Below are 857500 nucleotides of genomic sequence, written 5' to 3'. Positions count from 1 at the left end.
TAATATTTAAAGAAAAAAAAAAATAAATACATCCCAAAGAGGACAAGCACTTGTTACTTACCACAGGTGGAGGTTGCCCACCAGGAACATTTGCTTGATTAAGAGGAACATTAGAACCTTGAACTGTTTGTTGGTTTCCGGATATTATTGGTGGAACTACCGTCGGGCGATGAAGAATTTTCTAGACAAAATAAAAGAATGTTAAAAATAGTTACAAAAGACCGGAAAATACAAAAATTCAATATGTGAAATAATTGAAAAGTACAGTAAACGAGAAAGAAATATACAAGAACAAACTAGCTACATAAAAAAAAAAAAAAAAAAAAAAGAAACAAACTTACAAATAAAATCACTTAAAGTGTAGCTAAAACGTTTGACAAACTTCTGACATGTCACAGTGACATATCAGAAGTTTGAATTGATGGGTGTCCGGGCACTGAGACCCCCACCAAATCGCTAGAACGAAGCAGCTGAAGGGCTCGTGTGAGCGCTCAGCCACTTCGTGGGGTCTGTTCGGCTTTTTCCGGAAAGCCGATGTACCTGAGTACGGGCTCATAGACTTTCTATTGAGTCCGTACACGATACATTTATTTCTGGAAAAAGACGAACAGACACGAAGCGGCTGAGCGCTCACGAGAGCGCTGCTTCATTCTAGCGATTGGTGGGGGTCTCAGTGCCCGGACACCCACCAATCCAAACTTCTGACATGTCAGAAGTTTGTCAAATGTTTTGCTATACTTTAACTGGGTGATTACTAAATAGCATAAATAAAATCAAATTACAAAATCACACTAATCATTTTTTTTTATATATATATATATATATCTTTACTCCTGAAAAGCTCATGGTTCCAGAATAAATAATTAAATAAATGGAACGAAGGTAGTAAAAAGGGCCTGTCCACATCAGCGCTGGCTTCCGTTTAGGATTAAATTTAAGTATACACGTTTCAACGAGTCTTCCTCAGGCCAATAGCCTTATTATGCCTATTGGCCTGAGGAAGACGCTGGGTCAGCGTTGAAATGTGTAGCTTTAAAATAAACTTGTTGCAAAACAGCATCACTACCATTGCCTAATTTATGGTCAGCAGCGCTTTGATGAGGTTCCAATTTTTGACATTTCCTGATTCGGTTTACTAGCGTTGGTACGCTGTGCCAACCGGTCGGAATCCAGTAGTAGCTGACGCACATCTTTGTTTGCTTACACCAGGGTTGTGCCTGCCGTTTGCACAACTAGTTCAAATGAGCACAATTTCAACTGTACCCTTCATCACTCTGCAAGTAGGTGACCTGCACGATGTGGCCCTATAATTAGCTTTTTTAGGTTTTGCTTTCAGTATTTGGTGACCCCCCTTGTGCAAAAGTAACTGCATCTAAACGTTCCCGGTAAAATTGTTGACTAGTCCTGCACATCAGCTTTAAGGAATTTAAGCCCATTTCTCTGTACAAAACAGCTTCAACTAAACTTTAAAGGACAGGACTATGACATTCAAAAATGTTAACGTTATTCTTCTTTAACCATTTTTTAAGAGAACGACTTATGTGTTTAGGGTCGTCATCATGATACAGATACAGTGAAGGAAATAAGTATTTGATCCCTTGCTGATTTTGTAAGTTTGCCCACTGTCAAAGTCATAAACAGTCTAGAATTTTTTAGGCTAGGTTTAATTTTACCAGTGAGAGATAGATTATATATAAAAAAAAAAAAAAAAAAAAAAAAATCACAGTCAAAATTATATATATTTATTTGCATTGTGCACAGGGAAATAAGTATTTGATCCCCTACCAACCATTAAGAGTTCAGCCTCCTCCAGACCAGTTACACGCTCCAAATCAACTTGGTGCCTGCATTAAAGACAGCTCTTACATGGTCACCTGTATAAAAGACTCCTGTCCAGACTCAATTAATCAGTCTGACTCTAACCTCTACAAGATGGGCAAGACCAAAGAGCTTTCTAAGGATGTCGGGGACAAGATCATAGACCTGCACAAGGCTGGAATGGGCTACAAAACCATAAGTAAGACGCTGGGTGAGAAGGAGACAACTGTTGGTGCAATAGTAAGAAAATGGAAGACATACAAAATGACTGTCAATCAACATCGATCTGGGGCTCCATGCAAAATCTCATCTCATTGGGTATCCTTGATCCTGAGGAAGGTGAGAGCTCAGCCGAAAACTACATGGGGGGAACTTGTTAATGATCTCAAGGCAGCTGGGTCCACAGTCACCAAGAAAACCATTGGTAACACATTACGCCATAATGGATTAAAATCCTGCAGTGCCCGCAAGGTCCCCCTGCTCAAGAAGGCACATGTACAGGCCCGTCTGAAGTTTGCAAATGAACATCTGGATGATTCTGAGAGTGATTGGGAGAAGGTGCTGTGGTCAGATGAGACTAAAATTGAGCTCTTTGGCATTAACTCAACTCGCCGTGTTTGGAGGAAGAGAAATGCTGCCTATGACCCAAAGAACACCGTCCCCACTGTCAAGCATGGAGGTGGAAACATTATGTTTTGGGGGTGTTTCTCTGCTAAGGGCACAGGACTACTTCACCGCATCAATGGGAGAATGGATGGAGCCATGTACCGTCAAATCCTGAGTGACAACCTCCTTCCCTCCACCAGGACATTAAAAATGGCTCGTGGCTGGGTCTTCCAGCACGACAATGACCCAAAACATACAGCCAAGGCAACAAAGGAGTGGCTCAAAAAGAGCACATTAAGGTCATGGAGTGGCCTAGCCAGTCTCCAGACCTTAATCCCATCGAAAACTTATGGAGGGAGCTGAAGATCTGAGTTGCCAAGCGACAGCCTCGAAATCTTAATGATTTACAGATGATCTGCAAAGAGGAGTGGGCCAAAATTCCATCTAACATGTGTGCAAACCTCATCATTAAAGAGGCTCTGTCACCAGATTTTGCAACCCCTATCTGCTATTGCAGCAGATAGGCGCTGCAATGTAGATAAGAGTAACGTTTTTATTTTTAAAAAACGAGCATTTTTGGCCAAGTTATGACCATTTTCGTATTTATGCAAATGAGGCTTGCAAAAGTACAACTGGGCGTGTATTATGTGCGTACATCGGGGCGTGTTTACTACTTTTACTAGCTGGGCGTTGTGTATAGAAGTGTCATCCACTTCTCTTCACAACGCCCAGCTTCTGGCAGTGCAGATCTGTGACGTCACTCACAGGTCCTGCATCGTGTCGGCACCAGAGGCTACAGATGATTCTGCAGCAGCATCGGCGTTTGCAGGTAAGTCGATGTAGCTACTTACCTGCAAATGCTGATGCTGCTGCAGAATCAACTGTAGCCTCTGGTGCCGACACGATGCAGGACCTGTGAGTGACGTCACAGATCTGCACTGCCAGAAGCTGGGCGTTGTGAAGAGAAGTGGATGACACTTCTATACACAACGCCCAGCTAGTAAAAGTAGTAAACACGCCCCGATGTACGCACATAATACACGCCCAGATGTACTTTTACTTTTCAACACGCCCAGTTGTACTTTTGCAAGCCTCATTTGCATAAATACGAAAATGGTCATAACTTGGCCAAAAATGCTCGTTTTTTAAAAATAAAAACGTTACTGTAATCTACATTGCAGCGCCTATCTGCTGCAATAGCAGATAGGGGTTGCAAAATCTGGTGACAGAGCCTCTTTAACTACAAAAAACGTATGACTGCTGTGCTTGCCAACAAAGGTTTTGCCACCAAGTATTACATCTTGTTTGCCAAAGGGATCAAAAATACTTATTTCTCTGTGCACAATGCAAATAAATATATATAATTTTGACTGTGATTTTCAGTTTTTTAAAAAAAAATATAATCTCTCTCTCACTGGTAAAATTAACCTAGCCTAAAAATTCTAGACTGTTCAGGTCTTTGACAGTGGGCAAACTTACAAAATCAGCAAGGGATCAAATACTTATTTCCTTCACTGTATGAGGTTTTTATGTGCTGAGTAAATGAATGGAGAGGAGTGCATGATGCTGATTGGTCAGCGTCATACACTCCTCTGTACAACGCCCACTTGGTCTAAAGTAAAAATACGCCCACTTGGGCATTAAGCAACTCATTAGCATAAATCTAAAATCGATAATAAAGTGGTAAAAATAGATCGTTTTTTTAAAATAAAAATCACTGCTGTCACCTACATTATAGTGCCCATCTCCTTATGTAGAAGATAGGCCACTTATAATGTGGTGACAGAGCCTCTTTAAAGGTTACCCTGGGTTCCTTTACGACCTCGAGGACTATTATACGCCTTGCTCCTGGCGGTAACTTTGTTGGTCCACCACTCCTGGGGAGGGTAATAATGGTCTTGAACTGCCACCATTTGTACACAATCTGTCTAACTGTGGATTGGTGGAATCCAAACTCTTTAGAGATGGTGTTGTAGCCTTTTCCAGTCGGATAAGCATCAACAACTCTTCTTCAGAGGTCCTCAGAAATCTCCTTTGTTCGTGCCATGATACACTTCCACAAACGTGTTGTGAAGATCAGACTTTGATAGATCCCTGTTCTTTAACCCCTTCCCGCCGCAGCCCATTTTCATTTTAGTTTTTTCCTCCCCACTTTCCAAAAGCCATAACGTCTTGATTTTTCCATCGATATAGTACTATGAGGGCTTGATTTTTGCGGGACGAGTTGTAGTTTTTGGTAGCACCATTTATTTTGCCAAATAATGTACTAGGAAAGGGGAAAAAAATGTGTGGAGTAGAAAATAAAAAAAAACAGCGATTCCACCATGATTTTTTTGCACGCCGTTTTTACGGAATTCACTATGCAATTAAAACTACAAGTTAACTTTATTCTGTGGGTCAATACGATTACGGCAATACGAAATATATGTAAAAACCTAAAAGTGTAAAAAATAAAATTTATTTTGTGTCGCCATAGCCGCATTAGGTGACCAAAAAAATAGAGATTCTGGCCTTTACAATTTTATTTTTTTTACGGCGTTCACCGTGCGGGTTAAATAATGATATATTGTAATAGTTCTGACTTTTACGGACGCAGCGATACCAATTATGTTTATTTTATTTTTTTACTATGCTCTGGGGGGGGGGGGGGGCGAATGGGAAAAAGTCTTTTTTTGTTTGTTTTTTTACAGAAAAAAAACACCTTAAAATTTGTTAACCTTTTCAAGACCAAGCTCATTTTGACCTTCATGACCAGCCCCATTTTCTCAAATCTGACATGTGTCTCTTTATGTGGTAATAACTCCGGAATGCTTTTGCCTATCCAAGCGATTCTGAGATTGTTTTCTCGTGACATATTGTACTTTATGTTAGTGGAAAAATTTGGTCAATAAATTCACTGCTTATTTGTGAAAAACACCAAAATTTTTAGAAAATTAGCAAAAATTATGATTTTTCTCATTTTAAATGTATCTGCTTGCAAAACAGATAGTAATACCACACAAAATAGTTACTATTTTATATATTCCATATGTCTACTTCATATTTGCATAGTTTTTTGAACATTATTTTATTTTTCTAGGACGTTACAACGTTTAGAACTTTAGCAGCAATTTCTCACATTTTCAAGAAAATTTCAAAAGGCTATTTTTAGAGGGACCAGTTCAGTTCTGAAGCGGCTTTGAGGGCCTTATGTACTAGATAGACCCCATAAATCACCCCATATTAAAAACTGCACCCCTCAAAGTATTCAAAATAGCATTCAGAAAGTTTCTTAACCCATTAGGCGCTTCACAGGAATTAAAGCAAAGTAGAGGTGAAATTTACATTTTTTTTTTTTCCCTGAAATTCATTTGTAATACATTTTTTTCTGTAACACAGAAGGTTTTACCCGAGAAATGCAACTCAATATTTATTGCCCAGATTCTGCAGTTTTTAGAAATATCCCACATGTGGCTCTAGTGAGATAATGGACTGAAATACCGGCCTCAGAAGCAAAGTAGCAACTGGTGGATTTTGAAGCCTCCGTTTTTTAGAATATATTTTAGGCACCATGTCAGGTTTGAAGAGGTCTTGTGGTGCCAAAACAGTGGAAATCCCCCAAAAGTGAGACGGTTTTGGAAACTACACACCTCAAGGAATTTATCTAGGGGTATAGTTAGCATCTTGACCCCACAGGTATTTTGCTATATTTATTGGAGTTTGTCTGTGAAAGTGAAAATCTACTTTTTTTCTGAAAAAATATATAAAAAAAAATAATATTTGCAAGGAATAAAGATTAAAAAGCACCCCAGAACTTGTAAAGCTACTTCTCCAGATTACGCCAATACCCCATATGTGGTACTAAACTGCTGTTTGGACCCACGGCAGAGCTCAGAAGCGAAGGAGCGCCATTTGGATTTTGAAGCGCAGATTTTGCTGGATTGGTTTTCAGTTCCATGTCGCGTTTGCAACGCCCTGGAGTAAGCAAAACTGTGGAATCCCCCCAAAACTGACCCCATTTTGAAGACTACACCCCTCAAGGAATTGTTCTAGGGATGTAGTTAGCATTTTGACCCCACAGTTTTTTTGCTGAATTTAGTGGAATTAGGCCGTGAAAATGAAAATCTACTTTTTTCTGAAAAAACATAGAAATTTTTAATTTGTACAATGAATAAAGGAGAAAAATTACCCCAAAATTTGTAAAGCAATTTGTCCTGATTACAGCAATACGCCATATGTGGTAATAAACTGCTGTTTGGACCCACGGCAGGACTCAGAAGGGAAGGAACAATATTTGGCTTTTGGAGCTCAAATTTAGCTGCAATGGTCTCCGGGTGTTATGTCGCATATGCAAAGCCCCTGAGGTACCAAAACAGTGGAAACCTCCCAAAAGTCCCTTTAGGGGACTGGAACGAGCGATCATTAGGTCGCTGGTACAATACACTGCAATACTAATGTATTGCAGTATAATGTCATTTTACAGGCTCCTGTAACAGTGCGATCCGATAGTCCCGGGTGTCAGCTGTAATACACAGCGGACACCTGCAGAATATGGAGCGTGCACAGCGCATGAGCCCGCTCCATAAATAACCCATCGCACCACGAAATGCTATTAAGTCGTGGTGCGCCAATGCGCAGCGGATGGTGCAAAGTGAAAATTAAAATTTTCCACTGATATGCCATTTTAATGCACAATATATTGTGCCCAGTTTGTGCCACTGAAGACAAATACCTCATACAACGTTGAGCGGGTTCTCCCGGATATAAAATGTCATATGTGGACGTAAGCTGGTGTTTGGGCACGCTGTGGGGCTCAGAAGGGAGGGAACACCATTTGGCTTTTGGAGCGCAGATTTTGCTTGGTAACTGTTCTGTTTGGGGTTTTGCTGGTATTTCAGTTTATAATGTGGGGGTATATGTAATCTGTGCGGAGAACATCAGGGCATAATAAGAGGGTATAATAATGGGGTACATAAATAATAATGCACAGATATGTGGCCAATGTCGCACTGATAAATGGCGCCCGATCTTATCCACTTTTGGAACACTCTGCACATTTTGCATCGCCATATTCTGAGAGCCAGAACTTTATTTTTTCTCCAACGGAGCTGTGTGAGGGCTTATTTGTTGCGGGACAATCTGTACTTTTCATTAGTACCATTTTAGGGTACATGTGATTTTTTTTAATCACATTTTATTAGATTTTTTTGGAAGCAAAGTGACAAAGAAACATAAATTCTGACAATGTTTTTTGTATTTTTTTTTTTTTACAGCGTTCACCGTGCGGTATAAATGACATTTTACTTTATTCTGCGGGTCGGTAGGATTACGGCGATACCATATGTATATAGGTTTTTTATGTTTTGCGGCGATTGCGCAATAAAATCACTTTGATAAAATTATTTATTTTCTGTGTCACCATATTCTGGGAGCCATAACTTTATATTTTTCCGTCAAAAAAGCGGAGTAAGGGCTTGTTTTTTGCGGGACGAGCTGTAGTTTTTATTGGTATTATTTTGGGGTACATGCGACTTTTTGATCACTTTTTCATTCTATATTTTGGGAGGGTTGATGACCAAAAAAAAGTGATTCTGACATTGTTTAATTATTTTTTTTGCGGTGTTCACCGTGCGGGAAAATTATTATTATAGTTTTATAGTTTGGGTCGTTACGAACGCGGTGATACAAAATGTGTACTTTTTTTTAACATTTTCATTTTTTTCCTATAATAAAAGACTTATAAAAGTTACAAAAAAAAAATGCTTTTTTTTCCTATAATAACTTGTTTTTACACTTTTATAAAACTTTATTACTTTATTTTTTACTTTTTACTCGTTTTACTTGAAGCCTGGCAGCACTGATCGCTGCTATAATACATTACACTACCTAGGTAGTGTAACGTATTATAAACTGTCAGTGTGACGCTGAGAGTCACACTGACAGGAAGCTTATGAGAACCAGCATCCGGCTGGTTCTCATAGGCTGCTGTGCATGGCAGACCCGGGGGCCGTTATATGGCCCCCGGTTCTGCCTTATAACCGACTGCAGCACCAGCAATCGGTCCCCGGGAAAGTTTGTTGTAGCAACAAACTTTCCAGTTTGTTATAGCAACAAACTTTCCAGTTCGTTGCTACAACACACTTTCTCTGCGATCACATGACCGGGACCTGAACTAATCCGGTCCCGATCATATCTCCGGGACCAGAGGCAGGTGATAACAGCGCGATCCGGGTGTCAGCGCTACTCTGAGGCACCCGGATCGCGCTTTTAACACCCACCGTGAATTCACGTCTGCACTGCACAGAGCCCAGCAAGTGCCGACGTGAATATACAGTGGGCGGTCGGGAAGCGGTTAAATAAAAAAAAAAATTTGTATTAGTCCCTCTAGGGGACTTCAACCAGTGATCGTTCGATCGCTTGCACGATATACTGAAATACTAATGTATTGCAGTATATCGTGATTCTGATAGGCATCTACTAAGCCCTGCCGGAGGCAGAGCTTAATAGGTGCACAAAGATGGCGGACCAGGGGTGCTTCATTAGGCCCCCAGGCAGACACAGCAACCATCGCCCCCCGCGATTGCATTGCAGGGGGCGCGATGAGCTGTTAGAGGGGGTCGCCCGCTTTCGAACAATTTTAATGCTGCGGTCGCTATTGACCGCAGCATTTAACGAGTTAAACGAGCGGGATCACACTCGAGCACGATGCCGCTTGTTACTTTGAAGTGTCGGCTGTAACAGCAGACACCGGCATCGTATGGAGCGGGTTCACTCCGTGAGCCTGTTCCATACTTCCCCTACCCGACTTTGGCGTATGGATACGTCCAATGTCGGGAATGGGTTCAATAGAACAGGTCGCCTAATCACATCGGATTGTCATCCCATTGATTGAAAACACCGGACTAATTTCACCAAAATTATCTGCTAATCCTAAAGGTTCACATACTTTTAACACTACAAAAAGATATCGGATATTGGATAGTTTTCCTCAATAATCAACCAGATGTTGTATGTCCGGTGTTCCAGCACTTTTGTAAATTACAAGCTAGCCCTAATAGATCTAGATATGCGTGGTATATACACATTTTGAACACTTGCACTGTGTATTTTCTGTGTAAGCCACTGCTTGTATGTTCGTTTTAGTCACAAATGGAAAAAGTAATGCATTTTCTTTTCCCCAAGATTGATATTGGTCACAAAGCTGCAAGATGGTAATCATGACTGTCAATTTCTAGGTATGAATTTCCCATTATTCAGGCTTTCAAGAAATATATAAGTGGAGGTTGTAACGTCCGTGGTCGCTGACCACGAACACCCTTCTCTCCAGAGATGTCTGCACATGTGTCTGTCCTGTTCTACAGTGACCACCAGAGAGAGCAGTCCAGACAAGGAGCCAGGTCGCACACAGGTGGGAGATTGAGCTGATTGCTCCCAGTGCACCCTGGACTACAAGAAGGGCTGTGCCCCTCCCTGGAATGCCTGAGCCTTGTTGTCGTTATCCTAGTCTGCCTATGCAAATGGTCTCCTAAGTGTTTTCCAGTTCCCAGTGTTTCCTGTTCCTGCTACCTGTAACCCGCGCTATCCTGGTCACGTGACGTGTTGACCTGAAGTCGTGCTGTGTTCCGCGGCTGGCACCTGCTTGCTGCCTAGTCCCAGCCGAGCTTGCTACTGTCTGTGCTACCACAGGTACACTATGAGAACTATAGACTGACCTGTTGGCCAGCTGCCATACCGTCAAGGCGGTACGGCCCAGTGGGTCCACATACTAAACGTGACAGAGGTGAATTTTTTTTTTTTTAAAACTGTATTTGAGGCTTTCCCAAATGTTTTTTTTAGCAAACCATCAATTCATCAACACAGATACAAATTTTATGTAAAGGTTGCACGTCCCGAGCTCCAATACACCAGCCAAAATAGTCTGCCGGGATGTGGCCAAATATTAAAGTGGGTGTAGACCTTAAGAAACACGAAATGGAAACCTGTCATGGCAAGGCCCTGAAAGCTAAAGATGGTGGCACGGGTAACCAGAGGTCCAGACAGTATTCAGAAACAGTGACCCAACACATCAGGCAACGGTTATATTGCGTTATAGTATGGAGTTCGACAAACCACCCAATAAACAGGGGAGAATAGCCCTAGAGTCCAAGGTTGGCACTGTATTGTATATGAAATGGTTTAGGCCAGGGGTCAGCCTGTACTTCACACACTTCAGGTACCATGTAGTATGTTTAAATTAATCTTTGACTTTATTCTGATTGTGGGAAGGGAGAATGTCTTAGGAATAGTAAATTATATGACCCAACTTAGATCATGGCAACTAGGGTTTTAGCGTACTATGGGAGTTGCTTACAATCCTCAATGGTAACAAGACCATTCAATGCAATAAAGCACATTGCAACTTTTGCTTTCTTTGCAAAATCTTTGTTTCTCTATCAAAAAGTAGTAATTTGACAGCAAATACATGAAAGTTATTCATATTGTAACATTACCTGTAGCGCCTGAAAGTCCTCAATATTATCTCCAGCGAGGTTATGGTTTCTGTGTGGAGACTCCATAATGAGGAGAGATCGGGTTATGTTACATCGTGAATGACTCATGTATTTGCTGTCAATTTAATATTTTTCTTTGCAAAAGACAAAAAGTTGCAATCTGCTTTAATGCATTAAAGTTAGGTCTTCCCATATCTGAATTGTTTTGTACCCAAAGTTATTTTTGAATGGTCGCCTCAACCCAGTCCATCTTGAACAAAAATCTGAGCTTGTCTAAGAACTATTGCTGTGCTGTGGTGGGGCATGTGGGTCTATCCATATTTGCAGAATAGCCTTTCATGCTGCTGCAGAAGTCATATGAAGCTACTTCCTGGTCCCCGGGTCACAACAGCATTGTTTAGTATCTTCACTAACCCCGAAGTGTATTAAAAAAAAAAGGTAAGGTGCGTTTGGGTAAAGTCACTAACCTTAGACCAGAAAGGCTCAACGACCTTGTAAAACTATAGACAATGAGCAATATCTGCTTGTGGAGATTCACAGCGCAGACAGAGGATTTATGTTGGGTATATAGCTCTCAGACTCTTAACAAGTGAGATGTAGGATCTGTGAAAGGTTTGTAGGACCATTTTCATGTATTCGACTGATTGAAGTGTTTTTAGCGAGCATGCCATTATGTTTAAGAGGTCTGGAAGGTCTAACTCAGGAAAGGTAAGAAGCCATGCCACCAACCCAGTGGAACAGGTACGGTAATCTATTGTGGAGTGTAAATATCTATATAATGCAGGGATGACTGAACTAGATGGATTGCCGAGTCCCATTCAGCATCAGAAAGTTAGTGTGTATTTAACAAGGAAGCACATGGTTTGAATATATGACAACAAAGGGAAGTCAGCAGAGACCAAGTTTAAGGCCCCATGCACACGACCGTAAAAAAAACCTCCGTTTTTGCAGACCGCAATTGCGGTCCGCAAAAATGGACCCATTCACTTTCATTGAATGCGGACACCTTTCCGTAGCACTACGGAAGGGTGTCCGTGCCGTGGAAATGTTCCGGGAATTATGGAACATGTCCGTTCTTTTGCATTTTGCGGGCCGTGCTCCCATACTTTGTACGGGAGCACGGCCCGAAAATGCGGCTGTCAGTCTGCGGGCGGCCGTGCCCGCAATCACGGGCCGTGACTGCGGGCACGGTCGTGTGCATGGGGCCTTAACCAGGAGTAAAAAATGTGCCGGCCATTATATAAAAATGGGTTGCCTATAAATGTAACCTGACAGGATTTTGGGAGGCTTAAATGTTTTATTTGACAAATTTTGCACCAGGTCTTACATACGGATATTAAGAGGGGGGTTATCTTTTGCCAGAGGTGGAATGTCTCTATGCTTCGCATGTAGGAAATTGAGAAGTGAAGTCTCTGGGAGTAAGGTTTGACCAAATGCAGTGTGTGAAATTAGGTGCATTGTGTCCAATCTCGTATGATTATCGATTGGGTCGATAGCAAAAGTGATCTCATGTCGGGGAAGTTTAGGCCACGACTGGATTTTGTTTGTTAACCCCTTAGTGTCTAAGCCTGTTTTGGCCTTCAGGACCAGCCCCATTTTTGCAAATCTGACATGTCACTTTATGTGGTAATAACTCCAGAATGCTTTTACCTATCCAAGCGATTCTGGGATTGTTTTCTCGTGACATGTTGTACTTTATGATACTGAAAAAATTGTCATTAAATTCAATATTTATTTGTAAGAAACGCCAAGATTTAGAGAAAATTAGCAAAAATTAGCATTTTTCTACATTTTAATGTATTTACTTGTAAAACAGATAGTAATACCACACAAAATCCATACTAGTTTATATTTCCCATATGTCTACTTTATGTTTGCGTCATTTTTTGAACATTCTTTTATTTTTCTAGGACGTTACAACGCTTAGAACTTTAGCAGCAATTTCTCATATTTTCAAGAAAATTTCAAAAGGCTATTTTTTCAGGGACCAGTTCAGTTCTGAAATGGCTTTGAGGGCCTTATATATTAGAAAGTCACCATAAATCACCCCATTTTGAAAACTGCACCCATCAAAGTATTCAAAACAGCATTCACAAAGTATTTTAGCCCTTTAGGCGTTTCACAGGAATTAAAGCAAAGTAGAGGTGAAATTTACAAATTTCATTTTTTTTCTTCAAAAATTCATTTGTAATAAATTTTTTCTGTACCACAGAAGGTTTTACCCAAGAAATGCAACTCAATATTTATTGCCCAGATTCTGCAGTTTTTAGAAATACCCCACATGTGGCCCTAGCGCGGTCATGGACTGAAACACAGGCCTCAGAAGCAAAGGAGCACCTAGTGGATTTTGGGCCTCTATTTTATTAGAATATATTTTAGGTACCATGTCAGGTGTGAGGAGGCCTTGTGCTGCCAAAACAGTGGAAACACCCCAAAAGTGACCCCATTTTGGAAACTATACCCCTCAAGGAATTTATCTATGGGTATAGTTAGCATTTTGAACCCACAGTTTTTTTGCTAAATTTATTTGAATTAGTATGTGAAGGTGAAAATCTACTTTTTTTGTGAAAAAATTAGGAAATTTTAAATTTTTACAAGGAATAAAGTAGAAAAAAACACCCCAACATATGTAAAGCAATGTCTTCCGATTATAGCAATACCCCATATGTGGTAATAAATTGCTGTTTGGACCCACAGCAGGCCTCAGAAGAGAAGGAGCACCATTTGGATTTTGGATTTCTGATTTTGCTGGAATAGTTTTCAGTGCCGTGTCGCGTTTGCAATGCACTGGAGGGAAGAAAACCGTGGAAACCCCCCAATAGTGACCCCATTTTGGAAACTATACCCCTCAAGGAATTTATCTATGGGTATAGTTAGCATTTTGAACCCACAGTTTTTTTGCTAAATTTAATTTGAATTAGTATGTGAAGATGAAAATCTACTTTTTTTCTGAAAAAAGGTAGCCATTTTTAATTTTTACAAGGAATAAAGGAGAAAAAGCGCCCCAACATTTGTAAAACAATTTCTCCTGATTACGTAAATACCCCATATGTGGCTTAGAAGGGAAGGAGCGCTATTTGGCTTTTGGAGCTCAAATTTAGCTGGAATGTTTTTGGGTGTCATGTCGAATTTGCAAAGCCCCTGAGAGACCGAAACAGTTGAAGCCCCCCAAAAGTAACCCCATTTGGGAAACTACACCACTTAAGGAATCTATCTAGGGGTATAGTGAGCATTTAGGCCCCACACGTCTTTTGCAGAATTTATTAGAATTAGGCCGTGAAAATTAATATCAACATTATTTCCACTAAAATGTTGAATTTTTTCAATTTCACAAAGGATAAACGAGAAAATGCACCCCAACGTTTGTAAAGCAATTTCTCCCGAGTATGGCAATACCCCACATGTGGTCATAAATGTTTTTCCATTAGAAAGTAATTAACCCTTTACGAACTGATTCATGTTTTGCTTTTTAGTTTTTCCTCCCCGCTTTCCAAGAGCCACTACTTTTTTATTTTTCTGTCAATAGAGCGGTGTGGGGGCTTATTTTTTGCGGGACGAGCTGTCGTTTTTATTGGTACCATTTTTTGGTACGATGCCATATCGGTGGACATAAACGGCTGTTTGGGCACGCTGTAGGGCTCAGAAGGGAGGGACGCCATTTGGCTTTTGGAGCGCATATTTTGCTTGGTAGTAGCTCTGGCGTTTTGCTGGTATTTCAGTTTATAATGTTGGGGCACATGTAGGCTGGGCAAAGTACATCAGGGGCATAATAAGAGGGTATAATAATGGTTGTAAATAAATAATAACCCACAGATATGTGGCCAGTGTTGCACTGATAAATGGTGCCCGATCTTATCCACTTTTGGAACACTCTGTACATTTTGCATCGCCATAATCTGGGAGCCGGAACTTTTTTTATTTTTTCACCATCGGAGCCGTGTGAGGGCTTATTTGTTGCGGGACAATCTGTAATTTTCATTGGTACCATTTTGGGGTACATGCGATTTTGTTGATCACTTTTTATTCAGTTTTTCGGCAAGCCAGGTGACCAAAAACCATCAATTCTGACAATGATTTTTATTTATTTTTGACGGCGTTTACCCTGGGCTATAAATGACCATTATACTTTATTCTGCAGGTCGGTACGATTACGGCGATACCATATGTATATAGGGTTTTTTATGTTTTGCAGCGTTTGAGCAATAAAATAACTTATTTAGAAAATAAATGTATTTTCTGTGTCACCATATTCTGAGAGCCATAACTTTTTTATTTTTCAGTCAAAAAAGCTGTGTAATGGCTTGTTTTTTGCGGGACGGGTTGTAGTTTGTATGGGTACTATTTTGGCGTACATGCGACTTTTTGATCACTTTTTATGACATATTTTGTGAGGGGTGGTGACCAAAAAATAGTGATTCTGGCATTGTTTTTCGTTTTTTTTTTTTTGCGTGGTTCACTGTGCGGGAAAAATAATATTATAGTTTTATAGTTGGGGTCGTTACGAACGCGGTGATACCAAATATGTGTACTTTTTTTTTACGTGTTCATTTTTTTTCCTATAATGAAAGACTTATTATAGGAAAAAAAGCAGTTCTTGTTTATATCACTTATAACTTTTATTTTTACACTTTTTTTAAAACATTTTTATTCTTTTTTTTACTTTTTTCACTTGTCCCACTAGGGGACACTTAGACTTGCAGCTCTGATCGCTGCTGGAATACATTACACTACACACGTAGTGTAAGGCATTTCAACTGTCATTGTGACGTGACAGTTACACTGACAGGAAGCCTACGACGACCACCCTTAGGGTGGTCCTCATAGGCTTCTGTACATGGCAACCCGGAAGCCATTGTCTGGCGTCCGGTTGCCATGGGTACCATCGCCAGCCCCCGTGATTTCACATGGGGGCTGCCGATCGGCGCTAAAGACCTTAATTGTGGCGTTCAAAATCGAGCGCCGCAATTAAGGGGTTAACTGCCGATAGCGGCGACAGGCCGCTGATCGGCAACGGGGAGAGCAGGGCAGACACCCTGCACAGTTAACCGCCGCTGCGGTGTAGCGCCGCGCGGCGGTTAACTGTGAAAGAACTGCCGTAACTGTACGTCAAGGTGCGCGAACTTACTGCTCACCATGACGTACAGTTACGTCATGGTGCGTTAAGGGGTTAAAAGGGTTTTCCCGAGATAAAAAAGGACTGTTAATGTTTGTAATTTATTAAATGTAAATACATTTGTAATGTACTTACATTTTCCAAATTGGCCTAGTTTCCAGATGCTACCGTGGGGTACTTGACGGGTGACGTCACTCTCTGGCCGCTGTGTTGATCTTCAGTTCTCTTCCCGGTATATAACACGTCACTTGTGACGTGCAGTGTATGGGCTGTTCTGTTGTTCCGCCCGTAACGTGTAATTACATTAATTACAAGCATTAACTCAGTAATTTTAACTCGGAAAAGTATATGACAAGGAATTCTAGGTCTTGTAGATATAATTACGATAGAGAAAGTTAATTGTCCTCTCATCTCTGGGACGGTTGTAAAATAGTAAAGCTTGCAAAATATACAGCACTTTGGAAACCTCCAACATCTTGAGAAGGTTAGCACTGCCCAAAATGGTCGAGGTGAATCTCTTCCAAGCATTTACCGAGGTCTTTAGGGTTCTGATATATTTTGAAACATTGGCTGAATACAAACTCACAGGAGACCTCGTAATATCCATTCACAAATAAGTGAAGGGAAAAAAAAATTTAAGTATTTAACACGAGCCGGCACATTCTGTCCCCGAAGGGGCTTTGACGGGCCCTTCAATATTTGGGGCTTCACACTTGACCAAGTTCAATGCATATCCCGAGAGAGTTTCTATATTCTTAAGGTCAGTCAGAATGGTTGGTAATGTATTCTTGGGAGCATTATCAAAAACTCATCTGCAAATGCGGTGACAGAGTTCCTAGATTTCCCGCCCCTATCCCCTGGTACAGAGGTAAACCTGTTACATCGTGAAGCAGTGGGTCGATGGATTATATTGACAATGACGGAAGAAAGGGGGCAACCCTGGCATGTACCTCAGAATAGAACAATTGAGAAAGTCTTCTGTAAATGCACTTTTCAAGGCGTCCAATCCTCTTTTCTAAAGAGTTGAATTTTTACATTTACTGCTTAAAACAAATTTTTCACCTGTTCAGTTTTGTGACGATATGTTCATGTAAACCTAGGCATAGACAGTGGCATGCATGGACTCTCAAAATAGAAGTTCAATATGTAGTGTTGTGCATCTAAGGCTTTGCTTGGGTCAGACTTAACCACACACATGAATTTGTATGCATTTTTTTTTTTTTTTAAAAAGGTCATACTTTGATGCAAACAGTGCATGAAGGCTCCCATTGGTGTTAAATGCTCGATGGCATTTTCACAATGTTTGAAACAAAACAATAGTTGGACAAGGAAGAATTTCAGAAGTGTGAGAATTGTTCATAAGCCCCTGCCAACAAGAGGGTTAATATATGCCTGTTACACAAAGTAACTTTGTCACTTATTAAAAAAAAAAATGAGGAGTGACAAACCACAATATCTTACCACAGCAATCTCTGGGTCCACAATCCTCATGACCACCTGAGCCTGAAGAAGGGCATAGGCCAACTGCGGGTTCTGTAACAGCATATTTCGGGCTTCCTGAGGACTGTTTTGCACGCACAGCTAAAGAAGGACAAAAGATCTAAATCAAAACTGGATATTGCAAGCAAGTGCAAATATATTAAATGCATTAAAAAGACCCCCATCCAATTATTTTTAAGAAAGAGCATATAACATGTCCCATCTTTATTTACACAGTGGAAAAAAAATAAATAATCTTTCAACCTCACCTTCCCTTTATTTATCCACCCCAATGTCAAAGATTTTGTACAGGGCTAGGGCAAGACAGATTATACAACTGTATATTTTATGAATGCATAAATGCTCATAACTTAAATTGTGTTTAGAACAAAAAAAGACTCATCTTTGTACCATATTCAAATGCGTTATATAGAGAAATTCCTTTAAAGAGGCTCTGTCACCACATTATAAGTGCCCTATAGCCTACATAAGGAGATAAGCGCTATAATGTAGGTGACAGCAGTGCTTTTTATTTAATAAAACGATCTATTTTCACCACTTTATTAGCGATTTTAGATTTATGCTAATGAGTTGCTTAATGCCCAAATGGGCGTATTTTTACTTTAGACCAAGTGGGCGTTGTACAGCGGAGTGTATGACGCTGACCAATCAGTGTCATACACTCCTCTTCATTCATTTACACAGCGCATAGGGATCCTTTTAGATCGCTATGCGCTGTCTTATACTAACACATTAACGATACTGAAGTGTTTAGACAGTGAATAGACATTCCACGGGATGTCTATTCACAATCTCTGCACTTTGTTACTCTGTCTGTGGTAGTTACAGCAGAGCAAAGCGTAATCTCGCTGTAACCTGTCATTTACCACATAATCTTGCGGGATCACGCTTCGTCGGCTGTAACTACCATAGAAACAGTAACGAAGTGCAGAGATTGTGAATAGACATCCCGTGGAATGTCTATTCACTGTCTGACCACTTCAGTATCGTTAATTACCGTTAATTATCGTTTTATCTCTATCACTGTGGCATCTCCATGGGAGTTTGCATTGGGATTGGCAGCAGCTTTTTCATTACAAATTACATGCCAGTAATTTGCAACCCTTGAGGTGAGCATTTATGTGCATTTTTGCTCATTTACCTATTGATTCCGCTACTTTTGGCGCCGTGTCCTTTTTGCTCTATTTCAGTAAATGGTGGTCCTTTGCTTCTGAGCCCTCCCATGGGCCCAAACCGCAGTTTATCATCACAAATGGGGTATTGCGGCACTCAGAACAAATTGCACAACAGAATGGGGTATTTTGTTTCTTGTGAAAATAAGAAATTTTCAGCCAAAACTAAATATTATTGGAAAAAAATAATTTTGTTTTAATTCCCAGCCCAATTCAAATAAGTTCTGTGAAAAAACTATGGGGTCAAAATGGTCACAATACCCATAAATGAATTCCTTGAGGGGTGTAGTTTCCAAAATGGGGTAATTTCTGGTTGGTTTCCATTGCTCTGATACCTCTGGGGCTCTGCAAATGCGACATGGCACCCGAAAACCAAACCAGCAACATCTGCACTCCAAAGAACACACAGTGCTCCTTCCCTGCTGAGGCCTCCCATGGGCCCAAACACCTTTTCAAACCTGGCATGCTGCCTAAAATACATTTTAATAAAAAAAAAAAAAAAAAAAAAAAAGCCTCAAAATGAACTAGGTGCTTCTTCGCTTCTAGGGCTTGTGTTTTATTCCACGAGCGCAGTAGAGCCACATGTGGGACATTTCTAAAAACTGCAGAATCTGGACAATACATATTTAGTAGTATTTCTCTGGTAAAACCTTCTGCGTTACAGAAAAAAAATTGAATAAAATTGAAATTCAGCAAGAAAAACGAAATTTGCAAATGTCACCTCCATCTTGCTTTAATTCCTGTGAAAGGCCTGAAGGGTTAAAAAACTTTCTAAATGCTGTTTTGAATACTTTGAGGGGTCTAGCTTTTAAAATGGGGTGTTTTATCAGGGTTTCTAATACATAGGCCCCTCAAAGCCACTTCAGAACTGAAGAGTAACTTAAAAAAAAGGCTTTTGACATTTTCTTAAAAATATGAGAAATTGCTGTTTATGTTCTAAGCCTTGTAACGTCCAAGAAAAATAAAAGAACGTTCAAAAAAACGATGCCAATCTAAAGTAGACATATGGGAAATGTGAACTAGTAACTATTTTGGGTGGTATAAACGTCTGTTTTACAAGCAGATGCATTTAAATTCTGAAAAATGCTAGTGTTTCCAAATTTTCTCTAAATGTTGCAATTTTTCACCAATAAACACTGAATATATCGACCAAATGTTACCACGAACATGAAGCCCAATGTGTCACGAGAAAACAATCTCAGAATCGCTTGGATAGGTTTAAGCATTCCGACGTTATTACCACATAAAGAGAAATATGTCAGATTGGGCTCTGAGCCTTAAGGCCCAAACTAGGCTGCGCCCTTAAGGGTATGTTCACACGCACTAATTACGGACGTAATTCGGGCGTTTTTGCCCCGAATCACGTCCGAAAATAGCGCCTCAATAGCGTTGACAAACATCTGCCCATTGAAAGCAATGGGCAGACGTTTGTCTGTTCACACGAGGCGTATATTTACGCGCCGCTGTCAAATGACGGCGCGTAAATAGACGCCCGCGTCAAAGCAGTGACCTGTCACTTCTTTGGCCGTAATTGGAGCCGTTATTCATTGACTCCAATGAATAGCAGCGACAATTACGTCCGTAATGGATGCAGCGTTCAAGCGCCTGCACATGCCGTTACGGCTGAAATTACGGGGATGTTTTCAGGCGGAAACATCCCCGTAATTTCAGCAGTTACGGACGCTGTCGTGTGAACATACCCTAAGGGGTTAAGCCATGAAATGTAAAGTTTGAAATTCATAATCTGTCACTTGTTTGCAGCATTAAACCATAACATGGTCTATCACACCGCAGCAAAAATCTGAGTAGGGAGAATCAATTAGAAAAGTACCATTTTGTGTTTGCATTTTCGTTTTTCTTCCTTCCTATTCTCATTCCTTACTATTAAAAAGTTTTATATAGTTTCTATAAAATGAATGAGAAAAAAACCCAGCACCAATCAAATCTCATTTATCATACAAGGGCATACTTACAAAAGACAATAATTTAAAACGTCTGATAAGTGAGGTTTGCACTTTTCTGCAATCTACTAGATTTTAACTGTATCCCAGTTAGATTAATTTGTCAAGCATGCGCCTCACGCACGATTCGGTTTTCACAGAATAGTCAATTCTATTCTATGAGAAAAAGTCACTGGTAAAAGGCCAGTTCGGCGCTTTAGCAGTGATTAAGGCGGTGCACTGGCTTCATTGCGCTGAAGCAGGCTTGGTCAGAAGAGACCGGGGTCTGCATCGTTGGTGGAGGGGCCGGCGCAGGAACGGGAACAGGTGAGTGGTGCACTACCTACATAGATGGGCATTATCTACAGGGGGCACAGTGTGCGCCACTATCTACCCTGGTTTTTGCGCTACGAGTAGTGGTCAGCACATATCCACTAGCCTAGCCCTTTATATTAGAGCTTGTAATAATAAGTGATCGACTGGTGGATACATGTAAACCAATAATCGTAGCGTAAAAAACCAGTAGCGGGAGCATGGCAAAAACTGGTTTTAAAAAGTATGCGTTTGGAAACGCTCTTTTAAAAATCCTGCATTTTAAATTAATGCAGGATTTAATGAAAAAACACCAGTTTTTTTTAAATTAAACTTACCGTATATGTCGGCGTATAAGACGACTGGGCGTATAAGACGACCCCCAACTTTTACCCTTAAAATATAGAATTTAAGATATACTCACCATTTCGTGCAGGAGCGCTTCACTATAGCCATCGGCGGCAGGACCCAGGACTCTCTGTCTCTTTGAACTCGCGCATGCGCAGATAGGCTGCTTCATCACGCGAGATCTGAGAGGCAGGGAATGTGCAAAAACATTGTTGTCCGCGCCATTACTGAATGTGTGTATTTTATGTATTGAGACTTATTTTAATGTTTATTGTAAAAAAGGTGAAGGTGTATTTTTTTTAACAATTTAACAATACTTTGTTTTTACTTTATTTTTAAACTTTAATGTACTGACATATATCAGATATATGCCAGTACATTAACCTGTGGACGGATAATACACAGGCAGTTGTTAGGACATACTTGGGTATGTCCTAACAACATGAAATATGGTAAGACAGCCCTGGGGTCCGTCAATAGACCCTGGGCTGTCTGCCCATATATGGTATGGCCCTCGGTCGCGTCACAGGAATTCCCTGTGACGCGATCCAGGGGCATCCCCCCTTCTCACTTTCCCCTGAATGCTGCAGTCAGCTGTGATCGCAGCATTCAGTGGAAGAACGGCGGAGATGAGCGGTTTCTCTGATCTCCGCCGTTATAGAGCGGGGCTGCGGCTGTGTAATACAGCCATTGCCCCGCTCCTGACAGGAAGTGCGCGCGCGGTCAGCATGAGGTGATGCGGCCGGCGCTGCACTAATGAGCGGCAGTTCAGGCACTGAAGACAGAACATGGGGGTGTTTTGTAGCGCGCCCGCCATGTTCTGTCTCCAGTGCCGCCGCTCATTAGTGCAGCGCTGGCCGCATTGCATCATCCTGACCCCGCGAACTTATGACTCAGGAGCGGGGCTGTGGCTGAATTACACAGCCGCAGCCGCGCTCCCATACATTCATGTGTATTATACTGAGCTGTGCGGCTGCAATGTGCATCCCTAATGTAGACAATATCCGGCATATAAGACGACCCCACACTTTTGAAATTTTTTTAAGGGTGTAAAAAGTCGTCTTGTACGCCGATATATACGGTACGTGTATTTTTGCTAGTGTTTCTTATTAGTTTCAAAAAGCATTTATTGGTATATCAGGTTAGAAATGGGATATACAAATACGTTAAGAGTGAAGAGGATAATACAGAAGAAAAGAATACAAAACAATCCCCACGCAGGAGGATATAATAAAAAGTGCTTGTATCAAACATTGAGTCACATACAGGGAAACAGGGATGTGGAGGGACAAAGTGCGAATAAATAGAAACTAAACAACTGAGCCATGACATAAAATTGCGCATATCAGTCACAAAAATGTAGAGCGAGCAGAGTATGAGGTGAATGAGGGGAGGAAAGCCATGGGTCCCACACCGCACGATATAGGTGGAGTGAATCAGTTCTCACCGCATCCACTTTTTCAAAAATAGCTATACGATTTACTTTATTAATAACCATAGAGATATCAAGATCAGCTGTACGCCACTTAGAAGCTATATAAATTCGAGCGGCCAGGAATATAAACTGGGCAAGCTTAAATTTAGAGATAGACATTCTAGGAGGAAGAGCCCCCAATAGACACATAGGTAGCCGTTTTGGGACGGTAAACTGGCAGATATTAGAGATTAGAGTACAGACATCTGACCAGAAAGTTGAGACTCGAGGGCAAGACCACCAAATATGATACATAGTACCATCCAGGCTACAACCTCTAAAACATCCGGCCGAAACCGTAGGGTAGATGGTGTGAAGCGTTGCTGGAACATAGTAAGCTCTATGGAGCAGTTTCGTAGACGTCTCAACCAAGGATACCTGCCAGCTACCCTTACTTATTGTGTCACAGCATTGTCTCCACTGCGCAGGCGAGAGCGCGGCACCCATGTCCCCCTCCCACTTCAACATATATGGCAATTTGATGTCGGGATGTGGAGTATTAAAAATACTATATACCATAGACAACAAACCCAGTCGAGAGGGTGAGTAAAGTAAAAAAATTTCCATAGGGGTGTAGGACATATTAATTTGGGCAGGAATTAATTTGTGCAGAAAAGAGAACAGCTGGATAGCCCTGTAGAGATCAGGTGCATGAGCTTCAGTGAATTGCACATATGAGATCAAACGTTCATCCCTAATAAAATCATGAACTTTGGTTAAGTGTTTAGAGTACCACCAGTGAAAATTTGAGCACTGGAGACCCGAGGGAAACCCCGTATTCCCAAACACAGAAATCAGTGGGGAGCATCGGGATAGCAAACCATGTCTAAATCTAACGGAGCGCCATAGGATTGGGGATTGGTAGGAAAGGAGAGAGATATTCTTTAACGTAGCCGGCAGGGGTGATGTCATCCACATCAGTGCGCCCCAAGAATATGGTGCAATCTGAGCCACCTCTAAGGAAACCCACACCGGCGCTCTGATGGGAGATGCGTTAATAATAGTTGGGCCACCCTAGCCGCCTTGTAGTAGTTTAGTAGGTTGGGAACGGAGACACCCAACTCTTTTATGATACATGTCGAGATCCTGGGACGTTTATATTTCCAAATGAATTTAAAAATGTCTTTCTGGAGGAGTTGCAGATCACCTTTCTGAAGGGGGATAGGAAGGGTTCTAAATAAATAAAAAGCAGTCTGGGGAGGGTAACCATTTTGATCGTATTAATTCTACCCACCCATGTGATCGGCAATTTAGTCCATTTTGCCATATCGGCCCTAATTGCCTTGAATAGCGGGGGGTAATTATGTTTATAAAGTGTATCAAGGGAGGGGGTCAGAGCTATGCCCAAATAGGGAAGATAATGCGTTTGGGTGTGAAAGCCAAAATTCAGCTCCACTAGTTTTTGCAGGGGAGGCGGGACGTTACAATAAAGGGCCTCCGACTTGGACTGATTCACACTAAGACCTGAGACTGCGGAGAAGGAGCCAAGAGCCACCTTCAGATTCGGGAAGTCAACGGTTTAGAGAGAGTGAGGATGAGATCATCAGCAAAGAGACTTAATTTTTGTTCCTGGTTACCTACACGATGCCCCGTAATGTCCGGATTGCATCTAATCATTTCCGCTAGGGGCTCCATAGCAAGTGCAAACAAGGCCGGTGAGAGGGGATATCCCTGCCTAGTGCCTCTCCGAATATGTATGGGATGAAGTGTGGTAGCTGGTAGTTTAAGGTGTGCCTCAGGGTTGTTATAAATTGCCTTAACAGCTCAAAGAAAGGGACCCCCGATACCCACCTTTTCCAATACTTTAAATAGGTATTCCCAGGAAAGGCTATCAAAAGCCTTTCCGATGTCTAAAGCGAGAAGGACCATCTGGGATTTAGAAGTATTAGCTGACTGGATAGTATTAAGGATTTTCCTAACATTATCAGGCGCTTCCCGTCCTGGAATTAATCCTACCTGATCCCTATGAATTAATTGAGAGATAAACCTGTTCAATTTTAGCCAGACGGTTGAAGTAAATATTTTAGTATCTAGGTTATGTAGAGAGATCGGTCTATAGTTGCCTGTCATCAGGGGGTCCCTGTTGGGTTTGGGAATAACCGTAATCATTGCGGAGAGGAATTCAGTGGGCATGGGCCGACCCCTCATCAGATCCGTACAAAAATGTACAATATGGGGGACTAACTGTTGGGAGAATTTTTTGTAGTATAAGGCTGTGAATCCATCCGGTCCCGGGGCTTTACCCAGTTTCAACTCTAATTGTGACCTCCACCTCATCGCTCGAAATCTCCGTATTCAAAAAATCAATAGCCGTTTGGGGAAGCTGAGGGAGATGGACAGAAGCTAAAAAGTCTCTCACCACAGTCTCAGATGGGGGGGGGGGGGGGGGAGGAGTTGGCATATAATGATTGGTAAAAAGTAGTAAAGGCAGCATGGACATGATCTGGGTTAGAGGTAGTCCGTCCTGGGCATGACTGGATATGAAACACCTGGTTGATTCGCTGACGAGCCTTAAGCTGTTGGGCCATAAGTTTATCCGGGTTATTAGCCCATTTATAGTATTTTGACTGAGTCCATCTAAGGGCCTTTTCCGTTTTGTGGGTTAATAACATATCAATTTGGAGCTTGGTATCTTTAATAGCACGTATAAGATAAAAGGAAGGACTTCTTTGATTGGTCGCCACTAGGCGGGCAAGTTTAGCTTCAAGAGCATTTTGGGCCAGGGACCGGTTTTTTTTTTACAATGAGAAGCCAACGCCATTATCCTACCCCTTATAAATGCTTTATGGGCAAGCCACACAGTATGTGAGTTAACATCAGGAGTGGCATTATCCTTAAAGTATTGTGAGAGCTCAGTCTGGAGCTGTGACTGAACAGTAGGGTTAGAGAAAAGTGACTAGTTGAGCCTCCAAGAGAAGGGCATGGCGCCTTGTTTGGAAAAGTCAAATGCAGCTAGAACTATATCATGATCCGACAAGGCAGACAGGACATGTCTAGAGTAGGCCAATAAAGGGAGGGAGTTAGTGGAGGTTAGAATCATATCAATACGTGTATATAGACGATGAGGCGGGGAGAGGTATGTATAACCTCGTCTCGCACCATTGTGTTCTCTCCAAGTATCTGCAATGGAGAGCGAGCCCAAAATCTTAGTGATCAAAGCTGCCTGACTACGCGTGCGCCTGCATGGAGCAGGTGAGGAACGGTCTAGGGTAGTGTTTAGTACAAAATTAAAATCCCCATTCCATATTAAATGTTGGTACTGTAGAGAGTGAGTAAGATATCATGTAAGCCCTCAAAAAAGTGAAGCGTCTCATCATTCGGAGCATATGAATTCACAATACATAAGACTTTATCATACAACATGCCGAGTATGATCACAAACCTGCCCTGGGGATCTATTCTAGTTTCAGTGACTTGAATAGGGAAATTATTCTTAATTAAAGTGATCACTCCCCGTGATTTCGAGGAAAGGTAGAGGAGTAAAAGGTAGTGTACCGGGGATGAAAGAATTTAGGATGCGATCTAGGTGTGAAATGGGATTCCTGCAAACCTATAACATCAGGGTTCTGCTTGACATGAGGAATGCTTTTCTGCGGGGAGTTGAATCTCGAACATTATGATTTAGTACTCTACACATAATACAAGTAAAAAAGTGGCATACGTCCAGCAGTTACACAGAGAAGAGAGATACTCGGCATACGATAAAGCAGGTATAAGGGACTTGTACTTTTCAGATATAGGCTCATATATGACGGAGGAAACATAACATAAAACAATGAACAAGTGTCCAAAAAATCTGTAGAGCATTCAGCAAACAGATCGTGCCTCCCGGGGTGCACATCTCGGCTACCTCAATTCTCATAGATAAGGTCAGCATGATGGCCGACAACACTAAGCCTGGTAACAAGACCTATCCGGAAAGTCCCCCAGAACAAGAAATGACATATATGGCTTAGGTGAGGCGTGAGAAACAGAGACAATATAAACCCTTATAGGGCATAATACTCATCTGAGTGCCAAGATAAATAAGAGGATCCTTATGGTATGTGTCTTCCGGGCCCACGAGGGTCGGGCTGCCTATTATGAGTGTTTGAGGTTCTCGGTCCTGGTGGCCAGGTCCTAGCCGGTCATTGAGGTCTGGGCAGGAGGGCTGAAGCAGGTATCCCTGAGATTCCAGCACAACGTAGGGCATCTTGAAATTCTGCCGGCAATTTAACCACATCGGTTCTGTTGTTCACCTGGAAGTTAAGCGAAAAGGGGAATCCCCATCGGTAGCGGACCCGAGCCATCTGTAAAGCTTGGGTGATATCCCGCATATCCCTCCTACGTTGGAGTGTAGCGGGTGCCAAGTCCACATACAAATGGACAGAGGGTGGCATTTCCGGTAGAGGCGAGAGATTACGCGCCGCCATTAGGATTTTCTCTCTAGCCTCCGGATAATGAAATTTCAAGATCACATCACGTGGTAAATCCGGATTGCGTGGTCGTGTCAGGGCTCTGTGGACCCTATCCATCCGAAATAAAGCGATGTCATCCTGGATCACAAAGGTACGAAAAAGTGTGGCGAGATTGGGCTCCAACTCTGTAATGGTCTCTGGCAGGCCTCTGACCCGCATATTCCCTCCCCGGGACCTGTTCTCCAGATCTTCCAGTTTAAATTCTATTGCCTCCAACTGAGCTGCATGGGAATCAATATCCCTGCGGTCTGTCTCCAATGCATCCGCCATGTCGTCTGCTCGAGTCTCCATGTCAGAGACTCGTTGACCCACTTCACGAATTTGGCGGGAAAATTCGGCTACAGCCTGGGATAGTTCCGTTCGGAACAATGCTGCGATATTCTTGAATAAATCATCAGTGTCAGAGTTGTTGCTGCTGGAGGTGAGGGAGGTGGGGAAGTGTCCACCGGTGACGGACTCTCACTGACCTGAGCCGCGGCCGGGTCGGCCATGATGGATTGCCTCATGGTGCGGAAGATCTCCGGGATAGTTTGAGAAGGGGCTGGAGTCGCCGGTCCCCTAGGCTTTGATTTGTTAGTCCGGGTCATACTGCACCGTACCGGACTTTTCGGCTGCGAAGGAGCTGTGAGAAACAGCGCTAATACGGCTTAATTGGTGCTGCCGGAGCGGAGCTCACATCAGGTGCGTCCTGTCCCTTGAGCTTTGCGCACGCGTCTCCCTAGTGTTTGTTATTAGGTGTCATTTTGTACATGCGTCTTTCCTGGCGTTTTTTAGTTTCTATACAGCGAAGGCTATGAAGAAAAACTTCAGACGGCCGGGATCTGAGTTTTTCAGATCCTATCAGTTAGTGCTCGATTACAGTTCTCCAGCAGGTGATCGCACAGGTACAGCTTCTGTTCCCTGCAACATTGCATACATTGGGATGCTGGAAGCTGCTAAATTGGTGCAGTTAAAGGGAATGTGTCGCTAGAATTTTTTATTTTTTTTTTAGTTAAAAACAATTATTTAAGTGATTACACATGGTTTTAATTTTTTTCACAAGTCAGGAAATATTATAAATTAGATTCTAATTTATAACATTTCCATGTGCTGGGCCCTAGAGGAAGCACTTCCCAAAATTGCAGCATGGTCAATGTGGTAAAGCAACCTCATTGCTTTATGCTGCAAATTTGGGGTAGACACACTCTCTAGTGTCCTCACACAATCCCCCCTCCCTTATTCTGGCTAGTGCCAGAAGGAGGGGGTTTGAATCGTCAAACCTCCTACACTGTGTGCCGCCATTTTCTGAGCGACTGCACAGTGTAGGAGGATTAGATACAGGGTTCAGCAGACAGTATAACACAAACATACACAAACGTAAAACACACATCACATACACGAACATAACTTACCTGCTCCTGCTGCCGCCGCCTCCACTCCTATTCCTTGCGCCTTCGCTTCCTTGAACATATGGCCGGAAGTAGTCATCTTACTGTCCGGCCGCGTCTTCCGGTCCACATGAAAATGCGCTGGATTTCGCTCTGCCAAAGACCTTCCTTTTGGTCTGTGTGGGAGCGGCGAATGCGCCGTTCCCACACAAACGGCGTACGCTGCAGTGAATGGAACGACTCCCGTTCGCATTCTCTATGGGGATGTATGTGCCGTATTCCATCTCTGTATGTGTCGTTAATCGACAGAGATGAAAAAAAAAATGGCAGCTCCCATAGAGAAGTAAAAATGTAAAAAAAAATAAAATATGTAAAAAGTAGAACACACAAATAAATAAATTTTAGTTTTTTATCAAACTAAAATCAATATGATAAAAAAAAAAAAATTTCATGACACCTTCCCTTTAAGGGAGGAGTATTTCTGTAAATTATTTTAAAAATTAAGCAAACAGCCAAAAAATGAAGACAATTAATATAAGCCATATGCAATCTAACTTACCTTCATTTGCTTCATAAGTTCAAACATCTGCTCAGGGGGTAGGCTAGCAACAGCTCGACTTATGGACTCCGGAGCATCCTCTGGGGACACTGGATCACCATATGGGGACTCAATAATAGGTGCTCCTGTTCCAAGACCTGCAGTGAGAAAATAATTTTGAGGGGGGGGGGGGGGGGGAGAGAGAAATAAAAATCTGTGTTAACCTCCATTACAACATGTTCAGAATTTGAAACGTACGAAACGAATGTTAAAAAGAAAATCTATCACCAGGTTTATGCTAGCCTAATAGCAGAATGAAGTGGGGGGCAAGAGACCCCGATTCCAGCAGTATATAACTTAATCATTTTTTATAAAAATAAAAAAAAAAGTCCCCTGCAGAAACAGGAGTACTTTAATGAGGTGCTTGCGCTCAAGAGGTCCTAGAAGTTCATGAGCTGCGGCTAGCCCCACCAACAGCCGATTGGCAGCTTTCTCACCATGCACACTATGGGGAGAAAGCTGTCAACGGGGAGAATGCTGGCATCAGGGTCTTTGGCACTACTTCATGCTGCCCTCAGATAGGGAAACGGACGCCAGATTTATGCTGCCCTTTAACCCTTTAGTGACCAGCCAATTTTGGGCCTTAGTGACCAAGCAATAATTTTTTCTTTTTTTTTTATCGTCGCATTTGAGAAGCAGTGACTTGCTTATTTCTCCGTAGAAACGTATATAGCCATATGCCTGTAGTGAAGGAGTTAATGACTGCCATGAAAAAGGCGTATGGGCGGTCATTGGAAAAAAATAAAATAAATAAATGACATGGCCAAATGGTAAATGCTTTTAAGAGAAATGTGCGCTCTCTGAGCAACAATCACCACCTTAGTGAAGTGGATCACCAAAGCCTGAATCAGACGGTAGCTCCTATTTCCCAAAATCTGTTTATTTATACAAGATTCACATGTAAACAAACAGGCTAAGTCGCCAAACTGTCCAACATGAATAAACAAGCATTATACTTCTCAACAGTTCAGACCTAGTTTCAGAGTATGGGAATTGGTTCATTGACTAGCTTTCTAGGGATCAGTTTAAGAGGGAATTAGATTGACTGCACAGAAATGTTGTATAAAACAGCGAAAACCAGCATTAAGAATGGATAAAAGACTTCCCCTGTCTGGAGGGCTTCCCCTCAGGGTTCAGACATAGTGGCTACATATACATACATACATATATATATATATATATATATATATATATATACACATACACATACACACACACACACACACACACTTGACAATTAGCTAGAACATGCAGAGTAGAAAACCTCAAACCACACACACACTCAAACCACACACACAAGTTATATAATGGCCAAAAAAAAAAAGTGTTATTAATTATGTACACATACGGCACCTGATTCTGAAAAGCCACCTGAAAATATAAGTACGGTTTACACTAAACCCTGGTTCTGGGGGGCACTTGTGGGACAGATTCAGAAAAGAGGCAGTGTGATGCTCCTATGGTGGTAGGTTTGAGGATGTGATGTGACAGGTCCTCTTTTAAGCGGCTAATGTTTTTTTTTCTAATTAAAGAGGCTCTGTCACCAGATTATCAAATCCCTATTTCCTATTTAATGTGATCGGCGCTGCAATGTAGATAACAGCAAAGTTGTTTTTTGTTTTGTTTTTTTTAAAACTATCATTTTTGCCCAAGTTATGAGCAATTTTATATTTATGCAAATGAGCTTTTCAATGGACAACTGGGCGGGTATTGTGTTTTTACCAACTGGGCGGGTATTGTGTTTTTACCAACTGGACCTTGTGAACAGAAGTGTATGACGCTGACGAATCAGCATCATACACTTCTCATCGTTCCCACCCAGCTTCTTTCACTGCAGACATACAGCGTGACGTCACCCACAGGTCGTCTGACAAAGAAGATACATCGGCTCCAGGCGTCCAAAAGGTTAATATGCTTGTCTCTAGGGAGTTTGCTATGCTTACCTGCACTGTACCCTCTGACGCCTGAAGCTGATGTGTCTTCTCTCTTCCGACGCCAAGGTTGAAGGACCTGAGGGTGACGTCACGCTGTGTCTCAGCAGTGAAATAACCTGGCTGGGAATGATGACGTCACCCACAGGTCCTTCAACCTTGGCGTCGGAAGAGAGAAGACACATCAGCTCCAGGCGTCAGAGGGTACAGTGCAGGGTATGTGCAGGTAAGCATAGCAAACTCCCTAGAGACGAGCATATTAAACTTTTGGACGCCTGGAGCCGATGCATCTTCTTTGTCCGACGACAATGTTGAAGGACCTGTGGGTGACGTCACGCTGTATGTCTGCAGTGAAAGAAGCTGGGTGGGAACGATGAGAAGTGTATGATGCTGATTAGTCAGCGTCATACGCTTCTATTCACTACGCCCAGTTGGTAAAAAACACAATACACGCCCAGTTGGTAAAACGAGAAAACACGCCAATTTGTCCACTGAAAAGCTCATTTGCATAAATATAAAATTGCTCATAACTTGGGCAAAAATGATAGTTTTAAAAAATAAAAATAAAACTTTGCTGTTATCTACATTGCAGCGCCCATCACATTCAATAGGAAATAGGGATTTGATAATCTGGTGACCGAGCCTCTTTAAATACAAAAAAAAAAAAAAAAAAACAGAAGAAGGTGGTACCCCAAGTGTGCACAAAGGGATTTATTTTTTTTTAACCTCTCCCTGCCAGAAACGTATCTGACACGTCCTTGCTACTAACGGCTCTAATGCAGGCTACATCTAAGGCCCCATTTATATCGCGTTTGCGAAGTGTTTTTTTTTTTTTTATAAACGTGGACCATGTACTCATGTCGGTATACGTGAACGCTGAAAGAAAAAAAACAAAAAGATAGATTTTCTGTATGTAAACTGATATAAACATATAGCATTATGTTTGCATACGTCGTTTATTGAGATCAACACAAAAAAAAGTTACATTGCTTATACTTTTTTTTGAAGTACAAAATAACTTCGCAGACTACGCTTTTTGAACCATTATAGTCTATGTATACGCCAAGCTATACGTTGCAATACTTTAGTGTTTAAAAACGTATACACTCGGCAGATTGCATAAACGCAATGTGAATATGGCCCAATTCATATTTGAAAGTGAAGAACCTTGACTTTCAAAACAAGACCTGGAACGCAGCCCCAGCTCTGATCCAGATGAGCAGTTTGAAGTGGGAGCTGTACATATTGGCAGCTCTCATTTCAGTGAAGGAGAGGGGAGCAGCGGGGACGTCGAGGTAGCATGTTGGGAGAAGAGAAGATTCTCAGATAAAGATATTTATTTGAAAGAAAGCAGCAGCACCTCTAAAAAATACAACAACGCAGTAGGGTGCCAGCAAATGAGCCTGATCCAAGAATCTTCAACTAGCTTGATAAAAATCCCAGTCACGTTGCATTATGTAAGCGGAAATAAAGAAGATTGAATTTCATATCTATCTATATCTCTCTACAGTCCTGGCCAAAAGTTGAGACTGAAGCAGCAAACTTTGTAAAAACCAAAATTTCTGGCAGTTTTAATAATGGTAATTTTATATCTAGATTGTTATGTTGGACTTGATATAACACAGTGGACCAACACCAGCAGATGACATGGCTCCCCAAGCCATCACTGACTGTGGAAACTTCACACTGGATCGCAAGCAACTTGGATTGATGCCTCTCCACTATTCCTCCAGACTCTGGGACCTCGATTTCCAATTGAAATGCACAATTTACTTTCATCTGAAAACAGGACTTTGGACACTGAGCAGCAGTGTTGGTCCACTGTGTTATATCAAGTCCAGAGGCAACGCAGCGTCTGCCAGGAAATTTTAGAGCACTTCATGCTGCCCTCTGCTGACAAGCTTTATGGAGATGCGGATTTCATTTTCCAGCAGGACTTGGCACCTGCCCACACCGCCAAAAGTACCAATACCTGGTGTAATAACCACAGTATCACTGCGCTTGATTGGCCAGCAAACTCGCCTGACCTAAACCCCATAGAAAATCTATAGGGTATTGTCAAGAGGAAGATGAGACACCAGACCCAACAATGCAGATGAGCTGAAGGCCACTATCAAAGCAACCTGGGCTTCCATAACACCTCAGCAGTGCCACAGGCTGATCGCCTCCATGCCACGCCGCATTGATGCAGTAATTCATGCAAAAGTAGCCCCGACCAAGTATTGAGAGCATATACTGTACAAACTTTTCAGTAGGCCAACATTTTGGTATTAAAAATCATTTTTGAAATTGGGCTTACATAATATTCAAATTTTCTAAAACACTAAATTTTGGGTTTTCATTAACGGTTACCATAATCATCAACATTAACCCCTTAAAGAGGCTCTGTCACCAGATTTTGCAACCCCCATCTGCTATTGCAACAGATAGGCGCTGCAATGTAGATTACAGTAACGTTTTTATTTTTAAAAAACGAGCATTTTTGGCCAAGTTATGACCATTTTTGTATTTATGCAAATGAGGCTTGCAAAAGTCCAAGTGGGCGTGTTTAAATGTAAAAGTCCAACTGGGCGTGTATTATGTGCGTACATCGGGGCGTTTTTACTACTTTTACTAGCTGGCCGTTCTGACGAGAAGTATCATCCACTTCTCTTCAGAACGCCCAGCTTCTGGCAGTGCAGACACACAGCGTGTAGTCGAGAGATCACGCTGTGACGTCACTCACTTCCTGCCCCAGGTCCTGCATCGTGTCGGCCACATCGGCACCAGAGGCTACAATTGATTCTGCAGCAGCATCAGCGTTTGCAGGTAAGTAGCTACATCGACTTACCTGCAAACGCTGATGCTGCTGCAGAATCAACTGTAGCCTCTGGTGCCGATGTGTCCTCGCTCGTCCGACACGATGCAGGACCTGGGGCAGGAAGTGAGTGACGTCACAGCGTGATCTCTCGAGAACACGCTGTGTGTCTGCACTGCCAGAAGCTGGGCGTTCTGAAGAGAAGTGGATGATACTTCTCGTCAGAACGCCCAGCTAGTAAAAGAAGTAAACACGCCCAGATGTAACACACATAATACACGCCCACTTGGACTTTTGCAAGCCTCATTTGCATAAATACAAAAATGGTCATAACTTGGCCAAAAATGCTCGTTTTTTAAAAATAAAAACATTACTGTTATCTACACTGCAGCGCCTATCTGCTGCAATAGCAGATAGGCGTTGCAAAATCTGGTGACAGAGCCTCTTTAAGGACGTGAACTAGTTTGCACATTCAGGACGCAGCGCCATTTTTCAAATCTGACATGAGTGAATTTATGTGGTAATAACTTTGGAATGCTTTTACCTATCCAAGTGATTCGGAGATTGTTTTCGCGTGACACATGATACTTTAAGTTAGTGGTAAAATTGTGTCGATACAGTCAGTATTTTATTGTGAAAAACACCAAAATTTAGGGAAAAACTGCAAAAATGTGCATTTTTCTAACTTTAAATGTATCTGCTTGTAAGACAGATCGTAATACCACACAAAATAAATGCGAATTAACATTTCCCACACTTCTACTTTAGATTGGCATAGTTTTTTGTACATCCTTTTATTTTTCTAGGACGTTACAAGGCTTAAAACTTTAGCAGCAATTTCTCATATTTTTAAGAATTTCAAAAGGCTATTTTTGCAGGGACGAGTTCAGTTGTGAGGTGGTTTAGGAGGGCCCATACAATTCCATCCACATAAATCACCCCATTTTAAAAACTGAACCCCTCAAAGTATTCAAAGCAGCATTTCGAAAGTTTATTAACCCTTTAGGCGTTTCACAAGAATTACAGCGATGTAGGGATGAAATTTACAAATTTAATTTTTTTAGGCGGAAATTTATTTTTAATCTTTTTTTCCTGCAACACAGAAGGTTTTACCAGAAAAACGCAGCTCAATATTTATTGCCCAGATTCTGTAGATTTTAGAAATATCCCACATGTGGCCCTAGTGCGCTAATGTCCTGAAGCACCGACCTCCGAAGCAAAGGAGCACCTATTGGATTTTGGGGCCTTCTTTTTATTAGATTATATTTTAGGCACCGTCAGGTTTAAAGAGGTCTTGTGATGCCAAAACAGTGAAAACACCGCCAAAAAGACACCATTTGGCAAACTACACCCCTCAAGGAATTTATCAAGAGGTGTAGTGGGCATTTTTGGCTGAATTTAGTGGAATGAAGCCGTGAAAATGAAAATCTAAATTTTTTCTAATAAAATTAAAACATTTTCTATTTTTACAAGGCATAAAGGAGAAAAAGCATCCGAACATTTTAAAAGCAATTTCTTCCAATTACAGCAATACCCCATATGTGGTAATAAACTGCTGTTTGGACACACAGCAGTGGTCAAAAGGGAAGGATTACCATTTGGAGCTCAAAATTTAGCGGGAATGGTTTTCGAGTGCCATGTCAAATTTTCAAAGTGCCTGCGGGACCAAAACAGTAGGAACCCCCCCCAAAAGTGACCCCATTTGGGAAACTACACCCCTTAAGGAATCCATATAGGGGTATAGTGAGCACTTAGACCCCACTGGTCTTTTGTAGAATTTATTGGAATTAGGCCTCATGCACACGACCGTATTTTTTCCCACCCGTAAATACTGGCGTAAATACGGGTCCGGTGTCACACGTATTCCACCAGTATTTACGAACCCGTGCCCGTAAATATGGGTCCGGTGTCACCCGTATTCCACCCGTATTTACGGGCACGTTTTTGGCGGCAAAATAGCACTGCACTAATCGGCAGCCCCTTCTCTCTCAGTGCAGGATAGAGAGAAGGGACAGCCTTTTCTGTAATAAAAGTTAAAGAAATTCATACTTACCCGGCCGTTGTCTTGGTGACGCGTCCCTCTCTTCACATCCAGCCCGACATCCCTGGATGACGCGGCAGTCCATGTGACCGCTGCAGCCTGTGATTGACCTGTGATTGGCTGCAGCGGTCACATGGCCTGAAACGTCATCCAGGACGTCGGGCCGGATGTCGAGAGGGACGCGTCACCAAGGCAACGGGCGGGAGACCGGACTGGAGGAAGCAGGAAGTTCTCGGTAAGTATGAACGTCTTTTATTTTTTACAGGTTTATACTGATCGGTAGTCACTGTCCAGGGTGCTGAAAGAGTTACTGCCGATCAGTTAACTCTTTCAGCTCCCTGGACAGTGACTATTTACTGACGTCGCTTAGCAACGCTGCCGTAATGACGGGTGCACACATGTAGCCACCCGTCATTACGAGAGCTCCATAGACTTCTATGGACTGTCCGTGCCGTTATTACGGCCTGAAATAGGACATGTTCTATCTTTTTCAACGGCACGGGCACCTTCCCGTGAGAAAACGGGAAGGCACCCGTCGCCAATAGAAGTCTATGAGCCCGTTATTACGGGTCGTAATAACGGGAGTTTTTACGGTCGTGTGCATGAGGCCTTAGGCTGTAAAAATGATTATCAACCTTTTTTCCACTAAAAAGTAGAATTTTCATAGGGATAGAGGGAGAAAAAAAAAATCAAAAAAAAAATCACCCCAACATTTGCAAAGCAATTTCTACAAAGTACAGCAATACCCCACACGTGGTCATAAACTGTTTGGACACACGGCAGGGCTCAGAAAGAGAGCTATTTGGCATGCAGATTTTGCTGGATTGGTTTTTGGGCACCATGTCGCATTTGCAAAACCCTAAAGGTACCAGAGTACAATGGAAGCCCCCAAGAAGTGACCCCATTTCGGAAACTACACCCCTCAAGGCATTTATCATTTGCCTGGACGTATGACAGAGCTCTGCAAAGAGCAACATGCGCATTTGAGGTCAATTTGGGAGATTTTGACAGCATTGGCCCACATTTGCAGGGCTCTGAGGTCAAATAATAAAACAAACCCCAAGTAGTGACCCCTATTTTGGAAGCGACACCCCTTAAGGCATTTTAAAGGGTGTAGTGAGCATTTTGCCCAACAGGTGTTTTTCCATCAGTAATTAATGCGCAGCGGATGGTGCAAAGTGAAAATTGCAATTTTCCGCTGAAATGCCATTTTAGTGCGCAGTATGTTGTGCCCTGTTTGTGCCACCGAAGACACACATCTCGTAAACAGCTAAGCTGGTTCCCCCGGGTATGGCGATGCCATATATGTGGACGTAAACTGCTGTTTGGGCACACTGTAGGGCTCAGAAGGGAGGGAGCACCATTTGGCTTTTGGAGCGCAGATTTTGCTTAGTGCTAGTTTTTCTGTTTGGGGTTTTGCTGGTATTTCAGTTAATAACGTCGGGGCATATGTAAGCTGTGCGGAGAACATCAGGACATAATAAGAGGGTATAATAATGCGGTAAAGAAATTATATTTCAGAGATATGTGGCCAGTGTCGCACTGATAAACGGTGCCCGATCTTATCCGCTTTTGGAACGCTCTGCACATTGTGGGTCACCATATTCTGGGCGCCATAACTTTATTTTTCAGTCTAAAAAAGCTGTGTAAGGGCTTGTTTTTTTGCAGGACGGGTTGTAGTTTTTATTGGTACGATTTTGGGGTACATGCGACTTTATGTGAAGAAAAAAAATAAATAATCCTGACATTGTTTTTTTTTGGTGGTGTTCATCGTGCATGAAAAATAATGTTATACTTTTATAGATTGGGTCGTTACGGACGTGGCGATACCAAATGTATACTTTTTTTTTTTTTTTTTTAACGGTTTAATTTATTTCCAATTGTAAAAGGCTTATTATAGGAAAAAAGGCAGTGTCTGTTTTCATTGACTTGAAACTTTTATTTTTACACTTTAAGGCCTCATGCACACGAACATATTTTTTCCCTCCCGTAAATACTGGCGTAAATATGGGTCCTTGGTCACACGTATTCGACCCGTATTACACCAGTATTTACGGACCCGTGCCCGTTAATACGGATCCGGTGTCACCAGTATTCTACCCGTATTTACGGGCACGTTTTCTCTACAAAATTGCACTGTACTAAATCGGCAGCCCTTCTCTCTATCAGTGCAGGCTAAAGAGAAGGGACAGCGCTTTCCGTAGTACAGGGAGGTACACGTGGCCAATAGAAGTCCATGGGCCCGTAAAAACGTGCCTTATTCAACTTTTTTTTTTGTCCCACTAAGGGGAACGGAGGTCCTGCACCTCTGATCTTTAATGCATTGCACTACCCACGTAGTGCAATGCATTAGAGCGGTCAGTCATTAACTGACAGCAAGCCTATTCGGTCCAAGCTGTGGGTGGTGCCTAATAGGCTATCGTACGTGGCAGACCAGGAGACCAGTATTAGGCCTCTGGTTGCCATAGCAGCGATCGGCATCATCACGATAACATCATGTCGATGCCGATCGCTTTAAACCACTAAGATGCCGTGAGCACGGCATCTGAGGGGGTTATGGCAGGGATCAGAGTTAGCTCCGTTCCCTGCAGTTACAGCACTGTGTCAGCTGTAACATACAGCGGACACCACCGGCTGATGTAGCAGGCTCAGTTTCTGAGCCATCTTGTTACTGCGGCCAGACGCCCTCTGTGCGGGACCTAGCAGGCATCCATTCTAAGCAGACAGGAGGCCAGTGTTAGGCTTCCGGTCTGCCGGAGCAGTCACGGAAACCCCACAATTTTATTGCAGAGTTCCGATCTGCTTGTAAACACCATAGATGCAGCGCTCGGTTTTGAGGGCTGCATCTAAGGGGTTAATTGACCGGATCGGAGGCTAGCTCTGGTCCGGCCTTGAAGCAGTGATAGCGTTAAGCTATCACTGCTTTAAAACGGTGTCTGCAGATGCGTCTGCCAACACAGTACCCAGTTAATGCTGTGACTTAATAGTCTGTCAGTTTGCGTTAACAGGACTACTCCTGTGACTGACTATTACGTCACATAGCGTTAAGGGGTTAAAAGAAAAAAATGCTGGAATGAATCTATATAATATAGGAGTTTCACTTTTTGAATTGAATTACTGAAATAAATTTACTTTAGTATGATATTGTAATTCATTGAGAAAGAACAGTATAATGCATTACACTACCTGGGGAGAGTAATGTATTATAGCAGCGATCAGTGCTGCAAATCTACAAGTCCCCTAGTGGGACACGAAAAAAAAAAAAAAAAAAAAGTTTTAGAAAATTATAAACAAAAAAATAAAAATTATAGGAAAAAATAAATAAAAAGACAAATGTTTAAAAAAAGCCCACATATTTGGTATCACCACGTTCATAATGACTCAAATGATAAAGTTAACACCGCAAGAAAATATATTCCAGAATCACTATTTTTTGGTCACCACCCCTCCTAAAATATAGAAGAAAAAGTGATCAAAAGTCGTATGTACCCCAAAATAGTACTGATAAAAACTACAACCTGTCCCGCAAAAAACACCAGCCACACATCTGCGGATTATTTATTTACCCCATTATTCCCTCTTATTATGAATACCTATAAAGATACAGACCAAACGATAAACACTTATAATAAACGTCCACACATATCAAAAGAGAAATGAAGAATGAATACCCATAACTGTACGTGTGGACAAATCACACATCCAAACAGGAATAAATACAACAAGTACACATATGTACCTTGTAATAATGACAATACTTTATTCAAATGCACATAAAAACATATTGGCCATCAAGACCTAAAATAAGACACACAATTTAAAATGCATAGATATGGAGCACATAAAGGCTATTGTGAGTAGAATATACTCAGTAGATAACATCAAAATATATAGAGGGTAACTCGGGAAGGCATATACAAATGAAAGGATTCAAATACCACAAGTGTGTTACTTACACCCAAGCCTTCACAAGAAATCAATTAAGCCAGGATAAGTATAGACAGGGGAAGGCACACCACACGCTGGTATACGTGTGAGTGTAAAGATATCAACAAAGAGTAGCCATAATGAAGCCTAATCCCCAAAAACTATACCAACCAGTATATGTCATGTTGAGCCTAGATATGAACACCACACTGCAAGCCGCGACGCACGTTTCGCGGTAGCTTTATCAAGGGGTTAAGAGCGAAGAGGTTAATGCGCAGCGGATGGTGCAAAGTGAAAATTGCAATTTTTCTACTGATATTTTAGTGCACAATATTGTGTGCCCGATTTGTGACACTAAAGACTAAGGCGGACTTCCCTCTTATTATGCCCTGATGTTCTCCGCGCAGCTTACATATGCCTCCACATTATAAACTGAAATACCACTAAAACCCCCAACAGCACGAATATCAAGCAAAATTTGCACTCCAAAAGCCAAATGGTGTTCCCTCCCTTCTGAGCCCTACAGCGTACCCAAGCAACAGTTTACATCCACATATATGGCATCGTCGTACCCAGGAGAACCCACTTAACATTTTGTGAGGTATTAGGCCTCATTCACACGACAGGGGTTCCCGGCCGTTCATCGGCAGACAACCGGCTGCATTAGGAATAATAGACCCCTAATCGGGTTTATTCACACAACCGATTTTTTTACGGCCGGGGAAAAAAGGCCGTCAAAAAATGGGACATGCACTATTTTCGGCCGGGTACCCGGCCATCACCGGAATGTGTCCCGAGTGATGGCCGGGTTTTCCGTTGCTTGCGCTCCATTTCCTCCTCCTCGCAGCGCAGAGTGCATGTGAGGAGGAGTTGATGCCATTCGGACGAATGGCTGTACGCTGTACACTGTGTGGCAGGGCCGGGGTGTACAGCAGGTGGAGGGAGCACTGCACTGGCTCCCTTCCCCTGCTTGTTTTAAAAGCGCCCTGGCCCGGCGACACCTTCCATGGCACCGCTAGCAGCTGCTGCTACTGCGGCTGCTACTACTACTGTAGCGACGCCACTATAGCAGAGCAGGGAGGTATCTCCCCGCTCTGCTATGTGCTAGCCCCACTTTAGCTCCTTGAAGGAGCGGAATCCCAGCGTTTTCGGGGATTCCGCTCCTGGACAGAGCGCTTGATGTCTCTGTCCATATCTGGGCAGTGACATCAGGGGAAACTCCTGAAGCGGAATCCCCGAACACATGGGGATTCCCCTTCAGGAGTTGCCGCTGATGTCACTGTCCAGATCTGCCCGGCACGGAACGGATGCAAAACTTTATGCAAACCGGCCGGGCAAAATGGCCGATTTTACCGGCCGACACTCGGGCGGGACCCGGTCGTGTGAACCCAGCCTTAGGCCTCATTCACACGACAGGGTCCGAGTGTCGGCCAGGAAAATCGGCCTTCTTTGCCGATTTTCCCGGCCGGTTTGCATCCGTTCCTGGCCGTGTTGCCGTTTTTACCGGCCGATTTGCATCCGTTTTTTTCCCTTTCCGTTTTAAAATCTAATGAATTTCATTTAAATTTGTTGCCACACACAGCTCTCTGTAGATAATGCCTCACAGCCCCCTGCAGGTAATGCCACCCAGACCCCTGCAGGTAATGCCACCCAGACCCCTGTAGGTGATGCTACACAGCCCCCTGCAGGTTGCACCCATCCCCCCCCCCCCCATTCCAGGAGAAGTCACTGACTTCAATGTCCATATAGGGACAGTGTAGTCACTGACTTCTCCTGGAGAGGAATTCCCTGCCACAGGTCGGGAATTCCGCTTCAGAAGTGAGTGACGTCACTGTGTCCATATATGGACAGTGTAGTCACTCACTTCTCCTGTAGCGGAATCCCCAATCCCCGGGCGGGGATTGGGGATTCAGACTCCTACAGGGAGCAAAAGAAGACCCTACTCCTCCTCCTCACATGCACTCTGCACTGTGAGGAGGAGGAGAGAGAGCGCGAGCGACGGTAGACCCGGCCATCACTCGGGACACATTCCGGTGATGGCCGTGTATTACCCGGCCCCATAGACTTCTATGGGAGCCGGGTACCCGGCCGAAAATAGGGCATGTCCCATTTTTTGACGGCCGGTTTTTCCAGCCGTCAAAAAAAATCGGTCGTGTGAATAGCCCCATCAGGGGTCTATTGTTCCTAATGCAGCCGGGTGGCGGACGATTTATGAACGGCCGGCACCCGGCCGGGAAACCCTGTCGTGTGAATTCCGCCTTAGTCTTCAGTGTCACAAATCGGGCACACGATATTGTGCACTAAAATATCAGTAGAAAAATTGAAATTTTCACTTTGCACCATCCGCTGCGCATTAACCTCTTCGCGCAACACGACGTAATAGCACGTGGTGCGGGGGTGATATATGGAGTGGGCTCACGTGCTGAGCCGGCTTCATATGCTGCGGGTGTCCGCTCTAATACACAGCTAACGGACGGGAACAGGGATGACGCGGTTACATAAACGTGTAAAAATTACAATGTATATTATACCAGTGATCTAACGATCGCGGATTCAAGTCCCCTAGGGGGACTAAAAAGGTGTAAAAAAAAATTAAAACAAATAATGTTATATATATATATATATATATATATATATATATATAACATTAACATGGACGGTGAACGCTGTAAAAAAAGAATTTAAATCGCACGAAAAAAAAAAAGTTGCTGTTTTTTGGTCACCTTAGCTCTAAAACTAATAAAAAGTGGTCAAAAAGTTGTATGTAACAAAGAAATGTATATACAAAAAAAACAAAACACACACTAAATAAGTTTGGGATCACCTTAATTGTATTGAGCCGCAGAATAAAGTTAAGTTGGCGTTTTTACCACACGGTAAAAGCAGTAAAAACAAAAAAACTAAAGAACGAAGGAAGCCATTTTTTTCCATTTTCAGCCCACAAAGATTCTTTTTCTCAGTTTTCCAGTACATTATATGGTACTTTAAAGAGGCTCTGTCACCAGATTTTGCAACCCCTATATCCTATTGCAGAAGATCGGCGCTGCAATGTAGATAAGAGTAACATTTTTCTTTTTTTTTTAAAAACGACCATTTTTATATTTATGTAAATTAGGCTTTCTAAAGTACAACTGGGCGTGTATTATGTGCGTACATCTGGGCGTTTTTACTCCTTTTACTAGCTGGGCGTTGTGAATAGAAGTATCATCCACTTCTCTTCACAACGCCCAGCTTCTGGCAGTGCACATACACAGCGTGTTCTCGAGAGATCACGCTGTGACGTCACTCACTTCCTGCCCCAGGTCCTGCATCGTGTGGGACGAGCGAGGACACATCGGCACCAGAGGCTACAGTTGATTCTGCAGCAGCATCAGCGTTTGCAGGTAAGTAGCTACATCGACTTACCTGCAAACGCCGATGCTGCTGCAGAATCAAATGTAGCCTCTGGTGCCGATGTGTCCTCGCTCGTCCGACACGATGCAGGACCTGGGGCAGGAAGTGACGTCACAGCGTGATCTCTCGAGATCACGCTGTGTCTGTGCACTGCCAGAAGCTGGGTGTTAACGAAGAGAAGTGGATGCTACTGATTCGTCAGCATCATACACTCCCATTCACAACGCCCAGCTAGTGAAAGAAGTAAAAACGCCCAGATGTACGCACATAATACACGCCCAGTTGTACTTTAGAAAGCCTAATTTGCATAAATATAAAAATGGTCATAACTTGGCCAAAAATGCTCGTTTAAAAAAAAATAAAAAAAAAAATAAAAATAGTTACTGTTATCTACATTGCAGCGCCGATCTGCTGCAATAGGAGATAGGGGTTGCAAAATCTGGTGACAGAGCCTCTTTAAATGAGGTCAATAGAAACAATAAGCTCACACCACTAAAGAAAAAAAAAAAAAAAAGTTATGGCTCTGGGAAGGTGGGAAGTGAAAAACAAAAAAGGGATCTGTCCTGAAATGGTTAATTAATTTCTAATAAAAAAAAACATTTATGACTATGTGGCGTATTGCCATACTCGGGAGAGATTTCTTTACAAATGTTGGGATGCTTTTGCTCCTTTATCCTTTGTAAAAAGAAAACAAAATTCAACATTTTAGTGAAAAAAATAAAATATTTTGATATTAATTTTTAAGGCCTACTTCCACTAAATTCAGCAAAAAGCCTATGGAACCTAAATGCTAACTTTACCCCTAGAAAAATTCCTTGAGAGGTGTAGTTTCCAAAATGGGGTCACTTTGGGGGGGGGTTTCCACTGTTTTGTTCCCTCCAGGGATTTGCAAACGTGACATGGCACAAAAAAACATTCCAGCAAAATCTGCGCTCCAAAATCAAAATGGCGCACCTTCGGTTCTGAGCCCTGCCGTGGGACCAAACAGCAGTTTATTGCCACATATGGGGCATTGCTGTAATCGGGACAAATGTTGTGGTGCTTGTAAAATGTATTACAAAATTAATTTCTGCAAAGAAAAAAAAAAAGCAAAATTTGTAAAATGTCACCTCTAATTTACCTTAATTCCTGTGAAACACCGAAGGGATTAAGAAACTTTCTGAATGCGGTTTTGAATACTTTGAGGGGTGCATTTTAAAATGGGGTTATTATGTGGACTTTCTAATATATAAAAGGCACTCAAAGCAACCTCAGAACTCAGGTCCATAAAAAACAAAAAACTTGCACGTTTTCTTGAAAATGTGACAAATTGTTGCTAAAGTTCTAAGCCTTGTAAAGTTCTAGAAAATTGGATGTAAAAAAACAAAAAAAAAAAAAACGATTCAAACAAAATAGACATATATAAAATGTTAACTAGTAACTATTGTGTGTTGTATTACTATGGGGTTTCATAAGCAGACACATTTAAGTTTAGAAAAATGCAAATTTTTGCCATTTGTTTTTCACAATTGGCGTTTTTCACAAATAAATATTGCATTTATTGACCAAATTTTTCCACTAACAAAGTACATTTAAAATGAGTAAAACAATGGCTTTTTTTTACCATGCTTCCCCCCCCCAAAAGGAAAAAAAAAATTTATGTACACCAAAATAGTGCCATTGAAAAATGCAACTCATCCCGCAAAAAACCTCACACAGCTATGTAGAGTAAAAAGTTTAAAAAAAGTTATAGCTCTTAAAAAAAAAAAACTGCTTGGTCGTTCAGGCCTGGATTGCATGCAGGGGAAGGGGTTAAAATAACATTGAGATTACTAACCAACACAGCTATTGGCTATTTAATTAGGCGGGATTCACACGACCGGGTCGCGCCCGAGCCCGAGTGCCGGTCGGTAAAATCGGCCATTCTGCCTGGCCGGTTTGCATAAAGTTTTGCATCCGTGCCGGGCCGGGCAGATCTGGACAGTGACATCAGCGGCAACTCCTGAAGGGGAATCTCCATGTGTTCGGGGATTCCGCTTCAGGAGTTTCCCCTGATGTCACTGCCCAGATATGGACAGAGACATCAAGCGCTCTGTCCAGGAGCGGAATCCCCGAACACAGGAAATAGAGCGCAAGCGCCGGAAAACCCAGCCATCACTCGGGACACATCCCGGTGATGGCCGTGTATTACCCGGCCCCATAGACTTCTATGGGAGCCGGGCGGCCGGGTACCCGGCCGAAGATAAAGCATGTCCTATTTTTTGACGGCCGGTTTTCCCGGCCGTCAAAAAAATCGGTCGTGTGAATAGCCCCATTAGGGGTCTATTATTCCTAATGCAGCCGGGTGCCGGCCGATTTATGAACGGCCGGCACCCGGCCGGGAAACCCTGTCGTGGGAATGAGGCCTTAAGGTTTGCATCCGTTCCGGGCCGTGTTGCCGTTTTTACCGGCCGATTTGCATCAGTTTTTTTCCCTGTCTGTTTTAAAATCGGATGAATTTCATTTAAATTTGATGCCACACACAGCCCTTTGTAGATGATGCCACCCAGCCCCCTGCAGGTGATGCCACCCAGCCCCCTGCAGGTGATGCCACCCAGCCCCCTGCAGGTGATGCCACCCAGCCCCCTGCAGGTGATGCCACCCAGCCCCCTGCAGGTGATGCCACTGACTTCAATGTCCATATAGCGACAGTGTAGTCACTGACTTCTCCTGGAGGGGAATTCCCTGCCACAGGTCGGGAATTCAGAAGTGAGTGACGTCACCGTGTCCATATATGGACAGTGTAGTCACTCACTTCTCCTGTAGCGGCATCCCTGGCCATAGAGTCGGGGATTCCGCTGCAGAAGTGAGTGACTTCGCTGTGTCCATATATGGAGTGTAGTCACTCACTTCTCCTGTAGCGGAATCCCCAATCCCCGGCCGGGGATTGGGGATTCAGACTCCTACAGGGAGCAAAAAAAGACCCTCCTCCTCCCATGCACTCTGCACTGTGAGGAGGAGGAGAGAGCGCGAGCGACGGTAGACCCGGCCATCACTCGGGACACATTCCGGTGATGGCCGTGTATTACCCGGCCCCATAGACTTCTATGGGAGCCGGGCACCCGGCCGAAAATAGGGCATGTCCCATTTTTTGACGGCCGGTTTTCCCGGCCCGTCAAAGAATCGGTCGTGTGAATAGCCCCATTAGGGGTCTATTGTTCCTAATGCAGCCGGGTGCCGGCCGATTTATGAATGGCCGGCACCGGCCGGGAAACCCTGTCGCGTGAATTCCGCCTTAGTTTCATTTCATGAACTACATTTAACCTCCTGGAGAAACCACCAAGTTTTCCAAATCTGACGTGTCACTTTATGTTACCATAATTTTGGAATGGTTTTACTTATCCAAGCGATTCGGAGTTTGTTTTCTTGTGACATATTGTACTTTGTTAAATGGGAAAAAAATAATAATAATTTAGTCGATAAATTCAACGCTTTTTTGTAAAAATACCAACGTTTAGAAAAATGCACATTTTTCTCTAAGTTTAAATTCATCTGCTTGGAAGAAAGACCGTTCGTTATACCTCACAAAATAGTTACTAGTTCACACTTCCCATATGTCTACTTAATGTTGGAATTTTTTTTAACATCCTTTTATTTTTCTAGAACGTCACAAAGCTTATAACTTTAGCAGCAAATTCTCACATTTTCAAAAGGAAACTCCGAAACCAAATTTTTTTTTTTTTTAGGGACCTGTCCAGCTCTGAAGTAACCGAGGGGTCCATACATTAAAATGGATGGATTTATGGGAGTTTCTAAAGACTGCACCCCTCAAAGTATTCAAAACTGCAATCAGAAAGTTTCTTAACCCTTCAGGCATTTCACAGGATTCAAAGCAAAGTGGAGGTATTTTTTATTTATTTTTTTCTGCAGAGATTCAATTATAAAAGTCTATGTACACCTTTGATTGACTTTTTTTTTCATTATTAAAAATAAAGCCCGTGTGATTGGTGCAACTTTAGAATTCGCTTTTATTAAAAAAATTAACTTTTTGCGATCCAGCTGCTCTGTATTCTGTATACGCACCAGCTCGATCATGCACTACATCCGGTACTCATCAGGTCCGTGGGACAGACTGGTTCAGTGTCAGCGGGTCTTGCGTGTCTGAAATAGGACCCACTTTCACTGAACTAGTCAGTCCCACGGACCTGACGGGATCAGGACTTAGCGCACAATACCGCTGCTCTGTATACAGTGAATTATTTATAAAAACTATAAAGTTGCACCAATCACACAGATTTTTTTTGATTTTTTTCAAATGAAAAAAAGGTCAGTGGTCTTTCAAAGGTTTACATAAACTTAACCCCTTTGTGACCAGCCTATTTTAGGCCTTAACGACCAAGCTATTTCTTACGTTTATCCATCGTTTCATTCAAAGAGCTAGGACTTTTTTATTTTTGCGTCAACATAGCTGTATAGCGTCTTGTTTTTTGCAGGACAAGTTGTATTTTTTAATAGCACCGTTTTATGGTACATAAAATGTATTGATTAAACTTTTATTAACTTTTTTTGGGGGGACGGGACAGAAAGAAAACAGCAATTTTTCTGCATTCTAAATTTACGCCGCTTACTGTGTGGTATAAATAATAACTTTATTCAGCGGGTTGTTACGACTGCAGCAATACCAAATTTATATTGTTTTCTTATGTGTTACTACTTTTACACAGTAGACACATTTTTTTTTCAAAATTATTAGTTTTTGTGTCTCCATATTTGAAGAGCCAAAACTTGTAGTTTTTATAGGTTGTTTTTTCCTATAATAAACATTATAACATAATAAATGTTTGTTTGTTTTTTTTAACAAGAAACCTTAATTTTTTTATTAACATTTTTGTTGTCCCACTAGGGGACTTGAAGGCATGAAACCCTGATCGCTATCTATTCTAATACACAGCTGTAATACACTCCACTGTGTAGGCAGTGCAGTCAGTTATACACAGACCGCAAGCCTTTTAGGTCCTGTCTCTGGGCAGGGCCTAATAGGCTTCCGTATTTGGCAGACCACGATTAGGCCCCCAGTTGCCATAGCAACTATCAGCACCACCGCAATTGCAGCATCCAAGGCCCTGTTCACACCGAGTTTTTTTGTAGGCAGAAAATTCTGCCTGGAAAAATCAGCTCCTGTTTTTTGAAGTGGTTCTGCACCACAGGCGTTTGACACATTTTTTGCCGCAAATTTTTCCCTCTTTCTTCAACAGGCAAAAAAACCCACGTGGGTTTGTTTGAAATAAAACGCATCAAAAAACACCGGCTGTTTGTGGCATTTTTTTTCCCGTCTCCCATTAATTTCAATAGGGTTTTTGAGGTGGAAAACACTCGATAGGGCGTGTCGCTTTTTTTGGTGAGTGTTTTTTTTTTCCGTTCGTGGGAAAAAAAACACCTCCATCCACCATTGAAATCAATAGGAGGCAATTTCGCTGCAAAAAAACGTGTATCAAAAAAAAAACAAAAAAAAAACACTGTGTAAACAGGGCCTGAGAGGTTAATCGGTATGATCGGACCTCGGTTCGGTCCCTATTGTTACAGCTGTAGTATACAGCTGACACCTGCTGGTGATGGCCCAAGCTCAGCTTCTGAGCCAGCTCCATTACGGTCAAGTACAGTTACGTGAATGCTCCAAACGCCCTGGCAGCAGCAACATAACTGTACATGAGATGTCGCCAAGGGGCTAAACATTTTCTTTAAAAAGGAATACAGTATTTTTTTTACTAAATAATTCATACTGAAATAACGTGCTTTGCTCTATTTATTCTAGTCTTTTACATGATTTTTGGAACAGCCATCTTGCCTGAGCGGCTGCTCTGCGAACAGCAGTTCAGAGACTTGCTTTACAGAAACTTCATTCAAAGAAGGACAATGACTTCTATGGGAGAGTTGTGTGCATGCTCTGACCTATGCAGAGTTCACTGTGCAAGAAGGGGAAGAGGCAAGCTGCCTCCATTATTTATCACCAACATGATGCTTTGTTATCTGCCTTTAATATTCTATTGTAATGAAAAAACACAAAAACTTTTTGCAATCCCAACTCATATTACAAATTTTAAGGTTAAATCCAATTTTGATATATTTGTTGCCCAGCAGGCCGTGCATAGGCTCTCCATTTTACTTTAAAGAGTAACGGGAACAGCTGGGCAATCTCACTTGGCTGTTTCAGTAACTCCTGTATCTAGCAAAATGGAAAGAGCTGCAAACACATACTGTCAATTAGGTGTTAGGGGGAACCTTATTTTTGCCATGAGGGCAGGGATATACCTACAAACAAGTCTATGTGGCTAGGTGATAAAATAAGGATTATGGGAAAACCACTTTAAAATTTTCCTATTTAAAAAAGGGAAAAAACTTTACATAGCTGTATAACGCCGCTGTCAGTCGAACTGATCAGTGACTTGCAGCTCGGCTGACAGCGGCTCCGGTGAAAGTGAAGACTCCTTTGTAGGGGATCCTTTGTTCCGATACTTAAAGAGGCTGTCACCAGATTTTGCAACCCCTATCTGCTATTGCAGCAGATCGGCGCTGCAATGTAGATTACAGTAACGTTTTTATTTTTAAAAAACAAGCATTTTTGGCCAAGTTATGACCATTTTCGTATTTATGCAAATGAGGCTTGCAAAAGTACAACTGGGCGTGTTGAAAAGTAAAAGTACAACTGGGCGTGTATTATGTGCGTACATCGGGGCGTTTTTACTACTTTTACTAGCTGGGCATTCTGATGAGAAGTATCATCCACTTCTCTTCAGAACGCCCAGCTTCTGGCAGTGCAGATCTGTGACGTCACTCACAGGTCCTGCATCGTGTCGGCCACATCGGCACCAGAGGCTACAGTTGATTCTGCAGCAGCATCAGCATTTGCAGGTAAGTAGCTACATCGACTTACCTGCAAACGCCGATGCTGCTGCAGAATCATCTGTAGCCTCTGGTGCCGACACGATGCAGGACCTGTGAGTGACGTCACAGATCTGCACTGCCAGAAGCTGGGCGTTCTGAAGAGAAGTGGATGATACTTCTCGTCAGAACGCCCAGCTAGTAAAAGAAGTAAAAACGCCCTGATGTACGCACATAATACACGCCCAGTTGTACTTTTACTTTTCAACACGTCCAGTTGTACTTTTGCAAGCCTCATTTGCATAAATACGAAAATGGTCATAACTTGGCCAAAAATGCTCGTTTTTTAAAAATAAAAACGTTACTGTAATCTCCATTGCAGCGCCGATCTGCTGCAATAGCAGATAGGGGTTGCAAAATCTGGTGACAGAGCCTCTTTAAGTCCGGGTTAGCGTCATCGGGTGACCACCATTATTTAGGGTAAGAGATACAGTATGTCTGTTAACGGTATACTTTTTGTGGCTGAGATTATTCGGTTAGAACATACTGCTTATGCACTAAATTACTTATGAACTAGTTTGTCATCTCTCTCGCTAGATTGATATACCATTTATTCAATTGTGTGCGTCTCCTGCTCTGTATATCAATCCCTTTCTCTCTCCCTGTATGTACACACACACCATATTACTTTGTTTTTTATGCACTTACCGAGGGTACTACTATCTATATATATATTTATTTTTTTTTTTTTTTTTGTAGTGTTACCCCATGTTTTACGCATTACTAATTCTTAGGGCCAGTTCAGTTTGTTTTTTTTACGCGGAAACAGTCTCGGAAAATGCTCCGAAAAATGCCTCCGATTGATTTCAATGGGAGGCGTTTTTTTCCTGCGAGCGGAAAAAGAAGCGACATGCCCTATCTTCGGGCGTTTACATCTCTGACCTCCCATTGACATCAATGGGAAGCAGAGAAAGCGTATTTCGCTGCGTTTTTTGCCCACGGCGCTCAATGGCCGCGGGTGAAAAACAACGCAAACTGCGTACAGGCAAATCAAAATCTGCCTCAAACTTTCAAAACAGAATTTTGAGGAAGAATTTCCTGTCTGCAAAAAATTCCATGTGAACATACCCTTAATCATTGACTACTCTAATAAAGTGGAAACATTTTTATTAAAAAAGTCTTGTTAAGTGCCTTTTTGTAGGTTTTGAGCGGCAAAAACTATACAAGATTAATACAACTAGATTAGAACATTGCTTATTATGCCAAAATACATACATAAAAAAATATTTTTTTCTTATAGCCTTTAATAGTGATAAGAAAATACAAACTCTTCAGTTCCTCCTTGTTCTTCTCGCTGGCTGCATTATCAACCCGTAGGGCTCGGCCGCTGAATTCTCTGCCATTCAGGTTGCGCATAGCACTAAGGGCAGTTTCCTGGTCCTGATACTCACAGAAGCCATAACCTTTTGGTTTACCAGTTTCCCTGTCATACACCAATCTGAAATGAGGAATGAAGAAAACTGCATAACTTAATATGTAAAAAAGGACAACAATCAGTTAAAAGGGACACCTCAATTACAAAAATTTAATTTTAAATTTAAAGGCTATGTAAACCATTATATGCCTATTTAAAAAAAATAAAAAAAAAATATTTACTTTGAGATGCAGCTTCTCTGTATTCCCTATAACAAAAGCAGCTGTAGCGTTCGCTAAATCCTGTGTGTGAGAGACCATAACTTAGATGTGATATATTGCAGGTAGGTCCTGTGTAAAAACTAAATTATAAAAAGTTTCACTAAATCACACTGACTGACCTTTTTATTTAAAAAAAAAACAAAAAAAATAAAAACCCCCACACACACACACACACACATTCAAAGGGTTTATATAGCCGTCGAAACAATATCCACAACATTTTTTATTTTTAAAATTGAAAAACGCAATACAAGATATTGGACTTCTCTAGCAGTCACCTGCTACAAAGGGAAGAGTTTATCTTTAAAGGTTACCTTATAATAGTAGTCGGAGTATTGAAATGACAGCTCTATTTTCTCTTGATATGTCTACACGCACATGGCCTAGACAGGGGCAATGGCCATTGCAAAAAGTTTAAATTTAGTATCAGCAAAGCAGGAAACCAAAACAATACAAATCTAGAAGTAGATGACATAGCCGTTGCAGTGCCTTGTGAAATAAATTCCCCCCTTGGCGTATTTCCAGTTTTGTCTCATGAGAACCTGGGGAGGGGGGGGGGGGGGGGGTGTTGTACCATTTGATTTACACAGCATGCTTATCCAAATCAGAGAACTTTAACCCCTTCAGGACTGAGCCTGTTTTGGCCTTCAGGACGAAGCCGATTTTTCAAATCTGACATGTGTCACTTTATGTGGTAATAACTCCGGAATGCTTTTGCCTATCCAAGTGATTCTGAGATTGTTTTCTCGTGACATATTGTACTTTATGTTACGGAAAAAAATTTGGTCGATAAATTCAATATTTATTTGTAAAAAAACACCAAGATTTAGAGAAAATTAGCAAAAATTTGCATTTTTCTAAATTTAAAAGTATCTACTTGTAAAACAGATAGTAATACCACACAAAATACTTACTAGTTTACATTTCCCATATGTCTACTTTATGTTTGCATCGTTTTTTGAACATTCTTTTATTTTTCTAGGATGTTACAAGGCTTAGAACTTTAGTAGCAATTTCTCATATTTTCAAGAAAATTTCAAAAGCCTATTTTAGGTTTGAATAGATCTTGTGGTACCAAAACAGTAAAAATCCCCCAAAAGTGACCCCATTTTGGAAACTACACCCCTCAAGGAATTTATCTATGGGTATAGTTTGCATTTTGAACGCACAGTTTTTTTGCGAAATTTATTTGAATTAGTAGGTGATGAAAATCGTTTTTTCTGAAAAAACAGACATTTTTCATTTTTACAAGGAATAAAGTAGAAAAAAAACACCCCAACATATGTAAAGCAATTTCTTCCGATTATAGCAATACCCCATATGTGGTAATAAACTGCTGTTTGGACCCACAGCAAAACTCAGAAGGGAACTTTTGCTGGAATAGTTTTCAGTGCCGTGTCGCGTTTACAATGCACTGGAGGAACCAAAATAGTGGAAACCCCCCAAAAGCGACCCCATTTTGGAAACTACACCCCTCAAGGAATTTTTTGAGGGGTAAAAGTTAGCATTTTGACCAAGCAGTTGTTTTGCTGAATTCATTGGAATTAGTCTGTAAATGTAAAAATCTACTTTTTTGCTGAAAAAACGTAGACATTTTTAATTTTTACAAGGAATAAAGGAGAAAAAGCACCCCAAAATTGGTAAAACAATTTCTCCTGATTACGTAAATACCCCATATGTGGTAATAAAGTGCTGTTTGGACCCACAGCGGGGCTTAGAAGGCAATTTAGCTGGAATAGATTTTTGGGTGTCATGTCGAATTTGCAAAACCCCCGAGGAACCAAAATAGTGGACGCTCCCCAAATGTAACCCCATTTGGAAAACGACACCACTTAAGGAATCTATGTAGGGGTATAGTGAGCATTTAGACCCCACAGGTCTTCTGCAGAATTAGAATTAGGCCGTGAAAAATTAATATCAACATTTCCACTAAAATGTAGAACTTTCGAAATTTTACGAAGGATAAAGGAGAAAAAGCACCCCAACATTTGTAAAGCAATTTCTCCCGAGTACGGCTATACCCCACATGTGATCATAAATGCTTTTTCATTAGAAAGTAATTAACCCTTTCCGGACTGATCCATGTTTTGCTTTTTCTTTTTAATTTTTCCCTCCCCGCTTTCCGAGAGCCATAACTTTTTTATTTTTCCATCAATAGAGCGGTGTGAGGGCTTATTTTTTGCGGGACGAGTTGTAGTTTTTTTTTTTAAAACATTTCACAAAAAGAAAAATTTGCGATGTCAATGAACAGCTCGCAACTGCGAGTATAACAGAAGCAAATTAAGTACATACATACATGCATGGCATATCGTTTTACATTTGTTTAAACAACCAACGTGACTTCCCCTATTCCTGGTCACGACTTGGGTCATAAAAGAGTAGCTCCTCCCCCTCTATCTCCTACTAGACTGACTGTAGTTGTAAGCCTCCTAAAGTGCCAGCCAGGAGCTGTGTATGATACCACGCTGTGTGTCTAAACGGCGTAACAATTTCCACCACCTCATTCGCTGTGCATTGCGTTTCTATAAATAGCTGCCATTTAGCAAACAGCTTTGTGGTTCCCGTTTATTTCCTTCTTTCTACCTCCACTCGTTCAAGGGCTAACAATTGTTTCAAGTGGGACACGATCATATCGTTCCTCCAGCAACCTCTACCTCTGGCGGTCGCGCCTGATGGAACAACAGCGCTTGGGGCGTCATTGGAAGGTTTGCTTTCCAATAATCTGAAATATAGTTATGTATCATTATCCAGTACCGTTTAGTATGAGCACAACCCCATACTCCGTGCCACAAATTCGTCAGGGGGGTATTGCATTTGGGACAACTCGTGATGCGATCGGGGAAGGACTGTGAGGGCAGAATAATGAAGCCATATATAGCCGTATGCATTAATTTGAAATAGGTTTCCCTCCAGCTCTCATTAATGACCACCTTCCGTACCGTCTCCCATCCCCCCAATATGGTCGCTCCTATTGCCGGATCATGCGTCCACCGGTCCCAGACTTTGAACATTACCCGTTGTTGCGGGCGGGCAAAATATCCCCCGAGTGCTCTATACAACCGCGCGATAGTCGCCCGAAGAGCCACTGGGCCAATGACCTCATCTAACATGAGTGGTGGCCTCCTTATTTAAATCTCTGAGCCTAGAGGTACAGAAGGATCGCACCTGGAGGACTTGTAGGAAATTAGCGCTGTCCTCTGAGGGATTGAGTTTAGCCCTGATTTCCGATCCAGTTAACCATCTCCTTTCCTCTGTATGCATAAGGTCCCCTGCATTGCTAATACCTGCATTCCCCCAAGAGGCAAATCTGTCTCTACTGTCTACTCCCAGTAAAAATTCCGGGTGCCCACACAACGGCATGTGCTTGGATAGCAGATAAGGCAAGTCAAAAATTTTACGGACTACTTTCCAGGCTAGGACTGTATCTCTCAGAACAATGGATGATTTGAGACGGCACGGAAGAGAGGCCACACGACAATGCAACAATGCCTTTAAGCTCCAGGGCGAGGCATACTCCCCCTCTAGCTCGAAGTTGGAGTAATGACTCGTTTCATGAAGCCAGTCCACTACATGTCGAAAGAGGCACACCACATTGTAGCCCCCAATATTGGGAAATTTAAGCCCCCCCTCATGCTTGTCCCTCATGAGCTTAGTGAGCGCAATGCGAGGCCTCTTTCCCGCCCATATGAATTTAGTAAATGCCGAATTCAGCTTGGATACGTCCCCATGTTTCAGTAAGAGTGGGAGTGTTTGAAAGGGGTATAGCAATCTGGGGAAACTGACCATCTTAATCAGGTGGCACCTCCCCAGAAGGGATATCGTTAACTGGCCCCATCTGTTGAGTTCCGCCTGCATTTTTTTTTTCAACAGTGGCGGGTAATTCAAGCCATACAAGGTTTCAGGTGCCTTCCCCATCTTAATTCCCAGATAAGTGATACATTGTTTCACCGGGGATATCCCACATCCCAAGGATTGCCAAAAGATCCCAGGTAATGGTTTGCCCAACTCCAGCAGTTCGCTTTTAGCTACATTTACTTTTTATCCTGAGCATTGCCCAAAGTCGTGCAAAAAGCGAAAGACCGGCATTAAGGTATTCTTGAGGATTTGACATAAACAGAACAACATCATCAGCGAACAAGGCCAGCTTGACCGCCAAAGACCCCACCTGGATACCTTCGAACACTGCAGACTCTTTCAGAAATCTAGCCATTGGTTCGAGTGCTAGATTAAATAAAAGTGGCGACAAGGGACATCCCTGCCTGGTCCCTTTATACAGCTGGAAGGGAGCCGACAGAAATCCTGAAGAATAGACACGCGCTTGGGGATTAGTATAGACCCCCTTCAGAAAGTTCCGAAAGGCTCCCTGGACATTCATCTTGTCTAACACCATCCCCAGCCATTCCCACTGTATGTTATCAAACGCTTTCTCTGCGTCTAGCGCTAAGAGTGCCGGCCAGGTACCTGGCCGGGGATCGTGTCGGACTGTTTCTAATACTGTTAACACCTTACGCAGATTAGTCCCTGCTGCCCTGCCCTTTACAAAGCCCACTTGAGATTTTCCCACCAATGTCGGTAGATACACTGCTAAACGATTGGCTAAGATTTTTGTAAGTATTTTCTGGTCTTGGTCTATCAATGATATTGGTCGATAGGACCCCGGATCCAGAGGGTCCTTCCCCTTTTTGGGCAGCACCTTTATATGTGCGATTTTGGCTTCCCCTGGTAGCGTACCGGTCTGTAATAAAATGTTATAGTATTCCACCAAGATGGGACTAATTTCTTCTCTGAGGGACTTATAAAATTCACCTGTGAACCCATCCGGCCCAGGGGCCTTCCCGTTAGATAAGGTCCTGATGGTATCCGCTATCTCTGCCTCCGTGATTTCTGCGCTCAGCAGCTCGTTCTGCTCCTGCGTGAGTCCAGGCAGCTTTACCTTCTCCAAAAATTCCTTTCCTTTTTGGGTGTCGACTGGCGTGTCAGAGTACAGGGCCTGATAATATGTACGCAGTATAGTGTTTATGGTCTTTGGATCCACTGTGGGAAGCCCTTTGGCGTCTTTAAGGGTTAAGATGTGTGACGGTGTATACCTCCCCTTCGCCAATCGTGCTAGTAATTTGCCCGCCTTATTACCGAAACGCATAAGGTCCGCATCAAATTGAGACCGATAATACTTTCTCTTTTGTCTAGCCATTTATCATACTGTCGCTTGGCTTCCCTCCAAGCCTCCCACAGAGACGCCGATGGAGATTGTAAAAACGCTGTGTATGCGCACCTTAATCGGTCGCTCGCCGTCTTATACCCTTCGGTGGTTTTACGTTTAAGATTGGCCAAAAATTGTATGATTTTCCCGCGAATTACCGCTTGAGCTGTCCGCCAGTATAACGACGGGTCCGTACGGTGTGATGCATTATCCCCGTCAAATTCCGTCCACCAGCCCTTTAGCTTTTGTACAAAGCCCTCATCCGCCACCAGAAAGGAGGGGAACCGCCAAATAAAATCCAGTCCCTTAGCTACCGTGTCTGCCAACGTAATTGTGACTGGGGAGTGGTCAGAGATGACCATATCTTCTATTGCCGCGTCACGTAGCCGGCGGGAGAGAGCGTCGTTCACAAGTAAGTAATCAATGCGCGACCACGACTGATGTACGTGAGAAAAGTGTGTGTACTCCCTCGCATCGGGGTGCAAGCTCCAAGTATCTGTGAGGGCCGTGTGTCTCAAAAATTCTGACAAGATCCTATCCCTCTGTCTCTGCAAAATGGACCCTACACTTCTATCTTCCCTGGTGGACCTTGCGGTATTAAGATCTCCCCCTAGCGCCAACAGCTTAGTGCGATCCTGCTGGAGTTGGGTTTCCAATTTACCAAAGAATTCTGCGTTGGCCGCATTAGGCCCATAAACATTATGGATGCTAATAGTTTCCCCTTCATGCTCCATTACTAGATGTATCCAACGACCCTCATCATCACACTCCTGGTACACCACCGTATACGCCAAATTTTTGTGCACCAATATTATCACTCCCGCCTTACCGTCTCTTGCGGCCGAGCCATAAACTTGACCCACCCAGAACTTTTGTAGATATTTAAATTCAGATTCGGTCAGGTGGGTTTCCTGTAACAGGGCTACATCCGGACGTAATCTCTTCATATGTCGTAAGAGTTTGGTCCGTTTCTGTGGGGATCTAAGCCCCTTAACATTCCATGAAACTATTTTCATGTTATTCGGCTATGTCTAAGATGAGCTAAGGTGTCCAAAAATAGTGACCGAGTCGGGGTGTCAGAGTCATCTTTCCCTAAGTGCCATGCATGAACATTTAAAACTTGGCCAAACCCCGGCCTAGAAAACAAAGCTAAAATCCAACTCAAAGCCTTCAGACTTTGTTCATAAAACCTTGAAAAAATACCTGTGACAAGGGCAGTCATCTTCCTCGTGCACATTGACGTCAGAGACTTCACTTTTTTCTGTTGTGCACCAACACGTACCTCCCTCCCACAGCTGCATAGCAGCAATTTCCAACCAACCTAGCCATGCCGGCCCCTCCTTGCCCAGCACTCTCTAGCCGCCAATACCCGATCCGATAGCAACGGGTCAACCCCCAATTTCCGCTCCATTCGCCATGTATCATTTAGAACTGATCACTGTTCCACTTCAAGGTTTCCCTCAGCAACCCTCCATTTGTCCCTACCAAGACTTCCCCTCGTTTTTGTTTTTTTTAACTCCATTGGTCCTAGCCCCACTCAGAGAGACCCTCCTCGTAAAGATTCCCACTCGAAGAGCCCCACCTACTAACGCGCATGGACTGCATAACCTTGAAAACCAGCTTAAGCTCAAACTCAAGCCCCTAACAGTGTAACTACGTTATTACATCATCCATATTATATATTATAACGGAACTTATAACAGTAAGGCAATATATCAGAATGCATACAGTTTGGCATGAAAACATTTGGCCACATATTGAAATATTGTATTGATAAACAAACTAACGTGTGCAACCATCAAGCCATATCATTCTCTGCTAATATCTGTAATTACTGTAAACTGTAAACTTATCTGCTTAAGATCAGAGCCTGCAATCGGTCTACCGCGTCCTCAGGACCCTCGCCTAACGTATGAGGGGATCAAACAAAAAAAACATTAGTCCTCAATCTTCCTTCTTCAATCCGAGGACGCGGACCTGGAATGATCACGCGAACGTCTCTGCGGCTTCGGAGACGCACCTCTGTTCCTGGCTCTTCCTCCACGTTCTCCGCCAGGTGTGGGCAATAAAGCTTCAGCCCAAGTCCGCTCCATATCCGAACGACTCCCTCCGACTTCTCTTGACTTGTGGCGTGGGCTGTGGTCTGGAATGCGTCGCGCCTCGTGCCGGGGGCAGCTTCCACATAGCTCTGCCAGAGCCTCCTCCGCTTCCTTTGCTGTGGCGAACATCTTGGCCCGCCCGTTTGCCTGGAACACTCGTAAAATAGCCGGATACTGTAGGTTAAAGCGCACTTTCGCTTGAAACAGCTACGTACAGATCTTGCTGAAGGTTCGCCTACGTTTCGCTACCTCCATAGAATAATCCTCAAAAAGTAGCACTTTCATGCCCATTATCTCCAAGGGTCGGGATCTGCTTCGATATGCCTTCATCATTGCCACCTTGTCATTATAATCCAGCAGCTTAAAGATGACTTGTCTGGGGCGAAACGAACTGCTGCTGTTGTCTGCTGGTGGGAGATTTCTTGGGTCCGGTCCCACCCTGTGCGCCCTCTCCACCCGGCATGGACGTGGGAGACCCAATGCTGCCGGCAAAGATCTCTCGCATATACGTTGCAGCTCAGAAGGGACCACCGTTTCCTTCAGGCCCACTATTCGCAGGTTACTCCTCCTGGATCGGTTTTCCAGGTCCTCCACCTTTTCCCCAAACTGCGTAGTACTGGATAGCACAGTTTTAAGCTTGGACTGTAGGCGCTCATTCTCATCCTCCAGCAGTGATACACGTTGCTCCAATTCGTTAGTCCTGGAGGTTACTTGTGCCAGGTCCGCATGCATGCGGTTGAGCGACTCTTGCACCGTTTTTTCCAGCGCTTTCTGCAGGTCGGGGGCTATGCGTTTAGCCACTTCATGAGCTAATGCTATATAATCCACAGGTGCTTGGTTAGAAGCAATTATGGGCTCTGCTGGGCTTGGAATCGGTGACTGGGACTGAGGCCGTAGCTGTTCCTCATCCTGTGATTACAGCAAGGGAGCAGTGGCGGGAAACGCCGCCATCTTACCTCCCCTGTTTACTCCGGCGTCTAGTTCATCCATGGCTGGCTTATGTGTGCTCCTGAGGAGGTATCGGTCCATGCATGCACCCCCGGGTACTTTCCTGTGTGCATGGCCGGTGTCTGTCAGCCGGTTGTCGCCACCGAAGTGGCTTTTGCAGATAAGCAGGCTAGTTGGGAGCGGGAGCTCAGTCACTCGCGTCCTGCATCGCCAGCGCCGGAACCGGAAGTTGAGTTGTAGTTTTTATTGGTACCATTTTTTTGGTACATTACATCTTTCTTAGCACTTATTACATTTTTTGGTAGAGCCAAGGTGACTAAAATACTGCGGATTTGCAGTTTTAAATTATTTTTCACGGCGTTCACAGTGCGAGTTAAATAATGGTATATTGTAATAGTTTGGACTTTTATGGACGCAGCGATACCAATTTGGTGAAAAGTTTATTTTTTTGGACTTTAAATATTTCTTTAATTTATTTTTTCCACTAATAATAACTATTTACTTTTGTTTTTACATATTTTATTAGTCCCACTAGGAGACTTGAACCAGCGATCATTAGATCACTGGTAGAATACACTGCAATACTAATGTATTGCAGTATATTGTCATTTTTACACGCTCCTGTAACAGCGCGTTTCTGTCCGTTAGTCCCGGGTGTCAGCTGTAATACACAGCCGACACTCGCAGCGTATGTCGCGGGCTCAGTGCGTGAGACGCTCCATACATCACCCCCCACACCACGACATGCTATTAAGTCATGGTGCGCAAAAGATTTCATGCGCAGCGGATGGTGCAGAGTGAAAATTAAAATTTTCGACTGATGTGCCATTTTAGTGCACTATATGTTGTGCCCAGTTTTTGCCACAAATAAAATATTAACAGGGTTCTCCCGGGTATGGCGATGCCATATCGGTGGATGTAAACAGCTGTTTGGGCACGCTGTAGGGTTCAGAAGGGAGGGAGCACCATTTGGCTTTTGGAGCACAGATTTAGCTTGGTAGTAGCTCTGGCGTTTTGCTGGTATTTCAGTTTATTATGTAGGGGTACATGTAGGCTGGGCAGAGTACATCAGGGGCATAATAAGAGGGTATAATAATGGGGTAAATAAATAATAATTAGCAGATATGTGGCCGGTGTCGCACTTATAAATGGCGCCCGATCTTATCCGCTTTTGGAACACTGCACATTTTGTATCGCTATATTCTGGGAGACAGAACTTTTTTTATTTTTTCACCACCGGAGCAGCGTGAGGGCTTATTCTTTGCGGGACAATCTGTAGTTTTCATTGGTACCATTTTGGGGTACATGCGATTTTTTTTATCACTTTTTATTCCATTTTTCGTCAAGCAAGGTGACCAAAAACCATCAATTCTGACAATGTTTTTTATTTTTTTTACGGCGTTCACCCTGGGCTATAAATGACCATTATACTTTATTCTGCGGGTCGATACGATTACGGCGATACCATATGTATATTGTTATTTTTACATTTTGCAGCGTTTGCGCAATAAAATAACTTATTTATAAAAAACTATTTTTTGTGTCACCGTATTCTGAGAGCCATAACTTTTTTATTTTTCAGTAAAAAAAGCTGTGTATGGGCTTGTTTTTTGCGGGACAGGTTGTAGTTTGTATTGGTACTATTTTGGCGTACATGCGACTTTTTATTGTATATTTTGGGAGGGGTGGTGACCAAAAAATAGTGATTCTGGCATTGTTTTTCGTTTATTTGCGGTGCTCACCGTGCGGGAAAAATAATATTATAGTTTTATAGTTGGGGTTGTTACAAACGCAGTGATACCAAATATGTGTACATTTTTTCCCTATAATAAAAGACTTATTATAGGAAAAAAAGCAGTTCTTGTTTAGGTCACTTATAACTTTATTTTTACACTTTTTTTAAATATATTTTTATTCTTTTTTTTTTCTTACTTTCTTTACTTGTCCCACTAGGGGACACTTAGACTTGCAGCTCTGATCGCTGCTGGAATACATTACACTACCTACGTAGTGTAATGCATTCCAACTGTCATTGTGACGTGACAGTCACACTGACAGGAAACCTACGACGACCACCCTCCGGGTGGTCCTCGTAGGCTTCTGTACATGGCAGCCCGGAAGCCATTGTCTGGCTTCCGGTTGCCATCGGTACCATCTACAGTCTTTTTTCATAACTATAGCGTAAACCTATCAACCAAAACGTATCACTAACAAAGAACAATGTGTTACGAAAAAAACAATCCTAGAATCTCTTTGATAAGTAAAACCATTCCAGAGTTATTACCACATAAAGTGACATGTCCTGGAGGCCAAAATTAGCTTGGTCCTGAAGGGGTTAAAGACATTCATAGGGTTTGCCAACGTGACTGCATCGCAATCTGCTAAAGCACCCTCATGCCAGAAGGTGGTCACTGCCCTGATTGAATGGGCCCTTTTGGGGGTGGGGGGCTCCTGAGCTTGATAGCAGGAGGATCGTAAGCTTAGCAAAGGTGTTTTGCTTGAAAAACAACCTCTGTTCTTGCCCTGGTATTGGAGATTATCAGATTTCCTGAAGTCCTCAGTTATTTGGGATGGTGTCTAAGAATAATCTATCCTTCAGGATGGCAAGGTAGGGGGGTTTACAGGAAAAAGCTTGTAGTTCGTCCATTCTACTTGATTTGGTTACAGAGTAACAATGTAGTCTTGTTAGTTAGGGTATGTTGACACGGGCTAATTTCAGCCGTTTTTCGCAAAATCTTAAGCAGAACGCCTACAAACATCTGCCCATTGATTTCAATGGGAAATACGGACTCAATAGAAAAACAGCTCCAAAAACGGCCGTAAAAAAAGCCTCAAAAACACTAGTTGTTTAAAAAAAATGGCTGAAAATCAGGAGCAGTTTTCCCTTAAAAACAGTTCCGTATTTCCAGACGTATTTTGTTAAGTGTGTGAGCATATCCTTATTGTCAGGAGCGGGGTAATGGATGTATTAGACAGCCGCAGCCCCGCTCTAACAGCAGAGATCAGAGAAACCGCTTATCTCTGCCGCTATTCCCTTGAATGCTGCAATCAAAGCTGACCGCAGCATTCAAGGGGAGAATGAGAAGGGGTTAGAAATGCCCTTTGGATCGCGTCACAGGGAATCCAAGTGACGCGATCGAGGGACATACCATACATGGGCAGACAGCCCAGGGTCCATAGAAGGACATTGAGGAACATGATGGGGTTAATTACTATTAATGTGAGGCACATGGAGGTTCAAAATTCATTACACCGCATGCCTCACATCAGAAAATGGAAGAACTTTTTTTTATTATTATTGTTGTTGGCAAAGTATCGTTTTGGTATAGAGTATCGCAATACTGCACACGTATCGGTATCGAACTCCGAATTCTGGTATCATGACAACCCTGCATTGAGATTAAGGAACTCTGTCGCAGGATGTTGTGATGGTTGATGCGAGTAGGTCTCCCCCATCTTAATAGAACAATTTATTGTATGTTTGCCAAGAAAGAGAAGGCACCTGCAAACCCGGCTGTGTGAAGAATTATAATAATGCATTTGGGATGTATTGTGTGTCTAATTGGCTGAATTTGAAATATTGCCACATTGCCTCTGATTGGTTAACCTCAAGCGCACACTGCTTTTGAATATTATTATTGTAATTGAGTTTGGCAAACCTGAGAGAAGGATTTGGAGTATACAAAACACGGTCTCTTGAGTCCTCTTATTTCTCACAGATATATATATATATATATCGATTACCTATGATTTGAAACTTGATAAATCACTGGAGGACGGGTATCGGTTGATATACCCAATACAGATTTCAGTCTAATATATTTTGGCCCATGATTGCGTTAACAGTTTGACTTGGACCTTTGTCCTTTTTCAACCTTACCAACTATGTAACTATGTAATGACATGTTAGTGGTTTAGTGCCCTAAAATCCAGTGACCGTTCCCTTTGAAGGGTATGTTTACCCAATTGAACTACTACAGCCTGTCCCGATGCTCCTTTCTGACCTACAAATAGATTAGCAAAGTAACAGGGAAAAGATGGGAGGGACCGCAGGATTAAAACACAAGGCCGGGTTCCCACGTAGCGTAAACCCTGCGGAATTTCCGCAAAGGAATTCTATGCAGAAATTCCACAGCATTTACAATATCAGTAAAGTGGATGAGATTCAGAAAGTCTCACGCCCACGTCGCAGAAAGAAAACGCAGCGTAAACATTAATAAATTGACCTGCTGTGCGGAATTTAATTCCGCATGTCAATTTATGCTGCATTTTTTTTAATTTTCCAGTTTCGGGTTTTCCCCATTGAATCCTACGGGGATGCATAACCTACAACAGAAAGCCAAGTGGAGCGACTTTTGCTGCGTATTCGCAGCGATTGGGCTGCAAGAATCGCAACTACGGAAAATAAAAACAAATCATACTAACCCAGAACAGCCTCATCCTTCCTGCAGTCCGGCCTCCTGGGAAGACGTTGCATAGATGATACGTCATCCAATCACAGGCTGCAGTGGTGGACACATGGGATGATACGTCATCCCATGAGGCCAGCTTGGATGACGTCAGAGGCCGGCCTCCTGGGATGACGTTACATCTAATGTGACCACTGCTGCAGCCAATCACAAGCTGCAGCGTCATCCAGAGTCCAGACGCGTCGTCATAATGACCTACGTATGTTTCACTGCTTTTTACCACCGTTTTCCGCAGTGGAAATTCCATCCTAAAAATTTTCGGACAATGTAATGCGGGTTCCAGGTCGGATACGCTGTGTGGTTTTTACACAGCGTATCCGTTCCGTGGGAACCCAGCCTAAACCGTCTGCATAAGACACAAAACAGCAGGATATGCCATAGATTAGGGTTGTCACGATACAGTCATACTTCCTGTATTATTGCGATTAAATACTAAAGCGATACTTTGCCAACATTCCATTTTCTGATGTGAGGCACATGGTGTTATCAATTTTGAACCTCCATATGGCTCACATTAATAGTAATTATACCAATCAAATACCTCAGTCATAACAAGCAACATTGGATTATTGTGCGAGATATATGATGGGGTTATTACTATTAATGTGAGGCACATGGGTGTACTAAATTCATAACGCCATGTTAATAAGTGACCCCCATAATTCCCCTCACATAACATTAGGGTTAACTCCCTAAGGACACGACCAATTTTGGCCTTGAGGACAGAACAGTTTATTATTGTTTTTCCTGTTTGCATCCCGGGGCTCATAACTTATTTCTTGCTCTATGTAGCCGAGGGACAACCCCCCCCCCTTTTGGTAGGGGTGCTTTGCTTGCTAAAGCGGTTATCAAGTCAGCTTTTCGTTTATGGCGGTTTGGAATGTTGGTTTTAAATCATTAGGTTTTCAGTTTGATGGTTATTATTTTGATAAGGCTTTATGGGTTTTACGTTATGCTTATTTTGATCCTTTACTTCTTTCCTTGAATGGATTGTTAGGCTATGTTCACACGGGGTATTTTGCCGAGTTTGACGCGGAAACCGCGTCGCTAAAACGGCCCGAAAATGCCTCCCATTGATTTCAATGGGAGGCGTCGGCGTCTTTTTCCCGCGAGCAGTAAAACTGCCTCGCGGGAAAAAGAAGCGACATGCCCTATCTTCGGGCGCTTCCGCCTCTGACCTCCCATTGACTTCAATGGGAGGCAGAGAAAGCGTATTTCGCGCTGTTTTATGCCCGCGGCGCTCAACGACCGCAGGCGAAAAACTCCGAAAATCAGCGTGCAGGGAGAGGAAAATCTGCCTCAAACTTCCAAACGGAATTTTGAGGCAGATATTCCTCCTGCAAAATACCACGTGTGAACATAGCCTTAATCAAGATTCTGCAGGTGGCATATTACACTATTTGGATGATTTTCCTTTTCGTTGTGGTTCTGTTGACTGTTGGTTTTACTATAAACGTTTGAAGCTTTATGTCTTATTTTGGTATTCCATTAACTTTGGAGTAAATGGTTTATTCTTGCACTACCTTAGAGTTTTTGGGTTTTACAGTAGATACGGTTTACCCATTTATAAAATTCAGAAAATGTGTGACATGTCATTGCTTATGTTATCTTTATGTAAAGTTTTATTAAAGGACATGCAGTCTCTGTTGAGAAATTTAGTTTTTGCTTCAAGGGTGATCCCAATGGGGCGTATTTTTTCCAGACGCTTACATGTGTCCACTAGGGGTCTGAAGTCCCCTTTTGCTCTGATTAGGCTTACTAGAATTTTGCAGGAGGTTTTAACCAAGTGGTTGCCTTTCCTTCAAAATTTTAATGGTCATTTTTTTGTGGCAAGAAGAGTTTGTTGATTCTGAGGCATTAGGCCTTTACACTGACGCTTCTGGATCTATTGGCTTCGGTGCCTTTTGGAAGGATCATTGGTGTGCTGAACCATGGAATGAAGCCTGGATCTCTCATGGTGTTAAAAAAAAAAAAAAAAAAAAAACATCTGTTTATTGGAATTATTCCCTGTTAGGCTATGTTCACACGGAGTATTTTGCAGGAGGAATATCTGCCTCAAAATTCCGTTTGGAAGTTTGAGGCAGATTTTCCTCTCCCTGCACGCCGATTTTCGCGGAGTTTTTCGCCCGCGGCTATTGAGCGCCGCGGGCATAAAACACAGCGAAATACGCTTATTCTGCCTCCCATTGAAGTCAATCGGAGGTCAGAGGCGGAAGCGCCCGAAGATAGGGCATGTCGCTTCTTTTTCCCACGAGGCAGTTTTACTGCTCGCGGGAAAAAGACGCCGACGCCTCCCATTGAAATCAATGGGAGGCATTTTCGGGCCGTTTTTGACGAGTTTTGCGACGCGGTTTCTGTGTGAACATAGCCTTATGGTCGCCATTGTCATTTAGGGCCAGTTTTCTTTTTAGGAATAAAGGTATTATTTAGAACTTGGATAATATAGGTGTAGTATTTATCATCAATTGCTTATCCTTTATATGTGACACGGTAGTTAAGCTCTTGCGCCATCTAGTGTTATGCTTGAAGTTTAACATATGTTGAAAGCTAGACATTTTAGTGGTATTCACAATGTAATAGCCGATTCTCGCTCACGTTACCAGCTAAAAAAAAAAATGTGTTCCTTGGTCCCCTCAGCCGACATGGAAGGAAGTGTCCAAAGCATCTCTGGGATCAGATATGGGAGTAATTTTTGTTTCTTTACACGGTTTGGTCTCTCATAAAACATGCTCTGGATACACATGCATTGGGCAGCTGGTGCTCTTTCTGCGATGAACATGGATCTAAGGGCAGATACAGACGATCGTTGCGTTTTTGCGCGCGCAAACAACGCAGCGTTTTGCGCGCGCAAAAACCATTTGACAGCTGCGTGTGTCATCCGTGTATGATGCGCGGCTGCGTGATTTTCGCGCAGCCGCCATCATAGAGATGAGGCTAGTCGACGCCCGTCACTGTCCAAGGTGCTGAAAGAGCTAACTCTTTCAGCACCCTCGACAGTGAATGCCGAACACAATATCGAAAAACCTGTTGAAAAAAAAAAAGAAAAAGTTCGTACTTACCGAGAACTTCCCGGCCGTTGCCTTGGTGACGCGTCCTTGGTGACGCGCCTCTCGACATCGGGCCCCACCTCCCTGGATGACGCGCCAGTCCATGTGACCGCTGCAGCCTGTGCTTGGCCTGTGATTGGCTGGAGCTGTCACTTGGACTGAATTGTCATCCCGGGAGGTCAGACTGGAGGATGAAGCCGGGAGTTATAGGTAAGAACTTCGTGTTTTTTTTTCTACAGGTTCATGTATATTGGGATCGGAAGTCACTGTCCATGGTGCTGAAACAGTTTAACTCTTTCAGCACCATGGACAGTGACTATCTCCTGACGTCGCGTACCGATAATTTTTTTGCCGAGTTCGGCCGAACCCGGTGAAGTTCGGTTCGCTTGTCCGGCTTCGCTCATCGCAAAGACACTCCGTTTGGATGTTCGGAAACAGAAAAGCACGTGGTGCTTTTCTGTTTACATTCATCCTTTTGACAGCTGGTGCGCTGTTTCAGTCGGTTCGCACGGAAGTGCTTCCGTGCAAACTGCGTGGTTTTCACGCACCCATTGACTTCAATGGGTGCGTGATGCGCGAAATACGCAAAGTTATTGAACCTGTCGCGCTTTTTGCGCAGCAGACAAACGCTGCGCAAAAAGCACGGACTGTCTGTACTGCCCCATAGACTTGTATTGGTCCATGCGTGCCGCGTGAAAACCACGCGGCCCGCACGGACCGAATACACGCTCGTGTGAATCCCCCCCTATGCATAGGTTTGTGAAGTGGATTTAGCCTTTTCTTTTGTCGGACGTTTGTTCTTGAATCAGTTTTCACGTAGTTATGTTTCCAGTATCCGGTCAGGGGTTTCCTTTTTTCAGTAGTGGTTTAATGGTAGGCCAATTAATGCTCTTATTCAGGTTAAGCAGGTTTTGAAGGGTTATAAGAGGTCTACAGTCATTAGGGATAATAGACGTCCTATTACATTTAAATTGTTGCAGCAATTGGTCCCTTCTTGCGTTTTCGTTTGTTTCTCCTCATATGAAGGTACTAGGTTTAAAGCTTTATTTTTGAACAGCTTTCTTTGGAGCCTTCCGGGTTAGCGAGCTGATGTCTATCAATAGAGCCATCTTGGCTGGTTTATGTTTTGCAGATATACAGGTGGAACGTAGTTCAATCTCACTTTTTGTAAGACGATCAAAAACGGATCAGCGTGGTAAGGGTTCAGTTTTTCGGATTAATGGTCTTACAGATGTCAGGTTTTGTAGTATTAAACAGTTTTTAGCAGTAGGTGTTGTAGTGCGGTTTCTTTATTTTCACACTTCGATGGTTCGCCGGTTTTTGGTTTATCAGTTTAATAGCGTTTTGAAGAAACGTTCATTGGTTTTACACCTTGATGAATTTAAATGCTCTTCTCTTTTCAAAACCTCTCTTTTTAGAATTGGTGCCGCTGCTGAGGCGGCGAGTTTGGGTCTTTCAGACTCCGTCATTAAACGGATTGGTAGATGGCGCTCAGATAGATTTAAATTATATGTCCGGCTCAATTTAATTCTTTCTTGATTATTTTATAGGTTGAAAAAGTCAGTGGTCTGGATTTTAGGCCATTCCTTTATATTCTGGGCCCATAGACGTGCAGTTTCCAGGACATACAATGAGAACCTAACATTTGATTGTAAGACCTGTTAAGTTTATTGGTCAGGTATACGAGGTTTGAAAAGGGAATCAGCTGGAGGATACTTTTCAGGAGAAATGTTTACTTTGGCGACCGCCGGACGATGTTATCATTCAAACAGGGGGTAATGATGTGGGCCGTGTTCGCACGGTCCAATTGTTGGCTGCAAAGAAGAGGTCCTTTTTGTTTTCTGATGGTCTTTTTCCTAATGCAGTATTATGTTTTTTGGAGATAGTTCCTCGTTTGGCTTGGTCATGTGCCGAGTCCTCTTTTCGTATAAAATCTGTGAACGGTGGAATGGAGGCATGCTGGAGTTCATGCCCTTCATTCATGGTATCTCCTTCCGTCACGTGGATCTGAAAGACTATGTTGCTGGTCTGTATAGAGGTGATCGGGTCCATCTCTTGGAGATTGGCCTAGATATTTTAATCTGGGCCTTCAAAGTATTATAGAAGAGGCTGTGGTGTTTTGGGGGGGGGGGGGGCATAGCAGCTTAGGGCTGCTCTGGCTGGTGGGTTGTCGCACAGCTAATGCTAACACTTCGGCTGGGTTCACACGACCTATTTTCAGACGTAAACGAGGCGTTTTATGCCTCGATTTACGTCTGAAAATACGGCTCCAATACGTCAGCAAACATCTGCCCATTCATTTGAATGGGTTTGCCGATGTACTGTGCCGGTGACCTGTCATTTACGAATCGCTGTCAAACGACGACGCGTAAAAAAGACGGCTCATCAAAAGAAGTGCAGGACACTTCTTGAGACGTAATTGGAGCAGTTTTTCATTGATTCCAATAAAGAACAGCTCCAAATTACGGCCGTAATTGACGCCCCGCAAAACGCGAGTACATGCAATTACGTCTGAAATTACGGAGCGGTTTTCTCCTGAAAACAGCTCCGTACTTTCAGACGTAATGGTCGTTATCGTGTGCACATACCCTAATGCTGTGTGGACAAGTGCTTATTTAATTATTCAAGTGGATTATAAAAGATTTATTAATATATTTGTTACCCATAATAAACACCACGGCCTTTTATTTCCAACTATTTGTATGCTTGTCTTTTATAAATGGTATTTCTGGGGGTTGCGTACATTATCCCATGCGGAGTCTGTAGAGTCTTTGTTTTTAGCGGGAAGAGTTGTACTTAATGTAAATGTACCAAAAAAAAAATATAGCACCTACATAATATTATATTAAAAAGTGTAGCTAAACGGTCAAACTTCTGACATGTCATAGTGACATGTCAGAAGTTTGTACTGGTGGGGGTCCGAGCACTGAGACCCCCACCAATCACTAGAACGAAGCAGCTGAAGTGCTCGTGTGAGCGCTCCGCTGCTTCGGGGCTGTTCGGCTATTTCCGGAAATAAATGTATCGGTGTACGGACTTAATAGCAAGCCTATGAGCCCGTACACGATACATTTATTTCCGGAAAAAAACGAACAGAAGCGAAGCAGCTGAGTGCTCACACGAACGCTTCAGCTGCTTCGTTCTAGCGATTGGTGGGGGTCTCCGTGCTCGGACCCCCACCAATACAAAACTTGTGTCAGAAGTAGGGATGTCACGATACCAGAATTTGGACTTCGATACCGATACTTCGTTTAGTTTTACGATTTCGATACCAATTCGATACTTTGCCAACAGTAATAAATAAAAAAAGATCTATTTTCTGATGTGAGGCGCGAGGTGTGATGATGAATTTAACCTCCACGTGCGTCACATTAATAGTAATTAACCCCATCATGTTTCTCAGTCATAATGTGTTAATGTGTGAGGTACATGATGGGGTTAATTACTATTAATGTGAGGTACATGGAGGTTAAATTCATCACACCTCGTGCCCCACAATAAGTGATAGAAAGCAGTTTTTATTTTATTTTTTTACAGCGTACACATCATAAATGATGCAAAGAAATTGTTGTGCAGATTACGGCCGCGCCAATACCGAATATGCATATTTTATGTATTGAGACTTATTTTAATGTTTATTGTAAAAAAGGCGTATGTGTATATATTTTTTTTTTAATTTAACATTACTTTATGTTTTTACTTTATTTTTTAAACTTTAATGTACTGGCATATATCTATATGCCAGTACATTAGCCTGTGGACGAATAGTACACAGGCAGTTGTTGGGACATACCCAAGTATGCCCTAACAACAGGAAATATGGTAAGACAGCCCTGGGATCCTTCAATGGACCCTGGGCTGCCTGCCCATATATGGTATGTCCCTCAATCGCATCACAGGAATTCCCTGTGACGCAATCCAAGGGGCATCCCCCCTTCTCATTTTCCCCCTGAAAGCTGCAGTCCGCTGTGAACGCAGCGTTTCTCTGATCTCCGCCATTATAGAGCGGGGCTTTGTAATACAGACATTGCCCCGCTCCTGACACGAAGTGCGCGCGTGCTCAGCATGAGATGATGCGGCCGGCACTGCACTAATGAGCGGCGGTTCAGGCACTGAAGAACATGGGGGTGTTTTGCAGTGCTCATTAGTGCAGCGCCGGCCGCATCACATCATCCTGACGGCGCGCACATGTCAGGACTCTGGAGCGGAGCAATGACTGTATTACACAGCCGCAACCCCGCTCTCATACATTCATGCGTTACAATACTTAGCTGTGCTGCAGCACAGCTAAGTATCGAAATACATGAAATAACGGTATTGAACCGTTTGGGGATGCACAATATCGAAGTTTCGATGCATCGTGCATCCCTAATCAGAAGTTTGTCGAACATTGAGCTACACTTTAAGTTTATTTTGGCAAAAATCCAGGAAAACACAGTATTCATATATTTTACAGCATACACAATCATAAAAAAATGTTTACATTGTTTTTTTATTAACTTTCCTTCTCCCCCCCCCCTTTCAAATCTTTGCACACAGACATTTATTACGGCATACCTAAGTATGCCCTAACAGCAGGAAATATGGTCAGACACCCATTGGGTCCTTAAAGGGGTTGTCCAATTCCTAAATATTGATGGCCTATCCTCAGGATAGGCCATCAATAGCTGATTGGTCGGGGTTCGACTGCCAGGACCCCCGCCGATCAGCTGCTTTGAAGTGGCCGCAGTGCTCGTACCGTACAAGTGCTGCTTCCTCTTCATTCCTGTCACTGCTTACATTGTTAATCGCTGACACAGCAGTAGCGGCGGTTCACAGTAACATAACCTTCTCCCATTGAGCCGCACATGAACGCCACTCTTATTTAACTTTGAGTTCCAGAACCCTTATGACAGAATGGAGAGCCACACACATGTTCAGCCCTCCCTTCACCAGCCCCCGCCTGGAATCCACAGCCAGTGGTCCTAGAGCTGGGACTCGTAGCCATCAGACAATCATGGCATATCCCATATACATCTAAAATGGGAACACCCTTTAAATGTATTGAAAAAGCTGTTTTTACATACACTGGAGCAATATCATTTAAAGAATAAAGAAAATAGTCGCAAAGACGTCCATTATCATCCTTTACAAAAAAAGCAGCATCTTACCTAAAACTCACAACAGGTCCAACTTCTGAGAATATATCTTTTAGCTGCTCCTCAGTGGCCTCGTAAGGAATGTTCCCAACTACCAAGAAAATAAACATTTAGTAGGCAAAAACAAGATCTACACAAATTTATTTAGAACACATATATACACCCGTATAGTTTTTGTTTTTTTTACAACTAAAGAGTCCATGAAACCCGCTCACTAGCACATAAAGCCGCTCGCGTCTTTCTACAGAGTCACCACATATCGTCTTCTTACCAAAGACTGAACGTAAAGATCTGTCCACCGCAGGATCTCGTACATTCAACCCCGCCATTTTCACCGACCGCCACAATTGTTCAAACCGTTCTTTGCCTCTCTACCTCGGCTTCTGGTACGGCACATTTATTCTTCCGACACGAAATTCCGGCGTGAACTTCTCGCGTGCTTTAGCCTGGTGGCAGCATTGCGCATGCGCATTGTTACTCTTCATGGATATTTGCGGCAGTCTTCTCAATGCTTTGGACTGTGTAAGTTTAGGAATTTTCCTGCGTGTGGGGATAGATTTTAGGACTAGTGTTGTGTCGTTATTAGACGGCCATTTTATTTGTTTCACATCAATCATAGCTGTTTAACAAAATAAGGGAAGGCTCATGCGATAATCGAGGAGCTGTAGAGATCATTAATACTGCGGTTTCCATGTGTTTGTGATCGCTTTTAGATTCGGTGGTTGAAGGCTCATCATGGAGTCAGGGGGAGATCGTATTTCTGGGGTTCCTGCTCTTCTCACAGAATCTGCGTTCTCACAAAGATACAGGTACCAGTCACAATGACCCAGAATGGGGAAGGGATTCAACAACCAGTGAATGTGATGTTGGGACAACATGGAGACTTTGTAGTACAACTTCTCATTTTTGTCTTTCTAGTGCACGTTCGCATCAGAGGCCTCCGTCGCAGATACGACAAAGTTACCGGAAACCGTAGCGCAGCATGCTGCGCTTTTCTTTCCAGTAAAGCCGCGGACACCCAGACGAAAAGCTGACGGTACCCATTAAAGTTAATGGGTTCCGTCGGCCGCGGGTGGTGTCCGTCCGTCGCTTCTGGTTTTCCCTTGTTCTGCCTCTCAGACGGAGAAAGCTCCCTATGTACACGCTAAATGTTACACTCCATTAGCCCAACAGAGTCCAAAAGAGTGTCCTGGTATACATCGGAATACTTTTTTTTTTTGGAGGATGGAATAACCTTGTATACTACGCTATTCTATCCTAAAGGATCCCACCAAAAAAAAAAAAATAGGCTACCATGTAAAGAAAATCCTATGTGTGTTAAACGTATACCTTGGGGAGCTTTCCCAGCGCTGGAATCCCCAGGAAAAGCATCAGGTAGCGCTCAGCCTGCGAATTCCGGGCCTGGTAAAGCCCCTCGCGTCACTGTCCATATATGACCGTGATGTCAGGGGCCTTCAAGTAGGGAATCCTAGTAAGTAATACAGTATTGGAATCAGGGTCTCTGGCACTACTTTATGCTGCCCTGGTATGGGACAGCATAAGCCTGGTGACCGATTCCCTTTAACCCCTTGTAGGCGCAGGCAATTTTCGTTTTTTAATTTTTGTTTTTCCCTTTCCGACCTTCCAAAAGCCATAACTTTTACATTTTTCGACCAACCTAGTGGTATGAGGGCTGTTTTGTTTTTTTGCATGACGAGTTGTAGTTTTAATTACACCATTTAATATACCAAATAATGTATTGGGAAACGAAAAAAATTCTTTGTGGGGAGAAATGGGCAAAAAACATTGATTCTGCCGTTGTTTTTAGTGCTTAGTTTTTAGAGTTTACCTTGCGTTAAATAAGACATGTTCTCTTTATTATATGGGTTGATACAATTACAGCAATACCAAATTTATATAGTGTTTTTTTACCACTTTTTCTAAGAAAAACCTATTTGGGAGCCATAGTTTTTTTATTTTTACGTCGATTGAGCGACGCCATGCTTCTTTTTTGCGGGACGAGCCCTTGTTTTTATTGGTTCCACTTTGGGGTATATAGAACATTTATCAGTTTTTATTTCACTTTTTTGGGAGCTAAGGTGACATTTTTCATTTTTATTTTTTCACAACCTTCACCGTGCGGGTTAAATAATGTTATATTACAATAGTTCAGACTATTTTAGTTCCCCTTGGGGAACTAGTTTATGCTGCCCTCTTGGCAGCATAAGGTAGTGACAGACACGCTAATTTCAGTGATCTGTCACTTATTTATGATTGTTTAGTGATGTTTGTGAACCTACATTTAGAACTCTGCTGTACTGGGAGGAAGGAATCCAGCCTATTCATGAACTGCTGCTCCCCCTGCCCAGCTGGGACTTGGTGGCGGGAGTGGCAGCTCATGACTTCTATGCTGGACTCCTTTCTCCCAGTGCGATGCAAGTGCTGCAATGAACTAAATGTAAGTTAACACACAAGTGACATACTGCTGAAGTTAGCATGTCTAAGGCTATGTTCACACGCTTAACAAAAAATGGCTGAAAATACGGAGCTGTTTTCAAGGGAAAACAGCCCCTGGTTTTCAGCCGTTTTTTAATTAAAGAGGCTCTGTCACCACATTATAAGTGGCCTATCTCCTACATAATGTGATCGGCACTGTGATGTAGATTACAGCAGTGTTTTTTATTTAGAAATACGATCAATTTTGACGGAGTTATGACATATTTTAGATTTATGCTAATGACTTTCTTTATGCCCAACTGGGCGTGTTTTTACTTTTTGACCAAATGGGTGTTGTGGAGAGAAGTGTATGACGCTGACCAATCAGTGTCATACACTTCTCTCCATTCATTTATTCTGCACATCGTGATCTTGCTAGATCATGACGTGCAGTCACATACTCACACATTAAAGTTACTGAAGTGTCTTGAAAGTGAATCGACATCGCTTCCAGCCAGGACGCGATGTCTATTCAGAATCCCGACACTTCGGTAACGTTTTTGTGGGACTTACAGCACAGCAAGCGTAATCTGGCGAGATCAGAGTTGCTGATCTGTTGCTGAGAGAGCCCGAGTTTGCTGAGGAGTAAATGTCAGCTTGCAGCGTGATCTCGCGAGATTACGCTTGCTGTGCTGTAAATCCCGCACAAACGTTACCGAAGAGCCTCTTTAAGCAACTTGCGTTTTTTTGCCGCGTTTTTTACGGCCGTTTTTGGAGCTGTTTATCTATTGACTCAATGAAAAACACCTCCAAAAGCGGCTCAAGAAGTAACATGTACTTCTTTTTTTACGAGGCGTTTTTTACGCGCCATTTATAAAAACGGCTGCGTAAAAAACGCCCCGTGGGAATGGAACGCCGTTTTTCCCATTGTAATCAATGGGCAGATGTTTGTAGGCGTTCAGCCCCCCGCATTTTGAGCCGTTTTTTGGGGCGTTTACGGCCAGAAAAACGGTTGAAAATAGCCCATGTGAACATACCCTGACACTACTTTATACTTCCTTTAGAAAGGGCAGCACAAACAGACTGACTGGTTCCCTTTAAAGGAAGGAAATTTATAAAGAGCTAGAAAAAGTACCCGGCGCTACCCGGGTATAACATGTCGGTGTGTCTGTTTGTGTGTTCATTGCATTTGTTCCAAGGGTGCCCAGGAGGCTAATCCAAGCCCTCGTATTTTCTTGGTTTACGGAGAAACCGCTAATGGCCCTATATACACGGCAGTTACACACGGTTTATTTAAGTTTTAAAGGGGTTTTCCGATCAGAGACATTTATGACATATCCACAGGATATGTCATAAATGTCAGATGCGGGTCCCACCTCTGGGGCCCACACATATTTCTAGAGCGGGGTGCCCTAAATCCCGTTCTAGCTTTGTCTGATCTCGCTTACTCCCTGCCACTTCCTGGTTATATGGTCAGGAGTTACAAAAACAGCATAGCTTGCTGAGCTACGCTGTTTCTGTAACTCCCATAGTAGCTACGCTTTTTACGTAACTCACGACTATATATATCCTTTTTCATGGTCGGAATTCACTTCATTCAGCCGCAACACAGAGCGGCCGAACGGGGTTTAGGGGGCCCCATTCTGGAGATACGTGTGTGTTCGCATCTATCTTATATTTATGACATATCCTGTGGATATGTCATAAATGTCTCTCATGGGAAAACCCCTTTAACTTCCTCAATACAGAAGAGCTAAACTGGTAGGAAATGCAGTCATAAGACTGTGACAGAGCCTGTTTATTAACAACATTGGCAGTTTTCTTACCAATTGGCCCTAGACTATGGTTGGATCATAATTAAAAACCGCATTATGCATGAAATCACTCTCATTAGCACGCTGAACATCATGGTGTGCTCTATCAGCTTACTATCTGGCCTGGGTTCGGGCAGGAGTCTGCGCTTCTGAGAGCCACCTGTCTGATCTGTTGCTGAGAGAGCCCGAGTTTGCTGAGGAGTTTCAGCAGCTCGAGCAGCAGTATGATGCATTTAATCAGCTTGTAGTTGGGCAAGAGGAGTCTCTGCAGCTAGAAAAGCAGCTTTCCTCCTGGCCATCAGTAATCTGATTGGTTGCTATGGGTAACCGCTCCCCTGTACCGTCCTATCTAGGATTATCTTGTAAAGTGCACTACCTGCTACTGCCAGATAAAAACATCTTTACTATAAAAGCGAATGTCTGTATTCGCTTTTATAGTATTGGATCGTGATAATGGCTGATTACAGAGAACAGCAAGGTCGGGACATTTACGAAAACCTTCCTGAACGCCCGATGTACCAATATACCAAATATGGGGTCAAATAGTTCAGGTGTTTGGATGCCTTTAGAAGACGACAAACAGACTTTCGCTATAATGGCTGATAACAGAGAACAGCGGCAAGGTTGGGACATTTATGAAAACCTTCCCGGACACCCGGTGTACCCATGAGACATATTTGGGGTCAAATGGTTCAGGCGTTTGGATGGCCATAAAGGACAGACAAACAGACATTGACTTTTATAATATACAGTAGAATAGCAAAGTTACCCGGCTTCACGCTGGTCCATTTTTTTGATGTTTGTGGTTAAAAACGTTATTTCTACTGATATGAAGCCGACATATCCAACAAAGTCTAAGTGCACGGTTCCTTTTTGGAGGCATGACTGGTCTGAAAGGGGATCAATTTATGAGAATTCTCAAATCCAGAATGGGTACAGTTCGTTTACAGTGAGTAACACGTCGAGTAAAGAAAAATGGCTTGGTTGTTATGGAAACCTCGTCTAAAACTGTGTGTATGTGAGTGAGGCTAAGAATAAAGGACCTGCGAGCTTCTATTGGCTAATACAGGTCATCTTATGCGATATGGAGGAAGATCCTTGATGTGGAAGCCAGTGGTGCCATATTGGGTTTTTGTGAATATGTTGAGAACAGTTGGTCCTAGAGAGCCGAAACCCGTTCGAAACCTTCAGAAGCGCGTGATTTACTTATATGCAAAATTTGGTGCAGATTGATCTAGTCGTTTGGCCGTGCATAAAGAACAGACAACAGAAATTCATATATATATGTGTGTATATATATATATATATATATATATATATATATATATATATATATATATATGCGAGAGAGAGAATTCTCATCAGTCACAGTTTTGTCAAATTTTCTAAACGCAGTGCCCCGTGGGACATCATTGAAGCAGACTAAATTTCTTCCATAGAGTAATAAGCACATCGCTTTGCAATCCCTTGATAATAGCTTGTTAACCGCTTCCCGACCGCCCACTGTATATTCACGTCGGCACTTGCTGGGCTCTGTGCAGTGCCGACGTGAATTCACAGTGGGTGTTAAAAGCGCGATCCGGGTGTCTCAGAGTAGCGCTGACACCCGGATGGCGCTGTTATCCCCTGCCTCTGGTCCTGGAGATATGATCGGGACCTGATTAGTTCAGGTCCCGGTCATGTGATCGCAGGGAAAGTGTGTTGTAGCAACGAACTGGAAAGTTTGTTGCTATAACAAACTGGAAAGTTTGTTGCTACAACAAACTTTCCCGGGGACCGATTGCGGGTGCTGCAGTCGGATATAAGGCAGAACCGGGGGCCATACAACGGCCCCCGGGTCTGCCATGCACAGCAGCCTATGAGAACCAGCCGGAGGCAGGTCCTCATAAGCTTCCTGTCAGTGTGACTCTCAGCGTCACACTGACAGTTTATAATACGTTACACTACCTAGGTAGTGTAATGTATTATAGCAGCGATCAGTGCTGCCAGGCTTCAAGTAAAAAGTAAAAAATAAAGTAATAAAAAAGTTTTATAAAAGTGTAAAAACAAGTTATAAAAGTTACAAAAAAAAATAATGCTTTTTTCCTATAATAAGTCTTTTATTATAGGAAAAAAATGAAAATGTTAAAAAAAAGTACACATATTTGGTATCACCGCGTTCGTAACAACCCAAACTATAAAACTAAAATATTATTTTTCCCGCACGGTGAACACCGCAAAAAAAATAATTAAAAAACAATGTCAGAATCACTTTTTTTTGGTCACCACCCCTCCCAATATATAGAATAAAAAGTGATCAAAAAGTTGCATGTACCCCAGAATAGTACCAATAAAAACTACAACCCGTCCCGCAAAAAACAAGCCCTTACACCGCTTTTTTGACGGAAAAATATAAAATTATGACTCTCAGAATATGGTGACACAAAAAATAAATAATTTTATCAAAGTGATTTTATTGCGCAATCGCCACAAAACATAAAAAACCTATATACATATGGTATCGCCGTAATCGTACCGAACCGCAGAATAAAGTCAAAATGTCACTTATACCGCATGGTGAAAAGTGTAAAAAATCAATACAAAAAACATTGTCAGAATTTATGTTTGCTTCAAAAAAAATCTAATAGAAAGTGATAAAAAAAAATCACATGTACCCTAAAATGGTACTAATGAAATCTACAGATTGTCCCGCAACAAATAAGCCCTCACACAGCTCCGTTGGAGGAAAAATAAAAAAGTTCTGGCTCTCAGAATATGGCGATGCAAAATGTGCAGAGTGTCCAAAAGCGGAAAGGATCGGGCGCCATTTATCAGTGCGACAAAGGCCACATATCTGCGAATTATTATTTATGTACCCCATTATTATACCCTCTTATTATGCCCTGATGTACTCTGCCCAGTTTACACATACCCCCACATTATAAACTGAGATACCAGCAAAACGCCAAACAGAGCAGTTACCAAGCAAAATCTGCGCTCCAAAAGCCAAATGGCGTTCCCTCCCTTCTGAGCCCCACAGCGTGCCCAAACACCAGCTTACGTCCACATATATGACATTTTATATCCGGGAGAACCCGCTCAATATTGTATGAGGTATTTGTCTTCAGTGGCACAAACTGGGCACAACATATTGTGCATTAAAATGGCATATCAGTGGAAAATTTTAATTTTCACTTTGCACCATCCGCTGCGCATTAACGCCTTTGCGCACCACGACTTAATAGCATGTCGTGGTGCGAGGGGTTATATATGGAGCGGGCTCACGCGCTTTGCCCGCTCCATATTCTGCAGGTGTCTGCTGTGTATTACAGCTGACACCCGGGACTAAAGGACAGGAACAGCGATCGCGCTGTTACAGGAGCCTGTAAAATGACATTATACTGCAATACATTAGTATTGCAGTGTATTGTACCAGCGACCTAATGATCGCTCGTTCCAGTCCCCTAAAGGGACTTTTGGGAGGTTTCCACTGTTTTGGTACCTCAGGGGCTTTGCATATGTGACATGACACCCGAAAACCATTCCAGCTAAATTTGAGCTCCAAAAGCCAAATATTGTTCCTTCCCTCCTGAGTCCTGCCGTGGGTCCAAACAGCAGTTTATTACCATATATGGCGTATTGCTGTAATCAGGACAAATTGCTTTACAAATTTTGGGGTAATTTTCTCCTTTATTCATTGTAAAAATTAAACATTTCTATGTTTATTCAGAAAAAAAGTAGATTTTCATTTTCACGGCCTAATTTCACTAAATTCAGCAAAAAACTGTGGGGTCAAAATGCTAACTACCCCTAGAACAATTCCTTGAGGGGTGTAGTCTTCAAAATGGGGTCAGTTTTGGGGGGATTCCACTGTTTTGCTCCCTCCAGGGCGTTGCAAACGCGACATGGCACTGAAAAACAATCCAGCAAAATCTGTGCTTCAAAATCCAAATGGTGCTCCTTCCCTTCTGAGCTCTGCCGTGGGTCCAAACAGCAGTTTAGTACCACATATGGGGTATTGGCGTAATCGGGAGAAGTAGCTTTACAAGTTTTGGGGTGCTTTTTAATCTTTATTCCTTACAAATATTATTTTTTTTTATATTTTTTTAGAAAAGAAGTAGATTTTCACTTTCACAGACAAACTCCAATAAATATAGCAAAATACCTGTGGGGTCAAGATGCTCATTATACCCCTAGATAAATTCCTTGAGGGGTGTAGTTTCCAAAACTGTCTCACTTTTGGGGGATTTCCACTGTTTTGGCACCACAAGACCTCTTCAAACCTGACATGGTGCCTAAAATATATTCTAAAAAAAGGAGGCCCCCAAATCCACTAGGTGCTACTTTGCTTCTGAGGTCAGTGTTTCAGTCCATTATCACACTAGAGCCACGTGTGGGATATTTCTAAAAACTGCAGAATCTGGGCAATAAATATTGAGTTGCATTTCTCGGGTAAAACCTTCTGTGTTACAGAAAAAAATTTATTACAAATTAATTTCAGCAAAAAAAAATAAAATTTGTACATTTCACCTCTACTTTGCTTTAATTCCTGTGAAGCGCCTAATGGGTTAAGAAACTTTCTGAATGCTATTTTGAATACTTTGAGGGGTGCAGTTTTTAATATGGGGTGATTTATGGGGTCTATCTAGTACATAAGGCCCTCAAAGCCACTTCAGAACTGAACTGGTCCCTGTAAAAATAGCCTTTTGAAATTTTCTTGAAAATGTGAGAAATTGCTGCTAAAGTTCTAAACGTTGTAACGTCCTAGAAAAATAAAATAATGTTCAAAAAACTATGCAAATATAAAGTAGACATATGGAATATATAAAATAGTAACTATTTTGTGTGGTATTACTATCTGTTTTACAAGCAGATACATTTAAAATGAGAAAAATCATAATTTTTGCAAATTTTCTCTAAATTTTGGTGTTTTTCACAAATAAGCAATGAATTTATTGACCAAATTTTTCCACTAACATAAAGTACAATATGTCACGAGAAAACAATCTCAGAATCGCTTGGATATGCAAAAGCATTCCAGAGTTATTAACACATAAATTGACACATGTCAGATTTGAGAAAATGGGGCTGGTCATGAAGGTCAAAATGAGCTCGGTCTTGAAAGGGTTAAAACATTGACTACTCTCGACAGAATGCCATTGTAAGTCAGATCTGGCTAGTCTGATGGCTCTGTCTCCAGCAGCTCTTGGATTTGACAGAAAATCGCAGCTTCTATGTGCTGTAATACATAGAAGCTGCAGAAGCCAAACGGTTGGAAATTTTTAATACAACCAAAATCCGAAAATGTTTTTTTTAGCCCAAAATACATGCATTTCTGTCCCAAAGGGGTCCATAACCTTTAAGGCCCCAGGTTATACAGTGACATGGCAGAACTATCACGATGAAACCCCTGTGGTATTGTTTCTTGTTTTTTTTTGTGATTTGGTTTCCTATGGCAAAAGCAATCGGAAGGTTGCAAAAATTCCAACATGGTTGTGCGCATCTGCAAGTCAGCATGTCGTTTGGGCCTACATCAGATTAAATAGCAAAAGTAGCATTGATTAATGGAATTTGGGAAAGCCGCAATTTTTCCTTTATAATGTCTTTATCATGTTTCGGCAGTCTGTTGAAACGTCTTTTTATACCATATAAAAAGGAATGTCAAACGGGGCACGGCTAAGCTGTGCATGAAGGAGGATGTGTTTCTAGGAACTCCTATGGCTGGTGATCCCATCTCCCACCATCCTCATGCCACAAAGCCCCTAACGGTCCCTAAAGCCTGTAATAAGTCCCCAGGGTACCCCCTTTACATTTTGATGGGTTTATTGTCCCGATTGGAGCAGTTTAGCATTTGTGTCCTGGTCCACGTTTTGAAGCCGTAGCCTCGGTTGTACAGAAGGCCGATGCCGCAACCAGCAGCGGCTCTGTTCCTTAGCCTCTTGACAATGATTTGTTGCTACAGGGACTCCGATCTCCACGTGTGACCCATTGAACTCACCCAGAGTGTCCTGTCACCGCAGAGTGGGCTCTGTGTAAGTGAGGCCTAGTTCCAGCTGCAAGCCACGGACTGGAGTACTCTCATTCCCCAGGAAGGTGCTGGAGACTCATCCTTCTACACTCCTAGTATATTCCCTGCTTGGGCCCTGCTACTGGCCATCACAGACTCTTCTATCATCTGCAAATTGCTGTGCCTGTCGTTTTGGATTTCCTTCTTGGATTATTCTTCATTTTATGCTGAACTGGATTTTTCTCATTGCTATTGTGTCTCTGCATCCACAGTGTCTATTTGGATTACAGTCTACAGAGCTATACAGCTATCTCTGTTGTCCTGGGGTCTTCGATCACTATACACTGTGCACAATTATTAGGCAAGTTGCATTTTTGAGGATTAATTTTATTATTGAACCACTACAGTGCTGTCTGTCAATCCAAAATGTTAAGAAACCTCAAACCTGAATAATTAAGAAGTAAAAGTAATATCTGTGTGTGCATATTATTGGGCAACTATTGGTGTGCAAAATGATTATGTAACTAAATGAAAAAGGAAGATTTTCCCATCTCTCATTTATTTTTATCTGTTAACCCCTTAACGACCGGCGTATAGTGTTTTTACATCGGCCGTTCAAGGTAGTTCTTCGGAAGTGTCGAATTTTCACGTCGGCACTTCAGAAGAACTTTTCTGCCATCGTGCGGGGATCTCCTGAAGACCGGGCTGCTGGTAACAGCCTCGAGCTTCAGGGTAACGATCGGAGATCACTAGCACTGTGAAGGATCACCACTATGTATATTTGTGTGCTTGCAAAAATTATTATTATCCTTACATAAAGCTTCTCAGTATATCATATTCTGCTATAATGCTATGTAGTATGATAAAATGGCACAAGATGGCGCCGGAGCATGAGACAACACCCTGGAATGTGAAAAAAGCAACATGAAGTTTTAACCCACAAACTTCTATAAACTTACTGAACAAATAAGAAAAGGGCATGTTTGAACAAGAACCAATTAGCACCTTGGAGGTGTCACAAGATTATATACTGATAATTGACGCCATTTTTGCTATATAAGTTTTGCATTGTTTTAAATAAAGTTGTTGTGCTCCTATCTCATCGAGAGAGGATATTCTAACTGAGCTCTGCTTCTGGTGTAATTCTTCCCGCGCTACTCGGTGAAAACCAGGCTGACTAACTGGGAACGAGGATCTAAAACTTCACAGCAGTGGTCTCCGGTCGAATTTAACCCCTCAGATGCGGCACTCCATAGCAAGCGCCACATCTGAGTGGTTTGCGAGGGAGGGGGCCGCATCGGATCGGTTTTCCCGGTCATCGGGTAATCTGCCTCTGAAGCCAAGGCTGTTACCAATAACAGTGGTCTCCGTTCATGTGATCTCTGTGAGAACCATTCACAGTGATCACAAAATGAAAAACGAAGTGTATCTCCTACCTGTCTCTCTGCCTCCTCCTCACACTTGTTACTTTGTATGAGAAGAGACGGAGAGAGAATTTTACTGTGACACCAAAGACAGAAAATGACAAAAAAAATCTAACATATAAACGTTATATAAACTTCAATTGTATACCTAGGCTAGGATTATCCTTAGGGCACGTTCAGACGTGGCAGAGTTTTTCCGCTGCAAATGTTGGTGCAGATTTGGGGCAATTACGCAACGAATCTGCACCAACATTTGTATATTTGACAGGTAATTCAGATATTGCAGAAAAGACAGCGGACTTGCCACATATTTCAGTTTTTGCATTGCAAAGGCTGAAATCCGCAGTGAAATTCCGCTTCTTCTCCGCAACAGACAGTGCATGCTGCGGAGGGAAAATTCCGCACCGCAGCCTATGGTCCGCAGGGGAGTTTTCCCGCAACGTCTGAACTAACTTTCCTAAACATGGATAGAAACAAATGTAAAAAAACGTCCGCTGGAGGATTCCAGTGCGGACTGTCTGCAGCGGAATTCAACAGCATGTCTGGCCGTGCACTTAGGGTTAGTCTAGGGTTAGCCTAGGGTATTTGTGTAGTGTACGTGTGTGATGTCTGTGTATTATTTTTTTTGGTGTAAAAAAAAATATATGGAAAAAAAAATGTTTTATAGTCTACGTGTTTGTTCGACATCTGTTTTTTTGTAAAGCGTGCTTTTTTGATGTCCGTGTATTTTTGTCCGTGAAAAAAAGTAAAGAATAAAAATAATAACGTTTGTCTGCGTGTGTGTCTGGTTACAGTCATAGGAGGTCCACGGTGGAACAGGCATACACCATGTTAATTTCTGTCTGATGAAAGCCATACAGAAACCGTGTCTGAGGTAGAAATGTTGTCTACCAGTGATAGCGACGACAGTGATACGCTTTCTGCAATTCAAGTGTCGCTGCAGAGTCCACAAGCACAGGGCATGGCGCAGAAGTACCACAAAACATGGCCCACTCTATTCCCCCCGAATATATTGAGTGGGTACCCACAGAGTCATTTTCCCCTAATATCCCAGAATTTATTGCCACACCAGGGATAAATATTAATGTGGAAAATTTTACAGCCCTCGATTTTTTTTAAATATTCATTACAGATGAACTATTGGAGCTGGTTGTTAACCAAACCGATCTGTATGCTCGCCAATTCTTTGCTGAAAAGCCAACGTCCAAAACAGTGGCACCCCACAAATACTGGCCAACTTAAAAAAAAATTGGGCTCATCCTCAACATGGGGTTAGTGAAAAAGCCCTCAATCCGGTCATATTGGGCAACAAGCCCTACACATGCCACACCTGTTTTTCCAGCCGTCTTGACCAGAAGCAGATATGAGGTGCTAATGCGCTTCCTTCATTTTAACGACAATCACAAGCCCCCCCCCCCATGGTGATCCAGACCGTGACCGCTTGCATAAAATAAGGCCCCTGATAAAAATTTTGGAGGAGTCATTAATGCCGGTGTACAACCCCGAAGAAAACTTAGCGGTGGATGAATCGCTGATGATTTACACAGGCAGGCTCTCATTCCGCCAGTACATCCCATCAAAGAGAGCAAAATATGGGGTTAAGATCTACAAGCTCCGTGAGAGCGGTACAGGCTAGACATCTGCCTTTAGAATCTATGAAGGCAAAGACCGTGATATTACCCACATTATTAACTCATTTACTTTCACACTGTTTTTGGGAGAACCAAAAGGGAGGGTTGCTTATTGGATAATGTTTCACTGTAAAAATGCAGCAATACGGTATTTTCTGGAAAACCTATTTTTTTTATTTCTTTCCACCTATTAAAAATACTCACTATACCCCTAGATGAATATTAGCAGGACATTTATACTTGTCAAAATGACCTGCAGTACCACGGCAAATACAGCGTGGTTCCCTAAAATCAGCTCTGGCGTAAAAAGGCCTCCAAAAGCCAAAATGGACTCCCTCTATGATATGCCCTATAACGGGTCCATATAATAGATTAGACACACATATTTGGTATCGCCGTACACGGGAGAAATAGCAGAATGTGGAAAGGTGTCACTTTTACCAATATTTCATACAGTGTTTTGAAATGGCTTAAGAAAAGTGACACTTTTGTAAAAAAAAAATGCAATTTACATTTTTTTGGCCCAAGTTTGGACAAATTCTGTAAAAAGTGTGAAGGGTTAAAACAGAAATTGAACCGCTAGAAATAGACTGTAGGGTGTCTAGTTTGGAGAACACAATATTTTTTTACCATTATTTATTGGACTTCAAGTCCATTACACATACATTAATACCATGGTGTAAAAAACAAAATTAAGACATTTTAGTGTGCTATTGCAAAAAGGGGCACTTGTGTTTTATACTATATTTCTGGTCAAAAAAAATAAACTACACCTCCAAGTCAGGTGTCCTTATGATCAGGATAAATGAAAAAATATATATTTCAATACATTTGTATGATACAATTACTTTTATTTTCAAACTGTTACATTTGAAATGATGAAAAAACAACATTTTTTTCTGTCTTTCCACAGCTATAAAAAAAGTAACAAAAATGTTACCTATACATATATACCACAAAAAGGAAGCACTACATGTCCCAAGAAAACAGTGCAAAATTCACATCGATACAGAAAACACATACAGAGTTATACTGCGTTACATCTGTGAATAGCAAAACTGCGAAAATTGCTCTGGTCACTAAGGTTTAAACCACCTTTGGTATTAAGGGGTTAAATTGAGAATAATAAATAAACAACACAAAATTTACAAATAAACATTTCTGACATTTCCAAAAAAATAATCTGTGACCAATATAGCCACCCTTCTTTTCAATAAGTCATAAGCTTTCCATCCATGGAGTCTGTCCGTTTCTTAACCCCTTCCCGACATTTGCCATATGGATACATCATGGAAACGTAGTGCTTCCCGCATTTTGCCGTATCCATACGACAAATGGTGGACACCGGCTCAGAAGCTGAGTCGGTGCCACCATCGCCGGAGGTCAGCGGTGTCTTACAGCTGACATACGGCTGTAATGGAGGCGGCCGAAATTAGCTTCAATCCCCGCCATTAACCCCTGAAATGCAGCGCTCAAACACGATCGCTGCAATTATAGCTGTTTACGGCTCATCGAGACCCCAGAAATGAAATTGCTGGCGTTCCGGTGGCTGCAATGGCTTCCCGGTCTGCCTAGCACGGAAGCCTTCCAGGATCCGCCTGGCAGGCTTCCGTAGCCCAACGAAAAGATGGCGCCGGCTCAGGAGCTGAGCCGGCATTATCAGCAGTGTATGTCCGCTGTATGCTAGCTCCGATCCCTGCCATTAACCCCTTTGATGCAGCGATTGCAAACGATCGCTGCATCTTAGAGATTGCTAGCAGATCGCCAGCCCTGCCATGCAATCAGGGCTGGTGACTGCTGCTATGGCAACAGGAGACCTAACAATGGCCTCCTTAGCCATTACAGAAGCCGATTAGGCCCCGCCAGGAGGCGAAGCCTAATCGGCTTGCTGTCAGTGAATGACTGACAGATCTAATACATTGCACTACGTAGGTAGCGCAATGTATTAGAAAAAAAAAATCTGACAGTTGGACCTTCAAATCCCCTAGTGGGATTTGAAAAAAAGTTTCAAGTAATAAAATAAAACAAAATCGCCCTGTTCCCTTATCAAGTCTTTTATTATTGAAAAAAAATAATAAACCATACATATTTGGTATCGCCGCATTCGTAACTGCCTGAACTATAGAAATATTATGTTATTTATTCCACACGGTGAACGGCGTAAAAAACTATACCAGAATTTTTGTTTTGTGGTCACTTTGCCCTAAAAATATTGGAATAAAAAGTGATCAAAAAGTCGCATTTATCCAAAAATGGTACCTATATCAACTATTGCTCCTCAACAAGCCCTCACAGCTCCATCGACGAAAAAATTAAAACGTTATGATTCTCACAACTTGGAGACAGAAAAAATACATTCTTTTTACAAAAGTAATTTTATTGTGCAAAAAGTTCTAAAACATCAAGAAGTGCTATAAACTAGGTATCGCCGTAATCAGACTGACTGAATCATAACTACAGCTCATCCCGCAAAAAAAACAGCCCTCATACCGCTAAGTCTATGAAAAAATAAAATTAGTTAAGTCTCCAATAAGTCAGGAAATAAAAAAAATATGCAGTTGTGCAGGCCCGAAGGGAACATTTCTTCTGTTTCAAGAGGCGATTTATCAAGGCCCTAAAATTAGGGAACCAGGAAAAGGGGGGCCAAACATATCTGCTGGAAGCGAGGGCGCAAGTATTATGCCAGGACAACACTTCCCAGCAAAATTCTCCAAACTGCAAAGGTGCGGAGTGTGGACGAGAAGGGGGATAAGGAAGGACATTTATCAGTGCGACACTGGCATGTGCAGAAAGGATTGAGCACAGCGTAACACACATCTATGGATTAGTTAACTTTTTTTTTAACCCAATAATTATACCACCTGACTATACCCCTGATGTACTCTGCCCGGCTTACATGTGCCCCCACATTATAAACGGAAACATCAGCAATACTCAAACCAATATACTACAAAACAAATACACGCTCCAAAAGCCAAATTGTGCTCCCTCCACTCTGAACCCTACAACGTGCCCAAACAGCAGTTTACTTCCACATATATGGCATCGTCATACCCGTGAGAACCCTTTTTAACAATTTTTGGGGTGTTTGTCTCCAGTGGCACAAGCTGGGCACGACATATTTGCCACTGAAATAGCATAATTGAAATTTTTACTTTGCACCATCCGCAGCGCAATAATTTATGGAAAAGACCTGTGGGGTGAAGATGCTCACTACACCTCTTAATAAATGCCTTGAGGGGTGCAGTTTCCAAAATTGGGTCACTTCTCAGGGGTTTCTTTTATTATTTCACATCAGAGCCTCTGCAATTGTGAACCAATGCTTTGTAAATCGCCAAATTAGGCCTCAATTTTCCATGGTACTCTTTCACTCCTGAGCCCTGTCAAATGTCCAGGAAAAAGATTAGGGCCACATGTAGGGTGTTTCTAAAACCGGGAAACCCATCATAATAGAGAGCTGTCTTGTTATGGTGGCATAAGCTGAGCACCACATATTGGCATATCTATGGAAAAAAAAATCCCATTTTCATTCTGCAACATCAAGTGCACACTAATTTCTGCAAAACACCTGTGTGGTTAACATGCCAACTACACCCCTAGGTGAATACTTTGAGGGGTGTAGTTTCCAAAATGTGGTCACTTCTGGGGGATTTCCACTGCTTTGGTCCCACAGGGGCTTTGCAAATGCGACATAGTGATCAGAAACCAATCCAGTAAAATCTGCACTCCAAAAGCCAAATGGCGCTCCTTCCCTTCTGAGCCCTACTGTGTGCCCAAAAAGCAGTTTATTACCACATATGGTGTATTGTCATTCTCGGGAGAAATTGCTTTACAAATGTTGGGGTTCTTTCTTTCCTTTATTTGTTGAGAAAATGAAAAATGTTGAGCTAAAGCTACGTCTTATTGAAGAAAAGGGATTGTTTTTATTTTCACTGCCCAATTCTAATAAATTCTATGAAACACCTGTGGGATCAAAATGCTCACTACATCCCTAGATGAATTCCTCAAGGGGTGTAGTATATGGAGTCACTTTTTGGGTGTTTTCATTGTTTTGTCCCCTCAGGGGCTTTGCAAATGCGACATGGCCTCTGCAAACCATTCCTGCTAAATGTGATCTCCAAAAGCCAAATGGTGTATCTTCTAAGCCGTGCCGTGTGTCCAAACCGCCGTTTATGACCACATGTGGGGTATTGTTTTACTCGGGAGAAATTGCTGTACAAATTTAGCTTTTTTCCCTTTAGTCCTTGTGGAAATGAAAAAAAATTAGCTAAACCTACATTTTCTTTGAAAAAAATGTTGATTTTAATTTCCTTTGTTTTTGAGTCCGGTGCTTAACCACTTCCCGACCACCCACTGTATATTCACGTCGGCACTTGCTGTGCTCTGTGCAGTGCTGACGTGAATTCACGGTGGGTGTTAAAAGCACGATCCGAGTGTATCAGAGTAGCGCTGACACCCGGATCGCGCTGTTATCACCTGCCTCTGGTCCCGGAGATATGATCGGGACCTGATTAGTTCAGGTCCCGGTCATGTGATCGCAGGGAAAGTGTGTTGTAGCAACGAACTGGAAAGTTTGTTGCTATAACAAACTGGAAAGTTTGTTGCTACAACAAACTTTCCCGGGGACCGATTGCGGGTGCTGCAGTCGGTTATAAGGCAGAACCGGGGGCCATACAACGGCCCCCGGGTCTGCCATGCAAGGCAGCCTATGAGAACCAGCCGGAGGCAGGTCCTCATAAGCTTCCTGTCAGTGTGACTCTCAGCATCACACTGACAGTTTATAATACTTTACACTACCTAGTAGGTAGTGTAATGTATTATAGCAGCGATCAGTGCTGCCAGTCTTCAAGTAAAAAGTAAAAAATAAAGTAATAAAAATGTTTTATAAAAGTGTAAAAACAAGTTATAAAAGTTACAAAAACAAAAAATGCTTTTTTTCCTATAATAAGGCCTCATTTACACGAACGTGATATACGTCCGTGCGACTCGCGTGCTTTTCACGCGGGTCGCACGGACCTATACAAGTCTATGGCGGCATGCAGACAGTCCGTGAGTTTTGCTCAGCGTGAGTGCGCTGAAAAAAACTCACGACATGTTCTACATTTCTGCGTTTTTCGCGCATCACGCACCCATTGAAGTCAATGGGTGCGTGAAAACCACGAAGGTCGCACGGAAGCACTTCCGTGCGAACTGCGTGATTCGCGCAAGAGCTGTCAAAGAATGAATGTAAACAGAAAAGCACCACGTGCTTTTCTGTTTACAAACATCCAAACGGAGTGTCTTAGAGATGAGCGAACCGAACTTCACCGGGTTCGGCCGAACTCGTTTTGACCGAACACGGCAAAAAATTTTTCAGTACGCGACGTCAGGAGACAGTCACTGTCCAGGGTGCTGAAAGAGTTAAACTGGTTCAGCACCCTGGACACTGACTTCCGATCACAATATACATGAACGTGTAAAAAAAAAAAAGAAGTTCTGACTTACCGATAACTCCCGGCTTCTTCCTCCAGTCTGACCTCCCGGGATGACAATTCAGTCCAAGTGACAGCTGCAGCCAATCACAGGCCAAGCACAGGCTGCAGCCAATCACAGGCTGCAGCGGTCACATGGACTGCCACGTCATTCAGGGAGGTGGGGCCAGATGTCAAGAGAGGGACGCGTCACCAAGGCAACGGCCGGGAGACCGGGCTGGAGGAAGCAGGAAGTTCTTGGTAAGTATGAACGTCTTTTTTTTATTCACAGGTTGCTGTATATTGTGATCGGAATTCACTGTCGAGGGTGCTGAAAGAGTTACTGCCGATCAGTTAACTCTTTCAGCACCCTGGACAGTGACTGACGTCGACTAGCCTCATCTCTATGATGGCGGCTGCGCGAAAATCACGCAGCCGCGCATCATACACTGATGACACACGGAGCTGTCAAGTGCCTTTTGCGCACGCAAAACGCTGCGTTTTTTTGCGTGCGCAAAACACACACGCTCGTGTAAATGAGGCCTAAGTCTTTTATTATAGGATGAAAATGTTAAAAAAAAGTACACATATTTGGTATCACCGCGTTTATAACGACCCAACCTATAAAACTATAATATTATTTTTCCCGCACGGTGAACACCGCAAAAAAAATTAATTAAAAAACAATGTCAGAATCACAATTTTTTGGTCATCAACCCTCCCAAAATATAGAATAAAAAGTGATCAAAAAGTCGCATGTACCCCAAAATAATACCAATAAAAACTACAACCCGTCCCGCAAAAAACAAGCCCGCTTTTTGGACGGAAAAATAAAAAATTATGGCTCTCAGAATATGGTGACACAAAAAATAAATAATTTTATAGAAAAGTGATTTTATTGCGCAATGGCCACAAAACATAAAAAACCTATATATATATGGTATCGCCGTAATCGTACCGACCCGCAGAATAAAGTAAAATGTCATTTATACCGCACGGTGAACACTGTAAAAAAAAAAAATACAAAAAACATTGTCAGAATTTATGTTTCTTTGTCACTTTGCTTGCCCAAAAAATCTAATAAAAAGTGATTTAAAAAATCACATGTACCCTAAAATGGTACCAATGAAAAGTACAGATTGTCCCGCAACAAATAAGCCCTCACAGAGCTCCGTTGGAGAAAAAATAAAAAAGTTTGGATTATTATTTATGTACCCCATTATTATACCCTCTTATTATGTCCTGATGTTCTCCGCACAGGTTACATATACCCCCACATTATAAATTGAAATACCAGCAAAACCCCAAACAGAACAACTACCAAGCAAAATCTGCGCTCCAAAAGCAAAATGGCGTTCCCTCCCTTCTGAGCCCCACAGCGTGCCCAAGCACCAGCTTACGTCCACATATATGATATTTTATATCCGGGAGAACCCGCTCAACATTGTATGAGGTATTTGTCTTCAGTGGCACAAACTGGGCACAACGTATTGTGCATTAAAATGGCATATCAGTGGAAAATTTTAATTTTCACTTTGCACCATCCGCTGCGCATTAACGCCGTCGCGCACCACGACTAAATAGCATGTCGTGGTGCGAGGGGTTATATATGGAGCGGGCTCACGCGCTGCGCCCGCTCCATATTCTGCAGCTGTCAACTGTGTATTACAGCTGACACCTGGGACTAACGGACAGGAACAGCGATCGCGCTGTTACAGGAGCCTGTAAATTGACATTATACTGCAATACATTAGTATTGCAGTGTATTGTACCAGCGACCTAATGATCGCTCGTTCCAGTCCCCTAATGGGACTTTTGGGAGGTTTCCACTGTTTTGGTACCTCAGGGGCTTTGCATATGCGACATGACACCCGAAAACCATTCCAGCTAAATTTGAGCTCCAAAAGCCAAATATTGTTCCTTCCCTTCTGAGTCCTGCTGTTTTTTCAGAAAAAAGTAGATTTTCATTTTCACGGCCTAATTCCACTAAATTCAGCAAAAAAACTGTGGGGTCAAAATGCTAACTATCCCTAGAAAAATTCCTTGAGTGGTGTAGTCTTCAAAATGGGGTCAGTTTTGGGGGGATTCCACTGTTTTGCTCCCTCCAGGGCGTTCCTCAAACTTCTGGGAGTTAAATGCGGTTTGGACCCTGACAATATCAAGTCATCTGACTGCGGGGTCTCATGTACGAGTCTATTCAGACAACATTACAACTGTAGCTCACTTACTGCACAAAACATCAAAGTCTTTAAGCTTTATCAGCAAAAATATTTTTTAGGCAGAATTGTTCCTACTATTCCTGACAGTCAAGGGCTCGAGCAATATACAGGCCAATTCTCAAAGCAGAAACAATATGGACCCCACCGAATGGAGTTTAAACGATCAAGTCTTCAAGTTAATCACCCAGAAATAGGGGCTTCCTCAGATAGACTTCTTTGCATCCCAAATAAATCACAAAGTCCAATTTTTTTTCCCTCTAAACCCAAAAGATGCCTCAGTAGGAGTGGATGTATTAGCTCACTAATGGGAATACCATATGCCTTTCCTTACATTTCTCTGCTACCCAGGGTCCTAATAATGTGTAGGAAAAAAAATTATTTAATTTTGTTGGCTCCCTTTTGGCCCAAAAAAAAGTTGGTTTACCCTCCTAAACAACCTAAAGCTGGAGGACCCCATATTGTTACCCCTTTCGATTTACTTTCTACATCAGGGGCCTGTTTTACATCCGGACCCTCAAAGGTTTTTATTTTCTGCATGGCATCTGAGAAGTCCATCCTAAAATCTGGAGGCCTGTCTGACTCCGTTATTAAGACACTTCAATCTAGTAGGAAGATAACTAATAGTATATATACAAAAGTTTGGAAAACATTTATTTCTTTTTGTGATGAAAGTCCACCTGACTTGTTCGATCTTAATATCTCTAAGATTCTGGATTTTTTTACAGGTGGGCCTCAATAAAGGGCTAAGAACTAGTACATTAAAAGTGCAGGTCTCAGCTTTGAGCAGTTTTTTTTATTTAGATTTAGCGAGTCACAGGTGGATTAAACACTTTATGAAAGCGGCAGTCGGACTTTCTCCTAAAATCTCAAATTTGCTTCCTTCACGGGATCTAAATATTGTTCTTAAAGTACTATGTCACCTTTTGAACCATTAGAAGATTAAAATATCAGAGACCTATCATGGAAATCAGCTTTTCATATAGCGATTACATTAGCCAGAAGAGTCGGCGTAATTAGCCGAGAGGGCTAATTCCACCATCAAGCAGATTTGTAGAGCTGCAACTTGATCTATCCCTCACACTTTCTCCAAACCCTACCGTTTGGACATATTTTCAACTAGAGATCTCTCCTTTGTGAGAAAAGTACTTCAAGCTGTTGTCCCCTCCCTAGAAGTGATCATTTGGTATTCTCCTGTGGTGCTGTGATGGAGGATGACTGGAGAAAATAGAATTAGCTCTTACCGGTAATTCGGTTTCTAGGAATCCTCCATAACAGCACCTTTATTTCCCTCCCTGCGTTTCTTAGGTGTCTTGCAATGCTTATAGTTATTTGTAAAACACTGGTGGAGTTAGGATGGGGCGGGGCTTTTGACCTCTCTTTGTTTCCTGTGCCTATTAGGGTCTGGAGGGATCCTCCTGTGGTGCTGTCATGGAGGATTCCTAGAAACCGAATTACCGGTAAGAACTAATTCTATTTTTTGCCTATTTCACCTCTCAAACATTTTTTTTTCAGCTTCCCAGTACATTATACAGTACATACAATTGTGCAATCAAAATCTACAACTATTCCCGTAAAAAACAAGCCCCATACTGCTAAGTCGAAGGAAAAACAAAAAGGTTATGGCTTTTTGAATGCGGGAGGGGAAAAAACGAAAATAAAAAAATGGTTACATGTGTTTGCTTGATTTTTTTTTTTTATATTTTGCCCAATTTGAAAGAATTTTACATTTCTCTAGCTATAATAATTATTAATTTCATATTACCATATCATAAGGTACCAGCCTTGGTAACGTTTTTTCTCCATAGTGACGTATATTACAATATTTGTTATTTTTGAATGTGAGTGAGCATTAGGAGTTTGCTTATGCGTGGAAGAAGGTATTGCAATCCCAAACATCTGGAAGTCCAATTTATTTCACTCAATTTTGTTCTTTTATTACAGAGAGTACTTGGAGAAGGCAGGCATTCTTGATGGTCGTTATCGCGCACAGAAGCTTGACGATGGTATGGTAGCTCTTCCAGTACTTGAAGAAAAACTTGATATATCTGTACAAGAAAAACTGTTAGAAAAAATAGCACCTGGTAGCTCTTGCAGGAAAGCTTTGATTACTGTAAGTATTTGCATTTTATTTGTGCTCAGTAGATTAAAAAAAATATGGTGATGAAATATCGGTGGACGTAAACTGCTGTTTGGGCACGCTGTAGTGCTCAGGAGGGAGTGGCATTTGGCTTTAGGGAGCGCAGATTTTGCTTGGTAGTAGTTCTGCTTGGCGTTTTGCTGGTATTTCGGTTTATAATGTGGGGGCATATGTAATCTGTGCAGAGAATATCAGGGCATAATAAGAGGGTATAATAATGGGGTAAATAAATAATAATCCTCAGATAAGTGCCCGGTGTCGCACTGATAAATGGTGCCCAATCTTATCTGCTTTTGGAACACTCTGCACATTTTGCATCGCCATATTCTGAGAGCCAGCACTTCTTTATTTTTTCTTCACCGGAGCTGTGTGAGGGCTTAATTGTTGCGGGACAATCTGTAGTTTTCATTGGTACCATTTTGGGGTATATGCGTTTTTTCTTATCACTTTTTATTCAATTTTTTGGCAATCAAGGTGACCAAAAACTATCAATTCTGACAATGTTTTTTATTCTTTTTTTTTTTTTTATAGCGTTCACCCTGGGCTATAAATGATCATTTTACTTTATTCTGCGGGTCGATATGATTACGGCGATACCATTTGTATATAGTTTTTTTTATGTTTTGCAGCGTTTGCGCAATAAAATCCCTTATTTATCAAATAATTTTTTTTTGTGTCGCCATAACTTTTTTATTTTTCAGTCAAAAGCTGTGGAAGGGCTTGTTTTTTGCAGGACGGGTTGTAGTTTTTATTGGTACCATTTTGGGGTACATGCAACTTTTTGATCACTTTTTATTGTATATTTTGGGAGGGGTGGTGACCTCTTCTCCCTCGCTGGCCGATTCAGTGTCAGAGGCCAGGATGGCGTATGCCTCCTCGGCTGAGTAGACCCTTTGGGATGATTGGGACATTTTGATTAGGGGGGTATGTAGTGCTTCAACACGTGTAATAATTTATTTCTATAGAGTTGGTTGCGTGTGTTGTGCTTTTGCACGTGTAAATTAAATTTATAGAAAAAAAAAAAAAGGAAGAGAAGAAAAAGAAGAAAAGAATAAGAGAATAAGATAAAAATTTAAGAGAAAGAAATTTACTGAACGTTTAATATAAAACTGTAAACATTTCCTGACTACCTGACACTAACAAATTAATAACTGACCCTAACTATAACTCTGTAAATTTACTCTAAAGCTGTCTCTACGTTATCAAAAATTTAGTGAACGAACTTCAGTTAAAAAAACTGAATGTCCGTCACTAACGGACGCTGACTATAAGCTGTAAATTTACTCTAAGTGTAGAAAAAATATATAGCTAAAACTTCTGCTATATATTTTTTTTACAAAGCGAACATCAGTAAACATCCGCTACTCTAACGCCCTAAACGTACTCTTTTTTTTTACAATTATATATAAAAAAAAAAAAGAGGCCCAAAAAAACCCTGCGTCCAAAAATTACCACTGAGGCTGATTATAAACTACGCACTCAGTAGCCGCAAGGCGCACACAAAAGATGGTGCAGTAAAAAAAAGGACAAAAAATTAAAAACCTGTGCCAAAAACGTAGCACAAATGCTGATCAGTGATGGCGGTCACTGATCAGTGCTCATCGGTCGCAGGATGCACACACTAAAATGGTGTGTACAATGGGTACAAAGAAAAAAAAAACTGCGTAAAAACAAATTACCACAGATGCTGATCAGTGATGGCGGTCACTGATTGGCACTCAGTGGCCGCAGGGCGCACACTTGGACAGTGCAGAAAACAGAAAAAAAAGTCCTGTGCCAAAAATTGAGCGCACAGCGCGATCAGTGATGGCGGTCACTGATCCGCACTCAGCAGCCGCAGGACATAAAAAGGGGGAGGGGGAAAGGGTACAGGGATAAGAAGTTTAGGAAAAAAACAAGTGCTGCTGCTAAAAAAAAAAACAGCAGCAGCACAGATGATGACGGTTCACTCTTCAGCAGGAAACAGTCGGATGAAGACGTCACAGCAGGATCGCAGCACAGAAGGCCTCAGAATCAGTAAGTATGGCTTCACAGTGGTAATCATACAGTAAAACACGAACAAACACAGACATAACTTACCTGCTCCTGCCGCCGTCGCTCCCTCCGGTCCGTCCGCTTGTGTTTGCTTCAGAACACATGTCCGGAAGCCGCGACCGGAAGTTGTAATCTTACTGTCCGGCCGCGGCTTCTGGTCCACAAGAAAATGGCGCCGGATGTCGCTCGGCCGAAGACCTTCCATTTGTACTGTGTGGGAGCGGCGGCGCATGCGCCGTTCCCACACAGACGGCGTACACCATAGTGAATGCGAACAGCTCCCGTTCGCATTCTCTATGGGGATGTATGTGCCGTATTCCATGTCTGTATGTGTCGTTAATCGACACATACAGAGATGGAAAAAAATGGCAGCCCCCATAGAGAAGAAAAAGTTAAAAAAAAAAAAAAAAAGTAAAAAACAAACACACAAATAAATAATTTTTTTTAAATAAAACACTAAAAGCAAATTGATATAAAAAATAAAATTTTCGCGACACCCTTCCTTTAAAACGTTCTCATTTTTTACTGTAACCGTTTTCCCGTTTGTCATAAGTATACGACATTTGGCGGGAAGCACTGGTTTTCCATGTCGTATACTTACGACAAATGACGGGAAGGGGTTAACATAAATTGTATTTATTTGTGTTCTACTTTTTACTTTGTACTTACTTTTACTTCTCTATGGGGGCTGCTATTTTTTTTTTCATCTCTGTATGTGTCGATTAATGACACATACAGAGATGGAATACGGCAGATACAACCCCATAAAGAAAGCGAACGGGAGCCGTTCCATTCTCTGCAGCTTACGCCGCTCCCTCACAGTCTTTTCATGTAGACCGGAAGCCGCTGCCGGACAGTAAGATGACGACTTCCGGCCGCGGCTTCCGTCCATATGTTCAAGGAAGCGAAGGCGCAAGGAATAGGAGCGGAGTCGGCAGCAGCGGCAGGAGCAGGTAATTTATGTGTGTATTATGTTCGTGTATGTTCATGTTATACTGTCTGCTCAGCACTGTATCTAATCCTCCTACACTGTGCAGTCACTCAGAAAATGGCGGCACACAGTGTAGGAGGTTTGAAGATTCAAACCCCTTCTTCTCCTGGCACTAGCCAGAATAAGGGAGGGGGGATTGTGTGAGGACACTAGAGAGAGTGTGTCTACCCCAAATTTGCAGCATAAAGCAATGAGGTTGCTTTACCACATTGACCATGCTGCAATTTTGGGAACTGCTCCCTCTAGTGGCCAGCACATGAAAATGTTATAAATTAGAATCTAATTTATAATATTTCCTGACTTGTGAAAAAAATAAAAAAAATGAAAACAATGTGTAATCCCTTAAATAATAATTGTTTAACTAAAAAAAAATAAAAAAATTCTAGCGACACATTCCCTTTAAGACCACCGGGCTGCAGACAAAAGAGTTTGAAAATCCAATAATTCTCTCTCTGTTTAAGTCTGTTAAACCTATAGCTGTATGATGTTGAGATGGATTCAATAGGGGTAATACGAATACTACCAAAATGATTGTTATGTACAGTAGTAAAATGCAGTGAAACACTGTGTTTAAAAAAAAAACATTTGTAATGTTCGATCTGTGTTTATTAATTCTGCATCGTAATTGTTGGGTGGTTCTCCCCACGTATTGTAAATAAGGGCCTGTTCACATCACCGTTCGCTTTCCGTTCCGGGGTTCTGTCAGAGGTTTCAGTCGTGTGAACCCTGCAACGGAAAGTCAAACTGAAACCACAGCTTCCGTTTCCTTCCCTATTGGTATCAATTGTGATGGAAACATTGCTAATGGTTTCCATTCGTCACCATTCCGGCAGGTTTCCGTTTTTCCGACGGAATCAATAGCGCAGTCGACTCCGCTATTGATTCCGTCGTTAAAACGGAAACCTGCCGGAATGGAGACGAACGGAAACAATTAGCAATGTTTCCGTCACCATTGATATCAATGGGGACGGAAACGGAAGCTGTGGTTTCATTTTCACTTTCCGTTGCGGTGTTCACCCGATAGAAACCTCCGGAGACATACACCTCTGGGGCTCTGCAAATGTGACATGGCACCCAAAATCCAATCCAGCAAAATCTGCACTCCAAAGAGCACACAGCGCTCCTTCCCTTCTGAGGCCACCCATGGGCCCAAACAGCAGTTTATCACCACAAATGGGGAATTGCTGCACTCAGGAGAAATTGGGCAACAAAATGGGGTATTTTTTTCCCTGTGAAAATAAGAAATTTTTATCAAAAATGACATCTTATTGGAAAAAATGATTTTTTTTAAATTTCACAGCCCAATTCAAATACGTGCTGTGTAAAAACTGTGGGGCCAAAATGGTAACAACAACCATAAATTAATTCCTTGAGGGGTGTAGTTTCCGAAATGGGGTCACTTTTGTGGGATTCCTACAGTTTTGGCACCTCAACACCTCTTCAAACCTGGCATGCTGCCTAAAATATATTCTAATGAAAAGAGGCCTCAAAATGTACTAGGTCCTTCTTTGCTTCTGGGGCTTGTGTTTTAGTCCACGAGCACACTAGAGCCACATGTGGGACATTTCTAAAAACTGCAGAATCTGGACAATACATATTTAGTAGTGTTTCTCTGGTAAAACCTTCTGTGCTACAGAAAAAAATTGAATACAATTGCAATTCAGCAAGAAAAATTAAATTTGCATATTTCACCTCTACTTTGCTTTAATTTCTGTGAAATGCCTGAAGGGTTAAATAAACTTTCTAAATGCTGTTTTGAATGCTTTGAGGGGTCTAGTTATCAAAATGGGGTGTTTTATGGGGGTTTCTAATACATAGGTCCCTAATAGCCACTTTGGAACTGAACAGGTACCTTAAAAAAAAAAGGCTTTTGAAATTTTCTTAAAAATATGAGAAATTGCTGTTTATGTTCTAAGCCTTGTAACGTCCAAGAAAAATAAAAGAAGGTTCAAAAAACGATGCCAATCTAAAGTAGACATATGGGAAATGTGAACTAGTAACTATTTTGGGTGGTACAACCGTCTGTTTTACAAGCAGATGCATTTAAATTCTGAAAAATGCTATTTTTTTTATACATTTTCTCTAAATTTTGCAATTTTTCACCAATAAACACTGAATATATCGTCCAAATTTTACCACTAACATAAAGCCCAATGTGTCACGAGAAAACAGTCTCAGAATCGCTTGGATAGGTTTAAGCATTCCGACGTTATTACCACATAAAGTGAAATATGTCAGATTTGAAAAATGGGCTCTGAGCCTTAGGCGGGATTCACACGACCGGGTCCCGCCCGAGCCCGTGTATCGGCCGGTAAAATCGGCCATTTTGCCCGGCCGGTTTGCATAAAGTTTTGCATCCGTTCCGGGCCGGGCAGATCTGGACAGTGACATTAGCGGCAACTCCTGAAGGGGAATCCCCATGTGTTCGGGGATTCCGCTTCAGGAGTTTCCCCTGATGTCACTGCCCAGATACCTCCCTGCTCTGCTATAGTGGCGTCGCTACAGTAGTAGCAGCCGCAGCAGCAGCAGCTGCTAGCGGCGCCATCGAAGGTGTCGCCGGGCCAGGGCGCTTTTAAAACAAGCAGGGGAAGGGAGCCAGCGCAGCGCTCCCTTCCACCTGCTGTACACCCCGGCCCTGCCATACAGTGTACAGCCATTCGTCCGAATGGCATCAACTCCTCCTCCTCACATGCGCTTTGAGGAGGAGGAGATAGACGGAAAACCCGGCCATCACTCGGGACACATTCCGGTGATGGCCGTGTATTACCCGGCCCCATAGACTTCTATGGGAGCCGGGCGGCCGGGTACCCGGCCGAAAATAGAGCATGTCCTATTTTTTGACGGCCGGATTTCCCGGCCGTCAAAAAATCGGTCGTGTGAGTAGCCCCATTAGGGGTCTATCATTCCTAATGCAGCCGGGTGCCGGCCGATTTATGAACGGCCGGCACCCGGCCGGGAAACACTGTCATGTGAATGAGGCCTTAAGGCCAAAACAAGGCTGTGTCCTTAAGGGGTTAAGGATATTCATGCATGCAGTACTGCCAGAATTGAATGTGCTGATAAAGTTGTGACTGAGATTTTTATCAGTGCTAGGTTTTATTTCATTACAGTTTAGTGCAGTGCAAGATTCTTGCGTCAATGCAGCGGCTTTGGATATGGCTCCTTGAAGAAGATTGGTGGGGAAATGTTTATCTTTAAAGCTTTTTTTTTTTTTAAAAACAGTGCACTCTAACTTAAATTGCTTAGTGCTCGAATGGTTTTCCCTGATGCGTCTAATTTGACCAAAAGGTATATTTCTGAGCCAAGAAAGGTGATGTGCGCTTTTAAAATCCAGATAACTATTTACCTGTACAGTTTTAAAATGCGTGTTTGTAGTAAAAACGCCTTTATCATCTTTGATAATTGTGAGATCCAGGAAATCAATTGAAGTGGTAGAAAAGTTGTGTGTGAAAGAGAGTCCAAAGTCATATTGATTTAAGAGACTGATAAAATCAGAGGCCTCAGTTTCGTTCCCCTTCCAAATAAAAAATAGGTCAGATCAATATAGCCACGATAAAAGACCATGTTCTCACTAAAAACCCTGGTTATCTAATGTAAAAATCTACTTACAATAGGGAGGTTCTTAGTGCACATTTTGATCAAAAAGTGTTTGCCCACCTGCCACGACAAGGCGTTCTTCATAGGTGGGGACCTACTTAGCACATACACCTAGAACTTGGACTAAGCCTACACATATATCTGGGGATGATAGGAACCAGCATTAAACTAATTAAAATCACTCAGGGCAGAATGGGAGGAGTGCAAGAACAAATTTGACAAGAACAAAACTGATTGGTCAGCGTCATACACTCCTCTGTACAACGCCTAGTTGGTAAAAAGTAAAAACACGCCAAGTTGTCTATTAATAAACTAATTAGCATCAATCTCAAATTGCTCATAACTTGCTCAAATATGATCGTTTTTCAAAATAAAAACCACTGTTAGCTACATTAGAGCGCCGATCAGATTATGTAGGAGATAGGGTACTTATAATCTGGTGACAGAGCCTCTTTAATGCGGTCTCTATGGATAGTAAACCCTTATCATGGGGGATGTTTGTGTAAAGTGCCGATACGTCTGCCATTAAGAATTTATAAGTAGTAGAATGATGAATTTTATTCAGGGTCCCAAGATCCCTGATAAATTGTGTGGAGTCTTTCAGATAGGATGGAAGTTTCAAGACCTTAGGCTGGAGGTGTAGATCTATGAAGTGTGATAAATTACAGGTAAGTGAACCTATGCCGGATATAATGGGATTAGTAGTAGATTTGTGAATCTTGGGAAGGTGAGATAGGAAGGGTAAGCTAGGGTGTGATATGTTTAAAAAGTTTAATTCTTTCTTAGATTGAAAGCCCTCACTCTGACCACGTTCAATTAATTGTTTATACTCGGTAGTGTAGGTCACCAGGGGATTGTTACTTAGTTTTTCATAAAAAGTATCATCTGACAATAGTCTGACAGCTTCATTGATGTAGTCAGTACAGTTCTGTCGGACTATGCCACCTCCTTTGTCCGCAGAACGGATTACAATGGAGTTATTATTGGAAAGTGTTCTTAGAGCTGTTCTCTCTGATTGGGTGAGATTATCCCTAGGGTAGGTGTGATGGTCAAGTGATTTGAATTCAGTATTAAGCAAATTGGTGTGCACCGGGAACCGCGCAGTAACTGTACGTCCTGGTGCGCTAAGACACTGGCCACCCGGACGTACAGTTGCATCGTGGTGCGCCTAGGGGTTAAACTAAAATTTTAGAGGAGTATATCAACTGACACTTGCCCAGGAAAGTTATCCAGATCCAAATCATAGGTGATATCGATATATCGGAGAGAAGTAAGAGACACAGAGACCATGCTTGTATACTCAAAAATCCTTATCTGATTTTATTGACAAATGCAATTACAATAATATCTTTCGAAGAAGGAGTAGTTTGATTCCAGCCAATCGTTTACAATGTGACGTTGATTTTGATTTAGTCAATAGCATACAATGAAAATATATTTGTCCTGAACCAATCATAGGCCTAGAAGACTTTTTAAATGTAAAACCATGATTTCTCAAAATATACCACGTCATCAAGACTAAGGCCTCATGCACACTTCCATCACCGTTTTCACGGCCGTTTTTTCACGGATCCGTGTGTCCATTATGGTATCCATGTGGTTTCTGTGTGTACTCCGTGTCCGTTCTGTGTTTCCGTTTTAAACGGACGTTGTACTTCCGTTTGGCTTCCGTTTCTCACGGATCCGTTAAAAAACTGAAGTTATTAAACTTCATTTTAACTTGTCACATGTCCCAGGAAACACCCATGGTGATCATGCACCATTCTTATGAGTCTGTCAACATCCATCTTCAGGAATGAATGTGTACTGCCGTTCCTAGGGCAACGGATCCGTCAAAAACAGACGGCACACGGAAGCCTTCAGTGAAAAAACCGGATAGCTCCCTGAAAGAAAAAACTGAAGTGGGCATGAGGCCTAGGAGTCAAACTGCCCCATCCCTTACAATAAACAAAACCGTTCATCAAGCCTAAGGCCACATGCCCACTTCAGTTATTTTCTTCAGTGTGCTATCCGTTTTTTTAACTGATGGCACACTGACACATTCGTTTCTATTGGGCCATGCACACTTCCGTTGTTTCAGTGGAACCGTGTGGCAGTTCTGACAAAAATAGGACAGGTCCTACTCCTGTCTGTTTTTGATGGAACAGCCTCGGCCTTTTCATTCATTTGGTCCGTTGAAACAACGGACTGCACCCAGAAGCCATTTGTGTGTGGTCCGTGTTTCACGGAAATGTCATTAGCGGCTGTACCACGGCCACCCGGAGTATGCATGATGCCTAAGAGTCAAACTGCCCCCTCCCTTACAGTAAACAAAACTAGTCCCAAGATAGTAAGGCCAACTTCACACTTGCATTGTAATCGGTTACTCTGATCCGTTTTTAGATTAGTGGATGTTATAAAAATAACGGATGCAAACAGAAAGTAAATTGTCATCTTTTTAAAGGATTAAAAATGGAGAAGAAGCATCAGTTTGCATCCCTTTTTATCATTTTATAACGGATCCAGTTTTTTTTGCACGCTGTTTTGTTGCTAGGCTCTTATCTTAAATTATTTTTCCCTTGGGGCCCATAAATGAGTAGTGTACGTGGGTATGAGTGCATTCATCAAATCACACCATTATGACAAAGCTAAAAAAAAAATTCTCACCAAACTTGATGTAGCTACAGCTCCAAAATGGCATTGGAATGTCTTCTGGTGGTCACTTTGTTTCTTCCTATCACTAGATGTGTTTTCCTGTCAATATAGTTTTAATTGATTTGCAAAATGCTGTCTGCAAATGGGCAAAAACAAAGGCTTCTTTTAATTGATGAAAAAACTAATGCAAACTGATTGCAATCCGTTTGTATCAGTTTTACTTTGGCACCAATGTTAAAAATAACTGATCATTTAAATATCCGTTTTTTTTGAACGGAGAAAAAAGTCCTGTACTCTGCACTTTTATATCCTTTAAAAAAACGGATAACTTAGGGCCTGTTCACATCAGCGTTGCCCTTCCGTTGAGGGGTTCCGTCGAAGGTTTCCGTCTGGTCAACCCCTCAATGGAAAGGCAAACTGAAACCTTTGCTTCCGTTTACCTCACGATTGACCTCAATGGTGACGGAAACTTTGCTAAAGGTTTCCATTTGTCACCGTTGTGACAGGGTTCCTCTGTTTTTGACAGAATCAATAGCGCAGTCGACTGACAAACGGAAACCATTATAAATAAAAACACCGAAAAAGGCCATACTTACAAATGGACACAGCCAGGCCAGAAATGCTGATGAAAGGGCGAGCAGGTGCTTTAAATAATAATAGCCACTCCCACTAGTCTTGAGGGGAGTGGTGTGTGGTGCATGGGATGTGTAGTAAGAAATAATAAATGAATAGTGTGTGTGCAAGTGTAATACTATAAGTGAAATATAGGGGGCAGTAATAAATGAAGTGCCTCAATAGAAATAAATGGATAATGGGGTGCAAGTGAGTGAAACATGGAGGGATAGTGTGTACGTCATGAGGCACAACGTGTATAGCCAGGTAGAAGCCTATTTGTGATGCCTTTATAATTCATAGAGCGGGCTACCCTGCTTGCTATGCCAAACAACAACACACCATGCTCTCCCAGCATTAAAGACCCGGCTGTGTCCAAGAGAAGCGAATATACATAATAATGAAAAATACCTGGGGTATTGGTAATCATTTTGGCCAAAAGGACGCAAGCTCGCAATCCACGACAAGGATCCCCAGACTTGCGAGTCCCTAAATCCTAAACTGGAACAGAACGTTCCTGATGCACAAACAGAACCGATAAAAACACAGGGACATATACAAAAACACCGAAAAAGGCCATACTTACAAATGGACACAGCCAGGCCAGAAATGCTGATGAAAGGGCGAGCAGCTGCTTTAAATAATAATAGCCACTCCCACTAGTCTTGAGGGGAGTGGTGTGTGGTGCATGGGATGTGTAGTAAGAAATAATAAATGAATAGTGTGTGTGCAAGTGTAATACTATAAGTGAAATATAGGGGGCAGTAATAAATGAAGTGCCTCAATAGAAATAAATGGATAATGGGGTGCAAGTGAGTGAAACATGGAGGGATAGTGTGTACGTCATGAGGCACAACGTGTATAGCCAGGTAGAAGCCTATTTGTGACGCCTTGATAATTCATAGAGCGGGCTACCCTGCTTGCTATGCCAAACAACAACACACCATGCTCTCCCAGCATTAAAGACCCGGCTGTGTCCAAGAGAAGCGAATGTGTGTGTGTGTGCCTCATGACGTACACACTATCCCTCCATGTTTCACTCACTTGCACCCCATTATCCATTTATTTCTATTGAGGCACTTCATTTATTACTGCCCCCTATATTTCACTTATAGTATTACACTTGCACACACACTATTCATTTATTATTTCTTACTACACATCCCATGCACCACACACCACTCCCCTCAAGACTAGTGGGAGTGGCTATTATTATTTAAAGCACCTGCTCGCCCTTTCATCAGCATTTCTGGCCTGGCTGTGTCCATTTGTAAGTATGGTCTTTTTCGGTGTTTTTGTTTATGTCCCTGTGTTTTTATCGGTTCTGCCGGAAACCATTATAAATGTTTATGTTACTATTGAGATCAATGGTGATGCAAACGGAAGCTAAGGTTTCCGTTTGCATTTCCGTTGAGGGGTTCCCAAGACCAGAAGCTCTGACGGAACCCCTTAATGGAAGGGCAATGCTGAAGTGAACAGGCCCTTATACAACGAAAGTGTGAACTTAGCCTAAGAGATAGCAGGCTCCTTTTCTCTCAACACAGGTAAATATTTATATTCTCCATAGCAAGAAAGACTAAGGCCTCATGCACACGACCGTTGTGGTGTGCACGGCCGTGATTTTTTTTTTTAATCAAATCTTTGTTTTATTGAAAATATATGACAAGATAAACAAAAAGAAAAACATCCGTACACAGATCACGGGAAATCGCAGATAAATCTTACGGCACGCAGGCCGAAGTTCTGTTCAATAATGACCATGCAGGATGAGAAACAGTAAACAATAAAGTAGAGACGTTAGTAACAATAAACTGGGTACCCATGTCAGAACGTGAGAAAAAATGAGATAAGATATAGATACAGAGAGAGAAAACCGATGTCATGCAAGGTTTGAGAGGGCAGGAGCAGTGTTAGGGTCTCTCCATGTGTAGAAGGCCTGTACAATCCTAAGAGGAACTACACTAGTCACCCCCCCCCCCCCCCCCAGATCCTAAGGGGTAAGGGGAAGCTAGTTTGGGAGGGGATGAGAGGCACGAAAAGTCAGCCACGGAGTCCACACCTTCAGATAGTCCTCATGCTTTCTGAGTTCCCAGCTCAAGAGCTCCTCCATCCTGCTAATAGAGTCCAACTTATCTAACCACTCACGGAAAGTCGGGGGTGCGGACGATTTCCAGTGGAGTGGAATCAGTAGTTTAGCCACTGTAATCATTTGAGTTATCAGATCATTACGCTTCGGGCGGAAATTTTGAGATGGAGCCCATAGGAGAACAAGAGGAGCCCCGAGGGGGAGCGTTTATTTCGTAACTTTCTGAATTGTGTCAGACACTTTATCCCAGAAGGGCTTGATCGAGGGGCAGTCCCACCAGATATGCGATATGCTACCCACGCCAGCATTACACCTCCAACACTGGTTGGATGGAATCAGACTGATTTTGTACAAAAAATCTGGAGTTCTGTACCACCTGGTTGTGGTTTTAAAGGAGTTCTCCTGAATTTTAACGCATCTAGAGAAGCCAAATACGTGCTTTAGAATAAAAGACGTATCTTCCCTACTGAAGGTAACTTCCAGTTCCTTCTCCCAGGCCAGAAGAAAACTAGGTTTGGCAGGAGAGCCATGTAAAACCAGGCCAGAGTATATTTTAGAGACTAGGCCCTTAGGAAGAGCAGGTAGTAGCAAATATGTCTCCAACCAGGAGGGTTCTGAGATATCCGGAAACATCTTCAGGAAGAGGTTGCTTGTTTCTTTGAAACCTAAGGAGTGTAAGAAAGGGATGGGCGGGTGTGCATCTGCAGGCAAAAGGGATTTCAAGGTGGGGACTTGCCCATCTCCAAAAGTATCGACTACAGTATTGTATTGTAAAGGAGACCAGAAGGTATCGGGGTCAGCTGTGCAATTAGTGAGTATCGGGAGCAGGTGGAGGGGTGTAAGCGGCAGTGTTTTTTTCATCGGAGTGCAGTCGCAGAAAAATTTCTGAGATACTAAAACGGTGCCTTTAATTGTAGGGCTTATGGAGTTTGTAAGTCCCGTTTTTAAAAAAGGGCACCATAGTCGAGCTTGTAAACCTGGAGGAAGCAGAGCTCTTTCCGCAGCTAGGGTTGGAGACATGTCTCTGGTCCTGTTCAAGGAATCCCACCTACCAAGGTGTATGGCTTTATAATAGGTTAGAATGTCCGGAAGGCCCATACCCCCGGAGCTGGGTTTGAGAATCAGGTGTCTATGTGCTAGTCACGGCTTTTTAGAGTTCCAGAGAAATTTGGAGAATAGAGATTTGATGGAGTTAAAGAAAGTATTAGGTAGGTAAATGGGCATGGTTTGAAGCACGTATAGGATTTGAGGGAGAATGTAAGTCTTCAGGTAGTTTTTCCTGCCCACCCAGGATAGGAAGGGGATCCGCAGGGAATGTAGCTGGGTTTTAATCTTGTTTAGTAAGGGGACGAAATTGGCAGCATAGAGTTGGGAGGATTTTTTTGTAAGCTGGACCCCCAGGTATTTGATGCTATGTTGCGGCCATTGGAAGGGGGCCAGTTGTTGTACGTCACATATATCCGCCAGCGGCGCTGAAACATTAAGGACTTCTGACTTGGAGTAATTAATTTTGAAGTTTGACACATAGCCGAAGGAGTTAAAAGCTTGCAGTATTAAGGGGAATGCTTGCTTAGGGTTAGTGACCAGCAGCAGGAGGTCATCTGCAAAAGCAGCTGTCTTGTGGATGTGGTTCCCCAGTTGTATGCCTGAGATATCAGTAGTCTGTATGAGTTTCTGAATGAGTGTTTCTAAGGTGAGGATGAATAAGGCTGGGGAGAGGGGGCAGCCCTGCCTTGTTCCGTTATTTATGCTAAAGGAGGGTGAGATTGTGCTGTTCAAGCGTAGATTAGCCTTGGGTGTAGTGTATAGAGAGAAAACTGCAGATATAAACTTGTCAGGAAAACCAAATTTATGTAGAGTGGCAAGCATAAAGGACCACCTGATCCTATCAAAAGCCGTCTCGGCATCGGTCCCTAGTAAGACTAAAGGGATCCCCTTCTGTGTGGCATGATGAATTATGTTAAGAAGTCTGGTGGTGTTATGCTTGCCTTCCCTCTCTGGCACAAACCCCAATTGTTCGGGGTTTATCAAGCGGGTGAGGAGAGGATTGAGTCTGTTGGCCAGAAGTTTTGCCCACCATTTGAGATCCGTGTTAAGGAGGGAGATGGGCTGATAGCTTCCACATTCTGCACTATCTTTACCCTCTTTGTGTAACAGGGTAATGTGTGCTTCCAAAGCCTGCGGAGGTAGAGTAGAGCCCTGCAAAAGACTATTGCATACATTAAGAAATTTGGGTAACAATAACTGTTTAAACTTTTTATAGTAGCTAATGGGGAAGCCATCAGGTCCAGGACTTTTACCATTGGGTATGGATGAGAGAACTTTGGACAGTTCGTCTAATGTAAAGGGCTGAGTGAGAGCGTCTCTATCTACGTCTGTGAGGGAGGGGAGATTTATATGTTGGAGAAATTGTTCAGTGAGAGTGTGCGAGTCCGAAGGTTCGGGCAAGTTGTATAGGGATGTATAGTATTGCAAGAACTCCCTTGTTATATCTCCAATATCAGAAGATAGAGAACCTGAGGGGGTCTTGATCTCTTTGATAAAGGATTGTTCTGTACGTTTTTTAAGAAGTTTGGTCATGACTTTGGAGCCTCTATCCCCGTGCGCATAAAATTTGAAAGAGCTACGCTGATAAATTTTAGCTGACTTAATATTAAGTAAATCCTTCAACTTCTTCCGTAAGTCACTCAACTTCCCCTGTATCTCAAGCGCTTGTGAGCGTTTACCCACTCTCTCAAGAGCAGAAATCTGCGAGAGTATGGAGTTGAGCTCCTTCTCTCTTTATTTTTTTAAATAAGCACCAAGGGCAATGAGCTCCCCTCTGATGAAGGCTTTGTGCGTTTCCCACACAATTGGCGTTGAGATATCAGGAGTTTCGTTTCTCTGAAAGAAGTTGACAAGATGGGCAGACAGGGAGCTTACATTGCGGGGATCATCCAAAAGGGTTTCATTCAAGGACCAAGTCCACGCCCTGGGGGGCAGGTTTTCCATGTTGAGGTTAAGAGAGATGGGGGTGTGGTCAGATAGGGTTATCGAGCCTATGCGGGGGACAGTCGCCATAGGTAGATGTCTACTAGAAATAAAGAGATAATCGATCCTATGGTGGGTCCCATGGGTATGGGAATAAAAGGAATAATCTTTAGTAGTAGGGAAATGAAGTCGCCAGACATCTATCAGGTTCAGGTGTTGGAGGCAGCTTCTAATTCTTTTGAGGGAGGAATGCGCAATGGGTGGCCTGGCGGAGGACGTATCTAGCAGGGGATCTAGTGAAACATTAAAATCTCCCCCCCACCACCAAAAGTCCCTCTGCAAATTCTTTAAATAACTTTAATGTTTTAATTAACCACTGAGGCTGTCCCTGATTAGGAGCATATAAATTAGCAAAGGAGATGGGCGAGCCAGCAAGAGTTCCCTTAATGAAAAGGAATCTGCCTTCTGGGTCAGATTTAGACACTGAGTGGATGTAGGGTACATTCTTCTTAAAAGCTATGCTAACCCCTTTGGAGGAGGAGGAAGAATGAGTGCTATGGAACCATGTTGTGTAATGGTAGTGTGAGAGAGTGGGTAGCTTTTGGGGTTTAAAGTGGGTTTGCTGTAAAAGAATGACATCAGCCCTCTCCTTTTTCAGGAGCGCTAAAATTTGACTCCTTTTCCTGGGGTCATTCAGGCCTTTGGTGTTGAGGGAGGTTACACAAATATCTGAACTAGTCATAGATGAACATAAGTGGTGGAGACAGAGGGATAGCGCCACCAGGTGACCAAGTGACATAGCGGTGAGAAAGAGACAGTTGGAGGACAGCGAATAGAGGCATCACATTCTTATATGGAAGTTTCAGTATCTCAGCGGGTACAAAAAACATCTCGAAATTTGGGAGAGACAGGGTTAAAACTGGTATCACAAAACAAAATGATGTAACAAAACAAAACAAAAGCCTGGAGATAGGCAAAGTATGTACCATAATAACAGTACATTTCAGATCGACAAACCAAAATAGTAGGTTTGAGATAGTGCTATGCAATAATAAAATTCAAAATAACATTAAAGCTAAGTATGTAGTGGTCTAACATTATAAAGCAATCTGGAGAGGGCGTGAACCCGCAGGTTGCATATAACGAGGTTACAAAAAAGTGGCGGTGCGTAACTGCGTATATAAGGAAACAAGAGCTTTAATATGAAAAAGGATATGTGGAGCCGCTGGTGCTCCCGGAGATCCAGGGGTTCAAGTAGTGTCCATGGAGACTCTGCCAGGCACCGATTTCCCAGATCTTTTACGATTTCTGGTCATCTTGTGCGGGTTGGCGGTTTCCCAGGGCGTGTGAGGGGGCAATGGCGGCAGATCGGACAGGTTCTGAACCGCAGCCCAGAACGGAACGTCCAGGTCAGGAATTCTCAAGGCCACCAGTGCGACCTCCAGGTCCGCATGCTTACGAACCATGAATCTTTTACCTTCAATCATGAAGGAGATGCCGAAGGGGAAAAGCCATCTGTATGCAATATTGTTGCGCCGGAGGGACTCCGTGAAGGGTTTCAGAATTTGGCGTTTGGATAACGTGGCTCTTGACAGATCTTGTTAGACGGAAACCCTCGAACCCTCCCACAAGAGGGAATCACAAAGTCTCGAATGCTTCAAGATGTCATCTCGGACCTTTGAGCTAAAAAGGCGGCAGATAACGTCGCGTGGAGGCTCTTGGGGCTTAGGTTTGGCTCGCAGAGCCCTATGAACCCTTTCCATGCTGATTTCGTCTCGGTAGTTATCGCCAAGTATTTAAACGAAAATTTGTTTGATCGAGGTATACAAGGATTAGTCCGGAATTTATTCAGATACGCCCTTCAAGCTCAAGTTATTACGGCGCCCTCTGTTATCTTGGTCTTCCAGCCAGTCCATGACCGAGTTCAGGTGGGTCTGACAGGCGATAAACGAGGACGTGGAAGCTTCAGCGTGATGGATTAGGTGATCTTGTGTAGACTCCAGCTGCTCAACTCTGTTGCCAATCTGACGGACTTCTTGTTTGATGTCACCTAGCTCTTTGACGACCGGTTCTAGTGCCTTGTTCAGGACCCTGCTAATAAAGGATCTGGATACGGGCAAGTCCCTGGTAGGCACGGTATCCTCCATGTCACTGTCAGCATCTGCTACGGGCGCAGCCTGGGCCTTAACAGACATGTCTTTCTCGTGTCTAGTGGTAGTGGAGAGGTGATCCCTGACGTTTGGGGGCTGAGGCTTTTTAACGAAGTTATCCAGGCTGGTGGCTTTAGACTGTACAGTAACGTCTCTTGCTTTTTGTTGCCCAATCTTGACCATCATACAAGCAGCTAGGTCTGCGGGTAAGTAGAATCAGGTAGTTAGACCATGTGTAAGGTTATGAAGGTTTCATTGCTGACGGTAAAGCTTTTGGATGTCGATCCGAGAAGAGTGGCCACGTTAATGCAACATAGATACGGAAGTTTGTCCCCCACTCAAGAGGTGCAAATCTGTGGGCAAGAGGCCTTCCTCAGAAATTAGAGCCAGGCTCGTCCATATAGTAGTATAGTGACAATAACAATATGGTTCAATGTGCTGGGGAACTGCAAGGATATTCCAGTGTAATATAGGTGGAGTAGGATGCAGGTGCGTAAGATGCCCCTTGTGCTTCCCGTTCTGGCCCAGGGATGGTGGTTAAGGGCCTGGTCTGTGTGGGTACGTTGGCTGCAGCAGCTAGCCCCCCCAGCCAGGTGCAGGGTGTAAGTAGGCCGGAAGGATGGTGCTTGGGTTGATTCTGGCCCTCTCTCCCTCTCACCTCCAGGCCAGTTCAGTTCAGCCACCGGTGCTCAGGCTTCCCCCTGCGAGGCCTTCAGCGAGGTGTCCGGTATCTGGGGGCTGGGGAGGTCTCGTCCGCGAGTGGGGAGGCCCAAATCGAGGCCGGGGCTTCTCCTCCTGCTGTAGGCCGCAAGTCCAGAGGCGGGACACGGCTAGAACAAGGGCTGTAGAGCAGCCTTCTCTGCGTCCCCCATACCAGGGCGGAGGGCTGACAGGCAGACCAAGGGGAGCTCCGGGGAGTGCGTCGGGCGAGGGTCTCTGATGCGCGGCCGCCGAGCTTCTAGTACTCGAGGCCACGGCTTCACTCGTGCCGCTAGGCCGCAAGATGTCCGGCGGCCTAGTGAGGCCGGTAAGGTCTCAAATTGAGCGTGGCCGTGCGGGGGGAGAGATGGCAGCGAGCAGTGGAGCGGGATCCCCAGTCTGCACTCGGCGGAGTCAGGAGCTCTGCTGGGATGCGTCCGCTCCGGTCCACGGCAAGCCACGCCCCCCCCGCACGGCCGTGATTTTCAGCTCGGACGGCCGCAGAGTATCACCCGCGGGCCACCCGCAAATCACATGCCGTGCACATGGCCGCGTGCATTCATTTCTATGAGCCTGGACAACGCACGGACTATGGAAAGCACGGTCGTGTGCATGGGCCCATAGAAGTTAATGGGACCGCAATTCACCCACAGATTTGCGGGTGAATTGCGGCTGCAAAAACACTTTCGTATGCATGGGGCCTAAACGTGCAGCTCAGGATCAAAACCATATAATTGTTTCAGATAATGCTTGCATGGATATATTAGCTTTAAAGCAACATGACTTCTTAATCACAAAATGAAGTCTTCAGGCTGCAAGATTTGGACAGTGACGTTAGTGGCTCTCTCTAGGACCGGAATCCCCGGCCAACACTCTGGCTGGGGATTCTGCTACTGAAGAAGCACCTGGTGTCACTATCCATATATGGACAATGACATCAGCGCCTCTCTCTAGGAGCGCAATCCCCGGTGTCAGATCGCTCTGTGTCGGGGATTCCACGACTAGAGAAGCCCCTGGTGTCACTTTCAATACATGGACAATGACGTCAGCGGCTCTCTCTAGGAGCGGAATCTCCGGTGTCAGATCGCTCTTTGCCGGGTATTCTGCTACTGGAGAAGCCCCTGGTGTCCCTATCCATATATGGACAATGAAGTCAGCAGCTCTCTAGGAACGGAATCCACGGTGGCAGATCGCTCTGTGCCGGGGATTCCGCTACTAGAGAAGCCCCTGGTGTGACTATCCATATATGGACAGTGACGTCGGGGGCTACTTGTGGAGCAGAATCCTAGCTCTGTCAGGGGTTTCCTCTTTTAGATTTAACCCCTGACGTCACTGTCCATATATGGACAGAGACATCAGGGGAATCCTATAGGAGTGGAATCTTCAGCCAGAGGGATTTCACTCTTACAGGGAGCTACAGTGGTGTTATTTACAGGAAGGGGGTGCCATTTACGGGGGGTGGCGCTATTTGCAGGGTGGTGTTGCTATGTACAGGGGGTGGCGCTATGTACAGGGGGTGGTGCTATTTACAAGGGGTGGCACTATATACAGGGGGTGTGGTGCTATCTACAGGTGGGTGCTATATACAGGAGGTGTGGCACTATCTACATGGGCACTGTGGCATTATATTCGCACTACCTACAGGGGACACTGGTTGGTGCTATCTACATGGGGACTGTGTGTGGCAATATGTGGACACTGTGGCACTATTTACAGTGAGCACTATCTATGTGGGCAATGGGGAACTATCTACATGGGCACTGTGGTGTTTTCGGGGGGCTGAGACAAAAAAAAAACCCTAATGATTCAAATTCATTAATTGTTTTTAACGTCCATGAAAAACAGATGGCAAATGGAGGTTAAATACGGTCAGATGGCCAGGAAATGGATTCACATTTTGAGACACATTGAAAACAGCCATGAAAAACTGACAGTTGATCCGTTGTTGACTGACATTTTTGTCATGGTCGTGTGTATATAGCCCTCTTCACTGTAAGCTCACAGCGATCCATATATATATATATATATATATAGCAGAAGAAAATTTGCAGCACTCCAACATGAAAAAAATGGTGGTTTATTCAATCCAAACTAACAGCAACGTTTCAATCCTACAATAGGATCTTTATCAAGCCTAGTGACACATCTACTCAGCAAGTTTATATATGTTTGAGACTCTTTTACATAATGGATGCGATCTATGCTCTCTGCTGCGGAGTGATGATTTACTTCCGCCTCGGGGGATTACACTGATGTGTCAAATTTCAATTACCACGAGGGATGCAGCAGAGTGCTGCAACACACTTGAATGGAGTAGTTGAGTCTGAAGTTCTGATTGGTGAGTGAGGATATGCCAATGGATTTTACACCACTGCTGCATAAATGATTATAATGTAATCAGTTGTTTTTAATGTTTTTGTTATTATGTATTGTTATTCACGATGTCACATACACACTTCTGTATTTTCTGTATCATGTCTATGTTTATGATGATACCGTACACAATATATGATGTTTGTTTTCATACACTTTGTATTTGATTGTTTTATAATGAGACTAATTATGTAAAAGAGTCTCAAACATATATAAACTTGCTGAGTAGATGTGTCACTAGGCTTGATAAAGATCCTATTGTAGGATTGAAACGTTGCTGTTAGTTTGGATTGAATAAACCACCATTTTTTTCATGTTGGAGTGCTGCAAATTTTCTTCTGCTATATATTATTATACGTCCTAGGATCGGGACGTTTTGCTGGGCACCTGGTCGATTATTCATTAGTGAGTGCTGCTGTCTTCTTGTGTGCTATATATATATATATATATATATATATATATATATATATATATATACAGTCCAAAAGCAGATGAACACAGCACTCCAACACACCATAAATTAGGCCATGTGCTCGTTTCCAGGGGATGAATCCGTTCCCAAATTTCAATATAAAACAAAGTAACGGCACCAGGACTTCAGAATGGATGAAACATATATATATATATATATATACAGTATATATGTGTATATATACATACACATATATATATATATATACTCAAGCTTGAGAAAGGCAGTTGCATCTACCGAAACGTCACTTACTAATATATATATATATATATATATATATATATATATACCCACAGCACTCCAAAGTAGAAAAGCAAGTGGTTTATTCAGACAACACAAGCTGCAACGTTTCCGTCCTGCTATAGGACCTTATAAAAGGTCCTATAGCAGGACGGAAACGTTGCAGCTTGTGTTGTCTGAATAAACCACTTGCTTTTCTACTTTGGAGTGCTGTGGATTTCTTCTACATTTATCTATAATCTAGTACCAAAAAGAAACCACAGAGTCTATAAGTCAAAAGATAAAACATACATTTTTATTACATAAATTCAAAAAAATCTGTACATGGACTATTAAAAATGAATCTCCACAGATGACAAAAAAGGACCGCCAAGCACAAAATAGTTTTACACGAGAGTTCAAATATCAATCATGTATCCACATATACATTGATATAGCATACAATAAGAAAATGCATAATGCAAAGTAAATATCGGACATTTATGTGTCTGGTTACAGAGATATAATAACTACGCTGTTACCAGCCTCCACAGGAAATCCAATAGAAAACCACTACCACTATTCCAGGGGCAGGTCGCCATTCCTGAGACACAGCAACATGGGTCAGTAGTCCACCATTTATCCCGGGTCCTTCTCATTTTTTGCACTTAGCATTTTTACAATTAATACAAGGAGTTTGATGGAATATACCAATGTATATCAATGTATATGTGGATACATGATTGATATTTGTACTCTCGTGTAAGACTATTTTGTGCTTGGCGGTCCTTTTTTGTCATCTGTGGAGATTCATTTTTAATAGTCTATGTATAGATTTTTTAGAATTTATGAAATAAAAATTTATGTTTTATCTTTTGACTTATAGACTCTGTGGTTTCTCTTTTTGGTACTATAATATATGTAAAGAGTGCAGTTATGTCAAGTTACTATGTAAAATGATACATGCATATGCCCTGTGGATAGGTTCTATTTCTCCATTTTACCATTTCGGAATTATGCATTGAGTCCTGCTTATTTCTGTTTGTGTGTGTGTGTGTGTGTGTGTCAGTGTATGTGTGTGTGTGTGTGTGTGTATATATATATATATATATATACTGTGTATATATTTATATATATATATATATAATATAAAGGTGTTTTTTCACATTTTGAATGACTTGTCTGCTTATATTAAAAACGAAAAACACTGAGTTAATTAAACTAATCTAGAAAATCAAAGCCTCATAAGTCTTGTAGAAAGACAAAGTAAAAATAGTTGTGATATTCAAAGTGTTTCCACAGATATTATCGTTTTAAAGAAGTGCATATCAGAAATGGAAAGTTTGACCTGGACACGGGCATCAATGACCGTTGGTCATGAAAGGGTTAATCTATATACATATATAGAGAAGACAAGAAGGCACATTTTGTAACACTTTCTAGACACAGAAACAGTTGTAAATCCGCCCCAATGTGTTCTATATGTGATGGTTTTTTTATGCCTACCAATGTATTTTTCTCTGTTTGATAGTATTCTTTATGTGTCTATCCTTCAGAATCCCGTCCTCTCTAAAAGAGGTAGAGTTCAATCCCCAGCGCAAAAATTACGTATGGACCTATACAACCTGTTAGAGAGCTATGGAGTAATCTGGACACGGAGTTTGGAACGTGACCTTCCTCACTCCTGGCAGCAGCACGGTGACATGGTCGTTTTGAGTGAAGACTGCTTTTGTAATCCTATATGGAAGCAATTAGGTATATAGTAACATTTGTAGTATGCATGTCAAAACGGCTTATGTTTAGAAATCAGAAATCAACTACTGTTTACACATCTGTAGGTGATGAACTTTGGTCCAGTGTTGCATGCTCTCTTCGGGTTAACCGCCTAGCCAAACAAGGTCGTGTGTTGAATGATGGAGTGAGATCACCTAACGTGACTGTGCTACTTGGGAACAATGGATGGGTAGAACATGTGGACAATGGCATTCGGTAGGTATTGTGGCAACTGAAATTAATTTAAAAATTATGTAACTTGCCTTTATTGTCTCATGACTTTCACATCTGTCTGCAGATACACTTTTGATTTGACCAAGTGCATGTTCTCAGCTGGAAACATAGTAGAAAAACAGAGAGTGGCAAGTCTTAGGTGTTCTGAAGAGATAGTCATTGACCTCTATGCAGGTGAAGTATGCTTTTCTTTAATGCTTAACAAATTGCACAGATTTGTGGAATACAATGTACTCTGTTTTGTTTTGTTTTTAAATTCAGTTACCAAAATGAATGAATTGGCTGTACATTATATGTTATACATGTTAATATGATCACATCTGAGTTTTTTGCTTTTTTTTACAAGCTGAAAAAGCCAAATTTTTCCAGCCCCTCAGTATGGGAGGGCTAACATTCAATTTATGAATCTAGATGCCAGCCTTTGAACCCTCCACAGCTCTAGTATATCCTTTTTACATTTTGAAGCCCAAATCTGAATGCCATTTTTGAGATGTGGTCTTGCAAGGGATTTACACAATACAGGAGCAATCTTACGTTTGACTTTTGGGTTCCTACTTTTTTTTCTTTATATACACTAAAATCTTTATATCGTTGTAGACCCACTGTGCTACTCAACTGGTTTGACTTTGGGACAACTTTTAAGGGCGTTGTCGAAGTAGGCTCCCCGTTATTCACCCTACCTGGACTACGCTGAGGGAAGACTACCAGGTCGCTACTTCCTGAGGTCCTGATATGAGTAGCAGCTGGCCCAATGGACCAGGAGATAACGGTGAATTACACCGTAGGGTTAGGCAATGGGGAACACGGGGTCCGACCGAGGTCAGGGCAAGTCCATGCAGAGACGTAACTGGGCAGAGGATCGAGGCACACAGTACTGGTACGTGAGAAGCAGACAGGCCGGAATGAATACTCGAATGAGCAGAACACAGTAAGGGAACCTTCGCAGGAACAAACTAAAATTGGTCAGATATCCGGTGACCAGTGAGGCTGCCTTAAATATGTACTGATATAAAGAAAAACCCAAAAGCCCTCCAAAGATATTCGACTGTATTAATTTCCAAGGAAGAATTATTTATTTTCATTCATTCCAAAATTGGTAATTTGTCAAAACAGGATTTATGCAGTGCAAGCGATAAGCGTTTTGACGGACGTTTCGGCCCATCCAAGGCCTTTCTCATAATCGCTATGGGAAAAGCAGACAGTATAATAACATATATAGCACTTTCAATAGGACAAAAAATAAACAAATAAATTCAAAGGATTATGACAATGGTATTTCTTAAATCTTGATTTAGAAAACTAATCCCAGCGGGTAGTATCAATGGATATATACGTAAATTTAATAAATATGTATGAAGAACAAAATATGTTTCAATAACATATACATATGGCCATTATGATCATGTATTTATAAATTCACAGGTTAATAATGTTCTAAGCTTCTTACACCAGGATATACAAAGAGAAATATATATTACGGTATATCACAACAATATGTATAGAGTATACATGTAAGTATTAGTAGGAGAGGTATTAACAAAATACCTCTCAGGACCATACCATAAAGTACCGGCTGAGGAAAATGGTGATAATAGAAAGCAGAAAAAAGAGTATTGGTCTGAAATGTAATACTGAAGAGATATATATAAGATGTCCAAGCAGAAACCAACCAAGTTGTATACATAGCGGCAATATCGTACCTGCATGTGGTTTCAAAGAGGTAGACTGAGTAAGTGGCGTCTGCCAGACGCTCCGAGTTGTAAGCGTGCTAACGAGAGCACCCGTTTATGAAATCAGTACCTCATACCGGATATCCGTTATGTGGAGCGCAAAGCTATTCCGGCGCATGCGCAGTCAAAGGAGCGCCGTCGCTCTGTGGAACGCAAGCCGTCCCCATTGCTATGGAGTCTTGTTCTGCACTTGTGAGCTTTACCCTACTATCTACGGCCACCTTAGGTTGAAGGAACGTAGATGTAATGATGTGCAGAGTGTTACAAAAGTGATTGAATCTATGTGGAGCGATGTGGATAGTCTTGTTCCATATATGTTACATATTTATAGAATATTATAGATAATACCAGACTATGTATATAGCGTTGAATACCCCCAATGAACCACTATAAATCTGAACACAAGTATGTAGAGAGAATCGATGCATAACTAATTATTGTATTTATGGTCCATGAATAATATATATATGTATAAGGAGATATGACCTAGGGAATCTTGGAGAGCATATCGCTATTCAATGGAGAGGATAGCAGATAATATTATACAACAGATCAAAATCTAGAGAATGTATCACTATTTGATGGAAAGGACAGCAGATTATATTATAAAGGCAGAGTATGGAACAAAAAGAGATATTGATATAGCAAGAATGGAGGCATGCTAAATAGTATAGGAGAGGGTAGTGGGTGAACCGGTTTTATGGTACCTGTATCTGGTCGCACACTGGATCTTGATTATAAATGTTTTTCTATCATGCCTGAGAAAGAGATAAATGCATAGTATTAGTAACAAAGAACAAGAGAATTAACGATAAATATATTTATTTTCAGCATAGTAGGTCAAATTCCCTGTTTAGGCCTTTAGGTGCCAGGGTCTCCAATGTGTGGATCCAATATGACTCCCTTTGTTTTAGTAGGTGTATATGATTGCCTCCCCTCCTAGGCCTAGAGTGCATCCTTACTATTTCTATTTAAATATGTACTGGGAATGGTTGGGAATTAATTAAATGTGCGTTTTGGCTCTTTAAGAAACAGCAAGGGTGCGTGCCCTATTAAAAACTGTGAGCTGTAAGAGAACTGGGAGAAGGAGTACAGCAGCGAGCAGAGGCACACTTGCATTTGCGCTTGCCGGGGGAGGCATCATGTCGGAGGACATGGAACGCTGACATCATACCAGCGCTAGAGCGGTGGTGGTAGTGGTGTGTAACCCGGAGGCAGGGACCTCCAGAAGTAGGGGCACCCGCCGCTGGCATTACAATCTTATTTGCTTTTGCAGCTTGATATTGATGCTTACTTGTAACCAGTATACCTAAGTCCTTCTCTTGTTCTGTTATCCCCCGTTGTGTTCTAATAATGTATAAGTAGTAATACTATTTCTGCGGCTCAGGTGCATTACTTCACATTTCTCAACATTACATTTCATCTGACTCTTTCTTCCGCTTGCTGCCAGCATATCAAAATCGTTTTTACATATTTCTATATATTTTACAATCGAGCAGCATTTAGAGTATCCTACAAAGTTTTGTGTCATTAGCAAAAGCTGACACTTTACTCCAGGGCCGGTGTCAGCACCCGGCGAATTCGGGCATGGGATCCAGCCGGCTCTTCCAAACTGTCTTTTAAAATTACAGCCAGTTCGCGGAACTGGGAAGAAGAACCGGACCCCCTGCACTGAATAGTTCCGTGCCTATAGGACGCAGATACAATTGAGTAGTCTAGGTCCCTGCCTCGCTATTTGGCGCTTTACCTGTGATGCAGGCCTGCCAGCGTCGTTCCGTTGAAGGAGCCTGGTCAGAAGAGACCGGCCCTGCGATACTGGAGAAAGGTGTGGGAACAAGACAGATGAGTAACATGTTTTGTTTTTTCGGGGAGCAGTGAGTGGCACTATCTACAGGGGGCTCTATGAGTGGCACTATTTACAGGGGGCGTTTTGAATGGCACTATTTATCGGGGGCTCTGTAAGGGATACTATCTACAAAGGGCTCTGAGGGGCACTATCTTCAGGGGGCGTTGTGTATGGTACTTTCTACAGGGGGCTCTGTGGGGCCCTATCTACAGGGGGCTTTATGTGGGGCCCCATCTACAGGGGAAATTATGTGGGGCCCTATCTACAGCGGGCATTGTGAATAGCATTATCTACAGGGGGCTCTATGAAGGCAGTATCTACAAGGGGCATTGTGAATGGCACTTTCTACAGGGGCTCTATGTGTGGAACTTTCCACAGGGGGCATTGTGAGTGTCACAATCTACAGGGGGCATTGTGAGTGGTATTATCTACAGGGGCAATGTGTGTGTGTTGCTTTACAGTATTTGATTCAGGGGCACAGTACATGGTACTGTTATATTCATGGCAGTGGCATAGCCAAAGGCTCATGGGTCCTGGTGCAACAGTTCAGCCTGGGGCCCCCTTGCCTCCACTGCCTTCACACCACTGCAGGCCCTTACTGACTGGTCTTATCCAATATACAAATATAATTGTATAAACAATATAAATTATAGATGTATAATTTATATATATATATATATATATATGATTCACTCCATCCTTTCACTGATGGGCCAGTAAAGGGGGTTAAGCCTTGCATAAAAATGATAAAATACACTATACACATAATGGTTCCATGTGTTGTTCAGATAAGGGTATGTGCACACACACTAATTACGTCCGTAATTGACGGACGTATTTCGGCCGCAAGTAGTGGACCGAACACAGTGCAGGGAGCCGGGCTCCTAGCATCATACTTATGTACGATGCTAGGAGTCCCTGCCTCTCCGTGGAACTAATGTCCCGTACTGAAAACATGATTACAGTACGGGATAGTTGTCCTGCAGCGAGGCAGGGACTCCTAGCATCGTACATAAGTATGATGCTAGGAGCCCGGCTCCCTGCACTGTGTTCAGTCCGGGACTTGCGGCTGAAATACGTCCGTCAATTATGGACGTAATTAGTGTGTGTGCACATACCCTAATAGTGCCATCCACTGCTTAACCCCTTAAAGACGCAGCCTTGTTTTGGCCTTAAGGCTCAGAGCCCATTTTTGAAATCTGACATATTTCACTTTATGTGGTAATAACTTCGGAATGCTTAAACCTATCCAAGCGATTATGAGAATGTTTTCTCGTGAGACATTGGTCTTTATGTTAGTGGTAAAATTTGGTCGATATATTCAGTGTTTATTTGTGAAAAATTGCAACATTTTGAGAAAATTTCGAAAAAATAGCATTTTTCAGAATGTAAATGCATCTGCTTGTAAAACGGATGGTTATACCACCCAAAATAGTTACTAGCTCACATTTCCCATATGTCTACTTTAGATTGGCATTGATTTTTGAACATTCTTTTATTTTTCTTGGACGTTACAAGGCTTAGAACATAAACAGCAATTTCTCATATTTTTAAGAAAATGTCAAAAGCCTTTTTTTAAGGTACCTGTTCAGTTCTGAAGTGCCTTTGAGGGGCTTATATATTAGAAACCCCCATAAACATCCCATTTTAAAAACTAGACCCCTCAAATTATTCAAAACAGAATTTAGAAAGTTTTTTAACCCTTTAGGCATTTCACAGGAATTAAAGCAAAGTGGAGGTGAAATTTGCAAATTTAATTTTTCTTGCTGAATTTCAATTTTATTCAATTTTTTTCTGTAACACAGAAGGTTTTACCAAAGAATAAATATGTATTGTCCAGGTTCTGCAGTTTTTAGAAATGTCCCACATGTGGCTCTAGTGTGCTCGTGGACTAAAACACAAGCCCCGGAAGCAAAGAAGCACCAAGTGCATTTTGGGGCCTCTTTTTTTATTAGAGTATATTTTAGGCAGCATGCCAGGTTTGAAGAGGTGTTGAGGTGCCAAAACAGTAGGAATCCCACAAAAGTGACCCCATTTCGGAAACTACACCCCTCAAGGAATTAATTTATGGTTGTTGTTACCATTTTGACCCCACAGTTTTTACACAGCACGTATTTGAATTGGGCTGTGAAATTAAAAAAATGAAATTTTTTCCAATAAGATGTCATTTTTGATAAAAATTTCTTATTTTCACAGGGAACAAAATACCTCATTTTGTTGCCTAATTTCTCCTGAGTGCAGCAATACTCCATTTGTGGTGGTAAAATGCCACTTGGGCCCATGGGAGGCCTCAGAAGGGAAGGAGCGCTTTGTGTTCTTTGGAGTGCAGGTTTTGCTGGATTGGTTTTCGGATGCTATGTCGCATTTGCAGAGCCCCAGAGGTATCCAAGCAAAGGAAACCCTCCAGAAGTGACCCCATTTTGTAAATTACACCCCTCAAGAAATTCATTGTAGTTTCTATGGGGTGCATGCGACTTTTTGATCAGATATTATTCTATTTTTAAGAGGTGTGGTGACTAAAAAACAGCAATTCTACTGTTGTTTTTTGTTCAATTTTTTTGACAGTGTTCACCGTGTGCTATAAATGACATATTCACTTTATTTTGCGGGTCAATACGATTACGTCGATACCATATGTCTATAGTTTTTTTTTATGTTTTAGGGCGTTTGCACAATAAAATACTTTTTGTAAAAAATTATTTACTTTTTGTATTGCCTTATTCTAAGAGCCATAACTTTTTTATTTTTCCATCAAAAAAGCTATGTGAGGACTTGTTTTTTTGCGTAACGAACTGTAGTTTCGATCAGTGCCAATTTTAGGTACATGCGACTTTTTGATCTCTTTTTATTCCAATTTTTGGGAGGTGAAGTGACCAAACAATTGTGATTCTGGTATGGTTTATTATTTTCTTTTATGGCGTTCACCGCGCGGGATAAATAACGAAACACTTTTGTAGTTCAGGCCGTTACGGACTCAGCGATGCCAATTATGTATAGTTTATTTGTTTATTTTTATTAATAATAAAGGACTGATAAGGGAAAAAGGGCGATTTTTACTTTTATTACTTTTAAAACTTTTATTTTCTTATTTTTACACAACTTTTTTTACATTTTTACACTTTTTTACTTTCTCCCACTAGGGGACTTGAGGGCAGGAAGCCCTGATCGCAATTCTAATACACTGCACTACATGCATAGTGCAGTGTATTAGAGCTGTCCGCTACTCGCTGACAGCAAGCATAGTGGGTCCTGACTTTGTCAGGACCCGCTAGGCTTCCGTAGATTGCATAGTCGGATGCCATTATTAGGCGTCTGGTTGCCATAGCAACCATCGCTGCCCTCTATCATGTAGCGGGCCATCGATGGTGGTTTAACCCCTAAGAAGCCGCGATCGCTATTGAACGTGGCTTCTAAGGGGTTAATCAGCGGGGACACAGCGATCGGTCCCCGCTATAGGAGCTGCAGCAACTGCTGTACGAGACAGTAGCTGTCACAGCTCCTGTATGTGTCAGGAAGACGGCCGAAATGGCCGTTTCTCCCGTGACGTACTATTCGGTCATGGAGTGCGAACGCTACAGTTACCATGACCTAATAATACGTCCAGAAGCAGGAAGGGGTTAAATAATACTGTCAAAATACATCCAGATAATACCGCTATGCATTGCTCAAATAATACCATACACAAATAGTATTGCTGAAATAATACCGCAACAAATAATAGATAAAAAATGTTGCACCAAATGAGACAACTGAACCTGACACATGGAAGGGAGGGAAAACAAATGAAAAATCAAAAGACTGCTGTCCTAAATGTGGTTTAAACCATTCTAAGGCTAAGTACACACCTGCGTTGTGACATTCCGTTGTTCTGCTCCATCAGAGAAGCAGAACAAGGATGCTGGAATCAACGGTTCCATTGCACGTCGGACACCCCCAGCGGCTGGTGGAACCCATTGACTTTAATGGGTTCCTTCGGGTGTCCGTGGTTTCACCGAAGATAATAGCGCAGCATGCTGTGCTATTGCCTACAGTGATCTCGGCCATATGTGTAACCATTCCTCCAACACAGATGGGCACGAGGCCTAAAACTTCTATAGCTACCCAAAATATTATAAATCATAAATTTATACTGTTCTATTAAAATAATATATAAACACACTGCTACGTAATACATTGTTCAAATAATACTGCCCTATAGACAACATGCAGACATATACACAGACGAAAATGCATATATATATATACACACAAACACAAGATCACTATGTTACCTGCTAGTATGTTGGGGCTGGGTATCCTTGCTGCTAGCGCCCATTAAGCCTGGTGTCTGGTGTACATGATGTCTGGAAGCCTCAGGATGATTATTGAGAGTGGACAAGATATTGTGCGTATATCAAGCAGCTGACTTCCTCCTGATTTCAGCCACGCAGTGAACCTTACTGTTCCAGCTGGCAGCAGCCATGGCGGGACATGAACTTCTAATCTGCCGCAGCCGGACTCTACAGGTTATAATTGCTCTCAGCAGTGAGTTCACTCACTGCACAGCCGACACATGGGGGAAGTCGGCAACTTGGTCTAGATCTTGGATCGGATCATAATCCGCCCAACTGTCACCTACTTTGGCATCAATAGTTAAAGTTCAAGTGCAGGATTTGCAATTAAACTTTAAAGTGTGAGACAGTGTGGTCATTCTTCTCTCATCTGCCTTGCATGCCGACGGGTGCACAGCGTGGGATGCAGAGAAGGATGTTTTACATTTATGTGGCAGGGTGCGGAAATGTTGGAAAACTGAGGCGGCGAAAACATCTGAGGGACAAAGTCTGCAGAAATGAGTCATGGCTGGGAGTAGTCGTCATTGAGGTCTAGACCTAATGGAGAAGAAAAGAGAAAAGGAATGACTCGAATCTGAGATGTCACCTGTGAGCCATTAAATGTAAATGTTTAATCTCCCTCTGATCGGTACTGTAGTCAACGGTTTGATTTGCAGCGAGATCATGGGTGGTGCATTCTTTTTTGTGAAATGGCAACTCCCAGTATATCCTTACCATTGTTCAGGCCTTACTGGGAAAGTCACTAAAAAGGTCTAATCTGAGTTTCCAAATTAACTCTGTACTGAGCTGTATTTGTTATAGTATTATATATATGTACTGAGCTTGGTTCTTGTGCTGTATTTATGTACTGGGCTTGGTTCTTGTGCTGTATTTATCTACTGAGCATGGTGCTGTATATATGTACAGAGCTTGGTGCTGGTGCTGTATATATATTATGAGCTTTGTTCTGGTGCTGTATATATCCACTGAGCTTGGTTCTGGTGCTGTATTTATGTACAGAGCTTGGTTCTGGTACTATATAAATGTAATGAACTTTGCTCTGGTGCTGTATATATGTATTTAGCATGGTTCTGGTGCTTTATATATGTACAGAGCTTGGTGCTGTATATATGTACAGAGCTTGGTGCTGTATATATATTATGAGCTTTGTTATGGTGCTGTATATATCCACTGAGCTTTGTTCTGGTGCTGTTTTTATGTTCTGAGCTTGGTTTTGGTACTATATAAATGTAATGAGCTTGATTCTGGTGCTGTACATATGTACTGAGAGTGGTTCTCGTGCTATATTTATGTACAGAATTTGGTTATGGTGCTATATATATCTGCTGTATATATGTTAAAATAGAAGGGATAACATCCATCACTCGATCCAAAGTATAAAAGCAAAAATATTTATTTAATCTGGTTAAAACAAGTAAAACTATCCTTTGAAGAACGCTCATGCATTTCGAACTAAAGGTTCTTAGTCATATCTAGCTTTCCTATTCTATGCTTCCAAATTGAAACCAGGTGAGGGAGAGACACATGTGACCACCTTATAGTATTAACCCTATCACTGCGGAATATGCACAGTATAACAAGGGTAACAAACAATGATATGTAAATCCTTGACATGAATAGCATACATTAATGTATAAGTCATTAAGAGCGTATATAGAATATCATAAATCAACGTAGAGTATGTGAGTAAATTATAACTATAATGGAGTTTTTAGCTACAAATTTACATCCCATTCTTAATATTTCTTTTAAAATGTATTATACTTCCCTTGATTTTTAATTTACTCCAGTTTTATTTACCCTAATTCACTCCACAAAGCTTATGCCCCTCGTCTTTCCCTTTTGAGCCTTGCCGTGTGCACAGCAGATCAGTGCCACATGTAGGGTATTGCCGTACCCAGGAGAACCCACATTACAGTTTATGAGGTGTATGTCTCCGGTGGCACGTGCTGAGCACAATATATCGGTCACTGAAATAGCATATATGTATAGAAAATTGCAAATCTTACCCTGCACCATCTGCTGCGTGTTACCTTTTAAACAAAACCTGTGGGGTCAAAATGCGCACTACACCTCTAGATGAATGCCTATTGGGGTGTCTTTTTGTTTAAATGGGGTTACTTCTCTGGGATTTCAACTGTACTGATACCTCTGGGACTCTGCAAATGCGACATGGCACCGAAATAAAAACATTCCTAAGTTGTTACCACATTAAGTGAAACATGTCAGATTTTAAAAATGGGGTCTGAGCCTTAAAGGTTTTTTATCCATCAGAGCATTTATGACATATCCACAGGATATGTCATAAAGTGAGATAGATGCGGGTCCCACCTCTGGGACCTGCATCAATATCTGGAACGGTACCCCCTAAACCCTGTTCTACTGCTCTATGTTGAGGCTGAAGCGTGTGATATCCGACCATGTATTATGGAAACATCGTAGCTCGCTGAGCTACTCTGTTTCCGTAACACCTATAATAGTGAATGGCAGTTACGGAAGCAGCGTAACATGCGAGCTGCAATGTTTCTGTAACTACCATTCAGTTCTATGGGACTTATGGAAACAGTGTAGCTCTACGGTCGATTGTGCATAAAAGCATCCGCAAGGATATCTGGGCACTGCTGGATGAAGGACATAGACTGGAATCCGATTAACCCATTGCTGCCCATTTTTTATTGCCCCTTTTATTGTACCATATAATGTACTAGAAAACAGAGAAAAAAATGCTGTGGGGTGGAAAATGAGAAAAACAGCAATATTTTCCATTGCTTTTTGCGCTTCGTTTTTTCGACGTTCACTGTACAATTATAATGACATGTTAACTTTATTCTGCGGGTATATGCAATTACACCGATACCAAATTTATATTGTTTTTTTTTAAAATATTTTACTACTTTTACAAGGAAAAAACAAAATGTTAAAAATAAAATTTATTTTTTGTCGCCAAATTCTTTTTTTCTAACTTTTTTTTATTGGTCCACTAGTGGACTTGAACCAGTGATCGTGGGATCGCTTGCACTATATACCGCAATATTAATGCATTACAGTTCTAATGTATTGTATTGTACTAATGTAGGGTGACTAATGCCGGCACGCATAAAACTTGGGAACTAATTTCTCGTCAGTTCTAGTGGTCCTCTATGGTCAAGGATGTTCAGGACTATGTTGCCTCTTGTTCGGTCTGTGCCTGGAACAAGGTCTCCAAAACTAGACCACTACAATTTGGCACGCTTTGTTCCCCTGCCTAGTCTGCCTTCTGCTCCTCATCTTGCCACTCTCATTATACAGCATATAATTCTTCTGTATGGCCTGCCCTATCATATTGTAACGGACCACGGTGTACAGTTCACCTCAATATTTTAGAGAGCTCTGTGAGGCCTACTGGAGGTCAAGCTACACTTTTATTCTGCATGCCACCCACAGTCCAATGGCCAAGTGGAGAGGGTCAACCAGATCCTGGAGAACTTCCTTCCCAATTATGTGTATGCAGAGTATGCAGAAAAGAGGAGATAAAATGTGGCTATCTTCTAATAACATCCACCTGAAGGTACCCTCATATAAATTTATTTCTCGATTCTTGGGTTTATTTGTAGTCCTGAAGAAAATAAAAATCCTGAACTGCACGTTAACATCCTTCAATTCCCCAGTTCTCTTAAAGAAATTCCATTCTAGGGCTCGATCCAAGAAATGGACGTAATGGGGGTTACTGTAATTCAGGCTGCAGATCCCGCTCTTGCCGGAGGGACCCGCCGCCTAGTCTCGCACCTTGTCAGGTGTCCTGTCCCTTCTCCAGGCCGCTGGTATCTGCTTGTGTCTCCTGCCTCGCGGCCGCACTGTTCCTGGTACGCGCATGCTCTGGCTGCCTCTTAAGGGCCAGCAAGCACGAATATCAAAATAATCTCATCTATTACTGTTGCTCCCCAGGACTATTTAAGGCACCTTCACTATCAACCAGGTGTAATATAATGTACTGTCAGCCTGCCATTTTGGTAAATTTGGGTTTCGTAAGGAAGCTCATAAAGAGGGAGATTAGTATTAACCATGGAGATCTATGCCTATAGTGTAGGAACCTTGGGATGGCAGCCCCGCTGCCCAAATAAAGGATTTAATATCCCTATCCTCAGTGGAGGACAACCAGAGGCAACCACATGGGAGTTTTGAAAGAGATAAAGATATCTAGTGAGAGATTTCATCATAAAAAGATTAATACTACCCGTCACTGTAAGAGAAAGGTGTTTCCATCGATCAAAATCAATTTTGAGTCTCTATAACAGGGGCGTTATATTGTCAGGCATAAAAGTATTGACATCAAAGCTAATCACTACTCCCAAGTTTTCCAATTTGTCCACCCAGTGCAAAGGAGAGGGGATTCCCATACATTTGGCCGCATCTAAAGCTAAGACCAGTGATTTGGACCAGTTGACACATAAACCAGAAAAGGAGATTAATGAGTCAAATAGAGCCAATACAGGGCCCAGGATTATTAAAGGGGTTGTCCACTATTGGACAATTGATGACCTATCCACCGGATAGGTCATCAGTACATGATCTGTGGGGGTCGGACACTCGGACCCCGCGCCCTTAAGCCGCTTTGGCTGCCCCCTAGCACTGGACGTACATACCGGAAGCAGTTGGCTCCGGCCACTGAATAGTGGGCGAGCTGCAACTCTGCTCCTATTCAAGTGAGTAGGAGCAGAGCTGCAGTTCGGCAGCATGGCCGTTATGCTATGTACGGAGACAACTGCTACCGGCTTCGTACATTGCATAATGGGCCATAACAACCAGTGACCGGAGGCAGCCGGAGCGGCTTAACGGTACGAGGTCGGGGTGTCGGACCCGCACCGATGGTAAACTGATGATCAGTGAATGACAGACAGCTCTAATGCATTGCACTACGTGGGTAGTGCAATGTATTAGAGTAAAGATCGGATGTGCAAGCCTTCCAGTGGGACAAAAAAAACTTTCATAAAAACGTTGAATAAAAGTGTAAAAAAAATTCAAGCCAATAAAAACATACACTGCCTTTTTTCCCATAATAAGCATTCAAAACTTAAAAAAAAAAAACTTTATACATTTGGTATCATCATAATCGTATCAACCCGCAGAATAAAGTAAAATTTTTATTTATAGCCCATGGTGAACACTGTAAAAAAAAAAAAAATACTCTCAGAATTTATGGTTTTTAGTCACCTTGCTTGCCAAAAAATGGAATAAAAAGTGATAAAAATACATGTCGTGTTCCCCAAAATGGTACCATTCAAAACTACAGACTTTGCCACAACAAATAAACCCTAACACAGCTCCAGTGGAGAAAAAATAAAAAAGTTCTGACAACACAAAATGTGCAGATCATTCCAAAAGCGGATAAGATTGGGCACCGGCCACACACCTGTGGATTATTATTTATTTACTGCATTATTATACCCTCTTATTATGCCCTGATGAACTCTGCCCAGCTTACATATGCCCCCACATAACAAACTGAGATACCAGTAAAACCCCAAACAGAATTACTACCAAGCAAAATCTCCCTTCTAAACCCTACAGCATACCTAAACCGCACTTTACGTCCATACCTGGGAGAACTCGCTTAACATTTTATGAGGTATTTGTATTCAGTGGCACAAACTGGGCACAACGTATTGTGCACTAAAATGGCATATCAGTGGAAAATTGCAATTTTTCCTTTGCACCATACGCTGCGCATTCATTTAATTTCTAATGAAAAAACACGTGGGGTCAAAATGCTCACTACACACCTTAAAATGCCTTAGGGGTTGTAGTTTCCAATGTAGGCGTTACCACTTGGGGGTTTGTTTTACTATTTGACCTCAGAGCCCTGCAATTGTGGGCCAATGCTGTGAAAATAACAAATAGGCCTCACATGCGCATGGTGCTCTTCACTTCTGAGCCCTGTCATATGTTCAGGCAAATGATAAATTCCTTGACGGGTGTAGTTTCTAAAATATGGTCACATCTTGGGCGCTTCCACAGTACTCTGGTACCTTAGGGCTTTGCAAATGCAACATGGCGCCCAAAAACCAATCCAGCAAATCTGCATGCCAAATAGTGCTCCTACCATTCTGAGCCCTGCCATGTGTCCAAACAGCAGTTTATGACCACATGTGGGGTATTACCATACTCGGGAGAAATTGCTTTTCAAATCTTGGTGGGCTTTTTCTCCTTTTATTCATTGAAAAAAATCCATGTTTTATCAGAAAAAAAAATATTTTCAATTTCACAGCATAATTCCACCAAATTCAGCAAAAAGCCTGTAGGGTCAAAATGCTCACTTTACCTCTCGATAAATTCCTTTTATGGGGGTCATTTTTGGGGGGATTCCACTGATTTGGTCCCGCAGGGGTTTTGGCACCCAAAAACCATTCCAGCAAAATCTGCATGCCAAGTAGCGCTTCTGCCTTTCTGAGCCCTGCTGTGTATCCAAACAGCAGTTTATGACCACTTGTGGGGTATTGCTGTACTCGTGAGAGATTGCTTTACAAATGTTGGGGTGCTTTTTCTCCTTTATCCCTCGTGGAAATGAAAAAAATTCAACATTTTAGTTGAAAAAATGTTTATATTCATTTTCACTGCCTAATTCCACTAAATTCTGCAAGAAACCTGTGGGGTCTAAATGCTCACAATACTCCTCGATAAATTCCATCAGGGCTGTAGTTTCCCAAATGAGGTCACTTTTGGGAGGTGTCCACTGTTTTGGTCCCTCAGGGGCTTTGCAAATGCGACATTGCTCCGTAAATCTTTCCAGCAACATTTAGTTCCAAAAGCCAAATGGTGCTCCTTCCCTTCTAAGCCCTGCCATGGGTCCAAACCGCAGTTTATCACCACAAATTGGGTATTACCGTGCACAGAAGAGTTCACGTTACAAATGTTGGTTAGCTTTTTTTCTCCTTTATCTACTGTGAAAATGAAAAAGCTAAAACAACATTTTATTCGAAAAAACCTAGGTTTTCATTTTCACTGCCTAATTCCACTAGATTCAACAAAAGACCTGTGGGGTCAAAACACTCACTATACCCCTCGATAAATTCCTTCAGGGGTGTAGTTTCCCAAATGATTAGAAAAATTAATAGAGACCCTAGCAGCTAGCAGGTATAATTGTAATGAACGAACAGATAAATGTGCAGAGCACAAAGAAGTCCCAAATTTCCCAGCTGCTATAGAATTGTGGCATTAGTTAAAATATAACTTTTATTGTTTAAATTAGAAACAAGTTGAAAGCAAGTTGCAGCAAATAGGGTAAATGGTTGTACAATAGTTTGTTAGATTAAAATTTCTCAGAGCAGGTTAGTCTAATGTTGGAGATCTGGTGTATGTTAGGATCTCAGTGTGTCAGGCATGGACGGCAGCTGCAGACTGCTCGGGCAGCCTCTAATATGACACAGTGGTAGAGTTCATTTGTTAGACCAGCAATGATTTAAAAAAAACGTCTTTGTGCTCTGCACATTTATCTGTTCGTTAGTTTCCCAAATGGGCTCACTTTTGGGGTGTTACCACTGTTTTGGCCCCTCAGGGGCTTTGCAAATGCGACATTGCACCCGAAAACCATTCCAGCAAAACTTAAGCTCTAAAAGCCAAATGGTGCTTCTTCCCTTCTGAGCCTTTCCATGTGTCGAAACAACAGTTTACAGCAAAAATCCTCATGTGGTAATAATCAGGAGAAATTGCTTTTCAAATGTTGGGGTGCTTTTTCTCCCATTTTCCTTGTAAAAATTTAAAATTTCCACATTTTATCAGAAAAACAAAATTCAATTTCACAGCATAATTCCACTAAATTCAGCAAAAAAAACTATGGGGTCAAATGCTCAGTATACCAGTCGATAAATTCCTTCAGGGGTGTACTTTCCCAAATGGGGTCACTTTTGGGTGGTTTCCACTGATTTGGTACCTCAGGGGCTTTGCAAATGTGACATAGCACCCGAAAACCATTCCAGCAAAACTTGAGCGCCAAAAGGTGCTCCTTCCATTCTGAACCCTGCCGTGGGTCCAAACAGCAGTTTGTTACCACATATGGGGTATTGCCGTAATTGGGAGAAATTGCTTTTCAAATGTTGGGGTGCTTTTTCTCCTTTATGCCTTGTAAATATTGAAGATTTCTGCATTTTGTTGGGAACAATTTAGATTTTCATTTTTACATACCTATTTCCACTAAATACAGTAAAAAAAATGGTGGGATTTAAATGCTCACTATCACAGGGAGGGGATACTCAGTTAATATTCCGTCTCTTACATTGGACCAATTAAACAAACTCAATGCAGATATCTCGCTGGAGGAAGTTAGTAGGGTTATAAAAAAAAATCTACATAATGGCAAGTCACCGGGGCCAGATGGGTTCACAAGGGAATTTTACAAGGCTATGATAGATCAGATTGCTCCTCCATTACTGGATTATTATAATGTGGTGCTGAATACTGGAACATTACAGGCATGGTCTAACATAAAAGTCCTGCCCAAAACAGGGAAAGACCTCTTGAATCCAGGCTCATCTCACTTACTGATCAAGAGCTAAATATTCTTACGAAAATTATGGCGAATATGTTGGCGACCTTGATGCCTGCTCTTATAGATTTGTCACAGGTAGGATTCATTAAGGGGAGATCTGCAGTAGTAAACATCCGTAAAGTGTTGACGGTTCTGGATAGGGTACGTCGCTGTCCCCAGCCGGGCGAGTCTTCGGCTTTGCTGACTGTAGACACTGAAAAAGCGTTTGATAATGTAAAGTGGCGCTGGTTGGGGATGGTGATGGACAGGATGAATATAACGGGAACTATTAGGACACTCCTAAGGGGCCTTTACGATTCACCGAAGGCTAAGATACACACTCCTGGTTTTATATCAGAAGCTTTTAAATTGGAGAAGGGAACTCGGCAGGTGTGTCCACTGTCCCCCCTACTCGTTGACCTGGCCTTCGAACCCCTGGTAAGATTCTTAGCATTGGGCGGCGCCTTTCAGGGAATACAGGTGGGGGAACAAGAGTTACGACATACCTAGTTTGCGGAAGATATCCTGATTTTTATGTCAAACCCCAAAGGTCAATTACATTATCTATTAGATAAAATTAACGCTTTTGGAGTATTTTCAGGGTATAAAATTAATATCTCGAAGAGTGACTTACTGGAATGAGGTCACCCCCATTCTAATGAATATTGGTCCAGACTAGGGATTCCCATACAAACAACCGCTCACAATATCAAATACCTGGGCATTAAAATTGGGAGGAGGCCGGACACCCTATACACTCTGAATTACAGCTCCAAGATTTCACTAGAACTGCAAAAATGGCATCACCTCCCGCTTACATTTTTAGGATGATGCCATTTAGTGAAAATGATGAGCTTCTCGAAACTCCTCAATCCATTACAAACTTTCCCTATTTTGTTGAAACACGCAGACATATGGCGGCTGAATGCAGCGTTCTCTCGCTTTATCTGGGAAGGAAAATGCCAGAGAATTGCATATTCTAAACTGATGTATTGCAAGGTGGAGGGGGGGATACATTTTCCAAACATAAGTGGGTATAACCTAGCGTGTCTATTCCTGCCACTTGCTGAACTGGATACATGGCACTAGTCACTTCTCAAATTGAGAACTAGAAAAACAATTGGCGGCTCCATGGAATCCACTGGCATTACTACACACCAGATATTCCAAGCTCCCGAACTATGCGAAACACTCAATCTTACTCAGGGATACCATTATATCATGGAAGATTTTGAGAAAACTATTTGAAGTACCATTTCTATTATCCAAACAGATAGCGCTTTGGGGCCATCCGGAGTTTACGCAGTGTAAACGCAGTGTTCTCTTTAGAGAATGGAGAGAAAAAAATATTATGCTAGCACAACACTTAAAGAGGCTCTGTCACCAGATTTTCAAACCCCTATCTCCTATTGCAGCAGATCGGCGCTGCAATGTAGATAACTGTAACGTTTTGTTTTTTTCAAAAACTTGCATTTTTGGCCAAGTTATAACCATTTTTATATTTATGCAAATGAGCCTTTCTTAAGTACAACTGGGCGTGTTTAAAGTTAAGTCCAAGTGGGCGTGTATTGTGTGTGTGTACATCTGGGTGTGTTTACTTGCTTTACTAGCTGGGCGTTGTGAATGGAAGTGTATGATGCTGACGAATCAACATCATCCACTTCTCTTCGTTAACACCCAGCTTCTGGCAGTTCCCAGACACACAGCGTCCGACGCGATGAAGTTCCTGTGGGAGGAAGTGAGTGACGTCACAGCGTGATCTCGCGAGGACACGCTGTGTGTCTGGCAACTGCCAGAAGCTGGGTGGTAACGAAGAGAAGTGGATGATGCTGATTCGTCAGCATCATACACTTCCATTCACAACGCCCAGCTAGTAAAGCAAGTAAACACACCCAGATGTGCACACACAATACACGCCCACTTGGACTTAACTTTAAACACGCCCAGTTGTACGTAAGAAAGGCTCATTTGCATAAATATAAAACTGGTCATAACTTGGCCAAAAATGCTCGTTTTTGAAAAAACAAAAACGTTACTGTTATCTACATTGCAGCGCCGATCTGCTGCAATAGGAGATAGGGGTTTGAAAATCTGGTGACAGAGCCTCTTTAATGCACATTATGACATTTTGTAAGGATAGATTGCAATGTTTACATAAGGAGTAGGGATGCACGATGCATTGAAACTTCGATACTGCTTCGATACTGTGCATCCCCAAACGGTTCGATACACAGCTTAGCATTGTAACACATGAATGTATGAGAGAGGGGCTGCGGCTGTGTAATACCGCCATCGCCCTGCTCTGGAGTCCTGACAACAAGTGCGCACTGTCAGGATGAGGTTTCCGGCGCTGTACTAATGATTACCGGCAATGAAGACAGAACATGGCGGGCGCACTGCAAAACACCCCCATGTTGTCTCCAGTGCCTGCGCGCCGCTCATTAGTGTAGTGCCGGCCACATCACCTGATGCTGACCGCGCACGCACTTGTTAGGAACGGGGCAATGGTTGTATTACACATCCGCAGCCCCGCTGTATAACGGCGGAGATCAGAAAAATCTCTCATCTCCGCCGCTTTTCCCCTGACTGCAGCATTCAGGGGAAAATGAGAAGGGGGGGCCCCTTGCATCGCTTCACAGGAATCCCTGTGACGCGATTGAGGGACATACCATATATGGGCAGACAGCCCAGGGCTGTCTTACCATATTTCCTGTTGTTCGGGCATACTTAGTACACAGGCAGTTGTTAGGACATACCTATCAGTACACAGGCTAATGTACTGGCATATAGATATATGCCAGTACATTAAAGTTTAAAAATAAAGTAAAAACATAAAGTAATATTAAATGTAAAAAAATACATACACTATTTTTACAATAAACATTAAAATAAGTCTCAATACATAAAATATACACATATTTGGTATTGGCGCGGCCGTAATAATCTGCACAACAATTTTTTGGCGTCATTTATGATGTGTACTCTGTCAAAAAGTAAAATAAAAACTGCTTTCTTTCACTTATTGTGAGGCACGAGGTGTGATGAATTTAACCTCCATGTACCTCACATTAATAGTAATTAATACCATCATGTACCTTACACATTAACCCATTATGACTGAGAAACATGATGGGCGTTAATTACTATTAATGTGAGGCACATTAAAAATTCATCACACCTCGACTCACATCAGAAAATCGAAGAACTTTTTTTTTTTTATTACTGTTGGCAAAGTATCGTTTTGGTAGCGAAGTCACAATACTACACAAAGTATCGGTATCGAAGTCCAAATTCTGGTATCGTGACATCCCTAATAAGGAGGTGCATATACATAACTTTGACGAAATTATAGGTCCCAGAATGGAAAAAGCCACAATTTCTTCATTATACAACATCTGTAGAAATAGTTAGAAAACCTGGGAAAATAGCGACCGGTAATCCAGACCTAGCTGATGTCATACTAAAGGGGTGGGAGATAGTGAGCAAGGAAATCAATCTTATTTCAAACTGATGCACAATGCTATATATGGTTTCAATATTCCAGCTACCATTTCCAACCCCGAAAGGATCACTGCATGCCCTAAATGCCACATGGCCAAATCTGATCTGTACCACGGTATCTGTACCTGTCCACCACCTGAGAGTTTTGGGTGGAAATGAGTCGGTTTGCCTTTTGGTCCCCCCTCCTTAACATTGTTACCACAAAGTATGTTATTTCATCAGGTGAGACCACCTGATGAGGACACCAGTACAATTTTAAGACGGGTACCCGTGATAATTCACATCATCTTAATAGTGGCAAAGAGATGCTTATTACAAAATTGGTTGATCACAGATGTCCCAACGGTAGCAGAGATAATTACACAGCTGAAAATCTTCTGAATATAGATCGCCTTGACACGGAAAGACACAAGGAACAGACAACAGATAATTTTTGGAAAAAGTGGAAGCAATTTATCATTACTCAATTGAATAGACAGGAGATCAAAGACTTGATGTCTCCTTTTAGATACACAGCATGGTATGTGAAAGCGCACCTAAGTGGATCCTTGGGATCGCTAGACATTTCGGGGAGGATATAATTTCGAGAGAGGATCAGATATGGCTAGGTTTAACAAAGGGGTTTTCTGAGGTTCATAAGGGGAAAGCGGATACATATAGATGGTGCATAAAGCTAAGCGGTGACATGTTTATGTTTACTCTGCTATTCATGATGTTAGAAACAAATAGCCTTGGGCTGCGACCCAGGGTTGAATTGTCTAATGTAATTTTATGACCATGATTGCCTAGTATACTGTTAGTTATTGTCCATGTTATGAAACTATATGCATTGTCACTCTTCCGTGTTTTGCACAATTGACAACGATACATTTTGGGAATTGTTCATTTGTTCGATTTTGTTTATTCAAAAATGCAAATAAAAAAGAATGTTATTAAAAAAATGCTCACTATACCCCTTGATAAATTCCTTCAGGGGTGTAGTTTGCCAAATAGTGCCTTTTTGGGGGTGTTTCCACTGTTTTGGCACCACAAGACCTCTTCAAACCTGACATGGTGCCTAAAATATTATAATATGGAGGGCCCAAAATCCACTAGGTGCTCCTTTGACTCTGAGGCCTGTGTTTCAGACCATTAGCATACTAGGGCCACATGTGGGATATTTCTGAAATCTGCAGAATCTGCAATAAATATTGTTGTGTTTCTCTGGTAAAACCTTCTGTGTTACAGAAAAAAAAATATTAAAACAGATTTTCTCCCCAAAAAATTACATTTGTAAATTTCATCTCCACTTTGCTTTAATTCTTGTTAAACACCAAAAGGGTTAAGAAACTTTCTAAATGCTGTTTTGAATACTTTGAGGGGTGCAGTTTTTAAAATGGGGTGATTTATAGGGGGTTTCTAATATATAAGGCCCTCAAAGCCACTTTACAACTGAACTAGCTCCTGTAAAAATAGGCTTTTGAAATTTTCTTGAAAACATGAGAAATTGTTGCTAAAGTTCTAAGCCTTGTAACGTCCTGGAAAAATACTAGAATTTTCAAAAAACGATGCCAACATAAAGTAGATATATGGGATATGTGAACTAGTAAATCATTTTCTGTTGTATTACTATCTGTTTTACAAGTAGATACATTTGAGTTTAGAGAAATGCCAATTTTTGCTAATTTTCTCAGTTTTGGTATTTTTCACAAATAAACACTGAATGTATCGACCAAATTTTACACTAACATAGAGTATAAGCATTCCAAAGTTATTCAAACATAAAGTGACACGTCGGATTTGAAAAAAATTGCCTTGTCCATTAGGCGAAAACAGGCTGTGTCCTTAAGGGGTTAACAACCTCTCCCCATCAGAGCTAAATAATGACATTTTAGGCCACTTCCTGAAGTAGTAGAAGACATTTTCTGCGGATTTGCTGGATTTTGTCTTAAAGGGCATTATTTAGCTCTGATGGGGAGAGGTGATTTAAAGGAACAGTGTCACCACAATTTTTTTTTTAATATGTTAAAGATGTTAGTGCTTTATTAAAAACGTTTGGATTAATTTGTGTTACTTTTTTTTTTTTTGACACTTTTTCTTCCCTATGGGCTGCCATTTTTTTTTCCATTTCTGTATGTGTCGATTAACGACACATACAGACATGGAATACGGCAGCTCCAGTCCCATAGGGACTGCGAACGGGGCCCGTTCCATCCACTCTCATGCGCCGCTCCCACACAGTTCAATTTGAAATGCACGCCGTCCGGCGACATTTTCCTGTGGACCGGAAGTCGCGGCCGGACAGTAATATTACTACTTCCGGTCGCGGCTTCCGGACTTGTGCACATGGAGCAGCGGCAGCAGACGGAGCGGATGGACCGGAGGGAGCGGCGGCGACTGGAGCAGGTAAGGGATTTCTATGTATGTTTCTGTTTTAGTGTGTGTTTACTACTGTATGTAAACCTACTACACTGTGTGTTAGCTCAAAAAATGGCGACACACAGTGTAGGAGGTTAGACCGTTCAAACCCCTCGTTTCTCCCGGCACTAGCCAGGATAAAGGAGGGGGGGATTCTGAGAGCTCACTAGAGCGAGGGATTTTTACCCAATTTTGCAGCATAAAGCAATGTGGTTGCTTTACCACATGCAATGCTGTAATTTTGGGAATGGCTCCATCTAGTGACCAGCAATGGAAAATATTATAAATTAGAATCCAAGTGAATCCAATTTATAATATTTTCTGACTCGTAAAAAAAAAATAAAAAAATTAGAACAATGTTTAATCACCTACACACTAATTGTTTAACTAAAAAAAAACAAACATGTTTTGCTGGCAACACATTCCCTTTAAAGAGGCTCTGTCACCAGATTTTGCAACCCCTATCTGCTATTGCAGCAGATAGGCGCTGCAATGTAGATTACAGTAACGTTTTTATTTTTAAAAAACGAGCATTTTTGGCCAAGTTATGACCATTTTTGTAGTTATGCAAATGAGGCTTGCAAAAGTACAACTGGGCGTGTTTAAAGTAAAAGTCCAACTGGGCGTGTATTATGTGCGTACATCGGGCGTTTTTAATACTTTTACTAGCTGGGTGCTCTGACGAGAAGTATCATCCACTTCTCTTCAGAACGCCCAGCTTCTGCCAGATCACGCTGTGACGTCACTCACAGGTCCTGCATCGTGTCAGCCGAGCGAGGACACATCGGCACCAGAGGCTACAGATGATTCTGCAGCAGCATCGGCGTTAGCAGGTAAGTCGATGTAGCTACTTACCTGCAAACGCTGATGCTGCTGCAGAATCAACTGTAGCCTCTGGTGCCGATGTGTCCGACACGATGCAGGACCTGTGAGTGACGTCACAGATCTGCACTGCCAGAAGCTGGGCGTTGTGAAGAGAAGTGGATGATACTTCTCATCAGAACGCCCAGCTACTAAAAGTATTAAAAACGCCCCGATGTACGCACATAATACACGCCCACTTGGACTTTTACTTTTAAACACACCCACTTGGACTTTTGCAAGCCTCATTTGCATAACTACAAAAATGGTCATAACTTGGCCAAAAATGCTCGTTTTTTAAAAATAAAAACGTTACTGTAATCTACATTGCAGCGCCTATCTGCTGCAATAGCAGATAGGGGTTGCAAAATCTGGTGACAGAGCCTCTTTAAGCATAGGGACTTTCTATAAAAGAACTAGGCAGGAATGTGATCACAGGGGAACTGAATATAATGAAAGCTATGATGATTTTACAGCGGATTCACTGCAGACTTATACCTATATTAAAAGATTAAAATCCGCAGTAAAAATCCATGACTTTTTCACAGCATAATGAAGCATGCTGCTGAGTTGAAAATCCATAGCATGATCATATTGCCATGTGGATTTTTTCTGCTACACGTGGATGGGATTTTGAGAACAACATTTATTGTACTGTACATTGCCGCAGACTATCACTACTATGTAACTATGTATGCATAATTATTTTAGGTATTGGATACTTCACCCTGCCTTTCCTGGTCCATGCAGGTGCAGCTTTTGTTCATGCATGTGAGTGGAATCCTGATGCTATAACAGCTTTGCAGAAAAACCTGGACATTAACAAGGTGTCTCACAAATGCCAAATTCATGAAGGTGACAGCAGTCAGGTAACACAATAAGCAATTATCAGTGTCAGTTAGTTATTGTTTTATTTATTCTATCATGAAATCTATACTACAGGTATCCTCCGGAACAAAGAATAAATAAATAATAAATCTTAACCCTTTGCCGATATTTGACGTACAGTAACATCATAGCCAGGAAGGGTGCGTATGGAGCGGGCTCACAGGCTGTCCCCACTCTATACTCAGCGGGTGTTGGCTGTATGTTACAGCCAACACCTCACTTCACTAGCTGGGATCAGAGATAACTCCAGTTCCGGCCGTTTAACCACTTAGATGCTGTGGTCAATATGGAGACCGCGGCATCTAAGCCGTTAAAAAGGGGGGCCCTACTGAAGACTCCCAGGTTTGCCATCTTTGTCCTCCTATTAAGCCCAGAGGCAGGGCTTAATAGGAGCCAGTAAAAGACACAATCCAACGATTGATTGTTCAAGTCCCCTAGGGGGACTAATAAAAAAAAAAGTAAAAACCATATAAATAAGGTTTTTTTATATACAGAAAAAATATATATATATGAATCGCCTTTGTGACAAGCCATGTACAGTTACGTCGCCAAGGACTTAATCCCTAGGGGCACCACAACGCAACTGTACGTCCAGGTGGCCAGTGTCTTAGCGCACGGTGACGTACAGTTACTGCGCAGTTCCCGGTGCACACTGTCGGCGATAGTGTGCACTGACAACCGGGAGTCCAGCTGTCTCTGACAGCTGACACTCCACTGTATGCCGATCAGCGGCTTATTTACGCTGATTTCGGCAATTAACCCGTTATTGCGGTGATCGATTGCAATCGCCGCATTTTAGGGGTTTCTAGCACACCGGCAGACCTCACAAGTAATGGCCTCCGTGTCTGCCATGTACGGAAGCCTATCCGGACCAGCCTCCTGATAGACTTCCTGTCAGAGTGAGAGGACGTCACTGCCGTTCACGATGCACACTGTCGGTGACAGTGTCTGTGACAGTGTGCATCGGGAACCGGGACGTCAGCTGTCCCTGACAGCTGACACTCCACTGTTGCCGATCAGTAGCTCATTGCCGCTGATTTCGGCAATTAACCCGTTAAATGCGGAGCTCTATTGCAATCTCCGCATGTAGGGGGTTTGTAGCACATGAGCAGCCCCCATGCAATTGTCGGGGCTGCTGATGCTTGTGATGGCACCCGGGGGCCAGACAACGGCCTCCGGGTCTGCCATCTATGCAAGCCTATGAGGACCAAAAATGTTTTACAAAAGTGTAAAAAGAAAAGATGTTTTTTTCCTATAATAAGTCTCTTATTATAGGAAAAAAATTTAAACGTTAAAAAACCTTACACATATTTGGTATCACCGCGTTCGTAACGACCCAATCTATAATACTATAATGTTATTTTTACCGCATGGTGAACGCTGCAAAAAAACAAACTAAAAACAATGCCAGAATCAATATTTTTGTTCACCAATCCTCCCAAAATATAGAATAAAAGGTGATCAAAAAGTCGCATGTACCCCAAAATAGTACCAATAAAAACTACAACCCGTCCCGCAAAAAATAAGCCCTTACACAGCTTTTTTGACGTTACGGCTCTCAGAACATGGTGACACAGAAAATAAATTATTTTATAAAGGAGTGATTTTATTGTGCAAACGCTGCAAAACATAAGAAAACTATATACATATGGTATCGCCGTAATCGTACCGACCCGCAGAATAAAGTACAATTGTCATTTATAGCGCATTATGAACGCCGTTAGAAATAAAGAATTTAAAACGCCAAAATCACTGTTTTTTGGTCACCAAAGCTCTAAATAAAATGTAATAAAAACTGATCAAAAAGTTGTATGTACCAATAAAAACTACAGCTCGTCCTTCCAAAAATAATCCCTCACACCTCTCAATTCATGGAAAAATAAAAAAGTTATGGCGTTTGGAAGGCGTGGAGTGAAAAACTAAAATGGAAAAGCAAAAAAGGATCAGTCCTGCAAAGGTTAATTAATTTCTATTAAAAAAATAAATTATTACCACATGTGGGATATTGTCATACTCGGGAGACATTGCGGTACAAATTTAGGGCGACTTTTTCTCCTTTATCCTTTGTGAAAATGCAAAAATTCAACATTTTAGTGGACAAAAATGTTTATATTAATTTTCACGGCCTAATTCTACTAAATCCTGCAAAAAAACTGTGTGGTATACAGTGAAGGAAATAAGTATTTGATCCCTTGCTGATTTTGTAAGTTTGCCCACTGTCAAAGACATGAACAGTCTAGAATTTTTAGGCTAGGTTAATTTTACCAGTGAGAGATAGATTATATAAAAAAAAAAAAAGAAAATCACATTGTCAAAATTATATATATTTATTAGCATTGTGCACAGAGAAATAAGTATTTGATCCCTTTGGCAAACAAGACTTAATACTTGGTGGCAAAACCCTTGTTGGCAAGCACAGCAGTCAGACGTTTTTTGTAGTTGATGATGAGGTTTGCACACATGTTAGATGGAATTTTGGCCCACTCCTCTTTGCAGATCATCTGTAAATCATTAAGATTTCGAGGCTGTCGCTTGGCAACTCGGATCTTCAGCTCCCTCCATAAGTTTTCGATTGGATTAAGGTCTGGAGACTGGCTAGGCCACTCCATGACCTGAACCTGCTTCTTTTTGAGCCACTCCTTTGTTGCCTTGGCTGTATGTTTCCGGTCATTGTCGTGCTGGAAGACCCAGCCACGAGCCATTTTTAATGTCCTGGTGGAGGGAAGGAGGTTGTCACTCAGGATTTGACGGTACATGGCTCCATCCATTCTCCCATTGATGCGGTGAAGTAGTCCTGTGCCCTTAGCAGAGAAATACACCCAAAACATAATGTTTCCACCTCCATGCTTGACAGTGGGGACGGTGTTCTTTGGGTCATAGGCAGCATTTCTCTTGCTCCAAACACAGCGAGTTGAGTTAATGCCAAAGAGCTATATTTTATTCTCATCTGACCACAGCACTTTCTCCCAATCACTCTCAGAATCATCCAGATGTTCATTTGCAAACTTCAGACGGGCCTGTACATGTGCCTTCTTGAGCAGGGGGACCTTGCGGGCACTGCAGGATTTTAATCCATTACGGCGTAATGTGTTACCAATGGTTTTCTTGGTGACTGTGGTCCCAGCTGCCTTGAGATCATTAACAAGTTCCCCCCGTGTAGTTTTCGGCTGAGCTCTCACCTTCCTCAGGATAAAGGATACCCCACGAGGTGAGATTTTGCATGGAGCCCCAGATCGATGTCGATTGACAGTCATTTTGTATGTCTTCCATTTTCTTACTATTGCACCAACAGTTGTCTCCTTCTCACCCAGCGTCTTACTTATGGTTTTGTAGCCCATTCCAGCCTTGTGCAGGTCTATGATCTTGTCCCTGAGATGCTTAGAAAGCTCTTTGGTCTTGCTCATGTTGTAGAGGTTAGAGTCAGACTGATTAATTGAGTCTGTGGACAGGAGTCTTTTATACAGGTGACCATGTAAGACAGCTGTCTTTAATGCAGGCACCAAGTTGATTTGGAGCGTGTAACTGGTCTGGAGGAGGCTGAACTCTTAATGGTTGGTAGGGGATCAAATACTTATTTCTCTGTGCACAATGCAAATAAATATATATAATTTTGACAATGTGATTTTCTGTATTTTTTTTTAAATATAATCTATCTCTCACTGGTAAAATTAACCTAGCCTAAAAATTCTAGACTGTTCATGTCTTTGACAGTGGGCAAACTTACCAAATCAGCAAGGGATCAAATACTTATTTCCTTCACTGTAAATGCTTACCATACCCCTAGAACAATTCCTTGAGGGGTGTAGTTTCCCAAATGTAGTCACTTTTGGGGTGTTTCCACTGTTTTGGCACCACAAGACCTCCTCAAACCCGACATGGTGCCTAAAATATAATCTAAAAATAAGCAGGCCCCAAAATCCTGTAGGTACTCTTTTGCTTCTGAGGCCAGTGTTTCGGTCCATTAGGACACTAGGGCCACATGTGAGATATTCCTAAAAACTTCAGGACCTGGGCAATAAATATTGAGTTGTGTTTCTCTGGTAAAACCTTCTGTGTTACAGAATTTTTTTTATTACAAATGAATTTCGGAAGAAAAAAAAAAGGAAATTTGTAAATTTCACCTCTACTTTGCTTTATTTCCTGTGAAACGCCTAAAGGGTTAAGAAACTTTCTGAATGCTGTTTTGAATACTTGAGGGGTGTAGTTTTATAAATGTGGTGATTTATTGGGGGATTCTAATATAGAAGGCCCTCAAAACCACTTCAGAACTAAACTGGTACCTATAAAAATAGCCTTTTGAAATTTTCTTGAAAATGTGAGAAATTGCTGCTAAAGTTCCAAGCCTTGTAACGTCCTAGAAAAATAAAAGGATGTTCAAAAAACGATGCAAATATAAAGTAGACATATGGGAAATGGTGACTAGTGACTATTTTGTGTGGTATTACTATCTGTTTTACAAGCAGATACATTTAAATTTAGAAAAATGCACCTTTTTGCAAATTTTCTCTAAATGTTGGTGTTTTTCACAAATAAATATTGAATTTATCGACCAAATTTTTCCACTATCATAAAGTACAATATGTCACAAGAAAACGTTCTCAGAATCGCTTGGATAGGTAAAAGCATTCCCAAGTTATTACCACATAAAGTGACACATGTACGATTTGAAAAAATCGGCTGTGCCACAAGGCCAAAACAGGCTGCGTTCTGAAGGGATTAACGCAATCCAATATACAGTTACGTTGGAGTGTTAAGTGATCACCATATCTAATGACACAGTGAACAAGTAAAGATGACTACTGTTCCTGACAGCAGTTCATCTGCATCGGCGATTACTGCTTACTGGCCAATCACGTCTTTTTATCACTAGGGCACAGTGAAATGGTGGTGATTGGTGCTGTCAAGGAAAGCACCAATCCCTTCCATGTATTCATGGGGCATACATATTCATAATGGCCGTTACGTAATTGATAATTTTAAAAAAAAGACAGGGTCCATCAGGTCCAATCTATAATCCTACTGTGTTGATCCAGAGGTAGGCAAAAACTCCCATGAGGTGGATGCCAATTTTCCTCATTAGGGGAAAATTCTTCCCTGACTCCAAACATAGCAATCAGAATAAATCCCCGGATCAACGTCCCATCTCCAGAATCCAGTACTCATAACCTGTAATATTTTTCAAGAAAGGCATCAAGGCCCTTTTTTGAACTTGCTCAATGATTCAGCCATCACAACTTTCTGTGGCAGAGAGTTCCCTGTCTGAACAGGTTGCATGGTCTGCGGGTAGCATGGCTCAGTGGTTAGCACTATTGCCTCACAGTGCTGGTGTCCTTGGTTCAAATCCAACCAAGTTCAAAATCTGCATGGTGTTTATATGCTCTCCCGGTGTTTGTGTGGGTTTCCTCCAGGTTCCTCCCACACCCCAAAAGCATACCAATAAGGAATATAGATTGTGAGCCCCAATGGGGACAGTAAGTACAGCACTGTGGAATATGTTGGCACTATATAAATAAATAAGTTCATTGTAATTAGATTTTCCCTAAGCTGTTGTTTTTTCTACACTAAATAGCCACAAGTTTGATGACCATTCTTGGTACTGCAATCCACTAATTCCCTTAATTACCTTGGTTCATCTGTACTATCTCCCTTTGAGCCCTATGACCACTGAGTGCTGATTAGTGACCGCCATCGCTGATCTGCATCTGTGTTCATTTTTGTGATGCAGTTTTCCTTTTTATTCCTGGCTTTTATTTTTTTTATCCACACCATTTTCCAGTGTGCATCTTGCGAACGCTAAACACTATTCGGTAACTGCCATTACTGATTGGCATCTGTGGTTATTATTTTGGTGCAGGTTTTATTTTTTGGCCTATTTTTTTTTTTGACTGTACCATCTACTTGTGTGCGCTCTGCAGCCTACTGAGTGCTGAGTCAATAATTTGCATCTTTGGTGATTTGTTGAGGGAGTTTATTTTCCCTTTTTTTAAAGTGTAAAAAAACCCCATAAAAACTCTTAGGTGTAGCCAGTACCTCCATAGATAGGGCGTTAGGGTAGCAGACGTTTAGGTTAGCTGACGTTCATTTTGTAATAAAAAAAATTGATGTAGCGTTTTAGGAAGTTATAGCTATATATTTTTTAGTGTTGCAGAATTAGCGTCAGTTAGGGCCTGTTTCACTTTCCGTTGTGGGGTTCACCCGACGGAAACCTCAGACGGAACCCCGGAACAGTTAGAGAACGCCGATGTGAACAGGCCCTTAGTGACAGATGTTCAGTTTTGTTTTTACTGAAGTTCGTCCTCTAACTGTATTCCATCAGTGTCATACATTTCCCATTGTTCCAGCTCATCTTCTTTCACTGCACACTGTGCTGTGGATCATTCTGGGCTGGAACAATGAGAAGTGTATGGTGCTGATTGGTCAGCGTCATACACTCCTCTGTACAACTCCCAGTTGGTAAAAAGTAAAAACACGCCCAGTTGGTCATTAAGAAATGAATTAGCATAAATCTAAAATTGCTCATAACTTGCTAAAAAATGATCGTTTTTCAAAATAAAAACCACTGCTGTTATCTACATTACAGCGCCGATCAGATTATGTAGGCGATAGGGCATTTATAATCTGGTGACAGAGCCTCTTTAAGGGGTTAAGCAAAGCTTGTTGCAGGAAAGAACGTGAGATAGGTAGGATACTGCTATTCTGAGTTTCAGCATTATCACTTTTTTTTCCCTCAGAATCTTTCCTTGTTCGAGATTGGAATGTTTTAGAAGGTTGAGGTTTACTTATAGTCCCAGCAATAGGAGGAATTTTTTTTTTACAAACTTGTCAATGTCCCCTTTAGTAACTTGTGATTTGGAGCATAGGTTGTTATCTCTAGAGGCACTTCCACCATACTTAACCATTATGGATTATTCACATAGGAGTGATGCATCAGAGTTCTAGGCACAGAAGTTGGTTCACTCCATGAAGAGTAAAATGTAGGATTAAAAATTGGCGAACACTAGGTCACAAGCCTTTGCGCTGACCTAGGCAAAAAGCAATGTAAATTGTAATATCAGCCATGTATGAGACCACTAAAGCCTCTCAGTTGCAACAGGGAAAGCTCCAGGATCTTTCGCAGCTGTCTAAGCTGGCATCAGTGGGATATGTCCCCTCTAATTGTTGGGTAGATGAATGTCAGGTGATTTAGTGGCTTGCAATGAAATTAACATGGCAGCTACTATTTTCTGGCTCATAGCCAGATCTGTAAGTACAGGCCAGAAGATGTATAAGGGAGTAGGGGCTAGAGTCCAGAGGTCAGGAACATTTAGAGGAAAAAGTAAGGATAAAATATAGGGAAAAGTTAAGCAAGGCTAAAATATAACTTTTATTGCTTCAATTTAGATATCTCGTGCTAGAGAAAGAGGGTATATTTAAGAAAGGGCAAAAATATGTGATATTTATCGTCTGCCCAGGGACATAGTGAGCTGGGTGTCCCCTATATTTTGGGCCAGTCTCACTAAGGGCTCATTCAGACCAGTGTGTTCCGCGTCCATGTGCTGTCCGTTTAAATAACTGACAGCACACAGTCCCATGCAAGTCAATAGGGTTATTCAGACATGCGTAATTTTTCACGCAGCGAGTGTCCATTGCGTGAAACTCACTGCATGTCCTATATTTGTGGGGACCTTGTCGCCCATTGAAGTCTATGGGTGTGTGAAAAACACAGACCACACACGAACGACATCGGAAAGCAGCGGCGAGTGTCCATTGCGTGAAACTCACTTCATGTCCTATATTTTTGGGGACCTTGTCGCCCATTCAAGTCTATGGGTGCGTAAAAGAAAATGCTAAAGAAATGCAGAGAAATAAAAAAAAAAAGGAAGTGCTTGCAGAGGAGAATCACAGAGAATCCGCATAGCGAACTGACCTCCCCTTGCAGTACAACCCCCCCCCCCCCCCAGCATCGGCCAATCACTTTTAAATTAGTGGGGGCAGGAGGCTGAGCACAGCAAGCGCCGCTCTTGTCTTTAACAAGGGCCACGCTCAGTCTCGCCCTTACCATATTAATCACCTGCCACTCTTCTCCTTCTGTTTTTACAGGAGAGAGCGTTCGATCTCTCCTCTTGCTTACCTACTCCTCTCTCATGACGTGTGCTTCATGCAGCGTCAGAGAGGAGTCGTGTACTAGCAGGCGTTCGCCTACCTTGGCGCACGTCTGCTAGGTAAAATGCGCCCCCCCGGCCCAGCCCATATGCACAAAATGTCGCCCACCCTCTTAAACTAGGTGCCGCCGCCTGAGGCGGCAGGCTCACCTTGCCTCATGGAAGGTGCGGCCCTGCCAGTTCGGGGTGTGTACTTTGGCAGGCAGACACTGTCGAGGGGAAGGGACCTGCCCCTTTGAAAAGGGGAATGGTAACACCCAGTTGTCAATTTATTAAGAAATTTCTCTAAGGAATAACAAAGGAAGGGTACATCACACAGTTCTCAGAAATGATTCTTCAGTATAGTTATTTCATGAGGAATACAGGTATTTATTAAAACAGACATATCCCGGGAGCTGACAGGTCCTCTTAAAGAAGTCATACTTGTTTCAGGCGTCACAAAACTTGATCCAGCCAGCGGCAGAAAAAGGGTAAGCTCACACATCGCATAAATACTAATTTTCCACAACGGATTTCGTTGCGGAAATTCCACGGCATAATACAGTAGCAGCAGAGTGGATGAGATTTTAACAAATCTCGTCCACACGCAGAATAAATGGTAAGCGGAAAAAACACTCAGAAATTGACCTGCGGTGCGATTTTTTTTTTTAATTCGCACCATGTCAATTGTATTTGCGTAAACGCTGTTCTTTTTTTGCGGGTTTCCCCCATTTCCAACTCAGAATTATTTTTATTTTACTTACCCAGAATCCTGTGATTCTTCGTGCAGGCCGGCCTCCAGGGATGTAGTTTCATCCGATGTGACCCCTGCAGCCAATCACAGGCTGCAGCGGTCACATGGAATGAAATATCATCCCAGGAGGCTGGACTGCAGGATGGCAGAGGGACTTTTTTTACGTGCAGTTTTCCTGCCCATTGTGCAGTTTTCCGACCAATGAGAAGTGTATGATTGGTTGCTGATTGGTCAGCGTCATATACTTCTCTTCACAACGCCCACTTGGTCAAAAGTAAAACACCCCCAGTTGTCTATTAAGAAACTAATTAGCATAAATCTAAAATTGCTCATAACTTGCTCAAAAATGATTGTTTTTCAAAATAAAAAACACTGCTGTTATCTATATTACAGCGCCGATCAGATTATGTAGGAGATAGAGCACTTACAATGTGGTGACAGAGCCTCTTTAACTCTTGTATTTCAGCAAAGTGTGTACCTTTCACAACTACACAATATTTTTAAAGAGGTTATCCCAGTCTATAAAATAAATGACATCTCTTAGCCAATTAAATTAAAGTGACCCTCCGTTCTCAGGTCAAAATTAGAGGGCAAAATTATAAATGTTATATATATAAAATTATAAATGTGATGGGGTATATGAAGTAATATTACCTGGTGCCCACCATTTGTGCCCCTTTTCCATGGATCCTCCGTTTTAGGATCCCCTCTGTTATCTCAAAATGGCCACCTGCTTCTCAGACTGAGTCTAAGACACTCCCTCTGTTCACGGATTGGACAGAACTACTTACGTGAGCAGCTCTGGCCAATCTGGGAACAGTGGAAGTGTCCCAGACTCGTAGTCTAAGGGTAAGGCCAAACGGAGCCGCCCTGACATGGTCGAAGCGCGGCCAACAACCGCGCTGGCAAAAAGTAGGCGCAGCTGTCAAATACCTTGTTAAGGGGTATTCTGGTTACATGCTCATGCGCACTGCCGCTCCATTCATTCTCTATCGGAGTGCCGGAGATAGCCGAGGGCAGTACTTCGCTTTTTCCGGCGCTGCCATTGAAAATGAATAGGGGGTAATTTGTTGTAACCAGCAAAATCGTGCGGCCATAAACGGTGTATTAATTCATGGACGCATGATTTTGCAGTTAAAGGGGCGGTTTACCAGCATTAACGTGCGGCCACTAACAGGCTGTTTGACCATTTTGGGACAGCACAAAGGGGACCCTAAAACAGCGGATCCACGGCATAGGGTGCAGCAGAAGGGCACCAGTTAATATGACTTCATATACCCCATCATATTTAAAATGATGTCTCTGGTTGCTTTAAGTCTTTTTGAAGGAACATAAAATGAGGATGCTGGTACTGTTGTGGATGTGTATAATTGATTCAGTTGCAGGATAATAAATTGGCGGGTTGTCATTAATGTACCATATTCAGATTGGGTTATGGTAACTAGTGGTATACCACTGGGGTCTCTATCTTTATAATATATTAATGACCCTAAGATGAAGAAAATTGGATACTGTTCTTTTGCCTTTCTCTGGATCAACATTGCTGGAGGTAAGCTAGATGGACTATATCTTTTTTTTCAAACTTACTAGGTTATTATGAATGTTATATGAGATGAACCAAGAAGATCTCATGGTTATATAATACATATTTTCTATTCCTTCAGTTGTTGTTGCATGATGTAGCTGATCGAGTGAATTTGGGCCTAATCCCCACATCTGAAGCAGGTTACCTTGTAGCTTGTAGAGTTTTGAAGAAAAACACTGGTGGTATGCTACATATTCACCACAACGTGGACTGTTTTATCAACAAACATGAAGTAAGCAACAAAAACATTCTTGCAGAGGATTCTGTAAATTCACCGAGAATGATGTGGAGAAAGTGGGCGGAGTCGACAGAAATTAAAATCCAGACGTTTTTGCAAGAAGTTCATAACACTCCATGGCAGACGAGTATTGTGCGCATTGAGAAAGTGAAATCATATGCACCACATGTGGACCACGTTGTCTTGGACCTTGATTGTCGACCTTTACCATAAATGCATTAATGTTTTGTGTCTTTTTTGTTTTTCTGCCATAGCATTTTATTTGATTATATAAAAACCAAATAACTATTATTTATTTATTTTATAAATATTTGGTATTAACAGAGTAAATGTTTCTCATTCAGTTATTCAGTTTATGTAAGGCCCCATGCACACGAACGTCTTTTTGCGGCTGCAATTCACCTGCAAATCTGCGGGTGAAATGCGGTCCCATTCATTTCAATGGGCCCATGCACACGACCGTGGTTTCCAAGGTCCGTGCATTGCCCGGGAGCCTGGAACGCAAAAAGATAGGACATGTCTTATTACGGCTGTATTTCGCGGTCCAGGCTCATTGAAATGAATGCACACAGACATGTGCACGGCCCGAGATTGAGTTGATAAGTTAAATCTTGATTTCAATATACACTTAAATGTTCATATTTAAATGCAGAAAGGTTCAAATATAGTTATAGTTTAAGGCAGGGGTCTCAAGCACGCGGGCCGCATGCGGCCCCTGGTGCTGTCATCTGCGGCCCGCAGGACACAGAGCCGCTAGTATCGGCTCTGCTCCGAGACTCTGGAATTCCCTGACATCGCTGTCCACATATGAACAGCGATGTCTGGGGCTTCCCCAGAGCCGGAGTCCCGGGCAGAGCGCTAGTACGGGCTCTGTTCCGGGACTCTGGAATTCCCTGACATCGCTGCCCATATATGGACAGTGTGTCAGGGTCTTCCCCAGAGCGGAGTCCCGGGCAGAGCGCTAGTATAGGCTCTGCTCTGGGGAAGCCTCTGACATCGCTGTCCATACATCGACAATGATGTCAGGGGCTTCCCCAGAGCAGGAGTCCCAGTGATATCAGGAGCACAGCTGGAGCTCCAGGAAGAGCCTACTAGCGCTCTGCCCGGGACTCCAGCTCTGGGGTTGTCCCTGACATCTCTGTCCATATATGGACAGTGATGTCAGGAGCAGAGCTGGAATCCCAGCCTGCACTCACAACTCTACTATTATATCATGTACTTTACTCCAGTCACATCCAGAGCTGCACTCACAACTCTACTGTAACATCATGTACTATACTCCAGAGACATCCACAGCTACACTCACAACTCTACAGCAAGATCAGTAGATGCAGATGCAAACATCTTGTCTTATACTCCAAATAAATCTAGAGCTCCAGTCACAACTCTACTATTATATAATGTGCTATACTCCAGTCACAACTCTACTGTAACATCATGTCTTATACTCCAGCCACATCCAGAGCTGCAGTCATAACTCTACTGTAACATCATGTCCTATACTCCAGTCACATCAAGCGCTGCAGTCACAACTGTACTGTAACATCAGGTCCCATACTCCGAACAAATCCAGAGCTGCAGTCACAAATCTACTGTAGTTCGAGTGCTACAAGCGGCTCTGCTCCGGGACTCCAGCTCTGGGCAAGACCCTGACATCACTGTGGCAGCATCTACAGAGGGCACTGTGGCAGCATCTGCAGAGGGCACTGTGGCAGCATCTACAGAGGGCACTGCGGCAGCATCCACCGAGGGCACTGCGGCAGCATCCACCGAGGGCACTGCGGCACTATCTAAAAAGGGGCTGCCCAATCTTGACATGTGTGTCTGCCAAACGCTGCTAACTGAGCCGCCGGACTGCATTTAGCGACACTTAAACTGGAAAGCTGGATTGTTGAAATAAGCACGTGGAGAATTCTCTCAAATTTTAAACCTAGCGGTATTATTATTATAGTAATGTAGTGTTATTATAGTAATATAGTGTTATTGTAGTTCAAATAACTAATTGATTAATAATAATTTTGTATTGTATCAAATTTGAAAGTAATGCGGCCCGTCAATTTCCCATTTTTTCTATATGCGGCCCACTTACCCGGCCGAGTTTGAGACCCCTGGTTTAAGGCCTACCTCCACTTTCAGTGAAAAATGATTATAGTGAAGGAGTGTGTACTATAATAGTTTTTCTAAATCACTTGTATTACCCATTCTGCTGGCTGCTCATAACTCTGCATTTAGAGACAGTGTCCTGCTAGTCTCCATGTGTCACGGCGCGGGGTGTGGACCCACTGGGCCGAACCGCGTAGCGGGGTAGCAGCTGGCCAACTAGGTACAAAACAATGTCTATAGTTCAAAACGGGTACCTGACGCAATAGTAGACAGTGGCAGGATCACGACTTGGCTTTCACAGCAGGTGACGCCGTGGATGCGGCGGAAGACACGACTTGGTTTTTACAGCAGGTGACGCCGTGGATGCAGCGGGAAGGCACGACTTGGCTTTCACAGCAGGTGACACCGCGGATGCGGCGGAAGACACGACTTAGCTTTTACAGCAGGTAACGATAGTACGGGATACAGGGTACAGGCAGCAGGAACGGGCAACACTGGGAACTGGAAAACACTGGGAGACCTTTAGCAAGACAGACTAGGGTATACAACAATGCTCAGGCAAGGAACCAGTGGGCAGAGCTCATTTTTATAGTCCAGCAGCCATTTGGGCTAATAGCTGATTACTGGCAGCTGGACGCGTACTGGCCCTTTAAGGCCATGCACGCGCGGGCGCGCGCGCCCTGCGGGGAACGGCGCGAGGACCCGGAAGACAGTGCCGGCGCCTGCCAGAGGGAGGAGGACGCCGAGCAGAGAGGTGTCCATGGCCGGGATCGTCAGGGGGTGAGTTAGAACGGCGATCCCCGGCCATGGACGTAACACCATGGCTCCAGTATACAGAACGGGTACCAGCGCTATAGAATCCTTTACACAGTATGTGCTGCTGCTGGAAGCAGAATCGGTAACACAAGTTATTTAGAAAACTATTATAGTGCACACTCCTTCACTATAATAATTTTTTTCACAAAGTGGAGTTGCGCTTTAAAGAAGCACACCAGCAATTATTTTTTTTGCCTATATAGCGCATCATAGACTATTAGGGTATGTTCACACGAGGTCATTACGTCCGTAATTGACCGACGTATTTCGGCCGCAAGTCCCGGACCGAACACAATGCAGGGAGCCGGGCTCCTAGCATCATAGTTATGTACGACGCTAGGAGTCCCTGCCTCGCTGCCGGACAACTGTCCCGTACTGAAAACATGATTACAGTACGGGACAGTTGTCCGGCAGCGAGGCAGGGACTCCTAGCGTCGTACAAAACTATAATGCTAGGAGCCCGGCTCCCTGCACTGTGTTCGGTCCGGTACTTGCGGCCGAAATACGTCCGTAAATTACGGACGTAATGACCTCGTGTGAACATACCCTTAGTAGGGAATAGTATAGAGGCTCTTGTTCATGCCTTGTGTTTACCTGTTTTAGTTAATGTGACATTTATGGATTGTCTGCGGAGGTGGCGAAGTATCATCACACTGCACTTGCTCTGCTCTGAGTCCTATTTTAGTGCAGCAAGCGATACAGTAGATCAGTGACACTGTGGTGTAGCTTTAGCCTTTCTCCTCTGCCTCCTGCTTGTGATAGGTTTCCACATGTCAGCCCTTACAAGCAGGAGACAATGAGGAGCAGCATCTCTTAGAAATACACTGAACTCTTTGCACACAGCACTTATAAACGGTTAGTGTGAGTCAGTGAAGTTTAAGTCAAACGCACAAAATATGCACGTTATCCATTATTTTACTAAGTTTTACTAAAATCAAAATATGTATTGCATAAACTAGCATTACCTGTAAAGGATCTGCCAGACATAGCTTCTGTGTCGACGCCCGTGGGTAATCAGTCTGCACCTGCTCCTATGTCTGTGAGACTGACTCCATCTTCCACTACTCAGGATGGCAGGCTTAGGAGTGGGAGAGCCTATCAGAGCCTGGCCAGACGGAGCTAGCTCCCGCCCACTGTCTATTTATACCTGCCTTTCCTGTTCCTCCTTTGCCTGTGATTCTGCTCTGCTTGTTTCCTGGCTCTGCTGCTGCTGCTTGAACTACTGATCCTCTGCTTGTTATTGACCTTGGCTTTCTGACCACTCTCCTGCTCAGCGTTTTGTACCTCGTGCACTCCTGGTTTGACTCGGCTCGTTCACTACTCTCGTTGCTCACGGTGTCTCCGTGGGCAGCTGCCCCGTTTCCCTAGCTTCTGTGTACCCTTGTCTGTTTGTCGTGCACTTACTGAGCGTAGGGACCGTCGCCCAGTTGTACCCCGTCGCCTAGGACGGGTCGTTGCAAGTAGGCAGGGACTGTGTGGCGGGTAGATTAGGGCTCACCTGTCTATCTCCCTACCCCGTCATTACATAATCACAGGCCCATATACCTAGTCTACCCTGGTCCCTGACACAACTATGGACCCCCTTGAGACTCTGGCTCAGCAAATGCAGGGCCTCTCTCTACAGGTCCAAGCCCTGGCTCAGAGGGACAACCTGCATGATGCTACCCTGGTAGTGCCCCCCACCTCACCTCTTGAACCCCACCTCAAGTTGCCTGACCGGTTCTCAGGGGACCGGAAGACTTTTTTCTCCTTTCGGGAGAGTTGTAGGCTCTATTTTCGCTTAAAGAGGCTCTGTCACCAGATTTTGCAACCCCTATCTGCTAGTGCAGCAGATAGGCGCTGCAATGTAGATTACAGTAACGTTTTTATTTTTTAAAAACGAGCATTTTTGGCCAAGTTATGACCATTTTTGTATTTATGCAAATGAGGCTTGCAAAAGTCCAAGTGGGCGTGTTTAAAGTAAAAGTCCAACTGGGCGTGTATTATGTGCGTACATCGGGGCGTTTTTACTACTTTTACTAGCTGGGCGTTCTGACGAGAAGTATCATCCACTTCTCTTCAGAACGCCCAGCTTCTGGCAGTGCAGATCTGTGACGTCACTCACTTCCTGCCCCAGGTCCTGCATCGTGTCGGCACCAGAGGCTACAGTTGATTCTGCAGCAGCATCAGCGTTTGCAGGTAAGTAGCTACATCGACTTACCTGCAAACGCTAATGCTGCTGCAGAATCAACTATAGCTTCTGGTGCCGATGTGTCCTCGCTCGTCCGACACGATGCAGGACCTGTGAGTGACGTCACAGCGTGATCTGTCGAGAACACGCTGTGTGTCTGCACTGCCAGAAGCTGGGCGTTCTGAAGAGAAGTGGATGATACTTCTCATCAGAACGCCCAGCTAGTAAAAGTAGTAAAAACGCCCCGTTGTACGCACATAATACACGCCCAGTTGGAATTTTACTTTAAACACGCCAACTTGGACTTTTGCAAGCCTCATTTGCATAAATACAAAAATAGTCATAACTTGGCCAAAAATGCTCGTTTTTTAAAAATAAAAACGTTACTGTAATCTACATTGCAGCGCCGATCTGCTGCAATAGCAGATAGGGGTTGCAAAATCTGGTGACAGAGCCTCTTTAAGTGCCATATTAGAAAAAAGTTTGTCCTTCCTATTTAATCTTTCACGTGTCTAAATAAAGCTGCCAAGTTATAGCCCCTAATACTCGGTAGTTGTATTCCTCCTTCCGCCTTTGGGACTGATCCCTGAGGAACCCCGATAGCAAGGGGAAGAGGAGAAGAAGTGGAACCAGCAAATGACACACTGAATGAGCGGTCAGAGAGATAGGAGGAAAACCAAGAGAGAGCCGCGTCCTTGAGGCCAATAGAGTGGAGCATGTTAAGTAGGAGTTTGTGGTCTACAGTGTCAAAGGCTGCAGAGAGATCCAGAAGAATCAGGACAAGATTGGATTTACTATCTAATGGGACAAGTTTGGATTTACTCCAGTTGATGCTAAATCCAGAGGGTTTACCAAATTACTCTATCTACCTGATTGGTTTTAGGCACAGTCTTTGCTAATTCACTCAGACATAGTACTATATCGTCTGCGCATAGCAGAACTTTATCTCCACTTCCTCTTCTGCCGAAGCCCCTTATACTCTTATTTCGCCTTAACCGAACTTCTAGGAGCTCTATAAAAATAGCAAACAGCAGCGGAGAGAGGGGATATTCCTGCCGAGTACCCCGTGATAGGCTGAAAGGGGCTGTAAGCTCCCCATTGCCTTTCTCTTGCACTAGGTCTAACGTACATATTTCTTACTAAGTCGATAAATTCCTGACCCAGACCGAATCTTTCCATTACTTTCCATAAATAGGCCCACTCCATCCTGTCAAAAGCCTTTGTGGCATCCAATGACAGGATGGAGCAGGCCATTCCATTACCGAACAGTATATGCCCAAATAGTCTCCCACGATTATTATTAACATTTCTGTTTGCGATAAACCCGCTTTGGTCAGGGTGTATAATTCATTAGATTACTTTAGCCAACCTCATTACCAATACTTTGGCATGCATTTTTACTTCAATATTAAAGGAGTGAAATTCTTCTTTATGACTCCATTTCTACAGGATCTTTACTCTTTTTTAAAATGAGAGTAATAAAAGCCTCAGACATTGACAATGGGAGGCCCTCATTTTTACCCGATTCTCTTATCGTTTCCAACAGTAGAGGAAGAAGCTCTTCCCTGTATTTTCTATATATTTTAAATGGGAACCCATCCTGGAGATGTGTTTCCAGAGAAGGATCTAACTGCTTCCTTAAGATATTCTACTGTTTTGGGGGCACCCTACATTCTCCTCTGTTCTTCAGACAAGATAGAAAGTTTTATCATATCAAGAAAATGTTTCAGTTCAGTATTATTCACTCTTGACTCTTTTTGGTATAAATGTGAATAAAAATCCCAAAACTCCCCCATTATTTCCCCATGATCCCCGGAGAGACCCCCCAGCCATTTTCTTACACATGTTATATTATTGGGCAACCTTTGGCTAGCTATAATAGTTAATAATTTACCTGGTTTCCCAGATTCGCAAAAATAGTTTTGGCCAACGAAGAATAACTTTTGCTGATCTTTTTCTAGCAATAATTGTTTTAATTCCTTATGTGCCTCAAAGAGCAATTCTTTGTTACATGTGTTGACTTCGGCTGTGAGGTCTCTTTCAGCCCGGGTAACCCTCCTCCTAAGCTCACTCTCCTGTCGCAGAAAATATTTTCGAGTAACAGAAATTTGCCCATAGAAACATGATGCCTTCAGGGAGTCCTACATAGTGAATGTGCGTAGTTCAGGTGTGTCTCCCAAAAGAAGGCTATCTCCCTACCGATCTTCCCCTGCTTATCTGTTAGTGTTAACCAATACAGATTTATTCTAATAAATCCTTTAGTTACCTGGGGCTTTCTCATAGTGTTTAGGTCTATTTTAACTATAGCATGGTCGGATATACCATCAATTTTATAGTCCATTCTTGCTATGCTCTCCACGGACTCCGGATTTGTTAAACCCATTTCGATACGGGACATCGACTTATATTTTGTGCTATAGCATGAGAAGGCCTTTCTGGGGCCATGTTTATTTCTCCATATGTCCACAAATCCGGTCTCATTACAGAACCTAGCAAGAGGGGACGTTCTGACTGGGGATGCATGGTTACCGTCCAATCCTTTAACCATGTCTAATTGTTCCTCCATTACGAAGTTAAAGTCCCCAACAACCAGTACAGGTCCTTCATCAACCTTGTTCAAAAACAGTAATACCTAGTTCAGAACACCTGGTTTATAAGGTGGAGGGATGTATAAGAAAGCGAAAGTGTACCATTAGTGTCATGTCCTGACAGGCGCAGCCATGGGTCTACGAGCGCTGGCCCCAGTCTCCTCCTCAGGAGACGCCAGTGCTCACTTCCACTCACCTCGGCCAGGTCCCGTAGGGTGCGCGCGCACACTCGTGTCCGCTCTTAAAGAGGCAGCGCGTACACCAGACTTTAATGTTTAATCAGCTTATGAGTGCCTTGGTCTATAAGAGGGGCCCAGCCCCTTGCTTCTATGCCTGAGCATTGTTTTTCGTATCCTAGTTTGTCTAAGCAAATGGTCTCCCAGTGTTTTCCAGTTCCCAGTGTTTCCTGTATCCCGTATCCTGTATCCCGTGCTATCCTAGTCAAGTGCCATGCTGTAGTCGTGCTGTGCTGTATTCCACGCCTGACGTCTACCCGCTGCCTAGTCTCAGCTAAGCCTGCCTTGCTACTGTCCGAGCTGCCACAGGTACCCTATACAAACTATAGACTGTGACCTGCGCCCCGTTGGCGAGCTGCCATAGGCGGTACAGCCTAGTGGGTCCACGAACCCTACGTGACAGTAGGCTCAGGCCATGGACCCCACTGGTCGATCCAAGACCAAGATGACGTCACAGGAGATGCGGACGGATATGCTGGACCTCCGGTCTCGACAGGACCAACTCCTCCAGGCCTTGAACATTCTCGCACGTCGGCAGGAAGCACGAGCTGACATTCCTCCTGCTACACCTCCTGGCAGTACTGATCCTCTGACTACACCTCCTGGCAGTGTTGATCCTCGTTTTTCTTTGCCACTTCCTAACCGCTATGATGGAGACACAGGTACCTGTCGTGGATTTTTGAACCAGTGCCAGATCCACTTCAGCCTGTATTTTAGGGCATTTTCGTCTGATGGAGCTTTCATCATCTCTCTTCTCACTGGCAAAGCCCTTGCATGGGAGAATCCTATTTTGAAGAGACAAGGACCAGAGACCCATGACTTCCAGGGGTTCCTCCGGATATTTCGCACAGTGTTTGAGGAGCCTGGACGAGTCCCCTCTGCAGCAGCTTCCATGCTGAACCTACACCAAGGAGACATCTCTGTGGGCGAGTACACCATCCACTTCCGCACCCTTCCGGGAGAACTGTTGTGGAACAATGAGGCCCTGGTAGCTACATTCTGGCATGGACTGTCTCCTAAAATTAACGACGAACTTGCCACTGGAGACCTGCCGTCTACTGGATGACCTCATTCTTCTGGCTGCCCGGATTGATAAAACGCTCCGAGAACGGCTCCAAGAGGTTCGTCGGGAGGGAGGTCTTCCCAGTCCGGTCCCTACCTTGCAGCAACCCCTGCCGTCCTCAGATGCCGATCCTCTTAAGGAGTCTGTGAGGATGAACCAATGTAAGCTATCTACCCAGGAAAGACAAAGCAGACGGACTTCGGGACTCTGTCTTTATTGCGGCCTCGGAGGCCATCTTGTGCGTCTGTGTCCCCAAAAGCCCCAAAGCCTAGGGTTGGTAGGAAAGACAACCTTGGGCAAAGAAGGACTCCCGTCTAAAATTGTCCATACCCGTGACCATAGTGTCCGGTGAGAAAACGCATCAGGTCTCTGCGTATCTGGACTCTGGATCCGCTGCTAACTTCATTTGTAGAGACCTGGTGGACCTTCTTCAATTACCCACTACCCCTCTGGAGAGACCGTTGATGGTTACATCGGTAAATGGACTACCTCCGCCAGACCCAATTATAGCTGTGACCAAGCCGCTAAGTCTCTAAGTAAGGGCTCTCCACTCCGAACTTCTATCGTTCTATGTCCTATCCAAGGCCGTTAACCCCGTGCTGCTGGTCCTGCCTTGGCGCCGACTACATGCCCCAGTCCTGGACTGGAACTCTGGAGAGGTTCTCCAGTGAGGCCCTGAGTGTCACAGCCAATGCCTGGTGCAGATTCGTTTGGCTTATCCTCCTCTGCTTTGGTCACTGGCAGGATTGCCTGGTCATTATGCTGCATTTTCGGACGTCTTCAGCAAAAGGGAGGCGGAGATACTGCACCCACATCGGGCGTATGACTGTCCTATCGAGCTGATCCCTGGTGCATCCCTTCCCCGTGGTAGGTTATTTCCTCTCTCCTTGCCAGAGACTCTGTCCATATCCGCCTATGTTAAAGAGAACTTGGAGAGGGGTTTCAAACGGAAGTCTTTCTCCCCGGCAGGAGCCGGGATCTTCTTTGTCAAAAAGAAGAATGGCTCCCTGCGTCCTTGTATTGACTACCGGAGTCTCAACCAAATCACGGTGAAAAAGAAGTATCCGTTGCCACTGATCTGTGAATTGTTCGATCGTATACGTGATACCAAGATTTTTTCCAAACTAGACCTGTGTGGGGCTTACAACCTAATCCGGATTCGCCGGGGTGATGAATGGAAGACTGCATTTAACACTCGTGATGGACACTATGAGTACATAGTATTGCCCTTTGTCCTGTGTAATGTTCCCTCGGTCTTCCAGGAGTTTGTTAATGACATTTTCCGTGACCTCCTCTATGTTTGTGTTGTGGTCTATCTTAATGACATCTTGATTTTTTTCTCCAGATCCTATGACTCATCAGAGACATGTCCGTCATGTTTTGCTGCGGTTAAGGGAGAATCGTCTGTACTCCAAGCTGGAGAAGTGCGTGTTTGAAAAGGCTGCTCTACCCTTCCTGGGCTACATTGTCTCGAATAGAGGTCTCAAGATGGGTCTTGAAAAGGTAAAGTCCATCCTGGAATGGCCACGCCCTCAAGGCTTGAGGGCCATACAGGCGCTTTCTGGGATTCTCAAATTTTTATAGACAGTTTATTCCAAACTTCTCCTCACTGACATCTCCTATCTCTGACCTCACTAAGAAGGACATGAACGCTAAGGTATCGACTCCTGAAGCAGAGTCCGCATTCAATAGCCTGAAGAGTGCCTTCACGTCAGCCTCTATCCTCCATCATCCAGATGTTTCTCTACAGTTCTCGTTGGGGGTGGACGCATCCTCTGTCGGTGCTGGTGCACTCCTGTTCCAGAGAGGTTCCAAGGGCAAGTCAAGGGTATGTGGATATTTCTCTAAGCTCTTCTCTTCCGCAGAACGCAACTACTCGATTGGGGATCGGGAGTTACTGGCCATCAAATTGGCCCTGGAGGAGTGGAGATGTCTACTAGAGGGCGCAGCTCATCCCATCCTGATTTTTGCGGACCACAAGAACCTCACCTATCTTCAGACGGCCCAACAGCTGAACTCTCGTCAGGCCAGGTGGTCGATGTTTTTTACAAAGTTCCAGTTTGAGCTCCATTATCGCCCGGCCGACAAGAATGTGAGGGCCGATGCCTTGTCCAGGTCTTTCGAGACAGAAGACACCATGGAAAGTCCACAGAACATTATTGATCCGTCTTGCATTGTCTCTGTCAATCCCCTGCAAGTTGGGAACATTCCTCCAGGGAGGACTTTTCTGCACCTGGCTGACCGAGGGAGAATCCTCAGCTGGGGACACTCCTCTAGACTGGCAGGTCATGCGGGGACCCGTAGGACCCGGGATCTGATTGCCCATCATTTCTGGTGGCCACACTGCCCAAGGACATTATGGACTTTGTTTTTTCCTGCTCAGTGTGTGCAGCTAATAAGGTCGCTCACTCCAGAACTGCTGGCCTGCTCCAGCCATTGCCTGTGCCCGATGCTCCCTGGCAGCATATAGCTATGGACTTTATCACTGACCTGCCTCTCTCTGCTGGATGCAGTACTGTCTGGGTGGTGGTGGATCGATTTTCGAAGATGGCCCACTTCGTTCCTCTGACCGGTCTTCCTTCTGCTCCTTAACTAGCCAAGCTGTTCATCCAACACATCTTCCACCTGCACGGCTTGCCGCAGCATGTTATGTCTGATCGGGGGCTTCATTTCACATTGAAGTTCTGGACAGCCCTCTGCGGACTCCTAGGTGTAAAGTTGGACTTTTCCTCGGCCTACCATCCTCAGTCCAATGGTCAGGTTGAGAGGATCAATCAGATCTTGGAGAACTACTTACACCACTTCATCTCCAAGCAGCATGATGAGTGGGTGCAGTTGCTCCCATGGGCTGAATTCTCTTACAATAATCATACTAGCGAGTCCACACAGAAGACACCGTTCTTCATTGTCTACGGCCAACACCCACAAATTAATTTCCCGGTGCCTGATATGTCCGAGGTACCAGCTGCTGACACGGCTTTTAGGGACTTTCTGCAGATCCGGCAGCAGACTCGATCCTCCATCCTCCTGGCGGTCGACTGCATGAAACGGAAGGCGGACACAAGGAGATAAGAACCTCAATGCTCCTACCCTGCTGAAGAAGTTTCTCTCTCGCTCTGGCCCAAAGAAGAGGGGGGATACTGTCATGTCAGTGGCTGCGGGCCGTCAGGTTCACTCTCCTCCTGACGGCCGCAACCATGGTTCTGCGAGCGCTGGCCCCTAGTTTGTCTATGCAAATGGTCTCCCAGTGTTTTCCAGTTCCCAGTGTTTCCTGTATCCTGTATCCCGTGCTATCCTGGTTAAGTGCCTTGCTGTGCTGTAGTCATGCTGTGCTGTATTCCACGACTTTCCTGCTACTCCACGCCTGACATCTACCCGCTGCCTAGTCTCAGCCAAGCCTGCCTTGCTACTGTCCGAGCTGCCATAGTTACCCTATACAAACTATAGACTGTGACCTGTGCACTGTTGGCCAGCTGCCAAACCACCAAGGCAGTACAGCCTAGTGGGTCCATTAACCCTATGTGGCAATTAGTCCCCTCTAATATACTGTGGAGGATAATAAACCTTCATTCCCTATCAATTTGCGATGTTATGATGTCAAATTGAATCTGGTTGTGCACATATACACTCACTTCCCTAGAATATGTTGCATAAACCAAGTAATACTCTTGTCCCAGACATTTTTTCCTAGCCCGATCAATGTTTTCCTCTTTTAAATGCACCTGTCAAACAGATTATTGCATGTCTTTATCCTATCCCCTATTCCCCTGATTTTCCAAGCAACTATTTTAACCATACTTTTGGTATATCGTATTGAGCATCAAGGAGTATCCCATACATAGGGAGATGGGATGAAATCCAAGGACCGAGTGAGAGAAAAAAAAATCCATACACCCTCCAACATTTTTATCTCCCCCTCCTCTCCTATGATTTTACTTAAATCATCTCTAATTATTGTAATCTCCATGCTCATACTTCCTACTTGTGATGATACTTCATTTATACAACACAAAAGTTTGAACAGCACATTCCAACAAAACGATACAAAACGTGTATGCAGGTGCAAGAACACCTGTGACTGCAAATATACAGCAGACAAAAAAATGGCGACAGCACACTGCAAACACTAATGTAACCTAAACCACTAAATATAAATAAATATGCATTACATGCTAAATCTACTTACAATAGGGAGGTACTTAGTGCACATTTTGATTAAAAAGTGTTTGCCCACCTGCCACGACAAGGCGTCTTCCATAGGTGGGGACCTACTCTGCACATACAACCAGAACTGGGACTAAGCCTACATATATATCTGCGGATGGTAGGAACCAGCATTAAACTAATTAAAATCACCCAGGGCAGAATGGGAGGAGTGCAAGAACAAAAAATGGAGGCAGTCACTAACCCCACATATATGAATGACATAAACAACACAAAAGTTTGAACAGCACATTCCAACAAAATGATACAAAACGTGTATGCAGTTGCAAGAACACCTGTGACTGCAAATATACAGCAGACAAAAAATGGCGACAGCACACTGCGAACACTAATGTAACCTAAACCGCTAAATATAAATAAATATGCATTACATGCTAAATCTACTTACAATAGGGAGGTTATAAGTGCACATTTTGATCAAAAAGTGTTTGCGCACCTGCCACAAAAAGGCGTCCTCCATAGGTGGGAACCTACTCTGCATATACACCCAGAACTGGGACTAGAGGAGCCCTTAAAGAGGCTCTGTCACCACATTATAAGTGCCCTATCTCCTACATAAGGAGATCAGCGCTATAATGTAGGTGACAGCAGTGCTTTTTATTTAAAAAAACTATCTGTTTTCACCACTTTATTAGCAATTTTAGATTTATGCTAATGAGTTGCTTAATGCCCAAGTGGGCATGTTTTTACTTTAGACCAAGTGGGCGTTGTACAGAGGAGTGTATGACGCTGACCAATCAGCGTCATGCAATCCTCTCCATTCATTTTCAAAGGGATCCTTTTAGATCAGTATGTGCTGTCTTATACTAACACATTATCGATACTGAAGTGTTTAGACAGTGAATAGACATTCCACGGGATGTCTATTCACAATCTCTGCACTTCATTACTGTGTCTGTGGTATTTACAGCAGAGGAAGCGTAATCTCGTAACCTGTCATCTACAGCGTAATCTCGCGAGATTACGCTTCCTCTGCTGTAACTACCACAGAAACAGTAACGAAGTGCAGAGATTGTGAATAGACATACCGTGGAATGTCTATTCACTGTCTTAACACTTCAGTATTGTTAATGTGTTAGTATAAGACAGCACATAGCGATCTAAAAGATCCCTATGCGCTGACTAAATGAATGGAGAGGAGTGCATGACGCTGATTGGTTAGCGTCATACACTCCTCTGTACAACGCCCGCTTGGTCTAAAGTAAAAACACGCCCACTTGGGCATTAAGCAATGCATTAGCATAAATCTAAAATCGCTAATAAAGTGGTGAAAACAGATCGTTTTTTTAAATAAAAAGTATTACTGTCGCCTACATTATAGCGCCCATCTCCTTATGTAGGAGATAGGGCACTTATAATGTGGGGACAGAGCCTCTTTAAAGGCAATGTGTTGCCAGAAAAACATGTTTGTTTTTTTTTAATTAAACATTTAGTGTGTGGGTGATTAAACATTGTTCAAATTTTTTTTATTTTTTTCACGAGTCAGGAAATATTATAAATTAATTCTAATTTATAGTATTACCCATTTCTGGTCACTAGATGGAGCTATTCCCAAAATTGCAGCATTGCAACATTGGGTGAAAAGCCCTCGCTCTAGTGAGCTCTCAGCATCCCCCCCTCCTTTATCCTGGCTAGTGCCGGGATAAACGAGGGGTTTGAACGGTGTAACCTCCTACACTGTGTGTCGCCATTTTTTGAGCTAACACACAGTGTAGTAGGTTTACATACAGTAGTAAACACACACAAACACGGAACATACATTTAAATCTCTTACCTGCTCCTGCCGCCGCGGCTCCCTCCAGCCCGTCCGCTCCGTCTGCTGCCGCTGGTGCAAGTGCACAAGTCCGGAAGCCGCGACCGGAAGTAGTAATATTACTGTCCGGCCGCGACTTCCGGTCCACAGGAAAATGGCGCCGGACGGCGCCAATTTCAAATTGGACTGTGTGGGAGCGGCGCATGCGCAGTTCCCACACAGACGCCGTACACACAAGTGAATGGGACGGGAGCCGTTCGCAGTCCCTATGGGACTGTGGCTGCCGTATTCCATGTCTGTATGTGTCGTTAATCGACACATACAGAAATGGAACAAAAAATGGCAGCCCCCATAGGGAAGAAAAAGTGTAAAAATAAGAAAAAGTAAAACACAATCACACAAATAAATATAAACGTTTTTAATAAAGCACTAACATCTTTAACATATAAAAAAATAATTTGTGATGACACTGTTCCTTTAAGGTGTGCCAGGTAACAGATAGCTGGTGGCAGTACCATATGCTGGTGTCCAAGGTTCGCCATTTCAGATGAGCGCTACAGCGCTGCGGGATTAAGCTGATATCTCTGATAGAGCGCACACACACAAGCACTCTGCTGTCCTCAGCTGCCCAGACGCGACCGCCAAGCACCACCGGCACTGATGTTACTGCCGGGGACGCTGATGCTCATTCCGGCGTACCTCTCAGGAGCCACATGTCAGGCATCAACTTCTTCAGTGTAGGTGATCGTAGCGGGGGAGCGGGACATGGCGGAACTACTTCACGTTCCTACATGTTTCTACCCCGCACAGACGCTGAGGAAGGAAACAGATTTTACAATTATACATTACATGGTAAAACACTGGGTAAAACTACTTCTGAAAAATATTTAACGTTAGTAACCAGTGCCAGGCAGCTGCTGCCAAGGCAAATAAAATCATGGGATGCATCAAAAGATGCATCAAAAGATGCATACATTCTCATGACAAGAACATCGTTTTGCATCTATACAAATCACTAGTCAGACCACATATGGAATATTGTGTACAATTTTGGGCACCTGTGCATAAAGGTACAAACGTTGTGCCCCCATATAGAAGTTAGGCACCCATTTTGCACCCCCATATATTTAGTGCCCTCTGTAGATAGTGCCACAGTGCCCCCTGTAGATTGTGCCACACAGCCCCCCACCTAGGTAGTGTCACACAGCCCACCCCCTCCCAGGTAGTGCCACACAGCCGCTCTCCTCGGTGGTGCCACACCACCCCCCCTACTTGTAGATAGCGCCATTGGGGCTCCCTCTAGGAGTGGAATGCCCACGCTCTTGCTGGGGATTACTCTCCAGGAGGAGTCCGACGTCATTGTTCATGTATGCGCAGTGACGTCAGGGGCTTCTTCAGGAGCGGAATCCCCGGCCAGAGCGTTGGCAAAGCTCTGGCTGGGAATTCAGCTCCAGGAGGTCCCACTGACTTCACTATATAGAAATGCATAGTTTGTTGTTTTTTTCTATACAGTTGGCCACTGTGTATACTGCACAGTGTACATTTTTTTTAAACATGTGGACCTGTAGATGATGTATACCACCGTATGGATCGGGAGATTTTTCTGGCATATATGGCAAACGTAGACACTAAATATGATGTGTACATATACATATATACACGTGAGTGTGTGTGTGTGTGTGTGTGTGTGTGTTAGTGAGTGCATATGTATTTAATTTATATATATATATATATATATATATTTAAAAGATTGGAAAATAAATAGGTAAATAAATATGTTGATAGATATGTATTTATTTATACTTTTTCTGTTATACTAAACAGTCAGCTCTGGGGTGACTGCTCAGCATGATGGACATACACACAATGAAGGGGTTAATAGCTGCATTACTAGTAGCTACTTTCATACAGCTGGTGTAGGGGTCAGAGAGCAGCAGGAGTAGAAATCCTCAGCAACCATGGGACACTGCTGCTTGTACTGCTGGGGAGGAGCAGACATGCACACGGTGAGTTCTTGCTGTACCCATTCCTTTCCCTCTAGGTCACAAGGAAGAGGGAAACAGCTAGAAGCAGGCTGATTGGCTGGACGGTACAGAGGGGGTGGCCTGCCCAGCAATGTATTAGATTCATATATCGCAGTGCTGCTGCTTCAGCTATGCCATTGTCTGGTGCTCATCCAGGAGCAGAATCACCGACCAGAGTGTCGGCAACGCTCTGGCCGGGGATTCCACTCCTGGAGGAACCATGACTGCAGCATCAGCACCCGGCAGCCAAGTGGGCACCCCCAAGTGTAATGGGCCCGCGTTCGCCGGGTGCTGATGCCGGCCCTGGTCAACGGACACCCTTCATTTACTTGTCCGGATCCAAATTCATTAGTTATATCGATATATCGGAGAGAAGAAAGACACACAGAGACATGCTTTGTATACCCACAATCCTTCTCTGGTTTACTGTTAATATGCAGTTACAATTGTATCCCACAAATGAGGAGTTGGCTTGAGCTGAAGGAATTGGCCTGTGCTCAGCCAATCACCAGTTAAGATAGGCTTCTCACGAGCAGGGCCGGCTTTAGGATAGATGGTGCTCCATGCAAAATTTTCTTTTGTCACACCACCCTATCATAAAAAAATGCCCCATAAAAAAAGTATAACACCTCCCCACAGTATAATGCTCTTTTTAGTGCCCCACACAGTATAATGTGTTTTATAGTGCCCCCAAACAGTATAATGCCCCTTTTAGTGCCCCACACACAGTAAAATGTCCGCTAAGTGCCTCAACACAGTATATTGCCCCACACACAGTATAATGCCCCTTTAGTGCCCCCCACAAAGTATAATGCCCCTTTAGTGCCCAAATACAGTACAATAATATTATTTAGCAATATATCTATTATAGCCCCTTAAGGACACAGTATTGTAATGACAGGGTAGGGAGACAGACAGGTGAGCCCTAATCTACCCGCCACTCAGTCCCTGCCTACTTGCAACGACCCGTCCTAAGCGACGGGGTACAACTGGGCGACGGTCCCTACGCTCAGTAAGTGCAAGACCGACAAACAGGCAAGGGTACACAGAAGCTAGGGAAACGTGGCAGCTGCCCATGTAGACACCGTGAGCAACAAGAGTAGTGAACGAAATGAGTCAAACAATTAGAAAACGAGGTACAAAACGCTAAGCAGGAGAGTAGTCAGAAAGCCAAGGTAAATAACAAGCAGAGGTTCAGTAGTACAAGCAGCAGCAGCAAGCCAGGAAACCAGCATAGAAGAATAACAGGCAAAGGAGGAACAGGAAAGGCAGGTATAAACAGACAGTGGGCGGGAGCTAGCTCCGTCTGGCCAGGCTGTGATAGTCTCTCCCACTCCTAAGCCTGCCACCCTGAGTGGTGGAAGATGGAGTCAGACATAGGAGCAGGTGCAGACTGATTGCCCACGGGCGTCGACACAGAAGCTGTGTCTGGCAAATCCTTTACAGTACCCCCCCTTTTATGAGTGGCCACCGGACCCTTTCTAGGTGGACCTGGTTTATTGGGGAAACGAAGGTGGAACCTCCTGAGCACTACCCCAGCATGAACATCCCGGGCGGGTACCCAAGTCCTCTCCTCAGGCCTGTATCCTCTCCAATGGACCAGGTACTGGAGGGAGCCTTGCACCTTCCTGCTGTCCACAATCTTGGCCACCTCGAATTCTACCCCCTCAGGGGTGAGAACAGGGACCGGAGGTTTCCTCGAGGGAGCCAAGGACGGGGAGCAGCGTTTAAGGAGGGAAGCATGAAACACGTCGTGCACTCGAAAAGACGGGGGCAACTCCAGTCGGAAGGAGACAGGGTTAAGGACTTCAATGACCTTGTACGGCCCTATAAACCGGGGAGCAAACGTCTTGGACGGGACTTTAAGGTGCAAATTTTTAGAAGATAGCCACATCAGATCCCCGACCACAAACAAGGGCTTAGCAGAAAGTTTTCTATCTGCCTGAGTCTTTTGTATGCTCTGGGACGCCTCTAGGTTCTTCTGAACCTGGGCCCAGACTGTGCACAGTTCCTGATGAACGACATCTACCTCGGGATTGTTGGAACTACCAGGTGAAACGGAGGAGAACCGTGGATTAAACCCAAAATTACAGAAAAAGTGGGAGACCCCTGACGAGTTACTGACCCGGTTCTTAAGGGAAAATTTGGCGAGGGGAATGAATGAGACCCAATCATGTTGACAGTCAGAGATAAAACACCTTAAATATTGTTCTAGAGACTGATTAGTCCTCTCCGTTTGGCCATTGGTTTCAGGATGGAAAGTCGAGGAGAAGGACAGATCAATCTCCAACTTTTTACAGAAGGCTCTCCAAAACAATGAAACACATTGTACCCCTCTGTCAGAAACAATATTGACAGGAACCCCATGGAGACGCAGGATGTGTTTGACAAACAAGGTAGCTAACGTCTTAGCATTGGGTAGTTTCTTGAGGGGCACAAAGTGGCACATCTTACTGAAGCGGTCTACTACAACCCACACCACCGACTTGCCTTGAGATGGAGGCAAATCGGTGATAAAGTCCATGGAGATATGGGTCCAAGGTCTCTGGGGAATGGGCAAAGAACATAGTAAGCCCGCTGGTCGGGACCTGGGAGTCTTGGACCTAGCACAAACGTCACAAGCGGCGACGTAGGCCTTAACGTCTTTAAGCAACCCAGGCCACCAGTAGTTTCTGGCAATGAGGTGCTTGGTACCCAGGATGCCTGGATGGCCAGATAGTGCAGAGTCATGATTTTCCCGAAGTACCCTTAGCCGGAGTTGCAGGGGAACAAACATCTTGTTCTCAGGAAGGTTCCCGGGAGCTGAACCTTGATCAGCCGCAATTTCGGAGACTAAATCAGAATCAATAGAGGAAATGATTATACCTGGAGGCAAAATACAAGCAGGATCTTCCTCCGAAGGAGGGCTGGCCATGAAGCTACGCGACAGTGCGTCAGCCTTAGTATTATTAGACCCAGCCCTATAGGTGACCAAAAAGTTGAATCTGGTAAAAAATAACGCCCATCGAGCTTGTCTCGGGTTTAGCCTCCGGGCAGATTCTAAGAAAACCAGATTCTTGTGGTCGGTAAGGACCGTTACCTGGTGCCTAGACCCCTCCAGGAAGTGGCGCCACTCTTCAAATGCCCATTTAATGGCTAAGAGTTCGCGGTTGCCGATATCATAGTTACTCTCAGTGGGCGAAAACTTCCTGGAGAAGTAGGCACAGGGACGTAGATGGGTGAGGGACCTGGTACCCTGGGACAAGACAGCACCCACTCCCACCTCGGAGGCGTCAACCTCCACGATGAATGGCTCCATTTAGTTGGGCTGAACCAGCACTGGGGCCGAGATAAAGCACTTCTTAAGGACCTCAAAAGCCTGGATAACCTCAGGAGGCCAGTGGAGGAGATCAGCACCTTTGCGAGTGAGATCCGTAAGAGGCTTAGCAATAACCGAGAAGTTAGCAATAAATCTCCTGTAATAATTAGCGAAACCTAGGAAGCACTGTAACGCCTTCAGGGAGGCAGGTTGGACCCATTTCGCCACAGCCTGGACCTTGGCGGGGTCCATGCGGAATTCATGAGGAGTGAGGATTTGACCCAAAAATGGTATCTCTTGCACCCCAAACACACATTTTTCGGTCTTAGCAAACAGTTTGTTTTCCCGAAGGACCTGGAGCACCTTCCTGACATGCTCAGTGTGGGAGGACCAGTCCTTGGAAAACACAAGTATGTCATCAAGGTACACTACAAGAAATACCCCCAGGTAGTCTCTTAAAATCTTCATTTATGAAATTCTGGAAGACCGTGGGAGCATTACACAACCCAAAGGGCATGACGAGGTATTCGAAATGACCTTCGGGCGTGTTAAACGCAGTCTTCCACTCATCCCCCTCTTTGATGTGGATAAGGTTATAAGCCCCCCGTAGATCAAACTTAGAGAACCATTGGGCCCCCTGAACCTGATTGAAGAGATCAGGAATCAAAGGAAGGGGGTACTGGTTCCTTACAGTGACCTTATTCAAGTTCCGGTAGTCGATGCACGGCCTAAGACCCCCATCCTTCTTCCCTACGAAGAAGAAGCCAGCACCTACCGGAGAAGTAGAGGGGCGAATGTAACCCTTGGCCAGGCATTCCTGGATATACTCTCTCATGGCTTCACGTTCGGGACAAGAGAGATTGAATATCCTACCCTTAGGGAGCTTAGCTCCTGGTACCAAATCGATTGCGCAATCGTATTCTCTATGAGGAGGTAACACTTCGGAGGCCTCTTTAGAGAAAACATCAGCGAAGTCCTGAACAAACTCAGGTAGAGTGTTCACTTCCTCAGGGAGAGAAATAGAATTAACAGAAAAACATGACGTCATGCATTCATTACCCCATTTGGTAAGATCCCCAGTATTCCAGTCAAACGTGGGATTATGCAACTGCAACCAGGGAAGGCCTAAAACCAAATCGGACGATAATCCCTGCATCACCAGTACAGAGCACTGCTCCAAATGCATGGAGCCAACAAGGAGTTCAAAAACAGGGGTATGCTGTGTAAAATAACCATTAGCAAGAGGAGTAGAGTCGATACCCACTACCGGGACAGGTTTAGGCAAATCAATCAAAGGCATAGCTAGAGACATAGCAAATTCCACAGACATAATATTAGCAGAAGACCCTGAATCCACGAAGGCACTGCCGGTAGCAGACCTACCACCAAAAGAGACCTGAAAGGGAAGCAAGATTTTATTAGGGTTCATCATTACGGGAAATAGCTGTGCGCCCAAGTGACCTCCCCGATTATCACTTAGGCGCGGAAGTTTTCCGGCTGCTTATTCTTACGCCTAGGACAGTTGTTCACTTGATGCTTGTCATCTCCACAGTAGAAGCAGAGACCATTCTTCCTGCGGAACTCTCTGCGTTGTTGGGGGGACACGGAGGCCCCGAGTTGCATAGGTACATCCGAGTCTTCCGTGGAAGAACGAAGCAACGGAACCTCGGGAGGCATCAAGGGGGAGTCAGAGGAGAAGGCACAAAAATGTTTAAGTCGTCGTTCCCTGAGACATCGGTCAAGTCGTACCGCTAAAGCCATAACCTGATCTAGGGAGTCAGCAGAGGGATAGCTAACTAGCAGGTCTTTCATGGAGTTCGACAGACCCAATCTAAACTGGCACCTCAAGGCAGGGTCATTCCACCGAGAAGCTATACACCACTTCCTAAAGTCAGAACAATACTCCTCTACAGGTCTCTTACCCTGACGTAAGGTCACCAGCTGAGTCTCGGCAAAGGCAGTCTTGTCAGTCTCGTCATAAATGAGCCCGAGAGCAGAAAAGAAAAGATCAACGGAGGAAAGTTCAGGGGCGTCAGGAGCCAAGGAGAAGGCCCATTCTTGGGGCCCGTCCTGGAGCCGGGACATAATTATACCCACCCGCTGGCTCTCAGAACCTGAGGAGTGGGGCTTTAAGCGAAAATAGAGCCTACAACTCTCCCGAAAGGAGAAAAAAGTCTTCCGGTCCCCTGAGAACCGGTCAGGCAACTTGAGGTGGGGTTCAAGAGGTGAGGTGGGGGGCACTACCAGGGAAGCATCACGCAGGTTGTCCCTCTGAGCCAGGGCCTGGACCTGAAGGGAGAGGCCCTGCATCTGCTGAGCCAGGGTCTCAAGGGGGTCCATAGATGTGTCAGGGACCAGGGTAGACTAGGTGTCTGGGCCTGTGATTATGTAATGACAGGGTAGGGAGACAGACAGGTGAGCCCTAATCTACCCGCCACTCAGTCCCTGCCTACTTGCAACGACCCGCCCTAGGCGACGGGGTACAATTGGGCGATGGTCCCTACGCTCAGTAAGTGCACGACAGACAAACAGACAAGGGTACACAAAGCAAAGGGAAATGGGGCAGTTGCCCACGGCAACACCGTGAGCAACAAGAGTGGTGAACTAGCCGAGTCAAACCAGGAGTGTACGAGGTACCAAACGCTGAGCAGGAGAGTAGTGAACAAGCCGAGTCAAACCAGGAGTGTACGAGGTACCAAACGCAGAGCAGGAGAGTAGTCAGTAAGCCAGGGTCAGTATGAAGCAGGGTCAAATAGTTCAGAAGCTGCAGCAGGGCCAGGAAACCACATGAGAAGAATCACAAGCAAGGAGGAACATGAAAGGCAGGTATAAATAGACAGAGGGCGGGAGCTAGCTCCGTCTGGCCAGGCTGTGATAGGCTCTCCCACTCCTAAGTGTGCCATCCTGAGTGGTGGAAGATGGAGTCAGTCTCACCGACATAGAAGCAGGTGCAGACTGATTACCTATGGGCATATACACAGAAGCTGTGCCTGGCAGATTCTTTACAGGTATGCTGCGTAAAATAACCATTAGCAAGAGGAGTGGAGTCGATACCCACTACCGGGACAGGTTGAGGCAAGTCAATCAATGGCATAGCTAGAGACATAGCAAATTCCACAGACATAATATTAGCAAAAGACCCTGAATCCACGAAGGCACTGCCGGTAGCAGACCTACCACCAAAAGAGACCTGAAAGGGAAGCAAGATTTTATTAGGTTTCATATTTACGGGAAATACCTGTGCGCCCAAGTGACCTCCCCGATGATCACTTAGGCGCGGATGTTTTCCGGCTGCTTATTCTTACGCCTAGGACAGTTGTTCACTTGATGCTTGTCATCCCCACAGTAGAAGCAGAGACCATTCTTCCTGTGGAACTCTCTACGTTGTTGGGGAGACACGGAGGCCCCGAGTTGCATAGGTTCATCCGAGTTTTCCATGGAAGAGCGAAGCAACGGAACCTCGGGAGCCATCACGGGGGGATCAGAGGAGAAGGCACCAAAACGTTCAAGTCGTCGTTCCCTGAGACGTCGGTCAAGACGTACCGCTAAAGCCATAACCTGATCTAGGGAGTCAGAAGAGGGATAGCTAACTAACAAGTCTTTCAGGGCGTTTGACAGACCCAATCTAAACTGGCACCTCAAGGCAGGGTCATTCCACCGAGAAGCTACACACCACTTCCTAAAATCAGAACAGTACCCATCAACGGGTCTCTTACCCTGATGTAAGGTTACCAGCTGACTTTCGGCAAAGGCAGTGTTGTCAGTCTCGTCATATATGAGCCCGAGAGCAGAAAAAAAAGATCAACAGAGGAAAGTTCAGGGGCGTCAGGAGCCAAGGAGAAGGCCCATTCTTGGGGCCCGTCCTGGAGCCCGGACATAATTATACCCACTCGCTGGCTCTCAGAAACTGAGGAGTAGGGTTTTAGGCGGAAATAGAGCCTACAACTCTCCCGAAAGGAGAAAAAGGTCTTCCGGTCCCCTGAGAACCGGTCAGGCAACTTGAGGTGGGGTTCAAGAGGTGAGGTGGGGGGCACTACCAGGGTAGCATCATGCTGTTTGCCCCTCTGAGCCAGGGCTTGGACCTGTAGGGAGATGCCCTGCATTTGCTGAGCCAGGGTCTCAAGGGGGTCCATAGTTTTGTCAGGTACCAGGGTAGAAAAGGTATATGGGCGTGTGATTATCTAATGACGGGGAAGGGAGACAGACAGGTGAGCCCTAATCTACCCGCCACTCAGTCCCTGCCTACTTGCAACGGCCCGTCCTAGGCGACGGCGTACAACTGGGCGACGGTCCCTACGCTCAATAAGTGCACGACAGACAAACAGACATGGGTACACAGAAGCTAAGGGAAATGGGGCAGTTGCCCACGGCAACACCGTGAGCAACAAGAGAAGTGAACAAGCCGAGTCAAACCAGGAATGTACGAGGTACCAAACGCAGAGCAGCAGAGTAGTGAACGAGCCGAGTCAAACCAGGAGTGTACGAGGTACCAAACGCAGAGCAGGAGAGTAGTCAGTAAGCAAGGGTCAATATGAAGCAGGGACAAATAGTTCAAGCAGCAGCAGAGCCAGGAAACAGAATAATCACCGGCAAAGGAGGAGCAGGAAGTGAAGGTATAAATAGACAGAGGGCGGGAGCTAGCTCCGTCTGGCCAGGCTGTGATAGGCTCTCCCACTCCTCAGCCTCCCAGCCTGATTGGTAGAAGGAGGGGTCACTCGATCAGACTTAGGAGCAGGTGCAGACTGACTAACCACGGGCGTCGACACAGAAGCTGTGTCTGGCAGATCCTTTACACATGGATCTGTGAGCGCTGGTCTCCATGTCCTTCCTAGGAGACACCATAGCTCTCTTCTGTTCCGTTTCGCTTTGTCCCGTAGGGTGCGCGAGCACGCTCGTGCCTGATCTTAAAGGGCCAGCGTGCGCACATGAAAACAATCATCATCATCAACTCACTTGATTTCCTGGACTATAAGAAGGCCTCTGCCCTTCTGATTCTTGCCTGAGTTTTGTTTGTCATATCCTAGTTTGTCTAAGCAAATGGTCCCCTAGTGTTTTCCAGTTCCAGTTTTACCTGTTCCTGTATCCCGTGCTATCCTGGTCAAGTGCCGTGCTGTGCTGTAGTCATGCTGTGCTGTATCTACGCCTGTCCTGCTGCTCCGCACCTGACGTCTACCCGCTGCCTAGTCCAAGCCGAGCCTGCCTTGCTACTGTCCGAGCTGCCACAGGTACCTTATACGAATTGTGGACTGTGACCTGCGCCCTGTTGGCCAGCAGCCATGCCGCCAGTGCGGTACAGCCCAGTGGGTCCACGAACCCAACGTGACACAAGCCAGGAGCAGGGGATATTGGTGAGTGTTTAGAATATGTAAACATATGTTATAATAATTAAGAAATGTTTTGTGAATTGCAAATTGTGGGTTTTGGCCTTAATTTTTTTTGTGCTGACAGCCTGGAACACCTCTGCGGAGCAACCAAAACGTACATACATACACATGCATCTTAGCTGTGTTTTTTTATGCCACATTTGTATTTTTTACCAAATGGACAAATAAAGTGCGACTTGGAGCAAGGGATCGTATTATGTTTGGAATTTGAATTTTTGTGCTTTATTATTTGTCAGAAAAACACCTTCAGAATCGGTGGAAGAGTGGCCGGGACCGCTTCCAGAGGCATCTTAAAAACGCTGAGAGGAGTGGGTCCTCTCCCTCTCAAAGTTCGCAATGTCCGTACCAAGAAAAGCTGCTGTTCCTCCTGCCCAACAGGGCACTCTGCCAGTAAGTTTTTGTAAAACATAATTGGTACTCCAATCTTTTTTTCAGATAACATGCTGTTCATTTGTATGCATACCTTTACATCAATACGTAGTTTGCTCATATATGTCATGTTTATGTTCTTAAAATTAAACCAGTTAAATGTTGACTTTAAAAACCCAAAGACAACTGTTGTTGATCCTTTTGTGATTTCTTCCTGATAGCGAAATAGAACCCGCCTTTTCACAACATGCAATGTGTGTGTTTGTGCATGTGTATATATATATATATATATATATATATATATATACATATATATATATATATATATATATATATATATATATATATCTGTATATATATATATATATATATGTGTGTATTATATATCAAACATGCTCATGTCACCCCCTAAATGGCATGCTCTGGACAACCTATGCATTGACGTGCTTAGAAACTGGAGGTGTTCCCCCTGTAGCGTTGTACCACAACCCTGGCAGCCTCATGAGGAAGCGGAGGTCTTCCTTTTTTTCAACATTCCAACAAATGGTAATTTTTGGCTCTACATTTGTAATGCAAGTTTTCATGCTAGCCAACTAGAATTTGTTTGTTGTTCTCCCCTAGGTGTTTTATTTATGAAAGTCTTTCATTAGTGACCAAGTTACATATCTTATTTATTATTTTGGGATATGGTGGGTGGCACAAAATGTGGTCTTTACAAGAAACATGGCAGGAGCGGGAATGGATGAAAGTGTTAGAAACTCACACAAACCATCTTATTTTTATTAAACATACTCATAGAACCTCTAGAAATGTACCAGAAAGTAGGAGAGAGTGCCCTGCTGAACAAGAGGAACAGCAGCAGAGGGAAAGGGAACCCAGTCCAAGTACCTCTCAGCAAGAACCTCTTGAAGCGGAGGGGGACTATGAAGATCAGATGTCCGGCCCCACCCACCCGGTCACCTTCCACCCGATGGCTGACTCTGAGAACCCTCCGGACAATGGACAGGCAACTTGAGGTAGAGACAGACGCCATGTCCTTTATCCGGAGGGTCGACGGCGATGATGAGTATGATTTCTTTGCCTATGGGACTGCATCCCGCTGCCGCCAGATGCAATCCCAACTAAGTCAGAATTTAATGGCTTATTTTCACACCGCGGTGGCAGCCTTCGAGTTCCCTGACCACCTGCCCGAAATCTGATAAGCAACCTCCAGAAATTCGCTAGCCTTAGGGAGGCTCCTTCACAAATGCCACAACCAGCCAAATGCCTAAACGCCACCACCCAGACAGAGCCAAACAACCCCACACCCTCCCATTCCATTCCTGCTGGCTCCCACTTTGTACAGTGCTTTTACCCTTACCCAAGTTATCCCCAAACTTATCCCCCTGCCTCATACTCTGATTCTCCTCCCTGTTATACCCAAATGTGAAGGATTGTATTTTTGTCTGGGAGGAGGTGATGATGTAAATATGTAAATATTTTGTTTTATTTCATGTCACTTAACCCCTTCCCTACATCCGCCGTATATATACGGCGCTGCCGGGAAGGTGTTCCCGCAAAGCGCAGTACAGTAACGTCACAGTGATTGTGCGGGCTCAGAAGCAGAGTCGGCACCATCACCGCGGGGTGACAACTGTAACTGCCAGGACCGGAGTGATTCTCCGATCCGGCTGATTAACCCCTCAATAGAGCGCAGCATCTGGTTTTAACCCGACCGGCAACCCAGTGACGCAATCGCTGGGTTGCTGTAGCAATCGGACGCCAGAAAATGGCGTCCGAGTCTGCCTTGTACAGTCTGCGGCGCGTCCTCATAGGCTTGCTGTCAGTGAATAACTGACAGCGCTAATACACTGCACTACGTATGTAGTGCAGTGTATTAGTCTAGTGATCGGGGCATCAGGCCCTCAAGTCCCCTAGTAGGACAAGTCCAAAAAGTAAAAAAAAGTTAATAAAAATGTGGTAAAACAATAAAAACACACACATTTCAAATAAAAATAAAGCTAAACTGACTTTTTCCCCATAGTAAGTCTTTTATTATTGGAAAAACCTAAAAATGTAAAAAACTATACATAATTGGTTTGGCCCGTCCGTAACGACCCAAACGACAAAACTATTATGTCATTTATCCCGCACGGTGAACGCCGTAAAAAAACAAACATGAAAAACAACGCCAGAATCTTTGTTTTTAGGTCACATCTCCTTCCAAAAAATGCTATAAAAAGTGATCAAAAAGTCACATTTACTCCAAAATTTACTAATAAAAAAACGACAATCTGTCCAGCAAAAAATAATCTCTGACACCGCTTTGTGCACGCAAAAATTAAAAAGTTATGGGTCTTAGAATATGGCGACACAGAAAACAAATGATTTTATCAAAAAAGTGATTTTATTGTGCAAAAGCTGCAATACATAAAAAAAACGATATAAATTTGGTATCGCCGTAATCGTATCGACTCGCAGAATATAGCTAACCTGTAATTTAGGGTGCACTGTGGATGCCGAAAAAAAAACCAATAAAAAACTATTCCAGAATTGCTTGTTTTTGGTAATTTCCTTTACCAAAAAATGAAATAAAAAGTGATCAAAAAGTCGTATGTGTTCTAAAATGGTACCAATAAAATTTACAGCCCGTCTCGCAAAAAACAAGCCCACACACCGCTCAATCTCAGAGTATCGCTGACACCCGTATCGCGCTGTAATCCCCTGCCTCTAGTCCCGGAGACATGACCGGGACCTAATTGGTTCAGGTCCCGGTCATGTGATCGCAGGGAAAGTTTGTTGTAGCAACGAACTGGAAAGTTTGTTACTACAACAAACTGGAAAGTTTGTTGCTACAACAAACTTCCCGGGGACCGATTGCGGGTGCTCCAGTCGGTTATAAGGCAAAACCGGAGGCCATACAACAGCCCCCGGGTCTGCCATGCACGGCAGCCTATGAGAACCAGCCGGAGGCCGGTCCTCATAAGCTTCCTGTCAGTGTGACTCCCAGCGTCACACTGACAGTTTATAATACGTTACACTACCTAGATAGTGTAATGTATTATAGCAGCTATCAGTGCTGCAGGTGTTCAAGTAAAAAAAGTAAAAAGTAAAGAAAAAAAGTAATAAAAATGTTTTATAAAAGTGTAAAAACAAGTTATAAGTTACAAAAACAAAAAATGCTTTTTTTCCTTTAATAAGTCTTTTATTATAGGAAAAAAATGAAAATGTTAAAATAAAGTACACATATTTGGTATCTCCGCGTTCATAACGACCCAAACTATAAAACTATAATATTATTTTTCCCGCACGGTCAACAGCGCAAAAAAAAATAATTAAAAAACAATGTCAGAATCACTATTTTTTTGGTCATCAACCCTCCAAAAATATAGAATAAAAAGTTATCAAAAAGTCGTATGTACCCCAAAATAGTACCAATAAAAACCACAACCCGTCCTCAGAATATGGTGACACAAAAAATAAATAATTTTATCGAAAAGTGATTTTATTTCGCAAATGCCACAAAACATAAAAAAACGATATACATCTGGTATCGCCGTAATCGTATCGACCCGCAGAATAAAGTAAAATGTCATTTATAGCGCACGGTGAACACTGTAAAAAAAAAAGACGAAAAACATTGTCAGAATTTATGTTTTTTTGTCACTTTGCTTGCCAAAAAAAATCTAATAAAAGTGATAAAAAAATTACATGTACCCTAAAATGGTACCAATGAAAACTACAGATTGTTCCGCAACAAATAAGCCCTCAAACAGCTCCGGTGAAGAAAAAATAAAAAAAGTTCTGTCTCTCAGAATATAGCCACAGAAATTGTGCAGTGTCCAAAAGTGGATAAGATCGGGCGCCATTTATCAGTGCAACATTGGCCACATATCTGCGGATTATTATTTATTTACCGAATTATTATACCCTCTTATTATGTCCTGATGTACTCTGCCCAATTTACACATACCCCCACATTATAAACTGAAATACCAGCAAAACCCCGAACAGAACAGTTACCAAGCAAAATCTGTGCTCCAAAAGCCAAATGGCGCTCCCTCCCTTCTGAGCCCCACAGTGTGCCCAAACACCAGCTTACATCCACATATATGATATTTTATATCCAGGAGAACCCGCTCAACATTGTACGAGGTATTTGTCTTCAGTGACACAAACTGGGCACAACATATTGTGCATTAAAATGGCATATCAGTGGAAAATTTTAATTTTCACTTTGCACCATTCGCTGCGCATTAACGCCTTCGCGCACCACGACTTAATAGCATGTCGTGGTGCGGGGGGTTATATATGGAGCGTGCTTATGCGCTGCACCCGCTCCATATTCTGCAGGTGTCAGCTGTGTATTACAGCTGACACCTGGGACTAATGGACAGGAACAGCGATCACGCTGTTACAGGAGTCCGTAAAAATATTATACTGCAATACATTAGTACTGCAGTGTATTGTACCAGCGACCTAATGATCACTCATTCCAGTCCCCTAAAGGGACTGTTGGGAGGTTTCCACTGTGTTGGTACTGTCAGGTCCGTATTTCACACCGAATAACCACCTCTGTAAATTGAAAGCTGAAGGCATGCCTGGAGAGAAGTACACCACACAAATGTCTGAGGTACAGCTTCAATGTCAGCCAGGAGGAACTGAACTTTATTCAGAACAAAGAAACACACACAGAGAAGACACATGCCCCTCCCTATAAGTTTTCCTATACATTCTTCTGCACACTCCGCTTTGCATTCCAGGGGGCGGTGTCTTCCATAGGTGTGTCCGACATGAACAAAGAACTTGTTATATATATCAGTATATTACACAAAGAACTGAAATGTATATACATATGTGTGAGGATAATATTTTTCAGACAATATACATAGTAATGATCCCTGACAGTACCTCAGGGGCTTAGCAAATACGACTTGACACCCGAAAACCATTCCAGCTAAATTTGAGCTCCAAAAGCCCAATGTTGTTCCTTCCCTTCTGAGTCTTGCCGTGGGTCCAAACTGCAGTTTATTACAACATATGGCGTATTGATGTAATCCGGACAAATTGCGCTCCTTCGCTTCTGAGCTCTGCCATGGGTCCAAACAGTAGTTTAGTAACACATATGGGATATTGCTGTAATAGGGAGAAGTAGCTTTACAAGTTTTTTTTCTTTATTCCTTGCAAATATTATTTTTTTTATATTTTTTCAGAAACAAAAGTATATTTTCACTTTCACAGGCAAACTCCAATAAATATAGCAAAAGACCTGTGGGGTCAAGATGCTAACTATACCCCTAGAAAAATTCCTTGAGGTGTGCAGTTTCCAAAACCATGTCACTTTTGGGGGATTTACACTGTTTTGGCACTACAAGACCTCTTCAAACCTGACATGGTGCCTAAAATATATTCTAAAAAAGGAGGCCACAAAATCCTCTAGGTGCTCCTTTGTTTCTGAGGCCGGTATTTCAGTCCATTATTACACTAGGGCCACATGTGGGATATTTCTAAAAACTGCAGAATCTGGGCAAAAAATATTGAGTTGCATTTCTCTGGTAAAACCTTCTGTGTTACAGAATTTTTTTTATTACAAATGAATTGCAGCAAAAAAAAAATAATTAGTCAATTTCCACTCTACTGCTTTAATTCCTGTGAAATGCCTAAAGGTTTAAGAAACTTTCTGAATGCTGTTTTGAATACTTTGAGGGGTGCAGTTTTTAATATGGGGTGATTTATGGGGTCTATCTAGTACATAAGGCCCTCAAAGCCGCTTTAGAACTGAACTGGTCCCTGTAAAAATAGCCTTTTGAAATTTTCTTGAAAATGTGAGAAATTGCTGCTAAAGTTCTAAGCCTTGTAACGTCCTAGAAAAATAAAATAATGTTCAAAAAACAATGCAAATATAAAGTAGATATATGGAATATGTGAAATAGTAACTATTTTGTGTGGTATTACTATCTGTTTTACAAGCAGATACATTTAAATTTAGAAAAATCATAATTTTTGCAAATTCTCTCTAAATTTTGGTGTTCGGCCTTCCATCCTGAAACTAATGGCCAAACGGAGAGGACTAATCAGTCTCTAGAACAATATTTAAGGTGTTTTATCTCTGACTGTCAATATGATTGGGTCTCCTTCATTCCCCTCGCCGAATTTTCCCTTAATAACCGGGTCAGTAACTCGTCAGGGGTCTCCCCCTTTTTCTGTAAGTTTGGGTTTAATCCACGGTTCTCCTCCGTTTCACCTGGTAGTTCCAACAATCCCGAGGTAGATGTCGTTCATCAGGAACTGTGCACAGTCTGGGCCCAGGTTCAGAAGAACCTAGAGGCGTCCCAGAGCATACAAAAGACTCAGGCAGATAGAAGACGTTCTGCTAACCCCTTGTATGTGGTCGGGGATCTGGTGTGGCTATCTTCTAAAAATTTGCGCCTTAAAGTCCCGTACAAAAATTTGCTCCCTGATATATAGAGCCGTACAAGGTCATTGAAGTCCTTAACCCTGTCTCCTTCCGACTGGAGTTACCCCCATCTTTTCGAGTACACAACGTGTTTCATGCCTCCCTCCTTAAACGCTGCTCCCCGTCCTTGGATCCCTCGAGGAAACCTCCGGTCCCTGTTCTCACCCCTGAAGGGGTAGAATTCGAGGTGGCCAAGATTGTGGACAGCAAGATGGTCCAAGGCTCCCTCCAGTACCTGGTCCATTGGAGAGGATACGGGCCTGAGGAGAGGACTTGGGTACCCGCCCGGGATGTTCACGCTGGGAGGTTCCATCTTCGCTTCCCCAATAAGCCAGGTCCACCTAGAAAGGGTCCAGTGGCCCCTCTTAAAAGGGGGGTACTGTAAAGGATCTGCCAGACACTGCTTCTGTGTCGACGCCCGTGGGTAGTCAGTCCGCACCTGCTCCTAAGTCTGAGAGAGTGACACGATCTTCTACCAGTCAGGATGGGAGGCTGAGGAGTGGGAGAGCCTATCACAGCCTGGCCAGATGGAGCTAGCTCCCGCCCTCTGTCTATTTATACCTGCATTTCCTGCTCCTCCTTTGCCTGTGATTCTTTTCTGTTTCCTGGCTCTGCTGCTCCTGCTATCATTATTGACCTTGCTTCATTTTTGACCCTGGCTTTACTGACTACGCTCCTGCTCTGCGATTTGTACCTCGTACACTCCTGGTTTGACTCGGCTCGTTCACTACTCTTGTTGCTCACTGTGTTGCCGTGGGCAACTGCCCCATTTCCCTTAGCTTCTGTGTACCCTTGACTGTTTGTCTGTCGTGCACTTATTGAGCGTAGGGACCATCGCCCAGTTGTACGCCGTCGCCTAGGATGGGCCGTTGCAAGTAGGCAGGGACTGAGTGGCGGGTAGATTAGGGCTCACCTGTCTGTCTCCCTACCCCGTCATTACAATTTGCTTCCCTAAATCAGACATCAATAGCCACAAACTTGTATGAGGCATCATCCACCGCCATCAGGACCACAGAAAAATACTTCTTGTGGTTGAAGTAATGGGATCCTGAATGCGGTGGCTGCTGCACACGTACGTGCTTACCGTAGACGGCGCCTACACTATTTGGGAAATTTGTCACAGATTGAAAGCCTGGGCTGCAAATACTGCCAGATCACCTGGCATGTGCTCCTGACAATTCCGGAGATGGTTGATTTTCAAACCCGGATTTGCAGGTGCACAGATAAATAACTGTCCCCTGTTGCAAGAAATCTGAAAAGAGAAAAAAAAATAAAAAAATATTTGTATCAACAAATAACAATTAACACCAGCCTAACTTTCACATTAACCCCAGGGCGTAGCTAACGGCTCATGGGCCCCGATGCAAAAGTTCTTATTGGCCCCCCCCACAAACTTCTCATGGCCGACAGCCCACAGCTTTCAGCTGCATCGCTGGGTCTCCTAAGTGACCCAACAATGCTGCACTAGAAGCCAGGGGCGTCACTAAAGACTTAAAATGTAAGGGGATATCGCCCCAATACATATGTGTCCCTCCCCCAAGAAAATGTGTGTGTGTGTGTGTAATGACGGGGGGTAGGGAAACGGACAAGTGAGCCCTAGTCTACCCGCCACTCTGTCCCTGCCTACTTGCAGCGACACGCCCTAGGCGACGGGGTACAACTGGGCGGTGGTCCCTGCGCTCAGTAAGTGCACGACAAACATACAAGGGAATACAAGCAAGGGAAAGGGGCAGTTGCCCACGGCAACACCGTGAGTAACCAGAGTGGTGAACGAGCCGAGTCAAGCCAGGAGTGTGCGAGGTACTAAACGAAGAGCAGAAGAGTAGTCAGTAAGCCAGGGTCTGTATGGAGCAGGATCAAAATAGAAGGAGCTGTAGCTGGGCCAGGAAACCACACGAAAAGAATCACAAGCACCGAGGGACAGGAAGGGCAGGCTTAAATAGACCGAGGGCGGGAGCTAGCTGAGTCTGGCCAGGTTGCGATAGGCTCTCCCACTCCTAAGCCTGCCAGCCTGAGTGGTGGAAGCTGGAGTCAGTCTCAGGGATGTAGATTCAGGTGCTGACTGATTAATTATGGGAGTTAACCTCGAAGCTGTGCCTGGCAGATCCTTTACAGTACCCCCCCTTTTATGAGGGGCCACCGGACCCTTTCTAAGTGGACCTGGCTTACTGGGGAAACGCAGGTGGAACCTCCTGACCAATACCCCAGCGTGAACATCCCGGGCGGGTACCCAAGTCCTCTCCTCGGGCCCGTATCCTCTCCAATGGACCAGGTACTGGAGGGAGCCTTGGACCATCTTGCTGTCCACAATCTTGGCCACCTCGAATTCCACCCCCTCAGGGGTGAGGACGGGAACAGGAGGTCTCCTCGAGGGAGCCAAGGACGGGGAGCAGCGTTTAAGGAGGGAGGCATGAAACACGTCGTGTATACGAAAAGACGGGGGTAACTCCAGCCGGAAGGAGACAGGATTGAGGACCTCAATGACCTTATACGGCCCAATAAACCGGGGAGCAAACTTCTTGGACGGAACCTTGAGACGCAAGTTCCTAGACGACAACCACACCAGATCCCCGACCATAAACAGGGGGTTAGCAGAACGTTTTCTATCAGCCTGAGTTTTTTGTACGCTCGGGGACAGTGCACAGTTCCCGATGAACGACCTCTACCTCGGGATTGTTGGAACTACCAGGTGAAACGGAGGAGAACCGTGGATTAAACCCAAAATTACATAAAAAGGGGGAGACCCCTGACGAGTTACTGACCCGGTTATTAAGGGAAAATTCGGCGAGGGGAATGAATGAGACCCAATCATATTGACAGTCAGAGACAAAACACCTTAAATATTGTTCTAGAGATTTATTAGTCCTCTCAGTTTGGCCATTGGTTTCAGGATGGAAGGCAGAGGAGAAGGACAGATCAATCTCCAACTTCATACAGAAGGCTCTCCAAAACAATGAAACAAATTGTACCCCTCTGTCCGAAACAATATTGACAGGGACCCCATGGAGACGCAGGATGTGTTTGACAAACAAGGTAGCCAACGTCTTGGCATTGGGTAGTTTCTTGAGGGGCACAGAGTGGCACATCTTACTGAAGCGGTCTACTACCACCCACACCACCGACTTGCCTTGGGATGGAGGCAAATCGGTGATAAAATCCATGGAGATATGTGTCCAAGGTCTCTGGGGAATGGGCAACGAACGCAGTAAGCCCGCTGGTCGGGACCTGGGAGTCTTGAACCTAGCACAAACCTCACAAGCGGCGACGTAGGCCTTAACGTCTTTAGGCAACCCAGGCCACCAATAATTTCTGGTAATGAGGTGTTTGGTACCCAGGATGCCTGGATGACCAGATAGTGCGGAGTCATGATTTTCCCTAAGTACCCTTAGCCGGAATTGCAGGGGAACAAACAGCTTGTTCTCAGGAAGGTTCCTGGGAGCTGAACCTTGATCAGCAGCATTTTCAGAGACTAAATCAGAATCGATCGAGGAAATGATTATACCTGGAGGCAAAATACAAGCAGGATCTTCCTCCGAAGGAGGGCTGGCCATGAAGCTACGCGACAGTGCATCAGCCTTAATATTTTTAGACCCAGCCCTATAGGTGACCAAAAAATTGAATCTGGTAAAAAATAACGCCCATCGAGCTTGTCTCGGGTTTAGCCTCCGGGCAGATTCTAGGAAAACCAGATTCTTGTGGTCGGTAAGGACCGTTACCTGGTGCCTAGCCCCCTCCAGGAAGTGGCGCCACTCTTCAAATGCCCATTTAATGGCTAAGAGTTCGCGGTTGCCAATATCATAGTTACTCTCAGTTGGCGAAAACTTCCTGGAGAAGTAGGCACAGGGGCGGAGATGGGTGAGGGACCTAGTACCCTGGGACAAGACAGCCCCCACTCCCACCTCAGATGCGTCAACTTCCACGATAAATGGCTCCATTTGGTTGGGCTGAACCAGCACCGGGGCCGAGATAAAGCACTTCTTAAGGACCTCAAAAGCCTGGACAGCCTCAGGAGGCCAGTGGAGGAGATCAGCTCCTTTGCGAGTGAGGTCCGTAAGAGGCTTAGCGATGACCGAGAAGTTAGCAATAAATCTCCTGTAATAATTAGCGAACCCCAAAAAACACTGTAACGCCTTCAGGGAGGCAGGTTGGACCCATTCCGCCACAGCCTGAACCTTGGCGGGGTCCATGCGGAATTCATGAGGAGTGAGGATTTGACCCAAAAATGGTATTTCCTGTACCCCAAACACACATTTTTCGGTTTTGGCAAACAGTTTGTTTTCCCGAAGGACCTGGAGCACCTTCCTGACATGCTCAATGTGGGAGGACCAGTCCTTGGAAAACACCAGTATGTCATCAAGGTACACTACAAGAAATATCCCCAGGTAATTTCTCAAAATCTCATTTATGAAATTCTGGAAGACCGCAGGGGCATTACACAACCCAAAGGGCATGACGAGGTATTCTAAATGGCCTTCGGGCGTGTTAAACGCAGTCTTCCACTCATCCCCCTCTTTGATGTGGATAAGGTTATACGCCCCCCGTAGATCCAACTTAGAGAACCATTGGGCCCCCTGAACCTGATTGAAGAGATCAGGAATCAAAGGAAGGGGATACTGGTTCCTTACCGTGACCTTATTCAGGCTACGGTAGTCAATGCATGGCCTAAGACCACCATCCTTCTTCCCTACGAAGAAGAAGCCAGCACCTATCGGAGAAGTAGAGGGACGAATGTAACCCTTGGCCAGGCATTCCTGGATATACTCTCTCATGGCTTCACGTTCGGGACAAGAAAGATTAAATATCCTACCCTTAGGAAGCTTAGCTCCTGGTACCAATTCGATTCGTATTCTCTATGAGGAGGTAACACTTCGGAGGCCTCCTTAGAGAAAACATCAGCGAAGTCCTGAACAAACTCGGGTAGCGTGTTCGCCCCCTTAAGGGGGAGAAATAGAGTTAACAGAAAAACATGACGTAAAACATTCATTACCCCATTTGGTTAGCTCCCCAGTATTCCAGTCAAACGTGGGATTATGCAACTGCAACCAGGGAAGGCCTAGAACCAAATCGTACGATAATCCCTGCATCAACAGTACAGAGCACTGCTCCAAATGCATGGAGCCAACAAGGAGTTCAAAAACAGGGGTATGCTGTGTAAAATAACCATTAGCAAGAGGAGTGGAGTCGATACCCACTACCGGGACAGGTTTAGGGAAATCAATCAGAGGCATAGCAAGAGACATAGCAAATTCCACAGACATGATATTAGTAGAGGACCCTGAATCCACGAAGGCACTGCCGGTAGCAGACCTACCACCAAAAGAGACCTGAAAGGGAAGCAAGATCTTAGTACGTTTCCTATTTACGGGAAATACCTGTGCGCCCAAGTGACCTCCCCGATGATCACTTAGGCGCGGAAGTTCTCTGGCTGCATTCTTACGCTTAGGACAGTTGTTCACTTGATGCTTGTCATCCCCACAGTAGAAGCAGAGACCATTCTTCCTGCGGAATTCTCTACGTTGTTGGGGGGACACAGAGGCCCCGAGTTGCATAGGTATCTCTGAGTCTTTTGGGGAGGAACGAAGCAACGGAACTTCGGGAGGCATCATGGGGGAGTCGGAGGAGAAAACACATAAACGTTCACGTTGTCGTTCCCTGAGACGTCGGTCAAGTCATACCGCTAAAGCCATAACCTGGTCTAGGGAGTCAGAGAAGGGATAGCTAGTTAGCAGGTCTTTCAGGGCATTCGACAGACCCAACTTAAACTGGCACCTTAAGGCAGGGTCATTCCACCGAGAAGCTACGCACCACTTCCTAAAGTCAGAACAATACTCCTCAACAGGTCTCTTACCCTGACGTAAGGTCACCAGCTGACTCTCGGCAAAGGCAGTCCTGTCAGTCTCGTCATAAATAAGTCCGTGAGCAGAAAAGAAACAATCAACGGAGGAAAGCTCAGGGGCGTCAGGAGCCAAGGAGAAGGCCCACTCTTGGGGCCCTTCCTGGAGCCGGGACATAATTATACCCACCCGCTGGCTCTCAGAAGAATGAGGCTTTAAACGAAAGTAAAGCCTACAACTCTCCCGAAAGGAGAGAAAAGCTCTCCGGTCCCCTGAGAACCGGTCGGGCAACTTGAGGTGGGGTTCAAGAGGTGAGGTGAGGGGAACTACCAAGGTAGCATCAGGCTGGTTGACCCTCTGAGCCAGGGCCTGGACCTGTAGGGAGAGACCCTGCATTTGCTGAGCCAGGGTCTCACGGGGGTCCATAGTGGTGTCAGGGACCAGGGTAGACTAGGTATGGGCTTGTGATTATGTAATGACGGGGGGTAGGGAAACGAACAAGTGAGCCCTAGTCTACCCGCCACTCTGTCCTTGCCTACTTGCAACGACCCGCCCTAGGCGACGGGGTACAACTGGGCGGCGGTCCCTGCGCTCAGTAAGTGCACGACAAACACGACAAACATACAAGGGAATACAAGCAAGGGAAAGGGGCAGTTGCCCACGGCAACACCGTGAGCAACCAGAGTGGTGAACGAGCCGAGTCAAGCCAGGAGTGTGCGAGGTACCAAACGAAGAGCAGAAGAGTAGTCAGTAAGCCAGGGTCTGTATGGAGCAGGATCAAAATAGAAGGAGCTGTAGCTGGGCCAGGAAACCACACGAAAAGAATCACAAGCACCGAGGGACAGGAAGGGCAGGCTTAAATAGACTGAGGGCGGGAGCTAGCTGAGTCTGGCCAGGTTGCGATAGGCTCTCCCACTCCTAAGGGTATGTTCACACGTAGTCAACCAAAACGTCTGAAAATCCAGAGCTGTTTTCAAGGGAAAACAGACCCTGCTTTTCAGACGTTTTTTTACCAACTCGCATTTTTCGCGGCGTTTTTCGCGCCGTTTTCGCGGCGTTTTTTACGTCCGTTTTTGGAGCTGTTTTCATTGGAGTCTATGAGAAAACAGCTCCAAAAACGTCTGAAAGAAGTGTCCTGCACTTCTTTTGACGAGGCTGTATTTTTACGAGTCGTCGTTTGACAGCTGTCAAACGACGACGCGTAAATAACAGGTCGTCTGCACAGTACGTCGGCAAACCCATTCAAATGAATGGGCAGATGTTTGCCGACGTATTGGAGCCGTATTTTCAGACGTAAAACGAGGCATAATACGCCTCGTATACGTCTGAAATTTGGCCGTGTGAACATACCCTAAGCCTGCCAGCCTGAGTTTTGGAAGCTGGAGTCAGTCTCAGGGATGTAGATTCAGGTGCTGACTGATTAATTATGGGAGTTAACCCCGAAGCTGTGCCTGGCAGATCCTTTACAGTGTGTGTGTGTGTGTATGTGTGTGTATAGGAGACATCATATCTATAGCACTATGACCCTATAAATTATGAATAGGATTAGATACAGTGGCTCAGCAGACAGTATCACACATGATAGGATTAGATACAGTGGCTCAGCAGACAGTATCCCACATGATAGGATTAGATATAGGGCCCAGCAGACTGTGTCACACATGATAGGATTAGATATAGGGCCCAGCAGACAGAATCACACACGATAGGATTAGATACAGTGGCTCTTTGCTTCTTTATGTGTTACTAATTATTCTTGTGTGTTTGTGTTATTTTACAGGTTCCGAAAACAGGCTGAAAACAGTGGCCCTCCCCACCCTGGTAATGCTAGGCTGCTTCTGTGTTGTATCTGGCTGGTTATGAAAATTAGGGGGACCCCACATCGTTCTTTCCAATGATAATTTTTTTTTAAAAATGACTTGGGGCCCCTCCCATTTTTCATAACCAGCCAGATACAATAAAGGAGCAGGCTAGCATTACCAGGGTGGGAAGGGCCGCTGTTTCTGGCCTGTCCCAGCCTTATAATACCAGCCTAAAGCTGCCCCATTACCCATCCATCACTACAGACGGTCGAGTACTGGATCGTACCCGGCTCTTCCCAGCACCTCTGGTGGCGGTGGGTAATGGGGTAATAATCGGGGTTAGTGTTAGCCTCTGCACCGGCCACCCCGCCCCGTAATGGACGCTGTCAATCAGCAGGCGGCTATTACCAAGGCGGTAGTAATATAGTTTTAAAAAAAAACACAAAGACATAGAAAAAATATTTTATTGAAATAAAAAAAAACACAAAACCCTCATTAACCATTTTATTAATAGTAGTCCTCGAATACGTAGTCCAACTACCGAACCTATAAAAAAACACAAACACAAAAAAAAATATTAGTAACACATGTGGTAGGCTTAGATACAGGGCCCATGTGTGATATTTTCTGTCAAGGTAGGCTTAGATAGAGGGTCCAACAGACAGTTTCACATATGGGCCCTGTATCTAAGCTCACCATGTGGTTATGGTAAGATGCTTAGATACAGGGCTCCAGCAGACAGTAATCTTATACAGTATAAGATTACTGTCTGCTGGGGCCATGTATCTAAACTTACCATGTGATTGGCTTAGATACAGGGCCCAGCAGACAGCATCACACAATCTGTGATCCTGTCTCATGGGCCCTCTAAGCCTGCTACATCGTAGGCTTAAAGGGGGTGTCCAGTCCCTAAACATTGATGGCCTATCCTCAGGATAGGCCATCAATAGCTGATGGGTCAGGGTCTGACTCCCGGGACCCCGCCAATCAGCTATTTTGAAGTGGCCGCAGCGCTCGTACGAGAGCTGCTTCCCCTACATTTCCCTCACTCGGTCACACTGTGAATCACCGACACGGATTCACAGTGTGAGCAAGTGACCGGAATAAAGGGGAAGCAGCTCTCGTACGAGCGCTGCGGCCCCTTCAAAACAGCTGATTGGCGGGGTCCCAGAAGTCGGACCCCGCCAATCAGCTTCAGCAGACAGGGATATTAAACTTACCTTCCTCTTCAGCCATAGTGGAGGTCCTGACCTGACTCTATCCAGGATCAGGATGTTGTGCGCGGCACATAGCGTTGTGAAGTCATGCGCTGCACACAGCGCTGTGACGTCAGGACCTCTGCTGTGCTCCGGAAGCAGGAAGGTAAGTACTGTAGTTACTAAAGTAACAGGGGCCCGCGACCCCAGTTACTATAATAACTTTTTATTGATGTGTTGCGGGGGAGGGGGGGAGTTAACCCCGTCAGGACTAAGCCTGTTTTGGCCTTCAGGACGAAGCCGATTATTCAAATCTGACGTGTCACTTTATGTGGTAATAACTTCGGAATGCTTTTACCTATCAAAGTGATTCTGAGATTGTTTTCTCGTGACATATTGTACTTTATGTTAGTGAAAATTTTTTGGCGATAAATGTAATATTTATTTGTAAAAAACAACAAGATTTGAAGAAAATTTTCCAATATTAGCATTTTTCTAAATTGAAATGTATCTGCTTGTAAAACAGATAGTAATACCACACAAAATAGTTACATTTTGACATTTCCCATGTGTCTACTTTATGTTTGCATCGTTGTTTGAACATTTTTTTATTTTTCTAGGACGTTACAACGCTTAGAACTTTAGCAGCAATTTCTCACATTTTCAAGAAAATTTCAAAAGTCTATTTTTACAGGGACCAGTTCAGTTCTGAAGTGGCTTTGAGGGCCTTATATATTAGTAAGTCCCCATAAATCACCCCATTTTGAAAACTGCACCCCTCAAAACAACATTTAGAAAGTGTTTTAACCCTTTAGGCATTTCATAGGAATTAAAGCAAAGTAGAGGTGACATTTACTAATTTCATTTTTTTTTGCCAAAATTCATTTGCAATACGTTTTTTTCTGTACAACAGAAGGTTTTACCTGAGAAATGCAACTCAATATTTATTGCCCAGATTCTGCAGTTTTTAGAAATATCCCACATGTGGCCCTAGTGTGCTAATGGACTGAAACACAGGCCTCAGAAGCAAAGGAGCACCTAGTGGATTTTGGGGCCTCTTTTTTTTAAAATATATTTTAGGCACCATTTTTTATTTTTACAAGGAATAAAGGAGAAAAAACACCCCAACATATGTAAAGCAATTTTTCCCGATTACGAAAATATGCCATATGTGGTAATAAACTGCTGTTTGGACCCACAGCGGGGCTTGGAATGGAAGGAGCGCTATTTGGCTTTTGGAGCTCAAATTTAGCTGAAATGGTTTTCGGGTGTCATGTCGCATTTCCAAAGCCCCTGAGAGGCCAAAACAGTGGAAACAACCCAAAAGTGACCCCATTTGGGAAACGACACCACTTAAGGAATCTATCTAGGGGTATAGTGAGCATTTAGACCCCACAGGTCTTTTGCAGAATTTATTAGAATTAGGCCGTGAAAATGAATATCAACATTATTTCCACAAAAATGTTGCATTTTTTCAATTTCACAAAGGATAAAGGAGAAAAAGCACCCCAACATTTGTAAAGCAATTTCTCCCAAGTATGGCAATACCCCACGTGAGGTCATAAATGTTTTTGCATTAGAAAGTAATTAATCCTTTCCGGAGTGAACCATTTTTTCTTTTTCGTTTTTTCCTCCCTGTTTTCCATGAGCCATAACTTTTTTATTTTTCAATAGGGTGGTGTGAGGGCTTATTTTTTGTGGGACGAGCTGTAAGTTTTTATTGGTACCATTTTTTGGTACGAACAACTTTTTCAGCACTTTTTATTACATTTTTTGGTAGAGCTAAGGTGACCAAAAAACAGCGATTTTGCAGTTTTAAATTCTTTATTTTTCACTGTGCCAGTTATAATGGTACATTGTAATAGTTCTGACTTTTACGGATGTAGCGATACCAATTTTGTGTATTTTTTAAATTTTTGACATTGCTTTAGAGAAAAAATGTGAAAAGGTTTTTTTTTGGACTTAATTTTTTATTTTTTTTCACTATTATTATTTTTTTTCACTAATAATAACTATTGACTTTTTTTTTTACACATTTTATTAGTCCCTCTAGGGGACTTGAACCAGCAATCAGTAGATCGCTGGTACAATATACTGCAATACTAAATGTTGTGAAGGATGGTCTATTTGCTTATATGCTCTGTATGAAATTACATTATGAATTATCAAGCAGGATGCCGAATTACTAAGATATGTATTATGTGAAAGTGATTATAATAATGTTTAAATGATTTTGTTTCGTGCAGCAGCCATCTTGTCTGGAGTTCCCATCTTGGTTCTTTTGTAGTGAATAAGAAAGACATTGTTCCTTTAACACAAGTAATGTTGATTTTGTATGTTTTATCTTTGACCTTGGCTCCCATACGAAGCTTGCAGAGAAGGCACAGGGAGTGAGAAGGGAGGGTGGCAAATATGCTTGTGGGAATGCCTCCCCCATCTTACAGGAACATTCTGCCCAAGAGAGATAAGGCCACCTGCAAACCTGATGTGTGAAGAATTATAATGATGTATCTGGGATGTATCTTATGGTCTGTAATTGGCTGAATAACAAATATTGTCACATTGTCTCTGATTGGTTAACCTCAAGCCTACACCCCTTCTGAATGATAGTATTATAGTTTGAGTTTAGAAATAAACATCCAGAGGAGTATTTTTGAGCATATGAGCAGCGTCTGTGTGTTTTCTTCTCCTCTCTCGATATATATCGGTATGAAATATCCTGGTTAGGATGCTGGATAAAGTGCCTGGACTGAGAGTCTGTTGGACTCTTCTAAATTTCAGTCTAATATATTTTGAGCCATTGACTTCCACGACAATGTATTGCAGTATATTGTAATTTTTACAGGCTCCTGTAACAGCGCGACCGCTGTTCCTGTTCTTTAGTCCTGGGTGTCCGCTGTAATACACAGCTAACACCCTCAGCGTATGGTGTGGGCTCAGCTCAGATATCACCCCCCACTCCACAACATGCTATGGCATGGTGCGTGAAGGGATTAATGCGCAGCGGATGGTGCAGAGTGAAAATGTCAATTTCCACTGATATGCCATTTTAGTGCACATTATGTTGTGCCCAGTTTGTGCCACTGAAGAAAAATACCTCATAAAATATTAACCGGGTTCTCCTGGGGATGGCGATGCCATATCGGTGGACGTAAACCACTGTTTGGGCACACTGCAGGGCTGAGAAGGGAGGAAACGCCATTTGGCTTTTGGAGCGCAGATTTAGCTTGGTAGTAGTTCTGTTTTTGTGTTTATAATGTGAGGGTATATGTAATCTGTGCGGAGAACATCAGGGCACATTAAGAGGGTATAATAATGGGGTAAATAAATAATAATCTGCAGATATGTGTCCGGTGTCGCACTGATGAATGGTGCCCAATCTTATCTGCTTTTGGAACAGTGCACATTTTGCATCGCCAGAACTTCTTTATGTTTTCTTCCCTGGAGCTGTGTGAGGGCTTATTTGTTGAGGGACAATCTGTAGTTTTCATTGGTACAATTTTGGGGTACATGCGACTTTTTTATCACTTTTTATTGTATATTTTTGGAGGAGTGGTGACCAAAAACAGTGATTCTGGCATTGTTTTTTTACTTATTTTTTTTGCGGTGTTCGTCGTGTGGGAAAAATAATATTATAGTTTAATATTTGGGGTTGTTACAACCGCGGTGATACCAAATATGTGTACTTTTTTTAACGTGTTCATTTTATTCCTATAATAAAAGACTTATTATAGGAAAAAAAGCAGTGTTTGTTTATGTAACTTATAACTTTTATTTTTACACTTTTTTTAAAAGATTTTTATTAGCTTTTTTAACTTTTTTTTTACCTGTCCCACTAGGGGACATTTAGACTTGCAGCTCTGATAGCTGCTGGAACACATTACACTACCTACGTAGTGTAATGTGTTCTAACTGTCATTGTGACGTCTCCGGTTGCCGTGACAAGGATCTTCAGCCCCAGCAAATTCATGTGGGGGGGCTGCCGATCTGCTCTAAACCTCTTCAATGCGGCAATCGCAATCGACCGCCGCGTCAAAGGGGTTAATTGCCAATTTCAGCGGCGACGGGTCGCTGATCGGCAAAGGGGAGAGCAGGGCAGACCCCCTGCACAGTTAACCGCCGCTGCGGTGTAGTGCCATGAGGCGGTTAACTGTTAAAGCACGGACGTAACTGCACGCCCAGGTGCGCAAAGTTACTGCTCACCTGGATGTGCATTTACGCCAAGGTGCGGGAAGGGGTTAATAATACAAAGACATGTATGACTTTGTAATAGATTTACTACCACCATACTGTTGAATGGTGAACCAAAGGCTTAAACCAATAAAAACACACCGCAACGTGATCAGCAGCCTCTCCACATGACTAATGGCCCTCCTCATCACTGTATCCTGCCTTCTTAGGTGGGTTGACAGCAGATCAACGAGATTATCAAAGTCACACATTGTCATTCAACAAAAATCATAGAATTTGTCTGGGTGCCTGTATATACAAACACATTAAACACATTAAACAAAAACACACACACACACACACACACACACACACACACACACACACACACACACACACACACACACAGAGACACACACACACACACACACAAAGGAGACATATGTAAACATTTTTTAAATTGGAATATGGCTTCGGAAACAAACTTTACAATAGCAAATTAAAGGTTTAAAAGAGAATAATGAAGTTTAGAAAAAACAATGTTGAAAGCCAAGAAATTAAGGTTCATTTCGTGCACATTTGCCGTTGTAAACTAAAACACTGTCTGATGCAAGAATATAATCCTAATGCAAGAAACATTCTCCAAGAAATTAACCCATTATGTGCTTAGGTAATGAAGAAATTGTGCAGAAAAATCATCAATGTACTTTTGCTTCAACCTCAAAAACAAAAAACCTCACCGTCTCAACTCTTTGTAAAGTTGTCTGATATGTCCCCTTTCGTTACAGAGGAGATTCATTGGGTGAACCCAAAACCGCCGTCGTCTTTCTTGCTCCTGAGAAACAACAAGTGTGCCAAAACGGCCATTATAAAATGTAAATTAAAATAAGCCAAAAACATTAACAACATTCTCAAAAAATTGACAAACATACCAGACGCATTCTTCGCCGTCGCATTACATTAACCACTATTTGCATTAATGCCGCCATATGGCGGCGCCAAACTTTAATCCGTCTTTCGGGCGCATGTTCTCCTTGTTGTTGCTGCTCCTGCTGGGATGCCCCAGGTAAGGTTGGGGAACTAATTTTTTCTCAACAACAAACAAGTGAACTATGTGGTCTGCTCCTCAGTACCCACTGCTAAGCCAAAAACGGGAAGTGGATGATTTTGGGAGGAGTTTTTGTAGGCCTGGGACAGAAGTACAGTAGGGGCTAGATTTTCAAACGCCTCAAAAGACATCTGAAAAAACTGCGACTTTACACGTCAAAAATCAGAGACTGATTTTCACAAAACCGCACTGTAATTTACGGATATTTTTTAGTAAGCTTGTGCACATCCCCTCATACTAACCCCCATTATTACCCCATTACCCACCCCCACTAGTGGTATCGGGAAGAGCCGGGTACGATCCAGTACACGACCATCTGTTTTGAAGGTTGAGCACTGTGGGCGTCCACAGGCTGGTATTATGAGGCTGGAAAGAGCCAAAAACCGTGACTTTTTCCACCCTCGTAATGCTGGACTGCTGCTGCCATGCTATATCTGGCTGGTTATATAAAATGGGAGGGGGGGGACCCCATGTCATTTTTTAATAAAACATTTTTAAAAAAATGATGCGGGGTCCCCCCCATTTTCATAACCAGCCAGATACAACATAGGAGCAGCAGCCCAGCATAACCAGTGTGGGAAAAGTCACGGTTCCTGGCCCTTTCTCAGCCTAATAATACCAGCCTGCTGCGACCCCAGTGCCTGGCCATCACAACAGATGGTCGGGTACTGGATCGTACCCGGCTCGTCCCGATAACCCTGGTGGCGGTGGGTACCGGGGTAATAATGGGGGGTTAGTGCTAGCTTTTTACTGGCTAACATTAAGCCCCGCCTTAGTAATGGACGTCGTCAAACAGACAACTGCCATTACTAAGGCGCTAATAAAGTATTTTAAAAAAACACACAGACATAAGAAAATATTTTTATTGAAATAAAAACTCCCCCACACAATCCTCGCTAAACATCCTCCTACAGACATGCTCTGTATACCCACAACCCTTCTCTGGTTTATTGTTAGTACGCAGTTACAATTGTATCCCACAAATAGGGAGTTGGCTTAAGCTGAGGGAGTTGGCCTGAGCTGAGCCAATCACCAGTTAAGACAGGTTTCTCACGAGGAATCATGAGTTCCCATAAGAATCTTACAGCTGCATGTCACCAGGTCTACATTCTCATAAATGACTTAGATAAGGAAAAGTAAACACATTAGTTCCCAGACAGTAACTAGTAAACACATAAGTTCCCAGGAAGCCTCAGCAGGAGATCCATTTTACAGAGAACAGACATTTCAAACTGGAAAAATTGATTCTTCATACAAGATGGAATCATACATATCATACATCATACAAAATGGAGTCACATAAACACACTTTAGGATCTTATTTTTAATACACAAATATATAATTGCACAGTACAGAAATCATACTAATGATTTTGACATACTTTAACCCCTTCCCCCTGCTGGCATTCTGGGCCCTAATGTCCAAGCCATTTTTTAGATTTTTCCATTGTCACATTCGAAGAGCTGTAACTTTTTTATTTTTGCGTCGGCATAGCTGTATAAGGTCTTGTTTTTTGCGGGACGACTTGCAGTTTTTATTGGTACCATTTTGGAGTAGATGCGACTTTTTGATCACTTTCTATCACATTTTTTTTAAGTCAGGATTAACAGAAAACAGCAATTTTTCCATTGTTTTTTATTTTATTTTTTACGGCGTTCACAGTGCGGGTTAAATGTAACAGCTTTATAGTCGGGGTCGTTACGGACGTGGCAATACCAAATATGTGTAACTTTTTTGCTTTATTGTAGTTTTTTTTAATAGTAAAGCATTTTGTAAGGGGAAAAGCTGGGTTTTTCATTTTTTTTTTTCACTTTTTTTTTAAATTAACTTTATTAAACTTTTTTACTAGTCCCACTAGGGGACTTCCCTATCCTCCGATCGCTATTATAATACACTGCAATACTTTGTTTAAAACGGACAGGCATCTGCTAGGTCATGCCTGCGGCATGATCTAGCAGGCATTCGCTGCAGGCAGACCTGGGGGTCTTTATTAGACCCCCGGCTGCCATAGAAGACACAGACACTCGGCGATTTTATCGCCGGGTGTCAGTGAGATGAGAGGGAGCTCCCTCCCTCTCTCCAAAACCATTCAGATGCGGTGCTCGCTATTGTGCACTGCATCTGAAGGGTTAAACAGGTGAGATCGATACTAATATCGATCTCACCCGGCAGAGCAGGGACGCCCCCAGCCCTCAGCTGCTTCTGGCAGCTGACAGCAGGGAGATTTCACGGCTCCCTGCTCTGTTTACTTTATTCTAATGCAGCGACGTAGTTTGGCGGCGCTCTAGAATAAAGCCCACTAATGACCGCCGTAAAAAGACGTATCGGCGGTCATTAAGGGGTTAATAGTTTTTACACTAGGCCTGTAACAAGGACAAGGGGGCATCCCCTACGTCTAGGGGAGTAAAGGTTTTACCATTGTCACAGATAGGGATTCTTTACTGTGAGAGCAGCGAGACTATGGAACTCTGTTGTGGTGGTTGATTTTTTGAACAAGTTCAAGAAGGGCCTTGATGTAATATTACAGGTTATAGGTACTAGATTCTGGAGATGGGATGTTGATCAGGGATTTATTCTGATTTCCTTATTTGGAGACAGGGAGGAATTTTTACCCTAATGAGACAATAGGCATCAACCTCATGGGGGCTTTGCCTTCCTCTGGATCAACATGGTAGGATTATGTATTGGACTTGATGGACCTGTGTCTTTTTTTCAACCTTATCAACTATGTAAATATGTAAATACAGTATATGTGTGAATATACTAGGGTGTGAATGTATAGTAAAAAAGAAATGTGTATGTATGGAAGTGTCAGAACTGTGTGATAATGTAATAAAAATAAATAATAAATAAATGTGATGAATAGGGGTCAGTGCTGTGAATAGTACATGGGGTGTCAGTACTATGTGTAATACGTGGAGGGATAATGTGCTGGTCGTCAGGCATAGCATATCTTGCCGAATCACAGCCTATTTGTAACGCCGCTGCTGTTAGCTAAAGCGGGCTGCTCTGCATGCCAAACCAAACGCCAGCACATCATGCCCTCCCAGCATATAAGACCTGGCTGCGTCATGAAAAAAAGTATACATAGTAAAAAATATCCATGAAACATGAGGTATTAGTTGTTATTTTGACCAAAATATGCAAAGCTCGCAACCCAACGTCACATTTATTTATTTTTATTACATTATCACACAGTTCTGACACTTCCATACATACACATTTCTTTTTCACTATACATTCACTCCCTAGCACTACACTAACACTGACACTCATTTATCGCACACCTTTGAGCACTTAGTTTGCCACTCCCCTCAAGACTAGTGGGAGTGGCTATCACTATTTAATGCACACTCCTTCTGCAGCATTTTTTGACCTGTCTGCGTCCTGCTGGGAACGGGTTTTCACCCACCCACCTACCTAGTAAGTATGGCCTTTTTTGTGGTTTTGATGTTATCTATGTCCCATTTTTTCTGCTTGTGTTTTTCAATTAGGAACGAAAAGTTCTAGTTAGGGACTCGCAAGGCACTGGGGACTCTTGACGTTGGGTTGCGAGCTTTGCATATTTTGGCCAAAATAACAACTAATACCCCATGTTTCATGGATATTTTTTACTACGTATACTTTTTTTCAGGACGCAGCCAGGTCTTATATGCTGGGAGGGCATGATGTGCTGGCGTTTGGTTTGGCATGCAGAGCAGCCCGCTTTAGCTAACAGTAGCGGCGTTACAAATAGGCTGTGATTCGGCAAGATATGCTATGCCTGACGACCTGCACATTATCCCTCCACGTATTACACATAGTACTGACACCCCATGTACTATTCACAGCACTGACCCCTATTCATCACATTATCACACAGTTCTGACACTTCCATACATACACATTTCTTTTTTACTATACAGTGAAGGAAATAAGTATTTGATCCCTTGCTGATTTTGTAAGTTTGCCCACTGTCAAAGACATGAACAGTCTAGAATTTTTAGGCTAGTTTAATTTTACCAGTGAGAGATAGATTATATATAAAAAAAAAAGAAGAAAATCACATTGTCAAAATTATATATATTTATTTGCATTGTGCACAGAGAAATAAATATTTGATCCCTTTGGCAAACAAGACTTAATACTTGGTGGCAAAACCCTTGTTGGCAAGCACAGCAGTCAGACTTTTTTGTAGTTCATGATGAGGTTTGCACACATGTTAGATGGAATTTTGGCCCACTCCTCTTTGCAGATCATCTGTAAATCATTAAGATTTCGAGGCTGTCGCTTGGCAACTCGAATCTTCAGCTCCCTCCATAAGTTTTCGATGGGATTAAGGTCTGGAGACTGGCTAGGCCACTCCATGACCTTAATGTGCTTCTTTTTGAGCCACTCCTTTGTTGCCTTGGCTGTATGTTTCGGGTCATTGTCTTGCTGGAAGACCCAGCCTCGAGCCATTTTTAATGTCCTGGTGGAGGGAAGGAGGTTGTCACTCAGGATTTGACGGTACATGGCTCCATCCATTCTCCCATTGATGCGGTGAAGTAGTCCTGTGCCCTTAGCAGAGAAACACCCCCAAAACATAATGTTTCCACCTCCATGCTTGACAGTGGGGACGGTGTTCTTTGGGTCATAGGCAGCATTTCTCTTCCTCCAAACACGGCAAGTTGAGTTAATGCCAAAGAGCTCAATTTTAGTCTCATCTGACCACAGCACCTTCTCCCAATCACTCTCAGAATCATCCAGATGTTCATTTGCAAACTTCAGACGGGCCTGTACATGTGCCTTCTTGAGCAGGGGGACCTTGTGGGCACTGCAGGATTTTAATCCATTACGGCGTAATGTGTTACCAATGGTTTTCTTGGTGACTGTGGTCCCAGCTGCCTTGAGATCATTAACAAGTTCCCCCCGTGTAGTTTTCGGCTGAGCTCTCACCTTCCTCAGGATCAAGGATAACCCACGAGGTGAGATTTTGCATGGAGCCCCAGATCGATGTCGATTGACAGTCATTTTGTATGTCTTCCATTTTCTTACTATTGCACCAACAGTTGTCTCCTTCTCACCCAGCGTCTTACTTATGGTTTTGTAGCCCATTCCAGCCTTGTGCAGGTCTATGATCTTGTCCCTGACATCCTTAGAAAGCTCTTTGGTCTTGCCCATGTTGTAGAGGTTAGAGTCAGACTGATTAATTGAGTCTGTGGACAGGAGTCTTTTATACAGGTGACCATGTAAGACAGCTGTCTTTAATGCAGGCACCAAGTTGATTTGGAGCATGTAACTGGTCTGGAGGAGGCTGAACTCTTAATGGTTGGTAGGGGGTCAAATACTTATTTCTCTGTGCACAATGCAAATAAATATATATAATTTTCACAATGTGATTTTCTTTATTTTTTTTTATATAATCTATCTCTCACTGGTAAAATTAACCTAGCCTAAAAATTCTAGACTGTTCATGACTTTGACAGTGGGCAAACTTACAAAATCAGCAAGGGATCAAATACTTATTTCCTCCACTGTACATTCACACCCTAGCACTACACTAACACTGACACTCATTTATCGCACACCGCACACCTTTGAGCACTTAGTTCGCCACTCCCCTCAAGACTATTGGGAGTGGCTATCACTATTTAATGCACACTCCTTCTGCAGCATTTTTTGACCTGTCTGCGTGCTGCTGGGAATGAGTTTTCACCCACCCACCCACCTAGTAAGTATGGCCTTTTTTGTGGTTTTGATGTTATCTATGTCCCATTTTTTCTGCTTGTGTTTTCAAATGTAATATAAACCCTCGATAAATCTCTTGTAAAACCATATCTTGGCCAGGGACGTAGCTGGGGGGGGGGGGGCAGGCGGGGCAATGTGGCGCTATTTACAAGGGGGAGCTGTGTGCCGCTATTTACAAGGGAGGCTGTGTGTGGTGCTATCTACAACGGGGGGCTGTGTGTGGCGCTATCTACAACGTGGGCTGTGTATGGCACTTTCTACAAGAGAGGGGGCTGTGTGTGGCACTATCTACAAGAGAGGGGCTGTGTGTGGCACTATCTATAAGAGGGCTGTGTGTGGCACTATCTACAAGAGAGGGTCTGTGTGTTTCACTATCTACAAGGAGGTGTGTGCGTCACTATCTACGAGGGGGGCTGTGTGTGGCACTATCTACAAGGGGGCTTTGTGTGGCGCTATTTACAAGGTGGGATGTGTGTGGCGCTATCTACAAGGGCGGGGGGGGGGTGGCTGTGTGGCTCTATCTACAAGGGGGGGGCTGTGTGGTGCTATCTACAACAGGGGGGCTGTGTGGCATTAACTACAAGGGGGCTGTGTGTGTGGCGCTATCTACTATGTTAACACCTTATATAACTATATTACTTGTAAAATGTAGAAATGCTTTTATGCTAGAATTACATTAACAAAAATTGTGAAAAAAAACTACACCTCATTGATTGGTAGAGAAAGCAAACATGGTGAGGGGGAAGGAGATGACGGGAAATAAGTTGGGTGGGCCCCAATCTGAATCTTTGCCCCAGGTTCAGGAGAACCTAGCTACGCCTCTGTCTTGGCTTTTTTTTGGGGGGGTTCTATATTGTAAAAAGGATATTGGAGAGATGGAGAGGGTTCATAGGTGGGAAACTAGATTATTAAACAGGAAAAATGGTGCTTGTTCAGCTAGGAAGAAAGTCGCCTTAGAGGTGATCTCATTTACATGTATAAATATATGTGTTGTCAATACAAAGTACTGGCACATGATTTATTCATTCAAGGGGCTTTACTAGCACCGGGCCTTCGGGGCCCAAGCCCCAGGTCTTTGGCCCTCTGCCTGGATCCCTCACTGCCACATTTGGGTTGCAATTGCGACCGGATCGCAGCGGTCGCAACTGTGACTGGGCCGCGGCCGCCCGCACCGCATCTATAGAGTTAGTATAGCAACTGGGGCCTATGTAAATACACGGGCCCCTGTTACTATAGCAACGACACATAATTATCCATCTTCCTTCCCCAGCGCAGCGGAAGTCCTGACGTCTTCTCGCGTCATGATGCCACGACGCTGTGCGCCGCAGATTATGTCACGATACTAGATGGTGCTGGGACATCTGCTGCACTCGGAGCTGAAGAGCAGGGTAAGTGTATCATATGGTGGACATATAGGGGTGGACATATGTTAGTACAAGGATACTTGCTAAGTTTTTTATGTGTGATACTGACTTCTGGGGCACTGTATCTAAGTCTATCATGTGTGATACTGCCTGCTGGGCCATGTATCTAAGCCTATCATGTGTGATACTGTTTGCTGGGGTCATGTATCTAAGCCTATCACATGTGATACTGTCTGCTGAGACAAGGAGGGTATGTGAGACTGCCTATAGGGGACTGCATGGCACTATCTACAAGGGGAATGTATGGCAGGGGGACTGTGTGTGGAACCATACACGGGGTTTGTGACACTATATACAGGGGGCAGGGGCGTAACTAGGAAAGAATGGGCCCCATAGCAAACTCTTGACTGGGGCAGCCCCCCTTATAAATAGTGCCCCCTGTATAATGTGCCATACAGCCACCCTGTACACAGTGCTATATAGCCCCGCCTACAGTGTCACACCCCACTTCAAGATAGAGCCCCCACCTCACCCTTGTACATAGTGCCATACAGCCCCCCTGTAGTTATCGCCATAAAGCCCCCCTGTATATAGCGCTCTACAGCCACCACTGTATATAGTGCCACACAGCCTCCCTCCCTTGTATATAGTGTCACACAGCCCCCCTTAGTAGATAGTGCAGCACAGCCCCCTTAGTAGATAGAGCCACAGCCCTCCCCCTGTAAATAGTGCCATACAGTTCCCCCATGTGCATAGTGCCAGACAGCTCTCCCATGTGTATAGTGCCACACAGCTTCCCCTTGTATATAGTGCTACACAGCAACCCCTTGTGTATAGTGCCACAAGGCAATGGCGCATCCGAGAAAGTTGTATCAGCCAGGGAGATCTCACTCAAACAGGGAAAGGTGGGTTTGGAGGTAGGACTATGTGACTCTTCAGGATAGCGGCACCGCCCCATGACCCTTTAATGAGTAATTAGCATATAGCGTGCGCCGTTTTAAAAGTGGATTTTAAAGATTTTGCTGCATCTGAAAAAAACATACAAGGGAATGTTTGGAATATTGTCAGGTCATGTATTACCGCATGGTGGCGGTTCAAGGGGTTAAAACTACCAGACAGGTTCCCATGAAATATACAATGAATTACGAACAATTCCATCTGCTCTGCAATTTTGTTATTATAAATATATCCTATATAATTACAGATCCAGAACCAAGCTCTGACATATATACAGTACCACAACCAAGCTCAGTACATAAATACAGCACTAGAACCAAGCTCAGTACATATATACAGCACCAGAACAAAGCTCAGTAAATATATACAACACTAGAACCAAGCTCAGTACATAAATACAGCACTAGAACCAAGCCAATACATATATACAGCCCCAGAACCAACCTCAGTACATAAATACAGCACCAGAACCAACCTCAGTACATAAATACAGCACTAGAACCAAGCTCAGTACATATATACAGCACCAGAACAAAGCTCAGTAAATATATACAGCACTAGAATTAAGCTCAGTACGTAAATACAGCACTAGAACCAAGCCCATACATATATACAGCACCAGAACCAACCTCAGTACTTAAATACAGCACCAGAACCAACCTCAGTACATAAATACAGCACTAGAACCAAGCTCAGTACATATATACAATACCAGAACCAAGCTCAGTACATAAATACATCCCCAGAACCAAGTTCAGTACACATATACAATCCCAGAACAAAGCTCATTACATATATAAACCAATCTCACATATATACAGCACCAGAACAAAGCTCAGTACTTACATACAGCATCAGAATCAAGATCAGTACATATATACAACACCAGAACCAAGCTCAGTACTTACATACAGCATTAGAACCAAGATAAGTACATATATACAGCACCAGAACAAATACAGCTCAATTAAGTGCAACCCATGCCGTATAGGTTTGTACGGCGTAAAACTACAGCTCCCAGCATGGCCCGAACAATGGTGAGGATATGCTGGGAGATGCTCTTTCACAAAAAAATCATACCACCCACCATCTCGCTGCAGATCATATAGTGACTACATTACTGATTAAAGGCAGAATAAACATTTATATTAAGTAACTCACCGGTGACGTCTCAGATTCTAGTTCTTTTCTTCTCCCTCTGGTCCAGACATCTATGATGGATTTCTCCCGGCCAAGACCCATTTCTGCAGTTTTCCGCTCAGATGTCTTCTCACTTTTCAAACATTTCTGCACTTATAAACGAAGTTAAAATTCTCAACACATCTAAATATAATAAAGCGCCATACACTGCTTCTCTAACTATAATAGCGCCATACACTGTGTCCCTGTGTCCCGAAGGGTCTGTGGACCCACTGGGCCATACCGCCTTGGCGGTAAGGCAGCTGGCCAACAGTGAGCAGGTGATTGTCTATAGTTCTATAGGTACCTGTGGCAGCTCAGACAGCAGCAGGGCAGGCTCGGCTGGGACTTAGGTAGCAGGCGGACGTCAGGCGAGGTGAAGTAGGTCAGACGTGGATGTAGCGCAGAACGAGTTTGGCACAGCTCCATGCTAGACCAGGAAGGTATGAATTGCTAGGAACAGGAACTGGAAACAAGTATAGGTACAGGGACAGGGACTGGAACAGGAAACACACTAGGAGGCCATCACATAGACAAACTAAAGGGAACACAACATAGAACTAGGGGGCTGGACCCCTCAAATAGTCCAGGGTACTCATGGGTCAAAGTTCGTCCATGAGGTCCGATGCGCGCGCTGCCCCCCTACAAGATCCGGCAGAGGTGAGTGGACGTGAGCGCGGGCGTCTCCTGAGGAGGAGGCTGGGGCCAGCGCTTGCCGACTCGTAGCTGCGGCTGTCAGGGGGTGGTTGGAGCTGACAGCCCACAGGCACGGATATTACAGTATCCCCCCTCTTACGCCCCCTCTTCTTGGGACCAGAGCGAGAGAGATACTTCTTCAGAAGAGTAGGGGTATTGAGGTTCTCCTCTGGTTCTCAGGATCTCTCTTCAGGACCAAACCCCCTCCAATCCACCAAATAAAAAGTCTTTCCTCTCACTCTCTTGGTGTCCAAGATCTCCTTGACCTCAAAGATGTCCGAGGGGCCGCTGGAGGCAACCGCAGGGCTGGGAGTCTTGGAAAAGCGGTTCAGGATCACAGGTTTCAGGAGGGAGATATGGAAGGAGTTGGGAATCCTGAGGGTAGGAGGCAGCCGAAGCTTGTAGGGGATAGGATTCATCTGCTGTAGAATCTCGAATGGTCCAAGGACCCTGGGGGCAAATTTACATGCCGGCACCCTCAGTCGGATATTCCTGGTTGACAGCCAGACCTTAGTGCCAGGAAGAAACCGAGGAGGCTCTCTTCTCCTTGTGTCAGCCTTCCGTTTCATGTGGTCCACTGCCATTAGGATGGAGGATTGAGTCTGCTTACAGATCTTCAAAAAGTCTCTAAACGTGGAGTCAGCTGCAGGTACCTCGGAAGTATCAGGCACCGGGAGAGGAATTCGTGGGTGCTGGCCATGGACAAGAACAGAACAGTGTATTCCTAGTAGTCTCGCAGGTGTTATTATTGTAGGAGAACTCCGCCCACGGGAGCAGCTGCACCCAGTCATCATGCTGCTTGGAGATGAAGTGGCGTAGGTAGTTCTCCAAAATCTTGTTGATCCGCTCGACCTGACCATTAGACTGAGGATGGTAGGCAGAAGAAAAGTCCAACTTCACGCGAAGAAGTCGACAGAGGGCTCTCCAAAACCTCGAGGTGAACTGAACCCCCTGATCAGACACAATATGCTGCGGCAAGCCGTGCAGGCGGAAGATGTGTTGGATAAATAACTTGACCAACAGAGGAGCAGGAGGTAGACCGGTCAGAGAAACGAAGTGGGCCATCTTCGAAAATCGGTCCACCACCACCCAGACAGCACTGCATCCAGCACAGAGAGGCAGGTCCGTGATAAAGTCCATCGCTATATGCTGCCAGGGAGCATTGGGCACAGGAACTGGCTGGAGTAGACCAGCAGGTCTGGAGTGGGTGGCCTTGTTGGCTGCACATACAGCACACGAAGAAACAAAGTCCACAATATCCTTTGGCAGAGTGGGCCACCAGAAATGATGAGCAATCAAATCCTGAGTCTTACGTAACCCCGCGTGACCTGCCAGTCTAGAGGAGTGACCCCAGTGGAGGATTCTTCCACGATCAGCCAGGCGCACAAAAGTCCTCCCTGGGGAGGTCCCCAATTTGCAGGGGATTGACCGAGACAATGCAAGATGGGTCAATAATGTTCTGAGGACTATCAATGGTGTCTTCTGTCTCGAAAGACCTGGACAAGGCATCGGCCCTCACATTCTTGTCGGCCGGGCGATAATGAATCTCAAACTGGAACTTTGCAAAGAACAGTGACCACCTGGCCTGATGAGGGTTCAGCCGTTGTGCCGTCTGGAGGTAGGTCAGATTCTTGTGGTCTGTAAAAATCAAGATCGGATGAGCTGCGCCCTCTAGTAGACGTCTCTACTCCTCGAGAGCCAATTTGATGGCCAGTAACTCCCGATCCCCAATCGAGTAGTTGCGTTCTGTGGAAGAGAAGAGCTTGGAAAAGTATCCACATACCCTTGACTTGCCCTTGGGACCTCTCTTAAACAGGAGTGCACCAGCACCGACAGAGGATGCGTCCACCTCTAACGAGAACTGCAGAGAGACATCCGGATGATGGAGGATAGAGGCTGACATGAAGGCACTCTTCAGGCTATTGAATGCGGACTCTGCGTCGGGAGTCCACACCTTGGTGTTCATACCCTTCTTAGTAAGGTTAGAGATGGGAGAAGTCAGTGAGGAGAAGTTCGTAATAAACTGCCTGTAAAAATGAGCAAATCCCAAAAAGCGCTGTATGGCCCTCAAGCCTTGAGGGCGTGACCACTCCAGGACAGACTTTACCTTTTCAGGGTCCATCTCGAGACCACGATTCGAGACGATGTAGCCCAGGAAGGGTAGAGCATCCTTGTCAAATACGCATTTCTCCAACTTGGCGTACAGACGATTCTTCCTTAACTGTAGCAGAACCTGACGGACATGTCTCTGGTGCGTCATAGGATCTGGGGAGAAAATCAAGGTGTCATCAAGGTAGACTACAACACAAACATAGGGGAGGTCACAGAAAATGTTCTTCACAAACTCCTGGAAGACCGCGGGGGCATTACACAGGCCAAAGGGCATTACTATATACTCATAGTGTCCATAACGGGTGTTAAATGAAGTCTTCCATTCATCACCCTAGCGAATCTGGACTAGGTTGTAAGCCCCACGCAGGTATAGTTTAGAAAAATAAATTGCACCACGTATATGATCAAACAGCTCGGAGATCAGTGGCAACGGATATTTATTCTTCACCGTGATCTGGTTGAGAACACGGTAGTCGATGCAAGGATGAAGAGAGCCATCTTTCTTTTTGACAAAGAAGAACCCGGCTCCTGCCGGGGAGGAAGACTTTCGTATGAAGCCCCTTTTTAAGTTCTTTTTCACATAGGAGGAGATGAGTCTCTGGCAAGGAGAGAGGATACACCCTACCACAGGGAAGGGATGCACCAGGGATCAGTTCAATAGGGCAGTCATACGCCCGATTTGAGGGCAATGTCTCCGCCTCCCTCTTGCTGAAGATGTCCGAAAAGGCATCATAATGACCCGGCAATCCTGCCAATGTCCGAGGCAGAGAAGGCTGAGCCAAATGAATCCACACCAGGCATCGACCTTGACATTCAGGGCCCCACTGGAGAATCTTTCCAGAATTCCAGTCCAGAACTGGGGCATGCAGTCGGAGCCAAGGTAGGCCCAGCAACACAGGGTTAACAGCTTTGGGCAGGACATAGAACATAGAAGTTCGGAGTAAAGGTCTCCCACTTGGAGCCTCAGCGGCTTGGCAATGGCTATAACTGGGTCTGGCAGAGGTAGTCCATTTACTGAAGCAACTGTCAACGGGCTCTCCAGAGGGGTGGTGGGCAATTGCAGAAGGTCCACCAGATCTCTCGCCGGACACTATGGTCACAGGTATGGACAATTTAGACGGAAGTCCATCTTTACTCAAGGTCGTCAGTCCAAGCAGCCCTAGGTTTTTGGATTTTTGGGGGCACAGGCGCACAAGATGACCATCGAGACCGCAATAAAGACAGAGTCCAGATGTGCGTCTGCGTTGTCTCTCTTGAGTAGATAACTCACACTGGTCCGTTATTACCGACTTCTTATGAGGATCGACATTGGGGGACAGCAGGGGTTGCTGCAAAGTAGGACCAGACTTGGAAGGGCTCTCTCCCGTTCAACCTCTTGAAGGCGTTCACGGATCCGTATATCAATCCGGGCAGACAGAAGGATGAGGTTATCCAGGGTAGACGGCAGATCCTGGGCGGCAAGTTCGTCTTTAATTCTAGAAGATAGTCCATGCCAGAATGCAGCCACCAGAGCCTCATTGTTCCATAAGAGCTCTCCTGCCAGGGTGCGGAAGTGGATGGCGTACTCACTCACGGAGGTGTCTCCTTCGCGTAGGTTAATCAAAGAGGCCGCTGCGGATGAGACCCGTCCAGGCTCCTCAAACACCATGCCCCCCTGTAGATAGTGCCCCCATAGCCCCCTGTACCCCATAGAGCCTCTGTAGATAGAGCCCTCATAGCCCCCTGTAGATAGTGACCCCCATAGAGTCTCTGTAGATAGTGCCTTACATAGAAGCCCCTATAGATAGTGTCCCACATACAACCCTCTGTAGATAGTGCCCACATATGGACTCCAGAGCTGCAAGGCAATAGTGCTAACCACTGAGCCACCGTGCTGCCCTACACAGGAGCGTAACTAGGAAAGACTGGGCCCCATAGCAAACTTTTGACTGGAGCCCCCCCTCCCCTGGGTGTCACACAACCCCCCCTTGTAGATAGTGCCATTTTTACAGCCCCCTGTAGATAACGCCATAAAGCCCCCCTGTATATAACGTCATACAGCCCCCTCTGTAGATAGCGCCATACAGCCCCCTCTGTAGATAACGCCATACAGCCCCCACTGTAGAGAATGCCATACAGCCCCCCCTGTAGAGAACACCATACAGACCCCCTGTAGATAACGCCATACAGCCCCCTTTGTAGATATCTACAGAGGGGGCTGTATGGCGTTATATACAAAGGGGGCTGTATGGCGTTATCTACAGGGGGACTCTGTATGGCGTTCTCTACAGTGGGGGCTGTATGGCGTTCTCTACAGTGGGGGCTGTATGGCGTTCTCTACAGTGGGGGCTGTATGGCGTTATCTACAGGGGGGCTGTATGGCGCTATCTACAGAGGGGGCTGTATTGCATTATCTTCAGTGGGGGCTGTATGGTGTTCTCTACAGGGGGGACTCTGTATGGCGTTCTCTACAGTGGGGACTGTATGGCGTTCTCTACAGTGGGGACTGTATGGCGTTCTCTAGAGTGGGGACTGTATGGCGTTCTCTACAGTGGGGTCTGTATGGCGTTATCTACAGGGGGGCTGTATGGCGCTATCTACAGGGGGGCTGTATGGCGCTATCTACAGGGGGGCTGTATGGCGTTATCTACAGGGGGCTGTATGGCGTTACCTACAGGGTGGGCTGTATGGCGTTACCTACAGGGGGCTGTATGGCGTTACCTACAGGGGGCTGTATGGCGTTACCTACAGCGGGCTGTATGGCGTTTCCTACAGGGGGGGCTGTATGGCGTTACCTACAGGGTGGGCTGTATGGCGTTCTCTACAGAGGGGACTGTATGAAGTTATCTACAGTGGGGGCTGTATGGCGTTATCTACAGAGGGGGCTGAATGGAGTTATCTACAGAGGGGGCTGTATGACATTCTCTACAGTGGGGGCTGTATGCCGTTATCTACAGAGGGGGCTGTATGGCGCTAACGCCATACAGCCCCCACTATAGAGAACGCCATACAGCACCCACTGTAGGTAAAGCTATACAGCCCCCCCTGTAGGTAACGCTATACAGCCCCCCTGTAGGTAACGCTATACAGCCCCCCCTGTAGGTAATGCTATACAGTCCCCCCTGTAGGCAGTGGCGGATTATCATATGGGCGATTCGGGCGGCCGCCCGGGGCCCGAGGCTCCCAGGGGGCCCATGGCAGCCCGAACCGCACATCATCTTGCAAAGGTACCTATTCAGCGCGCTAGCGCTGCTAACTAACGAAGATGAGGAGGGGAGGAGCAGGGAATTGGCCGGGAAAGGGGTAGGACACGCCTCCCTGACAAGTGCGGGCCGCCGCCATTGAGTAACAGAACAGCGACAGACGGCTGTTCTGTTACTCCGAATCTGCAAGACAAGAGCCGGGCGGTCGGTCACCGGCGCTGAGGTCAGTACAGCAGGCTTATCCTCCTGCCCAACTGGTTCCCGACCGCTGGCTGTATTTTTACGGCCAGCGGTCAGGGACGGGTCCTTAAAACCCGAGCCATAGACTTTCTACGGCTCGGGTTTTAACCTGCTGCCCGCGCGATCGGGCAGCTGAATGTCGGGTCTCCGGCTGTCAGTGACTGCCGGGGACCCTGAGGAGAAGACAGAAGCAGCTTTCGCTGCTTCTGTCATCTCCGATGTCTTCTTACACAGCGTTCAATGAACGCTGTGTATAGGAATAGAGACAGCAGCAGCGGCGCTGTCTCTATTCCTCCCGGTGATCATGTGACTGGTCACATGATCGCCGGGTGCCGTTACTGACAGGCTGCTGCTGGGTCTAACTAGACCCAGCACAGCCCTATTAGTGACAATCGTCACTATGAGAGGGCTGATTTCCCCTGTAACTGGGGCTGCTGTGCAGCTCCAGTTACAGTGGAAAAACATGGTGTAAAAGAAAGAAAAAATATATATAAAGTTCCCCAAAGGTCTTTTTTGACCTTTGAGGGACAGACCATAGTAATACAAAAATAGGAAAGTAAAGTGCAAAAAAAAATGAAATAATAAATACACATAAAATACCCACCCCAATAAAAACCGTCGTCCCCCCCACCAATCATTGTTGTAACGCTAGCGCTGACCCAATTACCCTAATATAGACATGTAATATATTAAAATTTACGGTAAACAATGACGATTACAAATAAAAGGTCTATTTTAGGGTAAAACTATATTACCAAAAAAAATAGCTGAAACGTAAAAAAGCTTCTTTTTTTACTATTATTTTCAAACTTTATGAATAAAAATTCTAAAATAGCAAAAAAGGTGTGTATAAAAACGATAAAAAAAAAGAAACCTGCATTGTCTACGGAAAAAACGTCGCAAAAATCACGTCGTTTTTATTTATTTTTTATAAAAATGTGTGTTTGGTACAACTTTGTAATTAAGTTTTATTAAAAAATATTTTCACTTTTTGAGATACAGCTGCTTTGTATCCTGTATCCGTCAGGTCAGCAGGACTGACGGGATCAGTCAAACGGGCCCTGCGCTAAATTATAATCTTAGATGTGATAGATTTGAGGTGGATCCTGCGTGTCACTGATCCTGTCAGTCCTGCTGACCTGACGGATACAGGATACAAAGCAGCTGTATCTCAAAAAGTAAAAATATTTTTTAATAAAACGTAATTACAAAGTTGCACCAAACACACATTTTTATAAAAAATAAATAAAAACGACGTGATTTTTGCGACGTTTTTTCCGTAGACAATGCAGGTTTCGTTTTTTATCGTTTTTATACACACCTTTTTTGCTATTTTACAATTTTTATTCATAAAGTTTGAAAATAATAGTAAACAAATAAGCTTTTTTACGTTTCAGCTATTTTTTGGGGTAATAACATAGTTTTACCCTAAAATAGACCTTTTATTTGTAATCGTCATTGTTTACCGTAAATTGTAATATATTACATGTCTATATTAGGGTAATTGGGTAATATATATATATATATATATATATATATATATATATATATATAAAATGATGATATAAAGTTTTTAAATGTGTACATAACCTTGTGGCACTATATACAAGGGGGAGCGCTGTGTGCCACTATATACAAGGGGGAGCGCTGTGTGCCACTATATACAAGGGGGAGCGCTGTGTGGCACTATATACAAGGGGGAGCGCTGTGTGGCACTATATACAAGGGGGAGCGCTGTGTGGCACTATATACAAGGGGGAGCGCTGTGTGGCACTATATACAAGGGGGAGCGCTGTGTGCCACTATATACAAGGGGGAGCGCTGTGTGGCACTATATACAAGGGGAGCGCTGTGTGGCACTATATACAAGGGGGAGCGCTGTGTGGCACTATATACAAGGGGGGGCTGTGTAGTGCTATCCACAGTGATATGTGTGTGGCGCTCTTTATAGGGGGGGCTTTTTGGTGCTATTTACAAGAGGGGGAGGGCTGTGTGGCGCTCTCTACAGGGGGCTGTATGCACTATCTATATGGGGCTGTGTGTAACGCTCTCTACGGGGAGGATGTGTGATATATAGAGGGGGCTGTGTATGGCGATATCTATGGGGGTGTGTAATATCTACAGGGGCTGTGTGTATGTGGTGTTTTACAGTGTGTGGTATTATTATATTCAGGCACGCAGTGTTTGGTGCTATTATATTTAGGGGCACAGTATGTGGCACCATGATAACTTTATTTTCGTTTATAGGTGTGGAAATGTTGGAAAAGTGAGGAGACGTCTGAGTGGCAAATTCTGCAGAAATGAGTCATGGCCGGGAGAAGTCGTCATGAGCGCTGGACCGGATGGAGAAGAAAAGAGGAAAAAAACTACTAGAATCTGAGACGTCGTCACCTGTGAGTCACTAGATTTATAGAGAATCTGTCACCTCTCCTGACATGTTTATTATAGGAATCCTTGTATTTCACAAAAAGTCTTTCTGCAGTCCAGGACTGATAGACAATTCCCCTTGTCAGGAGGTTGTGTCCCTGCACAGTGTGATACTCTCAGTATGTAGGGACACAGCCCTGTGACAAGGGAAATCGTAACACTGTTAATGCTTGCCCAAAAAAGTAGTGTCAAAAATAGTTACGGCGCGGCAGGGCGGCGGTGAGGAAGGGGGGCCCAAGTTTGGGTAACAGCCCAGGGCCCATGGTCTACTTAATCCGCCACTGCCTGTAGGTAACGCTATACAGCCCCCCCTGTAGGTAAAGCCATGCAGCCCCAACCCCCCAAAAAAATCCGACCTACAGTGTGTCCTACAAAAGACATGTATCCCCTATCCACAGGATAGGGGGATACATGTGTGATCGCTGGCAGCGATAGGGAGAACGGGGGACCGAAAGTCCCCCGAAGTTCTACATGACTAACCTCTGACTTCCGGCGTCTGCGCAGCTCAATAAAATTGAAAGGAGCGCTGGTCACGCATGCGCACAAGCGCGACCGGTGCTCCATTCATTTCTACCGAGCTGCCGACACAGACCCCGGAAGTCCGAGGTTTGTGATGGAGAACTTTAGGGGACTTTCAGTCCCCCGTTCTCCCTATCAATGCCAGCAATCACACATGTATCCCCTATCCTGTGGATAGGGGATACATGTCTTTTGTTTAATGGCAGAGCAGGGAGATACCTCCCTGCTCTGCCGTAGTGTTCAGTGGTGTCGCGCTGTAGCAGCCATAGCGGCTGCTAGCAGAGCCTCTGGCCATGGTGGGGGCCCGTGCCGGCGGGCGACATGGGCCCCCTCATGCCGCGGGCCCCGTAGCAGCCGCTACGGCTGCTACGGCGGTTGTTACGCCACTGGCCCTACATATAGCTTCCCCTATAGATAGTGCTCCACGTATAGCCCACCTCTGTAGATAGTGTCTCACATATAGCTCCCCCTGTGTATAGTGTCCCACATATAGCCCACCCCTGTAGACAGTGCCCTACATATAGCCCCCCTGCAGCTAGTGCCCCACAGGTAACCCAACCCTGTATATAGTGTCCCACATATAGCCCACCCCTATAGAAAGTGCCCTAAATATAGCTCACCTATAGATAGTGCTCTACATATAGCCCCCCACTGTATAGTGTCTCACATATAGCTCCCCCTGTATATAGTGCCCCACATATAGACCCCCTGTAGATAGTGCCCACACCCCCACATATAGACACCCCTGTAGATAGTGGCCCACATCCCCACATATAGACCCCCTGTATATCATCCCGACATATAGACTCCCCCTGTAGATAGTGTCCCACATCTCCACATATAGACCACCCTGCATATAGTGGCCCGCATCCCCACATATAGACCCCCCTGTATATAGTGGCCCACATACCCGCATATAGACACCCCCTGTAGATAGTGCCCCACATACAGACCCCCCTATATAGTGGCCCACATATAGACGACCCCCCTTGTAGATAGAGCCCCCACCATTTTGCATCAGTGTGCTTTGCGTGTGGCATGTGTTTTTCACGCTCTCGCAAACAATTTTTTTTCAGTGTACTTGATGCTTGAAACATGCTGTCTGCGGTTGACTTCAATGGGCGACTAGGTGCGTGAAAACGCAATAATATAGGACATGCAGTGAGTTTCACGAAACAGACACTCGCTGTGTGAAAACTCATGCATGTGTAAATAGCCCCATTGAAATCAACAGGTCCGTGTGCTGTGCGTTATTTCAACGCACCGCACACGGACGAGAATCACGCTCGTCTGACTGAGCCCTGTCTATCATGTGTGATACTTCTGCTGGGGCCCTGTATCTAAGTCTATCATGCGTGATATAGTCTGCTGGGGCCCTGTATCTAAGCCTATCATGTATGATACTGTCTGCTGAGACAATGCATCCAACTCTATCCAGCGGTGTAGCTATAGGAGCCTTAGTCTTATAGACAGGGCCGACATCAGGGGGGTATTTGGGGTAGTAGTGTAGGGGGCCCGGCCAAACTTAATTGAAAGGGGGGCCCGGCAACTGCCGCGACTTGCCTTTGGTAGAAAAAAACAGGCCCCTGCAATGGGGCCTGTTTTTTTCACCAAAACAATGTCGTGAGCTGCGGGCCCCCCTCTCGTGAAACACCGCCGTGAGCTGCGGGCCCCCCTCTTATCACCGCCGCGAAACATCGCCCACTTGCAACCGCGCGCGAACGACCGCAAGCGCGCGCGCCCACGACCAGGCGCGCCGCCGAGAAGGAGGCGGTGCGCCCGCAACAAAAGATCTAGGGGGAAGGACAGCCACACTGGACAGCGGTGCAGTCTACTTACCTGCTGGCCTGCCTCCTACTCGTCCTCCTCGTCCTCCTCGTCCGCCTCTGACTCCGCCTCCTCGTCCGACTCCTCGTCCGACTCCTCCTCCTTCTCCAGAGCGTGACTGCGTAAGGAGAGGGGGAGGAGTCTAGTTGTTGCGCGGCGGCAGTTCTACGATCCCCGCCATTTTCTGGAGCCTGGAGGTGAAGGACGACATCTGGACCGAAGACATCGCCTGAAGAGGACTGGAGTGGGAGCAGCTCTTCTGACACGGTGAGTAAAGTGTCTCAAAGTGCTGTTTATGTATGGCCCTGTTCACACAGAGTATTTTGCAGGCCGAAAAAATCTGCCTCAAAATTCCTTAAAGAATTTTGAGGCAGATTTTGACCTGCCCACACTATCTTGCCGCGTTTTTTGCTGCGTTTTTTGCCCGCTGCGATTGAGGACAGCAGACAAAAAACGCAGCGAAAAATGCATTTTCTGCCTCCCATTGATTTCGATGGGAGGTCAGAGGCGGAACCGCGGCAAGAAAGGACGTGCTGCTTTTTCTTTTTTCCGCGCCTGGCTCCCATTGATTTCAGATTAAATCATTGGGATGCGGTTTTGGAAGTTTTTTGGTGCTGATTCTGACGCAGTGTCCGAGTCAATATCAAGGCCCGAAAACTCTGTGAACTGGGCCTTATTGTTAGGGCTTATTCAGACGAACGTGTAATACGTCCGTGCAACGCACGAACCTATGTTACTTTATGGGGCCGTTCAGACTGTCAGTGATTTTCACGCAGCGTGTGTCCGTGTGTCCACTGCGTAAAACTCACGACATGTCCGATATTTGTGCATTGTTCGCGCATCACGCACCCATTGAAGTCAATGGGTGCGTGAAAATCACGCCCAGCACTTCCGCAGCAGTATAAACTATGACTGAAAACAGAAAAGCACCACGTGCTACAAACATACAGTCATAATGATGGCGGCTGCGCGAAAATCACGCAGCCGCGCATCATACGCTGCTGACACACGGAGCGGTTATGACCTTTTGCATGCGCAAAATGCCACGTTTTTGCGCACACAAAAAGCACACGCTTGTGTGAATCCGGCCTTAGGGTAGGAACACACTAGGCATGAACACTGCGGATTTTATGCAACACATTTTATTGTGGAGAATCCGCAGCGTATTACAGTCGCAGCAGAGGGGATGAGATGTGAACAAATCTCATCCACACGCTGCAAAAAAAAATGGACCTGCAGTGTGGCTTTTTAAGCCGCAGCATGTCAATTTATTCTGTGGAATCGCTGCTCCTCTGTTGCGGAAATGCTGCGGTTTTGCCGCAAAAATCACACATGAGGAAAAAAAAAGGTACTTTTTTACATTTATAAAAAAGTTTAGACTTGCCCCGGCCGTAGTCCTGGTGACGCGATCCTCTATTCTTAGCGCAGCCCGGCCTCCTGTCATGTCGTTTCATCCCATGTGACTGCTGCAGCGGTCACATGGTCTACAGCGTCATCCCAGGAGGCGGGGCTACGTTCAGAAGAGAGAGATGCGTCATCTAAACTACGGCCGGGGCAAGTCTAAACTTTTTTTTCCCTGCAGGATTCCCGCAGCGGACATGCCTCACGAAACCTGCGCCACTATTTGGTGCGGTTTTGCTGGCGGAATTCCATGCGGCTACCGGGGCGGATAAGCTGTGTAGTTTTACTCAGCATATCCGCCTAGTGTGTCCCTTATGATGTCGCTCCTGGAGCTGCTGCCGGTCTCTAAATAGGCAATTGGTCCAGTAGAATTTGGAATTATTTTTTTGGGTGAACCAGCTTAAAAAAACACAAAACTTTAGTGTTAGGGCCTGTTCACATCACCGTTCGCTTCCGCTCCGGGGTTCCGTCTGAGGTTTCTGTCGGGTGAACCCCGCAACGGAAAGTGAAAGTGACAGCACAGCTTCCGTTTCAGTCACCATTGATCTCAATGGTGACGGAAACATCGCTAATGGTTTCCGTTCGTCACCATTCCGGCAGGTTTTCAGATGGAATCAATAGCGTAGTCGACTGCGCTAATGGTGACGGAAACGGAAGCTGTCACTTTCACTTTACGTTGTGGGGTTCACCCGACGGAAACCTCAGACGGAACGGAAGCGAACGGTGATGTGAACAGGCCCTAACACAAAAGTTTTGTATTTTTTTAAGCTGGTTCACAAAAAAAAATAATTCCAAATTCTACTGGACCAACTGCCTATTTAGAGACCGGCAGCAGCTCCAGGAGCGACATCATAAGGAACACACTAGGCGGATATGCTGAGTAAAACTACACAGCTTATCCGCCCCCGGTAGCCGCAGGGAATTCCGCCAGCAAAACCGCACCAAATAGTGGCGCAGGTTTCGTAAGGCATGCCCGCTGCGGGAATCCTGCAGGGAAAAAAAAATTTCGACTTGCCCCGGCCGTAGTTTAGGTGACGCATCTCTCTCTTCTGAACGTAGCCCCGCCTCCTGGGATGACGCTGTAGACCATGTGACCTCTGCAGCAGTCACATGGGATGAAACGTCATGACAGGAGGCCGGGCTGCGCTAAGAATAGAGGATCGCGTCACCAGGACTACGGCTGGGGCAAGTCTAAACTTTTTTATAAATTTAAAAAAGTGCCTTTTTTTTTTTTTCTCATGTGTGCTTTTTGCGGCAGAACCGCAGCATTTCCGCAACAGAGGAGCAGCGATTCCACAGAATACATTGACATGCTGCGGCTTAAAAAGCCACACTGCAGGTCCATTTTTTTTGCAGCGTGTGGATGAGATTTGTTCTAATCTCATCCACTCTGCTGCGACTGTAATAGGCTGCGGATTTTCCACAATAAAATGTGTTGCATAAAATCCGCAGTGTTCATGCCTAGTGTGTTCCTACCCTAAGGCTGGATTCACACAAGCGTGTGCTTTTTGTGTGCGCAAAAACTTGGCGTTTTGCGCATGCAAAAGGTCCATAACAGTTCCGTGTGTCAGCAGCGTATTATGCACGGCTGCGTGATTTTCGCGCAGCCGCCATCATTATGGCACTCTGTTTGTATGTTTGTAGCACGTGGTGCTTTTCTGTTTTCATTCATAGTTTATACGGCTGCGGAAGTGCTGGGCGTGATTTTAACCCACCCATTGACTTCAATGGGTGCGTGATGCGCGAACAATGCACAAATATCGGACATGTCGTGAGTTTTACGCAGCGGACACACGGACTCACGCTGCATGAAAATCACTGACAGTCTGAACGGCCCCATAGAGTAACATAGGTCCGTGCGAGGCGCGTGAAAATCACGCGCGTTGCACGGATGTATTACACGTTCGTCTGAATAAGCCCTAACAATAAGGCCCAGTTCACAGAGTTTTTGGCCCTTGATATTGACTCGAACACTGCGTCAGAATCAGCACCAAAAAACTTCCAAAACCGCCTCCCATTGATTTAATCTGAAATCAATGGGAGCCAGTAGTGGAAAAAAGAAAAAGCAGCACATCCTTTCTTGCCGCGGTTCTGCCTCTGACCTACAATCGAAATCAATGGGAGGCAGAAAATGCATTTTTCCGTGCGTTTTTTGACTGCTGTCCTCAATCGCCGCGGGCAAAAAACGCCTCAGGATAGTGTGGGCAGGTCAAAATCTGCCTCAAAATTCGGTGCGCGGTTCCATGCGGTCGCGGGTGCGCATGCGCGGGAGTTTGCGGGTGCGCGCGATCGGTCGCACGGGCGGCAGTGTTTGACGGCCCCCATGACGACCCCCATGCTACCCAGGGCCGCCATCAGGGGGGGTATTATGGGTACTGATGTGAGAGGCCCGGCCAAACCTAATTGAAAGGGGGGCCCGCAGCTCACGACTTTCTTTTGGTGAAAAAAACGGGCCCCATTGCAGGGGCCTGTTTTTTTTCTACCAAAGGCAAGTCGCGGCAGTTGCCGGGCCCCCCTTTGAATTAGGGCCTCTCACATCAGTACCCATAATACCCCCCCTGATGGCGGCCCTGGGTACCATGATATAGTGCTGGACGGAGTACCGTTAACAGGCGGTGCCACGGTAGGGGGGCCCAGAACATTTAGCTGTAGGGGGCCCTGAAATTCCTGATGGCGGCCCTGCTTATAGATATGCTATCTCCGATATATATGTAAATAAATATATATTTTTCGAGAGTGGGGATATATGTCTCAGGGCTTGTGCCCCTAATCTATTAGCAACGCCCCTTCATTCCAAGGACTTTAAAGAGGACCATGGGACATTGTGTGTGGAGGAAAGGTGTTTCAGACATCAGTCAAACGATGGAATTCTCTACCCCAAGACGTAGTGATGGCAGATACTATGTCAGCATTTAAAAAGGGCTAGATGATTATTTACTGACGAATGGTATTGAGGGTTATAATTTATCTGGCATTGAATGGTGTATAATTGATCAAGAAAGGTTTATCTTGATGGATATGTGTATTTTTTCAACCTATGTAACTGTAGATACAGAGTGAGAAATATTATTTTGCTGTTAATGCCGAATGACATTTAACCTCGGGGCATAATATTTTATTTACTTGATTTTAAAAGATAAATTATAAATAGATACAGTATATTAACAAAGGAGACTAAATATTATATAGTAATACACTGTAATAAAATTGTAATGCACTTCAGTCTTGTGTGCAGTAATCAAAACTGAGCCAGCTCCTGATACAGGAAACTGAAAAGAGGAACTGGGAGTATTGTGAAAGATAAAAAACCCAGAAGAATAAAAAGCCTCTCAATCTAGAGTATGTTTTCCTTTATCTACTTCATTAGAGCTGTCTGTTCTACCTTAACACAACAGTGCATCTCTAAAATCGCAGGTAAGGATCCCAAGCCACTCTGTGAGTATAAGTTTACAGTAAAGTATTTATTCGTTCATTATCATTTTATTTCAATCTATAAACAAGATATTTGAAAAACCAAGAGGTAGTCGTACAGATAAAATACCAGCTGTTTGTCAAGAGCAGTTGAAGATGAGTTATGCAGTTAGAATTTACATAGCTGCAAAAATGTAGACCTATTGTGTGCATGTTTATATCGGGCATTAGAAGTTTTCCTGTCCAGTTTCATCTGACTTGATAGAATTTTTTTATATAAATACTTTTGCCCAAATTTTGCAAAAAGCATCATATTGTATTGAAAATACTGTAGATTATGGAAAAATCTGCACAAAAGCAAACAAATGAAATTATTGTGTACATGTGAAGTGGCTTTGTGACTGCTCAATAAAGCGTATTTTCATAGCATCTGCCTTCATTCTAGATGACAACCCCTTCTAGAGATAGTAGGTAATGTCAGTACGATACAGTCCTCACTGACCTGTGTGCAGCTGCATGTAAACATTGCTGACATGGCTGCATATGTCTGCAGCAGGGGGAACACTCTCTGTGCAATGTATGGGTGCCACTTATATGGGTGCCACTGATAAAGCCCTCTTATTCTACATGAATAAGAGGACTAGATAAATAAAATCCCTAACAACTATGTTTAACATATACAAGTGTTTAGCGGCAGCTTATTCCCCTCTTCCCACTGAAATAAAAACGCAGCAAGGATTTGGCCAAAAGCTATCTAATGTGTTTGGTCTGCTTTAGATAGCATTCCTCATCTTCTTTAACCCCTTCCCACTGTGGCCACTTGCTTTTACCTATCCAAGCGATTCTAAGATTGTTTTCTCGTGATACATTGGAATTTATGTTACTGGCAAAATTGACTCTATACATTCAGTATTTAATTGTGGAAAAACACCAAAATTTTGCCAAAAATTTCAAAAATTAGCATTTTTCCAAATTTTAACGTATCTGCTTGTAAGACAGGCAGTTATACCACACAAAATAGTTACTAATTAACACCCCCCCATATGTCTACTTTAGGTTGGCATCAGTTTTTGAAAATCCTTTTATTTTTCTAGGACATTAGAAGGCTTAGAACTTTAACAGCAATTTCTCACATTTTCAAGAAAATTTCAAAAGGCTATTTTTTCCAGGACCAGTTCAGTTGTGAAGTGGCTTTGAGGGCCTTATATATTAGAATCCCCCAATAAGTCATTTTAAAAACTCCACCCATCAAAGTATTCAAAACAGCATTTAGAAAGTTTCTTAACCCTTTAGACGTTTCACCAGAATTAAAGCAAAATAGAGGTGAAATGTACAAATTCCATTTTTTTTGCAGAAATTCATATTTGACCAATTTTTTTTTGTAACACAGAAGGTTTTACCAGAAAAACACAATTTAATATTTATTGCCCAGATCCTGTAACTTTAGAAAATATCCAATATGTGGCCCTAGTGTGCTACTGGACTGAAACACAGGCCTCAGAATCAAAGGAGCTCCTAGTGAATTTTGGGGCCTCCTTTTTATTATAATATATTTTAGGAACCATGTCAGGTTTGAAGAGGTCTTGTGGGGCCAAAACAGTGGAAATCCCCCAAAAGTGATCCCATTTGGGAAACTAAACCCCTCAAGGAATTTATCTAGGACTATAGTGAGCATTTTGACCCCACAGTTTTTTGCAGAAAGTATTGGAAGTAGGCAGTGAAAATGAAAATCGACATTTTTTTCAAAGAAAATGTAGGTTTAGCAATTTTTTTTGCATTTACACAAGGGCTAAAGGAGAAAAAGCACCACAACCCTTGTAAAGCAATTTCTCCTGAGTAAAACAATATCCAATATGTGGTCATAAACGGCTGTTTGAACACAGGGTAGGACTCAGAAGGGAAGGAGCGCCATTTGGATTTTGGAATGGTTTCTGGGCCCCATGTTACATTTGCTGAGCCCCTGTAGTACTAGTTTAGTACTAGTCTAGGGTTGTAGTGAGAATTTTGACCCCATAGGTTTTTTGCTGAATTAATTATAATTAAGCCGTGAAAATGAAAATTTTTATATTTTTCCAATAAGATGTAGTTTTAGATAAACATTTTTCATTTTCACAAGGAATAAAGAAGAAAATATTTGTAAAGTAATTTCTGATATGAAGGTGAGTGTGAAAAATAGTTGGTGAAGATTTTGAGGAGGTTGAAAACTTGTGGGTGGAATTACAGAGGGAAGTAAACACTGAAAAAATTATATTTGGTGTAATCTACAAACCCCCCAATATAACTGAGGCAATGACAGGTCAGATATATAAATAGATGGAGTGGACTGCACAGGCTAGTACTGTAGTGATAATGGGGATTTTAATTACCGGGATATTAATTAGTGTCATGGTTCGGCTACAACTGCGAAGGGGAGACATTCCCTCAACCTGTTGCAGGAAAATGTTATCGCCCAGTGTGTGGAGGACCCGACTAGAGGTGAAGCTATGTTGGATCTGGTCATTTCTAATAATGCAGAGCTTGTTGGCAATGTCACTGTTCAGAAAAACCTGGTAACAGTGATCACAATATAGATGCATTTTATCTACACTATAAAGTACAAACACAGGCTTGGAGGGCAAAAGCATTTAATTTTAAGAAGGCCAATTTCCCCAGGATGAGGGCTGCAATTCAGGATATAGACTGGGAAGTACTAATGTCAAATAATGGTACAAATAAAAGAGAAATCTTAAAATCTACTTTGTATAATTATAGTGCAACATTTATTCCCATAGGCAACAAGCATAAACAACTAAAATTAAACCCCACATGGATTACACATTCTGTAAAAAGGACATTTAAAAAATATAAATCTTAGGGTACAGCTCTAGACTTTGAATATTACAAAGAGCTTAATAAAAATCAGCAAAAATACAAAATGAAAGTCAGGTGGCTCATGATAGGAAAACAAATCCCAAAAATTCTTCAAGTATATAAATTCAAAAAAGCCAAGGTCTGAACATGTAGGACCCCCTAAATAGTGGTAATGGGAAGTTGGTCACAGGGGATCAAGAGAAGGCAGAGTTACTAAATGGGTTCTTTCGTTCTGTGTATATACAACATTAGAAAGACCAGCTAGTGTAGGCAGTACTGGTTTTTTTTTTAAATTAAAGTTTTTCTTTATTATAATGATATTAGTAAAAAGACTAATCGGTAACCATACATGGCAAGACAACATATAATATATCCATTTACTTAAGGAATCTTTAACACCATTTTCTTTCCCCTTATGGTTCATAATAATGGGGAAATGAGTGCAGGTTACAGCTTATCAAGATCCCACAGCATTTGCATCAGGGAACTGAAGGTACTCCTGTTTGCTTCAGAGGTCTGAGAAAGTGACTAGCTGTAACAATTGTCAAGCACACTAACCTCATACATAATGATGATTGTGTTCGTCCGTAAGGACCCATAACTGAATCAGTTGATGAATCAGTCATGTTCTTTGGTATATTATCTGAGCACAGTGTGATATTTTCACGGTGGTGATTGTACCCCTGATTTTAGCGAGTTTTGAATTAAAAGTAAGTTTACTTATTATTCACATTCAGTGCATAGCATCCCATACAATCAATTGTGATGCTGTGTACCTATTAAATGTTAGAAACTGAGCTAACCTAGTTTCAATAGTACCCAGTGAATCAATTATTATAATCCAAAATGGATTGAATCAAAATATTTCCCCCCCTGTGTTATTACCCATTACCCATTGTACTACTAAAGGTGCATCTAAGATCCCCTTAGTTTCATACACAATCTTTTTAATAATTTCCTGTGCACGGCTAATTCCAAAACAATAATCTATTCGTGAAAATACTACATGTGTTTTAGAATAGTATGAATATTCCATCACCACCACCCAAATTCTTCCAAAAGAACCTGGAACTTCCTATTGCCTACGGAGAACTTCCCTACTTTTCCATCCAATCTCGCCCCTATATTATTATTGAAGTCACCAATAATCAGTAATATTGCTTCTTCCTTATCAACCAGGAAATCTAGAAGTTTGTATAACAGCTCCAAATTAAAGGGAGGTGGTATATAAACCACTGCTATCACCCATGTCTTATTTTCTAGTGAACCGTACAGAAAAACTTATCTACCTTCCCTATCAACCAAGGCTGATGTAACCTCAAAGGGGATTTTTTTTATGAATAAGTACAGAAATACCTCTAGCATATCTACTATACCAGGGGTCTCAAACTCGGCCGGGTAAGTGGGCCGCATATAGAAAAATGGGAAGTTGACGGGCTGCATTACTTTCAAATTTGATACAATACAAAATTATTGTTAATCAATTAGTTATTTGAACTACTATAATAATACTACATTACTATAATAATACTAGATTACTATAAGAATACTACATTACTATAACAATACCACATTACTATAATAATACTACACTACTATAATAATACTACGTTACTATAATAATACTGCATTACTATAAGAATACTACATTACTATAACAATACCACATTACTATAATACTACACTACTATAATAATACTACACTACTATAATACTAAGTTACTATAATAATACTACATTACTATAATAATACTACATTACTATAACAATACCACATTAGTATAACAATACTACATTACTACAATAACACTACTACATTACTATAATGCTACATTACTATAATAATACTACATTACTAGAATACTACATTACTCTAATAATATTACATTACTATAACAATACTACATTACTATAACAATACTACATTACTATAATAATAGTGCTATCTTTAAATTTAACGTAAATTTGCGGGATTTCTCCACGTGGTTATGTCAACAATCCAGTTTTACAGTTTAATTATCGCTAAATGCAGTCCGGCTTCTCAGTTGTAAGCGTTTGGCAGACACACAAATGTCAAGACTAGGCAGCCCCTTTTTAGATAGTGCCACAGTGCCCTCTGTAGATAATGCCACAGTGCCCTCTGTAGATAATGCCACAGTGCCCTCTGTAGATAATGCCACAGTGCCCTCTATAGATAATGCCATGGTGCCCTCTGTAGATAATGCCACGGTGTAATCTGTAGATAATGCCATGGTGCACTCTGTAGATAATGCCACACACCCCTAGATAACGCCACAGTGTTCTCTGTAGATACTGCCACACACCCACCCGTAGATAATCCCACAGTGCCCTCTGTAGATTCTGCCACAGTGCCCTCTGTAGATAATGCCACAGTGTCCTCTGTAGATGCTGCCACAGTGCCCTCTATAGATGCTGCCACCGTGCCCTCTATAAATGCTGCCACCGTGCTCTCTGTAGATGCTGCCATCGTGCCCTCTGTAGATGCTGCCATTGTGTCCTCTGTAGATGCTGCCACCATGCCCTCTGTAGATGCTGCCACAGTGCATCCCTCTAGGAGTAGAATCCCCAGCCAGAGCATTGCCGACGCTTTGGCTAGGGATTCTTCTGCTGGAGGAGCCTCTGACGTCACTCTCTATACACAGTGACGTCAGGGGATCTTCTTGGACCGGAATGTGATGTCAGGGGCAACCCCAGAGCCGGTGTCCCAGAGCGGAGCACTAGTATAGGCTTTGCTCCGGAACTCTTGGGAAGCCACTGACATCAGTGTCCATATATGGACAGTGATGTCAGGGGCTTGCCCAGAGCTGGAGTCCCGGAGCAGAGCCGCTTCTAGCACTCTGCCTGGGATTCCAGCTCTGCTCCTAACATCACTGTTCATATATGGACAGAGATGTCAGGGGCAACCCCAGAGCTGGAGTGCCCAGGCAGAGCTCTAGTAGCGCTCCTACTGGGACTCCAGTTGTGCGCCTGACATCACTGTCCAGCTCTGGGGAAGCTCTAGACAGTGCACACAATATAAGCACACTTGGAATAAAAATCAATATACCACTGTTATCAGATCTCTACTTAGTCCACCATAGAGTAGAGAATAAAGCACAATTTAAAACAATTTATCTATCAATTTCAGCCTAAGATCTGAATATGGTTTTTGTATGACAATAGCATTGGACAGTTAACGATTAACAGGCAAATTTTGCTCTTATAGTGCAGGACAAGGGGTCATCTGCACTGCAATTTATTCTGACCTACATTGGACATTTATAAAAATTCATTTTATAATTTTAAAATTAATTAGTCAATAAAGTTCCAGTACAATATATTACAATACTATACTAACACCCACCTACTTAACTAAACATACATAGAAGTTACAGTGCACTCATGTTTCTGTGACCCACCCCTACCTGGCTCTAGCTGTCCCTGTTACTAGAGGGTTAAATACCAGAGGAAATCTGTAGACCTAGGAAGGAAAAAGGTTACCAGGGGAAGTAGGGGTTAGAGAAGGGTAATAGAGATGGAGAGAGAGGGGGAAGATACTTAGTGGTGCAGGGGGTATAAAGAGGTCTGTTGGTGTCAGGTGAATCAGCATGCCTGTTGCCTCTCTTATACCTTGTCCGTGCACGTCTGTATGAAATCACATGCTCATGCACGTGCAAGGGGGGGGGGGGCATGGGACTGTTTATGGCTTCCCTCCATGGAGTGTAAGAGGCAAGGGAAACAATGGAAATCTTTTGGTCCCCCAGAATCTCATTACCTGGCGAGGGGGGCAGGCAATGGGAATGCATAGCATGTGTCCACTGTCTTCTCCCTCCGGAGGGCAGGAATACACACCTATGTCTGAAGGAATATCTACACTCAAATTTACATAGATTTAAATATAGAAAACACTTTTCTTTACAAGCCTGAATACCGTCAATCTTTTAATTTTATCAGCTAATCCCCTAACATTCCAGGAGAAGAGTTTCAACTCATACATGCCCGTTATTATGACTCAAAATTTCCAGGGAGGGACAGCTGATCATTGGGGGGAGAGGAGAGCAAGAAGAGAGCGGAAAAAAAAAGGAAACCCTACTCCTCCCTATATATCTGTTTTTAAACAGATTATACCTAAGCATACCCTATTGGGTGCCAGCCTCAGTCCTCCTAGCAATCAATCCCATCCCTTTCTAACTAGTACCCTATCAGTTATTACATTTATTTTCCATACATTTTGAGGCATCCCTTGGGTATTCAAAGAAAAATGGGGAACTTTCATAAATAACACGTAATTTAGCAGGATAAACCAAAGAATAACTTATGCCTTTAGCTCTCAATCTTTTTTTTCACCTCTATAAAACCTGACCTCTGTTTTGTATGTCAGCAGCATAGTCTGGGAATATCATCACCTTAGCCCCATTATATTATCCTTATTTCTTACTTTTTGAATTAAATCTCTTTTTCCTTAGCAGACAGGAGTTTTACCAATAATGTCCGTGGAGGGAGCCCTGGTTGCCAGGGATTAAAGGGGACTCGATGGGCTCGTTCCACCTGGAACATATCTGACAGGTGTTCTTGCCCCACCACCTGTTTAAACCATTCTGTAAACCATTCTGTAACAAACCTCACAGTATCCTCCCCCTCCACTTTTTCAGACAATCCTACTATCCTCCGATTACTTCTCCTTGATCTGTTTTCCAGGTCAAGTACTTTATCAAACAATTTTTATTCAAAAGCTGGGCCTCTTTTAAATTTTTCGAGAGTTCCTGTGAGGTTCCTTCTATGGTATTAGTTTTAGTTTCTATCTTATCAAGCTTTACTCTAAACCCATTCATATCTGTTCTTATGAAGGCCAAATCTCTCTTGATTCCACCCAATTGTAACAACATAGTGTTCATAGCCTCAAAACATTGCATTATCTGCCCTGATATATCCTTTAGGGATGGATTTCCATTCTGTAGCTTCTCCTCTTCAACCGTCTCCCCCTCGATACCCCAACTCTCCCCTCACCATCATTCCCCTCTAGTTTTTTCTGATGGAGACAGTGAAACATTAAATTCCAAAAAATCAGTGTAAATAGTAAACGTTAATTAATAAATGTATAGTCCTGCCTAGAAAAACGTTAAGAGTAGTTTTATTCGTGTAGTATTAAAAATAGGGCACTAAATGCCAAAAGTACTGAGTGTAGGCGTAGGCACACAGATCCACGGTCCCTGATAAATGTCAGGAAACAGGTGATATTGAAAAACCTTTCAATCGATATGACACAAGACAGGGGTAGCAGTAGTGCTCCTCAATCACTTGCCATAGCGATGCAAAGGTAAACAAGCCTCCTTGAAATGTCCTGTATGCACATAGAAACAGACGTGCCACACTCTGGACATGCACAGGGGACCTAAGCAAATGTAGATGTGGTCTGGTTACCACAGTAAAGCAACGTCCCAAAGCGTTTCTGCAGCACGTCTCAAAGCGTTTCTGCAGCCCTGTAACTACAGGGCAACATCCTCAGGGGTTAAATTCGCTTATAATTAATGAACTGCCGAACAGCACATTTTCTGCTGTTTGTTTTGTATTCTCCAGCATGTACTGAGACACTAATAGCTGGTCTAACCTGTGACAGTGAAACATCTGACTATCTACCCTTCATATTCAGTTTAGTTTTTCTATTAGCCATATTATCAAGAGAATACTTACCGTTTATACACATAGCAGTCACAAGAATCTACATTAAACAAGAGAATACTTCCCCCTTATAAACCTGACATATGAGACATATACCAAGTTTTAACCAAGTGGAAATACAAAAAATTATATGTTAGTGTATTTAAGTCTCGTACAGCACATTTGTATGTGACTTTGCAAGAATATACTCCACTTAGCAATTTATCAAGATAAGCGAGAAATAAAATACAGGAACAAAATAAGATCTGACGAGTTTCCTTCTTTCGTTCTTTTCTTCTTCAGCACAGACTTTTACATAGATATAACATGCGAACAGTCCATGAACTAAGCATAGTCTATTATAATTATTTTTTCAAGTCCTATAATAAAGACACAGCTCCAAACATACAATTGTATAATGGACCAGGCTTGAAAGTTTTGCTACTTTTCTATAGTCCTCAAAAAGAAGATACAGGCCGTCAAAATAACATAAATTAACCAGAGGTGTAGTTAGCAGGATAAACTTGAGGCCTTAGTGTTCAGCACAGCCTTCCACATACTAATCCTTCTCAATGAATTAGAATATCATCAAAAAGTTAATTTATTTCAGTAATACAATTAAAAAAGTGAAACTCCTATATTATATAGATTTATTGCACACAGAGAAATCAATTTCTAGCATTTTTTTTTCTTTTAATGTTGATGATTATGGCTGACAGTTAATGAAAACTAGTGTCTCAGAAAATTAGAATATTATATAAGCCCAATTTCAAAAATTATTTTTAATACCGAAATGTAGGCCTACTGAAAAGTATGTACAGTATATGCACTCAATACTTCTTCGAGGCTCCTTTTGCTTGAATTACTGCATCAATGCGGCGTGGCATGGAGACGATCAGCCTGTGGCACTGCTGAGATGTTATGGAAGCCCAGGTTGCTTTGATAGCGGCCTTCAGCTCGTCTGCATTGTTGGGTCTGGTGTCTCTCATCTTCCTCTTGACAATACCCCATAGATACCCTGTTGGGTTTAAGTCAGGCGAATTTTCTTGCCAATCAAGCACAATGATACTGTGGTTATTAAACCAGGTATTGGTACTTTTGGCAGTGTGGGCAGGTGGCAAGTCCTGCTGGAAAATGAGATCAGCATCTCCATAAAGCTCATCAGCAGAGGGAAGCATGAAGTGCTCTAAAATTTCCTGGTAGACGGCTGCGTTGACTCTGGACTCATTTCCTGGCGTGGACGGCATGATGCAGTGACATCATCGTGCCGGGCAGTTGACGTCATCAGCGTGCTCCAGATCTCTTGTAGGCCTCAGGACTAAACCAGGCTGTGGCCTACACGAGCAAACGGAGGAGCAGGTGTTTCTATTGTGGCAAATTTTTTTTTTTTTTTTACATTTTATGCTGCTAACTTTTATTTGGTAGGTTCCGCTGGACCGTTTGGACTACATCGTAGATTCATTAGACTATTTCAATGATCTACTTTAAAAAAAATATAAAAAAATAAAAAAAATTGTGAAAGAGGGTTGCATGGGGGAGTTTTGATTTCAATAAAAAAAAATTCTTATGTCTGTTTTTTTTAATACTTTATTATGGCCTTAGGGCTGCTGTCTGATTGACAGCATTCAATTACTAAGGCTGGGGCTTAGAATTAGCCAGTAAAAAGGCTATCACTAACCCCTATTATTACCCCGGTTCCCACTGCCGCTAGGGATACCGGGAAGAGTCGAGTGCAATTCAGTACCTGGCCATCTGAAACGACGGTTAGGCCGCAGGCTGGTATTATCAGGCTGTTAAGGGCCAAAAAACGTGGCCCTTCCCACCCTGTTGATGCTAGGCTGCAGCTGCTTTATTGTATCTGGCTAGTTATGAAAAATAGGGGGAACCCCACATAATTTTTAAAAAATAAATTGAAAAAAAAATTACGTGAGATTCCCTCCATTTTTCATAACCAGCCAGATACAATAAAGCAGCAGCAGCCTAGCATGACCAGGGTGGGAAGGGCCATGTTTTTGTCCCTTCCTAGCCAATAGTACCAGCCTGCGGCCACCCCAGTACCCTTCACTTCAGATGGTCGGGTGCTGGATCGTACCCAGCTCTTCCCGGTAATCCTGGTGGCGGTGGGTACCGGGGTAATAATAGGGGTTAGTGATAGCCTTATTACTGGCTAACACTAAGCCCATCCTTAGTAATGGATGCTCTCAATCAGACAGCAGCCATTACTAAGGCGGTGATGAAGTATTAAAAAACAGAGACATAAAGAAATGTATTTTATTGAAATGACAACTCTTCCACACAATCCACTTTAACCATTTTATTAAAAAAGAAAGAAAAAAACCTTACATCAGCGAAGTAGTCCAACGAATCTACGACGTAGTGCAAATGGTCCAGCAAAACAAAAATTAGCAGTATGAAAAATAAAAATAAAGATGGCTGTCCCCACAGACGTACAAACATATGAATAAATAGTTACCTTCGGGAACATATTAAAATAATTAGAAAAATTAGGCCCATAAAATAAAACATATCAAAAAAAAATTATAACACCTTTCTTTTAAAGAGAACCTTTCACCTCCCCATACATGTGCAGCTGAGTGCAGCATGTAATGGGGAGGGCTGCACAAACTCTGGGGCACTTTAAAAAAATTTCCTAGCCTCCTTCGTTATTTAGATATCGGTGCTGTAATATTTGGCACCCGATATTTAAATAAACCCATGAACTGTCAATGGGGAGGTAATTGGCAAGGGGTCGTGTAACATTGTTGTGACACTGTCCAATCAGCTACGGACATCGTTACAGCAAGATCTGGAGAGCGAGCGCGCAGCTCCGCCGCCACTAAGGAACAGAAGAGGAGAAGAAGAGTGTGAATTCTTCTTCTTCTTCTGTTTCATGGCATCGGAGCTGTGCGCGCACGCACGCTCTCACTCTTTAGCTCTCGGCAGACAAGGTCAACAAGACTGATCTCTCGCGAGAGATCACATAGTCTTGTACTTGCCTGCTGAGAGCTGAAGAGTGAGAGCGTGTGCACGCGCACATGCTCTCCTCTCTCCAGCTCTTGCTGTTGACATTGTCCGTAGCGGATTGGACAGTGTCACAGTGATGTTACACGTCCCCTTGCCAATTACCGCCCCATTGGCAGTTCATGGGGTTATTTAAATATCGGGCGCCAAATATTACGGCACCGATATCTAAGTAAGGAAAGAGGGTAGGAAAAAAATTTAAAGTGCCCTAGAGTTTGTGCAGCCCTGACCATTACATGCTGCACTCAAATGCAAATCTATGGGCAGGTGAAAGGTTCTCTTTAAAGTGTAACAAGTTTTTAAAAAACTTTTGACATGTCAGAAGTTTTGATCAGTGGGGTCCGAACACTGAGACCCCCCACTAGTCACTAAAACAAAGCAGCAGAAGTGCTCGGGTGAGCGGTGTGCCGCTTCAATTCTGTTTGGCTTTCCTTGGAGCAGTGTACAGGCTCAATAGAAAGTCTATGAGTCCGTACACCGCTCACTTGGCTGGAAGTCGATCATAAATGAAGCAGGACATCGCTCACCCGAGCACCTCTGCTTCTTCGTTTTAGCCATCGGTGGGGGCCTCAGTGCTCGATCCCCCACCGATGAAAACCTCGGACATGTCACTATGACATGATAAAAGTTTAGTTACAGTTTAAAGGCTATGTACACCTTTAAAAACGTATCTTTTATATATATATATATATATATATATATATATATATATATATATATTTTTATATATATATATATATACATACACATATATATATATATATATATATATATATATATATAAAAAGATATTTATCAATTCGATTGATGCAAGTTTGAATTACTTTTTATTGAAAATTATTGTTACTTTTTGAGATACAGCTGCTTTGTAGCCTGTATACAGAGCAGCTGTATATAGCGCTGAGACCTGAATCCATTAGGTCGCCTATTATCGATCACATCTAAGTTATGAACTTAGCTGTGATCGGTAACAGCTCCATCCTGCAGGACCCGCTGACACTGAATCAGTCAGTCCCGCTGACCTGACAGATACAGGATTCAGCGCTATATACATTATATATATATATATATATATATATATATATATATATATTATTTATTTATTTTTTGAATTAGGAATTAGCGGGGGCAGGTTTATGGGGAAGGATTAGGGCCTGTTCACATCAGCGTTGGCTTTCCGTTCCGGGGTTCTGTCAGAGGTTTCTGTCGGGTGAACCCCGCAACGGAAAGGCAAACTGAAACCATAGCTTCCGTTTCAGTCACCATTGATATCAATGGTGACGGAAACATTTCTAATGGTTTCCATTCATCACAATTCCGGCAGGTTTCCGGTTTTTTTTACTGAATCAATAGCGCAGTCGACTGCGCTAATGGTGACGGAAACGGAAGCTGAGGTTTCAGTTTGAATTTCCGTTGCGGGGTTACCTCCGACGGTACTCTGGAATTGAAAGCCAACGCTGATGTGAACAGGCCTTATACTGCGCTCAGCTTCCTGCCCCTACTAATTTAAAAGGGGTCGGCCAACGCTGGGAGGCCGGGAGTATACTGCAAGGGGGGATCTGGGCGTTTTACTGACAGCAGAGGGCTCTATAGGGGGGAATAATCCCCCCCATAGAGCACTGACTAGTTACCATACTGCAAGGTTAGGGGGGTCTGAGCACCTGACTGACTGCTCTAAAGGGGGGGGGCAGAATCCCCCTCTATAGAGACCTCTGCGGTAAGTCAGACGCTCAGACCAGACCCCCCCACTAATCCATCCATTATAGTGATGTGAGGGCTCTATGGGGTGGATTATTCCAGCCCCATAGAGCCCTTTGCTGTCGGTAAAATGCCCAGACCCCCCCCTTGCAGTATACTCACGGGTCCCGGTCCCAGCAAGGCAGGAACGTATCTCATGCATCTCGTCGCTCGACTGCTCCTCCTGCAGACTTGCTCCTCTCTGACGGCATGTGCTGCGTACAGTGTCAGAGAGGAGGAGGGGTGTGACAGACGTGCCCATCATGCGGCACGTCTGCTATGTGTGTCTGCATGGCCCCTCCCCCGATCCAGAACGTCCCTGGCTGAAAATGCCGCCCCCTGTTTTCGGGTAGGTGGTGCCACCTGAGGCTGTCGGCTCACCTCGCCTCATGGCTGGTGCGGCACTGCATGTGAGATACCCACAGATTGTAGCAAGCAGGGCTCTACACTCTCCCGCCACTTAAATACTTGAGTCCACACAAGATTAATATGGCATTTAAACTTTTAAGTAACCAGATGAAAAAATATATAATTACATAGCAAAGTAACATTTACATCACAGTACAATACAGTTGAAAGAACCTTATATCACAGTTTCGTTTCTTGATTCCACCCTCCAGGTGTGATACCTGTAAGTTTGGCCTTTGACTATGGGCATATGGGCGAAGACAGATCTGTAGAAGGTCAGAACAGTTTCTTCACTGCAATTATGCAATGAATAGTAAGTTAGTCTTATTGTTCTAGGTTATTTTTGTCTGAGCAAAAACGATCCTATCATGATCTGTTTCTGGAAACAAATTATGTACATCTAGCACAGGGGTAGTGATAGTTTCCGCTAATCTTACATGAACTGCAGGGATATTTTTAGCAGCTTGTAATGGTGATTGGCACGGTTCCAAGTCCACTGAATTTAACTTTGGTGGACATGGGACAAATTCAGAGGCATTGGTATTCAACTCAGTATTAGGGTATGTTCACACGGCCTATTTACGGACGTAATTCGGGCGTTTTTGCCCCGAATTACGCCCGAAAATAGCGCCTCAATAGCGCTGACAAACATCTGCCCATTGAAAGCAATGGGCAGACGTTTGTCTGTTCACACGAGGCGTAAATTTACGCGCCGCTGTCAAATGACGGCGCGTAAATAGACGCCCGCGTCAAAGAAGTGACCTGTCACTTCTTTGGCCGTAATTGGAGCCGTTATTCATTGACTCCAATGAATAGCAGCGCTAATTACGGCCGTAATTGACGCGGCGTTCAAGCGCCTGCACATGCCGGTACGGCTGAAATTACGGGGATGTTTTCAGGCTGAAACATCCCCGTAATTTCAGCCGTTACGGACCCCCGCCGTGTGAACATACCCTTACTCTCTGTGTTTGTTGGAAGATTCTGCTACAGTACTGTTTCTGAAAACAAGTAATCTAACTCCCAATCATCATCACTGTCATCGTCCCTTTTTTGGAGGTCAGTTTCTATATAACTGGTTTGTCTTTGTAGTCTCCTTGACCGATGTGACTTGTGCACCTTTTGCCTTTTTTCAGTTTCAGGTCAATGTTCCTGTACACTCTCATCTAATGGTAATTTCTGTGCCAAGTTTTTATTGAACCTTCCTTACCTTCTGGACGGACTTGGTACACTGGAATATCTGGCAATTGGGAGCAGATGATATATGGCTGGGATCCTAAGGCTGGGTTCACACAACCTATTTTCAGACGTAATGAAGGCGTTTTACGCCTCGAATTACGCCTGAAAAAACGCCCCTAATACTCCTACAAGCATCTGCCCATTGCTTGCAATGGGAATTACGATGTTCTGTTCCCATGAGCCTTTATTTTACGCTTCGCTGTAAAAAAACGGAGCGTAAAAAGACGCTCCGTAAAATGAAGTAGCATGTCACTTCTTGAGGCGTTTTTTGGAGCTGATTTTCCATTGAGGGTATGTTCACACGCACTAATTACGGACGTAATTTGGGCGTTTTTGCCCCGAATTACGTCCGAAAATAGCGCCTCAATAGCGCTGACAAACATCTGCCCATTGAAAGCAATGGGCAGACATTTTTCTGTTCACACGAGGCGTAATTTACGCGCCGCTGTCAAATGACGGCGCGTAAATAGACGCCCGCGTCAAAGAAGTGACCTGTCACTTCTTTGGCCGTAATTGGAGCCGTTATTCATTAACTCCAATGAATAGCAGTGCCAATTACGTCCGTAATGGACGCGGCGTTCAAGCGCCTGCACATGCCGTTAAGGCTGAAATTACGGGGATGTTTTCAGGCTGAAACATCACCGTAATTTCAGCCGTTACGGACGCCCTCGTGTGAACATACCCTAAACACTATGAAAAACGCCTCAAAAAATGCCTCAAAAAACGTCTGAAAAGAAGCCTCAAATGAAGCTCCAAATTTCATTCTCAGCTTCAAAAACGCCTGCAAATCAGAGGCTGTTTTCTCTGAAATGAGCTCCATATTTTTCAGACGTTTTTTGTTAAGCGTGTGAACATACCCTAAGTGGTCAGCCAGCTTGTGCTTGCCTGGAATACCAAAATACACAGTCCTCTAGTTGAAAATCATGAAATTTCAACTTCTTGTCATTTCTATTTTTGTTTTATAGATTTTTGCTTCTAGCGGCAATCGGGTCTTTTTCATATGTTTGTTGTAAGTTCTTTTTCAGTCTTTCCCCATAATTCTGATGTGATTTAACAGCTGAAAATCCAAAAGTCATATCAATAAGCAATCTGGGTTCTCGTCCAAACACTAGAAAATATTCAACATTCTTTGTGCTGTTGTATGCATGTACAACAGTATAAATGTAGTAAATCCAGTGAATTTTCTTCTCTTTGCTTAGTGTGCCTAGCATGCCTAGAAGAGTCCTGGTAAATCTTTCAGGCTGAGATTCACCCTGGGGACGACGACAAAGAGGTGTCCTAAATATCTGCACTTCTAACAATGTCAACAGATCTTCCTTTCACAATCTCTGCCCTGATCAGAATGAATTCTTCTGGGCAAACCATAGTGAATGAAGAAACGTTCCACCAAAGCCTTGGCAACAGTGATCATTTGTTGTTCATTAGAGGGAAATGCCTGAGCATATCTTGTATAATGGTCTTTCACCACGACACATTGCTGATGCTACCTTCATCTGGCTAAATTGATAGAAAACCAATGCAAACCAAGCAGAGGCGTAGCTAGGGGTTTAGCACGGCAAAGTGGGAGGGGAAAAACATCTGAGTTGGCCCTCCATACAGTATAATGACCCCTTAGTAGCCACCACACAGAATAATGCCCCTATAGTTGCACCCACAAAGTACAATTCCCCTATAGCTGTCTCCACACTGTATAATACCCCTATAGCTGCCCCCACACAGTATTATGCCCCTATAGCTGCCCCCACACAGTTTAATGCCCCACAGCTGCCCCCACACAGTTTAATGCCTCATAGCTGCCCTATACAGAGTAACGCCCCATAGCCACCCCAACACAGTATAATGTCCCAATAGCTAACCCTACAGTATATTGCCCCATAGCTGCCCCATAAAATATAATGCTCCATAGCTGCCCCACACAGTATAATGCCCCTTACAGTATAATGCCCCAAAATCTGCCCTCATACAGAATATTGCCCATACAGTATAATGCCACCCTAGCTGCCCTCACACAGTATAATGCCTGCATAGCTGCGCCCATACAGTATATTGCCCCATAGCGGTTCCCTACATCCAGTATAATGCTCCCATAGTGTCCAATAAAGTTTTTTTTTAAAAGTACTTATCTATCTACGTCTCCACGACGAGTGGAGGAGATCCGTGTACTTCTCCGGTCTGTGCAGTGTGTGACTCAATGCAGACAGGCGCGATGACGTCACTACATTGCGCCTGTCTGCGCGAGTCGTTTAGGGCTTGTGCATTACATAGTAAATGCTGGAGCAAGCAGCTGTGAACTCCATGATCCAGCATTGGATTCCACTGTTGAAACTGGGAAATGCCACTGCTGGGGGACCAGCCTTGGGTCCCATAATCTCAGTGGGCACGGGGCTACGCCTCTGAAACCAGTTCCAGGGGGCCCTGGCTTTCTATATGTTCTAAAGGAGTGGCCCTTGTAGGCAAAGTCTTTTTCTTTACAGATGTTAAGCAGAAACGGCAATAGTCCTCCACATCTTGCATCATACCGGGCCAGAAGAAATTATCTCTTACAAGACTCAATGTTTTCTCATATCCCAAATGACCATGTTCATTGTCAAGAGCCATAAGAACAGAGTCATTTCCTCTATTGATTCTGATTTAGTCTCTGAAATTGCTGCTGATCAAGGTTCAGCTCCCGGGAACCTTCCTGAGAACAAGCTGTTTGTTCCCCTGCAATTCCGGCTAAGGGTACTTAGGGAAAATCATGACTCCGCACTATCTGGTCATCCAGGCATCCTGGGTACCAAGCACCTCATTGCCAGAAACTATTGGTGGCCTGGGTTGCCTAAAGACGTTAAGGCCTACGTCGCCGCTTGTGAGGTTTGTGCTAGGTCCAAGACTCCCAGGTCCCGACCAGCAGGCTTACTACGTTCTTTTCCCATTCCCCAGAGACCTTGGACCCATATTTCCATGGATTTTATCACCAATTTGCCTCCATCTCAAGGCAAGTCGGTGGTGTGGGTTGTAGTAGACCGCTTCAGTAAGATGTGCCACTTTGTGCCCCTCAAAAAACTACCCAATGCTAAGACGTTAGCTACCTTGTTTGTCAAACACATCCTGCGTCTCCATGGGGTCCCTGTCAAAATTGTTTCTGACAGAGGGGTACAATTTGTTTCTTTGTTTTGGAGAGCCTTCTGTAAAAAGTTGGAGGTTGATCTGTCCTTCTCCTCTGCCTTCCATCCTGAAACTAATGGCCAAACCGAGAGGACTAATCAGTCTCTAGAACAATATTTAAGGTGTTTTATCTCTGACTTTCAATATGATTGGGTCTCATTCATTCCCCTCGCCGAATTTTCCCTTAATAACCGGGTCAGTAACTCGTTAGGGGTCTCCCCCTTTTTCTGTAATTTTGGGTTTAATCCACGGTTCTCCGTTTCACCTGGTAGTTCCAACAATCCCGAGGTAGAGGTCGTTCATCGGGAACTGTGCACAGTCTGGGCCCAGGTTCAGAAGAACCTAGAGGCGTCCAAGAGCATACAAAAAACTCAGGCAGATAGAAGACGTTCTGCTAACCCCTTGTTTATGGTCGGGGATCTGGTGTGGCTATCGTCAAAGAACTTGCGCCTTAAAGTCCCGTCCAAGAAGTTTGCTCCCCGGTTTATAGGGCCGTACAAGGTCATTGAAGTCCTCAATCCTGTCTCCTTCCGACTGGAGTTGCCCACATCTTTTCGAGTATACGACGTGTTTCATGCCTCCCTTCTTAAACGCTGCTCCCCGTCCTTGGCTCCCTCGAGGAAACCTCCTGTCCCCGTTCTCACCCCTGAGGGGGTAGAATTCGAGGTGGCCAAGATTGTGGACAGCAAGATGGTCCAAGGCTCCCTCCAGTACCTGGTCCATTGGAGAGGATACGGGCCTGAGGAGAGGACTTGGGTACCCGCCCTGGATGTTCACGCTGGGGTATTGGTCAGGAGGTTCCACCTTCGTTTCCCCAATAAACCAGGTCCATGTAGAAAGGGTCCGGTGGCCCCTCATAAAAGGGGGGGTACTGTTAAGGATCTGCCAGGCACAGCTTCTGTTTCCACGACCATAGGTAATCAGTCTGCACCTGCTTCTATGTCTGTGAGACTGACTCCGTCTTCCACCACTCAGGATGGCAGGCTTAGGAGTGGGAGAGCCTATCACAGCCTGGCCAGACGGAGCTAGCTCTATTTATACCTGCCTTTCCTGTTCCTCCTTGCTTGTGATTCTTCTCTTTTGGTTTCCTGGCCCTGCTGCAGCTTCTTGAACTACTTGTCCCTGCTTCGTATTGACCCTGGCTTACTGACTACTCTTCTGCTCTGCGTTTGGTACCTCGTACACTCCTGGTTTGACTCGGCTTGTTCACTACTCTCCTGCTCTGCGTTTGGCACCTCGTACTCTCCTGGTTTGACTCGGCTCGTTTAATACTCTTGTTGCTCACGGTGTTGCCGTGGGCAACTGCCCCGTTGCCCTTTGTTCTGTGTTTCCTTGTCTGGTTGTCTGTCGTGCACTTACTGAGTGTAGGGACCATCGCCCAGTTGTACCCCGTCGGCTAGGACGGGTCGTTGCAAGTAGTCAGGGACTGAGTGGCGGGTAGATTAGGGCTCACTTGTCTGTTTCCCTATCCCTGTCATTACACTGACAGTGGCATATTTAAAGGGTCCAGCAATGTATCAAGTATTTGTAACCTTCGTGTTGGTGCACAGACTTCCATGAGAATTGATTATGTACTGTAGGTTTAAATGGCTATTGACCGTGAAGGTACCCAAGACAGCTGCTGCCATCAAATCTAATTCAACTGTTAAACAATGGTGGCAGTTGTCATCCAAACCAGTAAATGAGAACTGGTAACCTGTGGCTGCAAACACTAGTTCAGCTCTAAATCCTGTGTGCTCAGTGGTAATGTCTCCCTCAGTCTTCTGGTGAAGCATGGAATTGTCTGTCCTGTCATGTCTGCTGTGTAATTGTAGTACTAGATACAATGCTGCAGGAAGAAAATGGATGCCATAGTATAATAGAGGTGTTCTGGTGACGCAGTCTCTGGTTTGTATGCTGCCAACTTTGTGGGAACAGTTTGGGGAAGGCCCTTTTTTGTTCTAGCATGACTGTGCCCCAGTGCACAAAGCATGGTCTATAAGGCATGGTTGGGTGAGTTTGGTGTGGAAGAACCTGACTGGCCCGCATAGAGCCCTGACCTCGACCTCATCAAATACCTTTGGGATGAACTTACATTGTTATACAGGCGCAGCAGGGTAAATAGCCAGCTCACCTCCAAACAAAGCACCGATCCACAATTAGCACATGGCAGTATCAGGCATGGATAAGTCCAGAGCGGGACACACACAGGGTTGGAGGGAGAAATTCCAGTGATAGAAATCCACGGCAATGTAGCAAAATCTTTGCTTCTTTATTTGAACATTTTAAAACAACCACACCATTACCAAGGAGCACAGGTTTCGCTTACGCGTTTCGGATAAACATCCTTAGTCGTAGCAAACCTGTGAAGGAAGCTGGAAGCTTTATAAGAGTGTATTAATAAACACCTGTTAAAAACAGCCTGTTTTAGTGTCTCAGGTAATTGCACAGAGAAGTGAGTGCAATGATGGGGTTAACCTTTATAGAATCTCCCAAACATAGTACACATGGAATAACCTATAAATAATCTATAAATAATCAATAGTGATATATTAAATCCTGTCTTTTGTTCATACCCTTGGGATTTCTGGTTTCAAGCATAAAAATCCAGAAAGTTTCCCTACTCAGAAGCTTTTGCCTATGATCTCCACCTCTCACTGGCTTAGTAACCCTCCTTTCAATGCCACGAAAAGAAACCAGAAATCCCAAGGGTATGAACAAAAGACAGGATTTAATATATCACTATTGATTATTTATAGGTTATTCCATGTATACTATGTTTGGGAGTTTCTATAAAGGTTAACCCCATCATTGCACTCATTTCTCTGTGCAATTACCTGAGACACTAAAACAGGTTGTTTTTAAAAGGTGTTCATTAATACACTCTTATAAAGCTTCCAGCTTCCTTCACAGGTTAGCTATGACTAATGATGTTTATCCGAAATGCGTAAGTGAAACCTGTGCTCCTTGGTAATGCCGTGGTTGTTTTAAAATGTTCAAATAAAGAAGCAAAGATTTTACTACATTGCCGTGGATTTGTATCGCTGGAATTTCTCCCTACATTGTTATATAGTTACATAGTTGATAAGGTTGAAAAAAGACACAGGTCCATGAAGTCCAACACATAATCTGCCCAAACCTCCAGTTTCCACAAATCCCTCTGTGGTATTATACTATCCACTTTTGATTACTTTGCAGAGCTAAGTATCCTCTGCAAATACTGAAATTACTGTAAACCCTCTTAAAGGTCATTAATAAACATATTAAAAAGTAGACGGCCCGGGGGCATGGTCGCCTGTGCATTGAGTAGGACGCATGTTCTTACTGCTCTGCACCAGGCTAATTACAGCTCACACTAGCTCCAATTACAGCCGTTATAACTCCTGTCTCCTCCGGAAGCTGAACTGATTCACTGGAGTTATGAGCAGAATCAGAAAGAAGCCGCTAAACTCAGAGATTTTTCCAGCGACAGCCTTAAAATGGTGCCGGAACGCTACCGCTAGTACATCAGCGGGAATCAAGGGCCTCTCTAAGGATCTCAGATGCCTCCTGACAGTTTGCTACGGCGGCTTCACAAGTTTACCTTTGATCCTCTGAAGTTGCTTCAACCCTGCAGCCACTCTTTTCTCCTTCTGGGACCTCTCAGTTTCCCTCAAGGCCTCTATCTTCTCCATCTGTGAGTAATATCAGCTCTCCTGCAGAGCATATTTCGCAGTTAATTTCTGCTATGCTGAATACTAACCTACCTCCTCAACATTCATCTTTACCTCCCTATACTACTGGTTCAGAAAAACCTGTATCAGAAGCTGCGCTCAAACTTATGTTGCACGAGCTTCTACATCTATTCAGCAAACTATTCACTCTGCATTTCATGATCTTCAAAAAGACTTTAATGCTTTGGGTGACAGAACCTCAGACATTGAAGATAAAATGGCTGAGTTTTCTGAGGCACATAATACTCTTGTGGATTTGTGTACAAACTTAGAGGAGCAACTGGAGACGCTTAAAAATAAGATTGCAGATATCGAGGACAGATCACGCCGTGCTTTGTGGAATCCCTGAGGCGTTGAAATCTGACCAGCTGGTGGAATTTCTAACAGATCTCTTTGTGGCTATATTACCGGATACACCGCAAATGGAATTGATGATTTACAGGGCATAGTGTATCCCTAAACCCAAATCTCTCCCTACATCATCCCCACGATATGTGATTGCCCATATACATTTTTACCAATTTAAAGGGGTTGTCCCAAGTTGATAAATGGAGCTATAAAGCTCCCCCATGTAAAAATAAGAAGAATTCTAATTACCTGTCCGTCGTCCAGCGATGTCGTTTTCTTGATATCGTTGATTGAAGTTGCGGTCGGTCCCTCTTTGTATCCTGCTCGTTGCCTAGGTTCCCGGCCACCGCTATTTACCTTTAGCGGTGGCCGCGCATGCGTAATGACATCCTCTGCGTCCGGAGCAGAGGATGTCATTTACTCATGAACGCGCATCTCGGCGCATGCGCAGGAGATGCAAGGAGATGAAGTGGAAGGCACCCGTCGCGAGAAGTCTGCGCTCCGCTAAAGGTAAGTGTGTGTGTGTGTGTGTGTGTGTGTCTGTGTTTGTGTATATATGGGTGTGTTTGTGTATATGTGTGTGTGTTTATGTGTGAGTGTATATATGGGTGTATTTGTGTGTATATGTTTGTGTATATTTTTGTGTTTGTGTATATTTGTGTGTGTGTATATATGGGTGTGTTTGTGTATATGTTTGTGTGTGTGTGTGTGTGTGTGTGTGTTTTTGTATATGTGTGGGTTTGTGTATGTGTTTGTGTATATATGGGTGTGTTTGTGTACATATGTTTGTGTGTATATGTGTATATGTTTGTGTGTATATGTGTGTGTGCTTTTTTGGTGTGTTTATGTGTGTGTGTTTGTGTATATATGGGTGTGTTTGTGTATATGTGTGTATATATGGGTGTGTTTGTGTATATATGTATATGTTTGTGTATATGTGGGTTTGTTTGTGTACATGTGTTTGTGTATATGTTTGTGTGTATATGTGTGTTTGTGTATGTTTGTGTGTGTGTTTGTGTGTTTATGTGTGTGTGTGTTTGTGTATGTGGGTGTGTTTGTGCATATGTTTGTGTGTATATGTTTGTGTGTTTTTGTATATGTATATGTGTGTGTGTATATGTGTGTGTTTGTGTATATATGGGTGTGTTTGTGCATATGTGTATATGTTTGTGTGTATATGTTTGTGTGTGTTTTTGTATACGTGTGTGTTTGTGTATGTGTGTGTGTTTGTGTATATATGTGTGTGTGTGTGTGTGTATATATGTTTGTGTATATATGGGTGTGTTTGTGTACATGTGTTTGTGTATATGTGTGTGTGTATATGTGTGTGTGTATGTTTGTGTGTATATGTTTGTGTGTATATGTTTGTGTGTATATGTTTGTGTGTATATGTGTGTGTGTATATGTTTGTGTGTATATGTGTGTGTGTATATGTGTGTGTGTATATGTGTGTGTGTTTATGTGTGTGTTTGTGTAATATATGGGTGTGTGTTTATATGTGTTTGTGTATATGTTTGTGTGTGGTTGTTTGTGTGTGTGTAGGTGAGTATAAGTATCGGTATTGTTCACATTGCTAACTTTTTTTTAATGTTGTTGCAGATTTTGATGTACCGATTGGACTACGTCTTTCGATTCGTTGGACTACTGCGTAGATCTACGTTTTTTGAAAATTTTAATAAAATGGTTAACGAGGGTTTTGTTGGGGATTTCTTATTTCAATAAAAAAAAATTGTCTTTGTGGTTTTTTTTTCAAACTTTATTAGTGCCTAGATAATGGCAGTTGGCTGATTGACAGCGTCCATTATTAAGGCGGTACTTAGTGTTAGCCGGTGCAGAGGCTAGCACTGACCACCCATTATTACCCCGGTACCCACCACCACCAGGGGTGACGGGAAGAGCGTGGTACGATCCAGTACCCGACCATCTGTTGTGATGATTCAAAAAGAAAAAAACAAAAAATATTTTCCAAAACATACCAGGCACTCTTTGGGATAAGAATAATTTCATATAAATTTTTATTAAATTCCATATAAAAATATATTTTAAAGATTTTTCATATATAAATATATCTCTTTCCTCTTTTATCCATAATACAAAGATTTTTTATAGGAAAAGAAAAGGGTTTGAGCAAACACATTTGTTTCAAACTAGATGTACATAATTAAAAAAATGTCTCCTGGCCAGGATACCAACACAGACTTTTATAACATTACTGCCATTAATTTATCCCCCTCTACACACAATGACATGTCATGATGAGATATCTAGGTAATAGGTGTTCTATACATAAGCCAAAATCAGACCCATATAAGAGATTAGCTATAAGAACCGGTTCTGAAGATTTTTTATCCAGACACCATTGGTCTCCGTTCACACTTGCACTTTTTTCTTTTTACTCCTTCTTTTCTAATTTTGGTCCGAAACCAACAGAAACAGTTCCTCTTGTGTAATAGCAATGCAATTGTATATAAGGAGTTAAATATTTAACTTTAAATCTTCCTATACTCGGGGGCAGCCGAGATTTCACCCAAAGGTGAGCAAATCTAAGCAATGGAGCACGCTCCTACATTGAAGAGTCGGAATCCTGCTATGCTGGTATCCACGTTAAATTTTTATTCAGACACCATTGGTCTCAGTTCACACTTGCAGTTTTTGCTTTTTCCTCCTTCTTTTAGAATTTTGGTCCGAAACCAACAGGAGCAGTTCCTCTTATATAATAGCCATGCAAATATAGATAAAGAGTTGAATACTCATCTTTATGTTGATCTCGCAACTCAAGGTGGACTGAAAGTTCACTCTTTTTCACTACGTTCCTCCTCCTGGAGCAATTGTAGAGTTAAGGCAGATTTTAAAAAAAATTATATATATCAATCGCGTTTTTCACCCCTTCAATCTCATCATTGGCAGATCACAATTCCCACATGGAAGGTTCTCCTTATATCCACTCCATCCACGGTCAATCCTTATGTTGAATAGCTTGGATCTTCCTATGCTCGGGGGCAGCCGAGGTTTCACCCAAGGTGAGCAAATTGTAGCAATGGAACACACTCCTCACTGGAGAGTCGGTATCGTAATATGCTGGTATCCACGTTGGTTTTTTCTGGCAACACTGGAGACTGCAAGACAAGGCAAGGTTGACGTCACTACCTGCCAGGTGTAGACTAATTGATCAGCTGACATGTTTCATCCCGAACCGGGATTTCCTCAGAGCCATTTTGTGAGTTCAGTAAAGTCTGGCATCTTTATAGTGCCAAATTTAAAGGGAACTGGACCCATATGTAAAGATATTACATTAAGTACTCATAGAATCCAATGATTCAAATCCAAAACGTCCAATTATACACATGTTTTGTCCATATTTATAGATTCCCCTCAGTATTTCATCATACATTTCTATCCGGGAATATACATATATATAAAATACCAAAACATATACACACAGTACATTGCAAGTAAATTCCCATTTTTTGGATTAAGAAAAATTCTTTTATCCCTAACAAACCCATTAGTGATCAGCAGTGTCTATAATAAATAAAATATAACAGAAAATTATATAAATAATAAATAAGAAAATAAAATAAAAAAAATTATAATAAATAAAAATAAATAAAAAATCCAAAAAATTAAATAAATGATGAGAGATCCATGTTGCATTTCAGATGGTATAACACTAATTTAACGCTACACCTGTCAACGGACTGTCCATAAAGCATTAAGCCCATAAAGTACCTATTTATTACAGTAATATGATAGTGTCCCGCTAATTTTTATCTGCCGAAAATCAGGCAAGGCATCCTCTGTACCCGGGTGACAGGGAGTGGGTCCAACCCCGAGAATATTTCCGGAGGGACCGAGTCCCCATCACCCAGGGACAGAGAACATCCATAGGACCTATCCATTTATCCAGAGGAAAAAAAGTATTTATAAAAGGAAAATTAGTTCGCTGGTTGGTGCGTGGAAAAATCACGGGACGCTGTTACACAGCCGGCCCTTAAGGATCCACGCAACCCCCACCCAAATGCCAAACCGACAAGATCACTTCCAAAACATAAAGGGATATAAAACAGATTTTCCCAAATTGAGGCAAAAACGCTTCCGGAATCCAAGGATTTTAATGTCTGTCTCCGAAGGGCAGGGAGCGGGTCCACAACAGAAAAAATCTGTAGGGACCCAGTCCCCACCATTCGGAGGCAGAAAATCATAACAGTTAGTTCTTTATTCATCCCATAAGTCTATTCCCTCCTATTTTCAAGGAGTGAAAAGATATATTTACTAAGATTGGGTCGAATTAAGCCATTTGAGAATAGGTCACAAGGTAATCAATCCATTGGAAGTATCCAAAAGACGGGCAATCATATTACACCACAAAAGTGCAACCACCAATAAATAGAAGGGGATTATTAATTCCACATGTCATAAAAACATATTAAATTTTATTTCATTGTTAAGACCTCTAGGGTTGAGGGTTCCCAATGTATAAATCCACATCGTTTCTTTCTGTAAAAGAATACGGTTACGATCCCCACCCCTTCTATCCTCAAAAAGTTGGTAGATTCCCATAAATTTTAAGCCCTTGGTTGATTGTCCATGATGTAATTTAAAATGTGCTGCCAATGGGCTTTTCATTTCGCCCTTTGTAATGTCTGAAAGATGTTCCCTAATTCTTATCTGTAACTCCCGTTTCGTTTTTCCAATATACTGCTTACCACATGGACAAATAATTGAATACACCACCATAGTTGAACGACAGTTGATAAAATTATAAACCTTAAATTCTCTTTTATGTTCGCTGTCAAAAAAGGTATCGGATTTCAAAACATATTTGCAACAATTGCAAGAGCCACACATATACATCCCCTTTGGTCGTTTATTCAACCATGTTTCGTTATCTATGGTCTTTCTTTTAAATTCAGAACTGACTAGAATATCTTTTAAAGTAGGGGCTTTTCTTGGAACCATACTTGGTATCTCACCTACTATTGAACCAATCCTTTTATCCAAAGTTAGGTGAGGCCAATTTTTAATCATTAAATTACGTAGTAAATTCCAATGGGAACCATACCTTGAGATGAACCGTACTCTATTATCATGTTTTTCTTTTTTAACCCTTTCAAGAATTTCCCTCCTATCTTGTCTTATGGCTCTGTTATACCCTTTTTTGATAATTTTTTTAGGATAACCCCTATTTAAAAAGCGCGATGTTAAATCTTGAGCCTCTCCTTTGAAGTCTTCAAATCTAGAGCAGTTACGTCTGATTCGAAGAAACTCACTTATTGGGATTCCCTTAATTTGGGAAGGTAGGTGATGGCTACTTGCTGCCAAAAGGCTATTTCCTGACGTTGGTTTACGGAAAGTCGTAGTCATAAGCTGATTTCCTTCCCTGTGAATATTTAAATCTAGAAAACTGATATTAGTCTCACTTGAGGTAAATGTCAAGAAAAGATTCAAACTATTCGTATTGAGATCTTTAATAAACTCTTCCAGGGTTTCCACCGATCCCTTCCAACATAGGAGCACATCATCCATGTATCTGAGCCAGGTAGCCGCACATCTCCTAAAGAGAGGGTGGGGATATACAATAAATTCTTCCCACCATCCCAAATGTAAACATGCATATGAAGGTGCACAAGAGGACCCCATGGCTGTCCCCTGTACTTGGCGATAATATTTGCCATCAAATGAGAAGCAATTGTGGTTCAGGACAAATTCCAACATCTCTATAATGAATTCGTTTTGATGGGCCCATTCCCCACCTCGTCTCTCCAGGAAATGCGCAGCGGCCCTTAGTCCAGCCTCATGGGGGATGGAGGTATACAACGATTCTACATCCAATCCCACGAGCAGAAAATCACCCTCAATCATAAGTTTTTCCAATTTACTTAGGAGATCTCCTGTGTCTAAGACAAAAGAGGGGAGCGCACCCACAAATGGTTTAAGTTTTTCATCTATGTATTTCCCAAGGTGATCAGTTGGGCCATCACACCCTGAGATAATTGGCCTACCAGGTGGGGTATCTCTATTTTTGTGTACCTTGGGAAGCACATACATGGTAGGTATACGTGGCTCCTTTATCTCCAAGTAATGGAGTTCTTGTTTACTTATCAAGCCCTCATCCACAGCAAACATCAGTTTTCTATTTAGTGTGTGTGTTAAATCTGGAATGGGGTTACCAGTTAGGGGAACATAAGAATTAGTATTTAATTGCCTCTTGATCTCACCGACATAGTATTCCTCCCTGAGGAGGACCACATTCCCACCTTTATCACTTGGTTTGATTATAACATCTTTTAAATTTTTCAACTCTTTTAATGCTTTCCGTTCTTTTTTGGTCAAATTGTCCTCACTCAGGAAGGAAGACCAGTCAATGAGGTCAATGTCCCTGTGCATGGCCTCCAAAAAGGCCTGAGTACATCTATTAGAGCAGACACTGGGCATTACGCTACTCTTTTTTCGCAATCCCGTAAACTCCGGGATAAGATCCTCCGTAAACATCTCTCCATCTCCCATGTCTCCAGATACGTGACTCTCCTTCCATAACTCATCTAGATCTATTAATGCATTCATATCTGTCAATCCAAGATTGGACAGTAAGTTGGATCCCATTCTCTCATCCATGGGGGATATCTCTATATGGCTATCTGGGTTCTTCTCTATTTTTTCTCTCTCCCCATGCCAAAGTCTCAAAATAATTTTCCTCAAAAACAGGTGTAGATCTTTATAGATCTCAAATTTATTTCCGGGGGTAACTGGTGAGAATCCTAAACCACGATTTAATAAAGAGATATGATCATTTGTTAAAACAATTTCTGTTAAATTAATTACATTGTTCACATTATATTCTATCTCCCCCTGCGTTGCCTCGTGTTCGGCCCTCCTTTTTTGTCTACTAATTTTTCCTCTCCGTACCTTCCTCTGTTTCGATCCCCTAAAAAAGAGACTTTACTTTGTGTATCTTCTACTCTAGTATATTTCCCTGTCTCGTTATCACTTGACAGATCACTTGTTGTTTCCCCATCCGTTGATGTGTATGTATTTTTCCTCGTCCATGGTTTACGTCTATTAAGTCCCTCCCTTTTATTTGAAAAAGAGAAAATTTGCTGTTGTTCAAAATCAAAAATATCTCTTTGAAATTTTTTCCTTTTACGGGTAGAGATTTCCCTAAGTTCTAACTCTACTTCTCTCTTGAGATTAGTATTTAATTTCTCAAATTCAAGATGGGAAGAAAACTCATCCAATTTTCTAACACTATCCTCAATTTCCATAGTGAGGGATCTCAACATAACTCTTTCTTCATCTATTAGTAAATCCATTAATTTTTTTGAATGTCTTAGACATTCTTCATCCCATTTTTTTAGGAACTCCTCTCCTTTGAAATGGGAAGCCGGAACGGTGCGTCTACGTAACCCTCTAGGTGTAATATCGGATTTTTTATATGCTTCTAAACTTTGGATATCCCATTTACGTCTTAAATGGTTCAATGTTAATTTTCTATGGTTTTTAAATAGGCCGTATATATCTCGGCTTGAGTCCTCTATACTCCTATTGACCTCACAATTTAATAATGCAGCAATTTGTGCATCGACCTCTACATCTAGGCAATAAGCCATTCTTAAGGGAAAAGGAAAAAAAAAAAAAAAAAAAAAAAAAAAAAAAAATAAATAAATAAATAAATAAATAAAAAGGGGGGGGGGCGGGGAAGGAAGACACCACTGATCACACAAGGCGGAAAGGGATATATTCTCAAGGTAAAGAAAAACAGGAGAGAACACCTCCTTAATTAAATATGAGCTAAACACAAGAAATGGTTATAAACCATACCTAATAGAAATCCCAAAATATGCAATCCATATATAGCACGGTGCCGTTTCGGAGAGCAACAATTCAAAAAGAAAAAAACAAAAAATATTTTCCAAAACATACCAGGCACTCTTTGGGATAAGAATAATTTCATATAAATTTTTATTAAATTCCATATAAAAATATATTTTAAAGATTTTTCATATATAAATATATCTCTTTCCTCTTTTATCCATAATACAAAGATTTTTTATAGGAAAAGAAAAGGGTTTGAGCAAACACATTTGTTTCAAACTAGATGTACATAATTAAAAAAATGTCTCCTGGCCAGGATACCAACACAGACTTTTATAACATTACTGCCATTAATTTATCCCCCTCTACACACAATGACATGTCATGATGAGATATCTAGGTAATAGGTGTTCTATACATAAGCCAAAATCAGACCCATATAAGAGATTAGCTATAAGAACCGGTTCTGAAGATTTTTTATCCAGACACCATTGGTCTCCGTTCACACTTGCACTTTTTTCTTTTTACTCCTTCTTTTCTAATTTTGGTCCGAAACCAACAGAAACAGTTCCTCTTGTGTAATAGCAATGCAATTGTATATAAGGAGTTAAATATTTAACTTTAAATCTTCCTATACTCGGGGGCAGCCGAGATTTCACCCAAAGGTGAGCAAATCTAAGCAATGGAGCACGCTCCTACATTGAAGAGTCGGAATCCTGCTATGCTGGTATCCACGTTAAATTTTTATTCAGACACCATTGGTCTCAGTTCACACTTGCAGTTTTTGCTTTTTCCTCCTTCTTTTAGAATTTTGGTCCGAAACCAACAGGAGCAGTTCCTCTTATATAATAGCCATGCAAATATAGATAAAGAGTTGAATACTCATCTTTATGTTGATCTCGCAACTCAAGGTGGACTGAAAGTTCACTCTTTTTCACTACGTTCCTCCTCCTGGAGCAATTGTAGAGTTAAGGCAGATTTTAAAAAAAATTATATATATCAATCGCGTTTTTCACCCCTTCAATCTCATCATTGGCAGATCACAATTCCCACATGGAAGGTTCTCCTTATATCCACTCCATCCACGGTCAATCCTTATGTTGAATAGCTTGGATCTTCCTATGCTCGGGGGCAGCCGAGGTTTCACCCAAGGTGAGCAAATTGTAGCAATGGAACACACTCCTCACTGGAGAGTCGGTATCGTAATATGCTGGTATCCACGTTGGTTTTTTCTGGCAACACTGGAGACTGCAAGACAAGGCAAGGTTGACGTCACTACCTGCCAGGTGTAGACTAATTGATCAGCTGACATGTTTCATCCCGAACCGGGATTTCCTCAGAGCCATTTTGTGAGTTCAGTAAAGTCTGGCATCTTTATAGTGCCAAATTTAAAGGGAACTGGACCCATATGTAAAGATATTACATTAAGTACTCATAGAATCCAATGATTCAAATCCAAAACGTCCAATTATACACATGTTTTGTCCATATTTATAGATTCCCCTCAGTATTTCATCATACATTTCTATCCGGGAATATACATATATATAAAATACCAAAACATATACACACAGTACATTGCAAGTAAATTCCCATTTTTTGGATTAAGAAAAATTCTTTTATCCCTAACAAACCCATTAGTGATCAGCAGTGTCTATAATAAATAAAATATAACAGAAAATTATATAAATAATAAATAAGAAAATAAAATAAAAAAAATTATAATAAATAAAAATAAATAAAAAATCCAAAAAATTAAATAAATGATGAGAGATCCATGTTGCATTTCAGATGGTATAACACTAATTTAACGCTACACCTGTCAACGGACTGTCCATAAAGCATTAAGCCCATAAAGTACCTATTTATTACAGTAATATGATAGTGTCCCGCTAATTTTTATCTGCCGAAAATCAGGCAAGGCATCCTCTGTACCCGGGTGACAGGGAGTGGGTCCAACCCCGAGAATATTTCCGGAGGGACCGAGTCCCCATCACCCAGGGACAGAGAACATCCATAGGACCTATCCATTTATCCAGAGGAAAAAAAGTATTTATAAAAGGAAAATTAGTTCGCTGGTTGGTGCGTGGAAAAATCACGGGACGCTGTTACACAGCCGGCCCTTAAGGATCCACGCAACCCCCACCCAAATGCCAAACCGACAAGATCACTTCCAAAACATAAAGGGATATAAAACAGATTTTCCCAAATTGAGGCAAAAACGCTTCCGGAATCCAAGGATTTTAATGTCTGTCTCCGAAGGGCAGGGAGCGGGTCCACAACAGATAAAAATCTGTAGGGACCCAGTCCCCACCATTCGGAGGCAGAAAATCATAACAGTTAGTTCTTTATTCATCCCATAAGTCTATTCCCTCCTATTTTCAAGGAGTGAAAAGATATATTTACTAAGATTGGGTCGAATTAAGCCATTTGAGAATAGGTCACAAGGTAATCAATCCATTGGAAGTATCCAAAAGACGGGCAATCATATTACACCACAAAAGTGCAACCACCAATAAATAGAAGGGGATTATTAATTCCACATGTCATAAAAACATATTAAATTTTATTTCATTGTTAAGACCTCTAGGGTTGAGGGTTCCCAATGTATAAATCCACATCGTTTCTTTCTGTAAAAGAATACGGTTACGATCCCCACCCCTTCTATCCTCAAAAAGTTGGTAGATTCCCATAAATTTTAAGCCCTTGGTTGATTGTCCATGATGTAATTTAAAATGTGCTGCCAATGGGCTTTTCATTTCGCCCTTTGTAATGTCTGAAAGATGTTCCCTAATTCTTATCTGTAACTCCCGTTTCGTTTTTCCAATATACTGCTCAAAATCTTCAGAACCGGTTCTTATAGCTAATCTCTTATATGGGTCTGATTTTGGCTTATGTATAGAACACCTATTACCTAGATATCTCATCATGACATGTCATTGTGTGTAGAGGGGGATAAATTAATGGCAGTAATGTTATAAAAGTCTGTGTTGGTATCCTGGCCAGGAGACATTTTTTTAATTATGTACATCTAGTTTGAAACAAATGTGTTTGCTCAAACCCTTTTCTTTTCCTATAAAAAATCTTTGTATTATGGATAAAAGAGGAAAGAGATATATTTATATATGAAAAATCTTTAAAATATATTTTTATATGGAATTTAATAAAAATTTATATGAAATTATTCTTATCCCAAAGAGTGCCTGGTATGTTTTGGAAAATATTTTTTGTTTTTTTCTTTTTGAATTGTTGCTCTCCGAAACGGCACCGTGCTATATATGGATTGCATATTTTGGGATTTCTATTAGGTATGGTTTATAACCATTTCTTGTGTTTAGCTCATATCTGTTGTGATGGTCAGGTACTGGGGCGGCCGTAGGCTGGTATTATGAGGCTGGGAAGGGCCAAAAACAGTGGACCTTCCCACCCTTGTAATGCTAGGCTGCTGCTGCTGTGTTGTATCGGGCTGGTTATAAAAATGGGGGGGACCCCACGTCGTTTTTTTGTAAAATTTAACAGTAGACGTTGGGTCCCCCACATTTTTAATAACCAGCCATATACAAGGCCGCAGCAGCCTGGCATTACACGGGTGGGAGGGGCCACTGGTTTAGTACATTCCCAGGCTAATAACACTGTGTTGTTTGTGGCTGGTTATGATAAATTGGGTGGAACCCCATGTCTTTTTAATAAAAATAATAAATAAATAATTTAAAAAAATGACGTGGGGTCCCCCCCATTTTTATAACCAGCCAGATACAACACAGCAGCAGCAGCCTAGCATTACAAGGGTGGGAAGGTCCACTGTTTTTGGCCCTTCCCAGCCTCATAATACCAGCCTGCGGCCGCCCCAGAGCCCTACCATCACAACAGATGGTCGGGTACTGGATCGTACCAAGCTCTTCCCGGCACCCCTGGTGGTGGTGGGTACCGGGGTAATAATGGTGTTTAGTGTTAGCCTCTGCACCGGCTAACACTAAGCCTCGCCTTAGTAATGGATGTTGTCACTCAGACAGCGGCCATTACTAAAGTGATAGTAATAAAACTTGAAAAGAAAAGACAAAGATATAGATAAAATATTTTATTGAAATAAAGCACCCCCAACACAACCCTCATTAACCATTTTATTGATGAAAAAAAAAGCGTCATCTAAGTAGTCCTCGAAACCGACGTAGTCCAAACACCAAACCTGTAAAAAATCCAAAATATATAAAAAAAAATGAAATAAAACATGTCGTAGGCTTACTTTCACTTTCATGTGTGATACTGACTGTTATACCATGTATAGAAGCCTGCGGCAAAGTTGGCTTAGATACAGGGCGCCAGCAGACAGTATCATACATGGCCATACAGACATATATACAAACAAACATACATACATACATGCAAACATACATGCACGTATACACATACAAACATGACAACATACATACATGAAAACATACATACAAACATACATACATGCAAACATACCTACATGAAAACACATACATGAAAACATACACACATACAAACATGACAACATACATACATGCAAACACATACATGAAAACATACATACATGCAAACATACATGCACATATACACATACAAACATGACAACATACATACATGAAAACACATACATGAAAACATACAAACATGACAACATACATACAAGAAAACATACATACAAGAAAACATACATACATGCAAACAAACATGAAAACATACATACATGCAAACATACATGCACATATACACATACATGCACATACATACAAACATACATACAAGCAAACATACATACAAGCAAACATACATACAAGCAAACATACATACATGCAAACATACATACATGCAAACATACATACATACAAGCAAGCATACATACATACATACATACATACAAGCAAACATACATGCACATATACACATACATGCACATATACACATACAAACATGCAAACATACATACAAGCAAACATACATACAAGCAAACATACAAGCAAACATACATATATGCAAACATACATACATGCAAACATACATACATGAAAACATATACATACATACATACAAGCAAACATACATACCTACAAGCAAACATACATACAAGCAAACATACATACAAGCAAACATACATACAAGCAAACATACATACAAGCAAGCATACATACATACATACAAGCAAACATACATACAAGCAAAAATACATGCACATATACACATACATGCACATATACACATACAAATATGCAAACATACATACAAGCAAACATACATACAAGCAGACATACATATATGCAAACATACATACATACATGCAAACATACATACTTGCAAACATACCTACATGAAAACATACATACATGCAAACATACATACATGCAAACATACATACTTGCAAACATACATACATGAAAACATACATACATGCAAACATACATACTTGCAAACATACATACATGAGAACATACATACATGCAAACATACATGCACATATACACATACATGCACATATACACATACAAACTTGACAACATACATACAAGAAAACATATACATACATACATACATACATAACAACATACATACAAAAATAAACTCACCTAAGACGTTCCCACGAAGAGCTGAACGGTCCCGTCACTTTTCTTCTCCCATTCACAATAACAGAGCGGTGGGCGCAGATGAAGTAATCACGTGGGCCTGATATGATTACGTCATCTGCGCCACAACGCATTGTTACTATGAATGCGAGCGGCGCCAAGAAGAAGGAAGATGGCAAGTGACGGGACCGTTCAGAGCGCCGTTAGAACGTCTTAGGTGATTATTATTTTATTTTATATATTTTTAGTTGTTCGCCGGGTGCTGATGCAGCACCGATGCGGCGGGTACAAAAATGTAGTGACAGGGTGGGGGAGGGAAAAGTGGCTTGCCGAAACAGGGTGAAGGTAGTGTAGTGTAGTGTACAGTACATTCACGGTAAGTTCGTCTCAATCGGGCTTACCATGCCCGCTTGAGACGAACATTCTCCCGATGTTGCTAGAACTACAGTATCTAGCAACATCGGGAGCGCGCACACTGCAGAGCGGAGCGGCTTGATTGACATCGAGCCGCTCACGCCCCTTTTTAGAAAAGATAACCAGCACTTGCTGAGTTATCAAGTGTAAAAAAAAGGCACTTAGGAAATTAATTTTAATTTTTTTTTAACACCAAATGTTTTAAAATTCATTTCCTGCTTAGAATGTATAAAAAAAAAAATTTGAGTCAACTTGGGACAACCCCTTTAAGGACAAACTACTATTTGCAGCAAGAAACGTGGCTACTCTCCCAGGGAGATTTAAGGAAATTAAATTACCTTTCTGCTATTGCATTACTCCGCTGCAGAGAATTCATCTCTATAACTGAAATTCTGCAGAACATCAGATTTCCTACAAGTGGGGATTCCCTGTCACCTATAAAGGAGCTAAACACGTGGTGGACTCTCCATTGAAGGCTCAAGCTCTCCTTAAAGAGTGGAATCTGTGTGCTATATGATCCTCACATTCATCTCCCTCTACATCTAGTAGAGATACTCCACCATCTAAATGCCCTCTTCTTCTAGAAAAAGAGTGGCAATAAGTTCCACTATGCCGGTCATCTGTATTCTGATTGCCTTTTTGCCTTTGACACCTGAACCAGATGAGTGTCGCTTTATTACTTGAAATCTTTGAGTTTGATAAGATTGCATTATGTTTCTATACTTTTATTTCATATATAACTTGTGCTGCCCCCTTTGAATAGCCCGGGCTCAGATCATGTCTGCTGCTTAGAAGCACAGTATTTTCCCCCCTTCATAGCACAGCTTTGTCACCTTGTGCCAATAAGGTTATTCCTCTTTTATTGTTGTTTTTTTTGTTGTTGTTACAATGTTTAATGTGTTTACTATGCTCACTTGCCCTAGATTATCGCTTGTATGCCATATAGTCCAATTCAATGAGGTAGTTGGTGTAATAGCAATCCTCCCTTTATTTTATTGTGGTGCTAAGATTTTCCTCTTTAAATACTAACGGTCTCAATAGCCCGTTTAAGCGTTCAATGTTATGGGCTGAAGCCAAGAGTATGTAGGCATCTGTACTTTGTCTACAGGAGACAGACTTAGGCTACATTCACACGACAGTGAACAATGAAGTTCTATGGGTGTTTTTTAATATCCCCTGAATACCAGCCGTCAAAAAATAGGAGATTTCCTATTTTTGGCCGTTTTCACAGCCGGACGGCTCCCATATAAGTCAATGGATCAGATTTTTACCGGACATTTTTCAGGAATCAATCCTTGTAACGGCCGGTAAAAACTGATCCTGATCCGTGGACTCCCCGCACACAGATCTACTTTGAGCGCTGAGCCCGGGGAAGTCCCTGACAGCGCTGTCCATGTATAGACATTGAAGTCAGGGTTTTCCACTATGGAGTTCCCGGCCAGAGCATCGCAAGATCTCTGGCCGGGGACTCCTGTTTTGGGAAAGCCCTTGACGTCACTGTCCATTTATGGACAGTGGCGTCAGGGGCTCCATCTGACCCCCCTGTAGATATCACCAACTACCCCCCCCCCAATAGATATCATCCCCTGCCTGTAGATACCAACCCCCCCCGGAAAAGAGCGCCGCTGTATCACCCTGTAGGAGCGGATTCCGTACCTGGAGAAGCCCCCGGCATCACTATCCATATATGGACAGTGACGTCAAGGGGTTACTCCTGGAGCGGAATCTCCGGCCAGAGGGCTGTCGATGGCAGAGGATTCTGCTCTTAGAGAAAGCCTCTGATGTCACTGTCCATATATGGACAGGGACATCAGGTGCTCCGTCTATGAGTGGAGTCCTCTGCCAGAGGGATTCTGCTCCTACAGGGAGTTACAGTGGCCATATCGACAGGGGGTTGCTATCTACAAGGGGGGGTGCTATTTACATGGCGGTGGTGCTATCTACAGGGAAGGTGGCGCTATCTACATGGGCACTGTGGCACTATATGAGAGGTGTGGCACTATCTACAAGGGACACTGGCACTATCTACATGGGTACTCTGGCACTATGTAGGCTCTGGCACTTTGTATGTGGGAACTGTGGTAATATGTGAGCACTGTGGCACTATGTGGGCACTGACACTTTATATGTGGGAACTATGGCACTTCACTGTGGCACTATCCACAGTGGCCACTATCTATGTGGGCATGGCACTATCTAAGGTGGGCACTGTGGTACTATGTGGGCCCTGGCACTATGTGGGCATTATCTACAGGTACATTGTGGCACTATCTACATGGGCACTGTGGTGTTTTCAGGGGGTGGGGACAAAAAAAATGTGACAAATGAAATCCATCCTTCTTTTTTAACGGCCATGAAAAACGGATGACAAACGGCCGTTATAAACGGACAGACGGACTGGAAATGGATGAAAATTTGGAGACACACTGATGCAAAATGGCCATGAAAAACTGACAGTTGATCAGTTTTTAACGGGCAATTTTTTAAAATTTTTGTTTAATAAAATCTATGTTTCAAAAAGAAGAGGGCCCAATACTGATCACTGTGGAAACCCACTGGTAACTGCGATCCCCTACTGAGAATGCACGATTAATAACCACTCTCTGATTTCTATCACTGAGCCAGTTCTTTTATGCTGCACAGTATCGAACGCCTTTGAAAAGTCTAGATACACTACATCAACAGCCTTACACATTTTTTTTAAAGGTGGTTTTATTAAGACCTCATATTAACTGGTTGCCGACGCAGGACGACAATACTCGTCCTGAGCAGCGAGTACTTGGCGCATTAGGACGAGTATTGTCATCATGTGTGACAGACAATGTCCACGCGCCGTAATGAGAAGGGCAATGACTGTAACGGCTATAATACACAGCCACAGCCCCGCTCTAACGTCGTAGAGAAGAGAAACCTCTTCTCTCCGCCGTTAACCCCTTAAGTGCCACGATCCAAGCTCATCGCGTCAATCAAATCAATACTGAAAAGGGGGACTCCCCTTTGATCGCGTCACAGGAAATCCCTGTGACGCGATCTATGGCTATAGCTGGTATGGGCAGACAGCCCAGGGTCCATTGAAGGGCCCCAGGGCTGTCTGACCATATTACCTGTTGTTAGGGCATTCTGAGGTATGCCCTAACAATTGCCTGTGTACAATCAGTACACAGGCTAATATTGTGCTGGCATATTGATATATGCCAGTACACTCAAGTTCAAAAATCAAAATGAAAAATCGCTCTATGGGATTCAAAAAAAAGAGTAAAGTTAATAAAATAAAAAGAAATGTTAAATAATTTAAAAAAACAAACAAACAAATACAAATTTTTTACAATAAATAAACTTTTCAAAATATGGGTACCAAAACTTGAAATAATATGCGCATATTTAGTATTGCCACTTCTGTAATAAGCTGTACAATAAATGTATAACATTATTTATGATGATAGGTGTTAGCTGTAAATAACAAAAACAAAAAGAAAACTGCAGCGGAACTGCTTTTTTTTCCTACATTTTTGCCAAAATAAAAATGTATATAAATGAAACAATAACGTAAATGTACCATAAAATTATATAACTACGTTTGACAAAAACAAAGTGACAAAGAAGGAAATATTTAAAAATTGTTCGGTCCTCAAGGCCAAAATTGGCCCAGGTCCTTAACCCCCTCTCCCCGACTGTTGCCGATCAGCGGCTCATTGCTTCTTATTTTTCAATTAACCCCTTAACCCGTTAGTGACCGGCCCATCGTGTTTCTACTTCGGTCACTAACGGGCCTTATTCCGATGCCATAGACTTTTTACGTCGCGGCATCGGAATAAGTTTACAGAGCAGGGAGATGTCAAATCTCCCTGCTCTCAGCTGCTAGAGGCAGCTGAGGGCTGGGAGCGTCCCTGCTCTGCCGTGTGAGATCGATATTAGTATCGATCTCACACGTTTAACCCCTCAGATGCGGTGCTCAATAGTGAGCACCGCATCTGAGTGGTTTTGGAGAGAGGGATGGAGCTCCCTCTCTCCCCCACCGACACCCGGCGATACGATCGCCGAGTGTCTGTGTCTCTAATGGCAGCCGGGGGTCTAATAAAGGCCCCCAGGTCTTTCTGGAGTGAATGCCTGCTAGATCATGCCGCAGGCATGACCTAGCAGATGCCTGTCCGTGTTAAACGGACAGGCAGTAATACACTGCAATACAAAAGTATTGCTTGTAAATATTGTAAATATTACAAATTTCTATGTTTTTTCAGACTTTCATATTTACAGACTAACTCCAATAAATATAGCAAAATACCTGTGGGGTCAAAATGCTAACTATACCCCTAGATAAATTCCAAAATGGGTTCACTTTTGGGGGGTTTCCACTGTTTTGGCACCACACAACCTCTTCATACCTGAAATGGTGCCTAAAATATAATCTAAAAAAAGGCCCCAAAATCCACTAGGTGCTTCTTTGCGTCTGAGGCCTGTGTTTCAGTCCATTAGTGTAATGGATTTGCCAGACACGGGTTCTGTGTCGATGCCAGGGGTTAATCAGCCTTCATCAGCTCCAAGGTCTGCTAGAGTGACGCGATCTGTTACCACTCAGGCTCGCAGGCTGAGGAGAGGGAGAACCTATCACAGCCTGGCCTGACGGTTCTGCTCCTGCCCTTGGTCTATTTACACCCTCACTTGCAGTTGTTCCTTGCCTGTGATTGTCTTGTTTCCTGGCTCTGCGATTCCTGCTATTTACATTATTGACCGCTGTTACTTTTTGACCCTGGCTTGACTGACTCTTCTGCTCTGATTTTGTTACTACGTACTCTCCTGGTTTGACTCGGCTTGCTCACCACTCCTGTTGCTCACAGTGTTCCGTGGGCAACTGCCCCTACTTCCCCCTTTGCTTCTGTGTGCCCTTGTCTTGTGTTGTCTGTCTTTCACTTATTGAGCGTAGGGACCGTCGTCCAGTTGTACTCCGTTACTTAGGACGGGCCGTGCAAGTAGGCAGGGACTGACTTGTGGGTAGATTAGGGCTCACCTGTCCGTCTCCCTACCTCAATTAATTACAATTAGCACACTAGGGCCGCAGGTGGGATATTTCTAAAAACTGCAGAATCTGGGCAATAAATATTGGGTAGTGTTTACCTGGTAAAACCGTCTGTGTAAGGGTATGTTCACATGCAGTGAGCAAAAACGGCTGAAATTACGGAGCTGTTTTCAAGCGAAAACAGTTCCTGATTTTCAGACGTTTTTTAACAACTCGCGTTTTTCGCTGCTTTTTTTACGCCCGTTTTTTTAGCTGTTTTTCAATGGAGTCAATGAAAAACGCCTCAAAAAAACGTCCCAAGAAGTGTCCTGCACTTTTTTTGACGAGTCGTCATTTTACGCGCCGTATTTTGACAGCGACGCGTAAAATAAAGGCTCATGGGAACAGAACATCGTAATTCCTATTGAAAGAAATGGGCAGATGTTTGTAGGCGTATTAGGGGTGTTTATTCAGGAAGTAATTCGAGCCGTAAAATGTCCAGAATTATGTCTGAAACCACTGCGTGTGAACATACCCTTACAGGAATTTTTTTTATTACAAATGAATTTCGGCAAAAATACATTCAATTTATACATTTTCCCTCTACATTGCTTTATTTCCTGTGAAACGCCTTAAGGGTTAAAAAACTTTCTGAATGTTGTTTTGAATACTGGGGTGATTTATTGGGGGATTCTAATATATAAGGCCCTCAAAACCACTTTAGAACTAAACTGGTACCTGTAAAAATAGCCTTTTGAAATTTTCTTGAAAATGTGTGAAATTGCTGTTAAAGTTCTAAACCTTGTAACATCCTAGAAAAATAAAAGGGCGTTAAAAAAATTATGCAGACATAAAGTAGACAAATGGTAAATGTTAACTAGTGACTATTTTGTGTGGTATTACTATCTGTTTTACAAGCAGATCCATTTACATTTAAAAAAAATGCACATTTTTGGAAATTTTTTCTAAATGTTGACGTTTTTCACTAATAAGTATTGAATTTATTGACCAAATTTTTCCACTAACATAAAGTACAATATGTCACGAGAAAACATTCTCAGAATTGCTTGGATAGAAAAGAGCATTCCCAAGTTATTACCACATAAAGTGACACATGTCAGATTTTTAAAAATCGGCTGTGCCACAAGGCCAAAACAGGCTTAGATCTTTAGCAGCAATTTCTCAAGTTTTCAAGAAATTTCCAAAACCTATTTTTTCATGGACCAGTTCAGTTCTGAAGTGGCTTTGAGGGCCTTATATATTAGAAACCCCCATAAATCACCCCATTTAAAAAACTTCACCCCTCAAAGTATTCAAAACAGCATTCAGAAAGTTTCTTAACCCTTTAGGCATTTCACAGGAATTAAAGTAGAGGTGAAATTTACAAATGTAATTTTTTTTGCAGAAATTCATTTGTAATAGAAACATTTCTATAACACAGAAGGTTTTACCAGAGAAAAGCAACTCAAAATTTAATGCCCAGGTTCTGCAGTTTTAGGAAATATCCCATATGTGGCCCTAGTGTCCCAATGGACTGAAACACCGGCCTCAGAAGCAAAGGAGCACCTAGTGGATTTTGAAGCCTCCTTTTTATTACAATATATTTTAGGCTCCATGTCTGGTTTGAAGAGGTCTTGTGGTACCTAAACAGAGGAAACCCCCAAAAAGTGACCCCATTTTGGAAACTACACCCCTCAAGGAATTTATCTAGTTGTATAGTGAGCATTTTAACCCCACAGGTTTTTTGCCGAATTTATTGGCGTTAGTCTGTGAAAACGAAAATCTACATTTCTTCTGAAGAAACATAGACATTTTTAATTTTTGCATGTAATAAAGGAGAAAAAGCACCCCAACATTTGTAAATTAATTTATCCTGATTACGGCAATACCCCATATGTGGTCATAAACTTATGTTTGAACACATTACAGCCCTCACATTCGGTGCCATGTCGCATTTGCAATGCCCTGGAGGGACCAAAACAGCGGAAACCCCCCAAAAGTGACCCCATTCACTATCAGAATCCAAGAGAGCAAATGCCTCTTCAGCGGTATATAACTTGCGTGCCATTTTTTTACGTCTTTTTTTTTTTACTTATTTTTTGTAACAGTTTTAATAAAAGTAACAAAGAAAAAGTCCACTAATCCATTGATCAATAAATTTATGAACAAGCCTAAGGCCCTGTTCACACAGAGTTTTTTTACGAGTTTTTCAGCGCGGAAACCGCTCCGCAAAACCGTCAAATACCGCCCAAAAATGTCTCCCATTGATTTCAATGGTAGTTGGACGAGCTTTTTTACCGTAAACAAAAATAACGCATCGCGGTAAAAAGAAGCGACATGACCTATCTTGAGGTGGTTTCCGCCTCCAAAACCCCATTTCAATCAGTCAGAAGGGTAAAAAAAACACCTCGACGAGTGTTTTGACGAGTTTTTGTCAAACCACTGTACAAAAAACGTCTGGAGCAGTTTTTGCAGGAGGAATTTTCCTACTGCAAAAAACTCTGTGTGAACACAGCTTAACAATGAACCAATGTATTTAGAATTTACAGACGTGTAAAATATATGAAGAGATTTATATAAGTATATGTGTGTATACGTATATATTACATGTACGTATATATCTATATGATATAGATATATAACATCCGTAATTTCAAATATATGTCTATATATAATATATATTGCGTGTGTGTGTATATATATGTATGTGTATATATATATATATATATATATATATATATATACATACACACGTGTGTGTGTGTGTATATATATTTATATATATACACTCACAGTATATAAATATATAAATATATATATCTATATGATTTTATGTATATATATATATATATATATATATATGTATATATACATATACATACACACATTATAAGCCCTAATTGATTATTAATTAACTAATTAATTGTCCTAGTCTGAGTATTATCTACCTAACAGACTACCTAAGCTATAACTAGCTGCCTACACTAAACTATCTATGTGGAGGTGTTTTTGTGTGTTTTTCACGGTTTGTGTGTCTTTATAGAGACACACCGCAGCTGCTCGGCACAGTGTTTCTTCTCCCCCACTGTCTCAGAACGATCTGACAGGGAGGGAGGAGAAACATTGTAACAAACAGCACGAAAGTTTGTTGCTGCAACAAACTTTACTGTGAACACCATGATAGCTTTATCATGGTGATCACGTCATCGGGACCGACACCAATCCGGTCCTGATGTCTTCTCTCAGCACTTAGGCTGCTAGTAGCAGCGTGTGCTGAGAGATTCAGAGCACAGGGAGAGCGCTGTGCACTCTGTTCTGACAGCACGTAGATTAACGGGCTGCAGGACAAAAGCCCAGCACTGCAGCCCGTTAATCTACGTGGGCTGGTCAGGAAGGGGTTAAAGAGAACCTTTCACCTGCCCATACATGTGCAGCTGAGTGCAGCATGTAATAGACAGGGCTTCACAAACACTGTTTCACTTGAAATAATTTTTCTAACTACCTCTGTTATTTACATATCGGTGCCGTTATATATGGCGCCCGATATGTAAATAAGCCCCTGAACTGCCAATGGGGCGTGTCTATGTAACTAAATGGCAAGGGGGCATAATCTCTTTGCTCTGACACTGTCCAATCAGCTATGGACAGTGTCAGGACGGCTTGCGCTGTGTTCCCTCCTGCGAGAACACACACAGACCGGTGGTTCTGCAGAGAGCGCTCTCTCAGTCTGTGTGTGTTCTCGCGGGAGGGAACACAGAGCAAGCTGCCCTGACACTGTCCGTAGCTGATTGGACAGTGTCAGAGCGAAGAGATCACGCCCCCGTGCCATTTAGATAGATAGAAACACCCCATTGACAGTTCAGGGGCTTATTTACATATCGGGCGCCAAATATAACAGCACCGATATGTAAATAACAGAGGAAGTTAGAAAAATTATTTCAAGTGAGACAGTGTTTGTGAAGCCCTGCCTATTACATGCTGCACTCAGCTGCACATGTATGGGCAGGTGAAAGGTACTCTTTAGGGCATGGCCAGACGTAGCGGATTTGCTCTGGAATTCCGCAGCGGACACTCCACAGCGGAAATCCGCAGCGGACCCGTTTCTCCATTGCCTTCCACAGCTTTGTGGTTGGGTTCGTTTGCACGTTGCGGACAATTCCGCTGCGGAGCATAGGCTGTGGTGCGAAATTTGGTGACCGCAGCATACAATGGTTATTGCGGACGTGTGGCGGACTGGTTGCGGACTCATTGCGGAATTTCTCCATTGACTTCAATGGAGATTCAAAATTCCGCAATGAAGTCTGCAGATGTAATGTAGATGTTATGTGTGCTGCGGAGCATATTGGTTTTTTTAACATGACATTTCTTCATTCTGGCTGGACCTATGTGTATTTCTAGGTCTACAGCCAGACTGAGGAAGTCAATGGGGCTCCTGTAATTACGGGTGACTACATGTGTGCACCCATAATTACGGGTGACTACGTGTGTGCACCCATAATTACGGGTGACTACGAATGTGCACCCATAATTACGGGTGACTACGTGTGTGCACCCGTAATTACGGGAGCGTTGCTAGGCGACGTCAGTAAATAGTCACTGTCCAAGGTGCTGAAAGAGTTAAGCGATCGTCAGTAACTGTTTCTGCACCCTGGACAGTGACTACCGATCACAATATACATCAACCTGTAAAAAAAATAGAAGTTCATACTTACTGAGAACTCCCTGTTTCTTCCTCCAGTCCGGCCTCCCAGGATGACGTTTCAGTCTAAGTGACGGCTGCAGCCAATCACAGGCTGCAGCGGTCACATGGAGTGCCGCATCATCCAGGGAGGTCGGGCTGGATGCCGAAAGAGGGACGCGTCACCAAGACAACGGCCAGTAAGTATGAAATTCTTTTACTTTCACTAGGGAAAGTGCTGTCCCTTCTCTCTATCCTGCACTGATAGAGAGAAGGGAAGTACTTTCACCTCAATACGCAGCAGCTAGTCCGCATCAATTTACTGCACATTTTGGGCAGATCCGCAACAGAATCTGCAACGCAGATTCTGTGCGGCATTGATGCGGACAGTTGCGGAAGAAATCCGCCACGTCTGGGCATTCCCTTTAAAGCGTGGCAAAGTAGAATTAACCAACGCATTCCATGCTGGCAATGTATGAACCTTTGGATGTTTTTTTTAGCATGGAACAATAAGAGAGTCATGAGAGATCTTAGGCCTTATACACACGAACGTGCTATACGTCCGTGCTACGCGCATCGCACGGACCTATGTAAGTGAATGGGGCCGTTCAGACTGTCAGTGATTTTCACGCAGCGTATGCGCGCTGTGTAAAACTCACAACATGTCCTATACTTGCCCGTGTTTCACGCAGCACGCACCCATTGAATTGCGTGATTCGCGCAACAGTAGTAAAAAGAATGAATGAAAACAGAAAGGCACCTCGTGCTTTTCTGTTTGTAAACATAAAAACAGAGTGACACTGATGCCGGTTGCGCGAAAATCACGCAGCCACGCACCATATGCTGATGCCACCCGGACCTTTTGCGCACACAAAAAGCAGCGGTTTTTTGCGCACGCAAAACGGACACCTCCGTGTGAATAAGGCCTAACAGCGATAGTAGGTATAATCTCTTCGACCAATTTTAAAAGACACGTTCTGGGATCAACTATACAAGGGAGTCCTGCTTTAAGCTCAAGATATTCTAATACCTCAGCCCAGAAAGTATTAATAATCGGACATTCCCAGAACATGTGTAGGAAGGAGCCCTAAGCTCCATGGCATCGTGGACAGACAGCGGTAGGTATATGTCCCATTCTAAATAATTTGGAAGGGCTGTTGTAAATTTCAATTGCAAAGTCAGTCTCTTGTAGATATCAAGGGGCCTGTTGAAGTGGATAGCTTTTCCTTATGATCGTCTGTAGACACAGAGGAAAGAGGAAAGAGGCTCTATCAAGCTTTTTAGAAGACACAGTTAACAACTGTGTGGATAATGGTTTAGCCAACGTCTCCTGCGTCACCCAATCCTCCATCGGGGATGTACAAAGTCTAACGTTTTATTCTGCAAATTGCGACCAGAGGGCATGTCTAAGCTGGAAATAGCGGAACCGGAAATTAGACGGGATCTGATGTTTGGACCGAAGTTGTACAAAAGTAGCTACTTTATCATCCACTTCTACATCTTACAAGGTCAATGATACCTGGGTTGCCCATTCACTAGGGTTAGGGAGGCCCCTCAACTGTGGCAGAAGCGGGTTATACCAGAATGGTGTCCTAGGTGACCAAGACTCCACTTCTGAATCAAAGAGCAATAAAGATCTTTGCCAGACCTTGAGAGTAGTTTTCATTGGGATTGCAAGTATGTGCCCTGGAGGGGGAGCCTGTCTATATATAGAGTTCACCAGGGCTTTATAGGAGCCAAGAAGTGAAGCTTCCAGATCAGTACAGGGATTAAAGTGTCTATGAGTAAACCACCACCAAACATACACCAGTTGACTGGCAAGAAAGTAAAGGTATATATTCGGGAGGGCCAGTCCACCCTGCTCGGTGGGCAACTGTAGTGTGCCCAAAGCGATTCTAGGAGTACCCCCTGCCAAAATAAAAGATCTAAGATCCTTGTCAATGTTGGAGTACAGGGATAATGGAAGCCACACTGGAAAATTGTGAAAGAGATATAAGAATCTCGGCAAGGACTTCATCTTAAACAAGTTAATTCTGTCTGTAACTGTGAGAGGGAGGTGTTTCCATCTATTAAAGTCTGTTTGAAGACATTGTACCAATGGAGCGACATTATCAGGTATAAAGGTACTAATATCTGAGCTAATCACTATAAGTAATTTTATCTGCCCATTGTAATGGAGAAGGGAGTGCAGTCGCTCTAGCTGCAATGTCTATCGCCATTATCAAGGATTTTTATCAATTCACACGAAGGCCAGAGAAAGTCGTAAATAAATCAAATAAAGACAACATCGCCTGTAGAGATGGACCTGGATCATTCAGGAATAGTAACGTATCATCTGTGTAGAGAGAGACACGTTCCTTCCTTTCACCCATCTCAAAACCCTTTATATCAGGAGAAGCTCTTATAGCTAGTGCTAATGGCTCATTGGCCAATGCAAAAAGAGAAGGGGATAGTGGGAGTATAATAACTGCACCCATCGGATAAACCTGGGTCCGAATCCAAATTTAGACCACAGTCAAGACCACTCTACCGAGTCGAATGTCTTCTCAAGATCCAAAGAGGCCACTATTCTGGAGCCACTTGACCCTACAGTACATGATATGTTAGTGAAGAGCCTACGAATGTTAACGTCTGTGGCCTTCCATGGCATGAAACCAGGTTAATGAATAAAATGAGAAATGTTTCATTGGAGATGCATATTTTGGCCAATATTTTAACATCACAATTGAGGAGTGAAATAGGTCGGTATGAGTCACAATCTGTAGAATCTTTATGGGGTTTAGGGATCAACAGTATAAGAGCCTCTGTATTATTCCCTTAGAAGGATTGAAAAAGATTGAGCAAATGAGATGCATGTAATTAGTTCAACATGTAATTTATACCACTCAATGGGCAAACCATCTAGACCTGGGGTTTTCCTGTTTGGAAAGGATCTAATAGCCTTAGTAATTTCCTCTACAGTCAGCTCAGCTTCCAGCAAATCAACATCCCCCGATCCAGAGTGGGGAATACAATAGTGTCTAAGTACATCTCCAGTTCAGATGGAGTATTTTATTTGTATAAATCAGAGTAAAACTTAGCAAAGGTTTCATTAATGGTCAGAGGGTCACTAACAGGCATCCCAGTACTAGAGGTGACTTTGAAGATGGGGTTAGGGGTGATGTCCTCTCTAGCCAAGTAAGTCAATAAAAGACCATTCTAATCCCATTGTTCAAAAACCCTCTATTGGGAGTACAAAGTTTTATTTCTGGTGAGCTCAGTCAATAAAAGGGTATATTCATGTTGCTTTGCTGAGAGGGCAATATAGGGTGAGGAGTCCCTAGTTCTGAGATATCCATCCTCCGCCACAACCAGCTCAGCCTCTAAGACCATACGGTCCTCCTATGTGAGGATATCGCCCGTATAATCACCCCTATGGTATATGTCTTAAAGGCGTCCCATACTAGATTGCTCTCAGTTGAACCTGAAATAATAGTCTAAAAATCTGCAATATCTCTTTCCAAAGAGGTTGCAACCTCAGCACAGGAGAGCCATAGGGGACTCAATCTCCAGATTTTACGCCTTGCAACTTCAGGTAATCCCAACGTGACCATGAGGGGAGAGTGGTCCGAAATTCCCAGAGAGAGGTATTGTGTGTCTATGATAAATACTAATTGAAGCGTCATTGTCGAACACCAAATCTATTCTGGAAAAGGACCTATAGGCGGGTGAGTGGCATGAATAAGCTATAGACTGAGGGTAGCGAACCCGCCAAATTTATTTTAAATTATATTGTAATGACGGGGTAGGGAGACAGACAGGTGAGCCCTAATCTACCCGCCACTCAGTCCCTGCCTACTTGCAACGACCCGCCCTAGGCGACGGGGTACAACTGGGCGACGGTCCCTACACTCAATAGGTGCACGACAGACAAACAGACAAGGGTACAAAGAAGCCAGGGAAATGGGAAGTTGCCCACGGGAACACCGTGAGCAACAAGCGAGGTGAACGAGCCGAGTCAAACCAGGAGATGAGCGAGGTACAAAAACGCAGAGCAGAAAAGTGGTCAGTAAAGCCAAGGTCAAAAAAAAAAGAGGGTCAGTAGTTCAAGAAGCTGCAGAAGGGCCAGGAAACCAGCAGAGAAGAATCACAAGCAAAGGAGGAACAGGAAAGGCAGGTATAAATAGAGAGAGGGCGGGAGCTAGCTCCGTCTGGCCAGGCTGTGATAGGCTCTCCCACTCCTAAGCCTGCCATCCTGGGTGGTGGAAGATGGAGTCAGTCTCACAGACATAGAAGCAGGTGCAGACTGATTACCTATGGGCGTTGACACAGAAGCTGTGTCTGGCAGATCCTTTACAGATATGTTGCGGCCCAGTTAGCTAAGGGGGTGTCACAGTCCTGGACTTCCCCCAGTTTATCTAATTCAGAGCACAACAAAAGATTAAAATCCCAGAGAAGCAGAAGGGGAGCATGACCAAACTCCGCTACCAGCAGCATTATATCAGAAAGTCATTGGATGGGGGCTGGAGGGGGATTATAGACATTAACTATAATAAGGGACGTAAAATGTAGCTGACATGACAACACAATGAACCTCGCTTTGGGATCAGTTTTTACAGACGTAACATTACATTGCAAAGATTTATGGACCAGCAAAGAGTCCCCGCAGGAGTAATTAGAATAAGAAGCATGATAAATTGGTCTGACCCATGGTCGCGCAAGATCTCGCAATTTAGGACCAAGTTAATAGGTCTCTTGTAAAAGTATAATCTGCGGATTGTATGTGGAGAGAAAATTACAGACTAAGGACCTTTTCAATTTATCATTACGTCCCTGTACATTCCAGGAGACAATTTTAAGATGGTTTAACATCTCCATGGATGGAATTTAGGTAAAAACAGGCCCGGATGGGAACAATACACTGGGGTGAAACATATAGGCTATGTCCCCTTTGGGAATTTCCAACTGCAGCATTCCCAGAGATCAGTTTACCAGTCCACGTGGTCAAAAAATTTAAATATACATAAGTAGATAAGTATAAAAGGCAGAAACAAATAAACCCAACCCAACCCAACCCCACCCTACCCATCCCCCCAAACTTGAGACAGGTTTCCTACATAAATGTAGCATGTAGCAAAAGACAGAAACAAACAAAACTACATGGTATGCTTAAATGGTTAGCAAAAGGGGACAACCCCTTCCCCTAGAATGCAGCAAGCATTCTCAAACAAAGCATTCTCAAACAAAGCCAATAGGCTCAATAAAGTTTCAATATGGAAGACAGGAGTTTGACACTAAAATATCCAAATCCTGGTATATCTCCCAACACCCATCAGGACTGAGGACATCAGCGAGGAAAATCAAAGTTCTCATAGAAGAGCAAAGTTAGTTCCACAGTGTAGAGCAATTTCCTACTAACATAGTCCCACACAGCATAAGAAGATATGATAGCACAGGAGCAATAAATCAGAGACCATGACGTTCCAACCAGGCAAAGACTTCTTCTGGCTTGTCAATGAATACTGCAGATCCATTGTGCACCAATCTGAGTTTGGCAGGGTATACCATAGAATAGTAATTTTTTTTCTCCCTCAAACATTTCTTGGCCTCTGTAAATCGCTCCCTCTGTTTTTGTGCAGATGTAGCCGTATTTACCTTGACTTTAAATAAACAATGGCTAGATCTCTTATCTTGACTTTTTCAATGACTTTTCAATGGCTTTTGTTGTGTGATATCACGCTGCAGCAAGTTATCCGAATCAAGTTAAAGATGGCTACATTTGTACCTCCAAAAAATAGTCTGTAAAGACTCTCACATCCTTGCTGGTGTGTTTCAGAGGCTCCTGTTTCCTTGCAAGTTCCAACAATTTGTCTGGGCCTTTGGAGTTCAAAATCTTGGCGATGAAGGTGCGTGGCGGTGCCCCAGGTGGAGGAGCTATAGTCCGGATCCAATGTGCACGTTCCATACAGAACATAGGGGAAAAGACAGTATCCCCAAACAATGACTTGAGCCAATTTTCCAAGAATGCAGCAGGGTTAGGTTTTACATACCTTCAGGCAGACCAATGAAGCGGATGTTCCACCATCGCAAGTCGTTCTCCATGTCATCAACCTTAGCTCGCCATGTGGACTGTTGCGATTCCAAAGTGTCGACTCTCGATCTCAAGGGGAGTCACCACATCTTACAGGTCAGAAATGCATCTCTCAGATTCAGTTGCTCTTTCGGGTAGCATGTGTATGTCGGTTCTGAGGAGACCAAAATCCGTCTGAAGGGCATCGATTTTCTCAGTTACAACAGTACGGGATTCCGTAATTGCCTACAGCATGTCCAGCATGGACGGTTCAGGAGGGGAGTCTACCGGAGAGGAAGAAGAGGCAGAGGCCTTAGAAGGCCGCGAACCACGAGGCCGGGATGTAAGACCGTTGGATTTATCCATCTTGTCTGTGATTTTAGACTGTTTGGAGTACATAACCATCATGTAGTACATATAATACAAATGCATAGTGTACATAATGGTAAAAATATTAAGAACATTAATAGATAATTATTGGTAAATGTATACATCTGTGGTGGAGGAGGAACAGCCATTCACTCACTAATCCATAGGGAATCATGAAGATCAAGTGTAAAAAAATAGCAATGTTCTCTGCCATCGAATCCTGAAAACTAAACTGAGCATGCTCGGGTATTGTCACGATGCAGAGTGTGGACCCACTGGGCCGTACCGCGTAGTGGGATGGCAGCTGGCCACACAGGTATAGTACAGAGTCTATAGTCCAGAAAGGGTACCTGTGGCAACTCGGACAGTAGCAAGACAGGCTCGGCTGGGATCAGGCATGGAGTAGCAGAACACGACGACAGCTTCAGCACGGTACTTGACCTGGACAGCACGGGATACGGGATACAGGATACAGGAAACACTTGGGAACTGGAAGACACTAGGAGACCATTTGCAAGACAAACTTTGGTAACGAACAACACTCAGGTGAAGAATAAGAGGCCAGAGCCCTTTTTATAGTGCAGTAGCATTCTGGGCTTGATGCAGACTTCCTGCAATTATGCGCGCACTGGCCCTTTAAGACCGTGCACGCGCGGGCGCGTGCGCCCTCCGGAGACAGTCTCGATACCAGGAAGTGAGTGCCGGCGCCTCACAGGGGGGGGGATGCTGCAGGGAACTCACATGTCCATGGCCGTGGCCGTCTAGTGGTAAGTCAGAACGACGGTCCGTGGCAATAGACGTTACAGCTATAGATCCAATTAACATGCTATGCTGTACATCAATCAGCACTCTTGGATGCACAGCCAATAGGCATGATGCTGATGTCATCGTGCACTGCCATAGTAACATGCTATACAAAGCCCTCCTGCTCAGCAAGCTCCTGTTATGGAATTGCTAGGAGAGCGATTCCCCAAAGGCTGCTGGAGACTGCTGGGAGAGAGCGTGCATATAAATTCGCAACCTCAAATCTGCCACAACTTTGATCAACAGAGTCTAAGGCTACTCTATGGTATTCGCCAGAGCCCATTGCAAGGCGGGGTGGTATTTGCTGCATAGAACCCAGGTTGTTTTAGCAGACTTAAATGTTAGGTAAGAGGTGCAATGCAGGCAAACCTAAACAGGATAACCAGACAGCCAGAAGTTAAACAGAAAGTCCAAATCAATAAACAAGTGGATGCCAGGTAAAGCATAGGCCAGAGTCAGCCGGGAGCAGATAATCCAAATCAGTAAACAAGGGGTTAACGAGCGACAAGCCGAGGTCAGTATTCCAAGAAGTCCAAAAGTCAGAGGTATGGGGTTTAGTCAGAAACTTGATCAAGACACCAGAAAGTAAGGAAAATCACAAGCAAAGACTGAGTGGGAGGGACAGGTATAAATTCCAAACCAAATCTGATAGGCAGAAAGAGAAAAGAGATAGGCTCAAGGAAAAAACAGAACCACCCAGAAGCCAGAACAGTAGTCATTTAAATCATTTAAGCAATAGGCGTTTTCTAACAGCTCCTACGGTATACCTAGAGTATCTATACCAATAGGAAGGCATTAACAAAAAGCCAAAAACAGCATAACTTAGCAAAAATACAAAATTTTTTATTATAATTCAAGCTGACAAAGCCCACAATAAAAAGACATTAACACACAAGACAAGATAAAAGGTTACCTAAAGAGGCAGGTGGACATCACACACAGGAAATGTATAATACAATAGTGTATGCGGTTATAACTGATTCAGGTTAATGAATATAATCATTTAGGTGTGCAAGTAGAGTAAATGTCCTGCACATCCAAGCATATAATACATAATTGAAACATATCCAAAATATACAGCCCCTATAGTCATCCATAATGGATGCAGCAGATAGTTATAGCATAATGAGACAGTCGTACTGACCCATAAATGTATAAAGGTGATGTCCTCCCACCTCACCCTTTGACGCACATTTCGCGTTAGCTTCTTCCGGGAGTGGTGAATTGGGAGGTGGGAAAACAGATCTTAAATATGATGGGAAACAAATCATATGAGAGGCATAATTTGATGTAGATGCCATACTTATCGGGCGCATGGACCCCCCACATCCACACACTCCCACGCCAGTACCCCTCCAGCGCGTCACCAGAGTGTGCGATCCAGCGCAGCCCGTGATGCTACTTGGTGGGCGGGTGCGCACGGAGCGATCGGCGCATGGGCGATCCATGCACACAATGCCTACGAAGCCATTTTGGAGAAGGCTATAAACTAGAGGGCACTACAAACAAGCATGCATGCGCACAAGGACCGCAGCCGCACTTATAAAACAATATATATATAAATTCTAGGCATTCCTAGAGTATACAGAGTTTTGAAAAAGATGCCACCAATCCCTAAAATGCTACGAAAAAGCCACAAGCTCAAATGTGGTGTATGTAGGCTTTCTCATATTTTACCATAGACTTTACAGTAACATCTGAAAACAGGCTTATGGTAAAAATAAACGCACATAAAAACAATATTAAAACTGCTGCCAAAAACGTGAGTAAACGGTGTGAATCTAGTCTTTGAAGTGTTTTTAAGTGGCAAAATATCAGTGGTAAAATAGTTAGAAAATTTAGAAAAAGACGATTTGTTTGTTTGGGTACTGCAGGATATTTGAGTTAAATTTCATACATTTTCCTTTATATTCTCAGATACCTTATACACCGAAGGGATCCTATACTTCTGATGCTGATGACAATACGATATGTTCCAAAAGCCTGAGAACAAAAGATCCTAAGAAGTTCAACTTTAATTTTAACAGCAATTTCGGAAAGGCACACTGACTGTATAGTTAAACATCTGAAGTCTTCCTGTCATCCATACATACTATGGCCACAGCTACTGCTAGTATCCTGGAGAGTATTTTTTTAAAGAGGTCGCAACAAAAACGTAAGACATCACCTCTAAACTACAAGAAGAGACTATTTGTACTCACGGAGAGCAAGATCACATACTATGAATATGACTTTGATAGAGGGGTAAGAATATATTTTTTTCTGCTTTATAAATCCAAAACATAGGCCTATAGTGGTTTAGTGGTTACCCCTTTTCTATGCAGCACTGGTGCCCTGAACAACATTCAACATGGTAATTATCTGTATTAAGCTTGTATGTACTCCCTGTATAAGCATTTGATCTAACACTTAGGGTATGTGCACACAGAAAATAAAAAAACTTCTCAAGATACAGAGCTGTTTCCAAGGGAAAACAGATCCTCATTTCCAGACCTTTTTTAATCAAAGTCGCGTTTTTCGCTGTGTTTTTAGAGCTGTTTTTCTATAGTCTATGAAAAACGGCTCCAAAAACAGCTGAAGAAGTGACATGCACTTCTTTTTCGCAGCCATTTTTTTATGTGGCCGTTTTGAAAAACGGGAGAGTTCATCAAGGATTTCTATGATTAAGGCTAGGTCTTTCAAGAAACACAAGTTTTCCATTTTTTTTTTCATTCCCAAGAAGGATTTGTAACTTGCAAAGTGTTTGCACAGGGCTAGATATGCTCTCCATGCTGTTTTGGCAGCGCCAGCGCTGCAAGACGCCCGCTGGGGTCCTAGGATTCTACCTATCTTGAATATCTCCAACTCTAGATCTGCTGCTATGTTACATAGTTACATAGTTAGTACGGCTGAAAAAAAGACACAAGTCCACATGTTATGAAGGTCGAACTGATTTTTGTTAGAAACATGGTAGATGTTGTATATTTTTTCAAAGAAAATGTTAAAGTGATAAACTTGAGATACTAACTTAACTGCATTGTCAAGAGCTGGTTGAACCCTGTGGATTAAACAGTGCCATATCACAATATTAGTAACTTCTTTTAGAATCTTACAAGCAACCCCAGACTTGCCACCAAGCATGGCACTTGCATCATCAGAGCAAAATACAATCCGATTTTCACTTAAATATTGTTTATTTAAACCTCTTTTGCACAAGCAGGTAAAGAGTGCATATATGGCCTGCGCAAGTTGTAGAATCAAGCTCTTTAAGATCCACAAATACATTGAGAGGGTCAGGAGAAGTGGGGAGATCACAACAATTAGAAATAACCAGAACACTCTTTTGTGGCACAGTAGAAGATTAGTCAATTATGACAAAAAAAATTCACCTATAATAACTAACAATTTTAGAAAACAAAGCCTTAGTAATTTCTGAGGATATATATTGAATGATTGTAATGGCAGTTTTTCTGGAATGAAGACCTATTTCAAGCTCCAAATTATTGTTTTATGCAGTTCAATTTCTCGCACTATCATAATGCTAAAATGTATACAATATTAAATACATGAATTATTGAATCTAGTTCCTTCTCATCGGCCATGTCAATTGCAATTTTTAGTGCATCACTCCTGGAGGCATTAAATATTTATTTGCTTTATTATGAGATTTAGATGATCCCATGATCCCTTAGTTTTTGCAAAGAGAAGCTTGTTAGATTTTTTTAGAGTACCACTTGGTTTCACTAAAAAGTTCCTCCACTCCTCAGAAAGGTGACAAAATGTTGTCTTTCCTACTCCTAATGAGCTTTCAAGAGCACACCTAACAACCCAATTTACTATTTTTAACTTTTACCATGGGTACAAATTGGTGAAAGAGTCAATTTGTTTATTGGACCAACACATCTGAAACTGTACTTCTGTCATAAGTGTCATGCACCACATTGCCAGCAGTCTGATGAGGATGTTGTACATGACACTGGTGGTGATGTACAACATCGCTGCCAGTATTATGTAAGACATTCTCATCAGTGTCATGTAAAACATTGCTGTCAATATCATAAAAGACAGTGTCGTGTACAACATTGCTATTAAGATCATTAACACAAGTGTCCTATTCCTGCCTGTTAGGTCTTTTTTTCTATCAGTTAAAGAGTCTCTGTCACCAGATTATAAGTGCCCTGTCTCCTACGTAATCTGATTGGCGCTGTAATGTAGATAACAACAATGGTTTTTAATGTGAAAAATGATCATTTTTGAGCAAGTTATGAGCAATTTTAAATTTATGCTAATTAGTTTCTAAATGACCAACTGGGCGTGTTTTTACTTTTGACCAAGTGGGCATTGTACAGAGGAGTGTATGACGCTGACCAATCAGTGACCAATCAGCGTCATGCACTTCTCATTGTTCCGCAGTGTGATTGTGCAGTGAAAGAAGCTGGGCTGGAACAATGAGAAGTGTATGACGCTGATTGGTCACTGATTGGTCAGCGTCCTACACTCCTCTGTACAACGCCCACTTGGTCAAAAGTAAAAACACGCCCAGTTGGTCATTAAGAAACTAATTGGCATAAATATAAAATTGCTCATAACTTGCTCAAAAATTATCGTTTTTCACATTAAAAACCATTGTTGTTATCTACATTACAGTGCCGATTAGAATATGTAGGAGATAGGGCACTTATAATCTGGTGACAGAGCCTCTTTAACAGTGTTTAGGCAGCCGCACTCAGTTATTAGTAACTCTAAATATATATACAAAAAAAAACAGCATAAGTACTGTTATATATACATAGTACATACAAATAATATTTAGGTATAACTTGGCAAACTATTTTTATTGCTCCGCTTCATCTCCAATAAAAAATAAATAAAATTTTTATCTGCCCTTCTTGTTAACCTGCTGTCTGGTTTAAGAGTGCAGATGTTCAAGGGCAGAGGCTGCACTAAATATTTTCAACAAGAGAAAAAAATATTCTCATTAGCATTCTTAACCCCTTCAGGACCCAGCCTGTTTTGGCCTACAGGACAAAGTCGATTTTTTCAAATCGGACATGTGTTACTTTATGTGGTAATAACATTGGAATGCTTTTACCTATCCAAGCGATTCTGAGAATGTTTTCTTGTGACATATTGTACTTTTTGTTAGTGAAAAAATTTGGTCGATAATTTTGGTATTTAATTCTGAAAAACACTACAATTTACAAAAATTTGCAAAAATTAGCATTTTTCAAAATGTAAACGTATCTGCTTGTAAAACAGATAGTAATACCATGCAAAATAGTTACTAATTAAAATTTCCCATATGTCTACTTTATATTTGCATAGTTTTTTGAACGTCCTTTTATTTTTCTAGGACGTTGCAAGGCTTAGAACTTTAGCAGCAATTTCTCATATTTTAAAGAAAATTTCAAAACACCACTTTTTCAGGGACCAGTTCTGAAGTTGCTTTGAGGTCCTTATATATTAGAAAATCCCCAGAAGTCACCCCATTTTGAAAACTGAACCCCTCAAGGTTTTTTTCGAATCAGCAAAGTGTTTTAACCCTTTGGGGGTTTCACAGGAAGTAAAGAAAAGTAGAGGTGAAATTTACTCATTTTATTTTTTTTGCCGAAATTCATTTCTAATACATTTTTGTTTGTAACACAGAAGGTTATACCCGAGAAATGCAACTAAATATTTTATTGCCCAGATTCTGTAGTTTTTAGAAATATCCCAAATGTGGCCTTAGTGTGCTAATGGACTGAAACACAGTCCTCAGAAGCAAAGGAGCACCCAGTGGATTTTGGTCCTCCTTTTTTTTTTTAGAACATATTTTAGGCACCTTGTCAGGTTTGAAAAGGTCTTGTGGTGCCAAAACAGTGGAAACACCCCAAAATTTACCCCATTTTAGAAACTACACCTCTCAAGGAATTTATCTAGGGGTAAAGTTAGCATTTTGACCACACAGGTTTTTTGCTAAATATATTGGAATTACTTTGTAAAAATGAAAATCTACTTTTTTTCTGGAAAAACATAGAAATTTTTAATATTTACAAGGAATAATGAAGAAAATGCACCCTAACAGTTGTAAAGCAATGTCTCCTGATTACAGAAATATCCCAAATGTGGTAATAAACTGCTGATTGGACCCATGGCAATGCTCAGAAGGGAAGGAGCGCTATTTGGATTTTGGAGTACGGATTTTGCCCGATTGGTTTTCGGTACCATGTCGCATTTGCAATGCCCTGGAGGGAACAAAACTGTGGAAACCCCCAAGATACCCCATTTTGGAAACACCCCTCAAGGAATTTTTCTAGGGGTATAATGAGCATTTAGACCCCGCGGGTCTTTTGCAGAATTTATTAGAATTAGGCCGCGAAAATGAAGATCACAATTTTTTCCACTAAAATGTTGCATTTTCTGATTTTCACAAGGGGTAAAGGAGAAAAAAACAACCAATTTTTGTAAAGCAATTTCTCCCGAGTACAAAAATACCCCACATGTGGTCATACTTTTTTTTTTATTAGAAATTAATTTACCCTTTCAGGACTGATCCATTTCTTGCTTTAGTTTTTCACTCCCCGCCTTCCAAGAGCCATAACTTTTTTATTTTTCCGTCAATAGAGTGGTGTGAGGGCTTATTTCTTGTGGGAGGAGTTGTATTTTCTATTAACACCATTTAAAGTGCCATAAAATGTACTGGGAAACTGCATTTTTTGGTGTTTTCGTTTTTACAGCTTTCGCCGTGCGGTAAAAACGAAAACTTTACTTTAAATCCGTTACGGGGATACCAAACTTATATAGTTTTTTTTATATTATACTACTTTTACAAATAAAAATCTATTAGCTAAAATAAAAATTGTTTTGTTTCACCACATTCTGAGAGCCGTAACATTTTTATTTTTCGGTTGATTGAGCAGTGGGAGGTCTTATTTTTTGTGGGACGAGCTGTAGTTTAAATTGGTACCATTTTTTGGTACATAAAAAGTGATCAAAACGATTTTGGCGGTTTAAATCATTTAATTTTTTTACGGTGTTCATCGTGCGAGTTAAATAATGGTATATTATAATAGTTCGGCCTTTTACGGACATAGCGATACCAATTTAGTTTATTTTTTTTACATTACTTTAGAAGAAAAATGGGAAAAGTTTTTTTTTTTTAACTTTAAACTTTTTTCTTTCTCACTACTAATAACTTTAATTCTTCTACACATTTTATTAGTCCCCTTAGGGGACTTGAACCAGCGATCACTGGATCGCTGGTACAATATACTGCAATACTAATGTATTGCAGTACATTGTTATTTTTACAGACTTCTGTAACCGCACGATCGCTGTTCCTGTCCGTTAGTCCTGGGTGTCAGCTGTAATACACAGCTGACACCCGCAGCGTATGGAGCGGGCTCAGCATGTGAGCCCGCTCCATACATCACCCCCCGCACCATGACATGCTATTAAGTCATAGTGCGCAAAGGGGTTAATGCACAGCAGATGGTGTGAATATTGCAATTTTCCACTGGTATGCCATTTTAGTGCATAATATGTTGTGCGCAGTTTGTGCCACTGAAGACAAATACCTCATAAAACGTTAAGCGGGTTCTCTCTGATATGGGGTCGTTATTAACGCGGGGTCGTTATTAACGCGGTGATACTGGATATGTGTACTTTTTTTTTTAGGTGTTCATTTTTTTCCTATAATGAAAGTCTTATTATAGGAAAAAAAGCAGTGTTTGTTTATATAACTTATAACTTTTATTTTTACACTTTTTTTTAAAACATTTTTATTAATTTTTTTTTACTTGTTCCACTAGGGGACATTTAGACTTGCAGCTTTGATCGCTGCTATAGTACATTACACTACACACATAGTGTAATATATGCTAAGGCCGGATTCACACAAGCGTGTGCGTTTTGGGCACGCAAAAAACGCTGCGTTTTGTGTGCGAAAAAGGCACTTAAGAGCTTCGTGTGGCAGCCCCGTATGATGCGCGGCTGCGTGATTTTCACGCAGCCGCCATCATTATGACACTCCGTTTGGATGTTTGTAAACAGATAAACACGTGGTGCTTTTCTGTTTTCATTCATAGTTTGACAGCTGTTGCATGAAAAACGCCGGTCCCACGGAAGTGCTTCCGTGTGGCATGCGTGCTTTTCACGCACCCATTGACTTCAATGGGTGCGTGATGCGCGACATGTCGTCACTTTTTCGCAGCGGACTCACACTGCGTAAAAATCACGCAACTGTCTACACTGCCCCATAGACTAATATAGGTCCGTGCGACGCGTGTGAAAATCACGCGCGTTGCACGGACGTATAACCCATTCATCTGAATAAGCCCTTACTGTCATTGTGACGTGACAGTTACACTGACAGGAAGCCTCGAAGGACCGGCTGGAGACTGCTCCGAGGCTTCCATACATGGCAACCCGGAGGTCATTGTCTGGCCTCTGATTGCCACGACAAGCATCGGCAGCCCCCACAATCACTTCGTGGGGGCTGCCGATGTGCTTCAAGCTCCTTAAATGCGGCGACCGCAATCGGTCGCAGCTTTTATGGGGTTAATTGCCGAAATCAGCAGCGATGGTCCGCTGACCGGCAAGACTGGAGTGTCAGCTATCTTGGACAGCTGTCCTCCCGGTTCCCGGACACTGTCCATAAGGACAGTGTGCGCCGGGAACCGCTCCGCAACTGTACGTCCTGGTGCGGGAAGCAAGCCCCCTGCAGGACGTACAGTTGCAGCACAGAGCGTGAAGAGGTTAAGGAGTATTTTTAGCCAAGGAGCAAAATATTGGCGGTAATAACAGTACACAGACTGAAAAAATAGGAATTAGTCTTACTGGTAATTCGGTTTCCATGAGTCCACCATGATGGCACACTAGGAGGATGACCCATTGACCTTTGCAGGGCCAGGAATTGAGAGAGATTAAAAGGGCCCACCCTCAGCCTCCCACTATTGTATACCACATCACTACACTGGTAGGAACTGGAACTTGAGTTTTATTCATATGTTAATATCACATACCAAAGAAAGATAGGACGGCAAAATGCATGTCTTCATGGTGGACTCATGAAAACCAAAATACTAGTAAGACTAATTTCTATTTTCCATAATGTCCCCCATGATGACACACTAGGGGAATACTAGATAAGGGCCTGTTCACATCACCGTCTGTGTTCCGTTGAGGCGTTCCATCGTAGGTTTCGTCGGGTTAAAGCAGACGGAAATCTAAGCTTCTGCTTCCCTCACCATTGATATCAATGGTGACGGAAACCTAGCTAATGGTTTCCATATGTCACCATTGTGACAGGTTTCCATCGTTTTGACGGACAATAGCGCAGTCGACTGAGCTATTTGTTCCGTCATGAACAAGGGAACCCTGTCACAACGGTAACCTTTAGCAACATTTCCATCACCATTGAGATCAATGGTGAGGGAAATGCAAACTAAGGTTTGAGCTTGCCCTTCCGTTGAGGGGTTAACAAGACGGAACCCCTCAACGGAAGGGCAACGCTGATGTGAACACATCCTAAAGCATTTAAATGCTGCTTTAATAAGGTCACTTAATTTACCATTTTGATTTCCTTAGGGTAGTTTTAAAACATTGAACAACATATGTATGCAAATACTAAATGTGTGAAAGATAGAATAATCCTTTTAGAAAGTGTAGTGCGAAACAATGTAATAATAGCACTATGTACGACACATTTGTTTTTATATTATTTGCATAGATATAACTTTGAATATGTGACCATATCCTCTTGTGTAGTTATTAACATAATGCAAAAATGTTCTTTCAGTTTGTCTTTACATTACATTAAGTTTTATATGCTGGGCCTTGGTAGTCTGGGCCTTCAGGAAATAAAGGTTATGGGCCTTTGCATAGGGCCTATCTAGCCATAGGCATTACGCTAATGCCCGAATGGTTAGTCCACCCGTGATTAACAAGAAGACTTTTTATTGCAATCTTTATATATGGCGATTGCACTTTTGTAACATATATTAAAAAGTTTGTACAGTATTAGCGCTGCAGCTACTACATATTGTCTTTACGTAGAAGCTGCAGAACGCAGCTGAAAGCCAAATACGTCAATGAGCTGGACTGATGGCTTGACCGACAGCGGCTACTGTAGTGCGTCTGACACAAAATCTAACCATAATGCTGCTCAAATCAGTGAGCAGCTGCTTTTTCTCTCCTGGGAAATAATTTTTGTTGGAGGAATGTAAAATTTGTTTAGAATTTTATTGGTATAATGTAACAGCTACACATTTTGCAACCAGACTAATTCCTTCCTCATGCAATACACAGTATAAGCATTATCATGTGCAGTCCTGGCCAAAAGTTTTGAGACTGACCCAAAATTAGCTGCTTCAGTGTCTTTAGAGCTTTTGGTCAGATGTTCCTATGGTATAATGAAGTACAATTATAAGCTTTTCATAAGTTTTTAAACTTTTTTTGACAAATACATCAAGTTTATGCAAAGACTCAATATTTACAGTGTTGACCCTTTATTTTCAAGACTTCTGCAACTCGTCCTGACATGCTGGATATCAGCTTCTGGGCCAAATCCTGACTGATGGCCACCCATTCTTGCCTAATCAGTGCTTGGAGTTTATCACAATTTACGTGTTTTTCTTTGTCCACCCACTTTTTGAGAATTGATCCAGGTTCTCAATGGGATTGATATCTGGGGAGTTTCCTGGCCCAAAATTGCAATGTTTTGTTCACCGAGCAACTTAGTTATCACTTTTGCCTTGTGACACGATGCTCCATCATGCTGAAAAAAGCATTGTTCATCGCCAAATTGCTCCTGGATTGTTGGGAGAAGTTGCTCTTGGAGGATGTTTAGATACCATTCTTTATTCATGAAAGTGTTTTTAAGCAAAATTGTGAGTGAGCCCACTCCCTTGGATGAAAAGAAACTCCACACATGAATGGTCTCAGGATTCTTTACTGTTGTCATGACACAGAACTCATGGTAGCGCTCACCTCTTCTCTGGCCAATCATTTTTCCAGATGTCCCAAACAGTCTAAAGGGGGCTTCATCAGAGAAAATCACTTTACCCTAGTCCTCTGCAGTCCAATCCCTGTACTTCCTGCAGAATGTCAGAATGTCCTTGATGTATTTCTTGGAGAGAATTGTCTTCTTTGCTGCCCTTCTGACACCAAGACAGACTCCAAAACCCTTCGCCTCGCTGTGCGTGCATATACACTGACACTTGCATGCTGCTATTCCTGAGCAAGTTCTGCACTGGTGTTGAATCGATCCTGTAGGTCAATCCTGGCACTTACTAGAGTTTCTTGGGTACCCTGAAGCCTTCTTCACTGCAATTGAACCTCTCTCCTTGAAGTTCTTGATGATCCGATGAATGGTTGATTTAGGGGCAATCTTACAAGCAACAATGTCCTTGCCTGTGACGCCCTTTTAATGCCAAGCAATGATGACTGCACGTGTTTCTTTGGAGGTAACTATGTTTAACAGAAGAAGACAATGATTTCAAGCACCATCCCCCTTTTGAAGCAACCAGTCCGCTCTTATAATTCAATCAGCATGACAGAGTGATATCAACTGCCCTGTCCTCGTTAACACTTTCTCCTGAGCTAAAACTGAAGCAACAAACTTTGTGAAAACCCAAATTTGTGTTAGTCTCAAAACTTTTGGCCCGGACTGAAATGCAGTGGAGATGGGGTTTTTGTGATTAAGTTAAATTTCATGGCAAAGAATGACTTTGCAATTAATTACAATTCATCTGAACGCTCTTCATAACAATCGAGAGTTAATGCAAGTTGCCACTATAAAACTGAAGCAGCAAACTTTGTGAAAACCAAAATTTGGGTCAGTCTCAAAACTTTTAGCCAGAATTGAACTATTTAAAAAAAAACAAAAAACAAGACAAACCCCCATCAAATTTGGGGTCAAATGGGGGAGGAGCTAGCATTGTTAGGTAAATAAGATACATTATACAACTTGCTTCATGTAACGCATGAATACATAGATCAGTGTTAAAGTGCTGCAACTAAATGGTTGTAACAATATATAGATCCTAAAAATTCAATGTATATATAATAAATGACATGCCACTTAGAGATCTGTAGGAAGCACAAAGACCCCTGGATGAGCAGGAGATGTGTGATAATATGGGACAACTTTGTAGAATGCCAAAATAGGCCAGTCAGTTGCAAAGACCACTTCAAACCATGCATAAAACAGGATTTTTCCTCACCCTTAATTCAAGAGCCGTTTCAACACAATCACGGCACACCAGGAAATTTCTGTAAATCCCTTAATCTTTATATAAATAACATCCTTAAAAATGACTTATTTACTGAGGAGTGTAGCCGACAGAATGCTGCAGAGCAGCAGGGCCAGATAAAAGACTAACAATCCACAAAAAAAGTAGTAGTACGGCACTAAGTATTCTTGACCCCTTGAGGACCAAGCTCATTTTGGCCTTCAGGACCAGACCCATTTTTTAAAATCTGACGTGTCCCTTTATGTGGTAATAACTTGGGAATGCTTATACCTATCAAAGCGATTCTGAGATTGTTTTCTCGTGACTTATTGTACTTTATGATAGTGGCAAATTTTGGTCGATAAATTCAATATATATTTGTGAAAAACACCAAAATTGAGTGAAAAATTTCAAAAATTACCATTTTTCTAAATTTAAATGTATTTGCTTGTAAGACATATAGTTATACCACACAAAATTGTTGCTAATTAACATCCCCCATATGTCTACTTTAGATTGGCATAGTTTTTTTTTAACATCCTTTTATTTTTCTAGGATATTACAAGGCTTAGAACTTTAGCAGCAATTTCTCACACTTTCAAGAAAATTTCAAAAGGCTATTTTTGCAGGGGTCAGTTTAGTTGTGAAGCAGCTTTTAGGGCCTTATATATTAGTTACCACTAGTTAAAAACTTCACCCCTCAAAGTATTCAAAACAGCATTTAGAAAGTTTCTTAACCCTTTAAACGTTTCACAGGAATTAAAGCAAAGTAATTTTTTGCAGAAATTCATTCTTAATCTATTTTTTTTGAAACACAGAAAGTTTTACCAGAGAAATGCTACTCAACATTTATTGCCCAGGTTCTGCAGATTTAGGAAATATCCCACATGTGGTTCTAGTGTGCTAATGTACTGAAGCACAGGCCTCAGAAGCAAAGGAGCACTTAGAGGATTTTGGGGCCTCCTTTTTATTAGAAAATATTTTAGGCACCATGTCAGGTTTGAAGGTGCCAAAACAGTGAAAATCCCCCAAAAGTGACCATATTTTTGAAACTACACCCCTTGAGGAAATTATCTAGTGGTATAGTGAGCATTTTGACCCTGCAAGTTTTTTGCAGAAATTATTGAAAATAGGCAGTGAAAATGAAAATCTACATTCTTCCAATGAAATTTCTCCCAAGTAAAACAATACCCCACATGTGATCATAAACGGCTGTTTGGACACACGGCAGGGCTTAGAAGGGAAAGAGTGCCATTTGGCTTTTGGAGCTCAAATTTAGCAGGAATGGTTTGCGGAGGCCATGTCACATTTGAAAAGCCCCTGAGGGACGAAAACAGTGAAAATGCCAAAAAAGTGACTCCATTTAAGAAACTACACCCCTTGAAGAATTCATCTAGGGGTGTAGTGAGCATTTTGACCCCACAGGTGTTTTATAGATTTTATTAGAATTGGGCAGTGAAAATAAAAAAAATCCTTTGTCTTCAATAAGACGTCGTTTTAGCTCAAAATTTTTCTTTTTTTTTTTAACAAATAAAGGAAAAAAGAACCCCCAACACTTGTAAAGCAATTTCTCACGAGTACGGCAATACCCCACTAGTGGTCATAAACTGCTGTTTGGGCACAGAACAGGGCTCAGAAGGGAAGGAGCGCCATTTGCTTTTGGAGTACGGATTTTGCTGCATTTGGTTTCTGGGCGCTATGTCGCATTTGCAAAGTCCCTGTGGGACCAAAACAGTGTATTCCCCCCAGAAGTGACCCCATTTTGGAAACAACACCCCTCAAGGTATTCACCTAGGGGTGTAGTGAGCATGTTAACCCCGTAGGTGTTTGGCAGAAATTAGTGTGCACTCAATGTTGCAGAGTGAAAATTGGTTTTTTTCCATAGATATGTCAATATATAGTGCCCAGCTTGTGCCACCATAACAAGACAACTCTCTAATTATTATGATGGGTTTCCTGGTTTTAGAAACACCCTACATGTTGCCCTAATCTTTTGCCTGGATATTCGACCAGGCTCAGGAGTGAAAGAGCACCATGTAAAATTGAGGCCTAATTTGGCGACTTACACAGTATTGGTTAACAATTGCAGGGCTCTGATGTGAAATAATAAAAGAAACCCCTGACAAGTGACCCCATTTTGGAACTGCACCCCTCAAGGCATTTATTAAGGGGTGTAGTGAGGATTTTCACCGCACAGGTTTTTTCCATAAATCATTACGCTGAAGAAGGTGCAAAGTAAAAATTACAATTCCTTATTAGGGCTTTAAAGTGTGCTTGCTCTCAAGGCACTGTTATCTCTATGTCTAAATATAAAGATAACAGTGTAGACTTTAGAATCAGCACAGTTTTCATCTCAGCAGCATGTAAATTTAGCTGTAGGGACGAAGGGCTAGTGCTGCCTACGTCTAAAACATCCATGGACAGGGGTGGGGAGAATCCCAGTCAATGGATGTTTTATGAGCTAAAATAATATGATTTTAGCGCAGGATGGCGTGTTGCTGCTTTTTATTTCTCTTTCGTCTTTGGATTGTTGGATAGCTGGATACTTCTTATCTTTTAAGCTGACTACCACCGTGACCTGTTTTATATATATTAACCAGGATAGGTAAGGACGGTGAGTAGTGCCAACCTGTTGACTACTACTGTTTTGTTTATCAATAGTGACATTGCTCAGAATTTGCCAAAGCAGCTGGAGAAAGTGGGAGGGTGAGATTATCCACCCACTAGCTTCCATATTGTTTAAGGACGGGCTCAAAGAAAGAACACATTCCTGAGCTCTGAAGTGCTTGTGTCTGTAGCAATGCATTTATAATTATTACAAGCACTGTGAGATCACAGTTCCAGTGGAGGGATAATTCATAGAGTTGTCAAATGAACAATTTTAGCACACTGTCACAGTGTTAACTCTGCGTCAAGCATAACTTAATGGGCTACCAGATATTAGAAACATCCACATGGCAGAATTCCTTCCTATTTGCTAGATGTTCCTTTCTAGACGCACGCCCAAGATGAAATAAAAAAAAAAGTGTTAAATAGCAATTCAATGTGATTCAGAGTATAAGGCTGGATTCACATGAGCATGTTCGGTCCGTAAAGGACGGAATGTATTTCGGCTGCAAGCCCCGGACCGAACACACTGCAGGGAGCCGGGCTCCTAGCATCAAGTTATGTACGACGCTAGGAGTCCCTGCCTCGCTGCGGGACAACTGTCCCATACTGTAATCATGTTTTCAGTATGTCACAGTAGTTCCACGGAGAGGCAGGGACTCCTAGCGTCGTACATAACTATGATGCTAGGAGCCCGGCTCCCTGCAGTGTGTTCGGTCCGGGACTTGCGGCCGAAATACGTTCCATCATTTACGGACCGAACATTGTCGTGTGAATCCAGCATAAGGGTGAGAACACACTGAGCGTCAGCCGCCTACTGCTGAAAGCACACCAACTTGCCGTGGCAAATGGGCACGCAGTAAATTGTGCGGCGATTCACCCCCACATTAAGGCGTGCAGGGGCGTAGCTAAATGCTCATGGGCACCAGTGCAAAAGTTCAGCTTGGGCCCCGCCAGCCCCCCGCACAACTTGTTTTCATGGCCGATGGCAGAGGCACGCCCGTTATCTTAAGCTACATCTCTGGGTCTCTATAGTGACTAATCGATGCAGAACTAGCAGCTACAGACAATGCTACGGTCTTAAGAGATCAGGGGCACAAGCCCCAAGACATATGTTTTGCCTCCCCCAAAACAAAACAGCTTCGCCACAGGATATGATTAGGTACAGTGGTTTAGGAGGAAGTATCACACATGATAGGATTAGATACAGCAGCTCAACATACAGTATCACATATGAGAGACTTAGTTACAGCGGCTTAGCAGACAGTATCACACATGATAGGATTAGATACAGCGGCTCAGCTGACAGTATTACACGAGACGCTTAGATACAGTGGCTCAGTATATAGTATCACATGAGAGGCTTAGATACAGAGGCTCAGCAGACATTATCCCACGAGAGGCTTAGATACAGTGGCTCAGTAGGCAGTAATCCATGAGAGGTTTAGATACAGTGGCTCATTAGACAGTATTAGATAAGAGGCTTAGATACAGTGACTGAGTAAACCATACTACACTTAGACACAGTGGCACAGCAGACAGTATCCAAATACTTACCCTCCTTACCCCTGTAGGGTCCTCTTCATCTCCGGTGCAGCGCTGGGTTCTGACACCGTTCAGCTTTAGGACGTTATGTGCGCCAAGTATACAATTTACTGACCCTGAACGGCATCAGGACTTAGCACAATGCCTGGAGCCGAAGTGGACCCCATTTAGGAGCGAGGCGGTAATTATATAGCGGAGTTTCTGTAGTTAGGGTATGTGCACACGATAACTGCATTTACGCCTGAAATTACAGAGCTGTTTTCAGGAGAAAACAGCTCCGTAATTTCAGACGTAATTGCATGTACTCGCGTTTTGCGAGGCATCAATTACAGCCGTAATTTGGAGCTGTTCTTCATTGGAATCACAGAAAAACGGCTCAAATTACGTCTCAAGAAGTGTCCTGCACTTCTTTTGACGAGCCGTCTTTTTTACGCGTCGTCGTTTGACAGCGACGCGTAAATGACAGGTCGTCGGCACAGTACGTCGGCAAACACATTCAAATGAATGGGTAGATGTTTGCCGACATATTGGAGCCGTATTTTCAGACGTAAATCGAGGCTTAAAACGCCTCGTTTACGTCTGAAAATAGGTCGTGTGAACCCAGCCTAACAGTGGTTCATGTAGTTTCATCTATTGGAAACTACATAGGTCCCAGTTACTACAGTAACTGTTGACAGACATAGAGCAGGGGGCATGGGCAGGAGATTGTGCTGTGAGTATGTTGTAAATCCGCAACAATTCCCTGCCAAAATCTGGATGTGTCACACGCAATCATTGACACAGATTTGTTGCAAGTGTAAGGCCCCATGCACACACCTATGCCCGTAATCACAGTCCGCAATTGCGGGCACGGCCGGCTGCTGACGGCCGCCCGCATTTCCGGCCCATGCTCTCATACAAAGTATGGGAGCACGACCCGTAAAACATGAAAAAACGGATATGCTCCATAATTCCCGGCACGGACACCCATCCATAGTGATACGGAAAGGTGTCCGCGGTCAATAAAACGGAACGGGCCCGTAATTAGGTACCGTAATTAAGTGGCAATTTTAGGTCGTGTACATGGGGCTTATGCAAAGGGTGAAATCTGCTGTGAAGCTGCAGCAATTCTGCAATATAAAAGACATGTTGTGGATTTATAAATCTGCAGCCTTGGATTTTTTTTTAGAAAAGCTGTGGCAGAAATCTGCTTCAAAGGCCGGGTTCCCATGTAGAGTAAATACTGCGGGATTTCTGCAACGGAATACTGTGCGGAAATTTCGCAGCATTTACAGTAGCAGCAATGTGAATGAGATTTAGAAAATCTTATGCCCACAATGCGGAAAAAAATGCACAAAAGTCGTGCGGAAAGTGTTTTTCAATTCCGCAGAATGTCAATTTATGCCGCGTGTTCTGTGTGGAGATGCTAAGTGTTTGGCCCATAGATTTCAATGGGGAGCAGAAATTCTGCAACAGATGATTTGTGTTGTTGCGGTTTTTACAGTGTTTAGGCTGGGTTCCCTCGTATCGTAAACTCAGAGTTTACAGTATCATCAAAGTGGAAAAGATTTAGAAAATCTCCTGCCCATGCTGCGGAAACTTTAATAACTTTACTAACTTGACCCGCGCTGCGGAATTTAATTCTGCAGCATGTCAATTTATGCTTCATTTTTGTTCATTTTTCGTTGTGGGTTTTCCACATTGAATTCAATGGGGATGCAAAACCCGCAACAGAAAGCCAAGCATTGTGACTTTTGCGGCATAATCACAGCATTTACCCGCAAAAATGGCAACGCCGAAATAAAAAAAAAATCATACTTATCCAGAACGCCCTCCTCCTTCCTGCAGTCCGGCCTCCTGGGATGACGTTGCGTCCCATGTGCAGCCAATCACACGCTGCAGCTTCACATGGCCTGAAAAATCATCCAGGGAGGCCAGTGGGACGTCAGAGGAGGGAGGGGGTAAGTGAGAACGGCTTTCCTCCGCAAAAAATCACACAGTCTGTATCACCGAAGGACATTCTGTCTGAAAAATCGCACCACAATGGGTTTTTTCAAATGGAAATTCCGCTGCGGAGGAAAGCCGTTCATACTTACCCCCTCCCTCCTCTGATGTCCGCTCCGGCCTCCCTGGATGACGTCAGGCGATGTGACACTGCAGCCTGTGATTGTCTGCAACAGTCATGTGGGCTGCAATGTCATCCCACGAGGCCGGACTACAGGAAAAAGGAGGGCGTTCTGGGTAAGTATGTGGGTTTTTTTTCTTCCGGCGTTCAAATTTTTGCGGCGTACACGCTGTGATTACGCCGCAAAAGTCGCTCCACTTGTCTTTCTTTTGCGAATTTTGCATCCACATTGAATTCAATGGGGAAAACCCGCAACGGAAAATGAACAAAAACGCAGCATAAATTGACATGCTGTGGAATTCAATTCCGCACCGCAGATCAAGTTATTAATGTTTACGCTGCATTTTTTTTTCATCAGCATGGGCATGAGATTTTCTAAATCTCATCGACTTTGCTGCTACTGTAAACAATATGGAATTTCCATGCAGAATTCACTTGCGGAAATTCTGCAGCGTTTGCGCTACATGGGAACACAGGCTTAAAATAGGATTTCTACCGCGGATTAACCCTTTTATAATTCAATGAGGCTAAGGGCCTGTTCACATTACGTATACCATCAGGGGAACAGATGAACGGAAAAATAAACAAAGTACTGTTACAGTTTGCATTACCATTGATTTAGATGGTAATTTTTTTGTTTCAGTTTGTTTCAGTTTGCGTCCGTTCTACTAGGTTTCCGTTTCTTTGACGGAAAGAATAGCGCAGCACACTATCGGAATGGAGGCATACTGAAACCAACTGAAACAAAAAAATACAATTGAAATCAATGGTAATGCAAACGGAAACGATACTTTGTTTGTTTTTACGTTCATCTATTCCTCTGTTGGAACAGATGAACGAAAAGACCAAATGGAAGGCAAACGTTATGTAAGCAGGCCCAAAACCGCGGGTTTTTCGGCTTTTGTCCTAAGGCTTTGAATAAGGTAAAAAAAACAATACTGCATTGCTGGTGGAATGTTGGGATATTATGTTTGGATTTATGTGCGAAATCCACACCTAAATCCTGAAAGAATCCCAAGCATGTGAATATGGCCCTAGGATATGTTTACATTCATTTTTTTCCACGATTTTGTGCAAGTCATGTCTGAAATAAATGAGCAAAGATACTGTATTTTCAACCCACAGTTAGGGTAAGTTCACAAGTAGTGTAAATACTGCGAATTTTCAGCAACAGATTTTGTTGTGGAAAATCCACAGCATAATACAGTAGCAGCAGAGTGGATGAGATTTCAATGAATCTCATCCACACGCTGCGTAAAGGCATGGCCAGACGTGGCGGAATTCCGCTGCGGCCAGTCCGCTGCGGAAATCCGCAGCAGACATTTTCTCCATTGGTTTCCACACCTTTTTAGTTAGGTTCATGCACACTTGGCGGAAAACTCTGCTGCGGACCATAGGCTGCAGTGCAGAATTTGGTGTCCGCAGCATACACTGGCTGTTGCGGACGTGTAGCGGACTTGCTTCGGACTTATTGCGGAATTTCTATATTGACTTCAATGGAGATTCAAAATTCCGCAATGAAATCCGCAGATGTTATGTGTGTTGCGTTGCGTATTGGTTTTACGAACAGGATATTTCTTCATTCTGGCTGGACCTATGTGTTTCGAGGTCTATAGCCAGACTGAGATGAAATTTTTAAAAGACAGCAAGAAGTACTCTTCACCTGAATACGTAACAGCTAATCCGCATCAATTTACTGCATATTTTAGGCAAAGGCGCAACGGAATCTGAAACGCAGATTATGTGCAGTATTGTTGCGGACAGTGTCTGTAGAAATACGCCACGTCTGGCCATGCCCTAAATGATAATTGGAAAAAAAAGCTCAGAAATTGACCTGCGGTGCGTTTTCTTTAATCCCCAGCATGTCAATTGTAACTGCGATTCTGCCAGAAAAAACTCAACTCAGATAGAAAAAGAAAAGTCTTAGACTTACCCAGAATTCTGTGCTTCTTTGGCCAGGGCAGCCTCTCTGTATCATCCCATGTGACCGCTGCAGCCAAACACAGGCCGTAGTGGTCATATGGGATAAAACGTCATCCCAGGAGGCCGGTCTGCAGGACATCAGAGGTTAAGTATGTGGTTTTCTTTTTTTTTAAATGTGCAATCTTCCACTGCGGACATTACCATCGAAAAACTGAACCACCATTTGGTGCGTTTTTTCAGCCGGAATTCCCCTCGGCCACCCTGGTGGATACACTGTGTGCTTTTATGCAGCATATCCGCCCTGTGTGAACATACCTTAAGGCCGGGTACGCTGCGTTGTGGGTGCGGTAAAAAGGGGGCGGTTTTTCCGCAATTTTTTGCGAAAATTGCGGGAAACAAAACACAACACAATCGGGAAAACATAACTGATTGGGGGAGCACTTACTGTAGGAGCCCAGTAGTAATGGTCACAGCCCTTTGCAGTCTCTAAGGAATGGTCGCTGATGCCTGCTGATGATCGGACTGCAGGTGCCCGGTAATGTCTAAGTACTAGGTCCTGCCTGGTGGGTGAGATCTCTTCTGCTGGGCAGTAGCAGCTGCTTTTTTTCATGTTCGGCGGCCACCGGTCTTCATTCTGCTTGTGCAGGAGTCTCATTATCCGTATTTTAAAGAGGTGATGTGGGCAACCCCTCGGGCCCTACTGGCTTTGGGGCCTGATCGCAAGTGTGACTGTTGTGACCACAATAGATGTGCCACTGTGGGCGTGGTTTCCACCATATGCGGCTGCCTCTCCGTGTGTTCTTACCCTAAAAGAGACACGTGCATTCACCTGATAGGAATATTCATATAAGCAAAGGTCAATTCCGCAGCAAAGAGTATGAAAAGAATATATCAAAATCAAATGTCTAACACATTTAGAATAAGGAAGCTGGAAGAAACCCTCAGTGGCAAGTGGGATTGTTATTTATCGTCCCATTTCACTTTTGTTGATTGAGACAGCTACTTAGATCATGCTTAACGGCAGCTTGAGCTACTATATTTACACACTAGAGACCATACTCCAACTCAGTGTGGTCTGTATGGGCGAATAAATAGATATGATAATGCAGACGATGGACAAGTTTGTTAGTAATGAAAATGAAAGCAGAATCAAGGATCCTTAGGATAGGCCATTAATGTTTGATCAGTTGGGGTCTAACTGCACTGTGGACGCTTCATACCATTCATACATTGTTGACCTATCTTAAAGGCAATTTCTGCACTGAAATGATTAATGGCAATTTCTGCGTGGAAATTCTTAATTTCTTAATGAAAGCAGTTGGAGCACCATTTTTCTGATACAGAGCTCACAATCTTTTACATATATTTAGATTTAAAACAAAATGGGTCAGATTTAATATTGGTGCTGCTCCAGAATTCTGGCATAAGATGCACATTATTTTTTGGTGCAAATAATTTTAGACACATTTTTCTATTAAATACGTCAAAAAGAACAGAAGTTTGTGACTCGACCTACAAGGGGAGTGGCTTAATGGGAGCCATAAGTGGTTTCAAGTAAGCCAACTAATAGGTGGTATAAAGTTAGACAGAAGTGTTTAAATGTGTACCAAATGTATCATCCACTGTGATAAATTTGGAGCATCTAATCTAACTCTTAGATGACTAAATTTAAGACAGTATTAGTAAATCTGCTCCAATATTCTGGCCGCCTGCAACCACCACTAGGGGGAATAAAGGAGCTTACTGCATGCTAGTTTATTATCGAGTTCAATGTAAAACAGTAGACACCTACACTCCCTCTAGTACAGTCAGCCAAAACGTTGTTTTAAATTAATGTCTATAGGGGAGATTGGGATCTCTACATCAGAACAACTGCCCAATTTAGACGAGCATACATGTTACTTCAATAATGGGAGGGAGAGGAACAGGAACAGCCACCAGACATTGCTCTGTTGGAAAAACAACAGAGAAGTTATAATCAATCTAGTCCAAGCCTTTTTTTCTCTGATGCGAGATGTCCAGGGATAGTCATGTTGTCCGCATTTAAGAATTTCACTCTTCCGACTGGGTCTAATTTTAAGTTTATAGAGTCTTAAATATTCAGTTTAGGAGTAAAAGATAATTCTATTTGAGCCACTGCCCTTCGGGTCGTCCTTTGGAAAATAAGAGATGGAATCTGAATGGTTGCTATGGGCAACTACTCCACTTTTCTTTTACACTACTTTGATAAATATTCCCCATTGTCTTTTAACCTGAATAAGGGGCTGGTACAATAAAAAAAAACAAAAAAAAAAACTTCATACTTTTCCCACAAATAAATAATCTTTAAATCTATCTAACCAGTTGATTGTGTGTACTTGTGATTGACGTGAAGGGCAGCACCACAAGGAGAATTCTCTACTTCTCCTGTACGAAATATTGAAAATTTCAGAGCTACTGTTACTGGACACTTTGCTGACTGCAGCTACTAATCTAAAAACCAGCAGTCTGTTGTGCCCACCAAAAGGTAAAGATTTATTTTCATTTCATGCCCTATGAAGCATCTTCTTTTTGTCTTTTCTCTGAGCTAATTATAAGGTTAGGCACAATCCTGAAAAGAGTGAGTGTATCAAATCTTATATTTCATTAGGACAATAACATTCTACTACAGTTATAAGACATCCATAAACATACATACATAGAAAGCAAATTAATTAAATATAGTAACCAATTATAGGACAATTCACACCTTTGTCTCTACTTCCTTTAAATATGCACTGCACTTTGAACAAACTTTGGATAAATCAATAGTATAAGTAAATATAAGAAACTTTGTAATATATCTTATTAGAGACAAAAGGCCTCTTTCTATACTTAGCATGCTCCTTTGCTCTCCCCCCCCCACTCCCTAACTTTTCCCTCACTCTGAATTTACTGCTTTTTCTGTCTCCTGAAGACAAGACGTACTATTAGCTCCCTGAGGGACAAGGTTTCAGCTGCCCATAGAAGTTTACAGAGAGAGGCTGGGGAAAAGGAAGAAGGAGCAGAGTGAGAGAGAGAATGGGGCAGAGAGACACAAACACAGCCACTGCTGCTCATATGAAGTGTTTGATCTCGCTCTAGTGCTGAATTCACAGCTACATTACTCGTTACTGCAGTATAATACCCTTCATGTTGCTGCTTCTTCAATATATGTGACAGAAAGATATAGGAGAGCAGGATTCTTCTCTTTGTGCAGTGTATAGATAGAAGCTAGGCTCCACCCACTAGCTCAGGGAAAACTGAGAAATACAAATAGCGCAAGCAGAGGGGAATACTACTAAAAAATGGATGTCATATAATGGCCAGAAATAGTGTTATTCCTCATGTACACACATATCCTATTTTAAAAAGTCACCTAAAATGACAAGTATGCTTTAACAGTCTTCTTTCTCTTTAAGTCTTTCCTCTTCAAGTAAGTGCATCCTCGCCTCTGACCTATACTTGGGTTAGGCTTCGTTCACATCTGCGTTGGGACTCCATTCATGGAGCTTTCCATCAGGAATCCAGACTGAAAGAAACGGAAACCATAGGTATCCGTTTGCATCACCATAGATTTCCATCCGGTGAAAATGGTTTCCACTTGCCACTGTTTTTTATCGGTTCCGTCATTTGACAGAATCAATACCATAGTCGACTGCGCTATTCATTCCATCAAAACAACAGAACCCTTAAACAACGGTGACAAACGGAAACAATTTGCATCAGATCCGTCACCATTGAAATCAATGGTGATGCAAACAGAAATCTATGGTTTCCGTTTGGATTCCGTTCATGGGTTCCCCTGACAGAAAGCTCAGACGGAACCCATGAACGGGAGTCCTGATGCAGATATGAATGAAGCCTAATTTATACCCTAATTTATGCCCTTTTGTGGCTACAGCTGTCCTCTCCACCCCTTGTTGGAGACACCCAGCTCACCTTCATGATTAAAATAACTTTTGGGGGTCTTTTTGGGTCTTCTCTCATACAATTTGTAAAAGAAATATGATATTGCAATCTCTTCATTATGAACTTGTTTGCAATTTTATGGCATTTTGAAATTTGTTTTTTTTACAAATTTTAACTGGACTCTGCAAGTAGAGACATGTTCCTCACACACCCAATATTAAGAGTGCATTCAGATGTTGAAGTTGAGCAGCGGTTTTTTTGTCACAGGGCAGAGAACTGCAAGGTTTTACCACAAATTGCCACCTGTGCTAGCTGTGGAATGCTGCAATTTGCTATAACATGGCGTGCGTTTTTTACCATGCCGGTCGGTCTTGGCCGCCTCAACTGCAGCATCTGAATAAACACATATGTTTCTTTCACTCAGCAATATTTAGGTCAGTATTTTGTTTCAGTGTTTGTAAGCCACTACCAGCAGTGGGTCTAAAACATGGAAGATGTGGAAATCTTTCCATTATACTTTTTCTCTGTGTAGGTTCCACTCCTAGTTTTGGCTTACAAATACTGAAGCAAAATACTGACCAAAATACTCCTGTGAAAGTGGCCTAAGGCTATGTTCACACGGGGTATTTTGCCGAGTTTTTTGACGCGGAAACCGCGTCGCAAAACTCGGCAGAAACGGCCCGAGAACGCCTCCCATTGATTTCAATGGGAGGCGTCGGCGTCTTTTTCCCGCGAGCAGTAAAGCTGCCTCGCGGGAAAAAGAAGCGGCATGCCCTATCTTCGGGAGCTTCCGCCTCCGACCTCCCATTGACTTCAATGGGAGGCAGGAGAAAGCGTATATCTCGCTGTTTTATGCCCGCGGCGCTCAATGGCCGCGGGCGAAAAACGGCGCGATAATTGCCGCGAAAATCGGCGTGCAGGGAGAGGAATATCTGCCTCAAAGTTCCAAACGGAATTTTGAGGCAGATATTCCTCCCCCAAAATACTCCGTGTGAACATAGCCTAAGTGTGTGTAATAAATCTGTGACACTCAATTACCTTGTGATTTGGGTATCAGTATAAACAATTAGCATTTTGAATACTAAAGACATACATGGCATTGAGACATTTTTTTGTGGCACTATTAGATATATGCAAAACACTAAGTGACATCATGTCCATGACGTCTGTTTCTGAAGGCAACGACACGATATCTGCACCAGGATTAATATTATTGAAGAAGATTTGTGAATAATGTGATGAAGATTGGTGAATCACAAATTAATTTAAGAATTGTATAGCTTCAACAGCGCTCGCTCACAGCAATTGCTGCCTGTGCCTGCCTAACTAACACGCTGGCACTGACTGACTCCTATCTCTCTCTAAAATCTATCTATCAAATTATTGTAAATCAAAAAATTTTCTTCTCCACACTACGAAACACACCCACTGACACTTATCCACTATCTAGCTGTGTTCTGTGTTTTACTATCTCTCACTCTCTGTCTGACGTTCACTCTCCTATCTGTATCCCCACAAAGCAGCAGCTTTTCCTCTACCCGTATTTTTTCGATTTACTAGAATCAACAGAAACAGTGTGTTGCTAGAGAGTTATATCAACTGTGGGGAACTTATTGTATCGGTCATACTCCAGAATCACCCGTTACAAATGGCATTGAATGCTGTGGCTTTAAGCATATTCAGCACCACATATTATGGACAGTGTCAACAGCAATGCCAGGTATTTCCACAATACATTATATATATTCCTGATTCATTGAAATCTATAGATATGGTGTTTCACCACGGAGATATGTTAAGTAGGGGGCTCACTCTGTAGGCTTCATTCCATGAAATATTCATTATGGGATTGACTTTAGGGCATACAATTTTTATATAGTCCATTCAATTTTTGACCCATATTTACATTTTATTTGGGATGTAGGTATTAAAACATGGATTTTATATCATCTATTTTACATTTCCTAAATAGGTATTGTAGGTTACAGTCTGAAGCGCATTCAGCACCACGTATGTTGGACAGCGCCATCAGCAACGCTAGGTATCTTGCCTTTTTACGGTATACATTTTTGATTCACTAGAACCGGTAACAATGATATTTCCTTGAGGAGGTATATCAACTAGGGGGTCTAATTCCGAAATTAGACTATGGAATTAATTTGGCACGAGATTAGCTATAGGATCAACTATTTTTATGCAGTCTTTCTTACTCCAAACTTGCATGTACCCCAGGCTACAGATACTCACGTACGAAGTTTATCTCATCTAGTATATATATTTTGCCTAATAGAACCTTTAAGGGTCCCTTAAAAGAATATATTTTGGAATAAATGCTTATAATATTCAGCAGGCTTTACTAACTAATCACAACCACGAGAATCGTTTTTGTAATTAACAAACTACAAACGCAAAATATACATAAAAATTCTGAGATCAATATATTTTTTTTTTATATAATCGCATGGAAATTTTTAGAGCCTCATTCAGACCTAACTAACATCGAGGTTTTTTTTTTTTTTTTTCTCCAACCACTCCCAATGAAATACCTACGGCTTAGGATTTAACTTATTAGCATTTAATGATGTATTTAAATGTTTTGATAGTCTATAACTGTCACACATACACATTTTACATAGTGTTCCTTTGGTCATTTTTGTGTATATATATATTTAATCTCTTTTTTTTATTTTAATTATATTTCCGATTTGTTTGCATACTTGTGTCGTATATTATTAACATCTTTCATGCTAATTCAAATATGCAACAATAGAAATCAAGTCAGACTGAAAATTGTGTTATATATGTTGTTTTTAATAAATTTTTTGCCGCGCAAATGTAACATCTGTGATATATCTTGTATGTATCGTGAGGCAATTACTGCCTTGCCTGCTGTGTGATTTATACGACTCAAGGTATTGTATGTAACACCTAGTACCTTGAGTAGTTTTATCCATAGATTTTTTAGTATGTAACACAAACTTCTTTGATTACATATACCTATGCTGTTTCATCCTGCAGGCAAATTTCACCTACAGTATCAGCATCAAGGGTTAATCACTCACCTGAATTTCCCATATTCATTATCTTTGTATATCTAGCAGGCAAGGTAGGAAGTGCTTTCACATTCTCTTTGCCATGAGTAAGAGCACAGCTCGTGCTTGAAACGCGTAGGCCAGGGCAAACCGCCTTCTATCCACACACGTCTTGGGACTGCGTCTCCCTTCAATTTTATTTCAATACCCCAATAAAGGCGGGAATACTGCTTCCTTTTTAAATCCAAAGTACGACTCAGCGCTGGATCATTTCTTCTTTTCTTCCAGCAGCTTTTCCTAGTTGGGCTGTTTATTGTGGCTATGACTCATGACTGTCATCAGTGACTCACACCTATATTCCTCATGATTAGCAGCACTAGAGGGAGGGTGGAGGAAGTCCGCCAGAGCTCCCGCATCCATTTATTGTGATCCTTATTTTCTGTTTCCTTGTCTTTATCCGATCTGTAACATGGCGGCTGCCATTTTGAGCAATTTGTGCTTTTCAAATTTCAAGTTTTCTGTAATGGCAGGAAGGAGGTGAAGGGAACAAGTGAGCCCTAATCTACCCACCGCCCTGTCCCAGCCTACTTGCAACGACCCGCCCTAGGCGACGGGGTACAACTTGGCGGCGGTCCCTACGCTGTCTAAGTGCAAGGGAGTACAAACAGGGAACACGCAAGGGAATACAGTAGCCCACGGAACGCCGCGAGGAAACGGAGCGGTGAATGAGCCAGTCAGGATCAGGAAGTAGTGGAGTATACAAACGGGAGCACGGAGCAGAAGCAAGCCAGGGGCAGAGCAACGCAGGATAAACGGAACTGAAGCAAGGCAGAAGCACGGCAGAAGCAGGCTGGAGCAAGGCAGCAGTGGGGCCAGGAATCCAAGAAGAATAACAAGCAAGGAGGAAGAGAAAACGGCAGGTATAAATGGACAGGGGGCGGAGCTAACTCTGACTGACCAGGCCGCGATAGGCTCTCCCACTCCTGAGCCTGCCACCCTGATTGGTGGGAGCAGGTGTCAGTCTCAGAGGTCTGGCCTCAGGTTTCGACTGATTAATCCTGGGAGTATACCCAGACGTAGTGCCTGGCAGATCCTTTACAGTACTCCCCCTTTTATGAGGGGCCACCGGACCCTTACTAAGAGGACCCGGTTTAGTGGGGAAGAGAAGGTGGAACCTCCTTATCAATACCCCAGCGTGAACATCTCGAGCAGGTACCCAAGTCCTCTCCTCCGGCCCGTATCCTCTCCAATGGTCCAGGTACTGGAGGGAGCCCTGGATCATCCTACTGTCCACAATCTTGGCCACCTCGAATTCCACCCCCTCAGGGGTGAGAACGGGAACAGGAGGTTTCCTCGAGGGGGACCAGGACGGGGAGCAGCGTTTCAGGAGGGAGGCATGGAAGACGTCGTGTATGCGAAAGGATGGGGGCAGCTCCAGACGGAAGGATACAGGGTTGAGGACTTCAATGACCTTATAAGGTCCAATAAATCGGGGAGCAAACTTCCTGGACGGGACCTTAAGGCGCAAGTTCCTCGACGACAACCACACCAGATCCCCGACGACAAACCGGGGGTTAGCAGAACTTCTACAATCAGCCTGAATCTTTTGTACGCTCTGGGACGTCTCTAGGTTCTTCTGAACCTGGGCCCAGACTTTGCACAGTTCCCGATGAACGTCCTCTACCTCGGGATTATTGGAACAACCAGGGGAAACGGAGGAGAACCTAGGATTAAACCCGAAATTACAGAAAAACGGGGAGACCCCTGACGAGTTACTGACCCGGTTATTCAGGGAAAATTCGGCGAGGGGAAGGAATGAGACCCAATCAAATTGACAGTCAGAAATGAAACACCTTAAATATTGTTCCAGGGATTGGTTAGTCCTTTCTGTTTGGCCATTAGTTTCGGGATGGAAGGCGGAGGAGAAGGATAGATCAATCTCCAACTTTTTACAAAAAGCTCTCCAAAATAAGGAAACAAATTGTACCCCTCTGTCTGAAACTATATTGACTGGGGCCCCATGGAGACGCAGAATGTGTTTCACAAACAAATAAGCTAACGTCTTGGCGTTAGGTAGTTTCTTAAGGGGCACAAAGTGGCACATCTTGCTGAAGTGGTCTACTACCACCCACACCACCGACTTGCCCTGAGATGGAGGCAAATCGGTGATAAAATCCATGGAGATATGGGTCCAAGGTCTCTGGGGAATGGGCAAGGAACGTAGTAAGCCTGCAGGTCGGGACCTAGGGGTCTTGGACCTAGCACAGACCTCACAAGCGGCGACGTAAGCCCTAACGTCTTTAGGCAACCCAGGCCACCAATAGTTTCTGGTAATGAGGAGTTTGGTACCCAAGATGCCAGGATGACCAGATAGAGCGGAGTCATGGTTTTCCCTGAGTACCCTTAGCCGGTATTGCAGGGGGACAAACAGTTTGTCCCCAGGGAGGTTCCCGGGAGCTGAACCTTGATCAGCCGCGATGTCAGAGGCTAAGTCAGAATCAGTGGCAGAAACAATTATACCAGGGGGTAAAATACAAGCAGGATCCTTCTCAGAAGGAGGATTAGCCATGAAACTACGTGACAGTGCATCAGCCTTAATATTTTTGGACCCAGCCCTATAGGTAACCAAGAAATTAAATCTGGTAAAGAACAGTGCCCAACGAGCTTGTCTAGGATTAAGCCTCCGGGCAGATTCTAGGAAAACCAGATTCTTGTGGTCAGTAAGGACCGTTACCTGGTGTCTGGCCCCCTCCAAGAAGTGACGCCACTCTTCAAAAGCCCATTTAATGGCTAAAAGTTCGCGGTTGCCAATATCATAGTTACACTCCGTTTGCGAAAACTTCCTAGAGAAGTAAGCACAGGGGCGGAGATGGGTGAGGGAGCTGGTACCCTGGGACAAGACGGCCCCCACTCCCACCTCGGACGCGTCAACCTCCACAATAAATGGCTCCCTTTGGTTGGGCTGAACCAGCACGGGGGCCGAGATAAAGCACTTCTTGAGGGTCTCAAAAGCCTGGACGGCCTCAGGGGGCCAATGGAGGACATCAGCACCCTTGCGAGTGAGGTCCGTAAGAGGCTTAGCGACGACCGAGAAGTTGGCAATAAATCTCCTGTAATAGTTAGCGAACCCCAAAAAACACTGTAGCGCCTTCAGGGAGGCAGGTTGGACCCATTCCGCCACAGCCTGAACCTTGGCAGGGTCCATGCGGAATTCATGAGGAGTGAGGATTTGACCTAAAAATGGTATCTCCTGTACCCCAAACACACATTTTTCGGTCTTCGCAAACAGATTATTTTCCCGAAGGACCTGGAGGACCTTCCTGACATGCTCCACGTGCGAGGACCAGTCCTTGGAAAACACCAGTATGTCATCAAGGTACACTACAAGAAAATTACCCAGGTAATCTCTCAGAATTTCATTAATAAAATTCTGGAAGACGGCAGGGGCATTACACAACCCAAAGGGCATGACTAGGTATTCAAAATGACCTTCGGGCGTGTTGAACGCAGTTTTCCACTCATCCCCCTCTTTGATGCGGATAAGGTTATATGCCCCCCGTAGATCGAACTTAGAGAACCATTGGGCCCCCTGAACCTGATTAAAAAGATCCGGAATCAAAGGAAGGGGATACTGGTTCCTTACTGTGACCTTATTCAAGTTCCGATAATCAATGCACGGCCTAAGACCACCATCCTTCTTACCCACGAAGAAGAAGCCAGCACCTACAGGAGAAGTCGAGGGGTGAATGAAACCCTTGGCCAGGCATTCTTGGATATACTCCCTCATAGCTTTACGTTCAGGACATGAAAGATTAAATATCCTCCCCTTAGGAAGCTTGGCACCAGGCACCAAATCGATGGCGCAATCGTAATCTCTATGAGGGGGCAACACCTCGGAGGCCTCCTTAGAAAACACATCAGCGAAGTCCTGAACAAACTCAGGAAGCGTGTTTACCTCCTCCCGGGGAGAAATAGAGTTAACCGAAAGACATGACATCAGGCAATCACTACCCCATTTGGTGAGATCCCCAGTATTCCAATCAAACGTGGGATTATGCAGCTGCAACCAGGGAAGACCTAATACCAGATCAGACGATAATCCCTGCATCACCAGTACAGAGCACTGCTCCAAATGCATGGAGCCAACACGGAGTTCAAAAACAGGAGTATGCTGAGTAAAATAACCATTAGCAAGAGGAGTGGAGTCGATACCTACTACAGGGACAGGATAAGGCAAATCAATAAAAGGCATTTTTAGAGACATAGCAAATTCCACAGACATGATATTAGCAGATGAGCCCGAATCCACGAAGGCACTGCCAGTGGCAGACCGGCTAGCAAACGAGACCTGAATGGGAAGCAAAATCTTATTGCGTTTAGTATTAACGGGAAATACCTGTGCGCCCAAGTGACCTCCCCGATGATCACTTAGGCGCGGAAGTTTTCCGGCTGCTTATTCTTGCGCCTGGGACAGGTGTTCAGTAGATGCTTGTCGTCCCCACAATAGAAGCAGAGACCATTCTTCCTGCGAAACTCTCTACGTTGTCGAGGGGACATGGAGGCCCCGAGTTGCATAGGTACCTCCAAGTCCTCCGTGGAAGAGCGAGGAGACGGGACCTCGGGGGGAATCGCAGGGCAGTCAGAGGGGAAAACATTGAAACGTTGAAGCTGACGTTCCCTGAGACGTCGGTCAAGTCGTACTGCTAGGGCCATAACCTGGTCTAGGGAGTCAGAAGAGGGGTAGCTAACCAGCAGATCCTTCAGGGCGTCAGATAATCCTAACCTAAACTGGCACTTAAGGGCCGGGTCGTTCCACCGAGAAGCTACGCACCACTTTCTAAAATCAGAACAGTATTCCTCAACCGGTCTCCTACCCTGACGTAAGGTCACCAGCTGACTCTCGGCTAAGGCAGTCCTGTCAGTCTCGTCGTAAATGAGACCGAGGGCAGAGAAAAACCGATCAACGGAGGAAAGTTCAGGGGCGTCAGGAGCCAAGGAGAAGGCCCACTCTTGGGGCCCTTCCTGGAGTCGGGATATAATGATACCCACCCGCTGGTTCTCGGAACCTGAGGAGTGAGGTCTTAGGCGGAAATAAAGTCTGCAACTCTCCCGGAAGGAGAGAAAAGTCCCCTGAGAACCGGTCAGGTAACTTGAGGTTGGGTTCTAAAGGTGAGGTGAGGGGTACTACAAAGGCAGCGTCAGACTGATTGACCCTCTGAGCCAGGGCCTGGACCTGTAGGGAGAGGCCCTGCATCTGCTGGGTCAGGGTCTCAAGGGGGTCCATGATAGCGTCAGCGTAGAAGAAATGGTAGACTAGGTAAGGGCTTGTTATTATGTAATGGCAGGAAGGAGGTGAAGGGAACAAGTGAGCCCTAATCTACCCACCGCCCTGTCCCTGCCTACTTGCATCGACCCGCCCTAGGCGACGGGGTACAACTTGGCGGCGGTCCCTACGCTGTCTAAGTGCAAGGGAGTACAAACAGGGAACACGCAAGGGAATACAGTAGCCCACGGAACGCCGCGAGGAAACGGAGCGGTGAATGAGCCAGTCAGGATCAGGAAGTAGTGGAGTATACAAACGGGAGCACGGAGCAGAAGCAAGCCAGGGGCAGAGCAACGCAGGATAAACGGAACTGAAGCAAGGCAGAAGCACGGCAGAAGCAGGCTGGAGCAAGGCAGCAGTGGGGCCAGGAATCCAAGAAGAATAACAAGCAAGGAGGAAGAGAAAACGGCAGGTATAAATGGACAGGGGGCGGAGCTAACTCTGACTGACCAGGCCGCGATAGGCTCTCCCACTCCTGAGCCTGCCACCCTGATTGGTGGGAGCAGGTGTCAGTCTCAGAGGTCTGGCCTCAGGTTTCGACTGATTAATCCTGGAAGTATACCCAGACGTAGTGCCTGGCAGATCCTTTACATTTTCACTAAAATCCAAAACTTTTGGAAAAAGAGCAGCTGTACCTCAAAAAGTAAAAATATTTTTTCATAAAAATTACTTAGAAAGTTGCACTAAACACACTGATAAACATTTCTACTTAAAAAAAAAGAATTATTTCAAATGCGTACATAGCCTTTAATATAAAAAATTTAATGCAGAATCTTATTTGTATGTTTAATTCACAGCGTCGAGGAAGTAAGAAGGGGTCAGTTGATCTAGAAAAGGTCATTTGTGTGGAGTGTGTCAAGCCTGAAGAAAACCCACCTCCAGAAAGACAAATACCGGTAAGATGGCTATTTTAGAGTAATATGTCTTTCACTTCTTTTTGCCAAAATTTGTTTTCTTTGCATGTATTTTCAGCTTTCTTCTTTTTAACAGGTAATTTTACCAAAATGATAATGACATGTGTCATTTTATGTAGTAATAACTTTTGAATTGCTTCACCTATCCAAGTGATTCTGAGATTTTTTTCTCGTGACGAAGTGTACTTTATGTCCGGGGTAAAATTTGATCGGTAAATTCAATACTTATTTGTGAAAAATACCAAAATTTAGAGAAAATGTGAAAAATTTGCATTTTTCCCAATTTGAATGTATTTGCTTGTAAAACAGATCGTTATACAACACAAAATAGTTACTAATTAAAATTTCCCATATGTCTACTTTATGTTAGCATTGTTTTTTGGACATACTTTTATTTTTCTAGGATGTTACAAGGCTTATAATTTCAGCAACAATTTCTCGCATTTTATATAAAAGTTCAAAAGCCTATTTTAATAGGGTCCAGTTCAGTTCTGAAGTAGCTTTGAGGGGGCTATATTTTAAAAAACTGCACCCCTCAAAGTATTCAATTTAGCATTTAGTAAGTTTCTTAATCCTTTAGGCGTTTCACAGGAATTAAAGCAAAGAGGAGGTGAAATTTACAAATTTCTTATTTTATTTTTTGCAGAAATTTTATTTGAATCCATTTTTTTCTGTAGCATAGCAAGTGTTAACAGAAAAACACAACTCAATATTTATTGCCCAGATTCTGTAGTTTTTATAAATATCCCACTTGTGGCCAGTGGCGTAACTACCACTGTAGCATTCGTAGCGGTTGCTACGGGGTCTGCGGCATGAGGGGGACCGTTCCCTGACGAACCCCCCCCCCCATGCCTGGTGGTGGTGCCTTTATAGGGCCCGCGCCGCCCGGACTCATACATTTATGGGCCAGTGGCACGGGCCCTCTCATGCCCGGTGGCATCGCTAGCACCGGAGTGGGCCTCAGTGCTAGCAACAGCCACCCACTCTTGCAGTAATTGTACCTGCGTCTATAGCACGCAGGTACAAATACATGCATTACCGCTGACTGCTACCCGACCATTCAGCACCTTACAATGTCGCTGATTGGCGGGGCAAAATGACTTACCCTGCCAATCAGTGCCTTTCAACTATGCTAGCGGCACGATTACGTCATCGCGCCGCTTCCACTGTTGAAAGGCGCTGATTAGCGGGGCAAGTCATTCTGCCCTGCCAATCAGCGCTTCCAATGATGCTAGTGGCGCGATGATATCATCGCGCTGCTTGCGTCGTTCAGCCCCAGCAGACAGCATGAGAACGGGATCATGTGAGTATGTAACGTTTTCTTTTTTTTAATAATAAATCTGTGAGTGGCATTATTTAGAGGGGGGCTCTATCTACACGGGGCTCTATATGTGGGGATGTGTAGCACTATATACAGGGGGAGCTATATCAGGGACACTATATACAGGGGTGGGCTATATGTGGAGCACTATCTATAGGGGGAGCTATTTGTAGGGCACTATCTATAGGGGTGGGCTATATGTGGGACACTATATACAGGAGTGCGTTACCTGTGGGGCACTATCTACAGTGGGGCTATATGTAGGGCACTGTCTACAGGGGTGGGCTATATGTGGGACACTGTATACAGGGGGAGCTATATGTGAGGCACTATCTATGGAGGTGGGCTATATGTGGAGCACTATCTATAGAGGGAGCTATATGTAGGGCAGCATGGTTGCTCAGTGGTTAGCACTATTGCCTTGCAGCTCTGGAGTCCATATGTGGGCAATATCTACAGGGGGCTATTTGTGGGGCACTATCTGCAGGGGCTTCTATGTAGGGCACTATCTACAGATGCTCTATGGGAGGGTCACTATCTACAGGGGGGCTATGGGGGCACTATCTACAGGGGGCACAGTGTTTATGAGACACATTGTATGGTACAATTACAATCAGGGACACAGTGTATGGCGCTATTATATTTAGTGGTGTTCAGAATTTTATCTTCGTTTATAGGTGCAGACATTTTTTAAAAGTGAGAAGCTGAAAGAATCTGAGGGGAAAGCTGCAGAAATGGATCGTGGCCGGGAGAAGTCACCATAGAGGTCTGGACAGGATGGAGAAGAAAAGAAAAAAAAGATCTAGAATCTGAAACGTCACTGGTGAGTCACTTAAACCGGGCAAAAGAAATCGCTCATCTGGCCTGGCGTGGAGTCAAACTGTTAAGGATCTGCCAGGCACAGCGTCTGTATCCACGCCCATAGGTAATCAGCCTGCACCTGCTTCTATGTCTGTGAGACTGACTCCATCTTCCACCACTCAGGATGGCAGGCTTAGGAGTTACATAGTTACATAGTTACATAGTTAGTACGGCTGAAAAAAGACACATGTCCATCAAGTTCAACCAAGGGAAGGGAAAAGGGAAGGAAAAATTTCTACACATAGGAGCTAATATTTTTTTGTTCTAGGAAATTATCTAACCCTTTTTTAAAGCCATCTACTGTCCCTGCTGTGACCAGCTCCTGCGGTAGGCTATTCCATAAATTCACAGTTCTCACTGTAAAGAAGCCTTGTCGCCTCTGCAGCTTGAACCTTTTTTTCTCCAGACGGAGGGAGTGCCCCCTTGTTTTTTGAGGGGGTTTTACAAGGAACAGGATTTCACCATATTTTTTGTATGTGCCATTAATATATTTATATAAGTTAATCATGTCCCCCCTTAGTCTTCTTTTTTCAAGGCTAAATAGGTTTAATTCTTTCAATCTTTCCTTATAACTTAAATTCTCCATTCCCCTTATTAGCTTCGTTGCTCTTCTTTGTATTTTTTCCAACTCCAGGGCATCCTTTCTATGAACTGGAGCCCAGAACTGAACTGCATATTCTAGATGAGGCCTCACTAATGCTTTGTAAAGTGGCATTATTACATCCCTGTCCCGCGAGTCCATGCCTCTTTTAATACACGACAATATCCTGCTGGCCTTTGAAGCAGCTGATTGACACTGCATGCTGTTATTGAGTTTATGATTTACAAGAACACCCAGATCCTTCTCAACAAGTGAATCCGCCAGTGTAGCTCCCCCTAGGACATATGATGCATGCAGGTTGTTGGTACCAAGATGCATAACTTTACATTTATCTACATTAAACTTCATTTGCCAAGTGGACGCCCAAACACTTAGTTTGTTTAAATCTGCCTGTAATTCATGAACATCTTCCATAGTCTGAACTATATTACATAGCTTGGTGTCATCTGCAAAAATAGAAATAGTGCTATTAATCCCTTCCTCTATATCATTAATAAATAAGTTGAATAATAGTGGTCCCAGCACTGAACCCTGGGGTACACCACTTATAACCGGGGACCATTCAGAGAAGGAATCATTGACCACAACCCTCTGGATACGGTCCTTGAGCCAATTCTCAATCCAATTACAAACTATATTTTCTAAACCTATAGTCCTTAATTTACCCATTAGGCGTCTATGGGGGACAGTGTCAAATGCCTTTGCAAAGTCCAAAAACACTAAATCCACAGCGGCCCCTCTGTCTAGACTTCTGCTCACCTCTTCATAAAAACAGATTAGGTTAGTTTGACAACTTCTGTCCTTAGTAAAACCGTGCTGGCTGTCACTTATAATGCTATTTATTGTCACATAATCCTGTATATAGTCCCTCAATAGCCCCTCAAACATTTTCCCCACGATGGATGTTAAGCTTACTGGTCTATAATTACCCGGGGAAGACCTAGAGCCCTTTTTGAAAATAGGCACCACATTTGCCCTGCGCCAGTCCCTTGGCACTATACCAGTCACTAGAGATTCTCTGAATATTATGAAAAGGGGGACAGAAATAACTGAACTAAGCTCTTTAAGAATTCTAGGGTGTAACCCATCTGGTCCCGGAGCCTTGTGCACATTTATTTTATTTAATTTAGCTTGGACCATCTCTACATTCATCCAATTCAGTATATCAACTGATATATTAACAGCACTGGCACCGGCTACATCAGCTGCTCTTTCTTCTGTTGTATATACAGAGCTAAAGAACCCATTTAGTAACTCTGCCTTCTCTTGATCCCCTGTGATCAACTCCCCATTACCATTATCTAGGGGTCCTACATGTTCAGACCTTGGCTTTTTTGCATTTATATGCTTGAAGAATTTTTTAGGATTTGTTTTACTATCCTTGGCCACCTGCCTTTCATTTTGTATTTTTGCTAATTTTATTACATTTTTACAGATTTTATTAAGCTCTTTATATTTTACAAAGGCTACAGCTGTACCCTCAGATTTGTATTTTTTAAATGCCCTTTTTTTGTCATGTATTGCCCCTTTCACAGAAGGTGTAAGCCATGTGGGGTTTAATTTGAGTCGTTTATACTTATTACCTGTAGGAATAAATTTTGCACTATAATAACTCAAAGTAGATTTGAAAATCTCCCATTTATCATTTGTTCCATTATTTGACATTAGTTCTTCCCAGTCTATATCCTGAATTGCAGCCCTCATCCTGGGGAAATTGGCTTTCTTAAAATTAAATGTTTTTGCCCTCCCAGCCTGCGTTTGTTTTTTACAGTATAGGTAAAATGTAACTATATTGTGATCACTGTTACCGAGGTTTTCACGAACATTGACATTCCCAACAAGATCTGCATTATTAGAAATGACCAGATCCAACAGAGCTTCACCTCTAGTCGGGTCTTCCACAAACTGGCCCATAAAATTTTCCTGCAACAGGTTGAGGAAATGTCTCCCCTTTGCAGTTGAAGCTGAACCATGACACCAATTAATATCCCGGAAATTAAAATCTCCCATTATCACTACAGTACCCGCCTGTGCAGCCCGCTCCATCTGTTTATATATCTGACCTTCCATCTCCTCAGTTATATTGGGGGGTCTATAGATTACACCAAAAGTAATTTTTTCAGTGTTTACCTCCCTTTCTAGTTCCACCCACAAGGTTTCAACCTCCTCACAGTCTTCACCCACTATTGTCTCTTTCACACTCGCCTTCATATCACTTCTCACATACAGACATACACCACCACCTTTCCTATTTGTCCTGTCTTTACGAAAAAGTGTAAAACCCTGTAGATTTACAGCCCAGTCATGTGAAGAGTCCAGCCATGTTTCAGCAACACCAACTATATCTATATTTTCTTCCAGTATCAAGGCCTCCAGCTCCCCCATTTTGCTTGCTAGACTTCTGGCATTTGTGAACATACACTTTAACTTGCCTGTCAGTTTTTCACTTTTATTATCAGAAATGTGATTTGACATTAATCGGTCCTTTTTATTTACACTGATGTTTTGTAACGAAAGGATCTCCTTATCTTGTTGTCTAGTCCTCTCCCCACATTCTGTTTCTCCCCCCACCAATATAGTCTGACCCCTCTCTAACCTGGCTACCCCTTTTTTTTCTACATTGACCTCCCTCCTCAGCCCTAGTTTAAATACTCCGCCACCCCAGCTAGAATTCTCTCCCCCAGCACAGCGGACCCCCTTCCATTTAGGTGCAAATCATCTGCAGAATACAGTTTGTACCCCAATGAAAAGTCAGCCCAGTGCTCTAGGAACCCAAATCCTTCTCCTCTACACCAAGACTTCAGCCATGCATTTAACTCCCTAAGCTCCCGCTGTCTTTCCTGTGATGCGCATGGCACAGGCAGTATTCCTGAGAATACAACCTTGGAGGTCCTTCCCTTCAGCTTGTAGCCTAGTTCTTTAAAATTATTCTTAAGGCTCCTCCACCTACCATTTATTCTGTCGTTGGTACCGACATGGACCACGACAGCTGGATCATCACCAGCCCCTCCCAGCAATTTGTCCACCCGTTCCACCACATGCCGAACCCTGGCACCAGGGAGACAGCAAACCATTCGGTTGAGGCGGTCATGGCGACAAATTATTCTATCCGTCTTCCTGATTATAGAATCCCCAACAACTATCAATTGTCTTGGCTTGCCTGCATTACCATCCCACCGACTACTAGCTGGGCTGTTCTCCCGGCTGTTAGGGAGATCAGTATCCACTAGGGCTGCCTTTTCTGAGACTGACACCCTCGCATCATCACCCAACCTGGCAATTTTGCTTGGAATGCCAGAAACCGGATCGGCCTTCCTTGTCTTTGACCCCTTTCTACTGCCCCTAACTACATTAACCCAGCTACTTACCTGATCCTGCTCACCCATGTCTTCACCCTCCAGTTCTAACCCACTAACTGCATGCTCCGTGAGCAGCAAGCTCAGCTCAAGATTGTCTATCCTCCTCAGTGTTGCATTCTGCTCCTCCAGATCTCTAATACGAGCTTCCAGGTGAACAACATGCTCACATCTGCCACAGAGATATTCACCCTGGAACTCCGGCTCCAGTCGTGTATACATATGACAAACTGTGCACTGAAGAAAACCTCCAATCTTGCTATCCATTATCCAAGTTACACCAAAACAGCGAACAATTGTCAAAGAAAAAGAAGAGTACTTACTGGGGCTTCAACTCCTCTTTTCAACTCCGGTTTTAGAACTCCACTTAGTTCACAAGCCACTTAAACCACCAAGCTCAGAAAGAGCAAGCTCAAAATGAGGTCTGCTGACTAATTTATACCACCTGTGTCCAGTTAACCCCTTCCCCCTCTTCAGCTGTTCAGCTGGAACGAATCTGCAAGGGAAAAAAAAAAAAAAAAAAAATTTACAAATTTTTTTTTTTTAAATTGTGTGAGTTTCTGCTATCTTCTATTTGCTAGCAATCAAAACAGATTCACAAACACAGAAATACAGCAACACAATACAGAAGTACAGCAACACAATCCGGTTTTAGAACTCCACTTAGTTCACAAGCCACTTAAACCACCAAGCTCAGAAAGAGCAAGCTCAAAATGAGGTCTGCTGACTAATTTATACCACCTGTGTCCAGTTAACCCCTTCCCCCTCTTCAGCTGTTCAGCTGGAACGAATCTGCAAGGGAAAAAAAGTGGGAGAGCGGGAGAGTGGGAGAGCCTATCACAGCCTGGCCAGACGGAGCTAGCTCCCGCCCTCTGTCTATTTATACCTGCCTTTCCTGTTCCTCCTTGCTTGTGATTCTTGTTTTGTTTCCTGGCCCTGCTGCAGCTTCTTTAACCATTTGACCCTGCTTCATATCGACCCTGGCTTACTGACTACTCTCCTGCTCTGCGTTTGGTACCTCGTACACTCCTGGTTTGACTCGGCTTGTTCACTACTCTCCTGCTCTGCGTTTGGTACCTTGTACACTCCTGGTTTGACTCGGCTCGTTCACCACTCTTGTTGCTCGCGGTGTTGCCGTGGGCAACTGCCCCTTTTCCCTTGCTTCTGTGTACCCTTGTCTGTTTGTCTGTCGTGCACTTATTGAGCGTAGGGACCGTCGCCCAGTTGTTGTACCCCGTCGCCTAGGGCGGGTCGTTGCAAAAAGGCAGGGACTGAGTGGCGGGTAGATTAGGGCTCACTTGTCTGTTTCCTTACCCCCCTTTCATTACACAAACGCTGTGCTGTCTGTAGATAGACCAAATTATTATGATCCGTGAAAATGACTACTGGATGCATCTCTACAGTGATGTCTCCAATCTTCCAGTGCCAACTTAATGGCCAGTGGCTTCTGGTCTCCTATGGTATAATTCCTCTCTGGCAGGAGAAAATAACTTGGAGAAGAAGTCGCAGGTTACAGTCTTACCCGTAGGACCTTTTTTGCTCAGGACCGCACCTGCACCAACAGAAGAGGCATCCATCTCAAGAAAGAATTTCTTGAAGATATCTTGGTGTTGCAGTATAGGAGCAGCAGCAAAGGATTACTTTAACTGAAAAAAAGCGGATTCAGCCACTTCTTGGCAGCTATTCTTTTTTATTAGGGCTGTTATAGGAGCCAGCAATGAGGAGAAATGGGAAATAAATTGCTGTTAAAAGTATACAAATCTAAGGAAGTGCTAAATTGCACAAAGACCCTGAGGATGAGGCCTTTTCAACATGGCAGTCTGGATCCATCTTTAATCCCAGATCAGAGACGATATAGCCCAGAAAGGGAAGGGAGGATCTTTTGAAGAGACATTTCTCCAGCTTGGCATAGAGATTGTTATCCTCAGCCATTGAAAGACTTGGTGAATATGTTTCCGGTGAGTGGTCAAATTGGGTGAGAAGATCGGATGTCATCTGGATAAATCACCACATTGACGTATAACAGATGCCAGAAAATGTCATTCACGAACTCTTGGCATACGGCAGGATAATTAGAAAGTCCGGACGGTATGACTAGGTACTCATAGTGGCCATCACGAGTATTAAAGGGCATCTTCATGGATGCGAATCAGGCTGTGTGCTCCAATTAGGTGAAGATCTTGGCTCCACGCATCCTGTAGAAGAGTTCTCCAATCAACAGTAGTGGGTTTTTGTTTTTTACTGTGATCCTGTTGAGACCACAATAATCTATGCACGGACAAGAGATCCATCCCTCTTCTGGACAAAGAAAAACCAGGCCTCAAAGATCACTTCCTAATAAATCCCCTTTCCAGGTTCTTTCTGATGTACTCAGACATGGCTTGAGTCTCTGACAGGGACAATGAATGGACTCGACCCCAGGAGGAGTTAACCCTGGCAACAAATCAACTGGACAATCATAGGGTCGATGTGGCAATAACAGGCAGATTCTGTGGCACAGGCGGTGCTGGGGCAGGGTTAAACCTTGCCAGGCACTTAGTACGGCAGCTTGAACCCCACTGAAGAACTTGGCTGGAGTTCCAATCAAGGACTGCGGCATGCTGCCATAGCCAGGATAGGCACAGTAGCAAGGTTTAATGGAGATTGGCAATACATAGAAGGAGATCCACTCCAAATGAAGCACCCCCACTTGCAGAGTCAGAGGCTTGTGGCAAAAATAATTGCGAAATTAACGATTTGGCCATCTATGGAAGCCACTGCCAAGGGTTTCTCCAGATGAAGAACCGGCGAGCTAAGATGAGTCAACATATCCTAATGGATAAAATATTTTGCAGCACCAGATTTGAGAGAGCTTGGATGGTGGCAGATGTGTTACCGCAGGACAACTTCACAGGAATAGTCAACTATGGGGAGAGGTTCACTCCACCTAGAGTAATCCCTCCTACCATCCCTAGGTGCTGGAGTTTCCCCGACTTCACCAGGCAGTTGCTGACTAAGTGGCCTTTTCCATCACAATACATACAGAGATTGTCCGTAAACAGAGGTTTTTCAGAAACCTGAGTGAGCGGGGTTCTCTAGAAGGATGGGGTGAGTCTGGGGAACCTTCCCTCACGCATGGCATTCTGGGAGCACTCCTGGGTACATTCTCTGAATCAGATGTCAATTCTCGTGGCAAAGAAATTAGTGCATCCAGAGAGGAAGGTAATTCACGACCTGCCAGCTCGTCTTTTATTCGGCCAGTCAACCTTGACCAGAGCCTTTTGTTCCAGGCCAAATCTGCAGCAAGGGTCCAGCACTGAACAGCGTATTGAACCACTGTAGAACTGCACTGGCTGATATTTAGGATGACTGCTAATGCTGACGAGGTTTGACCAAACTCCTCAAAGACAGTCCTGAATGTCTCTAGGAAAACTTGCAAACTTGAGGTCTCCATACCATAAATGCATTTTTGGTTTGGTCGGTGGGGAAGTGGTGGGCATGCAGCCGGAAATGGATCTGGCACTAGTTGATGAACCCACAACAAGCTTTGGGGTCCCCATTATAATGCAGTGGCAGGTGAACCCCTTCAGGAGTAAGTGGAGTTGTAAAAACCGCAGCCTGCAGAATGGTAGATGCAGAAGGTGAATTAACCATTTGATGAATAGCCAGAGTATTCATAAATTGTAGCATTCGATCTTGACGATCGCTGGAGTCCTTGATGGTGTCACAGAGAGTCTGCACTGTAGGTTTTCGATTGCCATTGGGATCCATGGCCTAAGCAAACTGATATGAACAGCGGGTTGTGGACACACTGTGCTACTCCAACGGTTTGGCTTTTTTACGTGCCGTTTTTTCAAACGGCTGCGTAAAGAAATGCCCCGTTTTAACTAAACACCTTTTTTCCCATTTAAATCAGTGGGCAGATGTTTGGAGGCGTTCAGCTCCCGGTCTTCATGCGTTTTTCAAGGCGTTTACGCCTTGAAAAACGGCTGAAAACACAGCTAGTAAACATACCCTTAGATCGCTACCTCTTGAGGAGGACCCGGTGTGAGTAGCAGCTGGCCCAGCGGACCAGGATACAAAAGTGTAACACACCGATGGTACAGGCACTGGCAGATGGTACCTTGGCAGATGGATGTGGATCAGAAGACGCAGTTCATAATAGGCAGGAAGCTTCATGCTTATTACAGGTACAGACTGATTGTTGGATAAAGACTTGCAGTAGACAGCGGGATGCAGACTGATAGCGGATAACAGGATACAAAACGGAAGCTGGATGCAGGCTAGCAGCGGAAAGCTGCACATAGGCTGTAGCAGATAGCTGGATACAGACTGGTAGCGGATAGCTGGATACAGGCTAATGGCAAAATAGCCAGATACAGGCTAATAACAGATAGCTGGATACAGGTTATAGTGTTTGTGCATGCGTGAGGGGTTAGACGTGGCTGTGGTTGACAGACACGACCATGGAGCAACAGGTGGGACTGGTGCAAGATTCGGCCATTTGACTCTTTTGATGCCACAATCAATAGCATCACAAGGAAGAGGGAAAGCTCTCTTGTACAGCAGCTGATCGCCAAGGCTGATGCTTTTAAGGGACAATCCTGGGCCTAACAGAGACCCCTAAAGCTGGCCCATGTAATACCCTGTTAGGGCATAATGGAGGTATTCCCTAACAGATGTATGTGCATTTTACATACACAGGTAGTAATGCATTGGAACACAGAGGCGTAACAATGCATAAATACATTATATTTTCCCTTAACCATTGCAACTCATACAATACATTTTAAAATTAATTTAGAACTATGGGGAGGGGAAAGAACACATACAAAAAAAAAAAACAAAGGCGGAACTAAATCTATTGTACATTGCACTTTAAAAATTCATAAACATAAATTAAATGGTTTCATTTATGCACAGCATAACCATTAAAAAAAAATTTAAATACATCCCGAAATGCAGAAAAACAAAACCTCACACAGCAACGTTAGTGGTAAAAAAAAAGTAATGGTTCACGGAATGCAGAGGCAAAGCCAAAAGATCTGCTCAAGGGCAAAATGAGCCGCATTCTTAAGAGGTTTAGTACCTTATGGGCATCGAAACCTTCTCTGTGGTAAACTAGTGAGGTCAGTTAAAAATGATTAGCTGCTGCCAAAAGATGGCAGCATGGCTGTCTTGCACAGTGCAGAAGAGTTCTTTCTCAGCGCAGGAACAAAGTTAGTGATGGCTTCTCTGTGATAAGGGGCAATGTGTCACTGGGGACTCTAGGTTGTATTTGTTGGGCAAAGTATGGCATGCCCTGGTGGTAAGGCACTAAGAGGGAACTGAATGACATTACTTGGACAATGTATTTCACTCAAGGCAATGTATGTATGGCGCTAACTGTGCACTGCAAGCAGGTAAACGCTTTATGGAACTCTGAGAAATGCGTGAATTTTTTATTAAGCCACTGCATGGCTGTGTTTATGTGGCTGCACATAGTGATCTAGTAAGATCACTATGTGATATAGTAAGATCACTATGTGCTGTGTAAATGAATGGGGAGAAGTGTATGTTGCTGATTGGGCAGCGTCATACACTTCTCTCCACAACGCCTACTTGGTCAAAAAGTAAAAAACATGCCCAGTCGTCCATTAAGAAACTCATTAGCATAAATCTAATATAGGTCATAACTCCGTCAAAAATTATCGTTTTTCTAAATAAAAAACACTGCTGTAATCTACATTAAAGCACCAATCATATTATGTACAAGATAGGCCACTTATAATGTGGTGACAGAGCCTCTTTAAATGGGTTCTATGCTTTGGACAACCAAAATCCAACTGAAAGGTCCTCTGACAATCAGTTGATCGTTGGTGTCACGCTGCTTGAATCGCAATCAGCTGTTATCTTTGGGGAAATAGGTATCATGCTGCAGAATGTGCTGGGGTGTTGTTTAAAGCAACCAACCTTTTTAACAAGAAATTAACTTTAATTAACGTTAATGTCACTGCCTTACATTAACATGCTGTAACTAAGAATCTTTCTTGCTATTTCAGACCAGGGAGGAATTTGCCGATACTGAACAGATAAGTATCATTGAGCGATTCCCCTACCCATTCCAGGTAAGACGTATTCTGCAACAAACTTTGTTAGACTGCAATGGATATACAAAATGTTATAAAATATCTATTTACTGTCCTAGTGTTTAACCTCTTAAGGACATGTTACGTACAGTTATGTTTCTGTAGCTAGAGACCTAACGAAATCCAACATACAGCTATGTCTAAGGACACGATTGCCGAGTAAGAATGATTGCAAGCTATCTTTACCTATTGCTCAGAGGGCCTTCGCCCCACCCCCCTCACTTTGGTGATCACTACGATTGGCTAATTGCAGCTTTTTGTGGCTAAAACAAATCACTGCGGCAAAGTAAAATGGGGAAGATTGGTGTTGTTTCGGACAGCACCAATCTAGGGATGTCACGATACCAGAATTTGGACTTCGATACCGATACTTCGTTTAGTATTGCGATTTCGATACCAATTTCGATACTTTGCCAACAGTAATAATAAAAAAAAAATCTTCAGTTTTCTGATGTGAGGCGCGAGGTGCGATGAATTTTGAATGCGCCTCACATTAATAGTAATTAATCCCATACTGTTTCTCAGTCATAATGTGTTAATGTGCGAGGTACATGATGGGGTTAATTACTATTAATGTGAGGCACATGGAGGTTAAATTCATCGCACCTCGAGCCCCACAATAATAAGTGAATGAAAGCCGTGTTTATTTCAGTTTTTTACAGCGCACACATCATAAATGATGCAAAAAAATTGTTGTGCACGCCATTACTGAATGTGTGAATATTTTATGTATTGAGACTTATTTTAATGTTTATTGTAAAAAAGGTGAGGCCCCATGCACACGACCGTAAAAAACCTCAGTTTTTGCGGTCCGCAAAAACGGAGCCATTCACTTTCATTGAAAACTGACACCTTTCCGTAGCACTACGGAAGGGTGTCCGTGCCGTGGAAATGTTCCGGGAAATATGGAACATGTCCGTTCTTTCGCATTTTGCAGGCCGTGCTTCCAAACTTTGTATGGGAGCACGGCCCGAAAATGCGGCTGTCAGTCAGCGGCCGGCCGTGCCCGCAATCGCGGGCCGTGATTGCGGGCACGGTCGTGTGCATGGGGCCTGAATGTGTATTTTTTTTTAAATGTAACATTACTTTGTTTTTACTTTATTTTTCAACTTTAATGTACTGTCATATATCTGTATTACAGTATATTAGCCTGTGGACAGATAGTACACAGGCTGTTGTTAGGACATACTTGGGTATGTCCTAACAACATGAAATATGGTAAGACAGCCCTGGGGTCCGTCAATAGACCCTGGGCTGTCTGCCCATATATGGTATGGCCCTCGATCGTGTCACAGAAATTCCCAGTGACGCGATCCAGGGGCATCCCCCCTTCTCATTTTCCCCTGAATGCTGCAGTCAGCTGTGATCGCAGCATTCAGGGGAATAACGGCGGAGATGAGAGGTTTCTCTGATCTCCGTCGTTTTAGAGCGGGGCTGCGGCTGTGTAATACAGCCATTGCCCCGCTCCTGACAGGAAGTGCGCGCGCGGTCAGCATGAGGAGATGCGGCCGGCGCTGCACTAATTAGCGGCAGTTCAGGCACTGAGAACAGAACATGGGGGTGTTTTGTAGTGCGCCCGCCATGTTCTGTCTCCAGTGCCGCCGCTCATTAGTGCAGCGCTGGCCGCATCGCATAATCCTGACCCCGCGAGCTTATCATGACTCAGGAGCGGGGCTGTGGCTGAATTACACAGCCGCAGCCGCGCTCCCATACATTCATGTATTACTATACTGAGCTGTGCGGCTGCGCAGCTCAGTATCGAAATACAGGAAATAGCGGTATCGAACTGTTTAGGGATGCACAGTATCGAAACAGTATCGAAGTTTCGATGCACCGTGCATCCCTACACCAATCCCTGCCATGTATTTATGGGGCGATAGTATTGGTGTTACCCCCAAGATCGCTGCAATTGGTCTGCAGCCATGGCGGGTGTTTCAAACACCCAGCACCAGCTCTGCCCACCACATTCCAGTTAAGTACGGTGAGCAAAGCTGGTGCCGTGCTAACCAGTGTGGCCTTCTGTGCTGTGATCGTCCTCTTCTGCATCTTGCTGTCTGATAACTCACCGTGTGTAAGTGATCATCATCATCAACTGTGCTGCTGCTTTTTCGTTTTTATAGCAGCGTCACTAGTCCCTAAATCTCCCTGTCCCTGCCCCTGTCCCTGCCTCCACTTCTTTGTACGTCCTGCAGCAGCTAAGCTCTGATCAGTGACTGCCTTCAGCTTTTTTGGTAATTTTTTTTAAAGTAGGTTGTTTTGTAAAATGAATCCAGTGCTAAAACCACATCAAACGCTTCAAATGAGCGGTGCGTTTTTTTGTTTTTTATCTGACTCCCATTGATTTCAATGGAAAGTCAGAGGCGGAAACAGCTCCAAGAAAGAGAATGCCGCTTTTTTTTGTGTGAAGGTGGTTAAAAGCTGCTCTCGCAAAAAACAAAAATGCCTCTGCTTCCCATTGAAATCAATGGCGGACAATTTGGGACTTTTTTAGTGCCGATTACGATGCAGTTTCAGACCCTTAGTGTAAATTTACTGTAGTATATTTTTTTACACTACAGTTTTTTTTACTTAAGTATACAGTGTTACAGTTAGCGTCAAATAGTGATACCGTAGTTTTACAGTTTTAGTCAAAATTTACTGTTGTAATTAGATATAGTGTTACAGATTTTGCGTCAGTTAGTCACTGACGTTCAGTTTTGTTTTTACTGAAGTATGTTCCCTAAATTCTAGATAACGTAGCTTTAGACTACATGCACACGTTACGTATTTTGCTGCAGAAAATATGCCACAAAGCCGCTGGAAACTCCAAGAAATTCGCAGGAAAAGAAAGCACCTGAAGGTTTTGACATTTTGCTGCGTAAATAGATGTGTTTTCATGCTGCGGGTTTTGCTGCGTATTTCTTTAGAACTACAGGGATAGAATTTGCAAGCAGAATCGCAAGATAAATTCACATGCCGCGGTTTAGAAAATACGTACTGCAGGTCAATTTACATCCCGAAAAATACTGCAGTGTGGACATGAGATAATACCTGGAATATCATAGACTTTTATTACGCTACGGTTTTGCCACACGCAAATACGTGCGGCAAAACAACATGTAATACGCAATGTTTACATGTAATATGCAAAATAACGTTTTTTAGTACTAATATATAGCGTCACAGATTTAGCCTCAGTTAGTGACGGACCTTAAGTTTTGTTTTTACTGAAGTTCATTCACTAAATTTTAGTTAGTGTCAGAAAGTGAGGACATTTTTTATCGTTTTATATTGCCGTAATTATTTTTTTAAGATTCTTCTGTATATTTTTTATACAAAATGTTTTCTTTTTTCTTTTTCTCTTCTCCTTTTCTTCTATTTCCTTTTTTTATTTCTTTTTCTACCTATTAGCAATTTTTATATACACATGTAAAAGCACAACAGACACAACCCCCTGTGTAAAAATGTATTTTTTATACACATGTTCAAACATTACACACCACCATATAAAAATGTTTCAATCATCCCACAGAGTCTATACACCGCGTTCCAAATTATTATGCAAATGTTATTTTTCGCTGATTTTCCTAAATAGTCGACGCAAATGACAGTCAGTATAATCTTCAAGCCATCAACCGTTGGAGTATAATGCGAATTTTATTGAACAAATCTCCTAATGATAACAGATTTGGTTTTAGAAGTAAAAAACTCAAAATGCACTGTTTATTATTATGCACAACAGAGATCAAAACATTTTAATGGTTGTAAAGAGAACTAAAATGGTAATTTGTTGAATTTGCAGCATCAGGAGGTCATATTTACAGAAATCAAAAGCTCTTTCAATCAAAAAAAACTTAACAGGCCACGTTACATGTTAACATAGGACCCCTTCTTTGATATCACCGTCACAATTCTTGCATCCATTGAATTTGTGAGTATTTGGACAGTTTCTGCTTGAATATCTTTGCAGGATGTCAGAATAGCCTCCCAGAGCTTCTGTTTTGATGTGAACTGCCTCCCACCCTCATAGATATTTTGCTTGAGGATGCTCCAAAGGTTCTCAATAGGGTTGAGGTCAGGGGAACATGGGGGCCACACCATGAGTTTCTCTCCTTTTATGCCCATAGCAGCCAATGACACAGAGGTATTCTTTGCAGCATGAGATGGTGCATTGTCATGCATGAAGATCATTTTGCTATGGAAGGCACGGTTCTTCTTTTTGTACCACGGAAGAAAGTGGTCAGTCATAAACTCTACGTACTTTGCAGAGGTCATTTTCACACCGTCAGGGACCCTAAAGGGGCCTACCAGCTCTCTCCCCATGATTCCAGCCCATTCACCAACCATCCACTACTCCATCCATCTGGACCATCCAGGGTTGCACGGCACTCATCAGTAAACAACACGCTTTGAAAATTAGTCTTCATGTATTTCTGAGCCCACTGCAACCGTTTCTGCTTGTGAGCATCGTTTAGGGGTGGCCGAATAATAGCTTTATGCACACTTTCAAACCTCTGGAGGATCCTGCACCTTGAAGTTTGCGGGACTCCAGAGGCACCAGTGGCTTCAAATACCTGTTTGCTGCTTTGCAATGACATTTTAGCAGCTGCTCTCCTAATCCTATTAATTTGTCTGGCAGAAACCTTCCTCATTATGCCTTTACCTGAACGAACCCGTCTGTGCTCTGAATCAGCCACAAATCTTTTCACAGTACGATGATCACGCTTACGTTTTCTTGAAATATCCAATGTTTTCATATCTTGTCTAAGGTATTGCACTATTTCACGCTTTTCGGCTGCAGAGAGATCCTTTTTCTTTCCCATATTGCTTGAAACCTGTGGCCTGCTTAATAATGTGGAACGTCCTTCTTAAGTAGTTTTCCTTTGATTGGGCACACCTGGCAAACTAATTATCACAGGTGTCTGAGATTGATTACAATGATCCAAAGAGCCCTAAGACACAATACCATCCATGAGTTTAATTGAAAAACGAATAATTAAATGTTTATGACACTTAAATCCAATGTGCATAATAATTTGGAACACGGTGTACAGCAGAGTAGGCATACACCCTCCTGGCCTCTGACATCGATACAGCCAGTGAGTGAGAAGAGGAATTTGCCCCATACATCTTGTCCTCCTACTCATCCAGTGATGGGGCACCCCCACAAAGATGAGTGATCCCATGTGAACCCACCCCCCGAGAATTATGAGCCTCAGATTTCTGATTTCATTGTCAGCTCAGAAATTCATTTTGAGACTGGAGGCCTCACAGAAATAGATTTTTTTAAGTTCTTTTTTCTTTTAGAATTTTGTATGTTTTTAATGGTGGCCCTGACCAATTTTTATGCTCAGCAATTTATTCCCAGAAACACACATCATCATATGCTAGACAACTTAGATGGACCCCTGTAGATGCAGCAGGCATGGTAAAATGCTCCCATCCCCTCTCTGTGTGTTGATGACTTGATGAAGGGGCTGGCTGCCTGTCTCAATTCATTAGATAAGATCCAGTAGATTGGATTGTAATTGTTCCTTTTTCCTCCTTCTCTCCTTAGGCTTCGTACACATCTGTGTTGGGCTTACGTTCATGGGATCTATCAAACCTTTCCATCAGGGGCACCCATGAACGGAAACCAAGTGGAAACCATAGCTTTCCGTTTGCATTACCATTGGTTACAATGGTAATGCTTCCATTGCAAATGGTTTTCGTTTGTCTCCGTTCCGTAAGGTTTCAGTTTATTTTTGGCGGGAATCAATAGCGTAGTTAACTGCAACTTACAGTATTATTTTAAAAGCTATGAGCTTTTTTCTAAATATGCAAATGAGGCTATACTAGACAAGTGGGCATCAACACCAGCGATTCTCCTGAGGTGGAGCTGCCTCACAGCCTCTGACGCTGTCCTATCAGCATGAAGCTGCTTCACACACAGTGTGAGAGACTGAGGCTGGAGGGAAGGGGGATCACTTAAATTAGCCATATTTCAGGCTGTGGACTACCTAGAACAGCGGTGAGATTCTCAGCTTTCATATACCACCAGGATCGCAGTTCTAGCTGTGAAACAACTGGAGGTATCACTAGTTAAAGCCAGTCGGGAATAGGAACTGTATATGCACATAGTATGCAGCTTCCATTCCCGACTGTGCTTACAATTGGTGGTATATGAAAGATTAGAATCTCATCTTTCATATGCCAACACTGTTCTAGAAGGTCCACAGCCCGAGATATGGCTATTTTAAGTGATCCCCCTTTCTTGAAGCTTGTCAAAATGACACTAGTAAAGTAAGCAAACTCCCCACAGTTATCCAGCTGAATAAAAGCTGGAAACTATTGGGAAAGATCTCTAACCGGAAGGGTGTGTTAGGATTCACTTCACTTTGGTTCAATAGTAATCTCCCCAAAGTATACACATTATCGGGGTATAACCCCCTGAGGAAAAAAATTAATCAAAACTGTAGGGAAAATTTTCGAACAGGGGGAAATAATAGGCTGAGAAGACTTGGAAAGAAGATGTGGATTGGGAAAAAAGGAAAAATTATATATATAACTCTGCTGATAAGGAATCTTTCCGAGTCTCCCCAGTTCATGGGGTGTTTTGATTTATAACTGCAGTAAACCCTAAGAAAAAGATCTTAGCCAATATATATATATATATATATATATATATATATATATATATATATATATATATATATATATAAAAAGAACGGTTACAATATAGACAAAATTAATTCAAATTTAACAGCGAAAAACAATGAAACAATAAAATTTATAATAATATTTGGAAAGTAGCCTTACATATTAATCAAATCACCAAATAACTCAATTTAATATTGTACATAGGTTATATTATACCCCTCAGCTACTTAAAAGAATTTATAAAGAGAGAGAAAATATTTGCCCAAAATGTAATAAAGACAGTGCAGACCTTTGGAATTGCACCAAGGCATTTTTTTGATAAACTTTTATTAACTTTTATTGGGGGGAATAGAAAAAAAAAAGAGCAATTCCACCATCTATGCGTTTTACATTTACGCCGTTCACCGTGCGGCATAACGAACATGTTACCTTTATTCTATTGGTCGTTATAATTATGACGATACCAGATATGTATAGGTTTTTTTTATGTTTTACTACTTTTGTGCAATAAAAACACCTTTGAATTAAAATTATTTGTTTTTGCATCGTCGCTTTCCAAGAGCCATAACTTTTTTTATTTTTTCGTAAATGTAGGTATATGAGGTTTTGTTTTTTGCGGGACGTGGTTTTCATTGGTACTTTTTTCGGGGTACATGGGATTTATTGATTAACTTTTATAACTTTTTTGGGGGGCAATGTAAAAAAAAATAGCAATTCCGCCATCTTTCTTTGCGGTTTATTTTTTTTACCATGTTCACGTTGCGGTTTAACTAAACATGTTAACTTTGTTGTTTGGGTCATTACAGTCGCGGTGATACCATAGATGTGTACTTTTAGTTATTTTTTTACACTTTTACTAAATAAAACCACTTTTTAATGGAGAATATGTTTTTTTTTTTTTTTTCGCTGTAATCTTTATTAATAATTTTTATTTAACCTTTATTACTTATTTTTTCAGTGCCCCTAGGGGACTTCACTATGCGATCTTTTGATCGCAGATATAATGCTTAATGGCCGCGATCGAAGAAAACTTCCATCGCTACCGTTGGAGCAGGAGCCAGGCTGTCACCAGTCAGTCGAGCAACCACTCCAGCCTGGAGTGACACCCATGTAGGACTTAGACTATGCTGCCGTGAAAAGGCAGTGGCCTAGCCTAAGGCCACTTAGTGATCACCGTGAAAAGGCATATTGGTGGTCACTAAGGGGTTAACCCTTTAGATTGTGATGAGGTAGAAAATAGGGACCAGTAAATAGCACTGCTGACGTCAGACATAAGCCAGAAAGTAATAGTGCAAGAAGACTTTATTAGGGCTACGCGTTTCGATGCTGAACCAGCATCTTTATCAGGCCATTAGTTGTACAGAAAAAGAAGCAAACCATTTATGGTTAAACCAATTTTTTTTTTAAAAGAATCATCCAGAAACCAAACTGAAGTCTGACGTCATGTGAGGTCATAGAGTAAAAGTGATGGAGAGATGGAAGGTACAACCACTCAATGAAATTACCTAACCATCTCATATAATACCAAAGGTTAATGGACATAAGGAATTACACAATTAGCGGTGGCAGAATGGACAGGAACATACGTATGAAATAAAAAAGCCACACTCGGCAGGATGAGAAGCTCAGGGTGTAAGTAAAACACCACTGAGTAACAGAATCAACCAAGCGGCTGTAGCAAGCGGAGTGGCAGTGGTGAGAATGAAGAAATGGCACATCGCCGTAATCACCATGAATAATTTAGGTTGACAAGGCTAAAGCTCTCGTCCCAGTAACCATGGTGACCGGCCCTGAAGAGGTGCCCTATGGAAGTCTTGTAGGGACAAACATAGGAGAAACTAAAGTGAAAAAAGAGGTACATGGCGCCACATGGTGCAGGTTACCAAGGTAGGTTGCTGGGGAGGAGGTTAAAAGTGCCAAATGTACTCACCTAATGGGGTTGTACATCCACAGACACAACCCGGCTGTAAATAGGAATAGTAGATATTAGTCTATGTTACAAGAGAAAAATTTAGAGAAATCCTCCAGCTCACCTGACACACTCCGGTGTGTCGTTGATAGCGCCCGGATCCTCGTGTCGGCACACGGAATATCAAGTAGAGACAGGGGACAAAGGTAGGATCCAGCGCTGAGGGCGTTAAAATGGAATTCGATTTTCCAAGTTTAATGTTGTAGATTTAAAAGGAAGTCCAGTGGTATTAGGTCCTGGGTGTGTATGAAGTGGCGGGAGGGTATCCTCTTGGGCCTACGCGTTTCGGACGACACTGCGTCCTTAAACTTGGCTGTGTTTAAGGACGCAGTGTCGTCCGAAACGCGTAGGCCCAAGAGGATACCCTCCCTCCACTTCATACACACCCAGGACCTAATACCACTGGACTTCCTTTTAAATCTACAACATTAAACTTGGAAAATCGAATTCCATTTTAACGCCCTCAGCGCTGGATCCTACCTTTGTCCCCTGTCTCTATTAGTCTATGTTAGTCAGTTATCACCTATATAAATATATTTCTTGCCAATTTATTATACTCAAGATACCACAATATTCACATATATTAAACCAAAAAAGAGATCTTGATATCATGAAATTATTTTGTCAAAATACAATATAATTTTTATTTAAATACTTTACAATTTATTATACATCAATACAAAAATAACCCCCCTCCCAAGTATATACTATAGACATGTAAAAAATATAAAAGAAAACCAGGTGACCTCAAATATGATGTCATAAATCATGAATGGTATAAACTCCTCATGAGAGTACAATTACACCTCAAGTGAAGTGAGTAACATGTATTCCCATAAAGCCCGATCACATGGCAATATGATGACATAAATCATGAATGGTATAGATTTCTCATGAAGTCAATTACACCTCAGGTGAAGTGAATAACATATATTCCCATAGAGCACGATCAAATGGCAATTGAAGTCACAGTGCGATAGGTTTATTTAAATAGCATATCCACGCTGGTAATCCTGCTAAGGGCAACACAAGAAAAATAGCACTCCAATTGGCAACAGTAATTGCAAAGGAACAACCAATGTTAGAAGTAGAGCATACCTGAGGAGGACATAGTGAATATGTGATAGGGCACCTGGACACCGAGCACCTCAACGCGCGTTTCGCAACCTTTGTCAGGAGGTGTAGTAGCTACTCTGACAGCTTCAATTTAAATACACAGGCGGAAAACCCCTGTAACCAATGGCGCGTCGCGCACCGCTCACACCCACCGACGTCATCCCGTCAGCGTCATGACGAGCACCTCTGAACGCAAAGCATAATAGAGATGCCCGTCATAGTCTTTCTAGTAGTTGGCACAGCTTCTGGTCTGAGGACGGTGAGTGCAAGAGAGCACACGCGCGCACATCGCGGACAGAATTCATATATAGAGAGTTCCTTAATAGAAAGGGGAATGTGGACAAAACATTAATTCAAAAATATTTAAATCTTTGGATTATCAGTGTTATACTAATCCAGACCCATACGATGCCATTTTAAGTGTACATCGCCAACTACACGATGTATATAGATGTGTTCCCCAAAAATGCGTGTATATATATATTTCGATGGGATCTGATGTCAGCTGTACTATACCAATATGCACACAATTGGCAATGCGATATATACACATCCCAAACATCCCATACAATTGGGCTAAAAGATATCATATACATACATATTGAAATAGTTAGAACCCATAAATCATAATAACTAAAAATAATACAAGAAGGAATTATACATATATATGGTACATAAAGAGCCCCCCATGTGAAATGATAATAAAATATAAAAAGTGTAAAGAAATCTAATGTGTATATATATATATATATATACAAAAAGTGTAATAATATACAAATTCTATATATAACACCAAAGTGATATACAGATCAGCCATATATAATATGACAAATTGTAAATAATAATTAGTGTGTAAAAAACTAATAATATACATATATAAGATATACAAATGTATAGAAAATATATGTAAAATGTGAAGAATTCCCCGGTGAGGCAGCAAATGCCTCAGCGAAAGCACATGAAAGTCCGAGAGGTGATGGACACCCAGGATACCCACCAGGCGGGGGCCCTCCGCCCAGAAACGTACACCGGATCCCAAACACCCGCCGGACAGCCAGGCGATCGCCGAAGCAATCACCTACCACCAGGAAAAATTAATTATATATGTGTGTATTACATAAATTAGTACCTTAATCAAAAACATATAAATGATTATATAATTATGTATGTTATGGGAATATATTATACCATATACCATTATTGAGTGGTTTCAAATACATTTCCGCAAATAATCAATAAATATACATGAATATAAATAATAAATAAAAACAGACATAATACAAAACAAAACCACAAACAATGACATTATTTTGTATAAATTATATAATAAACAAATATATCAACACATATATATAAAAATCATGGGCATAACAGCTCATTAAATGTTCCAAAAATATATATTGTATTATACATATACATCCATGCGCCCAACAGTTGTCATACATATACATACAGATACATCGCAGACACCTACAACATAATATCATTAGGATGAACACACATAACAGCCAATTGCCTATTAACTGTACATAGGCCACATGGATAGAACCCTGGGTATTTGTGTTGTTTCTTTTTTATACAATCCCTAGAAAAATGACTTTTAACAATGTGTTGTTCTATAGTGTTGATTTTCCTATATCCTGAGGAGATTGTTGTGCCCAGATGTTGTTTGAGATCTTCGTCCAGTAGTAAAATCTGCCAATGTTTTTCCATGATGTTATTCATTTCTTGCCACTTCTCATGCAGTGTGGTGATAAACCTCACTGTATTTTCACTTTTCACATTTTCCTTCGCAACCAGCAATGTGTCCCTATCCGTCTGAAGAGCAATATTATATGCTTGTTTTATCTGATGTCCAGAATAATGTCTGTCCTTGAGTCGTTTTTTCAAATCTATTGCTCCCCTTTTAAAATTTTCAAAAGTGGAGCAATTTCTCCTTAATCTGAGGAATTCACCTTTAGGGATTCCTCTAATGGTTCTCTTGAGGTGAGCACTGTTCGCATCTAGCAGACTGTTAGTGGCTGTCTCTTTTCTATACAGGTTCGTGATAATATCATGATTATGATCAATTCCAATTTTAAAATCTAGGAATGTTACTTCATGCTTACAATAGTTTAGGGTCAATTTTAGGTTCAGTTCATTGATGTTGAGTTCCTCAATGAAGGTGTGTAGTTTGCCCTCCGAGCCCCTCCAGATGAACACGATATCGTCAATATATCTGCGCCATATCGAGATCTTATCTACATACATCTGGAAGGGCTCGCCAAAAACAATTTCTTCCTCCCACCACCCAAGGAACAGATTGGCAAAGGTGGGTGCGCATGCTGTTCCCATCGCCGTTCCTTGGGTTTGTAGGAAGAAGCGAGAATCAAACACGAAGTAATTCCTACTTAATATAAACTTCAGTATCTTATTGGCAAAAGTCCTCCTATTGGGATTGTAATTATATTCACGGCCTAGAAAGAAATCCACAGCTTTACAGCCCAAGTCATGTCTGATGTTCGTATAGAGGCTCTCCACATCCAGGGTTACTAGGATTTCTCCCTCCTCCAAGTTAGCATTGTTAAACTCTTGGAGTATTTGCATTGTATCCCTGGTGTAGGAAGGTAATTTGTATACAAAATTGCGTAATTCCAAATCTAGCAATTGACTGCATCTCTCAGTCAGACATCCTTGGCCAGACACTATCGGTCTGCCAGGTGGCTGTTCCACATTTTTGTGTATTTTTGGCAGCATATAGAAAGTCGCCACCTTAGGATGCCTGACTGAGAGATACTTGGCCTCACTTTCAGAAATAGCCCTTTCTTCTACACCTGAGTTGATGAGTCTCTCGTATTCTTGTTGAAATTAAAGGGTGGGATCCCCCCATAGGGATTTGTAACAATCCTTATTATTAAGCTGTTTTTTAGCTTCCCTAATGTAAAGATCCTTGGGCCAGATAACTACGTTCCCACTCTTGTCCGATTGTTTGAATACCACATCGGTCCAGGTTTTAAATTCTTCAAGAGCTTTATATTCTTCAGTTGTAATGTTGTTTTGTTGTGGCATTTCACTCAATTGGTGTAGATCTTTTGTAACCAATTCCACGAAAATTTTTACTTGTGGGCATAGGTCTAGGGAAGGCATTTTTTGGGATTTTAATTTTAATCTCGGGTTTAGGGTACTTATTTCTTCTAACTCTGTTGCTGCAATTTCCAGCTCACTTTCCTCATCCGAAATTTCACCTTCTTTAGCTAGTTCTTCTAAATTTCTCAATGTTGCGCTTTCCTGTACATTAAGGCTCCTTTGAAGGGGATCCATTTCCCTATCTCTTTGACTAAAAATTTTGTATATCAATTTACGGCCAAACAAGTGTAGGTCTTTGATGACCTCAAACTTGTTTAGCCTAGGTGTTATGCAGAAATTATAGCCTCTTTTTAAGATGTTTGTTTGTGCGTTTGTAAGCACGTGTTGTGAAAGGTTGATTATTTGCATTGTGTTATTTTCACAAGCCAATATATTTATCTTCTCCTCCTGCCTCTGGGGGGACCTCCTCTTTCTCTCTGTTGTCCCCTGTAACCCCAGCGTAATCTGTCCCGTAAAAAAGTCGATTGTTCTTGTTGTATATCTGGATTAAATTGACCTCTTGAGGTACTGCTTTTTGTTCTTTCAGATTCCCCATCTATTTCTGAGGAATCTATTTTCTTGGTTATATCGAGGGAATCCTGGTTTAGTGCTCTTTTTGTTATAATTTTTATCTGCGGCCCTCTGGGATCTATTCCCCCAGATATATACTGAATTGGACTTATAGTCTCGCTGGTCACGCAGGAATTTCCTCCTCTTTTTTTCTTTTATTCTGGCTTCAATTTTATCGATCTGGACCAGAACTTTGTCAAATTTATCCTCAAATTCTTTATTTTGCTTATGTGTTTCGAGGGCTTCTATTGTTTTATTTAACTGGGGTTCTATTTTTTCTAGCAGGATAGTTTCATCTTCCACTAATATTGTCATCAGTGTTCTAGAACATGTTGTCAGAGCTTCCTCCCACCTAGTTTTTAGTTCTGGTTTGCTCAATTCGTAGCTTGGGAATAAAGGTATTCTCAAGCCTCTGGTAATAAGACTCAAAGACAGATATTGCTCTAGTGTGGACTTTGTCCACCAAGCTTGAGTCTGTTGTAACGTCAAATCCTTAAATTGTTTCAATAATGATGAAACGTCTATATTGGGGTTATCCACCTCATCTGTTAGCACATCCTCTGCTGAAGATAGGTTCTGTACTGATGACAATTGTTTGTTTTGTCGCTCTTTAATTTTATCCACTATATTGTAAGTAGCCATGAATTCACATCTGTTACCCAAAAAGAGAGGATCAAGAAGTATCCAAGCAGGACACAGATGGTTAAGAAATTGTTAGAGTAGAGCCTCCGATTTTATTAATATTATTATTTGATTTTATTATCCCTCCATGCTCTGGTGTGCACCACCTATTGAATCATAAAAATTGTAGGTATGGGGAAAGAATTAACAATATGCTTAGTAAGTGAAGGATCGGCAGAAATGCAATGACAGCGGTATCGCCGCTGTGAATCTGCTAAGAGAGACGAACGGCGATCACCAGCCATTATGATGGTAGTATGCACGGAGGGTTTAGTGGTTAGCCATAGGAACACAGCTAAGCTGGTCAAAGCATGCTGGTAACCATGGCAACCAGAAAGAACATGTGGTCAACGGAAGCCTTAGAGGGACACAAAGATGGGGAAGTCAAAGCAGAGGCACAGTGAGTGGATGATCGTAAACTACGCAGTCCTGAGAAGCCATCAGTCACACCGCAATGATGTGAACTCCCAAAGGGACATTGGGGGGTAGATAATTACGGTGAATAAAAAAATAATAATAACGTATATGAAAGGCGTGATAGTCAGAGAAAGCTCAAATAAATCTAAATGGCAAAAAAAGTGGCAAAAATAAATAAATAAAATATAATCTAACCAGAGGGTGATGATAGCATATGATATGCATAACATGTATTTATGAACAATTATATGCAAGTATATACATATACATACATATATAAATATATACAATGCATTCGGAATGTCTTCAGACCCTATACATTTTTTCACATTTTGTTATGTTGAGACCTGTGCTAAAATTAAAAAAAAATGCACTTTTTCCCCATCATTCTGCACTCAATACCCCATAATGGGATAACAGAATGTTAGTAATCTTTGCTAATTTATTGAAAAGGAAAAACGAAAATATTGCATTGACATCAGTATTCAGACGCAAGACTCCGTACTTAGTTCAAGCACCTTCGGCAGTGATAACAGCCTCAAGTCTTCTTGGGTATGATGGCACAAGGTTTGCACACCTGGATTTGGGGATTTTCTGCCATTCTTCTCTGCAGATCCTCTCAAGCTCTATCAAGTTGGATGGGGACCGTTGGTGGACCGACATTTTCAGGTGTCTCCAGAGATATCCGATTGGGTTCAAGTCAGGGCTCTTGCTGAGCCACTCAAGGACAATCACAGAGTTGTCCCTAAGTCACTCCTGTGTTGTCTTGGCTGTGTGCTTAGGGTCATTGTCTTGTTGAAAGATGATATTTCGGTCCAGTCTGAGATCCAGAGCACTCTGGATCAGGTGTTCATTAAGAACATCTCTGTACTTTGCTTCATTTATCTTTCCAAATATGATACCAAATTATTTAGTTTTGTTTTTTTTAATGTATTACAGCTTTTGCACAATAAATCACTTTTTGAAAAAAAAGAATTAGTTTTTTTGTCGCAATATTCCAAGAGCCATAACTTTTAAATTTTTGTGTTAACAAAGCTGTGTGAAGGCTTGTTTTTTGTGATGGGCTAAAATTTTTATTGGTACCATTATGGTATAAATGCAACTTTTTGAGAACTGTCTATTTATTTTTGGGGGACAATATGACCAAAAAACAGAAACTCTAGTATTGTTTTTCCATATTTGTTCACTGTGCGGGATAAATAGCATGATAGTTTTATAGTTATAACGGATGATACGGGCGATACCAATTATGTATAGTTTTTTTTATTTTTTCCAATAATAAAAGACATGAAAAAAGGCTTTTTTTTTTTCTTGAAGCATTTATTTATTTATTTTGTCTATTTTTTTTTTTTTAAAGACCTGTACCCCTAATTGCTATTATAACGCATTGAACTACTTATCTAGTGCACTCTATTATAATTGTCAGTTTTACACTGATAGGCAGCCTAGTAGGCCCTGCCTCTGGCATCTTGGAGGTGCCAATGGGCGACAAACCACTTACGGATATAGTCATGTTTAACTTGACTCTGATAACTTGCTGCAGCGTGATATCACACAATAAAAGCCATTGCCACTGTGTATTTAATGTGTTAAAAGTCAAGATATTGATGGCTACATCTGAAGATGCAGCGGTCGCCATTGGATGTGGCATCTAGGGGCTAAATTTGGCAGGATTGGAGCTAGTAGCTCTGAACACCAACCGCTACAGCAGACTGTTAGCTGCAACATGCAACTAACACTCGATAGTGATGACGCGGACTCCGTTTCTGAGCCCACGGCATCACCGCAACGTAACTACAGCAGTTTGCAGGAACCCCTTCCCGACAACGCCGTATATATACAGAGGATGTCGGGAAGAGGTTGAGGAGAAACAAAAGTCTTCCAAGTTCTCTGCCATCCACTACTGGCCTTTAAAATACAAATCATGCTAAACCGATAAAACCATGCAAAGAGCAACAAGAGATAAATCATACTTTAGCTATTAGATAGCTGTCCGATCTGTCATCTCTCCAACCTGACCAATAAATATACATGCTTAGTTCGGTTTATTTCAGTGGGGAGAAGGTAACAAGTCGCTGCCAGAGATTTCCCCTTCACAATAGATCATTGGCCAATCCAGCCAAAATCGGTAGGTAATAATATGTAGCATTTCCTGCAAAAAGGTAACACTTTTATGTCCTTTTTGCAGTATCCCTACAGCAAGAGTATATAATAGTGCGTCCTGGTGATCATTTGGGTACAGAAGTTGTGCCCACGCAATCACCCCAGAAGCTCAGCTGTGATTGGCAGCTTGACTCCTGCTGCCATTCATCTTCTTAGATGACGTTGTAAATAGCGACCAAGGCATCCAAGGAGTTTGCAAGAGGGAGGGGCCACTCTCTGTCAGTTCATCGGTGCCCACATTGGGTTACCATGGCAGTCCGGCCTAATAAGGGGCCCCAGGTCTGTCATAGGTATGAGCCTATTAGTATAAACAAAATAATTGCTAAGCATATTAAAGCATTATATAATGCAATCGCAGCTTCAAGTCCCCTAGAAATAAAAAAAAATGTCAAATAAAACTGAATAGTATTTAATAAAAAATAAAAGTGTATCCCCAAAAAAAGAAACCTTTTTTTTCATTAAAATGATGGTACTGTTTCAAAATAGTCCACCAAAAAAAATAATAATACATATATGGTATTGCTACAACTGTAACGAACCATAAAATAAAGTTAGCATTTTTGTATTAGTTGTGTGAACCCCAAAATGGTGGCAATAAATACGACAAATCTTCTCGCAAAATAAAAAGCCATCCTACAGCTACGTCAGTGAGAATGAGGGTATGTTCACACGCTTAACAAAAAACGTCTAAAAATGCGGAGCTGATTTCAGAGAAAACAGCCTCTGATTTTCAGACGTTTTTGAAGCTGAAAATGAAATTTGGAGCTTCTTTTGAGGCTTCTTTTCAGGCTTCTATTCAGGCGGTTTTGAGGCTTTTTTCATAGTGCTCAATGGAAAATCAGCTCCAAAAAACGCCTCAAGAAGTTACATGCTACTTCTTTTTACGGAGCGTCTTTTTTCGCTCCGTTTTTTGAAACAGAGGCGTAAAAAGACGCCTCGTATGAACTAAATGCTGTTTTTCCCATTGATTTCAATGGGCAGATGTTTGTAGGCGTTCAGCTTCCGTTTTTTTCAGGCGTTTTTCAGGGGGTAAACTCCCCGAAATACGCTTGAAAACACTGCGTGTGAACATACCCTTAAAGTTATGACTCACTCAGTCCTCAAGCACCAAAATAGGCGGGATGAATGGGGTTTCAGCCACATTGACAGTGCAGTGTAAAGGCCTGCAGTGCCACAACTAGAATTAACTAAATTTAGGCCCCATGCACATGTCTGTGCAGTATTTATGGGGTGTCATCCGCATTTGCGGACCGTGCCACAGTAATAAGTATAGACACACAGTCCGTAAATACGAAAATTAGGACGTCCTATTTGCGGCTCATTTTTACGGCCCGGACACACACCCGTAAATATACGGGAAGGTGTCCGTGGCGGATAGAAATTAATGTGTCAGTATTTTATCTGCAATTCCAAATCCTTAGATCTACGGATGTGTGCACGGGGCCTACATGGTTTTAAATCATCCATTTTCTGCCCAATTGTACACTGTAGCCAGTGATATCTATGTTTGTGTTTCTTGTAGGATAAGTAACAACCAAACGCAAGTATAGCAGCGTCAACCTTTGTATGTGCATTATATTCAGAACACATACAATTTCAGGCCTCGTTCACATCTGCATTGGGGTCCTGTTCTGACGTTCCGTCTGAGCTTTCCGTCAGAACGGGACCCTGAACAGACACAAACTGACACTACACTGGATCCGTAGTTTTGCTGGAAGCAATAGTGTAGTCGACTACACTATTGCTTCCGGCAAAATGACGGGTCCGGTGCGCAACAGAGAAAAACGGAAACCATGGGCACCGGATCCGTCACCATTGAAATCAATGGTGATGGAAACGGAAACCTCTGGTTTCCGTTTATGTCACTTTGTGTCTGTTCAGGGTCCCGTTCTGCCGGAAAGCTCAGACGGAACGTCAGAATGGGACCCCAACGCAGATGTGAACGAGGCCTCAGTGGTATGAATATTTTTTACTATGCAGATGAATCACCTTGCTATAAACATATGCATAATCCATATTTTTGGATTCACATTCCTTCTATTGTGGACTTTATTAACTGAGGTGTTTTGTCCAGCTGCTATATACCGATCGTAGTCTTATTCTTTTCTATACTGAATACTAGAGTGTTTTGAACATGCTGTGTATCTGGTTAAGTAGTTTTCTCACCACAAACTTTATGGCATATTAAAATATAATGTCTGCTTGTCTTGCCTGAGAAATCTCTTATTTGTAATATCTATACATAATTTATTTCATTAAATAAACTAAGCAAAACAAATAAAAGTATGTGTTTGGTGATAGCTACTACTTTGGTAATAGTACTCTTCACTAGTACGCTTGGCTCCAGCTAATACTATATTTTTATTGTTTATATTTACAACATTACTATGTGGGGTGAATAGAGATAAATATGCATAGAATACAGTTCTATGCAGTTATCAGATACTCTTTAAACCACAAATTATGCTTTCAGATAATATATGATGATGGACCACTCTATGTCTTCGCACCCACAGAGGATTTGAGGAAACGTTGGATTCATCAGCTAAAACATGGTAATGTGTAATAATAAGAATGGCCTAAATGTATTCAATCCCTTCAAGTGTCACTATGTTTTCAGGTGAATTTTAATAATAAGCTGTCATGTGTGTACATGAGGAATAACACTATTTCTGACCATTATATGACTTGTATCTGTATTTTTCATCAGTTTTGCCCCTCAGCAGACTCCATAACTAATACTCAGTTGCTAGCTCCAGAAGGAGCAGAGACTAGCTGCTACAATGTCTCCCATACACAGCACACATAGAGAAGGACAGAGGACATTATACATACATTAGTACATTGATAATTCAATCCAGCTCTGGGATGAGATATTATAATGCTAATAAAAGATAACGATGAAAGCATACATTAGGAGAAGAGAGAAATGGGTGTACTGTCTCCTGTCTGTCTGCACCAACCTCCCCCCCCCTATCTCTCACATGCACATTTCATAAACCTACCAGATGAAGGGACCTATGTGCTCCTAAAGCTGCCAGTTATAATTTTTTTTATTGCTTTCCACAAGCTTTTGGAGCGTCTGTGAACATTTTTGCCCATTCAGACAAAAAACCCATTTGTGAGGTGAGGAACTGATATTGGACAGAGGATCTGGCTCACAATCAGTGTTTAAATTCATCCCAAAGGTGTTCCATGGGATTGATGTCAAGGCTACTCAAGTTCTTCCAGACCAAACACATCAAACCATTTATTTATAGACCTCGCTTTGTGTACAGGGGCACAGTCAAGCTGGACCAGAAAAAGGGCCTACCCCAAACTGTTGACACAAAGTTGGAATCATACAATTATATAAATTGTCTTTTTATGCTTAGATACATTATTCATTACTTCACAGCACACATTTCCGCTACTCCAGAGTCCAATGGTGGCTTGCTTTACATCTCTTGACAATGCTCCGCATTGAGCATGGTAATCTTAGGCTTGTGAGTTTATGCGGTATGCTGCTTCATGGCTGAGATGAAGCTACTCCTAGAAGCTTGTGTACAGCTCCTTGAATAATTTCACTCCCGCTCTGTGAGTTTGTGCCGTATACTGCTTCATGGCTGAGCTGAAGTTACTCCTAGAAGCTTGTGTGCAACTCCTCGAATAATTTTCGTGAATAGGATCAGGACGGATCTAGTTTTTTATACAATAGAAGTCAATGGTAATAGGATGCTATAGGATAGGTTTCCTGTTATATCCTGTTTTAAAGGAACATTTCAACAGGATGCAAAAATGGGGTGTGAATGGGGCCTAACTTTCCCTTACATTGAAGAACTTCCTATAACAATCCAAATAAAGTACAGTTGAAATAAAACACATGTCCTTCAAGTTCAACCAGCCTAAATCTCCCTTCTGCACCTTCTTCAAACGTATACAGTATACTATTATATTCTTCTAACATACGCGTGATGCGCTGTCCTTTCAGCACCACTTGAAAAGCCCAGAGTATATTGTAATACGCTAAAGTGCGTTCTGAAGTATATGTAAATATATTAACTTTGCAATTTTTTACAAGCATCTAAATGATTAATCTGGACTACATATCACGTGACATCTTTTTAATTCAATGGGATTCCAGATAGTGTTAGGTCTTGTTAGTTTGCATAAATTATTTTGTGATACTATTACTATTCTTTCTTTGAACATACTTGGTCTATGCCGTCCTTATCATAGTTACATAGTTACATAGTTAGTACGGTTGAAAAAAGACACATGTCCATCAAGTTCAACCAAGAGATGGGAATAGGGAAGGGAAAAATGTCTACACAATGGAGCTAATATTTTTTTGTTCTAGGAAATTATCTAAGCCTTTTTTAAAGCCATCTACTGTCCCTGCTGTGAACAGCTCCTGTGGTAAACTATTCCATAGATTCACAGTTCTCACAGTAAAGAAGGCATGTCGTCTCTGCAGATTCAACCTTTTTTTCTCCAGATTTAGGGCGTGCCCCCTTGTTTTTTGAGAGGATTTTACATGGAACAGGATTTCACCATATTTTTTGTATGTGCCATTAATATGTTTATACAAATTAATCATGTCCCCCTTAGTCATCTTTTTTCAAGCCTGAATAGGTTTAATAATTTTAATCTTTCCTCATAACTTAGATTCTCAATGCCCTTTATTAGCTTCATTGCTCTTCTTTGTATTTTTTCCAACTCCAGGGCATCCTTTCTATGAACTGAAGACCAGAACTGAACTGTATATTCTAGATGAGGCCTCACTAATGCTTTGTAAAGTGGCAATATTACATCCCTGTCCCACGAGTCCATGCCTCTTTTAATACACGACAATATCTTACTGGCCTTTGAAGCAACTGATTGACATTGCATGCTGTTATTTCGTTTATGATTTACAAGTACACCCAGATCCTTCTCAACAAGTGACTCCCCAAGTGTAGCTCCCCCTAGGACATATGATGCATGCAGGTTGTTGGTACCCAGATGCATAACTTTACATTTATCTACATTAAACTTAATTTGCCAAGTGGACACCCAAACACTTAGTTTGTTTAAATCCGCTTGCAATTTACGAACATCTTCGACAGACTGAACACTACTACATAGCTTGGTGTCATCTTCAAAAATAGAAATAGTGCTATTAATCCCATCCTCTATATCATTAATAAATATGTTGAATAATAGTGGTCCCAGTACGGAACCCTGAGGTACACCACTTATAACCGGGGACCATTCAGAGTAGGAATCATTGCCCACAACTCTCTGGATACGGTCCTTGAGCCATTTCTCAATCCAATTGCAAACTATGCTTTCTAAACCTATAGTCCTTAATTTACCCATTAGACGTCTATGAGGGACAGTGTCAAATGCCTTTGCAAAGTCCAATAGCACTGTATCCACAGCTGCCCCTCTGTCTAAGCTTCTGCTCACCTCTTCATAAAAACAAATCCGGTTGGTTGGACAACTTCTTTCCTTTGTAAAACCGTGCTGGCTGTCACCTATAATACTATTTTTTGTCACATAATCCTGTATATAGTCCCTCAATAGCCCCTCAAACAATTTCCCCATGATGGATGTTAAGCTTGATGGTCTATAATTACCCGAGGAATACCTAGAGCCCTTTTTGAAAATAGGCACCACATTTGCCCTGCGCCAGTCCCTTGGCACTATACCAGTCACTAGAGAATCTCTAAATATTATGAAGAGGGGGACAGAAATGACTGAACTAAGCTCCTTAAGAACTCTAGGATGCAACCCATCTGGTACAGGGTCCTTGTATACATTTATTTTGTTTAATTTAGCTTGGACCGTATCTACATTCGGCCAATTCAGTATATCAACTGATATATTAACAGCACTGGCACCGTCTACATCAGTTGCTCTTTCTTCTGTTGTATATACAGAGCTAAAGAACCCATTTAGTAACTCTGCCTTCTCTTAATCCCCTGTGACCAACTCCCCATTACCACTATTTAGGAGTCCTACATGTTCAGACCTTGGCTTTTTTGCATTTATATACTTGAAGAATTTTTGGGGATTTGTTTTACTATCCTTGGCCACCTGCCTTTCATTTGGTATGCTTGTTGATTTTATTACCTTTTTACAGATTTTATTAAGCTCTTTATAATTTAAAAAAGCCACAGCTGTACCCTCAGATTTGTGTTTTTCAAATGCCCTTTTTTTGTTATGTATTGCCCTTTTTACAGAAGGTGTAAGCATGTGGGGTTTAATTTTAGTCATTTATACTTGTTACCTATAGGAATAAATCTTGCACTATAATTACCCAAAGTAGATTTTAAGATCTCCCATTTATCATTTGTACCATTATTTGACATTAGTTATTCCCAGTCTATATCCTGAATTGCAGCCCTCATCCTGGGGAAATTGGCCTTCTTAAAATTAAGTGTTTTTGCCCTCCCAGCCTGTGTTTGTTTTCTACAGTATTGGTTAGGGTATGTTCACACGGCAGCCTACATTACGGCTGAAATTACGGAGCTGTTTTCAGGAGAAAACAGCTCCGCAATTTCAGACGTAATGGCAAGTGCATTACGGACGTAATTGGAGCTGTTTTTCCATTGTGTCAATGGAAAACGGCTCCAATTACGTCTCAAGAAGTGACATGCACTTATTTGACGCGGGCGTCTTTTTTACGCGCCGTCTCTTGACAGCGGCGCGTAAAAAAATGACCGTCGGCACAGAACATCGTAAAACCCATTCAAATGAATGGGCAGATGTGTGCCGACGCTTTGGAGACGTATTTTGGGCTAAAACGCCCGAATTATGTCCGTAAATAGGGTGTGTGAACCCAGCCTAAAATGTAACTATATTGTGGTCACTGTTACCGAGGTTTTCACTTACATTGACATTCCTAACAAGCTCTGCATTATTAGAAATGACCAGATCCAACATAGCTTTGCCACTAGTCGGGTCTTCCACAAACTGGCCCATAAAAATTTCCTGCAACAGGTTGAGGAAATTTCTCCCCTTTGCAGTTGAAGCCGAACCATGACCCCAATTAATATCCCGGTATCTCCCATAATTACTACAGTACCAGCCTGTACAGCCCGCTCCATTTGATTATATATTTGACCTTCTATCTCTTCAGTTATATTGGCGGTCTATAAAGTACACCAAAAGTAATATTTTCAGTGTTTACCTCCCTTTGTAATTCCACCCACAAGGTTTCAATCTCCTCGCAATCTACTCCTCGCAATATTGTCTCTTTCACACTCGCCTTCATATCACTTCTCACATACAGACATACACCAACACCTTTCCTATGAGCCTGTCTTTCCGAAACAGTGTAAAATCCTGTAGATTTACAGCCCAGTCGTGTGACGTCTAGTAATGTTTCAACAGCACCAACTATATCTATATGTTCCTCCAGTACCAAGGCCTCCAGCTCCCCTATTTTGCCTGCTAGACTTCTGGCATTTGTGAACATACACTTTAACTTGCCTTTCAATTTTTCACTCTCAGTATCAGAAATGTGATTATTTGACATTATTTGGGCATTTTTATTTTCATTGCTGTTTTGTAATAAAAGGATCTCTTTATCCTGTTGTCTAGTCCTCTCCCCACAGTCTGTTTCTCCCCCCACCAATATAGTTTGACCCCTCTCTAACCTAACTACCCCTTTATTTTCTACACTGACCTTCCTCCTCAGCCCTAGTTTAAATACTCCGCCACCCCAGTTAGAATTATCTCCCCCAGCACAGCCAACCCCGTTCCATTTAGGTGCAAATCATCTGCAGAATACAGTTTGTACCCCAATGAAAAGTCAGCCCAGTGCTCTAGGAACCCAAAGCCTTCTCCTCTACACTAAGACTTCAGCCATGCATTTAATTTCCTGAGCTCCCGCTGTCTTTCCTGTGATGCGCATGGCACAGGCAGTATTCCTGAGAATACTACCTTGGAGGTCCTTCCCTTGAGCTTATAGACTAGTTCTTTAAAATTATTCTTAAGGCTCCTCCACCTACCATTTATTTTGTCGTTGGTTCCCACATGGATCACGACAGCTGGATCATCACCAGCACTTCCCAGTAATTTATCCACCCGTTCCACCACATGCCGAACACTGGCACCAGGGAGACAAATTATTCTATCCGTCTTCCTGATTATAGATTCCCCTACAATTACCAATTGTCTTGCCTTACCTGCATTACCATACCGCCGACCACTAGGTGCGCTGTCCTCTCGGCTGTTAGGGAGATCAGTATCCACTAGGGCTGCCATTTCTGAAACTGACACCCTCGCATCATCACCCAACTTGGCAATTTTGCTTGGAATATCAGAAACAGGATTGGCCTTCCTTTTCTTGGACTCCTTTCTACTGCCCCTAACTACATTAACCCAGCTACTTGCCTGATCCTGCTGACCCATGTTTTCACCCTCTAGTTCTGCCCCACTAACTGCTTGCTCAGTGAGCAGCATGCTCCGCTCAAGATTGTCAATCACCCTCAGTGTTGCACTTTGCTCCTTCAGATCTCTAATGTGAGCTTCCAGGTGAACAACATGCTCACATCTGCCACAGAGATATTCCCCCTGGATCTCCGGCTCCAGTCGTGCATACATATGGCAAACTGTGCACTGAAAAAAATCCTCCAATCTTGCTATCTCCGTTTTCCCAGTTACAAAAAAATAGTGAACAATTGAAATAGTAAAAGAAAAGAAGAGTACTTACAGGGACTTGAACTCCTCTTTTTAACTCTGGTTTAATAAATCCACTTATATCACAATGCACTTAATTCAGCTAGCCCAAAACAGAGCAAGCTCAACTGAGGCCTGCAGGCTAATTTATATCACCTGAGAGCAGTTAACCCCTCCCCCTAGTCAGCTGCTCAGCAGGAAAGAAAGTGAAAAGAAGAAAAGGTTTTTAAATTGTGTCAGTTTTTGCTATCTTCTATTTGTAAGCACACAATTCAGTTCTCACACAGTATCACACACAGGAACACAGCAACATAATTCGGTTTAATAACTCCACTTATAGCACAATGCACTTAATTCAGCAAGGCCAAAACAGTTATGCACATTTGTTTGCAATAACTCAGCTTACAACTTGATTTGGCATGCAATGAGTTAATCTCTAAGTGAATCAAATGGGATCCTCCCCACCTGGTTAAATTCTGAACATAGAGCTTTGGGAAGCCAGCTATAGTTCGAAACGCGTAAGCGTCCTTCCTGGGAATGTTTTACCTTGTTTTGTTTTTTTAAAGTGATGATTTAAAGTTTGGGATTTTATTGGATTGAGTTCTAGACGTTAGTTTTTCAATTTATCTACTGATACTTCTGCTGCTGACACAGAACTCCTCATGTCTACAAGCATCGAGTGAAACAGCGTGGTGTCAGAAATACCTGAGGTGCATGGTGAGTGGACCAACTTTTTTTATGTGTTTTTATTTTATAAATCTCCCTAAGGGCATGTGCGCACACAAAATAAAAAAATTCTCAAAATACAGAGCTGTTTTCAAGGGAAAATCAGCTCCTGATTTTCAGACGTTTTTTAATCAATGTCGCGTTTTTCACTGCGTTTTTAACGGCCATTTTTGGAGCTGTTTTTCTATAGAGTCTATGAAGGCGTTCTGCTTCCGATTTTTCAGCCGTTTACGGCCCAAAAAACGGCTGAAAACACTCTGTGTGAACATACCCAAACTTTGAAGAATATCCTGAAACAATCAAAATAAAGTTACTTACCTGTCCTTCAAGTTCATCCAGGGCGAACAATGTGGATAAAAGGAAGGGAGTAGGGTGAATATTAGAAATTAGTTTACCCCTATTAACCTTGAGGAAGGAAAAACAAAAAACAATAACACATGAGCCAATCTGCCTTAAAAGTGGAAAAAAATTCCTTCCTGTACACACATAGTGAGCAGATTGGAATAACATTCAAACAAGCATTCTATACATGTTACATAAGCATTTATGTTTTGTTACAAGACATCATCTAAGTATATTGGAAGTGATCAACTGTTTCTTATATAATTGTACAAATTATATCATATGTATCATATCCCCGCTTAGACATTTCTTCTTAAGACGAAATAACTTTTTTAGGCTAGGACTCCGCAGCGACACAGTTAAAATCACAGTTAAAAGAAACCTTTACCATGACCCATGGACAAATTTTATGTTTCCCTATGAGATAAAAACTTAACAGGAACCTTGTGATATTTGAAAAATAAACTGACCATTGCAATTGTTGTAAAAAAAATTATTCTAAGGCCTGATTCACACGAGCGCTGCGCATGTCGGACATGAAAAACTGCAGTTTTTTACATCCGAGGTGCATCCTTGCTCAGCGCTGCGAGACGCGATGTCACGCATCCCCCATAGTTGAGAGTCTATGGAGGGATGCGTGATACGCCAAAAGAACGGACATGTCCTATTTTCCCACGGACCCTTCACACGGTCCATTGAAACAATGGCTGTGTGAACGGCCACATTGAATTACATAGGTCTGTGGGACGGCCGTTGAAACAGCCATGGACGTTTAACACGTTCGTGTAAATAAGGCCTAATAGAGAAACATTAAAGTCAGTGATGCAATGATTTTTACTGCAAAACGTGGACGACTCCATTTTACTGTGGAGGCCTAGTCATAATATTTTCATTTGACTGAGGTATTTCATGCTCGTTATCAATTCGCCTTTCTTTGCACTTATTTTTCCAACTCTAGGACATCAATTTTCATAAACGTGGCAAACCACTATCTTTTTTTTACAAAAAAAGCTTTAACAAAAATGTTGAGAGCTCAGCCATGAAGCAGTAGACCAGGCAAACTTATCGCATAGGGCCGCCGAGTGTTGAAGAGTGTGGCACGTATAAATCGCCTATCCTTTGTTGTGTATCAATGCACAGCAGGGGTTTGAAATCACGTTGGAGGAGATGGGGGTGCGCTTTAAAATTTGAAACAGGATAACTGTTCAAAAACCTTCCAACAAAGGTGATCACCTAGTCATAATGGATCTGTCAGCCTATGTTGGCATGTGTTATAGCATCCTAAGCGATGATCATTACTTTGAATTGCTATGAAGGGATTTCACATGTGTGTACAAAAGTGAATTAATGCAAATGATGACAAGAGCCAATACTGATATGCTCATTGACAATAAGGAGTATTCATTCCTTCTTCCTGAACATCCCAAATGTCACAAGGCCAATGGAAGTAGATACTGTCACAGGGCATACAGAGGATGGTTTGAACCCACTGTGTCACCAAGGGATTTGACATAGGGCTAAAACGGGAGTGCAATTCTAATGGTACCCGAGATATCCACCCTTTAACCCCTCTACAGGGATCTGGACTTTAATGATGGGGAACACTGAGTCGCTACTCCCAGAGTAGTCTCCATTGTAATGATCAACATAAACAGGCGTATTACAAAATCAGTAGACAGTATGCAGCGTCAGGTATAGCAAAAGTCGGGGCAGGAGGCAAACGGTCACACGTGGCTAGTTGAGCAATAGGTTAGGGCAGGCGGCAGAGGTTCATCACTGGTCACAAGTAAAAGGTCAGGGCAGACAGCAGGCAAGCATAGTCAAAGGTATAGGCAGAGTTCAATTGCAGGAAATCCAACAAAGTAAACGTAGGGAATCACTAGACTAGCTAGCATAAACATAAGTGCTCAGGCAATGTGTGCAGGAAAGGGAGATACTTTTATATCCAGGGAAAGCTGCGTGGCTAATTTGCACACTAGGAGTCACAGGAGCCAGGCCAGGAGATGAGCATCCGCAGCATGCAAGGTCGCCAGTAACAGAGATGGAAGGGGAGGAGGTGTCACGTCCATGGGGAATGTGGACCCACTGGGCTAATATATGGCAGTCACTGGTCAATGGTACCTTGATGGCAGGCTGGTGTCGGATTATCAGAAGCTGCCTTGTGCTGGTTTCTCGGAAGCTAAACTGGTCACGTACATTGGACTCGGCACGGATACTGGAGTCATCACGGATGCTGGTGTCGTCACAGACACAAGATACAGGACTGGACACAGATACTGAATAGCAGGGGCGGATTGGTAACTTAAATTGGCCCTGGAATAAAATCTAAAGTGGCATTGATATTGTAGGTAGGTCAAAATTGGCAGTAGGCGGGGCCAATACAAGTAGGCAGGCAAAAAAATCTTTAGCCGTAGTCACATTGGTGGTAGATTGAGCCAATGCAAAAATACAAAGTTGGAGCACTTACAGTAGGTGTAGCAGCATGGTGGCTCAGTGGTCAACACTATTGCCTTGCAGCGCTGTGGTCCTGGGGCAGCCCACTGACTGACCGGCCCAACGGAAATATTCCTGGTAGTTTACATTCCCAAACAGTGATCTCAAAAGCTAAAGAGTATCAAAAAGGGGGGTTAATAATATGTGGAGACTTCAATGTAGTGGTAAATAAGGATATAGACCGCTCTGACGGAGGCAATAGATTGACACAGGAACTAAATTCATTGATAGGGGAGGAAGAACTTCATGACGTTTGGAGGTATCAACATGCTGCAGAAAGGGATTACACGTTTTATTCTTCACCGCACAAATTGTATTCTAGGATTGACTTATTTTTAGTGGATCGGCAAGTTCTTTTGAACTCTCGTTCTTCTAACATCGGAGTAATTACTTGGTCAGATCATGCTCCAATAGATCTCATAATTTCGGATCAATACACCTCACTTCCTAAATCTCCCTGGCGCTTAAATACTTTTCTATTAAATTCTCCAACACTCTTGTCATCTATAGGACAAGCTTTGGAAGAATTCTTTGAAATTAATGCCCCTACTGCTTCATCACCTGAGCTTCTTTGGTGCACACATAAAGCTTTTATTAGGGGGTTGTTCCTTCAGGCCGCAGCTAGAGCTAAAAGAGAGAGAACTAAGGAATTTGATATTCTTATTGGCAACATACAATCCTTGGAAGCTCGGTTGAAAATGAACCCTTCAGAGTTAGTAAGAGAGGAATTAAAAACTACTAGAGAAAAATTGCGTGTACATCAGCTTTTCCTGTATGAAAAAACACTGAAAAAGCTAAAATAGAACTTCTATGTTCAGGGAGATAGACCAAATAAAATATTGGCTAAACGAGTAAAACAACACAAAGCGAAAGCAAAAATTGCTTTACGATCCTCAAGATATTTCTGAGGCATTTGCGGAGTATTATAGCTCTGTATAATCTAAAAAATTATACTCAAATCCCTGCGGTGTCTAGAGAAAAAGTTAATGCCTTTTTGGAAAAGGTGAAACTACCTAAATTTTCTGAAATGCAGCTTAGTCAATTAAATGCTCCTATATCTGTTGATGAAATAAGATTATTACTTCTTAGGTCGAAACACAATAAGTCTGACGGCCTACCGAATGAATATTATAGATCATTTGCAGAAATTCTCCTACCCTACTTGAAAGACATGTTTGAGGGATTTGCAGCCAATCCCAATCCCCCTCCAGAAATGTTAAAGGCCATTATTGTCACTCTTCCTAAACCTGGGAAAATTCCGGATTCTCCAGCTAATTTTCGTCCGATTTCTCTTTTAAATTGTGACATAAAATTATATGCTAAACTCCTGGTGAATAGGTTGAATGAGTGCTTGCCTTCCTTGATAGCGTTGGACCAGGTGGGGTTCGTAAAAGGACGTCAAGCCAGTGACAGAACTCGTAGAATCCTAGATCTGATACAAATAGCTGGAGAGTCCAACAATGCGTCTCTTTTTATCTCCCTGGATGCTGAAAAGGCATTTGACCGAGTAAACTGGCAATATTTGGAAGGTACGTTAGATACATTTGGGTTTAATTCCTTTATTAAAAAGGCCATTCTTTCTTTATATTCCACACCGTCAGCTAGGATCCTATCTCCTGATCTTTTATCTAGGGATATATCAATTACTAATGGGACTAGACAGGGATGTCCTTTGTCACCCTTGATTTTTACTTTATGTATGGAACCCTTTGCAGAAATGATCCGTAGTTCTAATAACATTTCAGGCATTAGGGTAGGAACGGGAGATCATAAAATAGGATTATATGCGGATGATGTCATATTAACATGTTCCTCTCCTCTTGTGTCTTCAAAGGAATTAATGTCCATTATTTCATTATACTCGGAAGTATCCTACTATAAATGGAATATTTCTAAATCCAAAATGTTAGCCATTAATATAGACCCTTTACTTAAAAATTCCCTGTCGAAGTTTCGAATGAGTTGGGCTACATCAGGACTTCCATACCTAGGAATAATGCTATTCTCTTCAGTCTCTCAAATATTAAGTAACAACTATTTGGATCTTATTGAGGGTTTAAAGTAGGAATGCACACGTTTGAATACATTCCAGTTATCATGGATTGCCAGAATTAACTTGGTGAAAATGTTGTTACTTCCCAGATATTTGTACTTCTGTAGAACTATTCCGGCTGATACCTGGGGCTCTTGCTTCACAAATTCAAAAATTGTTTCTTAACTTTATCTGGTACAGTAAAAAATAGTGTAGTACCGTGTTAGCCAGAAACAATATGCAATGTTAAATACCTTTGTGTCAAAACAGACAAAAGTATAGAAGGTATGATATCTTTATTGGCTAACCATAAAAGTTCTATGTGCAAGCTTTCAGAGCACAGAGGCTCCTTCTTCAGGCAGTTTACAAATGAATGACTTCGAAAAAAGCACAACATTTAGATGTTACACAAAGACAATTAGTACATGAGGTGATACATCATTAAGATAAGCTGGGGCAATAAAACGGAGGTTATAGGGTGATGACTTAGGAGTTAAGGCATCTGGAGTCAGTCTGATGGGGGATGTGACGTGTGTCCATGTAGTGGCTCATAAATCCTGATGTTACATTGAGGCCTTGTGTCAATGACTGGAATTTTATCATCATCTTGAATTCCCAAATTTTTCTTTCTCTGTTGTTTTTAAAATGACCCTTTAGTATTAGGACTTTTACTAAATAGAAGTGGTCCGGTGGAGTAACAATCAAGCTATCCCTGATTTTAAAATATATATTGGAGACAGATATCATTCCAGTATGTTGAAAAAGAGCTTTATCCATGTCATTTGTAACCACTTCCCTACCAACAGCCCTAAGCGAATTCCCAAAGAAATGTTGAACCTGAGCATATTGAATACATTGAAAAGGTCGTAGCCCAAATTTATCGATCAACTCTTGACCAGTAAGCCATCTCGGATCCGTGTCATGGAGCAAATGTTCCACTCTAAGAATACCCTTCTCCCTCCACTCTGCAAAAAGACTACTGTCTCTACCTTGAGCAAATTCCGGATGGTTCCATAGGGGAAGATATTTGGAAATTCGAAAAGACAAACCATAGCTCCGTCTCATCGCCCTCCAAGCCATGAAAGTATCCCTACAGAGCACAGATTGCTTTATGAGCCTAGGCATGGCACAAAAATGCGATTCAAGAGCATGATCAGAATGATAACTAGTACGTGCAACCCAATCTCTTACATGTCGCGCTAAACAAGCTAAATTGTATCCCCGTACATTAGGCAAGTTAATACCACCCCGTTCCTTAGTGGCCATAAGCTTGTCTAGACATATGCGAGGCCTCTTCCCTTTCCAGAGGAAATGAGCAAAAGCCGTATGCAACCTTGAGACATCTATATGTTTCAAAAGAAGTGGTAGGGTTTGTAGCGGGTACAATAATTTAGAAAAGCACATCTTCTTGAGAAGGTGGTTTTTCCCCAATAAAGAGAGTGGTAGACCATGCCACCTCCTCAAATCGTGCAGAATTTTCGTAAATAAGGGGAGATAATTCAAACAGTAGAGGGATTCAGTAGTGCGCCCGATGCGAATACCCAGGTACTTCATAGATCGTTTATCCCCCCCGTGGATCCTTGGTTCCCAGAAACAGGGCCTCACACTTTGATACATTCAATTTAAATCCCGCAAAGACACCAAAATTCGAAATTGCCGCCAACACCTTAGGCAGCTCTGAGCCCGGATTAGCCATGAATAGGAGGATATCGTCCGCAAAAAGGGCCAGTCTCAGCGTCGCACCACCAACCGAAATACCCTCAAAGATGCGGCCTGTATCCAGAGCCCGGGCCAAAGGCTCTAAAGCCAGGTCAAATAATAAAGGGGACAACGGACATCCCTGTCTCGTCCCTTTTAGCAAAGGAAAGGACGGGGAGATAAATCCAGGCGTATGTATACTAGCCGTAGGTTGCCTGTAAAGAGCTCCTAGAAACCTCCTAAAAGCCCCTTGAAAACCCATAGCATCCAACACCTGGCCCAACCACCCCCATCTCAAGTTGTCAAACGCTTTTTCTGGGTCCAGGGTGATCAGGGCAGGTGTCTCTCCCTCTAGGCCATCCCCAACCCTATCCATCGCTAAAACAACTCTACGGAGATTAATCACAGCCGAACGGCCTTTCACAAAACCCACCTGCGACGGGCCGATCAGCGAGGGAAGATCATAGCCAAACGATTGATTGGCCAGAATCTTGAGGTCCTGATCTATCAGTGAAATCAGCCGATAAGAAGAGGGACAGTCCAAATCTCGACCCTCTTTAGGTATCAGCTTGATGTAGGCTAAATTGGTTTGAAAAGCACGATCCCGCCCTTACAGCACATTGTTGAACATGCTAGTTAAAACAGGGGCCACTTGCGTCCCAAGGACTTTATAAAATTCACCTGGGTATCCATCTGGGCCAGGGGATTTACCCGAGGGCAGGGCCATAATCATAGTCCGCACCTCCTCCGCAGTTATCGGCGCATTGAGGGCGGTAAGCTGTTCCTCAGAGACTTGAGGTAAAGAGACAGTCTGCAAAAAGGCCGCGCCCCCAGGCATCTCCCCCGGATCATCCCTATACAAAGAAGCATAATAGTCTCCCAGTAAGGTATTGACGGACTTTGGGTCCTCCGTAATGTGTCCTCCAGGGGATCTTAGGCGTTGTATACAGTGGAAAGGTCTCTTTCCCCTAGCCAAATTTGCTAACAATTTACCAAGTTTATCACCAAATCGTCTATAAACTACCTCCTGCTGGGTCCTAATAAAATCCTCTCGACGCTCAGCCCATGTATCGAAATCTCCCCTAGCTGATATCCATCGTGTTTTAGAGAGTGGAGTCTGAGTCACGAGGAAGTCGGTATAGGCCTGACGCAGAGCGGCACTCATCTTCTCGTATTGCAGCCGCACTACTTTTTTGAGTTTGCTGACATGGGCCATTATGTGCCCCCTCAAAACTGCCTTTGCCGTGTTCCAAAATAGCTGAGGGTCGGACACATGTTCCCCATTTGTTGCCCCGTATTCAAGCCACCAACCTCTCAGAAGTGTCAGAAGACTTTCATCCTTGGTCAAAAAGGATGGAAAGCGCCACAGATAGGCGTCTCCTTTAGGGTATGTATTAAGCATGTCTATTAAGATGGGTGCATGATCCAAAATAACTAAGTCTGCAATAGTGACCTCCTTGACCTTTGGAAGTAAAGCACGGCTAAGTAGTATATAGTCTATACGTGACCAAGAAGAGTGGGGGTGAGAGAAATTAGTATACTCTCGGTCACCAGGATGAACATGTCTCCAACCATCAATCAGCGATGCAACCGACAAAAGATCTGCCAAGTGAGAGCTAGCGGCAGGGGCCATAGGATCGGGAGCCCATCTGGACGATCTATCTTCCTGTGGCGACACTACCCCATTAAAATCTCCTCCCACCACTATATCCGTAAATGAGTCAAGTAACAAAGTGGCGCGAAACTTATCATAGAAACATTTTTGCGAACTATTCGGGACATACACATTATACAGACTTATTGTAACCTGTGGACTATGTAACTGGAGGTGTATCATCCGACCTTCATCATCTGTAACTATATTTGTGATCGTATGGGGAAAGGCCTTACGAATCAGTACCAGAACCCCTGCTTTACGCACCACTGCAGGAGAGCCATAAACCTCCCCAACCCAAAGTTTGAGCATGCGTGAAAAATCTTCTTTGAGAAGATGGGTCTCCTGCAGCAAAGCGATATCGACCTGAAGCCTTTTCAAATGGCGCAAGACCATCATGCGTTTCGCTGGGGACCTAAGCCCCTTAACATTCCAGGTGACAATTTTCATGTCACAGGTGTACTATAAATTTGGGCAACTGAATAATCACTAATACAAGGGCTCTAATCTCAGTCAAAGGGCCAGAACGATGGCAGCTAAATAGGATCGCCCGGGAGAGGAACTGCCAACAGAAAGTGCAGTAGGACATTCCATTGAGGAGTAATGCATTAAGAGGCACAGCAGAAAAAGTGAAACAGTGCATAACAACATATAACAATTGTACATAACAATCTATATATAGGACTCCCATATATCTGGTACTCAACGTTACACATCAACTCCCCTCCATATTGTATAGCTAAGGTCAGGAGGAACAACCAGCAAGATTGTCCCCAGAGTACGTCATTGTAAGAGAACGTGCTCATGCCCTCCCCTTCCCCACCGGTAAGGCCAATGCTGGCAATATGGAAGTATACCCAGGTGAACGCGAGTAACGCTACACGAACCCATCTTGCTCAGGTACAGTCCTCAATCAGACAGCCGCGGTCCATCCTGACGTCCTCGATGCAGAGGGCGCTGCGGCTTCAGACTAGACGGTGACCCTCTTGATTCCGTCAAAAAGGTAGTATTACGCGGCGAGAGGGCCAATATTTGCGACCGGCATTTAGGAGAGGAGGTGGGTGGCCCAACGTCGGAAACCACTGATGCTGAAAAGTAAGTGGCTCCTTCCGAGTACGATAAGCATGAAGGATGTCTTCTTTGTCCACAAAATCCAAGTATCGCATTATTACTTCTCGGGGTCGGTTATTATTGCCAGCGCGGGCTTCAGATGCAGGCGGTTTAGGTGGGCCCACAATGTGGGCACGCTCCGCCCGTTTGAGCCCTGATAAGCTCAACGCCTGAGGCAGATCACACTCGCACAGCTTTCTGAGGGCTTTTACTGGTATGGACTCCGGCAAACCGACCAACCTCAAATTATTCCGGCGGGAACTATTATCAAGATCCTCGAAGCGCTCATATAGCTGTCGAACCATCTGATGCAGATCACTTGTCACCACCACAACCAACTCATCCTCAGTATTAGAGATCCTCGGCTCGGCTTCATTTAAGCAGCCCTCGTGTTGGGTAATACTCTCTTGTAAGCAATTCAGGGTGGATTGTACCGTCGTCACCAGAGTGCTGGACAGATCTGGAAAAATAAGGTCAACCACGGCTTTGGCCAGCAACTTATAATCCAAGGTGTCCTGCAGGGTAAGAGGTTGTTCGGGAGGAGGCAGAGACGGCGTGTCAGCACTGTCCCGTCGATCTTCCAGCGGCGCCATCTTGGGTGGCTGTTCCTCCATAGCGCCCTCTCCTATATCTTCAAAGTCCGGTTTTTTGCTGCTCCTCAGCAAGTAACGCTCCATATAGGTAGCACCAGTCGTTTAGAAGTCAGGTCCTCTCCACCCCAGGGTAAACTGGGGAGGTATTTGCAAGCGGAGATAACTTAGTAAGGTCTGGAGGAGCGGGAGCGATGTCACACACGTCTTCACATACCAGCGCCGGAACCGGAAGTCACATGAGACTTTTTGAACACATTTTATTTACATTTTTGTAGGGCAAAGTGACCAAAAACAGAAATTCTGGCATATTTGTTATGGTTTTTTTTATGCCGTTCACCACGTGGAATAAATAACATCATATTTTTATAGTTCAGGCCATTACGGTCGCGGAGTTACAAAATATGTATGGTTTATTTCTTTTTTTCAATATTAAAGGACTTGATAAGGGAAAAAAGTGATTGTGTTTTATTTTATTACTGGAAACGTTTACTATATTTTTTACAACTTATAATTTTTTTTACTTATTTACACTTTTTTTTTAGTCCCACTAGGGGACTTGAAGGCTCAACGGTCAGATTTTTTTCCCCGAATACATTGTACTACCTATGTAGTGCAATGTATTAGATCTGTCAGTCATTCACTGACAGCAAGCCGATTAGGCTTTGCCTCCGGACGGGGCCGAACCAGCTTCCGTAATGGCTGAGCTGGAGGCCATTGTTAGGCTCTATTTACACGACAAGGTCCAAGTGTCGGACGTTTTGCATCCGTTCACTTTCCGTTCCGGCCCGTGTTTCCGTTTTTAACGGACGATTTGGACCCGTTTTGCATCAATTTTTTTCCCTGTCCGTTTTAAAAACTGATACATTTCAGTTGTAAATTTTCTGCCACGCACTTCCCTCTGTACATAATGCCACACACTTGGCTCATCTAAAAGGCCCTAAACTACCAACAAGGAACTGCCTTACAAGTTATTGGCCACACAAGAAATGCGTACTTGTAACACATCATTCTATGAACAAGCTTTATGTTGTCTAGAATATCGTTTCTCTCTTCAGTAAATTTGGCAATCTTATCTCAGAACGGTACTGGACAGAATACCATTTAAGAACAAAGCTTAGCTAGCAAGATTATACAAAATACATTTGAGAGGCAAAGTATATGTGTATATTATTTGGACAGTGACACAAGTTTTGTCATTTTAGCTGTTTAGCAAAACATATTGAATATACAGTTATATAATCAACATGGGCTTAAAGTGACTCTCAGCTTTAATTTGAAGGTATTCACATCCTAATTTGAGGAACAGTTTAGGAATTACAGCTGCCTCTTTTTCAAGGGACCAAAGGTAATTGGACAATAATCTCAAAAGCTATTTAGTGGGCTGCATGGGCTATTCCCTCTTTAATCTACCATCAATTAAGCAGGTAAAAGTTCTGGAGTTGTTTCCAGGTGTGGCATTTGCATTTGGAAGCTGTTGCTGTGAACCCACAACATAAGGACAAAGGAGCTCTCAATGCAAGTGAAACAGACCATCGTACAGGCTGAAAAAAAACTGAAGAAATCCATCAGAGAGATAGCACAAATGTTAGGAGTGGCCAAATCAACAGTTTGGTACATTCTTGAAAAAAAAAAAGAGCGCACTGGTGATCTTGTGAACTTCAAAAGGCCAGAACGTCCACGGAAGACAACAGTGGTGGATGATTGTAGAATCCTTTCCATGGTGAAGAACCCTTTCACAACATCTACCCAAGTGAAGAACACTCTCCTGGAAGTAGGTGTCTCAGTATACCATAAAGAGAAGACTTCATGAGAGCAAATACAGAGGTTTCACCACAAGGTGCAAACCTTAATCAGCCTCAAAAATAGAAAGGCCAGATTAGACTTTGCCAAGCATGTAAAAAAGTCAGCCCAGTTCTGGAACAGCATGAAACTAAGGTCAACCTGTAGCAGAGTGATGGTAGGAAGAAAGTATGGAGAAGGCTTGGGACGGCTCATGATACAAAGCACATCACATCACTTTGAGTTATTATAGTGCAAAATTTATTCCTACAGGTAATAAGTATAAACGACTCAAATTAAACCCCACATGGCTTACACCTTCTGTGAAAGGGGCAATACATGACAAAAAAAGGGCATTTAAAAAATACAAATCTGAGGGTACAGCTGTAGCCTTTGTAAAATATAAACAGCTTAATAAAATCTGTAAAAATGTAATAAAATTAGCAAAAATACAAAATGAAAGGCAGGTGGCCAGGGATAGTAAAACAAATCCCAAAAAATTCTTCAAGCAAATAAATGCAAAAAAGCCAAGGTCTGAACATGTAGGACCCCTAGATAATGGTAATGGGGAGTTGGTCACAGGGGATCAAGAGAAGGCAGAGTTACTAAATGGGTTCTTTAGCTCTGTATATACAACAGAAGAAAGAGCAGCTGATGTAGCCGGTGCCAGTGCTGTTAATATATCAGTTGATATACTGAATTGGATGAATGTAGAGATGGTCCAAGCTAAATTAAATAAAATAAATGTGCACAAGGCCCCGGGACCAGATGGGTTACACCCTAGAATTCTTAAAGAGCTTAGTTCAGTTATTTCTGTCCCCCTTTTCATAATATTCAGCGAATCTCTAGTGACTGGTATAGTGCCAAGGGACTGGCGCAGGGCAAATGTGGTGCCTATTTTCAAAAAGGGCTCTAGGTCTTCCCCGGGTAATTATAGACCAGTAAGCTTAACATCCATCGTGGGGAAAATGTTTGAGGGGCTATTGAGGGACTATATACAGGATTATGTGACAATAAATAGCATTATAAGTGACAGCCAGCACGGTTTTACTAAGGACAGAAGTTGTCAAACTAACCTAATCTGTTTTTATGAAGAGGTGAGCAGAAGTCTAGACAGAGGGGCCGCTGTGGATTTAGTGTTTTTGGACTTTGCAAAGGCATTTGACACTGTCCCCCATAGACGCCTAATGGGTAAATTAAGGACTATAGGTTTAGAAAATATAGTTTGTAATTGGATTGAGAATTGGCTCAAGGACCGTATCCAGAGAGTTGTGGTCAATGATTCCTTCTCTGAATGGTCACCGGTTATAAGTGGTGTACCCCAGGGTTCAGTGCTGGAACCACTATTATTCAACTTATTTATTAATGATATAGAGGAAGGGATTAATAGCACTATTTCTATTTTTGCAGATGACACCAAGCTATGTAATATAGTTCAGACTATGGAAGATGTTCATGAATTACAGGCAGATTTAAACAAACTAAGTGTTTGGGCGTCCACTTGGCAGATGAAGTTTAATGTAGATAAATGTAAAGTTATGCATCTGGGTACCAACAACCTGCATGCATCATATGTCCTAGGGGGCGCTACACTGGCGGATTCACTTGTTGAGAAGGATCTGGGTGTACTTGTAAATCATAAACTCAATAACAGCATGCAGTGTCAATCAGCTGCTTCAAAGGCCAGCAGGATATTGTCGTGTATTAAAAGAGGCATGGACTCACGGGACAGGGATGTAATAATGCCACTTTACAAAGCATTAGTGAGGCCTCATCTAGAATATGCAGTTCAGTTCTGGGCTCCAGTTCATAGAAAGGATGCCCTGGAGTTGGAAAAAATACAAAGAAGAGCAACGAAGCTAATAAGGGGCATGGAGAATTTAAGTTATGAGGAAAGATTGAAAGAATTAAACCTATTTAGCCTTGAAAAAAGACGACTAAGATGGGACATGATTAACTTATATAAATATATTAATGGCACATACAAAAAATATGGTGAAATCCTGTTCCATGTAAAACCCCCTCAAAAAACAAGGGGGCACTCCCTCCGTCTGGAGAAAAAAAGGTTCAAGCTGCAGAGGCGACAAGGCTTCTTTACAGTAAGAACGGTGAATTTATGGAATAGCCTACCGCAGGAGCTGGTCACAGCAGGGACAGTAGATGGCTTTAAAAAAGGGTTAGATAATTTCCTAGAACAAAAAAATATTAGCTCCTATGTGTAGAAATTTTTCCTTCCCTATTCCCTTCCCTTGGTTGAACTTGATGGACATGTGTCTTTTTTTCAGCCGTACTAACTATGTAACTATGTAACTATGTAACATCCTCTGTAAAACATGGTGGAGGCAGTGTGATGGCATGGACATGTATGGCTGCCAAAGGCACTGGGTCACTAGTGTTTATTGATGATGTGACTGAAGACAGAAGCAGCCAGATGAATTCTGAAGTGTTCAGGGATATACTTTCTGATCAGAATCAACCAAATACAGCAAGGTTGATTGGACATCGCTTCACAGTACAGATGGACAATTACCCAAAACATACTGCAAAAGCAACCCATGAGTTTTTTTTAAGGAAAAGAAGTGGAATATTCTGCAATGGCCAAGTCAATCACCAGATCTCAACCCGATCGAGCATGCATTTCACTTGCTTAAGACAAAACTTAAGGCAGAAAGACCCACAAACAAGCAACAACTGAAGACAGCTGCAGTAAAGGCCTGGCAAAGCATCACAAAGGCGGAAACCAGCGTTTGGTGATGTCCATAGGTTCCATTCTTCAGGCAGTCATTGCCTGCAAAGGATTCTTTACAAAGTATTAAAAAGAACATTTTATTTATGGTAATGTTAATTTGTCCAATTACTTTTGAGCCCCTGAAATGACGAGGCTGTGCAGAAAAATGATTGCAATTCCTAAACATTTCACAGGATATTTTTGTTCAACCCCATGAATTAAACCTGAAAGTCTACACTTCAATTGCATGTGTTGCTTTGTCAAGGTTCCTTTCCCTGTGATTTCACACCTTATAACCACCTCTGTAAATTTTAAACTGAGTGCATGCGTAGAAGAAATACACCAGCCAGAGAAGTGTTGGTACGGTTCCTCTCTCAGTGAAGCAGGAAATGCAACTGCACTTTATTACCCAAGAGTTATGGTACAATTTCCCTTTTGTGATTCTCTTAATAGCCTCCTGTCTTTAGCCATCAATACTGACAGGCGTATTAGGGAGAGAAGGTCAGAGAGGGAGACCGTTCATGTTTCTTATTCTAGTGTGGCTGAGAAGGAACCTATGCAGCTGGGTCCCCTGAGGCTCTCTAATGCAGAGAAGTATAGGAGGAGACATCTAGGTCTTCGTTTGCGGTAAAGAGGGACATTTTTCTCAAGAGTGTCCCCTCGAGTTGGGAAACTTCACTGCATAGAACTCAATAGGGAGGTTCTTCTGGGCATACTTAATTTTTCTCCCGAAAATATTGTATCTGACAGGGATTCACAGTTTGTGGCTAGATTATGAAAGGCCATTTGTGCAAATTTAGGTAATGAATTGGATTTCTCCACTGCCTGTCATCCACAGACGAAAGGTCAGACTGAGGGAGTGAACCAGACAGAGCAAAATCTACGGTGTTATGTTTCAGAACTACATGATGCAGAGTTTGCTTATATCAATTTGTGTCATTCACCAATGTCTCTCCATTTTTCTGTAATTATGGTTTCCCTGCAAAACATCCTCATTTACCTGAGGTGTGGGGTTTGACATTCCAGTGCTCAGACTGAGGATTAAGATGTCAGTGTGGCGCAAGGTCCATAAGACTTTGGGCTCAGCTGCAAAAATCAAGTTTGATCGCCACCGCAGGCCACATAGGTTCAAAGTGGGAGATAGTATTTGTGGAAGGAAAAAAAAATTGGTGGACCATATGCTGATAATAAAGGTAGAAGCAGTTCCAGTGTGTTAGGGATCTGCCAGGTACTTCATCTAGCTATACTCCTGGGATTAATCAATCCACACCTGAGGCCAGACCTGTTCGACTGACACCATCTCCCACCAACCAGGGTGGCAGGCTCAGGAGTGGGAGAGCCTATCGCGGCCTGGTCTGTCGGAGTTAGCTCCGCCCCCTGCCCTTTATTACCTGCCCTGTGCTCTCCCTCAGTGCTTGTAATTCTTTTGGATTCCTGGCCCCACTGCTGCTTGCTCCAGCCTGCTTCTGCCGTGCTTCTGCCTTGCTGCAGTTCTGCTTGACCTGCTTTGCTTGCCCCTGGCTTGCTTCTGTCTCCGTGCCCGCTCGGGTGTACTCACTTCGTCCTGGTCCTGACTGTTCATTCGCCGCCCCGTTTCCTCGTGGCGTTCCGTGGCTACTGCCCCTTCCCTTGCGTGTTCCCTGTTTGTCTTCCTGTGCACTTAGCCAGCGTAGGGACCGCCGCCCAGTTGTACCTCGTCGCCTAGGGCGGGTCGTTGCAAGTAGGCAGGGACAGGGCGGTGGGTAGATTAGGGCTCACTTTCCCTTCACCTCCTTCCTGTCATTACATAATTACAAGCCCTTACCTAGTCTACCATTTCTCCTACGCTGACGCGATCATGGACCCCCTTGAGACCCTGACCCAGCAGATGCAGGGCCTCTCCCTACAGGTCCAGGCCCTGGCCCAAAGGGTCAATCAGGGTGACGCTGCTTTAGTAGTACCCCTCACCTCACCTCTAGAACCCGACCTCAAGTTACCTGACCGGTTTTCAGGGGACCGTAAGACGTTTCTCTCCTTCCGGGAGAGTTGCAGACTGTATTTCCGCCTAAAGCCCCACTCCTCAGGTTCCGAGAACCAGCGGGTGGGTATCATCATATCCCGACTCCAGGAAGGGCCCCAAGAGTGGGCCTTCTCCTTGGCTCCTGACGCCCCTGAACTTTCCTCTGTTGATCATTTTTTCTCTGCCCTCGGACTCATTTACGACGAGACTGACAGGACTGCTTTAGCCGAGAGTCAGCTGGTGACCTTACGTCAGGGTAGGAGACCGGTTGAGGAATACTGTTCTGATTTTAGGAAGTGGTGCGTAGCTTCTCAGTGGAACGATCCGGCCCTAAGGTGCCAGTTTAGGTTAGGATTATCTGACGCCCTGAAGGATCTGCTGGTTAGCTACCCCTCGCCTCACTCCCTTGACCAGGTTATGGCCCTAGCAGTACGACTTGACCGACGTCTCAGGGAACGTCAGCTAGAACGCTTCAGTGTGCTCCCCTCTGACTTTTCTGCGATCCCCCCCGAGGTCCCGTCTCCTCGCCCCTCCACGGAGGACTCGGAGGTACCTATGCAACTCGGGGCCTCCATGTCCCCTCGACAACGTAGGGAGTTTCGCAGAATGAATGGTCTCTGCTTCTACTGTGGGGACGACAAGCATCTACTGAACACCTGTCCCAGGCGCAAGAATAAGAAGCCGGAAAACTTCCGCGCCTAAGTGATCATCGGGGAGGTCACTTGGGCGCACAGGTATTTCCCGTTAATGTGAAACGCAATAAAATTTTGCTTCCCTTTCAGGTCTCGTTTGCTGGCCGGTCTGCCACGGGCAGTGCTTTCGTGGATTCTGGCTCATCTGCTAATATCATGTCTGTGGAATTTGCTATGTCTCTAAAGATGCCTTGTATTGATTTACCTTATCCTATCCCTGTAGTAGGAATCGACTCAACCCCCCTTGCTAATGGTTATTTTACTCAGCATACTCCTGTTTTTGAACTCCTGGTTGGCTCCATGCATTTGGAGCAGTGCTCTGTACTGGTGATGCAGGGATTATCGTCTGATCTGGTTTTAGGCCTTCCCTGGTTGCAGTTGCATAATCCCACATTTGATTGGAATACTGGGGATCTCACCAAATGGGGTAATGAATGTCTTATGTCATGTCTTTCTGTTAACTCTATTTCTCCCCGGGAGGAGGTAAACACGCTTCCTGAGTTTGTTCAGGACTTCGCCGATGTGTTTTCTAAGGAGGCCTCCGAGGTGTTGCCCCCCCATAGAGATTACGATTGCGCTATCGATTTGGTGCCTGGTGCCAAGCTTCCTAAGGGTAGGATATTTAATCTTTCATGTCCTGAACGTGAAGCGATGAGGGTGTATATCCAAGAATGCCTGGCCAAGGGTTTCATTCGCCCCTCGACTTCTCCTGTAGGTGCTGGCTTCTTCTTCGTGGGGAAGAAGGATGGTGGTCTTAGGCCGTGCATTGATTATCGCAACCTGAATAAGGTCACCGTAAGGAACCAGTACCCACTTCCTTTGATTCCGGATCTTTTTAATCAGGTTCAGGGAGCCCAATGGTTTTCTAAGTTCGATCTACGGGGGGCATATAACCTTATCCGCATCAAAGAGGGGGATGAGTGGAAAACTGCGTTCAACACACCCGAGGGTCATTTCGAATACCTGGTCATGCCCTTTGGGTTGTGTAATGCCCCTGCTGTCTTCCAGAATTTTATTAATGAAATCCTGAGAGAGTACCTGGGTAATTTTCTTGTTGTGTACCTTGATGACATACTGGTGTTTTCCAAGGACTGGTCCTCCCACGTGGAGCATGTCAGGAAGGTGCTCCAGGTCCTTCGGGAGAATAATCTGTTTGCTAAGACTGAAAAATGTGTCTTTGGGGTACAGGAGATACCATTTTTAGGGCAAATCCTCACTCCTCATGAATTCCGCATGGACCCTGCCAAGGTTCAAGCTGTGGCGGAATGGGTCCAACCTGCCTCCCTTAAGGCGTTACAGTGTTTTTTAGGGTTCGCCAACTATTACAGGAGATTTATTGCCAACTTCTCGGTCGTCGCTAAGCCTCTTACGGACCTTACCCGCAAGGGTGCCGATGTCCTCCATTGGCCCCCTGAGGCCGTCCAGGCCTTTGAGACTCTCAAGAAGTGCTTTATCTCGGCCCCCGTGCTGATTCAGCCCAACCAAGAGGAGCCATTTATTGTGGAGGTTGACGCTTCCGAGGTGGGAGTGGGGGCCGTCTTGTCCCAGGGTACCAGCTCCCTCACCCATCTCCGCCCCTGTGCTTACTTCTCTAGGAAGTTTTCGCCCACGGAGAGTAACTATGATATTGGCAACCGCGAACTTCTAGCCATTAAATGGGCTTTTGAGGAGTGGCGGCACTTCCTGGAGGGGGCCAGACACCAGGTAACGGTCCTTACGGATCACAAGAATCTGGTTTTCCTAGAATCGGCCCGGAGGCTTAATCCTAGACAAGCTCGGTGGGCACTATTCTTTACCAGATTAAATTTCTTGGTTACCTATAGGGCTGGGTCCAAGAATATTAAGGCTGACGCTCTGTCACGTAGTTTCATGGCCAATCCTCCTTCCGAGAAGGATCCTGCTTGTATTTTACCCCCTGGTATAATCGTCTCTGCCACGGATTCTGATTTAGCTTCTGATATCGCGGCTGATCAGGGTGCAGCTCCCGGGAACGTCCCTGGGGACAAACTGTTTGTTCCCCTGCAATACCGGCTGAGGGTACTCAGGGAAAACCATGACTCCGCTCTATCTGGTCATCCTGGCATCTTGGGCACCAAACACCTCATTACCAGAAACTATTGGTGGCCTGGGTTGCCTAAAGATGTTAGGGCTTACGTCGCCGCTTGTGAGGTTTGCGCTAGGTCCAAAACCCCTAGGTCCCGACCTGCGGGCCTACTACGTTCCTTGCCCATTCCCCAGAGACCTTGGACCCATATCTCCATGGATTTTATCACCGATTTGCCTCCATCTCAGGGCAAGTCGGTGGTGTGGGTGGTAGTCGACCGCTTCAGCAAGATGTGCCACTTTGTGCCCCTTAAGAAGCTACCTAACGCCAAGACGTTAGCTTCTTTGTTTGTGAAACACATCCTGCGTCTCCATGGGGCCCCAGTCAATATCGTTTCTGACAGAGGGGTACAATTTGTTTCCTTATTTTGGAGAGCTTTTTGTAAAAAGTTGGAGATTGATCTGTCCTTCTCCTCCGCCTTCCATCCTGAAACTAATGGCCAAACGGAAAGGACCAACCAATCCCTGGAACAATATTTAAGGTGTTTCATCTCTGACTGTCTATTCGATTGGGTCTCATTCCTTCCCCTTGCTGAATTTTCCCTGAATAACCGGGTCAGTAACTCGTCAGGGGTCTCCCCGTTTTTCTGTCATTTCGGGTTTAACCCAAGGTTCTCCTCCGTCTCCCCTGGTTGTTCCAATAATCCTGAGGTAGAGGAGGTTCATCGGGAACTGTGCACTGTCTGGGCCCAGGTTCAGAAGAACCTAGAGGCGTCCCAGAGCGCACAAAAGATTCAGGCGGATAGTAGACGTTCTGCTAACCCCCGGTTTGTCGTCGGGGATTTGGTCTGGTTGTCATCCAGGAACTTGCGCCTTAAGGTCCCGTCCAGGAAGTTTGCTCCCCGATTTATTGGACCTTATAAGATCATTGAAGTCCTCAACCCTGTATCCTTCCGTCTGGAGCTCCCCTCATCCTTTCGCATACATGACGTCTTCCATGCCTCCCTCCTTAAACGCTGCTCCCCGTCCTGGTCCCCCTCGAGGATACCTCCTGTTCCCGTTCTCACCCCTGAGGGGGTGGAATTCGAGGTGGCCAAGATTATGGACAGTAGGATGGTCCAGGGCTCCCTCCAGTACCTGGTCCATTGGAGAGGATACGGGCCGGAGGAGAGGACTTGGGTACCTGCCCGTGATGTTCACGCTGGGGTATTGATCAGGAGGTTCCACCTCCTCTTCCCCACTAAACCGGGTCCCCTTAGTAAGGGTCCGGTGGCCCCTCATAAAAGGGGGAGTACTGTTAGGGATCTGCCAGGTACTTCATCTAGCTATACTCCTGGGATTAATCAATCCACACCTGAGGCCAGACCTGTTCGACTGACACCATCTCCCACCAACCAGGGTGGCAGGCTCAGGAGTGGGAGAGCCTATCGCGGCCTGGTCTGTCGGAGTTAGCTCCGCCCCCTGCCCTTTATTACCTGCCCTGTGCTCTCCCTCAGTGCTTGTAATTCTTTTGGATTCCTGGCCCCACTGCTGCTTGCTCCAGCCTGCTTCTGCCGTGCTTCTGCCTTGCTGCAGTTCTGCTTGACCTGCTTTGCTTGCCCCTGGCTTGCTTCTGTCTCCGTGCCCGCTCGGGTGTACTCACTTCGTCCTGGTCCTGACTGTTCATTCGCCGCCCCGTTTCCTCGTGGCGTTCCGTGGCTACTGCCCCTTCCCTTGCGTGTTCCCTGTTTGTCTTCCTGTGCACTTAGCCAGCGTAGGGACCGCCGCCCAGTTGTACCTCGTCGCCTAGGGCGGGTCGTTGCAAGTAGGCAGGGACAGGGCGGTGGGTAGATTAGGGCTCACTTTCCCTTCACCTCCTTCCTGTCATTACACAGTGTTTAGAAATACAAAAATAAATAATTTATTGTAAAAGATGTGAAGAAGTATCCGGCACACAAACAAATGTGGTTCAATTTTTCGGTTTTATTATATTGAATTTGATGCCATGGGCAAGGTGCGTGCAATGTTTCGGTCCACAGACCTTCGTCAGGCACTAGATCCCACTTGGCGTTTGTCTATTCTGTTGGTGAGCGCTGCAGTCAGTATGGCGGCTTGCCGCTTGGTTCTTGGCGCCAAGAACCAAGCGGCAAGCCGCCATACTGACTGCAGCGCCCAACAACAGAATAGACAAACGCCAACTGGGATCTAGTGCCTGACGAAGGTCTGTGGACCGAAACGTTGCACGCACCTTGCCCATGGCATCAAATTCAATATAATGAAACCGAAAAATTGAACCACATTTGTTTGTGTGCCGGATACTTCTTCACATACGATTGGGTTGGAACCCTATTCGTGCACCTCCTTTAGTCTTGTGCGCTCTGAACCAATACCGACCTTATTGTAAAAGACTACGCGTTTCAACGCTGAAACAGTGTCTTCATCACGCCAGGTGTGAGATAGAGTAAAGTTGTCCACCAATTACATTCGGTTAAAACAACCATGTTGCAAGTTGGGGCCTAGATTTTTTTGGTCCTATTAAGATTTTAAGACAAATTAATCCAGTTTGCTATGTGTTGGATTTACCACAAAGTATGAGAATACCTAGGACTTTTCATTGTTCTCTTTTAAAGTCTGTGTCTACTTCCAGTAGGGCGATCTGTAAACCTCCTCCTGTTTTGGTCCCTGGTCAGCCTGAGTATGTGGTCCAAAGGATCCTTGATTCTAAGCGTGGCAGACAACTCCACTTCCTTGTTGATTGTCAGGGCTATGGCCCTGAGAAATGGCTAGAAATATTCATACTGATAGATTGCTAAGAGCCTTTCATGCAGCCCATCCATATAACACCAGGATCAAGGGCTCTTCAGCCCTCCTTGAAGGGGGGGGGGGGGGGTAAGGTTACGATTAGCGGCCGGACTGCTGTTAATTAAGGATTTCTGTTAACTCTGTGTTTGGGTGTTGCTATGAATTTGGTCTGAGGCTGGATTTGGTTATCATATATCTATGCCTGGTTAATTAGGTTGGAGTACTTTTCTTGGGTTTATATAAACACTAGAGGGATGGATTACTCAGGTGCTGGTTATACTGTTTCTGGCATGTGCTGAGAACTTTCTAGATTATAGTTGGTGACTTTTTTTCTTGTCTATGCATTTGTTTGTACTGTAGGACCTGATGGTCCTCTGAGAGATCTAGTTTTTGTATAGTGGTTTTATGTGTATTCTGGGATCAGTAGTTCCACTGATTTGATTGTCTTTCCTGTGAATTTAGTCTGCTGCAAAGCTGTTGTCTTGGGAAGTATTCAAATAGGGTCAGTGAGTGCTGTTAATTCTTGTCCACTGTCTCTTCATCTGATAACTGCATGCATGCTATTCATCTGCCATCTACTCCATTTATCCATCGTCTCCAGCTTCTACTACCTTCTGTCTTCGGTTCCACTCATCCACTAGTAAGTTACTGGTGCCTTTTGTTTTCCATCCGAATTGATGCGTGCTTCACCTATGTGATAGCGATTGTCTGATATTGTGCTCTTGAGCAACACTAGCTGCGTAACAGGATCAGAGAATATAGCTGAGTGACAGTATGCCGCTGTGACAGAGCTGGGTCCAACTTTTTGTACAAAGATCTCTCGCAGCGACAACCTGGTGCACTGACGGTACACTCAATTAGGAGATACAAGAGACTGTGTTGTTACATGTGCTGAAGAGACTGATCATGGATTTCATAAGAACCTGAAAGTACCTAACAGAAACAGACAGGGTTAATCTCCTTGTTCTTTCATTCAATACTGTGACTTTGCATGCTTTGAGATATGTTATATTTGTAATTTCCTTGCAACCTGATGATTTGCTGTTTATGACCAAAATACTTCAATAAGGCCTCATTAACACACTGTCAATTTAGTCTGTATTTTGCATCAGTATTTTGATGTCTAAACAGGATTGGATCCTAAACCCAAGGTAACTATAAGGGAAAGATTTATACTTCGTTTCCACTCAGGATTCTGAGTTTTTTAACACGGGTTGAATTATGGATAAACAAGTCCTTCATGTACGCCTTATGAGCGTTCCAGATCGAAAAGGGGTTCTGCGCGGAATGGGTATTTAAGTCAAAATATTCTCTTAGGTTTAATTACAAATCTTCCCTGTTTAATGTTGAGAATACGTAGAGACGTATACAGAGTATTTGATAGCAATGATGTCTCCTCTTTTTTGCTAGGCATGGAGGCTAAGAAGATGTTGGGGAAATTAGGGGGAGTGCACTTGGGTGTCTTCTCATTTTGGAAATGGGTCTTCTCTGCAGACAGGATGTTACATTTTAGCAAAACTGCGTCTTTCCACAGGAGATGCCTCTTATAGGGGCTATTAAGAGTCTTAAAGTTAATAGAGGATACAGTAATAGCCATTGGGTGGGGAAGTAGAAAGTGCTGTCACTTACAGTTTTCAATAGAACAGACTGGTGAATGGAGTTATAGTTTCCAATACTCACAACCCAGGTGTCTTTAGACACAGTCGTACAAGTAGTATTGGCATACATGGCTGGGGGATAAGGGCTAGCTGTAAAAAACACAAAAACAAAAAAAGAAGACAAAAAAGGCAAAATGAAACAATAAGTCTGTAGTTACTTGGTGCAGCTAGTGCACTAGGCATCAATCATAAGGAGGGCGAGTGTTGAGCCCAAACGACAGTGAGCCAGGTAGCATATATGGGTCTGATCGGAAGGACAACCATTCACTCTGGCAGGAAGATACATAGATTAAGAATGATTACTCCTCTTTCCAGCAATATTCTATTCATCTTGAACTTTTCTAGTGACCGTTCGATGGGTAGATGGCAGGGTTGTCACAGAAGTGATGTTCCATTTATGAATTAAGGACAGGCTTTCCTCCAGCGTGTTCGCCATTGAGGTTGCTCCATGACTGGTAACTTGTTAGGAAACGTCCGTTTCTTTAAGGTTGTCATGACTATTAGCCTAGCTTCTGGGCGGCTCTGGGTTGAGTTGCAGAGCCAATCTCATTTCTCTGTTTTCATCCTATCAGTGGATCATTTAAGTCTGGTCAGTTCTTTCATTGATGCTTGTGAATTTCTTTGTGTATGCAGTTTCTGATCAAGCTCCTGGCTACTCTCTGCGTCACCTGACTATTTCGATTCTTTGAACTGGACCTCGGCTGTGTCTTTAGTTAACCCTTTTGCTTACTGATTTGGACATTCTGCTCTCGGCTGGTTTTGGCCTCTGCAACTCCTGGCATTATTCTGTTTTATGATTTTGATTCACTCTCTCCCGGTTGTGAACTCTGTTGGTGTTAACCCTCTGGCTGTCTGGTTTTCCATTCTGGTATTGAATGCATTCCACCTTCAGTCCAACACCGTATTCTGTTAATGCAACCTGGGTTCTGTGCAGCCAAGTCCATCCCGCCTTGCGGTGGGCTCTGGTGAGGGCCATAGAGTAGCCTTAGACTCTGCTGATCAAAGTAGTGATGGACTTTAGGTAGTGGAATATTTGCACGCTTATTCCTGACAGTTTCCAGCTGCCTTTGGCGTATCACTTACAGAGCAACTCCATAACTTGCACTCTGGGGAATTGCTCAACTAGTGGTTCCATTACATAACCAGCAATTTTGGTGGGAAATCCCATTTGTATTTGATGCCTCCTTTACGTAAGGCCTTGGTCACAAGGGTAAAGATATGGCATGCCTGCAGAATGGCAGCTGAAAGGTCAAGACAAATCAAAATAGAAACATATGGGTCTTACAGGATTACCACTTTCATTGCTTCTTACAGCAGACTATCTTTAATGTGGTAGAAATGCACTCTGACAAACACATCTCTGGGGGCATTTTCTGGCACTGATCTCGCTTTTTTGTGCGCAATCCGCCCTGTCAATAAACAAAATCAGTGGTGCTCTCTGCATAAAGAGAAGTGGTTTGAATAAAGTTTGCAAGAAGTTAGTGAGATCTGCAGGGTTGCGCATCTACTGAGATATCCTGAAAGGTAATGTAATTGTGGCTAGACCTGTCTTCCAGATCCGTCATTTTGTCTTTAAGCCACTTAATTTCTTCATTCAAAGAGCAATTTAAATTGCTGGGGCCGTCGTAATGAAGTCAGTGAGGCGGTGCGACCCAGTCTTTGCCACATTTCTATTAGCTATTAATCTGTACCAGGGAGGACAGGGGACTCAGAGGAGGTACGTATGAGGCTTTCCTCACTGATAGCCCACAGTATTGCTCTGATTTGTATGGGCTGCCGATAGAGCTTCTCACACTGCAGTCAAACACAATCACGGCCAAACTCCGCCCCCATAATTTACCTTTTTTTAATGATCCATACTAAAGCCAGTTTTTAATTTTAAAAGACCCTCAAGTTAAGTGGTTCACAACCCACAGATGACGTTGCAACTTTCTGCCCTGCTGGATAGAAATACAACTGATTACCTACTGCATGTCCCAACATATCTGGACCAAGAAATGATGCTCATAGCTGATTGGTTGTCTGAGCTGACAGTCCTGATAGCTACTGTCTGCTAGCTGCCAAGCAATCAGAAAACCATTAGGTGACTGGTTGATCTCTTAGTGGTAGGGGCTGGCCTCCTGTCTGCTGGTCCTATCTGCAGGGAACAGTAGCATTAACAGCAGTGGCGGTATCCTCCTCCTGGTAAATAGCAGTTGGTTGTAGAAGGGAGCAGCGCTGCCATGTTTCATCCACTCAGTCACACAGGGCAGTTTTTCATGGAAAATGGGACAGAAGATCTCTCTTGGACAGCCAATCTTGAGATGGCCTCCATAACACTGCCAGCCACAAGATCTCAACAACACTGTAAGCCCCAGAACACTCCAAACCACTGCAAGCCAGTGGTCCAAGCCAATCACAATTCCAGAAGTCAAATCAGGCTCTCCCCTATCTACCAAAGTTATGGCCAATGTAAGCTGTTAAGGACCTATACAATAAATGCATGGCCTAGCGATGATGTGAGCACAAAAGCTGTGTCCACACCATCAATGCAGGAGGATGGCTGTGATTGACAGACACCTTCCCATGCCATAGGTTAATATCACAGAAAACCTTGGCTATTTGACCCCTTAGATGACACATTCAATAGTGACAACGACATCTAAGTAATCAAAACAAAGAGAGGGGGTTCCCTTTGTCCTAGTTGACCCCAACAGTAAAAAAAAAAGCTGCAAAAAAAATTATTTAGACAGAGTAAACTTAAACTAGGCAGCCAAAAGATACGCCAAATTTAGAGCTGTACACAGGCTGAGAAATTTGGCGCATCTTGCTAGACATGTTAGCCACTTTTTAGCTTCCTTATTCCACCTTGGTCGGCTTAGTTATTGCCAATTTTTCTTGCCATAATTTCAAGACACCCACCTTCTGCTAAGCCACACACCCTTTTCCAGACTTTTTTTTTTACTTTTTTTCATGTCCTTTTTGAAGCAAATCAATAATAAATTAGTTTTAATTGATTTACGCAAAAAAGGGCCCAACTTAAGACAGAATTAGACATTTTCGTATTATACAATAGACTTTGAACTAACATCTGTCCACAGTGTTTTAGCGCCAAGAAAATGCCATGAAATACAGTGGAAAAAAAGCCAATGAAAATGCTGCAAAATACTGTGTGTGAAGCTGGACAAAGTAATTTGGTTAATGAATTGTGTTGTACAACTAATGTGAATAGGGAAATATTGTACATTTTATTCCTCTAATACATTTTATTTATATCTTTATGTATATTCCTTTTTTTTGTTTAGTTATCCGTTTTAATAGTGACCTGGCTCAGAAGTTTCATCCATGCTTCCATCAAGATGGACAGTACCTATGCTGTGCACAAACAGCGAAAAATGCTATGGGATGTCAAGTGCTACAGAGTGCCAATGGAAGTTAGTTTACCAACTTATTGTATAATTTTAAATGAAAGATAGATGTGCACCCATTAATAAAAAATGTATTATCACTGCTAGATATATAATTAACATGTAGATAACTTTTTATACTCATGAACCATCATTTCATCAGTAGAAGTTATAAGGAGATAACTCTGTAAGTGGAGATAACTCCAATCCTGGCATTTAACCACTTCGATACCACAGTCAATGCTGACCTCAGGAACTAAGGGGTTAGAAGGCTCCCTCTGTCACCCCATCGGCGTCCCGCAAAAACACAATTATGTGGTGCCAATGGGTTGTTATGGCAGCTGAGGGAATAACAATGGACCCAGGTCTGCAATACTTGGAACCTATTAGGCCCTGCAAGAGAGAGGGCTTAATAGGCTGCTGGTCAGTTTTACACTGACACATACAGTATAATGCATTGCAATACAGAAGTATTACAATGCATTATATGAGCGATCAGAAGGTCAGATGTTTAAGTCGCATAGTGGGATTTTAAAAAATTAAAAAAAGTTCAAAGTAAAAAAACTAAAGTCTCCTTTTTTTCCTTGTACAAAGCCCTTTATTTTTGGAAAAAGTGTAAAATATAAAAAAACTATAAATATAAACAAAAAACAAGACTCAAAACTAATGGCAAAATTCCTATATTTTGATCACCCTGCCACACAAAAAAAAAACTGAATAAAAGTGTTAAAACAAATAATATGTACTCCAAAATGGTACCAATGAAAACTAAACATTTTTGAGCAAAAAAACAGCCCTCATAAATCTTCTTGGACAGAAAAGTAAAAGGTTAGGCGTCTTTGAATGCAGCAACACAAAAAAAAGATTATTTTCTAATAACAAGTGTTTTTATTACGTAAAGTAGAAAAACATAAGAAAACAATATACATTTTGGTATAGCTGTAATCTCAGTGACTCACAGAATAAAGTTATCATGTCATTTATACCCTACTGTGAACTCCATAAAATCAAAACCCAAAAATACAATGGTGGAATTGTACATTTTTTCCTACATTCCCTCAAAAAAAGTTAATAAAAGTTTATATTATATGTATCCTAAAGGGTGCCATTAAAAAATACATCTTGTCCCGCAAAAAAAAAGCCCATGTATGTCTACTTTGACAGAAAAATAAAAACGTTATGGCTTTTGGAACACGGAGAATAAAAAAAATGAAAAAAAAAATTGCATACATTTGTCAAAAAAATTCTGCGTTCTTAAGGGTTTAAACAAGTAGTCCAACATAGTCAACAGAATGTTACTAGAATAATTTTACACGTTACAGAATGTCCACAAAAGACCTTAGACAAGAAACTACTATAAAAAGAAGCAGATGCATCACATTCCCAGTTGTAACCATTTATTGCATTTTTGTAACATTGATATTCAGGGGCGTAACTATTGGTCCTATGGGCCCGAGGGCATATTTTGCACATAGGCAATCTCCCCCCATTTCGCCCTGCTAATTGCTCAGATGCGCTGGCACCCGTGGTGTCGCTAGTCTCAGAGACAACATAGGTATAAGACAATTTTCTATGTATGATAATATGCCTCTAGATTATACAGTCATAAATTTACCAAATAATACCACTATCCACTATACAAGGAACAAGCACTGTATCACCTTACTGTTACTAAACAAAACCAAGTATAGCAAGGCAAATATTATTAATAATCCCACGATACAAGGGAAAAACAAACTGTTACTGAATGATACCACCATACCATGACCACAAATTATCAACACAGTGACTGAATAACAACCCCATTCTTTAAATAAAATCACTATACTTAGGCCTCATGCACACGACCGTATTTTTTCCCACCCGTAAATACTGGCGTAAATACGGGTCCGGTGTCACACGTATTCCACCCGTTTTGCACCAGTATTTACGAACCCGTGCCCGTAAATATGGGTCCGGTGTCACCCGTATTCCACCCGTATTTACGGGCACGTTTTTGGCGGCAAAATAGAACTGCACTAATCGGCAGCCCCTTCTCTCTATCAGTGCAGGATAGAGAGAAGGGACAGCCTTTTCTGTAATAAAAGTTAAAGAAATTCATACTTACCCGGCCGTTGTCTTGGTGACGCGTCCCTCTATTCACATCCAGCCCGACATCCCTGGATGACGCGGCAGTCCATGTGACCGCTGCAGCCTGTGATTGACCTGTGATTGACTGCAGCGGTCACATGGCCTGAAACGTCATCCAGGACGTCGGGCCGGATGTCGAGAGGGACGCGTCACCAAGGCAACGGGCGGGAGACCGGACTGGAGGAAGCAGGAAGTTGTCAGTAAGTTTGAAAGTCTTTTATTTTTATTTTTTACAGGTTTATACTGATCGGTAGTCACTGTCCAGGGTGCTGAAAGAGTTACTGCCGATCAGTTAACTCTTTCAGCTCCCTGGACAGTGACTATTTACTGACGTCGCTTAGCAACGCTCCCGTAATGACGGGTGCACACATGTAGCCACCCGTCATTACGAGAGCTCCATAGACTTCTATGGACTGTCCGTGCCGTTATTACGGCCTGAAATAGGACATGTTCTATCTTTTTCAACGGCACGGGCACCTTCCCGTGAGAAAACGGGAAGGCACCCGTCGCCAATAGAAGTCTATGAGCCCGTTATTACGGGTCGTAATTACGACCCGTAATAACGGGAGTTTTTACGGTCGTGTGCATGAGGCCTTAGACCGATATTACCACCATACAGTCACCAAATGGGATACTGTAAATACCAGTACTGCACAGTCACTCTGCAGACCATTTAGGTGAATATTGTACAGTTAATACAGTCAAACCAGTGACTCACAGGTGACGGGTTCTCTGGCTGTAGTTGTTCACATTTAATTTTCTTCTTCACCTGGCCAATCCTCAATTTTCCTGCACATTCCCTGCCTATTCCCAACTCTCATCACAAACTCTTCATCCACAGTGCCCCAGATTGTAATAATGCCATCTTAAGGCCCTGCACAGTAATAGTACTAATTTTTGCTCCACACAGGCAGTTCCGCCAGTGTTCATATGGCTTCAACTTGTCATGGATCTTGTCTGTATACCTACCTTTTTACAAATTTGTACAATTTTTTATAGTGATAATGGTGGTTCTTTAATTGAAGGAGATTGTACGAGATAAAATTGTAGGATTTTGAAGGAACTTTAGGGCTTTGATCACTGCATCGTTTGTATATCTACTTGTTAAAGGGGTTTTCCAGGAGTCTTTCGGATATGTCAACCATGTTTGAATGGTGGGGGTCCGATACTGGTAATCAGGAGACTGCACTAGCAAAGAGCACTAAATCTAGAAATAAATGGTAAAAGTGAACAGCAGATAATTTTGCCCACACTGTTTAACAGTCTGCAGGATTTTCTGCAGCAAACAATCTTGTAAAAATTCTGCAGAGAACAAAGGGGTTTATCTATTACTGATCTGTTCTGTTTTTGACAGGCGAATGGCTAAGAGGGTGGAGCTTAACAATCTTTTTGTTCTACTGCAGACAGGGCAGAGGGGGACTCCTGCTCTAGCCAATTGCCTTACAGACAGACACAGAATTGTGAGGAGGAGGGAAATGGCTCAGCTTCCGGGACACAAAGCGAAGATTTTTTTTAGATATTCCGCAGTTTAAATTATAATATGAGACAAAAAAAAAGGATCAAAAGAGAGGAGGAGATGAAGGAAGGAAGTGCTGAGAGTTTTAATTTTTTGTGTTTATGTTCCAGAGGCTGGGCTTAATAAATAAGAGCCTTTAATAAATCACGATACACGCGATCCAACAATCGCAGGTTCACGAACCCTAAGGTGATTGATAAAAAAAAAGTTACATCTTTATATATATATATATATATATATATATATATACTACCGTTCAAAAGTTTAGGGTCACTTAGAAATTTCCTTATTTTTGCAAGAAAAGCACAGTTTTTTTCAATGAAGATAACATTAAATTAATCAGAAATACACCCTATACATTGTTCATGTGCTAAATGACTATTCTAGCTGCAAACGTCTGGTTTTTAATGCAATATCTACATAGGTGTATAGAGGCCCATTTCCAGCAACCATCACTCCAGTGTTCTAATGGTACATTGTGTTTGATAACTGTGTTAGAAGGCTAATGGATGATTAGAAAACACTTGAAAACCCTTGTGCAATTATGTTAGCACCGCTGTAAACAGTTTTGCTGTTTAGAGGAGCTATAAAACTGACCTTCCTTTGAGCTAGTTGAGAATCTGGAGCATTACATTTGTGGGTTCGATTAAACTCTCAAAATGGCTAGAAAAAGAGAGCTTTCATGTGAAACTCGACAGTCTATTCTTGTTCTTAGAAATTAAGGCTATTCCATGCGAGAAATTGCCAAGAAACTGAAGATTTCCTACAACGGCGTGTACTACTCCCTTCAGAGGACAGCACAAACTGGCTCTAACCAGAGTAGAAAGAAAAGTGGAAGGCCCCGCTGCACAACTGAGCAACAAGTCAAGTACATTAGAGTCTCTAGTTTGAGAAATAGACGCCTCACAGGTCCTCAACTGGCAGCTTCATTAAATAGTAGCCACAAAACGCCAGTGTCAACGTCTACAGTGAAGAGGCGACTCCAGGATGCTGGCCTTCAGGGCAGAGTGGCAAAGAAAAAGCCATATCTAAGATTGGCTAATAAAAGTAAAAGATTATTATGGGCAAAAGCACACAGACATTGGACAGAGGAAGATTGGAAAAAAGTGTTATTGACAGACGAATCGAAGTTTGAGGTGTTTGGATCACACAGAAGAACATTTGTGAGACACAGAACAACTGAAAAGATGCTGGAAGAGTGCCTGACGCCATCTGTCAAGCATGGTGGAGGTAATGTGATGGTCTGGGGTTGCTTTGGTGCTGGTAAAGTGGGAGATTTGTACAAGGTAAAGGGGATTTTGAATAAGGAAGGCTATCACTCCATTTTGCAACGCCATGCCATACCCTGTGGACAGCGCTTGATTGGAGCCAATTTCATCCTACAACAGGACAATGACCCAAAGCACACCTCCAAATTATGCAAGAACTATTTAGGGAAGAAGCAGGCTGGTATTCTATCTGTAATGGAGTGGCCAGCACAGTCACCAGATCTCAACCTCATAGATATGTTGTGGGAGCGGCTTGACCGTATGGTACGCAAGAAGTGCCCATCAAGCCAATCCAACTTGTGGGAGGGGCTTCTGGAAGCATGTGGTGAAATTTCTACCGATTTACCTCAGCAAATTAACAGCTAGAATGCCAAAGGTCTGCAATGCTGTAATTGCTGCAAATGGAGCATTCTTTAACGAAAGCAAAGTTTGAAGGAGAAAATTATTATTTGAAATAAAAATCATTATTTCTAACCTTGTCAATGTCTTGACTATATTTTCTAGTCATTTTGCAACTCATTTGATAAATATAAGTGTGAGTTTTCATGGTAAACACAAAATTGTCTGGGTGACCCCAAACATTTGACCGGTAGTGTATATATATATATATATATATATATATATATATATATATATATATATATATATATATATATATATATATATATATATATAAAATATCAAAAGTTCAAAAACCACAGTTTTTCAATTTGCTCCACAAAGCATTTAGTAAAAAAAATAAGTAACATAACTGGCATCGCCGCAACTGTAAAAGTTAGAACTATTACATCATAACATTATTTAACTCGCACGGTGAACACATTAAAAAAAATATGTCAGAATCCCTGTTTTTGGTTACCTAATGTAGCCCAAAAATCAGTTTTTTCCTTGTAAAAGTAGCAAAACATAAAAAACTGTATACATTTTTAACATTAAGACATCATGTTTACAGCACGGTAAACTCCGTAAAAACAAAAAACTATTTTTTTTCCCATTCCACCATACAATAAATGGTGCTGTGAAACACTTAAAGGCTATGCACACCTTTTGAAAACTTTTTTTATTTAAATAAAAAACTGGTTTAGTGTCGGCAGGTCCTGCATTTCTCTAACAGATGTGATAGATTACAGGAGGATCCTGCATGTCAGAAACAAACAGAACTCACTGTCACTGAACCAGTCAGTCCCGCGAACATGACAGATATAGGTTTCAGCGCACGATACTCTTATGGAATTGCTAGGAGAGCAATTCCGGAAAGGCTGCTGGAGACTGCTGTGAGAGAGCATGCATATAAATCTGCAACCTCAAATCCGCCACAACTTTGAACAACAGAGTCTAAGGCTAAAAAGAAGATTGAATCCAGCGCTGAGGATCGAGCCATGACTAAGGACGCAGCAGGCGTCTGAAACGCGTAGGCTACAGCCTATCATCTAAACCATCCTCTGTACTTTAGACTATACCCGCTTTCCAATATTTTTTGCACTGCTTTTAAATTTACGAAAATAAAACTTGGAAGAAGCTTCCTATTTTTATCAGTTGCACTGATCCTCAGCGCTGGATTCAATCTTCTTTTTTTCTTTGTCTATGCAAGTACGTGTGCCGACATGTGGATCCGTGCGCTAACCACTATACCTGTGATAAGGTGAGCTGGAGGAATCCTCCCTATTTTCAGAGTCTAAGGCTACTCTGTGGCATTCGCCAGAGCCCACCGCAAGGCGGGATCGTTTTTGCTGCATAGAACCCAGGTTGTTTTAGCAGAGTTCAGGTGCAATGCAGGCAAACCAGACAGCCAGAGGTTAAACAGACATACCTGGATACCAGGTAAAGCAGAGGTCGAAGCCAGCTGGGAACAGATAATCCAATTCAGCAAACAAGGGGTTAACAAGAGACAAGCCGAGGTCAGTATTCCAAGAAGTCCAAAAGTCCGGGGTATGGGGTTTAGTCATAAGCTTGATCAAGACACCAGAAGGTAAGGAAAATCACAAGCAAAGACAGAGTGACAAAGACAGGTATAAATACTAAACCAAATCTAATAGGCAGAACGATAGAGAAAAGAGATAGGCTCAAGGATAAACCAGAACCACCCAGAAGCCAGGATAGTAGTCATGGAGATAATTAAAGGAATGGGCTTTTCCTAATAGATACAGCTGCTCTGTATACAGAATACAAAGCAGCTGTATCTGTAAAAGTAATAATAATTTTTAATAAAAAGTCATTAGAAAGTTGCACCACACACACACACACACACACACACACACATAAGTAAAAACTTGGTGTACATAGCCTTTAAACTCATTCTACAAAAAATAATCCCTCATATGTCTATATCGATGGAAAAATTAAAAAAATATGGCTTCTGGAATGCGAGAAGGAAAAAAATGTAAATGAAAAAATGAAAAATTACTGCAGCGGCAAGGGGTTAATAAATCTGAAAGTTTACCTAACGTTCCAGTGGTTGTATAACCTTTTGCACTTTACAATAATATAAATATTAAATACATTAAATAAAATGCAACAAATTCTGAGGTTTCTCCTTTAAAGAGAACCTTTCACCTGCCCATACATGTGCAGCTAAGTGCATCATGTAATACTCACTGCTGCACAAACCTTGTCTCAGTTTAAAAAAATAATTCTATTCTCCTCCGTTATTTAGATATCGGTGCCGTTATATTTGGCAGCCGATACTTAAATAACCCCCTGAACTGTCAATGGGGTGTTTCTTTATTTCTAAATGCCATGGGTGCATGTTACTTAGTCGCTCTGACACTGTCCAATCAGCTACAGACAGTGTGAGACAGTCGTTCTACAGAGAGCCTGCGCGCGCGCTCTGCAGAATGACAAGAGAGAGATCACACAGCACAAGCCGCTCTCACACTGTCCGTAGCTGATTTGACAGTGTCAGAGCAATAAGTAACATGCCCCCATGCCATTTAGAAATAAAGAAATGCCCCATTGACAGTTCAGGGGGTTATTTAAGTATCGGTTGCCAAATATAACGGCACCAATATCTAAATAACGGAGGAGCATAGAAAAAAAATGTTCAAGCGAGACAATATTTGTGCAGCCCTGCCTATTACATGGTGCACTTAGCTGCACATGTATAGGCATGTGAAAGGTTCTCTTTAAATCATAAATGAGACCAAACTAATAATATTAGGACACCATTGGGTAGGAATAACATTTATTATTTTAGTCTTACAAAATATTTTCTTTGCAAAATAACAATGATTTTAAAGTCTATTAAAAATGATCATGACTTTATATTTAGCAGATTTGCACTTAACACCTTTGATTTTATATCTAGTTTCTGTTATCATTATCAAATTATTAAATGCCTAGTATTTAACCCCTTCCCCCTGCTTGCATTCTGGGCCCTAATGACCAAGCCATTTTCTAAATTTTTCCATTGTCACATTAGAAGAGCTATAACTTTTTTATTTTTGCGTCGACATAGCTGTTTAAGGTCTTGTTTTTTGCGACATGTCTTGTAGTTTTTATTGGTACCATTTTGGAGAAGATGCGACTTTTTGATCACTTTTTATCACATTTTTTTAAAGTCAGGATTAACAGAAAACAGCAATTCTTCCATCGTTTTTTATTTTACTTTTTACGGCGTTCACCGTGCGGGTTAAATAATGTAATCGATTTATAGTCGGGGTCGTTACGGACGCGGCGATACCAAATATGTGCAACTTTTTTGCTTTATTGTGGTTTTTTTTAATAGTAAAGCAGTTTGTAAGGGGAACAAGTGTTTTTTTCATTTATTTTTTTTTCACATTTTTTTTAAATTAACTTTATTCAACTTTTTTTAACTTTTATACTAGTCCCACTAGGGGACTTCACAATGCGATCCTCATTATAATATACTGCAATACTTCTGTATTGCAGTGTATTACTGCCTGTCCGTTTAAAATGGACAGGCATCTGCTAGGTCATGCCTGCGGCATGACCTAGCAGGCATTCATTACAGGCAGACCTGGGGGCCTTTATTAGGCCCCCGGCTGCCATCGGAGACACAGACACTCGGCGATCGTATCGCCGGGTGTCGGTGGGATGAGAGGGAGCTCCCTCCCTCTCTCCAAAACCACTCAGATGCGGTGCTCACTATTGAGCACTGCATCTGAGGGGTTAAACGGGTGAGATCGATACTAATATCGATCTCACACGGCAGAGCAGGGACGCTCTCAGCCCTCAGCTACGTCTGGCAGCTGAGAGCAGGGAGATTTGACATCTCCCTGCTCTGTTTACTTTATTCTACAGCAGCGCCGTGGAATAGCGGCGCTGTAGAATAAAGCCCATTAATGACCGCCGTGAAAAGGCTAATCGGCGGTCATTAAGGGGTTAAAGCAAAACCAACAAAGAAATCGGTATGTATTTGGCAACTAAATAATGAAAACATGAAAAGTAGCACAAAAATCTTTTATTTCAACAGAAGTACTACATGTACAGAATTAAAACCATTTAAAATAGCAAACACATGCTAAAAATGACTTCTAAATGGGGAGTTGGTCACCCTGATAAGTAACAAAACAAAAGCCCCACGGTCCACCAGAACCCCATCACCCCTACTTTTCATGTTTTCATTATTTATTTGCAATATACATACCCATTTCTTTGTTGGTTTTGCAGTTTGTGGTTCATAGAGTTTATGGCATTCTTATGCCCACCGGGGATAGTAGTTTAGTATTTAAAGCATGTGTGAACTACTGAAATATTACAATGTTATCAGTGAACCCGAGATTGTCACTAATTTCTAAAATGAAGGGGTTGCTGTGCTGGTATTTTGTCTGCTTCCATTGGCATCACTTTGAGATTTCAGTGTAACACCCCTTTTGTTCTAGCAATCCATGGGGGTTTTGGATCACAAATCCTCACTGATAATATCTTTTATTACACATGACTCAGTGACATGAGATTTTTTTAAGATGCAGAAACTATTTAAAAAATGATAAACTGTCTGATCTAGCCATTTGTTCATTTCATCTTTGATGTATTGTCACCACAGAATGATTGTGATATCAGACATGATTTTACTGTAAAATCCTAAGTATATAGAAACAGATAGCGATAATAATCCTGCTTACTATCTTTTAGCATTGATCAGAAATGTTATTCTTTGTAAAATTACATCTTCTATACTTACTTTCTCTATCATGCAGTCCTAAAGAATGATTCTTCAAAGAGAAGATCTCGAAAGCCACTTCCGCCTCCACCTTCTGATGCTACGGTAATAACAATGCAGAATATTGTAGTTGGAAGTCTATTACAGCTCTTGAACCAAATGAAGTCCACACACTGTACTTATTCTCCAGGTATATAGTTACATAGGTTGAAAAAAGGCACAGGTCCATCAAGTTCAACCTATCTCAATAAATTACCCGTTATTCATTGCTTGATTAATTATAACCCTCAATGTCATTTGTCAGTAAATAATAATCTAGCCTTTTTTAAATGCTGACATAGTATCTGCCATCACTACCTCTTGGTGAAGGGCATTCCATAGCTGGACCACTCTAACTGTAAAGAACCTTTTTCTATATTGATGTATGAAACCTCTTTCTTCCACACTTCCGCAATGGATGTCCGCTGGTCCTTTGTAGAGTCCTTGGAAAGAACAGATCATGTGATAGTTCTCTGTATTGACCAAACATATACTTATACATGTTAATAAGATCACCTCTAAGACGTCTTTTTTCCAAGCTGAACAAGCCCAATTTTTCTAGCCTTTCATTGTAAGCGACACCTCCAATCCTATTTAATAATCGCCTTTGAACCCTCTACAGTTCTCCTATATCGTTTTTACAATGTGGAGCCCAAAACTGAATTCCATATTGAAGATCTGGCCTTACGAGGGATTTATAGAGGGGTAATATTACATTGAATCCCAGGTTTCTATCTCTCTTTTTATACACCCTAAAATCCTATTTGCTTGTGCAGCTGCTGCTTGACATTGAGTGCTGCTGCTTAGCTTATTTGTTACCAGAATACCCAGGTCCTTCTCTTGTTCCGTTATCCCCATATTTATTCCATTTATTGTATATGAATTAATGCTATTATTGAGTCCTAAGTGCATTACTTTACATTTATCAACAATAAATTTCATCTGCCATGTTTTTGCCCATGCTGCCAGCTTATCTAGGTCTTTCTGCAATATTTTAAGGTCAAGTTGAGTTTTAAGTATCCTACAAAGATTCGTATCATCAGCTTAAACTGACACCTTGCTATCAATCCCATCCACAAGGTCATTAATAAAGAGATTAAAAAGTATTGGCCCTAAGACCGATCCTTGTGGAACCCCGCTGCTGACCATTTTGAGTTCCATTTATAACAATTCTTTGTTTTCTGTCCCTTGTCCAATTCTTTACCCACTTGCATACTGTATATGGTCCCCTAGTCCCTGTGTCTGTAGCTTCAGAACAAGACTGTTGTGTGGAACAGTATCAAATGCTTTTGCAAAATCCAAATAAATCACATCAGCCGCATGACTAACATCCAGACTTGGACTTACCTAGTCATAGAAACCAAGCATGTTAGTTAGGCACGATCTGATTTTCATGAATCCATGCTGGTTATCAGTTATTAGACTTTTCTCCGCTATATACTTATGCAGTTCATCTCTTAGAATACCCTCAAATATTTTGCATACCACATATGTCAAACTTACTGGATGGTAGTTACTCGGTTCCAACTTCTTACCCTTCTTAAATATTGGCACAACATCAGCCGTCCTCCATTCCTGTGGCCCTGATCCTGTTACAAGAGAGTCTAAAAAGATGAGATACAATGATCTGTCCAATAATGAGCTCAATTCCCTTAATACCCGTGGATGATTGCCATCTGGGCCAGGGAATTTATCAATATCTAATTTGCTCAGAAGCAGCTGTACTTTCTCCTGTGTTAAGCAGGTAATATTGGGTGGGAAACTTTATCACTGTCCCCCTGAATATCTGGCACTGGCAGTTTATTAGTAAACACCGAGCAAAAGTACATGTTTAATATCTCAGCCCAGCCAATGTCCTCTACAATTATATTCCCATGTTTATCTTTAAGAGGGCCAATATTATCAGATTTTTTTATTTTTGGCATTAATACATTTATAAAAAAATTTGGGATTCATTTTAATATCGTTAGAAATTTGTTTTTCCGTAGATAACTTTGCTAACTTGATTTCATTTTTACATTTTCTTTTTTTAAATTCTGTTGTTATTTATTTATCACAAGTGCATGACAGAGACATAAAACATTCCACGACTCAGTGATATACATTTGTTACATATGAGCACCAATGAAAATCATACAGATATAAAGAATTAGAAGAGAGAGAGTGAATCAGAAAAGGGGAAGGGAAGAGGAAGAAGGGTATAGGGGGGCTTATCCTCAGCATCCACCCCATAAGCAGACGTAAATTTAGTTACACACTACAGTATTAGGACAGCAGATCGATGTAATCCGAAGAATTCTCAAAGCTTACCCAGGTTGACCACACGCGCATAAACTTATCATGAGTGTCCCGCAAGGAAGCCTTAAGCTCCTTCATACGTTTCACTTCTTGGATCTTCTGAAACCAAAGGCGCACCGTGGGGGGCTCAACCTGTTTCCACATAGCCGGAATACAAGCACGTGCCGTGTGGATCAGATGTCGTACTATTGACTTCTTGTATGTGGAGATTGGGATGTCACACAGATGAAGCAGGAAGAAGCCCGGGGATCTGGGCAGCGTATAGTCAGTAAACCTAGAAGCTACCCTCCAAACCTTATCCCAAAAAGTTGTTAATCGCCGACAATCCCAAAAAGTATGTAAAAGATCACCTACCTCATTTTTACATTTTCTATTGAGATCTGTGTAAGTCTGGAATGCTTTCGCTGAGCCCTCAGCCTTCAATGTTTTTTAATGCTTTTTGTTTTTGTCTTACTATATTCAGTAATTCCCTATTTATTCATATTGGTCTCCTTTTATTCCTAGACATTTTGTTACCAGAGGGTATAAACTTACTACACTTTAGCTTCAGTATCCCTATTTACCATTACATGATCCCAGTGAACACGACTAAGTGCTTCCCCCAGTCGATTGAATTTTGCTTTCCTAAAATTCCAGGTTTTTGTTGATTGTGTATTGTTTTATTGAAAATTATATTAAAACTTACCATATTGTGGTCACTATTGCTCAAGTGCTCCCGGAACTCCACATCTGATATTGTGTCTGGTCTATTAGATAAGACCAGATCCAGCACATTATCCCCTGTGGTTGGTTTAACCAACTGAGTGAAATAATTGCCTTGAATTGTGTATAAAAACTTCCAGCTTTTAGCACATCCAGCGGCCTCTATGTCCCAATTAATGTCAGCATAGTTAAAATCCCCCATTATAAGGACCCCATTATTATTTGCTGTCTTTTCTGTTTGTTGCAGAATTTCATCCTCAGCCTGTTCTGCTATGTTCGATGGCTTATAATAAACTCCAATTAGTAGTTTACCGTTATTAATCGCTCCATGAATATTTACCCATAAAGACTCCACACTGTCAGTCTCCCCCAATGTCTTCATTCAGGACTGGTCTTAGGCTGGATTTTACAAACAGACAAACCCCTGCAACTTTTTTATCTTTTCTATCCCTTCTGAATATGGTGTAGCCCCCCCACATTTGTTACCCAGTCATGGCTCTCTTCCAGCCAGGTTTCAGTTATGCCCTCTACATCCTAATCCATGATGGTCATTAGAATCTCCAACTCGTCCACTTTGCTTGCAAGACTTCTTGCACTCGCCAGCATACATTTAATCTTAAAAACAGAGACAAATTGATAGTTTTTTACCGCTCAGACGGTTGTAGATGTAAAGTCTGAAGTGTCCATCAAGGGTATGACCTTCCCCCAGCTAGCATGCAGAAAAAACTATCCAAATTTCCACTGGTGTGTGTATCTCGCTGGTACTTGTGTACTTACATGGTTGTTATTGTGTTAATACATTTAATCTTACGGACACCTTTAATATTTTTAGGTCTGTATTTATTCCTAGTCTCCTCCCTACTCAGCTTGCTATCCCCAGCCCCCACTAAATCCCCATTAACCCCTTCTGTATCCCACTCCTTATGTACTCTATCTAACCCCGCTTGTGTATCCGCACCCTCCCTCCCCCAGATCCCAATTTAAAAGCTCCTCCAGCCGTCTAACCATTCTTTCCCCCAGCACAGCAGCACCCTCCCCATTTAGATGCAGCCCGTCCCTACATGGAGCCTGTAGCCGACAGAGAAGTCAGCCCAGTTCTCCATGAACCCAAACCCTTCCTTCCTGCACCAATTTATAAGCCACTTATTTAACTCCCTATTCTCCCGCTGTCTTTCTAGTGACGTTTGTTGCACTGGTAATATTTCTGAAAGAGTTATATTGCTTTTTGATTGCATACCTTTTCTATTGTCACATGTGTTATACCCCTTGAGTGTAATACTGTTATGCTTAGAGTTAAGTTATTCCATTTCTTTACAATACTTACAAATCCAACAGTTCCAATTCACGTCTGGACTCATATATTTCTTTGAAATATTACTACAGAGTATAAAATTGAGAGGTGGTTTACAAATGTGGCACTGCTGGGAAAATTTAGTTTTGCAGAGTTTAAGCTTATAGCGAGTGTCCACCATTTAATACCATGTTGTTTAAGGGTTTTCCGGGCACCAATAAGTGTACATAAATCAATTTATCGTCTAAAAGCTAATAGCTTACTATCACACATCTTACTTGCCAATGCACTTTGTGAAAGTATATTTCAATCTGAAGTTCAACTTATATTGATGTCGTTCTTTCTCTTTCTTTCTTTCTTTCTTTCTTTCTTTCTTTCTTTCTTTCTTTCTCTCATTCTTTCTTTCTCTCATTCTTTCTTTCTATCATTCATTCTTTCTTTCTTTCTCTCTCTTTCTTTCTCTCTCTCTCTCTTTCTTTCTCTCGTTCTTTCTTTATCCCTCTTTCTCTTTAGGGCGTTTAGACATCTATATCAGAAAAACTTAGCTATCCCTACCATAAAGATATATTAAGAAATAAATCAGTGGGGACTTTCAGGATCGACTGCATTTATCATTTAACCGTACTAACTATGTAACCCCCTCAATTGTAATATGTCTCATAATGTCCCTAGTTTCAACTTCGGAAAGTGTGAGCAAAGTTAATGAGTCTAGAAAGGTTTGGATTTGTCTCTGTCTAGGTAAATCTGATGAGGAGGAAGGTATTGAAATATTATATAAATCAGAATAATAACTGCTAAAAGCTTGTGTTGTTTCCGATGTAGTTGAACAGACAGAGATATCAGAATTTTTCACGTGACTTATAAAGAGTTTATCGTTTTGTTTAATCAGTGCCAACATCAGTATTCCTCCTTTGTCACTGTGGGCATACAGTTTTTGTTGGTAATGTTGGAGATGAGCTGCTGATTTACAATTTAAGATACCCTTCAGATTAGTCCTGAGGATACCAAGTTCAATTTGTATGTCTTTGGACTGGGATGGTTTATGCAATTTTTCTGTAGCGCCTCAATTTGTGATAATAAAGAGGAAACCACTCTGCCTCCCTCCTTCTTGACTTTGGTGCCTAAAGAAATCAATATTCCACAGGATTTGTGTGCTTCCCACACGATGGTGGCTGAGACTTCTGCAGTGGCAGCTACATCAAAATAAGATTTCAGAGTGTCTGTTAAAGAGCTTATGTGTTCTGGTGGATCTAGGAGAGTATTGTTTAACCTTCACATCCATTCCCTCGCTGGTAGGGCGGAAACAACTAAAGTAGATATCACCGGGGCATGGTCTGAAAGAATTATTGGACTGATATGAGCAGATTGTAAAGATGTTAATAAATATTCATGTAACAAGTAGTCAAGTCTCTGATTAGATCTATGAGGATGGGAGTATAAAGTGTAATCAGAAGATGTTGGATGCAATGTTCTCCAATAATCTATTAATCCTATTTTATGGAATTTACACAAGAGCCTTCTACATCCCAACTTGGTGAGAGTGGATCTATGTGTGGAGGAGTCTTATTCAGGATGTAGTGTAAAGTTTTTGTTCCCCTTAATTGTAATTGACCCTTCAGCAAAACCCCAGAGCTCTTCCAGTATATGAAGGAGCCAGGAGACCTGTGTAGTATTATGTACATACAAATTTGCTAGTGTGCAAGTTAGTGTTCCTAATTTACCTTTAAGATAAGGAGCTCTGACATCCCTTGAACTGTGCTGTGCAATCATAAAGAAGGGCAAGTCCTTGTAAAAGGCTGTAGACACTCCGCATGCCTGAGCTGATGCTATAAAACCAAGAAGAGAAACAAATTGGTAGGCAATTTTGGATCCTTACCCTCCTTGAAGTGTGTTTCTTGTAAGAACGCTATAGACGGATGCTCTCACTTAAGTAGTTACATATGACACTAATGGGTTAAACGCCCCAAGAAAGAGTAATCAGATTATATCTCTAAATTAATCATTGCCATAGTGAAATGAGAGGGATCAGAGGTTCCTGCATGCCTTTATCTTGTCTTAAATGGTGGGGGAGAGAAGGGGAAGATAAGTAGGGTGTACAAAATGTTGGGTAAACATGATGATGCAAAAAAAAAAAACAAATATGTACAAGAAAATAAAAAAATGCAGTTGGAAGGGGACAGAAGTGGTGACCATATCATTATGTAGGAGAGAATGAAGCAGCAAATAGTTCCACCACTCTGCTGATAGCTAGTACCAGCCAACTGCGACACAGCAGTAGGGGTAAGTAGCATCCTGAACCGGGACATTACATTATCCCAGGAAGTTATGCAGTGAAAAAAACATGGCACACAAGTATGACGCCTTCAGGTGTGAGGGTGTGAACCTGGCACTCATAGCCATGGTTATAAATAGGATAGACGAGAAACCCGATTGCACAGAAGGGGTTTAAAATAGAGAACTCAGTGACATAAAGTCATAAAGTGATGTAGTGGCTGTATCTCACAATGCAATCGAGAAGTATCATTGCACCTGAATTTGCCAAGGAATGACACCAGCGAGACCTAGATCTTTTGGTGTGTTAGTATATACATAGTAATATCGAGCAAAATAAGATATAATTTAACCGGCAAACATTTAAAGGGAAGATGTCATGACATTTTTTATTTTTTTTATCATACTGCTTTTAGTATGATATGAACATAAATTTTATTTATTTGTGTTCTTGTGTTCTACTTTTTACTTTTTTCTTACTTTTACTTCTCTATGGGGCTGCCATTTTTTTTTCATCTCTGTATGTGTCGATTAACGACACATACGGAGATGGAATACAGCACATACATCCCCATAGAGAATGCGAACGGGAGCCGTTCCATTCTCTGCAGCGTACGCCATCTGTGTGGGAACGCTCCCACACAGACCAGACAGAACTAAGAAGTTCGTTAGCAGAGCGAAATCCGGCGCCATTTTCATGTGGACCGGAAGCCGCTGCCGGAAAGTAAGATGACGACTTCCAGCCGCGGCTTCCGGCCATATGTTCAAGGAAGCGAAGACGCAAGGAATAGAAGCGGAGGCGGCAGCGGCAGCAGGAGCATGTAATTTATGTTTGTGTATGTGATGTGTGTATTATGTTTGGGTATGTTAGTGTTCTACTGTCTGCTTGGCACTGTATCTAATCCTCCTACACTGTGCAGTCGCTCAGAAAATGGCGGCACACTGTGTAGGAGGTTTGAAGATTCAAACCCCTACTTCTCCTGGCCCTAGCCAGAATAAGGGAGGGGGTGTGTGTGAGGACACTAGAGCGGGTGTGTCTACCCCAAATTTGCAGCATAAAGCAATGAGGTTGCTTTACCACATTGACCATGCTGCAATTTTGGGAACTGCTCCCTCTAGTGACCAGCACATGGAAATGTTATAAATTAGAATCTAAGTTATAATATTTCCTGACTTGTGAAAAAATAAAAATTAAAACAATATGTAATCACTCAAATAATAATTGTTTAACTAAGAAAAAAAAATAAAAAATTCTAGCGACACATTCCCTTTAACCCCTTAATGACCGGGCATGTTTGTACCTTAATGACCAAGCCAGATTTGTCAAATCTGGTATGTCTGACTTTATCAGAGAATAACTCTGTGAAAGTTTTGAATATCCAAGTAATTCTGACATTGTTTTTTCGTCACATGTTGTACTTTATTTTAGTGGTAAAAGTAGACTGATACGATTTGCGGAAATTAATTAAAAAATAGAAAAATGGAAGAAATTTTGTAAAAATTACCATTTTCCCCTATTTTTAACTGCAATATGTCACATATGTACACACATACTGTACAATTTTTTTAATTGAATGTATATTTCTATCTCTTTACTCCATTTTGGCAGCACTTTTGAAAAAATAAAATAAATTTTCAGCAATTTAGAGGACTTACAAATTGAATAATAATTTTATAAATTTTGAAGTACATTTTGTTTTCCTGCACCAAGCCAGGTTTTCAGAGGCTCATAGGTGTCAGAATGGTGGAAACCCCCACAAATGACCCCATTTAGAAAACTAGACCCCTTAAGGTATTTACCTAAGGGTATAGTAAGTATTTTGACCCCACAGTTTTTTGCTAAATTTAATACATAGCAGGTGAAAAAAAAAATAATTTCACTTTTTTTCATAAAAGTATCAGTTTGAAGACCAATTTCTTTGTAAAGCGACCATGAGAATGAAGAAACACACCACAAAATCTATCACCCTGTTTCTCCTGTTTTCAAAAATACCAACATTGTGGCCCTAATGCGCTGCCTGGACACACGGCAGGACCCAAAAAGAAGGGAGCACCCGGAGGCTTTCAGGACTCATATTTTGCTTGAAAATGTTTTAGGCCCCACTGTACATTTGGAGAGGCTTTGAGCTGCCAGAACGATAGAAACTCCCCATAAACGACCCCATTTAGAAAACTAGACCCCATAAGGTATTTATTTAGGGGTATAGTAATTATTTTGACCCCACAGTTCTTTGCTAAATTTAATGCATATCAGGTGAAAAAAAAAAAATTTCACTTTTTTCATAAAAGTATTTGTTTGAAGACCGATTTCTTTGTAAAGCGACCATGAAAATGAAGAAACACACCCCAAAATCTATCACCCTCTTTCTCCTGTTTTCAAAAATACCCACATTGTGGCCCTAATGCGTTGTTTGGACACACGGCAGGGCCCCAAAGGAAGGGAACACCCGGAGGCTTTCAGGACTCATATTTTGCTTGAAAATGTTTTAGGCCCCAATGTACATTTGGAGAAGCTTTGAGCTGCCAGAATGATAGAAACTCCCCATAAACGACCCCATTTCGAAAACTAGACCCCTTAAGGTATTTATCTAGGGGTATAGTTAGCATTTTGACCACACAGGTTTTTCGCTAAATATATTGAAATTAGTCTGTAAGAATTAAAATTTACTTTTTTTCTGAAACAACATAGAAATTTTTATTATTTACAAGGAATAACGAAGAAAATGCACCCCAACATTTGTAAAGCAATGTCTCCCGATTACGACAATACCCCATATGTGGTAATAAACTGCTGTTTGGACCCACAGCAGGGCTCAGAAGGGAAGGAGCGCCATTTGGATTTATGATTTTGCTGGAATGGTTTTCGGTGCCATGTCGCATTTGCAATGCACTGGAGGGACCAAAACAGTGGAAACCCACCAAAAGTGACCCCATTTTAGAAAAACCTTCAAGGAATTTTTCTAGGGGTATAGTGAGCATTTAGACCCCACGGGTCTTTTGCAGAGTTTATTAGAATTGGGGCGCGAAAATTAATATCAACATTTTTTCCACTAAAATGTTGCATTTTCTCATTTTCACAAGGGATAAAGGAGGAAAAAAACAACCATTTTTTTATAAAGCAATTTCTCCCGAGTACGGAAATACCCCACATGTGGTCATACGTTTTTTCATTAGAAATGAATTAACCCTTTCAGGACTGATCCATTTTTTGCTTTCATATTTTAGATTTTCACTCCCCGCTTTCCAAGAGCCATAACTTTTTTATTTTTCCATCAATAGAGTGGTGTGAAGGCTTATTTGTGGCGGGACAATCTGTAGTTTTCATTGGTACCATTTTGGGGTACATGCGATTTTTTTTGATCACTTTTTATTACATTTTTTTGCAATCCTGAGCAAAAAACAGGAATTCTGACACCGTTTTTTAGGGTTTTTTTTTGCGGCGCTCACCGTACGCTATAAATGACATTTTTACTTTATTCTGCGGGTTGGTACGATTATGGCGATACCATATGTATATAGGTTTGGTCCTTTTTTTTAGCGTTTGCGCAATAAAATGACTTATTTATAAAAAAAAAAATTTCTGTGTCACCATATTCTGAGAGCCATAATTTTTAAATTTTTTAGTCAAAAAAGCTGTGTAAGGGCTTGTTTTTTGCGGGACGGATAGAAGTTTTTATTGGTACTATTTTCGGGTACATGCGACTTTTTGATCACTTTTTATTCTTTATTTAGGGAGCGGTGGTGACCCAAAAAATTGCGATTCTGTCGTCGTTTTTTATTGATTTTTTTTGGGGTGTTCATCGTGCGGGAAAAATAACATTATAGTTTTATAGTTGGGTTCGTTACGAACGCGGTGATACCAGATATGTGTACTTTTTTAACGTGTTCATTTTTTTTCTATAATAAAAGTCTTATTATAGGAAAAAAAGCATTTAGTGTTTATAGAACTTATAACTTTTATTTTTACACTTTTTTTAAAACATTTTTATTACTTTTTTTTACTTTTTTTACTTGTCCCACTAGGGGACACTTAGACTTGCAGCTTTGATCGCTGCTAGAGTACATTACACTACACACGTAGTGTAATGTACTCTAACTGTCATTGTGACGTGACTGTCACACTGACAGGAAGCAGAGGAGGAACGTCCGGAGGCTGTTCCTCCGAGGCTTCCGTGAATGGCAACCCGGAGGTCATTATCTGACCTCCGATTGCCGTGACAAGCATCGGTAGCCCCCACGATCACTTCGTGGGGGCTGCTGATGTGCTTCAAACCACTTAAATGCGGCGACGGCAATCCGTCGCCGCACTTAAGGGGTTAACTGCCGAAATCAGCGGCGATGGTCCGCTGTCCGGCAAGACTGATGTCTCAGCTGTCGGGGACAACTGTCAGCGCGGGTCTGTCACTCTGTGTTTACACAGAGTGACAGTTTGAAATGCGGACGAAAATGAACGTCATGGTGCGGGAACTAGCAGCCGACCATGACGTTCATTTTCGTCCTTGGTCGTTAAGGGGTTAAAGACAATGTGAACCTTGCCATTTCTAATATAAACAATAGCAAGTTGAGTCCTTTAGAAGGACAAAATAGAATACTTAGGTCACTTTAGTATACTCAAGTATTGTACTCTCCTGCCAGCCTAGATTGATACTTCTTGTTCCTAGGCAACTTGGTCTTGGAGTGCACTGTCCAGGGATACATCTTAGGCAAATCTGGTAAGGTAATGTCGGTATGTGCTGTCCTTTCATTGTAATGTTTTTCCTGCAGCTCCTGTCTCCATAGAGGCCGCTGTTCGTTCTGTCATCTGATGTCTACTGTAAAGCAATTTACCAACCCACTTGATGGTAGATCATATCAAATTAGACAGTTCATCAACTGCCAAAGTAAAGGTGTAATTTATGTCGCCAAATGTCCGTGCCCTAAGTTTTATGTAGGAAAAACTGTCCAGGAATTAAGGAGAAGAGTCTCCAAACACCTGAGCACCATAAATCAGAAGGATGATACATCATTGTCTAGACATATCCCATTTACACATGGGGGTGATATTCGCTCTTTACAATTCTGGGGCATCACCCAGATCAAATTGGGCCCTAGAGCTGGCAATCTAGATCGTAGATTGCTACAGGAGGAAGCCCGCTGGATCCATCGGCTGGGCACCCTCAGCCCGGGTGGTCTCAATGAGGGGTTCACCTTCGCTGCGTTTCTTTGATCTTTTGGACATTTAGTCTTCTCTATCCACTATAGTTGATATTATTGTACCGCTACGAACAAGGCATTGACAAAGTCTGATCACCTATCGGTGGCCAGACATGGTAAGTTTGTTCTCCCTTTGGAGACACGCTGACACTTATTACGTAAATAACCCTTAAAATTGCTAAAATAGCAATGAATGGTATTCACCTACCTCCTCCCATCATTCTTACCTTTCTACAGTATCATTTTGTATGTGATTATTGACACATGTAACTACATTTCCCTGATGGCTATTGCCGCGGGTTCTCTCTCTTATCATCTTGTTGATATCGTTATCTTCACCGATATATGTCATTATCGGCATAAGCATTTTATTACAACCATGTTAGCATCAACATGGAATTTATTTGCGATCTCGATACTTAGTTTGCATGTGGATTTCAGACATCACTATCCGTATGGAGGGTCATACTTACTTTTACTGCAGCTGTCTAAGCTAGTTCGGTCGCTCCTGGTACTTATGTGCCGACTTTCGCACATGCGCTCCAGCGGGATTCCCCTCCTGACTGTGATTTTCTGTTTCCCCTTAGTGGGCTACTACGCATGCGCCGCCAGACTACAGTCTATTGGTTACTACATACCAAACCTGCTATTTGTCCCACTGCTTGTCCGTCACTGCTGTGGAGGCTCGACCCTCCAATTCAACTTCTATTGGCCATTTGCCTTAATGAAGTGACAGCTGTAACTAATCCTTCATGTATTTAGTGCTGAGAAATCCGCGGCGCGCCGTCATTAGCCCAGATACCCCTGAAGACGCTGCATCAGCAGTGAAACATGTCGGGGGGGGGGGGGGGGGGGCTTTCCTGAAATTTTAATAATTGTTAACTGCTGACCTCAGATATTGAACATTGGTCTGAGTGCGGCGTGTTGCAGCCGCTGACACTCTGTATCTCTTTGCTGGTACACATTGCACTACGCTGGTCAATGTTAGCAGTTAACATGAACTTTTTAATTTCCATGTAGTGTGTCTTTTGCTCTAATAGCATACTAAAAATGTTGTTATTTTACTTTATTTATAGTTGATAAAAAGGGCCTATTTTGCCAGCAGGCATCCATCTCTATTGATCATTAAAAAATGGCACACACGTTTTGTAGTGCATCTCATTTGCTCACAGCCTATATGTTTTCCATTTAGAACATTTAAACTATAATATGCATTTCAATAACTAAAACACACAATTTGTGAATAATTAATAAAATTGATACGTGCAGTTAACACCTTTTAAGCCCTGTTCACACAGAGCTTTTTTACAAGTTTTTTGACGCGGAAACCACGACAAAAACGTCTCGCGGTAAAAAGAAGCATCATGCCCTATCTTCGGGCGTTAACGCCCCTGACCTCCCATTGACATCAAAGGGAGGCAGTGAAAGCGTATTTCGCAGCGTTTTTTGCCCGTAGCACTCAATGGGCGCAAGCAAAAATCGCAGCGAAAAAAACAGCAAAAATGGCGGCAAGCGGCATGCAGGAAGGTCAAAATCTGCCTCAAAATTCCAATTGGGAATTTTCCTCCTGCAAAAAACTCTGTGTGAACAGGGCCTTACAGTGCTTTGGGGGTTTTCCTTGATTTTTATGATAAAAGTAAATTAAAATATTTTCTTTTTTTTTTTTGCCTACAGGTAAAATCCGTAATGCCACTACCTCCTGCTCCAACAAATGTTACCTATCCGTTAGGACCACAGAAAGTTGTGGCAATGTATGATTTCACCCCAATCAATTCTCAAGATCTACAATTACACAAAGGAGAAGAGTATTTGTTATTAGATGAGGGCAGTGGTCAACCCTGGTTAAGAGCAAGAGACCAAAATGGGTAAAATATTGTATTTATGGCTTTTTTTATTAATTGTAATTAGGGTCGGAAATTTATATTGATATGGTATCAAGAACAAATACAATAGATTTGCTTCAATAAATGGAAGATACTTGTCTAGAGACTAAATTTGAGATAGAAAGGTTGCACCGGATACTTTTAAAGGGAATTTCCCCTATATTTTTCCCACTAATTAATAGTATATACTGAAACACATGATTTATTTTGTTTTTTTGTCTGATTGTTTATTTTTTTTGTTTAATTTTTTGTTGCATGATTATGGGGGCAGCCATCTAGCCTGAGCTGTTTCTATTGTCTGTGAACAGCAGTTTAGACATTTTCTTTACAGCAGCCACATGTAAATAGAAAACTGAAGTCTGGAGATGTCTCATTGACTTTTTATGGGTGTGCATTTGGCCTTGCATGCAGGGAAGCAAAGGAGCTGAGCTGTCTCTATCACCTGTTTTCAGAGGTGTGATCTTGTATTATCTGCCTCTACCTTTTATAATAGCTAAAGTGTTAACTTACCCTTAAAGGGAATGTGTTGCCAGAAAAACATGTTTGTTTTTTTTTAATTAAACATTTAGTGTGTAGGTGATTAAACATTGTTCACATTTTTTTTATTTTTTTCACGAGTCAGGAAATATTATAAATTAGATTCTAATTTATAATATTTCCCATTGCTGGTCACTAGATGGAGCTATTTCCAAAATTGCAGCATTGCAAAATTGGGTAAAAAGCCCTCGCTCTAGTGAGCTCTCAGAATCCCCCCCTCCTTTATCCTGGCTAGTGCCGGGATAAACGAGGGGTTTGAACGGTCTAACCTCCTACACTGTGTGTCGCCATTTTTTGAGCTAACACACAGTGTAGTAGGTTTACATACAGTAGTAAACGTACACAAACACGAACATACATAGAAATCTCTTACCTGCTCCTGCCGCCGCGGCTCCCTCCGGCCCGTCCGCTCCGTCTGATGCCGCTGGTCCAAGTGCACAAGTCCGGAAGCCGCGACCGGAAGTAGTAATCTTACTGTCCGGCCGCGACTTCCGGTCCACAGGAAAATGGCGCCGGACGGCGCCAATTTCAAATTGGACTGTGTGGGAGCGGCGCATGCGCAGTTCCCACACAGACGGCGTACACAGAAGTGGATGGGACGGGACCCGTTCGCAGTCCCTATGGGACTATGGCTGCCGTATTCCATGTCTGTATGTGTCGTTAATCGACACATACAGAAATGGAACAAAAAATGGCAGCCCCCATAGGGAAGAAAAAGTGTAAAAATAAGAAAAAGTAAAACACAAACACACAAATAAATATAAACGTTTTTAATAAAGCACTAACATCTTTAACATATTTAAAAAAAAAATTGTGATGACACTGTTCCTTTAACATCGCAGCCAGTTTTGAAATTCCTGACAGAACCAATTTTTTAAATCTAACAAGTGTTCGTTTATGTGGTAATAACTTTTAAATGCTTTTACTAATCTAAGCGATTCTGAGATAGTTTTCTCATGGCACATTGTACTTTATGTTAGTGGTAAATTTTGGTCGATACATGTAATGTTAAAGTTTGAAAAACACCAAAATGTATTTAAAAAAATTAGAAAATTAGCATTTCTAAAATTGTTATTTTATCTGCTTGTGTTACATAGTAACACCACACAATTAGTTAATAATTAACATTTATATATGCTAATCTAATAGTATACCAGGTATAGGTGAACTTTGTAATTTACTTACTCTTAAAATTTAGTAGTTTTATCTATGCAAATTCTGTGTGAAGTTACTGCCACTAGGTGTCTCCCTTCCTGTAGTCTGCTGTCCACCCCCGGTTGTCTAGAAAAATTCATACCTCGTTACAAAGCAGAATTGACAGACTCCAGAAAGTTGGTGTGTGTCTCTTCACTGCCTGGTATAGAAGTATGTGGAGAGTGGAGGGGGAGCAGGAGGAAAGAGCAGGAGCAGAGTGTGTCACATACAGATGTGCTGCCTATACAAGTCCATGAAAAGGGGAGGGGAGAATAGGATCAGAGTGAAAAGACATGAAAACATGCTGCAGCTATAACTCACCGCAGTGCCAGATTCTCAGCCACACTGCTCATTACTACTAAGTAATCTCATCCATGCTGCTGCTGCTTCTATGTATATGATAGATAGAGATAGCAGAACAGGATTCTCCACTTCTATGTATGCAGTGTATAGAAGATATGATAGTTGTTAGGCTCTGCCCTTTAGCTTAGAGAAAACTGAGAAAAAAAAATAGAGACTGCAGAGGGGAAAACTGCTAAAAAAAAAAAGGGGCAGAATATAAGTCATATAATGGCCAGAGATAGTGTTATTCCTCATGTCCACACATATGACAGCTTATTCTGAAAAGTCCCCAGAAAAGTTAGGCACGCTTTAAGTTGGCATAATTGTTTATAAATCCTTTTTATATTTTCTTCAGACGGTAGATGGCTTATAAATTTAGCAGCAATTTTTCACATTTTTAAAAAAAACGTCCAAAGGCTATCTTTTAGGGACCAATTCAGTTCTGAAGTGGCTCTGAGGGGCTCATATGTTTAAAATCACTATAAACCACCCAATTTTAACCCCTTCCCGCCGCAGCCCTTTTTCAGATTTTCATTTTCGTTTTTTCCTCCCCACCTTTCAAAAGCCATAACGTCTTTATTTTTCCGTCGATATAGTACTATGAGGGCTTGATTTTTGCGAGACGAGTTGTCGTTTTTCATAGCACCATTTATTTTGCCATATAATGTACTAGGAAATGGGAAAAAAATTATTTGTGGGGTAGAAAATGAAAAAAACTGCGATTCCTCCATGTTTTTTTGCGCGCCGTTTTTACGGAATTCACTGTACAATTAAAACAACATGTTAACTTTATTCTGTGGATCAATACGATTACAGCGATACCAAATATATATAGTTTTTTCAATATTTTACTACTTTTACAAGTAAAAACCTAAGTGTAAAAAATAAAATTTATTTTGTGTGGCCAAATTCCGACTTTTTATTTTTCCGTCGATTAAGTGATTTGAGGGCTTATTTTTTGTGGGATAAGCTGTAGTTTTTAATAATACCATTTTGGTGTACATGCGATAGTTTGATCACTTTTTACTTCGTTTTTTTGTGGGAGATTAGTTGACCAAAAAATAGAGATATTTGCGTTTCTAATGTTTATTTTTTTACGGCGTTCACCGTGCAGGTTAAATACTGATATATTGTAATAGTTCAGACTTTTACGGATGCGGCGATACATATTATGTTTATTTATTGATTTTTTTTACTATGCTCTAGGGCGAAAATGGGAAAATAGTTATTTTTTTAACTTTTAATTTTGTAATTTTTTTTTACACAAAGAAAACACTTTATTTAACTAATTTGTACTTTTTTTTATTAGTCCCCCTAGGGGACTTCAACCAGCGATCATTAGATCGCTTGCATGATATACTGCAATACTAATGTATTGCAGTATATGGTGATTCTGACAGGCTTCTATTAAGGCTTCATTAGGCCCCCAGGCAGCCATAGCAACCATCAACCCCCGCGGGGGGCGCGATGAGCTTTTAGAGGGGGTCGCCCCCTCTCTTTCTAACGATTTAAATGCTGTGGTCGCTATTGACCGCGGCATTTAATGAGTTAAACAAGTGGGATCGCGCTAGAGCACGATGCCGCTCGTTACTCTGAAGTGTCGGCTGTAACAAACAGCCGGCACTGGCATTGTATGGAGCGGGTTCACTCTGTGAGCCCGTTCCATACTTCCCCTACCCGACCTTGGCGTATGGATACGTCAAATGTCGGGAAGGGGTTAAAGACTGCACCCCTCAATGTTATGAAAACAGCATTTAGAAAGTTTCTTATAGGGTTATTCCCGACTTCTGCTAAATCATTTTGCCATTAAACACTAGGTATTTTGCACCCGATGCAGTAATTTCCCTATCAACATTTCACATGGATCCCTGCTCTTTTCCTCCTGTGTCTTATCCCAGCATCTGAACAAATGTGGACGTATCGCCTCCCCCTCTTTCTCTTCACCAGCAAGTGGCGCTGTTTCCCTGAAAGTGTGCGCTCCCAATGCTGCTACATATGTAAAAATTCTAATAGCAGCATGAAGTACAGTAAAAAAAAATTCAAAACAATGTGTACAAGCAGCAATTTGTTGTGGCAACCCTCCCTACCCTAAGTGTTTGCCTGCTTTCCCAATTTGTTAATCTTACAGTACATCCCCCAGTGAATCCTTACTGTTTTAGTCGCTGTATTCCTCATCTCAGTCCCCAAGTGCTGTGTGTGATGATTAGTGCTTCAAAGCGCTGCGCCGAGCGCATGCCTGGGAGCAGCCCCATTAAAAAGATAAGCAACTAACAGAGATGGTTGGGCCAGAACTTTGTGCGCACGTGCAACCACAGCACGCACGCGACACTCCGGCCTGCTTTACTGAGACTGGCTGTGGGCGAACTGCGCAGGTGCGGCAGCGGCTGCTAAACGGCAGTGGTGGTTGGATCCATAGCAAAGACCACCTAAACAAATCGCAAGGCATGGGGTGGACTCAATTGGATATCTAGAAAGCGCTGCTCTACGGAAAATGAAAGGTAGTTACATAGATTAATATATTTAAGATAGGGAACTGTTGGGGATTGAAGTATAAGTTGGGAATAACCCTTTAACACTTTAAGTGTTTCACAGGAATTAAAGTAAAGTGGAGGCAAAATGTAATTTTTTTTTGTCAAAACGGTTTTTATTAATTTTGCAAAGAAAAGCAGAGGAAACAAAGCTAACATCACTGTAAATACAAATGTAGTAACATAAAGCAGTAACACCAGGTTAGGCGGATGTCATGAGAACATACATAAGTCAAATGTTCAAAGAGAGAAAACTAGTAGTCATAAAAAAGAGCTTCTATTTAAGGCCCTAAAACAAAACATATGGTGTAACATAAATCTCGGAGTGCGAATTTGTGAACAAGGATCGCGACTAGTGCGATCAAATGGGTCAAGGGAGTAAGACAAGGTGTGCAAAAAAAGAGAGGTGAGAAAGAGAAGGGTAAGAAGGAAGGGGAAAGATGAAGGGAGTAAGTCCCATCCAGGGGGGGGGGGGGAGTTTACATTTGTTAGCAGAAAATTTATTTGACTCCATTTTTTCTCTAACAGAGCAGGTGTTAACTGAGAAACTCAATTCAATATTTATTGCCATGATTCTGCAATTTTTTTTTAGAAAATATCCCATATGTGTTCCTAATGTGCTGCTTGACTCAAACACAAGCCTCAGAAATGAAGGAGCACCTTGTGGATTTTGCTGCCTTCTTTGCATTAGAATTTTCTCAAGCACCATTTCAGGTTTGCATAGATTTTGAGGTACCAAAACATAAAAAATACCCTCATTTTGGAGACTTCAATTCTTATAGAATTCATCTAGGGGTGTAGTGCGCGTTTGAGGCCTATATTGGTGATTTACACACCATTGGTTAACAATTGCAGAGGCTCTGAAGTGAAATAATAAAAGAAACCCCAGAGAAGGGACCCCAATTTAGAAATTATGCCCCTCTAGGAATTTATCTAGGAGTATAGTGAGCATTTTGAGCCTACAGGTTTCTCCACATATATGCTATTTCAGTACCCAATATGTTGTGCACAGCTTACACACCCGTTAAATTTTTAACTGTGTACTCCAATGCAGGGCCAGCCCTAGGATAGATGGCGCCCTGTGCGAAATGATCTTTCGGCACCCCACCCCATCATTAAAAAAAAATGCCCCATAAAAAAATTATAATGCCCCTTTAGTGCCCCCATACAGTATAATAATAATATTTAATAATATAATATATTACAACCCCTTCAAGGACACAGTATTTTGTCCTCTAATTGTGCCCACACAGTATTATGCCACCTGTAGTACCCCTACACCGTATAATGTCCGCTTAGTGGCCCCCACACAGTATAGTGGCCCCCTGTAGTACCCCTACACAGTATAATGTCCGCTTAGTGGCCCCTACACAGTATAATGTCCGCTTTGTGGCCCCCACACAGTATAGTGGCCCCCTGTAGTACCCCTACACAGTATAATGTCCGCTTAGTGGCCCCTACACAGTATAATGTCCGCTTAGTGGCCCCTACACAGTATAGTGCCCCCTTGTAGATTTTGCCATACAGCCTCTCTGTAGACAGTGCCATAATCCCCCACCTCCTTTTTGTAGATCGTGCCATACAGCCCCCCACCTCCCCCTTGTAGACAGTGCCATACAGTCCCCCCACCTCCCCCTTGTAGACAGTGCCCCCAAACAAAAACAAAAATTGTACTCACCTAGGCCCCGTTCCCATGACAAACTGAGCTGCTCCATGACGGGACCCTAGTACAGAGTTTCCCAACCTTTTCAGACTCGAGGCAGCACTGGAAAACAACATTTCCACAGGGTCCCCCTACCAAAAATTGTTTTGAGAAAAACAGAAAATGGCTAAGAACAAGCACTCCACTCGTAGGGCATGTTCACACACGTTTTTTGTAAGGCAAAAAATATCTGCCTCAAAATTCCTTCAGCAACTGACAGCGTGTGTGACCTTTTTTTGTGTTTTTTCTTAAGCTGTTGAAGCGAATGCAAAAGACGTAGGAAAAAAAAGCTCCAAACGAGCACCGCAGGTATTTTCTGCCTCCTATTATTTCAATTGGAGGTCAGAGGTGGAAACCACTTGAAGACCATCAGCCCCCCACTCACAGTAAAATGACCATCAGCCCCCCACTCACAGTAAAATGACCATCAGCCCCCCACTCACAGTAAAATGACCATCAGCCCCCCACTCACAGTAAAATGACCATCAGCCCCCCACTCACAGTAAAATGACCATCAGCCCCCCCACTCACAGTAAAATGACCATCAGCCCCCGCACTCACAGTAAAATGACCATCAGCCCACCACTCAGTAAAATGACCATCAGACCCCCACTCACAGATTCCCCCTGTAGGTAGCGCCACACAGCCCACAGCCCCCTGGTAGAGAGTACCACACAGCCCCTGGTTGGTAGTGCCCACAGCCGCCTGGTTGGTAGTGCCACACAGCCCACAGCTCCCTGGTTGGTAGCACCACACAGCCCCTTGTAGGTAGCACCACACAGCCCCTTGTAGGTAGCACCACACAGCCCCCTTGTGGGTAGCGCTAGACAGCCCCCTTGTGGGTAGCGCCACACAGCCCCGTTGTGGGTAGCGCCACACAGCCCCCTGTAGGGAGGGCCACACAGCCCCCTGTAGGGAGGGCCGCACAGCCCCTTGTAGGTAGCGCCGCACAGCCCCTTGTAGGTAGCACCACACAGCCCCTTGTAGGTAGCACCACACAGCCCCCTTGTGGGTAGTACCACACAGCCCCCTTGTGGGTAGCGCCACACAGCCCCCTGTAGGGAGGGCCGCACAGCCCCCTGTAGGGAGGGCCGCACAGCCCCCTGTAGGGAGTGCCGCACAGCCCCCTGTAGGGAGTGCCGCACAGCCCCCTGGTAGGGAGTGCCACACAGCCCACAGCCCCCTGGTTGGTAGTGCCCACAGCCCCCTGGTTGGTAGTGCCCACAGCCCCCTGGTTGGTAGTGTCACACAGCCCACTGGTTGGTAGTGCCACACAGCCCACAGCCCTCTGGTTGGTAGAGCCACACAGCCCACAGCCCCCAGGTAGGTAGTGCCACACAGCCCCCTGGTAGGTAGTGTCACACAGCCCCCTAGTAGGTAGTGCCACACAGCTCCCTGTAGGGAGTGCCGCACAGCCCCCTGTAGGGAGTGCCGCACAGCCCCCTGGTAGGGAGTGCCACACAGCCCACAGCCCTGGTAGGGAGTGCCACACAGCCCCCTAGTAGGTAGTGCCACACAGCCCACTGGTTGGTAGTGCCACACAGCCCACAGACCCCTGGTAGGTAGTGCCACACTGCCCACAGCCCCCTTATAGGTAGTGCAAGGACTACGAAATGACCGATAGCTGGTGGGCAATAGACATTCAAAAAAGGACAACTGTGCAGGAGCACACAAAATACCCAGCTTTCCCAGATATCAATTAAATCTGTGGAAATAAACTAAGTTATAACTTTTATTTAGTCTGAGTAAAGGATTAATCCTTTTAGCTAGATTAAATAAAAGTTATATCTTCGTTTATTTCCACACTTTTTTTTTGATACCTGGGAAAGCTGGGTATTTTGTGTGCTCTTGCACAGTTGTCCTTTGTAGGTAGTGCCACACAGCCCACAGCCCCCCTGTAGATAGCAACCCCCCCTCCTTCCAGTAAAGATAGCGCCACCGTAGCTCCCTGAAGGAGCGGAATCCCCGTGTGGCCAGGGATTCCGGTCCTGAAGCGGAATCCCCGGTCACAGCGTTCAGGGAGCTACGGTGGCGCTATCCTGGAAGGGGGGGGGGGTTTGATATCTACAGGGGGCACTATAGCAGAGCAAGGGAGGTATCTCCCTGCTCTGCTGTCTACTAGCGCCGCTGAAGGGAGCTACAGTGGCGCTAGTAGACAGCAGAGCAGGGAGATATCTCCCTGCTCTGCTATAGTGCCGTCGCTACCGCTATAGCAGCCACAGCAGCTGCTAGCGGCGCCACTGCCCTCATGCCCGGTGTCACCACTAGCAGCCGCTATGGCTGCTACAGCGGTAGCCACTAAGTGAAGAAGCGCCCGGGTGCGACTGCAGTTAGTGTGTGTATCCCCGCTGGTAGTTGCAACGGCGCGGGGATACACACACCCGCTGGCGCCCCTCTTGCCATGTGGCGGCTGGCGCCCTGTGCGACCGCACTGGTCGAACATAGCTAAGGCCGGCCATGCTCCAATGCATGGAAATGCAATAATTGTGGATTTAAACTGCTGTTTGGGAACACTGCATGTCTGAGAAGGAAAGGAGCGCCGTTTGGTTTTTGGAGCAGGGATTTTGTTGCATCAGTTTGTGGGCACCAGGTCCCTTTTGCAGAGCTCCTGAGGTATGAGTACAGAGGAAAATTCTGAGAAATTACCACATTTTGTTAACTATTAAGGTATTCATCTATGGATATAATAAGAAATATTAGTTTTGTTTGGGGTTTTCCTGATATTTCAATGTATAATGTGGGGGAATATGTAAGCTATGCAGACTACAGGGAATAATAATGTACTATCATAATGGAGTAAATAAAAATAAACTTAATAATTCATTGATGTTTGGTACACTTTGAAGCAATCCTTTTTTTTTTCTTTTTTTTTATCTAAATATTTTGTTATGTTAATTTGTTTATACAGAAAGAAAAATAAAGATTCACATAGTTATGCAAAAAATGTACATTTTCATACATCAAAGATATAATAAATTATTGTCAATCGTATCATTTACCTCCCTCCTAAACTCCCCCTCTCCCTACCCACCATATAGCGACATTGCCTTTATTTTAAATCCTTTCTTGATATTTAAATTCCTTAAATGTAAGATCAATTTCTTCTGGGGAGGAGAACAGTCATACTACTAATTTTTTTATTGCAACTTGCTTTTTGCTCTTTCGTGTATACGTTATTTCTATGTTCTAGCATTACTAATGTTCTTACTATAGCTCCAAAGTGTGAATAAGTTGGAGAAGACCTATAGATCCATTGGTCTAGAATAGCTTTGCAGCCATCAACATCACATGTGTGCTATATTTTCTAAATCCTGATTCATCTTGTTATCTGAGTGGAGAATATGTGACCATGCATCAACGAATAATTGTGTTCCATTTAAAATATTTATTTTTTCTATTTTCCAAAAACCTTTTAATCTTGCACAAAACCATAACCAATGTAATAAGTTAACTTTTCTTTGAGACATTTTGGGCATTTCTGTGTATACCCTGAATATAATGTTCCAGTGGTTTATTGAATGCATAGATGGTGTGATGCATTACCCGCCGATACATTTCTCTCCAATTTTAAGAGGAAATCTCTGTAGTTACCTTTTGCAGAGCCTTTTTAACTTTCTCATATATTTCTGCTGCTACTTGTTGTAGGACATCTTTCCATTTAAATCTTGTTCATTTTTTAATATCGCCTATATAACTATTAACATTTGTTATTATTGTACATATCCATGAGCTTCTTGTATTCCATATTCCCTATAGTGCCTAGATTTTTTTTGTTCGAGTTAGCAATTCTACAAGCTTTCCTTTTACCCTTAGGAATTGAAAAAGATTATTTTCCTCTAGTTTCCCTTCTGCTTTTAGCATAGAAAATAATTTAACTTTTCCACTGGCGTCTATTATATCCAGTGTTTTACTAATCCCTTTCCCTCACCATTCTCCCCTTTCATGTCCATTACTGGCCCAATGAATGAAATATATCCCTGCTCCAATTCTCTTTCGAATTACTTCTTCTCTTTATAGATCTTTCTTATCTTTTTCAAACAGGATATGAACCCCCTGAACCTCTTTCTTCTTTGCTTTTTTTTCACACATTAAGCCTCTTTTCGAGACCAGATACGCTAGGAAGTTTTCTATTGCCCAATTTGTTAGGGCGGGTTCACACATAGCGGAATTTCACTTAAATTCCGCTGCGGACACTCCGCAGCGTTAATCCGCAGCGGAGCCGTTTCTCCATTGACTTTCACTTTAATTTAGCAGTGTTCGTTTACACGATGCGTACAATTCCGCTGCGGAGCATAGGCTGCGGAGCGGAATTTGTTGTCCGCAGCATGCTCTGTCTGTTGCGGAGCAGTGGCGGACTGGTTGCGGACTCATGGCGGAATTTCTCCATTGACTTCAATGGAGAGTCAAAATTCCGCAATGAAGTCCGCAGATCTTATGTGTGCTGCGGAGCGTATTGTTTTTACTACCATGACATTTCTTCATTCTGGCTGGACCTATGTATTTCTAGGTCTACAGCCAGACTGAGGAAGTCAATGGGGCTCCCGTAATGACGGGAGCGTTGCTAGGAGACGTCTGTAAATAGTCACTGTCCAGGGTGCTGAAAGAGTTACGCGATCGGCAGTAACTGTTTCTGCACCCGGGACAGTGACTACCGATCTCAATATACATGTATCTGTAAAAAAACATATAAGTTCATACTTACCGAGAACTCCCTGCGTCTGTCTCCAGTCCGGCCTCCCAGGATGACGTTTCAGTGTAAGTGACGGCTGCAGCCAATCACAGGCCAAGCACAGGCTGCAGCGGTCACATGGACTGGAGCGTCATCCAGGGAGGTCGGGCCGGATGCCGAAAGAAGGACGCGTCACCAAGACAACGGGCGGTAAGTATGAATTTCTTTGACTTTCACTAGGGAAAGTGCTGTCCCTTCTCTCTATCCTGCACTGAATAGGGAGAAGAGAAGCACTTTTCCTGCAGTCCGCAGCGGCCAGTCCGCATCAATTTTCTGCACATTTTGTGCAGATCCGCTGCAGAATCTGCAACGCAGATTCTGTGCGGCATTGATGCGGACAGTTGCGGAGGAATTCCGCCATGTGTGGTCATGCCCTTAAGTGGGTTTCTCCTTTTCTTCATTCATTAATATATCTAAAGTGGCAGGCCCAATTATATAACCTTATATTAGGTAGTGAAATGCCACCTTATCATTTCTCTCTACTGTCACTTTAGCTTTCTTGTTCTTACATATGAATCATAAAAAGCTATTTTCCACTTTTTTACTATCATTATTTTTTAAAAGCAGAGAAAGCATTTGCATGGGATACATTAACCTTGTAATTCTAATCATCTTCAGGAGATGGCATCTTCAGAAGATAGACAGAGGCCACTATTGCCATTTTTTTTAACTCTTGCTCTATTTTGCTTATATTAGGGTGATAATTACTATGATAAATCTTGTTAATATCTCTATTTTTATACCCAGATATTTTCTCTACTTTTACTATATTTCCCATTCCATGATAAATCCGCTCTTTCAGATGGCATTAGGACTATGGATTTTGATTGGTTCACTTTATATCCAGACACCAGGCCAAATTCTCTAAAGATGTTCATATTCTCTTTTTAATACTTTCTTCAACATTATTAACATACTTTAATAGGTCATCTGCAAAAAGCGAAATTTGAATCTCTTCGTTCTTACTCTTAACTTCATTTCCTAGTAGGTTCAGGGCCAAAGGCTCTATGGCTAAATTGAACAGGAGAGGCGAGAGCTGGCAGCCCTGTCTGGTCCCTCTCTTCAAATCATAGGGACCAGAAAGGGTCCCTGCCACCCTCACTCGAGACTATGGATGGCTGTATAAATTACGTTCCATTTGTCCTATATTTCCTATGAATCCCATTTTCTCTAAGACTTTGTGGAGCCAGACCCAGGACACATTATCAAAAGCCTTTTCTGCATTCAAATATATTATATTTGCTTTAGGCATTAAATGTGTCCTGGGTCTGGTTCAATCCAGCACAGCCAATGTCTTACTAATGTTCTTATTTTCCCTTCTGCCCATCACAAATACATTTTGATGCTCACCTACCAATATAGAGAGCAGAGTAGACAATCTATTGGCTACAATCTTAGTAAGGATTTTTATATCCTGATTTAACGATATGGGATCCTGGTAGTGATGAGTCTTTCTCTTTTTTTGCCGATTACCACTATATAGGCCTGGCTGGCAGATGGCATCTTCTTGTATTTCCTTAAAAGCTTGTCATAAAGGATCTCCTGCCTTCTCTCTTATTATTTTGAAAAATTCTGCATTATAGCCGTCAGGGCCAGGAGCTTTATTTAATGGTAATTTATCAATTGCCTGCTTTTATTTCTTCTTTTATAATCTCTTTATTTAGCAATTCTTTTTTTTTTTATGAAGTAAATTTTTTATTGCTAAATTTTAGCAACATATCACCCCAATACAAAGAAAAACAAAATAAAAACAACATTATACCCCTTCCCCCTTCCTTCAAAGTACATATTGCATTGAACACAGAATATTGCAAAGTACTACAATATAATATATGCACATGTCGTTCACAGTTCAAATTATACAAATACCATTAGTAATGAGATCGTTCATGAGAGGCCAAAGCGATATTTACCATCATGTATATAATAGAAGTCTATCATGCAATCGGTCCCAACCCAGCTGCAGCATCAGGTAAAGAGTCTGACCCCTGTCTCTCTATCCAGGGGACCCAGACGTTGTTGAACGTGTGCCTTGCATTCCAAGATGAATATATATATATTTTTCCATACGCGTTACCCAATTAACTTTAATACAAAATTCCAATGGAGTGGGGGGTTGCTCATATCGAATGTTGTGCAATAAGCTTCCTAGCTACATATAACAAACGTGCAATGGCCAAGTTAACATGTTCAGAGATGGATATATCCTCTACGTATCCCAGAATACGTACATATGGGGTAAAATCTACAGAGACCCGATATATGGAGGAAATAAGATCCACCACTTCCGACCAAAATTGCTGCAATTGACACATCATGTGTATCAGAGTACCCGGTTCCACGCCGCACCTAGTACATACAGGAGAGTCTCTAAACCCAATATCATGTAGAAAGACCAGGGTCCTATCAACCCTATGTAGCAGATATAAATAAGAAATACGATGTGCCTCATTCATGAACTACCAGGAGGTTCGTGATAGAATATCATTCCAATGAGTGTCCTCTATAGGCCCAATATCTCTTTCCCATTTGCTTCTCAACAGAGAGGGAAATCCATCCAGGAACCTCAGCAATAAACTTTTACATAGAAGGGATATAATGCCAGAAGCGTGATCCATTTTACTAACTCCAATTAAGGACGTTGTCCGTTACTGACAAATGTTGATTATTGCTTTCAACTTCATAGGCATGTCGACGCTGAAGTTACTTATAGAATTAGTGTATTGTGTACAACCCTTGATGTGCTGCATATCTCTAGCACACCACCATATCTTATGTATCAGATATAGTGTCAGGAAATTTTTAGTATGTATTTTAAATTTATGTGCCTCCAAAGCCTCATATAATGAATTGGAACGTAGAAATTGTTGTAACAGTAACTTAGTAGAGTCAATCGAGTCATCAATATCCCAAACTCTGAGATGCTGCAACTGGGAAGCTAGATAGTATAATCTAGGATTAGGAACCGCCAAACCTCCATCCGTCTTATCTCTTTGCAAAGTTTCTAATTAAAAACGCGCATGCCCTATGCTACAGATGAGAGACCTAAATAAAGTGTTAACCTTATGGAAAAAACATTGCGGTAGCCATATAGGTGCACTATGTAGAAGATATAGCAATTGAGGACTCCATACAATTTTGATTAAATAACGTCTACGTACTACTGATAGATACAATTTACGCCACACGTCTAGTTTGAGTTTAAAGTGAGCTAGCAGAGCTCTTATATGGGAGCCAATCTGCAATTCTGGAATAGTTTTTTTTAGTTTTTTTTTTTAATGCACCGTTCACCGTGCGATATACAGTATATGACATATCAACTTTATTTTGTGGTTCAGTACAATTCCAGTGATACCGAATTTATATTGCTTTTTTATGTTTTACAACTTTTTGCACAATAAAAGTACTTTTGTAAATAGAATGTATTTTGTCACCATGTTCTGAGAACTATAACTTTTAAATGTTTTTATAGACGGAGCTGTATGACGGCTTGTTTTTTGCGTGACAAGCTGTAGTTTTTGGTACCATCTTTGGATACTTTTTGATCACTTTTTATTCCAATTATTTTTTTTAGCTAAACAACATTGGGTGTAGTTTCCAAAATGGGGTCCTTTTTGGGGTGTTTCTGAGGCCTATGTTTTAGTCCATTACCACATAGGGCCACATGTGGGATATTTCTAAAAACTGCAGAATCTGGGCAATAAATATTGATTTGTGTTTCTTTGGTAAAACCTTCTGTGTTACGGAACAAAATGGATTAAAATTGAATTTCTGCAAAAAAAAAATGAAATTTGTAAATTTCACCTCCACTTTGCTTTAATTCCAGTGAAACACCTAAAGGGTTAAGAAATGTTCTAAATGCTGTTTTGAATACTTAGAGGGGTGTAGTTTTAAAATGGGGTGATATATGGGGGTTTACAATATATAGGCCCCTCAAAGCCACTTCAGAACAGAACTGGTCCCTAAAAAAATAGGCTTTTGAAATTTTCTTGAAAATGTGAGACATTTCTGCTAAACTTATAAGCCTTGTAACGTCCTAGAAAAATAAAAGGATGTTAAAAAAATAATGCCAACATAAAGTAGACTTATGTAAAATGTGAACTACTAACTATTATGTGTGGTATAACTGTCTGTCTTACAATTTTGGTGTTTTTTTACAAGTAAATGCAGAATGTATCAACCAGATTTTACCTCTTATTTAAAGTACAAATTGCTCGGATAGGTAAAAGCATTCCAAAGTTATTACCACATAAAGTGACACAAGTCAGATTTGAAATATGAGCCTCTGTCAGGAAGGTCAAAAGTGGCTGCAGCAGGAAGGGGTTAATATAGCCGGATACTGCAACGTACATTTTATCTCGCTTTTTACCATTGATGCACATTGATCTGAGAATGTCTTCCTTTTTGCAGAGACCACAGTATAATAGTCCGAAAAGATGAGCAATGTACTTCCCTCAAGTTCTAAGCTTTTTGCTTGCCTATATGCCCTGAGTAGTAGCATTTTGTTGTTAAAGTCCAAAATCCTTGTGCTTACCACTCGAGGGCGAGATTTTTCTTGGTCCCTTGGCAGTCCCAATCTTTGAGCTCTTTCTACTTTAATTTTATTCTCCATGAGCAGTTATCCCAGAATTTGTTTCATAACCAGGTCTCTTAAGGTATTGTTAGAGTTAGCGTCTGGTATGCCTAAAATTCTTATGTTGTTTCTGAGATCTATTTTCTAGATCCTCTAATTTGTCCGGCAATTCCTCTTTCACTTTGTTAGATTCTTGCAGCTTAATATGCATAGACTCAATTTCTTTCTCTAAGATGGCGACTCTTTGTTCTACGTTTTCAATCCTAGTTGCCTGTTCTTTTTTGTTCCTCTATTATATGTTTGGTATTATCCTGCAGTTTATCTACACTACCTTTCAAAAGTTTGGGGTCACCGAGACAATTTTGTGTTTTCCATGAAAACTCACACTTATATTTATCAAATGAGTTGCAAAATGACTAGAAAATATAGTCAAGACATTGACAAGGTTAGAAATAATGATTTTTATTTAAAATAATAATTTTCTCCTTCAAACTTTGCTTTCGTCAAAGAATGCTCCATTTGCAGCAATTACAGCATTGCAGACCTTTGGCATTCTAGCTGTTAATTTGCTGAGGTAATCGGGAGAAATTTCACCCCATGCTTCCAGAAGCCCCTCCCACAAGTTGGATTGGCTTGATGGGCACTTCTTGCGTACCATACGGTCAAGCTGCTCCCACAACAGCTCTATGGGGTTGAGATCTGGTGACTGTGCTGGCAACTCCATTACAGATAGAATACCAGCTGCCTGCTTCTTCCCTAAATAGTTCTTGCATAATTTGGAGGTGTGCTTTGGGTGATTGTCCTGTGGTAGGATGAAATTGGCTCCAATCAAGCGCTGTCCACACGGTATGGCATGGCGTTGCAAAATGGAGTGATAGCCTTCCTTATTCAAAATCCCTTTTACCTTGTACAAATCTCCCACTTTACCAGCACCAAAGCAACCCCAGACCATCACATTACCTCCACCATGCTTGACAGATGGCGTCAGGCACTCTTCCAGCATCTTTTCAGTTGTTCTGCGTCTCACAAATGTTCTTCTGTGTGATGCAAACACCTCAAACTTCGATTTGTCTGTCCATAACTCTTTTTTCCAATCTTCCTCTGTCCAATGTCTGTGTGCTTTTGCCTATATTAATCTTTTCCTTTTATTAGCCAGTCTCAGATATGGCTTTTTCTTTGCCATTCTGCCCTGAAGGCCAGCATCCCGGAGTCGCCTCTTCACTGTAGATGTTGACACTGGCGTTTTGCGGGTACTATTTAATGAAGCTGCCAGTTGAGGACCTGTGAGGCGTCTATTTCTCAAACTAGAGACTCTAATGTACTTGTCTTGTTGCTCAGTTGTGCAACGGGGCCTCCCACTTCTCTTTCTACTCTGTTTAGAGCCTGTTTGTGCTGTCCTCTGAAGGGAGTAGTACACATCGTTGTAGGAAATCTTCCGTTTCTTGGCAATTTCTCGCAGGGAATAGCCTTAATTTCTAAGAACAAGAATAGACTGTCGAGTTTCACATGAAAGTTCTCTTTTTCTAGCCATTTTAGAGTTTAATTGAACCCACAAATGTAATGTTCCAGATTCTCAACTAGCTCAAAGGAAGGTCAGTTTTATAGCTCCTCTAAACAGCAAAACTGTGTACAGCGGTGCTAACATAATTTCACAAGGGTTTTCAAGTGTTTTCTAATCATCCATTAGCCTTCTAACACAGTTAGCAAACACAATGTACCATTAGAACACTGGAGTGATGGTTGCTGGAAATGGGCCTCTATACACCTATGTAGATATTGCATTAAAAACCAGACGTTTGCAGCTAGAATAGTCATTTAGCACATTAACAATGTATAGAGTGTATTTTTGATTAATTTAATGTTATCTTCATTGAAAAAAACTGTGCTTTTCTTGCAAAAATAAGGAAATTTCTGAGTGACCCTAAACTTTTGAACGGTAGTGTTTGTTTGAGTTTCTCCACCATCTCAGTTAGAGAGGGAAATAATTCCTATATTAAATAGCGTGATTTTGCCTCACTCTCTGTCACGATGGGTATGTGGACCCACTGGGCCATACCGCCGTAGCGGGATAGCAGCTTGCCAAACAGGATACCAAGGCAAAGTCAATAGTTTGACCAAGGGTACCTGTGGCAATCCAGACAGTAGCGATGGCTGGCTCGGATGGGTCCTTGGCAGCAGGCAGACACCAGACGCGGTGAAATATAGCAGGAGTAGTATACAACACAACACGACTCCAACTCTCTACGGCACAGGAACAAGGTAGCACGGGATACAGGATTCAGGTAGCAGGAACGGGAACACTGGGAACTGGAAAACACTAAGGGACCATATCCAAAGACTAACACAGGTAAACACAACAAAGCTCAGGCAATAAAGGAAGGGGCAGGGCCCTTCTTGTAGTCCAGGGTGATCATGGGAGCAATCAGTCAATCTAAAACATGTGTGTGCTCTGGCCCATTAAGGCCGGGAATGAGCTTTAGCGCGAATCCCACATGTGCTGGTATCTTTGGGGAGGAAGACGTCTGCAGGATGATAGGAGTCTGCGGTCTGCGATTGCGGACGTTACACTCTCTCCTTGTCTCTTGCTCTGCTGATTTAGCGTGTTTGTTCATTTGGGAGCTTTGGGGCATGTTATTCTTTCTTTTGACTTCGAATACTTAGGAGTCAGTTTTTAATGACGTTTTGCCAGGGAGTGTATACGCTGTTCTATATTTTCTAGTTAACCGCTCCCTCGTGTTGTCACACCTCTTTCAAATAATCAAAGTTGTTGCAATATGATAGTTATCGGTCCGCTTAATACATTTAATAATATCCAGGCCAACAGGGAATACCACTATAAATGTCAAAATAACAGTCTCTGTCAAGTATCTCTGCTGACATATTGACTGTCTATAATATAGCACAGTTCTCCTTGCAGCCTGTTTCTGCCTTTTGTTATTCAAATACGATAGAATGATCCAGCTACGTTCTTCCAAGTCTGTTCCTGTTAATCAGGCTTTTCCTGTTGCAGAGTACTAATAATCCATACAACAATTTCAATTGAGTATCTTTGCTGCGATATGCTGAATATCATATAACATAGATCAGTCCTCAAAGCAGCCTAGATCACCTTTATGTTGTTCAAATACAGGGTATCAGCCCAGTTACATGCTTTCCTAACTTCCTCCGATTAATCATATTTTTTTAATACCAATGTATAGGTCACGCATATGGGTGATATTATTTAAGGTGTCCAAAACAACAGGGCATATTCCGTGTTGTTCAAATGCTTTCTACAACCACTTATATTGCTCAGAATTATGGATTACTGAGGTCGTTGCATATATCACAGCACGAGTATAAGTCCTTACATACAGTACAGGAACTGATCTCTGTTAAATGCCTTTACTGCCATATACTATTCGTTATATCAAATGACACAGTTCTCATAGCAGTGTAAATGTCCCTTTCACTGTTCAAATCTGGAAGAATATAACAAGTCTATGCATATTTATTATTTCTTTCATTTTATGTATATATTGTATATACATTTTTTGTATACTCACTATATCTATATATAATGTACCTTATTTTAATATGTTATTGGGTGTCATTATCTTTATATATTGTTTATATGTACATATCTTATTTTTTATATATTTTATATTCTTTTTTCATATTTATATTTATTATAATGAATTCTGCACTACATTTATTATACTTTAGCATAATATTTTTATATTTTTTTATATGTATTTCTGTCATCTCTAGCACTCCATTTTTCTCACTACATCTCATGCCCCTATTACATAATATTATACATTAATTCTTGGGTCATCTTACTTGTTGTCACTCTTTTCTCTCATATCAATTTTTTTCAATACTTCACTATTTCCTTTCATTTTTTATTTTATTTAACTAATATATTCTATTTTATTTTATTTTATTTATTTCTATAATATATTTTTTATATTTATTATTATTTTTCTTTATTATTTTTTATTATTATTTTCATTATATAATTATTATATATTATTATATATTATTTATTATTTTTCATTTTCTATTTATTATTTATTTATAATTATTGTTTATTATTTATATTCATTGTATTTATGTATTATTATTATGCACATGTTTATTGTTTATGCACATGTTTTTCTTTACATGTTTATTATTTCTTTATATGTTTCATTTTTTATTTCTGACGATTATGTACAATTCTTCAAGCATATAAATGCAAAAAAGCCAAGGTCTGAACATGTAGGACCCCTAGATAATGGTAATGGGGAGTTGATCACAGGGGATCAAGAGAAGGCAGAGTTACTAAATGGGTTCTTTAGCTCTGTATATACAACAGAAGAAAGAGCAGCTGATGTAGCCGGTGCCAGTGCTGTTAATATATCAGTTGATATACTGAATTGGATGAATGTAGAGATGGTCCAAGCTAAATTAAATAAAATAAATGTGCACAAGGCTCCGGGACCAGATGGGTTACACCCTAGAATTCTTAAAGAGCTTAGTTCAGTTATTTCTGTCCCCCTTTTCATAATATTCAGAGAATCTCTAGTGACTGGTATAGTGCCAAGGGACTGGCGCAGGGCAAATGTGGTGCCTATTTTCAAAAAGGGCTCTAGGTCTTCCCCGGGTAATTATAGACCAGTAAGCTTAACATCCATCGTGGGGAAAATGTTTGAGGGGCTATTGAGGGACTATATACAGGATTATGTGACAATAAATAGCATTATAAGTGACAGCCAGCACGGTTTTACTAAGGACAGAAGTTGTCAAACTAACCTAATCTGTTTTTATGAAGAGGTGAGCAGAAGTCTAGACAGAGGGGCCGCTGTGGATTTAGTGTTTTTGGACTTTGCAAAGGCATTTGACACTGTCCCCCATAGACGCCTAATGGGTAAATTAAGGACTATAGGTTTAGAAAATATAGTTTGTAATTGGATTGAGAATTGGCTCAAGGACCGTATCCAGAGAGTTGTGGTCAATGATTCCTTCTCTGAATGGTCACCGGTTATAAGTGGTGTACCCCAGGGTTCAGTGCTGGGACCACTATTATTCAACTTATTTATTAATGATATAGAGGAAGGGATTAACCCCTTAAGGACGCAGCCTAGTTTGGGCCTTAAGGCTCAGAGCCCATTTTTCAAATCTGACATATTTCACTTTATGTGGTAATAACGTCGGAATGCTTAAACCTATCCAAGCGATTCTGAGATTGTTTTCTCGTGACACTTTGGGCTTCATGTTCGTGGTAAAATTTGGTCGATATATTCAGTCTTTATTTGTGAAAAATTGCAAAATTTAGAGAAAATTTACAAAAAATAGCATTTTTCAGAATTTAAATGCATCTGCTTGAAAAACAGACGGTTATACCACCCAAAATAGTTACTAGTTCACATTTCCCATAGGTCTACTTTAGATTGGCATCGTTTTTTGAACATTCTTTTATTTTTCTTGGACGTTACAAGGCTTAGAACATAAACAGAAATTTCTCATATTCTTAAGAAAATTTCAAAAGCCTTTTTTTGAAGGTGCCAGTTCAGTTCTGAAGTGGATTTGAGGGGCCTATGTATTAGAAATCCCCATAAAACACCCCATTTTAAAAACTAGACCCCTCAAAGTATTCAAAACAGCATATAGAAAGTTTTTTAACCCTTCAGGCATTTCACAGGAATTAAAGCAAAGTGGAAATTAAATTTGCAAATTTCATTTTTTCTGCTGAATTTCAATTTTATTCAATTTTTTTTTAGTAACAGAGAAGGTTTTACCAGAGAAACACTACTAAATATGTATTGTCCAGATTCTGCAGTTTTTAGAAATGTCCCACATGTGGCTCTAGTGCGCTCGTGGACTAAAACACAAGCCCTAGAAGCAAAGAAGCACCTAGTGCATTTTGAGGCCTCTTTTTTATTAGAATATATTTTAGGCAGCATGCCAGGTTTGAAGAGGCGTTGAGGTATCAAAACAATGGAAACCCACCAGAAGTGACCCCATTTTGGAAATTACACCCCTCAAGGAATTCATTTATGGTTTTTGTTATCATTTTGACCGCACAGTTTTTTCACAGCACCTATTTGAATTGGGCTGTGAAATGAAAAAAATGATATTTTTTCCAATAAAATGTCATTTTTGATCAAATTTTCTTATTTTCACAGGGAACAACATACCCCATTTTGTTGCCCAATTTGTCCTTAGTGCGGCAATACCCCATTTGTGGTGATAAACTGCCGTTTGGGCCCATGGGAGGGCTCAGAAGGAAAGGAGCGCTATGTGTTTGTTGGAGTCCAGATTTTGCTGGATTGGTTTTCGGGTGCCATGTCGCATTTGCAGAGCCCCAGAGGTATCAAAGCAATGGAAACCCACCAGAAGTGACCCCATTTTGGAAACTACACCCCTCAAGGAATTCATTTATGGTTTTTGTTATCATTTTGACCGCACAGGTTTTTCACAGCACCTATTTGAATTGGGCTGTGAAATGAAAAAAATTATATTTTTTCCAATAAGATGTCATTTTTGATCAAAATTTCTTATTTTCACAGGGAACAACATACCCCATTTTGTTGCCCAATTTGTCCTTAGTGCGGCAATACCCCATTTGTGGTGATAAACTGCCGTTTGGGCCCATGGGAGGGCTCAGACGGAAAGGAGCGCTATGTGTTTGTTGGAGTCCAGATTTTGCTGGATTGGTTTTCGGGTGCCATGTTGCATTTGCAGAGCCCCAGAGGTATCAAAGCAATGGAAACCCACCAGAAGTGACCCCATTTTGGAAACTACACCCCTCAAGGAATTCATTTATGGTTTTTGTTATCATTTTGACCGCACAGTTTTTTCACAGCACCTATTTGAATTGGGCTGTGAAATGAAAAAAATGATATTTTTTCCAATAAGATGTCATTTTTGATCAAAATTTCTTATTTTCACAAGGAACAACATACCCCATTTTGTTGCCCAATTTGTCCTTAGTGCGGCAATACCCCATTTGTGGTGATAAACTGCCCTTTGGGCCCATGGGAGGGCTCAGAAGGAAAGGACCACCATTTGGCCTACTGGAGCTTTTCTGGTGCTAAGTCATGTGTGCAGAAGCCCCTGAGGTACCAGTACAGTTGAAACCCCCGAGAAGTGACCCCATTTTAAAAACTACACCCCTTAAGACATTCATCTAGAGGTGTAGTGAGCATTTTGACCCCACAGGTACTGTGTAAAAGATAATGCGCAGCAGATGGTGCAGTGTGAGATTTGCAATTTTATATATGTATATGCCATTTCAGTGTCCAATATAGTGTGCCCAGCATGCGCCACCGGAGATATACACCCCTTAAATTGTAATGTGGGTTCTCCTGGGTACGACAATACCCTACATGTGGCTGTTATCAGCTGCCTGGGCATACGGCAGGGCTCAGAAGGGAAAGATGAGGGGGGTAAGCTGTGCGGAGTGCATCAGGGTAAATTGAAAATCAAGGGATGTATGATACATTTTAAAACAATCTTTTATACAGAGCCCTGGTTTTTCGGGACACGTGTCACATTGGTATATTGTGTTCTTCCTTATCCCCCTCTTATAGCAGACTCTGCACCTCTTTTGACTCTTTCCCTTTCCACCGGTTTGGGGACCTTCTCCTGGAAAGTGTTGCCCTGGTACGATGCGCCCCCCCTTCCTGGTCCCTAAAGATTAGATCTTGAAATTCCAGGAAAGTTCCCCTCTGGCCTGCACATCGACGTAGCACATACGCATTGTACAAAGCCATCTGTATGATGTGCCCGGCCAGCTTCTTATACTACACCGCATGGCGCTGTAGGGCTTCAGGACTTGATTTGACAAGTCCATCCCTCCCATGTACCTATTGTAGTCCAGGATGCAGTCTAGTTTGGGGGTGGCCTTTCCTTCATATATCCTAAACCTGTAGGTATACCCTGATGCACTCTCGCACAGCTTATACATCTTCACGCCATACCTTGCCCTCTTACCTGGCAGGTACTGGCGGAATTGAACCCTCCCTTTAAAATGTACCAGGGACTCATCAATAGAAAAACACTTCTCGGGGGTGTATGCTTGGGAAAACCGGGCACTGGAACGGTCTAATAGGGGTCTCCGTTTATACAAACGGTCAAAACTGGGGTCATCTCGGAGTGGGCACGGCTCATTATCAGTATAATGTAAGAAGCGAAGTATTGCCTCATTTATTTATTTTTTTAGGTTCCAGTTCATTTCTGAAGTTGCTTTGAGGGGACTATATATTAGAAACCCCTATCAAACACCCCATTTTAGAAACTAGACCCCTCAAAGTATTCACAACAGCATTTAGAAAGTTTATGAACCCTTTAGGTGTTTCACAGAAATTTAGAGCAAAGTAGAGGTGAAATTTACTCTTTTTATACCATTTTTTTTATAACACAAAAGGATTTATCAGAGAAACGCAACTCAATACTTATTGCCCAGATTCTGCAGTTTAGAGAAATATCCCACATGTTGCCCTCGGGCGGTAATGGACTGAAGCACCGGCCTCCGAAGCAAAGGAGCACCTAGCGGATTTTGAGGCCTCTTTTTTATTAGGCACCATGTCCGGTTTGAAGAGGTCTTGTGGTGCCAAAACATTGGAAACCCCCCAAAAGTGACCCCAATTTGGAAACTAGACCCCTTGAGGAATCCATTGTAGTTTTCTTGGGGTGCATGCGGCTTTTTGATCAGTTTTTATTCCATTTTTAGGTGGCGTGGTGACTAATAAACAGCAATTCTACTATTGTTTTTGTATACTTTTTTTTTTACAGCGTTCACCGTGCGCTATAAATGACATATTCACTTTATTCTGCGGGGCGATACGATTACGGCGATACAAGATGTTTATAGGTTTTTTTTATGTCTTATGGCGTTTGCACAATAAAATAAGTTTTGTAAACAATCATTCACTTTTTGTGTTACCTTATTCTAAGAGCCATAACTGTTTTATTTTTCAATCAATAAAGCCGTGCGAGGACTTATTTTTTGCGTAACGAACTGTATTTTCCATCAGTACCATTTTTAGGTACATGCGACTTTTTGATCTCTTTTTATTCCATTTTTTGGGAGGTGAAGTGACCAAACAATTGTGATTGTGGTACGGTTTATTAATATTTTTTTTTACGGCGTTCACCGTGCGGGATAAATAACAAAATAATTTTGTAGTTCAGGCCGTTACGGACGCGGCGATACCAATTATGTATAGTTTATTTGTTTGTTTATATATTTTTATTAATAATAAAGGCCTGATAAGGGAAAAAGTGGGACTTTTACTTTTATTACTTTTAAAACTTTTATTTTCTTATTTTTACACATCTTTTTTTAACTTTTTTTTTACTTTATTACTTTGTCCCACTAGGGGACATGAGGGCAGGAGGCCCTGATCGCTATTCTAATACACTGCACTACATGCGTAGTGCAGTGTATTAGAACTGTCAGCTACTCACTGACAGCAAGCATAGTGGGTCCTGACGTTGTCAGGACCCACTAGGCTTCCGTCTATGGCATAGCCGGACGCCATTGTTTGGTGTCCGGTTGCCATAGTCACCATCGCCGGCCGCTATCGCGTAGCAGGCCGGCGATGGCAGCTTAACCCCTAAAAAGCCGCGATCTCTATAGAACGCGGCTTTTAAGGGGTTAATCAGCGGGGACACAGCGATCGGTCCCCGCTGTAGGAGCTGTGACAGCTGCTGTACGAGACAGCAGCGTCACAGCTCCTGTATGTGTCGGGAGGACGGCCGAAACGGCCGTTACTCCCGAGACGTACTATTACGGCATGGAGCGCGAACGATACAGCTGCCATGACGTAATAGTACGTCAAGGAGCGGGAAGGGGTTAATAGCACTATTTCTATTTTTGCAGATGACACCAAGCTATGTAATATAGTTCAGACTATGGAAGATGTTCATGAATTACAGGCAGATTTAAACAAACTAAGTGTTTGGGCGTCCACTTGGCAAATGAAGTTTAATGTAGATAAATGTAAAGTTATGCATCTTGGTACCAACAACCTGCATGCATCATATGTCCTAGGGGGCGCTACACTGGCGGATTCACTTGTTGAGAAGGATCTGGGTGTACTTGTAAATCATAAACTCAATAACAGCATGCAGTGTCAATCAGCTGCTTCAAAGGCCAGCAGGATATTGTCGTGTATTAAAAGAGGCATGGACTCGCGGGACAGGGATGTAATAATGCCACTTTACAAAGCATTAGTGAGGCCTCATCTAGAATATGCAGTTCAGTTCTGGGCTCCAGTTCATAGAAAGGATGCCCTGGAGTTGGAAAAAATACAAAGAAGAGCAACGAAGCTAATAAGGGGCATGGAGAATTTAAGTTATGAGGAAAGATTGAAAGAATTAAACCTATTTAGCCTTGAAAAAAGACGACTAAGGGGGGACATGATTAACTTATATAAATATATTAATGGCACATACAAAAAATATGGTGAAATCCTGTTCCTTGTAAAACCCCCTCAAAAAACAAGGGGGCACTCCCTCCGTCTGGAGAAAAAAAGGTTCAACCTGCAGAGGCGACAAGGCTTCTTTACAGTGAGAACTGTGAATTTATGGAATAGCCTACCGCAGGAGCTGGTCACAGCAGGGACAGTAGATGGCTTTAAAAAAGGGTTAGATAATTTCCTAGAACAAAAAAATATTAGCTCCTATGTGTAGAAATTTTTCCTTCCCTTTTCCCTACCCTTGGTTGAACTTGATGGACATGTGTCTTTTTTCAGCCGTACTAACTATGTAACTATGTAACTATGTATGTTGGCACACATTTTCTGTCTAGAATCACATTTATAAATACTTATTTATTCGAATTTTTTATCAAATGTTGCACATTATCATACACTGTGTTCTTTATTTATTTATTCCTATGTATCGTTATTAACACAATTATATATATGATTATATGCGCTGTATAATACTATTAGTGTATGACACTGATTGATACTCATGTACGTACTCTGATCTATTGGATATTCGTATCCCTTCGGGTCATTCACCATATTAGCCCCACTCCTGTCATTCTTTTGCGTATCTTGTTTCTGTCAATCTTGGTTCCCTTAGCTGTGGTGCATGCACAGACGCTGGATTGCGCATGCGCCGTGCGACCCACATCCGGGAGTGCCGCTTAGCGTCCCACGTTGTCATGGTGACTCTCAGCTGAGGTCATCATGCGGCGCCGGGTCATCTGACGTGCGGCGCATCCCGGGATGTGTGTGTCGCTTGGTGGGTGTGTCCAGTGCCGATTTGCGTCCGCCACAGCTGAGGGTAACCATAGTTCATTCCCATATAAGCCCCCCTAGTTTTAGGTCACTCAGCCTCCTGACGAAGCCGGTCTGCTTGGCGAAACGCGCGTCGAGGCATCTTTCATCCTTCCCTTTGGGTTGTCTGTTCCGCTCCCCACCATGTCTCAGGGTATGTGTACATTTTGCTGTATGACATTATTTCTGTCTTTCTATGCATTACTACAGGTTTACCCTGCTTCACCATCTCTGCCCTGGTTTTGTGCTGAGATTCTCTACAGCCCACTCATACCTATTTGATGTATAGATATTCCTCATTAGATACATAGTCATTTTCTCCTCATTTCTCTATACATCTGGGCATTGCCATTCCATATGCACGATCATTTCCCTGTGGGTCATTTGAGCGGTTTTCGACTTCCCTAGGTTGGCTGACTCTGTACGTTCATGGTCTTTTTCATCTGACCGCACTGTCTTTATCTCCTTATGTGGTCCATTCGTGTTTTATATTCTGTGATATTTGTTGTATCATTTTAAATAAAGATTGTTCATTTTTCTATATTATATAGTTGACTATCATTCTTAGGGCTATGTCCCTTTGTTGTTCGCTTTTGGTTGTCGAATATAACAAGTCTCTCAGAGAATATAGAGAAAAACATAAAAAAATAATTCCGATATTGGAGCGGTCTCCCCCCTTGGCCTCTCTACCAGAGTGTCTGATGGTCTCTCAGTTCTGCCAGGACCTTCTCTCTGTTTTCCAGGGGCTTTCCTTTCTCCAAAGCGACTGTTAGCAGCAGGGATCCGCCATTTTGTGCCGAGATTTCAGTCACTGTTTTGTTGCTCCCGCGGTTTCTGTACACAGTCTCCCGCGGTCTCACCGTTTCTGGCTTCAGCAGCCACGTTCTGAGAGCCAAGTGGTAATTGTCGCTAATCGCAAAGCTGGAGTAACGCTGTTCTCCGAGTTGTTCGCCCTCCCAGCTTTTTGTAACATACCGTTGTTTTCCACATGGAACTATACGACTTTCGTACTTGATCAGAGAGCTCATCCCCTCCCATGTAACTATTATAATCGAGGATGCAGTCTGGCTTTGAAGTCATTGTAGTGGTACCCCATACAGGCATAGGGGTGCTGCCATTACCATGAATTGTGGTCAATATAGACTTTGTCCAATCAGTGTTTTTAGAGAGGCCTCTGTGTTTTCTGTGCACTGTGCCACATTTTGTAGTACCTCTGGTAGAGAGGCACGTAGAGTGGGAGTCTGGTAGTGTTGGTAGTGGTGGGTACGCAAGTCCATCAGTGGGTGCACCAAATCCCACACTATTTTTGCCGTAACTCACAGATAATGGGGGATTTTGGAGGGTTCAATATCGGAGTCCTTCCCTATGTAAACTCTAAACCTGTGGGTTTACCCTAAAGTATTCTCACACAGCTTATACAATTTAATTGCATAACTTGCACTCTTATTGGACAGGTATTGGTCAAATTTAAGCCTCACTTTAAAAAGGATCAGAGACTTGTCTATGAAAATGTACTTTTTAAGGGGTAAGCTTGGGCAAATTTAGTGCAAAAATGATAGGACTGGACTGATTTTGAATAGATGGTCAAATGTGTGGTCATTGTGCATTATCATTATAATGGAAAAATTTAAGAATTGCTTCAAAGCATGTCCGGGTCATGGCTATGCGGTCAATTGGGTTGTTGTATAAAATATCAGTACTCCAATATTGCCTAATCTTTGGATTCTTTACAAGGCCCCAAATGTTATCATCTACGGGCAGTGGTGGATTAACCCCTTCCCGCTCCTGGACGTACTATTAGGTCATGTCTTGTTCAGCAGCTGTCACAGCTCCTACAGCGGGGACCAATCGCTGTGTCCCCGCTGATTAACCCCTTAAAAGCCGCGCTCTATAGAGATCGCGGCTTTTTAGGGGTTAAGCTGCCATCGCCGGCCTGCTACGCGATAGCGGCCGGCGATGGTGACTATGGCAACCGGACACCAAACAATGGCGTCCGGCTATGCCATAGACGGAAGCCTAGTGGGTCCTGACAACGTCAGGACCCACTATGCTTGCTGTCAGTGAGTAGCTGACAGTTCTAATACACTGCACTACGCATGTAGTGCAGTGTATTAGAATTGCGATCAGGGCCTCCTGCCCTCAAGTCCCCTAGTGGGACAAAGTAATAAAGTAAAAAAAAAGTTAAAAAAAGATGTGTAAAAATAAGAAAATAAAAGTTTTAAAAGTATTAAAAGTAAAAATCCCCCTTTTTCCCTTATCAGTCATTTATTATTAATAAAAAATATATAAACAAACAAATAAACTATACATAATTGGTATCGCCGCGTCCATAACGGCCTGAACTACAAAATTATTTCGTTATTTTTCCCGCACGGTGAACGCCGTAAAAGAAAATAATAATAAACCGTACCACAATCACAATTGTTTGGTCATTTCACCTCACAAAAAAATGGAATAAAAAGAGATCAAAAAGTCGCATGTTCCGAAAAATGGTACTGATCGAAACTACAGTTTGTTACGCAAAAAATAAGTCCTCGCACGGCTTTATTGATTGAAAAATAAAAAACAAAAAGTGAATGATTGTTTACAAAACGTATTTTATTGTGCAAACGCCATAAGACATAAAAAAAAACTATAAACATCTGATATCGCCGTAATCGTATCGCCCCGCAGAATAAAGTGAATATGTCATTTATAGCGCATGGTGCACACTGTAAAAAAAAATAGAATAAAAAACAATAGTAGAATTGCTGTTTTTTAGTCACCGCGCCACCTAAAAATAGAATAAAAACTGATCAAAAAGTCGCATGCACCCCAAGAAAACTACAATGGATTTCTCAAGGGGTCTAGTTTCCAAATTGGGGTCACTTTTGGGGGGTTCCCAATGTTTTGGCACCACAAGACCTCTTCAAACCGGACATGGTGCCTAATAAAAAAGAGGCCTCAAAATCCACTAGGTGCTCCTTTGCTTCTGAGGCCGGTGCTTCAGTCCATTATCGCCCGAGGGCCACATGTGGGATATTTCTCAAAACTGCAGAATCTGGGCAATAAGTATTAAGTTGCGTTTCTCTGATAAATCCTTTTGTGTTATAAAAAAAATGGTATAAAGAGGATTTTCTGACAAAAAAAAAATGTACATTTCACCTCTACTTTGCTCTAAATTTCTGTGAAACACCTAAAGGGTTCATAAACTTTCTAAATGCTGTTGTGGATACTTTGAGGGGTCTAGTTTCTAAAATGGGGTATTTGATAGGGGTTTCTTTATATATGGGCCCCTCAAAGCAACTTCAGAACTGAATTGTAACCTAAAAAAATAAATAAATGAGGCAATACTTTGCTTCTTACATTATACTGATAATGAGCAGCGCCCACCCCGAGATGACCCCAGTTTTGACCGTTTGTATAAACGGAGACCCCTATTAGACCGTTCCAGTGCCCGGTTTTCCCAAGCATTCACCCCCAAGAAGTGTATTTCTATTGATGAGTCCCTGGTACATTTTAAAGGGAGGGTTCAATTCCACGAGTACCTGCCGGGTAAGAGGGCAAGGTATGGCGTGAATATGTATAAGCTGTGAGAGTGCATTAGGGTATACCTACAGGTTTAGGATATATGAAGGAAAAGCCACCCCCAAACCAGACTGCATCCTGGACTACAATAGGTACATGGGAGGGATGGACTTGTAAGATCAAATCCTGAAGCCCTACAGCGCCATGCGGTGTGGTATAAGAAGCTGGCCGTGCACATCATACGTCCGTAATTGATGCGGCGTTCAAGCGCCTGCACATGCCGGTACGGCTGAAATTACGGGGATGTTTTCAGGCTGAAACATCCCCGTAATTTCAGCCGTTACGGACGCCCTCGTGTGAACATACCTTTAGTCTGCAGTTCCTTCTAAAGCAACAAGCCCTGCAAACATATGACCTTAGGTCTGCAGGTCCTTTTGTCATACACAAAGCAGTTTTGTAGAGGCTTTTGCCACAAATCGCGGCAAAAAAACTGCAATGTGCTTTTGATTTTTTAGGCAGCAATGGGTTCCCCTGGAGCCTAAAATATTCCCTTATTGTAATTTGCCACTGTCTACACGAGTCCACCTAGCATATGATAACGTGGGGTTGTTGGTGAAAAACTGTTGGACATATAAATGAGTTTAGGCCACCGTTAAATTTATGAAGTACTCAGAGAAAAAGATCATAAAAAATAAATTTCTATAAGGCCTGCAATTGTAAACTAAACATCTTAGCTGCCCATGACATCTGAAATCGGAGGCTCATTCTCGGGGGTGGAGTCCACATGGAATCAATCATCTGGGAGATAACCTCAGCTGTTGTCCGGGGGCGCCTTTTGTGGGTGTTCCTTGTAACTAATTGAGAAAGAGGACAAGAGGAATGGGATTTCTTCCTCTTCTCCCTCGGTGGCCGTATACGTCTGTGACTGCAAGGGTTTGCAGCCAGAAACTTAACTGGAAGGCGCAGCTCAGTAACAAAAAAACGATTTAAAATAAGCAGCTGAGTGATTGTGGGAGCTTGGGAGTGTGCATTGGTTTCAAGTGTGCAGTGTCTTAAGTGTGACTTAGGATTCAGTGGAGGAGTGCAGCAAATAGCTGATTGCCTGTGTGTTTAAATTTGTTTTTCTGTGTGCTTTTTTTTTATTTTTAGGTCATGTTAACTAAATATATTTTTATATTATATATACATATATACAGTATATACTGTATACATATATATGGTTAGGTCCAGAATTATTTAGACAGTGACACAAGTTTTGTCATTTTAGCTGTTTACCCAAAACATATTGAACATACAGTTATATAATGTTTATGGACTTAAAGTAATGACTCTCAGCTTTAATTTGAGGGTATTCACATCCTAATTTGAGGAAGGGTTTAGGAAGTACAGTTCTTTAATATGTAGCTGCTTCTTTTTCAAGCGACCAAAGGTAATTGGTCAATTATTTCAAAACCTATTTAATGGGCTATTCTCCCTTTAATCCATCAATTAAGCAGGTAAAAGTTCTGGAGTTGATTCCAGGTGTTGCATTTGCATTTGGAAGCTGTTGCTGTGAACCCACAACATGAGGTCAAAGAAGCTCTCAATGCCAGTGAAACAGACCATTGTTAGGCTTAAAAAAATGAAGAAATCCATCAGACAGATAGCACAAATGTTACGAGTGGCCATATCAACAGTTTGGTACATTCTTGAAAAAAAAGAGCGCACTGGTGATCTCGTGAACTTTAAAAGGCCTGGACGTCCACGGTAGACAATAGTGGTGGATAATCTTAGAAACTCCTTCACAACATCTACCCAAGTGAAAAACACTCTCCTGGAAGTAGGTGTATCAGTATCTAAGTCTACCATAAAGAGAAGACTTCATGAGAGCAAATGAGAGGGTTCACCACAAGGTGCAAACCATTAAAGAGGCTCTGTCACCACATTATAAGTGACCTATATTGGACATAATGTGATCGGCGCTGTAATGTAGATTACAACAGTGTTTTTTATTTAGAAAAACGATCATTTTTGACGGAGTTATGACCTATATTAGCTTTATGCTAATGAGTTTCTCAATGGACAACTGGGCATGTTTTACTATGTGACCAAGTGGGCGTTGTACAGAGGAGTGTATGACGCTGACCAATCAGCGTCATACACTTCTCTCCATTCATTTACACTGCAGATAGCAATATATCGCTATGTGCAGTCACATAAACACACTATAACGCTACTCATGTGTCATGACAATGAATATACATTACCTCCAGCCAGGACGTCATGTGTATTCATTCTCCTGACCACTTCTGTAGCGTCTCTGTGAGTTAGAGCATAGCAGGCGTAGTCCCGCGAGATTACGCTGTAAGCTGACATTCACAGCGAGATCTCTCTGTGCTGTGCTGTAAATCACAGAGACGCTACAGAAGTGGTCAGGAGAATGAATACACATCACGTCCTTGCTGGAGGTAATGTATATTCATTGTCATTGTGTTTGTGTAGGAGGCTGCAGATAACGATATAGCTATATCGCTATCTGCAGAGTAAATGAATGGAGAGAAGTGTATGACGCTGATTGGTCAGCATCATACACTCCTCTGTATAACGCCCACTTGGTCATATAGTAAAACACGCCCAGTTGTCCTTTGAGAAACTCATTAGCATAAAGATAATATAGGTCATAACTCTGTCAAAAATTATCGTTTTTCTAAATAAAAAACACTGCTGTAATCTACATTACAGCGCCGATCACATCATGTACAATATAGGCCACTTATAATGTGGTGACAGAGCCTCTTTAATCAGCCTTTAAAATAGAAAGGCCAGATTAGACTTTGCCAAACAACATGTAAAGAAGCCAGCCCAGTTCTGGAACAGCATTCTTTGGACAGATGAAACTAAGATAAACCTGTACCAGAATGATGGGAGGACATAAGTATGGAGAAGGCTTGGAACGGCTAATGGTCCAAAGCACACCACATCCTCTGTAATACATGGTGGAGGCAGCGTGATGGCATGGGCATGCATGGCTGCCAAAGGCATTGGGTCACTAGTGTTTATTGATGATGTGACTGAAGACAGAAGGAACCAGATGAATTCTGAAGTGTTCAGGAATATACTTTCTGCTCAGAATTAACCAAATGCAGCAAGGTTGATTGGACGTCGCTTCACAGTACAGATGGACAATGACCCAAAACATTCCACCGAAAGCAACCCAGGAGTTTTTTTTAAGGCAATGAAGTGGAATATTCTGCAATGGCCAAGTCAATCACCAGATCTCAACCCGATCGAGCATGCATTTCACTTGCTTAACCCTTTCACGACCAAGGACGAAAATGCACGTCCTGGTCGGCTGCTAGTTCCCGCTCCAGGACGTGCATTTTCGTCCGCATTTCAAACTGTCACTCTGTGTAAACACAGAGTGACAGACCCGCGCTGACAGCTGTCCTAGACAGCTGAGACATCAGTCTTGCCGGACAGCGGACCATCGCCGCTGCTTTCGGCAGTTAACCCCTTAAGTGCGGCGACGGATTGCCGTCGCCGCATTTAAGTGGTTTGAAGCACATCGGCAGCCCCCACGAAGTGATCGTGGGGGCTACCGATGCTTGTCACGGCAATCGGAGGTCAGATAATGACCTCCGGGTTGCCATGCACGGAAGCCTCGGAGGAACAGCCTCCGGCCGTTCCTCCTCTGCTTCCTGTCAGTGTGACAGTCACGTCACAATGACAGTTAGAGTACATCACACTACGTGTGTAGTGTAATGTACTCTAGCAGCGATCAAAGCTGCAAGACTAAGTGTCCCCTAGTGGGACAAGTTAAAAAAGTAAAAAAAAGTAATAAAAATGTTTAAAAAAAAGTGTAAAAATAAAAGTTATAAGTTCTATAAACAGAAAATGCTTTTTTTTCCTATAATAAGACTTTTATTATAGAAAAAAAATGAACACGTTAAAAAAGTACACATATTTGGTATCCCCGCGTTCGTAACGACCCCAACTATAAAACTATAATGTTATTTTTCCCGCACAATGAACACCCCAAAAAAAATCAATAAAAAACGACGACAGAATCGCAATTTTTTTGGTCACCACCCCTCCCAAAATAAAGAATAAAAAGTGATCAAAAAGTCGCATGTTCCCAAAAATAGTACCAATAAAAACTTCTATCCGTCCCGCAAAAAACAAGCCCTTACACAGCTTTTTTGACTAAAAAATAGAAAAATGATGGCTCTCAGAATATGGTGACACAGAATTTTTTTTTTTATATAAATAAGTCATTTTATTGTGCAAACGCTAAAAAAAAGGACCAAACCTATATACATATGGTATCGCCGTAATCGTACCAACCCCCAGAATAAAGTAAAAATGTCATTTATAGCGTACGGTGAGCGCCGCAAAAAGAAAACCTAAAAAACGGTGTCAGAATTCCTGTTTTTTACTCAGGATTGCAAAAAAATTGAACAAAAAGTGATAAAAAAAAAAATCACACGTACCCCAAAATGGTACCAATGAAAACTACAGATTGTCCTGCAACAAATAAGCCCTCGCAGCTCCGGTGGTGAAAAAATAAAAAAGTTCTGGCTTTCAGAATATGGCGATGCAAAATGTTCCAAAAGTGGATAAGATCGGGCGCCATTTATCAGTGCGACACCAGTCACATATCTATGAAATATTATTTATTTACCCCATTATTGTACCCTCTTATTATGCCCTGATGTACCCCGCACAGATTACATATGTCCCCACATTATAAACTGAAATACCAGCGAAACCCAAAACAGAAAAACTACCAAGCAAAATCTGCGCTCCAAAAGCAAAATGGCGCTCCCTCCCTTCTGAGCCCTGCAGCGTGCCCAAGCAGCAGTTTGCGCCCACACATACGGTGTCGCCATACCCGAGAGAACCCGCTTAATGTTTTATGAGGAATTTGTCTTCTGTGGCACACACTGGGCACAACATATAATGCACTAAAATGGCATATCAGTGGAAAATTGCAATTTTCACTTTGAACCATCCGCTGCGCATTAACCCCTTTGCGCACTATGACTTAATTGCCTGTCATGGTGCGGTGGTTGATGTATGGAGCCGGCTCACATGCTGAGCCCGCTCCATACGCTACGGGTGTCGGCTGTGTATTACAGCAGGCCCCCTCGGTACTAACGGACAGGTACAGCGATCGCTCTGTTACAGAAGCCTGTAAGAATAACAATACACTGCAATACATTAGTATTGCAGTGTATTGTACCAGCGATCCAATGATCGCTGGATCAAGTCCCCTAAGGGGATTGATTAATAAAATGTGTAGAAGAATTATAGTTATTAGTAGTGAGATTTTTTTTTTGAAAGTTAAAAAAACAAAACACCTTTTCGCATTTTTCTTCTAAAGTAATGTAAAAAAATGAACAAAATTGGTATCGCTACGTCCGTAAAAGTCCGAACTATTACAATATACCATTATTTAATTTGCACAGTGCACACCTTAAAAAAATTTAATAATTGAAACCGCCAAAATCTCAGTTTTTTTTTGTCACCTTCGCTCTAAAAGAAAAATGTAATACAACTTTTGAATCACTTTTTATGTACCAAAAAATGGTACCAATAAAACCTGCAGCTCCTCCCGCAAGAAATAAGCCCGCACACCGCCCTATTGATGGAAAAATAAAAAAGTTATGGCTCTTGGAAAGCGGGGAGGGAAAATCTAAAATAAGAAAGCAAAAACTGGATCAGTCCTGAAAGGGTTAATTCATTTCTAATGAAAAAACGTATGACCACATGTGGGGTATTTCCGTACTCGGGAGAAATTGCTTTATAAAAAATGGTTGTTTTTTTCCTCCTTTATCCCTTGTGAAAATTAGAAAATTCAACATTTTAGTGGAAAAAATTTTGATATTAATTTTCGCGCCCTAATTCTAATAAACTCTGCAAAAGACCCGTGGGGTGTAAATGCTCACTATACCCCTAGAAAAATTCCTTGAAGGTTTTTCCAAAATGGGATCACTTTTGGGGGGTTTCCCCTGTTTTGGTCCCTCCAGTGCATTGCAAATGCGACATGGCAACGAAAACCATTCCAGCAAAATCATAAATCCAAATGGCGCTCCTTCCCTTCTGAGCCCTGCTGTGGGTCCAAACAGCAGTTTATTACCACATATGGGGTATTGTCGTAATCGGGAGACATTGCTTTACAAATGTTGGGGTGCATTTTCTTCGTTATTCCTTGTAAATAATAAAAATTTCTATGTTGTTTCAGAAAAAAAGTACATTTTAATTTTTACAGACTAATTCCAATATATTTAGCGAAAAACCTGTGTGGTCAAAATGCTAACTATACCCCTAGATAAATACCTTAAGGGGTCTAGTTTTCGAAATGGGGTCGTTTATGGGGAGTTTCTATTGTTCTGGCAGCTCAAAGCCTCTCCAAATGTACAGTGGGGCCTAAAACATTTTCAAGCAAAATAGGAGTCCTGAAAGCCTCCGGGTGCTCCCTTCTTTTGGGGCCCTGCCGTGTGTCCAAACAACGCATTAGGGCCACAATGTGGGTATTTTTGAAAACAGGAGAAAGAGGGTGATAGATTTTGGGGTGTGTTTCTTCATTTTCATGTTCGCTTTACAAAGAAATCGGTCTTCAAACAAATACTTTTATGAAAAAAGTGAAATTATTTTCTTTTTCACCTGATATGCATTAAATTTAGCAAAGAACTGTGGGGTCAAAATAATTACTATACCCCTAAATAATTACGTTATGGGGTCTAGTTTTCTAAATGGGGTCGTTTATGGGGAGTTTCTATTGTTCTGGCAGCTCAAAGCCTCTCCAAATGTACAGTGGGGCCTAAAACATTTTCAAGCAAAATAGGAGTCCTGAAAGCCTCCGGGTGCTCCCTCCCTTTCGGGCCCTGTCGTGTGTCCAAGCAATGCATTAGGGTCACAATGGGGGCATTTTTGAAAACAGGAGAAACAGGGTGATATATTTTGGGGTGTGTTTCTTCATTCTCATGGTCGCTTTACACAGAAATCGGTCTTCAAAGTGATACTTTTATGAAAAAAGTGTTTTTTGTTTTTTTTTCACCTGCTATGCATTAAATTTAGCAAAAAACTGTGGGGTCAAAGTACGCACTACACCCCTAGATAAATACCTTAAGCGGTCTAGTTTTCTAAATGGGGTCGTTTATGGGGAGTTTCTATCGCTCTGGTAGCTCAAAACCTCTCCAAATGTACAGTGGGGCCTAAAACATTTTCAAGCAAAATAGGAGTCCTGAAAGCCTCCGGGTGCTCCCTCCCTTTCGGGCCCTGTCGTGTGTCCAAGCAATGCATTAGGGTCACAATGGGGGCATTTTTGAAAACAGGAGAAACAGGGTGATAGATTTTGGGGTGTGTTTCTTCATTCTCATGGTCACTTTACACAGAAATCGGTCTTCAAAGTGATACTTTTATGAAAAAAGTGAAATTTAATTTTATTACGCCTGCTTTGCATGAATTCTTACAAAAAAACTGTGGGGTCAAAATACTTACAACACCCCTTAATAAATACCTTAAGGGGTGTAGTTTTCAAAATGGGGTCACTTGTGGGGGTTTCCACCATTCTGACAGCTATGAGCCTCTGAAAACCTGGCTTGGTGCAGGAAAACAAAATGTACTTCAAAATGTATAAAATTATTACTAAATTTGTAAGTCTTCCAAATTGCTCAAAAAAAACTTTTTTTTTTCAAAAGTGCTGCCAAAATAGAGTAAAGAGATGGAAATATATATTTAATTTAAAAAATTGTGCAGTATGTGTGTACATATGTGACATATTGCAGTTAAAAATAGGGAAAAATGATCATTTTTACAAAATTTCTTCAATTTCTCTATTTTTTAATTAATTTCCGCAAATCGTATCAGTCTACTTTTACCACTAAAATAAAGTACAACATGTGACGAAAAAACAATGTCAGAATTACTTGGATATTCAAAACTTTCACAGAGTTATTCTCTGATAAAGTCAGACATACCAGATTTGACAAATCTGGCTTGGTCATTAAGGTACAAACATGCCCGGTCATTAAGGAGTTAAGACAAAACTTAAGGCAGAAAGACCCACAAACAAGCAACAACTGATGCAGCTGCAGTAATGGCCGGGCAAAGCATCACAAAGGAGGAAACCCAGCGTTTGGTGATATCAATGGGTTCCAGACTTCAGGCAGTCATTGCCTGCAAATGATTTTCTACAAAGTATTAAAAAAAACACATTTTATTTATGATAATGTTAATTTGTCCTATTACTTTTGAGCCCCTGAAATGAGGAGGCTGTGTAGAAAAATTGTTGCAATTCCTAAACGTTTCACTGGATATTTTTTGTTCAAGCCCTTGAATTAAACCTGAAAGTCTACACTTCAATTGCATCTCAGTTGTTTAATTTCAAATCCAATGTGGTGGCCGCAGAGCCCAAATCATGAAGATTGTGTCACTGTCCAAATAATTCTGGACCTAACTGTATATGGAAAACACTATGGATCTGTTTTTTTTACGGCGTTCACCCTGGGCTATAAATGAACATTTTACTTTATTCTGCGGGTCAGCATGATTACGGCGATACCATATGTATATCTTTTTTATGTTTTGCAGCGTTTGCGCAATAAAATCACTTATTTATAAAATAAATTATTTTTTGTGTCACCATATTCTGAGAGCCATAACGTTTTTATTTTTCTAGTCAAAAAATCTGTGAAAGGGCTTGTTTTTTGCGAGACGGGTTGTAGTTTTTATTGGTACTATTTTGGCGTACATGCGACTTTTTGATCACTTTTTATTGTATATTTTGGGAGGGGTGGTGGCCAAAAAATAGTGATTCTGCCATTGTTTTTCATTTATTTTATTTGCAGTGTTCACCGTGCAGGAAAAATAATATTATAGTTTTATAGTTGGGGTCGTTACAAACGCGGTGATACCAAATATGTGTACTTTTTTTTTACGTGTTCATTTTTTTCCTATAATAAATGACTTATTATAGGAAAAAAAGCAGTTCTTGTTTATGTCACTTCTAACTTTTATTTTTACACTTTTTTAAAAACACTTTCATTATCTTTTTTTTACTTTTTTTACTTGTCCCACTAGGAGACATTTAGACTTGCAGCTCTGATCGCTTTTAGTACACATGTGTTCTAACTGTCATTGTGACGTGGCAGTCACTCTGACAGGAAGCCTATGAGGACCAGCCTGTGGCTGGTCCTCATAGGCTTCTGTACATGGCAGCCCGGAAGCCATTGTCTGGCATCTTGTTGCCACGTGGGTGCTGCTGATCTGCGCTAATCACCTTAAATGCGGCGATCGCAATCGACCGCCACATTTAAGGGTTTAACTACTGAAATCTTGCGAGATCATGCTGTAAATGACAGGTTACAGCGAGATTACACTTGCTCTGCTGTAAGTACCACAGAAACGTTAACGAAGTGCCGGTATTGTGAATAGACATCCCGTCCTGGCTGGAAGGAATGTCTACTCACTGTCTAAACACTTCAGTAACGTTAATATGTCAATATAAGACAGCACATAGTGAATAACGCAGTATCACTATGCGCTGTCTAAATGAATGGAGAGAAGTGCATGACGCTCCCCGCATCCCGGCATCTCCCAGTACAGGCTGCTACTAGCAGCCTTAGCACTGGGGGAAAACATTGGGTCGGAGCACAGCGGTGATCCGAACCGATTAACCCCTTAATTGCGGCAGTCATTAGTGACTGCCGCATTTAAGTTGCTATGGCAACATCGGCACCCCGCTACGCGATTGCAGGGGGGCCGATTGTTGCGGGGGGAGGGGCGATTGCTATGGCAACCGGAAGCCTAACAAAGGCTTTGGGTCGGCAGGTATAAGAATAAGACATAAGAATTGCAGGGTATTATAACAACGATCCAACAATTGGATCTTCAATTCCATAGAAGGACTAAAAAAAAAAAAAAGTAAAAAAAGTTACAAAAAATGTACAAAAGTAAAATGTCTAAATAATAAAATGTAAAAATTGACTTTTTTCCCTTATAAAGTCCTTTATTGTTGGAAAAAAATGAAAAAAATAAAGAAACTATGCATAATTGGTATCGCTGCGTCCGTAACGGCCTGAACTATAAACATATAATGTCATTTATCCCGCATGGTGACCGCCATAAAAAAATAAATAAAAAACCATACCGGAATCGCTATATTTAGTCACTTCAGCTCCCAAATAATTTTCATAAATAGGGATTAAAAATTCGCATGTACCCAAAAATTGTACCGATAGAAACTACAGTTTGTTCCGCAAACAACAAGCCCTCACACAGCTTTCCTGATAGAAAAATAAAAAAGTTGTGGCTCTAAGAATATGGTGACACAAAAACGACAATTTTTTTAAAACCGTGATTTTATCGTGCAAACACCATAAAACATAAAAAAAACCTATATACGTGTTAGGTAAGACTATACGTGGACACCACAACACTACTCAGTTCTTTTCAAATCAACGGTTTACTGAAAATCACAATTTCAAACAGGCCAAATAACAACAATACAGTATTCAAATCAAGTCTCTCAGTAGCTGAGGCACTCGCCCTCGTGGGAGTCCCACCCGCTCTTGGGTGGCTGCGCCTGGCGCTCACTGACCCGGCCCGGCGGGTCTCAAGAAGGAAATGGGCCGTCTCCGCGTATCACTGTGGTGCTACCACTCACACTGCGGAATCCCCAAAGGTGGAAGCTATGCCCCTCGCCCTTTGGCTACGGCGTGAGTCCAGCGGATATATTACCGCGTGCGCCTCCGTGGGTCAGAGCGAGAGCTACTCACTACCACGCGGCATACCACCCTTACCTCTGCTTTCTGCTGCTCTGTTGATGAAGATGACGTCTTTTCCCTTGTGTCTCCTGACACCGCTGAGCTGTAGTGAATGTCCAGCTAGTCCCCCTTCAGGAACGTTGAGACAAGGATCCTTCTCCTACAAATGGCGGCAGCCTGGTCACTTTCTTGTCCCCACTCAGCTCTGCATCTCCTCTCCCCTGAAGTCTCCTCCCCTCTCCTTCCTCTTCCTGGGGTGCCGCCAATCCCCCTTCCCTCTCTCTCCGTCCGTTCTTTGGTTCCTCCTTTTTTTCTGTCCTAATGGCCTGTCTGTTTTCTCACTCCTGCTGTGTTCCACTGCCCCCCAGTGGTCATTGTTAACTTTACGGTTTCTACACATTGTTTCTAAGACATATGTCTAACCTTTGCTGCAAGCGGCCTGACGTCACACAAACGGGGGAAAACACGAGGCCCAGAAGGGGTTGAGAGCACAAATGGACACCTAAGGCTCGTGGAGATGGTGGGGACCGGAACCCTTATAACCTCCGCGGGAGGCGAGGGGGCTGCGACCCCTATCATGTCATGAGGGTGCATGAGGCTGGTACCCCCATTACACACATATGGTATCACCGTAATCACATCGACCCGCAGAATAAATTAAATATGTCATTTATAGCGCACGGTGAACGCCGTAAAAAAAAAAGAATAAAAAACAATAGAAGTTTTGACGGCCTAAATCCACTAAATTCAGCACAAAACCTATGGGATCAAAATGCTCACTATACCCCTATACCCCTAGACAAATTCTTTTTAGGGCTATAGTTTCCAAAATGGGGTCACTTCTGGGGATTGTCCACTGTTTTGGTCCCTCAGGGGCTTTGCAAATGCGACATGACACCCGAAAACCAATTGAGTAAACTTGATCTCCAATAGCCAAATAGCGCTTCTTCGCTTCTGAGCCCTGCTGTGCGTCCAAACAGCCGTTTATTACCACATATGGGGTATTGCCGTAATCAGGAGAAATTGCTTTACAAATCTTGGGGTGTTTTTTCTTCTTTATTGCTTGTAAAAATGCATAATTTCTAAGTTTTATTGAAAAAAATGTAGATTTTAATTTTTATGGACTAATTCCACATAATTCAGCAAAAAACCTGTGGGGTTAAAATGCTCACTACACCCCTTGATGAATTCCTTGAGGTGTGTATCTTGCCAAATTGTGTCTTTTTGGAGGTGTTTCCACTGTTTTGGCCCCACGAGACCTCTTCAAACCTGACATGGTGCCTAAAATATATTCTAATAAAAAGGAGGCCCCAAAATCCACTAGGTGCTCCTTTGCTTCTGAGGCCTGTGGTTTAGTCCATTAATGCAATAGAGCCACATGTGGGATATTTCTAAAAACTGCACAATCCGGGTAATATATATTGAGTTGCGTTTCTCTGGTAAATCCTTTTGTGTTACAGAAAAATATTGATTAAAATGGATTTTCCGACAAAAAAAATAAATTTGTACATTTCCACTCTACTTTGCTTTAATTCCTGTGAAATACCTAAAGGGTTAAGAAACTTTCTAAATGCTGTATTGAATACTTTGAGGGGTGTAGTTTTTAAAATTGGGTGACTTATGGGGCTTTCTATATATAAGGCCCTCAAAGCCACTTCAGGACTGAACTGGTACCTATAAAAATAGGTTTTGGTAATTTTCTTGAAAATGTGAGAAATTGCTGCTAAAGTTCTAAGCCTTGTAACGTCGTAGAAAAATAAAATAATGTTCAAAAAACAATGCAAATATAAAGTAGACATATGGAATATGTGAAATAGAAACTATTTTGTGTGGTATTACTGTCTGTCTTACAAGCAGATACATTTAAAATTAGAAAAATCATAATTTTTGCACATTTTCTCTAAATTTTGGTGTTTTTCACAAATAAGCAATGAATTTATTGACCAAATTTTTCCACTAGCATAAAGTACAATATGTCACAAGAAAACAATCTCAGAATCGCTTAGATAGGCAAAAGCATTCCGGAGTTATTACCACATAAAGTGACACATGTCAGATTTGAAAAAATGGGGCTGGTCCTGAAGGCCAAAGTGAGCTCGGTCCTGAAGGGGTTAAGAAAGTAATTAGCATAAAGCTAAAATCGCTCCTAACGTGGTAAAAATAGATCATATAATAAATCATCTAAATAAAAAACACTACTGTCAGCTACATTATAGTGCCCCTCTCCTTATGTAGGAGATAGGGCACTTATAATGTGGTGACAGAGTCTCTTTAAATACTTCAAAAAAACTGACATACAGATAAGTTTATATTACTAACAAATATATACACATTTAAATGCCTCATCTAATTTGTAAATGGTCATCTATTTTATTTCTTCCAGGCAGGAGGGTTATATCCCTGGCAATTATGTCACAGAAGCTCAAGATCCACTGGAAATATACGAGTAAGTATGTGGAATAAAATAATGTTACTTTAGGCCCCATGCACACGACCGTGCCCGTAATCACGGTCCATAATTACGGGCTAACTGAGTAATTTACACATAATATGCAGTTTAGATGGACACTAATTTTTCAAACAACTTATGCTAATCTAATAGTATACTTGACATATATCAACTTTGTAATTTACTTATTGCTTACTTTTTGTTGCCTTACCATGCAAATTCTGTGTGAAGGTGCTGCCACTTGGTGGTTCCCCTCCTGTAAACAGCTGTCCACCCCCTGTTTTCAAGCAAAGTCTGTCCCAGGTTACAGAGCAGAATAATGTCTCAACTGCCTTTCTATACAAGTTTATAGAGAAGGGAGGTGGCAGCAGGAGGTGGGAGCAGAGAGAGAGTGAGTCAGACATAGACATGCTGTCAATAAAAGTCTATAGAGAGGGAAGGGTGGACAGACATTACAGAGGTTCCCTGTTAAGTTATATCTCACCTCAGCACTGGATTCTCAGCGACACTGCTCATTACTTCTGTATAATGTTCTCCATATATATATATATGATTGGTAGAGATCGGAGAACAGGAAAGTAAGAAATCCATAAGGCATAAACCAATCTTCCCTAAAAGGGAATCATTTTCCACCTGATCCCAAGTGGCGATCAGACTGGATCAGCATTTTAAACAAGAATTCTATACATTTACATATGCATTTATATGATTTTGTTTAAAGAAATTATCTAGGCTGTTTTTGAAGCCATCTACTGTTACAGACATGACTGGGGTGGGTAGGCTATTCCACAGATCCACAGTTCTTAAGGTAAAGAAGGCTTGTCGTCTCTAAAGATTGAACCTTTTTTTTCTCCAGACGGAGGTTGTGCCCTCTTGTCTTTTGATTGAATTTTACATGGGACAGCTTTTCACCATATCTTTTGTATGGGCCATTTATAATTAAAAGTTATACAATTTTCCAATATAGTTTCTGTATTAATTCCTCACAGTTTTAATTGAAGAGACCAAAAATTGGTTTTACAGTGGATCTCTAATATATTTATGTTGCCCTGTCTGAGGGCAGTGTAAAGAAGTGACAGAAATGCTGATTACAGTGCTCTGTTACTTATCAGACAATGTGCCGTAGTTTATGTGTTTAGCGGTTATACTTGTGGCGTGTGCCCAGCGCGGCAAGCTTGAGTCCAAGTATATTTATATATTCATCCTGCCTTCGCCTTTCCTCTGCCTTCCAGCCACTGATTGCCATTTTTCTCCCTATGCACAGTAATCGGGAGAACAGTTTGCAGCAGTAGTCACGTGCCGCAAGTATAACTACTAAATACTCAAAGATTATGGCACATTGCCTAATAAGTGACAGACTGCTGAACTCAGCATGTCTTTCACTACTTTATGCTGCCCTCAGACAGGGCAGCATAAATATCTGATAGATCAGCTTTAAACTGGTAATTTTAAAATTAAAGTAACACCTATAAAATACAATGTTTGCACACCTTAAAAATTGAGTGCACATCCAAACCCTACATATTTCCTGAACATATTTCCTGAAAGCAGACAATCTGACGATTGCAATTGTTTACATCAAAAAGATCTTACAGGCCATGCAGTATTTGACCATTATCTATAAATATGTTCAAAATATATACTGCACACGGAAAACAGCTACTATGCTATCAAAATCTACATTTACATCTACAGCATACCATGTATGAAAATACAACTTAGGCTTCGTTCACATCTGTGCCAGGGTCCCGTTTCGACGTTCCGTCTGAGTTTTCCGTCGGAAAAAGACCCTGACTGAGACAAACGGAAACCATAGGTTTTTGATTTGAATGGTGATGGATCCGGTGTCAATGGTTTTCGTTTGCCTCGGTTGTGCAAGGGTTCCGTCGTTTTGATGGAATCAATAGCATAGTCTACTAGTTCAAGGAGGGCCTAGAAGCCTTTCTTGAATAATATAATCTTACAAGTTATGGATACTAGACTCTGGAAATGGGACGTTGATCCAGGGATTTATCCTGATGGCCATATTTGGAGTCGGGGAGGAATTTTTCAGCTAATGAGGCAATTGCAATCTGACTCATGGGTTTCTTTGCCTTCCTCTTCGTCAACATGGTAGGATAATAGGTTGGACTTGATGGGCCTGTGTCTTATTAAAATCTTGTTAACTATGTAACCCCATACACCAGGGGTCAGCAACCTATTGCATGAGGCATGGTTTACTGGTACACTTCCCTCTCCCTCTGTCTAGCACCCAGGTGTAGGATTAAAATTTTTAACAGGTTCTCTGCTTTGCCAAAAAAGACATACACATCGGGGGAGGGGAGGTCGCGTTTATTCACGGTGGGCCACTCCATGGAAAATGATTCTAATAATCAAATAAAACAATTATAATATTCCAAATACACCCTATATTAAAGTGGACTCTAAATAAAGAAATTCCCTGTCCAGAAAGTTTAACTAGATTTCCACACTATGTATATGATTACATAAGCATACCTACCTACCCCCTTATTATATTAAACTCGCCCATTACGTAAAGACCTATATGCGCACATTCAATATCCTAAGCGTGCTTAGCCCATTTAGTGAGAAGGGTGGAGGACAGTGCACCGTGCACAGTAAGCTGCAACAAATCTCCCAGCTAATGTACAGATACGGTGCCAGAACCATGCTCGGTACATAAATACAACACCAGAACAAAGCTCAGTACATATATACAGTGCCAGAACAAAGCTCAGTACATAAATACAGCACCAGAACAAAGCTCAGTACGTATATACAATGCCAGAACCAAGCTCAGTACATAAATACAGTACCAGAACAAAGCTCAGTATATATTTATAGCACCAGAAGCAAGCTCAGTATATATATATATATATATATATATATATATATATAAATAAATAAGTCAAAAAATTAGCAGCAACTCCAATGGTAAGGGTGAAAAAAGTGGGTACTTTTATTGCCTGTGCAACATTTCAGCTCCGTTCACTGGAGCCTTTCTCAAGCTTGAGAAAGGCTCCAGTGAACGCAGCTGAAACGTTGCACGGGCAATAAAAGTACCCACTTTTTTCACCCTTACCATTGGAGTTGCTGCTCATTTTTTGACTTCTGTGTATCTGGGACTTGGTCTGTCCCTCAGAGCCTGCACCCACACGCTGCTGGTGCTGCTGGACTTGGTATATTTCTGTATATATATATATATATATATATATATATATATATATATATATATATATACATATACAGTGCCAGAACCAAGCTCAGTACATATATACAATGCCCAAACCAAGCTCAGTACAGAAATACAGTGCCAGAACAAAGCTCAGTTCATTTATACAGTACCAAAACCAAACTCCGTACATATATAAAGTACCAGAACAAAGCTTAATACATATATACAGAACCAGAACAAAGCTCAGTACATTAACACAGCAACATAACCAAGATCAGTACATATTTACAACACTAGAACCAAGCTTAGTACATAAATACAGCTCCAGAACCGAGCTTAGTACATAAATACAGGACCAGAACCAAGCTCAGCATATAAACACAGCACCAAAACCAGGCTAAGTACATGTACAGTTAGGTCCAGAATTATTTGGACAGTGACACAATCTTCATGATTTGGGCTCTGCATGCCACAACATTGGATTTGAAGTGTAGACTTTCAGGTTTAATTCAAGGGGTTGAACAAAAATATCCTGTGAAACATTTAGGAATTGCAAACATTTTTCTACACAGCCTCCTCATTTCAGGGGCTCAAAAGTAATTGGACAAACTAACATTACCATAAATAAAATGTGTTTTTTTTAATACTTTGTAGAGAATCCTTTCCAGGCAATGACTGCCTGAAGTCTAAAACCCATGGATATCACCAAACGCTGGGTTTCTTCCTTTGTGATGTTTTGCCAGGCCTTTACTGCAGCTGTCTTCAGTTGTTATTTGTTTGTTGGTCTTTCTGCCTTAAGTTTTGTCTTAAGCAAGTGAAATGCATGCTCGATCGGGTTGAGATCTGGTGATTGACTTGGCTATTGCAGAATATTCCACTTCTTTGCCTTAAGAAACTCCTTGGTTGCTTTCGCAGTATGTTTTGGGTCATTGTCCATCTGTACTGTGAAGCGACGTCCAATCAACCTTGCTGCATTTGGTTGAATCTGAGCAGAAAGTATATCCCTGAACACTTCAGAATTCATCCGGCTGCTTCTGTCTTCAGTCACATCATCAATAAATACTAGTGACCCAGTTCATTTGGCATCCATACATGCCCATGCCATCACACTGTCTCCACCATGATTTACAGAGGATGTGGTGTGCTTTGGATCATGAGCCATTCCAAGCCTTCTCCATATTTTCTTCCTCCCATCACTCTGTTACAGGTTGATCTTAGTTTCATCTGTCCATAGAATGCTGTTCCAGAACTGCGCTGGCTTCTTTACATGTTGTTTGGCAAAGTCTAATCTGGCCTTTCTATTTTTGAGGCTGATTAATGGTTTGCACCTTGTGGTGAACCCTCTCAATTGCTCTTCTGAAGACTTCTCTTTATTTTAGACTTAGATACTGATACACCTACTTCCAGGAGAGTGTTCTTCACTTGAGTGGATGTTGTGAAGTGGTTTTTCTTCACCATGGAAAGGTTTCTGCGACCATCCACCACTGTTGTCTTCCGTGGACGTCCAGGCCTTTTGGAGTTCACGAGATCTACAGCTTGAACTACAGCTCTCAGTATGGTCTGACCAATGATAAGTGTCACGGTTTGTGGGTATATGGACCCAGTAGGCCGCACCGCCATAGCGGGGAGGCAGCCGGCCAAACAACAGAGCACCCCAGTAATACAAAATCCCGCACTAGGGTACCTGGGTAATCCAGACAGTGGCCACAGCTCTGGCACGGATGGAGGTGGGTGCAGCAGGTAACGCCAGACATGGCGGATGACAGCAGGTGCCGCAGGTTGCGCCAGACGTGGCAAATCACCACGGATGTTGAAGATGATACTGGACGTGACAGATGACACAGGACGTGGTAAACTACAGCAGGTGCAGTAGACACGACTCCAAGACTAGTAGGCACAGGAACAAGAACACAGCACGGGATACAGGAACAGGCAACAGGGCACGTGTAACACCTGGAAAGGGAAACACAAAGGGACCACTTGCAAGACAGACTTGGGATACACTAGCAATGCTCAGGCAAGGATCAGAAGGGCAGGGGCCTTCTTATAGTCCAGGAAATCATGTGAGTTGATGATGATGATTGTCTTCATGTGCGCGCGCTGGCCCTTTAAGAGCAGGCACGAGCGTGCGCGCGTACCCTACGGGACACAGCGGACCGGAGTGCTCAGCCCTAGGAAGAAGACGATGATACAGTGACTACAGTACTGATTAGACACAGGGACAATAAACTTTTACATTAGTGACTCATAGGTGATGTCTTCTCAAATTGGAGTCATTCATTTTCTCTTTTCTTTTCCATCTTGTCCAGACCTCTATGGTAATGCCTCATGGCCACAGCCCATTTCTGAAGTTTGCTGCTCAGATGTTTTCGAAAGGCTTACTTTTCCAACATTTCTGCACCTATAAATGAAGATAAAATCATGTAGCTACACTCTATGCCCCTGAATATAATAGTATCATACACTATGCCCCTGAATATAATAGTGCTGCACAATGTGCCCCTGAATATAACTGTGCCATACACTGTGCCCCTGAATATAATAGTTCCATACACTGTGCCCATGAATAAAATTGTGTGAAACACTGTAAAGTAATGCTCCCTGTAGATCTTGCCACTCACAATGCCCGCCGTAGATCGTGCCCCTCATAGAGCCCCCTGTACATAGTCACTCTCATAGAGCCCTTTGTAGATAGTGCCCCTCATAGAGCCCTCTGTAGAAAATGCCCCTCATAGAGCACCCTGTAAATAGTGCTCCCCATAGAGCCCTTTGTAGATAGTTCCCAATGTAGTCTGCAGGCTGTAAATAGTGCCTCCTCTATGTAGTGCCCCCTGTAGAGTCCCCTGTAGATAGGGCCTCTATTGATAAGGCCCTCTGTAGAGTCCCCTGTAGATAGGGCCCTCTGTAGAGTCCCCTGTTGATAGGGCTCCCTATAGTCCCCTGTAGAGTCCCCTGTAGAGAGTGCCCCCAGTAGCTATCTACAGGGGACTCTATAAGGGGCCCCCATAGTGCCCCCCCTGTGGCTTCCCCTGTAGATAGGGCCCCTTTGAAAGTCCCCTTTAGATAGTGCTTCCTGTAGATAGGGCCCCTTGTAGCATCCCCTGTAGATATGGCCCCTGTAGATAAGGCCCCCTATATTGTCCCTGCAGCTAGTGCCTACTGTAGCGTTCGGTGTAGATAGGGCCTCTGTAGATTGGGCCCCATATTGAGACCCCCTATAGATAGTGCCCCCTATAGCATCCCCTGTTTATGTGTGAAACACTGTAAAGTAGTGCCCCCTGTAGATCATGCCCCTCATAGAGCTCCCTGTAGATCGTGCCCCTCATAGAGCCCCCTGTAGATAGTGGCCCTCATAGAGCCCTCTGTAGATAGTGCCCCTCAAAGAGCCCTCTGTAGATAATGCCCCTCATAGAGCTCCATGTAGATAGTGTCCCCTGTAGATAGTGGCCCTATAGTAACCCCTGTAGTCTACATGCTTTAAATAGTGCATCCTGTAGATAGTGCCTCCTGTCTCCCCTGTAAATAGTGCCCCCTGTAGAGTCCCCTGTAAATAGGGCCCTCTGTAGAGTACCCTGTAGATAGGGATCATCATAGTCTCCTGTAGATAGGGTCCCCTATAGAGTCCCCTGTAAATAGTGTCCCCTGTAGCATCCCCTGTAGATAGGGCCCCCTATAGAGTCCACTATAGCGGATAGTGGCCCCTGTACCATCCCCTTTGGATAGGGTCTCTATAGAGTCCCTTGTAGATAGTGCCCCCAGAGAGCCCCATGTAGATAGTGGCCCCTGTAGTCTGAAGACTGTAAATAGTGCCTCCTGTAGATAGGGCCTTCTTTAGAGTCCCCTGTAGATAGGGCCTTCTATAGCTGAGGCCCTTTGTAGAGTCCCCTGTAGATAGGGCCCTCTGTAGAGTCCACTGTAGATAGGACACACTGTATAGTACCCTGTAGAAACTGCCCCTAGCTATCTACAGGGGACTCTATAACGGGCCCCGAGAGTGCCCCCTGTAGCATCCCCTGTAGATAGGGCCCCCTTGAGAGTCCCCTGTAGATAGTGCTTCCTGTAGATAGTGCCCCCTGTAGCGTCCCCTAAAGATAGGGCCCCTGTAGCACAAGGACATAAAAAAATATTTTATTGAAATAAAAAAAAAACACACAAACCTCATTAACCATTTTATTGAAAATAAAAAAAAACGTCATCGAAGCAGTCCTCAAATCCAACGTAGTCCAACGAACGAACCTGTAAAAAAACACAAACACACAATAAAATATGTAGTAACACATAAAAAAGCAAAACAATTATTATTCTTACCTTTCATGGGTCCAGCGCTGGAGCTGCAATGTCAGCGAGCTGGACTCTATATCTAAGCCTATCATGTGTGATACTGTCTGCTGAGCCACTGTAAAGGATCTGCCAGACACCGCGTCTGTGTCGAGACCCGTGGTTAATCAGTCTGCATCTGCTCCTAGGTCTGATAGAGTGACTCGATCTGCTACCACTCAGGCTGGTAGGCTGAGGAGTGGGAGAACCTATCACAGCCTGGCCAGATGGTTCTAGCTCCCGCCCTTGGTCTATGTATACCTTCATTTGCTTCTTGTCTTTGCCTGTGATTCTCTCTTGTTTCCTTGCTCTGCTGTTCCAGCTATTACTATTGACCTCTGCTTCATATTGACCCTGGCTTTACTGACTACGCTCCTGCTCTGCATTTGGTACCTCATACACTCCTGGTTTGACACGGCTCGTTCACTACCCTTGTTGCACATGGTGTTGCCGTGGGCAACTGCCCCATTTTCCTTAGCTTCTGTGTACCCTTGTCTGTTTGTCTGCCGTGCACATATTGAGCGTAGGGATGGTCGCCTAGTTGTACGCCGTCGCCTAGGACAGGTCGTGCAAGTAGGCAGGGACTGAGTGGCGGGTAGATTAGGGCTCACCTGTCTGTCTCCCTAGCCCGTCATTACATAATCACAGGCCCATATACCTTTTCTACCCTGGTTCCTACTACTATGGACCCCCTTGAGACCCTGGTTCAGCAAATGCAGGGTCTCTCCCTACAGGTCCAAGCCCTGGCTCAGAGTTGCGACCAGCGTGATGATAACCAGCTAGTGCCCTCCACCTCACCTCTTGAACCCCATCTCAAGTTGCCTGACTGGTTCTCAGGGGACCGGAAGACTTTTTTCTCCTTTCAGGAGAGTTGTAGACTCTATTTCTGTCTAAGGCCCCACTCCTCAGGTTCTGAGAGCCAGCGAGTGGGTATTATTGTCTCCTGGCTCCAGGACGGCCCCCAAGAATTGGCCTTCTCCTTGGCTCCTGACGCCCCTGAACTTTCCTCCGTTGATCTTTTCTTTTCTGCTCTCGGACTCATTTATGACGAGACTGACAAGACTGCCTTTGCTGAGAGTCAGCTGGTGACTTTACGTCAGGGTAAGAGACCCGTTGAAGAGTACTTTTCTGACTTTAGGAAGTGGTGTGTAGGTTCTCGCTGCAATGACCCTGCAATGAGGTGCCAGTTTAGATTGGGTCTGTCGAACGCCCTGAAAGACCTGTTAGTTAGCTATCCCTCTACTGACTCTCTAGATCAGGTTATGGCTTTAGCGGTACGTCTGGACCGAAGTCTCAGGGAACGACGACTTGAACGTTTTTGTGCCTTCTCCTCTGGCTCCCCCATGATATCGATGTTTTCGAAAGGCTTACTTTTCCAACATTTCTGCACCTATAAATGAAGATAAAATCATGTAGCTACACTCTATGCCCCTGAATATAATAGTATCATACACTATGCCCCTGAATATAATAGTGCTGCACAATGTGCCCCTGAATATAACTGTGCCATACACTGTGCCCCTGAATATAATAGTTCCATACACTGTGCCCATGAATAAAATTGTGTGAAACACTGTAAAGTAATGCTCCCTGTAGATCTTGCCACTCACAATGCCCGCCGTAGATCGTGCCCCTCATAGAGCCCCCTGTACATAGTCACTCTCATAGAGCCCTTTGTAGATAGTGCCCCTCATAGAGCCCTCTGTAGAAAATGCCCCTCATAGAGCACCCTGTAAATAGTGCTCCCCATAGAGCCCTTTGTAGATAGTTCCCAATGTAGTCTGCAGGCTGTAAATAGTGCCTCCTCTATGTAGTGCCCCCTGTAGAGTCCCCTGTAGATAGGGCCTCTATTGATAAGGCCCTCTGTAGAGTCCCCTGTAGATAGGGCCCTCTGTAGAGTCCCCTGTTGATAGGGCTCCCTATAGTCCCCTGTAGAGTCCCCTGTAGAGAGTGCCCCCAGTAGCTATCTACAGGGGACTCTATAAGGGGCCCCCATAGTGCCCCCCCTGTGGCTTCCCCTGTAGATAGGGCCCCTTTGAAAGTCCCCTTTAGATAGTGCTTCCTGTAGATAGGGCCCCTTGTAGCATCCCCTGTAGATATGGCCCCTGTAGATAAGGCCCCCTATATTGTCCCTGCAGCTAGTGCCTACTGTAGCGTCCGGTGTAGATAGGGCCTCTGTAGATTGGGCCCCATATTGAGACCCCCTATAGATAGTGCCCCCTATAGCATCCCCTGTTTATGTGTGAAACACTGTAAAGTAGTGCCCCCTGTAGATCATGCCCCTCATAGAGCTCCCTGTAGATCGTGCCCCTCATAGAGCCCCCTGTAGATAGTGGCCCTCATAGAGCCCTCTGTAGATAGTGCCCCTCAAAGAGCCCTCTGTAGATAATGCCCCTCATAGAGCTCCATGTAGATAGTGTCCCCTGTAGATAGTGGCCCTATAGTAACCCCTGTAGTCTACATGCTTTAAATAGTGCATCCTGTAGATAGTGCCTCCTGTCTCCCCTGTAAATAGTGCCCCCTGTAGAGTCCCCTGTAAATAGGGCCCTCTGTAGAGTACCCTGTAGATAGGGATCATCATAGTCTCCTGTAGATAGGGTCCCCTATAGAGTCCCCTGTAAATAGTGTCCCCTGTAGCATCCCCTGTAGATAGGGCCCCCTATAGAGTCCACTATAGCGGATAGTGGCCCCTGTACCATCCCCTTTGGATAGGGTCTCTATAGAGTCCCTTGTAGATAGTGCCCCCAGAGAGCCCCATGTAGATAGTGGCCCCTGTAGTCTGAAGGCTGTAAATAGTGCCTCCTGTAGATAGGGCCTTCTTTAGAGTCCCCTGTAGATAGGGCCTTCTATAGCCTTCTATAGTAGAGTCCCCTGTAGATAGGGCCCTCTGTAGAGTCCTCCTGTAGATAGGGCCTTCTTTAGAGTCCCCTGTAGATAGGGCCTTCTATAGCCTTCTATAGTAGAGTCCCCTGTAGATAGGGCCCTCTGTAGAGTCCACTGTAGATAGGACACACTGTATAGTACCCTGTAGAAACTGCCCCTAGCTATCTACAGGGGACTCTATAACGGGCCCCGAGAGTGCCCCCTGTAGCATCCCCTGTAGATAGGGCCCCCTTGAGAGTCCCCTGTAGATAGTGCTTCCTGTAGATAGTGCCCCCTGTAGCGTCCCCTAAAGATAGGGCCCCTGTAGCACAAGGACATAAAAAAATATTTTATTGAAATAAAAAAAAAACACACAAACCTCATTAACCATTTTATTGAAAATAAAAAAAAACGTCATCGAAGCAGTCCTCAAATCCAACGTAGTCCAACGAACGAACCTGTAAAAAAACACAAACACACAATAAAATATGTAGTAACACATAAAAAAGCAAAACAATTATTATTCTTACCTTTCATGGGTCCAGCGCTGGAGCTGCAATGTCAGCGAGCTGGACTCTATATCTAAGCCTATCATGTGTGATACTGTCTGCTGAGCCACTGTAAAGGATCTGCCAGACACCGCGTCTGTGTCGAGACCCGTGGTTAATCAGTCTGCATCTGCTCCTAGGTCTGATAGAGTGACTCGATCTGCTACCACTCAGGCTGGTAGGCTGAGGAGTGGGAGAACCTATCACAGCCTGGCCAGGTGGTTCTAGCTCCCGCCCTCGGTCTATGTATACCTTCATTTGCTTCTTGTCTTTGCCTGTGATTCTCTCTTGTTTCCTTGCTCTGCTGTTCCAGCTATTACTATTGACCTCTGCTTCATATTGACCCTGGCTTTACTGACTACGCTCCTGCTCTGCATTTGGTACCTCATACACTCCTGGTTTGACACGGCTCGTTCACTACCCTTGTTGCACATGGTGTTGCCGTGGGCAACTGCCCCATTTTCCTTAGCTTCTGTGTACCCTTGTCTGTTTGTCTGCCGTGCACATATTGAGCGTAGGGATGGTCGCCTAGTTGTACGCCGTCGCCTAGGACAGGTCGTGCAAGTAGGCAGGGACTGAGTGGCGGGTAGATTAGGGCTCACCTGTCTGTCTCCCTAGCCCGTCATTACATAATCACAGGCCCATATACCTTTTCTACCCTGGTTCCTACTACTATGGACCCCCTTGAGACCCTGGTTCAGCAAATGCAGGGTCTCTCCCTACAGGTCCAAGCCCTGGCTCAGAGTTGCGACCAGCGTGATGATAACCAGCTAGTGCCCTCCACCTCACCTCTTGAACCCCATCTCAAGTTGCCTGACTGGTTCTCAGGGGACCGGAAGACTTTTTTCTCCTTTCGGGAGAGTTGTAGACTCTATTTCTGTCTAAGGCCCCACTCCTCAGGTTCTGAGAGCCAGCGAGTGGGTATTATTGTCTCCTGGCTCCAGGACGGCCCCCAAGAATTGGCCTTCTCCTTGGCTCCTGACGCCCCTGAACTTTCCTCCGTTGATCTTTTCTTTTCTGCTCTCGGACTCATTTATGACGAGACTGACAAGACTGCCTTTGCTGAGAGTCAGCTGGTGACTTTACGTCAGGGTAAGAGACCCGTTGAAGAGTACTTTTCTGACTTTAGGAAGTGGTGTGTAGGTTCTCGCTGCAATGACCCTGCAATGAGGTGCCAGTTTAGATTGGGTCTGTCGAACGCCCTGAAAGACCTGTTAGTTAGCTATCCCTCTACTGACTCTCTAGATCAGGTTATGGCTTTAGCGGTACGTCTGGACCGAAGTCTCAGGGAACGACGACTTGAACGTTTTTGTGCCTTCTCCTCTGGCTCCCACATGATATCGATGTTTTCGAAAGGCTTACTTTTCCAACATTTCTGCACCTATAAATGAAGATAAAATCATGTAGCTACACTCTATGCCCCTGAATATAATAGTATCATACACTATGCCCCTGAATATAATAGTGCTGCACAATGTGCCCCTGAATATAACTGTGCCATACACTGTGCCCCTGAATATAATAGTTCCATACACTGTGCCCATGAATAAAATTGTGTGAAACACTGTAAAGTAATGCTCCCTGTAGATCTTGCCACTCACAATGCCCGCCGTAGATCGTGCCCCTCATAGAGCCCCCTGTACATAGTCACTCTCATAGAGCCCTTTGTAGATAGTGCCCCTCATAGAGCCCTCTGTAGAAAATGCCCCTCATAGAGCACCCTGTAAATAGTGCTCCCCATAGAGCCCTTTGTAGATAGTTCCCAATGTAGTCTGCAGGCTGTAAATAGTGCCTCCTCTATGTAGTGCCCCCTGTAGAGTCCCCTGTAGATAGGGCCTCTATTGATAAGGCCCTCTGTAGAGTCCCCTGTAGATAGGGCCCTCTGTAGAGTCCCCTGTTGATAGGGCTCCCTATAGTCCCCTGTAGAGTCCCCTGTAGAGAGTGCCCCCAGTAGCTATCTACAGGGGACTCTATAAGGGGCCCCCATAGTGCCCCCCCTGTGGCTTCCCCTGTAGATAGGGCCCCTTTGAAAGTCCCCTTTAGATAGTGCTTCCTGTAGATAGGGCCCCTTGTAGCATCCCCTGTAGATATGGCCCCTGTAGATAAGGCCCCCTATATTGTCCCTGCAGCTAGTGCCTACTGTAGCGTCCGGTGTAGATAGGGCCTCTGTAGATTGGGCCCCATATTGAGACCCCCTATAGATAGTGCCCCCTATAGCATCCCCTGTTTATGTGTGAAACACTGTAAAGTAGTGCCCCCTGTAGATCATGCCCCTCATAGAGCTCCCTGTAGATCGTGCCCCTCATAGAGCCCCCTGTAGATAGTGGCCCTCATAGAGCCCTCTGTAGATAGTGCCCCTCAAAGAGCCCTCTGTAGATAATGCCCCTCATAGAGCTCCATGTAGATAGTGTCCCCTGTAGATAGTGGCCCTATAGTAACCCCTGTAGTCTACATGCTTTAAATAGTGCATCCTGTAGATAGTGCCTCCTGTCTCCCCTGTAAATAGTGCCCCCTGTAGAGTCCCCTGTAAATAGGGCCCTCTGTAGAGTACCCTGTAGATAGGGATCATCATAGTCTCCTGTAGATAGGGTCCCCTATAGAGTCCCCTGTAAATAGTGTCCCCTGTAGCATCCCCTGTAGATAGGGCCCCCTATAGAGTCCACTATAGCGGATAGTGGCCCCTGTACCATCCCCTTTGGATAGGGTCTCTATAGAGTCCCTTGTAGATAGTGCCCCCAGAGAGCCCCATGTAGATAGTGGCCCCTGTAGTCTGAAGGCTGTAAATAGTGCCTCCTGTAGATAGGGCCTTCTTTAGAGTCCCCTGTAGATAGGGCCTTCTATAGCTGAGGCCCTTTGTAGAGTCCCCTGTAGATAGGGCCCTCTGTAGAGTCCACTGTAGATAGGACACACTGTATAGTACCCTGTAGAAACTGCCCCTAGCTATCTACAGGGGACTCTATAACGGGCCCCGAGAGTGCCCCCTGTAGCATCCCCTGTAGATAGGGCCCCCTTGAGAGTCCCCTGTAGATAGTGCTTCCTGTAGATAGTGCCCCCTGTAGCGTCCCCTAAAGATAGGGCCCCTGTAGCACAAGGACATAAAAAAATATTTTATTGAAATAAAAAAAAAACACACAAACCTCATTAACCATTTTATTGAAAATAAAAAAAAACGTCATCGAAGCAGTCCTCAAATCCAACGTAGTCCAACGAACGAACCTGTAAAAAAACACAAACACACAATAAAATATGTAGTAACACATAAAAAAGCAAAACAATTATTATTCTTACCTTTCATGGGTCCAGCGCTGGAGCTGCAATGTCAGCGAGCTGGACTCTATATCTAAGCCTATCATGTGTGATACTGTCTGCTGAGCCACTGTAAAGGATCTGCCAGACACCGCGTCTGTGTCGAGACCCGTGGTTAATCAGTCTGCATCTGCTCCTAGGTCTGATAGAGTGACTCGATCTGCTACCACTCAGGCTGGTAGGCTGAGGAGTGGGAGAACCTATCACAGCCTGGCCAGATGGTTCTAGCTCCCGCCCTCGGTCTATGTATACCTTCATTTGCTTCTTGTCTTTGCCTGTGATTCTCTCTTGTTTCCTTGCTCTGCTGTTCCAGCTATTACTATTGACCTCTGCTTCATATTGACCCTGGCTTTACTGACTACGCTCCTGCTCTGCATTTGGTACCTCGTACACTCCTGGTTTGAAACGGCTCGTTCACTACCCTTGTTGCACATGGTGTTGCCGTGGGCAACTGCCCCATTTCCCTTAGCTTCTGTGTACCCTTGTCTGTTTGTCTGCCGTGCACATATTGAGCGTAGGGATGGTCGCCTAGTTGTACGCCGTCGCCTAGGACAGGTCGTGCAAGTAGGCAGGGACTGAGTGGCGGGTAGATTAGGGCTCACCTGTCTGTCTCCCTAGCCCGTCATTACATAATCACAGGCCCATATACCTTTTCTACCCTGGTTCCTACTACTATGGACCCCCTTGAGACCCTGGTTCAGCAAATGTAGGGTCTCTCCCTACAGGTCCAAGCCCTGGCTCAGAGTTGCGACCAGCGTGATGATAACCAGCTAGTGCCCTCCACCTCACCTCTTGAACCCCATCTCAAGTTGCCTGACTGGTTCTCAGGGGACCGGAAGACTTTTTTCTCCTTTCGGGAGAGTTGTAGACTCTATTTCTGTCTAAGGCCCCACTCCTCAGGTTCTGAGAGCCAGCGAGTGGGTATTATTGTCTCCTGGCTCCAGGACGGCCCCCAAGAATTGGCCTTCTCCTTGGCTCCTGACGCCCCTGAACTTTCCTCCGTTGATCTTTTCTTTTCTGCTCTCGGACTCATTTATGACGAGACTGACAAGACTGCCTTTGCTGAGAGTCAGCTGGTGACTTTACGTCAGGGTAAGAGACCCGTTGAAGAGTACTTTTCTGACTTTAGGAAGTGGTGTGTAGGTTCTCGCTGCAATGACCCTGCAATGAGGTGCCAGTTTAGATTGGGTCTGTCGAACGCCCTGAAAGACCTGTTAGTTAGCTATCCCTCTACTGACTCTCTAGATCAGGTTATGGCTTTAGCGGTACGTCTGGACCGAAGTCTCAGGGAACGACGACTTGAACGTTTTTGTGCCTTCTCCTCTGGCTCCCCCATGATATCGATGTTTTCGAAAGGCTTACTTTTCCAACATTTCTGCACCTATAAATGAAGATAAAATCATGTAGCTACACTCTATGCCCCTGAATATAATAGTATCATACACTATGCCCCTGAATATAATAGTGCTGCACAATGTGCCCCTGAATATAACTGTGCCATACACTGTGCCCCTGAATATAATAGTTCCATACACTGTGCCCATGAATAAAATTGTGTGAAACACTGTAAAGTAATGCTCCCTGTAGATCTTGCCACTCACAATGCCCGCCGTAGATCGTGCCCCTCATAGAGCCCCCTGTACATAGTCACTCTCATAGAGCCCTTTGTAGATAGTGCCCCTCATAGAGCCCTCTGTAGAAAATGCCCCTCATAGAGCACCCTGTAAATAGTGCTCCCCATAGAGCCCTTTGTAGATAGTTCCCAATGTAGTCTGCAGGCTGTAAATAGTGCCTCCTCTATGTAGTGCCCCCTGTAGAGTCCCCTGTAGATAGGGCCTCTATTGATAAGGCCCTCTGTAGAGTCCCCTGTAGATAGGGCCCTCTGTAGAGTCCCCTGTTGATAGGGCTCCCTATAGTCCCCTGTAGAGTCCCCTGTAGAGAGTGCCCCCAGTAGCTATCTACAGGGGACTCTATAAGGGGCCCCCATAGTGCCCCCCCCTGTGGCTTCCCCTGTAGATAGGGCCCCTTTGAAAGTCCCCTTTAGATAGTGCTTCCTGTAGATAGGGCCCCTTGTAGCATCCCCTGTAGATATGGCCCCTGTAGATAAGGCCCCCTATATTGTCCCTGCAGCTAGTGCCTACTGTAGCGTCCGGTGTAGATAGGGCCTCTGTAGATTGGGCCCCATATTGAGACCCCCTATAGATAGTGCCCCCTATAGCATCCCCTGTTTATGTGTGAAACACTGTAAAGTAGTGCCCCCTGTAGATCATGCCCCTCATAGAGCTCCCTGTAGATCGTGCCCCTCATAGAGCCCCCTGTAGATAGTGGCCCTCATAGAGCCCTCTGTAGATAGTGCCCCTCAAAGAGCCCTCTGTAGATAATGCCCCTCATAGAGCTCCATGTAGATAGTGTCCCCTGTAGATAGTGGCCCTATAGTAACCCCTGTAGTCTACATGCTTTAAATAGTGCATCCTGTAGATAGTGCCTCCTGTCTCCCCTGTAAATAGTGCCCCCTGTAGATTCCCCTGTAAATAGGGCCCTCTGTAGAGTACCCTGTAGATAGGGATCATCATAGTCTCCTGTAGATAGGGTCCCCTATAGAGTCCCCTGTAAATAGTGTCCCCTGTAGCATCCCCTGTAGATAGGGCCCCCTATAGAGTCCACTATAGCGGATAGTGGCCCCTGTACCATCCCCTTTGGATAGGGTCTCTATAGAGTCCCTTGTAGATAGTGCCCCCAGAGAGCCCCATGTAGATAGTGGCCCCTGTAGTCTGAAGGCTGTAAATAGTGCCTCCTGTAGATAGGGCCTTCTTTAGAGTCCCCTGTAGATAGGGCCTTCTATAGCTGAGGCCCTTTGTAGAGTCCCCTGTAGATAGGGCCCTCTGTAGAGTCCACTGTAGATAGGACACACTGTATAGTACCCTGTAGAAACTGCCCCTAGCTATCTACAGGGGACTCTATAACGGGCCCCGAGAGTGCCCCCTGTAGCATCCCCTGTAGATAGGGCCCCCTTGAGAGTCCCCTGTAGATAGTGCTTCCTGTAGATAGTGCCCCCTGTAGCGTCCCCTAAAGATAGGGCCCCTGTAGCACAAGGACATAAAAAAATATTTTATTGAAATAAAAAAAAAACACACAAACCTCATTAACCATTTTATTGAAAATAAAAAAAACCGTCATCGAAGCGGTCCTCAAATCCAACGTAGTCCAACGAACGAACGAACCTGTAAAAAAACACAAACACACAATAAAATATGTAGTAACACAAAAAAAAGCAAAACAATTATTATTCTTACCTTTCATGGGTCCAGCGCTGGAGCTGCAATGTCAGCGAGCTGGACTCTATATCTAAGCCTATCATGTGTGATACTGTCTGCTGAGCCACTGTAAAGGATCTGCCAGACACCGCGTCTGTGTCGAGACCCGTGGTTAATCAGTCTGCATCTGCTCCTAGGTCTGATAGAGTGACTCGATCTGCTACCACTCAGGCTGGTAGGCTGAGGAGTGGGAGAACCTATCACAGCCTGGCCAGATGGTTCTAGCTCCCGCCCTCGGTCTATGTATACCTTCATTTGCTTCTTGTCTTTGCCTGTGATTCTCTCTTGTTTCCTTGCTCTGCTGTTCCAGCTATTACTATTGACCTCTGCTTCATATTGACCCTGGCTTTACTGACTACGCTCCTGCTCTGCATTTGGTACCTCGTACACTCCTGGTTTGACACGGCTCGTTCACTACCCTTGTTGCACATGGTGTTGCCGTGGGCAACTGCCCCATTTCCCTTAGCTTCTGTGTACCCTTGTCTGTTTGTCTGCCGTGCACATATTGAGCGTAGGGATGGTCGCCTAGTTGTACGCCGTCGCCTAGGACAGGTCGTACAAGTAGGCAGGGACTGAGTGGCGGGTAGATTAGGGCTCACCTGTCTGTCTCCCTAGCCCGTCATTACATAATCACAGGCCCATATACCTTTTCTACCCTGGTTCCTACTACTATGGACCCCCTTGAGACCCTGGTTCAGCAAATGCAGGGTCTCTCCTTACAGGTCCAAGCCCTGGCTCAGAGTTGCGACCAGCGTGATGATAACCAGCTAGTGCCCTCCACCTCACCTCTTGAACCCCATCTCAAGTTGCCATCTCAGGGGACCGGAAGACTTTTTTCTCCTTTCGGGAGAGTTGTAGACTCTATTTCTGTCTAAGGCCCCACTCCTCAGGTTCTGAGAGCCAGCGAGTGGGTATTATTGTCTCCTGGCTCCAGGACGGCCCCCAAGAATTGGCCTTCTCCTTGGCTCCTGACGCCCCTGAACTTTCCTCCGTTGATCTTTTCTTTTCTGCTCTCGGACTCATTTATGACGAGACTGACAAGACTGCCTTTGCTGAGAGTCAGCTGGTGACTTTACGTCAGGGTAAGAGACCCGTTGAAGAGTACTTTTCTGACTTTAGGAAGTGGTGTGTAGGTTCTCGCTGCAATGACCCTGCAATGAGGTGCCAGTTTAGATTGGGTCTGTCGAACGCCCTGAAAGACCTGTTAGTTAGCTATCCCTCTACTGACTCTCTAGATCAGGTTATGGCTTTAGCGGTACGTTTGGACCGAAGTCTCAGGGAACGACGACTTGAACGTTTTTGTGCCTTCTCCTCTGGCTCCCCCATGATTGCTCCCGAGGTTCCGTTGCTTCGTTCTTCCATGGAAAACTCGGATGAACCAATACAAATCGGGGCCTCCGTGTCTCCCCAACAACGTAGAGAACTCCGCAGGAAGAATGGTCTCTGCTTCTACTGTGGGGATGACAAGCATCAAGTGAACAACTGTCCTAGGCGTAAGAATAAGCAGCCGGAAAACTTCCGCGCCTAAGTGACCATCGGGGAGGTCGCTTGGGCGCACAGGTATTTCCTGTAAATATGAAACCTAATAAGATCTTGCTTCCTTTTCAGGTCTCTTTTGAGGGTAGGTCTGCCACCGGCAGTGCATTCGTGGATTCAGGGTCTTCTGCTAATATTATGTCTGTGGAATTTGCTATGTCTCTAGCTATGCCATTGATTGATTTGCCTAAACCTGTTCCGGTAGTGGGTATTGACTCCACTCCACTTGCTAATGGTTATTTTAGGCAGCATACCCCTGTTTTTGAACTTATTGTTGGCTCCATTCATTTGGAGCAGTGTTCTGTACTGGTGGTGCAGGGATTATCGTCCGATTTGGTTGTAGGCCTTCCCTGGTTGCAGATGCATAATCCCACGTTTAACTGGAGTACTGGGATCTCACTAAATGGGGTAATGAATGCATGACGTCCGCTTTTTCTGTTAATTTTATTTCTCTCCCTGAGGAGGTGAACACTCTACCTGAGTTTATTCAGGACTTCGCTGATGTTTTTTCTAAAAAGGCCTCCGAAGTGTTACCTCCTCATAGAGAATATGATTGCGCAATCAATTTGGTACCAGGAGCTAAGCTCCCTAAGGGTAGGATATTTAATCTCTCTTGTCCCGAACATGAGGCCATGAGAGAATATATCCAGGAAAGCCTGGCCAAGGGTTACATTCGTCCCTCTACTTCTCCGGTAGGTGCTGGCTTCTTCTTCGTAGGGAAGAAGGATGGTGATCTTAGGCCGTGCATCGATTACCGAAACTTGAATAAGGTCACTGTGAGGAACCAGTATCCCCTTCCTTTGATTCCTGATCTCTCCAATCAGGTTCAGGGGACGCAACGGTTCTTTAAGTTTGATCTTCGGGGGGCTTATAACCTTATCCGAGTCAGAGAAGGGGATGAGTGGAAGACTGCGTTTAACACGCCTGAAGGTCATTTCGAATACCTCGTCATGCCCTTTGGGTTGTGTGATGCTCCCGCGGTCTTCCAGAATTTCATAAATGAGATTTTAAGAGACTACCTGGGGATACTTCTTGTAGTGTACCTTGATGACATACTTGTGTTTTCCAAGGACTGGTCCACCCACATTGAGCATGTCAGGAAGGTGCTCCAGGCCCTTCGGGAAAACAAACTCTTTGCTAAATCCGAAAAATGTGTGTTTGGGGTGCAGGAGATACAATTTTTGGGTCAAATCCTCACTCCTAATGAATTTCGCATGGACCCTGCCAATGTTCAGGCTGTGGCTTAATGGGTCCAACCTGCCTCCCTGAAGGCGTTACAGTGCTTCCTGGGGTTTGCTAATTATTACAGGAGATTTATTGCTAACTTCTTGGTCATCGCTAAGCCTCTTACGGATCTTACTCGCAAAGGCGCTGATCTCCTCCACTGGCCTCCGGAGGCGGTCCAGGCTTTTGAGATCCTTAAGAAGTGCTTCATCTCTGCCCCAGTGCTGATTCAGCCTAACCAAATGGAGCCATTCAACGTGGAGGTTGACGCCTCCGAGGTGGGAGTGGGTGCTGTCTTGTCCCAGGGTACCTGGTCCTTCACCCCTCTCCGTCCCTGTGCTTACTTCTCCAGGAAGTTCTCGCCCACTGAGAGTAACTATGACGTGGGCAACCGCGAACTCTTAGGCCTCATGCACACGACCGTAGCCGTGTGCACGGCCGTGATTTTCGGGTCGGCCGGCTGCGGACTGTCAGCAGCGGGCCGCCCGCCAATCGTAGGACATGCACATGGCCGCCGTCATTGTTTTCAATGAGCCCGGACCGCAGAAGTTGTCCGTAATAGGACATGCCCGTTCTTTCTGCGGTGCGGGTTCCCGGGCCATGCACGAACCGTAAAAACTACCGTCGTGTACATGGCCCCATAGAAAAGAATGGGGCCGCAATTCTCCCGTGGATTTTCGGGGGAATTGCGGCCGCAAAAACACGTTCGTGTGCATGGGGCCTTAGCCATTAAATGAGCATTTGAAGAGTGGCGCACTTCTTGGAGGGGGCTAGGCACCAGGTAACGGTCCTTACCGACCACAAGAATCTGGTCTTCTTAGAATCTGCCCGGAGGCTAAACCCGAGACAAGCTAGATTGGGGTTGTTTTTTTACTAGATTCAACTTTGTGGTCACCTATAGGGCTGGGTCTAAAAATATTAAAGCTGATGCACAGTCGCGTAGCTTCATGGCCAGCCCTCCTTCGGAAGAAGATCCTGCTTGTGCTTTGCCCCAGGTATAATAATATCCTCTGTTGATTCTGACTTAGTCTCCGAAATTGTGGTTGATCAAGGTTCAGCTCCCGGGAACCTTCCTGAGAACAAGCTGTTTGTTCCCTTGCAATTCCGGCTAAGGATACTCAGGGAAAATCATGACTCTGCACTATCTGGCCATCCAGCCATCCTGGGTACCAAGCACCTCATTGCTAGAAACTATTGGTGGCCTGGGTTGCCTAAAGACGTTAAGTCCTACGTCGCCGCTTGTGAAATTTGTGCTAAGGCCAAGACCCCCAGGTCCCGACCAGCGGGCTTACTATGTTCTTTGCCCATTCCCCAGAGACCTTGGACCCATATCTCCATGAATTTTATCACTGATCTGCCTCCATCTCAAGGCAAGTCGGTGGTGTGGGTTGTAGTAGACCGCTTTAGTAAGATGTGCCACTTTGTGCCCCTCAAGAAACTACCCAATGCCAAGACTTTAGCTACCTTGTTTGTCAAACATATCCTGCGTCTCCATGGGGTTCCTGTCAATATTGTTTTTGACAGAGGAGTACAATTTGTTTGATTGTTTTGGAGAGCTTTCTGTAAAAAGTTGGAAATTGATCTGTCCTTATCCTCGGCCTTCCATCCTGAAACTAATGGCCAAACTGAGAGGACTAATCAGTCCCTAGAACAATATTTAAGGTGTTTTATCTCTGACTGTCAATATGATTGGATCTCCTTCATTCCCCTCGCCGAATATTCCTTTAATAACCGGGTCAGTAACTTGTCAGGGGTCTCCCCCTTTTTCTGTAATTTTGGGTTTAATCCACGGTTCTCCTCCGTTTCACCTGGTGGTTCCATCAATCCCGAGGTAGATGTCGTTCATCGGGAACTGTGCACAGTCTGGGCCCAGGTTCAGTAGAACCTAGAGGCGTCCCAGAGCATACAAAAGACTCAGGCAGATAGAAGACGTTCTGCTAACCCCTTGTTTGTGGTCGGGGATCTGGTGTGGCTGTCTTCAAAAAATTTGCGCCTTAAGGTTCCATCCAAAAAATTTGCTCCCGGGTTTAAAGGGCCATACAAGGTCATTGAGGTCCTTAACCCTGTCTCCTTCCGGCTGGAGTTACCCCCGTCTTTTCAAATATACAACGTGTTTCATGCCTCCCTCCTTAAACGCTGCTCCCCATCCTTGGTTACCTCGAGGAAACCTCCGGTCCCTGTTCTCACCCCTGAATGGGTAGAATTTGAAGTGGCCAAGATTGTGGTCAGGCTCCCTCCAGTACTTGTCCATTGGAGAGGATACGGGCCTGAGGTGAGGACTTGGGTACCCGCCCTGGATGTTCACGCTGGGGTATTGCTCAGGAGGTTCCATCTTCGGTTCCCCAATAAGCCAGGTCCACCTAGGAAGGGTCCAGTGGCCCCTCATAAAAGCGGGGGTACTGTAAAGGATCTGCCAGACAAAGCTTCTGTGTCGACGCCCGTGATTAATCAGTCTGCATCTGCTCCTAGGTCTGATAGAGTGACTCGATCTGCTACCACTCAGGCTGGTAGGCTGAGGAGTGGGAGAACCTATCACAGCCTGGCCAGACGGTTCTAGCTCCCGCCCTCGGTCTATGTATACCTTCATTTGCTTCTTGTCTTTGCCTGTGATTCTCTCTTGTTTCCTTGCTCTGCTGTTCCAGCTATTACTATTGACCTCTGCTTCATATTGACCCTGGCTTTACTGACTACGCTCCTGCTCTGCATTTGGTACCTCGTACACTCCTTGTTTGACACGGCTCGTTCACTACCCTTGTTGCACATGGTGTTGCCGTGGGCATCTGCCCCATTTCCCTTAGCTTCTGTGTACCCTTGTCTGTTTGTCTGCCGTGCACATATTGAGCGTAGGGATGGTCGCCCAGTTGTACACCGTCGCCTAGGACGGGTCGTGCAAGGAGGCAGGGACTGAGTAGCGGGTAGATTAGGGCTCACCTGTCTGTCTCCCTGCCCCATCATTACAGCCACTGTATCTAATCCTATCATGAGTGATACTGTCTGCTGAGCCACTGTATCTAATCCTATCCATACCTATAGGGTCAGGGTGCTACAGATATGCTGTCTCATATATATATATATATATATATATATATATATATATATATATATACTAGACCTTATCAATGAATTAGAATATCATCAAAAAGTTAATTTATTCCAGTAATTCGATTCAAAAAGTGAAACTCATATATTATATAGATTCATTACACACAGAGTGATCTATTTTATTATTTTATTTTATTATTTTAATGTTGATGATTATGGGCTAACAGTTAATGAAAGCCCAAAATGTAGTCTCTCAGAAAATTTGAATATTGGGTAAAAGTTGAAGATTGTAGACTCATGGTGTCACACTCTAATCTGCCAATCAACACAAAACACCTGCAAAGGTTTCCCAAGCCTTTAAATGGTCCAACAGTCTGGTTCAGTAGGCTACACAATCATGGTGAAGACTGCTGACTTGACAGTTGTCTAGAAGACAGTCATTGACACTGTCCACAAGGAGGTTAAGCCACAAGGACATTGCTAAAGAAGCTGGGTATCCAAGCATATTAATGGAAAGTTGAGAGGAAGGAAAAAGCGTGGTAGAAAAAGGTGCACAAGCAACAGGGATAACCGCAGCCTTGAAAGGATTGTCAAGAAAAAGGCCATTCAAGAATCTGAGGGAGACTCACAAGGAGTGGACTGCGGCTGGAGTCAGTGCTTCAAGAGCCACCACACACAGACGTTTCCAGGACCTGGGCTACAACTGTCGCTTTCCTTGAGACAACGTTAGAAACATCTTACCTGGGCTAAGGAGAAAAAGGACTGGTCTGTTGCTCAGTGGTCTAAAGTCCTGTTTTCAGATGAAAGTAAATTTTGCATTTCATTGGGAAATCAGGGTCCCAGAGTCTGGAGGAAGAGTGGAGAGGCACTCAATCCAAGTTGCTTGTGGTCCAGTCTGAAGTTTCCACAGTCAGTGATGGTTTGGGGAGCCATGTAATCTGCTGGTGTTGGTCCACTGTGTTATATCAAGTCCAGAGTCAACGCAGCCGTCTACCAGGAAATTTTTGAGCAATGCATGCCTCCCTCTGCTGACAAGCTTTATGGAGATAATTATTTAATTTTCAAGCAGGACTTGGTACCTGCTCACACTGCCAAAAGTACCAATACCTGGTTTAATAACCACAGTATCACTGTGCTTGATTGGCCAGCAAATTCATCTGACCTAAACCCCATAGAGAATCCATGGGGTATTGTCAAGAGGAAGATGAGAGACACCAGATGTGTGAATAGCCCCATTGAAATCAACAGGTCCGTTTGCTGTGCGTTATTTCTCCAGCCCCAATATACCCCTGAGGATGCTACGTTTGTAGCGAAACATGTCAGGGGGGCTATCTCGCTTTTAATCTCAATGTCTGTCTAGCAATTCTATGTGAATTTTGAATAAGCTCTGGGTGTCTGTTCAGCGTACTGCAGTCGCTGACTGATACACCCCTGCTACTACACACTAAATGTATCCACCTTAACACTTTAGCAATACATTTGCAATTGTTACATATTGCTAGACCACATTGGCTAATTTTAACCATATGTGTTTTGAGTCTGTCGTGGAATTTTTGCATTTATGTTAATAAAAGTTCTATTTTATCCTAATTCTTGGGATCGTATAGTAGTTGGAAATTTGGGTTTCATTGTGCCTCAGGCATATTAGTATTTCGTAGTGCGTTATTTCAACGCACAGTCCACAGACGAGATTCTTGCTCGTCTGAATGAGCCCTAAGTCTATCATGTGTGATACTGTTTGCTGGGCCCTGTATCTAAGTCTATCATGTATGATAATGTCTTCTGGGGCCATGTATCTAAGCCTATCATGTGTGATACGGTCTGCTGGGGCCATGTATCTAAGACTATCATGCATGATACTGTCTGCTCAGAGAATGCATCCAATTCTATCCAGCCGTGTAGCTATAGGAGCCTTAGTCTTATAGATATGCTATCTCCGATATATATGAATATATAATATTATTTTTCAGATGAGGGGGTAAATATACAGTGAAGGAAATAAGTATTTGATCCCTTGCTGATTTTGTAAGTTTGCCCACTGTCAAAGACATGAACAGTCTAGAATTTTTAGGTTAGGTTAATTTTACCAGTGAGAGATAGATTATATTTAAAAAAAAAACAGAAAATCACATTGTCAAAATTATATATATTTATTTGCATTGTGCACAGAGAAATAAGTATTTGATCCCTTTGGCAAAGAAGACTTAATACTTGGTGGCAAAACCCTTGTTGGCAAGCACAGCAGTCAGATGTTTTTTGTAGTTGATGATGAGGTTTGCACACATGTTAGATGGAATTTTGGCCCACTCCTCTTTGCAGATCATCTGTAAATCATTAAGATTTCGAGGCTGTCGCTTGGCAACTCAGATCTTCAGCTCCCTCCATAAGTTTTCGATGGGATTAAGGTCTGGAGACTGGCTAGGCCACTCCATGACCTTAATGTGCTTCTATTTGAGCCACTCCTTTGTTGCCTTGGCTGTATGTTTTGGGTAATTGTCGTGCTGGAAGACCCAGCCACGAGCCATTTTTAATGTCCTGGTGGAGGGAAGGAGGTTGTCACTCAGGATTTGACGGTACATGGCTCCATCCATTCTCCCATTGATGCGGTGAAGTAGTCCTGTGCCCTTAGCAGAGAAACACCCCCAAAACATAATGTTTCCACCTCCATGCTTGACAGTGGGGATGGTGTTCTTTGGGTCATAGGCAGCATTTCTCTTCCTCCAAACACGGCGAGTTGAGTTAATGCCAAAGAGTTCAATTTTAGTCTCATCTGACCACAGCACCTTCTCCCAATCACACTCAGAATCATCAAGATGTTCATTTGCAAACTTCAGATGGGCCTGTACATGTGCCTTCTTGAGCAGGGGGACCTTGCGGGCACTGCAGGATTTTAATCCATTACGGCGTAATGTGTTACCAATGGTTTTCTTAGTGACTGTGGTCCCAGCTGCCTTAAGATCATTAACAAGTTCCCCCCGTGTAGTTTTCGGCTGAGCTCTCACCTTCCTCAGGATCAAGGATACCCCACGAGGTGAGATTTTGCATGGAGCCCCAGATCGATGTCGATTGACATTCATTTTGTATGTCTTCCATTTTCTTACTATTGCACCAACAGTTGTCTCCTTCTCACCCAGCGTCTGTCTTATGGTTTTGTAGCCCATTCCAGCCTTGTGCAGGTCTATGATCTTGTCCCTGACATCCTTAGAAAGCTCTTCGGTCTTGCCCATGTTGTAGAGGTTAGAGTCAGACTGATTAATTGAGTCTGTGGACAGGAGTCTTTTATACAGGTGACCATTTAAGACAGCTGTCTTTAATGCAGGCACCAAGTTGATTTGGAGCGTGTAACTGGTCTGGAGGAGGCTGAACTCTTAATGGTTGGTAGGGGATCAAATACTTATTTCTCTGTGCACAATGCAAATAAATATATATCATTTTGACAATGTGATGTTCTTTTTATTTTTAATATATATAATCTATCTCTCACTGGTAAAATTAACCTAGCCTAAAAATTCTAGACTGTTCATGTCTTTGACAGTGGGCAAACTTACAAAATCAGCAAGGGATCAAATACTTTTTTCCTTCACTGTATGTCTCGGGGATTGTGCCCCTGATCTTTTGGGACTCTAGCAACGCCCCTGGTGGGCACTATGCAGACACTGGCACTATCAATGTGGGCACTATCTACAGGGGCAATGTGGCACTATCTACACTGGCACTGTGGTGTTTTCAGGGGGTTGGGAGAAAAAAATCCTGACAAATAAAATCCATCCGTTTTTTTAACGGCCGTGAAAAACGGATGCCAAACATGACAAACAGCCAATGAAAACGGTCAGATGGACTTGAAACGAATGAAAATTTACATAGACACTGATGCAAAATGGGCAAGAAAAACTGAGAGTTGATCAGTTTTTAATGGTCATTTTCTTCACTGTCGTGTGAATGTAGGCTTAATCCAGAGGCGACAAGCTGCCTTTACAAAGGAACTATAAATCTGTTGTATAGGCTACCACAGGAGCTGGACACAACAGGACCAGTAGAAAAAGGCTTGCATAGTTTCTTAGAGCAAACACATATCGGCGCCTATGTCAATGTATAGAATCAATAGGGGTAAATCAATGTTCTATAGTTTCTTCAATCCCCTCCCTTTCTCCCACCCTTTGGTTGAACTTGATGGACATATGTCTTTTTTACAACTATGTAACTATGTAATCCATGCAGCTTGGACAGTGGATTTGGAGAATTTTACTGAGAGCGGGGGGCTGATGGTCATTTTACCCGGGGGGGGGGGGGGGGGTTATTGTCACTTTATTGGGGGGGGCTGATGGTAATTTTACTGATGGTCATTTTACTGTGAGTGAGAGGCTGATGGTCATTTTACTATGAGTGGGGGCTGATGGTCATTTTACTGTGAGTGGGGGCTGATTTTTTTTTCATGGGGTGCCTTGAGTCTGAAAAGATTAGGAATCCCTGTACTAGGCTACAGGATCACGCTGGCCTACGCAAGGATTCCGTCGTCGGCGTTGTGGAGCGGCTCAGTTCATCGTGGGAACAGGGCCTAGGTGAGTAAAATTTTTTTTGTTTGGGGGCACTGTCTATAAGGGGAAGATGGGGGCTGTATGGTACTGTCTACATGGGGTAGGTGGGGATTATGGCACTGTCTACAGGGAGGAGGTGGGGGATTATGGCACTTTCTACAGGGAGGCTGTATGGCACAATCTACAAGGGGCACTGTCTACAATGGGGGCTGTGTGTGGCAGCCAGGGGAGGGGGCATTATACTGTGTGGAGGCCACTAAGCGGACATTATATTGTGTAGGAGCACTACAGGGGGCAACATACTGTGTGTGGCACTTAGGGGGCATAATACTGTGTGGGCACAATTAGAGGACAAAATACTGTGTCCTTGAAGGGGTTAAAATACATTATAATATTAAATATTATTATTATTATACGGTATGAAAAAGACAAAGTCGGGTCCAAAAGAATTTGGACAGTGACACAATTTCATCGTTTAGCCTCTGTACACCACCACAATGGATTTGAAACAAAGCAATGAAGATGTCATTGAAGTGTAACCTTTCAGCTTTAATTCAAGGGAATTATGGGGGCGTGGCTTGCCAGAGACCAGAGTGGGCGAACAGCTTCTCAGCACCGGCCACAAGAGAGCTAATCGGGTGGCATCCAGGCTTTTATCAGCTCAAACCTGACGCTGATGCACTCCTGGGCTTTACCCGAGCCCCTGTGGTGAATTAGGAATGTCTCCGTGGCTGAATCAGAGCTTGAGAAATGTGGGGTAGACCTGCGGCCTACTCACCACCCTGGCCACGCTCAGACCTGCCTCCCTCAGCATTGTGGCAGGCTTGGGAGCAAACAAGTGGCTGGTAAGCCTGTAAGACAAGACAGAATTATTTCACCCCCTTTAGAGGGGAATAATACCCAACATTGCTTGCTCTTTAACAACACTATGGCGTGCTCATCTCTAGCTGGTAGCAGTAGTAGCAATGCCTCTTACAGTCCTCTGCAGAATACATACTCCTCTATCACAGAAAAAGTTATGACACATATGTTGGCTTCACTCAGTAAATCTCTTCATGATGATTTTCAGAAAATGCTTAAAGGCATGGTGTCGCCCCAAAAACATGCTTTTTTTTAAAAATTTAAACATTTAGTGTGTGGGTGATTAAACATTGTTCAAATTTTTTTAATTTTTTTCGCGAGTCAGGAAATATTATAAATTTTTTCAAATTTTTCAAAATTTATAATACTACCCATTTTTGGTCACTAGATGGAGCTAGTTGGAGCTAGTTCCCAAAATTGCAGCATTGCAACATTGGGTTAAAAGCTCTCGCTCTAGTGAGCTCTCAGCATCCCCCCCTCCTTTATCCTGGCTAGTGCCGGGATAAACGAGGGGTTTGAAAGGTTTAACCTCCTACACTGTGTGTCGCCATTTTTTGAGGTAACCCACAGTGTAGTAGGTTTACATACAGTAGTAAACACACACAAACACTAACATACATTGAAATCGCTTACCTGCTCCTGCCGCCGCGGCTCCCTCCGGCCCGTCCGCTCCCTTTGCTGCCGCTGTTCCATGTGCACAAGTCCGGAAGCCGCGACCGGAAGTAGTAATATTACAGTCCGGCCGCGACTTCCGGTCCACAGGAAAATGGCGCCGGACGGCGCCAATTTCGAATAGGACTGTGTGGGAGCGGCGCATGCGCAGTTCCCACACAGACGCCGTACACGGACGTGAATGGGACGGGAGCCGTTCACAGTCCCTATGGGACTGTGGCTGCCGTACTCCAAGTCTGTGTGTGTCGTTAATCGACACACACAGAAATGGAACAAAAAATGGCAGCCCCCATAGGGAAGAAAAAGTGTAAAAATAAGAAAAAGTAAAACACAAACACACAAATGAATAAAAACGTTTTTATTAAAGCACTAACATCTTTAACATATAAAAAAATTATTTGCCATGACACTGTTCCTTTAATACTCTACAAGCTGATATTCACAGTACTGGCGATCGCACAGATCATCTGGAATCTAAAATAATGGAGTTGACTAGTTCCCATAACGACCTTATAGATAAAGTTAGCAGCCTGGAAGATGAGATCGAAAGACAATCTTCTAAAACTGCAGACGCTGAAAATCACTCTCACAGGAATAACGTCAGGCTATTGGTAACGTGAGTCTGTTAACAACGAACAGCTGTATAAACATGTGGTGGACATTGTCTCTACTCTTTTGCCTGACCTGTCTGAGATGGAAAGGGTGTTAGACAGAATTAATCGTCTGCCAGAACTTAAAGGGAACCTGTCACCAGCATTTCACCTATTGAACTTTACTTCTCCCTCACTGGCCGCTGCTATAAAAAGTTCATTGCCGTTATCCCCGCTCCTAAACTCCTCTTCCGACTGTAAATATCGGTCTGCAAACGTTTTGCGCCTTTTATCGTAATTATGCGGTGTCCCTTTGTGCGCACACACCAAAAGAGGACATCAATGCACAAGCGCGGGATTTTGTGTGCTGGGGGAAGGCGAGGAGCTGTCAATCAAAAGTAAGGAGGCGAAGTAAACTTGGAAAGACTTGAGGAATGAAGATATGACTCTTTCCAAACGAAGATTTGACTCTTTTCAAATGAAGATCTGACTCTTTTCTGCTCATTAGCATACGGTGTGGGAACACTAAAAAGCTGAATACTAAAGCTACAGAGCCGACTAAGAAGATAATTATAGGTTATATAGAAATGATTTTTCACCCACTACCACCAGGTATAGTCGGTTTAATAGGTGAAATGCTGGTGACAGGTTCCCTTTAAGTCGGTGGCCCAGTCTTTACAGAGATATGTCATTACTCGATTTGAATTCTTTCTTGTTAAATGCTTTAAACAGCCATCTCTCCTTCCAGAAGCCTGTAAGGGGATCACTGTCTTTACTGATTTATCAGCTGCCACCCTTGCTAAGAGAAGAGAATTCTCCATGGTTACCAGAGTATTGCGAGACCACAGAATACCATACCGCTGGTGATTTCCGGTTAAATTGCTAGTCCATACTGTAGAAATGGTACACTCCATGTCTTCGCTTCCCCTGCAGTGGCTCTCAAGTTTCTTTAAGGACTGGAATTTGCTGTTTCCTACATCTCCTTGCTCATTTTCGACTACGTTGTCACCACGTAATCCAGTGAGAAATGAAGAAGTGTGGCACAAGGTGTCTGATGGCTGACTCTTTTTCAACATTTAACTTTTCCTTCCAGGTGGTGCAAGCAATCAGTTCTTCAGCTCTATATATCTTGACTAGATTTAACTGTACATAGACTTTAGATGTGGTATTCACGAGTGGGATGGGGCCTGGAACTCAGTAGGTGATAATGCACTTTGATCATATGATGTGGGTTCCTGGACTTTCCTAACGCGGGTTATCCTGTTTTCATACCTGGGTTTCATATAGTCTTATCACTGTTAGCTATGTGACTTCTGGGATGGGGTGAGAATTGAGGAGCTTTTTTACCTTCTCGTTTCTACTTCTCCCATACCCCACAACGATATTCGGGATAGGACAATATAGTGTAAGCTCTTAATATGTTATCACTGTCTTTAACTTGGTCGGGATTGTTATGTGACATAAGTCCTTCTTTTAGGTGGAGTCCTATCATATGTTTGAGGCACTTCTAGTAATTTATTTCACCAAATCCCCCAGTAATATTCTATTTGCAAGCTCCATAAAATCCTTGTGTTAGCTTCTCTTATGTATACACTAATTATGGTCTTGCTCCTCTGGCTCACTTACCTCCTATATGACCATGTTGTATATAGTTTTTAAGACTTTTTTGTGTTTATTGGTGGTGATAGTACTTGGTTCTTAAATGATGACATCAATATTTACTTATCATCTATGTTACATCTTGTCACGGCGTGGGGTGTGGACCCACTGGTCCGTACCGCGCAGCGGGAGAGCAGCTGGCCAAACAGGTACAATGCAATGTCCATAGTACAGAAAGGATACCTGAGGCAATGTAGACAGTAGCGGTGGATTCAGGCTAAGATGGGGCTCCGACAGTAGACAGACACCTGGCGGGGTGTGACACAATAGATGCAGCGGAGGACACAACACGACTCCAACTCTTGATGGCACAGAGGCACGGTAGAATGGGATACAGGCTACAGGCAGCAGGAATGGGTAACACTGGGAACTGGAAAACACTAGGAGACCATTTGCAATGACAAACTTTAGGTAACACAACAACGCTCAGGCAAGGATCAAGAGGGCAGAGCCCCTTTAATAGTCCAGCAGGATTCTGGGCTAATTGCAGATATTCTGCAACTGTGCGTGCACTGGCTCTTTAAGGCTGTGCACGCGCGGGCACGCGCACCCTGCGGAGACAGTGTCCGGACCAGGAAGTGAGTGCCAGCATCTCTCAGTAGGGAGATGCCGCTCGGAACTCACTCGTCCATGGCCGCGGCCGTCAGAGGGTAAGTCAGGACGATGGTCCGCGGCCATAGACGTTACACATCTAAAGAATGTCCTCTCTGTTCTATCATTATAGTTACATAGTACGGTTGAAAAAGACACATGTTGTCACGGTCACAGGGTATGTGGACCCACTAGGCCGCTCCGCCATAGCGGAAAGGCAGCTGACCAGGTCTCAGTCTATACAAAAGTCTATTGCAGTTCGTAACACTTGGGTACCTGAACTAGTCCAGACAGTGGCTGTGGCTTCAGCACGGATGGAGGTCGGTGCAGCAGGTTGCGCCAGACGTGGTGGGCAGTACAAGATGTGCAGAAGACACAGGACGTGGCAGAAGACACAGGACGTGGCAGAAGACACTGGACATGGCAGAAGAAACTGGAAGTGGCAAACGACAGCAGGTGCAGTAGGACACGACTACAACTCTAGTAGGCACAGGAACAAGAACACAGCTCGGGATACAGGAACAGGTAACAGGGACGGGTAACAACTGGAACGGGAAACACTAAGGGACCATTTGCAAGACAGACTTGGGATATACTAACAATGCTCAGGCAAAGATCAGGAGGGCTGGAGCCTTCTTATAGTCCAGGAAATCATGCGTGTTGATGATGATGATTGTTTTCATGTGCTCGCGCTGGCCCTTTAAGAGCAGGTACGAGCATGCGCACGCACCCTTCGGGACACAGTGGACCGGAGCGGAAGTGAGTGCTGGCGTCTCCTAGGAAGGAGATGGGTACCAGCACCAGATCCATGGCTGTGGGCGTCTGGAGGTGAGTAAACCCGACAGCCCGCAGTCGTGGATGCTAGAGTTTCCCCCCCTCTTACGCCCCTCTTCTTAGGGCCAGAGCGAGAGAGGAATTTCTTAATGAGAGCAGGAGCACTGAGGTTCTCTTCCGGCTCCCAGGACCTCTCCTCAAGACTCTCCAGTCCACCAGATAGAAAGTCCTTCCTCCTATCCTTTTGCAGTCCAGGATCTCCCTCACCTCGAACACATCAGAAGAACCGCTGGGAGCAACTGTGGAACTAGAAGTCTTGCTGTAGTGGTTCAGGACCACTGGTTTCAGGAGGGACACATGAAAGGAGTTGGGGATTCTGAGGGTAGGAGGCAGCCGCAGCTTATAGGAGACAGGGTTTATCTGTTGCAAAATTTCAAAAGGACCAAGGAACCTGGGAGCAAACTTGTATGAATGCACCTTCAAACGAATGTTCTGAGAAGACAGCCAGACTTTGGTTCTTGGAAGATACTGAGGCGGCTCTGTTCTCTTTGTATCCGCTTTTCGCTTCATGCGATCATCTGCCAGCAAAATAGAGGACCGGATCTGATGCCAGATTTGCAGAAAGATGACCTGAGATGTAGTCGACACAGGAAGAGGGACTCTAGGATGTTGACTGTACACAATGTAAAACGGGGTGGAAGTGGTGGACTCACTTGTGTGGTTGTTGTACGAGAACTCGGCCCATGAAAGAAGCTGTACCCAGTTATCGTGCTGTAAAGAGATGAAGTGGCGGAGATAATTCTCCATGATCTGGTTGATCCTCTCGACTTGCCCATTGGACTGGGGGTGATAAGCTGAGGAAAAGTCCAATCTCACATCCAGGAGTTTACAGAGGGCTCTCCAGAACTTTGAGGTAAATTGAACCCCCCCGGTCGGACACAATGTGAAGGGGCAAGCCATGCAAGTGAAAGATGTGCTAAATGAAGAGACTCACCAGTCAAGGAGCAGAAGGTATGCCGGTCAGCGGGATAAAATGTGCCATCTTCGAGAATCGGTCCACCACTACCCAGACAGTGTTGCATCCTGCTGAGGGAGGAAGGTCTGTGACAAAGTCCGTCACAATGTGCTGGCAGGAGGCATTGGGTACATGTAGAGGTTGAAGCAGGCCGGCAGGCTTGGAGTGAGTAACCTTGTTAGAAGCACACACCGTGCAAGAAGAGACAAAGTCCACAACATCCTTGGGTAGCAAGAGCCACCAGAAGTGACGAGCACTCAGGTCTCGGGTTTTACGAACACCAGGGTGCCCAGCCAGTTTAGAACTGTGACCCCATCAGAGAATTCTTCTCCTGTCTGCCAACCGAACAAAAGTCATCCCTGGAGTTGCTGTTTCACAAAAAGAACGATACACACATCATCTCGCTGCAGATCATACAGTGACTACAGTACTGAGCAGTCACAGGGAGAATAAACATTTACATTTAGTAACTCACCGGTGACGACTTCTCAGATTCTAGTCGTTCTCTTTACTTTTCTATCTGGTCCAGAACTCTATGATGCCTCCTGGCCATGACCCATTTCTGTGGAAATGGGTAAATTTGCTGCTCAGATGTCTTCGGAAGCTCATTTTTTCAACATTTCGGCACCTATAAACGAAGTGCAAATTCTTATGGTACCACACTCTATGCCCCCAATAGTATCATACACTGTGTCCCTGAATATAATAGCGCTACACACTGTGCCCCTGAATATAATAGTAACATACACTGTGCCCCTGAATAAAATTGTGTCAAACACTGTAACGTAATATACCATACACAGTGCCCCCTGTAGATAGTGCCCCTCATAGAGCCCTCTGTAGATAGTGCTCCCAGTAGAGCCCTCTGTAGATAGTTCTCCCCATAGAGCCCTCTGTAGGTAGTAGCGTTCCCTGTAGATAGTGCCCCTAGTAGCGTTCCCTGCAGACAGGGCCCCCTGTAGCGTTCCCTGTAGATAGTGCCCCCTGTGGAATTCACTGTAGCATTCCCTGTTGAGTGCCTCCTGTAGTGTTCCCTGTATAGTGCCCCCTGTAGCGTTCCCTGTATAGTGCCCCCTGTAGATAGGCCCACCTGTGGCATTCCCTGTAGATAGAGCTCCCTGTGGCATTCCCTGTAGATAGAGCCCCCTGTGGCATTCCCTGTAGATAGAGCCCCCTGTGGCGTTCCCTGTAGATAGAGCCCCCTGTGGCGTTCCCTGTAGATAGAGCCCCTTGTGGCGTTCCCTGTAGATAGAGCCCCCAGTGGCATTCCCTGTAGATAGAGCCCCTTTTGCCCCTGTGGTGGTCCCTATAGATAGGGCCCCCTGTGCCGTTCCCTGTAGATAGAGCCCCCTGTGCCGTTCCCTGTAGATAGAGCCCCTTGTGGCATTCCCTGTAGATAGAGTCCCCTGTGGCGTTCCCTGTAGATAGAGACCCCTGTGCCCCTGTGGCGGTCCCTGTAGATAGGGCCCCCCTGTGGCATTTCCTGTAGATAGGGCCCCCTGTGGCATTCCCTGTAGATAGAGCCCCTTGTGGCGTCCCCTGTAGATAGAGCCCCTTGTGGCGTTCCCTGTTGATAGAGCCCCTTGTGGCGTTCCCTGTAGATAGAGACCTCTTTGGCGTTCCCTGTAGATAGAGACCCCTGTGGCGTTCCCTGTAGATAGAGACCCCTGTGACCCTGGAGCAGTCCCCGAAGATAGGGCCCCATGTGGCATTCCATGTAGATGGGGCCCTATCTACAGGGAACGCCACATGGGGCCCTATCTACAGGCAACGCCACATGGGGCCCTATCTACAGGGACCGCCACAGGGGCACAGGGGGCTCTATCTACAGGGAACGCCACAGGGGGCTCTATCTACAGGGAACGCCACAGGGGTCTCTATCTACAGGGAACGCCACAAGGGGCTCTATCTACAGGAAACGTCACAGGGGGCTCTATCTACAGGGAACGCCACATACGGCCCTCATGACATCATCGTTTTTCAAAGAAAGTGTAGGTTTAGCTAATTTTTACTAATTTCTACAAGGACTAAAGGAGAAAAAACACTGCAACATTTCTAAAGCAATTTCTTAAAACAATACTCCACATCTGATCATAAACAACTGTTTGGACATACAACAGGGCTTAGAAGTGAAAGAGCGTCATTTGGCTTTTGGAACCCAAATTTAGCAGGAATGGTTTGCGGAGGCCATGTCGCATTTGCAAAGCCACTGAGGGGACAAAACCATGGAAACCCCGGACAAATGACCTCATTTGGGAAACTACACCCATCAAGGAAATTATCTGAGCATTTTGACCCCACAGGTTTTTAGCAGAAATTATTGGAAGTAGGCAGTGGAAAAGAAAAAGCACCCTAACATTTGTAAAGCAATTTCTCCCAAGTACGGCAATACCCCATAAGCGGTCATAAACAGCTATTTGGACACATGGTAGGGCTCAGAAGGAAAAGAGCACCATTTGGCTTTCTACAACCATAAATGTATAATAAGGCACTACAAATTACGCATACAATTACAAAAAAAACAGTATTACATCAAATATATAATATAACTAAAGTGCACATTAGAAACAGACTCTTAAAGAAGCATTAAAATATAATATTTATGTAAAGGATCTGCCAGGCACAGCTTCGGGGTTAACTTCCTTAGGTAATCAGTCTTCACCTGAGTCTATCTCTCTGAGACTGACTCCAGCTTCCACCACTCAGGCTGGCAGGCTTAGGAGTGGGAGAGCCTATCGCAGCCTGGCCAGACTCAGCTAGCTCCCGCCCTCTGTCTATTTATACCTGCCTTTCCTGTTCCTCCTTGCTTGTGATTCTTTCCGTGTGGTTTCCTGGCCCAGCTACAGCTCCTAAAAATTTGATCCTGCTCCATTCGGACCCTGGCTTTCTGACTACTCTTCTGCTCTGCGTTTGGTACCTCGTGCTCTCCTGGTTTGACTTGGCTCGTTCACCACTCTGTTGCTCACGGTGTTGCCGTGGGCAACTGCCCCTTTCCCTTTGCTTTATATTCCCTTGTATGTTTTGTCTCGTGCACTTACTGAGCGTAGGGACCGTCGCCTAGGGCGGGTCGTTGCAAGTAGGCAGGGACAAAGTGGCGGGTAGATTAGGGCTCACTTGTCCGTTTCCCTACCCCTATCATTACATAATCACAAGCCCATATACCTAGTCTACCCTGGTCCCTGACACTACTATGGACCCCCTTGAGACCCTGGTTCAGCAAATGCAGGGTCTCTCCCTACAGGTCCAGGCCCTGGCTCAGAAGGTCAACCAGCCTGAGGCTACCTTGGTAGTTCCCCTCACCTCTACTCCTGAACCCCACCTCAAGTTGCCCGACCGGTTCTCAGGGGACCGGAGGGCTTTTCTCTCCTTTCGGGAGAGTTGCAGGCTTTACTTTCGCTTAAAGCCCCACTCCTCAGGTTCTGAGAGCCAGCGAGTGGGTATAATTATGTCCCGGCTCCAGGACGGGCCCCAAGAATGGGCCTTCTCCTTGGCTCCTGACGCCCCTGAACTTTCCACCGTTGATCTTTTCTTTTCTGCTCTCGGACTCATTTATGACGAGACTGACAAGACTGCCTTTGCCGAGAGTCAGTTGGTGACCTTACGTCAGGGTAAGAGACCTGTTGAGGAGTATTGTTCTGACTTTAGGAAGTGGTGCGTAGCTTCTCGGTGGAATGACCCTGCCTTAAGGTGCCAGTTTAGGTTGGGTCTGTCGAATGCCCTGAAAGACCTGCTAGTTAGCTATCCCTCTTCTGACTCCCTAGACCAGGTTATGGCTTTAGCGGTACGACTTGACCGACGTCTCAGGGAACGACAACGCGAACGTTTATGTGTTTTCTCCTCCGACTCCCCCATGATGCCTCCCGAGGGTCCGTTGCTTCGTTCTTCCCCGGAAGACTCAGAGGTACCTATGCAACTCGGGGCCTTCGTATCCCCCCAACAACGTAGAGATTTCCGCAGGAAGAATGGTCTCTGCTTCTACTGTGGGGATGACAAGCATCAAGTGAACAACTGTCCCAAGCGTAAGAATGCAGCCGGAGAACTTCCGCTCCTAAGTGATCATCGGGGAGGTCACTTGGGCGCACAGGTATTTCCCGTAAATATGAAACGTAATAAGATCTTGCTTCCCTTTCAGGTCTCTTTTGGTGGTAGGTCTGCTACCGGCAGCGCTTTCGTGGATTCAGGGTCCTCTGCTAATATCATGTCTGTGGAATTTGCTATGTCTCTTGCTATGCCTTTGATTGATTTGCCTAAACCTGTCCCCGTAGTGGGTATCGACTCCACTCCTCTTGCTAATGGTTATTTTACACAGCATACCCCTGTTTTTGAACTCCTTGTTGGCTCCATGCATTTGGAGCTGTGCTCTGTACTGTTGATGCAGGGATTATCGTCCGATTTGGTTTTAGGCCTTCCCTGGTTGCAGTTGCATAATCCCACGTTTGACTGGAATACTGGGGAGCTTATCAAATGGGGTAATGAATGTTTGACGTCATGTTTTTCTGTTAATTCTATTTCTCCCCCTGAGGAGGTGAACATGCTACCTGAGTTTGTTCGGGACTTCGCTGATGTTTTCTCTAAGGAGGCCTCCGAAGTGTTACCTCCTCATAGAGAATACGATTGCGCTATCGAATTGGTACCAGGAGCTAAGCTTCCTAAGGGTAGGATATTTAATCTTTCTTGTCCCGAACGTGAAGCCATGAGAGAGTATATCCAGGAATGCCTGGCCAAGGGTTACATTCGCACCTCTACTTCTCCGGTAGGTGCTGGCTTCTTCTTCGTAGGGAAGAAGGATGGTGGTCTTAGGCCATGCATTGACTACCGTAACCTGAATAAGGTCACTGTAAGGAACCAGTATCCCCTTCCTTTGATTCCTGATCTCTTTAATCAGGTTCAGGGGGCCCGATTGGTTCTCTAAGTTTGATCTACGGGGGGCGTATAACCTTATCCGCATCAAAGAGGGGGATGAGTGGAAGACTGCGTTTAACACGGCCGAAGGTCATTTCGATACCTCGTCATGCCCTTTGGGTTGTGTAATGTGCCGGCGGTCTTCCAGAATTTCATAAATGAGATTTTGAGAGATTACCTGGGGATATTTCTTATAGTGTACCTTGATGACATACTGGTGTTTTCCAAGGACTGGCCCTCCCACATTGAGCATGTCAGGAAGGTGCTCCAGGTCCTTCGGGAAAACAAACTGTTTGCTAAAACCGAAAAATGTGTGTTTGGGGTACAGGAGATACAATTTTTGGGTCAAATCCTCACTCCTCATGAATTCCGCATGGACCCCGCCAAGGTTCAGGCTGTGGCAGAATGGGTCCAACCTGCCTCCCTGAAGGTGTTACAGTGTTTTTTGGGGTTCGCTAATTATTACAGGAGATTCATTGCTAACTTCTCGGTCATCGCTAAGCCTCTTACGGACCTCACTCGCAAAGGTGCTGATCTCCTCCACTGGTCTCCAGAGGCGGTCCAGGTTTTTGAGGTCCTTAAGAAGTGCTTTATCTCGGCCCCGGTGCTGGTTCAGCCCAACCAAATGGAGCCATTTATCGTGGAAGTTGACCCATCCAAGGTGGGAGTGGGGGCTGTCTTGTCCCAGGGTACCAGGTCCCTCACCCATCTCCGCCCCTGTGCCTACTTCTCCAGGAAGTTTTCGCCCACTGAGAGTAACTATGATATTGGCAACCGCGAACTCTTAGCCATTAAATGGGCATTTGAAGAGTGGCGCCACTTCCTGGAGGGGGCTAGGCACCAGGTAACGGTCCTTACCGACCACAAGAATCTGGTTTTCCTAGAATCTGCCCGGAGGCTAAACCCGAGACAAGCTCGATGGGCGCTATTTTTTACCAGATTCAACTTTTTGGTTACCTATAGGGCTGGGTCTAAAAATATTAAGGCCGATGCACTGTCGCGTAGCTTCATGGCCAGCCCTCCTTCGGAGGAAGATCCTGCTTGTATTTTGCCTCCCGGTATAATCATTTCTTCTATTGATTCTGATTTAGTCTCTGAAATTGCAGCTGATCAAGGTTCAACTCCCGGGAACCTTCCTGAGGACAAGCTGTTTGTTCCCCTACAATACCGGCTAAGGGTATTTAGGGAAAATCATGACTCCGCACTATCTGGTCATCCAGGCATCCTGGGTACCAAACACCTCATTGCCAGAAACTATTGGTGGCCTGGCTTGCCTAAAGACGTTAAGGCCTACGTCGCTGCTTGTGAGGTTTGTTCTAAGTCCAAGACTCCCAGGTCCCGACCAGCGGGCTTACTACGTTCGTTGCCCATTCCCCAGAGACCTTGGACACATATCTCCATTGATTTTATCATCGATTTGCCTCCATCCCAAGGCAAGTCGGTGGTGTGGGTGGTAGTAGACCGCTTCAGTAAGATGTGCCACTTTGTGCCCCTCAAGAAACTACCCAACGCCAAGACGTTAGCTACCTTGTTTGTCAAACACATCCTGCGTCTCCATGGGGTCCTGGTCAATATTGTTTCGGACAGAGAGGTACAATTTGTTTCTTTGTTTTGGAGAGCCTTCTGTAAGAAGTTGGAGATTGATCTGTCCTTCTCCTCTGCTTTCCATTCTGAAACCAATGGCCAAACTGAGAGGACTAATCAATCTCTAGAACAATATTTAAGGTGTTTTATCTCTGACTGTCAATATGATTGGGTCTCATTCATTCCCCTTGCTGAATTTTCCCTTAATAACCGGGTCAGTAACTCGTCAGGGGTCTCCCCCTTTTTCTGTAATTTTGGGTTTAATCCACGGTTCTCCTCCGTTTCACCTGGTAGTTCCAACAATCCCGAGGTAGAGGTCGTTCATCGGGAACTGTGCACAGTCTGGGCCCAGGTTCAGAAGAACCTAGAGGCGTCCCAGAGCGTACAAAAAACTCAGGCTGATAGAAAATGTTCTGCTAACCCCTTGTTTATGGTCGGGGATCTGGTGTGGTTATCATCTAGGAACTTGCGTCTTAAGGTCCCGTCCAAGAAGTTTGCTCCCCGGTTTATTGGGTCGTATAAGGTCATTGAAGTCCTCAATCCTGTCTCCTTCCGGCTGGAGTTACCCCCATCTTTTCGTATACACAACGTGTTTCATGCCTCCCTCCTTAAACGCTGCTCCCCGTCCTTGGCTCCCTCGAGGAAACCTCCTGTTCCCGTTCTCACCCCTGAGGGGGTGGAATTCGAGGTGGCCAAGATTGTGGACAGCAAGATGGTCCAAGGCTCCCTCCAGTACCTGGTCCATTGGAGAGGATACGGGCCTGAGGAGAGGACTTGGGTACCCGCCCGGGATGTTCACGCTGGGGTATTGGTCAGGAAGTTCCACCTTCGTTTCCCCAGTAAACCAGGTCCACTTAGAAAGGGTCCGGTGGCCCCTCATAAAAGGGGGGGGGGGTACTGTAAAGGATCTGCCAGGCACAGCTTCGGGGTTAACTTCCTTAGGTAATCAGTCTTCACCTGAGTCTATCTCTCTGAGACTGACTCCAGCTTCCACCACTCAGGCTGGCAGGCTTAGGAGTGGGAGAGCCTATCGCAGCCTGGCCAGACTCAGCTAGCTCCCGCCCTCTGTCTATTTATACCTGCCTTTCCTGTTCCTCCTTGCTTGTGATTCTTTCCGTGTGGTTTCATGGCCCAGCTACAGCTCCTAACAATTTGATCCTGCTCAATTCTGACCCTGGCTTTCTGACTACTCTTCTGCTCTGCGTTTGGTACCTCGTGCTCTCCTGGTTTGACTTGGCTCGTTCACCACTCTGTTGCTCACGGTGTTGCCGTGGGCAACTGCCCTTTTCCCTTTGCTTTATATTCCCTTGTATGTTTTGTCTCATGCACTTACTGAGCGTAGGGACCGCCGCCCAGTTGTACCCCGTCGCCTAGGGCGGGTCGTTGCAAGTAGGCAGGGACAGAGTGGCGGGTAGATTAGGGCTCACTTGTCCGTTTCCCTACCCCTATCATTACAATTTACTCCTTTGTTATCATCCCCCAAAAAGCAAGCTAGAAGAATCAAACCATATCCTCATGTCCAAGTTTTATTTAGCAAAAAGAGCAAAGAGATCCTCCAGTTGACCCTTATAAATGAATTGATAAATTTTACATTACATCCGGTTAATTTCAAGAACAAAGACCCGATCTCTCATACAGGGACATTTTTTTTTAAATGTAGCAGGAAACACATCGAACACACACCTTCAGTAGATCATATGGCTGCACATACTGTAACCTTGGTGGGCTATGTAAGATGCTTATAGTGGTCACACTGGAGACAACTCCTCTGTATTAGAGATAAGCCACTTACCTTTTTTGTGCCAGTAGGTAAAATTATTTAACTATTCCGGTGTCAAAGAGCCATGCACTTATTGTGTACAAATTACAGAATATCTCTATGATTGATACACTGGCTGCTGTTTGCAATCAGGCTATAAGAAGCAGCACAACATTACAGCTTAGTTTCTAGGGAAAAAAAAGAGCATCTCATAGTCCGAAAAATACGGTAAGCCCATTCAGTTTAACTTTTTCTCCTACACATGAAGCGGAAGCCAATTTTTTTTAATCTTAAGGGAAAAAATTCCTTTCCGACTCCAAATATGTCAATCAGAATAAATCCCTGGATGAACGACAAATCTCTACTAATCTTGTACGTATAACTTATAATATTAACCCCTTAACGCACCATGATGCAACTGTACGTCATGGTTTGCCCTGCATTAAGGCACCATGAAGTACAGTTACGTCATGGTGCTTTTCAGTCACCAGGTCAAAACACATGGTGACAGAACAGTGACATCGGCTGTCATAGACAGCCGACAGTCACTGTGACTCATCGGGGGAACAATCGCGGCGCGGCGCCGCCAGCGATCGCTGTGATTGGTCAGTCAGTAGAGACTGACCAATCACAGTATTGCAGCATGGTTACCCTGCTAAAAGAGCCAGGTAGCCACGCTAGCCAATCGGCTGTTGGCAACAGGAGGCCTAACAATGGCGCCCCCGTCTGCCAAGTACGGCGGCCTGGAGGCGGGACTTAAAAGTTTTCCGGCCGCAGATGAAACATGGAGGCGGGCTCAGAAGCTGAGCCTGCGCCATCAGCCGATGGATGTCAGCTGTTTGTTACAGCTGACATCCTGCTGTAACAGCTGGGAACGGAGCTAGCTCCGGTCCCTGCCATTAACACACCTTAGATGCCGCGATCGCGACATCTTAGGTGTTTCCAGGTGACCGGCATCGCTGCGATGCAGTCGCACGGATGCCGATCTCGTTACTATGGGAACCGGAGGCCAACAATTGCTTCCTGGTCTCCCACGTACAGGAGGCGGTGCCTAATAGACTTGCTGTCAGTGAATAGCTGACAGCTCTAATGCATTGCATTACGTGGGTAGTGCAATGTATTAGAATAAAGATGACAGGTGCAGGTCTTCAAATCCAATAGTGGGACAAAAAAAAGTTATAAAAAAGTTAAAAGTTAAAAAATTTAAAACTTTTAAAACTTTTTTTCCTATAATTAGTCTTTTATTATAGGAAAAAAATGAAACCGTTAAAAAAGTACACATATTTGGTATCAGCGCGTCCGTAACGACCCAAACTATAAAACTATAATGTTATTTTTCCCGCACGGTGAACACCGCAAAAAAAAATAATAAACAATGCTAGAATCACTATTTTTTTTGGTCACCATCCCTTCTAAAGTATAGAATAAAAAATGATAAAAAAGTTGCACGTACCGCAAAATAGTACCAATAAAAACGACATCCCGTCCTGCAAAAAACATGTCCTTACACAGCCTTGTCAACGCAAAAATAAAAAAGTTACAGATCTCAGAATATGGTGACACAAAAAAATATTTTGTTTTTTAAAAAAAGGGATTTTTTTTTTTGTGCAAATGCAGCAAAACATAAAAAAACCTATATACATATGGTATCGCTGTAATCATATCGACCTGCATAATAAAGTAAAATATCATTTATAGCCCAGGGTGAACACCCAAAAAAAATTAAAAAAAAAAATTGTCAGAATTGATGGTTTTTGGTCCCCTTGCTTGCCAAAAAAATGGAATAAAAAGTGATCAAAAAAAAGTTGCATGTACCCCAAAAGGGTACCAATGAAAACTACAGATTGTCCCGCAACAAATGAGCCCTCACACGGCTCCGGTGGTGAAAAAATAAAAACGTTCTGGTTCTCAGAATATGGCGATGAAAAATGTGCAGAGTGTTCCAAAAGCGGATAAGATCGGGCGCCATTTATCAGTGCAACACCTGCCACACATCTGCGGATTACTATTTATTTGCCGCATTATTATACCCTCTTATTATTCCCTGATGTACTACCCACATATTAGATATGCCCCCACATTATAAACTGAAATACCAGCAAAACCCCTAACAGAACAAATACCAAGCAAAATCTACGCTCCAAAAGCCAAATGGCGCTCTCTCCCTTCTGAGCCCTGCAGCGTGCCCAAACAGCAGTTTACGTCCACAGATCTGGCATTGCCATACCCGGGAGAACCCGCTTAACGTTTTATGAGGTATTTGTCTTCAGTGCCACAAACTGGGCACAACATATTGTGCACTAAAATGGCATATCAGTGGAAAATTGCAGTTTTCACTTTGCATCATCCACTGGGCACTCATTTCTAATGTAAAATCACCTGTGGGGTCAAAATGCTCACTACACCCCTTGAAATGCCCTAAGGAGTTGTAGTTTCCAATATGGGGGTCACTACTTGGGGTGTTTGTTTTACTATTTGACTTCCGAGCCCTTCAATTGTGGGCCGATGCTGTGAAAAATCGCCAAAATAGACCTTAAATGCGCATGGTGCCAGGGCCGCCATCAGGGGGGTATTAGGGGTACTACTGTAGGGGGCCCGGCCAAACTTAATTGAAAGGGGGGCCCGGCAACTGCCGCGACTTGCTTTTGGTAGAAAAAAACAAGCCCCCGCAATGGGGTCTGTTCTTTTCACCAAAACAATGTCGTGAGCTGCGGGCCCCCCTCTCGTCAAACACCGCCGTGAGCTGCGGGCCCCCTCTCATCACCGCCGCCGCGCCTCGAAACACTGCCCGCTTGCGCGCGTACAAGCGCGTGCGAACGACCGCAAGCGCGCACGACCGCAAGCGCGCGCCCACGCGCGAACGACCAGGCGCGCCGCCGAGAGGGAGCAACACAAGTACATCGACATGGAAGGACAGCCACACAGAGACAGCGGCGCACGGTCTACTTACCTGCTGGCCCGCCTCCGACTCCGCCTCCTCGTCCTCCTTGTCCTCCGCCTCCTCGGCCTCCTCGTCCTCCTCCGCATCCGACTCCGCCTCCTCGTCCTCCTCCTCGTCCGCCTCCTCGTCCGACTCCGCCTCCTCCTCCTTCTCCAGAGCGTAGCTGCGTAAGGAGAGGGGGAGGAGTCTAGTTCTTGCACGGCGGCAGTTCTACGATCCCCGCCATTTTCTAGAGCCTGGAGGTGAAGGACGACGTCTGCACCGAAGACATCGCCTGAAGAGGACTGGAGTGGGAGCAGCTCTTCTGACACGGTGAGTAAAGTGTCTCAAAGTGCTGTTTGAAAATCCCGCCCAGCACTTCCGCAGCAGTATAAACTATGAATGAAAACAGAAAAGCACCACGTGCTACAAACATACAAACAGAGTGTCATAATGATGGCGGCTGCGCGAAAATCACGCAGCCACGCATCATACGCTGCTGCCACACGGACCTTTTGCATGGGCAAAACGCCACGTTTTTTGCGCGTGCAAAAAGCACACGCTTGTGTAAATCCGGCCTTAGGGTAGGAACACACTAGACATGAACGCTGCAGATTTTATGCAACACATTTTATTGTGGAAAATCCGCAGCGTATTACAGTCGCAGCCGAGTGGATAAGATTTGAACTAATCTCATTCACACGCTGCAAAAAAAATGGACCTGCAGTGTGGCTTTTTAAGCCGCAGCATGTCAATTTATGCTGTGGAATCGCCGCTCGTCTGTTGCGGAAATGCTGCGATTCTGCCGCAAAAATCACAAATGAGAAAAAAAAAGGTACTTTTTTAAATTGATAAAAGTTTAGACTTGCCCCGGCCGTAGTCCTGGGGACGCGATCCTCTATTCTTAGCGCAGCCCGGCCTCCTGTCATGATGTTTCATCCCATGTGACTGCTGCAGCGGTCACATGGTCTACAGCGTCATCCCAGGAGGCGGGGCTACGTTCAGAAGAGAGAGATGCGTCACCAGGACTACGGCCAGGGCAAGTCTAAACTTTTTTTCCCCTGCAGGATTCCCGCAGCGGACATGCCTCACCAAACCTGCGCCACTATCTGGTGCGGTTTTGCTGTCGGAATTCCCTGCGGCTACTGGGGCGGATAAGCTGTGTAGTTTTACTCAGCATATCTGCCTAGTGTGTCCCTACCCTTATGATGTCGCTCCTGGAGCTGCTGCCGTCTCAAAATAGGCAGTTGGTCCAGTAGAATTTGGAATTATTTTTTTTTGTGAACCAGCTTAAAAAAATACAAAACTTTTGTGTTAGGGCCTGTTCACATCACCGTTCGCTTCAGCTCCGGGGTTCCGTCTGAGGTTTCTGTCGGGTGAACCCCGCAACGGAAAGTGAAAGTGACAGCACAGCTTCCGTTTCAGTCACCATTGATCTCAATGGTGACGGAAACATCGCTAATGGTTTCCGATCGTCACCATTCCGGCTGGTTTTCGTACGGAATCAATAGCGCAGTCGACTGCGCTAATGGTGACGGAAACGGAAGCTGTGCTGTCACTTTCCGTTGCGGGGTTCACCCGACGGAAACCTCAGACGGAACCCCGGAGCGGAAGCGAACGGTGATGTGAACAGGCCCTAACACAGAAGTTTTGTATTTTTTTAAACTGGTTCACCAAAAAAAATAATTCCAAATTCTACTGGACCAACTGCCTATTTAGAGACAGGCAGCAGCTCCAGGAGCGACATCATAAGGGTAGGAACACACTAGGCGGATATGCTGAGTAAAACTACACAGCTTATCCGCCCCGGTAGCCGCAGGGAATTCTGCCAGCAAAACAGCACCAAATAGTGGCGCAGGTTTCGTAAGGCATGTCCGCTGCGGGAATCCTGCAGGGAAAAAAAAGTTTAGACTTGCCCTGGCCGTAGTTTAGGTGACGCATCTCTCTCTTCTGAACGTAGCCCCGCCTCCTGGGATGACGCTGTAGACCATGTGACTGCTGCAGCGGTCACATGGGATGAAACGTCATGACAGGAGGCGGGGCTGCGCTAAGAATAGAGGATCGCGTCACCTAAACTACGGCCGGGGTCTAAAGTCTAAACTTTTTTATAAATTTAAAAAAATGCCTCTTTTTTTTTCTCATTTGTGATTTTTGCGGCAGAACGGCAGCATTTCCGCAACAGAGGAGCAGCGATTCCAGAGAATACATTGACATGCTGCGGCTTACAAAGCCAAAAGCCACACTGCAGGTCCATTTTTTTTGCAGCGTGTGAATGAGATTTGTCCAAATCTCATCCACTCTGCTGCGACTGTAATACGCTGCGGATTTTCCACAATAAAATGTGTTGCATAAAATCCGCAGTGTTCATGCCTAGTGTGTTCCTACCCTAAGGCCGGATTTACACGAGCGTGTGCTTTTTGCGCGCGCAAAAACGTGGCGTTTTGCGCATGCAAAAGGTCTATAACAGCTCCGTGTGTCAGCAGCGTATGATGCGCGGCCGCGTGATTTTCGCACAGCCGCCATCATTATGACACTCTGTTTGTAGCACATGGTGCTTTTCTGTTTTCATTCATAGTTTATACTGCTGCGGAAGTGCTGGGCGTGATTTTCACGCACCCATTGACTTCAATGGGTGCGTGATGCGCGAACAATGCACAAATATCGGACATGTCGTGAGTTTTACGCAGCGGACACACGCTGCGTGAAAATCACTGACAGTCTGACAGTCTGCACGGCCCCATAGAGTAAAATAGGTCCGTGCGAGGTGCGTCAAAATCACGCACGTTGCACGGATGTATTACATGATCGTCTGAATAAGCCCTAACAATAAGGCCCAGTTCACAGAGTTTTTGGGCCTTGATATTGACTCGGACACTGCGTCAGAATCAGCACCAAACAACTTCCAAAACCACCTCCCATTGATTTAATCTGAAATCAATGGGAGCCAGTCACGGAAAAAAGGAAAAGCAGCACGTCCTTTCTTGCCGCGGTTCTGCCTCTGACCTCCCATCGAAATCAATGGGAGGCAGAAAATGCATTTTTCGCTGCGTTTTTTTGTCTGCTGTCCTCAATCGCAGCGGGCAAAAAACGCTGCAAAAAAACGCGGCAAGATAGTGTGGGCAGGTCAAAATCTGCCTCAAAATTCGGTGCGCGGTTCCAGGCGGTCGCGGGTGCGCATGCGTGGGAGTTTGCGGGTGCGCGCGATCGGTCGCACGGGTGGCGGTGTTTGACGGCCCCCATGACTACCCCCATGCTACCCAGGGCCGCCATCAGGGGGGGTACTGATGTGAGAGACCCGGCCAAACCTAATTGAAAGTGGGGCCCGCAGCTCATGACATTCTTTTGGTGAAAAAAACAGGCCCCATTGCAGGGGCCTGTTTTTTTTCTACCAAAGGCAAGTCGCGGCAGTTTGCCGGGCCCCCCTTTCAATTAGGTTTGGCCGGGCCTCTCACATCAGTACCCCTAATACCCCCCCTGATGGCGGCCCTGGGTACCATGATATAGTGCTGGACGGAGTACCGTTAACAGGCGGTGCCACGGTAGGGGGGCCCAGAAAATTTAGCTGTAGGGGGCCCCGAAATTCCTGATGGCGGCCCTGCATGGTGCTCTTCACTTCTGAGCCCTGTCTTGTGCAGGCAAATGATAAATGCCTTGAGGGGTGCAGTTTCCAAAATGGGGTCACTTCTTGGGGCTTCCACTGTACTCTGGTACCTCAGGGGTTTTGCATATGCGACATGGCGCCCAAAAACCAATACAGCAAAATCTGCATGACAAATCGTGCTCCTGCCTTTCTGAGCCCTGCCGTGTGTCCAAACAGCAGTTTATGACCACATGTGGGGTATTGCCGTAATTGGGAGAAATTGCTTTTCAAATATTGTGGTTCTTTTTCTCCATTATCCATTGTGAAAATGAAGACATTCTACAATTTAGTGGAACAAAATGTAGATTTTCATTTTCACAGCCTAATTTCAATAAATTCTGCAAAAGACCTGTGGGGTCTAAATGCTCACTATACCCATAGATAGATTCCTTGAGGGGTGTAGTTTTCCAAATGGGGTCAATTTTGTGGGGTTTCCACTGTTTTTGGCCTCTCAAGGTCTTTGCTAATGAAACATGGCACCTGAAAAACAATCAAGCAAAATTTGAGCTCCAAAAGCCAAATGGTGCTCCTTCCCTTCTGAGCCCTGCTGTGGGTCCAAACTGCAGTTTATTACCACATATGGGGTATTTCCGTACTCAGAAGAGTTTGCTTTACAAATGTTGGGGTTCTTTTTCTCCTTTATCTTTTGTGAAAATTGAAAAATCTGAGCTAAAACGACATTTTATTAGAAAAAATTTAGATTTTCAATTTCACTGCATAATTCCCATAAATTCAGCAAAAACCGTGTAGGGTAAAAATGCTAACTATACCCCTAGAAAATTCCTTGAGGGGTGTAGTTTCCAAAATGGGGTCACTTTTGGGGAGTTTCCACTGTTATGGTCCCTCTAGGGCTTTGCAAACATGACATGGCACCGAAAACCATTCCAGCAAAATCTGCGCTACAAAATCCAAATGGCCCTCGTTCCCTTCTGAGCCCTGCCGTGGGTTCAAACAGCAGTTTATTACCACATATGGGGTATTGCCGTAATCGGGAGACATTGCTTTACAAATGTTGCGGTGCTTTTTCTCCTTTATTCCTTGTAAAAACTAAAACATCATATGTTTTTTCATAAAAAAAGTAGATTTTCATTTTCACAGACCAGTTCCAATAAATTTAGCAAAAAACTTGTGGGCTAAAAATGCCAACTATACCTCTTGAAAAATTTCTTGAGGGGTGTAGTTTCCAAAATGGGGTCACTTTTGGGGGGTTTCCACTGTTTTGGCACCACAAGACCTCTTCAAACCTGACATGTTGCCTAAAATATATTCTAATAAAATAAGGCCCCAAAATCCACTAGGTCCTCCTTTGCTTCTGAGTCCGGTGTTTCAGTCCATAAGCACACTAGGGCAACATGTGGGATATTTATAAAAACTGCAGAATCTGGGCAATAAGTATTATGTTGCGTTTCTTGGGTAAAACCATCTGTAGTACAGAAAAAACTATATTACAAATAAATTTCGTAAAAAAAAATTGAAATTTGTAAATTTCACCTATACTTTGCTTTATTTCCTGTGAAATACCTAAAGGGTTAAAATAATATCTGAATGCTGTTTTGAATACTTTGAGGTGTGCAGTTTTTAAAATGGGGTGATTTATGGGGACTTTCTAAAAGGTAAGGCCCTCAAAGCCACGTCAGAACTGAACTGGTCCCTGAAAAAAATATTTGACATTTTCTTGAAAATGTGAGAAATTGCAGTTAAGTTCTAAGCCTTGTAACGTCCTAGAAAAATAAAAGGACGTTCAAAAAATGATGCAAACATAAAGTAGACAAATAGGAAATGTTAACTAGTAAATATTTTGTGTGGTATTACGATCTGTTTTACAAGCAGATACATTACAATTTAGAAAAATGCAGATTTTTGCAAATTTTCTCTACATTTTGGTGCTTTTTACAAATAAATATTGAATTTAACGACCAAATTTTTTCATTATCATAAAGTACAACATTTCACGAGAAAACAATCTCAGAATCACTTGGATAGGTAAAAGCATTCTGGAGTTATTACCATATAAAGTGACACATGTCAGATTTGCAAAAATCGGCTGTGTCCACAAGGCCAAAACAGGCTTAGACACTAAGGGGTTAATGTTTTTAAGAAAGCGGTTAGTAAACAGTAAAGGAATCCCTTCTATGTTGGTGTAGAAACCTTCTCTCCTTTAACCCCTTCCCTCTTTAGCTACTTTTGACCTTCCTGACCGAGCCTCATTTTTCAAATCTGACATGTTTCACTTTATGTGGTAATAACGTCGGAATGCTTGTACCTATCCAAGCGATTCTTAGATTGTTTTCTCGTGACACATTGGACTTTAAGATAGTGGTAAAATTTGGTCGATACATTCAGTATTTAATTGTGAAAAACACCAAAATATATTGAAAAATTGCAAAAGATAGCATTTTAATCAATTTAAATGTATCATCATGTAAGACAGGCAGTTAAAACACACAAAATTGTTGCTAATTAACATCCCCCATGTGTCTACTTTAGTTTGGCATCGTTTTTTGAACATCCTTTTATTTTTCTAGGACGTTACAAGGCTTAGAACTTTAGCAGCAATTTCTCACATTTTCAAGAAAATTTCAAAAGGCTATTTTTACAGGGGCCAGTTCAGTTCTGAAGTGGCTTTGAGGGCCTTATATATTAGAAACCCCCAAAAAGTCACCCCATTTTAAAAACTGCACCCCTCAAAGTATTCAAAACAGCATTCAGAAAGTGTTTTAACCCTTTAGACGTTTCACAGGAATGAAAGCAATATAGAGGTGAAATTTACAAATGTCGTTTTTTTGGGTAACACAGAAAGTTTCACCAGAAAAATGCAACTCAATATTTATTGCCCAGATTCTGCAGTTTTTAGAAATATCCCACATGTCGCCCTAGCGTGCTTATGGACTGAAACACAGGCCTCCGAAGCAAAGGAGCACCTAGAGGATTTTGGGGCCTTGTTTTTATTACAATATATTTTAGGCACCATATCCGGTTTGAAGGACTCTTGCGGTGCCAAAACAGTGGAAACCCCCCACAAATGACCCCATTTTGGAAACTACACCCCTTGAGGAAATTATCTAGGGGTATAGTGAGCATTTTGACTCCACAGGTTTTTTGAAGAAATTATTGGAAGTAGGATGTGAAAATGAAAATCTAAATTTTTCCCAATAAAACGTAGGTTTAGCTAATTTTTTTTCATTTTCACAAGGACTAAAAGAGAAAAAGCACCACAACATTTGTAGAGCAGTTTGTCCCGAGTAAAACAGTACCCCACATTTGATAATAGACTGCTGTTTGGACACACGGCAGGGCTTAGAAGGGAAGGAACGCCATTTGGCTTTTGGAGCTCAAATTTAGCAGGAATGGTTTGCGGAGGCCATGTCGCATTTGCAAAGCCCCTGAGGGGACAAAACAGTGGAAACCCCCCACAAGTGAACCCATTTTGGAAACTACACCCCTTGAGGAAATTAACTAGGGGTATAGTGAACATTTTGACCCCACAGGTTTTTTGCAGAAATTATTGGAAGTAGTATGTGAAAATGAAAATCTACATTTTTCCCAATAAAACATAGGTTTAGCTAATTTTTTTTCATTTCCACAAGAACTAAAAGAGAAAAAGTACCACAACATTTGTAGAGCAGTTTGTCCCGAGTAAAACAGTACCCCACATTTGATCATAGACTGCTGTTTGGACACACGGCAGGGCTTAGAAGGGAAGGAACGCCATTTGGCTTTTGGAGCTCAAATTTAGCAGGAATGGTTTGCGGAGGCCATGTTGCATTTGGACAAAACAGTGGAAACCCCACACAAGTGACCCCATTTTGGAAACTACACCCCTTGAGGAAATTATCTAGGGGTATAGTGAGCATTTTGACCCCACAGGCTTTTTGCTGAATTTATTGGAAGTAGGCCGTGAAAATGAAAATGTAAATTTTAACCAATAAAACGTAGGTTTAGCAAATTTTTTTTTCATTCCCACAAGGACTAAAGGAGAAAAATCACCACAACATTTGTAGAGCAGTTTATCCCGAGTAAAACAGTACCCCACATGTGGTCATAAACGGCTGTTTGGACACACGGCAGGGCTCAGAAGGGAAAGAACACCATTTGGAGTTCAAATGTAACTGGAATGGTTTGCGGTGGCCATGTCGCTTTTGCAAAGCCCCTGAGGGGTCAAAACAGTGGAAACCCCCCACAAGTGACCCCATTTTGGAAACTACACCCCTTGAGTAAATTATCTAGGGGTATAGTGAGCATTTTGACCCCACAGGCTTTTTGCAGAATTTATTGGAAGTAGGCCGTGAAAATGAAAATGTAAATTGTAACCAATAAAACGTAGGTTTAGCAAATTTTTTTTTCATTCCCACAAGGACTAAAGGAGAAAAAGCACCACAACATTTGTAGAGCAGTTTATCCCGAGTAAAACAGTACCCCACATGTGGTCATAAACGGCTGTTTTGACACACGGCAGGGCTCAGAAGGGAAAGAACACCATTTGGAGTTCAAATGTAACTGGAATGGTTTGCGGTGGCCATGTCGCATTTGCAAAGCCCCTGAGGGGTCAAAACAGTGGAAACCCCCCACAAGTGACCCCATTTTGGAAACTACACCCCTCAAGGAATTTATTTAGAGGTATAGTGAGCATTTAAAAAAATGTTTTAATTAAAATCCATGGATGTGTGATAAACTTTGAAGCACTCTTTTATGCACAGGCCAGGTTTGTCGGGACAGGTTTCACAATGATAAGTTGTGTCTCGTCTTCTCCCTCTGTTGTAACACACTTTACACCTTTTTTGGCTCCTTCCCTTTTTACCAGTGGAGGGGATTTCGCCAGGAAAGTTTTGCCCTGGTACAATACGTGGACCATCGCTTCTAGAAGAACTGGGGCTCTCCCCTTCCTGGTCCCCAAATACAAGGGCCTTGATAACCGCTTCTTGAAACTGAAGGAATGTCCCTGTCCGGCCTGCACATCGGTATAGCACGTAAGCGTTATACAATGCCATCTGTACCACGTGCACGGCCAGCTTTTTGTACCACGCCTTTGTTTTATGAATGGCACTGTACGGCTTCAGTACTTGATCAGAGAGATCAACACCTCCCATGTACTTATTGTAGCCGAGGATGCAGTCTGGCTTGGGGGTCATTGTGGTGCTACCTCGGACAGGGACAGGGGTGCTGCCACTACCGTGTATTGTGGTCAACATAAGGACGTCCCTCTTGTCCTTATACTTGACCAGCAACAAGTTATCGCTGTGTAGTACCCTGCTTTCTCCTTTTCTTAGGGGTTGCCCAATCAGATTTTTAGAGAGGCCTCTCTGATTTTTGCGCACGGTGCCGTATGCTACAGTACTTCTGGTGGAGAGGCATTTAAATAGTGGGATGCTGGTATAGAAGTTATCCACGTAAAGGTGATAACCCTGGTCCAGCAGTGGGTGCATCAAGTCCCACACTATTTTTCCACTAACTCCCAGGACAGGGGGGCATTCTGGAGGTTCTATCCTGTGTCCTTCCCTTCATAAACCCGAAACCTGTAGGTGTACCCTGAGCTGCTCTCGCACAGCTTGTACATTTTAATTCCATACCTCGCCCTCTTGCTTGGCAGGTATTGGCGGAATTTTAGTCTCCCCTTAAAATGTACAAGGGACTCGTCTATTGCTATGTTCTTTTCGGGGGTGTACACTTCCTGAAATTTGGTGCAGAAATAATCAATCATTGGCCTGATTTTGAATAGGCGGTCGTATGTGGGGTAATCACGGGGCGGGCACTGTGCATTATCATTATAATGCAAAAATTTCAGAATAATTTCAAATCGTGCCCGGGTCATTGCCATGCGGTATAATGGGGTGCTGTATAAAATGTCTGCACTCCAGTATTGCCTAATCTCTGGTTTTTTTACTAGGCCCATATGTAGGACAAGGCCCCAAAATTTCATCATCTCCGCTGCCTCTATGGGGGTCCACCTAGCAAATGATGACGTGGGGTTTTGGGCTAAAAATTGTTGGGCATATAAATTTGTTTGGGCCGCCATTACATTAACAAAATCCTCAGTGAAAAACAGCTTGAAATAGTGAATTTCTGCGAGGCCTACAGTCTCAAATAGAATTCCTGAGCTCCCTGTGAAATCTGGAATGTGAGGCTCATAATTATCAGGGGGTGGGTTCCACAGGGTATCGCTCATTTGGGGGGTTGCCTCAGCTGATGTCCTGGGGCGTCTTTGCGGGGGTTCCTCATCACTGGATGAGGATGATGAGGTCAAGATGAATGTGGCAATTTCCTCTTCTCCCTCGCTGGCCGATTCAGTGTCAGAGGCCAGGATGGCGTATGCCTCCTCAGCGGAGTAGAGCCTTTGAGATGATTGGGCCATTTTTATTAGGGGGGTATGTAGTGCTTCAACACGTGTAATACTCTTTATAGAGGAGGTTTTGTATGTTGTGCTTTTACAAGTGTAATATGAAATTTATAGGAAAAAAAAAAAAGAAGAGAAGAATAAGAAAAATGTAGGAGAAAGAAATTTATTGAACATTCAATATAGAACTGTAAAAAAAACTGAGCTACAACTGTGTCGCTACGTTATCAAAAATTTAGTGAACAAATTTCAGTTAAAAAAAACTGAATGTATGTCACTAAACGGACGCTGACTATAACGCTATAAATTTATACTAAAACTGTCGCTACGCTATCAAAAATTTAGTGAACGAACTTCAGTTAAAAAAAACTGAATGTCCGTCACTAAACGGACGCTGACTATAACGCTATAAATTTATACTAACTGTCGCTACGCTATCAAAAATTTAGTGAACGAACTAAATGTCCGTCACTAAATGGACGCTAACTATAAAGAGTAAATTTATTCAAACTGTATAAAAAAATATATAGCTAGAACTTCTGCTATATATCTTTTTTACAAAACGGATGTCAGTAAACGTCCGCTACTCTAATGCTAGTCTTTTTTTTTTACAGTTTTAGGCCTGATTTACACGAGCGTGTGCGTTTTGCGCGCGCAAAAAACGCTGCGTTTTGCGCGCGCAAAAGGCATTTGACAGCTCCGTGTGTCATCCGTGTATGATGCGCGGCTGCGTGATTTTCGCGCAGCCGCCATCATAGAGATGAGGCTAGTCGACGCCCGTCACTGTCCAAGGTGCTGAAAGAGCTAACTGATCGGCAGTAACTCTTTCAGCACCCTCGACAGTGAATGCCGATCACAATATACAGCAACCTGTGAATAAAAAAAGACGTTCAAACTTACCATGAACTGCCTGCTTCCTCCAGTCCGGACTCCCGGCCGTTGCCTTGGTGACGCGTCCCTCTCTTGTCATCCGGCCCCACCTCCCAGGATGACGCGGCAGTCCATGAGACCGCTGCAGCCTGTGATTGGCTGCAGCCTGTGCTTGGCCTGTGATTGGCTGCAGCTGTCACTTGGCCTGAATTGTCATCCCGGGAGGTCGGACTGGAGGAAGGAGCCGGGACTTATCGGTAAGTCCGAACTTCTGTTTTTTTTTACACGTATATGTATATGGCGATCGAAAGTCACTGTCCATGGTGCTGAAACAGTTTAAGTCTTTCAGCACCGTGGGCAGTGACTGTCTCCTGACGTCGCGTACCCGAACATTTTTTGCCGGGTTCGGTCAAAACGAGTTCGGCCGAACCCGGTGAAGTTCGGTGCGCTCATCTCTAATTTGACACTCCGTTTGGATGTTTGTTTACATTCATCCTTTTGACAGCTCTTGCGTGATTTTCGCGCATGCAACGCAGTAGCGTCCGTGTGGCATGCGTTGTTTTCACGCACCCATTGACTTCAATGGGTGCGTGTTGCGTGAAAAACGCACGATTATAGAACATGTCGTGAGTTTTACGCAACGCACTCACGCTGCGCAAAATTCACGCATCGTCTAAACTGCCCCATAGAGTAATATAGGTGCGTACGACACGCGTGAAAAGCACGCGCGTCGCACGCGCGTATATTACGCTCGTGTAAATGAGGCCTTATAAAATGAAGAAAAAAAGGCCAAAAAAAAAACCTGCGTAAACAAATTACCACTGAGGCTGGTTATTAGACTCAGCACTCAGTAGCCGCAGGGCGCACGCAAAAAAAAGGTGCAGTAATAAAAAAGGCCAAAAAATAAAAAAAATTACCACGGATGCTGATCAGTGGCCGCAGGGCGCACACAGGGAGGTGCAAAAATACAAAAAAAAAGGAAGTCCTGTGCCAAAAATTGGCGGTCAGTGATGGCGGTCACTGATCCGCACTCGGCGGCCGCAGGACGTAAAAAGGGAAAGAGGGGGAGGGGGGGGGATGGGGGGGAGGGTACAGGGATAAGAAGTTTAGGAAAAAAAACAAGTGCTGCTGCTAAAAAAAAAAAAAATCAGCAGCAGCACAGTTGATGATGATGACGGTTCACTCTTCTGCAGGAAGCAGTCGGATGAAGACGTCACAGCAGGATCGCAGCACAGAAGGCCTCAGATTCGGTAAGTTGGCTTCACAGACGGTCATACCAGCTCTGCTCACCGTTCCTAACCGGAATGAGGTGGGCAGGGCTGGTGTAGGGTGTTTCAAACACCCGCCATGGCTGCGATTGGTCGGTCGGTGCTGACTGACCAACCATAGCGATCTGGGGGCTGGCATCACCGCCATTTTTTATATGGAACATGGTAGTCATTGGTGCTGTCCTAGACAGCACCAATCACCACCATATCACTGTGCCCTGTGGCACAGTGATTGGCAAAAGCCGCAAACAGCCGCAATTGGCCGGTCTGAATTGAACGGCCAATGGCGGCGATCGCCGATGCGGGGGGGAGGCGACACCCCCCTGGGCATCGTGTACAGATGTCCTGCTGTTATGAACAGCAGCCATCTTTACTTTAAAACTTTTATTTTTGATACGGTAACCCCTTCTGCATTTGGCGTACATGTACGGCAAGATGCGGGAAGTCAATGCTTTCCATGACGTACATGTACGGCAAATGTCGGGAAGGGGTTAAACAGATGCCCCCTTAATATAGATAAAGTCCTAGCTAGAAATAGAATATTAGACAGATTTCTGTATTGACCTTTGATATATTTAAACATAGGTATTAGGTGACCCTAAACCTTCAGTTTTCTAAACTACATTACCCCATGTAACATCCATGGTCGCTGACCACGAACTCCTTCCAACCAGTCGACGCCCTTCTCTCCAAAGATGTCTGCACATGCAACCGTCCTGTTCCACAGTGACCACCAGGGTGTGCTCGTGAGCTCAGTCCAGACTTAAGCAGCCAAAGCGCACACAGGTGGGAGATTGCGCTGATTGCTCCCAGAGCACCCTGGCCTATAAGAAGGGCGGAGCCTGCCTGCTGCCTAGTCCCAGCCGAGCCTGTCTTGCTACTGTCTGAGCTACCACAGGTACACTATACGAACTATAGACTGTGAGCTGTGTCCTGTTGGCCAGATGCCATACCGTCATGGCGGTACGGCTCAGTGGGTCTACGTACCCAACATGACACCCCAATTTTGATGATATTCTTTGATACTGCTGTCCATCCGTTCCATTTATAAATTTGGTTGCCCACCGTTCAACACGCTAGAGCTCTACTACGTCTTTTATTTACACTCTTGCCAAAACGGCATGCAGTATTCTATATGCGGTCTGACTAGTGTTTTATGAAGGGATAGGACTATGTTCTCATCACGTGCATCTACGGATGTAGCCATCTTTATCTTGAATCTTGTAACTTGCTGCAGCGTGATATCACACAACAAAAGCCACTGAAAAGTCATTGAAAAAGTCAAGATAAAGGATCTTGCCACTGTTTATTTAATGCGTTAAAAGTCAAGATAAAGACGGCTACATCTGTATGCCCCTTTTGAGGCATCCCATGATCTTATTTGCCCTGGTCGCTGCTGCATACATATATTTATATACTTAGCTTTTTTTAAACCAGAATATCTAGGCCCCTCTATTGTTCTGTTATCCCTGGTTTTGTTCCATTTGATGTACTTGCATTATTACTATTACCGCGGCATTGGTGCATTACTTGACATTTATCAACATTACATTTCATCTGCCACCTTCTTGCCCAGGCTGCCAGCCTATCAAGGTCTTTCTGTAAAATTTTCACAATCAAGTTGAGCTTCAATTATCCAACAATATTAGTAAGATCAGCAAAACCTGAAACATTATTTTCAATCACATTCACAAGGTCTTTAACTGGTTCCCGACCGCTGGCTGTATTTTTACGGCCAGCGGTCAGGGTCCTTAAAACCCGAGCCATAGACTTTTTACGGCTCGGGTTTTAACTTGCTGCCCGCGCGATCGGGCAGCTGAATGTCGGGTCTCCGGCTGTCAGTGACTGCCGGGGACCCTGAGGAGAAGATAGAAGCAGCTTTCACTGCTCCTGTCTTCTCCGATGTCTTTTTACACAGCGTTCAATGAACACTGTGTATAGGAATAGAGACAGCAGCAGCAGCGCTGTCTCTATTCCTCCCGGTGATCATGTGACTGGTCACATGATCGCCGGCTGCCGTTAGTGACAGACTGCTGCTGGGTCTTACTAGACCCAGCACAGCCTTATTAGTGACAATCGGCACTATGAGAGGGCTGATTTCCCCTGTAACTGGGGCTGCTGTGCAGCTCCAGTTACAGTGGAAAAACATGGTGTAAAAGAAAGAAAAAAAATATATAAAGTTCCCCAAAGGTCTTTTTTGACCTTTGAGGGACAGACCATAGTAATAAAAAAATAATAAAGTAAAGTGCAAAAAAAAATTAAATAATAAATACACATAAAATACCCACCCCAAAAAAAAACGTTCCCCCCGCCAATCATTGTTGTAACGCTAGTGCTGACCCAATTACCCTAATATAGACATGTAATATATAAAAATTTACGGTAGACAATGACGATCACAAATAAAAGGTCTATTTTAGGGTAAAACTATGTTATTACCCCAAAAAAATAGCTGAAACGTAAAAAAGCTTATTTTTTTACTATTATTTTCAAACTTTATGAATAAAAATTCTAAAATAGCAAAAAAGGTGTGCATAAAACCGATAAAAAATGAAACCTGCATTGTCTACGGAAAAAACGACGCAAAAATCACGTCGTTAGCCCAACAAATAAAAACGTTATAGCCATTTAACTAACACGTGCTAAAAATGGCTAAACGGTGTCTGGTCCTGAAGGCGCAAAATAGCCCGGTCCTGAACTGGTTAATAAAAAGATAAAAATAAATTGGGCCTAACATGGATCCTTGTGGCGCCTACCTCCTGACTTTTTCCCATTTTGATGATAAACCATTTATAATGATAATATTTTTTTTACGTTACCCATGTACATATATTTTCCCCTTAGTAGCTTCTGTAAAAGACTGTTGTAAGGTACAATAGAAAATCCTTTTACAAAATACAAATATATTACATCAGCTGATGACCAACATCCAGATTGACCAAGACTGTTGTGTGGAATAGTATCAAATACTTTTGCAAAATCGAAATAAATCACATCAGTCCTATGACCAACATCCAGATTTGCACTTACCTCTTCATAGAAACCGAGCATGTTGGTTTGGCACAACCTGTTTTTAATGAATCCATGCTGGTTAATAGATTATATACTGCTATGTAATTTTGCAGTTTTGTTTTTTTAGAATACAATCAAATATTTCACCTACTACAGATGCCAGATTTACCAGATAGTAGTTACTTGGTTTCACCATTTTACCTGTCATGTCCGTGGCTGCGGGCTGTCAGCTCCGTTCCTCCCCTGACAGCTGCAGCCACGAGTCGGCAAGCGCTGGCCCCAGCCTCCTCTTCAGGAGAAGCCAGCGCTCGCGTCTACTCAGCAATGCCGGATCCCGCTCTTAAAGGGGCAACGCGTGTACCGGACCTCGTTCCTGACCTTTGACCTGTGAGTACTCTGGACTATAAGAGGAGTCCAGCCCCCTAGTTCTATGCCTGAGCTTTGTTTTTGTATCCCTAGTCTGTTTTGCAAATGGCCCCCTAGTGTTTCCTGCTCCCAGTGGTTTCCTGTTTCCTGTTCCTGTATCCTGAATTTAGTGTCGTGCCTGCTGTAGCCATGCTGTGCTATATTCCACGCCTGACCTGCCTCTCCACACCTGACGTCCACCTGCTGCCAAGTTCCTGCCTAGTCTGCCTCGCTACTGTCCGAGCTGGCACAGGTACCCTATACGAACTAGAGAACTTTGACCTGCGTCCTGTTGGCCAGCTGCTATACCGCCAAGACGGTACGGCCCAGTGGGTCCACGAACCCTTCGCAACAGTAAGCTCAGGCCATGGACCCCGCTGGTCAATCCAAGACCATAACGACGTCACAAGAGATGCGTGCGGATTTGCTGGATCTCCAGTCTCGACAGGACCAACTCCTCCTATCTTTGAATGCTCTCATTCGTCAGCAGGAAGCAAGAGCTGCCGTTCCTCCTACTATACCTCCTGGCAGTGTTGCTCCTCAGACTATACCTCCTGGCAGTGTCGACCCGCGTTTTTCTTTGTCACCTTGGGACCGCTATGATGGAGACGCAGGTTCCTGTCGTGGATTTTTGAACCAGTGCCAGATCCATTTCAGCCTGTGTTTCAGGACATTTTCATCTGACGGCGCCAGGGTTGCATTCATCATTTCTCTCCTCACCAGAAAGGCTCTTGCATGGGCGAACCCTATCTAGGAGAGACAAGGACCTGAGACCCGTGACTTCCAAGCCTTTCTCCAGACCTTTCGCATGGTATTTGAGGAGCCTGGACTGGCCTCATCTGCAGCGGCTCCCTTGCTTAAACTACGCCAAGGAGACACCTCCGTGAGTGAGTACGCCATCCACTTCCGCACCCTGGTGGGAGAACTGTTGTGGAACAATGAGGCTCTGGTGGCGGCATTCTGGAATGGACTGTCCCCTAGGATTAAGGACAAACTTGCCGCTTGAGACCTGCCATCTACCCTGGATGACCTCATCCTTCTGTCCGCCCGGCTTGACATACGGATCTGAGAACGCCTCCAAGAGGTTCGTCGGGAGGGAGACCCTCCTAGTCTGGGACCTATGTTGCAGCAACCCCTGCTATCCTCAGATGTCGATCCTCCTAAGGAATCTGTGATGATGGACCGGGGTAAGCTATCCACCCAGGAGAGACAACTCAGACGCACTTCGGGACTTTGTCTCTATTGCGGCCTCGGTGGCCATCTTGTGCGCCTGTGTCCCCTAAAGCCCCAAAGCCTAGGGTTGCTAGGAGTGACAACCCTGGGTAAAAAAGGACTTTCATCCAAATTGTCCATACCAGCGACCATAGTGTCCGGCGAGAGAATGCATCAGGTCTCTGCGTATCTGGACTCGGGATCCGCAGCTAATTTCATCCGTAGATACCTGGTGGACCTTCTTCAGTTGCCTACCACCCCTATGGAGAGCCCGTTGACAATTGCTTCTGTAGATGGTCTACCCCTGCCTAACCCAGTTGTTGCTGTGACCAAACCACTGAGGTTCCAAGTAGGGGCCCTCCACTCCGAACTGCTGTCGTTCTATGTCCTACTCAAAGCCGTTGATCCTGTGTTGCTGGGCCTGCCTTGGCTCTGATTGCATGCCCCAGTCTTGGACTGGAACTCTGGAGAGGTTCTCCAGTGGGGTCCCGAGTGTCACAATCGTTGCCTCGGACAGATTCGTTTGGCTCAGCCTCCTCTGCCTCAGTCACTGGCAGGATTGCCGCATCATTTTGCTTCATTTGCGGACGTCTTCAGCAAGAAAGAGGCGGAGACACTGCCCCCACATCGGGCGTATGGCTGTCCTATCGAGCTGGTGCCTGGTGCTTCCCTTCCCGTGGCAGGGTTTATCCTCTCTCTCTGCCAGAGACTCTGTCTATGTCCGCCTATGTTAGAGGGAACTTGGAGCGGGGCTTCATACGCAAGTCTTCCTCCCCGGCAGGAGCCGGGTTCTTCTTCGTCAAAAAGAAGCATGGTTCTCTTCGTCCCTGTATAGACTACCGGGGTCTCAACCAGATCACGGTGAAAAATAAGTATCCATTGCCATTGATCTCAGAATTATTTGACCGTATACGTGGTGCCAAGATCTTTTCCAAGTTAGACCTGCGGGGGGCTTACAACCTAATCCGCATTCGCCAGCATGACGAATGGAAGACGGCATTTAACACCCGGGACGGACACTATGAATATCTAGTAATGCCCTTCGGCCTGTGTAATGCTCCCGCGGTCTTCCAGGAGTTTGTGAATGACATTTTCCGTGACCTCCTTTATGTTTGTGTGGTAGTCTATCTTGATGACATCTTAATTTTTTCTCCAGATCCTATGACGCATCGGGAAAACATGTCCGTCAAGTCTTGCTGCAATTAAGGGAGAATCAACTGTACGCCAAATTGGAGAAGTGCGTATTTGAGAGAGATGCTGTAATGGCAGGGGGTAGGGAGACGGACAAGTGAGCCCTAATCTACCCGCCACTCTGTCCCTGCCTACTTGCAACGACCCGCCCTAGGCGACGGGGTACAACTGGGCGGCGGTCCCTGCGCTCAGTAAGTGCACGACAAACACGACAAACATACAAAGGAACACAAGCAAGGAAAAGGGGCCGTTGCCCACGGCAACACCGTGAGCAACCAGAGTGGTGAACGAGCCGAGTCAAGCCAGGAGTGTGCGAGGTACAAAACGAAAAGCAGAAGAGTAGTCGGTAAGCCAGGGTCTGTATGGAGCAGGATCAAAAATAGCAGGAGCTGTAGCTGGGCCAGGAAACCACAAGGAAAGAATCACAAGCACCGAGGGACAGGAAGTACAGGCTTAAATAGACCGAGGGCGGGAGCTAGCTGAGTCTGGCCAGGTTACGATAGGCTCTCCCACTCCTAAGCCTGCCAGCCTGAATGGTGGAAGAAGGAGTCAGTCTCAGGGATGTATTCTCAGGTGCTGACTGATTAGTTCTGGGAGTTAACCCCGAAGCTGTGCCTGGCAGATCCTTTACAGTACCCCCCCTTTTATGAGGGGCCACCGGACCCTTTCTAAGTGGACCTGGCTTACTGGGGAAACGCAGGTGGAACCTCCTGACCAATACCCCAGCGTGAACATCCCGGGCGGGTACCCAAGTCCTCTCCTCGGGCCTGTATCCTCTCCAATGGACCAGGTACTGGAGGGAGCCTTGGACCATCTTGCTGTCCACAATCCTGGCCACCTCGAATTCCACCCCCTCCGGGGTGAGGATGGGAACAGGAGGTCTCCTCGAGGGAGCCAAGGACGGGGAGCAGCGTTTGAGGAGGGAGGCATGAAACACGTCGTGTATCCGAAAAGACGGGGGTAACTCCAGCCGGAAGGAGACAGGATTGAGGACATCAATGACCTTATACGGTCCAATAAACCGGGGAGCAAACTTCTTGGACGGAACCTTGAGACGCAAGTTCCTAGACGACAACCACACCAGATCCCCGACCATAAACAGGGGGTTAGCAGAACGTTTTTTATCAGCCTGAGTTTTTTGTACGCTCTGGGACACCTCTAGGTTTTTCTGAACCTGGGCCCAGACTGTGCACAGTTCCCGATGAACGACCTCTACCTCGGGATTGTTGGAACTACCAGGTGAAACGGAGGAGAACCGTGGATTAAACCCAAAATTACAAAAAAAAGGAGAGACCCCTGACGAGTTACTGACCCGGTTATTAAGGGAAAATTCGGCGAGGGGAATGAAAGAGACCCAATCAAATTGACAGTCAGAGACAAAACACCTTAAGTATTGTTCTAGAGATTGATTAGTCCTCTCCGTTTGGCCATTGGTTTCAGGATGGAAGGCAGAGGAGAAGGACAGATCAATCCCCAACTTCATACAGAAGGCTCTCCAAAACAATGAAACAAATTTTACCCCTCTGTCCGAAACAATATTGACCGGGACCCCATGGAGACGCAGGATGTGTTTGACAAACAAGGTAGCCAACGTTTTGGCGTTGTGTAGTTTCTTGAGGGGCACAAAGTGGCACATCTTACTGAAGCGGTCCACCACCACCCACACCACCGACTTGCCTTGGGATGGAGGAAAATCGGTGATAAAATCCATGGAGATATGTGTCCAAGGTCTCTGGGGAATGGGCAACGAACGCAGTATGCCCGCTGGTCGGGACCTGGGAGTCTTGGACCTAGCACAAACCTCACAAGCGGCGACGTAGGCCTTAACGTCTTTAGGCAACCCAGGCCACCAATAATTTCTGGTAATGAGGTGTTTGGTACCCAGGATGCCTGGATGACCAGATAGTGCGGAGTCATGATTTTCCCTAAGTACCCTTAGCCGGAATTGCAGGGGAACAAACAGCTTGTTCTCAGGAAGGTTCCCGGGAGCTGCACCTTGATCAGCAGCTGTAATGGCAGGAAGGAGGTGAAGGGAAAGTGAGCCCTAATCTACCCACCGCCCTGTCCCTGCCTACTTGCAACGACCCGCCCTAGGCGACGAGGTACAACTGGGCGGCGGTCCCTACGCTGTCTAAGTGCACAGGAAAACAAACAGGGAACACGCAGGGGAAGGGGCAGTAGCCACGGAACGCCACGAGGAAACGGAGCGGCGAACGAACAGTCAGGACCAGGACGAAGTGAGTACACCCGAGCGGGCACGGAGACAGAAGCAAGCCAGGGGCAAAGCAAAGCAGGTCAAGCAGAACTGCAGCAAGGCAGAAGCACGGCAGAAGCAGGCTGGAGCAAGCAGCAGTGGGGCCAGGAATCCAAAAGAATTACAAGCACTGAAGGAGAGAACAGGGCAGGTAATAAAGGACAGGGGGCGGAGCTAACTCCGACAGACCAGGCCGCGATAGGCTCTCCCACTCCTGAGCCTGCCACCCTGGTTGGTGGGAGATGGTGTCAGTCGAACAGGTCTGGCCTCAGGTGTGGACTGATTAATCCCAGGAGTATACCTAGATGAAGTACCTGGCAGATCCCTAACAGCAGCAATATCAGAGACTAAATCAGAATCGATCGAGGAAATGATTATACCTGGAGGCAAAATACAAGCAGGATCTTCCTCCGAAGGAGGGCTGGCCATGAAACTACGCGACAGTGCATCAGCCTTAATATTTTTAGACCCAGCCCTATAGGTAACCAAAAAATTTAATCTGGTAAAAAATAACGCCCATCGAGCTTGTCTCGGGTTTAGCCTCCGGGCAGATTCTAGGAAAACCAGATTCTTGTGGTCGGTAAGGACCGTTACCTGGTGTCTAGCCCCCTCCAGGAAGTGGCGCCACTCTTCAAATGCCCATTTAATGGCTAAGAGTTCGCGGTTGCCAATATCATAGTTACTTTCAGTTGGCGAAAACTTCCTGGAGAAGTAGGCACAGGGGCGGAGATGGGTGAGGGACCTGGTACCCTGGGACAAGACAGCCCCCACTCCCACCTCAGATGCGTCAACTTCCACGATAAATGGCTCCATTTGGTTGGGCTGAACTAGGCACCGGGGCCGAGACAAAGCACTTCTTAAGGACCTCAAAAGCCTGGACAGCCTCAGGAGGCCAGTGGAGGAGATCAGCACCTTTGCGAGTGAGGTCCGTAAGGGGCTTAGCGATGACAGAGAAGTTAGCAATAAATCTCCTGTAATAATTAGCGAACCCCAAAAAACACTGTAACGCCTTCAGGGAGGCAGGTTGGACCCATTCCGCCACAGCCTGAACCTTGGCGGGGTCCATGCGGAATTCATGAGGAGTGAGGATTTGACCCAAAAATGGAATCTCCTGTACCCCAAACACACATTTTTCGGTTTTGGCAAACAGTTTATTTTCCCGAAGGACCTGGAGCACCTTCCTGACATGCTCAATGTGGGAGGACCAGTCCTTGGAAAACACCAGTATGTCATCAAGGTACACTACCAGAAAAATCCCCAGGTAATTTCTCAAAATCTCATTTATGAAATTCTGGAAGACCGCAGGGGCATTACACAACCCAAAGGGCATGACGAGGTATTCGAAATGGCCTTCGGGCGTGTTAAACGCAGTCTTCCACTCATCCTCCTCTTTGATGCGAATAAGGTTATACGCCCCCCGTAGATCCAATTTAGAAAACCATTGGGCCCCCTGAACCTGATTAAAAAGATCAGGAATCAAAGGAAGGGGATACTGGTTCCTTACCGTGACCTTATTCAGGCTACGGTAGTCAATGCATGGCCTAAGACCACCATCCTTCTTCCCCACGAAGAAGAAGCCAGCACCTACCGGAGAAGAAGAGGGACGAATGTAACCCTTGGCCAGGGATTCCTGGATATACACTCTCATAGCTTCACGTTCGGGACAAGAAAGATTAAATATCCTACCCTTAGGAAGCTTAGCTCCTGGTACCAATTCGATAGCGCAATCGTATTCTCTATGAGGAGGTAACACTTCGGAGGCCTCCCTAGAGAAAACATCAGCGAAGTCCTGAACAAACTCGGGTAGCGTATTCGCCACCTTAGGGGGAGAAATAGAATTAACAGAAAAACATGACGTACAACATTCATTACCCCATTTGGTTAGCTCCCCAGTATTCCAGTCAAACGTAGGATTATGCAACTGCAACCAGGGAAGACCTAGAACCAAATCGTACGATAATCCCTGCATCAACAGTACAGAGCGTTGCTCCAAATGCATGGAGCCAACAAGGAGTTCAAAAACAGGGGTATGCTGTGTAAAATAACCATTAGCAAGAGGAGTAGAGTCGATACCCACTACCGGGACAGGTTTAGGCAAATCAATCAGAGGCATAGCAAGGGACATAGCAAATTCCACAGACATGATATTAGTAGAGGACCCTGAATCCATGAAGGCACTGCCGGTAGCAGACCTACCACCAAAAGAGACCTGAAAGGGAAGCAAGATCTTAGTACGTTTCATATTTACGGGAAATACCTGTGCGCCCAAGTGACCTCCCTGATGATCACTTAGACGCGGAAGTTCTCTGGCTGCAATCTTACCCTTAGGACAGTTGTTCACTTGATGCTTGTCGTCCCCACAGTAGAAGCAGAGACCATTCTTCCTGCGGAATTCTCTACGTTGTTGGGGGGACACGGAGGCCCCGAGTTGCATAGGTATCTCTGAATCTTTCGGGGAGGAACGAAGCAACGGAGCTTCGGGAGGCATCATGGGGGAGTCGGAGGAGAAAACACATAAACGTTCACGTTGTCGTTCCCTGAGACGTCGGTCAAGTCGTACCGCTAAAGCCATAACCTGGTCTAGGGAGTCAGAAGAGGGATAGCTAACTAGCAGGTCCTTCAGAGCATTCGACAGACCCAACCTAAACTGGCACCTTAAGGCAGGGTCATTCCACCGAGAAGCTACGCACCACTTCCGAAAGTCAGAGCAATACTCCTCAACAGGTCTCTTACCCTGACTTAAGGTCACCAGCTGACTCTCGGCAAAGGCAGTCCTGTCAGTCTCGTCATAAATAAGTCCGAGAGCAGAAAAGAAACAATCAACGGAGGAAAATTCAGGGGCGTCAGGAGCCAAGGAGAAGTCCCACTCTTGGGGCCCTTCCTGTAGTCGGGACATAATTATACCCACCCGCTGGCTCTCAGAACCTGAGAAATGAGGCTTTAAACGAAAGTAAAGCCTACAACTCTCCCGAAAGGAGAGAAAAGCCCTCCGGTCCCCTGAGAACCGGTCGGGCAACTTGAGGTGGGGTTCAAGAGGTGCGGTGAGGGGAACTACCAGGGTAGCATCAGGCTGGTTGACCCTCTGAGCCAGGGCCTGGACCTGTAGGGAGAGACCCTGCATTTGCTGAGCCAGGGTCTCACGGGGATCCATAGTGGTGTCAGGGACCAGGGGTAGACTAGGTATGGGCTTGTGATTATGTAATGGCAGGGGGTAGGGAGACGGACAAGTGAGCCCTAATCTACCCGCCACTCTGTCCCTGCCTACTTGCAACGACCTGCCCTAGGCGACGGGGTACAACTGGGCGGCGGTCCCTGCGCTCAGTAAGTGCACGACAAACACGACAAACATACAAAGGAACACAAGCAAGGAAAAGGGGCCGTTGTCCACGGCAACACCGTGAGCAACCAGAGTGGTGAACGAGCCGAGTCAAGCCAGGAGTGTGCGAGGTACAAAACGAAAAGCAGAAGAGTAGTCGGTAAGCCAGGGTCTGTATGGAGCAGGATCAAAAATAGCAGGAGCTGTAGCTGGGCCAGGAAACCACAAGGAAAGAATCACAAGCACCGAGGGACAGGAAGTACAGGCTTAAATAGACCGAGGGCGGGAGCTAGCTGAGTCTGGCCAGGTTACGATAGGCTCTCCCACTCCTAAGCCTGCCAGCCTGAATGGTGGAAGCAGGAGTCAGTCTCAGGGATGTATTCTCAGGTGCTGACTGATTAGTTCTGGGAGTTAACCCCGAAGCTGTGCCTGGCAGATCCTTTACAGATGCTCTAACTTTCCTGGGCTACATCATTTCGAATAGAGGCCTCAAGATGGATCCTGAAAAGGTAAAGTCCGTCCTGGGATGGCCACGTCCTCAAGGCTTGAGGGCCATACAGCGCTTTCTGGGATTCGCCAATTTTTACAGACAGTTCATCCCAAACTTCTCTTCACTAACATCTCCTATCTCTAACCTCACCAAGAAGGGCATGAACGCCAAGGTGTGGACTCCTGAGACAGAGTCCGCATTCAATACCCTGAAGAGTGCCTTCACGTCAGCCTCTATCCTCCATCATCCAGACGTTTCCCTACAGTTCTCGTTGGAGGTGGACTCCTGTTCCAGAGAGGTTCCAAGGGCAAGTCTAGGGTATGTGGATATTTCTCTAAGCTCTTCTCTTCCGCAGAACGCAACTACTTGATTGGGGAACCGACAACAAGAACCTCACCTACCTCCAGACAGCCCAATTGCTGAATCCTCATCAGGCCAGGTGGTCACTGTACTTTGCCAGGTTCCAGTTTGAGCTACATTATCGCCCGGCTGACAAGAATGTGAGAGCCGACGCCTTATCCAGGTCTTTCGAGACGGAGGACAGTATGGAAATGCCCCAGAACATTATCAACCTGTCCTGTATTGTTTCAGTCAATCCACTGCAAGTTGGGGACATCCCTCCAGGGAGAACTTTTGTGCGCATGGCTGACCGAAGAAGAGTCCTCCGCTGGGGACATGCCTCAAAACTGGCAGCTCACGCGGGGATCCGTAAGACTCGGGATTTGATTGCCCATCATTTCTGGTGGCCACGCTGCCCAAAGATGTTATGGACTTTGTTTCCTCATGCTCTGTGTGTGCAACTAACAAGGTCGCACACTCCAGACCCGCTGGTCTGCTCCAGCCATTGCCTGTGCCCAATGCTCCCTGGCAGCATATAGCGATGGACTTTGTTACCCACCTGCCTCTGTCTGCCGGATGCAGCACTGTCTGGGTGGTCGTGGATCGATTTTCAAAAATGGCCCACTTCGTTCCTCTGACCGGTCTTCCGTCTGCTCCTCAACTGGCCAAACTGTTTATCCAGCACGTCTTCCACCTGCACGACTTGCCGCAGCATATTGTGTCTGATCGGGGGGTTCAGTTCACCTCGAGGTTCTGGAGAGCCCTCTGCGGACTTCTAGGTGTGACGTTGGACTTTTCCTCGGCCTACCATCCTCAGTCCAATGGACAGGTCGAGAGGATCAATCAAATCTTGGAGAACTACCTGCGTCACTTCATCTCTAGGCAACATGATGACTGGGATCAGTTGCTCCCGTGGGCTGAATTCTCTTACAACAATCATACCACAAGGAACACTCCGTTCTTCATAGTCCTTGGCCAACACCCACGAATACCTCTCCCGGTTCCTGATTCATCCAAGGTACCAGCTGCTGACGCGGCCTTCAAGGACTTTCTACAAATTTGGCGGCAAACTCGATCCTCCATCCTGCTGGCAGTGGATCGTATGAAATGGAGGGCAGACACAGGGAGAATAGAACCAGCTCAGTTTCTTCCTGGCACAAAGGTCTGGCTGTCCTACAGGAACATTCGACTAAGAGTACATTCATGCAAGTTTGCTCCCAGGTTCCTCGGACCATTCGAGATCCTAAAACAAATCAACCCTGTCACCTATAAACTTCAGCTGCCTCCTACCCTCAAGATCCCCAACTCCTTCCACGTATCCCTCCTGAAGCCAGTGGACCTGAACCGCTACACCAAGACTACTAGCCCTGTGGCTGTCGCCAGCGGCCCTTCAGACACCCTTGAGGTTCAAGAGATCCTGGACACCAAAAGAGTGAGAGGAAAGACCTTTTATTTGGTGGATTGGAAGGAATTTGGTCCTGAAAAGAGGTCTTGGGAGCCAGAAGAGAACCTTAATGCTCCTGCTCTTCTGAAAAAATGTCTCTCTCGCTCTGGTCCCAAGAAGAGGGGGCGTAAGAGGGGGGATACTGTCATGTTCGTGGCTGCGGGCTGTCAGCTCCGTTCCTCCCCTGACAGCCGCAGCCTCGAGTCGGCAAGCGCAGGCCCCAACCTCCTCCTCCGGAGAAGCCAGCACTCGCGTCTACTCACCAATGCCGGATCCCGTAGGGTGCGCGCGCACGCTCATGCCCACTCTTAAAGGGGCAGCGTGCGCACCAGACCTCGTTCCTGACCTTTGCCTGTGAGTACTCTGGACTATAAGAGGGGTCCAGCCCCCTAGTTCTATGCCTGAGCTTTGTTGTTGTATCCCTAGTCTGTCTTGCAAATGTCCCCCTAGTGTTTCCTGCTCCCAGTGGTTTCCTGTTCCTGTTCCTTTATCCTGAATCTAGTGTCGTGCTTGCTGTAGCCGTGCTGTGCTATATTCCACGCCTGACCTGCCTCTCCACACCTGACGTCCACCTGCTGTCAAGTTCCTGCCTAGCCTGCCTCGCTACTGTCCGAGCTGCCACAGGTACCCTATACGAACTATAGACTTTGATCTGCGTCCTGTTGGCCAGCTGCTATACCGCCAAGACGGTACGGCCCAGTAGGTCAACGAACCCTTCGCGACATTACCATTCTTAAATATTGGTACATCAGCCATTCTCCTATCCTGTGCCACTGACCCTGTGAGTCTAAGAAGATGAGATATAATGGTCTATCAATTACCAATATCAATTCTCTTAATATACGTGGATTAATACCATCTTGTGTAAAGTAGGTAATATTTGGTGGAGACCCTTGATTACTGTGACCCTGTATATCTGTTAATGGCAGTTAAGTAATGAACACAATGGAAAACAAAGTTTTTAATATCTCAGCATTTTGTTCTCTAAAATTATATTCCCACTGCCATTTTAAAAGGACAATATTTAAAGGGCTAATATTAAATTTTTTTAGTATTACTTATTAAATAGTTTTTTGGAGCTCTGTGTAAACAAAAGAAGGATGATCTGGAACAGTGCTATTAACATAGCTATTAACTCACTTATTTAGCTGAATGTGGATATGATTCAGACAGAGTTAAACAATAAGGTTTCACGACCAAATGGCTTAGAGTCCTCCTAGAGCTTAGTACAATTATTTCTGTACCCCTGTTAAAAATATTTGGAGATTAACTAGCACAGCGCCATAGCACTGGCTCAAAGCAAATGTAGCATCCATATTCAAAAATAAATTTTTCCTCAGGTAATTATAGACCAGAAACCTAGCATTTAGTGATGGACAAAATATTTGAGGGGCTGCTATAAAGAATCATGTGACAGAAATAATACTATAAGAGATCGTCAGCATTAATTGTTAAAATAATCTTCTTTAAATTTAAAAAGGGGCCAGTAAAAGCCTTGATAGAAGGACAGTTGTAGGTATATTTTTGGACTTCGCAAAAAAAAAAAGCTAGTTTGTAAATTAAGGTCTATTGGCTTAGAAAGTATAGTATGAAAACTACCGTATTTTCCGGACTATAAGGCGCACATAAAATGTTGAGAATTTCTCAGAAATAGAAAGTGCGCCTTATAATCCGGTGCGCCTTATATATGAACCCGACAGTAAAGAGAGGGGTTCATACAGGATCCTTTACCTCTATCGTGGGCGGCAGGGGTCGGCGGCGGCATACCACAGCACACACCATGCTCCTCCCCCCCGTGCGCCTATGAATTTATTCTTCACTTGGGTTTTTACAGTATCCATAAATGGATTGAGCATTACGGCCACCGTAATCAGGAGCCACACTGAGTGATACTTACAGCTCTGTAGGATCCTTGCAATATATCTTTGCTTTAGCGTTAACTATACCCACTACCCCAAAAAATGCCTCCTGTTAAGAGACATGCTTATGATGCAGGTTTCAAGCTTAAAGCTATAAGTTATGCAGTAGAGCATGGAAATAGGGCAGCTGCAAGAGAATTCAACATTAATGAATCCATGGTGCGTAAGTGGAGAAAACAAGAAGATGACCTCCGCCAAGTAAAGAAGACCAAACTGAGTTTCCGAGGAAACAAAGCAAGGTGGCCACAGTTGGAGGACAAAATAGAACAGTGGGTTATGGAACAGAGAAACGCATGTAGAAGCGTCTCCACTGTCTCTATTAGACTCAAAGCCACTGCTTTAGCACGTGACATGGAGATCAAGGACTTTCGAGGAGGTCCTTCATGGTGCTTTCGTTTCATGCAAAGGCGTCATCTCTCCATTCGCACCAGAACTACTGTGTGCCAGCAATTACCAAAGGATTATGAAGAGAAGCTGGCCATTTTCCGCACCTACTGCATAACCAAGATAAATGAAAAGAATATCCAGCCAGAACACATTATTAACATGGATGAGGTTCCCCTCACTTTCGATATCCCCGTAAACCGTACTGTTGAGAAAACAGGGACCAGTACGATATCTATACGTACCACAGGAAATGAGAAGTCATCTTTCACTGTAGTTCTCGCTTATCAGGCTAATGGCCAGAAACTACCACCCATGGTAATTTTCAAGAGGAAGACTTTGCCTAAAGAAAATTTTCCTGCTGGTGTCATCATTAAGGCTAACCCAAAGGGCTGGATGGATGAGGAGAAGATGAGTGAGTGGCTGAGGGAGGTCTACGTCAAGAGACCGGGTGGCTTTTTTCACAAATCCCCATCCCTATTGGTCTGTGACTCGATGCGCGCCCACTTGACCGATACTGTCAAAGCCCAAGTGAAGAAAACTAATTCGGAGCTTGCTGTCATCCCTGGTGGATTAACCAAAGAGCTCCAGCCGCTAGATATCAGCATCAACAGGTCATTTAAAGTTAAATTGCGAGCTGCATGGGAGCATTGGATGACAGAAGGTGACCACACATTCACCAAAACAGGGAGGCAACGCCGTGCGAGTTATGCCACTATGTGCCAGTGGATCGTGGATGCCTGGAAGAATGTATCAGTCTCCAGTGTCATCCGAGCTTTCAGGAAGGCTGGAATCACCACTGAAGAGCCTAGCAGCAGCAACGAAACCGACTCGGATAATGAAGAGGAGGACCCCATGCTTGATGCCGAAATCGCCCAACTGTTCAACTCCGACACTGAAGATGACGGATTTGATGGATTTCTGGTGGAGGAATGAACTGAAAAAGTACGGTAAGGGTATGTGCACACACACTAATTACGTCCGTAATTGACGGACGTATTTCGGCCGCAAGTCCCGGACCGAACACAGTGCAAGGAGCCGGGCTCCTAGCATCATACTTATGTACGACGCTAGGAGTCCCTGCCTTGCTGCAGGACAACTGTCCCGTAGTATAATCATGTTTACAGTACGGGACAGTTGTCCTGCAGCGAGGCAGGGACTCCTAGCGTCGTACATAAGTATGATGCTAGGAGCCCGGCTCCTTGCACTGTTCGGTCCGGGACTTGCGGCCGAAATACGTCCGTCAATTACGGACGTAATTAGTGTGTGTGCACATACCCTTAACGTTTTGATTTGCAATTACAGCTGAACCAGTTGCAAGTTATTGTTAAAAAGTGTAATAAATTTTGACTTGCAGTCTGAGCAATGGTTTATTTAACGGTAATGTGCTGCGCCTTATAATCCAGTGCGCCTTATATATGAAACATGATTGCTTACAAGGCGCTCATAGAAAGTGCGCCTTATAATCCGGTGCGCCTTATAGTCCGGAAAATACGGTAACTCAAGCACTGTATCCAGAGATTAGTCAATTATTCATATTCTAAATTATCTCAAATTATAAGTGGTACACCCCAAGGTTCGTTCCTAGGACTACTATTGTTTATCATACTGTTTTTATAAATGATATATAGAATAAGATTAATTATACTGTTTCTATCTTTGCAGATTTCTGAAGGATAAATTAACAAACAAATAAATTACAAGATGACATAGGCATGCTGAGCTGAGTGTATGGGCATGCACTTGGCAAATTAAATTAAATGTCTATAAATGTTCTATAACTAGGTACCAATAATCTCCATGCACCATATGTCCTTCAGGGGGGGGGGGGGGTAAAACTGGTAGAGTGAAGAAGGATATGGTGTAGTTGTAAATAACAGACTAAATACCTAAATAAGTGGCTTCTAACTCCAGCAGATCTTGCTGTGTATTAACCCATTGGTGACATGCAGTGTATATACAATTCGGTTTTGTGAAGGGTTTCACGCAACCCTCCATACATGTATGGTGCTGTATTGGCCCGGGAGCAGTAGCTGAGCTCGCACTAGCTGTCAGATGCATATTACAGCTGCCACCCTGCTGCAGCTGCAACAGCAAGGATCGGAGATAACTTGCCATTTGACCACTTAGATGTCAAAAGTGACTGCAGCATCAAAGTGGTTAAACAGAAGGAGGGCTCCCTATGTTACTCCATTGCCCCCCCTTCGTCAAAATGACTGTGGGGTGCCAATGGGTTGTCATGGCTCTCAGGTCGTTCATCTTTGTACACCTATTAGTGTAGTGTCCCAGTACACTCCCTACTTCCATAATAGGAGTAGTTGTCATATGGTAGTAGGTTTGTCACAATGTAATAGTACTGTGTGTCAGTATGCCTCTGTATATCATGTATTTCCTGTGTGCATACACTGTGTATATTGCCATGTGCTTAATTACTTTGCTGTCATCTATGGTTGACCCACTGTAAGTGCATGTGAGTGTAGGATTCCAATCACTCCTGACACATAACAAGTTTCTATCCAGAAACTTCTAGCATTCTGTGGGTGGAGACTTTAGCCCAGCCTACCTCTTAGGGCAGGAAAAGGACAGCAGGCGAGTTCTGGGGAGTCTAGGGTGAGGTGCCAGCAACCCATGCTCTGCAACACATGGCAGAGTATCTACAGCTATCTACCTGCCACACCTAGGAGCTGCATGGTGAATCTCACTGCACATGCAAAGCACAGATATTTCTAGGACCCTTCACCAGTCCATACAGACAGAGCCGCCATCAGAAATTTCTGGGCCCCATACAGCCAAGGATTCTGGGGCCCCCCTCACTATTGGGGCGGGCACAAAGTAAAGGGGTCGGAGGTAAGGCAGCGGTGAAAAGCAAACTAGTAGGAGATCTCTTTGGAGGGGCAGGGCAGAGCTAGCTGGTGGGTATCAGGGGGCAAGGTGGAGAGACTAAGTGCCAGGGCTCAGCGGGGGAAGGAGGAGGGGATTTCTGGGAGAACAGAAAGTGGCATGGGTGGTAACACCGGGCATGAGGGTGCCCGTGCCGCCCGTTGGAAAAGGCCCCCCCATGGCCGGCGGCGTACTATAGCAGAGCAGGGAGGTATCTCCCTGCACTTCAATCTACTAGCACCACTGTAGCTCCCTGAAGGAGCGAAATCCCTGTGTGGCCGGAGATTCCGCTCCTGGAGTGCTCCGCTTGATGTCTCTGTCCGTATATGGACAGTGACATCAGGGCAACTCCTGAAGGGGCATCCCCGTTTACAGCGTTGCTGACTCTGTGACCGGGGATTCCACTCCAGGAGAAGCCCTTGACGTCACTGTCCATAAATGGACACAGACGACAGGAGCTTCTCCTGGAGTAGAATCCCCGGTCACAGCGTCGGCAACGCTGTGGACTGGGATTCTGCTTCAGGAGTTGCCCCTGATGTCACTGTCCATATACGGACAGAGACATCAAGTGGAGCGCTCCAGGAGCGGAATTCCTGGCCACAGGGGGATTCCGCTCTTTCAGGGAGCTAAAGTGCAGCTATCTACAGGAAGGGGGGGGGTGCTATCTATAAGGGGGCTGTGTGGCACTACCTGCAAGGGCGCTGTATGGCACTACCTACCATGGGGCTGTGTGGCAATACCTACCACTTGGCTTTGTAGCGCTACCTACCAGGGGGCTGTGTGGCACAACCTACAAGGGGGCTGTGTGGCACTACCTACAACGGGGCTGTGTGGCACTACCTACAACGGGGCTGTGTGGCACTATCTACAGGGGGGCTGTGTAGCACTATCTACAGGGGGCTGTGTAGCACTATCTACAGGGGGCTGTGTGGCACTACCTACAAGGGCCTGCGTGGCACTATCTACAGGGGGAATCTGTGAGTGACGGGCTGATGGTTATTTTACTGTGAGGGGGGGGGCTGATGGTCATTTTACTGTGAGGGGGGGGGCTGATGGTCATTTTACTGTGAGGGGGGGGGCTGATGGTCATTTTACTGTGAGTGGGGGCCGATGATTATTTTACTGGGAGTGGGGGGGCCGATGATTATTTTACTGGGAGTGGGGAGCTGATGGTCTTCAAGTGGTTTACACCTCTGAGCTCCAATTGAAATTAATAGGAGGTAGTAAATATCATTTGGAGCTTTTTTTTCCTGCATCTTTTGCATTCGCTTCAACAGCTTAAAGGGAATGTGTTGCCAGAAAAACATGTTTTTTTTTAAAAAATTAAACATTTAGTGTGTGGGTGATTAAACATTGTTCAAATTTTTTTTTTTTTTTTGGCACGAGCCAGGAAATATTATAAATTATTTCTAATTTATAATACTACCCATTTTTGGTCACTAGATTGGGCTGTTCCCAAAATTGCAGCATTGCAACATTGGGTTAAAAGCCCTCGCTCTAGTGAGCTCTCAGCATCCCCCCCTCCTTTATCCTGGCTAGTGCCGGGATAAAGGAGGGGTTTGAAAGGTTTAACCTCCTACACTGTGTGTCGCCATTTTTTGAGGTAACCCACAGTGTAGTAGGTTTACATACAGTAGTAAACACACACAAACACTAACATACATTGAAATCTCTTACCTGCTCCTGCCGCCGCGGCTCCCTCCGGCCCGTCCGCTCCGTTTGCTGCCGCTGTTCCATGTGCACAAGTCCGGAAGCCGCGACCGGAAGTAGTAATATTACTGTCCGGCCGCGACTTCCGGTCCACAGGAAAATGGCGCCGGACGGCGCCAATTTCGAATAGGACTGTGTGGGAGCGGCGCATGCGCAGTTCCCACACAGACGCCGTACACGGCAGTCAATGGGACGGGAGCCGTTCGCAGTCCCTATGGGACTGTGGCTGCCGTATTCCATGTCTGTGTGTGTCGTTAATCGACACACACAGAAATGGAACAAAAAATGGCAGCCCCCATAGGGAAGAAAAAGTGTAAAAATAAGAAAAAGTAAAACACAAACACACAAATGAATAAAAACGTTTTTATTAAAGCACTAACATCTTTAACATATAAAAAAATTATTTGCCATGAAAAAAAAAAAAGGTCAAACAATGCGGTCAGTTCCTGAAGCAATTTTGAGGCAGATTTTTTTTGCCTTACAAAAAACGCTGTGTGAACATACCCTACGAGTGTAGTTCTTGTTTTTAGCCATTTTCTGTCTTTCTCTAAATTAGGGGTGCCCTGAGGAAATTTTCTTTTTCCAGTGGTGCCTCGAGTCCGAAAATTTTGTGAAACTCTGTACTAGGCTACAGGATCACCCCGGCCAACGCAAGGATCCCGTCGTGGAGCAGCTCAGTTCATCGTGGGAACGGGGCCTAGCGGAGTACAACTTGTTTTGTTTGTTTGGGGGCACTGTCTACAAGGAAGGGGTGGGGGGGCTGTATGGCACTGTCTACATGAGGGAGTTGGGAGGCTGTATGGCACGATCTACAACGGGGAGGTGGGGTCTGTATGGCACTGTCTACATGAGGGAGGTGTGGGCTTTATGGCACTGTCTACAAGGGGGAGGTGGGGGACTGTATGGCACTGTCTACAAGGAGGAGGTGGGGGCTGTATGGCACTGTCTACATGAGGGAGGTGGGGAGGCTGTATGGCAATGTCTACATAAGGGAGGTGGGGAGGCTGTATGGCAATGTCTACATAAGGGAGGTGGGGGCTGTACGGTACTGTCTACAAGGGGGAGGTGTGGGGCTTTATGTCACTGTCTACAAGGAGGAGGTGTATGGCACAATCTACAGGGGGCACTATCTACAGGAGGGCTCTGTGTGGCAGGAAGGGGAGGGGGGCATTATACTGTGTGGGGGCCACTAAGCGGACATTATACTGTGTAGGGACACTACAGGGGGCAATATACTGTGTGTGGCACTTAGGGGGCATAATACTGTGTGGGCACAATTAGAGGACAAAATACTGTGTCCTTGAAGGGGTTATAATATATTATTATTATACCGTATGGGAGGAACTAAAGGGGCATTATACTGTGGAGGGCATTTATGATGGGGTGGGGCGCCGAAAGATCATTTTGCACGGAGCTCCATCTATCCTAAGGCCGGCCCTGTCTCTACCCACCACATGTTTGAAGGCTATGTAAAGTGAGTGTGGTATTTGTTGTTTTAGCAGTCTGTTTGGTGCTACTTTGTAAATACATATTTGTAAATATATATTTTTACTTTATGAGATACAGAGCAGCTGTATCATGCACTGAAACCTTTATCTGTCAGTTCAGCGGGTCCTGCGTGTCCCTGTTCATAATTTAGATTTGATCGATATCAGGTGGATCCTGGCCCGCCGACACTGAACCCGTCAGTCCCCCGGACCTGACAGATACAGGTCTCTGCGCACGATACAGCTGCTCTGTATACAGGATACAAAGCAGCTGTATCACATAAAGTAAAAATTATTTTTAATAAAAAGTATTTACAAAGTTTCATAACACACACTAATAAACTTTTTTGTCTAAAAAAAGAGGTGTACATAGCCTTAAAGATCTCTCCCCCTCCCCCACGTATCCTCTCTCCTTCCTCTACCCCTCCTTTCAGATATCCTCTTTTCCCCCAGTTATCATCCCCCTAGTATAATGTCTCCTTCAGTGTCATCCACCCTCCATTATTATCTCCTACCCACTACACCATCATCTCCCTGTCCCCATTGTCATCCAACTCCCCCCCCCCCCCCATAGAAAGCAAGTGTCTTCCCCAGGTCTGTATGATCCTCCGGACACTGAAGCACCGCATTGTATCACTAGTAGCAGCTTTGCGATGGCTCCTATCTCCTGGGCTGCGTATAACGGGACAATAAACCTGTCTTCTCCCTCTGATACACAGCCCGGGAGATAAGTGGTAAGAAATGCTACTAGCGATACAAGGATATGAAGCAGAGCTGAGAGGGTAACACTGATTTTTATTGTGGGGATGTGATGTGAGGAGGCTCCGGGCAGCAGCAGCCTGACAGACAGACATTACATACCGACACAGACATTACATATTGTACGCACTGTGTCAGGAGTCTTCTTCTGCTGCTGCTGCTGCTTGTCGCCTCCACTGCATTCAAACCTCCCGCCACCTTCATGACGTCTCCTCCACACACTCTGTCACGCCGCTGTAGAGGAGGAGGAGGGGCGGGCTCTATGTGAACAGCGGGCCCTTATGATTTTACTCTGATGCAAACAACGGGCCCCGGCTCCGTGATGGGACCTGTTCCTTTCACCAAAGTGAAATCATAAGGGCCCGTGAGCAAATGCATTCCGGCAGTGGAGCACGGGCCCCCGTTTTTTCAAATTTTGACCGGGCCCCTGACAGCAGTACCGGCAGTACCTCCCTGATGGCGGCCATGCATACAGAGGGGATAACATATACATTTCTACCGCCTCCGAGAAGGAGAGAATCTATCTGTCAGAAAGGAGCAGTTTCAGAGGAGCCTTTCTGCAATCCTGGACCTTAAAGTAGGCCTCCGGTCTAGTCCAGTGCTCCGTGGTTTCCAAGCCACGTGTCTTAGGTCCGCGTCCGATTGTCGGATACCGCGGCCCAGTAACCGTGAGTAACTACATTTCCCTCAAGTTAGTCACCCGCCGGAAGCCAACCTGTGTAGATCCCTTCTGTAGCCATAATAAGGACTGGGTCTCCCCCAAAACCATAAACTGCATAATCTGAGGAAAGTACTGTGTCAGCATCATCCCTCACAAGCATATCCCTGTAAGTCAGCTAACAAGGGGTCCTCCTCACATGCACACTCCACTATACTTGTAATGAGAGACTGCATTGCTGTGAGTTATTGCTGCACTTTATGGAAGTTCGTCTCAGTAAAGAGACTTTTGGTTAGCAGAGGACTGTGTCTGATTTTGCTTTTCATTTTTGACAATTGACTTGGTGTGTGTCCTAAGAGAGGTGCCCCAGGGTTGGATCACCACTGCAGCGACCGTGACATCACTAATAAATCAGCCATTATGGGGACTACTACCCCAATCAGGTCCTCTCATAACATCTGCATCCTCTGGGATACCACATTAGGCCATGTCAGAGCTTTAAAATTATTGCGTTAATTTACCCGCATGGTGAACGCCATGAAAAAACTAATACAACACCGGAATTCCTCTTTTTTGTTCATCACACCTCCCATAAAACAAAGGATAAAAGGTGATCAAAAAGTCATATATATAAAAAATGGTACCAAAAAAATTGTCAACTCATCCCACAAAAAAAAAAGCCTTCACACAGCTCTGTCGTAGGAAATGTAAAAATAGTTATGGCTCTCAGAATATGGCAATACAAAATCAAACATGTATATAATTATTAAAGTGTTTTTATTGAGTAAAAAATTAAAACAAAAAATATATAAAAAATTATTTTGCATTGTGAACACCATTAAAGTTTTTTATTACATTGTGTGTACCCCAAAATGCTATAAAAAATAGATCTCGTCCCGCAAAAAAACAAGCCGTCTTGCAGCTAGCTATGTTGACAAAAAAAAAAGTTAGAGCTCTTAAAATGCAGGATGAAAAAGCTAAGAAAAAATTGTCCACGTCTTAAAGGCTAGATTAGATTAGAATGTGCCCTTATCCCCTTGTGGACTGAGCCTATTTTGGTCTTGAGGACCAAGCCGATTTTTTCAAATCTGACGTTAATTTATGTGGTAATAACTCCGGAATGCTTTTGCCTATCCAAGTGATTCTGAGCTTGTTTTCTCGTGACATATTGTACTTTATGTGAGTGAAATCATTTGGTCAATAAATTCAATATTTATTTGTGAAAAACACCAAAATGTAGAGAAAATGGAAGTGACCCCATCAAGGAATTTTTCTAGGGGTATAATTAGCATTTTGACCACATAGTTTTTTTTTGCTGAATTTAGTGGAATTAGTCTGTGAAGATTAAAATCTACTTTTTTTCTGAAAAAAAGTTGGACATTTTTACATTTTACAAGGAATAAAGGAGAAAAAGCACCCCAAAATTTGTAAAGCAATTTCTCCCATTTTAATAAACTAATGTTAGGACCAACAGCGGGGCTTAGATTGGAAGGAGCGCTATTTGGCTTTTGGAGCTCAAATTTAGCTGAAATGGTTTTCGGGTGTCATGTCGCATTTGCAAAGCCCATGAGAGACCAAAACAGTGGAAACACCCTAAGAGTGACCCCATTTGGGAAACTACACCACTTAACCCCTTAAGGACGCAGCCTAGTTTTGGCCTTAAGGCTCAGAGCCCATTTTTCAAATCTGACATATTTCACTTTATGTGGTAATAACGTCGGAATGCTTAAACCTATCCAAGCGATTCTGAGATTGTTTTCTCGTGACACTTTGGGCTTCATGTTCGTGGTAAAATTTGGTCGATATATTCAGTCTTTATTTGTGAAAAATTGCAAAATTTAGAGAACATTAACAAAAAATAGCATTTTTCAGAATTTAAATGCATCTGCTTGAAAAACAGACGGTTATACCACCCAAAATAGTTACTAGTTCACATTTCCCATATGTCTACTTTAGATTGGCATCGTTTTTTGAACATTATTTTATTTTTCTTGGACGTTACAAGGTTTAGAACATAAACAGCAATTTCTCATATTCTTAAGAAAATTTCAAAAGCCTTTTTTTGAAGGTGCCAGTTCAGTTCTGAAGTGGATTTGAGGGGCCTATGTATTAGAAACCCCCATAAAACACCCCATTTTAAAAACTAGACCCCTCAAAGTATTCAAAACAGCATATAGAAAGTTTTTTAACCCTTCAGGCATTTCACAGGAATTAAAGCAAAGTGGAAATGAAATTTGCAAATTTCATTTTTTCTGCTGAATTTCAATTTTATTCAATTTTTTTTTAGTAACAGAGAAGGTTTTACCAGAGAAACACTACTAAATATGTATTGTCCAGATTCTGCAGTTTTTAGAAATGTCCCACATGTGGCCCTACTGCGCTCGTGGACTAAAACACAAGCCCTAGAAGCAAAGAAGCACCTAGTGCATTTTGAGGCCTCTTTTTTATTAGAATATATTTTAGGCAGCATGCCAGGTTTGAAGAGGCGTTGAGGTATCAAAACAATGGAAACCCACCAGAAGTGACCCCATTTTGGAAATTACACCCCTCAAGGAATTCATTTATGGTTTTTGTTATCATTTTGACCGCACAGTTTTTTCACAGCACCTATTTGAATTGGGCTGTGAAATGAAAAAAATGATATTTTTTCCAATAAAATGTCATTTTTGATCAAATTTTCTTATTTTCACAGGGAACAACATACCCCATTTTGTTGCCCAATTTGTCCTTAGTGCGGCAATACCCCATTTGTGGTGATAAACTGCCGTTTGGGCCCATGGGAGGGCTCAGAAGGAAAGGAGCGCTATGTGTTTGTTGGAGTCCAGATTTTGCTGGATTGGTTTTCGGGTGCCATGTCGCATTTGCAGAGCCCCAGAGGTATCAAAGCAATGGAAACCCACCCGAAGTGACCCCATTTTGGAAACTACACCCCTCAAGGAATTCATTTATGGTTTTTGTTATCATTTTGACCGCACAGGTTTTTCACAGCACCTATTTGAATTGGGCTGTGAAATGAAAAAAATTATATTTTTTCCAATAAGATGTCATTTTTGATCAAAATTTCTTATTTTCACAGGGAACAACATACCCCATTTTGTTGCCCAATTTGTCCTTAGTGCGGCAATACCCCATTTGTGGTGATAAACTGCCGTTTGGGCCCATGGGAGGGCTCAGACGGAAAGGAGCGCTATGTGTTTGTTGGAGTCCAGATTTTGCTGGATTGGTTTTCGGGTGCCATGTTGCATTTGCAGAGCCCCAGAGGTATCAAAGCAATGGAAACCCACCAGAATTGACCCCATTTTGGAAACTACACCCCTCAAGGAATTCATTTATGGTTTTTGTTATCATTTTGACCGCACAGTTTTTTCACAGCACCTATTTGAATTGGGCTGTGAAATGAAAAAAATGATATTTTTTCCAATAAGATGTCATTTTTGATCAAAATTTCTTATTTTCACAAGGAACAACATACCCCATTTTGTTGCCCAATTTGTCCTTAGTGCGGCAATACCCCATTTGTGGTGATAAACTGCCCTTTGGGCCCATGGGAGGGCTCAGAAGGAAAGGACCATCATTTGGCCTACTGGAGCTTTTCTGGTGCTAAGTCATGTGTGCAGAAGCCCCTGAGGTATCAGTACAGTTGAAACCCACGAGAAGTGACCCCATTTTAAAAACTACACCCCTTAAGACATTCATCTAGAGGTGTAGTGAGCATTTTGACCCCACAGGTACTGTGTAAAAGATAATGCGCAGCAGATGGTGCAGTGTGAGATTTGCAATTTTATATATGTATATGCCATTTCAGTGTCCAATATAGTGTGCCCAGCATGCGCCACCGGAGATATACACCCCTTAAATTGTAATGTCGGTTCTCCTGGGTACGACAATACCCTACATGTGGCTGTTATCAGCTGCCTGGGCATACGGCAGGGCTCAGAAGGGAAAGATGAGGGGGGTAAGCTGTGCGGAGTGCATCAGGGTAAATTAAAAATCAAGGGATGTATGATACATTTTAAAACAATCTTTTATACAGAGCCCTGGTTTTTCGGGACACGTGTCACATTGGTATATTGTGTTCTTCCTTATCCCCCTCTTATAGCAGACTCTGCACCTCTTTTGACTCTTTCCCTTTCCACCGGTTTGGGGACCTTCTCCTGGAAAGTGTTGCCCTGGTACGATGCGTGTGGCCTCGCTTCCAGAAGTACTGGGTGCCCCCCCTTCCTGGTCCCTAAAGATTAGATCTTGAAATTCCAGGAAAGTTCCCCTCTGGCCTGCACATCGACGTAGCACATACGCATTGTACAAAGCCATCTGTATGATGTGCCCGGCCAGCTTCTTATACCACACCGCATGGCGCTGTAGGGCTTCAGGACTTGATTTGACAAGTCCATCCCTCCCATGTACCTATTGTAGTCCAGGATGCAGTCTGGTTTGGGGGTGGCCTTTCCTTCATATATCCTAAACCTGTAGGTATACCCTGATGCACTCTCGCACAGCTTATACATCTTCACGCCATACCTTGCCCTCTTACCTGGCAGGTACTGGCGGAATTGAACCCTCCCTTTAAAATGTACCAGGGACTCATCAATAGAAAAACACTTCTCGGGGGTGTATGCTTGGGAAAACCGGGCACTGGAACGGTCTAATAGGGGTCTCCGTTTATACAAACGGTCAAAACTGGGGTCATCTCGGAGTGGGCACGGCTCATTATCAGTATAATGTAAGAAGCGAAGTATTGCCTCATTTATTTATTTTTTTAGGTTCCAGTTCATTTCTGAAGTTGCTTTGAGGGGCCCATATATTAGAAACCCCTATCAAACACCCCATTTTAGAAACTAGACCCCTCAAAGTATTCACAACAGCATTTAGAAAGTTTATGAACCCTTTAGGTGTTTCACAGAAATTTAGAGCAAAGTAGAGGTGAAATTTACTCTTTTTATACCATTTTTTTTATAACACAAAAGGATTTATCAGAGAAACGCAACTCAATACTTATTGCCCAGATTCTGCAGTTTAGAGAAATATCCCACATGTGGCCCTCGGGCGGTAATGGACTGAAGCACCGGCCTCCGAAGCAAAGGAGCACCTAGCGGATTTTGAGCCCTCTTTTTTATTAGGCACCATGTCCGGTTTGAAGAGGTCTTGTGGTGCCAAAACATTGGAAACCCCCCAAAAGTGACCCCAATTTGGAAACTAGACCCCTTGAGGAATCCATTGTAGTTTTCATGGGGTGCATGCAGCTTTTTGATCAGTTTTTATTCCATTTTTAGGTGGCGTGGTGACTAATAAACAGCAATTCTACTATTGTTTTTGTATACTTTTTTTTTTACAGCGTTCACCGTGCGCTATAAATGACATATTCACTTTATTCTGCGGGGCGATACGATCACGGCGATACTAGATGTTTATAGTTTTTTTTTATGTCTTATGGCGTTTGCACAATAAAATACGTTTGGTAAACAATCATTCACTTTTTGTGTTACCTTATTCTAAGAGCCAGAACGTTTTTATTTTTCAATCAATAAAGGCGTGCGAGGACTTATTTTTTGCGTAACGAACTGTATTTTCCATCAGTACCATTTTTAGGTACATGCGACTTTTTGATCTCTTTTTATTCCATTTTTTGGGAGGTGAAGTGACCAAACAATTGTGATTGTGGTACGGTTTATTAATATTTTTTTTTACGGCGTTCACCGTGCGGGATAAATAACAAAATAATTTTGTAGCTCAGGCCGTTACGGACGCGGCGATACCAATTATGTATAGTTTATTTGTTTGTTTATATATTTTTATTAATAATAAAGGACTGATAAGGGAAAAAGTGGGACTTTTACTTTTATTACTTTTAAAACTTTTATTTTCTTATTTTTACACATCTTTTTTTAACTTTTTTTTAACTTTATTACTTTGTCCCACTAGGGGACTTGAGGGCAGGAGGCCCTGATCGCTATTCTAATACACTGCACTACATGCGTAGTGCAGTGTATTAGAACTGTCAGCTACTCACTGACAGCAAGCATAGTGGGTCCTGACGTTGTCAGGACCCACTAGGCTTCCGTCTATGGCATAGCCGGACGCCATTGTTTGGTGTCCGGTTGCCATAGTCACCATCACCGGCCGCTATCGCGTAGCAGGCCGGCGATGGCAGCTTAACCCCTAAAAAGCCGCGATCTCTATAGAACGCGGCTTTTAAGGGGTTAATCAGCGGGGACACAGCGATCGGTCCCCGCTGTAGGAGCTGTGACAGCTGCTGAACAAGACAGCAGTGTCACAGCTCCTGTATGTGTCGGGAGGACGGCCGAAACGGCCGTTACTCCCGAGACGTACTATTACGGCATGGAGCGCGAACGATACAGCTGCCATGACGTAATAGTACGTCAAGGAGCGGGAAGGGGTTAAGGAATCTAACTAGGGGTATAGTGAGCATTTAGACCCCACAGGACTTTTGCAGAATTTATTAGAATTAGGCCGTGAAAATGAATATCAACATTATTTCCACAAAAATTTGGAATTTTTTCATTTTCACAAAGGATAAAGGAAAAAAAAGCCCTCCAACATTTGTAAAGCAATTTCTCCGGAGTACGGCAATACCCCACGTTTGGTCATAAATGTTTTTTTATTAGAAATGAATTAACCCTTGGACTAATCCATATTTTGCTTTTTCTTTTTAGTTTTTCCCTCCCCGCCTTCCAAAAGCCATAACTTTTTTATTTTTCCATCAATACAGTCGTGTGAGGGCTTATTTCTTGCAGGAGGAGTTGTAGTTTCTATTGACACAATTTAAAGTACTATTTAATGTACTGGGAAAAAACTGTGATTCCTCCATTGTTTTTTGGGTTTCGTTTTTACGGCTTTCAACGTGCAGTAAAAACGACAACTTGAACTTTTTTCTGCGACTCAATACAATTACGATGATACCAAATTAATATTGTTTTTTTTATATTTTACTACCTTTACAAAGTAAAAACTATGAATACCTATATAGTAACAGAACAAATGATAAACGTTCACGATAAACGTCCACACATATCAAAAGAAAAGCAAAGAATGAATACCCATGACTGTATGTGTGGACATATCACACATCCCAAAAGAGACAAAATCAAACACCAAGTACACAAGTATGACTTGTAATAATGGCAATACTTTATTAAATATACATAAAAACATGTTGGCCATCAGGACCTAAAATAAGACATACAATTAAAATGCATGGATGTGGAGAACACAAGAGCTGTAACAAGTAAAGAATACTCAAGAGGCAAAGAAAAGCATAATAAACAATTCAAAGAACAACTTGCAAGTAAAGAAGTTCAAAAACCACAATGTGGTACATGCACAGTGCCTGCATAATAGAGAAAGTAATGAGCCAAATAGAGTATATAGCGAGCAGAACCCACCCACACTGGTATATGTGTGAGTGTAAAGATGTAGTGACCAGGGGGTAACCGAAAATCAAATCCAGTCCCAGGACCTATACCAACCGGTATACTGCATAATCAGCCTAAAAGTGGACACCACACCATGAGCCCCAACGCACGTTTCGCAGTAGCTTTCTCAAGGGGTACTCAAGAAAGCTACCGCGAAACGTGCGTTGTGGTGTGGTGTCCACTTTTAGGCTGATTATGCAGTATACCGGTTGGTATAGGTCCTGGGACTGGATTTGATTCCCACGTTTTGATTCCGCACGTTTCGCGGTAGCTTTCTTGAGTACCCCTTGAGAAAGCTACTGCGAAACGTGCGTTGGGGCTCATGGTGTGGTGTCCACTTTTAGGCTGATTATGCAGTATACCGGTTGGTATAGGTCCTGGGACTGGATTTGATTTGCGGTTACCCCCTGGTCACTACATCTTTACACTCACACATATACCAGTGTGGGTGGGTTCTGCTCGCTATATACTCTGTTTGGCTCATTACTTTCTCTATTATGCAGGCACTGTGCATGTACCACATTGTGGTTTTTGAACTTCTTTATTTGCAAGTTGTTCTTTGAATTGTTTATTATGCTTTTCTTTGCCTCTTGAGTATTCTTTACTTGTTACAGCTCTTGTGTTCTCCACATCCATGCATTTTAATTGTATGTCTTATTTTAGGTCCTGATGGCCAACATGTTTTTATGTATATTTAATAAAGTATTGCCCTTATTACAAGTCATACTTGTGTACTTGGTGTTTGATTTTGTCCCTTTTGGGATGTGTGATATGTCCACACATACAGTCATGGGTATTCATTCAAAGTAAAAACTATGTGTTAAAAAAAAAAATTTGTTTCACCACATTCCGAGAGGCATAACTTATTGTATTTTTTTGTCAATTGAGAGATGTGAGGGCTTATGTTTTTGTGGGAAGAGATGTAGTTTTTATTGGTATCATTTTTGGTATATACAACTGTTTGAGCACTTTTTATTAACATTTTTTTAGATCTAAGGTGAATAAGAAAGAGCAATTTTGGCGTTTTAAATTCTTTATTTTTACGGCGTTCACCGTGTGAGTTAAATAATGGTATATTGGAATAGTTCTGACTTTTACAAATGCAGCGATAAAAATTTTGTGTATTTTTTTATTTTTTACATTACTTTAGAGAATAAATGGGAAAAGGTTTTTTTTTTTGTATGCATTGCAGTATATTGTCATTTTTACACGCTCCTGTAACAGCGCGATCGCTGTTCCTGTCCCTTAGTCCCAGATGTCAGTGGTAATACAGAGCTAACACCGACAGCGTATGGCACGGGCTCAGCGTGTGAGCCCGTATCATACATCACCCCCTGCATCACGTCAGGTGCGCGAAGGGGTTAATGCGCAGCGGATGGTGCAGAGTGCAAACATTTATCTGCTGATATGACATTTTGGTGCACAATATGTTGTGCCCAGTTTGTGCCACTGAAGACAAATACCTCATAAAATGTTAATCGGGTTCTCCCGGGTATGGCGATACCATTTCTGTGGATGTAAACTGCTGTTTGGGCACACTGTAGAGGGAGCGCCAATTGGCTTTTGGAGAACAAATTTTGCTTGGTAGTAGATCTATTTGAAGTTTTACTGGTATTTGAGTTTATAATGTGGGAGCATATATAAGCTGTGTGCATAGTGAGAGGGTATAATAATGGTGTAAATAAATAATAATTCATAGATATGTGACTGGTGTCGCACTGATAAATGGTGTCCAATCTTAACAGCTTTTGGAACATTCTGCACATTTTGTATCACCATATTCTGAGAGCCAGAACTTTTTTATGTTTTCTCCACTGGAGCTGTGTGAGGGCTTGTTTGTTGGTACCATTTTGGGGTACATGAGATTTTTTTTCATCACTTTCTATTACATTTTTTGGCAGCGCAAGGTGACTAAATGGCATCAATTCTGACACTATTTTCATTTTTTTTTACAGCGCTCACCCTGGCCTATAAATGACAATTTTACTTAATTCTGTGGGTCAATACAATTACGGCGATACCATATGTATATAGATTTTTTATGTTTTGCAGCATTTGCACAATAAAATCATTTTTTTAATATAAAATAATTTCTTTTTTGTAACTTATAACTTTAATTTTTACACTTTTATAAAACTTGAAGACTTGCTGCAATGATCGCTGCTAGATTACATTACACTACGTACCCCCTGAAAACATCCAAAGGAAGGTCACATGTTCACCTAGACACTATTTACAGCCTCCCTGTATATAATGCCGCATACTTCCCTGTATATGATTCCACACACCTCCCTGTATATGATGCCACACACCTCCTGTATATGATGCCACACAGCTTCCCTGTATATGATGACACACAACACTCTGTATATGATGCCACACATCTCCCTGTATATGATGCCACACACATCCTGTATATGATGCCACACAACCTCCCTGTATATGATGCTGTCAGGTCCGTATTTCACACCGAATAACCACCTCTGTAAATTGAAAGCTGAAGGCATGCCTGGAGAGAAGTATACCACACAGAAATGTTTGGTACAGCTTCCCTCTCTCAGTCAGGAGGAAGACTGAAAAACTTTTTTATTCAGAACAAAGAAACACAGAAAGAGACACATGCCTCCTCCCAGTTTCTCAGACTCACTCTTCTTGCATTCCAGGGGGCGGTGTCTTCCATAGGTGTGTCCGACATGAACAAAGAACTTGTTATATATATATCAGTATATTACACAAAGAACTGAAATGTATATACATATGTGTGAGGATAATATTTTTCAAACAATATACATGGTAATGATCCCTGACAGTCCCCCCTAAAAATATTATTGCTCTATCCCTGAGTCTTGCCTAGCAACCTACCACTGACCACTCGAACCAGGCGGGTAGGGGTTTTGGATTTATTCACCAGCTTGAGACGAGCTACTCCTGATGAGTAACCCCCCTTTGTACCTGGACTTCCAAGTTGTCGGAGTGGTCCTAACTTTCCCTATTCTCCTCTGGATACAGGATGGTTGTCTTGATATAATCTACAAACCGCTGCTGGTTGTAATATATATATATATATATATATAATTAATCCGGTCTACATTTTTATTAACAGTAATAATTGTCGCACTGTCACTTACTGTCCTAATGGGACTTTACCCCTGCAGATATGACAGGTCATGGGCAGCACAGTGACCTTCACCTCACACCTTCACATAAAACGCCTCAGATTGTAATTTGCAGCACCGTGGCATATTTACACACATTATAATTATAAACCTCAGACACTATAAACAATAGGGCCTCAACTAATAACATAATGCTATCATCCTCAGGTTTCGGGTCCCATCAGTTCATTGCCAGTCCTGTACACCATCGTCCCCTTCTTCTCCTGTCTTCTGCTCTTCACTGACTGTCACCCTCAGGGTAACCCACACAATTGTGGAGTCAGACTATGTTGGTGTCCAGTGGGGGAGTTATTATTACCCCCTCCTAGCCACTTTCTTATCAAAACACTTGATCCTGCTGACGGATTCACTCAGGTCTTTGGTCTTTACTTTGATCTTTGCTGATGTCATCAGGACTTGGTTTGGTCCTTCTCATCTGTCAGACACCGTCTCCTTTAGTTTACGTCATCAGGCTGTACATAGCACCTCATGCTGTGAGCCTGGGGTGAGATCCCACGTAGGCGGATTAGTGGAGTTGTATTGTGACTATCAAACCCTCCGCATCTGTACTCTTCATCTGGCAAGTTACTTGACTGGGCGGCCGCTTAGAATTGTGACACTGCCGTCAGTTCATGATAAACGCGTTGTATTGGCTCCGGCTGCGCCTGCCGCATCTCAGTGATGGAGTTCATCGTGTTAAAAGTCTTTTAGTTCATATTTACTGGCACTTACTGGGGACCCCCAACTTTTGTCAATTGTTAAAATAAATACTAATCTGGTGATAACATCATCCGCATACACTATAAACGTTGTTCTAAGTACATACAATAATGTCAGGCCCTTAAATGACATCAAACACCTTTATATAAGGAAAAACTTCTCTGTTACAATGGACAGGGCACCTAGAAGATGTGTAATTTATTGGGTACATTTCATTTGCACTTGGTGATACTCTTTCAGCAGGATTTGTACCTTGATCTCAGCTGATTGCCTAGAACATCTCCACCTCACAGAAACATACACAGATTCCACATGTTTATCTGACAAGTGTCTTAAACCTATTTTTCTTACTCTAATCTGGTTCGTTCTACCTGGGAAGGCCTCTCAAGGTCAGTTCTCTTCGTGGGAGGCGGGTATGATAAGGTTGGCACCGGTCTGCCAGGACTGTTCTGTAGGCAAATCAAACAGCTCTAACAGAATTTAGCAGCATCAGCTGTAAAACCTGGGGCATACCAATTAGATCTTACCAAATCGATCCTTGCAGTCTTGGGGCATATGTGAGGTCATACACCATCAATGCAAGTGCCATCAAGAGTGCCTTGGGTGTTACCGGTTCACCTTCTCTTATCCGTCCACATTCTGTTAGAATCTGGTTCTCACGCCTTCCGCTCCCAGTTGGACTCTTCCTGTGGAGAACAAGCTTTTTCATTGTATAAACAATAATTGATCTTAATCAAATAATTAATTTGAAGAAAAACATTAACAAATAGCATCTTTACATCAAACATTCACACTGGTCAGTAACTAAAACTTACAAACTGATTCTTCTTCTTTATATACATATCTATACATACACATATACACTGCACAGAATTCTCTGCTCTAAAATTTCCCTTTCACAACAAAAATAAAAAGAAACAAATAAAAATGTTTTCGAATGGGAATATTCCGCTTCTGTACCTTTTATCTGACGCATGACTCTAATAGTCCAATGCTAAGGCTGGTCTAGAACTTTACATAAAACTTAACCTGAGTATGTAATATTCCCACAACACTTCTTAAATACAGTTATTAAACAAACTAACTTTGGGATAACGTCTAGAGAACTGCTAACATCTTATCATTGTACAAACATCAGGTCAATACTTGGGATAACATTGTTCCCCCGTCACTTACACACAACATCTGCAGTGGGGAAAATACAGGCCGGGCTTCATGCCCCCCTGAGAACAGGTCTACACACACGAGCACATTGTCATACACTTCTACCTCGGGTAGTTGTATGTTCTGCAGTCGCTGGGACTGTTAATATGGCCGGGCTGCACTTTTCACAGGTACCTTTGCTGTTTTACCTATGTCACGCCGTGCGCACATCATGCCGGCTGCTACAAACCTAGTGGTGGCATTATTGCATCCTGGGACAAGCCAATTTACTGACACCTGGCTGCATATACCCTTGTTGTCAGGTCTGTCTTCTCTCGCTCTCTCAATTGGCTTACCCGATGATCCAATAAAGTTCCTACTACCAATGGGCCCATAATTGTGGGCGATGCCAAAAGTGTACCTAGAGTCAGTGTAAATGTCGGCCGTCTTACCTTCTGCCAGGTTACAAGCCTCAGCGAGCACCTCCAGCTCTGCTCCTTGAGATGAACAAGAAGGTGAGAGTGGTTTCTGGATGATTTACCTGGTGCCTCGTATCCTGTCTTGTACATATTGTATAATAAAATCTCTTTATTACAAATTTACATTAGAAACCCATGTCACATATAGATAGAACATCTCAAAGGGGTGGAGTCTTCATCCTCTAAAATAAAACCAAATGTTATACATTTCTCCACACTCATCTGATAATCCAGAACATTTTGAGAATCTCACTTTTATCAGATTCTGCAAATACTTGATTAATACAAAAACAAATAAAAAAAATTCCTAAAAACTTTACATCAAATTAACAATGTCCAGACAATTTTTGTTTTTTTCCTTCTCCCCCTTCTAAATCTGTAAAGACCCATCTGTGAGTGACGTCACCTCCTGTGTAACTTTGCTCTGAGGGGGATGGTCTTTTACACAATACCTCATATTGGGTGGAGACTACAGCACAGCTTACCCAGTGCCATATTTACTGTTCTGGAAAGATCTGGAACCATCTACACAGAAAAACCTCAACATTTAGGTTACTCTCATACACATTTAATCTGGATTACTCATTGGGGTCTCTTACACATTTTGTAGATCTCCTGAAACCAAATTAATTAATTCAAAACAAACCAAAATTGTACCTGATCAGTTCCTTCACCATTCCCCCCTTTGTGGACTCTGCGAAAGTAATGTAGCAGAGTTCAAAACTACATCTCAACATAACAAAGTCGGGCACTAGTTTAACCCCCTGTAATGTGCAACAGCCTGAAACAAAAATGACTTTTTCCTGACGAAAATACATTTGATCTTTACAATGACATAACTCATGTGTGAAATCAAAAACAAAACAATTGTAGTTGGTTATTCAATAAAACAGAAAATATTATATCTGATAACATTAATTACTGCAAACCAATAAACTGTATATAAAAATAGGGAACGGTGGGGGCACATACATTTTCAAAACCCCGTGTCTCACAGTATCTATAGTTTAATACATCTGAATTAACATCAAAACACATGAAATCTGATCACATCATAACACATAAATATCGTAACTTTTATAAACAACAGCGCATGCGCAAAGAGAAGAAATTTATTTAGGTTTGTAGACATTACTGATATATATATCTAGCAGTGCATATTGAAATCCCTTTGTCTCATCAGCCCTGCAGACTGCACCCAGTCAGCCCCCCCCTCCTCCTCCCAAACACAGCACACTACAGGGGGGAGGGAGGGGGGTCACACACTCATTTCTCACAGCTTCTAGTCTCACAATCTTAACACTTTCAATGCCGGCAAAACAACATACGTATCTGCAATCATTCATCACACCATTGTATAGGAATTATCTACGTTCAAAACATCAACCACATAATCTGTAACAGTACAATCTGTCGGCCACCATCTCTATATTATGATGACGTGTTGTTTCATCAGTGAACTAGACTGGAACTTCTGTAAATAGAAAAGACACTACAAATGACAAAATTAACTTATTCCTAACTTTCCCTTCTGCAAATCCCTCTAAAGCACTTTGCATCAACTTACTACCTTCCAACTTTCCTTTGTTCTCCAGAATACCTTTTGCCCAATCTGCGGCTTGGAGCCGCCCTCCTCTATGGATCCCACACACTTCCATCAATTTCTTCATTTTACGGACGATCCTGGAGATTTGAATATGGACCGTAAACCATCCATTCTAACAGTCTATATTATACACGTAATTTATATAACAATTTTCGATCTGCAACTCTTGGTCTGGCAGGAAATATTATAATTTCACAGTCTCCAACGCTAAGTCTCGCCGAAATAGTATTATCTCTAGTCTGCAATGTATTTATTACATCTCGCTAGGATATAAAAATCTTTAGACTCTCTGGCCTCGCTGGAAATATTAAAATTTGCAGTCTGCAGCTCTCCGGTCTCTTATATAATCTTTTATTTAGACTCTAATTACCCAGAGGATGGTTAGTCGGGCGCGACTAAGGTCTCACAGGTTTTCAACCTCACAGCGGAAAATATCACCTCTGTCGCCTGAGATAATCCAGGAAATCAACAAAAGGGTTCTATAGATCGCCACAAGACTGTCCACTAACACAGATAAGACGAAGATTTATAAAATCAATTCGCTTACCGTGTTATTGCGGTGGTGATCAAATTCCTGCAGTGGGCAACTTTGAGTCCTCTGTTTCACCCTGTGATTGTCGATTGTCCGGATTTTGATATTTCCTCGAGTGAGGCCCCACGTTCGGGCGCCAAATGTCAGGTCCGTATTTCACACCGAATAACCACCTCTGTAAATTGAAAGCTGAAGGCATGCCTGGAGAGATGTACACCACACAGAAATGTTTGGTACAGCTTCCCTCTCTGTCAGGAGGAAGACTGAAAAACTTTTTTATTCAGAACAAAGAAACACAGAAAGAGACACATGCCTCCTCCCCAGAGATGTAGGAGTGCCCAAGCCCCCACCAGTTTCTCAGACTCACTCTTCTTGCATTCCAGGGGGTGGTGTCTTCCATAGGTGTGTCCGACATGAACAAAGAACTTGTTATATATATATCAGTATATTACACAAAGAACTGAAATGTATATACATATGTGTGAGGATAATATTTTTCAAACAATATACATGGTAATGATCCGTGACAATGCCACACACCACCCTGTATATAATGCCACACACCTCCCTGTATATGATGCCACACACCTCCTGTATAAGATGCCACACAACCTCCCTGTATATGATGCCTCAAACCTCCCTGTAGATTATGCCACACACCTCCCTGTAGATGATGCCACACACCTCCCTGTATATGATGCCACACACCTCCCTATATATGATGCCACACACCTCCCTATATATGATGCCACACACGTCCCTGTGTATGATACCACACAGCCTCCCTGTATATGATGCCACACAGCCTCCCTGTAAATGCCACACAGCCTCACTGTAGATGCCACATGCAGATGCCACACAGCCCCCCTGTAGATGCCACACAGCCCCCCTGTAGATGCCACACAGCCCCCCTGTACATGCCACTCAGCCCTCCTGTATATTATACCACACAGCCCCGATGTATATAATGCCACACAAGCCGACATGAATGCCCTACGTACTCTCCGATGTAGCGCTGTCTTCTTCAGGTAAAGTCTCTTGTCTTCACGGGACCTGCGGCGACGTGATGACACATACTCACCGATGCAGCGCTGTCTTCTGGTCTGGTCGCTAGTGTCACAGGATCTGCGAAGACGGTGCGATGACGTCATCGCGTTGCCTTCGCAGCATCCGTGAGACTAGCGACCAGACCAGAAGAAGTCGGTGCTGCATCTTTGAGTATGTGTCGTCGCGCCGCCGATAGCCAGCAAGGGAACTAGTAGTTCCCTTGCACATCCCCATGTCACAGATCCATTTTTAACGGTTGTTACATGTATTGACAGCCGTTAAAAACGTATCCATTGACTACTATGGGGGCCGTCAGGCCGTTAAAACGGCCAAAAATAGAACATGTCCTATTTTTTGACGGCCATTATTCATGGGCCATCAAAAAACTGGCTGTGTGAATACACCCATAGAACATCATTGTTCTAACCCCCTGAAAACATGTAAAAAAACGGCCGCGAGAAAAGAAGTGCATGTCACTTCTTGAGCCGTTTTTGGAGCCGTTTTTCATTGACTATAGAAAAACAGCTCCAAAAACGTCCGTAAAAAACTCCGCGACAAACGCCAGTTGCTAAAAAAATGGCTGAAAATCAGGAGCTGTTTTCCCTTGAAATCAGCTCTGTATTTTCAGATGTTTTTGGTTAAGCGTGTGAAAATACCCTTAGATGGTTTTTTTCCAAGCTGAAAAAGACCAATTTTTCTACCCTTTTATTGTAAGAGAGACCTCCATTCCTAATTATCTATCTAGTTGCCCATCTTTCAATGCTCTGCAATATCCTTTCTACAATGTGGAGCCCAAAATGGAATCCCATATTCAAGATATGGCCTTACAAGCCAGAGGTTGCATATGAAAGTAGCTCCTGAAGACGGTGGGATCATGGATGAGTGCAGCTTATTGGACTTGTCTGGAGATTGAGCCTCAGTCACCTATTTTACAGATATTATCATTTTTTTACCATCTTCACTTTACTAGTTACAGTATTACGTGATTCTTTACTTTTTAATGACTTACTTGAACACTTGCAGTTAAGTGTGGAACTGTGTTTTCCTGTGCAGAACTAAGGGCTGTGCACTATATAAAGTGTACTTATTATCTATGCCAATCGCTACAGAAGAAAGATCTTGCACATTCTAATTTTCTCAGTGTTTTAAACAATTTCATACCAATAATACATATGGAGCAATATGGTATCGATTAATAATAGTTGTGTTTTTTGTCTTTGGCTCTACAGATGGTATTCCAAAAATATGACAAGAAGCCAAGCAGAGCAATTACTAAGAGCAGAGGTAAGAAATAATAATCATAAGCCTCTCTTATATATGAGCACTCTATGGTCGTGTATCTATATATGTGAAAAATAGAGTCTATAAAATATTGACTTGAATTTCAGAATTTCTTATATTTGGTATAACCTCATTTTGTTTTAATGACTGTACGCAGTCACGCTGAAATGGACGAGTTTGTGCAAATCCAGAAGATTCCTGCTATTCCAGAATAATTTCAGAATGCTACAAGAGTATCTTGTGATTTTACTGAATACTTAACTTTCTTGCTCTTCAAGTGTCCCCATAAATAAAGTCAGGGGATTTTCGTGAAGTTTGTCAGTCAGAACTCCTTGATCTTCAAGTACTTCTTGCAGGCAGTGGCGTAACTATAGGGGTCGGAGCGCTCGCAATTGCGACCGGGCCCCGAAGTCAGGGAGACCCGCGGCCCCCCGCACCACATCAATGAAAAGTTACTTTAGTAACTGTGGCCTATGTAATAAATGACATGAGCCCCCATTAGTATAGTAACTGACAGTACTTATTCCCCCTCCTTCCGGAGCCCATCAGAAATCCTGATGTAACAGCGCTGTGCGCAGCGCATGACGTCACAACATTATGCGCTGCGCACAACATCCCGACCCTGGATGGAGTCAGGACCTCCACTGCGGCTGGAGAGGAGGGTAAGTTTAATACCACTGTCTGCTGGAGCTGATGAGTCGGGGTTCGACTCCCGGGACCCCCGCCAATCAGCTGTTTTGAAGGGGGTGCAGTCGCTCGTACGAGCACTACTTCCCCTTCATTCTGGTCACTTTTTTACACACTGAATCGCCGGCACGGATGTCAGCGATTCACGGTGTGAGGAAGTAAGGGAAATGAAGGGTAAGCAGCGCTTGTACACCCTTGCACCCCCTTCAAAACAGCTGATTGGCTGGGGTCCCGAGAGTCGGACCCTGACCCATCAGCTATTGATGGCCTATCCTGAGGATAGGCCATCAATGTTTAGGGACTGGACAACCCCTTTTACGCCTACCATGTGGTAGGCTTAGATACAGGGCCCCAGCAGACAGTAATCCTATACTGTATAAGATTACTGTCTGATGGACCCTGTATCTAAGCCTACCTTAGGCTTAGATACAGGGTCCAACAAACCGTATCACACATGCACTTGGGTCCTGTATCTAAGCCTACCATATGTGTTAGGCTGTGTTCCCATCAGCGTTGCCCTTCCGTTGAGGGGCTCCACATGGAAAAATGGGGGGGACCCCACGTAATTAAAAAAAAATAAAAAATGAAAAATAAATAGTGGAAAGAACGATTTTTATAACCAGCCAGATACAACACAGCAACAGCAGCCTAGCATTACCAGGGTGGGAAGGGTCACAGCTTTTGGACTTTCCCAGCCTAATAATACCAGCCTGCGGCCGCGCCAGTGCACTGCCATCACTACAGATGGTCGGGTACTGGATTGTACCCGGCTCTTCCCAGTACCCCTGGTGGTGGTGGGTACCGGGGTAATAATGCAGGTGTAATGATAGGGGTAGGGAAATGGACAAGTGAGCCCTAATCTACACGCCACTCTGTCCCTGCCTACTTGCAACGACCCGCCCTAGGCGACGGGGTACAACTGGGCGGCGGTCCCTACGCTCAGTAAGTGCACGGGACAAAACATACAAGGGAATATAAAGCAAAGGGAAAGGGGCAGTTGCCCACGGCAACACCGTGAGCAACAGAGTGGTGAACGAGCCAAGTCAAACCAGGAGAGCACGAGGTACCAAACGCAGAGCAGAAGAGTAGTCAGAAAGCCAGGGTCAGAATGGAGCAGGATCAAATTGTTAGGAGCTGTAGCTGGGCCAGGAAACCACACGGAAAGAATCACAAGCAAGGAGGAAAAGGAAAGGCAGGTATAAATAGACAGAGGGCGGGAGCTAGCTGAGTCTGGCCAGGCTGCGATAGGCTCTCCCACTCCTAAGCCTGCCAGCCTGAGTGGTGGAAGCTGGAGTCAGTCTCAGAGAGATAGACTCAGGTGTTCACCTCCTCAGGGGGAGAAATAGAATTAACAGAAAAACATGACGTCAAACATTCATTACCCCATTTGGTAAGCTCCCCAGTATTCCAGTCAAACGTGGGATTATGCAACTGCAACCAAGGAAGGCCTAAAACCAAATCGGACGATAATCCCTGCATCAACAGTACAGAGCACTGCTCCAAATGCATGGAGCCAACAAGGAGTTCAAAAACAGGGGTATGCTGTGTAAAATAACCATTAGCAAGAGGAGTGGAGTCGATACCCACTACCGGGACAGGTTTAGCCAAATCAATCAAAGGCATAGCAAGAGACATAGCAAATTCCACAGACATGATATTAGCAGAGGACCCTGAATCCACGAAGGCGCTGCCGGTAGCAGACCTACCACCAAAAGAGACCTGAAAGGGAAGCAAGATCTTATTACGTTTCATATTTACGGGAAATACCTGTGCGCCCAAGTGACCTCCCCGATGATCACTTAGGCGCGGAAGTTCTCCGGCTGCATTCTTACGCTTAGGACAGTTGTTCACTTGATGCTTGTCATCCCCACAGTAGAAGCAGAGACCATTCTTCCTGCGGAAATCTCTACATTGTTGGGGAGACACGAAGGCCCCGAGTTGCATAGGTACCTCTGAGTCTTCCGGGGAAGAACGAAGCAACGGAACCTCGGGAGGCATCATGGGGGAGTCGGAGGAGAAAACACATAAACGTTCACGTTGTCGTTCCCTGAGACGTCGGTCAAGTCGTACCGCTAAAGCCATAACCTGGTCTAGGGAGTCAGAAGAGGGATAGCTAACTAGCAGGTCTTTCAGGGCATTCGACAGACCCAACCTAAACTGGCACCTTAAGGCAGGGTCATTCCACCGAGAAGCTACGCACCACTTCCTAAAGTCAGAACAATACTCCTCAACAGGTCTCTTACCCTGACGTAAGGTCACCAGCTGACTCTCGGCAAAGGCAGTCTTGTCAGTCTCGTCATAAATGAGTCCGAGAGCAGAAAAGAAAAGATCAACGGAGGAAAGTTCAGGGGCGTCAGGAGCCAAGGAGAAGGCCCATTCTTGGGGCCCCTCCTGGAGCCGGGACATAATTATACCCACTCGCTGGCTCTCAGAACCTGAGGAGTGGGGCTTTAAGCGAAAGTAAAGCCTGCAACTCTCCCAAAAGGAGAGAAAAGCCGTCCGGTCCCCTGAGAACCGGTCGGGCAACTTGAGGTGGGGTTCAGGAGTTGAGGTGAGGGGAACCACCAAGGTAGCCTCAGGCTGGTTGACCTTCTGAGCCAGGGCCTGGACCTGTAGGGAGAGACCCTGCATTTGCTGAGCCAGGGTCTCAAGGGGGTCCATAGTAGGGTCAGGGACCAGGGTAGACTAGGTATATGGGCTTGTGATTATGTAATGATAGGGGTAGGGAAACGGACAAGTGAGCCCTAATCTACCCGCCACTCTGTCCCTGCCTACTTGCAACGACCCGCCCTAGGCGACGGGGTACAACTGGGCGGCGGTCCCTACGCTCAGTAAGTGCACGAGACAAAACATACAAGGGAATATAAAGCAAAGGGAAAGGGGCAGTTGCCCACGGCAACACCGTGAGCAACAGAGTGGTGAACGAGCCAAGTCAAACCAGGAGAGCACGAGGTACCAAACGCAGAGCAGAAGAGTAGTCAGAAAGCCAGGGTCAGAATGGAGCAGGATCAAATTGTTAGGAGCTGTAGCTGGGCCAGGAAACCACACGGAAAGAATCACAAGCAAGGAGGAAAAGGAAAGGCAGGTATAAATAGACAGAGGGCGGGAGCTAGCTGAGCTGGCCAGGCTGCGATAGGCTCTCCCACTCCTAAGCCTGCCAGCCTGAGTGGTGGAAGCTGGAGTCAGTCTCAGAGAGATAGACTCAGGTGAAGACTGATTACCTAAGGAAGTTAACCCTGAAGCTGTGCCTGGCAGATCCTTTACAGCGGGTTAGTGTTAGCCTCTCCATGTCTAACATTAAGCCTCGCCTTAGTAATGGACGCTGTCAATCAGCCAGCGGCCATTACTAACGTGGTAGTAATAAAGTTTAGAAAAATGCGAAGACATAGGAAAAATATTTTATTGAAATAAAAATCCTACACAACCCTCGATAACCATTTTATTGAGAATAAAAAAAATGCCGTCATCAAATTAGTCCAACAACCGAATTTGTAAAAAAACACAAACACACAACAATAATTAGTAACACATAAAAAAGGAAAATAATTATTATTCTTACCTTTCCTGGGTCCAGCGCTGGAGCTGCAATGTCAGCGAGCTGGGCCCTATATCTAATCCTATGATGGGTGATACCGTCTGCTGAGCCACTGCATCTAATTCTATCATGTGTGATACTCTTCTGCTGAGCCACTGTATCTAATCCTATAATGTGTGATACTGTTTGCTGAGCTACTGTATCTAATCCTATCATGTGTGATACTGTCTGCTGAGCTACTGTATCTAATCCTATCATGTGTGACTCTGTCTGATGAGCCACTGTATCTAATCCTATCCATAGCTATAGGGTTGTAGTGCTATAGATATGCTGTATCCTATATACACATAAACATGCACGCACACACATTTTTTTGGGGGGGGACACATATGTATTGGGGCTATTTCCGCAGACGTTTTAAGACCTTAGTGACGCCCCTGGATGCTAGTGCTGCATCGTTTGGTCACTGAGGAGGCCCAGCGATGCAGCTGAAAGCTGCGGACCGTCGGCCATGAGAATTTTGGGGGGGACCCAAGAAGAATCTTTGCATCGGGGCCCATGAGCCTTTAGCTACGCCCCTGCTGGCAAGGCTTAGATGTGTGCTTTGGGTCATTATTTTGCAGGATCTTTCTCCACAAAGACTCAACTCAGAGGGTATAACATGTTTCTGAAGGATGTATTGTTGCATTTCCTTTATCAAAGTGCAGTTGATTTGATGTCCAACTCCAGAGTAGACTTGAATATTCCAAACACATACTTTGATACACTGTGCCAGCGTTTCCCATCTGGGGGGGCTGTGAGAAGCCTCCAGGGGGTGCTGCGACACTCCTCTAATCCACTGCCCCCACAAGGAAAAATATATATATCCTCCCTCTTGCGGCTGCTTCTTATGCTTGTAGCAGACGAGATGCATGCACTCACGTCTGCTACAAGTACTGCCCTGACACTTACAACCAGAATAGCCTGAATAGAGGAATGTGGGCTCCATTAGCGCTGCGTTCCTGGGCAGATTACTTATGTGATTCCTTCCCCCGCAGTAAGCAAACTTTTGTGCCGTTACAATCACATCTTTATGATGTGATTGCAGCATCGTTAGGCTATGTGCACACACAAAATAAAAAACGGCTCAAAATACAGAGCAGTTTTCAGGGGAAAACAGCTCCTGATTTTCAGATGTTTTTTAAGCCACTGGCGTTTTTCGTTGCGTTTTTAACGGCTTTTTTTGGAGCTGTTTTTCTATGGAGTCTATGAAAAACGGCTCCAAAAACAGCTGAAAAAGTGACATGCACTCCTTTTTCGTGGCCGTATTTTTACGTGGCCGTTTTGAAAAATGGCCGCGTAAAAAACGCCCCGTCGGAACAGAACGCTGTTTTCCCATTGAAATCAATGGGCAAATGTTTGGAGGTGTTCTGTTTCCGATTTTTCGGCCGAAAACACTTAGTGTGAACATACCCTTATAGTGTGCTTACTACGAAAGAAGGAATTAAGTTTTGTCCATGGACCGGTTGAAGTTCTGGGTAAAGCTCAGAGGGTAAGCTGGTGAGAAGAGGTTTTTACGCCATGTGCTCTGAGGTTGTCATTTTACTGTGGGGGCTGATGGTCATAGTACTGTGGGGAGCTCATGGTCATTGTACTGTGGGGAGCTCATGGTCATTGTACTGTGGGGAGCTCATGTTCATTTTACTGTGGGGGCTGATGGTCATTGTACTGTGGGGGGCTGATGGTCATTGTACTGTGGGGAGCTCATGGTCTTTGTACTGTGGGGAGCTCATGGTCATATTACTGTGGGGAGCTCATGCTCATTTAACTGTGGGGGCTGATAATGATTTTACTGTGGGGACTGTTAGTCTTTGTGCTGTGGGGGGCTGATGGTCATTTTACTGTGAGTGGAGTGCTGATGGTCATTGTACTGTGAGTCGGGGGCTGATGGTCATTTTACCGTAGAGGCTGGTTACCTCATTGATGAAAGTGTGTTTTTTCTTGGGTGTAGTGTAATTTAAAGGTGTAGCAAAGTATAAAGTGCAACATATTTTTCACACCAAGCTTGCTGGCCAACCTCGGTAAATCTGCCATACACTTTTCACCCACCACAAACATCCGTCTATGTGACACCTCAGCTGCAAAAGATCTGTGTTTTTGTTTTTTTGTAAACATTGTTTGGTGGGTGTGCCCAGAGGAAAAAAAAAATTTCAGGGTTGCCTTGAGTCTAAAAAGGTTGGAAAACTATGCATTGTGGTATCCCTCTTCTGTTCACCCTTACGTAACCCTGTTATTGCCATAAATCTCAAACTTTAATGTTTTTTACATTGATCCATTGTGAAATGCTGGTTTGTTCATGCCAAGTTTTTGGCCTTGTTTATCTTCTTAAGAAGTAGTTGATAGGCGGTTACTCATCTGTTAATACCACTACTAGTGTAACATTTGCATCCAAAAGGAGCACATATAGTCAAATCCAGAATTATTTTCACTTCTCAATAAACTGTACAAAATAAATTATATAACATTTATACAATTCATATGATAATACAAGTGTTAGGCCTCATGCACACGACCGTAGCCATGTGCACGGCCGTGATTTTCGGGTCGGCCGGCTTCGGAGTGTCAGCCGCGAGCCGCACGCAAATCGCGGGACATGCAGGGCGCTTCTTTGGATGTAATTTGAGCCATTTTTCCTTGAATTCAATGAAGAACAGCTCTAAATTACGGCCGTCAATGACGTCTCGCAAAATGAAATTACGGAGCTGTTATCTCCTGAAAAGAGCTCCGTAATTTCAGACGTAAATGCAGTTTACATGTGCACATACCCTTAAAGTCCCTGTAAGTACTCTTTTCTTCTACTTTTTAATTGTTCACTGTTTTTTTTTGTAACTGGGATAATGGACAGAAAGATTGGAGGTTTTCTTCAGTGCACAGTTTGCCATGTGTATTCACAACTAGTGCTCTCAATGGGCTTGGTTGACTAAGTGGCTGGTGTAATAAGTGGAGTTATTAAACCGGAGTGTGTTGCTGTGTTCCTGTGTGTGTGATACTGTAAATTAATTGAGTGCTTGTAAATAGAATCTTGCAAAACCGACACAATTTAAAACCCTTTTTTTTCTTCTCAGCTTCTTTCCTGCTGTGCAGCTATTTAGGGGGAGGGGTTAATTGCTCTAAGGTGAAATAAATTAACCTGCAGGACTCACTCTTGAGTTTGCTCTCATTGGGCTTGGTTGACTAAGTGGCTGGTGTAAAAAGTAGAGTTAATAAACCAGAGTTGAAAAGAGGAGTTAGGGTATGTTCACACGCTAGCTGGCTTTTACGGCTGAAATGACAGACTGTTTTCAGAAGAAAACAGCTGCGTCGTTTCAGCCGTAAATGCTCCTCCTCGTAATATACGAGGCGTCTTTGACGCCTGTAATCTTGAGCTGTTCTTCATTGACTTCAATAAAGAACGGCTCAAATTATGTTGCAAAGAAGTGCCCTGCACTTCTTTGCCGAGGCAGGCAATTTACACGTCGTAGTTTGACAGCTGTCAAATGACGACGCGTAAATTACAGGCCGTCTGCACAGTACGTCGGCAAACCCATTCAAACGAATGGGCAGATGTTTGCCGACGTATTGCAGCCCTATTTTCAGACGTAAAACGAGGCAGAATACGCCTCGTTTACGTCTGAAAATAGGTCGTGTGAACCCAGCCTTATAGTCCCTGTAAGTACTTTTCTTTACTTTTGCTTTTTGATTTGTTCACTTTTTTTTTTTGTAACTGGGATAATGGACAGCAAGATTAAAGTTTTTCTTCAGTGCACAGATTGCCATATGTATGCACGACTGGAGCTGGAGTTCCAGGGAGAATATCTCTGTGGTAGATGTGTGCATGTTGTTCAGCTGGAAGCTCGCATTAGAGATCTGGAGGAGTAAAATGCAACACTGAGGGCGATAGACAATCTTGAGCAGATCATGCTGCTCACTGAGCAAGCAGTTAATGGGGTAGATCTAGAGGGCGAAGACATGGGTCAGCCCAGCTAGTAGTCGGCGGGATGGTAATGCAGGTAAGGCAAGACAATTAGTAGTTGTATGCGATTCTATAATCAGGAAGACGAATAGAATAATTTGGCACCAAGACCGCGTCAACTGAATGGTTTGCTGTGTCCCTGGTTCCAGCGTTCGACATGTGGTGGAATGGGTGGATAAATTACTGGGAGGGGCTGGTAAAGATCCAGCTGTATACATGGTAGGTGGCGGAGCCTTAAGAATAATTTTAAAGAACTAGGCTACAAGCTGAAGGGAAGGACCTCCAAGGTAATGTGCCATGCCCATCAAAGGAAAGACAGCGGGAGGTCAGGGAGTTAAATGCATGGCTTAAGTATTGGTGTAGAGGAGAAGGCTTTGGGTTCTCAGAGCACTGGGCTGACTTTTCATTGGGGTACAAACTGTATTCTGCATATGATTTGCACGTAAATGGAAGGGGGTCCGCTGTGCTGGGGGAGAGAATTCTAGCAGGGATGGCGGAGTATTCAAACTAGGGCTGAGGAGGGAGGTCAATGTAGAAAATAAAGGGGTAGTTAGGTTAGAGAGGGGTCAGACTATAATGGTGGGGGGGAGAAATATACTGTGGGGACAGGATTAGGCAACAGGATAAGGAGATTCTCTTGTTACAAAACAACATAGTTGCATATCAATACCTATACTGACCTAGACCACAGACAAACGTCTCAATAAACGTCCGCACATATAACAACATAGAAAATCAATACCTATAAGTATATGTGTGGACATATGAATATCCAAGAAAATTATACAAAGTACAAGATGTATCATGCAAAATTCAAATACTTTATTAGAATTGTCATAAAAACAAGTTGGCCATCAAGACCTAAAATAAACATACAATTAAAATACAATAGTGTTGTAATGACAGGGATAGCGAAACAGACAAGTGAGCCCTAATCTAACCGCCACTCAGTCCCTGCCTACTTGCAACGACCCGCCCTAGGCGACGGGGTACAACTGGGCGACGGTCCCTACACTCAGTAAGTGCACGACAGACAACCAGACAAGGAAACACAGAACAAAGGGAAACGAGGTACCAAACGCAGAGCAGAAGAGTAGTCAGTAAGCCAGGGTCAATATGAAGCAGGGACAAGTAGTTCAAGAAGCTGCAGCAGGGCCAGGAAACCAACAGAGAAGAATCACAAGCAAGGAGGAACAGGAAAGGCAGGTATAAATAGACAGAGGGCGGGAGCTAGCTCCATCTGGCCAGGCTGTGATAGGCTCTCCCACTCCTAAGCCTGCCATCCTGAGTGGTGGAAGATGGAGTCAGTCTCACAGACATAGAAGCAGGTGCAGACTGATTACCTATGGGCGTGGATACAGAAGCTGTGCCTGGCAGATCCTTAACAAGTGTGGTGGTAAGTAAGGACTACAGCAATGACATACAATTTGCCATGCAAATAGAATAAGACTACACATAAAGACAGATTACAGGTACATATAGTCATTTATGAATCAAGAGTACAATTTCATAAACACAGGGTAATAACCAGCGCCCTAGACCAAGTACCAACCCTTATACTGCATGATGAGCTAAAACAAACAGTCACCACACTAAGAGGCCCTTAGTACGGATGAAAATAGACACGCCCATCAAGTTTAACCAAGGGATGGGAAAAGGAACATTGAAGATAGAAATGCCTAAATAATGTCAAATATTGAAGGGTAAGTTAAAGTATATGTTCACAAATGCCAGAAGTCTAGCAAGCAAAATGGGAGAGCTTGAGGCCTTGGTACTGGAGGAACATATCGATATAGTTGGTGCTGCTGAAACATGGCTAGACTCTTCTCATGACTGAGCTGTAAATCTACAGAGTTTTACACTGTTTCAAAAAGACAGATCAAATAGGAAAGGCGATGGTGTATGTCTGTATGTGAGAAGTGATATGAAGGCGAGTGTAAAAGAGGCAATAGTGGGTGAAGATTGGCAGAAAATTGAAACCTTGTGGGTAGAATTACAAAGGGAGGTAAACACTGAAACATTTTTTTTTTGTGTAATCTATAAAGCCCCTAATATAACTGAGGGGATGGAAGGTCAGCTATATAAACAGATGGAGCGGGCTGCACAGTCTGGTACTGTAGTGATAATGTGAGATTTTAATTACAGTGATATTAATTGGTATCATGGTTCGGCTACAACTCCTAAGGGGAGAAATTTCCTCAAGCTGTTGCAGGAAAATTTTATGGCCCATTTATTGAAAGACCTGACTAGAGGTGACGCTCTGTTGGATCTGGTCATTTCAAACAAGGCAGAGCTTGTTGGGAATGTCATTTTTCCTTAAAATCTCGGTAACGGTGATCACAATATAGATGCATTTTACCTCTACTGTAAAAAACAAACACAGGCTGGGAGGGCAAAAATACTTAATTTTAAGAAGGCCAATTTCCCCAGGATGAGGGCTGCAATTCAGGATATAGACTGGGAAGAGCTAATGTTAAATAATGGTACAAATGATAAATAGGAGATTTTAAAATCTACTTTGGGTAATTATAGTGCAAAATGTATTCCTATAGGTAACAAGCATAATCGACTAAAATTAAACCCCACATGGCTTACACCTTCTGTAAAGAGAGCAATATATGACAAAAAAGTGCATTTGAAAAATACAAATCCGAGGGTACAGTTGTAGCCTTTGTAAATTATAAAGCGTTTTATAAAATCTGTAAAAAGGTAATAAAATCAGCAAAAATACAAAATGAAAGGTAGGTGGCCAATGATAGCAAAACAAATTCAAGTATATAAATGCAAAAAAGTCAAGGTCTAAACATGTAGGACCCATAAATAGTGGTAATGGGGAGTTGGTCACAGGGGATCAAGAGACGGAAGAGTTACTAAATGGATTCTTTAGCTCTGTATATACAACAGAAGAAAGAGCAGCTGATGTAGCCGGTGCTGTTAATACATCAATTAATATACTGAATTGGCTGAATGTAGATATGGTCCAAGCTAAGTTAAATAAAATAAATGTGCACAAGACCCCGGGACCAGATGAGTTACACCCAAGAGTTCTTAAAGAGCTTAGTTCAGTTATTTCTGTCCGCCTCTTCATAATATTCAGAGATTCTCTAGTGACTTGTATAGTGCCAAAGGGACTGGCTTAGGACAAAAGTTGTGCCTATATTCAAAAAAAGCTCTAGGGTAATTAAAGACCAGTAAGCTTAACATCCATTGTGGGAAAATGTTTCAGGGGCTATTGAGGGACTATATACTGGAGTATGTGACAAAAACTTGTATTATTAGTGACAGCCAGCACGGTTTTACTAAGGACAGAAGTTGTCAAACCAACCTGATTTGTTTTTATAAAGAGGTGAGCAGAAGCCTAGACAGAGGGGCCACTGTGGATATAGTGTTTTTGGACTTTGCAAAGGCATTTGACACTGTCCCTCACAAACGTCTAATGGGTAAATTAAAGACTATAGTTTTAGAAAGTATAGTTTGTAACTGTCTCAAGGACCGTATCCAGAGAGTTGTGGTCAATGATTCCTACTCTGAATGGTCCCCGGTTATAAGTGGTGTACCCCAGGGTTCCGTGCTGGGACCACTATTATTCAACTTATTTATTAATGATTTAGAGGATGGGATTAATAGCACTATTTCTATTTTTGCAGATGACACCAAGCTATGTAGTAATGTTCAGTCTATGGAAGATGTTCATAAATTACAAGCCGATTTGGACACACTAAGTGTTTGGGCGTCCACTTGGCAAATGAGGTTTAATGTAGATAAATGTAAAGTTATGCATCTGGGTACCAAAAATCTGCATGCATCATATGTCTTTGGGGGAGCTACACTGGGGGAGTCACTTGTTGAGAAGGATCTGGGTGTACTTGTAGATCACAGACTAAATAACAGCATGCAATGTCAATCAGCTGCTTCAAGGGCCAGCAAGATATTGTTGTATTAAAAGAGGCATGGACTCACGGGACAGGGAGGTAATATTACCACTTTACAAAGCATTAGTGAGGCCTCATCTAGAATATGCAGTTCAGTGCTGGGCTCCAGTTCATAGAAAGGATGTCATAGGTTTGGAAAAAATACAAGGAAGGGCAACTAAACTAATAAGGGGCATGGGGATTCTAAGTTATGAGGAAAGATTAAAATATTTAAACCTATTTAGCCTTGAAAAGAAATGGGCATGACTAACTTATATAAATAGAGAATTGGCCCATGCAAGAAATATGGTGAAAACCTGTTCCATGTAGAACCCCGTCAAAAGACAACTCCCCCCCCCCCCCCCCCATCTGGAGAAAAAAAAGGTTCAATCTCCTGAGGCATCAAGTCTTCATTACTGTGAGAACTGTGAATCTATGGAATAGTCTACCGCAGGAGCTGGTCACAGCGGGGACAGTAGGTGGCTTTAAAAAAGGCTTAGATAATTTCCTGGAATTAAAAAATATCGGCTCCGATATCAATGTGTAGAATTTTTGTTTCATCCCTTCCCTTTTTCCCATCCACATGAGCATAGTGCCCCTACATAAAGTGAGGATAGAAAGAGAGTAAAAGGAGAGGCCAAATATCATAATTTTAAAATAGCACAGCTTAGCTGACACTTGGTGTTAAATCTTAAATGGAAATGCAACTTTAAATGGAAATGCAACTTCACAATAGCATGTCCCCATTATATCTAATTGTTTGCATTAGTTTGTTTACTGGTTATTCTCTTTTTATTTTCATATTAATTTTAGTTAGCAAAGTTGTTGTATTTTACAAATAGTAATATCAGTTAGTCAGTTTCAGCAACATGTGATAATACAATATTGAAACTGTATTAATATTAGTGATCATAATAAATCAAACCAGGACAGAAACTTTTAGTGGCAACCAAATAAAAATAAACAGCCTATTTGTACATATAAGAGAATGCCTCAAAAGAGAAAAATGACTAAAAATAGTATTATCCTAAAGTCTGGACTGGAGGCAAAAGATAACCAAGTATTACTTGCTGCATTGACCCAATGAAATTGGATATAGCCTACATAGAGGGGTCAATTAACATACACACATATAGTAAGGGTATAGTGAAAAATAAAAAAATCCCTTTATTAGACAAATGTATACAAAAAGATTAAAAATGAGTCATACAATGCAGCACGGAGTCAGCCTGTGCGAGGAGCATATATAAACATTAATATATGGGTAACAAGAAAGATATAACAATGTGAGGTGCATGCATCTACAGTATAGGTATAAGTCTATATGCAGTCAACATTTCACAATTCTAATACATAGAAACAGGATGAGTAAATGAGGCCAGACCCTCTGGCGTCATTTCTGGGCAGGAGCTTTACAATGGGTAGGTCACTTTGTTAATTTCACATCTTGTGGTGGATGCTTTTCCGCTATCAAAAAATCGATCCAATTAATCAAGGGTTTCTTTTTTGAGACACAGTAGATGTCAATTTATACATATATGCTCTTCCCCTGTTTCTATGTATTATAGTAGTAAAATGTTGACGGTATATAGATTGTACCTATACTTTGTCTAATAAAGCAATTTTTCTATTTTTCACTATACCCTTACAATATGTGTGTGTCGATTGACCGCTCTGTGTAGGCTATATCCAAATGAGGGATTAGACTAAATGAAAATCTGTCTATATCAAGTGCTTCCAGTCTTCAGCAAGTCTTATTATCTCTGCTTTATTATCTGTAGAGGACACTGCCTGGTTTCTAACGCATTATTATCCTGATCATTTTTAACAACTATAATATGTCACATACCTGTTTTACAGGACAAGGAAGGTGGCTTTATTGTAAGAGATTCTAGCAAAGCTGGAAAATATACAGTGTCTGTGTATGCCAAGTCATCAGGGTGAGTGAAAGAAATTAAGGGTACACTAAAACCTCTACTATTTATTCTCTAAACTATATGGTGTAATTTAATTCTATCATTAATTTTCCTATGCAGGGAAGGAATTATCCGTCATTATGTAGTGTGTGAGACTTCAAGCCAGTATTACTTGGCAGAGAAACATCTCTATTCTTCAATTCCAGAACTGATCATCTACCATCAGCATAATGCGGCCGGTAAGGCTTAACACTTATGGCAAAGGTTCCTTTAAGATTCTTCTTTTAACTTATAATGCTACACTGAGAGTGTTAATTTCTTTTAACAAACAAGGGGTCTGAGACACACATAAAATCTCAGAAGTTAGTCAAATAAATGTATGTAAAAATCTCTCTGTTTGAGTCTCTTGTTTCTGTTTCCTTCCCTTCTCTGAGGGGGGATGTTTTCCAATACTTAAAAGCAAATCTAATTACATCAATTGTGTGATGATACCTCAGAGGGAATTTAATATGTGAAGTCCCTATGGGTGAAAATAAGGGGAGGGAGAAAGAATGATAAAATACTGATATGGATTTGTCTACAGGGGTAGACATGTCGCCGGTGCAGCTGGTTCGGCTGCACAGGGGCCCGGAGAGGGTGGGGGCCTGCTCAGCTTCCCTAAATGCTCTGCTCGTAGATCGGCACGTTCGTGCAGCAGATGGTGGGGGGACCCCTTTCCTCCCTGTGCACTTTCGGCAACTCACAGATCGGGCCCCCTTCCTTCACATATGTTATTGATGCCATAAATAACATATGTTAAGGAAGGGGGTCCGATATGTGAGTTGCCGAAAGTGGACAATGTGGGTGAGGGGCCCGTCAGTCTGCAGCGTGGCCAAACCAGTCTATTATTTAGAAAACGTATTAGGAGGGGAGGGGCCTGACGAGGCTTGCTCTGTCTGGTGGTCTTTGTCACCTAGTATCCAGCATCAATGTAAGATGCAGTGATGCTCACTAGGTGACCAAGTCCACCAGATAGAGTGTGCCGCAAGCAGCATCGCTAACTTTGGACCAGTTATTGATTCGGAATAGTGGCGCCTCTGAAATTCAACCTAATGCTGGTTGGCTGAGCCTCTCATCCAATCAGTGTTAGTGTTCTTCTTGCTTCGCTTCCTGAGCCTGCCGGTGCTTTTACTGTGTGGTGTGTGTGTGCTGAGCGTCGTGAAGGGGACTGACAAAAATAAAAACTAGAAGGTAGTGGTTGCTGCCCTGTCTGTAGAAAATGTTTGGAGGGGAGTGAAGCTCAGTGGACAGTTAAAGGGGTTTGCCCTTCTTTAACATTTAGGGCATATCCACAGGATATTCCATAAATGTCCGATAGATGCGGGTCCCACCTCGGGGACCTGCACCTATCTCTATAATGGGGCCCCCTAAGCCACTTCTGCTTTTCTCGGCTCCTGCTGCTTCTCGGCCACTTCCTGATTAGATGGTCGGTAGTTACAAAAACGGCAAAGCTTGCTGAGCTACACTGTTTCCTTATCACCCATAGAAGTAAAAGGCAGTTACGAAGCAGCGTAGCACGGCAGCTACACTGCTTCCGTAACTGCCATTCACTTCTATGGGAGTTACAGAAACAGCGTAGCTCAGCGGGCTTTGCTGTTATCATAACTCCCGGCCATCTAATCAGGAAGTGGCCGGAAAGCAGCGGGAGCAAAGAATGGCAGAACAGGGCTACAAGTATAATGGAAGCAGTAACAAATCTAATAATAAGGAAAATAGATGAGGCAGCAAATCATAGCGAAGTAGTTATTATGGTGAACTTTAACTGATATAAATAGGGAAGCAGAAACCTGTATAATAAAAGACAGTTGCAATTAAAAGTAAGTAAACCCTTTAAAGTTACCTGGATTTTGCATTGATTACTAATAAAATGTTGTGGGATTGTTATCTAAGTCACAATTATAGACAAACAAAATCTAAGGCCCAATGCACACGAACGTGATTTTCGTAGGAATTGCGGCCCCATTCATTTCTATGGGGCCATGCACACGACCAGAGTTTTTACGGTCCGTGCATGGCCCGGGAGCCCGCAACGCAGAAAGAACGGACATGTCTTATTACGGCCGTCTTCTGTGGTCCGGGCTCATTGAAAACAATGGCCGCGGCCATGTACATGGCCCGCGATTTGCGGGCAAAAGCATAAAAGGAGTTATAAAACATAGAAATACCCCTAGTATAACGAGAGAACAAGGAGAAAAAAACAAATGCCACTGTAAGGCCCTGTTTCCTCAGAGTTTTTTTCATTGAGGGACACGGGCAAAAAAACGCAGCGAAAACCGCTTTCTTTGCCTCTCATTGATGTCAATAGGAGGTCAGAGAAGTAAACACCCGAAGATAGGGAATGTCGCTTTTTTTTCCCGCAAGCAGTTTTTACCGTCCGTTTTCCCATTGATTCAGTTGTTCTTGACGTAGCCAATAGCGCAGTCGAATGCGCTATTAATTCCATCAAAACAACGGAAACCTGTCACAACGGTGACAAACAGAAAACTTTAGCAAGGTTTCCATCACCATTGAGATCAATGGTGAGGGAAACGGAAGCTGAGGTTTCAGTTTGCCTTTCCGTTGAGGGGGTTACCCGACAGAAACCGCAGACGGAGCCCCTCAGCGGAAATGTAAACTGGCCCTTACTAATGTTTTTTTTTGTGTATGTGTTATTTTTACAGGTTCGGCCGTTGGCCTACTTCAGATTCGAGGATTACTTCGATGACGGCTTTTTGTTTATTATCAATAAAAAGGTTAACGAGGGTTGTGTGGGGGGTTTTATTTAAATAAACCTATTTTTTCTTTGTCTTTGTATTTTTTTGAAACTTTATTACTACTGACTTAGTAATAGCCGCTGACTGATTGACAGCAATAATTACTAAGGCAGGGCTTAGTGTTAGATGGTGAAAAAGCTAACACTAACCCCATTATTACCGCGGCACCCACCACCACCAGGGGTATTGGGAAGAGTCGGGTACGCTTCAGTACCCGAACATCTGTAGCGATGGTCGGCCACAGGGGCGGCCGCAGGCTGGTATTATTAGGTTGGGAAAGACCAAACACAGTGGCCCTTCCCACCCTGGTAATGCTAGGCTGCTGCTGCTGTGTTGTGTCTGGCTTATGAAAAATGGGGAGACCAAACGTAATTTTTTAAATAAATAAATAAATAATTGGAAAGAACGATGTGGGCTTCCCCCATTTTTATAACCAGCCAGATACAACACAGCAGCAACAGGTTAGCATTACCAGGGTGGGCCATGGCATGCCCCCCGTCACTACAAATGAATAGGGACTGGATTGTACCCGGATCTTCCCAGTACCCCTGGTGGCGGTTGATACCGGGGTAATAATGGAGGTTAGTGTTAGCCTCTTCATGTCTAACATTAAGCCCCACCTTAGTAATGGACGTTGTCTATCTGCCGGCGGCCATTATTAAGGTGGTAGTAATAAAGTTTAGAAAAATACAAAGACATAGAAAAATATTTTATTCAAATAAAAATACCCCACATAATTCCCATACAGTATAATGCCCCCATAGCTGCCAAATACAGTATAATGCCCCCCCATACAGTATAATTCCCCCTATAGCTGTCCCATACGGTATAATGTCCCCCATACAGTATAATGCCCTCCATAGCTGCCACAAACAGTATAATTCCCCCATACAGTATAATGCCCCCTATAGCTGCCCCATACAGTATAATACCCCCATCGCTGTCCCATACAGTATAATGCCCCCAATACAGTATAATGCCCCCCTCAGCTGTCCCATACAATATAATGCCCCAATACAGTATAATGCCCACCATAGCTGTCCCATACAGTATAATGCCCCACAAAGTATAATGCCCCCATAGCTGCCACATACAGTATTATTGCCACTATACAGTATAAAGCCCCCCATAGCTGTCCCATACAGTATAATGCCCACCATGGCTGTACCATACAGTATAATACCCACATGCAGTATAATGCCCCCATAGCTGTACCATACAGTATAATGCCCCACACAGTATAATGCCCCCCATAGCTGCCACATACAGTATTATTGCCCCTATACAGTATAAAGCCCCTCATAGCTGTCCCATATTGCATAATGCCCCCATGGCTGTCCCATACAGTATAATGCCCCCCATACAGTATAATGCCCCCATACATTATAATGCCCCATAGCTGTACCATACAGAATAATGCCCCCATACAGTTTAATGCGCTCCATAGCTGCCACATACAGTATAATGCCCCCATACAGTATAATGTCCCCTATAGCCTCCCCATACAGTAAAATGCCCCTATAGCTGTCCCATACACAGTGGCGGATTAAGAAGACCATGGGCCCTGGGCTGTTACCCAAACTTGGGCCCCCCTTCTCCACCACCACCCTGCCGCGCCGTAACTATTGCTAACACTACCTAAACACTAGTACACAAAGTAGGCACATTATGCACAAAGTACACACAGTACGCACATTATGCACAAAGTACGCACATTATGCACAAAGTACACACAGTACACAAAGTAGGCACATTATGCACAAAGTACGCACATTATGCACATTATGCACAAAGTACGCACAGTACACAAAGTACCACATTATGCACAAAGTAGGCACATTATGCACAAAGTACTCACAGTACACAAAGTACCATATTATGCACAAAGTACGCACATTATGCACAAAGTAAGGACATTATGCACAAAGTACGCACATTATGCACAAAGTACACAAAGTATGCACATTATGCACAAAGTACGCACATTATGCACAAAGTACACAAAGTACGCACATTATGCACAAAGTAGGCACATTATGCACAAAGTACGCACATTATGCACAAAGTACACAAAGTACGCACATTATGCACAAAGTATGCACAGTACACAAAGTACCACATTATGCACAAAGTACGCACATTATGCACAAAGTACACACATTATGCACAAAGTACGCACATTATGCACAAAGTACGCACATTATGCACAAAGTACCCACATTATGCACAAAGTACACAAAGTACGCACATTATGCACAAAGTAGGCACATTATGCACAAAGTACGCACATTATGCACAAAGTACGCACATTATGCACAAAGTATGCACATTATGCACAAAGTATGCACAGTACACAAAGTACCACATTATGCACAAAGTACGCACATTATGCACAAAGTAGGCACATTATGCACAAAGTACGCACATTATGCACAAAGTACGCACATTATGCACAAAGTAGGCACATTATGCACAAAGTATGCACAGTACACAAAGTACCACATTATGCACAAAGTACGCACATTATGCACAAAGTACGCACATTATGCACAAAGTACGCACAAAGTACGCACATTATGCACAAAGTACGCACAAAGTACGCACATTATGCACAAAGTACGCACAGTACAAAGTACGCACATTATGCACAAAGTACGCACAGTACACAAAGTACACACATTATGAACAAAGTACACAAAGTAGGCACATTATACACAAAGTATGCATAGTACACAAAGTACACACGAGTATGCACATTATACACTAAGTAGGCACATTATACACGAGTATGCACATTATACACAAAGTACACCTTGTAAACACATGAATATGGACATTAAACATACATGAATATGGATATTAAACACACATGCACTTACCTTTTATGTCTTCACTGCAGCTCTTCTCCTGCTCACAGCACAGAGCCCGCCGACAGTCTCCCCTCCCCCATGTCCCGACAGCTAGCAGCAGAGATGTTTAGAGCAGGGAAGGGGGGCTGGAGGGGGAGCTTCTAAAGCAGCACAGACCACGGCTGCTAAGTAGAAGCAAAGCTCCCCTCGCCTGACAGGTGCGGTCCTGGCACCGGGGCTCCCTCCGGTGCTAGCGACGCCACTGGGCATGAGGGGGTTCGGGCGGTCATAGGCTCCTTGGGCCCCCTGGCAGTCTTGGGCCCCGGGCGACCGCCCGAAACGCCCTAATGATAATCCGCCACTGCCCATACAGTATAATGCCCCCCAAATATTATAACGCCCCCTCAGCTGTCCTATACAGTATAATGCCCTCCCGGCAGCTATCATATGAGCCCCTTCTCCCATGCTCAGTATAATGCCCCCATATGTACGTACCTAATAGAAAAATAATAATATAATTATTTACCTATCCCTGTTCCCACGAGGGATGGAGATTCCTTCTCTTCTGGTCTGTGCTGTGAGTGACTTGGGGCAAGCAGGCACGATGACGTCACTACATCGCGCCTGCCTGCGCCGAGCCAGTTGGAACAAAGTGAATGCTGGAGGAAGGCTCCAGCATTGCACTGAACTGTATTTGCGTCCTGAGGACACAAACTCAGTTGGAAGCGTGGTCAGCGCTGTGTAGCAACTGCGACCGTTGCTACCCCTATAGCTACGCCACTGTACAGATACCTATATAGGCACTTAGACACACACATACACACACACACACACACACACACAAAGACACACATACACACATACTGGAACTTATACACATACAAACACAGAGACACACAGACAAATAGAGGCACAAGCAACAGCTTCTTGCAGGTTGGGCTGTGGGCGGAGCTAACTGTGCCTCGGACACCATGTCCTTGCCAAATATATATATATATATATATATATGATGTAGCATAAGCATATAATAAAGGCAATTGATTACTAGCAAAATCTATACTGATTATATTTCTTTATCAACTGTATATCAGTCTGGAAAAGATTGCAAAGAGATTTCTAAGCATCTGGGACTTTAGTAAACTACAGTTTGCTAAAATTAGCAAAGTCTGAAACTGTAGACCTTGCTCACTTTCGATTATTACAACTCTTATGAATCCACCATTAGAAAGAGAATGGGCAAAATGACTACTCTTTCATAGATTTTGCGTTGATGTGCCCTGCAAGTTGTGTGTCTGGGAGCGCCGCTGTGCAGGAAATAAGCAAAAGGCATCTGTTCTTTGTGCACAGAATGTGATTGGTGAGAATCTCAGAGGTTGGATCCGCATCATGTGTGAATCTCAGTGATATGCCATAACATTATTAGATAGGAACACAATTTTAATTCAAATTGAACCTGGCACATTTAAAAACAGTTCTATCTACATGCAGAAAGTTATAAAGCAGCAGGAGCTGAGCAGCATGATATTTAGAGTTGTTGTAAAAGATTCAGTATAACTTGTTATATAGTTATATATTTACATAGTTGAAAAGGTTGAAAAAAGTCCAAACTATAATCCTACCATGTTGATCCTGAAAAAGGCAAAATCCCCATGAGGTTGATGACAATTGCCCCATTAGGAAAAAAATCCCCCCTGACTCCAAATATGGAAAACAGAATAATTCCCTGGATCAACGTCCTATCTCCGGAATCTAGTACTCATAACCTGTAATATTATATTTGTTAAGAAAGTCATAATCTTGAACTTGTTCAAACAATCAACCACCACAACATCCTGTGACAGAGAGTTTCATAGTCTCACTGCTCTCACCGTTAACCCCTTAATGACCAGGCCATTTTGCACGTTAAGGACCAAGGATTATTTTTTGTTTTTTCACGGTCGCATTCCAAGAGTCGTAACTTTTTTTTTATTCCGTCGACATAGCCGTATAAGGGCTTGTTTTTTGCAGGACGAGTTGTATTTTGTAATTGTACCATTTTTAGATGGTTATAATATATTGATTAACTTTTATTAACTTTTATTTTAGGAGAGAATTGAAAATAAGCAGCTATTCCATCATTAATTTTCACATTATAAATTCACGCAGTTTACTATGCAGCGTAAATAACATGTTAACTTTATTCTATGGGTCAGCACAATTACTGGGATACCAAATATGTAAAGGTTTTATATGTTTTCCTACGTTTGCACAATAAAAACCCTTTTAGAAAAAAATTACTTGTTTTTGCATCGCCGCATTCCAAGAGACGTAATGTCTTTATTTTTCCATCAATGTGGCCGTATGTGGGCTTTATTTTTGCGGGCCAATGTGTCGTTTTCATTAGTACTATTTTGGGGTACATAAGACTTATAGATTAACTTTTATTGAATTTTTTATGGGGGGAATGGGAGAAAAGAGAGAATTTTGCCGTTCTTTCTTGTGGTTTTTTTTTGGACGGCGTTCATCCGGCGGTTTAATTAATGTGTTCATTTTATTGTTCAAGTCGTTACGATCGTGGAGATACCATATATGTGTATGTGGTATTTGTTTTGACACTTTTACTAAATAAAACCACTTTTTTGGCAAAAAAAGTAGTTTTATTTGATTTTGACTGTAATTTATATATTTTTTTTTTCACAAACTTTATTTAAATGATTTATATATTTTTTTTTAGTCCCACCAGGGGACTTCACTATGCGATCTGCTGATCGCATATATGATGCTTTGGTATACTTAGTATACCAAAGCATTATTGCCTGTCAGTGTAAAACTGACAGGCAATCTATTAGGTCATGGCCTAACAGGCATTTGCTGAAGGCAGACCTGGGGATCTTTGTTAGGCCCCCGGCTGCCATGGAAACCCGACAGCGACCCGCGATTTCTTTGCGGGGGCGCCGATGGGGTGACAGAGGGAGCGCCCTCCCTCTGTCAAACACATTAGATGTCGCTGTCACTATTGACAGCGGCATTTAATGGGTTAAACTGCCGGAATCAGAGCGCGCTTCGATTCCAGCAGTTGCAGCAGGAGCCAGGCTGCGTATAACAGCCGTGCTCCTGCCGCTGATCACGTGGGTACAGTGGCAGTACCTGCGCCATCACAGGACGGATATATCCGTCCTCCTGCGCGAACTAGCAGCTGCAGAGTACGGATAAATCCGTCCTTCAGCGTTAAGAGGTTTAGAATCCCTGTCTGTTATGATGGTGAAAATGTTTCTCCTCCAGACGTAGAGGATGCCCCCTTGCAGAGTCATGGCTAGGTTCTCCAGCACCCGGGGCAAAGATTCAGTTATGGCAGATTAACATTGCCATAAACAAAATGTGTTTTTTTTTTAAATAATTTGTGGAGAATCCTTTGCAGGCAATGACTGCCTGAAGTCTGGAACCCATGGACATCACGAAACACTGTGTTTCCTCCTTTGTGATGCTTTGCCAGGCCTTTACTGCAGTGGTCTTCAGATTTGCTTGTTTGTGGGTCTTTCTGCCTTAAGTTTTTCACATGCATGCTCAATCGGGTTGAGATCTGGTGATTGACTTGGCCATTGCAAAATATTCCACTTCTTTGCCTTAAAAAACTCCTGGGTTGCTTTCGCAGTATGTTTTGGGTTATTGTCCATCTGTACTGTGGAGCAACGTCCAATCAACCTTGCTGCATTTGGTTGAATTTGAGCAGAAAGTATATCCCTGAACATGTCAGAATTCATCCGGCTGCTTCTGTCTTCAGTCACAACATCAATAAACACTAGTGACCCAGTGACTTTGGCAGCCATGCATGTCCATGCCATCACACTGCCTTGACCATGTTTTATGGAGGATGTGGTGTGCTTTGGATCATGAGCCGTTCTAAGCCTTCTCCATACTTTCGTCCTCCCATCATTCTGGTACAGGTTGATCTTAGTTTCATGCTGTTCCAGAACTGGGCAGGCTTCTTTACATGTTGTTTGGCAAAGTCTAATCTGGCTTTTCAATTTCTGAGGCTGATTAATGGTTTGCACCTTGTGGTGAACTCTCTGTATTTGCTCTCATGAAGTCTTCTCTTTATGGTAGATGTAGATACTGATACACCTACTTCCAGTAGAGTGTTCTTCACTTGGGTAGATGTTGTGAAGGGGTTTTTCTTCACCATCGAAAGGATACTGCGATCATCTACCACTGTTGTCTTCCGTGGACGTCCAGGCCTTTTGTAGTTCACGAGATCACCAGTGCGCTCTTTTTTTTCAAGAATGTACCAAACTGTTGATTTGGCCACTCCTAACAGTTGTGCTATCTCTCTGATGGATTTCTTCTGTTTTTTTCAGCTTAATGATGGTCTGTTTCACTTGCATTGAGAGCTCCTTTGACCTCATGTTGTGGGTTCACAGCAACAGCTTCCAAATGCAAATGCCACACCTGGAATCAACAACAGACATTTTACCTGCTTAATTGATGTTGGATTAACGAGGGAATAGACCATGCAGCCCATTAAATAACTTTTGAGATAATTGTACAATTACCTTTGGTCAGTGGCGGATTAAGTAGACCATAGTCCCTGGGCTGTTCACCAAACTTGGGACCCCCTTCCACACCGCCGCTCTGCCATGTGTATAGTAAACACCACCTTTTTGTGCGAGCATTGACAAATGGGTGTTACGATCCCCCTTGTCAAAGGGCTGTGTCCCTACATACTGACAGTCCCCAACCATCACTGTCAGTATCACACTTCCTCTTGACAATGGGAATGGTAACACGCATTTGTCTATTAGTCCTGGGTACACAAAGATATGTAGAACACAAGGATTTCCTCTACACTAATAATGACCCCAAACCTACCCCCCTTAATACAGACCCCAGACCCCCTAAACTAATACAGACCCCTAAATAAAGACCCCTAAACTAATACAGACCCTAGACCAGGCCCCCTAAATACAGACCCTATAAACTAATACAGACCCCAGACCCCTAAATACAGACACCAGACCTCAAACTAATACAGACCCCCTAAATACAGACCCCAGACCCTACACTAATAATGACCCCAGACCTGACTCCCTTAAGTAATACAGACCCCAGACCAGATCCCCTAATCTAATACAGACCCCTAAATACAGACCCCAAAATAAAGACCCCCTAAAGTAATACAGACCCTAGAACAGGCCCTCTAAATAGACCCCATAAACTAATACAGACCACCTAAATACAGACCCCAGACCCCTTAAAGAGGCTCTGTCACCAGATTTTGCAACCCCTATCTGCTATTGCAGCAGATCGGTGCTGCAATGTAGATTACAGTAACGTTTTTATTTTTAAAAAACGAGCATTTTTGGCCAAGTTATGACCATTTTTGTATTTATGCAAATGAGGCTCGCAAAAGTCCAAGTGGGTGTGTTTAAAGTAAAAGTCCAAGTGGGCGTGTATTATGTGCGTACATCGGGGCATTTTTACTACTTTTACTAGCTGGGCGTTCTGACGAGAAGTATCATCCACTTCTCTTCAGAACGCCCAGCTTCTGGCAGTGCAGACACAGTCGTGTTCTCGAGAGATCACGCTGTGTCGTCACTCACAGGTCCTGCATCGTGTCGGCCACATCGGCACCAGAGGCTACAGTTGATTCTGCAGCAGCATCGGCGTTTGCAGGTAAGTCGATGTAGCTACTTACCTGCAAACGCTGATGCTGCTGCAGAATCAACTGTAGCCTCTGGTGCCGATGTGGCCGACACGATGCAGGACCTGTGAGTGACGACACAGCGTGATCTCTCGAGAACACGGCTGTGTCTGCACTGCCAGAAGCTGGGCGTTCTGAAGAGAAGTGGATGATACTTCTCGTCAGAACGCCCAGCTAGTAAAAGTAGTAAAAACGCCCCGATGTACACACATAATACACGCCCACTTGGACTTTTACTTTAAACACACCCACTTGGACTTTTGCAAGCCTCATTTGCATAAATACAAAAATGGTCATAACTTGGCCAAAAATGCTCGGTTTTTTAAAATAAAAACGTTACTGTAATCTACATTGCACCACCTATCTGCTGCAATAGCAGATAGGGGTTGCAAAATCTGGTGACAGAGCCTCTTTAAACTAACACAGACCCCTACATATACAGACCCTAAACCCCTTAAACCGATACAGAACCCAAACACCCTAAATACAGACTCCAGACCTGATCCCCTACACTAATGACCCCAGAGCTGACTCCCTTAAGTAATACAGATCCCAGACAAGACCCCCTAATCTAATACAGGCCCCAGACCAGACCCCTAAATAAAGACTCCCTAATCTAATACAGACCCCAGACCCCTAAATAAAGACCCCTAAACTAATACAGACCCTAGACGTCAAACTAATACAGACCCCTAAATAAGGATGCCAGACCCCTTAAACTAACACAGACCACTAAATATACAGACCCTAAACCCCTTAAACTGATACAGAACCCAGACAGCTTAAATACAGACCCCTTAAACTAATACAGGCACCAAACTTCCTAAATACAGACCAGACCCCCTAAAAGCAGTCCCCAAACCAGACCCCCTAAATACAGTCCCCAAACCAGACCCCCTAAATACAGTCCCACACCAGACCCCTAAATACAGACCCCTTAAACAAATCTTATACTTACATAGCAGCTCACCTCAGTCTTCTCTGTGGAGTTTTGCTGCTGCTCATGGACCTGTGGTCATGTGACCAGCAGGTCTTTAAACAGTAGTAAGAACTGAGATGAGGTCATGTGACCTTATGTCTAAAGGTCCTTTTGCAGGACATATACAATGCCGTTTCGTCGCGGTTTTTGCTGCGATTCGTGGCAAAATCGTGAAAATAACGCGACAAAACTACATTGTACTTTGGGCAGCCATGGGCCTCCTGGAAGACTTGGGCCCAAAACGCCCATGATGTAACGCCATTGCCTTTGGTCCCTTGAAAAAGAGGCAGCTACATATTAAAGAACTGTAATTCCTAAACCCTTGCTCAAATTAGGATGTGAACACCCTCAAATTAAAGCTGAGAGTCTGCACTTTAAGCCCATATTGATTATATAACTATAAATACAATATGTTTTGGTAAACAGCTAAAATGCCAAAGCTTGTGCCACTGTCCAAATAATTCTGGACCTAACTGTATATACAGTACCAGAACCAAGCTCAGTACATATATACTTCTAGGCAGTTGACGCTTGACTAAGACTTTGGCATTTGAATAAAACTTAATAAAATGTAAAAAAATTGCCCTTTTTCCCTTATCAAGTACTTTATTATTGAAAAAATTAAAACAAAATCAATAAACTATACATAATTGGTATTGTCGCATCTGTAATGGCCTGAACTATAACAATATTAAGATCTTTATTCCGCGCGGCGAACGTCATAAAAAGATACCCCAAAAACATGCCTGAATTGCTTTATTTTGGTTCCTTGCATTCCAAAAATTGGAAAAAAAAGTCATCAAAATGTAATATATATCCGAAAAAGGTACAAAGACATGCTGCGAAATAAAAAAATGCACCGCAGGTCAATTTCTGAGCTTTTTCCCCCCACTTATCATTTATGCAGCGTGTGGATGAGAATTGTTCACATCTAATCTACTCTGCTGCTACTGTATTAGGGCTTGTCCACACTTAATGGAATTGCTGTGAATTTTCTGCCCGGAAAATACGCAGAATACAGTAGCAGCAAAGTGAGTGAGATTTAACAAATCTCATCCAGATGCTGCGTAAAATTTCCGACCAGACATTTTCTCCTGTGGTGCGTATTTCTTGTACTGCAGCATGTCAATTCCTGCTGCGGAAAGTGGACAGAATTGCTGCGTTTTTTCAGAGGAGACGTCACCAGACGTTACCATGCATCAAAAATGCAGGAAATTGTTTTTTTTTTCTGCAGCGGAATTTCTGCTAGTTTCTGCGGAATTGCTGCAGAAATATATATATTATATATACACACACACACACACACACACACACACACACACACACACACACACACACACACACACACACACACACACACACACACACACACACAAACACACTGTATATATACATACATACATACATACACATCACAGACATACTTGAGTATGCACATTATACACATATAAAGTACACATTGTAAACACACATGAGTATGCACATTATACACATATAAAGTACACATTGTAAACACACATGAGTATGCACATTATACACATATAAAGTACACATTGTAAACACACATGCACTTACCTTTTATGTAGGATATTTGTGAAGGGCGTTCAGCAGGCTGATGTGGTGGGAGTCTTCACACAGCGTTTCTCCTCCTCACAGCCCGACACAGAGCCCGCAGACAGTCTCCCCTCCCCATGTCTCGACTTCTAGCAGCAGGAGGAGAGATGTGTAGAGCAGGGAAGGGGGGCTGGAGGGGGAGTTCCAGCACCGACCACGGCTGCTAAGTAGGACAGAAGCTCACGTCGCCTCATGACAGGTGCGGTCCTGGCACCGGGGCTCCCTCCGGTGCTAGCGACGCCACTGGGCATGAGGGGGTTCGTGCGGCCGCTCGAACCGCCCTAATGATGATCCGCCACTGCATGTCCTATTTTCCCACGGACCCTTCACACGGTCCGTTCTAACAATGGCTGTGTGAACGGTCACATTGAATAACATCGGACGTTTAACACGTTCGTGTGAATCAGGCCTTATTGTGCAAAAAGTTGTAAAACAAAAAAGCAATATAAGTTTGGTATTACCAGAATGGCACTGACCCACAGAATAAAGTAAACATGTCATTTATAATGCAGGGTAAACGCTGTATATAAAAAAAACCCTAAAGAATTATGCCAGAATTTCTGTTTTTGGTCACCTTGTGTCCAAAAAAATATAGAATAAAAAAGTTGCACTTACCCCAAAATGGTACCAATGAAAACGACAGTTTGCCCCGCAAAAAAACAAGCCTTCCCACAGCTCTGTAAAAGCAAAAAAAGTTATGTGCCTCACAATATTGCGACCCTAAAACATGATTTATTTATTTTTTTTAAAAAGTGTTTTATTGTGAAAAAGTAGTAAAACATATAAAAACGATATAGATTTCGTATAGCCATATTCATACTGATCCACAGAATAAAGTTAACATGTATTTTATACAGAATGGTGAACGCCGCATTAACAAATACTTTTCAGGAATTGCTTTTTTTTTATCACTTTGCCTCCCAAAAAATGGAATACAGGGCATAGGGGAACATATCTGGGGAAAAATTTCAATTTTTACTTTGCACCATCCGCAGTGCATTAATTTCTGGAAAACACCGGTGGGGTCAAAATGCTCACTATAACTCTTAATAAATGCCTTGACGGGTGTAGTTTCCAAAATGGGGTCACTTCTCAGGGGTTTCTCTTTTTATTTCACATCAGAGACTCAGCAATTGTGAACCAATCCTTTGTAAATCGCCAATTTACACCTCAATTTCACATGGTGCTGTTTGACTCATGAGGCATGTCTTATGTCCATGCAAAATATTAGGGCCACATTTCTAAAACCGGGAACAGCATAATAATTAAAGAGCTGTCTTTTCATGGAGGCACAAGCTGGGCACAATATATTGGACACTGAAATGGCATATCTATGGAAAAATTGCTATTTTCACTCTGCCACATCCACTGCACGCTAATTTCTGGAAAACAGCTGAGGAGTTAACATGCTCTACACTGCTAGGTGAATACCTTTAAGGGTATAGCTTCTAAAATGCTGTCACTTTTGGGGGGTTTCCACTGGTTTGGTCCCACAGGGGCTTTGCAATTGGTGCCCAGAAACCAATCCAGCAAAATCTACACTCCAAAAACCAAATGGTGCTTCTTCCCTTCTGAGCCCTACCGTGTGCCCAACCAGCAGTTTATGACACATATTGGGTATTTCCATACTGTAGAGAAGTTGCTTTGCAAATGTTGTGGTTCTTTTTCTCCTTTATTTGTTGAGAAAATTATACATTTTGAGCTAAATCTACGACTTATTGGAAAAAATAAATTTTTTGTATTTGCACTGCCCAATTCTAATAAAATCTATGAAACACTTGTGGGGTCAAAATGCTCACTACACCACTAGATTAATTCCTTAAGGGGTGTAGTTTCTCAAATGGAGTATCTTTTGGAGAGTTTCCACTGTACTGGTACCTTAGCGGCTTTGCAAAAACAACATGGTGCTAAGAAAAAAATCCAGAAAATCTAAGCTCAAAAACACAAATGGCTCCAAACAGTAGTTTATGACCATACATGGGGTATTCCTGTACTTGGAAGAAATTGCTTTACAAGTGTTGGGTGGCTTTTTCTCCTTTATTCCTTATGTAAATTATTTTTTAATTTATTTTTTTTGCTAAAACTTGCTTGTGGGTGTAGTTTCCAAAATGGGGTCTTTTTCGGGGAGTTTTATTTTGTTTTATAAATAAACAGAGAAGCAAAAGGCACGGCGCCACATGGTGCAGGTCAATGGGATAACGGGAGAGTCATAAACATGGTTAGTTATGCTCACCTCGTTAGTGTGTAGTAAAGACAGTGAGTAATCAGTCCACTTCGTGCTGCTGCCAGGATCCAAAACCGGTGAACCAGAACGGTTACCGCTAGTCAAAACATATAGACAGGAGGGAGCAAAGGGAGGATCCTATAAGGCGCTGCTGCGTGGTTGTTAGGGATGGTCAATGATGATAGGTACGAAAATATATAAATGAATATTTATTCAGGCTACGCGTTTCGACACTGTACCAGCGTCTTCCTCAGGCCGTAAAACATACATACAATGAGGTTACTTATATACTAACAGAGATCAGACAAACAGGAAGGAAATAAAGGTCATACAGGGGAAAGGTAAAAGTGTAAAAATGACGTCATAAGTAATACAAGTATCAAGGGATTATCTTAAATTGTGTTATTTGTAAACAAATTGGTAATTGTACCTAAGGGGAAGAAGATAAAAAAGATACCAATATTGGTACTCTAAACAGATTCCAAAAATCATACATACAATTGCAAATACGGATAATTAGAATCAATGTAGTGCGTCTTAAGAACGCTGATTAAAAGGTTAAAAGATTCATTAAAAACATGTATTCTATGGAAGTAAGAGCAATAATGGATAATAGAGAAATATTTATGACTGAATGAATGAACACATAAATAAAAATACACAAAAAATTACCAAATATTAATATAATGAATATTTATATTTGTATTTGTATTATTATCCCCAATACTGGAATGACCTATCAGACCAAGATTTTACTTTGTTTAGATGTTACTGGAAGTAAGGGATTTTTTGTATGATAAACAATGAAAACCACTCAAACATAAAAACGGGTGAACGGGCATGCAAGGTGTGATTGGTAACTAGATTCACCTAATATGCGTTTACATAGTCAAGACAGTACCACGGGATGACTGTATAGGCATCCATTATTATTTAAGGACAGAAAGTATTGATGGATGTGAAAGTATAAATATATATATGAATTAAAAGTGTTTAAAAGAGACAAAGTGTAAAAAATATATATATATATATATATATGTGTATAAAAAGCTTCACAGCTTCCGTTAATGAATAGTAAGGTAGCACGGAAAATATCCGTGTTATCAGGATCAGAAGAAAGCAATGTAAATCGGGTTCACACTGTTACTACTGAGGGTGGCATATATCTGTCATAAATATCGGGTGAATTGAGAATAATATTAAATAAAAATTGTACATATATAGAGAGATGGGATGGTTACATCTCACTGACCGTTCTATATTTAGACGGCGCTTTTAAGCGTCTCTGTTGTCAAGACAACCACCTATAAGGTAAAATGCCAATAAATAATAAAAGAGTCAAAACACTGTTATTCCAAAGGATATATAGTATTTAAAAGGTAATCCCCTAGGAAGAATTGATGTAATCTATAAGTGAAACCTATTGAATTTTTATAAAAATACACACATATACGCCGAACTATTTGGATGATGCGTGGTAGCATTCCGGTAGTCAAGGTGACAAAAGGAACTGTGGATATTGATATTCCATGAAATTCACCTATGTCATAATGTTCTTATCATACTCCCAATCGAAACAGGGGGGGAAAAAAAGGGGGCACATTTAGAAAGCAGCACTATATGTATATATTTTTGTGTAGACACCAAAAATGTCTACCGAAAAATAACCATCTAATTAGAATCCAAAAAATATATCTATGGGCAAACCTGTGTGGTATCATATAAACACAAATTTCTTGCAAATATTGCTATTATCCAAATAGGGCAGAATGTTCTAAAAACATATTTCTATACGGATTGGTGTGTAATAAAGCATCAATCCAAAGAGGATTCCGAAATGTCATTTAAACCTCGTGGGTTCAGCGTCTGCAATTTGAAAATCCAATAATTCTCTCTTTGTTTTAATTTATGAAATCTATTAGGGACATCAATTGAAATATGCTCAATAGGGATAATGTTTAGTGTTTCAAAACGTCCATTGTGAAAAGAGGCACAATGTCGGGAAAGGCTGTGTTTAAGAAAACCTGTATTGATATTAGATCTATGTTTGTTCATTCTCGTACGTAAGCATTGTGTTGTTCTGCCCATATATTGCAGATGACATGGACATTCTATTAAAGGGAATGTGTTGCCAGCAAAACGTGTTTTTTTTTTTTTTATTAAACATTTAGTGTGTAGGTGATTAAACATTGTTCAAATTTTTTTTATTTTTTTCACGAGTCAGGAAATATTATAAATTAGATTCTAATTTATAATATTTCCCATTGCTGGTCACTAGATGGAGCTATTCCCAAAATTGCAGCATTGCATGTGGTAAAGCAACCACATTGCTTTTTGCTGCAAAATTGGGAAAAAAGCACTCGATCTAGTGAGCTCTGAGAATCCCCCCCTCCTTTATCCTGGCTAGTGCCGGGATAAACGAGGGGATTGAACGGTCTAACCTCCTACACTGTGTGTCGCCATTTTTTGAGCTAACACACAGTGTAATAGGTTTACATACAGTAGTAAACACACACAAACACGAACATACATAGAAATCTCTTACCTGCTCCTGCCGCCGCGGCTCCCTCCGGCCCGTCCGCTCCGTCTGCTGCCGCTGGTCCAAGTGCACAAGTCCGGAACCCGCGACCGGAAGTAGTAATCTTACTATCCGGCCGCGACTTCCGGTCCACAGGAAAATGGCGCCGGACGGCGCGCATTTCAAATTGGACTGTGTGGGAGCGGCGCATGCGCAGTTCCCACACAGACGGCGTACACAGAAGTGAATGGGACGGGACCCGTTCGCAGTCCCTATGGGACTGTGGCTGCCGTATTCCATGTCTGTATGTGTCGTTAATCGACACATACAGAAATGGAAAAAAAAATGGCAGCCCCCATAGGGAAGAAAAAGTGAAAAAATAGAAAAAAGTAACACACAAACACACAAATAAATAAAAACGTTTTTAATAAAACACTAACATTAAACTGACATGAAAAAAAAATTTGTGGTGACACTGTTCCTTTAAGTACACTACATACGAACTACCGCAATTGAGAAAAGATTTGATTTTAAAGGTTTCTTTTGTGACTGTAGAAATATAGGTAGTTTGTCTATGAGAGATGGTGTTGCAACATAGACATCGCGAATGGCCACATTTAAAGGAGCCAACTCAGACGATTTGAAAGCATTCATTGGTATGATGCGATTCAAATGAGATCTTGGTGGTACAACTACTGGTTCGGTATTGGAATTTAGGGGAGGATTGAAACCCCTATGATCAGAAATGGGTTTGATCGGCGATGTAGTGATCAGAACCCTTTCTGTAGCAATATCATGGAAAGTATTGGTTGTTATTTCTTTATTTGTCATAATAGGAGCAGGTCTATGTTTGGAACTGTTCCTAAATGATCTGCTATAAGTAGTTGGTTTGTACGGTGAAAAAATAACCCTCACTTAGATAACGACTTATCGGATATGCCGAGGATTACCTTCAGACGAGCACAAACATTGAAAAACATACTTGCGCCCAGCAGAGTGCAAAAATCCAAATCATTAATTCCCAAAATGTTCCCTATTCTTTTTGGCTCCTTTAAATGTGGCCATTCGCGATGTCTATGTTGCAACGCCATCTCTCATAGACAAACTACCTATATTTCTACAGTCACAAAAGAAACCTTTAAAATCAAATCTTTTCTCAATTGCGGTAGTTCGTATGTAGTGTACTTAATAGAATGTCCATGTCATCTGCAATATGTGGGCAGAACAACACAATGCTTACGTACGAGAATGAACAAACATAGATCTAATATCAATACAGGTTTTCTTAAACACAGCCTTTCCCGACATTGTGCCTCTTTTCACAATGGACGTTTTGAAACACTAAATATTATCCCTATTGAGCATATTTCAATTGATGTCCCTAATAGATTTCATAAATTAAAACAAAGAGAGAATTATTGGATTTTCAAATTGCAGACGCTGAACCCACGAGGTTTAACCCCTTAACGACCAAGGACGAAAATGTACGTCATGGTCGACTGCTAGTTCCCGCACCATGACGTACATTTTCGTCCGCATTTCAAACTGTCACTCTGTGTAAACACAGAGTGACAGACCCGCGCTGACAGTTGTCCCCGACAGCTGAGACATCAGTCTTGCCGGACAGCGGACCATCGCCGCTGATTTCGGCAGTTAACCCCTTAAGTGCGGCGACGGATTGCCGTCGCCGCATTTAAGTGGTTTGAAGCACATCAGCAGCCCCCACGAAGTGATCGTGGGGGCTACCGATGCTTGTCACGGCAATCGGAGGTCAGATAATGACCTCCGGGTTGCCATGCACGGAAGCCTCGGAGGAACAGCCTCCGGCCGTTCCTCCTCTGCTTCCTGTCAGTGTGACAGTCACGTCACAATGACAGTTAGAGTACATTACACTACGTGTGTAGTGTAATGTACTCTAGCAGCGATCAAAGCTGCAAGACTAAGTGTCCCCTAGTGGGACAAGTTAAAAAAGTAAAAAAAAGTAATAAAAATGTTTTAAAAAAAGTGTAAAAATAAAAGTTATAAGTTCTATAAACACTAAATGCTTTTTTTCCTATAATAAGACTTTTATTATAGAAAAAAAATGAACACGTTAAAAAAGTACACATATTTGGTATCACCGCGTTCGTAACGAACCCAACTATAAAACTATAATGTTATTTTTCCCGCACGATGAACACCCCAAAAAAAATCAATAAAAAACGACGACAGAATCGCAATTTTTTGGGTCACCACCGCTCCCTAAATAAAGAATAAAAAGTGATCAAAAAGTCGCATGTACCCAAAAATAGTACCAATAAAAACTTCTATCCGTCCCGCAAAAAACAAGCCCTTACACAGCTTTTTTGACTAAAAAATTAAAAAATTATGGCTCTCAGAATATGGTGACACAGAATTTTTTTTTTTATAAATAAGTCATTTTATTGCGCAAACGCTAAAAAAAAGGACCAAACCTATATACATATGGTATCGCCGTAATCGTACCAACCCGCAGAATAAATTAAAAATGTCATTTATTGCGTACGGTGAGCGCCGCAAAAAAAACCCCTAAAAAAACGGTGTCAGAATTCCTGTTTTTTGCTCAGGATTGCAAAAAAATTGAATAAAAAGTGATACAAAAAAATCGCATGTACCCCAAAATGGTACCAATGAAAACTACAGATTGTCCCGCAACAAATAAGCCTTCACACCACTCTATTGATGGAAAAATAAAAAAGTTATGGCTCTTGTAAAGCGGGGAGTGAAAATCTAAAATATGAAAGCAAAAAATGGATCAGTCCTGAAAGGGTTAATTCATTTCTAATGAAAAAACGTATGACCACATGTGGGGTATTTCCGTACTCGGGAGAAATTGCTTTATAAAAAAATGGTTGTTTTTTTCCTCCTTTATCCCTTGTGAAAATGAGAAAATGCAACATTTTAGTGGAAAAAATTTTGAGATTAATTTTCGCGCCCTAATTCTAATAAACTCTGCAAAAGACCCGTGGGGTCTAAATGCTCACTATACCCCTAGAAAAATTCCTTGAAGGTTTTTCCAAAATGGGGTCACTTTTGGTGGGTTTCCACTGTTTTGGTCCCTCCAGTGCATTGCAAATGCGACATGGCACCGAAAACCATTCCAGCAAAATCATAAATCCAAATGGCGCTCCTTCCCTTCTGAGCCCTGCTGTGGGTCCAAACAGCAGTTTATTACCACATATGGGGTATTGTCGTAATCGGGAGACATTGCTTTACAAATGTTGGGGTGCATTTTCTTCGTTATTCCTTGTAAATAATAAAAATTTCTATGTTGTTTCAGAAAAAAAGTACATTTTAATTCTTACAGACTAATTTCAATATATTTAGCGAAAAACCTGTGTGGTCAAAATGCTAACTATACCCCTAGATAAATACCTTAAGGGGTCTAGTTTTCGAAATGGAGTCGTTTATGGGGAGTTTCTATCATTCTGGCAGCTCAAAGCCTCTCCAAATGTACATTGGGGCCTAAAACATTTTCAAGCAAAATATGAGTCCTGAAAGCCTCCGGGTGTTCCCTTCCTTTGGGGCCCTGCCGTGTGTCCAAACAACGCATTAGGGCCACAATGTGGGTATTTTTGAAAACAGGAGAAAGAGGGTGATAGATTTTGGGGTGTGTTTCTTCATTTTCATGGTCGCTTTACAAAGAAATCGGTCTTCAAACAAATACTTTTATGAAAAAAGTGAAATTATTATTTTTTTCACCTGATATGCATTAAATTTAGCAAAGAACTGTGGGGTCAAAATAATTACTATACCCCTAAATAAATACCTTATGGGGTCTAGTTTTCTAAATGGGGTCGTTTATGGGGAGTTTCTATCGTTCTGGCAGCTCAAAGCCTCTCCAAATGTACAGTGGGGCCTAAAACATTTTCAAGCAAAATATGAGTCCTGAAAGCCTCCGGGTGCACCCTTCCTTTTGGGTCCTGCCGTGTGTCCAGGCAGCGCATTAGGGTCACAATGGGGGCATTTTTGAAAACAGGAGAGAGAGGGTGATAGATTTTGTGGTGTGTTTCTTCATTCTCATGGTCGCTTTACAAAGAAATTGGTCTTCAAACTGATACTTTTATGAAAAAAAGTGAAATTATTTTTTTTTTCACCTCCTATGTATTAAATTTAGCAAAAAACTGTGGGGTCAAAATACTTACTATACCCTTAGGTAAATACCTTAAGGGGTCTAGTTTTCTAAATGGGGTCATTTGTGGGGGTTTCCATCACTCTGAGACCTATGAGCCTTTGAAAACCTGGCTTGGTGCCGGAAAACAAAATGTACTTCAAAATTTATAAAATTATTATTCAATTTGTAAGTCCTCTAAATTGCTGAAAATGTATTTTATTTTTTCAAAAGTGCTGCCAAAATGGAGTAAAGAGATAGAAATATATATTTAATTTAAAAAATTGTACAGTATGTGTGTACATATGTGACATATTGCAGTTAAAAATAGGGGAAAATGGTAATTTTTACAAAATTTCTTCCATTTTTCTATTTTTTAATTAATTTCCGCAAATCGTATCAGTCTACTTTTACCACTAAAATAAAGTACAACATGTGACGAAAAAACAATGTCAGAATTACTTGGATATTCAAAACTTTCACAGAGTTATTCTCTGATAAAGTCAGACATACCAGATTTGACAAATCTGGCTTGGTCATTAAGGTACAAACATGCCCGGTCATTAAGGGGTTAAATGACATTTCTGAATCCTCTTTGGATTGATGCTTTACTACACACCAATCCGTATAGAAATCTGTTTTTAGAACATTCTGCCCTATTTGGATAATAGCAATATTTGCAAGAAATTTGTGTTTATATGATACCACACAGGTTTGCCCATAGATATATTTTTTGGATTCTAATTAGATGGTTATTTTTCGGTAGACATTTTTGGTGTCTACACAAAAATATATACATATAGTGCTGCTTTGTAAATGTGCCCCCTTTTTTTCCCCCCCTGTTTCGATTGGGAGTATGATAAGAACATTATGACATAGGTGAATTTCATGGAATATCAATATCCACAGTTCCTTTTGTCACCTTGACTACCGGAATGCTACCACGCATCATCCAAATAGTTCGGCGTATATGTGTGTATTTTTATAAAAATTCAATAGGTTTCACTTATAGATTACATCAATTCTTCCTAGGGGATTACCTTTTAAATACTATATATCCTTTGGAATAACAGTGTTTTGACTCTTTTATTATTTATTGGCATTTTACCTTATAGGTGGTTGTCTTGACAACAGAGACGCTTAAAAGCGCCGTCTAAATATAGAACGGTCAGTGAGATGTAACCATCCCATCTCTCTATATATGTACAATTTTTATTTAATATTATTCTCAATTCACCCGATATTTATGACAGATATATGCCACCCTCAGTAGTAACAGTGTGAACCCGATTTACATTGCATTCTTCTGATCCTGATAACACGGATATTTTCCGTGCTACCTTACTATTCATTAACGGAAGCTGTGAAGCTTTTTATACACATATATATATATATATATATATATATATTTTTTACACTTTGTCTCTTTTAAACACTTTTAATTCATATATATATTTATACTTTCACATCCATCAATACTTTCTGTCCTTAAGTAATAATGGATGCCTATACAGTCATCCCGTGGTACTGTCTTGACTATGTAAACGCATATTAGGTGAATCTAGTTACCAATCACACCTTGCATGCCCGTTCACCCGTTTTTATGTTTGAGTGGTTTTCATTGTTTATTATACAAAAAATCCCTTACTTCCAGTAACATCTAAACAAAGTAAAATCTTGGTCTGATAGGTCATTCCAGTATTGGGGATAATAATACAAATACAAATATAAATATTCATTATATTAATATTTGGTAATTTTTTGTGTATTTTTATTTATGTGTTCATTCATTCAGTCATAAATATTTCTCTATTATCCATTATTGCTCTTACTTCCATAGAATACACGTTTTTAATGAATCTTTTAACCTTTTAATCAGCGTTCTTAAGACGCACTACATTGATTCTAATTATCCGTACTTGCAATTGTATGTATGATTTTTGGAATCTGTTTAGAGTACCAATATTGGTATCTTTTTTATCTTCTTCCCCTTAGGTACAATTACCAATTTGTTTACAAATAACACAATTTAAGATAATCCCTTGATACTTGTATTACTTATGACGTCATTTTTACACTTTGACCTTTCCCCTGTATGACCTTCATTTCCTTCCTGTTTGTCTGATCTCTGTTAGTATATAAGTAACCTCATTGTATGTATGTTTTACGGCCTGAGGAAGACGCTGGTACAGTGTCGAAACGCGTAGCCTGAATAAATATTCATTTATATATTTTCGTACCTATCATCATTGACCATCCCTAACAACCACGCAGCAGCGCCTTATAGGATCCTCCCTTTGCTCCCTCCTGTCTATATGTTTTTATTTTGTTTTGGCACCATAAGAGACTAAACTGACTAAGACCCTGTGAGAGCAGGGTAAAGTTACAGGTTTTTTGGTCTTAACCTTGCCTTAACAACCCTATGTTCTTCCCCTTGTCCTGCATATGTCCTATTTTCTTTCCTTACTTTTCTTTTTCACTTTTCTTTTATTATATTTGTGTCTAGGGATCCATTACTTCATGATGTTTTATGAAATGCTGTGAATTCTTGCTGTGATTATCTTTTTGGATCTATGTTTGATGTAACATTTATAGACTTTTCCTTCTGTATATTGTGTATTTTTCTACAGGTGACTACTTTTTAAGATGTAAAATCTTTAAAAAAAATTACAGTTAAAAAAAAAATAAAGTCATGAAGGCCTTTATTGAAATTGTTAAATTCATCAAACAATCACAAGAACCTGTGGCAAAGAGTTTCATAGTCTCACTGCTCTTACAGTAAAGAAGCCCCGTCTATGATGATGGTGAAGCCATTACTACTCTAAATATAGAGGGTGCCCACTTGTCATGGCTACAGGCCTAGCTGAAGAATGCTTGTGAAATGCCTGTTGGAGGGTGTGGTGAGGGGACAAATCGGGAGCGTACCCACATTATGTCACGATCTGTGGGTATGTGGACCCACTGGGCCGTACCGCCGTAGCGGGACAGCAGCTGGCCAACAGGATGCTAAGTCAATGTCTATAGTTCGAATAAGGGTACCTGTGGTAATTCAGACAGTAGCGATGGTAGGCTCAGATGGGACCTTGGCAGCAGACAGACACCAGGCGCGGTGTAACACGGAAGGCATAGTATACGGCACAACACGACTCCATCTCTCAATGACATGGAAACGAGGTAGCATGGGATACAGGTAGCAGGTATGGGAACACTGGGAACTGGAAAACACTAAGGGACCATTTGTAAAGACTAATACTGGTAAACACAACAACGCTCAGGCAATGAAGGAAGGGGCAGGGCCCTTCATATAGTCCAGGGTGATCATGGGCTAATTTAACATACTTTTCAGGTGCGGGACACAGCAGAGTGAAGCAGAAGTGAGCGCTGGCGTCTCCTGAGGAGGAAATGCGGGCCAGCGCTCACTGATCCATGGCTGCGGACGTCGGGGGTGAGTAATTCCAACGGTCCATGGCCATGGGTGTCACAGTATCCCCCCTCTTATGCCCCCTCCCCTTGGGGCCAGAGCGGGAGAGAAACTTCTTCAGGAGGGTAAGAGCATTGAGGTTCTCCTCTGGCTCCCAGGTTCTTCCTCCTACTTTCTTGGTGTCCAGGATCTCCTTAACCTCAAATGTATCCGATGAACCGCTGGGCGCAACTGCAGGACTAGGAATCTTTTTGTAGCGGTTCAGGACCACAGGCTTCAGGAGGGGGACATGGAAGGAGTTGGGGATCTTGAGGTTAGGAGGCAGCTAAAGTTTGTAGGAGACAGGGTTGATCTGCTGCAAGATCTCGAGGGTCCGAGGAATCTGGGAGGAAATTTGTATGATGGCACCCTCAGCTGGATATTTCTAGAGGACAACCAGACCTTGGTACCTGGAAGAAACTTGGGAGGTTCCCTTCTCCTTGTGTCTGCCTTTCGTTTCATGCGGCCGACCGCCAGCAGAATAGAGGATCATGTTTGCTGTCAGATCTGCAGGAAGTCGCTGAAAGCAGAATCAGTTGTGGGCACCTCGGACATAACAGACAACAGGAGTGGAATTCGTGGGTGTTGGCCATAGACTACGAAGAATGGTGTGGATCTTGTCGACTCGCTTATATGGTTATTATACCAGAACTCGGACCAAGTAAGACGCTGCACCCATTCATCATGCTGCCTGGAGATGAAGTGTCGTAGGTAGTTCTCCATGATCTGATTGGTACTCTCAACTTGACAATTGGACTAGGGATGGTAGGCTGAGAAAAAGTCTAACTTTACATTGAGGAATTTACACAGGGCTCTCCTGAATTATGAGGTGAACTGAACCCCTCGATCAGACACGAAATGCTGAGGTAAGCCATGCAGGCGAAAGATGTGTTGGACGAAGAGGTTGGCCAGTCGAGAAGCAGAAGATAGGCCGGTCAACGGAACAAAATGAGCCATCTTAGAGAATCGGTCCACCACCACTCAGACCGTACTGTATCCAGCAAGGAAGGCAGGTCCATAACAAAGTCCATTGCTATATGCTGCCATGGAGCATTGGGCACAGGCAGTGGCTGGAGCAGGCCAGCAAGTTTGGAGTGAGCAACCTTGTTAGCCGCACACACCATAGAGGACGAGACAAAGTCCATCATGTCTTTGGGCAGCGTGTGCCACCATAAATAATGGGCAATCAGGTCTCGGGTCTTACGGGCCCCCACGTGACCTGCCAGTTTGGAGCTGTGTCCCCAGCGGAGGGTTCTCCCTCTGTCTGCCAAGCGCACAAAAGTTCTTCCCGGAGGGATATCTCTAACTTGCAGAGGGTTGACAGAGATAATGCACGCTGGATCAATAATATTTTGTGGAGACTCCATGGTGTTCTCTGTCTCGAATGACCTGGACAAGGCATCGGCCCTCACATTCTTGTGGGCCGGTCGGTAGTGGAGCTCAAACTGGAACAGGGCAAAGAACAGCGACCACCTGGCTTGACGGGGGTTCAGTCGAAGAGCCATCTGGAGATAGGGGAGTTTCTTGTGGTCAGTAAATATCAGGATGGGATGAGCCGCGCTCTCTAGTAGATGTCTCCACTTCTCCAGGGACAATTTGATGGCCAGTAGCTCCCGATCTCCAATAGTGTAGTTGTGCTCTGCGGAAGAGAAAAGTTTAGAGTAATAGCCACATACTACTGCCTTGGGACCTCTCTGGAACAGAAGTGCGCCAGCACCAACCGAGGAGGCATCCACCTCCAACGAAAACTGTCGAGACACATCAGGATGATGGAGGGTAGAGGCTGACGTGAAGGCACTCTTCAGGCTATTAAATGTAGATTCAGCCTCTGGAGTCCACACCTTGGCGTTCATGCCTTTTTGGAGGGGGTAGAAATGGGAGCTATCAGTGAGGAGAAGCATGGGATGAACTGCCGGAAGAAATTGGCGAATCCCAAGAAACGCTGTATGGACCTTAAGCCTTGAGGACGTGGCCATTACAGGACAGCCTTTACTTTCTCAGATCCATCTTGAGACCTTGGAGGGGTAGAGAATTCCTCTTAAACATGCACTTCTCCAGCTTGGCATACAGGCGATTCTCCCTCAATCACAGCAGAACTTGACAGACATGTCTCTCATTAGTTGTCGGGTCTGGGGAAACAATTAAGATGTCATCGAGATAGACCACAACACAAATATAGAGGAGATCCCGGAAGATGTCATTGACAAATTCTTGGAAGACCGTGGGAGCGTTACACAGGCCGAAGGGCATCACCAGATATTTATAGTGTCTATCTCGGGTGTTAAATGCCGTCTTCCATTCGTCACCCTGGCAAATCCGGATTAGGTTGTATGCCCCACGCAGGTCTAGCTTAGAAAAAATCTTGGCTCCTCGTATGCAGTCAAAAAGTTCTGAAATCAGTGGCAACGGAAATCTATTTTTGACCGTGATCTGGTTGAGTCCCCGGTAGTCGATGCAGGGTCGCAGAGATCCGTCCTTCTTTTAGACGAAGTAGAACCCAGCCCCGGCCGGGCAGGAGGATTCTCGTATGAAACTCCTCTCCAAATTCTCCTTAATATAGGCCGACATAGACTGACAATTTGGAAGAAAGTCCTTCTCCACCGAGCATTGTCTCCCCAACCAACCCTAGCCTCTGGGGCTTTTGGGGACACAGACGCACAAGATGTCCTCCGAGGCCGCAATACAGACAGAGTCCCAAAGTGCATCTGCATTGTGTCTCCTGGATAGACAACTTGAAATGGTCCCTCTTCATAGACTCCTCTGATAGAACAGCTGATGAGGGGAGCAAGGGTTGCTGAAATGTAGGAGCAGCCTAGGGAGTCCTCCTTCCCGACGAACCCCTTGGGACAGTTCTCAGATCCTCATGTCAATTCGGGCAGCCAGAAGAATGAGGTCATCCAGGGTAGATGGCAGATCTCGGGCGACAAACTCGTCCTTGATTTCAAGGGACTGTCCCTGCAAGAATGTATCCACCAAGGCCCCGTTGTTCCAGGTCAGTTCAGCAGCCAGGGTGCTGAACTGAATGGCGTACTCGCCCACTGAGGTGTCCTCCTGGCGAAGGGTCAGCAGCGATGCAGCAGCCGATGAAACTCTCCCGGGTTTCTCAACTATAGAACGGAAATTCTGTACGAACTGCTGTAACTCAAGGGTCTCTGGTCCCTGATGTTCCCAAAAGGGGTTTGCCCGCGCCAGGGCTTTGCCAGTGAGGAGAGAAATTATAAAGACGATCTTTGCATCATCAGAAGAGAAGGCCTCTGCATAGAACGTGAAGTGGATCTGGCATTGGTTCAGAAATCCCATGCAGGTCCTCGCGTCTCCATCATAGCGATGAGGTAGTGGCAGAAAAAATGGGAGTTAGCACTGCCAGGAGGTGCAGTATATCTGACTGCATGGCTTGTGACGTCGTCATGGTCTTGGATTGACCAGCAGAGACAATGGCCGTTCTGAGCTGAATGTCCCTGGTCTCGTCAGATCGCAGAAGTTACACAGCTTAAGGCCTGCGCGTTCTGACATGATTTGTGGGTATGTGGACCCACTGGGCTATACCGCCGTAGTGGAAAAGCAACTGGCCAACAGGATACCAAGTCAATGTCTATCGTTTGAATAAGGGTACCTGTGGTAATCTGCATCTGTCTGATATTTATGACATATCTTCTGGATATCCATGTAATAAATGTCCCTAATGGGAAAACCCCTTTAATTTCTGTTGTCTGTTCTTTATGCACTGCCAAACGACTGAACCAATCTTCACAAAATTTGGCACATAAGTAAATCAGGCTTTTAGAAGGTTTTACACCAGGTTTCAGCTCTCTAGGGCCTACCTTTCTCTATATATTCACAAAAAATTGCAATACAAAAGCAAATATGGGTGCCATAGTGGCTTCTACATCAAGTGTCTTCCTCCATGTGTATTCACATGACACGTATTAGACAGTAGAAGCTCGCAGGTTCTTCATTCTTAGCCTCACTCACATGCACACAGTTTTACACCAGGTTTCCATAACAACCCAGTCACTTTTTGATTTACATCTGATTTGCACAACAATCCAGCCATCTTTCTTTACTCGCCATGAACGAACTGTATGTATACTATGTTGTACCTATACTGGATTATAGCATTGTCAGAAATTGAACCCCTTTCAGACCATTTATGCCTCCATAAAGAAACCTGAACTTAACAAGGCACAAGGCCAGTCCCTGAAAATTGTTGGTGTCAACTTGGAACAACCATTCTTCTGTCATGGACAACTGTATGTTGCCTGCTCTAGAGTTGGCTCAGGCAGAAACCTTTACCTACTTTCACCGGAGAAGAAGACAGCAAATATAGTCTACTCAGGAGTGTGGTCTTCGATTTCAAAGAAATTGGAATGTTTTGTGCCTTTTCATTACTATTGTTACACAATTATCTAAAGTGTTGAATTGTTTAATAATTTAATGTTTTCTGTATAATTAAATAATAAATAAATAATATTTTAGAATAAAAATTTATGCATTTTGTAGTAAAAGGTTTACTTTACTGGATTTGTTGGCTTCATATCAGTAGGAAGTTTTCAATCACACACAACAAACAAATAGACCAGTGTGAAGCCGGGTAAATCTGCTATTCTATAATATATTTATAGTAAACTGTACCAGTGCTGTTTGGCTTAACATGCATATATTGTTTGTAGACTCTTCAAGATTATAGGCGTTTTACACTGCGTATCATTGTATATGTCCATTATTTTCTATCTGCCCAACTGCACCTGTAATTGCACCTTTTTTACATGTGCACAGGCATAGTAAGTGGTGTCAGTGATCACTGCACCTGAAATTACATTCTACTTATATGCAAATAGACATGTTGCTGTGTACTTATAAGCGTTGTCAGTCTACACTGTATTGAGAATTAGATTACTACATGGAAATGTATATATTTTTTGCTACCTGCTCTGTCCTCCACCTTTTTGCTACACCTTGTTTTTAATATGTCCTAATTGTATATGTTGTGTCTGTGTACAGCTAACTTATTTTTAATTTGCCTATTAATAAATATTAATATATTTATACTATACATTTTATTCTGAGACACAGGTTTTTGATATACGTTATGTATTTAGTGGTACCTAGTATCCATATCTAATTGTTTGATCTATGAGGGTAAATATACCTTCTTATTGTGTATAGGTTTGCGATATGTTTCAGAGGATGACCAGCGGAACTACAAATGTAGTCTTGGGCTATAATACAGACATAACTAAGATCATTGCACCACGTATTTACAAAGTTACTCAACTTTTCACGTAGCTTAAAGGCGTATTCCGGTTACAACAAGTTACGCTGTAGGATAAAGGATAACTTGCTGATCGGTGGGTGTCCGACAGCTGGCACCCCAACCTTTTACGAGAACAGGGGTCCTGAACTCCTCGGGTCGCTCATGCGCACATTTATTCTCTATGGGAGCGCTGGAAATAGCTGAGTACAGCGTTCGTGAAAATGCCCCCTTAAATCTCGAATGTAATGATGTTTAAAGGTGGGCCAACTCTTTAGACGTTGTGCCACAAAGTATGCAATAGCAATCTCAACTACGAGATTACCAATGTCACAGTCTTTCCAGCATATTTCGTGATACCTGTTTGTATGAATACATGAAAACAGTATATTTTATGGTTGAGATTTTGAAATACATTTTCATTCATTTTCTTATACAGGATTGATCTCAAGACTTAAATATCCAGTGTGTTCTGTCAGAAGTACACCATCCACTGCTGGGCTTGGCTATGGTAAGATAATAAGCAGTACATCTGAGCAGTAAAAGAACAAGCACCTAGAGCCAATTTCACACCATGCAGATTTAATCAATATTTTGTCGTTTGTAGGAAAATAAAAACGTTTGGGCTTTAAAAAAAATAAAATATGGTGCAAAATATAGACCAAATCTGCACTGTGTGATGAAGGGGGCCAAATATGGTCCTGCATATTTGACAGTAACTAAAGAAAACAAGTTTCTATAGGTTGATGGTTTAGGGCCTTGTTTGCCCAGTGCAGATTTGCTGCAGATTTTGTATGGATTTTTTTAAGCCAAAACCCGCAACGGAACCTAAACAGAAGAAATATATAAAGGAATACCTTATACGCCTGCTCTCCTGGATCCAATTCTAATTTTGGCGTAAAAAGTGCATACAAAATCTGCAGCACACCTGCACTTTGTGAACAAGGCCTAAGGGGTCGTCCGGGCACGAACAATTGATGACCTATCCACAGGTTAGGTCATGAGTATATGATCGATGGGGGTCTGACACTCGGTCTCTGGGCACCAGATGTCCATGCCAGAAGCAGATGGCTCCGGTCACATGGGAGTACTAGTATTTGTCTTTCTACCGTTTCAAGAGATTTGCTAGTTCAAATCTTAATACAAAGGAAATTAGCATAATTCAGTTCATGGTATTTAAGATCACAATTTTAGTATTAGAATATAAGGTAAAATGAAAAAGACTGTTGTGAAACTTTTTTTTAGAATCTGCTGAATTATACAGAAGTGCAAGGTGCCTAAAATCCTAATCCTAATGATCACATACAAGTTGTCAAGCGCCTTAAAGTGGTTATGATCACACTCCATGTTAACATACCTTATGGTGGACAGTTAAAAAAGGGATCTCAAGATATTAAATATTTTAAATTATGTTATCTTAAAAAGTGCATATGGAGAAGCCTGACTCCGTCTCAGCTGGTAAACTAATGTGTATATACACCACCTAGACAGCCATATTCATTGTATCCAAACTCACACCCTTAGCTTCAGCTGTGCGTTGCTGCCTGGATGTAATATATTATGTTGCCTGTATGTAGTTAAAGGGTTAAGATGTTCATAATGCCAGTTGGTATAAGAGGAATGTTAATTACTTTTGAGTCTGCTTAGAATATGGATAAATAATTTGAAGATGGCAGTAAAATGCACATTCTTTATCTTCATAGCTGACTCAGGTATAATTTATTAGATTATGCCTTGAAGAAATGTATACCTGTAAACATGGTTAAACTGGCCCTCCAAAGGACCAAAGGATCCTTCAGTTGGGCTATGTTCGCCATTGGGCAGCCCTGCCTAGGGTCACTTGCTTTTGGGGTTTATCACTGTTTAAGTATTTTAACCTTGTGATATGGCCTGATAATATAAATTATATGGCATTTGTCTATAAAGATAATAGCAGAGTTTGCAGAGAGTGGGAGCACAAAATCATTTTCTATACTAGACCCAAGGTACCCACAGTCTGATACTGCCTGCAAATCCATAATGCATATAAATTCTACAGCCGCCCACTATAGACAGTGCTATACAGCCCCCCCTGTAGACAGTGCTATATAGTCCCCCACGTAAACAGTGCTATACAGCCTCCCCTGTAGACAGTGTCACAGCCCACTTGTCGATAGCACCCACCACTTCCCCCTTGTAGATAGGGCCACACACCCCCTGTATATAAGGCCACACCCCCCTGTAGATAGCGCCAAACAGCTCCCCCTGTAGATAGCGCCATACAGCCCCCCTCCTGTGGATAGCGCCATGCAGCCCCCTCCTGTAGATAGCGACCCCCTCCTGTAGATAGTGCCATATAGCGACCCCAAAACCAATATAACAAGATAACTCCATACTCACCTAGTCCCCATTCCCGTGATGAACTGAGCGAATCCACGCCGATGGGATCCTTGCGTAGGCCGGCGTGATCCAGTGACATCATGCCGGACTGCCTGTAGCCTAGTAAATGGCAAAGTAGGGAGCCACCTCCCTGCTCTGCCATAGCGTTCAATAGTATCTACGTTCTAGCGGCGCAGCGTGCATGGGAGCCTGTGATGGCGGGGGGCACCGGCCCCCTCATGCCACAGGCCCCATACCAGCCACTATGGTTGCTACAGCGGTAGTTACGCCACTGAGCCATACCCAATAAATAACACTTTGTTAAAAGCCATTGTAGCCGCGTTTACTATTAACAATCTTTAAAACTTACAATATTTACATAGAAACATATGCAAATTAAATATGCAAGATATCAAACATCTATACATTACTAATAAGTATAAAAATAACTTGTCTACATTATGGGAAAAATTACCTTGAAGGCATTTTCCATATCCATCTCCTTACCCTTTTCCCAGCAGGAACTCACACACGTTGCATGTTTCCAACAATTAGCATCCACAACTCTTTCCTTTTGCAACAAACAATAATTTTCTGCCTCCAAGGACCATTTCTCCACACCCTGAAGGCAATGTCCAACCCTTACTGCAAGGCCAAGCACCACATGTTGAAGCCAATAGCAGTGAGATGAATCTCATCACTCCACAAAAACTCCCCACCAGCACTCTAAAAAGGTAAAGAACGTCTCCAAGTAGACATACAAGATCCAACAACCCATTTTAAAACAACAGTCAACATAGTACATACCCTGAAAGCAAAGACCCAACAACGAAAAGCTTGCTGGATAAACTGACAACAAGCAGAAAGCCGATGTCTTTTGGGGCTAACAGGGTACCTTTTCCAAACATCCGAACCCATATGACTGCTGCATCAAAGGAAGTAAACGAGATGGAACAAAGCTCCGCCTCAATGCCATCACTAACGACCCCCTCTACATCAGGTTAGTGCCCTAGGTTTATAGTGTATGTCAGGAAAGCTTCCAATGTAAGCAACAAATGTGTTCATAGGGCTTCATTAGCCAGAAAGAGACAAAAAAATAGTGTTTTTTGGTCTTGGTTGGGCTGGTATATGACAGTAAACCATTTTTCTGATGGATGGAATAGCGGTGTAGACTTCGCTATTCCACCCTGCGGGACACCACAAAAAAAGTATACTGCGTGGTATAGGTTTTTCAACATGATAGCCTATGGGTGACGGAGGCCACTGTATGGCATCCATCATAGGTATACGTTAAAAGTGGCATCACTGTCCATATAAGCTACTGGCCAGGTACTCCAGCACTGTAGCTGGCGTCGCTGTCTATATATGGACAGTGATGTTAGAAGCTACCCTGGAAACTTCAAGTACCACTTTCTCCAGGGGGTTCAGGCAACAGTGGGATATGTTGCAGCTTTTCATCAAAGGTATACGTTGAGATGTATACCTCCAATGCAATGCAAAAACGCAATGTGAGGGGAGCCTAAACAGATGACGAATGAAACAGATTTTATTTGGTTTCCTCTTGGAGATGATTCCCAAAGGAGAAACCCTCAGGTCTGCTAAGAGAGGGTTACTAAAAGGACCAGCAATCCACCCAAGCTCCACCTCATTTTCTAATATTGTCTGTCACCATATCTGGTCTCACCAGGGCTGGAGCAAAATTCCTATGAACAGATCTCGCCACACCTGTCTTGCAAGGTATGCGGAAACCTTCTGCAAACCAAGCCCTAAACAACTCCCCCATAACCCTATCTGGATACTTCCTATGATATGAGCATCTTGGCTATTATCACTGGCATTGCCCCTCTTCCGGTTGGCCTCGGGCCCCTTCCCTTTGCTCTCCTGAACTGCTCGTCGTACCTGGCCAGGCTACACCTCTCTTTGACCTGTGGTTTAAAATGGGCCCCAAGAGACCCCTCAAAACACACATACAATTCACATTTATTCACATCCGCCTGCCTAACATCCTCAACCTGCTTAGACTTACTGACATCTGCAATGTCACCTAATTTCTTCTCCACTACTGCTGTCGTCTGCACGGGAGCTACAGTCCCCACAACAGAACTTCCAGGGGCACTCACTACCGAAGATGCACCGCCGGCCACTCTCTTCCAGTAGGCCTGCAGCCATTCCTGGCCATGCTGAAAGGCAGCAGCTGCTAATACTTCCTCTAGGGAAGTAGCCATGATGGAAGTGGGAATAGCACTAACTAGCTACTTCTTTATCATCCCCAGGCAGCCTGCTTGGCTAGGTATCCTACCCAATAACTGACAGATGAGCCGTAATTAGAATTAAAGAGAAAAAAAATTAGCAATTAATTAGCCCGAGTCCCACTCACATGAAATGTCAGCATGTTTTTAGAAGCAGCAAATGCAAGGAGAGCAATGGAGTGTGGCGCAGCAGTAGCAAAGGGTGGCTAAACTAGGGTAAAAGCAGGGAGGCTAGATTTTTGCAATGTTAATGGGTTAAGCAAAGGGTGGTGGTTAGGTCACCAGGTGGAGTGATGGTATCTGGCATAGGCTAGGAGAGCGGGTACATCAGCTCACCAAAAATGTATTTTTCTTGAGTCCGAAGGCAGCACGCTGGGTTAGGTATCCTAAACTATAACCAACAGAAGAGCCATAATTTGCATCACACAAAACAAATTAGCGAATAATTAATTAGCCCGAGTGCCACTTGAGAACCTATAAGTACCCTATGTAAACACAGCATGATACGTTGTTTTTTCTTCCACCCGCTGGCAGAAGTCTTTTGTTTTTTATTTTTGCCCCTTACAGAAGTGTTGTGGCTGCTTCTACCTAAAAGGGAATATGCCTCTTTCTGTTCCAGAAGTGTTCTCAAAATTTTCTTTTCCAGAATCCTCTCCTCGGTCCCTTGGCGATCGGTAGCTGCTTGAGATGCCAGCAACTACTGTGCATGCGTGGGACTTTGAAGTCTCGCAGTGCTTCCAAGCTTTAAAGTGGCACCATTTTTTTCATTAGCGGTGCACTACGCTGAAAAAGCAGGACAATAACTCAATAAGGGGCGCTCTGGGCATTGTCAATATTTTAATATTAGTGTTTTTTTCTGGGTAGTTGTGTGGGTGCAATCCTGTATCCAGAGACTACTTCATGGAATTCGAGAGTCCTCCAGCTCCCCGCTTCGTCTTGAACAAGAACATGTATCATCATGCTGCATCTCTTCTTGAAGAATTTGTGGAGAAAGACACTCAGGAGATGGTTCCATGAAATGAAATCGGTTCAGGTATTTACTCAGTAGTATATGCAGTTCCAAAGAATGGGAGAAAGATGGAGATTAGTAATCAAAATACCTAAATTAGTTTCTCAAACACATCAAATTCAAGATGGAATACATCAGATCAGTGATTGATAGCCTTCAGAAGGAGGACTACATGGCCAAGCTCTAGCAGATGAATATTTTCACATTCTAATGAGTCAAGATCACACAAAATTATTCTGTGTAGCATTTCAGCTGAAAGGCATTGTTTAGCATCTGCAATTTACCTGTATACCTTTCGGTCTAGCCTCAGTACCCAGAGTTTTTATGACAGTGATTGTGATGCTAGCAGCGGCTCTGAATCTCCGAGGAATCTTCATGGTTCATTACCTTGACGACTGGCTAGTCAAAGCCAGTTTGAAGCCAGAGTTTCTGGATCAGCTCCACCATACCATGAAGATGATGTCATCCCATGGGTTCGCCCTGAATCAAAAGAAGTCTTTCCTAAATCCTTCCACAAGGATAAAAACCCTGGTGTTCATTGTGGATTATTTTCTAACACATGTCTTCCTCCCATCTGATAAGGTTTTGAAAATCAGATCAACAGTCAGCTGTTTCATTTTGGATTCCGAGACGACAATCCATTCAGCCATAAGAATTCTGGGGCTTCTTACAGTTTCCATAGAAGCGGTTCGATAGAGTTGTGCTCACTTCAGATCTCTTCAGGAAAACATTTTGTCCCAATCTAATCAGTTTACATCTGACATGGTTTAGCCTTGTCATATTCTTCCCAAGGTTTGGGTAAACCTGACTTTGTGGCTTCAAAACCTCAACCTGTGCAGAGACAATTCTTTGATTATCCCTTGTCCTTGTTAAACCTAGGCCTGTAACTAAGACAAGGGGGCATTCTCTACGTCTAGAAGGAAAAAGGTTTCACCACCATCACAGACGGGGATTCTTTACTGTAAAAGCAGTGAGACTATGGAACACTCTGCCACAGGATGTTGTGATGGTTTACTCTTTGAACAAGTTTAAGAATGATGATGCCTTTCTTTAAAAATATATTACAAGTTATGTGTACTATATTCGTGGGTTGGGGAGCCCATGTGAATAAACGAGGGATCGAGGGCAGATGGGATCCTAAGGAGTTAAAATCTTCCTCCAACTTGAAAGAAATAAGAGCAATCCACCTAGCTCTCTTCTCTCCACTTCTCAGCCTTCAACATGTTCGAATCCATGTATTACTTGAACAAACAGGTAGGGATCAGGATCCCCTTTCTGGAGAACGAATGTCGGGCCATTATGATCTGGGCCGAAAATCATCTCTTAAGTGTTTTGGCAGTACACAAAAGAGGGGTGTTCAATACTCAAGCAGACAAGCTGAATCCAAAGCTTCTATCCCCAGGGGAATGGATCCTAAATCCTCAGGTATTTCACCAAATTACGGAGAGAATGGGTCTTCCTTATAAACCTGATGGCAACACGTCAGAACACGCTATTGCCCCTATTTTGTTCTCTTTACAAGGGGGATCATTTACTAGCAATGGATGCATTCTCACTAGACTGGAGAAAAAGGTTCATTTATGTGTTGTCTCCCCCTATAATGACCTAGTGAGTTCCACAATAAATCAAGATGGAGTGCCCAGAGGCTTTGTTGATAGTGGCAGTTCAACCTGGCAGAGCATGGTTACCTCTTCCTCCTCATTTATCCAAAGGGGGATATTAGATATTGCCTTAGAGGGAGGCTCTGTTATTGCAGAATAGGTTATTTTGCCAGTGTCTAGAGAACCTGCATCTAACATTATAGAATTTGAAAAAATGCTCCTCTCAGGGAAAGGATTCTCTATATAATTGATTTCTACTCTTATGGCTAGCCTATGACCCTATTTGCTCAAAATTCTGTGTCACGAAGGTTCTGTGGACCCACTGAGCCGTATCACCTTGGCGGTAAGGCAGCTGGCCAACAGGTGAAAGTCTATAGTTCGTATAGGTACCTGTGGCAGCTCAGACAGCAGCGGGGCAGGCTCGGCTAGGACTAGGCAGCAGGTAGACGTCAGGCGAGGTGAAGCAGGTCAGACGTGGAATAAAGCACGACACGACTTTGGCACAGCACAGTGCTCGACCAGGATGGTATGGAATGCAAGGAACAGGAACTGGAACAGGTACAGGAACAGGAAACAGGAACAGTAACAGGTACAGGAACAGGAAACACACTAGGAGGCAAAGACATAGACAAACTAGGAAACATCAACAATGCTCAGGCATAGAAGCAGGGGGCTGGACCCCTCTTATAGTCCAGGGTATTCACGGGTGAAAGTTCATCAAGAAGTCCGGTACGCGCGCTGCCCCTTTAAGAGCGGGCATGAGCATGCGCGCGCACCCTACGGGATCCGGCTGAGGTGAGTGGAAGCGAGCGCTGGCGTCTCATAAGGAGGAGGCTGGGGCCAGCGCTTGCCGACACGTGGCTTGCGGCTGTCAGGAGGGGATTGGAGCTGACAGCCTGCAGCCACGGACATTACATTCTGTTCTTCATGTCACGATGCGGGGTGTGGACCCACTGGGCCGTACCGCGTAGCGGGGATGGCAGCTGGCCAAACCGGAAGGTACACAGTTCAATGGTTCAGCGAGAGTACCTGAGGCAATCGTAGGCAGTGGCGAGGCGGACACGTCCAGAACCAGGCGGTGGGAAGTCGTTCGGTGAGGCGTAGCAGGGTAGCGTAGACTGTAGCACAGCACGGCAGGTAGCACAGCACGGCAATAGCACTAGGTAGCACGGAAACAGGATACGGGATACGGAATACAGGAGCAAGGTACACTGGGAGGCTGGAAGACACTGGGAGACCATAAGCAAGACGAACAACGGGAAAACTAACAACGCTCTGGCGAAGGGCAAGAGGGCAGAGCCCTTTTTATAGCCCAGGGCATCCTGGGCCAGATTGCAGTTTTTTGCAAAACGCGCGCACTGGCCCTTTAAGGCCGTGCACGCACGGGCGCGCGCACCCGCCGGAGACACTCGGAACCCGGAAGAGAGTGCCGGCGCCTGACTGGGGGGCGACGCTGCAGGCAGGTAAGCTGTCCATGGCCACGGCCGTCGGGGTTAACGACCGATCGACGGGCCGTGGCCATAGACGTTAAACTTCATATCAAGTATGTGGTATAAATATGCCTAACATACCTCAAGTGTTGAGTTTCATTCAGGATGGGTTTGATAAAGGCCTAAAACCCAATACCCTAAAGGTGTTTATGAAATTTATGATTTTGCTTTCTCGAATTAACCAGTGATTAAACGATTTTTCCACCTGCCAAAATGCTTAAAATGAACAAGAAAGAAAGTGGCATTGTGTGGACGTCAAGAGAGCTGTCTTAGAATATCTAGACAAATCAAGTTCCTTGAGGAACACAGACTCCTTGTTCATTCAATACCAGGGTTTCATAGAGGGCTGCAAAGCAAACACATGTCACAGTGCTGTATGTTGCAAAGTCCCCTCTTCAAATGAAAGCACACTCTAAAAGTTCTACCTCAGTATCTTGGACAGAATAGGCTCAAGTCCCTTTATATGAGATATGTAAAGTGACATCTTGGTGCTCATCTAACACCTTTGCCAGACACTAAAGACTGGATGTCACCTCTGGTCCTGCCTTCAGTATTTAAATGCTCAGTGAAAGGGTTTCCAAATTTCTCACCCCCTATGCTGGTGCTACTTAAATCCCAGCGTGTTGCCTGAGGACAATAAGGAAGTAGATTTTACTTGAGTCCGAAGGCAGCACTATATACCCACCCATATATTCGCTATGAAATTTCATGCATCATACTGTGTCTACATAGGGTACTTATAGGTGCCTATGTAGCACTGACGCTAATTAATTAATTGCTAATAAGTTTTATGTAATGCAAATTATGGCTCTTCTGAGGGTATGTGCACACGAGAACTGGCTTTTACGTCTGAAAAGACAGACTGTTTTCAGGAGAAAACAGCTCCTTCGTTTCAGACGTAAAAGCTCCTCGCATTTTGCGAGGCGTCTTTGACGGCCGATCATTTGAGCTGTTCTTCATTGAATTCAATGAAGAACGGCTCAAATTACGTTTCAAAGAAGTGTCCTGCACTTCTTTGACTAGGCAGTCATTTTACGCAGCTGTCAAACGACGACGCGTAAATGACAGGTCGTCGGCACAGTACGTCGGTAAACCCATTCAAATGAATGGGCAGATGTTTGCCGACGTATTGTAGCCGTATTTTCAGACGTAAAACGAGGCATAATACGCCTCGTTTACGTCTGAAAATAGGTTGTGTGAACCCAGCCTGAGAGAGAGAGAAATCACTTTCCCTGTGAAAAACAAGAAGAAGATTTCCATCTGGATTTTCTATTTCTATTTAAACTGCTGTAAATTGCCACATCTGTATTAGCCTGATGAAGACGCCAGTCCGGCGTTGAAACGCGTAGCTTGTCGACTTTTCATATTATTATTGAATCACGAACTTGGTTCATCTTTTTATTGCCTATCTGTAAAGGATCTGCCAGGCACTACGTCTGGGTATACTCCCAGGATTAATCAGTCGACACCTGAGGCCAGACCTCTGAGACTGACACCTGCTCCCACCAATCAGGGTGGCAGGCTCAGGAGTGGGAGAGCCTATCGCGGCCTGGTCAGTCAGAGTTAGCTCCGCCCCCTGTCCATTTATACCTGCCGTTTTCTCTTCCTCCTTGCTTGTTATTCTTCTTGGATTCCTGGCCCCACTGCTGCCTTGCTCCAGCCTGCTTCTGCCGTGCTTCTTCTTGGATTCCTGGCCCCACTGCTGCCTTGCTCCAGCCTGCTTCTGCCGTGCTTCTGCCTTGCTTCAGTTCCGTTTATTATGCGTTGCTCTGCCCCTGGCTTGCTTCTGCTCCGTGCTCCCGTTTGTATACTCCACTACTTCCTGATCCTGACTGGCTCATTCACCGCTCCGTTTCCTCGCGGCGTCCCGTGGGCTACTGTATTCCCTTGCGTGTTCCCTGTTTGTACTCCCTTGCACTTAGACAGCGTAGGGACCGCCGCCAAGTTGTACCCCGTCGCCTAGGGCGGGTCGTTGCAAGTAGGCAGGGACAGGGCGGTGGGTAGATTAGGGCTCACTTGTTCCCTTCACCTCCTTCCTGCCATTACATAATAACAAGCCTTTACCTAGTCTACCATTTCTTCTACGCTGACGCTATCATGGACCCCCTTGAGACCCTGACCCAGCAGATGCAGGGCCTCTCCCTACAGGTCCAGGCCCTGGCTCAGAGGGTCAATCAGTCTGACGCTGCCTTTGTAGTACCCCTCACCTCACCTTTAGAACCCAACCTCAAGTTACCTGACCGGTTCTCAGGGGACCGTAAGACTTTTCTCTCCTTCCGGGAGAGTTGCAGACTTTATTTCCGCCTAAGACCTCACTCCTCAGGTTCCGAGAACCAGCGGGTGGGTATCATTATATCCCGACTCCAGGAAGGGCCCCAAGAGTGGGCCTTCTCCTTGGCTCCTGACGCCCCTGAACTTTCCTCCGTTGATCGGTTTTTCTCTGCCCTCGGTCTCATTTACGACGAGACTGACAGGACTGCCTTAGCCGAGAGTCAGCTGGTGACCTTACGTCAGGGTAGGAGACCTGTTGAGGAATACTGTGCTGATTTTAGAAAGTGGTGCGTAGCTTCTCGGTGGAACGACCCGGCCCTAAAGTGCCAGTTTAGGTTAGGATTATCTGACGCCCTGAAGGATCTGCTGGTTAGCTACCCCTCTTCTGACTCCCTAGACCAGGTTATGGCCCTAGCAGTACGACTTGACCGACGTCTCAGGGAACGTCAGCTTGAACGTTTCAATGTTTTCCCCTCTGACTGCCCTGCGATTCCCCCCGAGGTCCCGTCTCCTCGCTCTTCCACGGAGGACTCGGAGGTACCTATGCAACTCGGGGCCTCCATGTCCCCTCGACAACGTAGAGAGTTTCGCAGGAAGAATGGTCTCTGCTTCTATTGTGGGGACGACAAGCATCTACTGAACACCTGTCCCAGGCGCAAGAATAAGCAGCCGGAAAACTTCCGCGCCTAAGTGATCATCGGGGAGGTCACTTGGGCGCACAGGTATTTCCCGTTAATACTAAACGCAATAAGATTTTGCTTCCCTTTCAGGTCTCGTTTGCTGGCCGGTCTGCCACTGGCAGTGCCTTCGTGGATTCGGGCTCATCTGCTAATATCATGTCTGTGGAATTTGCTATGTCTCTAAAAATGCCTTTTATTGATTTACCTTATCCTATCCCGGTAGTGGGTATCGACTCCACTCCTCTTGCTAATGGTTATTTTACTCAGCATACTCCTGTTTTTGAACTCCGTGTTGGCTCCATGCATTTGGAGCAGTGCTCTGTACTGGTGATGCAGGGATTATCGTTCGATCTGGTATTAGGTCTTCCCTGGTTGCAGCTGCATAATCCCACGTTTGATTGGAATACTGGGGATCTCACCAAATGGGGTAGTGAATGCCTGATGTCATGTCTTTCGGTTAACTCTATTTCTCCCCGGGAGGAGGTAAACACGCTTCCTGAGTTTGTTCAGGACTTCGCTGATGTGTTTTCTAAGGAGGCCTCCGAGGTGTTGCCCCCTCATAGAGATTACGATTGCGCCATCGATTTGGTGCCTGGTGCCAAGCTTCCTAAGGGGAGGATATTTAATCTTTCATGTCCTGAACGTAAAGCTATGAGGGAGTATATCCAAGAATGCCTGGCCAAGGGTTTCATTCGCCCCTCGACTTCTCCTGTAGGTGCTGGCTTCTTCTTCGTGGGGAAGAAGGATGGTGGTCTTAGGCCGTGCATTGATTATCGGAACTTGAATAAGGTCACAGTAAGGAACCAGTATCCCCTTCCTTTGATTCCGGATCTTTTTAATCAGGTTCAGGGGGCCCAATGGTTCTCTAAGTTCGATCTACGGGGGGCATATAACCTTATCCGCATCAAAGAGGGGGATGAGTGGAAAACTGCGTTCAACACGCCCGAGGGTCATTTTGAATACCTAGTCATGCCCTTTGGGTTGTGCAATGCCCCTGCCGTCTTCCAGAATTTTATTAATGAAATTCTGAGAGATTACCTGGGTAATTTTCTTGTAGTGTACCTTGATGACATACTGGTGTTTTCCAAGGACTGGTCCTCGCACGTGGAGCATGTCAGGAAGGTCCTCCAGGTCCTTCGGGAAAATAATCTGTTTGCGAAGACCGAAAAATGTGTGTTTGGGGTACAGGAGATACCATTTTTAGGTCAAATCCTCACTCCTCATGAATTCCGCATGGACCCTGCCAAGGTTCAGGCTGTGGCGGAATGGGTCCAACCTGCCTCCCTGAAGGCGCTACAGTGTTTTTTGGGGTTCGCTAACTATTACAGGAGATTTATTGCCAACTTCTCGGTCGTCGCTAAGCCTCTTACGGACCTCACTCGCAAGGGTGCTGATGTCCTCCATTGGCCCCCTGAGGCCGTCCAGGCTTTTGAGACCCTCAAGAAGTGCTTTATCTCGGCCCCCGTGCTGGTTCAGCCCAACCAAAGGGAGCCATTTATTGTGGAGGTTGACGCGTCCGAGGTGGGAGTGGGGGCCGTCTTGTCCCAGGGTACCAGCTCCCTCACCCATCTCCGCCCCTGTGCTTACTTCTCTAGGAAGTTTTCGCCCACGGAGTGTAACTATGATATTGGCAACCGCTAACTTTTAGCCATTAAATGGGCTTTTGAAGAGTGGCGTCACTTCTTGGAGGGGGCCAGACACCAGGTAACGGTCCTTACTGACCACAAGAATCTGGTTTTCCTAGAATCTGCCCGGAGGCTTAATCCTAGACAAGCTCGTTGGGCACTATTCTTTACCAGATTTAATTTCTTGGTTACCTATAGGGCTGGGTCCAAAAATATTAAGGCTGATGCACTGTCACGTAGTTTCATGGCTAATCCTCCTTCTGAGAAGGATCCTGCTTGTATTTTACCCCCTGGTATAATTGTTTCTGCCACTGATTCTGACTTAGCCTCTGACATCGCGGCTGATCAAGGTTCAGCTCCCGGGAACCTCCCTGGGGACAAACTGTTTGTCCCCCTGCAATACCGGCTAAGGGTACTCAGGGAAAACCATGACTCCGCTCTATCTGGTCATCCTGGCATCTTGGGTACCAAACTCCTCATTACCAGAAACTATTGGTGGCCTGGGTTGCCTAAAGACGTTAGGGCTTACGTCGCCGCTTGTGAGGTCTGTGCTAGGTCCAAGACCCCTAGGTCCCGACCTGCGGGCTTACTACGTTCCTTGCCCATTCCCCAGAGACCTTGGACCCATATCTCCATGGATTTTATCACCGATTTGCCTCCATCTCAGGGCAAGTCGGTGGTGTGGGTGGTAGTAGACCGCTTCAGCAAGATGTGCCCCTTAAGAAACTACCTAACGCCAAGACGTTAGCTTCTTTGTTTGTGAAACACATTCTGCGTCTCCATGGGGCCCCAGTCAATATAGTTTCGGACAGAGGGGTACAATTTGTTTCCTTATTTTGGAGAGCTTTTTCTAAAAAGTTGGAGATTGATCTATCCTTCTCCTCCGCCTTCCATCCCGAAACTAATGGCCAAACGGAAAGGACTAACCAGTCCCTGGAACAATATTTAAGGTGTTTCATTTCTGACTGTCAATTTGATTGGGTCTCATTCCTTCCCCTCGCCGAATTTTCCCTGAATAACCGGGTCAGTAACTCGTCAGGGGTCTCCCCGTTTTTCTGTAATTTCGGGTTTAATCCTAGGTTCTCCTCCGTTTCCCCTGGTTGTTCCAATAATCCCGAGGTAGAGGACGTTCATCGGGAACTGTGCACAGTCTGGGCCCAGGTTCAGAAGAACCTAGAGGCGTCCCAGAGCGTACAAAAGATTCAGGCTGATTGTAGACGTTCTGCTAACCCCCGGTTTGTCGTCGGGGATCTGGTCTGGTTGTCGTCGAGGAACTTGCGCCTTAAGGTCCCGTCCAGGAAGTTTGCTCCCCGATTTATTGGACCTTATAAGGTCATTGAAGTCCTCAACCCTGTATCCTTCCGTCTGGAGCTGCCCCCATCCTTTTCGCATACACGACGTCTTCCATGCCTCCCTCCTGAAACGCTGCTCCCCGTCCTGGTCCCCCTCGAGGAAACCTCCTGTTCCCGTTCTCACCCCTGAGGGGGTGGAATTCGAGGTGGCCAAGATTGTGGACAGTAGGATGATCCAGGGCTCCCTCCAGTACCTGATCCATTGGAGAGGATACGGGCCGGAGGAGAGGACTTGGGTACCTGCTCGAGATGTTCACGCTGGGGTATTGATCAGGAGGTTCCACCTTCTCTTCCCCACTAAACCGGGTCCTCTTAGTAAGGGTCCGGTGGCCCCTCATAAAAAGGGGAGTACTGTAAAGGATCTGCCAGGCACTACGTCTGGGTATACTCCCAGGATTAATCAGTCGACACCTGAGGCCAGACCTCTGAGACTGACACCTGCTCCCACCAATCAGGGTGGCAGGCTCAGGAGTGGGAGAGCCTATCGCGGCCTGGTCAGTCAGAGTTAGCTCCGCCCCCTGTCCATTTATACCTGCCGTTTTCTCTTCCTCCTTGCTTGTTATTCTTCTTGGATTCCTGGCCCCACTGCTGCCTTGCTCCAGCCTGCTTCTGCCGTGCTTCTTCTTGGATTCCTGGCCCCACTGCTGCCTTGCTCCAGCCTGCTTCTGCCGTGCTTCTGCCTTGCTTCAGTTCCGTTTATCCTGCGTTGCTCTGCCCCTGGCTTGCTTCTGCTCCGTGCTCCCGTTTGTATACTCCACTAATTCCTGATCCTGACTGGCTCATTCACCGCTCCGTTCCCTCGCGGCGTCCCGTGGGCTACTGTATTCCCTTGCTTGTTCCCTGTTTGTACTCCCTTGCACTTAGACAGCGTAGGGACCGCCGCCAAGTTGTACCCCGTCGCCTAGGGCGGGTCGTTGCAAGTAGGCAGGGACAGGGCGGTGGGTAGATTAGGGCTCACTTGTTCCCTTCACCTCCTTCCTGCCATTACACTATCATTAGCAGAGCCTCTTTGGTTCCCTTTTCCCTTTTGCAGTCATTCATCATTGGCAACAAACGTTATGTTTGTTGTGTTTGTGGACCAGGCAGCAGCTTTTTTTCATACATCCTTTCCCTAGTGTTATACCTGCCAGTATCAACACTCTAAGGTGAGCACTTTCTATTAATTTAGTTGCTCTTTCAACATCCCCTGTGTAATCTGCACTATGTGGCGCCGTGTCTCTTTTTCTCTTTTGTAGTTTACAGATCACCTCTGGGACAAATTATTGTCCTGCTTTTTTGGCGTAGTGCAGCGCTGATTAAAAAAATTATGCCGCTTTAAAGCCTAGAAATACCAATCGAGACATCAAAATCGCATCTGATGCACAGGCACAGTGGCTCCCGATCGTCAAGGGACCAGGAGAGGATTCTGGAACAGAAAGCAGCATATTCCATTTTAGGTAGGAGCAGCCAAAACACTTCTGCAAGGGGCAAAAATAAAAAAACAAAAGACTCTTTTGCCAGCGGACAGAAAAAAAAAACCCATGTATCATGCAGTGTTTACATAAGGTACTTATAGGTGCCTAACTGACACTTGGGCTAATTAATTATTTGCTAATTTGTTTTGTGTGATGCAAATTATGGCTCTTCTGTTGGTTATAGTTTAGAATACCTAACCCAGTGTGCTGCCTTCTGACTCAAGGAAAATACATTTTCGGTGAGTAAAATTTACTACTTATACAGGGGTGCTATTTTCCTACTCTTAGCACCACAACTGATGACCCCTCCCTCAGAACCCTCCTTATATAAGCCCAGCCTATGCCAGACACTATCACTCCATTTGGTGTTCTAACAGACCAAGTACCACCCTTAACTTAACCCATTAGCAATGCAAATACCTAGCCCCACTGCTTTTACCCTAGTTGAGCCGCCCTTCGCCACTACTGCGCCATGCTCCATTGCTCTCGTTTCTTGCACTTGCCACTTCTAAAAACATGCTAACATGTGAGTGGGTTGATCTTAGTGGGGTTGTGGGGATGGGAACCATTCTACGTTGTGGCGTCCACGGCCGCGGGCCATCGGGATTACTCAGCCCCCGACGGCTGCAGCCATGGATCTGTGAACACTGGTCCGCTCACTTCCACTCCATTCTGCTGTGTCCCGCACGCTCGTGCCCAACCTTAAATGGCCAGCGCGCGCACATGAAAATAATCATCAATTAACCCTGGACTATAAAAGGGGCTCTGCCCTTTCACTCATTGCCTGAGCGTTGTTGTGTTTACCCGTGTTAGTCTTGCAAGAGTTATCCTGTTCCCAGTGTTCCCATACCTGCTACCTGTATCCCGTGCTACCGTTTGTTCCTGTGCCTTAGAATCTTGGAGTCGTGTTGTGCCATCGGTCATGCCTGCTGTGTTACACCATGCCTGGTGTCTGCTGCTAAGGTCCCATCTGAGCCTAGCCATTACTACTGTCTGAACTGCTACAGATACCCTTGTGCTTCGACTAAATAGACATTGCCTTGGTACACACTTTGGCCAGCTGCTATCCCGTTAAGGCAGTACGGCCCAGTGGGCCCACATACCCACAGATCGCAACAGTACGCTCAGGCCTTGGACCCCGCTGGTCAATCCAAGACCGTGACGACATCATAAGCCATGCAGGTGGATATGATAGTCTGCCAATTAGGTCAGGACCAACGCCATTACACATTGTCTGGATGCACAACCTGCAGTCATTTCAGCATCCGTTCCTGTTGCTCCCGCTGTTCCTCCTGTCGGTACCAGTTCTGACTCCCAATTCTCACTGCCACTACCTCCTCGCTACGACAGAGACGCGAGGACCTGCAGGGGATTTACAAACCAGTGCCAGATCCACTTCAGTCTACGTGCCAGAGCATTTCCTACTGATGGCGCAAGGATCGCATTTATAGCCTCACTCCTTACTGGAAAGGCCCTAGTATGGGCAAACCCTATCTGGGAATGTCAGGGACCAGAGACCTGTGACTTCCAGTGTTTCCTACAGACTTTTCGCACGATATTTGAGGAACCTGGACAAGTCTCCTCAGCAACTGCATCTCTTCTGACCCTTCGCCAGGGGGACACCTCTGTCGGCGAGTACGCCATTCAGTTCTGCACCCTGGCGACAGAGCTGTTCTGGAACAATGAGGCCTTGGTGGCTACATTCTGGCACTGACTGTCTCCTAAAATTAAACACGAGCTTGCAACTCGTGATCTGCCACCTATCCTGGATGACCTCATACTTCTAGCCACCCGGATTGACATGAGGATCCAAGAGCGTTCCCAAAAAGTTTGTCGGGAGAGAAGATTCCCTAAGCTGGCTCCTATCTTCCAGCAATCCCTGTTGCCCTCAACAGTTGACCCACCAGAGGAGCCTATGCACGTGGACCGGCTCAAACTGTCAGCCCAGGAGAAACATGGAAGGCGCACTTCAGGACTTTGTCTGTATTGCTGCCTCAGAGGCCATGTTGTGCATTTGTGCCCTCAGGAGCAAAAGGAACTCCAATGCCTAGGATTGGTTGAAGAGACAACCCAAGCTGGAACTGCACTACATAGAAAGTTCTCCTGGAAACCGTCCATTCCCATGACAATAGTGTCTGGTGAAAAGACGCATCGGGTCTTTGTATATCTGGACTAAGGGTCCGCAGCAAACTTCATCCAAAAAGACCTTGTGGATCTTCTCTCTTGCCCACAGTCCCTCTGGAGACATCTTTGGCTGTTGCCTCGGTGAATGCCTCTACTCGACCAGATCGTATCTGAAACCAAGCCACTGAAGTTCCAAGTTGGAACCCTTCATTCGGAACTAATTTATTTTCTTGTTTTGCCTAAATCCTGTCCTACTGGGTCTGCCTTGGCTCCGACTACATTCCCCAGTCCTGGACTAGAATTCCGGAGAAGTTCTCCAATGGGGCTGCAAATATCGCAGCTGCTGTCTTTTACTGATCCATCCTGTCCAGCCTCCTCTGCCTCAATCATTAGCAGGATTACCCCCTCATTTCTCTCAGTTTGCGGATTTGTTTTCGGCAAGAAGGAGACTGAGACGCTTCCTCCACACCATGCTTATGACTGCCCCATTGAACTGGTTCCAAATGCGTCCCCTCCCTGTGATCAGGTATACCCTCTTTCCTTGCCAGAGACTCAGTCTATGTCGGCCTATATCAAGGAGAATCTGGTAGAGGGGTTTCATACAAAAATACTCCTCCCCAGCCGGGGCCGGGTTCTTCTTCGTTAAAAAGAAAGACGGATCTCTTCGGCCATGCATTAACTACCGTGGTCTCAATCAAGTCACGATCTAGAACAAATATCCGTTGCCACTAATTTCTGAACTATTTGACCGCATACGAGGAGCCTAGATCTTCTCTAAACTAGACTTGCGTGGGGCTTACAATTTGATCCAAATCTGTCAAGGTGATGAGTGAAAGACAGAGTTTAACACTCGTGACAGGCACTACGAATACCTGGTAATGCCCTTCGGTCTGTGTAACACTCCCGCGGTCTTCCAGGAATTAGCCAATTACATCTTCCGAGATCTTCTTTATGTCTGTGTTGTGGTCTATCTCGATGATATTATGATTTTCTCTCCAGATCTGATGACTCATCGGAGGCATGTTCGTCATGTTCGACTGCGAAGAATTGTCTGTATGCCAAGCTGGAGAACTGCGTCTTAAAAAAGAACTCTCTGCCCTTCCTGGGTTACATCATATCGGATCAAAGTCTCAAGATGGATCCTGAGAAAGTAAAGTCTGTCCTGGAATGGCCACGTCTTAAGGGCCTGCAGTCCATACAGCATTTTTTGGGATTTGCCAACTTCTACCTGCAGTTTATCCCAAACTTCTCATCATTGACGGCTCCCATCTCTACCCTTACCACGAAGGGTGTGAATGCCAAGGTTTGGACTCCGGAGGCAGAATCTGCATTTAATAGCTTTAAGAATGCCTTTACCTCAGCCTCAATCCTCCATCATTCTGACATCTCGACAGTTCTCGTTGGAGGTGGACGATTCCTCTCATGGTGCAGGTGCACTTCTGTTCCAGAGAGGCCTCAAAGGAAAGGCAGTGATATGTGGCTATTACTGGAGACTATTTTCCTCCACAGAGCGCAATTACTCTATTAGGGATCGGGAGTTACTGGTCATTAAATTGGCTCTGGAGAAGTGGAGACATCTGCTAGAGGGCGCAACCCATCCCATCCTGATGTACACCGACCACAAGAACCTTACATATCTACAGTCAGCTCAATGGCTGAACCCCCGTCAAGCCAGTTGGTTGTTGTTCTTCGCCCGGTTCCAGTTTGTGCTCCACTACCGGCTAATAGACAAAAATGTGAGGGCCGATGCCCAGTCCAGGTCGTTTGAAACAGAGGACACCGTGGAGCCTCCGCAAAGTATCATTGACCCATCCTGTATTATTTCTGCTAACCCTCTGCAAGTTAGAGACATCCCTCCGTGGAGGACTTTTGTGCGGTTGGCAGACAGGATGAGAATCCTTCGCTGGGACACAGCTCCAAACTGGCTGGGCACACGGGTGCTTATAAGAGATCTGATTGCCTGTCATTTCTGGTGGACCACGCTGCCCCAAGATATTGTGGATAAAGTTGGTCACTCCAAGCCTGCCGGTCTGCTCCAACCTCTGCCTGTGCCCAATGCTCCTTGGCAGCATATAGCAATGGACTTTGTCACTGACCTTCCTTCCTCTGCAGGATGTAATATGGTCGCAGTGGTGGTGGACCGGTTCTCGAAGATGGCTCATTTTATCCCGCTGACCGGCCTACCTTCTGTTCCTTGGCTGCCGAATCTCTTCATCCAGCACATCTTCCATTTGCATGTTTTGCCTCTTCATATCGTGTCTGATTGGGGGGGTTCAGTTCACCTCCAAATTCTGGAGAGCCCTCTGTAAACTCCTAGACGTGAAGTTGGACTTTTCTTTAGCCTATCATCCCCAATCTAATGGCGAAGTCGAGAGGATTAACCAAATCATGGAGAATTAACTTTGCCACTTTATCTCCATGCAGCATGATGATTGGGTACAGCTTCTTCCATGGGCCGAGTTCTCGTACACCACCATTCTACATTGTCTACGGTCAACATCCATGAATGCCTCTTCCTGTTCCAGCTACATCCCTGGTACCCGCAGCTGACTCTGCATTTGGAGATTTTCTACAGGTCTGGCAGCAGACCCGGTTCTCTATTCTGCAGGCAGTCGATCACATGAAGCGAAAAGCAGATGCTAAGAGAATAGAGCCACCTCTGTATCTTTCAGGTACCAAAGTCTGGCTATCCTCAAGGAAAATCCCGCTGAGGGTGCCGTCATACAAGTTTTCTCCCAGGTTCCTCGGACCCTTTGAGATCCTACAGCAAATCAAACCTGTCTCTTACAAGCTTTGGCTTCCTTCTCTCCTCAGGATACCCAACTCCTTTTATGTGTCTCTCCTGAAGCCTGTGGTCCTAAACCGCTACACAAAAACGCCTAGCCCTGCAGTTGCTCCCAGTGGTTCTTCCGATGTATTCGAGGTAAAGGAGATCCTGGACTTCAAAAAAGTATGAGGAAGAATGTTTTATTTGGTGGATTGGAAGGGGTTTGGTCCAGAGTATAGGTCCTGGGAGCCAAAAGAGAACCTCAATGCTCCTGCCCTCATTAAAAAGTTCCTCCATCGCTCTGGTCCCAAGAAGAGGGGGCGTAAGAGGGGGGATACTGTAGTGTCCACGGCCGCAGACCGTCGGGATTACTCACCCCCGACGGCCGCAGCCACGGATCTGTGAGCGCTTGCCCGCATCTCTTCCCCAGGAGATGCCAGCGCTCACTTCCACTCCGTTCTGCTGGATGCGCACACGCCCAGCCTCAAGGGGCCAGTGCGCGCACATGAAAATAATTATCAATTAACCCATGATCACCCTGGACTATAAAAAGGGCTCTGCCCTTTCACTCATTGCTTGAGCGTTGTTGTGTTTACCCGTGTTAGTCTTGCAAATGGTCCCTTAGTGTGATCCTGTTCCCAGTGTTCCCGTACCTGCTACCTGTATCCCATGCTAAAGTTGTTCCTGTGCCTTTGAAAGTTGGAGTCGTGTTGTGCCATCGGTCACACCTTCTGTGTTACAGCATACCTGGTATCTGCTGCCAAGGTCCCATCTGAGCATAGCCATTAATACTGTCTGAACTGCTACAGGTACCCTTGTACTTGGACTATATAGAGATTGACTTGTTACACTGTTTGGTGAGCTGCTATCCCGCTATGGTGGTATGGCACAGTGGGCCCACATACCCACAGATCGTGACCTAAGTTATGCTATAGAGCTCTATGATGTCTGTGAACTCCCCTGCATACAGAATATATAAGTGTATGTTCACACAGCGTATTTTAGGCGTATTTACGAAGCGTAAAACGCTCAGAGTACGCTCTGAAATACACTTAAAATATGGCTGTAGTTTCCCATTGATGTAAAAACATGCCTCGTAAAAAATGAAGTGCCATGTCACTTCTTTAGGCGTTTTACAAGCTGATTTTCCATTGATAGTACAAAAAATGCAATGAAAATATGCCTCAAAATACGTTTTAAAATACACTTGAAAATTGCTGCAAAATGCGCTTCAAAAACGCTTGCAAATTAGCTCCAAAAATGCGTGGATTTAGAATCTGTTTTCTTATGAAATGAGCCTTATATTTTTCTGCCTCAAACATAACCCGTGTGAATATACCCTACTAGCTTTTGTACCCGGCGTTGCTCGGGAGGTTGACTTACGGTATGGATAGAGTAAAAGCTCACTATTTAAATACCTCTCAGTATGAATTTAATTGCTACCTCTTGATATGAATTTAATTGCTAGAGAGTGTAAATAATGTTATTGGAGGCATAAAAGAAATGAAATGAAGCAATATATTAATTACAGATTTATATAGTGTTGATTTAGGACTGCATGTTTCTATTCCAATGCCTTCTTGTAAACAATGTTTTTTGTCTTTTTGATCTGGTGCCAAGATGTAGAGATTCTTTCCAGTGCCGACTCTGGAGCAAGCAAAGGAGGCAAACTTTGTTCAATGTACAATCAAAAATAGCTATTCCCTGATTTTAAACCAATGAAAAAATCGGGCTTCAACCAAACAAAATATATAATAGAATATAGTGTGCATTTCCCAGCATTGACCACACGATGGCGCTGCTGCTCAGCGTATCACTAGGCTGCCTGCATTACATTCAATTTAGTGAGATTTCTCAGCATTGACCACACGATGGCGTTGCTGCTTAGCGTATCACAATCGGGTTTCAAACAAACTTTCTAAAATATATAATATAGATATAGTGTGCATTTCCCAGCATTGACCACACAATGGCGCTGCTGCTGCTTAGCGTATCACAATCGGGCTTTAAACAAACTTTCTAAAATATATAATAGATATAGATATAGTGTGCATTTCCCAGCATTGACCACACGATAGCGCTGCTGCTCAGCGTATCACTAGGCTGCCTGCATTACATTCAATTTAGTGGGATTTTTCAGCATTGACCACACGATGGCGCTGCTGCTTAGACTTTCTAAAATATATAATAGATATAGTGTGTATTTCCAAGAATTAACCACACAAATGCGCTGCTGCTCAGTGTATCACTAGGCTGCCTGCATTACATTCAATTTAGTGAGATTTCTCAGCATTGACCACACACTGGCGCTGCTGCTTAGCATATCACAATCGGGCTTCAAACAAACTTTCGAAAATATATAATATATACACCGCATTCCAAATTATTATGCAATGTTATTTTTCACTGATTTTCCTAAATAGTCGATGCAAATGACAGTCAGTATAATCTTCAAGCCATCAACCGTTGGAGTATAATGCGAATTTTATTGAACAAATCTCCTAATGATAACAGATTTTTTTTAGAAGTAAAAAACTCAAAATGCACTGTTTAAAATTATTATGCACAACAGAGATCAAAACATTTTAAAGGTTGTAAAGAGATCTAAAATGGTAATTTGTTGAATTTGCAGCATCAGGAGGTCATATTTACAGAATTCAAAAGCTCTTTCAATCAAAAAAAACTTCACAGGCCAAGTTACATGTTAACATAGGACCCCTTCTTTGATATCACCTTCACAATTCTTGCATCCACTGAATTTGTGAGTATTTGGACAGTTTCTGCTTGAATATCTTTGCAGGATGTCAGAATAACCTCCCAGAGCTTCTGTTTTGATGTGAACTGCCTCCCACCCTCATAGATATTTTGCTTGAGGATGCTCCAAAGGTTCTCAATAGGGTTGAGGTCAGGGGAACATGGGGGGCCACACCACGAATTTCTCTCCTTTTATGCCCATAGCAGCCAATGACACAGAGGTATTCTTTGCAGCATGAGATGGTGCATTGTCATGCATGAAGATAATTTTCCTACAGAAGGCACGGTTCTTCTTTTTGTACCACGGAAGAAAGTGGTCAGTCATAAACTCTACGTACTTTGCAGAGGTCATTTTCACACCGTCAGGGACCCTAAAGGGGCCTACCAGCTCTCTCCCCATGATTCCAGCCCAAAACATGACTCCGCCACCTCCTTGCTGACATCGCAGCCTTGTTGGGACATGGTGGCCATTCACAAACCATCCCCTACTCCATCCATCTGGACCATCCAGGGTTGCACGGCACTCATCAGTAAACAATACGGTTTGAAAATTAGTCTTCATGTATTTCTGAGCCCATTGCAACTGTTTCTGCTTGTGAGCATTGTTTAGGGGTGGCCGAATAATAGCTTTATGCACACTTACAAACCTCTGGAGGATCCTACACCTTGTGGTTTGCGGGACTCCAGAGGCACCAGTGGCTTCAAGTACCTGTTTGCTGCTTTGCAATGGCATTTTAGCAGCTGCTCTCCTAATCCTATTAATTTGTCTGTCAGAAGCCTTCATCATTATGCCTTTATCTGAAAGAACCCGTCTGTGCTCTGAATCAGCCACACATCTTTTCACAGTACGATGATCATGCTTAAGTTTTCTTGAAATATCCAATGTTTTCATACCTTGTCCAAGGTATTGCACTATTTCACGCTTTTCGTCAGCAGAGAGATCCTTTTTCTTTCCCATATTGCTTGAAACCTGTGGCCTGCTTAATAAGGTGGAACATCCTTTTCAAGTAGTTTTCCTTTGATTGGGCACACCTGGCAAACTAATTATCACAGGTGTCTGAGATTGATTATAATGATCCAAAGAGCCCTAAGACACAATACCATCCATGAGTTTAATTGAAAAACTAATAATTAAATGTTTATGACACTTAAATCCAATGTACATAATAATTTGGAACACGGTGTAGATATAGTGTGCATTTCCATGCATTCACCACACGATGGCGCTGCTGCTTAGTGTATCACAATCGGGCTTCAAACAAACTATCTAAAATATATAATAGATATAGTGTGCATTTCCCAGCATCGACCACACGATGGAGCTGCTGCTTAGCGTATTATAATCGGGCTTTAAACATACTTTCTAAAATATATAATAGGTATAGATATAGTGTGCATTTCCAAGCATTGATCATACAATGGCGCTGCTGCTCAGTGTATCACTAGGCTGCCTGCATTACATTCAATTTAGTGAGATTTCTCAGCATTGACCACACGATGGTGCTGCTGCTTAGCGTATCACAATCGGGCTTCAAACAAACTATCTAAAATATATAATAAATATAGTATGCATTTCCCAGCATTGACCACACGGTGGCGCTGCTGTTAAGCGTATCACCAGGCTGCCTTCATTACATTCAATTTAGTGAGATTTCTCAGCATTGACCACACGATGGCGCTGCTGCTTAGCGTATCACAATCGGGCTTCAAACAAACTTTCGAAAATATATAATAGATATAGGAAGTATGCATTTCCCACCATTGACCACACTTCTTGAAAATGCCTTCATAGAGGAGGTGAAACGTTGTGGTTCCATGTTGGATGAATAAATTCACTTTATTTGAGTGCTGCTTCACGTTCTCTTTTTTGGATATCTAACACATAAGGAGAGGTCACTCCTTTATTTTTGAAGCTTTGCACCAGCCTAGTCAGGCATTTGTTCACAGTGCTGCTCCAATCCTCTGCTTTTTTCTATAATAGATATAGTGTGCATTGCCGAGCATTGACCACACGATGGCGCTGCTGCTCAGCGTATCACCAGGCTGCCTGCATTAGATTCAATTTTGTGAGATTTCTCAGCATTCACCACACGATGGCGCTGCTGCATAGTGTATCACAATCGGGCTTCAAACAAACTATCTAAAATATATAATAGATATAGTGTGCATTTCCCAGCATTGACCACACGATGGCTCTGCTGTTCAGCGTATCACTAGGCTGCCTGCATTACATTCAATATATTGAGATTTCTCAGCATTGACCACACGATGGCGCTGCTGCTCAGTGTATCACAATCGGTCTTCAAACAAACTTTCGAAAATATATAATAGATATAGATAGTGTGCATTTCCCAGCATTGACCACACGATGGTGCTGCTGCTCAGCGTATCACTAGGCTGCCTGCATTACATTCAATTTAGTGAGATTTCTCAGCATTCACCACACGATGGCGCTGCTGCTTAGACTTTCTAAACTATATGATAGATATAGTGTGCATTTCCAAGAATTAACCACACGATGGCGCTGCTGCTCAGCGTATCACTAGGCTGCCTGCATTACATTCAATTTAGTCCGATTTCTCAGCATTGACCACACGATGGCGCTGCTGCTTAGCGTATCACAATCGGGTTTCAAACAAATTATCTAAAATATATAATAGATATAGTTTGCATTTCCCAGAATTGACCACAGGATGGCGCTGCTGCTCAGCGTATCACCAGGCTGCCTGCATTAGATTCAATTTAGCGAGATTTCTCAGCATTCACCACACGATGGTGTTGCTGCTTAGACTTTCTAAAATATATAATAGATATAGTGTGCATTTCCAAGAATTAACCTCACGATGGCGCTGCTGCTCAGCGTATCACTAGGCTGCCTGCATTACATTAAATTTAGTGAGATTTCTTAGCATTGACCACACGATTGCGCTGCTGCTTAGCGTATCACAATCCGGCTTCAAACAAACTATCTAAAATACATAATAGATATAGTGTGCATTTCCCAGCATTGACCACACGATGGCGCTGCTGCTTAGCGTATCACATTCGGGCTTCAAACAAACTTTAGAAAATATATAATAGATATAGATAGTGTGCATTTCCCAGCATTGACCACACGATGGCGCTGCTGCTCAGCGTATCACCAGGCTGCCTGCATTACATTCAATTTAGTGAGGGTTCTCAGCATTCACCACACGATGGCGCTGCTGCTCAGCGTATCACTAGGTTGCCTGCATTACATTCAATTTAGTGAGATTTCTCAGCAGTGACCACACGATGGCGCTGCTGCTTAGCGTATCACAATCGGGCTTCAAACAAACATTTTAAAATATATAATATATAACACAAAAATGAGTAGCTGAATGACTTAATATTTGCTTTGTATTCTCCAATGACAGAATACTGAGCCAAAATATGAAGGAGTGAGTGAGGCCTAACTATCATCTTATGAGTGAGACTAATAGTGTTAGTGAACCAGACGATTTTACATTGGTGTATTTACTAGACAGATTTAATGGAAAAAAAATATGATTACAAATACATTTTCATTTTCTCCCTAGGCTCATGGGAGATTGATCCCAAAGATCTGACTTTCTTAAAAGAATTAGGGAATGGACAGTTTGGGGTTGTAAAGTATGGAAAATGGCGAGGACAACATGAAGTTGCCATTAAAATGGTAAAAGAGGGCTCCATGTCAGAGGATGAGTTTATTGAAGAAGCAAAGTGTATGATGTAAGTGATGCTTGTGTGCAACTTGTTTTATTGTTAATGTTTTTTGTGAGACACGTTCAACCATGTATAAAACAAAGGCGTAGCTAGGTTCTCCTACACCAGGGCCAAACCTCTTTCCTGATATGTCCTCCCCCTCGCCATGTTTGCTTTCTCTACCAATCAATTGGGTGTACATTTTTTTTCACATTTTTGTAATGTAACGCGAGCAAAAAAACATTTGTATATTTTACAAGCAATATAGTTATATAAAGAGGATCTGTCACTAGTTTAGTAATGCCCAATCTCCTAGCTAATCTAATAGGCGCCGTCACACTGATAATACTAGTGAAAATTGTGTCCCAAAAAGTTGACATAGGCGAACATGGACAGAGTCTCTAGCAAGGATAGAGGATATACTCTACCACGGGGAAGGGATGCACCAGGGACCAGCTTGAAAATCGGGGGTCAGCACTGCCAGGAGGTGTACCCGGAGGATCCGTACTGCCGTCCGTACTGCCAGGAGGTGTAGTAGGAGGAACGGCAGTTCAGCTGATGTGCAATAATGTTCAATGCCTGGAGGAGTTGGTCCTGTCAAGACCGCCCGCATCGCCTGTAACGTTGTCATGGTCTTGGATCTACCAGCGGGGTCCATAGCCTGAGCTTACTGTCACGTGGGGTACGTGGACCCACTGGGCCGTACCGCCTTGATATTATGGCAGCTGGCCAACAGGACACAGGTCACAGTCTATTGTTCGTATAGGTGTACCTGTGGTAGCTCAGACAGTAGCAAGACAGGCTCGGCTGGGACTAGGCAGCAGACAGGCGCCAGGAGTGGTGAAGCAGGACAGGCGTGGTACTCAGCGCAGCACGGCTCCGACTCAATATGGCACTTGACCAGGATAGCACGGGATACAGGTTACAGGTAGCAGGAACGGGAAACACTGGGAACTGGAAAACACTTAGGAGACCATTTGCATAGACAGACTAGGGTAACGACAACAAAGCTCAGGCAAAGCAGGAAGGTGCAGAGCCCTTCTTATACTCCAGGGTGCTCTGGGAGCAATCAGCTCAATTTCACAACTGTGTGCGCTCTGGCTCCTTAAGGCTGGACTGAGCTCGCAAGCGCACCCTGGTGGTCACTGTGGAACAGGACGGCCACATGTGCCGACATCTTTGGAGAGAAGGGCGACGACCGGATGGAAGGAGTTTTTGGTCAGCGACCACGGATGTTGCAGGCTACCCCTAGGGGCGGAATTCCCGGCCACAGTGTCGGCAACGCTCTGGCTGGTGATTCCGCTCCTGGAGAAGCCCCTGATGTCCCTGTACATGTATATGGATAGTGACATCAGGGGCTTCCCCAGGGCGGAATCCCGGCCAGAGCATCGGCAACAATCTATACGGGGGTTCCGCTCCAGGAGGAGCCCATGAAATAACTGTCCATATATGGACAGGGATGTCAGGCGCTCCCTCTAGGAGTGGAATAGCCAGCAGAACATTGGCGCCCCCCCCCCATACCTTCCCTCCTAGTTGTGCCCGGGGCTTGTCTGTCCCGCCCTAGCTAAGCCTCTGCATAGAATGTATGAAAGTAATCACCAACTAGACAACTTTCCACTTCACTATAAAAATTGTTTATCATTTGCTACTACCCCCAAAAAATGTAATATTTAAACTCCTTAACCTCTTCCCGCTCTACGCCGCAACTGTACGTCCTGGAGAGGGGTTTCCCGGCGCCCTAGCAGACAGTGTCCCGGAATCGGGAGGTCAGCTGTCCCCGACAGCTGACACTCCAGTTTCTGCCGGTCAGCAGACCATCGCTGCTGTTTTCGGCAATTAACCCCTTAAATGTGGCAACCGATTGTGATCGCCGCATTTAAGGGGTTTGAAGCATATTGGCAGCCCCCACTAAGCGATCAAAGCTGCAAGTCCTCAAGTTCCCTAGTGGGGCAAAAAAAAAAAAAGTTAAAAAAGTTAAGAAAAGTGTAAAAATAAAAGTGTCAAAATAAAAGATATGTTAAAAAAAACAAGAACTGCTTTTTTTCCCTATAATAAGTCTCTTATTATAGGAAAAAAAATGAAGAACGTAGAAAAGATACTCCTTGTATCAGGCACTCTTGTGTGGATAGTTCAGTGAGTATTAAAACAATTTATTTGGTGGACATGCAAAAAGGTATAAAATGCAAGTGCTGCAATGCGTTTCAACCTCGCACCGAGGTCTTCGTCAGGCATATAAAATTTGGACTCAAGGATCACTTTAAATACCCATGTCTTAATGCTGATGATCTCTAAGGCTGGGTTCACACGACCTATTTTCAGACGTAAACGAGGTGTATTATGCCTCGTTTTACGTCTGAAAATACGGCTACAATACGTTGACAAACATCTGCCCATTCATTTGAATGTGTTTGCCGACGTACTGTGCCGACGACCTGTCATTTACGCGTCGTCGTTTGACAGCCGTCAAACGACGACGCGTAAGTTGACTGCCTCGGCAAAGAAGTGCAGGACACTTCTTTGCAATGTAATTTGAGCCGTTCTTCATTGCATTCAATGAAGAGCAGCTCAAGATTACGGGCATCAAAGACGCATTGCATAATGCGAGGAGGAGCTTTTACGTCTGAAACAACGCAGCTGTTTTCTCCTGAAAACAGTCTGTCTTTTCAGACGTAAAAGCCACTTCTCGTGTGCACTTACCCTTATATGTTTTTGGGTCTATTTGTTCAATCGGGGAAATTTTAATGTTTTTAAAATTAGATTGATGATTTTGCAATAGGTGTCTCGATAAACTGTGTTTGTGAAATCCTTTTTAAGCAAAACGGTGGCCATTAAGCCTGCTTCGTAATGTTTGTGTTGTTCTCCCTATGTATTGCAACCCACATTAACATTCAATCATATATATCACATAGTCTGTACTACAATTCATGAACGATTTGATTAAAAGTATTTCCTTAGTTACATTTGATGTAACTTTTTTGTTTCCCTGCATTGATGTTTTGGCAGCATAGGCAGTTGTTGTTTTTTTTGCCACATTTATAAATGCCCACTGATCTTGAAAATGGGTTAAAAGTGGTAACACTAGTTTATCTTTAAGTCTGCTGGGTGCTAATATATTTTTGATCGTTTTCCCACGTCGAAATGTGATGCTAGGTTTAGGTGTAATAATTTTGTTCAAGATTGGGTCGCTCTGGAGATTCCCCCAATGTTTATTTAATGAGCCTCTGATGGTGTGGTGATCAGAGTTGTATGTGGTTAAAAAATTGCTAGAATAACCTTTTTTTAAAAAAATGTTTATGTGCTATGTTCAGGCTGAACCTTTCTTTTTTATCTTAAACATATTTCTTGTGGGGTGGCTACATTTTATTGGTATGCATGTTTGATAAGGCTCATTGGGTAGCCTTTTTCCTTAAACCTTTCTTTTAGGATTTTTGACTGGTCGATATATGTTTTTGTTGAGGAGCAGTTTTTCCTAATTCTCCTATATTGACTATGTGTAAAGGATCTGCCAGAGTGTCGACGCCCGTGGTTAATCAGTCTGCACCTGCTCCTAAGTCTGATAGAGTGACTCGATCTGCTACCACTCCGGCTGGGAGGCTGAGGATTGGGAGAGCCTATCACATCCTGGCCAGACGGAGCTAGCTCCCTCCCTCTGTCTATTTATACCTTCATTTCCTGCTCCTCCTTTGCCTGTGATTCTGCCTGTTTCCTGGCTCTGCTTCTACTGCTTGTACTATTGTCCTCTGCTTCATATTGACCCTGGCTTTACTGACTACTCTCCTGCTCTGCGTTTGGTACCTCGTACACTCCTGGTTTGACTCGGCGCGTTCACTACTCTTGTTGCTCACGGTGTTGCCGTGGGCAACTGCCCCATTTCCCTTAGCTTCTGTGTACCCTTGTCTGTTTGTCTGTCGTGCACATATTGAGCATAGGGACCGTCGCCCAGTTGTACTCCGTCGCCTAGGACGGGCCGTGCAAGTAGGCAGGGACTGAGTGGCGGGTAGATTAGGGCTCACCTGTCTGTCTCCCTACCCCGTCATTACATAATCACAGGCCCATATACCTTTTTTACCCTGGTCCCTGACACAACAATGGACCCCCTTGAGACCCTGGCTCAGAAAATGCAGGGCCTCTCCCTACACATCCAAGCCTCAGAGGGACAACCAGCATGATGCTACCCTAGTAGTGCCCCCCACCTCACCTCTTGAACCCCACCTCAAGTTGCCTGACCGGTTCTCAGGGGACCGGAAGACTTTTTTCTCCTTTCGGGAGAGATGTAGGCTCTATTTCCGTCTAAAGCCCCACTCCTCAGGTTCTGAGAGCCAGCGAGTGGGTATAATTATGTCCCGGCTCCAGGACGGGCCCCAAGAATGGGCCTTCTCCTTGGCTCCTGACGCCCCTGAACTTTCCTCTGTTGATCTTTTTTTTTCTGCTCTCGGGCTCATATATGACGAGACTGACAAGACTGCCTTTGCCGAGTGTCAGCTGGTGACCTTACATCAGGGTAAGAGACCCGTTGATGAGTACTGTTCTGACTTTAGGAAGCGGTGTGTAGCTTCTCGGTGGAATGACCCTGCCTTGAGGTGCCAGTTTAGATTGGGTCTGTCGAACGCCCTGAAAGACCTGTTAGTTAGCTATCCCTCTTCTGACTCTCTAGATCAGGTTATGGTTTTAGCGGTACGTCTTGACCGATGTCTCAGGGAACGTCGACTTGAACGTTTTTGTGCGTTCTCCTCTGGCTCCCCCATGATGGCTACCGAGGTTCTGTTGCTTCGTTCTTGCAAGGAAAACTCGGATGAACCAATGCAACTCGGGGCCTCCGTGTCTCCCCAACAACGTAGAGAGCTCCGCAGGAAGAATGGTCTCTGCTTCTACTGTGGGGATGACAAGCATCAAACATTTGTATATTTTACAAGCAATATAGTTATATAAAGAGGATCTGTCACTAGTTTAGTAATGCCCAATCTCCTAGCTAATCTAATAGGCGCCGTCACACTGATAATACTAGTGAAAATTGTGTCCCAAAAAGTTGACATAGGCGAACATGGACAGAGTCTCTAGCAAGGATAGAGGATATACTCTACCACGGGGAAGGGATGCACCAGGGACCAGCTTGAAAATCGGGGGTCAGCACTGCCAGGAGGTGTACCCGGAGGATCCGTACTGCCGTCCGTACTGCCAGGAGGTGTAGTAGGAGGAACGGCAGTTCAGCTGATGTGCAATAATGTTCAATGCCTGGAGGAGTTGGTCCTGTCAAGACCGCCCGCATCGCCTGTAACGTTGTCATGGTCTTGGATCTACCAGCGGGGTCCATAGCCTGAGCTTACTGTCACGTGGGGTACGTGGACCCACTGGGCCGTACCGCCTTGATATTATGGCAGCTGGCCAACAGGACACAGGTCACAGTCTATTGTTCGTATAGGTGTACCTGTGGTAGCTCAGACAGTAGCAAGACAGGCTCGGCTGGGACTAGGCAGCAGACAGGCGCCAGGAGTGGTGAAGCAGGACAGGCGTGGTACTCAGCGCAGCACGGCTCCGACTCAATATGGCACTTGACCAGGATAGCACGGGATACAGGTTACAGGTAGCAGGAACGGGAAACACTGGGAACTGGAAAACACTTAGGAGACCATTTGCATAGACAGACTAGGGTAACGACAACAAAGCTCAGGCAAAGCAGGAAGGTGCAGAGCCCTTCTTATACTCCAGGGTGCTCTGGGAGCAATCAGCTCAATTTCACAACTGTGTGCGCTCTGGCTCCTTAAGGCTGGACTGAGCTCGCAAGCGCACCCTGGTGGTCACTGTGGAACAGGACGGCCACATGTGCCGACATCTTTGGAGAGAAGGGCGACGACCGGATGGAAGGAGTTTTTGGTCAGCGACCACGGATGTTGCAGGCTACCCCTAGGGGCGGAATTCCCGGCCACAGTGTCGGCAACGCTCTGGCTGGTGATTCCGCTCCTGGAGAAGCCCCTGATGTCCCTGTACATGTATATGGATAGTGACATCAGGGGCTTCCCCAGGGCGGAATCCCGGCCAGAGCATCGGCAACAATCTATACGGGGGTTCCGCTCCAGGAGGAGCCCATGAAATAACTGTCCATATATGGACAGGGATGTCAGGCGCTCCCTCTAGGAGTGGAATAGCCAGCAGAACATTGGCGCCCCCCCCCATACCTTCCCTCCTAGTTGTGCCCGGGGCTTGTCTGTCCCGCCCTAGCTAAGCCTCTGCATAGAATGTATGAAAGTAATCACCAACTAGACAACTTTCCACTTCACTATAAAAATTGTTTATCATTTGCTACTACCCCCAAAAAATGTAATATTTAAACTCCTTAACCTCTTCCCGCTCTACGCCGCAACTGTACGTCCTGGAGAGGGGTTTCCCGGCGCCCTAGCAGACAGTGTCCCGGAATCGGGAGGTCAGCTGTCCCCGACAGCTGACACTCCAGTTTCTGCCGGTCAGCAGACCATCGCTGCTGTTTTCGGCAATTAACCCCTTAAATGTGGCAACCGATTGTGATCGCCGCATTTAAGGGGTTTGAAGCATATTGGCAGCCCCCACTAAGCGATCAAAGCTGCAAGTCCTCAAGTTCCCTAGTGGGGCAAAAAAAAAAAAAGTTAAAAAAGTTAAGAAAAGTGTAAAAATAAAAGTGTCAAAATAAAAGATATGTTAAAAAAAACAAGAACTGCTTTTTTTCCCTATAATAAGTCTCTTATTATAGGAAAAAAAATGAAGAACGTAGAAAAGATACTCCTTGTATCAGGCACTCTTGTGTGGATAGTTCAGTGAGTATTAAAACAATTTATTTGGTGGACATGCAAAAAGGTATAAAATGCAAGTGCTGCAATGCGTTTCAACCTCGCACCGAGGTCTTCGTCAGGCATATAAAATTTGGACTCAAGGATCACTTTAAATACCCATGTCTTAATGCTGATGATCTCTAAGGCTGGGTTCACACGACCTATTTTCAGACGTAAACGAGGTGTATTATGCCTCGTTTTACGTCTGAAAATACGGCTACAATACGTTGACAAACATCTGCCCATTCATTTGAATGTGTTTGCCGACGTACTGTGCCGACGACCTGTCATTTACGCGTCGTCGTTTGACAGCCGTCAAACGACGACGCGTAAGTTGACTGCCTCGGCAAAGAAGTGCAGGACACTTCTTTGCAATGTAATTTGAGCCGTTCTTCATTGCATTCAATGAAGAGCAGCTCAAGATTACGGGCATCAAAGACGCATTGCATAATGCGAGGAGGAGCTTTTACGTCTGAAACAACGCAGCTGTTTTCTCCTGAAAACAGTCTGTCTTTTCAGACGTAAAAGCCACTTCTCGTGTGCACTTACCCTTATATGTTTTTGGGTCTATTTGTTCAATCGGGGAAATTTTAATGTTTTTAAAATTAGATTGATGATTTTGCAATAGGTGTCTCGATAAACTGTGTTTGTGAAATCCTTTTTAAGCAAAACGGTGGCCATTAAGCCTGCTTCGTAATGTTTGTGTTGTTCTCCCTATGTATTGCAACCCACATTAACATTCAATCATATATATCACATAGTCTGTACTACAATTCATGAACGATTTGATTAAAAGTATTTCCTTAGTTACATTTGATGTAACTTTTTTGTTTCCCTGCATTGATGTTTTGGCAGCATAGGCAGTTGTTTTTTTTTTTGCCACATTTATAAATGCCCACTGATCTTGAAAATGGGTTAAAAGTGGTAACACTAGTTTATCTTTAAGTCTGCTGGGTGCTAATATATTTTTGATCGTTTTCCCACGTCGAAATGTGATGCTAGGTTTAGGTGTAATAATTTTGTTCAAGATTGGGTCGCTCTGGAGATTCCCCCAATGTTTATTTAATGAGCCTCTGATGGTGTGGTGATCAGAGTTGTATGTGGTTAAAAAATTGCTAGAATAACCTTTTTTAAAAAAAATGTTTATGTGCTATGTTCAGGCTGAACCTTTCTTTTTTATCTTAAACATATTTCTTGTGGGGTGGCTACATTTTATTGGTATGCATGTTTGATAAGGCTCATTGGGTAGCCTTTTTCCTTAAACCTTTCTTTTAGGATTTTTGACTGGTCGATATATGTTTTTGTTGAGGAGCAGTTTTTCCTAATTCTCCTATATTGACTATGTGTAAAGGATCTGCCAGAGTGTCGACGCCCGTGGTTAATCAGTCTGCACCTGCTCCTAAGTCTGATAGAGTGACTCGATCTGCTACCACTCCGGCTGGGAGGCTGAGGATTGGGAGAGCCTATCACATCCTGGCCAGACGGAGCTAGCTCCCTCCCTCTGTCTATTTATACCTTCATTTCCTGCTCCTCCTTTGCCTGTGATTCTGCCTGTTTCCTGGCTCTGCTTCTACTGCTTGTACTATTGTCCTCTGCTTCATATTGACCCTGGCTTTACTGACTACTCTCCTGCTCTGCGTTTGGTACCTCGTACACTCCTGGTTTGACTCGGCGCGTTCACTACTCTTGTTGCTCACGGTGTTGCCGTGGGCAACTGCCCCATTTCCCTTAGCTTCTGTGTACCCTTGTCTGTTTGTCTGTCGTGCACATATTGAGCGTAGGGACCGTCGCCCAGTTGTACTCCGTCGCCTAGGACGGGCCGTGCAAGTAGGCAGGGACTGAGTGGCGGGTAGATTAGGGCTCACCTGTCTGTCTCCCTACCCCGTCATTACATAATCACAGGCCCATATACCTTTTTTACCCTGGTCCCTGACACAACAATGGACCCCCTTGAGACCCTGGCTCAGAAAATGCAGGGCCTCTCCCTACACATCCAAGCCTCAGAGGGACAACCAGCATGATGCTACCCTAGTAGTGCCCCCCACCTCACCTCTTGAACCCCACCTCAAGTTGCCTGACCGGTTCTCAGGGGACCGGAAGACTTTTTTCTCCTTTCGGGAGAGATGTAGGCTCTATTTCCGTCTAAAGCCCCACTCCTCAGGTTCTGAGAGCCAGCGAGTGGGTATAATTATGTCCCGGCTCCAGGACGGGCCCCAAGAATGGGCCTTCTCCTTGGCTCCTGACGCCCCTGAACTTTCCTCTGTTGATCTTTTTTTTTCTGCTCTCGGGCTCATATATGACGAGACTGACAAGACTGCCTTTGCCGAGTGTCAGCTGGTGACCTTACATCAGGGTAAGAGACCCGTTGATGAGTACTGTTCTGACTTTAGGAAGCGGTGTGTAGCTTCTCGGTGGAATGACCCTGCCTTGAGGTGCCAGTTTAGATTGGGTCTGTCGAACGCCCTGAAAGACCTGTTAGTTAGCTATCCCTCTTCTGACTCTCTAGATCAGGTTATGGTTTTAGCGGTACGTCTTGACCGATGTCTCAGGGAACGTCGACTTGAACGTTTTTGTGCGTTCTCCTCTGGCTCCCCCATGATGGCTACCGAGGTTCTGTTGCTTCGTTCTTGCAAGGAAAACTCGTATGAACCAATGCAACTCGGGGCCTCCGTGTCTCCCCAACAACGTAGAGAGCTCCGCAGGAAGAATGGTCTCTGGTTCTACTGTGGGGATGACAAGCATCAAGTGAACAACTGTCCTAGGCGTAAGAATAAGCAGCTGGAAGAACTTCCGCGCCTAAGTAACCATCGGGGAGGTCACTTGGGCGCACAGGTATTTCCCGTAAATATGAAACCTAATAAGATCTTGCTTCCCTTTCAGGTCTCTTTTGAGGGTAGGTCTGCTACCGGCAGTGCCTTCGTGGATTCAGGGTCTTCTGCTAATATTATGTCTGTGGAATTTGCTATGTCTCTAGCTATACCATTGATTGATTTGCCTAAACCTGTCCCGGTAGTGGGTATTGACTCCACTCCACTTGCTAATGGTTATTTTAAGCAGCATACGCCTGTTTTTGAACTCCTTGTTGGCTCCATGCATTTGGAGCAGTGCTCTGTACTGGTGATGCAGGGATTATCGTCCGATTTGGTTTTAGGCCTTCCCTGGTTGCAGATGCATAATCCCACTTTTAACTGGAATACTGGGGATCTTACCAAATGGGGTAATGAATGCATGACGTCATGTTTTTCTGTTAATTTTATTTCTCTCCCTGAGGAGGTGAACACTCTACCTGAGTTTATTCAGGACTTCGCTGATGTTTTTTACTAAAAAGGCCTCCGAAGTGTTACCTCCTCATAGAGAGTACGATTGCACAATCGATTTGGTACCAGGAGCTAAGCTCCCTAAGGGTAGGATATTTCATCTCGCTTGTCCCGAACGTGAAGCCATGAGAGAGTATATCCAGGAATGCCTGGCCAAGGGCTAAATTCGCCCCTCTACTTCTCCGGTAGGTGCTGGCTTCTTCTTCGAAGGGAAGAAGGATGGTGGTCTTAGGCCGTGCATTGATTACCGAAACTTGAATAAGGTCACAGTAAGGAACCAGTATCCCCTTCCTTTGATCCCTGATCTCTTCAATCAGGTTCAGGGGGCCCAATGGTTCTCTAAGTTTGATCTACGTGGGGCTTATAACCTTATCCGCATCAGAGGGGGGATGAGTGGAAGACTGCGTTTAACACGCCCGATGGTCATTTCGAATACCTCGTCATGCCCTTTGGGTTGTGTAATGCTCCCGCGGTCTTCCAGAATTTCATAAATGAGATTTTAAGAGACTACCTGGGGGGTATTTCTTGTAGTTTACCTTGATGACATACTTGTGTTTTCCAAGGACTGGTCCTCCCACATTGAGCATGTCAGGAAGGTGCTCCAGGCCCTTCGCGAAAACAAACTGTTTGCTAAAACCGAAAAATGTGTGTTTGGGGTGCAGGAGATACCATTTTTGGGTCAAATCCTCACTCCTCATGAATTCCGCATGGACCCTGCAAGGTTCAGGCTGTGGCTGAATGGGTCCAACCTGCCTCCCTGAAGGCGTTACAGTGCTTCCTGGGGTTTGCTAAATATTACTGGAGATTTATTGCTAACTTCTCGGTCATCGCTAAGCCTCTTACGGATCTTACTCGCAAAGGTGCTCCACTGGCCTCCAGAGGCAGTCTAGGCTTTTGAGGTCCTTAAGAAGTGCTTTATCTCGGCCCCAGTGCTGATTAAGCCTAACCAAATGGAGCCATTCATCGTGGAGGTTGACGCCTCCGAGGTGGGAGAGGGTGCTGTCTTGTCCGAGGGTACCAGGTCCCTCACCCATCTCCGTCCTTGTGCCTACTTCTCCAGGAAGTTTTCGCCCACTGAGAGTAACTATGAAATTGGCAACCGCAAACTTTTAGCCATTAAATGGGCATTTGAAGAGTGGCGCCACTTCCTGGAGGTCCTTACCGACCACAAGAATCTGGTTTTCCTAGAATCTGCCCGGAGGCTAAACCCGAGACAAGCTCGATGGGCGTTGTTTTTTACTAGATTAAACTTTTTGGTTACCTATAGTGCTGGGTCTAAAAATATTAAAGCTGATGCACTGTCGCGTAGCTTCATGGCCAGCCCTCCTTCGGAGGAAGATCCTGCTTGTGTTTTGCCCCCAGGTATAATCATTTCCTCTGTTGATTCTGACTTAGTCTCCGAAATTGCGGCTGATCAAGGTTCAGCTCCCGGGAATCTTCCTGAGAACAAGCTGTTTGTTCCCCTGCAATTTCCGGCTAAGGGTACTCAGGGAAAATCATGACTCTGCACTATCTGGTCATCCAGGCATCCTGGGTACCAAGCACCTCATTGCCAGAAACTATTGGTGGCCTGGGTTGCCTAAAGACGTTAAGGCCTACATCGCCGCTTGTGAAATTTGTGCTAGGTCCAAGACTCCCAGGTCCCGACCAGCGGGCTTACTATGTTCTTTGCCCATTCCCCAGAGACCTTGGACCCATATCTCCATGGATTTTATCACCGATCTGCCTCCATCTCAAGGCAAGTCGTTGGTGTGGCTTGTAGTAGACCGCTTCAGTAAGATGTGCCACTTTGTGCCCCTCAAGAATTCCTGTCAATATTGTTTCTGACAGAGGGGTACAATTTGTTTCATTGTTTTGGAGAGCTTTCTGTAAAAAGTTGGAGATTGATCTGTCCTTCTCCTCGGCCTTCCATCCTGAAACTAATGGCCAAACCGAGAGGACTAATCAGTCTCTAGAACAATATTTAAGGTGTTTTATCTCTGACTGTCAATATTATTGGGTCTCCTTCATTTCCCTCGCCGAATTTTCCCTTAATTACCGGGTCAGTAACTCGTCAGGGGTCTCCCCCTTTTTCTGTAATTTTGGGTTTAATCCACGGTTCTCCTCCATTTCACCTGGTGGTTCCAACAAGCCCGAGGTAGATGTTGTTCATCGGGAACTGTGCACAGTCTGGGCCCAAGTTCAGAAGAACCTAGAGGTGTCCCAGAGAATACAAAAGACTCAGGCAGATAGAAGACGTTCTGCTAACCCCTTGTTTGTGGTCGGGGATCTGGAGTGGCTGTCTTCAAAAAATTTGCGCCTTAAAGTCCCGTCCAAAAAATTTGCTCCCCGGTATATAGGGCCATACAAGGTTATTGAAGTCCTTAACCCTGTCTCCTTCCGACTGGAGTTACCCCCGTCTTTTCGAATACACGACGTGTTTCATGCCTCCCTCCTCAAACGCTGCTCCCCGTCCTTGGCTCCCTCGAGGAAACCTCCGGTCCCTGTTCTCACGCCTGAAGGGGTAGAATTCGAGGTGGCAAAAGATTGTGGACAGCAGGATGGTCCAAGGCTCCCTCCATTACCTGGTCCATTGGAGAGGATACGGGCCTGAGGAGAGGACTTGGGTACCCTGCCCGGGATGTTCACGCTGGGGTATTGCTCAGGAGGTTCCATCTTCGGTTCCCCAATAAGCCAGGTCCACTTAGAAAGGGTCCAGTGGCCCCTCATAAAAGGGGGGGTACTGTAAAGGATCTGCCAGACACAGCTTCTGTGTCGACACCCGTGGTTAATCAGTCTGCACCTGCTCCTAAGTTTGATAGAGTGACTCGATCTGCTACCACTCAGGCTGGGAGGCTGAGGAGTGGGAGAGCCTATCACAGCCTGGCCAGATGGAGCTAGCTCCCGCCCTCTGTCTATTTATACCTTCATTTCATGCTCCTCCTTTGCCTGTGATTCTGCCTGTTTCTTGGCTCTGCTGCTACTGCTTGTACTATTGTCCTCTGCTTCATATTGACCCTGGCTTTACTGACTACTCTCCTACTCTGCGTTTGGTACCTCGTACACTCCTGGTTGGACTCGGCACGTTCACTACTCTTGTTGCTCACGGTGTTGCCGTGGGCAACTGCCCCATTTCCCTTAGCTTCTGTATACCCTTGTCGGTTTGTCTGTCGTGCACATATTGAGCGTAGGGACCATCGCCCAGTTGTACGCCTTTGCCTAGGACAGTCCGTGCAAGTAGGCAGGGACTAAGTGGCGGGTAGATCAGGGCTCACCTCTCTGTCTCCCTACCCCGTCATTACACTATAAAGGATATTTGTGGTCCATCTCTTATAATGTGCGCTATTAAAATTCAGAAGTTTTTATCTACATCCTTAAAATGAGTTTTGGTAGTAAACTTATTCTGGAGATGGCCAATTTCCAAATCTAAAAATACAATGCTTTGTTTTGATATGTTGGGGGTGAAATGTATTCCCCATTCATTATTATTTAAGTTGTTCACAAAGCAGACAGCCTCCTCTAAGGTGCCTGACCATATGAAAAAGAGGTCGTCAATATATCTGCGATAATATATTATGTTCCTTTTGTATAAATGATCAATATCTATGTTCTGGGATTCAAAATGCCCCATAAATAAATTTGCATAACTGGGTGCTACTCTGGTCCCCATTGCTGTACCTCTTATTTGTTTGTATAATTTAGAGTTATATTTAAAAATATTATGGTTAAGAATAAAATGTAAGCCTTCCAGTAAAAATAAATGTAGTTTTGTCAAGCTTGTGATCAATATTGGAATATAGAGTCACATCTAATGTCATTAACATATTGTTTTCTTGCCAGTTATATTTGCATAGGTCTCTAATAAGACTTGTAGAGTCCTTCAGATACAATGGTAAATTTATAACTAGGTTTTGCAGATGTAAGTCAATATAATGTGATAATTGACTGGTTAGTGAATTTATACCTGATATTATACATCTTCCTGGTGGGTTCTTTTGATCTTTGTGTATTTTGGGTAGATGATAAAAAAAATGGTGTCTCTTGGTTTGATACTATTAGGAAGCTTTTTTCTTTTTTATTTATAATTCCTTCCTCAAAATTTATTTTTATTAGAAGTAAAAATTCTTCCTCGTATGAGACTGTGGGATCAGTTTTTAGTACTTCATAATACTTTTGTTCGGAAAGAATTCTATTCGCTTCTTCAATGTAGACATCTCTATCTTGGATTATAATCCCTCATTGAGATAGAGGACTAAAGGGGAAGACTAACATGACTCTCCGTTGGATTGGTACTCCATACCAATCAGATATGATCCAAGAATCAGTGTTCTCTTCCCCTTTAGTCCTCTATCTCAATGAACAAGAACTACCTAGTACTAGTACGTCTACTCCTGCAATTGAGTCTCCCAATACTTCTCCACGTAGCACCATATCAAACATCTCCTTTTTTAGAATTTCCCCCGACACCGGACATCAGCCCCAAATACTCACTCAATGCACCACTTCAGTCACCAAAAATCATGTCATCACCAAATATTTCCAAGCTCTTCTGAACAAAGTACACCAACTAATGTCCACAAAAAGAAAAGAAAGACCCGAGGGTACAGAGGAGGGAAACAAAGAATCATACAAGAAAAGCAGATAGGACTGACAAAAAATGTTCAAAAATCAACAGTATGAAACCCAAGTGAACAGAAGAAATCAAATAACATTTTCAATCTATCCAACCACATTCAAAAGGATGAAGAAATAAATCTCTTATCCAAAGGATTATCCTTTTGACCCACTGTAATGGCAGGAAGGGGGTGAAGGGAAAGTGAGCCCTAATCTACCCACCGCCCTGTCCCTGCCTACTTGCAACGACCCACCCTAGGCGACGGGGTACAACTGGGCGGCGGTCCCTACGCTGACTAAGTGCACGGGAGAACAAACAGGGAACACGCAAGGGAAGGGGCAGTAACCCACGGAACGCCGTGAGGAAACGGAGCGGTGAATGAGTAGTCCGGACCAGGATGAAGTGGAGTATACCCAAGTGAGCACGGAGGAGGAAGCAAGCCAGAGGCAAAGCAAAGCAGGTTAAGCGGAACTGCAGCAAGGCAGAAGCACGGCAGAAGCAGGCTGGAGCAAGCAGCAGTGGGGCCAGGAATCCAGAAGAATTACAAGCACTGAGGAGGAGAACACGGCAGGTAATAAAGGACAGGGGGCGGAGCTAACTCCGACTGACCAGGCCGCAATAGGCTCTCCCACTCCTGAGCCTGCCACCCTGGTTGGTGGGAGATGGTGTCAGTCGAACAGGTCTGGCCTCAGGTGTGGATTGATTAATCCCAGGAGTATACCTATACGTAGTACCTGGCAGATCCCTAACAGTACTCCCCCTTTTATGAGGGGCCACCGGACCCTTACTAAGAGGACCCGGTTTAGTAGGGAAGAGAAGGTGGAACCTCCTGATCAATACCCCAGCGTGAACATCACGGGCAGGTACCCAAGTCCTCTCCTCCGGCCCGTATCCTCTCCAATGGACCAGGTACTGGAGGGAGCCCTGGACCATCCTACTGTCCATAATCTTGGCCACCTCGAATTCCACCCCCTCAGGGGTGAGAACGGGAACAGGAGGTTTCCTCGAGGGGGACCAGGACGGGGAGCAGCGTTTAAGGAGGGAGGCATGGAAGACGTCATGTATGCGAAAGGATGGGGGCAGCTCCAGACGGAAGGATACAGGGTTGAGGACTTCAATGATCTTATAAGGTCCAATAAATCGGGGAGCAAACTTCCTGGACGGGACCTTAAGGCACAAGTTCCTGGACGACAACCAGACCAAATCCCCGACGACAAACCGGGGGTTAGCAGAACGTCTACTATCCGCCTGAAACTTTTGTGCGCTCTGGGTCGCCTCTAGGTTCTTCTGAACCTGGGCCCAGACAGTGCACAGTTCCCGATGAACATCCTCTACCTCAGGATTATTGGAACAACCAGGGGAAATGGAGGAGAACCTTGGGTTAAACCCGAAATTACAGAAAAACGGGGAGACCCCTGACGAGTTACTGACCCGGTTATTCAGGGAAAATTCAGCAAGGGGAAGGAATGAGACCCAATCGAATTGACAGTCAGAGATTAAACACCTTACATATTGTTCCAGGGATTGGTTAGTCCTTTCCGTTTGGCCATTAGTTTCGGGATGGAAGGCGGAGGAGAAGGACAGATCAATCTCCAACTTTTTACAAAAAGCTCTCCAAAATAAGGAAACTAATTGTACCCCCCTGTCAGAAACGATATTGACTGGGGCCCCATGGAGATGCAGGATGTGTTTCACAAACAAAGAAGCTAACGTCTTGGCGTTAGGTAGCTTCTTAAGGGGCACAAAGTGGCACATCTTGCTGAAGCGGTCTACTACCACCCACACCACCGACTTGCCCTGAGATGGAGGCAAATCGGTGATAAAATCCATGGAGATATGGGTCCAAGGTCTCTGGGGAATGGGCAAGGAACGTAGTAGGCCTGCAGGTCGGGACCTAGGGGTTTTGGACCTAGTGCAAACCTCACAAGCGGCGACGTAAGCCCTAACGTCTTTAGGCAACCCAGGCCACCAATAGTTTCTGGTAATGAGGTGTTTGGTGCCCAAGATGCCAGGATGACCAGATAGAGCGGAGTTATGGTTTTCCCTGAGTACCCTTAGCCGGTATTGCAGGGGAACAAACAGTTTGTCCCCAGGGACGTTCCCGGGAGCTGCACCCTGATCAGCCGCGATATCAGAAGCTAAATCAGAATCCGTGGCAGAAACGATTATACCAGGTAGTAAAATACAAGCAGGATCCTTCTCGGAAGGAGGATTGGCCATGAAACTACGTGACAGGGCATCAGCCTTAACATTCTTGGACCCAGCCCTATAGGTAACCAAGAAATTAAATCTGGTAAAGAATAGTGCCCACCGAGCTTGTCTAGGATTAAGCCTCCGGGCCGATTCTAGGAAAACCAGATTCTTGTGATCCGTAAGGACCGTTACCTGGTGTCTGGCCCCCTCCAGGAAGTGCCGCCACTCTTCAAAAGCCCATTTAATGGCTAGAAGTTCGCGGTTGCCAATATTATAGTTACTCTCCGTGGGCGAAAACTTCCTAGAGAAGTAAGCACAGGGGCGGAGATGGGTGAGGGAGCTGGTACCCTGGGATAAGACGGCCCCCACTCCCACCTCGGATCCGTCAACCTCCACAATAAATGGCTCCTCTTGGTTGGGCTGAATCAGCACGGGGGCCGAGATAAAGCACTTCTTGAGGGTCTCAAAGGCCTGGACGGCCTCAGGGGGCCAATGGAGGACATCAGCACCCTTGCGAGTAAGGTCCGTAAGAGGCTTAGCGACGACCGAGAAGTTGGCAATAAATCTCCTGTAATAGTTGGCGAACCCTAAAAAACACTGTAACGCCTTAAGGGAGGCAGGTTGGACCCATTCCGCCACAGCCTGAACCTTGGCAGGGTCCATGCGGAATTCATGAGGAGTGAGGATTTGCCCTAAAAATGGTATCTCCTGTACCCCAAAGACACATTTTTCAGACTTAGCAAACAGATTATTCTCCCGAAGGACCTGGAGCACCTTCCTGACATGCTCCACGTGGGAGGACCAGTCCTTGGAAAACACAAGTATGTCATCAAGGTACACAACAAGAAAATTACCCAGGTAATCTCTCAGGATTTCATTAATAAAATTCTGGAAGACAGCAGGGGCATTACACAACCCAAAGGGCATGACCAGGTATTCGAAATGACCCTCGGGTGTGTTGAACGCAGTTTTCCACTCATCCCCCTCTTTGATGCGGATAAGGTTATATGCCCCCCGTAGATCGAACTTAGAAAACCATTGGGCTCCCTGAACCTGATTAAAAAGATCCGGAATCAAAGGAAGTGGGTACTGGTTCGTTACGGTGACCTTATTCAGGTTACGATAATCAATGCACGGCCTAAGACCACCATCCTTCTTCCCCACGAAGAAGAAGCCAGCACCTACAGGAGAAGTCGAGGGGCGAATGAAACCCTTGGCCAAGCATTCTTGGATATACAACCTCATAGCTTCACGTTCGGGACATGAAAGATTAAATATCCTACCCTTAGGAAGCTTTGCACCAGGCACCAAATCGATGGCGCAATCGTAATCTCTATGGGGGGGCAACACCTCGGAGGCCTCCTTAGAAAACACATCGGCGAAGTCCTGAACAAACTCAGGAAGCGTGTTTACCTCCTCCCGGGGAGAAATAGAGTTAACAGAAAGACATGACATAAGACATTCACTACCCCATTTGGTGAAATCCCCAGTATTCCAATCAAACGTGGGATTATGCAACTGCAACCAGGGAAGACCTAATACCAGATCAGACGATAATCCCTGCATCACCAGTACAGAGCACTGCTCCAAATGCATGGAGCCAACCAGGAGTTCAAAAACAGGAGTATGCTGAGTAAACTAACCATTAGCAAGGGGAGTTGAGTCGATACCTACTACAGGGATAGGATAAGGCAAATCAATAAAAGGCATTTTTAGAGACATAGCAAATTCCACAGACATGATATTAGCAGATGAGCCAGAATCCACGAAAGCACTGCCCGTGGCAGACCGGCCAGCAAACGAGACCTGAAAGGGAAGCAAAATTTTATTGCGTTTCACATTAACGGGAAATACCTGTGCGCCCAAGTGACCTCCCCGATGATCACTTAGGCGCGGAAGTTTTCCGGCTTTTTATTCTTGCGCCTGGGACAGGTGTTCAGAAGATGCTTGTCGTCCCCACAGTAGAAGCAGAGACCATTCATTCTGCGAAACTCCCTACGTTGTCGAGGGGACATGGAGGCCCCGAGTTGCATAGGTACCTCCGAGTCCTCCGTGGAGGGGCGAGGAGACGGGACCTCGGGGGGGATCGCAGAAAAGTCAGAGGGGAGCACATTGAAGCGTTCAAGCTGACGTTCCCTGAGACGTCGGTCAAGTCGTACTGCTAGGGCCATAACCTGGTCAAGGGAGTCAGAAGAGGGGTAGCTAACCAGCAGATCCTTCAGGGCGTCAGATAATCCTAACCTAAACTGGCACCTTAGGGCCGGATCGTTCCACCGAGAAGCTACGCACCACTTTCTAAAATCAGAACAGTATTCCTCCACCGGTCTCCTACCCTGACGTAAGGTCACCAGCTGACTCTCGGCTAAAGCAGTCCTGTCAGTCTCGTCGTAAATGAGTCCGAGGGCAGAGAAAAAACGATCAACAGAGGAAAGTTCAGGGGCGTCAGGAGCCAAGGAGAAGGCCCACTCTTGGGGCCCTTCCTGGAGTCGGGATATGATGATACCCACCCGCTGGTTCTCGGAACCTGAGGAGTGGGGTTTTAGGCGGAAATACAGTCTGCAACTCTCCCGGAAGGAGAGAAACGTCTTACGGTCCCCTGAGAACCGGTCAGGTAACTTGAGGTCGGGTTCTAGAGGTGAGGTGAGGGGAACTACTAAGGCAGCGTCACCCTGGTTGACCCTCTGGGCCAGGGCCTGGACCTGTAGGGAGAGGCCCTGCATCTGCTGGGTCAGGGTCTCAAGGGGGTCCATGATAGCGTCAGCGTAGGAGAAATGGTAGATTAGGTATGGGCTTGTAATTATGTAATGGCAGGAAGGGGGTGAAGGGAAAGTGAGCCCTAATCTACCCACCGCCCTGTCCCTGCCTACTTGCAACGACCCGCCCTAGGTGACGGGGTACAACTGGGCGGCGGTCCCTACGCTATCTAAGTGCACGGGAGAACAAACAGGGAACACGCAAGGGAAGGGGCAGTAGCCCACGGAACGCCGCGAAGAAACGGAGCGGTGAATGAGTAGTCCGGACCAGGATGAAGTGGAGTATACCCAAGTGAGCACGGAGGAGGAAGCAAGCCAGAGGCAAAGCAAAGCAGGTTAAGCGGAACTGCAGCAAGGCAGAAGCACGGCAGAAGCAGGCTGGAGCAAGCAGCAGTGGGGCCAGGAATCCAGAAGAATTACAAGCACTGAGGAGGAGAACACGGCAGGTAATAAAGGACAGGGGGCGGAGCTAACTCCGACTGACCAGGCCGCGATAGGCTCTCCCACTCCTGAGCCTGCCACCCTGGTTGGTGGGAGATGGTGTCAGTCGAACAGGTCTGGCCTCAGGTGTGGATTGATTAATCCCAGGAGTATACCTAGACGTAGTACCTGGCAGATCCCTAACACCCACACAACAAGCAGATCAATTTCAAAATTTTTTAGATCTCAATAATTTCATCAGAAAATTGCCGCTGCAGCGTCACTTTGCAATTTAAGCCAGGAAGCCAAAGCACCTAAAAAATAAAATAGACATAGAGGACCCATTTACACACCTTGCAGTAAAAGGCAAGTCAAAATTTTATCCGTTACATCATAGGGGCAATTTTTTCGAAACATTTTACACACTAGTTTCAAATGATATGAAAAAACTAACAATAAACGAAGGTTTCACAAGAGTAACCTTGAGAAATTAGAGAAAAAAAATCACTCAAAGATCTGCAGAACAACAATGATATAGTCATCAGATAAGCAGATAAGGGGGGAGGGATTGTAATCCAAGACAGAGATATCTACATCGAAGACGCGTATAGGATTCTTTCCGAACAAAAGTATTATGAAGTACTAAAAACTGATCCCACAGTCCAATACGAGGAAGAATTTCTACTTCTAATAAAAATAAATTTTGAGGAAGGAATTATAAAGAAAAAAGAATAAAGCTTCCTAATAGTATCAAACCCAGAGACACCGTTTTTTTGATCATCTACCCAAAATACACAAAGATCAAAAGAACCCAGCAGGAAGACGTATAATGTCAGGTATAAATTCACTAACCAGTCAATTTTCACATTATATTGACTTACATCTGCAAAACCTAGTTATAAAATTCCCATCGTATCTGAAGGACTCTACAAGTCTTATTAGAGACGTATGCAAATATCACTGGCAAGATAACAATATTTTTATGACATTAGATTTGACTTCTCTATATTCCAATATAGATCACAAGCTCTGTCTAACAGCCACTCAAAATTTCTTAGAATTCAAAGGCACACTATTGAAAAAAAACTAAATTTATTTATACTGGAAGGCTTCAATTTTATTCTTAATTTTATTCCTAACCAATATTTTTAAATATTACATTTCACCCCCAACAAATCAATACAAAGCATTGTATTTTTAGATTTAGAAATAGGTCATCTCCAGAATAAGTTTACCACGAAACCCCATTTTAAAGATGTAGATTAAAACAGTGTTCTGAATTTTAATAGCGCACATTATAAGAGATGGACCACAAATATCCTGCATAGTCAATATAGGAGAATTAGGAAAAATTGCTCCTCAACAAAAACATATATCGACCAGTCAAAAATCCTAAAAGAAAGGTTTATGGAAAAAGGCTACGCAATGAGCCTTATCAAACATGCATACCAAAAAACATTTAGCCACCCCACAAGAAATATGTTTAAAAGAAAAAAGAAAGGATTGCCTGAACATAGCACACAAACTTTTTAAAAAAAAGATTATTCTAGCAATTTTTTAACCACGTACAACTCTGATCACAACACCATCAGAGGCTCATTAAATAAACATTGGGGGATTCTTCAGAGCGACCCAATCTTGAACAAAATTATTCCACCAAAACCTAGCATCACATTTCGACGTGGGAAAACGATCAAAAATATATTAGCACCCAGCAGACTTAGCGTTAAACCTACTGTTACCACTTTGTACCCTTTTCAAGATCACTAGGCATTTATAGATGCAGCAAAAAAAAAAAAACTGCCTCTGCTACCAAAACATCAATGCAGGGAAAAAGGAAGTTACATCAAATGTTACATTGTTAGTACGGTTGAAAAAAAGACACATGTCCATCAAGTTCAACCAAGGGATGGGAAAAGGGAAGGTAAAAATTTCTACACATTGGAGTTAATATTTTTTTGTTCTAGGAAATTATATAAGCCTTTTTTAAAGCCATCTACGGTCCCTACTGTGACCAGCTCCTGCGGTAGACTATTCCATAGATTCAAAGTTCTCACAGTAAAGAAGGCTTGTCGCCTCTGCAGGTTGAACCTTTTTTTCTCCAGACGGAGGGAGTGCCCCCTTGTTTTTTGAGGGGGTTTTACATGGAACAGGATTTCACCATATTTTTTGTATGTGCTATTAATATATTTATATAAGTTAATCACGTCCCCCCTTAGTTGTCTTTTTTCAAGGCTTAAATAGGTTTAATTCTTTTAATCTTTCCTCATAACTTAGCTTCTCCATGCCCCTTATTAGCTTTGTTGCTCTTCTTTGTATTATTACCAACTCCAGGGCATCCTTTCTATGAATTGGAGCCCAGAACTAAACTGCATATTCTAGATGAGGCCTCCCTAATGCTTTGTAAAGTGGTAATATTACATCCCTGTCCCGTGAGTCCATGCCTCTTTTAATACACGACAATATCTTGCTGGCCTTTGAAGCAGCTGATTGACATTGCAGGCTGTTATTTAGTTTATGATTTACAAGTACACCCAGATCCTTCTCAACAAGTGAATCCCCCAGTGTAGCTCCCCCTAATTTACCCATTAGACGTCTATGAGGGACAGTGTCAAATGCCTTTGCAAAGTCCAAAAACACTATATCCACAGCGGCCCCTCTGTCTAGGCTTCTGCTCAACTCTTCATAAAAACAATTCTGGTTGGTTTGACAACTTCTGTCCTTAGTAAAACCGTGCTGGCTGTCATTTATAATAATATTTTTTTCACATAAGGCCCCATGCACACGAAACGCCCGTATTCACTGGCAGTAATTACGGCCCGTAATTACGGGCCCATAGACTTCTATTGGCCACGGGTACCTCCCTGTATGCTTACGGGAAGGTGCCCGGGCCGTTGAAAAATATAGAACATGTCCTATTTTAGGCCGTAATTACGGCACGGGCATACCCATAGAACTCTATGGGGCTCCCGTAATTACGGGTGACTACGTGTGTGCACCCATAATTACGGGAGCGTTGCTAGGCGACGTCAGTGGATAGTCACTGTCCAGGGTGCTGAAAGAGTTAAACGATCGGCAGTAACTCTTTCAGCACCCTGGACAGGGACTACCGATAACAATATAGATCAACCTGTAAAAAAAAAAAGACTTTCGTACTTACCCAGAACTCCCTGCTTCTTCCTCCAGTACGGCCTCCTGGGATGACGTTTCAGCCCATGTGACCGCTGCAGCCAATCACAGGCCAATCACAGGCTGCAGCGGTCACATGGACTGCCGCGCCATCCAGGGAGGTCGGGGGGATGCATGTTGAAAGAGGGATGTGTCACCAAAACAATGGCCGGGTAAGTATACGGGTCGAATACGTGTGACCAAGGACCCGTATTTCCGCCAGTATTTACGGGAGGACAAAAATAAGTTCCTGTGCATGAGGCCTAATCCTGTATATAGTCCCTTAATAGCCCCTCAAACATTTTCCCCATGATGGATGTTAAGCTTACTGGTCTATAATTACCCGGGGAAGACCTAGAGTCCTTTTTGAAAATAGGCACCACATTTGCCCTGCGCCAGTCTCTTGGCACTATACCAGTCACTAGAGAATCTCTGAATATTATGAAGAGAGAGACAGAAATAACTGAAGTAAGCTCTTTAAGAACTCTAGGGTGTAACCCATCTGGTCCCGGGGCCTTGTGCACATTTATTTTATTTTATTTAGCTTGGACCATATCTACATCCATCCAATTCAGTATATCAACTGATATATTAACAATACCGGCATCGACTATATCAGCTGCCCTTTCTTCTGTTGTATATACAGAGCTAAAAAAATCCATTTAGTAACCCTGCCTTCTCTTGATCCCCTGTGACCAACTCCCCACTACCACTATCTAAGGGTCCTACATGTTCAGACCTTGGCTTTTTTGCATTAATATACTTGAAGAATTTTTGGGGATTTGTTTTACTATCCTTGGCCACCGGCCTTTCATTTTGTATTTTTGCTCATTTTATTACATTTTTACAGATTTTATTACGCTCTTTATAATTTAAAAAGGCTACAGCTCTACCATCAGATTTGTATTTTTCAAATGCCCTTTTTTTGTCATGTATTGCCCTATTTACAGAAGGTGTAAGCCATGTGGGGTTTAATGTTAGTCGTTTATAATTACCCAAAGTAGATTTGAAAATCTCCCATTTATCATTTGTACCATTATTTGACATTAGTTCTTCCCAGTCTATATCCTGAATTGCAGCCCTCATCCCGGGTGAAATTGGCCTTCCTAAAATTAAGTGTTTTTGCCCTCCCAGCCTGTGTTTGTTTTTTACAGTATAGGTAAAATGTAACTATTTTGTGATTACTCGGCACACTGAGACGTAAGTATCAATTTCTTGAAATTTTATTATGATTGATGCCAAGGGTTTGGTGCAACGTTTCGGTCAAAGGACCTTCGTCGGGCACTATAGGTATACAGAATATTTATATTATACATAGGTATTTTAGCATCATATCCATATATGGACCAAAAAAGATATTAAAGTAGAATGTAATGAAAAACAAGATATAAATAAGGACAAATTAAATCTTACAAAAATCAAAATAGAATTGTGGTATAAAGAACCACAAAAATAATAATCATCAACCAAGAACAGTGAGTGGACGACATTCTCATCCCAGGTACAATGGTGTAGTCAGGTATGCAATCACTTAATAGGTTCCTCATACTAACAGGGTGATTGGTTCCCATGCTAAGCTCAAATGGACATATCTAGTCATCCGTCATTAAGGAGAAAAGACCAAGCTGACCAGACCACATTTCATCTCACATATTAGATATAATCATTTGTTTACAAAAACCAAATCAACAGTATCAAAATACAGCTCAAATATTCACATATATCAACTGACTAAAACCCACACTGTGAGATGACAGTTCAGTGCTGATTGGCATATTATCAAAGTGTAGTCCTAGTGTAGTGCACTAAAAATTAAGAACACCTTGGAGAAACATATGGCCCTAGGTACAATAGACCAGGAGACGGTAGTATATTTGACCAACAAACACCCGGTCATACCTGTGTTCTATACACTCCCAAAAATACACAAAGGCCTCGAAAATCCTCCTGGACGGCCGATAGTGGCCTCCACGGACTCGCTTTACACACCCCTCTCAAAATTCATGGAGAAACTCCTGACCCCACTTGTTAAGAATACAAGGTCATTTTTGTTGGATACATCCAGTTTTTTAGAGACCATCCACACACTTGATACCTTAACCCCAGATGTCATTTTGGTGACACTGGATGTTTGCAGCCTCTACACTTCAATTGTACATACAAAAGGGTTATTTGCGGTCAAGGAGATACTCACTAGGGCTGGAAAAGAAAGTAAGATCATAGACTTGGGCCTTGACCTCCTAACAATTATCTTAACCGATAATTATTTTCTATTTGAAGACACATACTTCATTCAAAAAAGAGGCACAGCCATGGGATCCAATGTGGCACCACCATATGCTAACTGCTACATGGCTTACTTCGAGGAAAATTACATATACCCCACGACTATGTTTGAGGAACACATAGTATTATGGTCCAGGTATATAGATGATCTGCCTGTGGCAGGGCACCGAAGAAGCATTGCTTAAATTCGTTGAATACCTCAATAGCATTTGGCCTGAGCTGCAATTCACATTAAATTTCGATAGATCCAGAATTAGTTTTCTGGACACTATGGTCATCAAGGATGACAACGGCCACCTCAGCACTGATTTATTCACAAAAGAAACGGACAGAAACAGCCTTCTACATTATGACAGTTGCCACCCCATAGCAACTAAGAAATCTCTCCCTAAGTCCCAATACACACGCATATCCAGGATAGTTGACAATGCTGACAACAGGACAATACGCATGGCCAATATGACTCGGAAGTTTAGGGATAGAGGTTATCCAAGCCAGACACTGAGGGAAGCACAATTGATGACAGTTGCCAATAGGAACAGAGACAAACCTAAGTGTATACCCTTTGTGCATACTTACCACCCTTGTGCCTATAAGGTACACCACATCATTAGAAAACACTGGCCGCTTCTTAAAGAAGCATACCCAAAGGTCCTGGAGTTTCAGACTCCGTTTCTTCCATGTTCCAAGAGACCCAAGAATCTCCAAGATAGACTAATAAGAGCAGATATTGGATCAGCGATTAGACCATCGAGACAAACTTTCCTTAATACCCCAACGTTTGGTGCAACGTTTCGGTCAAAGGACCTTCGTCGGGCACTATAGGTATACAGAATATTTATATTATACATAGGTATTTTAGCATCATATCCATATATGGACCAAAAAAGATATTAAAGTAGAATGTAATGAAAAACAAGATATAAATAAGGACAAATTAAATCTTACAAAAATCAAAATAGAATTGTGGTATAAAGAACCACAAAAATAATAATCATCAACCAAGAACAGTGAGTGGACGACATTCTCATCCCAGGTACAATGGTGTAGTCAGGTATGCAATCACTTAATAGGTTCCTCATACTTACAGGGTGATTGGTTCCCATGCTAAGCTCAAATGGACATATCTAGTCATCCGTCATTAAGGAGAAAAGACCAAGCTGACCAGACCACATTTCATCTCACATATTAGATATAATCATTTGTTTACAAAAACCAAATCAACAGTATCAAAATACAGCTCAAATATTCACATATATCAACTGACTAAAACCCACACTGTGAGATGACAGTTCAGTGCTGATTGGCATATTATCAAAGTGTAGTCCTAGTGTAGTGCAGGAATATTGGTGAACGTACCTTGTTACCCTGGTTGCTGGAGTGTCCAGATGAATGGCGCTGCTCGTCTGAATGGCGGATTTCCGCTCCTTTTGGCGCTAAAATACAGGAGATACACTCCTGGTTTAAATATCCCTGCTTTGGGGCGGGCTCTGGGCGTGTGCTGCACGCGTCAGACAGTGTTGTCATGCTCTGGGCATGGTTCGCGTCCATGTCTACCACTGCCCTGTGTAGGGGCGGACAGGGGACGTGGTCAGCTCGTGCTGAGCGTCTCTACTCGTTAGAGGACGCTCTGATCCTATCCTGTCTAAGTCCTGTATTGGGGCGGGCAATGGGTATAAGCAGCGTGCATCGTCCTGCATTAGGGTATACAGTGGGCGTGTTCATCGTGCGTCTGATTACGACGTCATGCTCTGGGCGTGGTTAGCGTCCCCGTCTACCACTGCCCTGTGTAGGGGCGGGCAGGGGGCGTGGTCAGCTCGTGCTGAGCGTCTCTATTCGTTAAAGGACGCTCTGGTCCTATTCTGTCAGCGCCCTGTATTGGGGCGGGCAATGGGTATAAGCAGCGTGCATCGTCCTGTGTTAGGGTATGCTATGGGCGTGTTCACCATGCGTCTGGTTACGACGTCATGTTCTGGGCGTTTATCATAAACAAGAGGACGTACATGTCCTCCTCTGACCGTGTCCCATAGGGAAAATTACATGTAGAAGTGGAGCCAGTGAGATTTGTCATAGATCCAGGTAGAGGCTTATCACAAAGCCAATGACAGGTATAGGTGGATTGCTTGGGATTCTAATCGTGAGCCTGGTATTGCTACACTTGTTAATACATTCCCAGTTGTTACTACATACATGTGGCCTTGGGGAATAGGAATGAGACTAAGAGTAAGAATGACAATAAAAATAAAAATAAACATAAAAAATAAGAAATAGGAATAAACTCAACCGTAATGTTTTCATTGGACAATCTTATATGTGTACAGTGGCATATAGCCAGCTGTCTGGTGTAATTGAGTAGAGTAAAAGGAACCTATGTGTATCGATGTACAGATATCTCTACAATCAAATACCTTAGTGTGAGTTATCCCATCCCCTATCCTTTAGGGGAACCAATATTTCTAAAGGATACCTTGTTCGGCATGTAGATTGGTTTCATGCCTAGTGATAAGTAAGCGTGTCTGTGAAAAGAGACATTAGTCATATTAGATTATGGTAGTTATAACATGTTTACGAGAAACTGCTTACTTCATATTCCCTATTCAGCCCTCTAGGTTCCAATGTTTGTAGTCTATGAATCCAGTACGCCTCTCTGCGCTTAAGTGTCCTTATCCTGTCCCCTCCTCTTCGTGGGGCTGGTATGTGCTCAATGACCTGAAATTGTAGCTGAGAGATGTTGTGTGTTTTGGATAAAAAATGTGCTGGGATCGGTAGTAGGGACTTGTTGCATCAGATGTTACTCTTATGCTGGCTTATTCTATCCCGAATGTGTTGCGTTGTTTCGCCTACATACGCTAGCCCGCATGGGCACTTTATCAAGTAGATGACAAAGTTCGCGTTGCATGTGAAATACTCCTTTATTGGTATGCGTTCACCAGTTTGGGGATGTTGTAATGTGTCGCCTTTGATTATGTGGGAACATTGTAGACAAGATCGACATGGGAACGTCCCTTTTCTTGGGGTATTAAGGAAGGTTTGTCTCGATGGTCTAATCGCTGATCCAATATCTGCTCTTATTAGTCTATCTTTGAGGTTCTTGGGTCTCTTGGAACATGGAAGAAACGGAGTCTGAAACTCCAGGACCTTTGGGTATGCTTCTTTAAGAAGCGGCCAGTGTTTTCTAATGATGTGGTGTACCTTATAGGCACAAGGGTGGTAAGTATGCACAAAGGGTATACACTTAGGTTTGTCTCTGTTCCTATTGGCAACTGTCATCAATTGTGCTTCCCTCAGTGTCTGGCTTGGATAACCTCTATCCCTAAACTTCCGAGTCATATTGGCCATGCGTATTGTCCTGTTGTCAGCATTGTCAACTATCCTGGATATGCGTGTGTATTGGGACTTAGGGAGAGATTTCTTAGTTGCTATGGGGTGGCAACTGTCATAATGTAGAAGGCTGTTTCTGTCCGTTTCTTTTGTGAATAAATCAGTGCTGAGGTGGCCGTTGTCATCCTTGATGACCATAGTGTCCAGAAAACTAATTCTGGATCTATCGAAATTTAATGTGAATTGCAGCTCAGGCCAAATGCTATTGAGGTATTCAACGAATTTAAGCAATGCTTCTTCGGTGCCCTGCCACAGGCAGATCATCTATATACCTGGACCATAATACTATGTGTTCCTCAAACATAGTCGTGGGGTATATGTAATTTTCCTCGAAGTAAGCCATGTAGCAGTTAGCATATGGTGGTGCCACATTGGATCCCATGGCTGTGCCTCTTTTTTGAATGAAGTATGTGTCTTCAAATAGAAAATAATTATTGGTTAAGATAATTGTTAGGAGGTCAAGGCCCAAGTCTATGATCTTACTTTCTTTTCCAGCCCTAGTGAGTATCTCCTTGACCGCAAATAACCCTTTTGTATGTACAATTGAAGTGTAGAGGCTGCAAACATCCAGTGTCACCAAAATGACATCTGGGGTTAAGGTATCAAGTGTGTGGATGGTCTCTAAAAAACTGGATGTATCCAACAAAAATGACCTTGTATTCTTAACAAGTGGGGTCAGGAGTTTCTCCATGAATTTTGAGAGGGGTGTGAAAAGCGAGTCCGTGGAGGCCACTATCGGCCGTCCAGGAGGATTTTCGAGGCCTTTGTGTATTTTTGGGAGTGTATAGAACACAGGTATGACCGGGTGTTTGTTGGTCAAATATACTACCGTCTCCTGGTCTATTGTACCTAGGGCCATATGTTTCTCCAAGGTGTTCTTAATTTTTAGTGCACTACACTAGGACTACACTTTGATAATATGCCAATCAGCACTGAACTGTCATCTCACAGTGTGGGTTTTAGTCAGTTGATATATGTGAATATTTGAGCTGTATTTTGATACTGTTGATTTGGTTTTTGTAAACAAATGATTATATCTAATATGTGAGATGAAATGTGGTCTGGTCAGCTTGGTCTTTTCTCCTTAATGACGGATGACTAGATATGTCCATTTGAGCTTAGCATGGGAACCAATCACCCTGTTAGTATGAGGAACCTATTAAGTGATTGCATACCTGACTACACCATTGTACCTGGGATGAGAATGTCGTCCACTCACTGTTCTTGGTTGATGATTATTATTTTTGTGGTTCTTTATACCACAATTCTATTTTGATTTTTGTAAGATTTAATTTGTCCTTATTTATATCTTGTTTTTCATTACATTCTACTTTAATATCTTTTTTGGTCCATATATGGATATGATGCTAAAATACCTATGTATAATATAAATATTCTGTATACCTATAGTGCCCGACGAAGGTCCTTTGACCGAAACGTTGCACCAAACCCTTGGCATCAATCATAATAAAATGTCAAGAAATTGATACTTACGTCTCAGTGTGCCGAATACTTTTTCACAATACGATTGGGTTGGGACCCTATTCATGCACCTACCCTGATCTAGTGCATTCCGAACCAATCTCTATTTTGTGATTACTGTTACCAAGGTTTTCACAAACATTGACATTCCCAACAAGCTCTGCATTATTAGAAATGACCAGATCCAACAGATCTTCACCTCTAGTCGGGTATTCCACAAACTGGCCCTTAAAATTTTTACTGCAACAGGTTGAGGAAATGTCTCCCCTTTGTAGTTGAAGCCGAACCATGACACCAATTAATATCCCAGTAATTAAAATCTCCCATTATCACTACAGTACCAGCCTGTGAAGCCCGCTCCATCTGTTTATATAACTGACCTTCCATCTCCTCAGTTATATTGGGGGGTCTATAGATTACACCAAAAATAATTTTTTCAGTGTTTACCTCCCATTCTAGTTCCACGCACAAGGTTTCAACCTCCTCACAATCTTCACCCTCTAATGCCTCTTTCACACTCACCTTCATATCACTTCTCACATACAAACATACACCGCCACTTTACCTATTTGTCCTGTCTTTCCGAAAAAGTGTAAAACCCTGTAGATTTACAGCCCAGTCATGAGAAGAGTCCAGCCATGTTTCAGCAAAACCAACTTTATCTATATTTTCTTCCAGTACCAAGACCTCCAGCTCCCCCATTTTTCTTGCTAGACTTCTGCCATTTGTGAACATACACTTTCATTTGCCTTTCAGTTTTTCCCTTTCATTATCAGAAATGTGATTATTTGACATTATTTGGGCATTTTTATTTTAATTTTCATTGCTGTTTTGTAACAAAAGGATCTCCTTATCCAGTTGTCTAGCCCTCTCCCCACAGTCTGTTTCTCCCCCCACCAATATAGTCTGACCCCGTTCTAACCTGACTACCCCTTTATTTTCTATATTGACCTCCCTCCTCAGCCCTAGTTTAAATACTCCGCCACCCCAGCTTGAATTCTCTCCCCCAGCACAGTGGACCCCCTTCCATTTAGGTGCAAATCATCTGCAGAATACAGTTTGTACCCCAGTGAAAAGTCAGCCCAGTGCTTTAGGAACCCAAAGCCTTCTCCTCTACACCAAGACTTAAGCCATGCATTGAACTCCCTGAGCTCCCGCTGACTTTCCTGTGATGCGCATGGCACAGGCAGTATTCCTGAGAATAAAACCTTGGAGCTCCTTCCCTTCAGCTTGTAGCCTAGTTCTTTAAAATTATTCTTAAGGCTCCTCCACCTACCATTTATTCTGTCCTTGGTACCCACATGGACCACGACAGCTGGATCATCACCAGCCCCTCCCAGTAATTTATCCACCCATTCCACCACATGCCGAACCCTGGCACCAGCAAACCATGTAACTAATGAAATATTTTTAATCAAATCGTTCATGAATTGTAGTACAGATTATGTGATATATATGATTGAATGTGAATGTGGGTTGCAATACATAGGGAAAACAACACAAACATTACGAAGAAGGCTTAATGGCCACCGTTTTAACGCTAAAAAAGGATTTCTCAAACACAGTTTATCGAGACACCTATTGCAAAATCGTCAATCTAATTTTAAAAACATTAAAATTTCCCTGATTGAACAAATAGACCCAAAAACATATATTAGATCATCAGCATTAAACAAACGCGAATCCTATTTAATTTTTACATTTGAGACCCTGAGCTCAAATGGGCTCAATGAGAATTTAGAATCTGTTTAAACAAACAGAAAGTAAAAACATATCACCCAAAAAAGATATAGCATACCAGCATCAACTCTTGAGCTTTGAAAACACACCACTCACGAATAGAATTTGCCTAATAAAAAAACATACTACTCCTTTCGGAAATCAGTAGAGAGGTCTGTGTAGCATAGGTCACATATAGGGAACAAAAAGAAATCGTAAATGAAATAACAGATTATTGTCAATACCTCCAATAATCTCTTTTTCTTCAGACCATTCCAGAGCATATAGATGCCTGGCAATCCAAGCAATCACAAACAAGAGATAGCCAGTAAAGCGGGAGAAAGAATTACCTATCAGAAACTATCTTAATAGTGACGTAGGCATGGGAAAATTGATATCCAATCAGAGTCCAACAATCTTCTGACGCAGGTGTGTGAAAATTAAACAACCAATTAGCTCTCTATACCAGCTTAAAGTGGGCGTGGGAAGAGAAAATATAAACAAAAGAAAGTGAAAATCTTACAAAGAAACGATACAACACTCACCCGCCCCCCCCCCCTTTTTAAAACTATAGGTACATTTTAGGAGAAATAAACAGATACACCCCGCAAAGAGAAGTATTTATAAATGCTAATTCACACAATAATAAATAACCTTTCAGGCAAAACGATATAACCTACACTTATCTTTTTGTGCACTCCCACAATGAACCTTCACCTTGACCATCTGACCTGGGCGTTAACAATAAGACATGGGTATTTAAAGTGATCCTTGTGTCCAAATTTTATATGCCTGCCCAAGAACTCGGTGTGAGGTTGAAATGCATTGCAGCACTTGTATTTTATACCTTTTAGCATGTCCACCAAATAAATTGTTTTTAATACTATCCGATGGTCCTGTGGACTCACTGAACTATCCATACAAGAGCGCCCGATACAAGGAATATCTTTTCTACGTTCTTTATCCTACCTGACCACGGCAGGAACTCCAATCTTGGAGCTACACACTGAGGGTCTGCTCCGGAGGCTTGCTCAGTGTGCCGATACTAGGGTGAATACATCCGATATGCATCAAAGTTGAGTTGTGCCGACGAACCTGCACAACATTATCAGGTGAGTCAATCAAGATTCACTTGTACAGTTTTATTCTCTTAAAGTACGTTATCACCTTAGAGGAGCGCCATCTCTTTTCTTTATGTTTTTTTTATATCAAACATATAGGAAAATAATGAAAACGTTAACACAAAGTACACATATTTGACATCACTACGTTTGTAACAACCTAAACTATAAAACTATAATGTGATTTTTCCCACACGATGAACACCGCTAAAAAATCAATAAAAAACTATGCCAGCATAGTTTTTTTTTGGTCCCCACCCCTCCCAAAATAGAGAATAAAAAGTGATCAAAAAGTTGCATGTACCCCAAAATAGTACCAAATAAAAACTACAACCCGTTCCGAAAAAAACAAGCCCTTACACAGCTTTTTTGATTGAAAAATAAAAAATGTATGGCTCTCAGAATACGGTGACACAGAAAATAAATTATTTTATAAAAAAAGTGATGTTATTGTGCAAACGCTGCAAAATATAAAAAAAACTGTCGCCGTAATTGTACCGACCTGCAGAATAAAGTAAAATTGTCATTTATAGCGCACAGTAAACGCTTTAATAAAAATAAACTAAAAAACATTGATAGAATTGCGAGTTTTTGGTCACCTGGCCTGCAAAAAAATGGAATGAAAAGTGATAAAAAAAAATTGTACCCGAAAATGGTACCTATGAAAACTACAGATTGTTCCGCAAGAAATAAGCCCAAACACAGCTCCAGTGGTGAAAAAATAAAAGTTCTGGCTCTCAGAATATGGCGATGCAAAATGTGCAGTGTGTTCCAAAAGCGGATAAGATCGGGCGCCATTTATCAGGCCACACATCTATGAATTATTATTTATTTACCCCTTTTTGATACACTCTTATTATGCCCTGATGTACTCCGCACAGCTCACATATGCCCCCACATTATAAACTGAAATACCATTAAAACCCCAAACAACTACTACCAAGCAAAATCTGCGCTACAAAAGCAAAATGACGCTCCCTCCCTTCTGAGCCCTGCAGCGTGCCCAAACAGCAGTTTGCGCCCACATATATGGCATTGCCATACCCGGGAGAACCCGCTTAACGTTTTAAGAGGTTGTTGTCTTCAGTGGTACAAAATGGGCACAACATATTATGCACTAAAATGGCATATCAGTGGAAAATTGTAATTTTCACTTTGAACCATCCGCTGTGCATTAAACCCTTTGTGCACTATGATTAATAGCACGTCATGGTGCGGGGGTTGATGTATGGAGGAGGCTCACGTGCTGAGGATGCTCCATACGCTGACACCCGGGACTAACGGAGAGGAACAGCGATTGCGCTGTTACAGAAGCCTGTAAAATTAACAATATACTACAATACATCAGTATTGCAGTGTATACAATATACTGCAATACATTAGTATTGCAGTGTATTGTACCAGCCATCCAATGATCGCTGGTTCAAGTCCCCTAAGGGGGACTAATAAAATGTTTAAAAGAATTAAAGTTATTAGTAGTGAGAAAAAAAGTAGTGAGAAAAAAGTAATTTAAAAGTAAAAAAAAAAACTTTTTCCCATTTTTCTTCTATAGTAATGTAAAAAAATAAATAAATAAACAAAATAGGTATTGCTGCATCCGTAAAAGTCTGAACTATTACAATATACCATTATTTAACTCACACGGTGAACACCGTAAAAAATTAAATATATAATTAAAACCGGGAAAATCTCAATTTTTTATCAACTTAGCTCCCCAAAAAAATTTAATACAACTTTTTGTTCACTTTTTATGTACCAAAAAATGGTACCAGTAAAAACTAGGGCTCGTCCCGCAAAACAGAAGCCCTCACACCGCTCAATCGACCAAAAAACAAAAAGGTTACGGCTCTCAGAATGTGGTGAAACAAAACAATTTTTTATTTTAACAGATTTTTCTTTGTAAAAGTAGTAAAATATAAAAAAAATATCTAAATTTGGTATCACCGTAATTAAATTGATCCGCAGAATAAAGTAAAGTTTTTTTACCGCACGGTGAGAGCCGTGAAAACGAAACCCCTAAAATTGGAGGAATCACAGTTTTTTCAATTTCAGCCCGCAAGGATTTTTTTTTTCAGTTTCCCAGTACATTCTATGGTACTTTAAATGTTGTAAATAGAAACTACAACCCCTCCCGCAAAAAATAAGCCCTCACAACACTCTTGGAATGCGGGGAGTGAAAAACAAAAATAAGAAAGCAAAAAACGGATCAGTCCTGAAAGGGTTAGTTCATTTCTAATAAAAAAAAATGTATGACCACATATGGGGTATTTCCATACTCGGAAGAAATTGCTTTACAAATATTGGGGTGTTTTTTTATCCCTTGTGAAAATGAGAAAATTCAACATTTTTGTGGAAAAAATTCTGATATTCATTTTCACGGCCTAATTCTAATACATTCCGCAAAAGACCTGTGGGGTCTAAATGCTCACTGTACCTCTAGAAAAATTCCTTGAGGGGTGTTGTTTCCAAAATGGCATCAGTTTTGGGGGGATTCCACTGTTTTCGTCCCTCCAGAGTTTTGCAAATGTAACATGGCATCGAAAACCATTCCAGCAAAATCCATGCTCCAAAATCCAAATGGTGCTCTTTCCCTTCTGAGCGATACCATGATTTCAATCAGCAGTTTATTACCACATATGGGGTATTACCGTAATCAAGAGAATTGCTTTACAAATGTTGTAGTTATTTTTTCCTTTATTCCTTGTAAAAATTAAAAATGTCAACGTTTTTTCAGAAAAAAAAGTCGATTTTCATTTTCACGGCCTAATTCCACTAAGTACTGTAAAAAACCTGTGGGGTCAAAATGCTAAGTTTACCCCTAGAAAAATTCCTTGGGGGGGTGTAGTTTTCAAAATAGGGTAGCTTTTGAGGTGTTCCCACTGTTTTGGTCCCCCTATGGGGTTGCAAACACGACATGGCACCGAAAACCATTCCAGCAAAATCTGTGCTCCAAAATCCAAATGGCGCTCCTTCTCTTCTGAGCCCTGCTGTGGGTCCAATCAGCAGTTTATTACCACATATGGGGTATTTTCGTAATCGGGAGACATTGCTTTACAAATTTTGGGGTGCATTTTCGTCTTTATTCCTTGTAAATAATAAAACTTTCTATGTTTGTTCAGAAAAAAAGTAGATTGTCATTTTTACAGACTAATTTCAATATATTTAGCGAAAAACCTGTGTGGTCAAAATACTAGCTATACCCCTAGATAATTTCCTTGAGAGGTGTAGTTTTTAAAATGCGGTCATTTTTGGGGTGTTTCCACTGTTTTGGCACCCCAAGACCTCTTCAAACCTGACAACGTGCCTATAATATATTCTAAAAAAAAAAGGAGGCCCAAAATCCACTAGGTGCTTCTTTGCTTCTGAGGCCTGTGCTTCAGTTAATTACCAGACTAGAGCCACATGTGGGATATTTCTAAAAACTGCAGAATCTTGGCAATAAAATATTGAGTTGCAGGTCTCGGGTAAAACCTTCTGTGGTACAATTTTTTTTTATTACAAATAAATTTCGGCAAAAAAATTAAATTTGTACATTTCACCTTTACTTTGCTTTAATTCCTGTGAAATGCCTAAAGGGTTAAAACACTTTATGAATGCTAATTCGAATACGTTGAGGGGTGCAGTTTTAAAAATGTATGGGGACTTTCTCAAATATAATGCCCTCAAAGCCACTTCAGAACTGGACTGGTCCCTGAAAATTAGCCTTTTGAAATTTTGTTTAAAATATGAGAAATTGCTGCTAAGGTTCTAAGCCTTGTAACATCCTAGAAAAATAAAAGGACGTTCAAAAAACGATGCAAACATAAAGTAGACATATGGGAAATGTAAACTAGTAACTATTTTGTCTGGTATTACTATCTGTTTTACAAGCAGCTACGTTTAAATTTAGAAAAATGCTAATTTTTGCACGTTTTCTCTAAATTTTGGTGTTTTTCTCAAATAAACACTGAATGTATTACCAAATTTTACCTCTGACATAATGTACAATATGTCACGAGAAAACATTCTCAGAGTTGCTTGGATAGGTAAAAGCATTCCAAAGTCATTACCACATAAACTGACACATGGCAGATTTGAAAACTGAGGCACTGTCAGGAAGGTCAAAAGTGGGGGGCTAGAAGAAAAAAATAAAAAGCATCAGAATCTGTAAGGCGCTAGCAATCTAACCGAGATGTCAGCTGCAGTTTTTTGGGCAGATGACAGGTTCTCTTTAAAGGGGAATTTCCAACACTTTAATGGCATATCCATAACTTCCAATGAATTAATGGCACGGCCACCTTTCCATTCATTCTCTGCCTGGAAGCGGTGTGGCTTCAGTGGTGGGACCCGCACCTAGAAAACATTTATGGCATATCCGCAGGATATGCCATAAATGGGCAGCTTGGTAATACCCTCTTAAGTCTTCTAGAAGAGATTTTTTTTTTTTTTTTTTTTACAGTGGTGCTTTTCATATAAACCACTGCCTCTGATCTTTCCACCAGGAGATTGTTTATCACATTTCATGCCTTCTGAAAATTGTGTATATGCAAATGTTATCAGATGCACTAGTCAGCGGCACCTAGTAATAAAAATACTCTGCCAATTAGCAAGATCTAAGAATCATATAACTGAATGAATTATGTATTTGGGGAAGGAAGAAGAAGTATGTGATCTGAAATTAATATGTAACTTTTATTAATATGCATTAAATGAAATGAAAATAAACAGTAAAATATCCAGTGGTGTAAAAGGTATGTGTGAGTGACCCCCAAACTCACATACCTAGGCCATATATATTGAAGATGTCATGGTTTGTAATTCATGACAAAGTGTTCAAAAAAGAACACGTGTGACTATGCTTCCAAACCAGCAATTATATTCTCAGGTCTGCGGTAGTGCAATGTTGAAGCAGGGTAGCTTGTGTCACCACCATGCAGCTGCACTACAGCAAAGTGTGAACATGGGTCTAGAGACTAACCCTCTCATAGGTATATTGTGTGCCAGACCAGGAGCACAAACAGCCACTCAGGCTGTGCTGCTGTGATATGCAAAGACCTTGTGTGTGTCCTTGTTATATAAGAAACCGTGTAGTAAATGAATTATTTGTTATGAACTGAATTAGTCGGTTTCAGTAGGGATGCCGGCAACCTTATTAGAATTGAAGCAAACGGGTCAGAGTAGTGGGAGCCACTCATGCCCGTGATGTTCCTGGTTCAGGATGACCCCTAGAAGAAGCCAGAATGCTGGCGAAAACGCGCGTCGGGTGCTCAATCCTTTTAATCCTTCCCTGGTGTAACACATGGCCATATATGCCTGACAGGCCAATGAATTATTAATGCTTCATACCTGGGTGACAGCAGTTTATTCAGCCGACAGGTAACAGTGCGGCTGTGCCATTCAGCCTAGCGTATCCTGCTGTCACATACGAGCGGCTGGTTGTACGCTTCTTCCAGCCGCCGTTCTAATCTGACCGCCAGTGCAATTGCCGTGTGGCTCCCTCATCACTGCTTACCCCGGTTACCCACGGGGACAGGGCTGCACACATAGCTCAGGTCCACTTACAGTGGATCTGCGCTTTGGCATATTATCTGTGCCGCGTCTGAGCTCACACTGGGCGCGAGCACAGCAAGGGAGATACAGCTGGTCTCCACGCTACTGCTCTGATCCACAGAGCGGCGGCGTGAGAGTGCAGCTGCTTGCTCATTACTCACACCTTCTGCGGCAATTGTGCTTGTAGGTACGGCAGGATTTCACCCTGAATCAGCCGTGTCCTACAGCAACATCACGGGCATGAGTGGTTTTCACTACTCTGACCCGTGTGCTTTAGTGACAGTGCTGCTCAGCACAGCGCAATCTGCTGTCACACATGAGCGGCTGGCCACACGCGTCTTTTTTTTTTTTTTTTTAATCAGTTCAATTTTATTCAATAAACTCCACATTATTACAGGTCATTGTACGTTCTCATACAGTGTATAAGCAAATTTCAACAGACCCAATTATTTACATCCAACCAAACATTCCCTTCCCCCCAACTCCCCCTTGTATCCCCCCAGCCGGTCTTCTCAGTACCACTTTTCCAATCCTCTCTCCTTCTCTTCCCCTTTTCCATTCCCCATCCTACGCCTGCTTTCCGTATGTACCCCCCCCCCCGTCAGTGGCCCTATACCTGAACGTGTGACCTTAGTGTCATTAGCTCCACAGAAGCATACCCAGATTGATCAATCCACCTAGCCCATTGTTTTTCAAACTTGACCCTGGACCCCCTCTTGGAGTATATCCTATATTACATCAGAACCTGTGAGTTAAGTGCCCCTATGATTTCTTGTTTTGATGGTGGCTCTGCATCCAGCCAGTGCCTTGCTATTCCTTTCCTAACTTGATACAGTATTTTAGCAATTGCCAACCCTGACATCCTATCCCCCACCAAATCTCCAACATACCCTAGCAGCATTACCACAGGATCCCATGGAATCTGTACCTCAAACACTCTCCCCACTAGTTCCAATATTTCCGTCCACAGAATCCCCAACCTCCCGCATGTCCAGAACATATGAAGGATGTCTGCTTTTTCCTCCGGGCACCTAGGGCACTTGGCATCTGCTCTTAATCCCATTTGTTTCAGCACCCACGGGGTCCTATACACCCTATGTATCAGAAACAACTGTGATCTTCGTTGTGCTACATTAATGGACAAAGTACATGTTGCTGCCAATACCGCCTCCCAGTGGTCTGTTGTAATAGGACCCACATCCCTCTCCCATACAGCTTTCACTGGTGCCATAGGATCCCCCAGATGTTCCACCAATAACCTGCGATAAACCAATGAAATTAATCCTTTTGACGTTACTGCTTTTGCAATATGCTCCAACACCCCCGCGGCATGCATCGTCAGGTCCACACTGACCGCTTGTGTCTGCACAGCGTGCCGAATCTGCAGGTACTGATAGAACATGCGGGAGTCCAGTTGAAACTCCTCCCTCATTTGCTGAAAGGATTTGAGTATGCCTCCCTCGTACAACTGACTCAATCGTATTATGCCTTGCTGCTCCCACCCCTGCATCCCTTCCAATTTACCCAATTCCCCCAAATAAGCATTCCTCCAGAGTGGTGTATATTTAGTGCATTCTCCTATCCCCAGCAATTTCTTGCACTGCCACCACACCTTGTGTATGAGCAGCAGAGTGGGTCTGGTACTCGCCATCTGTTTATAGCTGTGCGCTTCCAGTCCTGCCAACGGGTTCTCCCCCCCCCCCAGATATGATAGGATGCGCGCACTGGACCCCCATGTCTCTTCCTGCTCCCACCCCCAGAAATGTTGACATTGGGCAGCTAAATAATACACCCAAGCATTGGGCACAGCCAGGCCCCCCTCCTCTTTTGGCAGCTGTAATTTCTCCAGTTTAATCCTAGGTACCCCCTTCTTCCATACTAGGTCCCTAAAAAGGTTATGCAACCTCCTGAACCAATATTTGGGGATCCATACCGGGGAGTTATGTAGGACATACAGCACCTGGGGCATAAGGATCATTTTAATCAGATTCGTCCTACCCAGAGCCGATAGCGGTAACTTATTCCACGCCTCTACTTTGGCTTTTATCGTTGTTAACAGTGGCATTACATTAAGGGACATATAATCCTGTGCTTTCGCCGTCACCCTAACCCCCAAATACTTAAACTCCGTGACCACCGGTATCTCCACCTCCTCTTCCCCAGTCTGGATAACGCCCGGGTCCATGAGCATTAGAGCCGATTTTGACCAATTAATGAGTAGTCCTGAATATTTCCCAAACCGCTTAATTAGGGCCATCACTAACGGTAGTGTGCGCTCGGTATCCGCCATGAATAACAGCATATCGTCTGCGTATAGTGCAATTCGTTCCTCCACCCCCCCATATCTCAACCCCTGAATATGTTCATGTTGTCTCACTGCGCACGCCAAGGGTTCCACCGCCAACGCGAACAACAATGGAGATAATGGACATCCCTGACGCGTTCCCCGCTCCAGCGCGAACCGATCCGATAGCACCCCATTCACCCTTATCTTTGCTGTCGGGGCTACATACAACAACTTTACCCATTTTATATAATTAGGGCCAAATCCCATTTTCTCCAGAACTGACCACAAATATTTCCACTCCACGCAATCGAATGCTTTAGCCGCGTCTAAGGACATAATGGCTCTCCCCCCACGATTATCCGGCAGAACTTGTAAATTCAAGAACAGCCGTCTCAGATTCACCGCCGTCGATTTGGATGGCATAAAGCCGGCCTGATCTTCATGTACCACCCCAGCCACTACTTTAGCTAGTCGAAGCGCCAATACTTTCGCCGTGATTTTAATATCCGCCGTCAGTAGAGAAACTGGTCTATAGGAGCCCGGGAGCTGGGGATCCTTCCCCTCTTTAGGCAGAACGACTATATTCGCTTCGTACATTGTTTCCGGAAGCCGCCCCCTATCAAAGCTATCTAAAAGAGTGGCCAATAACTGCGGTGCGAGCTCCTCCCCATATTCCTTAAAAACTTCCACCGGAAGACCATCCGACCCCGGCGCCTTTTCACTGGCTAGTATCCCTATAGCTGCCTGGAGCTCCTCCAGAGATATGGGCTCCTCCAATGTCCCTCTCTCCTCCCCTCCCAACCTGGGAAGTTCTATCTCCCCTATATACTCTTCCAGCTGTTGAGGTGTGTGCTCTGCCCTAGAGGTATACAAATCTGAGTAAAACTGCTGAAACACTTTCAAAATCTGTCCTGTATCCGTCTCCAACTTCCCCCCCTCCCCTTTAATAGTGTGTATGTAATTATTCTCCCTCTGAGCCTGCGCCATCCTTGCCAACAGCCGTCCAGTGGTTTCCCCCTCCTCATAATATTGGCGTTTTAAAAACATCCTTTTGTTATCTGCCCTCTCCAACTGATGCTGTTTTAACAACCGCTGCGCCTCCACCCAATGCTTCAGTGTGTCTGGTGTGTTATCTGCTATATGTAGCCTTTCTGTCTCTGTTACCCTTTCCAACAGCGCTTCTCCTAATTGTCTAGACCGTGTTTTTACTGCTGAAATGTGCTGGATGAACACCCCTCTCAGCCACGCCTTCATCGCGTCCCACAGTATCTCTTGCGGTACCGTTCCCGAATTGAATTGAAAGTATTCCTTTATGAGGTCTAAAATTTGTTTATGATCTATCAACTTCAGCCAAAAGGCATTGAGTTTCCAGCACCCTTGCCCCCGCCCTGTCCTCCCCTCCGTCTCTACCTTCATTAACAAAGGAGAATGATCCGATAACGCTCTTTGCAAGTATTCTATCTGGGCTACATATGGTACCGCTGCCGGTGAGAACAAGATTAAGTCTATCCTGGATAAAGACTGATACGTGGAAGACGCACAAGAATACTGAAAGCTATTTGGATGTTTATCCCTCCATATGTCCCGCCAACCCATTTCAGCAACAAGATGGCCAAACGCTGTTAAACCTCCCCCTGTCATGCCGAATTTATCCATATTGGTATTCAATACTGCGTTAAAATCCCCCATCACTAGTAACGGCACCTCCGGGTACCTAGCCAGTTCCTCCACCACTTTCTTGATACATCCGCTAGAAAATGGAGGGGGGACATACAACACCACCAACACACAATTCCAATGATACATCGTACAGTGTACCCCCACATACCGCCCCTCCCCATCCTGGAAGGAGTCGTGACATATAAATGGCACTGCCCTATGTATGAGAAGACTCACCCCCCTTGAATATGTAGTATGGTAAGAATGAAAACTATGGCCTACCCAGGCCCTATGCATCATGGAGACTGAATCCCTAGTCATATGTGTCTCCTGTAATCCTATCACCCTCGACTCCTGTTTCCTAATAAAATCAAATACCGCCTGTCGTTTTCTGGCTTCCCGCAGGCCCCGTACATTCCAGGACAAACAATTAAGTGATCCCATCATCCCTCAACATATCCCAACACATCCTATCCTGTTCTCGTAATTTTACATATCCGACCGGCTGGGTCCTCTTTCCCTCCCTCCCCTCCCCCCCCTGCAACCTCCCCCATAAACCTACCCCTTTCCAAGGGTTGGGGCGACAGAACGTATCTGCCATTACCCATAACAAGCGTCGGCAGGTCAACTCCGCCCACCGTACATTCAACAATACCATAACTCGTTATGCACTTTTCCCGCATAACTGACCATCCCTCCCGCTGCCATTTTCTTGCAAATAAACTACCATCCCTTCAACATATCGGTACCCCTCAATGTCCATAAACACATTCCTCCTCTTCCGGTCTTCCGCGTTCACCGCAACCATGCCCTCCAACTCCAAGTCCAAACATGACCAGAAACCCTCAATGCCATATCTTGCAATTTTCTACGACACCTGGTTCAGTCCCGCAACCCCAGCCTCCTTTTGTCAACCGGTCTGTTCCGGATCAACGCCGTCCCTCTGCCTCCGCCGGTCTCAGCTGACTTTCATGGCTATCCAACCATCTAACCGCTTCTCTCGGTGTCTCGAAAAAGGAAGTTGTGCCCAGCGCCACCACTCTCAGACGGGCAGGATACATCATTGAATATTGCACTTGTAACGCCCTTAGGCGTCTCTTTATATCCATAAACTGTGATCTTTTCCGTTGTACTTCCATAGAGAAATCCGGGAAGAAGGACACTTTCACCCCATTAAAGGAGATGTCTTGACGTTCTCTAGCTTTCCTCAGGATCTTGTCTCTATCTTTATAATGTAAAATCTTTATCAGCACCGGTCTCGGCGGCCTTCCCGGAGGGCCAGGTCTGGTCGGCACCCTGTGCGCTCTCTCCACCGCAAATAAAGGGGTCAATTCCTCTCTGCCAAATGTGTCTATCAGCCACTTTTCAAAGAAGTCATCCGGATTCGTTCCCTCCACTCTTTCCGGAACCCCCACAAGGCGAACGTTATTCCGTCTCAGCCGATTTTCCATGTCGTCTGTCTTAGCCAGCAATGTCGCCACTGCCTGCGAGTGTGCCTGTACATCCTGCTTTATGTGAGGAATCGCATCCTCCATGTCTGAGACTCTCCCTTCCACGGCAGTGGTGCGTTCCGCAACTTTCTGCAAATCATTCCTGAGCAGCAAAATGTCCTCCTTCAATCCACCCATCTGGCTTGCTAAGGTATTAAGGACCATAGAATTTTGCTTCACCGCTGCCAAAATGTCCTTTAGGGAGGGTTCCTCCTTCCTTACTCCACTTTTCCCTCCAGCACCTGGCTGATCCTGCATGGCGCCACTCATCTCCTCCTCCTCCTCCTCCTCACTTCTCATGTCCCCCGCCAAAGGAGAGTACCTGGATCCATAAGATGAGCCTCCAGCTGCCTGATCTCCAGCCGACTTTCGCTGCTGTGCAGCCGCCCCCCCTGCTCTCGGCGTGCGGGCGAACCTCTCCAGCTTCTCCACTACTTCCTGCCGGAGGCCTCTATTGCGGCCTTCCTTCTCCTCGGCGCCATCTTGAGCGCGGGACCCGGGACTCGCTGGCGGCGACTTCTGCTTCTTTGAGCGCGTCATTATGGCCGGGTACTCGTGCTCCTCCACCTCCAGACTCTGGTAAGACCCTGGGGAAGCTATTTTCCCCGAATTTTACGGGATATATGGACCTTATAGGATGAATACAGCAGGAGCTCCGGTCACACACGTCCTCTCACATTCACCGCTAGGCCACGCCCCCTGGCCACACGCGTCTTAGTTCGGCACAGCAGGGGACATAGAGCTTATCTCCAGGCTACTGCTCTGGCATACAGAGCGACGGCATGACAGCGCAGCTGTCTGCTTACTATACACACCCTCTGCGGCAATTGTGTGTATGGGTGCAGCAGGACATTCATCCTGAACCAGGAACATCACGGGCATGAGTGGCTCCCACTACTCTGACCCGTTTGCTTCAATTCTAATAAGGTTGCCGGCATCCCTACTGAAACCGACTAATTCAGTTCATAACAAATAATTCATTTACTACACGGTTTCTTATATAACAAGGACACACACAAGGTCTTTGCATATCACAGCAGCACAGCCTGAGTGGCTGTTTGTGCTCCTGGTCTGGCACACAATATACCTATGAGAGGGTTAGTCTCTAGACCCATGTTCACACTTTGCTGTAGTGCAGCTGCATGGTGGTGACACTAGCTACCCTGCTTCAACATTGCACTACCGCAGACCTGAGAATATAATTGCTGGTTTGGAAGCATAGTCACACGTGTTCTTTTTTGAACACTTTGTCATGAATTACAAACCATGACATCTTCAATATATATGGCCTAGGTATGTGAGTTTGGGGGTCACTCACACATACCTTTTACACCATTGGATATTTTACTGTTTATTTTCATTTCATTTAATGCATATTAATAAAAGTTACATATTAATTTCAGATCACATACTTCTTCTTCTTCCTTCCCCAAATACATAGTTACTACAGGTGGTGCACACCAATGTGATCTGTTTACAACATTGTGAGATAGGTGGTCTTCCACTAGTTGCCTTATAACTGAATGAAGGCTCTCATAACTCTTGGATTGAACAATTTCTCTTAGTGCTGGTTGTTTGCTTTACAGGAAACTATCTCATCAAAATCTTGTTCAGTTATATGGAGTCTGTACAAAACAATGTCCAATTTTTATCATTACCGAGTATCTCTCCAATGGCTGCCTGCTGTCTTACCTGAAAGAGGCCCGTTCACATGTGGGACCAGGAGAACTCCTGTCCATGTGTGGTGATGTGTGTGCTGCAATGACTTACCTTGAGTCGAAACAATTTCTGCACCGTGATCTGGTAAGGAATTTCACATTAAAAGTTAACAATAAACCTTGTATACCTTGAAATGACACAAAAAAAAAAGGATACTGTAACACTACTAGAGACCTCATTTCTCATTTTCTATAGGCTGCCAGAAACTGTTTAGTTGCTGAAGATGGCGCAGTAAAAGTTTCAGATTTTGGCCTGTCAAGGTAAAGTAAATCATATATTGCAGACTATTCATTATTTTAACCGTAAAGGGTTTTACCCCTTTAGATGTTTATGGCATTTCAGTCCAAAACAAGGCGGGGACTGAATCGAAAGGTTGCTGCACATATGCATTGCTCTCTTCTTTGCAGTATATGAAATTTATGAAGAGGGGCCAACAGACCTACACTTGGGTAGAGAAATGGCAAATAAAGTTTAATGTCCATAAATATGAGGTTATGCACTTGGGCAGAGGAAACTAATTTTACAATTATTCATTAAATGGTAAAACACTGGGTAAAACTGCTACTTAAATTTTTTGGGGGATAATGGTACAGTACATTTACCTTTAGCAAACAGTGCAGGCAGCTCCTGCCAAGCCAAATAAAATCATGGTATACATTAAAAGAGGCAAAGATGCTAGTGACAAGAACGTGGTTTTGCCTCTATACAAATCACTAGTCAGTCCACATTTGGAATATTGTGTACAATTTTGGGCACCGATGTTTATGAAGTACATTGTTGTACTAGAATGGGTGCAAAGAAGTGCAACCAAGATAATATTGGGAATGAGTGGATTGCAATAGCAAGAAAGGTTATCAAACGTGGGGCTAATCAGTTTAGAAAAAAGATGGCTTAGGGGCGATCTAATTACAATGTACAAATATATAACTGGACAGTACAGAGATCTATCTAATAATCTTTTAACACCTAGGCCTGTAACAAGGACAAGGGGTCATCCTCTACGTCTAGAGGAAAAAAGGTTTCAAAACCACTGAACAGGCCATACTACTCACAAGGGCAAGTACACACACCAATTCCCAACAGGATGAAGACAAACCACAATGCCACATAGAGGGAGATGCAATGATTATACTAAGCAGCCCTTGTGAATAGTAGGCTTGAGAGTAGCCGTTCATCAGTATATTGCACCTGAGCAATCTCCCTCTTTGTAGCATTGTGGTTTGTCTGCATCCTGTTGGGAAATGGTGTGTGTACCTGCCCTTGTGAGTAAGTATGGCCCTCAGTGATTTTAAATGAATATAGTTCCTTTCTTGTAATATGAAAAAAGGCTTCACCATCATCACAGATGGGGATTCTCTACTGTGAGAGCAGTGAGACTATGGAACTCTCTGCCACAGGATGTTGTGATGATTGATGCTTTGAACAACTTCAAAAAAGGCCTTGAAGCCTTTTCTTGAAAAATATAATATTACAAGTTATGAGTACTACAGTCCTGGCCAAAAGTTTTAAGACCGACACAAATTTTGGTTTTCACAAAGTTTGCTGCTTCAATTTTTTTAGTGGCAATTTTCATGAACTGTAGATTGTTATGAAGAGTGATCAGGTGTATTAAAAATAAATGCAATGTCATTACTTGTCATGAAAATTAACTTATTCACAAAAAAACAATTTCGTCTGCATTTCAGCTCTGCCATAAAATGATCTGCTAACATCACTTTAGTGATCTTCTCGTTAGCTCTTCAGAAAGTGTTAACAAGGACAAGGCAGTTGTTGCTGATTGAATTATAAGAGCAAACTGGTTGCTTTAAAAGGGGGATGGTGCTTGAAATCTTTGTCCTCTTCTGTTAACCATGGTTACCTCCAAGGAAACATGTGCAGTCATCATTGCTTTGCATCAAAAGGGCTTTACTGGCAAGGACATTGCTGCTTGTAAGATTGCTTCTAAATTAACTATTTATCGGCTCAGCAAGAACATCAAGGAGAGAGGTTCAATTGCTGTGAAGAAGGCTTTAGGGCGCCCAAGAAAGTCCTACAGGTGCCAGACCCAGCTACTAAAGAAGATGTAGCTATGGGATCAGTTCAACACAGTGCAGAGCTTGCTCAGGAATGGCAGCAGGCATGTGTCCGTACATCTGCACGCACAGTGAGGCGAAGGCTTTTGGAGACTGGCTTGGTGTCAAGAAGGTCAGCAAGGAAGCCACTTCTCACCAAGAAAAACATCAAGGACTCACTGACATCCTGCAAGAAGTACAGGGATTGGACTGCAGAGGACTGGAGTAAAGTTATTTTCTCTGATGAAGCACCCTTCAGACTGATTGTCCGGAGAAGAAAAAGTGAGCGTTACCATGAGTCCTGTGTCATGCCAACAGTAAAGCATCTTGAGACCATTCATGATTCAAGGGAGTGGGCTCACTCACAATTTTGCCTAAGAACACTTCCATGAATAAAGAATGGTATCTAAACATCCTCCAAGAGCAATTTCTTCCAATGATCCAAGAGAAATTTGGTGATGTACAATGCTTTTTATAGCATGATGGAGCATCATGTCACAAGCTAAAATTGATAACTTTGTGGCTCGGTGAACAAAACATTGAAATTTTGGGTCCATGGCCAGGAAACTCCCCACATCTCAATCACATTGAGAACCTGTGATCAATCCTCAAAAGGCAGGTAGGCAAAAATAAAACACAGAAATGGTCATAAACTCCAAGCACAGATTAGGCAAGAATGGGTTGCCGGGGCATGGCTTAGCTATGGCACCATGAGGATCCTCAGCCTGTAAGCTCTGCTGGTGAGTCAGCACCACAGGCGCTTGATCCCCTAGATCCCAGCTTCCCAACGCCACAGTGTATCATAAAGATACCAAAGCAGCCATCTTTACACTCAGAACTACAATTGCTAAGAGAGCTAGTTCAGGCACTTCCCACCAAAAGGGACCTAGATGAGGTAGTTCATCATATTAAACACACCCAGCAGCAGGCCTTAGACACTTTTAGGGGAGAACTTGACCAATTGGCTTCCCGCACATCTTCGACTGAATCGGCCACAACATCGCTTGCTGATGGAGTTGCAATTTTAAAAAACAACAACCAACGCTCCAGATCCCAGATCCAATCATTGACGCTCCTTTTAGATCATCAGGAGAAGCTAGGCCAGTGCAACAATATTCGTCTGAAGGGCCTTTCTGAACAACTCTCACAGGATGATTTACAGGTGATAGTTACTACAATTTTAATATGGTCATGCAGAGACCGCTGGACTATACTTTTAGAATTGATCGTCTACACCGGGTCACCAGGATGAGCCCACCAGAACATGCCAACCCCAGAGATGTGTTATGCAGGCTTCAATATTACACTGACAAAAAAGCAATTTTGCGATGTGCAAGGGATTATGGCCCCATCACAGTTGATAGTACAGAAATCAAATCATTTTCTGATGTCTCTTCCTGTACACTCCTAATGAGATGGCTCCGGCAACCTCTACTTTAGAGAGTTCGGGACTGTGGTGCAACGTATAGATCTTTTTCACCTGATCATTAGAAAAGGAATCCTCACTTTCTCTCTCAGACATCATGAGCTGACTGAGCTCTTTTCCTTCCTGAATACCTCACCCGTCTCTATTCCTGACTGGCTTTCTGTGGAAAGACCACCACCCCTCTCCCAACGCATCAGACGTCGTGATCAATGCCCGACTACTCCCCCATATCCTGAAGTCCCGCCGCTGCTGAATCCTGACCTCTCGATAGCTCTACCTCCGGAGGCATGAACACTGCTATGTCCTCTTTGCACATCTCACTTGTGATGTGCAAATCTCTTCCTATATCTGAGCTATGGGACATTACTGTATCCATCCTTCGTATCCGGTAAGACTGTGGGATTTGGGGGGTTTTCCATCTTAGAGAACCATACAATTTCTAGATGAGACATACCCTCATATATGACTTTTTGTTTACATATGTTCTTACCACCTTCCCATACATTGCCTGGATGACATATGTTTGGATTTTGATGGTCTGCCTCCTTCTACCGTGTTGGATCTTTACATGATTCTCAATGGCTATGCTTACACCTATTTGTTTTGCACTACACACTATGTATCACTTTCTTTGGTTAATTAATGCTATTGTTTTGCCTGTTATTCTACTTTTCAGATTAGACTCTCGTCAGGCCTCCTCCACTGCTTTTGGGGGAGCTAGATTGGAGCACAGTACTGGAGCACAGTTCTGTTTCTATGCACCTTGGGACACGCAGGTTCACCCCATGTTTTTCCACATTTCCCTCATCTCTGCTCAGATTCTTTTGGTTTGAGTGGAATATTCAGCTTTGGGCTTCCTGCCCATATTGTCCTTACCTCCAGCGCTTTCTTTCTCTTCTATCCCCCTGTTTTTTTTTCTTTCTTTTCTTACTCTTCCTGTCTTCCCCTCTCCTCTCCCACTTTTACATTGTTTTTACTTACCTAACTCCAGTCCAAGCGCTAACTAGATACTTGGATCTTTTGGATGAGTTTACTGAGGGTGTTTTAGTTCTGGGGGGAGATTTCAATGTAGCACTAGATCCTACATGGACATTTCTACGAAAGTGTCCTCTATAGATGAAACCCGGATTTGTGCGATCTGACCACATTGCATGACCACCAGTTGATTGACTCCTGGCGTTTACTTCACGCAACATATAGATTTATCCTTTTATTCCCCGGCCCATGACATCTACTCTAGGTTGGACTATTTCTTCCTCAGGCACAGAGACCTCCCCCTATTGCGCTCAGTTATAATAGATAATATACTTTTCACTGACCATGCCCTAACTACATTGGAAGTTACTATCCCTATTGCCTTACCCCATTAGTGGAACTGGACTCTCAATGGTTCCCTGTTATCTGACTCTTTAGTCTTACAAGACGTGAAACAGACCCTTGAGGAACACTTTGTAACTAATTCTACGGTGGATGTTAACCCCTGTTCTGTCTGGGAGGCACACAAGTGTGTCATTCGAGGTGTGCTCGTGAAACATGGTGCTCACATTAAAAGGGAATGTGCACATGCAACCTCTGTTCTCCTTTCACATATTTGAGATTTGGAGAACTCACATAAACGCACAGTTTTGGATGCCACACGAGTGGCTCTTATACAAGCACGGGAAGCCCAGCATACTCTTTCTTATTAAAGCCAAAGCGACGTTGACTAAATGTCGTTGCCACTTTTATAAATACCGGAACAAATGTAGTAAGTCTCTAGTGAAAGCGTTACAAGCCCAAAGAGCTTCCACATATGTTCCACGCATAGAAACTGTGGACAACACACAATGTCATCTCTCTGGGGATATGCAGTGGCCTTTAAGTCCTATTATTTTACACTGTACTCTACAGAATCTTCGAACCCGTGCACTAATTGTCCCGATTTCCTTGACAAAGTTAGATCATACATTAATGACTCGGGTATACCCTCCCTTGCGGACTCAGATCTTGAATCCCTTGAAATCCCTCTCTCCTTAGAGCAACTTCAGCTCGCCATAAAACAGACAACAGAATCAGAAAGCCCCTGGACCTAATGGCCTAACCCTATTATATTAAAAAACCTTTAGAGACACCCTGAGCCTTCATTTCCCCTCTACATTTAATTCTTTATTAACAGGTTCGTGTCTACCTAGAGATGCTACCAGGGCACATATTACTGTCATCCACAAACCCGGAAAGGAACCTTCCCTCTGTCCCAGTTATAGACCAATATCTTTGCTGGCTGAATGTGGACGTTAAACTTTTTGCTAGGATATTGGCTTCTAGACTTGCTCCTCTCCTCTCGGACATTATTCACCCAGACAAGGCTGTATTTATGGTAGATAGGGAGGCTCGTGATAATACGATCAAAGCACTTGATGTGCAGAGCTAAGTCTGATGACCTTCAAATTATGCTTCTTTCGATGGATGCTGAGAATGCATTCGACCGTGTGAATTGCGTCTTCCTTGAGGAATCACTTTGCAGCATCGGTCTGACTGAGAACATATTATGATGAGGATACTATCCCTCCCTCTCTTCACATTTGACCAGAGTCCGGTTGAATGGTGTCCTCTCTGCGGACTTTGATGTCCTTAATGACACCCGTCAGGGCTGCCCTTTATCCCCTCTGATTTTTGTACTTGCTCTAGAACCCTTTTTACTGAAAATTCACACTAATCCAGATATAAACGGAGTCCCGGTTAATGGAAAATCGTTTAAGTTTGCTGCGTATGCTGATGACATTTCCCAACCCAATATATCTCTTCCTAACCTAAAGCTCGGAAATATGCGACTCTATCTAACTTTAGGATTAATTATTCTAAATCTGAGGCCTTGAATGTTACTTTTCTTCTTGTCATGGTCCGTTCTTTGTTTGCTCACAGAACCAAACAAATATAGCGGCTTTGATAGTCCAAAAGTATAGTTAGTGATTATGTAGTCAAAAAAGAAATCACAGAAAAAAATCATGTGATCAAAAAAATTGCACAGTAAAACCTAACCTTTAATTAATATATTGGGGGAAAAAATGGAAAATGATTATTCCTCCAAATAATGAGTCAAGAGATAATAATAAGTGCGAGGGGAGTTTTTTTTTTGCTCATTGAGTTGAGAGAACAAGAAAAACAACTGACTCTGGTATGCTCTATCGAGTCACCCTTCCTAGTCGGAGTAACGCCCCTACTCAAGGGACCAATCTAATCTGTACGCTAGATACCCTATTAATGGCCTAGCCTATTCTTTATAGTGGATATTTTGTACAGAGGTGGGACCTACATAGGCAAATGCACAAAGAGAAAAAGCAAACGTGCAAAAACTTCAAACTGTGCACAACAATGGGTAGGCACAGTTGAAGAAAAAACGGTACCCAGAAGAAAGATATACTCATACAAAAACATACCACAACCACCAGACACAGGAGGTTGTGAATGATGAAAAACAAATCAGCATGTCCAGGTGGCTCTGATTGACTTAAAATGATAGACATAATAAACTGCGTTCCAACGCCTTTCCCCTGAAAATTGACAGGTTCATCAGGGAACAAAACTAATAGTCAAAAAAAAAATTGGACAGCCGCGAATGCAGACTACTGGCTGCCTGCCAGCGTCTCCCTCCTAGGAAATGCTAGCTCGTGCAGCCGTCCTGCCCTGGACTGACAGCTAAGGTGCGTGCGTGTGCTCGTCCCCAGACTTAAAAGGCCAGCGCGCATACTAAAAGTTCCCTATCCAATAGCCAGATCACCCTGGACTATGAAAAGGGCTCAGTTCATACCCATGTTCCATTCCTTGCCTGAGTGTTGTTGTCCACCCATTTTCATACGGCAAATGGTCCCCTAGTTGTTATCCTGCTCCCAGTATTACCCTATCCTGCTTCCTGTGTCCTGTTTCTGTGTTGTCTCCTATACCTAGCCTTTACTTGGAGTCGTGTGAATCATCTGCCACACCTGCTGTCATCCACCACGCCTGGGGTCACCTGCCACATCTGCTGTCAGCTGCCACGCCTGCTGTCATATACCACGTCTGGTATCATCCGCCACATCTGGCGTCATCTGCCACGTCAAGTTCCATTCGTGCCAAAACCTCTGCTACTCTCTGGAGTCTTATAGGTACCCTTGTGCTAAGGACTTTGCATAGACTTTATAGACTGTTATTTGGCCAGCTGCCACTCCGCTACATCGAAGCGGCCTAGTGGGTCCCAGATTGTGACAGTACACTCAGGCCATGGAACCCGCTGGTCAACCTAAGACTGCGTTTCAGGTGATGCAAACAGATATGCATGACCGGCGTTCACGCCAGAATCAGCTCCTACTGGCAGTAAATTCTATTGTGACCTTTCTGAATCATCCTCCTGCTTCTTCTCTGGATGCTGCTGCTGTTCCACTACCTGTTATCCCTCCTGCTGTTTCCGGATCCACCTTTTGCTACCTCGCTATGATGGAGATCCTAGAACCTATGGAGGCTTCATTAACCAATGTACCATACATTTTAGACTGCGTGCTTATCTCTTCCCCTCTAATAAAGCCAAGGTAGCATTCATCATTTCTCTTCTCGCTGGCAAGGCCCCGACTTGGATGCAACCCATCTTGGAACGGAAGGGCCCGGAATTCTCGGATCTAGCCTTATTTTTAGAGACTTTTCGTACAGTGTCCGAAGAGTCGGGTTGCATATCCTCTGCAGCTGCTACTCTGCTAACCCTTAAACAAGAGGAGTCGATGATAGGAGAATATGCCATCCTTCTGCACACTGGCATCTGAGTTGGTGTGGAACACTGAGGCCTTGGTGGCATCTTTTTAGCAAGGACTGTCCACACACATCATTAACGAGCTAGCAGCTCGCGATCTTCCTTCCACTTTGGATGCTCTTATATTTTTGGCAAGCCGGGTCAACATGAGGATCCAGGAACATGCTCAGGTGGTCCGGCGGGAGAGACGTTTCTACAGACTAGCACCCTCGTTCCGGAGACCTCTATTGCCTTCCTCTTTCGTTCCACCAGAAGAACCTATGCAGGTGGACAGAATCATATTGTCCGTGCAGGAGAAACAGTGCAGATGCTCTTCAGGTTTGTGTCTGTATTGTGGCCACAAAAGCCGGGAAACTCCAGCTCCTAGGGTTGGTTGGAGAGACAACCCTAGGTGGAATGATGCCAAACGCCAAATTCCCTTCCAAATTAACTATTCCTGTAACTATCATCTCTGGAGAGAGATCACACTCCTCCTCTGCCTATCTGGATTCCGAAGCAGCTGCAGATTTTATCCAGCAGGAACTGGTGGATCGCCTGCAGCTGCCCACAGTTACTTTGGAGAGACCTTTAACTGATGCTTCTGTGAATGGACTGCCATTGCCCGATCTTATTGTGTCCGTTACTGAACCATTGACACTATAAATTGGAGTTCTTCACTCAGAACAGATTGCCTTTCTCATCTTGCCTAAAGCTATCAACCCTATTCTGCTGGGCCTGCCTTGGTTTCGTTTACATGCTCCTGTTCTTGACTGGGGTTCCGGAGAAGTACCTCCAATGTGTAATGGCAGGAAGGAGGTGAAGGGAAAGTGAGCCCTAATCTACCCACCGCCCTGTCCCTGCCTACTTGCAACGACCCGCCCTAGGCGACGAGGTACAACTGGGCGGCGGTCCCTACGCTGGCTAAGTGCACAGGAAGACAAACAGGGAACACGCAAGGGAAGGGGCAGTAGCCACGGAACGCCACGAGGAAACGGGGCGGCGAACGAACAGTCAGGACCAGGACGAAGTGAGTACACCCGAGCGGGCACGGAGACAGAAGCAAGCCAGGGCAAGCAAGCAGGTCAAGCAGAACTGCAGCAAGGCAGAAGCACGGCAGAAGCAGGCTGGAGCAAGCAGCAGTGGGGCCAGGAATCCAAAAGAATTACAAGCACTGAGGGAGAGCACAGGGCAGGTAATAAAGGGCAGGGGGCGGAGCTAACTCCGAGAGACCAGGCCGCGATAGGCTCTCCCACTCCTGAGCCTGCCACCCTGGTTGGTGGGAGATGGTGTCAGTCGAACAGGTCTGGCCTCAGGTGTGGATTGATTAATCCCAGGAGTATAGCTAGATGAAGTACCTGGCAGATCCCTAACAGTACTCCCCCTTTTATGAGGGGCCACCGGACCCTTACTAAGGGGACCCGGTTTAGTGGGGAAGAGGAGGTGGAACCTCCTGATCAATACCCCAGCGTGAACATCACGGGCAGGTACCCAAGTCCTCTCCTCCGGCCCGTATCCTCTCCAATGGACCAGGTACTGGAGGGAGCCCTGGACCATCCTACTGTCCATAATCTTGGCCACCTCGAATTCCACCCCCTCAGGGGTGAGAACGGGAACAGGAGGTATCCTCGAGGGGGACCAGGACGGGGAGCAGCGTTTAAGGAGGGAGGCATGGAAGACGTCATGTATGCGAAAGGATGGGGGGAGCTCCAGACGGAAGGATACAGGGTTGAGGACTTCAATGATCTTATAAGGTCCAATAAATCGGGGAGCAAACTTCCTGGACGGGACCTTAAGGCGCAAGTTCCTGGACGACAACCAGACCAAATCCCCGACGACAAACCGGGGGTTAGCAGAACGTCTACTATCCGCCTGAATCTTTTGTGCGCTCTGGGACGCCTCTAGGTTCTTCTGAACCTGGGCCCAGACAGTGCACAGTTCCCGATGAACCTCCTCTACCTCAGGATTATTGGAACAACCAGGGGAGACGGAGGAGAACCTTGGGTTAAACCCGAAATTACAGAAAAACGGGGAGACCCCTGACGAGTTACTGACCCGGTTATTCCGGGAAAATTCAGCAAGGGGAAGGAATGAGACCCAATCGAATTGACAGTCAGAGATGAAACATCTTAAATATTGTTCCAGGCATTGGTTGGTCCTTTCCGTTTGGCCATTAGTTTCGGGATGGAAGGCGGAGGAGAAGGACAGATCAATCTCCAACTTTTTACAAAAAGCTCTCCAAAATAAGGAAACAAATTGTACCCCTCTGTCAGAAACGATATTGACTGGGGCCCCATGGAGACGCAGGATGTGTTTCACAAACAAAGAAGCTAACGTCTTGGCGTTAGGTAGCTTCTTAAGGGGCACAAAGTGGCACATCTTGCTGAAGCGGTCGACTACCACCCACACCACCGACTTGCCCTGAGATGGAGGCAAATCGGTGATAAAATCCATGGAGATATGGGTCCAAGGTCTCTGGGGAATGGGCAAGGAACGTAGTAGGCCCGCAGGTCGGGACCTAGGGGTTTTGGACCTAGCGCAAACCTCACAAGCGGCGACGTAAGCCCTAACATCTTTAGGCAACCCAGGCCACCAATAGTTTCTGGTAATGAGGTGTTTGGTGCCCAAGATGCCAGGATGACCAGATAGAGCGGAGTCATGGTTTTCCCTGAGTACCCTCAGCCGGTATTGCAGGGGAACAAACAGTTTGTCCCCAGGGACGTTCCCGGGAGCTGCACCCTGATCAGCCGCGATATCAGAAGCTAAATCAGAATCCGTGGCAGAGACGATTATACCAGGGGGTAAAATACAAGCGGGATCCTTCTCGGAAGGAGGATTGGCCATGAAACTATGTGACAGAGCGTCAGCCTTAATATTCTTGGACCCAGCCCTATAGGTAACCAAGAAATTAAATCTGGTAAAGAATAGTGCCCACCGAGCTTGTCTAGGATTAAGCCTCCGGGCCGATTCTAGGAAAACCAGATTCTTGTGATCCGTAAGGGCCGTTACCTGGTGTCTGGCCCCCTCCAGGAAGTGCCGCCACTCCTCAAAAGCCCATTTAATGGCTAGAAGTTCGCGGTTGCCAATATCATAGTTACTCTCCGTGGGCGAAAACTTCCTAGAGAAGTAAGCACAGGGGCTTGTAATTATGTAATGGCAGGAAGGAGGTGAAGGGAAAGTGAGCCCTAATCTACCCACCGCCCTGTCCCTGCCTACTTGCAACGACCCGCCCTAGGCAACGAGGTACAACTGGGCGGCGGTCCCTACGCTGGCTAAGTGCACAGGAAGACAAACAGGGAACACGCAAGGGAAGGGGCAGTAGCCACGGAACGCCACGAGGAAACGGGGCGGCGAACGAACAGTCAGGACCAGGACGAAGTGAGTACACCCGAGCGGGCACGGAGACAGAAGCAAGCCAGGGCAAGCAAGCAGGTCAAGCAGAACTGCAGCAAGGCAGAAGCACGGCAGAAGCAGGCTGGAGCAAGCAGCAGTGGGGCCAGGAATCCAAAAGAATTACAAGCACTGAGGGAGAGCACAGGGCAGGTAATAAAGGGCAGGGGGCGGAGCTAACTCCGAGAGACCAGGCCGCGATAGGCTCTCCCACTCCTGAGCCTGCCACCCTGGTTGGTGGGAGATGGTGTCAGTCGAACAGGTCTGGCCTCAGGTGTGGATTGATTAATCCCAGGAGTATAGCTAGATGAAGTACCTGGCAGATCCCTAACACAATGGGGGTCCAAATGCATTCACTGCTGCCTGCCACAGGTTCATCCTGTTTTGCCTCCACTACCTTAGTCACTCTCTGATCTGCCCTCACATTATGCCAGTTTTGCAGACGTCTTCAGCGATAAGGAGGCAGAGACTTTTCCTCCCCATTGCAACGATTGCCCTGTTGAATTAATTCCTGATGTCTCACCACCTCATGGACGAGTCTATCCTCTCTCCCTGCCGGAAACCCTAGCCATGTATGCTTATGTGAAGGAGAACCTTGGGAGAGGGTTCATCCGTTAATCTTGATCCCCGGCCGGAGCCGGATTCTTCTTCGTGAAGAAGAAAGATGGATCGCTTCGTCCATGTATCGACTACCGAGGTTTGAACCAAATAACGATCAAAAACAAGTATGCCCATCTCAAAGCTTTTCGACAGAATTCATAGGGCCATGGTGTTCACCAAGCTAGATCTATGCGGGACTTATAACTTGATCCGTATCCGCAAGGGTGACTAGTGGAAAACCCCATTCAACACCCGAGACGGTCACTATGAATATCTCGTGATGCCTTTTGGACTGTGTAATGCTCCAGCTATTTTCCAGGAGTTCGTAGGACATCTTCCGGGATCTGCTGTATGTCTGGGTGGTGGTCTATCTGGATGACATCCTGATCTACTCACTTGATTTGATGACACATTGGAAGCATGTTCGCCAAGTTCTGTTGCGCTTAAGGGAGAATCACCAATATGCCAAACTCGAAAAGTGTGTATTCGAGAGGAACCCTCTGCCCTTTCTGGGCTACATCGTATCTGACTGTAGACTCAAGATGGATCCAGAGAAGTTGAAGTCCATACAACGATTTCCGGGATTCGCAAACTTCTATCGGCAGTTTATCTCTTCCCCAGCCTTAAAGTTCCCTATCCAATCCCCAAATCACCCTTGACTATAAAATGGGCTCCGCCCTTCCATTCCTTGCCTGAGCGTTATTGTTGTTGTTCACCCATGTTCGTACTGCAAACAGTCCCTAAGTTGTTATCCTGCTCCCAGTGTTCCCGTATCCTGCTTCCTGTATCCTGTTGCTGTGTGGTCTCCTATACCTAGCCTTTAGTTGGAGTCGTGTAAATCATCTGCCACACATGCTGCCATCCTCCATGTCTGGTATCATCCGCCACGTCTGGCATCATATATCACATCAAGTTCCATCAGTGACAAAACCTCTGCTGCTGTCTGGACTATTGTAGGTACCCTTGTGCTAAGGACTTTGCATAGACTTTATAAACTGTTATTTAGCCAGCTGCCGCTCCGCTACAGCGGAGCGGCCTAGAGGGTCCACATACGTGACAATTAGAAACTTTTATCTAGATGGTATTGTGTCTCTACCTGTCTACATACATTTATTTCCAGATGCTCCCTCTACTTGTTGGAGATGTAATTGTGAAGAGTGCACATTTTTCACACACCTTCTGGTCTTGTGAGGATCTGGTGCTATTCAAGGAGACAGTGATTAGAGTTATTCGTCAAGTGACTGATTTGACAATGGAAATGGGCCCTGCACTGTTTCTTTTGCATCACTGCAAGATACCAATTCATATCTAAAAATGTTTGATTATCAGACATCTAGTTGCTGCTGCTAAGATGTGTATCCCACTGTTGTGGAAACAGCAGAGGTTTTCTCCAATCTCCCTCTGGTTATCCAAGGACAATGACCTTATGATTATGGAGAATCTTACAGCCTCTTTCTCTGACGATCATAACAGATTTTCCAAATTCTGCGTAATATAGTGCTCTCGTGAGCAGGGCCGCCATGAGAGCAGTACTGCCATCAGGGGCCTGGCCACAATGATGAAAAAATAGGGGTCTGTCCGCTTCTCAGCTGCTTTAAACATTTGAATGAACACCCCAGCGTTAGTCACTTGGAGAACGGAACGGACCCTGCAATGTAATAGGGCCCATTCCTTACTCTGAAGTAACTAACGCTGGGGCTCTGAGGGGACTTACAGAAGAGGAAGATGCAGCATGAGAAGCAGAAGCTCTGTGTGGAGATCCCGCCCACCAGACATGTCCTTCTCTACACAGCCGACTGTACCTTCCAGGCTGGTGGGTGTGTCCCCCTCTCCATCCTGCTTCCCATTCCTCCTGACCTCACTTGTAGGATATATAAAGTATATTAAAATGTTAGGTTTTTTTCGTTTCCCGAGCGTTTTTTGCCGTGATTTTCGCACTTGAGGCAAAAATGGCACAGTTTTGACACGATTAAATCGTGGCAAAACCGCGTGATTTGTGCCGTGATTACGAAAATTGCATTAAAAAAAAGGATACAAAACATGAAAAAATAGTGCTGTTAGGCTATATTCTCACAGTGCAGTCAAATCTAGTTTCTGCCGCGATTTTGCAAAAATTGTGTCAAAAACATGGGATTTAACTGCACTGTGTAACTAGACTAAGGCCATATTCAGACGGCCGTGTTCGGTCCGTGATATACGGAGCGTGTATCGGCCGTATTTCCCAGGCCGACCACAATTCAGGGAGCCGGACTCCTAGCATCATAGTTATCAATGCTTCTAGGAGTCACCTGTCTCTTCGAGGGAATACTGCCCCATACTATAATGAAGTTTTCAGTACGGGACCGGGGACAGTATTCCCATGGGAAGGGAGGGACTCCTATGATTATAGATAACTGTGATGCTAGAAACCCGGGCTCCATAAACTGTGGTCGGTCCAGGAAATATGGCCGATACACGGTCCGTATATCACAGGCCGAACATGGACATCTGAATAAGGCCACTTACTTGTCTCCTATTTTTGGTGCGGATTGCGCACTGAAAATTCACTACAAATTACAATATAAGGCTATATGCAGATGAACGTGTGTGAAATCAGCCGTGAATAACGGACGTTTTTCACAGCCGATTTGAACCCGTGCGGGACCCTTTTTCACAGATTCCTCATGGACTTGAGCTATTGAGGGATCCGTGAAAATGGACGAAAATAGGACATGTCCTATTTTTTTACATGCCCTTCACACTGTCCGTCAAAGCAACGACCATGTGAATAGCCCCATAGAAATACATGCAGCTGTGTGTTAAAAAAAACGTCCTTCACACGGACGATTAACACGTTAGTCTGAATAAGCCCCCATGCACGTGCAGTAGAAAAAATAATCTGCATGAAATTTAGGACGTGCTGCTGATTTTTAATTCAGCTGCATGCCTATTATGTTGCAGAATTGTAACATATTTCATCCTTTACAATGTAAAGGGTTCATTTGCTGTACCCTGCAGGTAATGCCACCCAGCCCACTGTAGGTGATGCCACACAGCCCCCTGTTGGTGATGCCACCCTGCCCCCTGTAGGCGATGCCACCCAGCCCCCTGTAGGAATACCACCCTGTCCCCTGTAGGTAATGCCACCCAGCCCCCTGTAGGTAATGCCACCCAGCCCCCTGTAGGTGATGCCACACAGCCCCCTGTTGGTGATGCCACCCTGCCCCCTGTAGGTGATGCCACCCTGCCCCCTGTAGGCGATGCCACCCAGTCCCCTGTAGGAATACCACCCAGCCCCCTGCAGGTAATGCCACCCAGCCCCCTGCAGGTAATGCCCCCCAGCCCCCTGTAGGTGATGCCACACAGCCCCCTGTTGGTGATGCCACCCTGCCCCCTGTAGGCGATGCCACCCAGCCCCCTGTAGGAATACCACCCTGTCCCCTGTAGGTAATGCCACCCAGCTCCCTGTAGGTAATGCCACCCAGCCCCCTGTAAGTAATGCCACCCAGCCCCCTGTAGGTAATGCCACCCAGCCCCCTGTAGGTAATGCCACCCAGCCCCCTGTAGGTGATGCCACACAGCCCCCTGTTGGTGATGCCACCCTGCCCCCTGTAGGTGATGCCACCCTGCCCCCTGTAGGCGATGCCACCCAGCCCCCTGTAGGAATACCACCCTGTCCCCTGTAGGTAATGCCACCCAGCTCCCTGTAGGTAATGCCACCCAGCCCCCTGTAGGTAATGCCACCCAGCCCCCTGTAGGTAATGCCACCAAGTCCCCTGTAGGTAATGCCACCAAGTCCCCTGTAGGTAATGCCACCAAGCACCCTGTAGGCGATGCCACCAAGCCCCCTGTAGGCGATGCCACACAGCCACCTGTAGGCAATGCCACACAGCCCCCTGTAGGCGATGTCACCCTGCCCCCTGTAGGCGATGCCACCCTGACCCCTGTAGGCGATGCCACCCTGCCCCCTGTAGGCGATGCCACCCTGCCCCCTGTAGGTGATGCCACCCTGCCCCCTGTAGGTGATGCCACCCACCAGCCCCCTGTAGGTGATGCCACCCACCCTGCCCCCTGTAGGTGATGCCACCCTGCCCCCTGTAGGTGATTCCACCCTGCCCCCTGTAGGTGATGCCACCCAGCCCCCTGTAGGTGATGCCACCAAGTCCCCTGTAGGTGATCCCACACAGCCCCCTGTAGGTTGCACCCATCCCCCCCCCCTTCCAGGAGAAGTCACTGACTTCAATGTCCATATATGCCACAGGTCGGGAATTCCGCTTCAGAAGTGAGTGACGTCACTGTGTCCATATATGGACAGTGTAGTCACTCACTTCTCCTGTAGCGGAATCCCCGGCCATAGAGTCGGGGATTCCGCTGCAGAAGTACGTGACTTTGCTGTGTCCATATATGGACAGTGTAGTCATGCACTTCTCCTGTAGCGGCATCCCCGGCCATAGAGTAGGGGATTCCGCTGCAGAAGTGCGTGACTTCGCTGTGTCCATATATGGACAGTGTAGTCACTCACTTCTCCTGTAGCGGCATCCCCGGCCATAGAGTCGGGGATTCCGCTGCAGAAGTGCGTGACTTCGCTGTGTCCATATATGGACAGTGTAGTCATGCACTTCTCCTGTAGCGGCATCCCCGGCCATAGAGTCGGGGATTCCGCTGCAGAAGTGCGTGACTTTGCTGTGTCCATATATGGACAGTGTAGTCACGCACTTCTCCTGTAGCGGCATCCCCGGCCATAGAGTCGGGGATTCCGCTGCAGAAGTGCGTGACTTCGCTGAGTCCATATCTGGACAGTGTAGTCACGCACTTCTCCTGTAGCGGAATCCCCAATCCCCGGCTGGGGATTGGGGATTCCGACTCCTACAGCGAGCAATAAAAGACCCTCCTCCTCCTCCTCACATGCACTCTGCACTGTGAGGAGGAGGAGAGAGTGCGCGAGCGACGGTAGACCCGGCCATCACTCGGGACACATTCCGGTGATGGCCGGGTATTACCCGGCCCCATAGACTTCTATGGGAGCCGGGCGGCCGGGTACCCGGCCGAAAATAGAGCATGTCCTATTTTTTGACGGCCGGTTTTCCCGGCCGTCAAAAAATCGGTCGTGTGAATAGCCCCATTAGGGGTCTATTATTCCTAATGCAGCCGGGTGCCGGCCGATTTATGAACGGCCGGCACCCGGCTGGGAAACCCTGTCGCGTGAATCCCGCCTAAGGCTACCCGCACACAATGAGGAATTTGGTGCACAAAATCCGCATCAAAACCGCAGGTAATTCCGCAGGTAAAATCTGCACCTAATTTTTGATACGTTTCTAGGTGTGATTTTTACATTTTGATGCGGAAATAGGTGCAGGTTTTATGCTGCAGATTTTTATTTTTTATTTTAAACGCAAGATAAATTGATATGTTCATATTTTCAAATTCGCACCGCAGGTCAATTTTTGTGCAGAAAAAATGTGCGACATGTAGATGATAGTACTTGATCTCATTTACTTTGCTAGTACTGTATTAAACTGCGGATTTGCCACCCGAAAATACCCGCGACAAATTTGCACATTAGGGTATGTTCATACGCACTGTTTTCAGACGTAATTCTGGCGTTTTACGCCTCGAATTACGCCTGAAAAAACGGCTCCATTACGCCTACAAACATCTGCTCATTGCTTTCAATGGATTTTACGATGTTCTGTTCCCACGAGGTTTTATTTTACGCGTCGCTGTCAAAAGATGGCGCGTAAAAAGACACCCGCAAAAAAGAAGTGCATGTCACTTCTTGGGACATTTTTGGAGCTGTTTTTCATTGACTCCATTGAAAAACAGCTCCAATAACGTCCGTAAAATACGGCGCGAAAAATTCGAGTTCCTAAAAAAAGTCTGAAAATCAGGAGCTGTTTTCGCCTGAAAACAGATCCGTATTTTCAGGCATATTTTGCTAAGCCGTGTGAACATACCCTAAGAAGTATCGTGTGCATTTGGCCTAAGGGTATGTGCACGCGATATCGACAATTACGGCTGAAATTACGGAGCTGTTTTCAGGAGAAAACAGCTCCTGCATTTCAGACGTAATTGCTCGTACTCGCGTTTTGCGAGCCGTCAATTACGGCCGTAATTTGGAGCTGTTCTTCATTGAAGTCAATGAAAAACGGCTCAAATTACGTCCCAAGATGTGTCCTGCACTTCTTTGACAACGCTGTTATTTTGCGCGCCGTCTTTTGACAGCGACGCGTAAAATTACAGGTCGTCGGTACAGTACGTCGGCAAACCCATTGAAATGAATGGGCAGATGTTTGCCGACGTATTTGAGCCGCATTTTCAGGCGTAATTTGAGGCGGAAAATAGGTCGTGTGAACCCAGCCTAATAGAGTTTTTTTTAACTCACCCTAAGGCCCCGTTCACACATGTTGGATTTGATACGTATTCCTACGACATGCCGATGATTCTGCATCCCATGCATATGAGGTTTCCGCAACCCAGTTCACATGCTATGTAAAATTTTCCACGTGTATTTTTGTCCGCACCGCGACAAGAAAACCACCACAGCAATAAGTAGCATGCTACTTATTTTTCATGGAAAAGCCGAGGATAAGAGCCTGTTCACATCAGCGTTGGCTTTCCATTGAGGGGTTCCATCAGAGGTTTCCGTTAGTGAACCCCCAAACGGAAATGGTGACGGAAACATTGCTAATGGTTTCCGTTTTTGACCGTTCCAGCCGTTTTCCGTTTTTTCAACAGAATCAATAGCGCAGTCAACTGCGTGATGCACATGGTGAGCTAAGGTTTCCGTTTGATTTTCCGTTGAGGGGTTCACCGATGGAACCCCTCAACGGAAAGCCAACGCTGATATGAAAAGGTCCTAAGCAAGTTTAAATGACAATGGGACTTAGGCCTTGTTCACACAGTTTTTTGCAGAGACGGAAATGCCTGAAGAAAGGGCATGTCGCTTCTTTTACCCACAAGCGTTTTTTTCCGCTCGCGGGAAAAAAACGCCTTCGCTTCCCATTGGAATCAATAGGAGGCGATTTCTGATGTTTTTTTGCCACCGTTTCCAACACGGTTTACGCGGCAAAAAAACTCTGTGTGAACAGGGCCTTATTCTCGTGCCGATCTGCTACACGCTTATGGCACATCTGCATTAGAAATCAAAGGAAAAGCCTCAGATTTTTACTGTTGAAAAGCACATTGAAATGTAATGGCAACGTCAGAACAGAGCATTAGTTCTCCTTACATCCTCACAAGCGCTTCCCCCTCCCTTAAGGCCCCCTTCACATCATGTTGTTGCCCTAAGTTTATCGTGTAGTTAGGAAATCTCGTAACGTACACTATAAACAACGTAGACGATAATTCACAGGGCTCCATTATGTCCTTTTAGCCTACATCGGGCTGGTAGACGTCGGTATACCTTATTTTTGAAGGATGGAATAGTGTAGTGGACTTTGCTATTCCATCCTAAGAGATTCCACAAAAAACCGAATACCGCTCCTGAAATTAGTATGTGGACAGTGCTCTACCCGAGGACTTTGTCCCTGGGACAGCTCCTGATATCACTGTCCATATATGTAAAGTGACGTCAGGGGATTCACCAGGGCCGGAATCCCTGGCCAGAGACTTTTGCCGACGCTCCGGCCGTGTACTCAATAAATAAATAGGTACTGTCTGCTCTATGGTTTCGTTCACTGTAATTGACATCAGCACCAAAATCAGTTAATGCGTATAACGTATAAACGTGAGTGCCACACTTTCCGTTGCCCTCCCCCGGTAATGGAGGGGGGGCAGCCATCTTGGCTGTATCGGGTCCATAAATTCCTGATGGTGGCCCTGCTCATGAGTAACTCATTATAATGGAGCTGCTCCTTTGATGGACTGTAGCTATGACATAGGCAATATTTTTCTTCTCAATATTCCTTTACTTCCCTCCACCCCCTCTCCTTTCTATATTTCTTCCCCCCCCTTTAAACTGTACCTTTTTTCCCAATCCTTTCTATTTGGAACTGTGGGTGGTGGGAATAGCTGGGCTGTTGGAATATTGTTTTCTTATGTCCCTGTGTGATACCTACGACTCTTTTTCATATCATTATGTTCTGTCACATTTTGTGATACCATTTGCTTTATATAATTCAATAAATAAAGAATTTATATAAAAAAAAAAAGGAGGAATGGGTTGCCATCAGTCAGGATTTGGCCCAGGAGCTGATATCCAGCATGACAGCGTGAATTGCAGAAGTCTTGAAAAAGAAGGGTAAACACTGTAAATATTGAGTCTTTGCAGAAACTTGATGTATTTGACAATACAAGTTTAAAAACTTATGAAATGCTTATAATTGTACTTTAGTATACCATAGAAACCTCTGACTAAGGCCTGATTCATACGAGCGCTGTGCATCTCGGACGTGCATCTGAGGTGCATCCGTGCTCAGCGCTGCGGGACGCGATGTCATGCATCCACCATAGTTGAGAGTCAATGGAGGGATGCGTGATGAGTGAAAAGATAGAACATGTCCTATTTTCGCACGGACCCTTCACACGGTCTGTTGAAACAACGGCTGTGTGAACGGCCAGATTGAATTACATAGGTCCGTGGGATGGCCGCTGTTTCAACGGCCGTCCCACGGACGTTTAACACGTTCTTGTGAATCAGGTCTAAACGCTGACACAGCAAATTTTGTGAAAACCAAAATTTGTGTCAGTCTCAAAACTTTTGACCAGGAGTGTAGATTCTGGAGCTGGAACGTTGATCCAGGGATTTATTATGATTTCCATATTTAGAATCAGGGAGGAATTTTTCCCCTAATGAGGCAATTAACATCAACCTCTTGGTATTTTGCCATCCTCTTGATTAACATGGTAGGATTATAGGTTGGAGTTGATGGACCCGTGTCTTTTTTTCAACCTTTTTTCAACCTTATCAACTATGTAACTCATGAGACATTTATACATATTCTGGGAAAATGCCATTAATGTCTAATGTGGGAAAACCACTTTAAAATGAATCTCCACCTTTTTAACACCATGTCATATTTGGGTCCAACATTGAGAGCTAATTCATATCTTAATATATTTTAAGAGAGTTTGGAACCTTGTTTTTTTATGTAATGTGTAAAGGGAAGTGTTTAATGTATCTATATCTATATAAGTGTATATGGATATATATATATATAGATTTACAGATGTATGTATGTATGTATGTATATTCATTGTCCCATCTGACATACATAGAAGTACATACACAGGGTATAAGAAGGGCCACAATCCTACACTTCTCTGTGTGCCTCTCTCTCTTGCTTCCTGCACCACCACAGACCAACAGAGATGTTATTCCTGCCTCACTAACCAAGGAAGGACCACATGCACCGCTAAGTATCCTCCCTCTCTCCATGTGCATTTCCACTGGTCATTATCCTACCCTTCTCCCCACACATCCAGTGGCGGATTATCATTAGGGAGTTTCGGGCGGTCGCCCGGGGCCCAAGGCTCCCAGGGGGCCCAAGGCTCCCAGGGGGCCCATGACCGCCCGAACCCCCTCATGCCCAGTGGCGTCGCTAGCACCGGAGGGAGCCCTGGTGCCAGGACCGCACCTGTCAGGCGAGGGGAGCTTCGCTTTTACTTAGCAGCCGTGGTCTGTGCTGCTTTAGAAGCTCCCCCTCCAGCCCCCCTTCCCTGCTCTAAACATCTCTCCTCTGCTGCTAGATGTCGGGACATGGGGGAGGGGAGACTGTCGGCGGGCTCTGTGTCGTGCTGTGAGCAGTAGAAGAGCTGCAGTGAAGACATAAAAGGTAAGTGCATGTGTGTTTAATGTCCATATTCATGTGTGTTTAATGTCCATATTCATGTATGTTTAATGTCCATATTCATGTATGTTTAATGTCCATATTCATGTGTGTTGAATGTCCATATTCATGTGTGTTTAATGTCCATATTCATGTATGTTTAATGTCCATATTCATGTGTGTTTAATGTCCATATTCATGTATGTTTAATGTCCATATTCATGTATGTTTAATGTCCATATTCATGTATGTTTAATGTCCATATTCATGTATGTTTAATGTCCATATTCATGTATGTTTAATGTGTATATTCATGTGTGTTTAATGTCCATATTCATGTATGTTTAATGTCCATATTCATGTATGTTTAATGTCCATATTCATGTGTGTTTAATGTCCATATTCATGTATGTTTAATGTCCATATTCATGTATGTTTAATGTCCATATTCATGTGTGTTTAATGTCCATATTCATGTATGTTTAATGTCCATATTCATGTATGTTTAATGTCCATATTCATGTATGTTTAATGTCCATATTCATGTATGTTTAATGTCCATATTCATGTATGTTTAATGTGTATATTCATGTGTGTTTAATGTCCATATTCATGTATGTTTAATGTCCATATTCATGTATGTTTAATGTCCATATTCATGTATGTTTAATGTCCATATTCATGTGTGTTTAATGTGTATATTCATGTGTGTTTAATGTCCATATTCATGTGTGTTTAATGTCCATATTCATGTGTGTTTAATGTCTATATTCATGTGTGTTTAATGTCCATATTCATGTATGTTTAATGTCCATATTCATGTATGTTTAATGTGTATATTCATGTGTGTTTAATGTCCATATTCATGTATGTTTAATGTCCATATTCATGTATGTTTAATGTCCATATTCATGTATGTTTAATGTCCATATTCATGTGTGTTTAATGTGTATATTCATGTGTGTTTAATGTCCATATTCATGTGTGTTTAATGTCCATATTCATGTGTGTTTAATGTCCATATTCATGTGTGTTTAATGTCCATATTCATGTATGTTTAATGTCCATATTCATGTATGTTTAATGTCCATATTCATGTATGTTTAATGTCCATATTCATGTGTGTTTAATGTCCATATTCATGTGTTTACAAGGTGTACTTTGTGTATAATGTGCATACTCGTGTGTACTTTGTGTACTATGCATACTTTGTGTATAATGTGCCTACTTTGTGTACTTTGTGCATAATGTGTGTACTTTGTGTACTGTGCGTACTTTGTGCATAATGTGTGTACTGTGCGTACTTTGTGCGTACTTTGTGCATAATGTGCGTACTTTGTGCATAATGTGCGTACTTTGTGCATAATGTGGTACTTTGTGTACTGTGCGTACTTTGTGCATAATGTGCCTACTTTGTGCATAATGTGCGTACTTTGTGCATAATGTGCGTACTTTGTGCATAATATGGTACTTTGTGTACTGTGCGTACTTTGTGCATAATGTGCCTACTTTGTGTACTTTGTGCATAATGTGCGTACTTTGTGCATAATGTGCCTACTTTGTGTACTTTGTGCATAATGTGCGTACTTTGTGCATAATGTGGTACTTTGTGTACTGTGCGTACTTTGTGCATAATGTGCCTACTTTGTGTACTTTGTGCATAATGTGCGTACTTTGTGCATAATGTGCCTACTTTGTGTACTTTGTGCATAATGTGCGTACTTTGTGCATAATGTGTGTACTTTGTGCATAATGTGCGTACTTTGTGCATAATGTGGTACTTTGTGTACTGTGCGTACTTTGTGCATAATGTGCCTACTTTGTGTACTTTGTGCATAATGTGCGTACTTTGTGCATAATGTGCGTACTTTGTGCATAATGTGCGTACTTTGTGCATAATGTGGTACTTTGTGTACTGTGCGTACTTTGTGCATAATGTGCCTACTTTGTGTACTTTGTGAATAATGTGCCTACTTTGTGCATAATGTGCGTACTTTGTGCATAATGTGGTACTTTGTGTACTGTGCATACTTTGTGCATAATGTGCCTACTTTGTGTACTTTGTGCATAATGTGCGTACTTTGTGCATAATGTGCCTACTTTGTGTACTTTGTGCATAATGTGCGTACTTTGTGTACTGTGTGTACTTTGTGCATAATGTGCGTACTTTGTGCATAATGTGGTACTTTGTGTACTGTGCGTACTTTGTGCATAATGTGGTACTTTGTGTACTGTGCGTACTTTGTGCATAATGTGCCTACTTTGTGTACTTTGTGAATAATGTGCCTACTTTGTGCATAATGTGCGTACTTTGTGCATAATGTGGTACTTTGTGTACTGTGCATACTTTGTGCATAATGTGCCTACTTTGTGTACTTTGTGCATAATGTGCGTACTTTGTGCATAATGTGCCTACTTTGTGTACTTTGTGCATAATGTGCGTACTTTGTGTACTGTGTGTACTTTGTGCATAATGTGCGTACTTTGTGCATAATGTGGTACTTTGTGTACTGTGCGTACTTTGTGCATAATGTGCCTACTTTGTGTACTTTGTGCATAATGTGCGTACTTTGTGCATAATGTGCCTACTTTGTGCATAATGTGCGTACTTTGTGTACTGTGTGTACTTTGTGCATAATGTGCGTACTTTGTGCATAATGTGCGTACTTTGTGCATAATGTGCGTACTTTGTGTACTGTGTGTATTTTGTGCATAATGTGCCTACTTTGTGTACTAGTGTTTAGGTAGTGTTAGCAATAGTTACGGCGCGGCAGGGTTGTGGTGGAGAAGGGGGGCCCAAGTTTGGATAACAGCCCAGGGCCCATGGTCTTCTTAATCCGCCACTGCACACATCTAACCCCTACTTCCCCTGGACAAATAACCCTTTACTATTAACCCTTTACCTTTCCTAGTCTAAAACGTTCCCCTGGTATTTAACTTACTACTAACAGGGACAGTTAGAGCCAAGTCGGGGTGGGTCACAGAAGCAAGCATGAGTGAGTGCATTGTAACATATATGTATGTATAGGTAAGTTGGTGGGTGGTATAGTATAGTCAATAATACTGTGCCAGTTTTATTAGTATGCTTGGTACATATTAAGTTATTATATGTATTATGGTATGCTGATGCTATATAGTGAATATATATTTATGTTTAGGTAAGTGGGTGGGTATTAGTATAGTATTGTAATATATTGTACTGGTACTGTGCCACGAATAGTATTAGTATACTTAGTACATATTAAGTTATTATATGTATTGAGGTATGCTGATGCTATATTGTGAATATATATCTTTACTGTGTTCTGTGTTTGGTATTTTATATCTAAGTGTGAATAATATTTGTATTAATAAACATTGCTTTTATTTACTATACAATTGTGTCATGAATCTGCATACACACGAACACTCAGTAGCAAAGCAGATAGTGTTAATACAAGAAAAAGGTAGGGGAGCTAGGCATAAGGCTAGTAACCCTGAGATGAAGGAGGTAGTAAGAGAGGGTGACACTAGCCCAGTGAACCCCACTGTTATACGAGATCTTTTTCCAAATGTATGTCTATATTAGAAAAATGAAGCTATAACCACAATAATGCTATATTAATAAATTAGTAGGAACAGAATTTGGACCTATGTATTAAAGTATGGACAGTAACTTAAACATAACTATGTAACCTGAATTTTGTTCAGATGTCATTGAAACATAACACATATATTCAATGTTCTTATCTTATCTACAGGTATGTATTGGATGATGAATATACAAGCTCACTGGGCTCAAAATTTCCTGTCCGTTGGTCTCCTCCTGAAGTTCTTCTATACAGCAAGTTCAGCAGTAAATCAGATGTGTGGTCGTTTGGTAAGTCATATTGAAACGAGTTTTTCAAGATTTTAACACCACCACCCCTCCCCTTCCCAAATAGGCTAAACCTGTAAAAAAAATATTCAAATAAAAAGAAAAACTTACCTGTACTTACTGTACCATCACAATTGTGCACACAGTCCTGGTTGATCTTGTATACATCAGGTTTTAGTGATATATTAGTTCCATACTATAATGAGGTTACATGACCACCTAATCGCTAACAGAAAATGCTAATTCAATTTGTATGAAAATCACAGAGGCCTGCAGAAATTGGATGACATTTGACTCTGCATCACTTTTAGTAAGGCCCCATGCACACGAACCTATTTTTGCGGCCGCAATCCACCCGCAAATCTGCCGGGAGACTTGCGACCCCATTCATTTCAATGGGCCCATGCACACGACCATGGTTTCCACGGTCCGTGCATTGCCCTGGACCGCAAAAAAGATAGGACATGTCTTATTACGGCAACATTTTGCGGTCCAGACTCATAGAAATTAATACACACAGCCATGTGCGCGGCCCGTGATTTGCGGGCGGCCCGCGGCCGTCCGAGCCACAACTTATGGCCGTGCAGACCACTACGGTCGTGTGCATGAGGCCTAAGATGTCACTGAGTATTAAGAAAACAAGAAAATTCTGGTTGTGCCACCCATTTCGAGAAAATACTCCAGGATGTTATCTGTGGTACTCCAGCTGTTTGAAAGGGTGGTGCTCTATGCGAGTAAAGTGTTAACTCCAAATATGCAGAAGTATAAAGAAAAGATCAATTTCAGCTCTGCCATTCCCTTCTATAGGAGTTAAGAAAACAGCGTAGCTCAGCGAGCTACGCTGTTTTGTAATTACATGTTCCAAAATGACAAGTGGCAGCAGAAACAGGGAAAGGTAGGACAGGATTTTAGGGGGCCCCATTCTAGAGATGGGTATGGGTACCAGAAGTGGGACCCACAGCTACCAGATATGTATGGCATATCCTGTGGATATGCCATAAATGTCCCTGATGGGCAAACCCCTTTAAAAATATCAAAAGGGGATGCCATTATAGTTCTCATCCCAAAAGAGGTAAGGACCCTTGTGATAGGGAGGCTTATGGGCCACACATGTAAATTTATATGTGAAAATATTGGCATATAGGCTTCAAAATGTCATAAATTCTATAATCCATAAGAATCAAAATGGCTTTATGCCAGACAGAAATGGGAGAAATCAAATACACAGATTGTTTACTAATATACACTTGGGCCGGGGTGGAACCCACTCCATTCTGTCTTTAGAGGCTACGAAGGCATTTGACAGGTTGGAGTGGGTTTTTCTCTGGAGGGTAATGGCAAAATTCAGGATTGGAAGTAATTTTATCTATTTGGTGAAGGCGATTTATAGCTCCCGTACCGCTAGAGTCAGTGTAGGCGGGGATCTATCGCACCCTTTTGAGCTCTCTAGAGGAAAACGGCAGGAGTGTCCCATAACTCCGCTTCTATTCGCCATATTTATTGAACCCTTGGTGATTCTAATAAGAGAGGATGTGTACATATCCGGATTTGGCTATGGAGGGGTAATTGATCAAATGCTTTTGTATGAGGATGATATCTTATGATACCTGAATGATGCAGTGAGGTCTGTCCCGAGGGTCAGTCATATGATAGAAGAAATTAGTTCTTTCTCTGGATTAGCGATTAATTGGAACAAATCGGCTACCATTGGATGCAATAGATTTTGATTAATCTGGAAAACTATCTGTCTTGATCCTTCACAACACTTTGAATATCTGGGAATTAAAATTGATGGTAATGTGGAAAACCATATTTTTTTGAATATTATGCCATTGATCTGGAAAATTAGCGCAAGGTGCATTTGTGGGGTAAACTCACCCTATCAAAGAGCGACAGAATATCTCATGTTAAAATTATCCTGGTTCCTAAATTTTTATATATAATATCATGTTGTCCGGTAAGGAAAAGGGTTAGGATCAAACAGAAGTTCTTATGGATTAAAGTAAGAGAGGTGTAGCGTCCACGGCCACAGACCGTCGGGATAACTCACCCCCAGATGGCCGCAGCCATGGATCTGTGAGCGCTGGCCTGCATCTCCTCCCCAGTAGACGTCAGCGCTCACGTCCGCTCAATTCTGCTGTGTCCCGTAGGGTGCGCGTGCACGCTCGTGCCCGGTCTTAAAGAGCCAGCGCACGAACATGGAAATAATCATCAATTAAACCATGATCACCCTGGACTATAAAAAGGGCTCTGCCCTTTCACTCATTGCCTGAGCGTTGTTGTGTTTACCCATGTTAGTTTTGCAAATGGTCCCTTAGTGGTATCCTATTCCCAGTGTTCCCGTACCTGCTACCTGTATCCCGTGCTACCGTTGTTCCTGTGCCTTAGAAAGTAGGAGTCGTGTTGTGCCATCAGTCACGCCTGTTGTATTACCCCACGCCTGGTGTCCTCTGCCAAGGTCCCATCTGAGCCTAGCCGTTACCACTGTCTGAACTGCTACAGGTAGCCTTGTGCTTCGACTATATAGACATTAAATTGGTACACTGTTTGGGCAGCTGCTATCCTGGTACGGCCCAGTGAGTACATATTCCAACAGATCGTGACAGTACGCTAAGGCCATGGACCCCGCTGGTCATCCCAAGACCTTGACGACATCACAATCCATGCAGGCGGATATTCTAGTCTGCCAATTATGACAGGACCAACCCCTCCATTACACATCGACTGGATGCACAAGCTGCAGTCATCTCAGCATCCGTTCCCATTGCTGTTCCTCCTGCTACACCTCCTGTCAGCACCAATGCTGACTCCCGATTCTCGCTGCCACTAACTCCTCGCTAAGATAGAGATGTGAGGACCTGCAGGGGATTTCCAAACCAGTGCCAGATCCACTTCAGTCTACGTGCCAGAGCATTTCCTACTGATGGCGCAAGGATCGCATTTATAGTCTCACTCCTTACTGGCAGGGCCCTAGCATGGGCAAACCCTATCTGGGAATGTCAGGGACCAGAGACCCGTTACTTGCAGTGTTTCCTACAGACTTTTCACATGGTATTTGAGGCACCTGGGCGAGTCTCCTAAGCAGCTGCATCTCTTCTGACCCTTCGCCAGGGGGGGACACCTCTGTCGGCAAGTACACCATTCAGTTTCGCACCCTGGCGGCAGAGCGGTCTTTTAAACTTAAAGACGAGCTTGCCGCTCGTGATCTGCCACATACCCTGGATGACCTCATACTTCTAGCCACCTGGATTGACATGAGGATCCAAGAGCGATCCCAAGAGGTTTGTCGAGAGAGAAGATTCCCTATGCTGGCTCCTATCTTCCAGCAATCCCTGTTGCCCTCACCAGTTGTCCCACCAGAAGAGCCTATGCAGGTGGACCGGCTCAAACTGTCTGCCCAGGAGAAACACTGCAGACGCACTATTGGAATTTGTAATGCGGCCTCTGAGGCCATGTTGTGCGTTTGTGCCCTCAGAAGCAAAAAAAACTCCAATGCCTAGGATTGGTTGGAGAGACAACCCTAGGTGGAATGGCACTAGATAGAAAGTTCTCCTCTAAACTGTCCATTCCCGTGACCATAGTGTCTGGTGAAAAGACGCACTGGGTCACTGCAGATGTAGACACAGCAAACTTCATTCAAAAATACTTAGTGGATCTTCACCAGTTGCCCAGACTCCCTCTGGAGACGTCTTTGGCTGTTGTGTTGGTGAATGGACTGCCTCTGCCCGACCAAGCCGTATCTGAAACCAAGCCGCTGAAGCTCCTAGTTGGAGCCCTTCATTCGGAACTAATTTTGTTTCTTGTTTTGCCTAAAGCCGTCAATCCTGTCCTACTGGGTCTGCCTTGGCTCCGACTAAATGCCCCAGTCCTGGACTGGAATTCTGGAGAAGTTCTCCAATGGGGCTCCAAATGTTGCAGCCACTGTCTGTTACAGATCCATCCTGTCCAGCCTCCTCTGCCTCAGTCATTGGCAGGATTACCCCCTCATTTCTCTCAGTTTGCAGATGTCTTCAGCAAGAAGGATGCTGAGATGCTTCCTCCACACTGGGCTTATGACTGCCCCATTGAACTGGTTCCAAGTGCGTCCCCTCTCCGTGGTCGGGTATACCCTCTCTCCTTGCCAGAGACTCAGTCTATATTGACCTATATCAAGGCGAATCTGGTAGAGGGGCTTCATACAAAAATCCTCCTCCTTTGTCAAGAAAAAAGACGGCTCTCTTTGGCCTTGCATTGACTACCGTGGTCTCAATCAAGTCACGGTCAAGAACAAATATACGTTGCCAATAATTTCCAAACTATTTGACCGCATACGAGGAGCCAAGATCTTCTCTAAACTAGACTTGCGTGCGGCTTACAATTTGATCCGAATCTGCCAAGGTGATGAGCGGAAGACAGCATTTAACACTCGAGACAGACACTACAAAAACCTGATGATGCCCTTCGGTCTGTGTAACGCTCCCGAGTCAATGATATCGTCAATGATATCTTCCGAGATCTTCTCTATGTCTGTGCTGTGGTCAATCTCGATGATATTCTGATTTTCTCTCCAGATCCGATGACTCATCGGAGGCATGTTCGTCATGTTCTACTGCGATTAAGGGAGAATCGTCTTTATGCCAAGCTGGAGAAGTGCGTCTTTTTAACTAATGTAAACTTTTACAATATGTATATGCACATTTTCTTAATGATTACTCATTATGTAAATGATACACATGCTTTATATATCACTTGTGTTATTGTATCACTATGTTGCAGAAAGACCAGACTGGGAGTGCAAAGCCTGAATTTACCAGGGTGCAAAGAGAAAGCACATTTGGACTGAACCTACAAAGCTTGGTGAGAAGCACTGAACTTGAGTTGTATGTTATCCTGAAACTAAGGACCTTTTATTTTCTAGATTTCCTGCTAAAGCAAGCCTGTGTAAATTGCTGTTTGTGACTGTGCACAATAAACTCTGGACAACTGCACATGTAAATCTGCCAGTTTTTGCCTGATTGTTTAGCTACAAGACTGACTGGAAGGTCCCGTTTAACATATGGTGGAGAATACGGGTGATCGTTACTAGGGGCAACAGTGTACAGATTTGTTGGTTTTGAAGTTTCCAACCTTCGAAGTGGTGAATGCCCTGGGTGAAAGAAGCAGCAGGACTAATAAAAGACACTGTTGTAATGGAGGATCTTGTTCTACAGATGGTGCACGCCAATATGCAACAGCAGGAGACTAACCGCTTACTAATGGAGCAAATGGCTGAACTCCGAAAAGTAGTGAGTGCACAACGAGTTGGGTCTATACCTGGTCAAAGCTCTAATGTTGATGGGCGGAAAAAGGTGCAAACTGCATTACAGAAAATGACTAATGAGGATGATTTGGAAGCGTATTTAACTGTCTTTGAGACAGAGAAAAATTGCCTTTAGACCAGTGGGCTGAAGTGCTGTCTCCATATTTGACTGGTGAGCCACAAAAGGCATATTTTGACCTCACCTTGCAGGATTCTAAGGACTACAGCATATTAAAGGCTGAAATACTTGCTCGCTTGGGGGTCAGTCTAGCAGTCCAGGCCCAGCGGGTACAACAATGGACTTTCTCCAAAGATAAACCACCAAGGTCACAAATGTTGGATCTGTTCAACTTGGTAAGGAAGTGGTTGCAACCAGAGACATTTACTCCAGAGCAGATGGTAGAAAGACTTCTGATGGAACGCCATATCCATGCTCTTCCGGTGTCGGTACAAATAGCAGTGAACAAGAAAAAGGATTTGGAAAACCGTTCAAAAGCTCAGCCCTGCCAAATAATCTGTTGGAGGTGTCATAACCCTGGGCACATAGTAGCATATTGTCCTTTAGGGTCCGAGCCCATGGAATGTGATGTGGCTCGACGATGCTCATTGTTTGCATACTCTGTCTACAGTGTGGTGCCATACCGAACAGGAGGTCCCCAGATGTGCCAGGTGACTGTCAATGGCAACGTTGTGACTGCACTCCCGGACTCCGGAAGCTTGGTAACTCTTCTTTGGGATAATCCTTCCCATGTGTTGTGTACGCCTGGAAAAAGCATGCCGGTGATGTGTGTACATGGGGATGTTAAGCAGCTCCTTTGTCTGATCTTACAAAAGGTAAAAAGTCGGTAATGATACTGAGGCAGAAAAAGCATTTAGAGAGTTGAAAATGGCATTATGTAGACAGCCAGTGTTGACAGCACCAGATTTTTCAAAATAGTTTATAATACAAACCAAAGCATCAGAGGTTGGGTTAGGGGCTGTCATGTCTCAGGAAAGTAATGGAGAAGAGCATCCAGTCGTGTACATGAGCAGAAAACTCAACTCATGTGAGAAAAATTACTCTTGTAGAAAGAGAATGTCTGGCAATCAAGTGGGTACAAGACTCTTTAAGATATTACTTGCTTGGCAGAAAGTTCAGGCTTGTCTCAGACCATGCACCATTGAAGTGGAGGAGTCAAAATAACGGAAATAATATTAGGGTGACACGTTGGTTCCTAGCATTACAGGACTTTGATTTCATGGTGGAACATAGACCACGTAAATTACATGTAAATGCAGATGCACTGTCCATTGTTTGGTGGCAGCAGGTGCCAAGCCCCTCGGCTTTCGACAGAGGGGGGGATATATAAACAATCATGATAAAGTAGTTAATGGCAGATATGTGTCATTGAGTCTTCTTGTCTCAGTAATGTAAGTAACTGGAGTTTGGGTCCTGGTTTTATGGGCGACGGAATATGTAAGAAGGTCGCCCCATACTCCATGCCTGGTGTTGTCTACCTGAACCTGGAGTCCAGGTGTGTCCAGAGAGACTAATAAAGAAGACTGCCATAAAGCAGTGTGGAGGTGGTGTGTGAGGTGTTGCAGAACGACCAGACTGGGAGTGCAAAGAGCAAGCACATTTGGACTGAACCTACAAAACTTGGTGAGAAGCACTGAACTTGAGTTGTATGTTATCCTGAAACTAAGGACCTTTTATTTTCTACATTTCCTGCTAGAGCAAACCTGTTTACATTGCTGTTTGTGACTGTGCACAATAAACTCTGGACAACTGTACATGTAAATCTGCCAGTTTCTGCCTGATTGGCTACAAGTCTGACTGGAAGGTCCCGTCTTACAATATGTGTGTGTGTGTGTGTGTGTGTGTGTGTGTGTGTGTGTGTGTGTGTGTGTGTGTGTGTGTGTGTGTATATATATATATATATATATAAAAGGGTGCCCCATATAGTGTCCATAAAATAATTAAACCTAACATACTCACCTGTCCCGTTTCCACGCTGTTGTCCAGCGATGCATTCCTTTTCTGTTATGGCCAGCCCTGCTGTGGTGGAGTGAGAGAGGTGGCAAAATGATGTCATCGCGCCACCTGCCTCATGTCCAAAGCTCTGATTAACGGGGAAGGGAACTTATGAATCCATGCACCTGCTGGAGTGTCAGCCAGGGTTGTTCAATTGTATCCGCAACCTAAGGATACAATTGAGTGCAGGGAAGACCAGATTGGGTTCCCTCTTCTGTCATTTTAACACCTTCTCGGGAGAAGCAGCCGGTCCAACAGTGTGTGTGTATATATATATATATATATATATATATATATATGCAGGCAAATAAAAAAAAGCACAGCACCCCAAACAAGCTATAAATCAGGCCATATTCGTATATATACGGTACTGTGCAAAAGTTTTAGACATCTAGAAAGTACAGTTAAGTTTACCGCTCAGACGGCACTGGTAAGGGTATGCTTGCGCCCCGAATTACGCCTGAAAAAACGGCTCCTTTACGCCTACAAACATCTGCCCATTGCTCTCAATGGGTTTTACGATGTTCTGTTCCCATGAGGTGTTGTTTTACGCGTCGCTCTCAAAAGATGGCGCGTAAAAAGACTCCCGCGAAAAGAAATGCATGTCACTTCTTGGGACGTTTTTGGAGCTGTTTTTCATTGACTCCAATGAAAAACAGCTCCAATAACGTCCGTAAAATATGCCGCGAAAAATGCGAGTTGTCTCTAAAAGATGGAAAAAGGAAGACACATAGTGCAACACCCTCCATGCCAAGTTTAATCCATACTCACAGAAGTGACAAGAAATAAAAGCATCAAGGTAAGTAAAAATCTTTAGAATTTCTCGGCGGCACGCCAAACACTCTCGTCCGACCCTGGGTTTCACCCTTCCGGAATGGCAAAACCCAGGGTCGGGCGAGATTGCCGTGCCGTCTACAAATTTTAACGATTTTTACTTACCTTGTGTCTTCCTTTTTCCATCTATTGGAGACATAAGATCCTTTTCCTACCAGGAGTTCTTTGAACGTCGAGAGATGATACAGAGCTCTGTGGGACTACAGGGATAAGAATTACCATCCACACCCTCATTGGATTGCGGATTGTCCACTGCATTTTTCTGGGAGAGAGTGTCCATACTGAATGATATTGGACTGTTACCAGTGCCGTCTGAGCGGTAAACTTAACTGTACTTTATATATGTCGGTTAGGGTATTTGTTGGATTATACCCAATTTAGTTTTACCTGCTCCAGTCTGAGAGATATATTGTGAGTATTTGAGCAAGGAGAAAATAACCATTATAAAAGTTTTAGACATTTGTGGAAAAATGCTGCAAAGTAAGAATGCTTTAAAAAATAGAAGTGGTAATAGTTTTTTTTAATCAATTTACAAAATGCAAAGTGAATGAACAGAAGAGAAATGTAAATCGAATAAATATTTGGTGTGATCACCCTTTGCCTTCAAAACAGCATGAATTATTCTAGCTACACTTGCACACAGTTTTTTTGAAGGAACTTGGCAGGAAGGTTGTTCCAAACATCTTGACAAACTAACCACAGATCTTCTGTGAATGTAGGCTTCCTAAAATCCTGCTGTCTCTTCATGTTATCCCAGACAGACTTGAAGATGTTGAGATCAGGGCTCTGTGGGGGCCATATCATCACTTCCAGGGCTCCTTGTTCTTCTTTACGCTGAAGATAGTTCTTTATTACATTGGCTGTATGTTTTGTGGTCGTTGTCATGCTGCAGAATACATTTGGAACCAATTATATGCCTCCCTGATAGTATTGGATGATGGATAAGTATCTGCTGTACTTCTCAGCATTGAAGACTTCATTTATCCTGACCAAATCCCCAACTCCATTTGCTGAAATGCAGTCCCAAACTTGCAAGGAACCTCCACCATGCTTCACTGTTGCCTGCAGACACTCATTATTGTTGTTCCACTCTCCAGCACTTCGATGAACAAACTGCCTTCTGTTACAGCCAAATATTTAAAATTTTAGCTCCTCAGTCCAGAGCACCTACTGCCCTTTTTCTGCACCCCAGTTCCTATGTTTTTGTGCAAAGTTGAGTCACTTGGCCTTGTTTCCACGTCAAAGGTATGTTTTTTTTTTTTTACTGCAATTCTTTCATGAAGAACACTTCCGGCCACACTTCCTCGAATAGTAGATAGGTATACCTGGGTCCCACTGGTTTCTGCCAGTTCTGAGTTGTTATCACTGCTGGACATCTTATTTTGAATGGAAGTGTGTGTAAAAGGGCGTTGGCATAATAGTGGGGATCACTGACTCATGTCACCGACCACTACTACCTCCTTTATATCAGGGTCACTAGGGTTATGCCTAGTTTCCCCTACCTTTGTCTTGTATTAACGTTAGTCTACTTGCTTTGCTACTAAGTAAGTGGATACGACTGTAATAATAAATATTACCTTTTATTTCTACTATACAAAACTGTAATCACACTTAGATATAAAATACACCAAACACAGTAAATAATCACAGTATAGTATCAGTGTATCCCAATACGCATAACTTAATATGTATAGAATACACGAATACTACAAGTGGTACAGTATAAACAAGGTATCACAATCCTAATCTATACCACCACCCACTTACCTAGACATGCATATATATGTTGCAATAAATTCCCGCTCACTATTTCTGTCCCACTCCCTCCTAAATACAACTGTCCCTATAAACTGAGGGTTAACAAGGGATGTGGCGCATAAAGGGTTACCAGGGGATATTCACTTAAAGGGTTACTCAAGGGAAATGTAGGTAGGTAAAGGGTTAACCAGGGGATGTGTAGGTCAGGTAAATAAAGGGTTAATGGGTATGCTCGTTGTCTAGGTAGAGGTAAGGGTTAAACCAGGGTTATGCTAGTTAGAGAGAGAAGACAGGGAGAAAGAGAGAGTTATTAAGTGTAGCTGTGGCTACACTATGATACTTAGCATTGGTGGAGCGGCGAGGAACAGGAGCAGGAGACAGGAGCCGGAGGTCCGCAAGGCAGGAGACAGAAGGCAGGACAGTTGAGCCGGCGTTGGTGGAGTGGTGAGGGCAGGTCACAGCTCTCGTTGGTGGAGTGGTGAGGGAGGCAGGATCCACTGCTGAGCGTACCGACGCAGGGCTATTTAAACTATGTAAACTCTCCAGCTCTTGCACTGTCCGCAGCAGTGACACAGCCCCTTGCCATTACACGCCCCCTTGCCAGTTCGGCAGACAAGTACAAGACTGTGTGAATACTCACGAGAGATCAGTCGTGTCCTTGACTGCCGACAGCTGAAAAGTAAGAGCGTGCGCACGCACATGCTCTCCTCTCTCCAGCTCTTGCTGTGATACTGTCCGTAGCTGATTGGTAGCTTACGTTTTTTAGTAAGCGTGTGCACATACCCTTATAGTTCCAGCATGATTGTGCTGCTGTGCATAAAGCGATGTCCATAAAGACATGGTTTGATGAGTTTTGTGTGGAGGAATTCAGACCTTTTTCGTTTTTATGTTTTCGTTTTACACTTCCCGCCTTCCAAGAGCCATAACTTTTTATTTCTTCGTCAATAGAGTGTTGTGAGGTCTTATTCTTTTGCGGGGGGGGGGGGGGGGGGGGGGGGGGGCGGGGAGTTGTAGTTTCTATTGGCACCATCTAATGTACCATATAATGTACTGGGAAAAGTAAAAAAATTTGTGGGGTGGAATTGGAAAAAAAGCTCAATTCCTTCATTGTTTTTTGGCTTTTTGTATTTACGGCTTTCACCGTGTTGTAAAAACGACAACTTAACTTTATTCTGCGGCTCAAAATGATTACGGTGATATGAAATTTATATAGGTATTTTTATATTTTACTACTTTTACAGCGAAAAAAATATTTGTATAAAAAAAAATTGTTTTGTTTTACGACATTCTGAGAGCCATAACTTTTTTTTCTTTTTCCGATGATTGAGCTGTGTGAGAGCTTATGTTTTGCGGGACGAGCTGTAGTCTTTATTGGTCTAATTTTTTTGGTCCATACAATTTTTTGATCACTTTCTATTACATTTTTTTTTTAGCGCTAAGGTGACCAAAAAACAACAATTCTGGTGTTTTAAATTATAACTTTTTTTACACAGTTCACGATAAGAGTTAAATAATGATATATTGTAAGGGTATGTTCGCAAGGGCTATTTTTAGCCATTTTTCAGGCCGTAAACATCCCAAAAAACAGATGAAAAATTGGGAGCAGAACGCCTACAAACATCTGCCCATTGATTTGAATGGGAAATACGGCGTTCTGTTCCGACGGGGCGTTATTTTACGCCTCATTTTCAAATAACGGTGCGTAAAAAGACGCTCCGTAAAAAGAAGTGCATGTCACTTCTTGATCCGTTCTTGGAGCCGTTTTTCATTGGCTCAATAGAAAAACAGCTCCAAAAACGGCCGTAAAAAACGCCGCAAAAAAACGCTAGTCGCTTAAACGTCTGAAAATCAGGGGCTGTTTTCGCTTCAAGACAGCTCTATTTTCGGTCGTATTTTGTTAAGCATGTGAACATACCCTAATAGTTTAGACGATACCAATTTTGTTTATATTTTTTTATATTTTACATTGTGCAAAAAAGGTTGTTTTTTTGGAACTTTTAATATTTTTTTATACTCCTTAAAAGTGTATTTACATTCTTTTTTACACTTTCTATTAGTCCCCCTAGGGGACTTGAACCAGCAATCGTTATACTGTATCGCAGTATATTGTCATTTTTACGGGCGTCTACTAAGCCCTGCCAAGTGCACGGCTTAGCAGAGTCAGACAAAAGGCAGACCTGGGGGCCTTTATTAGGCCCCCGGGCTGCCAGGACAACCATCGGCACCCCTCGATTGCGTTGGTTCTGTTGGGTGGTCGCTCCTTCGAACGGTTTAAATTACCATGGCATTTAACTAGTTAAACGGCCAAGAACAGTGCAATGTGTTATAGCCACAAAAGGGGCCCAACTCCAAATTAACGCCCCTGGTTTTGAAATTCGATTTTCATCATGCTCATATAGGTGTGATGGTCAGGCGTTCACATAGTTCTGGTCATATTGTGTACATAGGTTCCACTTATAATTGATTGCATATTGGCTCCGTTTACACGTCTTGTATTTGATATGTATTTTGCCGTATTTTACGTGCCCAAATACGCTTTTAAAAAGCTGAATCAAGCTTCCCATCCACATCAATGGGAAAGTGCGCCGTTAGTAAAAACAGATGTAGCCGTCTTTAGCTTGACTTTTAACTCATTAAATACAGTGGCTAGATCCCTTATCTTGACTTTTCAATGACTTTTGTCATGTGATATCATGCTGCAGCAAGCTATCAGAGTCAAGCTGAAGATGGCTACATATGTACAACAAATGTTATTTATGCAAGCGTTTTTAAATTACGCGTTGTCTAAAAAAAAAAAAAGCATCATGTCAATTCTTGGCATGTAAAGTGCGCTGAAAATACACCAAATATTCCCACGCTCTATGGGAATCCTAAGGCCCTGTTCACAAAGCGTGTATTTGAAGCGTATTTTGCTGCATTTTACGTGGCGAAACACGTTAAAAATTGTTTAAGCTTATTTTTTACATCAATGGGAAAGTGCGGCTTTTCTACGTGCATGCTGTTTTTTTACGCAGGCATATTTAGATTACACGTTGCGTAAAAAAAAAGTGTTGTGTCAATTCTTGACACCTAAAACACGCCGAAAATGTGACAAATATTCTCACAGTCAATGGAAATCCTAATTACTTGAAAAGCGCCTACAAAACGAGTACAATTTTTGCCGAAAACCCATCAAAACGCTTGTATTTTAAAAAGTGCTTCACAAAAACGTTGCCATATTTTTGACACATTTACATGTCATTTTTTTTTCTTAGCCCCGTGTGAACATTCCTTTTGGCTCTAACCTCAAACAATTTAATCTTTTTTAGGTGTTCTGATGTGGGAAGTTTTCACATATGGAAAGATGCCATATGAAAGATTCAGCAACAGTGACATTGCAGATCAAATAATAAAAGGAGTTCGTTTGTACAGACCTCAACTTGCAACAGAAAAAGTGTACAGTGCGATGCTTAGCTGCTGGGAAGAGGTAAGAGGAATTTACATTCAAACGTAATGTTTCATGTAATATAAACAGTACACATATAAGGCCCTGTTCACACTGAGTATTTTGACAAGTTTTTTGGCGCGGAAACCGCTCTGCAAAACTCGGCCTAAAATGCCTCCCATTGATTTCAATGGGAGGCGGAGCGGGTTTTTTACCGCGAGCGGAAAAACCGCTTCGCGGTAAAAAGAAGCAACGTCACCTATCTTGAGGCGGTTTCCGCCTCCAAAACCCAATTTCAATCAGTGGGAGACGGAAAAAAAAACGCCTCGACGCGTGTTTTGACACGTTTTTCACACGAATTTTCCTCCTACAAAAAACTCAGTGTGAACATTCCCTTTGTGATTTCAACCATGCTTAAAAAACTATGTCAATCAATGTTTTACTATTTAGATCAAGGGTGGCAAAAACATGGTGCGCGTGCCACTATGGTGAGACCACAGAGTTTTCCTGCCACGGGGTCTCGTGTCACACAAATGACGCAACAATGCTCCATCCCTTTCCCCCGTGCACCCGCTGCTCTTCCCTCTCTGTCCTACCCAAGTGTGTGCAGCGCTTGCCTGCGCTTTGTGTTAGAATAAACACATAATTGCTTCTCTAGATGTGATTTTGGGGTCATTACATAGGTTTTTTTGTACCTTTTATTCTTTTATGTCTCTTGTCAGCTACTGTGCGGCTGAAGACAATAGTACAGTACATAAGATCGACTACTAAAGATATGCACATAATCTCCACCTACACATCTACATTTGCAGAAATGGAAAATTAGATTTTAGGAGAACATTTTTGGAGAAGTAACTGCACCAATATAAAAGGGATTAAATAATCCCCCAAAATTAACAGACAATTGCAATAGTTTTACCCAAGTGTTTACAGCTATGAACACACGGAAAGCATACATCTTTTAAAATACAACACAACTGTCTACAAATCATTAAATATCACACGTCTATGTCTACACATGCATGTCTCCACAAATCTGTCAAAACGGCAGGTATGTTTTATTTTCCCTACATGATAAAAGCATGAATTCTAGAACCTAAATAAACTAAAGACCCTCTAAAGCTACTTAAAAAAAATGTATTCAGTAGATGACATGTATGACTACATTTATGCAACTATACAGTGATTTTCAGCAAAAATTGCACAATCAAATTTGCAACTAAAATGCTGTTTTAGGCAGACTTTTTGTGGGTATGTTCACATAGGGCAGATGCGCTGCGCAAAAACACAGTGTATCCGCCATGGGCACCACAGGGAATTCAGTTTTTCGGCCAGAATGTCCGCTGTCGAAAACTGCACGTAAAAACATGCTTACGTAGCCATGCCGACGCGTCCCTCTGCCGTTCTTTCAGCTCGGCCTCCTGGGATGACGTTTTATTGTGGATAAGTATAAGATTTTTATTTTTTCCGGCGAAATCACAACATCTGCTATTTGTTGCTGGTTTTACCTCCCAATTGAATTCAATGGGGAAAACCCGCAACAAAAAAGCAGTATTTACGTAAATACAATTGAGATGCTGCGGATTAGGAAAACGCGCCACAGGTTTCTGAGCGTTTTTTCCGCTTATCATTTACACAGGGTGTGGATGAGATTTGTTTCAATCTCATCCACTCTTCTGCTACTGTATTATGCTGCAGATTTTCCGCATCAAAATCCATTGTGGAAAATCTGCGGTATTTTAGCTACGTGTGAATTTACCCTATGAAAAAAAATGCAACAGAAACAGAAGGCTTCTACACAAGTGTGAGTATCTGTAGTACTCTTCATTTCTGATGTACCACCTGTTAAAATTCTGCCTGGCTTAGGAGGGAGAAATGATGGTGTATACAGCGATGTCTGTCTTTGCCACTCAATGGGGATGCTTGTGTGGATTTACATGTAAGGAAAAGGATACAAATAGTTTGTTTCTGACATTATTTTCACAGAAAGCTGATGAGAGACCAACCTTTCGAAACCTGCATGCAGCAATTTTGGAAATTATGGAGGAATTGTGAAGAAGTATAAAGAATTTTAACTAAAACTAGAGGGCTGACTCAAAATTAATGACTATAATTTAAGTAAATAACCGGACTTTATATGGTATCTATGATGTAATTTTGCTAGTGCTTTTGATTGTGATATAGATGCATTAACATTAATTGGCGTGAAATTACATTTAACAAACATATGCCTTAAGAAAAATGTATCATCTATATATTTTTTCCTAATTAAAACCAGATAGTGAAACTTTGTATTTTTTTCGAATCTGTTTTTTAATTTATTTTCTGAACATGATTATGGAGACAGCCATCTTGCCTGAGCTGCTTTTAACTGCATTTAGAGATATGCTTTATACAGCAGCCACATGGACCATAGGAACAGGTGAATAGGAGGGGACCCAATGATGTCTATGGGAGCGTTTTCTAGAGATGCTCTGTTGATTTTATATATATATATATATATATCTGAAACAATTGAAGCGTAGACTTTCAGGTTTAACTCAAGGGGTTAAACAAAAATATCCAGTGAAACGTTTAGGAATTGCAACCATTTTTCTACACAGCATCCTCATTTCAGGGGCTCAAAGTAATTGGACAAATTAACATTATCATAAATAAAATGTTTTTTTTAATACTTTGTAAAGAATCCTTTGCAGGCAATGACTGCCTGAAGTCTGGAACCCATGGACATCACCAAACGCTGGGTTTCCTTCTTTGTGATGCTTTGCCAGGCCTTTACTGCAGCGTTCTTCAGTTGTTGCTTGTTTGTCTTAAGCCAGTGAAATGCAGCTCGATCGGGTTGAGATCTGGTGGTTGACTTGGCCATTGCAGAATATTCCACTTCTTTGCTTTAAAAAACTCCTGGGTTGCTTTCGCAGTATGTTTAGGGTCATTGTCCATCTGTACTGTGAAGCGACGTCCAATCAACCTTGCTGCATTTGGTTGAATCTGAGCAGAAAGAATATCCCTGAACACTTCAGAATTCATCTGGCTGCTTCTGTCTTCAGTCACATCATCAATAAACACTAGTGACCCAGTGCCTTTGGCAGCCATGCGTGCCCATGCCATCACACTGCCTCCACCATGTTTTACAGAGGATGTGGTGTGCTTTGGATCATGAGCCGTTCCAAGCCTTCTCCATACTTTCTTCCTCCCATCATTCTGGCACAGGTTGGCCTTAGTTTCATCTGTCCATAGAATGCTGTTCCAGAACTGGGCTGGCTTCTTTAGATGTTGTTTGGCAAAGGCTAATCTGGCCTTTCTAGTTTTGAGGCTGATAAATGGTTTGCACCTTGTGGTGAACCCTCTGTATTTGCGCTCATGAAGTCTTCTCTTTATGGTAGACTTAGACACTGATACACCTACTTCCAGGAGTGTGTTCTTCACTTGGGTAGATGTTGTGAAGGGGTTTTTCTTTACCATGAAAAAGATTCTGCGATCATCCACCACTGTTGTCTTCCGTGAACATCCAGGCCTTTTGGAGTTCACAAGATCACCAGTGCGCTCTTTTTTTTTTTTTTTTCAAGAATGTACCAAACTGTTGATTTGGCCACTCCTAACATTTGTGCTATCTCTCTGATGAATTTCTTCATTTTTTTTTCTTAATGCAAGGGAAACAGACCATCGTCAGGCTTTGACCTCATGTTGTGGGTTCACAGCAACAGCTTTCAAATGCAAATGCCAAACCTGGAATCAACTTCAGACCTTTTACCTGCTTAATTGATGATGGATTAATGAATAATTAATTAATATAAATATATATATATATATATATATATAATTATTATGTGCTATCCTTTGTAATCCAGCCTGCGATGATAATGAGATGTGCCTGTCATGGGGCCCATAGAAGTAGTGCCTTACATGATTTGGCGTAGGGCTAAACTCGGGAGTGGAGTCTAATGAATAGCTAGCTGTTAATTCTTTACCATGGTACGGAGATGTGGACTTGGCTGCTAGTATCCCCAGGTCACTGCCCCCAGAGTCTTTTCCCTTGACCCCTAGCCGCACCAGCTAGTAGCTGTACTTCCAGGCGAAAGGTTACTTCGTGCACCAGGATGTACAGTTACTGAACTGTTACCGGAGCTCACTGTCCTAACGGACAGTATCCAGAGGTCTGCTATCCCTGACAGCGGCACGCCCCTGTCACTGGGAAGAGGTTCAGTGCCAGCGATCTCTGCAATTAACTCCTGAAATGTGGCCTCATTTAAGATGTTTGTAGCACATCGGCACACCCACGACACAATCGCGGGTGTGCCGATGGTTGGCATGGCAACCGGAGGCCTGACAATGGCCTCTGGGTCTGCCAAGTACAGAAGCCTATGAGGGACTGCCCCTAGAAGGTCCTGATAGGCTTGCTGTCAGTGTCTCACTGACAGCGCTAATACATTAGACTAGATAGGTAGTATAATGTATTAGCATAGAGATCAGTGTTGCAGGCCTTCAAGTCCCCTAGTGCGACAAAAAAAGTTAATAAAAATGCTGTAAAAGTTGTTTTTTTTAAATAAAACTGCTTTTTTTCAGTTTTTTTTTTTTTTAAAACTATATACATATGGTATCGTCGTAATTGTCTCGACCCACAGAATGTAAAAATGTCATTTATATCCTGCCATGAAAACTTTTTTTTTTTTTTTTTTTACATTGTCAGAAATGCTTATTTTTGGTAACCTTGCTTGCCAAAAAATTGATTAAAAAGTGATGAAAATGTACCCCAAAATGATACCAATGAAAACTACAGATTGTCTTGCAACAAATAAGCCCTAAAACAGCTCAGTTGGAGAGAAAAATAAATTCTGGCTCTCAGAATATGGCGATGCAAAATGTGCTGTGTGTGTTCCAAAAGCGCTTAAGATTGGGCACAATTTATCAGTGCGACACTGGCCACACATCTGTGGTTTATTTATTTACTGCATTATTATACCCTCTTATTATGCCGTCATGTACGCCGCACATCTTACCTATGTCCCCACATTATAAACTGAAATACCAGTAATACCCCAAACAAAACTACTACCAAGCAAAATCTGTACTCCAAAAGCCAAATGGCGCTCCCTCCCTCATGAGCCGTACAGTGTGCAAAAACAGCCGTTTACGTCCACATATATGGCATTCCTATACACAGGAGAACCCGCTTAACAGTTTATGAGGTATTTCTCTGCAGTGGCACAAACTGGGCACAACATATTGTGCACTAAAACGGCATATAAGTAGAAAATTGCAATTTCCGCTTTGCACCTTCCGCTGCGCATTAATTTATAATTAAAAAAACACATGTGGGGTCAAAATGCTCACTACACCCCTTAAAATGCCTCAAGGGGTGTAGTTTTCAAAATACTTGGCGGTTTGTTTTACTATTTGACCTCAGAGCCCCGAAATTATGGGCCAATGTCTTGAAAATCACCAAAATGCACATGTTGCTCTTCACTTCTGAGCACTGTCATATGCCCAGGCAAATGATAAATGCCTTGAGGGGTGTAGTTTCCAAAATGGGGTCACTTCTTGGGGGCTTCCACTGTACTCTGGTATCTTTAGGGTTTTGCAAATCAACATGGTGTCCAAAAACGAATCCAGCAATATCTGCATGCCAAATAGTGCTCCTGCATTTCTGAGCCCTGCCCTGTGTCCAAACATAGTTTATGACCACTCGTGGGGTATTACCGTACTCTGGAGCAGTGGCAGATTAAGTGTGCCATGGGCCCTGGGCTGTTGAGACAACTTGGACCCCCTCCTTCCCCCTCACACGCAATTCAACACCCCCAACCCGCTGACACTGTACCCGTCAGTGCCACTGACCTGACGGATACAGGTTTTAGCACTAGATACAGCTGCTCTGTATTCAGGATATAAAGCAGCTGTATATAAAAAAGTAAGAATCATTTTTAATAAAGTATTTCGAAAGTTGCACCAAACACACCGATACATTGTTTTATTAACCCGTTAGTGACCGGCTCATCGTGTTTCTACGTCGGTCACTAACGGGCCTTATTCCGATGCCATAGACTTTTTACATCGGAATAAGTTTACAGAGCAGGGAGCTGTCAAATCTCCCTGCTCTCAGCTGCCAGAGGCAGCTGAGGGCTGGGAGCGTCCCTGCTCTGCCGTGTGAGATCGATATAAGTATCGATCTCACATGTTTAACCCCTCAGATGCGGTGCGCAATAGCGAGCACCGCATTTGACTGGCTTTGGAGAGAGGGAGGGAGCTCCCTCTCTCCCCCACCGACACCCGGCGATACGATCGCCGAGTGTCTGTGTCTCCAATGGCAGCCGGGGGTCTAATAAAGGCCCCCAGGTCTGCCTGGAGTGAATGCCTGCTAGATCATGCCGCAGGCATGACCTAGCAGATGCCTGTCCGAGTTAAACGGACAGGCAGTAATACACTGCAATACAAAAGTATTGCAGTGTATTATAAATGCGATCGCAGAATCGCATATTATAGTCCCCTAATGGGACTAGTAAAAAAAAAGTTTAAAGTTAATTTTAAAAAAAATGTGGAAAAAAATGAAAAACCCAGCTTTTCCCCTCACAAAATGCTTTACTATTAAAAAAACAAAATAAAGATAAAAAGTTACACATATTTGGTATCGCCGCGTCCGTAACGACCCCGACTATAAATCTATTACATTATTTAACCCGCACGGTGAACGCCGTAAAAAATGTAATAAAAAACTATGGAAAAATTGCTGTTTTCTGTGAATACTGACTTTAAAAAAATGTGATAAAAAGTGATCAAAAAGTCGCATCTTCTCCAAAATGGTACCAATAAAAACTACAAGTCTTCCCGGAATAAAAAAGCCCACATACAACCGCATCGGCGAAAAAATAAAAACATTACGGCTCTTCAAATATGGAGACACAAAAACAAATAATTTTGAAAAAAAAGTGTTTTTACTGTGTAAAAGTAGTAAAACATACAAAAACTATACAAATTTGGTATCGTTGCAATCGTAACAACCCGCTGAATAAAGTTATTGTGTTATTTATATCACACGGTAAACGGCGTAGATTTAAGACGCGAAAAAGAGTGGCGAAATTTCAGGTTTTTTTTTATTTCCCCCCAAATAAAAGTTAATAAAAGTTAATCAATAAATAATATGTCCCCCAAAATGGTGCTATTGAAAAGTACAACTTGTCCCGCAAAAAACAAGACCTTATACAGCTATGTAGACGCAAAAATAAAAACGTTATAGCTCTTGGAATGCGATGATGGAAAAACTTAAAAAATGGCCTGGTCATTAAGGTCCAAAATAGGCTGGTCATTAAGGGGTTAAAGAAAAAAAAATAATAATAATAATTAAAAAAAAATTATAAATTATAAATATGTCATAGTGATATGATAGACCTTTTAATCGGTGGGAGGTTCGAGCACTGAGACCCCCACCGATCGCTAAAGTGACACGGCAGAAGGGCACGACTGAATGCTGAGCCGCTTCGCATCTGGTCGGCATTCCTCGGAGTGGTGTACGTCCGTACACTGCTTGCTCGGCTTTCTGAGAAAAGCAGATCAGAAACAGAGGCACAGCGGTCACCTGAGAGCTTCTGCCACTTTGTTTTAGCAATCCATGGGGGTCTCAGTGCTCGGACCCCCACCGATCAAAACTTCTGACATTTCACTATGACATGTCAGAAGTTTTTTAGAAGTTTAGTTACACTTTAAAGGGGTTTTCCCGTGAGGGAAATTTATGACATATCCTGTCAGATAGGTCCAGTTCCCAGAGGTGGAACTCGCATCTATCTCTAAAACCGGGCCCCCCTAAACCCTGTTCTACCTCTTTCTGCTATCGCTGCTTCTCAGGTCACCTCCTGACCATGGACTTTCCGTAACTTATAGTAGTGAATGGCCGTTACGGAAGCAGCGTAGCATGCGAGCTACACTGTTTCCGTAATAACCATTCAGTTCTATGGGACTTATGGAAACAGTGTACCAGAACCAAGCTCAGCACATAAATACAACACCAGAACCAACCTCAGTACATAAATACAACACTAGAACAAAGCTCACTACATATATACAGCCCCAGAACCAAGCTCAGTACATAAATACAGCCCCAGAACAAAGCTCAGTACATATATACAGCACCAGCACAAATACAGCTCAATTTAGTGCAACCCCTGCTCTTTAGGTTTGTATGGATAAAACTACAGCTCCCAGCATGGCCCGAACAATGGTAAGAATATGCTGGGAGTTGCTGTTTCCAAAAAAAACAATATCGTACCACCCATCATCTTGCTGCAGATCATACAGTGACTACAGTACTGATTAGAGGCAGAATAAACATTTACAGTAAGTGACTCACCGGTGACGTCTCGGATTCTAGTTCTTCTTTTTCACTTTTCTTCTCCATCTTGTCCAGACCTCTATGACTTCTCCCAACCACAACCCATTTCTGCAGTTTTCTGCTCAGATGTCTTGGGCTTCTCACTTTTCAAACATTTCTGCATCTATAATCAAGGATAAAGTTAACATGGTGCCCCACAATACGTCCCTATATATAATAGTACCATACACTGCACCTCTAATTATAATAATGCCATACACTGTGTCCCTGATTATAATAGCACCATACACTGTGACCCACACATACACATAGTGCCCCCTGTAGATACCCCACATAGCCCCCCTGTTGATAGCACTCTACATATAGCCCCCTCAAGATAGTGCCCTATATATAGTCCCCCTGTAGATTGTGCCCCACATATAGACCCCTGGAGATGGCGCTCTACATTTAGCACCCTACATATAGTCCCCCTGTAGATTGTGTCCCACATATAGCCCCCTTCCTGTACATAATGCCACCCACACTTTTTAGTTGAAAACAATAATATTTATATACTCACCGTGATCCCGTTCCCGCGCTGCCCTGTGTCAATGCAGGCCTGCTCTCTTCTGAGCAGGTCTGCTGGGGCTGAGCGAAGAAATTGCACCATTGAAAGGCGCTGACTGGCAGGGCAGAATGACATGCCCCGTCAATCAGCGCCCTTCAACAATGGAAGCTGTGCGATGATATCATCGCGCCGCTACCATCGTTGATTGGCAGGGCAGAATGACAATGACAAGTTGAAAGGCACTGATTGGTGGGACAACTCATTCTGCCCTGCCAATCAGCGTCATTGTAAGGCGCTGAATGGTCGGGCCCGGAACGTACCCGGCCATTCAGCGATTTTACATGTAATTGTACCTGCATTCTATAGACGTAGGTAAAATTAGCTTTTTCTCCTTTATCCCTTGTGAAAATTAAAAACTTTATTGGAAAAAATGTTGACATTCATTTTCACAGCCTAATTTCAATGAATTCTGCAAAAGACCTGTGGGGTATAAATGCTCACTATAACCCTAGATAGATTCCTTAAGGGGTGTAGTTTTCCAAATGGTGTCACCTTTGGGGTATTTCCACTGTTTTGGTGCCTCAGGGGCTTTTGAGCTCCAAAATAGCCATTCTAAGCCCTGCTGTGTTCCCAAACAGTCATTTATTACCACATATGTGGTATTGCCATGCTCAGAAGTGTTTTATTTATAAATGTTGAGGTGCTTTTTCTCCTTTTATCTATTGTGAAAATTGAAAAATCTGAGCTAAAACTATATATTGTTTTAGAAAAAAAAAAACTTTGATTTTCATTTTCACAGCCCAATTCTACTAAATTCAGCAAAAAACCTGTGGGATCAAAATGCTCCCTATACCTCTCGATAAATTCCTTGACGGCTGTAGTTTCCCAAATGGGGTCACTTTTGGGGGGTTTCCACTGTTTTGGTCCCTAAGGGGCTTTGCAAATGCGACATAGCACCCAAAAATCATTCCAGCAAAATCTGTTCTACAAAATCCAAATGGCGCTCCTTCCCTTTGGAGCCCTATCGCCAGTCCAAACATCCGTTTATTACCACATATGCCGGAATAACACGGAATTGCCAGAATCGGGAGAAATTGCTGAGAATTGTTGGGGTGCTTTTTCTTCTTTATTTCTTGTAAAAATTAAACGTTTCTAATTTTCCAAGATTTTCACAGACTAATTCCAATAAATTCACAAAAAAACCTGTGGAGTCAAAATACTAACTATTCCCCTAGATAAACTTGTGGCTTCCTAAATAGTTAAGGAACTTTTTAAATGCTGTTTTGAATACTTTGAGGGGTGCAGTTTTTAAAATGGTGTAATTTATGAGGAGTTTCTTATATATATAGGGCCCTCAAAGCCACTTCAGAATTGAACTAGTCCATAAAAAAATTATAGAAATTGCTTCTTAACTTAGAAGCCTTGTAACGTTCTAAAAAAATAAAAGGACGTTCAAAAAATGTGGCAAACATAAAGTAGACACATGGGAAATGTTAACTAGTAACTATTTTGTGTAGTATTATTATCTGTCTTACAAGCAGATACATTCAGATTTAGAAAAATGCACATTTTTGCACATTTTTGGTATTTTTCACAACTAAACACTGAATGTATTGACCAAATGTTACCATTAACATAAAGTACAATGAGTGACGAGAAAACCTACTCAGAATCTCTTGGAAAAATAAAAGCATTCCAAAGTTACTACCACAAAGTCACACATGTCAGATTTGAAAAAAAATTGGCTGTGTCCACAAGGCCAAAACCGGCTGTGCCTCATGGGATTAAAGAGAACCTTTCACCTGCCTATACATGTGCATCTGAGTGCAGCATGTAATGGGCAGGGCTGCACAAACCCTGGGGCAATTTAAAAAAAATTCTACCCTCCTCCGTTATTTAGATATCGGTGCCGTTATATTTGGCACCCTATATATATATATATATATATATATATATATATAACACCCTCAATGGTCAATGGGATGTGTAATGGCAAGGAGGCATGTTACTATGGCTGTAACACTGTCCAATCGGCTACGGAAAGTATCACAGCAAGAGCTGGAGAGAGGAGAGTATGTGCGCGCGCACGCTCTTACTCTTCAGCTGTCGGCAGACAAGGACAAGAGTGATCTCTCGCGAGAGATCACACAGCCTTGTACTTGTCTGCCGAACTGGCAAGGGGGTGTGTAATGGCAAGGGGGTGTGTCACTGCTGCGGACCATGCAAGAGATGGAGAGAGGAGAGCGCGCTCTCCTCTCTCCAGCTCTTACACTGTCCGTAGCAGTGACACATCCCCTTGCTGGTTTGGCAGACAAGGACAAGACTGATCTCTCAAGAAATCACAGTCTTGTCCTTGTCTGCCGAGAGCTGAAGAGTGAGAGAATGCGCGCGCATGCGCGCTCTCCCCTCTCCAGCTCTTACACAGTCTGTAGCAGTGACACGCCCCCTTGCCATGACACGCCCCCTTACCATTTAGGCAGACAAGTACAAAACTTTGTGATGTCTCGCGAGAGATCAGTATTATCCCTGTCTGCCAACAGCTGAAGAGTGAGAGCATGCGCACGCACACACTCTACTCTCTCCAGCTCTTGCTGTGATACTGTCTGTAGCTGATTGAACAGTGTCACAGCCATGTTACACGCCCCCTTGCCATTACACGTCCCATTGACAGTTTAGGGGGTTATTTAAATATCAGGCGCCAAATATAACGGTACCGATATCTAAATAACGGAGGAGGGTACAAAAAATTTGAAATTGCCCCAGGGTTTGTGCAGCCCTGCCCATTACATGCTGCACATGTATGGGCAGGGGAAAGGTTCTCTTTAAGCAACGGCCAACGTAGACAGGCGAGGTGTAAATAACAGTAGCGAGTATGCAAGGTCCAGTATAGCAATAGGTCAAGGTAAACATACACTCACGGTAAGCAGAGCCAAAGGTCAGGTCAAGTGGCAGAGGTTTATCACAGTAAGGCCTAATTCACACGAGTGTATTTCACGTCCGTGTTACACGCATTAAAACAACGGACGTCACACGGACCTATGCAATTCAATTGGGCCATTCAGACATTCAGTGTTTTTCACGCAGCGTGTGTCCGCTGCATGAAACTCACTGCATGTCCTATACTTGTGCGTATTTTGCACATCACTCAGCCATTGAAGTCAATGGGTGCGTAAAAATCACGGACAGCACACGGACGTCATCCGCGTGCTATCCGTGATTCACGCAACAGTTGCTAAAGAAATAATGAGAAATAGAAAAACACCTCTTCAGTTTTTTTTGCTGACGTAAAAACACGCGTGACATACGGATGACATACGCGCGTAAAAAATACAGATGTGCACGATACACGGATGTCACATGGAACTGCAATGCGCAAAAGGTTGTGTTTTTTTACACAGGCTAAACGGACATGCTCATGTGAATAAGGCCTAAACAAGCCATAGGGGATGGTCAAAGTTCAGGCAAAGGTCAGTAACAGGAAATCCAAATAGACAATGATGCAGGGAACTTATAGCAAGCTGGAAAATAACCTAATTGCTCAGGTACTGGAGCAATATGGGAGGATCCCTTTTATACCCAGGAAAGCTGGGTCAATTTCATCTCGCTCTGGCCCTTTAAGAGGAGAAGGGTCTGCGCGCGTGTCCTAGCAGCAGCCGTAGCCAAGCCAGGAGGTGATCGGTGGCGGAGTAGAAGGCTGCCAGAATCCAGCCAACACCGGAAGAGAGGAGTGGCGCTGACCAAGAGCCAGAAGACGCCAAGAACGGCTGAGTATATGAGGTCGGCCGATAGCGCCATTACCCTGTTGAGAGGTGATCTGTACAGAACAGGAAGTTTGTCTATTAAGAGGCTCAGTGGCCAGAATGAAAACGGCAAGATTTTAAGATTGTTTTTTAATATAAACAATGACATAGAAACTTTTAAAAATCTAAAAATATTCTACAAACATTTTTTACAGAAAAACTTGATTCAAACAGTAGGTTATTTTCTGATGACACATTCCCTGTAAATCATAGAGGATATGAAAGCTATTTAAAGTTGTAATATTTCTCTTGTGTTAATGTTAATAGGAAATGAAGACCACAGCTCCATATATATTCAGGTTTTATATATGCACACAAATATCCATACACAATATTTCAAGATATTTATGTGTAGTCTTGACTAGTGTTGGTCAACATTAAAAAGCCTTCTGGGTTGTACTACCCCATAGTTATGGTTTGATCCATGGTCTTTTTTCTAGATAACCAGGGCAATGAGCCAAGCCCGCAGTTTTTAGCTACCAATTTAACGCAACAATAATACTTTAAGAAAAATAGATCATGACGGGCACTGTAAAAAAACTGATCATAACAACACTGATAATAAGTAATGCAAACTGGACTTTGACATCTGTGTCAAAAGATCTGCCAAAAAACATACTGCAAAAAAAACGCAAATCTGAACTATGTGCTATAGATCATGATCTCTCTTGAACTGATAGGTTCATAAACTCTAGATGCATTTATTTATTTAGTTTACATTTTTTTCATCATAAGCTTACATAATTTACAAGGTCACTTGATCTAAAGTGGTTTTGAGGGTTGCATAAATAGGTTTCAGATCACGTAAAAAAAAATAATATATATATTCACCAACCGATGCTGTTCAATTCTTTTCCTTGGCCCCTCATTTACATTAGTCATCTGAATTGTCAAGTGCGGCGGAATATGTTGGCGCTATATAAATAAAGATAATTTTTATCCCACGCCATCAGTCCCATTATCTCTTTGTTTTGAAATTAGTATGATATCTATACAATGGGCAATTACTGCTAACGAGATGTTACCCTATGAACGTCACATTTCCATGCTCATTTCAATTCTAAGACCTGTGAAAAATAGTATAATAGAATAGTTATATTAGATTTAATATTGTTTTTTTTATTTTACACAATCTGAAACATAGTGTTGCAAACAAATGCTTAGTCGGGTAACCTAGTAAATTGTATATGCTTCTGTGGAAAATATTCCAGTCCTTTTAAAAGAGAATGTATCATGAATTTAAATACACAAAAAAAAAAATAATAATGTATATTTACTGAAATATTGTAGCTATTCATTTTTTTGGTGGCACACACACTGTATAGACAATGCAGCAAAGGTGCGTGTGTTTTATGGCATCTGAAATGAATCATGGGTATTCATATGCTAATAATTAGAAAGTGTACAAGAGATTGGGAGTGACAGGGAAGCTACATACACAGCCTTATCTTTGTGCATGCACTTTTCTCCCCCCCCCCCCCATCCTTTTATTACTACTGTACAGTAGAACTGCTGCTAATCAATGAATTCTGTTATCTCTGTGTATAGGTGTTGCTAGGCAATGCCTTTGGTCTGAATCTGGATTTGGTGATCATTTAGCTTTGAATCGGGCAGAGTACCTTTTTGTGGGCCTTACACACTTCAGGCCTGTATTACTCAGGTGCTGGTTATACGGTTTCTGGCATGTACTAACAGATTCTTGTATGTGACTTAGTTCTTATTTAGTGTTTGTACTGTGGGACCTGTTGGTCCTCTGAGAGATCTAGTTTTTGTATAGTGTTTTTATGTGTATTCTGGGATCAGTAGTTTCACTGGATTGTTTGCTTTTCCTGTGCGTTTGTTCTGCTGCCAAGCTTTTGTCTTACCCTGCTGTTGGATAGTATTCAGATAGTCAGTTAATGTTGTGGATTCTTGTTGAATTCACTGTCTATTCGTCTGTTAATTGCTGACATGCTATTCATCTGCCATCCACTCCATTTGTGCATTGTCTTCATCTTCTACTGACTTCGGTGTTCGGTTCTGCTCATTGACTGGTGAGTTTCTTGTGCCTATTGTTTTCTGTCAGTATTGATGCATGCTTCACCCATGTGATAGCGATTGTCTAGTGTTGCGGTCCTGAACACCACCAGCGGCATAACATTTATAACCAGCCCCACCAGAAGACACATCATGTCTGATCCTAATCTTGTGCAGACTTTGACAGATCAGATTCCGACCTTGGGTTCTGTGATGCAGAATGTTCTAGCTCGTTTGGTTTCTGATTAACAACATACTAGTAATATGCTGGGGGGTTATTGCTGCAGCTTTCCCTGAATTTCGTATAAATTTACCTAAGCTTTTTTCTGGTGATCGTTCTCAGCTTATACATTTTTGTAAGAGTGTAATTTGTATTTTTCTTTGAGGCCTAGATCTTTGTGGTAAAACACTTAGAGAGTTGTAATTATTAAGACTCTGTTGCAAGAAGATCCACAGTCTTGGGTTTTTAGTCTTAGGCCTGGAGATCTTGCAGAAGTGTGGAAGCATTCCTGTCAGCTTTGGGGGTTCTCTATGAGGACCCAGATGCAACTACTTCAGCGGCTGCTCATTTTTGGGCTTTGAAACGGAGACAGGACAGTTGAGGAATATTCAACAGAATATAGATGGCGGGTCACTGTTCGTGATTGGAATGATGCCGTCCTCCATAGCCAGTGCGTGCCGGCCCAAGAGTGGATTTGGTCATCATTTGGCTTTGAATCGGGCAGAGTACTTTTCTTGGGCCTTACACACTCAAGGCCTGTATTAATCAGGTGCTGGTTATACTGTTTCTGGCATGTACTAACAGATTCTTGTATGTGACTTAGTTCTTGTCTAGTGTTTGTTCTGTGGGACCTGTTGGTCAGTCAGGTCAAATAATTTTAAATGGCCCGCAAATGAGGTTATAAATATCCAAATGGGCCCTTGGCGTAAATAATTCCCCATCCCTGCTCTAGGGTCTGCATGCTGAGTATCAAGAATTTGTGGAGACCCCTGTACCTTCTTTCATCATTCCTCCTGATAAAATTGTGACAGGGCTAAGTCAGGTTTTTTCTGATTTACTTTTGCAGACTCAAACTCAAGCACCTCCAGAGAAATCCGCCCAGTGATTGTTTATTCCTAGTAACGTTAGACCTGCCGTTCTTTTATCATGTCATGTTAGTAAGTTGGTGAGTCATTCAGGTATCACTAAGATGTGTAAGACCTTGTCTTGATCTGTTTGGTGGCCAGATATGAGGAGAGATGTGGAAAGGTTTGTTGGAGAGTGTGACATCTAGAGCATTGCGTTTTGGTCAGTTAAATCCTTTTCCCACTCCCAGGAAACCATGGACACACATATCCATAAACTTTATTGTTGAGTTGCCCAGATCTGGGGGGAAAGATACCATTTGGGTTGTTGTAGACATGTTCAGTAAAATTACCAATTTTATACCCTTGTCTGGCTCACCCTCTGCTGAAAATCTGGCTACTTACTTTGTTCAACAAGTAGTGAGACTTCATGGTCTTCCTAAAAATGTTGTATCTGACGGGTTTACAATTTGTGGCTAGATTTTTGAAGGACATTTGTGCAAATTTAGGTATTTATTTGGGTTTCTCTACTGTCTATTATACACAGACCAATAGCCAGACTGAGAGAGTGAACCAGACATTAGAGCAATATCTCCGGTGTTATGTTTCAGAACTACATGATGATAGGGTCCAGTTTTTGCCATGGGAAGAGTTTGCTTTTAACAATTCGTGTCATGCATCCACTAAAATCTCTTCGTTTTTTGTAATTATGGTTATCAGCCCAAGGCATCTTCATTTACCAGCTGTGTGGGTTTTGACATTTCATTGCTCAGACTGAAGGATTAAGAGTATACTCATTTAAAGAGGCTCTGTCACCAGATTATAAATGCCCTATCTCCTACATAATCTGATTGGCGCTGTAATGTAGATAACCGCAGTGGTTTTTATTTTGAAAAACGATCATTTTTGAGCAAGTTATGAGCTAGTTTAGATTTATGCTAATGGAATTTTTTTGCTTTTTACCAACTGGGTGTTGTACAGAGGAGTGTATGAGGCTGACCAATCAGTGACTAATCAGTGTCCTACACTTCTCATTGTTCCAGCCCAGCATGATCCACAGCACAGTGTGATTGTGCAGTGAAACAAGTTAACACGCCCAGTTGCTAAAAACACAATACACGCCCAGTTGGAAATAAGAGAAAACACGCCCAGTTGTCCATTAGAAAGGCTAATTTGCATAAATATAAAATTGCTCATAACAGCCAAAAATGATAGTTTTTCAAAAAAACAAAACGTTACTGTTATCTACATTGCAGCGCCAATCACATGCAATAGGAGATAGGGATTTGATAATCTGGTGACAGAGCCTCTTTAATGTCCATACCACTTGTTACGGTGGTTTATACTCCTCAGATATAGTAAACCAAAAACCAAACACATTAGGAGCTTGAAACCAGAAATGATAACCATATAATTTAAAATTGTATAAATACTTTATTAAAATCTCATGTTAAAAATTAAATGTTTACATATCATAAAAATAAAAATTTACTACAGAATATATCAAAGAACAATGATATCAACAATTGGCAACGCTTATTTTATACTGGACTAAGAAAATTATGTATGATAATGTCTATATAACATGTGACAAGCTTTATAGTGATAGTATAGGTTTATGCCAGAATGCTAGCAAGTCCCTGCATATATAAAGAAAGGAACACTCAGGGATGAATATATCACTTATTCAGAAAATGTGCTGCCACCTGGCTTAGATATATGGATGATATTCTCCTATGCTGGAAGGGATCATTGGACTCTTTAGAAAATTTTATCAAGGACCTGAATATCAATAAACTGAATATCTTATTGACATTTACTTATAGCAAAAACTCTATCAGCTTTCTTGATCTCAATATTCATAGGGAGGGGAATAGATTGAAAACGACTACATATCGAAAACCAACATCAGGTAATACCCTATTGGCAGCAAGTAGCCACCATCTTCCATCCCAAATTAAGGGGATCCCGATAAGTGAATTTCTTAGAATTCGCCGTAATTGTACTGATTTCGAGGATTTTAAAAATGAAGCACAAGACTTATCATCTCGCTTTGAAAAGAGGGGATACTCCAAAAAATCTATTAAGAAGGGATATAATAGGGCATCCAGACAGAACAGAGAGGAAATCCTCAAAAGAGGTAAGAAAAACAACAGTGACAATAGAGTGAGATTTATTTCGAGATATGGGTCCCATTGGGATATACTTCGAAATTTAATGATAAAAAATTGGCCACACCTAACTTTGGATAAAAGAATTAACTCAATAGTGGGGAATATACCAAGTATGGTCCCCAAAAAGGCCCCTACCTTGAGGGACATGCTAGTTAGTTCCGAGTTTAAGAGAAGGACCGCAGAAAATGACTTGTGGCTACAGAAACGTCCGAAAGGAATGTTCATGTGCGGCTCATGTAGATGCTGTAAGTATGTTTTGAAAACAGACACTTTTTTTGAACATAAGAAGGAATTTAAAGTTTTAAACTTTATCAACTGTCGTTCAACCATGGTTGTCTACTCTATTGTTTGCCCTTGTGGGAAACAATACATTGGGAAAACGAAGCGAGAACTGCATATACGCATAAATGAGCATATTCTGGATATCACCAAGGGGGAAATGAAAAACCCTTTAGCAGCACATTTTAAAACATATCATGAACAGTCATCGGGATTTACCAATTATTTGGAGATAGGAGGGGAGGTGACCGTAATCGTATACTCGTTCAAAAAGAAACCATGTGGATTTACACATTGGGAACCCTAAATCCTAGAGGACTAAATAACGAAATAAAATTTAACATGTTTCTCTGAGCCTAAATCGTTGGGAGCTGATGGATCTCTACTGGGATGGCTGTATTACCAGCGTCTGCAGTAGTCTCCACCTGCTCTCTTCTTTTATTGATATTTAATGTTATTTGGAATTACACCTGACTATATATTTTTCTTTGGATTCCCCTTGCAATAAAATATTGAATTAGATTGGGAATGGATTGTGTGAACCTCTTTCTAATAGTTTATGTTCTAAATAAATACATAAACGAAAATTAGCAAGTTTAGAAGTAGGGGGTTAACTTCTGTTCCCTGAATAAAATATGTAATTTAGTATATAAAAAAACATAGGACTCTATGCTCTCACTCCAAAATTCCCTCTTCTTTTAAAATCCCAAAAAATCAAAAATTATCTTTGATATAGAGAATGTGTGCTCAGTCTGAATATCCCATTTCCCATGTATAGGGAATAATCAAAATGTATAATGAGAAGGAGTAATGTTGCTCTTTACATGGAATTTCTAACCCATTAGGTGAATGAGCAGTAGCAAGTTTATTCTCTTTGGCCCCTTGATGTTGGGAGGAGTTGTCGTTTGGCTCCCCGGTGGGTGGTGTGGACCCGGGACCCATTGCCCTTTTGGCATGAGACCGTGTTCCCTGCCTCCCCTGTGATGCCTTGATAACTCTTCTCATACACAATCTTTGCATATATAAGTTACAATGAATCTGATTATTAAAACTATACTTATGAGACTTTCTTGTTTTTATGTTGGTTTGTGGGGTTCTTGGGACAATCCCCGGGGTAGGTGGGGACCCGGGCTCTGATGCTTGAGTAAGCGTGGAGCCCCCTCCCTGCCTCCCCTGGAGTGTTCCATGAATTTCATATATTCAATAACTAAAACTGTATAGTAATGGGTACCATGGGAAGAATTATATTTTTCTATAATATTATTGTCATATTTGGATGCTAACAATATTTCCTACTAACTCCATCTATGTACAAATAAATATATAAATTGATAATTAAAAATTACATGACAAGGGAGTTTTTCAGAATGACCATTTTTCTTTCACAATACTATTACTATGACTTGGAAATTAAATTAAATCCAGGTGGGACACGCTACTGATAGATCCTTTTTTCCTATATGGATACTTGAATTAATGCTTTATGGATACGGATTCATTGAAACATGAGTTAACTGTCGGTGTTTATAAAGTGCATTATTTACTGTTAAAATAGAAATCATAATTATTGTATTTCATATAAGATTTATATATATTCTTCGCAACAAGTTAAAATTATCTTGATGGAATATCATATTATTTGGAACCAATAAGGAAATTTTTGGGACATTATAAATACAACGGATTCAGTTGCATTTGTCAAACAGCTCTGAGGAAATCCCGTTCCGGGATGAAACGCGTCAGCTGACTTAATCAAACGGGGCGGGTAGTGACGTCTAATCCCTGCCTTGCAAATCCCTGTCCAATGTTGGAGACATCACATGGAAAGAGGATATCATACATTTTCGGAACTTACCTGGTTACCGGCATGCGCCCTTGTCCTTTTGGATCCTGCAGTTTCCGGCGTACGATGTGGAATGCCTAGGCACACTGGAAAGAAAAGCCTTATCTGAGGTGACGGTGGAAGTTTTGGAGGCTTTAAAGGAAATATATGGCCATACATGTCGGTACTTACCTGTTGAAGGCCCTCTACTCCACCTGCCTGGCTGGCTGCCTCCCCGCATGGTTCCCTGGGGCTTGCTGAATGTTTGGAGGTAAAACCTATATAAAGGAATAAAAATTGGGCTTGCCGAATATAAAATCTGAAAGGCTATATATTGACCTATGGGTCTATGAATAGACTGCTTACCACTATAGATCCTTACAAAAATAAAGGATCTCTTTATTGAAATGGAGGGGAATAAAAACCTGCTGCAAAATCTGGTTCCCCAAGATACGAGGGTCATCCTCTTGTGATAAGTACCACACTTTATAACAAGATTCTTTTCAAAAAATTATTTCCAACCACATGAAATGAGAACTCTGACCATTCCAGGAATAAAAAATATATATTGTGAAAAACCGCAAGTGTGAATACAACCCAGCGGTTTTACTGAAATTTTTTTTGGGGGAAATAATATATATACATTGTGAATGTTATTTATCCTAGGGAACTTGATATATGTACAGAAGTTCTAATTGTATGGTTTTCCTGGCCAGGAGATTTTCTTTTTAAAAATTTGTGTATATGTATATTTATACTTCCGATTATATCTGGAGTTCAAAATAAAATACTTTTGATAATTTCCTATTAACCCAAGAGTGCCTAGTCATATTTCTGGAATATTTTTCTTTTCTTTTTGTTTTTCATAATGAATATATCACTATTACAATGGTATGTCCTCATACATTATACATAATCTGCTGATTAAATATTTTTTTATATAAGTATAACAGCATCCATATGAAATAACTTACTTATCCTTAGATGATATTAGTTTTAGGCGTGTGCTGCACCTCGACGCATGTTTCTCTTAGTAATCCTCAGGAGGCGTGACAGGATTAAGAGGTTGAAATCAGTGTGGAGTAGGGTCCATCGGGCTTTGGGCTCAGCAGCGCTTCGTGCTAGACACGAGTTTGATCGCCACTGCAATCAACGTAAGTTCAAAGTGAGAGATAGCGTGTGGTTGTCCACCAAAAACATCCGGTTAAGACAACCATGTGGCAAGTTGAAGTCTAGATTTATTGGTCCTTTTAAAGAAAAGGTATTAAATTAACTAATTCTTTTTCTTCTGCCGCTCTAAGGGTATGTTCACACGCCCTGTTTACGGACGTAATTCGGGCGTTTTTCGCCTCGAATTACGTCCGAAAATACGGCTCCAAACCGCCGGCAAACATCTGCCCATTGAAATCAATGGGGTTACGATGTTCTGTGCACACAGGCTTTTTTTTTACGTGCCGCTCTCAAAAGACGGCATGTAAAAAGGCGCCCATGTAAAAGAAGTGCATGTCACTTCTTGAGACGTAAATGGAGCTGTTTTTCATTGACTCCATTGTAAAACAGCTCCAATTACGTCCATAATTGACGCCGCGAAAAACACGAGTACGAGCAATTACGTCTGAAATTCAGGAGCTGTTTTCGCCTGAAAACAGCTCCGTAATTTCAGGCGTATTGGACGCTGCCATGTGAACATACCCTTACTGAACTGTGCATACTCTGTGACATGCGCAGTTTACAGTGACCAGCAAAGAAGCTGGTTTGTAGGGGGCATTTTGTTGAAGACCAGCAGCACAGTAGGTAACGCGTGCGTGCGCGTGCGTGCGTATGGGGGGGTTGTGTGTGTGCGTGTAGGGGGGTGGGGGGGTTGTGTGTGTGTGGGGGGGTTGTGTGTGTGTGGGGGGTTTGCGGAGCGTCTGCATGTGTGGGGGGGTGTTCGCGTGTGGTAAGATTCGTGGGTTTGCGGAGCGGCTGCATGCGTGCGGGAAATTTGTGGGGGATAGCTCCATGATGCGTCAGACTTATCAATAACTATTAATATTTCTGCCACATCTCTAAGTCCCGTGCGCCACAATAGAAACTACAGTTCATTGACGTCTAGTTTCTATCGCGGTGCAGGGGAGAAGTCAGAAGTCTGCTGTAGGCGAGTATATTTTTTTTATTTTTCATACTACTAACTTTTTTTTTTTTGTTTGGCAGGTTCCGCTGGACCTATTGGATCATATCATAGATTCTTTGGACTACGTCGTAGATACAGTGGACTACAATGATCTAATTTTTTTTCTCTTTTGAAATAAAATGTTAATGAGAATCTTATGGGGAGTTTTTATTTCAATAAAAAGATTTTCTTATGCCACTGTGTTTTTTTAATACTTTATTAGCGCCTTAGTAATGGAAGTTGTCTATTTGACAGTGTCCACTACTAAGGTGGTGCTTAGTGTTTAGCCAGTAAAAAGGCTAGCACTAATCCCACGTTATTACCCCGGTACCCACCGCCACCAGGCGTATCGGGAAGAGCCGGGTACAATACAGTACCCAACCAGCAGGATAGAATTTTGAGGCTGGGAAGGGCCATAAATTGTGGCCCTTCTACCCTTGTAATGATAGGCTGCGGCTGCTTCATTGTATCAAATACACTTGTGAACCTGTCAACTGAAAAAGTCATTCACCACAGGGTCTTCCCTCTTGAATTTCATCACTCTAAGGCCTCATGCACACGACCGTAGTTTTTATCCGTAATTACAGATCAGGTAATTACGGATTAAATTGTGGACCTTTTCCTTTCTATAGGCCATAATGATCAGTAAAATATAGAACATGCCCTATTCTTACCTGCAATTATGGCACGGACTCGCCCATAGAAGTCTACGAGGCCTTAGCCTTTTGGTGTGTCCTATAACTGCTGCCAGCTACCATTTGTAAGATCACTCCCAAAATGGGAACTGGAAACTGCTTGACAATTTGAAAACACCTCTCCCTGGCTTGTAGCTAAAAATAGGGAGGGGGTGAGTTTCCCTCCCACATTTACAGCAGCTGTGAGTCCGGTTTCTTTGCCTCATTCATCTTGCTGTTATTCTGGGAAGTGCTCCCTCTGGTGGCCAACATAGGAAAACATATCAAGTTATAGTGGCGGTTAACTATGCAGGGTGTCTGCCCTGCTCTCCCTGTTGCCGATCAGCGGCCCATCACAGCGGATTTCGGCAATTAACCCCTTTAATTGCGGCGATCGATTGCGATCCCTTCAGTCAAGGGGTTTAGAGCAGATCGGCAGCCGCCACGTGCAATCCTGGGGGCGGCCGATGGTTGTCATGGCAACCCAGGGGCCAGACAATGGCTTCCGGGCTGCCATGTACGGAAGCCTATGAGGACCAATCGCTGGTCCTCATAGACTTCCTGTCAGAGTGAGGGCATGTTCACACGGCAGCGTCCGTAACGGCCGAAATTACGGGGCTGTTTCCAGGAGAAAACAGCCCCGTCATTTCAGCTGTAACGGCATGTGCAGGCGCTTAAACGCCGCGTCCATTACGGACGTAACTGGAGCTGGTTTTCCGTGGAGTCCATGGAAAACGGCTCCATTTACATCTGAAGAAGTGACATGACACTTCTTTGGAGCGGGCGTCTATTTACGCGCCGTCTTTTGACAGCGAAGCGTAAATATACGCCTCGTGTGAACAGACAAACGTCAGCCCATTGCTTTCAATGGGCAGATGTTTGGCAACGCTATCAAGGCGCATTTTCGGACGTAAATTGAGGCGTAAAACGCCCGAATTACGTCCGTAAATAAACCGTGTGACTATACCCTGACTGTCACATCACAGATCACAATGACAGTTGGAATACATTAAACTACATACGTAGTGTAATTCTAGTGTGTATTCTAGCAGAGATCAGAGCTGCAAGTCTTCAGGTCCCCTAGTGGGACAAAAAAAAAAAGTTAAAAAAGGAGGTAATAAAAATATTTTCTAAAAGTGTAAAAATAAAAGTTATAAGTTACAAAAACCCCAATTTTTTTTTTCCTATAATATATGTTTTATTATAGAAAAAAATGAACACGTTAAAATAAAGTACACACATTTGGTATCACCGCGTTCGTAACGACCCAAACTATAAAACTATAATATTATTTTTCCCGCACGGTGAACACTGCAAAAAATAATAAGTAAAAGACCATGCCAGAATCACTATTTTTTGGTCACCACCCCTCCCAAAATATAGATTAAAAAGAGATCAAAAAGGAGCATGTACCCCAAAATAGTACCAATCAAAACTACAACCTGTCCCGCAAAAAACAAGCCCTTACACAGGTTTTCTGAATTTTTGATAACATTTTTTATGGCTCTCAGAATATAGTGACAAAATTTTTTATTATTTTATAAAAAAGGGATTTTATTGCGCAAACGCTGCAAAACATAAAAAAAAACTATATACATATGGTATCGCCGTAATCAAATCGACCCGCAGAATAAAGTAAAATTCTAATTTATAGCCCACGGTGAACACTGTAAAACAAAAGAATTAAAAATTTGTCAGAATTTATGGTTTTTGGTCACCTTGCTTACCAAAAAATGCAATAAAAAGTGATCAAGAAATCTCATGTACCCTAAAATGGTACCAATGAAAACTACAGATTGTCCCACAACAAACAAGCCCTGACACCGTTCCGGTGGAGAAAAAATAAAGTTCTGGCTCTCAGAATATGGCGGCGCAAAATGTGCAGTGTTCCAAAAGAGGATAAGATTGGACACCATTTATCAGTGCGACACTGGCCACACATCTGTGAAACATTATTTATTTACCCCATTATTATAAGCTCTTATTATGCCCTGATGTACTCTGCAAAGCTTACATATGCCCCCACATTATAAACTGAAATACCTGTAAACCTCCAAACAGAACAACTACCAAGCAAAATCTGTGCTCCAAAAGCCAAATGGCGCTCCCTTGCTTCTGAGCCCTACAGCGTGCCCAACCAGCAGTTTACGTCTACATATGGCATCGCCAAACCCGGTAGAACCCGATTAACATTTTATGAGGTATTTGTCTTCAGTGGCACTTACTGGGCACAACATATTGTGCACTTAAATGGCATATCAGTGCAAATTGTACATTTTCACTCTACACCATCTGCTGCACATTAACCCCTTCGCGTACCACGACCTAATAGCATGTCGTAGTGCGTGAGGGGGGCTGATGTATGGAGCGGCTCACGCACTGAGCCCACACCGTACACTGGGGGTGTCAGCTGTGTATTACAGCTCACACCCGGGACTAACGGACAGGAACAGCGATCGCGCTGTTACAGGAGCCTGTAAAAATTACAATATACTACATTCGTTTTGCAGTGTATTGTAGTGTATTGTATTGCTAGTGTCCCTAGGGGGACTAATAAAATGTGTAAAAAAAAAAAAAGTTTATAAAGTTATTATTAGTGAAAAAATTAAATAAATATTTAAAGTCCAAAAAAACCTTTCCCCATTTTTTCTCTAGAGTAATGTAAAAAATAAAAAAAATACACAAAATTGGTATCACTGCCTTCATAAAAGTGCTAACTATTACAATATAGCATTAATTAACTCGCACAGTGAACGCCGTAAAAAATAAAGAATTTAAAACGCCAGAATCGCTGTTTTTTAGTCACCTTAACTCTCGGAAAAATAAATTAACAAAAAGTACTCAAAAAGTTGTGTGTACCAACAAATGGTACCAATAAAAACGACAGCTTGTCCCGCAAAAAATAAGCCCTCTCGCCGCTCAATTGACCAAAAAATTAAAAAAAAGTTTTTTAACAAATACTTTTTACTTTGTAAAAGTAGTAAAGTATATATAAAAAAAAACAATATAAATTTGGTATCACTGTAATCGTATTGAGTCGCAGAAAAAAATCTAAGTTGTCGTTTTTACTGCATGGTGAAAGCCATTAAAACTAAACCCAAAAAACAATGGAGGAATCACAGCTTTTTCCAATTTCAGCCTGTCATTCTAAACCATGCGGTGCGTCCAAACAGTCCTTTTTCCGACTACATGTGGGGTATTGCCATACTCAAGAGAAATTGCTGTACAAATGTTGGAGTGCTTTTTCTCCTTTATCCCTTGTTAAAATGAAAAAATTCAACATTTTTGTGGAAATAAGGTTGATATTCATTTTCACGGCGTAATTCTATCATATTCTGCAAAAGACCTGTGGTGTCTAAATGCTCACTATACCCCTACATAGATTCCTTAAGTGGTGTAGTTTCCCAAATTGGGTCACATTTGGGGGGTTTCCATTGTTTTGGTCTCTGAGGGGCTTTGCAAATGTGACATGGCACCCGAAAACCATTTCGCTAAATTTGAACTCCAAAAGTCAAATGGCGCTCCTTCCCTTCTAAGCCCTGCTGTGGGTCCAAACAGCAGTTTATTATCACATATGGTGTATTGCCATAATTGGGAGAAATCGCTTTGCAAATGTTGGGGTGCTTTTTCTCCTTTATTCCTTGTAAAAATCAAATATTTATAGATTTTCACAGACTAATTCCAATGAATTCAGCATAAATTTTTTTTTCCAAAATGGGGTCACTTTGGGGGTTTCCATTGTTTTGGCCCCTCAAGTGCATAGCAAACGCGACATGGCACTGAAAACTATTACAGCAAAATCAGCGCTCCTTCTCTTCTGATCCCTGCTGTGGGTCCAAACAGCAATTTATTACCACATATGGGGCATTGCCGTAATCGGGATAAATTGCTTTACAAATGTTGGGTAATTTTTCTCTTTTATTCCTTGTAAAAAAAAAATAATTTCTATGTCTTTCTGAAAACAAAGTAGATTTTCATCTTCACAGAGTTTACAATGAATTCAGCAAATCAACTGTGTGGTCAAAATGCTAACTATACCCCTAGATAAATTCTCTGAGGTGTGTAGTTTCCAAAATGGTGCCACTTTTGTTTGTTTTTTGACCTCTTCAAACCTGACATGGTGCCTAAAATATGTTCTCATAAAAAGGAGGCCCCAAAATCCACTAGGTGCTCCTTTGCTTCTGAGGCCTGTGTTTCAGTCCAGCACACTAGGGCCACATGTGGGATATTTCTAAAAACTGGAGAATCTGGGCAATACATTTTTAGCTGCATTTCTTGGGTAAAACTTTCTGTGCTACAGAATTTTTTTTATTACAAATGAATTTTGGCCCCAAAAATTACAATTTGTACATTTCACCTCTACTTTGCTTTAATCTCTGTGAAACGCCTAAAGTGTTAAAACACTTTCTGAATGCTGTTTTGAATACATTGAGGGGTGCAGTTTTCAAAATGGGGGGATTTATGGGGTCTTTCTAATATATAAGGCCATCAAAGCTACTTCGGAACTGAACTGGTCCCTGAAAAAAAATAGCCTTTTGAAATTTTCTGAAAAACTTGAAAAATTGCTGCGAAAGTTCTAAGCCTTGTAACGTCGTAGAGAAATAAAAGGACGTTCGAAAACTGATGCAAACATAAAGTAGACATATGGGAAATGTGAAATAGTAACTATTTTGTGTGGTATTACTATCTGTCTTACAAGCAGATACATTCCAGTTTTGAAAAAGCAAATTTTTGCTAATTTACTAATTTTATAAATATTGAATTTATCGACCAAATTTTTTCACTAACATAAAGTACAATATGTCACGAGAATACAATCTCAGAATCGCTTGGAATAGGTAAAAGCATTCCCAAGTTATTACCACATAAATTAACACGTCAGATTTGAAAAAAATGGCTTCGTACTCAAGGTCAAAACAGGCTCAGTCCTGAAGGCGTTAATACTTCCCACCTTGGGGAAGAAAACAAAATACATCAAAAGAACTAAAAAAAATATCATAAAAATAAATTACTTACTAAAAGAAAAATAATTTTCAACACATTCCCTTTAAGAATTTAAGACAAATTATTCCTATGTATTGGATTTACCACAAAGCATGAGAAGACCCAGGATTTTTCATTGTTCTTTTTTTAAGCATGTGTCTAATTTCAGAAGGGCGCTCCGTAGACCTCCTCCTATTCTGGCCCATGGTCAGCCTGAGTATGTGGTGCAGAAGATCGTTGATTCTAAGGGTATGTTCACACGGCCAAATTTCAGACGTATACGAGGCGTATTATGCCTCGTTTTACGTCTGAAAATACGGCTCCAATACGTCGGCAAACATCTGCCCATTCATTTGAATGGGTTTGCCGACGTACTGTGCAGACGACCTGTTATTTACGCGTCGTCGTTTGACAGCTGTCAAACGACGACGCGTAAAAATACAGCCTCGTCAAAAGAAGTGCAGGACACTTCTTTGGACGTTTTTGGAGCTGTTTTCTCATAGACTCCAATGAAAACAGCTCCAAAAACGGACATAAAAAACGCCGCCAAAACGGCGCCAAAACGGCGTGAAAACGGCGTGAAAAATGCGAGTTGGTAAAAAAACGTCTGAAAAGCAGGGTCTGTTTTCCCTTGAAAACAGCTCTGGATTTTCAGACGTTTTTGTTGACTACGTGTGAACATACCCTAAGTGGCGTGGCAGACAACTCCATTACCTTGTTGATTTGCGGGGCTGTTGCCCAGAGGAAAGGTCCGGGGAACCAGCTAGAAACATCCATGCTGATAGATTGATAAGAGCCTTTCATGCAGCCAATCCATATCTATGATTAAAAGGGTTTTCCTGTCCCTAAAAATTGATGGCCTATCCTCATTATTGGTCATTAATATGTGTTCAGTCCGGGGCCGACTGCCGGTACCCCCGCCGATCAGCTGATTTGAGGGGGCCACAGCTCTCATATGACCACGGCGGCCCCTTTAAAACGGCTGACCGATCACATATTGATGGGTTATCCTGAGGGCAGGCCATCAATTTTTTGGGACTGGAAAACCCCTTTAAGGGCTCTATAGCCCACATTGAAGAGGGGGTAATGTAAAGAGTAGCATCAGGACTGCTGCTAATCAATGATTTCTGTTATCTCTGTGTTTGTCTGAATTTGGATTTGGTCATCATTTAGATTTGCCTGGTTTATTGGGTTAGAATACTTTTCTTGGGCCTATATACATAGCTCCGAACCGTCCCGGATCCGGCGGAACAGTCCCGGTTTTTCACCGCTGTCCCACCATCCCGGGCTGTCTGATTAATGTCCCGCCCTGCCCCGGACACTCCCTGTTGCCAGCGACGCCCCCCTGCAATGACGCTGCCTGTGCAGCAGTCTGCCTGGAGCAAGGGAGCAGAGTGTAGCAGACACACCGGAGCGGAGCACTGCAGAGGAATAGAGGCCACAGGACAGTGGTGAGTACACAGTTTAAACAATCTAGTGCCTGGAAACACATGACATTATTTCATGTCTATCTCATATCTATCTATCTTTCTATCTATCTATCTATCTATCTATCTATCTATCTATCTATCTATCTATCCACCTATCAATTATCTATCTATCTATCTATCTATCTATCTATCTATCTATCTATCTATCTATCTATCTATCTATCTATCTATCTATCTATCTATCATCTATCTATCTATCTATCTATCTATCTATCATCCATCTATCTATCTATCTATCTATTTATCTATCTTATATCTATTGTAACGTCTGTGGTCGCTGACCATGAACTCCTTCCATCCGGTCGACGCCCTTCTCTACAGACATGTCTGCACATGTGGCCGTCCTGTTCCACAGTGACCACCAGGGTGTGCTCGCAAGCTCAGTCCAGCCTTAAGGAGCCAGGTGTGAGATTGCGCTGATTGCTCCCAGAACACCTTGGACTATAGGAAGAGCTCTGCCCCTCCCTGTTTTGCCTGAGCCTTGTTGTCGTTACCCTAGTTTGTCTCTGCAAATGGTCTCCTAGTGTCTTCCAGTTCCCAGTGTTTCCTGTACCTGCTACCTGTAACCTGTATCCCGTGCTATCCTGGTCAAGTACCGTATTGATTTGGAGTCGTGCTGTGTTCCACGCCTGTCCTGTTACAGCACGCCTGGTGTCTGCCTGCTGCCAAAGTCCCTTCCGAGCCTGCCTCGCTACTGTCTGAAGCAACCACAGGTACACCTATACGAACTATAGACTTTTACCTGTGTCCTGTTGGCCAGCTGCCATACCGTTAAGGCGGTATGGCCCAGTGGCTCAGGCCATGGACCCCGCTGGTCGATCCAAGACCATGATGACGTCACAAGAGATGCGGGTGGATATGCTAGACCTCCGGTCTCGACAGGACCAACTCCTCCAGGCATTGAACATTATTGCACATCAGCTGGAGTTGCAAGCTGCCGTTCCTCCTACTACACCTCCTGGCAGTACAGATCCTCCGACTACACATCCTGGCAGTGCTGATCCCCGATTTTTTTCTGCCGCTTCTAGAGCGCTATGATGGAGACACGAGGACCTGCCGTGGATTTTTGAACCAGTGCCAGATCCACTTTAGCCTGTATGCAAGGGCATTTCGTCTGATGGCGCAAGGGTCGCTTTCATCGTCTCTCTCCTCACTGGCAGGGCCCTTGCATGGGCGAACCCTATCTGGGAGAGTCAAGGACCTGAGACCCGTGACTTCCAGGGGTTCCTACGGACATTTCGCACGGTGTTTGAGGAGCCTGGACGAGTCTCGTCTGCAGCCACCTCCTTGCTGAACCTACGCCAGGGAGACACATCCGTGGGCGAGTACGCCATCCACTTCCTCACCCTGGCGGGAGAACTGTTGTGGGACCATGAGGCCCTGATGGCTACATTCTGGCAGGGACTGTCTCCTGAGATTAATGACAAGCTTGCCACCCGAGATCTACCGTGTACCCTGGATGACCTCATCCTTCTGGCCGCCCGGATTGATATAAGGATCCGAGAATGGCTCCAAGAAGCTCATCGGGAGGGAAGACTCCCTAGCCCGGTTCCTACTTTGCAGCAACCCCTTGCTGATCCTCCAAAGGAGTCTGTGAGAAAGGACCAGTTTAAGCTGTCTACCCAGGAGAGACAATGCACACGCACCTCGGGACTCTGTCTATAGTGCGGCCTCGGAGGCCATCTTGTGCGTCTGTGCCCCCAAAAGCCCCAGAGCCTTGGGTAGGTGGGACAGACAACCCTGGTTAAAGAAGGACTTTTGTCTAAATTGTCCATTCCTGTGACCATAGTGTCCGGCGAGAAAACGCATCGGGTCTCTGCTTATCTGGACTCTGGATCCGCTGCTAATTTCATTCGTAGAGACCTGGTGGATCTGATGGTTGCATCTGTGAATGGACTACCTCTGCAAGACCCGATTGTAGCTGTGACCATGCCGCTGAGGCTCCAAGTGGGAGCCCTCCATTCCGAGCTCCTCTCGTTCTTTGTTCTGCTAACCGGTCAAACTTCTGCTCGACTGGCCGCCCTCTTTATCCAACACATCTTCCACCTGCATGGCTTGCCCAGGCATATTGTGTCTGATCGTGGGGTTCAGTTCACCTAGAAGTTCTGGAGAGCCCTCTGTAAACTCCTCAATGTAAAGTTGGACTTTTCCTCAGCCTTCCATCCCCAGTCCAATGGTCAAGTTGAGAGGATCAACCACATCATGGAGAACTACCTACGACACTTCATCTCCAAACAGCATGATGACTGGTTGCAGCTTCTTTCGTGGGCCGAGTTCTCGTATAATAATCATGCTAGCGAGTCCACAAGAAATACACCATTCTTCATAGTTTATGGCCAACACCCACAACTCCCTCTCCCGGTGTCCATTATGTCTGAAGTGCCCGCAGCTGACTCTGCTTTTAAGGACTTCCTGCGGATCTGGCAGCAGACCCGATCCTCCATTCTGCTGGTGGAGGACCACATGAAATGTAAGGCAGACACAAGGAGAAGAGAACCTCCCCAGTTTTCTCCAAGTACCAAGGTCTGGCTGTCCTCCAGAAATATCCGGCTGAGGGTGCCATCTTACAAGTTTGCTCCCAGGACCCTTCAAGATCTTTCAGCGGATTAACCCGGTCTCCTACCTCCTTTCACGTTTCTCTCCTGAAACCTGTGGTCCTTAACCGCTACTCTAAGACTCTTAGCCCTGCAGTTGCCCCCAGCGTTTCTGCCGAGATATTTGAGGTTAAGGAGATCCTGGACACTAAAAAAGTAAGAGGAAGAACCTTTTATTTAGTTTATTGGAAAGGGTTTGGTCCAGAAGAGAGGTCATGAGAGCCAGAAAAGAATCTTAATGCTCCTATCCTCATTAAGAAGTTTCTCTCTCGTTTTGGTCCCAAGAGGAGGGGGCGTAAGAGGGGGGATACTGTAACGTCTGTGGTCGCTGACCACGAACTCCTTCCACCCAGTGGACACCCTTCTCTCCAGAGATGTCTGCACATGCGGCCGTCCTGGTCCACAGTGACCACCAGTGTGTAATCGCGAGTTCAGTTCAGCCTTAAGGTGTGAGACCTACCTGTAACCTGTATCCCGTGCTATCCTGGTCAAGTACAGTATTGAGTTGGAGTCCTGCTGTGCTGTGTTCCACACCTGTCCTGCTACACCACGCCTGGTGTCTGCCTGCTGCCAAAGTCCCTTCCGAGCCTGCCTCGCTACTGTCTGAAGCAACAACTGGTACACCTATACGAACTATAGACTTTTACCTGTGTCCTGTTGGCCAGCTGCCATACCGTTTAGGCAGAATGGCCCAGTGGGTCCACGTACCCAATGTGACAGTTATCTATCTATCTATCTATCTATCTATCTATCTATCTATCTATCTATCTATCTATCTATCTATCTATCTATCTATCTATCTATCTATCTATCTCTTTATCTATTAGCCTTCTATCTATCTATCTATCTATCTATCTATCTATCTATCTATCTATCTATCTATCTATCTATCTATCTATCTATCTATCTATCTATCTATCTATCTATCCTCAGGAGATGCCAGCACTCACTTCCACTCACCTCAGTCAGATCCCGTAGGCTCTTAAAGGGGCAGCACACGCACCGGACATTGTGGACGAACTTTGACCCGTGAGTACCTTGGACTATAAGGGGGGTCCAGCCACCTAGTTCAATGCCTGAGCGTTGTTGTGTTCCCTAGTTTGTCTATGTGATGGCCTTCTAGTCTGTTACCTGTTCCAGTCCCTGTACCTATACCTGTACCTATACCTGTTCCAGTTACCGTTCCTAGCAATCCATACCTTCCTGGTCTAGCACTGGGCTGTGCCAAAGTTGTGCCGTGCTGCATCCACATCTGACCTGCTTCACCTCGCCTGACGTCCGCCTGCTACATAGTCCCAGCCGAGCCTACCCTGCTGCTGTCTGTGCTGCCACAGGTACCTATAGAACTATAGACTCTCAACTGCTCCCTGTTGGCCAGCTGACTTACCGCCAAGGCGGTACGGCCCAGTGGGTCCACACACCCTTCGTGACAGCGACTCCTTGAGCAGAATCCCCGTTGCAGATAATCTGGCCGGGGGTTCCGCTCCTAGAGGAAAGCCCTGGGGTCACTGTCCATATATGGACATTGACGTCAGTGACTCCTCCTGGAGCGGAATCCCCGGCCAGAGTCGGCAACGGGGATTCGCTCAAGGAGTAGCCACTGACGTCACTGTCCATATATGGACAGTGACATCAGGGCTTCCCTCTAGGAGCAGAATCCCCGGCCTATGCTCTGGCTGGGGATTACGCTCCTAGAGGGAGTCCCAGTGGCGCTATCTACAGGGCGGGGATAGCGCTATCTACAGGGGGTGGCACTATCAATATGGAAACTGTGGTACTATCGAGAGGGCATTGGCACTTTATATATGGACACTGGCACTAAGGGCCGCTTTGGGGGTATTATACTGTATAAGGGCAGCTAGGGGGCATTATACTGTATGGGGCAGCAATGGGGCTTTATACTGTATGGGGCAGTTACGTGGCATTATACTGTATGGGGCAGCTATGGGGGCATTTTACTGTATGGGGCATCTGTATGGGCATTTTACTGTATGGGGCAGCTTGGGGGAATTATGCTGTAGGGGGGTCTTTAAGCTGTATGGGGCAGCTATGGGGCTTTATACTGCATGGGGCAGCTATGGGGCATTTTACTGTATGGGGGCATCTGTATGGGTATTTTACTGTATGGGGCAGGTATGGGGGCATTATGCTGTACGGGGGAATTTGTTTGGACATTATACCGCAATGGGGCATCTGTGTGGGCATTATACAGCATGGGAGAATCTATGTGGGCATTATACTGTATGGGGGCATTTGTGTTGGCCTTATACTGTATGGGGGCATCTGTATGGGCATTATACTGCATGGGAGAATGTGTGGGCATTATACTGTATGGGGGCATTGTGTTAGCTTTATACTGTATGGGTGCATCTATGGGACATTATACTGTATGGTGGCAGCCATGGGGCATTATACTGTATGGTGGCAGCTAGAGGGAATTATAATGTGTAGGGGCAGCCATTTGGCATTATACTGTGTGGGAGGCACTATGGGAGCATGATACTGTGTGGGCTGAATCGGGTCAGGGATGGGGTGGCTTAAAAACAAAAAGTTGTCCCTTTTTGTGATACTTGAAAGTTGGGAGGTATGCTATATATACATCAGGCTTAAATTACTCAAGTTCTGGTTATACTATTTCTGGCATATGCTAACTCTTTCCAGATTCTTGTTTGTGACATTGTTTTTGTCTAGTCTTTGTTTGTAATGTGGGACCTGTTGGTCCTCTGAGAGATCCAGTTTTTGTATAGTGGTTTTATGTGTATCCTGGGATTAGTAGTTCTTCTGGTTTGTTAGCCTTTCCTGTGTGTTTGGTCTGCTGCCAAGCTATTGTCTTACCCTGCTGTGGGATAGTATTCAGATAGAGCCAGTGAGTGCTGTGAATTCTTGCCCACTGTCTATTTGTCTGTTAACTGCTTTCATGCTATTCATCTGCCTTCCACTCCATTTCTGCATCATCTCCACCTTCTACTGCATTTGGTGTTCGGTTACGCTCGTCTACTGCTGAGTTACACGTGCCTTTTTGTGTTCTGTCAGTGTTGATGTGTGTTTCACCCATGAGATAGCGTTGGTCTGGTGTTGCGGTCTTGTGCACCACCAGCGGCGTAGCATATAAACCCTTCTCCGTCACTTCGTATTATATAATGAAAATTGGATGACTGTCTACCTTACCTCAGTCTACACAGCAAAGATAAAAGCAAGAAATATCAGCCTTCTTTGTGTCCTCCAGTGTATGAATGAATATAATAAGTCACATAAAAAATAAAAATACCAGGATTTAAAAATTATCAGATTTTTTTAAAACCTGATTTAAATAAGCAATTTTCTGATGATATATCCCCTTTAATGCCATGTTCAGTCATGACCAATTTGTCACGGAATTTCAGTATTGATTCTGCAGGAGAAAAATCTGCGACATATTCCAGTACAGCACATGTGAATGGGGTACCAGTGGCGGATTATCATATGGGCGATTCGGGCGGCCGCCCGGGGCCCGAGGCTCCCAGGGGGCCCATGGCAGCCCGAACCGCACATCATCTGGCAAAGGTACCTATTCAGCGCGCTAGCGCTGCTAACTAACGAAGATGAGGAGGGGAGGAGCAGGGAATTGGCCGGGAAAGGGGTAGGACACGCCTCCCTAAAAAGTGCTGGCCGCCGCCATTGAGTAACAGAACAGCGACGGACGGCTGTTCTGTTACTCCGAATCTGCAAGACAAGAGCCGGGCGGTCGGTCACCGGCGCTGAGGTCAGTACAGCAGGCTTATCCTCCTGCCCAACTGGTTCCCGACCGCTGGCTGTATTTTTACGGCCAGCGGTCAGGGACGGGTCCTTAAAACCCGAGCCATAGACTTTCTACGGCTCGGGTTTTAACTTGCTGCCCGCGCGATCGGGCAGCTGAATGTCGGGTCTCCGGCTGTCAGTGACTGCCGGGGACCCTGAGGAGAAGACAGAAGCAGCTTTCGCTGCTTCTGTCTTCTCTGATGTCTTCTTACACAGCGTTCAATGAACGCTGTGTATAGGAATAGAGACAGCAGCAGCGGCGCTGTCTCTATTCCTCCCGGTGATCATGTGACTGGTCACATGATCGCCGGGTGCCGTTAGTGGCAGGCTGCTGCTGGGTCTAACTAGACCCAGCACAGCCCTATTAGTGACAATCGTCACTATGAGAGGGCTGATTTCCCCTGTAACTGGGGCTGTTGTACAGCTCCAGTTACAGTGGAAAAACATGGTGTAAAAGAAAGAAAAAAAAAAAGTTCCAAAAAGGTATTTTTTGACCTTTGAGGAACAGACCACAGTGATAAAAAAATAATAAAGTGCAAAAAAAAAAATGAAATAATAAATACACATAAAATACCCACCCCCAATAAAAAACGTCGTCCCCCCCGCCAATCATTGCTGTAACGCTAGCGCTGACCCAATTACCCTAATATAGACATGTAATATATTAACATTTACGGTAAACAATGACGATTACAAATAAAAGGTCTATTTTAGGGTAAAACTATGTTATTACCAAAAAAAAATAGCTGAAACATAAAAAAGCTTATTTTTTTTACTATTATTTTCAAACTTTATGAATAAAAATTGTAAAATAGCAAAAAAAGGTGTGTATAAAAACGATAAAAAACGAAACCTGCATTGTCTACGGAAAAAACGTCGCAAAAATCACGTCGTTTTTATTTATTTTTTATAAAAATGTGTGTTTGGTGCAACTTTGTAATTACGTTTTATTAAAAAATATTTTTACTTTTTGAGATACAGCTGCTTTGTATCCTGTATCCGTCAGGTCAGCAGGACTGACAGGATCAGTGACACGCAGGATCCAGCTCAAATCTATCACATCTAAGATTATAATTTAGCGCAGGGCCCGTTTCACTGATCCCGTCAGTCCTGCTGACCTGACGGATACAGGATACAAAGCAGCTGTATCTCAAAAAGTAAAAATATTTTTTAATAAAACGTAATCACAAAGTTGCACCAAACACACATTTTTATAAAAAATAAATAAAAACTACGTGATTTTTGCGACGTTTTTTCCGTAGACAATGCAGGTTTCGTTTTTTATCGTTTTTATACACACCTTTTTTGCTATTTTACAATTTTTATTCATAAAGTTTGAAAATAATAGTAAACAAATAAGCTTTTTTACGTTTCAGCTATTTTTTTTGGTAATAACATAGTTTTACCCTAAAATAGACCTTTTATTTGTAATCGTCATTGTTTACCGTAAATTGTAATATATTACATGTCTATATTAGGGTAATTGGGTAATATATATATATATATATATATATATATATATATATATATATATATTTATATATAAAATTATGATATAAAGTTTTTAAATGTGTACATAACCTTGTGGCACTATATACAAGGGGGAGCGCTGTGTGCCACTATATACAAGGGGGAGCGCTGTGTGCCACTATATACAAGGGGGAGCGCTGTGTGCCACTATATACAAGGGGGAGCGCTGTGTGCCACTATATACAAGGGGGAGCGCTGTGTGGCACTATATACAAGGGGAGCGCTGTGTGGCACTATATACAAGGGGAAGCGCTGTGTGGCACTATATACAAGGGGAGCGCTGTGTGCCACTATATACAAGGGGGAGCGCTGTGTGGCACTATATACAAGGGGAGCGCTGTGTGCCACTATATACAAGGGGGGGCTGTGTAGTGCTATCCACAGTGGTATGTGTGTGGCGCTCTTTATAGGGGGGGCTTTTTGGTGCTATTTACAAGAGGGGGAGGGCTGTGTGGCGCTCTCTACAGGGGGCTGTATGGCACTATCTATATGGGGCTGTGTGTAACGCTCTCTACGGGGAGGATGTGTGATATATAGAGGGGGCTGTGTATGGCGATATCTATGGGGGTGTGTAATATCTACAGGGGCTGTGTGTGGCACTATATACAGGGAGCTGTGTGTGGCACTATATACAGGGAGCTGTGTGTGGCACTATGTACAGGGGGCTGTGTGTATGTGGTGTTTTACAGTGTGTGGTATTATATTCAGGCGCGCAGTGTTTGGTGCTATTATATTTAGGGGTACGGTATGTGGCACCATGATAACTTTATTTTCGTTTATAGGTGTGGAAATGTTGGAAAAGTGAGGAGATGTCTGAGTGGCAAATTCTGCAGAAATGAGTCATGGCCGGGAGAAGTCGTCATGAGCGCTGGACCGGATGGAGAAGAAAAGAGGAAAAAAACTACTAGAATCTTAGACGTCGTCACCTGTGAGTCACTAGATTTATAGAGAATCTGTCACCTCTCCTGACATGTTTATTATATGTATTGTATTTCACAAAAAGTCTTTCTGCAGTCCAGGACTGATAGACAATTCCCCTTGTCAGGAGGTTGTGTCCCTGCACAGTGTGATACTCTCAGTATGTAGGGACACAGCCCTGTGACAAGGGAAATCGTAACACTGTTAATGCTTGCCCAAAAAAGTAGTGTCAAAAATAGTTACGGCGCGGCAGGGCGGCGGTGAGGAAGGGGGGCCCAAGTTTGGGTAACAGCCCAGGGCCCATGGTCTACTTAATCCGCCACTGCGGGGTACAAGTGACTTTACAATGCAAAGGGTAAAGTCCCCATCAAAATCTGCATGTAAAACATTCAAATTTTCACATGGATGGAATTTGCCGTAAATGCTGAGGTCACCCTAAACGTATCTAGTTTCCAAACATTAATTCCTGTTCCATAGATTTTTATGTACATTATACATAGCTATCTTACCAACCAGCGTGCTCACACTATTATTATGATTAACAAGAACAGAAGACTTCTTGATGGAAAAATGTGGGTAGGCCACAGCTTTATTTATACAAAGGTCTACAAAACTTTAGGAGAGCAAATAAATAAATAAATTGGTCATCTCGAATATCGGCTGCCGCACTTGCAGTGGACATGTTTGAAGATGTTTATTCAGATGACCCTTCTCTCCTACACAATGTTCTCTCCGCCAAAGCTGTGACAAAGGAAAAACCAATATTTTGATAAAGAATTTTTTGTACACATAAAAGCAAGCAATATAATAAATAGGCTAAACATGCCCATAACAGTAATTTCAAATAACAAATATTGATAAGAAAAAACAAAAATAATACTCAATTTTAACCAGAGCACGCTGTTTGAGAAAAAACGGCTTGATGCAGGTCTTTTATTGACTAAGCCCCACCTATAGATAAACAAGGTGGACAAATGGCTAATTAGTCAAAACCCGCTATTATGCATTCCACCCTCCCTAGCCCCTTCTGTCAGAATGCATCCTTTCGTTAACCCCCCGGATGCCTGAGGACTGAGGAGAGATATCTTACCAACCAGCGTACTCTTCCTTTACGCATAATATTTTACGATACACTATTATGATTAACAACAACAGAAGACTTCTTTATGAAAAAATGTGGGTTAGGCCACAGTTTTATTTATACAAAAGGTTTAAAAAGAAGAGCAAATAAATAAATTGGTAATCTCGAATATCGGCCGCCGCACTTGCTGTGGACATTTTTAAAGATGTTTATTCAGATGACCTTCATCTCCTAAACAATGCTCTCCCTCCCCCATGAGGGGTATGTGTACACCTACACCATACCCCTACCCACCCCATCCAAAAGAAGAGAAAGTGCCCTTTCAAGGCCATCCTGAAAACCAGACAATAATATGTCGAGCCCAATATCATTTGGGCACACTCCATCACTTCTTAAGTGGTAGCGATTTCCCCACTCTAACTGTCTGTGTCTAACAGCCACGCCACCTTTGGAACGAACGTGGCGAGAAATGAGTGTGTTCAAAACCCGTCTTTCCATTTCAATAACCGCAGGCTTTCTAGCACCCCTAGGGATGATTTCTGACCACACCGCCACAACTTTTTGAATAAAGGCTCTAAAGCGATCAATGTCCAATCGAATCAACACAAATAATTCCAAGTCGTTCCCACCAGCGTGAACTGTAAAGATGGTGGGACCTTTTTAACACTTGCTGGCTGCTACTACCTCTGGCAGCACTTGTGCCCATCTCAAACCTTTAAAGCAATAGGAGACCCCGCTAGCCGACGGGCATTATATTACCACAAAATGTTAAACTAATTTGCTGTTAAGCAAACAAAAAGCCCTAATTTACGACTGGCTGCAATAGTGTGGGCTAAAATATAACTTTTAATATTTATTTGCTAAAAAAAACAATGCAAAGAAACACATACTTTAAAAATTAGCCAATGTTCACTGACAGTGAGAAGCTTGTGTGACACGTTGCTATGAAGCACTCACTCAGTGCAGCACTAGGTTTCAAAGTAAAGACAGCGCCTGCAGACCGCTGTATTAGTATGATTATATGTAGAATATCACTGACTGTCAATAGAACATTGGATTAAAGCATAGAACGAAGCCCCCCCGACATGTTTCGCTACAAACGTCCTCAGGGTTTCAAATGGGGCTACTGACAATGTGTGTCCAGCCAGCCCTTCTTATAACCTCTGGAAGCCATGACAGTGAGCGTAGGAACAAAAGAAGCCAATGGAGATAAGGGTAAAAGGACGAGCCCCTATCCTCTAAGACGGAAGGGACGTCCAGCCACTCAACGGGACTGGAAACATCCACCTATCAAGCACAGTGACGACGCGCATGCACACTGAGCGCATAGACATCACCGAAGGGAAAGAGTGTCAAAGAGTCATTATTGTGCATGTCTGAACACTTAGAAAAATTGAGATGAGATCAGAGTGTATGAAAGGTAAGTACCGATAACCAAAAGGGAGAAGTGTCAAAAAGTTATTACCGCGCATGTCTAGACATTTAGAAGAATTCAAGAGAGATTCGGACGTATAAAAGGTAAGTACCGATGCCAATGAAACTAATTGCTGGGGTGATGTCAAGTGTCTTAAGGGAATATAATATTCCCAATACACAATGAATCGTCAGGATTGAGAGGAAAGTGGGTTCTGACATCTAGATTATATTGATGAAACTAAATGTTGCAATAATTCACGCAGTATATAAGAGTGCCAGGTGTCATTAGTCCTAGACACTTACCAATGGCTACATCATATAGAGAAATAATACGAAAAATAAACAGAAAATTTTTGATAATAATAGTACAATTAATAAGTTAATGAGAAAATACATAATTACAAAAGAGGTTAATGGGAAGAAATGGACATAAACCCAAATTTTAAAGCCTACATTTTTAACTAAGGCTATAATAAAGAAATGTGTGTGATAAATTGTTTAAAGCTAATAATAATCAATATATTATGTATTAAATCAAGAGTGAAAAATAATAATGGCCGAATAACGAAAGGAGGAAAGAGTAGGACCACAAGTTCAAATTCTGACTTAATAATTACATAGTTACATAGTTAGTACGGCTGAAAAAAGACACATGTCCATCAAGTTCAACCAAGGGACGGGAAAAGGGAAGGAAAAATTTCTACACATAGGAGCTAATATTTTTTTGTTCTAGGAAATTATCTAACCCTTTTTTAAAGCCATCTACTGTCCCTGCTGTGACCAGCTCCTGCGGTAGGCTATTCCATAGATTCACAGTTCTCACGGTAAATAAGCCTTGTCGCCTCTGCAGGTTGAACCTTTTTTTCTCCAGACGGAGGGCGTGCCCCCTTGTTTTTTGAGGGGGTTTTACAAGGAACAGGATTTCACCATATTTTTTGTATGTGCCATTAATATATTTATATAAGTTAATCATGTCCCCCCTTAGTCGTCTTTTTTCAAGACTAAATAGGTTTAATTCTTTCAATCTTTCCTCACAACTTAAATTCTCCATGCCCCTAATTAGCTTCGTTGCTCTTCTTTGTATTTTTTCCAACTCCAGGGCATCCTTTCTATGAACTGGAGCCCAGAACTGAACCGCATATTCTAGATGAGGCCTCACTAATGCTTTGTAAAGTGGCAATTAGAGATGAGCGAACCGGGACAACCAAACCCGGTTTCGGTCTGAACTTCCGGAAAAGTTTGGTTCGCAGCGAATCCGAACTTCACCGGGTTCGGCCGAACCCGTTTTGACCGAACCCGGTCAAAAACATTATACAAATCGGCAGCCACTTGTCTCTATGAATCACTGATAGAGAAAAGAGGCTGCTGATTAAAAATAAAATAAAAAGCATTTCATACGTACCCGGTCGTTGTCTTGGTGACGAGTCCCTCTTCTTCCTCCAGTCCGACCTTTTCTGACGCGGCAGCCTGTGATTGGCTGTAGAGGCCTCTGCAGCCTGTGATTGGCTGCAGAGGCCGCGGCAGCCTGTGATTGGCTGCAGCGCTCACATGGGCTGCATCGTCATCAAGGAATGTCGGGCCGGATGTCGAGAGGGACGCGTCACCAAGGCAACGGCCAGGAGACCGGACTGGAGGAAGCAGGGAGTTCCCGGTAAGTATGAACGTCTTTTTTTTTACAGGTACTGTGATCGGTAGTCACTGTCCAGGGTACTGAAACAGTTACTGCCGACCAGTTAACTCTTTCAGCACCCTGGACAGTGACTATTTAGGGTATGTGCACACACACTAATTACGTCCGTAATTGAAGGAACGTATTTCGGCCGAAAGTACCGGACCGAACACAGTGCAGGGAGCCGGGCTCCTAGCATCATAGTTATGTACGATGCTAGGAGTTCCTGCCTCTCTGCAGGACAACTGTCCCGTACTGTAATCATGTTTTCAGTATGGGACAGTAGTTCCACGGAGAGGCAGGGACTCCTAGCATCGTACATAAGTATGATGCTAGGAGCCCGGCTCCCTGCAGTGTGTTCGGTCCGGTACTTGCGGCCGAAATACGTCCGTCAATTACGGACGTAATTAGTGTGTGTGCACATACCCTTACTGACGTCGCCTAGCAACGCTGCCGTAATGACGGGTGCACACATGTAGCCACCCGTCATTACGGGGCCTCATGCACACGACCATAAAAACACCCGTTATCACGGGTCGTAATTACGACCCGAAATAGCGGGCCCATAGACTTCTGTTAGCCACGGGTACCTTCCCGTTTTCTCACGGGAAGGTGCCCGTGCCGTTAAAAAGATAGAACATGTTCTATTTTTTTATTTTACGGGCCATGCTCGTAATTACGACTCGTAACTACGAGCACGGGCAGCCGGCCGCTTTTGCGAACCGTGCTGTCATTATAATTATAGCAGCACGGCCCGTAAAATAGAAAAATAGAACATGTTCTATTTTTTTAACGGCACGGGCACCTTCCCGTGAGAAAACGGAAAGGTACCCGTGGGTAACAGAAGTCTATGAGCCCGTTATTGCGGGTCGTAATTACGACCTGCAATAACGGGTGTTTTTACGGTCGTGTGCATAATGGGAGCACGGCTCGGAAAAACGAACGGCTGCCCGTGCTCATCTCCTGAAATACTCTGTGCTGCCTTAAACTCTGTGGACAGGTCAGGATCCTGTTTCTTTTAAATGCTGCTAGGGAACCCGCTCGATCCACTATATAAGGCTACGCTACAGTGCAGCATTTAAAAGAAACAGGATCCTGACCTGTCCACAGAGTTTAAGGCAGCACAGAGTATTTCAGGAGATGAGCGTGCAGATTCAGTGCTGCTGTGAACTCTGCTCTTACCATTACGTAGCTCTCAGTCTGTTACCTCTTCTCCACTCCTGTCCTCAAGAACACCTTCACATGATTGGCAAGTCACCACGTAATGGTAAGAGCAGAGTTCACAGCAGCACAGAGTATTTCAGGAGATGAGTGTGCGGATCTTGTGCGTGGTGGTGATTTGCCCATCATGTGAACGTGTTATAGAGGACAGGAGTGGTGGAGATGTAACAGACTGAGCTACGTAATGGTAAGAACAGAGTTCACAGCAGCACAGAGTATTTCAGGAGAGGAGCGTGCAGATTCAGTGCTGCTGTGAACTCTGCTCTTACCATTACGTAGCTCAGTCTGTTACCTCTCCTCCACTCCTGTCCTCAATAACACCTTCACATGATTGGCAAGTCACCACCCCGCACAAGATCTGCACGCTCATCTCCTGAAATACTCTGTGCTGCTGTGAACTCTGCTCTTACCATTACGTGGTGACTTGCCAATCATGTGAAGGTGTTCTGGAGGACAGGAGTGGAGGAGAGGTAACAGACTGAGAGCTACGTAATGGTAAGAGCAGAGTTCACAGCAGCACTGAATCTGCATGCTCATCTCCTGAAATACTCTGTGCTGCCTTAAACTCTATGGACAGGTCAGGATCCTGTTTCTTTTAAATGCTGCACTGTAGCGCAGCCTTATATAGTGGATCGAGCGGGTTCCCCAGCAGCATTTAAAAGAAACCGTGTTTGTGTATGTGTGTGTTTGTGTATATATGTGTGTTTGGGTATGTGACTTTGTCTGTTTTTGTTTTTATATGTGTGTTTGTGTATATGTGTGTGTGTGTGTATATATGGGTGTGTTTGTGTATATGTGTTTGTGTATATGTTTGTGTATATATGGGTGTATTTGTGTATATGTTTGTGTGTAGATGTTTGTGTGTGTTTTTGTATATGTGTGTGTTTGTGTATATGTGTGTATATGGGTGTGTGTTTGTGTGTATATATGGGTGTGTTTGTGTATATGTGTTTGTGTATATGTGTGTTTGGGTATGTGTGTTTTTGTTTGTATATGTGTTTGTGTATATGTGTTCGTGTATGTGTGTGTATAACTGTGTGTGTGTGTGTTTGGATATGTGTGTTTTTGTTTGTATATGTGTGAGTTCGTGTATATGTGTGTGTGTTTGTCTGTTTATGTGTGTGTGTGTATATCTTGTTGTGTTTGTGTATATATGTGTGTGTCTGTGTATGGTTGTTTGTTTGTGTGTGCGTGTATATATGTGTGTAGGTGAGTAGAAGTATTGGTATTGTTCACATTGATAACTGTTTTTTTATGTTGTTGCAGATTTTGATGTACCGATTGGACTACATCTTCGATTCGTTGGACTACTGCGTAGATCTACGTTTTTTCAAATTTTAATAAAATGGTTAACGAGGGTTTTGTTGGGGATTTCTTATTTCAATAAAAAAAGAATTGTCTTTGTGTTTTTTTTTAAACTTTATTAGTGCCTAGATAATGGCAGTTGGCTGATTGACAGCATCCATTATTAAGGCGGTACTTAGTGTTAGCCGGTGCAGAGGCTAGCACTAACCACCCATTATTACCCCGGTACCCACCACCACCACCAGGGGTGCCGGGAAGAGCTTGGTACGATCCAGTACCCGACTGTAATGGCAGGAAGGAGGTGAAGGGAAGGTGAGCCCTAATCTACCCACCGCCCTGTCCCTGCCTACTTGCAACGACCCGCCCTAGGCGACGAGGTACAACTGGGCGGCGGTCCCTACGCTGGCTAAGTGCACTGGAAGACAAACGGGGAACACGCAAGGGAAGGGGCAGTAGCCACGGAACGCCACGAGGAAACGGGGCGGCGAACGAACAGTCAGGACCAGGACGAAGTGAGTACACCCGAGCGGGCACGGAGACAGAAGCAAGCCAGGGCAAGCAAAGCAGAACTGCAGCAAGGCAGAAGCACGGCAGAAGCAGGCTGGAGCAAGCAGCAGTGGGGCCAGGAATCCAAAAGAATTACAAGCACTGAGGGAGAGCACAGGGCAGGTAATAAAGGGCAGGGGGCGGAGCTAACTCCGAGAGACCAGGCCGCGATAGGCTCTCCCACTCCTGAGCCTGCCACCCTGGTTGGTGGGAGATGGTGTCAGTCGAACAGGTCTGGCCTCAGGTGTGGATTGATTAATCCCAGGAGTATAGCTAGATGAAGTACCTGGCAGATCCCTAACACCGACCATCTGTTGTGATGGTCGGGTACTGGGGCGGCCGTAGGCTGGTATTATGAGGCTGGGAAGGGCCAAAATCAGTGGACCTTCCCACCCTTGTAATGCTAGGCTGCTGCTGCTGCTGTGTTGTATCGGGCTGGTTATAAAAATGGGGGGGGGACCCCCACGTAGTTTTTTTTTTTGAATTTAACAAATTTAGCAATAGACGGGCCCCCCACATTTTTAATAACCAGCCATATACAAGGCCGCAGCAGTCTGGCATTACATTGGTGGGAAGGGCCACTGGTTTTGTCCATTCCCAGGCTAATAACACTGTGTTGTATGTGGCTGGTTATGATAAATTGGGTGGAACCCCATGTCTTTTAAAAAAAATAAATTTAAATAAATAAATAATTTAAAAAAATGACGTGGGGTCCCCCCCACTTTTATAACCAGCCAGATACAACACAGCAGCAGCAGCCTAGCATTACAAGGGTGGGAAGGTCCACTGTTTTTGGCCCTTCCCAGCCTCATAATACCAGCCTGCAGCCGCCCCAGAGCCCGACCATCACAACAGATGGTCGGGTACTGGATCGTACCTGGCTCTTCCCGGCACCCCTGGTGGCGGTGGGTACCGGGGTAATAATGGTGGTTAGTGTTAGCCTCTGCACCGGCTAACACTAAGCCTCGCCTTAGTAATGGATGTTGTCACTCAGACAGCGGCCATTACTAAAGTGATAGTAATAAAATTTGAAAAGAAAAAGACAAAGATATAGATAAAATATTTTATTGAAATAAAGCACCCCCAACACAACCCTCATTAACCATTTTATTGTAGAAAAAAAAACGTCATCAAAGTAGTCCTCGAAACCAACGTAGTCCAAACACCAAACCTGTGAAAAAAAAAATGAAATAAAACATGTCGTAGGCTTAGATTCAGTTTAATGTGTGATACTGACTGTTATACCATGTATAGAAGCCTGCCGTGAAGTTGACTTAGATACAGGGCGCCAGCAGACAGTATCATACATGGCCATACATACATATATACAAACATACATACAAGCATGCACATATATACATGAAAATATACATACATGCAAACATACACACATATATACATGCAAACTATCATACATACATGCATACACACACACATGAAAACATACATACATACAAACAAACATGCAAAGATACATACATACATACATATATACAAGCATGCACAAATATACATGCAAATATAAATACATGCAAACATAATTACATACATGCACATATATATAAACATACATGCAAACATACATGCAAAAATAAAAACATGCAAACATACATACATGCACATATATACATACATACATGACAACATACATACATGCAAACATACATACATACATGCAAACATACATACACACATGCAAACATATATACATGCAAATATACATACAAACATGCACATGTATACATACATGCCAACATACATGCAAACATACATGCACATATATACATACATACATACATGACAACATACATACATGCACACATATACATACATGCCAACATACATGCACATATATACATACATGACAACATACATACATACATGACAACATACATACATACATACATACATACATATATATATATATACACACATGCAAATATACATACAAACATGCATACATACATACATACATGCAAACATACATTCATGCAAACACACATACATGCAAACATACATACATACATTCATGCAAACATACATACATACATACAAATATACATACACACATGCACATATATACATACATACATACATACAGGACAACATACATACATACATGACAACATACATGCAAAAATACATACATGCAAACATACATACATACATGCAAATATATACATGCAAATATACATACAAACATGCACGTATATACATACATGCCAACATACATGCACAGATATACATACATACATACATACATACATGACAACATACATACATACATGCCAACATACATACATACATACATACATGCCAACATACATACATGCCAAAAAAAAATAATAATACGTTCATACTTACTTTCCTCCTGTCCGGCCTCCAGCGATGACGTTTCATCCATGTCGCCGCTGCAGCCTGTGATTGGCTGCAGAGGCGGTCACGTGGGATGAAGCGTCATCCTGACGTGCGTGACCGCCACTACAGCCTGTGATTGGCTGCAGCGGCGAAAGGGATGAAACGTCATCGCTGGAGGCCGGACAGGAGGAAAGTAAGTACGAACGTATAATTTTTATTTTTTTATTACATTTAAATTGTATTTTCCGCGCGCCAAGCATGTACTGTGAAGGTTGCTGAAAGAGTTAGTGCAGCCCATTAACTCTATCAGCATCCCGGACAGTAGCATGCTCGGCGCACAGAAGTGACAGGTTCGGTCAGAACTAGTTCGGTCCGAACCGAACTTTTTTGTGAAATTCGGCGAAGTAGCCGAACCGAACTTTTGATAAGTTCGCTCATCTCTAGTGGCAATATTACATCCCTGTCCCGTGAGTCCATGCCTCTTTTAATACACGACAATATCCTGCTGGCCTTTGAAGCAGCTGATTGACACTGCATGCTGTTATTGAGTTTATGATTTACAAGTACACCCAGATCCTTCTCAACAAGTGAATCCGCCAGTGTAGCTCCCCCTAGGACATATGATGCATGCAGGTTGTTGGTACCCAGATCCATAACTTTACATTTATCTACATTAAACTTCATCTGCCAAGTGGACGCCCAAACACATAATAATGGATGTTTCAGATTAATGGGGCAAGCCTCCTTGAGTTAAAGGAAAGCTACAAAAGTAAAGCCCTTATTTAGGCCATTAGGGCTCAAAGAACTTAACATGTGGATCCACCGCGCTTCCTCCTGTAAAAGTTTTTTTGTCAAGATTAACAGCTCTGGGTCCCAATTTAATTTGGGCAATACCCCAGAATTGAAGAACCATAATATTCCCACCATATATAGATCCAATATGTCTGGATAGGAGGGTGTCTTCTTTGTTGTTGATAGTGCTGATATGTTTGGAGATCCTTCTCCTAAGTTTCTGTATGGTTTTACCTATATACAGCTTTGGGCAGGGACATCTGGCCGCATACACTACTCCACTGCTCTGACAATTAATGAAGTGTTTAATAGTATAGGATTTCCCATCAAAAGGGTTATCAAAGATCTTAATAGTTGGCATAAAAGGACAAAAGGAACATTTTCCACATGGATGAGACCCCTTTACAGGAGGGGGCAACCAAGTGCTTATCAGACTAGATGGTTTAGAATAATGACTATGTACAAGGAATTCTTTTCGATTTTTTTCCCCTACGGTAGGTGACACTAGGGGTGATGGATATAGCGTCCTTAAGATCAAGGTCAGCTTGGAGAATGGGCCAATGTTTACGTAAAATGTTGGAAATTTGAGGGGAGCAGATATCGAAATTCCCTATGCATCTAATATGAGCAGAGGGATGGATAGTTCCTCTCTTTTTACCAAAGAGTAAATCTCTTCTAGTGACAGCCCTAGCTCTGGCATATGCTCTGTGCAGTGTCTTTTTGGGGTATCCTCGTGCCAAAAATTTGATGTATAGATTATTGCACTCGGATTGAAAAGACTGCTCATCAGAGCAGTTTCTTTTAGCACTGAGATACTGCCCGATGGGGATACCTTTCTTGAGGGATAAAGGGTGGAAACTCTCCCAATGTAGGAAACTGTTCGTAGCTGTAACCTTACGGTGAATATCAGTATGAACACCGCCACCAGAGTCCAAGGAGATTTTTAGATCGAGAAAATTGATCTCTTTCTCATGTATCTCGTGGGTGAATTTCATCCCTATAGCATTGGTGTTGAGAATTTCCATGAAATAAAAAAAAAGTGTCTTATCCCCATCCCAAAAAATCAAAATATCATCAATGTATCTTCCCCAAAACAAAATGTGACATGTAAAGCAAAGTAAATCTTCTGTGAAAACAGAGGGAATTGGGGAAGTTGGCGGTTTGGCCAGAGAAATGGGAAATTAAATTTAATGTGGATAAATGTTAAGTTAAGCACTTGGGCCCAAGAAACACATTTTATAACTATTCATTACATAGTAAATCACAAAATTCCTTAAAAAAAGGTTGGCATAAGTAGGTGCACAAACTGTTTGATGGTAAAATTTGGCATCAAAGATAAAGTAATTGTGAGTCAACAAAAATTGTAATAGTGATAAAATGAATTTGTTATGTGCTTGGAACTGAATCGCTTTGGTGCTTAAAAAGTAGTAGTAGATGTAACAGAAATCTCCTGGATCCTGGTGACATTGTCCTTTGTGTCCCTTAGATAAGAGGATAGTGATGTGACGAATGATGAAAGTAATTCGTCAACGTACAAACTAATCCCCTGTGTCAAGTTTTCATTACCGGAGACGATAGGTCTACCGAGAATAGGACGAGATGTTTTATGAATTTTAGGCAGGACATAAAACGTTGATAAAGTTGGATTTGGATTGAACATCCGTTTAAACTCATCTTAAACTCATCTTTAAACTCATCTCAAACCTTTAACATCTCTCCAGCAGGGGGCAATATGCGAGAAACCCATAGTCCTTCCACCCGGATGGTAAGCTGCTCTCTTTTCCGGACCAAAAAAAGGTATGAATATCCAACAAACCAGACTCTGGTTTCTTGCAGTCCTGATAGATCAACAAACAAAATGGGGAATTAAAAACTGTTCAACTAAAAATGTAGCCGGTGCCAGTGCTGTTAATATAGGAGTTGATATACTGAATTGACTGAATGTAGATATGGTCCAAGCAAAGTTAAATAAAATAAATGTACACAAAGCCCCGGGACTAGATGGCTTACACCCAAGAGTTCTTAACCGGTTCAGGACCGGGCTATTTTGATCCTTCAGGACCAGACACCGTTTAGCCCTTTTCAGCACTCGTTAGTTAAACGGCTATAACTTTTTTATTTGTTGGGCTAGCAACGTGATTTTTGCATTGTTTTTTCTGTAGACAATGGAGGTTTATTTTTTTTAATCATTTTTATACACATCCTTTTTGCTATTTTAGAATTTTTAGGCTTAAAGTTTGCTGATAATATAGAAAAAAATAAGCTTTTTTACTTTTTAGCTATTTTTTTCTGGTAATAACATAGTTTTACCCTAAAATAGACATTTTATTTGTGATCATCATTGTGTACTGTAAATTTGAATATATTACATGTCTATTTTAGGGTAATTGGCTGAGGGTTAGCGTTATGACAATGATTAGCGGGGAGAAATTTTTTTTGGGGTGGGCATTTTATGTATATTTATTATTAAAAATGTTTGCACTTTATTTTACTTTTATTTTTTTTATTACTATGATCTGTTCCTCAAAGGTCAGAAAAGACCTTTGGGGGACTTTATTTTTTTTCTTTCTTCTTTTACACCATGTTTTTCCACTGTAACTGGGGCTGCAGAGCTTCTCCTGAGGGTACCCGGCAGCCAATTGCTTGGGCAGCAAGCTAAAACTCGTGCCGTAATTAGTCTATGGTTTTAAGGACCCTGACCGTTGGCCGTAAATACACAGCCTGCGGTCGGGAACTTGTTAAAGAGCTTAGTTCAGTTATTTCTGTCCCCCTCTTCATAATATTTAGAGAATCTCTAGTGAGATGAAATGTGGTGCCGGTTTTCAAAAAGGGCTCTAGGTCTTCCCAGGGTAACTATAGACCAGTAAGCTTAACATCCATCGTGGGGAAAATGTTTGAGGGGCTATTGAGGGACTATATACAGGATTATGTGACAAAAATTTTTATTATAAGTGACAGCCAGCACGGTTTTATTGAGGGCAGATGTTGTCAAACCAACCGGATTTGTTTTTATGAAGAGGTGAGCAGAAGCCTAGACAGAGGGGCCGCTGTGGATATAGTGTTTTTTTACTTTGCAAAGGCATTTGACACTGTCCCTCATAGACGTCTAATGGGTAAATTAAGGACTATAGGTTTAGAAAGTATAGTTTGTAATTGGATTGAGAATTGGCTAATGGACCGTATCCAGAGAGTTGTGGTCAATGATTTCTACTCTAAATGGTCCCCGATTATAAGTGGTGTACCCCAGGGTTCCGTGCTGGGACCACTATTATTCAAATTATTTATTAATGATATAGAGGATGGGATTAATAGCCCTATTTCTATTTTTGCAGGTGACACCAAGCTATGTAGTAGTGTTCAGTCTATGGAAGATGTTCGTAAATTGCAAGCTGATTTGAACACACTAAGTGTTTGGGAATCCACTTGGCAAATGAAGTTTAATGTAGAAAAATGTCAAGTTATGCATCTGGGTACCAACAATCTGCATGCATCATATGTCCCAGGGGGAGCTACACTGGGGGAGTCACTTGTTGAGAAGGATCTGGGTGTACTTGTAGATCATAAACTAAATAACAACATGCAATGTCAATCATGTGCTTCAAAGGCCAGCAAGATAATGTCGTGTATTAAAAGAGGCATGGACTCGCGGGACAGGGATATAATATAATATTACCACTTTACAAAGCATTAATGAGACCTCATCTAGAATATGCAGTTCGGTTCTGGGCTCCTGTTCATAGAAAGGATGCCCTGGAGTTAGAGAAAATACAAAGAAGAGCAACGAAACTAATAAGGGGCATGAGGAATCTAAGTTATGAGGAAATATTAAAAGAATTAAACCTATTTAGTCTTGAAAAGAGATGACTAAGGGGGGACATGATTAACTTATATAAATATATTAATGGCATATACAAAAAATATGGTGAAATCCTGTTCCATGTAAAACCCACTCAAAAAACAAGGGGGCACTCCCTTTGTCTGGAGAAAAAAAGGTTCAATCTTCAGAGGCGACAAGCCTTCTTTACTGTGAGAACGGTGAATTTATGGAATAGTCTACCGCAGGAGCTGGTCACTGTTGCTATAGTAGATGGCTTTAAAAAAGGCTTAGATAATTTCCTAGAACAAAAAAATATTAGCTCCCATGTGTGGAAATTTTTCCCTTCCCTTTTCCATTCCTTGGTTGAACTTGATGGACATGTGTCTTTTTTCAACCGTACTATGTAACTATGTAACTATGCAACTAAATCAACATGTAAGTAAATCCGGACGGATAGAACGACGGAAACAGTCCGATCGCAATCGACCCAATTTCTTTATTTCCTCATCCGACAAACCAGACACATTGGCTGCGGCAGCAGCCCTGATCCTAAAAGAGTGAGTACAAAATTATTTTGGTTCCAATCCGGCCAACATCAACGATTTTTTTGAAAACCGAAATTGGAATTTTCTCTAGGGTTGCTCGTTGACGTGTACTAAGTAATGTTTACTGCCGGGTCTCATTTTTACTGGGCAAAGAGGGAATCCAGACTAAAAAACAATATCCACGTTCCCCTGCCATAGACAAATCCGTTTTTGACCTACTAATACGTATGAGGATACGGTCACTTAGTATAACAAGATCCGAAGGGGTTAATACCAGATTGGCTTGTCTATTCTAGGGACCAATTCCCCCACTCTAAGGGCGCCGAAAAAGGCTAGCGAAAAAGTCATACGAAAAAGCAAGGATTCGTAAATGTCTGAGCATAACATCCTTAACCCCTTAGTTTGGGCCTTAAGGCTCAGAGCCCATTTTTCAAATCTGATATGTGTCGGTTTATGTGATAATAACTCTGAAATTACTTTATTAATCCAAGCGAGTCTGAGATTGTTTACTCGTGCTTTGTTAGTGGTAAACTTTTGTCAATATATTCAGTTTATTTGTGAAAAATAGCAAAAGTTAGAGAAAATTTGGAAAAATTTGCATTTCTCTGAATTTAAATGTATCTGCTTCTAAGGCAGCTGGTTATACCACGCAAAATAGTTACTAATTTATATTTCCCATATGTCTATTTTATGTTTGTTTTTTTGAACATTCTTTTATTTTTCTAGGACGTTACAAGGCTCAGAACATAAACAGCAATTTCTCATATTTTTAAGAAAATTTCAAAAGCCTTTTTTTCTTAGGTACTAGTTCAGTTCTGAAGTGGCTTTGAGGGGTCCATGTATTAGAAACCCCCATAAAAACACTCCATTTTAAAAACTATACCCCTCAAAATATTTCAAACATAATTTAGAATGTTTCTTAACCCTTTTTATTAGAATATATTTTCGGCACCATGCCAGGTTTGAAGAGATCTTGTGGTGTCAAAATATTGAAAAAAAAAAAACATTTTGGAAACTACACCTCTCAAAGAATTTATTTATGGGTGTTGTGACCACTTTTACCCCATAGTTTTTCACAGAAATTATTTGAATTGGGTTGTGAATTAAAAAAAATTATAATTTTTTCCAATAATATGTAGTTTTTGCTGAAAATTTCTTATTTTCACAAGAAATAAAATACCCCATTTTGTTGCCCAATTTCTCCTGAGTTTGGCAATACCCCATTTGTGGTGATAAACTGCCGTTTGGGTCCATGGGTGGGCTCAGAAGGGAAAGATCGCTATGTGTTCTTTGATGTCTAGATTTTGCTGGATTGGTTTTCAGGTGCCATGTCGCATTTGCAGAGCCCCAAAAGTATCAAAGCAATGGAAACCCACCAGAAGTGACCCAATTTTGGAAGCTACACCCCTCAAGGAATTTATTTATGGGTGTTGTGACCATTTTGACCACACGGTTTTTTCATAGAACTTATTTGAATTGGACTGTGAATTTTAAAAATTTAAATTTTTTCCAATAATATGTCGTTTTTGATGAAAATTTATTATTTTCACAAGGAATAAAATACCCCATTTTGTTGGCCATATTCTCCTGAGTGCGACAATATCCTATTTGTGGTGATAAACTGCCATTTGGGTCCATAGGACGGCAAAGAAGGGGCACCATTTGGCCTACTGGCGCTTTTCTGCTACGTCATGTATGCAGAAGCCCCTGAGGTACCAGTACAGTAGAATCCCCCCAAGAAGTGACCCCATTTTAAAAACGACACCCCTTAAGGCATTCATCTAGAGGTGTAGTGAGCACTTTGATCCCACAGGTATTGTCTAAAAGGTAATGCGCAGCAGATGGTGCAGAGTGAGATTTGCAATTGTATATATATACAGTGAAGGAAATAAGTATTTGATCCCTTGCTGATTTTGTAAGTTTGCCCACTGTCAAAGTCATGAACAGTCTAGAATTTTTAGGCTAGGTTAATTTTACCAGTGAGAGATAGATTATATTAAAAATAAAAAAAAACTGAAAATCACATAGTCAAAATTATATATATTTATTTGCATTGTGCACAGAGAAATAAGTATTTGATCCCCTACCAACCATTAAGAGTTCAGCCTCCTCCAGACCAGTTACACGCTCCAAATCAACTTGGTGCCTGCATTAAAGACAGCTGTCTTAAATGCTCACCTGTATAAAAGACTCCTGTCCACAGACTCAATTAATCAGTCTGACTCTAACCTCTACAACATGGGCAAGACCAAAGAGCTTTCTAAGGATGTCAGGGACAAGATCATAGACCTGCACAAGGCTGGAATGGGCTACAAAACCATAAGTAAGACGCTGGGTGAGAAGGAGACAACTGTTGGTGCAATAGTAAGAAAATGGAAGACATACAAAATGACTGTCAATCGACATCGATCTGGGGCTCCATGCAAAATCTCACCTCGTGGGGTATCCTTGATCCTGAGGAAGGTGAGAGCTCAGCCGAAAACTACACGGGGGGAACTTGTTAATGATCTCAATGCAGCTGGGACCACAGTCACCAAGAAAACCATTGGTAACACATTACGCCGTAATGGATTAAAATCCTGCAGTGCCCGCAAGGTCCCCCTGCTCAAGAAGGCACATGTACAGGCCCGTCTGAAGTTTGCAAATGAACATCTGGATGATTCTGAGAGTGATTGGGAGAAGGTGCTGTGGTCAGATGAGACTAAAATTGAGCTCTTTGGCATTAACTCAACTCGCCGTGTTTGGAGGAAGAGAAATGCTGCCTATGATCCAAAGAACACCGTCCCCACTGTCAAGCATGGAGGTGGAAACATTATGTTTTGGGGGTGTTTCTCTGCTAAGGGCACAGAACTACTTCACCGCATCAATGGGAGAATGGATGGACCCATGTACCGTCAAATCCTGAGTGACAACCTCCTTACCTCCACCAGGACATTAAAAATGGCTCGTGGCTGGGTCTTCCAGCACGACAATGACCCGAAACATACAGCCAGGGCAACAAAGGAGTGGCTCAAAAAGAAACACATTAAGGTCATGGAGTGGCCTAGCCAGTCTCCAGACCTTAATCCCATCGAAAACTTATGGAGGGAGCTGAAGAACCGAGTTGCCAAGCGACAGCCTCGAAATTGGTCACGTTACACCTTGATCTCCATGCAGGTTCAAATCGATAGGTAGGACGAGCTGCTCGGAGAAGTAACAGATACACTGAGACGTTTCTCAAGGTAAAATACTTCTAATTTATTGAACTACAACGTTCATACTTATAGCATCAGACGAACAAAGAACATTCCATAACATATGAGTCATCTGTATATTCTAGCCTTACAGCTTCCTTTCCCATAAAAGCTCATTGGTGGAGCACCAGGTATTCCTGTATGTTTCCTTTATGCTTAGGGGGGGGGGTGGTCAAGTGATTGACCACCATCTGTTTGCAATTTCAAGGGACGGCAGAGCATCTGCAAACTATTTCTTCTCTTAACCTTTCTAAAATACCTTTATATTGTAATACATGTTCTCCTTTATAACATTTCACTCCTTATGGTCCCAAATACATTATATATGTATATTTATACCATAACAATCCCTCCTTTTGTGATTTTACCAACACCTAAATTCCAATGCTACTTCTATCTCCGGATAGCAAGGCTTCGATCCATTTCTTCACTTGATTCACACAGGTATGTAGGTGGGGTAATCTCACAACATTCTTTCATCATAATGTATAGGCCTCTGATTGAATGCTTCCCTTATTTTACAAAATGCATAACAATTAAAACATGTAAGCAATACAAATAATATCATTAAACAAATCAATGGTTGGAAAAGCACATGTAATATTTTAGTAGCTGTAGGTGAGAATCCTGTAAAAACGTCATACCAGTGATGGGCACTAGCATCTTTAATTGCTGATGACAAATGTATCACTTCCCTAGCTGCTATTGTAGCCAATATTTTCACCCTACTTAGAGTTACATTATGGGCTTGGATTCGTTTTTCAACTTCTCCTGATCGCTGTAACACCTTTTTCAATTCGTCTAAAGATAAACTAAAATTTCCATAGGGCAAAGGTTCAGGTACCCATATAGTGGACATTATTTCTTCTAAAGTAGGCAGGAACACTATAGTTTGGTTCCCCCAAGTCAAATGCGTCACATTGTATAGACATCCTGAAAATGGTCCTGTGAGTTTAAACTGGCTAAGGGTCTGCTTGTTGTTAGTTATTAAACATACATGCTGTGGACCTACTTCAATATAAACCTGTAGGTTAGCTTCTGGGATTATAGTGAGTGCGCATACATTATCCTGGTGCTGCATTAGACAGGGTTCATATATCCCTGACTGTTGATTACATACATATCCTTGCTCTGTTAACTGGCACAAATCTATATTCCTTGTCTTATTTTGAGAATCTATGTGTGTTCCTTTCATTTCCGGCATCCAATATTGTCCTAATAATGTCACCGGATCAATCATTACCATTGGCATAACAATAAATTTGCATAATAGAGTAGGATTTTCCACATTAAATGCTATTAGTCTTCCTGCACACCATTTAGGTGTACACTCCGTATACTCAGGCTGTAACAATAGCCACGTATCATTTCTCTTTCCTATGGGCAGAATGTCTGTCCATTGCCTAACATGACTACTAAACAATTTATTCTTAAAATTATTCATCTGTTCTTGTTGCCACATCGTTTTAAGCGTACATACTGTCCAATTTACAAAAGTTGATACATTCTGTAATGTTCTATATTCGGTTAGCATACTTTCATTAAAAACATTTAGAAACAGTTCATCTATAGCTAACCCTTTTTGCTGTAAGTCAAAGGTAGTAGGTAACCATGATGCACCTATCCTTAATGCAGTAGATGTGTCATCTCCCACTGAGTTTAATTTGTTCATAACTGTTTCTAACTGTATACCATTCAATACTCCTAATCCCGTTCCTACCCCTCCTAATAGCGTGTCATACCATTCTCTTTTTTGTCTATGACAGCTGGGGGATTCAGGGAAGGAAATATTGAAGTGTACATTCTTTTTCTGCTGTTGGGTTACAGCGCTCTTACAAGTGTGTGGGATTCTTTCCAGACTTTGTACTGTTATATGTGGCTTAAAACTATCTCTAAAAATTGTTATCAAGAATACAAAATATATTCTATTTCTTATTTCGCTATTATTCATACATAATATCATCCCATCAGTTTCTTTTATTACAATCGTAGAGTTGAGCCTCTCCTTGTTGCATCTTTCATAAGTCTTATTTATCATTTCGTTTCTATTTTTACTGGTTGTATATTTCTGTAGATACTGTAAATCTGGTTCATAACAACAAAGCAACAGCCCCGGCGTCTCTTCTTGTATGCTAATGTTGGCTGTTTTGTCTATGTGAAGGTACACAGTCCCTCCATGTGGTCCTTTTTTCGAAGTCCCTTCGGTTGTAGTCACATTTGTAGTATAACACGGGGCATTGGCTTTACAGGTGTAGTTACCCTGCTTTCTATCCACTGTGGCATTCGCCCACCCTGTCCTGAACTGTTCCAGTGATTCTGTACTGATTACGTGTACAGGAGTAGCAGTTCTGCCTTTTTGTATAAGAGCACACGCAACAACCGCCGCAACAACCGCAAAGATCTTCATTCTTCTGGCTGAAGAACCTTTTTACAATGACTGGCGTGAATCCAGCTTGCCTTTCCTTCGAGCTTCACTGAGGTGCTTGTTGTGAGTAGGACTTGAAACGGTCCGTCAAATCTTGGGTCTAGACTTTTCCTCACGTGTCTCTTAACGACCACCCAATCTCCCGGTTCTAACTTATGCGTCCCTTCAACTGAATCAGGATCTGGAATGGAAGCAAAGACTTGTGCATGCACCTTGGTCAATTGTTTGTTCAGCGTTGATACATAATCTGTTAGTCTACCATACTGCATTTGGAGCACCTGTGGAAAATAACATCCTAATCTGGGAGCCGATCCAAATAAGATCTCATATGGGCTGAGACCTGTTCTTTTTGTTGGAGTGTATCTTACTGAGAACAAGGCTAATGGTAGACACTCGGTCCATGGTTTCCCGGTTTCTACCATTGCTTTTTGGATTTTCAATTTGAGAGTCCCATTTAGTCTCTCAACCTTCCCACTGCTCTGTGGATGGTATGGTGTATGTAGGGCTTGACTTATGCCTAGAGCTGACAACACATGGTTCATGATTTCACCCGTAAAATGAGTTCCTCTGTCGCTCTCGATCACCTCTGGAACTCCATATCTGCACACCACCTCGTTGATCAGTTTCTTTGCTGTGGCTACGGCTGTAGCTTTCGTTACTGGAAATGCTTCTGGCCATCCTGAAAAGAGATCAATACAAACAAGCACATACTCATAGGTACCGACTTTTGGTAATTGAATATAGTCTATCTGTAGTCTCTGGAATGGGTAAATTGGCTTTGGGGTGTGTTTTTGTGGCACTTTCACTGTTCTCCCCACGTTATTGGTGGCACATACCATACACCCTTGTACAAACTTACTCGCTACAGTGCTAAACCCTGGAGCATACCAGGTTTTGTTAACCAAGTCCATCATTGCTGTTTTTGACTGGTGTGTCTGTCCATGCGTTACCTGTGCCATCATAGGGAACATTGTTTGTGGCAGACACAGCTTATTTTGTTGTTGCCATAGTCCATCCGCTCTCAGGGTAGCTCCCTGATTCTGCCATCTAGTTATTTCTTCTTTGGATATTTGGTTTTGCAGATTTTGTAGTATTGTGGGGCTGATGTTGACCACGGAGTCTTCAGGATGTTGGTACATCATAACTGTTACTGGACCTACTGGCTTTAAGGCTGCTGCTTTTGCGGCTTGGTCTGCCAAAGTATTTCCTTTTGTCTCTGGTGAACTCACCTTAGTGTGAGCTTTAATTTTTACTACTGCTACTTCTGTGGGTAACATCAGGGTCTCCTTCAAGTATTTTACAAAGTCTGCATTCTTTACAGGTGTACCTGCAGAGGTCAAAAACTGTCTAGCCTTCCATATAGGGCCATAGTCATGTGCAATGCCAAAAGCATATCGAGAGTCAGTGTATATATTTGCTGTCTTTCCTTCTGCATGTTGGCATGCTGCTGCCAGGGCCTTAAGCTCCGCTTCTTGTGCTGAGCGGGACGCTGGTAAGGAGGCTGCTTCTAGGACTACATCTTCGGTGGTTACTGCATATCCTGTAAGAAAAGATCCTTCTACAAAATACCTTGAACCATCCACAAAGAGTATTAGGTCTGGGTTTTGGAGTGGGGTATCTTTTACATGTGCAAACCCCACTGTTTCCTGGGCCATAAGGGCCATACAATCATGTTCATCAGTTTCAGGCAAAAATTGTGACCATACTTTACCTACGTCTTCTCCCCCTTGCTCCAAAGGCAGTAAGGTAGCTGGGTTCAATGTAGTACAGCGGTGTAAAGTAACCTGCTCAGGAAGAAGAAGTGCACAGGTTAATCTCAAATGTCTTGCTGTTGACAAGTGCTTCGGTTGTACTTGAGTAAGAATAGCAGTAATATCATGTGGTTCAAAAACTTGGACTGGAAATGCCAGGACCAAATCTGAGGCCTTGTTTAACATTGAATTTACAGCAATGATAGCTCTCACACATGATGGGGAACCTCGGGCCACAGGGTCTAGTCTAGCTGAATAATATGCTACCGGGCGCTGCTGTGGTCCATGACTTTGTGTGAGAACTGCAGTGGCATGTCCATTTTGTTCAGTACAGTACAACCTGAAGGGTTTGTCATAGTCTGGAGTACCAAGGGCTTGAGCTGTTTGTACTACTAATTTAAGGCTATGAAAATTCTCTTCAGCTTCTGGGGTGAGTCCGAATGGCTGACTTTTTAGGCAATCATACAGGGGCTGCATGAGGATCGATGCTGATCTGATCCAGGGCCTGCAATAGGATACAAGACCCAGGAATGTCCTGAGGGTGTTTAATGACGTGGGCAATGGCAATAGAGTAATGGCTTGAACCCTATCAGGAGTAAGGTGTCGTGTGCCTTGAGCCACACAATGTCCCAAAAATACCACTTGTGTGCAACAAAACTGCAACTTGTCTTTTGATGCTTTGCAGCCATGGTTAGCTAGGAACGTGAGGAGTGACACAGAAGCCTCTGCGCACTCTTGTTGGGAGGGACAGCAAAGGAGTAGATCATCAACATACTGTAATAATACTATTTCCTCGGGAGGCACCCATTCTGCAAGTACCGACTGCATTGCGGCCGTATAGGTACTTGGAGAGTTATGTGCTCCCTAGGGCAAAACAGTCCATGCATACTGTTTTCCCTCATGTGTGAAAGCAAAAAGATACTGACTATCTGGGTGCAATGGGACTGAGAAGAAGGCATTTGCCAGATCCACCACCGTGAAATGCGAAGATGCTGCTGGGATCTGAGCCAATAATACATGGGGATTTGGCACTATCGGTCTGTTAAAAACTGTTGCCGCATTTACTGCCCTCAGGTCTTGGACCATCCTATATTTTGCAGGTTGGCCTTTTTCTGATTTCTTTTTAACAGGGTATAAGGGAGTGTTACATGGGGACACTATTTCCCTTAGTACTCCTGCTTGTAGGAAGTCCCTGATGCTACTGGTTATAGCATCTGATTGGGCTTGGCTGAGGGGGTATTGTTTCTTTTGAGGTAGTGGATGATTGGGTTTCAGTTTGACCTCTACCGGGGGTACTGGCAGGATGCCTACATCTGTAGGACTTTTTGACCACAACTTGTGTGGTACATATTTCAAACATTGTTCTTGCTCTGTGGGAGTATATGCTTGGACGTATGCTTGCGTAGAGGTACTCCATGGATTGGTGTCACAAGCTGCTACCAAACACAACTCCTCCTCATTCAGCTGGCCACATAGTTTTACCGTCCCATCCGGCAAATACTCGATGGTGGCCTGTAATTTTTGTAACAGGTCAGCACCAAGCAAGCAAGCGGGAGTAGTATCACAAGTGACCAACCTAGTAACGAGCGAGCTGTGTGGTCCAAATTGGAGTGTGGCAGGTTTACTTATTTGATTTTTCACCACAACTCCTTCCACACCCACACATTCTTGATAATCTGGGGACAACATCTCGGAAGGAAGTAATTGGGTTTTGATGACAGTCATGGCTGCTCCCGTATCTATAAGGAAGGGTATGGAGGGACCTCCGTTTATCTTTAACGGGACCGTAGGAGCGGGACCTAAGGAAACTACTTGTATCTGTGTTACTACCCCTTCCTCGGGATTGCCACTGTCCTATGCCTGATATGTTTGCATTTGTTGTGTCTGCAGAGGTGCCGTAGGCTCCGCGCCCTCCACTTGCGGGAACTGTCGTGGGCGTTTTGGACCTCTACAGTTCCTGGCTATGTGTCCTTGCTTCTGACAATTATAGCAAGTTATATCTTTCCGTAATGGCCTTTGTGCCTGTTCCTGTTGCTGGTATTGAGGCTGGTATACTCCAGCACCAACAACTTGTTTCTTTCTTTGTCCTTGTGCTTTTTGACCCTGCTCTATACCTTGTGCTATTTTTAACACGTCTCCTGGGGCCAAACTTCGGTACTCGGGTCTAGCTACTAACAATGCGTCTTTTATGTGTCATTTTAGCCCGTCTACAAAACAGTTTGTCAGTAGTCTAGTATCTAGTTGGTTGTCTCTTCTGTATCCCATATTTTTCCAGCTTGTCTGGAGTCTAGCGTAAAATTTCTCCACTGTTTCACTTCCATCTTGCGTAAGGTCTGTCAGGTTAAGTCCTAGCTCTGCCTGCTTTTTCACTGCCCATTCTTTCAATTGATCCACCATGTTCTGCCCCGATGGCTCTGTCTGAGCCCAATTCCCTCCTACCGGGGGATCCAAATCATCCATGACTGTAGAGCTATAGATTCCCATTTTGGTATGTATGAGCTGCACTAAGTCTTCCCATGTTGCTGAATACATTTTCTGAATTTGTTCTATATATCTCCAAAAAGGGACAGGCTCTGTCTCTGGGTCGGGGGCTTTCTGAACTAAAGTCAACGCATCCTTAGGGTTCCATGGCTTATATTTATGTTCCTTATCTTTATTAAAATTCTTGTCAGCTTCAGTCGCAAACAGGTCTGTCAACACTTGTAACCTTTTTCCCACGTTTTCTAATGCTTTTGACTCGGGAATCTTCCTTGCTGCTTCTGCCTGATCCATATTACGCTGATGTCTTTCCCTTTCCTCTTTCTCTTCTGCCTCCTCTTTTTCCCTTTTCTCTCTATACGCTCTAGTTTCTACTCTTTCATCCGTTGAGCCCTCGGCTCCTCCTGTTACTGGGGTTATTCCTGCCAACACTACAGGGGCCAACCCTATTGTTTGTTTACATGGTTCTGGTACTTGTTGAGGTGAGGGGGCAAAGGGGTTTGTGCTACTCATTTTTGGTACCACTGGATATATCCCTAGGGGATTTTGCCCTCCTGGTCTTGCTGCCCCACATGCAAAACAAGTATCCCTCCATGCTTGATTCTGCTGACCACACACTCTACACGTCCATCCCCCTGGTCCCTGCGTCGTGACTACCCCATACCCCGGTGGGCTACTTGCTTTTTCCTTTCCTTGTTTACCACCTTCATTATAACAAGTGTAGTAAAACTTATCTTTACATTCTGTTTCCCTTAAACCTCCTCGTACTACTTCTTCTGACACTTTTCTCCATGCTTCTGCTTTCCCCTGTAACTTTTTATCTTTCAACCATCCACGTTTTGTGTCACAACATTCATTCCATTTTTCCGGATCTAATCTTCCCGCTTTTCCCATTCCACATGCCTTCATTAACTGATTCGTTCCTTTTGTCACATCCTTTCCCTCTCTTTCCGCCACTACCTGTTTGGCTGTCAGTCCTTGTGGGTGCTCATCTCGTAATAGGGACACCAAGTTCCCCATTGTTGCCTAGTTATAAGTGGTCGCCTATGGGCAGACCCTAAGTTATGTAGGGGGTAATTTTCCTGATAGGTGAATTCCTTTCTCACCTATTTGAGACAGTTACTTATCCCCTCGAAACTTCTTTTTAACCTTCTTCTACTCTGCTACTACCTGTTTGGCGGTTTGTCCTTTGGGGTGTTCATCTTTAAAGAGGGTAACCAAGTTTCCCATCTTGTGACTGTAAGTGGTGGCCTTAGGCACACCCGTATTTTGTTACAGATTTTAGCTACTGACAGATGAATTCTATTCTCATCTATTTTAGACAGTTTCTAGTTTCCGTACTTACTTTCTACTCTGGCCAGAGAATCTTCCTTTTACAGTCCTTTTATAACTAGCTTACTTTCTTCGTCTGAGACACCACTCGAGTACGTGCCCTCCGCACCATAAGAGTAATATGACAAATATTCCTAATCCAAATAACAAGGCAAACGTAAAATCAAGCTGTTCATTTGACATGCCGGTTTATCGGACTGCAGAAAATTCTGGAATTTTGAGCTGAAAATCAGCGCATGATAATCCCCGCAAGTACTCCAATCATGTACACACGTTCTCGGTATTTTGCCGGATTATTGGACTGCACAAAATTTTCGATTTCCGGGCTAAAATTTAGCCTATCATAATCCCCGTAGTCACCTGAAGCATGTACACATGTTTCTCTTGTATTTTTTTATTTTTATTTTTCCTTATTCTAAAATGCATTTGTGAATACAAAACTGGGTTTCTACAACATTCATACAAATACTGCCATAGAGATCAGGCACTTTATCCTGAGGGTAGGATTTATTTTAGACTTGACCAGATTTTTACACTAAAAATACCCTCATGTGGCCCCTCTATTCCTCAGGAGTACTACCGGGAAGGTGACCTACCAGACAGGAAGGTGCAGAGCAGAGTTTGTAAGAATTAAAGGAACAGTGTCATCACAAATTATTTTTTTATATGTTAAAGATGTTAGTGCTTTATTAAAAACGTTTATATTCATTTGTGTGTTTGTGTTTTACTTTTTCTTATTTTTACACTTTTTCTTCCCTATGGGGGCTGCCATTTTTTGTTCCATTTCTGTCTGTGTCGATTAACGACACATACAGACATGGAATACGGCAGCCACAGTCCCATAGGGACTGCGAACGGCTCCCGTCCCATTGACTTCAGTGTACGGCGTCTGTGTGGGAACTGCGCATGCGCCGCTCCCACACAGTCCAATTCGAAATTGGCGCCGTCCGGCGCCATTTTCCTGTGGACCGGAAGTCGCGGCCGGACAGTAATATTACTACTTCCGGTCGCGGCTTCCGGATTTGTGCACTTGGACCAGCGGCAGCAAACGGAGCGGACGGGCCGGAGGGAGCCGCGGCGGCAGGAGCAGGTAAGAGATTTCAATGTATGTTCGTGTTTGTGTGTGTTTACTACTGTATGTAAACCTACTACACTGTGTGTTAGCTCAAAAAATGGCGACACACAGTGTAGGAGGTTACACCGTTCAAACCCCTCGTTTATCCCGGCACTAGCCAGGATAAAGGAGGGGGGGGGATGCTGAGAGCTCACTAGAGCGAGGGCTTTTTACCCAATTTTGCAAAGCTGCAATTTTGGGAAGAGCTCCATCTAGTGACCAAAAATGGGTAGTATTATAAATTAGAATTAATTTATAATATTTCCTGACTCGTGAAAAAAATAAAAAAAATTTGAACAATGTTTAATCACCCACACACTAAATGTTTAATTTAAAAAAAAAAACATGTTTTTCTGGCAACACATTCCCTTTAAGTCTTCTTACCTTGCTGCAGCTGTGGTCTGCACGTTCCTTCGTCCGGGAGGTCGCCACTCAAGTCCCGGGAGATCCCCTGGGTGGGGTGCCGTCCTTCTGGTCAAGTCTTTGTTCGGGCGCCAATTTCTGTGATCGCAATGGGGTCACTTTACGCCTTGATCTCCATGCAGGTTCAAATCGATAGGTAGGACGAGCTGCTCGGAGAAGTAACAGATACACTGAGACGTTTCTCAAGGTAAAATACTTCTAATTTATTGAACTACAACGTTCATACTTATAGCATCAGACGAACAAAGAACATTCCATAACATATGAGTCATCTGTATATTCGAGCCTTACAGCTTCCTTTCCCATAAAAGCTCATTGGTGGAGCACCAGGTATTCCCTTATGTTTCCTTTATGCTTAGGGGGGGGGGGGTCAAGTGATTGACCACCATCTGTTTGCAATTTCAAGGGACGGCAGAGCATCTGCAAACTATTTCTTCTCTTAACCTTTCTAAAATACCTTTATATTGTAATACATGTTCTCCTTTATAACATTTCACTCCTTATGGTCCCAAATACATTATATATGTATATTTATACCATAACAAAATCTTAATGATTTACAGATGATCTGCAAAGAGGAGTGGGCCAAAATTCCATCTAACATGTGTGCAAACCTCATCATCAACTACAAAAAATGTGCTTGCCAACAAGGGTTTTGCCACCAAGTATTAAGTCTCGTTTGCCAAAGGGACCAAATACTTATTTCTCTGTGCACAATGCAAATAAATATATATAATTTTGACTATGTGATTTTCAGGTTTTTTTCTAATATAATCTATCTCTCACTGGTAAAATTAACCTAGCCTAAAAATTCTAGACTGTTCATGTCTTTGACAGTGGGCAAACTTACAAAATCAGCAAGGGATCAAATACTTATTTCCTTCACTGTATATATATATATATATATATATATATATATATATATATATATACATATATATATATATATATATATATATATATATATATGCTATTTCAGTGTCCAATATATTGTGCCCAGCATGTGCCACTGGTGATATACAACCCATAAATTGTAATGTGGGTTCTCCTGGGTATGGCAATAACCTACATTTGGCTGTTATCTGCTGCCTGGGCACATGGCAGGGCTTAGAAGGGAAGGACCACCATTTGGCCTACTGGAGCTTTTCTGGTGCTAAGTCATGTATGCAGAGCCCCTGAGGTACCAGTACAGTTGAAACCCCCCCCCCCCACGAAGTGACCCCATTTTAAAGTCCACACCCCTTAAGGCACTCATCTAGAGGTGTAGTGAGCATTTTGACCCTACAGTTATTGTCTAAAAGGTAATGCGCAGCAGATGGTGCTGAGGGAGATTTGCAATTTTCTATATATATATGCCAACTTTGTATCCAATATAATGTGCCCATCATGTGCCCCCGGAGATATACACACCATAAATTGTAATGTGGGTTCTCCTGGGTACAGTAATACCCTACATGTGGCTGTTATATGCTGTCTGGGCACATGGCAGGGCTCAGAAGGGAAAGATGAGGGAGATAAGCTGTGCAGAGTGCATCAGGGTAAATAAAACTGGGGTAAATTAAAAATTAATTGATGTATGAGGAAGGTCTCGACTTCCATGGGCGGCGCCCGATGGTTAAGCACACGCGGTTAGCGATGTGCTGAGAAGATGCTCTATCCGGGACCTGTGGCTGACCTGATTTGAAGACAACTGGCTTTACGAGGGGCGAGGGGATGCAGTCACCATGCTTGCAGTGAGGACATAAGGGAATCTATGCACCTACCATGAATCTCCGATGAGTCTCCAATTGCTGAAACCCCCTGCTCACATGACTGCACACATGACTAGACTCCTCTCTAGGAACGTGACCGAGACTGGGACCGCCGTATCAGCTGTATATGCAGAGGTGATTCTTGGGACGGCGTGTGGAGGCGATGTGGATGGCTCTCTCTGCTGACATTGAACACCGAAGTTCTTTTGGGTGGACAGCTCTGTTCTCCCTCTCTCTCTCCTGAAGGGGAAAGGAAAGGAATCCCCACAGATTTACCTAAGCTGAAAATCTAAAGGCGAAACCATTACTATATGAAAAAGGAAATCTCAGATGAGCATCTGATCAGGTTGTATGCTTTACTTTTTGAACTTCTTTTATATCCTCTTGTGTGCTTCTTCTTGGAGTGGAAGAAGTCTTATTTTTTTGTAATTTTGAGAGCGTACTGGAGATTCTGTGGGCGAGTGTGCAACTGAAAGGGGTACACGCCTTGAAGGGGAATGAATTGCTGTAACGGCACATGCTTCCGCACGGCTCTAACTACACAATTTTTACAATAAACGGACATCTTAAATATAGCAATTAGTAGAGCGAGAAAAACAGTGACAGAGGAGATCGGAGGAAAGAAAAGAAAGGAAGGAGGAAAAATGGGGGGAATAGCAAACACTGGAATTGCATATACAGTTATTTGTGTCTACAAACTGTTGCTGTTTTTTCTTCTTTGCGCTTTTAAAAATGCCTAAAGGGAACTTGCAAAGTAAAAATCTAAGAAGCACCACAGAACCACATAAACCTGACTCTGCTAGAAACACACTGGAGAAGGTGGAGGGGGGTGAGAGCGCCAAACATGACATCCACAGGCAAACAATCAATGGGAGGAACTATAACCGAGAACCTACCAACACAAAATATAAAAGAAATAGCACAGGCCGTGGTAAGAGAAATATCACCAATGATGGATGACATTATTGACAGAGTGGTTCAAAAGGCATTTGCGAAAATGAGTCATGAAATGGAGGAACAATGAGAAACAGTGGACTATTTAGAACAAAAGGTGTCAACAATGGAGGACGAGTTGGAGAGCTTACACTGTCAAATGCAGGTTATGCAGAAAGAAAAGGAGACAATTAGAGACAAGGTCAATGACAAAATAATATCAGGATAGTCGGTATCCCAGAGAAGGTCTCCAACATAGCTTTGAGAGATCGGATTTCTAAAGAGGTACCCAAGCTATAAGGGCTCAACAGAGAAATTAAAGTGGAAAGACCTCACAGAATTGGCCCAATTAAGCCAGAGGAGGAGGGTAAGAGATCGAGAGTGGTGATTGCAAAAATAATGGACTTTCAGGATAAATGTGACATTGTAAAACAATACAGAGACAAGAAAGAGCTTATCTGGGAAGATAAAAAAAATTACTAATATTTCCCGACTATTCCGCCGAAGCAAGCATGAAAAGAAGGCGATTTTCACCTATATGTTCGGGACTGTATAAGAAAAATATAAAATTTAGGCTACAATACCCTGCAACTTTAAAAATATTGTTACAAGACGGTGCAGTACAATCGTTTGATCAACCAAAGGAGGCTGCCAAATATTGTAAATACAAATTTGAAATCGCTTTGGATGAATAGATAGGGGTCCCCCCCCCCCCCATTGTTATTAAGGAGGAAAATATGAAACATATTAAGTATATATGAAAAAAGGTCTAGCTACTATAGGGATACCGGAGAGCAATTGGTATGGAAAGTCTATATATTAGTAATTGCTGTCGAGGAAGAAAGGAAGTTAATATGCGAGGAAAAGGGGGATTAAGGGGGATAAAGGGGCTAAAGGGGATCCGTGGTCCGTGCACAACCTTCATGTTTAATCTCTTTCTCTGTGAAGTACAATGGCTAAGCTAAATATAGTCTCATGGAATGTAAGAGGTGTGGTTACCCCGATAAAAAGGGAAAAAATTATGAAATATTTGAAGAGACTCAATACAGACATAGCACTGCTTCAGGAGACATACCTTTCAGAGAAAGAAATTCAAAAACTAAGCAAAGGCTGGGTTGGACAGGTAAGAGGTAAAGGGACAACACAGCGTAAAACTGGCATAGTTATACTATTTAATTGAGGTTTAAATGTCGAGATGATTTCTACTGAATATACAGAGGAGGGGAGAACAATGCGTACCCTGATTAACTACAAAAATAAGGAAATGATGATATATAATATATATGCCCCAAATGATCCTAGTATAAATGAAAGGTACTTTCTGAAACTGGCAAATTGGATAAACACAGATAATACACTGTATAAATTAATGGGAAGAGATTTCAATAGAGCTATAAGTCTTGTCTTAGATAAATCGGGCTCTAGGTGCCAACAGGGACGGAGATGTGAGGATGGGGTCATAACCAGATTTATTGAATCAACTAACATCGTGGATATTTGGAGAATACACAATCCGGCAGAGAGAGACTATACTTACTTATCTAAAGTACATGGTACGTGGTCCAGGATTGACCTCCTTCTCGCATCTCCCTCCCTGGTATCAAGGATACCAACCAGCAAGATTTATGAGGTGATTATATCAGACCATGCTCCTATATCTATTAGAATAGAAGGCTTTGGTAAACAATTAAAATCTGGTATTGGGAGGTTCCCAAGGGGGTTAGAATATGATTAAAAATTTCAAGAACTGATGTTTAGTGAATGGGATAATTTCAAATTAGATAACAAAGGGCATGAAGAACAATCAATTATTTTATGGGAAACTGCAAACGCAGTACGTAGAGGCCAAATTATAGCATATACAATAAGAACTAAAAAAGCCCAAAGAGCGAAATGTATGAATCTGAGCAATCTATATAAACAAAGTATTGTAGAATATAAAATAAATCCAACTATAGAGAACAAGAGCAAGATGCTGGAATACAAGATGAGGTTTGAGCATCACCTAGAAGCAATAGAAAGGAGCAGTATATCAAAAAGAGAAAAAAGTTTTTTTCTTTGGGATAATAAATCGGGGAAATTTGATAACAACAAGAGGAGATACAGGTCATATAGGAGCTTTAAGAAACGAAAAAGGAAAGAAAATAACACACATTAAAGCAATTAATCAAATTATCACAGATTATTATAAGAAATTATATTAAGGTAAATGAGTGTCTATGGATAACATGAATCAATATCTTGAAAACAGAGAGATGCCTCTAATAACACAAGATCAATTTGACCAACTACAAGCCCCAATAACTAAAGAGGAGATTTATGAGACAATTAAAAAGTCCCCAAAACAAAAGGCTCCGGGACCAGATGGGTACACTTCAGAGTTCTTCAAATTAATGCTTTCCAAGGTAGGAGATATTTTGATGGAAGTATATAACAAACTTTTTAAAGATGCAGATATAATATAAACGGGAAACATAGCCTATATAAAGGTCATACCCAAAAAAAAGGTGATCCATTAGACCCAGCCTCATACAGACCAATATCATTAATTAACGTAGATGCCACTATATATTCAAGAATACTAGCAGATAGATTGGCAGCGTTCCTTCCTAGCATTATCCATGATTCACTAAAAGTATTTATAAAAGAAAGACACGGGTGATAAATATAAGAAAGGTATTGGGGGTTCTTGATTGGGCCAAGTCCATCTTCGATAAAAAAAATGCTGCAATAATATCCTTCATTGCGGAGAAAGCATTTGACAGTGTGGCCTGGCCTTGGCTCAACAAAGTGATTGAAAGGATACGGATAAGAGGTTATTTTTTAGAAGCAATTAATGCTATGTATCATCACCCATATGCACAAGTAGTTACACAAGGAGTTTTATCAGAAAAGTTTCGATTGTATCGTGGCACAAGGCAAGGATGCCCTTTATCACTATTATTATTCAATATAGCTATTGAACCATTAGCGAGATATGTATCTCAGACTCCGCAGATAGAATGTATAAGAGTTGGGTTATTTGCAGACGATCTGATTTTGTTTGTACACAATATAAAAGAGCAGATAAGAAAAATACTAGAAGTATTGCACAAGTTTGAAAATCTGGCAGGTTCTAAAATTAATGGCACTAAAACTGAGGTACTTATGCTGGATAAACACATGGATGTTGGCTGGAACCGAGAAATCGGACTGAATATTGTAAAAGAGAAGATTAAATATTTAGGGATCTACATTGGGAGTGATATACACAATATTTATAGATTGAATTTTTGTGTCGGTATTGGATGATGCTAGAAGGCAACTTATTTTGTGGAAGGATTTGCCTCTATCCTTATACGGTAGGAAGAACCTAATTAAAATGGTGATTTTCCTAGACTGCTGTATCAGCTTCAAATGATCCCACTCTTTGTCAAGTAGCGGGTTAGTGGACCCACTAGGCCGCACCGCCGTAGCAGGGAGGCAGCTGGCCAAACAACAGGAACCCCAGAATACAAAGTCCCGCACAAGGGTACCTGGATAGTCCAGACAGTGGCCGCAACTCTGGCACAGATGGAGATGGGTGCAGCACGTATCGGCAAACGTGGTGGATGTCACAGGTGCCGCAGGTTGCGCCAGACGTGGCGAATTCCTCTGGAAGTGGCAGAAAACACAGGACATGGCGGATGACAAAGATGCCGCAGGTTGTGCCAGACATGGCGAATTCCTCTGCACGTGGCAGATGACACAGGACGTGACACGACTCCGACACTAATAGGAACAGGAACAAGAACAGCACAGGATACAGGTAAAGGTAACATGGCATGGGTAACAACTGGAACGGGTAACACTAAGGGACCATTTGCAAGACAGACTGGGAAAACGAACAATGCTCAGGCAAGGATCAGAAGGCCTGGGGCCTTCTTATAGACCAGGAAATCATGGCAGTTGATGATGATGATGATTTCCTCTGTGCGCGCGCTGGCCCTTTAAGGCCGAGTACGAGCGTGCATGCGCACCCTACGGGACACAGCAGATCGGAGCGGAAGGGAGCGCTGGCGTCTCCTAGGAAGGAGATGGGGACCAGCGCTCACGGATCCATGGCTGCGGGCGTCGGGAGGTGAGTAAACCCGATGGCCCGTGGCCATGGACGCTACAGTATCCCCCCCCTTACGCCCCCTCTTCTTTGGGCCAGAGCAAGAGAGGATTTTTTTTATAAGGGCAGGAGCACTGAGGTTCTCTTCTGGCTCCCAGGACCTCTCCTCAGGACCAAACCCTCTCCAGTCCACCAAATAGAAAGTCTTTCCTCATACCCTTTTACAGTCCAGGATCTCCCTCACCTCGAACACATCAGAAGAACCGCTGGGACCAACTGTGGAACTAGAAGCTTATAGGAGACAGGGTTTATTTGTTGCAGAATTTCGAAAGGACCAAGGAACCTGGGAGCAAACTTGTATGAAGGCACCTTCAAACGAATGTTCCGAGAGGACAGCCAGACTTTGGTACCCGGAAGATACGGAGGCGGCTCTCTTCTACTTGTATCTGCTTTTCGCTTCATGCGATCGATTGCCAGCAAAATAGATGTCCGGGTCTGTTGCCAGATTTGCAGAAAGTCCCCATATGAAGATTCAGCAGTGGTACCTGAGATGTGGTCGACACTGGAAGAGGGACTCTAGGGTGTTGCATCCTGCTGAGGGAGGAAGGTCTGTGACGAAGTCCATTGCGATGTGCTGCCAGGGGGCACTGGGTACAGGCAGAGGTTGAAGCAGGCCGGCAGGATTGGAGTGAGTAACTTTGTTAGAAGCACACACTGTGCAAGAAAAGACAAAGTCCAGAACACCTTTAGGTAGCGTGGGCCACGAGAAGTGACGCGCAATTGGGTTTTACGGACACCAGCGTGCCCAGCCATTTTAGAACTGTGTCCACAGCGGAGAATTCATCTCCTGTCTGCCAGCCGAACAAAAGTCCTCCCCGGAGGGATGTCTCTAACCTGCAGAGGATTAGCAGTGACAATGCAGGACTGGTCTATGATAGTCTGAAGGGACTCCACCGTGTCTTCCGTCTCAAACAATCTGGACAGGGCATCGGTCCTCACATTCTTGTCTGCGGGACGGTAGTGGAGCACAAACTGGAAACGGGTGAAGAACAGCGACCACCTGGCTTGACGGGGATTCAGTCATTGAGCAGACTGAAGGTAGGTAAGGTTCTTGTGGTCGGTGAAGATCAGGATGGGGTGAGCTGCGCCCTCCAGCAGATGTCTCCACTCCTCTAGAGCCAATTTGATGGCCAGTAGCTCCCGATCCCCAATAGAGTAATTGCACTCAGCAGAAGAAAAAAGTCTAGAATAGTAGCCACATACTACTGCCTTTCCTTTGGAGCTCCTCTGGAACAGAAGTGCACCAGCACCGACAGAGGAAGTGTCCACTTCCAGTGAGAACTGCCGAGATACATCAGGATGATGGTGGATCGAAGCTGAAGTGAAGGCTTTCTTGAGGCTAATAAATGCGGACTCTGCCTCTGGAGTCCACACCTTGGTGTTCACACCCTTCTTGGTAAGGGTAGAGATGGGAGCCATCAGAGATGAGATGTTTGGAATAAACTGCCGGTAGAAATTGGCGAATCCCAGGAACCGCTGTATGGCCCTTAAAGGGAACCTGTCACCAGCATTTCACCTATTGAACTTTACTTATCCCTCACTGGCCGCTGCTTTCAAAAGTTCATTGCCGTTATCCCCTCTCCTAAACTCCTCCTCCGAATGTAAATAACGGTCTGCAAACATTTTGCGCCTTTTATCGTAATAATCCGGTATCCTTTTGTGCGCACACACCGGAAGAAGACATTAATGCACAAGCGCAGGATTTTGTGTGCTGGGGGAAAGCGAGGAGATGTCAATCAAAAGTAAGGAGGCGGGGTTAACTCGGAAAGACTTGAGGAATGAAGTTATGACTCGTTTCAAATGAAGATTTGACTCTTTTCAAGCAAAGATTTGACTCTTTTATGCTCATTAGCATACGGTGTGGGAACACTAAAAATCTGAATACTAAAGCTACAGAGCCGACTAAGAAGACAATTATAGGTTATATAGAAATTATTTTTCACCCACTACCACCAGGTATTGCTGGTTTAATAGGTGAAATGCTGGTGACAGGTTCCCTTTAAGCCTTGAGGACGTGGCCACTCCAGGACAGCTTTCACTTTCTCAGGATCCATCTTGAGACCTTGATCCGAGATGATGTAGCCTAGGAAGGGCAGAGAACTCCTCTCAAAGACGCACTTCTCCACCTTGGCGTATAAACGATTCTCCCTTAATCGTAGTAGAACCTGACGGACATGCCTCCGATGAGTCGTCGGATCTGGGGAGAAAATCAAAATATCATCAAGATAAACAACAACACAGACATAGAGTAGATCTCGAAAGATATCATTAACGAACTCCTGAAACACTGTGGGAGCGTTACCCAGTCCGAAGGGCATCACTAGGTATTTGTAGTGCCTGTCCCGGGTGTTAAATGCAGTCTTCCATTCGTCACCCCGGTGAATCCGGACTAGATTATAAGCCACCCGCAGGTCTAGCTTATAAAAATTTTTGGCTCCTCGTATGCGATCAAACAGCTCAGATATAAGTGGCAACGGGTATTTGTTCTTGACCGTGATCTGGTTAAGACCACGGTAGTCGATGCAGGGTCGAAGAGATCCGTCCCTCTTTTTAACGAAGATGAATCCAGCCCCAGCCGGGGAGGGAGACTTTTGTATGAAACCCCTCTCCAGATTCTCCTTGATATAGGCCGACATGGATAGAGACTCAGGCAAGGAGAGAGGATATACTAGGCCACGGGGGGAGAGGCAATAGGAACCAGTTCAATGGGGCAGTCATAAGTCCGATATGGAGGCAGCATCTCAGCCTCCCTTTTGCTTAAAATATCTGCAAACTGGGGGGGCAGTCCCGCCAATGACTGAGGCAGAGGTGGCTTGACAGCATGGATCTGCAACAGACAACAACCAAGGCACTTGGAACCCAATTGGAGAACCTCTCCAGAATTCCAGTCCAGGACTGCGGCATGTAGTAGAAGCAAAGGCAGGCCCAGCAGAACAGGATTGATGGCCTTGGTCAAAACAAGGAAAGAAATCAGTTCAAAATGAAGGAATCCAACCTGGAGCTTCAACAGCTTGGTTTTAGAAACGATGGGATCAGGCAGAGGCAGTCCACTAACTGAGGCAACAGCCAAAGATGTCTCTAGGGGAACTGTGGGCAACTGAAGATGATCCACTAGCTCCTTTTGAATTAAGTTTGTCGCAGAACCAGAGTCAAGATAGGCAGAAACTTGATGCGTCTTCTTGCCGGATACTAGGGTAACAGGAATAGTCAGCTTGGAACAGAATGCTCTATTAGGTACCGTTCCAACTGGGGTTGTCTCTCCAACCAATCCTAGGCAATGGGGACCCTCTGGCCTCTGGGGACACAGACGCACAATATGGCCTCCGAGGCCGCAATACAAACAAAGTCCAGAAGTGCGTCTGTATAGTCTCTCCTGGGTAGACAATTTGACATAGTTACTCTGCATCGGATCCTCTGGTGGGACGACTGAGGAGGATTGCTGGAAAGTAGAATCCAGCATAGGAAGTTCTCTCTCCTGGAGAACCCCTTGGGAACGCTCCCGGGCCTTCATGTCAACCCGGGAGGCGAGTAGGATAATATCGTCCAGGGTAGATGGCAGATCGCGGGCAGCCAACTTGTCCTTAATCCCTGAAGACAGTTCCTGCCAGAATGTGGGCACCAAAGCCTCGTTGTTCCAGGTCAATTCAGCAGCCAGGATACGGAACTGAATGGCATATTCGCTCACGGAGACGTCTCCCTGCTGAAGGGTCAGCAAGGATGCAGCAGCCGAAGAAACTCTCCCAGGTTCCTCAAAGATCGAGCAGGAAGGTCTGTAAGAAGCACTGCAAGTCACGGGTCTCTGGTCCCTGATGTTCCCACAGAGGATTAGCCCATGCCAGGGCTTTGCCAGTAAGGAGAGAGATGATGAAGGCGATCCTGATGTCATCCGAAGAGAAGGACCTGGCATGTTGTCTGAAGTGGATCAGGCACTGATTAAAAAATTCCCTGCAGGTCCTCGGGTCTCCGTCATAGCGTGGAGGTAGCGGCAGGAAGCATAGGGGACCGGTACCGGTACAAACAGGAAGTGTAGCAGGAGGAACAGCAGGTATGGGTGCGGGGACGACTGTGGTTGGAACAAGCAGCCGATGGGCTATGGCGTTCACCCACAGGAGGAGTTGGTCTTGTCGTGACTGGAGATCCTCCATCTCACCAGCATGGCATGTGTCATCAAGGTCTCAGGTAGACCAACGGGGTCCATGGCCTGAGCGTACTGTCACGTAGCGGGTTAGTGGACCCACTAGGCTGCACCGTCATAGCAGGGAGGCAGCTGGCCAAGCAGGAACCCCAGAATACAAAGTCCCGCAGAAGGTTGTCTGGATAGTCCAGACAGTGGCCGCAGCTCTGCCACAGATGGAGATGGGTGCAGCAGGTATCGCCAAACGTGGTAGATGTCACAGGTGCCGCAGGTTGTGCCACACGTGGCGAATTCCTCTGGACGTGTTAGAAGACACAGGACATGGTGGATGACTCAGATGCCGCAGGTTGCGCCAGACGTGGCGAATTCCTCTGGACGTGGTAGATGACACAGGACGTGACACAACTCCGACACTAATAGGAACAGGAACAAGAACAGCACGGGATACAGGAACAGATAACAGGGCACGGGTAACAACTGGAACGGGAAACACTAAGGGACCATTTTCAAGACAGACTGGGAAAACTAACAACGCTTAGGCAAGGATCAGAAGGTCTGGGGCCTTCTTATAGACCAGGAAATCATGGCAGTTGATGATGATGATTTCCTCTGTGCGCACCCTACGGGACACAGCAGACCGGAGCAGAAGGAGATGGGGACCAGCGCTCACGGATCCATGGCTGCGGGTGTCGGGAGGTGAGTAAACCCGACAGCCCATGGCCATAGACGCTACACTCTTACTGAAGCACTTTCCCAGATATTAGGGCATATAATATTGCATGTATTGCAAGATATGCTATAGAGCGGATAAATGATAACGACAAATTAGTTAATTCTAAAATTGAAAAGCAACTAACAAACATCAAACTCCTTGCGGGTATAATTCCATCAATCTTCTGGTCTTCTGGGGTGGGCCCTTTAAGGACAGGATCTTCAGTCTTGCTGAGAGACTCTAGAATAGTATGGAGACTGTTGATAAAAAGCTTTGACTTACCCTATAGTTTGTCAGGCTTTCTGACCATGAGGGAATATTTACAATGAAAATGATATCTGAACAACATAGGCTAAGAAGATGGGCTCAAAAAGGTATATGCAGAATCTCGGATTTGATAGACGAACAAAATAGAGAACTTAAGACCTTTTGCCAAATAAAAGAACAATTTGGTCTGGACCAAGGTTTTTTTTTGCAATATATCCAAAAATTATTGGGTACTAAACAAAATTAATTTAGAGAAATGATGGGAGGCATGCAGGGAAGTCCATCAATCGCATTTATTAGAAAAATCTGGTGTGGCCATGTATTGTTGTCAATACAATGACATCTCTCTTGTCCTTGTACTTGACACATAATATGTTGCTGCTGGATTGTGCCCTGCTCTCACCCCTTCTGAGTGTTTGCCCAAGCAGAGTCTTAGGGAGGCCTCTCAATTTTTTCTAGCAGTACCACATGCCACAGTACTTCTGTAAGCGAGGCACTTGATGAGTGGGATGCTGGTATAAAAATGATCCAGATAGAGGTGGTAACCCTGGTCCAGCAGTGGGTGCACCAAATCCCATACCATTTTTCCGTTAACTCCCAGTAAGTGGCGGGCATTCAGGGGGCTGGATACTGGTGTCCTTCCCTTCATATACCCTCAATTTGTAAGTATTCCCAGATGCACTCTCGCACAGCTTATACATATTCACGGCATATCTTGTCCTCTTACTCAGCAGGTACTGGCGGAATTGAAGCCTCCCTTTAAAATGTACCAGGGACTCCTCATGCTTGGGCAAAACGGGCACTGAAATGGTATCATAGGGGTCTCAGTTTATACAAATGGTCAAAACTGGGGTCATCACGGGGTGGGCACTGCTCATTACCAGCATAATGTAGGAAGCGAAGTATTGCCTCATAACGCATCCTGGATATGGCCATGCGGTACATTGGGGTGTGGTATAAGATGTCTGTGCTCCAGTAGGTCCTAATGGATGGCTTTTTCAGAAGCCCCATGTTCAAGTGAAGTCCCCGGAACTTGCCCAACTCTGCTGCATCTACAGGGGTCCACCTATGGGATTGAGCATAAAATTATGTGGGGTTCTTAGTAATATACTGTTGGGCATATAAATTTGTCTGGGAGACCATAAGCTCTATAAAGTCATCAGTGAAAAATAACTGCTGTGTTAAATTTGATCCCCGGACTGCCCATATACTCGGGGATTTGGGGCTCATAATTGTCTGGTGTGGGGGTCACTTCACTCGGGGGTTTCAACTGTGATGGGGTTCACATCTCTCGGGGGTTTCAACTGTGGTGGTGGTGCTGGAACATCTCCTAGGGGGTCCCTACTATTCATCACTAGATGAGGAGGTTGACAAATAAAAAATAAAAAAATAGAATTTAAAAAAAAGAGTCTGACAATCCAACAAGTGTGTCGGAGGCAAGAAATGCATGGGCCTCTTTGGCAGAAAATGACCTTTGGGACATCTTTTATTAGTTATGTGTGACTCTTGTAAATTGTGTGCTTAGACACGTGTATTGTGTATACAGCAAAAAAATTACTTTTTTTTTTCTTTATAGAATGAGTGGACTTCCCTCCACTAAAACTAACTAGGGCGAGTGTTCCGAACACTAAACTTAACTAGATTTTTTTTTTTAACTTCCCTAACGCTAATCCTAACTACTGAGATGATTCCCTGACACTAAACCTAACTAGATTATTCCGAGCTTCCCTGACACTAAATCTAACTACAGTGATGGATCCCTAACGCTATAACTAACATCTCTCTGGGCAAGTACGCCATCCACTTACGCACCCTGGTGGGAGAACTGTTGTGGAACAATGAGGCCCTGGTGGCTACATTCTGGCATGGACTGTTTTCTAAGATTAAAGACGAACTTGCTGCCCGAGACTTGCTGTCTACCCTGGATGACCTCATCCTCCTGACTGCCCAGATTGATAGAAGGCTCTGAGAATGGCTCCAAGAGGTTCGTCGGGAGGGAGGCCTTCCTAGTCTGGCCCCTACCTTGCAGCAACCCCTGCCGTCCTCAGATGCTGATACTCCTAAGGAGTCTGTGAGGATGGACCAATGTAAGCTATCTACCCAGGAGAGACAAAGCAGACGCACTTCGGGACTCTGTCTTTATTGTGGCCTCGGAGGCCATCTTGTGTGTCTGTGTTGCCAAAAGCCCCAAAGCCTAGGGTTGGTAGGAGAGACAACTTTGGGTAAAGAAGAACTCCCATCTAAATTATCCATACCCATGACCATAGTGTCCGGTGAGAAAACGCATCAGGTCTCTGCGTATTAACTCACTCGAGAGCAGGTGGCTGTCACCGCCTTCGCGCGGTCCTCCAAGATTGCAGCGGGAAGGCCCGTCGCTGCACCAACTACGGCGTTACACTGTCTCAGACTTTGGGAAAAGAAAATGGGAGGCTCCTCCGTCGCCCCTCCACAAAGCGTTCCCAGGGATGACCTGCCAGCGGTGCCTGAGACCGGGATTGCAACGATGCACCACAGAGAAGAGAGGCGGTAAGATAACTGTGAGATGATACATAATGTGCAAGGAAGTAGGTAATGGCTTTGCTTAGATAATCAGCTATAAATTTAGGAAACAACCTGAAGGGGTGTTAGGAAAACTTAACGGCACTATAAAGTATCCCAGGTAACATGTCTCTGGAAATCCCCAGGTCTTTAGAAGTGTATAACCAGATGGGAATATACTACCCGGATAAACCTCAGTGTTTTAAGAACGAGACTCGATAGGGTAAACAGAGGAGAGATCATTTGTCATGCCCATGGCCGCAGGCCACCAGGCTTACTCACCTCCTGACGGTTGCAGCCATGGATCTGTGAGACGCCAGCGCTCACATCCGCTTACCTCGGCCGGGTCCCATAGGGTGCGCGCGAACGCTCGTGCCTGTTCTTAAAGGGCACCTGAGTTAAAGTCTAATTAGCCCATGAGCACCCTGGACTATAAGAGGGGCCCAACCCCTTCCTGCCTTGCGTGAGCGTTGTTGTCTTAACTTAACTTTGTCTTAGCAAATGGTCTCCTAGTTTTTTCCAGTTCCCAGTGTTTCCCGTTCCTGCTACCTGTAACCTCTGTCCCATGCTATCCTGGTCAAGTGCCGTGTTGAGCTGAAGTTGTGCTGTCCTGTATACCATGCCTGACGCCTGCCTGCTGCCTAGTCCCAGCTGAGCCTGTCTTACTACCTTACTACTGTCCGAGCTACCACAGGTACACTATATGAACTATAGACTGTGACCTGTGTCCTGTTGGTCAGCTGCCATACCGTCTAGGCGGTACGGCCCAGTGGGTCCACGTACCCAATGTGACAGTACGCTCGGGCCATGGACTCCGCTGGTCAATCCAAGACCATGATGACATCACAAGACATGCCGGCGGGTATGCTAGACCTCTGGTCTCAACAGGACCAACTCCGCCAGACCTTGAACAGTATTACACGTCGGCTGGAGGTGCAAGCTGCCGATCCTCCTATTACACCTCCTGGCAGTGCTGATCACCGATTTTATTTGCCAATTCCTGACCACTATGATGGAGACTCAAGAACCTGCTGTGGATATTTGAACCAATGCCAGATCCACTTCAGCCTGTATGCAAGGGTGTTTTCGTCTGATGCCGTCACTTTCATCGTCCCTCTCCTCACTGGCAGGGCCCTTGCATGGGCGAATCCTATCTGGGAGAGACAAGGACCAGAGACCCGTGACTTCCAGAGGTTCCTCCGGACAATTTGCATGGTGTTTGAGGAGACTGGACGAGTCTCGTCTGCAGCCACCTCCTTGCTGAACCTACGCCAGGGAGACACTTCCGTGGGCGAGTACGCCATCCACTTCCGCACCCTGGCGGGAGAACTGTTGTGGAACAGTAAGGCCCTGGTGGCTACATTCTGGCAGGGACTGTCTCCTAAGATTAAGGATGAGCTTGCCACTCGAGATCTACCGTCTACCCTGGATGACCTCATCCTTCTGGCCGCCCGGATTAATATAAGGATCCAAGAACGGCTCCATGAAGCTCGTTGGGAGGGAGGACTCCTTAGTCTGGTCCCTACTTTGCAGCAACACCTGCTGTCCTCAGATGCCGATTCTCCTAAGTCTGTGAGGATGGACCAGTTTAAGCTATCTATCCAGGAGAGACAGCGCAGACGCACCTCGGGACTCTGTCTATATTGCGGCTTCGGTGGCCATCTTTTGCTTCTGTGTCCCCAAAAGCCCCAAAGCCTAGGGTTGGTACAACCTTGGATAAAAAAGGACTTTCGTCTAAATTGTCCATTCCCGTGACCATAATGTCCGGCGAAAAAACACATCGGGTCTCTGCGTATCTGGACTCTGGATCCGCTGCTAATTTCATTTGTAGAGACCTGGTGGACATTTTCCAATTACCCACTACCCCTCTGGAGAGACCGTTGATGGTTGCATCAGTAAATGGACTACCTCTGCCAGACCCAGTTATAGCTATGACCAAGCCGTTGAGGCTCCAAGTAGGGGCACTCCACTACAAACTTCTACCGTTCTATGTCCTGTCCAAGGCTGTTAACCCTGTGCTGCTGGGTCTGCCTTGGCTCCGACTACATGCCCCAGTCCTGGACTGGAACACTGGAGAGGTTCTCCAGTGGGATCCAGAGTGTTACAGCCGATGCCTGGTGCAGATTTGTTCGGTCCAGCCTCCTCTGCCTCGATCATTGGCAGGATTGCCTGGTCATTATGCTGCATTTTCGGACGTCTTCAGCAAAAGGGAGGCAGAGACACTGTCCCCACAGTGGGTGTATGACTGTCCTATCGAGCTGATCCCTGGTGCATCCCTTCCCCGTGGTAGGATATATACTCTCTCCTTGCCAGAGACCACGTCCATGTCCGCCTATGTTAAGGAGAACTTGGAGAGGTGCTTCATACGGAAGTCTTCTGCCTCGGCAGGAGCCGGGTTCTTCTTTGTCAAGAAAAAGGATGGCTCCATGCATCCTTGTATTGACTACCGGGGTCTCAACCAAATCAAGGTGAAGAATAAATATCCGTTGCCGCTGATCTCTGAATTATTTGATCGTATACGTGGTGCCAAAAGTTTTTCCAAACTAGACCTGCGTGGGGCTTCCAACCTAATCCGTATTCGCCAGGGTGACGAATGGAAGACTGCATTTAACACCCGTGATGGACACTATGAGTACCTAGTAATGCCCTTCGGCCTGTGTAATTCTCATGCGGTCTTCCAGGAGTTCGTTAATGACATTTTCGGTGACCTCCTCTATGTTTGTGTTGTGGTCTATCTTGATGACATCTTGATTTTTTCTCCAGATCCCGTGACTCATCAGAGACATATCCGTCATGTTTTGCTGTGGTTAAGAGCGTATCGTCTGTACGCTAAGTTGGAGAAGTGCGTGGTTGAAAAGGATGCTCTGCCATTCCTCGGCCACATTGTCTCGAATAGAGGTCTGAGGATGAAGCCTGAAAAGGTAAAGTCCGTTCTGGAATGGCCAAGCCCTCAAGGCTTGAGGGCCATACAGCGCTTTCTAGGATTTGCCAATTTTCACAGACAGTTTATTCCAAACTTCTCCTCACTGACATCTTCTATCACTGACCTCACTAAGAAGGGCATGAACGCCAAGGTCTGGACTCCTGAGGCAGAGTCTGCATTCAATAGCTTAAAGAGTGCCTGCACGTCAGCTTCTATCCTCCATTATCCCAACATTTCTCTACAGTTCTAGCTGGAGGTCGACGCATCCTCTGTCGGTGCTGGTGCACTCCTGTTCCAGAGAGGTCCCAAGGGCAAGTCTATGGTATGTGGATATTTCTCTAAGGTCTTCTCTTCCGCAGAACGCAACTACTCGATTGGGGATCGGGAGTTACTGGCCATCAAGTTGGCCCTGGAGGAGTAGAGACATTTACTAGAGGGCGCAGCTCATCCCATCCTGATTTTTACGGACCACAAGAACCTCACCTATCTCCAGATGGCCCAACGGCTAAATCCTCGTCAGGCCATGTGGTCGCTGTTCTTTACCAGGTTCCAGTTTGAGCTCCATTATCGCCCGGCTGACAAGAATGTGAGGGCCGATGCCTTGTCCAGGTCTTTCGAGACAGAGGACACCATGTAGATGACACAGAACATTATTGATCCGTCTTGCATTGTCTCTGCAAGTTGGGGACATTCCTCCAGGGAGGACTTTTGTGTGCCTGGCTGACCGAGGGAGAATCCTCCGCTAGGGACACTACTCTAGACTGGCAGGTCACGCGGGGACCCGTAAGAACCGAGATCTGATTGCCCGTCATTTCTGGTGGCCCATGCTGCCCAAGGACATTTTGGACTTTATTTCATCGTTCTACGTGTGTGCAGCTAACAAGGTTGCTCACTCCAGACCTGCTGGCCTGCTCCAGCCATTGCCGGTGCCCGATGCTCCCTGGCAGCATACAGCTATGGACTTTATTACTGACCTGATTCTCTCTGCTGGATATGCAGTGCTGTCTGGGTGGTGGTGGATTGATTTTCGAAGATGACCCACTTCCTTCCTCTGACCGGTTTTCCTTCTGCTCCTCTACTGGCCAAGCTGTTCATCCAACACATCTTCCGCCTGAACGGCTCACCGCAGCATATTGTATCTGGTCGGGAGGTTCAGTTCACCTCGAAATTCTGGAGAGCCCTCTGCGGATTCCTAGGTGTTAAGTTGGAATTTTCCTCAGCCTACCATCCTCAGTCCTTTGGTCAGGTCGAGAGTATCAATCAGATCTTGGAGAACTACTTATGCCACTTCATCTCCAAGCAGCATGATGACTGGGTGCAGTTGCTTCCGTGGGCTGAATTCTCATACAACAGCAGCGAGTCCACACAGAAGACACCGTTCTTCATTGTCTACGGCCAACACTCACCAATTCCTCTCCCGGTGCTTGATACGTCCGAGGTACCAGCTACTGACACGGCTTTTAGGGACTTTCTGCAGATCTGGCAGCAGACTCGATACTCCATCCTGCTGGCGGTCGACCGCATGAAACGGAATGGCGGACACAAGGAAAAGAGAACCTCCTCAGTTTCTTCCTGGCACGAAGGTCTGGCTGTCCTCTAGGAATATTCAACTGAGGGTGCCGTCGTACAAATTTGCTTGCAGGTTCCTCGGACCCTTCGTGATCCTACAGCAGATCAACCCTGTCGCCTACAAGCTTCGGCTGCCTCCTACCCTCAAGATTCCCAACTCCTTCCATGTCTCTCTCCTGAAACCGGTAGTTCTGAACCGCTTTACCAAGACTCCTAGCCCTGCGGTTGCCTCCAGCGGTTCTTCAGACACCTTCGAGGTTAAGGAGATCCTGGACATTAAAAAAGTAAGAGAAGAACCTTTTATTTAGTAGATTGGAAGGGGTTTGGTCCAGAAGAGAGGTCCTGGGAGCCAGAAGAGAATCTCAACGCTCCTACCCTCATTAAGAAGTTTCTCTCTCATTCTGGTTCCAAAAGGAGGGGGCGTAAGAGGGGGGATACTGTAACGTCCGTGGTCGCTGATCACGAACTCCTTCCATCCAGTCGACGCCCTTCTCTCCAGAGATCTCTGCACATACGGCCGTCCTGTTCCACAGTGACCAACAGGGTGCGCTCGCAAGCTCAGTCCAGACTTAAGAAGCCAAAGCGCACGCATGTGGGAGATTGCTCCCAGAGCACCCTGGGCTATAAGAAGGCCACAGCCCCATCCGCCCATGCCTGAGCGTTGTTGTCGTATCCTAAGTTTGTCTTGCAAATGGTCCCCTAGTGTTTCCTGCTCCCAGTGTTCCTTGTTCCTGCATCCTGTATCCTGATGTAGTGCGTTGCTGAGCTGTAGCCGTGCTATGCTGTATACCACGATTGTCCTGCTACTCCACTCCTGAGGTCTACCTGCTGCCTAGTCCCAGCCAAGCCTGACTTGCAACTGTCCGAGCTGCCACAGGTACCCTATATGAACTATAGACTCTGACCTGCGTCCTGTTGGCCAGCTGCCATACTGCCAAGGTGGTACGGCCCAGTGGGTCCACGAACCCTACGTGACAGTCAGGTCCTTCCATTTTTTAAGTGACAAGGGAACACCTAAGCGAGACACAAAATATTTGAAACAATTCAACAATTTCTAACATACCTTAGAATCGCGAGGCCCGACAAAAAGAAAATCGTATAAATAATGGGTCGGTGAAGTACAACCTGATTCAAACTTCCGATTCTGAGAAACAACTGAACATTTCAAAGTATCTACAGGAGATGGAACAACCCATGGGCAAACATGTATCAACGTAACATTTTCCATTCAGTTGGAATCCCAGTGTAGCATCCATGGCCGCGGGCCATTGGGTTTAGTCACCACCCGACGCCCGCAGCCATGGATCAGTGAGGCCTGGTCTCCGTCTCCTTCCTAGGAGACGCCAGCGCTCACTTCCGCTCCGGTCCGCTGTGTCCCGTAGGGTGCGCGCTCTTAAAGCGCCAGCGCGCGCACATGAAAACAATCATCATCATCAACTCACATGATTTCCTGGACTATAAGAGGGCCTCTGCCCTTCTGATCCTTGCCTGAGCGTTGTTAGTTTATCCCAAGTCTGTCTTGCAAGTGGTCCCTTATTGTTACCCATTCCAGTTGTTACCCGTTCCCTGTTCCTGTATCCCGTGCTTTGTTCTTGTTCTTGTGCCTACTACTACTAGTGTTGGAGTCGTGTCTTCTGCACCTGCTGTTGTCTGCCACGTCCTGTGTCATCTGCCATGTCCGGAGTGATTCGCCACGTCTGGCGCAACCTGCGGAACCTGCTGTCATCCGCCATGTCTGGCGTTACCTGCTGCACCCACCTCCATCCATGCCAGAGCTGCGGCCACTGTCTGGACTACCCAGGTACCCTAGTGCGGGACTTTGTATTTCTAGGGTGCTCTGTTGTTTGGCCAGCTGCCTCCCTGCTATGGCGGTGCGGCCTAGTGGGTCCACATACCCACCAACCGTGACACCCAGTAGGTGGAAACAATCCAGATGCACCGGAATGAGGTGGAAAGCGGACTCAATGTCCGACTTTGCCAGTAAAGCCCACCGACCCACGTTCTTAATCAGCAAAACGGCCCTGTCAAAAGAGACATAGCGAACCGCGGCTTCCTCCTTGGAGATACCATCATTTACAGAGTCCAGGGGGAAACAATAAATATTGTGTCAGACAAAATTTTCCTATTTCCCTCTTTGGTACGATGCCCAAAGGGGAGATACGAACATTAGGTAGAGAAGGTTTGCCATAGGGTCCAGACATTCTACCCAGTTTCATCTCCTTGTTTATTTTTTCTTGTACCGCCTCCTGTAGATCTAAAACCTATTTTAAATTACCAGTGTTCAAGTGCGACGGCTTACTGTCTCCTGGTGTACTGACTTAGCCATTGGCGCATCTCTATTACGCTCACCGGTGTCCTCGATCCTGCCTAAGGCAGAAAGGACGAGGTTGGTCGTTGTGACATCATTAATTGAATCCATACATCGGTAGCCTTAGACACCCAACAAACCACTGGACATAGAGCTAACCTTATCCTGAACTCCTCGTCGTATTTCCACCAGGCCATTCCTCAACTTCCGGATTCTTCTTAGACAGAAAACAAACCAGCACGGAGAACGCCTGGAGGCAATTCCCGAAGGTTTTGGCCACTTTGACTTTTCCATCCGTTTTTCTTTATCTGCCGTTAGGTGTTCCGGTGAAATAAGGGTCCAAATATCTACAAATTCGTTCTTGCAGATCTTCTCCCTTCAGCGGATACATTAGTCCCCAAAGGGGCAACACCACAAAAATAGGAGTCACGGAAAATTAGGGCCGTTTACTCTGACCCCGCTGCAGGCTGGGCCTGAGACCCACCTGGAGCGTTCATTTGTGACGATGAAAATGTTCCATCGCCCTTTATGAAATATCGATATAAAGGTTAAACAGTAAGAATTTCACCTTCGCCCATAGTGGGCGCCTTGGACCAAGCTTGGGAGCATGACAACTCACCAACTTGAATGGAGGTCTGTGGAATGTAATCTGAAGAAAGCGTGATCACTGGAGCAGCTATAGAGGACGTAGTCGGTGGCACGACCAAACCAGACGTCCGACTGGCGTCCGCCGTAACAAATCTCTTGCGCTTGTGACTCCCATCTGGACTGCCCGAAAGACAGGAATCGCTGCAGGAAAAACTTGAAGAGTGTGAACATGATGCCGACCGCCTCTTATCATGCAGGCATCTGTCAGAACTGCGAGGGTGTCCTGAACAAGACCTCCCTGCGGATCTACTCCTACGTCTTACATGCGTGTACGACTCGTCAGATGAATACGAGTCATATTCCCTCGAATGCTGCTTATGAACTGCGTGACCTCTACCCCTTGGAATGCGATTGCAATCTTCATCACGTGAATAACTAGGGAGCAGAGAGGACGGGCGCGGGGTGGACTGGCTTTCAGGGGCTTCAGAGAAAGGGGTTTCAACCTCAGAATCATGAACAATTAGGGTATGTTCACAGGCTTAAGAAAAAACGACTGTAAAATATAGTTTTCAAGGGAAAACAGCCTCTGACTTTCAGCCGTTTTTTATGAATTAATCGTTTTTTGATGCGCTTTTTACGGCCATTTTTGGAGCTGTTTCTCTATTCAGACAATGAAAAACGGCTCCAAAACCGGCTCAAGAATAGACATGCACTTCTTTTTTACTCGCCGTTTTTACAAACGGTCGTGTAAAAAAAAACGCCTTGTGGGAACAAAACTACGTTTTTCCCATTGAAATCAATTGGCAGATGTTTGGAGGCATTCAGCCCCCATATTTTCAGCCATTTTTGGGTGCTGGTTAAAGGAAAGGTGTCACAATTTTTTTTATTTTATTTATTTGATGTGTTTTAAGCTATGGGCCAATTTTTTTAAAAATTCTTTTAATGTGTTACTTTATTTATGTGTGTTTTTTACTTATGTGGGGCAGCCACCTGTATTAGCGTCCGTGTATCTGTCTGTTTACAACAATGAGAAAAAGAATAAAGCAGCACAGCAACAGCAGGCCTCCTAGGTTGAGGCTAGGAACCCTTATTAATGAAATCCGCAAAAAATGAAGAGGCAGCACTCCAAGGAAATTGGTGAAAAAAAGTGGTGTGTTTATTCACCCCAGGCAGGCAACGTTTCGATCCGTCTCTATGGGATCTTTGTCAAGCAATGACCAACAATCTTAACAGGGTATATATATAGGTATATATATCCCAGTGTGGTAATACAATCAGTGATTCAACCTGAGTTAACAAGTAGGAAAAGGTGATCCATTAGTGGTTACTGTGGTTACTACATAACAACCTAAGTGAGCGTGAGGCATCTGCGCAGAGAGCCCTCTGTTATAACAGTGTGTATAGCGGTACAGTGTATACAGTGTTAAGTAAACATTGGTGAAGTGGCAGATTTACAATAAAATGTACAGTACAGGAAAGACGATACTCACCGTTGGACGACACTCAATGAAGAGAAATTCACTACATCAGGGTCCCCGGCTCACGTATGCGCATGCGCGCACGTGATGCATAAGGGGAGGAGACAGGAGATGACAGTACGAACGTACTTCGCATGCGCACCGCTAATAGGATGTTTTCAGTGCGGCAGGGTAAAAGAAGAAAGAAAAGAAGAGTACCAAGAACGGCAGATAACAGGACCAGGTAAGTAATCGGAACTAGTGCGTAACCAATTTTCAAGACAATGCTACTAACCGCTGCGGTATTACTGCATACTTAGGCAGATTTACCATTCAGGAGTCTGGGAAAGCTGGATACTTAGGCAGATTTGCCATTCAGGCATCTGGGAAAGCTGGGTGACATTCCCCTTTAAAACTAAGACACTTATGTCCTATGAAAATAGCAAAAGGGGGAAACCCTAGGAAGGCCTAATACTAATTAAAAACCAGAACCCAATTGCACAGAACACAACCCGTCGCAGTGTCCCCACGTGATGGGGTCCACTCCTAGGGGTACAAAGGAAAAAGGGGTAACTCATTCGTGTACACACAAGTGAGTATCCCAACTTCCAGTGTCTGTATAGGGTGGTAGTGTAGATATTGTGGAGGCACTTCCAATTCAAGAATGCAAAAACAGAGACATCAAGTGTAATAAGTATGCTTTATTTATTGAGTTACCGTAAACAGAATAATAATGATTATAATCCAAACTATTTAGTCCTGGTACGGCATATCTGGTGACAAAAAAATTAATACAGTTGCCAGACTGAAAAAAGGGGGAAACATAATTTGTATGTGTGTCCAACGGGGGTGAGGGTTAAACTCCAGGAAGCAAGCAGGGAAAACGAATCCCTAGAAAATAATAATAGAGAAATATTATTGAATAACAAAATACAATTTGATAAAAGCAATGTAAAGAATGTCAGTACATGTCCAAACCATTAGCGAACGAAGGTAAGAGAGCACATCAGTGGGATCCAAAGGAGTCCTCAACTTTTTTTTTTTGGATGTCTGTTTACAACACATACACAGGTGCTATACGGCATACCCATAGCATAAGAGACTAGGAACAGGAGCCGACCTTATCTCCTATACTGGTGCTCTTCCAATTGTAAACTGTGCATGCTCTGTGGCGTGTGCAGTACACAGCACCCCTCGATTCAAGGGGGAAGGGTGCTATTTTATTGAAGAGCCAAAGCCCCTGCAGTCATTGCAGGAGCTGCCGCTAACTCAAATGAATTGCCGGGCCCCGCCTGCTGTGAATGCAGGACCACCCGGCAATTCATTTGTTTTGAAGGAACAGCGGCGAGCGCTGCTGCTCCCTTCAGTCTCCGCTCCTACTATGAATCGCCGTACAGAAGCGGTTCACAGTATTACAGCCTTCTCACATTCAAGTGAATAGGAGATGGCTGTGATACTGTGAACAACCACTAGAGGGCGATTCACAGGAGGAGCAAAGAGCGAAAGAGCAGCGGCGCTCTCGCCACTTTTCGCAGCTTTGAAGGATCAGCGGGGCTAGTACGCCGCTGCCCCTTCATTTCTAGCTCTTACTGTAAATCGCTATAAGGCTGTAGTACTGTGACTCGCTGCTATAGGGTGATTTACAGTAGGAGCAAGGAATGAAGGGGCAGCACCGTATGTGCGTCGCTGATCCTTCAAAACAGTTAATCGGCGGCTTTGAAAAAGCTAATCAGCGCCAGTACGCCGCTGCTTCCCCTTTAGTCCCCGCTCCCACTATACACAGCGATTCACGTAGGAGCGCTGCTGATCCTTCAAAGCCACCGATCAGATGTTTTGAAGGATCAGCGGCGCTCATACGCCATAGCTCCTTCTTTCCTTGCTTCTACTGTGAATCACAGCAGGAGCAAGGAATGAAGGAGCAGCGGCATACTACTAACTTTATTTTTTTTGTTTTGCAGGTTCCACTGGACAGTTTGCACTACGTCATAGACTACTTCGTAGTTTCGTTGGACTACTTCGATGATTTACATTTTTCTTTTTAAATAAAATGGTAAAAGAGGGTTGTGTGGGGGAGTTTTCAATCACATATACTAGTATGTTCATAACTTAGATGTGATTGATGACAGATGGATCTTGCGTGTCAGAGACACACAGGATCTGCAGTCACTGAAGCCGTCAGTCCCGCTGCCCTGACAGATTCAGATTTCAGCTCACAATAGAATCTGTATCTGAAAAAGCTAGACTTCGGACATTTGTGAACATACACTTTAACTTGCATTTCAAATTGTCACGTTTGGTATCAGAAATGTGATTATTTGACATTATTTGGCCATTTTTATTTTCAATGTGGTTTTGTAACAAAAGGATCTCCTTATCCTGTTGTGTAGTCCTCTCCCCATAGTCTGTTTCTCCCCCCACCAATATAGTCTAACCCCTCTCTAACCTAAATACCCCTTTATTTTCTACATTGACCTCCCTCCTAAGGCCTTATTTACACGAACATGTGCGTTTTGCGTGCGTAAAAAACACAGAGTTTTGCGCGCGTTGCAGTTCCGTGTGTCGTTAGTGTTTGGTGCGTGTCTGCGTTAATTTTGCGCGTATGGCATCCTTATGTCACGTGGTTTTGACGTATGAAAATGAAATGAAAGTGGTAGTTTTCTTTTTCTCATCATTTCTTGAGCAACTGTTGCGCGAATCACGCACAGCACACGGATGTGCTGTCCGTGATCTTCACGTACCCATTGACTTCAATGGGTGCGTTATGCGCAAAAAACGCTCAAGTATAGGACATGCAGTGAGTTTCACGCAGCGGACACACGCTGCATGAAAAACACGGAATGTCTGAATGGCCCCATTGACTTACATAGGTCCGTGCGACGTGCGTGATTTTCACACGCGTATCACAGACGTGAAATATGCTCGTGTAAATAAGGCCTTAGCCCTAGTTTAAATACTCAGCCACCCCAGCTAGAATTCTCTCCTCCAGCAGACCCCCTTTCATTTAGGGCGGATTTACACGAACGTGTAATACGTCCGTGCAACGCGCGTCAATGGGTGCGTGAAAATCACACGCACCTCACGGAAGCACTTCCGTGGGACGCGCGGGAGTCGTGCAACAGCAGTAAGAAGTATGATTGAAAACAGAAAAGCACCACGTGCTTTTCTGGTTACAAACATACAAACAGAGTGTCATAATGATGGTGGCTGTGCGAAAATCACGGAGCCACGCATTATATGGGCGCAAAACGCACACGCTCGTGTAAATCCGCCCTTAGGCGCAAATCATCTGCAGAATACGTTTGTACCCAAATGAAAAGTCAGCCCAGTGCTCTAGGAACCCATAGCCTTCTCCTCTACACTAACGCCTCATGCACACGACCGTTGTGCCACTCGGCCGTTTTTGACGGCATCTGAGAGGCACCCGATAGTCTTCATGGACCCACTCACTTTAGCGGGTGAATCAGGTCCGTGAAAAATGATCAGAGTCTCCGATCCAAGGAAAGATAGGACATGTTCTATCTTTCCTCGGATAAATGACGGGACTCGGCCGGCGCACACGGTCGTGTGCAGGGCCGCCATCAGGGGGTTATTAGGGGTACTGGTGTGAGAGGCCCGGCCAAACATAATTGAAAGGGGGGCCCGGCAACTGCCGCGACTTGCCTTTGGTAGGAAAAAACGGGCCCCTGAAACGGGCGCAGGTTTCGTGAGGCATGTCCGCTGCGGGAATCCTGCAGGGGGAAAAAAGTTTAGACTTGCCCCGGCCGTATTTTAGGTGACGCATCTCTCTCTTCTGAACTTAGCCCCGCCTCCTGGGATGGCGCTATAGACCATGTGACCGCTGCAGCAGTCACATGGGATGAAACGTCATGACAGGAGGCCGGGCTGCGCTAAGAATAGAGGATCGCGTCACCAGGACTACGGCCGGGGTAAGTCTAAACTTTTTTATAAATTTAAAAAAGTACCTTTTTTCTTTTTCTCATTTGTGTTTTTTGCGGCAGAACCGCAGCATTTCCGCAACAGAGGAGCAGCGATTCCACAGAATACATTGACATGCTGCGGCTTAAAAAGCCACACTGCAGGTCAATTTTTTTTTGCAGCGTGTGGATGAGATTTGTTTTAATCTCATCCAATCTGCTGCGACTGTAATACGCTGCGGATTTTCCACAATAAAATGTGTTGCATAAAATCCGTAATTCATGCCTAGTGTGTTCCTACCCTAAGGCCGGATTTACACAAGCGTGTGCTTTTTGCGCGCGCAAGAAACGTGGCATTTTGCGCATGCAAAAGGTCCATAACAGCTCCATGTGGCAGCAGCGTATGATGCGCGGCTGCGTGATTTTCGCGCAGCCGCCATCATTATGACACTCCGTTTGTATGTTTGTAGCACGTGGTGCTTTTCTGTTTTCATTCATAGTTTATACTGCTGCGGAAGTGCTGGGCGTGATTTTCACGCACCCATTGACTTCAATGGGTGCGTGATGCGCGAACAATGCACAAATATAGGACATGTCGTGAGTTTTACGCAGCGGACACACGCTACGTGAAAATCACTGAAAGTCTGAACGGCCCCATAGAGTAACATAGGTCCGTGCGAGGCGCGTGAAAATCACGCGCGTTGCACGGACGTATTACACGTTCGTCTGACTAAGCCCTAACAATAAGGCCCAGGTCACAGAGTTTTTGGGCCTTGATATTGACTCGGACACTGCGTCAGAATCAGCACCAAAAAACGTCCAAAACCGCCTCCCATTGATTTAATCTGAAATCAATGGGAACCAGTCGCGGAAAAAAGGAAAAGCAGCACGTCCTTTCTTGCCGTGGTTCCGCCTCTGACCTCCCATCGAAATCAATGGGAGGCGGAAAATTCATTTTTCGCTGCATTTTTTGTCTGCTGTCCTCAATCGCCGCGGGTAAAAAACGCGGCAAGATAGTGTGGGCAGGTCAAAATCTGCCTCAAAATTCGGTGCGCGGTTCCAGGCGGTCGCGGGTGCACAGGCGGACGGTCGCGGGTACGTGCGGTCGCTGGTGCGCACTCGTGGACGCATGCGCGGGCGATCTAGGGTGTGCGCTCGCGGACGCTCGCGAGTGTGCACGCGCGGGAAATTGCGGGTGTGCACGATCGGTCACGCGGGCGGTGTTTGACAGCCCCCATGACGAGAGGGGGGGCCCCGCAGCTCACGACATTCTTTTGGTGAAAAAAACTAGCCCCATTGCAGGGGCCTGTTTTTTTTCTACCAAAGGCAAGTCGCGGCAGTTGCCGGGCCCCCCTTTCAATTAGGTTTGGCCGGGCCCCTCACATCAGTACCCCTAATACCCCCCTGATGGCGGCCCTGGGTAGCATGATATAGTGCTGGACGGAGTACCGTTAACAGGCGGTGCCACGGTAGGGGGGCCCAGAAAATGTAGCTGTATGGGGCCCTGAAATTCCTGATGTCGGCCCTGGTCGTGTGCATGAGGCGTAAGATTTAAGCCATGCATTTAACTCCCTGAGCTCCCGCTGTCTTTCCTGTGAGGGTATGTGCACACGGTAGCTGGCTTTTACGGCTGAAATAACAGACTGTTTTCAGGAGAAAACAGCTGCCTCGTTTCAGCCGTAATTGCTCCTCCTCGCATTTTGCGAGGCTTCTCTGACAGCCGTAAATTTTGAGCTGCTCTTCATTGACACAGACGGCGTACACCATAGTGAATGTGAACGGCTCCCGTTCGCATTCTCTATGGGGATGTATGTGCCGTATTCCATCTCTGTATGTGTCGTTAATCGACACATACAGAGATGGAAAAAAAAATGGCAGCCCCCATAGTGAAGAAAAATTTTGAAAAAAAAAATAGCAAACCACAAACACACAAATAAATAACACATTTTTTAATAAAACACTAAAAGCAAATTGATCTAAAAATTATTTTTTTCGCGACACCCTTCCTTTAAGGCTTTACTTCTCTTGTCAAGATCTGTTCAGGGGGGCGTGGCTTGGACATGGCGCTGACCAGACGTGCTGCTTGAGAGCTCCGTTCCTGCACTACCCTAACCCGATCATAAGCTCATTAATACGCAACATTTTATCTACCTGATGGTCAGGAAATCCAAGGCCTCCACGGGGACTTCTTACTGTACACGGCAGATGTCTTCAGCCGGCTCCATACAGCGATTCCTGACCGACGCTGCTGCTGGAACATCTTCTAAGATGGCGCCGCTGGAGGGGAGAAGAGATGGCGCCGGGACTCCGCTTCCAGAGGGGCTGTCATCTGCGGCCGGCGCTGCTGCATCAGGTACCGATTGTACCTTCCCCTCGATCTCCGGTTCTCAGGGTCAGTTTCCCTCCCTGCTGGATGGGATGGAGCCGAGCTCTTCTGGGGCTGTGATGGCGCTGCCTGTGCGGGACTGCTCGCCACGTGGTGCCTGTCATGGCGGCCGGGTTTCTCCCTCATCCTCCCCTCATGTGCTGGGGCCTGCATTGCTGCCTTCTACTTCTCCCAGAGATTTGGCTGTTCATCCCTCCTCTCACATAGGTGGTTCTGCTGTCCTAGTGGATGATTTACAGGGCCTGAGACGACAGTTATCAGCATTGCCCACTAAACAGGACATGGAGCGTTATGTCAACCGTCTTGAGACGACGTATAAATCAGAGATACAATCTCTTACCACCAATCTATCTCAATTGTCCGATCAAGTACAGCGGCTGGAAAGCGATGTTTCCGTTATTACACAGCAGCAAGTTTCTCATGCCGACCGATTGGATCAACACTCCCATCAGATTCACTCGTTATTTAACCTTGCTGAGGATCACGAGAATCGGAATCGCCGTAATAATATTCTACTTCGGGGCATCCCTGAGGATATCTCTCCATGTGAACTCATCCCTGCTTTACAGTCTCTGTTTAATTCGTTACTAGGGCGTTCTGCTGATGATCCTCTGGAGCTGGATAGAGCTCACAGGACTCTAGGCCCTCGTAACCCGGATCCTGATAGGCCTAGAGATGTGCTATGCCGTGTCCATTTCTTTTCTCTTAAGGAGCAGATCATGAGGAAGGCCCGAGATAAAGGCGAGGTTTTATTACAGGGGGTCAAGATCCAGCTGCTGTCTGATTTGTCCAGGATGACTCTGGACAAGCGCAGAGTGCTACGTCCTTTGCTGGATGTCTTGAGAGAACACGAGATCTCCTATTCCTGGGGTCACCCCATTCAGCTGCAGGTTCGCAGGGACGGGACACTGCTGAGTGTTCGGGACCCAGGGGATGTTCCAGATTTCTGTGCTGCTCTTCGTTTGCTTAGAGTTTCTCTTCCTGATTGGCCTTATGTTCCCATCCCGCTGCCGCGTCCACGATCACGCAGGTGAGGTCGTTCTCCTGCTTCTCCCATGAGGCGTCACGATGGTCGTCCTGCGGAGCCGATGTGATACCCTTTTAATATCTCCAAATTGCAGCCTGCTGTCAGAGCTTAATTGCAACGGTTATTGTGTTTATCATCTGAGGCAATTGTATCCGGAGTTTCATGTAGACATTGCTGTGTGGGTCTGCATTATGTTCTAGGTGATTGCTGTTGGAGACCTGGTGGCTACTTGATGTTGGTTGATTGCTGTTAATATGCTACAATCGTGAATGTTTATATTTTTATTATTTTCCTTCATTGATAACCTGTATGTGCATTTATACTGACAATGAATGTATTCAGGGGTGTTCTCTGCTGGGGTTTCTTTAGGTCCCTACTAACAATGTATACTCTTACTTTATTATTTTGGGGTATCATACTAAGTGCCTTGGTTTTCCTTTCTTTTCTGTTATATCGTTATTTGCTATACAAAATGTGCTGGGTTGGGGGGTACGGGGCGCTGGCTAGACCTTGTCCTGACACTTCTCCTCTTAGGGACTCACTGGTTATATCCGGTGTATATTGGATTGTTTCTCCTTGATTAGATCAAGGAGTAGGTGATTGTTTCACCCGCTTGTTTGCCTCTGTTGTCGTGTCTCCCTTCCTTGTCTTTCTCTTCATTGTTGTAGCACATTTCTTGACTTGCTAGTCCTACTTGCGTTGGAGATGGCACAGTTGAAGGTCTGTACCTTTAATACTAGAGGGCTTAATGTCCTGGAAAAACAATCGCAGATATTGTACAACATGCACAAAGAGCGTGTAAATATCCTGTTTTTACAGGAGACTCATTTTCAGGTGGGCCATACTCCACAGTTTACGAATCGTTATTATCCAGTCTGGTTCCACAGTGCCAACCCGGAATCCAAGTCTAAGGGTGCTGGTATATGTATTCACAAGTCACTTTCACATAAACTGGTAGACGTTCTAGTTGACCCGGGTGGTCAGTATGTGTTTCTTAAATTGTCCATTCGGAATAAGCTGTTCACCTTGGCTAATTTGTACCTCCCCAATCAGGATCAGGCTCGGGTGTGCTGCGCGTAGTTGCGGAAATTGGAGGAGTTCACGGAGGGAGTCTTAATTATGGGCGGTGATTTTAACCTGACGTTCGATTCCAGACTTGACACCTCCTCGGGCAGGTCTGCTGTTCCGAAGTCCCACTTGGGAACCTTGAAGACTGTGATGCATTCCATGCAATTGATTGACGTGTGGAGGATTCTGCATCCTCAGGTAAGAGAATATACTTACTTCTCCCCGCTACACAATATGTACAGTCGGCTGGACGCCTTTCTTATTAGCCACCATTTGCTTACCTGGCATCCTACCACTGAAGTGGGCCCTATGGTTTGGTCGGATCATGCCCCCGTATTTCTGACACTCACGTTTCCTAGCTCGGTACCCAATTTCCAGTCTTGGAAACTTAACGATAATTTATTGCGTGACTCAGTGTGTGTGTCAGCCCTTAAGGACTCGCTAACCGGCTTTTTTGAGGTGCATACACAGGACACCACCCCATTACCATTACAGTGGGAGGCGCTGAAGTGTGTAGTTAGGGGAGTTCTAATCCAACATGGGGCACGTTTGAAGCGGGAAAAAGGGATAGCTATTGCGCGGCTCCTCACTCAGATACGGGACCTTGAATACCGTCATAAGCGCGTTCTGCCATCACAGATATTTGCAGAACTTATTACAGCGAGAGAATCCTTGCGTTCTCTGATAGACCAGTCACACGCTAGGTTCAGGGACCGAATGCTAAAACATTTGTACGAATTTGCTGACAAATGTGGTAGGTCTCTGGCACGGATACTGCATCCTCGCATCCAGGCGTCGTATATCCCTAAAATTACATCTCCCTCGGGCGGTGAGGTTCATGATCCGGTGGGCATCACTGAATGCTTCAGACAGTATTTCTCGGCATAATATAATCTTAAAGGCCATTTTCAGGATATGCAGGCGGATGCGTTGCGGTATAAAATAGACCGTTATGTACACGACACTGCGTGGCCGTCATTGGGGGACGGGGAGGCCTTGGGACTTGAGGAAGATTTTTGGGAAACGGAAGTGGAGCGTGCTATTGGAGACTCTCCCTTGGGCAAAAGTCCAGGACCCGATGGGTTTAACAATAAATTCTACAAGACATTTAAGGATCAACTGGCTCCATTCTTGACGAAAGTTTTTAATTCTGTGTCTTCCTCGTGTCCCTTTGCACCTCAGTCCCTTGAGGCCCATATTACCCTTCTACCAAAACCGGGCAAGGATCCGACGTCGTGCGCAAATTTCCGGGCAATATCGTTGATAAATGTAGACGTTAAGATTTTTGCGAAGTTGCTTGCCTCTCGACTCGCGCCTTTCTTACCTGACCTGGTCACAGATGACCAGGTTGGGTTTGTACGTGGTAGGGAAGCGCGGGATAACACTAACAAGACCCTTCTTTTAACATCATACTGCCAATCCCGTAAGATACCGATGTCTTTACTCTCTGTAAGATACCGATGCTGAAAAAGCTTTTGACAGGGTACATTGGGTGTTTCTCCGCAGTGTCCTGACACAGGTTGGCCTTGGCGCCACTATGGTGGATAGGATTATGGCATTATTTCATGGGCCTACGGCCCGGGTTTGAGTTAATGGTCTGTTATCTGACTCTTTGTCTATTACTAATGGCACGAGGCAGGGGTGCCCACTCTCACCTTTACTCTATGTTTTGGTCATAGAAACACCTGGCCGTGGCACTGCGGAGCAACCCTAATATCAATGGCGTATGTGTAGACGCACACCATCACAAACTGGAGCTTTATGCTGATGATCTCCGTGTGTACATTACGACTCCCATGATTTCCTTGCCATCTTTCACCGGGGAATTTGAGCGATTTGGTCATTTGAGTAATTTTAAAGTTAACTATTCTAAATCGGAGGCATTGAATATATCTCTTGATACTACTCTAGCCACTCATCTCGCTCGGGTCTTCCCGTTTAAATGGCAATCTAAATCTCTGAAATATTTGGGGGTGCATATCCCCACACAACAGTCGGATTTGTTCGCTTTGAATTACACACCCATTCTGCAGCGTACCTTGAGGGATCTAATGTCGTATGGCGGGAACCGCATATCGTGGTTTGGGCGCATTAACGCAGTTAAAATGGACATTCTGCCCAAATTCCTATACATATTCCAGACCGTCCCTATCATAATACCAACAAGCTTCTTCCAAACCTTGCATAGGGCCATAACCAAATTTGTATGGGGCTCCTCTAAGCCTCGTATTCATTTTGCTGTCCTTAGTCGGCCGAAAGTGGAGGGGGGTGCAGGCTTGCCGGACTTTAAACGCTACCACCAAGCTGCGGTCCTCATGCGATTGGTAGACTGGTTCCGCTCAGGTGCGGGTAAGCAATGCGTGCGCATTGAGAAGGCTATGTCGTCTCTGCCTTGGTTGTCTGCTCTCCAGCGACCTTCATCTTCTCTGCCTTCCCTCACACGTCAGTTTCTTGTAGTCTGGGAGCGGATCATTGCCACGATGGACCTTGTTCACCGTCCAGGTCCTCTGACTCCTCTTTTTGATGACCCTTCCTTCCCTCCGGCGGTGGGTGTGGACACATTCCTCTGTTGGGAGAGACAGGATGGTGGTTATTTGGCTAAGACTCTTACACCTGAGGGTGAAATTATGTCACAGACTGTTGTCTCTGAGGCCTGCCCGGGGAGACGTTCAATTTGGTGGTCCTATTTTCAGTTGCGCTCCTATCTTTCTTCCATGGGCGACTGTCTTGTATTGCTGCAGGATAAGACTCCTCTGGAGCACTATTTGTTGTTGACTGCTGCCCCCTCTCATGTGTTGTCCTATTTACATGGGATCCTTCTACCTAAACACGATTATTCTCAGTTGACATTCACTACCGCATGGGACGAGGAACTGGGGACTCGACATTCTGCTGAGGAGTGGGGTAAATCTTTCTTCCTAGCACACAAGTTACCGACATCGTGTTTCGCCCAGGAAAAAAATTATAAGATTCTCACCAGATGGTACCGCTGTCCTTCTTTGCTGCATAGGATATTTCCTAATGTATCTGATGAGTGCTGGAGGTGTGGGGAGGCTCCTGAAACCATGCTGCAAATTTGGTGGGATTGTCCCAAGCTTCGTCCCTTTTGGGGAAAAATTTTTGATCTTGGTAACAAACTTTTTCATACTGAGGTTCAGACTTCAGCCTCCATTGGCTTACTTTCCATGGTTCCTGGATCACTCCCACACCTCAAAAAGGGTGTCTTTCGGCATTTTCTGACTGCAGCGAGAACAGTGATCCCTCATCATTGGAAGTCCAGCACTGTGCCTTCTTTGAAGGAATGGGTAACGGAGGTGAACGGAATTATGAGGATGGAGGAGTTGATGTCTGCTGATCGGGGTAAATCTGAGCTCTTTGTCCGCACTTGGGCAGTGTGGTCTGGATTCCTGGGTGGTAATGATCTACCTCTCTGGCTGGATGGCCTCTTTTGAACACCTATATAGCCAACTTTTATGCGCTAAGTCCGTATGTGTTTCCCTTTGTTGTCTTGTGTTTGTGTTAGTCTAAAGTATAATGTGCACTTATATGCGACGACTTTTATCCAAATGTGGGGACTGGTTTTCCTAAATATTTCACTAATTCTGCTGCACTTATGATATTGTTATTCTCATTGCATTTCTTATTTAGCTTATACTTACTGATTGGGAGGCTACCTCCTACTGCTGTTTCTGTTTCTATGGTTCTGTAACCTTTATGCGATATTGAAGTGGTTATATTGCACTGCGTGCGAAGTTTGCAAATTTATGAAACAATATGTATGCTGTTATGTTTTTTTATATTTTCAAAATAAAAAATCTTTGATAAAGAAAAAAAAAAAAGATCTGTTCAGGGCGCAGCTATGCAAACAAAATTTGGTATGAACCTGCAGTAATGACCCACGATTCCCAAAAACGCTCTCAATTGTTTTTTGTTTAAGATCCGGGGCGAATTTTGGATGGCTTCCACTTTGTTCACTTGGAGTTTTATTAGGCCGGATTCACACGAGCGTGCTCGGTCCGTATGTCGGCTGCATTTCCTGGACAGAACACACTGCAGGGAGTCGGGCTCCTAGCATCATAGTTATCTATGACGCTAGGTGTCACGCTCGTGTGTGGGAGGCCTTATGTAGGAAAGATAAAAGAGAATCACCCACCCCCATAAAATTCTTATGTTAATAGGTGTCATTATATCAATATACAGGTCTTGTAATATGACACTAGAGTGGGACCATCTACCTCAGGGGAGTGTTTCTGGTGGGACACTAATTGTAGTGCACACCAGGTTGCAAGTAGAAGAAAAGGTCCTATACTCCATGTTTGATTCATGTTCATTACTTATTGCAGATGAATATGTGAATAAAGAATATAAACCCCTACCGCACCAGTGTTAACTCATTAGGTGTGCAACAAAAATGGCGACGAGGATGGGATTGAGTGACCATTCATAGAAGATACAGAGCAGAATTCACTCAATAAGAGATAGAAAATAATCTAAAGTGAAGCCATCTCAGTGAGATCCTGCACAGCACTAGCAGAGTCTGCCTCAGACTGACCATGGATGTGGGGAACTGGATAGATTACATCAGTAAGTCCTTGCTGCAATTAACATTTGATGAATTGGGGGTTGTCAGCAAGTATATTAAAGAGACTCTGTCACCACATTATAAGTGCCCTATCTCCTACATAAGGAGATCAGCGCTATAATGTAGGTGACAGTAATGCTTTTTATTTAGAAAAACGATCTGTTTTTACCACTTTATTAGCGATTTTAGATTTATGCTAATGAGTTGCTTAATGCCCAAGTGGGCGTATTTTTACTTTAGACCAAGTGGGCGTTGTACAGAGAAGTGTATGACGCTGACCAATCGCGAGATTACGATGTAAACGAGATTTTGTTTCCCTTGCTGGAAATCTCACGTAAAAGATTCATAAGTGTCAGGATTCTGAATACACATGACGTCCAGGCTGGAGGTCATGTATATTCATTATCAGGACACTTGATTAACGTTAATGTCTGTGTATGTGGCTGCACATCGTGTTCTAGTAAGAACGCGATGCTGCTGTGTAAATGAATGGAGAGGAGTGCATGAGACTCATTAGCATAAATCTAAAATCGCTAATAAAGTGGTAAAAATAGATCTTTTTTTAAATAAAAAGCATCACGGTCACCTACATTACAGCGCCCATCTCCTTATATAGGAGATAGGGCACTTATAATGTGGTGACAGAACCTCTTTAAAGTGCCAGAGGAGGAAATCTCCAGAGCCAGAACCCGCAGGCACCTCCTGAATGCTATCAACAAGCTGTTTGATGAGGGGGGAGAAACAGAGGAAGAAGATTTTACCTGTCTGTTCCTCCAAAAGATCAAACCGTTTATTACGGATCTGCATTCAGAGAGGCAGGAGGGTGCACAGGCTGAAGAAAGTGAGACCCTCAGTGTGCAAGCTCATTTGGAAGATTTAAAGGTACAGTACCTTACTCTACAAAATGCATTCCAGGAATCCAGCAAACTGCTAGAAAAAGCTTTATGTTCAAGTCAAGTAAAACAAGAGGTGGCAGACAAACAAACTAACGGTAGGATTTAAACCACAGAAAAAACTGCTTGAAATGATGATCCGGAAAGACTTTAAAATCAGTGGCCAAATTGGTGAAAGAGGACAGAAAGATAAACGGTCTTATACAAAACTCATGCATCAAATAGAAATGGGACTGCAAAAAGTTTACCGTGAAGTAGAAGTGATTGAGGCAGTAGTTAAAGCAATAAGCCCTGGCCTGTATATAAGAAATATGTTAGAGATGAAAAGTGACTTAACACTGCCACAGCTTAAAGAGGCTCTGTCACCAGATTCTCAAATCCCTTTCTCCTATTGCATGTGATCGGCGCTGCAATGTAGATAACAGTAACGTTTTGTTTTTTTTAAAACGTTCATTTTTGGCCAAGTTCATTTTACAGCAAGCCACGCGTAATCTCGCGAGATTACGAGGTAAACGAGATTTCGTTTCCCTTGCTGGAAATCTCACAGAAAAGATTCAGAAGTGTCAGGATTCTGAATACACATAACGTCCAGGCTGGAGGTCATGTGTATTCATTATCAGGACACTTTTGTATGTGGCTGCACATCGTTCTAGTAAGAACACTATGTGCTGTGTAAATGAATGGAGAGGAGTGTATGACGCTGACTGGTCACTGATTGGTCAGCGTTATACACGTAAACACGCCCAGTTAAAAACACAATACACGCCCAGTTGGACATACGAAAAAAACACGCCCAGTTGTCCATTTCAAAGCTCATTTGCATATATATAAAATTGCTCATAACTTGGCCAAAAATGAACGTTTTTTTAAAAAAAAAAAACGTTACTGTTATCTACAGTGCAGCGCCGATCACATGCAATAGGAGATAGGGATTTGAGAATCTGGTGACAGAGCCTCTTTAAGACAATCTTAAAAGGACACTCTAAGAAGGAGAGCATCTCTGACTTGTACCACCGACTAATAAATATCTCTCAAGATAGCAAAGAATCTCCTAAAAATTTCCTTTTCAGGGCAATCGAACTAAAGGACAGACTTCTCTTTGCCTCTAGAGAAGTGGGAGAAGAGGAGAAATTTAGAGCGGATTTGATTCAAATGAAATTTCTGAGGTCAGTGGGAATAGGACTACTTAGTGAACACATTAAATTCCAACTGAAACACTATTTGGATGATCCCACTGTCACTGATGATGTATTAATTGAGAAAATGAATAAAGCTGACAGTTTAGAACTAGAGAGAGAACAGAAATTAAAAAAAGTTCTCCTCCAACAAGATCACCATGCTGAATGAAATGCAGGCTGGTACTGATACCATCCAACAAGGAGTGCCCACAAAAGTGGATTTGTCTGATACTCAAGTCGCTTCACATGCGCCGAAAACAAAGCAAGTCCCACGTATAGGGAATACAGCAGGGACAAACTGGGAGGAGGATGTGAAAGAACTGAGGAATGAGATGGCAGAAATGAAAAAAACTACTCATTACTTCTCAAGTGCCAAGATCCGCCACATCCCAAGTAACTTCAAGTAAACGGAATCCATGTGAGACCTGTAAAGCATCAAACCAAAGTAACGCTTGTTGTCATTGCTACAAGTGTGGCAAAGAATGACAGTATGCTAGAGGATGTTGTGCACCCAGATCTACACAATTAAAATACAGGAGGTTGCTGGTGAGGGACAACCAGTAACCTGTGCCAAGCTCCAGTCCCAACCACATCAAGTGACATCCTCAGGTATGGAAACCAGAGACAATGTATTACACACTCATTTCCAAAATGTGTGTGAGCACCTCAAACAACTGGAGCTTCAACAGAGCAACACACCGCAATTTACAAATAGAAAGAGCACAACAAGTAACATACAGATATGCAAAAATGTATCTAGAGGACAAAGAAAGCTCATCAATATTGTAAAGGATTTGCCAGACACAGGTTCTATGTCGACGCCCGTGGGCAATCAGTCTGCACCTGCTCCTATGTCTGTGAGACTGACTCCATCTTCCACCACTCAGGATGGCAGGCTTAGGAGTGGGAGAGCCTATCACAGACTGGCCAGACAGAGCTAGTTCCCGCCCACTGTCTATTTATACCTGCCTTTCCTGTTCCTCCTTTGCCTGTGATTCTTCTAAGCTTGTTTCCTGGCTTGCTGCTGCTTGTACTACTGATCCTTTGCTTGTTATTGACCTTGGCTTTCTGACCACTCTCCTGCTCAGCGTTTTGTACCTCGCTCTCTCCTGGTTTGACTCGGCTCGTTCACCACTCTTGTTGCTCACGGTGTTCCGTGGGCAGCTGCCCCGTTTCCCTAGCTTCTGTGTACCCCTGTCTGTTTTGTCTGTCTTGCACTTACTGAGCGTAGGGACCGTCGCCCAGTTGTACCCCGTCGCTTAGGACAGGTCGTTGCAAGTAGGCAGGGACTGAGTGGTGGGTAGATTAGGGCTCACCTGTCTGTCTCCCTACCCTGTCATTACATAATCACAGGCCCATATACCTAGTCTACCCTGGTCCCTGACTCTCTATGGACACCCTTGAGACCCTGGCTCAGCAGATGCAGGGCCTCTCCCTACAGGCCCCTGCTCAGAGGGACCATCTGCGTGATGCTTCCCTGGTAGTGCCCCCCACCTCACCTCTTGAACCCCACCTCAGGGGACCGGAATACTTTTTTCTCCTTTCGGGAGAGTTGTAGACTCTATTTTCGCTTAAAGCCCCACTCCTCAGGTTCTGAGAGCCAGCGGGTGAGTATAATTATGTCCCGGCTCCAGGACGGGCCCCAAGAATGGACCTTCTCCTTGGCTCCTGACGCCCCTGAACTTTCCTCCATTGATCTTTTCTTTTCTGCTCTCGGGCTCATTTATGACGAGACTGACAAGACTGCCTTTGCCGAGAGTCAGCTGGTGACCTTACGTCAGGGTAAGAGACCTGTGGAGGAGTATTGTTCTGACTTTAGGAAGTGGTGTGTAGCTTCTCGGTGGAATGACCCTGCCTTGAGGTGCCAGTTTAGATTGGGTCTGTCGAACGCCCTGAGAGACCTGCTAGTTAGCTATCCCTCTGCTGACTCCCTAGATCAGGTTATGGCTTTAGCGGTATGACTTGACCGAGAGCTCAGGGAACGACGACTTGAACGTTTTTGTGCCTTCTCCTCTGACTCCCCCATGATGGCTCCCGAGGTTCCGTTGCTTCATTCTTCCATGGAAAACTCAGATGAACCTATGCAACTCGGGGCCTCCGTGTCCCCCCAACAACGTAGAGAGTTCCGCAGGAAGTATGGTCTCTGCTTCTACTGTGGGGATGACAAGCATCAAGTGAACAACTGTCCTGGGCGTAAGAATAAGCAGCCGGAACAACTTCCGCGTGTAAGTGATCATCGGGGAGGTCACTTGGGCGCACAGGTATTTCCCGTAAAGATGAAACCTAATAAAATCTTGCTTCCCTTTCAGGTCTCTTTTGGTGGTAGGTCTGCTACCGGCAGTGTCTTCGTGGATTCAGGGTCTTCTGCTAATATTATGTCTGTGGAATTTGCTATGTCTCTAGCTATGCTATTGATTGATATGCCTAAACCTGTCCTGGTAGTGGGTATCGATTCCACTCCTCTTGCTAATGGTTATTTTACACAGAATACCCCTGTTTTTGAACTCCTTGTTGGCTCCATGCATTTGGAGCAGTGCTCTGTACTGGTGATGCAGGGATTATCGTCCGATTTGGTTTTTGGCCTTCCCTGATTGCAGTTGCATAGTCCTACGTTTAACTGGAATACTGGGGATCTTACCAAATGGGGTAATGAATGCATGACGTCATGTTTTTCTGTTAATTCTATTTCTCTCCCTGAGGAGGTGAACACTCTACCTGAGTTTGTTCAGGACTTCGCTGATCTTTTCTCTAAAGAGGCCTCCGAAGTGTTACCTCCTCATAGAGAATACGATTGCGCAATCGATTTGGTACCAGGAGCTAAGCTCCCTAAGGGTAGGATATTCAATCTCTCTTGTCCCGAACGTGAAGCTATGAGAGAGTATATCCAGGAGTGCCTGGCCAAGGGTTACATTCGCCCCTCTACTTCTCCGGTAGGTGCTGGCTTCTTCTTTGTAGGGAAGAAGAATGGTGGTCTTAGGCCGTGCATCGACTACCGGAACTTAAATAAGGTCACTGTAAGGAACCAGTACCCCCTTCCTTTGATTCCTGATCTCTTCAATCAGGTTCAGGGGGCCCAATGGTTCTCTAAGTTTGATCTACGGGGGGCTTATAACCTTATCCGCATCAAAAAGGGGGAAGAGTGGAAGACTGCGTTTAACACGCCCGAAGGTCATTTCGAATACCTCGTCATGCCCTTTGGGTTGTGTAATGCTCCCGCGGTCTTCCAGAATTTCATAAATGAGATTTTAAGAGACTATCTGGGGGTATTTCTTGTAGTGTACCTTGATGACATACTTGTGTTTTCCAAAGACTGGTCCTCCCACATTAAGCATGTCAGGAAGGTGCTCCAGGTCCTTTGGGAAAACAAACTGTTTGCTAAGACCGAAAAATGTGTGTTTGGGGTGCAAGAGATACCATTTTTGGGTCAAATCCTCACTCCTCATGAATTCGCATGGACCCCGCCAAGGTCCAGGCTGTGGCGAAATGGGTCCAACCTGCCTCCCTGAAGGCGTTACAGTGCTTCCTGGGATTCGCTAATTATTACAGGAGATTTATTGCTAACTTCTTGGTCATCGCTAAGCCTCTTACGGATCTCACTCGCAAAGGTGCTGATCTCCTCCACTGGCCTCCTGAGGCTGTCCAGGCTTTTGAGGTCCTTAAGAAGTGCTTTATCTCGGCCCCAGTGCTGGTTCAGCCCAACCAAATGGAGCCATCCATCGTGGAGGTTGACGTCTCCGAGGTGGGAGTGGGTGCTGTCTTGTCCCAGGGTACCAGGTCCCTCATCCATCTCCGTCCCTGTGCCTACTTCTCCAGGAGGTTTTCGCCCACTGAGAGTAACTATGATATTGGCAACCGCGAACTCTTAGCCATTAAATGGGCATTTGAAGAGTGGCGCCACTTCCTGGAGGGGGCTAGGCACCAGGTAACGGTCCTTACCGACCACAAGAATCTGGTTTTCTTAGAATCTGCCCGGAGGCTAAACCCGAGACAAGCTCGATGGGCGTTATTTTTTACCAGATTCAACTATTTGGTCACCTATAGGGCTGGGTCTAAAAATATTAAGGCTGACGCACTGTCGCGTAGCTTCATGGCCAGCCCTCCTTCGGAGGAGGATCCTGCTTGTGTTTTGCCCCCAGGTATAATCATTTCCTCTATTGATTCTGATTTAGTCTCCGAAATTGCGGCTGATCAAGGTTCAGCTCCCGGGAACCTTCCTGAGAACAAGCTGTTTGTTGCCCTGCAACTCCGGCTAAGGGTACTTAGGGAAAATCATGACTCTGCACTATCTGGCCATCCAGGCATCCTGGGTACCAAGCACCTCATTGCCAGAAACTACTGGTGGCCTTGGTTGCTTAAAGACGTTAAGGCCTACATCGCCGCTTGTGAGGTTTGTGCTAGGTCCAAGACTCCCAGGTCCCGACCAGCGGGCTTACTATGTTCTTTGCCCATTCCCCAGAGACCTTGGACCCATATCTCCATGTATTTTATCACCGATTTGCCTCCATCTCAACGCAAGTCGGTGGTGTGGGTTGTAGTAGACCGCTTCAGTAAGATGTGCCACTTTGTGCCCTTCAAGAAACTACCCAATGCTAAGACGTTAGCTACCTTGTTTATCAAACAAATCCTGCGTCTCCATGGGGTTCCTGTCAATATTGTTTCTGACAGAGGGGTACAATTTGTTTCATTGTTTTGGAGAGCCTTCTGTAAAAAGTTGGAGATTGATCTGTCCTTCTCCTCGGCTTTCCATCCTGAAACTAATGGCCAAACGGAGAGGACTAATCAGTCTCTAGAACAATATTTAAGGTGTTTTATCTCTGACTGTCAACATGATTGGGTCTCATTCATTCCCCTCGCCGAATTTTCCCTTAATAACCGGGTCAGTAACTCGTCAGTGGTCTCCCCCTTTTTCTGTAATTTTGGGTTTAATCCACGGTTCTCCTCCGTTTCACCTGGTAGTTTCAACAATCCCGAGGTAGATGTCGTTCATGAGGAACTGTGCACAGTCTGGGCCCAGGTTCAGAAGAACCTAGAGGCGTCCCGGAGCATACAAAAGACTCAGGCAGATAGAAGACGTTCTGCTAACCCCTTGTTTGTGGTCGGGGATCTGGTGTGGCTATCTTCTAAAAATTTGCGCCTTAAAGTCCCGTCTAAGAAATTTGCTCCCCGGTTTATAGGGCCGTACAAGGTCATTGAAGTCCTTAACCCTGTCTCCTTCCGACTGGAGTTGCCCCCATCTTTTCGAGTGCACGACGTCTTTCATGCCTCCCTCCTTAAACGCTGCTCCCCGTCCTTGGCTCCCTCGAGGAAACCTCCGGTCCCTGTTCTCACCCCTGAGGGGGTAGAATTCGAGGTGGCCAAGATTGTGGACAGCAGGATGGTCCAAGGCTCCCTCCAGTACCTGGTCCATTGGAGAGGATACGGGCCTGAGGAGAAGACTTGGGTACCCGCCCGGGATGTTCACGCTGGGGTATTGCTCAGGAGGTTCCACCTTCGTTTCCCCAATAAACCAGGTCCACCTAGAAAGGGTCCGGTGGCCCCTCATAAAAGGGGGGGTACTGTAAAGGATTTGCCAGACACAGGTTCTGTGTCGATGCCCGTGGGCAATCAGTCTGCACCTGCTCCTATGTCTGTGAGACTGACTCCATCTTCCACCACTCAGGATAGCAGGCTTAGGAGTGGGAGAGCCTATCACAGCCTGGCCAGATGGAGCTAGTTCCCGCCCACTGTCTATTTATACCTGCCTTTCCTGTTCCTCCTTTGCCTGTGATTCTTCTATGCTTGTTTCCTGGCTTGCTGCTGCTGCTTGTACTACTGATCCTCTGCTTGTTATTGACCTTGGCTTTCTGACCACTCTCCTGCTCAGCGTTTTGTACCTCGCTCTCTCCTGGTTTGACTCGGCTCGTTCACCACTCTTGTTGCTCACGGTGTTCCGTGGGCAGCTGCCCCGTTTCCCTAGCTTCTGTGTACCCCTGTCTGTTTTGTCTGTCTTGCACTTACTGAGCGTAGGGACCGTCGCCCAGTTGTACCCCGTCGCTTAGGAAGGGTTGTTGCAAGTAGGAAGGGACTGAGTGGTGGGTAGATTAGGGCTCACCTGTCTGTCTCCCTACCCTGTCATTACAAATATAATAGGAAAAAGATGTTTCATTCTATGTAAACTGAATGATGTTCCAGTCCATGCATTATGGGACACTGGTGCTCAAGCAAGTATTATTAATGAAAGATGGAGGTAGCACTACCTTCCTCAAACAAAAGTCAGGACAGTGGAAGAATTATTAGGTCCTGAACCTATAAGTGGAAGAGAAGTAAATCAGACAGAAATTCCCTTCATTGGATGGATTGAAGTGACTTTCCAACTAAACTCTCATAAAGACAACATAGTAGAACTTTTGGTGCCTTTTCCTAGTATCTAGTGACATCAATCTCGCCGAAGAGCCAATTATTGGATATAATGTGATTGAGGAAGTGGTTCTTAGAACAACGCCTTCAGCAACTTTAGTGGATTCACTTGCTATATAGTTTTCACTGCCAGCAAGAAAAGCAGAGATGATGGTGAAATTTGTCCAAGTGAGTCAAACAGAGACAATTTCTAAGGAAGTAAAAACTGGAGGACGGCATACCATTATTCCAGCAGGCACTGTAACGAGAGTGAAGTGGGTTGTTCATGTGGGACCTCATCAAAAGAACCAGAAAATGCTCTTTGTGCCAAGTGACACTGCACAACTACCTGAGGGAATTATTTCAGGTGAGACTATTGTGATGGTACCTCACAACTCTGCTTGAGCAACCATTCCGGTAATGAACCCCACTAAACATGATATTGCATTGAATAAAAAAAACTATGTTGGGTCACATTGAAACAATCAAAGCAGTATACCCAGCCAGTATAAAACCTGTTCAGGTTTCCTCTGTGAACAAAAACATTTAAGCATTAACAAATGTTGATCAACCAGAGAGTAAAGTGTCTCCAATAAAATATGAATGGGATCCTCCAGTTCCTATAGATCATCTTGATACTGAAGAGCGACGCATAGTAAAACAGATATTAAGAAAGAAATGTCATGCATTCTCCAAAGACGACTCTGAGGCTGGGTTCACACGACCATGTTACGTCCGTAATGTACGGAACGTATTTCGGCCGGAAGACCCGGACCGAACACAGTGCAGGGAGCTGGGCTCCTAGCATCATAGTGATGTACGATGCTAGGAGTCCCTGCCTCGCTGCAGGACAACTGTCCCGTACTGTAATCATGATTACAGTACGGGACAGTAGTTCCACACAGAGGCAGGGACTCCTAGCGTCGTACATCACTATGATGCTAGGAGCCCGGCTCCCTGCACTGTGTTCGGTCCGGGTCTTCCGGCCGAAATACGTTCCGTACATTACGGACGTAACATGGTCGTGTGAACCCAGCCTGATATTGGATACATTCCGTCTCTTCAATTGAAAATTAATCTTAAAGACACCACTCCTGTTACAAAAACTTATATGGCTGTCCCAACACCACTGCACAGAGAGGTAAAAGAGTACCTTCAAGACCTGATAAATAGAGGATGGATTAAAAAGTCTGAATCCTCCTATTCCTCCCCTATAATATGTGTAAGGAAACGGGATAGTACCCTGAGACTCTGCTGTGACTATAGAGAGCTAAACCAAAGGTCAGTCCCTGACCGTCATCCAATAACCCGAATTCAAGATATGCTGGATAACTTATCAGGAAGCTCTTGGTTTTCTGTGCTCGATCAAGGAAAAGCCTACCAGCAAGGTTTTATGGAAGAATCCAGTAGGCCTCTGACAGCCTTCATTACACCCTGGGGATTATATGAATGGATCCGTATTCCTTTTGGACTCAGCTCAGTCCCTGCAGAATTCCAAAGGAGCATGGAAGAATGCCTGGAAGTTTTAAGAGATGATATCAGTGAACCATATCTTGATGAAAACCTGGTTCACAGTAAGTCTTTCAGTGAACATGTACGGACTGTGCTTTGCCGCTATCAACAGCATGGATTCAAGTTAACCCAGGGTCTGGGTGGCATTACCTACAGGGGGCTGGGTGGCATTACCTGCAGGGGGCTGGGTGGCATTACCTGCAGGGGGCTGGGTGGCATTACCTGCAGGGGGCTGGGTGGCATTACCTACAGGGGGCTGGGTGGCATTACCTGCAGGGGGCTGGGTGGCATTACCTGCAGGGGGCTGGGTGGCATTACCTACAGGGGGCTGTGTGGCATTACCTACAGGGGGCTGTGTGGCATTACCTGCAGGGGGCTGTGTGGCATTACCTGCAGGGGGCTGGGTGGCATTACCTACAGGGGGCTGTGTGGCATTACCTGCAGGGGGCTGGGTGGCATTTCCTGCAGGGGGCTGGGTGGCATTACCTACAGGGGGCTGTGTGGCATTACCTGCAGGGGGCTGTGTGGCATTACCTGCAGGGGGCTGGGTGGCATTACCTGCAGGGGGCTGGGTGGCATTACCTACAAGGGGCTGTGTGGCATTACCTGCAGGGGGCTGGGTGGCATTACCTACAGGGGGCTGGGTGGCATTACCTACAGGGGGCTGTGTGGCATTACCTGCAGGGGGCTGGGTGGCATTACCTGCAGGGGGCTGGGTGGCATTACCTGCAGGGGGCTGTGTGGCATTACCTACAGGGGGCTGGGTGGCATTACCTACAAGGGGCTGTGTGGCATTACCTACCAGTGGGGCTGTGGCATTATCTACAGAGGGCTGTGTGTGGCAACAAATTGAAATGAAATTCATCCGATTTTAAAACGGACGGGGAAAAAAACTGATGCAAAACGGGTCAAAATCGGCCGTTAAAAATGACAACACGGCCCGGAACAGAATCGGAACGGATGCAAAACGGCCGGGAAAAACGGCCCAAAACGGCCGTTTTTATCGGCCGACACTCGGACTCTGTCGTGTGAATAAAGCCTACATGTACCGCTCTCCGCTCTGGCGGCAATGTGGCACCTACAGGGGGACTGTGTGTGGAGCTATCTACTGGGGGGGCTGTGTGTGGAGCTATCTACAGGGGTGCTGTGTGTGGCGCTATGTACAGGGGGCTGTGTGTGGCGCTATGTACAGGGGGCTGTGTGTGGAGCTATCTACAGGGGGCTGTATCTGGCGCTATGTACAGGGGGGCTGTGTCTGGCGCTATCTACAGGGAGGCTGTGTGTGGCACTATCTACAGGTGGCTGTATCTGACGCTATGTACAGGGGGGCTGTGTGTGGAGCTATCTACAGGGGGGCTGTGTCTGACGCTATCTACAGGAGGCTGTATGTGACGCTATCTACAGGGGACTGTGTGTGGAGCTATCTACAGGGGGCTGTATCTGGAGCTATCTACAGGGGGCTGTGTCTGGCACTATCTATTGGGGGGCTGTGTGTGGAGCTATCTACAGGGGGGCTCTGGTGGATGATTTTTCCATTGACCGGTAGCAGAGTTACACAACTGGAAAAAAAAATCCCCATCATGTAACTCTGCTACCTGACAATTGAAAAGTCATCCACCACAGGGTCTCCCTCTTGATTTTCATTGTTCTCAGCCTTTTGGTTTGTCCTGCAGCTGCTGCTGCTGTGATGAGCAAATGTTATCCCCAAGATAGGAAAAGTAACATAAAGACGATATAACCGGATCCATAATATCTGTGATATCCAGACAGTCCAGAGATCCGCAGTGAAAATGTGCGCTTGTTATTTGCAGAAGGATCTGGCTGTGATTTGATGTGTTTATGAGGGATATTGGGCGTGGTTAGGGGGCGTGGCTTAAAATGTCCCTCTTTTCCGAATTCAAAAGTTGGGAGGTATGCATCCATAGTAGTGAAGGGCAGTTATGGAAGCAGCGTAGCATGCGAGTTACGCTGTTTCCCTAACTACTATTCAGTTCTATGGGACTTTACGGAAACAGCGTTGCTCAGCGAGCTATGCTGTTTCCTTCTTTATGGAAATCACAAGTTTCAGCACAACACAAAGAGGTAGAACAGTGTTTAGGGGCCCGTACCTATCGGACATTTATGACATATTCTGTGGATTTATTATAAATGTCCTTGATAAAAATAAAAAAAACATTAAAGTCACTTGGACCTCACTTTAAGTAGGTGGCGTGGGCGGAGCTAAGGAGGGAATGACATGGCGACAGTGGCGGTCAGAGTAAGGTTGGGGCGTGCTGTGACCGGAGTGGACCAGTCCAGTCACTGACGTGAGGTCAGGTGACTGGACTGTGCCGTCCCGGGAGTGGACCAGTCCGGTCATATGACCTCACTGGCTCAGGTCAGGTGACCGGACTGGTCAACTCTTGGGCCGGCACAGTCCAGTCACCTGACCTCACATCACGGACTCAGGGCAGGTGACCGAACTAATCCACTCTTGGGCCGACACACATCAACCTCACTCAAACCGCCACTGACGGAGCCAAGTAGCGAATGACGCGGCGGCAGTGCGATCTGATTGAGGTCGGGCCGGACCAAATGATCCCGCGGGCCGGACGTTTTCCACTCCTGCACTAGGGGACTTGAAGGCATGGAGCCCTGATCGCTATTCTAATACACTGCACTACCTATATAGTGCAGTGTATTGAAGCGGTCAGTCATATACTGAAAGCAAGCCTATCAGGCTCCGCCCCTCAGCAGGGTGTAATAGGCTTCCATACTTGGCAGACCAACAGGTCATTGTTAGGCGTCTGGTTGCCATAGCCAACACCGGCCCCCCATGGGTGCCGATCTAACCACTTAGATGCAAAGATCAATTTTTATGGCTGCATCTAAGGGGTTAATCGGTCAGATCGGAGGCTAGCTCTGGCCCTGGCCTTTTCAGCAGGGGTCAGCTGTAACAAACAGCTGACACCCGCGACTGATGGCGCAGGCTCAGAAGCTGAGCCTGCACCATCTTCTTGGCCCTGACAGCAAGCCTTTTAGGCCCCGCCTCCGGGGTTAATTGGCCAGATCGGAAGCTAGCTCCGGTCCTGGCTGTTACAGCAGGGTGTCAGCTGTAACAAACAGCTGACACCCGCGACTGATGGCGCAGGCTCAGAAGCTGAGCCTGCACCATCTTCTTGGCCCTGACAGCAAGCCTTTTAGGCCCCGCCTCCGGGGGTTAATTGGCCAGATCGGAAGCTAGCTCCGGTCCTGGCTGTTACAGCAGGGTAGTCTACCTAAATGGAGAACACCAGAAACAAACAGATCCCTGAATACATTAGTACCATGTAACATACCTAGTGCATCGTATTTATAGGGACCTGGGCATAACAGCCCATACTGAACATGGTGATAACGGTGGAGCCCGCTGATAACTAGCAAAATCTAAACATTGGAGTCTGACACACCAAAGCTAATATAAAACCATATAACTTTATTGGAAAAATAAAATAACACACATTTAAAAACAGAGATGATTTCCACAGTGCGGAAAGACAACCAGATTTGTACAGAAGGGATAAGGTAATCCTAATGCCACAATGTGGCCCCAAAAAAAAGGTGTCAAAGTTACAACATGTTGAAGCAATATACTGTATATGTAGATGATAAATGACGTGGTAAGAGGACCTGCTCAGCAAAAAAGTAAGTAAACTCTCTAAAAAAACACTAAGATCAGACAGATGGTAAAAAGTGGGTTAGTACTAACACTATAATGACAAGAAATTAGCAAATAATGCATCAAAATAGACTGTCATATGAGGCACCCAGGATGGTACCTGTGCTCATGATAAGCATAGTAACTATATAGCTATATGATCAAGTGAGAGAGAAATTATATATCCTACAATAGGATTAAATTCTGAAAAGGAACTCTTACCCATCACAAGGTCACCGTCTCTGGTGTCAACCCCTAACAAACAGCTGACACTAGCGGCTAATGGTGCAGGCTCAGCTTCTGAGCCTGCACCATCTTCTTGGCCCTAACAGAACGTGGGGAAAATCGGACGTGAAAAACTTGATGTTTTTCACGTCCGAGGTGCCCCCGTGCGGGTTCCGTTTCCACGGATCCCCATAGACTTGAGTCTATGGAGGAATCAATGAAAACTGAACAAAATAGAACATGTCCTATTTTTCAATAGACCAGTCACACGGTCCGTTGAAACAACGGCCTTGTGAATGGCCCCATTTAAATACATGCGTCCGTGTGGCGGCCGTTGTTTTAACAGCCATCACACGGACATACTCTACGTTCGTCTGAATTCGTGGGAAAGTGCTAAGATGCTAGCGCCCACAACGTAACTGTACATGATTAGGCGGGAAGGGGTTAAACATGTTGCGTAAGAGTCACAGCAGAGTAGCACCTGCATTAGGGCCTGTTCACATCAGCGTTGGCTTTCCGTCTGAGATTTCCGTCGGGTGAACCCCGCAACGGAAAGTCAAACTGAAACCACAGCTTCCGTTTCTGTCACCATTGAGATCAATGGTGACGGAAACATTGCTAATGGTTTCCGTTCGTGACCATTCCGGCAGGTTTCCGTTTTTCTCATGGAATCAATAGCAGAGTCGACTGCGCTATTGATTCTGTCAGAAAAACGGAAACTTGCCGGAATGGTGACGAACGGAAACCATTAGCAATGTTTCCGTCACCATTGATATCAATAGTGACTGAAACGGAAGTTTCAGTTTGACTTTCCGTTGCGGGGTTCATCTGACGGAAACCTCAGACGGAACCCCGGAACGGAAAGGCAACGCTGATGTGAACAGGCGAGGCTTTGTTCACATCTGCGTCAGGGCTCCGTTCTGTCTGAGCTTTCCGTCGGAACGGAGCCCTGACTGACACAAACGGAAACCAGAGGTTTCCGTTTTCATCATCGATTGATTCCGTCAAAACGACGGAACCCCTGCACAACTGAGACAAACGGAAACGGGCTCCGTTCCGATGGAAAGCTCAGACGGAACAAAGCCCTGACGCAGATGTGAACAGAGCCTAACCATGTTGATTCTAGTGCATCTTTTTTTGGTGCGTTTCACTCCTAAATACTAAAGTAAAGTAAAAAGTTAACATGTCCCACTGCCTGACCAGATATTAGACAGATTTATGAAATGTGACTCCTTAAAAAGTTCCAATGAGGAAAACTAAAAGCTGCATCTCTACTCCATACAGTCCCTGTCCTAGAATAAGCGCTGTCATTGCGGCTGCTCCGCCTGGTACATAAGCTGCAATGTATCCAGACCCCTCAGTGTCTTTCCCCGCCGGCCAGTCGAATATGTAACAACTTTTTGGGACATGATAGTTGAATCCACGTCTGAACGTGCATGTCTAGAATGTGATGATCCTTTCTTTTTATCAATAGAAGGGAGAGAAAGGATGAGGGAGGAAAGATAATGTGAAATGTAAATGTAAATGTGAAAGAAATCTAGTCAGAATGTTTTTCTCCGATTCCAGTCCCAGCCATAAAGCCCGCCCTTCTTCTGCAGACTCCGGCTGTGCGAGTTCACGTCCCAACCCCCTCCCGATCACTATTTCCGCGTCATAAGGAAAGAGTGTGTACTGTTGCTTGTGGAATGTTCTCTTTCTGCTTTGTTTGGATTACCCGGGCACCTTTGGTTATTTATTATTCACAACAGCCCTGGGTTCAGGGGACATTTTCGGGATAAACTGAGCAAGAACTGCCTTGAAGTACAAGCTCTATGGATCCTCAAGTTGCCGATGGGATTCTGCACCCGTTGCAATACGTCCATGTGCAGTTACAAGGGGGAGCACCTTGGGGATTTACCATTCAAGGGGGTCTAGAGCACGGAGGTCCACTGATCATCTCAAAGGTATGGAGCACAGGACACGGACAACACGGGGTTAACTAACATGGTCCTATTTACTTATTAACAAGTTCTGCATCTTGTATTTAACCGGTTCTCTATGTGGGAATTCTACAAATACTAATACATACGACATTCCTCATCATGCAATAATATATGTCATTTACTAAACTAAAAATCATTATATTCAACGTTTAAAACATTTTACTGCTGTTGGAAACCACATTCAGCTACAACTATTTTGCCCAACAAAAAAAATATATAGAAATATTTTTTGCACAGAATAGATAATATGCTGTTTTAAGAGTAACATTATTAAAAAGATACTATATTATTACTGCATAACGTTTATTACTAATGACCACCGGTTTTATTAGGAAGTGGCAAGGAAAGGGTGCTCCTTGAAAAGCTTTTGTTCAGATTTAGGAGGGGGAGGGGCATGTAGAACTGATGGTTTTTTTTGTTGCTGTAGTTTGCAAAGTTTTACGTTACTAGTACTATTAGGGTATGTGCACACGACCTCTTTTCGGACGTAATGGAGGCGTTTTACGCCTCGAATTACGCTTGAAAAGACGGCTCCAATACGTCGGTAAACATCTGCCCATTGCTTGCAAAGGGTCTTACGATGTTCTGTGCAGACGAGCTGTCATTTTATGTGTCGCTGTCAAAAGACGGCGTGTAAAATTACGGCTGCGTTAAAGAAGTGCAGGACACTTCTTGGGACGTAATTGGAGCCGTTTTTCATTGACTCCAATGAAAACCAGCTCCAATTACGTCCGTAAAAGACGCAGCGAAAAACGCGTACACTTGTAAAAACGTCTGAAATTCTGGAGCTGTTTTCTCCTGAAAACAGCTCCGTCATTTCAGTCGTATTTGGCGTTGTCGTGTGCACATACCCTTAGGAGTTAAACCTAAATATGCCGCTTTTTACTTTTTCCGTGCAGAGGGGTGCAACATGGCGCACAAAGCGAATGGAGATGTGTTGCAGTTCCCTGCACAATGGGGCCCCGTTATCAATTTATTTATACATTTCCAGGAAAATTAACAGAGGAATGAAACAACACAGAGATCTAAGAAAAGATTTGGATTTTATATTTTGATGCAGAAATAGGTGAAGATTTTTAAAAAAGCGTGACTGAACCCTTAGGCCATGTTCACACACAGCCCAAACACTGCAGGTCAATTTCTCTTAGCAAAAACGCTACAAATTTTCGCACAGAAAAAACAGTCGGAAGTCCCGTAGTGTTTAGACTATGTGGGAACTTACCCTTAAACTGCCCATACACTGAGCAGAGTGCATATGTGTATTCAATGGCAAGTGGGGAATAAGCTACTGCCAGAATCCTCTGGCAGTGGCTTGTCTACTGCAGAAAAAAAGGATCGGCATGTTAAAATTCAACATGCCCGTTCCTTCTTCCCCCTAATCTGCCGTCGACAAAAAGTTGGGCAACTTCAAACAAATCAGATAGACAACCGGTCCAGCTTAAATCAGCAGGTTCGGCCTACTGTGATCTGATGTGTATGGACACCTTAAAGGGGTTGTCCAGTCCCTAAAAATTTATGGCCTAATTTCAGGATAGGCCATTAATATCTGATCGGTTCGGCTCCCGGCACCCTGCCAGATCAGCTGTTTTGAAGGGGCTGCAGCGCACGTACGAATTCTGCTTCCCCTTCATTCCTTATCTGCTCGTACTGTGAATCGCCAACTTGTAGTGGCGGTTCAAAGTATTACAGCCTTCCCCCATTCACTTCAGTTGATCACAATTTGGGTATGTGCACACACACTAATTACGTCCGTAATTGACGGACGTATTTCGGCCGCAAGTACCGGACCGAACACAGTGCAGGGAGCCGGGCTCCTAGAATCATACTTATGTACGACGCTAGGAGTCCCTACCTCGCTGCAGGACAACTGTCCCGTACTGTAATCATGTTTTCAGTACGGGACAGTTGTCCTGCAGCAAGGCAGGGACTCCTAGCATCGTACATAAGTATGATGCTAGGAGCCCGGCTCCTTGCACTGTGTTCGGTCCGGTACTTGCGGCCGAAATACGTCCGTCAATTACGGACGTAATTAGTGTGTGTGCACATACCTTTTCTGTGTTTTTGTTTGTCCACCCGCTTTTTAAGGATTGACCATGGGTTCTCAATGGGATTGAGATCTGGGGAGTTTCCTGGCCATGGACCCAAAATGTCAATCTTTTGTTCACTGAGCCACTTAGTTATCACTTTTGCCTTGTGACGTGGCGCTCCATCGTGCTGGAAAAAGCATTGTTCATCACCAAATTGCTCCTGGATTGTTGGGAGAAGTTGCTCTTGAAGGATGTTTCGATACCATTCTTTATTCGTGGAAGTGTTCTTAGGCAAAATTGTGAGTGAGCCCACTCCCTTGGTTGAAAAGCAACCCCACACATGAATGGTCTCCGGATGCTTTACTGTGGGCATGACACAGGACTCATGGTAACGCTTACCTTTTCTTCTCCCGACAGTCATTCTTCCAGACGTCCCAAACAGTCTGAATGGGGCTTCATCAGAGAAAATAACTTTACCCCAGTCCTCTGCAGTCCAATCCCTGTACTTCCTGCAGAATGTCAGTCTGTCCTTGATGTTTTTCTTGGAGAGAAGTGGCTTCTTTGCTGCCCTTCTTGACACCAGGCCAGCCTCAAAAAGCGTTCGCCTCACTGTGCGTGCAGAATCACTGACACCTGCCTGCTGCTATTCCTGAGCAAGTTCTGCACTGTTGTTGAACCGACCCCATAGCTGAATCCTCTTTAGGAAACGGTCCTGGCACTTGGTGGACTTTCTTGGGCGTCCTGAAGCCTTCTTAACAGCAATTGAACTTCTTACCTTAAAGTTCTTTATGAACCAATAAATGCTTGATTTAGGGGCAATCTTACAAGCAGCACTGTCCTTGCCTGTAAAGCCCTTTTGATGCAAAGCTATGATGACAGTGTGTCCTTGGAGGTAACCATGGTTAACAGAAGAAAATTATTTCAAGCACCATCCCCCTTTTAAAACAACCAGTCTGCTCTTATAATTCAATCAGCATGACAGAGTGATATCAGCTGCCCTGTCCTCATTAACCCTTTCTCCTGAGTGAACGAGAAGATCACTGAAATGATGTTAGCAGGTCATTTTGTGGCAGGGCTGATATGCAGTGGAAATTGTGTTTTTGTGAATAAGTTAAATTTCATGGCAAGGAATGACTTTGCAATTATTTCATTACTTCTTAACAATCTAAAGTTAATGCAAATTGCCACTCTAAAAACTGAAGCAACAAACTTTGTGAAAACCAAAATTTGTGCCAGTCTCAAAACTTTTGGCCAGGATTGTAGCGCTCCTTCAACTAAGTACTAACAGGAGATTAGTGTGAGGGAGCTGCAAGGCAATCAGGAACTAATTAAGCCTGGGGGTGTGTGCAACCAAGTAAAGAGTCCTCCGGGTGCCTACAGTGTGGTATGTGAAATCGAATATATCTAATATCGAACTGTGTTGTGAAAATCAGACTATGATAGATCCCTATTCTTTAACCCCTTAATGACCATCTTATTTGAAACCTTAAAGGGAATGTGTCGCTAGAATTTTTTTTATTTTTTTTTAGTTAAACAGTTAGTATATAAACGATTACACATTGTTCTAATTTTTTTAATTTTTTCACAAGTCAGGAAATATTATAAATTAGATTCTAATTTATAACATTTCCATGTGCTGGTCACTAAAGGGAGCTATTCCCAAAATTGCAGCATTGGCATGTGGTAAAGCAACCTCATTGCTTTATGCTGCAAAATTGGAGAAGACACACTCGCTCTAGTGTGCTCAATTAATCCCCCTCCTTTATCCTGGCTAGTGCCAGGAGAAAGGAGGGGGTTGAATGTTCAAACCTCCTACGCTGTGTGCCGCCATTTTTTGAGCGAATGCACAGTGTAGGAGGATTAGATACAGTGGTAATCACACAGTATAACGAACATACACAAACATAACTTACCTGCTCCTGCCTCCACCGCCGCTGCCTCTGCTCCTAGTCCTTGCGTCTGAACATATGGCCGCCGAAAGTAGTCATCTTACTGTCCGGTCGCGGCTTCCGGTCCACATGAAAATGGCGCCGGATGTCGCTCTGCCGAAGACCTTCCTTTTGGTCTGTGTGGGAGCGGCGCATGCGCCGTTCCCACACAGACGGCGTACGCTGTAGTGAATGGAACAGCTCCCGTTCGCATTCTCTATGGGGATGTATGTGCCATATTCCATGTCTGTATGTGTCGTTAATCGACACATACAGAGATGAAAAAAGAAATGGCAGCCCACCATAGAGAAGTAAAAGAAAGAAAAAAGAAAAAAGTACAACACAAAAACACAAATAAATAAAATTTATTTTAACCCCTTCCCTCTTTAGCCACTTTTGACTTTCCTGACAGAGCCTCATTTTTCAAATCTGACATGTTTCACTTTATGTGATAATAACGTCGGAATGTTTTTACCTATCCAAGCGATTCTGAGATTGTTTTCTCGTGACACATTGGACTTTATGTTACTGGCAAAATTTGCTCGATATGTTCAGTAGTTAATTGTGAAAAACACCAAAATTTAGCGAAAAATTGCAAAAATGTGCATTTTTCTCAACTTAAATGTATCTGCTTGTAAGACAGGCAGTTATAACACACAAAATTGTTGCTAATTATCATCCCCCATATGTCTACATTAGATTGGCATCGTTTTTTTGAACATCCTTTTATTTTTCTAGGACGTTACAAGGCTTTGAACTTTAGCAGCAATTTCTCACATTTTCAAGAAAATTTCAAAAGGCTATTTTTACAGGGGTCAGTTCAGTTGTGAAGTGGCTTTGAGGGCCTTATATTTTAGAAACCCCCAAAAGTCACCCCATTTTAAAAACTTCACCCCTCAAAGTATTCAAAACAGCATTTAGAAAATTTCTTAACCCTTTAGACTTTTCACAGGAATTAAAGCAAAGTAGAGGTGAAATTTATAAATTTCATATTTTTTTGCAGAAATTAATTTTTAATCCAATTTTCTTTATAACACAGAAAGTTTTACCAGAGAAATGCAACTCAATATTTATTGCCCAGGTTCTGCAGTTTTAGGAAATATCCCACATGTGGCCCTAGCGTGCTACTGGACTGAAGCACCGGCCTCAGAAGCAAAGGAGCACCTAGTGGATTTTGGGGCCTTATTTTTATTACAATATATTTTAGGCACCATGTCAGGTTTGAATGGCTCTTGCGGTGCTAAAACAGTGGAAATCCCCCAAAAGTGACCCCATCTGGGAAACTAAACACCTCAAGGAAATGATCTAGAAGTGTAGTGAGCATTTTGACCGCACAGGTTTTTGTAGGTTTAGAATTTTTTTTTCTCATTTTCCACAAGGACTAAAGCAGACAAAGCACCACTAAATTTGTAAAGCAATTTCTCCCGAGTAAAACAATACACCACATGTGGTCATAGACGGCTGTTTGGACATACGGCAGGGCTTAGAAGCGATGGAGCGCAATTTGGCTTTTGGAGTTCACATTTAGCAGGAATGGTTTGCGGAGGCCATGTCACATTTACAAAGCCCCTGAGGGGACAAAACAGTGGAAACCCCCCACAAGTGACCCCATTTTGGAAACTACACCCATTGAGGAAATTATCTAGGGGTATAGTGAGCGTTTTGACCCCACAGGTTTTTTGCAGAAATTATTGGAAGTAGGCCCTGAAAATAAAAACATTTTCAAAGAAAATGTAGGTTTAGCTAATTTTTTCTCATTTCCACAAGGACTGAAGGAGAAAAAGTACTGCAAAATTTGTAAAGCAATTTCTCCTGAGTAAAACAATACCCCACATGTGGTCATAAACGGCTGTTTGGAAACACGGCGGGGCTTAGGCTGGGTTCACACGAGCATGTTACGTCCGTAAAGGACGGAACGTATTTCGGCTGCAAGTCCCGGAGCGAACACACTGCAGGGAGCCAGGCTCCTAGCATCATAGTTATGTACGAGGCTAGGAGTCCCTGCCTCGCTGCGGGACAACTGTCCCATACTTTAATCATGTTTTCAGTACGGGACAGTAGTTCCACGGAGAGGCAGGGACTCCTAGCATCGTACATAACTATGATGCTACGAGCCCGGCTCCCTGCAGTGTGTTCGGTCCGGGACTTGCGGCCGAAATACGTTCCGTCCTTCATGGACGTAACATGCTCGTGTGAACCCAGCCTTAGAAGGGAAAGAGCGCTATTTGGCTTTTGGAGATCACATTTAGCAGGAATGGTTTTGTCACATTTGCAAAGCCCCTGAGGGGACAAAACAATGAAAATGCCCAAAAAGTGATTCCATTTAGGAAACTACACCCCTTGAGGAATTCATCTAAGGCCGGATTCACACGAGTGTGTGCTTTTTGCGCACGCAAAAAATGCGGCGTTTTGCCTGCGCAAAAGGCACTTAACAGCTCCGTGTGGCATCAGCATATGATGCGCGGCTGCGTGCTTTTCGCGCAGCCGCCATCATTATGACACTCCGTTTGGATGTTTATAAACAGAAAAGCACGTGGTGCTTTTCTGTTTTCATTCATCCTTTGCTCAGCTGTTGCGCGAATCACGCTGCTCGCACGGAAGTGCTTCCGTGTGGCATGCGTGGTTTTCACACACCCATTGACTTCAATGAGTGCGTGATGCGCGAGAAACGCTCAAAGAACGGACATGTCGTGACTTTTACGCAGCGGACCAACGCTGCGTAAAAATCCCGCACATGTCTGCACGGCCCCATAGACTAATATAGGTCCGTGCGACGCGCGTGAAAATCCCGTTCGTCTGAATAAGCCCTAATGGTGTAGTGAGCATTTAGACCCCATAGATGTTTCATAGAATTTATTAGAATTGGGCAGTGAAAATAAAAACAATCCTTTTTCTTCAATAAGACGTAGCTTTAGCGCAAAATTTTTCATTTTCTCAACAAATAAAGGAAAAAAAAGAACCCAACATTTGTAAAGCAATTTCTCCCGAGTACAGCAATACCCCATATGTGGTCATAAACTGCTGTTTGGGCACACGGCAGTGCTCAGAAGGGAAGGAGCGCCATTTCTAGTGCAGATTTTGCTGGATTGGTTTCTGGGCTCCTGTGGGACCAAAACAGTGGAAACCCCCCAGAAGTGACCCCATTTTGGAAACTACACCCCTCAATGCATTTACCTAGGGGTGTAGTAAGCATGTTAACCCCGCAGGTGTTTTGTAGAAATTAGTGTGCACTCCATGTTGCAGAGTGAAAATGGGATTTTTTCCATAGATATGCCAATATGTGGTGCCCAGCTTGTACCACCATAACAAGACAGCCCTCTAATTATTATGCGGTGTTTCCCGGTTTTAGAAACACCCTACATGTGACCCTAATCTTTTGCCTGGACATTCGACCAGGCTCAGGAGTGAAAGAGTACCATGCGAAATTGAGGCCTAATTTGGCGATTTACAAAGTATTGGTTCACAATTGCAGAGGCTCTGATGTGAAATAATAAAAAGAAACCCCTGAGAAGTGACCCCATTTGGAAACTACACCCCTCAAGGCATTTGTTAAGGGGTGTAGTGAGCATTTCACCCCATTGGTCTTTTCCATAAATTAATGCGCTGCGGATGGTGCAAATTAAAAATGTATATTTTTCCCTAGATATGCCATTTCAGTGGCAAATATGTCATGCCCAGCTTATGACGCTGGAGACACACACCCCAAATATTGGTAAAAGGGTTCTCCTGGGTATGACGGTGCTATATATGTGGAAGGAAACTGCTGTTTGGGCACGCTGTAGGGTTCAGATGGGAGGGAACGCCATTTTGTTTTTGGAGAGCGGATTTTGCTTGGTAGTAGTTTTGTTTGAGTATTGCTGGTGTTTCCGTTTACAATGTGGGGGTACATGTAAGCTGGGCAGAGTACATCAGGGGCATATGTCAGGTGGTATAATAATGGGGTAAAAAAAAAACAATAAAACGATCCATAGATGTGTGTTACGCTGTGAAGCAATCCTTCCTGCACAGGCCGGTGTCGCACTGATATATGGTGTCCTTTCTTATGCCCCTTTTGGTCCACACTCTGCACCTTTGCAGTTTGGGGAATTTTGCTGGGAAAGTGTTGTCCTGGTATAATACGGGCACCGTCGCTTCCAGCGCATATGTTTGGGCCCTCCCTTTCCTGCTTCTCTAATTTTAGGTCCTTGATAAATCGCCTCTTCAAACAGAAGAAATGTTCCCCTCGGGCACAACTGCATATTTTTTATTTCCTGACTTATTGGAGCCATAACTAATTTTATTTTTTCATAGACGTAGTGGTATGAGGGCTTTTTTTTGCGGGACAAGCTGTAGTTATTATTGGTACCATTTTGGGGTACATGCAACTTTTTGATCACCTTTTATCCTATTTTTTTGGGAGACCAGGTAAACAAAAAACCGCAACCTGGCATAGTTTTATTTAGTTTTTTTTAATACAGCGTTCACAATGCGTTATAAATTATATGTTAACTTTATTCTGCGGGTCAGTACGATTCCGGCGATACCTATTTTATAAAACTTTTTTATGTTTTACAACTTTTTGCACAATAAAACTACTTTTGTAAAAATAATGTCTTTTTTCTGTCGCCATGTTGTGAGAACCATAACTTTTAAATTTTTTTGTCGACGCAGCAGTATGAGGGTTTTTTTTTGCGAGACGAGCTATAGTTTTTATAGGTACCATTTTTGGAATACGTGCGACTTTTTGATCACTTTTTATTCCTATATTTATAGGGCAAAGTGACCAAAAAACAGAAACTCTGGTATAGTTTTTTAACGTTTTTTTTTATGCTGTTCACCGCGTGAAATAAATAATATAATATTTTGATACCTCAGGTCGTTAACGGTCGCGGCGATACCAAATACGTATGGTTTATTATTTTTTTTCAATAATAAAGGACTTGATAAGAGTAAAAGGGGGATTGTGTTTTATTTTATTACTTGAAACTTTTATTGTTTTCAAACTTAAATTTTTTTAACTTTTTTTTTTTACACTTTTTTTATACTTTTTTATACACTTTTTCTCAAGTCCCAGTAGGGGACTTGAAGGTCCAGCTGTCAGATTTATTTTTTTCTAATACATTGCACTACCTACGTAGTGCAATGTATTAGATCTGTCAGTTATTCACTGACAGCAAGCCGATTAGGCTTCGCCTCCCGGCGGGGCCTAATCGGCTTCCGTAATAGCAGAGCAGGAGGCCATTGTGTCTCCTGTTGCCATAGAAGCAGTCGCCAGTCCTTATTGCCTGTCAGGGCTGGCGATCTGCTAGTAACTGCTACAATGCAGCAATCACTTTCGATTGCTGCATCGAAGGGGTTAATGGCAGGGATTGGAGCTAGCTCCAGTTCCTGCCATTACAGGTGGATGTCAGCTGTAACATACAGCTGACTTCCACCGCTGATGACGCCGGATCAGCTCCTGAGTCGGCGCCATCTTGCCGGCGGCTACGGAAGCCGATCAGGTGGATCTTGACCGGTTTCCGTGCTAGGCAGACCGGGAGGCCAGTATTAGGCCTCCGGTTGCCATTGCAGCCACCGGAACCCCGGCAATTTCATTGCTGGGGTTCCGATGAGCTGCAAAACACCTTAAGTGCAGCACTCGCGTTTGAGCGCTGCACTTAAGGGGTTAATGGCGGGGATCGAAGCTAATTTCGGTCCCCGCCGTTACAGTCGGATGTCAGCTGTAAGATACAGCTGAGATCAAGCGATGATGGCACCGGCTCAGAAACATTTGGCGTATGGGTACGGCAATTTGCGGGAAGTCAATGCTTTCCATGGCGTACCCATACGGCAAATGTCGGGAAGGGGTTAATGACATACTAAAAGCAATAACATATAAAAAAAAATATTTAGTGACACCTTCCCTTTAATGACCAAGCTATTTTTTGCGTTTTTCCAGCGTCGCATTTCAAGAGCTATAACTTTTTTATTTTTGCGTTGACATAGCTGTATAAGATCTTGTTTTTTGCGGGACAAATTGTATTTTTTAATAACACCATTTTGGGGTACATATAATTTATTGATTAACTTTTATTAACTTTTTGGGAGGGTTAATGGAAAAAAAACAAATTTCGCCACTCTTTTTTGCGTCTTAGATGTACGCCGTTTAACATAATATCTTTATTCAGTGGGTCATTACTATTGTGGCGACACCAAATTTATATAGATTTTGTATGTTTTACTACTTTTACACAGTAAAAATAGTTTTTTTTCAAAATTATTTGTTTTTGTGTCGCCATGTTTTAAGAGCCATAATTGTTTTATTTTTACGCCGATGTACCTGTATGAGGGCTTGTTTTTTGCTGGACGACTTCTAGTTTTTATTGGTACTATTTTGGAGTAGATGCGACTTTTTGATCACTTTTTATTAAAATTTTTTGAAGGCAGGATGAACAGAAAACAGCAATTCTTGCATTGTTTTTTTATTTTATTTTTTACGGCGTTCACCGTGCGGGTTAAATAAAAGAATCGCTTTATAGTTGGGGTCGTTATGGATGCGGCGATACCAAATATGTGTAATTATTTTATTTTTTTCATATTAAAGTATTTTATAAGGGAAAAAGTGGGTTTTTCACTTTTTTTTATTTGGGATTTTTATTCATTTATTATGAACTTTATTAAACTTTTTGTTAACTTTTATTTTTAGTCCCACTAGGGGACTTCACTATGCGATCTTCTGATCGCTTTTATAATACACTGCTTTATTGCTCCAATGCGCCGGCAAACATCTGCCCATTCATTTGAATGGGCTTTACGATGTTCTGTGTCGACGGTCATTTTTTTTACGCGCCGCTGTCAAAAGACGGCGCGTAAAAAAGACGCCCGCGTCAAATAAGTGCCTGTCACTTCTTGGGACGTAATTGGAGCCGTTTTCCATTGGCACCATAGAAAAAGAGCTCCAATTACGTCCGTAATGGACGCAGAGAAAATCGCCTGCAACATGCCATTACGTCTGAAATTCAGGAGCTGTTTTCTCCTGAAAACAGCTCCGTAATTTCAGCCGTAATGGAGGCTGCCGTGTGAACATACCCTCAGTGTAAAACTGACAGGCACCTGCTAGGTCATGCCTCAGGCATGGCTTAGCAGGCATCCACCACAGGCAGAACTTTGTTAGGCCCCGGGCTGCCATAGAAGCCATTGGCACCCTGCGATTGCAATTGCAGGGTGCCGATGAGGAGAGAGAGGGAGCACCCTCCTTCCAAAACCACTTGGATGCGGCGCTCGGTATTGAGCGCCACATCTAAGGGGTTAAACAGGTGAGATCGATGTTGAAATCGATCCCGCTTGTTAGTGTAGGTGTCCGGCTGTCTCTAGACAGCCCGACACCCGCTTTAGCCGGCACAGGACAACCGTGCCGGGCTTATGTCAGAGCGCCATGAAAAGGCGGCGCTCTGGCATAAGTACCCTTAACGGCCGCCGTATGTGCGGTTGTTAAGGGGTTAAATAGAACAGGTCGCCCAATCACATCTGATTGACATCCTATTGATTGAAAACACCTGACTAATTTCACCTTCAAATAATCTGCTAATCCTAGAGGTTCACATACTTTTGCCACTCACAGATATGTGATATTGGATAATTTTCCTCAATAATTAAATGATCAAGTCTAATATTTTTGCTTTTTCTGTTATGTACTTTTAGGACTTATGTGAAAATTTGATGTAGTTTTAGGTCAAATGTATAGAGTTATATAGAAAATTCTGTAGGGTTCACAAACTTTCAATCACCAGTCTCTATCTAAAATTCCTGGGTGGAAGGTGACCACAATTTCTAAGCAGTCCAGGGCTCCTGTAGTAACAGGAGAATTCCTCAGGCATTCAGCAGACTTAGGCCGGATTCACATGAGCGTGTGCGTTTTGCACGCGCAAAAGGCACTTGACAGCTCCGTGTGTCAGCCCCGTATGATGCGCAGCCGCCATCATTATGACACTCCGTTTGGATGTTTGTAAACAGAAAAGCACGTGGTGCTTTTCTGTTTTCATTCATCCAATTCACAGCTGTTGCGCGAATCACGCTGGTCGCACAGAAGTGCTTCCGTGTGACATGCGTGGTTTTCACGCACCCATTGACTTCAATGGGTGTGTGATGTGCGAAAAACGGCTAAAGAACGGACATGTCGTGACTTTTTTTCAGCGGACTCACGCTGTGTAAAAATCACGCACATGTCTGCACGGCCCCATAGACTAATATAGGTCCGTGCGACGCGCGTGAAAATCACGCGCGTTGCACGGACGTATATCCCGTTTGTCTGAATAAGCCCTAAGGGTATGTTCACATGGCTTTTTCGGGCCGTAAACTGCCGCGTTAAAAAACGCCCGCGAAAAAGAAGTGCATGTCACTTCTTGAGCCGTTTTTGGAGCCGTTTTTCATAGACTATAGAAAAATGGTAGAAAGACAGCTCCAAAAACGAACGTCAAAAACGCAGCGAAAAACATGAGTTGCTTAAAGGGAATGTGTCGCTAGAAAATATTTTTTTTTTTTTAGTTAAACAGTTAGTGTATACATGATTAGACATTGTTATACTTTTTTTTTATTTTTTCACAAGTCAGGAAATATTATAAATTAGATTGTAATTTATAACATTTCCCTATGCTGGTCACTAGAGGGAGCAATTCCCAAAATTGCAGCATTGGCATGTGGTAAAGCAACCACATTGCTTTATGAGCGAATACACAGTGTAGTAGGCTTACATACAGTGGTTATAACACAAAACATACATAAACATGACTTACCTGCTCCTGCCGCCACCTCTCCCTCCGGTCCGTCTGCTCCCTCCGCTTGCTTCTGAACACATGCCTGGAAGCCGCAACCGGAAGTAGTCATCTTACTGTCCGGCCGCGGCTTCCGATCCACAAGAAAATGGCGCCGGATGTCTTCGGCCGAACGTTCGGCTGAAGGCCTTCCATTTGGACTGTGTGGGAGCGGCGCATGCGCCGTTCCCACACAGACTGCGTACAGCATAGTGAATGGAACGGCTCCCGTTCGCATTCTCTATGGGGCTGTATGTGCCGTATTCCATGTCTGTATGTGTCGTTAATCGACACATACAGAGATGAAAAAAATAAATGGCAGCCCCCATAGAGAACAAAAAGTTTGAAAAAAAAAAAAGTAAAACACAAACACACAAATAAATAAACTTTTTTTAAATAAAACACTAAAAGCAAATGTATCGAAAAAAAAAATTTTTCGCGACACCCTTCCTGTAAAGTGACTCTGTCACCACATTATAAGTGCCCCATCTACTACATAAGGAGATTGGCGCTATAATGTAGGTGAAAGCAGTGCTTTTTATTTAGAAAACCGATCTATTTTTACCACGTTGGGAGCGATTTTAGCTTTATGCTAATTACTTTCTTAATGCCCAACTGGGCGTGTTTTTACTTTTGCCCAAGTGGGCGTTGTACAGAGGAGTGTATGACGCTGACCAATCAGCGTCATGTACTTCTCTCCATTCATTTAGTCAGCGCATAGTGATCCTGCGTTGTTCTGTGCTGTCTTAGGTTATGTGCACACGATAACTTCAATTACGGCTGAAATTACGGAGAAAACGGCTCCTGCATTTCAAACGTAATTGCTCATACTCGCGTTTTGCGAGGCGTCCATTACAGACGTAATTTGGAGCTGTTCGTTATTGGATTCAATGAAAAACGGCTCCAATTACGTCCCAAGAAGTGTCCTGCACTTCTTTGACGAGGCTGTTATTTTACGCGCCGTCTTTTGACAGCGACGCGTAAAATTACAGGTCGTCAGGAACAGTACATCGGCAAACCAATTGAAATGAATGGGCAGATGTTTGCCGACGTATTCGAGGCTTGTTTTCAGACTTATTAGGTCGTGTGAACCCAGCCTTATACTGACATTAACGTTACTGAAGTGTTTAGACAGTGAATAGACATTCCTTCCAGCCAGGACGGGATGTCTATTCACAATCCCGACTTTTGTTAAAGTTTCTGTGGTACTTACAGCAGAGCAAGCGTAATCTCGCGAGATCACGCTGTAAATGACAGGTTACAGCGAGATTACGCTTGCTCTGCTGTAAGTACCACAGAAACGTTAACAAAGTGTCGGGATTGTGAATAGACATCTCGTCCTGGCTGGAAGGAATGTCTATTCACTGTCTAAACACTTCAGTAACGTTAATGTGTTAGTATAAGGCCTTATTTACATGAACGTGCTTCATGTCCGTGATACGCGCGTGAAAATCACGCGTGTCGCACGGACCTATGTAAGTCAATGGGGCCATTCAGACATTCCGTGTTTTTCACGTAGCGTGTGTCTGCTGCGTGAAACTCACAGCATGTCCTATACTTGAGCGTTTTTTGAGCATCACGCACCCATTGAAGTCAATGGGTGCGTGAAAATCACGAGCAGCACACGGACACACTTCCTTGTGCTGCGCGTAATTCGCGCAACAGTTGTTCAAGAAATGAAGGGAAAAATAAAACCACCTTCTTCATTTCATTTTCGAAACCTCAAAACTGCGTGTCATAAGGATGTCATATTCGCGAATATCACGCAGCCACACACCAAACACTGATGACACCTGGAACTGCAACGCGCAAAAAAAGCAGCATTTTATTGAGGCAAAGCCGCTTAATAAATTTGTTGCATCTTCATCTGTCTTTGCACTACTGAATGAAATCTATGCCTGCAAGGAACTTTTTTTGGCCTAAATTATAGTAAATACTTTGGCCCTTACGATATGCTCTGCCCACTTTTTTTGAAAAGCGATGACAATGGCCTGTTTGTGACATTTCTACGCCAAAAAAAACCGGCGTAGAAACGTTACATTCCCCCCTGGGTGTGATCTTGACCTGAGGTTTGCATAAAAAAATTGTGCATGCTGCAGAAATAACCCCATTCAGATGTATGAAACTGATTTTCAGTTGCAGAAATTTCTGAAACGAATCTGCCGCATGTGCATAAGCTAAATGGATTTAATGTTCACCTGTCATTACCCTCGACGGGAAGCGCTGTCAAGGTATTTTTTATCCTTTTCCCCGCTAGTCTAGAAGTAAGGTAATTTTTAAGATAAGGATTTAAAGGGGATCTGTCACTAGTTTAGTAATACCCTATCTCCTAGTTAATCTGATAGGCGCTGTCACACTGACAATGCTGGTGAAAATTGGGTCCCAAAAGGTTTATTATTTTAAAAGTTATGAGCTTTTTTCTAAATAAGCAAATGAGGCTATACTAGACAAGTGGTGTGAACAGCAGCGATTCTCCTGACGTGGAGAAAAAGAGATCAGCAGCACATCACATTCCCAGCAAACACTCATGAGGAGCGTTATATCAGGAGAAAATTTTTAACTGGTGCAAGCGGTGTCGAGTCGTAGCCAGTCCAACTCCAAAATAGACACAAGAAAGTAGAGAGACCGCAGCACACGTTGTTATCAAAGTATCACAAAGGTGTCTTTTATTACACCATAATAAACAGCAATCAACAGGATATGTCATAAATGTCAGATAGATGTGGGTCCCACCTCTGGGACCCGTACCTATCTCTAGAACGGTGCCCCCTAAACCCCATTCTACTGCTCTGTGTTGTGGCTGAAGCGTGTGATTCCCGACCGTGAATTACAGGAACATAGTAGCTTGCTGAGCTACGCTGTTTCCGTAACTCCCATAGTAGTGAATGGCAGATACGGAAGCAGCGTAGCCGCATGGTGAACCCCATAAAACATAAAGATTAAAACGACAGAATCGCAGTTTTTTTGGTCACTTCATCTCCCACAAAGAACGGTATGAAAAGTAATCAAAAACGCTCATGTACCCCAAAATAGTACCGATAGAAACTTGCCCCACAAAAAATAAGCCCTCATTGTAATGGCAGGAAGGGGGTGAAGGGAAAGTGAGCCCTAATCTACCCACCGCCCTGTCCCTGCCTACTTGCAACGACCCGCCCTAGGCGACGGGGTACAACTGGGCGGCGGTCCCTACGCTGTCTAAGTGCACGGGAGAACAAACAGGGAACACGCAAGGGAAGAGGCAGTAGCCCACGGAACGCCGCGAGGAAACGGAGCGGTGAACGAATAGTCAGGACCAGGATGAAGTGGAGTATACCAACGTGAGTACGGAGAAGGAAGCAAGCCAGGGGCAAAGCGAAGCAGGTAAGCGGAACTGCAGCAAGGCAGAAGCACGGCAGAAGCAGGCTGGAGCAAGCAGCAGTGGGGCCAGGAATCCAGAAGAATTACAAGCACTGAGGAAGAGAACACGGCAGGTAATAAAGGACAGGGGGCGGAGCTAACTCCGACTGACCAGGCCGCGATAGGCTCTCCCACTCCTGAGCCTGCCACCCTGGTTGGTGGGAGACGGTGTCAGTCTAACAGGTCTGACCTCAGGTGTGGATTGATTAATCCCAGGAGTATACCTAGACGTAGTACCTGGCAGATCCCTAACAGTACTCCCCCTTTTATGAGGGGCCACCGGACCCTTACTAAGAGGACCCGGTTTAGTAGGGAAGAGAAGGTGGAACCTCCTGATCAATACCCCAGCGTGAACATCACGGGCAGGTACCCAAGTCCTCTCCTCCGGCCCGTATCCGCTCCAATGGACCAGGTACTGGAGGGAGCCCTGGACCATCCTACTGTCCATAATCTTGGCCACCTCGAATTCCACCCCCTCAGGGGTGAGAACGGGAACAGGAGGTTTCCTCGAGGGGGACCAGGACGGGGAGCAGCGTTTGAGGAGGGAGGCATGGAAGACGTCATGTATGCGAAAGGATGGGGGCAGCTCCAGACGGAAGGATACAGGGTTGAGGACTTCAATGATCTTATAAGGTCCAATAAATCGGGGAGCAAACTTCCTGGACGGGACCTTAAGGCGCAAGTTCCTGGACGACAACCAGACCAAATCCCCGACGACAAACCGGGGGTTAGCAGAACGTCTACTATCAGCCTGAATCTTTTGTGCGCTCTGGGACGCCTCTAGGTTCTTCTGAACCTGGGCCCAGACTGTGCACAGATCCCGATGAACATCCTCTACCTCAGGATTATTGGAACAACCAGGGGAAATGGAGGAGAACCTTGGGTTAAACCCGAAATTACAGAAAAACGGGGAGACCCCTGACGAGTTACTGACCCGGTTATTCAGGGAAAATTCAGCAAGGGGAAGGAATGGGACCCAATCGAATTGACAGTCAGAGATGAAACACCTTAAATATTGTTCCAGGGATTGGTTAGTCCTTTCCGTTTGGCCATTAGTTTCGGGATGGAAGGCGGAGGAGAAGGACAGATCAATCTCCAACTTTTTACAAAAAGCTCTCCAAAATAAGGAAACAAATTGTACCCCTCTGTCAGAAACAATATTGACTGGGGCCCCATGGAGACGCAGGATGTGTTTCACAAACAAAGAAGCTAACGTCTTGGCGTTAGGTAGCTTCTTAAGGGGCACAAAGTGGCACATCTTGCTGAAGCGGTCTACTACCACCCACACCACCGACTTGCCCTGAGATGGGGGCAAATCGGTGATAAAATCCATGGAGATATGGGTCCAAGGTCTCTGGGGAATGGGCAAGGAACGTAGTAGGCCCGCAGGTCGGGACCTAGGGGTTTTGGACCTAGCGCAAACCTCACAAGCGGCGACGTAAGCCCTAACGTCTTTAGGCAACCCAGGCCACCAATAGTTTCTGGTAATGAGGTGTTTGGTGCCCAAGATGCCAGGATGACCAGATAGAGCGGAGTCATGGTTTTCCCTGAGTACCCTTAGCCGGTATTGCAGGGGAACAAACAGTTTGTCCCCAGGGACGTTCCCGGGAGCTGAACCCTGATCAGCCGCAATATCAGAAGCTAAGTCAGAATCCGTGGCAGAAACGATTATACCAGGGGGTAAAATACAAGCAGGATCCTTCTCGGAAGGAGGATTGGCCATGAAACTACGTGACAGAGCATCAGCCTTAATATTCTTGGACCCAGCCCTATAGGTAACCAAGAAATTAAATCTGGTAAAGAATAGTGCCCACCGAGCTTGTCTAGGATTAAGCCTCCGGGCCGATTCTAGGAAAACCAGATTCTTGTGATCCGTAAGGACCGTTACCTGGTGTCTGGCCCCCTCCAGGAAGTGCCGCCACTCTTCAAAAGCCCATTTAATGGCTAGAAGTTCGCGGTTGCCAATATCATAGTTACTCTCCGTGGGCAAAAACTTCCTAGAGAAGTAAGCACAGGGGCGGAGATGGGTGAGGGAGCTGGTACCCTGGGACAAGACGGCCCCCACTCCCACCTCGGATGCGTCAACCTCCACAATAAATGGCTCCTCTTGGTTGGGCTGAATCAGCACGGGGGCCGAGATAAAGCACTTCTTGAGGGTCTCAAAGGCCTGGACGGCCTCAGGGGGCCAATGGAGGACATCGCACCCTTGCGAGTAAGGTCCGTAAGAGGCTTAGCGACGACCGAGAAGTTGGCAATAAATCTCCTGTAATAGTTGGCGAACCCTAAAAAACACTGTAACGCCTTAAGGGAAGCAGGTTGGACCCATTCCGCCACAGCCTGAACCTTGGCAGGGTCCATGCGGAATTCATGAGGAGTGAGGATTTGCCCTAAAAATGGTATCTCCTGTACCCCAAAGACACATTTTTCAGTCTTAGCAAACAGATTATTCTCCCGAAGGACCTGGAGCACCTTCCTGACATGCTCCACGTGGGAGGACCAGTCCTTGGAAAACACCAGTATGTCATCAAGGTACACAACAAGAAAATTACCCAGGTAATCTCTCAGGATTTCATTAATAAAATTCTGGAAGACAGCAGGGGCATTACACAACCCAAAGGGCATGACCAGGTATTCGAAATGACGCTCGGGTGTGTTGAATGCCGTTTTCCACTCATCCCCCTCTTTGATGCGGATAAGGTTATATGCCCCTCGTAGATCGAACTTAGAAAACCATTGGGCTCCCTGAACCTGATTAAAAAGATCCGGAATCAAAGGAAGTGGGTACTGGTTCCTTACGGTGACCTTATTCAGGTTACGATAATCAATGCACGGCCTAAGACCACCATCCTTCTTCCCCACGAAGAAGAAGCCAGCACCTACAGGAGAAGTCGAGGGGCGAATGAAACCCTTGGCCAGGCATTCTTGGATATACACCCTCATAGCTTCACGTTCAGGACATGAAAGGTTAAATATCCTACCCTTAGGAAGCTTGGCACCAGGCACCAAATCGATGGCGCAATCGTAATCTCTATGGGGGGGCAACACCTCGGAGGCCTCCTTAGAAAACACATCGGCAAAGTCCTGAACAAACTCAGGAAGCGTGTTTACCTCCTCCCGGGGAGAAATAGAGTTAAGAGAAAGACATGACATACGACATTCATTACCCCATTTGGTAAGCTCCCCAGTATTCCAAACAAACGTGGGGTTATGCAACTGCAACCAGGGAAGACCTAATACCAGATCAGACGATAATCCCTGCATCACCAGTACAGAGCACTGCTCCAAATGCATGGAGCCAACCAGGAGTTCAAAAACAGGAGTATGCTGAGTAAAATAACCATTAGCAAGGGGAGTTGAGTCGATACCTACTACAGGGATAGGATAAGGTAAATCAATAAAAGGCATCTTTAGAGACATAGCAAATTCCACAGACATGATATTAGCAGATGAGCCAGAATCCACGAAAGCACTGCCCGTGGCAGACCGGCCAGAAAACGAGACCTGAAAGGGAAGCAAAATTTTATTTCGTTTCACATTAACGGGAAATACCTGTGCGCCCAAGTGACCTCCCCGATGATCACTTAGGCGCGGAAGTTTTCCGGCTTTTTATTCTTGCGCCTGGGACAGGTGTTCAGTAGATGCTTGTCGTCCCCACAGTAGAAGCAGAGACCATACATTCTGCGAAACTCCCTACGTTGTCGAGGGGACATGGAGGCCCCGAGTTGCATAGGTACCTCCGAGTCCTCCGTGGAGGGGCGAGGGGACGGGACCTCGGGGGGGGGTCGCAGAAAAGTCAGAGGGGAGCACATTGAAATGTTCAAGCTGACGTTCCCTGAGACGTCGGTCAAGTCGTACTGCTAGGGCCATAACCTGGTCAAGGGAGTCAGAAGAGGGGTAGCTAACCAGCAGATCCTTCAGGGCGTCAGATAATCCTAACCTAAACTGGCACCTTAGGGCCGGATCGTTCCACCGAGAAACTACGCACCACTTTCTAAAATCAGAACAGTATTCCTCAACCGGTCTCCTACCCTAACGTAAGGTCACCAGCTGACTCTCGGCTAAAGCAGTCCTGTCAGTCTCGTCGTAAATGAGTCCAAGGGCAGAGAAAAAACGATCAACAGAGGAAAGTTCAGGGGCGTCAGGAGCCAAGGAGAAGGCCCACTCTTGGGGCCCTTCCTGGAGTCAGGATATGATGATACCCACCCGCTGGTTCTCGGAACCTGAGGAGTGGGGTCTTAGGCGGAAATACAGTCTGCAACTCTCCCGGAAGGAGAGAAACGTCTTACGGTCCCCTGAGAACCGGTCAGGTAACTTGAGGTCGGGTTCTAGAGGTGAGGGTACTACTAAGGCAGCGTCACCCTGGTTGACCCTCTGGGCCAGGGCCTGGACCTGTAGGGAGAGGCCCTGCATCTGCTGGGTCAGGGTCTCAAGGGGGTCCATGATAGCGTCAGCGTAGGAGAATGGTAGACTAGGTATGGGCTTGTAATTATGTAATGGCAGGAAGGGGGTGAAGGGAAAGTGAGCCCTAATCTACCCACCGCCCTGTCCCTGCCTACTTGCAACGACCTGCCTTAGGCGACGGGGTACAACTGGGCGGCGGTCCCTACGCTGTCTAAGTGCACGGGAGAACAAACAGGGAACACGCAAGGGAAGAGGCAGTAGCCCACGGAACGCCGCGAGGAAACGGAGCGGTGAACGAATAGTCAGGACCAGGATGAAGTGGAGTATACCAACGTGAGTACGGAGAAGGAAGCAAGCCAGGGGCAAAGCGAAGCAGGTAAGCGGAACTGCAGCAAGGCAGAAGCACGGCAGAAGCAGGCTGGAGCAAGCAGCAGTGGGGCCAGGAATCCAGAAGAATTACAAGCACTGAGGAAGAGAACACGGCAGGTAATAAAGGACAGGGGGCGGAGCTAACTCCGACTGACCAGGCCGCGATAGGCTCTCCCACTCCTGAGCCTGCCACCCTGGTTGGTGGGAGACGGTGTCAGTCTAACAGGTCTGACCTCAGGTGTGGATTGATTAATCCCAGGAGTATACCTAGATGTAGTACCTGGCAGATCCCTAACACTCATACCACTCAATTGACAGAAAAAAAAAAGTTATGGCTCTCCTTGTGAGGCCTCATTTACACGAGCGTAATATACGCGCGTGCTTTTCACGCGTGTCGTACACACCTATATTACTCTATGGGGGCATGCAGACAGTCCGTGAGTTTTGCTCAGCGTGAGTGCGCTGAAAAAAACTCACGACATGTTCTATAAATCTGCGTTTTTTGCGCATCACGCACCCATTGAAGTCAATGGGTGCGTGAAAACCACGAAGGTCGCACGGAAGCACTTCCGTGCGAACTGCGTGATTCGCGCAAGAGCTGTCAAACTGAATGTAAACAGAAAAGCACCACGTGCTTTTCTGTTTACAAACATCCGAACGGAGTGTCTTACAGATGACCGAACCGAAGTTTACCGGGTTCGGCCGAACTTGTTTTGACCGAACCCGGCAGGAGACAGTCACTGTGCAGGGTGCTGAAAGAGTTAAACTGGTTCAGCACCCTGGATAGTGACTTCCAATTCCAATATACGTGAACGTGTAAAAAAAAAAAAGTTCTGACTTACCGATAACTCCCGGCTTCTTCCTCCAGTCTGACCTCCCGGGATGACAATTCAGTCCAAGTGACAGCTGCAGCCAATCACAAGCCAAGCACAGGCTGCAGCGGTCACATGGACTGCCGCGTCATCAGGGGAGGTGGGGCCAGATGTCGAGAGGCGCGTCACCAAGGAAGCGTCACCAAGGCAACGGCCGGGAAGTTCTCGGTAAGTACGAACCTCTTTTTTTTTAAACAGGTTACTCGATATGGTGATCGGAATGCACTGTCGAGGGTGCTGAAAGAGTTACTGCCGATCAGTTAACTCTTTCAGCACCATGGACAGTGACTGACGTCGGCTAGCCTCATCTTTATGATGGCGGCTGCGCGAAAATCACGCAGCCGAGCATCATACACGGATGACACACGGAGCTGTCAAGTGCCTTTTGCGCACGCAAAACGCTGCGTTTTTTACGCGCGCAAAACGCACACGCTCGTGTAAATCAGGCCTAAAAGTAGTAAAACATAAAAAAAATATGTAAATTTGGTATTGCCGTAATCGTATTGACCCACAGAATAAAGTTAACATGCCATTTTTACCGCATGTTGAACAGCTCAAAAACGAAACCCCCCCTAAAATATTGAGGAATTGCGTTTTTTTTCCTATACCACCCCACAAAGAATTTTTTTCCAGCTTTTCACTACATTATATGGTACAATAAATGGTGCTGTGAAAATCTACAACTCGTCCTGAAAAAAACAAGCCCTCATACAGCTATATCGACGAAAAAATAAGTTATGGCTTTTGGAAGGTGGGGAGGAAAAAACAAAAGTGAAAACCTGAAAAATGGCTGCGGCGGGAAGGGGTTTAACCCCTTCCCGATATTTGTCGCAAGCATACGTCATGGAAAGCCAGTGCTTCCCGCAAAATGTCGTATACTTACGACAAATGGATGGCTCATAAATTGAGTCGGTCCCATCATCCACGGATGTCAGCTGTATCTTACAGCTGACACACTGCTGTAATGGCGGGGACCGAAGTTAGCTTCGATCCCCACCATTATCCCCTGAAATGCAGTGGTCAAATGCGATCGCTGCACTTAAGGTGTTTGCAGCTCATCGGCACCCCTGCAGTGAAATCGCCGGGGGGTCGGTGGCTGTAATGGCAACCGGAGGCCTAATAGTGGCCTCCCAGTCTGCCTAGTACGAAAAACTTCCAGCCCCCGGCCGGAGGCGGGACCTAATAGGCTACCGTTGCCGTCGGTAAGATGGCTCCGGCTCAGGAGCTGAGTCGGCGTCATCAGCGGTGAATGTCAGCTGTATGTTACAGCTGACATCCACCTGTAATGGCAGGAACCGGAGCTAGCTCCGATCCCTGCCATTAGCCCCTTAGATGCAGCAATCGCTGCATCTTTGTGGTTGTCAGCAGATCGGCAGCTCTGCCCTGCAATCGCGGGGATTCCGACTGCTACTATGGCAACAGGAGACCTAACAATTGCCTCCTGCTCTGCCATTATGGAAGCTGATTAGGCCCCGCCCGGAGGCGAAGCCTAATCGGCTTGCTGTCAGTGAATGACTGACAGATCTTTTACATTGCACTTCATAGGTAGTGCAATGTATTAGAAAAAAAAATCTGACAGTTGGACCTTCAAGTCCCCTAGTGGGAATAAAAATATAATAAAAGTTTCAAGTAATAAAATAAAATACAATCGCCCTATTTCCCATATCAAGTCCTTTATTATTGAAAAAAAAAAAGAAATAAACCATACATATTTGGTATCGCCGCGACCGTAATGGCCTAAACTACAAAAATATTATGTTATTTATTCCACGCAGTGAACAGCGTAATAAAAACCTGTATAAAACATGCCAGAATTTCAGTTTTTTGGTGACTTTACCCTACTCCTGAGCCTGGTCGAATTTCCAGGCAAAAGATTAGGGCCACATGTAGGGTGATTCTAAAACCGGGAAACACAGAATAATAATTAGAGTGCTGTCTTGTTATGGTGGCACAAGCTGGGCACCACATATTGGCATATCTATGGAAAAAAATCCCATTTTAACTCTGCAACATCAAGTGCACGCTAATTTCTGCATAACACCTGTGGGGTTAACATGCTCACCTCGCCCCTAGGTGAATAACTTGAAGGGTGTAGTTTCCAAAATGGGGTCACTTCTGGGGGGATTACACTGTTTTGGTCCCACAGGGGCTTTGCAAATGCTACATAGCGACCAGAAACCAATCCAGCAAAATCTGCACTCCAAAAGCGAAATGGCGCTCCTTCCCTTCTGAGCTCTGCCGTGTGCTCAAACAGCAGTTAATGACCACATATGGGGTATTGCCGTACTCGGGAGAAATTGCTTTACAAATGTTGGGGTGCTTTTTCTCTGACTTTTTTGAGAAAATTAAAAATTTTCAGCTAAAACTACGTCTTATTGGAAAAAAATGTAATTTTTATTTTCACTGCCCTATTCAAATAAAATCTATGAAACCCCTTTGGGGTCAAAATGCTCACTACACCCCTAGATTAATTCCTCAAGGGGTGTAGTATCCCAAATGGAGTCACTTTTGGTTAGTTTCCACTGTACTGGTACCTTAGGGGCTTTGCAAAAGCGACGTGGTGTCAAGAAACCAATCCAGCAAAATATGTGCTCCAAAAGTCAAATGGCGCTCCTTCCCTTCTGAGCCCTGGGTTGTGTCCAAGCAGCAGTTTATGACCACACATGGGGTATTTCCGTACTCCAGAGAAGTTGCATTACAAATGTTGGGGTTCTTTTTTTCCTTTATTTGTCGAGAAAATGTTTTTTTTTTAGCTAAAGCTATGTCTTATTAAAGAAAAAGGATTGTTTTTGTTTTCACTACCCAATTCTAATAAAGTCTATGAAACACCTGTGGGGCTAAAAATGCTCACTATAGCCCTAGATAATTTCCTCAAAGGGTGTAGTTTCCAAAATGGGGCCACTTGTGGCGCGTTTCCACTGTTTTGTGCCCTCAAGGGCTTTGCAAATGTTACATGGCCTCCGCAAACCATTCCTGCTAAAATTGAGGTCCAAGAGCCAAATGGCGCTCTTTCCCTTCTAAGCCCTGCTGTGTGTCCAAACAGCTGTTTATGACCACATGTGGGGTATTGTTTTACAAATGTTGCGGTGCTTTTTCTCCTTTAGTCCTTGTGGAAATTAGCAGAAATTTGCTAAACCTACATTTTCTTTGAAAGAATGTAGATTTTCATTTTCACGGTCTAGTTTCAATAATTTTTGCAATAAACCTGTAGGGTCAAAATGCTCATTATACCCCTAGATAATTTCCTTGAGGGGGCAGTTGCCCTAATGGGGTCACTTTTGGGGGATTTCCACTGTTTTGGCACTGCAAGAGCCCTTAAAACCTGACACAGCACCTAAAATATATTCTAATAAAAAGAAGGCCCCAAAATCCACTAGGTGCTCCTTTTGCTTCCGAGGCCTGTGTTGCAGTCCATTAGCACACTAGGGCCACATATGGGATATTTCCTAAAACTGCAGAACCTGGGCAATAAATGTTGAGTTGCAAAAAAAATGAAATTTGTAAATTTCACCTCTACTTTGCTTTAATTCCTGTGAAACTTCTAAAGGGTTAAGAAACTTTCTAAATGCTGTTGTGGTGTATCAAAAGAGGCATGGACTCGCGGGACAGGGATGTAATATTGCCACTTTACAAAGCATTAGTGAGGCCTCATCTAGAATATGCAGTCCAGTTCTGGGCAACAGTTCATAGAAAGGATGCCCTGCAGTTAGAAAAAAGAAGAGCAATGAAGCTAATAAGGGGCATGGAGAATCTAAGTTATGAGGAAAGATTAAAAGAATTCAACCTATTTAGCCTTGAAAAGAGACAACTAAGGGGGGACGTGATTAACTTATATAAATATATTAATAGCACATACAAAAAATATGGTGAAATCCTGTTCCATGTAAAACCCCCTCAAAAAACAAGGGGGCACTCCCTCAGTCTGGAGAAAAAAAGGTTGAATCTGCGGAGGCGACAAGCCTTCTTTACTGTGAGAACTGTGAATCTAAGGAATAGCCTACCTCAGGAGCTGGTCACTTCAGGGACAGTAGGTGGCTTTAAAAAAGGCTTAGATAATTTCCTAGAACAAAAAAATATTAGCTCCTATGTGTAGAAATTTTTCCCTTCCCTTTCCCGGTCCTTGGTTGAACTTGATGGACATGTGTCTTTTTTCTACCGTACTGACTATGTAACTATGTTTTGAATACTTTGAAGGGTAAAGTTTTTAAAATGGGGTGACTTATTGGGGGTTTCGAATATATAAGGCCCTAAAAGCCACTTCACAACTGAACTGGTCCCTGAAAAAAAGAGCCTTTTGAAATTTTCTTGAAAATGTGAGAAATTGATGCTAAAGTTCTAAGCCTTGTAACGTTCTAGAAAAATAAAAGGATGTTCAAAAATCAATGTCAATGTAAAGTAGACATATGGGAGATGTTAATTACAACAATTTTGTCTGGTATAACTTCCTATCTTACAAGCAGATACATTTAAATTTAGGAAAATGCTAATTTTTGCAATTTTTCACAAAAATTTTGTGTTTATCACAATTAAATACTAAATGTACCGAGCAAATTTTACCAGTATCATAAAGTCCAATGTGTCGCGAGAAAACATTCTCAGAATCGCTTGGATAGGTAAAAGCATTCCAAAGTTATTACTACATAAAGTGACACATGTCCGATTTGAAAAATGAGGCTCTGTCAGGAAGGTCAAAAGTGGCCAAAGCGAGAAGGGGTTAAGCGGGAATTCAATCTAAAATGAGTAAATATATGAACTCTCCAGCAATATCTGGCTGTGTATAATCAAGACAAACACCAGAAAACAATATTCCTTCCCGTTATGAGGTTTTGGATTTTAGTCCCACCTCTGTTTCTCCATCTTCAATCTGAAGCGAAAATCCACTTTCATATATAGAGATTAAGGAAGGTCAAGTTACCAATAGTTTGCTATTAAATGAAATTGTGGTTCTGGTTAATAAATACCTCCTTGGCAGGGGAGCTGACTGGTCAGATCCGGGAAATTAAGGCAGACATTGTCCTGATGAGGGAGGACATGAACAAAATCAGAAATAGATTACACGAGGTAGAGACCAGAATTGGTAAAATGGATGATACTGTTTACCCATTACAAACTGATGTACAGGATCTAAAAGCCACAGTTAAAGAACTTTTATTTAAATTAACAGATATGGAAGATTGGGCTAGACGCTCTAATATCAAGTTTGTGAGATTCCTTAAAGTGGCTGAAGGCAAGGACTGTTAATTTCCTAACTTAATGGATAGCTGAAAATCTGGCACATGACCAAGTCTCTAAAATATTCGCAATAGAAAGGGCTAACAGAATCCCAATAAGCTCAAATCCTAGGACTATGATTGAGGGACGCAAGTGAAAAGGAAGATTTAACAACAATAGGATAATGCTGTACCCGGACTTTTCTGCCAATACTGAAAATGAACGTACATCATTCAATGGCGTAAAAAACCACTTGCGAGCTGTGAACCTAAAATATTCGCTGATTTTCCAGCCAAGCTGCGGGTCATCTATAGGGTTTAATTGTAGATAGAGATAGGTCAGCACACCATAATTGCAGGTGAATTCAATCATTTTTATCACATCATCCATGTCATGATATATACCAAATAGCAAATGTAGCAACAGTTCCGGCATCAGCCCGTCATTAGACTTGATAAGATCGGTTCTCGGTGCAGCACAGTGATGATGAATGTTTAATGCCCAAAATGTTGCTACATTCATGAATTTGGTGTATATCATGACATGGATGATGTGATAAAAATGATTGAATTCACCTGCATTCTGGTGTGCTGACCTATCTCTATCTACGATTTATTGTAAACATGGTAAAGGGGTTTACCACGAGGTTCTGGCACCCATCCTACGACGGTCCACTAGTTGAGTGTACTGCCTGATATAATTTTTTATCTATGAGGATTAGGGGTGATTCAGACGAACGTGTTTTGCGTCCGTGCCGGCCGCGTGAAAACGCGGCACGCGCAGACCTAGAGAAGTCTATGGGGCGGTGCAGACGGTCCGTGAGTTTTGCACAGCGTTAGTCCGCTGCGTAAAACTCGCGACATGTTCTATGTGTCGGCATTTTTCGTGCATCACGCACCCATTGAAGTCAATGGATTCGTGAAAATCACACATGCCCCACGGAAGTGCTTCCGTGGGACAAGCGTTATTCGCGCAATAACAGGAAAAGAATGAATGTAAACAGAAAAGCACCACGTGCTTTTCTGTTTACAAACATCCAAACGGAGTGTCATAAAGATGGCGGCTGCGAGAAAAGCACGCAGCCGCGCATCCATATGAACAGGGCACACGGAGCTGTCAAGTGCCATTTGCGCATGCAAAACAGCGGTTTTTGCGTGCGCAAAAACGGCACGTTCGTCTGAATCAGCCCTTAGACTGAGTTTATGTACAGTTTCCAGGGAGCAGAGACTTAGTTAAATTCAATTGGGATACCATAATCGGGAGTAGAAGTTTTAAAACTTGCATAAATATTCTAGTTTGTAATAATAACAAAGTTAGAGGGCGTGGTGATGGTGATAGGAGGCACAAAGCAGGATTTCGTAGATACACCATTTTCCCATGGGTTGTGGGGAAAAGAGTGTCAGATTATGGGGTGGGGGTGTGGGTGGGTGTTTAGGCGGCACAAGAGTGGCATATCTGAGGGATTAAAGGGGTTGTCCCAAGTTGATAAATGTAGCTAGTTAGCTCCCCCATGTAAAAATAAGAAGAATTCTAATTACCTGTCCGTCGTCCAGCGATGTCGTTTTCTTGATATCGTTGATTGAAGTTGCGGTCGGTTCCTCTTTGTATCCTGCTCGTTGCCTAGGTTCCCGGCCACCGCTATTTACCTTTGCGTAATGACATCCTCTGCGCCCTGAGCAGAGGATGTAATTTGCTCGTGAACGCGCATCTCGGCGCTTCTCGGCGCATGCGCAGAAGATGCAGTGGAAGGCACCCGTCGCAAGGAGAAGTCTGCGCTCCGCTAAAGGTAAGTGTGTATATGTTTGTGTGTGTGTGTGTGTGTGTGTGTGTGTCTGTGTATATATGGGTGTGTTTGTGTATATGTGTTTGTGTATATGTGTTTGTGTGTGTGTGTGTGTTTGTTTATGTGTGAGTGTATATATGGGTGTATTTGTGTGTATGTGTATATTTTTGTGTATATTTGTGTGTGTTTGTGTATATGTTTGTGTGTATATGTTTGTGTGTGTGTGTGTGTGTTTTTGTATGTGTGGGTTTGTGTATATATGGGTGTGTTTGTGTACATATGTTTGTGTGTATATGTTTGTGTATATATGGGTGTGTTTGTGCATATGTGTATAGGTTTGTGTGTATGTTTGTGTGTGTTTTTGTATATGTGTGTGTTTGTGTATATATGGGTGTATTTGTGTATATATGGGCGTGTTTGTGTATATTTGGGTGTGTGTGTATATATGGGTGTGTTTGTGTATATGTGTGTGTGTGTGTGTGTGTTTTTGTATATGTGTGGGTTTGTGTTTGTGTATATATGGGTGTGTTTGTGTACATATGTTTGTGTGTATATGTTTGTGTGTATATGTGTGTGTTTGTGTATATATGGGTGTGTTTGTGCATATGTGTATAGGTTTGTGTGTATGTTTGTGTGTGTTTTTGTATACGTGTTTGTGTATATATGTGTGTGTTTGTGTATATATGGGCGTGTTTATGTATATATGGGCGTGTTTGTGTATATATGGGCGTGTTTGTGTATATATGGGTGTGTTTGTGTATATGTTTGTGTGTGTTTGTGTATGTGTGTTTGTGTATATTTGGGTGTGTTTGTGTACGTATGTTTGTGTGTATATGTGCGTGTGTGTGTATATGTGTGTGTATATATGGTTGTGTTTGTGCATATGTGTATATGTTTGTGTGTATATGTTTGTGTATTTTTGTATATGTGTGTTTGTGTACATGTGTTTGTGTATAGGTTTGTGTGTATATGTGTGTTTTTTGGAGTTTATGTGTGTGTGTTTGTGTATATATGGGTGTGTTTGTGCATGTCTATATGTTTGTGTGTTTTTGTATATGTGTGTTTGTGTATATGTGTGTGTTTGTGTATATATGTGTTTGTGTATATGTGTGTGTGTTTGTGTATATGTGTGTGTTTGTGTATATGTTTGTGTGTATATGTTTGTGTATATATGGGTGTTTGTGTACATGTGTTTGTGTGTATATGTGTGTGTTTGTGTATATGTTTGTGTGTATGTGTTTATGTAATATATGGGTGTGTGTTTATATGTGTTTGTGTATATGTTTGTGTGTGGTTGTTTGTGTGTGTGTAGATGAGTATAAGTATCGGTATTGTTCACATTGATAACTTTTTTTTATGTTGTTGCAGATTTTGATGTACCAATTGGACTACGTCTTCGATTCGTTGGACTACTGCGTAGATCGACGTTTTTTGAAAATTTTAATAAAATGGTTAACGAGGGTTTTGTTGGGGATTTCTTATTTCAATAAAAAAAAATTGTCTTTGTGTTTTTTTTTCAAACTTTATTAGTGCCTAGATAATGGCAGTTGGCTGATTGACAGCGTCCATTATAAAGGCGGTACTTAGTGTTAGCCGGTGCAGAGGCTAGCACTAACCACCCATTATTACCCCGGTACCCACCACCACCAGGGGTGCCGGGAAGAGCTTGGTACGATCCAGTACCCGACCATCTGTTGTGATGGTCGGGTACTGGGGCGGCCGTAGGCTGGTATTATGAGGCTGGGAAGGGCCAAAAACAGTGGACCTTCCCACCCTTGTAATGCTAGGCTGCTGCTGCTGTGTTGTATCGGGCTGGTTATAAAAATGTGGGGGACCCCCACGTCGTTTTTAAAAAAAAATTTAACAATAGACGTTGGGTCACCCACATTTTTAATAACCAGCCATATACAAGGCCGCAGCAGTCTGGCATTACACGGGTGGGAGGGGCCACTGGTTTAGTACATTCCCAGGCTAATAACACTGTGTTTGTGGCTGGTTATGATAAATTGGGTGGAACCCCATGTCTTTTTAATAAAAATAATAAATAAATAATTAAAAAAAATGACGTGGGGTCCCCCCCATTTTTATAACCAGCCAGATACAACACAGCAGCAGCAGTCTAGCATTACAAGGGTGGGAAGGTCCACTGTTTTTGGCCCTTCCCAGCCTCATAATACCAGCCTGCGGCCGCCCCAGGGCCCGACCATCACAACAGATGGTCGGGTACTGGATCGTACCCAGCTCTTCCCGGCACCCCTGGTGGTGGTGGGTACCGGGGTAATAATGGTGTTTAGTGTTAGCCTCTGTACCGGCTAACACTAAGCCTCCCCTTAGTAATGGACCTTGTCACTCAGACAGCGGCCATTACTAAAGTGATAGTAATAAAACTTGAAAATAAAACACAAAGATGTAGATAAAATATTTTATTGAAATAAAGCACCCCCAACACAACCCTCATTAACCATTTTATTGATGAAAAAAAAAGCGTCATCTAAGTAGTCCTCGAAACCGACGTAGTCCAAACACCAAACCTGTAAAAAATAAAAAATATATAAAAAAAAATGAAATAAAACATGTCGTAGGCTTAGTTTCACTTTCATGTGTGATACTGACTGTTATACCATGTATAGAAGCCTGCGGCAAAGTTGGCTTAGATACAGGGCGCCAGCAGACAGTATCATACATGGCCATACAGACATTTATACAAACAAACATACATACATACATGCAAACATACATGCAAACATACATGCACATATACACATACATGCACATATACACATGACAACATACATACAAGCAAACATACATACAAGCAAACATACATACATACAAGCAAACATACATACATACATACATACAAGCAAACATACATACATACATACAAGAAAACATACATACATGCAAACATACATGCAAACATACATGCACATATACACACATGCACATATACACATACAAACATGACAACATACATACAAGAAAACATACATACAAACATACATGCAAGCAAACATACATACATGAAAACATACATACATGAAAACATAAATACATGCAAACATACATGCACATATACACATACAAACATGACAACATACATACATGAAAACATACATACATACAAACATACATGCAAACATACATACATGCAAACATACATGCACATATACACACATATACACATACAAACATGACAACATACATACAAGCAAACATACATACAAGCAAACATACATACACATACAAACATGACAACATACATACAAGAAAACATACACATACATACATACATGCAAATATACACATACATGACAACATACATACAAAAATAAACTCACCTAAGACGTTCCCACGAAGAGCTGAAAGGTCCCGTCACTTTTCTTCTTACTGCTCCCATTCACAATAACATAGCGGTGGGCGCAGATGACGTAATCACGTGTGCCTGATATGATTACGTCATCAGCGCCACAACGCATTGTTACTATGAATTCGAGCGGCGCCAAGAAGAAGGAAGATGGCAAGTGACGGGACCGTTCAGAGCGCCGTTAGAACGTCTTAGGTGAGTTTATTTTTTTTATATATTTTTAGTTGTTCGCCGGGTGCTGATGCAGCACCGGTGCGGCGGATACACAAATTACATGTAGTGACAGGGTGGGGGAGGGAAAAGTGGCTTGCCGAAACGGGGCGAATGTAGTGTAGTGTAGTGTAGTGTAATGTAGTGTAGTGTAGGGTTGATGACATTCACGGTAAGTTCGTCTCAATCGGGCTTACCATGCCCGCTTGAGACGAACATTCTCCCGATGTTGCTAGAACTACAGTATCTAGCAACATCGGGAGCGCGCACACTGCAGAGCAGAGCGGCTTGATTGACATCGAGCCGCTCACGCCCCTTTTTAGAAAAGATAACCAGCACTTGCTGAGTTATCAAGTGTAAAAAAAAGGCACTTAGGAAATGAATTTTTACATTTTTTTAACAGCAAATGTTTTAAAATTCATTTCCTGCTTAGAATGTTTAAAAAAAAAAATTTGAGTCAACTTGGGACAACCCCTTTAAGGGGAGGATCAAGAGAGTGACTATTTTCAATTTAGTCTCGAACTTCAATCCTGCAGTAGTTCGCTTGGCAGAAACTCACTTGAGTGGCTGCTCGGTTGATCTTCTAAATAAACCTTGGATAGCTCAATCTTTTCACTCTGTGTTTTCAGACTCTGCAAGGGGGGGCATCTGTTTTAATCCGCAAAAAGATGGATGTGCAAGTTGAAAAAATAAAAAATTGACCCATTAGGGAGATACATTTGTTTTATATGGAAGGTTTGCAGGTGGAGGTATGACTTTAGCTGTAGTGTATATATAACCTCTCCCTTCCCATTTTCAGTAATAATAGAGATCAACTCATGGATATTTAGAATATTGAGAGACTTCAACAATGTTCCGAATTATTTGGACAGGGCATGTAGCAGCTTGGGCAGGCGACAATATGCACCAGAGGCTTCAGTTGATTCTGCAGCAGCATCGGCGTTAGCAGGTAAGTCGATGTAGCTACTTACCTGCAAACGCTGATGCTGCTGCAGAATCAACTGTAGCCTCTGGTGCCGATGTGTCCTCGCTCGTCTGACACGATGCAGGACCTGTGAGTGACGTCACAGCGTGATCTGGCAGAAGCTGGGCGTTCTGAAGAGAAGTGGATGATACTTCTCTTCAGAACGCCCAGCTAGTAAAAGTAGTAAAACGCCCCGATGTACGCACATAATACACACCCACTTGGACTTTTACTTTTAAACACACCCACTTGGACTTTTGCAAGCCTCATTTGAATAACTACAAAAATGGTCATAACTTGGCCAAAAATGCTCGTTTTTTAAAAATAAAAACGTTACTGTAATCTACATTGCAGCGCCTATCTGCTGCAATAGCAGATAGGGGTTGCAAAATCTGGTGACAGAGACTCTTTAAATGGAACCCAGCTGGCATCTCCTTAATTCTCTGGATACCAAGTTAGGTGTATCAAGCCACGGGGCCCAACCCTTTTCAAGCTTGGTCAGCGGGCCTCTCTTTCTATAAAAACCCTATTATAAATTCACCAATCAGTTCATTTTGCCCAGCTAGTGTTGGGCTATTAATTTGCGTGCCATGCATAGCATTTTGGCTACCATCACCTTACCAGGCTCCGACGTTGCTTGGTATTCCACATATCTCAACACACAAACAAGCGAGTTCAGTTCAACATTTACCTGGAAAACCTAATTTATAATAGTTACTACCTCTCTCCAAATTATGACAAGACCAAAACATATGAAGCATACCCGCAGAGATACGTTTGCATCGAGAGTAGAGCGAATCAGGTTTAACCCCAATATCATAAAGAAATTTTGCCGTCTTATATACCTTATGTAACAGATATAGATGAGACAATCTGTGAGGTTCACTTAGAGACAGTTGAGGTGTCCTCTCCAAAATTTCCCCCCCACTGCATATCTACCAAGGGTCCCATTTCTGGCTCCCACCGTTCTTTGCTCCTCACCGGTTATTTAGACATCAGCAGAATCATAAGGGCTTTTATAGAGTCTAGAGAGAACTCCGGCCGAGGACCCTGTAGTCTCTATCAGATGGATAATTTTGTTATCATTGACAACAGATCCACTGTCCCCAGCATAGTCTTCCTGGAATGCATGCCGTAACTGGAGATATTTATAGAAATCTGGGGAAAGATTTACATGAGAGCCCTGGAGTTGTTCAAAGGAACGCAGTATCCCATCACTTACAAGCTGTACCACCCATGCAACACCAGCACGTTTCCAATTATCCAGGTTATCAAGCTGATATAAATTCGATAACCATGGGTTGTTTCATATTGCTGTATACTGGGTAGTACCCTATATAAGTTGTATGTCCCTAACCTTCCACCACTCCTTATGAAGAAGATTCACAGTGGGTAAATGGTTTGTCTGCAAATTAAATTTACCCACTTCTAGCACCTCATATAAATTAAACTATACCATTCAAAAAGCAATTTCAATAGATTTCTCTGTGGATCTACATCTGCCCTTCCCACCCTCGTATGTGCTGAAGTTGACCTGCCAGAAAATACACCCATGGCTTAGGGATTGCCAGACCCCCCCACCCTCAGTCTTTTGGTTGTTAGAGAGTTTCCAGTATAATGCGTGCATAGCCCCCACGCCATATTAGGTCACGTAACACCTATTGACTTGAAAAAAATCTTACTGACACATTATAAAGCAGGTATAACAACTGCGCCATCCATGTAATTTTGATAAGATTTGCACGGCCCACCATAGACAGAGGTAGCCTAGTCCAGGCATCTAAGGTGCGCTTAAACCTGCCTATTAACGGGGATAGATTAAGTTTCTCATATTCTGAAAGATGGCGGGTCACCACTACCCCCAGATACTTGAATTCAGATATAACCTGTAATCCAGATTGAACGTAAGAAGCTTCGTCATGAAGAATATCCAAATGCAATAAAGTGGACTTGGACCAATTAATAACTAAACCAGTGTAGCCCCCAAAAGTAGCAATGACCACCATAGCCACACTAAGAGAATTAGTATTAGCCAAAAATAAAAAAAACATCATCCGCGTATAGTGACACTTTCTCCTCCACCGTCATTTCGGCAGTAACCAGTAACGTGAAGAGCTTCCGTCAAGGGTTCGATGGCTAGTGCGAATAGCATGGGAGACAAGGGGCAACCCTGTCACGTACCCCTACTAAGCGCAATAGATTCAGTCAAACAGCAGTTAACTCTAACTTTAGCAGAAGGGCAATCATACAGCAGTTATACCCTTGAAATATTTTGGATCCCCAAACCAATCATCTTCAGAGCTTTCCAAAGTATATCCACTCAACACATCAAAAGCTCTAGTGGCATCCAGAGAGCAGATAACTCTGTCACCGGAATTGTCTATAGGGATCTGCATATTTAAGTAAAGCCTTCATATATTTATAGCCGTAGATCTGGATGGCATAAAGCCTGACTGGTCTGAGTGAATGATTGTGGAAATTACTGGGGATAAGATAAGAGCTAGGACTTTAGCCAAGACCGTAATATCGGTAGTAAGCAGTGATATGGGTCGATAACAATCAGGTATAAGAGGATCCTTGCCAGGTTTAGGCAGAACTACAATAATTGCTTCCGGCATAGTTCCGGGTACATGCCCAGATTCAGATTAAAAACTGTTGGCAGCTGGAGAATACCTCCAAATTTCTTGTACTATTGCATAGGGAGGCCATCAACCCCCCAGGACTTATTATTGGCCCTGGACGCCACCGCCTTCTCTAGCTCCTCTAATGTTATTGGGCCATTCAAATATTCCCTGTCGTCTTCAGATAACTGAGGAAATTTAAGATACACCAAGTAGGAGACAACCTGCTCCTTATTATATAATAGTCTATATTCATAAAGCGGAGTGTAAAATTAGTGGAACAGACGTAGAATCTGCAGTCGTAAATACTAGCCTTTCCTCCATAGTGGATAGGAAGAACCCAATTGTGCCCGTACAATCAGCGCCAGAACATTGTCTTCCTTTTCCCCCTCATTATAATATTTCTGTTGTTGGAATGCCCGTATAGTCTTAGCTAGTTCAAGTTTATGCGTATTATATGCATCATGTGCTTCCCCGCATTTAAGTACAAGGGCATGATCTCGCTGTTCCACATATTTCTGTTCTAGGTGTTGGACCCTTTAGCGCAAGAATTCTCCAAATTAGTGGGTTTTGAGCTTAATTCTACTTACTGCTTGAATAACTGTAAGACGTAAATAAGCTTTCATGGCATCCCATATTATCCCTGAGGACACCGTTCCCACATTATTTTCAAAGTATTCTAGTAGAGAGGATTCTACCCTGGAAATATCAACTACCTGCAGCCAGAATGCATTAAAGGACCATACACATTGCGAAGGCATCAAAGCCGAGGATGCACGGAGGGTCAACACTAATGTCGAATGATCAGAAAGAACTCTATAATTATATTCAATAGAGACCAGAAGCTGTAAAACACCATCTGTAGCCAAGGCTAGGTCAATACGTGAAAGCGTATCATGAGATCTAGAATAGAGATCGAGAATAGACTAATTCCCGGGTGGTGATCTCGCCACATATCAATGAGTGATAGTTCCCTCATTAGCTCACCATTATAATAGGGACTACTGGCATAGTGTTGACCCACGACATTACCTCTTTAATAACCGAGTGATTGTATGGTGGCGGCACATACACAGAGTTCAGTAAATATTCATTGTAATAAATCTTGCAATGGAGGCAAACATATCTACCTTCCCGGTCCAACTTTGATGTAATACATTTAAACGGAATAGCTTTATGAACAATAATACTAACCCCCATGGATATGCTTGAAAAATCAAGGTACTCAAGGTATAATTTTATCCTTATCCAAGAGTCTCCTGGAGACACGGAATTGCTGGAGCATCTGCTCGTACGCAATTAAACATCGCAAAGTGTATAGTTGGGTCTCCCAGGCCACGCACATTCCAACTTACAATATGAAATTTGTCAGCCATTATTATTAGTGAAGTACATGACATTCCCCCCAACAGTATATTATAACATGTTAATTTCGCAAAGAACCACAAGATGTCAATAAAGTACCACAGATAATTTAGCAGAGCTTTGAAAGAACCATTGCACTGCACAAACATTACCAGAACTTGAGTGAAAAACAATAAAACAGTTGTAGAACTTTCGTCGGCGTGGCAGCTCCACATAAGAAGCGTTATAGGACACCAGTCTTTCCTGATACCAAGCATGAAGGTGCAGCAAACATAAAGTCAGTAAATCTGACAATTAGGAGTGTGATCATCCCTCTGTAGAAAGGATACACGTGCTCCTAGGGCTCAGTAAGACATAAACCAAGATTCCCATGCTACTCTCCCAGAAACATACTGGGGGGTACATTCTTAAATGACATGCCAACCAGGGGTTGTAGCTGGGGGGAGGGCAGATGGGGCATGTGCCCTGGGCGCAACAGGAAGGGGGGCCACGGGCCGGGCGCAGATGCTGGCGCGGCATCCCTCCTGACGTCACTATTCATATATGGACAGTGATGTCAGGGGCTCCTCCTCCAGGAGAGGAATCATACCTCCCAACCGTGCCGGACGGCCGGGGGTATGTCCCGCAGTCAACTGTATCTGCGTCCTCAGGACGCAGATACAGTTGAACCCAATGCTTCAGCATAAGTTTAGGGCCAAGGACTCCCCGGGCACAGCGCTACTTTAAGTGCTGTGCCCGGGGCAGCCCTTGAAGTCACTGTCCATATATGGACAGTGACATCAGTGGCTCCTCTGGAGCGAAATCCCCGTTGCCGAAGCCCTGGCAGGGGATTCCGCTCCAGGAGAAGCCCCTGACGTCACTGTCCATAAATAGACAGTGACATCAGGGGTTCCCTCTAGGAGCGGAATCCCCGGCCTATACTCTGACTGTGGATTCCGCTCCTAGAGGGAGTCACAATGGCGCTATCTACTGGGGTGGAGGGGGTAGCGCCATCTACAGGTACGGTCGCGCTATCTTCAAGGGGGTGTGTGGCACTATTTACATGGGCACTTTGGCACTATATAGGGGCACTATCTACAGGGAACACTGGGGCTATCTACATGGGCACTGTGGCACTCTGTGGGCACTGTCAATAGGGGAATGTAAGGGGGCATTATACAGTATGGGGGCATTATACTGCATAGGGGAAGCATTATACTATATGGGGCAGCTGTGGGGGCATTATACTCTATGGTGGCAGCTAAGGGGGCATTATACTCTATGGTGGCAGCTAAGGGGGCATTATACTGTATGGGGGCATTATAATGTATGGGGCAGCTATAGGGGCATTACACTGCATGGGGCAACTGTGGGGGCATTCTACTGTATGGCGGCAGCTATGGGGCATTCTGTATGGGGCAGCTATGGGGGCATTATGCTGTATGGCGTGCAGCTATAGGGGCATTATGCTGTATGGGACAGATATAGGGGCATTATGCTGTATGGGAGCAGCTATAGGGGCATTATGCTGTATGGGGGAATTTGATCGGGCATTATACTGTATGAGGGCAACTGTGCGTGGATTATACTGCATGGGAGAATCGGTGTGGGCATTATACTGTATGGGGCATCTGTGTGGGCTTTATACTGTATGGGGGCATTATACTGTATGGTAGCAGCTAGAGGGCGTTATACTGTGTTACTATACGCGCCGCATCGGTTGTCCCTCTTTGTTATAGTTAGTTGGGAGGTATGGAGGAATCCCCGGCCAAAGCATTGCCGACGCTTTTCCCAGGGATTCCACTCCTGGAGAAGCCCCTGTCATCACTATCCATATATGGAAAGCTCTACGGAGCTGCAATGGTGCTATGTGCAGGAAGGGGTGGTATAGTGCTATTTACAGTAGGGTGTGTGGCACTATTTACATGGGGGGGGGGTGGCAAAATATACAAGGGGGGCTGTGTGGCACTATCTACAGGGGGCTGGCAGTGCCTACAAGGGGACGTGTGTGGCATTATGTACAAGGGGGCGTGTGTGGCTTTATCTACAAGGGAGGTGTGGGGCACTATCTACTGGGGGCTGTGTGTGGTACGATCTGCAAGAGGAGGCTATTCCTTATGTCACCATATAGTCTCATTAGCCTCAATTATACAATCTGTTTTAGTCCGGCATTGACCTCTTCATTTATTTTCGAGTTACATAAAAAAAAAGTGGAAAAAAAATTACATCTCATTGATTGATAGAGAAAGCAAACATGGCGAGGGGGAAGGAAATGTCGGGAAAGAGGTTGGGGGGGGGGGGGGGCTGAATCTTTGCCCAGGGTGCTGGAGAACCTAGCTACACCTCTGTGCACGCCCCTCCCTCTAGCACTGAGACGCCGCCCCCTGCCCCTGCTGAAAAAGAGAGAGGAGACTGGGGTTGCAGAGAATATAGAGGAGCAGACTACAGTAAGATGTATCCATATATAGTATC

General features: G+C 43.5%; 4 protein-coding genes and 1 long non-coding RNA gene across 8 annotated transcripts in view; 3 read left to right on the top strand and 2 right to left on the bottom strand.

Moving 5' to 3' along the window:
* CSTF2 (cleavage stimulation factor subunit 2) overlaps positions 1–73135 on the bottom strand; it is a 206419-nt gene extending 133284 nt beyond the window's left edge. Inside the window, exons 1-6 of the mRNA XM_075835607.1 lie at positions 72967–73135; positions 72708–72786; positions 51428–51597; positions 29135–29271; positions 17467–17586; positions 62–181 (exon numbers count right to left, since the gene is read on the bottom strand). Coding sequence (XP_075691722.1) covers positions 62–181; positions 17467–17586; positions 29135–29271; positions 51428–51597; positions 72708–72786; positions 72967–73024 — 684 coding nt within the window. The 5' untranslated portion in view covers positions 73025–73135. The remainder of the gene's footprint in view (positions 1–61; positions 182–17466; positions 17587–29134; positions 29272–51427; positions 51598–72707; positions 72787–72966) is intronic.
* On the top strand, positions 73131–153657 carry TYW2 (tRNA wybutosine-synthesizing protein 2). Of its 4 annotated transcripts, none has more exons than XM_075835611.1 (8): positions 73131–73217; positions 73409–73504; positions 95576–95744; positions 118165–118363; positions 118447–118597; positions 118680–118789; positions 142532–142650; positions 153208–153657. In XM_075835611.1, exons 2-8 carry the CDS (start codon positions 73431–73433, stop codon positions 153577–153579), a joined length of 1194 nt encoding a protein of 397 aa, XP_075691726.1. In that variant the 5' UTR covers positions 73131–73217; positions 73409–73430; the 3' UTR covers positions 153580–153657. The 4 variants fall into 4 exon arrangements, with proteins under 4 accessions (XP_075691726.1, XP_075691723.1, XP_075691725.1 ...); XM_075835608.1 differs by having other exon boundaries at positions 73132–73217; positions 142493–142650; XM_075835610.1 differs by lacking the exon at positions 73131–73217 and having other exon boundaries at positions 73253–73504; positions 142493–142650.
* Positions 153658–193954: 40297 nt separating this feature from the next.
* LOC142659455 (uncharacterized) lies at positions 193955–441618 on the bottom strand. Its single transcript, XR_012850329.1, has 3 exons — positions 441430–441618; positions 199573–199667; positions 193955–194012 (listed from the first exon to the last, which is right to left on the bottom strand). It is a non-coding gene; the product is annotated as an uncharacterized LOC142659455 (long non-coding RNA).
* BTK (Bruton tyrosine kinase) lies at positions 224897–702189 on the top strand. Its single transcript, XM_075835606.1, has 19 exons — positions 224897–224968; positions 279684–280010; positions 311198–311296; positions 323474–323539; positions 342673–342754; positions 376461–376589; positions 386636–386703; positions 400067–400257; positions 443777–443839; positions 541939–541993; positions 555975–556054; positions 556151–556269; positions 587963–588034; positions 614818–614989; positions 660748–660964; positions 661076–661140; positions 686566–686684; positions 699874–700031; positions 701976–702189. The coding sequence occupies exons 2-19, from the start codon at positions 279861–279863 to the stop codon at positions 702042–702044; spliced, it is 1974 nt and encodes a 657-aa protein (XP_075691721.1). The 5' UTR covers positions 224897–224968; positions 279684–279860; the 3' UTR covers positions 702045–702189.
* A 115287-nt stretch (positions 702190–817476) lies between these two features.
* The window catches only part of SHROOM4 (shroom family member 4), a 250091-nt gene continuing 210067 nt past the window's right edge, over positions 817477–857500 (top strand). Inside the window, exon 1 of the mRNA XM_075835604.1 lies at positions 817477–817728. Within this exon, the coding sequence (XP_075691719.1) occupies positions 817597–817728 (132 nt within the window). The 5' untranslated portion in view covers positions 817477–817596. The remainder of the gene's footprint in view (positions 817729–857500) is intronic.

This window comes from Rhinoderma darwinii, chromosome 8 (assembly GCF_050947455.1).
Source record: "Rhinoderma darwinii isolate aRhiDar2 chromosome 8, aRhiDar2.hap1, whole genome shotgun sequence".
NCBI classification, from domain to species: Eukaryota; Metazoa; Chordata; class Amphibia; order Anura; family Rhinodermatidae; genus Rhinoderma; species Rhinoderma darwinii.
Note: the sequence above shows the minus strand (reverse complement) of the source record. Positions and strands in the feature narration are given on the sequence as shown.

Excerpts from the sequence above, each read along its gene's own strand:
- TYW2 (XM_075835608.1), top strand. The coding sequence starts at position 73,431 with ATGGAGTCAGGGGGAGATCGTATTTCTGGGGTTCCTGCTCTTCTCACA. Across the intron at positions 73,505-95,575 it reads GCGTTCTCACAAAGATACAG|AGAGTACTTGGAGAAGGCAG; the intron begins GTACCAGTCACA and ends CTTTTATTACAG. Across the intron at positions 142,651-153,207 it reads ATGAAGGTGACAGCAGTCAG|TTGTTGTTGCATGATGTAGC; the intron begins GTAACACAATAA and ends CTATTCCTTCAG.
- BTK (XM_075835606.1), top strand. The coding sequence starts at position 279,861 with ATGGCCACAGCTACTGCTAGTATCCTGGAGAGTATTTTTTTAAAGAGG. Across the intron at positions 280,011-311,197 it reads AATATGACTTTGATAGAGGG|CGTCGAGGAAGTAAGAAGGG; the intron begins GTAAGAATATAT and ends TTTAATTCACAG. Across the intron at positions 556,055-556,150 it reads GTGTATGCCAAGTCATCAGG|GGAAGGAATTATCCGTCATT; the intron begins GTGAGTGAAAGA and ends TTTCCTATGCAG.